At 37.0% G+C, this 1,153,433-nt stretch overlaps 6 protein-coding genes and 1 pseudogene across 11 annotated transcripts; 4 read left to right on the forward strand and 3 right to left on the reverse strand.

The window, feature by feature from the left end:
• The first annotated feature begins 186,915 nt into the window (after positions 1–186,915).
• TENM3 (teneurin transmembrane protein 3) lies at positions 186,916–878,976 on the forward strand. The gene is made up of 33 exons (XM_053975063.1): positions 186,916–186,993; positions 188,289–188,380; positions 254,098–254,255; positions 396,241–396,282; positions 480,147–480,220; positions 538,765–539,067; positions 553,647–553,925; positions 679,798–680,007; positions 715,444–715,681; positions 734,814–735,052; positions 755,880–756,002; positions 759,807–760,021; positions 766,588–766,798; positions 767,335–767,436; positions 767,582–767,776; positions 769,085–769,285; positions 772,137–772,322; positions 811,744–811,890; positions 819,417–819,633; positions 820,676–820,795; positions 821,196–821,457; positions 828,034–828,301; positions 828,862–829,005; positions 832,688–832,937; positions 838,630–838,862; positions 839,487–839,641; positions 840,492–841,366; positions 857,810–857,985; positions 860,357–860,592; positions 866,175–866,471; positions 867,660–869,271; positions 871,050–871,180; positions 875,374–878,976. Exons 6-33 carry the CDS (start codon positions 538,836–538,838, stop codon positions 876,127–876,129), a joined length of 8,310 nt encoding a protein of 2,769 aa, XP_053831038.1. The 5' UTR covers positions 186,916–186,993; positions 188,289–188,380; positions 254,098–254,255; positions 396,241–396,282; positions 480,147–480,220; positions 538,765–538,835; the 3' UTR covers positions 876,130–878,976.
• Positions 878,977–919,386: 40,410 nt separating this feature from the next.
• Positions 919,387–979,856, reverse strand: DCTD (dCMP deaminase). Of its 6 annotated transcripts, none has more exons than XM_053975852.1 (7): positions 978,807–979,153; positions 977,601–977,645; positions 935,154–935,256; positions 933,676–933,811; positions 924,302–924,418; positions 922,645–922,741; positions 919,387–920,728 (listed from the first exon to the last, which is right to left on the reverse strand). In XM_053975852.1, the coding sequence occupies exons 3-7, from the start codon at positions 935,202–935,204 to the stop codon at positions 920,650–920,652; spliced, it is 480 nt and encodes a 159-aa protein (XP_053831827.1). In that variant the 5' UTR covers positions 935,205–935,256; positions 977,601–977,645; positions 978,807–979,153; the 3' UTR covers positions 919,387–920,649. The 6 variants fall into 6 exon arrangements, with proteins under 6 accessions (XP_053831827.1, XP_053831826.1, XP_053831822.1 ...); XM_053975851.1 differs by having other exon boundaries at positions 935,154–935,259; XM_053975847.1 differs by lacking the exons at positions 977,601–977,645; positions 978,807–979,153 and adding an exon at positions 979,177–979,856 and having other exon boundaries at positions 935,154–935,259.
• WWC2 (WW and C2 domain containing 2) lies at positions 978,654–1,073,225 on the forward strand. Its single transcript, XM_053975854.1, has 23 exons — positions 978,654–978,900; positions 1,013,548–1,013,657; positions 1,025,891–1,026,094; positions 1,027,073–1,027,149; positions 1,031,726–1,031,805; positions 1,034,477–1,034,606; positions 1,035,279–1,035,425; positions 1,036,403–1,036,476; positions 1,039,431–1,039,673; positions 1,044,359–1,044,448; positions 1,045,361–1,045,968; positions 1,048,595–1,048,718; positions 1,049,543–1,049,623; positions 1,049,707–1,049,793; positions 1,052,901–1,053,093; positions 1,054,679–1,054,849; positions 1,055,642–1,055,754; positions 1,056,753–1,056,951; positions 1,058,930–1,059,094; positions 1,061,610–1,061,702; positions 1,062,787–1,063,029; positions 1,068,471–1,068,598; positions 1,070,517–1,073,225. The coding sequence occupies exons 1-23, from the start codon at positions 978,770–978,772 to the stop codon at positions 1,070,581–1,070,583; spliced, it is 3,558 nt and encodes a 1,185-aa protein (XP_053831829.1). The 5' UTR covers positions 978,654–978,769; the 3' UTR covers positions 1,070,584–1,073,225.
• A 689-nt stretch (positions 1,073,226–1,073,914) lies between these two features.
• On the reverse strand, positions 1,073,915–1,074,685 carry LOC128806837 (claudin-22-like; annotated as a pseudogene).
• A 1,241-nt stretch (positions 1,074,686–1,075,926) lies between these two features.
• On the reverse strand, positions 1,075,927–1,076,580 carry LOC128806583 (claudin-22-like). The gene has a single exon (XM_053976258.1). The coding sequence runs from the start codon at positions 1,076,578–1,076,580 to the stop codon at positions 1,075,927–1,075,929; it is 654 nt and encodes a 217-aa protein (XP_053832233.1).
• A 48,051-nt stretch (positions 1,076,581–1,124,631) lies between these two features.
• CDKN2AIP (CDKN2A interacting protein) lies at positions 1,124,632–1,129,787 on the forward strand. Its single transcript, XM_053976259.1, has 3 exons — positions 1,124,632–1,125,120; positions 1,125,216–1,125,346; positions 1,126,075–1,129,787. The coding sequence occupies exons 1-3, from the start codon at positions 1,124,891–1,124,893 to the stop codon at positions 1,127,598–1,127,600; spliced, it is 1,887 nt and encodes a 628-aa protein (XP_053832234.1). The 5' UTR covers positions 1,124,632–1,124,890; the 3' UTR covers positions 1,127,601–1,129,787.
• A 7,878-nt stretch (positions 1,129,788–1,137,665) lies between these two features.
• On the forward strand, positions 1,137,666–1,142,805 carry ING2 (inhibitor of growth family member 2). Its single transcript, XM_053975500.1, is given in 3 exon segments — positions 1,137,666–1,137,908; positions 1,137,910–1,138,237; positions 1,141,540–1,142,805. Coding segments are annotated over 3 exon segments (1,242 nt in total). The 3' UTR covers positions 1,142,211–1,142,805.
• The last annotated feature ends 10,628 nt before the right edge of the window (positions 1,142,806–1,153,433 follow it).

Consider the following 1,153,433-nt stretch of genomic DNA (forward strand, 5'->3'; position numbering starts at 1 on the left):
CTCCAAATCAGCCTAGTCTGCTCCACCTCCACGACTTCTGCCCTTACCCAGCTCAGCTACTCAGCCTAGCATCAGTCCTCATGTCTGCCTCAAGTATGTCTAAATTCCCCCTCCCTTCTGTCACTGCCAGATTTTTTTGTGGCCAGAGTGCTGTACCAGCCTGTCAGCTGAGTCGTCACCCTTCCTTTTCCATTTGTTGTCTCTTCATGTGCAAAATGCCTGGGAGGAAGTTGAGATGCTGGTCCAGTAAAAAAGATAAAGAGAATGGCCTATACTAAACTAGCAGGTTTCACAGCTGTAAAATGGAATACAAAAAGTCTGACCAAGGACAAAGCCACACCTGCTTTCTGCACTGGCTAAGATGGCAGCTGAATAGCTGGACAGGAAACTTATTCTCAGGCAGGTCTAAAACACATAAGATTACCTTAGCTTCCTTTCTGACACACTAAAATATTGTAATTTTTTTAAAAAAAAATTAGGGTGTCTTCATGGAAGATTTTTTTTATACTGACATGAATTATATATTTTTATACTGACTAGAATAGGTCAGCTGTGAAGAGCAGAGATTTCGCCAAGAAATACTCTAAATTTTCCAGCTTCCATTTTAATTGAAATATTTACTACCTAAAGCCACTTTTAATTAATCTGCATGTTCAAAACATCCTAAATTACTTCTTCCTGCTTCCCAGTGTGTAGCTTCTGATTTAAATCTATCAAAATATGTTCTTTATGTTTTCAGTACACTTAAATTCTTAAAATGCATGATCAACAATATCAGAAATGCACTGTGTTGTGGTAAAAAGGCTCAGTATGTAATAAAAATCACAATGCTTTCACAGGAGCTGCAGGAAAAAGAGAGGGCTGTCTGCAGCTTTACTTTATAATTTCCAAGCAGGATATAAACTTAAGTCCTGCAGAGTTGTTAAATCTCACTTACCTTGGTTATTATAGGGTATTAGAATAGTAGATGGCTCTACCTTCAGACATCCCCTGCAGGAAAATTCTTCTATTTCCTCTAAAAACTAAATACTTTGAAATTACAGGAAAATAATTCATAGTAAGATAGAACTTTTTTTTTATTGTACCCTAATGTAATATATGGTTTAGGTTGCTAGAGCATTTTAGGTTGCTAAAGCATTTTCAGTCATTTGCAGACACTGCTGGTTTGTGGTTGTTGTCATAGGTGGACTGGTTTTTTGCTGCCCTTGCATAAAAACAGTGAACAGAGAAGTCAGTAGGGAATACAGACAAATTCTGACTTGGTAACCGATCCTTGCATTTTTACCTCTTGGAGTAAAGCATTGCATAATAAAGTTTGTTTTAGACTTTTGCCTTTTAGTGTAGTATAAGTGACAATAGTAAAAAAACAGGAGGAATCCTTAAAGAAATGTAAAACAAAATCTAAAAATGAACTAGCAGCACTAATTAAAAAGAAGTCAACAAATCAAACACAACACACATCTAACTGTATAACTGTGATAACCAAAACATAGTTATCTCAGACTCTGGTGTGTCTGTCGGGACTGCTTCAATACATCTGTTTTATTGTTGTTAAAATATTGTGTACAGAAATATCTGAGCCTGCAGAGTTTCCTTGTTTCTCAGAAGAAAGACACTGCAGGAGAGAGTTTCCATCCTGTGGAGCTTACAGACTCTGCAGGATCTTTTGCTCAATGACCCTAGTTTATCAACAATTCATTTGTGTGACTGAATCTTATGTCTCCCAGAAAAACGAGTTTCAGATCATTAAGGCTGTACTGTCCTTGTTAGCAAGAATATATGATTGGTCAGAGGAATGCCAAAATGTCCTTTTCCAAAACACAGGAAAATAATGTCAATAGAATTTGTTTTCAGTTTGATTTACAACTAATTTATGAGAAGTTTCTTGTCCAATCTCAAGAATAAATTATTAATGAGGTTTCCCAATCCTGAATAGATTTATATATTTTTTAAATTCTCTTTGATAAAGAATTTGGTTTTATGCAATACAGGTTGAGTTTGGATGTCAACTAAACCTTAATAATAATAATAAAAAAGGATAGAAATAGTATCTATATAGGTGTGCAATCATAATGATTTAGAAATCAAAAGAACCAACATATAAAAAAAGAGATGTCTTCCATCTAATGTACTGCGTGTTTAATGTATAAAAGGTAGAGTCTAGAAAAAAATTAGGAAACTAAAAGGAAAGCTTTCTGGCAGAGGAAAAATCCTACCTTTTTCTTGTTTTTTTCCTTCACTTTTTCATCCTATGGAATCTTTGGCAAATATCATAAAGACATTTAAAATTGCTAAGATTTAAAATTTGTCTTTGCCCATCTGAAATTAAAAAATACTAAATTCTAGAAGAAATAGGCTGAATAGAAATCTGTTGAGTCAAGTATATATTTGTCATATATCTCAGAATAAATAAGTAATAAATATAATATAGAATATCAAACTGCAACAATATTTGAAAATACTTCATTTTCATGGAATGAATGATCTCATGAGTGTACCAGTGTAATACTCAACATGTATAGTCATAATAGTTCTGCAGTCAATTTTATGTATTCATTAATATGCAAGTGAATTTATTTCACATTAAGTAACTTTGTGCAGAAATCATGAAACAGGCTTTGATTACTAATGTATGAATGTAAATTCTGCTATTGTCATTTTGTCATATTAGAGCTAAAGCTAAAAGTGATACTGATTCTAGTTTAAAACTTGTTTAATTATTAGTACAATGAACACAAAGAAAATGACCTGGATAAATAATCAGGTTTTTTAATTCATTTATTCCTATAAAATATTTCAAGTAGAACAATCATATCACTATAGAAGCAACACAGGTACTCTCCAAAAAGATCTCACTGATACTGATGCACTTTCACTTGATTATGCATATTCTCTGTTTTCTCTGCTTTAGAAGATTGGCTTCAGTTTATGTATTCCAAGTTTAGGTATTTTAAGAAATATTCATATTTAAAATTAAATGCATGAGAATTAAATTACTATAAATAAATAAATAAATTCCCCTTGGCTTCTATTTGTAATCATCATGTGCATATTTAGCGCAACTAACTTAAACTAAAATGCAAGCCTTAAAAAAATATGGCATTCTGAGATTAAGAAGAGCAAAGGAGTATAGAAGATAAGTCTGTAGTGTAAAATTTCTGTATCATCTTGTATTTGGAATGATATAGACAAGCAAGTTTTCAGAGATGCAATTTATTGCCCTTAACTGAATGATCATTGCATTTTTCATTCACTGTTATGTTTTTCTTGACTTGCCCTACTTCATGTCATTTACTCTTAATTTGAACAATGTAATAGAAATTGGAATATATGTGCTACTATATTTTCTGACCTTCTTTTAACAAATTCTCATTTCTGGCTTTTGGTCCCTTTTTCCTTCTCCATTTCTTGGCATGCACTATTGCAAATACAGTTTAAATGTCAATCAGCCTTTGCCCTTACATTCTTCTCTTCCTGTTTTTCCTAAAAAAAACCCTGGACACAGACTTTAGACTTACTAGGAATAGCCCCTCAGTGTTTCTGTGACAAAAACAAGAGTTAGGGGAGGGTAATAACAGAATTATATTTTCTAATGGAAAAATAATAGTCAGAAAGTAGATTGTCTCCTGGCTTTCTGAGCTCAGGTTTTTTTTTTTCCTATTTTTTAAAAAAATTTGTTCCCAATTAGTTCTAAGTTTTTTTATGTGCTTCATATGCATATTGCTGCCCAGCAGGTGCACCTCTGTTTCCATATGACATTTTACACTTCAAGGAAGTCAGCTTTCAGTGAAGTGTTACCCTTTGGTATGCGTGCGTTCGTTCATCAGAAATGAAGCACTTGGAGGAGGCATGTCAGTTCCTATACATTTCTGCTGAGAGGTAGGAAGCTTCAAGTGGCAACCTGTCTTCTCTCCTGGCAGCTTACATGGCAGCTCTCCCTGGCCAGCCAGAGGGCCCAGCCACCTGACTGCTCACAGCATCCTGACAGGGACTGCCCTGTAGTCTAAGGCCTGTGGCTTTCTCTTGGTTTTTTAAGTTAAACAATTGACTTGTGGTCCACTAAGCCTCCAGATGAAACTCATCAAGCCTGGAGTTTAACTGCAAGGCTGTTAGGTACACTGCAGATTTAAGATGTCAGCTCTCCCACCTTGGCCAATACCTTCAGCACTCAGTGGCCTCTGGAGTCCCCTGGGGTTACCAGCCAGGGAGTCCATACCAGGGTCTGCCTCACTGAGGTTCCGCTGGCTGTGGGCATCTGGCTGTGACTGGTCTGGCCTCTCTGCCTGCCCTTCTAGAAAGTTCTCTGTGCCCTGACCACAGTGGCAGCCATTTGTAGGTGAGTGATAGCAGGGTCATAATAAGAGGAAAGCATAGAGTCTTGACCCTATGCCACACTACCACCCCATCTATCCTGTATCCCATACACAATCCTGTAACTGTTCATACAGATTGACTTATCTTCATGTTCCAAAACTTACTGTATGCTCAGTATAAACTCTGCACTTCCTTCCAGTGGCCAAAACATTAGGAATGAATCATAAAATCATAGAATTATCAGGGTTGGAAGAAACCTCTAAGATCATCAGGCCCAACCATTAACCCTGCCCTGCCATCTTCACCATCTTCACATGCTAAAACATGCTAAACACGTTTCTAAGCGTGTTCACATACTAAACCATGTTTCTAAGCACCACATCTAGATGCTTTCTGAACACCTCCAGGGACAGTGACTCCACATGGGCATCCTGTTCCAATGCTTGACCACCCTTTTAGTGAACAAACTTTTCCTGGTGCAACTTGAAGCCATTTCCTTGTGTTCTGATGATTGTTACCTGGGAGAAGACACTGACTCCCTATGGGGGGTCATAGGCTGCTATGATTTTCTTTCAGGTAGTAGTAGAGAGCAGTAAGAGCACCTCTCAGCCTCCTTTTTTCCAGGCTAAACAGCCTCAGCTGTTCTCCACTGAGAACTAAATAATCAGGTTTAACATTATACAAATTTTCTAAGAATTAAAGTAATTAAATAATTAAAACAGAATTCTTACTTACATCAATTTCTATTTTATGGCATGGTGATTCAGGTACCTGAAGTTCTTTCTGCATATTGTGTTTCATCAGCTATGCTGGCAGTGTCAGTCTTGATAATGATTATAGTAGTAAATAAACAACTTAAGGAGTGATTTTTAGCATAGATTTCATCAAATTCCTAAAAGGTGAAGCACTAGGGCTTAGTCTGAAATTGATTTGATTTATTTCTGAAAATCAAATACGTAGTAGAAGCCTTGTGTCATCCTTTGTGTGGCAACTCCTCTTCTGTCCTGTACAGTCAGTTTTCATGAATCTGCACAGATGTGTGTTCTTTAAAAATTGCAAGAGAAAGGACTGCTTAGTTAATGTTGACAAGAAGGTGCTACTATATATGTTAAAAAACTTGATAGTGAATTAATTATTATTAAATAGGTATTTAAGTGCATAAATCAGTAAATGGATTATGAGGTTTTATTTTACTTCTAAGGTACCTGTAATTTAGTAGTGAAATGTTCTGTCATGATTTATAGGCACTTTAAAGACAAGGGAAATGAACATTTACTCACAGCTAATGAGTTGATGTGTTGTGTCTCTTGTAACACTAATAGAATCCACTTCATAGAATAATCTTATTTCTTTCTCTTTATAGTTAGAGATTATAATTTTTTTTTAAATATGTTGTGAAGTTTGGGGTAGTCTCTTGACTTGCTTGTGTCTTATACCTTAATATTTCTAGAAACTTAACAGAACAAGATATATTTTGGATCTCATATGTGTATATGTTTGGGTGAATGCAGATATACAGATATGTACTGCATATTCTTTCTGGAAGTCATGTATACCTTCCTACAGAGGCACATGTTTATGCTACACAATTTCAAAGAAGGAGGATTTCTATTTCAGTATCCACAGGGGACACTCTCTCTTCTCTGTTTTCTAAGGGTTTGGTGTCCAAAATAGAACATCGCCACCACTTCAGCTCCTATCTCAGTTTGCCTACCCTGCTGAGACAGAATCCTTCTAATTCTGTTGCTACCTTTTCTTCCTCTATGGTATTTGGTGACTTCTATAAAGGTCTTTTTGACCTTGTGCTCTCTGGGACAAATCATCCTATTTCAACCTATTTTGTGAATCTTTGTGCTGCCTCAGCAACTCATGGCCAATATCCTGCCTATGGTTCAAGCCTTGGGCAAGGGGATCAGCTCTAGAACTTATTTGTTTAGCAGCCTCAGAGGTCTCATCTGACATCAGAACCAGACAGCTGCTCTAGCACAGCCAAATTGCATTGATCTCTCAGGCCTTGATGCCTCAAAGGGCTATCAGAACTGTGGGAAAAGGATCAGTTTTGAGTAGATAACTGCTTTCTTTTTCCCCTGTCTACATCATGCTATAAGAATGGAGCTTTCCAGGGCCATGCAGTCACTGTGAGGAATGAGGCAATCCTCTTGATACAATTTCATCTGACTAAGCTGATGATAATAAGATGCAAAATTATCCTGCTCTCCACTGGCACTGAATTATCATGCAAAGATTGATTTGACAGTGGCCTTTACCAGTAGTTGCACCTCTTCTGTTTTTCATCATACAATAGCATTTATTATTCTATTATACAATTATAAGTGCTATTATAAAATAGCATTTATTATCCGGGCCTGTGCTCCAAGGTACTGTTTCATCAATCGTTCATGCTGTGTATGGGGAATGGGAGGATTTCTATGTCAAGCTAAATGTCTTTTCTTCTGTCTTATATACCATGACACTGCCTTCTGGAGATGACCTGCTCTGCAGATCATGTGCATGTGCATTTGATTCTTGGATCAGATGACAGAGAAAAGTATTCTCTGTTTGACCCATATCCTTCTAGGACCAGGAAGGAACATGAACCTAGTTGCACAGATGACGAAAAAAGCTTCTAAGACCCTACCAGAAGTGTAAGGACATAGAATCATAGAAATGTTGGAAGGGGACTTTGAAGATCATCTAATTCCAATCTCCCTGCTGAGGGCAGGGATGCCTTCAACTAAAGCAGGTTACTCAGAACCCTCTCCTACCTAGCCTTGAACAACTCCAGGGATGGTATATCCACAGTCTCCCTGGGAAACCTATTCCAGTGCCTCACCACCCTCACAGTAAAGATTTTTTTCCTAGAGAGGAAATAAAGAAATTTTTCTGGAGTAGGGGTTGACACATTAATTCCCAGGGTTGTCATTTCTTCCTTTCTTATAAATGGACACTGTGTTTCCCTTTTTTTCTGTGACATTTTGTAAGTGCATCCCCTTCAGAGAAATGCCTGAAATTTGTCACAGTTTTACAGGTATCTGTCATTGTTTTATTTCTTCCAAAGTTTCTCTCTCTGTTAGGGAAGTCTTGCTGGAGTGCATGTATGAAGTGTTGAAGTTGTATTCATCACCTTACCCAGTAGCAAAGATAGTGGATGGCAGGAAGATGAAATACTCACATGGGCTTCACTGTTCTTTTTTGTATGTGCACCTTCCATCCCTGTTCTTCACAGCTGACAGCCAGAAATATGTTGCTTTCCCTCAGTAAAAGCATGAGAAGAATTGGAGCTTGGGGAGGGCTTTAACTCTGTTCTGTTTTTGTCTTGTCTGTGGGTTTTTTCCTAACTGGAATTTGGTGTGTTTTTCCTCAAAATTCATATAATCTTCTTGTCAAATGACCCCTTTCAAGTCTCAGGTCTTTTCTTGTTCCTTCCCAGCTAGTTTTATAACTAAACCAGAAGTAATCTGCATAGACCATAATAATAACAGGTGTAAGCAAACTGTCATTGCCGTATTCCTTATGTCATTAACGCAGAAGTCCAAATGTAAGGAGTGGTAGTTGAAATTTCACTGCAAAATGAATGACCCATTTGACCTTTTTTTTGTCTTCTAAAAACATTGTATTCATTATTTTTTTAAATCCACCAGTGAAATAGGCGCTGTTGATACAACTGTTCTTGTATAAGCTGTTTTCTAAACTAATTAAGCCTGTTTCTAAACTATTCAAGCCTCTTCAGAAACACAGGTATGTGTGCAATCTCTCTTTACATATACTCATATATAGTTTAGTACATCTTCACAGTCTTACCATGTAGTATTTTTTTGAAGTAAGGATCTGTAAATTGAAATTAAACTGTCAAATTCTGAAATATTTACTTCAGTTTAAAGACTATGTCAAGATGGGATATAACAGTGTCTGTTAAAATCTACAGAGGTTGAAACTTTAAAAAATATTTTAAAGAAAATATTTTGAGTGAATAGAATTGGAATTGCCGTAAACTCCTCAATTTGATTTCCTATTATAGTTGGAAAGAAGAAATTTGGGTATCATAGTGGCACATGGAATAATGAGAAGCCATATTCAGTCCTTGTTGCCTGTCATAAGGAATAGTAATTCTTCCCTCTTTTACCACTTTTTTTCTAAACCTACAACCTATGGGAAACAGAGCAAAGCCTCTGCTTTGTTAGAATTCTCTCTTTAGAGGAATCCAAAACCCAGCAGTTTTCTTTCTTAGTCCTTTGCATCTGATGTGGTCTTTGCACCTCAGGCAGAAGCATTCCTGTTCCTATTTCTCCTTCATAAATTCTAATTCAGTGTTTTAAGTTTCTTTGCTTTTAAACATTTGGGGGCTCTTTTAAAGCTGAAAAATATTTTAAGACTTTGAAAAAAGTTAGTACTTTTTCTGGTTAGTTTAGTTACTATTACTTATCTGTGAGGTAAGCCTAGAATTCTTTTCCATAATTGCACTGGGAATAATTTACTCTTGTACTGTGGGAATATTAGGTGAAATGACTCTAACAAATATATTGATTACATCAGTGAATATAGATCTTCTTTTCCTTATTTTTATACTAAATTAAATTCCTCTTTAAAGTATGTTACAAATTTGTCTGACCACCTATCATAGTTTCACAATAGGTTCAAAAGTAGAATATATAATTCTAAACCAGAATTACATATACAAATAATTTCAACCTCCATGTTATTGATGTTATAAGCAATAAATAGTCACTAAAGTTGTGTTTCATGAGGTGAAATGAAGGTAGCAGGTCTAATGGAGGAAAATTTTCAGTAATCACAGTAATTAGATATATTTTGTAGTTGCTTTTGCTTCCTTGTTTTTGTTTTTGTTTTTTCCCAGCTGAAATGATATTGAAATTGAAGTAAAATAACTTTTTGGAAGTTAAATAGTATAAAGTTGCCATTTGGAAGGAGGTTCAGCTATAAAACAGTATTTCTTAGTATTTCTTTTCAATTTCTGGCATACACTTGGTTGTGCTTGTCACAATTAAGCATTAGATTTGCTATTTCCAGGTCATCTTTTAATTGTAAGGGCTACATCAGGTATATATTGAAGAATTATCTTAAGAGGTAATTCATGGGGAAAAACTGCTAATTTCCCACACAGCTAAATCTGTGACAGGGATGCAAAAATGTGATGCAAAACATACTTATGACCATTCTTAAGGAAAGAATTATATTTTATCAGTAACTAATTGGAAGAGTACTTTAATTACATATTGAGATAGGCTTGATGGATTGACTTATTACTTAAAGATTTTGGAGTATAAATGAAGTGTTATATATTTAAAACGATAGACATCTTGATTAAAGTTATTAATTTAACTTCCTCCCTTGAAAAGAACTGTGTTACATGTATGTTAATTGTATTAGTAACATAAAATTGAAATTATTTTTTTAGTAGTCAGGTTAATGTCTTATTGTTTTTTCCTGTATATCTAAAGTGCCTATTTAAAGTAATATGACTTTCAAGAAAAAACCCTACCTGCATTCATCTTTTTTGCCCTAGTACCTATGAGAAAGCTCATGGTAGTTCTGCAAAACATACCAAAAGTAATTTCTGGGTTATGATCTTGTACAACATAGACATGTTAATCTAATTGCAATTTCAAGCAATCCTTTCTATTATCCTATCTCTATTGAAATATTTAACTTTTCATCTTCCAAAATTATGTCATTGCTTTTAAGACAGGTAAATAAGCAGTTAAATATAAGTGGTATCAGAAAACTGATGGATCCTGCATTTCTGACAGTTTTGAACCTGAATTTTAATCAGAAGTGTTATATCCCTCTTGATATTTTGCATGGCTTCTTCCAGTATCCCGTGTCCTGCCCTCTGGTGTAACCCTCATTGCAGCAGAATGCAAATAATGGTCTTCCTCAAAAAACCACAGACAGCACACAAAACAACATAGAACAGTGTTCACCTGGGTTGTAGGTTTTTTTCCTCTGAAACAGTAATAATATCTAGTGAGACCTGAACTTAGAGAGAAAGGAAATTAGGAACCAGAAAGCTAAAATGCTCACAATGGAGAAAAATAAGCTGAATTGACTCAAATTTTCTCTCTTGTATCAATTTGTAATTAATTTCTTCAGTTTTCTTTCACTTTGTCTTTTTACTAGAGCATTGGTAATGCAAAAGAAAAAAAAGTAGTATCATCTTTCCAATTATGATAGAAGTATTTTTCAGTTTTTTCTGAATTTTGACAGTTTTTATGGCGAGAAGGAGGCAGTTAGAACATGCTTGTTTATGCACTCTTTTACATCATTCGTGTACAAACACACACATACACACCCATCTGTGTATGCTGTGAAAAAGCTTGTAGAAAGCAATACAACAGCTTTGTAAAGCAAAGGACATATATGAAATAAGTCAGATGAAAGTCCCAGGGGAACTCATAAAATTATTTTAGTATTTCCCCACTATTTGTTAGAACTGGAATTTATTATTTGTAAAACCATGGTAATTATGTCTTCAATTTCAACTTTAATTTAGCAATTTTCTTCTCTTGCCATGAAAGATGACTACTTAAATATGAAATATTTTAGGCTTTAAAATGAGCAAATAATCACAAAGTAATGTTTGAGTTAGAAATTGGACTGGGAGGATTTATGATGCAGATGCAAAATTGTTCTATTTAAAATCTCAGAATTCAGGATTGATTTGATTGGCTTCTTTGTGCCCAAATCAAATCTTCTTATTTCTATGACTTTCCCAAATAAAAGTAAATTCTATGTTCAATTCTGTGCTAGTGGTAAAATTGTTGTTGGGAGTTATCATAAAAGATAGATCTATGAATAAAAAATTCAATGTCAGAGTAAAATTTCCTCCAATTTAACTGTACAGAATCAATAAATCATTCAAAGACAAATTCATCTAGAAGTCTAATAAAACTATCTTAAAAATACTTGGTAGAACGTTATTTTTGATGGTTTTTAGAGGCAAAAACTGATTGCTGAAATATCAGACAAAACGTAATTTTGTAACAAAAAAAAACCACAAAAAACAAAGGCTGTTTATGTAGAACAAATAGTATTTTACATGACCTGAAGAAAGCAATTAATTATATATAGCTCTTAATACCTATCTGTCATTTTTACTCAGTTAAAAGAGTTTGTTTTCCTTATTTTGTTCAAAGACTCTTTGTGTGATCTAGTTTGAAAGAAAAACCAGAGGAGGAGAATTACAGCAAGTATACTGCAGAGATGACAAATGCTGTTGGATCAGTTATGGCCTTTGGTAAAGCTGTGCTGTAGGGAACCTGCAGAGGTATCACAGCTTTTTTCTAATCAGAGGGTAGAGAACATTTTGTCATAGAGTGAAAGAAGGAAGAAAGGAGGGGAAAGGACGTGTCTTAATTTCTGTACAAAATCTGCTAGGGAAAAAAAAAAAAGTTTTGGATAGACCTCAAAGCTTTTGCAGGGCATTCCTTTCATTGTATGCTTTCAGATTGATGTACACAATGCAACTTCTGCTATTCTACATTTTGTGGTGTTTTAATCAGATTTTTTGAGGGTTTTTTTAGAGTGTCTTACTGTTACTCCACAGCTGTATTGATAATTTCAGAAAGCATTGTCTTTCTAAAAGTGTTGAAAGAAATCCTTATTTTTTATTAAAAATTGCACAGCAAATTACTATGGCTGGATGAAGGTTGGTAAAATACCCTTACTTAAGGGTTTTAAGTTCCTTTGTTATAGGAACAAGTTGTATATAAGGTTCCTTTGTTAAAGGAACAGCAAATACTTTACCTTCTGATTTAAATTACTGATACACACACCAAACTTTTTTTAACATATGTTTCTATTTCATGTATCAAATCCTGATACTATAGAACCAAAAATTCCCCAAAAGACAACTACACATAAATGTAAATAAAACATGTGAAAAAATCCCAAAGAACAAGCTGACGAGAAGACTAGCATTTTTTATTTTTCTAGTAATTTCATTTTAATGGCATAACATGATTAAGCAGTTGTTTTATTATTAATTATATTTAAGGTAACAGATACAGCAAGAGCTTTTAAGGACATATGCTAAAATGCCATCATGAGAAGTAAATGAAAGTTTACAAGGAGTGGTTTCAATGTCAAGCAGCTTAAGAGGCAATGTATAATCAGAATCAGAAACTCAGAATTAGGAAAAGGTAGAGCATAGTTAGTCCATAAATGTAAAAATATTTTTCTAAACAATCAAAAAGAAATTTGAAAGTGTTATAGAAATCTCCAAGTTGTCAAAATGATCGCACAAATTTTCTCAAAAGAGAGCTCAGAGAACATCAGTTATTTTGGATTGAGGGCTGAAGTTTTGAGTGCACTAGGCTTAATTTTCTATTCGGCAGTTATAAGCAGATTTCATCTGCCAGCACATCTCTTAACTTAGAGACTATCAAGTTCTTTACTTATGTAGAATTACATATTCAATGAAGAAAAATGAAAAATATGATAAACAGAGTTACTACTTATGTCAGTAATCCCAAGTAAATACAAAACAAAGTGAAAAATGGTAAAGAAAGCTTAATGAGATATTAATGATTGTGTCATAAGAGAGCCTGAGAGTCTGTTACCTCACAGTTTCAGCAAATCAGTTTTCTGAAATAAAATGGGCATTGCTTTAGTAGTGTCTATAAGATAATGAAATACTTAAAATCCTCAGCATTAGCAGAGTTTGAGCAGAGTGATTGCATTATTCCATCTCCAAAATAGGTGTGTAATTCTCAAGTCAAAAGAGATAACCCAAAATTAGTCACTGAGTTGGTTGCACTGGTCAGTGCACCTTATAGTTCTGTTGTAGTTTCATTATTTGTGTGATTGAAAATTATGTTCAATGAATATAGCAATATGAAAATGGATTTACTCAAAAGTGCTGAAAAGTAATGAATGTGAACTCTGAGGGCAACTAAGAAAAATTATTATAGAATGGGCACTGGAAGTGCCCCTCACTTTTTTCATAATTATGTATGGAAAATACTAGATTTCTACTAACTATTGGCGTTAATAGTTTCTTACACACAGTATTGCTGCTGTCAGTGAGGAAGATGCAGGTTATTTTTCTACCCTTTGGAAGATATTTGGGTCCCAGCACTTCTGAAGTCTTTGTTTCTTTATTTGTATGCAGACAAAGGTGTTGCTGTGTACTCACTGATGCTCCTATGCCAAAGGCAGCGCAGAACAGAATATAAAAAATCCTGAAGGGCAAAACTTTTTTATTTTTAAATCAGCTTATGATACTGGTGATGTCTTATGATGGTTGTTCACAACTGTAGTATCTAACAGGATATGTCTAAATGGAATTTCCCAAAAAATTAGCTGGTACAAAAATTAATCTTCATGATTCATCAAATTTCATTGTCCTATCTGGCTCAATATTAAACTAGTTCTATTCCCATGACTTTGGGTCACAGTGTTGTAGAAGATAGATCTGAGATAAGATATTAAGTTGAAGACTTTATATTGATTATTTGATTTTCAACCTTGAGGTAAAGGCATGTAGGGAACAAATGTAATCTTTACAGAAAATTTCACTGTTCCTGTTCTGCCTAGAGTCATCTGATGTCTGGCCACATTTCCCAGAAATTTTAAATTACTAAAAAAATAAAAATGAAACAGAAACATTACTTCAAACATGAAACAGAAATAGTTGCATTTTGCCATTAATAATATCAATTTAAAGAAATTAAGAATTTAGCTATAAGTCAATAATTCAAGCTTAAATTTCTTTCTATATTCTTTTAATTAATCCAAATTGAAACATCAAAATGAGTGAATGTCTTCAGGAAAAGACATTCTGTCTTATATTTGTCATATATTTGTTCAAACACGGGAATGTACTGTTTCACATTTTTAGAAGTTATAAGCTTCATAGAAAAACCCTACAGGGAACAGCATTTTTTTCTGTTTGGTTTAACTTATTTTAAGCAGTTGTAAATATTTTTTTTTAAAGAGCATATCTTAAAAAGGAATAAACAATGAAATTTTGTCAAGTAGGTACAGCATGTACCAAAATATTTTGCAGATATTTAGACACTGAATATTTCCACAAGTTATATCATTAGCCTTCTCAGGTTTCTTGCACTAAATCTTTTAAAAATCTAAATCCACTGAGGTAAAATCTATTTTGTTTATTCTTCTAATCCAGCCCCTAGAGACACTGTTTTATGGACAGCTTACCCACTAGCTTAAGACGACCATTCTTGCTTTTTCACGTGTACGGTATTTAAGCCATCAACAGCAAACATGGAAATTGTATTTTGTAGCCCTCCAGGGAAGTAGAGACTTGATAAGTATCCACCAAGTGCACTTACTTCAAGTGATAAATTAAAACAGAAGTAGGAAAACACAGGAGCCACAAAATTATATTGTCAGTCAGAAAATCTACACCAAGTTGAAAATACTAGTCAACAAAAAACTTGATTAACAGACTGATCTTGGGCCTCTTGGGCTCAATTTGGAAATGGAAAAGACCAGAAGAGATGATAAATTATATTAAAACAATATCTACTTGCAGTACTACATACAGTGTTGGCATTTCCATTAAAAATCAGTATCTTCAGGGAGGTCTTAGTTTGACCCAGAATGGTGGGATGTTTTTATATTTATTTTAAGGTTTTTTTTGGTTTATATAAGCTTTTTTTTTTCTTTATACATTTGCAAGAGAGGAAAAATATTGTTTGTATTTTTAAGTTGTAAAGAAACTTTTAGCATATAAAATTCTTCAGTTAATGTATTTCCCTGGTTCACCACTAAAATGAAGGACTGGTTTTGCAAACATTTGCTCTTTTGTGTAAATGATCTGGCTTACGTATCTATTGCTAAAGAAAATTGGCATAATTCTGTTTTCATATCTTCAGCATTTGATTTCTTTGTTTCATTGAATAATGTAGTGTTATGATTTGTAAAATGTAATTTTTTTGCACCACAGCCACTTGAGAACTATAACAGATATCTGTACAGCAGATAGTTGTCCAAATGTTTATGCTGACCCTCTGATTCCATATTCAGACAAATGACCTATGTTTTTATTACTATTTTCAATTAGGTATAAGAAGTGGCTGCTGATCTTTTGTGCTTTCAATTTCTACGTCTCATCTTAAAAAGACACATATGTCTATGTTTACAGACTCATTGTTTGATTTTGAAAATAAAATTTAGATAAGATTACAAAAAATGGAGAGAAAAAAAGCAAAACCTGAAGTGCATCAAAAGAATCAATTAGCTTCATTTTTTATCATATGAAAATATAATTTCCTATCCTGATATAGTAGTTGTTATTTAGCAAAATAAAAATTAAACTTGTCAGTGCATGAGAACAATATACAACTTTCTTTGTTTTTCCATAAATGTGTGTGTACGTATAAATATCTACATAAATGAGGGAAGATCCTGAGAATTCAAAATCTGAAAAGAGAATAAAATGGTTTTTGAGCACCATCCCAATATAAAGGAGTCTCCAAAACTCACAGCATAACTGCCTGTGGAGTCTGTCATAGAACCACATGCTGCTACTTGAAAAATACCTTCTGCCTTGCTGAAGAGTGGTGAGATGAAGTAGCAATTAAGAATAGCAGGATAGTTTTGTTCACCTTCATGGCTGGCATATTCTTTTTTTTTTTTTTTTTTTTCCTATGTGAATGCACAGAAACTGTTCATAGCATGGTTCTTACAGTGTTGATTCTGATTAGTTCTGCTTGGTCTTTAATAACATTAAGTGAATTTCAAATCCTATTTTCCAGGAATGTTTTTAGTGTCTGTGTCTTATATTTTTTGGATTTTATACCAGTTTTGAAAGATTGGAATGAATTATATGTAAACTTTTTTAAAGAAAACCTGGTGTTTGACAAATGCTCATCAAAGCAAAGCAAAGAATTACCAAGAGCACTTTGCAACAAATGCAGGCAGCTCATCAGCAGAATGCAAATTCTGCTGTCTTTTTGTGGTGCTTTTAATGCTGCAGAATACAATTACGAATCGTAGACTATTTCTCTGAGTATGAAATCTAAAGATATTATATCTGGCTCAGAGGAAATTCTTAATATGTAGGTTGCCATTTCCCATGGAGGGTAGGGCTATGAAGTTTTGCTTTTTGTGGTGTGTTTTTATGCTACTCTACTCCAGGCACATCACCGGCCACTGCCAGAGGCAACACAGTGACTATATAAACCTTTATGAAATATAAATCCACCTTTATATTTCATAGCATTTTGAAATTTAAATTCAGCTTATTGCCAGATTTCAGATCTAAATAATTTGGACAGCTCCTTAGCCATGTGAAACTTGTCCTCTGGGTTTCTCTGTACCCTGGAATACCATTCAATGTTCACTTTTACATGCTATATCTTGGTGTTTAAAATGAAACAAACTTGTTGAGAACTCTTTTGTTCTAGATATTGTTCTGAAATTCAGCTTTCCAAAGTACTTGGTTGAATCGGAATGTTCTTTTTAAAAAAGGTATTGTTAAGGAATTAACACTGCTGGCTGATAAATGCCTAGCTGATTACATGGCTTTTTTTACTACCATACATAGTTGGATAAGTGTTTCCCCTCATTTGTCACAGATCCTATTGATTCCACATATCAGAGCTCTCTTAATGGCTCTTTCAATGGCCAGTCTCTCTTTCATATGTCGACAGAGCATATGCCTTTTTTTTTGCATATGACTATATTTTTACTTAAGTCTTTGCATAAAATACACCCAATTTACATAGCACTATTCCATACCATGTGATAATTACTGGATGCTGTGTTATCTAAATTTGACCTGGCATTAAAATATAGTTCCTGAGTTATGGTAGAAAGCATATTGTATTGGAATTTTTTTAAGTCACAGTAAGAAAAAAGTTTTATAGAAATTAATGATTTCTTTTTATACATGTGCATCTTCCATTGGCAATATTCTGTGGTTATACATGTGCATTAAAGAATAGTTATGCATTAACAAAAATACAGAAAGGACAAAATATATTTCAGCAAATAATTTTCAAAGTCTTATTTTCTACCCTGACACCATGTGAACATTTCTCTTTTTTTAATCTTTCATATTTTTATCACTGGTACAACGGATCACAGAGATGGGGTAGCTGAGCTTCTCGCTAATACATCCCTTGGGGTGAATTAGAGTAAAACAACACTGACTATGACTAGAAGGTTGTAACAAGAATAGGTTACTAAGCTGTTCAAAAGTTTTCATATTTTTAACATCAGCATATTATTGGCCTGTTTAGAGTCACAGAATGGGGCAGACTGGAAGGGACCACAGTGAATCATCTGGTCCAATCTCCCTGCTCAAGCAGGTTCATCCCAGAGCACATGGCACAGGATTCTGTCCAGACAGTTCTTGAAAATCTCCAGTGATGGTGACTCCCCAGCCTCTCTGGGCAATCTGTTCCAGTGCTTGATCACCTGCACAGTGAAGCAGCTCTTCCTCCTGTTCGAGTGGAACTTCCCATATGTCAGTTTCTGCCCGTTGCCTCTTGTTCTGTTGCCCACCAACACCGAACAGAGCCTGGTCCATCCTCTTGACACCTTCCCTTCAGATTCTTGTATATATTTATGAGGTCTATAATTTTTTTCTTTATATTCAGTGGTTTCATACTCTATCCTTACAGTATTCTTTTGTGTATTAAATAGAGAAGGTGGCTTTAGCTTTTTTTCATCCTTTTTGAGCTATTAGATCTTGTAAGACTTTATCCTAGAACTATTTTCTTCCCAAAAGTCTGGAACAAACACACTATATTACATATTTATGAAAACATTTGTTTGAAAAATGATATTTTAGTATTTATTTGTTTACACACACTACTGTGTGTATAAAATATAGTACCAAAACACTTATCAATGAAAAGCAAATTCAGTAATTCCTGTTAATATTCAGGCTTGATTTTAGAATTAGTTTTCTTGTGCATATGGAAGAAACCTAATCCATTAATGTGCATAATAACCTGCTTGATAATCTTCTTTCATCCTTCAGAAAACCAAAGTTTTGGAAAGTTGTTTTTTTAACTTGTCTTTTTCGTTGTTTATCTGCAAAGTACAGGTGCAATATTTCCTCTTTATTATTCTTAGACAGTGGAATAGGTATTCTGCATTGCTAGCAAAATAAGAGAGTTGAGTAAGTGCAGAGCTTCTTCAACTCAACAAAATTAAAACAGTCTTGAAGATACAAAATAGCATATTTCCTGTATCCTAACAACCTGCTCATCCTTGTCTATTGATAAGTTGCCAAAAAAAAAAAAAAAAATTGTATTCTGGGTGTCTGTGTGCACATGTGTTTATGTTATGGTGTGAAATATAGACAATACACTGTAATTCACATGACCTAGAAAAAAAGATATTCATTGTAGAACTGGAAAAGGTTTTTGGTTATTACTTGATTTCTCTGTTTACTTCGAGTAAGTGAACTCCAAAACAACAGCAGAAAATGAAGTAGCGGCTTGCATTTGACTTCAAAAAAAGTGTCATAGGATTTATAGATTGTAAAAACTTATAAGGTCATTTTGCCAATCCTTCTGTCTGTAGGAGATTTTTCCCTGTGGTATATTAAGAGTTTTATAACTTTCCGCAAGATTTTATGAGTTCCCCAGGAGAGGATTTTGGTCTGTTGAGAGAACTAGATGAGAAGCTCTTTTACTGTATTTTACAGCTAGCAAACCTATCTTTTATTGACAGCTTGCATTGACGCTGGGCTGAGGAACGCAGTGAGGCTGTATCTATGTCTCCATAGATATGAGAGTTTGGCAGAAGCATTAAATGGGGTGACAGAACTTTGATTGTAAAAGCAGGGAAGCTGAAGTTAGAGATTTTTCTCTGCAGCTCCAGTTAGCTATATTAAGAGATGATCTTATTGATGCACAGGGATACTTTTTACAACATTCAGGTTTAGCAAGAGGCACTTCAATTGGTCCCCACTGCCATGAAGCACAAAAATGGAAAGGATTAAATATTTCTGTAGTCATAGAAAAGTCATAGTCATTTCTGTATTGACAAATATTTACAGTACACAAACTATTGCTCATTTGAAACAGTTTATTTCTACCATTGTGAAAATGCACAACCAAGACATATATGCATGTACCTTTTGAGAAGACTTAGTGTCACTGAATGTAAGAGATTGCTTACTTGAATCAATGATCAGGTCAAGATATTTTCTTGATCTTCAGGATGAGTGCCAAATGTATAATTTTATTCCAATTCTTTGAACAATTTTGTATTATAAACTTACATGTTTCACTCACTTTCTAAAAAGGACAGTTACATAGTGAAGAATTTTCTCATTTCTAAAATACTTTTGTTCTGTAAATATTTTATTAAGACAATATATTTAAAGAAAGTGGAGGAATCTAAAAGTTGTAATGTATATATATAGTATATATCTATACATATATATAATGTATATATATACATTACCTAAAGCCTTACAGTTGTTTGCACAAGGCATCTTTCTTTTGTGTTCTTTGGACAGTTCCTTAATAGCACAGTTCAAACGTAACAATGCAGTCAGAAACTTCCCTACCCTGAAGCTGTCCTAAGAACTAGAATTGGAAGTTTTGCTGGATAACTAACAGTGAAAGATATTGCTAAATGGAGCTGATGAGTGCATCTGCTGATTGCTTGCCTTAATCAGTTTTCACTTTTCTAAAAGGGTGCATAGATCTCCCAGGAATACTTTACTCCCACTTTGCATCTGGAAGTAGAGTTGATGCTACAGAGGTCTCTCTTCATGTATGGAGTTACGGAAGTTGATCAGGGCCAATAAATTCCATGGAGAACATGTACTGAGTGCTTACAAACATCAGCTTGGGCTTTTTGGCCTGGGGTATGAAATTTTAACCTTACATATAACAGGAGTACTCTGCTTTAAATACACTGATAACAAATTTTTAATTTTGCAGTTTCCTCTCAATGGCTAAATATCTCTTATCTTCCTTTCAGCAGAGGAAAAAAAAAATGAATAGAAGATTTTACATCTCACAGCAAGGTGAAACAACAGCAGGAATTTCTTGAGTATTCTCTCCTTTGATTGTGGTGCATTTGGCTCTTACCTCTCAGGTAGTTAACAGAACTAATCCAATCTTAGTATAGTGTTGGTCAAGAATAGAGTTTTGTTATTGATTTTTGTGAGGTGAATCCTTACTAAATGTCTTGCTCTAAGGTCTCAAAATTCAAATCACATTGAATATTCCTGCAATTATTTTTTTTTCACCTATGCTATAAAAAACAGATGTCAGAACTGAGAAGACATGAAGACATCCGTTGTATTCTGCTTGCAAAAACTATGCTCTTTATTTCTGCCTACCTTCCTAGGCCTATCCTGTACACAATAATTTCTTCTTTTAGGAGCTTTCAAAGTTTACCCATTTTATCTTTAAGAGAAATGACTGTGCCTATACTTTCATTCTTAATTAGTAGAATGAAATGTAAGTTCTCTTTTTGCCTCATGAAACACTCCTATCAACATAACTATGCCAAACATCCACAGTAAACTAATATCTTTGTTCATGAAATACTGGTAGATTCATCTGTGTCAGTGTTTTTCATCACAGACTTCCCTACCATTAAGTGTTCCATGAATATTCCACATTAAGATTCTTTTAGCTTTTTATATGTTAAAAGTGAAATTGAAAATCACATTTTCAGAGAAATCATTATCTGTGTATGTGTGTGGTTACACAGGATTTTTTTATTAGGAGTTGTATTTTTAGTGATATCTGGCCTATTATGTTTTTCTTGATAGAAAAAAAATCTAGATTAGCTGTGTCAATGGAATGGTGAACCATCTAATAAAATTAGCAATATTAAACTTTCAGACTTCCAACCAGAACACAGATTTTTTTCTCTTTTACACATGAATGAGTCCATAAGTAGTTCTGTAATGGACTGATTAGGAAATAAACTGACTGAAAGTAATTGTCAGTACATCAGAGCTATTGATGTGGTCTGAATTTGCCATTGTAAGGTACACTGTCGATAGAGTCTGCATATTTGGGGGGAGGATTCTGCATTTCTTTTGAGAGAAAATAATGTAATTGAATAAAATGTTTAAACAGGATCATCTAATTTCTAGATGGAATAGGTTTGGAGATGTTAGATTCATTTCACTGAATGTGCATGTCATGTGAAAAAGTGAATTCATTCCTCTTGCAAATTATTGGTTTCTCTTTAGCATAAAGGATATTTTTTTCTGTTATTTCACTTTTCTAGCTTCTTATGTTGGTGTTGGGCTTTTTAACATATGGGATCAGTTTATAACACAGTATGAGAGAAAGATTAATTTTACAACATTTTGCTAATGCTAAAATGGTATAAAGTCCTACATTACTACAGTTCTGTAAGGGCCTTATGGGTTACTCTGTCTATTGGAATAGTCTCAGAAGTTGAATTATTCTGGATGATCTGGTTCCAGAGACAGGGGGTGGAAGTTTTTAGCATGGTGTGGGTGTGACCACTGTGCTTATTCTGCAATACTCACATCATCACTGAGGGCATGGTTTCAGCAGGAAATGCCAGGTGGCGGTAAAACACCTCTTTTGTGTACTTTTACTGTTTAACACTGATGTTGTTACTGTTCTTTTAGTAAATTGTTATTGCAGTTCACAGTCCCTCATTTAATGTCCTTTCCTTACCTGAAGGGATGGAGGAAGGGGAGTAGCTTATTTGTAGCTCAATTTCCTTGCTGGGGTTAAAACCAGCATGCTGGAATAAATTCAGAGGCCTGGGTATAGCATGAAGCTTATTGAGTTTGCCCCCAGATATGACATGCTTGTTTGGACCATTAGAATTTATACACTCTTTCAAAGCTAGATTATGTAGCATCTAGATTGGTTTGCTTTGTACAACTGTACATTTCTGCATAACATGTCTGAGTGATTGATATTTGAATTTTATCAGTTGGAAAGAGATTTGATTGAAGATTGAAAGTGTCTGCAGGTCGGAAAGAATTACCTGAGGCAATTTTTTAAAATAAACTTAAGAAATATGTAGAGATGATGTTGAAACAACCACAGTGGTATGCTACCTTCTTTAATGTTTGCCACTAAATGCTCTGTACAGTCACATTGGCATTGTGCATAACCTGTTACTCTGTACTTCACACAAAGAAAAGATTTCCAGAAAGAATGCATACTCTTCCAGCCCAATGAAAATCAGATTTTCTGTATTTAAATGAAAAGTATCAGAGTCACAAATGACTTGATGGTATTAAATTCATGCTCTCCTCTCTGTAACACCAATCCACAAACCATTCCTTTATATTAGAAGTCAAGAATGTTCATTGACACCTTCAGACTGTGCTCACTTTTTGGATGTACCCAGAGAGCATTCACTTTGAAAAGATATTTAATTTCCCAACAATAATATAATTAAAATTTATAGGATATGCACGTGTGCAATACATGTAATACCTATCTTGCTTGTAAATCTCAGAGATGCTGTTTATTGGCAAAATCATCCAAGTACCGGGGTAAAGACTTACAGGCTTCTCAAATTCTTTGAATGAATCTTCCTTTGAAAGATTGTAATTACTTGGTAAAATTTGAGAAAGATACTTGAGAAAAAGAAAATTCATTGGAACTACTAAGATGGTGTCTCTAATTAGATACCATTTGCAAAATAACAGCTCTGAAGCTTTTTGCTTTTTTACTTACAAGCAAGAACTTACTTTGTATGGTTACTTTCAGTTTTATCACTGTACTACTTTGGCACATATTACTATAAATACAGTTTTAAGTGAGCAGGATTTGGTTGCTAGGTTCATGGGTTTTTTGAGTTTTTTGGGGTTTTTTCAGCGGTCAACCTTATTTGTACAGGCTTAATTTCTTTACTTTGTTTCTATTTTAAGGCTGATTAGTGATCTTTTTTTTTTTTTTTTCAAGTTTTAATCTGAGGGTTGCCTTTTGCCTATTATAGTTGTTAGGGTTTTGGGGGTTTTTCCTAAAAATAATGTAAAACCAGTTAAGTTCACAAATACTTCTCTCTAAATTGGAATTTACATTGAAGAAATTAAAGATTTGAAAGTGCAAACCACTCTTCTAGGAAATACTTAAGTGCATGCAAAATGTTTGGATATGAGCAATCCTATGCATTCCAGTATATGCCTTGGGTATATGTTGAATGTTATTGAAGGGTTTGCAGGATTATGAGCCTTAAGATATTGCTTTCATTTTAAAGCAGATAAATCTATTGACAGTATGCTACCTAATACAAATCACTGACTATCATAAAATAAAATTTGAATTTTTAGAAATTATATAATAACTTCTAAAGTGAACAGTAGATTAAAACTGCAAGAGTTCAGTTTTTTGAGATCTTTAAATTCCTCTGACTGCAGTGATGTTTGTTACGCACTAGTCATCAAAACCTGAATTTTAAGAAAATTGGAAAAGCAATGAATTTTGATTTGAGCAATTTTCTCACACTCTGAAATATCTCAGATGGTCGTAGCTGAAGGCTGATTTATAAAAGCAAACAATGTTAAAATGCACACTAAGTAAGCAAATTTTTTTTTTTTAACAATTTACAATTTCTTAAAGATTTTTATACTTTCCTTTGAGTTCATGTTTTTTCCTTATAGGGTATATTTGCTTGATTTTTTTTTTTACTCCTTTTTTTTAACCAAACTTTCTGTGGAATGAAAGAATTGATTCAAATCTTTTCACATCAAAACCCACTAAGAAATCAATTGTTAATCTTTTCCTAAGTTAAAAGAGGCATTCAGTTTCTTACAGTAATACCTGAGTAAGTCTCTCTGTGAGAAAGACTTTTATAGCATTCATGTATTTCTAGACTTAATTGTTGGGAGAATACTTTTTATTGGTACAATGTAAGTAAGTTCCTGTAGAAACTAGAATTTTAAGAACATGAATTTGAAGCAAGAGTACATAGATATGTTAACTGTAGAAGTGACAAGAGTCCAGCATACAGTATAAAATTTGCCTTTAAGCATCATGATTGATTCAACAAATCACATGGATATGTGTTCCATGTTTAATTTTTTAAACATAATTCCTGTAAGTAACTCAGTGGAACTTAGCAGGCCCCCTCACATATAAAAACTCAAGCATGTAGCAGTGTGTTGCTATATAGCAGACACAAGTCACTATCAATACTGTGTGTATAAAATACTTAGTGTGCTGAATATTTGCAAGTGGTTAAAAGTAGTTGCACATCCAAATTATGCATATTTAACCATGTTTGCACATATACACTTCTTATCAGCCAGCCCTGGCTGGTAGCACAGGGGTCTTAAGGTACTGTCAGCATGACAGATCTCTGCACATTCACTGTGGTGCTCCTCTGTGTGTTTGCTGGGTGTTTTACACATGCAAAGCACATTGTACTTAGAATGTAAGTATTCACCACCACTGCAGCATGTATGCGAGCCTGACACATACTGTGCTGGGAGATACCAGCACTTCCCAGTATGCTGCCAAATTTATTTTTCTAGTATTATAATATTGATACAAATGAAAATTACAGGGTTGTCTGCACTTTGTCGTACCTAATGATACAAAAATACTTATTTTACAAGATCTTTTTCTTTATAATTATGTAATTGTATTTTTGTAGCACAGCATTTCTTACACATAATGACTGTCATTGTACTAAGGTAGAATTAGGCATTATAAAACTGAGCAAACCAATTCTGTTTTACATTAGTATTATAAAACATAGAGTTCTTGGGGTTTTTTTTCATGTTACTTGGTACCTCTGAACTTTCATTGTTAAATATTCTTGCCATCCTGAGACCAATTATGCTATTCTCACCTACCTTTATTTTATCATTATTTAAAGGTTTTCGTGTTTTGTTTTTCAAATGTTACAATTCCAAACACTTGATTCCTATTTCTGTCTACCTTATCTTTCTATGGCATCACTCTCATTCTCTCCATATGTCAACACTTGCTTTTCTTTATTATAATACTAGATGGATTTTTAGGGGCCTTTTAATATGATTTCTGTCATGCCACATGATCAGCAGTAATTATTTAAGCCTTTATATTATAAATAGCTTTAATATTGCAAAACAATGTGGAGAAAATGCTGTAGAGGTATGACTTTCAGAATTGGGCATCTTTGTTTAGAGATGAAGACATATACTTAAAATATTTTTGACTACTTGAAAACCTGGATCTTTCTCCTTTGTTGTTTTTTTGCTTCCAAAAAGCAAGCTGAAGATCCTCTTACTGAGAATAAATTTATAGCTGCATTTTACTTCATTAGAAGATTTGTGTTAGCAAGGCTTCCAAAACATAAAATGAATTAGATTTCCAAATAAAGATATGGGTATGAGAGGGCTGAAATTTAAAAAGTTGCAGGAACAAGCTGGGACTATTTTGCAGTTTTAATGTTTGACAGTGTGGTTTTATTAACCCTCTGTTAACTTGGTAAGAAAGTAGACATTGCATTGCAGTCCCATCTTGAAGCTTAATAAAAGGATTCTTTGTTACTATTGGAGGACTCTTTTGTCCTAATTTCTTGTGTGGATATTCAGAATTCAAGTTATTACCTACCCTTGGTAGGTAACCTAATGAAATCTTCATTGCTGGTTTTTGAAGAAGAATTTACATAATTTCTTAGGATGTTAACTGCTTCAATTTGGGTTTCTTGCCCATTAAATGCAGCTGCACTACTGGTGGTAGTGCAACAAACTAACTTACCAAACAGGTATTTGGAATAGTTTCATAAAAGTAGTTCTTGCAAAGCAAGCTATATAGCCAATATTGCTGAAATAGTGTCATGAAATTCTTCTGGCATGACTATATTTGGCTAGGAATCATGAGGAGTGTGTGATGCATACCAACTTTTCTTCTGGGACAGTGGGAGAATGGACTATTCTGAACTGCTTGCGCCAGTGGGAGCAAGGAAGGACTCCATGGATGGGTCATGCCTGAAATATGTCATTCATTAATGCAGTCTATTGTTTTCCCATATCTGACAATGATAAATCAGTTGGGTTACGCAGGACAACTGCACAGAGTTCTTAAAGTGATGTGAAAGTGGCCAGTATGAGAAAATTGCTAATTGCAGGAGGAGAGTTGGGGGGTTTTAAAGGCTGCTTTGTTTTTCAGTCTGTTCTCTGAGCTTCCAGCCTTCTATGTGCCCCCTTCCCAAAATTAAAATTATTAACTATTTACATGCTTTATGAGCAACTATGAAGAAAAAAAGAAAAGTCCTCTTTCTCAGATATTGCTAACATGTACAGCTAAACTGAAAAGAGGTCACTGGTTTATTTGTAAAATACTTCCTAACTGGGAGATTAGTCAGTAGATATTTCAAAAGAAAGAAATTGATGTTTTCCCTGGCAGCTAAGCTAGTTTATACTCAGATTTTTAAAGTCACTTAAAAATGGCAAGGAAGAACAAAATTGTCTATATTTTTGTCTCCTCTTCCCATCCATTAAGACATCAGATATCCTAGTAACAGACCTGAAAACAGCAAACTGATCTGAAAGTCAGTTTAGATGTCCTGCGTTTTTTCACTATGATGTGTTCTTAGATTTGAGAAAGTGCTTTAAAAATTAAGAATGGGAGTTGAAAGATACCAAATAAATAAAACTGTAATGCAATGAATGTTGGTTTCCAATTGAGAGATGACAACTGCATTTGATTGGTTTTATCAATCAGTATAGATTTCAGAATGTACATATATTGCACTTCTTTTTCAAGTGAACCATTTCACAGCTTGAAACTGCACATTAAAACCTAGAAAATTTGTTAGGAATTAACACTGTCCTTGCAAATGTTTCTTTCTGGGGAAAGGGAGAAGGGGGTTAGGGGAGTTAGCAGTGAAGTGACACCTTCTAAAATATATTTCCATCCATCTAATACTTCATAAACCAAAGGGCTAAATATGGCTCAGGAAGAAAAAGTTAAACTTTTAAGGTATTTTTAATGATATTAATTCTGTCTTGAAAAGCTTTGTTTGCCTAGTTGATTTTTGAAGTGCAATCTATCATCAGTCACATTAAGGCAATACTTACTGTGCATTTACTCCTAGTGGTACAATACCAATAGCCTCTTGTTACGATTTCACTGGTACCCCCTACTCCTGACCCCTGGATGAGATTTCTGTTGACATCACAGGAAATGGAACAATGAACCTCATAGTTAAATACTGCTGTTTACTGAAGCAACAATTAATAGGAAATTAGGGTATATAGTTTTATCCTAGTAATTTTTAAGGTAAATTGATGGGGTTTATAATACATACAAAATTAAGACTTTTTTTTTTTAATCTTAATCTTCTCAAAATGTTTTTTTTACACAAGAGAAAAGAATGGCTGTTTTCAATTTGTTCAAAGCACCTCCTAGTCTGATACACTGTCTCTTATAGTGGCCAGTCAAAAATACCTAGGAAAAATAAGAACAGATCAAGCATAAAATGAAACTTTCTGGCATGTGGCAGTCCACAGCTCAGGGATTTCCCAAGCTGAAGGCTGTATTTTGAAGGCTTTATTCCATGAATTTCTGATAGGTTTTCAAACCTACCAGTATCAGATATTTTGAGGATGCTGTATTTTTTCTACTTTTTTTCCCTTAAGAGATATTTGTTAATCTTAAGAGAGAAGTAGTTTTAAATTGCACAGCTACTTTCTATCTAGTCTTCATTAGAAGAGTCATTTTCAACTGATTTTAGAATCTGTAATCCTGGTGTAAAATATCTTAGTGGAACAAATAAAGTGCTTTTAAAAGGACACAATAATTTGACACACTGATAAAGTGGTATTTCCAAAAGCCTTGGAACAATGTATTCATACACAGCATGTTATAGTGATTATTTTTGGTACATTTGGTAGGATGGGCAGAGATTTTGGCAAAAGATCCTGGAAGTAGTGGAATTTAGTTTTAACTTTCAAAAACAGAAAGATTTTGTAGATAAAAAAATTTAAACAATTAAATTTTCACACTATGCAGATAAAAAGGAAATAACACAGGGCAGGGTGTTAGGAAAAATTTCTAATTATCCTACAATTTTTGGAGTTGAAAGTATTTCAACAAATTAATTTGTAAAATTTTTCCCCAAGGAACAGAATCACTTGCTGCATATTACTCAACATATGTGAATTTAGTATAACATATAAATTCAGTATAAATTTAGTATATTTTATATATATATATATATATATATATATATATATATATATAGTATATATTTATATATATATATAAATTCATATAAATTTAAGTCAAAATTCTTTGACAAAACCCAAGAAATATGTTGTACATTTTAATATTGAAAATAATCATTGTAAATGTTGATTTGAATGTATAGAAGTAATCTGCTTTATTTTTTTTTTTCTTTTTGAGGTTAGAAGAGACAAGCTAGAACCTTTATGTTAAAATTCTGAAATGAATTAAAAGTTTTATGTATTCCCTAACAAAATGAAAAGCTGCTGTTAAGGTAACAGCTCCAATAGAATTATAGAATCAGGGAATTTTTTAGACTGGAAAAGAAGTGCATTTCTCTTGCTTTGAAGAGAAATGACAGGAAACATGTTCTTCATAAGAACACCTCCATCTACCCCTTCTAAAAACCCCTCTGTGCTCATTAGAAGGCAGAAAATCTATAGCATCCCCCTAAAAATGTCTTCCTACTGGATCCAATGAAAGAATCCTGTTTAAACAAACATCTTAATCATGGTCCCATCCTGAATCATGATGCCCATCCTGATATCATTAGCATGTGCATGTGTGTAAATAAATAAAAAAATCATTGAGTCCAACCATCAACCCAGCAAATCCACCTGTAAATTATATCCTCATGCACCACCTCTAAATGTACCCATGATCATTACCAATTACATTAATATTTCTGGAATGTCTGAATGCATGTGAAGTGATAAAAGAAAAAACAAAAGCCTAACAAATATTGTCTGTTTCTGCAGATCTTATTTTGCAAAACAGATATAATTAAAATATTTTAAATATTTTAAAAGACTGTTACCTGCCTTTCTCATCTACCTTAGATTCAGCACACTTAGCACCTGTAAAAACACATGGAATACAAATTCTAAATAATATCCCTTGGGTGAGGTTTGAAATTACCCCTAGGAGAGAATTAAAGATGAGGTGTGATGAATGGAAAAAGTATGAGTGTAATCATTGACAAATATATCCCAAACACACAATTTCTAGTAAACACAGAAAAACCACAGAACTGTTAGTGGATCTGAGCAGCCTGCTCTCTTTTATACTCTTGGTTGAAAACAGTGTTCCTGAAATCACTATTCCTGATAAAAATAAGCAAATAAAAGAATATATTTTTTCTCTAATTGAAACTTAAAAATAAGTGTCATAAAGTTATGCATAGCTGTTGTGTTTTCCATTTTTCTAATGCTAGATTTTCATTTTTGTAATGCTAGGTAAAAATTGAATTTTTTTTCTGTCACTTCAATTTAAAAAAATCCCTATTTTTTCAAAAGGTTATACCTACAGTCCCCACATCATAACAAAGGCTATCATGATCCTAAGGTTAACAATATCAAATACGTTTTCTCTGTTTTTTGATTGTTTACAGTAAAATATTTTAAAAGTCGAATGCAAAAGAATGCAGTAGAATGCTAATTTATTCTAAAATAGAATTTCACTTGCTAAAATGTGAAAATTGGTATATATGTAACCTGCATGTGGTGTTTTTGTGTATCAGATTCAATTAACTTAAAAAATATTAATATTAGAACAGCAACGGAATGTAGACTGATTAATTAAGCTTGAGATTACCTAAACTGAAACAAATGTGTTTCATTTTTGATACACATCTACATAAGCATTCTTCCTTTAGCTTGAATATTTGGGAGAGAAGAAATGTTAGAAAAAAATCTGTGCTCTAACAAAAAAAAAACAACCAGAAAATCTGGTGGTACTGGTAAGGCTTCCTACCACCTCAAACCAGAAGTACTATGGTATTATATAAGATGCATTTGTTCTGAAATTTTAACTAAAGATTTGTGAGAAAGGAGTCCCTTGGTTCATAACTTTCGTTTCCTGTTTTTGTGGGTTTTTCGAGATTCATTCATTTTAATTGGAGGAACTGTTACTGAATTGAGAGGGAGAGAACTTTGTCAAATCTGGTGAGGTGAGAGAGAAGGGGACGATACGAGACAGCATAAAGGGAATTAGAAGATCAAGAGGAAGAAAAGCTAAGTCATTGACAATTTATGAAGTGATGAAATATGTCTGACTTTAATATTCTGAGTGAGAGGTAACATAAAGAAATCGCAGCTGTTCTTCCTGGGCTGCTCTTTTTCAGAAGAAAGGAAAAGGAAAGGCTAAGGAAGCATTCCATATAAAGAAAGTTATGATACAGCAAGATGCTGATTTTGCCTCTGATTTGCACCTATTTTTGCTTCTTGGAAGGATCTCCAAGGGGACAGTTTTAAAGTAGGGTTTCCTAGAAATCCCATGCACATTTAACGCTGCATTTCATGCAAAATTTTAAAATACCAATGCTGTCACTTTTAGGCTCAGGGCATCATATTTATCTCAAAAGAAGTGAAAAAGGTGGTCTCAGATGTTTCATGGATTCCATAAGGCAGGTGAGGAGCTTAGGGGAGATGATTTGGGAAGTGAGGTTTAGGCAGTCAGCTTTTTTAAGTTTGGTGAAAAGAATGCTAGTGGAGCTAGATAATTCCCCATAGTAGCAGACTATGAGGAGCAGTGATCACTGCGTGCTCCTTGTGAGAATCAGAAGAGATCACTACGAAACACTTCTCCCTTAGAAAGGTGCTGGCCAATTTCTCTATTTTTTATGCATCGAGTACTGAAATGAAAGCAAAAGATAGAAAATTGAATGAGAAATTGCTTTGTGGGACTTGAGGCATATTAAAGTCTGCCTCCTCAGAGGAGATTCTGTAGACTACTACAGACAATTGTTAATAGACAGGATTTGTTATCTGTGCTCATTTTAATTAAGTTTCTCCAAAAGTGCAGGGATGCTCTTTTCTGGAGAAGTTCCTATCCAAATTTCTTTGACTACTCACTTTAATTTTAAGCTTCTTTTTCAGTCCAGAGAGCGATTTTATACCAGTTTGTTGTGGTTAGCAAGTCAGCATTTAGAGTTTTCATTTTCTTTGCATAGTGTTTCACACAAGTAAATGTTTTCATACCTGTGTGCACCATACAGTGTTGCTTATTCTATGACTTTTTCAGGAGCCAGTGTAGTCATTATTTCTTTGTATGTTAAAGAAGAGTTACAAAGATTATAATATTTGAAGATTATATCTTTGAAGAAATGAAGCTTGGTTCTTTAGCCACGTTCGCTTTCAGAGCCAGCATAGCAGTGGGAATAAGCTTGTATTGGTCATTGGGGTATGGTGTTAGTGCCCCCCTGTTCAGGAGCACACACACTCAGTCCTATTCAGAGAAAGCCTCAGAGTGGTGGCAGTGCTGTTCAGCTCCAGCACAGATACGGCTGATTTACTTCCTCATCTGTGTTCTTTCTGATTTCTAGTATAGTTGTTAGACCACTTCTAATGATTTCTCATTCTGTTAATTTTTTTTTTGTTTTAAATTTCCATTCCATAGGTCATCCATTACAGTAACCATGCAAGGGTAAGGGTAGAAGAGGAAAAGGACATGCATGAGGTTAGTGTAAATTGTGCCATGCACAACATGAGTGGACCTTCTTAGTAAACAAGTCCACACTCTGCAATTCTTTGTATACATATTTTCAAAGGGGGCTGGCAGGTAACGAAACAAATGAAATTTTAAGACAAAGAAATAACAACTCTGGTTAAAATGTTATGACATAATTTGATTGCCGCACATTGCCAGATAATGTCATGGAGGCTAGAACCGCTTTAGAAAGGGATTAGTCTAATTTCTATATTGGGAGGGTATGAGACAGGGATTGGCAGAAGCTTGAAAGGCATTACCAGGGAAGAAAGACTGTACAGATACTTCTACATGCATCAATTAATATCCACTGTCCAATGTAGAAATCTGGCTATACTGAGCCTCAATTCAGACTTCTCTGTGTTCATGTGAGAATTATGTGTTAAAAATAGAATAAAAACTTGAGTTCTACTGTACAAAGAAAATTTTCAGATGCCACTGTGACAGTTGACCTACCACTCAGGTAGTAAAGAAGAAAGATTTCATTTCTTAAATATTCATTATAGTAATGCTGATTCTATAATGTAATAAGTGTTAAAAGCCATTGTTAGTCATGGCACAGCCTGCATTTCAAAATCAGATTCTGTCATATCCAAAGAACAAAATTGAAAAACTGTCCAGTAGCTACAGATGTTATACAGATATTTTCCCAATATTAAACAATAGCAAAAACATGCAAATTTTCATGATACATAAATCAGTACTAAAATGCTGGATATATGTGCCATTTGGAATAGAAGAATTAGACAAATTAAATGCATTTTGTGCAGATAATAGAGATGAAGAAAGAAAAGCATAAAGGTTAAGACCGAGAAGTAATCAGATTAAAACTTAGAAAACCTTTTGTGTTCACTGGGGGCATTGCATCTCCCATGAAATATCCTGACTGTAGATAAAAACTACTTAATGAAAAACATATTTGACTTTTAGCTTCTTTACTGAGTCATAGAAAAGACATTAGTATTCTTCCCACAAAGGTAGGATTTGACTGTTTTCTGTATCCTAAAAAAAGGATGAGAACCTTAGCTATAGATTTTCAGGCACACAGTGTTTTTTTCTTTTAATTTAATGAGCTAACAATAATCTCATTGACAGCAATAGGAATCTTTTTTAGATTTTTGAAATTTTAAGGTGTTTAGAAGGGTTATTGGAGTTTTTGCATGCTTCAACTTTGTCTGTAAAGCATGTTAATAGGAATAATTTCAAATGTTCAGAATAGCTGCTGTTTGAAAACTGTCAGAAATAAAAGTTACAGTATGACTTTTTTTCTCTTTAACTTTCTGACACTCTTTAACCTTCCTGTCTGTAAAACTAAGAAATATAGTGGTCTATTAGGTAATTAGCAAATGGAACTGTAAATGTAATAGGACTATGATCAATATTTCAAAGACACATGCAAAACTTTCAGTCTGTGAGGAATGTTAATGGGCTGGAATCATGAATGTGTTTTTTAAAACAAATTTCTTTATTTTCAGAGCAAAATGTCAGATCAAAATAGTATGAAATATTCTCCTGACAGCTACATAGAATCACAAAATTGTTTAGGTTGAAAAAAATCTTTAATATAATCAAGTCCAAAATTAACTCAGCACTGCCATCTTCACCATTAAACCGGGTTTCCAAGTCTACAATATTTTGAAGACTTGCAGGAATGGTGATTCTATCACTTGCCTGAACATCCTGTTCCAATGCTTAATCACCCTTCCAGTGAAAAATTTTTTCCTTGTATCTGTTCTAATCCTCCCCTGATGCAAATTGAGACCATTTTCTCTCATTCTGTCTTCTTGTTACCTGGTAGAAAAGACTGACATCCACATCACTACAACCTCCTTTCAGGTAATTGTAGAGAGCATAAGGTCTCCTGCAAGCCTTCTTTTCTCCAAGCTAAAAAAAAACCCACCTCCCTCACCCACTCCTGATAAACATTGTGCTCCAGACCATTAAACAGCTTTGTTGCCCTTCTCTGGAGCTGCTCATCACCTCAATGTTCTTCCTGAATTAGGGACCCAGAACTGGACACAGCAGTTGAGGTGTGGCCTCACCAGTGCTGAGTACAGGAGAAGGATCACTTCCCTGGTCCTGCTGGCCATGCTTTTTCTGATACAAGCCAGGATGTCATTGGCCCTCTTGGCCACTTGGACACACTGCTGGCTCATGCTCACTTGCTGTCAAGCAGCAGCACCAGGTCTTTCTCCACTGGATTGCTTTCCAGCCACTCTCCCTGCTCCTGTAGGGCTGCATGGCATTGGTCTGACCCAAGTGCAGGACTTGGCATAGTACTAGCAACATAGGAAGAAACTCACCTCTATGAAGATTGAGGTTATCTTGTCAAAGACAGAGAGAAATATTCCGTTCTCAGTGTTATACTTAGAAAAGAATCAATGAGCTTTGTCATTAATAACATCTTCCTTCCTTCACCAAACAAAATATGGTTTTGATTTCTGTGTCATGAAAAGTTTCTGCAAGCCACGTCTATGGACTTGTCCGGCATTAAGGAATATTGAGCTTATAGCTGGAGCAGTAAACCTGAATATTTATTTGCAAACAGTGTCCTGTAAAATCTAGTTCAAATTTGTACTTACAGAAAATGCTTGGGAAAACTTCATTGTTGCAGCCTGATACAAAATCCAAAATTTATAACTCTGGTATCTCCTATTTTTTCCCATTTCTTTGCTTTTCAGCCTGTATTTTTCAATGGATCCTCAATTTTATGTATTTCTCTGTCCCTCTGGAATTCATTAGTTCTAGAGTATAAAGGGGGTAGTTTAATGTAAGAATGTTTGTCTTATTTCCATTTTCAACTGAGATGTCCAACACCTGCAGACTGTGCATGCATTAGTTTACTCTGCATGCTGCCCAGGAAGAGTAGTCTAATGATGGTTTTGATTGAGTAAACATTTTCAAGTAAGGTTTTATTGTATATATTCCCAGAGCTAAATGAACAAAACAAGTTAATCACCATGGCATCTCTTTTCTTGTGAAACTAACTTATTCTGAATTTTATTAATTTCTTTTTCACTCTTTAGATCTCTGCTATTCAGACTGTTCATAACCACATATACATTTATAGGTAAAGCAGATTATTTTTTGTTATTTTAGCTATAAAGAATTTTTATCTAAAAAGTAAGTTTCACCTAAACATATTGTGATGGCATTGTCCTTATAAATGTGAGCATTGATATTTATGAATCTTGTACATAGCAAAGAATATAAGAGTTCTCACCAGGAATGTGTTATAGACTTTTTTTATAAAATGTTACAAAAAAGTACCCATTCTGTTAGATGAAACCATTTCAAACTTCTTTCATTACTTGAAGACATAACATTGTCTTTACAGATCTTTTGAAGGCAGGATTTTTTTAGATAGTTGAAAAAATTCTTCCAATATTTGAAAAGATCAACTAAAAGAGATGGCTGGTAATAGAACTTCAGGGCAAACCCCAAGAGGGTTTTGATCCACAATCCCTTAAGGTGCTGTACATTTGTGTTTTCATTCATACCGGTGCCTTCAAATACTTGGCAAGTTTGAAAAATATGTTTTTTTTTTTTTTTTATTTCACACTAAAGGTCTCATTCAGAGAGGCACTGTACAACAGTATATCCTCTTTATGTCACTCTTCTTGGGAGTCAAGAAATGGTGTGGCCTAATGAGGTGCTACATAGGTTATTAGCAGGATTGTATGATGCACATCAATAGCTTTACATCAGAGCCCAACTTAAAAGACTTAAAAGAAAAAAAATTAGGTGAAGAGTTAGTGCCGTATGATAACATTTTCCAGGAAGAGAAAGTTCAATAATAATACCAAATAAAAAATAACAAGTAACAAAAGTTTTCTTAAATTCTTAATGAGGTATTGTGTTCTTTCTGATTCATTTATGATTACTAAAGAAATTATTTCATCAATTTAATATTTAGGTATTTCTGTAATCTTCAGAGCTAACAAGTGTTTTTAAGAAATTTAAAATAATTCATTTGAAGTAGTGTATGTGACTATTTTCAAAAGACCTAAGGAAAACAGTAACATTTATGAAAAGCAATAAACAGTTTTAATGTTTTAATTTTTTTGAAATGTGACCATGATCAAGACAGAAATGATCACATGTGATATATGTTGTTTATTGTCACTCTGCATATTCTTCAAAATTATTTCCTTATTTCTGTAGGACACACATGTCACTATTTTTGTTTATTTGTTATGGACACTTGAGAATTAATTGCAGTTGGTCTAACAACATTGGAATATAATTTTCTGCTGCTTTTAATTAGTCTTTAGTACTGTATATCTGTAGGTGACATATCAATTCAAAATTGAGCTTAGTCTGGTAGTTAGAAATCAAATGACCTTTTATTTTATAATTAATATATTTTTAGGTAGAGGAAAAAGTAACAAGGATTAATAAATCTTAAGGTTCCTCTTAATATTAAACAAATTTAATCACTCAGCTTTTAGACCTAATACTTGATGAAGTCTTACATGGTAAAATATATACTGAGGCAGATTGGTTTACAATTAACTGCCTGAGATGATATAATGAGATATGACATGTTAATATATAATTTTCACCATATCTGTTTCCTCTCTTGCAATTGGAAACTTTTCACTGAATTATTTGATTTTTGAAGTCATGGAAAAATTGAATTCTGAGTATGCAGTTTTGGACAAATCTGATGTTTCAAATGCTACATCTGAAAATACAGCCATGATGAAAATACAGAGTGATTTGGTAAAAGATGTACTTGCATTCTGTCAGGATAGTAGTAGCACTATGTCTCCCCGATATATCTTTGCAGTTTAGCTATAGGAAAAACTGAGGTGTACAGCATAAACACATGAAAAACTTACAATACTGAGACCAGATCAAAGCTCTGTCTTGCACAATATTGTGTTTGATCAATTATGTATACCTATAGAATAGTATGGAAACAGGCAAGTATGTGTTGATAGCTCCATGCCTCCTTCCACTAGGTGTCTGAATCCATTTCCAAATTCACTGCTAACTGTTTTTCTATCAATGGGTCCAATTCATTCGCAGTCTAATTTTTTGTGAGATAAAGCTTTTGGTTGTTTTGTGTGTGTGACCTTCTAACTTTATTTAAAATTCCTGAATATTTGTGTTAGAAAATCCAATTGATTGAGTTTTGCTAGATGACTTTCTCCATGACAAATCACACATGAATTTCTAGGTTGCCATCAAGCAGACTCCAAACCTCGAATTTCCAGGCTTACGAGTCCTGGCAGACATAGTCTATCTGATGCATTTCTGTTAAAGGGAGTATATGGCACCTGGATTGGAAATAGCCTATGGTAGTGCCTGAAGCCATGAAAACTAACTTGAAAATCCTTATAAAATCATAGAGTCATAGAAGTAGTTTGGGTTGGAAGGGACTTTAAAACAAGCAGGGACATTTCAGCTAGATTTGGTTGCTCAAACCCATCAACCTGGCCTTAAGCACTTTTAGGGATGGGCATCTAGCACCTCTCTGGGTAACTTGTTCCAGTGCCTCACCACCTTCACAGGAAAGAGTTTATTTCTAATATTGGATATTAATCTGACCTTTTACAGTTTAAAGCCATTTCCTCCTTGTCCCTCTCATTACAAGCCCTTGTAAAAAGGACTCTCTCTCCAGCTCTCCTATAAGCCCGCTTTGCATATTGGAAGGTTGCCATGAGATCTCCTGGGAGGTTTCTCTTATCCAGGCTGAACAACCCCAATTACCTCAGCCTGTCCTCTTAAGTGAAGTGCTCCTTTCCTTGGATCATTTTTGTGGTCTTCCTCTGGAACTACTTTTGTGTGCTGAGGAGCTCAGAGCAGGATGCAGTATTCCATGTGGTGTCACATGAGGGCAGAGCAGAGGGGCACAATTGCTTCCCTAAACCAGCTGGTCACGCTCCTTTTGATGTGGCCCAGTCATGATTGGCTTTCTGAAAGTGCAGGTGCACATTGCTGGCTCATGCACAGCTTCTTATCCACCAGCACCCTCAAGCCCTTCTCAGAAGGGCTGCTACTTTTCCAGGAGATGTTGAGGTGGCTGAAGTCTCCCAGCAGGAAGAGAGCCTTCAAGCATGATGCCTCCTGTAGCTGGAGGAGGAAGGCTCCATCAATAATCATCCTTATATGGCAGCCTGTAATAGGCATGAACCACAAAGTACCCTTTGTTGCCGTCTCAATTCTTGCCCAATCAAACAAACACTGTTGTGGTTCAGGTACTTTGCGAAGTATTTCACCTTGGTTGTGTTCACATCTAATCAGGATTAAAATAAATCATTCTAAATAATGACTTCTGTGGAAGATTTTGTTTTGTAAACCATACTCTGGTTAAAAAAAAGTCTTCAAAGGGAAACTTTTGGAGAACCAGAATACATTTGGAAGTTTCCAAGTGGATTTAGATCTAAAGAAAAAAAGACACATCTCTGTCCCTCAGCTGTACATCAGGACTACCATACAGATGCACAGGCCCTATAGTATTTATCACAAAGACAAACTATGAAAGGAACACTCAAACTCTGTGCAGAATATTGAATATGCAGTTATATTCAAAAAAATTATCTGCATACATATGCATGCATTTTTTTTTTTGTATTTGTATCCATATATAAACATGTAAATTGGATGTTAAATCTTTTTTGTGATTCCTCTTGGAAATTCAAATTTAACTTACAAAGGACCATTTCTCACCTACTTATAAGAAAGCTATCTTTTTAATTTTTTTAATAGTGCTGTCTTGGAAACTTAATATCATCTCAGAAGAACACATCTAATACCATGCTTTATCAGTTGTTGAAGTTAACTTCATCCTTGGGTCTTGGAAAGCTTTTTAGAATAATGTTTCAAATTTCCTCTACATGATAATGGTTTTAAATCTAGTCATTTATTTAGTGATTAATATAATTTGCTGTTAGAAACATACTTGAATTTCCAATTTGGAATATTAATAGATTAGACTTGATGATCTCGATGGTCTTTCCCAACCTAGCTCATTCTGTAATTCTGTAATATTTAGGAATGCATATAAAAAATTGCAGTCAGAGCAAATGAGAGCAACACTAATCATATATATATATATATATATATAAAATTGAGGTAAATGTTATTAAAGCTGTTTCATTTCTGTCTGTATTTATCTTAATAAGCAAGGTAGTTTGAGTACATGTGTTTTGGTTCCATTTCAGTGCAGCTGTACAATTCAGAGGAAACTGCTTCTGAGTTGCTGTTCATGGCTTATGATGCTAATCTCACAGCTGTCTCTCTAGCTGTGAGTACTCATAAACTTCACAGGCTGTAGTAAGTGTAAGTTGGACAAGTTAGAAATCCAGAGAAAACTGGCAGATGTGATATATTATATGGAATTACAGCAGTCTGAAGATTTTGTATGAAGGAGAATATCATGCGTTTGAAATATATGTTGGTGTGTGCTGCTCTTGGTGCTCTTGAAATATATGTTGGTGTGTGTGTACCACATTCTAGATACACAGAATATTTTTTAATAATAGTCTGATAATTTTGATAACCATTTTATAGAAAATTATTAAGTGCAAGTTTGCCTAGATGTTAAATAAATTCCTATTTATAGGGAAATAAATGGATTTTTTTCAATCTGAGTTCATCAACAGGAGAGAGACTTATACCCTGTGTGGTAACACATGGTTACAAATGGTTTTGTACTTGACTAGAAGAACTCACAGCTGATCTCCTCGAATAAACTGTGCGTTCTATTCTTTGAACACTCTATGAAGCCATAAAAGGTGTTTCAGTGTAAATCTATGGTGCATTAAAAGTCTGTGATCCACTACCACATTTACAAATTAAACTCCAAGAAATAGCTTTAAAGTTCTCATCATTTGAATACACTAGAAAATACAGCTTGGGGTTCTTTTCCACAAGAAATAGTGATCAAGCTGTATATGTAGATGGCTGAAGAATTTAGTGATCTTTCTTAATTTCATCATCAATATTTACACCATGTTGTAAAGGATCTGAATTATTGTGAGTACACTAATTATTCAACAGAATTATTTAAAGTGTTTGTGCAAATAATTCTTAGTCTGTATCCCATTTATATTGTCTTCAAAATACTGAGACTTCATTTTGTGTTGGATTGCAATTGTCCTGATTCAACATATGTAAGCACCTTTCATTGAATTAAGAAGGACATAATATTACCAAGCTTAATTCACTGAATTAAGAAGGACATAATATTACCAAGCTTCTATGCATGTATTATTTTATTAAAATGAGGAATCAATTTTCATGGCTATTATATAAAATATAAAAAGAAAAAGTTTTTCAAGAAGCTGTATAAAATTAAGAATGTTAATATAAATCTTGCAGTATTTTTCTGAGTATAGAGATGTACATATGAATTAGTCACAGAGAAATTCCACTGCATTTATGGTATGGAATTGAATGTAATGATCTCCGTGTTATAAATCATAGGGACAAACCTTTTTGTATTTTCAGCATTTTGTTCTGTAATTTGTTCTTAACACTACCTTGCTCATGTATAACCTAGCCATTAAGTTGAAATAGTACACTGTGCCAATTTCTTCTTTGGTTGAGGGCTGTGATGTATAGTCAAGCTGTGAGGAAAAGCAAAAATTAAAACAAAATATAAATGAGACAGATTGAAACATTGCAATGTTTTAGGCCATTACTGTCTAAGTACAGATACAGTATACGATTCTGTAAAATAGTCTTAAAAATTCTAGTTTTCATTAAGGTTGGATTCAGCTCTGAATTTTCTGACCTGAAGTATTTTAATGATATGCACACACATCATAGAGTTAATTTTTTTTTTCTTGAAAGTACTTATCTTATTCTAAAACTTTAGCAAAAGGAAACACTGATAACATAGATGTATGTCTCAGTTTGTAGATGGAACTTTTCTATTTTCAAAATCAGAACTGTGGTGATTAGATATATTTTGCTGATGTATGTGACTATCTGGCAGTCTCTTTCTGTTATATTGTTTTCCAATCTTCTTTCTTTCTCCATAAAAACCAAATAGTTTTTACTGCTTTTTGGAGAATTTTCTTGCTGCAGCACTGTGCAGAAAGACATTTCAACATAAGCTGTGAAAAAGGAGACAGGAATATCAGATATTTAGTAGTTAGAATGCAAGAAACAAAAAAACAAAAAACAAAACAAAACAAAACCACTATTAGAATGTTAGAGTTCTAGCATAAAATGGTCTATGTACTTTTTTATTTCCTGTATTGTGACATTCAAGGGAGGTAATACTTGAACTAGGTTCTCTGATACTTCTATTGGTTAAATAAATAAATGCATAATATCTTGATAGAGCTCATGCAAAATTACCACGGTTCTCAGACTTCTGTGTGTAAGCAGCACCCAGGGTGCTTCAAAAATCCAACATTCTGTGTTGAAAACAAATTCTTTTAATGATCCCCTGTGTTCCATATTGATGCCATCTTTTGGGTGTCTCTAATTCATGAAAGACAATTTCAACCATCACAGACTACTTTAAAATACTCTTTATACTTAGTTGAATAATGAGATACTAATTTTCAAATTTGTACCAGTCAAAAGAAAAGCAGATGTTGAAAATTAGTAACTTGGGGTTTTGTTCAAAACTTGTAGTTTTACAGTAGTTTGTAACACATGAACGGACCTCTTCCATTGATATTGCTGTGCTGAACAAGAATCTTTAACTAAGAGGATCTGAACTAAGAACTAAGGATCTGGACAGGCTGGATCAATGAGCCAAAGTCAGTTGTATGCAATTCAGCAAGGCCAGGTGCTCTAAACTGTGTTTAACCTGGAGAAAAGGAGGCTCAGATGAGACCTTATCACTCCCTACAACTAGCGGGAATGAGGTTGTAGTGGGGTTGGGGTCCATGTCTTCTCCCAGGTGACAAGTGACAGGATGAGAACAAATGTCCTTGACTTGCACCAGGGAAGATGGATTGTGTATTAGGATAATTTTTTTCCCAGGAAGTGTTGCAAAGCATTGGGACAGACTGCCCAGGGAAGTGGTGGAGTCATCATACCTGGAAGGGCTCAAAAAACTGTGGATACGGCACATGAGTACATGGTTTGATGGTGAAGGTGGTGGTAGTGTTTCTACCTGATGGTTGGACTTGATGACCATAAACGTCTTTTCCAGCCTTAAAGATTCTATGCTTCTAATGCTGTGAATGCAGGTGATGAGGTGACTTTGGTAGTTAGACACATGATTGCCTTCTGTTTTCATAAGATTTTCAGGCACATCTGGTCATGTTTTTATATTCCTTATTTTTTTATTAGTTTGGTAAAATATAGTTGAGCACATTTTCCTTTTGACAAGCAGCAACGTAATACTGTAAAGTGAAACACAGGGCAATAGACACTAAATCACAGATACATTGCTGTATCCTGGAATACACAAAGGCCAAGTCCTGAGTCTAAAATAATTTTGTGAAGTGGGATAATGATCTGTGGGAAAGTGCAACTTTTCCAACTACTGCACTCAACTAGAATGTAGACTGAAGAGAGAATTCATTCCTGCTGAAAAAGACTCAGCAATCTACTGAGATTGTAAATTTTGTTTTAAATTAATGCTCCTAAGAAAACTTGGAATTTCAATTCCAGATCCTATAATAAGAACTGGACTGGGGAAACAGGGCAGAACAGTACAGATCTATAATCATAAACTCTGATTACAGTAGTCCAGAATAAGGAAGAATTTTTCTAACTTCAGGTGGATTTAAAGGCGTAGTATAATGAGATGAAGAGGGAAAATGAGCAAACAATAATTTGATAGTTTATTACTGTAATTTTGGAATAAGTAAAATATTCCAGATTTTTCTAGTTCATAGAGATTCATTTACTATCAAAGTTTGTTTACCTTTATATTGTACAAAATCTTAGGTTGCCATATATTTGCTTGGGTAAACTAAAATCAGAAAACATGGACAATCTAAAGCAGGTTTCTTAGGGTGCTAGTGTCTCCTCTTTGATGCCATTTTATCCTAATAGCCTTGACATGATTTATTGTAGCAGCCTGAACTGCTACAAGTCCAGGGTAAAGAAGCAGAAAAGGCCTTTGCATGGTATTCACAGATGTTTAATTCAGCCGCGCAGTGAGATGTTCAGAGCTCCCCCAGCACTCACATGTCTCAGCTCTACCTCCCCGTCCGCAGGGGTGGGGGGTGACCCTGGTCTCTGGGCAGTACAAGGATAAGGGCCAATCAGAGAATACGGAGGGAGTGGCTCAGGGACATAGGAACAGACAAAGGAACAGGTGAAGGAGCAAATGGGGACTAACAGCTTTTTGAGGGAAGCTTCTTGTGTCTCCCTAAACCAGGGAAATACCCCCCAGGATCTCCATAACTTATGAACCTGAAAAAAGGAGAATGTAACCTGCTAGTGCAAAGTATTTGCTCCCTAAACAAAGAAAACGTAAAATTACATTGTCTTTTTTTCTGTTCTTGGCAAACAATATGCCACACCACCTCTTACACAATCAACTTTATGAAAATAAAAAAAAAAAATCAGAATCTAGATAAACTTAAGGAAGTTGTAAGGAAAATAAGGGAACCGAGTGAAGAAATCAAATGTTAAAAGCAACATGCTGTTAGCAATGAAGACCACAGTGTAATACTCAGAAAAAAAATAGTTGATATCTCAATCTAAATCAACCTCTTGAAGGGATTAAAACATGATGTAGAAGCATCTATGATGCCTAATACTGTAAATAGAAATGATGCCTAAAAGTATATGTCTGGTGCCTTTGAAAATTAGTCTTTTTAGAACGTCTTTAACATATTTTTTTCTGATATCGTCTTCTTTCCTAAGAAATCTTCTTCTATCTCAGGAAATTACATTCTGTAAATGGATCTCATTGGTCAAGACTGGTTTCCAATATTGAAGAATGCATTAGTGTTCCAGAACAACTCAGTTTGGGTGGTTTGAGCATTTCCTCTGAGTCTTCACCTGTGCTATTTATTGTCAGTTATATAAGGATTATTCTCACATCTTGAACTTAGTTTCTTCCACAGCTTTTGTTTGCCACTGTGGATAGTGATTATATTCCTTCTCAGATTACATTTGGGAAGGCTAAACAGAATAAATATTTTCAGCCCTTTAATTCATAAACACAGTACTTAATGCACATATTCTGGTTGTTTAGTTCATATGTGCACGACTCAGAATTTTGCATTTTTGCATTTAATTTAATTTAGTTACGTTCTGTTAATGTAGTTGACTAACTCATAAAGCGCTTCCTGGAAGAACTTTCATGGTTTATATCTGTTGAAAATAAAGAAATTGTATAAGTGACTGATTAACTCCATTTTACCTGACTCATTAAGGTTTTACAGAGGGCCCACCTTATTTAAAGAGCTCCACTAGAAATCTTCCTTCAGACTAGCCAGATTCTTCTCTATATCATAATTCTTCTCTGCACTTCAATCTTCAACTCAACTTTCTCTGAAGCCAATATCAATCTATCACATTTCTGGTTTAAAAATACAACTATTTAGCTCACTTAGAATCTGTCAGATTGCCATCACAGAAAATGGAAAATGGGAAATAGGAAAATTTACTTTTGGTATTTTTTTCCTTCTACTACGTCTTTAAGTCTTTTTTACTTCAATATTTGCTGAAGTCTTGATTCTTTCATAGTTTCATCTCAAAACCATAAATAAAATTATAGTAGGTTTCTTTAATATATTACAGTTATGGAGGTACATGCTACTGAATTACTCTTTAAACAAGGAGCTTATCAACGGTTCTGTTTCATGATCCCTACTACATCTGTTGACATTAGAAAAACAAAAATAAACAAAAATACCTGTTCTAGATAGTACATAGATTTAATATGCTTTATCTAGAAAATTATTTCAGGTTTTGTACAATTTCTAGAATGAAAGATTTGAAAAATAACTGGATGCTACATGACGTATGACAAATAGGTGAGCTGAGGCTCAAGGTTAATCCCACATGCAATGCACACTGAGTCCTATAGAACATCCACTCTACATGTGTCAGTTCATCATGGATCACAGAACTCTTTCCAACCCTTACAAAGTTTTGATTAAAACCTCACTCTGTATGTTATTTGTTTCCAATTATCACATACAACATAACATGAAGTTATGACAAGCACATTACAGTTGTAATGTGTCAATAAATTGTATTCTGCCATATAATTGAGCATATGCATACCTAAAACAAAGTTGCAAACTGAAATGAAAACAAAATAAATGCCAAAATAATGCCAGTGAGCATCTCTACCATATGTAAACCTGAGCAAGTTATTTTGTGGAAATACTCTAAAAAGAAAATGTATTTACCATGATCTGTGATTGATTTCAACTTGTGTTTCTAACTAATCCACTCATACTGCAGTCAGTCTTATATACTTAGTGACTAAGCAGTGACTAATTAGTTTGTTTACATTAAAATCTGTTCTGTCACCTAAGCCCCTAAAAAACATGAAGAGCTTGCAGCATTTTTAAGAGGAGATACATAGTTGTGTTTTATGCTTATTCCCTGGATACAATTTAAAATTGATTTAAAACCCCAGAAAATCTCTTTCACACAAATATTAACATGTTTCATTTAGAATAAAAGAAATATCCTATGCGATACAAGAAATAACTGTTAAGAAGCCTAAATTTACAGAAGATAGGCATCCAGTCCTTAAAGCAAAGCATATGTATAAATGCATTATACAGCAAATTTAAGATTAGAACCTATGAATTTTATTCTTTGTTGGTTCTCAGGGATTTACATGTTTTTATTAAGAAATTTCTAAACATCTGTCATTTGCTAAATTAATGATGGTTGGATTTCAAGGAATTAGAATATAGTGTAGCAGCTCCAGGTAATATGTTGAAAATGCTGGGTTTTAGGAACTGAGGTCTAACTTCTGCAAAATTAGAATTTAGAACAAACTGCTTTTAAAAAAAAATCACTGAAAGGGCTACATTGGCTATCCATTTTATTTATTAATTGTGACTGAAGAAATCCACATATTTCTTAATTCAAATGAAAAATATTATGTGCTTTAACTTAGCACATATGGTAATTCTTTATGCTAACATATTTTCAATAAAAATATTAGCATTGCAATAGAAAATGTGATAATTTTAAAAGGTGTTCCATTTTCTCCATAATTTTCTTCAGTCATAATTCTGTCTGCAAAGGTATTTCAGAATTCACGATTTTATTGCAGTCCTATTTACATGAGTATGTAAGAAGAACTATGCAATAATCAACATAATCTAAGAGTATGCAATAATCAACATAAAGTTCTTGCTGATATAAAGTGTTTGCCTGTCATAACTGCGTCAGTTTCCTGTTCTGTTCTTAAGCACTGAGTTTGACAGATATACACTCTGTGCCATGAGTGGCTTGCTCTAAACTGTATAAAGGTGAAGCTGCCACAGTAATTTGTTTCAAAGAACTTCCAAATTTGACTGCAACAATAGAATATATCCAGAGGAAAAGATACTGCAATTGTGAATATACTTTAAGAACAACACTGCTATTTAATATATTTTAAGGAGAAAAAATACAAAAATTTATTTTTTCTATTTGTATATTCCTTCTGTAAGTTATTTTCCCATTTTGCGTTATTGTAAATATGAGAATGAACAGCAGGGTAGATGTTCAATGTTCAGGAATCTCTTACAATTGATTTTTAAGATTTAAAATATATATATATAAATGGGATCTATTTCAGCTACTATGACTCAGACTTATAACTGTGTTAATCTGGCCTTTTTCAAAGACTTGAAAGTTCTGCAAGTAAAATGAAATTAGTCCATTCTTACCCCATTCTCAGGCTCTTAGGTAGACTACAGCAGCAGAAATTAAGGGTCACAGAGTTCCTATACAACTGATAAAGGAAGGATTATTCATTAGAGAATGTCAAAGAAATCATTAAATACATCAAAATATGATAGGAATGAGTTACATTGACACACACTTAGGATTTTCTGCAAAATGTTATCAGTTTTGTCTTTGCTCTTGTGGCAACAAGACCACCAGACTTTGTGTACTCTATAATTTGCACCTCCTTCTGAAGAAATGCTTGCTTAATAGGTCCTCTATAAAGTCATCAGAAAGATTTCACTCAGAGTTTTCCTTCATATCATTAATAGTTACTTTCAATACTGCAATTTTATATACAAAACAGAACTGTCAGAAAATTAGTAAATTTTTCCCTTTCCTACTCTAAAGGGTATTATTTGTAATACCTTGAACCTAGTAGCTGGACTACGTGCACAGTAATTAGGGTCTATTTTATTGATTATATGTTCTCCTCATTAGCATCTACTAATACATCATTCAAATAAATACTAATTTCAATTTTCAAGTACTTCAGATAATTTCTAATGTTTAATATTTTTGTGGAGGCCATCATATTACCCAAGAGGGATAGAAAAAGCAAAGTAAAATACTCCTTGATTTTTTTTTCCTGTGATTTCTGCCTCATATAGAACACTAAAATTAGTATTGATGTGGGAGATTGAACCTGTTTTTAAGGTTATGCTTGTATTTTTAACATTTTTATTTAAATCTATACAGCTTGTCATTTGATAGCAAATTTCACTGAGGAATCCCTCGCTGTGCTGTTTTAATCCCTGTTTATGTCTATCATATACAGTTGTTTTGTTGTAATTACAGAATACATGATTGAAGAGTGCAGTCAAGAAGCCACATATCTGTATTAATCTAAAGAATCAATACACAGGAATAAAACAGAGGAGCATTCCAGTCTCCAAAAACTTTAAATTCTGATGCATGATAACTTTTTACAGATTTTGGGAAATTGTCTTAGGATATGGAAATCAGGCTATTTTGAAGAAGAGAGCTGAAATATTCTGCCTTGCTCTTCTTGTTGAAGTCATAATTGGGTTTACATTCAGTTACTCCCTCTTCTGCAGTAGCACTACTTCATACCAAATTATCAGGGCAACATCTGCCAACAGTTTTGTCTACACAACACTGAGCTACTGGACCAAAACTGTATCTTGGAGAGCTTTACTATAGGTATCCTAATTTTCTGCCCAAGTTAGATATTAATTTTATAACATATATGAGGTAGGTGTTCATAAGCAACAAGTGTCATTTGATGAAATAAATTTTTTGCTTTAACCTCTTATTTGGCAATGATGTAAAAAGCAATTATTTTTTTCTCCACTGAAAAAGGTGTCTGAAATCTTCAAGACATGTAAGAACGTACGATATGTCTGTGTAACATCACTGTCATAGTAGCAGTATACACGTGGGAACCAAATTTGAATAATTTGTAATTTATCACAGTTTTTACAATAATTTTAGCTTGGAGGAGAAAAAGGAATTAATGTGAATTTATTTAGTATTTTTCATTTGCTGTATTTTAAATATTGTAAACATTTGTGTTCCCAAGTGTTATAAAAAAGATTTCAGCTTCTGTTTAGGAAAAAGAAATCAATAAAGGAAGTCAGACATAGCAAATGACAATTTCAGGCCCAGTGACAGTAGATAGACCCGAGTGCCTTATATTCACACACCTTTCAGTCAAGTAATATGTGTACTGCACTGGAATAAACTGAAGACACTCTAGCAGCCAAGAGGACTTTGATCACTTTTGTTCATAAATGTGACTCATATTTCAGTAGCCACTTTTTTCTAAGCTACTGATCTCCCCTAAACTTCACAGTGAGTGCTCAATGAACTTAAAGGAGCCTTTACTCATTCTGCAAACAAACATTAAATACTCATACTGGATCACACTGGTTTTTTTCCTAAATATCAGATACTGTCTCTTTGTTGCAGTTTTTGTTTCTTTTGTTGTTTTGTCCAATGTCCTTTGCATTCTACCTAAAAATTGTGATGGAAGATGAGTTTCGTTTTGTAATCACAGTGCTTTCATTAATTAAGTTTTACAGCAGAAATGAAGTTTTAAAATTCTAATTTGCCTATATTTTTTTTTTATTTGATGTTTTATGTTCATTCATCTTTCCTGATGATTACTCCTGTGCTTTCTGTTGATTGCATGGCAATTAAGATACTCTGTAAAATTAAACATGATAAATACACTGTCATAAATCTCTCTAGTTTTCTGAATGGAAAGCTAAGAGTTCAGTTTTTCGTAATAAGGATGCAAAGCATAGTAGGGACTGCCTTATTCTTTTGATTGTTTCTAATGATAAGACTGCAGCCATGTAAACAATGCACTGGTAGAAATAAATGAGTGCCTTTGGTCATTCTGCTCTTGTGCCAGTATGGTCTTACTGGATCTAAGATATGACCATTATTTGTTATGAATTTTGTCCACATTGGAGCATAATGGGTGGGCTCTGTGCCATCTGTGAAAGTTGTATGTCACATGTTCTGGGTGTGAAATGAAGGCATGTGGGAATGTGAGTGTTTCAAACCTGCTGATGTAATGTGAGACAACTGCAGAAAATAAAGAGGGTCAACCTTGGTCCACTGTTCTCTGTATTGCCCGTTCAGCATAACCTCTGGAATGGGCTGTGCCCTTTGCTGCACCCAGGTTTTACATAAAACAAAACCAAAACCCTAGGAAAGAAATAATATCTAACTTGAGGAGGTATTACTTGGAGGTGTAGTCAAACCCCTAGTTTGCTCCTGCTAGATCTGCTTTGTCATTGCCTTTTCCAGTTGAGCTGACTAGGTCCTTTTTGTACCTCTCTACGAGTCAGAACAGTTGTTGACCCATGCAGAACACATACTGTGCTTCCCCCTCCAAGGATGAAAAAGCAGCTTTGTTAGCTATGTTGTCTCAGGTCTCCCAGAGGCATCATAACTATCAGAGGCAGAGTACTACCCAGAAGTTGTGGGAGTAGTGCTTCCTTGTTACACCTTTTTTGGCTTTTTTTTTAATGCTACAAGAACTGTAAATAATGTTCCTTAAAACATCTCCATCTCTAGTTTCTCTAGGGAAAACTCTAAAAAAATACATTTCATGTGGTCATTTATAGCCAGAAGTACCAGTTTTAAAAACACAGCATGGAGGAAACAGGTGAAAACAGAATCTTTTTGCTTTCAACAGAGAGGGGCACTGAAAATCACTCTAAAAGAGATATTAATAAAATAAAATTGGTTTAGATTTTAAGCTCTCTAGGAAGTCACCTGAGAGATGACTTTCTGAAACACTGTCTTGTCTCCTGCCTTCTTTAAGTTAATTTTGATATGATAATCCCTGGGGTTCAAATACAGGGAGATGGTTTTTTGTTCCTTTTATATTCATTTGAGATCTTTAATTATATCAGCACTTGCTTTTTATTGGTAGCATCAAACATATGTATTGTAACCAGTCATTACAATGTTTTACAGCAGTAGTCATCACAGAGAATTACCATTCTATGCATTATCAGATTTCTAAAAATCTGCAAGGTTGTGAATATTTAGTAAATAAAAGAGGGTTGCCAAGAAAATACAAATACTTCAATAAGTATATTATTTAATTTTTAGGGGCTATATAAATAATGATTTTGAGAAACCAAGCATACTTTCTGCCTTATTCATATTTTTGTAGTATACTTCTCTTTGTTCTTTCAGTAATTAAGTCTTATGACATTCCAGAAAGCATAATGAGATGCTGAGATGTTTAGGTTTGGTGCAAACTATTGATGTACAAACAAAATTAAAAAAAAAAAAAGAAGAAAAAAATACACCCAGAATCATAACAAGCTGTTTTGCTTTTACCTTTGAAAGAAAATTGAATGGTAAAGTAGTATGGCCTACTGAAACTGTTCTAGCCTCGTTGTTAACTAGAACCCCCTTTTGAAATTCATTGCCTTCAATTACATTTTTAAAAGAATTTTAATTATGTGCCTGAAAAGAATAAAGATGCTTCAGGCTCCATTTGTTTATCGTGGAAGGCCTGAAAAAAATGAGGACAGAGCTTCCCAGCTCATGCAGGGGTTACAGAGAGAGAGAGATGACTTTTAATTCGACAAGTTCAGAGAGATTTCTTAGTTTGACGCGCACAGCAGGGGGTCTTTGAGTGCCTGGCAATACTTCAGCATTCTGAGCTTTGAAAGTCTTTCCCTGCAGCAGAAATTGTATCAAAAGCCAGTGATAATATTCCCTGCAAGGTAAAGGACCCTATTGAAGATTTCTAGAGCTGTTTATTTATTCATCACAGTTTTTTCTTTTAGGACGTATAAGACATATAGGTAAAAATTCACACAAATGCAAGGAAAATGAAATAAATAAAAGAAATAAATTGAGACCTCTCATTAATCCTTCAATTTTCCCTTAAGTTTTCCGTAGGCCACATTCACCTATAAAATTTCCTGTCATTCCCTGCTATGTATTCTGCATGCAATCTTCACTCCAAATCTCAGCTTTTCCTCATTTTTATCAGAATTATAATTTTTGTCTGCCTTCTACCACCAGCTGAGCACATAAGATGTTTATGGCCATTTCTTTCCACTAAACCCTTAAAGTGATTGATTAATTTTATGGAAGAACATTTTATTCCATAGGGGTCTTTTTAAATCTTATTTTTAAAGTAGATTTGAGATAGCTATTTCAAAGCCAAGGTTAAAGTGTCATTTATATTCCAGAGATCAGACTTTTAATGTTTTGACATTACACTTATTTGAAAAGTATACACTGGTTTTGTTTTGTTTTGTTTCTGCAGCAGAGCTGGGACTGTGAGACTACGCCAACCTTTCCCTTGTGTAATGTCAATGTCGGCTATCACTTTGGCAGAATCACCCAGCTCAGTGAAGACAGAAAACCCCTCCTTTCCTCCTGTTTTTCATCTGCTGGTGGCATTCCAAGTGACCTTCCCTCATAAATATTGGTGAGTGACCACAGGGGGAAAGCAGCTCCTTCGTGCAAAAAAACTTGTTTCAAAAAGCTGTGTTGACCTGAGGGGTTTCCATTTTCTCAAAGTTTCAAAAAAACCCACATATGCAGGTGTTGCTGGGGAGGGGGGGGGGGGGATTTTTCCCTTCTTTAAATAATAACTTAAGTTATTAAGCATCACTGATTTTTGTACACTTATAAGCATTTATAGAACACTACCATGTGCTAACTATTCAAACTATAAGAACCAGCCTTTCAAAATACTGCTTTACAGAGAGAAGTATTTCCTGAAAGCACAAAAGATTTCCTCTCTTACTGTTACTTTCTCATGGCTAAGAGGTGTGGAATGCTGTAAATATATCATAACACCCCAAATATGTCAAGATGAAAGTTTCTCAAGTGTAGGAATTAAGGAAGATAATTAGAGGCCTTTTAATTCTAGGATCTTTCTGGTTTGGGAAGTATGCCTTGAGTGAGATCACAGTACTGCAGAAATTCTGATACCTTCAGGGCAGTCCAGGGATGGTGGCATAACTTTACTAGTTCCATAAGTCTAAGTTACATAGTACTGAAAAAACTTTTCAGGTCATTTGAGACTATCACAGTCGATTTACCCTGCTTGAGATTAAGAGATTTTCAGTCTTAAAACCAGGTGTGTAGATAGTGAAATAGTCACCCATGGCTCAGGAATATTTACATTATCATATAACAATATAAAGTACAGGAATAGATACAAAAATATTTAACCTTGCTTGGAGCAGTTTGGAAGCTGTAAATAAGTGCAGGATCTAAGACTGCAAATTATTTAAATGTTGGTTACATGTATTAAAACTAAGACATGGACAAGGAAAGTCCAATGACTTAGCTGTCATTCAGTATTAACTATGTGTTGCAATCATTTCGTATTCAGACAACAGTGATGTATCATTTATGACTATATGATATGTAATAATGTTTTTTTTTTTTCTTTTTTTTTGTTTCTTAACCATATGGGTCCTCGAAATATGTCACTTTAAAGGACCAGAGCATCTTCAAAAGAAATATTCATAGGAGAATTATGGCATCAGCCTAATAAAATAATGCCTTTTGATTAATGGAACATTTTCAGGAAAAAGAAAGTCTGATGTACCTACCATATCTATCTCTCTGCTTAAAGAGTGAGCAGTGGTGCTATTTAAAAGTTCCTGAAGTATGTGTTAGAATTGTCACTAATTTCTGTGACTACTTGTAATCAGGGGAGCAAATGAAGAGAAAGAATAGGGGAAGAAATTAGTAGAATTCCATAAATGTGTATGCTCTATCAGTGTTCTTTCTTTGTTTCTGTATTAACTTATGTGATGGAGCTGTGGTTACTTAGTAATTTGGGGGTTTGCATTTGGTTACAGGTACATCAGAATCAGGAGTGGTTTTGAGGATTTGGGTGAACCTCATAGAACTGAAGTAGGTCTTCAGTCTTGGATGGGATCATTGTAATAACAGCTTAAAAAATGTATGAATACACTTGCTACAGCTTTTCATCTGGTAACATTGTGGTACTCAAACCCACATACTGTAACATTCAGTTCAGTCACATATGATGGTAAGGCTGCGTACCATTTAAAATATGAAGCAATAAGAGAGCATTCATGTTTTGAGAAAGACCTCCTTTAACTGTGTTTCCATTTTAAACTTCTCTGTCAACTTATTTCTTTATATCTTTAGATATCTTATAGATTTACAGTAGCTTTATGGAATAACTTGCTGTTTGATCAGACTATGATATTTTGCATATGTAGCTGCTTTCTTTTAAAATGGGCAGGACAGAGCTATGCACAGTCCAACAATTAAGGGCCCCGATTTTCTTCTTCTTTCCATGCCAGATTCTAAGTGTAGGCATAAAGTTCACAACTCATTATTTTAAGTTATGATGACATTTTTTTTGAAATCTTGCATGAGCAGCTGTATACTAATAGCAGGTAATTGAGTGATTATAAGTTCTGTTGGTACCACAGCAACTGCTTTATCCTCACAAGGAGAGTGAAGCAGCTTTGTAGAAGTTAGGATGTTACCTGAAAGAATCAAATATAATCATTACCATTTGTCAGTACATAACATATCTGTTAGATCAAAAAAAAAAGTGACTTTTTTACTTTTGACTATATCCACGTTAGAAAGACGTGACCAAGGATGCCAAAAATTTGTATTATATTTTCATGTTTTAATTTCTTTTTTATACAACCATGTGGTTCAGTGTGATCTACCAGATGGTTCTAGATTCAGTAGTTTGCTGCCTTTATTGCATTTTGCACAGATTTGATATTTTCCTCAAATTTGACATTTTACAAAGGGTAAAGGGGCTTAATTAAAAAAAGAGAGGCATGCATTGATAAATATATTAATTTTTTAAAAATTAATTAAAATTAAATTAATTAATTAAAAATAAATATATTGTATAAATGTAAATATTCCCTCTATGTGAACAAAGTGGAATTAAACACATTTTGGTTTTAACTTATTTTTTCAGAGTGGGCATAATCCACCTCTGATTATTTTATTGTTTTTTCTTAAAACCTCAACTATTTATCAGGAGTTCTGTAAAAAAATCCAGTGTAAATTCTAATACGGAACTTTTAAAGGCATTTTTACCCCTGGGAAGCTTGTAGCTCGGAATGTTTATGAAGACATTTTCGTGCAACTAGGTTCAAATATCTATTGAATGTGCACAGTGCATTAACTTCCAGAAATATAAACTGTCATTAGTCTTAGAGAGTGTTGTTGTCCCGTAAGTAATTGACTTTGCTCTAAAAGAATGCAGATTTTTCTTTCAATCTTTATGGGTTTTCTTAGTTTTGGTTTGTTTGGGTTTTTTTGTATCTAAACTCTTAGGAATCTGATGAAACTGGCATCATAGAGAAGTTGCATAGTCTGCCAACTAGCAGAAACATGATGCTTGAGGAGGTAGAACTAATAAAGCCAGCCCTGTTTTCTTTGTGCTCTAAGGTCACCAATTTTAACTGCAACCCTGATCTCCCTATTCCCCTTATTACCTACTCTCTTTGCCTGAGAAACAATAAAGCTGTGCTTAGTCTGCAGCTCCCTGAATGCTGAGTAGCCCAGCCATCTCCCATCCACCTTCTTGTCCCTGGGGATATTTAGATCTTCATCCTTGAAACTTGTGAGAGTCTTAATAATATTTAAGACTTGCTTTTTTTCTCCAATTTGCTTAATGCTTGACAATCATTCAACTAAAGAATTGCTAGGTGAAGGGAGATAGGACATACATATGGACTGCAGGTTTAGACTTAGGTAAGGCTAAAATATGCAGGCATTAAAAAAGATAGAAGAAATACCTGGGATCCCCATGCTGAGATTGGGATTAAGAGACAGCTCAATTAAAAAAAGTTTCCACAAATTTTTGGGTTTTTTTTAATTAAACAGCAAGTTTTTGTCAATGATACTATAATTCTTAATTCCTTTTTAGATATTTTGCTTATTCAAATAGCAGATAAAACAGAATGATTTTTCCTGTCCGAGGTTTTTAAATTGAAAAGTATGTTAAAGTGAATTACTGGGGTTTACTTGAGATTTTACAGGGATTATTTAGCTAGGTTGTCCCAAATGCTTATGTGCAAGTGTAATTAACCAATGAGAATTGAGAAGACTTGTTAGTGATTGTTTACATGAAATGTTCAGAGATGAAAGAAATTAATAAATAATTCTGAGTCATAAAATATAAATATAAAATCACAAAAATGCTGGTAAATACTTGAATAACATCTGCAATTCCTAAGACCTGTCATAAAAATTAATTTTAGCACATTGCTAACAAAATAGAAGAAATTATATGCACATATGAAAATCATGAATATAAGTTATTCCTTTTCTAAGGTAAAAATAATTTTGACTATATGATTTGTTTGCGTACAAGGAAAATTTTAAAATCTGCATGTGTTGTTATTTTCTCTATGAAAATATGAAGCATTCTAAGTTTACTCCTGTGTAAAGGAAGTAAATGAGAGGGCTCTGAAGAGATGCCAAAAGCCTTTTGAGTGACAGCATTTAGGAAGCACAAGCTCTTCATATGGTAATACTTTCAGGTAACTCGGTAGCTGTCTGATCTGCTATTCAAACATCCAGGTCAAAGTTATTATGCATATATTCTTGTTACTTGGTTACAATTATACAGCAAAGTTAAAATAAAGTCATCGTTATTCAGATGTCTTTTTGCAAGAGGAGGGAAGAAAATATTTCATAAATTTGTTTTCTATTGGTTGTTTCTCTTTTTGCTTTCTATTTTATGTCAAAAGAAATTTATTATTATTTTAATTTTAGTTCAGACTAGATGCTCTATTAACTAAAATTTGTACTTATGAAACTGTGAATTTTATGATTTTACAGTGACTTTAATAAGAGACTTGTGTATAAGTACCACAGAGAATGATGACATCACCTAGGTTTCAAGCATCTGCTACTTGGACTGTCACCCAACTCTGTATTACGTGCTGTGAACTAAGTGACAAGTTTCAGCATAAAATTCTAAAAGGAGTTGTGCCCTAAGTATTGGGATAAGAGATGTGCCACAAATCTCATCATTTTGAGCTACCAAGAGGCATCTTTGTCAGAGCAGGAGTTGCAGCTGACTAGAAATAAATATGAGAGCATTCACAAGGTTTGGGGTGCTAACTAAATAACTAAAGCTTTAGCTCAGTTGCCATTCATAGCCTTAGAATTTTGTCCGTACTATGTTAGTCTGTGTGTCTCTGGTGGCAGGTGCTGGCTGTCTCACCATGGGATCGTAAGGGAATCAAGCTTCTGAACAAGTTCCATTTAGACACACAGTCTAGACACCATTCTTAAAGAAGTCTCCTCTGTTCATCACTAATGTTGAGAAACTTTAGGAAATGAAAGGGAATAGAAGGATCAGAGGAAACACAACTGCAGCCTTGTGGTTAGTACAGTCTCTATAGAGAAGAAGGGAGAGGTCCCAGTCTCAGTTTTAAGGACTGCTAATGCATTTTTTACTGAATAGTCATTGGAAAAAGACCTTTCAGTTAAAGAGATTGACTTTTTGTAACAAAGAGAATGTTGACTTAATGAAGGTTACCTAAAACTCACATAAAATAGAATTAAGATTTTATTTGGTTTTGGATGTTATAGATACAAGCCTTTGGAAGCAAATACACCTTTTCAACTTTTTTTTTTCTTTTTATAAATTTACTGATAAGGAAAAAAGATATCTTCTATATCCTACAGTGCACTTTGCTTCACATGAATCCAGGGATTCATGTCAGGGACATGAATCATTCAATTAGGGCTTTTTTTCCTTCAGTACTCAATCTCTTTCTGTCAGGTATACAGCTTTTCTATTCATACTTTTCTGTTTGCTTCACAAAATTATGATTAAAAGACATTCTGGACCCTTGACTGTGTAAGATTTAGTTAAAGAAACTTTACATCTACATTATCAAAGTGGTCTGGCAATAGTCAGATTTCCTGTGAAGTAATTCCTGTGACTTTGGTATAAATGACATTCTGGTTTTGAATATGTTCTAGTTACCCATACCAAAACAGTAAAAAATATGTAAACAAATAAAATGCAATTAATAGGAAAAAATGAGGAATTTAGGGCTAAGGAGTTGTGGTTTTTTTCAGTACCAGTTGTTGCTTTTAGTCCTGGTAACTTCTGATTGACATAGCCGTTTTATTACTGTTAAAGCTAAATGAATGGAGCATCAGTTTGCACTTAGACTTTTGAATCATCAGTGAGCTGTGACCAGCTGACAGAAACCAGCAACCAAACTGAAGGTTTGCCAGCCAGCTGCATCTACATTAATGAGTTTCTTACACAGCTAAATATTCAAGCAGTCTTCAGCAGACATCAGAGATTAAGATACTTTAAAAGAATTATATTGTTTTACTGTCCCACTTCAGCCACTTGCAAGGTTTTCATGATTTACAGTTTTATCCATCTCTGTCTCTGTTAGACTATACACAATTGTGTTACCACGTTTTACAGTTCTAGCTCAGGAACTGAATATAAGATGTGCTAAGGTAGCATTAGCACTTGCAGACATATAGGACATATCATAAAATCATAAAGTTCTTCCTCTCTTATGTGTCCACAGCAATATATGCTAACAAATTTTCACCCCAGTAATTTAAAACATGAATTTAATCATATCTGGAAATTGGATTAGCCCTCAATCAAATTCTCTATTCTGCTAGTGCTAAACTTCTCTTATTTCCAATGCAATCCAGTTTGTGTGTGCTTGCACAGACTCTGTGGGCTAGTATAAAAGGGAAATTCAGACAGACACATCAAGAGCCAGATTCTGTCTTCATGGCCAAGTGATAGGACAAGGGCTAATGGCTTTAAACTTAAAAAGGATAGGTTTAGATTTAGATATTTAGATATTTAGATATTAGGAAGAAATTCTTTACTGTGAGGGTGATGAGATGCTGGAACAGGCTGCCCAGAGAGGTTATGGACTCCTCATTCCTGGAGGTGTTCAAAGCCAGGCTGGACTGGGCTCTGAGTAACCTGGTCTAGTGGGAAGTGTCACTGCTCATGGCAGGAGGGTTTGAACAAGATAATCTTTAAGATCCCTTCCAATCCAAACCTATTTCTCTACCTTAGAAAAAGAAAGAAAAAGGCTGTTTCCCTCTCAGTTAATTTTTACATATACTGACATACCAGGTAAATAAAAATTCAAAATTAATTCATACTAAAGATCTTTATGATACTAGCAAAGAAAACTTGTGCTTTGGCTGATGGGGTCTATTCAGAACCATATAAGGTTATAGATATTCTTTACTATTTTCTGATGCCAATATTAATAGTGATTTTTAAATACATAATTGATTTGCATGTTGGCATGAAATTCTGAAATTAAGTGTACATATCAATCAATTAAAAAGACAATAATAGAGAAATTAAATAGATAATTTTATGTCTTCAGGGCTAAAAGTGCTATCACTCTCATAGCTCATAAAAATGGTTTAAAATTTTAAAAAGTGTAGATAGCAAATTTGAACATGATTTTGAACACTGAGGAACCTATGTTTTTTTTCAGATTTGAAAATTCACTTAGCTCCATGAAAACTCTCAAAACCGTTGTTAAGCTTTTGCCTCAGATGATACATTAGTGAATGTTACATTCAGAGCAAACTAAGGTCCCAGTCTTGAAGCTATCTTAAGTCCTTAAAAACTTCCATGCAGGCAAAATAATTTTCAGCTTGTGGGTGGTTATAAAGGCAAGGCCTTTGCTCTATTGAGAAGTGCCCTTACTGTGTTAGGGCAGAGCTGTACGAGGGGAATACTGAGGTCAAACTAGCTTCAGGCATTGGTAAATGCTAAGTTACCAGCAGCTGAACACTTGGAGGATGTATTTTCCCACCCAAGCGTTTCTTTACTTTTTAAAAAAAGAGGAAGTGGATTCAAATAAATGCAATTAAAAAAAAAAAAAAAAAAAAAAAAAAAAAAAAAAAAAAAGAAGAAATTAAAGAATAGAAAGGCCCACAAAAAATTCTTTCTCTGAAAAACTTCATAGATGTTTTATTTATTTATTTAACTGACCAGTTCTTACTGTTTCCTTTAAAAATAAATTAGCTGATAATATCCTGGGAAATATTTGTGTTAAAGGTCATATTAAACAAAAGTCAAATCTAGACTATCTGAGAAGTCTGGAGAAGATGTTTAATGCAAATTTTTGTGAAAAAAAAAGATGTGTGTCACTGCAGGTCATCTCTGAATATTCTTGTTGGGGTTTCTCTGTTGGATATGCAATCTCAGCTAAATGTTTTGAAGAGGAGGAATCAAATAAATTGCCCTATTTTTGGTCTTTCTCATCTGTATACAGTTGTGCAGCTCTAGTAGACCTGAAAATTGCCCAGAGACAAACTTAAAAAATAGAGTGCTTTTGAGGCAGAAAATTGCTTTTCTGCAGCATGGTCTAAGGGACAGAATGTGACAGGAGGACAAGGAGTTGTCACTATGTAGTGATATTGTAAGGCATATCTTACATAACAAAAAGGATCATTTGTCTCTTTTTTCTTTCATTTTAAACTACAAGAGATTTAATTGAAACAGTTGGAGGTATCACCCTTAAACCAAGAACAAGCCATTATAATTTACAATTAAAACTGAAAGTTCCCCCCTTAACCCACTTGTAATAGCTACTCATTGCAGAGTGCATATGGGATAGATGCTTGTCCACTATTTTAGAAGCATTATTCTCAAAAGGAAGAGGAAAAAAAAACCTCATTGTACATGCATGTCAAATATTAGCGTGATTCTTGTAGTATAATAAGAAAAGAAAGTGGTTTGTGCTTTTGATTAGCCTCTTGATGTTTCAGAGTGGTTTTGTATGGCTTAATTTTCCTTTTTATGGCAGTTTGTACATATAAAACAAAATGAGGAAAGGAGGGGAGGGGGAAAGAAATGTGCCATTTATATACCTAGGATATGAGGCCTCCTTTGGGCCCATTATACATTAATGGGTCAGCTGAGATTTATTAGGATATGTATATTAATCTTTATACACATTCACATACTATAATTGTTCCTTTGGTGCTATAATGTGATTAGCTGTGAATTTGTGCAATATTAACAATAATATGGATTTCCATATTAGAGAACAGTAATAACAAATGGTTATTAAAAATGCATGTAAAGTATGGGATGTGAAAGCACTTCTAAATTCTCAGTAATCCGATTATGTTCTGTTGTTTTTAAATACCAAAATGGTTAAGTCTTACTGTAAAGTAAAACCTAGTATGAAAAAAATCAAAAATTTTATGTTACACAGATGTGAACGAATGAGTCTAAAGCTGTTTTAAAGAAAGATTAGTGTCTGTTTCTCATAGACAGCTGAGATGTGGATTTTTGCATTACTATTATTTGAATATGTAGCAAAAACAGAATATAGAAAAGGTAACAGAAAATTCAGCATTGTTACCTCTCTACATCAAAACTGAAGGGATCTTCCCTCCTCACATCTGTAATCATAAGATATTTCCACACCTAAGGTAATCATTTTGTGCTTTAAAGATATAGTATGGTAGGTATATAGAAAGGAGGAACTATTAATTTTAATTTTGTGAAGCTAATTTTTTATTATTATTTCTCTTAAGCTATTTTTTTTTTTCATTTCTTAAATGGTAAAAAATAGAGCAGCCACTTTTTCTTCAGATAGTTCGAGAAAATAATACCCCTGTGGGGCACAGGGTTGTACACACTCACCTCTTTCTCTCCTTTGTTTTGTGATTGGATATGACAGCTGCTTATAGCATGATACCACCATGGGAATGGGCTCAACCCCTGTATGAGCCATTCGCTTAAGAGTTGGACTCCATGACTCTTGTGGGTCCCTTACAACTCAGAATGTTTTGTGATCTGTGGTCTAGAATTTCCTGGACTTAGCTTTGAGAGAGACAGAGAATTAACATTGAGAGCTTTTTATATTCTCTTCATAAAATACATACTTCTTCTTCAAGAAGTTGCAAGCTTTACTCTCAAGTTATTTTCATAGTGATACTCTTTGAGTAAAGGACTCTTTACCCTCCTTCATGACCCCATAGTGGGAAGGTATCTTCTTTGACCCCTCTATCCTGAATCATAAATTCTTATCTGTACCTTGGCTATATCTGTGGGAATACAAGAAATGTCTTGTAAGAAATATAGCTTCTACCATTTGCCATGTAGACTTAATATTCAGTCTTTGATGATTTCCAAAATCTTGGTATAATCACAGTTCCCACTTTTCTTTCATCTGATTTACATTTTAAGATGTATTAATAGATTGCATTTTGTAAAATATTACAACAATGGCTCATTCTTATATTTATCTTTTAGAAATGCTCCTTTCCTAACTTCAATATTTCTGGTCCTACAGACCCCCAGTTTCCTGATAGGATGTGCCCTTGATAAACACAAGGTAAAACAGGGATTTTTTGTTATATACTTCAAAGGTATTCTTTAGTCTTTACTTTTGTCATTTTATTTTATTTGGAAATACAATTTCCCCATATTTCCATTGTATCCTTCAATATTCAAAAATCCTACCAAATAAACCATGTTAAGCAAGTTAGGTGTAGGATTTCTAGCTGGTTTATTTTTATACAAACTGTATAAAAAAGGCACCTACCTTATTTCTGCTCATGATATTATGCAATTTAAGTAGAGGGAGTTTTGTCATGCATTTTACATGAAGATGATGAGTATTCCATTGTATTCAAATGCTGGTGGAATTGCTGTAAAATGACATACAGCAGGTGGGCCAGTGTCATTTGTGAAAGTCTCTCTGAGCTGCAACTTGAGCTGCTGCTATTTCTCACTGACATACCATACATCTTCAAGGCAACTACTCTTCTGCTTAGCTATTGCATTTTATTTTGCTGTAAATCAATCCCTTGCATTCAGTTCTTGTCTGTTCTCCTATTTGCTTCTGCTTACTAATTTGTGACTGCAAGAGGAAACGAAAAAAAGGTGACCATAAGAAGTATAGCTCTCTCAGTGTATTTTCAACAATGAGGACAAAGGTAGTCCATGGCTTCTGTTCAAAGTGCCTTCTCTCATGTTTGATTGAACTTGAAGGATTTTCTTCTATCTTTGTGGTAACCTAATTAAATGTTTTTGTATTTTAGCTATGTTACAGCTAAAGCTGTTGTAGCTTAGCTATAGCTGTCTCAAAGTTCCCCTCAATATTTTACAGTGCTTTCTCATAATTTTAATGGCAGCTTTGGGAATGCGTATAGCCAGGTACTGAATCAGTATTGTCACTTACTTACCATTATGGATTAAAAACTAATATTAGAAAGTAATTTAAACTATAAGAATAATTATGTATATTCATTAAAAAATATATTGGAGAAATAGCTTAAGAGCATTTCAAGCTGTTTACGTTACTGACATAATTAGTGTTGGAAAAAACCCCAAACATTTTATGTAATGAAATTACAATTACACAACCTGCTCTTTTGAATTTGAATTTCATTGTCCATTTTATTTAAATTTTCAGTTATATAATCTGGAGAAGACCATTTTATAATTACAAACAAAGTGTTTTAAATAAAATTAAGTAGAAGATTAGAACGCCTTATGATGGAACATTGATTACCCAATTATATTGTTATCATGCTCTTCTCTTCAACAGTGAAATTTGAAACTAAGATATTCTTTCAGAAACTTTGGGACTTATATTTCCAGAAGTTAGAAAAGGATATTTTCAACTATCTCGGGTAGTTTTGTTGCTTCAACTGAATGAACACCATTAGTTTTGATTCCCTTGTTTGCTATCTATAAATATCTCATAATCTTTACAAAATTATAAAACAAGTCATAATACCTCTGAAATTAAAGCGCTTTCTTTTCCCTGGATGAGAACACACTGAAGCCTTTGCAAGCAGTGCAGGATGCATTGGCTTAATTCTCCAGTGAAAATCCACTGCTTCATATTTACCCTTATACAGCAATTTCAGTAGGAATGTTTTTACATGACTGATCTTTGATTTTGAACAGTTTATTAATCTTAACTTCTATTACATTTCATAGGCATTTTTATAATCATAGTAATTATAATATTATAATTATACTATTAGCACTATCATATTTTGAAAGTACCTCCTTGTCTCCTGACAAATTTTCCCAGTGTTGCAGCAGACTTTTTGTCTGTTGAGTTGCCATTTCCCAGGAAAGGGAAGTGGCATTTTTGAATTATCTGAAGAAATTTGCTTGGAAATGTTCATTCTCTCTTAGAGACCATACTCAGCTAGGTCCACTTAAAGTATACTTCACTGTCTTACAGTATGGTTAGTAAGTCACAACTTTCTTGAACATTAATGATTTTCAAGGTAGTGGCACATCCTTCTTCACCATGTGCTACAGATCTCTGCTGATTATCCAACATGAGTTTGAGTATTGCCTAATGTGTCGCATGCTGCTGCAGCTGCTCAGAATATGTCAGTCCTGAAGAGTGGAGCTTAAGGCCATTAGGAAGCATCGTGTACTGGTAGCTGGACTTAAAGATATTCCATTTCCTCTGATCTCAGAACATTCTAGCATGTCACTTACACTTGGCAAACAGAACGATGTTTTAGTGGTAGTCACTGGGTGTGAGGACTTAGATGTTTTACACACACCCTTTGGAATAGTAGAGCCATTTTCAATCACTACGGAAATTCACAGCAGTCCCTTACCGATGCTTGTGACCCATAATTTATACAACAATCACCTTTTAAAATGTGTGAGCTTTCCTTGATGACAAAATTAGTTTCTTAGTATTCTTAACAATACTGTAAAAGAGGCAAAGTTATCTAAAACACAGCTGGAAAATTCCTATGCAATATTTGTATAGTAATTTAATTTGAAAATGTGACTTCTCTGTTTCCTGAAATAATGATAATTTTTAAGTTTTCAGAACTTGGTGCAGATGTTGAAATGTCTGAGTTCAAAACAAGTTAAAACTAAGCCATACATTGAAAATTAATAATGTTTATCTCTGATTTTTAGATGTGCACTTGTGACTTATGCTGCAAATTAATCAAATTGCAACAGTTCTGCTGCAGAACTTAGGTCTGATATTGTACAGCTTAGGCAGAGAGGAGAGGAAAAAGGATAAAAATTCTGAGTATATAAATACTGAATATATAAAATTCTGAGTGCATAAATATTTTCATATAAGCAAATCTAATGCATTGCATCTTATAATTCAGAAGGTACCTTGTCATGCTGTGTAGAAGAATGCTTTTTGTTTTCTCTAACTTCCCTACTTCTTCTTTCTTCACTTCTCTTTTTCCTTTGTCTTAAATTACTTTGTTTTAAAACCACTGACAGTTGCTGACTACTACAATAATAGGAAGAAGTCATTTCTATGCTTCTAATGGACCAGATTTTCTGAAGCAGTGATCTGTCCCAGTTTGCAATACAGATTTAGGAAATTACCTTTTAGGAGACATGCACATTCAAAGTAACAATAAAATAATCAGTGCCTTTCATATGACCACATGCATTAATTTATTTTCAACATAAATAAATTGAGATCTCTATCAAGATAGTCTAATAATGGTATTTTTTTTATATGTTTGGTCATTTGTCCTACTTTTACCAAGATACTAGGCAATACTAGGTAAAGTCTCCTACGTTCCACTAAAACAACTTGCTCCATGACTGAAAACAAAATTATACATCTTTCCATATTTACATCCATAAATTACTTCCTTGGCAAGAGGAATGTAAGCACAGATACATTTAACTCTGCAAGTTATTGTCAAAATTTTCAAATACTGTAATTTATTCTTTTTCTTCTATCCCCTTTTAGTCTTCTAGCCTAATTTAATTTTTTTAAAGCATTCATATTATTTGTAGCAAAGAACAGAGTGCAATGTATTTAGCAGAGAACTGTAGGCTCTCAGGGAGAACAAAAGAAAGATAAAATGTCTCTTGGTTTTTCAACTCTTTTCTGTCAGAATAAAATTTGACTCAGTGTGGAGACAACCTACATGCAGCCTTTCTCCACCCGCCTACCAGCCCAATGGAGTTTTCTTTTGACTCAGCTGGATATTGCTGCTGCTTTCAGATACAGAATGATTTTCTTTGATTTTGTACTGTATTACTGGATAAAGAGCAGGGAGGGAGAGATGAGGCACACAGTAACTACATTATTGTCACGTTCACGGTTTGACCATAATCTTGTGGACATAATTACATTTTTGTTTATAATTAAGAAGAAAAGCCACTTAATACATCTTAATAATATTGAGTGATGTTAAAGATTCTAGATTATGAAACCTAAAGAATCTATATATAAAGTATGATTTCAAACTGATCAAAATCCAAATTGTCCTTCAATTCAGAAAGGAAAGAACAGAATGAATGAAGTAGTTCCAGCTTTCTCTGTCACTTTGCAAATGATATAATCTTTGCATGACTCAGTTTCCTTTATGATGTGTTTAAGATTCCTTGAGTTTTTTTAGGAGTACTATGCAATAAAGCTCTAGTACCTAAGTACTTCAATTATTTTATACCACTGTTTATTGTTTTTGTTGCCTGGATAGCAGAAATGTGAAAAGCTCCATGAGGCCTCTCCAATGTTTGGGCATCAGATTATCCATGGACAAATACAGTGTCTTCATGTAGTGGAACAAAAATAATTATTTTGTCTAGTTTCTCTAGGGATGCATTGACTCTTTCAATGCATACATCCTAAAAAAGTATGGTCTACAAGAAGGTACTTCATTTTCTTGATGTAACAGAGGTATCAAAGATAGATTGTGTCAAATGAGTCTGTTCTCACATATCACTATTGTGTCTAATTTGTGAGCATTTCCAATATTTTTTTTTTTAATTATGGGCATGTAATACCTTCAAATACCAGCAGAAGTACTGATAATATGTGTGTTATGGACAGGAGTTCTTTTAGCCCTTGAAAAAGCACTCAGTGAAAATGAAATTCACCCACTGTGCCTTGTGCTAAAGACAGTACAACCACCTAATTAGAAATAAATGGGTTGCTGTTTTAGTAGTGCCATCCTGATGAGTATTTGAATTTTAAAGGAAATAACAAATAAAACAAAAAATCTACCAGAGGAGAAATTGGTTGTTTCAGTTATTGTCCACCATTGCATGTTTTTGAATTATTTCATTTCTTTCATTTACCCAATCCACCTGCAAAAGTGAACAGAAAATGAAAATGTTTCTTTTTTTTTCCCCTCTATGTGGAAGAACCAAGCTTCATGTAATTTCAGTGATTAAAATGAGAGGAAAGAATGTAATTTTTCACCTAACTGTTTCTGTAGTGTTATAGAGAGGAAATAATCTTTCCGATATGAGTCTTTGCTGCAAGAAAAAAAAAAAAACAAACTACATTAACATTGAGAGTTTCATTTAAAACTGTTTCTGTAGTTTATATGTTGCCTTTTACCAATGGCTATAAGTGGCAGTTCAGTTTCTCTTTCTTGGCAAAAAAAAAAAAAGGAAAAAAAAGGAAAAGAAAACAAAATGTTTCTCTGGATGCAACAAAAAATATTAACTATCATTTAGTAAAAGGTTACAACTACTCCTTTAATGAAGCTGCTACAGAATTAGAACAAACATTATATTGAGAACCAAACAAACAGGGTTTTCTTTGGCAATTTCAAGTGCTGTAAAAATTCATATATATGCACCAAAATGAATTCTGTTAAATGAAGGCTGGTGAGTACACACACCTGATTGCTGTACTTTTACCCTGCAGTGCAAGAGGTGTTAACTAGCAAGAGCATGAGAAATTGAATGATTTTCCCAGCACTGCAATTCAGATAGTCGATAAAAAACAGAACCTGAAATGTTTCACAATAAAGAAAATTGAACCTTCTTGCTAAAAACATTTCATATCTTAATAATAATGTCTGAACAAGTGTTAAATCCAAATATCGTAAGACATCTTCATGGCATTTTAACATTCATCAGACCAAAAATACTTGTTTTTCACACAGCTGTAGGCAAAATTTGTATATAACATGTGCTTTCCTGTGTTTCATGCCTAACACAGGCATTCCATACCTTGTAGTACCAGTTGTAATGTATTTCTCTTTTGTTTTCCAATTTTCCTTGATACTATCTGCATGACTCTTCTCTGAACAAACAGCAGCTCTGAATTTATATCTTTAAAATTACTTAAATCTCTTTAAACATGTGACTTTCATACAATTTCAAATAAAAGCTACCTACCTATATTAATCCCTTTTATATGAATTAATAATTTACTGGTAATAATTCAAAATTCCTTGACGCTAAAAATGGGCTCTGCAGACAGTCATTCTGTCTTAGTTGTGTTTTTCCTGCTAAGAAGTTGCTTGGAATCGTAAAGAAATCTCTTTTTTTCACTGTCCTTTTATTATGTAATAACAAGGATCATTTTTATTATTACATTACATATCATTAATGAAAAAATATTTTTTAAATTACATGTATTCCCTTTTCTTACTATCATATGCATGGGTTGATGTTCCATGTTGCTATCAGTGCTTTCAGAATTTAGCCTGAGGCAAAAGAAAGGATGTCATGAATTCCTTGTCACACCGTTGTCACTGGTCTTGGGTTTTATGTCAACTCAATCGTACTTTTCACAAGTCAGCTCATCAGCTTGCTCTCTAAAATTCCAGATGTGCATTACAGCACAGATCTGGTTCAGCCCAGTCACCTGTGTGTTTTCCATTTTAAATGAGTTCTCATTGATTTCTCTCAATGAACTGTATTAGTATTTCTGAAGGTAGTATAGACTTTGCTTTTATAGAACTTAAAAAAATATTTTTTAAAAAGTGTAATTAAGGGCATGCAAACAATTGCAAACACTTGCCTTCTTACAATGTTTGTACAAACACGATAACCTGATTATGGCATTTTGACATCTGTAGTTTAAATTCCGCATATAGTCTTTACTTTCTGTGTTTTTTCTTGGTTTTGTTGTTTTGTTTTTTTCATAGGCTGCTCAATGAGAGCATTGGTTTTGCTTCCTTTGAAGAGGTTAGCTAATTTCTCAGAAGGATTTATTTGTTTTGGAATGTGATCTTAAAGCCTGATGCTTTCAGAATCACACAGATGAGCAAGAAAATATTTTTGTTTTTTATAATTTAACTTACAATTGTGTTTTGCTTAGTGTTATTATGACAAATTGTTGATGTGATACATATAGGAAAGAAAGGAAGGGGACTCTTGAACAAAATCAGACATTTGGAAGGATGTTTTTATACACATTATTACTTAAAAGAAAACATGGGAATACCTCTTTTTCAGGAAACAACTGTGATGTCAAATTGCCCTAATTTTACATTACTTATGTTTGCTGATACTGAACTCAGGGTAGCACTGTCCCAGTCATTTCATGGAGCTTTTGTGTAAGCTGTATCTGTTAGGGAACATTTCCAAGCCATGTGCTTTTGCACACTGTCCACATACTGAACAGAACTTGCATTTTAACTTAATTCCTCTCAGTGCGTGGCCAGATCTGAGCTTTTTTTCTTGTGATTCTTGAAGTCTGCTCTAGTCCACTGCTTCTTTGTAGCATGTTGATGATTCTACATTAGCTACCTGCTTTTCCATCCGTCTTGGTCATTTCTTTTCCTACCTTGGATTTTAAACCAAACTAAATTTCTAGCTTCATGCATGTGTCTTTAATACTGTCTTTGAAGCTCTCCTCCCCAAAAACCTGCTCGTTTCTTTGAAGAAATCAGGGAACATAGTAGTGTCTCTTGACCTGTTTCCTTAATTCAATCATGCCATCTTTAGAACAGGACATGAAGAGATATTGGCATCTGAGCCACTTCAAAGCCACATGAAGCACCTCAGTTAAGTTATGGGCATGTGGAAAGAAACATAGCATCATGTGTTAAACTCAGCTTCCTTTAGTAGCAGTAAACCCTTGTATTTCCTCTGAGACCACAAAAGTCCTCCAAAGGAAATCTAAATGCATAAAAGTTATATTGCTCCTGCATGCATGCACACATTTGATATTTTTTATCAGTGTGCATGGCCTAAAAATTTAGCAGTGCTGATGAAGATTCTATTTGTTCATCAGCTGCTAAATCATCTGTCCACAACTGATGTAGAAAGGCAGTTGAGGACTCATTCCTTAAGCTTTTCCTCCTCCTCTATTTCTACATCTTGAAGAGCAGACTGTCAGTGCTGAGAACCCTGGGAACTCAGGTCTTAAACACAAGATAAGCACAAGCTTACAAGAACAGAGGAGTTCATTCTTCCTTAAGCTTTCCTTGGAATCATGTCAATTGACAATGGATACTTCTTACCACTTCTTTTTTCCTTTATAAATAAAACCATTAGTCTGAAAACAGAAATATCAATTCTCTCCTGGATCCTGCTTTGACCATTTTGTAAAGCCCAGCTTCTCATGGTGCTATATCTAAACAAAAAGATAGACTGAGCCAGGAGAACATGCTGAGATTTTTTTTTCTTTGTTCTCTACAGTAAGCTTCCACTATAGGAAGAAGTAAGTTAACCTATTTTTTCCAGGGGATATAAAAAAGTTGATGTTTTTCTAATGTAATTTTGCTTTTCTGTTCTTTTTGATTAGTTTCAATTCCATGTTAGCAATGGATCTGCTAATTACAAAACTAAAAGTTACGGTTTGAAATAGGTTCTTTTAAGATCTTGTCCTACCAGTTTTTAGGAGACACCTTGATTTTGTACTACTTAGAAGGAAATTTGTCTCTACAACACCAGCCAATGCCTCTGACACCACTGTGTGATCTATAGTGGCAGCACTTGCCCTGAGAAGACGCTTCCTCAGAACATGTTACTCTGTGTAAAGTCTTCATGTAATACCCAACAGATCTACATTCAGCTACACTCTCTACCACAAGAACTTCTGTTATGTTCCCACCAAGAACAATAATTTCTCTTTAGATTACATCTATAGGAGCTATAGCTCATCTGATATAAATTCTGCCCAGACAAAGCAATCAGAATCCCAATGTTCAATAACTGAGGTTAGTATCAGTGTATGCTGGCCTGCTATCAGCACTACAAAGTCTGTCTTCAATTTAAAAAATGTATAAATGTATAAATACACTAGAGAACTCTATGTTCTCCTCTCTTACAGAAACTAGTATTATGTTTTCTTTTTAAAGTGTTCTTCAGGTTTTCAGTTTGCCAGTCAAAACTGCAGTGCCTGTGGAAGTCTAGTACATCTGTCAAACAGGCTTTGTATAGTGTACCCCAGAGCTACACAGTCCAACCTCTGGGCATGCCATCTTCTCAGAGACTGTTTTCACAATACGCACTTCAGACCAAATATAATCTCACTTGTATTTAGAGACTGTAGAACCAAGTCCCTTAAGAGATAATAGGAGTCTTATGACAACGGCCTTATATATATGTGAAAAAAAAAAAAAAAAAGAAAAAAAAGAAAAAAAAAAAAAATTCAATCTAAATGCTTAAACTGAAGTTCAGGAACCCCCTTGCTTCCACAAGGGAGATTGCTTTGCAACTTGCGCTCTGCAGGATGTTCCATCACTCAGTTTTCACATCAGAAATCCCTGAAAATCATGCTAGGCTACTAATAGTTGGCCTATTGTCAAAGACGAACAATTCATGTCCTTTATCTTCTGATGTGACAGCCTTTTGAACCTTTTGAATGCTGTCTTCTGCATTTATCTCTGAAAACAGTCTTTATGATCTCTCCTCTGCAACAAGGACAGCTGAGATTCAAACTCTTATAGTTAATTCCTTTGCACTGTTTTCCATAAGGACATGTGGTAGGATCCATCTGAAGCTTTTACCTAAAGAGAATTCTGACTTTCATGTACTGAAGGAAGTTAACTTACCTCTATTCTTTCTTAAACTTCACACTTTGTCTCTGGAAACAAATCTCCAAAAATTAACATTGTAATGAGGACATGACCTTACAAGAACACTCTTTTTTCATCAGAAGCTGAAAGATTCAAGGAGCTGCCAGTCCCCTCTCAAAGATGTCTACTGTGTAAGGGAACATCATTACTAACTCTCTTTTTCTTATGAAAGGTCCACTTGGCTGCAATTCAAGAAGAAACAGAGGCTTTCCACTGGATTTTCACATTTGCCTTACAGCCACCTGGAGCTCCTTTCACACTTTTGCTAGATATTATGCACTTCCTGAAGTGTCAATAAATTTTACAGTCTTTGAGAAGTTCATGCCTGAGTCCTAACTGAGTCTGTAAAGAACTCTTCTAGTTCATTGCAAGGGGTTGTACCTGGAATTGTTGTTGTGTAAATTTAAAAATAATAATTTCTCTTCTGAACTGTTATTCTTTAAGATGTTTGTATATATACTCAAACTCTCACATCACTGTCCATTTCAAAACCTTTTATAACTTCTTAGAAGCATCCTTTTAGAGAAACTGAGACTTGGGAAATGGTGTGCCTCTTTTATTACTATGTGGATAGAAGAGGGCATGGGCAAGTGTCTTAATGGAAACTGCAAAAGTTTAAAACAGTTGGAGTATCAATGCTAGTAACTGCCTTGGTAGCCAACTGGTAATTGCAGTGTGAACTAATGTATATTAAGTGAAAATTGCAGCATTATCTTTCTTCATATCCTATTGATAATACCTGTGTGCTATACCATTGTTGATATGACTATGTGGCTTCTTTAACAAAAGAAGATCATGTATTCTTAATCCACTTCTAATAAAGGTATTGATAAAGTCTTGTCACCTCTTTTGTAGCCAGACCAAGCATAGGTACTTCCCTTACAGTAGCAGAATTTGCTTAGACCTGCATCTTTCCATAACATAAATCAGTTTGCAGTCTCCAAAGTTCCAGAGAAAAGATTTTTCCCCTAGCAACAGTTCTCAAAGCAGGTAAATATATTTTACATATTGTTTTCTAATGTTTATACTGACCTACAGATCAGATTTAAACATCAAGCAAAGTACCGAGTTAGCTCCATGGCTCATAATCCAAGTGTCTACTTCTCACTCTCTTTCCAGAATCAGATAATTCAAAGTATTTTGTAATATACATTCAAAGTAATGTGTAAGTCTACCAAGTTTGCCAGTTAAACTCAGATACAATTTTCTGTCAAATTCCAATTCGTAGAAGTTGGTAGCAGTCCTAGTTCTGTGGGGGTTTTTTTTGTTGTTGTTGTTTCTTTGATTTTGTTTTGTTGTCTTCTTTGTAAAGCATAGCAAAGATTTTTTGCTTTTCCAAAGAAGCAGATACTTGAACTTAGAGTCAGTGGACAGAGGGACCAGTCACAATGGGAGAGAACTGTCACTGCCTGATCCAGCACAGACTCCATTGCACTTCACTGATTAATGTAGAAGTGATCAGTTGTTTAGTGATGTAGAAGTCGGGTCTAAATCCTCCATTAACATCAAGTCAGTGAGAATGCGTCTAAATGAATTAAATTTTTCCTTTTCTCTGTCCCAGACCTCTATTTTGTGCTGGCTAGCTAGAATAGGATGAACAGATTGGTACAATATGAGACTGTAATATACCATAAAAGTTATTCTTAGCTCTTATATTCTTTTTTTGCAGCTCTTCTAAAGTGTTCTGTGGCCATGAATATCACAGGTTAATAATAATACATGTTGGAAAGCCTGGTGGTTGTAAATATTACAATTAAGTAGTTAGTAATCTGTGTATAATCAAGGTTTGTTATATCCCAAGTCTAACAGTTTAAAGAGCTGAGGAGCACACATAAGAAAGCAGATTTACCATACTACTTCAAAACATTATTCTATCTTAACCAATGTTATGCTTCTAGTTTTAAAGGCCAATATATCATTATTGTTTGTACATCACAAATATGGCTTTTTCCTGTGCTTATTTTAATTCCATCAGCAGAATTAGGATTTCTACGGTATTCAGGAGGATACCCTTAACCTGGGTGGTATACTTAGTATTTCCTTGTCATATGGCTAATTAATATTTTTAAGCCTTAGAGAAATGGTGTTTTTCAGTTCCCAAGACTTTTATGTTAAGATAGAAATTCATTAGATTTCAATTTAATTTTATCTCTTACAAACACAAAGTAAAGTACATAGCATTACTTGGTGCCATGTTTTATTTCTACAAAGGACGTAAAAATAGGATATGGAAACCTAGAAAAGTGCCGATTTTTAAGTTAGTGGTTACTATTTCATTCTTCATGAAAATGTGTCAAATGGTGAATTCATTGAAATTGGAGGAGAAAATGTAAATAATAGAAATTACTATTAATTGTTTCCAGGCATTATAAAGATAGCTAAATCAGTACTTCAAAACAGTTTTTACAGATGTCTTCCAAACCTGAAATAATAACCCATGGCTACATATTACGGACACACAAGAGTTTGATTTTAGAGGTGCAAATTAGTATGGGGTCAAATTTTAGTTTATAACTTTAAGCTTTAAGCAAGCCTCTATGCTTGTTTGTATAGGCTTCATAGATGTGGATTCCCAAATACTAAATGGAAATCTTGAAACTTGTATTTAATTGTAATTGTGTTCTTTTTGTTTGTGGTCTTTTCTGTGTGTCTGTGTGTTATTTTGTTCGTTTACAGGCATACATATTTGTATGTAATTTCTCCACACTATGTGTGTTAGAAGTTGCATGATAAATCTGGAAAACGGTATTACATTATTGTTTATTATGCTGTTCTCTCATATACTAAAACTGAATGACAAACTTCCCTCTGAACTGCCAAAATTATGACCTTGCTTTTATATGTTCATTGCTAAATACCCCTACAAATTCTTGTTTCCTTCTGACTCAAATCTGGTCAAGAATAACACCTCTGCTGCTGTCAGAAGTCATGCCCTTATCAGAATTATCAAAAATATGAGGAAGTGCTGAAATTATTTTTCCTTACCATGTTACTGTTTTCATTGAAAGATTGTGAAACGTTTTTTTCCTCATGGTTTACATGCAAATAACAAAAATTCCTTTAATATTTAAGCTTTTTGACATTACTGTGCTTTCACTGGGAAAATATATAAAGCCTTTTACATGTATCTGTTTGTTTTCTTGATGATCGTAAATAGCTTTTGTATGAGTTGACAGCTTGAATGTTCCCTCCTGAATTAAGTTCAGACCATTTGTTGGGTAGCAAGGGGAAACTCATATGACAGATACCCACACTGCCAAGCCTAGAAAATTTCTAATAGCACAGTAGTTGCTCTTCAGGAATTATTTCTCTGTTAACAAAAGTCCATTTCTCCCAGATAATTTAAAGAGTATTTACTAGTCTAGGCCTGAAGTTATTTTTAGATAAGGTGTAATACAAAAGCTGTCAAAACACACTTGCATTTTAAAATATTTCTGTATAAGTATTTTGAACTTTCTATGGATTTATGTATTTTTAAAGTAATACTGTCCTTTTATGACATCCATTCAAAAATGCAATTTAGGAAAGCATAAGCCTGCACTACATGACTTACAAACACAAAACTGTGGACACTTCTATTATTTGCCATAGCTTCAGAAATTTATTTTTCCAGAAAAAATGTTAAAGCCCTCATCTAAAATAATCTATAAGAATACTCTTTTTCTGACGCGTCTCCAAAAATGCATATGTATGCTACACAACATTAAAAAGCTTTCAGTAGAAAGTAAAGGTCTTCTTGACTTCTAAGGTGGCCTTCACAAGTTTGACAGTGTTGTCCATATCAAATATTGCTTCCCAATTAAAATGAAAATGTAAACATTAAAAAATGTGTAGGGAAAACACTCCAAATTCTTACATGTTTTTTTTCACAGAAATGGAAAATCATTTACATAATGCTTTCCCTTCCTATTCTCACACAACTGAATGGCAAAGCTAATAAATGCCCTTTCCCTGTATGGACTCATAATTACTCCTGAATCGGCTGAAATTGTGTTCCTGTATTTAAAGCTGTGGCACTCCCTGACTCCATTATTGACATACTGGAGTCTAGATTGCATTTTTGTACTAGAAGCTGCCTGGTAAAAGAACAGGCTGTGAAAGTGGCTACCCTGCTAAGGAAAACTAAAGCTTTAAAATGAGAGGAGGGTAGCCAAGGTCAGATGAGTACTTTGTGAAATACCAGAGAGCAAAATGTTCACGAAGGGAAGGAACAAAGCCATAAGCAAATGAAGTTTGCTCATATAAATGCACACCTACTTCTAAGTAAAACTTTTAAGTCCAAGACACCAATGTGTGTTTTAAGCAGACTATATTTCTAGTTTATATATCTATATCTATTGCTCTTTATTTTTTTATTTATTTTACACACACACTATATGTATGTGTATGTGGCTTTGCATTCTTCTCCCCTGTCCGGGGCAGCTCGGGAGCCCGGCTAAAGGCTCTGCTTCTCAGTCAGACTGGGGTAGCCACTGGTCCGGGCGCTCTGGCTTTAGCACACCAGCGTGGGCTAGCCACGCTCTGTAACTGGCGCTGGGATGAGGTAAAGAGGCGAAGGAGGCGCACCCTGTCTTTGCAGTTGGCTGGAGAGGGTTTATTGCCGCGTGGTGCTGTGATGGAGAGCAGTGACCGCTCCCAGCGCTGCATGGACAAGATGACCCCAAACAAAGGAACACATGGGGATCTTATAGGGGGTGGGCAGACACGGGCGGAAGCCCCCCCTTGGCCCAATGGGGACAGGCAACGGGGGAGTGACGTAGACTGCAGCAACCAATGGGGACACAACAGGGGTGTGTACAGGGTTCCGGGACGAATGGGAATGCAGGGATGGGGTAACAGACACAGAACTCTCAGGAGTGGACAGGGAGGTGGCCACAAGACTGACATGGGGATGCTCCAATGGTAAGTGACCCAGAGCAAACCACCACGGGGGGAACATTGGGGTGCACAGAACCGACTAACTAACATTTATGAGAACCCCTAATCTGAACCCAAACCCAGGATGCAGCATGTGTATATATACAGATCTATATAAAATGTATTTTGAGCTAGAGGAACTGCTACTGGTACATTATATATATTGTAGCCTGCTCACTACAGTGGTGCCAGAAGCTCATCTGTTCTGTGCTCATGCGCTCAGTTTCCGACAGTGTTCATCTAGCACAAATGAAAAAGCTGCTGTATATTTTTTTCCCCTATGAATTGATGACATCTTCCTCAGCAGCAGGAAATCTCTATCCCTAAGTTTTCAGTGAACACATAGATTGCGTGTGCAGTTTTCCTTTCCACAGGACCAGCCTGTCTCCTCATGTTTCACTCTGAATCTTGTTTAGGGCACAAAGAAAACAGAACAGAGTTCATCTTTTCCATACCACATACCTGCTGCTCAGGAAAATATAAAGAGATAATTCTTTCATCTTAAATTTTTCTCTATTCTACAATGATTTATTATTCATTCCAAATATTCTATTTGGTTCTATCATTGTTTGGTGTTGGGAGGGGAGGCGGGATTGGAATAAGATCTTTCTTCGGTAGCTTCTGATAACTTACCAAGGCCCCAGCATTTTGTTCTATTTCCTGTCTCCTTCACTATCCCTCTTCTGTGACAATTTTTTTTTTCATTTTGTTTACCTTGCACAAGAAGGGAAGGGAAGAGTCATAGAAGCAGAAATAGGTGGAATTTTTTATCAGCATGCTTTAAGAACAATTTTGACAAACTTCAGACCTGAGGAGGTTGAAGCTTGCTGTCCTGATATACAGCGCATTTATATCCATACAGCAGAAACCTGTTCCAAAGACTGAGTTGTACAGAAAGTGTCTAAAAGAGTAAAGAATTAAAATTTAGTCATATGTGTTCTTTTCTTATTATTTTACCTAAAGCTGTTTCCTTCAACTAACATAGAGTTTCTGCTGTTGCTGCTTTCAGACATAAACATTCAGATAAAAGGCAACATGGGATCATTTTGAAGCAGTCAAGTTGAAATCAGAGAGAATTTTTAACAAGTTGGCAATCCTTATGTCTGACTAAAGCCAAAAGCCCTGGTCTGAGGCATTTTGGATAAAGGAGAGTTTAAGGCTTTTCTTGAAAAGAATGTGAAACTAGAGATTTGCTTGTCATTTGAATGAGAAGGTTTCTGTAGCTCAGTAAATCATTTGGTAATACTTCCATTTCACCCCAATTCCTCGCCTCCCCAGTCACATAGGTGAAAACTGAATTTAAGAATTTTGGAATTTCAGTGATTCTGCAGGTGGTATCGGACACAGTTTATAAAAAGAGAGAAAAACAGTGATTTTCAACATGGATCTCTACCATAGTAGCAAGAGTTGTAGCCAAATAATCATATTTCATTTAACACAGTTTGGCAGAATTGTCCCTTCCTGTTGTGGAGGGACCTAGATCTGAGTTGGTGAAAGGTCTGAACTCGTTCTCCAAATTATGTAGAAGCTTCACCTTCAGATGATTATTAGTGATATAATTTGCACTGCATTATGAGGAAGCTCCTTTGTAGCTCTTTATATAAGACCTAACTTGCCAATTAATGGAATATCGATTTTCCAGCCTTTACATATTTTAGGTAATTTAAAAAATATGAACAATTGTTATTCATCAGCATTTGGCATTTAATAGCAGAAGTTGTGTGTATGTGTGCCTGATTTTTTGCCTGCTATCTCAGCATTTCCATAAGTTTTCTGCATTGTCTTCATGTGGGAACAAATGCAGGTCTTCAATAGGTAGAATATTTTTCCACTTAGATATGTCCTAAAATCTATTAAACATTCCTTCATAATTTAAAGGTATTTTCTTTTTGGCTGTGGTAATTCAATGTCAATTATTTTAGAGACAAGACTGAGTGACATTTGACATTTGTATGTGGATTTTTTTTTTAATTTTCTCCGAATTTCAGTCCTTATTTAAAATGGAAATATGACTACATATTATTATGTTATTTAATTTCTGAATATCAATGAGCCAGATATCTAGTAAAAAAACACTTTTAATTTTATTTATCACATCCTAATGTAGTTGTACACTAATTATTGAGAAGAACCCATGAAAGAATCTGATTTCTTATTTGGACTGCGAGTCAACACTTCAAATATTCAACATCCACAATTAATGCAGCAGAACAATGACTCAAATTTATGACAATTTTTTTAATATTAAAAGAAATTTTCCAGTTTACTGATTAAAGAAAAAAAAATAAAAAGGCAGAAAAAAACAGTATGTTCAAATTTTTTTCCCCCCAATTTTGTATATTTTCCATCTTCTGAATTATTTTGCGAAGGAACACTCACATCAGAGATGCAGGCCAGTTGCAATTCAGTTGATTGTTGAAGCACATAAAAATCCTCACTTTTTTTCAGCTGATTGCTTACACTAGGCTGAGGCTTTTTCTTCATTATGAGTCAATGGACATAGCTTTACATGTGTTTTTCATTTGTTCTAATAGAAGTTGTTTTGGGTTTTTTTTTTTTTTCTGGCCTGTTTCATGCATATACTTTTAAAAAAATCAAAGTAGTTTGCTCTGATATTGAGCTTGAAAGTTGGAAAAACCAAAACCATCTAACTACAAACTAAAAGAAAATCCAGGCTAGATCAAATAGAGTAAAATGTCTGTTGGACTTTATTTTTATTTCAGTATTCATTCCAAAGAAAAACATTAAAGAGATGCCTCACTGAGGACACTTGCACAACTCCTAGACTTTTCAGGTACTAGGAGTTTATTTTAGAAAATTAAATTATCAAATCCCTGATTTTAGAAGTGAAAGCTGAAAAGAACGAATTTCTTCTCAACATTTAGTGTTCTTCCTATATGTGGAAGCCAGCTGACTTTGCTTTCTCATTTACAAGTTTCCCCTTCAGTGTTACATGGTGCAGCAACTTCCTACAGTAGTATGGATCTTCATACTGCTGTGCGTGTGTGTACATTTTGTGCATCTCCACACCCTGTTACACACAGATCTTCACAGTGAGGGAAATGTGCTTTGCATAAGCAAATTCTGGGAAACCACAGTTTCTATCTTCAGACTAAGGAAGTGTTCCCTTGGTGTTTGCACAGGGCAGCAGTTGTGATGTGGAGGTTCTTCAGAAAGGGTAATTTTCTGAAGCTGTAGAGTTGTTAGAGTTGTCCTTCAAAGCACTATTACAATGAAATAATAGGATGTCAAATGCAGTGAAGTCTTGATAGAAAGGAAACACCTCATATGGAAGCTCAGAGCTAATGTGAATCCCTGGCCCTTTACAAAATATCATACCAATGAGCCTTCTGTATCTCAGAGACTTCAGGGAAAAAGATTAATCGAGCACTCATGGTGTATTTTGAACTACCAAAAAGTAAACAGAAATACTTCTTTCACTGTTTCCATGAGTCATTCACTAGTTCTGTTCTGGTTTAGTTTTGATAGCTTAGCTTCTCATGGGCAGTCATGCTTCTTCCCTGGAGTTTAATTTTGCTTGACAAGTTGGGATCTTAATATTTGTTAATTAATAGTTCATTCTCTCATCAAAACTGCTGAGCTCACAGATGAGTGGCTAGTATGTCCCTCAAGTTGTGCCATACATAATTGTTGCACCTGTTACAGTGCCTTGGGGCCTGCAAGTCCGTGGAATTTAGTTCATTCTGAAGCTCCATATATTAGTACTTTATTCTTTTCTCTGCTTCATGAACCCCTGCATCAGGGTTCCATAAGTCATTCGTCTGCATCTCAGTTGTCATAGGCCAGTATCAATTTTCTGATAGAACTGAATTTTAGTAAGGGCAAAGTCTATTTTCAATTAATTAATTAGAGTAGTATTGTTATTCAACTTGTTATCTTGTTATTCAACTCTTTGATGAATTTTAAAATGTCGTTCATTTATTAATGCCGTGTTCCTCAATCTAATAGATATTTTTCCATAGATACTGAAAAAATATTTATTCTTTTTACATGATTACGTGTGCAAGATTTCTGATTATTTTCAGTGCAAAAATGTAGATACAGAAATGTAGTTATAACATTTTAAGTTATGCAGTAACATTTTTTCTTCACCATACAAAGTAAACATTAGAAATGAATGAAGCCCTAGTTGAATTGGCAAAAGAGACATTAATTAGGATATGTAGAAGGAATAAATGAATACTCTCAAATAAGTTATAATGTAATTAATGTAATTAACTATCAAGCAGTACAGTATACAATTCATCTATTTTACTTGCCAGGTTTTAAACTAACTCCATTTAGGAGCACAGAGATAGCAAAAAAAAAAAAAAAAAAAAAAAAAGCAAATTCTTGTGAGAAAGGAGTTAACTTTATTTAAGGCATGCTGATTTATGCTACAGATGTAGGGTTTGTCTATATTCCACTGTTTTGCTTGCAGAATGATGCCTCCATCTTTGATCTGACACACTTTGTAGATGGGTATACCTATAGGAGCTCCCCTTGCTTATTATTCTGGAAGAAACATATTCAACAATTCAGTTGCCTGATATGGCTAAGGAAAGGGTGGGAACAAATTTGTACTCATTAGCAGAAAGACCAAATAGTCTCAAAAAATGAAGCAAAAGATTATTTATAAGGTTAGATGCTACTTTTAATGCTTATGGCTGCAATCCCTATTCACTGCTATCACTGCAATCACTGTTATCAGAGTGAGATGCATATAATTAAATTTGAGAAGTGTGTGATTCAGAATTTGTAAGTCACTAAGTGTTTCTAACAAATAAACAACAGTAAAAGTAAGAAGACCTGGTACCAGAATCTCTGAGAGTCACAAATGGTACATGATGTACTGAGCCAGCTGTCCTTTAAAAAATAAAAAAAATCTTGAGGCTTTTAAAATAGATTTTTCTTTGAAAACTGAGTTGCTGAAACTACAGGCAATAGGATGCCTTAGGCAGCCAAGCATATCAAAATATGGTGCATGGAGTGATTTTTACTACTCCCGCTATTTAAAGTCCTATTTTCATGAGCTTATTAGCTACTAGTGATCCCTAAGGAAAAATACAATTAAAACTTAATCATACCAAAAGCTGAGGTTCTTCTGATTCAGCGAACTTGTAATCTTGTATATTTAGTAGTTTACTTGTAAATGTCTTAGTACTGAGAATGTAAGATGTATCAATTAGCTTCAGTTTGCAATAGTGCTGCTCCTCCAAATTCAGATGAGAGATTTTGTGTGTGTCAGATGCTAAGGAATTCTGACTGGCAGTATTATTTATTTATATTTTTTACAGTTGAGCAGAACCTTTATTCCCTTTAACAATCCTATTGTATAACCTCCCCATACCCACTCCTGTTCTCCACAGAAGATTCAGACAGTTAAGAAAAGCTAAGTGTGAAGAATACAAACAGATTTAGAAACAGTCTGTGCGTACTGTTGTGAAAATAACTTTTGTTGCTATTTTTTTTTCCAACTGAAAACTAAGTGGAAATAATTTGAAACAAGACCTTTCCAAAGTTTTGATATCTGGGTGAAATCCAATGGAGTAAAGAATGTTTATTTTTAGGAAAATAGGGCTTTCATTTAAAAATATGAAAGTCAAATATTTCTAATGACAAAAGATCATAGTTCAGTCAGTTCAATGCGAGTACTTTGGTTAATGTTTTTATACTGTTTTTACTCAGAAGGTTTTTGCAGAAAGGTGTTTCACATGTCTTTTCTGTGATATGACTGAACTGGAGAATGGATGCAAACATACAAACATAGCTTTGTAATGTTATTGCATTGTGATACAAATCCCCTTTTTATACCTCGCCTTGTTTTCAACTAAACTCTAAAGACAATCTGTTGCAAAGCCTACTTCTGCTATTGTTTTGATAACACTGTAGATTAAAATAAAAAAAAACACAGAGAGTGTGTAACATACAGTACATAACCCTGTGTTTCAGTTCCCAGATGAAATCCAGAAAAGTAATGGAACCAGTTACACTATTCTAATCTGAATCTTTGAACTTCTGAGTAGTTGTGTTAGATTATCTACTTTCTATTTAGGACTGTTTAAATTAAGACAATAATAAATTTACAAATTAAGTAAGGTATTTCACTTTCTGTGAAAAATTCTTGCTTCAAACAGACACTTTTTTTTACGTAATTGACAACTTTTTGACTAACTGGAATAGGAATATATTTGAGGTCTCAATTCACTTTCTTTATGACTTTTCCTTAAATTCTGGTCTGTTGATTTCACTACTTGGGTTTCTGTGTTCAGGCTCAAGCACAAACAATCATATTCAGAATTAAATTAGCTGTTTTACAAATATGTTTTTCAAGGAGTAATTCTGACAGGCTCTGTTTTCAAGCTACAAAAGATCCGTGCCTGTTGACAAGACCAAAATTCCAGGAGTAGAGTTTGATTTTGTTCAAGGGAGCTGTTAGCTTTTCAAAAACTAAAATTTTCAAAATAGTTAGAGAAAATAGTAGTTCAAAGAAAAAGAACACTTTTTTCATAGTGGGAGTTTAGAATAGCATCCTTACCAGCCACTCTCTAGGAAGAAATACAATTAAAAGACTCAAAGAGAGTCTTTTACCTTTGGTAATTTTAATCAGTGATACATTTCCATAAACACATTTTTTCTGTAAACAATTTGCAAGGGAATGTATTTCATGCTGTTTTAACATGCTGAGACCAACTTTATTCTGATACATGCAGGTCTTTTAAAACAACTGAAATAGGACCCATTCTGTGCTTGCTGGAGGGCACCATGTCACAAAGATTATAAAACTATAAACTGCATTCTCCCTATGATTGGCCTTGAGACATCTAAAATTACTTATTATTAGACAGTTTGCAAATAACCCTTTCAAATCTTTCATCTCATTAAATCCATACATTGTTGGTTACCAACAAGATGTACCAGACAGTTTATCCATTCTTAAGTAACTTCCTGAATTTTTTCACTGGTACGACAACACAGTTCTTGTAACCTGTTTGAAATTTAAATTTAAAACAGTTTTGCTGCCAGGCTGTGTGTGGTCTAGTTTTAAACTTCATGCATATGATCACAGAGGTCAGAGTTGTTCTGATATGCATGAAAATTTGGGTTTCCCAACCTAATCATTAGGCATATTCTTCCCACAAAAGAGAATGGTAGGAATGTTCTTATCTACAGAAAAATCCTTCTGTCAAGGTTTATCTGGTCTTCATCAGAGATATTCATAGCTGTTCATCAAGGTGGTTAGTAACACTTTTTTCTTGCAAAGCCTTTTGATAGATAGGAAAACAGGAAGAATTTTAAAAATGCAGGGGATATGTGTCATTCAAGAAAGTGTGTCTCTATGGAGCATTTCAGCTCTAATGATGGCAGAAAGTTCTTTTGTACAGGAATGAAATTGCCAGTTCCCTTCAGCGTTTAGACCTTTAACTCTGTGTCCAAAATAATGGTTCTGCAATTTCTGTTAAGTGATACACTTCCTAAAATAGTATCTACAAAAGAGATGTGCTTTTTATACACTGTTAAATTTATATTGTTGTTCCAGCAACTGAGCCTGCTTTCCTATAATATTTTATTAAATCCTAAAACACTGCTTTATCATAACAAGTCTTATGTAAGTAGTGCACGGGCACCTAGAAACAATCTGTGCCTCCCTGACTTACAGAGAAAGAGAGCAAGAAGTGAGAATAAGTTCCTAAATCAGTCAGGTGATTAAAGATTTCCAAGACTTCTTTCAGATGCAAAGAACAGTCCAGTTTCATAATGGTATGAGCATTTTTCTGTTCTCTGCCTATCAAACAGGCATCAGAAAAGTGAGAAATACAGACCCCACTACTAATAACAGATAAAAAAATTGCTAGTCCAAGTGCACAGAGCAGCAGTGTACCATTCCATAAAGAAAACCCCCAGCCTTCCCTATGAGGAGTATCATTTCCTGGTCCACACTCACTTGCAGTATGATTGACATGTGCTAATGATTGTCACTGACTGCTCATCTACCAAGTTTCAACTGCTCTTCTTACTTAAAGACAGTTTACCAGCATTGTCTTCCTTTCCTGTCTCCTATTTGTATTGGATTGAAGTATCCCATGACTTCTAATTACAAGAATTTACATACCTTAATGTTCTTGCACTTTCTTTTTGGCATGAATTTTTTTTTTTTTTTAGATTGTGGTGATTTTCCGTTGGTGATAATGTCTTGCTGTTGTTCTGGCTTCCACTAAATGGAACTAAACTACCAACGCAATATTTAATCTGTCTCATTCTGTGTCTTAAAGAACCATAGACTAGTCAGCATAATTCCTGCTTTTTCCATCAAATCCACCACTTTGAACAGCTGCATCTCCCTCATTGTTCCACAGGCTATGACAAATCACATACCCATATACATGCACATACATTAGGTAGATGTATAAAATATATTCAAGGGAATTCCTGGTTTTGTACCAAGTGGAATTGAGGAATGTTGACAAATAAGAAATAGAGACAAAAATAAAGGAACTCTAAAAAAATTGTTAATTTTCTTTGACTTTTCTGTAGCAATCTATACAATCTACACAGAATATAAAAAAGTTAAATTCCTTCTGTTGTTATTCTTAATGTTCTGTGAGTCATATTTATAGAAATTCTTTATTTCACAGACTTGTCTTGTGCCAAAATGTTACTCTACATAATTTGTGCTAGGAGGAGGGCGTTTATATTCATTTTACTACTTTGTTCTTACAAGACTGCAGTTATATTTTGTATCAAATTTGACTTTTTGCCTTGCATTTTGTCTTTCTATGACTACGTGGAAAATGTATGTGTATCAATACAATAGTATTACATATTTTTAATGCTATGCAGGAATAAATGAGGGAAGAATATTTAAGATAAATAAAAATCAAGAAATATAATGTAATACATCCTTCCAGTTCCATGTTAATGTATACAAATGTTTAATATATATGAGGACAGCAGTGAGTGGTATTCACATTTATTTTGGTCCATTGCCATGTTTGTTCAACAGCAGAGAATAATCACTGAGTAGCAGCAGTGAGGATGAAAAAGCAATTTGGAAATAAAATTTTTCATGACTTTATATTGAATTGGTGACTTAACCACTGTTGTGAAACTTACCAGGCTCCACTAGGGCACAAGCTATTTTACTTCAAAACAACCTGATTTGGAATGTTGAATTTTTTTGTTTGTTTTTTGTTTTTTTGGTTTTTTTACACCACTTGATGTGACCTTGTGTCCTAATGGATCGTTACGTTCTGTGTGACTGTTTTCCTTCTCTCCCTTTGTGCATGTGTGCATAGTTAGTGATTCTGTCTATTAGACCAACCAAGTAAACATTGTTTGCCTTTTGGGAACAGAAGTGTGACACTAGCAGTGGTCTGCAGTTGCTCCCTGTCACTTTTTGGGGTCATTTTTTTCCTGTTTTGCTTCCTAATGTTTCTTTTGTTTGATGAAGGAAAACATTTTCTGCCTGAAATAAGGCGTAATAAAGCAACAGTTTTACAGCTTGTTTTAATAATCTATTTTAATTAGGACCATAGTTACAAAAATTAGGGTTTCTTTCTAGTAATGTTTTTAGCTTATTAGTTAATTTGTTGCATTTTCATGTTCAAGTGAAGATGCTGAAAACTTTTAATATCTTTTTCTTTATATTAATACTACATTGTCTTGTTAACTATAGTTATGCCATGAATTTTCTGTGAACTTAGGAATTTAGGTATGTACCTCCTAATACACAAATTTCCCACCTGCCAAGGGTTCCTAGGTTCCTGTAAAACCCTTATTCTGGTTCACATCCTTGTGATCTTAACTCTACAGCAGCACATGAGGCTGTTCTAGTTACTTCTGAATTTCACAGAGGTGTATCTTAGATTCAGACATTTGCTAAGTGTGTTACTGTTCTGCAGTCTGGTGGTTGACAGACACAAAAAGATTACAATTACTCGTGGCAATGTGCCATTGTTCTTTAACCTTAATTAACCTCAGATATCTTATTAACTTAAGCTTGGATGCTTTGCCCAAGATATTTCTTCCTCCTACTTCTCCACCTCTATTTGTTTACCACCCCACTCCTCCAATGGAAAGATAAGGTTAAAAATTACTAAAGAGCTTTTTTGGCTGCTTTAATGCACCAATTTTGTTTATTCCTCTAAGGAAAAAGTGTTTTCCCATTGTCCATTTTTTTCATATCTGGCACCAGTTCTGTGGAGGTGAATGAAATTATTTTACTCTCTTCTACCATTCTCCTTAATATCTGGTAATCAATATTTCATTTGAATTTCCTCTCTGTTCTCCTTATTATCAGGCTGCTTGTCCTCTGGAGGCTGCTGGATCTAGTCTTTTTACGAGATTCATAACAAATTTGATTATAAAGCATAATTTAAAGATAAAATAATATTTACAAATGGGGAAGGTAGAAACACTATGTCTAATGAGAGCTTTCTTTCCCCTGCACTCTTGATTTTCTTGTTCTCTATTCAGATACTATACCCCAACACTGTCATAAATCTTCTCCCTGAATTCTAAATCACTCACTCTACCTTTATTTTCTGTCATTTGATTTAAGGTGATTTCTTGTGGTCATTATCTGTCCAACTTGTCTTCTGTCATCCAATATTCCTTTTAAAAAGCTTGTCTTTTCCTCAGTAGCTCTCGTGTGTATTTGCTAATGTATTACATTTCTGTAAATCAGTTCAATTCATTAATAATTACATCATTGTTCATGAAGTGAAAGCTTCTTTATTGCTATCCTACTGTTTGTATATTTCAGAAGGCTGCCAATGATTAAAACATAATTACTCTACATTGCAATGCAATCCTATTTAAAATGGCAGCTTTCAAAAAACACAGAGTAGTCATAAAAGCATAGATCTTTATTTTAAAAGGTAAATATTATACTTCTTATTTTACATATGAATACCAAATAACGTTAAAGAAAAAAATAAACAAGGAAAAGAAGGAAAAATTTTCAATAGCACTGTCTGTTCTTGTAGAGAGAATTCCTGTCAAGCAATAGTTAATTGGTTATTTAAAAAAGGCTATAACTTTTCAATAAAAACTTTCAGAAATAGAGATACTACCATTGAAAAACATATCACTTAAAAAAAAAAAAAACAAGGAAAAGAAAAAATGGTTGCCTTGTATTCGCTTGTATTGCTTTTAATTAAAATTCTGAATTGCCTTTTCTAGTCACTTTGTGGCTTTTTTCCCCAAAATTATATACTGAGAAAAAAATGCATTGCTTTTGACCAATACCAGAATCATTAATAAGAATGCAAAATTAATGACCTTATCATTAGAATTTGAATATATTCAATAATTTTTCTAACTGACCTGTAGTACTGAAAAGAAGAAAACATTGATAAATATCTGTGGAAATTTTTATTGCTAAGCATGTAGTAATAGGCTTCTGCCCCCATCCATGAGTTAAAAGCAGAAGTAGTTCAGCAAGAATTAAATATAAATATTTAGATTTATGTAAGATTGTTTTTAAGAAAGTTATGGGAGATATATTGATCATTTTACTTCAGGACATGAAATAATTGCCCCTGGAGACTGTTCCATTATCATGGTACAGCAATATAGGTACATGTTAGGCTTTTCTCTTAGGAGATACCAGTTAAAGGTCACTGCCTGAAGCAAGGTGACAACCGGAATTGATGGGCCATCATAATTTTCAGTAATGTTCTCTGATTTAGCACAAAAGTGTTATCTGAAGCGAAGAAAGATCACAGTGATCTATTAATCAGTTATTTTTTATTTATATCATTTGAGTTCTTTAACCTTACCAAAATAATTTTGGTCCTGAAGTCGGTTTATGGACTGAAAGAAAAGAAATGGAGCAATGCAAAATAAAACTGCTAAATGCAAATGTCTCAAATCTCCTACAGATATATGAGCACTTTTATTTGGCATTTCAATAGTGGTAAAGTCAAGGGATTGGCTTAAAAGAAAACACATTATCCACCTCTTTGCATATATTCCCACTGTCCCCTTAAGAGAAGAACTGGTTTTTGTCTGCTGAGACAGATGTAAGGCAGCTCTACATGTGATCCCTAGCTTGAGAGGAAATAATCTGTCTTTTCCCTCTGTCCATGGAGTAGACTTCAATTTTGTTTCTCAAAAATGGTCTTGCACTGTATCTGCACTGAAATTCCCAACACCCAGGCAGAGTGGTTTCTGTCTTCTGCATAAGTTCCATATTAATTCCTAGTTCTCATAATAATGGCAGAAAGATGACCCAGTACAAAAAGTAATGGTGAAAGATGATGCAGTACAAATCACAGCAATTGCAGCTTATGATATTTTTTATTTTCATTACCGAGAGTTGTATGATTCATTTTGTTAAGGTGAAACCTGTAAGAAATGTAACAAATGGCCTTGAAGGAAGTATTTACTGCCTCGTGCAATACCTAGTTGGTACTTATTAAACAACAATGCTATTATCACTATTTTACCTTTCTTCCCCTGTATCTTAACCCCCAGGACTCATGTTCACAGGGTTACATGAGGATGAAGAGTGGAATTGTTAGGTTGATTAGGTTTGATAGAAAGAAAGAGAATGAAATTGGACTTTTTAATAACCTGCATTTGGTGTGGTTGTAGCAGTAGCGATACTCCACTGAGTTTATTTCATCATCCCTTCAAATTTTGCATGCATAAATATATATTAATGGCATTAAACTAAATAACTAAATATAGGAACTAAATAACTAATAACTAATAACTAAATATAGGAACTAACTCCTAAAAATTCAGCATACTTACTATCTTACTATACTTAGATATACATATATCTGTAAATAAACCTTAGTTCTTGAAATTTTTATTACAAGATCATTAATTCTCCATCAAACAGTTATCAGTAGGCCTATTGATTCTGTAAAGAGAATGTCAATGTCATTTGCTCAAAAAAACCTGTGCGGATTTAGTGACAGTAGATGTATTTTAGAATCTGTACTTCTATTGATTTGTTTTTTGAGAAGGAGCAGCTTATTTATAGACCATTTATAGAACCACCAGAAAACATATACTTTCTTCCCTTTTGGTATTACATGTTAAAAAATTTTAGCACTACTACTGCATTATTATTTCTTCAAGCTAATTAGTAGTTTAAACAGCTGAGAAGGGCTGCAGTGCACTTCCGAAGAAAATAATTCATTTTCTGTTGCTAAAAGCAGTGGGTTTTTTCTTAGTTTTGATTTATTTTAGTTTGGTTTTATGTCCCTGCTCTCTACAGTTTTCTGGAATGTGCATGGTTCTGTTTCTTTTCATGTGCATGGTTTTTAAAGTGTTGTCCTATATTCTTGGGCCTGCTGGTATATGACTTTAATTTCCATCCACTCAAAACATAAATACACTTACTGGTTATTTTAAATTTACTTTTTAGCAGAAAACATTTTGATTGTCTAAATTATTTTTACAGAAGAATTGTTGAATCCATTTTCTACATTATTCTTTTTCACTCAGGAATCATGAAATGCTATGGGCTGGATTTTTCTAAGCATACTAAATGACATTATGATTTTGTACTTCTAGCAAATTGTGAAGAAGTTAGTTAATTGTCAAGTTAATGTTTTTAAAAATATGAGGATTGAGGGAGTCACATTATTTTGTAATTTATTTTAATTTATAATAATCACATTTATTCATATACGCATGAATTCTTTTAGAAGAATTTGCTTAAACCTTTTAAAATTACCAGTGAAAATAATTTTAAGTAGTATTAGAGGAACAAATAAGGTCAGACTCTAAAAACTATGTGGAAATTTCTATTTTTTTTTTTTTAGTCAGAGACAGATTTTAAGAGAATGCAAATGAATGAAAGAATGCAAGTATTGACCATAAGTGTATCAAAAATCAGACATGCAACAACATGAGTAATAGCTTTCTCAAGAAACATAGGTTTTTTTGGGGTTTTTGGGTTTTTTTTTTTTGTGTTTTTTTTTTTTTTTTAGATTCATAGGTTTTTAAGTTTGAACAGAGGTTACTGTTTTGCTGGATTTTCTCTCGAAGTCTGAAAAGTTAGCAGAAAAAAACCAGCTACACTGCAAATCTGGAGTGAGTTTATGACTTCCAACAAATGCTGCAGGTTTGTCTCAGGCATTTTTGAATACTTATTCCCTTTTCATTAATTAAGTAAATTTTCATTTCCTCACCTTTTCAAATAATGCTCCCCAGGGAGCATTCTCAAGACGTTTCATTTACTACATATTGTCTGTTATCAACCCCATTCAGACTGACTAAAAGGCACAAAAAGTTTTGATTTCATTAAGTAATATAACCTCAATTGTCATTCAATGGAAGCTGTTCTTTTAACAATCTCTGCTAAAACACTATTTCAATACTATTTATGAACCGCATTCTTATGCATCCCTCTTCTCAAATCACAGTTTATTATGAGTTTATTTGAATGATGTCTACGGTCTCTGTGTGCACAGGACTGTCATGCCTTGTCTTGAGCCAGGGACTAGGTCAAGATGACCTTCAGATGTCCCTTCCAACCGCAACCATTCTGTGATCTTGATAGCATAAGGCAGCAAGGCAGAAGTTGGCACCTTCTATTGGAGTTCCCACATTTATAGACATTTACTGCATTTATATGAATGAATAATCTTTGCTCAGTACTCTTTATTTAGTATTGTTGAGTTAGATTGTGGGTACATCCTTCATTGGACATATATTGCAAACAGCTCTATGCTGCTTCCATGTCATCTGACAAGTTTGGGATGAATAATTGAGATCCAGGCCTTGCAAAAGAGTACCGTAACTTTGGGGTTTAAGTTTATGATAACCTTGGATAAGTGCCATTACCTTCAAATCAAAATTCAAAGTGTATGGTACATTAATTTACAGTGATCCAAATGAATGGTGCAATTAAAATATTTTTGCAAAATAGATAGATAAAATAGATAAAACTGCAATAAATCTAGTTGTCTGAATAGTAATTTGGAGAGTCTTCTGTCCTCATGTCTGTGGAGACGCTTGCTGGATATGGCCTCCTGATTCAGTTGGCAGGAATTTAGTCTTTGTGCACACTTTTTATCTCAGGTTACAGATTAAGAGTAAGGGCTCTCTAGTTTGGAATATAGCCACTTAAGGAATCCTTCAGCTTGAATCCATTTTGCTCATTTCCCTCTTTTACTAAAGTGCATGTTCACCTCTAATTCATTGAGAAAATAGCCTTGTAGTCTGCTTTTGAAGATACAAAAATTAGTTTGCCAAACTTCTTTCACCTTCTGTACTTAATGTATCAATTTAACTTAACAACAGATTAAACTTTACGCTAAACTGGATGCTTGTAGCTTTTAAATGTCCCCATCTATTGACCCATGTATTTCTTACCTGTCTGTACTTCACCAAGTATGCCTGACAAAGTATCTAATTTTGATTAATACTTGCATTCATTATGACTGAAACAGGGTGTGATGGCCTCCAGGGGGAAATGGTTAGCATATTATGAGGTATTATACTCCAAAAACTCATCATTTAAAGGAATTAGCTTCACCATTTAGCAAGGCAGAGATTGTTTGACCAGATGGCCATTTGCAACAGCAGATATACATTGGTGTTTAAAAGCCTTTGTGACCTCTGGAAGAAAAAACATGAGGCAGCCTAAAAAAATATTAATTCCAGGTAATAGATTTAGAAAAACCATAAACAATTGCATTTAGAATCAAGAAAGGGAGTGAAAACAAAACCAAACAAACAAACAAAAAAAGCCCCAGAAACAGTTGGATGATTTACAAAAATGTTTATTTTGCCATACTCTGAGGCTAGGTAATTCCTAGGCATGGCAGATGCAATATCTGAATCATTTGAAATGCAGCATGCTTTATTTGAAAAGACAAAAATCATCAAGCAAACTAATGGCACGCTGAAAATTCGCTGAAATAGAAGTACCAGTTTATGAACACTAGCAAATAAGTATCTGCATTCACATGCACACTGAAGAACAAGACTCACCAAGAAATCAGGAAATCGACTGGACTGCAGAAGTCCACAAACTGTGAGCATTCTTAGTGTGCTCCTGGGTAAGAGATATTCCTGTCTGATTACACCTAAATTCATTGTTTTACCCAACGGCTTTGATGCACTAATTTTTGAAAGTCACCTAGCAATTTGGTTCCTTTGGCCTTCATCTTTACACCTTATCATGCTCATACAATAATGCAGTATCTGACAAACATAGACATACAGATCTGCCAACTGCAGTAAGGTATTATTTTAAAATGTTTAAACTTAATTGCATTTTTAAAAGTCTTGAAATCCAGCAATGATCCTGAAGTAGGCTGGAATCATCAGGAAATATCAGTTCTGGTAGACTGACAGATGCTTCAGACTACAACAGAACCAATTTTGTAAAGTTTTACTGCCATGTATGACATGTGCGTATGTAATGACATTTTTCTTTTCAGTAGTCCCCTCTGTTGCAATCTCTGTACCACTGGCCTCTCAGGCTTTTTCATAAGTCTATTTGAACATACTCACACTCAAAGAAAAAAAAAATGGGCGCCTGAATGTTTTTTTCTATTCTTAAAGCAGTATTATTTTCAAGTATTTTGCAAAAACAGCAACAATTGAGACCACCCACCCTCTCCTTCATGCTCATTCAGGTTTTGAACAAAGGCAAGGATAGTCTATTCTATGCAAACAAACCTGTTGTTCTTATTGCGCTCAGCCACAGATATTTAGAAAAGGAGGAAAAGAGCAGAACGACTTTCCTCAGCTTCCAGAAATCTACAGCTTAGAGAAAATTTAGAGCTAGAAGTTGTATATTTGAATTTACTAGTCCTTCATCAATTTTTCTTCTATTTACATTACCCATGTAGGATTATGTGTCCCTAGTATTTTCCGTGCTGTGTCATGCGCATTTGGAGGGTAGCAGTAGAGGTTGCTTCCAATCTGATTGTTTTTATTGGCCTACTTTTGATATTTATGTTCTAGTTACAATTTCAGTTCCTGGTTTAGTGCACATTTATAAGATACTGTACTTTCTATTTTGAGGCAAAAGAGGAGCAAGAAAAACTAAGCATCCGGCAACCACACCTTGATGCCCCCAGAGTCTTGGTATGGTGAATTAATTTTTCAGTTTGTAATTTGCCAGATGCATTTAATGGAACCAATTTTCATTACATCTGTTCTATGGTTCAAAAAGCTCTTTTAGTTGCCAAAGGGATCCAGCTTCACACAGATTCGGAGAGGGTGCTAATGCACTGTATCTTGAAGTATTAGATAACTAGGGATGGTTTTATAGCAAACAGATTATTTTTTAGAGAGGCAAATTCTATATTCATGACTTGCCACTATTAAAATTCAAATTTAAACTGCTTGTCTCTTCCTCAAGAAACCATATATTGATTTTAATGTAATTTTGTTCATAATACTCTCAGATTACTTATCTTTTAAAACAGTGATATGTTTCTGTTTATTGGTAAAAGAAGACATAGTTATACATAAGTAAATACTGATTTTAAAATAAGAATAGCTTAGTAAAGCTTTCTCATGAAATACTAAGAGATGTGTGGAGTAACATTTTGTAATTTTCAGCTCTAAGACAAGACAGTTTATTATACCAAAACAAACTCACATTACCAAGATAACTGTACACGTTGGGCATCATTTTAATCTTCGTAAAATGTGTAACGGTTGTATGGTATTAAATTCAAGATTTCACTTGACAGCAGCTTTCAATGAAAAGGTTTTTCCTCATGGGCTGAAGAAAATTTGAAATGTTCTACTACACTTTGAAGTTCTAAAGCATTAACCATATGAGAATTATAAAGCATTAATCCTGAAGAGTTTTCACCTGACAGTCATGAAATAGCATACCTGTGTGAAAAGTGACTCAGTTTTACTTCCTCAGGCAATACTTTCCTTTTTTTCTGCTGCTTCAGAAATATCACGCATCATGTCATAGTGAGAAAATGGCCTTGGAATGACTAGATCTTTTTGAAATTACTGAAGTCTACACTATCACTGTATTTATCTAAGGCATTTCAATGACATTTTAAAATGTTGTTTATACTAGGAGTTTTATTTTAGTTTGATAAGCCATTGTGTAAAAGTTGTTCCAAAAGAGTAATCAAAAGCTTATTTTCACTGTGTTGTTCTAGACAAATGTTTTTGTAAAAAGAAAATTGTAATAGAAGGAGCAAATCTATTAGCAAGAGTTCATATGCAATTTAAGAACATTGAACATCTCCCAGCTCAGTTAGAGACTGAGATCAATCAGAGGCTTGCCACGTGACTTACATTTTTATACTGGTTTTATACTGGTCATGTTGTGAAGTCCACTTTTTTGGGCTTTGGGCACCAAACAGACAATTTCTTTCTCTGCTTAAGAGGGAAAAGATACCCACAACAGTCCTCCAAGAATTTTAATCTTCTGTCTTCTCTCATTGGAACATGGAGCATAGGAAAAGGAATCTTAGCTTTATTATGTGCTCTGGCAAACAGCAGGACGGTGATGTTTCCCCCTTCTGATGCCTGCCCCAGTTTGTATTATATACCAAGATAATGACCACATTTACATTTCCTTGAAATAAAAACAAGTCCCTATAGTGGTGGTAGTTTTTGTCACTGAGACTGACTGAAAGGGGAGTTGAATTTGAATCAGCCATTATGAGGTAAAAATGCCTGGAAGAAGGAAAAGACTGAGGAGGGGGGTGAAGGAAGATATTTACTCCAGCTCTGTATTTCAAGTTCAAGATGTGGGATCACAGAATTTACACAACCAAGAAGACCACAGAGCAAGAACTGCCTCAGAAGGGAAATGATGAGTTCTCAAGTATGTTCATATTGCATTAATTTTTATAGAGGAATATTTAATACTCACTTAAATTAAAATTCACAACAAAAGAAGCAACTTGGAGGTGTTTGTTACCCTGTGCATTGTCAGGGAGACTTAAAATGGGAAAGAATTATAAAACATGATTATGTAAAATGAAGCCACTTGGGCTTTTCTGTAAACAAATGCATTCTAATTTCCTTTTCACATTACTGTACCTCCTTTTTTCATTTCCTAGATTTTTTTTTTTAAATTTAGATGCATTTGAAATTAGGTGTTTTTATGCAATAAGACTCATAGTATTTCCATTGCAAAGACAAAATAGCTGTAGGTATAAATTTATGATCGAAACTGAAATAAATTGCTTTCAAAACAATCCACTTATAGACAGTAAGCTATAGTAATTTGTAATGCTTCTTTTTCTTTTTTTTCTTTTTTTTTTTTTTTTTCATTTCTGCTACTAAACAGAACCTGAGTACTTGGTAACATCAAAATTTTGACAACTCATTTTTGCCTGAGGTCTGGCTTTGCTACCAAAAAGCATACCATATAAACTTTTTGCCAATGTTCCACTGTGGATTTTTAATTTAATTTCCTGACTGAGAACTGCTTTTACTTCAGCCATTGAGAAGATCCCAAGTCAGATTTTCCCTAGAAACTGTAACAGTTCATAACAAAAATGAATTTCTAACCAGAAAGCAAGAGATAGCAACGACAGTGGAACAGCCTATGTCAACCCAACTTTGAAAATGCAACTAGTGAAATGGAAAGTAGATGGACTGGAATTTGCTCATCAGTACATTAAAACTGACAGATTTCAGTCCATAGATCCAGCTTCACCTAATGTCACATCCTGAGAAAATAGTATTTTAAAGAATAAAAATCCCTTGAAGAATATCTCGTTAAATCAAGTTTCAACATAAAACCTTTTTTCCAAAAATTTTTAGTTAATATTCAAAGTGCAAATTGTTAAATTTCAAATTGTCTTTGGCCATTTTCCTGGACTTTATGTTAGCAGGGATGACCTTTGAAACACAACAGGTTATAAAGTTCACCATTACATTTAGTGATATATGAGTATTTTTAGGAGAAAACATGAAAAGAACAAAAAGATATGGATATTTTCTCTAGATAGTACTACTTACTGCTAGGAAAATTTAGGTATTCCAGATGCAGAAATAAACTGAGACTAAGGACTGAAAATACTCCCAAGAGACTACTGTGTAAAGCACATGAAATTTCCTTGCTTTTGTTTTACTGTTTTGTCTTTTGTTCTCTTCTGAGGTTGCCTCATGTGTACGTAGATCTATTCCTGTTTAATTTATGAGTGAGAAAAAGTAACTTCATCCAGAGAGGACTTCTCTAGTCTTGTGGAGAGCACACCTTGCTGACTGTGCATTTGTGATGTTATGCCTCCTTTGTGCCCAAGTTACATTTCCAAAGCACATTACTTCTCAAGGTACATACTTTTCCAAAATACAAAGCTGCTTTCTTTATAATACAGACTTAGCCTTGTGCTGCGCATGGCTTAGTCCACATACTGAGTTTTCATGGCCTATGTTTTGATTATAATTGAACTCTTGTGATTTAAAATATGGAACAGGGCTGTTGTCAAAGTAAGGACAGTGAAAGTTGAAATAAATAAGTAAATATAACTTAAGAGTTTATCTGATGATACTAACAAATCAAATATTTTCAATAGTTTCTTACTGATGGATGTTGTAAATTTAATATCTTTTTATCATTAACTGGACTCAGGACTATAATGAAAGGTACTAGATACAACCAAGTATTTAGGAACCTACAAGGCAGACCTAAATTTTAAGTTATGTTTCCTCTCTTCTGTAGCAATGCAAATTCCTAACGTACATCATCATTTTTTTCCTGTGTCTGCCTTTACTATCTGGCCCCATCCTTTCCATTCTCAAACATGTAGATAGCTTTGATGGCTGTGACGGGACTAGGGAAATGCAGATTTGAGATTTTAAGGCTCTAAATTAAACATCCAGATTATCATATATTGATTATTACACTAGGCTTTTTGTAAATTATGTGAGGAAGGGGGGGGTGGGTAGATGGAAGCACTTTGTGGCACACCACAACATTTTTTATATTTTCTGTTTTGACCAGTTCATTAGTTTCAAGTCTTTAAAGAGTGACCTAAATTCTGCAGTTAGTCAAGATAGGCCACAGGTTAATTACTGACATTTTCAGGACAGGGTATGTTCTAGATTCGTATTTAAAAAAATGCACACCACATATTTGCATTCATAGGAGCATTTTGGCATTTTTGTGTATTTATGGCATCTCTGGATATTTTAACAGGAGTTCTTGAACAGGAGTTCTTGAATGCACATACTTCAACTCTCATCCCACTTGAGGCGCCTAGACTTCTTCAATTTGCCAAAGCTTAATATATTGTTATTGTAGAGATTTTAAAAAATGCTCAAAAGAATATGTTATATAGTAAAAACATAGCACCTATACAGTACATTTAATAAAAAGAGTCGGATCTGATGTAAGTTTTTACTGGAATCCAACCAACTTTTTGACTCCAATTTTTTGGACATGTGTTAGTGATAAAAAATGCACGTGCTGATCCACATATCTTTTGGATATGATTGTAACAGGAGTATGCTTACTTATACTAGGTTCTTTTATTGCTTTTTCAGCCCTTTCCTCAGCATTGGACTTTATTTTCTTTCAGCTTGAAATTGTACCGGAATTTAGCTATCGCAGTGTGTGTGCCTTTGACTTGGAAAGAGCCAAACAATCTGCTAGTAAAGACTAAAGTGAGCACAGAGCTGTTCAACAGGAGCATCATGAACTTCATATTTTTTAGCTAGATAACAAATGTTTAATCCGTAATCTGTGTGTATTTTAGCCTGCTATGTTTTCAGATCATCCTTTATTACATTCATATTTCTGTGACAGATCTGCAACATGACATTGTTATGCCATGTGATTCTGATTCTGGTCTTATATAATACCACGGACCAGATTGTTTTACATGCATCACCAACATCAAATTTAAGACTCTCTAAATTTAGTTTTCTAAAAAATTTCTTGAGAAAGAAATTTACTTTGTTTTGCGTAGTCTGTTTTATATAAATCATTTTAATTGAATATTTTTACTTCTGTATAAGTTAATCTTAAAAATATTTCATTATTCCAGCAATTTCCTAGGCACTGAAAGAAGATCTACTTTTCCTAAAGAGTTTTTGCTTTTTTTCCCCAACATACCTTCATGTACCATTTACTCTTCTGATACTTCATGTAAGTGCTAAGCATTAGGACACTGCTAAAGCTTTTCAGCACAATAGGTTGAATTTATTAGTTTTGCTATTTTTAATATGTTTTAGTGGTACAAAGTCTTTAATGTACTGTCATTTCCAAGGCTTTCTCGTTACTCCTTTTCTACAATTAATGGACTCTATTTTCCATTATGATTTTCAGTTGAGACTGAAACAAAAGCTCTTTTTCAGAAATCCTTCCTCCATTTAGTGAGTTACTTTCCCTATTTCTTCTTCGCTTTCATTGTGCTCCCCTTGCTCTTTGTCTGCCCAAATGGAGCCCAGTCCCCCTGCATTTCTTTTGGAATACACCCTTTTGTACCTTATTTGATACAATAGTTGGCTTTTGTTAAAGGATGTGGTCTATGTAAATACTTCTTGGTTATCTCTGTTTCTTTTCTAACTTTAATTTCTTTGCCATTTCAAGTTAGTCTGCCAGCACAGAGGCCACATTATAAAGTTCTTACAGAGAGATTGTGCCTGACTTATGACTAAAGTTCATCACTGATACTACCATAACTATTTGCTTTTTGTGTTTCCTTTGTGCATATGAAATAAAGTACATTTTTCAGCAACGTCCAAGAGACTTGACAAAATTACTACCATGAATTTCTGTTCTGTTTATTTTTTTCATAAAAAATTTAAATTTTTATGAGCATGTTTAAATGGCAATGAAAGCAGTAATCTCTCTATATTTTTATTTATTAGTAGTATATTTGCCTGTAAACAACTGTAATAATTATGACCAAATATGCAACAAATTTGCTTCTGCGTAGTAATACCCTGAGAATCCCATTGACTTCAGGCAGTTAAAATTGTATGACAACCCAGAATCTGACCAATTAAAAATTAATTCGATTACTGTTAATATAGTTGAATAATGTTTCATATAAGGAATGCTGAAATTAAAAAAAAAAATTGAAACAATGTATTGTTTTAAAAAATTAAATTCCCTCCTTCTTCATGGCACAATATGTAAGAGTTGCTTTGCAATATTTTAGTTCAGTTAAATGTCTCCGTAAGAAAAACAGACATGATGATTTATTATTGCTTTGCAGAGTAAATGTTAATGAGTGAAATTTCACCGATGATTAAAATCCATTTTCTAAAGGATAATTTTTCTTTTGTGAAGGCTGAGTGCCTTTGTAATAGGCATGTTTAGGTTTAAAATTATTATTTCTCTTACATCAGTTACTATTTAGTTACTATTTACTTTTAATATATTAATTATGCTATATATTTGAAGTATTTTTAAAACTGGTGGACTGCTTCCCTACAGCAGGAAGTAGCTTCCCCATATAGTAATTTTAGTTACATAATTCGCATTTATATATATTTATGTCAGCTGAAAATTATCAAGTTATTTGGACTTGACACAATGCTAAAAAAATGTAGAATTTACATTTTTGCTATACTGACTCAAGGCACTTGCATATGCGTTTTGATATTTATTCTTAATGTGAGCTATCACACATTCTTTTCCCCAGGAAAGAAAAAAAATATATATAGTGTGTGTGTGTGTTATATATAAATATATAATACATGTCTATCTATAAATTCAGATATCTCTTTATTTTGATGGAACTACATCCCTTCATTGAAGAAATGCATTCTGCAATTGAGACCAAGGAGGTGTGCAAAGGAAAGCTTTTTACATCATCTATAAAAGAGGAATATTTAAATCTGTAGCCAAAGCCCAATAATTTCCCAGATATTTCTGGTTTCATTTTAAGGGATACTATTTCAGAGTTACAAGGGAGAAAAACATGGTGAGACTCTGTTTCAGTTTTTAATGATAGGTAGACCAGACAGCATTAAGGTTAAGTGTATTCAATTGCTTTAGTTTAATTTCCTTGTAATTTATGGTAATTGTAAATTGTTAACCACAAGTTTTCTAGTGCAACCTATTTAAGTCAAGAGACAGATAATAAATACTTGAGAAAGATATAATGTTTTCTTGCATATTCTATATGTAGAATAGACTGTTCTACACTATTCTCTGAATGATGTAGATATCCAAATTGCAAATGATCCTATCATTTAAAAGGTATTTGGGTTTTATCCTTAGTAGAAATGCATGAATAATTATTTACATATTTATTAGTTATAATTTTTTGTCATTGGCAGTTGCAAGTGCTTTGACATTACTGTGATGAAGTTAGATGAGTCTTGCATTTGGTTTCTATTTTTCTGACATAACATGTATTATACTGGCATCATAAGACACTGTGGGATTGGATAATACAAAATATATAGCAAGATAAAAAGCAGGGTAGAAGTTTCTTTTAGGAAGAAAGACCAAAGCAGGTAATACGAGAACTCCAAAATATCTTGATAATTCTAGTCTATTTTTCACTACCGTATCTACTTATATATCCAGCTACTAATTTTACCTACACAGTGAAGAAACAGATGAAATAGATACAAAGGCTGAGGTACATTAATAGGAGCAAGAGGAAAAAAAGCAGGGTGAACCTTGAGACACACCTCATGGTAAGAGCTATAGGGAGAAGCAGAATAGGACATGCTGTAATACAGCATCACCAAAAAAAAAAGTGTGAAGGCAAGTGGCATGAGAAAGAAAATAAGGGGAAGACATCTCTACAACACCTACATATTCCTTATCTTGCAGCATCTGTTTTCTGAGGCTGATGAGGCAGAAGGATTTGCTCTACTATACTGAAACACAAGTCCCTTTTATACGGCACAGTAACAAAATTCAGGAGCTAATGGGAGGACCTTTCATGAAGGCATCTAAGTAGTCTTGAATATGCCCAAAACCAGTCTCTCTAAATTTTAAACTCTCAATCAGTAAAATTTAGAATTTCCAAAAGTACTTTTTACTACATGTGATTTCTGTCAGCTGAAAGCTGCTTGTGGTTGTTTAATGCTGGTGAAGTCTGTTGCAGTTGAAGGCTCAGGGGTTCTCTTGATTGCCTACTTTAAATCCTGGAGCTTCTATGCCTGCTAGAGGTACACTCTAAGGGGTCTCGAGGGTTTGGTTGCTAAATCTTCTCAGATGACATGGTAGATGATAGGTTACTGCCTGCCAGTATCAGTGCCAGCATCTTACTGATTGAAATCAATCTTTACATGTAGCTCTTTCTCAAAATCATTATCATAATTCTAAACACTGCCATTTCTCATTATTTTTCCTATAGACGGTATTATTTTAATATTTTCTTTGACATTGTGCTGAACACCATTTAAAGGACATTGCCATTCTGAATGATATCTTCCCATTAAAACTTGGAGAAAAATGTAAACAAATCTTTAAAAATGGATCCATTCCAGGCATTTCGGATGAAAGCTAACATTTTCTTTTTTTTGTTTTTGTTTTCATCTTCAGGAATAAGTTTTCCTGTTTCTACAGACTATAGCTAGTATCTACTTAAGAAGAACATGTTTATATTAGCTAGATTGCAAAATCTGGGATAAAACATGGGGATTTTGTAAAAATCATAGGATTCAAAAAGGAGTCTTATTTTGATAGACACATAGTAGCAATACTTGCATGGAATTTCCTAGTCATTAAGAGAATAATGGCTGCTCACATTTCCCAAATGCAGTCATCCAATGTTTAGAGAAATCTTTATGAAGAAAATGACCAGACATAAAAAGTTCTTCTCTTGTAAGTGCAGGCACTTAATTGACTGCTCTGATCATTAAAATAAATTAGACTTCATTCTCCACAACTCCCCATGGAACTTTTATCTCAAGAGAAAATTGTAAAACAATTCACTGTTGCAATGCAAAACATTGCAACATGTTTTCTATACAGTAGCTGTGCCAAAGTATGCACATTTCTTTTTTCCATTGTCTTTGCTCTGTTGTCCCTTAAACCAGATTATTTTGTGTTCCCTTCCTTTTTCTCTCTCTCTCTCTCCCCTTCTTGACAAGACAAGAGTTCAATGTCTGCTTCAATCCTGCTACAATATTTCTGATTTATCAAAGTAATCTAAATTTTTCATGAGGTTTAAGAGCCATAGCTGGAGGTAGCAATTCTAGTAAATTTTGCTTCCAAGATTCTACATCTTTTGTGACTGATTAATTAATTTTGAATTCCACATACTAATGTTGTATTTCTTCTGCTCAAAGTCTTTTCTGGTAATATAGTATAACTCACTTTATCATCACAGAAAACACAATCAAACAACTGTTAAGGTAACTCCTATATCTCTATTGGATTTTTTAACTGTGGGGGGTTTGGGTTGGTTTTTTTGGTTGTTGGGTTTTTTTTTGTTTTTTTGTTTTTTTTTTTTTTTTGTGGTTTTTTTTTGTGGTTTTTTTGTTGTTGTTTTTTGTTTGTTTGTTTGTTTTGTTTTTATTTTGGTGGGGGTTTTGTTTGTTTGTTTTTGTTTTTGTTTTGTTTTTTGGTTTGGTTTTGGATTTTACTTATTCTAAAAGATTCCATGTCTTTAGTTTCCTTTCATTTATTTTTCTACGGTGGTCTTAAAAACTTTCTATTCACTTTCTAGGTGCTATTTAAATTTTAGAAAAGCAGGCCTGGAAGGTATCTCAAGAGGTCATTTAATATTCTGCCAAAGGCAGAATCTGCTTTGCTTAAGTCATTCCTGTCAAACATTTTTTTAACCTGCTTCTAAAGACCTCTAACCTCTTCTGACAAATTTTTATGATGTCTTTCTGTAATCACAGTTTGAAGGTTCTTTGATAGTGCATAATTTGAGTTTTTCTTGTTACAATTTAAATTAAATAAATCTTACCCCGTCCAACAAGAATGTAAAGAATATTTCTTTTCCCCTCATTCACATATCCTTCAGCAGTCTTTTTGTTTTCCTAAATCCATGCTTCCTATAATTTTAGAGTTTTATCTTCCCCAAAGCTCCATTCCTAAAATTGGACCCAGTAAGCACCAGGTATGTTGCCAGTGACATAGAGAATGGAAGACTGATTTCATATGTATTGCAAGCTACCTTTGATTGCAGTTCCCAATCCAATTGCTCTTTTCATAGCAGTAAAATGTATGTTGACTTATGTGAATGTGTGAGCCTCTGTAACCCCATATTCCTTTCTACATAATTATCAACAAAATAGTCCCTGTCCTGCAGTTGATCATTCTTGCCTAAGTGCTGTATCCTCAATCAAAGGATTTGATCAGCTGCTTGATCTCATTGCCTCTGCTCTGAGACATATAAATAACTTTAATCATGAACAGACACATGATCAGCTTAATATTTCATCATAAGACTTCTGCAAAAGTATAATCATACAATTTGAGCCACTGCCATGTTTGTAATTTAGATTTCTGGAAGCTATGGTCTGTAACATTTGTGAATAATTTCTATTGATTGTCAGACATTCAAGGTTTTGTTGACATTTGTAAATAGATATCTTTATATATAGATATCTTTATATATAGATATAGATATCTTTATATATATTATATATATACACACACAGACTATTATTTTTTATTAGATCCTTGTTGTACAGAAGTCACTTTAAAAAGAGGCAGAAAAAATGATAGTGTTGCCATTTGTCAGATTTCTTAAAAGACTGATTATCCAGCAGTATTTTCAACTTCTTTTTCTTTTCAGAATTTAATTCTTTTTCATTTAATTTCATCTCTAGAGGGTTTTGGTGGTTTTTTTTGGTAGGTTTATTAGATTACTCTTAAAAAATGCATCTAACCAATTTTTGTACATTTCATAAAAAGATAATGCTTTATTGTGTCAAATTAATTACAAGAGAAAATAAACATGGAATATGCAAAGACAAAACCCCCACAGATCTATATGATTATGTTGAAATTGTAATCATAGGAATACAGAAGTGTGCCTTTTTGATGGCACAGTGATTTTATTTTATCAGAGTATCTTTTAGACTTGTTATACACTGTGGAGATCAGTGAGTAGCTTTAAGATACTTCTTCACCTTCCCTCTCTTAATCAATTTCATCTCCTGACAAAAATCTCGATTAAAGAGTTTTATCATTTCCATTTGGAAAGAGAAAGAATGACTCATCTTGGATTCCTTAAAGATATAACACTGCATTTTACTGTAAGTTGACCTCCTAAATAATTACGTCATGGTTTTGTTTTTGAGGATCTAAATTTGTAATCCAAGACAATTTGTTACATTTTTGGCTGTGCTCTGTTCTCAGTTTAAAATAATTCTTCTCATTACTGAATCTCCCAAATTCAAACTCTTCTAGGTTAGCATAAACCAATGAAGCTAGGAAAAAAAAGTTATTTTTAAAAAAATAGGCTAGGAGGCTTATGTTCAACATGTATACAAACTGTTAAAGTTGCTCAGGCTGTATTCAGCCACACTAAGGTGTGACTGATTTTGAACAGTTTACTTTGGCCCTATCAACAGGAAGTTCTGGATTTAAAATATGATGTTTCAGGGGTGGGTCTTGCAGGTATCTCTTCAAATTCAGCAGATTTTTCCCTGGAGACCTGCTTAGTAGCCTACCACTTATAAAAATGTGGTTGTTCCAATACTGGATTTATTTGAAAATATAATGTTGTTTAAATATAATTATTTTCATTACATGAGTAAAAAAAATATGTGCTTGACAGAATTTTAGAATGTTGCATGTGATGCAGGTAGTTGTGTTTTGTCCCAGCTACAGGTTCTCTCTCTCAGCAAGAAGAGGGGACATCATTTGCCTCTCTTCTTCCTTCTCTCCCTCACTTACTTTTTTTCCCCAACTTCCATACTGCAATTGTCTGCCCTTTTGTTAGCTACAGTTAATAGTTTCTATGATTCTTCTCTGAGCCATTGAACGCTTTAAAAAGGCAGAAAATTACCCACGTTAAGTTTTGCTGCCATTTTAGTAAGTACAACTTGCCTTCAGAGGGGCTTAATGCTAGCACAGCACTGAAGAGGGTGGAATACAGGAACAATTTTTAATGACCACCAGGAGTTGTTCAGTTGCTTCAGCAGCTTTTTTTGCAGCTATTGTCTCACTAAGCTGAATAAAAATGCTGCTTGTCCCTGCAAGTCTTGTTTTCCTTATCTCCATAAATGATCATGTCTTCAAAATGATGGTTGGCAAAAGGCAGCTTTTGTCTAACCTGTAAATCATTCATCCCTAATATATACTAATCAAGATGTACTTTCTTGTTGTCACAAACAAGGTAACATAATCAAATACTCAAATAGAAGAAGTCATCAGCTACAAATAATAATTTAGAACTAGAAAATGAATGTTACTCCTTTTTATACAACACAGTCTCTTTCTGGAAATTGAAGGAGATGCAGTCCTTGAATTTATTTGCACAAACATGCAAGGCACAATCCCAAAACACACACAGCTCAAATTTGCATTTAATTCAAAGGTATGACTAAAATTAACATTAATTAAGAATTTATTTTTTTTTTCATAGTGGATATTGGCAGTCAGGTTTGGTTTTTTCCATGTCTTTTACCTTTTGGTGGAGATTTTTTCTTTTTTTTTTTTTTTTTTTTTTTGGTTGTTTAGCTTAATTTTCCTCATTTCCTCTGTTCTTCAGGTGTTTGGGATTTCTTATTTCTTTTTGTATTTTTATGTGTGTTTTTAGTTCTTTATGGGGCGGCTGTTCTTGTTTGGCTTTGTGTTTTTTCTGATTACTTTTTTATTACGTTAATCTAAATTTTGGGTTGTTACTGATGTTTTCTAAGGATTTCTGCAGCTAATAGTTTTTTTTACATTAAACAGCTGATATGTGTAAAATTTGACATCCATTTTCAAATCTGAGGCATCTTTTTTTGATTTAGTGACTAATGGCTCGATTTCTGTTCTGTGATCTCACTCTCAAGGAATTGCTAATAAGGAGGAATTGTCACATCATATATCTGACACTTGTCAAGAATAATGGTAAAGAAGATAATTGTTTATCATTGTAATCATTCGACTTCCAGCAGAAAAAAAAAGTATTTAAGTGGTATTTGTTATTAATACTGGTATACAAGCCCATGGAGACAAAACAGTCCTTTGGGCTGCCACTATAACACATATATTTTGTTTGGTGCTCAAAACAACTCCAAATAAAGCACAAAACAAGCCAGTTTGCCAGTTTTCAATGCAAAATGAAATATTATAGACCAGGTGCTTAGTTGCTTTCTGTAGCTGCACCAAACTTTTCTAAGGATTAAGACTTTTTTAGAAGAAATGCAAATATGTGGTATGAATCTGTAGGTATTACTATATAGAACTAATTTGAGAGGTTATTCATGAAAACACACTTTCTTCAAATGACCATCCTCCATACTTCAGTGACAATTATCAGTCTTTGGTGAACATCAAAGAAATAAAACTCAGAGTACAAGCACTCTAGATCAAAGAGGGGAAAACATATCTTTCAAAATAAGCACTTGACAGAAATAATGAATATTTGAACTTGAAGTCTGAATTAGAGTATTGAGCTAATTTAATGGCTACTGACTTGCACTGTTATATAAGATAGAGATTTTTGTAGTTGTTTTGAATTCCTGCACTCTTGGCAGATTCTGCTGGAAGTTACCATAAAAATGTTATTCTCTATCTCTGAAAATTCGCTGATATTACTCACAGATTTTCTTCTCTCATAAGAAGCAACACAAATTCATGAAGATAGGGATGAGAAATTACTTTTGCTTTGGGAAAAATTGCAGTTTAAGAGGTAGTGGAAAAACTCAAGACTTCACTTGCAGCATTCTGAGCATTCTGAGTTTATGGCTAAGAGCAGTGAAAACTTCCCATGATACATTTCATACCTTAGCAATAGATTTATTTTGCTTTTTGGACAGATTTGTCAGGTCTGTCTAAAAAGTGCGCAGAAGGGAACTTCCACATCTGATCATCTGTGTAAGCTGGATGAATCAGAACAGTCCACACTTCTACAGAATTTATCTTGTTTGATGTGACCACAAGGCAAAAAAACTACATTTCTAGACAAGACAGGTATAACTATGATATTTAGATTTATGAAACCTGAAACTTCATAGCTAATGTTTATGCTGGAGTTGAATCTGGTGAAGGATGTCAAATGCCATAAGAAGGGCTTCTACAGGTATGTAAGCAGCAAAAGGAAGACAAGAGAAATCAGGAGTCTGATGATGAGTGGGACAGGGACACAGGTGATAGAGAGTATGGAGAAGGTTGAAGTACAGATTGCCTCCTTTGCCTCAGCCTTTACTTGTAAAAAAGCTTTCAGAAATACCTGCTGGGAACCAGGGGCTGAATCTGGAGCAGGAAAGGTGTACCCCTGAGTGGAGGAAGATCAGCTCAGGGAATACTTATATAATCTGGACATACATAAATCCATGAGCAGTGATGGGATGCATCCATTAAAGCTGATGGAGGCAGCTGATGTCATTGCAAGCCAGCATTAATTCACCAGTGAATTAATTCAGACATTAGCAGCCTGATAAACTTCTGTAAAGGAGTGCCTGGTGTGGAGGATATGAAGAGAGAGAAGTGGATTTTGTCTATTTTGATTTCAGTAAGTCTTTTGACACTGAATCCCATAATATTTTCATAAAGAAGCTGTAGAAGTGGAGGCTAGATGAGCAGACAGTGAGGTGAGCTTGAAAATGATGACTGGTCAAGGCCACAGTGTTGTGACCAGTGGCTGAAGTCTGTTGGAGGCCAGTAATTTTGGAAGCCAGTAAAATTGGAGGCCAGTAACCCCAGATTTATCCCATGGGTCAATACTGAATCAAATCCAGTTCAGCATGGTCTGGATGATTGGTTAACTGCAAATGAACAGTAACATCTTTTAATGAATTACTTTTTTCATCTTTATAATGTTTGGACAAATTCTGGTTTGTGCTTGTTTAGCTTTTTGATACAATGGATGCAATAAATTTAAGAAAAAGATGGTTTATTGTCTTTTGATTCAGATGTCTTCTGTCATTTATATAGGCCAAGACTGGAAAGCAAACATATCTGACTAACAAGAGCAAAGACAACAAAAACTTGACTGCTGCCTAAAATATTGGAGATTATTCTTAGGCTTTAAAGATTTACTTTTATTTTTAGACATATATGGGCTTTCCTTTTCCTTTCCTTTTTCCCTTTTCCTTTCTTTTTTTTTTTTTTTTTTTTTTTTTTTTTTTGCTTTTTTGTGTGGTTGTACAGTGATTTTGCTTGAGCTCATAATGAAGTGCTTTTGATCAGCACTAAAAAAGGTCTACTGGTTGAGTCCTTAAATGCAAAACTTGTGATGAGAATAAACTTCAAGGTCTTAGAATGCACTTATCAGATCTACTGTATGAATAAGTGTCAGGTCCCAGAGCAGATTGCATAAATCTTTCTGGTTGAGCTTGGTGAGTGCAAAGCTTAATACCCACAGGCTTGCAATCTTTTTGAAAGTGATTATAATTCAGCACCAGCTTTGCATCCTGGATGAAGGTTCCCCTTGAACACAAAGTATGTTACATGCTTGTGTGCTAGTGATCAAAATACCCAAAAGGTTGCCGGTCTTGCAATTCTTAAACCTGAAAAATGATGTTAAAATGCTACATTCACTCAACTAAGCTGTAAATTCAGTTATTTTAGATTGAAGGCACAGTTTTACTTCATATGCCAAAAATTAATTTCAGTCATAGTAATTTTTTTTTTACCATACTTTATGGTGCAGTGTAACTCAGAGATTTACTGAAAGTTTATAAGTGGTAAGTTTAAGATTTCATGACATTTTTTTCTTATTTGCACATTCAGGTAAAAATTACTGCCTGAGGAAGCAAATATGTACTTAATTTTCCAAGTAAATATAGGTGGTAGATGTTCATCCATGATTGCATTTGCAGTCATACTATACACAGTTTGAAGATGTAGTTGTTGATAAGGAACAATATATCGTTTTATGATCTGTTTGTTTTGACTCTTCATTTAGGTAATGATCCCAAGTTTTTCAGTTTCACAATTCTACTAAAAAATTTTACTATGTTTTTTTTTTAATTTACCATGAACTATAAGTTTTGTAATAACAACTGTCTCCAACCTCTTACTACCAAAATACTGAAGATAACCGATAAAAGAGCCTGTTATTGTAATAGTCTATCAGAAATACTCTTAAAACTCTATTAACCTCACACAAAATATTTTCCTTATTAAACTGAGGAACACTGTGATCTCAATTGTTAAAGAATATACTGCTGAAAATTTCCTCCTACTTTTAAGAGTGCAGCATAAATCAAAATATAGCTCACAAAAATTTGTAACATTCCTTTAGTAATTCTTTATCTTTGTTTTTGGGTGATTACAAAGTAACCAACTAATCTGCAAAAGTCACTGATTCGCATAAAATCATGCTTCCAACCCTCAATAAAGCATCATTTAAGCCTACTTTTCTTGAATAATTTCATCTTCACTTGGCAGTAAAGTTCTAAGATAATTTTGTCTCAACATCAGTACTTTCCTAGGAAAGGAATATAAGCTTTTTTGCTTGGACAATGATTCCCTTTGTCATTTCTATCCCCTATTGGGAGATATTACAGAGTGCTTCTTCCCTGACTTTGTGGTCAAATCCAAAACATTGTCTATAAAGTCAAATGAAGAGCAAAATTTGTTATAAATATATAGACTTAAACTGCTTTAACAGCTCAGTATGTAGACTTCCTCTTCCACTAAACACAAACAAACAAAAATATTCTTAAAAGGTGTAAGCTATAGAGATACCTTTGGAGAAGTATACTGATATGAGTTAGAATGACTCAAAGTTTAGCTATGTCCTGTTTCAATTTTATGTTGATTTCCATGACTATTTATTGTGTATAGTAATACAGTGTCCCTGTACTGTATCTAATACATCATTGTTCCATGGATATTAGGTTCTGTAAGGTAGATAAATAGCCATAAAAGGGCCTTACCCATCACAGTGGTACCATTATAAGCACTTAAGTTACACTTAAAACATACAAGGTAGTGAACTGATTTTTTGGGTAAACATCCTAATATGAACTGATGTTTACATTCTCACTATTGCCTGCTTATCTCTCTTTTTTTTTTTTTTTTTTTTGACATAGAGATAAACATATATACTCACACAAATATGTGCAATGATATGTACAGTGTATGTGTGTGTGTGTGTGATAGTTTGTGCACAAATGTGCTCATGTTTTATTAAATCTTCCCTGGAAGCTGTATCTTTTCTGTTTATATGTAGAGTTTAACCAGAGGCTAGGAAAAAAATCATCACTGAGTCTCTTGTTCTTCAGTCTATTCATCAAGCTTATGTGCAGAATAAAGTTGTAGCAGTTAGTTGTAGACATAACAGTATTTATATTGAAATCCATTTGGGATGCTGTAAGGAAGTTCCAGCAATGTTTATCATAGTTTTCATTCTTGTGTTTGTACTTAAATCAGTATAAATAATAGTTATACTGGGATAACACCAGTCAAACAAGGGGCTGTAGTAATGCCACTGTGTCTATAAAAAAACATGCCTATTGCTGAATCTGTGAGTACAGTAAATCTGGACACTACTTTGGAGGTCATGTTGTTGTCATGCTAACAAGAAGACTGTATTTCAACCTGACCAGCAGCATTGAATAAGTCAGTAATATTCAAAATCTTTCACTACCTCTGTTTCCATAAAATTCTAAAGTTATCTGAAGTGATATTCAAAGCCAAAAGGACATTTTCCTAGATAGATTCATTTTATTCAACTACAGAAAATTATGATCTGTACAAAGTAAGGTAGTTTAGGGAGATATTATCCCCCCCTTCAAATTAGTTTATACTTTCAGACTTCTACAATAAAGGATTTTTAAGGTTCTTTTGTTTGCTAAAGGTGAAACTCTGTTTCTCCTGAATGTGAGGAAACCATTTTACAGTTACCAGGACTGTCAAGAGGGTAAAATTATTATTTTGGAAACAAGTGAAAACCATTCTTATACTCAAATTTTTATATTGTGCTGCTTTTTTGAAAATAATTTTATTATATGTGCTAGTTATCTCAAGGAGAAACATAAAAATATATCATAGATTTTTAAAAAAAATAAAATTTCCCACAATAAGGAAAAATGGAAAAAACTGTACCAGAGAAATACATTTAGGTAACAGCCATTTATTAAAAAATTGGAATGAAACACTAGTTGCTTGAGTCTAGCCATACCACAGTATTCAGGAATAATAATGAGGAAAACACTGAAATCATCTTTTAGGTACTTTTTTCTTTTCCTTTATTTTATTTTATATGCAGAAAGCATAACCAGTTTGCTGTGAAGGCTCAGTCAACCAAGGCTCCTTTCCATGGAAATAAGATGCTCATTTGACAGTAGTGTCCTTAGAAGTGTGAACTGAGATGCTCCACTCTAGTGAGATAGCAGTTCCTAAGGTCACACAGGGCAGCAGAACTGTAGGTGCTTGCTGTTTCTGAACAGACTGTGGAATGAGACATGATTCTTACACATAGTTCTCTTGGCTCTGAATGCCTAAATTCCACCTGAACAGCACTTCATTTTACCCAATATTTGTCTCAGTTTCTCATCTAGTCATTTGAGATCAGAATCTAATGTATTTCCCTATTTCCCATTTCTGTATAGGGTTGCTACTTCCTCTGTTGTGACTTCGGATCCTATTGTTTATGATAAATCTTATTATCAGTTTTGTCACCAGGTTTTGAAGAGTCTGTCAACATTTTAGGAAAAGAAACATTAGCAATACGATCTGAAACTGCATTCCCTTTTGAAACACTTGGCACTTTACATCAGAAAGTTAGTAGTATTCTCTGTTTATTTTCATAAATATTTTTGAAACATCTTATCCTTTGAGAATGGCCATCAGTATATTTTTTCCCTAGCTGGAGATGGTGTCAGTAAAAGCATAGCACATTTACAGCTAGTGACAAGTTTTTGACTGACTGTATCCAGCAAGGGGTGCTTACAAATGCAACACTCAAACTCTTTTCCTGAGAGACTGTGCTTTTGCTTTACAAGGTCCAGCTTCTACTGACTTAGTGATCAATTTGATATCTTGTTTCAGAATCTTTGTTTTGAGCAGATACATTAGACAACATCAAACTAGCCCCCTCCAAGAAAGCTTGTTGTGTGTATGAATATTTCGACCTTATGTAAGATGTTATGGATCTGGTTCAGGTAGCATTTTTGTCGTGTTGTGAGGGCAAAATTGTAGTTGAACTTGAAATTCCTGCTGGTTCTTGGAGCATAGGTAATGTACAGCTACTGAGAAAAACACAGAGGAGAAGGCAAAAGGGAATAAACTGTTTGTAGCTCCTACATCCTTAAAGCATACAGATTGGTTTGGCTTTGGTTTTTGTGGGATCTTTTGTTTTGGTTCAGTTTGGTTTTTTTAATAAATGGAGTATTTCTCATGTTTTATAAAAACATCTTCTTGTAGCAAAATTCACTCTTCTTTTCCCTGTCTAACTGATGAATTTTTTTTACTAGCATTTGTCCTTAGAACAGCTGAATCTAACAGATGAAAGATCTACAGTAAGTATAGATGAAAACCCGTGCTGATTCACCTGTATGTTACCAAATTAACACCTGCTCACTATAACCTTTCTCCACAATTGCCTCTTATCTAACTACGTATGCCCTCTTGTTGCTGTCTCTGAGAATTTGTCTGCCTTCTTTAAGCCACCTTGAATGATAACAGTGATTTCAGCTGAAGTCTTTATCTCAAAAGACACTTTTCTAATTGTATTCAGCATTTAAAAAAAGCAACTTTTATTGATCCTGATTCCTATACTTAGACCGCATTTGTCAAACAGGAACCAGATTTGTTGTCTGATTTAGCACAAAAATACTGGGAACAGGGTTTCCTTACAGTATTCCTTACAGATGATACATATTTGACTAAATTTACAAGTAAAAGAAAAATGTATACTTATGTCTGAGGTACTGGAATGCACAGATATACATATTTCTGTGGCAGTCCTTCTGTCCTGATTTTGGTAGACTGAAGATACCACTTTAGGTAAATGAGGTCAGTTGGAACAATCGGGACTTGTAATCAAGATTTTAAATATTTAAGTTAATAGAGAGTCTTCAGTGAATATTTGTTCACTCTGTTAGAGCAAAGTATTTTTATGTAGCTATTAGTTAAATTCAAATGTGAATGTTACTAAAAATCACATAACACTTTCTTATGACAATATGGAATAAAATCCCTTTAGTGACATCTGTATGTTTGGTCCATATCAAAACAAAGTAGCTTGTAAAAATAATCACTGTGATTGCAAATATTATTGGTATCTATACTATTTACCAACATACTTTAATAAAATTGGATTGGGTTAAATTGAAACCAACCCCATTATATTTTCCAAGGTTTGACCTTTAAAAATAATGAAAATTATAAAGCTTTAGGCTTTTAAGACACAAAGATGGACACTGTCAATATGCTTAAAACTTGGATCTTAATTTAAAAGACATACAGATGAGGGTAGTCAAAGTGTTAAATATTTTTTGGTTTAGATGGCAGATTAAGATATAATGAATTTTTGAGTAAGAAGTAGTCTCCTGCTTCTACTTGATGGCTTGAAAATTATGAATACTAGTAAGAACGTAGAAAAAAGGGATTGGAACCAGTCAGGCAGCAATTCTAATAAGGATGTGGGTCTAAGGCTTCCTATGAGTAGATTTCTTGTGACAAGTATAAACATAATTTAACATGGCAGACCTTGATGAATATCAAGAACAAAAACTGTGAAGTGTGATTGTTATGAACAGGTTCACATGCTTCTGTAGCAATACTGAAACAGCAGACAGCAAGGAATGTTCAGTATAATAAACATATCAACCTGAAGGATCCTTCATCTGTATCTCTGTTTCTTATTATCCAAAATAGAGGCTACTCACTATATTTTCTGTGATTAAATGATTCATTTCCTACAGATGCACAGTGAGCTCCACTTCTGAATTAATAAGTATATCTATATATGTGTGTTGTCTCTACAAAATCAATTCTGTTGGTCAAAAATTACAGGAGTCCTGAAGTCCTTCTCTAATCTGAAATTAATAGCTAGTGTTGTTTTATTCACCCCAAAAAAACAGATGGGACAAGATAATGACTAATACAATCTGAAGTTCTCAGTACTTAGGCTTTGGTGAAAGTACAAGCAGCATAAAGTTTAGGGGTAAGAATCTATAGCTGAGAATGCTGTATCACTAATCCCAGAATCCAAGTTCTCAGCATTAACCTCTACAAAGTAAACATAATCTCACCACTGCCTGTTCTCCCCTAGTCTGTCCTATTTCTATTTTTGAGGTATGTAAACTTTAATGGCAGTAAAGAACATTTTCCTTTGATTACAGGAGTAGGTGTCTTTCTGTTTCCAGCACACAATGAGTGTTGTTGTGGTTTAGGAATTATATTTTCCAATCCTGTGCCCCCACTGAGACTCTCCAAACCATGTGCTGCTCTGTCACTCCCTGCTTTCGCTTCATCCCTCCCCGTTTGGCAAGCTGGAGAGGAGATTTGGAGGTCCATAAAGTAAAGATCACGGATTGAGATAAGGACAATGTTTTGGGAATAGCAGTGAAACAAGAAAACACACAGTAACAACAACAATAGTAATAGCAGAGGGAACAAGAAAGAACAGGTTCACATGGGAAGGCCAGGATAATACACAACACCAGACAACTCCCTCCACCACATTTACTCAACTGGACAAGAGCCCCTTCTCCTCACAGGAGAGTCCCTTTCCTCCACCCCCAGCAATGGTATGAGGTGCTATACAATAACCTCTGGCTCCTAGCCATGACCCCTCCCAGCAATTGCAAAAATTAACCCTGTCCTTTCCAGAACCAGGAGTGGCATTCAATGGGAAATCTGGGGGGAAAAGAAACAGAGAAAAGCATCCTGTATATGGTTGCAGGAACGGCTACCACTTGTCATGCAGTTGGTGTTTGGTAGGCTAACATGTCTCCTTCAGATTTTCACATCATTGCTTGAGCAGTCTCCAGACCTTTGTCTGTACATTCTGGTCCAAAGCATATTGTGGTATGTGGCTTTGGAATCACAGACCTTAAGTCACTGTCATCTTTGTGAAAATGTGAGTGTTCTTCTGGAAAAATATAGGTGTCTATATAATATAGGAAATATAGTTGTCTATAATTTCCCTTCTAATTATTTCCTGGTTTCTATGTTTGGAGATGAATTGTGAAGGCATCATATTATTATTTCAATTTCTAAACAAATATAATAATTTTATTGAGCTCAATTTTAATTTATAAAAGGATGCACTGGAGGCAAGCAAAGGAAACGCATGCACTGCAAAGCACGGTGGTTTTCAACTTTCACTTTGAAATATGTTTACTCAGGCATACTGCCAAAAATCAACTTTCATTGTAGCCAGTGGTATTTTGACACAAAGAACATCTCTAAGTAGGAAGTAGGACCTCACAAGATCAGTCTCATGAAGATAAAAAGAAATCTGTAAATAAGACTGGACACTACCTAACCAAAGGCTCCTGCAACATTCTTGATAAGACAAATTGGACTATCAAGTGATGGGTTGTGACAAAAGTTTATAAATTTAGCAATTTTTGAACAGCAGTTGATTTTGCAACACAAAGAGAAAGGTCTCCACCTGCACAGGACACTGTCTATATTAAATGTTTCAAAAGACTCATTACAAGTTTATCTCAAGAAAAATACTTTTGTGATTAGATGATATACTAATTATATGTATATCTATGTATTTATATGTAATTCTATGTATATATGTTCCATATGGTTTATATATGTATATATGGTTCATATGCCATGGTTTAACCCCAGCTAGCAACTAAGCACCATTCAGCTGCTTGCTCATCCTCCACGACAACAGGATCAGAGAGAGAATTGAAAAATTAGTAGGAATAGGTAGGATTTTCTTTTAAATAGTATTAAAAAGTTTTCAAAAGACCATTTTTTAAGCATACATTACGAGATTTCCCTCTTTCTTTTCGTATCTCTGCAATACAATATGATTATTAACAGAAGTAAATGTTAGAAAGTGCAGGCCGTAATTTTACATCTTTCAGCTCAGAGAGTATGTATTGATTGTTTTCACATTAGCTGATCTACCTCCAACACCATTAAAGGATTAATATAAATTCAGAAAATTTCATTTTCCATTATAGCCAAGCAACAAGCATAGGCTCTCTATACATAGTACCTAAGAGTGGTACAGCATATTTCAGGAAATAAACTGCAAATTTTATGCCATCATATGATTTTACTCTTCAAAAAACACTTAGACATTCTCAATATAGTTGACTTAGAAGTATGTACATTTCTTAGATTCCTACTATACCATGGTCCCAAGGCAAAGATTTTGTGGGAGTAAGAATTTTCCTTGAAGTGGGCAAATAGCTAAAGAAAAAAGAATCAATTTCTTATCACTTAGCCAGAGTAATAGAAGTTGCGGTAATCTCTCATATCTATTTTTCATTTACGTCTCCAAGTTATTTGCTAAGCATGAAGAGAAGAAGTAAAAAGGGGGAAAAATTAAATCCACTGAGTATCTTATATCAATGAGAAGGTTTCTGCTGGCTAATGAAACAGGATTAGTACCTCTAAACAAGAAAAAATTGCACCAAATCCAACCTGCCTATTAAATCACTGGCCACTGCTATCTAAATAAAGGATAATATATACATTTAACATTTAACATTTACATTTATCTGAACTGCTCACAGAGTGGTCTGATTTCATTTAAGAAGAGAACAGGTGACAATTAAATATTTGGGAAAGATAAATTTACCATCATATGTTACATGTGCCTGTATGTTTTTAGTGGAAAATGCACATCTGTGTATACACAACATTAATGCAAAGCTACAACTAATTAGGAACATTGGAACTCTACAGTGAAGGAGTTTTGGTTCAATTGGCTTACGAAGCTCTCATTTGAAGGAATACTCAGTCTAATTCAGTTTAGGCAATGTCTTAAGCTCTCCTTCTGCTAGTTACAATAATATGGGTGATCTCTTTTCCCTGCAAAGAAATGCATCAAGTAATTTGCCATATTGCAGTCATGTCATCTAAGCTATCTGAAGCTATTTTGTAAACACTGTTTCACAGAACCCTAAAACACAAAATATAAGAAACATAATAAGGCCTTTCCTATTGTGATGTCATCCTGCATTTAGTTCAAAGTAGTTCAATTTGTCTAGGAGATTATTAATTGTGGAAACAAGTCCATATGCCTTAATCTGTTTATAAACTGTCGTAAGCATAGTTATTTTAAGTAATAAGGATAAATAATAAATACCTTTGTCTCCCTGATTTTTAAGAGTTTTCTAAAGCCTTCTGAGTTTACATTCTTATAGAGAACTTTCTCACACAACTTTCTGTAAACAACCTATTGTTTTGCATTCTTTCATAGAGGCGGAGAAATTTGATGTACTGGCAATTTGTCCATTGTCATTGGAGAGGTGACACATTCACCCTCCAATCCACTGGCACCTTTTGAGAACTATAAATGATTGGAGTCAGAGGAAATAAATTAGTCTCTTCATCGTGACCATAGCTGTGGTGCGTCGTTTTTCCTTGTGTCATCTGGTGACATACCTTAGGATACCATTTCAATAATGTAGACTATTCAGAATTGCAAATTATTAAAATAGAAGTCAACATAATAATTTGAAATGCACCAAAGTATGTTCACACTAACATTAGGACATGGCAATGAAATATTTTATTTTGGTAAAAAGTTAATAGAGAAAAGGATTATATACAATAAGTCATAATGCAAGTGAACTGATATATTTAGCAAGCTTTTTGAGGTTTTCTGTTTAAAACAGGAGCTTAAATGGCTTGCCTACCAACCAAGCATTTTATAATAAAGAAGTCTCGCATTCTAAATTTTCAGATGTCTCTTTCTCAGTAGAGATAAATGGTATGTATATTTCATTGTATTAAGCTTTAGATATCTGGATTCAATTTAAACTGAATTATTAATCACACCAAATGTATTACAGAATTTGCTTGTGTCATTTGAAATATAATCAAAAACGTTAGGCGACAAACCTGAGAAATACTCAATAAATAAAACTACATCGTTCTAGTCTACTCAATACATATTTCCATACAGAATTGAGTTTGGAGAAGCATTTCATAATTCATTGCTGGAAAAAACCCTTGCTGGTTTAGTCAAGCAAGAAAATTACCCCCAAAGCCCACAAGATTCATAATGCTTAGAAAACAAAAAGAAAAAAATGGCAACAAAAGATAAGGGCAATTCAAAACCTAATGAGACATTTTAGGCCTCATTTACATCTCTAACCTGATGCAATTCTTCAAAATGTTTTTCTTACAAATTTGCATACTAAAAGCTTATTCTTCCCTAACCAAAATGATTATGAGATTTCCCACATTATACTAAAGTTAGCATTAGTTTAAAAGCTACTTATAGTCACTTCTAGACGATGACTTGTGTATCATTTTTTAAATTCACACCTGTGTTAGAGCTGATAGTGCAACCAAATACTTTTTTCTTGATATATGATGCCTGTAAATTTAAAACAGAGATTTTATGGATCATTACTACAAAGCATGGTAATTTTATCAGTGAACAGCCTTTTTTGCTAGACAAGTCTATTTTATTTAATTAAATGTAAATTTAAAAAAATCCAAATATGTGGATAAAAATCTTGTGATGGGGTAAGCATCACCTTGTGAATAGTGTATATGTGGATTTCTAAAAGGCTTTCAATGAAAACCCCTTGTCAAAGGCTTTTAGGGAAATCAAGCAGCTGTGACATAAGGAAGGTCCTTGCATGGATAGCTAATTGGTAGAAAGAAACAGACCAGACATATGTTCCCTGTAATCAGTAAAGCAAATTGAAAAACTAAGGTTCCCTTCACCAGAGGATAGCCATCCTATGGGCTTGCAAATGTGGGGTTAAAGGACCTGTCTTCTAGTTCTGTTTACATTTTGTTTTCAATCACAATTTGAATTTGAATTAAAATTTGGTATTTTCAGAAGTAGAATAAATACTTGTTAAAATAACAAGAGGAAACAGAATATCTGTTTATTCTTCTTAGATGTATATGATTTTTTTAATCTGGTTCAAAGCTTAAAATATTTCATATTAGACGAAATATTTGGGGCTAAGGTAAGAAATGGAAATATTTAATGCAGAAGAAAAATAATATAAATATGGAACATTTTATGATATGTTTAAGAAGATACAAACTGTAGGCACAAATAAGAATGATGAGTGATATCAAATATAAAATGATGAAGGTTATAAAATGTGAGCATGGTATGAATTTAAAATTCCTTTTAAGGCATAGCCGTTACACAGGAAAGTGCTTTTTAGGATAAATGCTTACCTAAGAATTGTTAAATTTTTAATGCACAGCCCTGAAGCGAGAAATCTGTCACCTGAAATTATCTTTGCTTTGTGTGTTTTCACACTTCTGTTAACAGTGAACTGTTAATTGATACGCACAGGAGATACACAAAAAAAAGTAAGATTGTGGACAACATGCTGCCTCTTTATGGATTAAAAAGCTCACAAGGTTTCCTCAAATAACTGATATTAAGTAACTTTTGCTTTTATATTAGCTTTTTACATCATGCTTTGAATACATCAGAACTGTTGATCAGTTTTAGACAAATAAAGCACAGGAATAGGAATATGAAGTAATTTTCTTGAAAGTCCCCTGAAAATAGATGTTTGAGTAGCAGCGAGAGATCCAAAATTGTATCCTAGTTCTGCAGGAGTAAAATGAATTTAACTACATAATTGTAATTCCTTAGATATTAGACAGAATGAAACTACATAAATCCTTTTATAAAGGAGCTGTTCATGGAAGTATCTGTTTCCTGAACAAATGAGATTACAAGTTCTTAGATTCCTGTAACATTATGATCTCAGAAACTTATGCAATCTTAATCTGAGCCCTTTGACAGGTATGATTACTATCTTAGCTGGATGCAATAGAAACAAGTGAATACATAATGTTGTCTAACACTTCCTGAAACATATTTCTCAAACTATAGCATGTTAAAGTATTAGACCATGGTCCAGAAAAAGGGACCCAAATTATTCCTTAGGAAAACATTAGGCTTCTATGTCCAATTCTATTTCTGAAATTCTTCTCTTAGTTACTGCCTGACTCTGGAGGGGCCTTAACTCCAAATACCCTGGGTTTTTTCACATAAAATAACAACAGCCTGTATTTCTTTGCATGAAAAAATGCCTTGATCTTGGTAACCGAGTAATGTTATGTTTAGCTAATTCCTAGGTAATTTTAGGGATCCTGTGGTTTTATCCAAGGCCAAGAAAGCAATTAGTTCAGCAAAGCTTCTTGGGTTACATCTGCCTTCTTAAAGAATACTGCAGATACTAGATGTTACATGCTATTTCTAGATTGAGACACGTAATTAGAAATTCTTCATCTCCTCCTAAAATTATCTGCTGTGCAGAGTAGAATTCAAGGTTATTTGGGCCAGCAAAATGACAAAAAAAAACCCACCAACCTTAAATTTCTGGCCTCATAAACAGTACAGCTGGAAAAATAAAGTAGGCTTGGCATTTGCCACTCTTTTTTTTATATGAAATAACCACGTTAAAGTACTACGTGTCAGCACCTTTACATTCCCTGTTTACTCCCTCTCCCCAGGGCAATTCCCCTGAATAAACAGACACACTTTGTTCTTAACAGAAACATGCATTAAACAGAAGTGTAACCTCCTGAAATAGTACTGAAAGGAAAAAAAATGTCTGTCCTCTTCCTCAATTTTGGGAAAAAAATGGCTTATAGGCTCAAATTTTTAAAGATGCTCTCAGAGATAAGATGCCAAGTTGAAGGAGGAACCTCATTATATTCCTATGCTCTGAGATTTTAAGCCTCAGACATTTCAAACATCTTGTCTTAGATATTGCCCACTCTCTATCTGTAAATACCTGCACATAGACCCCCAAGTGACCCCCAGCTCCCTCTGTTTGTCTTGTGCTTTAGAATCAAACTTCGACATCCTGCATCAGAAGCGTTTTCTTGAGGAGGTCTGAATTCCACACTGCAGACCAGTTGTCGAAACATTAACTATACATTATTTAACTTTCAGCTTTGTTAGTCTCTTCTGGCTTTTTTTGTTGATCAATGATCATTGTGAGAATGTAAGAAAGATTTTTCATCACTAGAAGTAAGAGCCCTGTCCACTGCAGGAAATTCTCCCAGGCCCTGAGGCAGGCAAAATACCTTCTGTAGGGATTGCAAAATCTTGCTGGCTTCACTTACATGACAATGACCTTTTCTTATTCTCTGCTTTATAAACCTCTCTGTCATAGTTATTTTCAGTAGTTCTCCACCCTTCTGTTTTTCTTGTCACCCAAACTACATTCATGTTGGCGTACAGAACTCAAGTTATTTTCTGCCCATATGGTCTCAGTGAGTTAATCCATTTCTAGATTGTTGTACGTCAGTGCTGAGCACTCCTAAATATTTTCTTGTGAATTTCCATCTGGAAGTCAACATCTCACCTCCTGTCTTTCTAATATCTTTTTGTAGCAATTGCATAGATTCCTCGGAGCACATGGAAAATTGAAATTGCCCCATTTTGAATTCTATTTCTTTTACTTTTCCTTTTTCTGCAGCACTGGCAGCTACTGAATTATTGTCCCAGACTGTATTTTTGTTTGAGTTGCATTGTGTTAATTAATTAGCATTAATCTTTCAAAGTAATAAAAAAACCCCACATCTGCCACTTTATTTTCCTTTAAAAATTGTTTTTATTATTGCTAGGTGTTGGATGATTGAGAGAGGACAGACCTGTATATAGGAATATATCTATATAATATATAGATTTTATATAATATATATAATACATATATTATATATAACATATATATATTTGTTTGTTTCACAAATGTAAACATTTCTCATTTATAAATACTGTGTCTTCACAGTTCAGTCTCCCTTGGTTTTGGTAGTAATATTTTAATAATTTTCTTATTTAAACAAAGTAATTATTTTTAGTATTTCAGTATCTTATCATTATCCTTATTTGTGATGCCAGCCAAAGAACCAAGCATTTCTACTTTCCCCCTTTAAATAAATTTTTCGGAATTCATCATCTCTAAACTGCAGTACTGCTCTTTTCAAGGATTCCAAAACATAATAGAATGTTCATAAAGGCCTTCGTGACAATAAGATGCATAAAGCATGGTCTTTTAAATGTTTTCTTGGTTATTCTCACTTTAATTATTTAATTATCTTTCTTTTTCTTATTTATAAAAGATTAATATTTAAATACAGACAGGCATTTTTGTCTTTTCCAAATCAAGAAATCATAAGAAAATATCCCTGGGAGTTATTCATAATAATAGAGATTTATTTACAATTTTATTTGGATTTTTTTGGCATTTCAAAATTAATTAAATGTGTTTACATAGATATCTATTTTTTATTTCTTTTTCATTGTTTACATTTCCAGCATTCGAACACTTAGCACAAGAGCAGAATTAATGCATCAAGCCTCATCATTTGTCGATTATGGCTATGAAAGCAGAATAGCTAACCCACGAGAGTGGCTGCTTTACTTCTTTTGTCACCAGAGAAGTGTTGTGAGCAGCAGCAGTCTCTGTTGTACTGTGCAGGTGTGCTTTTGTGTGACAGTGTACACTGCTCACACTGCAATGGGAAAGCCTCCTTTCCACAAAGTGCCTCCTTTTCCCTTCCCCAATCCCCACCCCATGCCCCAAATTTATCAGTGACTAATTAAAACTCTGAATATATTTTAAAGACTTTTCTAAAACCCAGCAAAAGCTAAAGTTAAACTAAAGATTTCTTATATCCTTCTGATCTGTGGAGGATATAACAACCTTTTAAATCTGTTAGCAATCAACATAAACTGAATTATCTGCAGTCTGCCATAAATTATACTGTGAGATCCAGAGGAGGATGAGTAATGGAGAAATGCAAAGTTCATAATTGCTCATATCCATGTTCCTTAGATGAAGGCTTTTAGTTTTCAGAACCTTTAGTAAACCCTGTAATTTTAAGGGTTATTTTTAAATTATTCTGATAACACAAACCAGTTATAAATTGTAAGGACGTGATTCCACAAAAGTACACTTTGAGGGGTTTTTCAAGATGTTTCTGCGATTTTTTTTTCTTGCATGTCAGATGTCTATTCTACATAATATTACAAAAGAAAGCTAAACTTAAGCTGAAATACGTCAAGGTATTGGGCATTTCATATCAAGTCACAACATATCTAACTATTGCTTAGTATTACTACAAAGTCCATTTTAGAAATTTATCATTTCCTTATGAAAAGAAACTCTTCTAGGTATATTTATGGCTTTGCATCAAAGTCCTTAACAGAAGATAAGGTGAACTGTCTGATAATTTCTAAATGAGCTGAAGAAATAATCAGCAAACATCAAAAAAGCATTTATATGTCACAGAGTTTAATCAATATGATTTTGAATATAATCTTGACACTTTTATTCTTGATATTTCTAATAAGTACCTTCACTGTGGAAAAGCATAACCTCTGAAGGTAATACAGAAATTTCAGAAAGCAGGTGCAAAGGAAGATAGAGCAAATATTTTTAGAAAAAGTTTGTATCTTCCAGGAGTGTCTATTAAAAAGAAAAATAATATGGCAGCTATGACAAAATCAGTAAATAGGACAACCTAACAGGCAATGATTCAGGATAAAATTAGCACTTAGAATAAAGAGGGACCAGGGTATCTGCTGAATGACTGAAAATTATATGTAGATGGCTCAGCCTGTAGTCTTTCCCAGAATATGCATTACTATATCTTTTGCCCCATTTCTCTTTTTAAAATACCACCTTCCCTTCCTTTCCCTTCCGCCAGCACAGGGATGATCTATTTGTAGTTGCTGTGGAAGACACTTCTGCTACAGCACTATGGAGTTGCTAGGATCTAAATAACTTCAGTTATGAATAGAAATATTACTAGTATTATTGTAAAATCTTACAATTCTGCTAGCAAAACAAAAAGAAAAACAATATGCCACAAAGCCATATTTTAAACTGTATTTTTCTGATACTCATTCTAAACTGATGAATCAGAGATGGTCAATTGATGATCAGTGGAGAACAGAGCCATTACGTATAGTGCTCAAAATTTAATAAATAACTACCACCAAAAAAACTAAAATCAGAAGCATAAACTGTCAAATCTTTTCCAAAGAATGGGAGGAGAAAAGGATTTGGTTTCATAGAAAGAAGTATGAATACTATAATTCTGGTTATCACCTCAGAAAACCACCTGTACACTGTCCTAGGTGCAACTTGGTGTCAAATAGTGCAGGAACACGGACAATAAACATTCCATGTCCCTTTCTACCTATTAGTCTGTGATTTCTCCCACGTCCTGATATAACATCCATATGTTGTTACATGTGCCTCTCCTGTTTAAATGTACACACAATGGACATTATAAATGTTACCTTCTCTAGTGCAAAATAAGAGCTTTATGGACAGTTGCAAGCCATATGTTCTCAGATAAAAATCTTTTCCAGATGAACTAGTCAAGCCAGTTTAACTTTTTTTCAAAATTTGCACATAGCTGCCAAATTTTGCATGGTATTTTTCATTCATTTTTGTCACATCTCTAAGTCTATTTCATATGAATCCTAGCAATATTATCTTTGAATAGTGCAAAAATTAATTCTGACTCCCACTTTCTAAGCATATTTTTGTTATAGTTAAATGACATTTGTAAAAGGATATCTTTACCTTTTATATTTTATTACATTTGGATCAAATGAAGATGTAAATATACTTAATGCACAATAACTTACACATATGGAGATCTATCTTGCTTGAATATGCAGAGTAGCATTTTGGAATCAATAATTTCTCATAATTTAAAGAACTCTGATTTAGGGGACAACCATTTACTGCTATGCCTTTTTTCATTCAATGACCTGGACTATGTCTTCTGCTTGTTAAGTTTTGTTTATTAGGAGGGGGTTTGTGGTATTTTCATCACTTCACAAGAAATTAGGCTGGAAAATCACTGATTTATTTATCATAATCTGGTAAGTAGCTCTCAGGTGATCATATCTTTTGTTAACTATTTTTGACTATGGATTTGCTTATTTTATGTACATGCAGTTACTAGAATACTACAAAGGCATGCAAAGTTCAAGCACCAAAATAACTTTGCAGAGTTAAGGCCTTGACAATGGAAAATTCCATTTCCATTGCTCCAACAGAAACTGTGCTGTGTAGCGACGTTTTATTATGGTGAGCAGAATCACGTGTGCTCTAGTGGAATTGTTGTTACTAAGGAAGAGTATCCAACAGCGTGATTTGCATCATGCTGTGTGAGCCGCCTACACTTTTCAGCAGTTGGTTCTGTGTCTGTAATTTATTGCTCTAGAAACCATTATAATAATACAAGAAATGCTGCAGCAAGTGTGGAGGAAAGAACACATCACAGTCAGACTGTAATGACTATTTAGACTATTTAAACCCATTCAGCTTGTTTTACATCAGAAAAACAAGTCCTTTTCAATTACCTATTTTAAGCATTTTACTGGGCTTTCTGGTCTCAGAGTGATTGAGCTTAAGCACACTATTACACATTTTAAGATATTTTGATGATCAGAACTGTCCAAAAACGCAAGACTAAATATAAAACGGTAAAATCAAAAATTTCCACTTTGAAGAAAAATGATAAAAGGTATGCTATTTCCTGCATAAGAAAATGGTCTCATCCTCACATAAGTACTCCATAGTGTATGAAAAAAGTCTGATGGAATCTCTGTGTACATCAGCTGTACAATTATTTGTCTTTTTGAAAACAAGGACATTTAATATAGGAACGTTATAGACTTCTTCATTAGGTAGAAGGGACATAGTCAGGGTGGGGTTTTATAGCTCAGCTTTTTAATTCATGTAAATATCAAGGAGGGGAGGACCAGTATAAGAAAGAAATGCCTCAGGCTGCTAAGAGTCCTTCAGTGGACCAAACCAGGACTTCCAGCTGGTGGTCCAATTTGACCTTTTCAGTCTTAATTTAAGCACAGGACATGGCCTGTAATTTTTGTCGTCTGGAATTTTTATCCTATGTCTTTCAGCACACAGCTTGCTTTTGTGTTTCTACAGTCGTGGAAAATGAGAGCAATTTTTGTCAAGATTATTGTCCTTTTATATTCTGCAGGATAAAGCCAATTTTTGTAACTGCATACTTCTTCCTCAGGCATCCAAATTCTTGTTTTGACAGGAGCAAATTATTGTAAACATTGATGTAATGTTCTGACTTCATTCCATGTCCTTCATTTCTTCTGACTCAGTTCTTTCCCTCTCTATTTTGCATCTTTTTACTTAATTTTCTAAAATGCATAATCTAGAGTAGAGGCAACAAAAAGGTTTTGATTCTAGAATCCTTTAAACCTCTTTTGTTGTAGATTTCCATACTGCCCTTTCCACAAAATTTTCTCTTCTGCCTGTCAGTCACTGACTCCACTCCAATGAACATTCCTTTTCTCTTTTGGCAGAGCTCATTTACAAATCCTAAATGTTCCTCTCTGTCAGTTTACCTCTTTGTCTCTTTTATTACCGTTGTTCTTCATTCCCAAAGCTCTTTTCTGTCACATCCTTTGCTTCTAGCCTGTTACTACCTTTCCTTAAGCTATTTCTGCATTTCATTCATATTTAATGTTTCCACAGTTCTAACATCAGTATAGTCACTTCCTTAACCTCTCAGCATAAGTAATTTCTTCTGCCTGAAATACTCTCTTTTTGAAACCACCTATTGCTTTGCTACCATATGCCTACCCTTTTCTTGGGTATGTTAAGCATCCAATGTACATTTGCTTCCTTATCCTTTACATTGAATTTATAGAATGTGAATTTATAGAAATCTTCATGGTTTTTTAGCATTCAGTACAAAAACCTGAATAGGTACACAGAAGCATGATGTACCACACAAAATAGTACTGTAGAAAACCCACAGTATGGGGGATAACCACATGTTCCTTAGGATGCTGCTTTGGATAATTTTTTCTTGGTCTGTTTACAATAAAACAATACCAAGCAATGTCAGAGATAGGAAGGAAAATTGCTAGCACCAAACCTAATTTAATTTTCCCTGATACAGCCTGATGGAAACAAAATGCTTAAATGCTAAAGCATTTTCACCAACTCAGTAAGCACCTCTTCAGAAGAATAGATACAGTCATCAAGGGACTGACCAACTAGAAACATCAAGGGCAAAATTGCATTTTCATCCTCTCTTTTGTTTGGTGCTTTGTTTATCTCAGAGTAGTTGTTGGGATTTTTCCCCCCACAGATTTATTTGTTCTGGAAAAAAACCTCATTGAATAGTCTATTTTCCACCCTTGAGTGCATATATGGAATTTGAACATACTTTAGCACAAGTTTGAAATAAATGTAGATTTATTTTCATAGAAGTATATAGGTATACTAATAGCTTTTAGTTTTCTGATAAAATGTGGGGTAATTGAGTTGTTATTATTTAACTTGAGAGAAAATCTGTAAAATTACTTATGGGTGTGTTGTATTCCTTAACAAAGCCTCATTTCATAAGAAGTATTTTTCTTTTGAGCAGAGTACAATTAAGCAGCAGTCATATAATATTTTCCAGAACCACTGGAAAAGTTTGAGAAACTTTAAACAATAGAACAGTAATAAAATTGTTGATATTATCTATAATTAAACAGATTCACAGCCCACATTTTTATATTGGTTTGGTTTGATTTGGATTGTTTTTTTGCCAAAGCATTTGCTATTTATTTAGGAAATTGCAAATAATAGTAATATGATAGTGCTAAGATATTTTAATGATCCTAGAGGTTTGGGGGTCTTTGCTCTGTATGCAAATTTTCAAAATACTCTCATAGTTTCTTTTTGGTTTGTTTTGTTGTTTTTTTTTTTAATGTGTCACTGGAAATGTTTTCTTTGCTTCTTTAAATCACTTACATATGCTCCATAAACAGGTGCAACAGACAAGCCTGTAATTTTTCCAAACTCTTGTTCAGTCAAACGCATTACTTGAGCAGAGATGGGCTATTGTATTTCTCTGAGTTAAATTATTACAATCTTATTTTTATGAACTTGTTAAAATTAGAAGACTTGATTTTCAGCAGTGACACCTTGCTTAGGATTCTTTAGTGTTTTGCTTCTCTCTCCACACCAGGGAAAACACCTTTTACTTCTGCAGTGTGATCAAGTAAGATCCTAGTTATTTCATGTCAGAATTAGCAAGAAGTTCACATTTTGTTAGGGCTGCTTAAAGTGTAAAAACATCTGCACAGATCTAGCCTTCACTAGTCACTTTCTTAAACTGTTCTGAGTCAACCCATGAACTTTTCTTCCACATCAAAGCTTATTTCCAACTGGGCATTAAAATCAGTTTAAGCCATAACTGATCCTGCCTGATGTGGGGCACCATCTGCACCATTTCTAGTACCTTATTGAACTTCTTTTATTTTTTTTATCAGTAATTTATGTGATATGAAATACAAGGATTTTAATTTCTCCCTCCCCCCCGCCGCCCCCACCTTTTACAGGCTACAAATGATAGAGTGTAACTATGCGACAATCTAATTGCCTACTAATGCTATGTCTGTTGCAAGTAAAAATATTTTTTGTCACGTAGTCTACAGCATTTTACAGATCTTCTCAATTTATTCTACTACCCCGGAATGCTTTCTGCTTTTTGCCTTACTTATTTTTTCCTTACTTTCATGACTTAATTGCATGAGCTCAGCTGCTCTTCCCTCTCAGACGTTACTTTGTCTCAGTGTCTGTGCTGCAGCTGCAGACATCCCTTCAGAACACCTTCTGTCCATTGACACAGCCCTTGCTGCTTAACCTTTAGTGCAAAGGCACTGCATAGAGCTTATGAAGATGAGGGACTTATGCCATCAGATATCCCTGTGCCCAAGATCAACAGGTGACTTTAGAGCTGTAGTTTAAATGCAGGAGGCAGAGCCCTACTGTGCCTGCTGTCAGTGATGAGAAGGGGCTCCCTTCTCTTTTGAAGGAAGCTGACTTGCAGCAATCTGTGTTCACAGTCCTGCTCAAGATGCTAAATGCTATGTAGTGCAACACTCTTGTTTAATGGTTTAATCAATGAGTCAGAAACCAAATCAAACCTGCAGTCCCATTCAGAAGTTGCTACGAGGATGAAAACAGTTTACAAAGGAGTAAATGATAAATGTATTTCTAATTTAAAGTGACTCGCCATTTTCACAGGTGGATAAACACCTTAATGACAAAACAATGTCATGATACAAGGCTACAGAGGCTACTATGTCCAACCTAATCAAAATATTTTCATCTCAATCCATAACTTTATTTCTGTATGTTTATCCTTATTTGCTCACTGATGCTTTTTCTAATCCATTTAATGACAATCAATAAAAACTTTTTAAAAATGACTGGCAATCTCAGAGGAGGTCAGCTAGCTTTTGGCAGACCCTGAAATGACTGACAAGTGGCAGGATATGTTACATTTCTAGATCTAGCAGGAGGAGAAAGCAAAATTTTAATTTCCATCATGACATGGGCCCAGATTTTTCATTAATTCTGTTGACAAAAAATGTCAAATACATGATCTTTAAAGAATTTCCTTTAAATTTATTTATGAATCTAATGTAATATGACAGTACCTTTTACAATACACCCCTTTGATGGTGTAAGTTTATCTATGACTAAGAAATACATTAATTTCACTGTGCTTTCACTGTCTTTATTATTTTATTTATTTTTTTCTTTTAGTATGAATTTTTTTAAACTGACTTCTTTATAATGACCAGTATGAAATAATTGGAAAATAATTATCTGTATCTATAGATACCATTTTTGTCTCCAAGGACTAATAACTGCTATGTTATTCTGTAGCCTGTCTGCATCTCTCCTCACCTTGTGAACCATGCTATTATTGTTAGTTTTTGTAATGCAGCCATGTTTAGTGATCACTGTAAGTTTCAGAGTTCTTTTGTGCTGTGAATTCTCCAAAATCAAAGACAGCCTATGTACCAGAAAGCTTAATACACATGCTAACACCACATCTGACAGGCAGAGCAGAGAGAAAACCTAAGAGTCGAGAAAACCACCTTATTTTTACTATTCAAACAGAATGTGACCAGTTATCACCTTGCTCATTATCTCCTGGTAATTTTCCACAAACATTACAATGAGTGGGCTAAGAACAGCCCTTTATGTAGTATAGAGCAATGACTGCATGGGCTTTTTCTCTGAGCTTGTTTCATATATGGAGTTCAGTGGAAGCAAAGATACAAATTATTAAACTAAAATGATCAAACAGATGATTAAATGTGTAAATAAGATACAAACTAAAAGCCAAAACTGAATTTCTAGTGAGCACCAAAAATAAGGAATTATGACTTGGATGGTATGATGAACCAGGTCTTAGTAATGGAGTTTTGATTAACTGAAGTTACTCAGCAAATGGGGGCTTGCAGCTGGAGAAGAACTGAGAATTTAGAATAGACAGATGAGAAACATCATATGAAAAATAAGACAAGAGGGGAAAAGAAGGAAGGAGAAAGGAAGAGAAAAATAAAAATTTCTTTCGTTTGGGAGAAGACATATCCAAAGTATGTAAAGTAAAAGGAAGTACTACTCCTATGAAATGTGGACATGTTAATAGTGCAAAAGAAAGAAGTGACTGCCTGCTTTGGTCTCCACTAGGTTCAGAAGAGGAAAACATGGCGTTTTTTTAGATTATATGATAATTTATGTGGAAATGGATGTTGGAAGTCCTTACTCCAACCTCCAGATCAAAACAGGGCCAGACATGATTTCAGAGGGTTTTTTTAATTATTCACATAAACATTATATATAAAATAGTTTATAACAATCTGACATCAGAAGATGAGACCTAGTACTACTGTTGTCACAGTCTAGAGAATCTATGCCAACATATATATAGCTTTTCTCTGGATGTGTTTACATGTAACAACTAGCAAACATTATACCGACCGTTTTATTATTACATTGTCAAGTATGGATGACACAGGATTGCACAAGCAACTTCTTTGAGCCAGACTGCATGGTTGTGTATCAATGTCTTCAATGCTCCTGAGCTCCAAAAGGAGGCAAGGCATCAGAATCTGACTCTCTCATGCTCAGCAGCTGTAAAGGAACTAGGAAATGGCATGTCATATCCTGTTCTCTGCCTTCCTTCTGTATCTGCTTTATGTCTAAAAGGTGTTAGATTGACTACCAAGCAAGAGATGGAGGGAGAGCACTGGGAATATGGAAAGTTCAAGGGAAAAAATGAAGCATGGTGATCAAGGCAAGTCATAGTCAGACCGCAAAGTTCAAGAAAACAAGATCTCGGTCACTGTGATAGGAATTGGCCTCAGAAAGTTGCAAACTAGCTGTTGCCAAGGTTTTCTGTGTATATTGTAGAATGTGAAAAAAAAAAATACGTTAAACAGGATTTTTAAGAACAAAATGGTATCTTCATAGTACATTAAGCCTCCTACTGAGACCTAAAGGATTTTTTGCAATAAATAACTACATTTAAGAAGTAATCCGATAACTTTAAAATGCTGTAACACTAACAATCTTTGGTTGTATCCCATTTATTACAGTAATCATCCAGCAAAATCACAAAAAGGTTTGGTTATTCAGCCTTAGCTCTGACTTAGAATATCCTATAAACTTGCTTATACTTCTATGTATCTTATCTTCCCCAGGTTCAAAACAGAATGACAGTTCTTTACTGACTGATAAACACTTGTAAGGTTCATTACTGTTTGTCAGGTGGTTTTGATAATAATCATCATAATTAGCAGAATCAAAAATCATGTGAAAATTTAAAATTATGCATTCTCTGGTTGAAGAGGATGCTTGGCAAAATGTTGGTCCTACATGGCACTGGTATCCTGTTACTAACATACCTAATTACATACAAAAATGATAGCATTTTAACAGTTTCTAAATTATTGATTAGCACTTCTGAAAAGAAAGTTAGTTTTTCTTTTAACTAATGACTAAAAATCTCTTAAAGCCAAGAACGATTCACTTCAAATGTCATGGTATAAAAATTCAAACAATAAATTCAGCTGTAAATTATATTTTCAGTTGAAAGTCCGCATGCTTTTTTGTGGCTGATGGAGACAAACTGCTTTTGTTGTGAATAGCAGTCAATAACAATGAACTTTTTTGCTTTATTTGCTCTCTGGCAGAGAAACTAGTTTTCTTTTGTGTGTTTCGCATCTGGGGTTTGTGCTTTGGCTTTGATTTTCTTATTTTTTTAATAGGAGTACAGGCATCTTTATTTTATGGTCTGCATATACTAAAGCCAAACACCAAATTACCAGCACTGACTATATAAAATATACTGTATTCATGTGATAGTGCAATTTGGGATGGGAGACAACAAAAATAAAATAACAGCATAAAATCCAAAGAATTCTAAAATATTAATTTTTCTTGATGCTCAAAGATGGCTATATAATATTTTTCTACCATTGAGGCATATTTGAGATGTGAGAAACATTAACAATGAGGAGGGCTTTAGGTCAGGATCGCTGTGCATCCTAGATGGCATTATCTGCTGATTTAGCTGAGCTGAAAACTGCTGAAAAATAATCCTTTTTGTGCCCTTGTCAGTGGCTTTGGCCTAGAGTAATATAAAATCAGCTTTACCTGAGTCAGATAATCATTACAAAATTAATTTTGTTTTTGACTCACAGAAATAATTGGGAGAAAAATACATTTCACAGATTGATTAATATTATTTTAAGTTAAAGCTTACTGAGATGTATAAAATACTAAGTGTTGCTGGTAATTGAGCAACTCTATGCAACTGTAAATTAGCTGCTTGAATTGAAAACAGATGATGACTAAAAGCACTTTTTCCCCCTAGAAAACTTGCAGTTCTCTTTTTCCTTAGCATTCACAAGGGGCATCCAGTTAATCATACTGAGGTCTCTCCCTTAGTGCTGCAGTAGCTGATTACCCAGCAGGAGGTGCAGTTCCAGCAGGGTAAGTCAGAATGGTGTTGGTTGTTCCCTAGGGAGGGACATCCTGTAAAAACACCAAGGTTGAGAACTGTCATATTCACAGCAGTAGGTGCATTTTCCTCAGAAATTAATGGAGCAAGCTGGGCAAAAATGTTTTTAAACTACATCTTCCCTAGAGTAAGATGCAAATTCAAAGCTCTTTTGAAGCATTGGAATGAAAGTTGAAGATAAGACTTTTTAGTTTTTGACATTGATGATATAGGCAACACTAGCACTAGGAATATTAAATTGAAATGGAAGATAAGTGGGGCAAATGTTATTCAAGCAGCTCCCAAATGCAGTCCTAGCTGTTTCAGAGGTAGTTTAACTAAGGTGCTTGTAATTATGATTGTTATTATTGCAGAATACCTGTCACACATTTCCTTCCTCCAATTTTTTATTAATTGATAAACAGGTTGTTTTTTTTTTCTGAAACAAGAGGATTGGATGTAATCTTGCCCACTTGACTCCCATCCAACAAAAGAGGGTTAGAAGGACTGAAGCTTTGAGATGCAGCTTTTTTTTCCCAGATGCAGTCTGTGCTGTTCAGTGGCATGCAGCAGCTCTAGTCTGCTTTCTCAGTTGAAGGCAATGCAGCAAAGTGACTGGGAACTGTTGTGCAGAAACATTAAGGGCCTTTTTAGCTCTGTCGTCTTGAAAAAAGGCATAAGAAGGGTGTATTTATAGTACACAGTTTCTACTTTCACTATTTCTTATTAACAGAAGAAGATAAATCCTCAACGATTGTCTCTAATAGATTGTAAGGACTGTACAACCTGATCATAAATTCTCTTTCCCACCTGTTTTCAGCCTCTGTGGTTTTTTTCATCTTGTCTTTGCTTCAGCTTATTGCTGCTTTTTTGTGCTTCTCATGTGATTCCTGTGTAAGCTCTTACACTGTATCTATTAATACTTATAAGAACATGAATGGCCAGACCTGAAATCCACCTAGCATGGCACACCAGAGACCTAGATGAGAGTTGAAAAAAAAAAAAAAAAATGGGGGGGGGGGGGGGAATTAGAATAAAAAAGAAAAGGGAAAAATAATTTTCTCCATTAATTTATTTTTAGTCTGCAATAATAACTGGCTTGAGGACTTCCTGATCCTGATCCAGAAGTGATATCTCTGTATGAGAATATTCCATTAAGCTTACAGAGTCAGTCTTTATTTCTTCTTTAACCATCAGGCTCTGCTAACTCTAACTGGAAATCCACTCCCTAAAACAGAATTAAAGATACCACTGAAAATGTGCAGAGACAAAAAGCTTGCTAGGCATTATTTCATTTTCGTTTATGCAGATTTTTATTGCATCTGTCCCATAATTATTGTCAAGTAAATACCAGTTCAAAGAGAAATTTATGACCTTTAAAATCATTCCAGTATAGTCTATAAGTCACTAACTTTCATCAAATACTACCATCAATTTCACTTTGTCACAATATCTGTAGCAATGTTTCCATGTCTTTTTATTTAATGCATACATGTCTAATAAACCATAAATGAAATATTAAATATATTTTAAATAGCTTTTATTTGATATTTCTTTGTGGTATACCTGCAATATTTTCAATAGCTTTAAGTAAAATATAGCCTGATACTTCTAGAGAAAGGGGACAGCATACAAGATGACAAATGTGAAAGGCAACGTCAATTAGGAGTTCTAATTTGTTGTGTCACAAAACAGTCTATAAAAACTGGTGTAATATCTCCAAAAGTCAAGTGACAGGGCCTTCATTGTTCCTTAATAGGACCCAGTTGTTCATGAACATATGGGAAGCTAGCTTATTAATAAAATTTTTCTTCCCTAGTCGTCTTAATTCTGCAAGATTGTAAATTATGCAGCCAGGGTGAATTAGAGTAATTCACTATTACCAGACATCCTGAGAGATTTTTTCCATAAAGAACTTAACATAGGAGGTTTCTAGCTTCTCTCTGGACATTTTTTTAGTTAAATTCATTGCATTCTTCCAACAATGTGCTGAAGGACAAATGTCGTTTCAAACCTAGTGTAAATTAACAGGAGATTGATGTGCTGAAACAAAAAGGATCTTAGTAGGCAGGAGATCTCAAGTATCTATTTAGTCTACTCACACAGGAAGACAGGTTCAAGTCAAAACTCAAGACTGAATATTACCCAGGCTCTGACCTGATACATTTTGCAATGCAGACTTCAGCAAAATTTTGCAGTTTGAGATAATCTTTTTTAACACCTTCCAATTAATTCTAATTTCAGTTGTAAAATATGTGTTTTATAAAGTCTACACTCATGATAACTGTGTACATTCACCTGATTCATAAGGTAAAGGAGTATGCCCTCCCTGACAGCAATGCACTTTAATATATTGTGGTGTTTAAATTTCGATATTTGAGGCTCCCACTAGACAACAAGTTATTAAAACATCTGCCTTTCCATAAGCCATTCTGTTCTCTGCCATTCCACATGTCCTTTTCTACTTCACCAGGCAAAATTGCCCAATCTAAATTTCAGCTCAAGTGTTTGATGGCTTTCACGCTGAGCTCAAACTGTTAGTGCTTCCCTGAGAGAATAGAATTGAAACGGGATTTAATCTGAAATAACAAAATAGAATAAAGGTTTTACATATAAATAAGTAATGCCCTGTATATTTTTATGCACACTTTTCATTTCTGGATTTTGCATGCAGTGAAGTTAAATGTTAAAATGCATACATAACCCAAAGCTGACAGGAAAGAACATCAGTGCATGTTGCCAGTGTGCTCAATTAATGCCTATGATAAAAAATATTTTAATTCAGATCCAAAATAATTGTTACTAAAAAATACATTGAAAAACTAGTATTTGTATTGCTACCTTTGTCCCAGACTCCTGTGTGTTTGTTTACTTTTAAGCAAATGTAATTTCAACTAGCATTCCAAAACCATTCCAAGCATGCTGTCTAGTATTTCCAGCCACAATAGCTGGAGTTTTATATGCTCACTATTCAGGGAAGATTCATACTTGAAGCTAGATTTTTTCAACAGAATGTGAACAATTGACTTTATATCCATAAAACAGAATTATGAACTACCTGTTACCAATAGATATTTCAATATTTAATGATGGGGTACTAAAATCACTCAGGTCTTCTGCAGTAAAAATTATGGGATTAATTCCCACTACTAACTAAAATCGTGTGCTTGATAAGTGAAGCAGAACAGGGTCAAGTTACTGTCACTTACCTTGCCATTTTTTCCTATATCGAGATAAATGGCAATTAATCACAATTGCTCAGATAAAAAATATTTAGGCTTTGGTATTGCCTTGTAGCAGTGAAGGCTTATAACATACTGGGGAGCAACACAACCAGCAGCTTGAGGGGAGTGATTGTTCCTCTGTATTGTGTCCAGTTCTGTCCCCCAGGGGCAAGAGAGAATAACAGAGTGTGATGTAACAAGGGAAGCTGAGGAAAGTAAATGTATTCAGCTTGCAGAAGAGAATGCTTAGAGAAAGATTTATTTCCTGCTTTCAGCTGTACCATGGTGGAGAATATGGAGCAGCATCTCAGAAGTGCAGAGTAGAAGAAGAGTTAATGATGAGCAGCAATGAAAGTTCCAACTGAGGTATTTTTTTTTCACCACACAGGAGGGGCTAAGCTGTGGAAGAGGGTCCTCAGATATTCAAAACTGGATTGGACAAAGCCCTGTGGAACATGTTTTAATTTTGAAGTAGGAGATCAGCCTAGATGACTTCCAAATATCCCATCCAATCTAAATTATTCTGAGATTCTGATCTGTAATTCATCAAACAAATGAATTGCTAAGTATTTGAAACCTTTTCATTTTGAAATTTTCACTCCAGGATTTACACCATTAAGAATGTCTTCAGTTGCTAATTCCCCTTTTTGAACTCCATGCTTCTATTCTGTAATCTACACACTATAAACAATTTTATCTTCACTGTATTTAGGCTGTACAGTTCTAATTATAGGCATTACAGATGTTATACAGTAATACAATGGCAAACTTCAAATATTCCATAAGGCAGTCATCTTTCCAGGTATTAAATATGGGCATAATTGTAGGAGAGTGTTTGCCTATACACTATGTGGCCTGATGACTGTGCATATATAGGTCCAAACCATTGACTGCTAAATTTATTGCAATTATACCTTTCCCATATCACTCAGACAGACATGAACTGAATCTTGTATGTGTAATAGCCAACCTTCCATTTAACAAGATGAATGACAGATCTGGACACTGCGGTTCCAAACAGCTATAACCTTAGGAAGACCAGGAAAAATAAAATTTTCAATTTTATTTCATTGCTCCATAAGGTAGAATAAAATCATAAATTCTTCACCATGCAAAGTGGCAAAGATTTTTGCAAGAGGCTGAGACTTGTTAACAAGCTGATTGTGAACTGTCATTAAACTTTAAGCTGTGCAAAATTAAAATTTAAGTGTTAGTTGTTGTCTGAAAGAAGTGTCCTATTTCACTAGGACACTTTTCAAAACAATTTCCTTTTATGTTAGAACATTGATCAGCTGTGAAGCCTCAAGCCCATAGTATAGCCACTTCATCACATCTTAGCTAGTCCCTACAATTTTTTCATGGAAAAATAATTCTACAGAACATGAAGACAAATTATCTCAAACAAAACCAGCTGTATCCCAGAAATTTATGCAATTTTCTAACTTCATCCAAATTCCAGAACTGGACAGATGAAATCATTTGCAGTTTAGAGAGCAAGATCCAAGTGGTGCCATCTCTTTAGTGCTTCTGTTGATTTAAATAGGCAGACATTTATTTCAGCAGTCACTAATATTTCCTGCTTACCTTTGCTCCAGCCTAGAGACCCTGGAGGAGAGATGATTCTCATAACCTTAAGAGTAAAGCATGGGAGGCAGAACAGCAGAATCACATCAGGAAATATCTTGTTTTATCCACTAAGGTATGACGTGAAGGTGGAAAGCTGATAAACAAAGGACACCTCACAGACATGAAGGACAGCTATAAAACTACTCTTTCATTCTACCATATTTCCTATATTTAGCAATATACTATACATGCTGTAGGTGGTATAAACATACTGTATTTTCTATTCTGGCAAGTGTCACAAATTTTTCTTATCTACTTCAGGGCTTTTTGCAGCTTGGCCCATTCATTCCACTTGTGCAAAACTCCAAACTTAAGTGAAGCATCATTTCCTTTGCAGTCAGTAATTTAACATTCCAGTGGACTGGTAAGATGGGCACTTCATAGAATGGTTTGATTTTCCTAATGTGAAAAGCCTACATAGGTCACATGTAGTAAATTACTTGCTACCTTTGGCTACCATGCTCAGCTGATGAAGCTGAGCTCTGAAGTATTATTACCTTTCTTGATGACATGAAGTCATTAAAACATTCTGTGGTTTGAGATGTAATTTTAACACTCACAGGAAATAAGAGTTTCAGAAAGTGTGGTGCTGTCAGATTGTAAATTATCAGACACACGGCATGTGTCTACAAACTGCATTGGCACTGTGTAACTTTGTGAGGCATGCACAGATCAAAGAACTCGTAAACTGTCCTCTGAAAAAAGAAATAAAACCATTACTGTTCTAAAGAATCAGGTGGCATAATTGTATTCCTGGTAGAAATGAGGATAGTAGATATTGTTCTTGAAGGAGGATTATTATCACCTCTGTTATTTTCTAGTTTTGAGTTTATGTTCAGCATCTCTCAAGCACAAAATCATGAAAATTATCATTAATTTCCTTAATCTGTGCCCTTTCTGAGCCTTCATGACAATATTAATTTAATGTTTTTTAGTTTTGCAGCCAGCTTTTATTATTCTGCTATTTAAGTGCATTAATGAAGTGTTAAGTGTAAAAAAAATTACCCATTGTTTTAATTAACTTTCTAAGGACATCTTAAGGCTATTAATATATTTTTTGTGCATATATTGAAATAACATAAGCAGGGGACTAGAAAGCTCTTAATAATCATATGTATGACCCTCAATATAGGCATTTTTGATTTGTCATTTTCTGTGTAACCTAGCATATTGCCTACTTCCCAAAATTTATTAATATCCTGTGGTTACAGTGCTTGTTTGAAGGTGAATGAAAGTCCAAAAACTCCCAATTATTTTCAATTTTGCACTCGTTTGATTAGAGTGCCATTGTCTGTAATTTTTACACTTGTTTTGAGTCTTCAAAGTGCATGATTCATGCCTTGAAAATGGCTTGTTTTGTGTTTCCCAGCACTGCTTTTTTTTTATCCCTGCCAGTTATAACCTGATAACCTGATTTCATACTGTGCTTTAGCACAACAATACAGTCATCAAACTAAAGCAACACAGTAAGTGGGCACATTAGCCATCATTTTACTTGATCACTTGGGAGAGATTAAATTTATTCATTTTCAGAACAGATAATGAAATATTTAAAACATTTTATAGTAAACGGTGGCAGCATTTTGAAGCTCTGGCATGCTCTTTGCCAAAGCAGTGTACTACAGACTGCACATGTAAGTCTCTTGTGCAGATGTTTGGGAAATTTCTGCAGGTTTTTTGGTGTTTTTGTTTTTTGTTTTTTTTTTCCTTAGGCTCATTTGCATTTAGTTTATCTAAAGTGAAATCCATTCAATTTTATTGAACTGTAATTCTGGTAATTTACAATATTTACATGCTGTGGTTAGATTGAAATCAGTCCTTAATTCAAATTCAATCTAAATTTACAACATAGTAATTAGGGCTTTGTAACTGACACTAGGGGCCTATTGATTTAATGAAAAACTTAACCTTACAGTAAGTGTTTAATTAGTTGCTGCAGTAGATTCTGCGCTGTCCTAAATTGTGGACTTTAGAGAATTAGGTACTAATTTAAATTACATTACTATATAAAGATCAGAACTATATTTTAAAAGAGCATGTAGCCCTACAGATGAATTAATTTCTCAGTCTTTGAAAAAGTTAAAAGAAAAAGGCAGTAATCAAAGCGATTGCCTGCACATCTGGATTCAGGTAATAGCAATGATAGGAATACTGGAAATTGCTACCTGTCTTTGGAAAATACTGATTTGAAAAATTAAAAAAATAAGTGAGATTTTCTTAATGGAAACTTTTTCCAGGAGGCAAAATTTGAAATTTATATATATATATATGTATGTATGTATGTATATATGTATGTTACTGCTAAACCATCCTGGAATAGCAGTGACATTGCAGCTTTCTGCCATGCTGCCCGTATGGATCACCCTGGCCCCAGGAATCATAGAGTATTCTCTAATGGGTACTCCTAACAGGTAAATTTTGGTGAGCCATAAATTTTATATCTCTAGAGCATCATCATAGATCTCAGTAATTTTACTGTATTTCAGAAAAACATTGGTTTTATAGAATTCCAATAAACTCTATGTGTTATAGTAAAACATTAAATTATTTTGATTGATTTCAAATGTACTCGGATTTTTTCCAAAAGTAGCAGGATTTTCTTTTTCGTGTCTTATATGAAAGGGTTTTAACCTGTCTGTTATCCTATCCATGGATTTTCTGGTCATTCCATGTTCCTAAGTCTGGATGTAGTAATATTCCCATGAGGTTTTTGCACAGAAGCCAGGGAACTGAGAAGTCTGTTGATACACTGTGCGGGTATTATGTCTGTTCTATTAAGGAAAAAAAGGGAAAAAAATTCATTTTATCATTGCCTTTTTTTTGTCTGCTGATAAAGAAGGGCATAAATAAAATACAGATAAAAGAGAACAGATTTTGATTTACCTCAGTATTTATTGTAAAAATTTATGATTCTTACTCTTACATCATTATCAGCAGGTAGCTATTAAAATACATAAAAACAATTATCTTTCTTGTAGTCATAGAGGAAAGCAAGAATAGAAAGTAGATGTTCTGCTCCTGGTCTAGGTCCTTGTAGGCTAAGCTATACTGCTTCTCTTGATCTTTTATTATTTTATGAATAAGTCAGCACAGTGTCACACCAGACACTTTCTATATTCAGAAATGATAAATGGCTTCTGCCTGAATTAGCATTACAAAAAAGTGACACACATCACCATCAAAACCAGTTCTCAGAGCTAGAAGTCAATGTGCAGTTTAGGGGGCAGGTCAAAATCTCAACTGTAACAAGCAGATTAGTTTCCAATCTTGCTGTTTCAAGGAAAAGGTCATTTTATTTTTTTCTTTTTTTCAAAGAAAGGCAAAGAAATACAGCACCTGGAGAATTTTAACCCATATCAAGTACAGTATATGTGAAAGAAATAAAGACAGGGAAGGGAAAGGAGATACTGTGTGTGTAACCAAATACACGAAACCACAAAATAAAATAGAAGGGAAGTAGCACAGGAAAAGCACAATTAATGTAGTGAAACTTGAAGAATTATGTAAATGGAGAGTAATATCAGAAAATTCACAAGTTTCATTTTTAAACATACCATATACCTCAGGCCATATTTTCCAACCAATAGTCATCTGTGATATATTTTTTCCTAGAAAAGGCAGGCTTAGGCAGGGAATGCTTGAAGAGTCCTAGAACCACCCTCCACCTACAGTGCGTTTGCCAATGGTTGCAAATTTTGGTGAGTCAGCAGCACGGTTCATCAGCAAAAGCAGCTTGATTAGTTAGTATGATAAGCATGATTTCAGCATAGAAATCTGCCATATTTATTAGTCTGGTTTCATACCCCACAGTATGTTAAAACATAATGAAAGCATTGTGTAAGATTGGGGTAACTCTAGCAGTTTGCAGCAGTAAATTCAGCACATTCAACCTTTGTTTGGCTACCCTGAACTGACAGATTACAGGCCATATCTAATATTCCTAAGAATAAAAAGTTAGCTGAAGGATTTCTGTGTCCTAATGACCCTTATGCCTTTTTAGGAAATGCTGGAAATTGAAGATAATTTTTTAATAGAAATTAAAAGTTCCTCAGAATGTAATGCACAATTTAGGGAGAAAAAAAAAAAAAAGAAAAAAAAAAAAAGAAACCAAAAATCCATCAAAAGACAAAAAACAGCAAGGAAAAGGAAGGCAGTCCAAATTACCCTGGTTTTTCTTCTGTTGTCTGATCATCAAGCTGGTCACTGACATTTTGCAAAACCAAATCAATTTCCTTGAATCCTTTCTTCCAGCTCAGAAGAAATCTAAATAGGTATTTACTCATTGCAGAGGAATACTCTGACTCCAGAATTTGCTGGTGTCAGTTTTACTTGTCCTTCACCTGTTACTTTTGTTCCTGCTGCTAAGTGAATGTAGACTGACTACAGATGAGTGCCCTAGCTACTGCCTTGACTTTGTGTCCCTGAATGTATCCAGCTTTTCTATATAAAATTGAATTTAAGTTAATCATTTAAGTAAATAGGCAAAACCAAAGAACCTTACCTAAAAACAATTATAAAGTTTCAAGCTAGGCATGAGCAGATACTGAAGCCATAGAGAAATCTAGCAAGTAAGTGTGATTTATGCCATTCCTACATTATTGGTGTACCAGATGATGTCCTTGTTATGATCCATTTATTTACAAACCCTAGACCCTATAGAAAAAGAACACCATGAAAAAAATAAAGGAAAATGGCTCTTTTATATACTGCTATGTTAAAAGTTTCAAAGCTATTAGATTATAAAGAACCTGAGATGCTAATACTATTTACTTCAGCTTGGGTTTCAGCTAAATTTTTATACATTTCAATTCAAATTTATTTGAAACTCTTCACTGGCATGGAAGTAAATTTAAAATTGCAGTTTCTTGTTTTCTTCCCCCCAAAAAATTTATTTTTGTGTTCTTCCACTTTGTAGTTTTCTAATGGGACACCCTGCAGTAACCTTCATTTACTAGCTTTCAAATGTAAACCAGCTGATTGCACAAAGTTTGGGGAATTTTATTTGTTGTGGCTTAAAATCTGACTACTATCTGCAGAGTGCCCTTGATATCACAATATTGTTGGTATTCTCAAGAACAGTGTTCTGTTACTGAAAAAAGGATAATTTCCTTTATAGCGGCAATAAGTTTGTTGTCATGAAAGATCATTAGAATAACAAACATTATAATAAAAACTAACATGCCCTTCTGCTGCTGCCAGTCTTTCCTACAAATATACTGATCAGTACTGACAGGAAAATGAAAGCAAATGTGATATAATAATTTCAGAGCACATGGATATGTAATTCCTGGCTTGTGATAGTTTTCATCTACAATTAGGCAATTCTCTTGCTTTTCTATTATAAGAATTTTCCATTTGAATTTGCATGTGGCAAGTCAAAGACAAGGAGAGTGTAACAGTCTCTCTACCTTTGAATATAATAGATGCTTTATCAACCTTACAATAAGCTAAATAGTGTGAAGCTTTCCACGAGATCATGAGGTCTTACTTCAATGGCATCTGAAATAAATGAGATCAAATGATAAGACTGCTTTACCTTCCATTTTTGAGTTTGTGCCACTTCTGCCCAAGGCAGAATCAGCAAGCTTAAAAGTTCAATGCACGTAGAAGCAAGAAAGGTAGAGATATTGCAGAGCAGCTCACTGTACAGTTTATGCTAATAGTCATCTGCTTTTGAACATCTTTTGCATTTTCCATAAATTCCCACCAGATATATACATATATATGTATGTATATTTATGTATACCCATACATTTCCCATTCCTTTGCTCTCATACTGGCATAATGGCTAAAAAGACATTGTAGTGTTTAAAATTTTATGAAGAAGTTTGGTTCACACAGTGAAATTCTATGAACTTATTTTTACAAAAAAGCATTGCTGAAATCATTCCTCCCAAGACAGTACTAAAATACATTCTAGATTTGCTTTCAAAAAACATGGTGTAAAAACAATTAGTAATTTATTATTATCCACTGTCTTTATGTCAAATTTCCAAGCTCCATATAAAAATGTTTTTTCTTGTTCTTACATCTGCTTTTCTTCTGTTGTTTAATGCCTTCTTATTAACATAGTACAGACGGATGGGGTGGAAATAATACGTAATAATTTTTACAAACTCTACAGAGTGTTTACCTGTTTCTTACCTATATCTTGCTTGTTTTGCCTCAAGTGAAGCTGATTAAACTTTTGAAAATAACAACACTATCTCTTCAGTAATCATGGCAGATATTTGAATCACCGGACTTTCTAAAGTCTTCTTCAATCTAAGAGTCAGAATATTTATTTGTTCCCTGTTCAAGGTTGTAGTCCTCCTATTTGCAAATTTTTTAAACCAGCGTGGGATAATAATAAAAAATGAAAATATTCCTCATGCCTCTTAATAAGGTGAAAAAATTAGTATCCAAGTAAAAAAATTTAAGGAATTAATAACAGGTCTAATGCCTTAATGTATGATCTTTTCTGAACTGATTACTTTATAAAAGGGCCATCTCTAGCAACTTCATCTTTAGAAAGGCAACTGCATTTTGCAGAGCTAAACAAATAGGTCATTAAATTACAGCAAATGTGCAGATCCTGAGGTTAGCTGATATATACATCAAACCTATTAGTTTCCATAAAGAAAGCTGTTTAGACTTGAGGTCAGCTCCAGTCTGAAAACCAGCTGAGGATACATGGATGCTCTGCTTCCATGAAGGCCAAAGAGCAGTGAGGGTGTCCTGCCTGCCTGGCTGACCACCCACACCAAGCAGGGCTCCTGGCTGCACCAGCTGAAGAGGGTAGGGGCAGCCACAGGCATTGTGCCCACACATTGCACACATGTTGTCTGGCCAGCCAGGCAGCCAGGGGGCTGCTCACATGGGTAGGTTAGGTGGAGAAACACATTGCCTCCTACACTCTCACCCGTTGCCTTTCCTCTCTTTATAAACATAATAGGAGTACCCATCCACAAGAGAAAAACTTGCCTTTTACTCATGTATAGTATTTGTCCCTATTCCCATTTTCTGCCAAAGCAATCTCTGTGCCTTTTTCTGATATTTGGGAAGGGAAATTGCAAAGTGCTCTGAGGTTTGTGGGGAGGACTAGGGAGAAGGAAAAGAAAAGGTTGCTTGGAAGGAGAAGGATAAAAAGATGTAGAAAGGAGAATAATATTACAATAAGAGAGAGCACAAGGGTATTGCTGCAGTAAGACAGGATCTAGATAACTCAGTGTGAGAAAGCATGAGTATTATAAACTAGTATCAACTATTTTGTATCCCGTTTGACAATACGGAAGGTCTGTCTTCATGGAAACTCATTTTTAAAGAGGAAATAGACTATTTTAATCATTACTTCGAAAAATGCTCGCTGTTCAAATGCTCCCTCCCTTTTCTTACTGTATCTAGTAGTAGTTTGTACAAGATACTGCACTGTTCAAAGCAATATAAATCCTTTCATCTCCAACAAGAAGAAACCTTTACACCTCTGTATGCTGTACTTAATTTAGTTACAGAAAATCTGTGGGGTTTTACTATTCATACTAGTATACTATTTATACTAATAGTATACTATTTATGGTCTGTCACTGTCTCTGAAACTTTATAAATACTGAAGCACTGACACAGACATACAATGTGACTCCAAACAAGTAATTTTTATCTTATAAGGCCTTCATCTGTTAAATGGGAACATTTCTAATTGCTTATTCTTGCCATTTTCCCTACCTTTTTTCTGTAATTAGATTTGGATTTTTAGTTCTAGAACAGGAACAGCAGCTAATTTCAAAAAAGTTCAATATGCATACAGTGGAGCCCTCTGTATTTTTTATATAGCTGGATGGTAATATAGAGCAAATATCTAATAATTCTTAGTCAATTTTTGGTTATATAAACAGTTTCTCCACAGATCAAAATATTTATTCTTTTCTGGGTTTGGTTATACAGAGATGAGAAGCAAATAGTGAACCTAGTATTGAAAACACGTTTGGGTTTTTTTATATCTGTGCTGATTTGAATCTCTGCATGTTATGCTGTCTTTACACCTAAATTATTATTTTATGGTTCGTGTTAAGGCACAGCAAAAATTTCATGAGTTAAATCATACTTGAAAAATGTTGTCTATGTACGGAGGATTCTCCTAACAGCTGAGCTGGGAATATTTCTGCCATCGAAGAATCCAATTTCTTCATCCACCTTTCTCCAAAGATATCAGTCCTAGTATCTTTTTCATGTGGAATACTTTGTGCACTGCTAGAGGTTTTCAATTCTTAAAACCTCAGAGGTTTCTGATAAACATTCAGATAACAATAAGCTTGCTAAATTCATTTTATAATCTCATTAATCTGTGACCATGTTTCTATTTCAGTTTGGAGAATGGCTGAGAGTACCACTGTGTTGCATTGCTTAAATATTATAATGTTTGCTTGATCTGAATAGCTGTCATTATCACTGAGGTTTTACATTTTGTACAAATTTTCAGTTTTTGGAAGTTCATATTTTGATCACTCAACATTCTGATAAGTCAGGATGTTTTTTCATGTATATACTTTCTCTCATTAATTAGGAAAGTAGAAAGTTTTGTAGAAATCCTTTCCATAAACTTTATTTACCCATTTTTTGCACAAAATGAATCAAAAGTCCTACATAAATCACATTGTAGATGTATTATCCTGTCAGTATATAACTTAGATAAGACCTTAAGCAAACTCATTAGCACACTAAATTTACACCTGCACCAACATTTGTCATTAGTTTGCAATGTAGGCAAGTCCAAACCATCTGTACACTGAAACATGGGTGTCCCATCTACCCTGGCAGTGAGATTGCAAAGCCAGTTCCAGGCAGACAAGGAAGGACACTGCACAAAGGAAATGCGGATTAACAGCAGTGGGGAGGACACACCAAACTGGTCTGCACATATCCCGTATTCTGGCATTGTAGAAGTGAGTCAGGAAGCAATGTGAAAACACTTTTCAGGGTTAGGAATTTTAGTCTACAGTCCATCCCCCTTGGCAAAATGTGGTTTATGCAGAGTACTCCTGATTTCTCTATATGCCAGCCAGTTCCCTCTGCTTTTTCTCTCTCTCCAAGAACTAATGAGACAAATATCCTTGTTCATACCTGGTCCTAGAACAACCTATAGTGGTTAAAAAAGCAACCAACCATACAGAAGGTACTGTCTGGCTCTTTTACAGTGTTGGGCTTCAACATTCTTCGTCTATAGAGTTTTCAGAGTATTCAACTTCTAAACTCTTAGCAAACCTCTAGTTAGCATAAGCAAATTGAAATTCCCAGAGACTAGCAACATGTCCAAATGCATGTCCAATTTTGCAGTTTTTCAAAGGGTCAATGACAAAAATTCACTGTCTCTTCCTTTAAGATTTCAGTTTCCTGCTTCTGAGAATGGAAGTTGTCTGACAAACCTAATCGTATATATTGCTGCTCCATGGCAGTGTGAAACAAGGCTGACAATTTTGTGGTTTTGGGGGAAGGATCTTTGGCAATAGGAAAGTGCTGGCTTATTGAAATGTTAAGTTCTTTCCTCAAAAGTCATTAAGAAAATGATGACTTAAAGTTTTGAACTAAAGAGGAGCATAACTCAGTCATTGTTCAAATGAAATAATGCCTAATAGAATAAAACATACTTAGACGTCAAGATATGTTCTTTACTTCCAGGATATTAATGGCAAGTGATGAAGATTCAGCAATCATGCTTTTCCATTTAGAGTATGTTCATCATTCTGAGTATGTTACAGAAGGTGAGGGAAGACAAATATGAACTTTAATCAGTACTACGTGGCCAGACACTCTTGATTTGTGGTTCTGATTGATGTGTCTATATTCATTCTTAAAATAATTTTATTCATTGGGCCTTCCTTGGCAATGAAAAGTCTTGCATGTCAGCAGCAAGAGTCTAGTAGACACTATTCTGACGCTACTTTTGTGAAGTAATTTCAGGATTATTTCCAACTTTTATGATATTCTGAATCCCCTGAGTTACTCTGTATTACAAAAATATGTATACTGTGTTGAATAAGTTTAAATAATTTTCTCTAGCTTTAACATAAAATACAAAAGAAAAATTAGAAACCTTTTATGGGAATCATTAATTAAAAAAAAAACTCAGTGCACTTAAAGTACATTGCCTAGCAGATAGTAGTATTGAAACAAATTAAATCAGTGGGACCTCTTTTCTGTTTACTTATTTTTCAACCCAAGTAGAGATGCTTGAAATGTTTTTTTATGTCACAGTTTTGGTTACCTTTGTTTAAATTATTGAGAATCAAGAAGGTCTGTAATTGGAGAAAACATTAACCTTGTATTTTTTGAAAAACAATGCAAACCCTCTGAGGCAACCAAAAATTAGTGGCACCACAACTTTTTAAGCATTTTTCAGTAAGTGCAGGCTTATTGTATGTGTTTTAATTTAGTTTACCTGTACTTGATGCAATAAAAGTATTTATATAGTGCTATTGATATTATCTTCAACTGTAATTATATCTGAGGCATTCTGAATCCATACTTTTGTTGGTTTGTGTGCTATTTTTAGGAATGGCATACAAATTTCCCACAAATGTGATGTCAAACACCATAATCCCATATTGTGCTAATTTAAAGATCCCTTGATATACTTACATACAGGTTGAAATAAGTGTTTCATTTAGGAAATGGTTTTACATCAGAAATTCCTTTGGCACCCCTGAGATTCCCTTAATTTTCTGGGAACCAAAAACATATGAAGATTGTTACTGCTATCTGAGGAAGTAAGTCAGCAACTTTATAAATTGTAACGGTAATAATATTTTATTAGCATGAAGGATTTTCCAGTTTGAAGTATTTTGTCTAGGACAAGCAACTGAGTTGGAATTTTTGTACCACCCTTGCATTAAATCTTTTCAGATTAACTGCTTGCATGTGAGATTCAGAGGAATTTCTCAGCACCCCACAGTTCTTGGAAGCAGTGTTTACATATAAGGGAGAGAGATTATTTCAATTGGCACATTTACAGACATTATCCATATGCACGGCTGCAGCTGCTGAGTGCAGGGTGAGAGATGCAGCCAGTTCCTGCTATCAAGCTGAACTCCCTAAGATGATAACCATTGGCCACAGCACTTTTCACATAAGCCAAAGATGTTCACAGGCAGTTTGTGGAGAACGATAAACTGAACATATTCACAGGATATGTGGCACTAGGAGGTTGCTAAAGTTCAGTGGTGTTTAGAGTTTATTGCCTTAGAACAAGTTGCTACAGAGGTTCAGTACCATATGATCGCTTGGTCATTTTTGTATGCTACATTGACATCCAGTTAAAGCAATTTTTATAAGAGCATGTGCTTGAACATGCCACGTGTAAATTTTGCTGAGGAAAACACCCTTAAAAAAAAAGTATAAAGTAGGCTAAAATAAGAAGTTACAAAGAGAGAAAAACTATTTCAATTCAGGACATCAATTAATACTGATTTGCACTGGAGTGCGTTTGAAAGTACATGCGATATTCACATGCCAAATGAATTCATTAAAGACCAGTGTGATTACAGTGAATGTCAAATGAATTAATAACAATGGGACCTTTAAGTGTTACCATTAATTTCACAGTGTGTTGCTGTTTTATACTTATGGGCTCTGAAGCTAAATGACACTCTACAGTTGCCCTAGTAGATTAATTGTGCATTAATAATCTATGGGTGGGCCAGCAATCTGGTGGGCACTTACATTTCATTGACACTTGGATACTAAAGATCATAATTTCCAGTTTTCAGTCAGGAAAACCATTTTAGCTTTAAAATAGGCTCACATCATTTTTTCTGTATGAGATTAGAGTTCTTTAAAAGTGTTACGTTTTTGAATTCTAGGTCTACATTAAAATTTAAACGTGATTAAAGAGGTAAACCTTTGATTGTTTTTATCTATACATAGCTTTACACCTGTGAAATATATCAGTAATTTCTGCCTCCTAGTAGGCATCCTGGTCTGTTCAAGGCATTTCTTTTCCTGCCTAATATTTGAGACTATTTGAGTTGACCTTAGTTTTGGATAGGGTTTTTTTGTTGTTGTTTCTGTATATTTGTTTGGGGGTTTGGGAGTGTTTTTTTAGTGGGATTTTGTTATGATATTTAGAGCAGTTAACTTTACACTTAAAAAATCGTGCTTCCATTTGGAGTTTAGAAAGCACATACCAGTTATGTACCCAATATTTTTATATATTATGCCCTAAAAGAAATAGAGCACAGCTTAAATGAGAGGAAAAAAAGACTTTTTTTTTTCACAGATTTATAACTAGTAAGTTGTATGTTTTTATTCCAAAATACTGCATTTTGTTGTCTTATAGGGAAGTGGGAAAATCGAAAAGCAAGATAGCGTGATGTCAATTGTTTTTTAGTCTTTTTTTTGTTCACTTGCTTGCTAGTTTTTTAAGCCTACAGTAAGGTAATTGATCTCAGACTTATTTAGGAGTTGGATATGTGCATGTAAAAACTTACACTATTGGATATGACCCTTGTACAGATGTCTAAAAGCTCTTTTGGATGCTCTCATACAAAGGCAATTTAACCAGTCAATAATTCATCTAGAATGGCACATTCCCCCTTTATTTGTACATTTGTAAAGAAGCCAGTGTGTGCTACACGATAGTAGTCTTTGTGAAAATTTGTCATAACTCACTACTAATACATAACTTATTCATAAAATATGATTATCTTATAAGTCATTAATCTAATTTACTAATCATCTAAGTTTTGCTTTTCTTTCTACCTCAGTTTTTTAGAATGAGATATACACACATAAACAATGAGATGTTCTATTTATGTCTCAATTTGAGTTGATCAATTGTAAATTTTAATTTAATCCATTAAATACTCTTCACGTCAAACTTTGTGTGACACATTCTTAAAAAAGAGATAGGAATGCACTTCAGACTACTTTAAAATGAGAGAGTGTAGCAATCCTGAAGCTCTTTCTAAACCTAAGGATATTCCACCTGTTAAACACAGTAGCTGGACTCAGACACGTTCCTTGTGTGTTAAACATAGGTGAGCAGATAATCCCAGTTTGTGGTGATGTCACACAGAATACACACACACAGATACACAGTGCATAGTTTGGACTTCATGTTCTGAGACCACATATGCAAAAGGTTCAGGAAAGAGAAGCCAGATCATCAATCAAGCTTTATACCTTTAATATCTTCATGATCTATACATTCTTGTGAATTCTGTTGTATAAATCAAATATTTATCACATAACACTGGTTATACGGGAATCGCGGGAAAAAAACATAATCATATTTTGGACTTTCCCGAAATCAACATATGCATTCATAAATTCCCTATACTTTACCTACTGAACTTTTATGCTCCTACATATTTACATTTGTTAACAAGTGAAAATTGTCACTTGTCCAAGGTCATTCAAGAAAAAAACAGTAGTAAAAATAGATTGTAATTCCCATGTTTTATTCTGAGTATATATGTAAATACCGCCACACACACACATATATATATATATATATATTCCTCCTGGTAGAGGAGTCTGAAAGTCCAGTCCTTGGACTATCTGGATTGGAATGGATTTCCCTTGACACAGAGATGAAGGATAATGTTTTGATTGGAAGAGGTTGTGTAAATTAGTTTTTCACCCATTCTATCATTTCATGACACTTTTCTTACATTTGGATACCATCTGCCTCCAGCATCCTATTCATTAGCAATAGCTTTGTGCCCACTCAGTCCCAATACCACTGACAGTGTGACAGGCTCTTTGGAAACTAAATATTGCTCTATATTTGTCGAGAGTATTAGAAGTAGTGGCAACTGTCTCTTCCTCTGCAGCTGATAGCAGTAGGGGAGTTCAGCCTACTGAAGTTTAAGACAAGCAATGCAAGAGTACATTCCCAGTTTTGCCCTAAAACTGAGAACAGTCTTTTCTGTTTGTCTTCTGTTCCTTCTCCTCTGGAAGGTCATCTACCTTGTATCCCTGTCCTCTTTCATGAAATGAGGACCAAGCTAGTAAAGTATCTGAACTACAAGTGTTGAGCCAATCTGGTATCTGGTTGAAAGTTTCCTCTCATTTCCTCTAGCAGTTTGTAGCTCAGCAGTATCATCTAGGTAGTTAGCAAGGATCTCAGTTTGAGTTCATCTGTTCATGGGAGGTTTCATTTTTGAAGATCAGCTGCATCCTCTTCTATTTATTGTTTAAATAGAAACAATATATTTATGTTGCATAAGCTAACTTTTCTGGGGATGAGTGGGAAGCTGGTTTCCTATTTAAAAATACTGGATCAGAACCATGTGTATATTCTAATGAGGGAGATCAGAAGCATTCCAAAGTAGAATTCCATTTTAGAAAGTTTTTTTTTAATACTTTGACAGTGGAAGGGCTTTAGTGTTGTTGGGTCTTTCAGAGTTCTGGCCATGAGTCACTATTCCTTCTGCATGCAATATGCTCATTAATGAGAAAAAAAAAGAAAAATAAAAAAAAAAAAGAAAAAAAAGGGAAAAGCTTGTCTTTGCTTGAAGCTGTGAATATCACCCCCAGAAAACTGTCAAAAAATTTCTTTTTTTTTTTTCCTACTTCATCATTTTCCATTTTCTTTTTCAAAGAGTAAATTCTTCAATAAATATTTACTATTTGGAGTTTTCTCCTCACTGCTCTATAACTTGGAATAGATAGGACTTCCACTGAGGTAAATGGTTAAAAAGACATAAATGGAAGCAAATCTTGGCCCAGGATCCAGGGAAAATATGGTAGTTGTCTAAAACATAGCAAAGTTCAATATTTTTTTTGAGAACATCAAGGAGAATTGGGAAAATCCTGTGTTAAACCTTCTATCTTGAGCTGTAAGAGATTTTTCAGCACATTGAACTACTAGATCATAGCAGAATGGACAAACTCAATGCCATGTGCATATATTTTTATCATAATTTAAAACAAAACCAGTCCTCATTTACTAGGAGGACGGAGCATATTAACATAAAAGTATGATACACAGAAAAAAAATGCAGTATTTTTAAGTGACTGAGTGAACTTGAGAAAAAAGAACCCAAACAGGAAAATCTTTTACAGTCATGAGAACAGACATGTGCAGCTCTGTTAGAATCTGGATACTCACCAGGGATCTTACTGGCTCAATGCATCAAGAAGAAATGTCTGTCAAGCTCCTACAAACTTTGGTTTCCCAAACAACTGCCATATGCCAGAACTAACTGCATAAAGGCACTATGAATCAAGCATCAACATTGTGAGATTTAAGGATGTTTGTAGACCTTCTTTAAACAAGGTTCCATTAAATCTTTTCGTTTCATCAATTTCCCAGGCAGGTCACAACAGCAGCAGTGCTCAGTAATGCACATTTAATCCTTTATTCTTTTGGATCAGTGATATTTTGCTAGTAGGGGAACTTCAGATCTGATTCTGATGAATCACAACATTTTATCCTATACAGGAAGGCATTAACCAAGACTGACAGTGAGCTCTGCACTGCTACAGTACATCCTTTCTGCTACCGTTTCTTCCAATATGAAAAACAGTTCTGTGCCTGCTGCAAAGCAAGTATTATCATTAAAATGATACTTAAACAAGTAAACTCTGCACTAAATGTCTTAATGCCATCAGCCTAACACTTCTTTGGGATTGCTGTAAGCTCTAGGGTGGAAGAGTGCTTTATTTCTGCCTTAGACTGCCAGGCTTCAATTCCCACAGACAACCAGCTGCACCCTCTTTGTGAGCCTGCGCATCAGGCAGCCCATACAGAAGCACCGTGTCAAATGGTTAAATAAATAAATAATGTGCCTTGGGCCTGGAGCCAAAAATTCTCTCCCCTTGCACCAGCGTGAAAGGTAGTAGGAAAAGACCCTTCTGTTCTACTACTGATGGAAAAGGCAAAGGCAGTAGGCTCTGCATGTCTCTTCTCTAATACTACATCAGAGCAGCTCACAATGTAGTGCTAAACATGTCTGAAATCTCCTTATTTTTCCAAGCCTATTTACTGATGCATCCCAACACAGATGGAACCTTTCTTCCTGCACATATTAATTCATCTGTTATTTATGCACTTCTGATCTTTGTGACATTTTGTCCTATGGCCTGCTACCAAGTCATTTTTTATAGATGTTCTGAGAAAAGGTGGCCCTTGCCCTGCAGTGAGCCTCACAAATCCCTGACACACACATATGCATTTTTTATTGTTCTCACATGTTGCTTAACAGTCTGCATTCTTCCTGCTTTACAGCAGAGCAGATGGGTTCCTGCATAGCATGAAAGAGATGAGATGTTCAAATCGATTGTTTTATCAACAATCAGTTGTAGATAAAAATCATTTTAATGAGTGAAATTAATGATGTTTGCAAACATGGTGTTAATTAAAGAACATAGCTTGGTCTCTTTTCCCTCCTTTTTTCCCCCTGCACACAATTTTTGTTACCCATGACATCTTTCATTATTGACTCATGCCCCAAAGAAAAGACGATTAAAATCTGCTTTTGTTTGATGTAGCTCTTATTGAAGAAAGAAATAGATCTTTCTGAAGCTTCCTGGTGAGATGAAAGTCTAATTATCTCCACAAATGAAAGGAAAAGCTTTAATTAGGCCTGTGCTGAATCTGCGCACTGTGAATTTGTGCATTGTGATGGATGGAGCTCACATCTCCTCAGTGACTGCAGCTGAAATAATGAAGAAGGAGAAGAGGTAGCCTGGTCCCATGATTCAGCTGGCAGAGCAGACTTGGAGGTACACCTGTGTTGTGAGAGCGTGCCCAGAGCAGCTGCCACAGGCCATGTTTCTGTGCAGTGCATTCGGCTGTTTTACAGCCTCCTCCTGAGCTTTGATCTCTTTTCAGACAGCAGGGGTCCTAACAAATCAAGCTTTTCATGTTTCCCTCAGTTTCACTCTCTTTTGCTTCACCATTCATACTTGAACTCCAAAGAGAACGGATAAAATATTGTCTTTTTCTGAATCAATTTGATCAGCGGTGGACATGATTGAAGAGGGCATTTTGTCTTTTGTGAGGTGTTTTAGAGCCAACTGTGGGGTAAAAGCTGCTAAAGAATCGGAAATTGCATTTATTTATTTTGCCATTTAATTCACTATTTATGCTCTTAACAACCTTTATGAATAACACTTGATTTGCTACGCCCTTCTTTTTTACAATGCTGTAGTGTCTATCCAGTTAGAAAAGGTGACATTCTGGGATAGTATTAGACTGCTAATGGTCCCCAGAGCGAAATCTGAATTATGACAAATACTGCACTATTCCACATTTTATAACATTTCTGATCTCTTTTTACCATGTTGCATACAGTTTACTCTGTCTTCACGTGGTTCACCTGATATCAGGAAGGTCAAACCACTATTTACTCACTTCACTTGCAACCAGCATATTCTTCTTTTTGAGTCACAAAGCACCTTTGACATCAAGGGCAGTCAAGGAGCTTACTACCACACCTTTGTGGGCAAGATAGCAATAAAAACAGGAAGATACAATTGAAGTCAAAGTCAAATCAACATCAACAATCTAATATTTTACAATTTCAGTCAGTATATTCTGGCTTGGTTAGCATGTATTGGTTTAATTGTGTAGCCTCTGGAACTGAGGAACTTAGCAGGCAACTGGAAGCATGCAGGAATAGAAGGCTATGGGATAAATGGCAATGCATCCCCTGTTGATTTATTTATTTAAGGAAAGGAGGCATCTGAAAAAAACAGAAATGCTGTCTTTCAAAGCAAACATTTTGGAAAGTCTTTTTGTAGGTAGCTATATAGATCTATAAAGCCTGAAATTGTTGAAAGCAAAAGGTGTTGATTCTGAGTAATTCAGCAAAGCAATAGTATGGATTTTAATTTATACTGTGTGAAACAAATCTCTGGCTTTATCTACCAGTATTCTAAAATTTTATACATTAAAGTTACTCACAAGCTGAAATCTTACAATGTAAATTTTCTCATTTGTTTAGAGATCTTTAAGTCAGCTGGCACTTTTCTTAGTCTAAAATACCTTGGTTTGTTCTTTCTGCCGCCAGATCCTTTCCACAGTTTCTTTGTGTAGATTTGTCTCTTTTGTTTACGCCTTTGTAAGGATCTCCCTAGTGTTAGCACTGAGTTCACAGAGCTGAAGTCAGAAACCTGCCTTATACAATATTTTAATCCTAAGGCCATCAGTGCCGACATCCAAGTCTGATGCCCTAGAATTACAGGGACGATGGTGAATGTGTAAAGGTTCCAAAGCTCAATATAGGAGAAAAAAGCTGGAGGGAATACTGTTACACTGAGCACAGGTCTGAAATAGGGGCACAGCCAGGGGGGAAATGAGGAGGCAGTGGAAGTCTTGTTAGACTGCTGTGCCAAGATGAGGAGCAGATAGTAAATTAAGAACGAGCACTGCAAGAACACATCTGAATCAGACCCTCCAATTAACTGTTCTCTCTCCTTCTTTCAAGTTTCATTTCCTTTTAACCTTTTATTTTATTCTTTTGATCTCAGCATCTTTTTCTTTTTGTTCAAATGAAAAGCAGTGGTGCAATAATTTTTGTTGAGACGGTGCTTTCATTGTCAGCTTCTGTTTCCAAGCACAGCAAATTATGAACAAGAGCTGGAAACACTCATGCACACTATCAGAATATGAGTTGGAACAAAATTTGAGACCTGGGACAATGTAAAATGAAAACTGTTCTTCCTCAGTTTCCTCAATGTGCCCCTATTGCTTCTTTGTTGTTGAGAATCTCAGCAGATTTTATGTGGTATTTTGTGTGTGCATGTGTACACCAATACATGTTTAGACCAATGAAAGTTTATGAAAGAAAATATTGTACAAAGTAGAAGCAGTAGTGTTTAGCTGTTATATGCTGGAAAACAGAAAAACTGGTTGTTGCTTTGTAAAGAACCTTGCAACATTCTCCTACACACCCTCTATTTGGGCAAAGTCCAAACTGCTCTGTGAAGATCTTTGATTAAGGACAGCAGAGTCCCCATGGAGGACTGTTATGCAGCCATATGACTGGGTGAGAACTCTGTAATACACTTCCATATTAGTGATGCTATAGTTTCTGCATATTGCCTACTAGAACTTACAATAGTTTAGTCCTTCTTCAAGGTGAGAGTCACTCCAGCCTTGTGAAGCACCTTGAGGAGCTAAATCACTGCCTATCTTGTCACCAGGAAGAGAACTATTGTCTGTTTTGAATCACGCCATATACTTCCAGAGGCTGTAGAAAGAAAATAACATTATAGAGGTATTCTTCTATTAACCTGTCATCAACAAAGTGTTGAAAGAGTTGTAAATTCCTGTGATAAGGCCTGCAGAACACATGAGATCTGGGCTTGTGGTTGGTTGCTGGGTGTTTTTCTGAGCACATTACTGGATGACTGGTACATGCTGAGACACACACATGGTGCTCTCAATTGATTCTGTGTTTATGGTTTTGAAGTTTCCAGAGTCAGATAAACACAGACATGCTCACTTCATTGTGAACTTCTGCTGATTTAAAGTCCTGGAATATCTAAATGGGCATTCATTTTACAGAATCACAGAATGGTTGAGGTTGAAAGGGACCTCTGGAAAATATCTTGACTGAACCTCTGTTCAAGCAGGACCACCTTGAGCAAGTTGCCCAGGACCATGTACAGCTGAATTTTGAATATCTCTGAGCATGGAGAGTCCACAACCTTTCTGGGTACCCTATTCTAGTAGTCAGCAGCTCTCACAGCAAAAAAAAAAGTGTTTCCTTATGTTTAGGCAGAGCATCCTATGTTTGTCTGTGCCCACTGCCCCTCATCCTGTCACTGTACACCACTGGAAAGAGCCTGACTCCAGTTTTGTATCCTCCTGTCTATATGCTTCGATGAGGTCCCTACCTGAGCCTTAGTGTGACTCCCTCAGCTCGTCCTCATATGAGAGTCACTATAGTCCCTTAACGATCTTTCTGGCCTTTCATTCCACTCTGTCCACTGTATCCATGTCTCTCTCACACCAAGGAGCCCAGAACTGGGCATAGTGGTTCATACATGACCTCAACAATGCCACCTCACTGTGGACTCATGCCCACAATTCAACAACCTTTCAAGAGGATCTTATGGGAGAAAGTGTTGAAAGCCTTACTGAAGTCTAGGAAGAAAATGTCCACTGCTGTCCCCTCATCTACCAGTCAAGTTATTTTGTCATAGAAGGTTATCAAGTTGGTCAAGCATAACTTCTCCTTTAGGGAAACCATGCTGAGTAACCCTGAAGATGTTCTTGCTGTTCATGTGCCTGGAAGTGGTTTCCATTGTTACATGCTCTATCACTTCTTCAGGGAATGAGGTGAGGCCGACTGACCTGTAGTTCCTTCTCCTTGGGGTTCTTCTCCTTGCACTTCTGGAAGACAGGAGTGACATTTACTTCTAATCTCTATGATTAGTTGAAGATTATTGAGAGTGGTCTCATAATGATATCTGCCAGCTCCCTCAGCACTTGTTTGTGCATACCATCCAGGCCCCCAGTCCATTTTCCTTAAGTACTGCCTGAAGTGATCCTCTTCCACCAAGGCTATACCTACCATGCTCTGTATTTACCCCCTGGGTTTCCTGGAGGTCAGACTCCCTTGTGAAGACAGAGCCAGAGAAGGCATTCCATACCTCAGCCTCTTCCATGTGTTGTTGAACCTTAAGTGGCAGGCATTCATTTTCCTTTTTTCATCTCTCTACCTATAGAAGCCCTTCCCCCTGTCTTTGACATCTCTGGCCAGATTCAATTCTGTTTGAAACTTCTATATGCTACTGAGGCCATATATGCTAGGAAATCTTATAAAATAACTTATATGGAGTAATTTTATTTACTAAAGAGGGAAAAATTAAACATAAAGTTGTAAAACACATGTTGGTCCTTTTAAAAGAGGAGGGGAAGACGGGGGAAGACATCCTAGGGACTTATCATCAACCTGAAGTGTTTATGATGGTCACAACTTCCTTGAAAACAAGTGGATATTTTAGAAACTATGGAGTTTTGAAGTGTCCCTGGTCTGCTACTTATAAACTTAAAAGACCTGCAAAGGTCTTTTAAGCAGTTTTTCTTTACTTCTCCAGCAAATTATTAGTTTACTTTCCCATTCTCTGAATATTACTATATTACAGACAAGTCAATATTCCAGAGTTTATAAGTATATTAAGACATTCTATAAATCATTTAAAACCTATTCAGTTATAAGACTTTCAGTAAAAGATGGAATGCTACAAAGCTGTTCCTTTCATAAAGAAAGAAAGAAGAATTAAATCTAAACTGCAGTGAAAAAGCCAAATTTTCTGTATATTATTCTATCAGGTTATTCACTGGCATTCTCAAGATTACCATACAGGTAGGCATATAAAATATGCTTCCAGAACCACTAAGATTTAAAGATGTTGTTAAGCTAAATCTAAGCAGCAGGAAACACAACATATTGAAGTTACTAGAGATTTTATATTTCTGATAGTCACACTTCAAATCACTCCTAGTTCAGGGTTTTCTAAAGAAGCAGAAGGTACCCAATCTGGAATGAAAATGACATTTACTGAATTTCAAATAAATTCTGTAGATCTTCACCTCACATTACCCTGGTATTTTGGTTCTATTGTCAACAGTATAACATGCTGTTGTACTTGATCTCCTACTTGGTGTGAAATTAGGAAAACAATTTTTTTTCCCCTCACATTGTCATTATACAAGTAAGTTTGGAGCTCAATAAAAATTGAGATAACTCTGTATTGGAGAGCCATAAAATTTTGTAACTAACTAAACTATGATCTTTATTAAGAAGACAAGGAAGAAAGCAGTTCTTTTTCACTCATGCAATTCAATTATTTTTCACTTATACAATTCACACAATTAAAGAAAGACTTTAATCAAATATTGTTCTCACAAGACAAGCAGGTTCCATAGACCTTGAAACTTGGTATTCCGAAATTCCCTTAAATCCCAAGATATGAACAATTCAAAACCAAATTTTGAATTCAGTGCAAAATTCCATTCTCTTGGGAACCACCTTTGGCTTTCAAATCCAAAAAAACTTGACTCGAGATCTTCCATTTGTTATTAATACTTTTTCATTCAACTACGCATTTTACCACAATTATAACAATATTTTTTAAATTATTTTTTAAATTAGAAGGAATACCAAGCAACATGCTCCTGTCAGTTTCTGCAGTCTTTAGGATGGAACTGATACAGCCCACATGATTCCTTATGGCACTGTGATATTACAGGGAACCGTTTTCTTTCTCACAACCACCAGCTGCTGTATGAGAGCTGAAGGGTTTCTCAGAATCCCTTAGCCTTATGTTTCTTTATATGCAGTTCGTTTTCATGCCTGATTTCCCAGAATTTACTTAACATTTTCAGAAGGACGTCATTCACCCACTAGTTGTAGCTGGATTTGGATTCATAACTCTTTTGAAAAGAGATAGCGATGTGATTCTCCATACCACCAACACATGATATTGTCAGAAGATAAATATTCTTCTCATCAAAATACGATGGAAGAACTGACTTGTCCCATCCACCAGAAAACTCTGAACCAAATTAAGGCGGAACATGCTGGATGCTCTTTTACAAAGATAGGAAAAGGGACTAGCCATCTGGCACCTCTTGAGGTTCTTTAAGCACAGGGAATTTTTGCTGGAGAAAGCATCGCTGTCTTCTGAATTCTTCTAAGGGGTTTTGCTGTTGGAGGCAGGGACTAGGGGTGCATGTTTTAGTCTGGGGATTTTTTACTGGATTTATACTGTATCTCTGTACTTTAGACGAGCAGCCTTATTCAGACTAAATGCCAGCAGAAACTTGCTGGAGTTTTCTGTTGTAGTAGATCCTTGATGACTTGTTAAGGAACCTGATCCTTATTGCAGAAAGGCATTCTGCAAGGTCTGGGTTGCACTCATTGTAGCCTCCCCAGCTGTAGCTGTCCAGACTAGGAGCATGCTGGGATCCCTTAGCATTGGCCCTGTTCTGGAAATGGTTGTTGTCTCTTTATATGAGGTACCAGCTTTTACCTCTTGTATCTATGAAGAAATGATTAGTGGTAATCTCTGGGTTCATGTTCTCTTGTTAGTTAAGAATTCAGTGAGACCCAGTGCTTCATTCAGGGAAATGTCTAATGAAGCTGAAATCCTCTGATGTCTTCAAGAATTGAAACCATGCCCCCACCACTTTTGGTGCATGGTTGCAAAGATAACAGTCATAATTGCAAAATAAGCCCAGCTGACTATCACAATTTTTTTTTTAGTGTAGCTGAAGAACAGACCCTTTTTTATTTCATGTTTCCTTGCAAATAAAAAACTTTATTACTTTTTCTAAAGTTGGTCCTTTGGTGTTTGGACCATACTGTAGTTATGGACAGTACTAAGTAGAACAAACTACTTAGTAATAAATGTAAGCCTATGACTAAGTATATTCTGTATAAATACAAAAATTAAACTTGCCATAGCAGGAGGCTCATGCTAATCAGGAGCTGCTGGAGGTCATATTTGAGATATTATGTAAATTCAAAACTCAAAAATACAGACTATGAAATAATAATTAATTATATTTGCACTTTGATTAAAGATTAAATCTCACTATAATAAAAAAAAATTGTGTCTTTGTATTGCCTGATATAATTAGGCACTCTCCTAAATGACCAAACTTAGAACTGCCTATTATGTCCTAGCAAACCTGTGGGAGAGCCTGACATGTGTTTAGCAATCATGGGTTTTTTTGTGTTCATCAGAAAAAATAATTTTAAAACAATGTGGGAGGGGCAGTCCTTATCTTTAAGGCAACTGTTGGATAATTGACCTCCTTTAGCATTTAATTTCTCAAGCCTCTAGGAAGCTTAATTTTGAACATCAAAGGAGTACCTGTGGAAGAAACTGTTCCAGACTGGTGAGTAAACAAATTAGAGTTAATAGGGTCATTAGCTTCTGTGGTAAAATTTCAAACTGGGTATTCCTCACTAAGGAATGTAAATGTCAATGTTTTTAAGTCTTCTAAAATATAATTAGACATGGAACTTGAATACAAATGCTATTTGTATTCAAGTATTTTGCTACATATCCTATTAACAAACAATGTCTGCCATACTCTGGGCATTTTTTATTAAACATTAGGGAATCTGTTGTTCTGCTCCTATGCACTGCTTGCCAGACAATTAGAATAGAAAGAAAAAATGTACAAAGCTGCTTAGTCAATAGTATGGTGTTAATATCAAGGATACTGTGTGTCCTGTTTGATATAAAACATGCTAGCCAGTTACCTTTAGAGTAACAACTGTAGATCTATTTAACCCTTAGATCTGTATGTAGCAGTATACAAAACAAAACAAAACAAAACAAAACAAAAAAAAAAAAAAAAAAAAAAAAAAAAAAAAAAACAAACCAAAAAAAAACACAAAAACAACTTCTATTTCCTCATTCAGATAATGGATGATCTTCTTATCTGTACTTTCTCTTGGTTCTGTGGATACATAAAAGGGTAATTGCTGATTGAATTTGAAACAGAAAATGCAGCAAATTCAATTCCTACATCCTGTCATCTCACTTCTTGCACATGACTAAAGTTTTTAAAATTATCCTTACATATGGTAATAGAAATACCCTTCCTTCCGCCAAACTGACAAGTTTCTAGTCCAACCACATTTCCTCACCTTTACCCACATACCTACTTTGAGGCTATGGACCCTGGCATATTCAATCCCCTGAAATTCTAGCTGCTGGCTGCTCCCAGCAGCAGCAAGTTCCTGGAAGTTAGGGTTGTCAGAACAAGTTCCCTTTTTCACTTCGCAACACTAGGAAATTTAAAGCTGTGGGGTTTATTCTAAATCTCTAGGAGGTCAGTACTCAACAATGACTTCTTTTTAATCCAGAAAATCACCTGCTGCTTAGAAGTGTCATTTAAACAGGTAGAAAAGAAAATTTCCTCATAAGGAACAATAACATCAAGTCAATCTAAGAGTTTGTGGAATAAGGACTAACTGTCAACCTCACAAATGTGTTCAGCATAGAAGGAAATAAAATATTTGCTAGAAGTGCCAAAGGAGAATTGCACAAAATATTTAGGCTGAAAACTGCAGATGGCCAAGCACATCCAGTGGTAAATCACCTTCTCTCCGTGAAAACTGATTTGTACCAGCAGGGTCTGAGTGAGTGCTACAGTGAATTCTACCCAAAAAAACCCAGAAGATGAGGGAGGAAAGAAAGGCATTTTAAATAATTGATCATAGCTATATGTGTGGTTACAAGCATAGCATTCTTAAGTCATTAGCCCAAAGGAGCAAGGAGTTTAAAAAATACTAACTCTCCTCACTAGATACAATCATGAAGTTTAAGAAAATAAAAAGGAATGGGTGGGGTCCCATTTGTCCATCATAAATCATTTGGTTGTGATAATTTTGTGGTTTGGGCTGACAATCTTTTAATCTTCTATTCTCCCTTAATGGCAACAATTTCTTTTTCTGTAACACAAATAAGAGCAAAAAACCCCCTCAAATGCTTTTTATGTAATGTGAATCATATTTATGTGATGTTTTGAAAAAATCCCTGTCCATTAGAAGCAAGCTTTTTGCACAAGGCAAGATGTTATAACTGAGGTTTTTTGCAAAATGGTTCTAGTTACTGTTTCACTCTCTAGTTACTGATAATTCACTCTCTAACGCTGTGCTTCAAATAGGAATCTTTAGTTTACCTCCATAAGTGCATCTCATAGCATTCATTTTTAAATAACCATTAGTTTTATTTCAACATCCTACAGTGCTTTTGATAGAATGTTACTATTTTCACAAAATAATAATTTATTCCCAGTCTGTAAGCCAGACTTTTAGACAAGTATGGCTCCATTTCTCCAACTTACTGATTCTACTTGTGGAGAGAGAACAATATCAAATCAAGATCACATAGCATCTATGGCTAATTTGGGATCATATGCAGATGTTCTGATCCTACTTTCTATGTGTATTCAAGGGTAAGACTCATTTAACCTAACTTAAGGCAGACAGAAGTGAGGCATTTGGTTTTCCTTCTGTAATCAAGGCCAAGATATGTGCCTCCCAAGGATAAGTCAGCTGATCTCAAAACTTTGACAAGGCTGGCAAGAGAAATCATGGTAAAAGTATATTTGCTCTTCCACTTAAGTGGAAGGTAAATGCTTCTGTACTGTTCCATTAAAATGTTTCATGGTCCAGTATGTCACACGCATGAATGTAGTAAGGGAGTGCTTCTAGTATGATTTTTCATTTTTTTATTGAAATCTTGACTATGAAGTATTCTGAAAAAAAAACCTTTCCACCCTTATTTTAGAACTGTTGATGCTCATCTGGACATAGTGGCAATGCTAGTTACAGAACTTAAAGTAAAAACAAGTAAAAAACAGAATAAACATTGTGATCTGTATATTGAAATAAGACATTTTTTGTACACATTTGGCACTCATTTAATTTTTTTGTAAGGAATTAAATAATAGTCACAAGCAAGTATTAATTTCTTCAAAATAAAGCATAAAACAGCAAACTCAGGATGTACTTCTAAAAAAATACTGAACTATCCAATAGAAATTAAAGGCAGATGGAATTTATTCCAATGGCTATTAAAATGTAACACAAAAGTATGCCCTTGATTTAAGTTGTTACAAGCTGTAGACTTCCATAGCAAGCTGGAGTGCTTGGACCATACATAAATGGGTCAAAGTTATGAGGAATGTAGCTTTCTATTGCAATAACCTATTCCCTAACATGTTTCATTGCTTTTCTTTCCCATAACTGTTCTTGATCCCTATCTAAGCAGTTATGTCAGACCAAGCTAGAAAGGTCTGACACCAGAGGGTACAGAGTTGCTATTCCATGACTTCAGCACATCATCTCTAGGATAGACTGACACATATAATCAGGAGAGGTGTTCTTGCATTAACCTTTTCTACTCCCAGAGGATTAAATGATAATGAAACAACAAAAAACAGATAATGAGGCAATGAGAGCACAATTCTTGTGATTAGGACTGAAAAGGGGGGGGGGGGAGGGGACAGCTGAACAACTTTGTGCAGACTTTCAATGAAGCATTACCATTTCAAATAATAAATGGAGTAGATATATGTATGTAAATGTAAACCCAGATATAGGCTGAATATACCAGGAGTCTGTTAAAGAAGGAGTTGGTTAAGTTTGTTCTTATGACTGGCTACCACTTGGCAGCCAAACAACTTCCCAACAAGAATAATAAAATATATCATTATTTTGTGACTTGATTCAGTTTACATCCTTAGGGAGAATGATTAAATGAAGCACCTGAAAACTCAGACTCTAACAACTGTAAACAATTAGAACATTTGGCTTGTTCAGCATGGAAGAGACTGAGGGTAGACCGCTTTGCAGTCTTCAGCACCCTTGTGAGGGAAGAGGGACAGGTACCAATCTCTTCCCTCTCATGACCAGTAATGGAACCCAAGGGAACAGCATGAAGCTGAGTCAAGGGAAGTTTAGTTTGGATACCAGGAAAAAGTTTTTCTGCCGGAGAGTGGTTGGGCACTGGAACAGTCTCCCCAAGGAAGTGGTCACAGCACCAGCCTGACAGAGTTCAATAAGTGTTTGGACAATGTTCTCAGGCACATGGTGTGACTCTTGGGGTGTCCTTTCCAGGTCTGGGACTTGGATTTTGGTAGTCATGATTGGGTCCCTTCCAACTCAGCATATTCTGTAATTCTACGATTCTATGATTTGCTTAATGCTGTCTCTGCTGAGACGAGATGTGTGTAACCACAGCCTACAAAGACTGGTATTGTGTGGTAGTAGCAAAATGGGGAAAATGCTTGTTCACTTTTATCTGTAACTTTATGATCTAGTTTTTTTGGCATGTTTCTACCAATAAGAAATTACTTCTCCACAACAGTTCCTAGGAGAAGGTCAAATTTTCAGTGGAAAGACAGAGCAGATAACTAAAAAGGTACAGATTAAAAAGCAGCCACAGCTAAATTTGTACATACTGAGTTAAAAGTAGACAAGAATCTGGCTACAGTGGAATTTACCCCTGGAAAGAAGTGATGGTATCAGTTAGCTCAAGAAAGCAAAGATAAGAGTAAAGTAAAATTGCATAGGCTAAAGCTTATTTCTCAAAAGCTGGATATTGTGGAAATGATGTAATGGTAATACGTTTCCTTTGTTTTGTCCCACTGACAATTTGCACACACCAAAGACTCCATTTATACTGAACTTACTGCAGTCCATTTTGAACATGAAAGCCCTGTGCATCTCAGGAAGTTTTAAAGCTTTCCTCTTAAAACATGAATTAAAGTCACACTTTAAATTGTGCTGCATGTGTTACCATGTTTACTCATGTCTCTCTGGAGTTTTTAACAGCTCAAAAAATAGGTTTCTTCAATGGGAAGCATATGCCACTAGGGCCTTTTATCTGAATGCTTCAGAATCAATCAAAAAGCACGATTTGAGCAGCCATGGGCCAAGGAAGGATTGCAGGATTCATCTGTTTGAGTCTCTGACCCTGGTAATATACTGCTTGAGTGACTCTACAACACTCAAACCATGTCCTGTAGGACTTACTGTGAATTACATTTGTGTGTGACTGTTGTAACTCACCAGCTTTTCTTATGCCGAGTGGGGTTTATTTTGTTTTTTTCTTACTCTTTTATATGACAATCATATCCCTTACTACTTTAAACAACAGTATCTCTTACACAGATCATAGCTTTAATATTTACTTGTTACGCATTACACAAACCACTTATCTATTTCTTGATTTTACATAAAAATAGTTTGAAATTATTTTCTTATAAAAGCAGTTTGAAATTGTTTTCATATAATACTTTGAAATTCTGTTTCAAAAGGAAAGAAACCTGACACAATGAAAGAAATTGGAGACTGCATGGGATGTTTTTTTCTTCAGGAAAAAAAAAGCACATAATGGGTACAAAAGTTTTTATATTCATAAACTGTACTGTGCTTTAAATGCAAATGGTGAAAACTGAAGTAAGCACACTACTCTGCTCAACCATAATTATATTTCTTCTTATGGATAGCTGTTATGGAAAGATCTGTTAGTATGCCCACTCATAATTTCACACAGGCTGATTAGCCAATATAAAAGGGTAATGTGGTCGACATTCACACAAACGCATTGTTCAGATTTCATCATGTCACACCTGTGTGTTTTATGGTACTGTAACTGTGCAGACTCTTGTCACCATTTCTGTTTCTGTTTCTCTGGCACAATGGCTGGCATACATGCATTCTGTCTACTGAGATCCTAGATCCTGAAAAACTGGGTTTATTCCTGACATCTGGATGCAATCCATCCTTCTCTAGCACTTTCAAGGTAACTTAATAGGGATAACTTAATAGAGACTTTCCAAAGCTAGCAATCTTTGTGGCTATTCTGGTTTTATATCTCTCTTCTTCAGAGATAGTAGTGGAAAAAGGGAGAGATTTGAGCTTTGGATAAGTTCCAAAAAACTTACCAAAGTGTGTTTCACTTTTGTTCCTATAACTAAGATATATTACAAGAATAATAAACACCTAATACTAAGCATACTCCATTTTGAGAATTTTGCATTTAAAGTTATATTCATTTAAGAAACTCCTTATGTTTCCTTTCTTTCACTTGGCTTCACTAAACATAAGCCCTACCCAGACTTCTAATTTCCAATTTCTTTTGTCAAGTGATTCCCTTATCAGATTAATTAGATAATCAATTATTTTGCTTATTCCACTCACATTTAAAATTCACTGGTAGGTCAACCAAACAGAAAAAGTTTTATTGCTTTGGCCATGATTTATACGGTATTTATTATATCATTGATACAAAAACACCTAAACATTATATTACCAGAGAGGCTAATTTCTATTTCTAAAAAGCCTCCAAAAAAACCCTCTAATGCCATAGATGATAATATTACAACTTTAAATAGGCAAAATCAGTCACAAATGTTACTCAATAAAAGTAAGTTTGAAGTGACCTCAGATTCTCCATGCAACATAGTTCTATGCCAGTTCTCTTCCCAACAGGATGCTTTTCACTCTTTAGTTTATAAAAAAAGTGCAGGGGAGGTGGGGTGTCTGCTTTTTAACATAATCATTGATTTTAATTTTATATCATTGTGTGTTCTGTGAAATCTACAGTAATAAAGAAGAGCACATTGCTAGCCTGAAAACAAAAGTTTACGGTGACACTATATGCATTCAGCCACTTAGATTCAGTTGTCACTGCATGGTCACAGGACCACAAATATCTGTGGTACTGTGCAGGACAGAGTTAATCTTTTGCAGTAGCTGGAAGGGGGCATGGTTGGGAAGGGTGCAGCAGTTAGAACGCAGACATCTTTCCCAGAGGAGGGGCAAAGCAACTTTCTTGATTCCCAGGAGAAGGGGGGGTCCTTCTAGTGGAGCAAGCAATGGTAACTCCGCTCTTGGGCCATAGGGAGCAGTTTGGGCACCGTGGCTGTGGCCAGGTCAAACTCTGCACACTCTGTTTTGTGTGCTTGTTATTAATGTATTTGCTGTTACTGTCCATTTTCTCATCTCATTGCTATGGCTGTAAATTGTTCTTATGGCAACCTGTGATTTTTGCCTTTTGTGCCTCCAGTCCTCTCCAATCCCGTGCTGGAGGGAGGGGAAGGGGAAAAAGGTGGCAGGAAGGGCAGAGTGAGCAGCGTCTGGTTTTGGAGCCATAGTTGGGACACTAAACTGAGGCATACCATTTCTAAACCATGAAAGGTACCCCTCTTAAAAAAATAGATGAGACCTGTGATATGACTCTGTTAATCACAAATTATTTCAAACTGTGAGTGCTAATTCCCTAACATACCTTGACAGATCTAGGCTCTTAGGGACCTTGGCTTCAAAGACCAGCAAGTTTAACAAGTAACACTGCCCCAAAATTTCATCTGTTTATGAGGTTCCAAGAGGTTGAATTCAAGTCCTCTGCTTAGAACCTTTTATATTCTTTAATTTAGGGGGAAAAAAAAAAAGACATTGGTCTTCTTCCCCAAAATATTTTGTGTCATTATCCTAATTGTAAATCCATGGCTTTATTGAAATGCCAATTTTGCTAACACATCTGTTAATATTGGAGAAAAACTAAGACCAAGTGAAACTGTGAAGTTCATCTCAATTAATATACCCCTTTGATTTTGAATTGTTAATAGCTGCAGCTGTGGCTATTCAGCCCTAAGTCTTCCTGACAAGATGAAGAACAAAATACAATTAAAAGGGTTGAGTGGAAAGAAAAAAAAAAGAAAATTTTAAAATACAATTTAGGCATTGATTATTAGAAATATTTAGGAGTATGCTTATTAAATGAAACTCAGAAAATTGTCCTAGTGGCAATAGTAATGACTAAATTATTCTAGTATGAAGCATCACTGTAAATTTATTTTGATGTTTATTTTTATTCTTATACTTAAATTTTTATAGAGATGAATCATCAATCCTTATGATTCGTACTGGATTTCATGCAATAAGCCTATAAGTTATGCATTTTCAAAGCCTCGTGTCAGTTTTGGTAGTAGCAATACAAATTCTTTATGTAGAGAAATTGTAACTCAAAGCTAAACTAGACCAAATTTCAAATATATTTATTGCCATATGAGATTTAGTGGTAAAAGTATTTTCAACTCTTGATGAAAGTAAGCCACAAGTTTTGATCTCAACAGCTTCAAGGTGCCATGCCCCCCTGATTTACAGTAGATGAAATGTATTGGTGATGTCTGTATTCCCAGAACACCCAGTTTTATACTGCCAGTACCTCAAAACCTCTACCAGGGTGCTCGCATGCTAGTAATCAAGGAATGTATCAGGACTTTGACTCACTGAACTATGCAGACAGACATACGTCTTCAGCTTATAAGAGTGATCCCTGCAGGGTGAACACACTGCTTTAATACTGTATAATTTGCACCATTGCTATTCATATTTTGAAAGATTATTCCAATCCCAAAGCTGTCAATTTTGCATTTGCATAAGAACTAAATCAGTTTTTAAAAAGTCAGAAAGTTGCTTTCTCTGTTTCTGTCCTTTTGATTGATTATCTATGGTTCCACAGCATATTACGTGATCACAGCAAAGTTCTTTGGAGATATAATCATCAAAGAGCATTACTCAGCTGGGAAAGTACATGTGAAGGGTGTAAATAATGAAACCAAACAGGGGGCCATTAAATACATTTTTTTGTTTTCTGTGCTTAGAGGCTTGTTTACAGGGTAGGGGGCAAACTGTTAAAAATGAATGTTAAAAAAAAAAGGCAGAACTCCTAAACTGTACCAACCATTCCATCTGTTCAGATAGAGAGCCCTGCAGACCTGGCAAACCTTGAAGGTTTATCAGTGTTCATTTGGGCTTTGAAAGGTGTGTTTACTCCCTGTGGCTCTGAAAGTTCTAGTTTATGTGTTAGGAAGTATTCCCAAAGCAGATATATAATTCTTTAATTTATATGGTCCTTGTACTCCTAGACGTATAGTGCAGAGTATTTTATAAAGCCTATTTCTGTGTAGCACATCAAATACAAATGATTGAAACTGTTAATTAAAAATTGATTTAGAGGAGAAAACAGGGCAGGAAGCAAAGTGTTGAAACGTGCAGCCCCTTGACTTGTAGCAGAGTTGAAAAGTAACCAATTGTGTTTGGATAATTGCCATGACTCAGTTTGGCAGACCCCTATTGTTATCAGAGCTGCAAGGCTGCCTCTTAAACTGTTCAGACATGGATCTCCAACGTTCACATCCAGAAAGGCCAACTGCTCTCTTAAAATTCATTGTTTCTTTGTTTAAAAAAAAGTGTATCTTCTTTACGTGTCATTAATCCTGTGGGTTTTGGTTTGTAAGTTTGTTTTTTTTTTTACAAAAATAGTTCTATAACTCTCTTTCTGATGCAAACTTCTGTAACTGATGTGAAGTGTTTTGTACTGAGTCACCTGATACTGGCCTGATGTTACTTTTATATCTGTCATAAGCATCATTAGGAGTAATCCAAACAGATGTCTATGACCCTTATTTGCACTATAGCTCTCCGTTTCTTTTTGTATAAAGGAACTTTGTGTACAACTTATGTACAAACAAACTTAACTTGTCCTAAGTAAAAGAAGATTTTAAAAGTGAAAATTAGATCCATTAGAATTGAAGAATAAAAATATTGCAAGATCAGAATAAACATTACTGTACAGATAGCTGCTATTAATATTGAAACGTTTAGAAAATCAGAAAGGTGTGAAGCCTTTGAGGATGCCTGAAAGCAAAATATGTAAAATCCAATCCTTTGTCATCATTAATAAAAATAAGGGACTGGAGAAGTCGGATGTGTTTGTCTGAAACTAGCTATGTGGAAGTTTGAGCACATTACTTTTACTATCATACTCCGTATATTCTCCAGTCTTTTCTGGGTGTAATTCAATCAGCTAAAATATTTATCTAAAGGATTTTTACTGGGGACCTACGATCTCAACTTTGACTTTTTTTTTTTTTTTTTTTTTTGGTCAGCCAAACATTGTCACTTGTTTTAGGATTTTATCTGATGTTTGAATCGTAGGTATGTAAAGAGGGCTTCAAATTCTCAGGTTGAATTTAAAATAATTTCACTTTTTTTTTTTTTGCTTTCTTGTCAAAACAATAATGGCTAAATCCTAGATATCAAGAACTCTGACATTAATATAGATGATGTAGTAGTTGTTTTGACACATGGAAAACTTGTACTTTGAACAGAGTAAGTTTAGTTGATCTTTTCAGATGAGTATGGCCACAGAACTTTTACACATGTACCATTTTTCTTACTAAAATGACATTAAATTGAATTTTTATTTTTGAAAACTGTAGATTTCACATACAGTAGAGAGGTGATTCTAAATAATAAATCAAAATATGTATCCTACCAATCAAGAGGTAGGAATGCAAGGCGTGAGAAACCTTCTAATTTAGCATAGAGAAGTCTCTTGTGCATAACTGCTGTCCTCTGATCAAACCATGCTTTTTAACCTCAAACAAGGAGGGAAAAAAGAGTCTTGGTAAAAAGTGCAGCTAGAACATCCTTTAATAGAGATGGAAATGACTTGATATAGAACTAGTAAAAAAAAAAAAAAAACCTAAACCAAAAAGCAGTAGGCATTTTTTGGAGGCGTGGAGTGACAAGCAGAAGCATCCTTGATTCTGTGTAAGCTCTGCTCAGCAGTAACTAAAGCATGCCTGCATTGTCAACACTATTTCCAGCACAAATCCAAAACATAGGCCATACTAGCTATTGTGAAGCTGCTATCTATCCCAGACAAAACTGTCAGACACCTTTATAATGCTTGTTAAAGAAAAATATCTTCTGAGGAGTATGCTTTTTCCACTGCTCTAATCTTAGCAGATGTGGATGTGAAATTTATTCATACTGATATACTGAAAAAAATTCCAGCTTTCTTTTTGGATCAAATGGAAATTATAATTCACACTCCTGATGGTATCAAATTGTATAATGATTTAAGACCAACAGATATACCAACAGTATAGGATATTTTACTCAAAGTTTTTAACCTTATTGCAGACTGGTAGGAAAAATAATCTATATCATTCTTGCTGCAGCTTCAAATCTTTGAGTCCAAACTAATATTTGACTGTTTAGAGGCCCTTTTAACAGGGTTAGAGGTGCAGGCTAAGAACCTGTGGTACTAGGCATGGTAGAGTGACCGTCAAATTCCATTAAAGATGGCATTTTACTACTATTTCCTTTCAATGTAATACTAGTTTAGTATGACAAGAATATGGATGAGAAAAGTGCATTTGTACAACATTGTTTTTCTCCCTGGGGAGAAGATTTTGCCAGGGGCAAAATGACATTGCTCTTATCTTGAATTTAAAGCTACAAAGTTAGTAAATTTTGTCCTGCAATACTTTTGTATATACCTTGACATTCCTAATTTCCTGATGGCAAGCTAATCCAGTGGGAGACCCAAAAGATATAAAAATTTGGCAAATGGCATACAGGGTTGAAAAGCAAACTTTTAAGAGTTTCCAGTACTGAAACAGAAAGAACTGCATTCAGCTAGTCTTCCTAGGACAAGAACCATTGCTCTCTTTAATAGTTCACAAACCTCAGCAAGTTATATAGAACATTATACACAGGTGTTTGACCAGTGGATAAGAAATAAATAGTGATTAGGGTTTTTTTTAATGCTTCATCCTAAATATGAAGTAAAGTGTGTTAAAATATATTTTTTAAGGAAGGGCAGTAAGAAGACTAAATGACAGGTTAGGTAATAAATAAGATGGTTGAATAATTGAATTCTCTTACTATGTGGGCATCAACAGATTCATTTTTATTAGTGAATTTATTTCCAGTAATGGTCTTTGGAAGTAACCTCTCAAAAGTAAGCTGTCACAGTGAAGGGGAAGACTTTAGACTCTTGCTTAAATTTGTGCTAACTGTGCTGTGCTTGTGTGTGTTCTATATAATTATCTCCTCCAGTTGCATAAAAAACCAAACAAGCAATACTTGTGAGCTCTTAAAAGCCCCTTTAAAACGCTGGCAGTTGGACCAATGCATTCTGAGATGGCACCAAAGTTTTTAAGTTCTTTTTATGCTTTTTTAAAAGCATTTCAGTGTAAGCATAGCTTTTCATAATATAAAAGGGAAATTGATCTTTAGTGTCTATTAACATAAACTGGAAAAGTTTATCTTGAAATGCAATATTCTTTGTAAGCATTAAGTTATAAAGCCTTCCTAGAGAACTGGAACTCTGAATGAAAAAGCCAATAAATCACTGGAAAGCATTTTACTCTTAAGCATGGATACAACTCATTATCTGTTTGGGCCCTGGTTCCTTTATCTGGATCTAGTATTCTGATTGTTTCTACATCACCATTTCTATAGATGTTTTTGCTTATCAAAAACCTGTGTCTTAAAATCCATAATCTCTTCCAGATGTGTGGATATGTCTAGGGGAAAGATTTAGCCCACTCAAGTCTGGATTAGCACCGTCCTATCAAGTTTTTTCAATTTTTTTTTTTTTATGCTGCCAAAAATAAAAAAGCATACATTAAATAGCATAAAACCCTAAAAGTACAATTGGAGTATTTGATAATTTGAATAATATAGCTCACAGCATAAAGACTGTAATTGCAGATAGTAACTGTTATGTTTAAAAAGCCCTAGAGAAATAATTGCTGCTAGTCTACATGTTAGAAATTTCAAGGTAAAAGACATAACATGTTTAACTAAAACACAGCTAATTAGAGCAGAAATAGATCCCTTTCAAAGTTTGAGATTATGATATACACAATAGAGCTGTTAACTTCAGAAAACTAAGTGCTGATGTAATGACATAAGGAAGCTGATTTCTTTTTTGTGCCTGTATTTCAAGACAGATTCAGATCAATATGTTGTTTTATTTGATTCTCACATTTTTAGGGTACACAACTCTACAAGAAAAAGACACCCTCAATCTAAATCTAAAAGTTCAACCTTGTCCAATCTTTTCTGGGTGTTAATTTTTAAAATTAGTCTTTTAATTTTCATTCACAAAGTTTTCTATTTTTGAGCAAATTGTTCTGAATTCCCATTTCCATCACTTTACATCAAGAGTTAAAAAGCAATATATTTCCCCTCTTGTGCTGTATTTGCAAATGATTTTAATATTGTTGTTGAAGAGTCACATAAATCCTTTTGAGAGAGCCATAAGTATCCTGTAATGCAAGCATGTTTATTACTGACTACTGAAAACAGTCACAAGATCCCAAGGAAGGAGCAGACATTCCATTAGGACAGAAAAAGTTGGTGCTAAGGGAAAGCATTGTTGGAAATTCAGTTGAGAAACAAATAGTCAATAGTTTCAGTATCCCCTCAGTCTCAAACATGGCCTTTCTCTCATGTAGGAAATAAGCTAGTTTATTGCAAGAGTATATGAAAAACTCAACCTCCCTTGTACCTGCTCATTAGCAGTTTGATAATTTCATTCTCCATTTCTTACAAAGAAGACACAATATGTCATGTTCTGTGAAACTTGTTGAAGGTATTTTTAACCTACTGGACTAGTAATTCCAAAGATATCTTTCTTTATAGATTTTTTTTTCCTTTTACAGTTTGTTGCAAGCTAAAGTCTTTACCAGGAGGACTTAATTTTTCCTCACAACTAAAGTTTTTGATTGCACTCTCAACTTTGTTATGCCCAAGACCAGCAAAATTCTGGGACCATTATCATCAGGTTCTTCCTGGTAAATGCAGACTTCCCCCAGTGTGGCATGGCAAAGGAGAAGGCCATTTGTACATTGTGGATTGTTTTGAGAATCTTAGGCATGTATGCATCCAGGAAAGAGTGCACTGACTAGTAACCACAGATTAATTGGTACTTTTTCCTGTCCAGATCTCTGCATTTGGTGTCTTCTGTATAAGTTTTAAGCTGCACATCTCTATCCTCACCTGCAAGAATTGAATTTCTCTTCTATTTTATTTGCATTACAAATTGACTTAGGGTTTTTTTTTTTTTCTGTAAAGAGACTTGAGGAAGAATAAATAGGTGGTACAAGAGTAATGGCAAAGGATAAAAAATTAAGGAAAAGGGATTTCTCTGTACTGGAGCTATTAAGTAATTATAAAACCAACCATTTTCTGATATAGAAATCTGTGTCTGTTTATGTGAATCAAAAGATATGCTAAATTGATAGATTCCTGACCACAGAAATATTGACTATGCTATCTTCACTGTTGTATCAGAACATTTATGCTTAAAATATGTTTGGAGTATAAAAGGTTAATGTCAAAACTCCCTTTAATAGAAAGAGAAAAGTTATCATTTGTCCTTGGATTTATTCAGGAGCTGTAGTGAATATACTATTCTCTATTGCAAAAGAAAAATTAAAATAATTTATGGAACTCTCTACAGTAATAAATGTACATATTCCAAATTACTGTTTTTAACTGTACTTAATTATTCTTGTATAGTTATCATTAATACACGTAGAGTAACATTAATAGAAATAATCAAAAAAGTGACAGATAAGAGTTAAATAGACTTAGCTGTTCCAGATTTGATTTGAAATACATTTTGAAAGAAAAGGTCTGAAATTATCAACAGCTACTAACAGAAACAAAAAAGGCAACCCTTTATTACTACTATGTGTGAGTCCTTTTTTCAGCCACCCAAGCTCACTTTAAATTATTCTTCCATTAACTCACTGTGCTGCCTACTTCTAGCCCTTGCTGAGCAAACATCAAGAGCTGCACCCAGCATGTGTCCTGTAGTTCAGAACAGGAAGCACTTTGGTACTCTGTATTCATGGGGAGAAATGTGAGGAGGGAAAAAGTCCATGGGGGAACAGGGAAAAAAAGTGAGAGAAAGAAGGGAAGAAATAGACAGGGATAGAGAGAGAGAAGGGAGAGAGAAGGGAGAGGGAAGGGAGAGGGAAGGGAAGGGAGAGGGAAGGGAGAGGGAAGGGAGAGGGAAGGGTTAGGGTTAGGAAGAGGGAAGGGAGAGGGAAGGGAAGGGAAGGGAAGGGAAGGGAAGGGAAGGGAAGGGAAGGGAAGGGAAGGGAAGGGAAGGGAAGGGAAGGGAAGGGAAGGGAAGGGAAGGGAAGGGAAGGGAAGGGAAGGGAAGGGAAGGGAAGGGAAGGGAAGGGAAGGGAAGGGAAGGGAAGGGAAGGGAAGGGAAGGGAAGGGAAGGGAAGGGAAGGGAAGGGAGAGGGAGAGGGAGAGGGAGAGGGAGAGGGAGAGGGAGAGGGAGAGGGAGAGGGAGAGGGAGAGGGAGAGGGAGAGGGAGAGGGGAGAAAGAAAGTAAATTGATGCATAGGTTACTAGTATCTGTTACTGAGCATAGAAATGAAACATTATACTTACTATTAACTGAGGAGGATCTATTTCCTGAAAATTAGTTACTTTTTTTTGTACTCTTGGCACTGTTACAGATGCATTAACTAGGTAATGGTTAATACAATGTCAGATTCCAAATAAAAATGAACTTTTACTTTGTATGTGCTTGGTGAAACCAGTACAATTTTTATCAAATATTTGTTCATTGTAATAGTATGGAACCCTTCCTTGGAGTGCAGGAGCAGCTTTTACTTGACACATTCCACTTTATTTACACTTTATTTCTACTACCTGGTAAATTGTATTTCTATGCTTTCATCAACAAACTCAAATTTCCAGTCTTCCTTGTACTCAACTATGCAATATCTTGAACAGATATTTGGCCATTCTCTATTTCTTCATTGACTATATAGACAATGTGACTTTGTTGAAAGACAGTAATGCTGCATGACTCATACATTCACTTATACATTCAAATATATTTTTCTCTGTATGCATGTTATTAATTTACAAGAAAGCATAAGCTGTATGGAAAAAAAAAAAGATAGTCAGCTGGAGGGAAATAGAACTTACAAATGTTTTTAGTCTTTTTCCTTCCTTAGTAAGAATATGAACATTTAAATGTATGCAGCAGAAGCAGATGAAATTACATCCTCTGACACTTGTTAACTCTGAAACAGATATGTGATTGATTGCAAGGTGGCGTAGCTGCTGGCATTTTTTGTCGGCATATTTTGATGATACAGTTACTTAGGTGAACTTCAAGTACATCAGTGACACATACAATGTTTCAGACACTTTGACTGATTCCAAAGCTAATAATTTATGAAAGCTTTTGGAGCCAGTTATTAGGTTTGTCTCATAAGAGATTGATTTTTGTTTTAATCCTCAGTTCCTCACTATATATCCTGTTTACCTCATCTTATTTAGTTAGAAAACAAATTTATAGAACTTTAATTTAGAAATGTCTTTTTTAACTATGTGTCAACACCTTAACAAGGTGTCCTATATGAAATGTTTGGACTTGAAACTATCTATGCAGCAGATGAGTTTAGAAAAAGGTGAAGAATATATGGAAGAAACTACCACAGAAAAACATAATTTTAAAATAGACTAAAACATAAGGGGAGGAAAAAAATAATGTTTAACAAGAAGTTTAATGCCTTCTTTGTGAAACTGTTAGACTTAGTATGTTAAAACAGTGGGACAGAGCAAATCTCATATCCTCACCTATGTAAAGGAAAACACACCTGACACTGCAATTGACCCCATTTATGTAGCATGACCACAGGTTCTGTCAGGACTTCAGAAGTCCAACTCAAGTCAAATACAGTGACTGGGACACTCCAGAGAAGTATTAGCTAATAAAAAGATGAAGGTCTTTCTCTTCCAACATCCAGTGTATATACAATATTGGATCACTTAATTGGAGAATTCTGAAACATAACTGGAAGAATAGTAATGGAAGGAAGAAAATAAAATTAATTTCTCGCTACTGTAAATTGTGGTTAGATTGCAATGGGATATATTAATTTCAAATTATTTTATAAATATGGATGAACATATTTAACAACTCTAGAATGCAATAAAATATACTTAATACATTAAATTTTTGTTTGTAAGATTTTGCTACTGAAATTATTGCAAAACAGTTATATGTCATTATATTTCTAGACAATTCAGTGGAAATTCAAGTTTTATTCAAAACAGTCAGTTGAATGATTTACTATCATGCTGTAAAGTTTTAATTCTTTTTAAGCAGACATTTCTTTATAACACTAACATGTAGCTCTCCTATTCATTTGCTGAAAAATTCCACTGTGTTCACCATGGAGCAGCCTCTTTTTGATTAGCTAAGTAAAGCAACATTTCTCTGTGAGACCTGGACTTATTTAAGGCAGCCCTTCATGGCTTCCAATGAATGGAAATGTATTCAAAGATTTTACTACAAGCATAGAAAGCATAAATAAAGGATGACTAGCAGGTTATATTGCTATTTCAATCAATAACTTGGGACTTGTAATAACATTGCTTGTATTATTTCTAAAGTTGGAGAGTCAAATTAATTTTTGGCCTAACAGCAGTGATGCTAGTAAACCTGGTGAAGGGATGAATTTGGCCCACTGCATTTTGATTCCAGATGTTCTAGAGAATTTCACACGTAATTGCTACAACTAGAATTCAGTTCTCTAAACAATGTGTAGGAAAATTAATCCCACAAGAAATCAAGCTTGATAATGAGGAAAAATGGATTATCAGACTTGGTATGACTGCTAGAAGAAGGATTACTCTGTGGCAATGAGCCTCAATGGAAAACTAGGTGACAGATGAATTGCCCAGGAGTTGCAATGAAGTATGCCCATTTGTCATCTCCATAGTCCCAAAATACAAATCTCATGGCACTTTTTTTTAATTAAAAAAAAATTAAAAAACAAAAAAAAGAAGAGCTTTCTTATTATTTTGCATATAAAACAACTTGAGTGCTTTCAAAATATTGGTTGAATAATTTCCAAATATTTACTAGAATTGTTGAATTTTTTAGGAAGTTGCACTTTTTTTTTCATTATCAAGAAATAATGTACAGTTATTCTTCCAGTAGATTTTAAATATTCCTTCAAAACAAGTTAAATTGAGCAGTCCTAGAAATCACAAAAAAAATCCTTTGCAGTTGACCCAATGTTTGGGTTGCAGAATATATCTTGCCTTTTTAAACACAGAATCTGGTTCTGTGTTAAAATCATGCATCTGGTTCTGTTAGTGTGTAAATTTAATATGTGAGCCTTACACATTACTGTTGAAAATGTGCAATTAAAAAAAATCAACAAGGCAAAACCAGCAAAAAATACTGAGGACAGCGTTGTGAAAAATAGACTCCACTTTGAAATTTCTGATTTTGTAAAATATAGATGAGAAATATGCATGTGGTGCTTAACATTGGCTAGCACTCAGCTTCTCCTCGTACAATTCTTTTTGATCACACTAATAATACGCTATGAAGCATCACTCTGTGGGATGCAGTTAAAGCCTATTTAAGCCAAAGGAACTGCTCACAGTCTCCCAGGGGAAAATATCAGAACATTTTTATTTTTACCTCAGTCACTCCAGAAAACTTCATAGTCTTAACCAGCGTTACCAGGAAATAACTACCACCAATATGCCTAGAAAAAATGGGAGAGAAATTAAGAGTAAATGTGGTGCTGAAAAATACTGAATAAGATGATTCAGAATTAAATGCTTAAGGCTTCCTTGAGCTTAAGTTGTGGAAGGTTTATGCAAATCTGGCAGTTAATAGATATTCTTGTCAGGGATCTTTGTAGAAAATGCAAATAAAAAAATCCCACTCTACCTCCTCTCCCCATTCTCTTCCTCAGCTCCCAAGAGCTAATTTTCTGCCAAAGAGGCCACAAATTTAGGTCTCACTTTTTCAATATTTCTGTTCTCATAAAAAATTCATTTAATGGCATTTCATGCTTAAAGCTACCTACTTTTATTTTATATTTTATAGTTTTGATTTTTAACCATCTTTTTTTTCATCTTTTTTCTTTTTTTTTTTTTAATTTAAGAGAACACTAAAATAATCAGCTGACATAATAAGGGATGGTAGATTTATTCTTAAGTAATATGTATAGAGTCCTTTGGATTTTCCCAAACTGGGTAAATAAATCAGGTTGAAAAGTCTTCCCTTTTGCAATATCTTTATATCTAGAGGGAGAAAATATGTGTAACTAATACTGTTAGTAAAACAGATTCTTTTTTAGGCACTGAGAGACATATCACAAGAGAACTGAAGCACTAATATAATGAGCCTTGCTATACTGAACTTTTAGTCCTGAGCAGAGCAATTAGATACAACAGAAAAATAGGATAGAAAATACATCTCTTTGTTCACAGGAACCTATATCTATTACTCAATAAAATTGTATAGCTTTCATAAACAGGTCAGACTCCATCTTAATAGGAACTTGCTTCTGAGTACTTTATTTTTCTTCACCCCTACTACTGCTGTTGGGAGGCTGTTCCACGTCATCACTGCTGTCTGATCGTTAAGAATACTTTTGATCTCCAGCCTAATTTTATTCATGGACAATTTATAATATTTTTCTTCTGCCAACAGTGTCCTTTAGTTAAGTAGGCCTTCTCCTTTCATGGCATATAATTATTTTCCAAACATAATTATTTATAGGGAGTGGTTGTATGTCTTCTTAACTACAATAAGTCTTTTAAGCTATTATTTTGCTAACTTAAGGAGGATAAGCACTTTTACTCATCCTTTGTATGATAGGCACTCTATTACTCTGATCCTCTTTTCAGCGCCTGCTCAAGCTTGGTTCCCCTCTGCTGTGCTTGACTAGATTGTATATTCCCCATGCAGATCCATGCAGAGGTAAAAGTTCCCAAAGAATTTGCAGGTACTGAATGGAGAACCAACAGAAGTCATAACGCAAAAATCCACCCTTGACAAATATTAATGTTTTATGGGTCTCATATGAAAACATGTGTCATAATACTTATTATGCTAAATCTGACATTGAGCAGAACTCTAGACATTGTATTTAGGAATAAGAGACTCTTCAGAATTTGCAGCTTTGAAGTTTGTCTTCCCAGGTTAATGTCTGTGACAATTCTTCCTAAAAATAAACAACCATAACTTATCTTAAAAATTGATTAAGTATGTGATATTTTTGAATTAGTTAAGTGACTAAGAATGTAATATTTCTCATTAGATGATGTATGAAGCTTTACCACCATGTTTAGAAGGCTATAAAGAGGAGGAAGCCATCTGTAGGTAGGATAAATTAAACAGTTTGGTAGAAATGTTAATTATGCATCTTCAAGGAAGAAAAGAAGAATAATGTCTTAATTTCCCACAGTAACATGTGGTATTTCAGTGTTCTATTACAAGCAATGAACATAGAAGCAGATGAGGAAGTAAACAAGGTCCCATCATTATTTCTGGCTAGAAAAAGTGGAGGTGGCTTAAAGTGGCTGTTTTGGGGAGTCTGGTTGCTATCTTTAACAGGACAAACACAAAAATATTACTTTAAGAATACTTCAAGGTTTATAGATTTGGAGGACTTTTCAGAGACTAATTATGTGTTCAAAAAATCTAATATCCAGCTGAGATGTATGAGCAGCCAAAGTATATCCTTATTCCTGAGGTTACTGTTTATAATGCATGCTGTTATTTTAAGTCAATAGTTATTTTAAGTCAATAATTATTTGAAGGTAAGCATATTCTCATATTCTTAAATCTTTTATACTGGCGAAATTGAATCTGAGTAATTTGGTTCATGTCAAACACTCTATTCCTTTGGGTCACTATTTAAGGTTTCCAGTCTCCCTTGAAGTATGAGAGGCCTCATCATAGATAGATTTAAAAATGGTCAAAACTTATCAAATTAATTTTCTGAACTGTATTCTGACTTTCCAGTAAGGAAGAGGGAGAGGTGGAATTGAAAATTACATTTCTGCTAATGCCTCACATAACCTTCTGTATGCAAATGCAATTATTAGAAAACTTCTGAGGAGATGATAGACAGACATGAGTCTTCCACTCTCTGAGCACTGGTCTAAGTACCAGCCTCTGAAATATCATAAGACATAAATGCTCCATTGTCTTGCTTCAGATAATCTACTTTGCATGAAACTATTACATACCAATTAGCTCAGAGAGAATGCAGGAGTGTGAAAATAAAAATACATCTTAATGGCTGAAATTTCTGTACAGGGAGGGAAGCTGCTAGCTGCAATTTTTAGCACAAAATTTATTTATGCATTTTACCAATATTTAAGTGCCATATGGAACTTTTTTAATGAGCCCCCATAGTGGAAAGGTTTTGAGGACCTGAGCCATTAAGCTAGAAATGTATTTTCATTCTAAGTTCTCTTTATCACTGTGATTTTTGATTTTTCCATATACAGTAGAATTGCTACAACAGGAAGGATTAAGAGTCCTTGAATAAAAAAAGCATAGTAGATTAATGGTGATAGCTTAGGAGATGTGGGTTTGATAGCTCCTTGGCAGAAGACAAAATAGAATCTTTGTCCTATATCTTCTTGCAGTGTGAGCTATTAAATAAAAAGCAATGTGACGAGATCATCCATTTAGATTTAGAAGAAGTCTATAAACTCAATATATTCACTGAAGTGCTTGATCCTTCAGGCATAGTCAGGATCTATGCTTAGCACAATTTTTTTCCCTTTCAGATGCTAACTATTTAATCATGAAACTGATGACAGTTCTAGAATACGTGTTTTGAACATAAATAAAAAAAGTAAGGTGAGATGCCAAGGAAAACTTTAATGTTAAAAAAAGAGATTCTAATAGTATTGATTTTTCATTTTAATTTTTTTTTTAATTTTACAAATGGAGATTGTGATTACTTTATAAATTGTAATTCTATTTAAAATAAATACAAATAACAATTTTGCAATTTTGGAAAATTTTCACTATCACAAATATTTTCATAAAACTGTTATTGAAAAAATTAGATGTCAATTTCTCATTTTGGTTAAGGATGAAGTTTACTAAACTATGCAAAAATCTAAACTATTCTTATGGAAAAGAAAAGCAATTATAAAAAGTATTATTTGGTTTTAATAAGTCCCATAGAGTTTAATATATCAGTAAAATGATTCTTTCTTGACAAGTTAAAAAAAAAAAAATCACTTCAAACACTGCATTTTCTAATCACTTTGCCTGAAACCCTGAAACCCTACAGTGTGCCAGCAGCACCAGCCCCAGGCTCCTGACAGCAGAGCAGCATTCTAAGGGGCAACAGTACAACCTTCACAGACCCTCAGTGCTGGAAAAGGAGACACAGTTATGTTAAAGGATCACATGAACACAATGAGGGATTGCAAAGTGATTCAGGAGCACACATTCTTTAGATAGAGATTGCCAATGTTAGAAAGCTCCAGACCCTAAGACTTCTCACTGGCCCTGTTTAGTTAAATGGTAGAGGCAGTCTTTGATATTTCAAAGACTTAGTTCTCTACAGCCTTAGAATTTATCCCAAAGTGACAATGGCTTCTAACCATGTCCTGCTATTGAAAACTCTAAGTCTTCGCTGCCTTTTCAAGTTAATTTGGATGTTTTGTACATATTTAGGATGGTTCAGCTTTTGAATTAACATCTGGGGAAAATATATATGAAAGATAGTTCCATGACTCTTTTTTCATCGGAACAACAGACAAATATGGAAATCTTTCTCTTGACACCGAATATGACTGTAGAGCCAAAAATATGTCAAGATATTCTATCTTGAAAACAGAGCAGAAGTAGAATACAGATTTGAGCTTGCAAAGGATGAAATGAGCAGATGTTCTGTCAACAAATTGATCACTGTACAACAAATTTTAAAACAAGTAGAACCAAGACATTTACCACATTTTTACACAAATCAGTTTTTCTTCAAGCTGTAGCTGAGACTGCTCTCATGAGCACCACTTTTTTAAACATAGAAAATTTAAAGAAAAAAGACATTTTAAAAGCCAGATTTATTTTAATTCTAAGGTTCTGTTTAGAAGCAATAAGGTCTTCTGTAGTCAATATCGTCTTCTGTTGCTGAATTAGGTAAATGAGTGATTTTTATACCAAGTAAAAATACTGTCATCATGTAAAGACCTCATATAAATGTTTCAAGTCTATGCATGTTAAAGGGAGTGGAGAATTGTAATTTGGGCAATTTCCACTACCTTCCAAACTGTTAGTTCTGTGACTCTGTAGTAAATCTACCACAGCCTTGGAAGTAATCATTAGTCTCCTTCTATGTCTGTATCTGTTGTCATAGGTTTTCAATAACAATATGCACAGAATTTTCTGCAGGAGTTTAAGGAGGCTTAGCAAACAGGTGAATTGTCTAACCTGTCTCCAAAAGAAAATTAGCCCAAGCTTTTGACCAATATCCGAACAGATCACTTTAGGTGCTGAACTAGGAGAATACGACAATTAAACTTGGCACCAACTAAATGCAGTATCTCATCTACATTTAAGGAATGGAAACTGGTAGACTCTTGTATTGCACAAGTAGATAGCCTATGTGCCAAGCAATATACCTAGAGCTATCTGACAGAAAACACACCAGGACATTCGAGGACTTCTTAGCCTATATTCTTGTGTGTCTTTGAGAAATTTCACACCTTGAAGTTGATTGCCTCTCCTACCAAAAATACAAAATTTACAGGATACTGTATATATCATTGAGGTAGGAGCCAGATAGGGTGCTAAATTTACATTACCAAAAGGCAGTTGAGTTATTTATTGAAAATAGAAGCTGCATACACAGGTAAATGTGCCAGTTCTACTTACAAGTACTGTAAATGACATAAGATTACATTTTTATAATGATGGACAAGAAAAATCAGCAGGACATGTTTTTTTCCTTAGGAAGTACTCCTTTATCTTTGAATCCTGACACAAAATTAAGATCCATTAACCATTAGTAACAATTAGCTTTTTTTTTTGCAGACAGTTATTAGTCGTTCATAGTTCTAATAAAGAAGGTACTATTATACAGATGTCTAGATGTCACATTTAAACAATAATCTGAAAGAAATATACATTTGACTGATTATTTTTATAAACTGGCATTCCAATTATTACTTATTCACTGACAATTATGCACTTTACTCTCAGCATGTATTGTAAATTTACTCTGTAGTCTTGTCTCTTGACCAGGTTTTTTTACACTTGTATGTAGTGATATTTTTAGAGCACATCACAGAACCACAGAATGGGTCAGGTTGGAAGGAACCATAGTGGGTATATGGTTCAACCTACCTAAAGCAGAAAAATCCTAGAGTACCATTGCACAAAATGCAAAATTAGGCAGTTTTTGAATATCCTCAGTGCGGGAGACTCCATAACCTCTCTGGACAATCTGTTCCGGTGCTTAGTCACTCACACAGTAAAGAAATTCTTCCCTATGTTCAAGTGGAACTTTCAGGGTATCATTTTCTGCCCTTTGCCTCTAGTTCTATTGCTTGGCACCACCAAGAAGAGCCTGGTTCTATCCTCTTGACACCCCCCTTTAAATTTATATACATTAATGAGGTCCCCTCTCAGTCATCTTTTTTTGAGGCTGAACCGGCCGAGCTCCCTCAGAACTTTCCCTTTTTAAACTTAGATAGTCAGAAATTATTATAATACCTACATAAAGATTGACTAATTTCATAATATTTTGATTGTAATCTAACAGTTATATTTTCTTCATATACTGGTGTTCTTATTTGCTATTTGTGTAAACCTTGTGTCAGTGTGAACAATCAGTATGCTGACAGCCATAAAAGCTTATAAAAATGAACAGCACTGTACTACAAAATCAGAAATCTTGTTAAAAATATTCTCTTTGAAACAGTCAGAGATCTGGCCTTTTATATAAAACTCCCAGCGCATGAAAGATAGAGCTCTTCCAGTGCTGCTTGCAGTGATTCAGGAGCACAGACTCTTTAGATGGAGATTGCCAATTCTAAAACTTTTGTTTTAGAATTAAGGGGCATTAGAACTGGGAAGGAAGCACAAAGAAAAACATTCTGTGCACTGACTTTATGAATGTAGTTAAAGAGAATGCTTTCCTTGACCTATCCATATCATTTTAAGAGTCAGTTTAGGGAATGTTGCCAAGAGGGCTGTCCTTCAGATTCGAGTTGTCACTCCATTATTTAAAAAAGTTAATCCACTCTCCTGTCCTTTTCATATAAGGTAACAGTACCTTTCCTATAAACCATTAATGCATTCAGCCCTGAGAAAGCCTGGTATCTAATTTTGTGTAGGGAGGATGTCAGCTAGAAAAAGGAGCTGATGATTGTTGAAGATCTAAGTGAAAGCTTCTAAAGAGCAGATTTTCTTGAAGTGTTCTAACTGTATAAATGAGTTTGAGAAAACCTGGAGGAAGTTTGGTTACATGTTAAGTGTCATACATTGATGAATGGATGCTGCAATATTTTCTTGTTATGTTCATAGTTAATTACCTATCACATGCTTGCTATAGCAACACGAGGATGAAAAACACTGGGAAGATGGAAGCTGATGATTTTTATCTGTCATTCATGATGTAATCGCACATGCCTTGCACTACTTGAATCCAAATGCAAAGGAGAAGAAAGACAATGAGTGGTACTCTGCCCTTTAGCAGTCTTAGAAACCATGGTCAAAGACAGACATTCAGCAGTGCCTCCGTAAACAAGAGTTGTTAAGATTTAAAAAGTATTGCAGAACATGCATATGCCAGGTTGAAACCATGAGTCATGACAGCTCTGAAATGGAATAATCCCAATGCCCACCCACTTTTTTTACAGTGGGCGCAAAAAAGGGATTCCTGGAAGCTTCTGTTCTCTCAGGATGTGTTTTATTAAAACATGCAGATTACAGATGAGACCAGAAGCAGGGTCTCTGCAGGACGGGCCCTTCCCTGCCCAGAGGGCACACACGTGGCACTGCTCTGGGGAGGGCCCCAGGGGTACCCAGGCCCTGCCTTCCCACCCTGCCATCCTCAGAACACGCAGGAAACTGCAGGGAGGTAAGGACAGGATTTTCCCTTTGGGCTCCTGGGCTGCACGTGTGGCAAACAGGCATGGATGGATGTCCAGACAGGGAACTGATGCCAGCTGTATTTTGGCAATCCTGGCCTCAGGCAGGGGAACTGTGGGGCAGCTCTGGAGGAGCAGGCCCTGCTCCCGCCACCCTGGTCATGGACGATCTTAATGGCAGTGCAAAAAGTGTTCACTAAGTGACACTAAACGGAGAAAAGTAGAAGTTTATTATGAGTGCATGCAGTAGGGGATTCATGTTAAAGATGGCTGCAGGTTGGGGAAAGAAAGTCTTTCACCTCTGAAGAAGTAGGGAATGGGCACATGTGTCTGAGAAAAAGTCCATAAAATATTGCTAGTTGATTTCTGGTAGAAAGTTTGATAGCCATAGTTAAATGAATTCAGTAAAAAATTACCAAAAATCATAGCATGTTTCAGTCCAACGTCCACTGAGCTTTATATCTCTGGCACCCCCACACATAATGCACAGACTTAGTTCTATTATTCTACCAATTCATCAGTCATTTGTGATCTTGCAAAGTTATTTTTTCTTTTTTTTTTTTTGGTTCAAATGCAGAATGCAAATTAATCACCCTATTAGGTTAGCACTGAATTTGCTGTACAATTACAGGATTAGTAGTTAGTTAGAGTCCATTGTTGTAGAGTTAGAACTCTTTGGAAAAGTTAAAAGTTAGAACTACTGCATGTGCCTTGGAATTAAATGACTGTTTTATTTCATTTATCAACACAGTCTAAAAGTTGTAGTGACCATATTATTCAATAGGAAAGGATGAGCTAATTAAATGCTCACACCCATATTTCCACTTCTTTTTTTCTGTGGAGATAGAAAACTTAAAAAAGGAAAGTGGAGAAAAAGTTGTTTTCAAAATGAGAATCATAATGATGAACCATTGTGTGGTAATCTACAGCTAGGTAATATAGGGGCATAGGGGAAATAGAGTGCTCTGGATCAAGCCAAGAATTCCTGAAAGTTTGAGATTTTGGTTTTGCTGTTTGTTTATTTGTTTGCTGTTTGGTTTGGGATTTTTTTTGTTGTTTTTTTCTTTTTTTTAATGTGGGCTTTTATTATTACTGAATTTTTTAAATATTCATTCATTTTGTTTCAAATGTTTATCCAGCTATATGTTTTTTTACTATTTAACAGTTGGTATCATACTTGAAAAAAGCATCAAAGAAAATAGAATAAATGGGAAATTTGATTAATTTTCCATAGAGGCAAACTCCTGAGGTATCAATAAATTTATTTGTGCTCTTTTACCCCTAGCCTCTTGGTCACCATTGTCATTCATCTGACAAAAAGAACCCCTACCTGCTCGCAGTGGTGCATCCAGCTTCTGCAAGGAGCTAGAAAAGCAGGTAGCTAGCCTTTTATTTTTCTGAAACATGCCATTTTGTTCTTGGATGATGTCTGGCTGTTGCCTCTGAATTCAAATTAGACACTATTGCACTGTAGTTTGAACAACAACTCACAAGGGAAGGTAACATGAACTACTGTATTCCAAGGCTTATTTTCACCCATTTTGACTTCCAAGGCGAGGAAATGCATGTTCAATTTGTTATTTCTCATTCTTAATCTTAGACCAACGGTGGATTACTTTGGAAAAGTTGAAAAAAATAAGGAGAATCAATTCTGAGTGACAATGTTGTGAAAAATTTACATATTTCAGTTTTACAGAAGTGTTGTGACCTTTTTTTACTCTCCTGTATCCCAGAAGTATTTGGTGTTAAAAGTTCAAGCTTGTCATGCACTTAATCCTTGATGAGAACAAGTGCATGTGGCATGTCTGAACAGATTTGATTTAGAAATAGAAAATATCCTTTATTCCTATCCAGAATGGAAGATAATTAAGCAGTTCCAGATGTCAGCATGTGGCATCTTTAGCAGACATGAGCATATTCCTTCATCCTCACCAGTAATTCTATTCTGGTTTGCCCTAAGTTTAAAATGAGAAGGAGGGGGAAAGAAAGTTACCTTTCTTTTGTGTTGTGTCACTTACAAAAAAAATTATTCATATTTTAGACATTTTTATTACTGAAATATCTTCTAATTATAGTATACGCTTTCCAGAATACTTTTATGTTATATTTTTGGGGCAGCAGTAGGACTACAACAAATCAAGGTGTGATGATTTGAGATTATGATTTGAGATGGCATCTCAAATCAAGGTATTTTTTAGTGCTTCCTGAAAGTATAACTTGAGGTATGTATTACTCCCAAAACTATGACTTGATACAGCACTGTGTGTGAAAATGATTAGTCTTTAAACCTGGAGTAGGACTGTGGATCGACTGGAACCAAATCTGTTAAGACAGATTTCAGAAACACTTCTTGTTTCATATGATTCTGATTTAGTATAGCTCTGCATTTAAAATAGAAAAAAAAAAGGAATAAAATGTCAAAAATTGAATTCTAAATTATGTACAATATTGAATCTTAGAGAAGAGGTGATGGAATCATTTATACAGAATTAATTAAGCATTTTCAAATTTTTAGCATGAAGTTTTCTTGTCATGCAGGATTAAACCCTGGGATTAAACTCTTGCAAACTTTTTTCAAATAATTTAGGTTTCTTTGGGGATCACTGATTTGGGACTTGCTGAAGGGCCAGAGAATCTCTAGCAGGCATGCCATTTTTTGATTTCCAGCTGCGGAACTGGTTTTCTTCCTGTCTGTTGTGAGTAGGCAATTTTGGTCCTCAGGATACTGGGCTCCACACCTTTCTCAAAATCCCATAGTGACCCAACATGAAGAAATGGATGAAGTTTCTTCTTGTATCTGTTTACAGATTAAAGAGTAGAGCCAGAGATTCTGTTTGACCTGTTAGTGGGTCCTGAATTAAGTTATTCAAGTTCTTACTTTTGCTAGCATACTTCTAGGCATACCAAATGACACATATTTTTAGTGTATTTATTTTTCTTTTAGATGACAGCTACTTCTCTGGTTCATTCACTTCGCTGTCAGTGATAAAAGTCTATGCCAGTTGTCAACATATATATTCCCATAGAACCATGCTGGTGGGAGAGTAACTGTTCCATCCACACTTCAGTTCTTCATGCCCTTTCCTTCCAAACCTGTTGCCCCACTACAGTGTCATAGGACAGCTATTTTTTTGTTTTCCTCACTACTCTGCTTGGGAGGAAAAAATGTGCAGTTTGCATGACAGACCTACAGTGATCTTCCAACAGATAAGAGATAATCCAAAGCATGAGGAATGCTTGGACCCCTACTGCAAGGGTGTCCTATCAGTATTGTAAGGCAGTAGATTAATCTCATTCTTCACTGTCAATACGGCAGTTCAAAATTTTATTTGCAATGTGTGACAAAAACTACCTTTTAATACATTTTCATTAAGTAAACTGCAGCACAAGTGTGCTGAGTGCAAGGATGTCTTTTCAAGTTAGAGGAAACACAGGGATGATTATGTGTGCCAAAGTAATGATATCATAGAATAGTCTCACCTAATAGTTTCTTCATTAGGACAATTGCAGTATATGTTTGGAATGAATATTGTGTAGTACACTGGCTACTCTGTTGATTTAGTTTGTAATGAAATGTGTTAGAAAAGCAAAAAATGGCCATTGTTTCTTCTGCTGATTATCATTGCTTCTAGTTATTTGTACGGATTACTTTTATATGAATAAAAAAAGAAGTGCTGCAATATCAGTAGGTATTCCTAAATACTCAAGTGTGCTATAAATGTAACCATCCCTTTTATATTTAAATTAGGTATTTGATATAAATCAACAAAGCTCAGTGGTGAAAAATGACAAGTCCATGCATAATGCTGTAAAGAGAATGATTTCTCAAATATTTACTGCATCTGCAATTTTTTTACATGCTGGCAGAAAAAATACCAACTGAGTAGCCCATGCATGTATATTTTATCTATTTTATAATTTGTGTCATTTTAATCCTCATAGTACCTCATTTTTTTCTTCCAGTAGACTAAATAAGAAATCTATGATTACTTACAGAGTCCTTAACAATGGGAGACTCTATTAAGCATGCAGAGAAAACAAATGCAGCACATGAATTTAATTCTAGTTTTCATTATCTTTTATTTGTGTATCACACCCTAAAGCTGTCGATTTTATTCTCATATTCATCTTTCTAGTAAAATGTTTGGAGGCAGAGGGGAATGTGCTGAACAACTGAATTATTGATTCACTTTATGTGAGAAGAAATCCCTGTATTTTAAAAATTCTAACGTCTTAAGTTACTAATGTATTTTTCCAATATTTTAACTCTGGAAGTGTCCTAATTCTTGATGGTACATTATTGTCAAAGTACAGTAAATATTTTATGCAGAGTACAGTATCTTAAATTGAGAAATCTCAATAGCAAATGTACCAGCTTTAGCATGACATCTCAAATTCTGTTAGGAAATGTTTCATGTCAGCATGGTGATGTATGTGGCCTCTGTTCAACCTCTTGCAAACTATTAAGAACACTTTTCCCCCCTTCTTTATGTAGTTTGCTTCTTACACTTTTTTTTTCCCTATTTGCCCGAGAGATAGCTTGGTGTAGTTGCAGAATCTGGCTTCACTGAGGACCTGCTTTTTGTGGTTTAAAGCTGAATTGACTGAAGCAAAGAAAAACTGAATGGCTTGCCTGAGGTTGGCTCGCTGGAGATTAGAACCAAGAATCCTCTTGCTCACAGCCATTTTTCTCTAAGCTGGAAACCTCACTGCTTTCATATTATCCCAGCAAAACGAGGGGCATAGCTCATATTTAATTTTTTTCTAATGGTTTACATTCTCTTTTTCTTTGTTCAGTTTTTCAGAGATTCTTTTTCCCAGTCCATCTTATTTTTGGACATTGAACACAAATCCTACTTTGGGTTCATATTTCATTTATCTTTTCAGGGTATGTGGTACGTAATAACATTTACAAATCAGTCTTCTATTTAGTACATTTTCCTGTTTAGCAATGGATAACTTCTTCAGTGCTCAGTTCTTATAAGGAATTGTCAAAAAACCTACCATAAAAGAACACCCCTAAAATATAATTTTTCATAACCTGTGATAGTAGTAAGTATGACCATCTGCATGTATACACACCCCCCCCCCCCCAAATGCATGTTTTTATACATGCATATCTGCACACCTGTACTCATGCACAGTACTGTATTTTAAAACTCAAGTTTTATGTAATAGTCAATGATCATACCACATTTTAGGAAGATAGGCTTCAAGAAAACTTTTTGTTTCCCCAGTACCAAGCCATAATGCTTCTGGCCAATGACAGAATCCATAGAAGTTCTATGCCTTCTAGCAATGAGTCTATTGGGTTTCCAAGCTAAAGGGTTTCCAATAATTCCCTATAGCAGTCTTCCCTCTTACTAACAAAATCTCCAGTGCTGGGAGCATACTTGTAAAAGAGTATATGCTGAAGTTGTTAGAATTTAGAGCCCAAACTGTGGCAGAACAAATTTTTCCCATAGCTCTTTTATGCCATAATTTTACTGGTGATGTTATTGTCACAGTTGTTTTTTCCAAATTTGAATGCATAATTAAAGTGCAGTTTTCAGATCTGGTGGTAGAAGACACACTGGCCTTGAGGGATTGGTAATTATGAAGAGATTCCTAATCTATTATACATGACAGTAGGAAGAGGCAAAAATAAGGAATAAAAGGTAAAGGACAACAACCTAGAGTCATCTGGGAACAGGCAGGGAAGTACACAAGGTCAGTGTGTGGCATGCAACATTTCCTTGCCATCTTAAACAAAAATATCTTAATGGAATATAGAATAAAGTAAAAAGACTTCTACTTTTCTTCTTTCCTCCCCCTGCATAAATACAGAAGGGCTTATGTGTTGAGATGACTTGTTCTCCTGAGCAGAGAAAGAAAAACATGAATCACATGCCACATTTTAGTCACATTTCTGTACCTATCAAGTGCTACTACCACATGCTATAAAACCTAAACAAAGGAAAAAAAGATCCTGTCTTGATTGAAAGAAAAAAAAAAAAAAAAAGCTATAATTGTACTAATTTTGGGGATGGACCACTCTGTAATTCTGAAAAAATTCTTTAATGGATGTGTCCACATTACTAAGTCTTGAAGTACCATCAACTTCTTTGGGCCTCTCATGTTGCCCAGCCATTTCTCACTTCTATATTGAAGGAGACTAATGAGTTGACCTTTTGCTTCATGAGCTTGTTCTACATAAAAATTACAGGTAGATTCACAGATTAGGTGGAAGCTGAAATGCATTTTTCACAGTTTCCTCCATCACAATTGTAAGAGACATGCTCTTAAGAGTATCACATTGCAGTGAGTCAAGTGATCCCCATGCAGTCTCGGAGACTTCTTTTAAATGTTTAAAAATATTCCCAAGGATTCTTTAGGTCACTAGCAAATTTCTTAACAAATCAAAGAAAGGAAACAGCTTAGGAACATGCCTAATTTGTTAATAATTTAGAAAATTACCATCATTCAGACCAATTCAAGTCTACTCCAGCTTGTGAAGCTTAAGGGAGACCAGATGGTGGTAGTACATTGGAAGGTATCCAAAATTGCTTTTGAGTTAATTGATATAGTGGAGAAAAGATCTCTGAAGAAGTATATATCCCCAGGTAGTTGATTGCTTTGGAATTCCAACAGAGAAGAAATATGTCAAAAACAAGAAAGGAAACATGAGTTATTGAGTGGTTTTATCTTAGATTTAGCCCACTAAATTACTAGCCAAACATACATTAAAAAAAATGAAATCATTTCATAAATAAGGAAAAAGTGGATGTTGCAGAACTAGATGGAATTGAGAAAATAGCCTTTAGTTTTTACCTTTTGTATTTACACTTCCTTTCCATTGCTTTACTGTATAGAAGTAGAAGACCTATTTTTAATTTGAACCAGTAAATTTCAATCAGAATGGCAACATTGGACCTTCAAACAGTCTTTTGTTACATACTGCTAAATGAAAGTGTCCATGTACTAAATTAGAACTGGCACCAAAGGTTGTTTAAATTCTCTATAAAACAGATCAAATGAAACTGGAAAAGTAATTCATAGCTACAGTGAAATGGAAAATTAACATAGAACTTTAAATCACAGAGAAATCATGATCTATATAGTGAATATTCACTCTTCTTTTAAGGTTCCTATTTGAACACCAGCATTGTGTGTACAGAATCTTAGAATTATTTAGCTTGGAAAAGAATTCTAAGATCATTGAGTCCATTGAGTCCAATCTGTAATACGTATCAGACACTGTGTATAATCTTTGGTAGCTTAGCTTAGTTTTTTTTTTCTCCTTTTTTTTCTTTCTGTCTACTTCATTTTCTTTCTTTCATTTTTGTTTTCCTTTTTTCCTCTTCCCTTTCCTCTTTTTCCCATTTTTCCCCCTTCAGATATATGTAATTAAATGCATTTAGTTCTTAACAATGAGATAAATACTTCAAAAATTTTATTGATTTCATTTTGGAAATGTTTCATCAGGAGACTTAGCATTTTCTGGGCTTTTCTTTCACATGATGTCTTTCAATCTTTTTAGTGTGCATTCCATTAGAAGAGCAGTCAATGTGACCTTCTTCTATGGGGTTAATAAAGAATGCATAGTTTCATAAGCTTGATTCAATTTCCTTAATGTGAGCACACTGAATAAGTGACCATTATAGTATTTGTCTGGTTTTCTGTGCTTCAGTGTGCAGTTACCAACCTTTTATATGAATGACCACATCTGGTGTGCATTTGGCCACGTAAGGTGAGACAAAAGCAAAATAGATTTTCCTTAGCATTAAATCAAATTTCCACACATTGTACTCTCTAATGTGAATCTAAAATGTATCAAGTCATATATTATTTAGCTGTATTGTATTTTGTGTTTTTTTTAATTCCATCCCACATTCCCAGTTTTAATAAATGCATGAGTAGATGCAGTATTTGAGCATTATATCTTAGAAATTCAACACTTTCAACAGATTCTTCGAACTTCAAAGAATTTAATATTAGTATCATAAAAGGTCTTTTGAAGAATAATACTGGAACATAAGAAAAATGACTGCCTGAGTGTGCCCTATCATTTTGAAAATGTTTTATTGCTTTAATTTCCTGTCTTACTAAAGTAACAAGCGGCATAATAGAAGATATACTGTAACAGAGTGAGCAATTTATTAGAAGGCCTGAGCTGGTTGAGGACTTTATGTGATGTGAAAAAGAAAACCTCTATTTAGCTGAAAAATGGAGACAAGCTGCAACATTAATGTTGCAGCAGCTTTAAATGGAGTACTATCTTTGACTGATAAGTTGCTTCTAGAAGCCCGGTATGTTTGAATAGGATAAATCTGTAAATATAGGTCTCACTCAGTCCCTGTTGTGAGTGGATAGCCTCCTGGAAATCTAATGCTATTTCATCCGTGAGTTGTATATGAGACGATGTTGCTATTTGGGTTCCATACACCAAAGGCAGAGTTAGAACCATAGCTTGGGTTCAAAGGGATCTGAAGGATCATCTAGTTCCTACCCCCTGCTGTGGGCAGGGACACCCTCCTCTAGACTGGGTTGCTCAAAGCCCCATCAAGCCTGGTCTTGAACACTTCCCAGGATGAGGCATCCACAACTTCACTGGGCATAATATGTATTTTCATTTATTTCTTATACTTCCACATAAGTGACATAACTAAACCTGGGCTTTGGCGATCTGGTATAGTCAAAGTTTAGGCTATGCCAAGTTTTTAAGGTTTTTTACCTATTTGCTCTTTATAACTTGCAGGCTGGAATTCATTTCACAGAAAGCTGAAAAAATCAAATTTTTAAAATTATAGAAATGGAAGATGTGGCAGTAACTAACCTGTAAAATTATGATGCAAGATGAATTCAAAAAGCAGTTATTTCCCTAGAAGGAGCAATGGACTATTGGGCTGCTGTTTGCAGTGTGCACAGCAAGATATGCAGGCGTCTGTATGCTTGTGATGGAGTTGCATGTTTATCACTGCAGAGCAAGAAGTACAAGAATCACAAGAGTTTCTTAATCCCACTACAGTTCTGCCACTGAAGGATTACAAAACAGCTGGTTGTAACAGATTGCCTGGTATTTCCAGAAAACAAAACAAAACAAAAATATGTAATAATGTGTGGGCAATGCCTTTGAAAAAACATAAAATACAGTTTAGATGGAGATTTTATTGATAACACTGTTTTAGTGGATTACACACTGTGTGAATTGCTTAGAGAATTTTTGTTTTATTTCTTATATTTGATGGATTATTGAACAATGCTACTTCTGTTTTGTTTTGGTTTTTTTTTCCAATGAGACACTCCTAGTTATGCTTTAAGAAGGGCAAATAGTGTAAATCATATAATAGAAACCTAACCTTAAAGGTTTATGTATTGAATTAGTACCTTGGACACCTAGGGGCTCAAGAAAAAGCCCAAATATTACTGGTATCTCCTATGTTAGTCTTTGAAAGAATAATGATTTGCAAGGCTTATTGCTTACTGAAGCACAAAAGATTTCCTCTGGGCTTGCCACAGAAAATCCTCAGGCACGTTAGAGGAGTCAACTAGAGTTAGTTCAAAGTGAATTACTCCATTTTAATCATGGTGACTTTACCATCTCAGTCATGGCATGTAATATTGCCAGTATTTTTTCCTTTTAAATGACAAATTTGGTCACTTTTTTAAGGCATATTTTAGTGTGTTTGTGAGATTTATAGATTCAACAGCTCTTCAAAGACTTTCTGCCTTGCTTTACAACCCTGAAATTTTCTATCGTGTCTATTTCATCACCTTGAGGCAGTTCTAAGTTAAAATATGTGGAAATGTTTTACAACTGAATGAGTTCTTAGAATGATATATAACCAATTATATAGCTATAATGAGTCCAAATTTGAAAAAGCAAATAAAAAATGTTGCACTAAGGAATACTAAGGACTAACATTACCCGCTGTTTGTTTATTTGCAAATAGGAAACAGGTATATAACCACAATATTCACAAATATTACTATCAAATTAAAAATCTAAAAATTCAGCACTTTGATTACTCTAATATTTAGCTAATTAACTTTGAAACCTTGGAGGATTTTATGCATTTTCCAAAGTCAGTACCAATTTCATAATTACTTCGATCACTTCCTAAACTGCTAAGTTTATCAGGATACCAAATAGTAATCAATGAACAAAAAATGTGAATCTGGTCCTTTATCAATTTTTTTTTTTCCTCAACACACTTGAGACAGATTTCTGCTGACATACTTTTCTTTTTTATAGTGTAGCAGATTAATTACTGAATCTTCCAGGAAAGATTCAACATTTTTGCAATCCTTTTGAAGAGGGTAAAGAGCCGTCTGGACTTGACTCTGAATTTTGTAAAGAGTAAATCAATAGACTCTATGGTTATACAATCACTCCTGTATTTTTTTGTTAATAAAGATTATAAAACTACTGATGATGATGGTCTTTACCCTTAGACCTTCCTGTATTTATGTCTCTGGTCCAATAACCAGAGGGATCATGGAGGTGTGGTTTATCTTCATTTTAGGCCTCTTGATATCATTTTAGTCCAAAAGGGAAATCAAATGAGATATAGAAGATGCTAAACTTGCAGAGCTCTCAGGTCATTAGAAACTAATTAGAAACAGCTTATGGATTTCAATGATCCTTTAGGTAAGATGTGAGAGAGGGATCAAAAAATATTTAACATCTTCACTTCCTCATTCTTTCCAGACAATGTGGTAGTGTGTGACAATTTCTGACTTATTTGCTATTGTTGCTTCTTTTACAATATAAACCTGTATTTTGCAGAGTAGGTGAAGTGCAAGAAAATACTGAGATACTAATGTAGACAATAGGTCTTTTCACTACAACTTCATTAATTATTATTCAAATGTTACGATTTTCTAAATCGATAAACCCCAAATATCTACCTAAATTACAGCCCTTGTCGTGTCTAATCTATATGAAAAGACAGATGTGCTAAGAAAAACTTGAAGGATATGAACTAGTAATAGACACACTGTTAATATTAGCAGGTTTATGCAAGCTGTTATTTATCCCCAGGTTTAGAATGCTAAAGTCTAGGAAGTTTGTAAATCTTAGAATCATTTCTGCTGTTACATCTCAATGTTTTCATATGAAATAGCTTTCTTCTCCTGGAGCACGGATCGTTTTGTGACAATACAGCTATCACAGATGTCCAGCAGAGTTACAGGGACTAAGCTGGACTTTCTTATAAGGTCTTTCTACCTGTGATTTGCAAGAGGTACTTGCCTTCTCCCAAAAACACGCAACCTCTTTAGCCTGAAAATGTCTGTGAGGAAAACTGCTGACTATAAATGTCACTCACTGACGTGCAAAACAAATAATACTTTGATCTGTCCATCTGAACAAAGTTGACAGTAAAATTGAAAATAAACAGTTGTAGCTTGAACAAAGTTGACTCTTTTTAGCACAACAGAACTTCTAAATGCTTATGTACATGTCTAAGTCTACCTGGAACCCATGAAGTAGAATTAATTCTCTGTGGACAAGGCTGAAATTTCGATATTCCAGCTGGACAGTCCTGCATGTTGGGAGCCACAGAATAGTTTATATTACAAGTATTCTCAATCAGTAGACCTAGGATTCCTTTATTAACTCTTAATAATACTGGAATAGGAAGCATAAAAGACTTAGAAAAAAAAAATCATTTTCTGAGGTATTCTACTGTGTTTATGCAAATTTTAGCTACATTTTCATGCCTTCTTTTCATGTTACTTCTGTTGACTTACAAAAAATTTCTGGAGCATGTCTAGTCTTTCCTTTGTAAACACCTCAGTCATTATTTGTCTTGCACTTCCATGGCCTGACCTTTGACTAAAGAAGATACCTTTTTTAAATGAGGAACTTTTAACTTATTCTTCTCTCTAAAAGCCCTATCCTTGTTTATATAGCAGTCTTCCTCTTACAGCAAATGTTCTCCCTTGAGAACATTTGAGAACAATGACACTCCCTTCTTTCTGATCAATCTTGACACAAATGGCTTCATTCCCAGGATGTTTTTTAGGATGGTTATTCTTTGGTTGTTGGAGTCCAGTTGCTAAGGTTAACAGTTCCCTTATGCCTGTAGACTGAAGAATATGTGTTACAACCTGTCAGCAAATGCTTGATCCACATCAAAAGAGAACTTCGGAATTACATAGACTGATTCCCTAAATCATTCTGGTTTTAAGGCATTTTTCAGTAAGAATTCATGAAGTTTCATCTTGTAGTGCATGTAATCCAGTATTCTCTCTCCGTCAATTAAAAGCCTCAGATGTCTTACAGAATGAAAAACATGCAATAATTTAGCTATTATAAACAATATTTACTGGTTGTTTTCATTGTATTTCACATTCATCAGTGTATTTGGAGGATCTACTCATTCATCTTTATTGAGACTTCTGCAAAGAAAGCATTTGATAGGTCCAACTATATTAAAGTTGTCTGTAAAAGGACACTATAGAAAGATTATTTAAATATTTAGACAAATACTTTCAAAATAACAATAGCTCCCAATACTTTCATGTAGTATTAATGATGCCAGGTTAGAGGTGACAGCAAACACATGTTTATTATGTATCATTTGGGAAATTGAGAAAATCCCTCATGCACAATGCTGAATGAATAAGAACAATATGGGAAAAAAAATAGCAGCCCCACTACAAGGGATTTTAATTAATCTGTTGAACTGTATGACATACAATATAATTTGAGAACAGTAAATATTTTAGTCATGGTTTTCATCATCTGTATTAGTGCTGGGCTGGAATGCCCCAGATAATGAAAGAACATATTTCTGGCCACCTGCTTGGAAGTTTTTGGGCAGTACATCCCGTGCATAGTACCCTTCTTATGAAAGTTTATTATTTTAGGAGTGGCAGTAAGTCTCTTTATATAAGTGTAGAGTGAAATTAATGCAGGGTCAAATGGAGTATTGTGGTGTTCTGGTTTCCTCAATCAATTAGGTGTGGAAAAATAAGAAGGGACTGGCCCCAGAAATCTTTGGAATAAAATGCAGGTGTATGTGAAGGCACTCTGCACATAACTGCACCACCTAGCAGAGTTAATCAGTTTGTTCCTAGTACCATAGCCTAGTACCTAGTACTTTTACCTACACAACAGCTCACTGCACAAAGTATTGCTATATTTTATAAATGTGCTTACTTGTCATTGGTTGCATAAACTGGCTGGTCTGAAACCTTAAAGAGACAAGTAGCAGATAACTAGGAGAGTTGTTTACACCTAAATTTAAAAACACTAAGGAAAAGGAGAAATTTCTTAACCTGGGAACATTTAAAAAATGATAAAGAGTAGTTCAGGTATGCATGAGCATCAACCTGAGAATGGCATAAAATGTAGTGTGGCTTTAATTTAAAGAGACACTTTATGGGTTTGGATTTTTAATAAGGCAAATGTGATAGATATGCTGTAAGGACTTCAAGACAACATTTGATGTATTGCCTCAATGGAAATGATCAGTAAAGATGGGATCAGTAAAAAACTAATAAAATGGTGAAGAGCTGGCAAAAGAAAGCCATCATTTGTGCTGTAAAGCAGAAGTACAGGTTTGAAGGGAGATTATTAATGTATTTTTTAGTATTAATGACACTCATGGATATTATTCTTCAGCCTAATCTGTCCTTCCTGTATAGTTCATAACTAGGTATTACATGGCTCTATTACTAATCTTTGTTGTTCCTTCGTTTTCCCAAAATGCCCCTTCTGTGTAGTTTCCCTTTGTTATGACTGTCCTAGGTCACTTCTATGCTATTATTTTTTTCGGAATAAGTATAATATTTTATCTTCTAACGGAAAGCTTATTTTTATGTATTTTGGTGTGTTTTTTTCCTTTGGTACCTTTTTTTTTTAGTATAATACATCCTATATGTGTTCACTGGGCATCCAGGAGTTGTTTTGGACCCAGGTCAAGAAAAAAAATCTTCTAGTTTCTTCTGGCCCTCTACTTCAACTTAGCAGCAACTAAAATCTTGACATTACAAATAGGTTAGGATAGAGTGGAGGGAGTAATTAAGAACTAGGGAATATAGAGTTGTCAGAGCTTAGTAAATAACGGTAAGTTATAATAGCCACTGCAGGCCTAACTCATGCTGACATGATTGGATTCACCGAAAGCTACAACCACATCAAATGAAAAGAACACTAAAATGTAGGAGTTAAAATGGGTGCTTCCTCTCTCTTCAGCCTGGCAGAATAGTAATTAATTAGTCCTTTCTTCAGATGGGAGGACCACCAGGTTCTGAGTTCTTACACTGGCAGTTTGATAGATTTACTGATATAACTCTATCTGCTGTGTCACACTGCAGAAAATAATAAATTATTGTGTGTCAGAGAGAGGAAGGATGAGTTAGTTCTGTAAGAATGTAATCAGAAGACGAAAGAGGAGTAGTTGTGGGTTTCCACTCCTTGTATATCCTCCAGTGATTGTTTCATGTAAAATGAATAAACAGTCCTGGAAACACAGAGGATGAAACAGGGGATTGCTCAAATCAATGAGTTCAACAATCATACTCATCTTTTTCTTCTTCTTTCATATTGCCACTTCCTATATATAGAGAAAAAATGCCCCAATAATAATTTGGTTACTCTCCTTCAAAGACAAAACATGATTTTTAGTTTGGGCTAAAATATAGTCTCACCATATTTTGGTGGATGCTTTGCTTGTTGGTCATTTTGAGTTAGGGTGAAGGAGAATAGGAGAAGGAGAAAGAGAATACTAATACTATAATTTCCTTCTGTTCTGGGAATATTTTAAATGAAAGAAGTGATCCTTGTTCTCTTGAGAGGAGGTCATTTATGCTTCTAATTTGAGGACATATAGTGGTTTTAACACCAGACAGAAATAAACTCCTAATAAGCCACTCCCCTTTCCTCCCACCCCTTCTGGTAAGAGAGGGACAAAGGCAGAGATTTTGGGTTGAGATAACAATTTACTGAAATCAAAAAGCAATGGACTAAGAAGGGCACAGTGAAAGCAGCCATGTTAGTAAGTACACACACAAAATAAGTGCTTTACACACAAAAGTTGTTCACCTCAACTTAGCTCTCTGTGGCTGTGGGGACAAAGACAAGATAGCAGATGCTGCTCATAGGTTGTGTCCAAGTGGCTCTCAGGACAAAGATGGCAGCTGTTCCCCCAGCCAGCTCTCCTGTCCCTGAGCACAAGAAAACAAAAAACAGTGACGGACAAACCCCTGAAAGCTCAACTGTCCACGTCCTGCCGTGCTGCTGCCTGAGATGCTGCTCTCCATTCCACATGGCTGCTTCTAGCGCCGACTTCTCCACTCAGCTGCCTTTGGCTCAGCTCCTTTCAACTCAGGCTGGACTCAGCTGAACCTGGGCTCACCTCCTCTCTCAGTTCCACACGGTTCTTCTCACACCACTGCTGCTTTCCATAACCATGCCTTGGAACTCTGTCTCAGAGGAACCAGTAGGGGACAGGCAAACCTAGCAGTGGACAGGGTCTGCAGGGCTGATCCTGGCAGCATTCCTGCTGAAGAGAGGGAGGCAAAGCTGCACTTCTGGGGCGTGCTCACATTTTGTTCACCCTGAAACCACATCCCCCAGTAATGATGTGCACGGTATGGAATAGCAGTCTAATCATCCCCACATGGTGCTAAGCTTCACCCCCACTCTGGAATCAGGGGTGCATCCTGAATTGTAAATCTTCTTCTACTGTATGCATGAAGACTTAATGCTCACAGTGAGGTTTTATAGTCATCTGTTGGCCTTCTGAAGTGTTTCTCTTTAAATTTTTTTGAGATCTTACAAACCTCGTTTAGACTTCTGAATTTTACAAACTGGATACTGAAACTTAACAGTGGCACATAGGATCTTTATCTCTTTTTTGTCATTTGGAAGTTTGTATGGTGGCATTCATTTTTTTTATTTCTATTGCCTTGAAATAGCTGTTTCAAATCACTGTTGGTCTTCACACATATGATAAATATTTATATTTATTGAATTAATGTTCTTTTTTTCTGCTGTTTGTCATATCTAATGTAAAATAATTCAACTTGTAGAGACCTATCTTTCTTACAATCAGCTACGCCCTGCCCAAAATCATGACCTCTGATGGTTGTGATGCAAGAATTGAAGACTTGGGGATTTTGCTTTGGATACAAACAAACCTTTTTTTCAAGGAATGACAAAAAGTAGACCTTCACTTGATACCTTCAGGGTCAAGCTAAGTTGATTCACTGTTGAAAGACACTAATGCATTTAAAATAAGTGTAAACAGAAAAACTAAAATATCTATTGACAAGAAAAATGACAGGTTGATCTCCAGGCTGGCAAGGTACTGTCACATCATAATTTCTTGAAATTTAGGTTTCCTGAAATACATAGCTTTTGAAATAGCTTTTGTAAAAGGTAAGATCAATAGATTAGATTGAAGGTAGAAAAGAACTTTTTTAAAAACAGGGAGGTTTAGGTTTTTGTTTATCTTTACTAAAAAGTACAATATGCAATATTTCTCAGAAGCCTTAAGGAGTTATACTTCACAGATTTATAACTGTTACAGTAACTTTGTACATTGACAATGTCCTGAATTTTCTCCTGCTCTCTTTTTGTGTCATAGCATGTTTGTAGCTTTTGGTCTTTCCTACAGGTCTTGCATTTAGCAGAGGATGTAGAGAAAAGTCTGTGGACTCTAAAAAAGTGTCGAAAAAATATGTCTATTGAGAATTATAAATTTTTTTGTTGTTGTTGCCTGCAACTTAGAGAACCAGATTTGTCAGCTAGAGTGATCTGTACTGGCCTTTTATTTCTAGCATGTATTACAAACTGAACTGATATTCTTATACTTCAGAAGATTTGAAGACTGTTATATACAGTATCCACTCTTTCCAAGTATCTAGAATATGTTTTTCCAAGGTAAAAATTAGCTTCTTTACTTATCTAAAATTTTGACAGCCTCCTTGTGATGCACTTATGCTCTAGGTGTCTGAATTCAATTTAAAGCTGAGCAAACTGAGAGCAATTAGCTGTATAACTTAGTGAAATACAGCTTTTGATGCGGCCTCCAGAAATTATTCTTCTTTGAAGTAACTCAACAGATCATAACTTTTATTCTATATGAGCATCATCATTTTTACACGAGTTTCCTGTAAAACTTAAAAATGCAGTGTATAGGAGTTAAACAATATACCCCATGGAAGGAAATAATCCGTAATCAGTCTGAAACATTATATTATACTTTTTATAGTCTTAAATCTGAAGAAATATAGATTATAATCTTCTTTCATAGGAAACCATGTAACAGTCTTCATTCGGTCTTAGGTTAATGTGCAGGGAAGCTGTTCGTCTGTAGTAGAAGACTACAACTTCCATTAATATTGCAGTCATGTTTTAATTTGGGTGCTTACTTACTAAATTTTATTAGTATACTATCCCTTACTTATCATAGAACAATGAAGTTATGGTTGTTCCAGTATTTTACTTAGTATAACTATGTTTTTTGTTTTTTCACATATCCATCAATTTTGCTTAACTGATGAAGCCATTTAAAAAGAAGCATTTATTATTAATTATTGATCGTACTTGGCCTTGTCTCTGTGGGCAGGCAACCAGAACGTTATGAGCAAAACTGAAGGTAAGAGGAATGTAGAACAGTCTTATTTTTCAAAGCGTCACAGAAATGCCTTCAATGTTATAGGCATATAAAACAACTGGTATCTTGTATATCATCTTGTCTATAAGTGGTATATCAAAACATTTTAAGGAGTTAAAAATGCTCAAGAGCAGAGGAAAAGACAGAAATTCACAGGTGCTGGAAGCTATTTTTTCCCCTTGCAGGCTTCTACTGTTAAATTGAAGCTTCATAACTACGTAAGAGTTATCTCTGCAATTTAAGGGGTTTATTTGCCATTGATTCACATAGGCTTTTCCACAGGTCAGCCACAGGAACAGTGCTGGGTCATGATGCATCCACTTAAAGCTCCTGACACATCAAGAGCAAGATAGATGACTCTTGTCAGAGGCATACATGTTGGACAACTGCTCCCTAAGGCTCTAGTGTTCATAGTAATTGCTAAATCATTTACATCATAAATTAGCAGGAGCAATATAGCTACAGTAAATGACTCACATATCTGCTGCTTTGTATTTACTTTAGAGAGATAGTAACTGTCAAGTTTCATAGGAGCTGATAAAAGCAATACACTAATTAATCTTGTATTTCTTCTTAATGATCATATCTAGGAGAAATTCTCAGAAAAATACTGTGAAATACACTTCAAAAATTAACTCTATTTTAATATAATTGTCATGAAAGTACAACCTTTTAAGTGATTTCTCTAACATTTATCCCTCCTTAAATTCTAATTTCATTGGTTTCGATTTATCTTGTAGTCTATTCATTCTTTAGAAACACAATAGGGACATAATTCGTGTTTCATAAAAAGTTCAAGGTTACAATTTCTGCTCAGTGTCTTAAGAGCTTTTGCTAAGAAGAAGTAATAGATTTGTAAGAAAACAGAAATTACCTACCTTTATAATAGTGCCAGCTGTAAATGTATATATTACTTAGCAATTGCCTTTATTAATTTTCATGGATGCAAGATGCCTCTGATGGAAATATGATACTTCAGTACAATCATGAAGTGTTGCTTTGTGGTGCTATTCTGCCTCTCCAGTATTTGCTCTAAATGTTTCAGTTTTGCTTACCTACACTGAACAATGTAAAAGGTATGGAGAAAATCTCCAATTTCCATCCTCACTCCTTTACTGACAATAGGCCCAAAAGATGTAGGAGCAGTGGAGAAGTACAGTAGCCTGTTCCTTATGGAAAAAGTCTCATGTAATGTTAGGCAGGAAAAAAAGATCTGAAGAAGACTAGGCTGATGCTTACTGCCTAGCTGTAAGATATCTGCAATCTGAGGTTTAGGGTTAGAAAGGACAAATAGGCCAAATAGGGGATTCTAATGGATGAAGAAATCATTGTGCAGTTAAATGTACATGTTAATCATGTCAATGTGAAGTGAATGAAATGGCTTTGAAAAAGCTAATTTGGAATGAAAGTTGTTTGCACACTGGAAATTCACAGGAACTAAAGGCTTTTACTGTGATCTTGAAGCCATTAATCCAAATTTTAATCAGAGAAGTGATGTAATGGAAATTATGCATTTCCAATGCCTCCTTGATTTCTGCAATAGATATTTTTTTTAATAACAAAACATATACTTTGTATCCTCTGGTTTCTAAGAGTTCAAATGATCAAACTGCAAAGTTCCATGTATTTCTCCTGTCTATATTCACAGGAGAGGTTATAATTGAATGATAATTTACAGGATAAGTCCTTACTGAGTTTTTTATGTCTAAATAATAATATGCCTTTGTTTCAATGTGTTGAGTTGCAATTGTCTGTTCAGGTGCACACTCCCAGTTCTGCAAGAAACGAGTACAGGCATCTGCTTTCACCGAGTAATTTCCAGGATCACATCCAGGAACTGTTGAATCATGACTTAAGAAGCATTTGTGGCTGCTGCATTTGCAATAAATGCTGTGTTTTCAACACTTTGCAGAACATAGACTGAAGCTCCCTTTTCTGCCATTTCCCTTCACTTAGAGCTGTGTGTTTCTCTTCTGGGAGCTTCTCTTTGTAGCATCTAGATTCTCTTCTTATCCAGAGCTACCATCTCTCCAAATAGATGTCAATAATAAGTGGATAGAAAAAGTGTTACTTATATGCAATTTCCAAGGAGTCTGAAAGGGTTTATATGCCAAATGTATAAATAACTAGAGATAATACTATTCAAAGTCTGCAAAGCGGAACACATAGATGATTCTCATGTTTCTGAATGAACATTTTGATGCCTGCCGAGGATAATTTAAAATTATTATTGACTCTTGCAAGCCTAAAACAAAGCTCCTGCCATCCAGACCTAGAGACTTGAAACAGTAGTGTGACTGATGTCTGAATCTGAATTAAAAATACAAAATAAACTAATGCACAGTATTTTTTCAAGTGAAGAGAAATAATTTTGTTCTTAGGAAGAGGTCACTCTTGGAGGTTTTGATTTCCCAATATAAAAATAAGTCACTTTGTTGATGTTAAATTTAAAAGTATAATTTTCAAAGTAATCTGTTACCAAGGTAAGGAACAATTGCAGGTTTCTTTTGTATCTTTTTCAGTATTTCTGTAATATTCTGCAACATTTAGTAGTCTGGAGAATGGTCACTGGACTACAAAAAGTGGGCTAGATTTCAGGACATTTTAATGAAATGTCCTGTTCACTTTCTGCTGCTATCAGTTAGAAAGAAGTAAAATGTTTAATTACTTATTTCATTTAGCTTTATCACAGAAAAAACATTTTCCAATCAGAATATGCATGCCAGTTCATATTACTGAAAGGCATGCCTGATTGAAAAGGGTCAAACAATTTATAAATTGCTGCTTAAAAGTGAAATGTAAGAAAAAGCTGTCAAAAACAGAAGGTGAAGTTGATTCTTCACCTGCCAAGGCTGGATGCATTGAATTTTAAACAGAATTTTAATATTGTATTATTCTCTCTTCTTGGTTTATTGCAAGTTGCAAGCTGATATACTTTTATTCTTGTTAAAGATTTTAGTCATAAGATATCAGAGTACATGCTGTATAGCACGAGCTAAAGGGACAGATGTATAAACTGGGAAGTTTTCCAGATTAAAGGTACTTAACACTGAATGCATTTGATGTTCAAACGTATTTTGGGATCTTGTAAATCTGTCATAAAAATGCACCAAGGCTGAGCACGAATTATGACTCCATGCATGCTGGTCTGCATCTTGGCCTACTAGTCAACACATTGATTTGTTTCTGATCTATTCAAAGATTTTATTTTTTTACAGACATACTGTATTTAGAATTTGTGTTTCATATGAGTAGTGATATTGGGTTAAAGTTTTATTGCCAAAATGATGCAAATATTTTGTTAAAAAATCCTGTGGTTGAGGGGACTTTGTTTAGGAGTATAACATCCTATTGAATCCAGATAATATTGCCAGAAATTATGCTCTCTCTTCTCTTTCTATCTAATGCTATAGCCTTTTAATGACATTTGGAAAAGAATTTGAGAAAGTGGTTCATGAATGGTGTGATAGTATTCTTCCACTATTTTTCAAAAGAGAGGGGGATTCAAATGCATCTAGGTCTGGATGACGGATTGAAATTATTTTGTCAGTGGTTCAGCAACCAAAATGAGAAAACTAGAAAGAAGGTGAGAAGTACATATGACCACTGATTTTAGAAACAGAATGTATGATTTTTTGAGTATCAGTACTCATCCTCACCAGAGAAACTTTAATATGTTATTTTCCAAATTCTTCATACAATTTAAAGAAATTTTCTAGGTGATTTAAAAATGCTATTTTGCTCTCAGCAGCAGTTCTGTAATGGATATGAACACAAAAACAAGCAATATACAAAGCCCTGCACAGGACAACTCCAAGCCCTGCACAGGACCTTCTCCAAGAGTCACACCATGTGCCATGATTCCATTGTCCAAAGAGGCTTGGTGCTGCAACCACTTCCCTGGGGAGCCTGTTCCAGTGCCCAACCACCCTCTGGGTGATAAACCTTTTCCTAATATCCAGCTCAAACCTCCCCTGACACAGCTTCATGCTTTTCACTTGGATTCTGTCACTGATCACCAGAGAGGAGAGACCAGTGCCTGCCCCTCTCCACTTGCCCTCATGATGAATTTCCTTGTCTGATGACAATAAACATTTGTTTTTAAAGATGCTATGAGGATAGGCTAAGGGAGTTATCTTTAAGCCTGGAGGAAGAAGTGGCTTTGAGGGTAGCTAATAGCAAGCTGTCCATATCTACAGGATGTTAGTGAGAAACTGAGGCAGGCTCCTCACAGTAGATGAGACAACAGTCATAAACTGAAGCAGAGCAGGCTGTGACTAGATAAAGAAATGTTTCCTCTAAAAGAATCAAATATTGGACCTAGTAGGCCTGTGAGACCTCTGGCCCAACTAGACAAAGCTCTGAACAATGTGGTCTGAAATTGATGTAGGCTCTGCTTTGAGCAGGAGACTGAACTGGGTATCTTCTGAGGTACTTTCCCACCTGAATGATTCCAGGATCCTGTGATATAGAAAAGTGTAGGGAGAGGATAAAAGCAAGAAGAAGTCTAATGATCTGGACATTTAGTGATATTTTTATGGGTAGATATTACTGTTTCATAAGCACAAGAATCTGAAAGTTGAAATTCTTTTTAATAAAGCCACAGCTTAGTCTGGGAGAAAGGGAAAAATAGGTGTAAGTACTGAATTTTTAACTTTTGAGCACAAGACAAATATTATCCCATTCTGTTTTGCATTATAAATTCTAGATATTTATTTAAATATGACTTGTCTTTGTTTTTTCATTCAATGTGATAACTGACCTAAGACATGATGAGAAATCTCTCATCATAGATTTGGTGCACATAAACAATCAAAATCCACATTTAACACCTCTGAAATTGACTTAAATTGAAGAAGCAAATTACTTAATGAAATGGTTTCATCCCCCTTTTTTTTTCTCCTTTTTATGGATTAGGGCTTTCTGGAGAAATGGTACCTGCAATTACATTAATAGGATAAAATGGGTTACATTACAGTGACTTTTAATCCTTAAGTTTCAGGATAATGACAGATTTTTCTGGTAAGGTTTTATTGATGGCATATTTATAGATATTTAGGGAAATTACAGGTTTTGTGGATTTTTTTTTAATCTATTTAATAAATGCTAGAGGGAAATCAGAAGCAGAAGTCCCAATAAAAAAAAAATCTCAAAGTCAGTATTTCACACATTTCTTGGTCTCTAGTGTGCTACAAGAAGATCACAAATTACCTCAATTTCCTAATTCTGTAACTGGCTATCCAAGATTGCAATGGGAGTTAGAGATCCATAAAAGTCTAAATTATTATTGCAATTGGAGTTCATAATCTTTCATTTACATGGCTCTGAGCACTTTCAAGACCTTTTTCTACTGTAGGTTGTATTATATCCTTCAGTTGTGTTGTGAAGAGGAAAAGAATGAGAAGACTTTCTATAGCTTCCCAAGTTTTCCCCATCACCACATCTGTGTAAACATCCACCAAAGACCTGTATGTTCTTTCAGCTTCCAATTTCATATGTCATTAATATTATTAATTTTTATTTTTGTATGGAAAAAGGCCTCATTTTTCTTTTATATTTGCAAAGCACCCCACACAAAGAAAAATGCAAGTAGGCAACATGAGAAAATAACATCTGGAGATGTTATATTCCTTCCATTCTGAAGTGTTCTCATAGTGGCATATGTCTCCCCTTAATTTTTCATTTATTGAATAATTATAATTTCAAGTCTAGTTCTGTTAAGGATGAAAGTTTTACCTTCAGACTTAAAATTTGTGATGCAAAAGTGTTTTGTGTTTTATTAAAGTACTACCATAGGGTTTACTACCATAATATTTGTTTGTTCAGAAAAACATGAAAAAGATACACTGGAATCCAGGAAATTATTTGTGATTAAAATTGGTTCTTGGAATTTTTAATGTAGTTCAGTACATTTTTACAGTTGTAATTTCTGTATCCATTCTTGTAATTTAAACTTATCTCTCACTTATTTTGATTAACATAAATATGGTCTCTTATAGCAACAGATTTTGAGACTGGGACATGGTGTGACTCTTGGGAATTATGCTATTTGGGGCCTGAGGTGGACTTGATGATATTTAAGGATCCCTTCCAACTCATCTTATTCTGTCATTCTGTGGTATTTTCCTTCAGAACTCTTCAAGTCTCCTTAAAGCTGCCTCTAACTCTGCTAGTACTGGTCTATTTTGTTTCTTTGTAATAGATTCTGCAAGGCAGAAGACAAAGTTTGTTCTTGGTTTTTCATAATTAAAATCATAATAATTAAACTCAATGAAAATAATTTTTAATTCATTTTCAATCAATAGAATGAAATCCGTCTAGCTTCCTTTAGTGAAGCTAGACGTCATGTCAAATCCAAAGAGCTCCAAATTTTATTTCTGTCATCACTCATATAACCTGTATGCATGACTGAAGTGGGCTATGGGATGCATGGGATACAATTTTGAGATTTAGTTCTTTACATGGCAGTTTGTGCCTTCCTCTGTTTTGCATGGGTTTATGAGTACTTCAGTCCCGAGACTGATTCGGAGAATCCCATTCTCTAATATTCCAGCAAATAGAAGCTACTTTCAAATTATTTTTGAGCATAGTAGACAAATGTGTTCCATCCTTTAAAAATCCTGAAGGTTAAAATGGACTGCTTGATGTCTTTCTTAGTAAAGTTGTAATCAGGGAGGACTGTAATAGAACTCTACTGTCTACTACAATATAGTAAACACTGTATTAAAGTATACTGTAATACAAGTCATGCAATAGGAGACAATCCTGTACAAAATCCTGCTTATTGACACTGTCTAGTTTACACTATATAGGCACATAAAAATTAATTTTAACTTTTCACAGATTTTATATCTATGTAAATCCTGATTTTCCCAATTTTCATTGCATAAGTTGTGTTAGCAATCTGTTCAAGTTCAGCAGTGAAAACAGTAGGTTTCACTAATAATCAGGATTCAAAAACTTTATGTGTGGCTGCATGATTTTTGAAGATGCTTGTCATTAGATCACAGTGCTTATTACAGTCACTGTTGAAAGAAGGCGGCAGAAATTGCATAAGAAATTCATGAGGGCCAAAGAAAAGTTGCAAATTCTATGAGTGACACATTCAGAGAATGTGTCACAGGAGACTGTAAAGCCATGGAAACAGGGAAAACTTGAGGTTTTAGTTCATTTGCAATTAAAGTTTGTGTTCAAAGTGATATTAGCTTTTCTTGAAGAAGTGACTGAATGGCACCTACATAGCCTGAGATTTTAAGGTTTGCCTAAAGTTAAAAATATTGATAATTATAATTTAAGACCAAAAATCACTTTATTTCAGTTGTATTGACCTTTCTCATTTATAAATACTTTATACTGATGTCTTGGAAACAGTCTCAAGCATAGGTAAAAATAAAGATATAATCTTTTTTTAACCTCAAAAAGAAAGTACTTCCTATGAAATGCTCCTTCTTGACAAAAGTATATGTTTATGTTTTCCAATCTGGGTTGTTCAGAGTTCAGGGTTTTTTGATAGTGGAGGTTGACTAAAATAATTATCAATTGGATATAGGGAGGACATTCATACTTCCAAAACATGGAGCTCAAAGACTGACCTTATTTCACAGGTGTTGAATATTCAATAAAGACTTCATCTGGAAGTGGCATCCAAGGTCAGCTCTTTTTATAAGAACACAACATAGCTCATCATTTCTGTTCAGCTGTGGACATAAAGGATGTACAGAGATGAGCTAATGGAATTGTACCACCACTTGCATGGTAAGTTTAATGTCACTGAACTGTGAAACACATGCAAATTTTTCAGGGTAAAGAATGCCTCCTATTTCTCTCTAGACCCAACCATAGTGGAACATCGCAAAGTTTTCTAATTACTACTCAGAGGTAATTGAAGCAACACTCACTACTTTGGATCACATTGTAATTGTCCCATGCCTATCTATACATATATATGTATGTTTTTATATATGTTTTTTCAAGATGATTTTTAAATACTTTAAGTTGGAGGCTGTATGGCACCTGGATTTTTAATGTGGGAGTTTCTAGAGATTGCTTAGTTTTTGAGCCAGTGTGTGCAGACTGGATAATGCAAATGGCTTTTACTCTTGGAGGAGACAGTTCTTGAGAGGACACACTTCTGTGCTGTGCAAGACTGTAATTTTCATGTGTTTAATAGGGTTAGAGATACTTTTAAAGATATATCTGAACAAATAGCTTTTGTAGGCAGAACTTCTTAGTTTTGCTGTGATTAAAGGAATAATACCAAAATGATTCCTAATGATTAGAGGCTGTAGAAAAAACACCTCTTGACATGTGTCTCTCTAAACTTATTTTGTTTAACGTTTTTCAAATAAACAGTAATGCATTACATTGCAAGTTATAAAATCACATGGGAAAAAATGTGAGCTTTTACACCAGTACCAGTGACCAGAGAGGGACATACACTGTATTTTCAGTAGTGTGCTGCCCAGTGACTTGGGTAAGCTTTAAGTGTAACGCCAGCTGGCAATTGCTTTCCAAACAGTAATGACAAATATGCAAGTGAAACAAAGCTATTTTGAGATTATTTTTAAAAATTAAGCTAATGTTCTAGAAACATGCTTCTAACTTCTTGTTCTAATTGGAAACATTCTAATCCAATGCTGCCGAGTGAAGCTGATTGCAGACTTAATTGCTCTTATGTAACAGCTAATATCTGGCAGTAACACACACTGTAGAACACTGGCAGGTTTTGAAATCAGTTTGTTCCCTTTGCCCCTTCCTTCTTTGTTGTTCTGTTTACTGTGCCCAGTTAATGTGCTCTTGTGCCATAATAATCTCTAGCTAAATGGTAATTGCTCTATTGACAGCACTACTGTACATTTTTGACACATCATTATTCATACTTAACCACTTGACCTGGAATAAATGTTAAAGCAATTACTACTGAGAGCTTTTCTATGAGAAAATTGAGGCAAAGTTTAAAGATAATCAAAATGCAAAGCTGATCATGATAGCAACTGGAAAAATGGCAAATCCTATTAAACAGATTTTTATTAGCCAAGTTGATGCCAGTAGATATTATCTGGTAATTTAGTCTTATTAAAAAGAAAATAAAGCAGCTAATTGTTTACTATTCTGGAACTTATTCCAGCTTGCAATTTGCAACTGAAATTAAGCTTTATGTGGCTCATCTATTTTGTCACATTGAAATATGAAAATCATTTGGTACAAAGCACATCTGCTCAGTCCTTTCCATCTTCCTGGCAAATCCTCATTCAGTGTGTTTCATACATATTGAGGCATTCCATTCATGCATACAGCAGCAGTATTTTAGGTATTTCTCTCTTACAAACCTAATATCTTCAGATCTGAAAGCTCACAATTTTAGTACTTTTCTACCATTACACATACTTTTTACAAGTATAATAAATGTGTGAGTGTAAGCTGTTTTAGCTTGGAGACTTCAGAAGGAATTTGGAAACTAAGAGGGACAGAATTATTGTTAATGCAACTGTGTGAAAATTGTCCAAATCTCCCAGACCAGCATTTTATTTTGATAGTTAATTGCATATTTGCTCTAGTTGTGATTGTATTCTTAAAGGAAAGTAAATGTTCTCCAGTTTAGTTGTTTAAAAAGTGGCATTTACACTGATCTCAAATAATTTCAAAAGATTCAATTGCAGCACAATGCCTTCAGTACAGTGCTTACAGTAAAAGCTATAATTATAAGAGAATGCCAAAGGACATCAAGAAAGCCTTAAAGGGATAGCATAAGCTTTTACTGCCCCCATCTGAACTATGAGACTTGCTTGAAAACCGCCATTAGGATGCAGAATACTGATTGTTGGTATGTCACTATTGCTGTCATGGGAGAACTGTTGTAAGGGCCAGAAGCTTACAGTGGTTTCTATATTAATGAAACTTTTCCACAGTTAATGAAAGCAAAGAAAGATTGGGGTTTTTTAATTAATAAAATATTAAAAACTAGGGAGGAAATCTCTTTTCATGTCGATCCACATTCAGAAGAGCAATAAGGTTCGGCAGCTGTGCTTTATCAGGCAGAAAAAATCTTTTGTTTTTAAACATGCTCAACTCCCTATTAACTGCTTCAGTATTCTGTGTGCCTATCAAACTGATAATAGATTGTTCAGAGGGCATTTAATAACTCAATTCTTAAACTTTTCATTCACATTATCACATCTGATTAGTTTTAGAGGAGCTTTTACAGTAAGTATAAAGGACCACAAATTATCTAATAAATTTTCAAAAGCTCTTACACCAACTAAATGTATCTAGGTCTCTCCTGTTGCTTCTGTTATTTTTATTCATAGCTGAGAAAACTCTTAATAATAATAATTATATATAATATATAGATTATATACATGTATTTTATATATATAGTATCTTAATAATAATTATAAAGTATGTATATATTTATTCTTAGAATAAATAGGTTTTGTCCACAGTTAGCTTTCCACTGTTGAGGAATTTAGGAATTTGTTTCAGGTTTGACTTCTCAGTTTTTTATTGAGATACATACCTTAGAATTTAAGCTTTGCAAAGCATTTTCACTAGATAAAACTTTTGTTTGTTTGATTTGCTCTTAAAATTTCCCCATATTTTATTTTTGTTCTGTGTTCTTTCCCATTAATATGCGTAATATAGTAAACCTTGGGGTTTCTATAGCCATGAATGCAGACACCAAAAGCCTTATTTGTGTGCTTTTATTTTCTGATTTCTTGAGGGTTTTTTTGATAGACCATCTTTTTAGCTCAACAAACATGGATTCAGGATTTTAATGCATGTCTTGTGTGGTAATGGATGATTATATCATAACTGCAAACCACATCTTGTTAATTCAGATAATCTTTCGTAAATGCCAGTTTGTGCCGTTAACTGAAAGACCACACAGCTTATAGAACAATCGACAGCTTTATGTCAGTAAAAAAGATTTTACAGAGTAATTCCAATCAGGCCAGGCCATTTCAAATTCTGTTTCTCCAAATAGACTTCTTATTCCTCTTCTTACCAAGCTGAATGAAGCACAGTATTTAGTATGTGTTCCTCACATACAGCAAAAGACAACTAACACAACCAATATACTGTTGTTTCCTGTCAGTCCACATTTTGTAGCAGAGAGGACTGTACACGTAAAGAGAGTAATTACTGTTGATAGGCTTCACTGGTCTGGAGAAGAAATAACAAGATTGCTTATTAACATCCTGAGATTTTTGTACTACAGTACATATTGAGAGTCGTTGAATTTTCCAGCTTTTGAGTCATTATTGTTATATTGTGTCAGGGAAAAAAAAAAAAAAGCTTTTGGAATTTTCATCTACAGTTTTCTGAGGAGAAAGGGTGTAGGAGAAAAGGATCTAAAGGCTAAAACAGTTACATGAATTCTGACTTTTAGGGATTTAAGGAAATTGGTAAGATTCACCAAACTAATCATACATTAGTAACAAATAATGACCTTGAAAATAGCCTGAGTTCTAAACTATTTACTCTTGTTGAAATGCTCTACCCATGCCAAAAAAAAGTTCTTGGATTGTTGATAGCAACGTGTAACCATTACTGAACTTGGTTTGGCAGATTCATATGAGATTTATTCTGTGCACTTCTGGGGAAAATTTATACTGTCTGAGATTTTGCTGCAATATTAGAATGGCAAATAAAGAGAAGAGGTAATTTCTCAGTCTAACAGAAGATTCTACAGAAACACATTCACACTACTGTGTTAACAGGATTCCTGCTGCTTTTAAAAATAACTGTTGGAAGACAGTAATAGAGAGTCATGAAAACAGGGAAATCAGGTTCCTCTCGGAAGAGGATGCAAGGACAATGTGGTGTAGCTAATACTGCTTAATGGTGCTACACTTTATTGAGTCCTTTCTTTCAAAAGGTGTAGCAAATGTCCAGATATCATCTGTAATACTTACCTCAGGTTCAATCAAATTTTTTAATATGTTTACAGGTTTGTAAATCACGTGTGAAGAAGAAAGGAAACGTAGGGATATTATCTTATGTAAGCTATAGATTCAATTGTGGGAAAAATGAAACAAAGTGTTTGTTTCCTTGTTCAGTTTCACTTCATGTGAGGCTAGCAGTATGATGATTCTTGGCTATGTCTTCCTCCAGCTCAAATATTTGGCTAAATTTATACTCAGGTGAATTATATACCTCTGTATGTAAGGGTATTTCTGGATCAAATCTGCTGCAGGTTTCAGGAAATGTTCTAGGCATCAGTGAACATAGCCTTACTGGTTCAATAAAGAAATAAAACTAGAAGAGGGGAAATAGATCACAGATGTGGTTCTCTGCTACTTATACAGCAGAGCTGATATAAGTAGATGCTTGATGCTTTGGTTGTTGTGAGTTAAGCAAAGCACTCAGTTGCCCTCTTTCAAGGCTTTTCAGCATAGCAGACAAACAGAATTTTTCCAGGCTGAAAGAAAAAATCTGTGTTGGTAGCGGGACAGTTTTAAATCAAAAGCTGGATGAGGATGGGAGTGTGGCGGAATGTGGAAGGAAGATAACAGAGCTGTCTGCTTCCTGGCTAAAGGAAACTCTTGCTTAAGGAGGAATGGATATTGAGTTCACAGGACTAAAGACATCAAGAGAGTGAGGCACAAATACAGTCACTGGTGTTACAGAGAGGAGATCATAGGAATGCATGGACATGTTAGATAAGGGGCCTTGCCTTGTTTGTAATGGGGTTAGTGAATAAAAAATTTGGACCTCACTAGGAGGTGGATAGTATGGGCTCCCTCAAAATGGATAGACCAGTGTCCCTTTCAGGCTATCTAAATATGTGTTGTGGTTTAACCTGACAGGTGTCTAAACAGCTGCTCAATTCACTCCCTCTCACACTAGGATAGGAGAAAGAATTTTTAAAAGACAAAGTAAAATTCATAGCTTGAGATAAAAACAGTTTAATAGGGGAAATAATGATGATGATGATGATGATGATGATGATAATATTCAAATAATTAGAATATACAAAACAAGTGGTGCACAATGCCATTACTTACCACCTGCTGCCTGATGCCCAGCCAGTTCCTGAGGAGAGGTTCCAAGGCAGTTTTCCCCTAGTTTATATACTAAGCACGATGCCACATGGTATGGAATTTGGCCAGTTTGGGTCAACTGTCCCAGCTGTGTCCCCTCCCAGCTTCTTGTGCCTCCAGCCTCTTTGCTGGTGTAGTGTGGTGAGAAGCTGAAAATTCCATGGCTTGGTGTAAACACTGCTCAGCAACAGCTAGAACATCATGTGTTACCAACGTTATTCTCATCCTAAACCAAAACACAGCCCTGTACCTGCTACTAGGAAGGAAATTGACTCTGGTATCCCAGCTTAAACCAGGAAAATATGGTTATGAGACAACCTAGAACTCAGAAGACAAATCCAAGCAAAGATCTTCTCTTATATTCAGCACACACTGCTGCCTTGTTTAACTGTATGCTAACACAAGTGCAGAAAGCGTTGGTTTAAAAGTAAGTCTCTGAAAGAGAGTGTAACTAATTGATTTGATTGTGTTATCTGCAATGTGATTTGGTCTTTTTGTTTCACCAGCTTATATGAAAGCTATACTAAAAATGAAAAAAACCCTGAAGCATAACCAGTGTTCTCCAAGATGAAGGGATTAGATTTTTTTTTTTTCCCCCAACAGAAATTTAAAACCCATGTTCTCCTATCATAAAGATTGCTGGGCTGGTGTCATTCAGATGAATGCCATATGGATCTGGACAAATCTTTGAATTGTTTAATCCCATGAAACATTTTCTGTGAAAGCAGATAAAATTCTTCCACATCCCTAATGCTTTTTAAAGTTTAAAATGTGATGGTTTTTTCATACTGTTTACATGAAATTTCAGATGAGAAGCATTACTTACCAGCAACAGTAACTTCAACATTACATACATAATCATTTTACTCTTTATTCTCTCTTACGAAAATAGAGATTATTCCAGGATAAGAAAAATAGATTCTTACTTTATTAATTTTTGAAACTGTTGTACAGCGGGTGTCACATGGGTATTCATATTATTGGATCCATTTGCTTCCTAGATTATCATAGCAGGGTTCAGTTGAAGTGATATTAAAATGTTGAGTTGTGTTCAATAGCCAGAAAGTAAAAGTATAGCAAAAACATCATTTCACTGACATGAATGAGGCAAAATGTTGTATTTTCTACACTTCTCAGAGGACACTGCAAAAGAACTTGATTTTACCAACTTTGAAGAACTAAGTAATGCATTACATTCTTTGAGATTATTTGTTATGGTGTCTTCTAACAGTATAATTATAAATGTGCTTCCCAAAATGTTGTTCTTGATTATTGAAAATTGAGCTGGAAAATACCAAATATGTTATTGTGCAGTTGGAATCCAGAATAAGGCACCTTGAGCCAATAGTACATTTTTAAATTTAGATACCAGGTAAGTGCTTCGGTGAACACTGAAGGTGGCAGATCTGGAAAGCTCCAGATGTGCTCATCAAGTCCTGCATGGCATGATTTCCATCTTTTTTCTCACTTGCAGGGATGTGCCAACAACTTGGAGAGGTGCCTGCAGATTACTATAACAAACCTTGAGCCCTTTAATGTTTAAAGGTATTATAAACAAAAGATGTAGCATATTAATAATAGTAAAAAACCTATGTGGTTTTTTAGCTACAAAATACATAGAAAGCCAAAAGCTTTCTTATAAGTGCTGATATCTGTGTTCTAATTCACAATAAATTGACTGGAATTTTATACTCTTCATGAATGAAGCATTGTACTCTTCTAACTAATGAGCAAGCATCTTTAGTAAGCATGCATAAATACTTGGGGGGCATGTTCCTAAGTTTTATCTTTCAGTTCCTGATGATGGCAGCAGCTGAAGGAAACAACCAATTTGTTGCCATGTTTGCTTTCCTGGTAGTTCAACCTTATTAGTGCCCCAAACTACAGAGTGATACTGATACATTAATCCCTCTGAACAGGAAAGAGATCTATAATGTAATTTAAGGAGCATGTACTCTAGTCCCATTTTGAATTCATTGATCCTGGTTTTCTTATCACAAACAATGACAAGTGTTGAAAGTATAAATAATTTGTGAAATTAAAGATAAATTAATCAGGATACATTTTCTTTCTGTGAAATACCAGGAATATAAGAGAAACTTCCTTGCTCTGTTAAAGTGCCAGTAGAGTTTTCAGCAGAAATACAGGGCAAAAATATTGATTGGAATTCATTTTAGAGCATTAAATACTGAATGTGCTACTTCAGCTTTCAGCACAGATTTAGAACTAGAAACAACAGAGAGGCCGGTACAGAAAAGGTACACTTCATTCATCTGTATCTCGTGTGGTGTAGATTGCAAAACATCCATGAAGTTCCAGTGTTTTAAAAGGTACCAAACATGAGATCAGGACTTGCTCCATTGTATATAATGTAAGAAGAGCAAAGAGCTTAAATGAAATAACCACAGCTGCTCTAGAGTGAATAAAAAGTGGTAATGTGATTATTACATTTATTTTATTAATGTTGTATATGTTTTATTCAATTTCAATAAAATTATCCAAATAGCCCTAGAAAAAGAAAAAGAAGAACCAATACTACACATGTTTAGCATGAACAAGTTATTTTTTTAAGAAGATTCATGGCAGGCTGTATAATTTCTTCTAGTACTTCACCTGTGACACTATAAATAATACATGTTTATTTAAGTAGAGCTATTATAGACTACTATTTATGTTGTACATAATTTATAGACAGTGGTCTCCTAACATGTGTAGATAATGTTCTCTCTAAGAAAAAATGTTCAGAATAAAATAATTTTAAAGAAATGAAGCAGTTACTTAAACGGAATTGAATCAAAACCTGCATTTTGAAACCACAGATTGATAACTTCTTTTTTAAAGAACAGTATTAATTTCCCTTTTCCAGCCTGTAAAATATTTTGTGTTATAATTTTTTTTTATTGGTGTGAAACATTAGATAAAAACAGAAAATATAAGTGCTTGAACAGAGATTACTGCTGAAACTTCAGAGATCCTGCTTGTATTTCAGATGATGTTCAGGTCTCTAGTTAGAAATACATTTGTAGAATTTGTGTACATTTTTATGTAGGTTGAATAGAAACCTGACCCAAATTGCGGTGAAGTTGCAAGATCATCTTTGCATCTGTGACTAAGCTCCAATAGGAAATTGTTTGGGAATTATGTGTTCATGTTTCCTTGGGGAAGAATCCTGTTAAGAATATCTTAGCCACTGTGCAGCCTGTAATAGCTGTATTTATTGACATCTAGAAGGACAGTGATTTCCTCCTGAGACAGCAGAAAAGAATTTATACTGTAAATCTGTTCTAACTTTCTAATTTCCTGTGTGAACGCATTCCTCCATGTCTCATCTTTTCCAGGACAGTTTAGAAAATTACTTACATTAGTAATAAAATTCCCCATTCCCTATGCATGTTTTTTTATAGAAGATTGTCTACTCCGAGGTCTGGGGTTTTTTCTGTTTCTGACTGATGTTTATTTTGCTGTGTTCTGTCTTTAGAAAGACACTAGAGGTTGCACTGGGCAAAGTGTGTTGTGCACAGGGCATCAGATAGAAACAATAACATTTTTAAGTTCTTTCAGTATATATTCTCTCTCCCACAGTTACACTGCACTTTTAAACTCCCGAGTGCTGCATATTTTTATCTATGTTGGCTCTAGTCTGGATAAAGGTATACAGAAGCTTTCTTTTTAAAGCAGCAGCTCTGTTTAGCCAGGTTAAGCAACAGAATAGCATTTTAATCTTTATAGTAAGCATGAACTGTGTGTTATTTATTAAGGGACCAATCCAAAGTATTTTTGAATTAAAGTTCCCCATTGACTTTGTCAGTTTTGGCTCAGGCTCCAATGGCTCTGCTATATACTTTTTTTAGAAGGATTAAAATGTATTCCGTCATTAGTTAAGTGCAAAGTGATTTTCAAATGAGTCAGAATATATTTAAAGTGTAACTGTCAAAACATTGGTATTGATTTAGACACTGTTAAACAGGGCAGTGCTAACACACAATGGTTTATTCTTTGTTACAACTTGCTTATAACCCCCATTGATGATAATGGGAATTACAGGCATGTCCTGAAGGGAATGTGCCCTTTGTAAATTCCCTATAAGCCTTAGATTAAGGAGCCACAGTTCTGTGAGAGTTCTAATAATTTTTGTGTGTAGATGAAACTTTGTGAGCTCTCCTGTGTCCTTTCTTAGTAGTTCTTGGAAGGTAGATTTTTCAGAAAGAAATATATCCCAGAGCTGTTGTCTTGTCTTTCCTTATCTGACAGGGAAGATGCCAAGAAACTGTGCTGGGAAATAGGCACACTTTTTATCCAAAGTGTGCAGCAAGAAAAGTTAATAGTTTGTACAGGGCCCTGACTGGTATTACAAATTTCTAGTGTTACAAGGAAAGGTTTATGCAAAACTCGTAGGAAAATAAAACATGTACATTTTTTTTTTCATACTAATAGTGTATAAGTCAGAAACTAAAAGGATAATCAGATAATATTGTGGTAACTTCTGTAGCTAGTCATATTTTCACTGTAGTTAATGAGGATGCACAGTCTTTCTGAAGTAACCCACTGCCTTTGCCTGGTGTACTGTTATGTGAGCCATTTCATTCCTCAGGTACTATGCTTGCTATCCAGATCAGATGCTTATATATTTAAAGGCATTTTCAGTTCACATAGCACTGTAAAAAGCAGTGTGAGATGGCATGAAGTTTGCCATCTACATGCCCCTTTGCTTTCTTCCGGAGCATTACTACTCTTCCCATTACTGCTCTAATGGGACTTGAAGGGCGCACCAGTCATGGGGAATGTGCGGCATAGGAGCCCGCTGCTCATTCCAGCTTTTTCCTACACTTTGTGCTTCTGAAATTTTTCTCATGATCATTTTAGAATCATTTTCTCTCATTTGCATTCTTCTTTACTTGTAGGTTTGGGGCTTGATTCAGTGTTTGTTTCTGTCTCAGCCCTACTGCTTATCCTAAACTTAGCAAGTTTCTACCTTCATCTTTTGCATATATCTGGTAACACCAGAAATTTTTAGGCACCTCAGTGTCGTGACTAAAGTTCTCTGACTATTAAAAAAACAGGAAAAAAATCCCAACCAAAAAAAAAAAAAAAAACCAACCAAAAAAAAAAAAAAAAAAAAAAAAAACAAAACAAAAAAAAAAAAAAAAAAAAAAAAAAAAACAACAAAAAACAAACCTAAACCAGAAAACACCAAAAACCCTTGTGGGGGGAACATATAGGACTAGAAAATTGCTGATTCCTCCTTTTTGGCACTGATGCCTTAGAGGCACACACATAGCCCTTACTTTGCCAGGAGAAAAGCTATTGATTTTGTTCTTGTTCTGCTAATCTTAGGAGAGGAAAGTGCTGAATTAAGATACACTGTCTCTTGGGTCACTGCTATAATGAGTAAGTTGTATCAAATGGCACTCTAACTTCTTTTTGTACTATTAAAATGAACATTCTGTCAGAGCCCTGTTGGCACTAACCAGCTTCACTGTTCCTACCCTGCTAACACCAACCACTCACAGGCTCAGGATTCATTCTGCTCCTGCCAGGGCCCTTGTTCCCACCCCAGTGCTGCCACAGCCCTTCATCCTGCCCCTCATCCTGTCACCAGGCACTTTCATTTTTCGCACCAGTTATGGATATGGCATGATGCTCTGCCTTGGACAATGCTCTCTGGCCCTGTAGCCAACATCTGAGTGTCTTGGCCCCCTGTCCCAGCTGTGACTGTGCTGTTGGATGCATTGGGTGACCTGCCTTGGGAATGCAGCCCTGCTCCTGCTGCCTCCCCTAACTCTCCCTCCTGTTGCATTCTCTGGCAGATTTCCTGCTGAAAAATTGAACCTTGATCTGTATGATGAACGTGCCCCTCAGGCCCCAGATCAGGTATTGGAGCCTGTCTTGGTTTCCAACACACCCAGGTGGCTCTCAGGTTTCTCCTTACTTCCTCCTTGCTTTTTACAGGAGGGCGGCTGCTGAATTTTCTAGTACATCCTTAGTATTCAGCTTTTTGAATCTGACTTGGAAGATAAGTAACAGAAGCTGTGTACCTGCATCCTCTTGTGAATCTAGATCTTTGTTCCAGGTCTTATTTGAACAGTTTTGTCTTGAAGAAAGCAAAACCAGGTAGATGAGCTAGTCCGATGCAGTCTGTCCTGTAATGGTGTTACTTCTCAGGCTTGGTTTTCCCTGAATCTCTCCAATCTGTCACTCCCTACAAGTAAAGACACTACCAAGAGCTACTCCTGAGAGCTTTCAGACTACTGAAAAAAATTACATATAAATGTATTTACTAAAAACAAAACCTGTTCAAATTCTTATCCCTCATAGGCATGATTCCAATAAAGAGCATCTCACTAGACCAGATACAAACAATAACAGCAACAAAAACAAAACAAACAACAAACAAAACAAACAAAAAAACCCACGTTCGGAAAATCATTTACTGTGTCAAAAATTATACAAAAAAACCTGCTCACTTTTAAACTCTGTGAAAAGGATTAACAGTAGATAATTAAACACATCCAATATTTAAAAAAATACATGCAAACAAAAAAAAGTGAATTAAACAAATGTTGGTGTTTGCAAAATTATGAAAGTTGACCATCCAATATCAGTGTACTGGAAAGAGAAATAATATGTATCTATGAGGTTGTGCTTTTCAGCATTTTGTGACTATACAATCTGCATTAATTTAAACCCGCTATTTTTTCATAAATTCAGACTTTCTCAACAGAATGTTTACTTTTTCTTTTTTTTTTTTCATTTTTTAGGAGGTAAAGCACCATCTAAAACATGTAAACATTTCTCCATCGGTTAGTGGGCCTTTCTCAGATGAGTTTTAACTTAAAATGTAATTTCAAGGGAATTGTTACCATTTGTCTGACTTGTTATGACATTTTAGTGATTAAGAGTTTTTGTTTTGGAGACAAATGAAAATCAATCAAGCAGAATCACTTTGCATATTCTGAGTCACTCTGCCCTTTGCTGTGTGAGGACAAACTAGTTTTACTGTTCTGTGCACTCTCAATACAATAAAGTCTACTGTTAGAACAGTCTTTAGAATTCAGTTGATGCCAAGTGGTGAAATGACTCAAATACCGATAAGCTTATGCAGAAATGTTGGCAGGCCAGCTCCAAATGACCACTATTGTTCTGCAAGAAGTGTTCCCATGAAGCTGGTGAACTTGCCAGTGCCACACTGGATGCATTTTTACTGAAGTAAGTGTGTATACAAGGAATTCTTTTTACCCTCTTTCCCACTTAGATGTAATTGAAGCAGCTATGGACTTCTTATAATGTGGAAGATTCTTTAGCTTTCCTACATAGTGCATCATCTAATTCATCATGGAATTTGTTTGGCAATTCCTCCCACATGACATCTTGCTTGACCTAAAAGGAAAAAGAAGCATGCTGCCAATATAATTATCCTTTATTTCCTGGTGCAATAATTTTAAAAAGAGAGTTGACACATTCTGTAGGCTTTCTGAAGGGAAAATAATTATATCACATACTCAAAATTAAATCCTCTTTTGAGCTTCTTATTAATTAACATCTCTATTTTGTGAGGAAATATACTCTAATAGAGCAAGTGGAACTAGTATTGAATAATATCCTTGCAAAAAATTGATAAATTATATTTTCTGTAAGTTTTGAGTTATTAAAGAGGATTAGGTTTGTCCTTTTTTTCTTTACTGCATGGATTTTCACGAACACGATAAGGATTTACATTCATGTCTTTTGGAAATATGCTCCTATGTTCACCGTTCGGTTACTCATAAAAATGAGGTTTATTTCCCTGAATACTCTTTGATTAGTGGACTTAAAGCCAGAAATTATTTTAGTACCAATGAGAAAATGTGAAATGCTCAGAGAATGATTACTTGCATAGATTTTGATATTTTCAAAGAAAAATGGTGACTTTAGAAAATCAAATAAGATATTGAAAATATTATCAAAATCCATAGAGTATTCTAAAATAAGCCACTCATAATTCTGCTTCTATACCAGCAAAAAATAACCCAAATATATGAGAATTCAAAAATTAACATATAGTAAGTAAAAAGGAAGCTACTAATATAAAAGTAAAATCCATAGGGCTTTTTATTTATTAGTATAACCTATAGGTTAAAAATGATACTTTTTAGTAAATCTATAAGCATCTAACACTTGTTGAAAGTGTTCAGGGTCTGTAGAAAGCCAGTAAGAAAATTAAGTTACTCATTTCCTACAGGACCTCTGAAAAGTGATATGTAGATTTCTCAGTTAGGCTCACAAAACCCTTTTATTCCAAAATTGGTTTGAGGGAGGCTAGTCCTAATGTGAGATGAGTTAAACACAAGTTATGTTCATTATAGGATAAAGATAGAAGAATTTGCCATGTTGATTTTTAGTCATAATAAAGTTAATTAGGTCCACCTGCAAATAACTTATTTGATATGATTATAAATTAATGTTTCTTCAATTCACCACTTTTTTAATAAACACCCAATCAAAACAATACATCAAAAGTGCAAGTAGAGACCTTTTCTCCTGCACTACCAAGATTTTAATCTTTTGGTCCCTTATTTTATTTTTCTAAAATTTACATAGGCAGCTATTTGTCCTGCTTTTTTGATCCCTTGATTTCAAAAAAAACTGTATTAGGTGAGGACCAAGGCTTTCACCGAGAGTGTTGCCAGTAGTCTGTCTGTTATACAAACCTGAAGCGATCAAATAAATTCATCCTGTGGAAAGGACAAAGCAGCAAAACACGGACTTAACAAGCAAGTGGCAGAGAACTCACAAGCTGGATCTCAAAGTGTCCGACTCTTCCATGCAGTTTGTCCCAACAGTGAAAATAAAGCAAGTAAAATTTCAGCACTTTTTTTCCAAATGGATGATAGAAATCCAAAACCTTCTTTTCTCTTTTCATGTTACTGAAATCCCTGAAAGTTATTCTCTCCTCAGAAACCCACTGATATGCGGTATCCAGTAGCAAACTTAAAAAAAAAAAAAAAATAAAAAGGGAAAAATGCTTGTTCAGAACAGTGCTTAGGGGTTTGCTTATAGGTGTCATTGTGTCTCACATCCCTGCTGTGAAAATCAGCTTGCATTTGAATGTGCATCTTGACCCATAAATGTCACCCTGGTCCACTGAGCATCTTGACTTCAACATTTCCTGTTGTAAAATGGACAATGGGATAACACTTCTTTTTCTGAAGGAGGGACCTGTGACAATGTGTGCATGTGTGCAGTCAGGAGAAACTGCAGCACTCGGGATTTAAAAGCATGTCATCAGCCACTGAGCAGGAGATCACAGGAGGACGAAGTTGCTGGACAGTTTTTGAAAAACACAAGGATTATCATTTCTGTTTCCAAGCCACTTCTCCTTTTCACAACCCTGAATCCTTCTTGGCTTCTCTCCATCAATGGCTCAACGATGTGCCCCATACTAGAGCAAGTCCAGCTGTGTGCTACAGCAACTGCCTTCGAACAATGAAGTAAGAAAATGCTGCCATTCCTGCACACACATTATTTATGTTGCTGGCCTTTTCTTAATTACATGCATTTTCTTGTATAAAACAATTTAACATTATGCTCATAAATTGAGAATGAACTGAGAGGTCCGTGTAGAATAAAAGTATTTCCAGCTTTACAATGTCTTGATGATTGCATAACAGTTTACATTTTTTTAAAAGAAAAAAGAGTTTCCATTTTTTTAAAGAAAAAACATGGTTTTGCTCCAGAGGATTTTTACAAGTAATTTATGTTTTTTATGGCATTGCTTCACAACCAGAAAGAAGACCTCGATCAGATTGCAGCCTCAGCCCTTCAGTTTAAAAACCAAATGCATAATTCTATTATTGTAGGAGACAGACTTGTGGCATACCTACTTGAAATTTAGGACTTTAGATATTTTTTTAATGTTAAATCTTTATAGTCATATTTGTACACATTCCTGAAGACATGGGCAGAGTACAGTGGTTCTGAAAATGTCCACGAGTAACTACATTTGTCTCTGATTTTAATTACAGTATACAAAGAATGATACTGTCTTTTCAAAATAATATGGAATTATTTAACAGTCATTTAACTATATATGTTGTTAAATACCAGTTTTCACCCTAAATTAAAGGAATATAGACTACATTTTTTTATTATGGAGAATGATCATGAAGATCAAAGCATAAGTGTTTTTTCCTTCAAGACATAGCATATATGATTTGATTTTAAAAGTACCAAAAGGTGACTCCATTTTTTGCCTATGTCTGCTTATGTATATATAACAATCTGAATATTTTCATACCTTTTCTTGCACTAGAAATTCTTTCTGTATAGAGTGACCTTTTCTCCATGATCAGTATTATAAATGAAAGAGGATTTGAATATGCGCAGAGGGAAAATCTTTATTATTTGAATATGCATCATAAGTACAATATCTAGTGTTTTTCCAAATGTCTTTATTGGGACATCAAGACTAGAACTTGATAGAAAACCTGATATAAATGTCATCTCTTATCAGAATCTAAAATGTGATGATTAACACCAATACCTTATGCACTGAGACATTTTCAAAGATATTCTCCAAAGCATTATTGAAGTGTTTGATAGATCTCATTAGAGCACTTTGATGTCTCCATTCTTCATATTCAGAAGTAAAAAACCCAGGTTAGGATACAGTTGCTTAAATAGAGATGGAAGAAGATATTATGGATATATTGTTTATACCTGGTTAGGAAAACCCACATTTGGTGAGGGAAACAGAAAGATATGATTATTAAATGTATGCAAGGTTTTAAACCACTAATTGTATTTTCGGAACATGTAAGGTTATATTTGGCTATATACATACTCATTTAAAGGATATTGCTCATTCAGATTTAGAGAAATTAATCAGAAAAAGAAAGACAAAATACCTATAAAAAGAAAGGAAATAATTTACTAAGAATCACCAAAAAGTTACTGGATCTTGTGATTCATGTATTATATAAAAACCAGCCTTTTGTGGATTGAGAGTTATAGGAATAGGTGATAAAATATGCGGCATGGCATAGTGGCTTTTTACCGTTGGCTGTTTTGCATCTGAACTTAATCAAGGAATCAACAGAGGACTGCAGACCTTTTAACAGTAACAAAATTTGCAGGTTTTAAATCCTTTCAAAATAAACTATATCACCTGTGTTTTTTTTTAATTCCGCTTATTCCATAAAAGCTATGCACTACTACAAGCATGTTTCTTTCCTTTGATTTCTTTAATTTGCAGTTTTGCCTACTGAATAAGCATCCTAAATGTAATCATTGCAACACAGAATCTGAAAAACAGTTGCCAAATTATTGAAGAAAATACTTGGGTTTGTCACAATTATTTCCAAAAATAAAATTAAAGCTCTTTTTTAATACTGAACATGAATGCAAGTCTCCAGAACTTGCAGAACTTCTAATAAGTTGTAGAGTGCCTACAGTGGTATAAAAAAAAAAAAGCTAAAACTTTTGTGGCAGGAAATTAATGTAAAAACAATGAACTCTAGACTACTGGGTCTTTAAAAAGACAATGTGTTTCCTAAATGCTACTGTTATTATATTTTTTAAATGTTAGTTGCACTTTTATATTTTTCCATTTTGATATGATAGGATGATTGGTTTCCTTAGATATATTATTACAGGAGATAACTTGTAAGCAAAATGTTGTCTATCAGAATAAAAACCTTCTAATCTATTGTAATTCTGGAATAATAAATAAAAATAGTCTACTTCTAAAAATACATCTACATGCACATTTTATATGCAATGTAACATATTTAGTACTCCACGCTCAATTTATTCTCTTGAAAGTTTTACTTCAAAACAACTTCATTGTTTTAAGTGACTAAATTAAAGCTTTTTAGTGTTTCCTGCAATCTCCCAAAACAGAAATAAAATCAGTTTTAATTTATTTTATTTGCATACACTGTGGATATAATTATTGCTGCAGAGTGTTTTTAATTGTTTTCAACTAGGTGCTTGTCTTTAAGTTGAAATAGACTTCTAATTCTACATTGTTGATATTCCCTTGTTAATTTTGACAAAGCATCATAAATCCAGGTATTTAGGCTTATTGAATTTTGAAATTAGGTGATTAGTTGGAACATGGATGAATGAACTGATGCAAAGCAAAATGAATTTTATGATTTACTGTCATTTACAAGTTCCTTTGGAACTGTTATGCACAAATTGTAAAATGTATTAAGAGGTAAGATATCACAGTTATAATCAACAATGTAAAATTTTCTCAAACAAAAGTATTCAGGCAACCACCCAAAAAGAGTAATTGTTGAATAAGTGTTTGTTATACACAGTTAGTTTTTATTGTAGATCGTGCTTTTCCACTCCAACATTTCAGGAAGCAGGAAGGTATCTGAATAGACTTCCAGCACCTGTCAGTAATGTTAAACTTCCAAAGATTTTACCATGATAATATGTTTTAAAATATTAATTTATTAGAAGAGGCATGTTTAGAATTAAAAATCGCATTTATAATTTTTTACTTAAGTTTTATAATGGTTATTAGATAAAAGTAACAGCAAACTACAATAATGTACTCCCTTAGTCTCTGGTCATCCATATTTCTATTATTGTGGGGTTTGGGGGGGGGTTAGTAGGTTTTAAATGAAAAGAATAGCAATTCAATAATTTTGCCAGTGTGGTACAAATGCTAAGACATGCAAATATGAAGTAAACTGAGGATGCATTGTGTTTTTCTTTCCCATCAAATACAGATTTGAGTTAGTAGAAAAGAAAGAAATAATCTAGATATACTTTCAGAATCTAAAGTTCAGAAGGCACAGAACTCTACAGCTTTGTATTAATAATTTTAGACATATTCTGAACATAAAGGACTTAAGATCCGCAAGAACAGTTTGTCTTCATTTGAATTACAATCTGAAGACCAAAACTTTCCACGAAACTTTAATGAATTGCTTCAGGACTCTAGAATGGCAAATTATAACAACCCTGTGAATGGTTCTCCTGTGATGGTGCAGGAAAACTTAAAATCAGGCTCTGCCTATTCTTCTAAGACCTGGGTTCCTCTCTGCTCTAAAGTGGAAAGTGCAAGAGCTTCATGCTTTCTTACTTCTCTAAACCCTGCACCAACATCAAGATTTGGGTAAATAATTCCAAATTTGTAGCCTCCTTTTTTTCCTGCAAGTCAAATAACTCTAGATGAAATTTTATGCAGTAGATCTACTTCTAATCTAGACTCTAAAATATTAAAAACCTCAGAATCTTGATGTGCAACCTTTGCTAATGAATTTCTCCAGACATTTTACAACGATTTGTAATAAGCCTTCTATTTTATATTTTAAGCCTTTTGTTGAATAGAAGTCCCATATAACCATTTTTCATAGGTTAATTTTAAAAGATTTTACAGTAAATTTTATGCTTATGAAAAGATGTAAAGATTTCCATACAAAAGTAAAAGTAAAATCTTGTTATTTAATATCCTAGTTTTGAGGCTTTGTGGAAAAAATATATTCTTTTGCCGTATATAATGTTTCTAATTCTGCATTTGCTCTCCTGCTTTTTTTTTTTTTTTTTTAGCTTGGTGTAATATTGTCTTGATACATCTGTCATAAAACATAAAATTCTGCATGGATGCAGAGCAATCTCTGAATGTAGCATGTTCAAAGTCTTAAATTGTTTTCTGGCATGAAAGATAATTACAAGGTGATCTTCCTACTCACAAATCATCATATCTGCTTTCAGTACTTTTCTCTCTGAAAACAGAGAGAAGCCAAACCTTACAGCAAAAAAAAATTTCTTCTAAATGGTTCCATCTCTTATCTTTGAATAATAAAATCATAGAATCATTAAAGCTGTAAAACATCATCAAGTCCAACCTTTGGCCTTATACCACTATGCCCACTTAACCATATTGTGAAGTGCCACATCCACTGGTTTTCTGAACATTCCTAGGAATAGTGGCTCCACTACTTCCCTCAGCATCCTGTTTCAATGCTTAACCCGTCTTTCAGTGAAAAAATTTTTCCTATTATTCAACCTGAACCACCCCTGGCACCCTTTGGCTATTTCCTCTTGTCCTATCATTAGTTTCCTGGAGAAAAGACCAACCCCTGCCTAGTCACATCCTTCTTTCAGGTAGTTGTAGAGGTTAACAGAAATAAATTCCTTAGCTCTGTCTAGGATGGGACCAGTGATATAGCCTCAGGTCTGTGACTTGCATATGCTCATTAATTAATGGTACTGTAAACATTATTAGCTTGAAATCTGTGCCACCCTTACTCCCATCCTGGCAATTTATGGAGACATTGCAGATAATGGCAGGGTTGTTTCTGTTTGCCAGTTAGAGAGGAATCATGATAGACTAGTACAAATAAAGTATGTGGTATACTGCAGAGAGTTTTACTGGACGTACTGTTAGGACTCGATTTTGTCCTGATTTTTTATGCACCATGTGATGAACCTCACTGAACCTGCAGCCTACTGCATATATTTAGATGGATTCTGGTTGAAGAAACCATACGTTTTAAAGCAAACAGTGTTCTCTTGGAAATGTATTCTTCCATTTCTTGTGTTAGGTCTTCACAGTTTTATATTTAATTAAAATTCATGGCAGGAGACTTACTTTGTCAGTATAAGAAAGGTGATGGTGTCTCTGCCTGATTAACTGATCAAATATATTTCCCACAGAGAACAAAGATGCATTTAGGGGTGTGAAAGCAATTATTCATAATCTTGAAACTTTGTTTTAAATTTTATTTTTCCTCATGTCAGGGTTGATGTGTTTTCAGTCAAATGTTATTTCAAGATCTGATTTCAAGCTTCCATTCTCAATTTCACTTTGTCACATTTACCTACACTAATGGGGAGCTGATATGAGTCAATACAATAACAGAAATGTTTAATCTCACTAGTGGTTTTATTTCATAGCTATTTACCATGAGGCTTATCTCACATTTACACAACTTTACTACAAGTGGTCTGATGCTTGTTCAGTTAGTTCAATTGAAATCTTTAGAGCTTATAACAATACACATTTACAGCAAAGTACAGGATATTGAACCCCTCTGCTGTTTAGGGATGAAAATGAGATGTAACTATTACAGTTACTGAGCAATTATCCAGTGGTCAGTTGGGTACAAAGTTCCTTAAAAGCTGGAGTCTTTGACTTAATCAAATTTACATTCTTAGTAACCTATGTGTGAAGAAAACATGCTCTGAATATGAGTTCCAAGGTTGTTTTTTAAACACCTTGACAGAAAACCGTTTTGAGGGGAAGGGAGGGGAGGGGGTTTGTTCAACCTTTGTTTCAAAGGTGAAAACTGTATCATTTTATTTAACTGGATACCTGCAGTTCATTAGTGGAGGCATCATTAAGTAGTACTGGAACATTTGTAGTGGCTAATCTTTCAAGCATTTAGCATTCACGATGACCTCGTTAAAAGTAACAAAGGTCAGGCTTCAGTTCAGCAGAGTCACCCATTCACCAGGGCGACTGGCATAGCAAAGTAATCTTTGTGTGTCACTTTTCATTAATCATGCTACTTTCCTCTTCATGAAATTCCAGCAGATAATTGTTACTAAATGCGATTTGCAACACCCTGTGCTGTGGTTGAAGGACCAGAAATAGGCAAACAGATAAAAACATTGTTTAGCTTGCAGGCAGCAAGTGTTTGCTATTCAAAGGTATCAATGCATAAACATTGATTTAGCCATGAGCTGACACTTATAAAACATTTGCTGTTTCCAGAAAGCCCTGTGGTCAGGCTAAGTAATATCCAAGGGCAAGTACTTTTACCTGTATAGCAAGGTTAGATTCTATATAATTTGTCTCATCAGTTTTTATAATGTTAAGCAGCTTCAGCACTGCCATAGGTCACAACAAAGTACACTAGATTAAACATTTGCAGATGTGCTAGGAAATGTGTTCCCATGTAAGTTTGCTTATGACTACATTGAATAGATATTTGATTAAGTTAACAGTTTCATACCTTTAGTTAATTCTTATTTAGATTTTTTTAATTTAGACATTTTCCATATCTCAGAAATTATTTCATGTGTCTTCTATATGCTCTGAAATTTTTAGGATAAATTTATCTTCATTTTGATCTGCGCCTTGTAAACTTCATTGAAAACTGAGCAGTTTTAGAAACACACCAATGGAATTCCAGAAAAAGAGATTCTTACATGTTTGTTTCATGGCCCCATTTTGTTCGACACCTGGACAGATTCTGTTCTGTCCAAAAGTTAAGCTGATGGAGTTATTATGGTGTTCCTTAGCATAAAGCAGAGTTTGATTGCTACTAAGTGAATAGGATTGCATTCCTGTACTTGTGCAAAATCTTGATCTTATTGACCTGCAAGTTAAGAGAGCAAGAACAACAATGAAGTAAACCATAGTTTTAGTGTGAATGTTTTAGATCCATCACCTACATCACAGAACAACTGGTAATGGAAGTGTTTTATTTGCCAGTTTTTCAAATAGGTTTAACTTGCACCTTACAGAAAATAAATGAATGGAAAGCCAAATAAAATTCAGGACTCAAACCTACTCACGTCACGTCTCAAATATGTAGCAAATAAGGATTTACAGCAGTACAATTTCTTCAAAATGTGTTTTTTAAAGGTGACTGGAAATGCCTGCATTTCTTTTGAAATACCACAGAAGAATACCATGATTAGTTGCAGGCTTCTTCTGTTTAGATGTAAGTTGCTGTTGAGTTTAGTCAATTCATGATTGTTCAGGGTAATAGTACAGAATAATTCAGTTAAGCAAAACTATTGACAATGCAAAAATGTACAAACTAAATTCGAAGAATTTATAATGTGAGAATGGAAAAAATATTTAACATTGCTGAAGAATCAATGTGATAAATTATTATGAAGAGTCTTCATTTAAATGATAATTGGGTCTGTATGTTTAGAGTGATCACTTGCCTTGAAAATGGTGAATGATGGTATCAGATCATACACAGATCAGGTGCATACCACTTCTGATTTGAAACTAATTTAATCTGAGCAATCAGAATTGGCAATAGAATTAAACATATCTAAAGTAATAGAGCTATGACGCAAAAATACTGGTTGCTAGTAATTCAAACATAAAATAAGTTTCTTGAATTTCATAGAATACCGTTTTCTCAATATGGCATTTCTAAGAATGTTTACAATGCATTCACTTGAGGAGATTTTGTGTTCCCCTAAGTGCCTCATTTTCTGAAAAATCTACCCTTTTTCTAGTATTGGACCATGACAGAATTTGCATCTTTTTAGATGCAGATGTGCCTGTTTTGCATTCAGTAACCCTCACCTACAAGCTAATTTTTTGTTATAAAAGACATTAATTTCTATTCCTGCCTATGAACTTGTATCACATTCCTACTCAGCCATCTCATTTACAGCCTGAGAAGTCCTGGTTTACTAAGTAATTTCTTGCATGGAATCATTCATTCTTGAATAGTGTCCAAATGGGATACTGTTGCAGTATTTAATTCCAATTTAAGTGCCATCTGCTAGTAGGATATTCTCTGCCAACCTTTCCCTCCACCACTTAATAAGAAAGGTAGTACTGTCTAAAAACCAGGAATGAGATACTTTCTAGTATATGTCTCTTGCTTCTCCAGCAACTGCTAAATTCAGTTTTACTCAAAGGGTCTACTCTTCACTTTTATTTGGAGGAGTGGTATGTTGAAGGTTTATATTTTGCAGCATAGAACATCATCTCTGCTGTGCATGAACTGTTTTCAGCATTCAACCTATGGTCAAGCAGCATGAGCAACATTCAATAGAATGTCATGTTTCTAGGAAGAATTAATCAACAAAAATCTTACGTAGTGTAAAAGAGAGAGGCAAGAGTTCAGATTTTTTTTTTTTTTTTGCTTTTTATATCTTGCATTATGAAGCTATCTGGCAATTCTCACCTGCTAATTCTTCACAAGTTGTTGAGGTTAAAAACAAATTCTAGCAGGCACCAAGGCAATAGCTGACTGAATAGTTATGCCATTCATTTATTGCTTTTGGTTTTATGGTATGTGGAAGAATGAAGGTTGGAAGTGAACTAGAAAGGATTTTCTTTCATAATGGCTTCCATCATAAATTTCCTAACGTTAATTTAAGGCATCTTAATCTAAACTGAAGTGTTTGTATAACTGCCTACATCAGCCCTGTCCAGTGTGCTATTTGCAGCTTATAAATATCTGTACACATGCATACAGTTCTGCAGAACTGAACTTTTTCCCAGACAAAAATGCAAATTACAAAAGTATAGTACCTTTAACTAGTATAATACAGTAGATTGAGCCTATATTACACGTAACGTCTTGCCATGGATTGCTTTAGATACTCAAATTCTCTGTGGTTTAAAAAATCTCCTCTAACTTGCAGAAGGCTGAGAGCATCTTATAGGGTAGTGTTCCAATGTTCCCACCCCACAGCTCTTCCACTCTTGGAAGTAGGATTCATGATCAGCCTTTCTTAGAAGACTTTTACTAGAAATGTAATACGGTAAAGAATGATGTGAATTCATTTTTGCAGTGCTGATTTTTCTCCTTCATAGGTGCAGCTGTCACTATCAAAATTGCATTTCATGCTTCCCCTTCTTGAACAAGCAGAGAATGCGACTTGTTAGTAAGTAATCTTGCATATTGAGATCCCTGTTATAGGATGAAATTTGAGGGTATATAATAGGTTAACTTTGGAGACTAACTTTTAAAACTTCTAATGGTACAGATGAAATTTTAGGTCAGAATGCGGAAAAAGGTAGTATGTGAGAACATTGCCAAGCCTGTGGAACTCACCTGATGCTTTTGGGAAAGTTTTATCTGGATTGTTCCCTGACCACAGAAGTAATTTTTACCTGAGGGGAGTTACAAAGAAATATTTTTAAAACAGAAATAGTGCTAGGATTTTGGGAAGGTGTAAGATGGACATGTGAACATATTATATATAAGGAGACCTGGAGGGTGCCAAGCGTCAAATATGTGCTCCGCCAGAAAATGGACGGCATAGTTTTAGTGCTTAATAAAAGGGTTGGGATGCATGAAACAAATTTACATTTTCAGAATCGCAATGATACTGCATCCGGGTGGATATTAAAATTACATTGGGATAATTGAAAATTTTATTTGTTTCTTCAGAATTTATTAAATAGTTTTCTAAAATTGCTCATATTTGCTCATGTGTTTCAGTAGGTTCTACGTTTGTGCAGTATTTTGCTATATTTTTGTTGTCCCTCTAAATCTTTCTCAGAAAACTATAGCAAAATAGAAAGAAAAATTTTAAAAGAGTAAGTTTGGCATTTTCTCAAGCTGAAACAAAGTGGCTGGATGTACTTAGTGCTATACAAGTGTCAGAGATGCCATTCAGAAACTTCTGTAATGCACAACTGAAATCCAAGCTTTGAATTTACTGATTGTACTTGATTGTACTGCTGCAACCATATCTAGACTGATGGCCATAAAAAAGTAATATAGGCATTAAATACACAAACATAATCTTGTTTACTATACTTCTACTTATTATTAAATGCAGAGGGAAATAATAAAATTGATTATTTATAATTATATAAAAATTAAGATTTATAAGTAACTGCATCAATCTAACACTCATTTTTAGACACTTAAGACTCCTTGACACTTTTTTTTTTAAAAAATATTTAAAAATTTGCTGTGAATTGTCAAGGACTTGCAAAATAAATCCTTGAACTACAATCTTTTCTGGTTAAGTTCAAAGAACTGCAGAAGACTATGAAGTTTCCCTCAAGACTTCTGGTTTTGAACACTGAAGAAATCAGTTTGCTTTAATCCAAGTAGGAAATTTTATGGGTATGGTCCACAGAAGGAAATTATGACCACAGTGTTGATAGAAATGGTAGATGGAAAAAGATATTTCAAGGTTAATATGTTCTTATGTTTTTGATTCAGAAATTCAGAAGCAGAAATCCCTTTTTTAATTGTTCAATATCACCTGTTCAAAATAAAAGTGGTTATGCTCATCATCTAGAATTTCTAAAAAACACATAGACATTTTGTCTATTAAATTTTATTAGCTACATTTGTTTTAAAGGGGAACCATATGGGAAATATTCTATTTATATTCTCACTAGATGCTACAATCAAAGATTTTAATAAGTATTTGGAGAAGCATTACATTTTAGTATATTAAATAATTTCTACAAGGAAAGTGAAAAAAGATTCATGATTCTTTTTTTATCTATTTTTCCCTCCCGTCTATGCAACCCGAAGAATAGCAGGCATTTTCGTGTTCAGGAAAATTCAGTTGAATAGTAAAAAAAAATCCTCTTATTTACCAGGTAGAATGTTAAGCTTTTTAGAGTATAATGGCCTACCAGTGCTATATCAATGATTTTGTTGCATCAGATCCCAGGACTAGGGAAATACTGCAGCTCTTTCTTTATTCTAGTGTGATAACTCTTAGAATCATGAACTGTCAATGGCAAGTGCTCTGTAAGTTATTGGCAGACAGTGAAAACCTTCATACCTTGGTTTGTCTCTAAAAATATGAGTCATTTCACTGCAGTCATATTTGGGTTTTTTTTCATGCTAAGGACATGTTGACTCAACTGAAAAACAGTCAGGTTTGTGTGACCTGCAGAGATAAAGTAATTTTAGAAAAAACAAAGCGAAAATTGTAAAAATTATTTTTCTGACACAAGTACATATGAAATTACTTTCTGTTGTTAAAAACACATACAAAGAAGGGCATTGAGGGAGAAGTTATCTAGACTATTTAAAAGTGAAAACCAGATATAAATTGGCATAAAAATGGTATTTTAAAAATCAAGTGGTTTGTATATGCATTTGTAAACATGTACTAATAGTATTTATATGAAAGAAATATCCACTGAACCTGTACCTGGCTCTAATATTTATTTAGACTCTTTATTGATGTCCTTTGCAAGCGAGTTTGTGGTTTTGCTTCTTTTGTGAATTATAAGGTAATCAATAGTTTGTAAAAGTAAATAATGTCTCCAGTAAGTGCCCTAGATAGCTATTATTTATCCCAGATCTCACTTCAGCTATGAAATTATAAAAGGTGTACTACTGTAACAACTACAATAATTACTTTAATTATACTGTAAATAAAACAGAAAGTGCATAACCACTTTTTCTATCAGATTTCTCTGAGAGCTATAATGATATAAGGAGCTTTTACTGTACTGTAGTGGCAAAGACTATTTTATTCATTTAAAGCCTATACAAAAGACAACCATAGAAGTGAAAATCCACTGTATAAACATCATCATTATAGAATAAGCAGATTTCCATCAGCAAATAATATAACATGATGTAAATTTTATTTTCCCTCAAAAACATTTTTTTTTTCAATGTTTCTTTCAGTTTTGGATTATTAACATATATCTTTCCTAACTTTGGTGGATAAACAGCCTTGGCTTGTATAGCCATTTCTGATACTGTGACTTAGAGCTTTAATTTGATTCTGATCCCTCAACACACATCAGGTGTTCAGGGATGCGTAAATCTGAATTTGGAGGTTGCCTGCTGACTTCTAAGTAAATAGGAATTTATGCAGGCACCAGCATTCTTATAATTATTTTGTTGGCTATCTTGCTGGATCACATCTAAGAAGCACAAGAATAATCTGAGAAGTAAGTATATGTGCAAATATATTACTGTAAAAAACTGTATGGCTTTTATCTCTGTGAACTATAGATTATAAAATTGTTTTCATTATTTCAGAGTTTGTGGTAACATCTTTGGCTAGGACATCAAGACCCTATCAAAGTTTTCTTTGTAAAAGTGTCTAAAAGATCAAAAGACTCTGGAACATTCACCCTGTGTGTGGCTTTGCTTTCAGATTCTCCCCTTAGGTAATGATGATTTTATCTCAATAAAAGATCCTATCTCTGAAATCTGCAGGAGTTACAGCTTCTTGGTTTCTGGTTCCTCCATAGTTTTTCACAGTTCTTTTAGTTCACTTTTGTTCATACCTCTGTTTTCTTCCATAGTAGAATCTGTTTTTCAAGAGTTTGTTTCCCATTGAAGCTGTGTGTGGCCCGAAAAAGATAGTGGCATTTGGATCCTCCTTTCCCCTGGCATAATCCCATTCTGCCTGCCAACACTGCTTTCTTTTCTGCATCCCAGACTCTGAGGTTCAAAGAAATATCCTTGTCTCTTCTGTGCATCCTGGCTGTCTCTTAATAGAAACATACATGTTGCATGTTGTACATATGAACTACTTAAACAGAATTAAAAATCTTTACAGCCAACTTCAGGAATCTTTCTGACACATCCTCTAATGTTCACACATTGCTTTTACTGCATATTTCCAAAGATTCCAAGCTCATCTGCTTAAATTCCTTACCTGGAAACATAACCATTTTAGGCAACTATCAAATTGTAATAAAAGTAAATTGCTTTACCATCTTTCCACTTCCAGTTACTTTTTGAACCACTTCTTTTTTTCTTTCCAGCAGAAATTCCCCTTTTTCCATCACAGCTCCTGCACACAGAGAAGCAAAAACAACAGGTGCTATCATGGTTTATTCTATATTATGTGATGTTTCCTCCCCTAAAGGGATTTCTCAGCTTTCTTTTAGGTACCTTTAGTTCACTTACGCATCACAGACTTTGTTCAAAATTGCTTTAGGATATACTTTCTGCCTAAAAATTGAAAATTCATTAGTGAAATTTAATTTTCTTAAACAAGCTGAAGGGTCATAATGACTTTGGTATATAAATAGTCCACAAAACTGATATAAGTAGCTTCTGTCATCTTGTCTATGACAATTAAAGACCTGCCACAGCTAATTATACCACATACCAATGATGTACAGCTTCTTTAGTTTCTTCTTTACCTTGACAGAATTCTTTTAACAAAAACTTAATGTCAGTTATATTCTTTTATTGAACATGCTACTAGAACATGTATTTTCAGATAACAGAAAACTACTATATGTAGAACAAAGTCTTGTTTTATTTTATACAGATTTAGCCCTTTGTGAGGGTGAGAAAGTCTAACCTTAATGTGAATCTGTTCAATGTTCAATGTTATCGCTCTCATCCCTTTCCACCTTAAAATGATTTTTTTTTAATTCTTTTTTTAGAGGGCACTTAAAAAAATAATATGCTTTCTATACCATAAGATGCTAGCAACATCCTCTCATTACTTTAACTATACATATTTTTCCCCTATATAAGGGGAAATTTTAATGCACAACAGTTTTATCACAAGAAACATCAACAAATTTTTCATAGTAGGACATGAACAAATTAGCCCTGTGCATTCCATATGGATATACCCTGTCACAGGGTATAAATATAAAATAGAAATACCATGATGTATACTGAAATCTTATCAGGCTCAAACAAGTATCCTAATTGTGCAAGTAGAAAGAACTTCTGTAACAAGAGGCATTGATGCCTAAAGGCAAGTCTTTGATTCTGTACCTTTCCATCTTGTAACATTCTGCACTGAATATCCTTGTAGTCTTTCTCAGCACAACCTGAAAAAACTCAAATAGTTACAAAAGTCAAGAGGAGTATCACCTTAGCTGCCACTGTACAAGAGATTCTTCTGTGGTGGATATCACTTAGCAATTAGGTGGACAATACTAAAGTATTCATTCTTACAAAAGTAACTGAGCATGCTTGAAGAAAAGAATTTATAATGGCTTCCAAAAAGGTGTTTTGGTAAATAAATCCTATCTTTGATAAATTAAATACATTTATTTGCAGAGTAAATATTTTTTAGAGTCAGAATCTTTAATGAGGTGTCAGTAAGTGACCTCCTGTTTTCATGACAGCCAATACAGCCAGAACATGCAATACGAAAACACCTCTGCAGGGTGAGCTTTGAATATAAGCAGCACTGCCTAATGTGTTTTGAACTCTTCGTAAAAGCAATATTGTACTCATTGTGCCTTGATATCCTCATGGTATGCAGAGCAAGAAGAGAAACCTGACAGAACTCTGATTTCTTATTATTTTTTAGCCAATTTAACAAGTTGATTCTAAAGCCCTGAAGTGTTATGTCAATTTTAAAAATAATATTTCAGAATTTTGATCCTCAAATAACTCTCAAATCTGCATGATATCCAGTTTTATTCAGTGATGCCAACCGGATGCTGAATGACTTAATAAGTGTATCAGCTCAAGTGGGACCTGACATATAATGAGTTTGAACTACACTGACTAGTGATTAAAAACCTGTAGGTGTTTGACTGATAAAGCACCACTGCCAGTTCTCAAAGACATTAAAAATATGTCAAAATCTAAATTTTTTTGTTCTTGTGCAGCTTCTCAGAACATAGGAAGGGTAGGGGATTTCTACTTTCTTCTTTCTTGTTGCATAGGTTTAATGGGAGCTGGAGCATGTAGAACTATGTACAGAATTGTCAGCAGAGTGAAAACAGTTAAAACAACAAAATTTCAAAGTTCCAAAATCAAGTGATCAGGAGTTACAAATAGCAGAATTAAATTTGCCCATGTAAATTTCAACTAGGTGATTTTTAAATATCAAATGCTACAATCTTGAGCTACATGATTCTTCCTTTTTTTACAAATCATCCCTAGTTCAGACCACAGGAGCAGGCTGGGATGACCAAACAGCTTTTTCAATTACCCTGGCACAAAGAGTGGTCCACGGCATTTTGGACTATATAGTTGTTACCCTCTGAGCTTTTGCATGATACTCATCATGATTGTAGGAGTTCCACTCATGGCTAGCAATTTAATTTCAAGCCCCACCTGTGGGGCAGGAGATTATTATGTATAATTGTCACAGGAGCCGGAGCAGATGGATGGGGCTGGGTCAAAGACTCAGAAGAAAAATTAATGATTTACAAGGAATCCTAATATAGATCATTCACATTTATTCCAGAAAGTGCAGTGCTTAAAAGTTCCCAAGTCCACTATGGTTTTATGAATATGGTCTTGTCAACTCTACTGTGATTCTGATGGCATTGCACAGGAAACTGGACTCATAAGAGTTTGACACTTCACTACATCATGCTCTTGTGCTCTTTTGCTGGCAGCACATACACTCCATCTTGATCTACAGGTCAGTCTTGAGTCTGTCTATCCATACACAAGCTAGTGAAAAGTTAATGCTTCCCTTTTAGCTACCTCACAGATAGAAATATTTGAGAATTTTGAGTGCCTAGCTCGAAGTTTAAAGCTTCAGCAAAAGTCAGAAATCCAGGAAGCTATGCTATTTTAAGGCTATACCTAAAATTCTGTGTCAAGTAGTAATAGGGACTAAAGTAAAAGAATCCAATGATCTGAGTATACAATTTAAGATGCTGAGCCCTATCAGAATCATATAGGTCTATGTTCATGACACAGCTTAATATTACAATCATAGAAATGTTTGAAGTTGTGAATCTTCATCATTCTTTAAACAGGCAACAAAATTTCAAGCCAGCTCCACAGACCCAGAAACAGGGAATACACCACTTGGTACCAACTTTGAGAATACATTTTAGAGGATATGCAGTACCCTGTAGGAAGTCTATTATAGGATCTAGAATCCACTTCTACATAGCAAAAGTTTAATAAATGGACAGGTTCTTCTGACAGCATCTGCTTTCTTTATTTCACATTTTGCAATTTCTGCCAGAAATCTGAGTGGGGTATAATGACTAACAGCACCCTTCATGAAGTGATCCCTATTCATGCCCAGAGCACATCCTTGCTCAGTGATGCAGAAGAGTTTTGGGAAAAACAGTATAGGATCATGCAAATATGGAGTATATCAAAATGCAGATACCCAAGAAAGAAAAATCTCATTTCTCAGAGTTTGCTTTTACAACTGCAGTAATACTTCTTGCAATTATTTTTAGTTTGGTTTGAGCTTTTCCTGTTCTTACAAAAGAAAAAAGACACTGAAAGTAGTTAGGTGGTGTTGTGAAAAACACCAGATTTAATTTTTTCCCTACCCTTATCCTTATTCTGGTGGAAAGGGGCAGCATGTAAGGAAAAGCTGGGTTTCACTTCTAAGAGTTTCATTAAAAGATATATGATTACATAACATCATAATCATGTTTTATTTTAGTCTGTCAGAAAACAAGCTCTCTGAACTGTTTTGAGATCTGTGCCCTTTTTCACACACTAGTGGGCTTTGGCTATATTACAAACAGTGACCATTAAATTACCACTGCCATTTTAACCCAACCAAAGACTAGAGAAAATAAGCATTAAACCAATACTAGTTAATAACAATTACATAAAATTGATTTTGGTAATGAATTTCATTTCTGCTGACTTGCTAGATAACCATATGGTTAACTTCAGAATCAATCAAGAATTTCCTTGGACTTTACTTAACAGGGTGACATACAATTTAAGTACATGAAGTGTGATAAATACAAGCTGTCTTGCTGAAGATCTCTCTGTTGACTTATATAATGATTGAATAAGTGAAGTGTAATAACAAATATGCGCATAGATATTTTAAAGTATAAATCAAGACAGCCTGTTAGAATTATCAACAGAAAGTTTAGTATGGTTAACACTTTTCTTAGTTACATACAGTAAGCAGAAGCAGTGTCGTGCACACAGAAAAACATTAGCACTCTTGCTACAGGGCATAGGCAATCAGAGATATAGTTTCATTATTTTACTACTGCTTTACACCCTTAACTGATGCAAATAAAAAGCTGAATGTTGTATAACTCTCGCGGTACACAAGGACGCTGTTTTTGTCAGACTGAAGACCCTATGAGTCTATTTTTATTTAAACTTTCTTACAAGACAGTTTACAAATTTGTCTCTAATGATGAGAAGGAGATACTTTTGCAGATCATTACTTGGCTAAAAGGACAGTTTCACCATCATTGTTCAGATTCCTTTACTTTAAATCTGAAGAGTAAACTAGATGTTTTACTGCATTGTCTAGACACAGAGGTCTATACAGAAACAGTGTACAGGAAAGAAACTCTGACATTCTAGTGAATATCTTCCATCCACATGATTGCTTTACAACAGAAATTGTAGTGATGTGGTCCGTAAATGATTGCTTTGCAACAGGGATTGTAGTGATGTGGTCCTTAATCATGACTCATAAAACTGGGGTTGCCTCTGAACCAGAAGTGTGGTGTTTGACTGTCAACAACTGGGTTACCAGTATAAAAACGACTGCCAGGTTCAACTTGAACACTTCTGCAAAGTTAGGCTGATGACAACTTTTTTCTGCTTTTCCAAATCTTCAGAAAACTCTTTCCCACTGAGCGCTGATGCTACAAAGACATAAAGTTAACATAGTACCGGTTTGACTTTGGGCTGTGATCACATTTATCAACAAGAGGAAGTAAACAAAGCATATTTATGATTAGAAGTCATTCAAAAAAATTTTAAGCACGAAGTCTGCTACTAGTTTGACAATGAAATACTACTCCCAAACTTTGTGGCATTAATGTGCATAAGAAGAGGATAGTAGCAACAACTTTACTCAAATGTTTCAGCTTTCCCGCTAAAGGAATAAGTTGTGTTTTGTTAAAGGATATTCCTGCAGTCAGAGGAGAGCACAGTACTCCTGGAAGGTTGTGTGCCAATGTCTTCAAGTTCCTTCAGTGCTCAGTTCAAGCAGATGAGGGGAGAAAAACACTCAACCTAAACTTAATTCTAGTAAATTATTTCAATTAAGGTATTTTTCAAAAATCAAAGGGGATTTAATCAGCATTGTCTAGACTAATTATAAAGGCAGTCAGTAAAAGTGGCATGTACAACTCTACACACTATGAAAATTAATAATTTTTCCTCAGTTTCAATACTCAGGTGAAAATGGATTTAAAAAAAATAGAGTAAAAGGGTAGAATTTTCACAGATTCCAGAAAGAGGATGCATGAGAGATAGATGTGGCTCAGAAAGGGAGATAGGTATATGCTTCCATAATGCAAAGAAACCTGAAACTCTGAATTGCAGCTTGCAACTTAGGAAAAAATCTAAGTGCCAGTTCATTTTTCATCATGTTAAATCAGCTGGTGAGCATCAGAAAAAGATGCTCACATCTTCCCCAACATCTCAGTGATGCAGAGAGAGATCATTACATTGTAGTAAATGGCCCTATTGCAAAGTTTGGTGGGGTTTTTTTGGGTGTTTTTTTTTTTTTTTTTTCCCTTTTTGCTATCTGTAAAAGCTCTAAGGGTATTTCCCTACCCTGACTTGCTTTTCTTCACCAAGAAAAGCAACTTTAATGAGGCCTTTACTTTCCTCCCTTTAAAGTATCAGTCAGCCAGCCCAAGAGAGAAAGTGCTAATTTGCTACTTTTCTCTAGTTTACTGTTGCTTAGTCAAAGCTCCAACAGCTGGTGTCTTGATTCAGAGGTGCTAAATAATAGCATAGGAAAGCTGCGGTAGCCCTGCTTAATCTTCCTGATTGTAAAGCCAGGGAATCTTTCAGGTTTAATATCTTTGGTAAATTAAGCTATATTAAACTGCATGCTTAAATTTAAGGGGGTGAGATGTGTTTATGTTTGATGACATCATATTTGTTTTGAAGGTTTGCTTATCTTCTGGAAAACAATCTAGGACAAGGTGGTCTTCTTGTCTGTGAGGGTCATTGAAGGTAGGCAGCAGTCATTTTTATTTTGTGTAGAACAGGAGAGGCTAGGCTAAAAATTGCAGTCTTATGCTATGCTATTAAGCCCCATATGTTGCAGCCCAAAAAAAGATGGTGTTGCAGAGAAATGTGCCAAGTTTATTGGGAAAAGAACAGATAGCTATAGAAGGAGAGAAAGAGCTACTCTTTTTTAAGTTTATAGTTGAGGCTGCAGCAACCCTATGATTGTAGACAGAAATGCTGAAACAGGAGATTTTTGCTTTTTTTGTGGAGAACAGATAACAGGCAGTTTTTTCTCAGAGTACCAAATGTGTTGTGGTCCCTCATATACTATATATGTGAAGCTGAGGGGATTTTGAGTCTGTCAGAAGAGGGGTCATAAGGGAGAAAACAAAGGAACTGTAATTAATTTCAGTTTCACCCGCACACACAGTAGAATATCAGCATGGTACATAATATTTCTCAATTTACCTGTCTGCTTCTCAGGAAAGAAATTATACCTATCATTTATTTTCCTATTATGATGTTTGGGGAGCATGCCAAGCATGCTTTAAAAAGATAAAAAAATTAAAGCTAGCAGTAAAGACATAGCAGTAGAAAAGTAAGCATAACGATCATTCAGATTTCTGAAAAAATATGTCCTTTAACATAGCTTTTGTGTTCTATAGCAGAAGAAGAAGGGTAGGTCAAGGCTACAGCTCAATCCAGATCCTTTTCTTTTAGCTGTAATTAATATTGTCCCGTAGGTAATCCCATGATCAGCTGGATTTCCATATATACCCTGAATTGCAAAGCTTGTGTGTATAGCAAGATAATTTTTATCACAATCCAACTTGTTGACATACGATGATGAAACTGGCCTCTGTTTTAAATAACTTTTCTAGAAAGGAATAAATACCCAGGCACTGATGTCTGGATCATTGCTTTCAGTCCTAGACTGCTGCAGTATACAGCATTTTGAACAGTCATCTGTTTTTCTTTTTTAAACTTGTATATCATCACTTATAAATCATTATTACCAAAATGCCCTTAAAATTCTTCCTACAATTTTGCCTGCACATTTACAGTGATACTGCCTTTAATTATAGGACACAGACTATTCCTTACAAATCAGTGCTATTTCAGGCACTCTTTGTAACCTTAAATAAATGTGTAACATCTATTCAGTACAGTATAAAGGACTTCTCCAGATGGTTTGATCATGACAGATAACCTTATTTATTGTTATGACAGTACAGGGCAAGCTGCACCTGTGGTCTCTTCCCTGGTCTGTCTTGCAGGCTTCTATTTCAAGCAACAAACCTTACCAACACTTTGGTAGGATTGAATATGGCAGCTGACCTAACTTCAGACTGAAGCCATGCTCTCAAATTCTTGCTCCAGTTTCACGTCAATCAATTCATCCTTTATACAACCTTTATAAGTGTTTTCTTCAGATAGACTATGCTGCCATTTCTTCTTTTACTTTACTGTTCTTAGTCTTGATACTAGGACACTGCACTCTTTTCTGATAGGGTGAACCTGGTGAGCCCAACTGTAAATTTTCATTTTGTCTCAGTGACACATTTCTGTAAGGTTCTGTGACAAAGATCAGAGTTACAAAGAGTATCTCCCTAAAAAGACATGTGTTATCCATTCCCGTCAGAAACACATCACAAGTATGGGGAAGGTTGATCACAATAGGTTCACTTGCCCAGGTCAGTGGAACATGCAGGTGGCTGAGCTGCAGGAGGTGGTGATAAGGCTATATAACATCAGGGAGGCTGAGAAGGAGTTAAATAGCTGTTTCCAAGTACAGTCTGCAGGGAACCCAAAGCCTGCAGCCAAACAGCTGAAAACTTCCCCCAACAGCACACACACCGTAGGAAGGGGGGCTAGTAATACATAAGAATGGAAGCTTGCAATGGCAAGGACCAGCAGGAGAAAGAGACTTCCTTGAAGCCTGAGGTGCCCTTACAGAACCCGTTCACTGCTCTGCAAACTGAAGAGGAAAGACCCATCACCTCAGGAGAGCTGCTGGGGCTGAGTAATGTAGTCCAACGTGCTCCCTGTGCAATAACCAGTGCAGCTAAGAAGAGGCCACAGGTTGTAAAGAGCAGGTGACTGTTCTGAGAGCTATGGAGGCACCCATTTGGCAACCTAAAGTTCTCTCTAGGGAGATGCGCTGCTCGCCTGCAGCTCATGTCAGGGGTGGCACTGAGAGACTACAAAGCCGTGTACTGACTCCTGGCCGCTATCCGCTGCCGTTGTTTCACATGGGCACCAGTGATGCAGCCAAAGCAGGCTGAGGAGTATCAAGAAGGATTAGAGGCTGGGAAGCAGCAGTAAGGGACACTAGAACACAGGTTTTTCACCAGTCCTGCTAGTCAGAGGAAAGAGGTTTGAAAGGGATGGCTGACTCCAGTGAATTGACAAATGGTGACACAGCTAGGGCTTTATCCATTACACTCTGGGACTCACTTTGAGAAACGTGGTCTGCTGGGGGCTGATGGAGCTCATCTATCAGAGGAGGACAACAGCATCTTCATTCATACATTTGACAAGATGATGAAGACTTGAATTGAAACTTTCCAGGGAAGGGGAATTTTAATCCATTCAACTCCTGCCAGTTTGATGCTAGTGCCAGCAATAGATGCCCAGAAGCCTGTGGAGGTATCACAGGCCAGCAGGAGAGCACATGAAGAGCAGCACGAAGGAATTCCAGCTGCTTCAGCCAGTAAGTCAGCTTCACTGGGGGCACAGTTTAGATGCCTCTATGGAAGACCAAGTAGCATGAGTAATAAATGAGGATTTAGACATGCATGCCTGTAGGGATATGATCTTACTGACATCACAGAAATGTGGTGGGGTGGCTTCTGTGACTAGAATGTTGGAATGGAAGGATATAGGCTCTTTAGGAAGAGCAGATATGGAAGGCCAGGAGGTGGTGGTGTTGCCCTCTCTGTCAATGACCAGCCGGAGTGCATGGGGTTCTGCCTGGGGGTGAATAAGGAGTCAGCCAAAAGCTTCCAGCTCAGGATAAAGTGAGTGCAGGGACAGGTAACATTATAGTGGGGGTCTGCTACAGGCCACCTGACCCCATGTATGAGGCCCTTTACAGACAGATAGTTCTATGTTCAGGAGGCCTGGTTCTCATGGGGCACTTGAACTACCCCAGTATCTATTAAAGGGACAGCATAAAAGAGCATTAGCAATCTAGGAGGTTTCTGGAAATACCTTCCAGACCATAATTTCAATCTGTAAATGGAAGAGGTGCCAACAAGGTGTCCCTGTCCATGGTTGGAGCTAGGCAGTTTTTCACACCCCTTCCCACCTTCTATGAGCATGGCAGCACAACTCAGTACCAGCATGATGTTGCTTAAAACATATTATTCTCTCAAATTTAGGCAAGCTCAGGTACTTAATTTTTAACCTCAATTGTTTCTGCACAACCGTGTTTCATTCTCAGTATCACTCCTGCATCATTTTTCCAGTGCTGCCTTAATCCCTTCATTTCTGTGAGATTTTTGTTGACATGTTAGGACTTTTGTTGATCATAGAATTCCAGCGAATGAAAGAAACCCATTAATCAAGCTGAAATCAGACAGCTGGGAATTTTGCAAATAGTAGTTTTTCTACGCTTGTCTTATTAACTCTTGGAATTTCTATATTATATTTTATCTGTGGTAATTATTTTCTTGAAAGGCTTTATCCAACAAGCTGTAATGATATCAACCAGCCCAGTTAAAAAACACCAAATATTTTTAAAATGTTGCGTCTCGTGTTCCCCAAAATTAATAAATATTTTTGTATTACAATGAAGACCATAATGTTCTGAACTTCTTCAATTTTTAAAAATGTAAGAATATAATTCAAAAAAATCAAAAGTTTCCCAATCAATAACGAAGAAAAGAAACATTTTGATATAATTTTTCTATTTTCTGCTGTGGTCCTGTGAACTAACACAGAAATTGAGATAAGGAAAAGATAAGAAAAAGTTAAAAAATAAAATGTTAATTGTGTACTAAAATGAGACAGCAAAATGCTGAAACCCAAGTTATCAAATACAGGTGTATCTTGTTTTAAAACAAACTCTTCTCTTATTCATTAGTCAGCAGTGGTTTTTGTCTTGACAGTAGAAAACATTGTGGTACTGCTGTCTGATTTATAACTTCCATTTGCAATTTGGGTGTTGCTGACTACAATGGAATAGTTTTCAAAGTGACTCCAATGCTGAATGATAAATGGATGGATTTCAGGAAGAGGCCTGGATCTGTAGACAGTGCTGGCCATGGAGAAATTCCTCTCTGCTTGTTTGCTACTTCTAATAGTTTTTGCTACTTCTTTTCAGTTAAATTTTAATTCATTTTTCTTTATACTTTTATATTTTCCAGTGACTTATTACACACTTCCATATAGTTCTTGTATAAATATTTTTCTGTTGTCACTACAGTTTCAGCAGAAACTACTGAAGATAAGAAATGTTCCATGGGATTAAAACCTATATATTATATTTATTGGGTTATCTTCACCCCTTTTGTGAGCACATTGATATTCAGCTTGAATTTCAGATTCTTATTCTTTTTCAAGACTAATCAGTTAAGCAAAGAATAAACTGTGGTCCTCCAGTTCCAGCCCTGAATCTGTTTCTAGACTGAAAGCTAAGTATGTGTGCTGTGTAGGCTTCTTGGCTCTGATTACACACTGAGGTTTATTTTTTATAGGAGTCTCAGAAATTTTTTTTAAAGTGTTAGTTTAACTGGAGGAAATAACACATCTATGTTGATAAATTAATCAAAATATTTTCATTGTTCTGGTCTCTTTTTGAGGAAAGAAAAATAAAACTGTTAAAGCAGGATAAAATTATTAATTTTTTTTCCCAAATACAAGCATTAACCATATGAGAGACAATAACTATAATTCAGTATAAATAGGAAAATATTAGTACTTTTTAGTGTTAATTTTGTGGTAGGGAGCAGGAAAGGCACTGATCAATAGGAATAAGGACCTCTGCACAGTACTGCCCATCAGAATTTGGCTAGTGTTGTAGAAACTGTGAAATCCCTGCCCACAGCTCCGGTAGCATCTAAATGTGCAAGTAAATGTTCAATGCTGCAATTAAATTTATTTACTAGACACCACTGAAAATCAAATTGTAGAATGCAGATTAAGTTAATACAAGTTCTCACCAACATGTCCAAGTCTGCGCTCAACACTCCCACTACAAGAAGTGTAAAGATGGAAGCTCTTTTAAGTTTGGTTGGGTATCTGGAAGTGCCTTTCCCTTTCTTTGTTAACCGCAGGGGAAATTTCGGACAAGGCATCAAACTTCCAAACCTCAATGAAGGGTTCAAAGTTGGCCAGGAGGGCGCCTGAAGTAATTTTAGAATTGTTCCTCTTTTTGTTTTTCTGTTCAATATAATTTAACTGCTATATAACATTCTCCACTGTGAGAAACATTTTCTAATTGCTACTTTTTGTTATTCTTTTCCTGTGAATTAATCCAGCTTTAAGTTACTTTCATGACAATACATGATACCATGTGGTTCTCAGCAAGTTTTGTGTCAAATATTTAGTACAACTGTGTTGACATTCTGCCAGGCTCTTGGTGAGAGCTGCTTGTAAGAAGTCTTGTAGTTGAATCTGATTCAATTTAAGGCAGGTCACAAATCTCAGTCACAGTTCAGTAGATCACCCAGATTTTATTGTCTGAGTTAGCCTCTTTTATGGCTGGCTTCCAAAACAACGTATTGGAGTATGAGCTCAGAAGAGGCAAACTTGGAAACATGAAGGACTGAGAAGGCACCATGCTGCTAACATGCAGTCTGTACTTTGCTAGTCCTCTGCTTCAGCTCTTGGCATTGTCCCTTATGAATAACAACAAATTAAACCATTATTAAAATTGATATAATTGTACAGAGGAACAAAAGTTCTCTGTCTCTTTTGGAGTTTAGTGCATCTATTATCTCTTCTGTCCTCTTAATCAACAGAAGCAGCTGACAAGAAATGCATTAAATGTCACTAGTAGGAAACCCCAGATAGCAAGACTCAGGACTTTACTTCATAAAATACAAGTGACAAGCTCTGGATAAATTCCTTTTTCTTTTCATTTAAAACAACCTACCCATGGTGCCAGCCAGTATTAAACATGGCCTTTCCTGAAATGTGTTATCATGTGAAAAATAACTTAGACCTACAGAGAAGTAAATACCAGATCTTGTAGCACGCATAAATCCATTGCAGTAGCATATACTCTATTTCACAGAATGAAAGTTGAACTTTTAAGTAGCAAGTTTCAGTATTAACATTCTCAAGAGTGTATTGGTGTGTCCTGCCAGCATATCTGATAACCTAAGCAGCCCAATGAAATCTAACAGTAAATACAGTAATATTCCAAGTGAGTATTCTGGAGAGCGTTTCTGTGCCTATTCTCTAGAAAACAATTCTTGGTTGAAAAAATTTACAAGAAGTAATTGCTTTACAAATATTATTAAATTTCATTTGGTCATTAAATATTAAAAATACTTATTAATGGCATTAACATAAATTTTCTGAATGACATTAGCATAAATTATTGTCCACATTTTTCTGCATGTCTTTAAAGACTGATTGTTCCCTCACTATATTGCTAATTTCATCACTCACTCTTATTTAGGATAAAACAATTTAAATGACCTACCAACAATAGCTACTGCTTTTTTTGCTGTTAAATTCAGTGCTATTTTTCATTCCTTCTCAGGTATATTGATTAGATTGGAAATTTATTGTATGTGTTTCTCAAACAAGTGTTTCAGAAAAATATCTGTCTCTTAAATGTATTTACAGATAGTTTAGTAAAAGACCATGAAACATAATAGCAATGAACAAGGTCATAACACTTCTTCTACTATTCCTGGATGCATAGTAAATCTTATTGTCCTTTTGACATGCCTTCCCATTCTGCTCTTTTTCTCTGCAATAACCTTTATAATTATTATTCTTATTTCTTATATCATTTTAAGTATATGTTAAATTGTGTCCTTCAAGAAACTAAAATATTTGTAACACTGAATTTTTATGGCCATTTTTATGACTGCATTTCCTTCTTGATTTTTTTTTTCTTTTCTCATCCTTCCTAGACCAAGCTGAGTGCTGTTTTGATTTTTTTTTTTTATTAATACATTATATTTCTTATTTTAGCCATAGCCAAACAAGGTTTTTTCTTGTTCTCTGGAATGTAAACTTATTTTTTTCTAAGTTTTACCCATTTTCATGCCTGAATTATTAGCTGACATGTTTCTTTTCCAGACCAGCTTTTAATGTTTTCCTACCTTTAATTTATAAATTATATAATCAATTATTTACACTTTATTTCCCTAGAGAATCCTAGGCAGAATATTTGATTGTCCTCAGATAAGTCATGCCAGGAGGAAAGATCTCTTGGGCAGCTGACACCAGTTAGCCCAGCTTGTTTGTAACCTCTCTTGAGCCCTGACATGTCTCAGGCCAGCCAAAGCTGCGTGTGCTGTATCAGTGGTGAATGACCCTGCTGCACTGTGCACGCCCCCTTGCCCCCTCTGCTGAGTTTGCCTTGGTTTGCCTCTTGCACGTGCAGTCAGAGACGGTCTGGGCTAGGAGAGGTAAATACAATCCAACTTCAGCTGTGTAACAGCCTTCCCTCAACATCAGCCTTGCATCAGTAATTCCACAAGGGTCTAATAATCACATTGGCATTCATACATCCTGGCTGAAATCTGAGTGGTGTGCACACAGCATTACAGAACTTGTCCAGTTTCTCCAGGCAGGCCTACAGACACAAGAATATTTCTGCCTTCTGAAAGGCACACAGTAGATTTATGCCCTTTGCATTGTTACTAGTCAAGTCCCATAGCTGTTCATTTTTAACTAAAGAACTAATTTTATAAGTAGATGGCACACTGTCTTCTAGACTCTAATTAAAACTTATTTTTGGTCCTTAGGTGTAATGACTACTCTTCTGAGATGAGCTCTTAATTAATGCACAGAGATCCTGAAAGTCCCACCTCTCGACAGTCATGATTGACATCCAAGGATACAAAAATTGCACTAATTGAGCTTTCCATTTATACACTTTTCTGCAGCCAGCTCATCAGAAAAGGTAGGAGAAGAGATGAGCATAAGAACAGTTATTTTTTAGCCATCCATATTCTCCTGAGGGTGGAAAGGGGGGAAAATCTTGCAGAACTACGGAGAATTTTTAACTATAGGCGTCAACTCTTCAGATTTCAGATGTAAGATTTGTTTTACTATGAAAATTATAGAGTTTTTGTTAATACATATACAGTTGAATAATGGGATATCTTAAAAGTCAGTGGGCAATGCTTTGCATCAAAAATAATGTTGCATAGCAATAAATACTTTCTGAACAGAGGTTGTATGGTATTAAACTAAGATATTTCAATGGGTGAGTAGCAGCTTATCTGGAAACATTCTCTTAAGTTTGACCCACAATCGGTATCAGAGATTTTATAATATTTCCAAAGCAATTATTTCTTTCTAGATTCAATTTAGTACTTCAATAATAAACTTCTCTTAGTGATTAATTTACTGCATATTTTCTGGGGTCAGTTAAGATGAAGTCATTGAATAAAGTCCAGTATTCTCATTTGAGCTGAAGCCCACAAAAAGGTACTGAGAAGAACAGAGTAGATGACAAATAAAGAGTGCTGGAAGGTATCAGAGATATTTAGCAGAACAATTGCATTGCAAATGGTATATAGGAAGTACAAGAAGCAGCTAAGGGGGGGGGAAATGAAAGGAGGACAAACATATGCCTACAAAAAATTTTATCTATGTTTTAAAAAGTAATCCAGGGTACAATAAGATGATATTCAATCTCAAAAAACTTTTCTGACATTGTTTTTTTTGTTTGTTTTGTTTTGTTTTGGGGGGTTTTTTTTGTGGTTTTGTTTTGCTTTGTTTTGTTTTGTTTTGTTTTTTTGTACTGGATAACTTAGAGCACTTTAGCTTATTTATTCCTTATTTACAGCTTTAATTTCTGGTGACTTATAACAAGTGTAAGTGAAAATGAAGCTCATTAAATAGGTATCAGATTTTCATGAAAGAAATCTGTTCCATTTCAATGTTTATATTTTAGATTTACTTGGTATTTTTGTTTGTTTCTAGAAATGGGAAGCATTCAAGGTGTGGGGGAAAAAAATTGATATATTTCAGAATCTTTTAGGATTCTAAAAAGGAACCAGCATTTTAATCAGGTGGGTTAAGCTTGAGGGCTAGAGGAATTAGACTTTCTTGGGGAATGTCCACACTGAAGAAGATTAAAGTATAAATGCTTACTGACATATGCTTAAAACTGGAATTGAAACAGATTTAGCTGTTTGTATCTAGATTAAGGGATCTATGGGGAAAAAATGTAAGCATGTGTACTGTAGGGTCCAGGCTCCTCTTAACTTTTGAGATGTTTTGCCCCTCAGCTGTACAATAAAGGCTATAGAGAAAGGGATTGAAAAGAAAACCAAAGCAAGGATTAAATAAGGGAGGTCCTGGAGACAGAGCCATCCCATCAAAACAGTACAATAATTTTGTAATATCCCCTTTGTGCCCAAACAGATTCTGAAAATGTGTATTTTCTGTGCAAGATTACAGAAGGAGGCAAACTGGGAGTATGGGTACAGAATGACTTGAGAGTCCAGGCCTTATTATTTCTTCTAATAAAAATATAGGGACAAAGTAAAACTTAAATTTAGAGTTAAGAGTACAGAGATGGAAATGGAGGCTAGGGGGAAAAAAAAGTAGGAATTAAAAAGTAAATCATTAGAAAAGTGTCTATTTTATATGCTCTTCATATCTAGAATAACTTCATACTATTACCAGATCTTCTATGAGAATGTTAATTTCATATTCTTTGTGAAATAGCTCTGTCCAAAGTAACCCACTGCAAATTTTTATATGTACCTATAATTTATAATGTTACTGTGAATTTCCATATTGCATGCATGAGGAAAAATATCTAGGTTTTAAGTAAATTTTTCTTTTAATAGCTGGACATGCAATTTAACTTCATCAAATAGCCAAATTAGAGTCCGTACTATCTCCTCTCTAATTTGGCTGCTTTGATAAAGATGAATTGTTTAAAACATTTTGGTAGAAACAAAAGATGTTTTAACTTGTTAAGGAGAACAAAGATGCTTTCATAAAACATAATACAGCTACTAGCATGTCAAGGTCTAACTTCATTATCACACCTTCAGAATTTGTGTATTGTATACTTAAGAAATGGTAAAAGCTCACTGTAAGTTTCACTAGACTGTATCTATGTAGAAATAGCTATTAAAAGGAAATGTATGCATACATTCAGAGTGCTGGCAGTGGTTTTAAACTGTAGTTAAAATGTATTTTGTGTTAATTCAAAATAATAGTTCTAGATGTAAGAGTAGCTTTAAAGATCATAGCAAATGTCAGATCAACTGAGGCCAATGTATGCCTCTTGCTTTTGGTAATCAATTAGACTTTAATGATAGGTATTTCATTTTGAATAGCTGCAACAATAAATTATTCTCAGGGCAACATGGTGGAGCCTAGTCTCCTTTGGCTTTTGGAACCAGTAAAATAACAGAACATCAGTCAAGTTAATAAAGTGTGCCCTTATTACACATTCTGCATCTGTACATAAACTGCCAGCATATGATCAAAGACTGCAGCTGTTTCAGTTATATCACAGTCACATCATAGACATTTTGTAGTTATAGCAGTGAGCGTTCCAGGGACAACCCAGTCACCTTGAAGACATACAGAGTTCAGTGGAACCTGATTAAATTGCACCTTGATATTATGTGAAACTGGTAGGACATCTCTTAGGTATGGTATATATAATTCCCATGCTAAAATTGTTTTGTATGCATGTTTTATGCATTGCCTATATGTCTTCTCAAGAAATCCAGGGTTTTGTTCATACAAATCTTCAGCGTTCCATGTTTACACACTTTAATTTTTAACTTGTAGTTGCCAAAACCAAAGGATTATTCTTAGCCAAATGGCTGTGTTGTATTGCACATGTGAAGGCATTAATAAAATATGAATTAGTAATTAAAATATTTTGAATGCAAGCTGGAATATTAAAGTGTGTTTTCACAGCTGTTGACACATTTTTCCATTTCATCTCATGGAACAGTGTTTTGCTTAAGTCAATGGGTTTTGTAATTGACTTTTTGCAAAAGAAGAATTTCACCTAGTCAATTTTTAGTTATAATCAGATGTGTTTTATCAGATTAGCTTTTCTATATTATACCAAGTTTCAGTCTGAGAAACACGAAGAGGGAAAGACCTTAGTAAGAAAGTGATTCAAAGAGTTATTTCTGAAAAATATGATTTTCGTATTACATAATGTTCCACACAGAGTAGCTAACTGCTGTATTGCAACAAAATTAAACTGGCAACTTCCTTGTCTGGAACTTGAAAGACACTGTAACATCAGCCGCATTGTTGCTTCAGTACCACATTAGAATTCACCAAAATAAAATAACTTTATCATTTAGATAGCTAAGCTCAACAACAAAATATAGGCAGCCACCTAATCGGAGACTTGAATCTTAATAGTTTTACAAAGTGTTGCGGGATTTAATTCCCAAAGCAAAATGAAAAAGAATAAGAAAGTGCTGAAGTTTACTCAAGCAATAGTTCCAATAAAAAATACAACCTCAAGTTATTAGCTATTCTTCATAAACCTATTCACACTTTACAGGTAAAGACACATCTATGTAATTGTTCTGATAATTCTCAGTGCATGTACAAAGAAAATAAAGAAGAATGGTTTGCAAAACTAAAATAAGTTATGTGGGATAATAATCTATTATGGTAACAGTCAAATTGCTTGTCATGTCATGAAGGGTTATGCTTTAATTAAGCAATAAGGCGTGACAGGGTGTGAATTACAATGTAATAATTCTTGTCTAGTGTATTGTTAGGCAAGAGGCCAAAGGCCTAGTGCCACTGAATGCTGCAGAAATAAATTATTATGCTGTAATTTAAACAATTCAATTTCATATTGCAATAACTGTAAACTATTACATTCTAAATTTAAAAATGTGTATTATAATTTTCCTATTGCTCCTAATTGCTCCTCCAGTAAACTACTTAGTTGCAAAGGCTATTACAGAAAAGAGGCATTTTCTCTTTAATATATTATGCTTAGATTTCTATTGCAAATCAACTTTGAACACAGTTGTTTCTGAGAGATTTGAAAGATGCCATTTTGATACCATTCCTTCCTAAAATAAGCAGAAACCAACCATACAGTTCCGAGGAACAAATGCTTCCTAACTTCTTACTTTGAACTGTAGTCTAGTTCTTTTCCATGAAAAGAAAGGGCTTTGTGAAATTACCCTTAACTGGGAGCTTTGCATTTAGTGTAGGCTTTGTTATCAGCTTTACTTTTTGAAAACACATTTTTCACATTTGTTCTTCTTCCCATTCTTCCTTATTGACACTTTTTCAGAAGACATATCATTTATAGAGCCCTTCAAATTCATCTTTTGGACTAATGCTTTTTAAAAAGTTGTATTTTATTTTTTCCCCCATCTTCAAAAGCAAAGTCAAAAAGAAGATAAAAATGCAGGATTGTGAAAGATCTCCCATTATATTCCTCTGCTACAAAGTACAAAATCAAAGATACTGTAAATAGTTGGAAATGTTCAAAAAAGTGATGAATATTGATACTTTTCTGCTTTTTCATCAGTCATATAAGTAGAAAACCCCATGTAGTTAAAATTTACAATGCTAAATATTTCCCACCAAAATATTATGCTAAGAAAGCATACTTTATGGGCCGTGTTGTAAAGTTATTTCACAGTTTACATGCCTGACTGGAAAAAGTTCAGCAGGTTCCATCCTTTAACTGGAAGAAGTTAGAAGCCTCATCCATTGATACATTTATTTGTTTGTAGATGAATGACATCAGTCATTTTAGTGGTATCAAAAAAATCCCAAAACTATTTCTTCACACTTGTTAGATTCAATAGAACTGAACTAAAATATAGGAGCTTTTCTCATTCTTTTACATTACTTTTGCAGCAGTAATGTAAACCAATACATCTTCCAGATGTCACAGGTCTGGTGTACAGTATTGCTCCACTCTAAATCTCTGTGTGTTCTTCTTTCCTTTTTTTTTTTTTCTTTTTTTTTTTCAGTTGTGCTTTCCTGTTCAATCTCAGGCTGACTGATGCACTACTGAAAGCCAGATAGAGGAGAAATTTGCAAGTTGCAAGATTGACTCCTTGGCTGATTGAAGTTTGTTGTCCTTAAGTAAAATCAGAATTTGCCAGCTGACCTAGTCACATTGCAGCTAATATACTTCCTTTCAGTGTTGCAATGTTTGCTATGATAATACTTGTAAACTGTGTTTAATGCTCCTTTTTTTTTTTTTTTTTTTTTTGCCACTTCTTCACTGTAGAGTAGATGTATCGGTAATAATAGACCTCATGTAAGAACAGGGTGGGTGTTTCTGTTAGTAACGTGAACAAAGACATTTTTTTTTCCATAACACTTGAATTACAAGCAAATTTACCTTCAAAGGATTCTTTGTACCCTGAGAAAATCTGTCACTATGACACAGTTCACAGAAGGAAACAATTGGTTTAATTTTCTCAACAGTTGAGTAGCTTCCTATTCTTCCTAAGTACAATTCATCAAAAAATAAAGTATGTTTCACTTCTGATATGCTTTACCCCAGACAGTCAAGACATTTGCTTTTGTTTTCATAGTTATTAGGCCATTTCTACTTGTTAGCTTTCAGCAAACAGTTTGCTTTAATCTTAGACTGCAATCTCGATAAGGATTCACAGCAATTGTTCATCACTAAAATAATTTTAAAGCTTGTAAGTCCTATCAACTGATGTTTTGACTAACCTTCTCCATTTTTTAGTACACAAATCTGTATAAATGCTGCATAATTTTAGAAGAAAAATCAAGCAGCAACAAAAATGTTCGGGGCAAAGAATAATAAACTGCCATTTCAAGCTTCTATTTTCAAAATAGTAATGCTTCCGAGATGTGATTAGCAATGACATATTATATGACAAAAGAAGAAAAAGGATTTAGAAATGGAAACTAAAAATAGTTGTGTAGAAATTTAATAACCTGGCAGATTTTATTCCATCTGTTAGGAAGAGTTTGAAAGCCATTTCCTGCTGCCATTCACACCACAGAGGCTTCAGAGTTCAGAGATGGAACCAAATACCTGATGTGAAAATCTGCTAATATGATTCATATCCAAAGATTCATATCAATATCTTTGCATAGAATATTTTGGTTTATTTATAAAAAGAAAACTTGGATCTAAAGGTTTAGGATTATTATTTATCTGTCTTATTGTCAATGCCACACCTTGAGGCAGAAAAAGTACCAAAAACATTTATTCTTTTCAAATGATGAAAATTGTTGAAACTAATCTATGTGAGTGGACAATTCAAGAAACCATGTTTCGCAGATAGATGGCCCAGGATTCAAATTTCATGAACTTACTTTCAGGGTGAAAGTACTGTACAGAAAGAAAGTACAGTGTGGTATTGACCTGTCCTTTATTGTCATTCAGAACTGATAAGCAAATTGAGGGAAGAGAACATCAGTGAGATTAGTGGACAGAAGGTATAAAGGAGAGCATGTGTAGTGTAAACCTGTAGCTGGTGAACTGGCATTGCAGTAAGTATGGGCATGCAGTTTTCTGAGATGGTTTAACTGAGCCCACATCTATCTGTATACAGCTGGATAGATGCTATAATTGGTTATTTCTAGGTGCTACTTTGCAGGTGTTTGACAGATATAAGAAAACATAAATTACTTTTTACTTCAATAACAGAAAATCTGTAAGACTCATGGTAGTGTTCGTCTAAGTGACAGTATCCAACTAGAGGAGTGAGAACATAGGCTAGTAGCGTATATGGGTGAGTGGCACAAGCTGCTGTCAGCTCTATAAATTCATCTTACACAGAAAGGGGTCTTTTGCATTTAGTCATTCAGGAAAAGAATCAAGGGAAGACTGAAACATCATTGGCAGCTGGAATTTGGTTTTGGTTTTTTTTTCCCTAAGGTGGCCAGAAGAAACATAGATAAGTGTGTTTATATTTGAAAAAAAGCAATCCACCTTCCTGTTAGAAAGAATTTTCATGAAAAATTAAAACTCTTATGTAATGCACTTTCCACCCATTTACACATTTTCATGCTCTTTGCAAGTTTTAAAATGCTCTGGCCCAAGATTGTTTTATTTCACCTGAAATACTAGTTAGAAATGAAAATTAATTTTAATCCTAATAAAAGGGAGTACTGACAGCTCTGCCTAACAGTGACGGGTTTTGGTTTTTTTTTTTATGTTTGTATTTTAGAAAATTTCATTCCTAATTTGTAGGAACCTCTGCAGGTATATGATGAAAGCAGAATGAATATTTATTCTGATTCTTCAAGATGTGCACTTGCTCATCTATTTTCAGAACTGGGCTAAAGCAGGGATTTAAGGGTATAAATCCCGGTGCTAGATTATTGACCCACAAAGTTATCTGCTCTGTCAGATAACTCATTTCCTGCCCAGTCTCTGCAAAACAAATGTGATCATTACAAGTACATGTTAATTGAAATAACACCTGTGTTAATGGTGATCTCAACCCTAAGAATCTCTCATTGTAAAGACTCACACTAGCATCATTTATCAAGCCTAAGATTAGCCTGATGGAGTAATTAGAAGTCTGTAATGACAGATTACCTTGCTAAACCCAAACTCACAATGGGTTAATATATTTTTTATTGCAATAATTTTCTTTTGTCCCAGTAAATAGACCTTGGATATAATAAGACCAGCTCAAGCAAATAGATTTGTTGATGTGTAAAAATGTGCTTGGTGTATGTTACCTAGGCTTCTTGATAACCAGCTGTAAGCAAAAAGACCAGAAGAGTTACTAGCAACATGCTCCAACCAGCTGAGCTAGTCTCAGTTGCTGATCCATGTGTCATTCAGGCTTTAAGTATAATCTGGACTGCAGTCTCATAAAGGACATTCTTAAAACTAGCTTGAAGATACAGTTTTCATGTAGAACATCAACAAAATGGTTTCCTTAGATAAATCAGGCATATATGAAGTTTTAATTAATTAATGCTAATTTGTATGAGGAAAACTTAAACTTTTCCTTTGTACAAAGCTTATTCTAAGCATTCCTCTCCTTGCCCTATGACTCAGCATTAACATTTGGAGAGGTATACCTTGTTATACAATATTTACTTGTCACTTAATTTTGGCATAAAAAAGTCAATCCCATATGTGACACTCTTGCATATATGTCCACATTCTAGCAATGATTCCTAGAAAGAAATAACATTCAGAATTTGAATAACTGAAATTCATTAAAAAAGTAATTATGGAGTAAAATAAATAATTTACTATTTCTAATGATGTGAAAATAAAAAAAAAATTATCTTGAGCATTGATTGCATTAATATTATTTATTTAAACCTTCTACTTCCTTTGAATGGTGTGTTAGAAGATTGATCGACTCAGACCAGATTTTAGCCTTTCCATTTATAAAGCAAGGATTTTTGAGATCTATAACTGTGTGCTGCACACCCCAAGGTGGCTTGAACAGCCAATAGGAGTAATAGGGGTGATTAAACCTTGTCACAGGGGGTTAGATGCGGTGCTTTCTTCCTACATGACAGGCTGTGACAGTCAAACAGCACTGAAGCAGAACAAACGACAGTGGCAGTTTGCTGTGAGCAGTGCTACTGTCACAACTCCCACTAGAAAGCTAAACGCTAGATATTCAGCTCAGGGAAGTTTCAAATAGACCATGCAAATTCTGGTTTCAAAAATTTCCCTGCAAATCAGTAGTGACATGCATTAACTGCAGACTGATTGTGTTATTGCGTGAGTGATTGTCCACTGTCGGACGCTGGCCGTGATCATCGTTTATGAGTGACACCGCTGATCCATTTACATCTGTGCTTAGCTGTTCCTGTTATGGGAAATCTCCCTTCATTTGAGAGAGCTGCTGTGCTAATGCAATTAGAATGAAGGTTATCATCACTCTTTAATGATTGCATGTGTTTGTCACTCTGAGTAACTCTGTACAGGAAGCGACAAACACCGTGCACCTGACTGAGCCCAGCATAAAATCATGTTTTCAAATATAAAAGCTTTCATTCCTAAGTAAAAGGGGCTGACTTTAAGACAACTACAGAAGAATAACTTTGAATTTTTAAGATTCCTTATATGGCAAAAGTTAACCAAGAAAATGCACCCCAAAGTTCAGTCTTTTCAAGTGTAGCATTCCAGGCTTTGCAACAAAACAGGAGAGGGAAATTTTGTAAGAGAAGGAAGCTAAATGTCTTAGTCGGCTGCATAAGACAGAGGCATACTATGAATATTTTGTTTCTCAGTTTAAACTGAATTAAGATTGCATTCCAAACCCAGAAGAGTAGTACTGTATGCCCACATATATATGTATTTAACTATCTAAAGACAGGTAGAAAGGGGTTGGGAAAAGTTCAAAAGAACCTCTACAAAATCCTTAGCAAGATAATATAGGTAAGAATATTTCCATTATTTCAAGATACATCTTTTCTGCATCTAGAAGTGTTATGCTTAGATTTCTAACTGCTCTCAGAGAAACTTAAGTAATTTTGAACAAATTCTTGTTTAAAAATTTCAAGTTAACTGTTTGTTGCTTTTAGCAATAAGATTAGACGATATTGTCTCACTTTAATTGAAGGTTACAGCTGTATAGTTGATGTTGGACTGAAAATGTCCCTTCTAAAAGGAATAAACCCCTCCTTTTGTCTTTATTTATTTAAAATTCATCTAAAATTTTGCCATTTCTGTTTATAAAATGTTTTAGTCTTTAAATATTATTTTTACTAATCTTTTCTAAAAGGTGGTTATCAATTATTTTTTCAACATTTATTTTTCAGCATACTATTTCGTTTATTTCATGTAGCTGTAGATATTAAACAAGTAAAGCTTTACATGTGTTTTTTCATGTTCTCATAAATTCATGTCCTGACTGCCAAACCTAGCGTCTTTTTCAATTCTAAAATCAGTTAAGAAAAATCCTGTCTTATTATGGCAAGAATTCCAAAGATTATCTTCGATCAGGTCATGTGCACCCATCTTCAGTGAGCTACCCTTGCACTGCCAGACTTGCAACTCCTGAGCTCTACTTCTCTGCTATACCTAAAGCAGTAACAGCTGAGATAACGTTTCCTGGTTGAAATACTGATATGGCACTCCACTCTTTCATTCCAGGCCATCTCTTTCACTCTGTTCTTTCTCTGGCAAACTACATAGGATTTTTCACGGAAGAGATCCATTCTGAAACACAAGTTCAGCTCCTCTGACATACCTGTCCTTTCCTTAGTCCTTTTATGCCCTTGTTCCTGATAGGATTTGAGACGTGCTGGGAGGGAAGGATTTGTAGGCAAAAATGCCTGAGAAACTGTATAGGGAGCATTATTTCCATCTGGTGAACATTGTGTGGTTCGCCAGAGAAAAACTCATATCCATCTGTCTTTTCTGGGTACATAAGAGATTGCTCTCTAATAAATATTATCAGTGTTCTGGACAGCAGCAGGAGTGGTTATGAGATGAAGCAGGACTTTGACCATGCAGTAGTAAATAAGTAGTTTCCTTTTGGAACACCTTTTCAGCTGCTGGTGTCTTTTTTTCCTCACTTCTCTTCCCAGATTTTTGCAGATCCTCAGAGGACTGGCTGGGGGAGTGTCATAATCCAGTTAAAATGTGCCACTGAGCTAGGACTTCAGCCTTGTAAATCAGGACAGAAGCTTACAAGAGAGAAGGATGGTAACGCCTGCCTGAAAATCTGCACTCAAATTAAAAAAACATTAGTGCCAACCTCAACAACATTAATTTGTTTGCTTTATAATTTCAGCCCATGAAATTTTATAACAAATATTTCTTATTAGGATTTGAGAGTCATCCTGAAAAAACAGACATAAACATTCAGTTAAGAAGCCTCTTCTGTTCAAATACGAATCCAGAGTATTTTCATAGAGAAGTATAATTTCTTTAAAAAGATGCAATTTTTAAGCAAAAAAAGCTAGAGGAGGTGATTCCAATATCAATATGAAAAGGTTTTTAATTGGTGAAATTACATTAATAAAATTGACAGCAGCTGAGAGTAATCAGAAACCAACTCAGCGGTTTGTTAAAAATAAGTCATTAAAGTAATGATTTAGTTGCTCTGTCTTGCTTACACACCAGATAAGCAGTTAATACAAAACATTCCATTTTACTGTTATGAAAGAAAAAATGTGGTTTTTTAAAAGAGCTGTAAATTAGGTTGTGCTGGAAGCATCCATTTTCTTGCCTCCATCACTGCCAACTCCCACTGTTTTCTTTGATAAATGATTTGCAGACTACTATTATTATTTATGTGTTTTACAATTACTACGAATGACACCTCCCCTTCCTCAGCCCTAAGCCACAAATCTGAAATGAATAAATGCTGTTTATTGTGACAGTCTGCCTTTTGTCTGTGGAACAATGACAAACTACACCACTGACAGCTAGTTGCCGTTTTTAACTACTGCTCTCGAGCTCAGTCTTTGAGTGTTCTTCAGAACATGACAACAGTCAGTGTGGAATAAAATGAGTGAGATTGCATTGTGTTTGTTTAGCATGCCGTGACACCATTGTCCAATACATTGAGTAAACAGGAAGAATAAATTACATAACCACAATAGCTTTTAGTTCTCTGCATTTCATTGGGATTTGTACAACTGCGATCATATAAAAATTAATATATTGTCACTTTTTAGCATCAATCATTTTGATATTCATATAGAGAATTGCCTTCTCACTGGAATTAAGTGAGGGAGGAGAAATAAAGGAAGCGCTTTTAATTATTTGTGAAATCTAAGAACATTTCTATTTTCTGTCTGAGCTCTTCAACAGATCTAAAGGGAGCGTAGAACGACTTTATCTGTATGAATTTTATAAATGTCTTCTGACCTGAAGCTAGTCAGTTTTTAAGTGTTAGAATGACCTATATAATATCTAATTCTGCCTGGCAGAGCAGAGTTAGTAGGTAAATCAGTTCTTACATTTTGACTAGACTTTCGCTTTTATCTAAATGCAAACTTGCAAATATGTCAGAGTATTTATTTAAAGTAATTTTCTTTCAGAGTTTGAACATTAATCTAGTATTTCTTCTTGAAACCAGATGTTATCCTTTTGTTAATGCTCCTCCTCCCTTTACACACACCTGGTGCATGTGTGTGCATGTATATGCATACACAAGCATACAACAATGCTAGTTTATAATCCTTTCTCTCTGTATTTATGTATGTTTGTGTGCATAAATGAGTACTGCACTGATGTTTTACTTGCCTGTCTAAATATCACAATATCACAAAGGATCTTCTGACATTTGTATTACTTTATTAGAATCTTGTGCTATTAGTAATGGAATAGAGACGTCTAGTGATTAACTTAAATTTTTGTTCAGTGTAAAATGCTGTGTCCAGTATCTGACCAAAAAGGAGTCTCTTCCTGCATTGCATACAGTAGTCTGACCAATATAGGTTTTTTTACAATTCCTCAGTTTACATGTGATGTTCAATTTTTTTTTTCTCCAAGCAAAATAATGGAGAGAATGTGAGCAAATTCCAAGCCTGCATTGGTGCCGCCAGTTTGTAGAAAATGTATTTCTAATTGAAAAGACATAATCTGCAGTCTTGCTTGGAATTTACCATCATTTTATCCATTAAAAACTGCAGTTAATTTCTTATTGCATCTCCAGTAAAAAAAATTGCCTTCTCCTCTTCAACTATCTGTACTCCTTTCTTATTGTCTTTTTAAAAGTCTGTGATTTCCCTTTGAAGTCTCCTTTTAGTTTTTAGACTTCCTAGCTTGCTCCTTGCAGGAGCACCTAGATTTGTTCTCACTGTAGTTTTCTAGCTGATATTTAGTGGGATGTATTATTTTCATTTTTAAATACAATTAAAAGCCACTAAGTAGGGAGCAGGGTAGCTTCACAGTGCACTGATTCTTGTCCTTGCAACAGTCATTCCTCCAGGATTGCAATTGCTGTACTTATACCCAAGAAAACCCTTCAACAAAATCCTTGAAGTAATGTAGGGTATTTTACGTCTTTGTATACTGCTTAGTAGATAATATAAATCCATACTCTTACCATCTATGAGACCAGTAAAGACAAATAATATTTTTGGTTATTTGAAAGAACTGTTTTTTACAGTTAAATATAGTAAAGTACATTAAAAATAGTGTGCCAATATAAGCATCAAAATGCTCATCTAACTGGGTAGGAAGAGAGTGTGTGTTTTCTGTGGACAGGAAGACAGAGGTGCAATTGGCTTTTCTTACCAAAGGCTTAATTCACACTGAACCCAAAAGAAAAATTCTTCTAATTGCAGCCTTTTTAGCTTAACAGGTTTTTATGGTGTTGGACAGCAGGAAATTCATGAGTGAATCACGTAGCATAGCAGTATATAAAATCAAGAACAGACATATATATTGAGGAAAGAAAGCAATTTGGACATTCTCATCTAGGTATTCTAATCCAATAGAGAACACTTCATCCTCTTGCATTGCTTCCTGGCTGCTGAACATATTCCCATTTGAATAAACAATGTTGGCTCATTCATGGCGCTGAAGTATCCTTCCTAAAGACATAAAGTGTGGTTTAACTATTTCAGATAATATCTAGGTTATAGCCATTATCTAGCTATAATAAGCTACTTGCCATCCATCAGTAGAGCTATACAAACATTAATGAGTTCCTTTTGAATCTGGAGAGTACTTAAGCTTTCATGATAGTTATTCACAGCTGTATATTGATTTGGGTTTTTTCACTTTCACTATGTATTTTACTGAGATGATTTAACAAAGTCACCTTATTAGTAATTTCCTGTTTATTATAATTGTAAGTTTTTGATAGTTTAAAATAACATTTTTACACAAGGACAATGGATTTTCTCTCATAACCTTAATACAAAGCATGTAGCACTGCTTCTGATATTTAAGATGAAAATCTAACAAACACATGCTCAAATTAAATTGGTGCTTATTGTCATTTGAATGTATGCACTTAGAGAGATAGATAAGTACTAATAAAAATGTCAGTAAAATATATGCAAAAGGTGCCTTACTAGTTTAACATAGAGAGGAGGTTTCATACTTCTTGGAAACTTCTGTTATCAATTACAAAAACTCCAGAGTAGAAATAATTTGACATGTAATATGACGGCCCGAAGTTAAGCTTTCATCAGGAGTGTAACAGTGAATTTTCATTTTCCCAGTTTAGTTTCTTAATGTGATTTTAAATGTTATAATTTACGTGGATATGAAGACTTACATGAACATAAGAATTTACTTGAGTTATAGTGATCTGATTAACTTTGCTATTTCTCAAACCGGTAGTGAAATTGCCTTTTCACATAAATGGAACAGCTTTAAACTAACTTGAAACAAGCTGCAATAGTGATGCTACTATTGAACAGAAATCTTTCTCATAATTGTGAAACTTTGTTCAGGGTTGATGCAGTCACTAGCATAATAACAATCAATGGGATCTTTTTTCAGAAGCAGAAAGGCTGAGATCCCTTCATTTAGCGTGCTGTGCCTCTTCCCCATTACTCTTGCCCAATCATTGTAGCTGCAAAAGCCAGAGCTGTGTATATTCAGCTTCTCTTTTCCCCTCTCTAGTTGCATTCATTGCAGAATTGGACACCATGGGATCAGTGAATGTCTCCTATTTCAAGTGACAATACATAAATTTAAAAATAGGAATATACAGCCATTTTGACAATCTGGATTTGGTATTTTAATCTAATAGAAAAGCTTTCATGCACTAACATTGCCTCTTGGCAGCCTCAACAAATCTTCATCTCTGAGAATAGTACCATGCCAATCATATGACTGTGCTATTCACACTTCAATTTGGATATATAAAGCAGGTTTGCAGTTATAAAGGTATTTCTCTTCCTTGGGCCATGTGGCCACTAGCAATATAAGCCAGAAGCAGTAACAAGGAACCTGTAAAATGACCAAAAAAGTGGACATTAGTTCAGACCCATGGTGGTAATGGATCAGTAATCATATCATTTTCCTAAACTGCTCCTTTGAAGCACCCAGACAGGTAGACTGTATTTTTTTTTTTTTTTCTGCTGCCATGAGCGTTCTCTGAGTGCTGCTCTATATCTCACATTCATAGATTTTACTGGAACTTTGGCATGCAAATCAACATTGAACATCAGCAGAAAAATGCAGATATAGAATTTGACTTGTGACTACCAGACAGTCTAATTTTCCTGCAAAGTTGTGTTAGGTATCACATCATGAGCTTGCAAAAAATTGTGGAAACACTTTCAGAACTAAATGTGACTTTAAGTAATGCAGTCACCAAAATTACATAAATAGAAATATCTCTGAGGCTGTTGCCAGTGTCACTTTAATTCCTGATCTTAATCTCTAACGAAGTTACTACATCAAGTATGAGCTAAGAGAGCAAAGCAAACCTCAGACAAGCTGCCATGTGACTGAAAAGCAAAATGAAACAAAATCTTGGAAGCTTTATAAAGTTTGCCAGAGATTTCTTTTTACCAGTTAGTTTTCTATAGAGAACATCAGAAACCATTGTGAAAAGCATCCATAGTTCTGGTTAAATTATTGTCTGTATTGATAACATATTGAGCATAAGCAATTTGCATTTACTTCAACTGTAATAGGGTGTTAAAGTCAGTTGGTTTCCAAAAGGATATATTTCAGCTAAATACCTGCATTCTATTGATGTCAGCAGAAATTACTCAATGTTCAAACATTTGCAAATTATTCTTCTGTTGTCAAGTCAATGTTTCCTTCGCTACTAAGGAAAATTTCAGAATCTATGTCTATATGTGGTTATTAGAACACCAGAAAATTCTATTTAAAGAAATGTAATAGAAAAGTGAAAGGTCTTAATAAAGACAGTCTTTCTTTGATTAGTTTTCTATCAGCATGAGAGGTGACAAAATATTTAAAACTTGTTTTTAAATTCCAGTACTGTCTTCAGAATGCTAGGGTGTTCTCCAAGCACTGGAGCAGTGAAGATCTCCCAATGCAAAAAGATTTACTGATAAAAAATAAGAGATAAAAAGATCTGAACTAAAATATATGCCATTTTTTGTAGAATATATAATGAAATCCCTATTTACATGTAGTCTTGATTATGAAGTTTCAGCATGCATCCCTCAGACTTTTCAAAGGATTTTAAAAATCTTTTCGGAGTAATTATATAAATATGCAAGGAAATCTCTTCGTTTCCTCATGTTATCTGGCAGAAGCTTACTGCAAATAACAAAAGAAAGGAATGTCTAGAAGGGTGCTAACAATTGGTTTTCTCCAAAATATGCATTGCACCTGGTGCTGCTAAAAACCTAGAAGTGGAGAGCAGTTTACCAAGGAGGAAGTATTAGCCAGTGGTGAAAGTTTATATGGATTATTGAAGACTAAGGAGAATTATGAACACCATAAGAACCTGACTCATCAAATGAAAATAAATTCAACAATGGCTGATGAAATTCATCCTCCCTAAGAGGGAAACAGCACACAGTGAAGTGAGTGAATTACAGTATCTTTTATGTACTGAGGGACACTGGATTAGACATAGCCTCTCAGGACAAAGATCTAGGCATCACTGTGGACAGCTCAGTGAAGAAATGTGTTTAAAATGTATCAGAGGTCAAAAAACTGAATAATATTTGGGCTGTGTAGGGAATATTACGAAAAATATTACAATGTTACACAAATTGATGCCCATCCTTACCTTGACTGTTAAAGTGCATTTTGGTCAACTCTTCTGTGAAAATTGTATGAAGAGGAAAAAGGAAGGTTACTCAAGGGCACCTGTAGTTTCCTCCTGCTTAGAAAGAAGAAAAGTGAAAAGAAATATGAAATTCTGAATAGTAATCAAAGTCTCAACTAGATGTTTCCCTTTTGCAATCTTAATAAAGAGGCATGTTCTTTTATGAAATGTATTATTGTCTTTAGCACTTAGCACCTTATATTACTTTCAATTTGTGATTTGTGGAAGTGTTTATTTAAATACTATGAATAGTTTTTTTCTCTTTGTTACAAATGTTTTTTTTAAGAACAGGAAGGTAGAGGAGATAACTGTTGAGGCTACTTCCTTAGACTTCTATCTGTCTGTTTTGCAGGAATACTTTTCAGATTGTGATGGCAGAGTGGCAATTCAGAATGCACTAAGAACAATCCAGTAGCCAAATGCTCCTGTAGAGCACTTGCATAAATATATTTTCAAACATATTTAAATATCTTTAGCTGACTACAGTGATCAGACCTGTTTTAGGCAGTGTGCACACTTCTCACTTGTGTATGTTGTAGATGTTAAATGGCTAGGAATATAGGTTAGTTATTGTCATGGTTGTTGGAAAAGAATAAAGTTATCGAATGGTTTAAATATTATTTGATAGAAGGATATTATAGTGGAAGATTCTGTCACAATTATCTGCACGATTAAACATCAGAACAAAAAGGAGTAAAATGAAGAAAAGGCTCAGGAGCCTTCTTTCGACCTTCCTTGCTTTCTTTTATTTTCATTTTTCCTATTTTTTTCTCCCCCAGTGTTTCTCTTACCTATTTTCTTGAGTTAGAAATGTCATTTTTCCAAGGATGAAGACTTCTTGATAAAGTCTGATTTTTGCATTGTCAATTTATTACTTCTACAGTATGTAGAATAATATGTCCTCTTTTTTAAATTTTCCTTGTCCTTTGTTCCTGGAAGAATTAATGGAGTTCCTTCTAGTCTTCATCTTCATCCTGGGAAAAATACTACAACACAGGCACAGAGCAATATTTTAAAAGAATAAAATCTAAGTAATGCCTTATATTTACATTTAAAATTTCTAACAAACATATTCTTTAATCACATGCAAAGGCAAATAAGAAGGATCATCAAGGGTAGATAGACCTGAGGTCCATGTATCTTTAAACTATAAAATGAAAACATTTGTCCACACTACTTCCTTAAAATATCATTATGAGCTGAGTGAGCTAAATTTTTCTGAACTTCAAAAAAGTGTTGAAAGGGGAAGAAATGAAGCTCCATGCTGAAATCTTGGTAGAAAACAGTCATTCATAAGTTTCTGGGCATAAAAAGTATGAGAAAAATGTTGGAGAACTGAAGTGTGCTCTCAGTTGCCTGGCAAGATTTTGTCTGATATATAATGAATTTAGTTAGTGTCATGGGTTGATCATTAGACAGTTTTTGATTGCTACATTTGCAGTAGTTCTTAAATATCATGAAGTACAAGTAGTATAACAAATCCATTGAGAGCCTAAGACTAAATGATTGCAGTCTCATTTCCAATGTCTTTTATGGCTATTGTATAAAAATTGGTCAAGAAATATTAGATTAGTTACATAACTGATGTTTCAATACGTCTCTTTTTCCATTGTATACTGCCATAAGGTAATAAATTAATATAAGGGGGAAAGTAAAAATTTAGATACCATATGCATGGTAATTACTCCCTTTTTTCTCATTCTAAAATATATTATTTAACCAGTGCTTTCTCTGTTAATTATGTGTAAAAATGATAGTATAGAGTAAGCAAGATTCTCTGCTTTATCAAGTAATATATATCACTGAAGTCAAAAATCTCCTATGTTCACAGTAAAATTCTTATCAATCAAATATGTAAATATATGAAAAATGTATTGTTTTGTTGTAATGAAACCTATTCTTTAAAAACCTGTTGCGACTAACATCAACTGCATTACATTCCTTCTTATCTTTTATAATACCTTTAAATCTTCAGTGTTTTACCTGGCATTGTTGACAGTCCCCTGGCCCATACTTACAGACAGATTATTACATACTTCCCAACAGATTATTTCACAGATATGTTACCATTTTGACTGTGGAGTCTTAAAATTTCAGCCCAATTAATTCCCACACATACTGGAAAAAAAAAAATTGCTAACTCATCAGTTAATTCTTTCAAAACTCTTCAACTCAATCTGACATTCTGATTTTAAAATTATGGGTTTAAGTACGGTGTTAAACATTATTTCTAGTTACTGTCAACAAGGAACTGATTTCATTACGGTAATCACATATACAAGAAGCATTCTGCCTAAGTATAGAATGAAACTATTTTTTGATAACTCTGAGAGTTTTATTTGTGCTGGCCATAGTATTTTCCTTTATACATATTCCTCTTAACTTTTTCTGTATTACATGATTCTTCTAATTGTCAGTTTTTCCTAATTATCATGGACAGTTTCAGTTTCATTACAACTGCTTAATGTGTCATACTTGTGACTGGTTTTGATTTCATTAGTGTTTCTTATGTGTTTCTTCTTAAGGAGCCCGGATATGTATATTTCTCTTTCAGACTTCACATTTAGTGTCTGAAAATTAAATAATCTACCAATCTTTAGTCATGCAGTCTGTGTTTTATGATTTACATGGCATGGTGAATGATCATCCACCTACCTATGTGGTCATTTTTTTAAGACTAATTTATATTTAGAGCTGTTATTGTTTTAGAAAGAATTTCAAAGTGCAGGCAAGCAGAGAAATATCTTCAAAGTAATAAGATTTTTCTCAAAGGACTAGAGTAGACTTTAGTGAAGATCAAAAAAATTCAAATCTATTAAAAGTGACTCTATATGTGAGAAATCTACTAGAGAATTACATGAAAGTGGTAGGAGCAACTTCTGAAACATGTAAGATAACGCTGAAAAATAAGCTGAACCTCAAGCTGCCGTTTATTTTCCAGCTCAGTGATGTCACTGTGGCTGTCACAAGCTGTGTTGCCTTGCACATGGGGCTGGAAGCCTCATACAGTAAATCCTTGTTCTCTCTTTGATTCCTCTGTGCCTTATCAGAAGAGAAATGCACACATACAACTATGCATAATACAAGGCAGTATTATTTAACAGAGTGCTCCTGTGACCTATGCAAACCACTCATTTCTTGTTAATATGGCAACAGCAGAAAGTCCCCAGAGGTTTGTCCAGCCTTATAATGAGAGGCCTGTGCTATGTGCAGTTCTGTAGATTCAGAAGTGGCCATGGATTCATCCCCTGCTGTGAAATTTGGCTGCTGCCTGAGGCCCTGTGGAAATCATGTTTCTTGCTATGCTTGACCACGTGCAAGCCTCCCTGCTGAGAAAAGCAAGGAAATTTGCTGAACTGCGTTCATCTATTTCTCTGCCTCACCATCTGAGACAGAGAGAAAAGGATCTGCAAGGCAATATTTCCATCCTGATTTTTATTTCTGAGAGGGAAGTAGGATGGTCACCAATACATTCCTTAGGATGTGTTGACTGATGAAGTCATTAAGGGACTTGATTTTTGGAGGACAGTCAGACAGACTAGGGAGATGGAGCAGAAAATCTCAGCAACTATGACCAGAAAAAGACAGTGGAAGAAGCTTTGAATATTCCTTTCTCCTCAAGAAGGTCTAAGACCTCAGTGTAGGAGAAAAAATGAAAGGTGTAATGTGAATCATCCCGCTTTTGTTACAATGTACCAAATCAATGAAACAATAAGAATCACATGCCTGTTTTTATGGTTTATGTATCTAACCTCATGTAGTTAACATCTGCCCCCTCATTTTTCCTCTGGGAGATGAGTTCCAAGAGCCAGTGAAATGTAAGGGACCAAATGCTGAAGAAAAGTCTGTCAAACTATGTATTTAAAAACAAAAAATAATTACATACAAAAATACTGTGCAGAAAAGGTTATTTTATATGCTGCAGTGCTGAAGTGTTTAGAAAACAACAACAAATCAGAAAACTTACTATATTCCCCCCCAGAATGTACAAGGATTTGATCTCAAATAGGAGGTGCGTTTAGTATTTATTGGGAGCAGTCTGAAGAACACTAAACCTGGAATGAAAGAAACAGGATGTTAGATGAGTATAAATGGAAACTACTTTTGAGGATGCAACTGATGTGATGGGGGGAAGTAAAGAACATTTTATTTGCTTTGTGTTCTTTTTCGGTCTAAAGTTTTCTATTAAAAATCTGCAAAGAGCTTGTCTGGCATAAGTAGTAAGTGTTTTGAAGTTAATAAAGCTGTCGTAGTATATAATGATTTGAACTGGTCAAAAGAGAGATAAAATGATGCTGATAATGCTAATAGAAAAGTTTTAATAAGCAGGCAAAAGACATGGGTTTTTTGGTTGTTTATTCAGTTGTGCTTTGGAATTAGGGAATAGTAGGCACCAAGACAAGACTGGGGAGAGCATTACAGGGGTCTATAGCTGGAGAGAGATCCTTCACAAATGAGAAAATATAACTTGTTATGGTGAGAGAAAAGAAGGCACTGTATAAGTACACGCTGAAGAGGTGTGTGCTGAGAATGATTTCAGATGGACTGAAGAGAGAAGATCACAGGAACCCAGTGCAGAAGTTAATGGTTTCTTTCTCAGTGATTCAGAAAGGTGTGCCTGTTACAAAATAATATATTCAAATAAGAACAAAAGAAAATTGAGATTTAGGTCCTACCAAAAAGTAGAAGATTGAAGAGTAATGCAATAAGGAAAATCAAGTAAAGGAAAGATTTCAGTTTTTAAATATCATTTTTATATCTATATATTCAGCCATATTTTTAATGTAAAGAAATAGCTACTAGTGTTTGTATGTGTGTATATATATGCATGCAGGTGCTGTTTAGTGTTAATCCTTTGCTTCTTTTGAGAAACAATAATGAAGCATAATAAATCTTGTATACCCATAAAATACTGCATTTGCAGGTTTTTCGTAGTATGTATATATACATACATATGCTAATATGGATCTTTTAAGTAGAATACTATGTTTGCAATATATTTTTGAAATATAGCTTATGACCTACTTTCAGACTAAGGAGTGGTAACATTTGTGGAAATCCTGTAGGATTCTGTCTTTATGTCTTTTTTGCAATGCGGAACTACCAGAAATTCTTTTGCCAGACTGTTGACTGCACCAAAAAAACCAAAATCCAAACCAACCCTCCCCCCCAAAAATCCCCACAGTAATTACTTTCATCTATTATCCTCATAATAGTTTGGAGATAGAATATGTAGAATTATGTAGCTATATAATCAAACTGCTTTTGAAAACCATTATTTTTCCTGGTTCACATGACATGCGAAAATATTTGTTTTAATATTTTTCCCTTTTAAATTTTTTTCAAATCAGTTGATTATGTGAAATCATTCCTTAAAGTCAAGAAATTTTTAGTAGAAAGATCAGTTTTTGTTCTGAGGCAAGAAAAGAAATCTAGTGTATTTAAACTAAAAGATTTTATATGGTGATTTGGAATTGGTAGGTCAAACAGCAGGTCAATATAAATAGTGCAACTAAAGTAGAATAGTCACATGCCTTAAAACTGAACTATACGTATAAAGAGGGGGAAAAACCTACTCTTTTTGGTAATTGCATGAAAGTGGGGAAAAATCTTCAAATATTGCTATAATCCAGAAATTCTAGAGTATGATAATACAGCTGATATACAATATTCTTTTTACCTCCCTAGAGTCTACTTCCTTTAGACCACATGAAGAAAAAAACCCAAAACCTTCCTCATTAGGACTTAAAAGAACATTTTTCATCACACCAATTATCATCTTGGTTGCATTATCTGGATTATATTTTACTTTATTTTTTTTAATTGTTGTAGATGACTATTCAAACACTACTTTAGCATTTCCAAATCTAGTAAGTTTTTTTCTTGTTTTTTAATATCTATTAATATACTGCTTGCAATTCTTTATCTAGTTTTAAATTGCTCTTTAAAATAATTTGCTGCAGTCTTTCTCAGAGAATTTTTGCTATCTCAGGTGAATTATCTGTAGGACAGTTCAGTTCAACTACATAAAAGAAGTAAAGGGTGTCATGTCATTGTGAGCCCCACTTGTTTATAGTATTTAAGTTCAAATTTTAGAAAGAACTAAAGTACTTTTTAGGTAACATTATAGTCTGTATTACGGCTTTTATTTGTGACTTTGGGAATAAATTGCAGTGTGGGAAAAGCAGCTGAAAACATGGATAAAAGTCAAATGCAGGATTATTGTAGACCCTGTCAAAATAAATGGTAGAATATTTTTTAGTATGTAATTAAATGTCAAGATTTGTGAGTTAATGGAATTTCTGTAGTCACATCAAGGTCAGACGAGCAATTACTGTTTATGAATTATCTGAAATCTTGTATAGCCTTTTCTAGCTAGTCTTATAGCATCTATTTATATTAGACATCTTTGCCATTTCTGATGTTTCTCCCCCATAGTTTCTGTTAACAGAAATGTGGTGCATTTTGTCAATTCTGTAGTTGTTTGCAAAACCTTCCTTTATTTCACTGAAGTGCTTGCAATTAGCCCACTTCTCCCCATTGAGAAGCATCTTTGTAATAACAGCTTTCCTGGCAGAGCTTTTGTTAGGGAGATTTTAAAATCAAGAGTCTACAAAGGTTGGGAAAAATCCAATCATACAAAAGTTCAGCAAATCCCTTTCAAGGTCATATCAGTTAAGATTACATAGATTTTCCACTTCAGCAAACAGTAGAGTTTTTCATTTTTAAGGATGAATTCAGAATGATAGAATTAATAAAATAAACCAATTCTAAAAGAAATTGTTTGCTGATCTCAAAGAAAAGCCTGGATGCACCCCCCTTCCCCCGCCCCCACCATCTTTAGTGGGGTTACCTTTCTCCCCCATGTAGCCTCCTTTGAAGTCGTTCACAGCGTTTGCTTTGACAGCCACTGGGTGTGGGAAGTATAAGGCTATAGCAAGTATCTCCATAGCATAATCCGCCCAGTCACTGTTGGTCACTGATCCAGCTGCATGCAGCAGCTTAGTAGTCAAAGGGCATGGTAATTCCCTCCTTCTCTCTTTTCTTTCTTCCAAGGCAAAATCTTCACCTGGTGTTTTTGATTCATGCATTCTAATTATGATGGCTGCCATCATCAGCCCTGTGGGTGACACTAGAAATTCTCTGAGCCAACAGCTAATACCACAGCTTGTTAAGCGACCATGTCAGCCTGATTTTAGGGCCCATTTTGCAGTTCACCACAGGCCTATCTAAAAGCATCAGGAGTCTCCGTCTAGCAGGACAGGCTCATTGTCTTTCTAAATGTCTCCTTCTGATAAGCAGATCCAAATATGGTTCATTCACTGTGGATTTGAAGGCACAGTGGGGAACTTGGCTCACATAGTGGATGCAACAAAATGCTTAATATTTTCACTTGGTATAGAGCTAAAGAACCCAATTTTCAATTTCAGGATACAAACATTTGCTCCCTGACTATGATCAAGAGTTTGAAATTTAAATCAGAAGTCTTCGAAAGCTATTCTAATTCTCAAAGGAGCAAGCTTTCCCATACTTAGTACAAAGAAGAAAATCCTTGGTTTGTATCAGAGTTTGAGCACACAGAATTCACACGATGACCAGAAGTATCCTTTGTTGCCTAAAGATATTGTAGGAGTTTTTTTCTCTGAATAATTTTGTGTAAAATATATGATTCTGGTAACTGTGAGGTTACTAACAGCTCTATGAATGCTGCAGTCTGATCTGCCTTGCAAACTGTATTTGTTTTTAAATAATTGCTTCAAATACATATTTGTCTATGCTGCTCCATGTATTTCTTTTTAATGTTTCATCTAACCCAAGCTCTGGCAGTAGAAGGCAATGAATATCTTTCAGTTGCAGCAAATGAGAATTTTTTCAAAAAGTAAACTATTGTGACTCTGTATATTTAACTGAGTCTCTGATCTGCAAACTACCGGTTTTTATAGCTAGAAACAGGGCTAAGTTTTCTCTGACTTCATAGGCATATTTTTAACCAGAAAACAAATAGGTGGTCTTTCCTGCTGCATAAATCCACAATTATAATATTAATGCAACAGTTTTTGTTCTCTAAGAAGAGAAACAGTTAGTTGCCAACAAGGTACGTAAAAGTGCTTATCTTGCAGAACTATCAGTGTGAACCAGTATGCATATGGGAAGAGCTAATTTAAGATCTCCACAGGAAATTAGAGTGGCTCTTTTATTATCAGCATCCATTTCCTAAATACTGTGTTGCTTTTGGCTTATATTCCATTGACCTATAATAATGATGCTGCAGACTTATTTCATCTCTTTGTAAGTTGTCAAACTGGCAGCCATGCTAATCTGTAAGCTTCCTTACAGAGATAACTAAGTCCATTTTTTTACAGAAAATTCTAGAATTTTGTAGCTCATGTTCACTTTTGTGATTGTGGTTTTGTTTGTAACATGCTTTTGGAAAACTTCTTCCCCTTTATTGTTCTCAAAGGATTTATAGGAAGAGGGCATTTCCAATGTACACTGTAATTGTGCTTTGTCTGACTTGTATGTTTTTCTGTGTTTGCAGTGTAGATTCACTGTTGTAACTAAGTATCTGAAGCAAATCTTGTGGCTGCACAAGACAATAAAAAAAGATAAAGACTTGATTGTGATAGATAGGAATAGATCTCAAAAAATGTATGTAGCTCTCTAAATATTAACTAAACAGGCAGAATTTACACTGTCCTTATTTTCTATCCACTTTTCCTGTAATGTGTCTAGAAGGCTTTTTAACATGGTATAAAATTGTGACAGAAACCTGAGTACAAAGTGGAGCAAAAACTGTTCTTGTAGAACTACACCAGCCTATATGGACTTAAAATAATAGAGGTCAGGATAGATGTCTAAAATTAGACAAAAAAATTGGATCATTCAGAAGGAATAAAATGAGTTCCATTATGTGGAACATACAGAAAAACCAGGGGATCAGGGTCAACCAACATGGATTTATGAAAGGCAGATTAGGCTGCTTGACCAGCCTAATCTCCTTCTATGTCAAGGTGATCCACGTAGTAGATGAGAGAAAAGCTGTGGATGTTGTCTACCTGAGTTTCAGTAAAGCCTTTGTCATTAATTACCACAACATTCTCCTGCAGAAACTCGCTATTCATGGCTTGGTTGTTTGTTGGGTTAAGAGCTGGCTGGATGGCTGCACCCAGAGCATGGTGGTGAATTGAGTTAAATCCAGCTGGCTGCTGGTCACAAGTGGTGTTTCCTAGGGTACAGTACTGGGGCCAGTCCTGTTTAATATCTTTACCCATGATCTGGACAAGAGAGTTGAGTGCATTCTCAGTAAATTCTCAGAGCACACCAAGTTAGGTGTGAGTGTTGGTCTGTTGGAGGGTAAGAATGCTCTACAAAGTGATCTGGACAGGCTGGATTGATGTGTTTAGGCCAGTTGTATGAAGTCCAACAAAGCCACGTACCAAGTCCTTGTACGTGGCTCTCAACAAGCCCATGCGGCACTACAGGCTGGGTACAGACTGGCTGGAAAGCTGTATGGTGTAAAATAACCTGGAGGTCAACAGCTGGCAGAACATGAGCCAGCAGTGTGCCCAGGTGGCCAAGAAGGCCAGTGGCATCCTGGTTTGGATCAGAAATAGCATGGCCAGCAGGACCAGGGCTGTGATAGGCACTGGTAAAGTTGCACCTTAAATACTGTGTTCAGTTTTGGGTCCCTCACTTCCTGAAAGACATTGAGGTGCTGGAGCATATCCAGAGAAGGGCAACAAAGCTGAAGAAGTCTTACGAGGAGTGGCTGAAGGAGCTGGGGTTGTTTAGCATAGAAAAAAGGAGGCTCAAGGGAGACCCTATTGGTCTCTACACTACCTGTAAGGACACTGACTGTAGAGAAGTGAGGGGTTGGTCTCTTCTCCCAAGTAAGCCACAGAATCAAATGAAACAGCCTCAAATAAACTTCCTTGTACCCAAGGAAGTTTAGATTTTGGATATTAAGAAAAATTTGTTCACCAAAAGGGTTGTCAAGCATTGAAACAGTCTGACCAGGGAAGATGCTGAGTCACCTCCCTGAAATATTTAAAATATGTGTCGATGTTGTTGAGCAGGACGGGAACAAAGAACTTTAGATCAGAAGGTTAAGAAAATGAACTCTCTCCTTTATTTCAAATGTGCTCTATATACAGAGAACATCGAGAAGACTAATTTCATTGGTCTTAGAGTAAAAACATCCCACACCATTGGTGTGCAGTGAATGACGCACAGAGGCAGAACATATCTATAAACAATGTGAACAACAAGGTAGATTAGAGAATTATTTACATTCTTTCCCAACTGCTTCCCAGGCTCTTGCCTGGTTAGAAAACCTTTCTCTTTCTCTCTGACTGAGCTGAGAATATCCACAGATGTAGCTCTTAGGAATATGGTATTGTGTCAAACTTGGCAGTGCTTGGTTAATGGTTGTTGGACTGAATGATCTAAAAGGTCTTTTCCAACCTAAATGATCTTTTAATATGAGATATTTTGTGGAAGTAAAAAGACAGCAGTAGGCTGAGGATACATTCCCACTGCTGTGGTATAGAGGTACTTACGGAGAATTGCATTACATTGGATCTACTAATGTGGTTTGTTAGCCTTAAGCTTATTTGAATTTATTGAATCTAGTCTACACAAGGTCATAACAGAGCTTAAACTTGAATCCAGCACCATTTTCTCTTCTTCATTATCCTAAAATATAAAACACCTCTTCCACTTATCTTTCGTCACTGTAAATATTTTTAGATTGCGGTAAGGAGTTAACACAGTTAATTACAAAGTGAACTAGCAAAAGAATTCCAGCAATGTTATTAAGGTATGAGCAAATGGATTTCACAAAAAAGTCCTTCAACTCCAGCCAGGATGCCGTTAAGAAGACCAAAATCCCACAATTATTATAAATCACATTTGTTTTTAGTTTGTTCTCATATGCAAACTCTTAAGACTTGTATTAGCAAGTCTTGTATTTTTCCATAAGACTTTGTATGAGAGAAATACTGGTTATGATTTCGGTACTTGTGGACCTGTCTGCATGCTGTCAATCAAAGTATACTATCTGGACTTTGTTATCTCCCTCCATTCTTTGCAGCAGGCTGCAGGCTGCTCTCAGGTCTCAGAAGATATAAGCCTTTCCTTTAAAAATAACCAAGAGCTTAGCAATGAATAGTACTGCTGCCTCAATTCCTTCCATTATAACATCCTGCCTGATGCTTTTCACTTTACTTTTCATTTCCTTTGTAGTGCTGAGATCTGGGAAAATTAAGATCTGTGGTACTCCATATTCAAGCACAGATTTGAGACTTGCAGCTTGCAGGATTCTCACATGGTCTCTGCTATTAGTGAATGTAAAAACTGTTTCTACCCGTCTCCCTCTTCCTATTTCCTGAACTAATAGATCAGTAGGAGAAATTTTCCATGCATAATGTGAAGAAAGAGCAGCTTAGCTCAAAGATTTTTTTTGTTTACCATTGATCGAAGGAGATTAGGAGAATCTAGAAATTCTTTTTTTTCTTAAGACTTTCTGCCTGGACTTAGATCTCTGAAAAAAAAAATATTATCCTGTTTCTGGTGGTAGTGCTGACAAAGAGCTGTTAATTTCTTCTATAAACTTATTTTAATGAGTTAGCAAAATGCCTGGATGATTGCTGAAGAGTAATATAAGTATTTTATAGGAAAACTTGGCAGGGGGAAAAAACAACCATCAAACATTCATTTGGGTACTGGTCAGCCACAGAAAGATCATTATTACATTAGACTGTTACCATTAAGGCTAATGAGCAGGTATCAAAGTTGAGACTAGAGATCTACACAATACATGCACAGTACTAAACGTACTATTCTTTGTAGAACTCCAGGATCAGAGGGCATGACAAATCTTTGTAGTGTATACTGCTTTCTTGCAAAATACATAGTTAGCACTGAAGAATCAATTTTAGTAAAAAGACTTCTTTTTTAATATGTGCATGAGCTCAGTTTTCATCTGATTCTGTGTGGGACTCCTAAATTATCTCATTCCTGCTACTCATGAAATGTTTTTCTTCTTGTTGCAGAGCAATCTCACAGCACATGAACTATCTATCTCCTGATTAAGATAAAATTTTGGAGATATTCTGGCAATATGCACTATCCACTCCAATTCCTAAATATTTAGTGTGTGGGGTTAAGAAAGAAAACACAGACAGTCCATAACAGAGCCTGAAACATGTATAATGTGTGATGGGAACTCAGTATCCACTGCTGAACTGTACAAATCTACTCTAATGGAATCACCCTAGTATGAAGATGTAGCCATAGTTTCTTCTGTTTTGTGTACGTTTATTTACCCATATCAGTAATTTGGTAACTGTCTTATAAATTGCAGGAAATCTGGGAGAAATTGGAAGTGCCCTTGAGAGTGTCTCAGCACCCAACAGTATTGGGAAGAAAAGTCTTAGGAAATAAATCTTAGCTCTTTTCTATCCTTTTGTATTAATAAACATTCTTCCCTGCTGAGAAGAAATAGTTGTAACTCTGATGTCTATGTCAGAGATGCTTTAGGAACTTCCCTGAACAATTTAGCCTTTGAATGTTTTGTCCTTAATTCCTAAACCTGATATTTCATTTTTACACTTACTATGTATTTAACAAATAACATTTCAAAAATATTTAGTATACTGTAAGGTATATTATATGCAGTGAGAAAGGACACAAAAATCTATTCTTTCAAAATATAATGAGGTATGTAAAAAAGCAGCTCATCAAAAATGTAAATGTAACTGAATTAGTAAGGTCTCATTTTCTGAGTAGCAGCAATTAAATAAACTTGAAACTGGTGGCTATAATTCTCAAGGTTGGATTTGATTAATAAAGCAAACAATAGCCTGCTGATTTTAAAGTAAAAAGCTGAATAAATACATGTTGCTATTTTCAGCAATAAAGTAATACACTATTTAGAGTAATTGTAATTGTCATAAAAAAATGTTAGAAAGAATGTTGAATACACTCAAAAAAAAAAGGATGTTAGGATGGATTTCCATCAAATATATGCAGAGGTTTGGGATGACAGATATAGTAACAAATTATTCGTGGCATAAATTCGTGGCATTATGCCCTAACTAGTGCTGCATTAGCAGTATTTATTTAAACAGAACATAATCATTGTTTGACAATTACTTTTAAGAACTTCCCTAAATTCAAATAGATAATATTTGTACAATTGTAATAGCTCAGCTATGCAAGCAATTGGAAGACTTACACAGCTGTCCAAGGGAGTAAGGACCTAAAAGAACTTGGTATATCAAATCATTGCAATACAGTAACTAACAAAATAAAACGCTCCCTGCTAATGGAATTACTTGCATATTAGAGAAAGCAGAGATTGCTATTTCATATCTCAAACCTGAGAATTAGCCTGCAAGAAACAGAGAAGCTGGTAGCCGCGCTTGAGATAATACAGGTTGTTTCCTTTCCAGTATGGCACATTTCTGGAAGTGCTTCAAGTCTTCAGAATATAGCAATGGCCACAGCAGATCAGGCAGTAGTTCTGTCTAACCTCTGAGTCTGTCACTAAGAGTGGCCAGGGATGGATACACAAGGGAGGAGAGCTATGCAAGGCATGTCATTCATTCCCTAATATTCTTCCAATTTCCAGCTCTTTTATGCTTAGAACTGCATGGAGATAGATGCGGTTGTATGTGTGTGTCTTGTTATTTGTGGGTCTTTCTTTTGTCTCTTTTCCAGTCTCCCCTCAAGTCCATGAAGACTTTGCATATATGTGCAGCTCTTCTCAGCAGTGCCTTGTATAAATATGCTCTCCTTTTCTTTCAAGTGTATCTTCTAGTTTCATTACTGGTCCCTAGTTCTTGTAAGAGATGACCAGTCGCTATCCACTATCTCAATAAGATGTCTGATGTAAACTTTTGAAACGCACATAAATATATCTTTTAATAGATAAATGGACCTTAATCTAAGCTGTCCTTCTTCACAAAACCATGCTCCCACTATTTTGATAGCTACTGAACTCCCTTCTGAACCTTTCTGAAATTTCTGAGATGAGGAGACACATGGTGTTCAAGGCATAGGAGAACAATTATTTTGGGTGCAATGAAATTAGTACAGTGATGTTCATTGTGTTTCATCATGATGTGTTCCTAATACTTGAATCACTTTCTGCTACTAATCTTAACTTGCCCTTTGTGTTAGAAGTCATTTGGAGATTAATGTTATCTCAACTGGACCACTCTACCTCAAGTGGACCATATACATGCTCCATGATTCTTCAAAAGAGCTTCAGGGTTTGCCAAAGTTATGCTTTCCAAGTAGAAAACTTCTATTCATGTGACCATTAATCAGAATATTCATTTGCCTGGCACAGACATCAGGATTACACATAGGCATGCACTTCCTCAGATTTCTCCTCCCTTCCCTCATTTTCTTTGTAATCAAGGAAGATTTAAGGAAGAGATTTTATTAGTACATACATTTCACCTCTGGGTTCTCTTAGAAAATCTAAGAAGAATATCATCTGGCCTGAGGTGTTTATTGCCTTCCATTTTTTGTCATTGTGTTCTCTAATAAATGCTACAATCTATGTAATGTCAGATCCTCTGACGATTCTCTGTCAGACAGTGGTTAACAAGTTCCTTCCACAATGAATGCAGGTAATTAACTTAGTTTTTCTGGAATGACCTTAGGTTGTCTGACAATTCTTGTCTACCATCCTCATAAACTGGCGCTACAGAATCCTTGAAATTTGTCTTTCTCCTGCTGCATGTTAAGAAAGGTTTATTATTATTGCATATCTTTTCTACTAGTTGTTCGTCAAACTCCATTTTTAGACTGTTTGGTTTTGCTTTTACATTTAATCTGCCAGAGTTCATTGTTCATTTTATTTTATTCATTCTAATAAGATCTCAAGTGTTTGAAGTATAATTCCTTCTTTGTCATAACCTTTTTAACCTTTTTTTTGATTGGCAATATGCACCAGGGATTTTTTTCAATGTGGTATCTTTAAATAATTTCCATGCTATAATTCCCACAGTGTCTGTAGAGCTTTACTTCTCTTAGTTGCCCTCTGTAGCTTTTTTTCCGTAAGTGTCCTTAAATTTATTCTTGAAAACCTGCAAAACATGGTTCCTGAAATCTTCATGAGGAAGAAGGATACTATTTCACAGTGAGAAGCTTATACCAGACATATTTCAGCATAATTTTCCATAATTTATGCTGACTGGGGTTATAATGACAATGTTATTTTTATTTTTCAATTCTCTAACAGAAGAATTATATCAGCATGTATCAGAAGGATATTATTAAACACTTCCTACAAAAAAAAACACTGCCTGTTTTCTGACCTTCATTAGAAAGTTTTAAAGTTTGATCTGGTACTTCCATAAAAGATCCCTGATAACAGGAAAATATCAGAGTTGTTAGTGCAGCCTGATGTCTAAGAAAGAAAGCAATTCAGTTTTCCAGGTGAGATGTTTTAGTTTTAATAGTGTATACATGCTGTCTTGACACCAGGGCAGTCATTCCTTCCTTTGCTTTTAAATTATGGCACAAACATTTCTCATCGATTGCAATTTTAGAGCCATTTGAAAGCTCAGATTTGGCCCCATGGTTTCACTGTGCCTGTACAATTGAGGAGAATAACCTCTGTGATGGGTACTATTATGGTCATTGTGTTCCTGCGTGGTGGACCTATGTCTATGCTGAAGCTGAGAGAAGTGTCTGCAGTCCTGAGTACTGCTGAGGGATTTCTGTGAACTCTCAAGATGTAAAGTGTGCTGTTTTCTCTGTTCCATGCAGGCTATGAAAATATACCAATTTTTCAAAGATTGCCTATTTGTACCACTACTCTATAGTTAATACTTAATTTCAAGAACTAGGCTGTGTAAAGAGGGGCTTTGCATCAGGCTTCCTGAGTTTATGGAAGTAAATAATCATCCTCTGATGGTTTGAAATCAAGAGCTTAAGTGCCTTTTTCCACAATTACAGTTTTTTAAGTGTGATTGTTCAATTGGGTGCTTTTTGCCTGCAAAATTGAAATTCATGGAGTGTACTTTTATGTATACAGGATACCTATTTTGTGTGATTTTATCATCTTTTATATTTAATATATTTTCCATACTTTGACTGTATATTAATACACAGAATTTTGGGGAACTGAAAGTTTCAGAAATCCCTTTCACAGCAACTTCTTGTACTGCTCCACATAGTATTAACATAGCAATATTAAAATCATATTTATTAATATCTCTTTCAGGATTTTATAAACTACAGACAGCTTTTCTCCTAAGCTTTTAAATTTTATTATTAATTATTATCTGTTTATCCATTTGGAGGTATTTGACTTAGACATTGGTATTAACAGAACTTAAGATGTAACCCAAGAAAAATGAAGAGTGGTTATCATAAATGGCAGCCCTTACTAGTGATTCACCATATTATCATGAAACCATACTTTCCTAGTAAATCTCTTCTTATACCTTTATGATCTGCAGATACCTTTGGCCACAGTAAAATACAAAATCATTGGCTGGAAGAACTTGTGGTGTGGCTTTGCTCATGAAACTTTAAATTTGGTAAAATTTGTAAATACCAAATGACAGTAGCTGAATACTCAAGTCTGTTGACTAAACTGATGACCTATTTTTTTTTTTTTTCCCAAGTACTTTAAGCAGAAATTACTTCTCGGACAGAAAGAATATCTTTTTTAAACAAGCTTGAAATTTTCTGGAAAGAAGCTTTTATTGTGCTGTCTGTATGTTTCACCTTTAATTCCCCAGTCCTATGTAATAGACTAGAAGCATGGGTAGTCGTAAGCACTCTCAATTACTTCTGCCAGAGCAGATTATATATTGTGCCTGTTTTAGCTTTGCTTAATCCTTTTTGGAAAGTGTAGAATTTAATTCTGGTCAAAATGGGAAATAATTAACCTAGAAACATAGAATGGTTTAAAAAACCATTAGAAAAATGACTTAAAAAATCCTCTAGTTACAGACCCACCAAACACCACCATGGGCCGGCAGGGACACCACCCCACTATATTGGGCCTCCATCTGACTTGGTCTTGAATACAGATGGGATGTTCAAATCTTGTCTGGGCAACCTGTTCCAGTGCCTCACTAGCTTCTGAGTAAAGAATTGCTTCCTAACATCTAATCTAAATCTCTTCTCTTTCACTCTAAAATCCCCTTGGCCTATAGCCATCTCCCCTTGTAAAACCTCTAGCAGACATACTCCTGTTGGAGAAAAAGCTAGTTGTTACTATTTGTGTGTATTCAGTGAACTGAACAGAGCCCAAATCCTGCTTGAAATTTCAGTTTTTGAGCTAGTTTGGATCTACAGTTTGCTTTCCTAAATCTAGCAAGGGCTCTTCAACCTTCTTTCTAGGCAATTTAACAAAGCTCTTCTAATTCTCCTTTATTCTTTAAGTAAAACTCATCTCTACCTGTAAAAGCAGAGGGGGAAATTAATATTCTGAACTGTAATATTCTTCATAAATTCCCAGAAGAATTGCTGTTGATAACCTCTTCTATTGGGTAGAAACAGTAAGATGTCTGTGGTGTTCAGTTTTTCATATATATACTTTGTTCGAAGGAGTCTGTTATATTTACTCCTGTTGCCTAACTGGTCTCTGTTGCATGAATTAAAAAATTTCCCTTTTACCCATTCCTTCGAGATTTGAATGTAGTGATCTCATTCTCTATCAAGGAAACATTTAATCTATTCTTTTATTTAGCCTATTCATGCATAATGACTGATTTAATGAAATGGTGTGTTTATTTCCAGGTTACTTTAAGTATTTTTCTCTCAAACATTACTTTGCTAAACATATTACTGCACTAAAAATAATTATGTCAGCCTAAAAGCCAAGGAAATCTAGTAACTCATAAATAACTTCTCAAAGGTGGACATTAAATTGCTCTATTTCCACAGTTAATTCAGATCTTTTTTCCAACTGTTAGGTAATTCACTATTTACACAAACTAACTTACTTGATCTAGAGTACTAGTTCTAGAGGAAAATGCATTAGTCTTAATCTAGAAAAACAAATAGAAAAAATTGTGCATTTTCTCATTTGGGGATGCTGAACAGTTTTCTGTTCAAACTGCATCAATAGAAAATTGTATGTAGCTAGAAAGAACTTGTGCAACTTTTTAAAATGGATCTCAGTTGGTCTTATAATCTGACAGCTTTGCACTGCATTACTACACAGTTTCTCAGAGTTTTCTCACATGCAGTCACCTTGACCTTTAGGCCACATTTACCCAAGGCCTGTCTGCATGCATTCATGCAGATATGCCCTCAGCTCATCTCGTTCCTCTATCTTCTGCTTTCCTTCTTTCCCTCTCTTTGAAGATCAGGCTATACACTCTTTTTTTAAGGAAGCATGAAGCTCTCTCTTAGTCACACAGAAAAGGGTACTGGGAATTTACAAACATAAAAACTGTTGTGAGACTCAGTTTCTCACTTTGCTTTCCTAATTTCTATCAACTCAATGTTATTTGAAAGAGTGGGTATTTCATTCTTTTACACAGACAAATATACTCACATTATCATTCTGTGAAAGCAGTTGTTTGCTGCTCTCTGAAGAGACCTCACTATTTCAAGCTGCTTTCCACACACTGCATTTTCTAGGTCACTCATTAGGTATTTCAGAGCTGTGTTTGCAGATTCTTAATACTTGTAAGCCTGAAGTAAGTATTCTGTCCAAATGCTGAGAAACAATCTTTAAGCTTCATTCAAATGGTATGTAGTTTGCTGTTATTTTTCATTAGACATTATTATAGCTGTAAATCTGGAATTAGAAAGTCTAGCCAGAATGTTTATGGCTTTAATAAAAAAATGAAATCCCCAGATTATGACATTTTAGAAATATTCAAACCAGAACAGTGCAATTCAAAATGGATATACTCTTACATTGCAAATTACAATTAATCTTGATTTTTTTTTTTTAGTAATTTATAATACCTTTTCTAAAGTTAATTTCAGTAAATTGCATTAATGCTGAGGGCACATTTGGAAGTCAGCTTTCAGTCAAAGACATTAGATTACAAATCCAAGTTATAAACACTTTTCAGAATACATAGCAAAGTTCTGCTTCTTTGGTCACTAAAAGTACACTGAATATGCTGTAGTTTATGGGAGAATTTCCTCCATGATTGCACTTGCTGAACATTAAATTTAGACTTTAGATTATCTTCTGAATTTATATAGTCCCTATAGAATTGAAACTACACTGTGTAAAAAATTTTCTGTATTCAGACTTTAATCAAAGATGAAAAGGATGAAGCAAGCAATCAGCATAGCCATTCAACAGAACTGGGTACTGTACACCCAAGAATGGCACCAGGAACCCCCATGGGGAAGTGACAGGATAAGACTAGGAAATGTTTGTGACTAACAGGATACAAAAAGTTCTTTCACTTTCTAATGTAAACAGGTTCAAATTAGCCACAGTATAGCACTTCACCTGGGGGGTCACCTGAATATTTTAACAAGAGAGTTCTAGAAAGAGAAATGAAAATCTAGCATGTCTTCTAGTGCCCAACTACAGGTAAAATAAATTGATTACACTTCCCTTGGTTTCAGAGATTTGTAGATAACAATTTATATTTCTGAATTTCAGCATGACATTGAAAATGTAAGCTGTTGCAACAGCGACTTAGATTTTAGAGACTGTCCAAAATAAAGTTAAGGAAGCTCTTCATAGCATTGACTTCTAGTAGTACAAATAAGAGATTATTTTTACTACCTGCTATCATCAAAGAACAGAACTTAAACATAATGTCATTGTCAATTGCTCTTTATCTATTTTAAAGCATAATTGTTTTTTTCATTATATTAGATCATATTGTTTTGGAAAGCATACTGTGTTAATTCACAGCAGTATTTCAAGTATAATGCAGTATCATCAAATTTAATTTAACTTATCAGACTGCTAACTAACTTAATTCAAAATTTCACATATAATTATATAAACAGAAATATCTATTAAGTTATATCTATAGAAAATACTTCAATTATAAATATGGACAAGGAAATGTCTACGATTCAGAAATTTTTTTATGCAATCTTGCATTTGAAAATATATTGACTGTTAAACACATGTGTTCACCTGGTGTCACTTTGTAGCAATGGACTTTGTGAAAAGGAATTGGTATTACTTAAAAATTCATCTATGTCATTCAAAGGAATGCTGCATATTCTGGAGGTGGTGAAAAGTAGCCATAACTATGAATGCACAGGTCTTTGAGCTTAAGAGAAGCTGGAATCAGATCCAAGCTCTCAGTCTGTGGGTCTTGTATGAATATAAAAAGGCACAGATTCTATACTAAAGAAACAGTGCTCTTGTAAACACAAATGGAAATCTCTATGAATCTCATCTTGGTTACACACAAGGGGGGTGTATTCTCCACTGAAGTCTAATGGGATGTGCATCGAGGGGAGAATAATATGCACCATTGCCTTGTTCACTAACAGGTGAAGGGTAATATAGATGAAATTGGAGAACTAATGGGCAAGACAGTTCCATTAGCATATACACGGCAGTTTCACATTTTGCAGCAAAGTAAAGGCAAAGTAGTGGCATAAACCAAGGAAAGATTAAGTCTAAGACCTGCTGTCGATGTGATGAAAACAACTTGACATTTGAGTGTTTCAAGTGCTGGTTTATCACATGAGTGGCTCAAATGATTACTTTCTCTGTAGAATCTCACAATGAGAGAACCTGAAGGACCTGCACACCATATCAGATATGGTGCAAAAGAAATGTTGAACTGTATGAATTTGGAGATACTGCATGGAGTTGTCATTATTTTGCACTTTTATAGTAAATGACTGAAGGGACCCACCTGCCTAAAGGAGTAATGTGATTTTTTTGCTAAAAAATAAACCAGTCAATCAATTGATTGATCAATATTTCAAAACCTGAATCAATTCAAGGCTCATGTCAACGATGTTTTAGCATTGTAAAATTCTAAGATTCACAGTGCATACAGACACACTTCCTTTTCTTCCAGTTCAGATGTAAAGCATTTTTTTCATTCCTCCATAGATATCTAAGGATTAATTGCCCTTAAATGAGGCAATTCAAATACATACCATATGATGTTTTAAATGTGTTTCTGAAATTTTTTAATATTGTGAATGGATCTTTGATATCTTCCATCTGGAGAAACACATATTTTTTCACTGTTCTCAGTTAAAAAAAAAGGTCTTGCAGAACTGCTATCAAAGATAATTATGCTCCAAAATTTAAACACCTCAAAATAGCAATACTAAGAAAAATATTATATATAGCTCTAAATATGAAACAAACATATATATTGCATATATGTTGTATTACTATTGAATAGCTCCAGAAGATCTTTAATCTCATTTTAATTGGTTAACAATGCATCTGTGAGATATCAGACATCTTTCCTTTGTTTATTGGAAATAGCAGAAAAACACCTGCATAGGAATCTTAGTATTCAGTGATACCAACCAAAAGCTGTGTATTCTTTTCTCCTACAAGAGAATTTACATGCAATCATCTTTTTTATTATTGTCTTCTAATAATCCATTATGTTTTCTAGTAAAGTTTTCTAGAAGTAACAAGAGGAAATGAAAAGTCCCTTGGTTGGACCACAGGTTTATTACATTCAGTATACTGTCATTGTAGCAGTGCTCAATTGTTCTCTTCAACTATGGGCATGAACAACAGCAGAATACAGTACCTAAAATGTCTGTCTACTGTCAGGGCCTACATAGTACATAATCATAATTAACACAATTCCTCCAAGTTGAATAGTCAGCAGAATACAAGGTATCTAGACCTATAAAATGGAATCTTTTGACTATAGGAGATCTGTTCTATAATTATGTCTCTGATTGCATTGAGAGAATGATGATGAAGTAAATTCTTTTACAAAGTGAGTTTTCAAAAAAGATGTACTGATTTCATGTAAGTAGGTCTTACTCGGTTCCCATTAAAATACTTTTCATTTTAATATGAAAGATATTTTAAAAAACAGCAAATCTCAATCCAGATTAACACAAACAATTTTCATTAAGCTTTTTTAGCAACAGTTTGAAAAGCCACTGTTTTTTAAGCTCTAGTAAACAAATTCTTGAAGCAAAAACACATTTAAAATATATTTTTTATATTTTTAATTCCTATTTATGCTCTTATTTCTTTGCTAGAGGAAAATTCAATTTTTTGCACTTTGCACAAAGCTATATGGGGGTGTTTTAATTATTGGGTTATTATATGGGGTTATTTTTGTGCTCTATTAAAATATTTGCCAGTGAAAGATATGTTTTGCTAGATTTATGTTAACAGGAAATATTGTAATCTATATTCTACTTTCTTGTTAGAAGCCAGAATTATTACTGGGATATAATGCTGCAGATGGAAGCTTGAACAATTGCTTTGCTCTATTACACAAAGATGGAAGAGTTGCGAGGTAAAAAAATCAGTTTCCAGGGTAAGATTTTAGAGGCTCTAAAACTCTCAAACTGTATTTTATTTTTTGCTAAGCATTGTGACAGTCCAGTTATTCCTGTGCCTTTGGAGGGCAATATGTTCATAGGTATGAAAACCTTTTCTTTTGCTCTCTGCTCATGTAGTCAAACCATTTTCTTCGCAGAAACGGAAGGTGCAGGCATTACATATCCTGATTATCATTTCATGCTGAGAAGGAGTAGTAGATCTTTTAGACCTATTTGATTTGGACTTTCCGTGCAGCACCTGCCTACCTTTACTAGCAGTATTACAAAGTCTTAGTAAGCCTTTTGTGCCTAAAGGCAAATTGAACTTGCACACAACAGGAACAGATTTTAGTCACCATACATCGTGAGGGCTGAACTGGGGAGGAGCCATTTCAATGCAAGTGAAAGTTTTACAATATTGCCAGGCTGACACAACTACTAAGCTGACTGCAGTATACAAATCTGCTATTTCCATGCTCTTTTACTGATAGAAAAATAGTGGTCCTTGTCATGGGGAGCAGAGTGGGGCTACTGATGGTGGGCACTGAGCAGATGAAGCTGGTTGGAACCATCTAACAGGTCTCTTGATCAGAGGACAGTCAGGGAGGTGGCAAGGAATAACATTCAGGGTAATGTTCATTCCTGGGGCAGTAGTATTTCTTCTCAGTCATGAGACCAGGTGCTCCATCCGCAGCATAAACTGCCTCTAAATGTAGTTTTCTTTCCAAATTATTCTGTTCCAAACTGGAAGCCCTGTTTTTTTTCAAAGAAAAAACAACAGTGGAAGGAAAAATAAAGAAAATGTGCAAGTATTTGTTAAAAGAAATAGTGTTTTGAACTTGCTTTCTTTCTATATGAAGTGTTCCAGGTTGCAATATTGTATCAAAAGTATTTGTGTTTTTTGTGCTTCTCTTCCAGTGGCACTATGAACAATTTAACCAGATGACCCATATTTTCTGTGGTTTTTTTGTTGTTTTTTTTCTTTTGTTTCTTAAAATCACTGTCACTCTTGATGTCTTCAGTATGTGCATGGTAAGAAATATAATCTTTCTGGAGTCAGAGAAGTTGTATGCAGAGATAAAATAGACCACAAGTTTTCACAGTATGTTATTAAAGGAGAACAAATCCTCTTTAACGAAGGTAAACACAGCACAGTCATTGTAGTGAAAATTAATATTAAGATATTTTAATTTAAAATAAATAATTTTAAATGCTCTGAAGATGGCATTAGAATTTTGTGAATTTAGGCCTGAGTTTTAAAGTGACATTGATAAAAAGACAGCTTTTTTTGAGAAAAAAATTCTGAGAGACCAATGCATAACCTTGTACGACAGTAGCCACAATTATCTTTAAATCATAATCATACTGTGTGTGTACAAAATATTTTCACAGGTTTTCTTTGCATATCCTCTCTTGCAGACTAGAGAGAGACAGGCACAGGCCCAACTGAGTGGCTGGATTTTTAGCTTCCTGCCATTAACCACAGTCCCCTGCTATCATGAGCATCCATGTCACATAATCCCTTTCATCAGTACAGAAAGCTAGTCACAGTCCCCTAATTCTGAGGTCAGTTCTGCACCAGCACCATCCTCGATTAGAACAGCTGGGGGTAGAAGTGGTCTAATTTGTACCTTCTTATCCAGGCTCCAGAGAGGTTAGCCAGTGCAGCCCACTGTGGCCACCCCCTGCAGGAGCACTTCTAGCAACTCAACACGCTGTACTGAGCGTATTAAAATGTGTTTCATAAAAAGACAACTTCCTCTTTGCTCTCATTGCTCACCCAGTTTTTCTGAGCCAAACTGTGATTCTAGTGAAGTGAATGGAAGGTACTCTATGACAAGACTTGTGCTGTTTATTACTGGAATATCTCTAAGCTAATATGAAACCTGTAGACCTCCTGATCATTTCAGAAGGTATAACAATCACCTGCATTTCATTTGGAGGAAGACAGTTGATTTTGCTGCAGAATTACCTGTAATAGGGCATCGTATTTGATTTTTTTTCTAATTTTTAAAAATGTATTAGATATGCCTGTTCTTTGAAATTGAACTTAGGAAAATACTTGTCAGAAAGAATCCTAACTGCCAGCATTCTGCCAGTCCCCTCTTCTGAGACCAGGGGCCTTATTCATTCCTGCCCTTGCACTGCTGACAGTCATCCATACGTATAGTGTGAAGAGTGCCCTCTGTTTAAAAATTCAACATATGTGGTTTGGTAAAATACTCCCTATTTCCATTTGCTCTGTGCAAAGTTGAATAGTTAAGGAATGTCAAAGACTTTGGAGACTTGCACTTCATGTTTTCCAGCATGTATTTCTGTTGGCAATTTCAGAGCAAGTAGCGTGGAAATTCACTAAAACAAACCAGAGTGTGAACTTACATAAATCTGTGGTGATACTAAACTGGAAGGGTTTTCTTGATGTCAGCATATAATCCATAAATAAAATTTAGCATATTTGTGTCTGACTTTTTTTTTCAAATAGCTGCTTTAAAAATTCTTGCATTTGCTGTTCCTGAGAAAGGGGGTTTATAAAAAAAATAATTTACATGAGACATAAAGTACTTATTTTGTTCAGATAGTCGCATACAAAATACTATTCTAATTGAAAAATTATAGAATTAGGTAGATTGGAAAAGAGTGAGCATTTCAGCCAGCTCCCTCTGTACCCTTGTGTGGTGCCCTCTGGTCCCCATAGACTTGTGTGTGTCTAAGTGGTGTAGCAGGTCGCTATCATTGCATCTTGAATTATGTGGCCTTCACTCTGCCCATTTTCCCTGTTTTCCAGTTTAGGGGGTGGGGTACCCTTAGATCAGCTGGTCTTACTATTAAATACTGATGCAAAGACGTGGAAGTACCTCTGCCTTTTCCTCTTTCTTTGTTACTGTGTTTCCATCCCCATCCAATAAAGATGGAGATTCTCCTTAGCTCTTCTTTTGTTGCTAATTGATTTATAGTAATTTTTTTGTTGTTTTTTACAGAAGTAGCCAGATTAAGTTCTAATTAGGCTTTGGCCAGTCCCTTCTTTTCCCTGCATAACCTCATGACATCCTTGTAAGTCCTCCTGAATTAGCCACCCCATCTTCCTGAGGTCACAAACTCTTCTTTTTTGTCCAAGTTCCAGCCAAAGCCCTCTGGTCAGTCAGAACAGTCGTCTTCCCCACTGGCTTGTCTTTTGCTACATGGAGACAGCCTGCTCCTGTACCTTCAAATTTCCTTCTTGAAGAATATCCAGCCTTCCACAACCTCCTTGCCCTCCAGGACTGCTTTCCAAGGGACTCTGTCAATCAGTATCCTAAAGAGGCTAAAATCTGCCCCCCAAAAGTCCAAAGTAGCAGTTCAGCTGAGCCCCCTCCTTCTCCAAGGATCAAAAGCTGTATCATTCCATGGTCTCTGTGCCCAAGATGTCCTCCAAACACCACATCACCCACAAGTCCTTCTCTGGTCACAAAAAAGCCTTCCCTAGTTGGCTTCCTCACCAGCTGTGTCAGGCAGTTTTCTTCCACACACTCCAGGAACCTCCTAGACCACTTTCTCTCTGCCATGTTGTATTCCCAGCAGACATCTAGTAAATTGGAAGTGTTCCACAAGAACAAGGGCTAGTGATTGTGAGACTTCTCCCAGCTGCTTATAGAATATTTCATCTGCACCTTCACCCTGCCTGCACCTTCACCACCAGGCCTTATTGGCCTTCCCCGATTGCCCTTGACCATAAATACTTGACCTCTAGAGCATAATCAAGCTCTAAACAATCAAAACACCCCCGAATGTACATAACTACATGTACATACTATTCATCACCTCTCTTTCCTTTCCTGCCCCTTCTGAAGTGTCATAAAAGGTATATCATATATATCTATGAATATATATAAACACACAAGGATGTGCTGAACAGACATAACAAATGCTTTAATACAGCTTCAGCTGTGAATGCCACTGTGAATTTTTGTGAGACCCAAGAATGGAAAAAAAAGTTCTTTGCTATTCTATTTGAATAGCAAAGCCTGTTCTAATAATGTATATGTTCTTTCAGATACTTCAGTCTTGTCAAATTCTAGATCTTCATTTTTTCTTCATCTTGGCCTTTTCAGTGTAGGAGATGGCATGAGCTTTCACAGTGAAATGAAAAATCCAAAGCTATGAAGAGACATATAATGCAACCAAAGCCAATTCTAGAGGTCTTTTTATAAAGTATTATATACTATTTTGTTGTTACATATAAAATATGTGTATGTTATGCCAGTACTTAATCTTTGATCCTTTTTAAATCTAAGATTCCAGAATTTCTATATTGAGAACTGGAAAATTAGTAAAATCTTATTTTGATTGGTTTTTAAAGCAGTTATTAAGAATGCTTATATGTTAAGGGTATCTAGAGTTAGGTATTTACAACGAATGTTACTTGCTGTTTATTTATTTGCAACACATATAAAGGTCATGTGCTTTTCTTTCAAAAAAAAAAAAAGCAAAGACATTAAAAATGCTTATTCTAAATGAAAAGCAATGAGAACTAAAATAGCTACATAATTTTTTAAATTATTTACATTATAAGATCAGAACTCAAAGTGGGAAATTAGCTTTATCAAATCATACTCATATAATGAAGGAAAAATCAGGTAATGATTCTTCTTAAATTCTAATTTTATTAAATAGTTTAAAATAAATGTTTTTGTACATAGCCAATCTTGAGTGTAATTGCTTTAAAATGTTGACAACCTAGAAAAAGTTGTATCTCTATCATATAGAATTCTTTCCATCAAAGCTTATTTGTAAAATAATAGAAGGGCCCAGATGCCAGCTCTCTCTTGTTTTATTAATCCTTGGACAAGTAAATGTAATAGTTTCATTTTTTTGTGTTACTTATAGATCACAACTAAACTAGAACATAATGGAAAGTGGGAAAGGGAAGGAAAAGACTATGCAAATCCTAAAGACCCTTTAAATTATTACTCAATGTTTTTTCTTCAATCAGCATAAACATTAAATAATGTTGTATGTCACTGAAAAAATACAACAGCAATGACAGAATCAGAGATTAATGTCTTGAATGTGTGAAAATTTTAGGAAAGCTGATAAATTGAAAAAGAGAAAACAGTTATCACAAAAATACAAGACAGAAACTTAAACAAGATTCAAAGGTCAATTTAAAGCATATTTTTAAGGAGCTCTTTATCATTTTCCTCATCTCTCACAAAGAATTCAGTTACAGGTTTTTTTTGTAATACTTTGCACATAATTCTAATTTCTAGTAGAAATGTCATAATCTGGTTATGCTTTTATAAGCAAGAAAGTTGGTCAGAAATGTGTGGGAATAAAAAGAGTTTTTCAAATATATTAATGGCAATGGGCAGTGTAAAAATAACTGTTACAGGATGAGGATGGTCACCTCCCAAACAGGGATGGGGACCAGGCAGAGGTGTTTAATGCATTCTTTGCCTCTGTCTTCAACACAGATGAGGAAACAAGGGGGTTTCAGTGCCCTGAGGTGACAGGAGTGTCTAAAGGAGGCCAACAAAGATGTTGGAGGGCCTTGAGAGGAAGCCATATGAGGAGCAGCTGAGGTCACTTGGTCTGCTCAGCCTGGAGAAGGGGAGACTGACAGGAGACCTCAGTGAACTCTACAGTTTCCTTGTGAGGGCAAGAAGAGGGGGACGCACTGATCCTTCCCTGTGGTGACCAGTGACAGGACACAAGGGAATGGCCTGAAGCTGTGTCAGGGGAGGTTTAGACTGGATAACAGAAAAAGGTTTTTCACCCAGGGAGTGGTTGGTCACTGGAAGAGGCTCCCAGGGAAGTGATCACAGCACCAACCTGACAGAGCTCAAGCAGCATTTGGACAATACTTCTGGGTGTGGTGTGATTCTTGGGGCTATTCGGTTCAGGGTCAGGAGTGACTCAATGATACCTGTGTGCCCCTTCCACCTCAATCATTCTGTGATTCTGTGAAAAGGATAGCAAGGAGGAAAAAAAAAATAAAATAGAAAGACATGGTATAAGCAAGTCAAAGCTCTGATGTCATACTTACCATGGTCCAGGAGGAGGCAGATAATTCAGCTAGAGAAATTATTAACCCTGCTAATATGGAAGTACTTGTATGTGTTTTACTTTCTCACCTCTGTTTCACTCTTTTTTACAATGGAACGCCCATGTAGCACTTGCTGTGTTTTCAGCTAATTGTTCATGGTAATGTTCTAGGATTCTGAGAAGTTACTGCATTCATTAATAATAGCACTGCTTGTTTTGGAATATTTGAAGGCGGTGGATTTGTCTCATACTATTTCTCTTTTTTATAGACATAAATGTCAGAACTTCTGAGACAAATTTTTTACCATCCCTACCCTCACCTCCCAGAACTAAAATTGGAACAACAACTTTCTTCCTTTGTGATGGTAGTTCAGGAATATGGTTGAAACCATACTAATTAGAATGAAATTGGTGCTTAAGTATTTGTTGAGTATAACTATCCTTACTCTCCATAATACCTTTGAGTAATTTTTCTACAATTTTCATTTTGTAAGAACTCTCATCAGCACAAGAGTGCTCAGCAGAAGGAAGAGATCAGCTGCATCTGAGTATCTGTTTACATCCTAGCAGGCCAGAGTCCAACCAGACTTAATCATAAGAAACTTCTTTCTCCCCTCAAACTCATCAAAAAATATTTTTTTCGGTGAATAATCACAGAGAAAAAAATTGTTTTTTTCTTACATGACTATTCATAGATCTTACTACAGCTTATAGATCATGTCCTAGTAAACCATATTAAAGGTAGGTTAAGAGTGGTGCCTGGTGGAAAGGGAAAATGACATTTTTAAGTCTACACAGATGAGCTAACACCACAAATATAGGTCAGTGATCTGACATAGCCACTATGTACTCAAAGTTGAGATGACATGTATTTTAGTCAGCTAAGTAATAAGCCCAACAATATGTAGTCTGTGCAACGCTCATGAATTGTATCCTTATTAATGTCTTTTTCTTGCTCTGAGCTCTGACAAGTGGCTTGTTTAAACATAGTGCTAATCCAAGAGCTTTGTAGAGCAGTGCATTGTGTAGAGCACAATGTTGTGCCCCTCTGTTCTTTTCTAACATCATACTCTTAGCAGTGTGCTGCATAAAATGCATCTGTGCAGAGGAAAATACACCTTGAGGTTCCAATATTCTGTCTGCCTGAAGGATTCTTATAAATAGTGTAGTGGTTTTGAAAGAGCAATTTAAATAGTTTGTCTTAAATTTCCTTAATCTTGAATGTCATTCTTCTCAATGCTTTGTAATTGTCATAATGAGCACAATGGATTTTTCAATTTACATCTTATGTCTTAGAACATGATCACTAAGTGTCCTTTTTTTGGGTTATTTTTTGTTTGTTTGTTTGGTTGGTTGGTTTTTTGTTTTTGTTGGTTTTTTGTTGGTTTTTTTGTTGGGTTTTTTTTGGTTTTTGTGGTTTTTTGGGTTTTTTTTTTTGTTGGTTTTTTTTGGTTTTTTGGGTTTTTTTGTCTTTTTGTTGGTTTTTTTTTTTTTTGTTTTTTTTGTTTTCCAGAGGGTCACTGGCTTTCAGGGTAAAGGAAAGAGTCTTGTTTTAATTTTAGGTATAGGTTCCATCTCAGGCTTCTCAATTCTGTGTCCTTTTAAGGGGAGTTATATGCACATATCAAAGAAAATAGGTACTTAAATATCTGTTTTGATTGGCTAAATCTCTTTAAATAATTCATATACAACTGTAATCACAATGTTTCTTGTCTGATGAGCTTATATGCTTGATTCAATGATGGGGAAAAAAACCAATAGGCTAAGTTGTTGATAGTAACTCCCAGGGAAAATATTCTATACTAAAGGATTGCTACTGTAAGTATTGAAAATCTTGAAATGTTTGAAAAATTGAAATTATAAAACCACCCAAGGAAACTATTGTATGTAATCACCATCGTCTTTTCCTCACAGCTTGACTCTATGACAGTTTGATGGGTTTATTGCAGTTGGCATGGATTGCTTTGGCTGAACTAAATGGCAGCTATCTCACATGCCCTTGATTGTGTTCAGACTAATCAGACACTTTTGAAGTGATGGCTTTTGTGTGGTTTTGAGGAATGATGCATTTTAAAAACTGATATATCAAGACATTCTAAAGTAAAGGTATTCCAACAAGACCTGTATTGCCTCAATAAAACCCTACTGGGATCTACCTACCTCTCTCTTCAGTAACTCAGGGGCAAAGATTTGGTTAGCTCTTTGTTATGGAAGTATGAGTCTTTGCTGTTTTAAAAAATGTATATATTGCTTAAAATTTCCATATTATTATAACCAAATTAATTCTAAGTCAGATCTGGAGATCCTCAGCACAAATTCTGCTATAGTGACTAAAATATAATTGGCTTAAATGACAGTTAAATAGAGACTGGGGATGTATTTAAAAAGTGACAAATTATACAGGGAGGATTCTTTTATTAAGGAGGTTTAATGTTAATGTATTTAATGAAATATTTGTTCTCCACTTTATTTTGATGAAAGCTTTTGCTTATAGACAGAGAAAGATGCACAGAATGTATACAGTATATAACTTTGATAGCTACAACATAAAGCATGTAAGAAAAGAAGGGGTTCCTCTCAGACACTTCTTGTGAGATAAATTTATTGAATGTCCTTTTTCATTGCCTGGAGGGTGACATATGTAGTCTCTCACAAAATAAGGGCAATATGATTAGCCATCACTTAGATTAATTCTTTTCCATCTATCTATCAGCTTGAGCTGCTAATATTTACATGTAATGCACTTAGTGTCTGAAGTTTGTATTATGCATAGTGAGTCATGATGGAAAATTTGGTTTGCATTGTCTTCTTCAGTAGCAAAATGTTATAATATGCCTTAATGCTTAGTCCAGTGTGGCTATTAAATGTCTCAGGTGATGAAGTATCATCTGTTGGAAAAAAATTCCTGCTTCTCAATGTAGTGTGATACCTTCTTCTGTGATTAGCCTCCTTGATAGTAGTGGAGGTAGGATCAGGTGCTACTGTCCAACCAACCAACATAGACTGTCATTGGCATAATTTTTCTTTTCTTTGTCTAGATGCATTCCCTCTAAAGTACCTTCTATTTAAACATGCCTGTTTCTCTTCAGGAAATTAATGTAAGCAGTAATTAGAGAGTGAATTATCATGAGGGGAATCACTTCCCTAAATTCCCTTATTTCTGGAATCCCTGATGTATTATGGCCTATACAACACACAACCCACTTTCATATGTTCCCCTTGTACTAATCCCTTGCTTCTACTTTGTTCACTAGAAGTGGAAAAAGTCAGTCTTGCTTGCTGCTTCTTCAGCCACTCCTCAGTCCCCATAGTCCACATAGTCAAGGCTGTAGTGCTTCCTATTCTTTTTCTTAGATATCCTTATTGTTGAGAATCTTTGATGAAGATAAGTGTCATGGAAGACTGGACTAAGACTTCCCTGGGTAGCTGCCTTACTGTAAATTACAAGTTAAAATTAAAAGATTTATAGAATATGAAATTAGATTTCAATCTCTCTAGTGCTGGAATATTTCTTTCCCTCTTTGTAATCCCTCTAATTTGCAAAAACCTTAACCTACAGTTGACCTAATCTCTCTGCTCATGTCATTAGAATAATTTCAAATCTCTGCAGATAAGTCAAAATGCAGCACCTATTCTAGTACTGGCAAACACTGCCCTTACCAGGTTATCTGTGAATCCATTTTCCCTGCTACTGAGGAGAATTGGTTGCAGTCTCCCTTGCTAGAGGTCAGATCAGAGTGAGTTTTGCTAATTGCTGCTCAGTATCAGAGCTGACAATGGTAAAAATTAAATGGGCAGAGAGAAAAAGAGCAAGACACAGCAAGCAGTGAGCAAGTGTCAATGGCAATTATATCTTGGTTCCAGCATCCATTTTATTAAAGGTAATGAAAAAAATGGGACAAGTGCTTAAGGGTTCAAATATGGCAATTACCTTTTTCCTTCTCACCCTAAAGATATGTCACTTGGTTTACTTTCTTTTTCATTTTCCTTTAATTTTTTTCCAGCTCCCAGAGAATCCTCTCTAAAATATGTTGAGACCGTTTATGGGCCCTGTGTCTTATATTTGAAACAAAAGTAGAAAGAGTCTTCCATACTGTAGGTTGGAGATCATCATCCCAGCCTTCTTTGCCTCAATTTAGATAGCTTTAAAGGTGTGTGGGCTTTAAAGGTGTGTGTTCATACATAGTTAAGGGAACTGGAATTCCTCCAGAAGGAGATTTCAGCATCAACCCTACTTAAGTGCAGGGTTTGAATTCCTAGTGGAATCATGAGGCTGAGCAAGATGCAGGTGTACATACATTACATAGTGAAGTACCAGCAGACACCTACTTTTTTAAAGGAAAAAAATAAAATAAAAATTCTACTCTCTAAGAAAAATGAGATATTTACTTCTGTAAATTATATTTAGGGTAACACCAGGAGATATATAATCATGGAAGTAAGAGTTATAGTAAGGGTTGTATCTAGCCCTCCAGCATGACTTCCATTTATGTCAGTTATATTTCTTGGGTTTTTTTGCCAATTATGACAATTAAGACTGATTTTTTAAAATAGATTTCTGTGTCATCAAATTATACTAGGGCAGAAGATCCTAGGCACAAGCTTTTAGTATCTCTGTTTAAAACTATTTAAATTTCTCTAGTATTCAGACTAGTCCTCATTGTGAGGAATCAAAAAACCAGAATACAAAAGAAAATTACAACCACAAGTACAAGTTTTCCATGGATGAAGAAGCAATACATACAGGCTTATATGATACCTCTTCTATAGAATAGAAAGAACATGTCTTAATTTAAGTTTGCATTCTGTTAGAAGTGAAGAAGGAATATAAATTAAACATTTTATTATTATTCACCATTGAATTCTGGATGATACAGGTGCTTTTAAAGAATTTCATTGTAAACTCTTATAATATTTTTGTCATCTGATTTGAAATCTTCCCATCTAAGAGATCTTTACCCTTAGAAGACTGATCTACATTGTGATGTATTTCAGTGTATGACATACACTTTCAGTTAAGCTAGTTGAATTGAGCATTACCATTGAATGGTGGCCTGCAGGAGTGTTTCTTTTACCCTTATGTTATTTGCTTAAAAGTAAATTATTGCAAAAAGAAGTTTCAACCAGAACTGCAGCATTTGTACACTTCTGATATTTTTATTCTGACACATATTTTTATTATGAGAATATTAATCCAGATCTCATTGTTCATAAGATTGGGAACATAATCTGACTGGTACTTAAGCATTTAAAATTTCCATCAAATAAGCTCTTCCCATCTGCCTAAAATGTTTTTTCTGACAGTAGTTTCTCTTCCTTTTCACTTTCTATTACCTTTCTCCTTTGCATGCTTCACTAGCTCCTTATTTGTTCATATCTACGTCTAGATATCTTATCTTTGACACTGATGTTCAGTCAACTCCCAGTTATTTCTTTGAGTGCCAGATTGACCATAAGAGAGATACAGAGTAGTCTCCTTGCACAGCTGGTTCAGGATCAGCAGAGGTTATTGAGTGCTGAGCCTGCATCGTGGGGATGTAAATGCATTGCTCCCAAGACCATCATAGGTGGGTTTGGTTCTGCATGCAAGGTACAGAAACTTCCAACTACTGCAGGGACAAACTGGGCTCTTGCCACATTCATAAAACCCAATACAATGCTGTTCATGCTAGCCTTGGCTGATTTCTATAACCTTTGTTTGCCTTGTCTCTGTCATTCCCATTATTTTCTATATTTTCTGTTGTTTGGGATGTTTCAGCTCTCATTACGGAAAACTTTTTTTTCTTTATCCTCTAATTCCATGTTCTTTTTTTTATATGTATTTTCTTTATATCTGAGCTTTATATACTGCATTTGTATTCTGTCAGGGCTTCTCCTTGTATCTTCCTCTTTTTCCATACTTTGTCAGTATGGTCTCACCAACATCTTAAGTCATACTTAAGCTTCTCAGTATGATGTCTTTGACTAATAGGACTGTAAGTGCCATGGTAAGGAGGACCTAGTCATTTCTACTTGTACAGAACATTCTTGTGTTTTATGTTTAATAGAGCATATTCTGCCTCTATCGCCCTGCCTCTCCCAAAGAAGGAAAGATGGCAATGGTGAAACAAAAACAGATTAGGATTCTCTGTAGAGTTTTATCTACTCCTGAAATCTACATAGTGCTTAGAATGCCATTTCTTCTTTCTTGTATGGTATTTTATTCTTCTTTGTACTTTTTGGCTTGATTTAGAACCAGAAGCAAAATGGCATCCAGTACAGATCAACTGTTACAGACTGAAAGTCTGCCTCACTACCTCCAGAGTTTACTTTTTTTCTAATTTGGAAGTGCTGACATTTTAATGAAATATCCTGTTCTGATTGTGTGTGAGGATCCAAGTGGATTAAATTAACATATAAACATATGTGCGCTTGTCACACTGGAGTGACTTACCAAATTGCCTGTAATATCACCTTTCCTTAAAAGAGTGAATAAGCTCAGTAGTTTGATTGTAAGTAAAATGCGGTGTAGTTTTTTTCCTACATTATAACTTCAGCTTAGAAAACATTTGGTATTGCACTTTATTATGATCATCCATTCTTTATGAAACCACCAGAGAAGCCAGTGTACAGATGCAATGCAACCATGTGTCGTCTGAATGCAACATCCTTCTTGTACATAGTGTAATGACCTTTCATTGACTTTATTGCTGGACAGATTTACCGTTGTTAAAGGCTTAATTTCGCACATTTGGGTTTCAGCAAAATCATTATTGTCATGATGATTACAGTAGTTATAGTAATAATGTAGCTCCAGCATACCATTGAAAAACTACTCTAAGGATGGTCAAAGTCAGCTACTTCTAACAACCAAAAAAATCAGTTTCAGGTGGTTCATTACAAGTTTAAAAATGCTTTCTTCTGTATATTTTTATATCCAGCTAAAATTGGCAAGTTTAATGCAAATTAATTAACCTTCAAGGTTATTTAATGAAGAAAAGTGGTATCTTGATGGTTGCCCTTGTTGTGTATTGTGTTTGTTCATTACCTGCAACCATGAGTGTCACACCAGTGAAATGGTAAAGTAATAACAAGATCTGAATCTATCATATTTTAATGCTGCAGTAAGTACAAATGCATCATCAGATGAACATGTTTGAGATATCTATATGGCACACAGCTCTAGATCAGAGGCTCTGATTTGCCAGTTTGAAAATAGCTCAGCTTAGCAGGGACTGAGGCTTGTTACATGATGATTATTGTGTGAATTACTTAATTCACTTCCTAATTGACAGGTTGTTATATCCACAAAAGCTAATGCCACAAATGGCACTCTAGTTTGCACTATTGGTAGAAACAGTGAGCACTGAATGGGGCATATAGACCACACTGCTGTCTTACTGTCACAAATAGTAGTTCAATGGCAGCAATTATGTATGCCAGTGGGAAATTGGGGTAGCTTTTTTTTAATGAGAACAATGCAAGGCTCAGGATTTGAGGGACGTCTATTTTGTGCCTTTCACAGAAACAAAACGCATTTCAAAAAGAAAGAAAAAAGTATTAGAAGTATGATTCATCATAATGAATCACCATATGTTTGGGTGTACCAAGTAAATATTCTTAGAGTTCTCTAAAGGATATTTTTTAAAATATATTTTAATGATCTTCAGAGCTTTCCCAGTGGTCAAGAGAACTTCTGAGAATAAAATAATGTAGTATACATTTATTGTATTTACCTATGCTAATATATAAAATTATAATTTTATTATTTGTAGTACTCTCTCTATATATACTGCAGCTCAAGCAGAATATTTTGTATACTAAATTGTGACACAAATTTGGGGATCTGTCTTTTATTATGCAGGGAACTATATCAGTAAACCTATACAGCACTAGTATAGAGTGAATAAAAAAAGCAGTTACACAGGAGTGGGAGTTTTCATATGCTAGCAGTTCTTGTTGGTGGTTGCTGACAATTTTGACCAAAAACAGAGGGGAAGGGAACAGAGAGAGACTGAGACTCAGATGAAGGGAAGGGATGGGAGAGAGGGAAGAAGAAAGGAAACATGTAAGGAAGGGAGGGGGGGAGACTCTTCTGCATTTAATATAGCTTCAGGGTCCTATTCTTCCTAAACAACAAATAAAGGTTTAGCCTCAGATTTTTTTTTTCCATGGGTTCTCTTTTACTGCTTTACTTGACAGACTTATTGCATTATCTGGTATTCATATCTATCCCAAAGCAGTAAGCTATTGATGGCTCATGTCTTTACAATGAAAACTATTAGGAGAATAAAGCAAAATAGCTATTGGAGATTATGAAAAAGCAATATTTGATATTTAATTACTGTTATTGGATGAATTCAGAGAGCCGTGAAATTATCCTAAAACACACAGAAAATCTGAAGTAATATATATGTGACATTACTGCACTTTTTTGTGTTTACTTCTTCTCCTAAGCCTAGCAATAACAGGAGATACAGATCTTCCAGTATTCTATTCTTCTGCTATTGCAAATATTCTAGGTTATGGTACAGGTCCTAATAAGCATGCATCTCCCATGAAGTTATTCCTCTCTCTCTCTCTCACACACAACTGAGCTGCTGAGAATTCAGCCTTTTCTAGACTAAGAAACTTGTTGGATCAAAATTTTAGTTTTGCTCAGCTCTCGGAAGTAAGTGATGATTTTTAAATGCTGCTGATGAACTGGAAAAATTCCCATGCTCTTCTTTTGAAGACAAGCCATGATCCTTGTTAAAGTATATTTTCATTTGTGACTTAAGGAAAACTATTTGCAATATTTTGTGTCTTAAAATTTGTCTAATACTTATTCTGATGACCATTTTTAAGGTTGTGGGAGGAAGTGGCAGTGAGCTGGAAGATCTAGATCAACTCTACTTTAGCCTGCCTCATTTATATTTTAAGACAGAATTGGATGAGAATATTCCAAAAGTAGATATACATAGCATTTCTAAAGACTGGGACTTGCAATGCTGGCCCAGTCTAAGCACAGATTCCCAATACTCTCTGAAGAACAAAGACGCACGCACAGATGCGCACAGACCCCACCTCACCATGACCCCTGCCATGTCACCACTCCTGCTACGGCGGTGACTTCAGCAGTACTTCTGAAGGCTCTGTGCTCTTTCTGAATAAAGCAATTAAGGCACATTTTGAGCCCTGTTGGTTGTTAGTTTGCTGTTCCTTCCCATGGGTTTTGAGAGAGGAAATGAACAACAGTGGCCATGTTGAGTTGCTGATAACTCACTTGTCTTCTCTCACTACTCCCCTCTACTTTGTGGGGACAAGTAGGATTGCCTAAGGTAAAGTAATTTATATGTTATGTGTCAGGTATGCTGATTTCTTCCTCCCTGGTATCATCCCATGGCTCATCATGGATCCTCCATATCACTTCAGCTCCTCAATTTCCAATTTCACTGTATCAGTCTTCTCAAGCCAGCACCAGCCCACTTACTTTCACTCTCCAAATGCTATATTCCAGTCTTAGTATCACCTCACTCATTTTTATGATTTTATTTATTTGATGAGAGAAATAGGGAATATTTTATTTTTCTTAGATCTACAGGGAGTTTCTTTTCATTCAGGTATTATTAACTAAGAGGCCAATTTCTAACGTAGCCTCTTTTGAAAATGTTAGCATCCTTGTATCACATGTTGCACAGTGTGATAAGAAGTTTATCCCAGAGGAAAAAAAACCCTGAATACTAGCATCAGAGTGGAACACTGTGGAAATGGAATACTTTTCATCAATTCATGGTTACTTGATGTAAAAGCTAGGAGACAAGGAAGTTGTGAACTTGCGCTTTGCTGACACCCAAGAAGAAAATGGACCTTAAAAAAAGCAAACAAACAAAAAAAGAAGACAGTTTAGGTTGTGAAAATACTTGAATAATCTAAAAATAAGAATAAGCAATGTAAAAAATATCCTAGCCATGTTATTGCTAAGTAGATTAATAGCTATCTGACCATAAGAGCATGCTTACAGTTAGACTATAAAATAATTATTTCATTTTGGCTAGTAGTGAGATCAGAGCTGGACAAGTAAAGCCTAAACTTCAATATCATCAAAAAGTTCTTCAACACTTTTTGATGCATAAGTTGTTTAAGTATTTTATCTGTATTTTATGCTCAGAACTGCAAGTTGCAAGTTGTATATCTCATTTTGGTGAAACAAAAGTATGGAGGAATACCTTAACCTCAATTATTGTGATGAGAAATTTGTTTTAAATTGGAACCTATGTCTTTAACAGGGATAGGGCTATTAAATTGTAGGTCTTCATTTGCTTCCCTGAAGCCACAAGCTACTTGCAGAGCTGTATTATGAAATTTTAATGAACTGTATCTTTCATAAGATACGTCTAGGATGTTCAGAAGAAACAGAAGAAACACTTTATCCGTGTAATTTTGGGACTGTTTCCTCCAGGAAGTACTTAGGCTATGGCATTTGGAGTTTTAAGAGCAAACAAACAATATAACATGGCAATGAGCCCACATTCCCTCAGTCATCCCACCTTTATATCAGGGAGAGCCTTGGGATGATGGAGTTTCTTGCACGGTTTTGTATTTGCTACGTTTGCAAACAATTCCTTGGATCTCAACATGTGTAACTACAATATTGTTTGCACAGTGAGTATATGAACTGTTGCTCCTAGGCAACCTACTTGGTGTTCAATTAATTGTGGCTTTAGGTTTGTGAACTATATGACTTGGCTTAAGTAGTAACAATCTGTCCACAAAACTTTATTAATACAAAAATCCTCCACCATTCAATACTTTACATTTTAATCAAAAAATGACCCATCTGTGCCAGCTCTCCAGTTTTCTTGTACATAATTTTTCTGCAGGTTTTTTCAGCATTTCTATAAGACCTATATGCTAATGAGGCCAGAGATTGGGCCTACACAACACCCAAATGCAAAATAACAGCATTAAAAGGGCCTAAATTCATACACTGAGTTGAAAGGAATTGGAAGAAAAGAGCCATGCTCATCAAAGATTATATGGGCTGCTTATAACTCAAAATTAACAGTTACTGTGCTACAATTCCAATATTTCTTAGCAGACAAAAATATTTTCTGCATACGATCTCAAGAGTTTCACATTTGCCTTTTCAGTTCTTAATTTAAATGTATTAAAAATACATCAGATCTTACGGCACACTAAATTTTATAAAACCTTTTTGACTTATTTTGCTAGACAACATAAAATTTAATATTTCATTGGGAAAATGCTGCAAAAGTAAAAATTGAATATGATGTAAATTTCCCCCAAATGTCCACAAATGTGAGAACTTTTCCTATCAGCACATAGTAAAGACTTGCATTTTGTCAAGCAGTCTTGCTCCTTGAAAAAGTGCATTTGATACCAACTACATTAAACATAAGTTGATTTTTCATGTAGATGGCTTTGAGAAAATAGAATATCATCTAGCATATTATGATTTTGAAACATATTCATCTTTTGTGTTCATAGCTTTTAATATTTGTAACTCCCAAGAATTTTAAGAAGTGAAGCTCATTACACATTACCTACCTTTCAGTGGAACCTGCAGGACTGTCATAACCATTGAATTCAATAGCAGTCTCAGGTATTAGTTCCATATGTCTAATATTTTTATCTCTCCTGGTTTAAGTTCATAAACCATAATCTCATATGTAATTTAAATCTGTGTTTTCTGGAAGTTCATGAATATGTATTTGATGCAAGGGATACACCAGAACTCAATCCCAAGATGCTGTTCGGGCTAAGTGGAATCTCCTTAGGAACTGCTTCAAAGATCAATTCCTCTTGTCCATAAAAAATAAGTTTAAATTGTCTTCTATGAACCTGCTGTTAGCAATTGTACTGTTACATTATGTATGATTCTTTGACTGCTCATTGCTTCAACAAACTGCTCAGTGCTCCATTAGTGATTTTCAATTTCATGCTAAGCTTTGCAATTTATTAGTGTTGTTTAGGCTAATGTACTATTATTTTGCATATTTTATATCATATTTCATTTGCTATTCATATGACCTAACAGTTAAGTATTGGGGATCAATAAGGCCTCTAAATGTTGTCATGTTCATATTACAAAAAAAAGGAAAATCAGGCAGGCGGCCCATTAAAAAGTCATTTAGGATGAAGTTGGGGTTTTTTTAGCAATTTACCGGTTTCCTTCCAGTTTGCTTACAGATTTGACTGCAGGTTTCTAAACAATGGCATAATGGCCAGATGCACTTACTCATGAAAATAATTTGGTTTAGTAATGATCCCCTAATTGTAAGTACCTAGACCATGTTCACGTGGATTCTTTGCCAGTGTGCTGTCTCTCTGTATGTAAATACCAAGATTAAATGCAGCTTAAATACCACCTACTTCCAAGAAGCAGGTGCAGTTCCACATTTATTTTGATCTTGATTTTGTCTTTCCCAGTGCTGTGCACTGATTCAGAAAGGGGAATATTTAGTATTAGTCTAAGGAACGCACACTCCTCCCTCCACAGCTTTTTAAAACTTAAAAATTTTGTGTTCTCAATTGACATATGTAGTAGAAAAGCAGGAAAAATCAACAAGCATCAATTCAAATTTTCAAATTAGTTTACTTGAAAACTTTTGGCATTCCTTTTCTTAAAATACAGAAAAAATGCAGAAAGCAGTACAGCTACAAAAATAGACTTTTGGAAGTATTAATAATGTGATTTGACATGGAAACATATGTATGTAAACATATGTCAGGTTTGCTAAAATATTAATGCCAGCAAGGAACAAAATATCAAGTATCTCACTGGTACACTGTAAATAGGGAGTAGAACTTAAATTTGTAATGCTCCTGAGGATGTGGATCAAGGCACTGCCCAGTAAATATTATAGTAGAATCAGCATATAAGAAAGTTATAAAGTATTCATACTCCTGTTTTCCCTTTGAACATTTGCCTTTTGTATAAAATTTAGCATATGTAGTTTTCCAAAACTGATCCAAAGCTACAAGATTTTTTTTTAAAAGGCAAGATAGGTATTAGTTGATAAGCAATAGTTAATCTTACAAGGTTCTATTACTTTCAGTGGTTTAGATATTACAACTCAAATGCTAAAAATTCTGGAATTTTTGTTCATATTCAGTAAAGAAAAAAATTAAGGCCTAGTTTCATATAGAAACTTTGCATCTCCTCCACAATTTCAGCAACAGCATAACCCGTAAGTAATTTTTGGATAAAAATTTTTAAATAATGAAAACTGACTTTAGTATTTTCATTTTTGAAATCTCTGCATTTATAATGGAAATCCAACACGCTTATCTTCAACCTAAGCAAATGTTTTCCCAAAATCAGTCTGTTTATTGATTTCCAAAACCCATATTACAAAGGAAACTTAAAATTGGTCTGAAAGTCTAGGATTAGCAGGAGGCAGATTTAATTGCTTTTTGGAACCACCGAGTGCCAGATTCTCTGCCTCGATGCTTTGGGGTCCTTTGTGTCCCCAGCTGTGGGCAACCAACACAGCCAGACAGCCCCAAAGGCAAGATCTGCAAAATCCCACTTACCAAACCAGTCTCCGTGGGACTGATAAGAAATAAGGCCTTTTCCTCAAAACTCCATGTATCCACAAAGTATTTCTGGTTGGGCACTTCATCACAGTCAAATTAAATTGAGTCTAACTGTATCAGGTCAGGCTTGTGTACACACACACAGGCACAGAATTATAGATATATAAACCCAGTATCTTCAAAGCTGTAATTGGAAAGTCCATTAGTTGTTAATTTATAGGCATTTTACTACTAGGCTTTCCAGACCTATACCTTTCCCATACTGGCACATTGAAATGCAACAGGTACACAATGACATCAGTAGTAAAATCTCAAACTATTTTCCCTTATATCCCTGACTTCCCCATTTAGACAGCCAGTCAAGAGCTTCTTGGCATGTCAATGGCTTCTTTCTCTGTCAACATATGGAGAAGCTAGAGCTTCTTTCTGCATTCCCCTCTGACACACACAGCCCTCGTTGTACCCATCTGGATCTGCTGCTACTCCTCATAGACACCTAGCACATTTCTTTCCCAGGGCCAATGTAGGGAAAGTAGTGATGTATCACTGTGTGCCAAAACTCCTTCATGACAGCTAACGAGAGCAAAAGTTTCCTTCATAGGGACAGTTTTTTTTCATGTTATGGTCTAGACCAAAGACAGTTGGAAAATGTCAGGACAGCATAAAGAGAATTACATCATATTTATGAAACAAAATACTTTCTCAAAATCTGTGAATAGCAGCAAGAGCTGCAGCTTTGTCAGACTACAGAAAGGCTTACAAGTGATATGGCAATCACAATAATTGCATTTGCAATAAATTCCTGGTCTAAACAAGGCATAGTTAAACTTCCATAAATATTTAGAAATTTATCCAGATCTGCAGTGATTAAAGATCAGCTTTAAATGATTATTTTGGTTGTTTGCTTTCCTTTTTGCTGAAAAATGTACACGTATATATAACAGTGGTCAAACAGATATAGACCATTAATGAAAAAGTAAAGCAGGCATCTGTGCTGAGAGATAAATGGTTGTGGTTCACAGCACTAACAATCTCTGCTGATGCAGCTGGTAGAGATCATAAACCCCATGATGAAAATATCTCCATATCCATATTATGATGTTCTGAAGCACTGCAGGCACAGATGGCAGAACTTGTAAGTTCTCTCAGAAACATAGTTATGGTTCACAACATTTTCAGATTCTTCTGAAAGAGCAAATATAGCTTGTAAGCCCTGAGGAGAAGTTGATGGCACTTATACACTATGCCAGTTCAGGTGGCAGACCTCGTAGACATTGGGAGAAAAAATAACTGTGATTCACAATGCCTGTCAGAGAAGTGCTAGCATTTGCAAGCTCTGATGACGCAGACAGCAAAGCAGAGTTTTGGCATGTTTATTTCAGGATGACATCTGAAGAAACGTAGGGGAAAAAGCCCCCATCACACAGCAAAATGCCTTGTATTTCTGGTTAGACATCTCAGGTAGATAAAAGACTAAACCAGTCTTCTTAGAACTTCACCTGTCAGTCCTAGGCTGTCTCATTAGTTCTTCTTGTACATTTAACAACACATTCAATATAAAACTACACAGAAAAGCTTTATTATGTTATGAAAAATGGCAAGTTACATGAGATGTAAATGAAAGAACCGTGTCCTGTAATTAGATGTTTTCATCTAAATAATTTGTTTAGAGATAAATACATGGTTCTTTGTGTACGTTTGGGGGGGGGGGGGGGGAGAGTGGCCACATCAAATGCCAAATAAAGAAATAAATGGATTTATTTCTTAGAGAATGATTCAGAAGACTTCTATTGACTTTATTGACTTCATTGTGAATTGAATAGCATCTCTAATGAGATGGCCTGTAAGTTTAAAAAAGTAACTTGCAGCAGTCCTACAATCCTTTCTTTACTAGTTATTGAGGTAGTATTTTGATATGAATAGATACTTGAAGCAATAGTGATTAAGAAATGTATTTGAGTCACCAGTACTTGCTGGCTTGCAGAGCAAGTCCAGAAGACTATTAAAGGCAGAAATGAGTAAAACCACTTCACAAACAGGGAAAGCCTCTGAGATGTGCAGTATTTCTCTGCCAGCAGCCTTTACTTCTTGAGTGTAACCCAAGAGCAGATGCCTACCAGTTGGAAGCACTGAAGCAGGAAGTGTATGTGGTGAGAAGAGTACTTTTGATAATTTGGTGTTCTTGAGTACCTAGAGAGATATGAAAATTAAGTACCTGTGACTTAACAAGAGCTCCTTGCCATGCTAAAAGAAATACTTAAATTATTCACAATAGATGCATAATACTTTTCGTGTGTTTCTATGTTTATTTAAAATATATATAAATGCCTCTATGGACCAGTGGTATTGAGCACTGATCTTACACTAATAGGGGTACATAAGTGGATATTATGATTTTTTACTGATTTTCTGTTGTGTTTGGAGAACAGTATCTGAATGATTCAAATCACTTCTTGTGATTAAAAATAGATTGAAAATAAAAGTAATTTAAACCATTAAAAAAAAAATTGAAGTAACTGAATGCTTAGTCACAATAATAATTTCATACTGAAATATAAAAATAGGCAAAGATAAAAAAACCAAAACACACCCTCCAAAAAACCAACCTCACATACCAAAACAATAAATAAATTAAATGGAAAAACAAAATATGTTCTCTGGAGGTGGAAAGATTAAAGTATAAAAAAACAGGTCACAAGTAGTACTGGCTAGTATTGCCACAATACCAAAAGAAATCATTTTAGAGTTCAAAATGTGTTCCTAAACTTTAAATCAAATCCTGTTCTCAGACAAATTGAAAATTTTGAAGGATGAATGTGAAAATCTTTGTAGAAAAATCTATGTTGAAAATAATTTCTTTTCAATTTTCTAAAAGACATTATTTTCTATCTTAGATGGAAGTATCATTTTTAAATTTTTTCAGCACTGACTCAAGCTTCATTATTATTATACGGTTTATATGTTGTTAGAAAAATATTGTGAAAGTTAAGATGCATTTTATCCTTTCATCATCAGTTTTCTGGCTTATTTACAAATGTTTAAGTGATAATGTGACAAAATGCTTGGCAGATACAACCTCCCATATTTACATTCTGGTGATAAAATTCTGGCCATGTTCACAGGCATAGTTGTATAGAGCACATACTGGTCTTCATCTGTGTATTTCATAAAGTATTAAGTAGGATAACCTCTTTTCCACTTCTTCCAGTAGAAATCTAGTTTTAGATTCAATACAAATCTAAAAGCACTATTTTTTTGGGCTTGAAGGAAAGGTGTTCACAGCCATTGGTATTGGGGTTTTGTGTAACACATCCAAAACCAAGTTTGAAGTATATTTCTTAATCCTTTTCTGTGTGACTAGAAAACTCAAATGAAGAACAGAACAAACTGAAGCAGGAAGGAGTTGTGACAGAGTTTAATCTCTATTGCTATTTTAACTCATAATGTGTGATATGAATGAACTGATAGCAAAGTAAAGGCATTGGTTGTATCTACATACACTGCTTGTCCTATGCACAGGTTCTGCTGCCAGATAATTATGGCTTTGCATTCATTCTCTGAAAGATATTCTTATGCTTTAATTTCTGCTCTCAAATAACATTTCTTCATATATTATTCTCATATTGTAATATTATTAAGGGCTAGAGACAAATAAAAAGATGCTTTAATTCCCTTCTCTAGTAAAATATGTTCACATATTGTTTTCTTATGAATGTGACATCTTATTAAGAGCCATTAAAAAAAAACATTGACATTATTTCCCAAGGCAGCGTTCAGGATTCATGAAAGTTTCAGTTGAGATAGTATATAATACTTCTCAAGTATAGCTCAAGTACTAATTAATATACTTTTGCAAAAACCATGTGAGCATATTAAGTAAATATTATTTTCTTTTTCTCATATATGTGGAAACTGAGGTACAGCAAGGTTAAATGGCATATGTAATGCATAATCAAAACATTTAAGTCAAATTGTTGCAACATATTTCCAAACATTCCTTTGATGCTCCAAGAGGAAATGTTTGTGAATGGAAATGCCTCTCATTACTGAGTCCTCTTTCTATGATAGTCACTACCCTCAGCTCTAAGAGATCTCCAGGGGAAAAGATTAATTAGGTTTCAATTATGCTACAGAAAAATATGCTTTACATACTTATCATCTGAAAAGCATTGTGGTTTTTCTCTAATGTGTTTAAAAATTCAGAAATATTTTTAAAAGCCACTTAAAAAGTCAAGCCAAACTCAGACTAATGGAACATGGTGTCATCCTTGAAAGTGATGTATTCTCTATTCTTCCAGACCTTCCTGTATGATATTGTCTGAATTTTCTGTGGATCATTATTGAAATTTTTCTAGGAGATTAATCAAACCAGTTGATGGATGTAGAGAATAATTCCTGCAGCTTTGCATGGCATTTTAAAAGAAACAAGCTTCCAAACCTGAAACATTAGGAAAGAGCCCACAATTTTTTCTTGGTTCTATATATAAAAGTTGCAGTTTGTCTCAACATTTTATTATCATTTGCATTTTCTCACAAATGTCTGATATTCTAGTCTTTTTGCAGGAGAAAGTTTGACTTCTAGACATTTCAACTATAATTCATGTCATTAAAGCAAAGTTACAGACAGGATGCTTTTGAATTATTTTTTGTTGGAACTTCAGTTTATCAGTGTTATGGTTTTTAATAAAATAAAACTTTGGAGATTAGTTTGAAATATCCTTTCTTAAGTCCTCTCTTCAGTAGAACCACATGTGAAACAGGAGCAAACAGAAAAATTTTTAGGATTACCTTAAAAAAAGGGTAGTTGAGTAAAACAGCATTGTAATGCTTTTGTATGGGCATTTATTCTATTTATCACTGAAGAATGCACCCAGAGTTTACTAGACTGACTAAGTATCTATAGTTTGGTCTTTTTCAAAATTCTGCACTAGGCCTGGCTGATGTTTTGTTCCCCAAACAAACACATTTATTTATCTGTTCTCCTTGTGGCTTGAAGCTCTTCTCCTTCAACAATTTCATGTCTATATTATTCACCTCACCCAAGGGCTCACATCAAGCTTTTCATGTTCATCTGATATGCTTGACATTACTGGAATCTTAAATTATTGTTCAAGTGACAGTGCTGAAGTTCAAAACCCTTCAGTCTCTTAGAGGGGTCAACACACTGGTATGTAAAACCAATGCATATACGTTGAGTGGTTTTGATTTGTTTTAAGTAGATCTCTAATCTCTGCAGATGAGTGTGCATTTGTCACAGAAATTCAGTTCTAGCCCAGATCACAAGATATTAGAGAAGAATTTTTTTTCTGTCATAAAGAGAAAGACATTTGTTATGTCTTTATTAAATCATAGAGTTTTTTACTTTAATAGTCAGCATTAAATGTCTTTTTCATTTCCAAGCAGTATAAAATCATTGGCATAGGAACTTTAATAGAAACAATACATGCTTTTTTTAAAAAAAAGGTTGTGTTAAATTTCGTTATCAATAACCTCATCCAAAAAGGGGTGAGTAATCTAAAGGCCAGATGAAATAAATAAGTAAAAGATCCCCAGGAAGAGTTGTGTGAAATAAATTGTCCCTGAAAGAGAGGCAAGTTGTTGTGAACATTTGGGACATTTGGTTACATAGGTCTTTATCTGGAGCTCTAGTATAGAGGTCAACCAATTTAAATAGAGCTTTATCAAGGCTGTCTAGGAGCTTAAAAAGATGAAGTACACTAAAACTCCTGGAATACTACAGAATGTTCAATGAAGAAAACTTCACCAGTGGCAGCACTGAATTTATTTGCAAAACATTGCAGCTCCTTCAATTTTACAAAAATATTGAGAGAATGGAATAGAATAGATCATATCACTTGAGCAGGATCTACAATGATCATCTCACTCAACTGCCTGCCCATTTCAGGCATATATGAAGTACATTCATTTATATTTTTTTCATTAAAAAGTCTCCAAGCTCACCAGTGAAAACATCCCGCTGAGATTGGTGCTGTTCTTAACAGTACTGGACAGCTCTGTTTCCTTTACACAGAGCCCTATCTATTCTTATTACAGCATTTTTGAAATTTTCTATTAATTGCTAACAGAGCTGATCTTTGTATTCTTGTTAAACTGTATAACACTTCCTCCTCAAGGAAATGTAGTTGACCCCTTCTGCACCCGTCACCCTGCGTGTACAACCCTTCCCTGCCAAAATGCTTTCCAAACTGTAAATTCCTCAAATTGCATGGTGGCCAGTTCACTCTTTAAATTGCTGGGAAAATTGCTGAATTTTCTGTAGAATTTTAGCATGTGTGAATCCTGAACAAAATTCAAATCTTAAAAAGCTTTCTTTTATGCAGTTAAATTCTACTACTAGAACGCAGCCTGCCTGTCTGCACCAGTGGGGTTAGCTGCCTACTTCTACCCATGACCCAAAAACCAGTTCTTCCTTTTATTGTCTGGAGACAGGCAGAACAAAGTAATACAACTTTTATCTACTCTTGTACTAACTTATTTATCTCTTACAAATTTTTAGTCTTTGTGTTTACAACAGGACTTGTTATGTCCTGTCCCTTCCAAATTGCCATTTCCCTTTTCTTATCACCTCTTAAGGTCACCTCTTATATGAGTGAGCCAAAAAATGTAATTGAAGTTTTATACAGTATGAAAAAGACATGACAACAAGATAGGATATATTGTGAGTCTGCATATAGAGTTATTTTAAATGTGTTATCTGCAACTGTAAGGAGTATTAAAAATATATCTATACTTATAAATGTAAATATTTGTTTAAAACCTTGCAACTCGTAGTAAAATCATAAAGAATTTTTTCCTCATTTTAGCCAGAAAACATTTGAGAAAATTGTTTTGTTGTATCTGTCTATTTTCCCATTACTTTAAGCCCAGAAAAAGCATTCATTTTTCTTTAATTTAGATTTTATATTGAAGTTTTTCGAATAGTGCAGTGAGATTGAGCCCACAGAATGTTATGTATTTTGTGTAAATGGGACAGCTCAGAAACTACAGATCAAAGCAAGATACTCTTTTTTATATTAAATATGAACCTGCCATTTGGATACTATAAATGAAAAAGAGAGAAAGACAATTCTGGGGATGAGCTTAGCTACATCAGGTCACTGTTACAATATTTTTAGTACTTTGTTCAGGTCAGCAAAATCCTCTGCTGTTGCAAAAGACCTTCTGCAAAGCCAAATGTAATAAAAATTCTGTGGAAAACAAAGACAGGTGTTCAGTCCATCTGCTTTAGGTATCTAATTTAAGGTGCATGTATGTAAGTTAGCCTCACTAAGCTCTCCATAGTCAGTGGAGAGAGGGAGGCTGCTCTAGGAGCTCATTCCAGTGCTCATACTCTACACTGTGTGGTGGCACAGCCTGTCTCTTTCTATGCTGCCGGCAGAACTTGGCTCCCAATTTAGAGACCTGAAGTTAAATGCATAAATTAAACATTGTGAATACCAAAAAGAGTACTTTCTGGCTTAGTTCATATCCATGTCGTATATGTATGTATTTTAGCCCTTTACAGACATAAAGGTAACTGTGGCAATTTTTTCATTAGTGTTTTTGTGTGGAAAAGGGTGTGTCATTAGAGAACATTTTTCAAATACAGGTGCTTTTATGTATGGCATCTTTCTCTTGTGCTAACAAAATAAAAAGCAAACCAAAAATCACTGAGCTATGGTAGATATTTAATAACACAGAAAGAGGAAATAGACATATTTTTGAATCATCTAGTGGAGTTAATATGAGTTTCCTTGACAGATTGCTTTACACAGCAAGTTATCTTGTTTCAGACCACAATGGCAAATTATGATAAACCATCTGATGAGAAAATTTTCATTTAAATGTTCCAATGAAAATATCAAATTTTTCTAGGGAAAATTTTTTGTCAAAAGTTTATTGTAGTCCTGGCTGATCTTTAAATGCTCAGAGCATGGTATAGGTTATTTTACTTATGAATCCTTATGCAGATTATGCATAAGGGATATCTTTAGAAATGCATTTTAAAATCACAGCATGTACTTCTGTCCCTCAGTTATCCAAGCTGTGTAACATCAGGAATAGTACCTTGATAAATTACTGATGGCATAATGGTTATGGAAATGGTCACTGACTGATCATCAGTCACAGCTTATTTCATAACAGAGTCTCCAATTTGCAGCAAGAATCAAAGCTCTTTAGCACAGCTCTTCCTAAAAAACTTCTTCTGAAGAGCATTGCAACCTTGTTGAGCATCATCTGCTGTGATGGAAACATTACAGGGCAACGTGGCCTCAGGTAGCCCAGAGCAGTCCGAAGGTCACTGGGCTATCACATACTTATAGGAAAACTATTGGCAAAACACATTAATTTAGAAACCTACAAATGTGCCAAATGCAAAGTCTCTCTTTGGACACAGAGAATATATATATTTTTTCTTCCATCCATTTGTCAATAAATGATAGTTTGTGAATCTAATTTCCTTTTAAATTACAAGTAAATTGTGAATTTACTTGCTGAATCATGACATAATGGTCTTTTACATCTCTCAAACAATTTCTGCAAGAGGAAATATGATTTGTACATTTTTGTAGAGGCAATGTAGTGTTTCATTATTTCTTTCCAACATATTTAATAATTGTAGTAATTTCAGGTAAGTGAACCCCAAGTAAATGACTCCCAGTGGTATTATTGCTTACTATTTTTCTAATTTCTAGTTCTTTGCCATTTGCAAAGGATTATCTACATATGAAACAATGAATAAATACCCCATGGAAAGATTTTCTTTAAAATGGAGGTTAGGGGGGCTTAAGGCCTCATTTTCTTCTTATGTGCTACTTGAAATCAGCTGCTGTGGACCCTCTCCAGCTGATCCTCAGAATTAGTTTTGGAGAAAAACCTTTTTTTATTTTTTTTATTTTAAGGAAAATGAAGCTATTTCACTCTAACAGATACCAAAATTCCTTTCACTCTAGAAGGTTTTACTAGGAAAAAGGTACTAAAGTCCAGAAAATGTATAGGAGAGAAAGTTACTAATCTATTAGGAGCTTATCAATCCTCTTTCACAACAAAATAGTAATATTTTGTCTTTATTAATGAATTTTGTTCTCATACACAGCTTCAGTATAGTTAATATTTTTACACAGATGATAGGGAAATTTTATCTTCTTTACCTCATGATTTTTTTTTCAAATATCCAAAATATAAATGAAGTAAAAATTTTAATCAAAATATCTCCTTTGCTAATCTTTTTAGGGTGCAGCTCTTTTCTAAAAAGCTCAGTAAAATCTTCCTGTGTAGTTAGCTGCACACTCTATTTTTCCTGTATGCTCTCACCTTTTTGTGAACTCTCCTTTGGCTCCACAGCTAACCTGCTATCTGACACAGGGGATGAAAGGCAGTGAAACAGTTCATTATAGTGGTCAGCAATACAAACAGTCATGAGATATGTATCTCATTCTATCAGGTACAGAAAATCTATAATCATCAAAAGTTATATATATTCAGTTCCAAGTTTTGCCTTTTTGGAGGTTTCTGAGAACATGTGAGAACAAATCTGAGGACAGAGTATGGAGGAAAAGCTTCTATTGCTTTGGTTTTTTGGTTTTGATTGGTTGGTTTGGGTTTGTTTTTTGGGGGGGAGGAAGTCGTTCTGAAACCCAGTTCATTGTGAAGAAGGCCAGAATACCAGTACACTCAGCTGTTGTATGAAGATCACTATCACAAGTTTAAATCAAGAAAAAATTATGCTAATCAGAAAGGAAAAGCTTTTAAAGTTAGGCCAGAATCTTATTCATTTCAAGGTTTAATTGGACTGTTACTACACTTTAATAATGAGGTTCATAAGCATCTCAAAATTATTTTTTCCCTTCCAACTCTCTAGAAAATGTCTTTTCTGTTGCTGGGTGAAGAATTTGCCATTCTGAGCCATGCATCTATTATCCTTGAATTGGAATAAAGAATCTCACTGTATCAGAGGCTTAGTCTATAGACATAGACAGATACAGAAGATTTTTGAGCACTTCCACTATTGCACCTTTGCATATAAAGGCTGTGCTTGCATTCAGTAAGCTTCCATACCACTCTGGGGCTTTGACATTCAAAATAATCTTCAATGCAATTAATGGATTTATTCTTAGCTAAATTATGAAAAATAATTTTGATGTACATAACCCCATTCTTCTTGTTCTCCACTAAAGTAAAACAGATTGTTACATCTAAAGTAAAAATAAAAGATCCAAAATCAAGGGCATCTGTCCATAGGAAGAGCAAAAATCTAGGTAACAGCAGATATGTCTAGAGCTTTATGACCATCTTTGAAAAGACATTTCCATCATAAACACAATGTGATATCGTGACAGCTCTTTTCACCTAATAAATACCTGCCAAAAAGAAAAGAAATGAAAATAAGGAGTCTTTAAGAGACTGGAGGAAATTCTGGAGGCTCTTTGCAATCCACTGGGGACTTGGTTGTCACTATTCATTTCATGTAGGAGGAACTCAAATATTTCAGTAAGAGTAGCTGTCTTTAAAAGCAGTGACTTACTGATTTTATCACTAATATGGTATCAGTCACAATAAATATTAACTGAGACTTAAATTATAACCCATTATTCCTCTATGTAAGGAGAGAATGTTAGTTAGATATTATTAAGAGCATGCCCTTTACAAAGTAAGCCATAATAGGTTTTACCCAAAGCAAAAAGTGTGTATAATCATACCATTGGATGCATCCCTGTCAAGTTGCATATGCCTTTCCTGTGGCCAGTGGTATGTTATTTATTGGTATTAAAAAAAAGAAAGGCAAAAGAAGAAAAGAAAGGAAGTCTTTCATTATGGAAGAGACAAAAGTTTGGCCACTAGCAGAGTATTTCTGGCTTCATGAGCACAGCAAGCAAAGGAATCAAAGAACTTTACAATTTTCATGTAAGACTATGGTGACTCAAAAATTGAATTTTTTGAGATAAGAAATAGGTGGCTAACTGCAAGAGTTTCACCTTGCTATTCTGTGCTATTGACCTCCTAGTACAGACCAACTCTGCTTAGTCAAAATCCTGTCCTCTGACATTGTGTGCTCTGGAGCACATATCTTATTTACCAGTTATGTGGTAAATCTCAGTTTTGTCACACAACAAGAAATTAAATGTAAGATGGTTGTGAAAAACACATGAAGCCTCTCATTGCCTCTGGTTAGAAGACCTCAGGAAGAGAGAATAAGCTGTGGATCTCACTATTCTGGTATGTCAGATGGAATATGCAGAAAATATGAAGCAGGCACTCATCTCCTACAGAGCTTGGTCTAGTGTTTGAGTGAGAGAAAGAGGTGAAATGAGTGAAAAATGAACATTTTTGGTAAATAAATATCCCTATTTAGGTCTTTCTGGGAGCCTTTTTTTGAGTTGAATGAAATGTGAACAATGGCTTGAAAAATTGAATTCCCCTGGAAGTAACCAGTGGTTTCCCGCATTCTGGCCAGACTCCATCAAGCTACTCAGAAATCAAGCAGCTGCACTTTAATAGTATGTTCAATGTTTTATTCTAACTAGAGCCAGGAAAAACTTTTCATTCATGCAGTCCAGAGGTAATCATGGATAGATTATTCAAGCAAAAACCAAATCGAGATTTTTTTAGGCATAATATCATAAAGAAGAAAGGTTTATTAATCTTGTAAACAAAGTGAGCGAAAACAGTGAAAATTAAGGGAGATCATTATAGAGGCCCTATGTAGAGGGTATCTATATTAATGCTTTTGTTGAGATCTAGATGTGTGTTTCTGAATTAAGTCTCCTGATCAGTCCCACTCACTGTTCAAATTTCATTCATATTCAGTATCTATTCAGTATTCCTGAAATGAATTAAAACTAAGCTAGAATACACAGCAAAATGCATCTGAGGCACTCCAACTGAATTGGACAATCAGTCCATGGAACTAATCTACCTCCAGAACTGCCTCTTCATGGAATGCTTAATGTGGGCAATTAGGACATGAGCACCAATAGTTTGATTATGCATCTTTCCTTCTGCTGGGCTGTTTCGAGTTCTGGTAGTGCTCAGAGCCCTTGACAACAGCTGAAGCAATGCCCCCTGAATATACATACAGTAGTGGATTTCTTGGCTGCTATGAAGTTCTTGCTACATCAGTGAGCACAATGTCTACTTCCCTCTATCAAGCTTTTGCCATGTGGTTTTCATCCAACATACAGTCCAAAACTAACATCAGGAAAGATTTCTAGAGGAGTGTGTGAGTCAAGCAATGCACAGAATGTTCAACACAAGTAGGAAGCATAATGTTCCCTACCCAAGATTAGAGTAATTTTGTAAAATTGCTATAGCCTAAAGCATGGCACCATGAAGTAGAATTTCTTTTTCTTTTTTGTTAATCCAGATGTTTCACCAGCATTGTGGTTCTGCTGCCACCTGTGAATCCTGAAGTTATCACAAAAATGAGTCATCTGTGCAATATAGCAATCAATGTCTGATGTTATGACAAGGGGAATGAAAAATCTTCTATTGACTTTGGAGTCTTTGCAATGTCACCCACACTGCTCCTCTGCCAAAGTAAATAGCAAAACTGAAGCAATTTAAGAAATTAAATTTGCAAAAATAATGGATAAAGTGCTGAACGTGCACCCAGAAATCCAAAGAGTAGTGTGTTAAAGTTTATCATAGCAATTACCAGAATCAATAGATTAGACATTGTGTTATGTGATTACCATTTATTAGTAGTACATATGATTAGATTTTCATCATATATATAGATGTAGCGTGACTTTCTTATGCAAGTTCTGTAACATCACAAAACAGTCACCAATTAAATAAATGATAGGTAGCAAGAGATACACATAGATTTAAGAGTATTATAGAGGTTTGCAAACCTTAATATTTGTCAGAGAATGCCATTTGGTTAAACACTAAATAAATTATGCAATTGAATAAATGTTACAGTATATGTACCTTAAACTCCATTGGATAATTCTTGAATGAGACATTATAGCATGTGCCTATGTGTGAAAAAGGAGCCAGACACCAGAAGTCAGGTTGCATCATTCTGTCCACAAAGGACGGTACCTAGGTATTTTCATGTATTTATAGTTGATACACCTACCTGAATTTCACCTGCTTTTTTATGAGCAATCATTCACAACCAGCATTTGGACCAGCCCTCCCACCTATTTAGCTACATGATTAGCAGCAGCAACAACAGCCAGTCTCAAATTTCAGGAGTAGTAAACAGGAACTCAAACACCCACACAGAAAATTGGAGAAATTAAAATAGTCTTTCTGTTGCTCAGTCAGCTAATTTTCTTTCCTTGCAAATATGAATCAGATGGCTTAGCCAAGAGTACTTTATTGAAAGCAGAAACAAAAAGAACAGCAGGGAAACATACAATATCTAATTACTCCATCCCCACCACGGAACCATAACTGTTTACTCTTCGGTTTGGTTTCTTGGTGAAGCAAGTGCTAGGCCAGCTGGTCGCTTCCTACCTCCTGCAGTAAAACCTCTCTTGCAGTTTGTGATTCTCAAGTTTCATGGCTTGATCTCTTATATAGATGCACTGTTTTAGCTTGGTGACAGATTCTGTTAATTCATTTTTGCTCTTAAAACAAACAAAAAAAACCCAAAAACCAAAAACAAATAAACAAACAAAAACCAAAACACAACCAAAAAAAAAAAAAAAAGAAGAAAAAAAATAAAAGTCAGGATCAAGACATGTTCCTGTTCCCTACCACTCATCATTCACAGAGAACTTCCTGAACAGACGCCCTTGTCCATCCTTTTCACTATGTCTTTTGCCTTTCCCTTTCAAGGCTGCAGGCACACTAGGTTTAGTAGTTCAAGACATTCACACACTGTTGCAAGGGTCTTGCAAGATGAAAAGAGTTGCTTTTATTATTCTGCATAAAAATATAGTGGTGGTTGAAATATGCCATTTATTTTACATTAGAATAGTAAAGCAACTTAAGATACATATAGATACAGATCTATAGTTCTATAGATATATATATATAGATATATGAAATTTTTTATATGCTCCTCATCAAAATACCAGTAGATTTCCAGTAAATACAGTAAATCTGTATTTACTCTTCAAATATGAATATTAAACCATGTACAAATCTTAGTAATGTAAAACATGTGCCTGGTGTTCTGAAAGAAGGAAAGTATGTGGCAAATTCCAGTCACCAATGTTGACCGTTTCATAAAATGTTCACAGCAAATCTAGCAGCCTATTCAAAGAACAAGAAGGAGCAATATTTGCTGTCACTTCATGTTGTAGCATAGGCTTTCCTCATTGCATGCCATTTTTAAATTGCAGACTCATGCAGCCCTCCACGTTTTTTCAAGAGGTATAATGCATATATATATATATGCATTATATATATATATATGCATAATTAGCAGTATACTCCACTCAACATGCAAGATTTGAACAACTACCAAAGTACATTAAAAGGCCTTTTAAGCAAAGTAACTTTTCAAAACAAAAATTCTTGTATTAAAATACAGTTTGCGAGTTTCAGCTCACTATTTAAAAGGTGATGTCTGTGATTGATTTGGGCATGATGCCACTGAGTAATTTACTTTGGCTTGATTTTTTTTACCCTTCTCTTGGCTGCTCTGGCAAAGGAAAGTATTTAACACAGCACCTATCCATTTGTGAGAAAAAGATAAACTGTGTTTTCAGGAATGCATTTTTAGACCATTTTAAAAAGTGTGGCATGACTATACTGCATTTCTTTATCCACTAATAATGAGAAACAAGCAATTCAATGGCAAATGCAACTGAGGGACTTGCAGTAGCAGGAGGTTTATGAAACACATATGATTGTAAATGGGCACTGAGATAATGTGGTTTACAGGTTGATAACTGTATTCATTCAGCTTGTTAATATTTTAGTATTTTATCAAGGTTCTAAATTTTTCTAAGGTTTTTAGTATTTTATAATGTTTGCAGATACAACAGTCCTACAATTTTTCATGTAAAATTCATAATACAATTTCTATGCTCCAGCAATGCTTTCTAGGTCTTTTTATCAAAAATTTTAGTTAGAATTTTACAAAGGAGCCTTTTTGTTTTCACATAATTTTCAGGTTGTCATGCTAGGCATTATGTATGTATGAGTATCTTTGCTTTTCAGCTGACTTCAGAGATTTAAATAACATTTGGGGATTCATTTGCCTATGCTCTGTAAAATATATACTCTTGGATACAAACAAAACATATTTTGAGCAGCGTCATTAGTATTCACTTGCCCTTAGTTGCATACTTAAAGTTTTTAAAAATTAATAAACATCCCATTCAAAGTATTGTGAGATAAAATACCTACTAAACATATGACAATTATCATTGTTGCTATTTGTGATTGTCAGATTTGAATTTAGCAGTGCAAAATGCACATGATAATGTACAACATTTTGTCATGGTAGGTTGTAAACAAAGCCTTGCTAATACTGTTGTGATCATATATGTCAAATGAAACCCTTTCCACCCTCCAAGAATAATAGTTTAATAGTCTTTAGAGCCATATAATTTTGTCCAGAGCTATTAGTGGCACTTTATGTCATATAGTCATCAAATGCATTTCTATGAAAGAGAAAAGAATAAATATTTCATGGCTACAGCTTTTGAAGAACACTGTGTCTTTCAGTGTTGGGCTAGTCTTTCAACATATGTGCCAATCAGAAATCTTTAGCAGTTGCAAAATGCATCTTGTCTTCTTGTCAGAAGAATGTAAAGATCGCAGGATGTATCTGAAATATTCATCACATAGGCAAAAATCTGAGTATTGTAAGGAACTGCTGAGCCCTGTAATCACTACCTGGCTGTTTGCTCTTACGCCCTCATCATTGGCTCTAAACAGTGAAGAGTGTGGCTACTCATGATATTTTGGTTACATGATATATCTTGACAATCAGTGATAGTATTTGGCATTATGATCTTACGTGTTTTATCTTATTGCTTCCTTCATTTTGGACATGCTATTGAGTGAAATCCTGTGTACATAATATGTTTTTAAGGTTATTTCCACTCATAATTAATTTTTGGTAAATAACATCTGCTTCCTGTGCTTCTCTGCAAGAGAAATATTGCTGACATAAATTGCATCCCAGTCTTCATTCATGGGCTAAAGTAGAATTGCTGAAAACTGCTAGAGTAGATCCTACATGGTCTCTTCCTGTCACTCTACCTTTCAGCCAAATCCAGGGCTGATATAATCAACCGTAACTACTTGATGTAGTTGCTTCAAGTCATATGAAATCTGCTTTTGGCCCGTTACCATGTGAGAGGGGTTATGTGAACCATGCCCTTTGAATGAACCTGTGACCTGCTGCTGCAATCTGGGCTAGCCACTCCATCACTGGGCACTGCTGGAAGCTATTAAATCTTGTGTTGCTTTATCTCAGTTAAATGTGGTTAAGTGAAAGGACGTTATTTTAACTGTCTGCTGTGTCAATGGAATTGCGTAAAGCACTAGCTTACAGCATTTCAGCTCTAACACCACTCTGAAACGTTGGGAAAGTTGAAGCACTAAAAAGAATTAAACCTTTGATTAAATGCATTAGTTTTTCAAAATGAAAAGAAAGGTTGGATTCTGTTCTATACTCCAAGTTATACACTTTAAATGGTATTTTAATGTCTTTTTAAGGCCTATTCACATTCTTTAAAATATGAAATTTCTTCATAGAGGCAAAACCAATGTATTTTTAACATAAACATGATTCATTCTGTTATATTAGTGATTTATCCTTACTAATACATTGATATAGAAACATGAAAAATCGGAAATCGCAAGTAGAAAGAATGCTGAAAATTTTAATTTATTTAGTGAAAATTACCACAAAAAATGAACTGCTGAAATCATGTATATGGGAAGTTATATACATGTGGAAAATGTGACACATTCAAATTTCTAAACCTACATTTTTCCTAAATGCAGATTTATCAACTAAAGTCAGTAAAGTTTCTTACATTTTTCTAGCACCTGAAAGCAAGAAATCACAGAGGAACAAAGCTATTACACGAGCATGACAAAGACAAGTCTTAAGCTTGTTTCACAGCATACCTGTTTGTCTGCAGGTAACATGAGAATCTCAATATACTCTGCCTAATCATTTCTTAACTTTCAGAGAGCATTCTTAAAACTAGTGATTATTTCATTTAATTGAGAATTGGAAGATCTGAAATAATTGATTCAAAATGATTACATGATGCAGATGGGAAAAAGAAAAGGCATTTTCTTCATGGAAGATAAGAACTTTGCCAGCTGGGAAAGAAAGAACTTGAAAAACAGTACAGAGCAGTAACTGCCTGGAAAGGTATGATACAGAAAGAATGAGATGCAGAGGCTGATTATGAGTCTTGGCATGACCAGAAAGGTACCAAAAGCTCTATTAAATATCTAGACTGTATGTATCAAGCAGACAAAATCCAGGTGTAAAGAAATCTAGGATCTAAAGAAGATGTTTATTTGAAGTGGATTTTGCTGATTAAAGAATATATTAATTTAAATTGGAGTTTAAAGAAGCTGACTCTAAAAGGAGGCATGTGTGGCAGGAACAATTTTCTGCAAGGACTTTGACAGAAAAAGATTTTCCTTTGGGGCAAGTGTGAATTTCCATTGTGGCAGGAGAAAGCGAAGGGGCAGAATACTGAGTAAGCAGGTGGTAAAAGTCACCCTGAGACAAGGAGTTGAAGCGTATCTGTAATTCATTACATACCCTGCATCAGTATCCTCAGTTGGTCCCCTCTCCTTGCACAAGCCTTCCCCCTTGCTGCATTCAAAAGCCTCTCTTAAATCCCTCAGCTGCCAGCACATATCACAAGCAGTAGATTTCTGTGCCACTCAGTCTTGTTGGGCATAATGCCCAATCTGCTGAAGCAACACTCTGTGCTAACTTCTATGGTTTTACTGCTTTCCTGCTATGACAATTTTCCTTCATGATATTTTAAAACCCAGAACAGCCATTTGTGACTGTAACCCTAATATGCTATCAAACAAACAAACAAAAAAAAAAAAAAAAAAAAAAACAAACAAAAAAAAAAAAACACACAAAAACAAGAAAAAAAAAAAAAAAAAAAAAAAAAAAACCAAAACCAGAAAAAAACCAAACCAAACCTGTCCTTGGCTAACTGAATCTACATGGTGTAACTCATTTATTGGAAAAGTATTAATGTTGAATGCTGAAAAGCAATCTATGTTGAATTTAAATGAGATTAATAGACTTGCTAATATTTGTTCCATCAATACCTAAAACTTTTTTAAACACTGCTTCTGTTGAACCCAGTGAGTAGGAGATTGGAGTTTGTTTGTTTGTTAGGAAGCAATAGGAGTACTTTTGAGGCTTTTACTTTATGAAAAATAGAAAAGACACTTAAAATATAACTGAGCTTTGCTAACTATGTATGTGTTATGTTTTGTGCTGATGAAAAAGTTTCAGATAATCCCTTTAGTGTTCTATCTCTAGTCCTTGAATGCCTGAATGCACAATTCTCTTAGTCAAGTGAACAATGGTAAAGTGATTCAGTATTTTCCTTATTGATCTAACCAGGAGTGACACTGATCAGTAGCTCATTAAATCTTTTAACACCAGGAAAAAAAAACTATTTTCTTTCTATCTTAAGAGAAATGGTTCCTGATTCCTGCATATTGCCCTTAATCTTTGGCAACTCCAGGATCTAGTCACTGTATTTTCCTTTCAGTTGTTTTTAGCTTGGCTGTCTAATGAAATTAGATTCATGTGCATGCATTCTGTTCGTCCACCCATCTGTCAGTCTGGGCTCAAAGCAGAAGCCCGTCCCATGCACTTAGCAGTGTTCACACAGGGGAGTACTTTAGTGAGCCTAATGCACTGTAAACTTGCACTTTTCCTGATTAAAGGTAAGTTCCCTGTGTGGACAGTCCTGGTATCTGTGCTACCTCTGGGAGCCTCCAGAACACTAAAAGCTTTCTCAAAGGTAGAACTGACTGATTTCTACAGAAGAAAGCTCATACACATCCTCTAAGTCTTATACAGACTTTTGATTTCAGGATATTAAGAACTAATATCCTGAAACTAATATAAATAAATTTTATTTATTTGGAAATGAAATGTTCTGAGAAAAGGAAAAGAATGTAAAAAGTAGTGCAGGGAGCCTAAAATACTGTTTTAGGCATTTCTCTAAATGTGAAAGTTTACTTGTTTATAAAAGTTGACATTTCTTTAGGCCAGACAACACAAAGCCCTACTATTAGGTCAGTACAAACTGAATTTTTCTTCTTCCAAATTCATACTCATGTCAATTTATCTGTCCACACTGAATTAGACCCTATGATACTGTCTGAGTAAAATTACATGAAGAAGCATGTAAAATAGAAGTACTGGAACATCTTATATGTGTAATATTACGGGGAAATAGATTGTGAATGTTTTCTTTGTATGTTCATTGGAACAACAAAACTAATTAGATTCGGTTGGACTATATAAATGGAAAAAAATTAAAATAACAGTGTTTTAACAATTTTCTAATTCTTAAATTCTTCTTCACAGAGTTTCCCTGTAAATTACTCAAACCATACTCATATTTTTTAATTAATCACAGAAAGGTAGTTTAAAGGGACCTTAGTAAGTCCCAGTTGTCCAAAACAGAATCAGCCATATCCTTGTCATTCTTGATTGAGGACCTCATAGTTGACTTCCAATACTTCAAACTTCAGAATCTTGTCTGCTCCTAATCCTTTCCAATAGAATTTCTTTTTCCTTGATGCCAGAAAGAAATCTTTCCTACTGCAGTTTAACTGAATTATCTCTGCTTGTATTGATCACATGAAATGAAGAACAGTTTATTTTCTCCTGTTTGCAACAGCTTTTTCTGTTTATAAAACCCTTCTTCAGTCCCTCTCCTTCTCTCTTTTTCTTTTTTTGGTTAAACAATCACAGTCTTCTCAGTCTTTTCTCATAGATCATGTTTTCTGGATCAGTCTCTGTGTTCTGAAATATTTCCAAACATACCCCTTTGCTTTCGTATACGTATGGCACTCAAATCTGAACACACAGTCTTGCTTGAACCACCACTGATTCTGAAAGGAACATAAGGAAAATGCTTGCTATCTTGTCACTTGTACTGTTGTTCATATATCCCAGTTCTCTCATTTGCCTTTTCCACAGTGTAAGGTTGCTGTCATATTCACTCCTGACTCATCATTTTCCACTTTAGCCCTGAGATCTTTCTCCAAATAATTACTGCCTAATTAATTGATCCCCTTCCTTGTGCAGTTGGGTATATCTGCCTGGCTGTAATATATTTCCCCTGTCCCTTTTGCAAAGTCATTTTTCTTCCCCAGACCACCCTTCAATCTATATGCAACATAACTAACTTTTAATCCCACTCCTCAAGATATTTACAGTCTCAACTAGTGTGTGACATCTGCCAATGTAATAAATGCACCTCCCTTTTATTTTTGAACAGTGTTGGATTTAGCGTAGAGAGAGTGAAAGTAAACCAAACTCTAAGTTTTCTCTTTTTTAAATACAGCAATCCATTTGCTCTTTTTCAGTCCTCCAGCATTTCATCTATCCTCCATAATTTTTCAAAGACCACTAAGCCCTCTGAGTCTATTTTAATCAGTTAAGTCCCCTAAGATGAATTAGGTTTATCAGCATGGATGATCTGAGAATATCTATGTTATTTAAGCACTATGTAACCTTTCCTATTCTTTTTACATAGTGAGATCTTATCCCTTTTTGCTGGTGTTAATTGTGTCTGCTTGCAGTTGATCTTTTCATGAAGGCTAATGCAAAAGAGGTATTGAATTGTTTTCGCTATATCACAAATCTATAGATTGTCCTCTTCACTGAGCAGTAAACAAAATTTTTCCTTGGATTTGCTTTACATCAATGTAAATTCCTAATAAAAGAATTTTACTGGCCCTTAAGGAGGGGCAGTAAAACTATATAAAAAACACAGAACAGGAAGAGATCTGTTCCAGGCCACCGCAGGCAGTGCTATCTTACAGTTGTTTCGTGTAGCCATCCCAGTGGTATATGAATGTCATTAGATCGCTTGTTCCCATTCTTCTTGTTGAAAGATTGTTTCAAAGCCTGATGGTGCAGATACTCAAAACCTTCTTCTAAGTTTCAGCCAAAAATTTGCTCCAAAATTACATCACAATGGTGGCTCAAAAGTGTCCTATGCTTGATCCATTCATCCAAAACTTCCTCTTCTGAGACTAACAGATTATGACAGCAATTTTTGTTCCTTATCCCAGGAATTTTCTTTTAAAGGCACTCTTAGCTGAAGGACTAAAAGTGAATATTCACTAGCCATTGAGTGTAAATTTTAACTTTTAACAATAAGTGAATTATTAATGAATGCAATATCATAACTTTTTGAACTAATGAGATTATTTTTGATGTGAATTTCAGAAACACAGATCTCCTTTATAAAGCCTTTTGTGTGTCAAACTCTTAGCTGGTTTTCATTAGTGATAAGCTTCTTAAAATTGCAGTAAATTTTAATCTAACCTTAAGAGCATGTTGGTCAAAATGTACAATTACTTCAAATGTAGAATGTTCAACCCAGTTTTTGACTGAGGAGTTCATACTCTGAAGTGATATAGAAGATCAAGCTGACCACCAAAAAGGAGCCTATACTACTAACAGCCTATACTAGACTAACAGGAGCTTTGCAATTGTATCAAGTGCTTCATATTTCACTAATTACTAGACTTGAGCATCTCAGTAAAGAACAGAACACTTCTACAAAAAACATTTCAAAAACTATACTTCAGTCATGAAAATTAGGTTCAAGCTGACATACAGGGTTTCATAACATAGAAATGGCTAAATCATACTATTATTTGCAGTAAAATTAAATTGACCTGTGTTACCAGTTTGTTCACGGCTGGGTGAAATAGCATCATTTGCTCTAACATTTTCTTTTAACAGCTAAGAAGTCATTTGCAAAATAGTATTCTTTCCCAGGACATGAGCTGCTAGAAATTGGAGTGCAGGAATACATGTGCAAGGAAAAAAATAACAAGGCTCTCAAAGGATCTTTTTCCGAGATTTTGTGAGAACTGTGCAATTAACCACATACTAAATGTTCATTTACTTCCACATTCTCAGCTCTTTCTGCCCTGTGACTCTGCTCTGGGTTAGGAAGGCATCTCTGCAGCATCCTTCCCCTGCTCTGTTCAGGCACACTAGACCACAGTGGAGGAACACAATATTGCCTTGAACTGGAGACAGATGCCTGCCATGGGGATAGCAAAGAGTTTCCAGGCTTTGCAGGAGGCCCTGGGGAGCTCTGCGAGATGCTTTCAGTGAGATTTTTTCCTGTTCCAGAGCTGGCAAATTATGTTACCTTCTGAGGAGGGAGGACCAAAGACACGCTTTTGTTTTTTCTGTTTAGGCAGCAGAAAAGCAAAATAAATGAAATTGTAGCTGACTCTTAAGATTACAGGGAAACCTTCTTTACTAGTAATTTCAGATCATTATATCTGCAAGTGGAATCATAAATCTAGCTGAACTAATTCCAGATAAAAGCAAAATTAATAGATTCATTTGAAAATCTAGAGACAATCCCTACTTTTCATTCTTTAAGTCAGATCATCTGAAGTTCCATTCAGTTTCAGCTAAGTGCATGTGTACAGTGCCAATAAAACTTGAAGTGATAATTTGTAAAAAACACTTTCTGTTAAAAAAAATACTGTGCATGAAAGAATGATGTTTATAAAACTCTAGTAACTCAGCCAAATGGAAACAGATTAACAATACAGAAGGTAAGAAATTTTTCTAAATATGCACCAAATATGGACTTGTTTATTTTTATTTTTTTGCTATTGCAGGGTGGAAATTTAGAACTATGCAAATATGTTCCCCAAGTTTCTAGGTATAATTAAAAAATCATTTCTCCCTCAGCCATGTTTTCTTGAAAATATTCCAGCTGAATAAGACAATACTGCGTTTTTGACTGAAAAAAAAACAAACAAACTTGTGTGCTTTGTCATATTTTGAATTTCCAAAATAACTTTTCTTTGACAAAACAAATTAACAAAATGTACAAAATTAGTTGTTCAAAACCACGTCAAACATAAATATTTTAAGTCCTTACAATTCACTTTTATAAGGCAGTACATAATTGGAATTTTTAAAATCTAGCAATCTTTTGGGCATTTTTTCCTGAGATTTTGAGGGAGTCCTTGTGTCATGTAAACAAGGTTACAGAGAAAGAAAAAGGTTAGGAGCGTGACTGCAATATAGTTCTCACCTTAGACTGTACTGACAAAAACACAAATGTGACAACTAACTAATGATAATATTGATAACAGATGGGCTACCTCTGGTTCTATCTATCCAGTAGCACTAGTTGCAAAGACTGTTTAAAACTTCTCTTAGTGTGAGAGTTTTGTTCTCAAAACTGCTATTTGAACAAGGTGCCATCTAATTTTTAATTTGTTTTTTTAATTAGCTCAATAGGTTCCAAAATACTTCTCAGTTGAGAATACTAGTCTAACCAGTAAACTTAATAGAAACAGAAAGGGTATTTTTTCAATTAGTAGATCATTAATATTTATTAGTTATGCATTTTTATTTGTTCTTTATCATAATGACCAAAATATTTTGCAAGAAACTTTAAATCCTTTAGAAATTACTATACATTTATGTTTGCAGAAATACAGATCTAAGGAAGTACTTTGAGGGAATGTTTACTTAAGTTGCAAGTTCTGAGTTTAGTTATAAGAAAATGTGGGCCTTTCCTCCTTTGTTTCTCAGTTACAAGCATTTGATCATTAAATATGTCATTTGAAAATACAAGGTGGGGGAAGTGGGTTGGTAAAACATTTAAGACTGACCTGTATAGGTTACCTGAAGAAGGTGATTATTGTATTTCTGGTCAGGTATTTCTGATACAATCTTTTCCTTGGAAGCAATGCAATCAGAATATAATGAATAATATAAAATTTTTTCTGTATTTTTCTAAAAATTCGCCTGTACTTCTACCAGCTGCAGGCATCAAATGGTTAAAGGACCCCTTGAGGGACTTTTCCCCCGTGTCTATGAATGAGGATTCTTCCAGTTGTTTGAGGAAGACCTCATCTACTTTTGTTTTCTGACTGTGGGTCTACAGCAGATGCCAGCCACAAGAGCAGACTCTATTGGTCTGCCCACCCCCCTTGTCTCTCTTGTGACTCCTGACCCATCCCAAAGCAGAACTCCATGCATTCCAGCCGTTCTCCATCACAAGGAGGGCAACTCTCCCTCATTGCCTTCCTGTATCACCCTTCCTAGAGAGCCTTCCTAAGAGCTGTAGCACTCCAGTCATGTGAGCCATCCCAGCATATCTTCACAATCCCAGCAATGTCATAAGCCCTGGAGCTGCACACTGACTTCTGATTCTGGTTTGTTCCCCATGCTGCACACATGTGTACAAGCATTGCAGAGGAGCATTATCCACACCCAAGGGTTCCAATTCCCCAGAAAAAGTTTGAGAGGTTTCCCAGTAAGACTGTTGTGCAGGCATTTTGTTCTCTACTCATTGTTCATTGCTGGTTCAGACATGTATAAAAACTTCACTGCAGACAGACAATTATCCTTCATTTCTAATACTACTGACAACTGTATCTATCCTCACCTTTCTTTCTTCCAAGATGCATATTTGAGAGTGAGCATCCAAATTCATCCTGAGAACCTCCATCTGAAGGCTGTTTTATTCTATTTAGGCCAAAATTACACCCAGGCACAAGTCTTCCTCACCACAGCTGAAGTCTGCTAACTCATGCTATATTAAAATTCAGAAAATAAGTGAAAGTAAAACTCCCTCTAAGTGGGTAAGTGTATGTCCAAACTGAAAATTCACAGTACAGCACTAACAATTCTCCAAATGGGGATATAGTGTCATTAGTGTATGTATGTAAAGAGCTGGAACTACACCTGGAGGAGGGTCAGTTCCACAGCTGTTGCCCAGCACATGCTGCTCAAATGTACAAACTCCGAAAAGCTGCAGAAGAGCATTCTCCTGACAGCAGCACACCACCCTGAACATCTTTTTTTCTGCTGTCATGGAATTTGTGTCTCCCACTGTTATTATCCTTTACAGTCCAACACTGACTATGCTCTGGTTCAAATATCTGAAACTCTGTTCCACACAAACTGCTCTGGACATGGGTTCTAAGTTAGATAGCAAAAAGTAATGGTTTTAACTACGAAGGCTATATTTGATTTTTGTTTTCTTTGATTTTAATTAGAAAAGGATCTAAGCTATATTAATTTCTCTTGTGTGATGGCAAGGCATTGCTGAGGGGAACACATCTCTTTTCGTATTTGGTATGGAAGAGAAATGTGGTCAGTTTGAGATTAGTCAGCGAAAGACCAAGGCCCAAGCATGGCAGAACATGAGCTGTGGGGGTAGATGTGTCTTTAGAACACAAAGGACCAAAGTATTTGCTTTTGATAATACCTCTTCATCTTTCAGGTAGTAATTGCTAAACCTATTTTTCCAGCTTTGCTTGTAAATAAATAAAAATAATAGAAGTCTTAAATACCTCTGTTATTCTGCTCTGGTAATTCAGGTAAAGTGATAAGTGTTTAATGAAAATTTTACCCTTTTATATTTGCATTTTTGATTTTTTTTATTTTAATATTGTAAGTAAAAACTGAAAGCATCAGTAGAAAGGACCTGCTTCCTGTAACCCCAAAAGACAGCTATTACCTGGAGCAGTGTCCTTGGATAATTTCTGAATTAAAAAAAAAAATCCAACAACAACAACAAAAAAAAAAAAACCCACAAAACCACCGAAAATCCATCAGCATGAAAACTTTAGTTGAAACAACATCTGTGTTCAAGGACTTCCTCAGTCATGCTGTTTCCCTTGCAAGGTAAGCTGGTGTATTCTGACTCCCCAGGTTGTGGTACTGCAACATTAGGAAAACCCTTTGTGGCAGGCATCTGTTCAGCTGTAGTTCATATACAGGAAATATATTCTCAGCTCCAGATATGAACTCATCAAGGAATTACTCCTTTAAAATTTGACAGGGAATAAATTATTTTAATATAGTTGTCACTAACGTTTTTTAGTTTGTAAGTTGTTCGCAGAGATTCTTGCCACAAGACAAGAAAAATAAATAAATAAATAAATAATATTTATATTGATAAATAAGAAGTATTTACTCTTTGGAAAATAGTTAAGAAGATAGTTTTATTCAGACTTAGTAGAAGGAGTTAAAGGTAGTATGTCTTTTGAACTGTAATGATTACCATAATTTGTTCAGCAAGTGTAAAGTATTTACTAAGTAAAAGTATTGAATCTAAGCACAAAATATTATTATTAATGATTAAGTACAAAATTTAAGAATTCTAGGTAAATTGTGGTGGTTTTAAAATGCTGAGGGTGTAAACATAATAGGATGGGGGGAAAATTTTGCTACAAAATATAGAATTAAAATGCAGTCTCATTGCCTGCTACAGTATGCTGCAGGAGTTCCCTATAGCATTTCCTTCCTGTGGTTATTGCTTTAGGCTCACCATTCCAATCAAGAACTGAAAGCAGTAAGCTTTCAAATTTAAAAAAAAAATCAATTCCCTGCTTTTACTGGTAAACTTATGTCAACACAACATGAAAATAATTAATAAATAGTCCAAAATGCTCTATGATACATACATTATCCGTTTACATATTTTTCATAGCTGGTGTCTTTTGTTAATTTAGGAATATACACAGCAGATTATTTAACCCCACCAAGGTTCATACGTTGTACATGCCAGTTTCACAAACTGAGTTTCACAGGTTTAAAATTAACGTATGTTCTATCTACACAGTGTGTTGTAATGGAGACATTCTACTGTCACAATCCTTTTGCAAACTTTACATTAAAAAATACAAGGTAAACCATATTAGCAGTCATATTGTAGTAATTTAATTATTTTCAATTCTTGTTTAATTTACTAAGATACTCTTGCTCTGCTGTATTGCAGGAGCTTTTTTGCTTTGTTTTTTGGTTTCATGTTTGACATTCCTCTCAGGAACTGACTTAATGCTGAATGTGTTTTTCAGTGATAGAGATATTGCTCCCTTGAGCCAGCACAAATGAAACCTGAAAACTAGAAATATATGGAACTATCCAAAAGTACTTTTGACTAGTCAGCATGCTGAGTACTCTTCTAATACCTTACTGCACATTCTCTTACAGTCTGCTGCAATAAACTGGGCTTGAATGGTTTATGTTCAGTCAGAAGTTTTGCTGCTGCCTATCAATAGCAGTGCATGAAGTTCTATATTATGTCATGTTGTAGGCATAATGTAACGTGACACATCCTCATGTTAAAGGCATGCAGTAATAACAAGCTCCTGCAATAGAGACCAGGATATAACCTGACAGGTGCAAGCTCACTTTGCCCAGCCTTAAACTGATGGGACATGAGCCAGCTATAGTCAGGAAACCACATCAATGTGTTGGTACAGAGATTTAAGCAGCAGTTCTGCAAATCAGAACCAGATTTTGTCTATCACAACTGAAGTGAGGTAAATCAAACTTAGTTCTGTAAATATGTTGCTGTCATTACTGTGTCTACATGTAGTTATTTTCATTATTTGGATAAAGCCCACATTTTTTGTTTGTGTGTGTCTGCTTCCCTTTTCCTTGGTTTAAATCAGATTCCTGATGAAAACAATACCCACAACTTCATATTGATTTCACTGTAAGTTTGTATTTTAAAGTCTTTGAAGCCTTGTAAATTACTTTCTGTAAAATGAATGCAAAACAGTGAACTTCTTTTCAACATCATCATGTCAGCTTCCTTTTTGCATTGTCTCTTGCACAGTAAGGAATCAAAAAAATTGACTAAGGTGAAGAGAAATACTTCATAAATACCTTCCAAAATTTTCACAGCAAGAAATACAATTTGCAAAGTTACAGTATGAACAAAATTGAACAAAATCAACTGCTTTTCCGTGCATGTTTTCTTCCTTCTATTTTGTAAATGTCAGTCTACAGTAGGAACATAAATAAGATGATTTGGAAATATTTATATAGAATTCCTTGCAAAAAGCTGTGCAGGCTAACATGTTACATTGTCATAGAAAATATTAGTGAATGTGACTTTTTAAAATTCCATTTTGTTCATCTGTAGGATTCAGTAGTGGAATTTTCCTTACAGTAAAACCATGTTACCAAGTCTTGCTGGCTGTTTGTTACTTTTAATTCTTCTCACTTCCTCCTCTGCCAACTATTTCAAACAGGAGATCAAACCAACATATTCCTGTGACCCTAATACTTTCTGCTGTATCTCTCCTTCATTCTGTCACCTATACAAAAATCTCTCTTTTATTCTTGAAGACACCACTTGTCCCAGTAATTTCATGTACTGTTGCCATCTAACATTACTCAGACCCAGATGAAGCTTTTTCTCTCTCTTCAGTTTCTTTGTCTTTCTTTTCCACACATTATAATAATAGTTTCAGCAAAATCAGAGTGAAAACTCAGCAACTTTTGTCAGGGTCTTCTGTCTCACACAATGTCCTTTTGACTTTTCCTTTTACACTCCTACCTTTTCTCAGTGCCTCCCTCAGTGGTCTATTCTTCACCCATCTTTCACAGGAGCCAAAGTCGGTACATTTCCCCCTTCTCATTATTTGCCCCTATCTGCTTTAGTGTCAGAGATTCACAAACCTTACTCTTCCATTCATTTAATTTTGGCAAGGTCTACATTTTTCTGTCCTGTTTTTCTATCACCCTGAAATTTCAAAAAGCCCAACTTGTCTTTTTTGTTCCAGTCATTCATTCTTTGCCTCCAAAAATGTAAACATGACTCTAATATACTTCCCACTCACCCAGGTTTATAATCTGGCTCTCAGACATAATTCTGCCCTCACTTTGAGATGAGAGTCCTGAACAGAATCCAATCTTTCAGGGACAAAGTCTTGTTTTATCAGAGAGGTGATAAATGAGCAAGAGTTACACATTACCAACTGGCAGGTGATAAACCTATCAAAAACATATCAAACAAGATTTGCTAAGGCAGCTCTTTCCAGTTCCCAGATGTTGCTGAGTTCCTCACTCAGTGGTAGTTCATCACCCTTGCTGGTTGCAGGGACATTGTCTCCAAGAGTGAAAGGTTCCTGCAGAAAACTCAGTCAATCCCTTTTTCCTCATTTTAACCACAGGCTGCAAGCTGACTAAAATGGTCCCTATATTTTTGTCTTCCTTCTTATGCAAGAAATTCCAGTTTCTGGTACTCTTCCACTCACTTCACAGTAAATCTAGAAGCCAATTTTTGGTACCAAGTTAGCTGGCATAAAAATAAATTAATTGGGTTAAAGTAAATTGAATTTAGGTGCAGCAAAGAACAGGCCTAGATAAGAGGATTATGCTCACAGAGGCTCTCTTTGCAGAACTGGAGATTATGCAACCAAACTCTTTGCAGAAAACTGTAGAATTTTGGTTGCAGATAGAGGCCAGTTCGATTCAGCAGAGTCTTTGAAAGAGTATATAGCATACTTGAATGTAGAAATTCTTTTATCCTGAATACACATTTTGAACCTGCTCAGCTGTTTTAGAATAACTTTGTAAGTAAAGGTTTGCTTTCTATTCCTAGTGTGCTGTTGCATATGTATAGGTTTATATTCTGAGATTATCATAGGTAACCAAATCAGTTGGAATAAAATGCTAATTATGTTGGGACACAGCTGTACTATATGTATATCCACAAATAATTGAATTTATATTTCATCTACAGGAAATTCTCAGTGCTACAAAATATCTTACACTAAGCACATTTATTAGAAATCAGAAGAAAAATAAAAATCAATTCCATTCATTCCAACTGTAGCTTAGAGAGACAATTTTGCAAAATTCTAAGAACTCCTTTTAACACCAGAGCATTCCTTATTGTGTTGCATAGATTCTCCATAATCATGCTCTCATTTACAGGCCTGACATGACTGATTTTGCTAGAAAAGTCATTCGTTATTGAATGGCAGGAGATAAACCCATCAATAGGTGTAACAGACAAATAAGAACTATTCAAAGAGTAATGTTATCCTATTTCTGTCAGGAAGTGTGAGAAAATGACCAAGAGTTTATAATATTTACAAAGACAATGACTGTTTAGAAGTAGATTTTTTTTTAATTCTACTTTTAAGGTCATCACTTTACTCTGTACCTGCAGCAGTAAATTTTACTTTTCATAAATGGTAGGTTTTATCTAGAATGTGGTAAAACATTTTACCAAGTTCGGCAATCTCCCTCACATCAGTGACATGAAGTTAGAAAGCGGAATTCTTTTCCCCTCTCATTTCCAATAACACATGTTAGTATTTACAGTCATGACTAGATGGTGCCTTTACTCTTCTTGCCCCTTCCCTGAAAGACAACGGATATATATACATATGTATATAACCATATATATAGCATGCATGTACTTAAGACAAGCAATTTACTTTGTCTTCTTTTTTCAATGTGTTTTATTTTATGTTCCAAATATTTTTGCCTATATACTATGGGAGGTGATCAGCTTAAATGTACAGGATAATATTACAAAAAAGTAAAAAGCAAAGTTTCAGATGTAACAGCTAAATAAAGATGTGGATAATTTTTAAGAGATTTTTTTCTTACATTCATTTTAAATACTCTGATAGCTTCTTATGCAGACAGTTTCAAAAAAATATTTAATTGCCTATTCAACATTTCCCCAGAGATTTCTCTGTAAGTGAAATGGGCTCAACACCCTCCACCCCACCTCCATCACCAAACCCCCCTTTCCCCAGGGACCAAAGCAAGTCTTCTTTACCACCAATTATATTGGGTTTTTCACAGGACAATTTTCTCACTCTATACTTGGGATTCATATATCTTGCCTTTTCCTAATGACAAGCCTATCAATGTTTTGTTGTGAAGTCATTATGGTCCTGATACCCATTTTTGACCACATCCTCATGTTCCTCATATATTCGCTTTAAATGACAATTATTCACCACTCTAACTGTAGCATACCTGTTGTTCTCTTCAAAGGGCAGATCCCGGGTTGTCATGGTATTCTCCGATACCTGGGCCATCTTTGTTGGCAAGGTATACAACTGATTTGCCTTCAGCTTAAGAACATGGCTTTACAAATTTTATCTTGTTCTGCTATACATCCTTTTCAGAATTTTCATCATTTTTATGTTAATCATTAAGTCTGTCTCCTTCTGTTTGTATAGACTTTAGTGTCCCGTGGAGGGAGGGAGTATACACATGAACTGATATTTATGTAAAATTATATCTATGTTCTCTTCCAAGATCTGCCCACAGAGACAGGAGTAACCAACACAAGTATCTATGTAAAATTGGGTAAGAACATGACTTCTAGAATGTCTGCAATCAAACTTACATTCATAGAATCTCACGTTTCCTACAAAAACAATACAGGAATCTCTACTGCAGAGGAATGAGTGTGTTATGTTTGAGGAATTGGTAGTAAGAGGTACAAATGTTGGCCAGCCTCTGCTAGTGGCTTGGGTGGTGGTTTCAGTGAAAGCTATGTTTGATTTGTATTGGGAGCTGCTGGTTGGTATTTTAGATATTGCTCCTATAATCTGTCTTTTTCTCAGTCTCTTTCTCTTCCCTTCCCTCTTTTTCCTATTTCCTACTATCTCCCTCTCTACCTGACATTTACTGCTAAATAAAATCCATTCTATCGATTTCAGCATATGATCTCATTTGCACCTTAATTCAAGAAGAGGCATCTTCTCTAATAATCATAATAATCAGATCTTAACATTTTCTTGATGCATTGTGTAAGAATTTGAATGTAATAAAATTGTAATTACCAAAGCCTTCCCATGTTCACAAGAAACATATTTTAGAAGTGTAAGGCAGGGTGGCTTAAGAGTGCAATTTATTGTAAAGGTCCTGTATTTGATGCCTCCACTCTACTTCTTTAGAAGTAGCACCTCTGTTCTGAAATGCCATGAAGCTAAAGACTTGTACTATTTGATATATACCTGTAATGCAGTTATCTTACAAAACCAAAATAACAAGTTACAAAGCAGTAAATACTAGAAGAGATTGGATTAGTAAATCGTCTCATTCCAAAAAAAGTATTTCTTACTGGCTTCCAGAAGACACTAGATTATGCTTTCATATACTACTTACATACTATACATATATGTTTATATAGTACCTTTAAAGTTATATACAGTGTTATATATACAAATAGACAGAGAAAGTATGTTTTATTTTTATATGCAATACTACAGAGAAAAAAAAAGTATGGCTGTGAGGACAAGTGTGATTAAATTCTGAAACTATATGTGATACAGAAAGATGTTTATGCATAAATTAAACATTATCAAAGCTGTGATTTTGGAGTTCTTCATGGTAACTGCAAAACGGATGAAAAAATATAGAGAAGTTACAAAAAAAGGAAAGAAACTATTTCCTGCAAAACAGGAAACTTTCTTTCAAGTTACTTGTGTAGGAGTGGTTTGGACAGCAACATAAATTGTTTAATGACATGTGCTTGAACATCAAAAGCTTAAAAGAGTAATTGGACTCCTTATGCAAATTTTATAAGACCCTTTTGCTTCTCTGTCTCCAATCTTTCTATAGCCCTTATATCTCTCAGTGATCATGGCTTTACTCCCCACTCCATTACACTGTGTGCTACAAGGACTTCAGATGATTCCTTATGTGCTTGAAGTTTCAAACAGTATCTAATTTTATGGACAGATAGAAAAGTGGGGGGAAATATAAACAAACACACATACATATCATTGTTATGTTTGTTCAATTTAATTTGTTCTCGTTATCTATTTAACAAGAAGAATACATATCAAAGTAGATTTGAATAAATTAAATAATGTCTTCTAAAGTATTTTAGGAAAAAAGCCTGATTTTTTCAGCCCAGGCATAACTATTGACTGATTTCACTATCTCTATATGCAGTTCTTTCATGGAAGGCAAGAGGTTTTCAAGATGGATACGACTTCTTTTCTTTTTCCTACTTACAATTAAAAGGCACAGATGCACACATATACATTAAACACCTTTTTGCAAAAGAAAAAAAAGGTCAAATTTTAAAAGGGACATAGTTAGTCTTAAATTCTGTTACTGTCTGGATAATGTCTGACAGGAAGATACAGTGACTATCTATTCCATATTAAAAGTGAAGAGTGAAAATAACTCTGCACCCAAATCCTGTCAGTTACCTGAAGATGAATAAGCTGAGAAACTGAGAATCCCTTCCTGCAGTGCCATTCAATTTAGAGCAGTGGAAGGTTTCATTGAAATTGTAACAGGTTTTAGAAAGTCTACAGAAGTGTGACTTTGTTGACATCCTTTTATATTCAGTGAGGAATATTCATGTCTGAAGTTATGCGTCACTGATTACTGTGTGAATGGGGTTATGTCTCACAGATACTCACAGAAGCCAGGCACTAATCCCAAGAAAATGCCATTGTTTTTATTTAATTAACAATTTTTATTATGTCTTGTAACTGTCTTGTAACCAGTATTGTCCCCATAAGGACTTTCTGCCTTCTCAAAGAAAAATAATTTTGCATTATTTATATATGTGAGTGAAGCCCCTGCCCCTGGAGTACTTTGTATGTGAATAGATTTCTGCACCCAAATGCCCAGATTTATCCCAGAGCTTCTGGATTTTGGTCAGAAATGTTCTCCATTCATGGAGGTTGCAAAGATATTTTTAATAGTATGTGCCACAGATTTGGCATAATTTCAATTTTAGAATTCTACAATTTCCAATATAAAGCTTGCGATACATCTACACATGTATTCAGTGACACAAAGGCACTGCACACTGTATCCTGATCTTGTGAACATCCCAGACTAAATTAAATAATTTAATATTTGAATTTTAGACTGGGCAATATTTTCTTTGGTTAGGACAGCAGTTTTCTGATTAATGTTTTTAATTTTAAGCAAGGTCTAATACATACAATAATAAAAGTGACAGTTCAGCTTATAATGAGATAAGGATGTTTCTGAGAATACACAAGAGGTTTTTAAGAGACTTCCAATGTTTATTTTTACAGAACAGAAGCCCACAAATTAATGGAAATACATTTTTTTCATATTTTACTATGTTTGTGTATCTCTAGCTTTAATAATCTCAACACTGCATTATGAATAGTGCTTGCACTTTCAAGGCTGTGTTAAAATAGTAAAATAACATTAAAAGAGTAAAATAATATTTGCAACCAGCCACAGTGATAACTAGGAGGAAAGTAACACATGCAGGATTGGTAATGATATAATGATACCATTTCATGAAAGTTAATAACAAAAATACAAAAGAATGAAAGAATGTAAGTGTCCTGTATATACACACCACTGTTTTTTATAACCTGCACAACTTTGATGGATGTCAGTGGTGCTGCTCTTCATACACAGAATCCAAAGGTCCCACTTGGACATGGTTTACACTTTTCTCTATTGACACACTTTTTCTGACACTGGAGGAGGAGGAGCAGCCAGGATCCTTCTCACTCTTTTGTGTTGGCCTTAACTAATGTGGAGGATCTCTGTTCTGTGAGGTGGAGCAAGGCATTGTCCTTAAGCTTTCATCCCAGCATCTGTGTCTGTGCAATGCCAAGTGGACGAAATTAATCTCCTGCAGTACAAATAGGTTTCTTAAAAACAGTAGTCCAATAAAATTGTTCTGTTTAGTACTGTTAGGTTTACAAAAACAGCTTTTCAGATGTTAGATCTTTTCATCAGAGTTCACAGATGTCAGGAAAAAATAGACTGTGTCAGTGGAGATTGTACCTTGTGACAATAAATGTATTTAATGTGGGGTGGATGGAAGCCTTGATCCTCATGAAGAGGTAAACATAAATAGATACCCACTGTGTTTTTTCTATTTTCCCCGGCTGATCTCCGCTGATGTAGCTGAGCTTTCCTCTTGTGATATTTTCCAGGTTATTTAAAAAGAGATCTTTTTTTTTTGTTTGGGCCTTCTGGCTGAAATGATGAAACATAAAGCCTGTTCTCAATCTGTAGAAGCCTGATGGATGTGGAACAGCTGGCGGGCTGCAAGTGGGCTCCAAAAGGAAGCCTGAGAGATGCAATTGGTGCTATGGTTAAAAGTGAAAGATGAATCAATTTTTCTGCTTTAGACAGATGTATAGAAATCTGCACAATGTAAATTTGCTGATTCAAATACTTTTGCTAAGATATACAGAGATGATTTAGTGGAGTGGAACATCAGAATTAGGTATTTTCTGGTAAATAGAACTGGCATCTAACATAGAAAGGGAGTGATATGTTAAAAGAACTATAATATTTTTGCTTTTTAAATAACTGTTATCTGAGCTAGCCTATGCTGTAAATAAGTGAAGTATGCAGATCTTGCCAGAAAAAAAAAATATACAAAGCAAGTTACCAGGAAAGAAATGCAGAGTGGAAAGTGAAAAACTTGATATGAAAAGGACAGAAAGTAGAAGTCTGTGATGCAGCAAAGGGGTGGTGAAAGAAAATGAGAAAAAGCCACAAAATAAAGGAAGTGCTGCCATCAAAAAGCACAATAAAAAACCCAAGAAAAAGCAGTATTTAAATGGCCTAGATACAAAGAACACATTACTGTCTGTTGGTTTCTCTAACAAGACAAAAACAGTTTTCCTATGAGGCTGGAAAGGAAAGTAAGAGTATGTTTTGAGGGAATGCCCTAAAAATTAAAAGCTCATATAGCTTTAACAGCAACAAAAATTACTTATGAACCTAGTGGGGAAAAGGTAAGACTTCTTTTTCTAAGGGGGCAAAGTTGGAAAACAGAAACATAGAGAGAAAAATATTACTTAGGGAATAATGGATCATGAGAGAAATAAGGATAAAATTACATAATTTATCACAATTTTCTCTATTATTACATAATAGTCTCAAAATAAATCAGAGGCTACTTCAGAATATTCAAATTCAAAAGGCAGGTTAGAAATACAGAATTCTTGGCTTAAGAAATTCTCTTGAAAAATTTAACCCAGTAGGTAAACTCAAAATGCAGATGTAACTGCATCTTTCATTCAGTGAAGTACTTCCATGACTTGCACAGGAGTTTCCTACAGAAAAATTGAATTTTGATTGCTTTATATTAAGGTTATATTAGTCCATAATGTCCCATTTTCTCTGGACATACAGAAATACATTCTAGGAACAACCTTATAAGTGGGACTGAATCTTAAAGCATGACAATGGATTAAGAATTCCCCAAAAATATTTCTCCTCTCTGGATTCTATGCATGACACAATCACGATATATCTTGAGAGGGCAAGGATTGTGTCTCTTCTGTCTTGGTGTCTTGTTCATGAGACATTTTGTAGTGTCTTATTTTGAAAACTCTAGCTTCTCATCAAACTGGTTAAGAGTAGCCAAGAATTTCAAAAGTTCCTTTGTGGACACTACAAGACAAATATAAAGGCAGTACAATCAAAAAACCCAATTTCTTGTAATTTGTTTAGTCATTTTTGTAGTTAAAAAAAAAATCATCTCATCATAAAGAAAATAGAAGACTAAAAAAAAAAATAAAGGGAGGACATTTGCACATTTATATATTTCTTGTTTACCTAATGGAAAAAATCAGACTGGAGCTTGAACCATGTCTGTCTTGTGCATATTGTGTTAACAGCAAATATTTAACTTAGAAGTCTTACACTTAGTTTTAAAAAGAGATTCTAATATATTGCATTCCTAGCTTTCTAATTTCATAGGTGATATGAAGCTGAAATAATATAGTAACTTTTAGATACGCATTTTAGACGTTATCTAAAGAATGGTCTATATAATCTTTATGCAGTGCAGGAAACTAAAATCAAAGTCAGGCAAAATCAATGAATATGTAGAAAATTATGTTTCCTGTACATGTCCTTAAAATGACTTTACTAGTAAACTTTTTGGAGTGAATGCTTATATTCATATTGCATAGTTCTCTTTTAATTTTTTTTTCTATAATGCTGATATATAATACTGGGCAGTTATAGTACTGCCTGGAACTGGTTTTAATATCATTAAAACTTGCTTTGAACGATCGGGACGCAAACGGTGCTCAAAGGCGGCTGCAGCACAACTAACGCCTCGCTGGAGCAGGGAACGCTGCGCTTCCCTCCGAGGCCGAGCCGCGGCCGCGCCCCCTCGGGGCTTTGGCGCCGGCGGTGCCGCGGGCGGGGCAGCGGCGGGGCCGGAGCGCAATCGCGGCTGGCCCCGGAGCTGCGCTGCCCTGAGGCGGCCCCTCCGCTCCCTGTGCGCCCCGGCCCCGCCTGGCACCGCTGCCCCGCAGCTGCACCTCGGGAAACAAAATGCCACTCGCCTCTGGCCTGGCTCCGGACATCCCTATATGGCTGTTGAAAGTCCAGGGTTTTTTCCCAGCAAGCAAGGGGAGAACGGCGGGACCCACGCCTGGGATCTCTTTGGCGCACCAGCACCTGGATCCCTCCGATGGCCCCCGCAGCCACATGTCGCTCCTCACCCGGCCTGAGCCCTTGGTCCCAAGCCCTTTGTACTTGTTATTGTCTCCTGAAGTGTGTGTGCCTCCTTGCATTGTTCTGAAATCATAGCTGCTTGCTCGTACTTTTAAATTCCAGGTCACTTTTCCCTAGCCAAAATTCACATAACTGCTGGGCTTTTATAGACAGGATTGCTCCAGTTCCTGCAAGAACTTTGTACTCTGGGGACTACATAAATCAGTCCCACATTTTTCCTCACGGTTACTGACAGTGTAGAGAGACAACTGCAGTAAATATTTCTTCAATTTTTGCAGCAGAGAGCTTGACATGTTAAGTTAATAAGTAATGAGAGGAGACTTGCTCTGCTACGGGAGGGTACCAGCTGGAGAGTCTGAAGGCTCCTTTCAGCTGTAGATTCCTCTCAGCAGTCCATCATGCTACACAAGACATTGCAGAGACATGAGGCAGTCACGTGAGGGATTTTATGTCCTGAAATGTCTTAAAAGACTGAACTGAGGACAATCCTCAAAGCCCTTTGAGCATTTCTAGAGGGGAATGTTTATAGGTATGCAAAAATATATAATACTAAGTAGTGCTGAAAAGAAATGTATTTTATCAGAAAAGTCATAATAATGACTTGGGTGTATATGAATTGCCAGTTTAAACAGATTGAACTTTTATTGTTGTGAATACAGAACATATTCTCATTTATATTCTTTGATTGAAAATCATTATTATTTTGCGTATAATTGCCATAATTTATTACATTGTTAAAATTTTCCAGTAATGTGGTACTATTTGTCTACAGTTCCACTCTAATTGCACATAATTAATTATTCACTTTGCTCTATTGCTAATTGCCTTTTAACATACACTTAAATATAAACATGAAAATACCACTTCAAAGAGAATAGAAACACAGTTTGTTAAAGTTTTTATATCTGTTATAATTGTGGCTTCATAGAGTGAGGGATTGGTAAAATTGTTAAAACAGTAGGTCATGTCTTTGTAAATTATGAGGCCCTTGTCAGACACAGAGGTGAACACTGTCCGCAAGGGTGATGAAAAAGGTGGAGGTAGTTTGTGCCTTCTTTGCCTGAGTCTTTAACAGAGAGACCAGGGCAGTCAATTCCCTGAGCTGGTCAGAGAACAAGGACAGGGAGCAGAATAGACCCCCTGCAATGCAGGAGGCAGTAGTTACACACCTTCTGTAATTTAGACGCTCCCAAATCTGTGGGGCCAGATGGGATTCACCTGAGGGTACTTATAGAGCTGGTGGAAGAGCTTGCCAAAACACTCTCCATCGTTTATCATTAGTCCTGGTTAACTGGTGAGATCCCGAATGACCAGAGGTCAGCTCGTGTGATGCCCATCTACAAGAAGGGTTGTAAGGAGGATCCAGGGAATTGCAAGCCTGTCAGCCTGACTCCAGTGCCAGGGAAGGCTACGGAACAGGTAAGAATGCAATTGCATGGCATGTACAGGGCATCCAGGGGATCAGGCATGGCTAGCCAGCATGAGTTTAGGAAAGGCAGATCCTACTTGACCAGCCTGATCTCCTTTTACGACCAAGAAGCCCATTTATTGGATGAAAGAAATACTGTGGAGGTAGCGAGGTGGAGTTCAGTCTCTTCACCCAGGCAGCCAGTGACAGGACAAAAGGAAAAGACCTCAAGCTGTGCCAGAGGATTCTTCCTGAACTTCAGGAAGAATTGCTTCCCTGAAATGGTGATTAAACAGTGAAATGGGCTGCCAAGGGAGGTGATGGAGTCAACATCCCTGGAGGTGTCCAAGAAATGACTGGGTGTTGCAGCGGTTACCTGCTACGACCTCAAGCAGTCGAGCGCCGACTAGCACTGCCTTTGTGAGGCCAGGTCCGCCACATGTGGCGCCGAACGTGGAGCGCCACTTGCGGTGGTTACCTGCTACGATCTCAAGCAGTCGAAAAGCCCCAAGTAGCGCTGCCTTTGTGAGGCCGGGTCCACCACATTGTGCAGGCACTTCAGGGGATGGCGTCTGCCTCCCTGATAGTGCTGAGCGCTGCGGTGTGGGTAACGCAGCTTTGGTAGCTTCACACTGAGAGGAAGCAAAGGGACGAGAGAAGGACACTTTGCTTGCAAGCCTGTGAACTTTTATTCCCCCATGTGTGGTCGGAGCTAATTGCTCTCAACACAATGCAAAGCAAATGCCAGAGAACAAAGAACTTGCAACAGATTAAGTAGGAGGTGGGCAAACAGGGGTGGAAACCTGGCTCGCCCTATGGGGACAAACGACAGGGGAGTGACATCAACTATAACAACCAATGGTATCATAACAGAGGTGGGTACAGCAATCTGGGACAAATAGAAAGGCTAAGGTGGGGTGATTGATGCAGAACTTTCATGAAGAAGCAGGAAGTGGTTACAAGATTGACACTCATCAGGGAGTGAGCAAACCTTGACTGACAGAACCAAATAAGGAGAAAACTGGGAGAAGTGAGAAGATTGACAGGTCTGAGTGGCAGGAACTCTCCTGGTAAACAACTTGGAGCAAACCACTGTGTGGGGAAAAATAGGGGAGTACAAGGAACAAACCTAGCTAACATTAATGAAATCCCTGACTAAATCAACTCAACCTACAACAGGGTGTGGCACTAAATTCTAGGGTTTACTGGTGTTTGGTCAAAAGATCTTAAAGGCCTTTTAGAACCTTAAAGTATCTTTGATTCTATAAATTCCCGTGCTTGGTTTCTATACACTTGCGTGTAGTTTAGAGCTACATAACAAGGTAAAGTATGAAGTGGCAGCTTATCAGAGGAATAAACAAAAAATCGGTTTTAAAATGTCAGTAATCTTATTCTAACCTCTCTGCAAATACAATCTTTATTGTCCTGAGGCTGAAGAAGGAAGGCCCCAACTTTGGCACACCACCACTTGATAATAAAGGACTGGTTTGCGGCACTGTCAGAGCCATGGTTTTGCCCTTTCTTGTGAAGGGATCTTGTATGACTGTAGAGAAAGCAAAACACTTAATACTTCCTCAGTACATCAATAAGCAGAAATAAGAGTGTATGATATAGCTCAAAATTACACTTTTAAATGCAACTCATAAAACCACACTTTGAAAAAAAACAGTAATAGCCTAAGCAGAAGAAAATCTTAACACCAAAGTAGAAATAATTTTCCTGAATTCAGCTGTGTTTAAAACTTAGAAGTATCTCATAATAAAGTACTTATTAAAATCTAACACATATCTGTTAGTCCTAGTGCATACTTATGTGCCTGTGTATATGCATGTATGTGTACATTTCTAGACCAGCAATTGGGAATAAATTGAGAGTCTACTTGATCTAGAATTAGCATGCTGCACATCAGTAATTAGTTTGCATTACTAGTGTGTGTCAGATATTAATAAGGGCTGTTGCAAGAGAGTTAGTTGAGAAATTTGGGCAGGTTAATTAGCTTAAAAATACAATACCCATGTATGTGTATTTTATCATTATTATTTTGAGAACAATACTAACTGAAGAACAGAGTTTAATGGACTCATAAATGGACATGAACAAACTGTATGTCAAAGATGGTTGCAGCTCACTTAGGATTCAGAATTCCATCCCATTTTCATTCTCGGTATGAATTGAGTTTGTATTGTACAGTATATAAATGATTTTCCTTGACTTTTTAAAAGGCAATATGTATTAATATTTTAAACTGAAGTAATTGCTTCTTGTTCAGCAATGGGTTTCATTTATGAGTGTTTATCCCTAGCAAATGGAAAGTATGGTTAATCTAAGTTAAAAATGGATTCTTTAAATAGCTCTAATTGCGTTCTGTTTATATTTGTATGTTTTAGACTCTTAAGATTTAATCAGTAGCAGTTCTAACAAACCATAATGTTTATTAGCTGGTTTTAAATTATTCTTATGGATGATAGTTCAATGAGAAAATAAATTATGATTTGCCTACTATAATGCATGGTAAATAAAAGATGGACCTGCACAGAAAAGAGAAATTACATATTATATCACTTGATTTCTATATTAGAAATACAGACAGAATGGAAGAAAACTTGAAACAGGAAAGGGAGCAGCTTCTATGTCTAATTTTACTTATGCAGATTCTGTGTAATTTTTGCATGTTTGTTTGGTTGAATCAAAACTTTAGAGAGTTATTGTTGTTTAAACTTTATTTTGCATCAATAATAATAATTTGTTACTACATACTGGTACTTTTGTAGATGCTAACTTTACCCTCCCAAATCATACCTTGTATGAGGACTCGGTACAAAATTATTTCTGAAGTCTCTATGTTATCTTGCCTAAACACCCTGCAAGTAAGGAGATGAATTAATAGATAACCAGAAAGTTTTTTCACAATGAAGTGTTCATATCAATATGAAGACATAGTGCAGAGTATATAATAGAATAAAGTGTTCATCTGAAATCCTTTAATTACACCTGTCTAGATAATACAGAAGGACAAACTGAAAGCTAATTACCTTATGTCTAACATTATATTATATATAATGAGATCACTTTTTAAAAATAAACCATCAAAATATTTTACATCAAATACTTTGAAGTGCAGTACAAAAATGTATTAAATGTTGAAAGGTAGAAGAAAGTATCAGTTCTTTTAACTAAAAAGTAATGAATCCAAAATAAAAATGTGTCTGGATTATATTGGTGTTATATATCGCTAGGCATTCAGGGTAGTTCTGCTGTTCAGGATAACCAAAACCTGGTTGCTTAAAGACATGGAGCCAAATTCCCTGGTTGGATCTGCAATGTTCTTGTGATTTCTGGAAACAGGTTAGAAAGAGGCTATTTCAGAACACGTTTGCCTGGAAGTGCTCCAAAAGGTTGGTCTGTTCAGGATTATCAAAATACCCCGCCAAGAAATGTGTGACGTACTGTGTGTGATCCCAGGAAGATGGGGGTGAGTGGGCAGGGTGTGCCAGCTCCAGATTATCTGAATTCTTCCATAGGGGAGTTGTCAGCTGTCAGCAGAGTTGTATTTGCCTCAATAAAATATGATTTTATTGATGTAGCTGAATTCTATCAATCCAAAACTGGGCAGTGATACTATATATTTGTTTAATGTTTTCAACTGATCTTCTGTGGACATAAAGTCTTACAGTCACATTATGCACTTGTGGATTTCTCTCCACTTCTCTCCCACCTCCTCAATAACTGTAAAATATGAATGATGCAACTAAATTTGACAGGGGCTAGAGGTCTCAGAAATACCTATGTTCTTACAAGCTCCAGGAAAAAAGAACACACATAATCTCTGAGTGCCCTGTTAGACAGAAAATAGGCAACAGGAGATTAATCCCATTTAGACACTGGAGAGTCCATTTGGGGGAAAAGAGCAGTGCAAACCTCCTAACTGCAAGAAAATCTTCAGAGTTTTCACCGTCTTTAAACAGCTTAATCAACAAGTCATAATCACATGAAAACCTGATTTTTCTTCTGGTAGACTAGAGTTAGTGTGTTATGAACATTTAGAGGAAAAGAGTACCTCTGAATTGGTTAAAAAAATTAATGTTTAATTCTAACCTTTTCACTGGTGATATTGAATGCATCCTTTGAAATACAGATTTTTTACAACCTGTGGCGTATTCTGTTTCTGTTGTATTTACAGTGATATTAAATGGAATAGCACTTTTCTCCTTGTTAAGCTTAGTTGATTGAAGAAAACCCAAGGTTTAATAAAATCTAACTTTGAATTAGTTGATTAAAGCCAAGTCTCTTAAAATATGTGATTTTCCTCTGTGGTTCAGGTAATCTTTTCTTATCTTATCTAGTGTTGTTCAAAGCCCTGTGGAGATTTTCAAGTTACCAGTAGAATATAAAATTAATTTACACAAATCTATTTTACTTTAATTTCTCCAAATAAAATTGTAATGTTCTGATTGTAAAGTAAGGGTTTGTCTTTGTGTATATGAATATTCTTGGGTTTCTTACTGGAAGTTAACCATGGCAGTGAATTCTCTGCTCTGAAAAGAAGTGCTGGCAGAAGGTTAAATAATGTAGTTTTAGATATTTAGGTCTTACTTATTCTCAACCCCAGAAAATATTAATAAAAGACAGTATTACAGAAACAATTATATTTTGTCCTTTTCTACTGTGGGGAGAGATTTTTACTTAAAATGAAGAGGAAAATTCAGACAGGATTCCCTCACTAAGATGACAGTGGTTGTTGAGTTGGAAGAGCTCAGCTTTGCTCCTGTAAATAAATATTCATGGAAGACTAGGACATTATATATGCTTCTTAAATTTAGCTTTAATTTAGCTGCCAGCTATGTTGACGCCAACACCTCCCAAATGTGAAAGCCTCAACCTTGTTCAAAGATGATTTTAGAAATTTATTCATCCTTTATATGTCTGATTTTTTTTGTTTGGTTGGTTGGTTTTTTTGTTTGTTTGTTTGTTTTTTTGTTTGTTTTTTACATTATAGTAAAAGTAAAAACTTTCCAACTTTAAAGACATACATGGAATGCCAAAGGTTTGGTCCACAGCAAACAGCACCTCCTGCTCAGGGAGCCTCTGGCCAATAAATTGCTGGAGACTAACCCAGTCATCTGGAAAAAGTAATTCTGTACAACTGCCCCTATTAATGCCCAATACTGAAAGCAGAACTTTGTGCTAGGTCAAGTGTTGGTCTAAAACATAGTACCTAATTTTATATTGTGTTTCATGGTCAATATCTCAAAGTCTGTTGCTTTTCATTTTGCTTTCCAAATAATTCTGGTGACATATATTCCCAATCTCATTGCAGAAGATGAAATCAGGAACGTTAACCTACTGGAAATGCCTTTAAATAACAGCTCTCCATTATTTGAGGGATGGTCTTTCTCACTCTCTTCATGTTAGAACTGTTATACATTGTATAAATAGTTTGTATCCTGATAAATAGGGAAGAATGATTACCTCAGCGTGTGTTGTACTCAGTTGAGGTGTTTGGTTATACTTAAGGAGAGACAGAAGACTTTTAGTCCTTGCCATATGGTCCCCTCAATCACTATCCTCTTTTATGCTTTTGACAGTCAGTTTCATTCTCTAGAAATTTTCTTTTTGGCATCAGGTCAGATTTCCTGGTATAGGTGATGGTTGTTTCCCAACACAGGCAAGGTGCAGTTTTCAAAGACTTAGAGGAAACTGAAAATCACTTTGGATCTATTCTCATTTATACAGAAAAAAATATTACAAAGGATTGATTAAGATTAGAAGTGTTAACTCTGGGGAAGCATGTATGGGGAGAAGGAAACTTCTTGAATCTTCTGAAAATGTTGTGGGGTGTCACTGCACTTTTGTTGTGGGAGGCATGATAGTGCCCTTGTGAAAAAAGGAGAGGTGACAAAGAATTTGCAGCAGTCATTAATGCCATTTAGCTTAATTTCTATAAAGATCATAAATATGTAAAGCAAACGGTACAATATTATTCTGTCTCTAGGTACTTATATTTAATACATATGGAATCTTATCTAGACAGAGCCTTTTTTTTCCAAGTAAATTCTGTGTACCCATGGTCATATTTTTAAGTGTGTCCTCCATGCCATTGCCCCAATGACCGATGCTCATGGATTCTGTATTGATTCACATGATGACACTTTACCACACTGCTGTGTTTCTTTGATCTACCTTGGAAATTACATTTGCTCACTACAGATTTTGCACAGAAGTTCAAATAGATTTAAATTTATTCATATGCCCTATGATTCTGGGGATGTTTTCCTCTTTTGTTTTGCAAACATGACATTTGCTTTCCAGTCCCCCAGCTTGAATAGATTTTGCTGTTCAAGAAAAGCAGTGAGGAAAACATGATGCTATTCCTTACCAGTTCTTTCTGATGGTTCTTTCTTCTGTTGTTAATTTTGTTTGTCCTATGTTATAGAATCAAGCCTTTCATCACCAAGATTAGAAATAACTAAAACCTTCTCATTTTGACTGGACAGACATTGCTATGCCAGAGTTATTTGTCTTTTTAAATAGTTAACTGCATACAGTTAGTATTCCTTGCCATATTTGCCTGCATTCATATAATTGTGAGTGAAGAATGTTACAAGACAAAGACTTATTTTCAGCATTTTAGAAAGCTGTTCGAATAGTGCATTGATAACATCTCAGTATGTGGAGGTCCCATGTGATTCCACCATTCAAGAGAACTTCTTTCATATGTGATTAATTCCAAGATCCATTTAATCCACCACATTATGGTGGTCAATTTGGGGCATCTGTGCTGATGAAAATGACTTTTGATTGTACCTAAATGGCTTTTACATGCAGTACTCCATGCCAGTTTTCTCTCCAGCTCAAAGTGAGATAAAATAGAAGCCATTTTCTGGATAGAGCTTTTTTTTACTTTTTTTTCCCCCTGGTTAGCTAATCAGAATTTATATCTTAAATTAGCTGGTTTGCAATGTGTGATTTAGAAATATTCCTAGATACTTTAGGGTATTTTTCCTTTAAAATTTAGACCAGTGGCATTTTGATTTTATTTATCACTTTTTCTATGGTACACATCAACATTAATCTTTGCATTACTAAACAAATGATCCATCATTTACATGTTGGCTCAAATAAGAATATATGTGTGCAGAAAAACAGATGCACTGGCCAGAGAATTTAGTAGGTTCTCTTTTAGAAATGGGCTGCATGAAGAGACTTTTCTTTAAAGCCAGTGTGTGTTAGAGATTTGGCCTTATTCCTCACTTCCTAAACTGTAAAATTCACCCTTCAGCTGATTTTCAGTGTGCCGGACATCTGGGTGTGAAATGAATTGCTGTCTCGGCCAAGAGACAGATTGTAAAATGACTCTGTAAGGATTAAGCCCTGGGTGACTACCTGATAGAATGATGCACTCAATCTTAACTGAGAGATTAATCTGATATCACTCAAAAAAAAAAATGGGGGAGGGGGTGAGGGACGGCGAGGTAGATTTAAACTTAGCTTCCAGCTTTAGTTATCTAGTAGTAATTCACAGAGTTTTCCCCCAGGAAATTCTTAGAGTCTCTCAGGCTTCTAAACAAATCATAATTCTGGTTGCCACTCTGTCTAAGGATTGGAAAAAGAGAGAAGAAAGAAAGGAGACTTTTCTGATATCTTTTTTAAATTAGTCAATAAATTGATAGTGTTATGTTATTCTTTATTTTATATTTTAGACATAAAAATCGCCAAGTGTTGCAAATTAATAAAAAGGTACTGCTATGTTTAATTGTTGAGAAAGTCTAAGGTAAATTTAAAGACTAACATTTTATTTTATATGGTAATGACATCTGGAAAGTGTGGGAAAAACCATGGAAATGTGAACGTTAAGTCTATTTTTTTACCTGCTATTAGTGGATTGACAGTTTATGATGAGAAGTTAGAATTCCATCTTAAGAATAGTTAATAATAGTACATTGAGAACCTTCTTCTTCTGCACTTTCATTGTCCCATAGTATTTTGAAACATATAAGGAGTCATCAGTATCGTGATTGCAGGTGTTGATGGTTAATTAATATCTCTAAATTTTATGATTTCCATTCATACAAAAATAGATAATCTGGAATGTCTTTGTACTTCTATTTTTGTTTTTCAGACTCTGAAATAATCTCCTAAGGTTACCAAGACAGAAACTAAACCAGTTCGTACTAAGTCCTATGATCATAGCCTATGAAGTATCATTTATGTTTACCATATTCACTGATAGAAATTAATACTGGGAGGAAATAGGATACAGCTCTCAATTACTATTCAGATTTCTACTGCTTTGAAAAATAATATTGCTTAAAAAAAGTCCATGCAAAAACTCTTGCTGTGGAGATCACCAATTACTGATTACAAAAGGGAGTGAGTTAGTAAGTTTTAAACCATGTTACATATGTGTAGTACCTTCCCAGTGAAATCCAGTAGCCTGCTTAAAAACTGACCATGAAATAAGAACCATGAAATATTCTATGTTTTAAGCCCTCTTTTGGCCTCTATGATGGCACCTGGGAGTCAAGAAAATTCAAGGGAAGTAGAATGCCCCAGTAACTGATTTTTAAAAGATATATTTTTACTTTAAACATATAGTGTGATGCACAAATAATGATCAAGGTGATCCAGTCTGGATATGAAAGAGTAATGTGTTAGTATACATTTTGGGATTAAGGGCATAATAATAAAAGCAAAAAACAGAAGGTGAAATAGGTGTTTGTGTTTAAAACTGAATATTTACTGCCAAGATTGCTGACAGGAAATGAAGGCATAAGGGAATGTCTTGTTTAACTAAATTCAGAAAGTTTCAAAGAAGGACATCGGTAGACCAAAAGTTTTCCCATGAAAAAGGGTTAAGTGCCAGGTGAACACAATGTCAATTCTGAAACCTTATCACTAATATAAAATTTTCCAAGCCACTGTTAAATTATCTCAAGGTAATAAATAAATCCAAAAGACAATATAAAGTTGTCCAAGTCAGAAATCAAATTCCTCTTTTGGCTAGCTTGCAATAGCTGCCTTTTTGCTTTTTTTATTTTAATATATAAGCTCTTTTCTGATAGTCTTTTCATCTCTAATGTTCCATGGTCATCTTATTTCCTCTACTGTAGTTAGGGTAAGCTGCATAATTCAGGCCAGCTGTTGGCCCTTGTATTGCTAAGGTAATAACATGTGTTATTTTATTCCATCTCTTAATATAGTCCTATATTGATTCCTGTGTTATCTGAAGGTAAGCAATGGATGCAGGCTTCCTGAAAGGCTAAAGATTGAGAGGTTCCCAGACCTGTATCTTTCTGTTCCTATTCTCTAATGATATATTCTTAACAAAGACTGATAATTTGACACCTTGGTGAGTGTGAGCACCCTCTGGCTATCTCCTCCCTGCAATCTCTCATCTCAAATTACCATTTTACTTTCTTAACTCCTGCACTTGAAGACTTCAGGATATTAGCCATATCTTTGTCTCAGAGTATCCACTAAAACTCCACTGTTCCAGCTCCTGGACGCCAACTTGGGACATTTGGCCATATAGTATGATCTCCCATAGACATTTGGTCACATGGCCTGATCTATCTTATTCACCTAAAACACATTAAGTGTTCAGACACTGAATGTATCTCACAGACAGGCCAGGTTTAAATAGTAGACTAAATAATGTTATTTCTACACAGTGACATTTACTTCAGCTTTACTAAAGACATTATAGATGACTCAATGCAGGTTAACAGGTAGGCTGATCCACTTCACTGAGGATTTTTTTTTTTAATAGAATATATAATGTATTATAAACTTAATTACAAGTATTTACTCAAATATTAAAATTGAGTCATCCATTTCACAAATATCAGCATGGCAGATAGGGAAACACAATGTTCTTTAGTCTCTAACCATAAATTTGAATAAAACAGAAGTATTTTTATTCTTACAGATCTCCATCATCTAATCAACTGTGGCTGTTTCCCTGAATCATTTAATTTCATACAGATAGATGAATATTCTACCAATTTAATTTTGTATGATCTTAAAACAGTGGAAAGTTAAAGAAATGTATGATTCTCAATCTTCTTTTGCATGCTCAGAATTAATTTTATTTTCTTATCATGGGCATTTATCACAGGTACAATCTTGAGTCAGGGAAATTCACTTGATTTATTGCCAATTAGCATAAGCTTTTAATCACTGATTCCAGTTGTGAGAAAGAGAGAAGACAAACAAAATGTTAGGGCAAACTCTTCACCTTCATCCACATACCTCTCCTTCCCCCTTCCTCATCTCCAGTGTTTGATGTCACATGTTGTATTTGGTCCCTTCAGTGATGGGGCAGGTGGTCCTGGAGACTGGTCTGCAGCAGCTCTTTCCTTTTGCTGCTCTTTGTTTTTACTCCTCTCACCTGCTGTGCCATTAATTGTCACATGACCTGCAGACCTTCAAGGCCCATCTGCCTGCTCCAGTATGGTTTCATCCATGGGATATAGCTCTCCTTAGAGGTGCACCTTTATTCAGTTATGGTCACAGTTTTTGGAAGAGCACAACAAAACATGTGGTAAGAATGTAATTAGAAATGTGGTGTTTAGGTTTTTGTTAATACACATCTCACTTTTAAGACTTAAATAATTGTACTTTCAAATCCAAATCAAATAAGACTTTTTGATTACATTAATCTTCACCACGTTGACTAGAATGGTATGTCAAGAATATTAAACATTTGTGGTAGGTTATGGACTCCTGCGTTAGATGGGTTAACAAAAGTGGGCAATTCTCTACTTGTTTTACTACTGCAGTGCACAGAAAGCAAATTTTGTGGCAGTGATGTTTTCATACATCATTCGTTGTTTAAATGACTGGCACAAACTTGGTGCTTAAAAATCACATACCACTCTCCCCTGGTCCAAGACACAACCTGTGAACCCATGCTATCAGCCTCCTGTTTTATGTGTGAGATGAAGTGGAAATCCTATCCAGCTGCTGGTTTTGGAAGGGGCAGAGCTGGGGGAAACACCGAAGGTTTTTTTGTTACTATTTTGTTTCACAGAAAACACATCCTTGTGGATGATTTCCTGTTGGGGAGGCTATTCATAAAACGTTTTTAACCTCAGTTGCCATCAAGCCAGCTGCAACTCTATAATTTCTACGTCCTCAAACTAATATATTCTCCTGCTGATCCTTGCAGGCTCTGCTAGAGAAATATAATAAATCTGTAGGATGGACAGTGAGACAGGAGAGGCAAACTGTATCCATTTTTAAATATGCAATTCAAAATTTTCCCTGTGACATCACCAATGCAAACACCAGTTACATCATGAAAGCCCAGGTGATTGCCTAGATTAATGTGATTATGTTCTTCTTCATCCAGCCTTATGGAGGCTGTATAGGAGCATCAATTTTCTGAGGGAAAAAGCTCTAGTCTGGCGCTTCTGGCAGTGGCCTGAGTTCTCTGAAAGAGGTCAGTGGGACAGGCAGTGTATACAAACACGGGCTACTGCTTCATCTCTGCCTGTAAACAAGGTTGTTGCAAGGCAACAAGATAAGTTTCTCAAGATTTCTCCAAGTTGTGGAATCATGTAGAAAGCAAATATGTACATTACATTTATTTATATTAGTGTAACTTTAAAATATAGCTGATATGCCTTGCTAAAGTCATGAGAAAACACTCTTTTACAGAATTTACTCACAGATTTCATAGTACATCTTCATTCTTTCTTCTGTTTACACTGTAAAAGCACATACATCCTATATGGATAACACATACAGTGCTGTCTGCAAAGTCAGGCACATACTCATTTGAAAATGTTTATATTGTAAAAAAGATGATGCTCTTTTTAGGTGTTCTTTCTTTGTGTTCTTCATAATATTGCACAAAATCTGGATATTGTTGTGTATAAAAGATTTTTAATACAAAGGGTCTGGGCTACCAGCAGTATCACACCCAAGTTAATACTGCTGTTATTTTTGCCCTTAGCATGCATTCTTTTGTTTGAAAAAGCTGCTTCAGCAAGATGCTAGATCAAAAATTGCAGAATTAATTATGATCAGACCCTAGTGATGTCTGTGTCTTTCACTTTGTAATACGTGCGATATATAAGAACAAAACAAACAAAGAAAAATGTAATTTTTCTGTGTCTCTGTGAGTATCAAATGCTTAATAAAACTCTTCTTTTTTCTCTTTTGTTCAGAAAGGCAGAAAGATGTCAATGCAATGAGTTAAATTTACTAATATTTCATCAGGCTTTGGTGAAATACGTTGTAACATTTATTATTAGTGTGAAATACTGTAATTTAAGATGTTGATCAACTACTTCTAGCATTCAAATAATTCAAGCACGCGTACTTGTTAGTACTGTGTTGCCATAAAATATTACCCTGAAAAAACTGGACTCCCTAAAGCCACTAAATCCATTGGTCCTTTTGATGGATTTTGATGAGAAGTGATAGATAAAACTTGTTACAACTTCATATGTTAATCTTTCCTCTTTATTCTGTCCTTCATGGATTCAGTTCCCAAATGAAATTCTAGCTGGCGATAAGATTGTGTTGACTTGTTTGGGGATTATTTGTTATTTCTTATTAAGTGTCATGGTTTGGAAAATTGTTATATTAAATTTGTATTTAATTATGAGGGGTGTTTTCACTTATTCTTAATATTTTCAAGGAAAATAAAAATTAACATTGTTCTTTGGAAAATATTGGAAAAAAGTCATTTCAGTTTGATCTACTGCATTTTTCTGCATGATGTACAACTGTAAATTGCACATATCATTTAAAAGGAAGCCAGTTTTCATTACTGTGGAGAAAACGCAAAATGGAAAACAGGTCATTCTTCAATAAAATTCTGTCATACATCATATCATGACTTCTTGGTCTTATGACTGTTCCAGATCTACCTAACTAACGTGAGCAGCAATATTGGGTTTTGGTCACTCCAAGGGAAATTATTATAAGTGAAAATTAATACATTCAAAGGTAAATAACTAGAGATGGCTTATTGTTAATATCTCAGCTTCTTGCCATGTATTTTAATTTTAAAAATTGATGATGAACGTTTGATTAAAGTGGATTTTGAAATTTTGAATTTACATTTTTACATTTTCAATGAGTTTTTTACATTTGTCTCCCAGTGTGGGAATCTTTGAGTCAAGTACAAGTATTTCACAATGAGTTTGATTAGAAGGTTGGTATGAAGAGCAATTTCATTCATATTCTCTGTGACAAAATTGAATTTCGCAGTCATATATATATATATATACAAGTATTTATTTATCTTGTTATACTGCTTTGGTTTTCTGGCTTAAAATAATTGTAAAAGCTATTTAAAAATGAAAAATACAGAGCTAGGTCTTTGCCCAATACACCTCAGTGTTCACTGTGTAAGGTAAGAATCATGGTCTCAAGGGGGAAATAACGTAGGAGAACGCTTGGGGATAAAATTGGTGTCACAGTCCAAGAGAAAGGAGAGCTATGTCAACCACCAAACAATTCAGAATACAGGCCAAGTATTTGAGCTGAGGGTGACACAGCATCCCCAGGTAATTCTGGAGTCAGATGCTACAGTTTCCTTTCAATTCTAGAGATACTGTGATGGCAGGCTGAAGTATTATTCCAGCACTGCTTGTCTTAAGCATCTGTTTTGCTGGAAGAAAGTTTGTTCTGTCTGTCTCTCACCAGATGCAGAAATTCTTGCTTTTCACTTTCTCTCTTCCACAAGGAGGATATAGTCTTCCCCTTTTAGAAGGAGATTTAATGAAGAAATCTATGAATGACAGTAGAGGATGGTTTGTGTCTTTTATGTTTCTAGTGCATCCTCATATATATGCTGCACTTTGGTGGTCCTCCTCAGCCCTGCTGGATATCCTGAGGGGTACAGGCCCATTTCCAGGAAACCTGAAGTCTTTGAAGATGGAAAACTTAAAGGTGAAAAGAAACTAAGTCAGGCAACACAGTCAGTCTAACTAGAAATGCTTGAGAGGCTGAAGTAAAATAATGAGGAAAAATGTCAGTTACTAAAGAAAGAAACTTTTTTTCTGCCACCCTCCACAGATGAGGTAGTGAACCCTTTTATGCTACCAGCAAAGATTAATTCTAAATATTTTGGATATGAGGAAATGAATAGCTATGTCATTGACAGGATAAACAAAAGAAACAGAAAATTTGTAATTATTTCATGTGTTTCTGCAATGCTTACATTGTTAATGTCAACAAAAGCCTGCAAAAAATGTAAATCAGTAACCCTAGAGGAGAGCAAGGTAATGCACTTTATTATTGAATACCCAATTATTAGGCATGAGACAAGAAGCCTTTTCATTGACAGGATAAACAAGAGCCACTGAGGCACAAGAGAGAAGAAACACGTTGATTGGAGCCATTATTTTTTGCCTCTCTTCATTTCTTCCCTAGAAGACTGAGGGCAGGTGTCTTTATTGTGATGATCAGATAAGATATTGTGGTGAAAACACTGGGGCCTTGCAGTCATTAAGATGCTGATTGCCCAGTGTCACAAGCCTGCTGAGAAATTGAACCTCTAAGGCAGGTCCTGGTGGGTGAGTTAGAATCACGTTTTCCTGATGTGATTATGTTCTGCAGTAATTTTTAGAACAGCAAATTGAATTAACTCTTTCTGTGAGAAAACACTGTAAGCTTATTCTTCATTCTCCAGTGTCATGACTATGATTGTCATTACTATTATTAAGTTACCTCTGACTGACCAGTCCTGTCTGTACCTTCTTTTAGAGCTACAGCTATTATATATACTATATAGCTAGCTATTATACTATACCATTATATAGTGTATATTTATTATATATATAGTATCTAGTGTATATATACTATACTTTTATATTATACTATATAGCTAGCTGTTATATACTGTATTTAGAGCTATTGGTTATACTCCAGTTCTGGACTTAGTGCTTCTCCAGTGTGTTGGAGAACATTCACACCTCAATCAGTATTGGATTCCCCAGGAATCTCCAGGTCACTTATCCAGTAAGGAACAGGCAGCAGGGTGATAGCATGTGATTCCAGCTGAAGAAAGCCAAACATGTCACTTACTCTGAACATATCATTCCACTCTACAAAAAGGTGGTAACATTTTTGCTCCTAGGAAGTCTGTGGGTTTATTGCAGAACTACATGTCTTAGTATGGTCATTTAGAGACCAGTCTTGACTGCTTAAACTTCCAAGAAAGTCACTGAGGAATGTAGAGTGACACCACTGAAAATAGCTTAGTGTCTCATCCTCTGCTAGACTGGAGTTAATCACCCTCTGAGGAAACTGGTTAGTGAAAGCTCTGAGAGTAAGTGGATCATTTGAGATTTTTTTTTATTTCATTCTTGTTCTGCTCACATCTTTATCTCGGCAACTGCTCTTATTTAAGAATAATTACACCAAAACTGTGTCAGGGGTGGACACTGGAGAACAGAAATAACTTGAACTTCTTTCTAAATTCCTATTTTGTTCCTTTCCAAAGAACCATCTCAGGAGATTCAATTAGAATAAAAATTATGCCTCCTTGTACAACTTCTGGAAAAAAATAAAACATTTTTTAATCTGATAGATTTAGACAATCAAACTGAACAAAGATGTAGAATATCCTATGAGAGCTGTTTTCTCTGTCATTGACAGTTTTGGTAATTTTAGACTATTTCTTAGCTATGACTCTTCTAATGCTGTATAGATAGAAAGCTGTATAGATAGAAATATCTACACATCTGGAAGGTGTACTTTCAGTGTCTACATCTTTGGGCTCTTAGAAGAGCATCAGTTGCTTTAGCATTTTTGCTAAAGGTTGATTCTTTGCTCTGTATTGGAGAAATACCACACTTGTAAATATGCACAGGAAAGCCTGTAGCTATCGTTTGCTGTATACTTGATAGTGTCTTATGAATGGAAATACATGCTCTTCATTCCTCTTCTTTTTGTATATTTAATACTAATATTTGGGGAAAATGTTTTGCAATAAGTAGAACAAATTGATTAAAATTACACATCCACTTCTGAGCAGTCTTTTGTGCCTTTACATTAATTTAATGATTTGTCTAACAATAGAACAGGTTTCCAAAATCAACCAGATTCTCACAATGTGTGATCAGCAGGTCAAGAGTAAGAGAGAACAGAGCAGGTTCCAAAGCAATTTAATACATTTTATGACTGCCAACTTTTTTCTGTCTATATACTTTCAATCCAAGTCAAGTTGTAAGTGAACTGATTCTTGTGATCTCTACTTAGTGTTATTAAACAGTATGTATATTGCTGCAGATTTTGGCACAGTTAGGGGAAATTGTTATGTCTAAGTGAGGAAAGCTGATGTTTGCTCGAGCAGTGAGGAAGCTTCTCAACATCTGTAATTTTTTTACTTTAACAGAAGACACCAGCTTCCATTCTTCTATGTGAATATTGTTCAGGAGCAGTTTTTATAAGAACCTGAGAATATCTGTTGATAACTTTTGGTTTATTAGACTTTTTTTTCCTACTGGTGCATTATACTCCAATTTCTTTTTCTACTGAAGGTGGTTCTGCAGAATACCACCTGTTGTTTCCAGTTTTGTGAAGACTTTGTGAAAAGTCTTCAAGCTTCTTGTTAGTTATAACACCTTTCCTGTGAGTATCATTCCAACAGAGTAATTCAGCCAAAGGGGGATACAAAGGTCTCACTAGGAGGAAGTCATGACAGAGCACCAAGCTGTAGCTGTGTATATATAAGCAATTATCTGTAGCTCCTCACTATTTCAAAGTAATTGGATCAACAGTGTGTTTTCTTTAAGAATAGAATAACTCTTATTGCTAGTTTTTTGAACTCACATTTTTTTCTAGTTGTAAGCAAGGCACAGGTCTTGTATCTAATGGAAGTTCATTTAATGTTCGAATTGGAGGTATTTGTGTATCTAGTATGATGATTGTTCTTATTATAGATTACTTCAAACATATCCTATTATATTTTTGATATGCTGGATCTTAAAAAATATAACAGAATATAAACTTTCTTCTTCAGCAATTAAATAGGATTATACTGTTTGGCATTACTGATTTCTGGGAAAAAACCTGTGTGCTTCCATTTTGGTGTATAAAGGTTCTGAACTCTCCCTCCAAATTTAAAGATAACTTGCAAGTAGAATAAAATTAAAAATGTAATACCTTTGAGAAATTTCTGATTATATGTTGCATGCTTTCAATTATGGAGATAGAAAGAACACTGAGTTACATTTAATATATATTTTTTTAAATATTTGGATTATCCAGCATATTGTGTTTTAGAGACATATATACCTGTTATATACCTGTTCAAACAGAGAATAATTTGTTCTCTTTCAATAAGAAGAACTAAATGTATATTTATTAGGATCATTGTCAGCTGTGTTTATGATGTCGTTAATAATCATTACAAATAATAAACATTCATGTATGTAGAGAATAGTTTAGTATAGTAACAACTATATGCTATAATGTTCCCTTTGCCATTCCCTTATTTTATCATCAAGAGAAGAGAAAGAGGATCTTGGATGTAAAAACACTGAATTATTTTTTTCCATTTTCTTTGTATGATACTATTAATTTTAGAAATACTTACATACTTACTTGATTTCCTTTTTCCTTTGTCTTCATGTTTATATGTTATAGCAGGACATAATCCCACCTGTTCCATGTACATATAGTGAGAACTACAGAGATTATGTCAAAAAAACCTTTTCTTCCAAGTTTCTCTATTTTTGGGATGATTTTCTACCTCTGTCTAGTGAAAAGTTAGAATAATGTTTTTTTAACAATATCTGAAGTTACATAATTCATATTTCTATCACTGTTTTTGTTTTTAAATCAAGAATCAAAGCTAATGCTTTTGATCAGAATTTCAGTAGTTGGCTTTATTCCTGCAATGTACATTACCTATTTTGGTAACTGTAAGTAGTGTTATTACTGGTTGGTCTCCATGAGAGTTTGCCAGGAGCTGGCACAATCCCAGACTTTTTCTCAAATTTCAGAGGGATTAAGAGTAAGAACTTGTTTTTTGCAACATTGCCATGAAGTTTATGCCGAAGTGAGTCTAGCTGTAATGTCTGGTTGTACATTACTTTGTATTGCCTTCTCTTTTATCTTAAGAGAAGAATTATCTATTCCAAAATAAATTCAAAGCACAGAACTGAGCCCACACAAAGTACCACTGTTGTGAACTGTGCAGTGTTGACTTTTTGCCAAGCATATCTTATCTGTCATTCAGATGTCAGTTCTCTAATTCCAGGCACCTTCCTATTGCACAGGCCAGAGGAAGAATACCATGTGTGAAGCAATAAAATGCTGAAAATCCAAATTCTTCAGGGGTGACCCATATAAAATTATCTGGATATCCTTTTTATGTTTTTGTGATTATTGTTTTTTATGAAGAGCTAACTTACAATCAGCCAACTTTCTGCTTATTTTTCCAGACCTCCTTCTGATGGACTCTGCAGCCAACAGAAACTGTTTATCACAGAATTCTTATGATGTGTTAATCCTATTTTTAATTACATAATTTTTGAAACTAATTTTTCTAGTTGCAGAATTGTTTTGCCATAATATGGTAAAATCACAATAGATTATTTCAATTTTTTTTTGCCTTTAAGAGTATCTCTCTGTGACTGAAGTTATTCTTTTTTTTTTTAATACTGTTTTAAGTATTGCATATAAATGATAACTTCTAGTAAATGTTTTTTAAAAATCAAATTGAAAGCACTAATATTATCCATAATGCATATGCATTAATTTAAAAATTAGTCTCTTCAGTATCAATATGAGTGAAAGTTTAGCTTTCTCTCAATGGCATGTCCAATATTTTTGCTTGATTAGATAATAGCTTCTTTGTGGTTTTGTTCATTTGTGAGCATAGTGGAAGTGAAGGTGAATAGGCAAATAGACACTGTACCAAGATTCTTGTGGAAAACCTTTTCCAAGGAGTAGAGTCAACAGAACCAGTTCCTAGCTATCTTATGTTCTGCCATTTGAATCAGAACAGAGATGCATAAAATGCTGAAAACAGTACAAGTGACTATTAGAGTTGCTAGGCTTTTGTGTTCATTTACTCAGATGTAATTAAACAATGTGCAGCACGAAAAAGAATTAAGTCCAGTAACCTTAACTTCAAAATTAGTTTATGCTGCAGTAACTATTTTTAAATAATAAAGGAACAACAGAAACTATATGAGGAAATATGATGAAGCAAAGTTCCCATTTGTCTTGAATAGTCTTTAGGAAATAGTTAAGGATTCAGCAGGAAAAAAAATTAGAAGTTAATAGAATTTAAATTTGATAAATCATGCTGTTAGGAAGCAAAGGCATTACAAGAACAGCATTTGTAAGGAAAATGTAAAACTATACCAGTCATCATAAAGTTTCATAGTAGTAAGGCTTGTACTGAGCAGGACACAGGATTTCAGGTAACAAGTTGCTGTTTTAGTTACCCATGACAGGAACTTTGAGAGGATCCAGTGAAGTTTGAAGGCTGATTCTGCTATCCCTATTTCTTCAGCTAGTCAGCCATGGTTTACATTTAGTTCTGAGTCTCATCCCTTCATCTGCTTGTTTTGGACCTGATGACTCTATCTAAAATTCTGTGACACCTATTTCAGTCTGAGGAAATTGCTTGTTGGTGCTTTCTCTTTTGTCACTAATGTGTCTATGAAGAACAATTTCATTCCTTCTCTTTTCTCCAAGTTTTTTTTTTACCACTGAAATCTAGGCAGAGAATCTGAGATGGAACTATGAATGCAGATGGATATTTCCCCCCTTATCTCCATGAAGTTGTTCGATACTGTATGCACTGTTGAATGCTGTCAACATATGACAAGTACCAGCAGAGGCTTAGCTGGCTTTCAGCTAGAAAACAAGCATTAGCTATAGGTCACAGAATAAACATAGATACAGGAAGAACATTCAGCAGGAAAACATTAAGATATACAAGCACAACAAAATTTTATAAAGTACACATTTACTCTCTCACTTCCATCTTCCAGTGTATACTCCTGAGCGACACAAGGGCCAGGAGCGATTTCAAGTCCTAAGTAATCTTGGAATCTTAATTTCTATGCAGCAGTGCTTCGTTGTGTTCAGGTTCTGCACACCTGGGGGTCATCCTAAATCTAGTAGTACACTTAGAGAAGTTACAGCAAGAAAAGGGAATATGAAGCCCTGCTGGAAGTTAGGAACCCTTGCAGAATACATATGCATGACACATCTTTTCTTCAGCACATACTTCCCTGGGAACAATGTTAAGCTAACAAGGCTATAAGAATGGCACGATTATGTTCCACAGACCTGCTCATGTGTCACTTATAATTGATGTCCTGAGATGCCTAGGTGTTAATATTTAGGAGTAGTCACAAGGAAATCTTATCAAAAGCTGGAACTGAATCCAGACCAGCTTGTGCCTAAGTTGAATTCCTGGATACTTTCTTTCACTTGTGATTATTCCTGCTCTTACATGAGTACTGTCTCATTTGAATGTGGCAAATAGAAGAATAGGTAAAAAGTAAGGAAAATAATTTAGCTCAGCCCATTTTTGCAGGTTTTCTGGAAGCATGACTCAAGAGCAGGGGAGCAGCAGAGACCTATTTAGTAAAAAACCCCAGTGTTAATTTAAAAGAACCATTGCAGAAATTTAATTTTGTTTTTGTTTCTAAAATGTTCACCATTTGCATAAGAATATACACTGTTTGTTCCTCATTGGAAGGGGAGATAAAATGTCCTTTTTTCCAGAACTTATTTTGCTAAGGGTTCATAAAACAAGTGGCTATAATTGTACAGTCTTTAAGCAATACCTGTCCTTTTAACAGATTTATTTTTCTGTTATTAGAAAGACTGTCTATTAGAAGAGTTTCTTAGACATCTGAACTTCAAAAGATTAGTTATATGAGCAGATACAAGGTATTCCATGAGTCATGGAGAAAGCTGTGAGGGGAAGGGGGGAGTCCCATGTCCCAAGGATAGTGTTAAAAACTGCTTGATGTTAAACAGATATATCAGATTCAAGGTTAAGCCTTAGGGAGCTTAGGTTTTAAGGTGGTATCCAGGAGTTTTGTTTTCTTTTTACCATGACTGTTGAGTGTGTATATAATATTTTTCTGCAGAGAAAAAGCTGACATTGCAGGTGGATAAAATGAAATTTGATGTGTTAAAGTTATATCTTGATCCAGATTTGCAGGGAGAAAAGAGAGGAACTGTGGTGCTAAAATATAAACATACAATAGTTCATTGCAGTTCTTATCTTTGTATTGCTTGTTACACTCAATATATACTGATACATCAACACACAGAACCCAAAGATGTACAGTTGGCTGTATTGCAGGACCCATGTGTATTGTTTCTCTCAGAAACAGGTTTTTTCCTCTAATTGACCACAGATGTTTAGATCTTTCTTTTAGAACAGTAAAAGCCAGAAAGAGATATAAGAGACAGCAAGCCTTTCCCTTTTCCTTTCGCCACAGCTTGCCTAGTTTCTCTGAAAAGTGTCTCTGGAGTTTTAGAGCTTTCTGATGCACAGTAGCACTATCTAGAATTAACAAGCATTGCTGTATGGCAGTTCTTTTATGCACCAGCGTGGCAAACTGAGAATCAGCTGCAGTGTGACTCCAAGCTGTCATTTATTTAGACTTTTTTTAGCCTTAGAAAAAGTTATGACAAAGAGTAATCAGCTTCATCTCTTTTTTAAATCTTCAATTAATAGATCAGTCCAGTATTCCTAATAAGTTCCCTTCATTATCAAAGAAATATGATGTTTGTGAAGCAGCATAAAAGTGCTGAAATTCAAAAAAATAGTACTATGTATTGTCTGCATATCTCTCGGGAATATTATAAAGAGAAATTTCAGCAATACTGAAAAGAGTAAACATAAATTTTAAAAAATAAGAAAGAAATCCAATGACCCTTAAGGAACCAAATCTAGAAATACAGTAATAAAGACACTAGAGACTTGACTGAAAAGATCAGTTATACTCCTACCTCTTCTAATGTTTTCCTGTGTAGTTGTAGGCAAATCTCTTTGTATTTCCATTAACCTTCAAAAAAAACCGCAATACTGCCTCCTTCTTTGTTTTTGTTGTTTACTTCTTTTGTTGTTTAGAGGCGTTGGAGAAAAAAAAGCACCATTTTTCCATCATTTCCTGGCTTATTATTCCTACACTAACTTTTCTTTGCTTTCCAAGTCTAAAAATCAAATATAGATCCTGCAGATCTACCAACTGCAGGAAAAGAAGTTGGGCTCCCTCTTTCCAGGAGGCCAGTTTGACAACAATTTTAATCACTTTATAACCCACAGTGTGCCATTAGTTGGGGAATGGAACATAGATCTGAATTAAATACAATGCCACTCATAGTCAGGAGTCCTTTGGAGCTGTTACCATTACAATAAGTTATTTTTATTACTGCGCAAATGTATTGATTTATGAGAACATAATAAATTTTAAAAATAGGCAAATTTATAACACAGAAAAAAGAAATATGAGGAAAAGGAGAAATGTAAATTCCTACACCTTGTGTTTTTCAGAGTAGCCAATTTTTTAAATGAATAAAAGAAAATACATATCATAAAACTGAAATGATAGGTCATAGTAACTAGGAGTAGGATAATAGCATCATATAAAAAAACCTCCTGGAAAACAATAGCATTTAAGTTCTTAACTGCCAGATCTCATTTAAAAACAGGCTAAATATCCTTTGTCTTTCATGCAGTTTATCGGAATTGCCTGAATGGTTCAGCATAATTGCACTCTTACACCTTGGTGCAATGTCAAAACAGAATTTTGTCTGCCCCAGACAGCAGGCTGCCATATGACTGACATTTATCAGTATTAACCCTATTCTTCTAACAGTATTCTGAATAGAATTTTGGTTTCATGGACCATGGGAGTTTTGAAGAACCATATATCTGTTACTGACCAGGCGCCCACCAATACTCAATTTGCAGATGTCTCTTATCTGTCCATAGCAAACCCTTTATTGAGGGTGCATTGGCACTGCTGCTCCCATTTAGCAAGTCAGAAAACTGAAACACAGATCTTGTAAGATGTTAAAAAAATTGCTGGCAGGACACAGCTGTTCTGTATGGTTACCTGTTAGCAGAGCATGCTACTTGACTTCCACCAGATTTTCTGGTAATAATTATAGCATAAAAGGCTGACCTAACAGCCTTCATACAGTATATAAATTATTACTTCAAGATGGGGATATAAATTTTTTCTATCCCACTGTTTTCCAACAGTTCTCTCTTCATACATATACACAGCTAAGGTCTTATGGATTGTTCCATTTTTGGATGGAAAAAAGGTGAACTTCCAAATACTCTATTGTTGTCTGCTAACAATTCAGAAATTAACGAGTACACTTGACACTGTATTGTATATTTATGACACCAAAATGAAAACTTTGAAAGGTCTTTTGTTATCAATAAAAGTAAAAGCAATTGTTTACCCTGAAATATGTAAATTTGATTAAATAAAACCATCTTAAAATATTTCCTAGCTGACATTCGCTAGTTTTAGAAGAAATAGTTTGGTTCCAGTGCTGCACTCTTATCCTGTCTCAGCCAAATGCTACAAGGTCTTAAGTGTTGTGCAAGCCTTTGAAGGTTTCAGTGGGTCTTTAGTAATGCCATAGTCCTTATGCTGGCGCCCAGCCCAGGATGAATTTTACTTTTGATGGCAACAGCTGTGTATCTATCAGGTTTCTGAATATGAGCAGGGTGGGGCAGTCCCCAGGCAGCTGCCAAACGTGGGAGAAACAGAACTGCCATGCTGGGATCACGGCTTCCGAGTAACAGGCACCAGCTGGGGGTTTTGTCCTTTGGCATGTGACGCTTCTCATTCTGCTCTAAACCTTTCTGGCAGTTTAGGCACTTTGGAAGGCACATTTCTACCCTATGGACAGCTTCAGTTATAGGTGTCAGTCCTAGAAGCACAAACACTGCCTCTTTTTCTCTTCTTAGTAATCCCTCTGTTAGCAGCAATTTGCCATGTAAATATGGCAGCTAGTAGTTGTATCTATGAGTCTTGAAAATAAAAAGATTATGGGAGAAAAACTTTGCAAATAAAAATTATAACAATTGGAATGCTTTGAATATTGCAAAATCAAGAAATGGCATCTCTAAAGCAATAAACAAACATTTAAGTAATGTACTAAACTTTTATGCTTCACAGAAGATACATGACAGCATGCTCTCGTTACCATTATTATGAATGTTTATCTTAATATTTTTTGAAGATTCAGCTCTATTCTTTGACAGGCTTTTCAAAAATGGACAAAGAACAAAGCTGAGATTTTTCTGCTTCCTAGAGATTTTAAACAGAAGAAAGAGGAAACACAATGGGTTTTAGCGTTTCTTCTAATTCTTATTTTTACTGCCCAATATTGAATAATGTCTTCTTTGATTACTTTGTCATGTGGAGACTGAGTGACCTAGTGACTGTTTAGTTAAAAATAAAGTTAAAAAATAAGTAAAATCAGCTCTTTTCAGGATTATCTAGATTTGAGCTTACTTAATGAAAGACTGCTGATCAGCACACCTTAGAATTTTTCTCAGTGACTCATATTCCCTTCACACTGGCAATATAATCTAACACCACCCCAGAGCTGTCAAGAAGGGGGAGCCAGCAGCACTGCTCCCTATCCATCCCTCTCACTGCACCACAAGCAGAATCTGCAGCATGTCCTAGGTGTTGTTCTTAACACCTTGTGTTCATGTGCAGGTAAACCTGGGAGTCCCACAGGTCTGGGACCTGGGAGGTCTGTGGGAGGTAGCTGGAGGGCGCAGGGAAGGAACTGGCACCTCGTTTTGCACCATGCAGCTGTGACTGGTCTGTCTGCAAAAGAGCACGAGTACTTTAATGTAGCAATCTCAGTTCAAATAAAAGTCAAACCTTTCTTGCCAATTGATTAAACAAAAAAAGGGGGGGAGAGTAGGGTATAAAAGGAGCAATTATACTTTAAGTTAGACATTTGAGTGGTTTTAGGTGGTTTGTTTCCAACATAGCGCTCTCATTGTCTATTGATCAACATCCCCTGGGATCAAGATACCTTCCTGAAAATCTGCTCTATTTCCTTCTCCATCTGAAAAATAAAGACATAGCTGTATTGCAGTAAATATCTCTATATAAGGAACTTTTCTCTGCATTCCACTGTCTCACCCTGTATATCCTAGAAATCAAAAACTCAGTGAAGTGTGTTAAGAATGGAATAATTCCCCACTGCTGTAAGGCACCTCAGATATAGACTTAGTCATTCCTGAGCTCCTCTTACTTTCCTGTTTCCTGTGTTTCAGACCAGCCTTTAAGATCAACAGACCCACATATTTTTATTAATTTCTTTTCTGTCATGTTTTATGGTTTTACCACTGGTACAGTATTACTGCCATTAAAATAGTACTTGTGGCCAGTCTACCTCTCCTCACTCTCATTCCCTTCATGTTTCTGTCATCCTTACAAAGTGTCTTGGGCTCCATATAATTCTTTCTTACTTTTCTGAACTCTGTTGTGCTCTTCCACCAGTTCCCTTGTGCTATTCCCATTATGTCAAGTCGCTTAGAGAAAGTTTTTCCCTCATGATCTCCTTAGTCCTTGTCCTGTCGTCTCTTGTATGTAAAGGTTACTTGATTGTCTACCTGAATTTTTTTTTCCAATAGAGACTATCAAATACACAAAACCCCATGACTAGGAAGATCATTCCACTTTGATGATTTCCAGCAGTAATATTTGTGACCTTGACATTAATTTATTGGCTTTTACTGTGGAAGTTACAAATACAGCATTTGATTCTCCTTCCAATTACATCTATTTTACTATAATTGCACTTGATTCAGTCAAGTTATTCTTAAATTAGCAATATAATTGAGAGGTTAATTGAACTAGGAGGTCAAAATTTGGATTTATCTCCCTCCAATCCTTTGTAATAAAAGATGGAATATTCCCAGAGAGAAGTTAAATAGAATAAATGTTACAGCTTGGCAATAGTTTATTTTAAATACCTATTTCTAAAGCTGGATTGCAAGACTATTGTCTGTATATTTTTCTTTCTCCTCTTAGTTTTGTCCTTTCTGTTAACATAAATCCTATTATGAGACCTTTTTAAATGCTGGAGATAGCATATATTAGTTTTGGTGAGAACATTTTCTGTGGATAGATATGAGAAGAGAAAGTGAACCATATAGTTGATAAAAACCAAATTAATTTATTTAGACTGCAAAAGGAAATTCATCTGTCATCTTCACAGGCATCTTGTTTCATTCTCATAATTCTGCCCACATTTGTTCCACGTAGAAACTCAAAGATAAAAATTTAAATCTCAAATAGCTTAAAATGGAGAAGTGGTTTCCAGAGTGTGTGCAATAGGAGCAACTTTGTATTTTAAGTCCTTGGATTTGTATTTTCCAATGCAAAAATTTGATGCTGATTAACACAGATCTTTTTACGTCTCATTTTCTGCCTGTAATAATTCACTAAATAAATTTTTAGAATTTTTTTTCATTCTATCATCTGGGGCAATCACATGATGTAAGCGCAAACAGCAAAAGTTGTATACAACTTTTTGGAATCAATAGAGACTTAAATTCTGATAAATTACAGGAAAATACTGTAGTTTCCACAATTTATAATATAAAAGTAATTACTCAGATAAGCATTTACTTACAATAAGCATTACCTAATAGGTTCTTATTTGGAAGACTGCTTGATAGAAAAGGGAATAGTTCACAAAAACACTTGATAAAAAGTAAATAAATGTGCAGCTATTAAATTGAATATATGCTAATAGGTACACTGCTGAGAGAGAGTTTAAGGGGAGAAAAGAAAGGAAAATATAGTAGAGGCTGAAAAATATATAGAGAAGAGACAATATTATGGAAATGTTCCTGGGGGAAGGGAAGAAGAGGGGAGGCTTAATAATAGAGTCAGCTCCATTTCTAGCATATGGTTTTTTGAGAAACAAGACTTTGTTCAAAAAACTTCTGCTCAAATAACATTGTGGGAGGATGGATTGTGAGAGAATAGAGATAGTGCTGAAGACAAGAGGAGTTGCAGCTGTACTAATTACTAAAAAGTAGGAACAGCCTTGCCTTTAATAGGTCACAGCTGTGTCCAATAAGGATGGGTTTGTCCAATAACAAATGGTTTAGCTGGTCAAGATTTGGAGTCGGTTGTGCTGTTGTGAGGGGCAAGGGTCAGGTGGTCATGATAGGGATAGGAAGAAGCCAGCCAGCCAGCCAACCATGTGGAAAAAATAAAAGGAGTCAGGGTTGTGAGAAGCTGCCTGTGAGAACTCATAGAGGGAAGGTATGAAAGTTTTACTGTAAGATAATAAACTAACAGTGATAGTCAGTTCCCATCCACCATCGATTGGTGCCAAGCACCAACACCAACAATTGGTGGCCTGTACAGAGATGGATCCCAATATAACATAAGAACATTTGAAGCAAATTAAAATATTAAATGTCTGTTCCTTATGTGTTGCAAAAACAGTCTTATCCTACATTAATGTTCATTTTACTAATATGAAGACAGCTGCCATAACTAATACTAATGAAGCAGTTCAGGAATCAGAAATCTGTGGTGACCTGTGGGTATCTCTGTCCTCAGGTAAAAATGTATTTGGACATGGATTAAAAAGTAAAACTAACTGGTGTCCTAGATGAATTTGGAATTAAACACTTTGAGTGCAAATGCAACATACAAGTCATTAAATAGCTCTGAAATAAAACTTCTTGCTGAAAAACAAAAATAACCCTATTTTGTTGAGTCACCTTAAAATTGAGTATTCCTAGAACTAGATTTTTTACATTATCAAACATTCTTGTTTCAGGCAAATCTTAGAGCCCACTCTGCTGTAAATTTTATTACAGCTCTCAGGTATACGTACTTTGCAGTAAGATTCATCTATAAAGCAATGACGCATGGATCAGGAAAAATGTAGAACATTTGTTATATCTACAAAGTATTGCCTTCAAGTTACCTGTTATCTGTTGTAATGAGCTTTAAAATATTTTTAATTTAAAAAAAATATAAACTTCATCTGGTTTTCAGATAAAAACATCTCAACCTTTAGATATTTTTGGCTTTCCAATGTTCTAACATTTTCTGGTTTATTGTGTCTTGGTGGTGCTTTTTTTAACCAAGGCAACAGATGTCCGTTCCTTAGATGTTTAAAAATTAACTGTAAGCATTTCAGATAATTTTGCAATAAAGACCAAATTAAAAGACAGTTACCTCATTGCAAAAACCTAATTGTAAGACTTCTTGACCTAATTCAGTGATAGCCAGGTGAATGTGATGGTAAATAGCCAGTAGCTTTATTTGTCTATGCTATCTCTTTGGAAATAGCACAAAAAAATCTCAGTCTACAGTTACTTAAAACTCTCTGCTACAAGTTTCATTAGTGAGCATCACATTAATTGTAATGTCCTCTGATAGCTGAGGAAAAAAAAAACAATAGAGGTATATTTTATCTAATTTTCCCTTTTCTTTGCTGTTTTGTAGTCTGGTCTCTTAAGTAAGCCTTGGACATCGCTGACAAGAGGCTAGGATTTCCAAATAGTCTGGAAATTCTTTGAGATACATTCCTACCCAATTCAATAATTTATTTTGTATATAATGATGCTCAAATTTAAATAGGCATGTTAACAGACAGAAGAGCTACAATAGATATATTGTCTCATTAGTGCTGCTGAGCCAATTACTAATTCACAAATATTGAAACTAGCACTGATAGAGATAAATTAATTTCTCATAATTTAATAATGCTAATCACAGGAGCAGTGAAGATCTACAACTGTTGGCAGTAGAGCAATGTGAATTTTACCACAGGAATGTAAAGTCAATAAATATTTTTTTTCTCGGCATTGCACAATATTATGTTGTTAAGTACTTCTTTGGTTAATCTTCATTATTTAGCATTTTATCTGCTCACAAATCTTTGGGTCAAGTTCTTCCAACAGACAACCCTACTCAGCTAAAGTCATGGGTGATTTTTTAGTTGAATACCAAAGAGATTTCAAGGTTTTCTTTTACCCATTCTGTATTCCCAAATGGCAAAATATTAATGTGAATTGGTGTCATTTAGTCATTCATCAGCTTCTCTTAATTCAATTTCCTTTTTAAACAGACAGTTTGCTTCATATGGGAAAACTGTGCCATAACAGCTTCTTATAATAATATTTAGAAAATCCTGATATGTTTGAAACATGAGACAGAAATTGGTTTTCTGGTCATCCATATAAGGCTAATGAAAATGAACTAATTTTGAGAAGGCAAAAAATGAGTGTGCTAATAACCTGCACTTCCCTAGCTGATAAAATGCCTTATTTTGAACATAGTGGAAATGACCCTCGAAGTCCAAACTTCTACTAAGAAGTTTCATTAAACTACATAAATTACAACAACTGTCAGAGATGGCATTAAGTATTCAATAAAAGTAGACTTAACACAATTAATAGCAATTAAAATTATACTTTTATTATGTCAGCCACCAGTACTGTAAAGACATAATTGCCTGTAAGGACTTTGCTAACCATATTTATCCTCTAAAACTGTCCAATTTATATGAAAAATGCCAAAAACAGATCCCAAATGGGTATCATTATCTTCTTGGATTTTTAAAAGTGATCTGTCTTTATCCAGCCTCTGCACATTAAGCTAATTTACTTTAATTAGTTTTTTTCTCATTGTCTTAATAGGCATGTTGATAAGGTTTTATTGGGGGGGGGGGGGGGGGAGAATATTGGTTGGCTCTTTTTATTTCCTCCTCCTGACTATAGATGTTAAACTTTATTCATTGAATTTCTTTAAGATTACCTGGAATCCTGACCTTAGATTTTCCTTGTTCTTATTTTCTCTCTTCATTTATCAGATACAAACATACTGAATGATAAAATGTTTAGTATTTTTTTAGAAATGTAAGGCACTTGTATTTTGGCTGATTATCTGATAATTGAAAAAGACAGAATGACATCTTAAGCTATGCTGCAAAAAGGAAGTTTGATCTGGACATAACAAATTAATTACTTCCTAGAACAGTTACTTGTGTCTCTCACATCAATAGAATATCCATGAAATAATGCTAGAGTCTTGGAGCGATATTAAGAATAAAATACAAGGGTATCATCCACAGGTAGTTGTCTGACTTTAAGATCTAGGCTCAGCCTTCTAATTTAAATAAAAAGTTAACTGCTTCCACCTCCTGATGTAATTGGGAGAACCTGTGTAATTGATAGCAGGAGGGAAGCTCCTCATCTAGGTCTTTGGAATTACCCCTGGAGATATATAAATCACTCTATTGGCTGTTCAATTGAGATTCTGGTCTGTTATTGCTGAGCTACCTGCATGTGTGAAGTTTAACAGAGATTCTTTCTCACTTTGCTGCATTCGGAAATATTCTTTATTGATCTGATAAAGTTTGCAAATGTATGTCCAGTGTTTGACAGCATTCCTGAGGAGCTATTATTTTATTCTGTAAATTTTCTTACACAGAATGTGATAAACCAAACCATTAGTGTGGTTTTAGCAGATTAGACTGTGATTTGCTCCTTGGTTTTTCCAAATACGTTTAAGATTCGATGTGAATATTTTGCAATATACAAAAGACAAATTGATGTCTAATTTATGTTACTGGATGGATATTTCAATTTTAAACCAGCATCATCACACAGTCTAAGAATCAATAAACTATAAAGACTGCACAGAATAGGATTACATACTAATTTATGACAGTGGAAATATCCCTGCATTACATTGAAGTTGTACAAATATGGAGAGTTTTAAAGGTCTGGGCTTCTTCATAAATTAAAACTTGGCTTTTGATAGCAATTCCTCAAAAAAGCATGGAATTTAGTGATGAAAAAATAGTAAACACTGAAGAATAAATCCCTGATTCAGAAGATTCAATTGAAAGTAAGAAACTTCAACTTCACTTTGGATGCTATTAAAATAACTTGATCTTACTTCTCATTCTTAAGCATTTACTTGAAGAATGCCATAGAATGCTACCTATTTTTAAAGTAGTTTATCAGTTATGCATCACGATACCAGGTCATATATTAGGTCAAAAATCATTTTATAGTCATGGAATGAAATTGTATTCAAAGTGATTGTAAAGAATTCTGGGTACCTAAAGTATTTTTATGATGCAAATCTAAAAGAGTACAGGATTTTTTTTTTTTTTGTCCCTATTATAGTAGTGTATTGGTAGCTTTGTATTATATCATGTTAACATAATTATTCATAATTCAACCAGAGTATTTTCTTTCATTGAGTCTATACTTTCTGCTACAGGAAAGAAGTTAATTAGGTTTCAGACTACTGAATTACAAACCTATCCCATGTGTCATTTTTCAGAAGGTATTTTTTACTTTGCTCTCCTGAGTTGAACTTTACTATGAAAATTTGTCTCTTTCTTGGAGGTAAAAAAATTTAATTATTTTGAGAATACTCAATAATGTGTTGACCAACATAACAAAACATAAATGTTGAATCAGAAACTCATTTCATACTCTTAATAACAAAAATCAACAGAATGTCAGCTGGTAATTTTCTTGGCTGAAGTCCTTTCTTTCAAATGAAATTGAAGTTGAAACACTGTTGAACTGAAGGTGAAAAAACTTTTAAGTTAGGGTAAGTCAGGCTAAAACCATCCTATATACTGTGCATGAGTCTCTGCGTATGTGTGTGTAAATATGTTTTCATTACACTATAAAAATCTGATATTAAGCTCTGTAATACATGCACTTTTGAAATTCTGCTTAGAAGATGTTTCTCAATATATCTATTTTTTTACAATGGATAAGAAGAAAAATAAATTAATCAAATAACCCAAAACCCATAAGGCTGACAGTTCAGACAGTTCAGTTTTGCTATGCTGAATTTGGTGTCTAATTTTGCAGAAATATCTTTTCAAAGCCACTCTCTGTAGAAGTTACCACTATCTGTAGTAGTATGAATTCAAGAACAGAGCAATTATGTACAGCCAATTCCATGAAATAAATCAGATTTCTTGAGAGTAGCACCTGAGTCCTCCCTAGTTCTCACAAAATGTTTTGGGGGGATTTTCAAAATTTGTAAATGACATGCAAATTACATACCAATTTTATGTCACCTGCCTCTCAGTGGTGTGATTTGTAATTAATTTAGATTTCTGCATCTAATATTTATTGAATAAAATCACTTGTCATAATGAAAATAACAATTGAAAGTGATGACATTGAAAAATAAATTAGCGTTAGAAAATAAGTCTTGGGATTTCCTCATGAAAGCAAAAGCATTCCAAGGCAAATGGCATAAGGAGCCATAAGTATTCCAGATGGTAAATTATTTCCTATATGACATCCAGATTTATCTCTAAAAGATCAGCATTTTTTTTATACATTCATAAGATCTGCCTTGTCTTTAGCTTTTCACTATTGAAAAATACTTTTTTCAGGGCTGAAAGTCTGTTACAACTGAAGAAATATCTCTCAGATTTATATGCTGATTATATGAGCAAAGAGTTACTGGGTTGTTGATGACATTGGAGGTGGTTATTTTGCAATTTAAAATTAGAATATCTGAATACATCAAACTATGGAAGTTTCAGAATAAAACAGAGAACTGAAAGCAAATCAAAAACATTGAGAATTTATTAGCCTTTACTGTTTTATTAGCTTTTACTGTGTTACATCAAGGTGTATGGTTGTCTTGAAATCAACTGTTATAATTGATTCTTCTCAGTTGTTTCCAGATGTTAAGCTTCTAGTTCCTAACAGAAATATAGTTTATATATAATCCTTATTGGTAAACCTCATCCCATTTCTATTACACCAGTCTTCAAGGTCATCCACTCTTTCCTGTACAATCTGACAGTCATCTTCTGTATTGGAGCACCTCTGCTTGCATTATGTCATCCATAAATGTCATCAGCATGCTCCTACTATTTTTCCTAGCAAGACCACTAATGAAAATATTAAATGATATAACTGAAAAATCAGGCTCTGAGAAACTCATCCATGTCTGGCTTTCACCACTTTGTCAGCTATCTTGCCTTCAGACAATTCCTTACCTATCCAATCTCTATTACAGTGAGCTCAGTTAATGTGGCATCCTGTCAGTTTACTAATGGTGATGAATGAGGGCTACTGTATTTCCTATTTTGAGAAAGAAAACAGGTATTTTATTAAACAGAGGGGCAGGTTAGTCTAGCTTTTGATGCATAAGATGCAAACACATTGGGTAGAACAAGTAAGAGACTTCTAATGAAAGAGTACAAGAAGCATATCCAGGCAATTCTTCCATGTGTATTCCTGTGTTCCCTCCCAGGCTTGGAACCTTGTTATGTCAGAGGTCAGACTCAAGTTGTGCTCAAAATGTATTAATGAGTCCACTAGATCTTTTGAATTATTATTCAGGCTTTCGCAGTGTGTAGTCTTGTGATAGTGACTTGCACAATTTAATTATATTTTTTCATTGGAAACCATTGTGTTTGTTTGTGAGACCCTCTCTTTTAGTATTAGAACTGAAAGATTCCAATTACATAGTAATAAAGACTCCCTTTATGTTGTTATATAGGCCTTTATCAAATGCTTCTTCAATTATTGCTTTTTCATGCCAGGGCTCACCCCCAGATTGGGGTGACCCTAAAAGATGGAAAAGTCTCTCCTCTAACTCGTGCCTTCAAAGAAAGACTCAGTAGTCTTCAGTCGTCCGGTCTCAAGGGGGTTTATTGTATGTTCTTTAAAAGATTTTTTTTTTAACTGTTGTGGTTTATTTAGTAGGTTAGACAAAGGCACACACACACACTCTCTTTGACACACTTTGTTTTTCTCTTTTTAGGGGGTTGGTGTTATCTTTTATATCATACATTATGTGTTAAATGTTTATGGTTTTTCTTTAATGTTTATTACTTATATTGAATGGTGATTTTTTACTTTGAACTAATTTGTGAGTGCTAATATTACTATGAACATGGAAGGAGAAAGAAGGAGGACAGGGTACGCTTAAATCTTTTCATCTTAGAACTTTTGACTCTTATGTATAAAACTTAGACTCCTCTGTACAAGGCCTAAAACTCTTTTGTACAGCACTCAAAGATTCTTCTTTTCACTTTATGGCTACTTTTACTATAATATTTAAACTTTTGTGATTTCTTGTTCTTCTTGCGAGGTTGGTAAATTGTTTTATGGATTAGATTTAAAGCCACAGGGGTTTCTGGCTGCATGACAGGGTCTCAAATGCTTCTGACCTGGGCCCGGAACATCCAAGAGTGTCCGAGGGACATTCTGGGTTCCAACATTTTCAAGCTGATAAACACTGATCCATTCTACCATCTTTTTATATGGAATGACTTCAAAATCTCTGTCTATTCTTCCTTTTTTTTTTTTTTTTGTTGCCCCTTTGCTAGAGCTTATGGGGTTTTTTGATTGTTTGTTTTGGGTTTTTTTGAGATAGAGCAATCAGAAATTTGGTGTTGAACATGAAGATAAAGTGTGTAGATTTATTGCATTAAAAAAAAGTTTCCTGCTCTGTTTTTTGGTTGAGTTGGGGTTTTTGCCCCTAGTAATTTACAATGTTCTAATTCTGCTTTTTTGACTGGGGTTGCAAGCTGATATTTTCAGAGAACGAGCTACAATTAGTCTCGTATTTTTTTTTTTTTTGGAAGCAGAATTTAGAATCCACTGTTTTGGATGTATAGAAAGGGTATTTATTCCCACATAGACTGTGTTCTATTTATTGACACCCTTTCACTCATTCTTCTGTGTACCATTCACATCAGTTTCAAACGAATAGCTGTCCCTGATGAAACAGCTTATCAGAGAGGACTCTTGAATTACGTGTTCCAAGAGAAATCCCTGATATCCCGTTTATTAAGGGGGTCGCAGTACAGTAATGATGGACCTTTTAAAGTATCCTTAATTAATAATGTTGAGGTGGGAAATGGTAAATTACAGTGATGTAGAATTGCTACCCTGATAGTGCCACACTATGCAATTGAAATAAATAATCTTTAATTTCTTGTTCTTTATGAAAGGAGAAGAGAATATCTTTAAAAATCATCATGATAAGGAAGGATGTGTTCAAGGCCAGGTTGGATGGTGTCCTGAGCAACCTGATCTAGTGAGTGGCATCCCTGCCCATGGCAGGAGGTTGGAATTAGATTCTTTGAGATCCTTTCCAACCCAACAGTTCTATAATTATATGGAATATACTTGGGACCTGGACAGTTAGATAAATTTTTTCCATATTACTGTATAGCTAAACAAAAACTTGCCTACAAAATAAACACCGAGTGCTCAAACTGAATTGTCTTCATTTTGAGCCTTCCGTTTTTATACACTCTACTTTCTAGTGTCACCTGTTTCCTGAACACGAATTTTCAGATTGCAAGTGATGTGAGGCAGTGTTGGTTTTCTGGGGGTTTTGTGCTGGTTTTAAATTTGGTGGAGTTGTAACATTTTCAGGACATCTCTTTTAGTCCTACATATTATTATATAGTTATGTCTAAGTAGTTTGTTCAGATTAGCAGAAAAAAATTCATTAATATCAATGGAGAATCAAGCTGATAATGAAAGATATGTTATCTTTCAACATGAAGTAATTAAATAAGATACCATGCCAGTTATGGCATACCATAATAATTCTATTGTCTTTTGAAGATTCCCCAAATCCAAGTGCACATGAAAGAATCATCCAGAAGTCAAGCTCTATTTCTTCAAATACCCTTTTTACCCTTGTTTTTGTTCAGGCTAAAATACAAAGATCAGAAAATATACTAAATTATCTACCTTCAGTTATAGAAATCTCTATCTGTAGGAAGATAAAGTATATATAAAATCTATTATAATATATATTATAAATATATGGTATATAAGATCTTCTGACGACACTTGACTGTATCCACCACCATTAGTTCAGTGATGATGAAAGAGTTTAATTTAATTTAGTAAAGATTGCCTCACTGTCTGTAATTTCTTTGTTGCCAATGTATCTTCTGTATACCTCAGTGCACAGACACCTGTATTAGGTTTCTAATGCTGAATGTACACATAACAAGAAATCTCATCTGAAAATCCTTTGAAACATAGTTGTTTTCCCACATTCTAGCTGAACATGTTCATTCTTGCCTGTATTAATTAAATCTGTATTGAAAAAGATTAATCACACTTTGTTTTACAGGAAACATGAATTTTTTAAACCATTTCAGACCAATAAAAAGACATAAATTTGATATAGTTTGTGAGAAGTTTTTCAGAATAGATGAAATTTTGCGCTGAAACTAACACTATATTTTTGCCTTCTTTTCTATTGGTATTTTACTCATGATAATGTGATTTGCCCTAGAGATGTACACAAGGTATATATGCCATTAGGAGAATAGAAATTCTGGCAGTAAAAATCATAATTCATAAGCAGAAGCATTAGTACTTTTGTGTAAGCAATGAGTTGGTCTTCGGTGTTCCTGTCACTTCAGACTGCAGGGGGAAAGTGACTATTCCAGCCTGCCTAATGTGGCAGTGAGTGTTGATTTTTTTAGCATGTAATGTTGTTTTCTGATGAATCACACGCATGCATAACTTGCTGTCAGTTTGCTCTAATTATTGTAGATCATCTTCATGATCTGCCACTTTCCACCTAATATATTATGATAGTTGAAGTAATAAGTTCTGGTTATAATTGGTTGCCCACTATTGATATGGGTAATAGATCTCTCCTGTGAAATACAAACAGTAACTAGATGCACAGCATGCAGGTGAGTTAAGTACCTACACTACCTAGGAAGCAGCAGGTATTCTTCATGACTTAGTCTCCAGACATATTTTTTCTGGAAGCTCAGCATATCTCTAATTGCAATTATATATTGTGTCCATCTTGTCTCAGATCTTAGAAAAGGGGTTTCTGTGTATAAATATTTAAGTATGAAAGTAAAAGGCAATATCAAGCACTTTTCTGCAGACTTATAGAAATATAACTGGCATAGATCTCTTCACAGAATTCCAATTTATATTAGTAGAGTTGGTCTCAAGGATAAATAAAAGAAAAATAAAGAGGAAAATCAAAACTTCAACCTCGAAACCGTGAGCTACATTTTGACATAGCAGGTCTTCATATTACATACTTAGTTCAGTGTAATCAATAGCATTAATAAATCAGTGCATTGGCTGAATTCTGAAAGGATTGTATCTCTCACACAATTAATTGATTTTTGTGTTCTCCATGTGAACACAGAAACACCATAGTTAAGTGCACAGTTGGTGTAATATTGACTTCTTTTTTTATATTTAGTCACTAAGTGTCCAAGGTTGGCAAAAGCAGTTATATTCCACCGTTTTCTATCAGTAATAATATTTTCCTTGAGCATTAGTTTCCCCCAAAGCACTTATTGGATTTAAAGGCCTACCCTCTTTTACATATTTTATTCAAAACTTCCAGAATAATCTGGAGACAATATTTACATCCTTGCAAAATACTATTAGAAAGTTTGATTTTCAAAATGTATACTTGAGGCATATGTTTGTGGTTCAGCATAAGCTTTTTAAATATCTCACTTGGTTTCTTTCAGTAAATCCAGTTATAGGTGTTGAAGAGCAGACCGTCAAAACCTTTAAAGGCTTAGCCCTCTTTTCTCATCCTCACTGATTTACACCTTCCTAAAAAGACTTTAAAAATAAAAAGAAGTGCAAAGGACATTGCATCCAAAACCACACACAGGTTTAGCCTAGGGTGGTTATCTTTAAGTTTAGTGAAAAAGGTCTTCTTTGACTTTGTATATTTCAAAATTAACTTAGACTTGGATATTACTCTTGTGGCATCCATTGTAAGAAATCTTTGAAAAGAATAAATTACATTCTACTGTATTCTATTCATCTTTATTTATTTGAGCCTTTTAAGTTACTTCTAAAATATGACAGCAGTTCTTACTGAATTTTCTGCTCTAATTACAACTTACCTAATACTAACCTCATCACCTACCAGACAGTGATTATATTTCTGCATAGCTTGCAAAGTTGGTAGAAATATATGGCACAATCCCAATTAAATTATTTGAAAGAAATTTGTCATTCATTACAATTTATAAGTCTAATAGAAATAGTTAAGTAGCTATCACACAATTAATACATAGATAAATTATAATGGGAAAATGATGCAACTTGTGAATCTGAAATTGAATGGTTTGAAATAAAATAGCACTTAAGAGTCTGAATTAATTATTGTGTGTTAATATGTCTGGTTTAAACACAGGAACTGATGAAATCAATGTACCACTTTCAGTGATGCCAGGAGCTGGATTGAGGGGACAAAAACCACTTAATGTTGCATCCTTGGGCTGGGATCAGCATTGGGGTCTAATAGCAGGGGTCCTGGTACTGCAAAACATGATTTTCAGCTTCTTGTCTCTTCTTAATAGCACTCTTTTGCTGGGCCAGGATTTAATCTCAAAATTTATTGAAAAAGTAATTATTTCATTAATCAGTGATGAAATAGATTTCCTTTAAAAGCCAGCCCCACTGAATTGACAATAATTTGTGGTTTTAGACATTTTAGAGTACTAAAATTCTCTGACAGCTGGCTTTCAAGTATATTCTCTCAAAACTGCCAAAATTTATTCTGCCAAGCATTCAGTGGTAATCTGTGGTCATATACGCTCATCATATCATTCCATGCACATTGGCTGTTCTCAGCTTCATGTGAAAATTCATCATGATCTATAGAAACACAATTAAGGAAAGGGCAGAAAAAATATTTTTGCATTTAATAATTATCATGATAAAAATTTAAGTATAGTAAATGTAAAGATGCAGTCTTTATATTCCTCAACATTTCCTTCTCATATGCAGTCCTCTTTTCACTTTTCAAGAATATATATTGACATGTACAACCTTGCCAGATATTGGCATCAGCAGCAAAAGTATTTGTATCCTGTGTAGACAGAAAAAACATTTTTGTGTTTAAGAAAAAAATCCATGTAGAAAAGCTGAGGGACATTTTTGGTTTATACTTATATAGAGCTTCGTTGAAAAGCTAATAAAAGTGTATAAATTATTGTAGTCTGGTTCACAGTAATTTAAGCAATTAAATATCCTTTGTGCTCTTAAATTCTTTTGCATTTATCCTCTTTTTTTCCTGCTTTACTCTTTATTTTCTATAAAAAAAAAGTAGATATTTCATAGCAAAAGTATAGTCTGTCTTCCTGTTTAATTTGGATAATGGACTTTGTGTGGGATAATGTGAAAAAATTTGCATGGTATGGGTGAACATATAATTGAAGAAAGAGGTCTTTTGTTCAAAAGAGCCAGTATTGTAGCATGAACTTCATACTTAGAAATAGTTTCAGCTGTGCCAGGTTTGATATGAAGATGGATGTACAGTGCTCTAATTATTACACATATTTTCAACATATGTTTTGCATTATATCACAGAGAGACCTGTTCTTTAATGATGCTTCTTCTTGTGTTACTTTTCCTGTGATACCAATTATTGTAAGCATGTATGACAGGTAGCTGGCATCTTCATAGCATCTCAGCAGGTTTTACCAGTAGCACTGTGAACATGAAAATAATATGTTAAGAATCTGTTCTGTGGAAAAGGATATCATAGACATAGAAAAAGCACTAAAGAACCTTTAAGAAAAAACCCCAGCAGTCATTCATGAGTGAAGTACATAATTTCTAAGTAATTACATGTTAAGGTTAAAATGTTGCATATTCCAGGGCTGTCTTTCAAAACTGTTCAAATTTAGTGTCATGAGCTCTACTGAATGCACATCACTGTTAATAACTAAATTAATTAACAGCATGTTGAAGTTCCGTAGAGACCATATAGATATACTTCTGTTGCAATTAAATAAAAAATGTGGTTTTGTGTAGAAGGTGGTAAATCATAATTACTAATATACTCTTCTGTTATTGGGTTTTACTGTGACAAGGTTATAAAAAAATATGTGGCTACAGAGTGTTTGGTTTTTTCACACAAGCATCAACGTAAGAATTTTGTACAGAACAATCCTGTATATTGTAATATATAACTGAAGATGTATAAAACTAAATTCATACAAATATAGATATAAATAGCTAGCTATACAGAACTATGTTATTTTATACATATTTTTCCATTTGTTTGTTCTATAAACTATATGTATGATTATAGTCCTGGCACCACTGGGATTATGGCAGCAGATTACTGCTTACCATGACAGGCTATAAGGGCCATCCATTTATACTGCATGAGGATGGTTCTGAGAACCTGGTGTTATTTATTCTCCACAGAACTGCAATTTTTGGCTGTTTATAATTTGTTTGTTACTAAGAACTTTGGATCAATTTGCCAATGATTCAGCTCAATAAACTAGTAAATAAAAATGCTCTAAGTTATCTTTGGCTCAGGACTTTTCCCGGGTGCATCTAGGAAAGTGGCTTAAATACAACTTAGAAAAGAGGACTAGTCACAGAAGTAGCCAGGATGCTTCTTTGGTTTGGTGCTCATTGTCTAGCCCTGTCTATTCTGTTATGTATAACTTGTTCTATGTGGAGGGCCCCCTTTTGTGAGAAGGTGCCTACTTAGTTTCTGTGCCATAGATTGTTCTTAGTTAGATAACAACATCAACTCTACATAATGCTGACTCTTCAATTTACAAAAAACTTGAGTCATTGTTGCTTTGGGTTTTTAAGAGTCCTTATCAACAAAGGCAGAGAAAGAATGTTTATTTGGGAAAACTCACTACCTGTTTTTACCATCTCAACACATAACTGAGCAAAACAGAATGAAGTTGCAGTTCAGTGTCCTGAAACTGAAAACTATTTTTCTGATGTGGTAGGTATTCTTCCGTAGTTCAAAACAATATATGCTTTCTCTTAGATGTTAGCATAGCAATATAATCACTCAAGATCCAAGCTGGTAGATCTTTAAAGTTGATAGACAGATAGGATGTGCTGGATCATTTCAGTGTTTTATCTGACAGGCAGCAGTAAAGTTTTATAAGCTTTTTGAGTCTTTTTTTTTTTTTACATGAAATAGAATTGATGTTTTCCATCTCTTCTATTTTCCATTTTCTTCCCGGGATGAAAGGTTCCATCTGAGAATGTGTAAGAAATATTCCACTGATGAGTGGTAAGCAAGAATCACTGTCTGGTTGTCTGCTAGAAACCAATGCCATTGCGTAACTCTACGTGTTCCATATGTATTGAGACCTGCTGCCTTATGGAAAGGCATCTGAGGTGAGGCAACCGTATTGCTGCCCTGTTGCCTGAACCAGAGTCATCATATATTCTTTTCTGTTGTCTTCTTCCAGAACCTAATTAGGAACAACTGGATGCAATTTTAATTTTCTTGTTGAAGATTGGCCATTTACAGGTTTTGATAAAAACAAGTTCATTTTCTTATACACCAGTACCCTCCACAATGCTCGGAGCCTTTTCCCAGGTCTGTTGTGAGAGGTTGTGCATGAGCTGAGCTACTGTAGATTAACTGCCAAAGAGTACATTTCCTTTTAAAACCAGCACACTGCTTAGTTGGATCGAATCAGGTGAAACTGATGAATTCCACATCTGAGCACCTTAGAAAGAGCTGATCAGGGATGAGCCTGTGTTGCTATTTGTTGCATTTTGGCTGCTATTTTCAGTTTTCCTTCCCGTGTTTCTGAGGGCAGCACTCTTTGATCATGCTCCAGTAAATGAAGATCAGAGCATCAAAGGGAGTTAAATATGTTGGCAGTGAGTGTCACCAAGCTCGACTTTCAAGTGTGCAATGCTAAGAATATATTCAGAAATGCTCATTAAGTGAATCAGGACAGTTAAGCACCTAAGAAATGGAATCATGAAGGGAAAAATTTTGAACACGAGATCATCTAAATCTAGAAAAAGGAAGTATTCAAGAGAGCAGAGATAGAAAGTTTTCTGCATTTTCTTAAATTAAAATACTTTTATTGACAGTTGTAAAGCCATAGCTTAGAACTTATTCCTGCAAGTGATAACATAAATAGAAAACACAAGGATGAATATTTCAGGTTTGCCTTCAAGCTCTTTTCTGTCTGGGGTTCAAGTGCAGGCTTTGCTAAGGTATATGGTGCGGGTACTCTGATGACACGGATAAGAATGCTTAGACACTCTGTTGGGAAGTTAGAGACATGTCTGTTTGTTTTGTAGTTGTGTTTATACCAAAGACAAAGTTTCTCACATAGTGTGACTCAGTGATGTGGTAACTATTCACCATGCATGACAACATTTTTAGTATTGAGCCTTTAGATTTTCAGTACCTTGCCCTTACATTGCTACAATTATATTTTTAGTATTTATCTTCTTTTACATTTATGTTGTCTGTACAGTCTGTGTATTCATTTGTATGTATGTCTGCACATATATTTAAAAAAAATATATTTACAATCCAGGATTTAAACTTAGGGAGGCATATGTTGCACTTCAGTAACATGTGGGAGAGTTTTCACTGACTTTTATTACCCAGTTTTGTATTTACAGAGAGCATAGAAAATGCTTTTAATGGTTCAGATAGAACCTGGATGCACACATCCAATATCCACCCACTTTTCAGGCTGTAGAGAAAATCAGTCTTATGATCTGATGTAGCATTTACCCTTTTTTCTAGAAGTTAAAAATAGGATGCTTATCCTCTTAATCTCTGCCTGTCAGAAGTTTGGAGACAGTATTTAGAATTGCTTTCCTGCTTGTTCTGGATTAACCCAGGTAGGCAGCCAAGTTCCATGCAGCCACTCACTGTGCCCAGGCAAGACAGGAAGGAGAATCAGAAGGGTAAAAGTGAGACATCTCATGAGACAGAGACAGTTTAATAGGTAAAGCAGGAACTGTGAGCACAAGAAAAGCCAAGTAAGAGATTCATTCATTACTTCTCATCAGCAGATAGATGTTTAGCCATTTGCAAGAAACCCAGGCTTCATCATGCATAACAGTTATCTGGGAAGAGAGTACCATAACTCTGATCACCCTTTTCTCCTTCTCCTTCCTCAGCTTTTTTGGCTAAGCACAATCTCATACGGTGTGGAATATCCCTTTGGTCAGCTGTCATCTTCCAAATCCTTGTGTACTGGCAGCTGGCTCACTGCTAGCTACTATAAAGAAAATTATTTCCAGAAAACTCTTCTAGACAAAACAAGTACAGTACCATTATTTGGATCGTATTGATACTCCTCCTTCTAATTCCTGGGTCAGTCAGTTGAACACATACCTTTAAACATTTAAAAATATTCAGCTTTTACACTTGACCTATTTTGCTTGAAACAAAAAACTTATAGGTGAAATGCACCTTCATACTACATTTTTAAAATGCTGACAGCAAAATGAAATGAAAACATTTTGTCATGGAGGAAAGGTATTTACACAAATATAGGAATTGTGTTTTTTTCACATTCCAACCATCATCATAAGTTGTTCTTATCACTTGCATAATCACAGATTCATTAAAGGCTCAGAGAAAAAATTGTGTAGTCTGTTTGGATTCTTGTTTGAAGAGGAATTCTAGAAACAAAAAATTATGGCTGTTCATTTCAAGATACACTGTAGCTTTTTCTCCTTCCTCTTTTGGCAGATGTTAAAATGTGAACTTTATTGGAACGTGAGAAAGATAAGAATGGAACAAGATTTTCAGATACTTTTGTTAGTGGCAAGAGCTTTATTCCATGTATCCATTTAATTTACAAAAGCTCTATCTCTATATGTGAAATACTCCCAAATTCCTGATTATTAAAATCGAAAATCATTTTATAGTTTACTCCAGAACACTGTAAGCTTGCAGTGCCTATGAAATATACTGTCTGAAAATAGCTCTTTGTGTATATTCTAAGTGCCATTATGTTTGTTTTTCTTTAAAAAATAATCATTATCTTTTCCATATGTTTTATGTTTATTACTGTTAAATACGTTGGCTTTGCAAAGCTATAGCAGTGGGATTTATAGTACATTTGCTGTTTCATACATCAACAAAATTGCAATTGAAAATTCATGTCAGCTGTGCTGAAGTTAGGTAGACCTTTCTCTTAAAGTCTCAGAACACATGATCTGTTTTCCACAGTGACAGAAAGGAAAGAACATTTTCATGTGTGACCTGAAGGAATCATATGTGCAAGTAAATGAGGTACAATGAACATGGATCTCCAAAATGCAATTTTTACGTTTAGTATTCAACATGCAATCAACACTTCCATATGGTTCAGAGAAATAAAATTCCATTTTACAAGTGTAGTAACATGTCGGTCCAGCAGTAGCTCTAATAAATATTTTATTGCAGATAATCTGCATCTCATTTAGAGTTTAGGAAAGATACACAGTGTATGACTATATCATATACCATGCAAAGAGGAAAATAATAATGAAGAAAAAAAATTATCATCTGCCATATCCTGTCTTGATTTTTTAATCTACTGAGATATTCTGTAATGATCATTAAGCAATAACAAAATAAAAATATTTGACCAAAATCTTCATAATGTGTTCTCATTGCAGATTCCTGGCTCATTAGAGATCCACTCACATGGAAAGCTGAAGGTAAGATCAAACATCCTACAGCCTCAAGCTCTGATGGGACCTATGTATTGCATTGGTGTTTTAAAATGGCACACCACTGCCTAACTGATGGAAGGATATAGAGGTTTCTACTGACTTGTCCCTTATCAGTCAGTAGTGCTGCTGTATCTAGTTTATTGTTGCTGCAATAACAGCGTACACCAAAACTAGTAGTAGGGAGAAAGTCACAGAGCACAAACTTTAAGAGATATAAATGCCTTGTTCAAGAAGGAATAATTCTCTGCCTTGTTACCAGACTCATCAAGGATAGAATATAATTGACTAAAAGTCTCAAAATTACTTATTAAATCTCTTGTGAACATTCAGTTTTCCACAATAAACTACTGTTGCCTATGTCTGCCATATTGTGATGCTTTTTGATGATACCCCTCTTTAGGTTAGTAATTTGAAAATGTAATTTTTAGCCATGATCTCAACTCAGCTGAAAGCACATAAGGTCCCAGAACTCTGAAATGGTGTCCACTCAATGTTTGAATTTGGCAGCAATCTGGCTGTGAGCAAACCTTAATCTGTCTGATCAGTATATACCTAGCAACTGCACTGTATTGAGCAAGTATATGGAGTCTGGATTTTCTTCCTTTGGTTTTAGCTCAGTGATTTTTCTCAATGGTAACCAAAGTAATTTATAGCTTGTAAAACTCACAAAAAGAGTTCATTTACAACCATATTCTGCATCTTGTGACACCAAATGGAGTGTGTGTTCTTCTATATGCCTACAAAAGATTTTAGAACAGTGATCAGAATCGTGTTCTGCTCATTAATGTTTTTACAGTAGCTCCCTTAAAAGAGCTACAGTTTCCTAGAGCAAGTCATTCAGAATTCAACTACGCTCTTCAAGTTTAATAGGTTCAGCTCTTTGAGTTCCCCTACCTCCTCCTGATTGATGGTTTGTTTCTTCTTTTAATACAAAATTCAGTAAAATTTCCCACAGTGAAAAGGGTCTTTTAATTATAAAACATCAGCGTGTGGGAATGATTCAATTTACACATCAGAAAAGCTCAGTTACTTGACCATAATTTATTTTTTGTGCTGATCATTTACAGACCACAGATTCTTCTTCCTCTGGCCCCCTCCCCTTCTCACTTTCTCTCATTCTATGTAAAAGAATAAAAATCTCAATACCCTGTAAAAGGCTTTAGATATTGTTTTACTTAGTCATCAGAACTAGAGGCTTCATTATCATACTTTTTTTTACCAGCTTTTTTCCCTTTCTCATTTCCTAGTTATGTTGTCATATTTAATTTAAGTGTGTTCTGTAATTGCTGAGCAATAGAGTTTTTTCTTGTATCTGACAAAAGGATGGCATAAGTAAGGAGGGGTATGGTATCTCGCTCATGAAACTGTGAGATAAGAGATGTTGCCAAGAAAAGATATTTGCAGTTCTAATGTTGCATATTAAACAACTGACTGGCTCTTTTTTTTTTTTTTTTAAAGTATTAACTAATTAATATTGATATCAAGGTCTGGAAGGGATGGAAAATTTTTATGTTTCCCTGTACTTCCTCTATGCAGTATTAGTCATCCTTATTGTTTTATTGTCAAAATGTAGCTTAGGACTTGCATTGGTAGGTAAAACAGCTTTTACTAACAAAGCTTTGTAGATCCTAAATGTGATTTTCCTAGCAAAATCAGTAAAGTAAATCTTACTTTGTGCTTATTATGGCCATTAGAGAAATAAGCAGTAAAAATGTCCAGAATACCATTTATACAAATATTTTTAAATATACTTACAGATATGTGCTTAAATTTGTTTTGGTTTTAATCAAATGTGGTTTCTGACCACATATTATTAGATTAAATTATGCTCATTTAAGAATGAAAAGTACATGTAGTGAAATGCAGGTATGCACCATTTGTTCTAGATTGTATATATAATTCTGGTTTAGTTGAATACTTAAAAGTATTTATTGGTAGGCTATTTGTTACTGTAGACATATGACCACAATATCTACACTACTGAAATACATTGCTTTAATTGTTTGCTTTTTTTAGCATTTAATAAGTTTGTGTGGATGTGACAGCCTGGTCAGAGAGCAAGAAAACCAGATAAGTTTTCTCAGGATCACCTTGTGAGTCTTTAGGGAGTTGCAGAGAAACAATGATAGTTTGTTATTATAAACAACCTGCAGGTGGTGTTTTCCTACTCTGTTTTCCTGTTGTTCTCAAAGATTGTTTGATATGAAAAGTGTTTTTGTTAATTAGCCAGTCAGGTGAAATGTATTGACTAATTGACCAATCTGGTCTGTCTGTATCAGAACAGTCTATAAAAGAGAGAATTTCATAGTAAAGAGAGATGCTGTGCAAACCAGCCTTCTGATGAGTCTGTGTCATTTCTTACTCAACAGCGACAAGCCTGTTTTCCGCTTTGGAAGGAATGTATGAATGGCACTCTATTAAAATACGTGAAACTTGGGAGCAGCAGTCTAATTCTTCTTCTAATTATTTTCAGATATTTGAAGGGGCTTCTCCTTTACCCTGGAATAAGTCCTTAAACTAAAATAGCCAACACAAATGTAATGTTTGTAATGTTCCTATGAGAGAGAAACTAAAAGACTGATTTTGTAATATCTTTGTCCCTGCTGCTGTTTGGAATTGCGTTTATGTAAAAGCATAAATGTATCCCTGGATTAGACCTGAAAGCCAAAACAAACCATGTTTTTGTAAAAAGAATCAATGTAAGATGTGCTCTTCCATTGTCCACAGATTAAAGGAATTCAGTTTGATTTTAAAAATTTAAATTTCCACTACTGCAGCATTCTCTAATTCACCTGTAATTTACTGTATCCTGCTCAGTAAAGGGAATAATCTTGACGACATGAGAACAGCAATATAGGCATGCATCTTAACACTAAATAAATTCAGTTTTTATTTCCAGAAGATAATTAAAAAAAATATATATATGATCCCCAAGGAGATACCAGGTCATTGTATTTTCCATCTGACTGGCATACCCTGATGAGTGAATGCTCACATACAAGACCTCACAAATACTTATACAGAAGATGGATTGTACTTCTCTTACACAAAGCTAGCATCAGACATATACAGCTATGCTGTGGCTTAGTTCACTCTTTTTTTGTTGCTGTTTGTTTGAATACAATTGAACATATTTCTTTTTCTACATCAGTACACCTGAAGCCATGAATAGATAATGGCTTCAAATTATTTCCAAGGCTGGTACACTATTAAAACGTTGTGTGTCCTGAATGATGTGACCAACCCCTCAGTACTGCTGCTGCTGGTGCAGCAGCTGTCCTGTGATGATGCACCTGGTTCTTCTTGGGGTTCTTTTGGTATTCCCCATAAATGGCTTCCAGGTTTGTTTCATTGACCAAGTAAGCCCTGTAGCATTATTCCCTGTAAATCTGCATTTCTGCAGTTGTCAGCAGTTCCCAATAGTACAACTCCTCAGCAGAAACCTCAACTACAGGGAATAAAAAAAAGTCCTGCAATTTATAATATGTTTAAATCCCTGTTCTTCCAGACCACTATCTTATGAGCATTTACTATGGTAAATAGTAAGCTAAAATCAATAACTCCATACAAAACATTACTTCCAATGAAAGTCTTTGTTCACAGTTTTTATCATTACTTTTTTTGTGATAATTTATTTTCAACTTCTCTTTGGCTTAAATACTAGCATTTTGTATCACTTGAATTCAGGACAATCAAATGGTGTTGTATGCTGTGTTAAAGGCTGCATATTTAGTAGAGATTTCAATATTTAATAATGATAAAGTTTTATGGCAGAAGTTATTATTGTCACAACCTTTTTTTATTTTCCTTTCATAAAATGTACATGAGTGTTGAGTGTCTGTTAAGATTGCAATGTTCTCACCCCAATACAAAGAGCTTATGGTTTCCAGTGTCTTGTATACATTTTTGGACACCTATGGAATTTTTCCTGTAGTAGGCAAGGGTTACAGTGACTTACTCTCTCCTGTTGTAACTTAACGCCGTCTGTGCACTAAATATTACAGCATCCCAGATCTGTGCCTAGGGTAGTGCTGCATCAGCCCAATCCAGCATTTTCAGTACTGTTTTTTAGGAACTTCTACTGTTTGGCAAAACTTGATTTTAGTTCTATGGCTTCCTGGAATTAATAGAGATGTTATTCAGTCTAGGATCAGAGAGTAAATATCCCAGGTGCTAAAATCTAGAAAAAGAAAATACTGTCATTGCCCTTCTGTAAAACATTTATGCTAACTGGATAGTAGAATAGTAATAGTAATGATTTACTTTCTATGTATAAAATTCTGCATGTTTTTCAGGAAAAATTTACAGTTTACAGTTGAATAGAACTTGGGGTTTGTCAAATATTATGAATGCAGTTGAACTAATTAGGGCATGTGTGTTTTGAGTAGTGCACAAAAAACAATTCTTTTCAAGCCAATGAACTATTATTTCAAAAAGCATTTTGTTATTTTCCTTCAAGAGATTAAAATCTTTCTTGTGGTCTGTTATGGCTCTTTGAACAACTTTATAAGGCTAATTTGTGATAGATTTTTGTACTGTGATTTTTTTGTATTTAGTCTATTGAAACCATCTAACTTGAATAGCCCAAGGGAGCTAAGTCAGGAAGCATAGAAACCAAGAAAACCTGAAGTTGGTACTTCAAGATGAACCAGAAGCTAGTAGAATTCAATTTTTGTTGAAAGAACAAAGTTAGTATTTTTCTTGAAAGAACAAAGGACTTTATTTTTTCCCCCAGCATTCTGCTTCTATCTTAATAAATTGTGATTTCTGTATGTTTTGTGTAAAATACAAAACAACATTTGAATTCTTGATTTTTTGATTGTAGTTTAATAATCTCTATAGGAAGGGGTAGAGCTTTCTGAAAGGGAAATTTGACCTGCAGATGAACTCTGAAGAAGTTTGAGCCATATTCTTCATTTAACAGGGAAGGACGTTTTCATGCATGCTACACTTCTGAGTTGATGGCAAACTGGTCTCAAATTCAGATATCAAGAAGAGGCTTTGTGCTGGCTCAGTGTGCTTGAGGCTACTGCACAAATTATGTTGTTCACAAAATTCATTTTAACGTTATAGGAGAAAGGTGAACAGAAGCTTTATGGATGTCAGTAAGGTGGTGATTGATCTGATTTTCCCTTTAATAGAGAAAAACAAATAAGGAGAGATCATTTGAATGATACAAGTCAATGAACCAGGTGAAACTCGCTAGAAATTAGGGAAATGGTTGATTGTATTGAGACTCCCCAAGAATTTTTCAACAGTATATAAATTAAGTACCAAAATCCAGATGTGCTAAACTCCATGTTAAAATTGTAATACACTTGATATTATCTGTATCAGACACTACAAAACAGCATACAATATATGCTAATTTATTAATTTGTTAGGAACCAGTCACATGAGTTATGCTTTTTAATATAAAATTAGGGATCTTCAACAGGGTCCTACTGAGTTTTGGGAAAGTGTCCAAAAATTGCAACTCCAGCACATGTGAAGCACAATATGACTGCACAGTTCTGGTACAATTTGTTTTTTAAGTGGAACTCCATACATAGTGTTTCACACCCCAATTGTCTACAACAATGCTGGTTTTAAAAGAAAAAAAAAAAGTGAAGGATTGTATTCCCCTGGTCTGCTCACTGTGCAGTTGATGAAAATAGTTATGAATTTAGTGACTGAGGCTGAACCTGCTGTAAGAGACAATTCAAGATACAGTCCACAAATATCTAAAAATAGGATAACCATGCGTGAGTACGGAAGCTCCAGGTGTGATTTTGGAGACTTCGCAAGTATTTCTGTTACTGAATACATATCTGTCATGTGGAAAAAATGGTCTAATCTCAGCTGTAAATTCTGAGAATTACATGTCACTTCCCTCCAAGCAATAAATGCTCTTTTGTCTATCTAGATTTTGTTATATGTTTTGCACAATAATTCCTAACAGTGCGCTATGTCATTAAAATATCAAAATCCAGTAAGTCAGCTGGCAATAAATGGAAAAATAGAGATCCATAGCAAAGATTAGTGATATCTAAAAGTGGTTTATGGGTCCTAGTGGGATTCCTCCTTTTTTAACAACAAAGTGCAGAGTGAAAGAATATGCACAGCTTACTTTGTCTTCCTATTTCTTTTGATCTGAAAGAACAATCAGATAAGGCTGATTTCTGAAGACAGTTCAGAATGAACAGATCTCAGTTGCCCCCAGTGATAACCATCATTGTCAACAGGAGGCATTCCAGGTACTGACACTAGAGCCTTAAATGTTCAGATACTGAACATTTTATCTTTTATTTTAAAAACTACTGCTGGGAACTCTCTTTATAGAATGCAATGGATGATGAGTATTTAGAAGAAGAATGAACCCTGAAGGAGAATAAAGCTCAAGCCTCAGAGACCGTCACTGAACACCAGAAGGACAGAATAATTTAAGGTTACGGTGGGGAATTTCATGCACTCAGAAAACGTGAAGCTGTGAAAAATAGAATTATAGAACTCAGGAGTTACAGTCTACAAAATGAAAATTAAAATTATTTAAAGATCCTGGCCCTAATGGGCTTTTGTCCAGGTTAGTGAACATTCTGTCAGAGTTCAGCAACACCAAGTGCTTTTTCATAGGGAAGGCTCAGAGCTGCAATATTTTGCAATTCTGATAATCCAAGTTGAGGAGTCTGGATTACACCAGTATGCAGAAATAGTAATAGGTGCCTTCTGTAAGACATATCACTTACAAGTGCTATCAGTCCCTCTACATGCAATCTTCAGCTTTCAATCTTTGAAGAAAATATTGATTTTTGACAGGGTGTGACAGCTTGGTTTTACATAACTCGGGTACGTTGTACAAAGCTCACTTAGCAAGGCACAATGCCAGGCAGTTGCTATGAAAACTGATTGTTTACAAATGTAAAGATTATAATATTTTTCTGGTTTAAGGGTAATAACACCTCACTTGCTGTGCAATGCTGCTGATTTTTTTAAATTAGTAGTTAACTGTCTTTGTGATCATCTAAGTCAGTATTGATAGCTTAACAAAACAAAACTTCAGAAATATAAGAAAAAATACTATTATCATTAATCAATGATAACTAACTTTGAATGAGCATTTGCTAATGAATTAAAGGTCAGAGGGTTTTTTTTATGTGCTTATCACTGCTACTGCAAAATACTTGTGAAGTATTTTGCATCTATTCATCTTTTAAATAATTTGCTCTGCCTACTAAACCTGGATACTGAATCTAAACACATTGGTTCCTGTCCCCCCACTGGTGCCATTGTTGCTTTCATGGGTTTTGGATGAAGGCCTTTGTTTTTACTCTCATGACTTGAGAAGAGTTTCATTTCAGAGAGTTTCCAAATAGGATCTCTATTAACATATGCGTCCCCATGGCAGAGATGAGAAATAAGGAGTTATATAGATCGACTCAAACCATACTGTTATTTTTGAGCATGTGAGCAACATTTCTTTTGTTTAAATCTAAAGTCTTAAAATTGTATAATTCTTACTAGTATCTGGCCAGCCTTGAGTAGAAGGTAGTGAATCTTGCAGTCCAGTAGAACTTATCAGTGTTGATAGACCAGAATCAGGTACTGATGAGTTGATGATCAGGTTTGTTATTATGAATGCCTGTGAGTAATAAAGAAGATAAATCAAAACATATATTTGAAAATCACAGTCATTGACAAGTAGAATTAAAGGTCTCTTCCTCCCTCCAATACCTGGATTTGTTCCTTCATCCTTACATCAGTTTCTACTCATGTAGGAAGTGCATGGCTTTTATGACACATTCAGTGTGTCTCCTTGCGTTAGCTCTACCTATATATAGCCACTCTTGATGCCACACTGCCCAGTTTCCTAAGCACGCATGAATACCTGTTTTTTCCCCAGGTCTCCTTTGTTGGTAAGTTACTGCCAGTTCTGACCTGCAAGGAAAAAACAGTTCTGTAACTTTCACATATATCCCTCAAAGTTCATGGGAGTCTTTCTGCAGGCAGATCAGAGCAAGTCAAGTTAGGAAGCAACAGATTACTTTTGAGAATTCCACGTGTGTCTCTCTGGCATTCATTTTTTCTATCACCCAGCAATGATATCTGTCAGGTAATGTTCCAGGAACACAGGTGTAAACAGAGAGTTGTACACAATGGGAGCATAATTACTTGGCACACTGCACAAAAAAGGTTGCAATGATAGCAGGTGTGGAGTATGATTTCTCATTTATGTATCTTGAAACAATTTTTTCAAATGTAATGTACCAGGTGCAAAAGTAAAATGAAGAATCACTTTGGCTTGTTGAGTTTTACAGAACAGTTTCTAAATAGATGTGTGTGAAGGCAATTGAAAACACTGTGTAGAAAACATGTTGAGAATACCTGTACACTTTAAGATAGGTTCTAGGTTACAATTCAATTTGTGATGGTGAAACACATTTTAAAGAGAAGCACCTGAACTGTAAACCGGAAGAGACTGTTCTCTTTAAATAAGCATAATTCAAATTTAAGCCAGCTGGGACTTTTAGAATTTTGACAAGATTTGTGTTTATTGAGCAGATAAGCTTGACCATTTTGCTGGTGTTCTCTACTGCTAGCAGACATGCACCATTAGGTAACTGGAGACTGAAACTGCACTGTGGGTTTATATAAAACTAGAGAGCATCTTGCACTTAAAATACGTAGAGCAAAAACCTGCTACAAAAACACCTCCATATTTTCCCCCACCCCAAATGCCAAAGCTCTCTTCATGTAGTGAGTTTTTATCAATGACACTGATCTGAAAGCCCACCTTGCTGATCTTTTTTCATAACTGCAAAGCTTGTGTATTGTTTTAATTTTTATGTTAAGTTACACAGTGTTAACATATTCTGTAGCCCTTCTATGACAGGGCAATATGAAAACCTTTCTTTCCATGCCTACCAAAGAAATCATTGGGGTTAAGTGACAGGGGTGTACCAGTGATTTGCCTGTCACAGAGAACTGTAAATTGCAGCCTGTCTCCAGGATAGTGTTTAGACACATTCTGAGATTAATGGTTTTGCATAGACACTTTGGACTTCAAATGATTTTGAGATAAGCTCCATCAAGAAGATTCTTCCAGTTAGAACTCAACTGAAAGTGCTTTGCATTTCGGGTATGTTTGTATGTAACTTTCTTGATACAGGACAGAATCTGATGTAAAACTGAAATGGTGTCTCATATGTTCCAGACTACATAAAAATTTTCAACTCCGGCTTAACTCTTTGTGACAGATTTCTTTTCTTATGGTAGTTCTTAACACTTTCAGATAACAGCACTGAGGCATCTTATTTACTTGACTGAGCAAATCATATATTTTCTCTTAAAGGAGCTCAGCTAGGAAGGAAGGTCTGTATCCTAAATTTAGGGAAAAGGAAACTAAGGTGTATTAATCTCCTGGGAAATCCATTTAAGAATGTGATAATTCATTCACTTTTCAGAATCTGAATTAGTAATTGATATGTGTTCTGCAGCAAATGAGATATTATAATTCAGGAACTCTAACTTTAGATAAGGTAATAACAAAGTTTCTTTTTTGTTTAATGGGGAAATGAGAAAATGTTTGTTAGAAAAATGTAATGAAAGTAGGCATTCCTTTTTCATGTATTCTATAGTTTCCTGATTTAGAAAAAGAAAAAAAAAAAAAAAAAAAGAAAAAACCCACCCTTTATTATTTTTAATTGGTTTTCAGTTCTTTTAATAGGTACAAAAGGTGGTTTTCAGTAGAACAGTCAGATGCCACAGCAGTGGTGGAGCCATGGCAGAATGAGTATTATGGACTAAATATTTCTGTCTTAAGTAACCTAAAGTTCCTCTATGCTACCTCTCCCCCTGTACTAAGACAATCCCTTATTATTTAGGCAGGCTTTTTAAAAGATACATTGTATTACTGACCAGATATACACCACCAAACTCTGACAGTGTGCAAACTCCTTGTGTGACCTCAAGTAAGAATTTTCCTGTTGGATGGCACCCTATGTCTGCCCTGTTCACCTTAGGATCAGTGCAGTTACATAACACCAGGTTTCTGAGTCATATCATGGTATTAGAGGAGAATTAGAAGGTCTTTTCAGGAAAAAAAATTAAAATGCTCTTCTTTGCAAAATGGTATGCAGATTTGTTCAAACATTTATACAAATGTCTTCATGATTTTTTCATTTCAGTGTTTAAGTTTTTACATATAATATCTGTGATTCTTATTTAAAATATGTGTGATTGACACATTGATTAAGATATACAGAATACTGAGATGAAAACAGATGGATTTGAATAGCAGGTTGGAAGTTTATTAATTTAATATACCAAATATTAGATTGGGTCTGTGCAGGAAGTTACAGGACTCCTTCCATAACATCTCACAGCTGATGCATAGTGTCTTCAGACAGCCTGCCAGTGATTTGGATGCTCTTTCTCCCCTGTGTCAAGTAAATAACGTAGAACCTGGTCATTACAGGTAACAAAGACCTCATATTGCTGAAGGACCAGTATCCACTAGGAGAATGCATGAAAATTCCCATGTATGGGAGCAAACCAACTGGAAGTTTTTTTTGTAGTGGGCACAGGCCCCAGCCTCCTAGTGACTGATTAGCAGCCATACTCTTGAGAAGCCATTAAAAAAAAAAAAAAAAATTTCTTCCATCCCTGTGTAAGATCCAACCCACGCCAAACTGAAATGAATTTGGATGTGACAAATGGATAGAGCTACAAGGCTCAGAGGCAGAGCTCCTGTAGCAGCATTATAGTTTAGAGTTTATGTAACAACTAGAAGTGAGGGGCTTCTGAAGCCCTAGGGTGAAGTTTAGATGATGAATGCAGGAAATTAATGTGTAAGCCTCTATTTCCCTTTGTCAGAGAGGTGAAGCCATCTTTCAGGAGAAGTCAGTTTTGTGTTACTCAGTAACATGCATGATTTTCTCCTTTAGAGATTGAGTTGCTCACATAATGAGGTAACCTGTGATTGCCTTCACTTGCTGAAAACTGGATAGGCAAGCAAGTATTTCAGTTAAAAAAAAAACCCCAGAACTCCAACATAACATATTAGTGTCAAAATAATTCAACTGTAATAGCTTAACTTGTTTGTTTTAATGCAGCTATGGAATGTATTTACACCTTTATCTTTTTTAACAACCGGAGCTGAAGTTCACAAAAATTATAAAGCACTAATAAGTGTATGTAAAAAATCCTATTCTGAATGTGATTAGTGCACGCTCCTTGCTAATGTCAGCAGTTATTTTTAGTGGAGAGCATTTGTAAGATCTGGCAGAGAACTCTTGAAATGCCAGGAGGGTAAGAGGACGCACAGCAGAAGCAAATTACATAGATAAATATGTTAGAGGATTTTAATAGTAAGTCCATCATTTTTTAAAAGACAAGATGCAGCTGTCTTGAAACTGACATGGTAGATCATAGTTCCCCTCCCATGTCATAGGTATTGTGCAGACATGACATAATTACTTCAATTTTAGAAAGAAGCTTGATTTCCTTATAAAAGAGCTTGTTCTCCCTTTCCCGTCTTGTTTACAAACAGGTGATTGTTAAGCAGCCTATTTCACTCTACTTCTAAGAAGTGTGTGTTACACTTATGTAATTCTTTCTGACAGAAAGATTCTCAAGATTTGCCTCAAAATACTTAAGATTTATATTCTGTCTTACATACCAAAAAATGTACCCATTCAAACCCTCTTGGAAGCTGTAAAGAGAAGGGCAATTCTTTTATAGCATTGTTCCAGAGCTCAGGAACATTTTATCATTTTATTTGATACAGTAATACCTGCATACTTGCCATGTATACTTTATTAACAATATTTTCCCACTGAAATATGGGTCAGATTTGTATGCAGCAGTATTTCAAGCATATTTTTCATCTCAATAGGATTCTTATTTTCTGTGCTGTTTCTAATAACTGATTATATATTTCTATTTGCATAAAGCCAGGAAAGCTGCTGAGTCGTTATTGGTGCAAAACCTGATGCCTCTTAAGATTAAATAATTTAGCTTTTCAGTAGTGCAGGAATAGCATTTTCCTCTTTGATAAACATTGCACTCACAGATTTCATGTCATCCAAGCTCATTTTCACTTACACATTATGCAGAGTTTTTTGTTTGCTGGATAGGTGTTTTCTAAAAGTCTCCTACCTAGTTCCCATTGTAAAGTGAGTCCTGTGTCCTCTACACTTAATCAGTTCTGGTGTCTTTGCATCAGAATTCTGTCCTCAGAAATTACTCTGAATCCCTACAAGCATTAAGCTCTCTTTAGACAGACTCCAAGCATCAGGGTCACCAGGAACAGAAAGCCTCCAAATACCTTCCTAGTATCCTTTTCTCACTGGCCATTGACAAACTGCAGGAACTCCACCATTTTACAGATGTCACATGCTTCATTGGTTTACAGAAAAGGTAATTTTCATCCTTTGAAAGTAGATCAGGTTATAGAAAATTACACTCAGAGTTGATGATAGAATGGACCATCCAGGTAAACAAATGACATATTACTGGCCAAAAAGACCAACTCTAAGTCCTCTTCAATTGCAGTGCATGTTCTGAGAATTAAAATCTAGGATTTATTGATAGTCCGATTTATTTCTGCTTAAAATAGAAATGACAGCACCGTAGTGGAAAATGGAAAAGAATAGCTTAAGTTTGTGAATGCAGCCAGCAATTTTAAATGTGGTGCATTTTTATTGTTTTAAAGCAATTTTTAGAGTAATTTTTTAAGTTCCCTTAAAAATATACAGCAATTAAAAATTCTGCTTGCTGCCAAAACGTAGAGGATATGAATAAAAATAAATAGATAAGTAAGGCCAGTAAAAAAGCTTAAAGGACACTATTAAATTTTAGCAGATCCAAAATTTGACCTAATATATTTTAAAATATCTATTTTTATATATTCTCTGAGCCTGATAATCCTGCCAAAATTAAAATTCCAATGCAAATAAAAATTATCAGCACAGCAGCCAGATCACATTAATGCAATTTCTTTTTTGTGTTTGCTGGTAAATTGCCTTTTTCTGTTACTTCCTCCTTGTGCCAAATACTTCAATACATAAATACAATATTCTGAAGACTTTCTAAAGTCTGACTCTCTTTTGCTCTGCTACAGTAATACAGCAGGCAGGCATTTAGAAGACTTGTATGTTCCTAAACTCTACTATTATGAAAATTTATGTGGAAATTCCATTCCATGTTGTGAATTTATTTTAGAGATTTATTTCAAAATAGTGTTTCTTTTGTTTATATAATTACTCAGTGAAATTACAGCTACTTAATATCTAAATGTTTGGATAAATACTTTGGGTTTAAAGCTGTATGAGCTAAAAAGCGGGGGGGAGACAAAACACAAGACTATTTCTTTTTGCTGCATTTTATTCATACAGAATATTGCGAATTTTATTGTTGATGAAGCTAAGAATGAGAGAAGATAGATGTCAGAAGGCAGATCCTTTTGTATTGGTGTGAAAGAAAAATGTCTCACATAAAAATAAATAAGCTTGCAACTATAAAAATATTGAATATAAAAACATTTTTTGTGAGAGAATAGGAATTTATATTTTTTAATGGGGAATGGATAATGGTAAAAGAGTGACTGAGAAATCGCTGATGTCAAAGTACTTTTTCAAGAGAAATTACCACGAGGCAAAACTAGGGCAGGGTTCTGGAAAATTAAAAAAAAGAAGGCAGCCTGAGTTTAGGCTCTAAGTCCAGATGGAAATCTCTTTTATAGTGGTGCTGATATTTGAAAAGTGCTTAGCACTTAAGTTTTCCCACTGATGTCAATGTTTTAGAATAACAGGGTCCTAGAAACCAAGTATGAATATAGGCACTGGGGGCTCCTATTTTTATGATGCTTGATTAATATCTTGATAAGTAGCACAGTACAAAAGAAGCTAAGACAATCTGTAGAGGAAGGATTTGTTGCAGGGGAGAGCTGTGTTCTTCATCTGAATCCATGGAGAACCCAGAACAAGAGACTTTAGAAGATTTCAAGTTGGCATTAGCAAGAATCTAGTTACCAGGAAGGAAAGACAAAAGACTGTCACTTTTTAAAATTAGTTGTCTTGGAAAATAAATCAGAGGTTAATTAAGAGGATCACAAGTGTTGAAATGAGGCAGAAAAACAGATCAAGATGTGCTGGAGTCTGGGGAAAGAAGACTAGAAAGAGGGAGCCAAAATAGAAAGAAAAAGTTATTGTGGGAAAAAAACCCACCGGTATGCAGAGTTCGTATGAAGGCAGAATTTGTTCTCAAAAAATGCTGGTTTAGCACACTACTATTTGCCTGCACATTTTGAGTGCTCCGTGGGCCATGATTGCAAAATACAGATAATTTGGAAATACATGTGATAGGAATACAGTATTATAAGGAAGCAAAAGACTTAGGGCTATGTATCTCCTCTTTTTCTGTTCCATATGGCATTCCTGATCTTTACTTGACCAAGTAAGTAATGAATATATCTTACAATAACTTGAATAAATTAAAAAATAAAAAGCCTTTGGAAATTTTTATACATAAATTTGCGGAATTTGTAGTGTGCCATTTTGCAGTTTAGCAGATTGGCTTTCAAGGCACTTGGCCCACACTAATCTTTGAACCCAACAGAAAAAGAACACTGCTGTTGCAGTTGTATTGCAGCGCAGTGAATTCTTGCTAACAAGTTGGATATTTTGGTTGTTCTGAGGGAGTTCAGAAACTGCTAATAGCTTGGTAACAAAACAATCAAATACTATCATAATGTTGTATAGCTTGTCAAACAAAAGGCATGCCGTATCGTTTTAATTTCCCAAAAGAATCAAAATTATGAGACTCTGAGAATCTACTTGCTCTCATCATCTACCTGCTCTTCTACTCATTGCAATCTTTAGTATAACTATACTTCTGTTGGTTTTGTGGAACTAGAAAAATATGCTTCAAGAAAATGTAATAGGCAGTAGTCAGGTTTCTTCTGAGATGTCAAATAACTACTTTATTATAGCAAGAAAGTGACAGTCAATTTAAACCAGAATTTATTGAGAACATTAAGAGCTGGAAGGGCTTTGGCTAATCACTGTAATGTCCTCAACAAATGGTAAATGAAAGCATGAGGAAATTGAGTTAACACAAGTTAAAAGTTCACATACTTACTGAATTATATTAAAAACCCTATAACCTAATTAAATTATCTAAAACTACTCATTTCAGTCTGTCCTGTTATTCTAGTGAATGCATATGATGATATTTTCTTAGATGTGTAACAGTTGACAGCTTCAGCATGAGTCAGATAAAAAGCCAATGAACAAGATCAAAGGTTTAATTATTTACGAATCTGCAATATTCTGAAAAGTTATACTTAATGATGAAAAGAATTTTCCCTTGGTGCTTCTTTATATACTTCATATTTTTAACTTAAAAGATCAGTATTGTCCAAACTTTAATATGTAGATAAAATGTATCCATTTATCCTCCTCTATGGAATTTTCTGGGGGAAATGCAAGAGAGGGTAAAAGTAGTATGCAGGATGTATTTGTCTATAGTTGTGTATTTCAGGTATGCTGACTGCAAAAGCTATATTTTAGCTGGTTTATGTACTATCATAATGCTTAACAAAGATCCTATAAATGCCTAGATTTTACAGTAAGATACAACATTAAAGATCATGTTTTCTGAGTTTTTATGTTAACTTACTGGAGAAAAACCTTTCAATTCTTTGCTTTGGTTTTAAAATAAAGGAAGAAAATTCCTTCACTAGTACTTTCTGCACAAATTTTCTGCAATTCCTCTCACATATTCAAGTTTTATTGAAAATAATGGGCAAATAAACTTTTTTTTTTTGTGCTTTCAACTTATGGCTTAGGAATTTGTACTTAAAAATGATAGCCAGATCTTTGTCTATGAGAAATTTGACTCAGTAGTCAGATAACAGCATGTACATGAAGTATCATTCTCAATTCTAGCAGCACAGAGGACTGTTTCAAGAGAAAAAAATTTGAATAGTGAATAGCAGAATTTTTTTTCAATTCACTGTACACTTTTTCACTGTACGTATTTGCTGGTTCTGCTTCCCTGAAATGAAGAAAACCATGCAGGATACAGCTCATCCTTTGGCTACACAGAGAACAGAACCACCATTTGAATACCTTTTCCTTGTAAAACTCAGGCACACCAGAGGAGTCACCTCTGTCACCTAACACACAAGTGTGTAAGGACAGTCACTGAGGATAGCACAAGAAAGAGACAGTTCTCACCTCTAGGGGAAAAACTAAGAGCTAGTGTGCCTGTAACAAAATATCAAGGTGGCATTCCAACAACATTCAAATTGGATGTATTGCGTAGGAAGTTCCACATTTTATTTTACCTTGAGATATGTTCTTCTCAGTGAAGAATGTTTGCTAAAAGAGAAAAGGAAATGTACAAATGAGATTGTTTTCCCATCATTAGATAAATTATTATTTTATTAAGTGAGAGGAGCTGTCCACTCCTATTCTAAGTGCTTGTCTACCAGAAGAATGGATATAATTGATTGTTTATTGCTGACACCAAGATGAAAGAAATTTTGTCTGTTTGGCTCCCTGATGATTAGTTTAGCATTAAGGCTTACTGAAAAAGAAATGAAAAGCATTATCTTTTTTTTCCCCTTAAGTTTTTCATACTTTTTCTCCATTAAAAGCAAAGAAACTTAAAGTGTATTAAATGTAATACATAATATGTATTTGAAATAAATAATTTTTTTTTTTTTCTGGGTAGCAGAGAACTGCTAGTTTTAAAACTGTTTTTCACACACAAATAGACCACCACCAAATAGACAAATACATGAAAAGAAAAAATCCTACACTATAAATAGGATACTTCAGCATTTCTGGGTAACCTGAAAGCAGCTTTAGGGGAACCTATGAAAATAAGGATAAGTTTACTACTAGTAAATGCAGAAAGAGCTTCATTTAAAATTGAGATATTTATATATATTTGAAACAGAAAAAAAATCCCATCAATTTTTCAGTCAGAAGTGAATGAAAAGGAAAAGTCTCTTGGAGACCAGCTCAGAAAGCTTGCTACAGTCTGAGATGATGACCAAGCCCAGAGCAACTTTCAAATCTGTAGGGTAATCTAAAAGCATGAAGAATTATTCCAGTGAATGATCACTTTGGAGTGCTTTTTTTTTTTTTTTTCTTTCAATATGAAATGCAAAGAGTTGTTTTTAACAAATGAGAAGAAGAAAAGGATAATATGTTATAGGTCTGAAGTGCTTTCTGAAATTCCAGCATCTGTAATAGGTAATCCAATTGCCTTCACTTTGGTGGTGAGCTGCCCACCCTTGGTGATGAATGCCGTGTATCTTTCGGTCCTGAGCCGTCTCTGCGCTAAGGTTCAAGATCCCAGTGAAATCAATGCGCTTGTACTGATGTAAAGCTGGGCTAACGGCTAATGCAACGAAGGAAAATTCAAAAACTCAAAATTCCTTATGTGGCTCTCAAGTAAAAATAGAAACTGCTTTTAAAACTGTTTCACAAAAGACATTTGTAGATACTTTTAGTGGGATTTCCCAAGGTCTTTTATCGTAGTACTTTTTCTTTAGATTGTCCAAGTGTAGGTCAAAAATTCTTTCACTTCACCAACAGTGGCATATGTGCTGTACCCCTTTGTGCTTTCACAATGTTATGCAATTGCTTTTGCTGCTGCTAATATCATGTAACACAGAGAAAAACATATTTTCTAATACTTAGCTTATATTAAAGCAATAGGACATAGTATGTCAGATTTCTTCGAAGTAAATTCTAATAATGGCTTACATAAAAATGAGAGTATTTGTTTCTCTTGGCTCTGAATTTAAGTGTTGCAAGATCTATGAGTATCTCTGATTGCTGCATACGCATTCATCATGCTGAAATGATTTGCCATGCCCAAACAAGCTTAAAGAATATGAAATTTTAAAGATACTTCTGTAAGCTCATTCTTTAATTTTAGTAAAATAATGAAAAGCATATATTACTTTAGTTTGCAAAGCACTGAAATGCAATTCATATGAAATGTTTATTTTCTACATATGTGTGGTAAGGTTGTACATGGAATTAAAAGCTGTTCCTTTCTTTCATATTTATTTTTTCCATTTTTATGTATTTTGCAATAAGATGCATGAAGCTGTTAAGATTTTACCAAACTTTCTAGACTTCATCAACATTTTAGGCCGTCTAATATACAATTATTGTACATACCCAACATGAGTTAAATAAGAATATTTGTTGGCAACAGGCAACAGTGAAACAAGTAAAAATTAGAATATACATCTATGTGTGTTCAGATAACAGACGAAATTAAAATAAGAAAATTACACAACAAACTGGAGAGAGGCTCAAAATATTAGTAGGTAAATAGAAACTTTTAGCATAATAAGAACAGAGTAAACATAAATTAATTTTAAATGGCTATCCTCTAACAAAGGAAAACTATTCCACCATTATTTATTAAAATCAAGTTACACTGAACTGAATTTTATTTATTAATTTTCTAACTGCCTTTTAGGCACATTTTTACTATCCAAAATTAAACATTCAATCTTGTCTTAATTTTTCTCAGAAATGAAACATTTTCTGTTAGTAAAGGACTGTCCAGAACCACTTCTATAATACTGAGTACTGCAATGAGTTTGATGTGACAATTATTTTTTAATATATATTATATTACATTTCTCTGTTAATAGAACCTATTTTGCAGGCACTGTCAGGTTGCTCTTGGCGGGTTTCCATTCAGATAACATGTGGTTTCCAAAATCACCATCTCATCAAATGTTTTTTTCTTTATTTTTTTTAAATTAGTATAGTTTTATATTTTTCTCCTTTTTTTTTCTCCAGCACTTCTGTCATCCCTAGAGTGCTCTTCTCCTCCCACTCGTCTATATGCAGTTACTAGGATTGAGAGTTTGTTCTCTGTTGATGTAGAGTTATTCAGGTATATGAGATCCCTGATTTTTATTTTTTTTTTTAATTAATAGATATTCAGGGGAAAGTGTTTTGAAACTCTGAGGACTTTTTGGCTTTTTTTTTTTTTCCTGAAAGTACATCTAACATTGAAACACATAATTTATATGGATTTACACTGGGAATTGAATGATGAACTACCACTTCTGCTTTGGGAATTTCTGCAAGAACATTCTAGGGGTTTGGCTAGTAAATTCAATTACCTAGCTGTACTGACAGGAATGCAGAGCACTGCATATGCAAAGATTCCTCTAATTTATAAAAATAAGTATTCAGTCTGAGATGTTTATCTGCACAGATTTACCGACAGATCTATATATTTCTGCTGCTTTTAATGGGCCTTCTTGTGGGACTCAGGATTCTGCAGCACTTAGGTAACTAAACTCATAGTAAACAAACTGGAAGCTTTTTAAGCATAGGGACTGCATTACTGGTGTCTAAACATATTTTCTTTTTGTTCTAAATATACCACTGTTTTTGAAAATAAACCTATTTTTCATGTAGTAAACATCTGTCTTTATGTTGTCACTTTGAGACGATGGAGTCTGAAGAGATGTTACTGAAATAAATTCTTTGTTAACATATAATGCCACAGCTGATATATGTGAGCAGTAACACATTGCAGAGTGTGTTTGATTCTCAAAACAAATGCCTGTTAAGCACTGGAGCCCTTTGTCCTGTAAATTCTGGGTGTGTACTGTACCAGTATGCTGTAGCTGAAGATGATATGAATGAAGAATGGAAGCTGAGAAATAGTGACTCTCATTCTTTGCCCAGCCCCCTACAAGCTAAATCCATTAGTATGGATAGATCAGCATTAATAAAAAAGGAGGACAAAATAGCTCTCAGTGCAGGGACAGTTTTGTGTGACCTTGGCTACGATGAACTTGTACTTGGTCATTGTGATGCTCCGAGCTGACCTTTTCAGCACTGTTAAATCTGGTGGAACCGTAGAGGAATATCACCAGTGCTCCACGCACAACTCCAGGGTTTCAAGGGCTGAGCTGTAGGGGAAAAAAATGTTGAGTTTCTCTGTTTGTATATTGTTATGCTGACTGCAAAAGGGTTTTATCCAGGGATCTCATGTGTAAATCTGTAGAAAATTACTTGTCAGGGTCATTAGGGAAAAGGTGCCGTTTATTGCTTTGTAATAAAAATAAGTATTTTTGTGCTGTGATATACATAAAGACAATACGGAATCAGGATCAAATTTTTTTCTGGATATCCACCAGAAGAATTATTTTTAATTGTTAAGGCTCAACATAGTCCCAACAGATTTCAGCATCTAAAGAATTATTCATCTCCCGATCAAATTTATACTTCAAGACACTGAGAAATTGCTAGGAGATTGAACACTATACTCCTCATGCATTATAGGTCTGCTGAGAACAGTGTTTTCATGAGTTTTGAGAGCTGCAAAATGTCGCCCCGATTTTTAAGATTTTTCTAAAGCCTTCTGAGTTTATATTCTTGTAGAAAAGTTTCTCACACAACTTTCTGTAAACAACCTATTGTTTTGCATTCTTTCATAGAGGCGGAGAAATTTGATGTACAGGTAGTTTGTCCAGTGTCGTTGGAGAGGTGACACGTTTACCCTCCAATCCACTGGCACTTTTTGAGAACTATAAATGATTGGAGTCATAGGAAATAAATTAGTCTCTTCATTGCAACCATAGCTGTGGTGCGTCGTTTTTCCTTGTGTCATCTGGTGACAGCAAAACTTTGAGAACTCTTTTTCTTTCCCCAGTCTGTGGTTGGGGAGAAAAAAAAGGGCATAGAAAGCATTATTAGCTTGATTCATTCCTAAGATTGCACAAATGAAGCTTTAAATGTAGCTTCCACATCTAGCATTTTATCAAGTTTCTGTGTGATACTCCACAGCCGGACAGAGGGATTATGGATGCCCAGAAAATGACAGAAGCATTCTTGCATTTTGGTGTGTGTATAGCAGTAGAAGTGACCATAGTTACAGTATCTTAATGATTCAAATCACCAATGGTTCTTGGAACTCATGAGGTAATTAATGCTGTAGAAGAAGTCTGTAAAGGAGGCAAGTACTAATTTTTAAGTGATGTTTAATCTCTGTGCAAAGGTGCAGGCAGTGTGTAGTGAACCTACAAGCAGGGCTGTGTGTGATCCTCTAAGCCTGAATTTCGAGTGCTAGCCTCACTTCTTCCCCAAAACTACTATAAAGCTACTCTAGCAATTTTTAAACCCTACATTTCTAGATATGCTCCTCCGAGTACGTGCTTTTTGAGTACAGCCTAAGAGAGCTTGTTTGTGGTTAAAGAGTCTTTGACAGCCCTGCACTTAAGAGATTACAAATTTTTCCAGGAACTGCATTTCCAGTTTCACCCAAGTCCTAGCCTGTAGTCCTGTAGCTTTTTTTTTTTTTTTTTTCCCCACAACAGCTGAATTTGCCTTTGGTTTTGCCACAACCCCTCCATGTTTCTAGAGTTGCTATTGTTGGCTGATGTGGGGAAATATGGACATAGTCCTATTTCAGATTGCAGTGAAAACTTAAGCTATGACCTTTTTGGAGCAGGGGGAAAATCCTGCAGTATTTTTAACAATGAGTCTGTCACTAGGCAATATATCTGGGCTCTGAAGAAATTTCCCTGTGTGTATTTTCCCTCTTATGCATTATTAATACTGCTTTTTAGATCCAATCTAGTTTCCCCTCTTTTCTTTTTTTTTTTTTTTTTTTCCCAATACTTCTGTTTACTTTCCTATCTGGACTCTAGCAATCTGCTTTGGCTGGCTGATGAAGACTGCTGTTCAGAAACTCATCATCTCAGCAGGATAATTCACTGTTCCTGAAGCACCATCTCTGCTGCAGGAGGAAGGGCAGTGTCCTTCCCTGGGTTGAGTCAGCAACAGCTGTGATAAATACTTTTCAAATGAAAATATTTTTATATATATCTTGAAGTGCTTAAATGAATCTAAATTACAAAAGACAAATTCAGATCTAAAGAAAATAAGTGAAATATCATTAACATTGATGAGTGAGACTCAGATAAATTTGGGTATTCTGTATCATTTTCATTCCATTCCAATCTGCTGAAAAGTCTTAGTCATGCTGTGGGGGTAAATATATAACTCAAACCACAAATAAATCAAACAACTTAAAAAACACAATAAATAAAACAAAATACCTCACTTCGTTAATTTTAAGCCATTTTAAATTAAAACCATGTTAACTGAATGAATACTACCTCAAAAGAATTTCTCAGTATTTCTCTCTGCACTGTTTCTACTAAATGCTGGCTTTTCAACCAAAAAATTATCAGGAAATCATTTGATTCCATCTAGGCAGGAATGTGACTAAAAAGATTCATTCTGGATGCCTTGAGAAAGATCCTCATTCACAAAATGACTTGTAATGTATGCTCTTAACCCACTGTTGTCGTGTTCTGAGTGATCTTAGATGTTACCTTAGTAAGTCTGAGACCTGAAATATTTTAAGTAACTACTGACCAAAAAAAAAAAAAAAAAAAGAGAGAAGCTGGAAACCATCAAGGAAGAAACATACGTGAATTCTATCTCATCTCATTTTTCTGATTGTTATTTCCTTGAGTATACAAACCTAGAACTTCTACTTAACTATATATTTATGGTTAACAAAGTTCTTGTGTTAATGGAATGCAACAGATAAAATTTAAAAACACTATTATAAGCAAGAGAGTCGAGATTGGGATCATGCATGTTAATCAGCTGGAGTACAGCCCTTGGCTCTCTTATTTGGATCTGGTCTCCCACTGCCTATGTCCAGCCTCCCAGCTCTTCAGGAATAAATCTTCTGCCTAACAGATGATAAACTGCTGATCTCCCTTTCTTTGGATAATCCCTATGGCTAAGGCCTTTGTGCTTCCCTGAAAACACTCTCCCTCTTGAAGCTGGTTCCTTGGCACTAAGAACTTCATAAGTATTATTTTACAATTAGGAATGTAATTATATAGAAGTACAATATTAGCTTATTTATTATATGAGGAAAGCATGAAAAAATGTTATTATATTTCATAATTTTTAAAATCACTATCCTAATTCCTTATTGTGCAAAATACACATCCTTTTCTGCTCATTGTGTTGTTTCTGTTAGCAATTACATCAACTTGGTGTCTGTCAGGTGGAGAAAGCTGGCTGTCTTTGGAGCAACAGCACACCATAGGTTGTTTGAATTAGGATATTTCAGTAACGGTACAGCTGTGCCACCAAGCTGAAGTACATCACCTTGGTAACATGCTTAGTTTTCATCAGCCTTAGATCCTTGATTCACTCCTGAGCCCAGTTTTAGCTGATTTTTGAATACAGTCCACTATGGCACAAGACCGGCTGTTTCTCCACTCATTTAAGTGAAATCCAGATTTCTCCTCATGCTTCGAATAACCTGTTTTCATGTCATACCTAAATTAGTTATGCAGGACATCACAGTGTCCACATTAGAAAAGGATATTATTCTAGAATTATTCTCTTTTTTTTAAGCCCATAGGTTCAGTGGCATTTTCTGAAGGATCTTTAAAGACTAATAGAGGTCTTCTTCATTCAGAAGGAACTTCCAGTATTTTTTTTTCATGGTTCACACTTGTATGAAAAATTGCTTCAGTCTTTCCAATACTACAATGAAAAGAGATTGCAGAGGGATCAGAAAATATGTGTATCTTTAGCTATCACTTTTGTAGCTTTTCTTTTTAAAAAATGTACAAATATTATACAGGATATTTTAAATATCACAGTTTTGTTCAGAGGGAAATAAATAAGAAATATAAAAATCATCACTGCATCAGTAAAAAGATCAAAACTTTTTTTAAAAGTAAATTTGCAATTTTAAATTAATCTCTCTATTCTTTAAAATTATACTTTTTCAATCAGTCTTTTTACTCAAGAACTTTGAATATAATCAGTAAAATTGGATAAAGCATTTGTATTTCCACATGGTTAATATTAATACAAGGATATAGGAGGGATATATTATGTAAAAGTAGGATTGCTTTATGTAAAATGTCTGCATTAATGAACATGTATCTAGAGTACAGGAATATGGTATTTCTTCATTTGGAAATTACTATGTAGGACTCTGGCATTAAATGAGACTTGATTAAAAGAAAGAATATAATGCGATTTTTGGTTTTGTTGTGATACAGAGCAAATAATTTCAACTAGATGTTAACCTTTTACAAAACTAAGGAACATGTGGGAGCTACCAAGTCCAAGTTCTTTTGTTTTACCATGGGGATCAGATGTTGCTGTATATAAATCACCAGAGAGTTTTGACTCTCCATTTTCAGTATTCTGAAGGAAAGAGTAGGAACTACAGAAGTTAATTTTTAAGAAAAACTGTATTGATGATTTTATGTGATAGGGAAACTACAGTGCTAGTTTCTAACCTCAATCAGGGTGATATTAGTACTTGACAAGTATCAACTTTTTATAAGTAGAGATCTAAAACTTCATATGCAAAAAGTTCTGTTCAGATCAGCATCATTGTGTGAGAAAAGGGGTTGTATTTCACACTCTGTGAAAGTTGTTTTCTGATCCTGAGAGATAACACGGGCACTGAAATTTGAATCTCTTGCATCTAACTTACAGATACAATAATGGCACCATTTTACAAAAAGAAAAAATTCTAAATATATGATTGCATGGTTATAATAAAAAAGTAGTAATATCAGAAAGGCAAATACATCTGGCAGACTCAAATATTAGCAGGAGACAAAGATCAAAACAATAAGATGCTTTTGGTGCCTATGCCGCTGCATGCTTTGATTTATGTAATGATTTGCATTTGATACATAGAATAATGACTGATATTTTTAGCCTTCTTTTTTATTTAAAAAATACTTTTATTCGCAATGTGCTAAAAGGATGTTGACAACTATAATACAATTAATATGCGATGTGCATTGCATTACTTTTCTTATCTGCAATCTTAAAAAACAAAAAGTGTATGAATAATGATCTTATTTTAAAAGTTTGTTTATCTTTACATAATTATATCTTAAACTTTAATGGTTAATAAAAATTTCAAACGGCATGAATTGTGAGGTATTCCTATAAACAAAAAGTAAATGAGCTTTTACATTGGTAAAACTTATAGCAATCCCATTTATCCATGACATTCAGGGGAAAAACTCCTAATTTTTCCAAGGATCTGTAACTCAATCAAAATCTTCAAATCCTGAACTTATACTACACCTCCATTCCCTTAAAAACTAAGTAAATAAAGGGGAGAAGTGGGAAAGGAGAGAGAGAGAGAGAAACTAACCTAAATCACCTAGGATTAGTTTAAGATAATTACTACTCAGTCATTTAGGAACTGGTAAACAAATTTAAAGGTACAAATCCCCTGAAAAAAAAAAGTTTGTCCTTTGTAATTTTTTTATAAATTCACACTCAGGTTTCAGTTTTGCCTGCTTTCAAATGTAATAGAAAGAATTGTTTTCCCTATTTTGAAGTGGGCAATCCAATAAAAAAGGGAATTGAAAATAATTAGAACAGTCTATGTTCTTATTTTAAAATGGCAAAATTCCCCAGGCCATGTTTTTAAAACCTCTGTATTTTTATTTTATTTTGCTTCCTCCCCAAAAAGAAAAAAAGTCCTTTGTTTTCTTTTCATGCTTTTTTTTTCACTGCAGAGTGACCAATGTGAAACTGAGACCATACTTTAAGTGACTGAACTGCTTTAAGAACTACCAAACCCAGGTAGTTCTTAAAAAGCAAGCACCTTTCACTTCCTCTCTTAGGAGCTGCTGGTTCTCCTGGGTGAATGACTTAAACCCAAATGTTTCCAGATTTTAAAAATATTGTTAATCTAAGCTGAATCATTAGACTGATATTCAACTATAATGCACAAGTTATGTGCATTTCTTAGATGAGCCTTTAAAAGTAACCACTCTGGGAGGACATTGGGTTTGTGTGACAGAGCAGCACTGGACATGCTTTCACTGCAGTCCATGCTTCCAGGTGCTGCCTGGCTGAGCTAGACACCCTTTGTCCTCCAGTTTGAGTGAGTCTTTTACCTACTCTGTACCTTGATTGGCTCCTCAGTGAAATAAAGATAGTAATATTCTAGCTGTTAAGCCTTTTTTCTCAAACAATTCTAAAATGGGCTTTACATTCACACTTGATAATAGTACTGGTAATAATCATAAGGAAGAGAATGTTATTATATGAAGATGCTTATTTTGATTTTGTTTTTCTGGTCTGATAAAGGATATTCACAATATATAGTGAATATATATCAGTGACTGGTTTTTCTGAGTCTGTATTTATTGTGATCTTTGAAAAGTAAGTAATGGGAAGAAGTCTTCATATGTATTTGAATCTATGTATTAAAAAAGAGGCGCAACTCATTGTTAAGTTCAGGTGAAGACTGCATTGTAAATGGTAATCACCATCACAGCCTTGGGTGTGAATCTTAAAACTTGAAAGAAATTTTCTGGGACATCATTTCTTTTTCACATGTGCTAAGCACAGCTGCAAAACCTTCAGTCTTTTCTCTTGGAGAAACACAGTTAATTTTGTGGTGTTGGCTCAAAATTTTATTTCCTGTCACTACAATGGTAGATAAGAAATGATAATAAAAAGCTCCTGAAATTCCTAGCAACTGATCAAATTTGATTACAGTGAAATGTATTCTACCTTTTTATATGTTTGTACAGGTCTGAACCTAATTTTTATGGAATGATTTTAAAGCCAGAAAAATTAAAATTTACACTGGAAATACTGTCAGACCTTTAATCATAATAGCATAAATGCAAGATGGTAAAAGATAAACCAAAGGAGTTTGCAAATTCCTGTGAGAGCTATGCTATATACTATGTACAGGACAGAGGGATAAATGGAGAGACAGACAGGTAGCTAGGTGCATATCAGACATTATAAAGTATCATTGCCATAGAGCAAAGGAATGTGTGATATGAAATTAGATGCATGTGTTAATGAAGTAGGGAAATGGTATACATTTAAGAGTTGTTCATCTTTCATTCACATGGATGTGTAAACACACAGAATAATAGTACCTGACAAAGAGCTAAGGGGAGGGTTAACATCCAGTGTGAGGTGGAGTGTTTAATGGATGTACTTAAAAGCAGATAACAATATAGCATCCCATGTATACTTTCATAATTGTGCGTTCCCCCAGAGATAATGGATATCATTATCAGCGGCGCCTGTCCTAAGAAACTTGGCAAGGTTATGATTGTTTGTTACAGCTTTGGTTATATTAACATACACATTAATATTTATAAATATTTGATGTCATGTTAATTTTTCATATAAGATGATTTATGTAATGCTGCTGTGCCCTGTTAGAGGGCATTTGCAGTGTGCTTTATAAGGGAAGAGAATTGATGCATTTTCTTTAAGAGGACTTGCCTGTGTATTACAGTGCTCACAGTGCATTATTCTGGAGAACAGTGATTTAAGGATAAATTATCTGAATTGCAGATACAATCCATTAACATTTTAAATAAAACATAAAGAAAAGACCACTATAGGAAATAAAACGATAATATCATCATGGGGTTTGGGGGGAGGGGGGAATGTGGTCTCCTAAATAGTGAAGCTCTTTGGTTTGACCTATATTCCAAGACCTTTTTTTGTATATTAGGAAAAATTAATAATTATATTCATTACATAGTTGTAGACATTTGGGCAGAAATTCTGCATCAACTTTGCAAATAATTGTTGAAGAAATATTAATTATACATTATGTAGATATAGATATCTCCATCCTTTGATGACAGAGATAGGTTACTATAAATCCAACTGCTAGAAAACATAAAATTTAGCTACGTCTAAAGCAGTAAGTATTATGTCAGAAGTGACAGAGATGTAAGTAATTACGCTGTTCAACTGGACTATTGCTCACTAATAACTGGAAGCACAATCACAAATTATTGAGTCTGTGACTTAGTGGATGGACAAACAAGTGCAATGAAAGGACAGTGTATGGCGAAATGTAGGGGTTTTTTCCCTGAGAAATGTAGCTTCATTTGGTAAATGGAATTCAGTTTGGCTTGTTCATAATACTTCACACTTATAGAAAAAGTCTGACAGGGTATTTATATAAACGATTAAATGTGCATAACAGGAAACCTCACTGCAGCACATTACCTGCTAAGCCTTTGGGAAATGGGCAAAATCCCTTTTTGTGCATTCCCATGGACTTGCAAGCTTAGTGCAGTAGTATCACATAAATGTATTTGTTCATATTTCTTCTGCAGAGAGCCATATTATTGATCAATTTATTTTACTTTTTTATACTTGGATTATGAAACAAAAAGAATAATCAAAGGGTTAAGAAGAAATAAAGCTCACAAGAGTTGTTTATATTATTTTTTGTTAATTTGTTAACCATGTATTTAAAGTCACTTGCAACTTCCAGAATTGCTTTATACTGATGTGATATTTTTTAAGGTTGTAGATTATAAAAAAAAACACTAAGACTAACTCCCAAAATATACATGGAGTATATTAGTGAGCTCTAATTGCAGAAGTTTAGGTGATAAGGAACTTATGACCATTTTTTATTTGATAATACCATCACAATGGCAGTCATTATTTGTCTTTAGGTATTTTGATTTTGTCTTTGGAGTGGTAGTATGTGCAGTTACCATGTGGTTGGTAGGGAGCAGTAACTCCAGATTTTGGCTCTGCCTCTCAGATTTTCTGTGTTATGTCAGGCCAGTTATTTAGGGTGGTTTTCTCTAACTTCATGTCCTATTTTACATGCATCTACTCATAATTCATCTGCTTTAATCTAATTGTGTGAACAACTTCTGTATCTTTTACAGAGGCAGCAATCACAGAAAGCAGCTCATCCCTTCTGACATAGCTAACAGTGCTGGGACATAGCGCCCATTTCTTCCTAGTCCTTGAGTAGAAGTAAAGTACAAAAAATTCCAGTTTCACTATGAAGTTATTTTGTGATAATAAAAATGAACTTTTGGAAGTTAGGATGTGCAGAGAATCCCTTAGCTCTGACATCATTGGATACCAATCCATTCTTTTCAGGTACAATGATCCCACAAAAGTAACATCTTTTTTCCTGCTGCTTCTGATGGGTTTCCTGACTGAGGAGGTTGTTTCTCAATATCTGTCACCAGGAAACTTTCAAATCAAGCTACAAACAATTGGGAAAATATAAATAAAGTGTTATTTCAGAACTCAGAAATTACAAAATTGGATCTTTCAAAAAGTGGACATGATCAATGAATAATTTGTTTCTCAGATATGACCTACAGTTTTTCTTACTAGATAATTTTTTTACATTATAATTTCTATTATAATCTTTATTATTACATCTATAAAGTAGGTTTTTAACACAGATAGTGCTGTTTTAGTTGCATGTCAGCATTTAACAGTTGGTAGTCTGTTCCAGGTTAGTTAATCTGGAACTAACAATAATGTTTTGTATCTTGTAGTCAGCACCTGATCAAAGTAACAGCAGTATACAGGACCATTTGCCCAGGGGGAAATAAAAAAACACTAATGTTTTTATCTCAGTATGGATGTTTCAAAAACCATGTCTTTATAGCTTCATATTGAATTGTTAGAGTATGTTATCTGAGGAACTCCTCTGGAAGGTATTTTACAAGTAGTGTCAAAAGAAAGGCTTGTTATCAGTCTTAACAACAGAAAGCCAATGCATTTTTTTCACACCAATCTGACTGCACGTCCTGTGTCCGTGCTTTGGTGTAAATCTCTGGAATCTCTATAACCTGCACCACAATTACCCAAACATCCACCTTGGTAACTGCCAAGTCTTTTGCCTTTTGAAGTCAGATGATAGGATTTCACTTTAAATCACAGATTTGAATGAACAGTGTCTCTTGATTTTGGGGGCGTCTGTTTTTAAAGTATTGCCTCTGCTTGTCCTATGAAATATGAGAACATCTTCAAAACCACATCTATACTATTACATAGACTTTTGCCTTTGAGAATAGTATTGGATGAATTTGTGGCTGGATTTGGTCAACAAAATCTATAATCTTTTAAAATAAAGTAAAATAAAAACCTGGCAGCACTTTGACCCAGAACTGGATTAGACAATGTAGTGATGAGTGTTGTGTGAGATCCTATACTGAGAGTATTTGATTTAAGCTACAATTTCTTAAGTCCTCTTTTCAGTAATAAATGAGAATTTCATCAGACTTAACAACCATGGAAGGGGAGGGTGAGAAGAAATTATAGAGAATCTCTGGGCTGGAACATGATTAAGTAGTTGTACAATACAATAACTGAAATGACAGTGGGCATTAATTGGTCTTCTCTGTGGGAAATGCCAGTGTGGGCAGAGGATGCTGACAGTGTGAAGAAACTGTACATTTGTACAAAATATAAGCACATATTGTCTAATGAAAGTCTTAGAATAAATTTGATCATTTTTAACATTAAGATTGATTTATGCAGGGTTTAAAAAATAAATTTATATTAGGACAAATGTTGATAGTATTATTAGAAGAGGATTTCACAAAAAGGCAAGTGTTAGGAAAAATTAACAAAAATATTGTCATTGGGTTTTTTGGACCACTAAATACTCTTGTTCTTAATCACGTGTTTTATTGATGAAATCCTAATGTTTGCTACAAAGAATGTGCAAGGGCAACTTTTTATTAATTTTCATTACCCAAGTCGTGAGAAATTCAAACAATAAAAAAATCATATATAATGACAAGTATATTGAACAATCAGAGGGGCAAAATTGTAAGTAGATGTTGAGTTTTGTTAATACCAAAGCATGGCATTTGAAATATATGTTTGCGTGGCTTCTAGCCTTTTAAGTTTCTAAGTGCTGAAAGCCTGCCTGATGGGTGATGGTAGCTGTGTTGGCAGTAAGAGGAGCCAAGGAGGCGCACTCCATATTTTAGCTCTGAGCATGGAAGCAAGCATCCTATGTTCTGTGTAGTGTGAAGTACAATAGTATAATTTCAGTTAGCAGCTAATTTCAGATTTTAAAATTCACACATGTCAAGAGAAGTGATTCAATAAGACTTTCTTGTATGTATATTTTTTCTTTTTTTTTTTTTCAGTTGTAATGATGGGTAGTAGGTTGAATTTAAGATATCCAGGTAAGTAGCAGAGTGCACTGGAGAAAAGAATGCAATAATACTATTGATGAGAAGTAATTATCAAAGTGGTTATTTGGTAAGGGAGAAGTTCACCAACTGATGATACAGTTAGAATGGAGGTGATTTCCAGCAAAGAGAGGTCTGGAACCTGTCCTTAATTTACAAAATAAAAGGTAGGTTAAAGTCCTACACTATCCATGATATTACACTATAACAGACTAAATGTTGGTCACAGTAATGAAAGGAAGACAATAAGTATACAAAATAGCAATACTGTTTTTAAGCAATGGGTGATTTTAAAAATTCATTTAAATAAAATATTCTTGTGAACAGAAACACTTCAAGTGCTCAGTACTCAGTACAAATCACAGTAAAATACAAATACCAGTAAAATATTTAACATTTCATTATAAAATGGTAATATATACTGTAAAAATACACAAGCATGAGTTATTAATGCATTGATGGAAAGGCATGCAGCTGTAACTGACATTTCTATATAATGGCAACAAAGAAAGGTGACTAATTCCTTCCCATAAACTTAGGAAAAATGTTTTGAAGTAGGAAAAATAGTTAATGGACCCATGGCAAGGTAAAATTAAAAACTGGTTCTTTCCACAGCATAACCTTTGGATAGGTTTTTATTAAGTATTTTTTAATGCTGCTGCTAGTACAAGTGAAGTAACTAGCAACTGGTACAAAGTGAAATTAGTAAAACCATGCTATTTTATTCTAACCTAAGTGTTTGAAATTCTCAAGTAACTTATATTAGTTTTCTCTTAAGCTGAATTGGTTCATTCATTTATTTATTCTAGATTTTTTTTCCTGTTTAGGAAGGGTTTGTTTTGGTTGGGGTTTTTTGTTTGGTTTTTTTTTTTGTTGTTTTGTTTTGTTTTTGTTGTTGTTGTTATTGTTTTTAGGGGTTTTTTTTACAAATATTAAATATTAAGATTCATGCTCGTTACTCTGATATCTAATTGTTTTACTATATGCTATAGCACAAATAATGTGAAAATTCAGACATAAGTGGGAGGAGGCCAAATTTAAGCAGCATTCAATAGAGTGTGAAAATCAGCCAGCGTGTTGGTTATGACAAGGAATGTTTCCTTTAGTTTCATCAGTGATTGTGCTCAGACTCACAAGTCAGCACAGATAATCAAAGAAAGCCCCATAATAAAACTTCCATTTCTCTTCCTTGACAAGCACAGGGTGAAGCAACAATCTGGCCAAACAAAACTAGGAAGGAGGATCAGGAGAATAAAAAGCAGAGAGAAGGATGTAGCATTTTGAACACTAGCATTTTGAACATGTGGTTAGATACATTGTTTTCAGGATTGTAAGCACTACTGATGCTTTTCCTCTTGTTCATTCAGGTCTGCCTCTAGACATTTTCATAATGATATAGAAATACATTATTCTATTTTTTATTTTCTATCACTTATAGAAACATAGCTAGGAGTAGTGTATCTCATATAATATACAGTATATTCTACTGAAAGTTTGTGTCAGAATGGTGAGAGATTATACATAAAATATTCAAAAGAATAACTTATTTTATCCTTTGGTGATCTAAGTTACAAAGCATCTTTTAGAAAATGTGTAAGATGCACCAGAGGAAGCAGTCTCAAATCTATCAGCTCAGTACTAAATGTTTGGCACAGCTGAATGAGAAAGTAGCCTAAAAAGGTTTAAAACCAAATGGTTTTGAATACAACATTTAAAAAAATTTACTGTTTCCCTAAAATGTTTCTTTTCCTTTTCTTGAGAATTACATTTAAAAACTAAACCTACATTCTGCTAGCCACCTCCTCCCATTGTGCAACATTCAGAGTTAGTGCAGAAGAGAAATATTTTAAGTCACTTCTGTGTAGTGAAATGAAGGCTAAAATGGTCCAAGAAAATCTTCCACTCATTTTCTGATTATTTTGTATTAAATGGGTTAGAATGATGCCACAAGGGCTACTCAAAGAGCCAAGGTTAAATTTAATCACTTCACTGATACTGGTACACTATGGAAACTTCTTTTAATGCAGACCTTACCAGCTGACTACCAGCAGCAGTGAAGAGGTACAGTGGAGCTAAGGACTGGATAATGTCCCCTGCTGGGAAGGAAATGTCTTCTTTGGAAAGTGAGGTTTCTGAAGATACTGTCTGAACTAAGTATTTCTTATTTAAAAATGGAAAAAAATTCATCTCAGACATTCTGTCTAGTTTCTAAAGGACACTTGATGATGAGCAGTGGAATTTAAAATAAAAAGAGATTTCTTTTGCAACTGTAGTCTGTCTGCTGGTGCCAGCACAGTCATATTTTAGTGAGCCAATGCCCACACATCTCCTGTGGTCAATTAAAGTGTGAGACTGAAGAGAAAGTATTGCAAGTATGAGAGAGCATTAAGAAGAATTTGAGGTGGACAAAGCTGTGGAAAAAAGTCCAGAGCTTAAGTGAGGTGGATTTGTGTCTGATATGTGTGAACTGGAGGGGATGTACTTGGGGAGACGCAGTGAACGTCCTCAGGGAAGCTGACTGAGTGATCACTGATTTAGTCTGATGTCCAAACAGAAAAAATAAAGAGAGAAGAGTACTGTTTCAAGTAGAACTGACACAGAATAATGGAGAGGTTTCAAGTTACCAGGGAAAGAGGGTGTGAATCAGTTTGCTAATGCAAACTTTTTTTTCCCCAAGTCAAAAATGAAAAGTCATCCTTCAATTTGATTGTTTAACTTTGGGTTAGTATTTTATTTTCAGATTTGTTTTCTTTTTTTTTTTTTCTAAGAATGGTACTTCAAACTGAAATTTGGTATTTATTTTATTGTAACATATTCCCAAGCTAAGCATTTAAAAGAAACTGACAGCTGAGACTGACTAGAAAGAGAATAGAGAGATGGCTCTTTTCATTAGTCTACCATCATATAAATTTCTTTGTTGATAAAGATTTGTTGACCAAAGGCTAACATTTCTTAGTACTTGCTGTGAGAGCTAATGTTTATCCATCAAATAAGTTTTTCATTTTTATGGTTTTTTGCTCATAAGTTATAAGCATAAAATAAATTAATTTTAAAATTTGCAAAACTATATTCTACAAGTAAGAAACAGTAAACTGTGGGTGCCTGTGAAATATTATTGAAATATTATTTCTGTGGTGGTGTTACATGATTTAATTAACAATTATCTCATGCACAGAGTGTCTCTGCTACAGAAATGAAGCATCATGTGCCAAATGAGTTTTCCTTAGAATCTTTTCTCCTTAAGTTGAAAAGTATTACTGTATGTTTGTTATGGATTGCAAGGCAAAAGGTGATTTTCTGGTTAGGGAACATAACATGTCACCTGAAGAACACAGTAATCAGTTTGCATCTGCTAAAGGTTTTCATGTGGTTAGGGGTTAGTAGCTCAAGTCCACTGTTCCCAGGTGGTTCTACTGGGCTAGGTATTTTCTAGAAGCATTGCCAATGCTGTGCAGCACACTGCTTTCTGTCTCAGGTCTACTTGTGCATCTCAAATTAGGCACAGCAAATTTCTATGCTATTCAAACAATTCTTGAGTTTGAATTCTGGACCCTGTAGGTTTCTTTTCCATGTAAAATACTAAAATATCATGTCCACAGTAGCACAGAACTGCCTGTGATAGATCTGACAATGTTTCCATAGATTTATAGAATGCCCTGAGTTGGAAGGGACCTCTCGGGGATCTGGAGATCGAAGTGACCCCGAGAATGCAAAGTCCTTGCTCCCCAGCCAGCACAGCCAAAGAAGAAGTTGGAATGCGTAGGGTCGGCTTCTCAAGATTGCTTATTTTCTCTTATCTATAACATGCTTTCTCAAGGAGCTGTGGTCTGTCTAGCAAGTCAGTCTGCAACAGACTCCCACCCCCTTGGGGAGGTGTTACCATTTTATACTAAAAACTATATGTACTGTGTTTACAATAACGTGCCAATATCTATCATTTATATTGGACAGTGTGTCTCTACCTTAAACCAATAGAAAAGTGTCACCATCACAGCAAGACATGGAGGGTGAGAAGAAGGTCAGGACATGCCCAAATCTCTCCATCTTGTCCCCTTGAACCCCTTCTTTTAAAACCCTAAAATTCTACTTTTTCACCCTGTGTTAATTCAACTACCACACTACTCAAACCCTTGTGGCTTGTAATTCCTCATACAAAGTTGTCAGTTTTTTCCACGGGCTAAAATTGAAGCCACAGGTGTTTTTGACTTCGTGCCAAGGTCTCCAAGCCCCCTGCCAGGGTCTCGAGACAGCCAGGGCAGCCAGAGGGATATCCTGGGTTCCCACAGGGACCCTCAAGGATCATCAAAGTCCAACTCCTTTTTATTCAGTGCATAATTCTGGTGGCATGTAGTAAGGAAGATCTGGCAAAATCTATTGATTGCAGGGGATAAAACTAAATAGTGATTAACTACCTTTCCTCTAGATAAAGACTGGCCTCTATAAAAGCCAAGTATTTGATCATTAGAGTATCCTTATATCTAAAAGCAGGATACAGAGTTGCAGTTACATAGGCAACCTTGATTATTAATGTCATTGGTTGATTATTGATGGCTATAGAAATCTCATTGCTCTTTGCATATCATATTTTAGGGTGTATTAAGTATATGTGTCAAAATAGCTTGGAATTTATATGAGGATTATCACATCCCAGATGCACTTCCTGAAGCCAAAGTAGTCCTTACACATATAGAAAGCAGAAAAAATGAGGAATATTATCAGCAGAGACATGGAACCTATTATCAAATTACCAAAGGAAGTGGTGTGTGAATTTGATTATTGGCAGTGTTGTTACTTATTTGTATTGCCATGGCTTCGATGAGCACTCAGACTGTGAGAGCTCTCAGACACGCTGCATTAGATGTAGCATAAATGGAAAAAGACTTTTCCTGCTTCCAGGGAACTTTACTATCTAAGCATTAAACAAAAGCAACAAGGCAGTGCAGCTAATGGCAGCACAGCAGCACAAGGAGTACTGGTCAGCACAATCGCAAATACTGTCCAAGCTTTTTGAACTGGGGAAGAAAATCTCTAAGAACAATTTCTCCCAAGTATGAGAGGAATCGTGGAAAAAAAAAAAAAAAAAAAAAAAAAAAAAGGCAGAGAGATGCATTTCAAATTTTAGGAGTTGGCAACAGCTACTGGTATCATATGCCAGGTTGACATGGGTGTTGAGCTCTTGACAGGAAGAAAGCAGTGACTGGCAGGATGGAAAAGGGCAGTTGGAGGATTCTTAAAATGAAGATGAGTAGCTTAAGTTTGGTACTAGAGAAGAGGCTGCCAGAGGAAGAAAATGCTATTGCCACAGTACCCAAGATGGCCAAAGTGGCAGGCTGTACAAATACAACCTTTGCAGCTATACTTGAGAAAGTCATAAGCCACATAAAAACTGAATCAATGTGTGTTTTTATCTATTTTTTTAATTTCCATGATATAATTATTTCTGACAGATACTACATGTTTATTGTTCTGAGATTATTTTGAGAACTATTTCTTTTATAATGGAAAAATATAAATGCAGAGCTCTAGTGTTGCCAGCACATGAGCTATAGATTTCTTCTGCTGCTTCTTTATCATTTTCCATTTTTTTATGACTGGTGTAAAAACAGAAAAGCTGGATTTTTATAATGTGCATATGCAAAGGGTTTCACTAGTTTTCTACAAGTACTGAATATTTAAGAAAGAGGAACTATAGCTGTGTGCTTTAGAAAGCTTCCAAGATGTATGCTGTGAAATGAACCTACTTAGAACTATTTCCTTTTCCACTTTGCCTTGTTGCAAGTCCTGTTCACAGAATGGTGGTAGAGCTTTTCACTGAGATGGTAAATGTTAGAATTGGCATTAGTGCTGAACTCGGATTTAGGTTTGCTAAGATTCAACTCTTTTGTCTGAATTCAGGGACTTGCTGTGAAATCATCAACACATCATAGGTGTTCGGTGGTCTAATGACAATTTTGGCTTTTAAAAGATCCTGCCATTTCATCTTCTACTGAAAGCTTTGATGAACGCACTATTGTGGATGTGATTCTTGATCCAATATAATTCAGGAGAAGTAATGTAGAATCAGACATGCTCTGTGCAATTTCACTGCCATGAAATCAGCAGCACAAATATTGCACTGCTATGATAGGAGCTGAGAGCTGAAAATATGAAGCTAGAGAAAACTTCATATGTGTTTTCTGTTGTCATCCTCCATTCTACTTAATTCCTCTATATTTAAATTCTGGAAAAAGGGGAACTCATACATACACACATCATACATTTCTTTCAAAATAAAGAACTTATACATCCAGAAGTTGTGGGTGTTTCAACATCACCTCAACTAATATAGGTTGTGTTTAACAGACAACTGAAAGAAAACACAAACAGAAGGTTAAAAGCATATGATGGGAGGGACTACAGAAGTCAAAATTTGTATCAGTCTCAAAACTGTATCAACTGTTGGTGGTTCTCTAATGCTGAAGTGAAATATGTAAAAGACTACAGAAACCCACTCAGACTGTGATATTTGTGCACATGGAAGTCATGTTCTGAATCTGAGATGAATATAATGGAACCCAGATTTACATCACTTTAAGTGGCTGAAGTCAATTCTGTTCTGAACTGCTGCTTGAGATCAGAACTATATTGTAGACGATTTTTGTTTAATTTTAAAATTCTTGTTTATTTTTTGTATTACTGAAGACATTTAGAGTTTCCATATTTAGTTTCTAGTGTTTTAAGAACTCTATATATTCAATTCCATTTATTTCAGTTTTTAAAACAAACAAGCAAAACAAGACTGCATTTTTAATATGTTGTGAACTTCTCTAAAGCCATAAGAATAAACACAGCTGAACAAAAAAGATTTGGAAATACAGAATGAGGATAATCTGTGCATCCTGATATACAGTACATTTTTAAAAATTGAGTTCTGGTCTAGCAAAGTTGGTACAAGGGAAGCAATATTAGCATCTGTGCCAAAGTTTTTGATTGTAGTCTGTATTTATCAGTGCTTTTTTTGTGTCACTTCCTTGGTTTTCCTAAATGGAAATCTCTCTTGAAAGGACTGGCTTTCTGCATTGTATTTCTTGTAGCTTTTTAAAAGGTAAGGCTGGTAGACTGTGGTGCAGTTAATGTGCCATATAAACAGAACCCTTGGTTATAGCCATAATATCACTGGTCTGGCAAGAGAGGTAAGGATTGAAACAAGATCTCTGCCTAGTAAATTATGAGTTACCATACTCTACCATCTTCACACATGGTACCTGGATGGAGGTGTGGTTCTAGAGCTGACCTACCCTTTATCTGTGCCCGTGCTCCACAAAGTTGTAGGTAAGAAGGAGCCATAAAGCCTGGGGGAAGGGCAGCTTACATCTTGCTTTCTGACTAGCACTCCTCCTTTTCCTAAATTCCTCCATCATCAGATTGCCCTGCTTTTCACAAATGGAAGACCCCATAGCTGCTAACAGCCTGTGGGGCACTACAGGTGATTATACCAACATATGTAGCATAATACCATATCAACACTGGAAGTCAGCTTTTTCAGCCCATTCTCTTTTTCTTTCCCACAAGAATCCTGTTTCGAATGCCTAGGGGTAAAAGCCATTTCAACCACACAAATAATTTTTTAAAAAATATTTCAATAAGAAGTTACATTCCATTGCCATGGAAACATATAATAAAACCTACAATGTTCAGATAGGAAATAATGCTGATGAACACACATCCAAACCCAAGTGTACTTGCATACATTAATCCTTAATAATAATAGTAATAATAATACACCCTTTATATATAAAAAAAGAAAACCACAAGTATTTTCTCAGATTAACTCATACAGTTGGAAAAAGGACACAAGCTTTCAGATACATAGTTCCTGCATCAGAATCCTCCATAAGTTATGATAGGAAAGTGTTTCCATTAAAAAGTAAGATAACACTTGACAGGGAAAGTGAATATATATGTTTATATTTTTTAATTTAATAAAGAAGCACTGAAACATCCAAAGGTTTTGTGAAATCAAGGGGGGAAAAGGGTTCTGTCATGAAGCTGAAAAGACCCAGAAAGTTGTGAACTTAACTGGTATTTTTTTATAATATAAAGTTCCATAGGGTCTGTGTGTACATAGAGAGGTTGTAGCCCCATGGTAAATGTGTGATGTGCCTGTGTAAGGCTCAATAATCCAGCTCTTCTGAGGCAACTCCTGTGATTCCAAACCTCTGAGCCACTTCAAAGAACTCCTGTTTTAAAAAGTATCAAAGACATGCTGGGGGGAAAAAAAATGATCCTCTCAGAAGAGGATAGTACCTGTCCAGTGGTCCCAAAGAAAAGTAGCTGGCATTGTATGGAATAGGCAATATTTAGGCCACAACAAGTACCCAGTTTAGTATTTGCAGTCCCGTGACATTCCAGGCCTTTGTACTATTAGAAAAAGAAAGGGAGAATTCCCTCTGCCAGATACAAATCAGTGTTTATTTCTGGCGCTGAACATAAACACTGCTATTCAAGAAACAAGAAAACCTCTCCCAACAAACTATAAAACACAAGACTCCAACACAAAAGTATCTTTGCTCTTTCAAACAAGTATTAGAAAACAAAAACAAAATTTAAAAGAACATTTAGTTTTAGGTTTGAGGGTTTCTTTTTATTGTGGAAGAAATATGCCTGAGCCCTTTACAAGCAGACGAATACCAAGATTAGTTTCACAAGCAGAGTACATGTAATAGTCCAAATACAATAGATGTTGTAACAGCACTCACTTGGAGTGATCTGCCCCACCTCCGTCATGACTTTAATGTTTTGTGTACATCAATAAAACCAATGAGCCATAGTATTGTGTGCTTTCCTTTCTGGAAGACAAGGCACCAGCATGAGTTTTTAATATATGTACATGTTTTTTATAAACAACACATACATTAGTGATGATATTTCAGGATCTTGTGGTGCAGCCTTTCTGAGCTAGGAAAAAATTATTAGACTTGGAATTTCCATTTGTAGGAAAGTCCTGTAAACACCTTCAGCTACTATTTATTTGTAGGCTGCTACAATTATTCCATATATGATTTGATTATTAAGGTTAGCAGGACCATGGCTAATGGAATCAGTATCATGGCTACAGCAAGCTTTGTGAATTCTGCCTGCCAGTTTTCTGCATAACTACACTTGTGTCACTCACATGGCATAGGAGTACTCTAACAATTAATTGTAAACCAGAGGGAAACTTTTAATGGACCTCTTCTTGAGATCCCATGTTAAAAAAAGAAAAGTTCCCATGAGTGAAGTATAAGTTAGCTTTTCCAAGGGGAAAAAAAGGAATGAATTACATTTCTCTTCTTGTCCTTTAAATGAATAGCATAGTTTGGGTGAAATTATCAGGCAATTGCATGCCTTTTATGCAGATAATGCTATTTGATGAAAGCGGTGTTTTGATCTGCTGAGGATAATACAGATCCAGGGTTGGATTCATTGGTAAGAGTAAAGCTGTCTTCTGTGATAACTTCATCTCAGCATGAGGTCAGACGGGGAAAACTGGGATGGGGGATTAAAAAATGACACAGTCGGAGCAGTATTCAGTTCCCTGCTGTGCTCCTGGCTGCACACTATAGCTTATGTTTCTGATCTGTTATGGTATTGTCTGCTTTTCTCTCCCAGAGCAGAAAGAGATTGCTTAAAACTTTTCTTTTTTCAGCTAGAGGGATTAGTTCAGTGCAGCTTTTTTAATTAAAGAAACTGTATCTTTTTCAATGTAATTTAAGGCTGTACAAGAAGGCCATCAGCATTCATAACTTAGTACTGTTACCTGCAACAAAGCCTAGCCATTCATTTTACATTCAGAAGAAATCACTGTTAAGATTTTTGAGGGTTAAAATATGATGATTGGCCCTGTGATTGAAAGAATCACAGTTACCCATTGTCTCCTAAGAGTTTTCTGTGAAAGAACTTCAGTTTTCCTCTTATTTATCTAGGCTTTCCTAATTAAATATCTGTGACATCAGAATGGTGGTTAAAAATATTCTGATGTGTGGAAATAGATCTGAGCATATTTTTTTCAAAAAAAAATTAATGCAAAAATATTCCCAAATATTAAAAGGCATTTACAGAAAATGACTCTGAAACATCAGCCACTGTATCAGAACTGTATCAGAACAATATTGTTCTGTATCAGAACAATATTTCCACTCAACAGATTTTCTAAATATGTAACTAGTGCCTTTATTAATAATAATATGCAAATAACTGACACATGTTCATGATACTTAAAATGATCAGTTTGTATGTATGGCTGTAGATGTGTGTTTATGCACATATGTGTGTATGTATGTCTGTATTTATATAGACACACATAGATTTATATATTGATAGATATACACACAGTTACATATATTTTTCATCTCAGAGAGTTGAATTTACAGCACAATTTAAACAAGGTTAATAGCTAAAACCTTCAAATGTTTCAAATAAGGCCCATATGGTGATCACTTTACAAAGCATACAGGGACTGTGCTTAGGTTGCAACATACACATTTCCAACTAAATTCCATGCCAGATCAATTAGAAACAGTTCTCCTGAGCAGACAGGAACAAACACAGATTGTTACCACTCCACTGCCTGAACTCTTGTCTTCCAGGAATGAAAGCAGTCATCTTGAATACAACATATTTTACTACTAACAACTTAAGATTTTTTTTTTTTAACTAGTAGTATTTTAATAAAATCTCCATTTCAGCACATTAGAGCAATTAACATCCAAATTATCACAATAAAATAGCAGATTGCTATTAGAGCTTTTGGTTAGAGAGGTATTTTTCCCAGACTGCATTTGTTAGTGATGTCTTCTGCTAGAAGGAGTACATGGCACAGTAGAAGAAGAAAAATAAATAACCAGACAACAGAAAAGCACTTTTGGTTTATTTTTCCCTCGTGCAATGTGCTTTTCTTAAAATCATCTTTTCTGTACATTTCCTAAATCTGAACAATTTTTCTGGTGGAATTTCTTTTTATTTTTTTAAATACATCTTTTAGCTAGAAAGCTAGAAGAGAAAACAAAAATGTTTATTATGACTATGAAGCTTAGGTAAAACAAGGCCTCTTTCTTCTTGTAAACATCATAAATTCTGAATGTGACTTAATTATATAAACTTCTGTATGTACATATAAGGTCTGTATGTTGACTTCTGAATTACTATAAATATTCTACATTCCTCTTGTTAAAGGAAAATATGGATAGTTACCCTCAGCTATAGTTACTGGGAAAGTGTTATACCAGCAAACACAAATCTTACATTTTTCATGGCCTTGTGTACTAACTCACACAATGATGGCAATAATGGTGCTTTGTGATGGCTCCTACTTATGAATACAAGGTGATTAAAATGATTATGTGCTTCGGTTTAGGGCCATAAGTTTAGCTCAGGCAGTAGTTCCTAATGCAGTGTTAACACTATATGAAAGGCATTTTTGTATTCCAAATCGTATGCAAACTCCTTCAGGTTCTTTTCTGAGGACCCAATGAAGAGGGTCAGCAGTTTTGTGCAGCTGAAGTGCATCATTTTCACCAGAGGTCAGCTTCCCATATAGCTTTGTTTTATGCAGTGGAACACAAACTAATGTAGTGGAAAAGCATGACCCCCATTTAAAGGTTGATTTGTATGATAATCAGTACATTTAGTGGCTTCAAAATGAACGTGTGTAAGGCCCTATCTTGCTTTAATTAAGGTAATTAAGACATATTTCCCTCTGCAGACAGCTATTTAATTTTATGGCTTTGTCAGTGATCAGATTCGAATATTTGTTTTACAATTTTACCGCAACTTGATACTCGGGGAAAAAGTGCTCGATCTGCTGCTGGCGGTGAGACGGGCGAGGCAGCGCAGCCTTTCCCGCGGAGCGAGCGAGCCCACGCAGCTCCGCGTGTCCGCAGCCGCTCCAGTCCGTCACTCTGCGCCCCCGCGCACTGGGGCTTCCTCCTGACGCCGGGGCTGCACGGGCGGCCCCTTCTTCCCAAAGTTTCCTCGTTCCCACAGGGGAGGGGTGCGGTTCTCTCCGGGGCTTAGGGCAGAGCGTGGTCACGGCGGATTCGTCACCTTCTGACCCTGCCCGCTAAGGTCCGCGCTTGGCGCGGCGCGGGGGCTGCCCGGGCTCAGCCGTCCTGCCCGGGCAGCAGGGGAGGGAAGCGAGGAGGCTCCGCCGACAGCTCGAAAGCGGCCGCTCGAGCGGCTCCGAACTCGGTCAGTTCGCGGGGCTTGCACAGAAGCAGGAGCTGCGGAGCTGGGACAGTTGTTTCCGTGTGATGACCGACCAGCAAGACTGAGTCGAAATGAGGACTTTTTTTTTCCTTTTTTTCTTTTTTTTTTTTTTTTTTTCTAATTAGAGTTGTGATTATGAAGTATCCTGACACAGGGCAATGCTGCTAGCTGTTTCCGTTACGTTACGTAGAGGAATCCCTACCTAGCTGCATTAAAGCACATCTTGACTTTTACCCCGAAGAAAAATGGATGGTTAGAAACAATTTCTTCCTCCATGAGCTGTAGATCCAGGACCGTTGACAAGGCACAGATCTTGAGATCTGTTTTTTTTTAGACGTGCGGATATCCTAAAGAGCGTGGAGTCCTGGAACCAGAAAATGCCGAAAAACCTGGCAAAGTCCGAGTTACCGTTCAAGTACGGAGGGACACGTTAGGAACAGTTTAGGGAGTTTGCAAAGAACGTGACAATGTCTTGAATGTGTGTCGTCTTTTGGAGTTACTTGTAGGAGCCGGCATGTCTCGCATCAGGGGACATCCTGCTCTTTCCTCTCAGTAGCACCTACCGTCCAAAAAGATTTGCTGATAGTCCCATCTGAAAAAAAAAAAAATCCCTAAGTCGATGAGGAACGCATACCCTTTTGTTCTTTCTGTACTGAAGTAGTGACCTTACTAGAAATCCAAAAAATCCAAATGAGTAAGGAATGGCTGCCGTGTGATTTTAGAGAGTTTAGTCAGATTTAACAGTTGACATTTGAAAGATAGTTTCCTACAAAGCTCTAACTCAGATGTTCCTGCACACTTTTCAAATTAAGTTAAACTCTGAAGGCTGAAATTTAATTAAATTTTGGTAAGCCTGGTAATGCTGCTTCAGTGATGTCCAAGTTAAGAGTGCCAAGATAACTTGCTCCAAACTTCAAATGTGTATCGATAAGTAGTTAACTTTTGTTGTCTATCCAGTAGGCTTTGCACAAGGAAGGCATGATATTATCTTTCTATTTATAATAAAGCTGTATCTTAACTCAGTGTATTTGAGGGCAATAAGAAGTTCAAAATAGTACTAGATGAAAAAATTTAGCAAAGGTATTGCAAATGTAGTAGTAGTGCAAAATACAATGCTTTAAATTTGCATTTGCAAAACATAACTTTAAATATTGTGTTAGCACTGTAAGCCAAAAGAAAAAAAAATGTAAGTAAAACCCTGAGTCTACAAGATTAGCTTGTAGTTTAGCAGAAATGCTATTTTGTATAATATGCAACAACAATTACAGCATTTGGCGTAAGTTCAGGTTTGATTGTTCCTGTGTACATAGCTATAGGCATTTTGTAACAATTAATTTTGTGCAATTCACATTTTCACACTTCGAGTGCTTTCTTGTAAGGACTAAACTCTTAGTAGGATAATTTATTTGAAAGACAAGGTCATGATGATTCCAGTTCTACCTGTATTGTCCATGCACTTACCTGCACAGAACTCTCTCTCTCAAGGTCTCTGTGGCTCCTACTTTTTGAAATTAAATGCCGCCACTGCAGAGCCACTCATAAATTCAGTAGAGAGTATTCATTTAAATCCATTGGTTTAGTTGTTGTATCTTTAAAATACTTTTGCAAACCTCTATTTAAAAGTAGTTATTTTTATTACAACTTTTTGGGGATGAAGACATGTCATTGCCATTAAAAATACTTTTTTTCTCTTCCTTTCAGTATGCTCAATATTATTTTAAGTCAACACATTGACGTCAACACGTTGACTTAAAAAGGCTTGAAACATTTGTGGTTTCCTATTGCACTTGCTGTATAACGGTGCTGTGTGATGCTGGCTCTGTGTGTGTGGTACCTGCTGTAATTCCCACATGCTGACCTCAGCACTGTCGAATCAGTTTATATACCCAGGCACCTTGTCTCTCGGGTCGAGCCCAGCAAAGTACAAATGCAAAGAAAAACACAGGAGTAAAACATGGGCATGTGAGAGAAAACTGCTGGACTGATCATAGCTCCCTCGCGATGCCCGTTGGTTACATCTGCAGTAACGTTTCCATGATTAGGAGGTATTTCCAGTTATTTCAGGACAGAGGTATTATAGGGATTTTCCCTAGGAGCGTTTAAGATAACAAAGTCGTGCATCTTTCATTATAGAGTCAGAGATGTGGTGGATAAAGTTAGGAAAATCAAAATACTGCAGCGGGTAGCCAGCTAAACGTTCAAAGCTGCTCATCTGTCTAACTTCTCCGGGTGTTTCGCATCTCGTGTGTGAAACGCCTTTGAGTTTACAAGGGAAGGATAAAGGCGTGAAAAGAGAGCGGTCCTAGGTAGGTAGGTAGGTAACATCTCAGTGTGCGAAAAGTTACAGCTACTACTTTGAGCCGAGAGGTTGCTGAGGAGTCAGGGAAAAAAATAAGCAGAAGCGCCTTTGTACACCACGGAGAAATGGCTTTAAAAGCAGATGTTTAAGCTGTAATCAGGTCACCCGGCACCCGGCTCCCGCCCAACTCCGAAAATTGCCGGGGTGCGGCGGAAAGGCCGGACGGGGGGGCCGCGGGTACCCGTGCGAGGGGCGGGCTGCCGGGCCGGGGAGCGCCGCCGGCACCCTCCGGCCTTGCCGGGCGGCCCCGCCGCGCCGCGCCGCGCCCGGGCTGCCGGCAGCGCCAAAGAGCCTCGGCGGGCGGGCCGCCCGCGGCGCCGGCTCTGCTTGGCCGGCCGCGGTGCGGTGCTGCGAGGGAGCTGCGGATTATTTCCCCAAATTCTTTCCCGCCCCATATAAAAATAAATAGGTTCCCGCGGAAAACAAAATGCAGCAGAGGGATGCCTCATGCCCCGCCGGGTGGAGGGAACGCGCAGCGGAGCCGTGTAAGTTCATTAGTGTTTGCAATCAGGAGCACGCAGACACCCTCATCAGGGCAGACAGCGGCCAAGAGCCATTCATCAGCCTGAAGTGCCGCTCGCGGATGACCCCTAAATCACCGCCGGCGTCGTGGATGCGCTGATTAGACTCAGCGTGGGAGCCGCGCCACGGCACTCCATGCGAGCGGCGGGGACGGGGAGGGGGGGCAGCAGGCTGAGGGTCCCCAGCCCGGTGGGTCGTGTCCCGGCCCGGGGTGGTGCAGGGAAGTACCAGGGCCCTCGCCCGGGTCCCCCGCGTTACGGCGAAAGTAGGTGCTGGCGGCGGCGGCTCCTCCCCGCGCTCCTCCCCCCCGGCACGTCGCTGTGCGCGCACCTTCGCCCTCCCCTCCCGCAAGAAGAGGGGCCAAACTCCCTGACCGCCCGGCGGGGGAGGAGGCGGGGAAAGTGAGCTCCGCGGGACGCGTAAGCTCCCGCGGCGCGGGGCGCGGGCAGCAACTCGTGGCCCTCCCCCCGCCCGGCCCCCGGCCCTCCCCTCGCTCCCGCCCGCCCTCCGCTCCCGCCCGCCCGGCCTGACAAAGTGCCGGCGTGCGCCGCTCTCCCCCGCGCTGCTGCCGGGGCGCGGAGGCGGCGAGGCTCGCGGCGAGCCCGCGGTAAGTGGCGCGCTGCGCTCCGCGGCTGTCCGGCCGGCAGTGGGGAGCCGGGGCCGCTGCCCTCCGCCTGGACGAGAGCGGGCTGGGGGCCGGTGGAGGTTTTTGCGGCCCTCCGTCCCTCCCTTCCCCACCTCCCCCACGGTGGCACCGTTGGCGGCGGGACTTTCGCCGGGCGGTGGGCGGGAGTCGCGGGTCGCCCCGGGACGCGCGGCTGCGGCCGGAGCGCGGCCCCAGGTAGGGCTACGCGGGCGCGGGGGAGCAGGAGGATGGGGCCGGGGACGCAACTTAATGTGGAAACTCCGCGATGCCGGGCGGAAAACTGAGCGGGAGGGATGGGAGGGGTCTGGGTCTGGCAGCAGCGCTGCGCGGCCTCGGCGGCCTCGGAGCGGGGTCTGGGGCTGCTGGTGTGCGCGCTCCCGGGGGGCTGAGCGCGCTCCCGGCGGCGCGGGGCGGCGGTGGGACTGGGCACCGCAGCAGTTTCGGCGCTTTCTCAAGTCGGCATCCTCACTTCTGGAAAATAAACGGAAGTGTCCGCACTCCTGTCCGGTGAGCATAGGGGCGCGGGCGGAGGCGCGAAAGCTCCTCCGAGCAAGTTGATGGTGGGTTTGGAACTTGGCGTTTGTTACCTGGGGTGTGCGGGCGCGGGGCGCTCCCGCCGGGTCTGGCGTCCTCGGGCCGCGCGTTTGTCAAGCGGCGGCGGGCGGTGACAGGCTGCCGGGTGGTCTGTGCTCCAGAGCTGCTACCGGGGCTCTACCTGCTCTCCTGCTAAAGGACGGGGTTTCTGAGGCTCGTATCTGTAATGGTCTAGTCAGTAAACTGCAGTGAAAATCGTGTTACTGTGCAGCGAAAACACATGGCGACCAAAGAAATTGTGTGTCACTGTGGTTTGGGAGAGAAAGGGGTGGTCTCCCCTGCGAAATTCCAAACATTGCTGGTGTCTGGTGGGATTTTTCTTCACGTGTATGTAGGAAGCAGATCCACTATTCTGTGGACTTCGCAGTTTTATGTTATAAAGTTGCTTTTAGGCAAAGTAATGTAAAAAGAGAACATAGCCAAACTCCCATCTTGATGTGCTCACAGACTGTTAAAAGTTTTTTAATAGGAGCAGTTTCCATAAGGTATCATGTAGATGTAGCCTCCTCTAAATATTTAGATTTAAAATATTTTTATAAGAAAACTTTGGCAGTTTTACTTTTCTACTTTCTAAATATCATGTGTCTCTTAAACTAAGTCTTAGTTCAATGCTTGTTTGGTTTTATTTGACTATTACCCCTGCATTTTATGTATACTTCCTCAGGCAAAGTATTTTGCTTCATACCACTGAGGAGTTGTAGTGATATTCTGTGGCCATGTGGATCCTAAAATTCTGTCTAGTAAAGAATAAATTGAAGTATAAATGTTGTTCGTCTATGGTCTTACAAAAAAGTTAATTGTAAAACACTTGAAGACACTCTCTGAAAAATACCACTGCTCTTCCCTTCTAAAATAATCCATGTGCTATTCAGAATTATTATTGCATTCACGTCTAGGAGATTAGTTTAATATTGTATGCGGGGAAATTTTTTCATAAAATGTACTTTTATATAATATAAGGATAGTTTTCATGCATATTCACTATGTAAGTGAATATGCATGAAAATTGTATCACTTAAATTTTGGAAAAATGTAACAGGTTGAGAAAAATATTACCTTACAATTCTGAAGCTTTGCTACTGTGAACTTGCTGGGTTATTTTCAATGGTCTAGTAAATTAGGGGAGAGAAAAAAGCCAACAGTACAGAAATATGAGATGCGTACATCTGATTAAAAATGGAAAGGGGTTCAGTGAACACTGAGATAAAAGATGCTGTTTGGTATAAGAAATACTTGACCCCGCTGAGATTCTTTTGTTTAATATGTTTTGAGGAAAAACAATCCAAAATAACATTCATAATCCAGTTAGCAGGTTAAGACTGTAGATTTAAAGTTACAAATGAGCACACACACAATGGCTGCTGTAATAAACATCTGTTTTATAGAAGCCCCATAAAATATTAGAAAATGAAATAATAACTTGAAAGTATTTTTTGTCATCTCCTAGCCCAAACAATTAACAGATTATAGTCTTGGCTTAGTAAGATACTTAAAACCTATACCTTCAGTTAAAATCAGTGAGCATTGTGCAGACTGATGCCCCTGTAGATTGATGGAAAAACTCTCACTAACTTGCATCAGTTTTGGATTAGGCCAAATAAAAGCTGAGAGTGCCCAGCAACTCGGAGGATCAGGTGTTGTTTGTGAAGGGCATTGTGCTTTATAGACATAAAAGACCAGAGATGCTAAGGCTTCAGGTCAGAACTGCTCTTATATTTATAGTGATACTGTACTTAAAGCTCTGTTTCTATTATTGAAAACTCATCTCTCTGTCAGTATGCAAAAGAAACTATAAAATTCTTATGGAGCAAAATCATTATAGAGAAATCTTAAAATATTTTTTTTTCAAAATGTTGCACTTGTGTAAGATTTAGAGGCTGATTTGAACTATACTGGTACTACATATTAGAGATTGTTAATAAGATTAATATATCTATGCAATATTATTTTCTTTTAAGAACAACTTTACTGTAGAAAATTCATTCTATTAAATGAATACATTGTTAGGTTTACTGTTTTAGTGATATGTAGTGATAATTTGACTATCACCTGCAAGTCTGTGCAGTATCAAGTGCAAAAAATATTACCAGAAATAATTTTAGAGTGTTTATTAGAAAATCCTTGGTTTGATTAAATATTTTTTTTACCCCAGGCTAACTAGTTAAAGAAGTAAGTCCTTTCAGGATACCTGCATGTGATTCTTCTTAGACTGAAGAGTGCCTTAAAATAAATGCTTTATCTTTCTAACAGAGTAGTATTATTTGCCGAGTTTTAGCATGTAGAAAACATTTCAGGAACTCAGAGTTAGGGCTGGGGTTCACACTGTCAGATGAACAATTAAAAGAAAGCCCTAAACATTTAATTTTTTTGGAGGTAACAGAGGCTTTAAAGAAGTTACCATTGTAAAAATGTGCCGCTTTAACAGCCTTTCCTTAGCTCTAAAACTGATTAATTGCTGTGTCTTATAAAACCTGATTTATTTCATACTTTTTTCATACCAAGCATTACCATTATGAAGCTCTCCTTATAAGTGAGATTAATGTTTCTGAGCAAAGAAGTGGTTTGGAGGGCTGCATTCATTTTGAGTGCTATTCTAATCAATTTTAGATACAGCATTTCACAATGTATCAGTCTGCATCCGAACCTGCCTTATTATGTGGAATTAACTTGTTAGTGATTGATAGGAAGCCTGCTCCATCTCCAGAGGTGATTTGTTAGAAAACAAGTGTTACAGGTTCCAGGAGTTTGAGTACAGGGTCAGGCGACTCCAGTGCCCATTCTGTGGCCTGACTGAAGCTCAAGAGAGAAGTTAGAACTAAATGTTGTGCTGTTTTTTGTTTTTTTGTTTAAAGCTAAAAAACCCAACAAACTCCAGAAAACCTAAAACCAAAACTTATGTTAAATAATGTTCCTTACTGTGGTATTGGGCTTCACAGACAGTCTGAAGTGACAGGTATGAAGCACAGACAGGTTTTTTGTGCATCGCTACGTGCTTTTGCAATGCATGTCTCCTGGATTATTTGGAGGAATAGCTTTAGCATTTGAAATCAAAACTCAGAAGGCTACTTTCAGATGACAAGGTGCACACCTGCTGGATATTGCTTGCATAGTTATTGAAATACATGCCAATGCTATTTTTTCTCTTTTAAAAGTAGCAAGGATTGTACTTGTTTCAATAGCTAGTGAAATATTTGCACATTCTCTCTGTGCACCTTTTGGTCTCAGCTTCACCACTGTTTAATTCTTAACCACTAGGCTATGGTCACACGCTACTGATGAGTGTGATGCATAGACATTTAAAGTCCAGGAAAAAGAAATGCTTCCTCAGTATTGAGAGAAAAAAAAGTTTAAAAAGGCCAAATTTAAAAAAACATATATGAGAAACCTCTGAAAATTGTAAACAATTCTAAGAAGATATAGGTGTATGCATCTGTTATGAGGATAGTAATTTAAATCTAAATTATAGTTATTTATGTTTCTTGCAAGATGTACTATTTACATTCAGTAAATTTTTTAAGTTTGCATATTGGACTAATTACATTTACACAGAACTGTGAGTTAGTTCATGTAAACAGTAACAGAATGTTGCAACTGAAGCATTGCATAAAAGTATTTCTGGTCTTATGCAGATCAGAAGTTATAAAATTACAAAATGTTTATGAATACTAGGCTCTAAGTGCTCCTCACCTTTTAGTCAGTCTGGCTTTATGGAATAAACATTATTTGTACAGATTCATTTTAATATTACAACTGAAATAGCTGCTACTGAACAAATATGAAGGGAATAGTATCTTAAGCATAATAAAATGGAGAGTGCAACACGAACTGCATCTCTGATTGCCTTCTTAGATGCAAGTCTGTCTGCATGTTCCATACTTTCAACTTATGGGCAATTTACTCTTGTTTTAAAATACATTTTATGCAAAGCTGATACTTGGATGACACAAGGTTGAAAAGTAGTTTCAGTCTGGAGCTGTTTTGTGCTGATATATGAAGTGGATGTGCTTTTATAATTTAGACTGAAATTCAATATATAAGTTCAAACCTAGGTGACCTAATTATTTTGAATTTTGCAGCTTAAGTCTGTAACAGATTGAGGTTGTTGATACTTGGTGTGTATGTTTGTGTCTACAAAAAAAGTTAATTGCAAACATTAGTGCCTAGATGTATTGAAAGCAAAACAGTAAACTTGAAACTGCAAAATGCTGTACTGAATTCAGCACTGATTAACATACTCTGCAAATCCACTGAAATCAGCAAATTACCTGGATTGTCATGTACTCTTGAGCTGGGAGGCTGTAGTAGAACTTTGTGTTAAAATATCTTAATAACTGAAATGTGTGTTAAAAGTTATAGTAACTTTGGTTCACTTTTACATTAGGATTTCATGAATGCAAATTCAATCTTCATGTATAAAGGAAAACTTTTCAACTTAAGAAAAGATGTTTTAAATTATTTTTGGTTACTTTCCTGACTTTTATATTTTTATCACACTGCTAGTAAATCTTTAACATGAACTAGATATGGATTATAATTATGTGATAATAGAGTCTCTATGCCTCTTTTTCTATTCTCCCCCAACATACGTCCATTCCATCCCCGGCAAAATGCTGGAATGATTGCAGAAATTTTTACTGCAAAGCAGGTTTGCCAACTTGGTTTACTCTTTCAAGTAATTTATTTTGAAAGAAAAGACCATCTTTTATAATGATGGTCTAAAATCTGTATTCTATAAACCTTTAAATTTCATGAGTTAAGATCTACATGTGTCTTTTGCATCTGAATTACAGAAGTATAAAATTGCAACTTGCAAAAATCTTAAGATATTATGACTTCAATTTTTCCTGTAACAGAAAAACATTCAGAAAAGCAGCAGTTATTATTGTAAAAGCTGTCTTGGTGTGGAACTTAGAATGTGTTGTGTTGAAATCAGTTGTGCTGGTGGTGTTATTTTTCAACATTGTATTGAATTTCTAATAGTATTCTTGACAGCGGTTAAGCCAATGTACAAAGGAACTAATGTGTCTTATTTCCTTATTTGAGTCTTGATGATTTTTAGTGTCTTAAGAAAACTGTCAAGGGTAAAATTGGTAAAATACAGATTTAAAACATTTTTCTTGGCAGGAGTTGAATAGAAAGTTGCGTGCGAGAATTTTTAGAGGAGGGGGGAAGAAATTAATCACCTCCATGATTTATTATAATACAGCAATAGATTCCTAAATCATAGAAGTCCTTGATACACTTTGACTGGTTCATGGAGGGGGGTGACTATGTAGTGGTTGAAGAAATCATCATTGCTAATAAGTGTTACTTTAGATTAGCAAATGAAAGACTGCATAGTCCTTCAAAGGCCTCATCCATTCTCATTATAATCCTTTGAACATTTGTCTGACCTTTCTAAAGAAATTCTACAGAAACTTTATACTTAGGGTTCCACATAAATAAACTGACCAGCACTTGTCTCAAGAAGTTTGTAATCTACTGACAGGAGCATAATACATCTTTTAAACAAAAATATATCAAATGTTCCTTGCCACAGCAAATTGTTAATTTTTTTTAAAAATATCACGTTGTAATACTTGAGACTAATGAGTGTAAAGCAGCTTTTAAAAAGCAAATAATATCGCAGTTGTCTAACAAAAGTCTAAGACCAAATTGTATTGCTAATATTTTTCCTCTCAGCTTTGTTATGGTTTATACCTATAGAAAGCTGGGGTAGGTGGAGTAGTTTTGTTTTTGAGGCTGAGTGTGTGAAGGTTTGTGAAGCTAGGACATGCCCAGCTAATGCAAACCAGCGTAGCTCTACTCAACTCAGGACATTGCCATTTACCTTCTGGGTCACAGCATCTAGGGCTATGCTCATGAAACACTTGCAATTTATATTTCACTTTAACTCTTACCTTTTTTTTTTTCTTCTTCTTTATAATCAGTTTACTTCTTTCCTTTTGTAAAATACATGGCTTATTTGAATAGGCTTTGGTGCCTCTCAAAAGCATCATGCCACAGATGGGTTTTTTCCATTAAAAGAAAGAACCTCTTATTCTGTTGGTAAACTTGGCAAAGCAGAAAATAATTCATTTTATTAAATCAGTTTTTTTAAGAATGACATTCTTTATTCATGCTACTGAATATATTCAAGTATTTGTCTCCCTACTCCTTTTCAGAGAGATTGTTGATTTCAGTGTCAAAAGGTTGAGTGCCAGCATCCAAACCTATGCAGCTGGAACTGAGGAAAGATACTATATTCCATCAAATCAGCTGCTTGAAATCTTGGTTACAAGTTGGGAGTGTTTATGTATTTAGCAACAGAGGCAGAGTCACTGGAAGTCTTAACATTGAGGCAGCAGTTAACTAAATTACCATTTGTTCACCATTGTTCCCATGCTGGAAGGCAGAAGTGTTGTATTTTTAAAGCAATGAAGGAACTGGAGAAATGCTGGACCTCTGCAAATGATTGAGCTTAGTCCAGACAAATAAACAGGTAATTGAGAGTGCTGAGGAGTTCTAGGTTGCATTTGGTATATCAGACTGATAAATGTGAAATCCTCAAATTTCATTTCCCTTCATCATGACTAGTTAGAAAATTAAAAATTTAGGCAGAAAAGAGCCCTTTCATATTTTATGGTAGAAAGTATTCTTTTCCATATCTTGCTTTGCTGGTAATATGCATACATGCACACATGTTTTGGATTGTCTAATCTTCATTATCATTACTTTGCATTTAGTGTAAATTGATGGCAGATGAATGAAAAACTTTCCTGGCAGATTTTTTAAAACATAGATGTGTATCTGCACATGCATGTACTTTGACTATTCAATACTGACTTAGTGAACGTACAGTACAAATTTACAGGAGGATTTGTCCTTTTTCCCGCATTTGTCTGTCAACTGCTGAAGTTTGTGATTTCAACACAGGCCAGTGTGTTGGGAGGTGTCAAAAAAGCTTATGGTCTGAAGTCCACAGTGACATCCCAGTGAGTGCTGGGAGCAGAAATGCTCATCACCTATCAGGAAGTTTTTCAGTCCTCTGTATATTGATAGAGTATGAAAAAAGACCCATCTAGTAATCCAATCTATCTAAAGGTATGGTAACTCAGAAATACAACTATGAATGACTGTGCTCTACAGGAAACCTGCAAGTAATAAGTGATTAGAAAAGCTGGGGTTTTATTTTCTTTCTTGAGTGAAGAGTATCTTAGCATGACAATGAAATATCAGCCCTTACTTGGCATGAAATAGTTACAATTACATATAAAAATGTTTTAAGTACCTTAAAAATGCATAGCAGCTTTTATTATTCTTTTGATAATTTCATGTTAATTGTGGAGTGATAAAGGGTTAATGATATAAAATGTTAGCACTTCTAATGATATGTTTAAGAACAGTGCAGACATTAAATTCAGTAAACTGAATATGTGGGCTCCATAAATAAGTGCTGAATTATAATACAAAGCACACCACGACCAAATTAATTAGTATGTTTAATCTAGTGAATTCCAGCTAGGCTGCATATAATATAGACGTGTATTTAATTTCTAAATTTAATATTAGCTGCATAAGTCAACTCTTACTTAATCAGTGCAGATCAGTAATAGAAATGTAATATATCTGGGGTTTTACATAAGCTTTTCTCTTTAAATAAGATGTTTTAACATTGTTTGAGATTTTAAATATTGTAATTTTAAAAAAGTATGTGGGTAGGAATGTTTCAGTATTCTCTCCATAATTTGTCGTCATCAGGAGGTAGAATTCCTGAGGTCCAAAATAAAATATTCATTCAGTCAAAATGGCGATGCTCATTAAAATTCATTCAAGGATCTAGGGCAGAATATTTTGTATTTGCTTATTTGATACAAAATTTACTGTTGGTTGCTTTGCTGCAATTTTTATTGTGATATCAGATTTTATTTATTTGGGTATAGTTAAAATGCCAGTAGAATAATCTTGATTTTTCATCTGAAAGCCTTACTTTTCAAAGAAAGTGCAGAATAAAAAACTATTTAATTTTTTAATAACCTGTGAGTACTTTAGATTTTTCTTCTTGTAAATTACAAGTATTAGATTTTTATCACGTGAGCCATAGGGCATACAGATTTTCTTGGACTCATCTTCTGAATTCTTAAATGTGAGTTTAGGATAGAAATAGGAAGTTGGGTGGAATTGAGTCCAGTTTTGAAAACCTCTAAATAATCTGTTCAGTTGGTAGTTTCAGGGACTTCAGTGAGATTGTGTAGTGAATAGGCATTGTCCCTGTGATCAGTGCTCTATAGGCTTAGGCTCATTGCTTTCAGAGGAAAGTCTGAGAATAATCAGCATGTATTTTCTTCTTTTTTTTTTTCTTGATATGGGATTACACACTCTGCCTGTAACCTTTGATATAAATCTACCTTTACTTTGTGTTCTTTTTTTTGTAAATACTTGACTAGAAATGAGTTGATGAACTGCTCAGTTTTTATGGAGAGCCCATAAAGCACAGAATGAGCTGACTGCACTCTGGTCCTCAGTCAAACCTAAACGCATTGTTAAATGTATTTAGGATGATTTCCACCCCCGTTCCCAGCATTTGGAACAAGCAAATCCAATAACTGTTTATTTGCTGAACCTCACAAAGGAGTGCACTTGTCCAAAGGGGGGCCCAGTGAGGTTACGCCTGTGCTGCCATGTTAAACACAGTGCTGTCACTTTCCCACGTGCTGGGACACCATGATCCATGTGGCTTCATTCTTAAAGAGCTCCCTTATGGCATTGTCGTCTGTACTGATTCATGGGAGTCCCAAACAATTCTTGGGCATGGTTTAGCAGTTAAGTCCAGAGATGTATTTATTCTGGGGACCATTCCCATTAAGCACTTTGCTTCCAGCTTCCTAATTTAGAGGTTAAGACTTGTTACTAGCACAGACCTGATTTAATTATACCAGCTTTAAGCACGGTTTTGGACAAGATGACATCCAGAACTCTTTTCCAACCTAAATTATTGTGCGATTCCAAGCCTTTTGGTTGCACTCCTTGCAGTCCTTCTTGGGGGTGTTGAACTTACTATTTGGGTGTCACACCTGAATTCAGTGTTAATTCAATGGTAATTCTATTGACTACACTTCCAAAAATAATTATTTACTAGGCTCAGAAGTGAAATCATCGTATTTGTGTTTTAATCAGTTTAAATGAACAAACGTTAGTGTTTTATAACCTGATGTAGGAGTAAGATTTTTTTTCCACCCTGCTTGCATAAGATTGTTCCTATTAACTTAACAAGAGGATTTTTGGGAGTGGACAAGCATAAAGAGGACTCTCGGTGTTAGAATCATTGTTAGGTGCAGTATGTTTTCCTGCACTAGACACTTGATATAACTAATTTAGATATTAAGTAAAAACTAGCTTCATTTTAGTCTATACACCTGCTAATTATTGCATACTGCTAACCTGACAGAATTTAAGTTTACTGGTTTATAATAAGAGCAAAATAGCTAGCTGTTTATGGGCAGCATCGTGCAAGAAAACCGGATTAACAGCTTTTTTTGTTAAGGTTTTTATTGTGAAACTCGGTTAAAGATGATATTAACTGATTTAGTATGAGAATCAAATCTGTAGGGGTTTTTAAAAGTTTTTATTTTTCTGTGTTTGGTTAAAGAATATACAAGAGTAACAAGTTACAATGCTAGTTTTTAAAATATTAATGAAAAAAAAAAAAAAAGTCCACTAACCCATCACTCCCATCATTTCTTGTCTGTGAAGCGGCTTTACTTACATCTAGCCTAAATGAAAGCTACATCACCAGATATCACATTGAACTGTCATCAACCCACTTACAGTCCTGTATGGGATGTAGTTCAGTGAGCCCAAGAGGTTGAATGAAACCTGAAGGAGGTTTCTTTGCAGGTCCTTCTTTGCAGTGCTTCAGTGTCATACCCACTCCATGGAGGAAAAGGAATGAGGCAGCCTCTAAGGGATCTTGTCTGCCTGGGATTAGGTACCCAAATGGGCTATCTTTGTGAAGGTCTTTAAGGCATGTCATGACCTTCTCCCCACTGCTTGAAAGCCAGACACTTTCTGCAGTAGCTCTGCTTTGAGATGCCTGAAGCGTAGTCTCACTTTAGTGATTTAAGCTAAACAGACGGCATTTCATACGTGCTGCCTCAACCAAAACAGCATCAACAGCTATGAAAGCTTGTAAAAATAGTGTGGAAGCTAAGAGTTTCTTTGACTGGAACAAAAGTAATTATTTTCAGGTTTTCTTTTTTAATAATAATTTTAATTAATATTTTTAATATTTTAACTGAAATCACTTTATAGGTGTTTTTAAACTGTTGTTTTGTCAATGGTTTGTAGGTTGAATATTGTCCCCAGGTTAAAATAGGACCTTGACTTCTACATTAACATAAAGGAACTGCATATTAGAAGCAAATGTTGCTTCAAATATATAGAAGATTTCATGGTTTTAATATGGATTGCATTGATACGCTTTCAGGGGAAAAAGCTTTATACATTATTTGGTTATAAACAGATAAGCACTGTATCTACTGGTATTTTGAATATTTTTGTTAAATGCAATTCAAACAATTTTAAACTAGAAAATGTACAAAAATTGGGTTAACTGCATATAACTGTTAAAACTGTTCTAGTGCACTGATATTTTCAAAAATGTAAATAGACAGTAGATGTGGACTTTTCCCCCCCCCCCATAATGTTACCAATATATTTAGTTTAATTTCATATCCTACAAATCAAAAGTACCAGGTTTCTAAAAGCTTGGACTTAATATTTCTTCTTCCTTCTCTCCTGTGCCATTCACATAACTGCTTCACTCAGCCCTGTTATGTTTCTCCCTGATGGCTGAAAATGACTGTTAGATATCAATTTCGGCTTGCAGAAGATGGGTTATACGATTTTTGGGCGACAAGTGCAGGAGCTGTTTGTTCTTTCATCTCCTCTGTGGTGCTTCATAACTGTCTTAAAAAACAGTAAGGTGGTGGTTTGATTAACATTTTAAGCTTTTATAAGCTGTCAGTGCATCCTTTAGAAATAAAAAATTGCCATCTTGCATCCTGTCCTCTCTGTTGCCCTCTCCATTGTTGTAAACTCAGCCGTTTGCTTATCTGTATTGTGAATTCAGAGCAGCAGTATAGTTAAAAGCTATTTTGAATGTTAATTTTCAAATTTTATAATTTCATTTAGTTTTTGCTAGGTTGGTAGTAGCACTGACTCAGTTCAACAGACAGCCACAGCATAGTGGTAGGTGTAGGGCTGGAATATAAGGATAGGACTGCATTTTTAGTTTGTTTTAAAAAAGGGAGTAGCACACCACCTACATTTTCCTTACTGATTAAATTAGAAATACCTACAGGGGGAAAGTAGGTCCTAGAAATGAGTTTGCAACGTCTGTTTTTCACTCTCTGCAAATTTCTCTGTTTCATGCTCAGCATCACAGCAGAAAACCTTTGGGACTAACTAAACAAGAGAAACCATAAATAAAAGAGAGGAAATTGAAATACAAGACTGCCTTCTTTCTTCCCCCCCATCCAATAACTGTATGTGAATTTATATGGTAGGACCACATGGTTGCTTGGTGGGGTTGGTTTTCCCCATATACACCATTTTATAAAAGGAAAAGCAGTGGTACTGAGAGTCTGGAGGAGGGCCACCAAGATGATCAGAGAGATGGGCCACCTTTCCTATGAGGAAAGGCTGAGAGAATTGGGATTGTTCAGCCAGGGAAAGAGAAGGCTTTGGGGTGACTTCATTGTCACCTTCCAGTGCCTGAAGGGATCTTGCCGGACAGTTGGAGAGGGACATTTTACAAGAGCATGTAGTGACAGAACAAGGAGGAATGGCTTCAAACTGAAAGAGAGTAGGTTTAGCCTGGATGATAGGAAGAAATTCTTTACTGTGAGGGTAGAAACACACCTGAACAGATTGCCCAGGGAAGTTGTGTATGCTCCATCCCTGCAAGTCTTTAGGGCCACTCTGGATGATGGAGCTCTGAACAACCAGGTCTAGTGGAAAGTGTCCCTGTCAACCACAAATGGGTTGGAACTGGAAGTTCTTTAAGTTTCCTTCCCACCCAAGCCATTCTGTGATAAGTGATTCTATGCTTCCCTTGCTCTGTATTCAAATTGCATTAATTTTCCAGCAGCAGGAGGGATGTCACAGCAATCACCACTTGTTTACAGAGGATGTAACAGGGCTGATTTCTTTAGCCTATGCACTTTGATATTTGAGTTTTTTGAAATAGCAGATGTTGTCAGTAGTGTTAGTACTATCAATGCCCGTGTTGGTGGTTTGTGCTTTTTGAAGTTTTCAAGGAAAGACTAACTTGGAATTGATTGCTTTGTCTGAGAAACAAACCTGAAAGAGAGGAGATGCAGCTATTTATATAGCTTTTCCCTCTGCCCACCTATTTCTCTTTCCAGACATGGATATATAAAGGGATCATAGGGGTTTTCACACTTTAACCCTTCCCTTTAGAACCAGCTGATGTGACAGCAGGTAATTCTGCATTCTGTGATGGACTTATGGTTATGCCTTGTGCAGCCTTGCTGTTTGGAGGCAGCACAATTCAGTTTCCTGGAGAAGGTCATCATCACTTAGCTATAGGTTATGATGCTGATGCTTTTATTTTTCCTGTTGGGACCGTTCTGTTACCCATGAACAACAGATTCATTGGATCAGAAGAGGGCAAAGAAGGGGGATGTGTCATTGCAGCCTGATGCTTAGGGCATGCATCTGAGAATAGGAAAACTTACAGCTTCTTTTAATCTTCCAGAAGTGTCCTTTTCCTTCATTCCGGGTGCTGACATGAGAGTTGGTATGCCTTTGGGCTGAGCCAGAATTTATCTGTCTTAAAGAGACACATAGATACATACATACATATATATATATATACACACACACACATACACATATATATATTTTCCCCTGAAGTTAATTGTCCTTTTCCCTTTTTTTAAGTTAGTCTTTGCTAGCTTCATTTGCAAAGTGTCTCTTGGTGCCACAGTACAGTTGCTAGAGCTGGCATGCAAGAGGAAGGAATCAGTAGCTGAAGCTGGGAATAAGAAATTGCTAAGAGGGCTGGAAATGCACTTTTAAAAGGGATTATATGGTATTAAAACATGTATCTACAACACAAATGCATAGATACTGAAAAACTAGGATGGAAAAACATGACCACTTTCTGCTTATAAGGGTTGTGACCACTTTCCTAGTCCAAATCTGAAGCCAAAGGCGTGTGTGCCTTTTTGGATTAGACTTTTGGATTAGACTAATTTTGCACATGCAAAGGGGAGAAATATAAAATGAAAATCACGTGGCAAAATAAACAGTTCCAAAATTAACTATCATAGGTTAAGAAAATTCTTTATTTTTCATGCTGTAAGTGGCACAGTGTTTCTGATGTAATTCAGCAGATTATTCCTGTGTGCATGGGTACCTGAATCTGCCCTTTAATCACTTGCGCTTGTCCCCGCTCAGTGAGAACAGAACTGCTGTCAGTACAGGTTGAAACACAACTGAAACTCTGAACATTTTTCAGTTGATCATGAATAGAAGTTATAAGTGGAGTTTATTATGTGTCACAAAACCTGTGGAGTTTACCCTTTTTTTTACAGACCTGAGCATTGAGGCAATGAAAGACAATTTGCTTGTAGGACCACAAGAACTTAAGAGGAGAGCCCTCATATAACTTGACTCCTCCTTAGGTGGCATGGAGGATGGCTCATCTTCTTTACAGGCTTATTTTTGTCTTGCCCTTAATTTTGACTCAGTGCATTCATTTGTCTTACAGTTTTCTGGAAGCCTATACTTCTGTGTAAAGTGAAGTGTGTCAAGCTGTGATTTTTGAGTTGCCTGTCCTCAAATATGGCCATGTTTCAAAGGGAAGGACATTTTCACTCCATTCCATCCATTTGAAAATCATCACTACTGTTGCTTCCTAGTTCCAGTGTGATTAAATTTCTTTGCAAAACTTTGCTGGGTATACACGAAGAAACAAGGTGCTGACTAACCATATTTTTAATAATTTTAGGTGACAGGCTCAGCAGCTCACACATTTTAATACTATCAATTCCTTGCTGCTGCCATCAGTGAAAAAGGTGATTGTTCTAAAGTGTACATGGTAGCACAGGCATGGTCTTAAATTAAGTAGCCTAAAAAATATTCCCATGATGGTGTACAGTATGCCTTGTGAATGTAGATTTGCTGCTTTCTTTTCTTAGCTGCACCTTACCCTGTAAAGCTATGAATCAAAGATAAAGAAGTCATTGAGGAGAAATGTTTTATATCTAGACACTGATGCTCATGTCCTTTAACTTGGGTAGTAAAAGTCTGTTGTTTTGGTGTTACAGAACTGTAATTAGGTAGTTGACTTCACAGATTTGTATAGATCACAGTTAAAATGAGTAGAAAATTGTCTTATTCCATTTTCTCAAGAGTATAAAAATATGCATTAACAGCAATACAGATATACTTTACCAAATCCTATAGTCTGGTAAAGACCTTATATGACTTGGCTTACCTTTTTGGATCAGAAGCTTACTTCTCTATGTACAGTTGCTACTTAGGAGAATTTTGATGTTTTCTCAGAGGTGAGGTAGTTATCAAGAAAAAGAAGTATTTGAAAGATAATGATATTGACAGTATTTGGAGCTTGACCATGCTTCTCTAGAAGGGAGTTTTGAAAGAAAAGATAATGACATAGAATAGTGTGTTTCACCCACGTACCAGTCCGAATAACCTTTACAAAAGAAGATTAGACAATGATAATTCTGGCATTTTTCTGTTTCATCTTGTGAATCCAACCTAAGAGGTGTTCCAGTCATGTGTTTTACCCAGAGCAGTTTACACACTGGAGTAGTTATTGTTAAACTGCTGTCAAACAGTGTGAGCTGAGCTGTGCTGAGTTGAAAGAGGCTGGATGGAGGTGACTGAGCTCCTGGTTGAACTGTCCTGGAGCAGGAAGAAGATGCTGTGCAGTGTTTGGCCTCTTCAGGTCTGTACTCTGCATCTGTCAAAAAGTCATGGGGTGGAGGATGCAGCTCACCAGACAGGATTATTATTCTGAAAGGGGAGAACATCTCTAGAGAATTCCCAATCAGGTGATGTTTTCATTGTATGTTTAGAAAGTTCTCAGATGATGACTGAGATGAAAAAGGCATACTCAATTAGTGTGTAAAACATTTAGGCTCCAAAGTCTCTTGTCCTTTGTGAGATTGAGGACCGTTTACTTGAAAAGAGAGAATGTTTCATCCATCACCTTTCCTCTGATCCAATGTCCTTGGATCAACTTGGAAAAGTAAGGTTAGGGAAGTAAGATTTTTTTTTTTAAGCTGTCTTTAGAAAGAGAATCATTTACCCATAGTGAACTGTGAATCATGAACTGCATCTTTGCCTACTGCTTGGTCTGTGGGTCATTGTTAAGAAGGTCCTGGAATGATGAATGCATTATCCTTCAGCAAAGAAAACACTGAATTTTGGTTCTAAGAGATGTCCTTTCTTTTTTCTTTTCTTTTTTTTTTTTTTTTTTTTTTTTTTTTTTTCTTTTTTTTTTTTTTTTTTTTTGCTGTCAGCTCATCATTAACAATTTGTGGACTGAGATGGATGGCTTTGATTTGTCCATAAGGATGGCTAGAATATTTTGTGGCTCTTCCAGTTTAATTTTTGTAGGCACTGACTCAGTGCCAGTTTCATTTAAATCCTTATTACTTTCTCCACTTTTTAGTGTCATTTTCAGCAGCCTTCCGATTTCCGTGTGCCTTTCTTATTTTGAAGTGGCGTACAAAACATCTGTCTGACTAGAGAGTTTTTTAGTGTTTAGCTTTACTGAAATATTTAATATTTTTTCTTTGAAAACACATGATATCTAATGATCCTGTTTATCTGTTGTCATTATTTATTGTTTTAGACTTTCCTGGAGGGGCTTTGCGCTCTGCACAATGAACTCCCAAGAGCTGGAGTTCCTTACTGCTATTGCACAAGGACTATGTGTGTTCAGGATGGAGATTAAAGCTTGCTCAGTCGGTGTGGGGTTAACAAATGCAGTGGGCAGGAGGAGAAGTCCTACTGTTCTGGTACTGATGCCAAGCAATTATACTGGATGGCTTTGCAGACTTACTTCACCAGATTTGAGGACCAGATAATTGAACCTGCTGACATCCATGTGAATCATAATGATGCAGCTCAGTCCCCATGGTTTTAGTGAAACCAAAAGACTTCCTCCTGAGCTGAGGAATCGAAATGTTTGGCTAGATGATCTGGTAGAGCAAAAGTCTGACCGTGAGACTCTATGCCTACTGAAATTGATATTGCACAGGTATGTAGGTATTGGGGTGTCAGTGTAGGATGCTGTGTCCTTCCTAAGCAATACAGACATTTCAGTTAATCTGTCTGGTGTGAAGGTAGGCTTGTGCCTGTGAGGGCTGTGTCACGGCAGCAAGTGTGCTTGGAGTAATATGTCTTCAACAGCTGACCTAGTCTGAACAGTGATGGGAGAGTGACCTTGCAATTGTGCATCTGCTCTAACTTTGATACAGGGGTCATGTTATATGTTGTTTTCTTTGTAAATCAGGTTGCCTGTGCCTTCTGCAGAGTCTACATTTTTCTGTTTCAAAACACTTCGTGCACACATCATTTTTTACCTTAGATTGCAGAAATACATGAGATATAGGGATATATTGGATTTGAAAAGAAACAAAACTAGTCTTTGTAATTCACCAGCCTTTCTTTTTAGAGTATTATGTCACTAAGAAAATGTTTTGCTTATTTATATAGCGTGCAAGTATGTAAACATTTAGAAGAAAAAATAATCATTTTACAGATACCTCTTCCACCATTTTGTTCTTCTGTTTCCTTCCTCCAAATTGTTGTTGTGCATTACAGTTGGGGTGGGATATGTCAGATGTGCAAAAACCCCTAAAATTTAAAGTAAGATGGGGTTTTTTTATCATACTGTATATAGCATTTTGCCACAGGACAACTTTCTCCCAATGGCAGGGCACTGAACAGCTTGCATCTGTGGGAAAGTGGTAGCAAAATTGATGGAACAGTCTGTTCCTGCCGATGTTCATTTCGATGCCCTAGAATACGGCTTGCAGCATGTCTGCTGCCAAGGCATACCCTAAATTGATGGGACAAAAGGAACAACCTGGATCTTCCATGTGTTAAAGTGGGGAAATGAAATCTTAAATCTCATTTAGGTTTGGAATTAGGTGGATTGGCAATGCGTGTGGAGTTCAAATGGGGAAAAAGATGAGTCTCTTACTCCTCCCTATCATGCAGCTCTCTGAAAGGTGTTGGAAGTATTTAGTGGAAGGTAAAAGCAGACAAGCAGGAGAACTTTTCTTGCAATAGCTAAAACTGATTTGAAAATGAAGGGAAAAGGGGAAGACATGAAAGTCTAATGAAAAAACATGTTGAATTTAAAATGGACCTTAGGAAATATTTAAGAGAAAAAAATTCTGTGTCGTCTGCAATGGGAAAATATCTCTGGTATTACTTCAAGCTCTCCGTATGATCTGCTGAAGCGCTGAACTCTCTGGGGCAGCCCTAATTTATCATCTCATTCCTTTGCAAGGGTTCACAAAATTTCCAATAAGGCACCAGAAATCATGTTGCCCATGTGCAGTTTTTTTTCTCCTGCTTTCCATTTCTTCCCACAGCAATGGCACCTACCTCTGCTTCTATTCAGGCTGGGGAGAAGCCTCCCAGTGGTGTGGACAATTGAGGATCTGGCATTTTGTATAAAAGAGGTTCTTTTAAACAAGTGTAGGCAAGGAAACTGCAACATTACTTACAAACATCCTTTCCTACTCACCTTAATGTGAAAAGGCCATGAAATAGTAGGCTCAGGAATGCGTATAAAACAGGGCTTTGAGACTTATATGTGCTCAGTGAGGATAAAGTGTGTGGAGTGTGTGTACTTTCCTTCCTGGCTTTATCACAATGCTTGGGGTTTTTCCTGCTGGTCATAAGCTGTTGCTCTATTCTTCAGCCCCGTAACAAGAAAACTCAAGTACACAACTTTGCAGTTGATTGCTGGCCTTTGCCCTGTCTGACTTAGGTGAAGACATCGGCACAGTTTTGATTTCAGTCGTACGTGGGGCATTCAGTCATATCAAGAGCCCTTCCCAAGGAAGACCATTTACAAATATACACTTGGATTTACTATGGTGATACGTCATTTGTATAAACTGTTTTTACATAAACCCACACAAAATTGGAACATAAAGGTTTCTTTTCTTTTTTCTGATTGTAGAATCATATGACATTATTAAAAATATTTTAAGAAATTGATAAAAATTGAGCTATCTAAAAATCTTTTTGTAGCTAGAGAGTAAGTTAAATGTCCCACAAACCATTTGATATTTAAAAATACCACTATATGTGAAATTCCAGCCTTCTCCCCAGCATTTCTCCAGAGAAAGACCAAATACATTATCTTTGACTTCTTTTGTTTATCAGTGAACTAATAAGACATTTCTATTGTAGCAGTGGTCTCGGATGTACCTTGCACTGTTTCTTGTTAATACAGCAGGTTTGTTCCATCGGGGGTTAAGAATATTTAATCCTTTAACGCTGACATATACAACACGAAGCCATGTCAGCTACAGCTGTTTCCAAACATCAGTAACAAAATTATAGATGGTTTTGAAGCTTCTGTGTTGGAAATGAATACATTTGAGGATTCAACTTGCTGACAGTGTTTATGTAATTTAATCTTGCCATCTGGAAGAAAGTAAACATTTTTTAGGAAACTGAAGTTAAGGTAGCAAGCCCCTTGTGGTTTCTGGCTGTTGCAAATAAGTTAAGTTGTACAAAGCTGATGAAAATCTTCAACAGGGAGGGAATCATGGTTATATTTTAAAGATTGTTATGCAAGTGCATTGATGCATAAAATTGTTTCAGAATATCTGCATTATTAACTTCCCTGCTTATTCAATAGTTAGATGCCTTTCTTCTGCTCAGATAAAACCAGCATGTTTTTTCAGTGAAATGTGATAAAACATGAGAAGCATATGCATGCAGAATGAATAGGTGTAACTGAAGCACTTAAGTGATTGCTTTTCGTCTCATATTTTTCTGTTTTTTCCCTATTCTTCCTTTTGTTTGTTTTTTTTTTTCATTCTGTATCACATTTTGCTTTTCAAATAGCTATTCTTTTTTTCTTTATTTGTGTGCTTTATTATTTGCTTTTAATTATTTGAATAATTTTTCAAGGTTTTTTCTTAGTTTTCTAAAGAAACAGTTTACACAGTCATGCCATGTGTGTATCAGTCCCCCCCGTGACAATTTTGAACCTGTTAGTCACTTTCAAATAAACAGAGAGTCAAAAGATTCCAAAGGCATTGGATTTGCAATAATGTGCAAGTCCAGGTGGCTTGGTGGAGAGGAGAAACAGTGCCCTACAGCATGAGCTGTGTGGAGAGAGAAGGAAAGACTAGAAATATCTTTTGCAAACCTGGGCTAATTACGTTGTTTGTAAAATTGCTTGAATGCTAGCCCATTCCCTTCTGTCTTCTGTTTGAGCAATCTGATGAGACATTTTACATGATGGGGCAAGTCAAGATGCTTTTATATTTGTTGTGGCCTAGAACATTTATATAAATAAAATATATTTATGGTGGGAAGCAGATTTTAGATATGCATGATTTGAAGGGGTGGACAGTTTCAGCCATTTTACACATGGAACACATGACAGTTTAGTTTGCTTTTAGATTTTGAGCCTTTAAGATCATCTTTATCTTTTTGAAGGATATTTGCTGCTTTGTTATTATTATTTAATGAAATCTTTATGTTAAGATCTCTGAATTATGCAACATTTGTTGCAAATTATAGGATTTTGTGAAAATACCAATGAGCACCTGAGCCAATAGTATGGTGGTTGTGCCCTTGGCTCCTAAGGGGAGAAGGGCAGGAAAAAATTAGCAGAGGTATGGACTCAGCAGAAATAGCTTGGTAATAGTAAAAAGAGTTTTCAGCATTCTGGAAAGGGTCAGTAAAACCAGAAGAAAGGTACAGTCTTGTTCCTGCTTAACTTTGGTGTCTGGTGGTTTCAGCTGGTTCTTTCAAACTCTGCTTTCTCTGCTCTTTGAGATTCTATTCACCCTTCCTTCTTGATGTCTACATCCTCTTGCTTTGCTCTATTCTGCTAAAGCATTGATTATTTACTTAGGCTTGTACCAGCATGCTAATGTTCTGCTAAAGTTAAAAATACTGTTGCCATATAGTAGCTGGTCAAATAATGGGATTTTAAACTGAAATATTTAACTTCATATTCAGTGGAAGCTGCCTGTCAGCATTTTTATGGGTCTGAATAGGCTTTTTAAAAGGATCTAGCTCTAAGCCTTGATAATTGAACTTAAGCTCGTAAGTTACTTATCTACTCATGAAATTTAAACCTGATCCATGTTGTAAAACTGCAATGAAGAACTACATGAAAATGAAATAGGATGTTAATGGAGAATTTCTCATTTAGAATTGCTTCTTAGCAATATAAGCAACAATTTTAGGAATGTTGATCTGATTTTTATTGTCTTGTATATGAATTACTTTATTAAGTGAGCTATTTGGTGTCCAAAACGTGGCACATTCCAACTTTGTCAATGTGATCTAGGCACTGTACTGGAAATAAATATACAGACTGGTGAGTTTGTAAACATTTATGGCTGTGCCCTGTGTTAAATAAGGAATATGCTTTATTTTCATCCAATAAAATTTAATTAGTTGTAAGTCAGGTTTTGCTTTAGTTGTAATTAGTTTAGCATATAATTATTCTGTCTAATAGCAATCTGAAATCTGCAAGCATTTTGATCTTATTCCAAGTTAAAAAAAAAAAACCCTCTTAGAAGTATTCACTCAGTAGCTATAATAGAATCTTATTAGTCAACCATATCATAGACTGTGTAAATCTTTAAGTGACTGAAGCAATGTTTTCACTGATGCTTGTCATGTATTGCATTTAGAAGGTATATAAAAATGTTTTATATTGAACTTGCAACTTCTATATGATTTGGAAAAAATCAGTGATCTCTTTTTTTGGTGAGCTTAGTATTTGCTGTTTTGACTTTTAGCTTTTTTAAATTTTTATTTTAAAATTAATTTTAAAGGTCTCGCTTTTGTAAGATATAACTGGAAACTGTTTGAAAATAGTAATACATCAGTTTTAACAAACATACATATGTTAAATCTCATAATTTACACACAAATATTACTGCCTATTAAAGAGTATTATAATGATTAATGAGTAGGTTTTGAACAATATCTTCTGTCTTTTATCTTTTGGATGTGGCTGGCTGCCATTTCTAAAGAAGTTGCCCTGCCAAGGAATCTTCTGACAGCTCTTCCTATGGATTTCCTTATGGGAACAGCATTAAAGCAAGAGATAATGCAGAGTCTGGCATGTTATTAGCTGCAGTGGAGTGATGGGGAGCAGATCTTCTGTTCTCACTTCCACCCTAACCAGCTGTTTTTTGCTAGCAGTGGTTTACAGTCTTGCATGCTCATAATGTTGTTCTAAATTAAATTTCACCTGTATTATTAATTTTAAGGTTCTTATATGTTTCCTCCATTAAAGTGCTCTCTCTGAACTGCTCATAATTTAATCAGCCTATAGGTCAGGAAATTATGACTAGTCAGAGCACAGGGAATGGCATTTTTTAAGGAATTGAACAGTCAACAGCTTTGACTTGATGATATTTGTCTTTTTGAAATTCTGTGGTCTGATTGGGAGGGATAAATGACTTCACAACTACAAGAAAGATACTCAAACATTTGCATTTAAAAAGGAATATGTACTTTAGCCTGGGAAGAAATTGCCTCATCTTTAAGGAATAGGATTTTCAGTTAGTTCTCTGCTTTTCCAATTACCTGCTTATAAAACTCAAAAAAGTAGATATTTCTGTTAACTCATATGATATGCCTGCTAGCTTTAACTTGTCACTTTCTTTTCTAGGGTTGCTATTTTACAACAATGATTAGGGTACAGTTCTCAATTCTGTTTCAGTTTTGTTTTCTTGTTTTTTTTTTTTTCCAGAGCAATCATACTAAAATTCTCACATATTTTTAAAGTATCTTATAAGAACAAGTATGTATTTGTTGTAGTATTAATACATGCATAATTGTGTGTGTATAAATGCTTATGTATGCAGATATCATGTAATTATAGAGCTCAATACTGTATGTGTAAGTGTGAATATGGGCATAATTCAGAATTGAAAGCTTAAAACAGAACACAGTTGTGTAGCATCTTGAAATGATTTTATTTGCACATGCCAACTCGTTATATAGCATTATACTGGGGCCTCAGTGAAAGGCTATTGTAATCTCTAATAACAATAAGTTAATCTCTAGGCTAACAGTATGGAAAATACAACTTTTCTTGGTGGTTTGCCTTTTTTTTTCCCTTCCCAAATGAAATTAGTCTAAAAATATTTGAATTATCAAAACAAAAGGGAAAAATAATCTTCCTGATAACAAAGTGGTATGTATGTATTTATTTTTTGCTTCTAGTCTACTTTAAACCTTGTTTTAAAATAGCACTCTTTAGGCATCAATGGGTTGAAGTTCATTTGCAACTCAAATGTAATAATAAAACCAAGTCAAATATATTCCCATTATCACTCAAGATGCTGTAGTTAGAAGATGGATATAGAAGTGGCACAAAATATCCAGCTGCTCTACATCAAAAACTAGTCCAAGTGCAAATAAATACTTGGAAATGTTTTGTCTTTAAATTGAAAGGAGTCCTGAAATAAAAAGTGATTCAATTCAATGTGACAAATGAAGTATGAATTCCATTTTGCACTAAGTAATAGGAAGGGTTTTATTTTTGTTCCTTTAACTATGTTTCACCCAGACATATGAATATTGTATTTAGTACTAAACAGTTTCAGAAGATGAAAGTTGCCAATTGTTGGAGCCTGTGCGCATTTCCTAGGATGCAGCCACTGAACTGATGAGGAAAGCAGAGATGTGAAAATCTAGAATAATAGAAAGCATTCACATCTCATAAAGCTGAATTTCAGCTGGGTGCTTTAAATAAGGAAAGGGCAAATATGAGGGGAAATATCTCTTCTGCAACTCAGAGACAGTCTCAGAGGGTCTTCCAGCCAGTTAGGGCACTCCCTTTAAGGGGTTTATTCACTGCAAATACACACACACCCCACAAAAAAAAAAAGCCCCAACAACTAAAAACCCCCACCAATTCTACAAACTCTACTTTAGACTCATATGATCCTTATATTTTATGTAGTTTAAGCATCCTGTACAGACAAGAAAGTATTACATATCTACCTCAAAGAATCAGAATATAACTGCCTCTGCTTTCATTTGTGTTGGGGTAGCTTTGAGCAGCACCATGGGAAATAAAATGACTGTTTAGCTGGGTGTGGTGTAACAGAGATCAAGAGCAAAGTAGTGGGGAAAATCCTTAATTTTATAAACAGGTTTTCTAGAGTGGAGATCTAGTGATTTTATTTCCTCTTGTTTTATTACTTTCTTTGAGGATTCTGGCCTGCTGTATAGTTAAATATTGAGCAAGAGGTATCAGGTTGATTTATATGGGTCCCCTGTTAGAGAAGGGAAGTGGACACTTCCAACTTGATGACTTGTTGAGGTGTATGGGTTGGGTTTGGGACATTACTTGCATTTTTGTTGTTCCTTTCAGTGTCCAATAAGTTGGAAAATGTTTCAAGGTCTGTTAAAATTTACACGAGATTAAGAGATTATGGGAATATGTTAAGTTTTGAGGACTCATAGTAGAAAAGTAGGTGACCTTCTAGAGAGCAATGGCCAGAAAAGCCAGAAGAGAAGGTTGTGACTCGCTAGAGGAGGGTGGAGTGAGCACCAGGTGGCACCCTTTTCCCATAGCAAGCTAGGAGTTGACGGATGGCAGTGCACCAGATCGTTCTGATAGGCTTCCAAAAGCTTCCTTTTATTGCCATCACCAGCCTCTCCTCACAGCAGCTTCTCACTTATCCTGTCTTTGGTTTTGGAGTTGTTGGCTTTGAGTCAGCAATTTGGAAGGCAGCAGATGCTGTGGTGGATGTGGAGCTGCCAGGGTGCTGGATGGCTCGTTGGTCACGAGCTGACAGGGATGGCCACTGGCCACTTCCCCAGAGCTGCCAGAGGGCAGAACCAAGCAGGTAAGCAAATGTCTGCATCAGATGGAGAATGTGTAGGAAGCTAAGTGAGAGGATAACAGCAAAAGGATAGGGAGAAAGGAAGAGTCAGGATTTTATCAAAAAGGGGTAAATAACTGAAAATCAATTCTGTGGAAGGGAGGTAACATGGAGAAATGTATAGATAAGGATACGATATAATAAATTTGAGGCAAAGAAAATCATGTAAAGAAGAAAAGATGAGTATTCTGTCTGCTCCTATTTACTGGAGTTCCAAGAAAATCACCTAAAAATTTACAAAGAAAGCAAATAGTCAAAAAGAGAAGAAAGAATAAGATTGAACTGATTTTCTCTTGAATTTTTTTTTATGGGCAGTTTCTGGAGAACCCACTTTAGGCTGTAGTGTGGGAAGAGAGAACAAGCAGTTGAATGAAACAGAGTATTGGATAGCTGATTATATTGATGTTTTTCATTTTCCCAGCCTAGCTTAAAACCCTGGTTGGTCATGATTATAGAGCAGTAGCTTTTCCATCTGATAGCCAAGTTTGTGCTCTTTACATTTGCATCTCCCCAATTTGAATGGCACAGTTGCTTTTGACACTTTTCCAGAGAGACTGTAAACATTGAAGCTGCCAAGGCAAAATGTGTTCTGAGCCTATAGTTAAAAACATCTTGTTTCCAGGTAGTGCTTCTTGCTGAATCCTGAAGCATGTAATATGAATTGCTTTGGAAAGCATTTTGTATCCTTAAGATAGAAAAGCATATTTCAGCATCTGATAACTATAAAGAAACTTTCAAGGCTGCTGACCCAGATGCTTTAAAATAGGCTTGAATTTAGTTAAATTTTATTTCAGGCTGCTTTTGCTGACCTTCGCTCCCCTTCTCCCCTTGCATATTCCCTTGGTGGTCTTTCAAAAGCCAGGTGTCTGGGATTGTCTCCAGCCTACTCTGAAAACACCCCAGGCCTTGGATTAATACATGAGGGCTGCCTTTTATTTAAGTCCATCCATTTACATAAGGCCTGCTCAGTCAAACCCACTTGCAATGTACAGCCAAGTTGAACCCAAACCTCAGCAGGTCACTAGTGCATGGTCCTGGATTTTACTGAATTGAACTTCAAGTGTTGCACCTTCTTGCAATGAAAACTGAAGAATACTGCAGAGATGGTTTGGATTTCTGACTCACAGAGGAATGTTGGAGAAGTCTTTGATGTTTGTGTGAAAGAAATAAAGAAAGAACAGTTTTTATTTGTAAGAATGTGTTCCTGCTTAAAAGGTGTGAGTATAGATCTAGTACCAGGATGAAAATTTCATTGTGTATAAAATTAAAATTAAAAATACTTCCTTCAGCATAGAGAACAGACTTACCTGGACTGCATCAATGAAATTCTGTTATACCAGGTTCTCACTCTGAAAGCATTACCACTAAATGAAAACACTTTGGGTCTCATTTTCTAAATGTAGTTCAGAACTACTGAACTACAAAATCTAAACAAATTTATTGTTATCTTTTTCAAGCATATCAAACTATAGATTTTTTGCATGTGTGGTTGGTTGGTTGGTTTTGCTTTTTCTGATGATTCCAATAGTCAGCTTTTACAACTTGGCATTGTTTTTTACTAGTGTCCTTCTCAGTCTTGTTGAAAGTGGGTCACAGGACCTGGCTAGCTTAGGAGTGAAAGAAACTGCTGCAAAAATAGTGAGCCCTGCTTAGACTGTCTGTTCAAAAAATTCACACTGCAGTTTGCAAACAGGAAGTATTATTAGTGATTTTTTCTGCTAGAGGTGATATCCAAGTTCTCCTTCCTGATTAGTACTTGAATAGTGAGTAAACAAAGTTCAGACCTTTATGAAAATAAAAATGATCAGGTAAAAGAGACATGTTTTAGAATACCTTTTTTATCACAAGTTTCCTTGAATAATGTGATTTATTATTAATGTATTAGAAAAACATTATTTTTCCAGTATTGTTCTCTGCTACTTTTTGGTTTTTTTTTACATGGAAACACATCATTTGAGTGATCAGAATAGTTTGACCCCAGAACTTAGATGTGTAAGTACCAAGATATTCTTGGTACTTACAGAATATATCACTGCTTGATTCCCGTGATGAGCAAACAGTTGTTCTCTCTACTTTATGTAAGTAATTCACATCTTTATATATTTCTTTAGACTGGAATACTGTATTAATAAACTCTTGATACGAGATTATTCTTGGTCTTAGTATACCATGCTATTGTGTACAGTCCTTCAGTGACTTAAATTATAGTGATTACTTTTATTACCATTTCTAGATTTTCCTGTTGACACAGGTTATTTGACTTGCAGTTTTTAATTTTATAGATATTTCAGTCATGTACACGCAAATCACAATTTTCTGTTGCTGTCTTTTGACCCTGAATTATCTTTTTCATTTTGTAATTTATAGGATTTTTCCATGAAATTCAGAAACATTTGCTGTGTTTTCTTTAGAATTCCAAGGTTTTTTTGTGCCTGGCATAAACTCAGTGAGACTCATTTGGAATACCTTAAGAACACTCTATTTGTTCTACCAATTTTTTACATATATTTTATTGTATAATCTGAAATATGTAAACAGTGGAGTTATACTGAAAGTTTTCAAAAAGTTGGGAGCATATAAATTATTAGATTTAACAGCTGATCAGGTCTAATATGGGGAAGATAATTGCATGAAATTGGTGACAGATTGAGTCTTGTTTCTCTCTTACAGTAAATGGTTAGGCTAAGAAGAAAAAACTTTAAATCTCAAGATAGATTATGAAAAGAGATGAATGTTGCTAAATACAGATGTGTGAAGGCTGTAAATACGAAAAGCAATACTTAAAAGGTTGTATAATAGTGACAAGGAAATAGCAGAAATAAAAGTAACTTGTGGATTGGAATAAAAGCTCAGTGTATATTGTGAAATAGAAATATTTATTAGGGGAATTGTTATACCAGGACATCATGCTGCTCACTGATTTATGGTTCAGCATGGTGTAGAGTGGAAAGCATAGATTATACTGGAGTCCTTGATGGTATTCTGTAGATTCGTGGGGTTTTTTTGTTTGTTTGTTTGTTTGTTTGTTTTGTGTGGTTTTTTTTTGTTTGGTTTTTTGTTTTTTGTTTGGTTTTTTGTTTGGTTTTTTGTTTTTTTTTTTTTTTGTTTTTTTTTTTTTTTTGTTTGTTTGTTTGTTTTTTTGTTTGTTTGTTTTTTTTGTTTAGCCATGCCTAAGTTATCTCAAAGTATTATCTCAAAGGGCAATACTAAAGAAATTTCTGTGCTCTTTGCTAGATTTTAAAGTTACTGAAAGGGAAAGCCCTTCAGGAAGGAGCTACCTCCTCTCTAAAATGTTCTGTCAATACTAAAAATGTCTGCATGACAAAATAAACATCTTAATATTTTCATTATAGTTAGCAAGCAAGCAGGAATCTTTTTAAGAGCAAGAGCTGAAATAATCATGTAGGTGAAGATTTGATGGTGATGCACCTCTTGTGTCCAAGGCAGGAGGGATGCTTTGCCTTTCAAAGCACACCGCTTGGCCCACAGTTCCGTGCTGGTTGTATCAGTACTTTGGGTAGTCAGGAGCCTAGTGTGTCCAAATAATTCCCCTTTGCCAGTGGCTTCTGAAAAGAGTTGTCTGGGGCTATTGGCATGGACTGGGGTGGAAGTTTTCCAGTGCATGATGGTGATGGCTTTACACCAGCTTTGGCCAGCATCTTCAGCACAAATGGTCTGTGAAGTTTCCCATTACCTTCTGTAAATGCTGAGGCCCTATTTCCCTGCCACCTGCCAATCACAATGTCACCATCTGTTATGAGAACTAGTTATGACCTACAGTGTTTTATATAATACGGTGACACTTTACTCTTCCTATCATTGCTGCTACTTTTTCCTTCCCTGAATAGGCTGGTTGAAGCTTATCTGATGCATCTTGGTTTGCGAGCCTTCTCTGAAGAAAAAAGCCAATTACAAGTAGCTGATAGTGTGTTAGCAGAAGGTGGGTACTGAGAACATGGTCAGTGCCATTTCAGAAAACATAGAGAATAACTGACAAAAAAAATGGAGTTGTTTTAATACACTTGGAAATTTAGTTGTACAACCATATTTTGCTGCTGCTGAAACACATCACAATCCTGGTTTCAAAATGAACTTTAAAGAGATGAGCCTTTTCATTGTATTTCACTAATGTATATTGTAGTTAAAAGTAAACATTTCTGAGTTCAGTTAGGTGAAAATAAATGCTATAGAGTGTTCAAGGAGAGATTGAACTTGTGAAGATTAGCCTGAGGGAAAGGACTTGGACAAAAGTTTGGTCATTTAAAATGTATTGATCAGAGAGAAAATGATAAACCATTTTGACTAAAGGTGAAAAGGAGGGAAAGCTAATAATAAATGGATCGTTGATATTTGAGGAGAAGGGGAGGTTTTTGTTGCTCATCTGGCAGATTCCTAGCTACCTTTAGCCCAGTTTCATGAAGTGGAGAAGTCTTCAGTCAGAGCCTCAAGAGAAGGGCACTTGTGACTCAAAAAATAAATGTGTTTGACCAAGTATTTTGTGATTTGAGTTTAGCTGAAAGAATCTCATCTAACAGAAATCAGACCTTCTCTCTAAATATTTGGGATTTGACTGAAGTATCTTAAAGCTTAGAAACTAATATTATTGCTTGATTATCTGGCATGTAAAGTTTAAGAGATGATGGGGTTTTTGTTTTGGTTTTTATAAGTAATGCAATATAAATAATAAGGGAAAGGGCTATTAAAGTATTCTATTTTCTGGGGATTTTTTGTTCTGTGTGTGGGGTTTTTCAGGGTTTGGTTTTTTTGTTGTTTGTTTTTTTTAACACGTTAGCACTAATATTGGGAATCATGAAAGAGTTTTAAGTGCGAGTACTGTAAAGCAGGATCCCCAATTTAAGCATTTGAAAGGACATATATGCAATGTAAGCAGGAAGCTTATATATAGAACTGACAACAGCCAGTTAGGACTGCAGTACAAAAATTATCTATTTCAAAGGGCTGAAATGTGCACAAATGAAGTATACAACTTTAAACATTTTAAGTGGTTGTGTTTCAATCTGTAAAACCAATTTTGTTTCCAAAGTATGAATTCTTGATAAAAGGTAGGTTTTGTGATGTATTGGATTTAAATTAGTAACATTCAGAATGTTCTACATTAACTTCTTATCAGTAAAAAAAAATTGTCTTCAAATAAAATTTATTGTAGCATGTTGCGGTTTTGGTGATATAAAAATTGCTTAGCAGACTGTGTAACAATATTTAATTCTTCCTTTGTGCTGCACAAAACTCAGTAATTACAAGAGGGTTTTTTTAATATGTATTAATAAGGCATGAAAACTTCCTCCCCCTACCCTTTTTTTTAAATCTTTGAGTCATACTGTCAGTTTTGACATTTTCTTAAGACTGCTTATGGAGGAGATTTTTGTTGTGTTTTGGGTAAGACAGGAAGGTCCTAGGGATCCATGGGAACTGAAAAAGTGCCAGTCTGTATCAAGAGCAGACTCAACAATATGATAGTGGAAGAAAATTGAGATTATATTATCTTGAGAATAAGTATTTTGGGATGAAGAAAACGTATGGAACTTCCTGACAGAGAAATCCTACAAGAAGCCGAGCTTGAGGAGGTTGGGTTGTTACTGTTTTTCTTGGCTGGTGTTGGCACGGTGTAGCAAATACCGAGGGATGGGTGAAACCGAAAGTCATGGTACCCGAGTAGAAACTTGAGGTCAATCTGGTTTTTGAAGGATGAAATATAAGAAACAGATATTTCAGTGTCAGCCTCACACATTCTGCCTTGAAAAAAAATCATCACACTGGCAATAGACTGCATATTTTAAATATCAATGAAACAGTGATACAGTATTGCAAGAGAGTGGAACACTGCCTTCAAGTAGTAGACTTTTGAAATTCAAAATTGGTTAGCTATGTTAAATGTTCTTTTGAAACAACTGAGTTACTATCTGTCTCTTGTTTTGCATGGGCTAAGTTTATGGATAGTTCTGATCTCAGATTAAAAACTGAATCTAATGGATGATTCACTTAGCAAAAAAATAGCTGGATTTTTCTCTCTGCTGCGCAAGTCTGGGCTTTATTTTACTTTAAGTTAAAATAATTTTTCAGTTGTAGCAAAAGTACATGTTGGATATCAAGCCCTTACAGTTGAAAAGATTTGAAGAGCTAGTGGGAGGAAAGTACTTGATATCCCCTCTTTCAGCCTTTGGTCTTTTAGAATCACAGCCATGCATGACCACAGAGCTCAGCTCTTAAACAAGGTTTGTGCAGGAGCGGGTGAGAGGATGCAAGAAGGGACCAGAAAAAGTATCAAGTGAGTGAAGAAATATGAGGTCGTTGGTTTGGAATAGAGAGTGTTGAGTGATATGAGAATAGTGCTTAGCTTTGCCTTTTTACTGTTTACCTTTGCTAGGCAAGATTTTTAAAGGGCTTTTTGAAGAGACTAAAATTCTTTGTAACACGTTGTTTAGTGTCTGGGTGTGTTGCTTTGTTTTTTGTTTATTTTGTAGAGGGACTGGGGGTGAAATTGTTTCTGTGCATGCTGGTATCTTTTTCTGGGGGTCAAAGAGGTGCCTTTGTTATATTTTTTTGAAGTTGTTTTAGAACAAACTGACTTATTTTATTATCTATAGAATGCCTAACTTTATACAAATAATACCATTATTCATAGTATTTTTAATGCTATTTTAAAAACCCTCTTATACCATCTCAGGATTTTCTGTCAGAGCTTAATTTTGGTGTATTTAACAGTACTATACATTAAGACATTTCTGTTCTGTTTTCTATATACAGAATTTCACAATGCTAATAATCACATGTGGTTATAGGTAACTAAGGCAGGTTTGCAGCTTAGACTGTGGAATATCTGGCTATAAGAGCTTTTTATCAGTTTCCAGTTCTTAAGCTCTTCTGTTCACTACTCTTTTTATTTTAGTTTTTGTTCTTATTGTAAAGCTGTGTATCTGAATTGATTAACATCTCAACGGTGCTTTTGTACCGAAAATTAGCCAATTGTGTGGAATAAAGCAGACTGCTGTGTGCACTTATTTTTTGTTATCCTTTATGTATTCTGTAAAAACCTACTTTCATTTCTTTAATAAAAGTGAATACTAAAAAGTTTAAAAATGAAACCAAAGCACATACCACAATGATTTGTTTAATTCAGTGACATCGTTTAAATGGTTACTTGAGCCAAGTAGTTGCTTGAGCCACACAGTACATTCATATTAATGTATGTGCATATGTATATATGTATGCAGTCATTTTCAGCTGTTAATTGAAGGTAATAAGGTTTAAATTGATGATACAGCAGAATAAACAGCACAGTCCACAAGCACTTGAGTTTTTGACCAGAAAGTGTTTTCCATCCTTGCAGTGATCCACTGTGGAGGCCGTATCGTGAATCTGACCAAAGCTACTGAGTCACACAGGTGCTTCTGACTTTCTGATCATAAGGTCGGAGTTTGAGTGAAGTCGCAGATAGCAAAAATACTTTCGTATTTTTCGTTTTTACTGGGACAACAATGACCTCTTAGCCATTGCTGTAGTTAATGTTTTCTGAGTGGTCTCCCAAAGACAAAGTACTTCTTGGTTACAAATCCATTATTGCTCTTCCCCATGGTCTGACAGCTCTGTGCCCTTCAAAAGGAGGAGAGCAATGAAATACGTCGCATGCTGTAAGTGTCCAGTTGTCTTCTCTGACCAAGTAAGTGAAAAAATTATGTGGAAGGTCTTAAAGCAAAATCCTTCCCTTTCAGAAAATTTTCTGCTTCCGTTTACCAAATTGATCTGTGAGTGAAACATGCGCTGTGCGTACAATTTACGGTGCAAGATCAAATTGTCCAGAAAAAAATACTATTTGCCTGTGGCAAATGCACAAAAATATTCAGTATGGCTTATCTTTTAAAAACAGCAATGTTTTCAGTATGTACTGCTGCAAGAAAACAGGAGACTTCATCAGGAGTTAAGAATCTGTCTGAGCTGTAAACCCAAAGATAATTAGAATAATTGGTGTCTAGCCTAACATGTTGCTTCTACGTAGTTAGTTAATGTGAGGTAGTCATGTTTCTTTGGTAAGTAGATGACTTAGAAATAAAATGTGTCAATTAATTTGGGATACTCTAGAAAAATTCTCGAGTATGAAATTCCAAGAGAACCAACTGAATGAACCAGCTGTTCAAAAACATTCTAAGATGCTTTAAAAGAAAAAAATTACAAATAAGAAAAAAAAATCAAGAATAGAATATTTATGGTGTAAATAAACATTATTTCCAATTCTAATTTGTTTTCATTGTGATAGAAATATACTCCAAGATGTACTGGGCAGCTTCTTTATTTAGTACTTTCACTGAACTAGTAACAGATGTTAGGCCTTTCAGGTAGAGATGGGTGATGTTAGATTTATATAAAACTAATTCTGTTTAAGTCTTCCATATTTTGAAAAGAAGACTACGCAATTTCAAGATATTGTATTTCTTACATCTAGCACATTCTTGGTTTTGAGGTCCATAGAAAGGAATGTTAAATATCAACTCATTCAGTGTTTACTAGTTATTTGGGTAAAATTAAGCATGTTTCACCTGAAATCTTTATTAATATTAAAAATTAAACAATTAATTAGCATTTAAAGATATTACATTTTCTCTGTAGAACACAGTAAAAGTATTGTAATTATGGACTTTGATTATTTTCACGCCTGCTGCTGTGTTTATGAAAATAACCTTTCATCCTGGTTTTTCCATTTATGAAAAAGGAATGGTCGCAATCCTGGTCAAGTGCTCTGATGCTTGTGGAAGATAAATCTTCTGTGTGTGTGTGTTCAGTGTTATCCCTACGATATCGAGAATTCCTTTAGGAGAATATATTTGCAATGGCAATTTTAAAAAAAAATTTGTTAAATGGTCTTTATTTTGCTCCTTTGAGTACAAATTTAAGGCTAACATGGAGCTCATGTCCGCATAATATCTGATCAGCAGAATGCCCTCTGTTGAATAATAGTGTGATATATATAGCACAATTCCATAAATTGAGTAGGAATTAGTTGTTTGCTGTTTTGAATGTAGTTTTTATGTAGCTTTATATTTAACACCTCAGTCCTCACAATCAGAAATTTGTCATTCATTTGCTTCTTATTGATGCTTTATTTTAGTAAGTGGAAATACAAATAACTTCCGTTTTTGATCGCAGTCAGCATTAACCTTCTAAAACAACACACTAAGCTTAAACCAGCTTCCAATAAGTATGTGTATGTTAGATAACTACTTTTAGATTTCTCCTCTTTGATGCATTGTTAGAACAGGTATATTAGGGGAAAAGAAATATTCACTGACATGCCTCAGAGATGAAAAATAGGTATTTATAGGAAAAATTTGATTACGAATTACAAATAATAGATTAAAAAGAAAGATTAATAGATTAAAAAAGAGATTAAAAGGTGTTGATATAGGATGGAAAAACTATAGCCATGATTAAACAATTATTTTTTATCTGTAAAGGAAAAGGTTTTAATTAGAAACAAAACACTTAAAAAAACAAACTGAAAAAATCCCATACCTATCTCTCCCCCAATGAAAAACCCAGCAAAAAACCACAACACCCAAGCAAATGAAAAAACTCCAAACCCAAGCTTCCCATGCTCTCACATGGCCTCCCAGAAATCTGTTACTGAAAACAGAGATCAGGAGAACTAAGAAATATCCTTGTTTCTATTGCTGAGCTGGAACATAGAGTAAACAGTATCCAAGTTGAGGAGTGGGTTTTGGAATTCTTAGGTAGAAAAATCTAGTCGTTGATATCACGGTAATTGGTTTGGGCTACTGCTCTTGTATACATCTAGTCTTTAAGCTGTATAAAGCTGTGTGATAAGGAACTGTAGCTCTGAGCTGGAGATGTGAGTAGATCAACTATGTGGTTTTATCTTTCTGGCAGTAAATTATACAGTAGGACTAATAGATAAGACCCAAGGTTTGGGTGTTTTCTGGTGGAGGAAAAATAAACAGTGATAAGTTGCAAATCAGAAAATATGATAACCACTAAAAAAAGTCATTTTCAGGCTCCTGACAGAACTCCTTTATCTGAAGGGGTCTTGGGATGTGAGGATCACTCTGGGTTGTGAGCAAATGTTTTTGCTCATTAAGTAACTGTCTTTAGATTTTAGAAAACAGTAAAATAAGAACGGTCTGTTTGATTCCTTAAAATGCTGATAAGCTGTAAAATGGGAGCAGAAATGGGGAAAGTTAATATCTTTGTTAGCTAAAATGTTTTATAATGTAATTGAATTTTGCTAAATGTCCTAGCATGTTATATTTTGTGTCAAGAGTTGAAATTGACTCCTTAGGACAGCTACCAACATAGGATCTCTTGGCTGATTTAACTGTATAGTTAGGAGAAAAATAATTAAAGAAAATCTGGCATGTATATATGTGGTTTCTACAGCACAGAAACTACGTGAACATTCTAAGATTGCTTTTTTCCCCTGCTACTTTGTCTTAATTTGCTTCCTTCTTTTTAATATATGTAATTGACAAAAATAGAATGTGCCATTTGGGTCAAGAAAATGCTCTAAAATTTTAGTTAGGCCTGTATGAAATATGGTATTTGTCTTATATAAATGATGTCAATTCAGATGACGATTGCATTAGTTAATGCTATGTGAGCTGCATGGCATTTAACAAACAGAATACTCAGAATACTTTGGTAATGCATCATTAGCAAAAAAAAAAAAAATTTTTTTTTCATCCTTCATAACTAAATGTGCATAAGCAAGCCATGTTTGTTTTTCTGGACCATAGGTTTGCCTTTTCAGTCTTGCTAAGTTACAAAGACTATTGATTAGCTGCACCAGTACCATATGTAGTATGATAAATGGCTTGGGCACCAGCATTCAAAATTCTCTCAAATGGGCTAAACTGTATTAATGTCTTAACAGCAGTATGTTCTTATGGATTTCTGTGTACAGAGTATCCCACACTGGTACTTGCAGCACTTATTTAATGTAAAGCAGTGTCAGGTGTGCTTCTGAAGGGGTTTGCAGCTGAATGTGCCCTACTACTTGTCTATCCAAACAGCATAAACATGGAAAAATCAACTGCAAGTGCAGAATGGGCGAAAGTAATGTCTTGCCTGCTGTGATGCTCATGAATCAAGAGATATTTTATGTTAATGATTCCTGTACTGGAGATGAGTATAGTAAGCCTAGACATTTTTTTTGAAAAGTTGCTGGAATAGAAGTTGCTGGAATACTGAGTTGTTTCCTTCTTCATGAACAGATGTGGACTGACAGGTTTAATTTTGTGGAAAGAAAAATTTGTCATGTTAGTGCTAAATTTAAGGTATTGTCTCCTAGATGTATGTTTCTTTTGCTCTGCATTTGTAGTCTAGATTAACAGTGGAAATATATTGAGGGAAAATCTACTTGTGAATAAAGATTTGCAGCAGGATTACATGCTACATAGAGATTCATACAGGAGGGAAGAAAAAAGAAATTTTTCACAGGGGTACCTAAAATATGGGAGCATTCTCTGGAGTGCTATTTAATGACACCCTAACATTTATAATTAGACAAAGCAAGTTATTTCTTTTCTAATAATTAAAAATTAAATGAGAAATAATTGTTACATCACAAAAAAAAAAAAAAAAAAAATCTCAGGTGTCCTGGAGCCTGTTACCTCTCTGGGTGTTAGTGTGAAAAAAATTTAAAAATTCCAAAATTTCTTACTTCTGCTATGTGCCAGTCACTTACTAATCTTCCATGGATCATGAAGGCTGCCATATTCTTCAGGCTACTTGCTCTGGCAGGAGTCCAGTGTGCCTCAATGCAGAGGTTGTACGACTAGAAAAATAATTAGTTAAAAATTATTCTCTGCTTGTATACGAATAATCATTTAGGTTTGGAGGGACCTCCAGAGGTTTCCTCATTCATCTCCTAGATCAGCTCCAAGCAGGCTTGTTTAGGTTGGGTTTCTCCATGCTGTGTCCGGGCTGAGTCTTGAATCCTGGCAGGAAGGAGACCCCATGACCTCTCTGAGCATCCTGTGCACGTGTTTGCCCATCCCTGTGGTAAATACTTACTGGTTTTGGGTGAACTAGCAAGTAGGAACAGACTGCTTCATCTTTCTGTTGTTGTCCACTGAATCATTCTCCTCTCTTCCTGAACCTGAGCATAAACCAAAGAAGCTGCTTTCATACTGCAGCTCTTGCTGGACTGCTTTCTTCTCCTCGTAGAGAGCACTTCTAGCACTGAAATACTTAAAATAAATATGTAGTCTGATTGTAATTTTGTGTTAGTAAGAAAGAGCACACTTCTGGTTGATTCTGCTTCAATAATTGGCTTTCCATTTTCCATAGGAGTCTATTGCAAGGTGAAAGAAAGTCTGTGAGACATTGGCAACAATCAGGCAACTATTTCTTTAACTTTAGAGGTAAGCGGTCATTAAGTGTGTTGTTTGGTATTGTATCGGAAGGGAAGTGAAAGGAAACTGGATAAATAAGAATAGTGTTTAAGAAACCTGACATTACCATGTATAAAACAGTTTGCCTGTTTCTATGGATGTCTATAACCAGAAATATTTGTGCTTATCTTTTACCAGTATTATATACCTTTTACCCTTCATCCATTGGAGTGCAGAACTTCCTACTTCCCCCACCTCTAGTTGGCAAATATTTTAAATAGGTGTTTCTTCCCTCTCTCATTGGCAACAGAAAAGGTACTTTAACTATTTGTTCAGTTGTATAACCACAATGATAGTGGATTTTATAGGAGTGTATATCTGGGAATCTAGTTTTTGGTTGAGGCGAGGTCAATCACATTTTTTGCAAGGACAGTATTTCCCTGAAGTTTCTCACTGTGAAAAACCTTTATTGACGGAAGATGTGTTTTGCCTCTTTTCAAAATACTGGAATGCCAGCCCCTGTACCTCAGTTTTAAAAACTGGACACTCATCAGTTATAGAAGGGTGGTAGTAACTCTCCCCTTACTGGGGAGGGTAGGGGCTTACCAAGAGAATGAAGTATTGATTTTATTTTTTAACATCTTAATTACTTAATTTTGTGTTATTGTAGAAATTAAGGCCTATACTGATATATAAATTTTAGTGAGATTTTCAGAGAAGGAACTGCATAATATGTTACTGCACGGTGGAATGCTATCATTTACTAGGCTAAGGATATACCAAAAGGTTAATCGTGTGTTCTCTTTTTCTGAGGCAGCTTTTTCTAGGAATAGCTGGTTTTAAGCTTTTCATTCCAATTCCTGTCAACTAGATTTGTACAATGAACAGCCCAAAGGAGCATAAACAGGAGTGTCTGTTGTGGAGTGCACTTCCTTTTTATTTTAAAGTGTCGATTAACCCTTTTTAAAACTTTCTTTTGATGTGACTGGACAAAGAGACACTCATATATCCCTTTGGGATTTGCCTGCAGTGAACCTTCTTCAAAACTCATGACCTTGGCTGTCCAAGTGACAAGGCTCCCAAGTTGTTAAAGTAGATTTAAATGAGAAGAAAGCAGGATGCCAAACATGTGTTGCTGTAGATGTAGTGAAGCAGTACTTTGTACTAGCTGAAGCACAAGGGAGCGCATCAAGCACACAGGTTATTGCTGACAGGATGGAAACCAAATCCACCAGCATGCAGCAATGTTCTCATATCTGAACATGCAAGTATTTAATACATAAAAATGAATACACATTATGCTTTTCTTTGTCTGGGGTTAGGAATATCAACAAAGTCTTTCTTCGTAACAAGGACATTCTTTGTAATGTAGATATATGTATACCTTTGCCTTTACAGTCATAACAACTTCTTGTCAAATGAACCAAAAAGTCCCAGGTGAGACTTTCCCATCATGATAGAACAAGAACTCAATAACTTGTTATTCAAAACCCTGTGATAGAATACATTTTTGTCTTCAGAAATTGGGTTCTTTGCTCATTTCCCTAGGAAAAAATGCACTCCAGTGATTGTTTCAATGTATGCACTGGGTTATAAAGGGAGTTTCAGAGATACTGTACTTATCAGCTGCACATGAACAGTTTGTGGTTTGAAGAGGGAACCTGGGATGGAGAAATCCAACCTTCTGTATCCAATTTTACCCAGTGGAATATGGCATTAAACAGTCCTATTGTGTTTAAAATTTCATTTTGTCTGTTGGAACACTAGACCATATGGTTTATTTGGAGAAACTTATGGATGGTTTGTTCATCTTTGTTTCCTGATTTTCTACTTTATATATCAGATAATGTGAGAAAATGTATTGTGAATCTCAAAGGTAACCCTTGAAGTTCAGCCTGGTGTTAAACTATACCTTATGTCTTATTTATTTTATTGGAATACAAAACTTGTGTATTTTTTATTTAGGTTGCACATTTGAACTAAAGTCATATCAAGCTGATGTATAAAAATCCGGTAATTGTGCAATATTTCATTAGAAAAGGGTATGGATCTTGTATTTCACAAGAACTAGTTGAAGAATTGAACAACTGCAGGAAAGATGTTTTGTGAACCAGACTTGAGCTATATTTTCTGACATCAGCCAGTCTTTTTGAAATTTTTGGAAAATTGTGGTGGTGATTTTTTGGGTTGGGTTTGGTTTTTTAATTTTTTTTTCTTTTCACTGTAGCCAACAGTTATTTACTTGTCTTGTTTTATGCATTTGTTTTATACAATTGTTTACAAATGGCAAATTTTCTTAAGATATGCATTTAGGATATAGTATAGCTAACCTGTAGAAATGCTTAAGTTATACAAATATATATGCTGTGTAAGACACACTAGAAGGCTGTGTATCTCTAGTTACTGATATAGCTTTTAGCATTCCTGTGTATTGCAATTTATTTTGATCCATGTTTTGAGCATGTTGCATTGTTTCTTGCTTCTGAGAGTTAGTGGAACAACCTTACAAAGAAATGCCCTTTGATGATAAGATTGCAAAATAGAGTGAATGAGCAGAAGAGGAGTATGCCAGACTATAATAATGTTTGTAACATTAATTAAAGTGTTTGTTAAGTAATATATTCAGACAGACGAGTCTTTCCCAACTTCTACATAGCCCATTATGTGTTCTAGTAAATTAAAACTAGGAAACCTTTGTTGGAGTTATAGTGCTCAAACTGACATCTAATTCCCCCAGACAATAGGTACAAGCCTGCAAGCCTCTCTAATTCTTTCCAGTCTTTACATTTATTGATTCTTTTGTAAACGTGTTTCATCCAATCTATTACAAACAGCACTGGTTAGAAGTGTGAATTTTGCCACGTCTGACCTAAGGCACACTAAAACCAGCAGCTATCTGCCATACAGCCATACAGTTGGGCATCCCAGATTTACTTCCAATCACTAGAAAATTTGAACCTTTAATGGCTGGTTTGGTTCTTGCTTTGTGTAGAAGGACTGACATGTTAATTCTTTGATCTGTCTGCTTTGGAACTGAATTTAGTTCAGCTTTCATTTGTATTCTAGGTTCTAAATGTTTTATTACTTGAGTTGGCTTATATAAGTAGTTTATTTTGATTCAGGACTTCATTTTCCCTAGTCCTGAAAATGTTTTGCATATACAGATGTACATTTCTTACTGCAAAGTATGGATTTAATCCCTTTTTTTCTTAACTTGTCAGGTTTTTTTCCATGTCTTATTATTACAAAGTTACCAAATAATTAATGCATCATCTCTGAATGGATACAGTAAATTTTAGTAAAATGGAACAGTAAATTTTAGTGAAATGAGTGCAATACATTTTTATTATTTTCTTCATGTTATACTGTAAAACATATGTAATTAATAATTGATAGTAAACAAACACATCTTATTTTTTCCTACCATATTCATCACCAGTTTCAAAGCTTTGAAGTTCAGTAAATAATTTATGATAGTTGTTAGTGTAAGGAAATCTAACTGTACCCCTGATTCTGCTTGCTTTTTGTCCTTGTTGTTCTCAAGCATAACTTTGATTGGTAGCCAAACTGAATGATAAAGAATGTATGAATAACTGATGGGATTCATTAAACAGATGAAAATTAAATCAGCTATTTTTAATTTTAAAAAAATTTAGAAATACATAATGATAATTTTATGTATCTAAATTTTTTTTAAATCTAGTATGCATCGCATAAGACAATGAAGAAGTGAATATTTTTAATACAAAGTAGAACATGTTTTCAGCCTGCTTTTGTTCTCAACACTTCAATCAGGTTGTCTTTTAGCCTTGTTAAATATCTTGCTGAGATCTGCTGTATTTGCTGAGAATGTAACAAAAGGTGTGAGAGTACAAAAATGAAGAAATATGTGGTTTTGGCCTTTAATGAAATGCTCCATAAAATGTTTTAATTCCTTTGTTTTCCTTTGCTTGCATTGAAAACCCAAAGATTTTGGAAAGATTTTTAAGCATTGAAGATATTTTTTTCCGAGGTCATTCAAGCTCAAAAGGTTAGCTTTTATTTGTGTCCTTGTAAAAGTTCTTACATAATCCAGTAATATATTGTGTCTTCAAATATATTCTGACTTATCTAAAACTTGAAATAAAGCAGAAAAAAAAATACATGATTTCAGGCAGAGAGGTAAAAATTCTGTGTAATTCTGTAAGTTCCAGGTACCGGTTTATGGCATCTCCAGTTTAACCCTCAAAAGAGAGTGAGATCAGGACATAGCAAAGTGGTTTGCATCCGTCCTCATTTGGCTGCAAAAAGCAATGCAGTGTAAAACCTCTCATGGAGTTTTGCCAGACTGAGTGGGGAACAGTGGTAGAAGTTTGATGTACCTAAGAACTATTTTTTTCCTTTTTTTTTTTTTTTTAAACATTGTGTGCATATAAATGGAGCTGCATGACAGTACTTGTGCTCTAGGCGACGGGACTGCGTAGGAATCTCTGGCCATTCTCTCTCTGGGCAGGCTGCAGCCTGCAGTGCCTGTCTTGCTGTGTAGTTGTGCATATGTGGAGCCCCAGGCCTTTGCTTCTGACACGGGTGGTCTGGGGAGCACGGGGTGTTAATGGGCTCTGTTTTGTACAGCTGTAATTACGATGAGGCACCACAGCAAAGCTTTAAAGAATATTTTCAATGCAGGGCTGAATATATAAGACACTAACAGGAGGAGGCTGTTATTCCATGGTCTAGGGTCTTTGGGTCTGAGGTTTAGGCTGGTTTGTGAGGCTTTCCACTTAAAGGTGATTTATAGGTATCATGAGCCAGATGTTGTGAAAATTACCAAGAATAGCAAGAACCTGTTATAGGCTTTCAGAAATTTATTGTGTCTCAAGGTTTTCTGTACACCACTGTTATTTCCCTTGAAATCAGTGTGGGACTTGTCTTTTGTTGGCAAGACCACATTAAGCTATTATTGTCATTAGTTCACTAATTTTTCTGGTGTGGAAGATGACAGAAGAGGAATGTTTTGGGAAGTTTCTGACTTTGAGCAATATGGTGATAATTTCACTTGGCAAAGGCACATTACTACTTTCTCCCTATTGAGTAATAAGAACCTTCTTCAGAAAATGAATCTGTTAGATTATTTCAGGGACCAAAAAAAAAAGGCCACAATCTTTTATAATTAAAAGAGTTAGCCTAAATATAGATGTTATCATCGACTGCTTAGTGTTGTTTGACAGTGGCAAATTGTTTCTTTTAGAGGTCTGTAAATAGTGTGATGAGCAAGTATTCAATCTTCACTTGGTAGTTTTAGCTGCTTCTTGAAAAATACTTTGGTTTAGTTTTGTTCTAAAAGCTCTTCTTTTTCTTTCCTCCCATGGTTTCTTTCATGCTTATTTTGTCTATTTTTAACTGCTGCACTGCAAAACCAGTGATAATGATAAGGTTAATGATGAACACCCATATTCTTTAAAATTTAAGCTTTAAAATTGTTAAAGGATTATCAGCAAATAACATTACAGGAAACGTGTGACTACAGTGTGATCTCATGCATGTTAATCTTCCACTACAAAAAGAACCTGTATCTCTGGCTTCATAGATCACCTTGAAGGATTGGGGCTTGCTTTTTGTAAGGAACATGGTTTGCAACAATACATCACCTTCGTTTCTTTGCTCCTAGAGAGAATCTGCTGACAGCAGGGCTATGATAGAACAGGCCACATCCACCATTGACTTTTTTCCTTTCAGTGTCACCTTGGGACATCATGTCTGGTTTCCAAGTGATGATAATTTTGTAATGGTGTTTTTGTACTTAGCTTTTTTTGTTGTCTTGTGCAGCCTACTGGCTGGCTCTTCAGGGGCTAAGCTCATGTGTTGCACAAAGTGGGTGCAAAAATGCTGTAGAAGAGGAAAAATCTGTCATTTTCAGGCTGCCTTTTTTTTTTTTTTTTTTTTTTTTGAGTCAGGCTTTGTGAACACTTAAAAACTGTGCAAATTTTTATTAAATTGTAATCTGGTTTTGTAAACATCTGGATTTCTTGGCAAGGATGATGAAGCAGAAAAGGTGGAGAAAAGACTGACTTCAAGGATAAAAGGAACCTTAACTAGAGGAAGCAGGTTAAGAATTATGTGTGCACTGGCAATGTTCAAGATAGAATACTGCTCACACACAGAGCTCAGTTATCTGCAGAACAAAGGAACAGCTTACGTAACTCTCAGTACAGGAGGGACCCAGTAGTAATTTTCATGACCCCTTGTAATCTTGTAAAATTGTGAGCTATTCACAAATTCAATGCTTGGTTCTGCGTATTGAACATCTTTGGAGTTAAATTAATAAAACAAACTTGTGTAGCTATCAGTGAATGCCTTTGTGAACTAAACGTTCCTTTTCAGGTCACTAGAATTGCCAGTTCAAAATTGCCAGTCACTAGAATTGCCAGTAAACTGTCAAAAGCACTGTGCTTTAACTAAAATAATTATTTTTTGTGCAAATCTACTTGAAGAAATAAGTAATTAATGGTAAAATATATGAAAATTGGAATCTAACAAATGTGTATTTGTATATAACCTTCCCATAAGTACTGAACTGTCTTTAATGTGTGTTAGTTGCTAAATCAAGTCAGATGTCTGAGGTGAGAACTGGAGAGCTGATAACAAATATTCATAGTGGAAGCTGATAACAGCCTTAATTAAGCTGCTGCTATCTTTCCATGATAAATTTAGAACTTCTCCATAAGTCATCTGACTTTAATGCTCCATTTGCATCCAGGAGTGTTTGATTTAGATCAGTGTCTCTGTTAAGAAATCTGCAGATGTCTCTTTGATAGCCCTAGCTGTCTCTCAAGAAGAGCCTGGGAGCTTTGTTTTCCTGTGTTGTAATGTAGAGAATGACCTAAAGCTGACCTTCCAGCATTTAGCTTTTTCAAGGTTGGCATACCCTGAGAAATACTTATTTCTTTAATGACTAATACTTTCTCATACCATTTCTTGAACCCAGAATTCCATAATCTTTTTGTTACTGTACTTGCTTAATTCGAAGAAGCTTTACCATGAAAACTGGGTAAAAGGATAATTTTAGAATAATTCTAGAAGCTTTAGTGGGCACAGTCCAAGACAGCTCTATTCATGTAGTGCTAATTGCAATTAAATGGAAAGTTTCTAAGATAACAAATGATGTTGTGAGTTTTTAGAGTAACAATTCAGTGTTATGTCACCAGATTGTTTGGATGGATTTGTTGTCTGTGCCGATTTTGCTTTCAGCAGTTGTACACATTGTAAATGCCTTAGTTAACAATGACTGAGCTGTCCAAGACACTTCTTTTTATTTTAGTTATTTTCAGGGCAGGGAAGAATAACTTGATTTGAAAGTTAATACTTGTATTAGAATTTTTTGATCAAAAAATAAAATGTGAACTTTTTTTCCCATCTAGAAATTCTGCCATTATTTCTGAGCCAGACATTGTAACAGGATTCTTCTTTATAGTTAGAAAAAAATCATGGGAGAGTCCAGGGCTACTTCTTACAGAGAGAGAGTACACACTATTCAGAAATGGTAATTCTTACAGTTGTCTAGACATGAGATAAAGTAGATCATTAGTGTTGATGTAAATTATAAAAGTCATCTGCATGTTTGTCTAGAAGTCCAGTATTCACTATTTTGTGTGAAAACAAACACAAAATGAGAGTTATTTCACCAGAACGTGAGAAAAGTGGTGTGAGAAAAAGGAGCTCTGCATTAGAGATGTAGAGGTTCTGATGCATATGAGCACTTAGAACAGGCAAACGGAATCAAGTGTGTCCTGCTGTATTCCTGCTGCCTGTACTTGTATGTGCTAGCATTTTTTCCTAGCTCTTTTCTGCTTCTCACTTTCTCCTTTTTTTTTGAAACATGGTATACGTCTGGATTAATTTTTAGAATTTTTTTAAGAGGACCTTGAAATTTAATTTGAATTTAGTTATTTTCCTGCATGTGCACACTTATGCATCTCTGTTACTCTGTGATGCTGCTAGTTCATCAGTGTTTCATAACTTCTGAGGTGTTAGGATTTCTTGGTGTCATACCTTGGGGGCAGGAAGCAGAAACCGTCAAGGGATATGAGCCAATGTGCATAACTGTGATGTGCTTAAAGTTACCAAAGTTGCTCCTTGGGCAATTGCCATTTGTGAGAAACCAATGGGAGAATATAATATTGGTAGTTTTCTTATCTATCAGTCACTAAGGCAGTGGCCAGTTGAGTGGAATTTGTACCTGGGATAATAAATTTTTGAAATTACATCTGTAGTAATTTAGAGTTAGACAGTAATTTAGTTAGATAGTTAATTTAGTTAGATAGATAGTTACAAATGTTTACATATTTTTTACAATTTTATAGATACATATAGCTATATTGATTGATAGCACTTATAGTAAATTAGCTAATAATCTGTCACAAAAGTAGCTGAAAAATACTTTTCCAAAAAAACTAAGATAGTGTTTACACTTCTGTAGTCTATAATTACTCTCTTGTATTTGTCTGCTTGTCATCAGATTAGTTGGATTTTAAGGAAACTGAAACCAAAATTGTAGATGCTTTTCTGTGGAGGGATGTGTTACTCTGAGGTACTAGGAATGTTTCTGAACAAAATAAATATTCTGCGTGGGTAGTTCTGCGTATCAGCAGGTGTAGGAGCATCGAGCTGGCAGTTGCAGATCCAGAACACACATGGGACTTACATTATCTGAAGAGATGCTCTGCTTTGTGATTAGAAAGGTGACATATGTAAGAAACTCCTACAGATGAGTGGGTATCAGTTTTGCTTTGTTCCCTCACTCTCCTCAGTTTACATACTGCCCTCTTTGCTGCAGTATTTGCAAAACACTTCACTGTAGTAGCTGTGTTTCCAAAGTGCTGCTGAGTACAGAAGCAGATGGCAGCTGAGTCATTTATCCATCTTGCACTATTTATTTCTATTATTTCTCTGGAAACAAATTAATTGATGTTAAGCTGTTGCTTCCTATCTCCTGCTTCTCCTGTTTGCTCACTTTTTTATTTGTTAAGAAGAGAAGATAGAAAGCATGTCTGGTTTCTGTTGATGGTTTTCTTTTGTCCTTCTAGTCATGAATATGTCAGTGCTGTAATGAGAGGTCTTCGAAAAGTTGTGGAAGGTGACGTACCAAAAGACTAAAAATTAACTAAGACAAGTTAGTTTCTTCTGTTTCTAGAAGCAAACATGTCAAGATAATGATAAGAGTATGTCTAAAATACAAATTAGGGTTGAAGTTTGGTGTGGGTTTTCTGGGAGCACGGGGAGATGCCACCAGTCTAACTTCCTTCCATTTTGTGTCCTTTTGGACAGTGTGGGTTTTTAAAGACTTCTGATGCCTCCTCATATGGAATAAACAGCTACTTTTCTCTCCAGCAGAAATGGTGCCAGGTGGATTTGGCACTGCTTGGAGAACTCTGCTTACAAAGGTAACTATCAGCAATTCATTGCCGACATGGAAGGTTGTATCAAGTTAGGTCTTGTATGATGACCTCAAATTCCATTGAATCTTTTTTTATTAGTTTGTTTTTATGAGATCATGGAAAAGACTGTAAGGTTTTTTTTGTAATTAGTTGTCAGTCCTTTAGAATATGGTCAGAATGAAATAATTTTAACAAAATCAATTGACAGTCTGTTAAAAGAGAAGACTTTGCTCTTCAGAAGACACTTATTTGAAGTACTAGACCATCATTCTGTGTGGACACATTTAATTTCAATTACTGCTGATGGGCTGGAGGAATAAACTGAATAAAACCAGGGTGGTGAGCATGCACTCACCATGACTGTCATTTCACTAAAGAAAAATATGTAAGGTTAGAGTAGATGCCATTGCCTTAAAGCTGAGGGAGAGGGTTAAAAAAATGTAAGCAACCCCAGGGCTGAGCTGAAGTTTATTTTGCAGGATCTATAAGCTAATCAGTACTGCAAAGACTTGAGCTAGAGTTGTGTGTCCTGTTGGAGGACTCTGCTTTCTTTAAGGAATAATATGATCACACAAGAGCTATATGGGTAGACTTAATTTATATGGATTTTGAAGTGTGGAGAATATGGTGGGGAAGAGAGGCCATTAAAATGGGTACCTGCCCTCACCTATCAGTTTGTATGATGGTCATACATTCCCCTCAAACAAGTTTGTGGAAAAGGTACAGTGAGTGGGAGAGCCAGGAAAGAGTGTTGATCCATTGGTTTAAATAGTCTCTGCAATCTTCTGGGTATCTCTGATTTCAGCTGGCACACTGCCTTACATTGATGCTTCCTTCTGTTAGGAATGCTTAGCTGGTGGTGCTACAGAGGAAGGCAAAGCTGACAATTAGTTGAGCTGTTACTCAGATGTCTGCATGGTGCTCCGGTTCCCAGACAGATGCAATAATCTGGGGTAAGGAAAACACATTTTCTGAAAGGTGGCTTCATATTTTGTTTGGGTGTTGCAAACAGTGTGAATTTCACCATGGGTTTATGTGAATGGGACTACATTTTATTACTTTTTTTCCTCTGTCTTTCTTCAAACCCAAATCCTGGTCTGGAAAAGGAAAGGGCACAGTCCTGGGCTGGTTGCCCATAGCACAGTAAATGGTGAGGAACAGGGTGGTACTGTGCGACTTGTGTATGCCTCAGGGAAATTGAGATTCTTTCTTGGATCTGATATGCAAAGAACTGTGAATCCCAGAATAATATTACTCATAAATTGCTCTACATTAATTTCAATTCTGTGTAGCACATGTAAGTGAAAATCTTGGAAATACGTTTGCTAAATCATGTGGTAAATGGTCTTGTTGATGACTGCAGAGTTGCTCTGGGGTTGGAGCTATTAAGCCCTTATTACGGGAATCCAACAGGGCAAATTAAGAGAAACCTGTGTGTGTGCTTGTTATTTTAGGCCTTTTATGCTTTCTTCTGAGAGACCTCATGTAGGACCCCATGACCTAAAAAGACTTGATATCTTTTAGTCAGAGGTTAAGTTTTGAAATCTCAGTTACTGATCTATCAACAATGAAAACAATCACCTTCAAGGGAGGGTTTAGTGTTGTTATTCTTTAATGCTAAAAAGCTGAATAATGCTATTAGTAATACTTGTAAAATAGCTTTTTAACATTCTGCCTAGTTGTATGTGGTGTTTTCAGTTATAACTGCGTTTTTTCGTAAATTGCAGGGGACAATTTATGTTTCATTGTAAGTAACTGCCCTGTTAATGTATCACACTGAGGTTTCTTATTTGGGGTTTCTTATTTGTTTGTAACACCATTGTAAGCATTCTTTAATTTGGGAATGTTCAGATGCTATACATGAGTGTTCCTTGGAAATACTAGTCCAAGTACATAAAACCATTGTGCATGGTAGAATTTGCCATTACAATAAATTCTATCATAAAAGAACTAATGCATGGTATTTTTTACAGGTTTTAACTTTTACATTTCAAGGCTTAAATGTGCAATCCATTTAAAACAAGTATTGCTCCTGTTTATAATGCTTGCTAATGGAGAATTCTAGAGATTTAAACATTTTTAATGCCAGTATATGAATGTATCCTTTTACATAAATTTCAAATTTCACTTTGGATCAGGTGAATCATCTCTCACTCTTTTTCTAACTTCACTCAGCTTTCTCTGGAATATTACCTATCTGAAAAACTGTCATAGTCTTCTAATGCCATTTTTGCCAGGATCATAAGTGTTTTCAGTTACATTCATGAGCAGCATTACTGACAGAGCTTGAGTTCCAGCTGCATCAGTTTAGTCTTTTGATTGCATAATTATTTTGCCAGCCGTCACTCTTGTAGCAGTGGAACTCCCCTTTGAGGAAAAATGAGGTCATTCATCTTTTGTAAGATTCATACATGAGCTTTATCACTATAGTAATAAAATTCATTGCTTGGTTGGTAACCACAAAGGACTCGTAAGACTGGAGATTGTAACCATACTTACATACATTGCCATGTGCACAATTAGGTTGCTGTTAGAATAAGCACATCATAATGCACCTGTAGATAAAGAGAGAATGTGTGTTTTGGATTAATTCATGGAATATTGGACAGTTTCAACAAAATTGTAAAAATACCTGAAACAATGCTCTGTCCTTCCTGAATTATCTCAGATTCCTTTGGTAAGGTTGATGAACTTTTTTTTTTTTTTTACTTATTATACGCATTTTCAGCTAATGTTCTAGGACCCTGTGTTGTCTTTAAATAGAATTTTCCCACCATCCTTGCCAGTTTGTTTATAAGGCTCTGTTTTCTGCAATTTGCACAGGCAGTGCATACATGTCTTTTCTGTAAACTGTATTCTATATATATTCACTAGTGTTCACTTTTGTTTTACATTTTCATCTTTGTGTTTAATTTGAAATATTATTAAAATTATCCAAAATTATTCTTACCTATGGTTACAGAATTATTTAATAATTACAGCATGTAGTATAGGGTGACTGCATTGCCATTAAGGAATTATTTTCATTCAGTGAAATTTTGGGAAGTTTCTAACACTGTGTATCAATGTGTTGGGCTGAGAACTGTGGTAGCTTTGCTTTGGTGCATCTGCTTGCGTTGCTACTGTGAATGATTGTCGTAGAGCACAGGGCAGAGGCGTGGAGCTCGGGCAGTGGTACTGCTTTACCTGCAGCTGCCAGCCTGCCCAGACCTGTCTGCTACACAAACCACAACATCCTCATGACTGCAAATCACACTGCCTGTAAAGCCTGACAGTGCAGGCAGATAAAAAGAATAACTGAAGTCTAAAAAAGGTGTGTTTAGGTTTTTTTCCAGTTTTTTTTTTTTTTTTCCCTGTGGTGCCAAGCACTTTCAGTTTGTATTTAAGGAAAAGGGTTCGTAATATTTTGGAGGTGGCATGCAACAGCATGCAGGGATGCCTGGTAACAGCAGTATAAAACTTTCCACTTCAGAGGACGCCTGAAAGGAATTTCAAAGGCAGCAATAGAAAGGATGAGCGAATGGGCTAGAGCAGAAAAAAATTCCCTTTGTTGTGTGAGTCCATAAAAAGTACTTTTAAAATGAAGATTGTTAATGAATCCGTTCTTGTTAATGTATCACACTGAGGTTCTGCTAGGCTCATCTTTTTTTAAAAAAATCAAGGCAGTTGAACACATGCATCCAATGTGCATTGAATGCTAAAACAAAGTCAAGTCATTGACTACTCTTCTTAATGAAGAAAGTGCTGGTGGTGGGAGGCATAAAAGACAATGCTTTTAATGAAATTAAGTTTGCACATAGCCTCAAGCATGCTAATATTCTAGGTATACCCATCTCTTTAATGCCAAGATTTCTATTATTTTAAGAGCTATAGGTGTCTAAAGTGAAAAAGTAAAATTAATTTTGTACACTTTCATTTTTAACTGTTTGTTTTCCATCTCTTTCCCTCTTGGATAGAAACTGATTTTTCAGGAGCCTGTTATCCTTCTAAGTGGATCTTCTACTACTTAAGGTTTTTAAAGCATCCCTGAGATCCTAATAAGTAATGCAGAAAGGAGAAAGCTTATATTTCTGCAGACTACAGCTGCAGTATATTTCAGAATATTGTGTAACAAACTACTGCAAGCTATTCTGTGCAAATGATGAAACTGGATAAAATACCATATGGTGCTGCACAGTACTTCAAAGAATTATTTCAATATTATGAATGGGCTAAAATATCACATGCAGATTTATTCAGTCTAATTGGGACTTCACAGTTGTACTGTTGTAAAGGAGAATATCTGTGCAAGCTAAGTTGTGGGCAGGGGAGGTGGAATCAGACTATAGTACAATATAAACTAGATGAGAATTAACTTTTCCTAAAATGCATAGCATACATGATCATCTAGCATGCTGTTAGCAGCAGCACAGTAGGTTTTATGCTGCTTTTGTAATTTGGATACTCTGATTTGGAATCTAATTGGATTCCCGGGCAACACTGAATGGCAACATTCTTAAGTTGTGTAAAGACTATTTGAAATAATGGGATTGACATTAACCTTTTAAAGTTTCTTTTTTAAAAATCTGTTTGAAAAGATTAAAAAATAAGCTGCAGAAGAAGCTTAGAGATTTCAGGAAAAACTACTCTTGTGTCATAGACTACAGGCATTGATTCTGATTGGCTCTGTAATGCATAAAATAAATTTGTTTGGGGTTTTTTTCCCTGATGTCCAACTACAAGTGTAAACCAAGGGGTTAAAAAGCATAAAATTCAACTTGGAAAAAAACAACTGACTTGAAGTTCAGCCAAAAAAAATGTAATTTAGGAATTCAGTAAATACTTACAGAAAAGTAAAAATCAGGGAGGCACAGTATATTCAATGATTTTGTGTATCAGGGAAGAGCTGCTGATATAAATGCACTGAGTACTTCTATTTTTGAAAAAAAAAAAAAAAAGGTGTATTTATCTTTTTTTTTTTTTTTAACTATAACTCACGTTTGTGAGGTTGGTGTTCTGTTGTTGTTTAAGCAAAAGTAAGGCAGGAGTGCACTCTTTTCTTGTGTCCTTGCCAGTGCTTATATAAAAAAAATCAAGGCTGGTTCAGGATGCTGTGCAGAGCAAATATTAACCTTAAGCTGCTCTTATTTCCTTCAATATTGTTACTTCTTTCTGAAACTGTGCACCTTGCAATCATTAAAATGCCAGTGCAAAGGAGGAATTCTGTGGACATGGCAAAGGGGATGGACAGAAGTAGTAGCGACTTTGATTTTAATTGTTACAAAATTCATTAACTTCATTAGACTCTGTGATACTTGTAAGTCTCATCAGTGTGTGGCTGAAAGGATGCTGTCATGTGTCAGGTAATCTCATGTCTTCTGCTTATTGATTCTGTTTGCTGCAAGGCTGTGGAAAATTTACAAATGTTGGGCTGAAAACATGACAGGAAATAAAACTCACAAGTGATGGGATGCAAAACTTTTACCTGGCATAGGCCTAATAATGATGTCAATGTTTGTCTTTTAAAAAATTATTATTAAAAGGAGCATCTTTTACAAAGGAATAGCTGCTGGCTAGACTGGTTTTTCACATTTGAACTCAGAAACAGTTAATCATCTTTTAAGAGGTTTAGAAGACATTTGTGAGTCTGATCTACAGGCTGTCATACAAAGTGAACTAAGTATTCTAATGGGAGCAGTATTTCCCAAAGCACTGGGAAATACCTGGAGAAAGGAGAAATATGTTCAACATGGTCTCTGGGGAGCTGAGAAATTCCCTTAGGACAAGAAAAAGCTATGTTAAGAGAAGCTTGGATATGCAAAATACCTTTGGCTTGAGCAGTTTGTTCTTGCTATTGAGGAAACTGAGGCAGGGTTTTGTTTGCATGTGCGTATATTTGTTTTAACATTATCTGAAGTAAAAAAACCCTAACCTGGAATCACTGTGCCATCATTTTCACTCATTTTCCTCATGGTATGACTGATTAATCTAGAATGCCTTCATGTTTTGGAGCCCTGTGAAGCACTGCACACAGTGAACAGGATTTTATGAAGACAGGCTCTTACTAGGAGGCTTAATCATCTCTGCTGCAATGCCTAATTTAGGGGAAGAATGGGGATGTTTGGCAGTGTGGACAAGGAGAGGGACTGTGCCAAAGTCTCTTCAGAGCCTTGAGCTCATGGGACCTGCAGTTCTTTCTTGTTAACCCTGTCAAAATAGTGCATCTCTATTAGGTCACTGAAAGATATTCCATCTGACTTTTGACCAGTAATCACCTTTTCAGGGTAGTATATAATTTTTTTTTTTCTTGTTTGGGAAACTCATAATTCAGATAATGAATGTATATTTTGTAGTTCTATCAGCTCTTGTTAGTGTCTCATTAAAGGGTTTTCCAGTGTGTGGTATAGTAAATTGGGGAATAATTGCAGTTGTAGGGGTATTCTTCAGGTCATCTAGGTCAGCCCCTTGCTCAAAGCAGGGCTTCCTTCAAAGTGGAGTCAGGTGGCTGAGGGTGTTGTTAAGTCAAACTCAAAAAATCCCCAAGGATGAAAATTTCACAGCCTCTCTTGGCAGGCAGTTCCAGCCCTTAACCATTCTCGTTATGAAGCGGTGAGGATGCTGGCTTGGGCATCTCATTTTTTACTTCTGGGTAAGATGCAGATTAATTGAACATTAATTCAACATACCTGTTGAACATACCAATTGAACAAAGCCTGTTTGTTTTTGATCTAGAGCTTTTAACTGATGCCTTCTAAGAATACTGAATTGCTTTTAAGTCAGTGTTAGGATTTTACTTGTTGGTATCTGTTTTGATAGATTGGAGCTGCAAGGGAGTGTTTTGTAACTCATGAGATGTTGAGCTCTGTTACCTTATAACACAGTTTACATACATTTACGTTTTGTTTCTCCAGTGTGTAATGGGAGGCCGCATTCTTGGCTGAGATGAGGAGCTTGCATCTCTCTGGTTTTTGCACCTATCTCTATAAAGGGCTATTATTTTCAGCTGTCTTCAGGAAAAAAAAAATGACTGTTGTACTGTGTGCATCAAGCTGCATAGCTTGAGAATTGTGTTATTCATAAGAGAAAATATACTCTATAGAATGTCGGGTCTGAAAGTAGTTGATAATCTAGTTAAAACACAAAATTGCTGTTATATGTGTTCTTGAAGGGAAAATAAAAGGGGGAAGGTGTAGGGTTTTTCTCATGTAACCTTCTAGCTAATCAGAAGCTTCTAAAATTACATAGGTCATGGAAGATAAAGTTATCCAAAAGGTTATATCACTTTTCATGTCTCTGGAAATTATTTTTCTTTCTGTATGAACACTGCTATCTTTTGAAGAAAGGGACTTGACTGCAGTGCTAATGAAGTGTAAAGAACTAAAGCTGTCACTGCTGCAAATGGTATTTTCAGGAACAAGAAGTTAGTTTACTTGATACCTCATAGCAAATGTCTTCGAAAGTCTAAGGTGCTGTCTGTGTGAATTACGATGAAAGCGTTGAGAGAGGAGGTGTTTATGTAGTCTGTCTGGTATGTCTTTTCCAAAATATATCTTGGGGTATGTACTTTGGGAACATATTTTTAAAGCAAAACCAGTGTGTTAAGTACTCTGGTGAGGGGTTAAGTCAGGGGACTTAGGGGAACTTGCAACTGGTGAATTACACCAGTCATTCCAAACCCGTCTCAGAAAAACCCATCCATGTACTGTGCTCTGCTAGTTTTGACCAATTGACTGAGCAACTGTTTTAAAAATATTGTAAGAAATATTCTGACATAACTGTTACTAATTTCATATATTTTTAGAGAAAATTTTGTGGTGTATTTTTTGAAGACTTTTTTTTTTTTAATATCCTTTAATACCTGTTCATACTAGAAGTAGAAGTTAAGTCTTCTCTGTAATATAAACCTAGAAGTTGGAATGGATTGTGGTGTAGTGAAATATTACAGCACTTCTGTTCACCTAAGGTTAACTTGGTAGATCACTGGATCACCATTGTATGGGACAAAGCAAACAACAGCTATGTACCTGGTGCACTTAGATTTTTTTTTTTGTTGGTCTCTGATCCTGTTAAAGCCACTTGAACTCAAAGTGCTTGAACTGAATTGCCAAGCATGGACCTTGCCTTAGAGAATGGGAGCACAGCCCCTGTTCTGAGTTTCAGTGATCTCTTGTCAAGGGATAAGGGTTAAGACCCTATTAGGTAGGAATCAGGCATTTGGACTTTTGAGAATCCCTGGATGCACTCTTCTGATAACTGCAGGACCTTGTGTGTTTGTAACAGTCCTGCTGCTAATCATCTCATAGATTCTTATTTTTTTGTCAAGTACGTGAGTATCTGTCTGTTCATACAAAGTGTTAAAGGGAAATCTAGCACATGAAGGACTCCAACCAGCTACGTGAGTCCAGGCTGAGGAAGGTAGAGTATGGACTGTTAACAAAACCAGTTGATGATTTTAAGATTTAGCTTATGAAAAAAATTTCCTTTAGATAGTCTTAGAAAGTACACTATTACCTAAATTTTTACTAAATACTTAATTGAATCTGGAAAGCTGAACACAAATACTTTTTCCTGATAATATAGTAATATTTGAACCTTAAAGGATATGCAAGTAAATCCTCAATTTATGGATAGTTTTGGTTTTATAATGATGTTTCTTGAAAATATGAGTAGGTGTGCCGATCCTGCATCCAAGACACTTCAATATTCATCTCCTTATTTAGTCATCTAAAGCTAGGGAAGATACTTTACAGTTGTGTTCATAGTCATTTGTTATCAGTTGGTAAAATGCTGCATAGTCATTTGTTATAGGGTTAAAATCTTGTTTGGCCATTTGTTCTAGAGAGTTAAAATATTGACTGCTATGTAAGAATTTGAGCTCTACTTGGATTATTAATATCCCCCCGACTGATGTCTCAAGTGAAAGGATTGTCACTTAAAAGTAGTGGGCTGCTTTAGCAATATCTACTTGTCGTGAACTCATATCCACAATAGAATTGCATATAATGGTTAACATCAGAAATTTGGGTGGAGAATTAATAGCTATAATTTACTTTCTGGTTATGCTGCCTTTTCTTTCTGAGAAAATACATGTCCTTTGGTATTCATTGCGGATACACATTCTCAAGCGGCAATTAAGTTATGTCTTCTTTTCTATGTAAAAAGTAATAAATTTCGTGGAGATTCACTTGGCAGTGTGGGAGGGAGAAAGCAGAGTTCTAGTTCTGCATTTACTTCACCTTACCCCATGTCCTTGCCACCTGCTTTTCAGCCATTGCATTGAGAGCTTGCCCTCCGGTTTGCTGCTGTGACTTCTCCATAGCTCCAGCCCTGTGTGGTGGCTGAGCTCTGCACATCACATCCCACTTTCCATCTCCTCAGTCAAATACCTCTGTTTCCTTGTCTTCAAAATATCTTATGGCTTAACAGTACAATAAATCAATCACTGGAGTATCCAGTACCCCAGTACAAGTTCATAATACAATTCTGAGTCGATAGCAATTCACTCCTCTGGGTTTATTTTTTTTTTTTTTTTTTTACTTCCCAGAAGCAGTTTTATGTTGACATGCATGTCTCTTATCCATACCATTCTGACATGGTGCAGGACAGAGCTGTCTTTCTTGCGTGCTCCTAAGCTCACTCTGGCCAGTTTGGCAGATGTAGCAGTTGTTTTTGTTGAAGTCAAGTTTGTACCATTAGATGATAAAGCAGTACTCCTCTCTGCTGCCACATTTCAGAGAATCACTGCCTTGGTAGCCTAGTAAACATTGTTAGTTTGAGTGCTGGCAGCCTATGGTGTCAACCATTGACAGAGGTAAATTTCCCTCTGTATTAATGCAGCAGGAAAATGGCCAAGCAGGAATTTTCTGCATTCTTTTTTACAGCCACCAGCAACAGCTACAAACAGCCTTTTGGGTGTGATTCTGTGGAGTTGGTCTTAGAATTTCTGAAGTGATCAGAAGTTATGAATTCTAAAAACAAATACCTTGATAGACTGAATAAGAGGTATTGTAACTAATTAAAAACTATTTTTTCTGAAAAAGTATAGAATTGATGACAGCAAACGGTTTTATGACTTTACTGTACACCGTATGGTTAAGGTAAGTCAGATTCTCTGGCTGAACATACCCATTTTATGTTCTTCTCTTGGAACATTCCCTTTTCCTTATGTATTATAGGGCATGTGGCTTTACTGTTTAGGGAAAGAGCCTGTTTTAAAATTTTGCAGAGAGAATTTGAATTGGCATAGTCCAGAAGGTTTTGTTTGTTATTGGGGTGTTGGGATTTTTGGTTTGTTTGTGGTTTTTTGTTTCATTTTTGTTTTTTTCATTTTCCCCCTTGTCCTTCCCCCCACACTTATTTATCTCTTTGTGCCTGTGTCTAATTGAAAAATATTGTGCAATCATTTACTGAAGTAATTTATTTCTGTTTCTGTTAATCACTAAATTCCCTTATTTGTGTCATATACGATATGCCATAATTACAGAATTGATTCAGGAAAAAAAAGGAAATGCCTTTGCTTTTGGAGACTTCCTTTAAATTTTCAGTCACTGATGTAAAGATTGGCATTAGTGGTCAAGTTGAATAGACTTAGAGGAGACCTCCTAAGAAATGCAACCTCTCATAGACTGAAAACCACCTTAAAATTACTATCTCGTTTCTGTTATTTATGCATATGTTTTTATGACAGCATTAATTTTTAAATTTCATAAATCCTATATATATTACATGTAGATATCAAAATCAAATACAATAGACACACAAAGTTTAGGGAGTGAGAAAATGAGAGAGTGATGCTTGCAGATGGAATCTTGCTACTGTTTTCCTATGGTATCAGTCATGGACTCTGTAGCAAAAAATAAAGATTTCATCAAAATGCATGAAACTCAAAGAACATTTCTCAGTTTATGTATTAATATTTAGCTTTAAATGGGAAATGTCACTTACCATCATACACATTTAATTCCATAACTTTTTAATGGTCACCTTGCAGCTTGGATAATCTAGTTTTTGAATGTGGGTTTTGGACTCTTAATTCCTGTCCATTGCAGAAGAGTCTGCCATACAAACTGCAGAAATATTTAACAAACGCCTGTAAAAGGATGACAAGTTTAGATTCAGGAGACAGATATGTTTGAGAGATCTAGTTGAGTCTGCTCCTTGTTTCAGTAGTTTGGATGACCTCTGTTACTTGAAGGGCTCCAAAACTGGATTGGCAGCACCATATGCCAAACTGAGTGGCTATTGCCTCAAAGAAAACCCTGATTGCTGCAGGTGTTAAACCCTAGATGCAAAGAAGGTTGCTCTTTCCAGTGGTGCAGACTTCATACTTGTGTTTTTAAAAGCATAATCTCTCTCCTGTCTCTGCAGCTGTGTTATTACACTGTTAATTGATTTAGGATCCTGGACTGTATCTTTAAGGTGTACTGATCGTGTTTGCGGAATATGACAGAGATATACTGACCAAGACATGAAAAAAAGTCAAGGTTTCTGACAGGTTATATGGAAATTAACTCTGAAACAGCTGATCTGAAGAAAGAAAAGATATTTCTGTAGCTTGAGAGACTTACCCATTCAGAGTTTCAAAGTCAATCTTAGCCCAGTGGATCTATCTTTAAAAAATTGTGCTTTTAATTTACTGTGACACCTGGTAAGCCACCAACACCCCAGGTATTCCCCTGGTATGCTGCTCCACTTTGTTCTGTCACTGCAGGAGCAGATTCTAGCCCTCAAGTTGGCAGAGGATCACCTTCAGGAACAAATGGGAGTCGTGTACAGCTGAAATAATGGCTTCTGTGTCACTTACGCTATTACCTTTGGTTTTGACATTTACCTGGTGGGAAAAAGAATATGCTTAAGTAGTCTTCCCTGCTATAAAATATTTGGTTTTCTGCCATAAATTAAAAGTCATTGATAAGGAATAAGTGTCTTAGCTCTAAGCCATCTGAACGTCTTGTTGCTATTGGTCTGATGCTGTAATAACTCTGGCAAGTTCTGTGAGCTGGTAAAAATAGTGAATGTCTCTTTATGTGAAGACTTTTCAGTTTATTGAGAAAGTTCTAGGAACAACGTCATGTTCCATTGCTTAAACATATTTTAGTAGTACACATCACTGAAAAAAATTTCAGTATGATTTTTTAGTCTCGCTGCAGAGTTTCTTACTAATGTGTTTGCTTTCTAATAGATAGTTTTGTTTGGAAAGCTGTGGAGAAAAAAGCAATATTACTCTGACTTAATTAGACATTACTCTGACATTTTAGAACAGCTATTTCTACCTTTAAAAGAGGTAATTTGAGAAAACTAACTTTTCTAGTGCTCTTTCTCATGGGAATATGTTTAAGGATAAGTATCAAGGGTAACTAGAATATGGTGCAGAAAAAAATAATCTGAGAACTGAGAATTCTGTTCTTTCTTGGCAGCATCTAAGCCAGTCTGACAAAGAGCAAGACTACTCTGACCATCTAAGCCAGTCTGACCAAGAGCAAGACTACTCCCATAGCCATTGCTGTTAAACTGTTCAGGTCCTTGGCAGCTGGAACATTTACTGACCCTTCTCTTCATGGGATTTCTTCTGGGATCAAACACAGCACTGCCATGCTGAGCATTTCCCAAACACAGGAGGACTGAACAAGAGACAGACTTATCTTAGATTGACGACTAGATTGATGGTAAGCAGCACAGAAGGTTCAAGCCTCATGCTAGCATAAAATCATTGGACAGATAGAAATATTTGTTTATAAATTGAAAGAGTAGGTAATAATAGTGTTTTTTTATGATTACATTACATGATATTTTGTGATTACGTAGACTAATAGCTAGCAGATGGCAGAGTATACATTTTACTTGTTTACCAAGTTGATGGATGGCAATGATTGAAAAACATTTCTTTCCTTTTTGCATTACTCTAAAAGCTTGTAGTGGACAGGCAATTTACAATATGAGTCAACAATAATTTGTATCTGCTCTAGATTTTGGGGGGCATCAGTTATTCTCTTTATTTTATTTGACTTCTCTCAATGATATTTTTTTCTTAGAGGAATGGGGAAAAAATGAAATCAACCTTGAAAGCCAGGTCATTAAAGGGATGCATGTGTGCTTATGGTCTACATATACAAATAGTATCTATTTGTATGAAGAATAAATAGTGGGAGGTTTTCTCCACTGTTCTGTTTCAATGTTTATCATATTACTTGGACATTTTGATGTAGAGAGACATGCTCTGTCTTTTGTTTAGGCACCTCAGCACAAATCTACATTGCTATATTGCATGCTATCAAGAGAGTTAAAACTATCCAGTTACAATAATAATTGCAGTGGTTTTCATCCCTTCTTTTTAATTGGTATTGACTTACTCATATTATCTATGTGTATGTTTTAGATGTATCTCCTCTTCAAGTGTTGTTTGTTTGGTTTGCTTTCTTAGGTGCAATGACTTGGGAATACTCCATAACTGTGCAGTTGTTTCATGAGTAGTAGACCTAAAACCAGAACTTCTTTCTAGGTTCATTCCCTATGTATTTTAGCCCCCACTGTCAGGTGCCCTAGCTCCCTGCCATATTCCTCAAACATGCCATTCATTTTAGTCTTTCTCAATGGTTTTTGGGTGTGTTAGGAATGTCATGCTTGTGGTTTCAACAAATAGAACACGAATTTTGATTAGTAGTAGATTGCCTTTTCTTCGAGGGAAAAGGGGCAAAGCTGTGGTTGCTCTTCCTTCAAGAGTCACTGTTAGGTCCTATTTTTTCTGTAAGGTTTCTTACTTCTGTGAAATGCATATCTGAGACATCTAGTATCTTGCAAAATTTGACAACATGGTTTAAATTTTATGATTTTGTGTTTAGTCATCTCATAATAACAATTTTTTTTTCTGGAAAAATCAAGCTAAAACACTCAGATGGAGCCAGAATGTAATTTCTGCTTAAAGAATCCAATAAGACCATGGATTTTTTCCCCTTGGTAAAAGAGGAAAGGAAATAATTGAGAGAATTACTGTGACTGGACAGGATAAAACATAACTTGAGATACAATTTTCAAATAACAAAACTTGCCTTTCAGCCAGAAGACACTTCATAATGTATATGCCTATTTGTAACAGAAATATTGAATCTGTTTAAAACTGTCCCTTGAATTCCTTCTATGAATTTACACACATGATAAGATCTGAAAATACATTATTAGTACTATGTTCAGTTTTATATAAATCATGGATCGATCCACTAAGCCTCTGTAATTCTGCCTTACAACTACTGTCTCTCAAAGGGTTTTCATTCCTCCAAACTGCTAGTGGCCTTTCAGCAGGAAAAAGCCTACGATATTGTCTTGTGTAATATGGGGGGAAAATATATTCAGATAGTTGCTGGTTTAGTGAGCTTGTTTGTCATAGGCCCTATTCCCAAGGTACACTTTTTTCCTGGGCAGTAAGTGACCCATTTTTTATTTCCTTCATCTTCTGCTTTTCACCACTACATTCGTATTTTTGTGGCAAATATGTATGTATATATGTGTCAACAATTACTGTCTTGTTCAGCTTCCCTACCCTTGACTGAATTTTTAGTTTGCATTCTCCACAAAATCCAAGTTTCAGACCAGTATGATAATGTGACATTTTCCAGCTTGTATCGGTAAAGATTAAATACCTTTGGTAGTGATGCCTAACTCTGGTTGCAAGGAGGAGAATGAGAAATAAACAGTAGAAATCTAGCTACCAAGGCTCCAAATTGATTTTTGTATGGACACCTGACTTATATACTGAATGTTGCTGGTAAATGCTTCAGGTCACCAGTACAGGAGAAGAGCAGGAGTACTCAAGAAAGAGCAATGCTTGTCTGTCCTCCGTATATTTTTATGGTGCTCTTGCTGGGAGAAGATGAGTGCTTCAGCAAAAAGTGACTGAAGAAATTGCATCAGAAACAGTTTCCAGGTCTGGATTCACTGTGTAATGCTTGCTGGATTCAGATGATGAAGCCAAGTTATGGGGTGAGGATCACGGTTTCCCTGCCTGTGCCTACACCTGCCTGCCTGAGTGTTAGAGGGGATGAATGCAGATGCAGGCAGGGGAACAGACCCACCTTAAAATTTAATTTACAAAAGTAAATATTTAACTTAGGTGAGCCTTGGTAACAGGGACAGCCCAAACTTTGGGATGGGACAAGGAGCTGGGCACAGACCTGGCTAGAAGCAGCAGAACATAGGGTTGCTACCCTTGCGTAAAGCTTCATGAAAACTAATCTTAATCCTATTGTGGAAATACATATACATCTTTCTGGTTTAGAAGATGACAGTAATTGACATGCAAGTCCTGTTAATGTGCAAATCCCAGAGTTTTGACAGGATTATAGATAATAAAGTAAGGGATGGGTCCTAATTAAAGAATATATAGAATGCGCAATTCAGTTGTCTTTGCTCAGATTGCTTCCAACATTGATTCTTACTTATGCATGTAGTCTGTAGACTCTTCTAACAATGTAATACTTCCATTAACCATCATCAGTATTTGCAAACAGGAGATTCATTCACATTGGGTAACAAATAATTAATTTGTTCCTCAGAACTATCTCAAAGAATGTTGTAGATTTTTTACCAATTAATCTGATTAGTAAGATATTGTACGTATTGATCAAATTTCAAAATTGAACCTCTGTGTTTGGGGAATGTAGTGAAAGTTAACTGCAGACTGTCATAACTGATGTGCTGCGTATTTCATTACTGAAGTGTGAAGGCTTCTAAGAAGGCTATGAACTTTTACCTGGTGTTTTTCCAGAACCATCAGGAGATGGTTCCAGGTAAATCTTTCTTCAAAAGGCCTTAAGGGCCAAGGGAAGTTGTTAGAGAGAAGGGAAGTGCTGCTGGCCATCCAAAGCATAAGCTACTGTGCATGCTTACTCCCAGATTTGCAGGCATTGGTTCAAATGCCTGCATCTGCTGATTTGTGTGCTGCTACTATGGTTCAAATGTATCTCAAAATTAGAACAAAAAGATTCAGGTTTTCTGACAACCTGTCTACCATTCATGATTTAGCAATAGATGTTGCCTTCGTATGGGAAACAAAATGGGTTTCATAGTAGTGATTTTCGCTTCTTAACTGTTTTGCTAAGTGATACAAGTAAAATCTGTTACTTTTTTCTTAATTTCTGTTTTTACTTTGGTTTTTAGAGAAGACAACCTGTTTTATAACTGCCTCTGTGCTAAGAAGCATGCTTTATCTTCTAACCAAAACCAAAACTGAAGGTATTTTAAATGGTGTACTGCTTCATCATTGTTTTCATATGTCACTGTATCAGTCTCTTCTAGTTGGTTTAGGATGATTGCTCTTCAGATTTGTAAATCACTACTTCATAAGGATAGCCGCAACAGTTTTGGGGAGGTTGTGGAATTGGTGGGGTTTATTTTGATTTGATTAAAAAAGAAGCAAAAACCTGTTGTATCTCTTTAGCAATTAAAAAAAATGTACTGCCTGGCATATGACAGTGTTTAAGTGCTGGATTCAATTTAAAAGAAATAATTTACAAATAGCTTAATGTTATGAAGTTTGGAATAGAAATTACTCATATTCTGTTTCTTACTCAAAAAGCCCTAGGTTCAATACCAATGCTAACACAAGGCTTTGAGATGGTATTGATGAAGGGTTGAGGGAAAACAAAAAACAATATGAGAGGAAAAGTAGTTCATATCTCCAGGAGACATATTTTTAGTAACAAAAAATTTTTGTTCTTTTGAACATTGTGGGTTTTTAGTCACTTTTCAAGATTAGGCACTGCTATTTGTGGTAGATTTTAGTGGAATTGGCATATTGCATGCAGAAAATAGAGTATATATGAAGCAGTGTAGGTATATTAATTTATTACAGCAAATCACTTTTAAAGTATGAAAATTGTACAAATAACACTCAGCCCTGTGCTTAAAAAAAAAAAAAAGTGATTAGAAGATTCTACTGCTGTACATCCCCAAGAATGACTAGAAAGAATGGAGGAAAAAAAATTTTTTTCCCCCTCTGTTTGTGTCATCTGTGGTCTCCAGTCCCTTCTCCCCTTGCCAAATGACACTGATTTATTTATATGTTTTGATTAGGAACCCAGGCTTGATATGGTTCATGTTCTAGATGATATTGTTTGTTAGATAGAAGCAGACATCTTGCTTAAGGACACAAGAAGCAAATTCTGTTTCACCATGCTGAATATAAAATTTTTTCTCTCCCTCTTTACCCTGTAAAAAGCTTGTTTGGAAAATTGAGTGGTATCCATTTGTACTCTCAGTCTTCTGTGACAAAAAATTCATATAGTGAAAAGTAGGATATTGATCTGGCTAACATCCCTATACATAAAACATTCACTGACATATCTTCTGTATTTCCAGTCTATCCCTTACAGGGAAGATCACACTTCTTCCCTTTATTTAAGAATAAATAATAATTTTAAAAGGCACTCTCTCCCTGCATACGCACTCTCACAAATGATTGACTGTATTTGTTTAGATCACTTGCACTGTCTCGGGGAAGCTAGAGGGAAAATTGGAAATGCATCTACTGTATCTCTTGTGTAAATTAGTTTTTTGATCGTTTTGATAGAAGATAATTGCTTAAACATGACAGTTAATTTGTGTTGTGTTCCAGTGTAGAAGCTTCAGAGAAAGTGTGTTACAGCATGTACAGCTGACTTTACTTTCAATTTTCTTGACTTGTTACCAAAGGCATTTATATCTCGGCTAGAAGTACAGTACATATTTTTTGCAGTATGCTAACACAGCAGTCTGTGCAAGGAATAGAATCTTGGTTTTAATCTTACTTTAGAAGTTACTGGCAGTGACCATGTCTTTGCTATAAAATATTACAAAATTGGGAAAATGTAGTATTTAATGCCTGACCCTCAGGGTCTTGAAATCTAGCTGAAATCAGTTTTTCCAAACAATGAAAAATACACTTAAATCTATTTTTTATCAATAGTTTATATGAAGGTTAAGTTAAAAGCACCTTATTTTTAGCACCTCTATATTGAATATATTTATTTGTTATAGTACACGGATAATTTAAAAAATATATAATTTTTGCTTCATAATAAAGTCCCTAGTATTCTAACCTGGGATTATAAACAGGCATTGGCTTTCGATGAAATAGTAAGTGAATGAATAATCATATTGACATTTCTGGCTATAAAAGAAGAAATCCAGGTGTTCACTATTAGTCTGTCCAAATCAGTTCTCAAATTCTGGTGTCTGACGTAAATTGAAGTGAAGCAATTGAATTGCAGCATAATGCTGTGTCATTACACCTCAGTCTTAAATTGTGCTTGTACTCAAAGTCATTTGAATAGACTTGGAAATCTCTGTGGAATTGATGCTATTATTAATGAGAAAGTAACAAATCACTGTATGTTTGATCGCACTGCGGTGTTGCAGAAAAAACGGAACAGGAAAGAAAGTGTCTGAAGGAAACAAAACAAGCAAGGAGCTTCTGTGATATTAGTTTGTTGTAGAGGCTCTGCATCCCTGCCTTGGTGTGTCTTGCTAGACAAGGAATGCTAGTGGCATTTCATAGCAGCAGAAATCTGAGAGGATGATAACATGCTGATGACCAGACACTGACTTAAAAGGAACACTTTCACTGCTGCTTTGTTATGAGAAACATAGCCAGCCTTAATTGTTCTTAAGGCCTGAAGCAATTGCATGAAGAACAAGTGTAAGGAGAAGTGTTAGGCTTGAGAAAGCACTGATAACTTATGTCCCGTGTTTAACGTTTGTCAGTTTGGATTTCTGATTTATACCATGCAGCCAGTGACTGATGGGGCAGGCTGTGCTGCTTAACCCAGCTTGGGTTCCTGGCAGTTCAGGGCTCCTGGTACCTCATCGTCCTGGGGTAAGCCTGGTGCCTCTTCCTTCTCTCCCCTGCCCACAGTGAGCATACATTCAGCAGGACACATTGAGGAAGGGCAGAGCACATCAGCATTTGGAGAATAAGCATTACTTACCCTTGCTGTGCATATCTTCAAATTGCTGCACTTGTGAACCAAAGCCTCAGTAGTGGATATAATGGTATTTTGTAATATCACAAAAAGAGTGTTTAATCTTGATTTGTTTGCTGCTGTGGCAGAGTTAGTGAAGCACACCTCTGCTTCTTTTCTGGAAGAAATTTATTCTCAGGTAGGTTTTGGTTCCTGGCTGGATACTGAGTTTTGGTTCTGGAATACTGAGTGCAAATATCAGAGTAGTGCTGTATATTAAAATACATCATTATTCCTCTTGGTACCATAGCATGATAAATATGAAGTAAAAGATTTTTAAAGGTACACATACATCTTCCCAAGAGACAGATTTTTGCAAATCTGTCTCCATTTACTCTCATTAGTATTAAATCAGTACAATTGATAACAAATGTCAGACTGTAATGTTTCTGGTGAAGCAGACCATCTGCCTGGTTTGTAATAGGAACATTTATGCTTGCAATCACTATACTTCAACAACTGGGCTGGAAATGCCAGGTAGTAACGTCTGTTACTTGAGGTCTCTGAATGCATTATGTACATTGGAACCATAATTAGTTCCATGCGTTCTAGCAAATGTAGTTATTAAAGCAGATTTCTTTCTGTGGACTGCTTGCCTCCCTTGAAAGTAGCATCCTCCTCCTAGCCTCTGTTTTGTTTCTCTGTGATTGATTTTTTCTTGCTAATGTATTTACTTTTCAAGCTGGTTTTCTCTCTTTGAATAACTGGAATTTTTGAAGGCTGACTACCACCTAAAATAGTGTTGTGATATTCAAACAGAATTATCTTGCCATCAACTTACCACTTTGTTTTGATGGAAAGTTTTTGATTAAAAACAAACAGTAAACAAACTAAAAATAAAAATATCTGAAATTCCTCGATTAAAGCTTTCAGGACTGAAGAATAACTTGCTTTTCTTCTGCAGGGAGGAATGGAAAGTGAAAGATGACTTATATTTCAGATGACTGTTCAGTTGTCGTTCCCATGTGGATGGAGGTGCTTTTATTGGGAGGGGTGGGTGATAATGGGCTTCAGTCTCTTTGGTTTTCCATAAATCTGATTTCTTTGTCAGCAGCTGAAATCCATGTTTGTAGTCAGACATTAGCAGTTCTTGGTTCACATTGCCAATCTGCATGCTGTGTATTGTGAGAGTGAAGCCACCATGTTAAGGAGAGCCGGGCTGAGAATGTTCCTGTGCACTTTGGGTCCTGCAGGCAGGGATGGCACAGTGCAACCACAGAAGCTGCTGTGGAGGAAGCAGGAAGGGCTTTAGCACCAGGCCATTATGGTGCTAAGCTGCCCAGAAAACAGGGAATGGCCATTTGGACAGTCCATTTAATTAGTAGCACAGCTTCATGAAAATCACTGGCAGAGATGAAGAGAAGATGGGAGAGGGATATCTCTGCTGTTCCAATTTTTTTTCTCAAGCCTTTTTCATTGAAGAAGAGAGTCTTTGATGTCTTTGACTGTGGAACCTATTGAGATTCTGGTACAAAATAGGGAGATTGGGAGCTTTTTTGAGATAAGCATTACTTTTTCTGAAAGGAAACTAGAGAATTGTGGTATATTTATAGCAAAGCTCTATATGTTATGTAGATATTTTTTCAACAAGAAACACTGGAAATAAAATCGGTGAAAAGATGTTAAGATGCATTCTTTATTCTGTTTTACAGTAACCTTTTCAATTTGAATATGGAACAGTTGTTAACGTTATGCACTTATAACAGATAGAGAAGATTTGCTGATTTATTGTTAGTGATACATAAACTGATCCCTGTACTTACTAAATTTCTTTCTCCATTGTGATTTAAGAATGAAAGAAAATTGAGTTATTCTTTTGTTTTTCAAGATCAGCTGACTTGAAATAATATTTGATAAAAAGAAATGGGTTTTATTTGTCATTGTGCTGCTGGTTTTCAAACACTGGCAAAGCTACTTTCCTACTTGTGGCATATGATGTTTTTAACAAACTTTCCCTGTTTTGTTGGTTTATTCAGTGTTTTCAGAGCATTATGTTACATTCCCAGCTTTCATGTTTGGCTTGGAAACCTGCACTGTTTAAAACTTGAAAATAAGCAGTATTCATTCATTCATCTTGGTTTTTTAATCTCGTACTGCAAGATTATTCTTAGAGTATTATGTCTGAGCAGCTGCATGCATAACTTGTAGGTACCTATATAGTGTATATTCTTGAACATTTATTTTTATGTTAGGTTTTTGCATAAGTACTTAGCACGTGTTTGTCTTTACCAGTTGAGGCAGGGTTAAAAATCTGTCCTGTAAAATAAAAATATCTGTATTCTGTCACATACTTGTATTTCTGATTTATCCACTGAGTCTTGGTCTGACAATACAGCAGAGATGTCTTGTGTACTGAACATTAACAATTTTTAGATTGTTGTAAAAGCATCAAGATTTTTAGGCAGAGGAGTTCAGACAGTGAGAAAAATCAATTGAACAAAAACTTTGCTTGAGATTACTGCAGTATTTGATGCCCTGATTCTAAGCAGGAGGTCTGGTAATGCGTCTATAGTTACAATCCTACAATAAAATCAAAGCCTGCATGTTCTGCCAACGCTCTTACTAAGTAATATTCTGCAGAATCTGTCACTTCATGTTGAGGAATGGAAGAGGCAGCAGCCATGCAAAATTGCAGCAGGTTGTAAAGCTGCAGAACTTCTTCAACGGAATTAAAATGTTTTAAGTCACAATGTTTCATACACGTATGCTTATAGAACACTTAAATGTAGTAATATTAGGATGTTATGTATTTATGTGCTCTGTAATAATGTGCATATGATGCATCATTGTGATTTAAAACCTTTAAATCTTCATTTATTTTTTTATCTCGGTTTTGTTTTTTTTTTTTAATTATTATTTCAGTTCTCCTGATCTCAGTAATAAAAGGCAGCTTCTAGTATTCCGTTTTGATGTGGGTTTTTTAGAAGGCAAAGTTTTGGCAAAAGGATGCAGGAGTTTCCAGGTTTACAGGCATGCTTGTTTAGATGGCCTCTGCTTAATTCATGTAAGAACTGCAAGACTGGAGAGACCTATCCCATTTTCACCTCTAACCTGTGTGTAGGACATACCAAACAAACATAAGCCATAAATGGATGTCACATGCATCTGTTTTCCAGGCAGTAAAACATCCCCTAATATTCAACCAATATCTACATAGTAAAAAAAAAAAAAACCCAAAACCCAAAACAAAACCCCCAAAATTGTTTTTACCAATATGTGTTGTTAGTTAAGACTTCTTTCTTAACAAAACAGGTACTATTTTCTTACTGTTTTTAGTAGGTTTGAGCAAGTTCCAAGTAGTTTAAGCAAGTAGTCATTCCATTTTCTCATAAACTGTTTTTTACTATTATGTAATGATATTGTATATAATAATTAACCGTTACGTGTTTCCTGTGATGACAGCTTAGTTGCTTCAGATATTATGCATATTCTATCAAATCTTTAGTTTCAGAGAAGCTGAAGATTATCTTGAAACTGTTGAGGCTCTGAGCAGAACCCTAAGCATAGGCTGAGTTGCTAGTTAGTCAGATGCTTAGAGAGTCTTCTAGTTTGTTCCTGAAATGTGCAGCACCATTTGTAGCTGATATGTGCTGACAAGTGATATTCTTGCCTTACAATTTTTATCTGGTTAGGTAATTCAAATAAACGGGTAAATGTGCCTGGTACCTGGAGTGAGCTATTCTGCCTGCTGCTCTGCTTTCTAAGAGTTGGCTTAGATTACTCAGTTAATAAAAGTTTTAGATGTCATGTCTCTAGAAGGCCCAATATAAAATTCCTCCAGCTAAGAAACATTTATATCATGAATTGTTTCATAGTAAAAAGAGAAGATAGTCAGTGTTAGACTTTACTCATAGTCTTTTCCATAATAGTTGTTAAGAAATTACATTTGAGATTGACCTAACTCAGGATAATGATGACTGCTCTGAAAAACTATGTGCAGTCTCTGTGCAGGTATTATTTCTTTCAGTTTCTTCTCCTTATATAACCACTGTATTTCTTCAAATCTCTCATCCAACTGCCTGCCCTATTCTTTTATTGCTGACGTTTTTCTACACATCTCTTAAAAAACAAAAGGTGTGTATTTGTTCATTTCTTACGTGCCAAGACCCTTGCTCTCTCGAGTCCTTCTCACAAGGGTCACTTCTTGGCCATTTACTCTTACTTATACAGAGGATCTAAATTACGCTGCTGGCCGACAATTCTGTGCTTGTGATATTCAGCTGTACATATTCCTTGACACCTTTAATGACTCTTCTCTGTTCTCTTTGCCTGCTGGTTCTGACTTTCCCTCTAAATACTTCGCATGAATGTGTTTCTCCTGGGGACAAATCAACTGTTCATCTTGTATGGTTGCTATTTAGACTTTCTATGAATAACCTTGGTAGTGTGTTTGATCCTGAACTTCTCAACTGATACTTTTCCTCTACCTGGAAATGTCATTTACTATATATAACATTGGCATTTTTTTTTAGTACCCTGTGGTCTGAACTTCCTGTCTTTACAGTTTCATTTCTCTCCATCCCTTCTTTGCCTCTGTATTTACAGTGTATAAAAGAAGCATTCATTCTTTTTCTGACTGTTCTATAACATGCTGGCTTCTGATTAATTTCAGGGATCAATATGAAACCATTCTCTCTTACTCATAATGTGAATATGCTGTCTCGTATATTTTACTTTCAGTGTTTTCATTTTAGCACATCATGAGTCAGTGAATGAGTTACATGAGTCAAGTGAATTTTAACAGGAGCTCTTGTGTCATACATATTGCTTAAAAATATTTTAGGCTATTTTCTTGCAGCTACTGTATCATCTTATTTGGGTGAATGCTTTTCTTAAAACTTCATTTTAAGTTGTTTATGGTTGTTCTCATTTGTTAGATTTTAAAGCGTAAGTACATTTACTGTGATTCATACATGATGTTTCATACAGTCCTTCAGCATTTGGATCTTATGGTAGGGTGGGAGCTGCCAGTTTGCACCACGAGCAAGGTGCAAGAGAAAAGGGAGCAGCTCCTGAGCTGTGGTGCTGTGGTACCCCTAGAGCTGAGCAGCAGCAACAGCTCTAGCTCTGAACCTGAGTCTTACCTATATTGACACTGTATCAGCTGTCACATCTGCAGAGCTGATATAATGTTCCTACCATCAAATTCCAGCCAAAGAAACTGTGGGGCTTTTTTTGAAGTGTTGAGGGTTGAGGCATTTCGGGGATTGTTGAATACAGGCAAATGGTTCATTAGCATGTTGTAGCTAGCTACAGCTGCAGAACTTGGGAAGAGGTGATCAGTTATGCAAAGGTCAGAGCCTATTTGGAGGCTTGTGTTTGTTTCAGTCAAAATGTTTTAGCTTCAAATGTGAACTAAGGAAAGCCAGTTCCTTCCAAAATGGTGTTTACGTGTCATGACAAATTCACTTAGACGTCACTGACTGACCAGAGAGTAGCTCTGAAAGCTATTATGTTTTGAAGTTAATTCTGTCTAAACCTTTACAAAGTGTTAGCAAATTTTCAAGTACAAGTGACAAATTTTATCCAGAAGCCTTTGAGAGACATTAAAGTCTCTTACTTTGTTTGAAAGTTGAAAATTTTGTTTTTTTGTTGGAACATTTTTCCACTTTAATGTTTTGTCTATTGTATACAGTATTTCAATATTTTATGAGTATGCAGAGATCTGGATGGGTTTTTTCAGATGTAATTTAGTATCTCCTTAGCAGCCACAGTGCAGGCAGGTAATTATTAAGAGAAGTTATTGTTGGGATTAGTTTTCTAATTTGCAGAATGAATGTTCTCCTTTTAAACAGACAAGTAGTTTAAGCATCCTCAACAGAGACCCTGCAAAGCTCTGACAGTAATTTCTTTATTATTTAGCCATATAGGCAAGAGTGATAAATTATCCTTAAGAGCTGTCTTGGAATAGTTGGGGGTCAAAAATTTCTGTCATAATAAGAGTATGAAATTGTGATAGCTCTGTCAGCATAGGTACACAGTTATTATTTTTATTAAGCTTATAGCCTTAAGCTAAGCCTGAATAGTGGCTTAGTTTGAAATAAAATTTTAGGTTTAATATATGACTAAGATAGTTTGTATTATAATCTGAAATATTGGTTTATGTTGACTTTACATTTTGAGGGAAAGGGGAAAAAGCAATTAATTTTATTCTGTTCTCACTATTGGGCTAGAATGGCATATTCTACATGTGAATACTGGCCTAGAGGAAGCAGACAGTGGGTAGCTCAAACTCCCTTATTCTTTTCTGGAAATTGGTATCACTTGCTCAGTGACAGCCCTTTTTTGTTTCTGAGTTAGGGTTTTTTCCCTCCCCTTTGCTGAATTTCTGGCTTGTTCCTGTTTTTTTCTCACCTTATTCTTCCTTCTTGCTGTTTCCCTATGACAGTTGTTCTGACAGCCAAGGTAGCCCATCATACACATCAAGGTAGCCCCCTCTCTCTGTGAAGTGAGAAGTGGTGGATGCTCAGCTTCCCTGACTACTTGCATTGCTCCTACCCAGTGTCTGCTCTGTCCTTGGGAACACATTGTCCCTTCTCCTGGTTTGGAAGTGGCATTTTGTAGGTGGCAGGGTTGCAGACACCAAGCTTTGCTCCTTGCCATCACTTTGTCATCAATAGTGGAAGCATCTTCTCAGCTGTAGAGAAGCTGCTGTTGTCCTTCACTCTCTTCTCCACGTACAAGAGCTGCTCCTACAGCCAGCAGCTGTGTGCATTGCCTGTGTTTCCATCTGCTGGAAGATGCTGTCACAGACAGGATCACTGGAGAATCTTCAGCAGCTGCACTCAGAGCAGTGCTCTGCCTTTGGCAGGTGTTACTTGGAGCACTCCTGGCTAAAGACATCTCAGTATTTTTCACATCCACAAAGTTAAAGGTGCCAAATGACTGTGACATACTGGTGGTGGCTGATGTGGCTGGCATCCACACCTGGGCATCTGGGATCTGAAAGTAAGCAAGAGGAATAAACTGCCTCCAGTCTGGACAAAAGTATGTTGGTAATCTTAAGTGTTCTTACTCCTTCTTGTGATCAATGACTACCAAACACTTTGTGTTGACATGGATTACAACCAGATTTACCAAAAAAACATATATATTCCTGAAGGTGTAAAACTTTTATTAAAGAGAAAGGATTTTGGGTGATATTTGTTTTCACAGTTATGCTATTAGACATCCATAAGCAGTTTTTTTAGAGACTCACACAGACTCCTTAGCAAGCATCATACAGAATATAAATATAGAAATATTTCTAGTATGTAATTTTTCTACTGTATTTATTAACAAAGAACAGAAAAATACTTTTATTAAAGCAATCATTAAGCTTGGGGAAATTAAAAAAATAAATATGCAGTGTTTCTCACCTAGTCTATCTAGGCATCCTTTGCCTAAAGGCTGTGGTAATTCAAGTATTTTCCTAGATTGTTTGTACAAAATAGGCATCTCTGAGTAAGTGTCTCTTCAGATGTGTGTTCTTCTGAATATTCATTAAATGAAGAAACTAGAACTGATGCTTTTCATGCTGTTAAAATCTACTTGGTCCCCCAAATCTAAGAATTACTAATTTCAAAGGAACAGAACACATATTTCTCTTAAACCATAGTCTTTTTTTTTAATTCATTTCAATGGCATTTCTCCTTGAAACATATTTAGGCAGTTCAAATGAGATAGAGCAGTCCTCTGTCCTTTGTTTATCTTGTACTGAATTTTTCCTTTAAGCTTAAAGATTTGTTTTTTAAACTCGGAGTTCAAGATGCACTTTGCAAAATATTGTTAAATAGATTAAATCCAAATGCAAATAGATTTTTGGAATTGCTTAATTTTTTATTTAATTTTCTGTTAATGTGTGCAGTTTTTCTATTAGTAGTAAAAATAGTACAATACTGGAAAAAATACTGGAGCTAGGGTAGATGTGGAGATAGAATATATCTGAGTAGAAAGATAACCTTGCTGCAAACAGTTCACAACACAGTTTTCTATCTTAGGAGTAGGAATTAATACAGTGAATTCATCAAAATATCTTAATTAGAGCTACAGGTATGATTTGCTCTTTCAAACAAGGTATTGATAAGAATCCAGCACTTAGAAATTGAGGGGTTTTTTTAATCTTACACCATTCTCAAAATTAAGATTGATTTGATCTGCCAGCATGTGACCTTTACAAATCACAACACTACTTTATCACTTGATCCTATTTCTGAGGAAAATCTATGTAGATAACACAGCTTCCATTTATTATTATCTCAAAATCAATACATTCCTTGTAAAATTCTCTACTTTACAGAAGTTGCTGTAAATAAAAATGTTTAATATGGAAGTGATTTCTTTAGAACAATATTTGTGAACATAAAATTTTATAAATATACAATATTTGAAGCAAAACACTCGATTTAAAGAGTCACCTATTATGAAGAAGTAACAAGCAGTAGGTTTTACTCCAGAAGTGTGGAGATGGAAATATTTTTTCAGTGGATACCTATTTTTATTCTGTATGTCTCAAATAATGAGCAGTATACAACTGTAAACCAGCAACTTTGTGTGTTAGGTAAATATGCTTTTCAAGCTAAACAAAATACTTTCTGCATAATCTTCTGCATAATACTTTCTGAATAATCTTCATTTACCAATAGGTTTTTAAATTTTTTTTAGTTTCATTCTAGTCTTCATTAATTTCCCTGACTTCATAAAGTTAGTGGTTTGTGACTATTATAAATAATTTTAATAGAGTCTTTAACCATGTTCTTTCTTTTATATATGCTGGTATGTAAGGAACCAAACTATATAACTTGTCCACCACCAAATGAGACCTTTCCCTGAGCTGGGCCATCTCCCTCACTCCTCACATCAACTCTGGTATTCAGCATGGGAAAATTCTTCAGCTCAGTGACCCCCTGTGAACCTGTGTGAGTTGAGGAGCTTGCAAAAATATATTTTTATAATCTCCTTACAAGAAGGTCAAAGTTATGAAATTTTGCATTTTTCAACTGTTTTTTCCCCAACCACCTGCTTGCTACTTGCATATCTTGGAGTTTTTTACAGGACAGAACCTTTTTCTAAGTGAAAGTGTGAAACTAAGAGTTTTCCCCTGTCATATACTGCTTCTGCGGACTCACAAAAGACAAACCCAGCAAAATCAGTTGGCTGGTTTTCCCTCTCGTCCTCATGTACAGCTGCTACATAAAGCACTGCATATGTGTGGCTTGGGTAGAAGAGAAAAGGGTACCACATTTGGCAGTGGCCTCTTTGCAGTTTGAATGAAGAAATGCTGTAGATTGTGCTGCTGTAAAAGCATAAGAACAAAGGTACTGGTTAAGCCAAGCATTCAGCTAATTTACTGTTCTGCTTCCTTCTGTACTCAATGTGAAGAGGTATGAAGAAATTTCTATTTCTTTAGTTGTAAGAGACAGTGAATAGTTACATCTTCAGTCTCAGGCTGGTATTTTTCAGCACAACTCTTTGGGACCTTTCTCCATAGAGAAAACATTTATTTGTACCCTATTTGGCTATCATCTATCTGTTGCTTTCTCTCTGAGAATATTTCTCCCATTACACCACAGCAACTTAGATTTTTGGAGCCTATCTTTGAAGAAACTTTATCGAATGTCTCCTTTGTCATGTTCATTTTGCTTCTGTAAAAAATGTTCTAGAAATTTGAAAGATCTAGAAGAGAGAGAACTGTAAAAATGTCTAAAACCAGAAGTTTGAATATTCTCCACTGCATTAACAGAGTATTATACATATTTCTTGTGTGTGTGTATGTGCTGTATGGATAAACAAAGGGTACTTTTACCATTTCTTGGCAACTACTGCTACTTTTTAAAAATCTGAATTTGATCATGGTAATTCAAGGAGCTACAGAGCTACTTTGGAGTCTAAGATCTGAACATCTTGTTTCTAAGGCAGCTCTCTGACAGAGGTCTCCAGAACATTATTCTCAAATGTTATCAAATTTTTGTGACAATGGGAAAAAAAATCCTTCCATGGGCTGAATTCTGATTTTCCCATTAGATGGTCTCTATGCTTGTGCTTTATTGTATTTGCAGTCTTATGACTTCCTAATATTATCTAATAGTTTTTAGTTTGGAAGGGTTAGAAGATAATTAGGCATGAAAAAATTTCTGTGCCTCCTTTCAATTATGTTATTGTTCCTGTTTGTGATTTTTTTTTTTAAGGAATCTTGCTGTGTGTAAGGAAGAAGTAGATTTTCCTAAGGTAATAAAATCTTAGAAGATCTTCTAATATAAACATTATAAAATATTTATTGTTTTGCTGATCAAAACATTCTGAATGAAGGAATAAAGTTTTGGTGGTTTTTTTTTTTCTCAATTACCCAGAATATTCAGGGCCAGGTGATTGGTCTGGTCTTCAGCTTTATTTTCAAGAAGCTGATAGCAAACCTTAAAAGTCACCTTTTCTCCCCCCAAGATGAGACACAGTAGCTATACCCATGGTGTTAATCTTCTCAGAATATGATCAAAATGGGATCATTCAGATCATTTGCCTGGAAGGGAAAGTTTGGAGATCACTAATGAGACGGCATACATTTTTATAAATTGAGAAACTGAGCAAGCTTTATATAGCAAGCAGTGAGGGATGTTGAAGTCAGCAACCCTTAAACAAAAAACACCTTCTTAACAAATCCATTGGGTTCTGTGTCTGTAATGTATGCCTGAAATCTTTGTGCTCTTTACCTGAGTTAAATTCAGTAGTTAGTAGTGAAACCTGAAGAGTGCATGGAGTGGGAAGAGCTGTAGGAAGAGAGTGCTGGCAGCCTCTTTTCTGTGAGCCTGGCTTTGGGGCTTCTGGCTGGTAGCAAACCTTGACCTGTGCTTTCCTTGACCTTGCTATGGAGGAAGGGAGGCAAACTCTGCTTCCTCCCACTGCTGGCTCCTGCTGGGAGAAAAATCAGTGAAGATGGTATATAAATTGGTAAAGATTCCAAGACTGGAAGAGAAAGGCTTCTTTTGGCACCTAAAGGTAAATTTTGATATATTTAAATAGTTCACATTTCCAAAGAGAGTGCTTCAAGTCATACTTTACACATTGCTTCTTTTAGTGAAGGTTGTGATTTGTGATTGTTCTCTGTTTGAAACATGGGTTTCAAAGCATCATGCACCAGTGGAGCTTCACTGACAAGTATTTTTTACACTAAATAAGCTAGCTATTATGTGTTCTTTATGCAGTTTGTAATAGAACTTCTAAAAATAAAAAAATTGCCATAAATCCTAATCTGCGTTGTCTACTAGATTTGCCTTGTTGTCATGAAGAAGTATGTTTGGAAAACTCCTGAGAAGCACCTTATGAACCTGTGCAGCTAGATATAAAAATATTAGGGGGGTTGAACATTTTCCTGCAATCCTTTTCAAGATATTTTTTTTTGTAAAGAACACATAGTTGGATGTGCATTGTAAATTATTGCAGGAGACAATTATGAAAGAAACAGCTTTGGTAATTATAGATAGTTTCCATACAGTATGTTACAAACAATGGGGTTTTTTTAATACTCATCACAAATTCTGAGATTCTGAGTAATCACTCTAAGGTGATGTCAAAGCTTACTTAAAATTGGAATACTGGAGCGTAAATCATTCAACAAGAAAAACAAATTTTTCATAGTGATAGGCTGACTCACACATGTGTCTGACCTTGAAAAATGTATGTGTAATTTTGTTCCAGACATTAGACCCTTCAAAGTGGTAAGATTAAGTATATATGTAAGTGTTAGCAGGTTTAGTGGCATATGGCTATGTACACACTCCAAAAAATGCATTTGATTTCATTTTTTATTTAATGCTTTTTTTCCTCTGAGTCTGGACCCTAGTACCCTCTTCCTCCCTCCTCCACCCTCCAGTAAAAATTAATGAACAGTGTTTTTTACTGCTACCAGTAATGTTTAATGATCTTAGTAGAAAGAGGCAAGCAATTAATTTTTGGAAATTCTTCCAGTTTTTAGCACACAATTCACAGTATGAACATATTAGGAGGAGACAATGGGAATCTCATAAATAAGAAATACAAATATATTTTTAAGACTTTATATTGATAACATTCACAGAGCTTACAAACTTTAGAGCAAGTAACAATGCAAATCTTTCATGTAGGTATTTTCCATCATTCATCAGTGTTTTCATGTTACTTCTATACTTAGGAATGAACCTGAAACTGAATTAATTGGTTTGATTTGTTACAGACAGTTGTGTATATGTTTCCTAGAGGTTTCTTGCAATCAGACAATAATTTAAATACAAAAAACTAAAAAATGTATTGAAATTGATAGTGTCTTACATGAATGTTTCTGTTGTATGCTCTGGCTGTGTTTTAACAACAATTTAGAAATATTTAATTGTTTGTGTTTTTTTTTCTTAATTTAATTTGCATTGGCACTTGTTGTGTGGCATATGACACAATAAATGTATTGTACATGGCAGTCATTATACCAGGTGGTATTTCTTGTTTACAGCTGAAGATAAATTCTTAGCTCTCCATTTTTGTTTGCCTTCCTTTTCAATATGGTATGCCTTGAGGATTACTGCTGGTAAGCAATTCCAGCAAAAAAAATCCATGTTCCTAAGCACTGGCTGTCTGTGTTCATCACAGCAGCCCAGAGGACAGGGTTTTGAATTGGGCAGGTAAACCTAATGGTATAAATTAATTTGAATTAATTGCCTTGAATGAATTATCTTTTTTGCTTTACTGCTTAGGTTTCTTTAACTCTTCACCAGCAGAAGTGTAAGAAACCCAAACTTTTGACTTCCTTTCCAACATGGAAAATCATCAGCCATATTACAGAGCACAGTGACGTAATTGGTTGTTATTGCCTTGAGACAAAATACTGGAATAAGGGAGTTATTTCAATTTCTTAGTTAAAAGTTTTGGTCTAAATAACTAAATAAGAGTTGCTGTGCCTAATGATGAGTTGAATATAGTCTATATTGAGCTTTATATCATATTTTTTTTGTCTTTTGTTTCGTTCTATCATGTTTTTTGTTGTTTATAAAAGCTAAATAGCTGCAGTAATTTGTTGAACTTATGGTATGAATTTCCAGATATGTCTTCTGTATGCTGGTCATCTTACTCTGTCATGGCCTTTGGGGAAGTATTTTGTCCTGAAGAGTCAGGCTGGCTTCTAGGGCTGAAGTATTTGTTGAAGATGAGAATCAACAGTTTCAAGTTTCAAGTTTTAAGCTGTGCTGGGAGTAGAGAGTGTTTAGATTGGGTATTAGGACAAATACTTTACCAAAAGGGTTGTCAAGAACTGGAAGAAGCTGCTCAGGGAAGTGGTTGAGTCACCATCCCTGGAGGTATTTTAAAAAATGCAGATGTGGCACTTGGGGACACATTTTTATTGTGGACTTGACTTTGGACTCAATGATCATAGAGGTTTTCTCCAACCTTAATGATTGTATGATTGTGTAGATTGTGGCTAAGGAGAGCCTGCAGCTGCTTTTGTGCTCAGCAGCTCATCTGATTCCCATTTGCAGGTGCAGTACTGCTCTGTTGATTGGTAGGACAGCAGCCTAACTGTCCCCAGTATTCTCTCTCTATGTGGGACGTTCAGGCAGGATGCCTGTCTGAAGGGAAATAAAGTTCCTTTTCTTAAAATTGCTATAACATTTAGAATAAATGGATATGTAGATTCTACTAAAAGAGTAGAATAGGTATTTGAATTGCTCTCTTTAGCAGACAAAAAAAAATATCTTGTTTTCCTAGAGTTGTGCAAAGGAGCTTGCGTGTTTATTAGAATCTTTTAGTACCTCACATAATCCAAAACTTCATGTGGTAGTGATGTAATTTTCTTTTGAGAGATGCTGAGATGACTATATAAAATGATCAAGAACTGCTTTATGACTGTCTGCATTACTCAGTTTTGCACAGGATGTTTGCAATGGGAGATAGCAGACATGCAGCATTTGAAAGGTGGGAAGTTTATAACCACTTTTGACTCTTTGGCATGCTTGTGATAGTCTGTGTACTCTTGAGATATATAGGGAGATTTTAAATTAGAAACAGAAGCTTTGTCCTGCTGTCAGAATGACAAATATCTATTTCTGGTATTTTCTCTCAAGAAAGTATTAAAACAAAATTTATAAGTGCAAACACAGGAGGGTTGGTTTGTTTGTTAGTTTTTTTGTTGGTGGGTTTTTTTTTTTGTTTTTTTTTTTTTTTTTAATTTTTGTGAAATTGATGATTTTTAGCCATGTTTAGGGAAGGTGGTTCAGAGAGAAGGACACTTAGGACAAAGATTACCATGTTCAGGATGGAGTGCTACTCTTCTTTCTGCTGAAGCCTGAGAGAGGAGTTCATTGATCTCAGTAATGAAGACATTGAAAAGTCCTTCAGCAAAACCGGGAGACCAAATTTGGCATTGTGATGTATCTAAAGTTATTTGCTGAGGAAGAAGGAAATGGGGGAAAGATGTCAGGTAATAAACCATGACCTGCTAGACCTTATTTGAACACTAAGGATTTGGGGAGTGGGTTAGTTTGTTCCCTGCCGAGAGTGTTTGGGGTTCTGATGGGTTTCACTTTTTATTTAAGAAGGACAGCATCGTAATCTTTCCTTTGCCTTTAGGTGGTCATCTCCCTTGACAATTGAGTTGATTTCAGTCAGAGGAAGAAAAGAATGAAAGAGATGGGCAAAAATGCTTAGGGTCAAAGGATACTCTAGCTTTTCTCATGGTTAAACACAAACTTGTGGGTCAGTGCATGTGGATGCATTCAATACAATGTCAGATTTTTAGCTCATCTTTTTTGAAAGATGAAATATTAATATAATATCCTTTGTGTATGTATTTAAAATAAGCTTTCTTGGCAAAATAAAAAGGTTATTTAAGTGAAGGGAGGAGAAGTTTCAAGTAAACAGTAATTAATCCATTAAATACTATGTTGCATGAGTGTTTCTTGCTCTGACAGATATAATTTTCAAAAAAACTGCATATTGTATGTGTATAAATTGACAGCCTTCCATGTCCTTGTTAATCACAAGACGAAAGAGGAAGTAGAACTGAATTTAAAGCCTTTTCAAAAAAGGCTTGGAGCAGTGTGTTTTCAAGTGTTAGGCTTTGGGAAAGAGGTGATTATACTGCTCATACTTTTGTTTAAGAAATGTTTATCAAGTACCACTGCTTCTGTGCATCAGTACCAGATTGCCCAGTTACAATACATATGCTGGCATCTGTCTATTTTGTAATTAAGCATTCGGCCCTCTGTACATCAAGTATCTGAAATAGCTACTGCAAACGTGAGTGCTGGTACTCCGTGTGTAAGTGCTGAAACTTGTCAGTCCTTTGTGCTCCTATTATTTCTGGAGTCTAAGCTAAACAGACTAACTGCTGCTAAGAAGCTGTCAGGGGATGCATGTCAAACACTAGGTGTATCATGCGATCAGACCGGGACTGGGATACATAAGTCAGTGGTTGGAAGATGGAAAAGAAGTGACCTTTTTCTCTCAACATTGTCTTTACACTGAATGGAACAGATGAGTTTCTGAATTATTCACAGTACTGGAAGCTTATAATCGTTGGCAATGGTGGCAGCAGCAGACTATGGAGACAGGGTTGATTGTTTTGTTAAAATGCCTTTTTCTGAAGCTCATCAAAGGATTCATTTCACAAAACAGTCTCTGGGAATTTGGGTATTTAAGACCTGTGGGAGAAACAACATTTTCTTCCAAAGAATCAAGAAAGAGAATATTTTCTTCTGAATTTTGTAGGGATCATTGTTAAGATAAAGGTTAATGTTAATTGCAGGTTTTACACAGTAATGGAACAAAGAACGTCTGTGAAAAGGGTTTGCTATTTCAGTGAGTAATCCCAATAAGTTGATTAGTGTTAGTAATAAAGCAGACCTTTTAACCCATAATGTAATTACTAGATATATAAATTACCTATTTATCTAAACAAATAATTTAATATCCATAGCAGCAAAATGATCTTGAAACAAAGATAGTAAGATTGTCTTGGGTATAACTGATATGTGGTGGAAGGTAAGGCTTTTCTTGATCTCATTAATAGTTTTGCCTGCCTAAAATACAGACTCTTCATAGTTTCCTCAAAATTGTTAGCTTCTAATGATACAGTCTTTAAAGTTGTTTTGCTTCAGCAGGTCCAATTTAGTACCGTATTCTCTAAAGTTTCTTCTTTTTAAATTCTGTAATCTATTGATGCTTATTATTATAAAACTGGAAAATAGGCACTTGGATGCGGTGTGTAATAATTATGCCATGGATTAGCATTTCGTTAGTGTCCTGTAACACGCCACTCATCAGTCAGATGCTATTGCCCAAATGAGAGCTTGTGTGGCTGCATCCATTATCGCTGCTACTATCTACTGTGAGCTACTAAAGACAAAGGTTTTGCATAGGGAAAAAGTAGGGGAAAAGCAGTGAAAAGGGACTGGAAAGTTAATGGCTGGACCTCTCAGGAAACCAAGTTTTTAAAAATCTTCCAAAGCTTTTACAGTTCTCTCTTTGCTTTTAAAAACTGTTCCTCGTGGATGGGAAAGTGCACTTTGTAGATACATTCTGAATCTTCTTAACTTAAAAGGCACATGCCATAGATAATGAACTGAATGAACTTTCCTAGTGGTCCAGTTAATATTTCAACATTGTTACACTCCATAGAATCTATAAAAATATTAAAGTATCTGTAATAATACACTTAAGAGTGTTGAACAGAACCTTCAAGTGCCTGCCATTTTTGGTGTTAATTGTTCCTCTGGGTTGTGAGGATGGAAATAAAATGGCAGGTGGGGAGGTGTTTCCATGAAGTCACCAGCATTCTGTGCCTTCCACTGCAGAGAGCACGGTGTTCACAGTGGGTCTGGCATCTTACTTGATGTTGGTCCACATAGGACTAGTTTTACATGCTTTATTGTAGCCTGCTTTATTTGCATCAGGCCCCAGCCTGGATTTTAAAGTTTGCTTCAAAACCTTCTCCAGTCTCTGGTGGCACAAAGAGTTCCTCCCGTTACTCCCAGTGACTGCTATGGGGTGTGAGACGTTCCCTCTGTATTTTGAGGCTCAGGCCAGGCAATAATTGCTCAACCACCTGGCAACTGTTAAAACCAGACAGGTGAAGACAAGCCCAGACAGCTCTTGAGACCCTGTGCTGTCCAGTCAGTGCAAAGCCTCTGGCCTTTCACCAGCATTGCCAAGAATCCTATTTATTATGCTACTTCATATATAGAAATAAAATTAGATTAAAGCTTTCTGAAATCATGAGCATCTGTCTTGTATTTTCTGTCTGAGAGAACTGTGTCAGTCAACACTACCAAATGCACTCAAAACAGACTGACTGAAGTCATAGCTGCAGGTCAGAAACTTAATAAAATCTGGCTAAGAAGGTTTTTTTTTTCATGCTAAAGCAAAGAAGATACAAGCAATAAGCTAATGATGTGCTGCCTGTTTTCTCCAAACCCTATCAGACCCTTCCTTGTTGCTGCTCCAGCCTCAGAACCATCCTGTGTGCTGCACCAGGCCCAGGTTCAGCAGGAGAGGGGTGGGATGATCCCAGGGGTGCTCAGGCCCATTAGGCTGCAGAGCACCAGGATCCAGGGTTGGTCATCTCGGATGAGTGTTTGAATGAGAGCATCTGCAAGGAGGAGAGAAGGGAAGAGATGTCTATTATAGTTGCTATTGTTCCTCATTGTGCTTTTTAAAAAGAACAGCTTTTCTTATTTCTTTTATTTCTTTTATTTTAAATAAATTTTAAACTGAATGTCTTGTAAGCATCTGCCAAATTCAGTTTGTCTCGTCTTTAGTCCATAGGGAGAACACAGACTCCCTCAAAAGACTTCCAAGCCTTTTTTTCCCCTCTGGTTGCATGAAGACCCAGATTCTAGAATTTTACCACCAGGATTCTGGCAAATGGTACTTTGTGACTCTGAACTATTTCTACTTCTCGTTTCACGAACCCAAACTGCTTCATGATTTATGGATAAGGCATTCAGAAATTCAGTTGAATTCAGAAATTGAGACAGACTGCTTTCTAAGAAACCTGCATTGTGTCCTGTCTCAAGCATGGCAGGGACTGAGCTGGTCTGTGCAAGTGTTCAGGACTGATATCCTGGTGAGGTAAGGTGCTACCTTGTTAGTTTCTTATATTGTACCTGTTACTGAGTCACTGTGGTACGATCTCTAATTTAACAATTCTGCAGGACAGCGAGTGCTCTTAAATCAGAGTCATATACCAGCACATAGTGGTTTTGCTGATCGTGCCATGTTTTTGTGAAAGGTAAATAAATGCTTTAAACAGGAGATGGAAGGAAGGTGCAGAGTCACAGCAATGTTTTTGACTTGCTAATAGACAGTATTTCTCAGGCAGCAGCCCCTGATAAATCTGGCACCTTTGCCGAAAGCTTCTAAGCCTTAGGTACAGAGGAACCTAGCCCTGAGGGAATAACAGGTAAGGAAAAACAGAGTAATACATAATTATTAACATCTCACTATTTTTAGTGATGCTGGTTTTGTTCCCATAATAAATTTTATTTTAGTTGACTAAATAGATAAGAGGAATTTGGAGGCAATTAATTTTATGTTTTTCTAGCTTCAAAGTCCCAAACCAGCATAAATATTTTCTCCTTGGTGGTATTTTGCACATATTACTAATGACTTTGTAACCTATATTTAAAAACTTCTTTGCATTATTTTTTTTTTTTGATGGGGAGGATCTCCTGTTATTCTTCAGGGGAGACAGAAGAATAACTACTGAAAAACTTAACTTACATAGGTATAAGAACATTCCTGCCTTGTCCCTCCAATGCTCCCTGGTGGTCTTGATTTGGTCAGTTTTACCATAAATTCATGAAGAGACAATTTATCAGCATCTTGGTGGTTTGGAATGTACAGTTGCTGAAAGCAAAGGGGAGTTAGATTAGGTATCTACACTTCCCAAGCTGTCTTGAATTAGGTTAGCTACATAGTGAGCTTTGTTACTTTAGATTTAGAAGAGTACTACTAATAATATTTTCCCCATGGCATGTCTTTCATTGGTGGTTTTTATTCATATATATTAAACATCTATCTTTATATGTGCATATATGTGCACATGCACATTTCACTAGCTTTGTAATGTTCAATTAAGCTTTTTAGGCATTAAGGGCTGCAAATGGGATAAGATTTGATGGGTATCTGTCTAATCATTCCAAAGAGCTATAAAATATCTCTTAACTTTCCAATCTCTCTTTTACCTTCTTTGCTCTGGTCTCCATCAGTATATTTCAAACTCTCTGTAGAAGTCTGTCTTTCTCAGTTACAGTTGTGGTCTTTTTTCTGGGTTTTGTTTGCACTGCTTGCTGACTGTATGTAAGAATTCTTTGATTATATATACTTCTATTCAGTAATTTGGAGGCCCCAACTGACAAAAAGGAATATTAAGATTTCCTTTGTCTCTCCTGTTCCCCCATATGAAAGATAAACTCTCTCAGTACCAGCAAAGAACCTCTGTTAAATCTTTTTCTTTCTGAAACCTGCTTCTTGGAAGCCTCAATTAACTTCAACACAAAAATTATATTACTAATCCTACCTGGCAGCTCTGTGCAGCACTACCAGGCAGTCTGGTATGAATCGAAGGTGTGGAGTAGCACATTCATTGTTCCCAGCTGAATGAGCCCTCCCCAGAAGATGAGTATGTCCAGAAATGATAGCTGAGCAGTCTGAACCCCTTCATTCACCCTGCTGGGTGTGCTCATCCTTTCACCTGGGTGCGTTAAGAGCCTATGATATTAATCAGAATGGCTCCAGTCTCAGAGCTTATCTACATCAGTGGTTTTAAAAGTGCACTCTTCTGTCAGCATCGCTGCATCTGCACAATAGATTTTGCTAGCTTAAGCTATGACTTCTAGTAAATTCAACTGTGCTGCCAGAATTTTTCAGTACAGACCAGATCTCTCAGTACTGCCTTTTTAAGCGTGTTCTTGAGCTGTGCAAATACAGAGACAAGATTTTGATGCCACCAAGTTCAGGTGCAGGTGTAAGGGGTTTCTTTCTTTTCTAATGCCGGCATTTCTTCAGTCCTGGACCACCCCTCAGGATCAATTTTTTTCTTAAAGTTTTCTAAATTCTTCTGAACATAGCTAATGTATTTAAAGAACTTCACCTTGGATTTCCTACTATTCTGGAGTTCTTCACTTTAGGAGGGACATGAGCCCCTCTGCTGCATTGTGTTGATCAAGAAAGTTTCTAGACCCTATCTTGTCATGGAGCTCATGCTCTCTTTCTGTTTCCACAAAACTATCTCAAGTATTCAGCAAAAAGTTAGTACTTGGAAGTGCCTATACTGGAATTGATGTTTTTGCCCTTAAATATAGAATAAGAAAATTACAAGTAGTTTCATATTTAGTATAAGGCCATGCAAAAAATGGATGTTTCACTTTGTGTTTCATATTACAAAGGAATTAGAAATATTTGAAACAGGATAGAAATTGAACTTCCTGCTCATCCACCCATATGGAATTGTCTGAGACATCCTGACTGTCACTGTAGGAAAGATTCTCTTCCTTCTTCTGCTTATGCCTTTTGTGTCCTGTAAATGAGTGGAAGCCTGCAGTATTCCTGGCTTTTTCTTGCACCTCTGCTTGCTAAACTTACTTGATAAGAAATACAATTACATATTATTGAGTTCTGGTGTGACTGAGCTGTGGAACTGCTCTACAAACTCCTTTTTGGATCTAAAAGGACTTAGTTGATAATTCGGAAATATTTTCATTATTCAGTTACAGTTAATTGTGCATGTGTTTGGAGACCAAATTTTCATTTATGTTGTTAATGATAGAAATAGCCCATTCTTTAAAGGTCACCTTCAGATCTGTTGCTGAAGTAGATTGTTACTTTAATTAGAAGGATTTTTAATCAATGCATGTACTGAGATATACTGAATATTATATGAAGTGGTAATTTAAAGAATTTAAAGAAATCATTTCCTCCAAAGTGTAATATGAAGGTGTTCAATACTTCCTGTATAAGGTTGTGCTCGTTTTGCAAAACTGGAATCATTTGGCAGTGAAGCATATTTTAAAGTTGAGACTTGGTTCTCTGACATGTGAGTGCAGGTGCTGTCACTGGGCTCTCCAGCAGTAGCTCAGCTTCATCTCCATGGTTGAAATTTGGCAGCATGTGGAAGCACAGCCAGGTGCCTTACCTATAGGTAACACACGCCAGGGAAGGAGGAGGGCAGCAGGAGGTAGTTCTTTGTCCTACTTCCCCAGCTTCCTGAAGGAGGCTTTGCGTTATTAAGGGTTAATTGTTCTTTGAGTAGTTACGAGAGAGGGTCTTGGTTGGTAGTCAGGTAGGGTCATGCCAGAGTAGGCTGTGTGGACACTTCCAGAGAGCAATGTGCTCCTTTGAACACAATTGCTAATTACTGTGGGAAATTTTGTGTCTCACATAGTTAGCCGAAGAACTAATTTTAAAACTGCATTATCCTTTTGTTTGCCCTAATCAAAGTCTTAGTTCTGTTGAAACTGGAGACAAAACCTGGGAGGTAAGAGTGGAATGGGGTGATTACAGGACAAAAAGTTTTTGTATGACCTTTAAGGTAAGGCTAAAAATCTGATGCAATGAAAGGGATGCTTTGAAAGAGTTAGAACAGGGATTACAGAAAGGAAGTGATCCAGCAGGGCAAACAACCTCCAGCCTTTACTGTCTGCTGATGTTGGGTTGTGCTAAAGAAGAGACAATTAGAGGTTGTGACAAGAGGACACAGCTTGTGCAGAGAGGGAAGAAGGAACCTGGGGAGTACAGAGGAACACATGACAGCTGATACCATCTGAATAGATAGGATAGTTAAATACAGTAGTAGGGATTGCTAATGTGAACATAATCAAGTTGAGCAGTACTTTACTACATCTTATGGTGGCATTTGTAAATAATATTTTGCATTACTGTATTAGGAATAGTAAGTGAATGGTTGTGACAGTAGGAATATAGTGTACTTGTTTGATTTTTTCATTATGTTTGGGAATTTTCTTCTTTGTATCTCTGTTTTGATTTGTTGCTATTTGAGAAAGTCAGTCATGGGGGCAAGGGGATAGCTTTGAACAAAACAGAGTTCTTGAGCACTAAACCAAGTGTCAGTATGCCTTAAAAATCTTACTAGTCATTCTTTATAGAGATGAGTCACTAAATAATTCTCCAGGTTACCAGGCTGCAGCAGTATCCTCATTATAATGAGAGTGGGACTGAAAAATCTGATTACCTGTCAGATCATAAGGGAAAGGAAAATCTTGTGAATGATTCCTGTTTATGTGAAATTTCAATTTTCACTGTGAGAAGCTGTACTTGGAAACCAAGGCTGATGCTGCCTGTGTATCCTGTGTCATGCAACCAAAGCAATAGCTTCAGCACCTACACTTAGCTATTTTTTTTCTTCCCTCTCCCATGTGTCTGCAATGACATCCTTGTTACAGTTTCCTCAGGTTCTCCTTTCATTTCCAGACACCTTCACAGTAATATTTTCAGCTCAGTCTTGTGACTGTATGCCCAGCTCTTGCATGTCACATGTAATATACTTCATTTCCCTTATAGTGACTTGAGAGATATATTGTTTTTGAAACCTCACTACTGTCAAATTATTTGAAATTAACTCTGAGTTGTTGAAGGGGGACTTGAATGATTGACAGCCTCTTCAGATGGTGAAGCTGACATACTGATAGCTTTGCTCTCCAAACAGAAATACAGAAATGACTGTGCTGTGCTCCCTGCTTGAGGGCATAGGGACTGTAGCACCTTTGCTGATGTTCATGGTTTGTTATATGTTGTTCTTGTGTCAGAGTCTTCATCCCACTTGTTTTAGTTTTAAAAAAATCTCTTGATTTCTGTATATTTGTTCCACAACAAAAGAGGACTGTGTGGAAGAGCTCTGAGCAGGTGCAAAAGTAGATTTGGGAGACATGATTCAAGAAGGAATTATGCTTGCCTATATTAGGATACCATCAAGATAGGTTGAGTAAGAGTACAGTGATGGAAAAAGAGTGTGTAAAAGATGAGAAGGGAAGGACATGATGGCATAAAGGATGATTTTCAAGTTTAAAGGAGTAGAGGGAAGTACTTTGGCCTTATTAGTTGCTGCTGAGTAATGAATTGCCCAGTGCTGATTCTATGAGTTTAATACTCTGTGCTCACATAAATAAGTCACAAAGTTCTTCCCTTCTGAAGTTTTCTTTGTTCTCTTCCTCCACTTGTTTTTTCTCTTAAACACTTTTCTCTTGCCAGGTTTGCTGTGTTGCTTGTCTTCCCCAGTGGTGCCATAATGAGTGCTACTGAGTGCTTCTCTTTCCTCTTTGTGTCTTGAGCTTGTTTTGTTATTCATTTTTTCTTCACACTGTGGCATTTCTGCTCACTTAACTTCCTTTCCCTCTGTCTTTTCATCACATAGTCTCACCCTCTTTTTTACTAAAGGAGCAGACTATATTATTACACTCTTTTGGTCTTCATGTTCCCTTTCTCACATAGCTCTTTCAGCTCTTGAGATAACACACTTTTTATACAAATTCCCCAAATTAGAGGTAGATGCTTCTCCTCAACTTCAAGGTTCATGATACTCCATGAACTCCTTCCAAAGGAGGAACTGAAACTGTCAGGGTAACCCTGGACTGAGTTCCTCTGAAGAGTCTGTTCCAGTTGGTCCAGTGTCTCAGCCCTCCCTCCTTGCAATCTACAGGTTTTCTGCAGGGCCTGCTTGGTGACTTAATAACCAGCACAGCCCCAGGTTGCATCTGTGTGGCCAGCTTGGGGTTATTTTCGGTTTTGTCTTATGGTTTATAGCCTTGCTCTGGAGAGGCTCCTGGCATGCAGAAATGACTGTAGCTCCATCTCAAATGTCCTCATACCCTCCCAGGAAAATGCAATCCTGAGAAGTGCTCCCTTAACTCCCATCATTACATTATGTCTTTCTGCCCATATGAGGGAAAGTATGAGGTGTTCTTTCCCTCTTTCCCTCAACTCCCAAAGATGTAAATTTTAAGTAATGGCTCCAATATTGTTATACAAGCATCAGTGTCTGTGACTAACCAGGATGCTGCAAAACTCTTTATCTTGTTGGTTTTCCTGACTCTTATTGCAAGAAACTTCTGTAATGAACATAGATTACATTTATTTGTTGTTTATTCTGTCTCTAATGTAGTTAAGATTTTTAGATAGACTGTGTAAAGTAACTTTTATATTAACATTACATCCTGTTGTGATGGTAGATATGAGTGTTCTGTTCCCCTGGCTGATGTAGAAAAATACAAAATAATTTTTACTTGCCTTATTTATTACTCTTTTTTTTGCATGTGTGTTTTTGTTAGGTTTTTTTTGTTGTTGTTGTGTGTTTTTTTTTTTTTTTCTGGGATTTTTGGTTTGTTTGTTTTTAATTTGATTCTAAAATGTAGGGTTAGTTAGTAACTTAAGGAGGCTTCTTTTAAATTTTAGTTTGTGAACTGTCTGACAGGCCATCTGTTTCTCACTCCCTCTTAGGAAGGCTGGCTTGGGATACATTCTCTCTAATTTCTACGCTGGAAGACAGACTTTTTATATTAAGAAGTGAGTTTCTAGATATGATGACCTGAAATGTCCATGTATTAAGAGTCATCAGTTTGACTAATGGCACATCATGGCTACAGATCATCCTAAGCACCTCTTCAAAGTGTCATTTTTCCAGCTCAGTTGATTTCTGACATATCTCACTTTATCAGCCATTGAAGTGGAAATTTCATCACTCTTTTATGCTTTTTGAGTTTTTCTTAGTATTTGTTTGTAATAGGTTTTATGGGTGATTAGTTGTGCGAATTGTGAAGTTTTTTTTGTGGACAGAAGATTTTCTTAATTTTTGCATATTGTACCTAAGCTTTTTAATCTACTTGTTAACATATATCAGTTGAATTTTTCTTTGTTCTTCTGCTATTAAGAGGCTGTGAAATACTATACCTAGTGCAATTTGTAACTAATGCAATACTTAAATTAATTTAACCTGGTCAACAATTACAGGTACAAAGGAAATTATTATTAAATGAAAAAAAATGGCACTTGCAGGCATGTATCTGTTGAACAGCACTACTTAGATGCTATTTTCAGCAACTGTTGTCAATGCTGAGAACAGGCACTGTCTTAGCTTGCTGCCTGTCAAATCCTCTGCTCTTATTCCAGACAGAAGCTCAAGACTGCTTCTTCTCCCCGAAATCTTAGGGTTCTTGTACTGCTTGTGTTTATGTAGAATCATGAAAGCAGATTTGGTCGCCATCTAAGCAAGTGTTCAGACTGTGCTTTCACCTAGGGGTCAATGTGGAAGGATCAATGACTCTTCGTTTGTAATAATGGTAATTAATAACGAAAATAACAATAATTCAATAATAATGTAGGTCTCTGCAGCTGGGAATACTATGATTCTTTGGAATGTCTAAGTTTTCAGATTGAGATATTGGGAGGGAAGTTTGTGATATGTAATATAGAAGTTCCTTCCCTCTCTCAATTTTGCTGGCCTCAGGGAGGGAAGAAGGGCTGTGCTCCAAAAACATGCTGCTTTCCTTGCTGCTGCTTCTCCTTGAGACTGAGGAAGAGAGTTTGTATTTCTTGTATTTCAAACTCTCTTACTGTTCTCCTGTAACAAAATGTACAAATTTTATCTTTCCATATTTTAATATTTTCTATTCCAGCTCCGTGTATATTAATGACTCTCATTATTCTTAGAACAAATTCCAGTTTTGCTTTGTATGTTTAGAGATGTCTAAAATGGATATAGATGTTGAAAGGGACTATAGTAGATCCATAAATCAATCCAAGCAGTGACATCACCTTTTCTATACAATTATCTTGTCATTTTGGCAACAAACATATTTTATTTCTTACCTGTTTCCTCCTTCATGCTTCTGTAGATTTTTAGATATGAAAGGACATAAAATACTGAGGTATATTTGGACTTCTTAGTCAGGTGCATTGATGTTCATTGACTCATGTTTAATGCTGGGAGAAGTTTCTCCAAGTGAGAGATGGGGAGGGGGCACTGTGTACCTTGGGCACGATTGCCATCCTGCTGCCAAAAAACCCTTTGAGGAACTCAGAGTTCAAGGTGTTGAATGAAATGCAGTAATTTTCTGTAACATTTAAATGCCTGCAGGCATGCTAAAGTTGTACCTGGGAGTTCTGGATAACTCTGTAGCATGACCTTAATGCCTTTTTTACATCTTACCAATTTAAATATGTCTGTAGTACTTTTCTGTGTCAGTGTACTTAAGTATCAAGTGTTTTTTCTTGAAAAGAGTTAAGTAACTGTGATTTGGTTTTTGGTTGTTTTATTGTTTGTTTTTCACTACCTTGACTTTATTTCACATTGCAATAGAAGACTAAGAGAAACTGATGAAAAGCTGTCCTGGTAAATTTTAAATGCAGTGTAAAACTTCTAACAGACATCAGCCAACTTTGTCTGTGTCTGAGACATCAGTCATTGAAGCTCCTGTGGTAGCTTTGACACTCGTGTGTGAACATGCCTTGTGCTCAGTTTTAGTGTTTGCACTTGGTGTCTCTACAGCACTTAAGTAAAAGAAGAAATTTTGATTGTTTATTTGTTTTAATTATTAATTGTACATAACTTACCAGACTTGGTAATTAAATATTTTTTGTGCTAAAGGTGTTGATGTTGGCAGAGGTCAACAATGTAGCCTGATACATAAGGACTCTTTGATCCCAATGACCTGATCACAACAAGAATTATTTCTCTGCTTCTTCTCTCCTTCTAAATTAAGTAGAAAGAAATATTTAAATATTATTTTTTTAATGGCCATTTCCTCTTTATGGTTTCAAGCTGTTTTTAAAATTTGGAGTGAGACTGGGAAAGTAGATTCTGAGTGTGCAATCAGCTAAGCCATGTAGAGAAATGGGCTGAGCGTGACTGTATGAGAGCTGACACGTCAGCCTGGTGATCAGTGAACACCCTCCTGTGGAATTCAGCCAGGAGCCCCTAATACTGCAGAGATCACTGAAGAGGTCATGGGAGATCCCAATGCTCAGTGACACAGATGAGCATCCTCAGTTTTTATACTTTCAAAAGTATTGCGCAGAAACTTGAAGTAGTGGCGTGCACCAGTGAAATATCTTTTTTTATTTTCTGCAGTCCTTTCAGGCTGTTTCACGTTAGCATTGCAATATAACACATGCAGCAATATATAGCAGAGCTGAACTGACATCCTTTTGTGAGTGTGTTAGTAGTTCAATAGCTTTGTAAATATTGCTGTGTGTAAATGACATAATTTAGTTGGGGTGAAGCAACCTGATAGATGATAAATACTGACATATGAGCAAAAATTCTTTGCAGATGAAAGCAAGTGTTTTATAATACATCTCAAAATAAATTTAATTCTCCTTGGTTTAAGATTTTAATCTGATTTTTTAAATTAGTTGCTGTGCATTTGTCTATCCCCGCCAAGACCCTGAGATGCAGCTTTAATATTATATGAAACAGAAGAGAAGAAAAAAAGGAAATATGATCAAATCTGTGCAGCAGTGGTTCATTTAAATCTGTGAAGATGTGAATGGGAAATCTTGTTAGTATTTTAATCGTGATCTTTCAAAGAAAGGGGCTGAGTAAATGTAGTAAATGTCAGTTGGGTTTTTTATTGAAATAATTTTCTCAATAATTGAAAATATTTCTCTCATTTGGGTATGAGAAGTGTTTTCTAGGGAAGAAGAAGGGGTGATTCATAATGTATCAATGATTCAAGTAAAGATGTAGTAAAGCCGTCTGCAAGTCTCCTTTTGTTTGACTTGTCACTGCTGACTTACCCTACTTAAACATTAATTCTGATATTTGTTTCTGTGTTCTGCAAATATGTTTGTGTTCTCCCTTTCTGCTTGTTGTCTAATCACAGTAAAGAACATTTATTTGTAGACAGTTCTTTAAGATAGCTTTTATTCTGTCTTCTGTTAGATATGTGTATTAATTCACTGATGAAATAAATTCAGACACAAGCCTGAGGATGTTGTTTCCTAAGACTTGCTGAAAGATATTACTAATTTTTAAAGTTAAAGGCTACTGAAAATAAACAGGTGATTTGTATAATGCCAGATTAAAAAAGATGTACTTAAAACCTAAAAGGTTTGTTTTGTTGTTTGTTTTGGTTTTTTTTCCAAAAATGCCTACAAATACTCCAGTAGTCCTCATTATTCTGGCAGGATAATCACTGCTGAAGTGTCTCCATAAAGTGGTGCTGTTAAACAGCTTGTATTTTTTTTAACCTTTTCATTCTTTGCCTGGAGAGGCAATAGATAATCCAGAGAACTGCTTTTTGAAATTTTATTGAATTCATTGTCTTCTGTGGGAGGCAGATCAGTACTTCTTCATGCTGCAGCTTAGATTAAATCTTTGAGGATTTTAGCTTGGTATAGTAACAATGTGTTGTGCAAATAAGAGTTTGGTTGTTGGTTTGGCTTTTGTTGTGCTTTTTTGTTGTTTTTGGTGGTTTCTTGTTGGGTCTTTTTTTAACGTTATAAAGGATTTTGGAAACTTGGATAAAAATAAAAATTATTTCTTCTTTGAAGGTGAATAGTCATGATGATGAATAGTGTGTGTCAGTTTTCCCATGGTACAGTTTAGAGACACTAGGAATTAGTGGCCCTTTAAAGTCTTGACATTCTTAGATGAAAGGGGAGAATAGGCTTTGCACTGCAAAGGAATTCCTGTGTGTATTTGTTAATAATTATTTTTAAACATAACAATTCAGTTTAGCATTAATAAAACACAGAGTTTATAATATGTCTAGTAAACTGATTTTTCCTGGAAAGTACTTACATTTATTAGTAAATGAAATGTTTTAAAATCTGAGTGTTTCATATAAGCTAAAAAGATGTGCTATGTGGGCATGCAAACATCTAAACAGTCATCAATTCAATAAACTGTTGTGTTGTAAAACTTTTTTTTTTTTTGATCATGTAAAAATTTCAGTTAACCACTTAAAATTTGAAAATTTTCCTTAAATTGAAGTCTTTGGAGTTTTATTCTCAAGTCTCATCTGGGCTTTACATAGGCCAAGAAATGCAAAAGCCTTTTTGGAAAATTGCAAAACAAAAAGATAAAGGACTGGTTCTTGTTCACAAACTTAATTATGGCTCTGTAGTAAGTTAAATACTCTCTAAAAATATTTTAAGGAGTGACAACTAATTAGTTTGATATTAAGTGTTTAAATAAGTGAAGAGTTGTAAAGCAACCTTATTTTTGCTGAAAAGAGTGCAAATGGAGTTTGCTGTTGCTATGTGATATGTGTTGCTGTGTGATATGTGTTACTGTGTGATATGCATATGCTTTCTCAGCTATTTAAAGATAAAAATTATATTCTTAACTTTATTTTAGCACTTCTCTTTAAAAAACAAAACCAAAATTTTCCAGGCTTTCTTTCTGTCAGAAATGTAGATATTTTGGTTGAGGGTGCAGGACCCAAGAAATTAAACTGAGATTTCTTGTTTTGAAAACTGAGAAGTCTTGTTTTGAAAACACATGAATGAAATATTAAAGCAAAAGAAATAGTAATAGAAATAAGATTCTTACTGTAATAGTACTTAAAAACTTGAGGGGGAAAAAAAACCCTATTTCTGACTGTCATTTGCAAATCAAATATTTTCTTGCCTTCTAGCACAGCTTGCATAGAATATACTGGCTTGGATAAACCTTCCTGTACGTCACCTGTGTTGCTTTTGTAGCTTGCTGTGAAATTATGTGTACATGCTCTCTGATGAGAATAATTTTCTTAGAATAGCAATTGCAATAAAAATTATAGAAGTTTTAAAGTCTGCAAAAAAAGTATAAAACCCCAAACATTTAAACCACAAGTTTCCAACAAGCAGAAGAAAACCAGATTTGCCATTTAAGCATGCAGGCTTTTCAGAAAAAGAAAAAAACAGCTTAACTACAGATAGACCTTAGGCAACTACACATTTCTAAAGCTGAAAGACTACTATTTTTCCAGTCTGTTCTCTGCTCCAATCATTCTCTGCTTTTGATCTTTTAATCTGTTGTAAAAAAAATGAGTAGTATTGTGTTGATGTTATTCACAATAATTTTTTTGCTAATGTTTTAGATCAGGGTAGCTCATGCATTGAGCTCTGGCAAGTCTTACGGAAGTGCTTCTCACCCATTGCTGAGCAGATCTTTCTTTCTGTTCCAGACAGTTAGGGATCAATTACAGCCATTAGAGATCATTGTAACGCATCAGTGGTTGTCTTTCTAATTTTATTATAGGTGAATGTAAGCTGAATGTAGAGAAGACTTCCCAATAAGCTGGACTGATGTGCACAGAGAAGGAATGAAGTATGGATGTGAAGGAACGTAGGCCTTATTGCTCCCTGACAAAGAGCAGACGGGACAAGGAGCGTCGCTATACAAATTCTTCTGCAGAAAATGAGGAGTGCAGAGTGCCTACTCAGAAGTCTTACAGCTCCAGTGAAACCTTGAAAGCTTTTGATCATGATTCCTCTAGGTTGCTGTATGGAAACCGGGTAAAAGATTTGGTCCACAGAGAAGCAGATGAGTATACCAGACAAGGTAGGCAAGATGTTTGAATTCAGAGTGTATAATTCATTAGTTCCAAGGCATTCTTGCTGCAGGAAGGGTATGTTATTTTACCTGTTTCATCAGTTTTGGTAATACTCCACACAAGTAGTACACTTCCCTTGTATCTCTGTAAATGTTTTACAAAGATGGGGAAGCAATGTGTACCATCTTTGGAGTAAATAATATATGATGCACAGGAAGCAAATGACCTGTGTTGGGCAGTGGGTCAGTGACAATATTGCAGAGTCAAGTGTGAAGCATTCAGGCCTTACAATTTAAAAATAGACCCCCAGTTATTTGGCTCATTAATAGGTTGCCCAAAAGTTTACCATTCTAGTATATCTAAAAATGTAAATAGTTTTAAAATTAATAAAAAAGAAATAAATACAAGTGTTCCAAGAAGACCAAGCTCTATTAATAGATTTATGGAAATATAGTATGTCTGGATGAACATAAAAATAATTCATTAGCTCAGTGCTTTTATATTTTAGCTTAGAAGGGCAGTAAAAGAGCACTGCTCAGTGAGTAAGGTAAATTAGTTCATAATTTGTGTGTTTCGGTATGTTAAATGATTTTTTAGTGGTTATCCCTGATATATAACCAGATGATAATAGTTTGCTAAAGCTCACTGTTGAGTTTTTCAGTTCAGGACTGGAGTGACATGAGAAGTCTAAATATCCATCAAGATTCTCAAAACATGATTTTATATTTTTTAAGGTTCTCTTGCACCTTACTGTAGCTGACTGTGCTTGAGCACAGGATTTGGACAAGATGATCTCAAGAGGTCCCTTTAGATCTCAGGGATTCTGAGTGATTGAACTTGGCTCTAATTAGGGTTCAGTACTTATGCATCACTTTTGGATTCCAAACTGTAGTGTCTGGAATACTTCTACATTTCTACAACTAAGCTACTTAATATAAAGAGGAAAAAAATGTTATGAAATGTGTAGAGTACTTCAGCCTAGCTATCTAAAAGGATAAAGCTAGGCCAAGAGCTGTGTGAACCCATGACTCAGTTTTCTGTTTAAAGCTATCTCTTATTTTATGTGGAAACAAAAGTAGATTTAGAAATCTCACTCCTGGTGAGACAGTCCTTAGTTTTAATTTTAGAATATCTAAATCATTTTTCCATTGATGTTTTTTCTCTGTTCCATTTAGAATAACTTTACATTAAAATTAGAGCTGGGCAGATGGTGTTGACTTCTTTGCCTACTAGTGTTTGCAAGGGAAATAAAAATATTTCTCTTATGCACATGTAACTGAGGCTTTCTGCTACTCTACACTACTTTCTGCTGTTTATTTTTGGTTTCTGTGATGTGTTGAAACTTCAGGTTATCACTGTTTTCTAGTTTTTAAGTCATTGGTCACCTTGACATCATTCATGAGATAAAAATCAAGAGGAAGTTTTCTAAGATCTGTACTGTAGACACTGTCTTAGTACAAGGGATGAAATTATGTCGGAACAGGCACCATTTATTTAATGAATTCATAAACCATTGCCTGACCAGAATATTATTCTTTTTTAAATAGCAATAACAAACTGGAAGAAGTTATGTGGTCTGGCATGTCACATATGATGGTGCACTGGGGCTTCAATTTTATGCCTTTTCACTTTCTTCAGAAAAGCACACAGTATGTAGCTAACACATATTACCCAATATGCAATAAGTTGCATGTCTATAGGCCTCAAATGGCAGTCTAGGATGGATAATACCCTCTTCACCTTTCAGTGGTCTCAGCACTGTCTTCTGTGCCCATTTAATTTCCCTCATTGTCCTTTCAATTCTTTTTGTATGGCTTATTGGCTTCCTGTACTGTGGACCAGTTTGGCCCCTTTGGGGACTACCTGCAGGTTTGGTAGGGTCAGGTAATAAAGGGCTTGGTTCAAGTATTCCTTTGTATTCCTTTGATTCATCTTTGACTGAGAATTTACAGCTTCTGGCATTGGAAGTATTTTGTGGAAAAGGTCCTCAAGGTCATTTCAAAGATTTTTAAATAATATATAAAAGATGCTTTCCTGTTATTTTTTTCCCCTTTGCCCAGAAATAGAATGAGATATATGGTTTTGTTGACAGTGTAATTGACAGCCTCCTAATTCAACAGGAAATTATTCTGTAAATAAAAAGGGCAACCTTTAATAAATACCTTTAATTGGGAATGAATTAAAAAAAATTAATCATGATCAATGTTTCACTTTCTGCCCTGTGTAAAGCAATATGAAATTTCCAGTATCAGCTGGAAAGTTACTGAAGCAGTTATGCAAGATTCTTAAGTCTCTCAAATGTGGAGGAATTGAAATCGTAAAATCATAGGCTCTTCTGAGTTGGAAGTGACCCATCAGGATCACTGAGTTCAACTCCTGGCCTTGTGGAGGACACCCCAGGAGTCACATTGTGTGCTTGAGAGCCTTGTCCAAACACTTCTTGAGCTCTGTCAGGTTGGTGCTGTGACCACTTCCCTGGGGAGCCTGTTCCCATGCCCAAGCACCCTCTGGGTGAAAAATCTTTTCCTAATACCCAACCTCAACCTCCCCTGACACCACTTCAGGCCATTCCTTTGTGTCCTGTCACTGGTCACCACAGAGAAGGGCTCAGTTCCTGCCCGTCCTCTTCCCCTCACAAGGAAATTGTAGAGTGCCCTGAGGTCTCCCCTCAGCCTCCCCTTGTCCAGGCTGAACAGACCAAGCGACCTCAGCTGCCCCTCGCATGGCTTCCCCTCAAGGCCCTCCAACGTCCTCGTTGACTCCTCTGGATGCTCTCCAGCATCTTTCCTACATTGTGGCACCCAGAGCTGCCCCCAGCACTGGAGGTGAGGCTGTCCCAGAGCAGAGCAGAGCGGGGCAATGACAGTCCCCTCCCTTGCCCAGCTGGCCATGCTGTGCCTGATGAAGGACAGGCTTGGCCCTCCTGGCTGACAGGGCACTGCTGACCCACATTTAAAATGTCAGGATGTTTTTTATGCCTGATATTTTAGGATAAATCTCTGAAAAGCTTTCTGCCAGTGAATCAGAACTTTCCTGTCTCTTCTTCCTGAGTAGTTTCAGTACATGTTTTGTGCTTCCTCTTTACCAAAATCCAGTGGCAGGAATTCAGAAAGGGATACTGCTGTTGGAGACAGGTGTGCTTTATTTAGTGGTAGCTTTATTCCATGAGATCTTTTCTTGTGGAGAGGAGATTCTCCAGTTGTCTGTTCCAGTCTAATGATATTTTTCCTCATGAGTTGAATTTCTGTTGCTTTTGATTAATTGCATAAATAGAAATATGAGCCCAAAAATATATGTTTGTCATTATGGTTGTCAAACCACCATTTAAAACATATTGTAATGTATTTGAACATTAAATTATTATATAACTGGGGATTTTCTTGTTACTTTTGAAACCCAACTGACTAGAAGAGCAAGTAAGCTGTTAGGAAATTGGAACTACATCTAGGCAACCTGCTTTCAGTTAACATCCATGGGAGATAAGACCTAGTGCAATTTCCTATGTTTCTTCAGCCCCTTCACCTGTTGCAAAACTGGTTTTGTTTTAAAAATTTTAGATGAGGATTATTTAGCCTACTATTTTTAGAACTTGTAAATTATTTTCTCTTTGTTTATAAACCTCACAGGACAGCCATGTAAGTGAAGGCCATGAGCCTTTTTTTCTTAAAAATAGTTTCAAGAAAGACACTCAATTTTGTATTACTTTGAGAAGATACCTAATCTCATGCTTGACAATGGCTGAAGCTCTATGAAAGACTTTATTTTAAAGGTGTGATGATATGATAGTCTCCTGTTTATGTGTTAGGGAAGATGACACCTGTTTTCATATACTTTGAAGTATCCAGCTATATAGAGCAGTCTGATTTAAATGTGCTTCTCTACTTGATTTAAATGTACTTCTCTAATTGAATTCAGCAACCTAAATGCTTGGAGTTAGAGCAGGGCCATTGGTGAAGGGTTGAAACTAGATCATTTTTAAGGTTCCTTCCAAGCCAAACTATTCTGTGACTGATTCTATGATTGTGTATTGCATTATGCCCAAGTTCTTGCTCAATTCAAAATTAAAGCTGGCAGTAGGAAGTTGAATTTCCCTGTTGTACAGAGAAAAGTTCCTGTGTTTAGAAATTTTATACCACTTCGTGTATGAAGTGATATTAAGTACATAGGAGACTGCTATGCAAAAATATCTGAAAGTGTGGCATGACTACAGTGTGGGTGGGAAGGACGGTAGAAATACAGAAAGTAAGCAGTATTTTTTAAATTGCTTTTGGAAAAAAAATTGAAGTAATATTTTAATAATATTAATATAATTGAAAAAAGATCATGAATCAAACCTGGACTCCACAATAACTGAAAAACTTCATATTAATTTAGTAAGAAAAATGCAGGCATGCAAAAACTGTGTTTTAGTTACCATCGGATACATGTTAAAGGGAAGAGGGGGCTATTAAATACCTCTCAATTAGTCATTGTTCCATTTCAAAGACTTTTGTAATTGCAGAACGGTGTAGTGGTCCTACAGAGAGATCCATGTATCATGTCAGTGAGGTTTTGCACCGGAACAGAAGCTGACCAACAAGCACTGGTGGCAGAATTCAGTGCAGGCTTGTGCATGTTCATATTTTCTTACAAAATTGTCACAGAACTGTTTGCAAGCTGTGTAAACTGGAAAACTGAGTTGCAGGACACCTTTTTCTATTAGAAGACCCGAGGAGGTAGTGCAGGTTTTGTTAAATTTTTACTTTTTGGAAGTTTGAGTCAAATATGATTTAGATTGCGGGTAAAGTTATTTGGTCTTCTTGGATGGCAGTTAGAATGAATTCATTGTGTTTATCAATCAGAACAGTTCACTGTCAGCCAAGTCTCAAGGTCAATTTAATTGCATTCCATCCCTTTTAGTTTTGCTGGAGAAATCATTCCTATGCATAGTTTTATACCTTTACTATTCTGGAATACTTAAGTGCCTGAATTAGATTAAATGCCCTAAATACCTTCTTGGAGCTGCTAGAAGAGAGGGCAAATGTACCAAATAAATAAAGAAAAATAATTCCTTTCCTTCACAGTATACTGGACAGCTCATTCCTGGGTGCTAAAAAGTAGAACCATGTGCAGTATGTTACAGTGTGTGGATATATCACAGCTATTGTTCAACTGCTAATCCCATGAAAATTAGATTTAGGTGCTAGAAAAATATCACCATTCAGCGAAAGAGGGACCTGAAACAGTGATATATATGGTTTGACAATTTTATTTTATTGCATAAGATATTAAACACTGTCAAGGATACATTTTTAAGACCTTAGAAACCAGTGCCTTAATTACAACTACTATTCTAATGTAATATGATTTAAAGTCTATTGTTTTAAATACTAGCTGCCCAAACTGAATTATTTGGATAGCACAATGTTTAATCTTTTTAGTCACTATAAATGTCAACTGTAGGATGAAAGGCTTTAAATGGTCATGTTTTTAAACCTAAGGGTTGAGTAATTTTAGCTGTCTGAAGCAGTGGAAGGATAGATACCTAAGAACATTTTGACTTTCCACTAGCTGGATTGATGAGCTCTTTTTGCCTATTGGCTAGGCAAGTGCTTCTCAATAGAACTGAAACAGCTTGCTTTGCAAGGTATTTATATGAAGGTATGAAATAATATATTAGTGACTTTGTGATCTCCCAATGAGCAAATTAATTACCATTCAGTGACACGGCAAGCGCTGTCTCTCAAAATCCAAGGCAGATATTAGAATTAGTGTTTTATGCTTCCTGGCTGCAGTGCAAGATGTGTCCTGATTGTCATCATGACAGATCCTTTTTTGTTATGCTGAAACATGGCCACCTGCAGTGTCTGCCTGATTTCTGTGGGTAACTTCTGTAAGCAGCATACGGTGCCAGTATGTTCTGGATAATTTTGTGGCCTTGAGCTAAGCACATAACCTTCTGCCAGAGGCGTTTCTTCTTTTTTTACCTTGTGTAATACAGGAATAATAACACCTACCTACCTCACAGGCATTTTGGGAAGATTAATTAGTTTATGTTTGCAAAATGCTTTGAAGATGAAAAGCACTGTAAGTGCTAAGTAGTATTATAATCTCTCATTGTTATACTAGTAACTTCTTGAAGCAACAATAAGAAGTTAATTGGTTTTTGGGTTCCAGGTGATAAGGATATGTTGACTTTTAAAGTTATTCTATTAGCTGCAAAGTGGTATGAAGAAAAACATTTCACTTTCATTTGATTAGGAGTATATTTAGTTCACGCTCAGTGATATGCACACATGCTCTAAGGTATTCATCTAGATGAAATTGGCCCCTTGTGGGTCATGGCCTGTAGATGAGCTACAGATCTACAGACAAAGGGTAATTGTGATTCTCCAGGGAGAAATCAGCCTTGGTTATTGGCAGCACACTGCTTGTTCAGGCAGTTCTACGCAGACACTACAAGTCCATAGAGTAGAAACCTTTTCTTCAACTAGTCCAGTTGCAAAATAGGAGAATTAAGTTCTTGATCAAAATGATTAAGGATTTATAAGGTGACCAAGAGGCCTTCACAAGGATTTTCAGCCTCATGGAAAGAAAGATAATGTAGAGCGTCTGTAACTGCTTTTATATCTTTCCATAGCTCATATACTGAGATGTATGTGCTGCTTCTGTTCATAATAAAAACTAAACAGTGGACTGGGGAGATGAATGGATCCCCCATGCATGGCTATAAAAGATGACTTCAGTATGTTAACATCTACAGAGAGGATAAAGCTGGACCGGTGTGCAGTTAGAGATGGGATGAGGGGAGGAATGAACAAAGCTGAAGAGTCCTGTCTCTCCTGTCTGTTGATTTAGTGCTTAGGGCTGAGAGTCAGGGCTGGAGGCCAAGCTGTGAGTGATTGCTTATTCCATCATTGGCAAATAAATGCATAAAGTGAAGCAGAGATTGTAAAATGGGGGTAATTTCTCAGAACGTTCCTTGGTGCTTTCTGAAATTAGTTTGTACAGCATCAACTTACAGGCTTGAGAGCCAGTACTTGGTGTTACTGAGCTTATTAAAGCCAAAAGAGGAAATGGCTGAGCCAAGGGAGCACATTTGCTTCAAGCTTTGTTTTTCTGCCTTTTTTTTTTTTTTAGTGCCATATATATTTCTTAGTGGTAAATCTTTTCATGTCTTCAACATAATGGACATATTTCTCGAACAACTAAATTAAAACATTGGTACGCTACATTTATTATGGGGGTTCACAGAATGGAAGGCCTTTTGGGGGATTGTGATGGGAAAGTGTGAGTGATAGAGGGAATAAGATGTTTTCATTTCTGCAGAAATTTTTGGGTCAGTATTCTGTGTTGTTGCTTCCATTTAGCTACAGCGGTGGTCTGAGCACTTCACTCTGTCCATGCATTGAAGAGTCAAGTCCCATACCTGTGGAATACTTCTGTATGAAATTCCACAAACTGAAATGTATGGGTGGCTTCAAATAGGCACACTGGGTTTTTACTTTTTACTTTGTATCAGTTCATAGCCTGTAGAACTAATTGAGTTTTCTTCCATGCTGAGAGACATATCCCTCTGGGTCTGGTCCATCTGGTCACTTGTGGCAGAAAATCTGCTTTTCCCTCATGGAAAGGCATAAATAATAGTGGAGTTTTCTCACCCCCCTGTATGCAGGAATAGCAGTAAACCTGAGCTCCAGTTTGTGTGCATGTCTTCATGCTGCCTCCCTCTTCCTCACCTTCCTTTCTCATTTCAAGCTGTATGTCATGTCATTAGCACCGTACTGGCCCTAATGTGGCAGTTCATACCTGTCAGATCTGTCTTTGTAGGCTCCTTGCAGACTGGGTATCCATCATCTCTACATTACTTACCCTTGGGTCATATTTTCTTCACATCTATCAAATTTAGGCTTTTTGTAATTTTTATTTTGTAATAAATGGATGCTCAAATGTTGATGTTTTGGTCCCAGGATCCAAAGATTAAGATAGAGGCCTAAACTGTCTATACTACTTGTCATTCTGCTTGTGATCAAGATGTTGTGTTCTTTGCTGCTCTTGGAGTTGTATTTCTTTTCTAAATCCACAAATCCTTTTTTATTCACCTCTTGCAGTCCATGATTGGAACAGCTGTGCTGGATTCTCTTTTAATTTAGTTTGTATATTGTATAATCATAGTCATAAAATCAGATTTTAATATAAAATCCCCAAATTTGGAACCATAATGTTTAAATTATTAATTCATTTAGTGGAACATGTTTGCTTCACAGCTTTGAATTGTGCAGTTATGAAATTATCTTCAGCTGGCTTTAATCTTCCTCTATGGTGACTTCAGATGGGCTTGATGAACAGCCCTTTATCCTTATACTGGTTTAAGAAGTGCTTCTTATATTCTAGTCTGAGGATTAGGACTGTAGATCCTCAAGCCTAACAGGGAATAAAATTATGAGTTGCCCATACTGCACAGGAGAGTCTGTGTTTGAACCATCATTTGGTAGACCAGTGACAAGAAGATAATTGTGTTTCACAGACATAAATTCTTCCCTGCATCTGAAAATAAAAACTTTCCCAGGCTATCTTTTCAATTAATGTTTCCTTGTGATTCTGTCGTAATAAAAACATGTATCAAGTTTGAAACACTGTATTTCCCACAAATATGCAAATATATGTGTGATTTTTTTTTTCAATAACTGACTTGGGGTTTGAGTCTTGCATAAAGCTCTTCTATCAAGAGTAACACAATAAGTAGAGCTCAGAGAATTCACAGTATCTGGCACTAACCTTTTCAGAAGTCACCAAGACCATGACTTATGTCCCCAAATGCTTTTAGAAGTCCATAAGGAATGTGAGAACTGTGATTAATATTTATTGAGAATAATGAGCATTTGAAAATTATATGCACACTTGATGAGATTTAATTTATTTCAGTGCTCTTTGTTATTATGTAGTTTACTGGATATATTAGAGAAGCAACTGTCTGTCATATGAATCCTACAGTTCCACTCTAAATCTGACAATGACAAGAGGAGGTTAAGATGGAGAAGTGAATAGAGCAGAAAGGTCAAGAAAAAGAGATTAAAAGGTGACAGGGAAGATGGTTGTGATGAGTGAAAAGAAAAACATGGGAATTAAGAACAGGAGGAAAATGTGATACAGTGGATTAGGATGGTTTAAATTTCACAGATAATTTGCACAGAAGCAAAAATCAGGCTGAAGTAATAACAACAAAATGCTACACCAAATCAAAGAGAAAATGTTAGCATAGGCAAAGCTCATTACTTGTCGGTCTTCACTGCAGTTTCTCACATCCTAGTGAACAGAATTCTGCATGTACAGCTTTGAAAACTCCCTTTTACTAAATATATTGTGAAGTTGGTGTGACAGAATGGATGTATCACATCTGTTAGTCATTCTCTCTTTTGTGCAATTGCATTCTACCCACCTAACATTCTGACTTCTGGAGACAGTGTTTTACGCTCCTTGTCAGAGTTTTCTAGAGCATCTAATGTGTCTGTTTTGCTATTAAAAAAAAAAAAATGTTTATCCTTTTGTTTTCAGCAAATTTGCTATCCTACTGTACATTTATTTCCACATTCTTCCTCTCAAGACATTTCCTTACAAGTGACCTTATTCTAAGTGTGAGCTCTGCATAAAGAGCTTCAATAGGAGAAATATATCCCCTACATAGTGTCTAAATATGAAATAAAAAGGAAGTAAGTACTTTTCCCATATCAGAGTAGCAGAAAGCAGTATGGTCCTTGCAGGAACTCTTTGATACCAGTGCTGCTTATACAATAAGCATATGTAATAAATGTTCTATTACTGAGGATGTATTTGTATGCAGTAATCTGCAGACAGAAAAAAAAAAGAACTAGAGAACTATCTTTTCCCTCTTTTGCTTTCTAAAGAAATGAAACCTACTTTTAATTAAAAAGAAAAATTAGGATTAAGTAGCAAGTCAAGGAAATGTAAGGGAGAAGTTTGCTTCTCCTCAGGTCCATGATCATTGTTTTGCATCTGTACATCTTTAGATATTTCACAGTTTTACCAAGTTTGGTATAAGTATTTTTGTCATGCATTATCACATAGTGATTACAGGGAAAATGTTTTTGAATGCCTCAAATGTGTTCAAGGCAGGTAGAAGAAGGTAAAATACTAAGGAAGAATAGATTAGAAAGGGGACTGACAAGTAATGAATTATGCAGATAGGCAGATATGGTGAGAAACATTATCAAGAGCCAAACTGAATTTAAAGTATGAACTTGGATATGTCTGGGACCTCTGCCTTTTTGGTACTGTGTCCGTCCTGTTAGGACAAAACCAAAGTCAGCAAAGACACTCACATCTAATTCCTCTGTTTAAAAGCTAGGGAAGTTGAGTCTATTTTTATGCTAACTAGGCAGGTGCTTTGGAGGCTTTTCAGATTTTTTTTCCTATGGTCTATTGTTGCTAAAACCTGACTTGTCAATTTATCAGTGGTTAATGAATTAGTAAGGACGGTGCTGATGGCTGGAGATGCTGACAAATTTTCTTTTGGCAACTTTTGTTCATTCCGTCTGTTTGATTCTTTCACCTTTTCATGGTTTTTAAGATAATATCTCTGTGTTTATATTTAGTATAGATCCAACTTAAAGCAGACACTGACAACTGAAGAACCATGGGACCTTTTCTTTTGTTTAGTAGTCCTCTTCAAAAACCCATTTCCACAGATAACATTTCCAAATTGAAACCTGAGTTATTATGGAGGTCTTTGAAGGACTCCCCCAAAATAGGACAGGGAAACAAATGTAGCACAAGTGCAGCAAGTTTCCATTTAATTCCAACTTTTAACTTACAGCTTTATAAAGAACTACACCATTTCTGCATATGTCAAACTTTGTTATAGAAGTATTGATTAAACTCAAAAGAAAAAAAAAACATTTCTAGATGATGTAACCAGTGTGATTTTGGCAAAGAAATATATATATGCACATTATATTTTAAGAATGATGAATAGACTTATATGTATTGAAAGTATGTTGGAATCATTTTTTGCATAAGTGATGTAGTTAAGAAGGTGCACCAATCCTACATGGATCATTGCTTACAAAGAAAGTTGCAACATAATAGGTAGGCATGTATGCTGCACAAGCTTTAGGAAGTAATTTTAGAGTTATTAATTAATTAGTTTTGCTCATCTGCACAAATGGAGGGTGACAGCAATCCTTATAATACCCATAAATTGATATTCCTAGCTAGGAGAAATGCAGCATCTAATAGTTGAGTGGTAGTAAACAGCATTATTGTCAGTTTTTAAAACTTAACTTAATGACATATCATCCCAAATAGTCCAAAACCCCCCAAAGGCGTCTCCAGAACAAGTCTCCTTGAAATGTTGTGTGTAATTTTGTTTCTAATTTTCACTTCATACATTTTTTAAAGGAAAGGAAAAAATCCCACAAAGCATTATGGTATCTGTTTATTCTGTCTCCATTTTTTTCTCAGGAATTGGTTCATTACAATGGCCAAGCTGTTTTTAAGTCTTTGTGAACTCTTGAGCACTTCCTGTCAGTGGGAGAAATTGCAAATGTTAAAGTGTAAGAAACCTTTGAGTAAATCCCTCACATGGAAGTCATTCTGGAAAGATGAATTAGAAACTCTGAACACAAGAAGAACATCCTCACTTCATGCTCTTTTTTTCCCACTGAGCTCCTACAACCTCTTTTTCAGGTTTTAATTTGATTTCATAGTGTTGTCCATTATCAAGTAAAAGCTCCCAACTAGCCTGCTACTCTCTAGGTCTGCATCCCAGCTGTATTCAGCTTCCCCTGGATGCTGCAAAATTTTTGCAAAATGGTTTTATTGTTCAGAAACCTTAAGACGATATAAAATTTTTCAATCACATATATATGATTTCCTTTGGGATTTGAGTTTTTGAATTTCTACAGAAATAAACTTTTTTTTTTCCACGTCAACTTCTCAATTTGTGTTTTGTGGGTTGTTTCGGGTCTGTTTTATTTTGTTTTTTCATTTGTGTAGGCAACTTACATGGACTACAATCCTCTTAGTGAAGCTCTTAGGAAGGCTTTAGGTCAGAAGATTATGTAGCCTGATGATTCTAAAGCTGTTACAACATTTCTGGGCTATGTTGTAAAACTTCAGAGTGTAGTGAAAAGCTCTAATATATTGAATGGGATGAGAGGGCAGTAGTCAAACCTGCCCCCCTTTTCTGTTTTGGCTTACAAAGAAGCCAAATATCATTTTGTGAGGTTTTTTTTACCATTCACAAGAGAGGGAAAAAGAAGATATTTTACGTGGAGATAGGACGTTGTAAACTTCAAGTTAAAAATCTATGACTAGATGGTAGGTGGTATGTTATACCTGAGACCAAGTCTCCTATGAAGCTCCTGAAGATGTTCTGGAATCCCTCAGGTGGTTTCACTTAGGTGCTTATGGTGAAAAAAGAAGTGTGTATGTAATAGTCTTTTCAAATTGCTGTACCTGGGTGCAGGGGCGTTTTTGCAGTGCGGGGAGCAGGGGCTGTGTGCAGCAGGCTGCTGGGGAGCTGCAGGGTGTGATGCTCTCCTGCTGCTGCAGCTGCTCTGGCTGTGGCTCAGGGGGCAGTGGCTGTGTCTGTCTGCATCCTTCCTTGCCTTCATCTCAGCACCAGGAGCCGCTGGGCACCACAGCCGTAACACCTTGTTGCATTGCAGTCAGCAGTGGTTTTGTTACTGACTCAAGTAACCTTGTCTTTGGTCAAAATACCTCTTTCCTTTCCATTTTGCCTCTCAAAATGCTCTTTTAGAATAAATAAGGTACTGTTTGTGCAATCATGTTTACACCTTATCTACTCCATATGTGTGTAGAGACACCTGTATACATATACATGTGCAGAGAGGCTTCTTCTGTATTTGTATCTGATTTTAGGCATCTGTTTGAAAATGTAGATTCACATACTAATGTACCAAATGCATAAACCAGTATTCTAAACTGTCACCCTTAGCATATATCTACACAAATGCAAAATAACAAGCATTTTAGACACTTTACTATTTTCATCTCTGACACTATTACCACTGGGTGGTTTGTTTGGCCTGTTTCCTTCGCTGATTAGTTTCAGCTCTCATAAAACCTAGAAATTCACATGGCATGACAGCTTTAAAAAATTACAAGATACTATCAGTGTGCATGATAATCCCCTTTCTTATACCCTTGACACTGCTCAGACATTGTCATAAATATGCTTACTCCTTTATATTTACCTCCCCAGCTATATTTTCATTCAAATGTCTATTCACGGCTGCATAATAAGTAGTTTGATTTGTACCTAATTGTAGTAATTGATTTTCATTATTTATGAAAGTCATTGTCAGAATTCATTTATGGTTCTGACTGCGAAGAAATTTGTAGCAACAGCTTCAGGTGACTGCAGGAATAAAATAATTAACCAGATCACTTTAGAAAAGTCAATGACCAGTGCATTAACTCTTAATATTTCAGGAATTATTTGCACTTCTGTATTCATACTTTTGCAATTCTTTTTCTTTCTAATGTATAGAATTCTGTTCTTGACGTATTATAAGCTTTAATTGTCTTGCTTGTGTGTCTTTATGTTAAATGACTAATTATGGAGAAATTAGGATGCCTGTCAGATTCAAAAATTGAATGTGTGTCCTGATTTGTTCTCAGAGCTATGAAATAATTGTGGGCTAGGGTGGAAAAGTATTATAGATATAGGTATGCAAAGGAGCTTGCCAAGTGTCTATATATCATAAAATGTCTTAAATCTACAGACATAAAAGTGGGATGAAGACGCAGCCATTAAAAAGGCAGTAATTTTGAGTGTCGCATAATTTAGACACTCTAAGTTATTGAAGTGTCACAAGTTTATTGCACCTAATTTATTAATACAATCATTGGAATTCACTTATGTCTCCTGCTCTGCCCCAAAAAAGGCTAAAAATCTATTAAAATGCACAGCCTCTGCTTCAGCAGTAAAAGTCCAAAATGCTTCTCAAAGTACAGTGATGTGAAAAATAACAATTTTACTGTAATACTTGCAGGTAACAGGTGACCGTGTTTCTGTTTATTTGTATTTGTGTATAGTAGGGTAGAGAAATAAAAGAAAAAAAAAAAAGGTGAATTTTGTTCCTGTTTAGCTTTTCCATTACCACATTAGGTGACATTTGTATGGGGAAAATAGCCTCTTGCTTTGGCCTCTAACAAGAACAAACAAAAGACCTTCCCCAAAACCAATCAAGTAAAAATTCTGACAAATACCTTAAGTGTTTTTATACTTGGAAAAATATTTTTTCTTTGAAAAAAGGAAAAGTTTATATTTTTCTTTAAATCCTTTCATGTACTGTATTGGCTTTTCTTAGTTAGGAGGTTCTGTTTTGTTTATTTGCTAGCAAAGATCACTTTTGATGCGTTTAAGCAGTTGGCAAAACACTGCTGAGGAGAGCTGGAGACAAAAGAATCCACTTGATTGTAATACAGGTGGAGTTTTGACAAAACACCTTGTGTGATGTCTGAGACAATTATACACATGAAGAGTTTTTACTTTAAAATTCTTTAAAATAAAATAATTAAAAATTTCTCATCTTTTGTTATCTTTTTTTCCCCTAATCAGGACAGAATTTTACCCTAAGGCAGTTAGGAGTTTGTGAACCAGCAGCTCGTCGAGGACTGGCATTTTGTGCGGAAATGGGGCTCCCCCACAGAGGTTACTCTATCAGTGCAGGGTCAGATGCTGATACTGAAAATGAAGGAGTGATGTCTCCAGAGCATGCCATGAGACTTTGGGGCAGGGGGGTCAAATCAGGGCGCAGCTCCTGTCTGTCGAGCCGTTCCAACTCAGCCCTCACTCTGACTGATACCGAACATGAAAACAAGTCCGACAGTGAAAATGGTAAGTTTTTGTGCATATGCCCATATATAAATGAATGTTTATTTACTGTTTTGGCTGACACTAAGTCATTTTAAATCATTAAAGGAATGGCCTTGAATTATTTATCTTCTCTTTTTTTTTCCTCTCCTCTTCTCATAAAAGTCAATATTCAGTACCAGTTCTAACTAATGCAACCTTTGAGTGTGATGCTTTAGCTGTAATTTTGAAAGAGTTTAATCACAAAAAAAGATTAGTTCTGTATTATCTCGGGCCATGTCACCTGTTACCCTCTGGGGAACAGCTAAGTGGTGATAAAGTAGTTCCCCAGGCTAGCTCGCATTCAAAAGTTTCATTGTAAACTGTTCTTCAAGACATCTTGGAGAAGTTGCAGAATCTTAGAATGGATGAATGAACTTAAAGAATAGCTTATTAACAGGGCTCATGTGATTGAAAAAGAAATTTGATTGTGCTTTAAACTTCTTAGCTGATGAGAGCAATTGGAATTGTGGTGAAGAGGGACATGTGGCCTTTGATGTGCCTGGGGGACTGGATTACTGTGCAATTAAAATCTGCAACAAAAATCTTTGCAGCTTTGTAGGATGTGGGGTATGACTATTGTATATTAAGTCTTAGAGTTTAAATGAAAATAGGTTAATACAATTGACTGATTCATTTTTAAAGCTTTTCAAAGTTTTTTTTACCTCCTCTTGAAGTTATGAACAGAATCTAATGTGGTGTTAAATGCTAATTGTACCAATCTTAACTTTTATTTGCAGAAGATTTTCAGCTTTGCTAGAATTAAAACAATTCTTCTATTAACTTCATGACTTTCTATGAAAAATTCAAAAGAGGAATAAGGAAAAATGAGTAACAATGAAAATTAGTGATGGCTATTGCCTGCATGTCTACATGTAATTTTATTAATTTATTAAACCTGTCTGCTTGGCTGTACAAAAATTAGAGCAATTTTATTGCTGTCCTCCGGCAGTGACTGTAACACATGGTGGGAAACAACTATGTAGGTATGTATGTATGGAAATGCTTAAAAAATTAATGCACTTTTCTTTTAAACTACAAGCAATAAAGTTTAGTCCTTCCTGTTTATTATTTTAACTTTGGTTTGAGAAAGCAAAATCAAAGCTGTAATTTGCTTTTATTCACACTTATTTTTCCGCTGGTGGCTGTTTCTACATGAAGATACCTATGTAAAACCAGTATCTCAAATGGGACCCTCCTTTTGTGTTGGATATCATGCTACATGGTACCTGAGCAGCTCTCAGTGTTCACAGCTGTCTTGAGGCATACTTGGAAAATTTGTTTTGAGTCTGAGGCAAGTTCTGAACGAGGAAGACAGAAATACTTGCCTACCACCTTTTGGAAGTGGAGTTTCTGTGTGATAAGGCTTGGTATTTCAGCTGCAGAGCAATCTAGAATAAGTTGTTGAGCAGTTCTGTGATTTTGAAAGGTCAAATTCTCTTGACCCTTTTGTTAAACCCTTGGTAAATGATCTTGAAAACACATTTTTATGTGTACATGCATGCACACACTATTTCCATGGGAAGTCATATTTTTACGTTACTGAAGAGGTGACTGCTTCAGAGGTACCATAGGTTTGATATACTTTTAAATAAATTTTATACTTACAATTTTTTAAAAGGAAAATTATCTGATTACAATGTACCAAAACGTCCTCCATTCAGCTGAAAGTTAGAGTGTTTTGTTTTCATGTGTGAGAAAACTGTGAATGTGTTAAAAAATACATTATTCTGCAGTGATTAAAATTATGGAAGGAATGTCTGATATTCGATACAACTTCAACGAAAAGTTTACCCACTAAAAAGGATTATAGTTGATTTATTTATTAATAGGGAGGCCAGCAGTCTAATTTAAGAATGTACTGGGACTGCTGTGAATCTAATGAAATTTTGATGGCTTGAGAATTCCCTAGGGTTATGAAACATCTATAAACTGGACCATGTCATGGGTCGCCGTTTCAGTGGAGATGTTAAAATGGTAAAAAGCTTAATCTTCTTTGGTATTTTTTCTCTGAATTTTTGTTTCCACTGAACATGGAAGACTTGGCTGAGAAATTACTTTATACATGTCACTGGAACTCAGTGATTTCATGTTCACAATAGAATAGAAAGTACAATTTAAAGCCAGGGAAACGGTATCGCCCTGGCAGGTGCAGGTGCTCTAATCAAAGGACTAAACTGCAGGTGCATGTTTTGTTAATTTATGGCCTAAAGTTAACAGCTGTGCCAGTATACTGTTGAAATCTGACAAATCTGATAAGGTTTTGAAACCAAAGTGAGAGTTACATGTCCTCTGTTCTGCATCCCCCTCTGCTGTGTGGGAAAGATTTCTGACTGCATTTTGATGGAATTGTTTTACAAGTAAATGCATTTTTGTGCTGCATGTTTGCCTCGAAGGTAAAAAAGGAGCGACTGGTGATGATGAGCAAAGCACAACAGCACGAGATTTTACTTCCCTCACCAGTAAAACTACTCACTGTTTAAATAGTCCATTGCCATAATCAGGCCTTATTGGAGTTAATGGAACTTGTCAAGATGATGAGAACTTTGACTCATCATACAGGATTATGATCTCGGGATTAACAATTTGTTGAAAGCACTTGGAGTTTTCTTTCTTGCCAATTAGGCAGGAAGAGAAGCTCAGCATCAAAATGGCATTTTCTTCTCTTCCATGCAACTTGCTCTTCTGAAATAGTTGTGGATTGCATATCCCTCAGGAAGGCAGAACTTCAATTCTGCTGCATAATTACAATAAGCAAGAAGAAATCGTTTGTTGAAAATACTAACCTTCTATTTGTCAAAGTCTTAATAGTATGTTTCTGAAATCCTACAAAAGTGACTTAAAGTTTTAAATCATCTTGGAAGGTTTAGAGGTTTCTTTAAACAAATAACACTGCACATGATCAAGTTGGAAAATTTGAAATATACTAAGAACATTCTGTGACTGCCAGCAGGTTTTTTTTTTTTTAAACAGAACACATATCAAACATAGGGTTAATAGATGTAATCTCACATCAAAGGTTGTTTCAGGATATTGCTCAGTAAATAATTCTGAAAAGAAATATTTTTCTTTGACTTCATTCAAGTTCCATGTATGACTCTTGGCATCATATTCTGAGAGATTTGTCATGTCAGCCTGCCTGAAGGAGGGCCTGCATCTGTTAATCTGGGCAACCAACCAGTGTCACGTACAGTGGGATGTATCAGTTGGAGCACACTGAGCATGCACATGCTTTTTCAGGCTTTCTTCTCCATTCCCATTTTAAGTTATTTCATAAATGCTGCATCAAGAAATTTATGTTGGTAATTGTTCTAGGATCTGTTGCTTTGAAATACAAGCCAGCTGTCTCTTACAAGCTTGCCAGTAATTTTATGTTGTTAAGCTGTTCTAAGATTGCTAAAGCTTGTCTTTTAAACTGGATAGATATTCCAGGAGAATATGAGCGAGAAGTCGTAGTTAGGCTTCAAATGGCCCATTTGCTTATAAGGGTCAATATATTTTTAAGGTATCTTAGAATCCACTTCTATATTTAAATTATTTTTAAACCCATTAAACTGCAATCCCTGACTTAATGAGACATCAGAAGGTTAATAAGCAAAATATGAAAGTTAATTGAGCAAGTTATTCCAGAAGTGCAGCACCTTTTATTTTTTTTAATTTATTTATTTATTCCTCCCTATAAAATTATATAACTGGTTTTGTTTGTGCTTTTTGTGTGCTGCTGGCCTGAAAGTCAGGCTGTAGCAATGATTCTGACTGGAAAGTCACTCATATAAAACCAAAGTCTTTGGTCAAGTCCATGTCACCTTCTACTCCTTTGGAAGCAGTAGTGATGGTGCTTCTGAAAAAGGATGAGGCAGTCCAGATACATGCATGCCACATAGCTGTCTGCCACAAAAACTACCTGGGCACACAGAAAGTAGTTCTGATGGCATTAGAATGTGGGGATTTTTTTTTTGTTGTTGTTTAGTGAAAGTTTTGTTTAGTGAAAGTTTCTGATGGGTGTTTGTTAGAAAGCCAGAGGAGATCAGGATATAGCAAAATAAAAAGAATAAAGGGAAAGAGGGAGTCAAGTTCATGGCCTCAGGCAGTCATTCTGAATTGGTTAGATAAATGGTTTGAAACTTAGGCCAATTTTTCATGGATACAGAAAAGTAGATATTACTGGTAGATTGTTTATTGCTGAGGGCTCATATAAGGAGAAAATATTACTTTATTAACTGCATGGGCACCTACTTGCTTCCTCTGCAACTTCAGACAGTTTCTGAAGATAGCATTCTTGTGAACCTAATACTGTCTTGTCCTTCCAGAATGATGAATTTACTGGCATTCAGATCTCTGAAACCCAAGAAATACATTGGTAAGATACTTGTCAAGATATTTTAATCTGTTGTCTCTAACCCAGTTCATCTATAACATATAAATGAACTCTGCATTATTAAATAATGCACATAATTCAGGAAGTAGTGTCACATGCTTTCACCCATTTAACATCTTTCTTTATGCTAAGGCACAAAACTTGATTTAAACGAACCCTATTGAATAGTAGCTGCACCTGCTAGCCAAATGCTGAGCCTACTGATCAAAACCAGCCATATAGCTGGTGAATTAATCCTCATCTTACTGCTTTACCATCAATTACAATTTCTTCACTCTTTCCCACAGATTTCCATCTAGCAATTGTCTGCTCCTCATTAAGCATGCCAATATGCCTTAAATCTTGCTTTGCTGCCAAAAGATTTCATGACCAGGAAATCAATCTGTTTTAATTTTGACAGAAATCAGCTCTGAAATAATATTTAATATTTAACAGGCACAAAGTTTTCTTTGGTTACAGAGACAGGTAACAGAAATCCATAAACAAAAGTAATTATCTGGTTTTCTGAAATAAGTTTTCTATAGTTATGACAGCTTTCAGATTCTATTATGATAGTAATAGAACTGTGGATATATTTCAGTTAATAATCTAATTGTTAATGCATGTGAAATTTGGGTTCATAATTCCTTTGGCTAGTGGTAGTCAATGAGGCAACAGCTGGGCTGACCTTTTTACATTAATTTTGTGTGGTCTCCTGGGTTTCATAGATCTGAGTGTCACTGAACTTGCTGTTAAGGAAAGGCATGAGATTCTAAAGGATTATCCTAATTATGGTGGAGTCTGGTGTAGACTATCAGGCCAGGGAATGAGGTTCTTTGGCAACACTTGGATAAATTTTCTGACGTGCAGGAAGTGTAGGTTTAGCAACAGCTGACACCAATGAAATTAGAATTGGGATCTGCAAGGAAAAACAAAGCAGAAAATTTCAGAGAATTTGCTCTTGGCTCTTAAGCTTATAAATCTTTTTAATGTTAAGGAGTGCTGAAAGAGCTGTTTAAAGACCAACTGTCTTATCTCAGGATTTCTCCAAAAATCTGAATTTTAAGGGACAAAACACCATGCAGAAAAAAGAAGAAAGGTCAAATTTCAGAGAACGAGCTTAAAAAGATGTTTCAGGAGGACCTTGGGGAGGTCTGGACATACAAATAAAATTGAGACACAATCAGTAAAAAAGTAGAGTTGTACAGAAACGTGAATACTAAGAAAAAGAGGGAGTTGATTTATTACATAGCAATGAAAGAAGACTATTTTGCTGATATGTTTTCTTCTGGTTGTTTTAGTTTTTCAGCATTTGCTACCTGAGTAACTGATCACAGAGTTAATATTTATACTCTTAAAGAAAGGATTAGAGGTTGCTTAGATAAATAAATTTTGTCCTTCATTCATGGTGTGTCTACAGGTTCTGGGCTTCTTATGATTCATGCGTGAGAAATCGTTGATGATGGATATGGTTCTGGAAGGTAAAAACAAACAAAACAACTTCAGAAGTGGCAAACAGAAAGGAGGAGAAACCTTTTTAATCAGTTAGATGGCAAGCACCCTAGGAAAAAAACTGTTAAAAGTTTATGCTTTTTAACAAGCAAGAAGAGACATTCTACATCATCTCAGGGCAACTGTTCCGGTGCATAACCATTTTCGTTGTGAATTTTTTCCCCATTATATCGAATTGGAGTTTCCCTTGCTGCACTTGGGACCTTTGCATTGGGTAATGGAAGACTAAAATTAGATTTCTACCTTTTGCCTTTCAGGCTCACTGAGCTTCTCCTCAATTTGTATGCTTCAGCACTCTAGTCACCATGGGCAGTCTTCACTGAATTCATTCCAATTTATCAGTATTGTACTGGCAAGCCCCAAACAGAATATTGTCATCTAGATGTGGCCTTCAAATGCTGACTAAAAGGGACTAATCACTTCCCAGGGTATGCTGGCTCCATTCTCCTGAATGTAGCCCAGTATGTGGTTAGGCTTACTGTTGAAAGGGCACACTGCTGAACTTGTCCACATTGACTGCCCAGCTCCTTCACTACAAAGCTGCTTTCCAGTGGGCTCCCACCTAGTACTGTTACTGTGGATACTCTGCCTTTGGAATTCATGAGGTTTTTTTCTGCTGCTTCTTAGAGCCTGTTGAGATCCCTTCAAAAGGCAATCCTGCCCTGCAGTGTGCTGATCAATCTTTCCAGCTTGGTGTCGTCCACAAACTTGCTAAGGGCACATTCCATCTTACTCATTCTCAAGATGTTAAATGTAGTATTTAAAAACATCATCCCATTATTAGCTCCTGATGAATGCCATTAATGTTGACCAAGAGTTGCTCTTTGCACTACAAAACACTATTCTTTCAGCCTCTTCATACAACCAGTTTTCCACAAGATGTTCTTTGCAGCTCACCCATTCAGTCCATCTCCCTGCAGCTTGGCTACCAGATACTATGGGAGATCACTCTGAAAACCTTGCTAAAGTCAAGGAAAACAGTACCTGCTACTTTATCTGCTAAGACAATTAGCTGTTTGTAGAAAGCACTCAGGTTGTTTGGGTATGATTTGCCTTTGGCAAATACATGTTAGTTGTTATCATTCACTCTCTTTTCCTGGAGGCCTATCTCAGCATTTGAAGAATAACTCCTGCAGTATTTGTTCTATAATCTTCCCTAGGAGACCAGGGTGAGGCTGACTGCCTCTGCTTTCTCATATATTCCTTTCCCATCTTGAAGATAACATGACCTTTACCTTCTACAGAGTCATCAGGAGCTTTCCCCCATTGCCATTACATTTCAAGGAATCAGAGAGTGGTCTTCCAATGACATTGGTCATCTCAGCCAGCACCAGTGGATGCTGCAAGTCTGGGCCCCTGGACTTATGTATGCCCAGCTTGCAGAAGTGGTGCTTTACATTTCCCACTTCCTCTGCATTTCAAGGGCTTCTCAACCCTCATTAAGCCTTGGCTTCCCCATCCCCATCCTGCATGTCCATGAAACATTTCTGTTTCCTCCTGGGTAGACATCACCTCAGGGTCTCAGTGGTCATTGGGCAGTGGTGTTTGCTGTGGTGTGGGAGGGTTTCTTCCACAAATTTATAATGTGTCTTTGTACACATATATAGTGCTACTGAAATAATCTGGCTGCTGCACTCTGCAGTGCTAAGACACAAGTGGTGTCTCCATGGCTGGTCTGGGGCTACGTTCTTAGGCAAATGCCAGCCAGGTGGAGGGCTAGGGCTATGCTAACAAGCATAACCAGAGGTTTGAAATACAAGACACTAGAAGAGACTGGGAGAGAGCTCAGCCTGTTGAACCCAGTGTGTCCTGTCTAGATGCTGGAGCTGTTACAAAGGCCACAAATGGCAAAAAGGACCAGAAGCAAGCAGTGCAAAAAGCAGAAGTTAGCTCAGACTATGGCATTCCTAAAGTAACTCAGAGAAAATGATGCTGAGGATCATGTGGATATTTAATCATCTAACGTATTTTCCAAAACAATTTTTAAATGCTGCTGAAGTTGCTGTCAGTCGCTGACAAAGTGAGTGCAGCACAATAGAAATCCTTTACTTCCTTTCTGGTTTTGTTTCTTGTGAGTCAAGTGTCTTATTCAACCCAAAAATTAGTCAGCAGGAAGCATGTTGATAAAATTAAGGGTATAAAAATGTTGCTCTGCAATTTAATATAATACTAATATTTATATATTGTTTTTCTCTTCTAACTGGAAATGGTTAACTTTTCATGGACTTTTTTCTCCTCATTTTAATTTTGATATAAAAATATTGCTCTTCATTTCCTCTACACCATATGTGTTCTTCTGGATGTGCAAGGCTTTATATGTGAGGTTGCCATAAGAGTAATGTATGCTTTGCACATCTGTAAACTGATGATCTGCTGTTTTGATTTGGAATGTGGTTTTGATGTCCTTGAAAAATCACAGTGGTAGCAGTAAATTGTTTTAATGAATGAATTAGAGAGCAAAAAAAATTGCTGAATCAGGCTTATCAACGTAATTATTCCTGAAATAAAAAGGAGAAAAAAAATCTGTCAAAGCTGTGAGGTTATTTGGTTATCATTAGAAAGCAAGTTTCTCAGCTACTTCTTCCCTAATTTCCTATAGGTATGTTGATACCAGGGTGGGGGTATGTATACACACAGAGATATTTATATATTCATCAGCTAAAACCAAATGAACGGCAGAGATAAAGTCCAAATAGTAGTGATCCTATATAAAAAGTAGGATTATTCATATTCAGTTGTTTTAAAGGTGTTTTTTAGGCTTAATCTAATTTTGATCTGAAATAAGATTTTAATTGCATTTCCTTGTATAATTATGTCATATTGAGAAATAATCTAATAATGATTTCAACTTTAAAGTAAATATAAGCTGTGTGATTGTAAGAGTATCAATAATAATTATAGGTAACAGCATTTGTATGCTGGTCAAATAACAGCTGGAGAAAATTTGTCAAGTTTTTTTTTTTTTTTTTACGAAAAGCTGCAAAGGCTTTTGTAATAGACAGTTCTTTAACTCCTATTAAAACCATGTAAAGAATTACTTTGATGTTTTTTGGCTAAAGGTTTTTTCTTTGATACAGATAAGAATTCAGTATAAAATTAAGTTTCAAGCCAGAACTGTTCTGTGTCTCAATAATATGCTGCCAGATCTGTTGGTGAAATTTAAGCTTTTTTTTTTTTTTTTTTCCTTGATTTAAGGTAAGAAGAGAATGAAGTCTCAAATCTCAGGAAAGAAATGCTTGTTAAGAAGCTGTGGGCTTAATTTTTTTTCCACACTCTCCCCCTCCTTCAGTATACCCTTTTCTTCCTAAGTTATGTCAGGTTGTTTAGCTATTGTTTTCACCTCTATGTTACAGAGAAGAAATGTGGTTTTAGCTCACTGAAACCAGGAATAATAATTGTTGGGGTTTTTTTGCACTCCATCTTAGAAATCTTTCAGTAGAAATGCCTTTGATACCACTGTGGTTTAGTCCAGGGTTCTGTATTATACGTGGAAATTTGCAAAGTTCTTACCATTATCTTACTTCAGTTTTTTGTTCTTTGTTTTTTTTTTTTTGGTTGTTTTTTTTTTTTTTTTTTTTTTAGATTTTACAATTATGAACACACAGCATGCAGTTAAGAAGGGTGAACAATGTAAATTAATTATGGATTAAATTACAAATATGCAAATGTTTAGTAGGTGTGTATATCTCATAACTGCTGTAATAACATCCATAATAGATACTAGTTTTCTCAGAGTTTGATGATGCTGTGCAGCTGCTGTGCCAGATCCATACTGCTGCTGGCCAATCCCTCCCTGGGGTACTGTGGCTGCTGACTAGGTACATCTGAGACAAAATGTGAGCAATTCCATCTCTAGTGCAGTATTCACAATAGAAAAAGAAGCTACTGATCTGGGAAACTCAGGTTCTGGATTGTCAGGCCATAACAGAGTGCACACAGACCACAGGCTGTTTTTCTAGTTGACTGTTTAATGGTTGCTTTTTGTCCTTGTGGTGAAGCAGATTCCTAAATGTGTGTATATAGCCATATATATGCATACACAGTCATTCTTACAGCACCTTTTCTTACACAGATTTTTGTCACACACATGGTCTTCCTAGAGTAAACATACAGGGCTGAGGACCAGTTGTTTCTTCTTCAAATGACCTAGAAACTTTGAAGCATTTTCAGACTGAATACACATGCAGTCATGAGCATGGGCAAGGGAAAGTTATTCTGGTATTTCACATCTGCCACTGAATTACTGTATGCTGGAGAGATTGATTTTCCTCCCTCCTCCCTACCCCCAGTCACAGGGGTTTTATTAATGTAATATTTCTATAAATGACTTTAAAGTTACAAATAAATTGCTTTGGATAAGTGCTGATGACTAATGCAATGGAGTCTCAGTCTGCACCTGTGGCAGACTGTCTAAAGAATTTAGGTTGTTTTTTTTCTCTACAAAACTTGACTTTCTTTTTGCAGTGAGTTTCACTGAACTGTATTAGTCACTTGTGCAGTTTGAAGAAAAATAGCAAAAGTGAGAAGTCTAAGATACTTTGAGGCAAAATTTAGTTCTTTGAGAAGGTTTCAAAATTCTTTTCTTCCTGCTGTTGAAGATGAATATTGAATTTATCAAGATATTTTATAATCTTTGAATTTCTTTTGAATATTCAAGGATTACAAGATACCTTGTCAAAATGACTTTCAAAGAATGACTAGAATTATTTATAAGTAAAAGAAGAATAAAAAGAAAAAAAAAGAATAAATTGATTAAATAGATAGTATCCAGTCTCCTTCCATGTAGATGTAACTAGAATTGTTCAGGCTGCTAAGTTCTTCATTGCGTGATCGCTGTATGCTCTATAAGGAGATTTATTTAAAATTGCTTAAAAGCTGCTCTCAGTGGGGAATTCTGCTGCTCATTCCCTTAACTGCTTTAGCTGCACAGAACATATGACGTCTTATTCATTAACTGTCTTTGCTGCTTGTTTGCTTTCAGTAGAGTTCTAGGAGATTGTTATATTGTTTTGTAAACTCAATATTGCTGGATCCTGGCTGCTTATGGCAATTGAGATGAGATTAGATGCTTTTGTTAACAGGCCCCAGACTTTAAATTTATAGGGACTAGGCACCATCTGTTCTCAATTAAAGGTCCTGAGCTCTGAAATTAATTCCTTCCATTGGTCCATTAGACTCAATCTTTTGACCTGAAGTCATGATAAGGTTATATTAGCCTCTTGAGTCTTGCAAAAGTGAGGAGTTCATGCAGGGGCAGTGCTGAATATTCCTTTTAGTCCTTGTATCAGTGTAGTTAGAGGGCAGAAAGCAATTATTGTTTTTCCATTGTACAGGTAGAGTGAGATTTTTTTAGTCACCCTGGAGATTGAGAGCTCACATCCTCGCAAGTTGTAATAGGACTTGTGCTTCTAAATCACTGAAGTGCTATTGAAAATCTTTCCCAGAAAAAATCAAATTAATATAGAGAATGTTGACTAAATTCACAGGAAGATACAGAAGTGGGCTGAGTGTAAAAGTCCATTGTTCCCGGCTTACATTTGCTCCTTAGATTAGCTGTGTTGTGCTTCAGCTGTCTTTCATTGATTCCTTCTGCAGCTGCAAAAGGTTGGGGATCTTACCAGAAGTCCCTGCCCTAAAATTGTTCAGCCAGGGCATTTGCTGAATTTGTATCTGTCCTGTGGTGTGTAGAAGTTGCAAAGACAAAATGGATGGATAGACAAATGGGTTCACATTTTTGTGGTTCTAACTCTCCCCTCTTTCTCATTTGCTTCCTACATTTTACTGAAAATTGAGGTTTTCTCTGTGAAAATACAGCAGGACAATACTGTGGAGTGGAAGGAACTTGTAACCATGGGATTTTTAGTTTCAACGGAAAAGTTCCAAGTTGTCAAATAGCTATGCTGGTTACTGGCAGTTCCTATACACATCAAAATGTTTAAAAGGTTTCAGGGTCTGGTAGTTCATCAGCAGACTTTAATTTTATTTATACAGTGCTAGTAATCCTCTGGAATACAGTTTGTAAGAGTTTCTGAGACTGAAAGCTCTTCAGTGTCCTGTGAGTGTTCCTGTCTTACCCCAAAATTAAATTTATTAGAATGTTTTGGGATCTGCTGGCCATTAGGCTATGAGTAGAAATCAGCACAAAGAGAGTTCATATGCCTGTTTTTATTCCTATGCAACAATCTCCATGACAAAAAAAATACAGCTAGGTAAAAATAATTCCTTTGTCTGCTGCCTGCAATTAAGAGTTCATAAAGATTAGTAACTTGGAAGTTAGCTGTTTTTCAACATTACTTAAACTGGAATAATTTTGGAGTCCCCATGATACAAGGCAGTATTTGTCAAGTGTGGCTTAGATGGCTCTGTGACGTGTATATAAATTTCAAAATTCATTTTCAGTTGTTACAAATGCTCAGATCCATTTTTGAGAATATTAAGTTAGAGTTCTTACCGTTTTCCCAAATGTAACATATCATGTAAAACTATTAATGGAACTTACCCAGAAAATGCTGGTGTCCACTTTGTAAACATTAACAGCATTTTCCTTATCCAGAGAGTCATCTTTGCACTTCTGGGATTTAAGGAACACATTTAAACTACCCTAACAATATTGAAAATATGGTTACAGAGTCTGTATACTTTTAGTTAGTAATTTGCTTTTTAAAAAAGTTCATTTCTAGTTTCCTTACTTTGTTCTTTGCAGTATCAAATGCATTGATTTTTATAAAACAAGTTAATCAGCTTACCTTCATTCAGAATGGATTTTTGTTCCTCTGATCAGCTCTACACAATTGAAGTTTTCATCCTCTTTTCTGAGGTATTTCAATGTTATAAAAAAGCATTAAAGAGAATTCTGATAAATTATTCCTTTAAAAAAGATTCTACTGCAATGTACTTTTGTTGAAGCCAGAGAGTTAATTGAACTGAGGGATTTCTCTTTTGTTTTCAATGATAAAGGTATCTGTGCTTGGTAAATACAAGAGACAATATCTCATGGGGAACTGGTTCCCTACTGATTCTGGTTACCCCGGAATTTATAATGTGAATTTGAAGTAAGCATTTAGTTTTGATTATTTGAAAATCCAGTTTTCTTTTTGATTTTAAAGTAGAGTTAGTACACTACAAGGTATGGGAAGAAATATTTCCTGGTCATATAAAAAAACAAAAAAAGGTTTTCTGAATGTTTTTCTATCACACTGTCTGTTTCTGATTTTATGGAGCAATGGTGGTTCTTCCCAGAACCTGTAAGAAAGCCAGACAGTGTAATATGTTTTTATCAAAATATGTGATTATGCTGCTTTGCCTTAAGAAACAAACAAAAAAATAAAAAAAAACAAACCAAAACAACAAAATAAGCCCAATCCTTCCCCTCCCAAAAACCCACAGTCTTTTTTTCCAGTGTGGTTCTACTATATTTTTCCTTGTTAAATCAAGCTGACCTAATCTTTTATGAGTTGTTTTTGTGTCTGTATTACCTCAGGCTGTGCTCTCATCAGACTTTACAAGCTAAGTGGACTTGAGTTTTGGATAGTCTGTGGAAATAATCAAAGAAAATGTACCATGCTCCTGGATGTGATGATAATGGCTCATTATGTCCATTAAATTTTGTCTTGAATCGGTGCTGGGTATTCTGCTGTGAGTTCCAGTTAGACCTGTTAGACTCTGTGCTGATCACTTGTAATTACTAAAGCACAACTGTTAGCTCAGCTAAACTCCAGTTCCAGTGTCTTTCATTCTGCTTATCAATTTCTTCAGAACTTTACATGTGGGAAGCCTTCAAAGCATTTGCTTTGAAGTAAGAGGCACTTTAATGAAATCTTGATTTGGTCACTAATTTGCTGTATCTGCATTTGCACACGGTTTAAGTTTTCTGGTTTTGTTTTCCTACTTATAAATGAGCATCATACTGCTTATTTTCTATCAAATTTACTAAATCTGCCTTTTTAACTTCTTGAACTTGAAACAGGTGGGAATATTTTTTGTATATATGGGGGGGGGTGTGCATAAATATATATATACACAATCAAAATATATTTGCAGTAACTTTACAGAGGGCCTAACTTGTATAAATTTAGAAGTGCTTCTGCAAATTTTATACGATTAAAAATACCAAAGTGGATGCAAGAACCTAGACAATTTCTGGTAATTTCAGATGAGATGCACAAATTATAAGCATTTAAGATGCTTGTGTGTGCACATTCTGAATAAATGCAAATATTTTTGTATGTTCTTAAAGTGTATTGCTATTGCTAATTGCTATTACTGGAAATGTGTTCTTTATCTACTTGTACTGGAGTAAAAAAGCAGAGGTTGCTGTCCCTTCTTCGGTTACATGGCATCTCCCATTACAGCAGAGTACAGCTGAGGTGGCATCCTTGTACAAGCTTTGGCTATTTGCTACGTATTTCCTTGATTAATTCTTTTGATTTTTGATTATCACTCTTAGATCAAGTTCTGACATTTTTCACACTCCTCTACAATACCATTTTTACATTTTCTCTTATCTCTTGTTCAGGGCTCTTCAACCTGAGGCTTCAAATTTTATCGATTCAGTCACAGATTAATTTTCTTCTTTTTGGAAAATGGGCACAAGTGTCTCCACCTCCTGTTTTGGAGAGCTGCACATATTGCCTTGCTCAGTGTGCTTGATATTTTCCCATAGGATGCACAAAGCTTGAGGGAGAGGAGATGAAATCAATTCCATGGAACTATCTGAACCGGTCTCATCACATCTAAATGAAGCACTGGCCTTTCCTCCACTCTTCTCCCATTCCACCAAAAGCATGGCAACAGTTTGTCATCGGGTAGACAAGCCAGATTCCATTCTTGCACAAAATGAACCTGCCACATTATAGTCAGCCACTGATTCTTGGAAATGGAGGCAGATGCTTGCACTTTTGGAGTCATAGGTGGGTATCAGGAAGAAGCACACTCAACCTTGCAGGGACATTGGAGATTTACTCCTTTCCTGCAGTGGATTAATGAAGAGGAAAAGCCTCCAAATTCCACTGGTGACAGAAGGTCTAACTTGGCTTGCATTCTATCAGCCATGTAGCATTGGGGCAGCTGAAGCAGCTACTGGCACTAGAACACCTGCCATTACGTGTGTTGGACACGTGTGTATCACTGCAGCCCATTCATGTTTGTTCTCTCTCCCAGTTGAGTTGGTCTGTTGTAGAGTAAGGAAATGTCTGCCCTAAATTTGGTGGTTGAAACTGTGGAGAGCAAAGCCAGGGTTAACCAGGTGCAGGTAGCAGCCCTGTCTGGTCAGAGCATTGCCTTTCTCTGCTCTCTGCTCTGACACCATACTGAACGCGTTTGTCGTGTATTTTCTCTGCAATATCTTGCCAGGAGCTCCTCAGAGCTGGCTGTAACCAGAAGTGGCCTCATTTGCTTTGCAGCTGAGGAGGATGACACAGCAGAATTCAAGAGAAAGTGCTTGTGTTCATAGTATTTCCTCATTCTGAAATGTGGGATGACTTTAGCCTGTCAGGTGTCTACATTTGAAAAGAGTCAATAAATCCATACATTTCTTATTAGCCCTTCTCATTTTGGTGCTTCCATTCTTCAGACTCCTCTGGTGCACAGCTTTTTAACTTGCAAGGCTCACTTCTGCAAGAAGTATTCCATTTGCAATTTAACTGCATGGCATGTAACACTGGACACAGGAATAAAAGGATTTTCCAGACAGCTAAGCATTACAAAATATCATTTGTGGAAATGTGCTTGAGGAGGGACCAAATCCTTATGCAGATTGACTGACATTGCTGGAATTCATGTAAAGCATGCTGCATCAACTAGGATCTCATGAAAGCTGTAACATATCAACTCATACTATTCTAGATTATAGAACTTGGTTGGAGCCATCACCAATCAGCAGACTGGGAGAGGAAAACAAACTGTGCAGGCCTGTGAATATGGATAGCTGGAGATGTATGCCCATTGTATGCAGATGCATGCACATGTATTGCAGCTTTCAGGACTTCACTCCTAACATCTACAGATTTGGCTTGAGTTTGTGTACTGCCCTTCCAGGTAGCACCTGAACAGACTGATATTATGGATCAGAATGATTTAATGGAGCAAGATGCAGCTTGGTGGCTGGATGCCATGAGCGTGTGGAGATTTTGGGTTTTTTCCCCTGGTTGTGACTTCACATCAAATGCACTAGGCAGGCTGAGAAACTTGCAAATACAAGGGGAATGATGTTGGGAAGAACACAAGTTACCTAGTCTTTCTTCCAGTTTTTGTACTTAGTTAGACTATCCCACAAAGTGCACTGCATCTCATATTTATGCCTTACTTCAGCGAAGTCTTGAAAAACAACACACTTTTAAGCTAAAAGGATGTGACATTGATTCAGCTCATCTTTGCTAGGAAGGAGTCTGCCTCAAAGGAGATCTTATCATATAAACTCTATTTCCATGGGTTCTGCATTTTCACAGTAGTTAAATGATGACTTAGGTGTGGCTGTTGAAGGGGTTTGTGTGGGCAGTGTGAGAGATTCACTGGCCACAGAAGAGAACACCAAATTCATAATTTCTTCTTTCTGTCTTGTTTTTTCCTAATTGTCATAGGAGCGTCCAAGCTTAGCTGGACAAGGCTGCAGGGTTCTGGTTCCAGAAAATTTAAAATACCAGAGGCATCATCTGTTACTTCTTGTGCAAATCTGTGTTGTATTTGGGGCATATTCTTCAGAACCAAGGTCTTGGCTGATCCAATCATTTGGCCTTACCTTGAATGTCAGTGGCTTGAGCAGCACTGTGAGTTACTGTGCCTTGCGGATTCAGGGAATCTCTTTTCAGCAGTCATGAGACTTCATCCCTAAATGGGATGGATTTTACAAGTGAGATTTGGTATGTTTGGATCCAAATAGAGTTTCTGTAACACAGAACCTAGCCAGGCAGAAGCTAGTTTCACATCTGCAGTAGCTGATGGTGAAACTCTGACACCAGGTTTGCATAGGAATCTCTATCCAACAAAATTGGAGACAACTAACCTGTGGAATATTGTACTTAGTCCTTTTTTTCCTAGAGTTTGCATTTTCTAAGTAACATATATGGCTAAATTAAATGTGAAGACAATGGACTTTTTTATTCCACTTTAGGTCTTACTGCTTTCCCTGGAAAAATACAATTAAAATCAGTAAACATTTAGATAGATTTGAAATACATCAGTTTAAAGCCGTTGTGCTGAAGAACTTGCAGCTAGAAGTCTTTAAAGTAGGCAATAGACTATTAAAAGCCTAAACAAAGTGCTGACTAAATTCATTCAGAAACTAAATTATTCAGCAGTATCCAATACATATTGTCATAGCATGAATTTATAACTACCTACTCTTCTTGGGAGCATTTTGTGTAATTGCTATAGTAAGAACTAGATTATTCAATCACTTCAAACTGATCTGCAGAAGTTAGATATGCTTGCCTTCAAGTTGCTGGCTTTTTTCAGATGGATAGAAAGTATTCACATATGTAAATGTGAATATATGCAGAAACTATTCAGTTCTGTAGCCTATATGAATTTCATTATGTTTGCATGATATGTAGACTTGTAGAAACACAAATATGAACTCTAAGATCTGGACAATTCCTGAAGGGTATTTAAAAATTACTATCTACACCTTGTTTTATTCAAAGACCTGTAATAGAATTATCTAATCTTTTTAGAACATTATTCACATACCATACTACTGTATTTAAGGAATTTTAATTGAATATAGAAAGCATTTTGATATGTCTAGATATATTAAAAACTCAATATTGAAGAATGCATCTAGGAGTAAAAAAGTTAGCAAAGCACTCCCCTGTGCTGTGATTAATTTGTATATTATCAAGGTCTTTATTATGAATGCAGTTCCTAATGTAGACCTGTAATAAACAGAGTGTAATTGAATTTTCAATATTTTGCCATCAGGGAGTGATTTTCTTACAAGACCTCTGCTCCATCTTCTGGCTAATTATCAGCAGTTACTCAGTATTACTGCATTAATGTCACCAAACAGTGAAAACAGAAGTTACCTGCTTCCATTACATGAAAGGATGTTCCAACTCTTGCCTATTTACTGATTTTGATTAGTGTGCCATTATTACTTGCACCTTTATTAACATCATGAACTTTTTTGAAATTCCAGCCTTGGAGGCAAACTAAACTTCTCATAAATTTGTCTTCATATAAAGTTTCAATCAATGTAAGTATTCCACTTAGTAAAAGCAGAAGCAGCCATAGCATTGGGATTGGATTCTTATGATCTGAAAGGTCTTTCACAACCTAAATGATTGAATGGTGAGGATTTTCAGATGCACTAGGGAGAACTGCCTTTTATGTAACAGGAGTGAGTATTTTGTTTTGTGTCTTAGCAAATGGAGTGATAAATTTGGGAATTTTAGAATATACATTGCCTTTCAGTTCCATTGCATGTTGTGTTATACCGCAAACAAAAACAAACAACAAAATTTTGTTAGGAACAACAAAATTACAGACTGCTCTATATGCAGAGGAAGGGTGAACAGCCTACCAGCTAAACAACCAGGCACTGAAATTTTATGGAGATGTGGGTTCCACTCCCATGGAGTGGAATATTTTCAATATTTTCATGGAGATCTTTAAATGTTTAGAGTAGTTTTATTAACTATTGCTAGCAGTGCCAGGCTAGGAGGAGTCACAAACACTTGGCTGGAAGGGATTAGCATTACAGTCTTCATATACTGGGCTTGTGAGCATGAAACTGCAGTTAAACTGCAATTCAGTTTTAAAGTAGCAATAATTAAATCATATCTTCAGGATGGGAGAACCACTTTTCTCTAGAAAAGAGACTAAGTACTGCAAGGGATTGTTCATAGATGTGAATCCACACAGTAATAATTTTTTGAAGAGAAAGAAGAAAAGAAATCTGTTGGGATGCAAGCCTGAGTGTCATATGAAATAATCATAAAGCAATTCCCTCTGCATCTCTCAGCACTTGTAAGGCTTCACCTATAGTGCCACTGGGATTCACAAACCAATAAAAGTTTTGGACCCGAGATGTTGGAAAAGTATCAGAATAAAGTAAAATCAAAAGTGCAGAGTGTTTCCTCTGAAGAAACAATGGCTAAACTGCTGGAGTTTTTCTAAAGAAAGGAAATTGGTGGAAAGATCTTGTCCTTTTCCGGAAACCTATGAGGCTAATGGTAAAGGAGCAGGGAACAACAGTGTGGGTCATTCTGTCAGCAGGTCAAGAAATAATGTGTTAATTGTTGCAAGAGAGATGTATGGGCATTGGGGTAGCTAAGCACTGTTTGAGATGTCTTGGGAAGACTGTGAAATCTGTCTCCCAGAGGTTTTCAGACCAGGTTAGTGTTTTATTAAGAATGGATAATCCTTCTCACTGTCTTGTTCATTCCTGTGAATCTTATCCCTACAGATTTCTATAAATAATGTGTAAAAAAAAAAAGTCATATTTTGAAAGCTGACAGAAGTAAAATGTCTAGCATATTTCACCTGTCTTGGTTAGCTGCTCTTAAAATAGTGTTTAATAACAATGCATATATCTGTTACTTTTAACACTTTTGCAAGCTGGACTGTTGAGAATTGTTTTGATAATTTATTTATTTTCTCAAACACCTGCTGGTTTGAGAATTTGCCAGGTTGCTTGGCATTCAAGTGCTGTATTTTAGATTCCAGCCCAAACTTTTATGTTAACCTGAGAAAAAAATAATCCCAGACCAGCAAATCTTTTTTTTTACAGGATTCTACTGGCAAATATGCAAATGCTGCTCAGTGCATTTACAGCTTAACAAATGAGCATCAGTAACTTTCCTCCCACTTCCTTCCTGGCAGGGGGAAACACAAAGAAATGTGAAGACAGAGGAAGTGCTAGAGCAGGAATTGCTACCTATACTATGATACCCCAATACAATACCCCAATATAATCTCTTTCCAGTGCTTTTTCAAGCAACTACCATTCAGAAGTTCTATACTGGGGCAGGAGCAGTGAGATTACTGCTGAGAAAACAGGGCATAAACAAAGGGAGAGACAGAATTAATTGGAAATGCTGCCCAGGTGGTTTGAACCATTGACAAAATGGGGGCTGATACTTGTGCTTGAAGATGTGAATGGATTCAAAACTCAGGCAGGAGAAGTTTTAAGTATGCACAGTCCTTGAGAAAAGGAAGAAACTCAGGCATGTTTGTAAGTTGAGAAAGCTGACAGTTCTCTTTCTAATGAAGAATTGGAATAATAACTTCACATGCAATTGATCAGCAATATTATATGATGGTATAGTTGTTAGTCATGTATAAAAGATTAACTTACACATGACACAGACTAAGTAGCTGGGTCATAGCTGTCATGTCCTTAAAAATGTGTCCAAGGTAATTTTGAAGGTCAGAATTAGGTACAGCGGCCACAATCTATCTCCTTGTCATCCATTAAGAATTACTTACACTTTGTTATTCAATATAATCAATATAACTGTAAAACATGCACCTGAAATTCTATGTACCATATTGTAATTGTACCCGAGCTGCTCTTCCAGCATAAAGAACCTGTATGCTTTGATTCTTTCAGATTATTATGAAAAGAATATTTGCCCTGAAAAGATATTATAATAACTCTATAGCATTCACATGCCTCCTGGAAAGCTTACAAAAAGTTCAAAGTGAGGAAATGCCTTCATTTCCCCCTGGTCCCTTTTGGCATGAGCACTAGGACTCTGCTTTTATCAGATCTGTCAGGACTCATGATTTCAGTGGGAGACTGATTACCTCAGAAAGGTTTCTCTGCCATTGCTTTTGTATCCCCTGTACAGGAAAACAGTGCTGGAACATCTTATGGTGCTGTAATGCCTTGGCTGATGCCTACCTTTGATGGATAGGATCCTATAACAGTCTTACAGCAAGTGAAAAGCCCTTGAAATTGTGTGATCCTCTACTTTGGCCTTTCATTACTGTAATCTGCCTTGTATAAGAGCTGGCATGTTTCATGAGTTTCATCTTTTAGATTGCTTATAAATCCTCTTCCCAAATTTCCATATTGACAAACATACCTTTTCTGTTTCATACTTTTTATCTGTGAGTTTTGAAGTGTTTCTAAACTTTTTTTTCAAGTGTCACAATTCATCAGCATTTATACAACGCAGGTTATGATATGGCCCTTCTTCAGATGTGCAGCAGAAATGTAAATACTGGTTTAGTAATTTGGCCAGGTACTTGTTATAGGGAAAGCAAGTATATTTGAAGTTAAAAGTATTGTCTTGTTCAGCTAAGGTGTTTGAATTGCTTGTTAAGTAGTACACAGACAGATGGAAGGCACATGTGAAGATAAATGTGAAAATTTTAGTATCTAGTTCTTAGATGAAATGTGCTCACTGCAAAATGGAGAGTGATCTATTTCATTTGAGATCTATCCACTAGTGATCACTTATTAGTGATTACTAATAAGAAAAAAAAATCAGTAAAAGCACTGCAAGGTTTTGAGGTACATTGCGACAGCTCCTCAGCAGCAGGATGGTTTTGGTAGCTAGTAGGTAGACAATAATTGGAGTGAAAATTGGACAGTGAGGTCATTTACGATGACAACACATAGAGTGAGAATTACTGCTTTGGTTTTAAGTGTATAGTATAGTTTTTGAGGCAAATGTAAATTGGACGAAAAATTTGCAAGTGGTCAGAGGTTTAAAGTGACTCTTGTTTTCCCAGCCTGTTTCAGTTCCATGAATGGGGATATGTCAAATCTGCTGGGATTTTCTGGAAATTCTCAAACTATAATTATATCCTTGAAATGAATTTGCATAGCTGCTGTTGAAATAACAAGGACATGCAAATATCAGTTTGAGATTTAGATGTGTGCTGGGTTTTTTGCTTTTCAGGTGGATAATGAGTCTCTTTTGGCCCATAGGGTGAGAATACCATGATATATAACAGAGCAGACAAGATCAAACTAGGAGTGAGGTGCAGGTCAGGGGAATAGCTGAGCTCCTCAGGGCCAATGCTTTACAATTTAGGTCTACTGTGTGTAAAGGGACATAACAAAACCCCAGTTAAGAACTCAAAATGTAAAGTTTGGCAGTTAAGTGAATACATTTTTTTTTTCCAACATCACTTAAAGCTGCTACAGATGTAGCGCACAATATGTACTTGGTATTCAGCTTCTGGAGCAGAGAGTACATCTCAAAAATGTGGAATATATCTCAGTAAAATGTGGAAAAAACAATTCTATAACAAATAATCTTGCCTATTGAAAGCATAAACTGCTCTTTACTTGTCATTTTTGAGGCTGGAAAAGGTATATTGAGAAAATAGAGTATATTGAGAAATTACATCTATCTGTTTAAATATATTGTTATGAATAAATAGACAAATCTTGTGCATTTCTTGATTGCCTTAAGAAATAGTGTTATTAAAGCAGTAGTGAAACTGGCTTAAAAATAAAAGCAGCTCTGTCTGCTTTCTCCATCTCCTTTATTCTTTCTCTTGAGGAACATGCTGGTGTAAGGGTAGTCTGTGTTTTCTTTGATTTTAGGGTTTAAGGTGTCAGTAAAGATGATGTATGTTTGAAACCACTTGCAGTTTTTTGCATTGCTTTTTCCCACTCTTTTTAAATACCATCTCATTCTCTCACAGCATCCCTGAGTTTTCTGTTTTCTAGGTCCCTGAGATCTTGTCTATATTAGCACAGTACCTCTGATAGATGTTTTTGTTTCATATGCTTAACTAATGCTTTCCAAATGTATTGAAGCAGATGGATGTATTCTGTTTGATTTAAAGGATCAGTGTAGGTGGGATTCATGTCCCTGCATGAGTTCTCTGTCAATTCTGTCTTCTTCAGAAGAGGATCCCACATCCCACACACACCTTTTTTTTTTTTTTTTTTAAGTAATTTTTGTCTTTTCTGTGAGTATGCAATGAACTGTGATCTTCATATGCTCTATCCTTTCCACAAAAAATAGACTAATGATTTTTTGGTCATTAGATTTATGTCAGCTGGTTTGGGGTTTCCTTCCTTATTGCTATTGCTATATTGTTTTGTGTTCCTTCAAAAAAGAAAAATCAGTGATTTCTTTGGTTTAACATCCAGAAGTAATTCACAAGTATAAGTTCTCCACGTGTTAATGTCAATCTTATTTGGCAAAATTAGCTCAGAAAGGATTTGTCTGAATGGAATCTATGCATTCATGATCAATGGAGAGGAACTCTAGAATGTGGATCAAGTATTTTGGGGCAGATGCCAAGGTTGATTTTAGGTTAAATGTTTCTAAATCTGTGTGTGTCTTTGACTGTAGAGAAAACATTAAAAACAAAAAAAGATTACACCTGAGTTTAGTTGTGTGTCTGTACTACCAGGATCTTAAGTCAGTTCAGAGGAAAAAAAATTCAGAGGAATTTTTTTTGCTTTAATTTTTTTCAGAGGAATTTTTTTTGCTTTATTTTCCTAGTGTAAACTGTCCTCTTTTTCTTATGTGGACAAAAAGTTCCTCTACAGGTTGGTTGGAAAAATGTGACATTCAGAAGTTGCAGTAGACAAGCTGAATAAATCTGATTTTAACAAAGTGCAGCAAAACCAAAGAAATCAACCACAACCCTTCTCCCTTAGAGCACCACTGACAAAATAAAATTGAGAAAGATGTGGAGCAAAGAAAGGGTTAAAGGTAGTACTGATACTGAAGGGAACATGTAAATTTTGCAGCAAAAATATTATTGAAGTGTAATTGTTCCAAAGACTGAAAATAGCAAAAAATGAACAAAAATTCACATGTACTGTAATTCCAGCAAGGATTACTTCAAAGAAAGCCATTAGTTTGACATCTTAAAACTTGTAGTGGTTTGAAGGTGTGGTCTACTGTCTTTCATATGCTATTTGTAATGTTGACAGCCCTCCAAATAGAATTAAATGTAGTTTTATGAGTGACAGAATAGAATTGTTGTAGTGTTCAGTAAGAAATGGGAGACCAATGGGGAGGTTTTATATCTGTGTACAGTTATTAGAGCAGTATTTCTGATCAATTTGGTTTCTACCACCTGGGAAATGTAAGATACTAAACATTGTTGGAAATGGTTTTGTAGCCATTTCCTTACAAGAGGATGATTTGGGGCTGGACATGGATCTTCACCTGCTCGAGTACATGTGTTGCTGGTACCCTCAGCATGTGACACCTTTCTTTCTGCTCTGGTTGTAATTGCTAAGGAATTGAAATTTGGAACCCTGTGCATCATGTCCAAGCTAAGAAAGAACAGTTTGGGTGGGGAGGGGGGTTGTGGCTGTGATATGGCCAATGACTTTTCAGATTTTTAGCTCTGAGAGAGAGTCTTTCTGAAATGCCAGTATTATAATCAATTTTTTTTCTCTATCACACAATATTAGGCAATAGGCAAGAGTCAGGTCTCCTGCAAATATAATATTATTTGATTTTCACTTGTTCTGCTTTAAAGTATGTTTCTAGCTTGTTTGCCTTTTTCGTTGTTTTTTTTTTTTTTTTTTTTGCCATTTATTCCTATGTCATTTCACAAACATATCCTCCAGTCTGTGTCATACACATAGTTTTTACTTTGGTAATAAAAATTTCTGTGTTAAGATCCTAAAAAGAATCATGGTTGTTTATCGTGTTCCTCATGAAAGTATCCATCAAACCCAGACTATTGTTCTTTTAATAAAATAAGAGAATGGATTTTTTTGTTTTACTAACAAAAGAGTTAAGAAAATGCTTCCACGGGCAATGCAAGTTTGATTTTTAAAACAAGCCGACAACCCAAATAAGTTTCTAGGCTTTCAGTTGTCACTGAATAATCACTGACTGCTATAATTTTAAATTAGTCACCTTAGCAACTAATACCTGATGTGCTGAAGTGTGAAAATATGAAATGCAAAGAAAGCGCAAACAAACACATACATACATACTATGATAGTTCAGCAGAAAGAGTGCCAGCACAGTGCATGTGTGTCATTAGGAACAAATCACACACATCAAGGTATTTCTGCAGATGCAGGGAACTGTAGTTAATTTTCTATCAGAAGGTGACTGTTTAAAGGTCATTTCCCAAAGCATAAGTCAGATTCTTTGGGGATGCATCCTTTAGCTTCATCTAATGTTTCATTGACTGTATAAGCATTAAACTCGGTGAGAATGACAGGCTGTAGTAAGTGGATCCCAGGTGGGCTTTGGGATCTGCAGAGGCAGCTGTTCCCCAGCCCCGATAACTCTTTCAGGTTTGCAGATCCTTTTGCATCTGACATGGCATGCCAGGACTTTGCACTGCCCAGTGCTGATGTTTTAAAGGAGAATGGCTTAATAATTTAATAACTGCTACATTTCCTTTGGGCTTTATCTTTGTGATGCTGTTGAGTCACTGAGATGTGTAAATAACAGAAGTTAACAGGAACACATTTTTAAAGAAAGGCAAAGCTTTTAAACTTCTTTTTTTTTTTTTTTTTTCCCTTTTTCCCCCCACCTTTTTTATTCTCTAAGGAATCCTCTGAGAATATATTGTTGGTTTTTCTGTTGCAACCAGGTAAAAAGTTCTGCATTTTAGATCTGGGCTGAAACATATTTTGAGCTTGTTAACATTATGCCCTCCTCAAAATAATGATAATTAATAGTATAATGACATGATATTCTCCCATTTATACACATTTTAAGCTAGTGATGTTTTTTCAACCTACTACCGTATCAGTCTTTTTAATGTCTATCTCAGCTTGTAGTGTGTACATTTATCAGTTTTTTCCCTTCACATTTATGAAGCATATTCTTGTCCATTACCTGTGCCTACTAATTTGTTAGTATAGATTTTTGCCAAGTTTTTAAATCTCCCAAAGGCCAACTGCTCCACAAATCTAGAAAAACATGACGAAGAAACCATAACACTTCTTCAGCATTTCTTGGCTAAGAGAAACAAAACTCTGTCTTCTGGTTCCCTGAATAAATACAGTAAAAAATGCCTAGAAATATTGCATTTTGATATTTGCTTCTTTAATCCCTCCTATCCACTTCTGGAAAATCAAAGCATAATGCAGTCTTATACATGCATACAGATCAATATCCATTTAAATATCACTCCATATCCTTCTGTTCCATATTTAAGACTTATGACACAAAATTACAGAGTATTTGATATTGCTATTTTCAATAGTACTACTCTCATAAGCTTAAGTAGTGCAATAGTGAATTTGAATCTTTGCAATATTTATTGGTCAGATACAAAACCAGTATAGTTATTTATTAAAAAAATAATATATTTGTTTAGATATGTAACATAAAACCCCCCTAAAACTAGAGATATGAGAGCCTATCTTTAAATAGAGTTTTATGTCATTCTTTTTCCATATGTTTAAAAGAAATAATTCCCAGCTAGAAACGTTTATAATGTTCAGTGCCTCCTCTCTTCTCATCTATCAGGACTCCACTTAAACTTCATGGAGGCACCAATAGGTACTGGGAAGCAAGGTAAAAATTCTCCTACAGAAGAAGCAAAATAAATGGGCTTTTTAGGTTTGTAAAAATCAGTCAGAGACTATCCGTATACCTGAAAATATGTGGTAGAATAAAATGCTAGAAGTTATATGCTAGAAGTAAATAGAATAAAGTTATATGATATAATAGAATGAAGTTATATGCTAGAAGTAAATACTAGAATAAAATGCTAGAAGTTATCCTGATATGACTGAGTTTTCCAACTCCAGATGGTGCAGTTACTGTCTTGCTCTGTGTCCCTAAGTTTGGGGACAATGCTGTGCCGATTTTCACATGCTATGATACTGCTTCTATTTCTGTGAAATCACCAATGCTTCATTACTAAAAAAAGCTGAGATAATGATTGTGGGGCACTTGCAGACTTTATGCTGACTTCAGAATCAGGATCTGATAGCATGAATTGTTTTTCATCTGTTCAGCAGCATTCAGGCTCCATGGAGGCTGAGAGCATTGTGAAAGCTTTTCATAGCTGAAAAATAGTAGACCAGACCTGGTAAGTATCAACATTGAACAGAACAGGTTCCTCACATAAAGAATGAGACATCCTTTTCTTTAGATCAAGCAAGTGAACAAGTCCTGCCATTCAAGATTCCTCTGAACAGGCTTAGGTGCCCTGCTGGGGGTTTGGTGTGGAGCTCCAATAGGAAAGGGGCTCTGTGGAAATGACTGTTTCTGACTCAGCTGCTGGGAGCTTTATGTATGCTCACAGTTCAGATTAGTAATGGCAGTGCTGATTTATAAAGCTTTTGGTCTTGCAAAGTTAACATAGCTTTGGATTACTGAATTGTGTATTGGTCTGTCCTGGTCTTGCTTATAAATTAACAAGATTAGGTAGCTTTAAGTAAATATTTAACTCCTCTCTCCATTGCTTTCCCAAAGGTGTTCTCAATGGTGTTGCGCTGGTGCAGCTGAGACAGAATTCACCAGAAAGAACAGATCCAATTTAGATCCATGATGAAATTATAGCATTGGCAGCTATAAGATATTTATTCTTTGTAAAGGCAACAAATCCAGCATTGAAATTAATGAAGAACAATTATTAAAGAATTTAAATATGTATCTTCAAACCAAAATAATCTCTTTTTTTAAAAAACTCACATTAGATTACTTTGGGTTTCCAGAATTACCAAAATTATAATTGGTTTTACAAACACCCAAACAAAAATAAAAAAACTGTCAAAGAGATCATTACTCATTAATTTATTTGTTATTTGTGTTCAAAACTTAACAACCTTTTCTTCTTTGGGAATGAAGTTTACAAAACAGCATTTTTAAAATAGATTTCCAACACTGTTAGAACAAACATAATTTACAGGAGATTCCTCCTACAAGCATGTGTCTCATACTACCTATCCCCAAATCCAAATATAAACTTGGTAACACAGTTAAAGAGCTCAATCATTTGTGAACTTGAAGCAATTTTTAACTTGAGGCAAGTATTTGGTTTGACTCATAAAGAAAGCAGCAGTTACTATTTTTTTCATATTTTAAGTAAATAAATAATTTTAATACATGGAAAACTGTGCATGTACAGTAGGGAGTAAACTATAAGAGAAACTGCTGGCTGATCACAGATTAGCTTCCCAGGTAATTCTTGGACAGACAAAAAAAAAGAATGGAAATAGTGAATGTTTTCTCCTGAATGTAGACATGTTCCAGTGGGGGAAAAAAGCCACCATAACAAAGGATAGTACTTTACTTCTACTGAAGTTACTCTTTGCTTCAGTAGTTTTGCTATTTTAAAAGTACTGTATTACTAAACAAAGTATATATGTTTATTTTGTAAGTATAAATCAATCTCACCTTATTCAGTAGAAGACTTTAATTTACTAGACTTTAGATCATGTTCCTATCTTGATGTTTCTTAACTGAGCCCCTTAGAGAGGTGATAATTATGTAAAAAAACTTTATAGAAATAGAATATACATTTCTTTAAGAAACTAATTTTTCTCCCGTTTGTTGTATCACCTACAGATTATTAGTATGAATAATTAAGTACACGTGCACTCATTAAAAATTAGAATTAACTAACTAGTATGTTATGCCTGGATATGTCTGCATGTACCAGTCTCATTGTCTCTTGCGGAAGTGATCAATATACACTGAATAACATAATTTGGTCCCTTCTTCTTTTTGTTGCAGTAACACAATTCTGTAAACCAGAGAAGTTGTTTTGTCATTTTTAATAACATTCTGTTTTGATTTAGGCATGCTTAATTCTATTCATTTCTGATCCATTGATTTGTAACTGGGCAGAAATGAAATACACTTATGAAAAAGAAATAAAGTTTTCATCTTAATCACTCAAGCACAGCCACCTCTGGATCACTCGGCTTTCCTACTCTACTACCACATCATTTTTAGTCAGATAAAAAATTTAATTAGTTCAATGCATAGGAATTACTATAAGAGGAAAAACAGAATTGTAAAAGCACAAATTTGGAAACCATGATTAAGATTTTTTTGGTGGCTTTTTAGAAATTATTTCAGTTAATCTACAAAGACAGAGTGGATGGAATACCTGCAGTAAAGTCCAAACACCAGGCTTTTTGTGACTAGTTTAATGTTAACAGATCTTAGAATGTTTCCTTGATAAGACTGGTTGGAATTTGTGTCTTACACATGCTAATAAATACTACTGACACCTTACAAATAAAGAGCAATAGTCTCAGTCAAGAAAAGCATTGTCCCTAAGCACGGATGCTAATTTACATTAGAAACCATGAAATAAGTGGACAGAAAATTGTCCTTGAAGTCAAGCATGACTGTAATTTCTCTCATGATTTGGGGATTTACTCTTACAGGTAAATCAGTGATATTCATTGTTAATTGTTTTCTGTGTGTCTCCCACCATGCTGTCATGGGCTATTTGCTAGTTTATGAGTTTAGCTAGCACTACCACATCAACCTTAGCACACTCCTTCAAAAATTCTTTGGTTATGACAGAAGGCACGAGCAAAAGATTTGGGTGATCTCTGAGGTCTTATTGGCCTTCAGCTCCATCAATCTTGATATCACTATGTGCTTATTATATTGATTTTTTTTTCTTTTGTGAGGAAACAAATACATTTATTTTGAAAAATAAATTGTAAAATAATCTCTTAACAAGTCTTAAAGGTGCATCACCCTGACGGGGTTTTTGGGCTGACCAGATTTTCAGAGTGTTTTATTTTCGTGTTGTTGATTAGCAAAAGCTTTATTTCTAGTCACCTTGCCACTGTTGTTTAGAAATGTGTTTTTGAAAATGGAATTGATTTTTTATTAAGAAGCCTTTACTTTCAGCTATGGATAAGCCAAATTGACAGAGAATATTCCTAAAGCATATGCAGCGAATTGTCTGAATTGCTAAGCTGTCTTCTCAGGTACTTTGCTAATGTGGCATTGATCAATCTACAGATTCCCAAACTGTAGAGAAGTGGTAGGAGTATTGGCCACAGATGCACCACGGGCCACAAAGATAAATTGTTTGGGTTGTCTTTTTGCAACTTTAAGGTCACAATTCATTCATCTTGTTACTTTTCTGTATCCCTTTAGTGGCTTCAATTGCAGGATTAAATATTGAATGGTGGCAGATCACTCAATATATGGCTCTTCCACTTTGGCATTAGAACGCTTTTCATGCTTAAAATGGAACATTGTGCACACAGAATGCCAAAGGTAGTCGTGCTGATGATCTATTCTGTAAGATTAATCCCACAACAACATTATCAGGCAATTCTTAACACATCGATTTATTCCTGATATGACACTTCTGAAACAAATGGATAAATGCTTGGCATATACTCAGCATCCTAAGAGGGAGAATGTGGAATGTGGAATTGAACCCTCTACAGATCCATATTTAAAATTAACCCCTTAAAAGCTTAGTCAGGAAAATTTTAGACTGAAATTCATGGCCACTCTTGCAAAGATGGTCTGTAAGAATCAAGAACAAGGTAAGAGAGAGGATTCTTCCCCAAAGACCAGATCATGGCCTGCAGATCTGCCACACACCTTGTGTACAGTAATAGTTGTGCCACTATACATTTCAAGTAGAGAAATGCTTCATGTTTCATGTTTTAGTGCCTCTGGCTTCCCTCAGAAAGGCTCCTCTCTGTCCCCCTGCTGGGCTCTGCTTTGAATCCCCCAGGAAGGTGCAAAATCCTGTGCAGACCTTTGCCACACAGCCCTCCTCTTACAGCTAATGAGCAAGGGCAGGCTTTGCAAGGCTTTTCTTTAGTCTTCTGCGCTGGCGAAAGGAGGAAGAGGATTCTGCCTCCAATGATTGTTACCTGTACAAACTGCATAAACACCTCCTGTGCCTTCAAAGACTATTACATATGGAATGTGAAAAGCAGCACAGCTGTTGAAGGTGGGTGCATTTGCAGGTTTTCCAACTAGTATTACAATTGTAGTACAAACCACATAAAGGGAGTTCTATTGATTCTAGCTTAAAGCTGTCTTCTCTAAGGTTTCAAAATTGGCATTGTATTTTGCATTTTACGGGGTTTTTTTGTTAAATCTGTCTGCAAGTTGAGCAAGAGGCTGGATTTCAAAAGCACATGATAACTTCAGCAAGTAAGAAGTATCTTCGGAAGTGTAAATTTAGTTTTGCCTTTTCAAATTATATCTAATGATTAAATATGTGTTACATATGAGTTTGGACAAAAGTGAGATCCAGTTTCAGTCCTGCATCTGACTTGTGGATCCTCTGTCATTGAGTGGAATCCAAAAGCCTCAGGTTAGGTGCCTGCACTTCCTAACAGTGTATCAATATACTGCCTGTACAGATGTCTTATGCTGATATTCCCAAAAGGCTGAGCCATCAGCATCACTCATGTAGCCAAGAGATGCTGCAGAAGTAATATCCAGGAAGGAACTTGTACCCAGGGCTGTAAGGTGACACCAGAACATTTACATTTATAATAAAGTCTGGCGGCGCGTCACTACAATAAAGGACTTTTTCCTTTGGATCTAGTGTTCCAAGCATATCTACACTTCCTTGCAAAATTAGAAAGAAGTGCCCTTTCTGATTTTGTCTTTTATCATCCCTCAAAAATGACCACAGGTTATTGACACATAGATACATATATCTAATACATGTATATATTAAACCCCTCTCTTTCCAAAATCATTTGAACCCAGGTATCTCATTTAACAAGGAACTTCTGAGACTCCTGGAGTGTCAGTACTTCTGGCAGTGATCCAGATTTGATATGGATATGGAAGAGTTTGCCACATGTGATTAAAGTTTTTTAGGCAAGAAAGAACAGTTTTAATACAGAAGGCTGACAGAGATCTGTCCAAAGATGTCCAGTATGGTAGTCAGCCCATTTCTTGGAAGTACATTTCTTGCAAGTCAGAGATATATTTTGTAAACACTTTCATAATCAAATCCTCACCAAGAACCATTCTTGTGTCATGTAAGTGGTATAAGAAGGATCCTCTCATGCACTTGTTTATGATTCAGTTTGTATGTGTCCAAAAGTGAAGCACACCCCTGGTGCACTTCTCAAAATATAAGTTTGCCTTGTTAAATGGATGAGTTTAGTGACACTAGATGACTAGAGATGTTAAGACAAAATTGTTTGTGAGTTTTATTCAATCATCAATTTGGGTTGTGGTCTTAAGTATGAAAACCATACACTAGGCCAGTTTGGGTTCTTAGATGAGTGTTTTTTACTGTGTTGAATTTATAGAAATATTAAGATGCATGAATTCTGCTTGTCTGTCTGCCAAAACTTCATCTGGATATGGTTAATAGATTCTATGTTCATGTGCTAATGTCTGCAAATATTCAGGCTAGCTAACAAGACTATTGCTTTCTTTGCAGTTTCTTCATGTAAGTGATTCTTTAAACAGCCCATCTTAATACATTTGGATTCTAAAGATCTGTTGAAATGAATTACTTGAATAGAGAGTTGAAGCTTTTTGATATTCAACATTTTTTCTTAATGCCTGTATAATGTTTCTGTTCTATGCAGCTCTTTTTACAGTTTGTTTTAATCTGGTAATTCGTTTATTTCTAGTGCCAGTAAAATAAAAAGCTTAATTAACAATGTTTTTTTACTGGAAAATAGTGTGTAGGAAATGCTCTAAAGCTGACCATTTGGAAATGTAACCTATGTGTGAATAGTTGTCTTACTTATGAAATCTGGCATCCTGATTCCTCTGAATTTGGTGACAAGTGATTATATTCTATGATTTTTTACAAGAATCACAAATGGTCTTGAACATAAAATGAAAAGATATATATATTATTTGGATTTTTTTTCTTTAGCTAAAATCCCTGTTTGTACCAAAGGGATATTTTAATTAGTTTGGCTGCTGTTCACATCGTAATACCATCAAAATCAAAATTAAATATGACCAAAAGGTCCTTTTGGGATATTAGGAGTCTGTTCCAGTATTTGTGCTGTAGATCATTTTTTGTGCGATCCCCCTATCATCATGCAAGATTCTTTTTGATCTCACAGAGAATTAGACATAAGAATTACCTGCAGTCATGTAGTAATTCAAAAGCAAAATTTCTCCTTGGTGTTTGAAATACATTTTTTGGAATATCTTCTGTTACAATTGCATTCCAGAGGAGGACATTCTTAGATAGCTACATGTGCTCCCTAAGTGCATGCTTACCTATAGATTGCAGACAAATTGCTGCATAGGTGTCATGATGTATACACCACAAATTTTAATGAAATTCTCTTTTTTTTTTAATTGGTGAAAATGTTTCTCCTGGGCTTGAAGATGAAATAGCAAAGATGAGAAAAACAGCATGTTAACAACATTCTTAAATCTACAGGATGATAAAATCACCAATTACTTGAAAAGTTGGCTGAAATGGTTTTCTTTATTTAAGAAAAATAAAAGTTGATTTTTCTGCTTACAAAGAAATTTGATATTTGATTTGAGATTTGATTGCTCATTTCCTCTTTCTAGATTTTTTTTGGCACTTTAAAATTAAGAACTTCATTATCACATACTCACTGGCCTTACATGTTGTTTCATTTTTGCCTGTTAGACTGACATAAAATTCAAGATGCAGTTTTGGAGGTGAAAAGCATCACTGGCTTGGAGATTTTGACTTCTAAAATATTTGAATATGTGAACCAACATCCCTCTGTTGATAAGCAATATATGTGACCCATGACGGGCAGCTTGCTATTCTGGTGGAGCAAAATATTACAGCTGGACCATGCAGGCTTCTGCTCCACTGGACTTGGAATAGATTAGTAAAATATTCTCCCAGCTTGAAGAGATTTTCTTTGGGTTTTTTTCCCCCATGATGGATAATAGATGAACTCATATGCAAGTTTATTGCAAGATTCCTTTAAGGCCCCTAGCTTTTTATGAATGGAAAGGTCATTTATAAATGTTCAACATCATTGTATTTTATTACTTTTCCCATAGGACAAGATCAGTGTGTTTTCTGTTAGAGACTGCAATCAGATTTTACAACCACACAGATTTAATGTTGTACATATTACTTGTGTTCAATAACTGAACACTCTGTAATGAAAAATACTTTTGATTTCAGCCCATGGAGGTCTATTTTATTCAGACATTACAATCTTCAAACCGGAACAGGTCAGGAGCCTCCAATTCAAAGTTACTGATGCAGGGTCAGTCTTTGCCTAGAATATGGTTTTGTGTAATGCTAAAAACTTCTATGCAGTTTTCCCTGAAATGTCTGATATTTCTTTGTCAAAGTGGCCTTGAGGTCCACTATTGGTAGATCTGTATTTGAACCACAGGTTGGTCATATTGATGCTTGGTTTGGTCACTTAATTATACTTCATGTTTTTATTTGCTGAGTCTTACTCCTTTGGGCATAGCACATCTTTTAGTCACTATAACATCTAGTTTGTTATCATCTATTTTGAAAGCATTTATGTTAAGTAGAAAAATCTTTACCCAGGGAAAGTCCGGGACTTGAACATGTGTGGCCACAAACTGAAATCATTATTGCAACATAAAGTGTCAATTAGTAAATTTGAGGGTTAAAGCCATAAAAACAGCTCTGTGATCTGATAAGAGAGATTCAGCATCAGGCACTGAAATCCTTCAAGCATTTTTTCTCTGGTTTAAAGCTTTAAAGGCAACTTGGATTTATTTTAGTAGGGCATGATAGCAAACTCTGTCCCTGTATTTGCATTATCACTGTTTCCAGCAGCCCCACTCTCAGTCTCGCACCAGAAGAGACACCATTTCCAACTGCAGAGCTCTCCATCAGCATTTAAAGGAGAATCACTAAAGTTTAAATGCCGTTTCCCAAAATCTTGGGAAATGCACGAGAGTAGGATAAGTTCCTCATCACGGAGTATTTTGCATATGGGAGAGGAAGAAATCTTTCCATATTCCAAATCAGACAATTGATGAGAACCCCAACTTGACTTGAGAATGCTTCTAAAAGACTTGTGTGGAACATGTTCTCTAGCATGCAGGTGTATCAATGAGAAATTCCATGTTTTGCATTTTTTACATAAAAGAGTGGTTGGAATGCTTTCAAAGTCCAAGGTGCAGGACTGTATTTCTACCTCAAGGGAATATTAAATTCAGAGTAGGAAGGAGTGTCTCACACACATCAGTGTGGGAATAATGTGCGGTTCAAACTCATAGTATTTCCTTTTAAAAGGCTTAGGAAAGGTAGTTTCTCTTAAACTAATAGGTGTTTTTGTCAGTTGTGTACAGCTGTGTGAAGTACCAACTTCTCTGTAAAGCATTGAGTGGCCCATCTAAGAGGCGTAGATTTGTAGATCCAGCTCAGTGTGTAGTGTTGGACACAGATATTGGGTAGCTCTATCATATTAGTATTTAATTGGTACATAGGTAGGACTCATAATATACTTTACCGGAAGCATCGAATTGGTGTTTTGACACCATACCAGTGTGCTCAGCCTGCTCAAGACCATATTTTTGGAAACTGTTTAACACAATCTGGTCAATTTGGTCAAAAAGAGCTGAGTCTGCTGTTTTCACAGTGGGGTCTGTTATGTCACAAGGTAGTACAGTGGTTCCTTGTTCATTTGTTAGTGTTCTAGGACAAGTTGATTAATTAACCTGAAGGGAGAGCATTATGGGTCTGTAGTATATTTAATAGGTTCAGAAACATCACCTTATCATGTAAAAAATCTAGTAGCTCTTTTCTCTGAGAGGTGTCTCCAATTTTTGTGTCAAAGTTTTGTAAATATTGGGGGTAGATGAGATTCTTGTAAGCACTCACAAAAGATTATTTTGATGAGACATTCTGAAGCTAAATGATTTTGAGGTACAGTTTTAGAGTAGTATTGGCAATGAGAGCATAATGAGATCAAGGCAACTGTCAGTTGGCCAAAAAAATCGTGTTATTCAAGAAACTGTCACAAGTGCAAATATTTGATAGGGATAAAATGAGCTGTTTTCCTCCCTCCTATGCATTTTCCATAGTTTGTTGTCATCTAGCAATAGACTAGTTTATGTTTCAAATGCCTGAACTCCACCTTGCGCACAGAGACATGCCCGTACTGTTTTTTCCTAGTAAGTATCTTGAGTAGACAGGATATGTAACAGCCTTTCTGGAGAGTCCAGAGAATTACTGTCCATATTCCCCTGAAAATAACATAGTACACTTTCTGAATAATAGCTGGCATTCATGAGAATGTGCAGGATAAAATATATGTACACATGCATGTATTGTGTGTCTGTTTGAAGAAATCCATGATTCCTCTAGTTTGCAGTTCATGTCTCCTGTCTTTTTAGAACACTCAACTGTCAATATGGGCAGATATACAGTGGGTTATTGCATTGCAAGTGTGTAAGTTTTTTGTTTTCTCTGGTACTTGTTCATGTTGTTGCACAGAGATGAATATGGGAACAAAAGAGAAATGACATTTTGTGTCACAGCTTAGTTTGCATGTTAGTTACCATCAGATTTCTTCCTCTCTTTTACTCTCCCTTCCTACATATGAGTGAAATTTAGATTTGTTGTCTGGGGAGTTTGCTGGGGAAGTGAGGTTTACTGTGGAGCAACTTTACATATGAACTAGACTGAAAGTTCAGGCATGTAGTGACCGTGTAAACTCTGTCCAAAGGTGGTTCAACACCTCCTGTGTGTTGTTCATCAGTGTGCTGTAATAAGACAATGTTAGGCAGGGTTCTTCCTTAACACTCCCTCACCCTAGGTAAGGTCTGTTTTAGCTCTGGTTTTACAATTCTCTTTTCTGAAAGTCAAGTTGTAATAAAACCAGCCAAGGCTTTCTCACGTAGTTCAGCTGCTTCTACAATGTACCCCTCAGGACTGCTGATTCCACTCGGCAGTCTGCGGTTTTCAATTACTGGCCACAGATGACTTTTAAGAGAGCTGGCAAAGCTAACCAAGAAAATTGAGCCTGGCAAGATTAAATTTGCTGTATAGGAATCTTCATCTTCACAGAAAAATTCTTAAAGGCTCTGTGAAGAAAAAAAAAGAAAAAAAAATAATTTAAAAGGCTGAAAAGTACACATGCCTCCTCTAAAAGTGACTTTTATATCACGACAGTTAAAAAAAATCATCTGGTCTCTAGCCACCAGCATATACCAAACTTTGGAAGGTAGAAGTAAAGATTCTTTAGTATGTTACTAAAGTTACATTTATCTCAGTTACATAGGTTTCTTCATTCCATATGAATTCATGTCAGCTGAATTGATATTCACTAGATGTTAGCTTGTCCTAAAGCTGAGTAGCACATTGATGCATCTGATGTCTTAAGGTGAGATTTTGTGTATCTGAAACATGCTTTGTCTCCCTTGCCCTTTCCCACTTGCAGGTTTCTCATTCTTAAAATGATGAATATAAGAACTGCTGTTTTATCTCAAAGCATTTGTACAGGTATTGTGCAGGTGGTATCAGGTTTTATGGAATGTATCCTTCGGATGCTTCTAAAGTAATGACATGGACAGATTTTACATTTTTCCATTAGTTGTTTCCGTGACTTGTCTCTGAGCTGCTATTACAAAATACAAGAATATATTTTGACAGCAAGGCTGCAGGAAGTGCAGCTTGCAGCTTATAGCAGGGTTGTAGTATTTTGCCCTAACAGTCTAGAAAATTACATTCCCAGAAATCAGCAAGTGTAGTCAGAATGCAATTTGCCTACCTACAGAAAGCTCTGCAGTTGTTTTTTTCAACAGCTGGCAGCCTGAATCATTATGTCCTCTTCCCTTCCTTTGTCCTTTGGGCCTGACTGCCTTGCTTGGAAAGCCTCACTCAGTAACACCCAGTGTTTGTACCTGTTTATTCACTGGTTCCACCAGTATTAGTCACCACAGACTCTGGTCTACCATGCTGGTGATTATCCTATTTATATTTATGGCTGAATGTAACTGAGGGAACTACAAATTGAACTTAAGATACTCTCAAACACACCTGCCTATAACTCCTGAAATATCTGAAATGGTCATTGCAAGACTGTGTAAAGTACCAAGAGAGACATCTGTGAAGTCCTGAACCATGATCCAAATAGCAGACACCTTCACAGCAGTTTAAATACCAGTTGTTGTAAATATAAAATCAGCATGTATAGAATTACATTTAAAACGTAGTTTTCCTAATCTGTGTGAATACAATCTTTATTAAGTGAAATATGGTTTGATATAAAAACTCATAAGTTTTCTTTTAAATCATATGTTCAACTATCAGGATCAGTAGATGCTTGTATATTATATAAAATAATATCTTTATTCCCCTTCCAGTTAGTGTCCTAACTAATTGGCTTTTTGTACATTCATATTATTGTACTTAAAGTTTAATATTTAAGCTGTTAAACATGCAAATCGATTTATAGAGAACCAGACTCTGCTACAAGTTTTTATAATGTAATTTCATAGACATATCTGCACCTAGTTAATCTTCTTCTTTTGTGAATCCTATCAAATTGTTTACATTTTAAATACTGGTAGTTCCTTAAAGGCACAGATTTCCAGTGGAGATCTATTCTATATTGGTTAGATCTCTTACTGGTTGATAATTCTGGCCTTGTTTTTTTTTTAATATGGTAAAGTCCTAGTCCATCAGGGCAGAAGATGTATAAACTAGGGCATAATTTAATTAGCCAGACTTACTTTTGAAACTGAAAAGGATTGCTGTTTCACAACTTGGTACCATTATTCCTTTCCAAATATTGTAAGGCTCGAATTCCAGGCCTAAACTTAGCAAACTGTTGTTCTATAAAAGAGCTCATCATACTTCTTAGGCAGCAAGTCAATGTGAAAGCATTTATGTGACTTCCTCCTCAATAAGCCCATTATATCTGTCTTTGGCTGTGGATTTTCTCTGTTAATATGTCACAGACAAAGCAAGCAGGTTAGTAATCAAAAGGTTAAAGGTGACTTTGTGAAATGGAACTACCTAAGCCAGACTTAATGCAAAAAGACAAAGAAAAGCAGGGAAGAGGCAAAGGAAGAAGAACAGTAACAGCTTTTTTCTATGATCTGTGGAGTGTGGATGAGGATAAGCCTGCATGTTCCCAGCCTTTTTTTGCCCTATTTCAGCATACCTGAAATGAAACATACCTATTCCAGCAAGGGTTCTTTTGCTAGGTTTCTATCTAAAATGAAACATTTCCTTAAGTCTGATTTCTGTCTTCTTCCCTATATAATTTGTAAAAGTAAACCAAGCAAAGGTAGCAGTGTTTCAGAGAAAACTGTGCCAAGACAGAGCACATTTTCCAAGGCCCAGCAGCTTGTGCAGAGCCCAGCTGATGGATCTGTGTGTTCCACAGTAACATTGCAGTCGTGCCACTTTGGGTGCAGAAGTCTGCCTGCATTAGCCAGGAGCTTCGCCCAGACTAATAGACCTTGTCAAGGGGTACAGCACCGTGCTAACAGGCTTTGATGTTTTGCAGCTCAGAGGTACTTGCATACTTGCCAGGTCAGGTATTTCAGCATCTGTATGAAGACATCCATCCTTAGATGTGTATAGTTTGAAAGATGTTTATATAATAAATGGAAGGAAGGCATGTCCTCATTTTACAAAACAGTACCACATTCTTGACAGTAAAACTAAGTTGTTTGTTAAGCACGTTGGTTGTTAAACGTGCTCTGCTTTTAAAAACAAAGAGTAATCAAGAAATTCAAGAATCTAGATATGAGTTTCAGATTCTTATTATATTTCCGACACCACAGTTACTTGCACGTTGGTTATATAGTAATTATTGTTAATTTCCCACTGCTTTTACCAAGAAATGAGATTTGTTTTCCTTATAGGAATTTAATAAAACCCAGCCTCTTAATACTCAGAATGAAAAACACCCTTACCCTTTTTAACATGTGATATAACATTATTAAATTAGCACTCATGTAACTAGTGTCTATAATATTTTTTCAGTCATTAAAGTCATTATGAGGGAATAATGCATTGTGAAAAGCATTATAAAACAATCTGGAGCCTTTCAACTAATTTCTTTCATGTCATTTCATTCAATTTAAACCAGTTTGACATTGTCCAATTTAACAAGTTACTCTTTTCTGTTCAGCACCTGCTGGTGGCAACCCGTAAATCAGCATCTCGTCCAGAAGCATGAAAGACCTCATTAAATCTAATTTTGTGTGATCTCCAAATTAACCCTTCTTTAAAAATAAAATGTAATAAGATAGTAAAGGTCAGCCTTTTTGTACAACAAAGTTTGCTGACCACAGAGATTTTCAAGCCTGATGGCACATTTGACTGCATAGTTGTCTCATCATTTTGGCAGTGATCTGTTTGATGCCAGTGAGGAATGCCAAGGCTCTATCTGTCTGAAATATATTAACATATACATTTTATATTTTTTTAAAGCAGGAAATAAGAGGTAAAAGAAAAAAACGTCTGGTTTTTTTTTTCTCAACAGTAGTAAATCATTGATGTCAAATGACTATTGCTAACAATTTGTGGGGAATATTGCTCATCACTCACTTATCAGCTCTTTGAAATGCAGTACAATCTTGCATTCTACATTTGATTTATTGTGTTATAATTCTAACCTATTTATTTCACTAATAGATAAATACAAATAAATATATTTAGACAGAATAGTTGTAGAAGGGCTACATAAGAAAGCCATGCCTTACTTGAGCATGAACTTTTAACAGTTTCAGGAAGTAAAAATTAAGCCCATATATGCTGATAGACCTAATAACATTCAGGTATGTCTGAATATGAAGGAAAAATTTATTTTAAGGCTATTACTTTTTGAGTATAGTGTATAGAGACTAATGTACTTACAACATAAATCACAAATACAATTCACCTACATTTCCAAAATTGCAACTAGGAATAAATAAAAACACTTCAGTAACATTAAATAAAGGTAGAAGAAAAAAAGGCAATAAACTATTAAGAAGAAAAATGAATATGCTAAGAATACAAATAGCATTTTAGTAGGAACATTATTACAACAATGTCTATACGTCATACTTTATGTGTGTCTCATAGGGAGTTACAATCTGATTATAAAATATGTCAAGTAACACACAGTGCAGAGTGCCAATATTTTTAGTAAGGTGCATGACAATTTATTTATGATATTGGTTAAAATTACTGTTTCACTGAACAAACTTCATTTTTTTCTTGTCATTTTTATTTCAGTTTACACAGTTTAAATAACATATAAAATGTTTCCATTGAAAGAGTGCATTGTGTGGCCAAGCTGAGTTTTTCCACCTTTTTGTCACTACCTAATAGAACATGTTAGTATTAATCGAAGTATTTGGGGTTGGTTCTGAAATTGTGCTCAGTGTTGAACTTGATCAAATATCTATGACATAAAACACCAAGGGACAATATGACTCTCTAGGAACCTGCCTGTAATATCCAATAGGAAGAAAAAATACATATTATCATGGAGACTAAATGTTCTGTATGGCTTATGCTGACAGTACTAAAATTATTCAGACATTTAAAAAAATCATAGATATCTAAAATATTGATGCAGTAAATTCTTTATTAAATGTATATTGATGGCTAAAAAAAGAAGAAAAACAATCACAGTTAGTGTTGCCTTAGATGAGTGAACAGATTAATTTATGACTCCTACATAGACGAAAATGAAAACCAGGAAATACTCTCTGTATGAAAAACTGTAATGTAAAATGTAAAATCTCTCTTGGTAAATTAAAAACACTTTACAAGCTCAAAATAATATCAAATCCAAAACTGAAATGATTCTTTCAAATTTGTGTTGAAAACTGCCTTAGACAGGAAACAAAAAGCCCTGTTAAATAAATCAGTTTGAGAGGATGTGTATTGAAAAACAGCTGAAGGAAAGCATAATTTGATGATAATTAGTATGTACCAGCTAAGATATTCAGAGCACTGAGAAAGCAGAAGGAAAAATTAGGAAGAAAGCCATGACCACAAAGTTTAGTGCCTTTTTTTTTTCCTCTTTCCTTTAATGGGGCAGATGTTTGGCTTCTTGTTGTAGCTGTTAAAATGAAATTGAATGAATCCCAATAATGTTAACCAAATCTTGAGAAAACCAGAAGAATTCCCCAGAGTAAGGCAGAAAATGCTGAGGTTTTCAACAAATATTTATCTTACATAGTTAGATGGAGGAAAAGGTGGCAAAGAGGCTCATATGATAAAATATTTACTTTTCCCATGGAAATATTAAATTGCAGCTATTAGTACTGGATGTTTTCAAGTGCTCTAGACAGATAACTTCATTCAGGAGTGCAAAATATGTAGTGAAACAATAGGTAGACATAAAGCAGATGAGTTAAGACTGCAAACATTGATGCCAATTTATAGTAAAGTTCCATTAAGGATATTAAAAGTGCTGTCTCAAAGGCTCTTGCAGTTGCTAATGTTGACTTCTATGCAGTTGTCTAACATGGGCAAACTTTTAAAGAAATGAAGTAAGACAGTGCTGTTCCCGATGCTCTATAAACACTGATTCTTTATAATTTTACAAGGCAGAGTTTTTTTCTTGCAAGATAAGTCATTAAATGATGTAGAAATCATTCATGTAAATTTTAACGTGAACATTTTACATTCAGTGGCTTTTTAGCATCAAGACTAATTAACCACTGAAACCATCTCTGTGGTTTTATGAAAGATTTCCAACTACCAGAAATTTTAATCATTATCTTTTCTCCTAAAATGAAATTAAACCAGAAATTTAACTAGTGGCAGCTCTGTGGCCAATGTTCTCCATGCTTGCAGTGGGATCTTTGAGTCTGGCTTCCATTTGTCGCATGCAAGACTATGAACCTGAGAAGGTTTATGCCATGTTACAATTGAATTCTTTATTTAAAAATTTTCATGAAGAAAGATACTAGGAAACTTTTTCTATAATGTCTTTTATTTCCAGCAGCTGTCTGTAGGCTGTTCTTTTACAGCCATAGTTAGAATAATTGATATAGAACCTTTTGAGGTGGTAAGAAATGTGATACTTCAGACCATCTGCAAAATGGTGGCCTTACAGTAAAAATGAAATGAATAAAAGAAGCACCAGGTACTCACTATATTAATCTTTTTTTTGTCTCTCTATGATCTTCTTTCTTTTACCTGTAATAGAGCTCTAACCTTTAAATGTTCTCTGAGTTGAACAATTTTTCATGATCCAGCTGTCTCGGGATTGTTTTAGTTCAGTTTAATATATCTTTTGATACACTGCTGGGTTTTGGTTTTTTGGAGTTATTTATGGAATTTAACTCCTTTGCCAGATAAGGGTTAATAAATCATAATTTAAATAATTACCAAATTATTCCAGTTGAATAAATGAATAAGACCTCATTAGAAAAATCTCTTAAGGCCACTTTTTTTTTTCCAGCTATAAGCTGTTTAATGTTACTTTTCCATACCCCTTCTCTCAATAAAACATACAAAATCTCTGATTCAAGAGATTTAAAAAAAAAAGCTGAATTGCATATTGATGTTTTCTTGAATCTATTGATGTAACAATTTTCCCCCCACAATATCCAATCCAATATCCATATGCATTGAAAGGGGATGATCCCATCCCACTTGACTCCAAACAAAGGCAGAGGCCATTTCTTTTGCAGACTTAGCACTTAATTGCACAGACACAGAGGTTGTCAGTTCACTGGATGATCCAGGAGTGATGGTCGATGGCAGTGTAGGCTGTGCTGGGGCTGCCTTGATCCTGAGTCTTGCTATGCAGTGGCTGTTACTTCTTTGTACTGGGACAGGCTTTCATCCAAATTCTTAATCATCTAGCTGAGGCCATTGAGCTAGCAGAGTATTATTCCCTGATCCTCTCCCCACCCCCTTTACCCCCAGATTCTTTGGATAGTTTCCCAAAGATTTAGTGGCTTGAACTTGCTCCCTGCCGAGTCAGACAAACAGCACGGTTGACAAAACACAGGAGGCAGGTTTTGGAGATGGACGTAACTGTAGCAGCACTAAATATTTTAATGTCAACTTTAATGGAACTGTATCCTAACCCTGAAAGAAATTACTTTACATCACCAGCCAGCTGAACCAACTCATCCTGCAGCTGTACAGGCTGATCTAACAAAAGTGATGGAAGGGAGGCAGGCACCTCCCCTTTTGGCAGCTTTAGACTGGCATAACTGCAAAAATGCTTAAGGTTTACTGAAGACTTGGAGTGTGTAATTTAGTTTTACATAATCTAATTTGTGCTTACAGGTACTTTCTCATTGCATTTTGTATTTACATGACAAAATTAGTTTTGAAGCAGAGAAAGGAGGAAATTAATTCAAAACCAAAATTTAAAAGTGCAAATAGGACTTTCCATAAATAATTAACCAGTCAAAATATACATGTAAATTTATTCTGGATCCTGATAGTGTCCCCAAGACCCCTGTGCTCTGTCTTCTAGTACACCAAGCTTATTGTACATTGGTACCTTCTTATTTGACCTCCCTTTCCTAGGGAAATGCACAAGGCATAACAGGGATTCACTGTCTGTTCAGTTATTTGTTCCACCTTTATTTTCCCAGCCTTCGAAAACTGGGTCTCAAGTTAGAACAATTTTAGTCTGGTGCTTGGATCAAGAAAGAAAGAGTCATTAAACAGGAGGGAGCAGGGCTATTAGGTCTGATGCTAGTTTTTCCTGCTTGAGAGTGTCTTTCTGCCTCTTTCTTTTACTAATTCTCTTTTGTGTCTGTTTAACCATGGTTCAGCCATTTCAGGAAGACACCTTTCTTCCCACAAGCTTTCTTAGCACTGCTGATATCCAGGTAGGCTCCCAGCTGAATGGGCTTGCTGTCAAACAATCCAGATGTCCCCACATGTGTAAGCAATGCATGGGACTTCACAAGCTTTGTTCATTCATTTCATCAGCCAGAGTTGATCTGCTTTGGGTAAATCTGACGGTGTCAGGAGAGATCCGAGGAAAAGCAGCTCATTCTGTTACTTTGTTTTTCCTGGATGCACTAAAAATTTTCTAGCCATGGAAAGAGTGGCTGACTTCAGCCTAGTCTAGCTCACAAGCTTTGTCTGGAATAAAGTATCTTTCTGACCAGATTATACAGAAAGGAACCTTTTATTAGCGAAGGTGAAGAAAATAAAATCGCTGGAAATTATGTCTTAACTTCCTATCCAGAAAGCCTTTAATACTTAGCTTTTAATACCTAAGTTTGTAGCTTTCCAGGGTACTTCTTCCCTGTCCTGGCAGATACTGGAACACCCCTTTGAGAGGTGAGATAGCTGTATGTTAGTCATCCCATATACATTGATGAATTATGAGTCAATGCTGCATCATCTAAAAGCAGACATAGAATTTGTGAGATTATTAAAAGTTGCTTTGTTTCCTTCATTGTTCATCACAAGTTTGAGTAAGGAGGGAGCACATGGTGGTAATTGTACTTTCAGGTACCTGAAATTTCAGCCTCAGGTTTAGAAATTATTGGCCAATATTATGCTAAAATAAGGTCACTTTAAAACTGAGAACAAATAGTGTATCAAATTAAAAATAAACATTCTACTGTAAGCTCTGTTCAAACAATTTTACTTATGGTTTTGTGAGGCTTGCTGGGATGTGCACCAAGTCCTGTACCTAAAAGATAATAGTCACTTACTCTCTGGAGAAATAATGAACTACTGAAGAAATAATGTTAAAATTATTTCTTCTCCGCTAGTTTTGTCAAGCCACAATAATTACCTATATTTCACCAGACAGCATTCTTGCCTTTTCCCTAAGTTTTGACACCATGACAGGTTTTATAGTTAGAAAATTCAATGCTCTAGCTTTGTGGTTTTCAGAATTAAATGTTTTCATTTATCTTAAGTCTGTAATTCAAAATTAATAGAAACAAAATCAGTAACTTCAAAATTAGTAATACAAAATATGATTCAGCGAATGATAAATTTCTGTCTCCAGTCTATAACAAAGTAACAAATTCATTAGAACACTGCTGCAAATATAACCTCTCCTCTAATGTTTTTTAATTTAAACATTATTGCTTTATAAATTTCATTTTCTGCAAAATTGTTATAGTGATGTACAGTCATTATTTATGCAACTGTTAAAATCACTGCTGTAAGGGTTTCACACTGGTAAGATCCTGCCGGTTGGTTCAGGGACCAGGCTTTGGGTGAACTTGGATTCTCCTTTTCTTCTCATTTTAGGAAGGAATAGTGAAATCTGAGCTCATCCACTGGGTTAGGCAGTGAACTCCTGTAGCATATCCAACATAACTGAACTGAACATAATCTTGCTATTTTCTCTGGATCCCATATTCACCTACCTCTGCCTGTGGCCTGGGCCACTATACCCACAGAAGTGTTTCTGCCCTTGCCGTGAGCTTATATGGCCTTATCATGCACATTTTTTTCATGTGAAGGGACTTTTCTGCTAGTACTGAACTGCAGCAAGAGATTTCCCATGACAGAAAGGGATGATGTAATTCACTGAGGAAAGGAATGGCAACAGTCTCAAAGCAAGCAGAGTTCCATTTTTACTTGGTTATGTAAGGGTACTCCAGGGCTCTGGAAATAAATACATATTTTTCTCTGTGTATATATACATTTAGGTGTCTATTTGTAGCTAAATGAAATGTCAAAAGGGCCGTAGTGTTTGCAGCTAAAAATCTGGCTGTGAACTTTCTCAGTACTGTCAAGTAAGATTTCTTTTCAAATGCTGTGCACCTGTATGTGCTTGTAAACTAGCAGAACTAAGATAATTTATACTGCCTGTCACTTAGCTGTTTTTATCAGTCAACCATGCTTTGTCATTAGTTCTCTACATACATCACTCTATATGTTTTGTTTTTTTCCCCCTGTTTCACAGGAAATGTAGGTTTAACCCATTAAAGAAGAGTACTGTTACTCTTTTACATAGAAAAAATAAAATTAACATTCACATTATTACAGTCCATATGCTCCATTAAAATTAAACTTTTCACTGGCAATTTAGCACAACACAAGGAAAGAGGTGTAGGTGAATCTAGGACAAGCTATAAGTTTATCTGCATGTAGGCTACTGGTTCACAACAAGATTTATTTTGCCTTATTTTGCAGTTCTAGCCACAAATACAGCAGCTTTGTTAATGCACCATATCTTTTAAAAAAAACCAAACTCTTCCAAATCAGTTTTTGTTTCTCAGATCACTTTAGCACCGCATAAATGTTTAAAAGTATGTAGGTAAACTAGTGAAGAATACTGATAGCAGTATGACTAAACTCTGTATGTTGGTTTTCTTTCTTTTGCACGTATGGTATTTTGTTTGGCAAGATAATTAAAAAAGAAATGGTAATTTGTGGATGAGAAACAATGATTCAGGATGCAGAGCCGTGTCTCAAGCAGAGATTATTTGAAATAATTTTCATCAAGAAAGATCCCAATCCCAACTCTTAGTTTGTTTGTTTGTTTGTTTGTTTTAAACATCCAGACAGAATATCCCCTAAAGCAGCTTGGACTCACTGACTCTTGTGTTACACTATGACACAAAATAACTCACACAAACAGGCTAGATGTAAAAGGAAAGAAAAAGAACTAAAAAAAGCAAACTTTATTTTCTGACTCTACTGTATATAGAATAGCAAAAGTGACAGTAGATTGGAGGGTGAAATTACCACCTCTCCAACTACACTAGTCAAACCAACAGTCCATCAATTCTCTCCACCCACAAAGAAGAATACAAAACAATCATTGTTTATATGGACAGTGAGAGAAAATTCAGTACAAATATGTAAACATCAAAAAGCATAGAAAACTTTTAAAAGAATTTTAAAATTCTAAAAAGAACAAGACAACACTCTTGTTCTCTTGTTCTTTCACCATGCACCCACCCTTTTGAAGAGAGTACCTCCATCCTCCCACTAAACTCTCTTTAGGTACTACGAGACCTTTATTAGGTCCCTGTATAAGAGTCTTCTCTTCCCTGTATTGCCCAAATCCTTTCTTCAAACTTCTCTTCATGTGGCAAGTTCTCCAATATTTAAATCATCCAATATTTAAATTATTTCTCCAATATTTAAATATTTAAGTCTCTTCACCAGACTTATTCCAGCTTGATCTGGAGGGACCAAATTGTTGATATTTGTCTACAATCATAACCGTGAAAATATTTGAAGAGAGCAAGGTATATGAATTTGAATATGAAGCTGTCATTTTAATGCTGCACTCTGTGTGTTACAATATACCTGGTTTAAACTTTTGTTTTATGTAGTCTTTATATAAGAGATTGCATTAATTTTGTCTAAAGACATCTATGTTTTGTTGCAATGTTTAGTAGCATTAAAGCATCTCAATTATACATGTCCATACTTTTTCTTTTGTACTTTTTCTTTTCTACTTTATAAGGTATGAGTGTTAGGGTCTGGAGAAGTGGAAGACATAGACGTTCCTTTTTTTTTTTTTTTTTTTTTTTAGCAAAATTAAAGGGAAAAATATTAATTTACTCTTTTATGTTTCCCACAATGCAAAACTGGTATTGTACCAACAAGTGCTGAACAGTGAGTGGTGGCTTTAAATAATCAACTGCATAATTGAACATATTTTGAGGCATGAACACAGCATCTGTAGGGTTGTGTATTGGAGTTGAACTGTGAACTGAATCCCAGAAGTAATAGAAAAGATGTTTTTCAAGAAAATCCAACAATCAAAACTGTGCTATTGTCTTAAAACAATGACTGACAGCATTTGTATTTTTTTATATATCCTAAACACTAATGTTCTCTGACTCACATTAATCTCTTTCACAAGGATCACAAATCTTTAGAGGATCTCCTATATCTATGTAATTTACTCTCTGTCAAACATACAGAAGAAATCTCAGTAATACTTTCTGTTAGGGGAGGAAAGGAAATCTCTGTCATGGCTGGCCCTGGCAGTTTAACTGTCCTTATGAGACAGATGTGAAAATCCATGTTTCAACACATAACCATAGTTAGACTGACTCTTAGTTAAATGCATTAGCTCATAGAGTCTATTTGTTGTAGGGTAAGTTTCAGCTTTTTTTTTTTGTTTGTTTGGGTTTTTATGAGAGAGTGGAATTATCCTGTCGCAAGATTGTTAATAGTTACTATTTTAGATTACATTAAATAATCCAATGTAAGATTAGACAATAATTACTTAATCAGAGTAAGATTAATTGTTTAGTTTTAGCTCCCTTTTAAAAATAAAATCAGCAAAATTCCTGGGCAGTAAAATATTGTTGCTCTTAGTTCTTTCTTCTTGTTGTGCTAGGCTTCACTTTGTAGCATATCCTACTTCAGTTATAGTTGTAGCTCTTCCTGATATCTTGTCCGTATTTCTTGGTCTGTAATGCAGATCTTTGCTTCTGAGTACTTAATTTTTAACTTTTGTGTTCTTACATGATGTTAGGAATATTTCTGTATGATGATCAATGGTACAGGTAGACATATTTTGTCTATCTTCTTGCCTATGAGCTTATTTTCATCCTTTTTGCTATACAAGAACATATCTATCTTTGCCTTAAAATGTAATTATTTTAACAATATGTTCATCCATCGTTTTGAATCTCACTCTGTTGGTATTACAGAGTAGAATTTGACAGCTGGGTAAGTCCTATTTAAGAGCATATTTTGCTAAGAACTACTTTCTGCAAAGAGAAACAGAAAATATATAAGTCCCATTTAAACTGAAAAACTGAAAAAGAACAACACAAGCTTTATTAAACTTCCTTTCCAACACACAATAAAAACCTAGGAAAAGTCATTTGGGATTACACCCCTAGCTTCATTTCAGACTGCTGCAATTTTCTTTGCATTTTGGCTCCATTAGGAGGAAACCTGTGTTTAGATTATGACTAGTTTTGGGAACGGAGCAAGAATTAGAGTCTCTCCCTACTATGAGGAGCCCAGTTCACTGCCACCGTCAGCGAGTCTGACCTGTGTAGAATCCAGCCTTTAATCTCAGCCCTACTTACAGCACTTGGTTACAGTATCACCAGACCAATTATAGCAACATCCAGGCTTATCAGAAGTCTTGGCAGAGCAACATCTAGAGCTGTTCACTTACCCTTGATGTTTCAGTAGCTTAAATTTGAGAGTTCTGAAAACAATCCCGCTGCTGCTGTTACTGTAGTTGGGTGGTGGACAAATGTAATTTTAGTGTCTGATGCTGTCACTCTGGCATCTTTCATGAGCAGGAATTGTATTATCTAGAAATTTAATCTGTCTGCCGTATTTTAACAGGGTGGTAGTGTTGAACACAATGCTTCTTAAAAAAGAAAAATAAAAATTGTTGTTAGAAGAGACTTAGGGCAAAGACTCCTAAAAAGCTGTTAACTGTGAGAAGACAGACCATTGAAAGCCAGTGCACAGTGCTGAACACTTGTATTGAAAAGTTTTGGCTGAAATACTGGGATATATAGATAATACAGTCTCAGAAATTTTGCCAAGGAGACTGCAGTCAGAAATGTAGGAAATTGTCCAAGATTAGGCCTCAGACATGCTGCATTCATTACCAGCAGCTGTGCATATATGAAGTGTTTCTTTATACCACAGAATCCAAACCACTGTGGCCTGTCACTGTCATTTTTATAGCAATTTGCTGACTTTTTAAGAAACAGGAAAACATTTAGCTAAAACAGAAGTTGAAATGACTGACAGAAGATAATTTAAGGGAATTCTAATGGCTACTGAGTGTGTACCTTAGAAATATGCTGAAAGACACATTTATTTAAGACTTTATGTAATAAAACTCACTAAGGAAACAAAATTATTCTAATAGTAGTTTAATGTTTATTGTAAGTCACAGATACATACCTTAAGAGATCCCTTAAAAAGCCAGAAAGGTGAATGTGATGTAACAGTGATATTATTTCTAGCAATAGGATTTACAGTTATTGACATTTTCTTTTAAGATAAATTCAAATATGCATCCATTAGGGGGAGTTACACATTCATCACTAAGTTTTAGATTTTCAGACACTGTTTTATATGATAGATTTTCTTGGATGGTTTTGTTAAGTTTTAAAATATTCTCTTCCTAACACTACCCCTTCTTCTTCTGTAGTGGGACATGTTTTTAACTTGTTTAATCAGCATGAAAAAATTTTCAGCAAAGCAGAAGTTCCAACTTTATCAAATTCTGAATGCTTCAGGGAAAAAAAAAGCTATTACAATAGTGAAACTATCTCTATTAATTGGAGAATTTTCCAGATTGAAATATAGATGATAGGATTTAGAAAACCTGAAGCCAAATTCTGTCTCTCAAACAGTTTTTCCTTTGCCCATCTTTTTTTTTTTCTTCCATCTGTGAAATGGTTTCTGCCTCAGGGTAGTTCAGGAAATCTATCAGTGTCAGGTGTGTTTACTTTCGTACAGGAGGGTTTTAAACAGCAATGTGACCCTTGTGCTGGATGTTAGTATGAGTGTTCACAAAAAAAAAGGGCAAAGAATACTGATGGACTTCAGTTGATAAATTCTTGTGCCAGGCTTTAGAGTATAATAGTTTTAGATGAGGTATTGAAATCATGTAGTTAAATGCCTAAGCACTCTCCATCTAGCTGTCCTGTGTAACGTGGATAGCAACAAATCCTTTTCCAAGTATACTTGGTATACTGGGTTCAGTCCTGAGGACTGAAAACCACAACCAGTTGAATTCTTTCTGGAATAAGTCCACTTTCCATTTCCCCTACAATCACAGCAAGTGCCACTGTGCCTCAGCATAGCCCTTGGAGTATTTTTTCCAGTGCCTGTGGTCCAGCTGCAGGAAGTACTGACTCCTGGGAAATTTCATAAGAATTTCTGGGAGGCCACATAAGTAGAAAAAAGCATTTCCAACACCAAGATTCCGGTAAACCACATTTGAGGGCCTGTCTCAAAATAAGTTCTAGTATCAGTGCTCTGCTCTTCAGCACAGAGCTCTACTGGAGACTTTCTGTATCACCCCCACAAAGTTATCGCCAAGGTAGGTGGACAAGATAGGGAAGGGCAGTTCAGGGGAGGGATGAACTGACGGCAGCAATTCCTGAAGTTCATTTTTCAACAATCACTGCCTTTGCCTAGGTAAATGACTGAACTGTGTATGTATACATCACCCCTGTTGTAGAAAAAAAATATTTGGGTCTCTGAGTGGAGGACATAGAGATGTGAGAACAACATATCTACAAAAAGTGAATTGAGACCTTAAATGTGGACTAGAGATCTTTCTTGTAATGAAATTATTTGCTAGATTTTCCATCCAATTTTAAGAACAGGCTGTTCTCCATATTTTTCTACTCTTTTGACCCTACCAGCCAAATACTAGGCAAATGCAGTGAGATCAGAATTTCAACTCTCAGGAAGCACAAGCATCCCCATGCTTTGCTTTTAAGTCAGCATATGGTGGGTGGGGAAGGGAGGGGGATGGGGGGGGGGGGGGTCTTTCCTGTGACTTGCACAGATTAATCAGGACTCCAAAACCCTGTGTCATACCATTAGCTTTTTTTTTTTTTTTTTAATACTTCTGTATATACATACTATAATTTATTAATTTTCTTTGAGAAATACTTTTTAGGCTGAATATTCTACCACTTGTTTTAAGGGCTTTTGTATGAGAGAATTCAGCTGGACTTTGAGTTCCTTCTCTTGGCAGACAACACCAAAGCTTGCAAATCTGGCAGTGCTTGTGGGAAGGTCTTTAGTGAAATGCAGTTAACAAAATCATTTAGATGATGGAATTAGGAAATGATAGTGATAAAGTTGGCTGCTGTGAAAATAGTAACTGACTGACAGAGCCAAACTGTGATTTCTGAAGCTGTTGAACACACATGGATTCATGGCAGCCTGACATCTATACAGAGGCATGCCAAGCAAATAAATAGATTATGAGAAAGAAAGTGAGAAGGAAGCCTTTTGGGAGTATTGCATGTGATAATTTCTATGTAATAGACTATGTTCTGGAAACCTGTGCAATGGCTAGCCTTGCTTGAAGAAAGTCAAGCCCAAGTGATTCTTCTAAGACCTGTGGCACAGCCTCATCCTCTGTGTATGAGCACAAACTATTACGTAAAAATATTTTCTTCTCCCTTCTTCCCTTTTAAGTAAATGATAACTTTAAATTCTTAGAAGCGTCTACACCCTGTTTCTGAATATGCAACACCTGCTGATATAGGGAAAAATCATTTCACTAGCAGTTTGGCATGTTGGCAAATAATAGATGTGTTGGGTAAAATGTAGAAAATGATCACCTTCTCTCTAGGACAATCAATATCCAACAATCACTTCAAGGTGTGCCATAAATGCAATTCTAGATGTCCTGCAGCACTTAGTCATGTGCCTAACAACCCACCTATCACCAGGCATTCATCCTCTGCTGGAATGTTTACCATGGGAAGGTTTATTTATGTACATTGTTCTGAGTGGACTCAAAGTGCATATAAACCATATTCTTATGCCTTATGAAAACCTCATTTTTTTTTTTCCTCCAAGGAAATGTAACAAGGTGTCTACTAAACAGCAGCACAAAGTGGTTTTCTTATATATATAAAACAAATTTAATATTTTGGAAAGTATTAATTTTATTTTTCATTTATGATTTGTATAACCATTTTGTATATAGACTACTTGCAGGGGTATGGTTCACACCAGATGTCAGAGGAGTGTGAAATAATTTTTATGCCACCTTTCCAAGGCAATAAATGTCATATAAGCATACCGAAGTGCAGATAGAATACTTTCAGATGAACATTCTCAAACTGTATGTAAGAAATCTGTTTGACAGACTTACCGAAAGGATGACACTTTTTTCTAATCTTGCCAAAGCAGCAAGTGTAAAAAGAAAATTTGCTCTGGTGGTTGGGCTTTTTCCCCAGAGAGTTATGATGTAAAGGGAGCGAGGAGAAACTGTAATTAGGAGAAAAGAAATGGTTACTTTCTACTGAGCAAAAAGAAATTTCTAAATGGCATAATTTTAGAAATTGCTAAATGACATAGCAAGTTTTCAGTCATCTGTCCCATAATACAAAGACAAAATAGAAGATGGACAGCAGCAGCTGAACCTGCAGTCCCAGCCACATAGTTTGTGTCACGATCAGTATAATGCTTATTCCAAGAAATATGTGAAATATTTTTTTGTAAGAATCACACGGATATTGATTTTTTTGTGTGCGTGTGCCACTGTTTTTAAAATATCTTTTTAAAGATATAATTTCAAAGAAGTACCTTGAATGTTTTTTTTCCTTTTTTCTTTTTTTTCTTTTTCTTACTATGATCAGGATACAAGTTAACATTTTCTAGAGGTATAAAATTCTAGATTTAGCATTAAGAGTAGAGTGGTTTTTCTTAAAACTTATTCTCTTATACTGATAGGATTGCCCTGCTGGTGGTCTTTACCAGTTCTAAGAGATTCACAATAGGGTAGTTTATTCACAAAAGCCAATTCTTTTTGACAGACCTCTATACAAAACTATTTTACTCTAAATGGATTGTTTCAAACAGCCTATACGTACCTTTTTTGTTAAGAGATGTCCTGTATCTCATGAGTTTACATACCAAATTGATCTCTTTTTTCTTCCAGTTACATTTTTATGTCATTTTCATTTGCAGTAAATATTTTTTCTTTTTGAAAAAAAATGTAAATTTTTAATTTAAAAAATAATCCAGTAACCCAGAGGGATTTAGAGCTGCAGACCCAAGTATAAAATGTAAACCAAAACCTAGTCAGTTGGAAGCTGCTCATTATGAAGATTAGACACTCAGTCTCCAGTTCAAAGCATTAGCTGTGGAAGCAACGGCTTCTTTGCCTTCTTTTACAGATGAGAGCAGTGAGTAGCAGCTGCTGATAGAGGTTACTGAGAAAAATGGGAAAACAGTAGGATAAACTGAGGGAGGAAGGGATGCAACTGTGTGGTTTAGGATCTCTCAAGGTCCTGATGATGTGTTGAAGCGAGTCTCGCAAATACAAACAGGTTTCAGATTTGTAGAGAGTTCAGTTTAGAGAGAGAGATATAAGGTTCAGATTACAATTGGATTTTTCTTTCTTTAGTGAAAGGTTTAGCCTTTTCCCTAAACTACTACTGCCTTTTGTTCAAGAATTAGGTAAAATGACATGAAAACATTAGAGCATTATTTTTTTATCACTTCATCTCATTACTGTTATTCATATAGCAGTTCTTCTGAAACAAACAGAACTTTTTTTTTTTTTTTTTTTTTTGAGGGTGGGGGAATTTCTTTCAAAGGGCTCATTGATACATCATCTAACCCCCAGAACTTCCATGAAAATATTCTTCTCCTCCTCCTCACTTAGCTGTACTATAAGGAAAGTATGTGTGCTTTGTGTTTCCAAGAACTGTGTTAATCATTCAAAGCATATGTGGCTCTTTTTCTCTCCTGGCTGGCTGGTACTGTAGGTATTTGAACACTTAGGTAAAAAAATACCAAAGAACTATATAAGTACTATGAAAAGCATCATGATTAATATTTATGGCTTTCATATTTCAGATTTTGGAGATTGAGGTATTCCATCTGTAAATTTGTATTTTGCCATACCTTTATATATGACCCATAAGTGTAGAGTGGAATGATTCTTCTAATCAGGGTAGTCTAGTGTTAGGGAGCAAATATCTAGGTGCTGATAAATAGAAATATTGTGCATTTTATACATGGCCTCACACTACATTGAGCTTGCCTGGAAATTTGACAAGGAACAGAGGAACATTATTTACTTCAATATATGAATCTACAGCACTCAAAAATCACAGTACAAATATACATTGGGTAGTTTGGGGTTGCTTCTTAGGAAGAAAACCCCACATGTTACCCACTTATATTCAAGAAATGTGTCATAATTCAATCCCTTTCTTGAAAGGACTGTATTTTTGCTATAACTCTTGCCCTACCCCAGGTACATCTACTTGCTTACAATTTCCACTCGTATTTTTAGGGAAATAATGATCTGAAACTGCAAAATTCTTAATGCAGTCTTGGAAAGGGTTATAAAACATAGAGTTACGATTTATCTATGTAAATGAAAAGGGAAAAAAATTATTGTTTACAGATTTGAACATAAAAAGGAAAAAAAGTTTATTGTTTTCAGATTTGAACACTGAATCTGTGAGCTCATTATGGTCTTAGTCTGTTCTAATTTAAATCAGTATCATTATTGCATGAAAAATGGCCCATCTTAATCCTCACTTGTGAGAAAAAACTAGTCAATGTAGCATACTATTTAAATGCTTAAGAACTACAAGATGTTCTCCATTAAATACATTTGGGCACATGTGCTTTCTCATGGGAACACATTATACTGCTAATCCTGTTGATATCAGATAGTATTCCTAAGACTAATTTCTAGACATTAATTTGCCCCTCTTTTTTTTTTAAAATACATTTCCAGCCAGAACTGGAAAGCTATATTATAACTATTCTGCTTGATCAAGTCTGTTTTGTAAAACAGACATGAGAATATATGTTGCTGTTATAAATTATACCTTATCTGACAAAAATCTTTCTCTTAGGCATTGTTTAAATTTCATAACTTAATACCCTGTCTTTCTGTAGGGTTGTAATACAAACAGGTTTCCAAAGTGATTCACTGATGATGTGCAATTTCAGCTTCTAGGTGGATACTCCATTTTTACTTCTTTCTAATGCAGGCAACCCTATCTCTCTAAAATACACCTAACATCTCAGTAGAAGTGGTTGTAACATTAATTAAGTATTTATGATAGGATGTCTTAACAGGGCACTTAGGCTGCTACTATTCAAAGAGGTGAATGAGTATTTGGCTAAAAAGGTGTTTGTTCCCTTTTATTAAAAGTCACTGACCATCATGAATGTTGATAAATAGCTGAAATGATTATTTTGATGAGAAGAAGAAAGGCTCAGTGATTAGGGTAGGCTCCAGAAGACTATGAGGCATCATGTTTTCCCTCCCTCATGGTACTACTTTTGTGGCCTTGACAAGTCACCTTTGTGCCTTCATTTGCCATGTGAAAAACAGGCACAATAAAGCTTTCTCCTTTGAGAAAGCTTTGACATGATGGCACTCAGAGAAGGTAACAGTAAGGACTGAAGTGTTATGTGCTGCAAGGAGCACATCTACTTGTACCTGGGCCACTCTGGTCTAATGACTACCCAGAGTCACCTCCAGTGGAGCCTCTTAAGTCCTTTCCAGGTGTCAGCTATGAGTGATGGAATGTGTCAGTTCTCTGTGATAATACCTACCTTTATCCGAGAGTGTATATGTTTCTTACTGCCTTTAAATTCTTGAATATCTGACCAAATTCAAATGCAAATATCAAAATTAATCATTGTGACTAAGCTGCAATAGGCCTCCCTCCTCAGACAAATGCAGACCAGCCAGTTTAAAAGCTGAAGCACAGCCCTGCCTCCATAAACTAACCACATCCACAATTCTCTTGTTTTCAGGCACTCTGGAAAAATATGAACTATGCAACATGCTATGAAGGCCATAAAATTTGAGGTCTTCTGGATCAGGCAAGAGGAATCAGTTCCAAAAGCTTTGAGTTCCCACAAAGAATATCCTGTTGGCAGTTCCTCACCCTTTTATACCAGCAAGGCCCCTAGCTCACTTGTTTTCACTGATCTAAATTGTGGCAATATGACAGAGAGAGTGTAAGAGTGAAATAGAAATTCTTTCACATATGTCAAGGCCAGCTGTGAGGTAGCTTTCAGTTCTTTGAAACAAAGGTAAGATTTAGGTGACCCTGCTGGTGACCTGAAAAGGCCACCATGACTTGAGTTCAGCAGGGGATGAGTGTTTGTTGCCCATGAAATGCAGCTTCCAGAAAGGAGAGTAAAAGTGGCTACCATAGTGATAAATGTACCTGCAGATAGCTGCATGGATTAACATGGTTCTAATTTATTCCACATTAAGAAAAAGAACTATAATGAGTTATTAATAAAGAAAGACTAAAGATGGGTTCAAATTCAATGGTTAATGCTCTGCATAATTTACTGCAATAATCCTTCCGATCAAATTTTTTTTTAAAGTGCTTCTCCCTTTTTGTATGAATGAAACACATGTGCTGTTCTTCCCCCCAGCCCTTCCAGCAACCCCCAAGGTTTTGTCTGATCCTTCTCTCCACTGTTTGGCCATGAGCTATGTTGGCATAAAGTGCAATATCTGCGTTGGAGTTTGCTTCAACCCCCATTTGTCTACTCCAAAGAAATATTTTCCTAAGCAAACATTTATGTTTGAGATGTCTTTAGTGTTGCACCTAATAGATTTCATAAATCATTTGTGCTGGCATTAATGGGACAGTGGAATCTCAGCACAGGGGGCATCATAGCAAAGGAAAATTCCATTGCAGCTGGCTGAAAATGGAGAAAGTGGATGCACTGCAGTGACACCCAGGTCCTATTTTTTGATTGAGTGCAGTCTTCATTTGCTGAATATAGAGTGATACATATCTGTAGAAAAATAGTACAGAACGTATAGTGTGGATAATTTGCCTTTGAAAATAGGGATTATTTAAATTTGTAATTTCTTCCATAGTATCTGGTTCTTGAAGGACCCAATATCCTGTTTCCTTCACGGGTCCACGGCAGTCTTCTGTAAAGGGAGTGCAATTACTGGTGCTCTCTGAGGGCAGAAATTCAAATGTGCTCTAAAGCTCTGCACAAGCTGACTCTCAGCATCCAGTTCCTCCTCCTTTTAAGATCTGAAAGGATATATTCCTGAAGTAATGAATTACTCAGTAGGTTTTTCAATGGCAGAAAGTGCTTATCCATAGGTACTCCATTCAAGCAGTTTGGAAAAGCATATTTGTGTGATCTAATACCCCATTTATTGCAACTAGACCCCTTGGAAGAGATGCTGAGAATATGAATGTTGCTGTGGAATTGCTAGAAACTTACTTCATAAAACTGACTGTATTAGTTCATGATTTCATCTCCTAGCTTTTTCTTGGCTGGTCTTGTACCTATCACAGATAGGAGTCTGTCCAGAATTTGAACTGCAAAAAACCTCCAGTTTTTATCATACTGCCCCCAAACCTGAGCAGCATTTGTCAGTGGTGACTGTATTAAAGTTCCTCCCTTGTGCTCAGTCAAAGCACACATAATCTGTTGCATATGTGACTTGAAGAGCTTCAGGTCAAGATGTAGTATTAGTGCATTTTTTCAGGATTTTTCCCCACTCCCAGCCACAACTGCCCTCATCAGGACCTGGCTACTTAGACCATTATTGTCCCCCATTTCACAGAATTCTACTATTTCAATCTGTATAGTCTTTGTTTCTATAGGAATTGTGTGAGCTTTTTTGGATAGAATTAAATTTCTTATGAATAATACATCTGAAATATGTGGTTTTATTGCAGCCTGCTACAGAACTGCGTTGAAAAGATATTCTGGAATGGTATTATTTTCCCTGGAAGTTTTGTATAATCATTAACAATGTCTTGATCTGATTTTTGGCAAAATGTGGCTTCTGGGCAGCTGCTGTGATATCTTGGCCTGAGTCAGCAATGGATCTTGTAATAGGGTGAGAGAGAATTAAGTTAGTTGTTATTAGCAAAGGTCCAAGGTGAAAAGAAAACCATATTAGAAGTTTTGTAGAAATTCCTATGTACCCCTGCATTTTCTAAGCCAGCTCGGAAGGGTCTTTTTGTAGTGATGTTAAGAATGAAGTTGGAGATATCATTCCCATGGACATTTTAAAAGAGTTCCATGTTCCAAAAGGAGGTAGTTAAAAAAGAGAAGAAATAATATTAAAACTCTGGTTCTTTTACTAAAGACAGAGGCATGAACTTCAGTTAGGTTACCAGCTGAAAATAGGCTTTTCTATTTTGAATGAATACATTGGTAACTGCATATTCTGTAGGCATCTAGTTCTTCTTGCTCTCTACAGCATTTCAGAAATTAATGGACAGTCCTACGAATACCGTATTTTGTATCTATTATTTGATAGCTTTATCTGACAGCTATGATGCATCCAGATAAAGCTGGAACTCCAAAGGCTTCATTAGCAGAGAACTAGATCATAGATTGCCGAGTGTTTTGAAGTAAGCAGAGTGTATTATATTCATGCCTCTATAGACACGAAGAAAAACTGTCTCCTACGGTGGTAAATGGAGGGGGAGGTGTTTCTGTTTCAATTAAAGCCCAGGTGGTGCGTGATGAGGGGGCCGGTGTCACATCTGCGCGCTCACAGCTGCGCTCTGGTCCCGGCCCGCTCCGTCTGCTCAGCCGCGCTGCTCCTCAGGCACCGGCCGCGGCCAGACGCGAGCCCGCCTTCCGCCAGCACCGACCGGAGCTGCTCTCCCCCGGTGCCTCCGGCTGCGGCGGCGGCTTGCACGGGAGGGAGCAGGCAGGTACTTTACGCTAATATCCAACTACCTTGCGCGGCAAGGAGTTTATTTTGTGTCTCGGGAAACCCCCGCTTTGCGGTGGATGCCCGCGGCCCCGCGCTGCCCGCGAGCCGTACGAACAGCGCCGCGGCAGCGGCTCCGCGCTCTCCGGGAAGGCTCCTTCTGCCCTTCCCCGGAGCTCCGGGCCGTACGCGCTCGCGGCCGCTCCGCGAAGCCGCCGCCGCGGCCCCGAAAGGGCTATGCGGAGCCGGGCCCGGCCGCCGCCGCCGGCCGGGAGAGCGCGGGGCCGCCGCCGCGGGCTGTGTGGGGCCGCGCCGGCGGCGAGCGGCGCTGGGCGCAGACGGGGCCGGCGGCGGAGCGGCGCGCGCGGGCCGCCCGAGGTGGGCGCGGGGCGGGGCGCGGGCGGGGCCGGGCCGGGGGCGGCGCCGCCGCCTCATTCCGCGGCTCGGGCAGCGCTGCGAGGAGCCGCGGGCGGCCCGCACTGCCCGCCCTGCCAGCCGAGGGTAGCTAAGCCGGGAGGGAGCCGCTCACGTCCTGTGTCTGGCCGTGCTGCTGAAAGAGCCCGACCCGGTGTCTGCCTGGGATGCGGTAGGAGAGATTCGCGGAATCGGAGATGTAAGAAATGAGAAGTTTTTGCATAATTTGCATTTGAGGTATCGCATCTCGCTGCGGAGTGAAGCCTTCGAGCTCCCTCGCCCGACTCTGTTATGCTTGCATAATGGGAAAAGTATAAAGTGCCTCTGATTATCGTGCTTCCTAGGGGATGCGATACCTGCTGCACTGGGGGGGCATGTGGAAGACGTTGTGCTCGCTCAAAAGTCTAGAAAGAAAAATGTAACTTTACAACAGTGCAAATTATGCAAATAAGAGTATGGGGGAAGAATCAGCACAGATTAATTTCTAAAGGATTGTAAAATCATTCATTTAAAGCTTAGTGTAATCTTTGACATTTATGTGGGGACCTGAAAAAAAAACAGCCCTAAAGCAGAGCTTTGGTATGGAAGTGCGGTGCTGCTGTGAGCAGACACATTTCTGTCTGCTTCTCATTTAAAGTGCCAGCTCCTTCTTTTTTGTATACCTAATTCACGATACGCTTGGAATATACAGCTGTGTCACAAAGTCATTCTGTATTCTTAAAGCTTAATATAATCAAATTCATTGCCTAAAGATGGTGTAGTTGAAGATTTGATCCTTTTTCACTGAAGTGGAAATACTTTCAGTAATTGAAAGCAGATTCATGTCTGGAGTTGTACAAGCCAAGGTTTTCATTTTTAAAATAAACCTTTTGTTCTTCAGCTTTAAATATTTCAGTGAGCCATCCGGAGACCTATGTTGATTGCTAGGGTAGACTTTAAGGAAGGATTGAGGAAAAAAAAAAACTGAGAAAGGTATGTCAGCAATTAAATTTACTTTAAGTAATAATGTCTGTATTCCAGTGCATGAACATACCATTGCAGTTTTTGTGCACACTCTGTTTTAGTTTTCCTGTTCATCCACAGAATCTGAATTGGAACTACCCATCTGTCTGTGGAGTGCTTTATTTTAAACTATCTTCACTTATGTTCACCTTACTTAGCCCATTTGCCATTTTTTAACAGTTTATTAAACAAAACAGTCTGAACTTTGGAGATTTGGGGAAATACTGATCTGCTCCAGTAAACAAACCTGACACTTTGTGGTGATAGCTGCCCTTTGTTAACTTTGTGTCTGTTTTCTGGCTGATCCTGTGGAAAGCTTTCAAAAACCTTGCTTTTCTAATATTTTAGCAGTGGGGAAAGAAACTTAGGATGTGAACTACCGAACTGCCAGACAAAGACTGAGCTGCTCTGGAGCTGTTTGTTAGAAGCTTTGAAGGTAGAGAACAATGGAGGCAGGGGAAGGGAAGTAACTTCTCTCCCGTAAGATCTCTAATCCACAGAGTAAATTCACTGAAAATGTGTAGAAAAGTTACTGAAGATGGCAAGAGTCCCCTATGCATTGGAAAGTGTGTTAATTTCTTAATAGACACAAAGATCTAATTGCCTAATGTTAAGTATAGCCTACCATTAAGATAAGAATTTGTAATTTGTATAAGGCCCTAAATAGGCTGGGTTTATTCCCATGAACTTCTAGATGGTGTGCATGCAGCTGGTGGAGTGCACTTTTCCTTCATTCAAAAGGTAAATCTTTCATATATCCTTGTGAAGTTCTGGTGGAAATATTTGTGTAAAACCCGGGAAGGGGAAAGTGCTCAAACAAGAACAGAAAAAAACTAGCTTACTTTTTTTTCATCTCTCAGATTGGCGTTCAAAACTGTCAAGCAGCTCAGTAACTAAAAATGAGATGTTACAAATTTTTTTGATTAATCGTTCTGCATTCCTATGTGGAGAGTGGCCTCATATTTCACTGTATAAGGGTATTTTTCCTTTCAAGGATTTATAAAATGGTGTGTTACAATTTAGCAAGAAACCTACAGCAATAGGACCTTTACAAAAACCTTTTATGTATGATGGCTTTGTCTTGTCATTTTTACATTCTAACCTTTCTGACACAAGAAGTTGCATGTTCCATGCAGCATAGGGTATATATTTTTTTCAATTGAAGAAAAGCAGCCAAAGTTGTAGCATCCTAGGAAAATTTGATAATTGATGCAATAAAAAAAAATATAGAATGTCATGTCAGGTGTGTGTTCATTCTACAGGTCCACAAGAAGAATGCTGCCATACACCCATCAGCTTTTAAATCTGATTTTTTAAATTACAGATAGCAAGTTAGAGACTAAGCATTGAAATTAACTTTTATGATAATGGCAAATTTTAGTACTGAAGAGTTTATCCTTTGGCTTGAGAGATATAGAAACATCTGTAAATATCAGTATATGATGCAAATGGACCCCACTTTTAGGGAATTGATGTTGAGCTGTATTCCTTCAGTTCGGGCATGCATCTGTGAAGATTTAACATGATTTTTCAAAATACCAGAATGGTCTGATAAGCAATTGTGAGATCAGACTTTATAACTTCTCTTCCTGTAACTTGTATTGCTTCCCAATTCACTTGTTGAACTAAACAAGGAAAAATAAAAGGTCTTAATATGTAGTGAGTAATGATATGAGAAAATAGGACTTCACTGTATTGTTGTCCAAAATAAGAAAAAAACATTAGCTTTCCTATCCTTTCTGCATGTGTGCAAAGATCTTCTTGGTGTTTATATGCATTCTAAATACATCTATAGACTATGCTCTGTGTGGGTTTGAAGGACTTCTTCCAGAGGTAGTTACTGATTTATGCATTTCAGAATAGCAAGAGGGCTTTTGTATGTTCAGCAATGTATGGACTATGATGCTGTGAGCTGGTGACCTCACTAATGGTTTGAAGAGGTATATATCTTTTAGGTTTGAAGATTTTTATACAAAGCAAGAGATCAGGATGAAATAAAGCAACTGTACTAAAAAAATGTTTATGTAGTTTTCCAGTTAAGTTAACCTTTTTAAGTGTTAGGGACAAGTGGAAAAAATGGCTCTTGTGTTCCTTTAAAAAGCGTCACCACATTAAAAACTCTGAATAAAATGAGTAGGTGGCTGAAATACTCTGAATGAGTAGAAAATAGTCATTCATCATCTTTGTGTAAGATTAAGGAATTCAAAGTGCAATTGTACGTGAAAACTTGAGGACTCACTCAAGGTAACAGCGAGGTGTGTAGTCTTCTTTTGAAACTGACTAGGGCCACCATTCATCCAAACTTGAAACGAAACAATTGTTTTGTGTAAACTGCCGTAAAGTAGATTGTTTTTGAAGCAAGTCTTTTAGATGTAAGAAAAAGGTATACTTCTCATATCTGGAAACAGTAAATCATTCTAGCTCAGAGTGAAAGGCTTATTTATGGCTGTTATTTACAGCAGAAAAGACTTTGCATAGTTTTGGTATATGAGTAATTGCAAGCTTCATGGTTTTGATACTGTAATCACTGATTTTTGTATTTACTACATGAAAGTACCTTTACAGGAGGTTTAACTTCTGGTGTATTCAGAATCCAGGAGTTGAGTCTGCATTAAGAAGTGCATTAAGCAAAAGATTAAGCCAAATATGTGAACGTGTTGATATTTGCACAAACTGCATCTACAACTCAAAGTAATGGTGGCCTGACAAAATGGCAGGGGTGGATTTGCTGTAATTTCTGAAGAACTGCATTATGATCAAACTGATTAAAGACATGTTACAGGGTTTCTGCATACTTAATTTTCTGTGGCAAAGGAGCAGCAATTTTGGCAGTAGCAGTAAGCTAACATATCTAGTATGACATCAACAGTGAGTTATGTGTTTTTATCTTTCTGATACAACTTGCTGTTTTGCTACTTGCTTGCTTTTGAAGGGGATTCAGACCCGTACAGCAATATTTCTAAGATGATTAAAAGAAAAACAGATTTAGAAGAAAAAAAATTAATCTAAAATAAGATCTCCAGCATCTCTGCATAACTAACATCCAACTGCTTTACCAGTTTTTTTATTCTTTTTATTCTGTTTCAGTTGTTTTTAGTTAAAGAGCTATTGACATGGGCTTTTTTTTCTTGGTATCAAGAAGAATTAGTGTCCTGGAGAGCTATTTGGAATATAAGAGTATGTATTATTCAATTTTTTTTTTTTTAAAAAGCAACTACTATTATAGAATTATATTATTTGGTTGGTTTTCCTAACTGTAAAAATCATTAAAAATCACTACCTTAAGCTTTCAAATTGTCGTAACTGCCAAACTAGCTGTCTCCTCACCAGTTTTATATGCCAAGCTAATTTTTAAACTGCTTTAATTTTCACCTCTAGTATAGTTGCTGACCACACACAAAGGGGAGAAAAAAAGGAATGGAAGTGGTTTTTTAGAGCAGCTTTTGGTTTAATCATATGGACCTGCTTTTTCATAAAACATTATTGTACCCTTGTATGAAATATAGCCAGTTTCAAATCTGCAGGAATTTCAGAGTTGTTAATTTTTGAAGAACATTTTTCCTCTTAAGTCAGAAACTGCATTAAAGAAAAGACTGTTGTCCAGGGAGTTGTAAAAAGTAGCCTGGAAAACCTCTTATGTTCTTTCTTTTAAATAGAACAGAATTGCCTTACATAGCAAAGTTAACTTTGTTAACCTTTTATAATTATTTAACCATTATTTCATTTTGCCCCCTGTTTAAACATTGTACATTAATGCAATAGACACCTGGCTGTGCTCTTAAAAGTTTATTTGTCTTTCAATTCCTGTGATAGTAGGGGGCAGTATATCTCCTTAATTATCTTTGTTCAGGGAAATGTTGAAAGGCCAGGGTAGTTAAACAAGGCCATTTGGATTTGCAGTAAGGTCGAAGTCAGATGCAAGGAAAGTGGTTAAATGCATTATCGTCTTATTGAGCACATCATCAGTAAAGTGACCTTGATGGAGGTGGAAAAAGCCATTTGGCTATTTTATGACAGCCACCTCTCTGCTGGCTTTATCCCTGCCAGAGTGTACTTCAAATAGCTTTAACACAGTCTTCTCTTGTTGCTTTGAAATCTGATTTTTCTTAATTACAGGTAACGAATTAGAGGCTGAACAATGAAATGAACTTTCTAATAATGGCCAGTTTTACTACTGAAGAGTTTATCTTTTGGCTTGGGAGATCTAGAAATATCTCTAAGTTGACTATTAAGGTGACCTTTATGTTAATTATTATAAACCTGCCTTTAAGGATTACATTAGTAATCACTGGTTTTTATTCATTAGTCTCCTGCTTTTTAGACTGTTTTTTTAGTTACTATGAGGACAAACAAGCCAACTTCCAGCCTTAGCAGCAGGGACATTATTTGTTTGAATGTGTGTGTATTTATGTTTTTGTAAAGATACTCAAACAGTGGGAGGCCTGTGGCTAAGCTGGAAACAAATAATTTAGAAAATATATAATTAATGGTTAAATATCTGTCTCACTTGTGGTTTGTAATGGTAGTCAGTATTGATGTCTTAAAAGCTTATAAAAGTATAATTCTAGCTATTGCATGTTAATATAGGTATTTAATAAAAATAATCTCCACTGTCCATCTTCCCCTCTTTCTTTTTTACCTGTCTTTTCTCATTCAAGAAAGACTTCTTTCATTTGTGTAAAAGTATGTTGATTTCAAATAAACAGGGTAATTTTCAATTTTTGGCCTTTAAAAGAACTTGGTGATATTTCTTTTTATAATACTTCCTGTCTAGGGATTGGCATAATTGTTAAGGGAATTTAAAACAAATGCACAAAATACAAGGAAAGACAATTACAGGAAAACTGGATCCAAATTTGACCACCTGAAGGTACAGGTTAATTGACTGAGACTCACAGCAGAGCATTAAAAATTATTGGAGACTAGAGGGAATGATTTACAAGCAAAGATGAGAAGAAAGAAAAAAACCAGTGCAGCATAGTCACATGGAAGAACCACCTGAAAGATTTTTAAAGACCCTGTGGACTTGGATGATGTATCTAGATGCAGTAAGATGAATTAAGGACCAAAAAAGTGAGCTGCAGATCAAGGCACATTTTGTAATGGTAACATCCTGGAGGCTATGGAAAATATCTCAGCACAGTTCATAGAAGTTCCATTTTTTGAAATACAAGTATTGTTTTGTGGTAGTATGTTGGGTGGCTGTTACACCTTTTGTTCCTAAGCTTTGATTATATGTTGCCATTTTGAAGGTAGATGATTTTAACTTTCACTTTGCAATCTATGAGCTCATTTTCTTCAACACGTAAGTGATCTCCTAAGAAGAGTGCAGGGTTCTTCTTCCCATTATCACTTTTGTCTTTGGAGCTGGAAGGTATCTCATAGCTGTCTCCTCACCAGTTTTAAATGTGTAGTTTTATACATTACCCTTGGGTTTGCAGTATTTCTCTGAGACACATTACTTGGGGCAGTTAAGATTTTAAAGTTGCCAGCAATGTTTTTAGCACAGGATTGTAGAGTCAGAGTGTGTTCTCAGCATGAGGCAGCATCATCCAGATGGAGAGAGAATCTCCACTTTCACTCATGCCAAGTTCCCCTAGTTCCTCACAGACTTGTCTATTGATCTGGTTGGCTGTATGATAAAGTGCCCTTTGCCTCTGTAGTCTAGAGGATTTTCTTACATTTTTCTTTCTGTTTAATTATTCTTGCTTCCTCCTCAGCTCTCTCCTTGTACTTGTCAATTATGTTCTGCAATAAAGCAGAATGTATATGTGTGTTTCCATATGCCCAGCCAGAAGACAAGCCTTTTGAAGGCATACACATAGAGTCAGAGTTTGAAAATGTAATTCTGTCAAACTGTCTTTTTCATCAGATGACTTCAAGAAGGTTGCCACACAGCTAGGCCTATCCCTTGTATTGTAATGATACTGAATCTTAGGATCTTTCCTACCAAGCAAGAGACAAGCAGAAAGATGATGCGTCTTGGGCTGAAGAAGGTCTCACTGTCCCTTGGCAAGTATGCTGAAAAGTACTGACAATACTGAAGCCTTTTCTGTAGATTGGAAATACCTCAAAGGACTTTTCCTCTCCTGTCTTCCTTTTATTTTGCCCCTCCTTGACAATTTTGGTTTACGAAGCTGAGCGCATACTTTGTTGCCGGGAGAGTTTCTTTTCAACAGCTGTCCTTTCTCCAAAGAATACAGTAAGGTTCGTAACACTGAATGGGTATCTTCAGAGCATTTCAGCCTTATTCTGCAAACCCTGCTACTCCTCATTTGTATGAGAACCCAGTGTTTACCACCCTATTTTTCCCCTGAGGTCAAGAAATCTTAAACAGACTTTTCAGTCAGTGGGTTCCTCTCTGGATGTAAACCCTTCTCCCCTGATGATTTTCCTGTCAGTGGCATTTGGATAGTATTTCGAGTTATTCCTCAGCACTTCTGCCAGCTTTTCGCACAAGAGACCTGTGTATTATTTATCAATTCTCTTTTCTCATTTCTGCCCTCCAGCTTGTACATTACCCCCTCATCCTAGTCCTTTCCGCCTAATCCTGATTTACTGCTGATCAGAGCCATGGCAGCAGAACCAGTTACTTGAGGTGAAAAAAGAAGAATAAAAATAAAGCCTACATCAGACAAAGTTATGTTTTTGCCTTGGAGGCAATTGGTTTTGCTTGCAGTGATTTTGGTGACACCAGGCAGAGCTGAACATTCTTCATTCTGCTTGTATGTTGTCTGCTTTTGTTTCCTGTAGTGCAACTGTACCTCATAAAATAATGGGTAACAAATTGTTCATTTTGAGCGTTGGGTTTCACTTTCCAATGTACAGCAGAGTTTCTGCTAGAATCAGTTATCTAATTATTTTCTCCCATCTTTTTTTTTTATGTGTGTGAAGTTTCCATGTGTGTTCTTGAACCAGGTGTGGTCAGTATGTAATAGTCATGAGATTCTTTACTAAGAAATACAAAAATGTACTGAATCTTTTGGCAAACTGTATTACCATTGCTTCATGGAAGTAGGTTTATTTGGTATAGTCAGAAGAAATTATAGCCTTTATTAGCATCATTTGCAGACTGAGCTGCATTAGTCTGGAACAGCACATGCATGCATGTGTATAGTTTGAATTTTAGCCAAGGGAAGGAGGAGTCCCCTACATTCAGCTGCTGATGTTCCACTTGTGTTCGTGGCTATAACACAGGACCTCTTTAACATTCTACCTGAGCACTGAAATGGAACAGGCTATGGATGCTGGTAAATCCAGGAGCCTGGCAAAGCAGTAATATTTGAGAAGTATTGGAAAATATCGTTCTGCTTGCCTGCTGAGAGCTGCCTGCAGCTCAGAATGGTGTGCTGCAGGCTAGCACCTATTGACATGAGATGTTCCCTCCTTTCTTGGGTTTCCCAAATTTTGCAACATGGTGGAAGAGGGCAGTGAAGGGGAAAGAAGAAATCAGCCTGGTCCCCTTTTTTTCACTGTGGAGAGAAAAACTGGATTGTAGCGGAGAGATACTTGTGTACAGCAGCAAAGGGAACAAGCCAAGGTCCATTTTCTGTTTCAGTTCAAGTATCACTGACGTGCACAAGTGCTTCACCAACAGCCTGGGGACCTCATTCATTCAACTTCCTGTGAGCAGTCTGTGGTTCATACCCTTCCTTGAACTGTGTGGGTGTTATCTGGGAGAGCACTGATTGTTAGCCAAAAACTAAGGCAGGAACAATACTATCAGTTTCAAATTATTGATTATTTTTTTGCCAGTGTTTACCCTTAAGCTTGCACTAAACTGCTCCTGTTGAATTAGTGCAGTTATAAGCATTGAACCTGAGGCTCATGGTAGGGAAGAGAAGGAAAGGGTAAAACAAAGGACACACCCGTGTCTCTCAACAAATTTGTATTTGATAAAAGCCACTTCCAGCATAACATCGCAAACTTAACAGCAAATTCACCCAGTATATTTGTCTCAGAATATTTTTGACTTTACCATTCTAGTTAGGTCTGGATTTCTTTGTTCTTTTTCTCTAGTGATTTCTGTAAGGACCTGTCAGGCCAGGGCAGGTAAGAGCCCTCTAAAAAGTGATCCTGACAAACCTGGAGACTCTCTTCTTAAACAATAGTAGATATCTCCATTTTACTAATTCTTGATTCCACAGATTGACTTCCTGTGCTAAGAACATTTAAATGATGCTTTTGCTTCCAGAGGTTTTTTTTGGTGTGTTTTTTTTTGTTTATTTTTTTGTTTTGTTTTGGGGGTTTTTTTTGTGTTTTTTGGTTTTGTCTTTGTTTTGGTTTTGTCATATAGCTCTGAATTAAGGATAATGAGGGGTTTTTTTTAATTGTTTAAAAAAAATAAGAGAAAACCACACAAGAATATGAAATGTCAGTTCCCATTCAGCACTCAGCTTAGTTGGGAGGCTGCATGCATAACTACCTTGCATGTACCTGTTCTTGCCAGATTTGTTGCTCCTTTATCAGTGAAACCAGCTTGAAAAATGTTCAGCTTTGTCTCATTTTCATGTGCATTTTCACATTTTTTGGGACAAGTAAAAATACTGTAATTCATGTTAGTGGTCATACTCCATTAAAGTGAGATAACTAAGAAACAAGACATGTTTTGATGTGTTTTCTGCTGGATATGAATGTATGCAATATGGTTTTTTAGTTCACAGAAGTAAGTTCTTCCTGTATGCACTCAACATTCTAAAAATAATAAACCTTTGTATCATGATATTCCTATTCCTACAATTGAATTTTAAGTTGGTTGAAAAGCATATAAGTAGTCCCCTTTGCCTACCCCTATGAAGAACCTGAAGAAATGCACTCATTCCTGCTATAAGTCAATTATAACTCACACTAAATGTCTTTCTGTGGCAGAGGAATGACCTAGCTAGCTTATGCTTTGGATGGAAGTACATCTCCTTTTGAAAAGCCACTGTTGTTTGTTTAAAGAAAATGATTAGCACTGATGCATACAAGACAGATTTTTGTAAAGTAGTGGACTCTGCCATCTGATCTGTTAATCCTTAGTCTGTGGCTCTCCCTTTCTCTCAAATGCTGAATTGAATTCTACAGACAGACTTTCTGCCTTTGCATATCATAATTCTGGAGAGCTCTTCTCCACCTCAGTAGGATTAAAATGAAGCAGAAAGAAAGTATTTGTTTACTTTTCACAGACAAACAGGTAATAGGCAATTCACTGTCACTGTGACAGTGTCATGCTTTGAGGTGACCCAAGGTCTTTCAGTGAGGCAGATGTGTGTGCACTTGCACAATTAACATGCCTTCTGTCCAGACAGGCTGGTGTTTTCAAAAGAAACTTCTATGGTAAGTTTCATGAACTTAGTGCAAAAAGGGTTATTTTGCTGGTCTGGTCATTTGGAAAAATGTAACAGTAGCATATTATGTATAGATATACAAATTAGCAATAATATTGTATACTTTTTCTCTGAAATACCCGAGTTTTGCAAGTATCTGTGGCATAGTGAGTAAAGCAGATTTTATTAGATTGCTGGGCTCTTCCATATGGTTAAACTTGCTTTTTTTCTTTTAAACACAGCATAAGTTCATGTGCCATTGCAGGGAAACAGTATAGCCTTGTTGAAGAAGAAAATAAGCTTAATCTGTAATAAAATGTATAGAAAATTTTAGCATGTTTAGTGTTGATAGTATATGAAGTTTTCATGGAATCGGTGTAATAACACATCTGTCATATGAGCAAACCAGGATCAAATCAATTCATATATATGAATTGACAGTGTATGTATGACAATTGCATATATTTATTTTCTTGATATTTTATTATTGTACTTTCCTGAGTCATGCCAAAAAGAAGACGATGAAACATCATGTTACTATTAGCTACTTGTAACTTCAGATACCCACACTTAAGTATTTCCTATTGAGTGTCTAGTAACAGCAAACCTGAATGTAATCTAAATAAAACCATGCCAAGACATGGCTCATAAAATAAGAGTTCTTGGGTTATTCAGACTACACCTAGAGTTCCAGTGAGCTTAGTGAACTCACTGTTGGATATAAAAAGTGATTGACATTATTAGAACATATTGTATGTGTTCATACTTTGGGGGTATGTTACAAGTTATTTGATATATGTAATGAGACTTGTCATAATAGTCGTGGATTAAGTGGCAGCTAAAGTTCCCTGTGCAACCTGAATTAAATTAAGAAACCTGTTGGAGGTCACAGATGGGATTTGAAGTCTGAATCTCTGGAGTTTCTAGATCCTGTTGCAAAATAGGGATTATTGCCTCCCATAATTATTTCAAGATCATTTTGAGATCTGCTCTCTCCTTGAGAGCCATCCCTATTGCATTTACATGTCTGCACAGATACCCCTGCACAGAGCTACCAAAGAAGGCACGGGGCCAGCATGGTCCTAGTACAGTTTGGACTGGAAACCACTAATCCAGGCTGTTAAACCAAGGCATGGCCTATTGAAATAAAATATTATTAATAAATTGAAATATTATCGATATTTATAAAATATCTTGGACTCACAAGGAAGAAATCCAAAGCTTTTCATTTCCCCCACCTCTTCAGAGGAAATTTGTATGCAAGCTGACTAATGCACCAAATTTCAGACAGCTATGAATTAAAGCCACTAAGTTATGAGTGCCTGAGAAACAGTGCATAGTAGAAATGACAGATGCAGCATAGGAATACTATAATAACTTAATATAATAAATGTAATAAAATCGGAAATCAGCACCTTTATGTTTCAGAAGGTGATTACAACTAGACACATTTGCTTTTGTAGACAAATTCCCTGCTATGTGGCAGCTGTAGCACTAGCAGGTCTTTACATGCCCACAAGAGCAAATCAGTCTTTAAAGAGGTAGTGCATTTGAAACTAGCAATCAGGGTTTTTTTATTTTTTATATCTTTATTACAAGCATATGTAAAGTTTGAAGTGCTGTCTACTTGAGTAGAGTTCCCTGGAACCGATATCTAGTGTGTGTCAAATGTTTAATACCTTTCTTGGTCCTTCTCAGGTTGGCAACTCTTAAAACCATAAGTTAACAAAATGTTTTTTTATTTATTTCAGGTGTTATGGTGGTGTTAAATGCAGGTACCTTTCAGATGGCCAGCATTTGAGAACTGTTATCCTTTTCATTCTATGAAAGCCTTGAGAAAGAGGAAAAAGCCATTTACTGAGAGACTTGTTAGTGTTCTTCAGAGGCATCCTCTTGTCTTCCACACTTTGTAACTGGTTACAAGCACACAAATGTAGGGTTGTGGTTTTTTGCTGTCATGAAACACTCTTGAAGAAAGGATTTGGAAAGCAGGTTTGCAGGAAACCAGGTAATGGGAGTATTTTAAACTCCTAAACTCCTTCATTCACATAAGGGAAAAGGGTGCTTCAAGTTGTTACTTGCATTCTAATGTGTGAATAATAACATACTATCAAAACTATTAGGCAAGTGACTACAAGCTAATTTTATTTGATAGCAATAGATTACAAGGGTGGTTGCATTTCAAATCACAAATAGGTACAATATTTATGACAATAAATACATTGAGAACAGTAGTTTTGCTATCCCTTAGATGCTATTGAACACTTTAATCCCAAGAGACTTAGAAATACAAGGATAATGGGATATGCTTCATAGGGAACATACCTCCTGTATTTCCTACAAAGATTTAAATGTCATTTGAATAGTATCTTTCCTCCTTGTCTGTGACTAATGTTAAAACTTATATCTTACATGTTAAGGTGTTAAAACTCACATCTGTAGCCAATAAATTAAATCATCTCTGATAATAAGAATGGAAAATGGGTAATAAATTTATGTTCATTAGTAATGAACAGAATTTAAATGTGTAGGTCTTCAAGGACCAGAAAAATGTTTTTCTTTCATAATTTCTAAAAAGGCTTTGTGTAATTTTGTGCCAAAATTCCTGCATGAATAGGTATAAAAAATCAGCTAATCAGAAAGTCACACTAGTCAAATTAATATTTTGAGTAGACCATATTTTTCTTCTTGGATTCTTGAATAGATCATAAAACAATCTTAAAGTTGTTGAAGAATCTGTGGTTTAGTAGCCTGTGTAAATTTGCATCAATACTGCAAAATTATGTATTTGCTACTATGTGGAATAAAAAAATTTTGATTACAAACTTATAAATGCGAAGAACATGTTAAAAGTCTGGCACCTTTTCAACCTGTAAAACCTCCTCACTGGCTACTGCAGATAGATTTTCATAATGAAACAGTGGATCATTTCTTGTAAGAAGTTACAAGGTTAGAACTGTTGCATAAAACATGTTAAGAATACAATGAAAAAAAACCCATAAGCTGCTTGCTCTCACTTGTGGTAGACCAAGGCTGTGAGAGTGGCACAAGTTACAGGCTTACTTTTTCCAAAATATTTGCAGGAGTGGTTGTAGGTGTATTGGCAAGCCCTGCACCCTGTTCACAGTGGTAGAAGCATCTGTTATTTCAGGGAAATAATTTTGGCTTCTGATGTTTTAACTGAATTCTGCTGCTGATACAGTTATATCTGTGGTAGAACATTTACTGGCATAAATGTGTGTTTAGAAATGTTATTACAGTTTTTTCCTCCATTTCTATTATGAAAACTGGTCTACCATCATATGCATGTTTATCAATTTCTTAAAGTTTTTATAACAAATAATAATATCTTAGGTGTAAATATGTTGTCAGCTGTTTCACATTATTATTTTCCCTGGGAACTCCATGGTGACATTTCTAACCAAGAAAAAACCTAATTGGCTGCACTAAGAAAATATTGACAGTAGCCACATGCAGAAACATTGTCAAACCAAAGAGGTATTACCCTATCCTCCTTACATGTATTGAGTTTGCTGTAGGGGTGCTAAACAGGAGCTTGCAGAGAACAACTGAGCATGTTACATTTTCTTCTGCATGCACTATGCCAGTTACACACAGTCCTGAAAGTCTTACCTCCACTATATTGGCAGCTCAAACGAAGTCTTGTCCCTAAGGCTTTTAGTCTGAAAAACCTTCCTCTGAGCTAAATCCTGGTTTAACTCTGATTCAGCTGGCTTCCTGGGGTAAGGTGGAGAGTTGTAGCACATGGAGGATGAGGAAGAGGAAAGCTGAAGTTTGTATTGCTGGGCTGTAATAAGGGTGCAGTGTCTGGGTTTAAAAATTTATCTAATGGTGATCCATGGACACTTGTGTTACTGCTTTGTGTTGGGCATGCTGTTTCTTGGGGTGGCTGGCTGAGAGAGGCATTGCTGACAGACTCTGTTTCAGATATGTTTGGTGTAGGCATTATGAAAACATTTTCTTGGCGGGATTTGTCTGTGCTTGATTTTTTAAAATCATTGTTTCAAAAAAAAAGCCCTAAACAAATCAAAACTAAGACAAATCCAAATAGCTGGAACAAGGTGCTGTTTTAGAGATTGTACAATTATTTGTAGTGCAGTGGACTGGTCTCTATTTGTGTGAAAACATGTTTTGTTGTTACAACATGTTTAAAATGAGAAGAAAATAGCAATATATCTGGAAGTTAAAACCTCTTCCCTGCATGTGGCTTACATTGAATGTGATAATGTGCTACGCATTCATTAATGTAATACAAAAACACCATCTGTATAACAAAGATCAAAATAACTTCTGTATTTTCTTCATATTGAACCAAGTAGTTTCCAGATACCACACAGCAGGAAGAGCAAACACCTTACACCACTTTTTCCCCCCTCTGGCGTACCTTTTGTATTCTCTCTTTACTGGTGTCTTACTGGGCAGGGTGACTTTTCACTAAGGGGCAGCTGATTGTGTGTTTCTGAGCTGTGCTTTACTCCCTGATTGCATTTTGTTAACTATGCTGTCCATTCTTACCAGTGTGGAGGGATAACCCCTCAAGAGGAGAGGTGCAGCCCAGCATACTTCATGCTGGAAACTCACTTGTAATAGCCTCATGGCAGGGTGCTTTTTCCCACATACCTTGTTCTGAAATCTTCCTAATTTTCCTATCCCTTCGTGTTCATATCTGCTGTGATTTGTTAATTCCTTATTTCTTTTCCCATGGACTTTTTTGTTTGCTTGGTGAGCTGTGTTCTTTTGTTCCCTGCTGCAGACTTGGGCTCCTTTTTGGTGCTTCTTTACCATCTCACTGGAGCCAGCAGTGCTTTTGGCTTTGGCTTATCTGTGACTGCACTGAACCACTTAGTTCTGGTTTAGACTAGAAATATACGCTAAAAAAAAAAAAACCTCTAGAAACATATTTTTGAACTAAACATATTTTTGAAGCAATCTACGCTGGTTTAAAGGGAGAAAGATGTGGAGCACCTTGGGTTTTAGGGAGATGTGAGCATCAATGTCTCTTCTCCTCTAGCCTGCCTCTCCATTTCTTTCTTTTTTAGTTGATAATCACTTTTTTGTTAATTTGGTTCATTCTCAGTGAAAACTTCAGGATCAGGCTCAGTTCATTTTCAGAAAACTCCCTCAAGCTGCATTTCAGTTCAATGCTCTGCTAGAAAACAGACTAATTTATGGGACTACAGAAATTCACATAGACCCTGGCTTGGGTGCAGTGCATGTCAGCAGACACAGAGAACAAGCCATGCTTAGGCTGTCGTGTGAGAGTTGTACATACTGGCTTCAGCAAGAGCAGGACTGGTTGCAGGATTAACTTTAAAGAAATTTCTCACTTCTTAATCTGCAGTAGCTACTGATGAGATGTTTGGTGCATCTCCTTTTACCATTACTGGTCTTTTGCTCAGACCTGGCCTTTCCTAATCCAGAGTCAATATTGGTGTGGACAACAAGGTTAAAAAACATTGATTTAGGAAATGAAAGGCAGCTTACTTGCTATCTTAGGGAACCAGGACCTTGGCACTTCACACTGGAACTTGCATTTTTATTCTTTGCACTTTCAAGTTGATGTGAGAGGAAGGATCAAATCCTTTTCAAATTTCACATAATTACTAAGTAACTTATTCTAAGATTAAATTTTCATTCTTACAGGAAAGCTATGAACCTTGCAATATTTCAATTAGTAATACTTTTTGACTTCAAAATGCTTTTCAATTGCCCATGACAATATCTGAAGAGATTCTGTGGACGTTGTGACTAATTATGAGAACTGCATGTTAGCATTGTAACCAGCTAGCTTTGCCTTCCTCAAACAAAAGAAAGGATTTCTTGCAGAAAGTCTGTATCTGAAAAGAGCAATAATCATAAATGATTGGCACGTACCTGAGCAGTTACAATTTTGGTATCTCAATTCTAGAACTACTCTGTTATTACTTCCTTTTTTGCTTCAAAACCTGACTTAGAGCAATAGATAGACTTGCATAAAATGAAATAATGGGGCTTGTTTCCAACCTTCCAAATGAAGGTTGATGATGTGCTGTAACATGAAGATAACCAGCTGAACTTCGCTTGTTTCAAATAACTGCAGTGTTGCATAGATCTGAACAAACACCTCATACTTCAGTATCTTTGAGGATATTGTTTTAAGGTGGCTTTCTTTTAGTTTCTAGATGGCTATTTACTCGCTTGTAACTGCTTTTCTAGCTTGTCATCCTCTCCTTGTAGTTGCTCTGCAGACATGCAGGCTGCCCAAGGCTTTAGACTAACCAGGCACAACCAGACAGTTGTTACCCTGTCCTGCTAGTTGGTAACATTAATTAGGAATTAAGGTTTCTGCTTATGTCAAATTTTAGCAAAGACCCCACTTACACTGGCAGTGTAAGGAAAGCAAACCACAGGGTCTGGTACTAGAACAGACAAGTTCATCGCTAACCCGAATTTGCAGGGGCACAATTTTTTCAAGTGGAACAAGGTCTTGTCAAGGATTCAAAGCCTTTCCATTACACAGAGGTTCCCAATGAGTGTAATAGACAGGATTTTCAATTATTGTATTCAGGGACAGGAGAGGATAAAAGGAAAGTTGTTCCTGCCACTGTGACCCTAAATCTTGGGGTAGAGTCATTCTCTAAGACTGTAGCCAATCTTGAGCCAGTGTTCCAAGAAAACTTAATACAGAAGGAAACAGAAAGAGGGGCAGGGAGGGTGATAGTGGGGAAACAGCATAGTTTTGTGTTGGGTTAGCAGGTCAAATCAGTTCTCCATGCAGATAGATGGGTGATAAAGGGTGGAGAGGGGGAGGTGGGAATGGCTTGCTAGAGCAGGTGGAAGGTAGGGTGGGGTGACCCTTTTTTGGTGGCAGGCAATGTGTATAGCTCAGCCTCAAACTATTACTTCAGCCTTTGTAGCACTGATGTAGAATACCTGTGATCTTTTAAAAACCTGCATCCTGTTTTGCATCTTTTTTAGCATTAAACTGAAGTATTGGTGGTGGCAGACTGGCATGAGTTTCTACAGATATGTATCTCGTTCTGTGCTCTACCTAAGTCTCCTGTTCTTTAAGGTGTCTTCCTTGCACTTGGGATGTATGTAGGGCACAGATATATTAGTTAAACATGCTAATTAGTGATTGCAGTATCAGTAAAAGTGAAGATTTCAGTGCTGACTTGCAGTGTATTTGCCACTTACTTACTTTTTAGGATACCCAGTGGGATATGAGAGTGAACTTGTCCTGCTCTTATGCAAGCCTCAATATGCTTACTGTGCACATTTGTGCAATTGCTCTGAAGAAAAAATCCCTACAATAGTCTGTAAACCTAAGCAGCTGTGGTGGCTTTCTCCACAGAAAAATGAAAGGATTCTATCCCAGACACCCTGTGAGTTTGCTCTGAGTGTCTTGCTGCAACTGTGCCCTGGTAGCACAGGAGCATAGTCCTGCCTGACAAACATGTTGCAGTACAATCTGGACTGCAGTTGATCTTCTTGCCAAAGCTCTGCTGCTCAGTCTCATTGCCCTCATTCTCTGAGACAATTCACTCCTTAAAAACACCTCTTAAACAGCTGCACAAGGTGCATGCAGGCAAGCACTTTTAAATAATACAGCTCCTTTAATAGCTAGTCTGCAGAGCAGAGTTGAGCTGAACATTTTGATTTTCACAGAGCTGAATGTTTGTCAGTTCTCTGTAGCACACACTCCTATGGACAGCCTGCAATCACTTTGGCAGTGCTAGATGCCATGTGGGTATCATGCAGTATCCACTGGTGGTTACTCACCAGTTAGAGATGATGAGGAAGTATTATGAAAGAATAAGAATTTAAAGGCCTGAACTTTAGCTTAAAAAAAAAAAAAAAAACAAAAAAAAAAACAAAAAAAAAACCAACAACCAAACACAAAATGCTGTGCTCTCAGTGTATGAGTCTCGTTGCTGTGGCTCTTTGGGCTCTCAGCTTCAGTGCTATGGTGATTTTATAATCTCTTGAACAAAACAGGGGAAAGATGGGCAAAACTGGACAGTGAAGCAATAAAGAAGTAATTGCTGATTTTTTAAAAGTTTTTTTTTAATAAGCAAAAAAGTTTATGTTGAGTCATCCCAGCTTTCTCCTTGTGCTTCATTTTGCATGAGTTTGCAAAGAACATGGAGAGATGCCAAAATTCAGGGAGGAGATGCCATGTAATCCTGTAGTGTGCCAGAGAGGAAAGGCTGGGCAAAAGGATTACATGTGCTCCTGATGTGTTCATTTATGGTAATGCAGCTTTGCTATTTGCCAACCTTAAATACTTAGAAGATTATTAGTGGAGAACGTCAGCTCAAACCTACCATGGTTGTTTGAAATAAGGTTTATCTCATAAACAGTATTTCTGTAAGGTCATTCTGTATTTTAGTTGTTTAACCGCAGGCTCTTGCTAGCTGATTGGAAACTTCTCTTATGAGATCAGATTTGTTCTGTGGTTTTGTTAAGAGTGAGAGTATTAGATGTGGCGTGAGGCTGTACAGCCTTTTCAGCAGCAAATCCCTGCAAAAAGGCCTCACTCACATTATCAGTCACAGGGATACTGATAATGCTTTTGATGTGCACGTGTAGCCCTGGGAGTAGGGCAGCACACAGCCTGTGGGCACTGAGCCTATGCTGGTGCTGGGCCTCAAACTTGCTTGAGTTTTAAACGAGTGCAAGAATGTCCCCATCCTCAAGTCCAGTTTATTTCAAAATAGACAATGCCCAAAGAAGCAAAATTCTTAAGGTATAATTTATCTTCAACTATTTAATTAGCTTTATTGACAGTAAAGGAGAAGTGAGTGTGATATGTCAGTATACATGGTAATTTTTGTTTTGAGAATGTATTATTAATAATATTAAGAAAGGCATTGAAATACCTGATGTTGATCCCTCTTCTGCAAGCAGAAAGAGTATCTTTGGTTCAATATTTGCATTTCATAAGCTTTGCTGAGATTCATATCAAGTGCAAAGAATATGATAAGCTGTTTTGCAGAATTTAATAGGAGATAAACACCAGTTTTAGTGCATGGAGAGATGGCTGTTCATGATAAAGCTAAGATTACTATCAGCAGATAAAATTTTGTATTTTCCACAATACCCTTTGTTTCCCAATTTTAATATAAAATGCTGTCAAAAAATGAACTTAAAATGTAACTTGATTCATTTGGGGAGAGGAATTAGGAAAACAAGAAAAAAGTGTATTTTTTTAATACTTTATTTTTTTTGTTTAACTTGTTTTTACTTGACTGTTGGTTTGTAGTGAATCATCCATTCTGTTTCTCAGTAGAACATAGATATTAACTCTTGCTTTTAGTGGGATGCAAAAGGCAACTTTATGTGTAAAAGTTAATTCTTAATAAAGATATTTGTAAAGAGAGTAGATAATCCAGATAAACTGCAGGTTCACAGTAGCCAGCCTTTTACTTAATCTTTGCTGAGAGTAGATTAGGAAACCAGATTAAATCAAAGAAGTGTGCTTTCATTTCTGAGGCTTCATTCCAGGCTAACACTAAGCATGAAAAATGCTGGTTGCCATTTCATGGAGTGAAGGTTGCCAGATCCACAAACTCTTCCCAGACCCTTTTGCTGGCATATGGAGATATATTGGCAAAGCAGTATTCCCACATCCACTACATGAAGCATTTAGCAAGTGCCAATACCCCTTTAGATTTCTACATGATAATTTTTGGTGCCATTTTTTTGTAACCAAACCTAACGTTATCTGAGGAAGACTCTCACAAATTCCCTGTCATAATATTTTACTGTGCTGTAGATGGTTTCACTGCCGGTTCCTAGCAGCTTTGCAGAAGCAGACATTGCCCTCCATTTTAAGAGGAGTGCACCATCTCCTTGAAATGGCAGCTCTGGAATGGATCACTCGGTGTGTTGTCAAGCCACATTTAAAAGGAAAATTAAAAAAAAAAAAAGGTGGGGGGGTTCAGAAGCTTTCATAGGCTCAGGATGGCCATATTGTACAGAAGGTGGAAAACCTGTCCAGACAAACATTTCTTTAAGGCCTTTCCCCATCAGGAAAATCTTAACATTTTCCTGCCAGCACTTGGGATCGCCCAGGCAGTGTCCGTAACCCTCAAGTCTGAGTGCCCTCAAAAGGCTTTGAATATTCCCTGTTGTCAGTAGGAAATGTCTTTGTACATCACTAGTGCCTCCATGGGCACTCCATGTTTTTTGTTGCACACCAAGTGCTGCTGCTGCGGCCCCAAATGGTGGTGAAGAGTGTAAATCTTGGGCCCCACAGGTGCTCAGCAGTGTGCAGGCTTGTGAGGTTCGTTTTGACACATAACCTTCATTATTGCATATTCTGAAATTATTTTGTGTTCTAACAGTTTTAAGTGTTCATCTTACTGGGTTCTATAAAGTTAAATCTCCTAAAGCACACTGTTGTGACATAAACCCGCAGAAGGAAAATGCGTGTCAGCGGGTGTCATCCTGTAGTGTTTGTTTTTTGTGGGACTAAACTGTTTTAGTACCCAGGTAAAGTAAGCTGAGTAAAATGGGGACCTCTAGTCTTGTTGCTATTTACTGCCCTAATTGTAGCATGTTTAATGGTCGACAAATTTAGTACTCCTTTATGAACGGCTTTTAGGTGCAGTGACAGAAGGGTATGACTGAAAGATGGAGTCATTTTGGGAAACTTAATTATAACGGCATCATTATACTTTTCTATTATTGTTGCCCAATTTTGTCGTGCTCCTAGTGTTGCTATTAATGTCTTCCTAAATGTCAAATTCAGACTGCTGATGGTGATCATCTCATGTCATATTGCTAAATATATACAGGCTGTCGAGAATGTCTGATTTAAATGTTAAGCCAGACCTTCTACATATGCATATTAGAAGACTTCTTATGCTAGATATCTGCTATCAAATACCTGCTTAACTATTTTCCTCAGTGGTATACAAAACAAATTGAGATTTTTTTTTAGGAGCCATCATGGTATTGTATTATTTTAAATGATCTGTGTAGGAAAGATCTCACTTGTGAATGGTTGTGACACTAAATGATGTTAAGTAAGAAATTCCAGATACATCTTCACTTTCAACTGAAAGCTAATGTCATTTCCTTATAAATGTTTCTCTGAGAGATCTGAATGCATCAGACTACCACCTAGCAGTCAAATGAAGGAAATCAAAAAATGCCTGAGGGACATTCTTAGTAAAACATCCTAATATATTAAAAAAAAAATGTTCCTTCTAGTCTGGTAAATTCAATACAGCTTCAATTATTAATGTTAAATAACTCTTTATTTCTTTTTTCTGAGTCATTTTGGAAATGAAATGTCACTTTAAGACATAGGTTCTTAGGGCCTTTGAATTAGTTGGCTGCATGTGAATGAATACTTACTGTGTGCAGTGTAAGTTGTGTGTCTTGGAAGCACCTTGTGCAAAATTTTCCTCTGATATATATTGAATTTTGTGTGTTCAAGCTATTTAAAGTGTGCAATACTTGTAATTTGGATTGAAATGTAAATTAAATGCTGTTGGAGCTGCTCTTTAAATGCTTTTCTTTGTAAGATATCACCTGTAGATTCACTGTGTAAATAAGATTGCAAACATAACTGAAAAATTAGTATCTTGTTGCTACTGAAAATGGTTGTAAATTACTGTGGAGATTACATACCAAGGGAATAAGATTTCACCTTTATCATGGTTTTGTGATGTTTCCAGTGGCTTTTAGTATCTGCCATTATGCTATTTTCATGGTTCAAAAGCAAGGACTTGAAATTTTAGAATTATAAATGTATTTATTATATTCCCCACATCTGCCAAAAAAAATTGTCTGAATTCTAGCACATGAATACATAATTATGGGATTTCAAAGTGCCTGTATCCTGTTAGAACAGCAAACCTTTGGATATCAATTTTGAAGAAATGAGGGATGCCATTTGTTTTTATTAAACTGGGATTTGAATGTTTGGAGGAAGCATTGGGGGAGGCATTTCTTTTGGAAATGGGAATAATATTCCTCATTTGTGATGTTAAAAATGTTATTTTTACCATAGTCACAATCTTTAGTAATAAACCTAGGAATATGTGCCTAAAACAAATATGCTTATTTTCCATTTCTACTTATAACTTTGGCTTTTTATTATTTTAATTTTCAGGGTATTTTCTGTGTAACACCAAAACCAGAATTGAATATTCTGCTCTGTAAAGGAAAGGGCAGTGTATTGATTACAGAATATTGAGACATTGAAAAACTCTTCATTCTATTATCAAGTCATAAGGGAAATCAGTGAGTGATGTTTTTCAGTCAAGCAACTTTGGAATAAAGTTAAAACTAACTATTTTAGTTGACCACAAACAAAGAAAAAGACAAAAATAAAGGAACAAGCTTGTAATTCAACCATTTCCTCCCTTTTTCTTGATTCCACGAACATTTTCCCATCTTTTGCCTTCTACTCTTGTCTGTTTGCTTAGTCATGTATTCCAAATATCAAATTTGGGTTTAGACCTGTCTTAACTTCCTTCACCACAGGAAATTTTAATTCTTTTTTGTATTTTTCAGTGTCTGACTTTGAGGCATTTTGTACTGTTTCTCTAATTATGCTTATGAAGTGACATTTGGGGAACACTTAAGGACTATTGGGAAACATTTTTATAAAGGTTACTGTTCAGTATAGGATGTGGGAATAATTAGTTCTTTCATAGTGGGTTGTGTTTCTTTACAAGGAAATTGTATCCTACATTTAGTAAGGTAAAGCCAGTGCACTCTTCTTCATGCAGTAATTGTTGTCTTCCGGTATAAAATGAAGTCAAGAATTCAGTACAATTTATTTTAACTCAGGCTTATAATTCTAGTGCATTTTGTGAATATGATTATTCTTAAATGTGTTTAAGGATGGCTTTATGAATTCATCATTGTAATTGTTGATCTTCATTTTAATGTCTTGTGTCTCAGCATAAGCATGAGAATGATTTTGTTATGAGGGATTCTTGCAAGAAGTCCATATGCTGAAGAAGATGTAGGTAGTGTGGTGAAACTGGCAAATACAGAGGGATGCAATTAGCAGAAAAGGAAAAAAAATTCTGAGCTGATATATATCCAGTAATAATAGAAATAAGGGAGAAAATTACAGTATATATTGAAAAAATGTGTAGGTGGGAGAACAAAGTAGAAATAGCATTTCTCTGGAGAAAGTTGTATAAGTCCTAAATTTTTTAAATAGTAGACTGGACACAGCACTGAGAAATCACACATATAAAAGGAAGGAGAGGAAGGGGGTAATTCAGTCTCCTTCTGCCTCTAGCTTAGAGCTGTAGTCTCTCTGTGAGATTCAGTTGAACATGGAAGCTGTGCCATAGATTTAAGTGCAGTATGCGCTTTACCATATCCTGAACTGTGCAGGAGCAGCTGAGCACATGATGACCCTCTCTCACTTTGGGTAGATCAAATTAGGACATTTAGTAACTTCCTTAGAGTAATTCAATATAAAAATTTTGCTTACAAGTGGGGAGGACTGAACCTAATGGTAAGAAAGAAAGTGTATACCTGAAACTTATAAGAACCCTTTCACTAGAGCATATGGTGCAGTTGAGTATAGGCACTATTTTCCTGTTTAATTTTTCTGAGTTGTATAGTGCCAGTGCAGACCTTGTCAAGCCTACATTTTGTAGTGTGAAATACAGTCAGTGGCAGCTGCCATGTACAGCAGGTAGCATGCCAAGAGGACCCTCCTCCATGCAGGTTGGATGGATCTACAGGCATGAGTGTCTGAAAATCCAGTCTTTCATCTTTCTGAGCATTCCTTCCTTTGCCAAGATTACACCTATGACAGCCCCACAGAGATATTTGTTGCTGCTCTTGATATTGTTAATATTAAATATTAAAATTAAGTATAAAATATTAATATTTTAGTAGTAGTCACACAAGTCTCCACACATCTCTAGAAACTCCTTGTACTAAGCCCATGTAGAGGCATAGCCCTATCTTGAAGAGCTTGTAATATAAAAAAAAGATCTCTGAAAAGGGGGAAGGGTGACTCAATCACATATCTCTATAATATATTTTGATTTTATTTTATGAATAAAATTTCAAATGTTCCTATTTTCTCTTCAGCCAAGTTGTTGGTTGGCTGATTTGGAAAGAGAGACTGTAAGTAGCTATGGATTTGGGTTTGATTGCCCTTCCCATATACTTAAATATATTTCTGTAGCTTATAGAAGCTTATTGCTTCACTTCTAAATTAAAATAATTTCAGTTGCAATATCAAAAAATATTAAAGAGAAGGAAATTTATAGGTCATGTTCCTGGCTGCCCCTCTCTTGTATTTTACCATCTAAAGAGTATCCCAGTACTACAAATACGCCTTCTGTAGCTAAAGTTTACTGACTTTAGTCAAATTGGCAACAGTACAAATTGATTCCAGACTGAGGATCCAAATTTATTGTAACTGTTTGAAAACAGATGCTGATTCAAATTACTGCATTTAACAGCTAGAATTAAAATGCAACTCTCTGGTGGTAAAGCATTGCTTTGGATGACTTGGGGTGTGGAGTGAACTGTTCCAAGGGGAGCCTCTGCTGTGCCATTTGTGGCTGTGCTGCACAGGAGAGGCAGCGGGGCAAAGGCACACGGAGGAGGCCATTGCAATTGGATGGCCCTGCCAACTGGCTTGTTTTGAACAGTGGGGCCTTGGGAAGCCCCATCCAGGAGGAGGCTCTGTCTGTCAGGGTAGACAGGCAGAAGTTGGGCTGTGTTTGCTTGCAGTTGCACTGACCAGGAATAAAATTTGTGTAGATAAGGTTAACTGAGGCTAGCCAGTTTTCTGTAGTATTGTCTGAGCAGAAGCAGTTCTGGGAAGAGAAGTTCTTTATTTGTAATGACTTTAGAAGATTATTGTGGTCTCTGATACACAAATGCTCACAATGCATTCTGATGATCATGGATCTCTGTCATGTAAGAACTACTGAAATCAGTCATTTTCCACATATTAGTCTTTCAGATGTTGTATGGTTTTGAATGGTTTTAAGTTTTTCTTAATTTTTTTAATTAAAACAGACATCTCCTATATATAGCAACTGCACAGTGGCATCACCTTTTTCATGAAATATATGTCAACATTTTGTATTCTGTGCTCAAGGATAGTATCTTACTTCATGAAAACATTATGTAATGTTTAAGTGCTTTGTTAGTTGGGGCTTCTAAGCATTATGTGTTTTATAATCTAGTTGTTTATGATAACATGAGACTGTATCATTTTTATGATGTTCTACATTGACTCCCATACATACTTCATTGCAAAATATAGTTTTGTGATCTCTGTTTTTACTTCTCCAGTCCTTCAGATAAATCACTAAGGAAATAAGGTTTAATATTTTAAAACTGCTGTGTTTTCAAACTGATGTCTTCTCAAAGCAAAAGAGGGTCATGGCCACTCCGTCCAGTGAAGCAGTATGCCACACTAGTTCATCATGGTGTCACTCTTCCTCACTTCTTTGCTTTAGTTTCCATGACTGGTTGTCATCATTTTATTGATTCTTAAGAATGTGCATGGTACAATCTATCTGGCTCTTTTCATCACTCCTGTTACTATAGCATTACACAATTCTGTGGTGTCCTTCATGTGTTTCCATGTATTCTTATCATCTACCAGTGTTACTGAACTCTACAGACTATAGCAGAGCTCACTGGAAACCCATCACACCATTGTAGCTGTTGAGGGACAATGTGTTGATTTGCCCCAAAATTATTTGTGTCTCGGGTTGTTGCCCCTTTCATTTTTTTTCCCTGGTGGAGTCTTCCTCCAGCCCCTTCCACACTGCTGTCAGTAGGAGAACAATTGTGTTCGTGTATTCATTATTAGCTTGAATGAAGAGCTATAAAACAGTTCAAGTGAACTTTTTGCTCTTAACAGTCGCTCACTCACTAGTGCCCTAAGGGTTATCTTCTTGGAGCTTTTGTTTCCCTTTTCAGAGTTTATCAGAAACATAAAGGCTATTTTGTCCTGAGACCTGCAAGCACTGAAAAGCAGCAAAGGAGCAGCACAAATCACTAAACTTCTCATGGCATACAAGACATGGTCATCTCATTAAATACTTATCTATACTCTCTTTTTTTTCCTGCACCTTTCTCAGAAGAGACAGGGTACCTTATCACCACATCCACTTGTTCTTATGCCTCTTTGTGAAATAGCAATGGGAAGCTCAACCTTTTTTAGTGAGTCAGACATAGAAAAATTCCTATTAGTTTAAGCATTTTTCACTTTTGCAGGAAAATCTTACGGGTGAGAGCTCTTTTAAGTTCTGTTTGCCTAAGTATGTCAAAACTTTGTGGTACCTGAATCCTGTGAGTTTTGTTTCTGGTGTTTCTCTTTGGATTTTTTTTTTGTTTAACTCTTTTGTTTGGTTTGGGGGTTTTGTTGGGGGGGACATTGTTGTTAGCCTTCTAGTCTGCATCATTAATATGGTTTAAACATGTACATAATGAGATATTTCCCTTTTGCAGTCTTATTTCTTTTCTGAATAAAGGATTTCAATTTCTGGAAATAATTTATACCTGATTTTGTACTGGTCTGTGCATCTACTGCATGCAGGTTCCTGTACTCTTCACATTCTGTTCTTGGTTTTGAGCATCATTGCAGCCTTGACTGTTGCCAGTGAGTGCTGGCTCTTCCGCCATCTGGGTCACTGTATGTTTTAAAAGTAATAAAATTCAGTATGTCCCAAAGAGTACTTTCTGACCCAAAAGGAGAAATGAAAGTACAGGTCTTGGAACTTGACTGCAAAAAGGAGCTAAATTTGTCTACCAGCAAGATCTATATCTATTGAAGATTTTTTTTTTTTAACTTGTCCCCATAGGGTGAAATATTCAGATTATGTTTTCTGTACTATTTAGCTTTTGAGGGTCAAAGCTCTGCTCTGTTTTTCTATGTTACTGTGCATTGGAATGTCTGGCTTTTCATAAGCTATTCTTATATGTATTCATGGACTTTTCTAGTTTTGTTTTAGAAAGCTTATAAAAAAATTTAGAGAACATGTATGCAGAGCTCAGTATACAACCACAGCATCTTTTGATGCAGACTCCAAATTAATAAAGCTTTCTCATGCTTCTGTTTCTTTAAGTTTGTTAAGATGATTGCTGGCTGCTCACTTCTGTATGTTGATGTGAACATTTGTATTTCAATAATATTCTGTCCAAGGTCTGGTATTCATTCCCTGCTACAAGTGTTTCCCAGCATTCCTTTTATCCTGTACGATTGAAATACTGTGTTTCACTTTGTGATGTTATACTCAATATGGCTCTTGAACCTCTCTGCTAAGTTACAAGTACAGAATTTTGATTGTATTTCTATCTAACATCTCTGTACTTCAACCTGCCATCTTGATGCATGGCAACTATTAAGTAACACAACTATTAAGCAACTGCATTTAACATTGCTATTGACATTAACTTTTTATTCTGGTTTCTCAAGTTTAGCCAAAATTTTACTATTTATGTGTTCAAAAGAAGACATTTTCTTATGTTTGATCGTTTGACATATATTTTTAAATTATTTTCTATTCAAATTAATTTATTCTCATGACTGATACTCTGCTTTCTAGAAGTTCAGTGAGTACCTTATCTCAGAAATTCACAGTACAATGCAAGTAGATGAGATGATTTCTCTGAGTAAGCTGAAATAAGTTGAATAGAGGAATATCCTTGTCAAAGAAACCTGAGAGAAAATTTTATATCTGAAATTGTGAAAGACAGTTTCAGATGTCAGCTGTTTTGAAGAAAATAAAAGGTTGAGGCCAGAAAATAAAAGGTTGAGGCCAGAAAATAAAGAAAACAAGTATCAGCAGTTGTTATCATAAAACCTTGTGTGTGATTTTGCTTTTTTTCTTCCCTCTCATGTGTTGTGAATGTTGACACTGAACATAATACAAAAATTTTACAGGAGTCTTACCAGAACCTTTACCAATGCTGAAAATTTTTTTCCAGAGTTGTTGTCTAGATCCTCTTTAGGGCTCAAGTCATTAAATTTTCTAATTTGGTGGCAGGTGGGTGAAATTAAATTAACAGGACTTCAAAAAATGCTTAAACTTAAGGCTAGGGGTGAACTAGGTCCTCTGTTCTGGGCACAGCAGACTTGAATGGCTCCTTTGAAGGAATCCTACCCTAGAGGGCTCAGCAACTTCATGCTCATTAAAACTAAGAATCATAACTTGACCTTTGGCAATAGATTCTGTATGAGTTAGACTGTGTTTAGATGAGGCAAATAAATGCAATGCTTTGGATGCTGGTGCAATTCATATGGGGTAATGAAAGAAAAACTTGTTTCCTTCTATGTAAAGACATTTTCACTCCCTCTTGCTACTACACATTCGGGGGCACTGACGTAGAAAAGAGTGGCATTAGCAGAGTCAGGAAGACCTTAGGGACCACTGTTATTCTAACTAGCAGGACAGAACACGCTCTGAACAAGGTGAGAGAGCAGCAGTCTGGAAACTTCTCCTAGCTGCCCCTTTCTCAGCCGCACAGTCGCTAGCGGGAAGTGTCGGCGACAGGAGTCGGTGGCAGCCTTTACAGTGCGGGATGGCTGCAGGCAGCTCTAATTATTTGTTGAAGTCTGCTGATGGCACAGCAGGTAGTGTCCCTAACAGTGCCGCTCAACTTCACAATTTGCTTCCTGCTCAGAGGTGAGAAGGGCAATTGAACAAAAGCTGTAGGATTATTTGAGGTGTTGAGAGAAGCTGCAGCCTAGAGGGATGACTGTTTTGTAAAGGTGTTTTCTTTTGAAAGCACATTTTAGCAACCATTTCCGTATTTACTTCAGAAAATATTTGAAACTGTATCTGTTTTTCAGGTAGAAAATGTCTATAAAGTAATTTCAAGATATTTACCAAACCTTTGTGGGTTTTCCCTATTCTTTCTTTGTCCTCTTTTCATCTTCCAAATTGCATTTTCTGGGAATTAAATAATAATGGGTCTGTTTTGTCAAAACTCCTTAGCCACTGCAGTTTACAGCCCAAAGAGAATGTGGGAGCCTTCTAACAGTACACTGAATTTTTCGCCTGATAATTCAGGAATAAAAGTATTATTTCAGTTGCTAAAATCCCAGCTGCCATATTTTCATGGCATATAAAAAAATATCTTGCCGTATGAGAAATGGTGACTAAATGTACCCTTATTTTCAAGTACAAGTAAGTTTAGAGAATTCCTCATATAATACGGGTATCTGCTGCTCTTATATAATCTTTAGGTTTATATAAAAATCTTTCTGATGTTATCTCATCTCCCTATTTAATTTGTGAGAAAATTTGGAAGCTTTTGTCCTGTTGGAATGCATAATTGAGTTTTCACAGCTATATCTTAATTTTATTGTCTTTTTTCTTGCTTTCCTATTCTGTCGTATGTATACAGTCATTACAGAAACAGAATTTATGGTATTTTGTAGTGTCTTTACACCATAGTGTGCATAACACCACGAACAAAGTAACAAAAAGTCAGATGGTGTTTTTAGATGGTGTCATACTAAAAATTACTGCAGACATTAAATAGTAACATTGTTATGTGCCTCTGATCTTGACAGATACTTGGTCATAATTGTAGCCTGTCTGCAAAGGTCTTGTATCTCGTATTTAAGAAATAAAACGTGGAAAAAGCATCAGTGCATGTGGAATTCTTTTGTTTGTTTTAATACTGTTAATATTTGTTAACATAAACTTTGCTGCTTACCAGTTTCTAAATATTTTTTTTTAATTCTGGTGAAGATTAGCCGTAATTTTTACATTCTTGCAAAAATGAAAAAATAAAAGAAGATATTATTTCTGATTTTGGCTTGGCATGGGGCAATATTCAGATCTAGGTTACTTTGCTGACTCATTTGCAGGTGACTTCTGACTTTGGCTGTACTGTTTGGTTTTCCATTCTCTCAAGGCTTAGGCAAGCAGCCCCAACCCTCACTTTCTCTCCTGTCACTGACATTGCTCTCTGTAGCATGGCAGGGACGTGTTCTGTCTTACTGTCATTTTAAGGTCCTACAGATTTCACATTTAGTGCTGTCTTAAGTGTCACAGCTTTCATTAGGTGGAAAAGGATTTCTTTGAATAATTAAAAAGGGTCGTGTTTCCTCTCCTGGTGCTGATTTGAATGAACAGGGAATTGTGCTGAACTGTGTCATTGGCAGTGAAGGCTGCAGTCAGACAAGTACAGCTGGCAGCGGCAGAGCCACATAAGAGGTTTCTGCTGCCAGCTGCTTGTCCAAGCCTTCCTCTGTGCGTGCCAGCTAAGTGACCAGGTAGCTGCTCCCTAACCTGCACTGCCCAAACGGTCCCGCATGCATTTCCAATCACAAAGCCGTTTTAGCCTCTGATTTTGACATTGGGGGTTAGGAAATGAGTGTGGTGTTGTGATGTGTAGTGGTGTTACTCCCCGGCCCCCTCCGCCGACTCCCTGGGCATTGAGCAGCTGGAAGCAATGACCTCTTCACCCCACTCAGATGCATCCAGGGCAATACATATGCCGATGGCCTCAGGCAGTCGGAGCTTTCTTACGACTTGAGAGCCTCAAGGGATTTTGGTCAGTCTCATTTGTGGGTAGCAAATGGCCTGGAGATGCAATATATTCAGTAAGAGTAAGATAAAGCTAATGCTAAGATATTCAGTAGCAGAACTCAGGAAGCTCTTGCAGTTTTGCTGGTGAAAACTTGGACCTCTGTGAGTTCTCATGCACATAGGGTAGGGGTTTTTTGCACTGAAGTGCAGAAATTCCCATTGTAAGCACATGCAACTTTTTATGGCTCTCGCCTGAATCGCAGTCCTACCAGGTGTATAAGCAGGTGACTTAACTGTGATGTAACTGTGTGCCTGAGGGTATATGCTTCTAAGCAGACTATACTGCAATTAATTTTCCCCTTCTTCATTACAATTTGAAGTGTGTTACATGATTATCAGACAACAGAAATAATCTGAATAACTATTCTGACTAGCAGTAAAGAAAAAATAGCTTTATTGTTTCAGGAGGAATGCTTCCATTCCAAATATATAATTTTGAAAATCTTTGTTTAAATGATATAAAATAACTTGTAATGCTGATTGTATTACACTTGAAATCAGTATATTTAAAATAGGCAAATAGGAACCTTTCTGAGATATTTCAGACTGAGGAATGCTTTGGCGTGCACAGCTTTGTAGCACCTCCAGAAAGCTTTGTAAGTGAAGTGACTCCTCCAAAGATAAGGAGCTCTTGAGGATAGCATTTAGGACTTCTAAATCCCTTCTGGAAAGAGGGTTTTGTTGCAAAAACCAAGACAGGAGTATTGCAATGCCATTCTTTTAATATAGGGGCACTTCAAAGTACACAGTCTAAAGCTGCAGATTTACAAAATACTGTTTCAGAATATGTGATGTTGGGTTGATTGCCACAGAAATGGGTCCATAATGAAAAAGAAAAAGGTGTATTTAATATTATAACAGATTTAATATAACAGATTTAATATTGTTGTATAACTGAAACTTGATAATTGTTTTTTTGCCCTTCACTTTGCTCCTCCATTTTTTAAATTCTGATTTATAAGTGTTCTAAGTACAGTAATATAAAATTATACTAAATGTAGCTAAGGTAAAATGTCTGTTCTTAAAGCAGGCAACATAGATTTAGCGTCACTTCTCTCCTCTTTGTTTTGGACTGTACCAAAGCAAAACCAGTCCCTTCTTTCCTGGCTGTTGCAGATTACCTTGACAAGATCATTTTACATGAGAGGTACACACTTGCTTGTTACCTTCAGAAACAACAACTGAATGCTGAGGTGAAAAGGAGGATTCTTATCCATTTCATACATTTGTCAGTTAGAGTCTCCTTTTGTAATACTTAGATGAGTGCTTAGAGTGGTCACAGTACACTGAGTTTCAAAGGTTAAAACCAAATTTATGTCAGCATGTGTTTGCATCCATATAGGGAATCATTTTGATACTTTGGGGGAGAATTGCAAGTAGGAGGATAACAGTGTATGATTTCTTCTTGTATACCAAAATGTACGTGTTTAAAAACAAAAGCTTTTTCTATACATTTCAATATAATACATCAGATTGTTTATCTAAATTCTGTTTTACTGAAAGAAGAAGAGGAACAGGGAAAAGAGGAAAAGGCATTTCTGCTAAAGTTGCTCTCTGAAGGGAGGCTATTGCTGCAATTTCATATTCAAGCTTTTAGCAGTGCCATCAATGTTTGTTTAGGTCTACTGAACCTACAGTAGCAGTCATCTTCTTTTATCCAGTATTGGCATTGTCTGACAGGCTTATGGTAGGCAGCAGGCTAGTGGCTTCTTGTGGCTTCAGGAGAAATCTTAGAGTAGCAACACCCACCACAATTGCTGTGCACCTGAGCTGCAGGAGCCAGTGTCAGACTGAGCCATGGCTGAAATTTTTTTTTTTTCCCCACTTGCAGAATATTGGTCAATATTACAAATAATGATTTACAGGTAAGAAAATGTAAAGTATGCTATTTTTTTCTAAAATTATAGGCTTCATGCTTTGTTTTAATACCCAGCTTTTTTGTCAACTTAGTAACAGAGGAATTTGTTCTTCAGTTTAACAAGATATATCTTTGTCTTTTCCATATAAGGCTGTAGGCAGAGCTGATCAAGATAATCTGAACCTTTGTTTGCAGTTTTAAAAACTTGGCCACACACATCTTGGTAGGAGTTGGTGTGGTAACTACATGGCACTAAAAAGGCAAAAAGGAAGCAGGTCCATCTAGACCTGCTTCTCTAGTTCAACAGAGCCCCTGTCTATACACATTATTGCTTCTGGGATTTTAATGACAATAAAATAGTTCTCATGCATATAATTTCTGTGAATTAAAATTATTCTTCAGTCTTTAGGCTGTATTTACTCACCAGAGAAAGTAAAGCAAGCAGTCAACTTCACAGCAAAGCAAATCCTGTCAGAATGAAGGGTTACAGACCAAAGGAACAGTTTTAAATCCTGAATAATTACCACTGCTTTCAGAATAAAAAATTCACTATACCTACTCACAAGAGCAGTGTTTAGAAATTTTCCCTAGTGCTGCAAATGGTTTGCTAGTCCTTGCAAATCCAGATCTTTGGCAAATGGCTTGAGGAAGTAAGTGGAGAATTCGAAGTGCTGAGCTTTAAAACAGACAGGGGTGGTGGGTTTGGGGAAGGGAAGGACAGGAGAGTTTTTATTTTCTGTTGAAATTTTTATTTTGTTTTTTCAAAATGCATTGACAAAGAGAAAGAAAAGAAATACAGTCAGTACATCTCAAAGGGCTATAGCCGTGTGTAACCCACTGAGCTAACTGGAGTTCCCTACAGGCACCAAGATCAGGCCACATGGAAGAAGATTTGGGATTGACTCATAGTTAGATTTAGAATATTTTTTTTCTCTTTTTATGTTTTTGTTCACTGTATTTTTTTCATTTTCTTTGTGTTCACACCCACATCTCCCAGGATTCCTTTTTCCTCTTTCTAAGTTAGAATGTACTGTTACTCAGTCTTGTGAACAAAGCTACAATTACCTTGTTAGAAGGAGATAATCGGTGTGAGCATACGTGATCAGATCTTTGAGCATGTAAGCAAAGGTGAAGCAGGGAAGGCTCACATATGAAAACAGGCATTATACTAATGATTTCTGAGAGCAGTATAGTTTTCTTCTGATTATCCAGTGGTTTTTATTCTGATTATTGTGTTAAGAAATTTTATTTGAAGTTGAAGAGCTGAGTGGAATATGGCATGTGTTTATGTATAAAACAGGATCTCAGATCTGTCTGAAGAATAGAGGAAGAATTGTTCTGCTTATGATTGAGGCAGTACTGCTTTTGAGGCTATTTCCATTCTTTTTCCTAGATTTATGCCTGACTTTTATAGTTTGGAAAGCTATTTTTTCTTTTCAGCTGCACTTTTTTAAAGTATAATTTGTTAAAGCCTTGAAGAACTTGTGTTTTAGACATTTACAGTCCATTCAACAGAAGCGAACATAAAATATTTTCTGACTATACTCTACCTAAGATGGTAAATCCAAACTAATGAGACCTTGAAAGTAAACTGCTCTGTTCTGGCTTGCTGGACTAAAGGAGACGAATGAGCAGAACCAGGCAGGCTTTTTAGCCTGCTGAAGAAAAAGAAAGTAATCTATGTTTTTCAAGCTTTGTCATCTTGTCTGGCCACATGGTATACCAGGCTTGCTGAAAGGCTCGTGCTTCCTTTGCTTTCTCAAGTGGATATGTATCTGGCAAAGAAATGTGCGACTTAAAAAAAACCAAAACCAGTGCTCCGTTGATGATATTAATGAAGCCAAAGAAAAAATTGATGGCTAATCTTATCAAATATACCAACTTCCAGAAGTATAATTAAAATTTAGAAATAGCAAGCATAGTGCTTAAGTACTATACTATTTAATTTTGTTTTCTTTTGGTGTTTTAATGGATATCTGTATCTCCTTCAACATTTTGCCAATTTGACAGTACGATCAAGTAGTATAGGAATGTGCAGGTCCAGACACAGATCTTTTTTTTTCTGAGCACAGTCCCAGTATAATAGTTTGTAGTCTATAAATGTCTTTTCTGCCCAACACATCACAGACATGTTTCTTTTCAAACAAGAGGTCTGTGTTTCAAATTTGTATTTTAATTTAAATGCAGTAAGATGGAACATCTTGGGGAGAGCAGAAACATTTTATCCTTCTCTGATTGTGAAGGAGAGAAAAGAAAGCTTATTATTTAATCAGACATATTTTTAGCAGGCTTCCATAATTGGCATGAGACCCTCAATCTAAGTACTTGTTTTATAATGGAGATGAGCTGATCCTTTCATGTTCACTGGTTAGCTGGAACACAATTTCAGTTCACACAAAGCTTTGATACTCTCTCCTTTAGGAGCTAGTGCCTAAACAAGGTCCAAGTCTCTGATATTATCAATTCTTATAAGAAATTACATGCTTATTTATTGTGATAATTGCGCTGCACTACATAATTCTGCTATTCTGGTTTGAATTTTTAAATTAGTTTTATTTCTCTGTCTTACTGTAGAATAATTAATTTTGTTTAATTTAATTAATTTAATTTAGTTTAATTTATAAACCTTGATACATGTCTACCTTGGTGCTGCTTCTCCACACATTGCTATTCTGAGTAGATCCAATTAATCCTCTAATAATTTGGTGTAGAGATACCCGAGCTACTGCCCCAGTCCAAAGTAATGCATCCATATGAGCTCACTCCAGTGCCTGGGGTAATCAGAAGCAAGGCCTGTGCTCAGTACTGCAGTGAGGTACTTAAATTGATCCCAAGATGCAAAGTACTGCTTGCACATTTGGCATTGTGACGAATTGTAGGAATACACTGGCTCCTTCCAGCAGCATTTTTTTATTGTTTATGCTGCAGCCCTGTGTAATGTAGAAATGATCAAAGATAGTTCAGACAATTGTTGCCTATTGAGAACATTCACCTCCATTTTAATATTTAATTCAAGAGCATGTACATATGAAAAGCTTCACAGTTGTGGTCCAAAATAACTGTTTTTTGATTGAGAATCTGAGAATCTGAGCTGTATTCTGCCAAAGAAAACATAAGGTGTATTTCTATTCTAAAATATTAATCTTGTAAACCAGAAGTTCCACAGGAAAGTGTTGTTGATGACTGGCTGAAATAAGTGCAGCCCATGGCTGTGTGTTCATCATGCATTTCTAATAAGAAGCTCCATATTCACTGTCAGACTAAATTAACATGGTTTGAGAAGTATCTTACAGGTTAGTTTTGAATTATTTGTCAGCCACTACTGTTGTCTCATTGTTCATTTGTCAGCCACTACTGTTGTCTCCTGCTTGCTTCTCGACCTTTTAATCAAAACCAGCTCAAGCAGAGTAATCAAATACTACTGTGGGTGATAGTGACTCAGGAAACCCCCCCCCAGCTTTAAGCCTTCTCAGCTGCTTCAGCAAGGAGAAAGTGAAAAATCTTCACCTCTCTTGGCTCTTTGAGACTTTGGAGAAAGAGGCTATTGGACTTGAATACAGCAATGGATAAAACAGAAGTGCTGCAAGTTGCTAGTGCATAGGGCTTTCTGGTTTTGTGGGGGCTTTTTTCTTGTTTGGGGAAGGTTTTTTTGAAATAAAATGTCACCAAATTTCACTCCAGTTCTCTGTGTGGAGTGGTACTTTGTTTCTCACTGAACTGCCCCTTTTACTTTGATTTACTGCTTTTACCTAGATATATGGTTGGTAACTGGACAATTGTGTGTCCAACTTCAGCAAATATTGTCAGTAGCATTGTTCCAGGCTCAGTGTTTCTTAATGCCCTCCACAAGGGTTTTTGTCTCAGCTTCCCAACTCTGGCCAGTGGGAGACTGACCAAAATAACTATTTTGAACTAGAAGGTGTTTGCTGCCTTCTCTGATAGCTAAGAATTCTTAAGTGGCAAATCACGCTCTTTGCTTTGAAATTTGATATGTAGTCATCCCATTTCGGGGTGTTTTTTATTTAAGTTTTCAATTAGGGGAAAAAAGTTATAGTACAGATCATAGGGCAAAAATACTTTCAGCCAGATTTGTGTGCTTTTATCTAAGGTAATGCACCAGAAGTAATAAAAGATTAAATGGGCATAAACTTTAATGTCAGATTTAGTAGTCATTAAGAACTTTCAGGTATTCTGTAATCATTAATTCAGTTCTTGGTTCATTATAAAATGTATTTTTTTTAATTTGGAATGGAACTTAAGAATTATTTTGTTAGTTGCAAAACTTTTATGTATGTCTGTGTGTCAGAGGTGCCATTAAGGAACCTTATTTACCTTCAAATGCAACCTTATTTACAAACCACAATCAGTCTTGTATTTAAAAGTTCTTTTTTCACAAATAAAACATGCCACTAAAACACCTGCATCAGGAGCATTGTACAAGCTATGGATTTCTGTCTGCCTGAGAGCAGACTCACACTTTCCCTCACTCCCACAAACCCTGGAAAGATGCAGTGAAATGTCAATTTTTTTTTTTTCTGAAGATTTTGCAAATGACCTTTTTGTGAAAATATCAAATTAAACTTACTGAGGACTAATGTATCTGTTCACATTACTCTAGTTTTGAATAATATCTTGACCAGGAGTTCCTCTGGGTTTCTCTTGTGTTGTATTGTCTAGCTGTTGAAGGGTAAATAAGTTAACTGAATATTCAATGTAATCAGCTGGGTGTTCTATTCAGGTAATCATTTGATCAGTAAAGTCACATAGGTATTTTGGAAGATGTTGTGTTTATTATGAATGTACAGTAAAGACAATATTTTTTTGAGCTGATGCACAAAAGGAGTTTTTAGACATTTCCTAGTACATTGTTGTTTAGAAATCCAGAGTACCTCTTGGGTGCTCTGAGCTGAAATATGAGACCTGAATTCAGAGCAAAAATACCTGGGCTTTCAAGCCTTATATAACTAATGCAGATTCAGTGTAGTGATTTAATAGATTTTTATAACATATTGATCTGAACATTAAGTTGTACCCACACACACAAACACAAATCCCTTTCTTCCATGTTTAAAGTAAATTTTAATGAGGAAGACCTCGTGAAGGTACAGCAGAGTTGCATAGATTCTAATACTTGGTGTTTAAAAGCAACTTCTCAGACAGGTAATCCACAGTAGGTAGAAGATGCCTATACGTTTGGTATTGAGAAAAACCAGTGTGTTTTGATGCAGCCACAGTGTCTTGGAGATGGAAATAGTCACACAACTGCCAAAAAACCCCAACTTTGAGTGAAACAACACTTGTGTTTGATTTCGGTATGTCTCTTGGAATTTCTGTAAGCTTTAGGAATCTTATTTTTAGAGTTCCATTATTTCAAATTTCTGAACTGTTTGGGTTTGTTCTTCAAAGAAACACATGATATGATCTGTGTATATACCTATATGAGTTATTCTTATTGATTTATGTGGTTACAAATATAAAATATTCATACCTTAATAGAAACTAAAAACAGTCTTTATTGAGTTAAGTTGTGAATGTGGACACCAGGCTGCAGAAATGATTGATGGTTTTCTTACCACATGTAATAGCCTAACAGGATTTCACAAAACCTTTGTTCAGACACTTAAAAATTACCAGAGCATTTCTTTAAAATAAAGAGTGGATAGTATAACCTTAAACTGCTGCTTCAGAGACATTGTCCTAAATGTTGCTTAAAAAAACTGGTGTGAAATTTAAGGACTCTTTAAAATTTTATTTTTATAAATAAGCACTGTAGATTGCAGTTGTATATGGATTGATACGTGTTGTGTTCGTTTTTGTTGGGACTTTTTAATAAGCTTCCCAATATAGACATTGGAAGTAAGTTTAATTATAAATTGCAGTTCTATTATATTTTTTGTTTCTGTCTGAAAATTACCTGCAGGTATATTGAGAAGCAGTCACAGTCAGATTTCACCATATATTTTATAATCTCCTAAACCTTCACATCTGCTTTTTCCTGTTAAGGTCCCTGCCAGTTGTTACTATTGCTTCCTTGCCCTCTAGTTTACTAGAGTGAACTCTGAGCTCGCCCATGATGTTGTGCATCCCCTCTGATGTGCCTGCTTTAGCTGTGTTCTAGTTGTTCAGGAGTGAAACCCTTAAAACACAAATCCCAAGGCCACTGGGTTCTTGGCAGTGGCTGCTCCACCCAGCAGACCTGCTGCTTCTGGCAAGCTTTGCTTTTATGATGTGTCGTGTAGCCATGGCCTCTGAGCCCTGTGTCCCTGCTTTAGGGGGACCTGCAACAAGGTGCTTCTCTGCTCCTCCACACAACTGAGATCCTGGAAAGAAGTGCTTGAGAGGAGACTGTTTAAACTGGGTACCAGTAAGTGATGTCATTTGTTGAAGAGGTATATTCATGTTGTATGCTGTGATCACTGTAATTGAGGAATATACTATTATTCTGTTGTGGGTAGCACCCTCCTGATATTTCTTCCCCACCACTCCTTTTTCTTAAGCTTGCTAATCCTCAGGAGTAGAATTATTCATGGTCAATGTACTTACTCCTGTATCACCCCAGTAATTTACTACAACTTCTCTGTTCCTTGTTCCCCTTTGATTGGCCTCTCCATGTGGTCATATAGCACATAACACAAAGATGGATTGTATGGCATTCTCTGCTGGGGAAAATCAACACATAGAGCAGGCTCACTGCCAAGATGCTCATAATTAAACTGTTGCTATGGACAGGATTACATCAATGTCTCTATCAATCATTTGCTGCAGTTTTGTGGCTATTTGTATTTGGATTTTTTTTAGGTTGTAAGTTTTATCATCCTTTTACTTAGTTTTCAGTTGAAGTGTCACAGCATATAGAGGGAGATAAAAATAATTATTGGAAGATGTAGGGGAAAAAAATATAAGCCAATTCTATCATTCAGAGATTGTGTTTGAAGCCATTATCTTTGTGAGGTGTTCATGGTATTTCAGCTATTAGAAATGGCCAGATGCAGTCATTACCATTCAGTGGTCATCATACTGTTGTGACCTAAAAGAGTCTCATGCAAAACTGCCATGATGTCATAACAGTCTGTACAGCCAGAGTGTTAGAAGTTCACTTTAAAATGCTGCAAATTCAATAAAACAATAGGTGTATTAGAAAAACAGCAGCAAAGCAGTTAAACCTTGCATTTTTCTTCCGTCCCCCATCCCCTCTGATTCACGTGCAGTAAGTTGTGAGATGGGCTAATGACAGAATAGCATGAAGTATGCTGATGGATTGGAACAGCTTGCTTGCTCGTGCTTCACCTACTGCTGTATCATTGCTACTCTTATCCCCTGTGACAATGATCTTGCGGCAATTAATTCCCTTTGGTAGCACTCAAAAGTGTTTGGTGTTGGAGCTAGCTAGTGTGCAGTGCATTAAATGTAGAGAGGTGCAGGATTAGAGCCAAAATAAGGTAGTCTGAGTGGTAACAAATGATATCAAGTGCAGCTGAGATCACTGTAACGAGATAAACAGTGTGGTGTCACAAAATTGTCTCCCAGTTGACAAAAAGATCCATATTTTATAGATTACCTTAAAAATTGAAGGATGGAGTCAATTATAGCCAATTATGATGCTACATTTACTGGAGTAGTTTTTATATCCTTTGGGGAGAAATAAGGAAACGTTCAAGGCAGTCAGAAAAAGCTTTTGTATTTGCTTCCCTGTTTTGTCTGAACAGTTTCTTCCCATTTCTTCAGGTGAAAACTGTGTATGAAAGCTGGGACTGTATTATCTTTAGGAAAAGGTTTGGGGTTTTTTTTAGTTATTTTCACTTCTTCACGTTGCACAAAAAAATATGATAGGTAATATGGCAAATAGAAGAAGAAAATCGAACATCAGCTCCCCCTAGTTATGTTTGGGTTCGCTATAAAGGAATTGTAAAGGCAGCTTTGTCATGGCAAAGTCTGCTTAGTGCATGGTGACATGTTGAATTTGACTTGTTTCTTTCCGAAAAAGGAGCTTTCATGTCACTGAAGAAACCCCAAGTAAATACTGCATATTTTTGTCTTCAGTCTGTTAAAGTCAAAATAAAGGTGTGAGACCATTAAATGGTTTGCTCAGTTTTGCTCAGTTGCAAACCACAGTTGCTTTTAAATGAATAGATGTAAAATGGGATAAAAAAGCAGTGTATTGAAGATGGACAGACAGACATGCATGTTTGTAAGAGATCTGAGAGGTTGCCTAAATGTCTGAGAGGCAAGCATTTATTTAGTGGCATTTACTTTGTCATTTAGATTATCTCCCACCTCTGTTTGCATTCCCAAGAAGCATACTGGGGAGCTGTGCATCCTGTCTCTTGTGCTGTAGTACTGACCATGTGGAGTAGTTTCCCTTCCCTAGCAAAGCATGCTCTTGGTAATTAGTGGAAGATTCAGATATATAGGCAAAGGTGTATTGAGAGATGAAAGCTGACAATAAACAGGTTGTTTGAGTAATGGTTCAAAGTGTTACCCTCCTCCTGTGTTCAGGATTTCCTTCACCAGCTAACTTCAGAGGGTGACCTAGTACATGTGCCAATGACAAAAGCTACTTGTAACAATTCAGATCATGCTTTCTGCTTTATGAAATGGGATTGTAAAAATCCTCTCAAAAATGACATCTGAAATAGCATTAAAACACAATTTCCCTTTGATAAGGTTTTAAAGCATTCATATGAAAAGTGACACTGCTTTGAGTAGCTCTGTGTCAGCATTATGCAATGCGTTGCACATAAGTGACATTAATCCATTAGGGGTGTGAGGGTCACTTATTTTTCTCATGAAATCATTAAATACCTTTATTGATTTCTGTTCAATCAGTTGCAGTCTGCTCAAATACAGCAATCTCAAGACATGCTAATAGAGCTGTTTCTAATAATGTTTATAAGCCACAGTTTTAATGACAGATATTGCACTCAAAATAAATTATCATGCCTAAGTAAAACACAAAGGAGCTTAGGGAAGCAATAATGTTGTGCTGTTTGCAAATTACCTGAGCCCACTTTATTGCAAAAAAGATGATTTTGTGACACAGATATTCTAAAATCATTAATTAACCATCGTCAGTATATTCTTACTGTATTACTAGATTATTTTGTCATAAGAAGCAATGTGAGTGTATGGAAAGCTAGTAGACCAAATACAAGTAAGAGTACCTTTCTTCATTTTTTTCCATGATGGAACCAATCTCTTAGGAGGAAGTACATGAGACTAAATTAAATATAACAGGTGCTGTATGAATGGATGCATACTAGACAAAGGAAAAAAAAATTAAAACTAAGTAATTTTCTGTCCTTCCTGCTTGGATGCCATCCTAATGACTTTATCTTGACTGTTGGCCTGAGCTTGTTTTCCTTCCTTACAGGTAACTTCAGCTGTATTTTCTAGGTGATGGAAGACTTGTGATAGTCTTGTTAATTTTTTCAGTTATCTGATACAGTAGTTGTTGCTTTATACCACACCTCTTCTTGCTTTTTTCCCTTTGGATGCAAACATTTCCTCAGAGTAAATTGCCAGCTTTACCCTGAGCATAGCAAAAGCAGACTGGTACATTTATCTCTGCAGCTGAAACGTGAAGTTTTTGCTTCCAAGCAGTGAATTGCATCCTGCTGAGGAATTACTGTTTGGGGTTTTGAGTTTCTTCACTGGGAGCCTTAAGGGACTCTGGCAGGTCTTGTCGAATAGCGTTGGTCATCCTTGTCTCAGACACCAAATGGTGCCAAGTACTGGCAAGTTTATTGCATTGTGTCTGGAGAAGCTGTTGTTCACTCAGCATTTTCTTCATAGGATGCCTGCCTGATTTCATTGAAGGAAACCTGAGCAAGGCTGTGTTATTAATGAATTATGACAAGCCTTTCGCCTGTCAGGCAGAGACTACCTCCTTTTAAGACAAAAACATAATGGAAGATGCTCAGCTGGGCAAGCTCTCCGATGATACTCCTTAAGTGCTCATCCCGGGCTGATGCGAAGACGCAGAGAGCCGTGAAGCTGCAAGTGGCAGCGTTTAATACCATCTCCCTCGTAATGCCTGAATAATTTTCCGGAGAGCGATCGCCGCAGCTGCCGTGAACGTGGTTATTTGTTTATTTTTCACCTTGTCCTGGCGGGCTGCTGACCGAGCTAATCTGCTGCACGCGCGGGGCTGCCGCCGGGGGGACACGGCGACGTTTCCTCGCTCGCAGCTCCAGCGCTCTCCTGAGCGTGGCAGGATCGGCAGCCGGAGCCCGAGACAGGCTCCCGGAGCCCAGCACACTTCCATGGGCTGGCTCCCGGGGCCACTCTGCGAGGGGAGCTGAGCAATGCTGGCGAAGGATGGGAAGGAGGCAGTGAGGGAGCCGGCTTATGTTTTTCTTAATGGATGTTTGTGAGCAGGAAGGAGATGGCGTGGGCTGTCGGGGTGAGTTACGGAGCGCGTTCTGCGATCTCCCTCCGGTCGGGCGGCTCATTATGTTAAACAGTGCAGCTTTTAAAGTGCCGTAGCTCTCCTTTATGTGCCTTGGCCTTCATTTGCTGAAATGCTTCAAGTTCACAGTGCTCAAGTAATTTTGGAAACGGGATGTAATTACAAGGGTTTCTTATGCTTACCAGCAGCTTTTCTGAACCAGTGTAATTATCATTACTTGTGGATACTGTAAATTGAATATCCCCTCCCTAATTACATTCAACTCAAGGGTTGGCTGCTTAAGTAGCCAAATAAGAAAAGTTCACCTGTTACTATAAATAGCAAATTGTTCTTTTAGTTCTACTGACCTTTAAAGCAAAGTGCTTTTCACGATGTTGTCAGGTGTACATTATAAAGATAGCTTGTAATTAGAGCTGTAATGAGGAATTCTGTTAGAATGGCTTTCTGAAAACTTCATCTATTCGGTGTTTTCTAACTGCATGACAGAATTAAAGTTTCAGGGTGCTTTAGGACTTCTAAAGGGCTGGCTGCTGTTTTGCACCTCACCTGTTCTGCCGGTGGTCTGTAGCTGCCCAGTGCTACTGCCAGTGCTCAAAGGCAGCAGCTGTAGCTGCAGCAACTTAGCCTTGCCCTTTGAAAACAACATGGGCTCGACAGAATGATTTATCTAGTGATCCAAGGGATTCTGTAATTAATTCATATTTCTTCTGTCACTTCAGGAGACAGATAGTCACTTAATTTGTTGTGGGCAGCAGGAGAGAAAGAGAGAGAGAGAGACAGTGGTGGTTGCCTGGTTGGTGGTGGTTGATTTGGGTTTTCTTTGGTTTACTAAAGTAAGCGCAGTCTTGCCGAAATGTTGTCTCATCTGATAGATGGACATGGAGCTTGAGTTAGTGAGGTGATGTGCCTGCCTTGAGTTCAGTCTCCATCCTGTCACGGCTTCACCAGTTTTATGCCTTGTCTTAAGAATGCTGAAGGCATTTCTGTGAGAGGTTGGATTGACTCTCATTTATTTGTGGTGACTGAAATTTTTAGTGCATTGCTACCAGCTAATATTTACTTCATGTTCTTCATTCTACTTTAATTAAAATCATACTGTTTATTCCTGTATAAGCTTTTTTATTAGTTGAGATAACTTATATTTCCAGAGCTCATCCTGCTGAGTGTCCTTCATGATGTGTCTTTAAAACATGCTTGGACAGCACAAATTGAAAAGTGCCTTTGAAAAAGAAAGAAACTTCAATTACTTCAACAGGAGAAAATTACAGCTGTAGGAAAAGAATTAAAAAAAATCTTTATTTCATAGTGTAACACTGTAACATTTGAATAGAAATAATCACTAAGGGATTTTTAATGAAATGTAGGGCTAAAACAAAGGCAAAACATAATTTTCATCTTGGTCTATTTTAAATGTGTTATTAGTCCATCTGCAGCAACTCTTAGCTAACAGTTTAAGCTAATTAAATACCTTGCAAAGCTTTATTTCTTGTTGAATAATACTCATGTTCATATTTGATACATTTGTGAGTTTAAAATTAGGTAATAACTAATTATCACAATGCTGCTTTTTCTTTCAATGTATTCTCTCTTTTCCTGTATTTATTCTATTACATAATAGGCAAAGCTACTGTAAAGGTTGGTTATAGATTGTGGTGAGAGTATATTTCTCCTATACACAAGAGTGGGACTGTGTGAAGTAAATAGACAGTATTTTATGCAAGTAAGTAGAGGGTACACTATAGGTAGCCATTACTGATAGACAGAATTTGTCTGATGTGTAACAATCCAAATAAAAACCAGAACATTCTCGTGGCTCGTGAAATCAAAGATACAAATAATACCAGTCCATGAGCACACAGACAAGCCCTTTCTCATAAAAGCAAGGAGTAGGTGTTGTAGTAGAGATGTGTAGAGATTAGCTAGAAATCTGAAGTCCTAGACTTAATTTAGTTGTTCCCTGTTACAGAACATCAGTAGGTAAAAGTGATTTTGTGTTGTCAAGCACTAAAAGACTGGTTCCAGTGGCATCTTGAGCAGGCTATCTGATAGGGAAGAAAATGAGGAAAAGAGAGCAGGGAGTGACACAAGACTTTGAAGATTTTTAGTTTGAATTGTTTTTACTTACCCTTTTGTGGGCACTTGTACCAACCCTTAAGGCTTAAAACCTTGTCGCTTCAAAATGACATGGCAAAATGAATTTTAGTTGGCTGTATGCTGCTGGAGTGAAGGCAAATCTTCAAACTTGTCCTTTCCCAGGGATTTCAAGTACTGGGTAAAGCTTGTGCACTTAGGAGTAGCTAAGCTTTTGATGTATAGCAATGCCTTATAATAGAGCTCATTGGTTGTATATGTGAAATTCGTCAACCTCTTTTTTTGAATGGTTTATCTGCAAGTACATGGAAGACCCTCTCTCCTTGACTTTTAGGTACAGTCTCAGAGAACTCTTGTGAAACTGAGATGCAGACAGTGTTGAAATTGCTGTCTTTATCCCCCTAATTACAGGTCACTCTTTTGTTTTAAGATGCTTTCTGTTTTGCTCTAATCTTTTTAAAAGTAAACACAAAATACTCAGTGGCAAAGCATGTCCCCGAAACATATCAGTGGAAGAAGAGACAGTGTATGAACTGAGTGACATTACAAAGTGGCATAATTGTGTTCTCTGCTTTACTTCCTCAGCTCCTAACAATACCTAATATTTGGGCTGCTTTCTTTTGGCAGCTGAGCACTGAGCTGACATTTTGATGGCACTATTTATTGTAACCTCAAGGTCTCACTCCTGAGCGATAATGTTCAGCTCAGAGCCCATCACTGTACATGTGAAGTTAAGGTTATATTTTCCCATGTGCATCACTCTACACTTATCCACACTGAATTTAATTTACTATTCCATTGTCTAGTCACTCAATTTCATAAGGTCCTGTGATTCTTCACCACTTGCCCCTCATCCTTACAGCCATGAATAAATTGGTATCATCTGCAAACTTGTTTGCTTCAGTGCTCAGTTACCTTTCCAGGTCAATTACAGGTATGGGAAGGGGATCAGATCCCAGTGCAGATCCCTGTGGTATTCCACTGGTAGGCTTCCTTCACTATGCAGTTTGACCATTTACCCCTAATTTCTGGTTATGTCTCTTAACCAGTCATGTTGTTGTGCAGAGACCTCTGTTTTGCCATGGGTGCTTAGTTCCTTTAAAAGCCTTTGGTAAAGTACTTGTTAAAAGCCTTTTTGAAACTGATTGACTGGATCACTGGTTTCACATGTTTGTTTGAGCTATTCAAAGAATTGGGTTAATTTTGTAAGGCTTCACTTAATGAAAACTGAAATTTGATTCTTCTTAGACCCCACTTAGGGCCCACTTAGTCTTTTTGCTATTACAGTTTCTATTAACTTCACTAGCGTATAGATGTCAGGTTTGCAGGTTGCCATTCCCCTGGAGCTTCTTTGGAACCTGTATTACGATTTGGCAGCACATTAGCCACATTGGAGATGTCGAGTAGCAAGGCACTGTGGAGAGGGATGTTCATTAGTAATTCAGTTATTCTCCCTTTTCAGTTTGCACTCTCAGGTGAATGCTGTCTAGTGCCAGCCATTTCTTACTTCATTCACAGAAAAATTTGGGGTTTTTTTCTGAAATTTTCCCACTTCTGTAACACCATAACAGAGTTCCTTGTTCTCACTAAAATAATAAGAATAATTTTAATCATAAATTAAAACCAGATCAGTTGTTAAAAGCTGGATTTCAAAAATGCAAGTCTTCTGCTCTTATTTGCAAGTAATATACTATTACATTTTGCTTTGTTTGATTTTGTATATTTTCATTTCCCTTTCTTGTGTTTGAGAGAATGATGCAAACAGTTGAAGAAAGGGCAAGATTTCATTTACAGAGAAATTTTTTTTTTAAATCCTGAAAATTTATAGAGTTATTATTTCAGTTATATAAGTCTGAGATGTTACTTCAAACCATGGTCCTCTAGAAAGGAAGCAGTATTTTTAATTCAGAAATTTCTTCTTATTGAAAACACATATGTCCTCTATCAGTAATTATCAATCTTAAATTACATTAGACAAATTTTAGCTCGTGGGTAATAAATGTGTGACAGCACCATGTGTGGTTTCTGAGTGAAGCTTTTGTTACATTTCATTTTGGGGGAATATTCATTTGACATTCCTCATTACACAGGTCCCATTCAAAGCTGTATAAAAAACGTGACTGAAGGATACTTTTGGGGTCACAATCTAATATTTCTTTGGACAAAGCTGTTTCAGTGTTTGTATTATATATTCAGATTTTAAGGATTTGGAAATGGATTTTAGTCACGCTAGTCTTAAATTTTGAATCTATCAAGTTCCTGAGCTCTTAATGCCCTTAAGTGGAGTTCTCACTCCGCAAGGCAGAAGAATATTGCAGGTGAAATCCTTGAGAGCAGGTCCTTTTGCTTCTTGAAAGCAAAGAGCAGTAAAGCTTCTCAGGTATCTGCGGAAGCGTGGCTGTGATTTCACTGCAGTGCTCTGCTGAGGAGAGCTCTGTCCCGCTCAGTCCATGGAGGTAGAGCAAGAGATTGTTCTTGTGTTTTTATCTTACAGAAATGGGCTTTGTGGTCCTTTATAGAGTCCCCTGTGATGGAAAAACTGGCAGCTCTGATACTCCAACTTCACTCTCTGTGTTTCACATCCTGTCAGTCCGCAGTGGGAGAAATGACTGATTCCCTTTTTCTTCTGCCATGGGCGTTCAGGGGCATGAGATCTGATTCATCACAGACACACCACTCAAGCTCATACTGCCATTATGCTCATATTGGAGGAATGAGAAAAGAGTACTGTTGTAACTGGGATTACAGCATTTTTCCAGTTATGCATAAAGACTTTGCCAATTATAGGAAGAAACAGTTTTTGTATTGGCATGTTTTCAGTTTGTCAAGGTGAAAGTCAGTGAAGTGAAGAGAGAGAAAAACAGGGCAAAAATCACAAGGTAATGAGGTAAAATGAATTACAAGTAATACATGGAACTAACATGATGTGCATTTAATTTAAACAGTTTGGCAGGCAAAGGTTAAATGAAAATTTACCTGTAGAACTGAGAACTGTTTATGTGAGACTCACATAGAACTGCTTGATGATGATTTTGTTCCTGTTCTTTTACTTTTGAAAATTACTGTGGACAGACCAGAAAACTGAAGTACCGTCATAATTCTTCACTAGCCCAGGGAAATAGCATGTAAAAGAACTGTCAAGTTCTAGTCCAACCCTACTTTTTTTAATGATAAGTAAATGCACTTTACAGAATTACAGGTTTCAGGAAGACTCCCCCACATCTCTCCCCACTGTATTCATAATGTCTAGGGAAATCTTTTTGGTTTTGCCTTCTGAAAGATCTCTTTGGCAAAGTATTTTGGCAGTGTCAGAAACAGGGCCAAGGACCAAGTTGGATATCAGCACTCCAGTTTGCTTGGACATTGGCAAGACCCTGCTGTCAGATTTTGTATTGCGGACAAAAATCCCTCACAAGCCTGAATGACAAAAAGCTTTGAGGCCTTTCATCTTAGGTTGTGCTTTTAGGCAGCATCACCTGCCAGGATTATACAGACATATTACAGCCATGTTAAATCTTGTTCATTACAGGAGTCTTGAGCATTGGTCTCCTAAGGACTAACATCTATATAAAATAATTTGAAAAAGTGTAGGAGAGAAACTGTTTAATAAGAGGATTTTTAAAGTTTGCTTCAAACAAAATAGATGTAGAAGAAGATACAAAGTACTTTAAAAAAAATAGAAAAGTGGAAGTATGGATAATAAGAGACATTATGTAGAAGATGGTCTGGTCTTTGGGAGATTTCTGAGGATGTGCCAGGGACAGGCATGAGCTGTTGATTTGTGCATACTAGCAACTCATGACAGCTGATTTAGTACTAACATTGCCTTCTTTATACATAGCATATCCAACATAAGACTGTGCAATCCATACATACTTTTTCACACCTGCACGGAGTTTCACGAAGACAACAACATTGATCTTTAGATCTGATGTCAGGCTTGATATGTTCTGGCCACAAATTGTCCATTTTTACTTCTAAGTATATAATCCCAATGACTATAGCAATAATACTGAAACATTGTGGATGAAAGTGCTCTTGGAGTTTCTGTAGTAAGAGACCTCAAGATAAGCTTGGTCTATTTTCAGACCTCCTATGGAGAGAGCAGCTACAGAATGCACAGATAAACTGGGAGTGACCATAAAATTATTTCAGTAGGTGACTTAAAATCCAGATAATTTATGTAGGGAATTTTTTCTGAGTGTTCTCTCAGGGAGTTTAGGGAGGCACAGCTCATAGTGTATGTGACAGGAAGATTTGCAGCCCCGTGTTTAATTCAGTCAGTTGTCTGCTGCCCTTTAAGGCCTGGCTGAAGTCTTTTGATGATTGGCCTCCTTTCCTCAAGCTCCCACTTGTTCAATGCGCAGCAGCAAGCCAGCCTAGCTCACAGCCAGCACGCTTTCTGCTCCAGAAAGACTTTTGGTGAGGAGGGTAACCAAGGCCAAGTAGTGTGAATTATTCTTCAGTCAGTCTACTCCCAGCTGTCCTCTTTCCTGGCAGTAAGGGAGCAGGCAGGGACTGTGTTGGGCACAAACCCAGAGGTAATGCTCATGCAGACTAGCCATTGTGTGTGTGTTTAGTAAATCCAGCTTTTCTGGATCCACCTTATTTGGCTGGATCTTTACAGCCTACAGAGAGTGCTGCTCCTGCTGTGGCGTGGAGCTGAACCCCACTGTGGTAGCTGACATGGCTTGATGCATGTGTTGCCAAATGTACCATCATTTCACTGGTGACACTAAGAATGATTTCTGAACTTCACTGGTGTAGGCACTGTGTACTTAAAATGTAGATTGGAGGAACAACTAGCAGATTCCTCCTTTTTGCCTGTTTATTTTAGGTCTTAATAGACTTAAGTATTTCAGGACTTTGTAGTAAAATAAATGCCTGAGGGAGTCTGAAATGTTCACACATAACTAGGGCTGGCAGGAGAACAAGAATTCAGTGTCATGAAAAATTTAGCAGGCTTGGCATTTATCTTGATGAGGAACTAAACACAGTTCTTCAGAGATTTTAATGAAAAAAAAGAGGGATAACAAGTTGCTCTGCTATTAGCTGCAGGCTCATTAGCTGAGGCACTCACCTGGAAGGTAGGAGACCCAGACTTAATCCTCTGGCCTGAATCAAGCAAAACATTCAAATGTCTTTTCTCTGGTTAGCTGCTGTCTCTCCTGGTTTGTCACCCTTACATGGCCCCAAAGTTGGGGATACCATCTGAGATGCCTCTTTAGCAGCAGGTGGGAACAAAGTTAGTTCTGGGTATGTTCTGGTGTTGAAGAGTCTGCAGTTTGTATTGGTGAGTGGATGTGGGACAGTCCATAAGAACTGCTCAACTGTCTCTACTTAGCCCATTGTTTTTTAAACATGTCTTGAGTTTGCTTTCATGAAAAGTAAGCAATGACATTACCAGTACAACCTGTGTCCTTATGTTATCCCATGTACACGTCCCAAAGTGCTGTAAATAATTTCTATATTTATTTTAGTAGGCTAGTGTTTTACATTAAATTGCATAATTCATTAACTAGTGCTACAATCAACATGCCAACATGTTCTTGTTTTGATATTTTTTAGTGGAATTCTAGTGGAATAAATTAATGAATTTGTAACAGAAAAGGTGTCTGAAACTTTTTAATTGTGATGTGAGGGAAAATAAAGAGTGTCCATTAAGTAAATAAAAGACTAAGGAAAGGTAAGAGGGAAGAAGGTAGAGATTTCTTCAGTTGTAAAAGGGAAGGCCAAGATATTGGGAAGCCTTGTCTCTAGGAGGTCACAGGTGCAGGTGGCACTGCCTTGACTTCACTTATGTTGTGCGGTTCTTAGAGGTTTGTTTCCTGCCCAGTTTGCAGCATTCAGTTCGTAACCTTTGCAGGGGATTGGAGGCATGCAAGATGAAAATACAGTATTTTGCAAAGCAAACAGGAGAACATGCATTTCTGCCCTCAAACTGGGATCCTGGTAGGAGATGCCTGAAGTAAGAAGATAATTTGATGCACTCTGTCCAGTAACTTTACATTCAACTCACATGACAGCTCCTCCTTCAAAGGCTGTTTTTTTGTTTGGTTTTTATGGATAACATCAATGAAGACTATTTTGAGCTGGGGATTGGAGGGAAAGAGCTGAATGCATTTAATCCAATAGATTCCATGAAAAGAGACTGTGGCCATAAAACCATCAAAAAACCAGTTGGGTACTATTGTTTATGATGAATTGTTTTCTGCTAATCAGGCATTTTCTTAAATGTATTTTCCTTCCAAATGGATATGTTGTTATTCCCATGGAGCAGCTGCAGTAACATATCGTACTGCATGTTAGGATTTTTTCTTTCAAATGGAATGATGTATGAGTCACTTATGCCTGAAACATAGTAAAACTTATTATGCTATCGTTCATACCTCATCTTCTGATGTAAATAGATCCAAAAAGATACTTGCAGTGAAAGTTGGATTCCTGAGAGTTTGTATAGGCTGATAAATGTTATGGGCTGATGCATCATTCTTATTCAGAAGAAATTTGTGTATGGTTCTTAATATCACTGCCTGCTCACCTCAGCACGCATATCTTAACATCAGTGAGGCAGAGGGCTTTGTATTAAACTGCATTGATTAACAGCCTCCTCTAGTCACAGGATCTGACTTTGAAGTATCCTGTGATTTGTTTTCTGCTTGTGCATGTAAAGATTCTGACCAAGAGTTCACTTTGCAGGTTGTAACTGCTTCAGAAATATATAATGAATGATAACTGTGTCAGAAAACGTGTAAAGAATTAATATTTGGACCACTGCCATATCTCAAAGATAAATAACAAATACAAACAATTCACAAAAAAAGGCATCTCAGATAACTGAGCAAGAGAGCTGAGACTATTCCTTTATCTCTTCCTGTAGAAATCATGACATTTCAAGTGTAGGAGGCTAATTTAAGTTATATGTAATAACAGCAACTGCACCAGAAAACTGCATGTGTGTTAGACATTAACATGCCAAAGAACAAAATTAATGAAATGTGGGTAAACCTGATTTCAGTTCTGTGTTTCTTCTTTTCTCCATGCTTATGAATTGCATTTTATAAGGTCTGATCCTTTCAGAATGAGCATCTTTTAAGTGTTCCTACGTAATCTCTTCATTGCATGGTGCTACATTATCAAGTATTGTATCAAATTAGTTATTTTGTGTTGATATGAATGCAGACCAAGTCAAGCCATTAGCTGGGGTTTTCAGGAGCTGCTCTCCTAATTGGTTGCATTACATCTTTTCATAAAAGAGGTATTGTGTGAATACAAATGTAATCTTGGCCAAGAACCTGTTAAAAAGTGTCTTTTTCAGAGGGGAAAAAAAACCTAGTCAAGTAAGAAATTTGTTCATGCTTTTTCTTATCTGTAAGTACTTTGGTAGATGTTTTGGCAGTAGAGATTCGAGATTGGTTGGTGGGAAGGTGCAGATAGTTTTGGTAAGCACATGCTATAATGTATATGGGGAATTTTAGTTTTACAGGACAGGGCTTCCGGATCAGTTGTTCTAAATGCTTTCTGGGTAGCAACTGGTTTCTATCTGGCAGCTTTTACTGTTAACGAGGAGGGTGTCTTGAAAGTAGAATATGTCAACATTAGTAATTTTTTCTGGAACTCAGAGACTTGTACCTCTTCTACGGGCAATCCTACTGTTTAGCTGAAGAGCAGTTGTTTCAGAGTTTGCAAAGCACTCAGACAGCAATTTCCTTTCATCCCTTTTCAAAGAGATGGATAACCTCTGCCTGCTGGCAGATATGGATGGCCCAGCTGGCGTGTCCCTTGTCCCTGGACCAAGGCCCAAGGATTCTGGAAGCAGCTTGGTAAAGAGGGTTTGTTACCCTTGGCTCCACTCAGGCATAAATAAGTATTTTCTCCATTTTGGAATTTTCCCCCAATCTTCTGGTCCTTTTCTATTTTCTTTGAGATAAAACCTCTTCAGAGTAACTGGTGTAGTTTACTTTACTTTGGTTTTTACTATTCTGAAGTGGTCGAGTTGGCAAAGAAATAAAGATTATGACATTTCATAGCTAATATTTCATGAAACTTTATTAGGATGCCCTTTTGTTCATTAGCTCATAACTTTATGAAAAGCACTCTTGGACTGAAATTTTCTGTGTTTAGTCTGAGGCCAAAGGTATTTTTTTCAACTCCATTCAGCATTTTCTGACCTACCTAAGCTAATGTGAGGGATTTGTATATTTGTTTTAAGAATTGCTAAGTCTATATTCTTTTGAACTTGAATGGATAACTGACCCTATTTAAAATGTATGGTTTTAAATTGTACATATTGCTAGTGCACTTATCCAGTCCTGCTGAGTGTAAATGCAGATAAAATGTTAAAAAATTAAAAGCTATCAAATAAAAGGTTTATATACTAGTCAAAATATATTCTGTTTTAGATAGCAATAATTTCTTACAGTGGAAGAGTGACTAAAAATATGCAAGTTTGTAGTGCTTCACAAAATTTTCTTATCAGCTGATACATTATTGCTTATATCTTCAGGCAAAAATAAGGGACTTGGTGGGGTTTTTGTTTAATGCTGAATTACCAGAGACACCTAAATACAGAGTCCAGCTTTCTCTCAGTTCTCAGTACCTTATAGATTTTATTGTTCTCAGTTTTCTAAATAATTCCTCAATGAGGCTTTGTCAAAAATCTGGCCCCAAAATGCCACCTCTGGCCCATTGCAACCCTGCTGCCTTAGCAGCTTTGGTAGTGAGCTGACTTCAGTGATCATGCAGTGGGTTTTCCAACTTCTTGCCTGTGGTGGTCTATTTGTTTCTAAAGTAGAAACATTTTCTCCACATGGGCAAAACTGATAAGTTCTCTTCCAGCAGAGAAATAAATTACAGACTAGATGTAATGAGACATCAATGTCCAGTAAATGTCCCGTTGCTTGTAAGAGTGGTACTGTGTGAGACAACAGTCAATAATTTTCTGGTAATTCTCTAATTCCTCCCCTCCCCAAAATTCCTTTGTTAGTGAGTTACATTTAATGTAGCAGAAAAAAGCCCTAACAAGAAAGAGAACTTGAAAGTGCTGCAGGAAGGGAAGGGCTTTTGATAATGAAGCAACAAGGAAGTAACAAAAATACCTATTTCAGTGGTGTTACCTTCAGACCCTTCCAGAGTTCACTGCTGGTTAGGTGAGTTTGATGTTTCATTGGCAGGACTGCTTTCTCCTTTCTCATTGCTAAATGCGTGCTTTTGTAGGCATGGCGCGATTCTTTAGTGTTACGGGAAATTGTATTGGTTTGCCTCGGTTTATTGGGAGAAGGCAGGGAGCACTAAGCATGATGGCTTAGTGCGCATGGAAGGCTCTGGCAGTAGTGCTGCTCATTCTGATGGCTGCTCGACATTGTGCTGGTCCCTGCAGAGCCCTGCTGGGAGGCACACAGAGCTCATGGGGGAGCGTGTGCCACTGTCTGGGGCAGCTTGCAATCAGAAGCTGGTAAAGGTGGCAACAGTCATTGTATCCTTCCTTCTCCTCCTCTTCTTTTGCAATGCCATGGCTCTGGTCTTTTGAAATAGCTACAGTCCAAAAAATGCAGCTCACAGGGATAAAAATAACTACACTAAAAGAACTAATTGGTTAGAACATGGAGATCATAAGACCAAGGTCATGGGTTTGATCCCAGTTTACTTGAGATGGGCTTGATGATCCTTGTGGGTTCTTTCCAAATCAGAATATTCTCTGATTCTTGTGAATACTAAAAAGTGGGATTATTTTTGTAAGTAAGGTTGATAGAACTCTTTTTCAGCAGTTCGTTGCTCTTTGTTCACATCTATCAAAATCTCTTTAAATTGCTATGTTTCCTTCTGAGAAAACGAATCATTTTCTGTGGTCTGCAAGCATAAGCAATTTGATGTCATTAAGAGGTTCTCTAGATGCTTTTTTTCGAGGATATTGTTCCCTTTATGGCAGACTGCAAGGCAGTGGCCACACTGGTAGCAAAAGTAGGCAAAACTGGTATCCCTGTCATTGCTTAGACTGCTTTTCTCATAAAGGACACAGTAGAATTAAGAAAACCAAATTTAGTTAATTAGTATTTGATTTCACTCCTCTTTAAACTGCTTCTTACAGGGGTGGGAGGAATGAGGATGGGAAATTAACTGATTCTATAAACCGAATGCTTTGTGAATCATTCTCAGAAGGTTTATTTCCTCGTTAAGAATCCTCTCTCCCACTCCCTTCCAAAAAAACCTTCATGTTGTCTGGTGTTCTTCAAGATGCATTTCCTGTCCTGTTCAAAAAAGACATTTTCTGCTCCTGCTAATTTAGCCCAAGGCAACTGTGAAAATACAAAGTGCATCGACTACCACTGAGTTATGTTGGAAGAATGATAAACCAGATGTGACATGGCTCAATCCATTTCACCTCTAATAATAAAAAGTCATGGATAGGAAGAACAAAGAAGCATTTCTTCAAAGGTTACTTTTATAGGTGATTTGTCTTTATGAATTGCCATCTGAAAGAGTATCAGCATCCAGAAAAATTACAGTCTTTTTACAAAGGTCAGGATTGAGAGTGGGAACTTGGTAAACACTTCAGTATCATTGCTGAGTGAATATAAGACAGACTCAGAGAGGCTATCCTTCCTACATTGATTATAGTATCTGCCAGCTGCTCCATTTTTGATGCTTGATTCCATTTCTGGAAATGCCGGGAAAAGAAAAAGCCCTGGTGGGTTTTTTTCCTGGTTTTAGCTTGTGTCTGTGGTGTGTTTATAGTATGGGTTTTTTGAACATGAAAATCCTGGCAGGCTTTTGAGAAGGGCTGGTTTCTTTCTCACAGCGCTGTGTAATGCTTAGTTTGGTTTGCGTGTGAATCGATGAGTAGTGGGTACAGAGGGTACTGGCTGCACATTCCCCCTACCCAGGAGATCTCTCCTGCCCTTTCCCTGCCTGCTGTGTAGTGGTCAATGAAGCAGTAGGCCCAGGCAGATGTGCACAGCCATGTAGGGCTCTGACTGAGGCAGAAGTGATTGGCCATGCACGGGTGCCTTTTGCATTGCTCAGGTGCAGAGCTGTGCATGTGTGCCTTGCTCCTCTGCCTCTTGGTGCTTGAGCAGGCACGAACTGCTGTGGTAGGAAAGGGCCAGGTCTGTGGCCAAGTTACACAGGAGCCAGATGGGGACCCCAGGAGCTTCCCTGCGTGCACAGTCCAAGTGCTACAGGCCCTTGGAGACCTTCTGGCTCTGGTGCTCCAGCTACTGTGTGCTGGCTGCCAGGGCTTGCAAGTGGCACTTGGCTGGGCCAAAACTGCGAGTGTGCCACTCATATGTGGCTGACCTGGTGTCTCCTTGTCCTGGCTGTACTGTATGAGACTCCCATCACAAGGCAGAGGGGTCTGAATCCCTGCGGAGGATCTGAATGGAGAAGTGCTATTTTCATGTGAGAACTTCTACATCTCAAGTGAAGATAGGAGTTAATCAGAATATTTTGCAATCTGGTGTTGATTTCAGCTTGCTTCTGTCCAAAACTGCGCCCCCAACCCCCCAAAAAAGATGAATGTTTTTCTAAAAATACGAAGACCTATCACTTTAAATGATTTTCTGAGTAGAATGAAGATTTTTGCTCTTCTGGGAATAACTCTCTGTTTCCTTCCAGTATTTTTCACATCAACTTTTAATTAATATTGGGGGAAATAAACTGGAAGATTCAGTTGAACTGAGCAGAGTAGCTCCTAAAAAAATAAACCCTGGATACGACAGATGCTTGAGGTTTTGGTTCAGCTTATGGACTTTGTGCCTAGGTGAGTGAACCTTTGCTCTACACCTGGCTCTGAATATATAAGGTGATTCCTTTTGAAAATAATAATAGTAAAAAATATTTTTTTTCTGTAGTAAGAAGAAAGAGCTATGCATTTTGGTTAGGATACTCTGTCAGTTAAGGCTCAGATTCTGCAATTTCTTTACAGACAAAACTCCCATTTAAAGCAAAAATGAGCACTGCCTGAACTCAGGACTGAAGACAGAGCTGTTGCGGTCATGCAGTCTGACCCCTATAAGAACAGGGCACTCCTTTTCATTTAACAATCTGCTGAGCAGCAGCTGTTAACTTTTTGAAATAACCAAAATGCTTCAAAACATAAAGTGTTTGCTTCAGAAATGTGTGTCAGTTCTAAGGCATAACCATTTTTCTTAAGAAATCTTTCTCTTTTTTAGAAGATAATTGTCAATTTTATATTACTGAGTCTGGTTATTATACTGTACTTCCAAGAAGAAAAAAAAAAACAAATTACATTTTTTCAGGCCATTATTTGTCTTGCTTTCTAATGGATTAATTTTATTTTTCAAATCAATGTCCTTTGATTATGGTCTTGTACAGTTTTAGCTTTCACAGTCTATAGAAGTAGTTGCAACTTTGTGACTTAGAATATATGTCAATACATCTGTTTTGTTTAGAAGTGCTAACTTTTTGAGGAAATATAGGAAAAATAGATATCATTTGTGTTTAAAGTTTGCATCTGACATGAAGCCACAGTTCATCAGCACTCAGAAGGATTTGAAACTTCAAAAGTACACCTCCTAGTTCATGGGTAAAAGGGTCATTATCCATTATGATTACAAATAAAGCAAAACCCAAATGGAAAATCCACAATAGATCACAAGCATAATTTCTATGCACTTGAAAGCATTTGTTTTTAAAAGAGTTCTTGGCATGTAATTTCTTCTCACTGCAGTGTTTTTCACTGTAGATGGATTCATACCGTCTTATTTATATGTGTGTGTATATTTGGAAGACTGTCTATGCATGTATTTCCTTGGGGAGGTCTTCACAGTAGCTACTACAGTGGTCAACTCTGGTATAAATAGATAAAGAGAACTGTGTTGGTTATAAGTAATTGTTCTTTGTGTGCTATACAACAGCACTTTTTGATACTTCCATTTGCATGTAGAGTATTAATTAAGAGATAACTGTCACTGCAGGTTGGCTGCAGAAGGCTGCAGGATCCAGCAGAGAGATAAATGCCAATGCCAAGTCATACAGGTTGGAGAGCATACAGGAAGTCCATAATGAAAAATTAGTTTAAAATTAAAACTCACTTGTTACTAACTTACTGTTTTTTATGCAGAGATGAAAAGGTCCAAAATGCAGTTGTTAAGGGTTGTACAAACCAGGTGCAGGGGCTTGGAGGTTTTTAGGGGCTTTTTTGGGTCAATCTACATGTGATACACTAGAAATTGAAATTTTGGGATGCAATCAGTAAACTTGTTAGGAGGGTATAGGTGCCCTTTTTAACAAGAGTCTGTACAGCTTTCAGCACACTGGGAAGTCTTAGAACAGATTGCAAAGAGTCATCTCAGCTTGATTCAGAAGGCTTGTAAGTGTCCTTCATGTTTGAAAGTGTTTTGGTTTCTAATTAATTTAGCCAGAAGACTTGTTATTTCTGACCTTCAAAAGCCACTGCCTGTCTCATCCAAGTTTTATAAGATCCTTAAACTATTTTATTGGAAAAAAAAAACCCCAAGAAAACCAAAACAAAAACAACCAAAAAACAAACAACCAAAAAAAAAACCAAAAACAAAACCAAAAACCCACAACAGCAACCTGCTTTGTCCTGTTGTGAGCAGCAAAGTACAGAATAGAGATATATAGCTATTCTTAGTGATCCATTATATGTATAACATGTTTTTCCACAGTATGGGGTCTGGGTTTGGGTTTATATGACATAGTAGTGCCATTTAATATAGCATGAAATCTTCATTTCCATTAATTCACCAGCCAAAATCTCATTAATTTCAGTAGCGAGATATCTACTTTGCAAATTGTAATTTAATACCATTTTCTTACTGACATTGAAGTCAGTAAGAATCTCTTTACCACTTCAAAATAAGACTCTCCTTCTGTGTGCTTGAGATGTAGATAGAGGATTTTTTTTTTCTTCAGTCTCAGTGACAAGGGCTGCCAACACTGTGAATGGAAAAATGCATTGTTCTGCCATAGCTAAACAGCCTAAACAGAGCTGTCTACTGTTGTATTGCTTTAAGCAGCCATCAGAAGTTGTACATAAGTTTGGTATAGGATTTATGCAGCCTGATTGAGATTAAAATAATGGCCCTTCAAATTTTTATAGTGAAATTACTTTTTCAAAGTATGTAACTTGCAATGCATCTTATGGAAGTAAGTTGATAATGCCAGGTTTTTAGGGACAATCTAGATATATGTTCAGCATTAAAGAAATTCATGAAGCAATGAAAACTACACATTTTTAAGATCATATTTCAGCTCAGGAAAGTTTTTGTTGCTTCATGAATTATAGTCAGAAAAATCTGATTTATAATAAGAATAGAAAATAAACAATTTTTTTTTTTCCTTTCTTCTTAGTGTCATTGCCAGCAAAATCTCTCTGGTTTTAAGAGTTTGAATCTAGTGAGAAGATTTCATAAGTGCACATGGTCATCTATTTCAGCCCACCGACCCTGCCACAGCAGGTCATTACTACTGCTTCTCTCCCATCTTACTTTTCTCCTAAATGCCATTTTCTAAAAGTGTCTAGCACTACTTTCTCTAAAATACATCTAGTGGAGATGCAGTTCATCCAGGCACTCATTGGTGTTGTTGAAGCAGAGTGTTTCTGTAGCAACTGGTGACCTATAGAGGATGAGAGCTGAGCAGTGAATAAGCTTAAATGCTGCAAATAGCTTCTTTCTTTCTTTTTTTTTTTTTTTTTTTTAAGGGAAGGCAGCTTGTACTAACTCGGGTTGTGGCCAGGTGGAAGTGCCTGAGGTTCTGGGGTTGAAGGTACAGCTCTGCCCTGCTCTGTCCCCAGTCCTTCCCAAACTGCAGCAGCCCCACTCTCTTTCCCTGTTATGATACCTGTGGTGTTGGGCAGCACCAATTGACAGAGGCTCAGCGTTAGACTTAGTTAAGCCTTAATATACTTAATACAGAAATTCCTGTACATTACTACCAGTCAATTGTTGCAGTCTTTCCCATTGTTTATTTGCTATCTTTTTATGGGTTGCACTTACCATACTTGTCCCTTTGAATATGTGATATTAGTTCTCTTTCCAATTTTTAATTTGTGCCATGTTTTAGGTCAGTGCTTGTGGGAATCCAGAGCATCCCTGTGGCTGCCCTGGAAGGTCTGGGACCCTGGCAGGGGGTCAGGAACCCCCCTGTACATAGCCCCGAGAGACACTGTCTCTGATCTCTGTTCATGGAAAAGAGTTTTCAATCTTATGGGATGAATTACAAGCTCTGAGTGTTTGATAGAAGTAGTAATTAGTGTGGCACAGGTGCAAAAGTAGAATTTTAGTATTCTAAATGAGGGGTTCAAAGGGGGTAAGATGGAGGAAAATTGGGCATGCCTTGTCCTTTTTCTTCTTCTTCATGCCTTCCATGTTTCAAAGTGGTGTTGGCATTTTTCTATTGGTTTAGGCTGGGGACACACTGTTCAACATGGGTGATAGATATTGGCATGTTATTGTAAATACAGCACACGTAGTTTCTAGTATATAATGTTTGTAACATCCCACTGAGGGGCAGAGCCCTGCACACTGTCCTGCGAGATAGACCTGCTGCAGGTCAGAGAGAAGATATTTTAGATAAGAAGAAATAAACAACCTTGAAAACCAGCATAGATGAATTACGACTCCTTCTTTGGCAGCGGGGCTGAAAGACAGAGACTTTCTACAATCTCGGGAGCATTTAAATATCACAGATCCCGACAAGTGCTGATCGTGGCAGAGAACACTGCCCTTTTTTTTTAACATAATTACCTTGTATATATGTATTTAATGTATCCATTATTAGCTCAGGTGTATTTCTTTTTTAATGTTCTTCTTACAACCTATTTTCTTTGTGTTTTACTTTCTTTGGGGACTCATATCCTTAGCAAATCTATTCATCTCTTCACATATTGCTATATTGAATCTGTTCTTGCTGGAGTTTGGCTGTATTTTGCATTTTCATGTAAGATAATTTTTTTGAAGTACATAAAGATCATTTAAAGTCATATGTTTTCAATTATGAAAATGCCAACAAAATAAAGTGTGTTCTTCCTCATAACTGACCTAAAACATGAGATTTAAATACTCTTAAGTCCAGCATATTTGCCTGTGAAAAATATCTTACTGTTGAATCAAGTTCACATATTAAAAACAAGAACTTTTGCTTTTTTAAAATACAGGCAAGAAAGTCAAAGTAGAACAACCAAATGCTTTGCTAGGTGGATACCAAAAGAAGCAGAATGGGGAGAAAATCAGAAGTTCTATTTATGTGGGTTTTCTTAGAATGAAATATTCTTAGTGTTGTATACTTCTAAGCTGTATGGGAAAAGTGTTATAATCAATCTAATTGGCTTTTTTCATACTTAATGTTTTTTATGATTTATAAATGAGTTTGTTACAACTTCAAGAGGGGATATTGCCAAATACTTTTGAATGCCTTTCATTCCATGTAAAAAAAAGAATTGGAAAGGAATATGCACATCATTTACGATTCCTCTAGAAAGTGTGTTAAGTATTTTTTTTCTTAATGTGTAGCTTATTCTATAAATGGCAGTATAGATAGCTATCTCTCTTTTCACTTGGAATCACAGACGAGCTCACTGCAAAAATCTGCCAGTTCTGGATGAAATTGTACAGAAATACGTGTCCCAGCTGGTTGGCCTAGGGTTCTTGTGAAAAATTGGCTCATATTACAGCTGGCTCCCTTTTTTTCTGCAGACCACGTAACTTTGGGACAAGAAAGCAACAAAAGAAGGGCTAAGGAGAATAGCCGTCCTTTATAGGGTGAAGGGGGAAAATACAGTGATGAAGAATGAGGAAGAGTCTGAGGTAACTTAATGCCTTCTTTGCCTCAGTCTTTAATAGTAAGAAGAGTCGGCCTCAAGGTCCCCCACCCCTTGAGCTAGGAGACAGGAATGGGGAGCAAAACAATGCCCCTGTAATCCAAGAAGAAATAGTCAGTGACCTGCTATGCAACTTAGACACCCACAAGTCATGGGGGCTCAAGCCAGGGGTACTGAGGGAGCTGGCAGAAGAGCTCAGCAAGCCACCTCCAGTCATTTACCAGCAGCTCTGGTCAAGTGTGGCTGTCCCAGGCAACTGAAGTTGAATGATGTGACACCTATCTACAGGAAGGGCCAGATGGAGGTTCCAGGGAACTCCAGACCTGTCAGCCTGACCTCAGTGCCAGCAAGGTGATCTCTGCCAAGCAGGTCATCTTGAGTAAAATCACGCAAGATGTACAGGACAAACAGGGGATCAGGCCCAGCCAGCAGGGGTTTACAAAAGGCAGGTTCTGCCTGACCAACCTGGTCCCCTTCTGTGACAAACTGACCCACTTAGTGGATGAGGAAGAGGCTGTGGATGTTGTCTGCCAAGACTTAAGTAAAGTTCTTGACACTTTCTTCCACAACATTCTCCTGGAGAACCTGGCTTCCCATGGTATGGCTGGGTGTCCTCTTTGCTGGGTGAAAAACTGACTGGATGAGCAGGCCCAGAGAGGTGGTGGTGAATGGAATTGCACCCAGCTAGTGGCTAGTCAGTAGAGTTCCTCAGGGCTCTGTACTGGGGCTAGTCCTGGTTACATTTTTTATCAATGATCTGAAGGAGATCAAGTGTGCCGTCATTCAGCTCACAGATGACACCAAGTTGGGCAGGAATATAGGTGTGCTAGAGGGTAGAAGGTTCCACAGAGGGATCTGGACAGCCTGGATCAATGGGCTGAGGCCAGTTGTAGGAAGTTCAACAAGGCCAAGTTCTGGGTCCTGCACTTGGGTCACAACTCCATGTAATGCTACAGGCTCAGACAAGAGTGGCTAGAAAGCTGTCTGGCAGAAAAGAACCTGGAGATGCTGGTCAACTGCCAGCTGAACATGAGCTAGCAGTGCTTCAGGAAAGTTTATCTTGAATATTAGGAAAAACTTCTTCACTTAAACAGTGATCACAACTTGGAGCAGGCTGCCCAGAAAAGTGGTTGAGTCTCTTATTCCTGGAGGTGTTTTACAGACATGTAGAGGTGGCATTTAGGGACATGGTTTAGTGGTGGACTTGGCAATGCTGAGTTAAAGGTTGGACTCAGTGATCTTAAAATTCTTTTCCAACCTAAATGATTCTATGATTGTAAGACCTGTCTGCTAGAATTAGGTTTATTTTTAAGAATTGGATAACTTCCTGGTGGTCTTACAGCCCTAATCAACTGATCTTTGCGGTAGCAGAGATCTGTCCCTGCTGAGCGTAGTGGTGGGAGCTTTGCTAATACCCTTGCACTTCTACCCCACACCTGACAAATGGTGTTTTCTGAGCTAAGAAATTCAGTAAACCAGGGCACCCAAGTGGTGCATGTTCCGGATGGCTACTCATCAGTGCAGTGCAGTGTCAGCTAGCCATGTAGCACGGAGACAATTAATAGTTCTGAATAAATGAGGGAGTTTACAAAACAATTAAGGAACCTTGGACGTGACACATTTCAGGCAACATGTTTTGTATGATTATGATTTGTGCAATCAAGGCTCTGTTATGCCTGAAAGGTAATGAGTGTAAATTGAGAAGGAGAAAGGAAGCATATTGAGAGGTGTTATATATAAAGTCCAAAGATACTACTGAAATGTTGACTTGCTTCAGACAGTACATATACATCTGGAACATATTACTGCAGCTCTCCTCTAAGAGAGGTCCAAAGCAAGTAAAGGAGGCTTATTCCAAAATTAAAAAAAAATATTATAAAACCCACTACTTTTTTTTGTTGGAACTATTCAAAAAATGAAATATAATGGCTACCTAAGTCAGTTTAAGTATACCATAAATAATGCATTAAATATTGCATCAAGAAATAACCACAAAGTCAGGTTACTGAAGCAAGCAATGTGAAAAATCAAGGTGTAGCAAGAAAACCTGTTGGCATTTTATCTCGAGCTACAAAATGTGCCCATTCCCTACTTCTAAATTCACAAGTTGAGCCCTGTAAAATGTCGTTCCCCCGTACTTTTTATTTCCCTGATTGTAAACCTTGGGTTTTACACAGGAGCTACTTGACTAGTAGTAAGTGCTCACTTTCCTTCCAGGACCAAGCCCCCATCTTAAATGGTCATAATATATGTTGTGCTGTTCACTACAAAAAGGGATAAATGATATGTGGAAGTATTAAGTGAATAGTTTGTGGTGAGGCTTTCATAGGTTTCTTCCCAAAGAGGCCAATTGGTAAGGACTTAGCAACATGTTTTAGAGATATTTAAGATACTATATGATGGTATAAACTGAATATGAAAGAAAAAGAAAATAATAATTAGCATGATTCTAGCAGGGTACAAGGGAGGTGGAGAGAAGGTAATTCAAGCTACTGGTGTCAGTATGATTTATTAACATTGAGAAGCACAGCACCTCTGCAGCATAACTATACTACTAAGTACCATAAAACCAAATCATTATATGATGAAAAAAAGGCCCTTTTCCTCTAATTTAAATTTAGATTTATAGTTATGAATTATAACCATGCGGATTAATCTAATTTTGGTTTTAACATAAATTATGTAATAAAGCTTCTTCATATTCTGGCACATTCCCCACCTACAGGCAACAACACTTTATTCAAAAGTAGTTCAGCAGTCTTACTCTGAATAAGATCTGTGATCACTAAAGACTATAAAGAACCTATATATTCACAGGGTAGATTAGATAATTCTCTGTTGCATTCTGGCCTAATTATTGTTTAATTGAAGGACTAAATGCATTGTTATGATATGCTAAGGCTTTATTTAAACCTGTCTTCCTCCATGATGACTTTAAGATACTTTCAAGATGCAGGAATGGGATGTAGTCATTGCGTATGCATGTTTTAAAACGACTTGTGCAGATGGACATAAGTTTGACAGGTGAAACATTTTGATAGGTTTTAAATGGCATGTGTCTGAGAAACATTGCTGAAAATGAAAAGTTGTGTCAGAGTAACCTGTGGCAAAAATTTACAGCGGTGAGTTTCCCTGTATGTTTGAACTTGGAAAACTGGTCCTGTTTCTCTGTTTCTGTGCCTGCTTATTTGTATTACTTTATTGCACTAATAGATTTTAGACAGGAGTGTCTCACTGAAAGAAACAATCCTGTATAATAAACACTGTTCACTGAAATATCAAGTCATGGCATTATGTTATGGTTTCTAAAACACTTAAACCAGTTTATTTCAGGCAATTGTCATATTTTCTTTGTCCATCTTTTTTCCTTGTTTGAAGTAGAATATTCATCTTTTGGTGATACAAGAAATAAATTGTTTTTCATGTGATATCTTGACCCATATTTTAAATGCTTTTTATTTTTTTATAGGTCCTCCCATGCCATCCTCCTCATCTAGTCCATCAGTTACTGAACATTTACACTCCCCTCCTCCATCACCCAATCTCCATGACAACCAGAGGTGGTTATTAAGTAATAATGCCAGCCAGCCAGTTCAGGACTCTGATACAGATGAGGACTATACTGCCGGCTCATATCTAGTACAGACCAGTGATAATCCAGTATCTGTCCCAGGTCATGGTAAGAAGAGGACAATTTGTCCATAGTTTAAATACCCTTTTGTTTTCCATCTTCTTAAGAAATTGTCTAACAAAAATATATCAAAATGACTCTGTATTTTAAACTGATTTTTCCATAAATGCCACAAATTGTTTCTATTTTACTGTAAGAGAAGCAAGAGTAGAAAATAACTGCTAATATTGAAAAGATCATTAAAGTCATTTAACAGGTAATGCTTATGTGAAGCAGTAGCTATTAATGATTTATTATGTAATCTAGTTTTTAGCAAGTGACTAACCTTTAGTTATACTTTTTAAAGGGTACTTAAAGGTACTGAAGTTGGTTAAACTGTCGTGATATTTAGCTTCAGAATAATGTAAAAGTTGTCTTTTACTACCTCATCAAGTTTAGCAGGTTCCAGCCGTTACTTTGATTTCCTAAGGGAAGGAGAGGAGGATTTTTTTTAATGGATAGGGCACTCAAAACTGTGGAAAAAAACTCTAAAGAGAGCTGTGAAATGACAGGAGGCAGTGGTGGCTTCTGAGATATATGTTTGCACATTTCCCTTCCTTCCACCCAGTATCAGTAAGCAAAAGGAGTGACATACTTTAAACACCAGTGCCTGCTTACACATTGTGCCCAAAGAAACCACTTTTTTTTCTTTTTTTTCTTTTGATATGAGAAAATATATTAGCCACAGGTTTCCATTTTTGCTGCATGACTGAACAGATTTTCTTGGTGTAGGCATAGGCAGTCTGGAAGATTTTTTTTTTAATTCACAGCCCTTCTCAGGTAGATCAGCAAAGATTGGAGCAAGCCACTTCAAATTCTAAGAACCATTTCTGTCTTTTGATTGTTAAAATCTCACCTGCAGATGAACCACTAGAGGGGGTATGGAGAAATCTTTTTCTGCAGATTGCACATCAGCTGATTGGACAGAATTATTTTGCCAAGCATAACACTAAATTTGAGCTTCTCTTCTTAGCTTTGAGTGGAGTTTCGGTGTTGTGTCTAAAAGGCCAGTCTGCTAAGAGCACTCACGTATGTGAATTTGACACATTGGATTAAGGTCTTTAAAATTAATGATAACTTTATTTTTGCATGTTGAACTTGCTCAGTATTTAATCTGTGAAGAACTCAAAAAATGGTCATGCATTGTCAAAATCAGGGTATGCTATCTTTCTTTTATCTCTAGGAATATGAAATCTGTTAGAAAATATATTCATTATCCAAAAGATAGCCTGATTTAGTTCAATAAGTCAATATATTTAGATTACTATATCCTCCAACCGTTCTTTTATAAATGAAAAATGCAAAAGCAAGACAAAACTGGTAAAAATTTTGAATAGTTGGGAGGATCTGTGTGCATCTCTTAGGAAGCTAGTAAATGTTAATCATTCCTCTAGATTTTAGTCTTTTTGTTGCTTCTGAAATTTTGAACAGTTGCTTGCCAGTGAGTTTACCAACCTTCAGGAATGTTCCTTAACTTGTTTCATCCCAGACAAGCTAAATTAATTTCATCTGATCCTGTGTCAAGTCAAGTCTCAGCCTTTTAGCAGAACATCAGAGGGGTTTTGATTACAAGTAGGACAGGAATTAGCACTGTGGTATGTGTTGAGACAGTTGTTCTTTGTAAGACTTTTGGTAAGAAGGAGGAAGACCCAGCATATTCTGCAAGTATGTTCTTCTTCCTTTTCCCTCTCTCTTCCCACTCATCTCCCCTGTATCCTCTACCTGCAGATGTCTGATATTCACCCCTTCAGCATGTATGTGTGGTAGAAGTGTTTCCAGTTCCTGCTGTCAGATGATCTTTCTCTCCACAAGATTAGACTTCTTTTTAGAAGTGCCTTAGCTTGCTAACCACATATACTGTATGTATAGTGATTGCCATAATTTGAGTCAGGCTTGTTGCTTTTCTGCTGGTTAAGGAGAAGATAATAGCTCTTCAGGTAGCAGACTTCCATTTCCACAGTCAGCTGCAAAATGAGGGTTTGTGTTACTGGAAGAAAGATTCCTTTCACTCAGCACATAAATGAATATTGCTTGGATTATCTATCTGATTTGCTAATGCTTGATTTCTCCTATAGGCTGATGGCCTGTTGGTGGGGAAAAAGTATGTTCTTTGTAAAACAGGGAAAAGCAGAATTTAATAAGTTAGCTACAACTTTCTTCTACCTGATGATATGCATGGTTGTGTAACATTGCATTGTAGTATGTGGATCTCTCAAATTCTATCCTATCAAGTCAATATCATTTAATTGTAGTCTTTAGTATGCTACTATTTGATTATTGCATTTTCTTTAGCTAAAATGGTAAGTAATGCAGGATGTGTTAGCACTTCCATAGAAAGAAGGGGTTTTTTTTCACCAGTTGTCTTTTCTTTGGCATCTTCATGTAAGCTTTCAATGCTATCTAATCTTAATGGGTTCAAAGTAGATTCAGTGCCATATTCCAGATGACTTTGTCCAGTGTTTTTGTTGGCAGAGGGTGAGAGATCACTGCTGAAGCATTTAGGGATAAAAAAAGTGCTGACTGAAAACAATTATATTATTGAACTGCTTTCAGTTATATTGACATTATTTGAATAGCAAGTTGAATTAACATCTTCTTAGTCTATTCAAACATCTGATTGTTTTCCTTTAGAATGAGTCCATTTGACCAATGTATTTTATTTGATTGGCTCACTCAAAATTTAAAGGATCTGAATATGTGTGTAGAATTATATTAATCTGTGAAGCTGGATTTGATTAGCTTGTTTTATTAACCCGTGGGAATTAGCTTCCTTTTCTGGAATTGGCTTAAAAAGCAAAGAGAATTAGTAAAATGAGTTATCAGATGCTTACCACAAGAAGCTACGGTCTACATGGAGATATTATTAGTAGCTTTAAAAATTCAGATCAAGTGAGGACTGTTGTGGACAATTTAATAGGAATAATTTAGTTTCTCTAAGAGCAGTGTGTTAGTAAGTCATGAAATTCAGGAGGAGATAAATTTTAGGACCATCAGTTACAACTCTTCTTTTACATAGCATCTCTGATTGATTCTACTTGTTCCTCTTCTTCAGGGTGCAGCTCAGTATAGAGCTGAGAACTGTTCCAGCAGTCAGTCTGTTTGCTTACTGCTATCAGAACAATTTACTTATTACATTTATTGTTTTTAGAAAGAACAGCAAAATGGTTTATAATAAACAGGGACATCTGAATACATATGCAGGGAAATGAAACAGTTGTTAAAGTGAGAGGGAGAGTAGAGTGAACTGGAAGCTGGGAGGAAAGAATTCTTGAATGTGATTGAGTTGGAGGGTTTCCTTATGTCACTAAGTCTGCTTATAAAAAACAGAAGTCATGTAGTATCTGTATTTAGGCATTTTGATAAGTTTCTTAATCTTTTTCCATGAAAAGTTATAGATTAGACAGAATTTGGAGGGAAATTTATTGAAATTAGTAGCAGCTTATCTTTTAACACAGAATTTAATATAATGAGAAATAAAGTGCTCAATTCTTAGTTTAAGCAGAGAGTATGAAGACAAGGTATAGTTAATATTTAATGCTTACTACTGACAATGAAATTGAAGAGTCTGAATTAGAAACTCAGATTTGAGAATTTTTACCCCTAAATTTGAGATATGGGAGAACCAGAAAATGCAAAATAGAGAAGGATGTATTTCACAGAAGCATTTGTATAGTGCATTTGAACGTCAAGGTTCTCGTGTTTCTTAATAACAATTTGTGATGATAGTTATTGTAATGGAAAGATCTGAAACAAATTCAATATAATATAAACTGGTTTTCAGTTGTCCTTGATCAAGGATCTGCCAGGTAATGCACAATAAACAAGATTTTGCTCCAGCCACATGGGAATTGCAGATTGATGGGCTTTTCAGTTCAAAATGGCTAAGCCTTCCTACAAATCTGGAAATCTAGAGCACAATTCTGAATTTAAACTTCTGAAAGAGAAAAAATAAAGTAATAAAGCTGGTTGAATGTAAAGGTATTTGAACTCTCTGCATTCAGAGGTCTCATTGTAGGACGTCTCACTCTACAGACACCAAATGTGCTGTGGCATAATTCTCCTATAAATTAAGGACTTTAGTTCATGATGATTCATTCATTAGAACTTGATGGAAGAGCTTATACAGAAGTATCTGCCATACTGAAATTATTGTTTTTATTATCCCACAATGTCAAGAAGCCAAGGTCAGAGCCTTTTGCTTTTGTACAGGTACCTGAGGGAATAGGTGCACAATGCTCAAGGCTGGCACTAGTAAACACCAGATAGAACACAAGTACAGAGCATAGATGTGAATTTTATTAGGAGTTTGTTAAGGGTTTTTTACTCTTCAGATTTTCCCTACATCTCTTACGTTTTCTGCACAGATACCACAATTCATATATAACCAGCATAATTTAACAATCTGCCTCACTTCTGCCTTTTTCTTGTCACCAAGAGCAAAATGAAATGGAAGTGTGTTTGGAAGTGTACACAGGGATTTGTGCTATAAGTTAGTGGAAGATGCTAGTGACTTTTAAGGCATCTTTTCTTCCCTCGCAGCTCCTATCAGGGTGGGAAGAGGAAAATGGGATTTTTCGCCTTCATACCCAACTGGATTGTGAGAAGGTTGGAAATAACCTGTGAATATTGAAAAAACCCATGGCAAATTAAATCTTAGCCAGTGTGGAAGTACCTTGTGTGGCTTTCTGGTAGTCCTGCTTTAGTGCCTACTAAACACTTCCCAGTCCTTACTCCATCTCTGCTTTGCCATAGTTACTCCACAAAGGAAGTTGCATGTGCTGGTGAACTAGAACTTGGCAGCCAGGCTGTCACCTGCCATGTAATTTCACAGAAGGAATTCTTTTGATATCCTAGAATATTCTTAGTAGGAAGAGACCCACAAGAATCGTCGAGCACAACTTTTAAGTGGATGGCCCACACAGGGATTGAGCCCACAACGTTGGTGTTATTAGCACCATGCTCCAATGAACTGCATTTTAGTAGTTTAGGTTATTGGGGAATAAAAGGAGAGGGAAGGGGGTGTGGGGGTGTTCAAGGAAACAAGCTTGAGGTCATGAGATTAAATGCTTTAAAACTCTTCAGGTTTTTTTCAGTGAAATATATATATTTACTTCTTTTTCTTTTCATCATTCTCAGAACTGTCAGTCATCTGGAATCTCTGAGGGTATCCACATGCCTTATTTTCATTGTTGTCTTACACATTGCTTAATGAGAGTTTTATCTTTTATCTCATAATTCATCATAAATTAAATTTTGTCACTGTTGTATCAGTACATACAATTTGTCCTCAGGTCTGACACTGGCCCTAGAACATATTACTTTAAAAATTAAGTCAGACCTGTTTGGATTGAAATATTCTTTGATAATAAATTAGGATTAATAGTTCAAACAAGGAGGAGTTGTATTGAAGTACATCATGGGGATATCCTATAGTCTTGGTTTTATTTAACATCCTCATTAGTTATATGGATGATGGAGTAAAAATGGCACTAAAAATTTCCCAATGATACTAAATAGCAAGTGTTCTAAGTGCTAACTAGAGACAAAATGTTAATAGAAGAGGGCAAGGAAAGTTCATTAATTGTATAGCCAGAAACTACCAAAATGAAATTAGAACTGAAAAATATAAGCTGGTCTAAAGTGCAGTGTATTCAGGAAAAATCTAAGGAGAAATGGTCATAGGCATTAATCTGCAGCACGGTCTGACTCACGAGTACAGTTGGAGCTGCATTTACAAATATATCAGCAAAGAGGGATTCCTAGGCACAGTATCAATGGAATATCAGTTTGGAATTCAGACATCTTGCTTCTTCAAAGTTCCTGTCAAATTCTCTTATTGCTCTTTATTTTACTGTTCAGATATACATGTATGAAAACAATTATGAGGTTGGAGGTATTATTATATGGGAGTAGGTTAAGAGATTAAACTTTGGTTCAATACGTGGCCTAAGCAATAATTAATTACTGGCAAAGAGAAGCTACTAACCAAAGATAGAACGGAACATGTTGCATGCAGTGTGGGGATACAATTAAAAGTAATAGGATGAAAAAAAGGAAAGGAAAGATTAGGCACATGGTTAGGAAAAACGGTTTAACAGTAAACTACATTAAGATATCAAAGTCTGTCCCAAGGAAGTGACAGAAGCTCTGTCACTTTCTAATATGATATTAAAACAAATAAAAATGTAACTCGTACTGCTGAGAACAAACCTACGTTCAATTAGGAGAAGGTGGACTGAGGTAACCTCCTGGAGCTTTTCTAGTAGTAGTTGTGTGCATTTCAAATCAGGTATATGTGAGTTTGGAGTTTATGACAGATTTTCTTACTAAGCTATGGCTACGCTTGTTATGTTGGCAGCCTGCATGTTGAAATGCATTGCCTGTTTAAATGTAACAGAAAATGATTTTTCCTGTAGCCCAGACCTCGCTCCTAAATTGTCCAAACCTTCCACAAGAAATCATTTACAAAACAGCCGCTTTCCCTTCCCATGTGCTGGACCGTTTTATATCCTGCAAAATTACAAAATAAGATTCCCAGTTCTCAGTGAAAACAGCCAATGTCTTCTGGGCATGTACATACTCATGTAAATATTTTGTAAGCAAAAATGCTTGATACCCATAAATTCACAATGCCCGTGATGCTGAATAGAGGTACTTGACAAGCTTTCTGTAAATACAGAATAAGTTCATGTTATAAAAATACATGCTGACTTTTTTTCTCAGGCCACAGATAGTTTTGTTTCAGCCAGTGTGTAGCAGAGCTTGCAGCCTTCCTTGGTAGCTACAGAAGCACGTAAATCTCTTATGGTCCAAAGTCAGATATTGCAGGAAGGCAAATACCTTCCCGGAACTACAGATCAACAGATTTAGCTGTTCCACTTGCTTGGGGCAAATGTAGTTGCCTTAAAAACTTGAAAATTGTGTCTTGAATGTTAGCCAGTTTATTTTTTATCTTTTTTTGATATTTGATTTCAATTTCATGAATCCATCTTTTTATCCTCTTTCATTGGTTTTTAAGCCAAAATTCTGTCAACATTGTTCCCTTAATGTACAAAAATGTACATTTGTTCAGTTTAATTAAGCATTCAGTCTGTTTGCCAAGAGCAAATTACAGTTCCCCAATCTCACCCTCGCCCTTCCAAAATCAAATTTTGCAAAGTGGTGGGCAATTACTTCTCATATCTGATTGTTGTAAGTCATGTTTTGCTCCTAAGAGATTTTTGTAGTTTTCAATCTCTTACTATGTTAATTAATAGAAGAGCCAAGACCCAATTATTTCTTCTCAGATTGTGGCCTTTGTAGCCTTCAAAGAACAGTCTCCCCCACACCTCCTGTATCATTAGCCACAAAATATCTTTCCAGAGATGATTTTGGCCTTTTCACGAATCAAAGGATTCAGAGTGACAAATTATCCATCTTATACTCGAATGCATGCCAGATGGGACAACCTGCCAACTGTGTATCGTAGTGCGGATATGATCTGATGTGGAGACATTTTCTCCACTCCTTCTTCCCCATCAAAAATCATATTACAGAAAATCAGGCAGTTTAAGAAAATCTGTGAAGATAAATTCATTCTGAAATACAGTGAAACATAAAGGCAGAATATCGTTTTACTGAAGGAAGAATGCTGCACCCAAATGTCAGCTCACTTGAAGTGAACTAACGTGTACCTGGCGCAATAGATGAACATAAGAGTCAAAAATGCATCCTTCCCTCTTGCCAGTGCTTGCACACACTTCGTTTCCTTTGACTGCTTGATTACAGAACAGACATTCCTAATTGCAAGATAAGGAGCTTGAATTTAAATTCTGTCACAGTTTAATGGAAGAATCCTGAAGTCGCAATCAGGAACGAGGATGTACTGCTCTTGTGCAGAGAGTAGGCTGTAAGAAATTTATGGTAGAAATTAATCTGTAATACGGAAGGTAAGAGGACAAGGAAACAGTCACATAGGGGGTTTATTTTCATTATAAATTACAAATCTGAGGACTTCACCCAGGTACTGCTTATACTGACTTCTAGAGGAACAAATGTTACGCGAGTGCACAGCAAGTTACTTGTATGACATCAGGAGCAGGTGCAAGTGTGTCACATCATCACATGAAACTCTTTTATTTTTATTTTTTATTATTTTATTTTGGAGAAAGGTCTAGTATTTTTAACTCTGTACTGCAATGCAAATTCTTTTTAAAAAGCTATTTTTAGAAAGGGAGGACTCAAGATCTTACACATGTTCCCATGTGTTCATCACTTGGTGGCAACAGTCTGAATTTACAGTTTTACAAGCCTTTCTTATGAGCTCTAATGCTCACCAATCCTTGATGGATTTGTGAATGCAAAAGTTCTTCTAGAAGCAAAGAATGAGTAGAAGATTGTGAGTTTTTAATAAAATCTTTTTTTTTTTTTAATACCTAGTTTATTCTATAGTTCCAGTGATTGCTATGGCCTGATTCTGTGCTTCTGAGGAATTGCTGTTGGATTAAATGGAAGCTGCTAGTGGAAGTTAATACAGAAATCTGGTCATTGTGATGCAGCTGCAGTATATGTTTTATTCTATAGTGTTGAAAAGTTCCTGTAGCAAAAGAAACCCAGATCATTTGACAAAAGTTTTTTAAAATTCTGATTTGTCTTCTCATTGCCTTTTGATTTTCATTTGAACTCAGTTCTCAGTAGCTATAAGTTGGAGGATCGTGCTTTAAACATGCTGCATGCTGAAAGTAAACAGGGGTCTCAGAAATTCGGCTGGCAGATGCTTGTTGCAGTCTTTCATAGGAGGAATGCTAAGGATTTTGTGTTTGAGTCACTAAGCAAAAAAAAATAATGTGCATTGGATGATTGTGAAAACAGCTTATCTCAAAGTTGCTTTGAAAAGTGAAAAGCTAAATATTTGTCACCTTTAACATCCTTTATCTTTTTAAATATCATCAATAGTTTTAATAGCCTAAGGACTGTGCTTAAAGCATGAGTTTTCTACTCTTTTCTCTCATATACAAACGATTTTCCATTTAGTATCTTTCTGTGTCTGACGTAGCACTGACATGAATTTATTTGTCACTAACCCATTAGGAGTACACAGGAGTAGTAACCCTGCTTTATAAGGATGCAGAGATCTGACTAGAAGGCACATCAGCCTTCCTTTCTCATGCAAGGCCAAGGATTCCTATTGTCAGATGCAGTGGGCATGAAAGCAGCAATTTTACAGCACAAAAACTCCAATAACATTTACTGCGGTTGGCTGAGATTGCAGTGCACACAGGCACTGCTCAGTCTTGGTTGCTTAAGCACCAGCTTCCCTTGGCTTTTTGCCAGCCTGCACGCTCCAAAGAGACAAGTCCTTTAAGGCGAAAGAGTTTTCCTTGTAACTTGCTTTGGGGTAAACAGACCATTCAGGCATAGTTTATTGCATTACATACTTGACTATGCATACTGGAATGCAGCAAAGTAATTGGTAGAATTATTTTAATCGTTAGAATTCATAGGTACGAGATATATTCTCTGAGCCAGGAGGGAGGGGAAAGGGAAAAGTAAGGATGTTTCTATCTGCTAAGTTGCTGATCATTTATTACAAAAGTCTAAAAATACTCTCTCTGTGGGAATTCTGTATGTTTACACTACTATCCCTGCTACAGTTACAGAAAACAGAATTAATTTGCCTCTTTATTGCTATTCTTCTCTTGAAGATAAATCCCATAACAGTTAGCAGCAAGATGCAGTGTCAAAGAACAGTTCTGTTTATGTAACAGGATACTTTGTTGTCATTAAAATAACCAAACAAAACAAAGTCCTCAATTTGGAAATACTGTAATCACAGAATACTCACAAATTAAAAAGAAGTCAGTTACTGTAAGTTTTGCCATCAATCCAACTCATCTTTGTGTTGAAAGGTACTCTATTTTGCAGTAATCAGCAGTAAACTTACCCCGTTATTGCCATAACCTAGAGACTCCAGATGAAATGGTCTCTTAAATATTACTTTGTATGCATTTCTTGAAGCATCAATTTAACATTGCAGTAGCTATTCAAACAACATACAATGGAATTTATTTGTAATAAGCATGTTATATCTGAATATACAGGAGGCTAACTTATCACTGCGTACAAAATATCAGCTGCTGTTGGTTGAGTCTTTTAGTTCATTCAGAAAGGTTCAAGGAAGAGTAAAGCTTTCCCTTGATGTTGTTGCTAGCAGTTGGTGTGAGGGGCCTTGTTTTTCTGTTCATTCTTAAATGTAAAGACACCACAAGGGTTTTTTTGTTGCATGCTTCCTTCTTTCTCCTCAGTGGCATCCTACATTGTACTCAGGAAAGCTTTAAAATACTGTCTGTTGTATTCCTTGAGTCTCTGGGTTACTTTCTGGTAGCTTGTCCTCCGTGCAGTGGTGAAAATGCGAGGATAGGGGTGACCTTGCGCCCCCTTCTCTGTGTACACCAGCTTCGAAATTGCTTCAGAAAACAAGTGAAGCACTTCTAATGAATTGTGCTTTTGATTCTTTGAATCTGCACAGCGTCTCCATCAGGTTTTTACAGCTGGACTCTGCCTGTAATTGCTACTGGGGTGAGATGCACAACATGGGGTTTTGGGAGCTAAGTACTTACATTGTTTTACTGGCCAAAAATATATAACATAGAGGGAGCGACAGACCTCATGGAATTCACACTTATATGTCTTCATGTTCTTCACCCCTTTCTGACATGCTGCTGATTTGCCAGCAGGCACTCTAGATACAGCTTCTTAAAGCAGCAGTGTATTAGTAAAGAAGTTCTTTGTTATGTCTGATACATGTCCAAAGATCTGTTTATTTTTATTGGTACTGAAAAATTAGAAAGAAGCACTTCACCATTTTAATCTTGTTGACATCAGAATATATAGTAATGCTCAGGGGAAAAAAAAAGTATCCACCAATAGAAACAATAATTGATACCTTATAATTTTCAATTTCCAAATACTTTAGATCTTAATGTGCCTTCAGGTATGCAGCATTTGTGGCATATTTACCTGGATAATTCAAAAATAATAGATCTTTTTTGTGCATTTTTCAAGCAATACAGTATAAAGTTGTTACTTACACCTTGTAATGTATGGTTCTCAAAATTTCAAAATTCACTGCAGTATTTTTCTTCAGATGTCCTTCTTGATCTATTTCCTCAAGGCCTTTAATCAGTGGTGTGTAATATGGAATATTTTTCTGTTTGTTTATAGTTTTGTATGAATAACTCAAAATAATTGGCGTCAGAATGTACCACAGCATCATGTATGGATCTCTTCCTTGCTCAAGTTGAATTATTTCTTATTTTAATCTAGTCTTCCATTTAAAAATCTTTGATGTCTCTCCTAGTTGTAGTGAATTCTGGCTACTGTTGTGTACCTAAGCCAGGAAGGTAGAGATGGATGATGGGTTAGATATTTTTAAAACTCCTTTCTAGCTTCTAGAAAGCCCTCCAGAATAAACTGCTTTGCAGGCCTTCTGGACTGGAGGCCCTGAGGGACATTCCTAGGCAGGGTGGAGGAATCAGCCAGTATACTTGCATTGTTTTGAGCCTGAAAGGGAAATACTTCCTTGCCCTATTACAGAGATTTATACTGTTAGCTAGACATTTTAAATTGCTGGTTTTTTTGGAGAAAAACCAGCAGAATAACAATCAAGTAAAACAGTACAGCCTGCCCAGATTCATCTAGTTGCTTTATCATTAGTAATACTCAAATCAACATTTCTGTTAAATAAATTTATCTGGAAGTTCTTTTGAAAAAGTCTTGAGCTCTGGGTGCAGCTTTGCTTCATTGTCATATAATAACTTTCTATGATCATGGCCACAACAGACCAGATTTTTTTCCCCCTCTGTATATATAAAATTCCTTGAGAGAGAGTTAAAATTCAAACTAGTAAAGAATGAAATGCTTATACTTAGGCATTTAAACCACCTATATCTAAAAGTAAGTACCCTGTAGTACCAGTTCTGTGTTAGGGAAGTTGAGGAAGCTTCCATATCCTTCATGCATGCTTTAGCAATGTTGATGTTCTTGTATGGTGTGCTGCCCCAGATTTAATCTGTTCTGTCATATCTTAGGAACAGAGAGTGGCTATAAACTCAGCACCTGGAATCTTAAACTACTACGTATTTATGTATTTTTGAGTGATGGATTGAATATTGCTTCTACAAAAAGTTCAAGAAATTTGAAGGCAGAAAGAAAATCCAGAGAATGATTAAAAGATTGTTCAAGAGGGGGTTGTGTATGGTTAGTAGTATATAATTTTTCTAACACTAATCCTGAAATAATCAAATGTGAATACTAAATAGTCTATAAACAATGCACTAACTTTTCATCTTAGTGATGATAATTAGTGATTCTCAACTTGCACAAGTGCAAATAATGTCTTATATCCTGGCAGAATTAAGTTGTAGTTAATATATGCATATGTTTCCATTTCCTGTTACTGCACTCCCATGATTACAACAGAGCTGAAAATGTATTTAAAGAAATGTGAAAAGCATATTCCTGTGGTTACAAAGACTTGAACAATTCAGTGGCATTTGCAGACAGCCTTTGGGAAAACCTCTTGAGAGGCATGAAGTACAGGAACCTCTAGATGTAGTGCTCTTTCATGGCTGCTCTAGTGCTGTTTGGTTCTTTTGGAGATGTTGAGTAGTAAAGGAAAAAATTGTTGCAGATGTTGTAGATGTTTATACCACTCAAAAACTTGCTCTCTGCTGACGTAAGTACCAGACAGCTCTTTTGCCATGATTTCTGCCTCCAAGTGCAAAGCTCTGTTGCTCTGAGGGTTAACAGTCCTAAAATGGTGTGCTGTTTCCATTGCACTCTCTGAAACTCGGAAGGGAAGGGCACTGCCCCTTGCCATAGCTGTCTCTTAATAATGACCGTGAGATATGAGTGAAGCCAAGTGGTGATGCAGCAAAGCCTCTGATTTGAATCCACAGAATACACTAGAAAACTAGATCCCATTTTCTTGGTGTATTTGTTGTTTGCCACAGTAGGAATAAAAATTTCCATTGCTGCTGTGGAATATCAGTGGAAAACTAAATGTGCAAATAATGGAGACTGCTCATCTGCACCTCGTATCAATTTCTGAGATTGTTCAGATGGCTTACTGAGGAGCAGACGTGACTCCCCCGTTCCACTAGAAGCATATGCAACTGATTAGGGGACATTTCTTTTCTAATACCATGCATCATCTTGGAAAAAAAAGAAAAGGAAACATTCTTTTTAGGCTCTTTCAGGCCCAGACTTCTGGTAGCCACCTTGAGGCAAAGCAGGAAAGAAATGAGTGTAGATGAGAAAGCAGAGATTGTCCTGGACTCCTCTGCCCTTAACTTCATCCTTCATGACTCATCTGTTTAATGCCCCTTAAGTAGTCAGAAGTGCTGAGGAATGCCATATAGTCAAATCTACAATTAAACAGATGCAAACAGGCACGAGCCTTTAACTCCCTGAAGTGATCTGTATGCATCAATGTGATTTTTTTTTTCTTTTTCATTATTTGAAGAGGTTGGGTATTGGGTTTTTTCCTCTTGTTCTATCTTAGTTTTAATCCTTCCTATCCTTTAAGTGTGCTATTTTAATTTCCTCCTTTTCCTTTTTTTGCCCTTCTTCTTTGAAAGCATCTTTTTCTTATTAAGTCACTTAACCTTTATTAGACCATACCATGCCACTCCATCCTAGTTACTACTTTCTCTTTTATCCCTTTTTCTCTTTTTTTAATGGACTCTTTTCATATCATTCTCTCCTTGTTCAGGCTTCCTATGTCCCCTTCCTCATTCCCTTTGTTGTTCTCTCCATGGGACAGGTATAGCTCATGAAAAGGTGCTTTGTTCAGAATGTATCTGCCTTGGGGCAGCTATTTAATGAAAAAATCAGCTTCCACCCCATGCTCCTATCCCTCTGAAGCCCGACGCAATAAATGCCAATTACAGTTCTACATAATTAAAGTAACCATGTCGTATTTCTTTTTTAATATTAGTGTCTTCACATTAAAGGAATGCAATGTGTATGTTTTTTGAAACAAAAAAGTAAAAATTTTGCTTCTAATCCATATTACAACAATTGTGATCTAGAATTTTCTTTAACCCTTCCCTTCTGTTCTGAGAATAGTCCAGACATCTGTAGAAGGATCAGCAAAAACACAAACATGAATACTTAAAAGTGTAGTTCCTTTATAATTGGGGATGAAAACTAACATCTGATCCTTCTTACCCTCTTGTGGCAGGAAAGCTATTAGAAGATATGAAAATTGATTAAAAAAAAACCATGCAGTCTTTTCTCTTGATGGCTGCTTTGGCTGTTGGGAGAATTTTCAGCTGCAGAGAGGCCAGAAGATACAGAAAAGTATCAATCTCATGTGGTTTTAGCAAAGCAGGATAATCTTAACCTTTTGGGTGCTATCACTCATCTGCCCCAGGGAACTGAGATATTCCTGGATACCTTAATAGCTTTACAAGAGGATTAAAAGCAGAAATTATTGAGATATTGGTACTGGTAATGGCACTGATTTCCACAAGTGTGACCATTTTTGCTATAGAGAGTTGTTGGTTTCAGACGTCTTTGTGAGATGTTCCCACTTGACCTGAAATATTGGAGTCTTTAATGTGTGTGTTTGAAATGAAGTGGCTCTTTACACTCACTCTGGAAGTTAACATCTGGATTTGTGCTTTTCTCCAACCATTTTCTCCATCTTTTTTACTTCCACTTTATGCAGTTTTGTATGCCTGCTGTTAATGCACAATATTGTGCAAATGGCTAGATTTTAATAGCTGAAGCTAACAATTGGTGCAGAAAAAAATCTGTTCAAGAAAGAAGGATCTTATTCCCCCCAAATGTTAATATTATTAGGTTATATTTTAAAATGTATATATTTAACAGACTAACGTCAAGTTTAGAATTACAATTTTTTCTGAAGAAATTAATGATAAAAATGAACTGCTGAAAGCAATATTAGAAACGGTGTTCTCTGTAGTGTTTCATGTTCACTTCATCCCATTAGAGAAAGTATTTTTGTTCAAGAGGTGAAAGGCAGTCAGCAAGCAGGACTTCAGAAGTGCTGTGTATAAGAATGCTTTTTGCATAAATGGAAGGACATAATATTAGAGTGGCATCAGGATATGATTGCAGTGACAGTGACACGGTTGTGTCTGCATGTGAGGTGAATGATTAACTGCTGGATAAAGGATAAAAGAGTATAAAAATGCTGGAAAAAACACACAGCATTTTACCTAGAGTATGGAAGTTTTTACATAAAAAAACTAACCTGTCTGGACACACACCACTGCCTTAGTGACTCTCACATCACACACAGGTGAGATCACACCTAAGGGTGTTTTCCACCCCTGGAGGAATGCATGTCCTGAGAGAGAGCTCAGTTGCATTTTATCCAGCAATTAATTCAAAAGTTACCTTCCAGCACCCCAGCTGGTTGTCCAGCAACAAGTGAGGGCTCTGTGCTGCCTTCCCACCTGCTCTGGGTGCTTCCTCTCCAGTGCCTTTGTCCTTCCCTTGTTAGTCTTTTTACTCCATTTTGTTTTAAACCTCTTTCACCATTCTTTCTTCAGTATTTTATCATTCTCTTGTATGCTAGTAGAAACATCTTCAGCATATCTAAGTGCTTGTGTCTGCCTATTTGTCATTGTGCTTTTGTTTTTTTCCTTTCTCAGATATTTGCATTTTTAAGGGACGTCATTGCATAGGGGCTATTTTTTTTTTAAGGAAGGAGGGCAATATTTAAATTGCTTTTAAGACATAAGGAAACGAACTTATAATTTTTTTTCATCTCCTGTCATATTTTAGAAACTTATGAGTATTTTACTTGTGATTCTATTACTGGTTTATCAGTCCAGTAAATTCTCTATCATATTTCTCAACCATATCTTCATGCAGCATGTCATTATTACATGTATGGTGCAGTAAAATTCTGTGCAACAGAACCATGTGAATTATCCGGGGGTATAATGAATGACTTAAAGAACTGTGGGGGGAAAAAAAGAAGTAGTTTTCTCATTATTATAATCCTTCAAATCTGTATGGGCCTTTAACTTTTTTTAATTATAGATATTTTCTTCTGTAGTTTCCTTACTCAGTATATAGAAAGCAGACACAATGACACTATAGAAATAACTACCTTGTAAAGGAAAGACCTTACAAGAGTGTAATTTCTGTTCATTAATACAACATTTTGAACTGATTAATGAGACCAATGTAATTTTGTACCTCTGAACTAATAGCTTGAGTTATTTTTTTTCAAAATTGTTCATATTTTATTGGCTGTTTATTTTTTATTACACTGCTTTTCAGATTTATGGAAAGTACTTGTAATTATCATATCCTTCATTTGATGCAATGAATATATTTTACTGGACAGCTTTATGCATTCAGTGTTACATGTTTTGTTTTGCAGCTGAAGACCAATGTCTTAATTGCTCTTGTGCATGTTTTGAGGTCTTTTTCTAAGCTGCTGTGATTTTTTGCATTTGCGTGTTAGATGTGGGACTAAGTCTGTGATTTTACAAGTTAAAGGTCTCAAGCAGACTTTCATTAGCTCCTCTTGCAGTTTGAAGATTGCAACTTGCCATTGCACCCTATTCTTGCAATTGAATTTTAAATAACAATTTCTAGGTCAAAACCCAATAGCTGTTAGTACAGAAGCAAAATGTTTGTAGAAACTTTTCCAAACTGTTAATTGAAATTTCCATAGTACCTCTGCACTGCTAAGAGCAAGGAAGGAACACTTTTCTGCCTGGGGCTTTTGTGATTATATACCATATAATATACCATACAAATTTAACTTTGTCTTTTATAGACAGCATTTTGTGTTTAGTCTGAACCCAATGATTTTAAAACATCATTGTAGGAGTAATTTTTCTCTTGCAAGTAATAAACATGCCACATCCTTAAAAGACAAAGTGTGAGACATAGCTGTAATTGCTTGGTTTTGGTGCCAAGAATAAGTGGTTTAAAGAAAGCTTAGCACCCTTTTCCCTAGGGAGATGTAAATTCTTACAGGCAACACCAGACACAGTAACTTCTCACTTGTGTGCTGCTAAACAGTAGGGACATGTCAGAAGTATAAAAGATATTCATAAAGTAATAAAATGTATTTCTGACATGTATTTCTATTTTTATTAACAGTAAGTTTGTATGTATATGGACATATACCTAGGGTATGGTGTAAAATATTCATATTCCAAGAGCTGTAACTGTGCTACAAGTATCAAACACAATAGGATTTGTTCTTCATTCTGTAAGAGCAGATGTCTTTCCTAGAGCTGTGCTCCTCACTGTATTCCTGTGTGGATGCAAAAAGAATTGGGAGTGAAGAGGGACCTTATTACTTTAGTAGTAGTGAGACTGAACCTAATAAATACCTTTCTTGAATGTTCTTTCTTGATGTTTATTTTTCAAGTAAGATTTTATTTGCTCAGTAATGATTCTTGTGTGTGAGTTTCCCTGTTTCCACCAAAAAAAGGTAAGTAAATGCAGTAGAGTAATGGTGGATATGGCTAAGCTCAGGCCTTAATGAAATGGCCTAATTGATAGACAGTGAGGATACTTTAAATGGGAACAAACCCATCTGCATAGAAACTAGTCTGCTATTCTCTCTTGTTCTGTGTGCACAAACTGGAAAACTCAAAGTGCATCTTTGTTTAGTGAAAGTTGTTGCTGATGTAGAAAACACACAAACCAACTAGGGTTGACTTTTATAGCTTAAGGACCAATAACCACTATTACTGTGCTTTTATCAGTAAGAAGAAACTGTTATAAAGCTGTTTAAGACTATTGGTATTAGCAAAAGCCTCCACCATTAAACAAACTACTGAGCACTAACTGTAGAGGGAGTAAATCTGGCATCTTTGCCTATGTTCAGCAAAGATCTGTACCAAGTACAATGCAATTTGGAGTATCTGTAAAGTTTATCATGTCAGAGGAGTTCACACATCCTGTTGTACCTGATGAATTGACCAGCTGGGACTATGAAAACTGACATGAGATTAGCTGTACATGTAACTGTTATAGAAAACAACACTGACATGAGCAGCAGCACATCAGCCATCAAATTTCTTTCTTGGGATTTCCTAAAGAAAAGGTAGCATAATCTCTCACTTCAGTATATGAGTCATTTATTTTGATGGCCCAAACGATTTTCATCTGTATTCTCACAGTGTGACAAAGATTCAATTGTGCCCCCATCGCCTACATTTGGGTGAGGATTGAATATAAATAGTCATAAAGCAAGAGTCATGCCTCTGGCAGATGTGATGTTTTCTGTAGTTTAATGTTTTGGAGACATGATAAATAATAATCAAATGGCATTTACTTAAAGAAGCTACAAAGCTCCTACTGGAAACAATGAACAAGATTTATGTCAGGTCTCTGAGCTTGAATGAGGCATGGGCCCAGGGGCTTTGCAAGTACCTTCATTTTATATACTTTCCTACTAGTCTGACTCACCCCCTAGGTTATTGTCAGAGCTAGTCAAAACCAGGACATGTACATCCATGTGGTTGTCTGCTGGCCAAGGGTAGACTTTTTGCATGCCAGCAACCTCAGCCAGCTGGGTTCTAGAAAAAGTATATCCATTGTGATTCATGGGATAAGGGTGTAAGCTGCTTGTATCTAGACTTCCAGCATATTGAGGTCTGGCTGGTTGCTGCATGTCATGGTTTAACCCCAGTCAGCAACTAAACATCACACAGCCACGTGTTTACTCCCCTATCCCAGCAGGATGGAGGAAAGAGAATTTGTAATAGGCAAATGGAGAAAGCTTGTGGGTTGAGGCAAGCAGTTTAATAGTTGACATAAAATATAATAAGAAAAAATAAATTGTAATAGAAAGGAAAGTAACAAAGATAAAGATAAGTAAAGCCCGTGAAAGACAAGTGATGCAAATGAAAAGAATTTTGCTCATCACCGACCAACTGCTGCCTGTCCCTGAACAGTGGCTTCCCAGCCAACCTTGCCTCTAGTTGATATGCTGAGCATGACACCCTATTTTATAGAATATCCTTTTGACCAGTTTGGATCAGCTGTCCTAGCTGTGTCCCCTCCCAGATTCTTGTGCCCCCCCCCAGCCTCCTCACTGGCAAGGTTTAGAGAGGAGCAGAAAAGGCCTTGCCTCTGTAAGCACTGCTCAGTAATAATTAAAATATTGCTGATTTATCAGCACTGTTTCCAGCACAAATCCAAAGCATTGTCTCATACCAGCTACTGTGAAGAAAACTATCTCTACCCTGGCCAAAACCAACAGACTTGCAGCTTCTTTTTCCATTTAAGTCATGTTCAGATCTCAAAAATTTCAATATATCCTCATTAACCATGATCTCCATTAATCCTCATATAATCATAAAACCATAGAATGTTAAGGGGTTGTAATAGACCTTAAAGATCATCTAGTCCCAGTTCCCCTGCCATGGGCAGGGACACTTCCTACTAGACCAGGTTGCTCAAGGTCTTATCCAACTTGGCATTGAGCACTACCAGGGCTGGGGCATCCACAGCCTCCCACAGCAAACTGTTTTGGTGTCTCACCCTCAAAATAAAAAAAATTTCTTCCTATTATCTAACCTAAATTTCCCCTCTTTTAATTTGTACCCATTACTCCTAGTCCTGCCACTACAGTTCCTGATGAAGAGGAACTTCTTCTCTGGCTTCCCTTTAGGCCTCATTCAGATACTGGAAGGCTGTTACGAGGTCTCCACACAACCTTCTCATCTCTAGGCTGAACTGCCCCAGCTTTCTCATCCTGTCTTCAGTGTTCCAGTCCTCTAACCAACCTCACGGCCCTCCTCTGGGCTCGCTCCAACAGTTCCACATCCTTCTTATGTTGGGGACACCATAACTGTACACAGCACTCCAACTGGGATCTCATCAGAACAGAGTAGAGGGAAAGAATCTCCTTTTTTGACCTGCTGGTCACACTACTTTTGAGTCAGCCCAGGGTTTGCTTGGCTTTCTGGACTGCAAGCGCACATTGCCAGGTCTTGTTGAGTTTTCATCAATTATCACCCCCAAGTCTTTCTCAACAGGGCTTCTCTGAACCCAGCCTGTAGGTGTGCCTGAGACAGCCCAGGTGTAGAACCTATGGTACAATATAGAGATACCATTGCTTTGGTCTATGGATCACCTCTGTGAAGCGTCTGTGAAAATTCCATAAATATCCACAAATGTCCAGTGAGTTCCTTTAGTCCATGACTTGGCACTCCATCTGTTCTAGTGGTCACTCAGGACAGGAGAGGGGATGTGCTGCATGGAGGTATTGGGCACCAAAGGCAACTCGGGTCCAGTCACTGCTGCATTGCAGCTGCTTCTTTTAAGGCTTCTCCTTCATTGGTTTTGTTAGTTAATATTATAGTAATTCCTATAAAACACAACTCAGATCATGGGTTACAACAGTTTAAAGGTATATACATTTCACTCTTTACCCCTGAGCCTTTTGGGCCAGTTTATAGGGTTTAACATTGCAGGAACTCCTCCACTTGCTCCTAGCTTGGCTAGAAAAAACAGATTCCAGACAAAGCAACTCCCATAACTTGCCAAATAAAGCATCATTCAGTTTTCCCAGAGTCTGGTGCATGACAGGGGATGTGATGTTCTCCCTCAATGCCACGTGTCTATGAGATTGTTTTGGAAATAAGTCCTGTTTTCTGATTCAATTCTTCCAGGGTGCTGTGTGTGACCATAAAAATTGCTTTGCGAGGCCCAGGATAGTATTCCAAACAGTGGCATGGGTCACAGAGGATGTGTTCAACCATCCAGCGTTGCTTCCACCATTGTAAGCACATGGTTAAAAAGGTTCATGGTAGTGTGATATAATCAGTCAGGCTTTCCCATATTATTTCAGCCTTCACCCTCTATACCAAAAAAGCTTTAGCTGCTTTACTAGTTTGATTATGGGGTATATTTGACATTCTTGGATAACTTGTGCAATGACATCAATGCTTAAGTTCAACCCCTCGGCCACAAGCCCATCTATCTGTTGCATGCCTTCCTAAATGTCCTGATGTGTCATTAGCCCATCAAGCTATAAAAGTAGCCCACCCTTATGTTCCCAGTCCATCTCCATCTGAGCCTCTTCAATTCTAGAAGAATTCATCTTGGTCACCTGTTCATTCTTTCAGTGTTCTTCAGTGCCCCAACTCTTGTGAGCATCTTGTGAGGTACTTTAACAATCACATTCTCTACCTGAGCAATAACGTCTTGCCATAATTCAGCAGCCCAGAGGGGTGTATCACACCACTGTCAGTTGGCCTGCTTCCATTGCTGTAGCCACTGCCACAGAGAGCTTGCCATCATCCATGAGTCAGTACAGAGATAAAAGACTGGCCACTTTCCTTGTTCAGCAATATCTAAAGCCAGCTTCACTTCAAGTCATTTCTGCAAACTGACTTGATTCACCTTGTCCTTCAGCACTTCTTGTGTCTTGTCGTGTAGGACTCCACACAGTCAAAACCAGTATACAGTAGGTATTTTGAAGATAAATTACTCTTTGTCTTTTTCAGAAGTTCTGTACAGCTAGAAAAGGTTCTGAATATAAACCACTGAACATGAAAACTTGAAATTTTCCATTTGTCTCTTAAGAAGAGTGTATAATACATGTAATGTGCCATGAAGAAGTCTATACTTAGCAAAATTTAATAGATCTTCACCCAAATTTTACTGAGAGCTATAAAATATTTTGAAATCTATGCTTGAAGCTTGTGATTTTATGGAATAATATTGCCTTGCAAGCATCTTATTTTGTAATTGTTCTAGCAACTCAAAATAGCTCTTAGTTTTGATTCAGTATTTCGATGGTATTCAGAGATGTGAAAAATCTTGAGGAGGCTGTCTACAAATTCAGGTTTTTACTCCTAAACATTTGAAAAATATTTTAAAAGAGCAATTTGATTCAATTATTATTAAATGATAACAACTAAAAGAGGAAATCTTGGAACTGAAACACACCTATTTAAAAATAAATATTCGCACATACAGGGCTCTACTCTGTTTTCATTGCCAGTTTAGGCTACACAATTAATCAGTGCTTCTGTTATCTTGATAATCTGTCTGCTTGCTGTTGTAAATAACTTACACTTGCTGGTGAAGTTGCTGACAGCTATTTAGGCTTTCAGCTTTCAAAAACACTTCTAATTGTACATGTTTGCAGCTTCTTAGAAGCATTTGCTTCTGAGATAATTTTTGCAACTAATATACCTCGGAGTCTTCCTGTTTGTTTGTATTTATTTTCTTTAGAGTTGTATTTCCAAAGTGTGAATCTCTCTAATAGATTCAATTCACCTGAGATTATAAAGTGACCCAGTAGGTTTTCATGAAAAAATGTTACCTTGTTTGTGAGATTCGTGGGTTATCTTTGTGGAAGACAGGACATTTTCCTGTAATGCCACATGTAACCTGTGAAACCTTGCACCTTGGATAAGGCTGTGCAGATGAAATTTTCACACTAATACCTGCATGGAGCCAGGAAATTGGGCTGCAGGGAATTCTGTACGGATGGGTTACATGTGCTTCCCTAACCACAGGTGGTGGAAATTTGACCTATATTAGAAAAAAATCTAATGTTCTGAGTATCCCCTCCCATTCCCCAATCTGGCAGCAGTGTGGAGTCACCCCTCAGCAGAACACAAAGCCTACCCTTCCTCCACCTCTCTGCTAACACATTTGTCTGTGCACTTCTCATCGTAAGTGTGTTCTGAGAACAGAGGACATTTACACATAGAACATCTACCATTTCAGGAGCAGCAAAGAGCTGGTGGGTACATAATTGATTTCAGCAACAAGACCGCTGGACGTACAAAGGCTCTCGCTTGCTTGTGATCACACCACTGGCTATGCCAGGAATAAAAAAAGAGATTTCCTGACATGCTCCACTGCGATCTTACCATGAATCAATTCTTCCTCCTGAACTGTTTGGTTTTAGCCCCCGGTGGTAGTTATAAAAGCATGTTAAATACCAGATTTCTCAGCTTGAGACCATCTGTTTCCCTTGCAATCATGTACCACCCCCACACACGGGTTCCCTGTCACCAGTGTTACAGTTTCAGCAGAAGACAGAAAGAAAGGTATTTTCCTATATGATAGTTTAGGCAGAAAATGGACCTGGGAAACATGTTTAGGTGGAGAGGGTGTGATTATGCTAGTAATAGAGGGGGTTTTCCCCACAAGTGGAAGGCAGCAGGCTTTCAGGAAGTCCAGTCATTCAGATCTCTGCTGGCTCTGTGCCTGTGTAAAATCTTGTCCCACTTGACTGGGGCATAGCTTGCTTCATAAATCAGCAGTGTTACATGGTGAGCAAGCTGTCTTCGCAAGTGCTCTCCCAACATACCTAGAAATGCTTTTTGCCAAATTTGTTATGGGTGAAATGACAGCTGTTAGGTTTAAAGGGAGTTTACACACTTCCTCTACATTAAGTAATTTGAAACACAAATTCTGCATATGTAGAAATCAGGTTACTATTAGGGGGTTTCAGATAAATCTTTTTTTTTTTAGGAACTAAATAGTATGTGGAATCTATAATGCTACCAGAAGAACATAAAACTGTAATGAATCATTTTTTTAGCCTTTGCTTATCCTAGAAGAGGCAGCAACATCTCTTTTGCTGCTGAAGTTACTCAGAAGTCAGGAGCATAATGGGATTAATTCAACTTGCATTTGCTAATGATATATGGGAAATTTCATCACATTTCACTGCATCATGGTGGTGATATTCTTTGTGCTTATTTGTGTATATTTGCCATTGTTTTGAAAACTTTCTTTTCAAAAAAATTACTTTAGCTGTGCTCTTCTGGGATCTTTTTGTGTATACTATCTAGTTGGCTATTGAAATCAAAGGGGGTAGTAGTGAGCTTGATTTCTCTACCTTTTATTGGTTCTGTCAGTGTCTGTCGAGAACTACAGCAATGTTATTAAAAGGAAGAGCTTCCTATGACATGAATCAGCCATGTTATTTTAAGGAGCTTGGTTCAGGCAAGAAGCTGGAAAGTTTAGCTGGAAACTGATGTGAAAGATCATCTGCTGGAATCTTTGTAGCAGCAACACAACAAGGACATAATGAAAATACATACAGGAAAGACAAAGCCTACAGTCATTTGTGAAAATATATATAGAATTTAAGTGTAAAAAAAAATTATTTTCTCATTTTTCTGTGTTTTATAAATTCTTTTAAAAATTATGAACTTTCACCCCTTTTTGTTTAATATTGAACAAAATTGTTTATTATCATTAATTGCAATTCAGTCTGCTTAAACTGTTCAGTATACTGCTGTCCTTCACAGCACTTGCAAAATAAATAGTGAACAGACAAAGGTCTAATTAAATCACTCTCCATGTCCACTTATACCTCTGAATTTATAGATTTGCTTAAAATGCTGTGCTAGGTAGGGGAGAGTTTTGTTGATAAGTTATATGAACTGAGGCAGTCATGTTGACAGGTAGTTTTTGTTTCAACTCTTAGCAATTCAAAGTTGAGGTTTTATTTGAGGGTTAATGACTCAATCTTGCTACTGAAAAGGGAAGCAGCTGTGCTGGAAACCCAGAATACCTTTTAAGAAATCTTTTGCAATGGATTTGTTCTTTTGATTGATACCTAACTAGGTTTGATTGTCATTAGAATAGAATAATATCTTACTAAAATCAAGAGTGGTTTTGTTGGGTTTTTTTTTCATAAAGAGGAAGAGCAAAATTCTAATTCACATGTAAGCCTAAAAAGCTTATTTAAAGTCATTAGAGAACAATAGTTCTTTAGTTTGCTCTTGTGGAGGCCTCCCCCTATTATGCGTTTCTCTTCCTTGACACAGTTAAGAGAAAAAGTATTTAAAAGCTATTTTGGAAGCTTGGTTCCCTGTTCTTTTCCTGTCTTTCATAATCTTCTTATTTCTTATACTTGATAGCCAATCAATTAATTGATTTGGAGACAGGAATTCATCTGGTGATCTACTGCTTTATTTCCCTCTTGCTCTAAGACCCAAGCTGCATCCTGTAAGAATTTTTGCTTTGACTCTAGAGGCCAGGATTAAATTCCTTTTTTAAAGTCAAGCCAGAGTAAGCATCTCACTTCTATGTTTTCCATAAAATTTTGATTATTATTATTTTTCTAATGAAACTGTATATGCTCTGTCATTTTTCTCAGAACTTTTCTCTCATCTCCTCACTTTTGTGAGGTTTCCTCTGTGTATTATTTGTTCAACCCCTTTTCTGTGCAATTCTGACATTTTCCCCCCATGGATTTCTTTTCATGTCACTGCCCCTATTCCGTTTTCATTTCCTCCAAAGCAAAACATGAATCCCTCTTATCTGAGTTCTTTCAAATCTGATGAAACAAACTCACCTGTTTTGCTTAGAAGTTTTATATTTTGTGTTCCCATTCCTGGCTTATCTTTCACAGATTTTATTAGTGTGGCCTTGTGTGTACAGACAAGGGTTGAGCATGCAGAAATTGGTAAAGAATTTAACTGCTTATAATGAACTCATTTTAGCAGCCTTTCAAACTGCTTTTGGATTTGTAAATTTGCAAAATGTACAAGGGATGGCATTAACTATTGCAAATCCATGACAAAAACTTCAATTGACCTATTTAATGCAGAATTTTTCCTCTGGCTCTTGAATTTGAGGAAGAATAGGGGTTTGTTCCTTCTTCATGAATGTCAGCTATATGTCAGTAAAAGTCAGGTTTAGTAGTAAAAGAACCTTTAAATGCTATTTTCTTTATTGGGCAGAAAGGCAGGCTTTTGCAGCACTGGTTGTGTCATCTGTAAGCATTACCTAATCATGACTTGTGAATGTATTTTTTCAGGTTAAAAGTTTTAAGAGTTTAGGTTTTCTTAACCTGTACAGTAGTAACTATGCTTCTAAAATAAATAGTTTTGGCAAATTGTTTTTCTTGGAAGTGGTAAGAAATAAAGTCAGAAGACAAAGGAAAACATACATATAGCTCACTCTGGATTAATGAGTTTGGATAGGAACCAAAATTATCTAACACTTGAAAATGCTAAGAAATTTATTAAGAAACTATACATTAGACTTTGCAATGGGAACTGCATTTAACTCCAGCTAATCATGCAGTATGAGACGAGTACATATATTAACACACTGTGACTGAATCCTTGTACTACTTACCCAGCTTACAGATGAAGCATGGTTCTTCTTTTTGATATTTATTTATAGATCACAATTTTTGCAGTCAAAATTAAATGTCTGTATTTGGTATAAGCATGAGGTGGAGGGTGAGCAAAGTGGGAAATGGCATACTCTGAATCATTTCACCTGTGTTTTATAGGCAGGTTTTGGCTATGTACTATAAGGTTTTTCAAATTAATTCCAGTCCCCTGTCACCATTTTGGAAAGCTGAATTTTTCTCCCTGGACAAAGTCTTTCAGCTGGACTTCTCCATTTTTGTTTCATGTTTTGTTTTCTTTCCATGGAAACCTCAATTCTCTAACGAGTTAGCCTTCAATAATTGCATAACTTTCTTACTTTTGACTCTAAATAAGAATGAAAGACGGTTTAATTTATGAAGATGAAGCTAGATCTGCTCTGATTAGAAAAAACTATGACTAAATGAAGCCTGTGGTCTTGGTGATCCCCCTTGTCACAGACTAATTCCCTAGGAGACTGCTATACCCCAGTGGAGGGAAAAAACCCTTTAGTCATGCAAAGCATCTGAACCCCACTGTGGAAAAGTCAGGCCAGGAGCATACCACTGAAGGCTGCATTATTATATTTTGAATCTCTGGATAATATAAGCTGAGTGTCATTTTTGTGTCTCAAGTGAGCAAGCTTTTCTCATTTCTCACAGTGTGATGCCAACTTTTCCCAGTTTGATATCCAGGTAGATTGTTGGAAATAAGTCAATGACATTTTTCCAGTGGAGGATTTTGTTTGGTTTTACAGACCTTGGGTCCTAAAAAGAGAATATAAATAAATGTCTATTAGTATCCCTGCTAACTACTGTGTGGGTTAGGCTGGGGTGGAAGGAGATGGCATTTGTGTAGTGCAACAGCAGGATTGGAAGTACACTATTGCTTCTCATTCATCCTCTGTGCATAGCTGCCATCCTGGGTTTTATATCCTCTGTTTTATTTCATTTTCTTGTAAAGCAAAATCCTAAGTATGTTACCCCAGCAGGTTAAATTTCAATTTACTTTAGCAGTGTTTCTGTATTTTTTCTTTTTTCATCTGTCTTCTTAAATCCCTCTGGGGATAAAGAGGCCACTATTAGGAAGATTGTTTCCTGAACTAGATTCACTAGTGCTTTTTTCACTGAAGCTGAAATATATACCTCAGGTTCAGTTTTCATAAGGTGATTAAGCTTCCACAGTTCAGTTGAAAACCAGCAAAGTCCAGTTTAGTTTGTTACTTCAAATGACTGTCTTAAGCATGGAAACAACATCACTGTTTTTCCTTGATTGAGGTGGTATTTGTTCTCCAAATCTGAGGTCTTTCACCCCACATGCTTTTGTAACTACTTTTTGTTAGCTGGGCCCTTATATAGGTACCAGATGAGAAGTCATTATCTCTTTATGGTAGTTAAATTAAACAGATTTTACCTGCCATAATATTGACTGTGTGTTACATGTGTATTGAAGGGGTAAATGGAGTGGTTGCAGGCTGGAGGTGTTTATGTTGGAATGCTTTGAGAATCGATTCCAGCTAATGGGAAAAAATGCTTTAAAAGTGAGCTGGCTCCATTCCCACAGTGAACAACAGAGAGTGGAAACAACATTTAATAAACCTTTCAGAAGTAAATCCTGTGATCTTTCCTTTCACCACCACCTGTGGAAGAAATGCCCACTTTCTTCTCAATGGGCTGGATTTCTTCCTGCAGTGTATTTGCCTTACTCTGTTAGGTAACAAGAGAAAGTCTTTGGACAAAAACATACTAGAAAAATATGTTTTGCTCGTGTGTCATCTAATGCCAAAGTTTTATTGACTTTGCAGATTTTTGCTTAAATGGCAGGTTTACCAAAAATAGCCAGCCTTACGATTCCTTCTCAGCTGCCCCTAACTATCTAGTTTCCAGTAAATTGAAGAAATTTGACTATATGCATCTTGTTTTACAAATATGGATGCTGCAAATTAAGATCCTTGTTGTACTTGGATTACAGGGGAATGTTGTATCTTCTGTTCTACCTATGTTTCATCTTTATTTTAAATATTAGGGCATTTAGAAGATTTGGCAAACATAACCCTTTACTTATGAAACTAAAACATTATTACATTTTTTGTTGTTCGGAGGGTTTTTTTACTCTAGAGTTCTCATGCAAAGAGGAGGGGCTTACAGTAATATTTTTGCTTTGCTAATTAAGATGATTATATATAGATATAAATTAAGTAAGAGTTTTGTTCTATTGCTAAACCCTGCTGAAAAATCTAAGGTTTATTTTCCATTGAGAATTGGCATGATTTTAAATGCAAGGCATATTTGTTGTGAACCATGAACAGTCTTTATGAGACCTGAAAAAGATTTGTGAAAACAGCCTGTAATAAAAATCACACATGCTTCATAAAACACTACTTGATAGATATCACTTGCACCATTAAGAACTAAACGACAAAGGATGTAATTTCAGTTCTGGCATACAATATTAATCGAAAGACTTTAAAGCATCTTGCTGATGGGAACTGTGACAACATGACATTGAAGAATAACAAACTGGAGACATCTATCTTAATCAGATTTTCAAAGTAAATGTCATAAAATAGAAAGTTATGTTATCTATCTTCATAGGGTCACATATCATATAGGGTACAGCTTTTCAGCTTGTTTATTCTAAAAATATCAGGGTCAAAAAAATGTGCCTTTCAAATAAGTTTAAAGCTCAGTTCATATTCTTTACAAAGTTTTTTGGGAATAGATTAGTATTTTAAAAGTTTTTGGGAATAGATTGGTGCTTTCTATTTCTGCAGCAAGGTTATAAAACATTTGGGAGACCTGAATTATAAAACAGCTGAGAATGCACAGGTATTATCAGTATGAAGATGTAGAGGGAAAATATTATGCTCAGTGGATGTGAAATAGAAAGACAAAGTTACAAGTGTACCTTTAACTGGAAGTGTAACGCTCCTGTAGATAACACAGCCAAAAGATATTGGTAAAAGTATTTTTTCTTCAGTTCCTAAAGCTTGCAGTTATTTTGTACAACTTGTTTCTTTGTCTTCCTGTGTATATTTAACTAGTGAAGAACAGTATCCTTATAGCGTGTGGGAAATTATCAACATGTACTTTGTGGTTTAAACATCAATGTTGCATGTTAGGGACGCCTACTGCCCTCCAGGGAGTTCCAGCTACTTCTCTCCACTAGTCATCTGGTCTTAGAAAGACACCACATGAGAACCATGGGATCATTTTGAGTTTCTCCACAGTCAAATAAGTCTTTCTTCCCTTTCAGGACAGAAGTTCTTATTTCTCTTTAAAAAGTAAAGTCATGTTGCAATCTAAAGGAAAATGACAAGGTTTTCTTTATTATTTCTCCCAAACTTAGAATCATGAGCAAGGCAATGCAGTCTTTCAGAGCTTATCCTGCATTAAATTCACTGGTAGTTTCTCACTCCCAGATAGCTTGACAGGTTTTCAGACCCTACAGGCATTGTACTGATGAGGAGACAAACACTGGCCCACTTTGATCAAGCTACTTGTTTGACTTTTGCCCCTTTTATATTATAATAGTATACACACACACACACACACACACACACACACACAAGGTGCATATCTAGATCAAAGTGTCCTTGTCACTTCTCCTTATGCTTGTCACCATGTATCTAGCACAGGAGCACAGAGGAAGTCAGCAGCAGTGGCTACAGTTAATTCTGTTTCAGTCTCTACGTCCATTAAGTATAAACCAAGCAGAAAAGGATGGGCAAGGTGACAACAAATCAGAGTGAAAGGACTCTGATAGGCAGTCTGTCACCTCAGTCCCTAGGTTGAATGTGTGGCTTGGATCCTTAAAGCATTTGGCAGAGCAGAGCCAATTTGGATATGAATAAGACTAAGCAAATACTTGGGATTAACCACAAAATAAGCACATACAGCAACTTGTCTTAAATTACCCCTATGGCTTGTAGTAAATGATCAGAAAGGAAGCTTTGAGCCTCACACACCCTGGCAGGAAAAACTGAACTGAAGCAGTGGTTCATTCAAAAAACGGATCTGCCTAATTACAAGTGAACACTTAAATACTCTTTTTTTTTTTTTTTCTGAACACATAACCTTCTTTATGTTTTCATTAATTAAATGTGGCTTCTCATGAAAGGTGCTCCCAGACCAGAAACTTCTGGAGTGATTGGTTTTACTTGCCCACAGGATCCCTGAAGCCATGGCCATAGCAGTGCAGGTAGCCTGTCTTATCCCTCCATAAGCAGGAACTTAAAAAAAGAACTCCTTTGGGAGGTCTAGGAATAATTAAGCCATAATACTCACTCTTTTCAATTTGCAAAGACTTCTGAGGTAAATCCCACTACTGCTTACAGTACTTTTGGAGATATGACCAAATGTCAATTCGGTAAAATTTCAAGTCCATTGAAGGGTTTTATTGTGGAAGTCAAACCCATTCTTATAAAAATTACTTTTTACTGCTAGGCAATCAAGGGCTAGCAGACCAGGGACCAATGACCTGCAAACAAAAAGTTGCATTTTTTTAAAGTTTTCTAAACATTTCATGCATTTTCTAAAACATTCAGTCTATTCCACATTCTTAATTCTAGTATGTATTATGGATATTTCCTTTACCATGGCAAAGACTTTTCTAAAGATAGAATAGAAAAGGAGCAGCCTGGCTAGAAAGAGTTAAGACTCTCATAGACATAGATATTGAATAATGTTGTGTTCACATTTGAAATGTTTATATCATAATGGAAGACTTTGCTTTTTTGTTTGTCATGGGAACTCTAAGTTCACATTAGTCATATACTGTTTAAAAGCTTAATCCTTATCAAATGGAAATCACTTCTCTTTTTCTTAGATGAGTAGCTAGCTGACAAGTCTCAATGATCTATCTGTTACAGAAAGACTATCACACAAAATATCAAACAAATTACTTTTTTTCATGGATACTTGGTCTGTTTTTCTGCCTCTGAATTAGCCCCTTTCCCCACATAGCTGTAGGTGTCATAAATGTCTCTCCTTCCTATGCTGTTCAAATTCTGTAACAATTAAATGATAAAATTAATTAAATGTAGATTACTATTTGAAAAATAAAAGACGAAAAGGTTTTGTAAAAGGCTACAGAGCTGCATATAATTTACCTCTGCAATTGAAATGGCTGCTTTGCTTCACTGTGATTCCCTAGGGTAAATAACAATTTAAATACATTTTGAATAAGTCATGTAACTGTAGTACGACAGCTTTCTACCCAATTTCTTGTGACTTTTTTGAGTTCTGTGCATATGTTCACGCACATAATTATCTGATGTTGACTTATTCAACAAATGCCTTAAAAGTGTGGTGTTGGTTTGTTGCACCTGAAGAACTTTGACACACTGGTTGCTGGGCCAGTTTGCGTTTGCTTCTTGCTGCAGAAATCTTCTCTTTAAGATGAACGGGATTGCTCTACAGTCATTAAGATCTAAACCAAAAAGGAAAGTTATAATTAAAACTTTACATCTTTAGACCTAAGCCTACCTGTACCTACCCGTATCTGGTTAATTTTAGTGTAAATTAGACATTCCCATTTAGATTAAATCAATTAAGATAGCATTTAAAAGCCAATTTAAAGCAAAGCAGCTGTACCCCTCAGGAATAGTTTTTAAGCATTTCAACCCAATTGTACTTTATCAGATTTGAATGCTTTTTCTTCTAATAAGTAGTTTGTTGTGAGGGAACTGGCCAAGTCCCAGGGCTGCTGTCTTTTCAATAAGCAAGGGAAGATGTATTTCCCTCTAGAACTGCAATGGTTGATAGGGAGGAAAGTGGAGTTACAGAGTCCTGACAGTTGATATTGCGGCACATGGAGGGCTGTTATTACAGGGAGTAGTGTCCAGTGCTGCAGAGTTTATGAAGTACATATTGCGTCATCCCACTCCCCTTATAAACTTGTTAAGTAGGAAAAGCAAGAAAACTGGAACTATTCTGGCCATAATGCTGATTTTTCAGGAGAGCACTGTGAATCACTTAACATACATGCCATACAGTTTCCCTGCATGTACAGTGAGAATATTTTCAGTGTCACAGGGATGTTGAGAGGTTCTTACTCTGTAAGACTGATAGCTTTGTGTGAAAGCCTCAGTAATACTGAAAACTCTTCTTTAACTCCTTAAAAGAGTAAAAAAGGAAATCTGGCTCCAGCTTAAGAATGGCATTCAAAACATTACTATTGTGATGATGCTCTCTTCCTCACAAATCAGTGGTGCAACATTAGGGTTTTGTTAGAAATTGTGCAGCAATCAGAAGAACTGTGTATTGGGGAAATCTGGCAGGTTGGAGAAAAGATCCAAAAAGCAGTCCTCAGTGATCTCTCATTCAGAATGACAGTGTAGGACTGAGTAAATTTAGAGCAGTATAGATTTTAGCTCTGTTGATTTATGGAAAATCTAACCTTGTTAAATGCAACTCTACCTGTAGCTTTTGCACAATTAGAAAAGAAATAAATCATTACAGATTTTTCATGCATTTTTGAGTTTGAGGAAGCTGTAGATTCCCTGCCAATTGAAGGCACCCTCAGACACAAGAAAGTGTCCCTTGTCAACATTCTGTGGAGAGAGAAAATGGGACTGGAAGATAAGTGATCTTTGTGAAATCACACTTGCTGTGGCCTTCTAGCTCCCTTCTAGCCTCTCTTAATTTCTTTTATATGTTGCTCTGTATCTTCAGTGTCAGTGTCAGTAATGTTTATATGTTATATAGCAGAAGGACCTTTTGGTTCACAGTAAATTTTATAGGGAAATAATCTAAATCCCAAATAGTGGCCTGCATAGCTGGTCTGTGGTCTGAATAATCCAGTTTCATTCTTCCAGCATATTTTCAGAGTAATTATTAATCTGTGCGTTTATTTGTGGAGTATATAAATACCCTTTACAGAACCTTCACTATCCATCTTCTTCACGGGGTACAGTGTGTGGGAAAGTCTGACATCTACCTGAGACAAGCCTGGCACTCACACCCTCCTTTGTGCAAGAGAGCAACAATGATCAATCCTCTACTTTGTCTTTAGCAGAGAATGCTGCAAGACCTTTAGTACTAAAAGTGATAGACTGAAAGATTGATTTTCAGCAGAAATTGTAAATGAGAAGAGAAATTAATGAACAAGAGGGATGTCAGGATAACATTTCAGCTGATAGGAGATGCAGTGGAAGAGGGTTTTGCACTGATCATGGCAAAACTATCAAAAAAGGCTAGGCTGGTAGGATAGTCAAAAAGGAGAATAAAAAAGAAAAGTCTGATCCTAAGAACAATTTTAATTAATTTATCTCTCCAATTAAAATGAATTAATGTGAATTACTTCATTCCACCTGCTATTTTTCTGTAATTTTTGTAATTAATTTAATTAATAATTTATATTGATATATTTGCATATACATGTGTATAAATACTTAAACAGACACGTGCACATTTATAATTTTTTATATACACATTCACCTATGTATTACAAAATATAAGGCCACAGTTAATTTTTCACCAGCTGATAAATAGCTTGTTGTCTAAATCAGATAAAATTTTAAGTAGATATGAGGAAAATTCTTTGCTCTACTGTTGGTCTGTTAACTTTCTTTAGCTGGCTTTGTTGAAATGGGGCTTAAAGCCCTTGATAGTGATTGTAATCACATGCAGTGACAGCCTTTGTGTCAGTGTTGGTGAAGATAAAGCTTATCAGTTGTATCCTACCTGGACTGGAATTTTGCATTAATGCATAAGGAATTTGGTGTTAAAAATCTCACTAAGCGGTATAAATGCTGGGGGTTTTTTTGTTGTTGGTTTTTTTTTTTTTTTTTTTTTTTTTTTTAATATATCTTTTAATGAGAGATTCAGCATTGCTGTTGTTTGCAACAAAAGTCATGTTGACCACACAAAAATCACTGGAAAGAAGAATGTGGTTCTCAGAAAGAGAATTATTTCAAAGGCTTGTTTTTTCTGTTTAAGTCTATTTGTTAACATTTTCATACTGTCTTATGTTCACAACCTCGGAAATTGCTCACAGTTAAGTTAATTTTGTAGCAGTCACCTGTAAGTTATTGGAAACATCTGTTTCAACAGAAATGCTTTTCCTGTGTTCTGTGTACCAGAGTTTTACTTTTGAGTTTGTAACAATTTTCAATTATAACCAGTTCCAAAAGGGAATTGCTTGTGGAAATCAAACAACTAATTAAAAACTACCTGAAAGCTTTTGCACTGTGAGAAAAGTGCATGTCCTGTATCTTCTGCTCTACTTAACACTTGCATTTATATTATTAAGTATGTTCTGCTCCATTAGTGTAAGAAATAGATTGCAATTTTAATTACATAATTTTTAAGTGTTACATATTTAGGTGTCATCAGTCATTGCTAAATTGTGCTAAATTAAGTGTAAAGGTTTCTTTAGTTTTGTGTGCATTGTGTTGCAAAAGGTTTGTCTTTTATTTATGACTTATTTGCCAGTGATTTTATGGAACAGATTGTTAAAACCTAATATTGATGGAGGTATTTGACTGTAGATTTTGCTGTTCTGAGGTTTTGAGTTTAAGCTTTATGGGTGTTGTGTGCTTTGGTTAAGTCAGAAAATATTTCCTTTTGTTTCAATGGCCTGACTCTCTTGTCACCTGTGACTTCCTCCAAGCTGTATTTATATTGCATGGTGTGAAATTGGAAAATCTGTTCTGTGTGTGTTCTAATGGATGTGACGGTCATTAAGTATATGAGTCTTCTGACGTTGTAATCAGATGTGAATCAGTCTGTTAAATATCCATGAAGCAACATCTGCTTCACAGAGTGACCTTCTGCTAAAGAATACTTAGCATCTATTAGCAGATCATAGTGCAGATCTGCCTTATTTGAAATGCACTAAACTAGAGTAGTCTACTGCTGTTTAGCAACTAGCTTGTAATAATTTATTGCAGTTAAATAAAGCTTAAAAACTCCATTAAATAATTATAGGGATTATATGCATTTTGAAAACCTTTGTGTTCTACGGAAATTACCCATTTAATTTCAGGGTTGGTTTGTTAAAAAAATCTGAAGTCTAAAGGCGCATTAGGGGATCTGTCAGATGCTATTTTCTGTAGGTGTTAATAAAACCAGATTAAAAAAAAAAACTGAAACAAATTAAAACCAAAAGCAATTTTACCATCTGTTGTGTATTAATTAGAACTTGGTGTATCAAGGGTAAACTTGCTCTTACAGAATGTCACTGGATGTCTGCTAATAGAATAATATGCAAATATATTAGATGATAAGATTATATTGAATTTTTCATTCTGCTTTGGTTGTAGCAAATGCCAAGATGTTGTATAACGAACTTCAATTTTCTTTCTTCTTAGAACAACCTCCAAATAACCAAGGCCAGTCGACCCTGCAGCCTTTGCCACCTTCTCACAAGCAACATTCAGCACAGCATCACCCATCCATCACCTCACTTAACAGAAACTCACTGACAAATAGGAGGAATCAGAGTCCGGCCCCGCCGGCTGCTTTGCCCGCCGAGCTGCAAACCACACCTGAGTCAGTCCAGCTGCAGGACAGCTGGGTGCTTGGCAGTAATGCACCTCTGGAAAGCAGGTAATTACTTAGGTACTACTACAGACTGTGGCAATGCTAAAGAAAACATTTAACTTAATGACAGTAGATCCGCAGCGAATACTTCCCCCCATTCAGCAAGCAAAACTGGAAAGTTTTCAGTCCTGAAAAATATGTCCTCTCTCTAAAATCCTCAATGGCACTCTTCTCCCTTACAGTCCTATTCCAGAGTAATTAGAGTATATTAATTTTTCCAGACAAGTGTTTTCCTTCCTGTTCCTAATCTGTGACTTTTGCCTTACTTTTGTTTGAAACAATTTCTTGCCTTGCTTGCCAGAAATGTGTCAAATATGTACTGTCATACAGATCAAATGTCAAATAACATTCAGTAATAGTTTTTAACTCTTGTACTGGTACCTTTAAAGAAATACTTATGTGAAGCTAGATATTTTTAAAGGTGCTAGATTTGGTGAGACAAAAGAGAACTCAGTTCCGGTGTAATGATAAATTTGTCATAGATAACTGGCTCTAGGAAAGAAGCAGCTAATATCAAGAGTGACACTAGCTTTTTTAGATGCAGAATAACCTATAAAAAATTGATAGGACTTACTGGCACAAAGCTGAATTTTCCTACAATGACTAATTAGTATTCATGTAACACTCAATCAGCACTAATTTTTAATTAAGGAAAGCCATAATATTCCAATTTAGTTATTAAACTGAGCATTTATTACTATATTGAAGTTGACAGTAATTCTTGAAAGTGTTTATGAAATCCCTTCAGTTTATTCTTTGAATCCCTTTAAATTATGATTAATAGCAAAATAAAGATGATTTTGACCAATTTAAAACATACATGACCTTAAGATTCTCTTTTAAGTAGTTTTTGATGCCATAGATGTTTCAGGCAACTCCCCTGTTAAACAGTTTGGAATGGTTATTCCTTTTCTTAGTTTTCTTGGACTCTCCTGTGCTGTTTGAGACATAAGCACTGTGAAACAGCATTCCACTGAAGAGATTTCATCATCACATTCAAACAATTTAGTACTTTAAGAAAGAATTTTCTTATAGAACAAATGAGTTTGTAGTGGGGAAAAAGATGTTTGATGTTTTCCTGAGAGTAGTTAATCTTAAGTAGATGGGTAAAGTCTTTGATGTTTGCTTCTCTTGCCATATATGTTTTTATTGTCTTTATAAAGGTGTAGGACTACTTGAATGAGAATGCCACTTCCAACCTTAAGTAACTTTGGCAGAGTAAAATATTTTCGTCTTTTAAACATTTCTGATTAAAACCTAAGGGTATTTTGCGTGTTCAAGTTTTGAACACTTGTGAATGAGGTAAAATGTAAAAATTTCATGTAAAAACTGACAGAGCCCTATGACTGTGGTTTTTCTCATAGTCTTACTTGGTTGGAACTCTGGAGGTGTAGAACCCCTCATATTTGTCATTGATTTTTTCCCTTTTGGTTAAGGTTCCCTACTGAGTGTGATTATCAGGCTCAGTATCAACTATATTAACAGCTTTGTGGTAGGTCTCTTCCTTCACGCTTTCCTTGGACTAAAAAAAGTTTATCTCCTCTTTGGCAATATTTTAGTTTATGCTTATTGTTGGGGATTTTTTTTTTTCTTCTCTCTTTTTTTTATTATTTTGACTTAGATGGCAGCCATTTAGAGGTAGAGAATGTGAATGTCAGCCTATATACACAACTGTCTTTCTTGCTCTATAGACTCACACTGATGATGGCTGGCATAAAAATTACATACAGTTTGCTGTCTTGTATAGCTGGGCAGTGAATTGGCTGGGTTTGTGTATGTGCATGTTGGAGAGAAGGATGTATTTCCAAAGCTTGGGGGAGGTTTTAGTCTCTATCGCTCTGCAGTAGTAGTGAAAGTGATTTCAAAAGATATATAGTCATAGTATTGGATTCAGTTGTGTTTGTAATAGAATATACTGCAATTTGGCTCTGTGCAAAGTACTATTAACAAGAGCTAATGGATTTGTATGAAGAATTACTGTTATTGGCTAAAAAGATGAACTGTGAGGTTACAGGTCAATGATGTCCAACAGAAACTCCAATTCACATTTTTTTTAAATAAAAAATACTCTTTGCTTATATGTTTATGAGGACCTTAAACTGTAACTTGAATAAATTGAATTATGTGAATGCTTCTTTAATCTCGATGCCATCTTTAAATGACAATGAGATTACCAAGCAGAGAAATTGTCTTCACTCTATTTGGGCTCAGTGACATCTACATTAACCAAAAAAAAAAAAAAAAAAAAAAAAAAAAAAAAAAAAAAAAAAAAAAAAGTAAAAAAGTAGTAAAAGATTTCCTGTAGGTTTCCTGCCATCTGCAAGACCTTTCCTTGAGCATTTAATGATCTTTACTATTTGACTGTTCCCTAGCCAGATGTAAGTTAGGTTCATTTGTAGAGCAAATAGATCTGCTGGAGGAGCCATCACTAGAGAATAATATGAACTTCTGAAGAAATCAAAATCTTTCCATTTTGTTCTTTGAATAACTGGTTGGACAGCCAAAGTCATGTAAATATATGACTACATGTCAGATGTTTGAATATGATAAAAGATCATTATCATTTAGTAATTAAATATTAGTGGGTTTTTTTATTATCATTGAGCTTTAAGTTTTTATTCAGCTACTAGTTTTAGTAATGATTTCTTGATTACCAGTATCAGTAGTAACATTCTCATGACTTTGAGTTCTAGTAGGATCTAAATTACTGATATTTAAAAATACATAGTAAATCATTTCTTCAAATGCTCTCTCTGTTAAATATTTGAATGTGCAGAATTTTTCTAATGCACAATTATGAATGTTAGAGATGCACACTGGAAAAGTACATTATGAGTTCTATATTAGAACTCATACATTTGTAGATAAAAATAAGCTGGTAGCATCTCTTAGTGCATTTCCTTGGAAATGTCTCATTCATTTCAGTCATTGAATGTTAAAGATCAATTTGTTGGTAAGGGGAAATTGACGTATTCCAATCAAGGTATAAATCTCTGAGAATATTATGTAACTTTATTCAGAATATGTGCTAACATGCCAGTGAATCAAAGAAGACCTTTGCTTTTTCTTACTAGATTTGCTGAAAAAAATACCTCATTTGAAAGATGGCTGCATTTTGTATGATGGACTGTGAATTTTTTATACAAACTAGCCAAGAAACTAACATGTTTTTCATAGTTTATACAGATACTGCTTGGTCTTCTCTTACCACTTAGTATTAAACATAGAGTCGTAGGAACATTACTGTATTCAGCTACTTAGCTACTTATTTTACCAAGAAAAAAATAAGGTATTGGCTGAAGAAATACTTGATGACTAGAACATATTTTAGCATTTTGAGGGACTTACTTAAAGTTTGGAATACCTCAGAAATAGTATAGACAAAATATTTCCTGGAATGTGTTTCTTCAAAACTGTTCTATAAACTTGATTCAAAGTTCATTTTAGAATGTGGAGACTTTAGAAACTCCTAAAGTGTGATGAACATACACATGTCACTATTGGGGTGGACTGCCAAAGATCCAATTGCTTTCAATATTGATTAAGGTGTGGAAAGGGTGTTGTTAGTTTCCAGGGAAGTTTTAAATCAATTTGTGTAGAGGCTGATTGATTGTCTGCAAAAGCACAGTGTTGCTGGAGGTTAAAGTCTGCTCAAACCACTTATTTTACACATTCCACCCACTAAAACAGTGCCTGGTTTAATCAAATTCAAATTGTTCTGATCTGTAAGTCTTCCAGGTTTTCCCACAGTGACTTGATTAGAGATGTTACTTCTGTTGAGAAGGTGCATGGTACAAAATAAAGGCAGAAACTGGGGATGGAGTTCAAGTCCTGCTCTTCTGAAGACCCTGTTAAGCATTATGCTCACATTGCTGATCTGCAAAATGAAGAAACAGGACTCTGCTTTGATTGCTGACAGCATGAATGCATTTGAAAAATTGACATGCCATAATTATGGGATCATTATATACAGACATTAGAAATTAAGCATTGTTTTCAAATACTAAAGTCAAAAAAGTTCTGTTGCCATCTGACATTCTCTTACTGTCAGGTTCTCACTGAGCATCTGTTTGAATCCTAAAACACCAAGCCCATATGCTTATAAGCTTTCTTTGATGTCAATAGTGTCTTGCTTTAGATTTTTGCTTGATCCCTCTGGCATCTTTCCTGCTCAAATATCCCTTGCTGTCACCATAAGTACTTGGAATTTGATCATGCTGTGTATTTTGTCCCCTGGCTCTTAGACAAGCACCAGTAGTCCAGAATTCAGTAGTATTTGCACATGTTCCTTGAGTTTATCATTCCCATTTTCAGAGGTACACAGTCATTGAAGTAAGAATGGACACAAGTATTTTTTCCCCATGTTAGTCATTCCCTGTTTTAGATAGGACAAAAGAAATATGCAGTTCTAAACAAAAGAATAGTGGCTTACTTCATTTCTCTCCCTCATTTCCTCACTATTCCCTGAGAGAACCAGAGACTCTGATGCTTCCTTTGCCTCTCCTGCTGCTGTGCATTGTCATTTGCCAAACGTGAGATCCCCATTCACTCTGGTAGCCAGCCCTCTGCATATTTTTCTTGCTGATTGGCTGTGCCAGATAGCCAGCAAGAGACTGTCTTTTAATAGTCTTAGTTCAGTTTTATCATTATTATTTTATTATTATTATTTTATTCTATTTTTATTAATCTCTGGTCCAGCTTCATCAAGTAAACAACATCCCCCACTATACACTGCTCAGGCCTTAAGCCTGCCTTGCCACAGGCAGCAGTCAGGAATTTCATTCAAGGACTTGCACATAAATAAGGGATCACCAAAGGGTAATGGCCACCTAAAGGCAGCCTTATAATGCAGTGTCTTCAGAATACAATCCAGCATGTAGTTCAGGGGACAGCATGAGAGGCAGATAAATCCCACATACAGTTTTGCACAAAGTTACACAACAGAGTTAGTATATTCTTTTTTTGTGGGATCACCCCGTTCTTTAATTTGAAATTGCACCTCTAATTTCATTTTTTTGTATCTTTATGTATAGAGAATTAGAAAGTCAAGCAGTCCTTGCAAATGGTCATGACAACCTTATAGAGATGGATGTGTTTTCTCCAACATATCACGATAGCAGTTATGGGTATGTGACTCTTCAGTGTTTGCATGATGCTAACTATTGACACAGAAGACAAAGTGTGATTTAAAAAAAATATTGCAATAGGAAAACATCTGGAACAAATGTACTCATCCTTATGTCTGATTTTTAAAAAAGTAGTCTAATTTGTTACACTGACTCATAGAAGATACAAAATGGTAAACTCTGACTGCCAAATCTTGCTTGCTTTGACTTAAGACAGTAAGAATGCAATTGACATTGTTTTAATTCTCTATGGCCCAATTCTGCAGGCTGTTGTAAACTATTTGCATGATTACACATTTGCCAGATCTGATCCTTCATTTGTAATGTATTTACTACTTGGCAAATATGTGCAAGAAATATTATGACATATATTATAGCATAAAGAATGACCAAAGTTAACAGGAGTTACGTACCTAATCTGTAATATTTTTGCCAGCTAGTTTGAGATCGCAACTGCTGATAAATATGTAACTGTAAATAGAGAATTCCATATAAACAATTATTTCAATTTGTTTGAGTGAAATTTCTATTTTAGAATTGTTCCAGATCTACTTAACTTTTTCAGTAATCTGTGTCTAATTTTTGAACTATGTCTTGGCACTCTTATGCCAAATCAGTGTAATTCTTTTATGATCCACACACAGGAAAAAAAAAAACCTGACAAAGCAGTACCATTTCTGAATTGTTAATCATAAATTTAGCTTTTTTCTGTTAGTTTGTTTATACTCCACTAAAAATTATCGTTTTATGTCCAAATTCTGTTTTGTTAATGGTAGCGCCTAACTTCATAAAAGGGACAATGTGCTACTTGATTAAATGAGGAGATATGCAGTTGCCTACTAATTAATCTGTAATATATATTGACAAAGTACATTGATTTGCTTCTCCCAAAAACTCTTAAGCTTTCACTTAGCCACAAATTAACATCAACAGCAGGAAGGGAATGGTATGTTAAATTCAATTAGTCAATCATTATCAGCAAACTCAAAGATAGTGCAGATATTTGCCAGAAGATCCCAATATATTGTCTTCAAAGTAAAAATGTAACCATACTGTATTAAAACAGAACAAAGCCAAATATTATTGTTCCCTGTAGAATAATTACCATACAATACTGGTTCAGATGCATAAATGCTGTAGTATAGTTAATGGAACTGTGCCTGGTTTATGCTTTCTATGCTTGTAATAGGATCAACAAATGTAAGTATTTTAGCAAATGGTGTATGTTATATGAAATTTCTGTTAGTTGAGACTAGTTCAGGTGACAATACAATGAAATTTATCTTGTTTGTAATCCCTTCATTTTTAAAATTATGCTAGCAGGGATCATTTCCTGGTGTGAAAGTTGTCCAGAGATAATAATATATCAGTTCCAAAGCATAATAGATTTGAGACTACAACATGCTATCAGCATGAAGATTCAATTTATCAATGTCACTAACATACTGTGTCACAGCTAGAATCATTATATATTTGTTTCTTTGTTTTCATGTCATGCATTATGATATACTCTTTCTTAATTTGTATGGTTTACAGAGAGAATATTAATCTAATCAATTTGACAACTTTAGTGTTTAGAATGACATGTTACATAGAAATTCTAATGTTTCATAGGCCTAGACCTAAAGAATAGTTGTTTATAGCTTCAAGAGATTTATTCACTGTGCATTAATTATCATAAGACAGCTGGAAATTTCAATGTATTTTAGTGGTATGTATTGTTGGCTTTATTCTTTTCTCTGATGTACAAACATATGTTACTGTGTCCCTATTGACAAATCAGCTTAGTTTGAAGTAAGAGGTCTGTTTTCCTTTTACCTAACCTGATAGTCCTCTTCCCTAAGTTACCTAGGTGTCAAAATCTGAAAATATGTAAGATTCACTACCGGCAAATGACTGTCTTTATATTACTTATAGATAAAGCTTGCTAGTATTTTCTATTTCTGTATTTTTCTATATTCTGTATTCTATATTGTCTGTTGTCCCCACATATTCTGAAAATTTCATACATTTGCAATGTTAGAAAATTTCTGTTGTATTTAAGTAGGAATTCTTTGCCAGGAGGTTGATTTGGGATTTTTGTCATCTGGGAGAAAGTTCAGGCGAGCTGAGTTTAGGGCATGCTGTATTAAACTTAAGAGTGGTAGAGGAGAAAACTGAAAGAGTACAAAAGGGGTAGGAGTGGGTGTCCAAATGGGTAGATGGAGTAGTCCATAAGAAGGAACTGAGACTGGTTGGTTAAGCAAAGTGGGAGATAGAAGAAATGCTAGAGGACTAGAGGCTGAGTATCTACAATGAAAACAGAGATAATTTCTTGTCCTTTACTGCTTGTGATTATTTGTGAAATCCTTTTGAATTGGATGCACCTCATCACCTATGGCACTGACTCAGGATGGGGAGAAACCTTGGCTACTGGCATATTCTCTACTAGTGACAGAGGCCAGAAATAATCAAACTATAGATTTTCTATCTGTGATGGCCTATGGAGATGAGAAAGCTTTCAATATGATTTCTAAAGTTTCTTCAAACTTTCTTAAATAAAATCACGTTAGTAAAAAAAAAAAAAAAAAACATAAAGCTAGCACAAAAAACTTGCAAAATTAAAAGCTAACTTCTTTCTGCAGTTGCTTGACTGCAGCTGAGCTTGCCATCCCAGTAAGTGCAGATCAAGTTGAACCAGAAGGGGGTTTTAACAGATTCTGGAGATTCTTTCTGTCACATTCAAATAGGTGAGGAAACAATACCAAAACAAAGACCTGGATGACTGTATAGTGCCTGCATTCAGTATCTCTGATAATGCTGATTGCATGAAGAGAAGACCATCTGCAAAAAGGCATGTGTGAAAATGAGTACCATAAAATATAAAGCGTCACCCTCCTCTGGGCACAAGATGTAATCCTCTGCCTTTGTGAATCTGTGAATGGTGGTCTCTCAGTTCTATGAAATGTGGCATGTTGCATATGAGAGACTGTGTTCAGTCAGTCCAGACAAAATTTCAACCTTTGTTCCAGCTTCTGAATTAATCTTTTGGTACATAATGCAGCTCTGGGTCCCTCTTAAACTATATTTCTTTTTGAAATACTCTCTGTGTGCCTTATGAGACATTTAGAGTAATTGTTCTCTTTCAACTTTATGAAGACAGCAAAGGTAATAAAAAGATTGGAGGAGTAGCTGTACTCTGCATTCCTTTGATTTTCTGCTTGGAAAGTGTAACTTATTCAATGTTTAAGATAGGAACTGGCTACGGTTTAAGTGCCTCATCTCAGAGACAACTTTTCTGACTGTCTTGGTAGGGGATATGATTAGAGAAAAGCAGAGAAGATAAGGAAGTGTAATACAAATCCTTACTGCTCACATAAGCATTTCAGGTCCTCACTGCAAAATTCAGATGCTTTCCTCTGCTCGCTGTTCCTTTGGAGAGAGGAGAACTGTAATAACAGGAATATTGTATCAGAAATACTGAATTCAATATACAGAAGTGCAGTAAAGGGCTGCCAAGTTTGCTCCCATCTGCTGCCTTCTTCAGAAGTGAACATCACCAACAGTATCAAGAGCCAAGTCACTTACTGTAACATAGGTGGAAGTCTGTGTGATTACTAGTCCTCTGAGAGACCCAGAGGAAGCCTGTAAGGCAACAGAACTACTTGATATTTTTTTCAGCAATACATATATCTAGTTTCACTCTCATCTGGAAAGTAAGTAGTGGGACAGTCCTGCAATGAACAGTATGAGTGGCTACAGCTGAGCCAAGTTTCTTTCCTTGTTCACCCAGCACAAGGTATTCATTGCATTGGACTGTCTTGCTCATCTCTGCAAAGTGTGGCTTTAGCATTGTTTGTTCCCCTTATTCATCTTCACAGAGTGCAGCATAGCAGAGGAGCACAAAGGAGCAGGCTTGGCTGAGCCATCTGATTATTCTGGTTCTTCCGATCCTAGATATGCAGAAACTAACTACTCCTTCTCTGGGCTCCAGAACTAGCAGCCCAAATCTGAATTTGGAGAAACAAGTAAGAGGATAACAGGTGCCCTTTCCATCCTGTAGCACTATATTCTTTCTTGTACCACCAAGAAGGTAAGGGTGATGAAAAGGAAGATTTTTTTCTAACACACCGAGGGAGAGGAAGTTTGGGGCTTTTGTCAGCATTCAGTCCTTCAATTCATCATGTCGTGGTGACTTTCACAGCAGATTGGAACACTGTCTTGTCTGAATTGCTCTTTGAAGCTTCAGGTGCAAGTTGCTATGCCTGACTTCTCCATTCTTTTTCCAGCAGCCAGCAGTGGAGCTGTAGCCTGCAGGAGACAGATGTGGAAGAACACACAAGCTGTAAGGAAGACACTTTAGCCCTAGTAGGACTTTCGTTCTTTCTTGGATATCAGTGTTCAGTTTGCAAAGATTGCAGGTGCTTGGTGTAAACTCAGCCAAATTCAAGCAAGTGTTGCCATATGTAAAGTGCTTTTCTTAAACATTTGAATAATCTGGTAGAAGGGGTTTATCTCCATTTCCCACAGATGTTTCCTCTGTTTTTACATATGGGTAATATCTGGGATAATAGCCGTCTTCTCTTTCTTTCTTTCCCCCAAACTTTGATCATCATTTCATCTGCTGTGATCTTGAAGCTTTTTCAGGATTGTGATAGTATTAATAATGACTCCAAGGAGGTGGAAATTCACTTTTATTTCTTCCTAAGATTTTTTTTTTTATTGCAATCCTCCCAGAAAATAAACGAAGACAAATTCACAGCATAACTCAGTTTCTGTGCTGGCTTGGAGTTATGTTAAATGCAGCCATATGGTTCTGTGGAAGTCAGTCATAAGCCGGTGCTAAGGGCAAACACCACCAGCTACAAGGTTTCATCTCAGAAGAATGTTACAAGAAGATAAAGACAGGCATAAAGTGTTCACAGAGAAACAAAAATCCAGTTCCTGCTAGGGCCTGCTGGGAAAGTTTTTCTCATGCAACAATGAACCAGAGTTCGCATGAAACCTAGCCAGTAATTTCTGTTATCTTTTACATCTTTCCTATAATGTTAGTCGGCAGAGATTAATCTTTTCTTTCTATCTGTTTCCTCAACTCAGTGCAAGGACTTGTATTTATTGATGTGATCTATCCATTAGTGAATCAGGCAGAGGTCTCTAATGGCAGGTGGCAGGTGAGGGTCATGGTCTCTCTCAGAAGACCCAGTTCAATCCAGCATGAATAAGGTCTGTCAGCAGAGAGGGGGCACACCAGTCAGTAGGTGCAGTACTGTGATTGATCACAATCTTGGACCACCATCTTTTCCACATTTAATGGTTTTCTCCTTGTTCTGACGGGTAATGTATGTCATAGGGTTTTTTTAACAAACAAAAAAGCATGATAACCCACTCCCAGGAGGGAAAAATTCAGCTGGTTTGCATTCAAGAAAGTCAGGGAGAGACAAAAACAAAATCTTAAATGAGAGAAGTTGGAGCAAACTAAAATAGCTGCAACTGGATTTATCCCTCCTTTCTTTAACTTTCTTAAGATTAATTGATTTCTTTGTATGGAAATGACAAACTTCTAAGTCTTTACACACAGATAGATGTGCACTATCTCTGCATGTGTTAGTGATGATGTACTTGAGGCAGAGCTCCCAAACCTTAGAAGTGTATTCTGTCTGAAAGTCTATTCTTCCCATTTAAAACATCAGGAAAATAAAAAGATAAAATTTCAGCTACCCTTATGTCTTATTTGCTTATATTGGCCTCATGGTGCTGCCAAACTTTTGTAGAAAGTTCCACTATGTTATTGAAAAGCAGAATTACTGATTACTTCTATCTCCAGATAGGTGCATTATGAATTGGGACCATGTGGGGGGAAAATCTGGTGGTTATTTTTTGTTCAGGTGAACAATCATCACAGTTCTGTTCAATACAATACAGAATAGTTAAGTTTTTATTCCTAGGAATTCAACAATACCTTTATATTAAACATGAAACCCGGGTCATTAGGAGTACTGTTGAATTCTGAGCAGAGGAGTTGGGTCCTGATACACTAAAATTTAAATTTCGCTCAACTTGCATTCACTCAAAGTGGATTTGATAGAAGTTTTTTCCACCTCTGGAGCCTTAGGACAACGCAGTTGATGTGTTTCTAATCCCAAGTGTCTAAGGTCTATTACCTCTTGTGCCTTGGAGTGAATCTAGGCTAACAGATTGAGGACCTTAACAGAATGCATAAGACATTTTGCCTGGGCCTGCTTAAAAATGTGGTAATTTGTGTAATAATGTCCACAGATTCAACACACCTTAGAGGCAAATAGATAATTTTTAATAGAGATAGATACTGGCAGATTTGAGTTGGTTTGAGGGGAAGATTAACCTGTGCTCCACAATGTGAAAATTGGTGTGCTCATTTCACAAAATATTTAATTTGTGATTACAGAAAAAAAGAATGCTATTGCCTTAGCTGGAAGAGTCCAGTAAAGTACAGTGATCTTTGGAGTCAACAGTGGTCTTCTCTGCGGGTGATTGCTATTGTGTCCAGAGTTTTTCTCAAATTTCAAGGGCAACAGATGAGTCAAATAAAACAGATTAGTGGACTTTTTGCTTGCATAAAAGAAAGTTTTAGAGCATCCCAGATATATCTAAATATATGTGGATATTTTGATACCTAGAGGTAAAAGAAAAAAATGCAAAACATGTTAAGGATAGTTTTTCTTTTCTCTTTCACCTCTCTTCAAGTCACTTTCTATTCTGTCAACTTCCAAATGTCAGTTTTGATTTATTCTGCACTGAAACAACAGGTATCTGAAAATAGCTTTCCTCATCTCCACAGCTGCCTTTGCCTGACCCATAAAAAGCCTAAATTTTGCTTTTTTGCTTTAGGCAATTAGTTCTTAATGCTTTTGTGTGTTTTACCCTAAAAATAAAGTGAACCAAATAGTAGTATTATAAAAACTAGTCTTTGTGTACTGCAGGGCAAACAGTACATACTCATTATACAAGAACAAGGAAATAATCAGTTGAATTTAAATTGAAATTGATAGAAGAAAATACATTTTGATATAGTGCATGTTTAGCCTGCAGAACAAAATGCCACGAGACATCAGTGAGAGCATGAGTTTTGGGCTGTTTAGAGAAAGAGCAAGCTGTCAGTGAATAAACAGACTGGAAGGCATTAATTCCCTCCCTTTGTACTGGCCACTTTCAGACAGGGTGTTCCTGATGGTCTACCCTACTACAGTAATTCCTGTTTCTGCTTATTTGGTTACAGTTTTACACAACTTCTGTAATTGCTCACTGTCAGGTAAGTTATCTCTTTCTCCACCATTTTTGGTTGTTCTGCATTGTTCTGCATATTCTTTCAGGAATCCTACCCCTTACACTGCTTTTTAGACAGACACCTCCATCAGAAGTAGAAAGATAATTTCTAACCTTGGGTGCCTTTTGTAGTGCAGTCTTCTGAGTGTTGAAGCTGTTCTTCATCAGTTGTCTTCCTTCTAGCGGTGGGCTGTAATGATCTGTAGAACCATTTATCACTAACTGGACCATCATGGAACTGACCAAACATTGCATTTAGGACAGTGTAGGAGACAGGGCTGCTAGAAAACCTGTAGCACTAGGGCATTTTTTACTGATCACAATGGAATCTCTCTATTCAGAAACACAACCAAATTAATAGATTTATTCTCCTCCATATTTTTCAGATGCTGTTAGTGTACAATGATATACAAGATCCAAATATTTAGGATTAAATGATTTAGGGTTTTTAAACACATGTATTCTAAATACAGTTTTATTCTGAATCAGTGGTATTATAGCTCTTAAGATGAGGAGTGTTTAGTTCTTATATGCATAAGGCCTAGCAATGTTGGCCTTTATTCTGTGATAGCAGACTAAATAATAATGTTGCACAAAGTAACAGTAGCTGCCATTCAATTTCACTGGCAGGGTGATAAAATATGATGCATATTCTGATAAAATATGCATCATATTTCATATACAATTTTGCTGTGCCTTATTCACAATTCCATATTTAGTGTGAGTTTTTGTTGAAGTCCTGTGTGACTTTTAATAGGGTGTGACATACTTGCCATGTGATTGAGCACTCTGTTGGCTGGGTTGCACATTACGAAATAATTTAAAACAGAACCAAAATGCTGCCAAAAAAGTTTTGTTTTTTTTTTTAAATGATAAGGCATTTTTACGTCTTCCAAGTATTGCAAAGCTTTCTATATATATGATGCCCAAAATTAGGGAAATTGTTCTTTAGCAAGGTGGAGCAATTTCAGCATAAGATAAAAAAGTCATATATCTAATGTAAAAATCACATTAGAAATGTTAAAATTATGCAATAACTCTATTCCAGTTGATACCAGTCTATTTATAAAGTAATGTGTAATATTCCTTTTTTGCATGGTGATAGTTTATTTATATAAAATCTCAGCTTCTGCCAATCTGGAGTCTAGGGTTTTCCAGATATGTTTATATAATACTGCATTCATTGATGCATAGTATCCATTTTCTTCTAAACTGCGGTCAAAAGTTCTTGTCATAGATCCTTTCATGAAGAAAGTTATTCTAACTCACATTTCTGTTGCTGGACACCTGGCTCTCTTATATCAAAAGTACTCAGGCTTCTGGGCTGAGTCTTACTGTCCTTGAATATTTTGATAGTCTATCTCCATTTCTATAAAGACACAGTTTTCAGTTAACTTCATCTTTCTGCCAAACTCATGGATGGTTTTTATCACTTTTTTTCCCTTTCTGTTTTTCTATTTACTGAATTTAGTAGAGAATGCTTCAGTTTTATTTTCCACAGAGGAAGTGGCAGCACAAAAAAAATCTGATTTGCTGTGAGCCCTCTCTCCCCACCAGTGTGAGAAGGAAGAAACCATCTGCCTGTCAGCCAATGCACATCAGCACTTGATGCTCAAAGAGTACTGAGTAAAATTAAAAACATGATTATTTTACTTTTATTTACATGCTTCTCTTTTCTGAGCTGACACCTTTGAGTTTTTATGCTGTATTTCTGTCTTTAATGGTAAGGGCAAAAGCTTAAGTAAAATGTCTACCATTTGTGAAATATAAATATATATTGAATAAATGTAAAAGTAGAATATTATTTGCTTTAGAAGTTGAATTATTTAATAATACAGAACTGGCTTGTCTTGTAAAATATTAGCATGATTCACTGGAGTTTTGTACTCCATAGCTTTATAAAATATTTAAAGTGCTGCTTACGTGAAGATGTAGCAAGTGCATGTTATGAGATCAATTTTGAAGCAAAGATACACTACTGCAGATGCTATAAGCTCCCTATGAGATGAAATAGGTGTAATTTCCTGTAAGTCAGTACCTGGTCAAGTTGTGCAAACATTTTAGGCTTTAGAAATTAGCTATTTGAGTTCCATAGTTTGAAAAGACAAGGTAGAAAGATATATAGATAATTTAAATCATCTGTGGATGGATTATATTTCAAGAGCATAAGAATTTCAGCATTATCTGGAAGCAGCCTGGATTTGTTGTCAGATGCCATATCCTTCCAAGAGTCTCACAGGAACAGTTTGGCATGGCTCAGTGAGGCAGACAAGATGTGCAAGTCTGATAGCATTACACTTTAAATACTTATCACTTGGAGTTAATGTAGCAGGAGAGTCTCTGACAACTTTGTTAGTAACTCCACTCATTAGAAATAGAGATATCCAAACAAATTTTCTTAACCCACATGAAGATGCCAGACTGACTTTTCTGTCATTATTTTTCCCTCAGTGTTCAGCCAGATGGTGCAACCACTCTGGCATTGTATTCACGGGATTCAAAGTAAAGGAGAATAGCTTAAAGTGAGGAGCTGTGCTGTGTGCTGCCTAAGACAACACATTCCTGAATTCCTACTGCTGAATTCCCACAGCATGCTCCTGGAGTAACTGGTTGATCACGCCGTGGACAGGTGTACTCTTCACTGGGTAGAAAAGTGGCTGAATGGCCAAGTCCAGAGGGTGGTGAGTGGAGTTACATCCAGCTGGGGGCCAGTCACAAGTGGTGTTCCCAATGGCTCAGTATTGGGACCCAGTCCTGTTTAATTTCCCAGTATCACAGAAGAAGCTGAATTGGAAGGGCCCCACCAAGATCATCGAGTTCAACTCCCAGCCCTGCATAGGACCTTCCCCAAGAGTCACACCATGTGCCCAAAAGTGTTGTCCAAACACTTGCTGGACTCTGTCAGGTTTGGTGCTGTGACCTCTACCCTGGTAGAATTCCAGTGGTTCCAGTGCCCAACCACCCTGTGGGTGAAGAGCCTTTTTCTAATATCCAACCTCAACCTCCTCTGACACAGCTTCAGGCCATTCCCTTGTGTCCTGTCACTGATCACCACAGAGATCAGTGCCTGCCCCTCCACTTCACAAGGAAATTGTAGACTGCTATGAGATCTCCCCTCAGTCTCCCCTTTTCCAGACTGAACAGACCAAGTGACCTCAGCTTCTCCTCATATGGCTTCCTCTCAAAGCCCTTCACCATCCTCATGGCCCTTATTTGGGCGCTCTCTAATAGCTTTATAACCTTCTTATATTGTGGCGCCCAGAACTACAGACAATATTCAAGGTGAGGGCCCAGCAGTGCAGAGCAGAGCAGGATAATCGCCTCACTTGCCCAGCTGATGATGCTTTGTCTGTTATCAACAATCTTTATCAATGATTTATTAATGGAGAGATTAAGTGCACCCTCAGCAAGTTCACAGACACACCAAGCTGGGTGGGACTGTTAATCTGCTGGAGGATAGAATGTTTCACAGAGGGATCTGGACAGGCTGGATCAATAGGCCAAGGCCTGCTGTATATGGTTAAATAAGGCCAAGTGCTGGGTCCTGCACTTGGGTCACCAAAACCTCCTGCAGTGCTACCAGTTGGGGCAAGAATGGCTAGAAAGCTTCTTGCAGAAAAGCCCTGGAAGTGCTGGCTGACTGCTAGCTGAACATGATCCAGCAGTATGCCCAGGTGGTCAAGAAGGCCAGGTGGCTTCCTAGCCTGCCTCAAAAATAGTATGGCAGCAGGATCAGGAAAGGATCTTCCCTCTGTACTTGGCACTGATGAGGCCACAGCTCGAGTGCTGCGTCCAGTTCTGGGCCCCTGGTTCAGGAAGGACGTGGAGGTCCTGGAGCAGGTCCAGAGAAGGGCAGTGAAGCTGGTGAAGGGTCTGGAGCACAAGCCTTATAAGGAGCAGCTGAGGGAGCAGGGGTTGTTTAGCCTGGAGAAAAGGAGGCTTGGGGGGGGGGGGGGTCTTACCACTCTCTATAACCACCTGAAAGGAGGTTGTAGCCAGGTGGGGGTTATTCTCCTCTCACAAGTAACAAGCCATAGGACAAGAAGAAATGGCTTCAAGTTGCACTAGGGGAGGTTTAGATGGGATATTAGGAAAAACTTCTTTTTTGAAAGGGTTGTCAAGCATCAGAAAAATCTGCCCAAGGAAGTGGTTGAGTCATAATCCCTCCAGGTATTTAAAAAATGTGTTGATGTGGCATTTGGGGACATGGTTTAGAGATGGACTTGGCAGTGTTGAGTTAACGGTTGGACTCAGTGATCTTAAGGGTCATTTCCAACCTACATTTTTCTAAGATTCACATATAACAGTTACAATTTTCTTTTCATTACCTTTATGCCTGAGGTGGATTGTCAGAGTTATGACAGTTCACACCATTGCCGTCATCTCTGGAGTTTATCTATAGGATTAACTCCTCAAAGGCTTTGAGAATATGGATTAGTCTCTAGTAGTCTGTGGTCTACCAAAGCCAACATCAATTCTCACTTTCTCAGAGAAAATAAAAAAAGGAAAATATCAGTGGCAGACTGTTTTATTGCGCTATTTTCTTAAAACTTAAAGTATATTGGAGTTCTAGTCAAGTGCTCATATAATGCCAATTCCCATTTTTAGTCTGTTGAATCTAACAGCAGAAGAAGGAGGGTGTGAAAATTGCAGGCTGGTCAGGCAGCTTCTTATTTTTAACAGCAAGCTCATGTATAGGAGTATTATTGTATCTATTGTATGGCTTTCCTTCTGTCCCCCAAAACAATACACATTGCACATGGAAAGGGAAACAGCTACCTTTGTGTTTAGTGGGGTTTTTTGGGATCTGTTTGTGAAATACACCTGGATATAGCATTTACCATATGTAGCCAGGAAGGAAAGCGCAATAAAGGTCAAGTGGATAAGACACTTATCAGGACTTAATGAATTTACGTGATTCTCTGAAGCTGTACAATCCAAGTAATGCTGTTGTAAATATTTTTACATAGGGCTAGTTATTATTTTGGTCTTTGCTACATTGAAAATGTCATAACTTTGAATGAAGTGTCTTCTTAGACAGGATTTACGCTACCAGAGCTTTGCCTTTTGAGATTGTTGACTGTACTTGAGCTCCGAAGCTAAAAAAATTTGGGATGTGCTGCTGCACACCAGTAGATCTAGTGCATAAGCTTCTGTTGTTGCTGCCATCAAGTTTAATATTGTTCAGAATGAAGCAACCTATGTAAAATATTTCATGAAATCATGTTTGTAATGCAAATATTTTCAAGTAGAGGGCCTATGCCAAGATGTTGTAATTCATCTGTTAACTTCCCATAGCAAAATCACCTGTAAACAACGAATCTTGTTTATCAACTGCTGGTATTTTTCTCAGGCTGCAGTGGGGCAAACTAATTTCTAGTGTCTCTACAGTGTAAATTGGTCCATTACTATGCAAGAATCTGAGCATGTGTTCCAGAGAATCGAAGTCCCATCAGCTAAGAAGCAGTTCACAGTGCCACGTGGTGTACCTAGAAAGGCTTTTCCCCTGCACAGCTGGCTCAGTTAGTGCTGGATCCTCTGAGCTGTGCTGTATAAATGACAGGCAGGAGGCAAATACGGTGTAGGCATGCACTTACCTTCAGGAGGACCTGGGTATCAGCAATTCATGTGTGTCTTAGCTATGACAAAACCCAAACACCTTTCTGGTTCTGTTTAGCTGTGTGTTGGTAAGTTCAAAGTTTCCACAGTATGCTTTCTTACCAGTTTTAGATATAATGTATTCATTGTGTTGGCATAATTAGATCAGGGCAAGCCATATGCTACAGAGTTGCCAGCATAACAACTTGGTGGGAAACCTCTGGTGTACAGACCTTTCTTTGAATGAGGTTTTGTTGTTCGTAGAGTTGTGCATGTGCATCTGGAGAAAAACTCCAGGTAGAATATGCCATGTTTAGAGACTCTTTCAAAGTAATTATGATTGCATGAACTGAAAATAAAGGATTCTACTATATAGAAGCTCAGGGAGTAATATTTCCTTTGGAGATTTTAATTGAAAAAATGAACTGGTAACTCACAGTGTGCTTAACTTTGACTTTTCTTTCATATCTGTTGCTGGTTTTTTGCCTTCTTGAACACTTAGTAAATATATTTATTTAGACTACTACTCCTAGGCTGTAGCTAGCTCCTTGCATTCATAATGAGATCTTTTTGTGTAAGGAATATGTGCAAGTAGATGTGAATTAGTGAACTGAGTACTTAGGACAGACCCAAAAGAAATTTTTAACTGACTATTTTTGAAGAAGTTGCCAAAAGTCTGTAACTGAAAGATTGCTGTTTTCTTTGTACTTAACCTGGGAAAGCTGTGATAAGTAGTGTGGACTGCAGTCACATTGCTCATTATTGACCTTTTAATGGAGTTCCCTGTAGTCTGTTGCAGAAGCCAACACAAATAAACAGCAGCAGAAAGCCTGTCCCTACTTGTTGGATAAACTATGAGAGACTTCCTCCCTGCTACAGTGTATTTTGGGTAGTTCTGTTTCCTGTCTGGATACCAGTGTATTATTAATGTTATGGGGGCTTTGGTCTTTACTTAAAGGGAAAGTGTCTTTTTATATGTGAGTGTCATGACAAGTTATTGCTTCTATGACCCTTTGTAGATTGGATGTTGTTAGCTATTTGAAAAATAGGCAACATCAAACAAAAGAATTATGATTGCCTGTGCTCCAGCTTGATTTACTTTTATACTTTACCATATGCTCTTTCTTTCACAGGCATTTCCTATTCAAAACAGGAACAGGGACCACACCGCTGTTCAGTACTGCAACGCCAGGGTACACAATGGCATCCGGGTCTGTTTATTCCCCTCCTACTCGGCCACTACCTAGGAACACTCTATCCAGAAGTGCTTTTAAATTCAAGAAGTCTTCGAAGTACTGTAGCTGGAAATGTACTGCACTCTGTGCTGTAGGGGTCTCAGTGCTGCTGGCAATACTGCTGTCCTACTTTATAGGTGAGTCCCATTTTTTATAAGTGCCACTGTGAACAGTGGTGTCTGATGGATTGTACTTGGACTGTGATATACTAACCTTTAACTAGCCAAGTCTTTGGTAACAGTAAAAGCCACACTGATTTAATGAAAAGTCACAATTGTTTAGAGAAATTAGAAAATTTTAATATTTTGCAAGCATTCTGTGACTTGATGGTCAGTGAATTAAATTCAAAGAAGTATTTGAACTACAATTAAATTATGTGGGGTCAAGTTCTTACACAACTATGAGTAAAATATAGGCTGTAAAAATTCCTTGATGTGAATATAACTTTCAGCATATCTTTGGAACTCTTTTCCTCTCATTTTGCTGAAATATTGCTAATACAATCTTCAGGAAAGCTAAGTATCACCTACTTCATCATTACATCCATGTATGTTTGTGTATAGAGCTGGAGCAAAAGTCTAATACAGATGTTTGATTGCAAAATAGGGAAAATAATTGTCCAAGAGACAACATGCAGTGAAGATGTAGACTTCTTCCTCTCTTGTGGGTTGTTTATTTTTAATTATTGTCACTTTTCTCTTATTTGTTTGTCAAATTCCATTTTCCAAATTTTATTTTAGAAAATTTACTTCATTAATTATTTTCATAAATATTCACTATAAATATTATGTGATTTGAGTTTTAGACAGTTAATAGGAGCAGTGGTTGGCTATGAGAAAATGCCCTTGACTTTAATAAGGGAACATAAAAGGATCATTCTCCACTCCTAACTTCCTTTGTATCTTTGTCCAGATTACAGATTTTTTCATCTCTTGAGACCATAAATGGTCTTCAAAGACTTTCTTTTAACTGACTTGTTAATTAGAAGTTTAGGTCACCATGGTTATGGAAATATAAGTATAATGGTCTGTTTTTTGTTACTGGTTGGACACAAGTTTAGGGTCTTGAGGAGTGGAGGAAAGAAAACAGAAAGAAGAGAGTCAAACTCTCTTTCCTTCCCTGTTTTTAAAATCAGTGTTAATTTATAATAGAGCCTAGAAGGTCTTAAGATCCTTAAATCTTCATCGTAGTTGTTCAAACAGCCTTGTTGCATTTCAATACAAGACACAGCGCATAAGCTCTATAGAGCCTTTGAAGTAGTTCTTACTGAGTTGAATCTCCTGTGAACAATGCAAGAAACTGGGTTGCTGAGTAGCTGGAGAAATTCCCCTATGACCCAGCAAAGCTGAGCCCCCTGAGCCCCCTTTCCACCTCAGCTTCCAACCCCAAAGAGCAAAAGACACATACACAAATCTAGAGCTTGCCACTGCTCTTCAGCTTCCTTCAATCATTTGATTTGTGATTATTTTGTGTGAATGTGGCAGGGAGTTTAAAGGTGTGGTTTAGAGTTAAGTTTTGACACGAAATCTTTTTTTAAGTAGGATTGAAATAATCCCACTTATAAAACACATTAAATGTGCTCAGTCTCTGTAATATTGCCTCATAAATCATCAGAAGTAAACATCTGCTACTAAATAAATGCATAAATATGCAAGAAAGAATTCAGCATGAAGTATCACTGTCAGACGCCAGGAAAAACAGCCATACATATAGTAAAACACAGGAGACCTGATTGTGAGCTGAGCTCTACACTTTGCTAGCCCCAAAGAGCCAGATTACTTATGAATCTGAGGGGCATGGGAAGAGAGCTGTACCGGATTATTTCTCCCGCAGGCACATTAAGAAATATAAGCATGTCTAATGCGCCTCTATTCCTGTATTCGGGAGAAAGAACTGAGCTTTCTAGTGAGCGAGAGCTGAAAGCTCCACATATCATTTATTCACGTACCCTGTAAAGAAAAGATAGCTGTACAACATTTCATTTCGTGGGTGCATGCCAGCTCACATCCTAGCTGAAATAATGCACAACAGCCTTCCTCTGCCCACAGTCAACAGGGAGCTCAATGCCTACTGGTGATATTACACATATTTCAGCTAACTCAGCAATCTAAATGTAAAATTCAGCACTCAGAGATGCTCCCTAGAGAACTTTGTGTCCATAAAATCACGAATGGATTGCACTCATTCATATATGTGGTTTTCCCATCTCTGCAGATGTAATATCAGAAATATTTCCCATTTAATAGGCCATCCAAGTATAAATCGGTAGAAATCATTAATGTAAGATGGAAGCACTCCTTCATCTTAGTTGACCATTTCATAGAATGGTTTGGGTTGGAACAGATATTTAAGATCATTTAGTTCCAAACCCCCTGCCATGGACAGGGACACTTTGTGCTAGATCAGGTTGCTCAAAGCGCCAACCAACCTGACCTTGAATACATCCAGGGATGGGGCATCCACAGCTTCTCTGGGCAACCTGTTGCATTGTCTGACCACCTCAAAGCAAATAATTTATTCCTAATATCTAATCTAAACCTGTCATTTCAGTTAAAGCCATTCCCCTTTCTCCCATCTTCATGAGAAGTCCCTCTCCAGGTCTCTTTCAGGTCCCCTTTAGATAATAGAAGGCTGCTGTAAGGTCTCCCCAGAGCCTTCTCTGAACAATCCTACTTCCTTTTAGTCTGTCTTCAGAGGAGACATGTTTCATAACATAGGTGTGAAAGGGAAATGACTGAGTAGGAAATTGGTTGTAATGTAAAAACAAGGGAAGGATTGCAGTATTGTGTGACCCCTAGCACGCTGTGATATGCTTCCACTGCAGTGGTCTGGCAGCTCTACTGAAGTTTACAGCAGCTGAAATGGCATGTCACATTTGTATAGCCAGTTTGAGACATGTTCTGAACTTCACAGAAATACATTGCCACAAGTGTGAAAATGCTACCTCCTTGTAGCATTTGCATGAAAGAATGAATTCAATATGAAGTATCACTGTTAAGAGCTGGGAAATCACCCATTTTGCAGCATGATTGCAGCAAAATATGCCAGTACACGTTGATAAGGTGTGGCTGATGTCCATTGTGTGACTGTGGCAGCTGCAGACTGAAGGACTAAGAGACCGTTTTTCCAGTGAGTGGTGGTGTGACCCAGCCCTTCTCAGAATTGCAGAGATGAACATGCCATGCTCAGGCTTATTTTAGTTACAGTGAGTATGGGGTAGAGAAAGTGACTTGAGATCTTGCTGCCTCTGATCAGGCGACATAAGGCAGAAGAGACAGTTTGCTAGACTTCATGTCTGCCTTTGCAGAACTGCTCAGTCAATTACTGCTCTGTCAATTAGCCCAGCCAGAGGAAGGAGCTGCATCAAGAGTCTGGTATGTCTTGCACTTCTTCCATTACTCTGACAGGAAAGACTCCTACGTTTACAAAGTCTGCAAAGATGAGGTGAGAGCAGAAAGTGTCAGCATGGGTAAAGACCAGAGCAAACACTACACTCTAAAGCCACTTAATGCAGTCTTGGGGATCACAAGGAATTGAAAATGTTATTTCAGTCTAAAGGAAAGTCTTCCCATGCATTCTTGCATTTCTAGCCCTCGTGGTCTCTCTCAACCATTTTGCAATGTACAAAATATTTAAACTTATTATTCCTATCAATTAGACCTGCTAAGAGAAAATAGAAGGGAGTTGTTGAAAATGTTGGTCCTTTGCTTAGAGGCTTTATCTACTGTTAAATGGTTGAGAAAGAAATAAAGCAGCAGAAACACGCAAGTGCTGAACCAAAAGATTGTGTAGCAACATATAGAAGACAGGAATTAAAAATAGCTTTTGTTTAAAGTCAAGGATTTAAGGAAAAGCTCCCTGAAATAATGGATTACAAAATGGAGAGTAAAGAATTTAAACTGCCTTATTTTGGGATCAAGTTTACACTGGAATTTCTTTAAGCTGCTCATTTGCTTAACTTATGTCTGTAATCAGATTTGCAGCCAAGAAAAAAAAGCAACCTTTTTTTTCCAACATGAAGATTTTCAAATCTTTTTCCCTGTTTGGAAGACTAGGGAGAGCAGTATTAAATATAAACCATTAAAGAGTAAGAAGAATTAAGTTGCCTTTGTTTGACCTCTTTCTATATAGACATTAACAGTTTTAACCAACATGGTACACAGTCCATGTGAAGCCAGAAATAGAGTTCAGCTTTACAGTGTGGAGACAACACAGAACTTAGTCCTTTGTTTCCCCATGGCTTACTGCCTCCTTCAGCATCCATCACTTGCAGTGAATGAATGAATAAAAGGAAAGTTCTGAAGAGCACCTCCTAGCTCAAAAATGAGCACCAAGTCAAAATTTCATTAATAACCATCATCCTTCAATTCCACGTTTCGGGATTTTCCATGAACACTTGGGTTTTACTAAGTGAAGGAGCTTAGTTGTTCTTGAATGTGATTTTTTCCTAACAGAAAAATCCACTGTGTAATTATAGAGAACTAACCAGTCAGAAGGAGTTGTTTCCAATATGTTGTTGCATATCACAGACTCTGACCAGCTGTATTAACAAACTGATTTGTGCTGTACTAATTATTTCTCTTGTAATGTGGATTCAGCAATTAATGGATGAAAGTAATGAGAATTTGGGGACCTCAGAACCCCTCTTTCTTCCCCAGGAGTTGCTCTAGCAATTGATTCTCCACTGCCAATGGCACTCTGTTGACATTGTCTAAATCAATACAAGAAATCACTGCCATTTTCACTGTACATGGAACTGAAGAGGGTAGCAGTTCACTTCCTCAGTCAGTGCTGGAACTGCACAATACTGGATTCAGTTAACTAAGCATGAAGAGCTGTACACCGAAAAATTGCAGGCATCTGTCATGAATTTTGTCTTATGTCTGCTAAATATGTTTCCATGAACATAAAACATCATTTGAATGCACAGTAGGGCCTGAGCTATTTAGTCAGGCTTTTCCTGTCCCGACTGTTTCACAGCAACCTGTCATACTTTCAAGTCATTGAGCACTTCACTCTTTGTGTAACTTGGGATTGATCATTTTGTTAGCCTTATCTCAGCAGTCAGTGGTCAGAACAAGAATATACACCAGTCAGCTATTCATTGTGATAAAGCAAGTATTCATATGTTGGTGATAACAGAAGGGCATCTCTTCTGTAGGAAGAAAAGAAAACAAAACAAAAAAAAACCCAAACAAACAAACAAAAAAGTAATTTTATTTCATTTAAAAGGCCGCATGATTATTTTTGTCACTATTGCCTTCATCACTTCACCTCTTTCTTTATCTATCAGTACTTTTTTCCTACTTAAGCAAATACAATTTGGACAAAAAAAAAAAGCTAATATTTAGACTTAACAGATAAAATATCTTATGGGAAAGCATATATTTTAGTTGGTACTTCATTCTATGGGAAACAGTAGAAAAACCTGGGTTCTGCTATGACGCAGATAACCATACAATCATGATGAAAGTTTCAAATGAAATGTGAATGGAAAAGATGCCAGACTAGAAAGCCATGTTTGGTAATGACAGATAATTAATATTTTCTACACTGTATAAAAATAGCTGCATTGTGCTTATTTTGCCATTATAATAATAAGCACTCATGCTTTTTGTCTGTCTAAAAATATTACTGTTTTATCATCATCCCAAAATATTAAAAATAAGCTGAACATTTTGTGCCAGTATATTTCAAATAATGGACAACAGTCTTCCGAGTTATCTCAAAAATTTCCTGAGAATAAGAACAGAGCAACTTAAGAGGTTTTTAGGTAGAAAGAGAAGAAGGAAATGTCCAGGAAAAATAGCAAACAAGTTTCATTATTAGAGGAGACTGACGCATCAGAAGGATGTGAATTGTGAAAGGTAGTGTGTGACTGTCTGAGGTGAGTTTTAAGTAATTGTTAAAAATTATTTAATTATCTGTTTCTGTAGACTGAGACTAACTTCCTATGTCTTCAGTGCTATTTCTGAGTTTATTGTCGGTGGTTCTCTTATATTAGTCAGGATTTAGTGTGACAGGTGCTGGCATTCACAGATCTTCCCAGATTGTGGAGAACCAGCTGCCCTTCCTGTTGGGTTCAGTGGCAGAAGTCATAGTAGGGCAGAACCACTCTCCATAACTAATTGATTTACAGCCATGGCAATTACAGAACTAAATTTTGTGACTAAAGCAATGACTAAATATACCTAAGAATCTATTTTACTTTATCAATAAAGAACAATGTAATATTTCTTTTTTGATTGCAATGCCAAGTTAACATTATTCTGCTGTTTGTAAAGCTCAGTTACTGCCAGCAATGAGGAAAACAACTTAATTAATAATGCCATCTAAATGGAATTTTTATTGCAATACCCAGCATAGGTATTGTAATGAACAGGCATGAGGGAGAATATGGTTTAATTGCCATTAATCACCTTACCTTTCATTATGCGTTTATAGAAACTGTTTTTCTTTTTGACATACATCTAATTTTGAGTATTGTAATGTTATTGTCACTGAGAGTTTCATCAAGAACTTTTGGCTTTCTTCCTTCTCTTCCCATTTCTGTCTGCTTCACTCAGTTTTGCTGGGACCTTAGCTATGTCTGGAGCTTCACTGAGGTGTGTGGGTTGAAAATATGTTCCCTGTCTACAGATATGTGGCAGATTTTTACAGTTAGCTAGGTTTTTGCTCTCAGCCAATTTGTTTTTCCAACAAAATAAAGCCATGAGGTAAACTAATATATTTATATATCTGATTCTTAAAAAAAAAAAAAAAAATCGGTTTTCCTTTTGATCTATTTTCATCATTTGAAGGAAGTACTCTGAGATTTTACAGTCTACCAAATTTACCTATCACAATCTATTCAAACTCCCATGCAAAAACCTACAGCAGGGAAACTTCTCTTATGTAAACCTTTCTGAGAAAGCATGCCAGCTATCTAAGCACAGCTCTTTAGCATTGTCTGATTGCACCACTTAGTAGAACCACATTGATGTTCTCATGTTCTTGCTCACTGTGTGCTTGTATCTGGATTTGTGAAGACAGCCAGTGTCTCCAGCACTGTAGAAAGTACATCACTTGTTGCAAAGTGCAGACTGACTACTCATTTTAGCAATGCATAGGGCTTTTAGGGAAGGTTTCATGTGTCTCTGGTGCATTTGGAGGCAGCAGCAATGTTCCTTGTCATCTTCTGTTCAAAATTAGAGCTTGATGGGATTTGGAAGTGGCAGCCTGTCAAATTAAGAATCTTTGGATTAGGTACATAGTGATGTTTCTCTTCTGTCCAGAGTGGATGTTTCCAGATCTGTCTTAGCTGCGAGTGTCAGGAGCAGCCAGAAGCTGGCTGCCTCTGATGGCGGGCCATGTGTAGGGCTCTGCCTTCCCAGCACGTGTGGCTCTGCTCTGTGCCTGACAAAATGTGTGTGCCTGTTGTTTTAGACATCAGTGCCACATGTTGCTCTCTCCTGTTTCAACTGAACCTTCAGTGTGAGGTCAGATACCCAGCACAATGATTTAGCAGCTAGAAAACCACCTCCTGAAATTTCTTAAGGATTTTAACTCCTGAATGGACCTTAGAATAGTCCTTGAAGTGTGAAGTACTTACCTCCAGCTTCCATTTCAGGACTTAAAAATCTTTAAAAGTAGAATCACAAAAGCCAGATAATTGATAAACGTAGCCCTTGCCTTACTAACAACTAATACTGGTTCAGGCAACTCTTTTCACTCACTCCTGACATGTGCTTGGTAAAGGGCAGTATTCAGATACAAATGTGAATTTCCACACTGGTTTTTTGTATTAAAATGAGGCTTAATATTACAGCTAGTACTTCCATGATTTTGTGCATTACAGAGGTTTTCAGCTCTGTCTAACATGTGATCAAATTATTTTTCTAAGGTATCCCAAAGCTATGAATTTTAGATAACTGCATGAGTTTCATACAATGTTTACAGCATTGGCGATGAGCTCATTGGCCTTTCTTAGAGTGGAAATATTTTGTAAATAATAATGTAATTTCTTCTGTTCACCACATTCTTTCTTTCAAGACTGGGAGACAGACATAGAATGACTAGTCCAAAATTGAAGTTGTTGTACTTTACCACCTTATTGAGCTGAAAGTGTTTTTAACATCTTTTTTGAAATAGTACAAAATCTAAACATGTCGAACATCTGTCTTGAAGGATCAGCATGAAATATACTTTCTTGCCTCTTGCAAGAATACTGTTGTGGATAATGTTTTTGGCTGATGTTTTTAAAGTAAAGATCTCATTGCTGTGTTCCAGATTAAGTGCAAAGCATAATATTACTGTTTCAGGTGTGCAGGGAATTCGTACTTGGTTGGTGTTGTGGATGTCACTTGCTATTATTGTTCGTGGCACTGAGAATAAAACGTTCATTGAGAAAGATAATCCTCACACGAAAGGATGTAGGAACATGTAATTGACAATCAGGAGGTTAAAAGAGACTTGACAAGATTTCAAGAGATTAAAAAAGTTAATCTGTCATGGTACACCTCTGCTCCAAAGGCTTCTATTCTAATTAAGATTCATCACAAGCTTTTTAGCAATAGTCCTGTCACCCTTGCACTTTTACCCAGTGGAGAAAATTGAAACTCAGTAATTCTGGTAATATAAGAGATGTAGTAATAATCTGAAGGATGACATGATGATGACATGATGATGACATGTAAGTCCCACACATCATGTTGTGAAGCAGTATGATATTTTCTCAAAATATGGATGCTGCTTTCAGGAAAACAGAAGTCTCTTGCAAGCAAGTTTTGTAGAGATGTGTGTCCTGCACTCCTGCTATAGTCTTCTGACTGACTCTCAAATATTAGCAATTTTTCAGACTAATGAGATATTCTGTTAAAATGCACTGGTTTTTGGTTGAGAGCAATCTTAGAGTAGTTTAAGAGGTATTCTTTGTATTTTATCAGTCCAGGTAAACATGTAGTTTATTTTAGTAGTAGGCAAATATGTGTAATTCTTCAAGTTAATGCTTATGTTTAAGAAATTTTGCAAAGCAGATATTTGCTTGGGTGATTACTTGACTTGTTGTGGACATAGGATCTTCTCTTCTTTGCTGGTAGTTTCAATTAATTTCTATCTCATGCCTGTGAAGAAAGAAGCCCACTCTTAGATATATGCTGTCTGCTGTGATATTTGAATTACAATACATGTATTAAAGCTGGTCGTTTTGTGTATAAATTACATCTTTACTGTAAACTGCAATATTTTCTTTGTTTATTTCTTTGAAGAGAACTGCTTGTTCTCTTTTTGAATGCTTTAAAAAAAGTCATGTTGTTAAAACTGTCTGACTTAGATGAGATTTTGGTAAACCTCTCCATACGCCAGCACTGTAGAATGAAAAGGTCGAGTACATGTGTCCAACCTTGCTTCAAGCAATACCATTTGATATTACATTTATGGCTGAGATCACAAGAACACATGTGTTTTATTTGGGTGTAATTACCCCACTGCAGGGATAAATTATGGATGAAAGTTAGATGTTCTCTGAAGTAGACAGGAAATTGATGCCATTTCAGACAACTCCATTCACAAAAAAAATGCTCCAAGCCCACTGTCTCTTAGGAATTGTCACCTTTAGCAGCATTTGTAGTTTTATAATCCAAGAAAAAGAAATGTGCTACAACTGTGTCAATGACATGGACATTTGCATTTCAGAAGCTTATTTTTCCTCAATAATAAAACAAATAAAACAAAACCAGAGTGGTTTTGACAATATATGATAAAATAGGATCATACAAATGTGTGTCTTTTACTAGTTCAGAGAAGCAGTACTAGGGAGGGGGCGGGGGTTAGGTATATAAATGAATATCAGTTATTTGGAAAACTACTTAGTTCCAGAAACCTGTAAGTATAGAAATAGGAATTTTTCCTATACGTTTTTTTTATTTAAAAATACTTCTAAGTTACCCTTGTTATGGTACAGGAAGAGTAGTATTTTTGTTTCAATAATACTCGTTGAAAACTAAAATATCCAGCTGCATAGAGTTAACCTACCGCTAACCACTGATTTCCTGAGGTGTAACACAGTAACTGGGTACAATAAATTTATCTTTAAATTTATCTTTTTGGTGAAATCTCCAAGCTTATCTGTTGTTTTACCTTCTCTTTCATCTTTGAAATGCCAAGTCTCACAGCCCTTTTTATTAAGGCAATTTTGCCAGACAGTGGGTCCTTATTTGACTCACTCAAAATCTTTTCACACTGCTAAGTAAAAATTACTTATGTTTTGAAATTATTTCCCAGGTTTTTAATTATTTCTCCAGCAACTTCTTTCCTGCCTCCTCTTAGTACTCTAAAGTAGAGGTAATGAAACTGAGGTATCCACATTTGAAAAGGAAAGATGCAATCCTTACTGTTATTTCAATTCACCTTTAGCCAAAATTAGAGAACAATTTTAAAACACATCCTTTTTACTGATCTAATGTCTTTTCACACATTAAAAGGAGTAATTGGTTTTCTCTCTCAATTTTATAAGTGACTATTACTTTAGAGCTAAGATTGGCTGTTCTTAATATCACCTGTAAGATTTTATTGTGCAGTGTTGTGGCTGATTTAACTTTAAAGGGAAAAAAAATCAATGTGAAACTGTAATCCTAACTTGTTTTTTCCAAGGCTTAGATAATTGATACAAAATACAAAGTGGTTTGCAAACTGACTTGCAAGCAATTCACTAGCCTTACAAACAATTAACAGTAAGTTTGTCTTTATGTCACAGTTTCCTTCCATAAATCATGTATGGTAAATTGTTTTTTCTGTTGATACTATTTTTCCTGTACCTACAGTATAACTTTGCTTACAGGAATAGTTTCATAAAAAACAGATTTCAGCTTAGTGGAAGAACATGGTGTGTTATTCCAATGTACATAAAACATATTAATGACGATATAATAAAGGATGCTCTATCTAATAGCCAATCCCTAGAGTGGTGGGGATGTTTCAATAAGAGGATGACTGCAATCACTGAGCTGTTGTAAACCCTGGGGTTTTGAACCAAAGGTTTGCGTGAGAGTATTTGCTTATGCAGATAGCTAACGGCTTACAAGTTTACACTGGAGGTGTTGAGGTAAGGTAGAGTTGGCCCCCTTGAAGGTGAACTCAGCACATCCATTCTGTTTTTTAATATGGATTGAAGAGGAAATTCTTTGGGCTTGCAAGTTTATCTGCATGTAGTGGTTGGCTTATGCATCTACATAATTGTGCTGTTCAAGTAGATGAGTGGTAATTACAATGGAGAGGTCTGAATCACCATGAAGAAGTTTTGTAAAGAGGTTATAGGTTATTTTCTTTTGGCCTCAATCATATACCTTTGATCTACAAGTGGACTGCTGTAATTGTGATATCATGAAGCCTGAAAAACAGCAAAGGATTAGAAAACCTATATATTGACTTGCACGTTCAATCAACTTGCATATGATCTCAGCAGGAAATTCAAAACAAAAGCTAATTTATGGAAAAATATGGAGTTCTAATCACAGTTTAGCTCCGTGGGGTTCCAAATAACATACTACAATCTCTACATGCAGATGCTTTCATCTTACATTTCAGATTTGGTGACATTCCAAAAGTTCTTATCAAGCCTTATTATCATCTTTTATTAAAGCTTATTACATTTATCCTTATTGCATGTTTGCTGTAATATTCTGTCATTCTTAATATGGAATAAAAAAGCTTTGATCTTTTTTAGCCAGTCATGAGATGGAAATATGCAACACAAGTGTTTCACTATATAGTATAAACTCCCAGCTCGGTGTGTCCTTTGAACATTGCTTTAATTGGCCCCTGGTTTTTTTTCCTTTGATTCATAAATCTTTTCATCAGACTGCATTTCTCTGTGCCATCAACATGCAAATAGGCTATACATGATCATATAGTGCCACTTAATTATATCTCTCAAGAGGTTTGTGGTGGTTTTGTTGGGTTTGGGTTTGGGGAGGTTGGTTTCTCTGTAATAAATAAGGCTTTTGAACCATAAGAATGGTTGGACCACTTCATCAACCTAAGAAAGGGGTTTCCAGTTAATTTTGAGACATTACATTGTCATTGGTCTTCTTAACACTATGGGGGTGTGATCTAAAGCAAGACTTCTGTCGGAGTTGTGAAAAAAACCTAAAAAAAACTAAAAAAAACTAAAATAGGTAAAAAAACCCATGAGCTTCAGCTTTTTGCTAGAAAGCAAATTTAAGGAAGAAAAGGAAAAAGTTATAGAATGAGAAACAATAAAATAAAAAATCTCTCAAGGAACACAGAAAAGTTATTAGCCTGTAGTCTTAACCTGGTCTTGACACATGTAAATCAGGGAAATTTTCTTCTCCCCCATAATATTTAAAATCATTGATTATGACTATTAGACAGAAACCCAAAATTTACAGAATGTTTTTCCTGTTTTTGTATGAACAAAACAACCCTTGCTTCAAATGAGTGCACAGTCCAGTATGTACTTCCCATAATTTCTGTACTTGTAATGATTTTTCACCATCTTTCTAGACTGAACAGTATTAGTTGGGGGGAAAAAAAAAGTTTTGTTGAGGAGAAAGCCCAGGATAATACTAATGACTATTTAGATATAGTGGAGATTATTACAAAATTGAGTAAGTTTGCTGTTCGTCACAATAAATGGACAAATCTGAAACAAGACATAATAGATATATCTTATTTAAATAAGAAGCTACTGAAAAATTATCTTTGTTTCTGTTGTAAGAAATCTGGATTCTCCCTTAAGCTTTGAATGTGCCTTGTATAATGGAGTTGACAGAATCAGACCATTGTTACGTAAAGGTCCCTGGCTTGACAACTGAAATGAGACATCTAGCCATACAAGTTTTCATAGGAATAAAGGTTCCATCTTGGGGTGAATATAGTAAAAATATTTACATCAAGACTACCACACATCTTTCTTAGCAGTTCAAATGCAACAATACTTTAAAGTGCCATGTGATCATCTTTGATTAGCAGTCAAAGACAGTAAGTTTATGCACAGTAGATAGCTGATATACCTTTGTTGCTATATTTTTTTAGGCAAAATTTTTTCATGTTTTGCAAATTCATTGTTAAAAGGTTCCAAGAGAAAATAAAGAGTAGACAAGACAGGTTGGATTTTTTTTGCAGATGAAACAGTAAAATCAATGGACCCATTCAACTGTTCAGGATAAAAGGGAAAATATCAGTTTTTCAGTTACTATATTGATCTAGGTATTACTAGGTTTTTCATATAGCACTCTACTAAAATGTTTTACATTCAGTGTATATGTTCAGCAACTTTCATATGATGCTGCTGGTGACTAATCGTTTGAAGGTGCTCAAAAGCATGTACTTTAAAAAAGGTACTCAAAAGCATGTGTTTTAAATTTAGAAGTAACAGGGGTTTTATGGATTTGAGAAAAACCAGTAATAAATAAAGAACTTGTCTTTGTAATTTTTAATTCACGTTATTTAAGATTTTAATTAACTATTTTTAATTCACTATTTGATCTGCAACAACATCCAAGGTATCCTATTATCTTAGAAAAAAGCAAAAGAATGCAAATCACTGACAGTTCATTTGCACATCTTCTGGTCCACTTCAAGTCCTTCAGAATAAAATAGGTTTAGATTCTAATTATGTCTGCAAGAAAAGTATACGGGAGATAATTTTAAAAACCACTTCAATGTTCAAATATTTCATTTTAAAATGTATTGCCAACAGGGAGATGAACTAGAAGATAATCCTTCAACAAGATTGAGCAATAATTGCAATTTACTTAGTTTAAATTATAATCTTCTTTGCATTGCTTTAAATATAAATTATGTTCGCTTTTCCTTGTGTTCAAGTGTGCATAAAGATTTTTCAATTAATTCTAAGGAAGCAATTTTTAAAATCATGGTTTCAAAATATCAGCACCCAGAAATATGTAGCAGTGGCAGTCCTGGAACATGAGTTCAATAACTTAGCAAGGAGCTCATCTTCAAACACAGCTTCATGAATAATAAGACTTGATTTCCATACCTTGTAAAACACATGGGAGAAGGGAAGGAGGGTCACCAATATCATTCAGTTCCTCTTGCCAACTTCCCCTATGGTGTTGAGTTCTTTATGTTCATAGAACATATGCCATAGGCCTTATCTCCAGAGGTTTTGGGAAGATGCTTGCTCTTTAGAGACAGCCAGTGTTTTTTCTTTCTGCTGTCTAGTGTTACTTTTTAATTCGTCGCTATTCTAAGAAAAGCTGGAGGAGCATTGCAAGTCCATTTCCCAATTTAGGCAATTCTGTTTCTTTTTCTTTCTACTTAAAAGAATCCTCTTACCTGTGAGTTCTTGTTCTTCTGGAATGCCCTGTGTCACCTTAACAATTCTTTCCTGCAAAAAACAAATTGCCGTATTCAGAATGGAAGGTTGCGTGTTGCTGGCACTTCTGACTGGTACTTCAGAGGTTTACCTCTTCCATTACTGCAGGACTGCTTCTGTGAATAAAGCCTCTGCTTGTGTGTGTATGGTTTTGTTTGTACATCATTATGATCTGCATTTGTGATTCTTTCACCTGCACAGCTCACAGGGTGTTTGCCCCTTGTGTTTCATGTGAGCATATTTGTCGCTTACAGTACTTTAGAAAAAGGTGCAGTTGATCCTGGTGAGTTATGATAGAGACAACCTTGAATTTTGATGAGAACAGTATATAAGTTTCTCTGGCTTTTAGTGTATATTGCTACCCATTTCTACCAAGAAAAAAAATTCTGATAGTCATACACCCCAGAATTGTGTGTATATTCACATCCAATCTAAACTTTGTTTCTGTTTAAAGCTACACTGGATACTGGATAATGCTAATACATGTCTATTTCCTTTATGAACTAGCTGTCCTATCCTCATAGCATTCAAGTGTATGAGAAGAGGGGAAAAAATTCAGAAAAGTCCAATTCTTCCTAAATGGTAGAACAGGTACATTAATTGGTGTTCTGTTACAATTCTTTTTTGTGCCTCTCATAATTTTGGCAGAAGAGAACTTTGAGACATTGAGCAAGGCAGCAAATGCAGCAGGTATGCAGTCGAATGCAGCGGGTAGTTGTCAGCCCTCACAGTTCTAGTTCTGTCATTTAGTTAAAAAAATTATCCATCTTACACTACCTACTAATAAAGGACGGATTTCTTTTTGGATGCAAGAAAGTCCTGGAGAGTGTTTTGAAGTGATAATACAGTGTATTTCTCAAGAACGAGTTTCTTGTAAAGGTAATGCTTAAAGCACCAAATTACTAGCTTGAGAAAGGAGCATGCATAACAAATGGGCAACTTCTTCCTGAAGATTATTGCAAAATGTTTTACACAGTGTAAACTAGTAATGGGTTTTTTTCAAGTGTTTGCTGTGAAATGTTTTCTTAGTTGCTATTTTAATTATTGAAGGAAGGCTTTGTAAACTGATTACAAACTAAAATAACTAGACTTCAGTGATCTCAAGATCAACCAAGCTTAAAAAAGCAGTTTTAAGACGGTTCAGAAACTCTTCAGTGAACTGTGTGGTGACAGATGGCAAGTTTACCCAATTGCCTACAACAAATGATAGCATTTTTATGTTAGCATTAAGGCTGCTGTTGGTACAAATGTACTCTTTTAATTTGAGCTCTGAATATTTGAATATCCCACTCCATTGGCAGGGCGAGGGGGAAAGAGGAGGGTAAGAGCCATTGTTAATTTGGTTACTGCTTTTATGTTTGGGATTTGTTCTGGTGAATTTAGTCATATTCACCAGCACCACACACACACACAGGCACTGGTAGTATGTTCATGCCAGATCCAAGAGAGTTTTCTCATCTCTGATGCCTCTTCTTTCCACTCTGTTAGAGGGAATGCACTCCTCACCACACTCTAAAGGGTGGCCATGCAGATAATTTGTCCAGTAGCAGTACAAATGTCATCTTAAACAACTCAGTCCAAAGGTAAATGCTAGCAGAGCTTCAGCAAATGAAGAACTCTTGGTAGCTAGAGATTACTTTGCAGAACAGATGTAGGGACTGAAACAGCAGAATAGGTAGAAGATCCTGGAATCCCTGATTAAAGATGGTATGTTTTTTCATAAATTTAAGTTAAAATTAATAAAATTAATTAAAATTAAGGGGGTTTTTTTGAGTTTACAAAAATGTAACTATTTAATCATAGGTTGAATAGTTAAAAATGGAAAAGACCTTTAAAATCATCAAGTCAAATCGTCAACCATGTTCACCATTAAACCATGTGCTGAAGAGCCATATCCACAGTTTTTTTGGGATGGTGATCCTTCCAGGGATGATGACTTCACTACTTCCCTGGGCAGTCTGTTCCAATGTTTTACAATCCTTGACATGAAAACATTTTCTCTTACTACCTAATCTAAACCTCCTGGCTTAATTTAAGGCCATTTCCTCTTGGCCTGTTACTTGTTACATGGGAGAAGAAATGGACACTCACCTTACTAAAACCTACTTTCAGGTTGTAGGAATCGTGAGGGTCTCCCTGAACCTCATTTTCTCTGGGCTAAGCAACCCCAACTTCATCAGTTGCACCTCATAAAACTTGTGCTCCAGACCCTTTACCAGCTTCATTGCCTTTCCCTGGATGTGCTTCGGTACCTCAATGTATATGTTGCATGATGGCACTCAAGATGATCTGCTCCGTGACCTTGCCCGGCACTGAGGTCAGGCTGACAGGTCTGGAGTTCCCTGGAACCTCCATCTGGCCCTTCCTGTAGATAGGTGTCACATCATTCAACTTCAGTCACCTGGGACAGCCACACTTGACCAGAGCTGCTGGTAAATGACTGGAGGTGGCTTGCTGAGCTCTTCTGCCAGCTCCCTCACTACTCAGGTGAATCCCATCTGTCCCCATGAACACGTATGCACCTAAGATGCATAGCAGGTCACTGACAATTCCCTTCCAGATTATGTGGGCTTCATTCTGCTCTCTGACTCTTGTCTCCCAGGTCCAGGGGCTGGATACCTTGATGACAACTGGTCCTGTTAATTAACAACTGAGGCAACAAATGCCTCAGGCTTTTCCTCTTTTGTCACTGTTTTCCCAAGAAAGGATGGAGGGTTTTGGCCCTCCTTTTCTTGCTGATATGTTTGTGTAATCATTGGTTGTCTTTTATAGCAATGGATGGATTAAGGTGGGCTTTGGTCCTCCTAATTTTCTCCCCACATGGCCTCACAACACCTTGTAGTTCTGAGCTGCCAATGCCTTTTTTGAGGGATGATAAACTCCCTTTTTCCCTGAGTTCCATTCAAAGCTCTCTGTTCATTCAGGATTGTGTTCTTCTCCACCAGCCCACCTTTCAGCACTAATCCTGTGCTTCTAAGATTTCCTTCTTTATAGCATGTCCAGCTTTCCTGGACTTCTTTACCTGAGATATCATCATCTGTTTTTCTGCTTAATAACTATCCTGTTCCACATTGGAAGCAATCATCCCAGTCTTGATACAAGTAAGAGGAGGCTTTTGTTAGCATTTGTGGGCACATTTGGAATTGTGACAACCCATCTTTTCTCCCATCCTCTGAGAATTCAGCTATGCTTGCAGCTGCAAATTATTTGGATTGAGTTGTTGTGATCCATGACCACAACCATCGCAGTCTGCCTGCCTTGTGGTTGGATGCATCTGGCATTCTCACACAAGTCCTTGCTGCCATCAGAATTATGCCAGTATTGAAAAGAAAGGCATTCCCATGTTGGTATCCCCATAGATTTGGTGGAGTCAGAACTAATGACTCTAGGAAGCGTCTCTTGGCTTCATTGTTATTGTTCATAACACCAAATAAATTCCAAATTGATTGGGAATAAACCAGACATGACAAGTAATATCTAATCCAAAAATCAAGAAACTTTTTTACATTAGATTTGGGACAAAAATAGCAGCAGGAAATAATTAAATGCATTTTGTTCAAATGTGCTTTAAGTTTTGCTTTATATATCAAATTCTTTACAAAAAGAAGTAAGCCTACTATTTCTCTGAACACAGCAGAAACAGAGAAGGAGATTGATCTCTTACATCCCCATCCCAAAGCTAGAAGAAGGCCTGCATCCTTTTCTAGACCAAAGGAAATCAGACAAACATGTACACCTGTGCAGTCTGATTGCATCATTCTCCCTTTGGAAATTCAGAACTAGTCCATACCACTGGACTTGAGGGTCCCAGACATCCCACCAAGGTACCAGTCCCAGGTGCTGCTAAACACATAATAGCATCAAAAATTTTTATCAGATGCCTCAATTTCCTTATAAAACTGATAAGGATGTAAAGTTTGCTTTTATATTGATGCCTAGCTGAGAGAAGATAAATTTTGGTTTGCACAATAGTGCCTGAGTTTGTCTTCCTCAGTCAATTTAACCATGTTCCTAAAGTTCTTTTCATTCATCATTTCAAAAGAAATTCTGCCTTGTAATTTGATACTTTAGCAATAAGCCTGGTTCTTTCATGTTGTTTTCATGTTTGTTGTGAAAGGAGAGTTCTCTAAATTCCATAGCACTAGCTCAAGAGTGATTGTGTGGTTGAATTATTTAGTGTATTAGTACACACACTAAGTTTTTTCACTGGAATTGTCTAGCAAAAGTTTTTGTCTCCTTAAAAAATATTCCTACATTCCCAATCTGTGAAACAGCTGTGTTTATCCATCTGTTCATTTTCATTAAACATTGTGTATTGAACTTGTTTCTAGTTCATTGTTAAAGCTGAGAGAGGAATTGTATATTTGAGAGATATATTGTATATTTGGGAGATAAACTGTATATTTGGGAGCTAACACTCCCAGTCTTTGACAGTAAACTACTCACATCAGTACAAAGACAAAGAAAAGGTAGTTGTCACTTACACTGTAGTAATTGTGGTTATATTGATGTCGTCAATATTGATCCCACAATCTTTGTCTTTGAAGACTTCAAATTCCAGCTGTTTTGAATTACAAGGGAATGGCTAGAAGGTCATGTTGGAGCTTCCCTTCTGATCTCCCAGTGCATGAAGAGGCGTGGGGCTGTGCATAGCACCAGCAGATGTTAATGATGTTCTAAGCTCCTGTGTTTCTAGAGTTACAAAATGAATGTCACTTTCTTTTCTCCAGAAGAACTAATAAAAAGGATAAAAAGACAGCAAAGTTAAAGGAGGTGATTTAGATCTCTGGACTTGAAAACAAGCAATGTACTGGGTTTAAATCATGAAATATTTAGCTATTTGCAGTCTTTCATTGCTGCCAGTGAAATGAACAAGTATAACAAATTGTAGAGTTTGACCCTAGGGATTTTATTGAAATATATTAAAACAGATACACTCATCAGGTGGTTAATACATAAATAAGGATTTCAGCTGATGTAGGGTCAAAATAATGATGGCTAATTTTAGTGAGGTGCCAGAGATGATGGTGGTCAGATTTATGGTTTAACAAGAGTTGAGAGGGGATAAAAGAAAGATGTTTTTAGGGTCAAGGAACATTCTACATTATCAGACTTTGACAGGCAATTTAAAGTCTGGGAAAGAAGTGTAATGGTAGAGTCAGAGACTTGGAACAAAGAGAATATGTCATCTGTAGTGAGGATTTCAGTCTTTGAAGTATTCAGTAACAGGTCTGGTTTTTTGTTTTGTCAGGTTAAGGGGGAGGCTTTAAGGCAAAGACCTGGCAGACAACCTCTTAATTTGCAGTTTTTGTTGCCTGGCTAACTAAACTTCCATTTATGCCTGTTCCTCTTAAGTAAGGGTTGCCATGATCAATACAGAGAGATTTAAAGATCAGAGATGAAACCAAATGGGATGAAGAATTTTTGTCATTTGCATAGAAGGAATGAATAAATTAGTAACGTTGACTATAGCAGTAATCTTTCTTCAAGAGAGGGAAATAACAGAAGCAACAAAGTACAGTGAAATATTTTCCTTGTATTTTGCACTAATAGTTAAAATAGTTGAGTACAAATTTCTTTTTTTCCCAGTGTATTTTTATTCCCTAGTAGCACTGAAAGACTATTTTAACTGCTTTGCAGATAACTGTTCTCATGGAATGAGCAAACCTATGTTACCCCAAGCACAAAGTAGAGTAATTACAATAAAATTAATTTTGGTGGCATTATAGAGACATTGGAAGAGAAGAAAATAATCCAGAGACAGCTTGAAATTGCATGAGAGTATCACAGTATAGCACTAAGACAGGGGTTTTTTTTTCCATATTTTTGCTCTAAAATTTTAGATTATGGGTTCATTCCTTAATCCCTGGTGATCAAGGTTCCTTAAGTTCCCCCCAACCATGGAAGGTTGACTCTGTTTCATAATTAACAAAGCTAAACTCTTTAACATGGTATCAACTTTCAAATGAACGTGGTTGTGGGGAATTAAGTAATTCAGAAACCTAACTTATGCATTACCATTATCAGAGCAAAGTGCCCCAGTGTCCCTGGCTCTGCTCATGGCCTTGGCCTCATTTTGTAGTGTGAGGAATGGGCACATAATGGGAGGTTGTGCAGGGTGTTGTTGACAGCATGAAATGCTTGTGCCTTAGGTTAGCCCTGCAACACCCACACCACCCTCCTTCCTCTTCTCCTGTATTTTTTTTTCCCTTTCTGGCTAACCAGGACGGATCCATCTGCTGAGAAAATCATTTCTTTTAGTAGGTCATTTAGAAGTTCACTTAAATGATTTGTCTCTTCAGAAGGATCAAAAATGAAAAAAAGAGAAAAGAGCATAATTACTGCCTATCCTTTTGAACATTTATTTGGGACCGGTAAAAGACTCAGAATGAGACTGGTGAGCTTTCTGTCAACTGTGTTCACTGAAAGCACTGTATCATTAAAGGACAGTGGTAGTAATTGCTTTGTGCCATTGCTGAACTATTAGTCTGCAAATGCTTGTTCATGTAATTTAATTTTTTTTTATGTATGAGTTACTATTCCACTGCTATGCATGGAAAGTCGTTACTTGTGCAATTCGTCATTGTGGTTAAAAGCATCAAATAACCTGTATCCTCTCCCACCAGCAATGCATCTGTTTGGCCTCAACTGGCAGTTGCAGCAGACTGAAAATGATACATTTGAGAATGGAAAAGTGAATTCTGATACTGTGCCAACACATCCTGTAACAGTTCCTGCTGGAGACAGTGGTAAGTGAAATGGGCACCACTTTTTTTTTCCTTCTTTTGGAACATTTCCTTCTTTTGTGTTTTACTTACATCATCAAACTTTAACAGTTTTCCTCCAAGACCCTATATGTAATGCAAGTACAGAGCATTTGTAAGTAATAATAATTTTAAACAGATAAACAGGAACACACAGTTTCTCCTACCTAGCATGAGAAGGGGCCTATGGATCCTGAGCAATAATGCTGATCTTACTAGGAAAGCTAACTGTCAACCAAAATTCCCCACAGGAATTTTCATATGATATTTGATGAGGATAGGACAGCTCTCATATCCAGAGAAGCAGAACCTCTGTTTACTCTAAAATATGTGATAATATTTTTATTGTTGCTGTGGGGTCCCCAGAGATAGCAGGACGGTGCTGAGGCTGGCTCAGAGCATCCTGCTTTAGGGATCTCGTGTTGAACACATGGCCACAACAAAGCCAGGGGCCCAAGGTGTAGGGACATACTGTTTCATAAGGGGCACCTGATACCAAGAGTCTTTGGCACTTTCAGCAAGCTTTCAATAATTTTGGACAAAAGATTACATGTGTGTGTTCCATCATAATCACTTTTTCTGAAGTTTTTGCTCTAGAAGAGGCACTTCAGTAATAATTTGCATATTTTTGAAGCTTCTCTCTTAGCTATGCTTAGATGGCAACTCATGATCAAGGAGCTTTGTGTGGCATGATGGCCTCACTATGGAATATCTTGGGTTTTTCTCTACAGAGGTTGATGTTTTCTTCTCTTTTTTTTTTTTTAATTTCTCTCTGAAATTTAATAGGTCAGGTATAATATATACATTTGTTTGCTTAAAGTTTCTAGCATATAATGTTGAGTCTGAATCATCCAACCAATATATAAAGCAGGAAAAAAAACTATCTTAATCTTGTTGTAAGGGCTTTTAAAATACAAACCACATAAAGAGATTATTTTTTATCGACCTTTTTCCATGTTGCCCTTTAAGATTCTCGAAACATTTAAGAGCTTGTGCACTTTTGGCTAACAGAGGCTTCAAAATCAATAGGTTTTGAATAGAAAACTTGATTTAAATGGTTGATGAATGCAGTGTTTGCTTCATTACACAAAAATCCATTTTCCCATTCACAAGGCACATCTGACCTCCTTACCACTGAAAACGAGGAAGCCTCTGCCAGAAATAGACATCTTGAAAATTTTTCAAATTATCACAGCTCCAAGTCATAGAAAAGTTATAGCTCAGAGCTCAGTTCCCTCCTTTTGTCATTTCTCAGTTCCCTCCTTTGTCCTTTTGCCTGTGAAACTTCTCCAGTAGGACATTTTCTTCTCATTTCCTTTACCTTCCTGCCTTTTTTTTTTGTACTTAGATAGTCATTATCACTTCCTGTTTTCTTATTACTTGTTTTGAATGAAGAGCAAAAAATGCTACTCTGTAGTTATGAATATTGATGCTGCAGTGACAACTTTTCATCCCATTGTCTTCTGCATTCAATAGCCGATATACTTTATTTTATAAAATATATTGATGTTTTTGTAAATATTTTATACTTACTGGGTTTTTTCCCTTGAAAATTTTTAATTTTTTAAACAAACTAAAACCTGTTATACACTGCCTCAAAAAGAGAAGGAAATAACAAGGATATCAAATACATTTTTCCTTCCTTATGTCCCTAAATACTGCTCAAGAGAGCAGGGTTAATTCCACCCACTTAAAATGCTGTCCTCTGCAGAATATGGTATGTGGTCATTTATCTGCATGCATCAATAGTGAACAACAGAAAGACTAGTGAGTACACATTTTAAACCACAAAAGAGGGACCAGTTAGGCAGAAGGGAAAGTGTGATGACTGGATGTGAAATGTGAGAAGTGAGGCCCCTGTGCTATCACACTGGTTACTGAAAACTGTAAGGAAGAATCAATGAAGCCTTGATTCAGATATTTTGACAGCTGAACAACTTTCAGTACTGCTCTGCTCTAGTTCCCTGGTAATGTCCTGATACTCTGATGTGGATTTGAGAAATTTCAACCACCTTAATAGTAAATGTGTATGAACATGACATTTCATGTTTTGGTTTAAAGCTGTGTGTAACAACTGTTACTGTTTAGAAAATGGAAAGGAAATTATAATACTATGAAGATCTTTATTATGCTCATTGAGATATAACAGGGAACAAAGAATAATTAGAATAATTAACACCCTAAGCTTAGGGTGACAAACAGCTGCTGACAGTTTTGAGAGAGGTGTTGGGGTGCTAAAGGGGCATGTGGCTACAAAGTAAAACCATCTTTTTTCAGTGAAGAACATAGAAGTCCTTAAGTGTATTATCTGCTGAGTGTTGAACCTCAGAAACAGGCATTCCTGTAAAGCTGGTTAATGTATTTGATAAACAGCACTTACTCAAGCTGTCTAGCTCATCTTTTCAGTAGTACAAGGCAGTTATTTTTCATTTGAAATGTAGAAATATGGGAACTTGCAGATCAATATGGCAAACAAGTGTTTATTGTTTAGTGATTACCCGTCATCAGTGTGAGAATTTGTTAAACACAATATGCTTAAATTTGAAGAAAGAAGTAAAAAGCAAATACTTAAATAAACTGAAATAGTGAATACAGATCCATCTTCTAGAATAGTACATGAGTATTATGAAATGTTAACTCCAAATTTAGAAAAGCATTAGACTCATCCTGAAAAGTGTTTAAAAACTGGTGGCTTCAAGATCAGATATTTCACTGTCTCTTCTCAACAGCACTCTGATCAATGTGATAATCCTGTGAGACAATTTTCAGTGACTGCAATGCCATTGCGACACAGCTCTGATGATGATACAAGTTCCCACTCAAGGCCTCTCAGCAGTGCTTCTGTACCTGTTTAATTCAACAGCAGTCTCAGTTCATCTTGGATGCGCAATAAGTGGCGAGGATCAATCTGTGACCTCACCTGGCATTTCAGATTTTAATCTAGTTTTTTTTACAGTCTAAATGTTTGCAAAAAGGTTGTGTCAGTTTGTTCCATCAAATGATGAATAATGTAGAATTTGAACGTAAAAGACAAGGCCGAATTGTCAGTTCTCCAGAATGCTTGTATGCAAACAAGCGAGCATCACATGGACATGCTTACCACATGCAGATGGATTTTGTTCAATCTTTATAATAGACTAGCTGATGAAAAAAATATGAATTGGTAAAAACACAGCAAACTCCGAGACTATAATGACAGTTCCATTTTTCTTTGTATTGTTTCACTCAAGCCTCACTTTCATATGCCAGCTGCTTCAATACAGTATTGCTTGCTCTTCGGCCTATACCAAAACCAAAAATAGGTAACCAGAGCTGTAGCATTTGTTAGTATTGAATAAATGCTGTGATATTTAATGTAGAAATGATTATATTAGTTCTCTTGACTACTTTTATGTATGTATTATTCTTTAAAACTGTATGCTGCATTTTACTTTTTTGTTGGGTTTTGGGTTTTTTGGTTTTTTTTTTCTTTTTTCTTTTTAATGTGAGACTTTATTCTGAGAAACCCCTGTTAAAATGCTAGGGGAAAAAAGTACAGTTTAATGTAGATTCTAAACCATTTCCTTAATGGTCCTTCTTAGGGATGCTACAGCATTTTTAGTATGTAGGTATTTGTGGTATCTTTGCCTTTTTATTTCCAAATCATTGAATTCCTGGGATCTTCTATTCAAAAAGGTTGTCAGATAACATTTTTCTGAGGTAATTCTAAATATTTGAAGATATATATGAAGGATGATTGAAAGCCAGAAAGGAACACTAATTTTTTATCTCATTATTCTAAACCATCAGGAAAATTAGGAGGATTTGCACAAGAAAACAACACTATAGATTCTGGAGAACTTGATATAGGCCGAAGAGCGATACAAGAAGTGCCCCCTGGGATTTTTTGGAGATCACAGCTCTTCATTGATCAGCCACAGTTTCTAAAATTCAATATATCCCTTCAGAAAGATGCATTGATTGGAGTATATGGTCGAAAAGGCTTACCACCTTCACACACTCAGGTGAGAACTGCTTGTGTTAAAAGTAGCACATTATTGAAAACCATGATTTTGTATCTTTTGTATCTTTTTTCTCTCTCAGGATTACATTCTTTTCCATTTTGCTGATTTTTATTTTTACTGTTTATACTTTATTGATCTCATGTGATGACCAGAACATTGGTAATACTCTGTGTTGGGATCTAGAATGGGGATACATGGTATTCTTATTTATGAGCTGTTCTGTTGCCTAATCAGTAATTCTTCAGATATGGAGTTGCTTCATGCAGAATTTATAGGTACTTTTTTTTATTCTTTGGTATATTCACATATCTTTAAAAACCTAAGCAAACTAATATAGAATCTTATGGCCACACATAAGGTGTGGTTGAGAGTTCCTGCAAACAGCACATTAACCAAATTTCCAAACAAGAAGACAAGCAAATACTACAGTATTTACAGCTTGGTGTCTCACTAAATAAAAACATAGAAGAAAAAATACATAATATGTATCTACAAAGATACAGTGAACTGGGGTTATAAAAGTGGCAGTCTTCACTAGGCATCTAGTGTCTTGAAACTTTGTTCTTAAGTGTCCCAGAGGATTTATTCTGTTCCACCCCTCAGAAGATTTCTAATAAAACCTTTTATTGCATATGGTAACACTTCCCAGTAACAAAAAAAACACTTTTTATCAATAGTAATAGAACAGTTAAAGTATAAAAAAATGAACAGTCTTCTGGATTGGCAGGAGAAACAGAGAATCAGTGCCTCAGATGGTATTTTAGCATTAATTGTATTCATATTATTTTAAAGATTTAAGACCCTCCAAGATTAGATGAGTTTCAACACAGTATTTGTCCCAAGTGATGGCTCAGATCCATTTTTCCATCTGAATAGGTATTTTAGCTCATTTTCTTCTACCCCATTTGGAGAAACATCTTAGTGACTTTTATTTTGAGTGTATGGTTTTGCTGTAGACACAAATCTAAGTATAGCAACCAAATGGTATAATTGTATCAAAGCTTGACTGGTTATGTCTGATACAGAGTTGTAGCAGCAAATCCATAGGTGCAAAATTAATATATTTTAATTCAGTCCTATTTTTTTAATTTTGATTTTCATGCTACTGCACTATTTAATTTTTTGGGTTTTTTTTTTTTTTAATTCAGGTATAACTTTTAAAATATGCACAATATAGAAATATGTTGCTAATATATTAATAATTATTACACCTACTTAACAGACAAAAACCACTGAGGAAGGGTCAGCAAAGCAGGTAAAGTCATGGAATGTTACATTAACTTTATTTTGTAGTTTAATTTCCATTTAAGTACAAACACTTTACTGAATGCAGAAAGTGCACTCTGTTTACTTAAAATTTTGATCTTCATAATAATGATTAAATGGATTTTCTTCAGACCTTCACATTGGAACACCCACCCTCAGGCTGACAACAACCACATGAAATTCTAGTGTAAAGAAAATTGATTCCGAAAGTTGTCAGCCATTTGAAATAGGGGTTTGGAATACAAATGCCATCTCAATGATAACAATAACAGGAGTTAGGGGAATACATGTGTGGCAAGAATGAATGAAACTGAAGAAGCTGATATAGACTATCCATTTATATGAGAAGTTATGCAAGTAAGTACATCTATTAAAAAATGATCTTTACTTGATTCCTTATCCTGTCAAAAGTTTGAAATAGTTTGGCCCTTTATCCAAAACCACAGAGACTGCTAAATCTGTTTCCTGTCCTCTGTATTACACAGACTCCAAGTTCTTACTAGTGTTTAGGTATGATACAACAGAAAGAATCATATGTGAGTCCTGCTTGACATTTTGGATATACTGTCCCCAGGATATAGGTCAAGCTCTCATGTCCTATTTTTGCCTGGTATATAATTAGAGTATTTTTAACAAACCATTGACTGACACATGATACATTGAAAAATTAGGCATTCTTACTTATCAGTGCCCTAGTGAACTTAAAAGGCTGCTAAAGCTTCCCAAGGGTACAGGTTTATCAGAATGTTTGTATGGCCTTGAACCCAATGATGTCTGGTTTAAGTGTCTGAGATAAAACATGCATGTAATCTCCTGAAAATGCAGTTTCAGTAAGCAGTTGGGTTTTATTTGCAACCATGCTCCTTCATGTGGGGGAAAAAAAATGGAGTAAAATATATCCTGACAGTTTAGGCCTTTCTCCAAAGTCCTAACACAAGACTTTGATGAGGACACAACTCATCCTGGTAAAATACATATTTAACTGAAGTAGCTTATGTAAACAAAATAAGGTATTTTGGCAAAAAGACATCTGATGAAATAGAACACTGAGGGGATTATGCATAAGTCCATTTATTGCTTTCTTATTTCCCCTAACTCTTATGGCTTGTACTGACAAAAGTTCCTAATGCAAGCTGGGCATAGGTCGCAGGGAGAGACTAACAGCTGATGTTTGGCTTCACTGCATCCTTTCATTCCACTTCCATCCTGTCCATTAGACAAGGCAGCTCACTCATGTGGCTCCAAGTGTCACAGGAACATATCAGACAAACACATGAATATCCATGCTGAGTTTGGTCAAAGGCCCATCTAGCCCTTCTGTGATGGGGGCCATGAGCAGACAGATTAATAAAGCAACATGATAATACTGCAGTTATTGTAGCACAATATGCTTTTGGCCTCCAGACTTTTAAGGCTGAAGGACTTTGCTGAGTCAGAGATGCTGTCTTTGATTTGTCTACAAATCTTTGATAGATTCTTTTTTTCTGTGAATTTGCATAGTCACCTTTGAATCTTTGGAAGCTTTTAGCATCTGTGACATTTGCAGCAGGGCTTAACTACACATCTCACACTGTACTCCTCTGTGTGTTTTGAGACAGTAGCTTTTGTTTGACACACAGTTGGTAATGTTTTGGAAGAGGCAGGGCAGAATGTCTTATTAATTTCTTCTCCATGCCACCCTTGATTAATGGATCCCTAGTATTATCAGGGAGCTGTATTTTTTCCAGTCTGTTTTGTCACTCTTTTCATGAAAGCTTTTCCAGTCCTTTGGTTATCCTTTTCTGAATGTTCTCCAGTTTTAATGCAGCCTTTTCAAGGTGTGGAGACCAGAACAGCACAGAACATAAGAGGTATTTAATTATGATGGGTTCATCCAATGATCCAATGCCTTAATGATGTCTGCGCTTTTTTTTTTGCTTCTTTTTTTTTTTTTTTTTTTTTTTTTTTTTTTTTTTTTTTTTTTTTTAATTGAGCTCTTATTTCCATAATCTGTCTACCACAGCTCAAAGATCTCATCTTATAATGACAAAAGTTGGCTCAGAGCCCATCTCTGGATGTGTAAAGCTAGAGTTGTTTCATGAGGACTTTGAAAAATAGGATCTCACTCACATATATCACTTCATGTCTGTGTCTCTTGAATGCTATCTGCCCTTATCTTCTAGTCACAGAATGACAAGTGCTAATAACAAAATTTATGGAAATGAGCAACTGCTGCTTGTTTCTCAAACGTCAGTATTTGAATTTTCAGATCTTATGTTAAATAATAGAGAACTTATTACATCCTGCACTCTGCCAGCATTTGTAAAGTTGCCTTGTTACCTGTCCTCCTCCAAAATCTTTGCTCATATGCCTGGGATACCCTACATGTGTAACCACACAGCACAATTTTCTTTAGCTTCCCCTTTACACCTCTGGTGTTTCTACCAATGTCTGTCTTCTCTTTGTCACCTTTGACTGTAATGCAAAACTTGCCTTGTACATTTGCCACCTTGTTCTCCACTTCTCTCCTGTACCCTTTGCCTGTTTATCCACCTCTTTTTTGTACCCAGTTAAAACCTGACAGCGAGTAAGAGGACACTAGTCAATATCTGTCCCTAATTGTACAACCTCTGGTACCAATTGTCCTTCTATAATATTTCTATATATTATATATATATATATATATATATATTCTATAATATTATATATATTCTATATATATAACAAAAGTATGGTAGAAATAAGCTTGGGAGAGATTTCAAGAAGTTTTAGTTTACACCCTTGTCTTGTAATAGTATGAATTGTATATAAATTATTCCTGTCAATCGTTAAAAAGTCTATTAATTAAACAGTAACACAATGCAGAAAGTTTAACTCTTGTTCTGTCCCGTAATCCAAAATAATAGGGATATAGCATGTAGGAAATGGTTTGATGTATTGTATTCAGGACAGAATTTTTGGTTGCTTTGCTAAATTCTCTTTAGGTGTCAAAATTAGTCTCAAGCACAGCTACTATTAGTGTGTCACAGACTGATCTGAGATTCATAGTTCTCTTTCTGTGAAATCATAAATAAATCAACCAGAAATAATTGACGGTGGCTGTCCATTCAAAACCCAATCAATGCAAGCCTGAAAGTCTTTGTGACACTTTCTAAAAATGTCAGTTCCATTGCAGCCAGAGAATCAATATGTTTATTTAAAGAGACTTTTAAGAATAAAATAGACTTTGGTTTAAAGCAAAACTATATGGAATGGTAGGACAAAACATCACATTTAGACTCAATGTAAAGGAAATTAATTTATCCTCATAGGAGGAAAATAAAATTGGTATGGTTTTGCTTATGAAGATAATTGTTTTTCCAGTCTGTTTTTGTTGCCGTGTCCCAAATATAAAAAAGCAGCTTTTAAAAGGGTTTGTTAAGATCAATTTTTTTTTTTCTGGGGGCAGAATGAACAGTTAATTCCTTTCTGTATGGCTTTTTAAGTGTAGTCTAAAATGGTGTTCTGATAACAGCATATGTCCTTATTACATTACAAATAGAAAATCTTGAATTGTACTGTGTTTGTCAGCCATTAGTGGCCAATCAAGTGGTGTAACCACTTGTTCCTGTATCAAAAATACAGTTTTAATCTGAAATTGTCCTTCTTCAAAAGTGGTCTCTTGCCATATACAAATCACTAATGTCTATGAATGACCTGTTAAAACTCAGAGCTCCCTGAGCCTTCCCTTTTTAAAAATCTTAAAACCACCAGAGAGGCAGGAGTGAAAAAAAGCCAAAATTGTTGTTCTCTCTCTCACAAAACAAGATAAATATTTAATACTCTGACAAATGAGAGTGTTGAATGGTTTTGAATAATTGCTCTCCCAAAATGATCGCATTCGTTTCTGTGCGGTGCAGCACATACAGAGCTGCCGAGGCACCGGCTTCTGCGCATCCTAATCACATTATGTTCTCTCCTGCTCATTCAGGGAATGAGCTGGGAAAGCGTCTTGGGTGTTGATAGAGTCGTATTCTCTATGCATTTCCTTCACATCCTGGCTGGTGGGAACATGATTTGGAATACTGGGGAGGAACAATCTTACAATACCAATGAATTTTGACCTACAATTTCAAGAAGAGAACATAAGTACTTAAACCCTTGTTCCAGGACAAAGGCTATCATATTTTCTTTTGTCTCAGGAGCAGTTTCTGAAGGTCACAAGTCAAGGTGGAAAATCACTGATCCTCTTGGTCCTGGGAACTTATTTTATCCCAGATCTGGTGAATCAGTGGTTCTACATGCTGGCCTTTACTTTAAAGGCCCTGGATGTAATTTCATTTGAGAGAGATCTTGAACATGTGGAAAGATTGAAGGTTTATGTGCTAAAGTTCACCTCATACGATAAACATGTGTCACAGTAGAAGTGAAACTTTGAACAGTCTTAGCAGTAAAAGCAGAGACCCTCTGCCACAAGCAAGAATGCTCTTCAGTTTTCCTACCTTTTTCATTTTGCTCTATACATATTGATCTTTACATGTTCAACATGCAGAAGACAAGTTTCAAGCCATGAGAACAGACACCAGATAGTGTAAAATCAGTGTAGGGCCTGGAGCAGTTTTAGCTCTCCAGGTGCTATTAGCCTAGTTAAGGTGCATAAACGTGCATAACATGCATAAGAACTTGTGTTGTGAGTTTGCTTGTTTTATCAGCTAAGATGCTGCTACATTTTTCCAAGCCCCATGTTAGTTCTTAAAATACAGTATGTGCTGTCCATTGACCTGAGATACCACGGGGCTTGGTCAATTTGTAATTTCTGATAGTTGAAATGTTTTCTGCTTTCCTTCTCCTGTTTTGAGCTTCTGTGATGAGAAGTAAAGCTCTTGCTCTCCTTCCTCAAAAATTCCAGACTGTACAAAAGGAGGATTGAGCAGTTAATCCTTCATCTGAAATTAAATGAGGAAAAGTAGATTATTGGTATTGGATATTATTATTATTATTAGCTCATATATATGTAACACAGTTTGAAAGTTAGCTCTTATCTGTAATTAAGGTGCCTGTCATGACTGCAGACTCATTTCAACTGCTATTTTCTTCCCCCAATGTATGTAATGGGTTCATTGGCCACTTTCTACTGAAAAAAATCTTTCTAATAAGCATGAGAACTAGTTGGTAATTTTATTTGAATGCTTAGCAGGGAGCAAAGAAAGAAGAAAGAGTTGGTTTCAGCTCCTGCTTCCCTGTTCCAAAAGGAAACTCTTGGTCTAAATACAAGCATATTGTCAGGGTGGTGCCATGGTCAGCCCATGACTTGTCAAGCTCCCATGTGTGCTTCATTGCAGTATGACTTTGTGGAGCTCCTGGATGGCAGCCGGCTGATTGCAAGGGAGCAACGCAACCTGCTGGAGTCAGAGCGAGCAGGACGGCAGGCGAGGTCTGTCAGTCTCCATGAGGCAGGTTTTATCCAGTATTTGGATTCTGGCATCTGGCACCTGGCCTTTTATAATGATGGGAAAAATGCAGAGCAGGTGTCTTTTAATACCATAATTATAGGTAAGCATAATCTTTAAAGCTCTTACCAAATGGTAGCTTGGGGTCAGGTTTTTTAGGAATTCATAGATAGGTTTTCATAGTTAAATGATCTGACTATTTTTTTTTTGCATGTTTTCCATTTATGTGTTTCTTTTGCTACTCAGAATAAAATGCAGAGTATATATTTTAATTTCATGATCTAAGGCATAAGGGTTTTAATTTCTTAGTCTAAGGCATAAGTACTTCTAGTGAAATGGTGCTTGAAAGGAGGATGCTGTTTTGAAATATTTATTAAATGGCACAGGACTAGATTTTGAGTATGAAGCTCATATAGTTTTACACTTGTAATTTTTGCCTTTTCGTTGGAATATAATGTCCTGCGATACTGGGGGCATCAGCAGTAGAAAATAACAGTTATTCGTGCTCTTCAAACAAAACAAATGTAAACACTTCTCGGAACAAGAACAAGCTGTCAATTAATAGTGGCTCCAATGATACAATGATAGCTACTTCATGCAGTGGGCACCTGTGAATTATCCTTCTCTTTTTCCTTTTAGAGTCTGTGGTGGAATGCCCCCGAAATTGCCATGGTAACGGTGAATGTGTTTCTGGATCTTGCCATTGTTTTCCTGGGTTTCTGGGCCCCGATTGTTCGAGAGGTAAATCAACCCAATGCTTTTCTTAAGCCAGTTTAAGTGAGCATGAAGACAAATACATCAGAAAAGCAATATCTCAGATGTTCTTCTTTATAAAGCTTTGGTGAAGATCTTTATTTTGATTGTTCTGCTGTGTTCTGTTTCACAGCAGCCTGCCCGGTGCTGTGCAGTGGCAATGGGCAGTACTCCAAAGGACGCTGCCTGTGTTACAGTGGCTGGAAGGGCACCGAGTGTGACGTGCCTACGAGTCAGTGCATCGATCCCCAGTGTGGGGGAAGGGGCATCTGCATCATGGGTTCTTGTGCCTGCAACTCTGGGTACAAAGGAGAAAACTGTGAAGAAGGTAAATGAGTAAATATTTTTGCCAACACCAGCTGTTGTTGGTCAGGTTAACAGCTGGCACATCTGGCTCTATAAATTTTTCTAGATTTAGATCTTATGCACTAACCCTGTTCCTTCAAAAATCATTTTACAATACTACAAATCAAGTTTCGGAATCACTAGTAAAACTGAATTCTACAGGATTATTGTACTCTATTTATTCTCAAGTAAGTAGTGGGAAAATTCAAAGTAACGTGCATGTAATGTTTTTGCTTGGGTTTCATCTGGCTGAAATCAGCTAAGAAGAAAGCACATGAAACACATATGTAGGAATTCTTACTGAATTTTCCAAGTATAGAGTGATCATTAATTTATTGCATTTGTTAGTAGTCTTTTCCACTGACCAGATTGTGCAAAGTGCTGATTCGAATGCATTGGGGGAAAAATGATGCATTATTCTTGTATTCCAGAGATATGCATAATAATATTCATTCTGGTCTGGTTCAAAATGTGGTTCATTTTCCATTCTGTTTTTTTAGGGAGCAAAAACTTCTATTTTCTTCCCCAATCAAATTGAATTTATTGATCTCCACATACAAAGTAATGCAATTAAGTCTCTGGAATTAAATTTTCAGACCATTGACCCTACAAGTGTAACATTTTCTTGAGTCAAATTGCTAAATTAAATCTCATCATCTAAAGCACAAGTGAATTAAGACAGAAAGACGGTATGCAACTCATTCATTTTTTAAACAATTTGGGGGTCCTATATAGCTGTCACAACTGTATGGAAGTGGATTGGGTCAGTTGTACCAGGGAATAGTACTGCAGAGAATCCAACAATTTGTACATTATGATTAGGCAGATTACTTGCCCAAGACCCAAAGCCAATCTTGCTGTAATTCAGTAAAATGAGCAAACCTTGAAAGATTCTCCATTGATTCAGTGGTAACCTGTAATTGTCTTGATGCCAGTTATGTGCATGAACAAAATTTACAGGATCAGAAAGTGGTGTAAAAGGGAGGTGTTCTTGCAAGGAAAATTGCAGCTATGTAAGAAGTGACGACAAAGAGTGATTTACCTTGTAGCCAGAGAAGGGAGGCTGGCACAAAGAGATCTTCGTCCACTCTGTCTTTTCCTCATTCATTGCAATGAATGAAAGGTGAACTTCACAGCTTCAGCCTACATTTGCTTTCAAGATGAGTGCAATGCTGCCTATTTCATAAGGTCTTGAAATGTGAATGAAGCCCAAAAGTGCCATTAGCACCTCTGGGTTGATTACTGTTGTTAGGATTGACAGGTATAAGTTGATCTTTTCATCTCCCTGCAGCGGATTGCTTGGACCCAGGCTGCTCCAGCCACGGTGTGTGCATCCACGGCGAGTGCCACTGCAACCCGGGCTGGGGGGGCAACAACTGTGAAATCCTGAAAACGATGTGCTCTGACCAGTGCTCTGGTCATGGCACCTACCTTCAAGAGAGTGGTAGCTGCACCTGCGACCCCAACTGGACAGGTCCAGATTGCTCCAATGGTAAGAGTTAAAAGCACTGGCATTTTATAAAATGTTGATGTCTTGAATAGCAGCATTTTAATGACATTACTTTGTTAGGACCTGACCTGCTGAGCTGATTGATCTCTTGGAGTTGACTTCAGCATGAACTGTAAATTGATTCAAAGGTTCAAAATAATTGATGAGTTTGAAGAATTTGAAAATCAATGTAAACTTCAGGTATTTCACAAGAAAGCTCAAAATGTTCTTTGCATGATATGGGTATTTGCTAATACATCTAGTTAGAAACTTAAGACTACGCTAGTGAAACCAGGGGCATTCACATTTTAAGAATCTCTCCAGCTACTTTGAGGTAATTTTTCTGAAAAACAGATAGCATTCAAGTTTGAAGGCAAAGGGAATGCAAGAATGAGTCTTAAAGAGTTTTCGAGGCAAGGCGCAGGCTGCCAGGGTGGAAGGAGTTGGTAGGAGTGAAGAAGCAGAGGAATTTCTTGAAACATGGATCTGAGCTTATTAAAACCATAGTCTGAGCTTAGAAACAAAAGGAGAAAACTAGAGGTACTAGCACAGAGAGCAGAATCTAAATATTTTTAAAGTATGACAGCAGCTTTTTGACAAATATGACTTTTTAGAATCTTGTTTGGTAGCCACATATCAAAAAAGAAATCATGTCTAACTGTGAGACATGTATTTGTCTAAACCAGTTCATCTAAGAACTCAGACGTTTTGTTAATGAAAACTGAACACATGGGCTAGCTGGGTTTATGCCAGCTTATGAATAAATATAACTTTTTCATGAGGAACCATCTTTTTGAAACAAATGTACTTCCTGACCAGGATCTGTGATACTTCATAATGGTTTATGCATACGGGAGTGATAGAGTTCCAAACATGCAAGAAAAAGTGACAAAGAGAAGAAAATGTTGTCTTCTGTGAATTTTGTTTAGAAGAAAAAATCCTTTTCTGTTTCTAGCACTAAAAATGGCTATTCGTGTTAGACCCTGTCTAGTTCTCAGACAAAACATGGATCCCCTGCTTACTGACACATCCTCTACACTTCTTTTGATGACCAGTTATGCTCCATTTTTTACTTCTGTTTCATGGAATGATTTGTCATTAAAATAACATAAAATATTTCTGATCTCAAATATCTCAAGTGTGTCAGACTCACAAAAGAATGTTTGTAAGAACATGCAGAGATTATTTGCTGAAGCTGTGCAAAATGACCTTCAGAGCAGTACACTAAAAAAAGTAAATCTTACCCATAAACATGTTGTTAAGCTGTTAGATGAAGAAAAGAATGAGTTATTTCCATCAGAGGGTTTTATAGGTTTGAAATCAGCAGAGCTTTCCTCTATCTTCATCAGCAGTTTGTCCGTTAATTAGCCCTTCAATTCCACTTCAATTAAATTAACTCTAATTAATAAATTCATTACAAAGATTGACGCACCTTGCTCAAAGCTGGTGTGCTAAAAGCTGATAAACACCTTCACCCTAATGAAAAATTGATTAGATTGAAGAGAAGTAAACGTTTCTTTCTGGGAGCTGCTGTGACGTTTTGTGACTCTGAAGTTAATCAAACCATCTTGCATCTTTTAATCAAAAATGTAATTCAAAGTAGATATAAAATGCTATATAGTTGGTGGGGGGGGAAGGAGGGGGAAATTACAGCTGTCTTTCTCCATAAAGGTTTTGGGCTGTTTCTTACAGGAAATGTCACAGCTCCTTGATACTGTGTTTAATGCTCCACAGCACTTTGAGGCAGCAGAGAGAAAAACACTGTTGATCAGGAGACTGGAAACATTTATTGCACTGAATGCAAGTTTCTTTTACTGTTAAAAATAATTTTGATCTTTTATTACTGAACTACTTGCTGTCTTTTACAAGAAAAATATATATATAGTATTTCTATGAACCATAAATGGCTACAGACAGCTGTACACCAAGGAACTAAAAAGTCCCTCAGGCTGTCCCTCTTTGTTTTTCTGTTTTCTGCTTACCAGAAGTAAAGTTTGCTGGAGTCTGACTAAATGAACCAAAATGGTAAATGCAAAATCTGGTGGTGTAAATTATCATCTTGTATTAGCTGAGACTTAATATGTGTTGTTTGGCCTCTGACTACCTTTGGCTGTTAACATATTTTTCAATTATTCTATCAGATAGAAGATCCTGTTACTATATGTAAATGACAAGTTCAATTGCTGTATGTTGATTTATTTTTTTAACAAGTATTATTGAAACCAGACTGTTCATAGCTGTCAGTGATACAAATTTACTAAAAGTAAAAGATTAAAATGATCTTTTATACTTTACAGATGTGTCAGTGTGTCAGCATAGTGCTAATTTGTCTCACTAAGGCTGATTCTTTATAATGAAAAATGTGTCAGTAATGGCACATTTCAACTTTGAAAGAAAGCAGGGAGAAGAGTGTGGAGGGGAAACCTTGCTAATTTGGACTTTGTCATACTAGATTTTCACTCACCACAGGCAATGATCTAGATATACCTTACATTTTGTCACTGTGAGTGCCCTGTAACTTCTGGTAAGTATGAGTGCCATATAATCTAAGATACAAAAGGTTACTCTTAAGGCATATGTGACCACAAAGAAACATGCTTGAAAATTACTGCCAGCTAGCAAAAGAGCTGTGAACACTTAAACATCACTTAAGTCTGCCAATAAAAGAGATAGAACTCTGTGCTCTCTATTCTGTTGAATCTTACGTGAAAATGTCTTTCACAGTAAATTCCTTTGATTTAACTTTCAAAGATTTTGCCTCTCTTATTCTTCACATGTTGAATTAAAATGTAGCACTTCTAACCCCTGTATTCCCTGTCTCCCCCCTGTGCTCGCCGCCTCCCTTTCTCTGCAGAGATCTGTTCCGCGGACTGTGGCACGCACGGCGTGTGCATGGGCGGCACGTGTCGCTGCGAGGAGGGCTGGACGGGCGCAGCCTGCAACCAGCGGGCCTGCCACCCCCGCTGCGCCGAGCACGGCACCTGTAAGGACGGCAAGTGTGAATGTAGCCAGGGATGGAACGGAGAGCACTGTACCATTGGTAGGCTGCCTATGCTTTACCCTGTCCTCGCTGCAAAACACAAACAGCCAGCGCTGCTGGCCGCGTCTCAATAAGAAGTGTATTGCTTTGAAGAATGTTTCTTCAAAGCAAATATTTGCATGTGTCAATCCATGAAAAAGAGTTGATATTTTAAGAAAGGAAACGGTTATATAATGGCTGATCAGTTCTTCATACCTAGTTTGCCATGAAGAGAAGGTGGAAGAATTTCCTCTTCAGTCTTTTCCTTTAATTGCCTCACCAGGAGGAGCTTACTTTTATTTTGAATGGTAAATACGCTATTTGATTTGTGCTTTTCTATTTTTATCTGATAGCTTTATGTCTTTTGGAAATGAAGCTTCCTCTTGTTTTTCTTTCTTTTTTTTCTCTTTTAAGGAGAAGAAGCACTAAAAAGTGACTTGGCTACATAAAAATGTCACTTCCACCATGTAAAAAATGTGATCTAACTGACCAAGATTATCTTCTTGTCAACATAATGTTCTACGTTAGAATACTATCAAATTTCTTACGTGTCAATAACATAACAGCAGTTTAATACAGCTGATTGGGAAGAAGACATCCTTATTACAGCTTATGTGTTTCTGTAACCGAGTTAGTTCTAGTGCCTGGAAACCTTTGGAAGTTACTATACCATTATCAGTGGAGCTTTTCTTACCAATCATTCACAGTCCATATGTCCCATATAGAGCAGGATATCCTTCTCCACTACACAGGCTTTGACAATGAGCTAGCATGAGGAATCATGTATGTAAATAGGAGGACTGAGAAAATGTGGAGCTGTAGTGCTAAGAAATTCCCTTCCACACTAATTCCCCTTTGTGCAAGATGCTGCAGGTCTGTAACAGTGGAGTAGAGTCCTATCCAAACAATTTTTATCTTGGCAGAACCACACATTAAAACTTCTGCAAGACAACAGGTAGGAAGCACAGGCATTCCTTCCTTCCTTCCTTCCTTCCTTCCTCCCTCCCTCCCTCCCTCCCTCCCTCCCTCCCTCCCTCCCTCCCTTCCTTCCTTCCTTCCTTCCTTCCTTCCTTCCTTCCTTCCTTCCTTCCTTCCTTCCTTCCTTCCTTCCTTCCTTCCTTCCTTCCTTCCTTCCTTCCTTCCTTCCTTCCTTCCTTCCTTCCTTCCTTCCTTCCTTCCTTCCTTCCTTCCTTCCTTCCTTCCTTCCTTCCTTCTCTTTCTTTTTCGTTCTTTCTTTCTCTTTTTTTCTTTCTTTCTTTTTCGTTCGTTCTTTCTTTCGTTCTTTCTTTCCTTCGTTCTTTCTTTTTCGTTCCTTCGTTCTTTCTTTCCGTCGTTCTCTCTTACTCGTTCTTTCGTTCTTTCTTTCTTTCCTTCGTTCTTTCTTACTCGTTCTTTCGTTCTTTCTTTCTTTCCGTCGTTCTTTCTTTTTCGTTCCTTCGTTCTTTCTTTTCGTCGTTCTTTCTTACTCGTTCTTTCGTTCTTTCTTTCTTTCCTTCGTTCTTTCTTACTCGTTCTTTCGTTCTTTCTTTCTTTCCTTCGTTCTTTCTTACTCGTTCTTTCCTTCTTTCTTTTCGTCGTTCTTTCTTTTTCGTTCCTTCGTTCTTTCTCTTTCCGTCGTTCTTTCTTTTTCGTTCCTTCGTTCTTTCTTTCTTTCCGTCGTTCTTTCTTACTCGTTCTTTCGTTCTTTCTTTCTTTTCGTCGTTCTTTCTTTTTCGTTCTTTCGTCCTTTCTTTCTTTCCTTCGTTCTTTCTTACTCATTCCTTTGTTCTTTCTTTCCATCGTTCTTTCTTTTTCATTCTTTCGTTCTTTCTTTCCTTCGACCTGTCTTTTTCATTCCTTCGTTCTTTCTTTCTGTTGTTCTTTCTTACTTGTTCTTTCGTTCTTTCTTTCTTTCCTTCGTTCTTTCTTACTCGTTCTTTCGTTCTTTCTTTCCTTCGTTCCTTCTTTTTCGTTCCTTCGTTCGCTCTTTCTTTCCTTCGTTCCTTCTTTTTCGTTCCTTCGTTCTTTCTTTTCGTCGTTCTTTCTTACTCGTTCTTTCATTCTTTCTTTCCATCGCTCTTTCTTTTTCGTTCTTTCTTTCTTTCTTTCTTTCTTCTCTTTCTCCTTCCTTCCTTCCTTCCTTCCTTCCTTCCTTCCTTCCTTCCTTCCTTCCTTCCTTCCTTCCTTCCTTCCTTCCTTCCTTCCTTCCTTCCTTCCTTCCTTCCTTCCTTCCTTCCTTCCTTCCTTCCTCCCTTCCTCCCTTCCTCCCTTCCTCCCTTCCTCCCTTCCTCCCTTCCTCCCTCCCTCCCTTCCTACCTTCCTTCCTTCTCTTTCTTTTTCATTCTTTCTTTCTCTTTTTTTCTTTCTTTCTTTTTCGTTCGTTCTTTCTTTCCTTTGTTCTTTTTCGTTCCTTCGTTCTTTCTTTCTTTCCGTCGTTCTTTCTTACTCGTTCTTTCGTTCTTTCTTTTCGTCGTTCTTTCTTACTCGTTCTTTCGTTCTTTCTTTCTTTTCGTCGTTCTTTCTTTTTCGTTCCTTCGTTCTTTCTCTCCGTCGTTCTTTCTTACTCGTTCTTTCGTTCTTTCTTTCTCTCCGTCGTTCTGTTTTTTTCGTTCCCTCGTTCTTTCTTTCTCTCCATCGTTCTGTTTTTTTCGTTCCCTCGTTCTTTCTTTCTCTCCGTCGTTCTTTTTTTTTCGTTCCCTCGTTCTTTCTTTCTCTCCGTCGTTCTGTTTTTTTCGTTCCCTCGTTCTTTCTTTCTCTCCGTCGTTCTGTTTTTTTCGTTCCCTCGTTCTTTCTTTCTCTCCGTCTTTCTGTTTTTTTCGTTCCCTCGTTCTTTCTTTCTCTCCGTCGTTCTTTCTTACTCGTTCCCTTGTTCTTTCTTTCTCTCCGTCGTTCTGTTTTTTTCGTTCCCTCGTTCTTTCTTTCTCTCCGTCGTTCTGGTTTTTTCGTTCCCTCGTTCTTTCTTTCTCTCCGTCATTCTGGTTTTTTCGTTCCCTCGTTCTTTCTTTCTCTCCGTCGTTCTTTCTTACTCGTTCCTTCGTTCTTTCTTTCTCTCCGTCGTTCTGTTTTTTTCGTTCCCTCGTTCTTTCTTTCTCTCCGTCGTTCTTTCTTACTCGTTCCTTCGTTCTTTCTTTCTCTCCGTCGTTCTGTTTTTTTCGTTCCCTCGTTCTTTCTTTCTCTCCGTCGTTCTTTCTTACTCGTTCCTTCTTTCTTTCTTTCTCTCCGTCGTTCTGTTTTTTTCGTTCCCTCGTTCTTTCTTTCTCTCCGTCGTTCTGGTTTTTTCGTTCCCTCGTTCTTTCTCTCCGTCGTTCTTTCTTACTCGTTCCCTCGTTCTTTCTTTCTCTCCGTCGTTCTGTTTTTTTCGTTCCCTCGTTCTTTCTTTCTCTCCGTCGTTCTGTTTTTTTCGTTCCCTCGTTCTTTCTTTCTCTTCGTCGTTCTGTTTTTTTCGTTCCCTCGTTTTTTCTTTCTCTCCGTCGTTCTTTCTTACTCGTTCCTTCGTTCTTTCTTTCTCTCCGTCTTTCTTTCTTACTCGTTCCTTCGTTCTTTCTTTCTCTCCGTCGTTCTGTTTTTTTCGTTCCCTCGTTCTTTCTTTCTCTCCGTCGTTCTTTCTTACTCGTTCCTTCGTTCTTTCTTTCTCTCCGTCGTTCTGTTTTTTTCGTTCCCTCGTTCTTTCTTTCTCTCCGTCGTTCTTTCTTACTCGTTCCTTCGTTCTTTCTTTCTCTCCGTCGTTCTGTTTTTTTCGTTCCCTCGTTCTTTCTTTCTCTCCGTCGTTCTTTTTTTTTCGTTCCCTCGTTCTTTCTTTCTCTCCGTCGTTCTGGTTTTTTCGTTCCCTCGTTCTTTCTTTCTCTCCGTCTTTGTTTTTTTCGTTCCCTCGTTCTTTCTTTCTCTCCGTCGTTCTTTCTTACTCGTTCCTTCGTTCTTTCTTTCTCTCCGTCGTTCTGTTTTTTTCGTTCCCTCGTTCTTTCTTTCTCTCCGTCGTTCTTTCTTACTCGTTCCTTCGTTCTTTCTTTCTCTCCGTCGTTCTGTTTTTTTCGTTCCCTCGTTCTTTCTTTCTCTCCGTCGTTCTTTCTTACTCGTTCCTTCGTTCTTTCTTTCTCTCCGTCGTTCTTTCTTACTCGTTCCCTCGTTCTTTCTTTCTCTCCGTCGTTCTGTTTTTTTCGTTCCCTCGTTCTTTCTTTCTCTCCGTCGTTCTTTTTTTTTCGTTCCCTCGTTCTTTCTTTCTCTCCGTCGTTCTTTCTTACTCGTTCCCTCGTTCTTTCTTTCTCTCCGTCGTTCTTTCTTACTCGTTCCCTCGTTCTTTCTTTCTCTCCGTCGTTCTGTTTTTTTGGTTCCCTCGTTCTTTCTTTCTCTCCGTCGTTCTGTTTTTTTCGTTCCCTCGTTCTTTCTTTCTCTCCGTCGTTCTTTCTTACTCGTTCCCTCGTTCTTTCTTTCTCTCCGTCGTTCTTTCTTACTCGTTCCCTCGTTCTTTCTTTCTCTCCGTCGTTCTGTTTTTTTGGTTCCCTCGTTCTTTCTTTCTCTCCGTCGTTCTGTTTTCTTCGTTCCCCTCGTTCTTTCTTTCTCTCCGTCGTTCTTTCTTACTCGTTCCCTCGTTCTTTCTTTCTCTCCGTCGTTCTTTCTTACTCGTTCCCTCGTTCTTTCTTTCTCTCCGTCGTTCTGTTTTGTTCGTTCCCTCGTTCTTTCTTTCTCTCCGTCGTTCTGTTTTTTTCGTTCCCTCGTTCTTTCTTTCTCTCCGTCGTTCTTTCTTACTCGTTCCCTCGTTCTTTCTTTCTCTCCGTCGTTCTTTCTTACTCGTTCCCTCGTTCTTTCTTTCTCTCCGTCGTTCTGTTTTGTTCGTTCCCTCGTTCTTTCTTTCTCTCCGTCGTTCTGTTTTTTTCGTTCCCTCGTTCTTTCTTTCTCTCCGTCGTTCTTTCTTACTCGTTCCTTCGTTCTTTCTTTCTCTCCGTCGTTCTGTTTTTTTCGTTCCCTCGTTCTTTCTTTCTCTCCGTCGTTCTTTCTTACTCGTTCCCTCGTTCTTTCTTTCTCTCCGTCGTTCTTTCTTACTCGTTCCCTCGTTCTTTCTTTCTCTCCGTCGTTCTGTTTTTTTCGTTCCCTCGTTCTTTCTTTCTCTCCGTCGTTCTGTTTTTTTCGTTCCCTCGTTCTTTCTTTCTCTCCGTCGTTCTTTCTTACTCGTTCCTTCGTTCTTTCTTTCTCTCCGTCGTTCTTTCTTACTCGTTCCCTCGTTCTTTCTTTCTCTCCGTCGTTCTTTCTTACTCGTTCCCTCGTTCTTTCTTTCTCTCCGTCGTTCTGTTTTTTTCGTTCCCTCGTTCTTTCTTTCTCTCCGTCGTTCTTTCTTACTCGTTCCCTCGTTCTTTCTTTCTCTCCGTCGTTCTGTTTTTTTCGTTCCCTCGTTCTTTCTTTCTCTCCGTCGTTCTGTTTTTTTCGTTCCCTCGTTCTTTCTTTCTCTCCGTCGTTCTTTCTTACTCGTTCCTTCGTTCTTTCTTTCTCTCCGTCGTTCTGTTTTTTTCGTTCCCTCGTTCTTTCTTTCTCTCCGTCGTTCTTTCTTACTCGTTCCCTCGTTCTTTCTTTCTCTCCGTCGTTCTTTCTTACTCGTTCCCTCGTTCTTTCTTTCTCTCCGTCGTTCTGTTTTTTTCGTTCCCTCGTTCTTTCTTTCTCTCCGTCGTTCTTTCTTACTCGTTCCCTCGTTCTTTCTTTCTCTCCGTCGTTCTTTCTTACTCGTTCCCTCGTTCTTTCTTTCTCTCCGTCGTTCTGTTTTTTTCGTTCCCTCGTTCTTTCTTTCTCTCCGTCGTTCTGTTTTTTTCGTTCCCTCGTTCTTTCTTTCTCTCCGTCGTTCTTTCTTACTCGTTCCTTCGTTCTTTCTTTCTCTCCGTCGTTCTGTTTTTTTCGTTCCCTCGTTCTTTCTTTCTCTCCGTCGTTCTTTCTTACTCGTTCCCTCGTTCTTTCTTTCTCTCCGTCGTTCTGGTTTTTTCGTTCCCTCGTTCTTTCTTTCTCTCCGTCGTTCTGTTTTTTTCGTTCCCTCGTTCTTTCTTTCTCTCCGTCGTTCTTTCTTACTCGTTCCTTCGTTCTTTCTTTCTCTCCGTCGTTCTTTCTTACTCGTTCCTTCGTTCTTTCTTTCTCTCCGTCGTTCTTTCTTACTCGTTCCCTCGTTCTTTCTTTCTCTCCGTCGTTCTGTTTTTTTCGTTCCCTCGTTCTTTCTTTCTCTCCGTCGTTCTGTTTTTTTCGTTCCCTCGTTCTTTCTTTCTCTCCGTCGTTCTTTCTTACTCGTTCCCTCGTTCTTTCTTTCTCTCCGTCGTTCTTTCTTACTCGTTCCCTCGTTCTTTCTTTCTCTCCGTCGTTCTGTTTTTTTCGTTCCCTCGTTCTTTCTTTCTCTCCGTCGTTCTTTCTTACTCGTTCCCTCGTTCTTTCTTTCTCTCCGTCGTTCTGTTTTTTTCGTTCCCTCGTTCTTTCTTTCTCTCCGTCGTTCTTTCTTACTCGTTCCCTCGTTCTTTCTTTCTCTCCGTCGTTCTTTCTTACTCGTTCCCTCGTTCTTTCTTTCTCTCCGTCGTTCTGTTTTTTTCGTTCCCTCGTTCTTTCTTTCTCTCCGTCGTTCTGTTTTTTTCGTTCCCTCGTTCTTTCTTTCTCTCCGTCGTTCTTTCTTACTCGTTCCTTCGTTCTTTCTTTCTCTCCGTCGTTCTGTTTTTTTCGTTCCCTCGTTCTTTCTTTCTCTCCGTCGTTCTTTCTTACTCGTTCCCTCGTTCTTTCTTTCTCTCCGTCGTTCTGTTTTTTTCGTTCCCTCGTTCTTTCTTTCTCTCCGTCGTTCTGTTTTTTTCGTTCCCTCGTTCTTTCTTTCTCTCCGTCGTTCTTTCTTACTCGTTCCCTCGTTCTTTCTTTCTCTCCGTCGTTCTTTCTTACTCGTTCCCTCGTTCTTTCTTTCTCTCCGTCGTTCTGTTTTTTTCGTTCCCTCGTTCTTTCTTTCTCTCCGTCGTTCTGTTTTTTTCGTTCCCTCGTTCTTTCTTTCTCTCCGTCGTTCTTTCTTACTCGTTCCCTCGTTCTTTCTTTCTCTCCGTCGTTCTGTTTTTTTCGTTCCCTCGTTCTTTCTTTCTCTCCGTCGTTCTTTCTTACTCGTTCCTTCGTTCTTTCTTTCTCTCTGTCGTTCTGTTTTTTTCGTTCCCTCGTTCTTTCTTTCTCTCCGTCGTTCTTTCTTACTCGTTCCCTCGTTCTTTCTTTCTCTCCGTCGTTCTTTCTTACTCGTTCCCTCGTTCTTTCTTTCTCTCCGTCGTTCTGTTTTTTTCGTTCCCTCGTTCTTTCTTTCTCTCCGTCGTTCTGTTTTTTTCGTTCCCTCGTTCTTTCTTTCTCTCCGTCGTTCTTTCTTACTCGTTCCTTCGTTCTTTCTTTCTCTCCGTCGTTCTGTTTTTTTCGTTCCCTCGTTCTTTCTTTCTCTCCGTCGTTCTTTCTTACTCGTTCCTTCGTTCTTTCTTTCTCTCCGTCGTTCTTTCTTACTCATTCCCTCGTTCTTTCTTTCTCTCCGTCGTTCTGTTTTTTTCGTTCCCTCGTTCTTTCTTTCTCTCCGTCGTTCTTTCTTACTCGTTCCCTCGTTCTTTCTTTCTCTCCGTCGTTCTTTCTTACTCGTTCCCCCGTTCTTTCTTTCTCTCCGTCGTTCTGTTTTTTTCGTTCCCTCGTTCTTTCTTTCTCTCCGTCGTTCTTTCTTACTCGTTCCTTCGTTCTTTCTTTCTCTCCGTCGTTCTTTCTTACTCGTTCCCTCGTTCTTTCTTTCTCTCCGTCGTTCTTTCTTACTCGTTCCTTCGTTCTTTCTTTCTCTCCGTCGTTCTTTCTTACTCGTTCCCTCGTTCTTTCTTTCTCTCTGTCGTTCTTTCTTACTCGTTTCTTCGTTCTTTCTTTCTCTCCGTCGTTCTTTCTTACTCGTTCCCTCGTTCTTTCTTTCTCTCCGTCGTTCTGTTTTTTTCGTTCCCTCGTTCTTTCTTTCTCTCCGTCTTTCTGTTTTTTTCGTTCCCTCGTTCTTTCTTTCTCTCCGTCGTTCTTTCTTACTCGTTCCTTCGTTCTTTCTTTCTCTCCGTCGTTCTGTTTTTTTCGTTCCCTCGTTCTTTCTTTCTCTCCGTCGTTCTTTCTTACTCGTTCCCTCGTTCTTTCTTTCTCTCCGTCGTTCTTTTTTTTTCGTTCCCTCGTTCTTTCTTTCTCTCCGTCGTTCTTTCTTACTCGTTCCCTCGTTCTTTCTTTCTCTCCGTCGTTCTTTCTTACTCGTTCCCTCGTTCTTTCTTTCTCTCCGTCGTTCTGTTTTTTTCGTTCCCTCGTTCTTTCTTTCTCTCCGTCGTTCTTTCTTACTCGTTCCTTCGTTCTTTCTTTCTCTCCGTCGTTCTGTTTTTTTCGTTCCCTCGTTCTTTCTTTCTCTCCGTCGTTCTTTCTTACTCGTTCCTTCGTTCTTTCTCTCCGTCGTTCTTTCTTACTCGTTCCCTCGTTCTTTCTTTCTCTCCGTCGTTCTGTTTTTTTCGTTCCCTCGTTCTTTCTTTCTCTCCGTCGTTCTTTCTTACTCGTTCCCTCGTTCTTTCTTTCTCTCCGTCGTTCTGTTTTTTTCGTTCCCTCGTTCTTTCTTTCTCTCCGTCGTTCTGTTTTTTTCGCTCCCTCGTTCTTTCTTTCTCTCCGTCGTTCTGTTTTTTTCGTTCCCTCGTTCTTTCTTTCTCTCCGTCGTTCTGTTTTTTTCGCTCCCTCGTTCTTTCTTTCTCTCCGTCGTTCTTTCTTACTCGTTCCCTCGTTCTTTCTTTCTCTCCGTCGTTCTTTCTTACTCGTTCCCTCGTTCTTTCTTTCTCTCCGTCGTTCTGTTTTTTTTGTTCCCTCGTTCTTTCTTTCTCTCCGTCGTTCTTTCTTACTCGTTCCCTCGTTCTTTCTTTCTCTCCGTCGTTCTTTCTTACTCGTTCCCTCGTTCTTTCTTTCTCTCCGTCGTTCTGTTTTTTTCGTTCCCTCGTTCTTTCTTTCTCTCCGTCGTTCTTTCTTACTCGTTCCTTCGTTCTTTCTTTCTCTCCGTCGTTCTGGTTTTTTCGTTCCCTCGTTCTTTCTTTCTCTCCTCGTTCTTTTTTTTTTGTTCCCTCGTTCTTTCTTTCTCTCCGTCGTTCTTTCTTACTCGTTCCCTCGTTCTTTCTTTCTCTCCGTCGTTCTGTTTTTTTCGTTCCCTCGTTCTTTCTTTCTCTCCGTCGTTCTTTCTTACTCGTTCCCTCGTTCTTTCTTTCTCTCCGTCGTTCTGTTTTTTTCGTTCCCTCGTTCTTTCTTTCTCTCCGTCGTTCTTTCTTACTCGTTCCTTCGTTCTTTCTTTCTCTCCGTCATTCTTTTTTTTTCGTTCCCTCGTTCTTTCTTTCTCTCCGTCGTTCTGTTTTTTTCGCTCCCTCGTTCTTTCTTTCTCTCCGTCGTTCTTTCTTACTCGTTCCCTCGTTCTTTCTTTCTCTCCGTCGTTCTGTTTTTTTCGTTCCCTCGTTCTTTCTTTCTCTCCGTCGTTCTGTTTTTTTCGTTCCCTCGTTCTTTCTTTCTCTCCGTCGTTCTTTCTTACTCGTTCCTTCGTTCTTTCTTTCTCTCCGTCGTTCTGTTTTTTTCGTTCCCTCGTTCTTTCTTTCTCTCCGTCGTTCTTTCTTACTCGTTCCCTCGTTCTTTCTTTCTCTCCGTCGTTCTTTCTTACTCGTTCCCTCGTTCTTTCTTTCTCTCCGTCGTTCTGTTTTTTTCGTTCCCTCGTTCTTTCTTTCTCTCCGTCGTTCTTTCTTACTCGTTCCTTCGTTCTTTCTTTCTCTCCGTCGTTCTGGTTTTTTCGTTCCCTCGTTCTTTCTTTCTCTCCGTCGTTCTTTCTTACTCGTTCCCTCGTTCTTTCTTTCTCTCCGTCGTTCTGGTTTTTTCGTTCCCTCGTTCTTTCTTTCTCTCCGTCGTTCTGTTTTTTTCGTTCCCTCGTTCTTTCTTTCTCTCCGTCGTTCTTTCTTACTCGTTCCTTCGTTCTTTCTTTCTCTCCGTCGTTCTGTTTTTTTCGTTCCCTCGTTCTTTCTTTCTCTCCGTCGTTCTTTCTTACTCGTTCCTTCGTTCTTTCTTTCTCTCCGTCGTTCTGGTTTTTTCGTTCCCTCGTTCTTTCTTTCTCTCCGTCGTTCTTTCTTACTCGTTCCTTCGTTCTTTCTTTCTCTCCGTCGTTCTGTTTTTTTCGTTCCCTCGTTCTTTCTTTCTCTCCGTCGTTCTGTTTTTTTCGTTCCCTCGTTCTTTCTTTCTCTCCGTCGTTCTGGTTTTTTCGTTCCCTCGTTCTTTCTTTCTCTCCGTCGTTCTTTCTTACTCGTTCCCTCGTTCTTTCTTTCTCTCCGTCGTTCTTTCTTACTCGTTCCCTCGTTCTTTCTTTCTCTCCGTCGTTCTGTTTTTTTCGTTCCCTCGTTCTTTCTTTCTCTCCGTCGTTCTGTTTTTTTCGTTCCCTCGTTCTTTCTTTCTCTCCGTCGTTCTTTCTTACTCGTTCCCTCGTTCTTTCTTTCTCTCCGTCGTTCTGTTTTTTTCGTTCCCTCGTTCTTTCTTTCTCTCCGTCGTTCTTTCTTACTCGTTCCCTCGTTCTTTCTTTCTCTCCGTCGTTCTGTTTTTTTCGTTCCCTCGTTCTTTCTTTCTCTCCGTCGTTCTTTCTTACTCGTTCCTTCGTTCTTTCTTTCTCTCCGTCGTTCTTTCTTACTCGTTCCCTCGTTCTTTCTTTCTCTCCGTCGTTCTTTCTTACTCGTTCCTTCGTTCTTTCTTTCTCTCCGTCGTTCTGTTTTTTTCGTTCCCTCGTTCTTTCTTTCTCTCCGTCGTTCTTTCTTACTCGTTCCTTCGTTCTTTCTTTCTCTCCGTCGTTCTTTCTTACTCGTTCCCTCGTTCTTTCTTTCTCTCCGTCGTTCTTTCTTACTCGTTCCTTCGTTCTTTCTTTCTCTCCGTCGTTCTGTTTTTTTCGTTCCCTCGTTCTTTCTTTCTCTCCGTCGTTCTTTCTTACTCGTTCCCTCGTTCTTTCTTTCTCTCCGTCGTTCTTTCTTACTCGTTCCCTCGTTCTTTCTTTCTCTCCGTCGTTCTGTTTTTTTCGTTCCCTCGTTCTTTCTTTCTCTCCGTCGTTCTTTCTTACTCGTTCCCTCGTTCTTTCTTTCTCTCCGTCGTTCTGTTTTTTTCGTTCCCTCGTTCTTTCTTTCTCTCCGTCGTTCTTTCTTACTCGTTCCTTCGTTCTTTCTTTCTCTCCGTCGTTCTGTTTTTTTCGTTCCCTCGTTCTTTCTTTCTCTCCGTCGTTCTTTCTTACTCGTTCCCTCGTTCTTTCTTTCTCTCCGTCGTTCTGTTTTTTTCGTTCCCTCGTTCTTTCTTTCTCTCCGTCGTTCTTTCTTACTCGTTCCTTCGTTCTTTCTTTCTCTCCGTCGTTCTGTTTTTTTCGTTCCCTCGTTCTTTCTTTCTCTCCGTCGTTCTTTCTTACTCGTTCCCTCGTTCTTTCTTTCTCTCCGTCGTTCTTTCTTACTCGTTCCCTCGTTCTTTCTTTCTCTCCGTCGTTCTGTTTTTTTCGTTCCCTCGTTCTTTCTTTCTCTCCGTCGTTCTTTCTTACTCGTTCCCTCGTTCTTTCTTTCTCTCCGTCGTTCTGTTTTTTTCGTTCCCTCGTTCTTTCTTTCTCTCCGTCGTTCTTTCTTACTCGTTCCTTCGTTCTTTCTTTCTCTCCGTCGTTCTGTTTTTTTCGTTCCCTCGTTCTTTCTTTCTCTCCGTCGTTCTTTCTTACTCGTTCCCTCGTTCTTTCTTTCTCTCCGTCGTTCTGTTTTTTTCGTTCCCTCGTTCTTTCTTTCTCTCCGTCGTTCTTTCTTACTCGTTCCTTCGTTCTTTCTTTCTCTCCGTCGTTCTGTTTTTTTCGTTCCCTCGTTCTTTCTTTCTCTCCGTCGTTCTTTCTTACTCGTTCCCTCGTTCTTTCTTTCTCTCCGTCGTTCTTTCTTACTCGTTCCCTCGTTCTTTCTTTCTCTCCGTCGTTCTGTTTTTTTCGTTCCCTCGTTCTTTCTTTCTCTCCGTCGTTCTTTCTTACTCGTTCCCTCGTTCTTTCTTTCTCTCCGTCGTTCTTTCTTACTCGTTCCTTCGTTCTTTCTTTCTCTCCGTCGTTCTGTTTTTTTCGTTCCCTCGTTCTTTCTTTCTCTCCGTCGTTCTTTCTTACTCGTTCCCTCGTTCTTTCTTTCTCTCCGTCGTTCTTTCTTACTCGTTCCCTCGTTCTTTCTTTCTCTCCGTCGTTCTGTTTTTTTCGTTCCCTCGTTCTTTCTTTCTCTCCGTCGTTCTTTGTTACTCATTCCCTCGTTCTTTCTTTCTCTCCGTCGTTCTGTTTTTTTCGTTCCCTCGTTCTTTCTTTCTCTCCGTCGTTCTTTCTTACTCGTTCCCTCGTTCTTTCTTTCTCTCCGTCGTTCTTTCTTACTCGTTCCCCCGTTCTTTCTTTCTCTCCGTCGTTCTGTTTTTTTCGTTCCCTCGTTCTTTCTTTCTCTCCGTCGTTCTGTTTTTTTCGTTCCCTCGTTCTTTCTTTCTCTCCGTCGTTCTTTCTTACTCGTTCCTTCGTTCTTTCTTTCTCTCCGTCGTTCTTTCTTACTCATTCCCTCGTTCTTTCTTTCTCTCCGTCGTTCTGTTTTTTTCGTTCCCTCGTTCTTTCTTTCTCTCCGTCGTTCTTTCTTACTCGTTCCCTCGTTCTTTCTTTCTCTCCGTCGTTCTTTCTTACTCGTTCCCCCCGTTCTTTCTTTCTCTCCGTCGTTCTGTTTTTTTCGTTCCCTCGTTCTTTCTTTCTCTCTGTCGTTCTGTTTTTTTCGTTCCCTCGTTCTTTCTTTCTCTCCGTCGTTCTTTCTTACTCGTTCCTTCGTTCTTTCTTTCTCTCCGTCGTTCTTTCTTACTCGTTCCCTCGTTCTTTCTTTCTCTCTGTCGTTCTTTCTTACTCGTTTCTTCGTTCTTTCTTTCTCTCCGTCGTTCTTTCTTACTCGTTCCCTCGTTCTTTCTTTCTCTCCGTCGTTCTGTTTTTTTCGTTCCCTCGTTCTTTCTTTCTCTCCGTCTTTCTGTTTTTTTCGTTCCCTCATTCTTTCTTTCTCTCCGTCGTTCTTTCTTACTCGTTCCTTCGTTCTTTCTTTCTCTCCGTCGTTCTGTTTTTTTCGTTCCCTCGTTCTTTCTTTCTCTCCGTCGTTCTTTCTTACTCGTTCCCTCGTTCTTTCTTTCTCTCCGTCGTTCTTTTTTTTTCGTTCCCTCGTTCTTTCTTTCTCTCCGTCGTTCTTTCTTACTCGTTCCCTCGTTCTTTCTTTCTCTCCGTCGTTCTTTCTTACTCGTTCCCTCGTTCTTTCTTTCTCTCCGTCGTTCTGTTTTTTTCGTTCCCTCGTTCTTTCTTTCTCTCCGTCGTTCTTTCTTACTCGTTCCTTCGTTCTTTCTTTCTCTCCGTCGTTCTGTTTTTTTCGTTCCCTCGTTCTTTCTTTCTCTCCGTCGTTCTTTCTTACTCGTTCCTTCGTTCTTTCTCTCCGTCGTTCTTTCTTACTCGTTCCCTCGTTCTTTCTTTCTCTCCGTCGTTCTGTTTTTTTCGTTCCCTCGTTCTTTCTTTCTCTCCGTCGTTCTTTCTTACTCGTTCCCTCGTTCTTTCTTTCTCTCCGTCGTTCTGTTTTTTTCGTTCCCTCGTTCTTTCTTTCTCTCCGTCGTTCTGTTTTTTTCGCTCCCTCGTTCTTTCTTTCTCTCCGTCGTTCTTTCTTACTCGTTCCCTCGTTCTTTCTTTCTCTCCGTCGTTCTTTCTTACTCGTTCCCTCGTTCTTTCTTTCTCTCCGTCGTTCTGTTTTTTTTGTTCCCTCGTTCTTTCTTTCTCTCCGTCGTTCTTTCTTACTCGTTCCCTCGTTCTTTCTTTCTCTCCGTCGTTCTTTCTTACTCGTTCCCTCGTTCTTTCTTTCTCTCCGTCGTTCTGTTTTTTTCGTTCCCTCGTTCTTTCTTTCTCTCCGTCGTTCTTTCTTACTCGTTCCTTCGTTCTTTCTCTCCGTCGTTCTGTTTTTTTCGTTCCCTCGTTCTTTCTTTCTCTCCTCGTTCTTTTTTTTTTGTTCCCTCGTTCTTTCTTTCTCTCCGTCGTTCTTTCTTACTCGTTCCCTCGTTCTTTCTTTCTCTCCGTCGTTCTGTTTTTTTCGTTCCCTCGTTCTTTCTTTCTCTCCGTCGTTCTTTCTTACTCGTTCCCTCGTTCTTTCTTTCTCTCCGTCGTTCTGTTTTTTTCGTTCCCTCGTTCTTTCTTTCTCTCCGTCGTTCTTTCTTACTCGTTCCTTCGTTCTTTCTTTCTCTCCGTCATTCTTTTTTTTTCGTTCCCTCGTTCTTTCTTTCTCTCCTCGTTCTTTTTTTTTTGTTCCCTCGTTCTTTCTTTCTCTCCGTCGTTCTTTCTTACTCGTTCCCTCGTTCTTTCTTTCTCTCCGTCGTTCTTTCTTACTCGTTCCCTCGTTCTTTCTTTCTCTCCGTCGTTCTGTTTTTTTCGTTCCCTCGTTCTTTCTTTCTCTCCGTCGTTCTTTCTTACTCGTTCCTTCGTTCTTTCTTTCTCTCCGTCATTCTTTTTTTTTCGTTCCCTCGTTCTTTCTTTCTCTCCTCGTTCTTTTTTTTTTGTTCCCTCGTTCTTTCTTTCACTCCGTCGTTCTGTTTTTTTCGTTCCCTCGTTCTTTCTTTCTCTCCGTCGTTCTTTCTTACTCTTTCCCTCGTTCTTTCTTTCTCTCCGTCGTTCTGTTTTTTTCGTTCCCTTGTTCTTTCTTTCTCTCCATCGTTCTGTTTTTTTCGTTCCCTCGTTCTTTCTTTCTCTCCGTCGTTCTTTCTTACTCGTTCTTTCGTTCTTTCTTTCTCTCCGTCGTTCTGTTTTTTTCGTTCCCTCGTTCTTTCTTTCTCTCCATCGTTCTGTTTTTTTCGTTCCCTCGTTCTTTCTTTCTCTCCGTCGTTCTTTCTTACTCGTTCCCTCGTTCTTTCTTTCTCTCCGTCGTTCTGTTTTTTTCGTTCCCTCGTTCTTTCTTTCTCTCCGTCGTTCTTTTTTTTTCGTTCCCTCGTTCTTTCTTTCTCTCCGTCGTTCTTTCTTACTCGTTCCCTCGTTCTTTCTTTCTCTCCGTCGTTCTTTCTTACTCGTTCTTTCGTTCTTTCTTTCTCTCCGTCGTTCTGTTTTTTTCGTTCCCTTGTTCTTTCTTTCTCTCCATCGTTCTGTTTTTTTCGTTCCCTCGTTCTTTCTTTCTCTCCGTCGTTCTTTCTTACTCGTTCCTTCGTTCTTTCTTTCTCTCCGTCGTTCTGTTTTTTTCGTTCCCTCGTTCTTTCTTTCTCTCCGTCGTTCTTTTTTTTTCGTTCCCTCGTTCTTTCTTTCTCTCCGTCGTTCTTTCTTACTCGTTCCCTCGTTCTTTCTTTCTCTCCGTCGTTGTTTTTTTTTCGTTCCCTCGTTCTTTCTTTCTCTCCATCGTTCTGTTTTTTTCGATCCCTCGTTCTTTCTTTCTCTCCGTCGTTGTTTTTTTTTCGTTCCCTCGTTCTTTCTTTCTCTCCGTCGTTCTTTCTTACTCGTTCTTTCGTTCTTTCTTTCTCTCCGTCGTTCTGTTTTTTTCGTTCCCTTGTTCTTTCTTTCTCTCCATCGTTCTGTTTTTTTCGTTCCCTCGTTCTTTCTTTCTCTCCGTCGTTCTTTCTTACTCGTTCCCTCGTTCTTTCTTTCTCTCCGTCGTTCTTTCTTACTCGTTCCCTCGTTCTTTCTTTCTCTCCGTCGTTCTTTCTTACTCGTTCCCTCGTTCTTTCTTTCTCTCCGTCGTTCTTTCTTACTCATTCCCTCGTTCTTTCTTTCTCTCCGTCGTTCTGTTTTTTTCGTTCCCTCGTTCTTTCTTTCTCTCCGTCGTTCTTTCTTACTCGTTCCCTCGTTCTTTCTTTCTCTCCGTCGTTCTTTCTTACTCGTTCCCTCGTTCTTTCTTTCTCTCCGTCGTTCTTTTTTTTTCGTTCCCTCGTTCTTTCTTTCTCTCCGTCGTTCTTTCTTACTCGTTCCCTCGTTCTTTCTTTCTCTCCGTCGTTCTGTTTTTTTCGTTCCCTCGTTCTTTCTTTCTCTCCGTCGTTCTTTCTTACTCGTTCCCTCGTTCTTTCTCCGTCGTTCTGTTTTTTTCGTTCCCTCGTTCTTTCTTTCTCTCCGTCGTTCTGTTTTTTTCGTTCCCTCGTTCTTTCTTTCTCTCCGTCGTTCTTTCTTACTCGTTCCCTCGTTCTTTCTTTCTCTCCGTCGTTCTTTCTTACTCGTTCCCTCGTTCTTTCTTTCTCTCCGTCGTTCTTTCTTACTCATTCCCTCGTTCTTTCTTTCTCTCCGTCGTTCTGTTTTTTTCGTTCCCTCGTTCTTTCTTTCTCTCCGTCGTTCTTTCTTACTCGTTCCCTCGTTCTTTCTTTCTCTCCGTCGTTCTTTCTTACTCGTTCCCTCGTTCTTTCTTTCTCTCCGTCGTTCTGTTTTTTTCGTTCCCTCGTTCTTTCTTTCTCTCCGTCGTTCTTTCTTACTCATTCCCTCGTTCTTTCTTTCTCTCCGTCGTTCTGTTTTTTTCGTTCCCTCGTTCTTTCTTTCTCTCCGTCGTTCTGTTTTTTTCGTTCCCTCGTTCTTTCTTTCTCTCCGTCGTTCTTTCTTACTCGTTCCCTCGTTCTTTCTTTCTCTCCGTCGTTCTGTTTTTTTCGTTCCCTCGTTCTTTCTTTCTCTCCGTCGTTCTTTCTTACTCGTTCCCTCGTTCTTTCTTTCTCTCCGTCGTTCTTTCTTACTCGTTCCTTCGTTCTTTCTTTCTCTCCGTCGTTCTGTTTTTTTCGTTCCCTCGTTCTTTCTTTCTCTCCGTCGTTCTTTCTTACTCGTTCCCTCGTTCTTTCTTTCTCTCCGTCGTTCTGTTTTTTTCGTTCCCTCGTTCTTTCTTTCTCTCCGTCGTTCTTTCTTACTCGTTCCCTCGTTCTTTCTTTCTCTCCGTCGTTCTTTCTTACTCGTTCCCTCGTTCTTTCTTTCTCTCCGTCGTTCTGTTTTTTTCGTTCCCTCGTTCTTTCTTTCTCTCCGTCGTTCTTTCTTACTCGTTCCCTCGTTCTTTCTTTCTCTCCGTCGTTCTGTTTTTTTCGTTCCCTCGTTCTTTCTTTCTCTCCGTCGTTCTTTCTTACTCGTTCCTTCGTTCTTTCTTTCTCTCCGTCGTTCTGTTTTTTTCGTTCCCTCGTTCTTTCTTTCTCTCCGTCGTTCTTTCTTACTCGTTCCCTCGTTCTTTCTTTCTCTCCGTCGTTCTTTTTTTTTCGTTCCCTCGTTCTTTCTTTCTCTCCGTCGTTCTGTTTTTTTCGTTCCCTCGTTCTTTCTTTCTCTCCGTCGTTCTGTTTTTTTCGTTCCCTCGTTCTTTCTTTCTCTCCGTCGTTCTTTCTTACTCGTTCCCTCGTTCTTTCTTTCTCTCCGTCGTTCTTTCTTACTCGTTCCTTCGTTCTTTCTTTCTCTCCGTCGTTCTGTTTTTTTCGTTCCCTCGTTCTTTCTTTCTCTCCGTCGTTCTTTCTTACTCGTTCCCTCGTTCTTTCTTTCTCTCCGTCGTTCTGTTTTTTTCGTTCCCTCGTTCTTTCTTTCTCTCCGTCGTTCTGTTTTTTTCGTTCCCTCGTTCTTTCTTTCTCTCCGTCGTTCTTTCTTACTCGTTCCCTCGTTCTTTCTTTCTCTCCGTCGTTCTGTTTTTTTCGTTCCCTCGTTCTTTCTTTCTCTCCGTCGTTCTTTCTTACTCGTTCCCTCGTTCTTTCTTTCTCTCCGTCGTTCTTTCTTACTCGTTCCTTCGTTCTTTCTTTCTCTCCGTCGTTCTGTTTTTTTCGTTCCCTCGTTCTTTCTTTCTCTCCGTCGTTCTTTCTTACTCGTTCCCTCGTTCTTTCTTTCTCTCCGTCGTTCTGTTTTTTTCGTTCCCTCGTTCTTTCTTTCTCTCCGTCGTTCTTTCTTACTCGTTCCCTCGTTCTTTCTTTCTCTCCGTCGTTCTTTCTTACTCGTTCCCTCGTTCTTTCTTTCTCTCCGTCGTTCTGTTTTTTTCGTTCCCTCGTTCTTTCTTTCTCTCCGTCGTTCTTTCTTACTCGTTCCCTCGTTCTTTCTTTCTCTCCGTCGTTCTGTTTTTTTCGTTCCCTCGTTCTTTCTTTCTCTCCGTCGTTCTTTCTTACTCGTTCCTTCGTTCTTTCTTTCTCTCCGTCGTTCTGTTTTTTTCGTTCCCTCGTTCTTTCTTTCTCTCCGTCGTTCTTTCTTACTCGTTCCCTCGTTCTTTCTTTCTCTCCGTCGTTCTTTCTTACTCGTTCCCTCGTTCTTTCTTTCTCTCCGTCGTTCTGTTTTTTTCGTTCCCTCGTTCTTTCTTTCTCTCCGTCGTTCTTTCTTACTCGTTCCCTCGTTCTTTCTTTCTCTCCGTCGTTCTGTTTTTTTCGTTCCCTCGTTCTTTCTTTCTCTCCGTCGTTCTTTCTTACTCGTTCCTTCGTTCTTTCTTTCTCTCCGTCGTTCTGTTTTTTTCGTTCCCTCGTTCTTTCTTTCTCTCCGTCGTTCTTTCTTACTCGTTCCCTCGTTCTTTCTTTCTCTCCGTCGTTCTTTTTTTTTCGTTCCCTCGTTCTTTCTTTCTCTCCGTCGTTCTGTTTTTTTCGTTCCCTCGTTCTTTCTTTCTCTCCGTCGTTCTGTTTTTTTCGTTCCCTCGTTCTTTCTTTCTCTCCGTCGTTCTGTTTTTTTCGTTCCCTCGTTCTTTCTTTCTCTCCGTCGTTCTGTTTTTTTCGTTCCCTCGTTCTTTCTTTCTCTCCGTCGTTCTGTTTTTTTCGTTCCCTCGTTCTTTCTTTCTCTCCGTCGTTCTTTCTTACTCGTTCCCTCGTTCTTTCTTTCTCTCCGTCGTTCTGTTTTTTTCGTTCCCTCGTTCTTTCTTTCTCTCCGTCGTTCTTTCTTACTCGTTCCTTCGTTCTTTCTTTCTCTCCGTCGTTCTGTTTTTTTCGTTCCCTCGTTCTTTCTTTCTCTCCGTCGTTCTTTCTTACTCGTTCCCTCGTTCTTTCTTTCTCTCCGTCGTTCTTTTTTTTTCGTTCCCTCGTTCTTTCTTTCTCTCCGTCGTTCTGTTTTTTTCGTTCCCTCGTTCTTTCTTTCTCTCCGTCGTTCTGTTTTTTTCGTTCCCTCGTTCTTTCTTTCTCTCCGTCGTTCTTTCTTACTCGTTCCCTCGTTCTTTCTTTCTCTCCGTCGTTCTTTCTTACTCGTTCCCTCGTTCTTTCTTTCTCTCCGTCGTTCTTTTTTTTTCGTTCCCTCGTTCTTTCTTTCTCTCCGTCGTTCTGTTTTTTTCGTTCCCTCGTTCTTTCTTTCTCTCCGTCGTTCTGTTTTTTTCGTTCCCTCGTTCTTTCTTTCTCTCCGTCGTTCTTTCTTACTCGTTCCCTCGTTCTTTCTTTCTCTCCGTCGTTCTGTTTTTTTCGTTCCCTCGTTCTTTCTTTCTCTCCGTCGTTCTTTCTTACTCGTTCCTTCGTTCTTTCTTTCTCTCCGTCGTTCTGTTTTTTTCGTTCCCTCGTTCTTTCTTTCTCTCCGTCGTTCTTTCTTACTCGTTCCCTCGTTCTTTCTTTCTCTCCGTCGTTCTTTTTTTTTCGTTCCCTCGTTCTTTCTTTCTCTCCGTCGTTCTGTTTTTTTCGTTCCCTCGTTCTTTCTTTCTCTCCGTCGTTCTGTTTTTTTCGTTCCCTCGTTCTTTCTTTCTCTCCGTCGTTCTTTCTTACTCGTTCCCTCGTTCTTTCTTTCTCTCCGTCGTTCTTTCTTACTCGTTCCCTCGTTCTTTCTTTCTCTCCGTCGTTCTTTTTTTTTCGTTCCCTCGTTCTTTCTTTCTCTCCGTCGTTCTGTTTTTTTCGTTCCCTCGTTCTTTCTTTCTCTCCGTCGTTCTTTCTTACTCGTTCCTTCGTTCTTTCTTTCTCTCCGTCGTTCTGTTTTTTTCGTTCCCTCGTTCTTTCTTTCTCTCCGTCGTTCTTTCTTACTCGTTCCCTCGTTCTTTCTTTCTCTCCGTCGTTCTTTCTTACTCGTTCCCTCGTTCTTTCTTTCTCTCCGTCGTTCTGTTTTTTTCGTTCCCTCGTTCTTTCTTTCTCTCCGTCGTTCTTTCTTACTCGTTCCTTCGTTCTTTCTTTCTCTCCGTCGTTCTGTTTTTTTCGTTCCCTCGTTCTTTCTTTCTCTCCGTCGTTCTGTTTTTTTCGTTCCCTCGTTCTTTCTTTCTCTCCGTCGTTCTGTTTTTTTCGTTCCCTCGTTCTTTCTTTCTCTCCGTCGTTCTTTCTTACTCGTTCCCTCGTTCTTTCTTTCTCTCCGTCGTTCTGTTTTTTTCGTTCCCTCGTTCTTTCTTTCTCTCCGTCGTTCTGTTTTTTTCGTTCCCTCGTTCTTTCTTTCTCTCCGTCGTTCTTTCTTACTCGTTCCCTCGTTCTTTCTTTCTCTCCGTCGTTCTTTTTTTTTCGTTCCCTCGTTCTTTCTTTCTCTCCGTCGTTCTGTTTTTTTCGTTCCCTCGTTCTTTCTTTCTCTCCGTCGTTCTTTCTTACTCGTTCCCTCGTTCTTTCTTTCTCTCCGTCGTTCTGTTTTTTTCGTTCCCTCGTTCTTTCTTTCTCTCCGTCGTTCTGTTTTTTTCGTTCCCTCGTTCTTTCTTTCTCTCCGTCGTTCTTTCTTACTCGTTCCCTCGTTCTTTCTTTCTCTCCGTCGTTCTGTTTTTTTCGTTCCCTCGTTCTTTCTTTCTCTCCGTCGTTCTGTTTTTTTCGTTCCCTCGTTCTTTCTTTCTCTCCGTCGTTCTGTTTTTTTCGTTCCCTCGTTCTTTCTTTCTCTCCGTCGTTCTGTTTTTTTCGTTCCCTCGTTCTTTCTTTCTCTCCGTCGTTCTGTTTTTTTCGTTCCCTCGTTCTTTCTTTCTCTCCGTCGTTCTTTCTTACTCGTTCCCTCGTTCTTTCTTTCTCTCCGTCGTTCTGTTTTTTTCGTTCCCTTGTTCTTTCTTTCTCTCCGTCGTTCTGTTTTTTTCGTTCCCTCGTTCTTTCTTTCTCTCCGTCGTTCTTTCTTACTCGTTCCCTCGTTCTTTCTTTCTCTCCGTCGTTCTGTTTTTTTCGTTCCCTCGTTCTTTCTTTCTCTCCGTCGTTCTTTCTTACTCGTTCCCTCGTTCTTTCTTTCTCTCCGTCGTTCTTTCTTACTCGTTCCCTCGTTCTTTCTTTCTCTCCGTCGTTCTTTCTTACTCGTTCCCTCGTTCTTTCTTTCTCTCCGTCGTTCTGTTTTTTTCGTTCCCTCGTTCTTTCTTTCTCTCCGTCGTTCTTTCTTACTCGTTCCTTCGTTCTTTCTTTCTCTCCGTCGTTCTGTTTTTTTCGTTCCCTCGTTCTTTCTTTCTCTCCTCGTTCTTTTTTTTTTGTTCCCTCGTTCTTTCTTTCTCTCCGTCGTTCTTTCTTACTCGTTCCCTCGTTCTTTCTTTCTCTCCGTCGTTCTTTCTTACTCGTTCCTTCGTTCTTTCTTTCTCTCCGTCGTTCTGTTTTTTTCGTTCCCTCGTTCTTTCTTTCTCTCCGTCGTTCTTTCTTACTCGTTCCCTCGTTCTTTCTTTCTCTCCGTCGTTCTTTTTTTTTCGTTCCCTCGTTCTTTCTTTCTCTCCGTCGTTCTTTTTTTTTCGTTCCCTCGTTCTTTCTTTCTCTCCTCGTTCTTTTTTTTTTGTTCCCTCGTTCTTTCTTTCTCTCCGTCGTTCTTTCTTACTCGTTCCCTCGTTCTTTCTTTCTCTCCGTCGTTCTTTCTTACTCGTTCTTTCGTTCTTTCTTTCTCTCCGTCGTTCTGTTTTTTTCGTTCCCTCGTTCTTTCTTTCTCTCCGTCGTTCTTTCTTACTCGTTCCTTCGTTCTTTCTTTCTCTCCGTCATTCTTTTTTTTTCGTTCCCTCGTTCTTTCTTTCTCTCCTCGTTCTTTTTTTTTCGTTCCCTCGTTCTTTCTTTCTCTCCTCGTTCTTTTTTTTTTGTTCCCTCGTTCTTTCTTTCACTCCGTCGTTCTTTTTTTTTCGTTCCCTCGTTCTTTCTTTCTCTCCGTCGTTCTTTCTTACTCGTTCCCTCGTTCTTTCTTTCTCTCCGTCGTTCTGTTTTTTTCGTTCCCTCGTTCTTTCTTTCTCTCCGTCGTTCTTTCTTACTCGTTCCCTCGTTCTTTCTTTCTCTCCGTCGTTCTTTTTTTTTCGTTCCCTCGTTCTTTCTTTCTTTCCGTCGTTCCTTCTTACTCGTTCCTTCGTTCTTTCTTTCTTTCCGTCGTTCTTTCTTACTCGTTCCTTCGTTCTTTCTTTCTCTCCATCGTTCTTTTTTTTCGTTCCTTCGTTCTTTCTTTCTTTCCGTCGTTCTTTCTTACTCGTTCCTTCGTTCTTTCTTTCTCTCCGTCGTTCTTTTTTTTTCGTTCCCTCGTTCTTTCTTTCTCTCCTTCGTTCTTTCTTACTCGTTCCCTCGTTCTTTCTTTCTCTCCGTCGTTCTTTCTTACTCGTTCCTTCATTCTTTCTTTCTCTCCGTCGTTCTTTTTTTTTCGTTCCCTCGTTCTTTCTTTCTTTCCGTCGTTCTTTCTTACTCGTTCCTTCGTTCTTTCTTTCTCTCCGTCGTTCTTTTTTTTTCGTTCCCTCGTTCTTTCTTTCTCTCCGTCGTTCTTTCTTACTCGTTCCCTCGTTCTTTCTTTCTCTCCGTCGTTCTTTCTTACTCGTTCTTTCTTTCTCTCCGTCGTTCTTTCTTACTCGTTCCCTCGTTCTTTCTTTCTCTCCGTCGTTCTTTCTTACTCGTTCTTTCGTTCTTTCTTTCTCTCCGTCGTTCTTTTTTTTCGTTCCCTCGTTCTTTCTTTCTCTCCGTCTTTCTGTTTTTTTCGTTCCCTCGTTCTTTCTTTCTCTCCGTCGTTCTTTTTTTTTCGTTCCCTCGTTCTTTCTTTCTTTCCGTCGTTCCTTCTTACTCATTCCTTCGTTCTTTCTTTCTCTCCGTCGTTCTTTCTTACTCGTTCCCTCGTTCTTTCTTTCTCTCCGTCGTTCTTTTTTTTTCGTTCCCTCGTTCTTTCTTTCTTTCCGTCGTTCTTTCTTACTCATTCCTTCGTTCTTTCTTTCTCTCCGTCGTTCTTTCTTACTCGTTCCCTCGTTCTTTCTTTCTCTCCGTCGTTCTTTTTTTTTCGTTCCCTCGTTCTTTCTTTCTTTCCGTCGTTCCTTCTTACTCATTCCTTCGTTCTTTCTTTCTCTCCGTCGTTCTTTCTTACTCGTTCCCTCGTTCTTTCTTTCTCTCCGTCGTTCTTTTTTTTTCGTTCCCTCGTTCTTTCTTTCTTTCCGTCGTTCTTTCTTACTCATTCCTTCGTTCTTTCTTTCTCTCCGTCGTTCTTTCTTACTCGTTCCCTCGTTCTTTCTTTCTCTCCGTCGTTCTTTTTTTTTCGTTCTCTCGTTCTTTCTTTCCCTTTGTCGTTCTTTCTTACTCGTTCCCTCGTTCTTTCTTTCTCTCCGTCGTTCTTTTTTTTCGTTCCCTCGTTCTTTCTTTCTCTCCGTCGTTCTTTCTTACTCGTTCTTTCGTTCTTTCTTTTCGTCGTTCTTTCTTTTTCATTCCTTCGTTCTTTCTTTCTCTCCGTCGTTCTTTCTTACTCGTTCCTTCGTTCTTTCTTTCTCTCCGTCGTTCTTTTTTTTTCGTTCCCTCGTTCTTTCTTTCTTTCCGTCGTTCTTTCTTACTCGTTCTTTCGTTCTTTCTTTTCGTCGTTCTTTCTTTTTCATTCCTTCGTTCTTTCTTTCTCTCCGTCGTTCTTTCTTACTCGTTCCTTCGTTCTTTCTTTCTCTCCGTCGTTCTTTTTTTTTCGTTCCCTCGTTCTTTCTTTCTTTCCGTCGTTCTTTCTTACTCGTTCTTTCGTTCTTTCTTTTCGTCGTTCTTTCTTTTTCATTCCTTCGTTCTTTCTTTCTCTCCGTCGTTCTTTCTTACTCGTTCCTTCGTTCTTTCTTTCTCTCCGTCGTCCTTTCTTACTCGTTCTTTCGTTCTTTCTCTCCGTCGTTCTTTTTTTTCGTTCCCTCGTTCTTTCTTTCTCTCCGTCGTTCTTTCTTACTCGTTCTTTCGTTCTTTCTTTCTTTTCGTCGTTCTTTCTTTTTCGTTCCTTCGTTCTTTCTTTTTCTCCGTCGTTCTTTTTTTTTTGTTCCCTCGTTCTTTCGTTCTTTCTTTCTTTTCGTCGTTCTTTCTTTTTCGTTCCTTCGTTCTTTCTTTCTCTCCGTCGTTCTTTCTTACTCGTTCCTTCGTTCTTTCTTTCTTTCCGTCGTTCTTTCTTACTCGTTCCTTCGTTCTTTCTTTCTCTCCGTCGTTCTTTTTTTTTCGTTCCCTCGTTCTTTCTTTCTCTCCGTCGTTCTTTCTTACTCGTTCTTTCGTTCTTTCTTTTCGTCGTTCTTTCTTTTTCGTTCCTTCGTTCTTTCTTTCTCTCCGTCGTTCTTTCTTACTCGTTCCCTCGTTCTTTCTTTCTCTCTGTCGTTCTTTTTTTTTCGTTCCTTCGTTCTTTCTTTCTCTCCGTCGTTCTTTCTTACTCGTTCCTTCGTTCTTTCTTTCTTTCCGTCGTTCTTTCTTACTCTTTCTTTCGTTCTTTCTTTCTTTTCGTCGATCTTTCTTTTTCGTTCCTTCGTTCTTTCTTTCCGTCGTTCTTTCTTACTCGTTCCTTTGTTCTTTCTTTCTTTCCGTCGTTCTTTCTTTTTCATTCTTTCGTTCTTTCTTTCTTTCCTTCTTTCTTTTTCATTCCTTCGTTCTTTCTTTCTTTCTTTCTTCCTTCCTTTCTTGCAGAGCAGAGCTGGCAATGCTCTGCATATAAGAGATAACTAGTTTGTACTTTGGTGAGTGGAGAGCATTGAATGAAGCTCATTAGAGGCTGTGCCAGGACTAACCACGTGACTGAAGTATTTATGGGGCACATCTCCCAAGTATGAGAAGCATCATGGCTATGGACTTTGGGGTGGATTGAATTGGCAACAAAAGAAGTAGCCACAGGTCAGACAAAGGCAAGCATAAAATTGAGTGATGAGGAAATCATGGATAATCTGAATAATCAAAGAAAGTCCAATAAGTAAAAAAACCCTACATGCTTCTATGTTTGGACAGATGGAGGAGAGATGGTTAAAAGAGGTGATGTAGCTGAAACAACAAGATAGGACAGTAAGTCTTAACTGCAGTGGAGCTGATGTATGTGAATGTAGTATGATTTGCTTTTGCCACAAGCTAAAAAGAGCCTGAAGAATTTTAACTTTCATTGAAGTTTTGGAAGGGCACGAACTCTGAATGTGTTAGCACAGCTAAGCCATAACAGGGACATGAATATCTAGAAAATAGCAAAACCCAAGCTGTGCTCCCAGGTATTTTACAGCCCTGGCTGGAGGGGCAGGTGGTGGTGCTGTAAGAGAAGCAGTGGTTAAGAGCTTTGAGGGCAGGGAAAATGAGGGCCCATTACAGCTGTATTAATTAATACCCACATCGTTATGCCCAGAAGATGAGGCAAGGTTTTCTTTTTTAGAAGGGAGTCAGGTGTGAAAGTAATAAGATTGACTTCAGAATTATTTTTTACAGCAATCACAATTGATTTTTAAAGGCTGGTTGGTTGGTTTGGGGTTTTTGTTAGTTACTAATGAAATGCTCAAACATGTGAGGGAGAGGTAATCAAGATGCTTCTGCAGAATCACAGGGAGAATCAATAGGGTTAACATTTTTGAGGAGCTTCCAGAAAACATGCTGACAAAGAGAGTAGAGAGGTGGGGAGAGAACTGCTTTCTGAACAATAAAAGAAAGTAAATATTTAGAAGTCGGATAAAGCCTTTCCCTTGACTGCTTTAACTTGCCAACGAGCAATTACTCAGCAGATCACTCTGCTGTTGGTCTCACTGACCTTGGCAGCATTTCAAGGGTTGTAGTTATACACGGATGAACTGCTCTTGAACAATTTTTCCAACATATTAAGCACAAACAAGTTTCTCCTCAGCACTGGGCAAGCAGGTCTCTCTTCCCACCTGTTTATTCTTTAAACGGGTGTTTACTTTCTGGCTGCTTCTGTAAAGATAGTTTGATTTGTTTATATTGCCCTTACAGCCTCCAAGGCAAGTAATGAGGTACAGGCTTTAGCCTGCTGTTACATTTATTTTTTTTAGACCTGTTTCTTTCCATGTTACAGGGAATCCAGGTCATTTTATTGCTCATTTCCAGCAGTATTTCGACTTAGTGGGGGGAAAATTGCTGCCTCCTTAACTTGGCAGATGAAGAGTCAATTTGCTTTTCTCTCATCTACCCTACAGTAGGTAGTAGCTCTTTCTGAGCAATAAATTTCAAAACACAAGGGACTTCAGAATGTTTCTCTATGCAAACCAATTTTTTATTGGCACCCTCCATATGTAATCCAGGCATTTTATGCTACCTACAACTCTCTACTTAGTAACAGAATATTTGCATAATTTGTGTTATGTGTATGAAAGAAGCCTACTCACTCCCCATTTGTATGTCTAAAAATAAACAATTGCACCCTTCTTATTTCTAAAAGTCATTAACTGTTTAGCTGAGGTACTGTGAAGTATTTTAGAAATGCAAATATGTTTCTTTGTTGCAGCTATTAGCTGGAAGCCCTATGAAGTGCAACAGCCAAAATTAACAGCTTCTTTGAGAAAGGAATATTGCAAAGAAACTGTAAATCTTAAGGGCAGTTCTCTTCACTCACTTTTTGGGAAAGGAGTAGCCCTCCAGATCTCTGGCTGGATGTACAAAATGGGGCAGATGTGAATGCATTACTCACGGAGGCACTAACTGAAATATATACTGAATCATCCGAATCCATAACTCATTTGACCAAAGAATTTATGGTATTTTTGTAAAGCATGAATGCCGTTCAAAATGGTAAAAAAAAATGTTTTGTACCTCAGCTGACATTTTTTATGTCTTCTTAAATGATAACTGTCTGTCCAGTCCCATTTTCAGTTAGCCCACTGTTTGCATTGTAAGTTGACATGTGTTAAAACATAGAATGAAAGAAAAAAACAAACCTGTCTCCTTATTAAAGCAAGGTAGTCCTTAGTTGTATTTCTCTCTAATATAATTTAAATCTTAGATTGCTTCTTTAATTATGCCAATTTTTACATCTACTTCAAAATATTTAAATGGAATTTAGTCAGAGGAAACTCTAATTACTCTAAACTGCCAGATACCTATTTCATTGATATTTATTTTTATTTCTGTACTTCAGGATGTTGGGAAGAAAAAATGTAGGTGATTACAAAGGTTTGCTTTTTGTGTTCAGAAAAAAAATTTAGACATCTGCTTATCTGGGTTCAACATCAGGGTTTCCCTGAGGCTGAAGATGACAGGACTGGATTGAAGAAATAATATACATATGTAATTTATATACTTTGATTTGTGATAGGGAACAGAGTAGACTAAATAAAGCAGGGAGGAGGGGAGGTCTGTTTGTTTGAAGCAATGTGTATAGTAAGGTGGACAAGATTGATTGGACTAATGCAGTAAACCTGCTGTCTATTGCTGATATCCACTGTTCCATTATGGGCCTTTGGCACAGGGTAGTGCAACTTCCATACCTCACCTGGTGTCTGCCACACTTGTGAGCCACTGCCTTTGCTCTGAATGCATACTTCCACATATTTATGTCAAAGATGTTCAGAGATAAGTACATACTCACCATTTTGATGAATTAATCTAATAGGAATTAGCAAAACTCAAAACTTGGTGCTATTGTTTAGCATCTTAGAGGTTTGAACTAAATATAGGCAATGTATGTTTCAAGTACTAAACAATACAAGGCACCTAAGTTGCTTATAATCTCTAACCTCTAGAGAACTGTAGTTGTAAAATCATAGGATCATGGAATAGTTTGGATTGGAAAGGACCTTTAGAGGTCAACCCCCACTGCAATAAGCAGCATCATCTTCAACTAGATTTGCTCACAACCTCATTTGCTGAGACCCTCATCCAGCCTGGTCTTGAATGTTTCTGGGGCATTCACCACCTCTCTGGGCAGTTTGTTCCAGTGTTTCACCATCCAATTGAACAAAATTTCCTTAAGCCTAGTTTGAATCTACCCGCATTTACTTTAAAACCATTATGCCAGTGCCTCACAACAGGCACTGCTAAAATATTTTAATGTAATGTTTTACAATTTCTTGTATCCCCATGAGAACGGGTTAAAACAACAGCAGAGCTATGGAAAATCATCTGTCAATTGTTTATTTGGTCTGCAAGTGACATTCATGGGTCTAAGGTGAGCATCCATATATTATTTTTTGAAGCTCAACCAGCATCTCAATGGGATACAAGACAGCAGATGCACAGCTGATGCCCAGGTGATAGCCTGGATGAAAATCTGCTCTGTAATTAAGTTTTCATAACCAAGTTGTGCTAAAGTATGTTTTTGTTTCCTTTCTGTCCTGGCTTGCAATGAGTTCAGTGACCCTCTCCTGTCTGAGTAGTTGTTTTGTGAGATTGGAACAGATATTATTTCAGAAAGTCTATTATTTTTTGTGATATAACTGTCATGTACCATGAGTATATAAGGTAACTGTCATAGGAAGCCCATAAATATGAATACTTTTCCAGCTGCTTTTCCATTAAACTCTGTTAGCTGAATGAAATTAGTAAATAATTATGTTGGTGGGGTACCTGCTATATCAATGTGCTGTGTAACAACTCACTTTTACAGTGCAGCCTAATTTTTTTCTATAGACTAAATTAGTTTTATCATAATCTAAATTGCAAATATACCAATTTGCATTAAAACTATGCCTTCTTGTTCAGAATTGTCAACACCTCTTTTTTAAAAGTCTTTAAGCATGGGTGGGTAAGACCATCTGTTTATAAAGCTTGCCTGCAGCTCCATTACTTAACACAGGTTACAGCTGTTTAATTGTTATCATGTTGAACGATTATCTTTCAGTCCAAAATTAATATTTGTATATGTATGCATGGAAAGCATATTGCTAAACATAAATGAGCTAAATGTGGATTAATGTCATTAAGCATTCATATTAATCCCTCAGGAGGGGTAAAGTTAGCATCATGGTATTTCCATGATACTTTTGAGTGCCACATGAGGCTGCTTTACCTGGAATGCAGAAATGAAAATCAAAGCCAGTGGTGGTTCACTGAGAAGTGTGCAGCTTATGTTTATATTCCAGTGAGAACTGGGATCTAATTGGTTTATTTTCTAAGAATTTCCCGAAAATTTAGTTGAGAAAAAAAAAAAAACCAAGGAACAGCAAATTAATTAACCTTTTTCTTTGCATGAAAAACAGTAGCATGACATTCAAATCAATCAAACCAAAAAAATAAATTTTCCTCAGCAAGGAGTTTCTAGTTTCATCTATTTTAGCCAGAAAATCAGGAATATCATCTGGTTTAGATATTCAGAATTATGAAAAAAGTAAGTCTAGAGCACTTTCCCATAAGTGTGTTTCCCTTAGCACAGACTGTTCTGGTGACTGATTAAAATGGTTTTCTGACTGGGCACAAACACGAAGGCATCAGTGTGCTGGTTGTCCATGTGACCACAATCAGATCAGCGTAAGCACCAAAGTACAGCAAGTGTTGAGGAATGCTGAGACAGAATTTTTCCTGCAATAAGTTATATGGCCTGCACCTGTTCCCTTCAGCACGTGTTTAGCTTGGGGCTCCTTATACTACAGATTTCAAATATGACTGCAGGGAAATGACACTTTATCTCTGTATAAAGATCAGAGAGCAAGTAAAGACAAATGTGCTCCTTCAGTTAATTAAATGAAATGCTTATAGAAAACTTGATATGGCTGTATATCATTACATGATACATTTTTGACACATGGGCTTGACAGAGTAAGTAATGAACCAGTTTGAGGGCTTGATCTATCTTCTCTACATTTGCATGTTAGCAGCACAGATAACCAGTATTATGATGCCCACTGTCATTTCAGTGCTGATGCTAATTGCCAAGCATGGCTCACTTTTCTCAGAAGTTTAAATCCCTGACAATATTCACATTTCAGAGTGGTTTAATGTGTTACATATTTATTGTACCTTATTGCATGCATAGGAATTTTTCATCAATTTTACAATTATTTTGAATTTTTTTGTCCCTCAAATTATAATAATTACTTCTGTATGAATGTATTCTGTAATTATCAAAATTCCTAAATTTATGCTTTTCTTTAGTAATGGTTTCATGGAATCATACCTGAATACAAGTTTCATCTTAAAAATAACACTGTATCTGTATGACCTTTGACATTCAAAGATAAAATCAATCAAATATTCAAAACTAATTATATCCAGTATCAATTAGTTCACCACAGTATTGTGAGTGAAACTCGAGTTTCAAAACACCTGACTGCTTTGCAGTTGGGATTTTACAACAATATTTATACCTATACCCTCAATAGAAAAAGCCTATGAGGAAGAGATGATGACTTTCTTGGCATCCAGAGGACTGATAATCACAGTTTAACAAGATTTCATTAAATTTAGAACAAATTTGGGGTTTATATTTCCTGTGCCTAAAGGGCATGTTATAAAATTGCCAGGCCAAGCTTTGAATATGCCAAATATTTGTACATTTGGTAACCATAAAAATACTCAATTACCAGGTGAATTTAAGATGGAGCACACCTTTTTGGAACTGTGAAAGAAAGTGAATTATTGGTCAGGCCTTAACACATTTCAAGACCAAGTATCTCAAATACAAATTAACTGTTAGCATGCTTTAAATTGCTAATTGGTTAATTTGCATTTAAATGAGGACCACATGTGAAGTTCAAGTTAGGCACATTTTCAGAAAGCAGCAGAATCCTCTGAGATGTGAAGAATTTTAAAGCCTGTTGTGAAGCTTATTTGAGCTGAAGTGGCTAGAGAATAAGTGCTTTTGTACATTGTATTGTTGCATGCTGGTCAGACCACATTCCATAAATACTTTCAGTCAAGGAGAAAGATGGAAGCAATAATGCTTCCCATCCTGATCCATGCCCTAATGTGTTTTCAAGCTAAATTTATCTTTCATCCAGTTCTTAATGTGTCAGGTTTTTACCTGTATCTGAGGCAAGTCTTCACAAGTCTGTTGATTCAAATGAACTTTTTCAGCCTGTACATGTGGGATAGTTGTAACCCCTTAATGGCATGTACCCTTTCTTCTAAATCGTCTTCCAACTAAACTAATATTAAGTAGGAAACAACACTGCTCATGATCCTGCCAGAAGTCCTAAATTTCCTATGTATACTACATCCTTAAAAGTAACTGAACTTTTTATTCTAATACATATGTAGCTTTCCAGTAATAGTGATTAGAAATCTTACTTTACAGTAAAATTGGGATGGTCTCCAGAACAAGAAATCTAAAGGATAATGCGCTTGTGTGCCTCTGTATACAAATCTCATAAATGATTGCTGCGAACAGTTGCAGTTTTGGCAAGGGATAAATTGCAGTGAAGTCAGGCCTTTCTGCAAATATTTAAAATGCATAAACGATTAAAAAGATATGAGTTCAGGGTGACAACAGTGTTTTGGCCGTTGTAAGGAGGAAAAAAAAATAAAATTGTGTGAAACTATAATTCCATCCATGTGCTCTCCTTTACAAGAAGGGCAAAGGGAAATTTAGGAGTAAAAAGGATCAAAAGGGAAGAATGGTTGTAATCCTCCTCTATTGGCAGCAATGCTCTGAACATATGGTCTGTCTAAGACAAGGTTCTTACAGACTCTGAGAATGGGTGATGACTATGAGCTGCTTACAGTGGAAGAACATGTGCTTTCAGTACTGTTCAGTGATGAATAGAAAGAATTGCATTTGCAAATGATACCAAAGCCTGCTGCCCCCAAGCACTTTGGAAGACAGGACAAGAATTTAAAATTACTTCAATAAATAGCACAGACTATGCAGAAAAATAAGGTGCAATTCAACAAATGCTGGCTTCTATGCTTAAGAATAATCAGCTGCACAAATCCAAGTTAGGAAGCAGTTTGCCAGGCAGAAAACACTGTAGGAGATGCTGAATTTGACTATTGCAAACCTTTCTAAAGACAGGCTACAACAGTGGCTTTAAAATTTTGTGAATTCTGGACTTCTGTAAGTTTTTTGGTAGAGGCATGGAGCTCCTCTGAATTTGCATGTGGATGCATGCTTTTTTTAGTCATTCTTTCAGAGGGAAAGCAGTTGCCTAAAGGAATCAGTATGCTATTCCCTAGGTCTGCTGTGAGTAGGATAAGAAATGCTGGGTTTAAATATTACAAGGGTTATTTGGGGTTTTAGGTTCAAAAGGTGGTTTTATTGTCAAAATAGTTAAACTGTGGGTGGAAATGAGAGGAAATGAGGGTGATCTGATAGCCGCATCAGGAGAAGTAAACCGCCATGGACTGAGTCTTCAGTAGATTAGTCAGACCAGAACTGTCAGCCCTGAGTTTTGTACCAGTTCCCCCAAAACAAGCACCAACATTTGTTTACAAACTGCATTCTCCCTAAAGCCTGCAGTAAATTTTCTCTTCTGCTGGCAAGTGCCTGTGAATCCACTGATAAAGTGTGTACCTCATCCCCTGCCACTGCTTGGCTGCACAGGGAATAAAAAATAATGTTCATAAGAGGCTGGTGCACAGGATGAACTGGTTAAGGATGATTTTGAAGACCTGAATTCCACCCTTGATTCTAACATGTATTTTCTGTTAGTTGCTCACAAATACAGACTTTAAAGTTCTCTCAGATTGTTCTTCACTTTCTGGGAACAACATTTGCACATGTGTGATTTGCTTAAAATGTTGGTTTGTGTATGAAATACTATATAATTCTAAGTATTCCAGAAAATCACATCATAGGTGGTTGTAGTCAAGTGAATGGAGATTTCTCACTCTGATGTTTCTATGCTTTAGTTACTGGTAAAATGTACAATGAGGTAAGAACACCAGTTCTCATCACACCAGTGGTATGAAGATAGTGTGCTAAATAATTGAGACTTAGAGAGGAAGGTGATTGGAAAGTCTGAAAGAGAACTATTACTTCTTCGTTTAGGTTAGCACAGTGTGCCTGCTACTAGGGCATCAGCTGTTTGTTGTTTGTGAGAGAATGAGTGCTGAATGAGGATTGGTGATCTCTGCACATTCACAAGGGAAGAGGTGTATAAAACTTGCACAGGTAGCCATAAACCCATCACTGCCTAAATTTTGGATGCTTGACATGGCCACTGTCATGGTATTCTTCTAATGTGTTCAGGGTTTTTTGGCATATGGATTGTAAACAAAGTTTTATACAAATACTAAAAATTAATGAAAATAAGTGAAGATATTAAAACTTTCTACCTCTAAACAAACAGATAAATGTGTTGAAAGCTTAAAGGAAACAATATGGTGAAAACAGCATAGTTTGCTTCTGGTCAGTTTTTATACCAAGCAAAACCTGCTGTCTCTCTGTATAACACTTGGTGCAAGGTTATGTAGAGGTGTAAACATGACTGATGCGAGGTATGTCCTTCACATGTTCCTGTAGAGGATGGGTGTCTGAGAGCATGAAGTTTGTGTGAGCAGTGGAGATACTTAGGCAGTCATTCACCAGGGAATGGGAGCTGCAATAAGGAGTTGTGGGAGATGAGAAGAGAAAGCAAAGCAGAGCTTGCTCTGAGAGGAGCAGAACAGTGTTCTTCATTGTTGCCAATACTGAAATTATTTCTTCATCATTTCTCCTTTCTTTTCTTCCCCACTTTGGTTCTTTTCTTCCCCTCCCCTTTGGTTCTCTTTTCTCTTTCTATTTTCTCCTTCTGTTTTCTTTGAGAGGAAGAGGCTGTAATGCAGTAAGGAAGGGAGAAAGCTGATTGTTTTAGTGGAGAGGAGGTAAGGGTTTGACTCACATTTTCAAGGTGTTGAAAGGGAAAAAAAAACACTTTAAAAAAACATGGTTTTTTATTTAGGCTGACCTAGGTCAATATGGCTTTGGTCATGTTCATTTGTGATTTTGCTTCATGTCTGGTGGTGCTATGAGGTTAAATCTGCTCTTTCAGGAAAGTAATTCATGACTCTTGAGCTACTGAGTTGACACTGTAACAGGCCTATACATACGTTACAAAAACATGGGGCACGTTACAGTCTAGTGTACAGATTACAAAGATTATGATGGGTGAAGATATCTGCAAAGATTATGATGGGTGAAGATATCTGATGAAGAATAATGATTTAAACTAATAGAGATATAAAATTCACTGTACAGCATTTAGAAGCATGTCACCATTGTAATCCCAAATGACAGAATAATCAGAATAAAGCAGTGCTATAAGGACCAATTAAGGAACATCAAATCAATGGCTATGTGACTCGTGCTGATTAAACGGGAGCTGATTGGAATAAATGGATTTAATATGTACTTTTATTCTTAGGCTATTCTGTCATACCTGGAGGAAGCAGTATATGAATAAGGAAGACACTGACTTACATCTGTGATAGGAAACTAATGGGAGACATTAAATAATTTTTTTTTTTAAATCAGGGTTCTGACTGGTTAAGAAATATGCTGTCTTAAGTGTGAATTTGCATGACTGTTACCATTTCTTTGTATAATCATTTATCTGCCACATATTTATATAAATACCCACACAGATTGGTGGCACCATTTCTATTTTATTTTCTATGAATTTTGAATGCCACTTAGATCTTCTCAGGCTTTGGTTAGCCTAGAAAATGTACAAATCTTTTATCTTCATTTTTGTTTTTCTTTTTTCCACTTGGAGTTATACAAAGTCCTTCTACTTCTGGAGATATTAGCAAGATTTAAATGACACAGTCTTAAACTGCAAGAAAACTCCTTTAGTTATATTGTCTGGTCTGTAATTAGACATTTTAAGGATGTAAGATAACCTTTATGTGCCAGATGTGTAATTATCTTGCCAAGGAGCACCTGCTGAGATGCTCCATCCTACTGAAGTGCTCCAAATCCCACCTGGAATTCTCTATACAGAGGGGGGAAAAGGCTTGTATTTTGTATTTCCACACAGGTTCATTCCTTGTTCAGTTGCAGTGCCATGAAGATAAGGAAGACAGCATGGCTAGTTAAACTTCCCTGCAAAGTTACACAATTTTTGGTCATTCATTTTCTGCTTTGTGGTTTTTCTACAATGCTGCATATTAACCAAAATAGTTTCTAACATTGTCCTTAATGTCAACTGACCGTGGTGTAAAAGGATGTTGGAAGGTAGAACTTGTTTTCTGAGAATTAGTTTTGTGGTTTGGAGCTGACTTCTTATATTACTGCTGGATAAAAAAAAAAAATCTTAAAAGAATATTTTCTTAATCTGTCTTGTGTTTCGGCGTTTTTTGGGGGGTTTTGGTTTGGTTTTGGGTCTGTGTTGCTTGTTTGGGGTTTTTTAATGAAGACTGGATTCTGAAAATAAATAGTGTGGGGGGCTTGGGATTGCAGGGACTGTTTTCAATTGCCTAGGAGTTTTTTTTTTAATGTTCTATTACCTATCCTTACACTTGTAGAGGCATTTAATGTTTTACTGGTGGATAGATGAATTCCCCAGACAGACCTAATTGCTTTCATTTTATGAAATAGAGCTTGATTTTTCCTCCACTCATACTACACCATGTTTTAAGCTGTGTAGGAGCAAAAGGAATTATACTGGATGAGTAAGAGAAGAATTTGATCTACCCTGAAATGTAGCTGTATCATGTTTCTTTTTGTTTGTGGTTAATGTGAAAAGCTACCTAGTTTGTTGCTGCTGCTCTAAATGTTCTGTAATTGATGTTTTCATCTTACTTTGTCTTGCATTGACCTTACCATTACAGGGAAAAAAAATAAAAAAAGCTGTGTAGTGGACACCTGACACTTTCTTCAAGAAAAAGGAACTAGAAAATTTCCTCCTCTTAGTTGTAGCAGTGATTGTGCCCCCTGGTATATATCACCTCCCTCCTTGGAGTCCAGAGCAGCTTTTTTCTGTTCATCCAAACTGGAGGAAAGGCTATAACTGGGAAAGCCTTTGTTACCCATCCAAAGGGATACTAGCAATGATAGAGAACTTGCCAGACAGGGGCCATCATCTATCAGGGATTTAGGAAAGTCAAATTTTAAAGGAAGGAGGGCTGTGAGGGCTGTGTTGAGAGACCTTGCCCCCAGCAAAACCAGGGGATGGAGTCCAACGTTCCTGGCTCAGCTTGGCCTGTCCCCACTGCAGTAGTCTGTAGTCTCCCATCTCCTTGGGTGTAGGTGGCTGGCTTTGGTAGCCTGCAATGGACCTGGTGGCTTTGCTGTATGACATTAACCCCTTTCACACAACTGCAGTTGATGTCTGTTTCCTGGAAGGAAGGAGGGAATATGTTACCCATCTGTGCTGTGTCTCATGTATTAAAAGTAGGCCCTGCTGCTTGAAATCCATCTTATGCTCTGTATGTCATTCATCCATCTGCCTCCTCAAATCTTTTGTGAAATCTTAAGTGTCATAACTTACAAAAAGAAGTCTTGCTATTCTTGTATATACCATCTTATTTATACATCTAAAGGCTATGTTTAATTTTCACCTGCTTTTCAAAATTAAATGGATCATCACGTTACTAACCCCGCTACACCCTCTTCCACCCCATATTTACAATTCAGCTTATCTTACATACTTGGTTTGTGTGCTTAGAAGAATAACTGTGACTGAATTGAAGCAGAAGAAAAAATACTCCTAAAAATCCTGTTAATCCATTGAGAATTAAGATAGTGTGCTGGTTATGCTGTCAGAGTCATGAATGTCCTGCAAATCAAAGATCTTCCCATGTGGTTAGTGTTTTAAAGCTCATATGCTAAGGAATTGCTGTTACGTTGTGTTGAAATTGAATTTTTAAGCTAGCTTTGATTATATTTTTGTTATATAAAAAAATCAAAGCATGCGAAGAGAAGTCAGAAGAAAATTAGTCTCAGAAATGCAGCTTCCCTTTTGCTTCTGCAAGCCTACTTTCCAGTACAGTTTCATTGATTCATGACGATGTTTGCCGAAAAGAGAATTTCTTGCATTTTTAAAAGCCTTGAAATACATTTTCATTTTGTAATGTAAGACCTCTCATGTCAGGTGCACCTGCTTGATTTGCATGTGAATTCTGAACAATTCTTGTTTCATGTGACACTTCTGAAATGTCTGTCTGTTTTTTTTTTTTTTTTTCTTTTTAATTCTCAAGCTCACTATTTGGATAAGATAGTGAAAGGTACTGTATATTTGCTCTTTGACATGCCTTTATCTACGTGTTTGGGTTTTGTTTTTTTTAATATTAATATATAGTTTAAAACATACTAGTCTGGGCAAAAGAATCTTCTCTTACATACATTCCATGGATTATATATATAACTTATATGGCTTTCAACTCATCTCAAAATTTTGCTTCTGTTGTATGGTAACACTTTATCATAATTATACATTTATGAACAAACTATATACATGTATTAGATTTAATCTGGACCAATAACTGAAGATAGTATTCATTTGCTGTTTGGAACTTTTTTTTTGTTGTTAGTTTTGTCATTGGACCTCTACCTACAAAACCTATAAAGGAAACAAAGCAAAACAAGTGTCACAGAACAAGTGTTATTAGTTCTAAAGAACAGATTAATTATAGAGATGTGTGTGTTTATATACTGACATATCAATAGAATTCCTTAGATTTTAAGCTTTTGATTATCTGAATTATGATTTAAATTATGATTTGTACCTTGTATGAGTTTAGAAAAATCTTTTATAGTCTATGCAACGTTTTCAATTAAGAGGTTCAAGGATGCAAAAACTTAACAAGAAACAGCAAAGATTCTTGTATCTTCAGTTATGGTGAAAAATTTATTTAGAAAAATGTTTAAAATATTCCTACCCCTCTTTCCCTGAGTATCTTCCTTTATTCCTTGTGTTTTTTCATTAGAATATGGCAATATCCAGGCTTTCACACAATAAGTCTTGAGTGTACCCAGTTGACTCCTAAATTGCTTTGTCAGTATTGCAGTTATATATGTAAGTCTTTCATAAGTCAAAAAGAAGAAATACTAAGAAAAAATAGATCTCAGTACATTAACAAATACTATTAGCAGCTGCAGTCTGAAAGAATAAAAGTAGCAAGACTAATTTCAGCCTGGCATGATGGCACAACATCCCCATCCTTCCTCACAAGAAGTTTTCTCTGTCTTCTAAGAGTGATTTGACAAGAGTTAAGCACCCTTTATAACTTTTTTTCTGTATGTTTGTCATTTGGAGCTACAAGGTTGAAAGGAGTCAGTAAATTCAAAATTCTTTAGAAGAAAAAAGCAACTTGCTTCTGAAAGACCACTCTAAGCTTAAAACAAAATGGATCAGTAGGTTAGTTGACAGAGATGGGTGTTCTAAAAAGTGAAGAATTGTTTGCCCAGTTACTTAGGGTTTTTGGATGAAAGTTTACAGAGAATTGTTTTTTCCAGAAATATCTGATTTGTAGCCATCTTCTCATAAGATAGTTAGTGCCATATCTGTACTTGCTTCTGTCAGTGTCTTATCATAGTCATAGATAAGGAGCACCAAAATCTACATATTTATAGCGTTGTCATTCTCATACAGATCATGTTGGCTGCATGCCAGATTTCATCACTAGGAAGTGACAGATACTGTTTTTTTTAATGCAATGTTAGACTGAAAACAATTATCGATTTTGGATATATTAAATTATGTTAATTGTTTCCCAAATTTTCCCTCCTTGGCCATAAAAGCAGACAAGATAGGATATAAAGGTAACAGCACAAAAGCCTTAGGGAGATTGTCACAAAAAATCACTCTCTGCTATCTGTCTTGAAGCACGTCACTACCGTGTTTTTGTTCAGTCTATCAATGTTTATTGTGGTCCTTATGGTATTTCATTTTGTCCGTCCTAAGTAATCAAATACGCACAGCTATTACATTAAGTTGGAAATCCTGTTGGTCCTGTCCCATCCGTATGCAGCCTGAATCCTAATGTTTGTTAGAATAGATGCTAAGCTGCTTCACTATTCCTGGGCTTTGCTTATTCTGTGAAAAGGAATGTATTTTTGGCATAAAGTATAGTCATTATAACTGGCCTATACTTTGTGCAATTATTTAACACACTGTAATTTCACATGAATACACGGCAACTCTGAGACCAGATAAAGTTAACCTTCTCTTTTATTACTTGCCTAAATCATACCCATATTCCTGCTTAAGAATTTGGAGGGATTTATTCATAGTAACAGGGAGCTTAATCATTTGTGCCAGTAATTAATCAATACTGCATAGAGCAAATAATGATCTATTCTATGAGCACAGAAAAATGTATCATTTTACAGCTGTGTTTGCACTATGCACTCATCTCTTGTTACTTTGAAAAAAAAATTTAAAAAACCAAACTTAATTTTGTCTGGCCTGCAGGTATTTAGAGGATTGGTGCATTTATTTCCTGCCTCTACAGGTAAGTGGTGTCTCAAGTGTCAGGCCAATCAAAGATGCCACTTTGTTAAGAATTACGTTCCCCGGGTAATGTTGCTGTTCCACTCCATGTGCAATTACAGTATTTGTGCTGTTCTTAAGGCCTGTTCCCAGTAAGTGTCCCTTGTTTGTATTTTTTTTCTTTTTATATTGTTACAATATTTAAATCACTTGTGCTTTTTCTTTGTCTGTTTCAACAGAGGGCTGCCCTGGTTTGTGCAACAGCAATGGGAGATGCACACTGGACCAAAATGGCTGGCACTGTGTCTGCCAGCCAGGATGGAGGGGAGCAGGTTGTGACGTAGCCATGGAAACTCTCTGCACTGACAGTAAGGACAATGAAGGAGGTAAGAGACACCAACTGGATTTTTAACTCTGGGAAGAACATGTTGAGGAATGGAGATTTTTCAGTCAGGTGATTAAATACTGCCATGAGAACCATACAGGCATTTGACTCACTCTTACATCTGCAAGGATATGCCATGGTCTTCAGTGCTTCCTTATGGCATATCAGCAAAGCCTAAGAAGCTGTGAGATGTGTACTTAGAAAAAGATAGGTGTTACCTTTGTTTCCCTGCAGTGTTCTTTTTTACTGGAAAAAAACATAGTTTCAACTCAGTGAACTGTTGTAGAGGGGAAAAAAGGAAGGAGTTCAAAATTTCAGTGACCTCACAAGGAAATAGTCCCAAGAGAATAGGCTGAACTGGAAGTTCACATTTTGAACTATGATGCAATTGCTGGAAACAATTTGTTACCCAGCCTACAGAGATCTTATCTCTCTATAGCATTTGAATGTTCACATAACTGACAGGATGCTCCCAGAAGTCTTTCTTTTTTTTTTTTTTTTTTTTGGCTTACTTTTCTGTAGTCTGTCATTCAGGTGACAGGTAACAATCTGTGGTGAGATGCAGGCAGGACTGCTAACCTAAGGAATCAATCTGTGATTATTGTTGTAGTCTAGGGAAGCTAGAGGGGCTGTGACTTAGCATGATTCCAGAATCACATAAAAAAACTCACAAAAACAAGATTCAATGTGAATGCAGTCCAGTATTAGATCAGCATAATGCTTTTATTGTCTGTCTTTCTTCCCCTTCTCTCATCAATTCTTTTTGCTTAACACCTTCAGATTCAGAGAAGAGATAAAAACTCCATTAGGGCCTCTGGATGATGATAAAGTCATCTGAGACTTTGTCTTTCCTTTTAGACTGCATATGCCTCTGCAATTGCTGGTTGACTCTTTGCTCTCATATCCTTTCTGCAGCTTGAGATCTTAGACATCACAAACCATAAATAACAGCAGCATTTACTTCCTGAGGAAAATAAGTAATATGGTTAAAACTGTGCTCCTGTTTATTACTCTACACATCATTTGGCTTGTCATCCTTCTCCATTACGTATTACATTTTTTGAGGCAGTTTTCCATACTTAGGGGCCTAAACAGTCTGGCCCAAATTCCAGCAGAAATGTGCTTGTTTGGGGAATTAAGTTCAAGTGGGCCAAGGAATTACAATATAATGAAAAAAGAGAAACCTGCAAACATGAAGAGAGACAAATCAAGGAGAAGGAGAAACTAGGTGGAAGCATAAAAAAAAACTGGAGAAAAAAATAGATTATGTAGGGGGAGAAAAAGGGAAAATACATTAAAAGTCCTATGGTAGACTAAAACAGAATCAGTAAGTGTTAAAGATCATATAAGGATGTGACAAATGACAGCAGGAGTCAGGAGCAGGTAATGGAGCAGTAGGAGGAAGAAGAGCAAGGTGAACAGGAATGCATGTAAATGGAACAAGAGAAAAGAAGTTGCTCCTTCAGACTGAAAACAATAATAGCTTTTGGGGGGGCAAGATGAACAAGGAATTGAAGCAAAACAATCTAACAGGATGACTTAAAGAAGGAAGAATGATTTTGAGGAAAAATAGCTAATGCTGATATTTTGTTGCTTTTTTCTCTCTCTTTTTTCCTTTTTCCATATTGTCTTTATGGACATCATTATGCAGCTATGCATGAGAAATGGGGTGTCCAAGTACTTGTTTTGCTGTGATCAGCCTGTATAATGCTATTTGTCAATGGCATTTCTCTTACTTTAATTTATATACTTCAATACAGTGCATATTCACTTCAGTCTTTGACTGTGGCTGAGGAGAAGGGTTAAAATTTTACAAATCAAATTAAAAATGGAAGTATCCCTAACAAAACTAGGGAAAGAAAGTCTCCTTTGTAAGCTACCTGGAAAGAGAAGAACTATTACTTTCTTTTCCTGCAATCAACCTACTAATCTCCAAGCAAGCCATTAAAATTTCAGACAGCTGCAGGGAATGGCACAAGTATTCTTCTGCTGTATTTGTTTATCATGGGAGATTAGGTTATCTGAGCACTTGTGCTGAATTTATAGTATGACTGTGGGTAGTGTGATCTACATCTCACTAGGCTCAGTGGTTATATAATTAAAGTTATCTCAGTTCTTGTCTGTTTGATATGCTGTGGTTGGTGTTTATGCTTTATCCTACTCTGGGTAGAATATATTTCATATATTAATATGAGCACAGTTCATTAATAAAAGTGTCTGCTGTTCCTTTGATTCTTAGCTCTTTCTGGGACTGATTATTCAAATTCTGTGAACATGAGCATCCTCAGGATCCCAATGGAAATACTCTCCATAGGAAATCCTAATGGCATCAAGGCATACCTGAGTATTTTCCCTTCTAGATATTATTGACTTATGATGGGATGATTATTGCTTATCTTCCTTTTAATACAGATTTTTCAGAGTCTTGGAAATAATTTCTGTTCTCTTTAAGGCTCACTGTTTATTTTCCCCTGTGTTTGACTGGATTTTTCTTTACATTTTAGCAGCCCACAAGGAAAGTGTGTGCATCAAGCAGATCTTAGCCTGAATTAAACTCCTAATGACTTTGTGAGGAGAGGGAAGTCAGAGTTGTCTGTGGGTGGAATAAGCCTAACTTCTTGGGGAAAAAAGGTGTCACTATTATACTTCAACAAAGTGGGCCATGCTTTGTTATCACTGTAGGAAGATTAAGAAACAGGAAGAGTTGCTGTTTACTCTTTAGTTTAGGTGGATCCTTATTGAAGTGGATTCCTTAGTTAAGTTTGCTTTTTATTAGCTCCTATCCAATCATTTAGAGTAGTTACAGGTTTCCACGAACAAGATTTAAGGGAACATTAATGTTCTTTCTTTGCTGAAATGAAAATAAATACTGTTATAAAGCAAAGCATACTTAACACTACTGTATTTTTTTGATTACTTGCATCACCTAGGACAGCCTCTTTCTGGCAGATGTCACAGGATAGTACAAATTCAGCTTAAAGATTGCCTAAACCAGGGCCTCTTCTCTGATAGTGGCTAATAGCTGTTGCTTAGCAAAACATTATAATAGGGTAGAGGTGAACTTACATTTTCTTTTGTATGCTAACAGGCTGCGAATTAAATGCAGAATGTTTAGAATAGCAGAAGAGTTGCTAAGTGCAAAGATAACCCAAGCTAAGGAAATCTCAGGAAGTATCTACTTGAACTAGGAGTGATACAGTGGCATGCTCAGGTTCTCTGGCTTGTGCTCTGACACTTCCCATTATTCTTCAGCTTTTTGATTGCATCTATGGTGGCTGGTGAATGCCAAGTTCATATATCATGGGACTTATCTACAGTGCCACCAAGATTTCTTTCTGGAGTGAGAACTCATTTGGAGCCCCACATGTCATATTTTAGGCTTCATTCAACAGCAAAGCTGAATTTCAGTCCTTGCACACTGTTCAGGAATAAACCAAGGGCTGTTTCTGCTTTTCTGGCTTTTCTGACCAGCTGTTCCTACAAGCAGTCATTTTGATGTCTATGATTGAGTCCATTCATTATAGCCTGTTGCAAAACCGAGGTACGTAAGGGTAACTGAGATTTGGTTATACAGTTTTCTTTCCTTTCCTGTCTCTTGCCTTAGGTTGCCAGTCACCAAAACTGTCCTGGTAGAATGGCCAGCATCATAGTTCCAAAACTATATTCTTCCTATGTAGGCACTGAATTTCACTCTATGGAGATTTTTGTTGCCTAAATATATAATCAACTATAATCAACAACAACTAAGAATAGGATTTATGTAGGTCCTTGACTACCATGTCCCCTTGACACCGGCAGATCTTTTTGTCCAGGAGTTACTTTGTCCCTCTACTTTTCTTCCTTCCAGCAGTTTTATTCTATTCAAAAGCAAGCAGTCCCACTGATACACCTTATTTTTTAGACATGCATTGTGGGGATCCTCTGTCTTGACTCCTCTCATTTAATCACGTAACGAGAGCGTGGAGAAGAGAAAGGTTGGGTTGAAAGTGACCTTAAAGATCATCTAGTTCCAATCCCCCTGCCATGAACAGGAACACCTTGCAGTACACCACATTGCTAAAAACACCATCCATCCTGGTGTTAAATACTCCCAGGGAGGGTGAATCCACAACTTCTCTGGGCAACCTGTTCCAGTGTCTCACCTCCCTCACAGTAAACAATTTCTTCCTTATATCTAATCTAAACATGCCCTCTTTCAGTTTAAAGCCATTCCTCCTTGCCCATCACCATCTGCCCTTGGCAAAAGTCCCTCTCCAGGTCTTGCAGGCCCTCTTCTGGTCCTTGGAGGATGCTACAAGGTCTCCTTGGAGCTTTCTCTTCTTCAGGCTGAACAACCCCAAGTTTGCTCAGCCTGTCATCATAGGAAAGGTGCTGCATCCCCCAGTCATCTTCCTGGCCTCCTCTGGACTCACTTTAACAGGTCCATGTCCTTCTTATACTGAGGGCCCCACAGCTGGACACAGAACTCTGGGTGGGGTCTCACGAGAGCAGAGTTGTGATGGTTTTATGAATCTCTTCAAATAAGCAATTTTATCAACAGTCCATGCTCCACTGCAATTCAATGCATTTTGCAAAAACGGGAAAATAACATTAGTCAAGATTTTTACAGCTTTTGAGGAAGAAAACAATAAAGTAGTCATTACATCTCTAGTATACAGAACCACTTACATCTAGAACAAGAAATTATAAATAGCCTTCTGAGACTGATAATGACTGTCCAGCTGCCTGTAGGAGTTTCTATTTTCTTTATAATTTCACTGTCATATTTGAGTGATATAACTGACAAGGCATGGTTGAGCTAAGTCTCATATTTTTCAGGCTAAACAAAATTCATCAATAATTTTGCAGAGCCATTTCAGAAAGGAAATTTTACTGTGCTTCACAAAGTGCAGTAGAGTACTTGACTTAGTGGTACTAGATAGCTCTAGCCACGTAAGTACAGAGAAAGAATGAAAAATGTTTTCTCAAGTTATAAGGAGCCAGATTCATAACCATCCGTCACTCGCCTGGGCAAGTTACTGATAAACTCCACAGGAAAATAACAAACAGCATATCCCTGTATCTTGGCTGGTGAAAATGAGATTCTTTCTCTGATTGATGTTAGTGGAGAGGCTTGTAAAAATGCATTTCCAGCTGATTAGTTCAGAAGGTGTCAATCTCATGCAGTTTTATGACCTGCAGACTATACTCCAGATGTACATTTGCTTTTTATAAACTAACAAAGATGAATGGAGAAATTTGAGCATTTCTTTGGCAGCTGCACCAGATATTGCATGGGGGACCATTCAGATAAATAAAACCCCAAAAATATTCTTTTAACCATCAATACCCCCAGCTTTGACACTGATCCAGGCTTCTGGAGTTAAAACCAACAAGGGAGGTCAGTACTTCAGCTAGGAAAGGGTTTCATATTTTACAAAAATGAGACTAGAAAATCACAAGAGTCACAGCCTATTTGAGGTTGAAAAGGCCTCTGGAAACTATCCAGTCCCCTCCCCTGCTCAAAGCCAGATTAGCTAGAGCAGGTTGCTCAGATATGTACCCAGTTGGGTTTTGAATGTCTCCAAGGATGAAGGCTTCACAACTTCCCTGAGCAACTTGTTGCAGTATCCAGCCACTTTCACAATAAAAAACATTTTTCTGCTGTTTAGACCAAATTGCCTGTGTTGCAGTCTGTGTCCATTGCCTTTTTCCTCTTGCTGGACACCACAGGAAGGTGCCTTTTTTACACCCTCCCTTCAGGTATGTGCAGGTGTTGATGAGATCCCTCCCAAGTTTTCTCTTCTCCAGGCTCTGCAGTCTCAACTCTCTCAGGCTTTCCATGTAGGAGAGATGTGTCAAACCCTTAACAGTCTTCATGGCCCTTCACTGAGCTTTCTCTAGTATGTTCATGTCTCTTGTACCAGAAAGCCCAGCCTGCACAGAGCTGTGTGCTCCTAACACCCAGGATGGTGTTGGCACCTTCTTTGCTGCAAGGGCATGTTGCTCATGTTAATTTTGTGTCCATCAAGACTCCCAAGGTCTTCTCCACAAAGCTGTGTTATGGTGCAGGAGGTTGTTCCTCCTCAGGTGCAGGACTTTGCACTTCTCATGTGGAAACTTCACGTGGTTCCTGTCAGCCCATTTTTCCAGCCTGTCAGTGTCTAGCTGAACGGCAATGTGACCCTCTGGCATATATTCATCCCAGAAAAAATCAGTGCTCTTTCTTGTCTTTGAAAAATGTTTAAAGTTTTATATACTTAATGACGCTTTTTTCAGCCCTTTTATTTTCCCTGAACTGATTTCAAAGTCAGGCAAGTTAAATAAGAATTTTAGATGTGCAAAGGAACAGAAATCCCACTCCTTTACTATTTTGCCAGTCCTCTAACTTATCCACATAGCACAGCAATACTTAGAAGAATACCTTTAGAAGATCTCTGTTTACTTGCAGTCTTTCAACATATGATTGAACAAAAATGCATGATATTTTTCCCTTCAGAAAGAAGATTTACTCTAAAGGCAGATTCTTTTGTGAGACAAGCAGTCATGGGTTTCCTCTGAGTGCTGCACTGGTATATTTTTCAGTTCAGTGCAGCAAGCAAGCTCCCTCTCTAATCTAAATGGAATAATAAAATGTTTGAGCTATTTCAGTCTTGCTGTTCTTTTGGGGAAACAATTATCAGCTCTGTGATACCAGATTACATTCATGTAGAAATTTTCTGTAGCTGACATTTCCAGGCTCATTTTCCTTATGACTTTACTTACAGCAAATTAGTAGTTATCAATTTGATCTTGATTTTAGTCTTTGATCAAATTAGATTTCCAGGGATGTGACAGATCTAATGTTCCACATATGGGAATATTTCAGCACATAAGCATAAAAGCACTCATGTGTTTAAATCTTGTTTATACTGGCCAGCATTTCCCATCCGTTTATTCGGAATAAAATCTATATGTTAAATACAGATTTTGTTCTCTCATACGTTTTCATGTAAAAAACTTGTGGAAATTGCCTTGCCACTAGCAACAAAATCTTCCTGCCAAGGTATAAAGGAATCCACCTTGATACATGTTGTGAAATATTTAAAGCTACTTGCAGCATAGATATTACTAACAGAACTTGAGGAAAACAGCAGAGTGGGAGTTACTTGTTTCTTTTCTATAGCAAGTCAAATAACCTCACATAAAAGCTAATTAGATCCACCTAAAATGTTTAATATTTATAAGTTAACAGTGTATGCAGAGCCTGAGTGCCTTCATTTTCTGGTTTGTTCAACATGTTTTTAGGAAAGTATTGAATAAATAGGTTCATTTTTACATGATATTGAGTATACTGAATATATTCAGCTTGCATGGATTTCTGTGGGAGTTTAAGAACTCAGTGGAAACAAACTCTCTTTCTTTAATTGAAAGTGAATTCATTAAAATCTTAATTATGAATATTCTTTCATACTACATAATTTTTTTCATCTCCCTGCTGGCTGGCTCATTCCAATGCACAGGGGCAGGAGGAAGAGTTTGTTCATTTGTGTGACTTTCTGCCAACAGATGGGCTAGTTGACTGTATGGATCCTGACTGCTGTTTGCAGAGTTCTTGCCAAAACCAGCCTTATTGTCGTGGACTGCCTGATCCCCAAGATATCATCAGCCAAAGCCAACAGTCGCCATCTCAGCAAGCTGCCAAAGCGTTTTATGACCGGATCAGTTTCCTCATCGGAGCAGACAGCACCCATGTCATACCTGGGGAAAGCCCTTTCAACAAGAGGTGAGCGTGACTCGTCTTGTACTCATGAATACAGAAGAAACTGGGGAGTGTGAGTTTCATGTGAGGAGAAGATCTGCTATGACTGCAAATTTCTGGTGTGGATTTTGAGCAAAGACCTTTTCACTTAATATATCACATTGCTTGTTTTGTCTCATTTCCCACAAAATTCAATTTACCAGTGCCACTAGGTTACAGAAGGTACTTGCCATGCTTAGTATCTGTATTCTAACAGGGCACTTCATTAATGATTAAATAAATCTTTATTTAACCAGTTGATTTGGGCTAGCACAGTTGGAAATATATCAAAGCAATGAAAACACTTCAGAAGGAAAAGCAAAGCTGCACTTTTTAAACTGAGCTCACTAAATAATATAAATTATGAATTAATGTAATAGAACTGTTAAGTGCACGACAGTATAATTGCATAAACTATTTGACTGGTGCTCTATGAAGCAGTAATGACCTGAAAATAAGCCAGGAAGCAGGTGTCTGGGATCTCACTGAGTGAAAGAAGATGATTTACACTAGAACTACTGCGTTTGCAGTAATTTAACAGCATTAATGTGTTTGGGCACAGCAGTTGATTAAAAGTTGTTGCACCAATGTTCCTTATTGCTCTTTTAAATTTTGTATTTCATAGTCCCTGCAGTTTTACAGACTGCTTTGATACTAATTGAAAAGTACATTTTTCTTTAAGAGTCTGCCAGAAATATGACTTATAGTGAGAACATATAGAGTTTATAAGTTCTTAAAATTCTTCAGTTAATTTCTGGTCTTAGTAACACAGTACAGACAAAATAATCCAAAGTAAAATCAACAATACTGAAACAAAATTATTATCTGCGGATTCTAAGGCATTTGTTTATACAGTGTAAATTATGTGAACTTGTAAAAGGGTTAGAATCTGAGGAATGTTTTCTAAATGATAGTTGATAGCATATGGAGAGGGGTGGATGTGTGTGTGTTCACTCACTACCTTTTATTCATGCAAAAAGAACAAAAACCCCCAAACTTGTAATTTGATCCTGCGTCTTTTTCATAGTCTTGCATCTGTCATAAGAGGCCAAGTATTAACTGCTGATGGAACACCACTCATTGGAGTCAATGTTTCCTTCCTGCACTATCCAGACTATGGATATACAATCACTCGCCAGGACGGAATGTAAGTTCCTTTTGAAGCACTTATAAGTCATAAAGACAGCAAAGGTGTTACTGAAGAGCTGCTTGTAAAACTGAGATAATAAAATAACAGGAAAAAAAGACATTAGGAAACTGATTGACAGAAGTTGTACTTTTTGCATTCTTAAAATGTAAAACACGCTGATTATTATATACTTTACAAGTAGAAGGACTTGCTTAATTTAAACTCAGCATCCCAAATTCTCTGTTCTCTCCATGCAGTATAATGTAATGTAATTTAATTGATTTCTCCATTGTTCCCAGTAGAGCCATTCTGCACTCAGAGCAGTACAGTGGAATGAAGAATCAATCAGTAAAATAGAGGCTGTGGATGGCTTTGGGAATTTGCTGACTAGCTAGCCCTCTTGGGGGTTTTTCCCTAGGTTTGACTTGGTAGCGAATGGTGGTGCCTCTCTGACACTGGTGTTTGAGCGATCACCGTTCCTGACACAGTATCACACAGTATGGATTCCCTGGAATGTCTTTTATGTCATGGATACCCTTGTCATGAAGAAGGAAGAGAATGACATTCCCAGTTGTGATCTAAGCGGATTTGTAAGGCCAAACCCTGTTATCGTGTCATCGCCTTTATCCACTTTCTTCAGAATTTCTCCTGAAGATAGTCCCATCATCCCAGAGACACAGGTAAGGTGTGCTTCGAATAAACACAATTTTATCCCAGGCTAGTGTTCAGCAACCAGAATGAAAACCATGCACTGCTGTTCAAAAATAAGTAATTTTGAGTAAGTGCTAGGAATTTGCATCGTGTGATTAATTTCAGACCAATGTATTTATTCTGTGGGATGATTTTCAAAATTTAATCTGAAAATGGAAAGTAAGAAAGCTGTGTGTACAACAGGACATTCGTTTGCATAACTTAATTTACAGAATGTGTTTAGTGTTCAAGCACTGGCCCATAAAAAGGGTACACTATAGTACATTGGCCTTTTAGGATTGCCCTCTTGTTAGAAGTCACCCCAGAGACTGAAAACAAAAGGTGTTCTTCCACTGTGTCCTAAAGACACACACAGTTTGAATTATCTGTTTAGTCCTAAAAATAGCATGACACACAGATTTTTATAAAGTAAAAGAACTCTCTTCAACACTGAGGACAAGCCAGTGAGCTCGTGGTCTAATCACCTTCTTCAAAACTTGTAATAATGAAAGTAAGACTTGACATCCAAACCTTGATTTAAATGGAAAAAACTACAGATGAAATGGGAGGTTTTTTAAGTTTTTCCATGATAGGTGTATTAGATTCCTCCATCTCAAATAATAATCACTCATACAATGAATAGTCTCTTGACTCTTAAAGCATTTCAGTTGCATTTTAAGAAGTAGTATATGTCTTAGTGTTGATTTTCAAACTTTTCCTAGTGAAACAGTCCTCCTTCTGCCTCTTTGTCTCTCTCTCTTTTTCTTGCCCCTACTTCCACAATGTCATAATTACATAGAGCACTCTTTTTCACGTTCACTAAGAAATGTCCTTGCCTCTTCAAGAGAAACACAGAAAATGTATTCAAATGTTTTCATGCAGAGCTCTTAAGAAAAGAGCTAAATCATTAAGCAATTCATGGTAGGAGCAGGTTTAAAGGAAAGATGTAAGAAAATTACAACTAAACACTCATACAAATCGAGACTGTGCTAGGAAATTGTTGCTTTTATCCTCAGTATCATTTCTGTGCCTTTGATAGCTGCAAGTCAATTAAAAGAAAGTATTTGCAAAACAGAGTCCACTGAAAAAACAGCTCTGATTTACTTGTTTTGGCAACAGATGATAGCTTCAGTTCCTGAAATTATGGAAAATGGCTTAGCTAGATATAAATCAAGAGAAAAGTTATGATAGAAGAATGTCAGAAAATACCAATTAAAAAAAAAAAAAAACCTTGTAGTGTCTAGGTAAACAAGTTATTTCATGAGCAGTGGGACTAATGAGGTCTGGGTTCCTACTAATTCCCACCCACTGCTGTAATTCCATCTGTCTGTCACATCCAGTCCTTCCCCACAGGCTGCATTCAGCCTTTTCTTCTTTCTCATGGGAGTCCCAGATTGACTACTTCTTCCCTACCGGAGCCCTGTTTTTTTACAAACATAAAGGAACTGAATTATCTTTAGAGATTTCTATTGTTACTTAAATTGTGATTGAAATTGTCTACCAGGCTCAAAATTTGTGAGGTGGGAGGCCTGATAGGCAGGACCGTTGGGTCAAGTTCTTTCCCTAGGAAACCAGCTGGAAGGAAGATACTCTCAGTGGATTGTAGGCAGTTGGTGCTGCTGGGTGATTTCTGATGAGGGAAAATGGTACTCTTGTTATGTATGCAAAAATCCAGTTTAATACTATGTAAGAAAACATTAAGCAGTGTTTTCTTCTATATTCTTTGCTTATCTCACACATAAATTTCCCACACATAATTTTCTGCTTCAGCAAGTGGGAGCTGCACAACTGTGACTGGCATGTACCCCTTCAGGTCAGGTTCCCCTCAGAAATGCATAATGCTCATCAATCTGTCACCCAAAAAAATCACTCCTCTCATAAAAGATGGGCAGAACCAGGTGCTATTCAAAACTGTATGTTCAGCTCCAGAGGAACTGCTGCTGATCTTTTCTTATAAAAAGGGGCAATGCCAGTTTAAAGTCTGTGAGCCTGGAGGAAAGCACAGAGAAATAAGTCATTCCCCATGTTCTTGCAGTCAGTATTAGGCACCCTGTTCATGTGCTCTGACAGCACTCACTATCACGTACTGCAGGAGAAAATGATGAGCTGCTGTAATCATCATCCCTTGAAGTGCTTCATCATCCCTTGGAGATAATGTTTCCAAGAGTGTACTTAGTGGCTTATGAATCCCAAATTGATCAGAGGGGGAATTAAAGTCTGTGCCAAAGGAGCAGCATGAAAGAAAACTGGGAAAAAAAAAAAAAAAAAAAAGGGCAAGCAAGGGGAAAGAACAAACACAGTGGGTAAAGAGGTGATCACAGACCCAACAAATCATTACCCAAGAGGGTTGATAATAACATGTTAACTAAATTTGGACTGCTCAGACGTGATTTTATCTACTATTAATTGTAAGTTACCATGCTTTGCCTAGACTTAAGTAGCTGAGATTAATCGGTGTGGAACAAGGCAATAAACTGCATGCAAATGAGGGAGTTCAGGTTAAGCTGGAGCTGCTTTTATGTATTAGGTAATATTGTTACTCTCTTTTTCCTAATAATTTCCTAAAATGTCTGTTTTCCATATATTGCTATGGCAGAAGTCAATATGAATCACAGTGAGCAATTCTGAAACTGAGTATTTGGGGGTTTCCCTCTCCTAAACTTCTATTATCCACTGTTCCATGTGCTTCCAAGATGCCTTCTGCAGGTCCTGAGCTTCTTGTTTCCATCACTTCAAGTGTATGAGAGAATGAAAATTGGATGTTTTCCTTCAAATTATATATTCAAGGTTCTTCTCCTCAGAATCTCTCCCACTACTGGCAGTAATGTGGCAGAAGTTGGCAAAATTTATTTACCCAGAGGAATTTGGGATAAAATATGAGCCTCATTGACTTAATAAAAGTAATTATTGGTAGTTTCAGGGTGACTAGATTTTCAGCAAAGAAATTAACCTATTTTAACATTTAAACTAACAACATAATAGGATATCTAAAAATCTTAGTATGCTATGGATGCTGCACCCTAGTTTCATCTACCTAAAATCTTCAAAATTTCAGGTTCATACGGAGAAAAAAATGGAGATTATTTGTAGAACCGAATATCTCCATTTATATATCTCCTTCTTTTCCAGCACATTTTATGCTTTTCTTCTCTTTTGCTTTCTGTTTGACACTTTATACATACCTTTTTTCTTTATTCTGTTATAGATACATTTTTATATTTCTACATGTATGTGGCTTTTTCCTACCCCTTTTCTCTGTAGTACCCAAACCATGTTTTAAGTCTAGAAAAACCAAGTATTTTTACCCTTTTTATTTCTCCTTTATTTAAATGCTAATTTAAGAGCCTCAATTGTAGGGGAATGCTTTTTTTAAAAGGAAAACATTTTTTCTGTCTTGAAATGAGCAGTTTCAGCTTCTACTTAAAGTATAATTTTGGTACTTCTTAATTTCAGTCTTTATGTAATAGCAGCAGTTGCTAGTATCTAAAAATGCCATCTTTACCCCTCTCAAACCTAGATCATGTTACATTTTAATGCAGCAGCTCAGCTGTTATTTCTCAGCAAACAACCTTTTTCTGACACTAGGACTAAAGTTTGCACTCATTGGTGAAATTTGTCCTCAAATCCTCTATTGAATTTATTCAATTTGCCAAAAAAGAAAAAAATCACAGCAAAGCAGCAGGCGTTTCTCCCCCTAACTGAATTACTTATTCAGTGTTCTGAATACCATCAGAGCATGTCAGTTGAATGATATCATATTTTGGAGCAGGAAAGCATTCTAGAGCCTGGACAGCTTTAGTCCTGCTGGCCTTGAGAGACAAGGAGCCTTGCACAATTTCTGTGATTCAGACACCAGCCCAAACTTTGAGGACAACAAACCCTGTGAAAGTTGAGGTGACCCTTATCTCAGTCCCCTAAGTTAAATATTTCACAGCTGTCCTTAGGAGAAGCTTGATCATCAGTAAGTAAAATGTCAGCCATTAAAATTTGGTGCTTGGGCAATAACTCAGTCCCCTTAGGGTATCAGCCTTTCTGAAGGTAGTTTGATACTCAGTCTGGAAAAGGTGAGTTACAGACAGCTTGGTTGTGTTGGTGATTCCTGATGTGACTTTTATTCCCGGTGACTTTCCCGATTGCTTTACAATTGATGTGTTGTCATGGCTCCCGTAGGAGCTCTCTGCTGTGCCTGATGACTTACCTTCTTGGATGAACATGAAACTGTTTAATTCTCTTTGTAATGCTTGATTCTGGGAGAGAGATTGAGTTGCATAACCTTACCTATACATTTCTAAAGTTCTCTAGAAAATAAGTTACTACAGGGGATATTTTATGGAAAAAAAAGGAAGTTTTAAGTCAGATTTCCAGCAGGCATTTGAGGCTTCTGCAGAAACTAATAATAGGGGTTTAGGTTTTCTTTTAAACCTCGCTGAGAACTGCATGAGTGTCCTAGTTTCTAATTTGATAGTAATCCAAATACACAGTGGAATTTCTTGAAAATTGAAACTTCAAGGTGTCCTCTTTATTGCCTGTTATCTCAGCCAAGAGGACTGGAAGACCACCTAGGTGTTTAACACTGCTCTTCCACAGTTTCAGTTGTAAAAGAAGCAATGGTCATAACAGGAGACCACTGAAGTCCATTAAATTGTGTCCTATTACAAGCATATTATTTCTTTTTCTCCTCTTGCTTACAGAGACCTCCATCTGTTAGACTAGCTTTTATATGCAGTATATGAGAGTCCTGCTGGTGTCTTGAGGAGGAATTTGTCTTTTGTTCCTGGGTGGTTTGTGCTTTTCCTTCAAAGTCTCAGAAAAGGAATGTGCTCACAATCACTTAACTCTCTAGAGAGAGGAGGTTTTGTTCATGTAGAAAAGATTTGCCTGTTCTCTGGATTAGACAGTCTGTATATTGAGCTGAGGGAAAACAGACTAGATTTGCAGAGAATTGAGGCCACACTCACCTCCTTCAAGGTGACTACCTGTCATTTCTTTTCAGCCTGGTTCTTGGTGGGGAACAAAGAAATATTCAAAGAATAAGAACTAATAATTCAAAAATAATATTTTTATTTGTATTGTATCTTCCAATTCATACTTTATTTCCTACAGCTCTATTATAGTCTTACTGGCGAACAACAGTTCTATGTCTACATGTGTGAGATATAAATAATTATAATGCCAGACAATGAGTCAAAATAGTACTTCTGAAATGTTGTTCCTGTTATTGGGAAGGAAGTAGATATAATTAATTCTGTATAAACCTTTCTGTAGATCCAACAAAAATGCTAATATAGAGGATGGTGTAGCATGTGTTGTCCTTCTTGAGCATCAACCACATTACTTCACTCTATTCAACACAGTCAATTTTTTAGAAGCAGTGTCCAAGGATTTCTCTGGCATAGAGAGCTAGCAGCACTTGTTTAGTAGCCAGGTTTTGATCCCACTGAAGTCTTAAGCCTGGTATTTGTGACAGTGTTCTTCCTGAAGTCTGCTTTCCACTAATACTAAATACTGTTTGGTCTTCAGGACCAGGAGACAGAAAAGTAAAATAAACCTTTCTTAATTTACTTCCCAAGAGTGTTCCTGTAACACCGCTAAGGTTCTGGTCTCGTGCTTCAGCATCCTTTGAACTCTTCACTAAAGAAACATTACCTGTACAAGTGTGTCTAGATGCATTTTTCTTCTTCTTTTGTTTGTTTCAATAAGCTAAGATACCTGGTAGCTATTCACTCCAAGTGCTGGCTGCAGTGTATATTCTGACTGAGGCATAGAACAATATAGGCTGCTTTTATCCACATTACACAGAAACATTTCACATCCATCCATCACCCACAAAAGCTTCTCAGCTCGGAGGAAATGACAAGGTAGAGGAGGGGAGGAACCTTTTAAAAATAAAATTGACTCATTCCACCTCTCAGAAATGTGAAAGTGATAAGCTGATATCTGAGTACTGAATATTGATCAGAAAATATGGAAAAACTTCCCCTGAGGCATCCTACTTATCTGTCTTCAAAATAAATGGAAGAATGATCTAGTTTAAAGTATTTACAATCCACTGATAATGCAAATAATAAAATACCTGGGAGTTCTTCCTGCTTCTACAGGAGAAATTAGACATCCCAACTGAAATATCAGGCTCTGTTCTCTTTAGAGTCTCTACCGCCTTTATTAGACATGCCTTTATTAGTTGGGACATGGGTGACAGCACAATAAGGGGCAATTTTCACTTAGTTGAAATATGCTTTTTTGCCTCTTCAGGAGAAATCAGTTGGGAATGTTTTCTCATGCCTCCTTTGCCCCCATAAAAATAAAGGTGATCATTTTGAAATGCTTGAGCAGAAAGTAACAACTAAGCAGCTTCAGTATAATGAAGAATTTAGACTTGACTTTTTCGAAGAAGTGTGAAACATTGTTATTTATTTATGGGTTTTTTAACCATGAAGGCCAAATGCAGATGACATTTCCTAATGGATTGTCATGTAATATGTTAGGCAGCCTTTTATGATAGCTGCATTGTTTTGTTTAATTTCCAAATAATTTAAATACTGTATTTTTCTTTTAACGATGCACAGGTACTTCATGAAGAAACAACAATACCAGGGACTGATTTGAAGTTATCATACTTGAGCTCCAGGGCTGCAGGATATAAATCTGTACTGAAGATTACTATGACCCAATCTGTTATACCATTTAATTTAATGAAGGTTCATCTTATGGTGGCAGTGGTGGGAAGACTTTTCCAAAAATGGTTCCCTGCATCCCCAAATCTAGCATACACCTTCATTTGGGATAAAACTGATGCATACAATCAGAGGGTCTACGGATTATCTGAAGCTGTTGGTATGTGTTACAGAGGATTTTGCACTTCTAGTGTTGTTTTGAACATAGGGAAGCACACCTCAAATGCTTGTATCCACTAAGTAGGAAGTGTTTTGCAGAAAAAAATTACATCAGTGGATATTAAAAAGTATTGAAAAATAACCCTAATCTAAGCTTTGAATTATGAGAAAAAAATTTCCTTCAGGAGGAAAAAAAAAAAATTTTAATTTGCATGAAAAGTGACGTTTTTAACTTCTATTCCTTCCCATTAAGTAGCTCTCAGCCTAATAATAATGGTGTTTAGTCTGCACACTGTGTGTACTTTAAGTAAAGCACAATAGCAGTATGACTTACATCACAAAATGGATTTCCTCTATAACTGTCTTAATTCTCTTAATAACTAAAATATTTTAATAACCTAAGATTCTGGTTAGTATTTTCAACATGTCTAAGAAGCCATAGGAATTCTCATGTGTCCTAGGAGAGCAAAACAATGTGTGTAGTTTAAGGAAATCCCATTCTTTAAACTCTTCTTCAGAATGAGATCCTGTAATTAATGAGGACATGTGCTGTTATTTCAGTGTCTGTAGGTTACGAGTATGAGTCTTGCTTGGATCTGACTCTCTGGGAAAAGCGGACTGCCATTTTGCAGGGTTATGAACTAGATGCCTCCAACATGGGTGGTTGGACATTGGATAAGCATCATGTATTGGATGTTCAGAATGGTAAGGAGTTAATTTTCTTCTTGCTAGTTTTACTGCTCCACTGTCCTGCACTTCATGTCTCTCGTTCAAACTTTTTGCTATTTGCTCTATTACTTTTAAAAAAGGAAATTACAGAACATTTTACAAATGGTAGATGCTTTGTACTTCCTGGCTCCCCAGGGAAGTGGTCACATCACAAAGCCAGTCAGAGTTGACAGAAATTGTTAGGGCAATGTTCTCAGGGACACAACGAGATTCTTGGGGTTTGGGCCAGGAGTTGGACTCAGTAATCCTGTGGGTCCCTTCCACCTCAGGATATTCTTTGTTTCTATGATTTACATTGAATGTCACGCTTCTGCATCCTAAAAATACATATGCATGAATAAATTCATCAGTCTGTGTTGGATATGCTGTGGTGGGTTAACTCTGGCTGGACACCAAAACCACCCAGTCACTCCCCAGTTGCACAGGGGAGAGAAAACAGAATGAAAAGCTCATGTGTTGAGATAAGGACAGAGACAGATCTCTCAGCAGTCACTGTCATGGGCAAAACAGAACTGACTTGGGAAAATGAATATAATTCATTACCAGTCAAATCACAGTAGTGATAGTGACAAAGAAAACCAATCTTAAAAACAACTTGCCCAATCCTCCTAGGCTTAATTTTACTCCTGAATTCTCCACCTCCTCCCTGCCAGTGGTGCAGGGACACAGGGAATGGGGGCTGTGATCAGCTCATCATACCCTGTCTCTCTCGCTCCTTCCTCCTCAGGGGAAGGACTCCTCACACTCTTCCCTGCTCCAGCATGGGCTCCCTCCCACAGTAGACAGTCTCCAGGAACTTCTCCAGTGTGAGTCCTTCTCACAGGCTGCAGTTCTTCACAACTGCTCCAGTGTGGGTCTGCTCTGTAGGGTGCAGTATTTCAGGAACAGATGGCTCCAGTCCTGGAAGCAAAGCTGCTCCAGCACAGGCTCCTCTCTCCATGTGTCCAGAGGCCCTGCCAAGAGCCTGCTCCAGCATGAGCTTCCCACAGGATCACAGCCTCCTTTGGGCATCCCCTTGCTCTGCTGTGGACCCTCCAGGTGGATATGTGCTCCACCATGGGCGCCCATGCTCTGCAGGGGCACAGTTGCCTCACCATGGTCTTCTCCCATGGACTACAGGGGAATCTCAGCTCTGGTACCTGCAGCAGCTCCTCCCTCTCCTTCTGCAGACCTTGCTGTCTGCAGAGCTGTTGCTTGCTCATATTCTCACTCCTCTCTCAAGCTGCAATTTGCTGTTGCACAGTAACTTTGGCATCAAAATGTATTTGTTGAGCATGCTGCTCAGCAACTGTTTGCAGGGTGCCATGCTAAGGAAACCTCAGCTCAACACTTAACAGGAAGAAATTTGGAAAAACTTGGCTCGAAGCATGTAGGAAAGGTGAAGTAAACAGTCACATAGCTTAAAGTAGTAGTTGGTAGCACTTGGTTTTCATGCAAGAGAGGAGTCCAGAGTAATTATCAGGAGGATCGTCACTTCTGCAGTACCTGATGTCCTGTGAAGGACTCCCCATAGTAGACAAGCTTATTATGTGGAACACAGTAGTCAGAACCTAAAGCATTCCTTCTGCCTAGTAAGGAAACAAGGTAACCAAATCAAGGGAAAAGGTGTCATTGTACCTAATTTAAAATTTTTAAAAAACAAACAAAAAAAAAAAAAAAAAAAAAAAAAAAAAAAAAAAAACCACAAAAAAAAAACCAAAACAAACCAACAAAGCAACTGTGCAAATTATTGTGAAGTAATCCATCTAAAAATGTAAAGAGCTATAATTATATATATATATGTAAGATTGATTCTGTTCACTGGGTAAATGGATGATAGCATTAAATTATGTTGAAGAGTACATTTGACAAGTAATGACTTTTCAAAGTGTCATGTGTCTAATTGAATAAACCAAGTGGAGAGTTGTAATGACAAGGTGGATGAGAGGCATAAATCTATTCAGCAGAGAGTGCAGACAGTGTTTGCATGGAAATCCAAACTACTGCAGTAAATAGTCTAATGTACATCTTTTACTCTGTGATAATAGAGGAGAAATGTGAAGGACCAATTTTTCAAGGTAATGACAGAATAAATCAGGTGCAATAGTGCACTGTGCTGACTTACAGAATTCCTCTGATGAAAATTGTAGAACTCAGCTATTTCAGACAAAATTATAGTGCCATGATTGTCATAAATGATGTAATCATAGGAGAGGGGATTTCTTATACAGTTAATGCATTCTGGCTTTAACTATTCATGAAAAATACATTCTTCCTCTTTTGATTTAGATTACTTATCATTAGGTTCCCATAAACCATTTTCATTTTTTCCAATTTTATCATGTTTCCAATCTTATCATATTGGTTTTACATTTATAATCTCTTGCATTTTATAACATTGAAAGCAGTGAAGACACCTAAAACATTTAAAGAGGAAAGCAAAGTATTTTTTCTCATAGTTTTCAGTACAAATCATGCACTTTGGGAGTGAGGAGGGAAAGAGAAATTCATCTTAAATTTCTTCTAAACTTCTCAAAAGATTACTTTATCCCTCAGCTTCAAATTGCATGAAACTCTGGGCGTGCAATCAATAAAACCCAGATCTCTGTACAGTACAAAGTGACGTGTGGTTTACATGGATTATACCATGGAAAGACATATGGTGACTTACGAGTAGAACCGTAATAGCTGGCCATTTGTAGAGGACACCTTAATGGATTCATCATGAGATTGAACAATGAGGGTCCTGGCAACACTTTAACATACATTTTTTTTCCCCCACAAGACGGAATATTTAACATAAAGCATCCATTTTTCCTCTCAGATTTCCTACGTAGGCTATAAGGAAGAAAAATACTGCTGGCATATTGCTTTATCTTCACAAAATTATTGTTTCTTTCATGCCTCAAAGCAGAATTAAGTTTCAGAGGCAGGTTGGCCTGGCACCACATTTTTTTTGTTGTTTTGACATTTTTAATAACTGCCTATAACTGCAGATATGGTAAGAGGCAGACTTTGTTGCCAGAGGATCACTTTTGTTGTAAGCTGAGTAAAGAATCTTTTACAATGTAAAATTGAGGCAATCTACAACTTTTTGAAGTGGCTTTTTAATTAATATTTATAATTTGCAACAGTAATCCACTTCAGATTACATTCCACATGATACTCATAATTATGTTATACTAGGACTTTAGGAATACAATTTGCAAATATATTCGTTTTCATTTTTTATAAAGTACTTTAGAATTTCAGTCCTTTCTGGACTATTTCAAAACTGTAAAAATGTAGGAACTCTTATCTTCCTTCCATTAATATGCTTAACATTTCCTTCAGCATGACAATTTTTATAATTACAGAAATCATTAACATTTGAAAATAACAACTGAAAACATTTTGGGGTTTTAAGAGCTACATTATTTAGTGTTTCTACTAAATTTTGTGGACAAGATAATCTAATGTTTGCATGTTTATAACCTAAATATAACTACAGATATTTTAATAAAGTTGTTATCTGTAGTGAGGAAAATATGGTGGTGAAACAATAAAAATTCATTGAACTTACACTAACTAGCTAAAAGAATATTTACAATACTTTTGCATCATTTTATGTGTATACATTCACAGCTTTTATAAATGTTATTGGGTTTTGGTTTGGTTTTTTTCCTATATTATCTGACAGGAATCCTCTACAAAGGGAATGGTGAAAATCAATTTATATCTCAGCAACCTCCAGTTGTTAGTAGCATTATGGGCAACGGGAGACGACGCAGCATATCCTGTCCAAGCTGTAATGGTCAAGCTGATGGTAATAAATTACTGGCTCCGGTTGCCTTAGCCTGTGGGATAGATGGCAGTCTGTACGTGGGGGATTTCAACTACGTTCGGCGGATATTCCCATCTGGAAATGTAACTAGTGTTCTGGAGCTAAGGTATGTCATTTTCTCATCCTGAACTTTTGGAGTTATGGGTTACTGTGGCAAATTAAAGTGCTGAATAAATTTCTGACATTGTGTAAGTTTGAGTTTGCAAATGCTTTTGGGAGCAAAACAGAAGTTGAGTCAAAAGATTTTAAAAGTGTTTAAAACTGAAATGAAAACATTTTACCCTCATAAAGGTATTTTAACTATGCTTATCTAAATGTGAGAATTTAATCTACCCAAAGTAATAATTCAGCAGATTTTAAGAGTCAGTATATGTGATCAACGTAAGTGGACAATGGACAATCATTCAACACTTCACTGATGATAGATGTAAATGTTGCCTTCTTCTCTCTCGTCTTTTAACATCCTTTCTGAATGTTTGTCTAATAATGTTTTTCTGTTCTTTTTTACTTGCTCCCACCAAGAAATAAAGATTTTAGACATAGGTAAGCATTCCTTAAAGAAGATTTATATTTTTCTAACTGTTCTTCTTTCTTTTTTAACAAATGAATGCTTATAATGGGCAAGTCATTTCTGAGATGTATTACTAGAAAAGAGGAGTATTTTTCAAAAATAATGAGTTCATATGTTTTAGTTATGTCAACTGTCAGGCTGTATCGTTCTTTCTGATGAGTTCCTCTTTTCTCATCACTCTCTGTCCACAGTCAGGCTTCTTGTTATGCTTGTGTGTGCCCTCCTTTGCTGTTCCCTCATCTCTGCTCACTCCTTGCTGGCAGCTCTTTGCTGATCCTATCAAAACTCACTCATTAATCAGATACACCAAATATGATGAGAATGGCATATAAAAGTATCAAGGGAATTCATTTCATTAGCCTTTTGATGTTGAATCTTTTCAGGCTCTCATTTAACAGATTTGTTTCTTTAAAGGTGAGCTTCTTTTAATAATGGAAGTTGAAATAACAATAACACAACTCCAGGAGTTAAGTTTTTAAAATACACCGAGACTGACAAAATTGGTCATAGAAACAACAGTAATCAGAGGATTGTAGTACAGCATTCATCCATCCTGGCATCGCTACAATAATGGCAAGAACAGAAGAGTAGGTGGATGCTTAGAATTGCTTTGCCACAGCAGCTGGCGCTGATAAGGAAGAAAAAAACAAGAGTCGTGCTAAAATCTTGTTGCAGACATAAAACCCTGCAAACATTTGTGGCAGAACTCCTAAGTATACGTCTTAGCAGGCCCACTGGTACCTTTCTCTCCTTTTTGCTGCCAGTCATTTTCATTCCTTGTTTTTAAATAAATCCCAGAGTCATATCTCTGCTGTCCTTGTTTTTTAAATTCACTTTTCTTTGGACATACTTCTGTGTGAGGAAGGGTTTTATGTTTTCAAAAATATGTTTCAGATGTGTTAGGCAAAAGATTCCATGACTAAATAAGGTGTCTGCATCAGTGCTAATGATCAGAATTGGTTTTGTGGTTTTTTTCCCAGGGATGACTTGAAGGCAGTCTCTTCTGTTTGGTGGGTTTAGGGTTTCACTATTGCAATTGGTTTGTATGTGTTCCACCACTCTTAAAAGAATTATATCCCTTGTGGTATCACAAAGTTGTGATTACAGCTAGATAAGACATTGTCTTGGCAAATATATAGAATGTGGAATAATACTTAAAATGGGCATGTGGAATGTAGAAGAAGGGATTAAAGAGTGGATGCCTATTGAGGTTTATTTTGCTGTGATTTGGTAGTGCCACCCTCTCCTGCCTCTGGCAGAACTGTGGTCACAGACTCAACTGCAGTGTTTCAGAAACTGGATCCCTGCATGTAAGAAAAGTTGGTGAGGGAGAATACTGAAGCTTTTCTGTTTTATTCATACCTAAACATGCAGAAGCTCCAGGTAGCAAAATTGCAGTCATACCAAACAAATTAGTGTAACAGCATGGGCCCATATAGCAGCTGTGAAGTGGGGGTTCCTCCTGGGCAGAAGAAGACATAGAAGACTGTGGAGAACTGGCCCTGCAGGAGCAGTTGTGGATCCAGCAGGCAGGAGGTATGGAGCCCACTGTGCAGCCCAACACAATTTTATGAGTCTGAGTTTTCTCTCACATCATACAACATTTTCCCAGTGTCCACTCTCAGCCTTAGAGATTTGTTGATGAGAGACTTCCTAAGCCAAGAGTAGGATCTTTATCCTTAATATCCCCTGGCAGCTTTTTATTCTATTAATTTCTATTAATAAATAAAAGGCAGCTGCCTTTTATTTAAGATGTGTAAACTTTTAGGATCCACCATATCCTTTTGCCATGGACTCTCCAGCTAAGGACACACTGTGAGACCAAATACCTTCTTTTGGCTGCATGAATTCATACAGAGTCTTGTGAAATGCTGCAGAGGGAAGCACATCTGTCTGGCCTGTAACAGAAGAAGGGAGCAAATGTCCAGTTTCACTGGCAAGCCTTTCAGACTGCTAAGGAGATTTCTACTTAAACTGCAGTTTGGAAAAAAGCCCTCAACAGACCACTTTGCAAAAGATAATTGCTAGGTATTAGAAGAAAATGCACTAAAAAATGCATTCCCCAAGTAAAACTACTGAATGAGGCTAAATGCTAGTTCAGACCTCTTGTCTATTCAAGCATTCACCTTTCCTGGCCTATAAACACAGTACTTCAGCACAGTGTGATGTGTCTCCTACCTCAAGAAGCCTGTACTCTATTTTATAGAGAGAGAATGCAGATCAAATTTCTCTTCTCATGTACCAATGACCTCACATTTTTTCAATCTCAAAGCTGAAATGATGTCTTTATACACACTGCTGCCTGTGGGTGATTAATGCTGATAGACATTCATGGAAGAAGTCATTTCTAGAAGGACTTTGAAGACAGGGAGGTCTTTTTTTTTTTTGTAGGCTATGGCACTATCCCAAAACTATACAGAGCCAGAAAAAAAAGTCTAACAAAACATAAAAACAGCTTTGAGGGGATATATGGTTTAGAGGGCACATAGTGAAGGCAAGAGAGACAGGGACTGAAACAGGAGGAGTATTTTCAAAAAATTTGTATGTGGAGAATAGTCCAGGTGATCTGACAGCTGAAGAATTAAAAGATCTGCCTAAGCAAGATAAAAGCAAAGGGAAATAGATCATTACAGCTCTGTGCATGTGTGTGCACCCTTTCAGTTCAAAGCACTTACGATTATTCAGCATAGACAGAACAAGTTGATTTTTAGACATTCGCTGTCTTTACAGGAGCCAGTGTGGGTATATAACTCCATGTTTTGCAGGCTACTGAAAGTGATTAGGCAGTACTGAATGAGTCAGTAAGTCATGGGCTGAGGATTTCACTTCTTTGCATTTGTTGTTATTGGTAGAAGGCAGAAGCTTAATTTCATTTCAGGGTACAATGAAATTGCATAAACTCTGCAGCTTATCAGCTGCTGGCTGCTTATTCCTGTACTATTTTTGAGATCTGCATAGTGCTCATGGATGTTTTTTGGCTAGAAAACAAATGTAGTTTTCACTTGACAGTTATTCAGTTCCTCAAATTGTGCCTTTCTCCCATAAATTAATGGGGGTTTCTTTTGGCTAAAGCCTTCTTGGCTGTTCAACCTTCACCTGAAGAGAAATGTTGAGGTTAAGCCTGTTGTATCAGCTCAGAAAGGAGCTGTCAGAGATCTACATATGGCAAGTTGGAGAGTTTCTATTGATTCAGTTGTAATATCCTATGCACTTCAACACTTTAATAAAATAAGAAAATACATTTAAATTATCAGATGTATTTTTTTGGTTTGATGAGGATACGGTACTTACCGTGAGAACTCATCCCCTGATTTCTTTTTTGCTGAAATTAATTAGAATGTACATCTTCATATTTATGAAGGAAAGAGCTTTAAAATTTCTTTTTGGAAATAAATAATTGTGTTAGGCATAAATTACTTAGTTTTTGATTTGATGGCTTCTTATTCCAATGGCTGAAAAATATGATTGAGGCAGTGTTAGATGGGTTGAAGATAGGTACTTTAATTTAGATTTCAGTAGTGTAAGAAAGAACTTTATTTTAAATTACATTGAAATAAAATTTAATTGCACATTTCACATCTTGCAATGTGTTTATATTCGAAGTGTTTGCAAAGTTTCTTAAAGACCAAAGTAATCATGTAAATGGGTATAATTTAATTTGCAGTCTATGGAGGTATAAATAATTCGTACACTACATAGTGATCATATTAAATGATCACTGCATAAATTAAGGTTTTGAAAATACCTTCCAACTATTTAGCACATTGGCAATAATAGATTTGTAACAGACAGAAATTTAAAGTAAGCCTACATTTGATTGTTTTCAGACATGCTGTACAACACTCAGTGCAATAGCAGAGCTTTTAAAGAGGTGCTAATCACTGTGTATTTGATTTCATTAGTCTGTTTCGCTTGGTTCACTTCGTTCTGAACCAACATGTTAAAAGTCTTAAAACCAAATAAAATCCTATTTATGCAACAAATTTTTTTTCTGTGTTTTTGTAATTGGATGGCTATAAAAATCTGTCCCTGCTAAAAGACATCATTTGTTCACAAGTTGTTCCTGTTGGTCTCTGTTGCATTTTCCAAGTGGCAGTACATAAAAATGTGTTACATTAGCACAGTTACGTATTTACAAAACGTGAAGTGTAGCATTCTGTGAACAGATGTTTGGCTACCACCAGGCTGGTAGATCTGTTTAAGCAGCGCTTTTGCAAACATCAGAAGTGACTGTTCTGACACTCTGCTTCAATCCATGAGGGGAGCATCTGAAATTACCTCATGTATTTACATGACCTTATTTCAGCTCTTCATGTCATAAATTAGGTCAGGAATCCCAACTGCAGTGGGTTAAGTTTCTACATCATAATCTCTCCACACAAAAGGTAATCTCCAGGGTTGTTTTTCACCAGCAGGGAAGAAAAGACAGTAATTCTCAATTATGTGGCACCAGTGGAGAGGCAAAATGTACGGTTCTGGGAAAATGGTTAGCAATATATATTTTCACTGTAATGAAGACTGTGCTGGCATAGTTAGTGGTTTTCTGCCAATGTGTACAGTTATTTGAAATATGACTCTGACTTAAGAAAAATGGAAAAGCTCTGCTTGGTCTCTGGTGGAAGAGATGACATTTCCTAATGTGTCAAATCATGCATATCATGCATTTGAAAGCAGTAGATTAAAAAATACTTATGAATGATGTCTTATCTCTTGCCTGTGAACTCATCATTCAAACTCTGTCTTATCTGTTTATGAATTACATAAACCATGAACCCCAGCAGCCTTGTGTAAATTATAATAAAACAGATAGGATAATACCAACAAAGTGTAAGTGAGGCCTGGGATCCTGCTGCAAAATTTGGGACTAGATCAAGGTTCCCAAAACTCTCAGAAGGTTTTAAACTCCAATATTTTGATTTGGCCTATTAGAGTGACATTTGCAGTCACTAATGAGAGAGCCTGAACTGGCCTGAGAGCATCGAAGACAATGGGGACCTTCTTTCCCCAGAGGATTAATCTAGATGGGGCTGCCTGTGACACAGATGAGAAATGTAGACCAAAACAATTTTGGGGCCATGACCTGTGCTGCCTCTGCATGGAGCATCACCGTTGACTTTAACTCTGTCTGCGTTACTGCACACTGCATAGGAACTAAACCATTTTCTCCTTGATCCAATGTTAGGTGCAGTTAACTACAGCATATGCAATGTGTTATTCCATTTTGCAGCAACAACCCAGCTCACAGATACTACCTCGCAACTGACCCTGTGACGGGAGATTTGTACGTTTCTGACACGAACACGCGCAGGATTTATCGGCCCAAATCGCTCACTGGTGCAAAAGACCTGACCAAAAATGTTGAGGTTATAGGAGGAACAGGGGAGCAGTGCCTGCCATTCGATGAGGCAAGGTGTGGTGATGGAGGCAAAGCAGTGGAGGCAACTCTCATGAGCCCTAAAGGTAAAAAGAGTTCTCCCTCTGTAACATTCAAAATAATACAGAAGTTCAGAGCTGGGGGCATGATCATGTTTAATTACTGAATTCAATAGTTGGCTCAAAAATTGGGGATTTGAGTGATTTTTTACAAGTAGAAAGTCTATAGAGGAAGAGAGCTACAGGGGACTGATTTTTTTAAAATCAATTAGGGTTGATTTTTTAGGAAGTATTTGGCTTGAGTGATTATTGAGCATTTTTAAACACTCAATAAGAGCATTTAGATTATGTGTTTGGCAGGCAGCAGTGAATATCTAAAATGAGCATTGCTTTTGGTTCCATTTATCCCATGTTTAAAGTTAACTTAAAAGCTAGTCCCTTCCCAACACACAAAAGCAAATGAACAGCAAATGCAATCAACTGTAGTAGATTTCATGCTGAATATTGGTTTGTCATGCAAAACGCATTAACGAGCTGTATTACTACCTACTGCCTGAGACCAGATTTTCTGCCTACAATTTCCACTAGATAGATGCTACCTATACCCTTAGTTTTGGATAATATATTCACTGGTAGTACAAAAAATAAAAAAAACAAAACAAACAAACAAACAAAAAAAAAACCAACTAATTTTTATTTGCTTCACTGAAGGAATAGCAATAGACAAGAATGGGTTAATCTACTTTGTTGATGGGACCATGATCAGAAAAGTGGATCAGAATGGAATAATATCGACTTTGCTTGGCTCCAATGACCTTACCTCAGCACGACCTCTAACCTGTGATACCAGCATGCACATCAGCCAGGTACTTTTCAGTTGCTGCTTATTTAGAAAGCTGAGCTGGGGATAGAAACTGAAATCCAGCTTTCACACCCCTTAAAATAAAACTGGGTGGAGTATGATGGATATTTAACGGCAGGTTTGGGGGATAAAGCAACCTGTTCCACAGGCATGAATTGCACTGTATTCTCTTAGCTATAAACACTGCTGTATTCAATTTTTCTGCCCATAAAGTTCAGTTTGGTTTAGAACAGCAGAACTATCAGCAGGAAACCTTAAGCCTGGTAGTAAATATTGGGAGAATGGCATATCTGTTAGAACTATCTTGGCATGTTGGTTTTCTGAATTGCTGACATCCTTAGCCTACTAGAGTGAATGAAAGGATTTACACAAAATCCCTGTATTTTCCTATTTGTCTTAAAAACTTGTGTAGGTAAGAAGGGACATGTCAGTAGCGGTATGTTCCAAAAATGGAGTACAGTGTTTCACAGTCTGGAAGGTAGTATGTTTTTTTTGGTACTACAAGAATAAAAGATGAATACTGTTGACAAGTATTTAGACATTGATATCTGCCTCTCTAGTTATTTATGCATTTGTGATACAGAAAAGTATTGCATTTATTGTAGGGGAAACTCAGCCTGTATTATAGTTTCAATGCAACTGGCTTTCTTTTCAATAAAATGGATGCCCGAATATTGTGCCCCTTGCCTCCCTGAAAAGCTTTAGTTCGCTGCATGTATTCATGCAAGTTCTTCAGTCATGATTGCTTACAGCAGATAGAAAATATCTTTACATCAGTGTCTAAAAGTGAAGGTTAATTAATTCATTTAATTTGCACTGGTTGACTGTTTAACAAAACACTTCTATTTGTTTAGGTTCGTCTGGAATGGCCTACAGATTTAGCTATCAACCCAATGGATAACTCCATTTATGTTTTGGATAACAACGTGGTTCTGCAGATCACTGAAAACCGTCAGGTTCGCATTGCTGCGGGGAGGCCGATGCACTGCCAGGTGCCTGGGGTGGAGTACACGGTGGGCAAACACGCTGTCCAGACCACGCTGGAGTCTGCCACTGCCATCGCCGTGTCCTACAGCGGGGTGCTTTACATTACAGAAACAGATGAAAAAAAGATAAATAGGATAAGACAGGTCACAACTGATGGAGAGATCTCTTTAGTTGCTGGAATACCCTCAGAGTGTGATTGCAAAAATGATGTTAACTGTGACTGTTACCAGAATGGAGATGGCTATGCTAAAGATGCCAAACTTAATGCCCCTTCCTCCTTAGCTGTCTCTCCAGATGGCACCCTGTATATTGCTGACCTGGGAAACATTAGGATACGGGCTGTGTCAAAGAACAAACCCTTAATGAATTCAATGAACTTCTATGAAGTTGCTTCTCCAACTGACCAAGAGCTGTATATCTTTGATGTCAATGGTACTCATCAGTACACTGTGAGTTTAGTCACCGGAGACTACCTGTACAATTTCAGCTACAGTAATGACAATGATATTACCGCGGTGACGGACAGCAATGGGAATACTCTTCGGATCAGGCGGGATCCCAACCGAATGCCAGTAAGAGTGGTCTCTCCTGATAACCAAGTCATCTGGCTGACCATAGGCACCAATGGATGTTTGAAAAGCATGACTGCACAAGGGCAGGAGCTGGTCTTATTTACCTACCATGGCAACAGTGGACTTCTGGCAACTAAAAGCGATGAGACTGGATGGACCACTTTTTTTGAGTAAGTACATAAAATAAAGATAGATGGCTTATAGTTTTATTGAGTTCTATAGGACCATTTGAAATATTTCTGGGTAAAGTAACTGTAAAGTTGACCCTTGATAACAAAAAGCACAGAAGGATACTTTTGATTTCCCATGCTGTCTTCCTCTGTCTTACTTGTCTGACTTCTTCTGAACATTGAGTCTGAATAATTTTGAATTCATTATTTTGAACTTCAGTTTTATATATTGAAATAATAGTGAGACAACATTTCACTCTTGTCAAGAAATTTGTAACTCAGACAACCATGGGTTTGTAGATTTGCATCAAAAACTAGATTTTCATCCCACTTGCTCATTAGATTGACATTCTTCTGCTGCAAATACTGACAAGAAATTTGTCTTCGCTGCTCTATTTTTTTTTTTAAGCAAACGCATTTCTGCGTGGTCTTTCGCCCAAAAATAACATCTGGGTGGGTAGTAAAAAGTTGTGTTTCACTGAGTGGCAAGTACACAGGAAGGATCTCCTGGACAGCACAGCAGGCTTTCACACAGGTGGACCCAGTTGGAGGAAGCTGAGAAAAGAAGTATGGGCCATGGGGGAACTGTCATTCCTGTAGGAATAAACTGAAAACACAGAAACCACCAGCACCATGTCATGTACAGGTGCAAGCACAACAGCAAGAGGTATTACTGGAACAGTAGGACTTGTAATTTTACCAACCTCAGAAAAAAATCTTTTAAGTGAATTGCTTTAGCCTGTGTTACACTCATTAAGTCATCAATGCCTGTTCATAACAGACAGATTAGCAAAGCGTTTTACAGAATCCTCAATTATATTGACTAAGAAAGATCATGACAATTTATAGATAAACTAGTAGAACCAGAGAATTCACATACAGGCTTTATTGGCAACTTCATCTCCAAATGATCTGAACTGCCAACTGGTATGCTAAAACAAAACATAACAAAAATGCAGCTTAAACCAAAAACCATTATTTCAAAAAAGGTCAATGAAGAATTAACAGAGATTTTTTTCAGTTATCTCTGCCAGCTGGAAAAATATGTGTATTTTTAACTCACATGAAAGACATGATGAGGTTGGGTAAGAAGGTATGTATGAAGGAGTGGAAGATATAGTGTTAGTGTGATAAGTAAAACGGTTAAGAGGCCTCTAGTTGAACTATTCAGGATTACAAAGGGCATCATGAAAATTCAGTAAGTCCCTCTTCTTTTTATTTCCCCCTCTTCTTTTCTTGTATCTTTATGATGAAATGCAGTAGCAACTGCTGCCAAGGTCACGGCTTAAAAAAAACCTTTCAATTCAACACACATGATAAAGAAAATAAAGTGCCAGTGTCAGGCAGTGGCAGCAAAGCCAAACGTCTGTGTTCTGAGATAACTTCATATTTCTGTCAGTGTACATTTGGCTGAGGCAGTGTGCAGGAGGACTCTGAGCACCTGTATCTACTTTCCAGCTTTTACAGATGCCCATCAGAGACACAAGAGCAGCAGGTGCTGCTTCACTGCATATTGTGTCCTGAAGTGGAGACAGGGCTAGAAATGCTGATCCCTGACAAAGACAGCAGGTGGAATGCTACTGCTGCCAGTTTTAAGGTATTCTTGCAATAATCTGTAAATTGGCAGGGCTTTGGTAGTGGGCACCTTCCCAAAGCATTAGCACACATCTGTAATATTTAATTGTGCTTTGGTGCATCCGCTGTGTATCTTTTTAGGTCCTGCCAAGAGGACACAGAAGCACAGCAAGGGTACGCAGAGGAATGAGAAAGTGTTTGATTGGGAGGGCAAGTGTTCTCCTTCTCTTTAGTTAGCCCTGTCCTGTATGCTGACAGACCAAAGCACAGCTTTAGGTGTGCTGGGAATAGCCATCCATTTCCACAGAGAGTAAAGTCAGTGTTGAGCTGTGACAGACACAGCCACTTGTTTCCAATAGGCAAGTTAGGCAAGACAGTCAGTTTGGAGGCCATTTAAGTCCCGTACAGAAATTAAGGCATCTGCTGGGTACAGCAGGCACTTTAAATCATGCTGGTATTCATACTGGCTAATTGAGGACCTAGAGTTTTAATCAGGGCAGTAATTTCTCATCATGTTGGCTGTAGTTTCTGTGTAGCCTACTGTGGTGTCCTGCAGTAGCTGGTGACTTCTGAATGTATCTTAATGGCATCTGCGTGATGGCAAAAAAATTGGATATTATATTCACTATTCAGTGGGTGATAGGCCTGTAGTCATCATAGGAAGAATCTGGGGTACTGTGTGTCATGAAGTACAGGGCTATTTCCAGAGTCTGCAAATAGCTGTCTTTCACACCTGATCTGCTTTCATGCAGACTTTCTGGTCTGAGTTAGGTTATGTCCAGCTGACTTACAGAGAGCCCAAAGGGCAGGCTATTCCCCTCAGTAACTATTAGTATTATTTCCAAGCTGCTGTTTATGCACTTCCTAAACAATTACCTCCAACCAATGTCTCGTTAGAATTCCCAAGCTGAAGTAATTATAGAAAAAGCTAGGCAATTTCACTCTTCCCAAATTTGCAAGTGTATGAGGCTTTTGCAGAAGCAAAGATATTTATCTCCTCCCTGTAGCCATGGTGAAGTAATAATCTGTTTAATTGCAACAAGGAAGATTCAGATCAGACATTTGGAGGAACTTCACGGTGAAGATTTTGGAGCCCTGGAGCAGACAACAATGATAGTGACCCCTTGCCCTTCATAGACCGTCTTTAAAAACAGATCAGACATCTTTCAGGACCAATGCAGGAAGAACAGATCCTGCCCTGGGGTAGAGGTTGGACTGCATGACCTCTCAAGGTCCCTTCCAGTAATGTTTTCTGTGATGCTCTGTAAAAGTTAAAACCAAAAATAAAAAATTGTACTGATTATGTAAAGCCACAGGGAATAAGGGGCAGGAGGAAAGCACTGTGTTATTTTTCTTGCCAAAACAGCATTCTTAAAAACATCCATCAGTCATCATAGCTGCTTGCTTCTTTTGAACATAAAATCCCCGTGCACCAAATCTATGTATATTTCCCTTTTGAAGGAAAAAATAATTGTGAACACAACTCGTTTGCCATTGTTTTATTACAAGATAAAGTATTATTGTGACTTTTTGGTGCTCATGATTTGTAACATTAAATCTGACAACGCTGGACTTCGAGAGGTTTTTGCTACTATTGCCAAAAGAGGTGGAGACCGTGAATTATCACAGAAGAGTTTGTGTGAGGGTGCATGATGTCCAAGGGTGTATCTCTCTCAGCTTCTGCATATTCATGTTTGTGGGTAGTATGGGCTAAAACATTACCAGGTGAAATGTTTTCTGTTGAAAAAAATGAAGCCATGCTAAAATAGAAAGGTGTCCCTCAAATATCAATTGGGGAATAAGAAATTCTGAGAAGAAGTCACTCTGGCTTCATAGCATAATATTTCAACCTTATTGCTGAATGCATTTTCTTTTAATATCACAGTTTGTTTATGTATTTCATTTACTGTATTACTCAAAATCTCAAAATATTTTGAGAAAAGGATAGAATTTATATTCTGTGATGAATCCAGACTTTCTTCCCACTCACAGTTAAAAATGTTCAACTGTTTGAATGTCCAATGGACCAGAAATGCCTTTTGTCAACTAGTTTTGAGTATAGCTGGGATTTTTCACCTTTTGATTGTCACACATCTGTTGAAGTTGCTGAAGGAAAAATACTGTGCCTTTAGTAATAAAAAGTTCAACCTTAGGAGCAACTCAGGATTAGCTTTGTTAACTATTCTCCCGTGCAAGTCTGGTTGTATAAGTGGAGCATGGATCCAAATAACTTATTTCAGCTGAGTTCTCAGTGGTTTGAAAGCAGGTTTATGAAAATGATTCAGTCTTTCTTTTTTCCTTTTCAGAACTTTTCAGTACAAAGGGGAAATATTTGCAAAAACATTGCATCCCAAAAATTGGCAATCACTGCTCTGGCACATACTAAAGCATTTGGTCTTGTTTCTTTTCATGGCTTTCTTCCACAGTTTAAATCACACTAATATCAGATCCAGAAGAAATTTACTTTTTTATTCATTTTAGCCTGGACACTAATTGATCTGTATTTTATTTTATTTAGTCTCTTCTTTCCCTGAAGAAGGGAAGGACTGACACACAAGAAATATTTTTTTACATTCTTTTTTGTTTTTACAGTGAAATTGTAAGTACTAGCTTGAATTACTTAGGATATAATATCATATGTTTTCTTTGTTTACAGACTTGGGGGATTTTTAATATCTTTATGGCAAAATGGACTTGTACATTTCTATTTTACTAAAGGTTATAGTGTACTGATCAAAATTGACACTTTTTATTTCAGGAATTAGTACTTTTTTTAAAGCACTGTTGCTCAAATTCATAGCAACTGTTACCTGTTTTCAGAGGTCCAAAAACTCACTGAATAAAAATTATGTTAAGAGAGCATTTACAGAAATGATTGAAAATGCATGCATACTAGAAACCAATGGAGCCATATGAAGCTAAAAGTTGCTCAGATTAGGTTTTATAATGAAATTATAGTGTTAAACAAGGTATAAAAGTAATCAGCCTAATCAAATTCTCTTACAAAATTCTGAGATATCTGAGCTGGAAACTATTAACTATAACTGTATATTATGTCTGCATAATATGAACATTTAAACAGATAAATCTTAAAAGTTGAACTAATTATCTGCATATAATAATTTTGGAAGTGACACTTCCTAGCTAGCCTATATGGCATTATTTCTATGCAGCAGTTTCCATTCTGACTTAACAGATAGCTAAGCCAGATGCACAAAAAGAGCATCTTCTCTTGACCTAGGTTTTGAAATACTAGAAGCAAATGCCTAAAAAGCCTTGCAGGCGCCCCTGAAAGCCCAGTCCCCAGCCTGCAAGGTCTCCATCAAAGCCCTGGCATTCCAGCAGTTGCCAGGCAGGCAGCCGTGCCAGCCTGTGGCTGCTTTGTGCTCCTTGTGTTGCTTGAGGACCTGGCAGAGGCTGCTCTGCCGGGGAGAATCCCCGCAGGACAAGCAGCCAGCAGCCTGGGCTGCCCGGGCAGACCCGCTGGGGCAGGGCTGCAGTCCTGCGCGCGTGGGAGCGCTCGGCACCGTGCCCGTCTCTCACAGACACCGAGCCCTTCCCTTCAGCTGCTCTGGAACAAATCCTCCTCAGCCCAGTCTTGGGCATCTGGCGTCTGTCCCTCTGCAGGCACAGCCCGGGGGCTTCTGCAGGCTCCTCTGTAAAAATACACGTGTTCCTTCCCCCCTCGAGCTCTTCTGGAAAGTTCAGGCCGCTTGTGCTCTCCTTAGACATGCAGTAAGCCCAGCAGCCACTGTTCCTTATCTCTTTTCAGCTTTCTCTCATTTTTTTTCTTCTTGTTTTAGAAGCAGTATCAGCAGGCAGAGATCTGTTCCAGACTAAGATGGCTCCTCCTCTCTGCAAATGCACTGCCTTTCTTCCATTACTCCATTGTGCTCTCCAGACCTCCTACTACGTTTCCTTACTTTCTTACTTTGTGTCTTGCTCCTTTCCACATCTCCCATTATTTCCTTAAGGTGTGTTTGACTTTCCTGCTTTTTCCTTTCCCAGCAGTGAATTTCTTTGCAGTCTCCTCTTGTATCTCTTGACAGTCCATCCAATGTTTCCCCTGACACTTCATGCCCTGAGCTCATTTGTCTTCTCCTTCCCCTCCTCTCCCTTCCACTCAATCCATGTCTTCAAGGCAGTGCAATAGGAAGCAAAGAGAATGACATTAGCAAGCAAACTTCTTATAAGTTTACTTTGCTCCCACAGTTAACTTAATGAGCTTTCCAGCTATTCTGGAAAGGTGGTGAAATCATGCAGAATGTGAAATCCTTACAGTAATTTCTGGACTCTAGAGAATCGCAAGCAAAAATCTGTTTTCATTGTGTGCTGCAGAGTTTGCATATTATGCTTGTATTAGCAATGCATTCAGTGCTGTGGTTTCCCTAAAACTCTGTGATACAGAGTCAGATATTGCCTCTGGCTTGGACTTGTTTAGTACCAGTACCAGGCACATCATCTGTAACTGTCAACAGTTGGCAGCAGACAACAGAGTGTGTTCTGCAATTTTTCTTTTGCTTCATCTTAATACATTGCTTGTGGAGTCTAACTTGGAAATACTGAAATTTGGCTATGGAAAGGTCTATGGAACTTACGCTGAAATGCAAGTATTTAATTTGATCAGATTAAAATTATACCCTACTAGTAGTGTCAGTTCACTTGGACTTCTACTGTATATTAAGAGGTTCAAAATCCAGTTTTCATAATTACTATTTCTGTACCATTTCAGGTAACATTTGTGGGGGGTTATTTACCTGTAATATTTCTGTTTCTATTTGTGTTCATTTTTCTATCCCATTTATACATCCCATTTATACTTCAGTACTAGGAGTATCTAAAAATGCCTAGGGTTCAGTTTTGGGGCTTTCATTCTAATTTGATTCTGCTTTCTTAGAAATACCAGAACTTTGTACAAAATTGTAATCTGGATTTTTTTATCACTACTAAACAACACTATCTGAATGTCCTTGATATCATAATGCTTTTTAGGTATTTTTATCCTTTTACTATCAACAACCTTTGGTACCTTCTGCTTTTACTGCTGCTGCTTCATCAATGTAAAATGTAGTGGCTATAAAATAATTAACCATATTCATTCAAACACTTTTGTTTAGCCAATTACCATGTTCTTGCATTGACTTTTGTGGAATCACATAAGCCCTTGATTGCAAACTGTGACATACAAGTGCAATGTCTTTAATCTTCCCATACTATATATACTCAAGCAACAAAAAACATATTCTCTTCATTCTTAATTGTTTCCAAACTGTCTTTTTGGGAATATTTTTGAGATAGCCAGTCCATAAGTGGCAATCCACATTGCCTGGCACAATGCAGCATGCAATACAGATATTTCTCTCTTGCAGCATATTTGCTTCTCCTCCTGTCAGTATGACACAAATTCAAGATCTAGTAGCCATAACCCTCTCTCACATCTTCATGTAGACCCATGGGGGCAAGGCTGGCCAGAAGGCAATTAAAACTCTCACTCTCTATTCAAACAAGCTAAGGATGCCCCCTACCCAAAGAGAATTTGTAGGGAAAAATATCAAGCTAAGATATTTAATTTGGATGGGGTTTTTTTAACTTTACACTGAATACATGAACACTATACAAGTATGTAACTGTTTCATGCAACATGCAATTTCTGAGAGGAACTTAGTGATGGCTGTGCTTGCTGACAGGATTTGTCATGTTTCTTCTTAAGATAAATCATCCAATACATTTTTTAAATTTCTGTCTTCAGCTTTAAAGAATAAAGGTTATGTCGTTTTCTAAATCAGAGCTGTAACTCAGCGTTACAGTAGCTGTCATAATACAACATTATATTATTTAGTCTTATAAGACTTGTGCTAACATTGGAGCACAAACTTGCTGTTTCAGACTCATCCTGCTTAATAAAAAGCAGCCATGCTAAAAATAATCCATTAATATATAGATTATAATATATATACATTAGATACAAATGTGAAATTTTCTTAGAGAACTGCAGTGTGTCCCCAAATTGCCCTGATAGCAGTAGTATGTCTCATCTAATAGACATTTACCCATTTCTTCATTCTTGAATGTTACTGTCTCTTCTTCTTAGAACTAGGCAATGTAATAAAAGCAGACCTGAGAAGCCATTGAATAGATAATAATATCAATATCAGAATGCTGAAGACCATCACAATATTATTACATGTTACATGCATGAAAAAGGAAGAATTGCTTTGATTTCTGTCAAGAAAGTCAGCATATGATGTCTCTGGTTTCAGAAGGCACTTAGAAGTAAGGATAGTTCCACAAAATAAGCAGGTTTTTTTGGTTTTTTTTTTAATGAAATAAATGTCCTGCACTGTCAATCCAGTCAGCTCTGCCCGGGCTCCTGAAAATATCTGAAACTTCTGGTTTATGAAGGACTTCACAATACTATTTGTTTAGTTATTGACATGTTAATAATCTTGTTCCATGTTAGTTTTCTTTGTCAAACAGAAGTGATGGAGGCTAGAGCCAAGGCAGCTCACCCTCCTTCACACTCACTTGGCAGGGAACCTGGTGTGGTGAGGGTGGAAGGACAGCTCAGGACCACATGTGAGAAGGGTAATCTCTGTTTTCAGTCATGCTGTATTCAAACACATTTTCAAGCCCCATGAAGGGATTTGGTCCTCCTTGATGTCCCAGTGAGGCCAGACTGATCATCTCTCTAGGAAGCCTACAAGGGACATGCATTTTAAAGCCTTACCTTTGGAGGCCCCTCCAAGAAGGGAAAGTCTCTCACTTCTGAAGCCGGCATTAATTGGGTGTGACTTGCACTCTGAAGGAATAAGGTTGTTATTCTAAATTAACCACAGAACCTGAATCTAACAATTATTGTTTAACTACAATTGATAGATTGTAGAATTGAAGATAAACAATTATTGTTTATCTTGGTATTCCACTGCCCTAAAAGAAAAGAAAATACACCCATATAATTTGGTTTTCCTGTTACTAAATTTGCTTTTCAAACATAATGTAATTTAATAAGTTGATTTGTCCACTTTTTGTGACCCTGTAAAAACAGCTTTGTGGTATTTTTACATTTCAAAATAAGTATTAAATTAAATTAAATCCCCACCCTACCACCAAATAAGAGTTAAGGGGGAAAAAGCATCATTACAGCTTATTCTGTGAACACAATGTCTGGCCAAACAGACCAGCCTTACATCCTTTCTTCACTAAAGGCCTATACACTCAGCTCTGACAATGTAAGCAGACCTTACAGCAAGGAGCAGTATGTCACACAAAGTATATATACACCAACATTTCTCTTAGTCGAAAGGCCATACTCTGGTATGTATATCCACAAGGCACACAGTTTATTTGTGCAGTAATAGATGAGCTAAAAAGGTGGGGGAGGTGACATACAGACAAGGCAGCAGCCTCGAGGAGCCCTGAGGTTAGGGAAGCTGCCTGCTGGCACACCCTAGCAAATCCAGAAGCCATCCTCTGTGCATCCCACAGAGCTCAGGAGCAGTGAATTCCCATTACAGAGAGGTTGAAGAGTGAGGGATGATTGTTGAGGTCTTGTAGATAACAGCCTAGCTACTGTATTTAGTCTCATCTTCATAAGAACAAGCCCCCTTGAATTGCTCCTGAATTGGCTGCACTCAATTCAAAAGAGTGAACTGCTGAGGCACACCCCCAGCCCTGGGAAGCTGCTTCATCCCGAACAATGCCTCTCATGTAAGCCACACTGCCTACATCCCTAAAAATTCCTCTCATGTAAGCCACACTGCCTACACCCCACTGCTCCCAGTGCACCCCTTCCCCAGGCACATACCCTGAGGTTTTTCTTCCTGCTCTTCGGAAAGCAGTGGCTTCATTAACACTGCTCATTTGTGCAAGTTCATGTGCATGTAGGGTGCATGTCAGGTATGAGTACAACTGAAAGACTTCTTGGTTTTGTGGCTCCTTATGAGAATATACATGGCAGGTGTTTGCTGCAGCAGTCAGCACAGCATGGAGGACTGCAGTACCATACAGCAGTGAGTGAAATTTGGCAGTACTCTGGCAAAAAGTAAAGCATCCCCAGCATGGTAAATTCATATATTGCTTCTTTCTCCACAAAGCACCACTCCCTCAAAATATTTGGCTCCAAATACCTGGAAGTCATTTTGGATTGGGCTGTGAAAGTGGTCAATGTTATGCGGCACAGGCACTGAACTCAAGCTTGTTTGTCTGGTTGTGCAATGAAGTGGGAAAATGAGCATCAAAACCTTCTCCGTATGGAAGTGAATGAGCTATCATGGGAAAAGGTGTTGATTCATTCCTTTGAGCTCCCTTTCCAGCAGACACATTTCCTGCAGTGATTCTTGTTTATAGTGTGCCTGTTGTTTTGCAGATGAGTTATGGCTGTCAAGAAAGGCCTATTTAAGTGAATTGTTCACGTCTGGTGTGTTGAATGTCAGTTTATAAACAAAAGACTGAAAACTGTCCTTTTAACATTACAACAAAATAGACACACCAAATAAAAAGCCTCAAGAGCTACAGTTATAACAGGAGAAGGTGAAAAGAGAAATTGCCAATCACTTTCCAGCTGAGGAAATCTCTTCATTAAACCTGGACTAAAAAATTCGTCCTGACCACGTTGCTAAGATAAAAGACCATTACCTGAATTATTTAACCAGCTGTTCAAACAGTTTTATAAGACTTTCCCAGATGAAAACGGAGTAAAGACCCTTTCCCCATGGAAAAGCCATCAGATAAAGGAACAGGAAAAGCTTGAGTTGTCTGACAGTTGGTTGGACAGGACAGAGAAATGTAGCCGATACTAATACTTTTAATGACTTTCTAACTTCTGTGGTTTTGTGATTTTGCATTTTCTGCCCAAATTCCATTAAAAAACAAGTAGGCATGTAAATTTCTGTCCAGAATTGGGATTCTGGCTGTAGTTTAATTTAGCTCTTTCCTAGAATCACTCCTGGACCTATTTTCTGTAATTTCTGTTTATCCACTTTTTTCTCAGAGCTAGGCACAACAGAAAGGAAAAGGAAAACAAAAAGGGACAGGTGAAAGGAAAAAGGAGAGGGAGAGGGGAAAGGAATAAAGGAGGAAAGAAAGGGAAAATAAACAAATTTCTTTCATATATTTAGAATTCTGTAAGATTGGAAAGAATATTGATTTTTTCATAAAATCATAGAATATTCTCAGTTGGAAGGGACTCACAAGAATCATCAGTGTCCAGCTCCCAGCCCTGGCCCGGCACAGAACAGCCCCAGGGGTCACACCATGTGTCTGAAAGTGTTGTGCAAACAATTCTTTAATTCTGTCAGTCTTGGTGTTGTGACCACTTCCCTGGGGAGCCTGTTGCAGTGCCTGACCATCATCTAGATGAAGAACCTTTTCCAATATAAACCATATCCATTATAAACCTCCCCTGACAAAGTTTGATGACATTCCGTTGGGTCCTGTCGCTGGTTACTACAGAGAAAAGATCGGACCCTGATCCTGCACTTTCTCCCGTGAGGACATTGATGACCACCATGAGGTCTCCCCTCAGTCTCCTCCAGGCTGAACAGTCCAAGAGATCTCAGCTGCTTCTCATATGGCTTCCCTCAAGGGCCTTCACCATCTTCCTTGCCCTCCCTTGGATGCTCTGGAACAGCTTTATATCATTCTTATGTTGTGGTGCCCAGAAGTGCCCCCAGCACTGGAGGTGAGGCCGCCCCAGTGCAGAACAGAACAGGACAATGACAATCCCTTCTCTTGCCCAGCTGGTGATGCTGTGCCTGATGCACCCAGGACAGGGTTGTCCCTCCTGGCTGCATTTTTTCTCATGCTTAACAATATTTCAGATACGAAAAAAGAAAAATGCTATCACTTCTTAGATAATAATAAAATAAAATTTTGAAAATCCACATGTCATAATTTATAGGCTACTAATATATATCAAATTGTCATTTGCTTTCTTCTTGTTAAGCAAAACAAAATGTTAGGAAGACATATCTTCTTTATCTTAAAATAATATTCTTTATTGTTTAGGATTAAAAAAAAATTGTTATATCTCCAAAGGAAGTCACAGTTTAATATTTCAGGTTTCCCAGTATAATTGTAGTGTGAATTCACAAGCAAGATGCGAAACCTTTTAAGATACGAGTACAAATGTACTGTATGGAAATGAAAGACTATGTGCGGGTTATAAATGATCCACTGAAGTGTCTATTTCAATCAGACTAAATAAGAAATGCAAAAAAAAAAAAAAAAGGAGAAATCATTTCTGTCCATGCATCTTCAGATTATTTTCACCTTTTTCATTCTTAGCAGGCTCATTCAGTCTCTCTACATATCAAAAGCAAAATGTATATCAAAATGAGGAAAGCAATGTAAAAATTGAGTAAAGGAAGAAAATGCAAAAATCATTACATTCAAGTTGAAAGTTTTTTTCTTTTTTTCTACAACCCACATAATGATTAAAGCTGGCCAAAACTAGAGCTTCCAGTAACTTGCCATGCCCAATTCTAAACCAGTGGGGAACAGGAGAGCTCCCTACAGGTGAAGAAATGCTAATAATGCTAATAAAAGTCATGGTATATAAACTGTGGGCTTCTTTCATTTTGATGGCAAGATTACAATTTTGATTCTGATAGAGCATGCAGTGAAAGTGCTACTAGAGTGGCTTTTCTTTACCATCATTTTCCAACTTCAAATTCACTTTCGTTTGGGAGGGACTAAACCTGCAGTGTGCTATGGAGGCTGAAAATAAGTGAAAGAATGTATTTGGAAACCAAAATTCTGTCATGTTAAAGACAACGCTCTTCTATGTAAACGTAGCTTAAATGGCCTCGACAAGCCAAGGGAGACATTTCATTGCCAGGTTAGGACAGATTTTTCAGCATGTTGTCAACATGGTATGCACCTAAAAAAACAACACATTGCACTCCTGAATGTCAACCTTGAACCTTCTGTTCTCACCTGCCAAGAAGCAGCACTCTGGTATAAAAGGCTTCCCATTAATAGTTTGAAATAAGTAGGGTAATGTTCCATAAATTTTTTAGCCACTCTTAGTAATCTGAGATGCAGAGAAAATGCCTAATGTGAGTTGAGTGAAAGTATAACAGTACTTTTCTACTGTCAAAATTATACATGTCTATATTATGAAATGTATTCATGCTTCATTTCTCTATTACAGTATTCCAACTAATAGTATAATCTGTAACCAGTCTTAAATACTTAATATGCATTTGGACTGTATGTCTTTTTATCTGAAATGTGCTGGAACTGGTGTGCCTTGCTCTTTAACCTGACATGTTTACAACAGAAAAAAGAAAAAATCACAGAATTTATTTTGGCGAGGGATTGTGCTGCAGAAGTCTGGGGAAAAACAGTATCAGTCATAACTTAGCAACTGGCTTTAGGTGCAGCCTTTACTATACACTTTATTTCTACAGCTCCCTATTGAAATAACTTCTGATATAAAACATTAATAATGCTCTGCAAGTTGGGGTTGAGCTAAATGTGCTACAGACTAAGATAAAATACACTTGAGAAACAAGTCAAAAATAAAGTAGGACATTTCCATCTGTGGCAAGGCTTACCAGGAAGTTATTACTGCAAAGTGAATTGTCCTACATAGCCTAGAACAGAAAATGGTCTGGGAAGGCATGTAATTAAAACTGAAGGAGATGAGCAATGGAAGAGAGACTTCCAGCAGGTGAAGAGCAAAAGGTCGAGAATCTGGGAAGCTGATAATCATTATCTCTGAGAAATTCTCACTGCTGAAGTGGAAAACTATCTGGCACTGGCAGCTCATCCTAAGGAAGAAAAAGGATTTGATCTAAGGGCAACTTCAACTAGCGGTGGTGGCAGCTGCCCCCACTGCTGCCTTCGTAGTTATTGACCAAATATGAAGATTGTTGCGTTAATGCCAACAGAAATGAGCTGAGCGGATTAATGTACACAAGGTCATGTCCAGGGAGCAAGTTTCTGGTTTAGATTCTTGAGAAGTTTATGTGAGACTCACTCTTCAGGAATTGAGGAGGTTGGTGGAATGGCTTTGCTGTGGAGCCAGGCAAAGGAGAAAGATCAGAGGGCTCCATGGTAACACGTGTGGCTGAGCTTGTGTTTGGATGAAAAGATCAAAGAGGCTGTGAAATGCCAAATATAGTCGCTCACCCTCTAGACTTCAGATCTCATTCCTTCTAAGGCAATTTCAATATTAGAACACTAGGCAGATAAAAGAAATCTCTCAGTCTAAAACTGACAATCTTGGATGAATAAATTCACCTTGGCAGCAGAATGCAAGGATATTTGAATGTAATAAGAAAAATGGCCGCAGAATGCCCAAAGGTATGAGTGATGTTGCTATGCTGTGCATTGATAAGGCTTTGATTGTGGGTAAGAAGATAGCAAGTATAAAGTAAGTTTAGTATTCAATGTACAGTGAACAAAATGAAGGACGCACATAGCAATCTGTCATCAAATGGAATATGTAGCGAATTGTAGAAAGGCCTATTTCCCCTTTTTCTTTTTGTTCCTGGCTATAAAAGTATGAGAAATCCTATTCTTACCTTTCACGTGTCAGTCGCATTTTCTTCTTGCACTAGGATGCCTGAGCCAAGCAATCATGGCTTTTAAGATTCTTTCAACTTTAAAGTCATGTTTTTAAGAACATTTATGTATAACATGATTTCTTGCTGGTCTTTGAACTCTCCCCCACTGTAATATTAACTGCTTATCTCAGGCTCATGATGTGCCTTCCCATATGAAAGATGAGACCAGTTCAAGAACCATAGACACAGTCAAAAAATAATAATGTGGAAGCAAGAATGCATAAAAGAAGGGTAGCACAGTTCAATGCTGCGTACTGCACTGAAGCCACACACTGCACTGAATACTACTGATGTGTGGCATTTTCCAGCTCAGGTAGTATACTGAGTAATATGGTAATTAGTTTCTAACAGATACTGTGAGTAAAAGGGCAAAAAGTTCTTACAGGGAAATCTTACCATCTGTGGCTTTAGTAAGCATTGTTTGAAATAAAGAGCAGTACTCAACTACTGCAATCAAAGGATAGAAGTAATTCCTAACAAAGTAATTTGGTACCATTTTCAAACATAAAGCAGAAAATAGAAAAGGACACTAATTGGACAATCTATGCTCCCCAGGGAGTTGGAAAGGGAAGTTGCACATGAAAATAAAATAAGTTCTTGGAATTGAGGCATGAGACTGAAGGTCATGAATAGGCTAGCAGTCACATTCATGCAGAAGGAACTTAAGTATGTTTGTTTTGGTCTCCTGCATAAATGGAATATCTCAGCTTGCCAAGTCCAGTATGTGAAAAAGAACCACAATTAGGGACAGAAACACACCAGAAGAAACCTCATTATCTTGAAATGTACTTAACTTCAAAAAATAAGTTTTCTCACTTGACTTCCCTGGCTTGCAGTATGGTTTCTGATTTTTAAACATTCTTTTCTCTTGCCTGTTGCTAAGTGAAAGTCTTGCATAAACAGAGGAAATCAACTGTGCTAAAAGGATGGAAATGACTGTATGCAAAAAGCTGACAAATCTAGAGTAAGCAAACTGGAAGAAAATATTTCTTAACTTAATCCTTTCAGTTACAGCAATGCTGTGCAGTACTCATGCTGTTCAGAGAAAGTTAGTGTTGTGGGCTACAGCTGTTAGGATTAATTCTCTCATTTTAAGAAAAAAGAGTTTCTGTAGCCTCAGTGATATGCTTGGGGCTTTTGTGGGGGCTTTTTTTGGTTTTGCTTTTCCAGTAGGAGCAATTTTGATGATAAATATCAGCATGAAATGTCTAGCACACTGTGAGGACCTGCAGGGTCATGTTCCAGTTACTTTAAGAGACTAAGGTGTTGTTCAGCTTCCCACTACATGGTCACAGGAGAGAGATGGAAAACTGAGAGCAAACAGGTCGTAAGTGGGCATGAAATCATCCTTCAGATGCTTTTTTCTCTCTGTTGCAGCTATGGGCAGGCTATACTTCAAAACAAGGAGCTTCAGCTGAACACCTAGGCTGACAAATCAAGACTCTAATACTGGAAGAGCTAATCTTAAAGACAAGCTTTATGACCAGAAGCTCACACAGTGCTTTACCTTTGTCTATACTGTGACCAAAATGCATGTCTGAATTTTAATTTGTAAGCATGGTCTCTGGTCATGTACCAAGATCTACTTCTATTACAAAAATTCTATCTACCTATTCATATTAAATGGATATATAGCTGTTGGTTTAAATAAATATCAGTAGACACAGAAAAAAACATCTCATGGTTTGTGTCACAATTCTCAAACTATGATCTGCAGGCAGTTAACAAGTTAGAGATGCTAGCTGTTCTGGTTTCCATCTACAAGCAGCTTAAGTAGATTAAATATTACCCCATACTCTGCTTGTAGTAATACAAGGGACATTAAGCACTCACAGTGTACTGCATACTCATTGAATAGGAAGGGCCCAAGAGACACTCTTGTTAAGATAACCTTTTTTCAAAAATGTTGAGGATTCCTACAGTAACAGCAAAATCTAGTCCAGTAAGTGGGAGTAAGAATGCTACAGAATTTAGCACCAATAAATATGCTTCCTTTGAAATGGTGAATTAGATGTGAATCAGAATCTGGTCACACTTCAAAGAATAATATGCAGAGCTGAAGATCCATCTGTTTGCTCTTGCTATCACTCTTGAGGCTGCTGTATGTTAAGCAGTCTTTTGAGTACTTCAAAGCATGTTTGAAGTCTTTGCAATGCCTATGCCATGCACACAAAAAAAAGCAAAAGTGCCTTAACAATATGAGTAGTTGGTGTTTTTATTCATTTTAGTTGTAAGTGAAAACAATTTGTTCCTGCTATATATAATTTCTGCACTTTTTTTTTTTTTTTTTTTTTAGCTATGATAGCGAGGGCCGTCTAACAAATGTTACATTCCCAACTGGAGTCGTCACTAACCTTCATGGGGAAATGGAAAGGGCCATTACAGTGGACATTGAGTCATCCAGCAGAGAGGAAGATGTCAGCATCACTTCCAACTTATCATCAATCGATTCTTTCTATACCATGGTTCAAGGTACTGTAAACAAAAGATTTCTCAGCAGATACTGGCCTGAAAATTGTTTTCTTGTGGTACAAGATAGCATATTTAGACACAGTTCCTTCCTGTAGCTTATTTCAAACCTCAAGAATTAAACATCTTTAAGTCAACAAAAATAAAATTTTGCATCATATTCAACCCATTGAAAGTGACAGAGACAGATAACCACACGATAAATGTCACTCCAAACCAGCTCTTTTACAAAAATGCATCATCCTGGTGCAATTACACCAAGATGATGACCAAACCATCCCTCCAAAATCCAGCCATTCTACCAAAAAGAATGTTCTTAATTTGTAGGAACAAAATGTAGCCTACTATCCCTACAAAAATCAAAGGCAGTCCATGCAACATTAGAAAACTCTTATTGATAACACCCAATTTGAAAATTTTGAGAGAACAGACACACAAAGAAATAAGATCCATTAAACAATAGAGTCCAAATTGTGATAATAAAGTTTATACCTGGAACAAAGCTCAGAGAATTGCAGTAGCAATTTTCTCACCCCAAGCAACATCAAGGATAGCCTTAACACAGTTAGACCACATAGCGTGTTAGTTAAGCAAACACACTCATACCATTTCCTCTACACTGAGCGACATGTTAACAGATATCAACAGTGCAAGACAAGCAACACTTCAAAACAAGGCAGCAATTGATTATTTACTGCTATCCCATGGGCATGGGTGTGAAGAATTTGAAGAGATGTACTACATAAACGTATCTAATCACTCAAAATCTATCCATAAAAATATAAAACAAATGTAAAACAGCATCAGCAAATTACAAGAAGTTACAAAATCCTAGTAAGATAATTTCATCAACTTTTTTAGTCTCTCACCATTGTAGAGAGAGCTTTTAAAAATATCATTTTATATTCTTACAAGATTTCTAGTTCTTCCGCTTGTTCTATTCTACCATGCATTTTTCTATACATTCAGCGAGTCATAAACAAAGTAACAAAGCAAATGTTTTTAGTACAAATAGGAGGGGAAGATGTCAGAACCCAAAGTGTCCCTCAGACACTCTTGGATGTTCCGGGGCCCAGGTCAGAAGCATTTGAGACCCTGGCAGGCAGCCGGAAATCCCTGTGGCTTTGAATCTGATCCATGGAACAATTTACCAACCTTGCAGGAAGAACAAGAAATCACAAAAGTTTAGATATTATAGTAGAAGTAGTCATAAAGTGAAAGGAAGGATCTTTGAGTGCTGTACAGGGGGGTTTTAGGCCTTGTACAGAGGGGTCTAAGTTTTGTACATGGGGGTCAGAAGTTCTAAGATGGAGGGATTTGAGCGTGCCCTGTCCTCCTTCTTTCTCCTTCCTATCCTCCATGTTCTTAGTAATGTTGGCACTCACAGGTTGGTTTAGAGTAGAAAGACACCATTCAATATAGGTAATAAGCATTGGGAAAAAACTATAAACATTTAATACGTAATGTATATTATAAAACATAGCACCAGCCCCTTGGGCGGGGAGACGGAGAGAGATGCAGAAGGAGAAAGAGTCCGAGAGAGTGTCAGGGAGTGTGTGTGCCTTGAGATAACATGCAATAAACTACCTTGAGACCAAACAACTGAAGACTACTGAGTCTTTCTTTGAAGGCCCAGGTTAGAAGAGAAACTTTGCCACCTCCCAAGGTCACCCTAATCTGGGGGTGAGCATCGTCAATTTCTCAGCAGATACAGGCCTGAAAATTGTTTTCTTGTGGTACAAGCAGCTCCAAATAGAGTGAAATTTTAGAGGCATAGCGTCTGGAGGAAGGGGTGATACATACACAGTTTTACATCTCTACAGAAACAACTGTTCAGGAAAAGCAGTAGTTGCAACAGAAGTAGCATTAAGTAAGTTTTCTAACCAAATCGATTTTGTAAGCAGCTATGGGAAGTAGAATGTTTACTTTATATTAAAAAGGAATCTTGGAAAGAAGAGATGGATTGAAAAGGAAAGAGGTACAGGAATAGTACAAAGTGATATTTTGTACAAAGCTTAAAAATTGCATGTAATATCCCAGCAACCACATACTTGCAAAAGTGAATAGTGATAGTATGCTTAGGATTAGGCCAAAAATGCCTAACGAAACAGCAGAAAATGTGTTTAGTGCCAGTCCAAAGAATATACTATGAGGATGAGACTTTCTTAGGTGTTTAAGTAACTTTGATGATAGGTCCTAAAGGCATTTTTGCTCCTCTGGGATACACTTATTCTTAACAATCTTACCCTGGCTCTTTATTACCATTGGGTCAGTTACGTGAAGTCAAGATGCATGTATTGCATAAAGTCTCCAGTACAAAGTCAGAGTCTTAACCGATGTCTGTGACCTGTAATTCTCTTTTTGGTCTTTTCAGATCAGTTAAGAAATAGCTACCAGATTGGTTATGATGGCTCACTGAGAATCCTGTACGCCAGCGGCCTGGACTCACACTACCAGACAGAACCACACGTCTTGGCTGGCACTGCCAACCCAACCATGGCAAAGAGAAACATGACCCTTCCTGGGGAGAATGGGCAGAACCTGGTGGAGTGGCGATTCCGGAAAGAGCAAGCCCAAGGAAAAGTCAATGTCTTTGGCCGAAAGCTTAGGGTAAGAGCACAAGCATGAGTGGGATCTACTGCATTCTCATTAAGGATGAAGAAATGTAAATACATTCCTGTAGGTATTGCCAGCCAGCAACCACAGAATATTTACTGTAGACAAGCTGACCATAGATCTGGGAGTACTTGTTTTTATCACTTCATTTATTGGCTATTTTATTTATTAATTGCTCTTTTATGTGTGTCATGGTTTAACCCCAGGCAGCAGCCAAGCCCCCACAGCTGCTTTCTCAGTCCCACACCGGCAGGATTAGGGAGAACTGGAACAGTAAAACCCAGAGAACTTGTGCGTTGAGATAAAGGCAATTCAACAGGGAAAGCAAAAGCCACACACACAAACAAAGTGGAACAAGGAATGAATTCACTGCTTCCCATGGGCAGGCAGGTGTTCAGCCATCCCCAGGAGAGCAGGGCCCCATCACACGTAACAGTGACTTAGGAGGACAAAGCCATCACTCCAAACATCCCCCACTTTAGATACTGAGCATGATGCCATATGGTCTGGAACATGCCTTTGGTCAGTTGGGGTCACCTGTCCTGGCTGTGTCTCTTCCCAGTCTCCCACACACCCTGAGTCTACTCTCCAGTGTGGCAGTACCAAAAGCAGAAAAAGCCTTGGCTCTGTGGAAGCCCTGCCCAGCAACAATGAAAACATTTCTAGGTTATCAACCCTTTGTTCAGCACAAATCCAAAATATAGCCCTGTATTAGCCTCTGTGAAGAAATACCCCAGCTAAAATCAGCACTCTGTGGAATTTAAACTGTTTGGTTTAGCTTGGAATGGCTAAAAAGAATAATTTTCTGCTTTCCTTCCCTGTTTTTCTTTCTGGTACTGAATTCATGTAACTGATGCAGAATCCTGTTTTAAATTATTCTACCATAAGTTAGCACAATCCCAGGTTTTTATTTCTTTTTTAATTTTAAATTAAAATTGTAGTAAGACTTATTCTTACAGTAGAAAGGGTTTAACTGTGTGTGCATGAGGATCGCGTATTCCTCTAACATATGTCTTTACCATTTTGTTGGCATTCCTTCTTCCTATATAGTGAGTGAAATACAAGTAGGAAGCAAACTATGATTTATGACAGCCATTTGGTAAAGACAACACAGATTAAGCATTTAAAACTGTGTTGCCAGGAGACCATTTCAAGATCAAAGGTTTGACTTACTATTAGAAATGAACTCAGTTCTTTAAAATAAGGCCTAGGCAGTGTATCAAATGAAAGTAAGTAATTTCAGACCACTTGACTTCTTGCCATTTGAAGTTTTAAAGTGTTTTGTATCTTCCATCAGGACAAGAAAGGAGGGGAGGCTGTTATGCAGGTTATATTCCTCTCTACTACTTTCTCTACAAGAGGAATGTATTTTTTTTCCAAGAAGGAAGAACAATTATGCACAGTAGCAGCTGCTTAAGAACAATGTATTAGTAACTACCTGTGGCAGCTATCTTACACTGATAAGGAAGAGGAAAAGGAAGCCATAATTCTGAAGCTCATCCTTGTGGTTCTGGTTCATAGGCATGTCATTATATATCACAGTGGTATAATACACCTGCCAAGTCATTTGTGAAAGAAGCCCAAGAGAGGTTTGTCAGTGAAACAAATCACCACAAGCGCAGTTCTCATTAGTGACACTAAGTTTTGGCATTCAAGTGCAGACGAGGTAAAAGTTAAAAAGAGGAAGTAAAGTTGTCATGGACAACTTTAACTTAGAAGAATTAACATTAAAAAGAAAAAAAAACGCAAAAAAAAAAACATCAAACAAAAGGGAAATATTTAAAAAGATGGGAGGCAAAATGAATTAGGATAGGATAAAGACAGATTAGGATAAAAAAATACTCATTAAATTGTACCTGGAGATGGGAGAAGTAGGGTACATGGGAGAATGAGCTAAGAGACAAACGCCTCAAAAAAAAGGAAAGAAACTTGTCAGCAATGAAAATGAAAAAAAAAATTAATGTTTTGTGAAATTGATTTACATGGAAAGATATTACCAAAATGTCAGTTGGGGGTGGATAGGGGGATGGAGGAGAGCAGAAAAAGAAAGCGAGCGAAAGAAGAACAGGAATAATTTATGGAGCTCGTAATTTCTGTGTACAGACAGATATGTCATCAACATTTTTCTGCAAAGAAGACAAATGTAGACAAGAAACAGTGACAAAATGTATTGCCAGTAAAGGTACTCATCTCTGTGATACTCACTGTTATTTTTACGTAGAATCTAACATGAAAAAGTACACTGTCAGGTACTCTCTTGGTTTTCTATCTTGTATTAGTTCTACACAGTACTAGTAATCTTTCTAAAAAAAATAATTAGAATTATGTTGCCCTTCCTCAACAGTGTACAGTCAATCTTGCTTTTGTTCTGACTTGGTTTGTAATTGTTCAGTAAGCTAGTTCCTCTCTGGAGCTGTATGTTAAATGCATGTAATGTGTATATATATATATAATGTATAATGTTATATACATGTAATGTAATATAAGGTGGTTGTAGGCCAAGGTCCTGCCAGTCCTCTGCATGAAAGAGCCTTTTTAGGGCCTTTGTACTGAGGGTCTCAGGAGTCTCAGATAAAGGAGCTGTCTCAAGGGATGCACCCAGAATAGACAGGTAACACAGACAAGGGAGCTCACAAGAGGAGTCTCCTCTTGAAACCTGACATACTCCAAGCTATGCAGAGGTCCCCAGTTTTCACATTACCTCTTGAATTTCTCTGTAAGACACAGCAATATATTCCTACTCCTAACAGAGGAATCACAGACAGATTTCATACTTCTCACTGGAAAGAAAAACAGGAATTAAAGTAGAGGAGGATAGATGAAGACGTAAATTACTGAAACATATCAGGACAATAGGTAAGGACTGTCAAAAGACTCAGTTTTGTGTCATTAAGTGTTTCTTCACTGGAAATTTCCTTGAGTACATTTTTTATCATGAAATCCAGAGGTTTCAAAAGTATTTGGAGTGTGGTTATCTTGGACACAATAAAAACATTCAACTTGTCCTCTAAAAGTGTTTTTCTAGCAGAGATGTTATTAAGAAGCACTTTAGAGGAAAGCACTGCTTTAGCTGTGTTATTCCAGCCCTACACTGCCCAATGAAACAAGCTATATTACCAAAACTCACTGTTATTTTAATTGCCATCTCTATTGTAAGAATCGGCAAGCACAACCAAAATTTCACCAAAAGCTCACATGCCTGAATGCAAGAGCTCTGTCAGCGAAGTCTGAAAGCATGAAACTGGCTGTAACAAGAAGTATTTCCTTTCCTTCTCCTCATAATCTGCCCTTACACAGACCAGACAGATGGGAAGTGAAAAAGCAAGGAATGTTATCATCCCAGTTAGCAGCTAGGGCAGTGAGACAGCAGATTAAGTACTTTGTTGCAATTTATACAGGAAGGATATGCTTAGCCAAGAAATTAACCACAATTGCTTGTACATCTGCCTTAACCATAAAACCACCCTTCTTTCTTTGCCAGTTCAGAAATCAGAAGATTCCATTTTAACTTCAGTGTCTAATCTCGAGAGGTGGACAAGAAAATTTATAAAAATCATAATTAAATGTAAAATAAGGAAGGGGAGGTGGAGAGAAAGGGAAAGAAAAAAAATCAGAGAAGCAAAACAGGCAGGGACATGCAGAGATGAGTGCAGGGAGACACTGGGAAAAAAAAAGCCAGATAAAGAAAATTTTTTCATTAATTTAGGTAAATGAGCTAATATTAGATGGTGGAAAATTTAAAGAAAAACTCCCTGAAAACAAGTAAAAAAATGTATTACAAAAAAAGGAGTTGAATGGAAGCACTTCACAGCTAAGTTTAACCTACTTCTGGATTCAGTCTTGTAGCATTAATTTTTCAGATTATATTTAAGTAACTTTTGATGGTTCATTAAATAGGCAAAACAGTTTTTCTGCATCTGCTAGACTTAGTGTTCTTTATTTAGGAGATTTACATGAAAGTGTGATTTTTTTTTTCCTAAATTGATAGTGCAGATTCTCGTCATGCCAATGATTTCATATAAACAAAGAAAAAAGTGTTGTACATAAATAGAGAGACAGAGCAGAAGACAGTATTTGGAGGAACTTTTTTCCTATTTGCCTATAACCTATCACCAGCACTTTAGTACTTTTTATACCAATAATAAAGGATCTAATTTATATTGATCTTTCAGAAGCTTATCAGCCTCAGGGTATAAGTACCAACATCCATGGCATACGGAGTTTTGAACATGCAGCCTGAAAAATGCAAAAATCTTCCATTCATTTCTTTGGTGTATCCCTATCTATTCTCTTGTTATTTTCTGAATGTTATTTAGCCATCTTTTTTCACCCTTCGTAATGTACGTATGAGGTACTTAAAACGGAATTTGAAAAAATTCTTAATACACATAGCTCTCTGTCCATTTCTACCCTACTTCCCACATGTTCGCAAAATACAGTGTTGAAAAAAATCTCAGTTATCAGTTTTTCACTGCACGTGGAACAACTTTAAAAAGACACAGCAGATACAGAAATGGTTTACAGATAACAAAGATATCCTTGAGGCCTGTTGGAGAACACTAAAGCACAATTCAGTGCTGAGAGGAATGGAGAAGTGCAAAGATACTGATACAGCAAAAGAAAACCAGACATTTTCCTTTTATAAATTCAAAAATGAGAGCTAATTCAATGAAACTGAAAGTTGACATATTTTGAACACTAAAGGGAGGTGGGGGTGGATTTCAGTGTAAAAATATTACATAGAAATCACTATCCATCACTGTAGATTACATATATCAATAACAAGCTTTTCAACATAAATGTATCTATGGCTTTATTTAATAAAGCCCTAATAAAGCTAAGGCTTTATTTTCAAATCAAAATACTAATAAATTTCAAAGCATTTTTAACTGTTTTTCAATGGTCCAGTAGTCTTCCAGTCATTTATGGCTTTAAATGGTCAGTTAACTAGGAGAAGGATATAATCCTCTACTAAGGATTTCAGCCTTATAAATACATTGCAGCAGTGGATAGTATACCGAGTTAAATTTCCATTTGATCCTGAAGGGAAATGCCTATGTTCTAAAAACTGTTTAAACCTTAATTTGAAGATCTAACATGCTTTTGAAGATCTTAATCTTGTATTTACTATTTTGAAAAATACTTGCTATGAACAACTGGGATTCCGTTCTTTCTTAGCATGATTGTTATGAATTGGAAAAGCAGTTGCTGGGAGGATATTTTGACAATAATTTGCTAGATATACTTCAGACTGCCTACAAAAGAAGTAGTTTGTATTGAAATGACCCCATTTATTACAAAAGTTTTCAGTACACCACATCTTAAGAGTTGATTAAGCATCAAGAAAGAAAACATTGCAACAAATTCTGAGCCCACTCTTCATATAACCTGACCTTCTAAGGTAGATACTATTATAGTGCCTTACAGTTATATCAAGAAGTAGCTAAAATACTTTACAGATACAGGAAATCAATCATTATAAATGGTATTTAAAGAATAGCTAGCATTGTGGAAATAACAGGTGGCTGGGGTTTGAACAGCATGATTTATTGTGTCATTTTGTTTGCTTTAAAAAGGTTAATGGCAGAAACCTCCTTTCAGTTGACTTTGATCGAACCACGAAGACAGAAAAGATCTACGATGACCACCGTAAATTCCTGCTGAGAATTGCCTACGACACGTCAGGGCACCCCACCCTGTGGCTCCCGAGCAGCAAGCTGATGGCTGTCAATGTTACCTATTCATCCACAGGTCAAATAGGCAGCATACAGCGAGGCACGACTAGTGAGAAAATAGAGTATGATGGACAGGGAAGGATAGTGTCTAGAGTGTTTGCTGATGGGAAAACCTGGAGTTACACATACTTGGAAAAGGTAAAGAACACTCAGGTTTTTTTAAATGCTTGGAACGTGCTGAAATTCTGCAGCACCTCACTGCTGCGTACAAAGCAAAAATAGGTAGTAGAAGCACATTGCAATTTTCTAAGTATCAACATGTGATTCCAAGGGGAATGTTTCATTCCACAGATACATAATCATGCTGTAGGTAATTGCTAGGAATTGATGTGGGTTTAAATTATTTAGGCCACTGACTAACAAGAAGCATCTGCATTTACCTTTTATCTTAACACTTAAAATAAGGTACAGGGACTATCTGCAATTCAATTCAACTGAAAATAATTTGTTTGCTAATGCTCCACTGTTGCAGGCTTTTTTCACTACCAAGCTCTTTTTTCTAAATAGTTACAACTGACAGTTTGTACTTGCTATATGTTGTAGCATCAAAACAAGGGATAGGCAAAAGATTAGGAACCAATACATATGTAACAATTACTGAATGATAGCTCTCCTTTTAGAAATATCTGTCAAAATCACCCTTGTGAGATACGCAGAAAGAGAATCCATTTCTTTTAGGGATTTAAATATATTTCTGTTGAAGATGTTGCTCAGCAAATACTGTTTACTAGTTACCACAGACATAATTTAATCAAGACCTATGATACATAATAGCCATGTATTAGGAAAATGTCAGAATAATTCAAGTAGCTCCTTTTGTTATGAATAATCAAACAATTGTTTTACCTATGTCTCAAAAGCTTACAGAACAAAGAGCACAGTATTCAGAGATCTCAGGCTAGACAAGTTCTTCAAAATCATCTCTAATTGTAGGGAAGAAAGTGTATCTCCCATATGTTGTTCTCCTCGTGAGTTAATGGCTCTAAGACAGTTTTACTTCTTCCCATATTAAACATGACTTATCTGAATCCATTGACAATCTGCTGTTTAGCTGTGAATGCTTGATAAAAGAGTGATACAGTCATAACAAGTAGCAAATTATGAATGTGGAACTACTAATTACAGAACCCCTTACAATTAAGCATACAAGTAAATTAGGCAGGGAGATGTTAACAACATCTAAGGTCAATGATAACTCAATTAAAGAGGAGATAATTTTCTCAAGTGGGAATGTCACATTTTTGTGAAGAAATAGTATCAGTATATGGCGGGAGGGGAGATACTGCACCATTTGTCACATGATAAAAATCTGTTCTTAATTTTCAGTCAATGGTTCTTCTGCTCCATAGCCAACGGCAGTATATCTTCGAATATGATTTGTTGGATCGGCTTTCCGCTGTCACCATGCCCAGTGTTGCTCGTCATACCATGCAGACTATCCGCTCCATCGGCTATTACCGGAATATATACAACCCCCCGGAAAGCAATGCTTCTGTTATAATGGACTACAACGAGGAAGGGCAGCTCCTTCAAACTGCTTTCCTGGGGACAAGCCGGAGAGTATTATTCAAGTACAGACGGCAGACCAAGCTCTCAGAAATTTTATATGATAGTACAAGAGTTAGTTTTACTTATGATGAGACAGCAGGAGTCCTGAAAACAGTAAACCTCCAAAGCGATGGTTTTATCTGCACCATTAGATACAGACAAATTGGCCCATTGATTGACAGACAGATTTTCCGCTTTAGTGAAGACGGAATGGTAAATGCCCGATTTGACTACAGCTATGACAATAGCTTCAGAGTGACTAGCATGCAAGGTGTCATCAATGAAACCCCATTGCCTATTGATCTCTACCAGTTTGACGATATCTCTGGCAAAGTTGAACAGTTTGGAAAATTTGGAGTTATATATTATGATATTAACCAGATCATTTCAACAGCTGTAATGACATACACAAAACACTTCGACGCACATGGGCGCATCAAGGAAATTCAGTATGAAATATTTCGGTCATTAATGTATTGGATTACAATTCAGTATGATAACATGGGACGAGTGACGAAAAGAGAAATTAAGATTGGGCCATTTGCCAACACCACTAAATATGCTTACGAATATGATGTAGATGGTCAGCTCCAGACAGTTTATCTGAATGAGAAAATAATGTGGCGATACAACTATGACCTGAATGGCAACCTGCACTTGCTCAACCCCAGCAGCAGCGCCCGTTTGACACCACTTCGGTATGACCTGAGAGACAGAATAACTCGACTGGGAGATGTACAGTACAGGTTAGATGAAGACGGGTTTCTGCGTCAGAGAGGTACCGAAATCTTTGAATACAGTTCAAAGGGCCTTCTTACTCGAGTTTATAGCAAAGGCAGTGGGTGGACAGTGATTTATCGTTATGATGGACTTGGACGACGAGTTTCCAGTAAAACTAGCCTTGGGCAGCATCTCCAGTTCTTTTACGCAGACCTTACCTACCCAACTAGGATAACTCATGTGTATAACCACTCCAGTTCTGAAATCACATCTCTATACTATGATCTGCAAGGACATCTTTTTGCCATGGAAATTAGCAGTGGAGATGAGTTTTACATTGCATCAGACAATACAGGGACACCACTGGCTGTTTTCAGTAGCAATGGTCTCATGCTTAAACAAATTCAATACACTGCTTATGGAGAGATCTATTTTGACTCTAACCTTGACTTCCAGCTGGTAATTGGATTCCATGGAGGCTTATACGACCCACTGACCAAACTAGTCCACTTTGGAGAAAGAGATTATGATATACTGGCAGGCCGGTGGACAACACCTGATATTGAAATCTGGAAGAGAATTGGGAAGGATCCAGCTCCTTTTAATTTGTACATGTTTAGAAATAACAACCCAGCCAGTAAAATACACGATGTGAAGGATTATATCACAGGTAAGAGAAGGTTACTTGATTGCAGCTTGGGGATGCTGGCTCTACAGGCATCCAATTTAGACTGTAGGCAGGAAGGGTCTTTCTTTGATCAGTTTAAGACACCAGCATCACAGAAAATATTCACTGGAAGTTGGTTGATATTTTCCAGTGTAGACTTGTGCAAGGCTGCTAATGTAAATTGCTCAATAAGCTTCAGGGCTAGCACAAAATAATGTGTACACAGCCAGGTGCAGGAAAGGAGGAGTAGGACAGTACAGAAAAAGGATTGAACTTCTCTTTTGGCAAAAAAAGGTGCTAACATGCTTACTTTTATATCTCAATTCTTAGAGAACCAATAAGCTTTTTGTTGTTCTAGAGTTAGTGATGTGTAGTGTTTTCCATTATTCTACATACCAAAAATCTGACTGCATGACACCAGAATTTTTGGAAAAATGTACGGCTCTGATACATTTGATTTTTTTGTATTTGAATTAAATGTAAATAATCCAAAATACACAGACATTGCCAGTCTACAGGAAGGGCTCAGCCCCACTTACTGTGAGACTACCACTTAGAAGAGCATCCTGGGAATCAAGTGGGTTTGCATTCATTTAACAAACAGCAGCTATTAAGTGGGTTGCTAGCAGGCTGCCTGGGAGTAAGAATAAAAGCAGACCTCTGAATGTGTCCTCTTTTAGCAGCATGTGCTGTAGGGCATGCAGTTGGAATCAGATTCTTTGTGCCATTGAAAATCATGCACTTAGTTCATAAATTGCCCTCAAAATACAGTTTTGGTTCTTTTCTTAACATCTTTGATGTCTGAAATGCACAGGCAGACACTGCTTATATAAGGTTATTATTCCAATTTGTAATTTGGCTGACTGGCAGTTTTAGATGCAACACCTCATGAGGCATAGCATTTATTTGAAAATGTTAGAAATTATTTTTAGATAAACATTTTTTATTCTTTTAATTTTTGGAAAAATCTGCTTCCTTATTCCACATATTGTGAGCTTTCTTAAATAAAAATTATTAGGCTTGGTAAGGAGCACTCTGCCAACCTCTAAGCTTAGTTTTTGTGGAAGATAGAGTAAAAAAACAGGAAACAAGGCAGAGAACTTTTTCTTGCCAAACAATTGTTAACTGATCATTGGCATCCCTAATTTATTTTTAACAGAACATAACATGTATCATAAATAATGTTATCTAATGATAATTTGGTATCCTGTCTGCTTACTGATGCATTTCATTAGTTGTTCATTTCATCGATCCCACATCATCTTGAAGAGGAGCAGATTTCTCTTGAATCAACAAAAAATATCTGCCAAATCATTTAAAAGGTAATTGGCCATATAGGTGCTATTTCAGGAGTAGTTTGAAGGCATTACAATAACATACACCAAAAGGACGGGATGTGCTCTGCAGTACTTTTTTTTTTTTTTGGCTTTGTTTAAAAGTATTGATGATGAAGGTATGACATAAAGCATGTTTAACCTAACCATGAATTCCAGTTACCCCTTAACTGCACTGCCATAATTGTTCTGGAAGTCACCAAGGCCATCAGAATCTTATTGCTGAAGTCTGCAATACCTTTCAACTGAGCCTAGTGCAACTCTTATATAGAATAGACATTTTCTTTTAAGTTTAGAACTCTCAGTTTCCTGTATAGGTTTGCTGTTTCCATACAAAAAGAAATCAACTATGCCAAAAGCTATTATATGTAAAAATTGTGTGGTTGCTACATACAGAACAATTCTAATATTTTTCTCTCTTTTTTTCTTATAATTATTCCCTTTCAGATGTTAACAGCTGGCTGGTGACATTTGGCTTCCATCTGCACAATGCCATCCCTGGCTTCCCTGTTCCGAAATTTGATTTAACAGAACCATCTTATGAACTTGTGAAGAGCCAGCAATGGGAAGACATTCCAGTAAGAAACAAAACTAAACATACAAATTGAACAAGATAGAATGTTCCCTTCTATTCAGATCTTATAAGGCATGGATAATTCTGACAGCCAGGGTTATTTGCTAAGTTCAATCTGAACTTAGTACCTTTATCTAGTTTCAAAAGAAGTTAAGAAATTACATATGGAGGGTTTATTACAGATTTGCTAAGTTGGGTACTATTTTATAAAAGATTTTGTTTGCTTTTAGCAATTATAAAAATTTTAAAAGACAATAATCAATGAAAAGTTTAAGATGCTCTAAAGATGTCTAATTTCCATAGCAGAAACTACAAAGATTATATTTGTACTAGCATTCTGCCTGAAGACAGTAACTGAACACTGTAGTAAAAAGAGATGGTGAAATAAACAGAAGAAGAGGTGATATAACATACCCATACCAGGCACCACTATAATTTTGCTTCCTTTTAATATTAACCATGTGTTATGGATACAATGTGTTATATGTAAAGATAAAATATTGAAACTGAAATTACCTGAGGTAAATCCTACTATATCACATAAAACTCTTATGAAGTTATAATATATAACTTATATAAGTTATTATATATATATATATATATACATCTGCTTATGAAGTTCTTTGAAAGCAAAAAAAATGAACTTTCATCCTGAAAACTTGCTGCGGTTTTAAAGAATGAAGGAAATGCATGTGGAAGTTAAATCTAAGTCTGCCATTTAAGATAATTGTATTTACAAATTAGGCTTACTCAAAGATCAAATACTTGCAAAAATCCTATTGTTTTTGGTTTAGAAGGAAGAATTAAGAGACATTAAAATGGGTGATCCCATTCTAAGCAGTCAAAGAAAAGATCTCTTTTTACAAGAATCATGATAGAGAATGTTACAAAAATTAAAGATGATACAAACTTTACAAATCCCACAACCTAATGTAGACCAAAAGTCCTTAGAATGGTGGCCCAGCAGAAGTAAACATACGGAAGGAAACTAACTTTGCATTCAGGAAGTTAGTTCGTTTAGTTAGTTGGTTGATTGGTTAGTTAGTTAGTTTTAGTTAGTTTTAGTTAATTAGTTAGTTTGTTTGTTCGTTTTTAACAGCAAGGAATTGAGTAATAGGGAGAGACTTTAGAGCCCAGCATGAGACTAATGTCTCCCATGAGCAACAAAAGCAGTGAAGGAGGAGCATGGCAAGCACTCCAGTTGTATTGGGAGATAAGAGACCTGTCATCAGGCATGGCTGTGAAGAACAATCAGACGTTGTTTAGGTCTCAAAGTTAGGTCTCAAAAGCTAAAGAATGAAATCATCTTCTAACACTAGCAAAGTCATACCAGGAATAGAACCAGTCTGGTCAAAGAGATGAGGACAGACAGCTAGTTGTCAAAAATCTTCAGGAGAGAGCTCAATAACATGAGGAATGCCAGGAGCACATGACATGACAGAACAAGACACACATGATAGGAAAACAATGCTTCAAAATTCTCATGTAGGAAGAAGCTGCAACTCTGATATTCACTGATGAACAAGCAAATGCAGAAGAAGGCAGAAGTAAACACATAAACCACTTGGTATTTTGAAACATTCTGGAGTGAGTGAGCTTTACTGAGCTCTGAGGATACATGTTAAAAAAAAACAAACTTTATCATAATAGAAGTTGCTATAGCATCTTACTGCTCTCACTGATGATTGCTGTCTACAATATATTTTGTGCTCAATAGCTTTCATGTAGGATTTACAACAGCTGAAATTACTCATTAGCAAATGCAGACCAAAATCTGCCACATTCAATAAGAATGGAGAGTCCAAATTAATTCATAATTCCCTCAGGAGTTATCCCCTCCAGAAAGCTACCCTTGTGGCAAAACAAAGAAGCCTTTGCAAACTTTTTGCCAAGCTTTGACCAGCAGCAAGGAAGGCTGAGTTAAGGTTGTATGAATCTTAATGACTCCTGCTTGGTCTCCCATCCAGAAATTTAGGAAAACAAAACTGACTTTTGACTCATTTGTCAGCAGTGAATCACGTGGTTTAAGCAGTATTTTACTAAAAGGAGAAGGGAAGATAAACTGGATCATCATCAAAAACTAAGTACTCGTTTTTAAAAGTGCAGCCAAAGCTATTGAAATCTTTGTTTCCTGCAACTGCCAGGGCAGCTGTCTGCTCCCCACCTCTATCAGTACAGCTCATTCACAGCTTGTTCCTGTTAAGGCCCAGGGTTAGATCAATAAGATATGTCTGTTCTGCACAGTTGTGAGGTCTCATCCCAGCCACAGCTGACCCTGTGATTTGAGCTGTCCTGCTTTCTAGGCGCACTAGCTGACCATTCCTGCTAGCTGCTCCTGCTCTTTCAGCTGTCCAGGCTAACCACTGCTGACAGGTCCCATTCCCCAGCCATCCTCTCTGTACCAAGAGTGCATCTGGCACAGGGGGCTACACACAGCTCTTCCATGACATGCTGCTATCCTAGCTTTTCCATTAGACTGGCTTATTGGTTCTTTTCATTCACTGTCCCTTGTCTTTGCTAGCTATGAACAAAACACTGCTGTATTCAGGGTATTCAGGTATTCAGGCACCAATTTAAAGCTCTTAGGGAAAAGCTCTTTTAGCAGGAAGCTGATACTTGAAGTGAAATGGAAGGTCACACAGCCCGATTGGCCACAGTCTTTTCACACGTCCCCTTTTATCAGTTTCTGCAAGTACTTGCAAGAAAGGGTATCAGTCCCCAGTATTCTACCTCACAGGTCCATACCATTAGCTTCCCTCTCTTTTACTGTAAAGACTGTCATTACAGTTTGATTTCCCTCATTTCTTTAGCAGCTTGAGGGATTATGAGAGCCTCCCTGCAGTTTGGTCTCAGGCTGCAGCTACTTGAGAGACTCTTATCTCCTGACTCAGCATAAAGAAAGGCTTGTTCCAGTTCTAAAGCACAGCTTCATGACCTGTAAAAATCTTCTCAGTTTGACTGGACTCATGGTAGACAGGAATCACAATTGAAGCACAGAGGAAGAGATGACACCATAGTAAAATGACACTGTAGTAAGACAGCTCTTACCTGTATTAACATGGCATGGCCTGGCAATGTGCACTGGCAGCCTAGAAAGTCAGTCTTGTCCTGGGCTGCATCAAAATCAGCAGGGCAAGGGAGGGGATTTTTCCCCTCTGCTCTGCTTTTGTGAGACCTCAGCTGAAACACAGCATCCAGCCCTGGGGTGCCCAGCACAGGAAGGACATAAACCTGTTCAAGCAAGTCCAGAGGAGGGCCATGCAGTTGATCAGAGGGATGGAACACCTCTCCTATGACAAAAGGAATTGGGATTGTTCAGCCTGGAAAAGAGAAGGCTTTCAGGTAACTTTAATTGTAGCCTTCCAGTACCTGAGGGAACATACAGAAAAGACTATTTAAGAGAGACTATTTTTAAGTAAGGTTGCTGATGATTGCTGTCTGCAATATATTTTGTGCTCAATAGCTTTCATGTAGGATTTACAACAGCTGAAATCCATACTCATTAGCAAATGCAGACCAAAATCTGCCACATTCAATAAGAATGGAGAGTCCAAATTAATTAATAATTCCCTCAGGAGTTATCCCCTCCAGAAAGCTACCCTTGTGGCAAAACAAAGAAGCCTTTACAAGAGCAGGTGGTGACAGGACTAGGGAGAACAGGTTCAAATTGAAAGAGAGTAGGTTTAGATTACATATTAGGACAAAATTCCTACTGTGAGGGTGGTGAGGCCCTGAAACAAGCTGCCCAGGGAAGTTATGGATGTCCTATCAGTGAAGGTGTTCGAGGCCAGGTTGGATGAGGCTTTGAGCAACCTGGTCTATTTGAAGGTGTCCCACAGTAGGGGGTTGGAACTAGATGATTTTCAAGATCTCCTTCCAAACCAAACCATTCTGATTCTTGCGGTTATGTATTGGCATTGCAAGTCTATCCTGTGCAGCCCAGTAAGTAGCCTTTGAAGTTAAAGCTGATTTTTGTGCAGGTTCTCAGGGAGACAAAGAGTAAAAGCAGTAAACATTAGCAAAATAGTCTTGTAACTCAGCAGAACAAGCAGTATGCAGATCTAATTAACTCCTTGGCACTGTCAGTTGTGGCATATCCTGTTGTTGTCCACGGGCAGCACACCAAGAAATCCTGGCTGTTTGGCATTTAGGGGGCTACAGATGGCTGGTAAAACTTCTGTCTGTTCTTGTTTACAGCCAATTTCTGGAGTGCAACAACAAGTGGCGAGACAAGCAAAGGCTTTCCTTTCCCTGGGAAAGATGGCAGAAGTGCAGGTCAGCAGACGGAAATCCAGTGGAGAAAAGTCGTGGCTGTGGTTTGCCACGGTGAAGTCTCTGATTGGCAAAGGAGTGATGCTCGCTGTCAATCAAGGCAAAGTGCAAACAAATGTGCTCAACATTGCTAATGAGGACTGCATAAAAGTGGCAGCTGTTTTGAACAACGCTTACTACCTAGAAAACTTGCATTTCACTGTGGAGGGAAAGGACACACACTATTTTATCAAGACCACCTCCCCTGAGAGTGACCTTGGGACACTGAGGCTGACAAGTGGGCGTAAGGCCCTGGAGAATGGCATCAATGTCACTGTTTCCCAGTCCACCACTGTGGTGAACGGCAGGACTCGTAGGTTTGCTGATGTTGAAATGCAGTACGGTGCTCTAGCGCTTCACGTCCGCTATGGCATGACACTTGATGAGGAAAAGGCCCGGATACTGGAGCAAGCCAGGCAAAGAGCTCTTTCCAGTGCCTGGGCCAGAGAACAACAGAGAGTAAGAGATGGAGAGGAAGGCGCCAGGTTGTGGACAGAAGGAGAAAAGAGGCAGTTGCTAAGTGCTGGAAAGGTACAAGGATACGATGGGTACTATGTACTCTCTGTGGAGCAATATCCAGAATTAGCAGACAGCGCTAACAATATACAGTTCCTCAGACAAAGTGAGATAGGAAAGAGGTAACACACTGGCTTAGCTCAGGCTGCCAAAGAGACTGTGTACCAGTGTCTTCTAAAAAGGAGACCAAACTGTTTTGCTGCATTACTACTTGAGCCTAAGCTTACATCTTTGCTCAGATTTTTTCTGTAGCACAATCCAGACTCTGTAACTAAAAGAGCGCCTTCTGGAAGAATGATACTGCTAATGACAAAACTTTTTTTTTCTCAATGACCTTAAAGGTGATCTGCTTTAAAGAATATGTTTACATATGCATATCGCTGCACTCAAGTTGGACTGAAAAATATTAAAAAAAAAAAAGAAGAAAAAAAGAAAATAAAAAGGCCTACAGATTTTGCAACAGGCTGTTTCTTTGAGGCACTGTATTTAATTAAGATACAGACCCAAACAGTGTTTCCAAATATTACTGAATTGTTGACCTTTGCTTACAAGTAGTCTCTTTCTTTCTCTCTCTCTTTTTCTCTCTCTTTCTCACTGCATAGGATGTGGTATATATCTGTTAATTTTAAAACATGGGGCAAAAATTACTGTTTATAGACAACCCAACTGCATTAAACTGTGCTGCTTTCTAAAAGGACATTGGCACAAGTGACTTATGCTACCATGGGAATTTAATAATGGATTTTACAATGCTAACATGGTTTGCCTTGGGGGGAAAATGGCAAGTAGAATCCTTGTTGCATATAAGCAAAGGAAACCCTGATTTTTTTGTAAATTATGTGAGACAAGTTGTTTATGGATTTTTATATGAATTACAATTTACTGTACATCAAATATTAGTCTCAGAGGAGTTAATTTATGTAAAGTGTTTAAAAAAGTTTATACTTAAAAATAAAATGATAAAAACATGTGCTGTGTGTGATTTTTTTTAAAGAAAAAGGAATTGCACCTTTTATGTTATAGCTGTACAGTATAAAGGATTATATTGTAGAGATATAACAGTGATGACTAATGTCCAAAAGTGTTAATATTTTTGTATTAGGTTTAAAGCTGTGCATCTATCACTCTGCTGATAGGATGGGACACTCCACAAAGTGGCTGGCTGAATCAGACCACAGCTCCCTCCCCTCCCTCTCCTGTCACCCAGGCCAGTGCCACTTCATCAGTCATTGTTAGAAGGCACAGTAACCAAATAAGTCTCATTTAGTATGATGGAAGACTTTAATAGGTTGGGGTTTCCTTGTCTTTTTCCAGCCCTAATGTAATAAATGGACATTTATTCATACCAGGTGGGGTTTCTGTTGGTTTTTTAGAAGCTTTGTTTCACAATGGAGGAATAGTGTCTCAGGTGCTTGGCAAATTGTATGTAGAAGAAGAAGAAGAAATGATGTAGTTTCATCCAGTTATGTCAACTTTGTCTTCTGTATAATACAGCTCTTTTAGGTGTTAATAACTCCAGATAGAAGAAGCGTACCTCTGACCTGATGCTACAGAATTGCTCTTTAGGCAGGCAGGCTGTTCAGTAGGTTCATCTCCTGGCCTTCAGCTGGCAGATCAAATCTCATTACTGTGAACACAACCTGGGGATGGAGAGGAAGGTCCAGTTCTAGTGCCTAGACTGCATCTCCACACCACTGCATAGATTTGACATGCTCTGCTCCAAGGCCCAGTATATTTGCTGCAGGAAGAACTGAAGTGTGCAGCTGGTTCCTTATAGGAAGCCTGTGGTGGCATCTATGGCATCTGTTCTACATCTTGGCTGAAACCATTCTTAGAGCTTTAGTCTCATAAGCACTAAATTCAGCCACAAAAATAAATATTTTTAAGATGAGACAAAATTGGGGGTTTTGATGTTCATTGAAATATACACAGTATTTCTATCCATGTATTATAATGACAGAACATAGTAAGTGAACGTGTCTTAACTATGAATGGTTCAAGTGGATGTAATAAAAATAGTTTTCTAACTGCTTTGTATTCTGAGAGTCTATGGTATTACATACTCTAAATTGCACATTAGGATTGTTTGATAAACAGATTTGAATTTCTCCCAGCCAAGTCGCTACCGAATCTACAGTATCAGTGCTATTACTGTATGTGTGTATTTGGTAGAGCATACAGAACTAATTACACATATAATGAATGCTAATCATCTATTAGAATTAAAGCACAGATTAGTTGTTAGTACTTTTACCCTTGAAGCTTGAGGGCCCTAAATTTAGAGAGGATGGTATTTCAGACCCCAGAGGTGTGTCATTGAGCTACGTATTCTTTTTAAAAGATGTAAAATGCTAGGTGTTTGCAGTTCTGTTGGGTGGCTCTTCCACAGCACTGTATTTAGCATGCTGTAAGTGCTCTCTGTTGAAATAGGCTCATATTCTAAATTATGTCCAATGTTTCTGTTCTGTTTGAATATGAAAAGCTTGTATAACATGTCAACATTGAAATATATCTTCTACTTGGCGCATACCAGTCCCTTCTCCTTTGTTCTGGCACCAATAAACAACAAATTATAGTATCTGTTGGTGATCATTTTAGATACAGTCAAATCAAGCCAATTAGTGGCCTTGTTAGTAGGTATAATGAGCCTATTTCTTGCTAAAAAAGACTTGTGATCTGGACATGTTCCTGCAGGAAATAGTGACCTTGGGGAATAAAGAAACAAAAGATCTTTTTAAAGAAAAAATATGCATAATTAAAGAAGCATATTACAAAAATAAGAAAAAAAGAAAGGAGATTCTAAGTATTTTAGACAATGCCAGTCAAAATGCTATCCTGATATTTTGAGATGTATATTTCGTCTGATTTGTATTGTTCTTTTAATTTGCCTTCTTAACTTTATATGTGTCCTGAATTTTCCACAAATTGATAACTATAGATTGCATCTAGGCTTTCCAATAAAAGCCAACCCAACGTGTGTGTCTGTGTGTGTTTATATTTGGGTTTTTTAAACCTGTATGTCAGATATTGCATCTACGCTGCCACTTTTCTCGTATCGAAGAAACAAAGTGATCCCCTTGCACTCGTATTGATTCATTTGCTTCACAGTTGGCAGTATTGTTTTTTTTACTCTATCCAATGGCTTCATCTGCTAACTCAGCAAAGTGAATTACTCCATGGGATCTCTCAGGGGAACAACTTTAGAGAAAACATTAAATATACCTCCACAAAGCCAAATCTTTCATAGATAAGGAAAGACAAAGAACAATAAAAAAATCACTTAGAAATGTTTTCTCTCTTATCCTCTGAGTAAAAATATGACCAAAAGTACTTGATTATAAAGAATTAGATTGGCACTGGTAGTTACATATATACACAGAAGAGATCCTTCAATCTGCATTTAGGCCCCTTTGCAGAAACTGCTGACTTCAGCACTGCTCTTCGTCAAGAGACTGCTTTCATTTTAGTTGGAACAGGCAGACTTCACCACATTCACTTCGTAGTGACAACTTTGAGTTGGTAACATGTTGATCCAGCACTAATCAGGTCACTGCTTCGCTAACTATGGCCTAATTTTGTTATTAAAAAAAAAAATGGCAGTAAGAGATCTTTGTATGTTCACACTTGGGAGGTGAGAGATTTGCACTTGACAAGGGGGAAAAAATGCCAGTTACCACTGCCACTCTTCTGAGGCATTTCTAAAGTGATGGCTGAAAGGCCGTAAAAGAAAAAAACACTTCATAAAATAACAGTTAAGATTGTCTACGAGAGAATAGGCAGAGAATCAGATGACAAAATGCTTGAATTCTGTTTTCAGAAAAAAAAGAAGGGAAAAGCTTCTGTAAGTGTTGATACCTTGGTATACTGCTATGGCCAGAAGGGCAATCTATGGCTTTACATATGGGCAGCTTGAGAACCTTTAAGAAAAAGAGGGAAGAAACTCATGCATAATTCTTTGGGGATGGCAAAGCAGAGGCACTTACTAGAAACAGCTTCTAAGCAGCTTATTAGAAGCTGCTTATTTGACACTTATTAGAAGCTGCCAAGGTTAAAAATAAACCAAAGCACAGAGCATCATCCCACAGCATGAACTGAACAGCACAGACACAGTGATATCATACCCCTAGCTGCAAAGCCACATCCAAACCCCCCAAACTAATCAGCTTCTCATCTACAATCAATCAGTTCTAAGGACTAAATAATAAGATACAAGCCTTATAAAACTAAATTGATCTTCACAAACACAAATTGCTGGGATTCAGTGATACAAAACAAAAAAAAAAAAAAAAAGCCAAACTAAAACTGATAAAAAAACAAAATGTAAACCAGTTAATTGATGAGTATGTGCCAATTCTTCCCCCTAGGAAAAAAGGAGCACATGGTCTATAGCTGTCATGCTGACAGAGCTTCAGACTTCATTTTTTACCTCTGAAGTTTTTAGCTTTGTGACTGACCACATAAGGCAAATTTAACTGTGAGTATCTAGGCTAGACCTATTCAAAAAGTCAAAATACTAATAATAGGTAAATCCCTGCTCATCCCCCCCCCACCCCATCCCATTTTTCAGCAGAAGTAACAAAAATAAGGATTCCAGGTCTAAATTAGGTGCACTACAAAAAGCTGAAAAAAAGCAGCTTTTCTGTTCAACCATCCCAGAAACATGAGTATTTGTTATGGACCACTAAAGGTGTCTTAGGCCTTTCAGGGTGAAGAGATGGTGGAAAGGTTTGTTTGTTATGCCATCTCCTAATCACAAGATAGAATACTGGCGACTGCAGGCGGCACTGTGAGGGACAAGAACATGCTGTCTGGTGCTGTGGCATGATCTGCCCTGCTTTAATAACCAGGTGTGCTGGGGAGAGCAAAAGGGAGGTGAGCTGCCCTTAAGTGGTCTGAAACACAACAGTGAGAATGAAGTCACACAGTACCACACAAATAGTGGCATGAGGATTATCAATTGCAATGTTCTTTGTATGCATTCTTTTTTTAAAAATTCTCTGCCTGATTTATAGCATCGCAAATGTATGCAATTCTGAGCAGTGCAAGCATGACACAAAATGCAACAATAAGTAAAGATAAATATGCTAAATATGGGTCCCTACTTCTAAACAAAGCAAGCTAATCAGTAACACCATCCCTTTCTTTAAGTACATGAGAGACTTATATGCAATTTAAAAGGTGAAGAATAAGCATAATTTGATGGCAGCTCATTAAAGTGACATGTTGTCACAGAACCTGCTTTATTGCTGGTAGACTCTCTTGCTGTTAATTACTATAACTTTGTAGGTAAATTGAGTAAACCTTTTAATTTCCTAAGTTAAAATTCCATCATTGAGGAATATAAATTTCTAGACATGCATGCCTTTTTTTCCCTACTATTAAATAAGTCAGTGCTATAGTAACATAATTATGCAGCTTAGAGTTAATGGTTCCCACAAAGCTGTCTTAATAAAGCCTTTTGGGATTGAGGAGGAAAAGGAGGAAATTCAGAAACTAAGAACAAGGCTAGAAGGCAACAACATGTTTCAACTGGCTCTAGTTACTCAATCACACTTAAGCTGTCTGAGACAACAGGGTGAGTGCCATGCATTACAGAGGCACAAGGGGAAATTGTTTTCCCAATGCAATAAAATATTTCCAAATTTCAAGCCCAGGAATCATTTTAAAACTGAAATTACAAGAATGGCTATCTAATGAACCAATTAAAGTTACAGCAATAATAAATAAAATTAAAACAGCATAAAGAAAGGTAATAGAGGGATCAGTTAGTAATGCAAATCTGAAAGTAACTCTGTATAGGCATGTTAGAAATGCTGTAAAAAAAGTATGAAAAAGTTCATCCATTGTTTGCAGATAAAAACCACTATGGAAAAATGAGCTGGGGAGGGTGTGGGTGTACAAGCCCATAATACCACATAATACCAGAACCAGGTATTAGTCACCAACTTACACAATGATGGGGAAGCACATATTAAAAAAAAAAAAAAAAATCAGTCACACCAATATCTGCAGATGACAAAAATTAATGGAGTGGTAAATAATGGCTAGGACAGAGCAGTCATACAGAACAATATGGATCACTCGCTGAAGTGAGCCCATTCAAACAAAATGCACTTTAATACAGGCAACTCCAAAAGTAAAATATGTCAGAATAAGAAATGCAAATCTTGCTATGAAAGGTACATAGCCACCTTCAAGAAAGCACTGACTGGAAAGAATGAGGAGTGCATAATGGATAAATAACTCATTGTGAGATTCCAGTACAATAGTGGTGGCAGTGAAGAGCTTTTAGGGGTGGAGAAGCTTAATGAGATTACTGGCCTTGTTAAACAAGGGAAATAGGAAGGCAATGTTATCTCTACATATGGTGAGAGCAATACCACTCTTGCATACAGTCCTGATAAAACCCTGGAGAGAGCACAAGGAGACATCACACATAAATCTGAGTCTTGGAAAGATAAAAAAAAAAAAAAAAAAAAAAAAAAAAAAAAAAGCACAAAAGGGTACCATGACAATAGTGTCTAAATGCTCTCACACACAAAAAAAAAAAAAAAAAAACACGTTGTAGCCAAGTGCTTCCAAACAGGGAAGGAGGGAAGAGAAAGTGGGTGGGAATGCAGTTCTGGTAACTGACTATAGAAGTATCCAAAAGCTTTTGGCAAAATAGGAACTATTGGAAGTACATGGAATGGATGCAGGTGATGTGAGTTTAAACTAGATTATAGGACCATTCATTTAGCTGCACAGGAGACGTCAAAGTAAAACCTTTATAACTCTGGTAAATTCCAGGCCAAAGGGTTTGGGTTTGTCTTCTCCTTATCACCTCCCCTTTAACAACCCTGAAATATCCAAATTAAGTTGACACAGACCGACGCCAACAAACATTACCCTAAAAGTTTCAGTTCTTTAACCAGCGAGTGCAAGGCTGAGGTATTTTAAAAACATCCTTTAGTTTGCTCAGCAGAGATATATTGTTCTATTACCTTCTATAACAGCTGATTATTAAAACTAACTAAAACAAACTTCCTCACTCTCTAATAACATAGCCGGAGCCAATATGCCGCATGTTTGTGTTTTCAGGGCATCCAGAGGCAAGTGTTTAGGTTAAATAAAAAATCAAACAAACAAACAAAAATTTTAAAATAGCAAAACCTTGTCTGCGCCAGCTCTCAGCGCACTCTGCCCTGAGCGCACCTCGCCCTCAATGACCGACACTCCCCTCCCCGGTGTTTCACGCTCCGCCAGCCCCGGTGCGCTGGGAAGCAGCCGGTCCTTAACCGGGAGCTGCAGCCGGGCTGCCGCCCTGCCTCACCGGGAACAGCAAACTGCTCCCTCCGCTCCTGACCCGCCTCACGGCGCAGCTCGGACCGAAGGGAAGGGACTAAACTGCGCTCTCAGCCGCAAGCCAGCCGCTCCCCGCCCCGGCGCGGCAGCCGGCACGGTGTCCGCCCGGGACCTACACCAACCACTCGACCCCTTCGTCATCAGCGCACCGCCCCTCAGCCCCTAAAGCGGCAGCGCGGGCCGGGGTAGGCGGCGGGGACGGCTCCTCTCGCCCCTTCGGCCAGGCTGTCCCTTCCACCGGGACGCGGCACCGCCGGCCGGCCGTGGCTCGCGCGCCCCCTGGCGGGCAGGGGAGGCGCGGCAGCGGCCGGTGCGGGGGGGTCTTCGCCGCCATTTTATCGGCTCGGTGGGGCCCGCGGGGCGCCGGGGTTCCGGCCATGTAAATAAAGAAATAAATCGATATGTACGTACACACATAAGTACATACATACTGCCTTAAGATGCCGTGTCCCCTAGCAGCACCCCGTGCCAACCCGCAGCATGGAGCCCGGCTGACCCGAGCGCGGCAGGCAGGCTGGCACGTCCTGTTGAGCCAGTGCCGGCTCCTGCCCCCTCTCCGCTCTCCCTGAATGTGCCGTTCCCGCGGGCTCTGGCCGCTGGCAGGGCTCCACAAGAGCAGCACCACCGTGGCTGCTGCCCGCGGTGCTGCCTGGCGCTTGCCCAGCCCCTGCTCCTTCTCACACCCGGATGGCGAGGCCCGAGCTGCCGGCCCAAAGCAGAGCCGTCCCCTGGGCAGCTCACCCCATGACGAGCGGTAGGCTCAGATCACCTTGTTCCTTCTCAAAGGTAATCAAAGAGTGCCAGCTTGACTACTCATACATGCATTTGCTAAAATACATGAGGGTTTTTTTGTTCCCCCCTTTGTTTTTAACTGCACAAAAGGTGTTTTCAGATGGATTTCATCTGCAGCCAGTGAAATGTACCAGTGTAGGGAAAAATTGCTTCAAACAAAGCCCAGCCTGTTTCTCAGCCCACGGTCACTGGTGACCAGCAGTGGCCGTGGGCACTGCCACAGCTTCACACCAATGCTGTGCTGGTAGCTTGGCTGTGGCTGTGGGGCAAGAGCCACCCAGCCAGGAGGACAGAGGGGAAGGGATCGGTCTGGCATTGTGCAGCAAATCATGTGTGTGCACATGCCTGGAAAGTTAATTTGTAATTTTTGCTCCTCAATAAATCAAGACAGATGCCCCTATAAATCCTGCTTCTCAGGATGGAAGCAGAAGGGCAGGAACTGCATGGAGTAGAGAACAGGGCTATTTTTCTTTTCACTGCCAAGAGCACATCGCTGACACAGTGCTGTGCTGGGTCAAGCCTTCACCCTCTGCTAAGTTAATACCAACGACTCCGTCGTCTAAAGGGCAGATAGTAGCAGTGAGGCCCCCTTGCACTTTTCTGCCTTTCTTTCCTCTCACTGCAATAGCAGTAGCCTCTGAAGGAGCTGCACTAATTAGTTGCTATTACACTTCTTGGGTGGCTGGAAGAACATACTGCCTCTGACCTCATGCTTTGCAATGTACCTTAACAGCTTATTACTGCTATTGCATGGCAGCAATGGTTCATTTTATAGTTACTTTGAAAGAGCCATTCCTCCAGTGCTGAAAAATAATCTGAGACTAATGCACAGTCTCTCCAGAAGACTGCTGTTAAACTGTCTATAACCAAGTGTCCAAACGCTGTACAAAGCTGTTTCATTTGCTTAACATCGACTCACTAGCAATTAATATGCCTGACATAACAGCACACTACAAGGCCCATAAAATCTGTAGCAGTAGGGGAGTGAAATGATTATAACTTTTTTTTCTTTTTTTCAATAATACCAGACTGCAGTTTGGGCACTGTAATCTTTTCAAAGCAAGAAGCTGAGCTGCATTTGAACAGCTGTTGTTTACTGAAGCAATAATTAGCAAGGAACAACTCAAAATACCTGCTACCTTCCGCAGCAGCTCAGCAGACATTTGTACCCTGTACCTGGAAGCAAAGAGGCTATCAGCTTCATATGTAAATTGTACTTATTAAAAATCTCACCTAACTACTTTAAAAAAGGAAATATTTATAATGGCAGCGTCTGCCAGCCTTATGCATACAAGTAATCCCACTGAATTCATCGTGAGCTGGGAAGCACAGACCACAGCTCATACCAGATGTCCCTAACACAGTGGTTTGCAGCTGGTGAGGGACAGCACATGCTGCACGTGAGGGGTAGGACATTCTGCAAATAAGGTGTTGGGCACAGTCCTTCTCAATGTGCTCTACTGGCTCCAGGCAAGGTCAAGCTGCACACCTGCTCCTGGGACTGAAACCTTTGGGAAAGTATGTCTGCAAAGCTGTTTGTCATGTTTGCAAGTCCCCTGGTCTTACAAGACTTTTTTAGCTTAGCTTGACAGAGCAATGGACCAGCAGTAAGAGAGAGCAAAAGGGCTGCAGAACACAAAGGAGCAAAGCAGTAGGCACACTGAAAATGGACCTCCTAATTCCACATCTGGATGAAAGCTAGTGATCTCTGTGTTTGCAAGCCATCCAGAAGCAGCACTTTGTTTCTTGATGAGGGCTTGCTGCTGGTACATAAAAGTTTGCAACCAGGAATGGAGCCTGAGTGTTACATGTTTCCAGCTCACATGCTTACCACTTAGTTACTGGCAGCAGTGGTATATGTATACATTCCCCAAGGCTGAATGAACACATCGGTGTAACTCCCAGGTAAGGCTCTGAAGAGGCTTTAGCTAAGCTATCGTAATTGCCTGCTCCTATCCCAAAGGATAGTCATATCCCTTTCACCCACCTCTTCCCAGCCAAAGTCTTCCATTGCTTGTGCCAGCTCTTACATACATCTGAACCTGTTAGGAGCTACTCTGAGATCCTAAAACCTACTTCCTAGAGATTCATTCTCCACGGGTCTTATCTCTCTGGTATACCTTCAAGCATGACTCTGGGCCTAAGAAGAGGATAGGAATGTGAAGTCAGGCTTGGTGTGAAAGAGACAGAAGCAGGATCTCACTGACCAGAACCAGTTTAAGCAGCTGTTCCATAACATTTTCAGTCACCTGCTCCCTCTGTGGCCCAATAAACATTTAATTATTTAGTTAAACACAAAATAGAACTAACTCAAATTTGAGTTAGCCATACCTCATACTAGCAGTAGCATTCTGGAGTTCTCCCCATTGGAGCATTAGAGAGAGAAGTTTAAGTCTCCAGGCTGTCAGAGCACTGGAAGCAATCTCCAAGGAGCCAGGGAGGACTGCCAGCTGAACTAGAGGAAGCGGGAAGCTCTGCAGATAGACGTCTGCCCTGCTCCAGAGATTCATTCTCCTGCGTGAGAAGACTCACCTGCCAAAACTGATAGGTACATTTCCACTAACAGTTGTCAAATCAGTGACTCCTGACTAGAGAAAATAAAAACATTTTGACAGAAAATGCCTGACCAGCACTACACAATAAACCAGAAGCTGACTTATCTCATTACACCTGTAGTGCCTTAGAACTCCATTTTCTGGCTAGTCAAGGTGTCCTTTTGAGATGGAGTGCTGATGTTGGAGACACAGGGAACTGGGACAGTCAGCCATGAGCTTGAGGAGTTTCAGTTAAATGAAAGAAAATACACTTCAAAGTTAAATATTTTGTCAGAGTTACTTTTTTTTCATATTATTAATAAATGATAGCTATCACTTCTGTCATTGGAAATCCAAATAGAGTCACTGAGCTAGGAAAAAAAAAAAAAAAAAAGGCAGGAAGCTAGTAGAGACCAGATAAAAAACCAGTACAGTTTCACTGAATGAGCTCAGCAAAGTAAGAAATGGCAAACAGTGGCCATGATTTTAAATAAGGTCTTCCAGATTTAGATGATAGGAACCTAAGTGTCCTTTCAGTGAACTTTACCACCCTGGAGGTGCAACTGCAGAAGTTTAGTCATTTTAAAATAAACATGGTATAAACATAAATGTAAATAAAATCAAGTCACAGCATGCCATACCTTTCAGGCCTATTAAGACATACCTCATGTGGTGCTGCAAGGCACAAGGCCAAATGAGTTCAGCAATCCAAGAAATAAAATAGTGCCCTCAAAGTGGCTGACGTGCAAATCTGGAAGCAAGAGGAATTTGTATTTCCTCATTCCTGTTGGCATGTACATAAATCACTGCAATTGCAAAGAAGCACCACTATTTTTTCCAGAGCCCTATTTCATTTCTCAGTCAAAGCAGACAAGAAATGTTGAGCCAAAACGCTATGGATGTGATGTTAGGTGACAAAGAAAGGGAGATGTGGAGCTGGCAATCCATAGTTAAGAAAGGCTGCTGAGCCTGGGTCTTGCAGCCCACACATTGCATCAGATCACATCATGCCTCAGCCCACCAGAACATGCAGCCAGAGGAGCTCAATTAATAGCGTATCTATACCGAGGAGGTACAAGCTGTAATGGTGCTGTAAGAATTCAGGTGGTACAAGCCCCATCAAAGGGTTCATACAGGTTCAGCTGCTGTGACTAATGGGATTTATACAACCTTTGATCAAAACAGTTCCATTGCCAAAACATTTATACTGTACAAAATTTGTAAGACCAATTAGGATATGACAAGCTATCCACTGAAATTCATGGATAGAGTTGCAAGGTTAGGAGTTAAAAAAAAAAAAAAAAGTCAACTGCATATTACAGTCAAAACCTTCCATTATTTATCAGTTAACATGAACAGTACAGTGGTTAATGTTCAGATATATCCCAACTCAATATCCCCACCATGAAACTGCTTGTGTAGTGGATCTTTTTAGGCAGTAGGAGAGACTGAGGCTGTAGAGGGGTTGGCTTGAGCAGTACAACCTTGGCTTTGCACTGTCTTCCAGACCAGAAGACTCTTACACATAAGGGGAAAAGCCACCCAGCTTGACTCCCTGGCTAGAGTGACTCATAACACTGGTGCTGGGGGGAGCAGTTTCTCTGCACCACATTGCAGGCTTGGGACTTCAGAAGACCTTGCTCTGTAAATTTGCTTCAGGGCTTGTCTGGAAAAAGCTATAATCATTACTCAACATCACGCTGTGGCATATGTACCAAGCCACAGGTCAGGTGGAAAAGCAGAGGATGTCCTAGAACTGGTAACACACACAGCCTAAATAGGAGAGGGAAAGCAAAGTGGGAGAAAAACCCAAAAGGAAGTACTAACTGAAGGAGATGCCATTGATTAAACAGAACACCGGTGACAAGTAAAGGAGCAGGAAGAAATCCTCTGTACTTCAGTGTAGAACACAAGAGGCAATGTCACAAGGGTTGGAGCAGAGAAGGATGGAGGCCCTGATCTTGCAAGCAGTCATGTACCAAACAGGACCTCCATCTGCCCCCAGGCACTGCCTTCTCTCCCTAATATATCTCCAGAAGTTAAAAGAATAGGCACAGGTTGAAGACCAGGGGTCACTGATCTCCATAACTCTGGCTATAACCAGAGTTACAAACTTCTGTTTGTCATTTCCAAGCAACCTCAAACCTCCATGGAAATAACAGAGGGACAGGGTCCTTTTTTCCAGTCTTCAGACCACCAAAGCTTTTCCCTTAAGTGCTTTGCAAATGCCTGAGACCTACATGCACTACATGCTCACAGGAGCAGCAAATAAATTTTGTTAATGGTATCTTGATAATCTGCATGCCCAGAAAGAGCACTTATTACTTCCTCAGGCTAAGAAGCACCATCTAACAGCTTTCTTCTCATTTATTTTAGGACATACTCTCTAGCTACTCTTCTGGGGAAAACTAAGGTGAAACTGGTTCCCCCTCACAAACTTCTAATTCAGGCTGTAATAACTCTGGAGCAGTATCTGTCTGCACTATTACCCTAGGCCTAGGTGGAAAGTTTCCTGGGGTGAAATTATACAATTACCAGCTGTCGTGGGGACAGGACATTTTCATGCTCATTATCCCAATCGTGGTTTCTGTTCCCTGTCCTCAGTTTGTTTTGTCTTCCTTCCCCCCCCCCGGCTGGCTGCTGGCTTGCTGCTTAGCTTGCTTGCTGCTTTGGCTTGCTGCTGGCTGCATGCTTTGCTGGCTCTGCTTTCCTCTCTTTTTTCTCTGCTTTTCGCTGGCTTGCTTTTTTGCCATTTTTTTTTTCCCTTTTTCCCGGTTTCCGTTTTTCCCTTTCCCCCCCCCCCCCCGAAGACATCGGACCTACTCCGGGCAGGAGCTCCCCCGGGGTCTGCAAAAGAAGCTGCGTACCCTCTGCGGCGAAGAGAGATACAGCTCAACCCTCTTAGACTGGTGAAAACATCTGTGGTCATCTTGGGCTATTTCTCTTGTGCTGGGGAGTGTTTTTTTTTGTTGTGCCTTAATAAACAAGTTTTTTCCACTTTCCCCTCTGAAGGAATTACTCCCGAACCCGGTGGTGGGGGGAGGTTGCGGAGGGTTTGGTTTCCTATAGGGGGCTCCTTTGGAGGTGTTTTCCCCTAATTTGTCCAAAACCAGGACAAATAATTTGGTGGCCCGTACGGGGACGCCCAGACAAAGTGGAAAAAACTTTATTCTAATAATATTTTTGGCTTTAACCGTTCTGCGGGAATATTGGTATGTCTCTTTTTAAAGTTATGATGTCATTTGGAGTGAAAGCCTGCCTCTATATGTGGTCATTAGGGTTCTTCGAAGTTTTGATCGCTTTATGGTCCCTGGAGTTATTTTCTTATCCAGAAGTAGCTCCGGTATTGTCCCTAATACGTAGCTTTTGTAGCAGAGGGGCACTAACGAGAATATTTATCGGGCTGGGCTTGGCTGTAATACTCTGCAAGGGGCTTATAAAAATGTTGTTATCAGCTCCAGGAATGTATAACTCGTGGTTGTGGCTGTGTACTAAATTTGTTATGGGGGAGGAGGTTTTTCAGCCTTTGCTTTCCTTTTCCTCCTCCGAATTGTTTACATCTCTGTTAGGAAATGTCCTGTCCTCCCTGACTGCCAAGGATACCATCTTTCTGTTATTTAATTTAATAACCTTTCTCTATACTGTCCGCAGTTTATATAAGATGAAGGCTGAGATTTCTAGAGGGGCTGGTGAGACCTCTGATTTAGGAGAACAACTAAGGGTGAAAAATCCTGAGTGGTGCGGGAAATGGGAGGATATGGGCAAAATTTTAAAGGAGTTTTCTGATCCTGTAGTTTGGGACTTTCCATCCGAACACATCCAGAACCCAGCTGAGGTGGCAAAGTATCTGAAAGGGAAATGCCAGGATAACTCCAAGGAGAAAAGGATCATTGCAGTGAGCTGGGCCCTGGCATATGCTTATCGTACTCTGCTCGATACTGTAGGGCAGCAGACAGAGGAAGGGGGGCAGGGAGATAAACCAGCAGCAATCCCAGTCACTCAGGCTGCAGCCAACAGCCCAGGTTCGAACCCAGTAGTTAAACCAGACTGTAAGCCTCAACCAATGGCCGTGGCTACTAGCACACGAAGTGGAAAGTGCACAGAGAAGACTGATCGACCCGTGGATGACAATGATGAGTACGATGCAGGAGAAGGACCCTCAACACCTCCTGACATAAAATCAGGAGTCAAAGCAAGTGGCACCAGATCAGAGGCTAATATTGATTCCTTCTCCCTGAAGGACCTCCGAGGCCTAAGGAAGGATTATCGGCGACAGCCCGACGAATCTATAATTAGTTGGCTGGTCCGCCTTTGGGATGCGGCAGGGGAGGCTACCATTCTGGATGGCACTGAAGCAAGGCATTTGGGGTCCCTGTCACATGATCCTGTCATCGACCAAGGCATGATGAGGGGCGCTAGCCCTCAAAGCCTCTGGGAACGGGTCCTGGACAGCGTAGCACAAAGATATCTGTGTGCCGATGACCTCTATGTCCAGCAGACACGATGGAAGACCATAGAACAGGGGATCCAGCGCCTGAGGGAGATGGCAGTGGTGGAGATCATTTTTTCAGAAGACGTAACAATTAGGAATCCGGACCTTGTACCATGCACACCTGTAATGTGGAGAAAACTGGTGCGACTTGGGCCACCTGAATACGCTTCTGCTCTAGCAATAATGAAGCGGGAGGAGGTATATGAGACTGTACTCGATATGGCAAAGAAGCTTCGGGCATATGCGGATGCTGTACATGGCCCGACCCATGCCAGAATTGCAGCTGTGGAGACACGACTGCAGGAATTAGAAGGAAAAATAGAGGAAAGCCGCAAGAAACTCAGGGAAGAGATTAAGGAGGACCTCCTCCAAATCTCAGCTGTGCAAATTAGAGGCCCTGGCACCCAACGCAGACGTTCCTTTGTTGGGGAGAGAAGGTACACCCCACGAGCTGAGTTGTGGTTCTTCTTGCGTGAGTCTGGAGAAAACATGAGGAAATGGGATAGGAAGCCTACTGCTGTTCTGGCACAACGGGTGCGTGAATTGAAGGAAGGTCAGAAAAGGAAAGCAGCCCCAGTTGCCCGTAGCCGAACAGCCAGGTATGATGATGACACGTCTGATCCCCTTGAGGGAACCTCCAAAGCATATGCCCAAGGAAAGAAGGATAATCAGGCATAGAGGGGCCCTGCCTCTAGCCAGGTAGAGGCATGGGAAAATCGTGTTTTCTGGACGGTGTGGATCCGATGGCCTGGCGCATCAGAGCCACAAGAATATAACGCTTTAGTGGATACTGGTGCACAGTGTACGTTAATACCATCGGGATATGTGGGGGCAGAGCCTGTTTTCATTGCCGGTGTGACAGGGGGATCACAACAACTGACCCTGGTGGAAGCTGAGGTGAGCCTGACTGGGAAGGAATGGAAGAAACATCCCATTGTGACCGGCCCAGGGGCTCCATGTATTCTGGGCATAGACTTCCTCCGGAGTGGCTATTACAAAGACCCGAAGGGATTCAGGTGGGCCTTCGGAATTGCCGCTGTAGAAGCAGAGAGCATTAAGCAATTAAACACCTTGCCTGGACTGACAGAAAACCCATCTGCAGTAGGGCTCCTAAGGGTGGAAGAGCAACGCGTGCCAATTGCGACCTCGACAGTGCATCGCCGGCAGTATAGAACGAATCGAGATGCCGTGATCCCCATCCACAAACTGATTCGTGAGCTGGAGAGCCAAGGGGTGGTTAGCAAAACCCACTCACCCTTCAACAGCCCCATCTGGCCTGTGCGTAAATCTGAAGGAGAATGGAGATTGACTGTGGACTACCGAGCATTGAATGAAGTGACTCCACCACTGAGCGCTGCTGTGCCGGACATGCTGGAGCTCCAGTACGAGCTGGAGTCCAAGGCAGCACAGTGGTATGCCACTATTGACATTGCTCATGCGTTTTTCTCCATTCCTCTGGCAGCAGAATGCAGGCCTCAGTTTGCCTTTACGTGGAAGGGAGTGCAATACACCTGGAATCGACTGCCCCAGGGGTGGAAGCACAGTCCTACCATCTGCCATGGACTGATCCAGGTTGCACTAGAAAAGGGTGAGGCTCCAGAACATTTACAGTATATCGACGATATTATTGTGTGGGGGAAAACAGCAGCAGAAGTGTTTGAGAAAGGAGAGAAAATAATCCAGATTCTCCTGAAAGCCGGTTTTGCCATCAAGAGGAGCAAAGTCAAGGGACCTGCTCGAGAGATCCAGTTCCTGGGAGTGAAGTGGCAAGATGGACGGCGTCAGATTCCTACGGATGTCATCAACAAGATCACAGCTATGTCCCCACCAACCAACAAGAAGGAGACGCAAGCTTTCTTAGGCGCCATAGGTTTTTGGAGAATGCACATTCCTGAGTACAGTCAGATCGTGAGCCCTCTTTACCTGGTCACCCGCAAGAAGAACAATTTTCATTGGGGCCCTGAGCAGCAACAAGCTTTTGCCCAGATTAAGCAGGAAATTGCTCATGCAGTAGCCCTTGGCCCAGTCAGGACGGGACCAGAGGTCAAGAATGTGCTCTACTCTGCAGCCGGGAACCATGGTCTGTCCTGGAGCCTTTGGCAGAAAGTGCCTGATGAGACTCGAGGCCGACCACTAGGATTTTGGAGTCGGAGCTACAGAGGGTCTGAAGCCAACTACACCCCAACAGAGAAGGAAATTTTGGCTGCCTACGAAGGAGTCCAAGCTGCCTCAGAGGTAATTGGTACAGAAGCACAACTCCTCCTGGCACCCCGACTACCGGTGCTGGGGTGGATGTTCAGAGGAAAGGTTCCTACTACCCACCATGCCACCAGTGCTACATGGAGCAAGTGGATTGCCCTCATCACGCAGCGCGCCCGTATTGGTAAACTGAATCGCCCTGGGATTTTGGAAGTGATTACAAATTGGCCTGAAGGTGAAAACTTTGGTGTCACAGATGAAGAACAAGAACCAGTGACACGGGCTGAAGAGGCTCCACCCTACAACCAATTGCCAGCAGAGGAAACACGCTATGCTCTTTTCACTGACGGTTCCTGTCGCGTCGTAGGAATGAATCGGAAGTGGAAAGCAGCTGTATGGAGCCCCACACGACAGGTCGCAGAGGCCACTGAAGGAGAAGGGGGATCAAGTCAACTTGCTGAACTCAAAGCCGTTCAACTGGCCCTAGACATTGCAGAAAGGGAGAAGTGGCCGAAGCTCTACCTCTATACTGATTCATGGATGGTAGCCAATGCTCTGTGGGGATGGCTGGAGAGATGGAAAGGGGCTAACTGGCAGCGTCGAGGAAAACCAATCTGGGCTGCTGAAGAATGGAAAGACATTGCTACCCGGGTAGAGAAACTGCCTGTGAAGGTTCGCCATGTAGATGCTCATGTCCCCAAGAGTAGAGCTAATGAAGAACAGCAAAACAATCAGCAGGTAGATCAGGCTGCAAAGATAGGGGTGTCAAAGATAGATTTAGATTGGCAACACAAGGGGGAGTTGTTCCTAGCGCGATGGGCCCATGATGCCTCAGGCCATCAGGGTAGAGATGCCACCTATAAGTGGGCACGAGACCGAGGGGTGGATTTAACCATGGATAGTATCTCTCAGGTTATCCATGATTGTGAGACGTGTGCTGCCATCAAACAGGCCAAGCGGGTGAAGCCCCTATGGTATGGGGGACGGTGGTCCAAGTACAAGTATGGGGAGGCCTGGCAGATTGACTACATCACACTGCCTCAAACCCGCCAAGGCAAGCGCTACGTGCTCACAATGGTGGAAGCCACCACAGGATGGTTGGAAACCTACCCTGTGTCTCATGCTACTGCCCGTAACACCATCCTGGGCCTTGAAAAGCAGGTCCTTTGGAGGCATGGTACCCCTGAGAGGATTGAGTCAGACAATGGGACTCATTTTAAGAACAGCCTTATCAACTCCTGGGCTAGGGAACATGGCATTGAGTGGGTGTACCATATTCCCTACCATGCACCAGCTGCAGGCAAGGTAGAGAGGTACAATGGACTGTTAAAAACCACCTTGAAAGCATTGGGTGGGGGATCTTTCAAAAACTGGGAGCAGCATTTGGCACAGGCCACCTGGTTAGTTAACACCCGAGGTTCCACCAATCGAGCAGGTCCTGCCCAGTCTGAGTCCCTGAATATAGTAGACGGAGATAAAGTCCCAGTGGCACATATCAGAGGTTTGTTAGGGAGGACAGTGTGGATCAATTCTGCCTCGAGCACAGACAAACCCATTCGTGGGGTTGTCTTTGCTCAGGGACCAGGTTGCACATGGTGGATAATGCAGAAAGATGGAAGAACACGATGTGTACCTCAGGGAGACCTGATTGTGGGGTGAGACTCACATGCAAACATCTCAATTTGCTGGATGCCATTGTTTTTACATTAAACCACACAGACATGGGACAGAAGGAAATGTGTAAATGTCGAAAGTCAGAGCAAGTGAGAATGGAAGGGAATGTGTAAGTGTGGAAGGTTTGAGCAGGTGGGAAGGAAGCTCAGTAACATGTTCACGATATGGGATAAGGGGTGGAATGTCGTGGGGACAGGACATTTTCATGCTCATTATCCCAATCGTGGTTTCTGTTCCCTGTCCTCAGTTTGTTTTGTCTTCCTTCCCCCCCCCCGGCTGGCTGCTGGCTTGCTGCTTAGCTTGCTTGCTGCTTTGGCTTGCTGCTGGCTGCATGCTTTGCTGGCTCTGCTTTCCTCTCTTTTTTCTCTGCTTTTCGCTGGCTTGCTTTTTTGCCATTTTTTTTTTCCCTTTTTCCCGGTTTCCGTTTTTCCCTTTCCCCCCCCCCCCCGAAGACATCGGACCTACTCCGGGCAGGAGCTCCCCCGGGGTCTGCAAAAGAAGCTGCGTACCCTCTGCGGCGAAGAGAGATACAGCTCAACCCTCTTAGACTGGTGAAAACATCTGTGGTCATCTTGGGCTATTTCTCTTGTGCTGGGGAGTGTTTTTTTTTGTTGTGCCTTAATAAACAAGTTTTTTCCACTTTCCCCTCTGAAGGAATTACTCCCGAACCCGGTGGTGGGGGGAGGTTGCGGAGGGTTTGGTTTCCTATAGGGGGCTCCTTTGGAGGTGTTTTCCCCTAATTTGTCCAAAACCAGGACACCAGCCCACTGCTCCATGCTCCCACTAGGCGAGCTGGCCCCAGAAACAGCAGTGAGAGGCTCCTGGGACTGCCTAGGCACCTTCCAAGGCCACAGCTCTTGTAGTACTTCATACCACAGGGGCAAGGAGGAGGTGAGAACAGCAGAAGTTCCTAATAAAACTTTGTTCTTTTGAAACATTGCACTTTGAAGTGCTCATAACATTGTACAAAAGAAGCCAAGCTTTATCCCTCTTTTACAGAGAGATGATAAGAGTTACAGGCACAGCAGGCCAAGAGCAGAGTCAAGAAACAGATCTCAGGTCTCCCAGTTTCTACAGGCCTAGTTGTGGGAACAGGCTGTAGTCATGGGAATCATCTCAAAAAGACAGTATCTCCACAAAGGCTCTGATGTTTTAGCACTAATTCCAAAAACATTTCCACCAACAGCAATGGGACACTTGAATGCTGATGTAATTCTCATGGAACTTAGGTTTGAAACAGGATCCACAGGTCCTTGCAAGAGTCTCAAATGTTAGCTTATATTACAGCTGCCTTTCAATGAGCATTCAAGCCAGTTTCCAAACATCAGTTTAGAAGCTTTCTTAGTGAGACATGTCTTCAGCCAGTCAGCAGATGCTCTTAGGAAGTTTTCCACTTATGTGAGATCCTCTGGACAAAGAGGAGATCTTCAAAGGGATAGCAGTGTCTACTTCTGATTAAAAGCCCAGCTTAATATGATTTAACACCACTGGGTGCATCCGTATAACACATACTGCTCAGCAGTGCATTGAACATTCAGAAAAAATAGTTTTTTTGTCCTGTTAGGTTTTATGAAATTTAGTATTTTCAGTGGTTCTTTACTAAAATACAAGCATTTTGCAGTCAGCAGGCAGCCCTGGACTTACTGTTCAGAAACAGCCATTCCTGCTCTACGCCCCTGTCCCAAACGTACAAGGAGTCAGTCATGGCAAAGATCCTCTAGTTTTCCATTGTGGTAAGAGTGGTTGGCAGTGGTTAGCTGTCAGCAGCTTCCAGAAATTACAGCAAGTATTTGGGGAAGCCCAAGTGAAATTTCATTGTCAGTGTTGAATGCACTGCTGCATTTACACCTCTCCCATTCAGTGCTGCACCAAAAGCTGTGCCACTGTAGCAAGAGACCAGGTTCCTCACATTTCTGAATAAAGATTTGAAAGTTGACTCAAACCACATCATAAAAGAAGTGACCTATGCTTCTGTATTTTAAGCATCAGATGTGATTTCCTTGTGAACTGCCACCAAAGTCTTCCTGGTCTCTTAAGTAACCTGCCTACCTTGCTCTTCCATAGCAGAAACTTCAGTGCAATACCCCATGCAAAGGGGTGCCTTGTTTCATGTCTCTGTCTGCCCCAAGGTTATCAAGAGTCCAGCCAGATCCCCACATTCCACAGCAGTGCTGACTTCCTGAGTGATTTGGGGGCCTGTTAGCAGCCTGCCTGCATGTTCATGTAATGGACTGTTAGGAGAGCAAATTTCAGATGAAGCAAATCTCAGATGTTTGTTTTATTAGCACAGATTTTTGTAACTCTTCACTGGGGAGGAAAGAGGGAACTATCTTCCCTGCAAATGTGTCTACTATACAGACTAAGTTGTAAGAGCACATAAAAGCTGCTGCCACTGCTTAGGCAAAAATAGCAATGGTCTAGACATGAGAAGCCAGGAGAGACATTTGGTACACAGTGAGACTTGGGTAAGCTACAGAGCCTGACACCTAATGGAGAAAGGGCCAATGAAGGCAAAAAAAATTACCCTGGGAATCACCGTGTTGCTTTTAAACTAGAAATGTTGCCTGTTGCCAGTGGTCTTTGGTGTAGTGTTCACTGTGTTCATATGGTAGCTATTCATTGTTGGGTAATTATCTTGTTTTATTTTTCTACTTATTTATTGAATAAATCAAACTAATACAATTCCAACCCACGATTGCCATGGGAACACTCCAACAAGGACAGATGCAGTCTATAGCTGCAAGGAAAGAAAGCAAAGTTCAACATTATTAAATTATACATAAGACAATCAATACAATTTAACACAAACAGCCCTTGCAGGCTCTGAACTAACTATCCAGAAGGCTCAGCCAGTTACTTTAGAACCTCTTGCAACACCAAACCTTAACAACCACCATCTCAAGTTTCTATAGGGGCAAGTGCTCCAGAATGCAGTCTTTCTTGCCTTTCCCTTATGTCCTGCTAAAGGGAATCTAGTAGTCTAGTTTTCCACCCCATAGAAATGACAGGTATTTTTCCCTCCTTAAATCCAGTAGATGTGTTGAATCCTTGTTCTAGCATTTCCAGAACTTTCATTGAAAATTTAGTCCTAGAGAAAATAATACACTTAGAAAATTTCAAACAGTTTCTGAAAGCAGAAATCAAATCAATTGCAAACAAATCTAAAAGGCTGTTTAGCTTAACTTGGTCACTGTCTCTGCAAAGATGGATGACAAGGGACAGGAAAATAGAAGGCAAAGAGAGGAGAGGAGATTAAAGCGATAAAGTGCCTACAAAGCTCATAGCTATTTTTTTCCTTAATTTCCTTGTATTCAAGGTAATGCCACTGAGAGGAAGCCAACAAAAAGAATTACATGCACTGCCCAGACTGTGTTTGTAAAAGTCAGTCTCATCAGTCCTGAATCTTTCTGTCACCGGCAGTGAGGGTTGTCTTTCTGAACACTGCAGAGAGAGAAGGTGCCAGGCATTTGATTAAACCAGATCACAGTCTCCTTAAGTCCCCCAGCTGGGAGCCATCTGGCAGAAACTCACTCTGTGCAGGTCATCCTTTCTATTGCAATGCCTTCCCACCTGCCAGAGTGCTGTGATTATCCTCCCTGCTTACATCCCCTTAAATTTGTCCCAGCAGTGCTGACAAGACCCCCTCACCTCTCATTGCAAAGTTAGGAACCAGACTCATCTCCTTTCTGCACTGGGAATCCTAAGCTCTCTTTCTTTATTTCTAGTCTTCTTTGCATGACAATTTTTCAGGAATCAGCTGTATTATTGAACAATTCTTATAAAAACTTCACAGAGTGAAAGATAACATTCATTTCCTTTGCTCCCTCCACCCAGACTCTGCCTGGTTCTGGGATTCACTATTTCATTTCCAGTATCTGCAAATATCATCTCCAGTCCCTAGTGACTACACTGTTTCTGCATGGCAGAACTGCAGCACCAAGTGTGCAACTTCAGAACAGGCAGACACTGATCTCCCATTAACCTTCCCTTATTTTATTAACCTTCCCATTCCTTTCCTCTGCCCATGTTCTGTAGCAGCAACTTGATGATTGTGTGGCAAGATACACATTTTTATACCAATTTAGCTAAAACCAGTGACTGGCTCAAAGAAGGCAGCCTGCCCTGGGAACCCTAGGAAGGTGCTTACTTTCTTCATTGCAATGAAGGTATTTAGTTCAAACGAGGTTTGTCAAGTACATCAGAATGCTTGCAAAGAGCAGAACAGAGCCAATAATAGAAAGTACTGTTAAAGGGCTGTCAAATCTGAGGAAGCATTGATCTGGAACATAACTTTACAAGGACTCCTAGCCTCAGCCTGGAACCAAAACCCAAGCCCTGGAAAGCCTTGAACTCTGCAAGTTCACATCTGCGTCCAATCAGACCACTCAAGCCCTTTTCCATGCAGAGGCAAACTGAAAGGCATGTGGTGTGCTGGGGAGACAAACCACAGATGTTTATTGTACTCTTGTGCCCTTAGCAATTGTTTTAATGGGTTGGAGCTCCTGGGAGGCCATTTGACTTCTGTTCCTGTCTATAGTGTTCTCTTGTAATGCTGACTGTGCAGAAGCCTGAAGCTGTCAACGATCTGCTTCCAGCTTTACTTCAAGAAAAGGAAAGTGAAGTGACATCTGATCTGCTGAGAGAGGATGGGGAGGAGGGGTATTTTTAAAATATAAAGTAACAAAAAATCTGCATGGAATCAATATTAGAGTCAATGACTTCTATCTCTGGAAAGCACAGCTTAGTATGAAACACAGGTTTCCATTTTCTCTGTTGCAACAACTATATATTAAAAAGACTCATACTTACTTTGCCAAGACCACATTGTCAGTAAGTGTTTTGAAGCTCTGCAATAATGATTTTTGTGCAATATTGCATTTTAATAATTCAAATAAACCATGGAACATTATGATCTCTACAGCTAAATAAATACTTTGTTACAGCTCCAGCCTTGGAAAGCATCATCCATTTCAGTGGAATGGTCTCTTTGCAGAAAGGAGCATTTTGGAATCATTCTTTGCCTTCACAATGAGCAGCCCTGGCTGCTGCTGATCTCCTCCAGTCTATGCAGACGGGAGAATTTATGTGTGTGAAGACCATCATCATGTGAGCACTTAAGTTTTCTTTTGCTGTCTATTGTCCTGCAACACCTGTGCAAGCAAGAGGATCCATCCATACCTGTCAGGCATTTAGCTCTTTTATTCTTCAATCACCATAATACAGTTTGGAACTAGAACCTAGACAAAACCTACAAGAAGTACCTGGCTGTTCAGGCAGGAATGACACCATGGCATTTCATTTTTTAAATGATGCTACAGGACCTTGGTTTAACACAGAGAATGTGAACTGTAGAAGTTACTGGGGTGAGGTATTAGTTCTAGCCATGAGTTTCCACAGATGATCTTACATCAAACTAGGCAGAGAAGGAAAGGGCCTTCCTTCCTCTTTAAGACAAAGCACAAATAGTGAGAGATGCTTTTTAAAGGGCACTAGTGAAGGATGAGTGGATCAGGAAGAGAAGAAAGACTCAAGGACAGTGGAGGTGACTAAATACTACAATTTCACAGGAAGAAGTAGAGCCCTCCAGGAAAGAAAATAACTAGACAAAATTAAAAAAGAAAATAGAGGTCAGGACTGTAAAAAGAAGTGTGATTCCTCAAAGGAATTGGTTTCAGGGGGAGAAGAGTTATAGAATGTATATGCTTAGGCTAGAAGGTACACTAGGGAAGGCTGTCAAACATGAATGTTAGCTATGTAAAAATATACTGTTGGTATTGTTCATCTGGACTAACATATGGCACACAAATTCCTGAATCTCCCAAGTCACTGTGAATTTGACAGACTGCTTGAAAAGCATGAGGATTTCATTTAGTGTTCACCTTAAACGCAACCCTTTGTGGCCACTGAGATTTAGATAGTAATAAAAGTGCAAATTCTCACAAAGTGAAGGAAAAGGTTTTCTCTTACTGAGGATGGAAAGCTTTTTTTTTCAGTTCTTACACAAATGTGACAACACAGAGACACATTTCTCTATTTGTACTCTAAAAAGTATGTCCCATAATTATACTACTAAAATTTGACAAGGCTGTCTGATCTATTTAGAGTGGAACACTAAAGACAAAGGACATTTTCTAATCTGCTAAATCATGTAACCCAAGGATCTCTCTACTGTTCTGCATGTAGTTTTTTACCATCAACTCTCAAAAGATAAGGTTAGATTAGATGGAATATTATCAAAATCAGAATCACTAATGTATCACTAGAAAATGAAAGAAGTTGCTGTCTATGAAAGTGTTACTAAACTACTAAACTGGAAATGGGTGGCTGGCTACAATAAATCAAAGATTAATAAGACTTTCAATCTATATAGTTTTTTATTTATAGCAGAGGACTGAACAGGCTAATATTTCTCATTCAAATTTACATAAAAAGGTTCTTTACTGTCTGCTAGGACAAGCAGAGCCCTGGTAGGTGCAGACTCAATTCCCCTGGCTTCTTAGAAGTCAAAATAGCCATGCTTTTGAGGAATGTGTTGCTATGACAAACAGCAGAGTCAAAACTACTCTGACAGGTAGAAAATTTGCATTTCCATTAACGGGGCCTTTGTCAAATGAAATTCCTAAGGGCAGTGAAGAATGTGTGTGGAAGGAAAATGCAGTGTATTAATTTATCACCCCACCCCCCCACACACACCCTGGATAGTTCCATGAACCATAAGCTAAGATAAAAGGTAAGAGGAAAATATTTACATTCCTGATGGTCATGCAATAAAGGGGTAGCGATTTATGCATGATTTTGCCACCAGATAGCCCAGAAAAGAAATTATGTAGAATAGCTTGGCTGAGCCACTTTTCTCTTCTAAAAAAACTGGCCTACATGCCCAAAAACTTGGAAAAATGAGCCAAATTTTTACCTTTTTTAAAAGTTTATCAAAATATGGAAACACTTCAAAGGATAACACCTAATCTTTTTGGCTGATGTCTTTTAGAAATTAATGAAAATATTATTGATTTTAATGAGATTCCTATTCCTTTATGCTCTGTGAGCTCTGGTTTTCATGGATGAAATGCTTACTAGAAATTAACACATCATCAACAGAATTACAAATAAAACAAAAAACTATTTAATATGAATTAAAGTGTCATAAATTTGTTCTAAGTTTAATTTGGCCAGCCTTTAAAACACATCAATGTTTTCACAACTAACCCTCATCCTTTTAGGATGCCTATATCATCCTGCATTAGTTCTTCATTTATATCCAGATATTTATCATCAAAAGTCACTTTATTTTGAGACCGAGGGAATTAAATTAATGGATTTGGCATGAGAAATGCCAAAAGAAAAAATATTTTATTAGTTGATATTGTTTTTCCCAGATATGTTTGAGCACTTCAGAATAATATATGCATTATTTAAACTAACTTGAGAGCATACAGAATGCATGTTTTCAAATCTTACTGGTTTATCAGCATGTCCTAGCTCACACAGCCCATCCTATGAAGAATTGGCCCCTTCCTCAGCACTACTTTCCCTTCTGACATCCCTTCCTTTATTTTGGTGCACATGGCTGTACAGCATGCTAGCTGAGCTTATTGCAGTCCTTGCCAAAATTTACTTTTGTTTATCTACATTATTGTTATCATGCAATGCCAGCAGTTTGCCTGGACTTCTGCATTCAGATGTGGAAACAGGATCCCAGCTCTGAGTCATTCAGGGAGAATACTTTTGCATCTATGAGCACTGTCACTAGCTTTAGGAGAACCTGCAATCTCTTTACCATTTCAGCTAATGAAAATACATTTCTTTCACCGAGAAGTCTTTTCAGAAACAGCTCAGATATTTACATACTCCTTTTCATGCAAAACTCCCATAGTGACTCTATTGATCACAGCTCAGAGAAAACAAATGCCAAGTAAAATTATAGTAATTCTTGATCAGGCATACTTCTAGTTTATTCCTCCTCCTGTATACAGTCCTGTTGTGCTGGCACATGTCCCTATGTGGTGCTTGTAAATCATTCATTCAAAAGAAAATCCCAAAACTTCATCCCAGCCAATATGGTCATATTGGAAAAAAGGTTATGAGTTAATGGGCCTCAGAAGCATAAGTCGTAATAATATCTTCTTCTGCAATTGGATTTCTGCTGTGAAGTCATCTAGGAGCTTTCAAAAAAGTTTTTCCTGGAATAAATGAATATGTTGTGTGACCATCACATCCTTCTCAAAAAATCACAACCCTACCAGAGTGACAGTGCATTTTACAAGCTGCAATTGGTATGTTTGTGATGAAGCTGTACTTTCTTCATGCTGTATCTGCCTAGATGAATTAAAGAACTGAGAGACCATGCACACTGGGTAGGGTAGCATCCTATTATCTATTTGTTCAGAAACAGGTGCAAATTGCTTTCATTATGTTTTTATAAAACACTGGGGTTTCTACAGGCTCTACTAAGTATTACTTTCTGCTTTGGGCTCATTCTGCCTCTGTACTAATTTACTCCTGCCTCACTAACTTTATTGATAGCAAGGTTTTTCAGTGTTTCTTTCTTATTTTACTCCCCTTTTCATACAGCAATAAATATTATTCAATTCAACAAATGCATACAAATGATTTCCATTAGAATTTTAATCTACTTTCAAAATGAAAGAAAAGCTTTGTATAAATATTTTCAAATTACCGGAACATAAATTCAGACAGGGACATCTCCACCTAGGCTGAGCTGGGGAGTTCACAGCCTGCTGTCCTCATTCATAAATTAATTGAGGTCTCTAGCTGCTGTAAATGAACAGTGCATCCTGCAAAAGATCATATCTGTCAAGATTGCAGATTGGTTTCTATCAGAGTTTGCAAAAGTCAGAGCTCACAATGCTTTCATTATGTCTGTGAGTATGGCTTCCCAACTGGAAAGAAATGTGTTTTGTTCTGTTGGGCCAAGATTTACAGAAAGCAATTTTCCTCCATGCTCCAGTTATGACAAAACTACTGAAAAATGTCATTTTATGATTTCTTTTATTCAGTCACTTTTTTACTGACAAATATGTATTTTTTCTGCTCCACGTGTATGCACCAACTGTGACATTTAATGGCCAAGGAAGGTTAATCACAGGTGGGTACATATCCCCCTTGGATATTGCAAGCTATACTGCATTCACTGCCACTTATCCATTATAAAGTAAGCATGGCTTTAGCTGACTCACACAACTACCTGTTTTGTATTACAAATTCATACATTTTTAAAAGGCTCTGTAGGATTCAGAGCGCCAAACAACACATCCATGGATACCTTTTAGACATCCTAAATTACATTAAGGTTGTGACAGAGTGTGAAGAGAGTCAAAGGCAAGGTGGATAATACTGAGTCCTTAGTTTCTTTCCCTTTGACTTTGCACTGTTAATCTGCAAGCATGTGAGGGGTGGAGTAAAGAAAAGAGAACATCTGTTCACAGAGTTTGGGAAGCAGAGATTGATTTACTTCTGGATCTTTTTTAATCAGTGCCATATTTGAGAACGATGTCAGGGACCCTTTACACATAAATACCAGCTTGTAAGAGATTGAAAATTAAAAGGAGGGTAAGACTGGCCAAAACAGCTCTTAACACAGGTGAGTAGAATTGGTCTATTTCAATTTACAGGTAAGGTACTAAACCCCAAACACATCACATGCACATATGTCCTTCCTTGCTTCTCTCTGCTGTGCTGGACCTTCTCTCTTCACAGCTGAAGCTGTAGAGGAGGAACCCACAAATCACCTGAATGTCAACTTTCACTTCTACCTCCCTAAGAGAAGAAAAATTTCCTTGTTGGGGTATGCTGAGTATTGCCCAAAAACGGAGCATGACTATTCTCTGGAAGCAATAGAAAGCCATCATACCAGCTCTTAAAAATGATGGAGAGATTTGCTACAACTACAAACACTGGTCACAGAGAGGTCCTGGTGATCTTGGTACACAAAAGAGTAGTGAGGAAGGCCTAGAAGGGGATGCTATGGTTTGGTTTTTTTTTTTTCATACACACACAACCTTTTAAAGAATGCAGATTATTTACATGTTAAATGTTCACCTGCTTGTTAATCTCTGTTTAAAGGCTTCTGCCTTAGCCTAATAGTGCCAACCAGTTAGAAAAGTGGCTGCCAGCCACAAGAGCTAAATACATACCAGAAATTAATTACTTACTTGGCAGGGTCACCAATCACTACATAATTAAAGCAATTGGAGCAAATCAGCTGTTTTATTAAATACTCAGTATTTCTGACCTGTCACACGAGTGACATTTGGCATCCCAATGTCATGATGATGCCCCTTCCTACCATGAGACCACCACTCTGTCAAACCCTTCTCCAGGGAAAATACTTTCAGGAGGAAACATCAGCAGTTATCCTGGTAATCTAGTTTATAAGGTATTTAAAATAAGTGTTTTAAATGTACAACTGCTCTGCATTGGGACCAAAGAGCAGGAGGGAAATTCCAGGCTAGAAGTTTTATTGCAACAAATTGCAGATGCTTGAAGATGTGGATTGCAGTGGAAACTGTGGTAGCATGTTCCATAGCAGAGACAAGTCAATATGGTGTGAAAAAAAATCTCTCCTAAGCAAACACTCATGCCAATATTTTCTGTATTATCAGCTCATGTCTTATATATACTAGCATATAGGTATGTACAACACTCCACTGAACAGCAGCAGGAAAAGGAATAAAGAAAGAAAACACCCTCAAACCTTCAAGTATCTGTTGGTTTGGAATACAAAATAAAGCTAGTTTTTGTGCAACAATGGTTTGGTCCCCAAAGCTGCGTTGCTGTTACAGGTTTGCAGTGACACTCTCAGAATAAAATTCCTCCACATAATTAATTTCCCTCCTTTTTTTATTTTACCATACTTAGTCCCATAAAAGTCCCTTGTTACAGGCTTCTGAGCCAAGTAGTCCCCTTCTATAACTTCAAATATTTGTGAACACCTAGTGCCATTCAGGCAACATTTAAAGGGGTTACCCATTTTGAGTTCTCCCCTCAGCCCTGGGTTCCTAATTATCTTTGCACTCTCGGTGTATTACCTAAAGCAGAAACTGCCCTAGACAGGACCTTAGCACCTACCAGTGTGCAGGATACCTTGCAGAACAGTCCTGTGAACTTCTTTCTTCTCCATTACATAGTCCAAAAGTCACACTTGTTTTTTTTAGCTACTGAATCCCCTTGCAAACTCTTCTATTGTTCCGTGGGCTAACTCTTACACTAACCTTTTCCTATATTTCTCCCTTACAGAAACTTTTGGTGTTTCAGATGGTTTTCCCAGATGCAGTAATTTTCTTCTCTCTTTTCTTCTCTACCAGGGTAGAAGAATGGTTGTGGAGACTTGCAGTGAGGCAAGGCAGACTTGAGGGCAATTACTTGTGTAATTGCCTGGAGCAAGACCCAATCAGCCCAACTAACTCCTCATTCATGCTGGAAGTTTAACACGGCTGAATGTGATACTTTCTGCAGACACAGCTGATGAAAGAAACCATCGCCCTGTCACACTTTGGACACATTAATTTCATGTACCACTTTGGGTAGAGGTGTTTGACCTTGATTTGTCCACAACCTAAGAAAAAAGGGGGAAAAGTCAGTGAGACTTAATGACCTTCTTTCCCTCCCTGTCCCCTTTTCCTACTAAGGATTGGCTGTGAATATCTTTGGTATTTACCTTCAGGTGACTAAGTTGCATCTTAAATAGACCACATCAAAATAGACCATTTCAAAATGAAATCTTGAGACAATCAATGGTGATGCAGGATAGAAACCAAATAGTAACTGCCTGAGTTTACAGGAACATAATTCCAGTAATATGCTGTTATATGTTTGTTCATCAAACTGAGGGGGGGAGTGTGTGTTAACTGATACAATAATGATCCCCATTAAAGTGTCCACTTAAACATACTATAAATTTATTTGATTAGATTGCTGACAGTTTTGATGGTCCAGACAACTCCCCTAATGAAGGCTATGCCTACCAAATGGATCAGGACCCCATCAGCTCTTGACCCTGGCATCAATCCCTTCCTACCTTTATTTTCAGCAACAGTCTCATGGTGATTCCCATCTTAGTAACTCAGAAGTTCCAATGATCACAATACAGAGGTAAGTACAGAGGTATACATAAAGCAGGAAATTAGCTCTATAATTTTTTTTTAATTCAGAGGTAGTTGATGTATGTGACTACCACGTTTTTTTTTAAGTTCTTGCTTAAAAGGCCTTAGAGAAGAGATGTAAGAGGAGAGCTAGCTCACACAACTGGTGTGTGTGTTTTTGTCCTTGTGAGCATTCTTTGAAAGTGGCAGAGAAAGGGATTTGAGGATCTTGATCACTAAAACAAAACAAAACAAATTAAGGAAGGGTGCTTTATGCATGTGTCTGTATTGGGTTTGTGTGACAAGGCTTTGGTAGTGGGAGGGGAGCTACAGAGGTGGCTTCTGTGAGAAGCTGCCAGCTTCACCTATTGCAGCTGTTACTTGCTACAACCTCAAGCAGCCGAAAAGCCCTGACTAGCGCTGCCTTTGTGAGACCGTAGTCACCACGTGCACGGGTGCTCCAGGGCTATGGCGTTTGCCTCCCTGACAGTGCTGAGCGCTCCGGCGTGGGTAACGCAGCTTTGGTAGCTTCATGCTGGGAGGAAGCGAAGGGACGAGAGAAGGACACTTTGCTTGCGGGCCTGAGAGCTTTTATTCCACGCGTGGTTGCAGCAATGGTCGGAGCGACCGCTCCCACTGCAGTGCAAGGCAAAATGGCGATGGGACAAAAGAAGGCATTAGATTAAATAGGGGGTGGGCAGACAGGGGTGGAAACCTGCCTCGCCCTATAGGGACAGACAACAGGGGAGTGACATGGAACATAACAACCTATGGGAACATAACAGAGGTGGGTACAATGTTCTGGGACAAATAAAAGTGCAAAGGTGGGGTGATTGATGGACAGAACCTTGTAAGGAGAAAACTGTGTGAGGTGAGAAGATTGACATGTCTGAGTGACAAGAGTTCCTGTAGCAAACAACTTGGAGCAAACCATTGTGAGGGAAAATAGGGGTACAAGGAACCAACCTAACTAACATTTATTAAATCCCTGACTAAACCAACCCAACCCACAACAACCTATGTCCAATGGAACCAATGCCAGGCAGCTCCAAGATGGACCTACCACTGGCTAAGGCTGAGCCTATCAACAATGGTGGTAGTGTCTCTGGGATAACAGAACTAAGAAGAGAGGGGGAAAACCCAAAATGACAAATTGAAGCCAGAGAGAAGAGGGAGATATGAGCAAGCAACAGCTCTGCAGACACCAAGGTCAGTGCTGAAGGAGGGGGAGGAGGTGCTATAGGTACCAGTACTAAAATCACCCTGCAGTCTGTGGTAAAGACTCTGGTGAGGCACCTGTGCCCCTCCAGCCCATGGATATCCATGGTGTAGCAGGTATCCACCTGCAGCCTGTAGATGACTCCATGCTGGAGAAGGGGAATAGCCAAAGGAGGCTGTAACCCTATGGAAAGGCCATGCTGGAGCAGGGTCCTGGCAGGACCAGTGCACTCATGGAGAGAGGAGCCCATGCTGGAGCAGGTTTTCTGCCAGGACCCATAACCCCATGGAGGACTCACACTGGAGCCATACTGCACCCTACAGAGCAGACCCACACTGGAGCAGTTGTGAAGAACTGCAGCCTGTGAGAAGGACTCACACTGGAGAAGTTCTTGGAGACTGTCTACGGTGGGAGGGAGCCCATGCTGGAGCAGGGAAGAGTGTGAGGAGTCCTTCCCCTGAGGAGGAAGGAGTGAGAGAGACAGGGTGTGATGAGCTGATCACAGCCCCCATTCCCTGTGTCCCTGCACCACTGGCAGGGAGGAGATGGAGACTTGAGAATAAAGCTTGAAGAGAAGGGAGGGGTGGGGGAAGTTGGTTTTAAGATTTGTTTTTCTTTCTCATTATCCTACTGATTTTCCCAAGTCAAGTCTCTTTTGCTCATGATGGTGACTGCTCCAGGTGAGTAATCTGTCCCTGTCCTTATCTCAAACCATGAGCCTTTCGTTCTGTTTTCTCTCCCCTGTCCAGTTGGGAAGGGGAGTGACAGAATGGCTTTGGTGGGCACCTGTTGTCTAGCCAGGTCAACCCACCATGGTACCCTAGGAGTATTAGAGGGATTCTTTAAAGAAACTGAATTTCTTTATGGGAAGTTTCCTGCTATTGCTGTCTCTGATAACATCACAACATCCTCTTCACTGAAGCTCCCATCCATAGTTTTCAACAGAAATAAGATTTATGAAGCCAAATTTAAGAAATTAATCTACACCCTTGGCTGCAGATACACAGACTGGAACACCATCCCACTTCAGGAGCCTGCATTAAAATGTGCTAGCAGTAGAACAGAAAGCAAATGCTCAGATCAGTGCAGGTAAATTCTACAATTTGGAGTAAAATTACAATAGAATGAGCAGTTTTTTGAATACTATACTGCTCTCATTTAAAAGCAGAGAGAAAGGCAGAATTTTAGTGCTTTATTGAGGAGCATGTAGACCCAGCTTTCCTGTAACACAGACTACACTAATCACCAACATCCAGCTCCTAGCAAGCAATTAATCTCTCACACAATCTAGCTTTTAAATGGAAGGTGCTTGCTCCTTCTGAAGTTATTGGATTGTGTTCTGACAATAAAGTTAAATTACACAAGGAGTATCTAGAATACTTCCACACAAAATCAATGTGCATTATTTTATATTTTGCTTTCTCCCTCATAACTTGAATACTCACACACCGGTCTATGAAAGTTTGTGTTCAGTAAGAACACAATTTCAAAAATCTACTGTTGCCTCAAGGAAAATACTGAAATATATTCTAAGACAGAAAGAATTCTATTTATCAGTCATTTTTCTTCCATACCTCTTTGCTATTTAGAATGTTTGCATAAAAATGGGATATTTATTTCCCAAGAGTTCATCAGTTGCTCCTGATAAGATATAATTTCCATGGATACCAATTGTATGTGATGTTGCAAGCATATGATGAAAGGATATGGAAAAAGAAGGAGAAAAAATTAACTGCTCTACTCTTTGATTATGCTTTTGAGTAACTCCATAAGCAAAACCTAAAACTTTATCTAATCAACTCATCACCCACACAAATAACCTACTCAGTCCCTCTTCCTTCCAAGCCCTCTTGGCAAAAATATCTGCACATATTTAAACATGTTCAGTCTTTCAAATATTATCTGCTACTCAATGAGAACAAGACCCAGGAATTTAGAAGGTGACACAGGAAAAAAAAAATTCATTTTTTTAAGCTAAATTTTAAAACTTGTTAATTCAGAAATTTAAATGTTAGATGTCTCCATTAAGAAGTCTTGGTAAGATATTGCTTTCAGTTAAATGGCTAGTAGCAAAGAATTATTGTTACAATAAAAATCTATCAGAAATAACAAAAGGAAACAGCAAGTTTCAAAATCTATTTGTTTCATCACTAGGTACAGCTATTTAATGCAATGTGCCTGAACAACTACAGAAGACTGAGTTTCTTCACTGTCTGATAGTGATTTTGATACCTGTGTCTTTTAAAAAATCTTTTGAAGACTATGTTATCTTTTGTTTAAAGCCATTTCTTATAACAGGTTTTAGATGAACAAGTTTTCTCATTTTGTAACTATACAAAAAACATTGTTCAGTTAAGCTTGATCAGACTATGACCCTGGGATTTCAATTTAGCTCAGAAAAGAAATGTCTAGAAGCAAATGGCAGAGTACAACTGTAGTCTCCATTTATCCAAGGAGCCCCGATGTGACTCACAGGCAAGACCTTGCAGTATTTTGATGCAGTGGTACTGTGCGTGACCCCTACAGATGCAGGAAGAGTCATAACTATAAAGCCTTCACCATTTTCTATGATCCCTCTTTCCAACATCTCAAAGGAAAGGAGACGTTTCACAGGGAGGGAAACACATAATGAGATAAGAAACTTGACCAGAGCCAAAGGCAGGGTTGGAAGCAGAGAGGGGTCCCACTGGAGAACACTAACCACAGAGGCAAAGTCCTGGCCCAAGGGTGGTTGGAGCATGGCAGACAGGAGCACCAGGAATGTCTCAGTGTGTTTTTCCAAGCCCTAAAAACATCTCACCCAGCATCTCTCAAGTGACTCCTTAGTTACACTTTGCAAACAGAATCAAACTTTTCTGTGAGAAGCTAAATGTCACCGACCCCTCGGAGTCCTCACTCTTTTTGATTTTGTTTATCCCAGGCTCAGGCTGAAGGAAACCACAACAAGCCTCCTTGTAGTTTGCAGGCTCATGCCCAGCAAGGCCATGCAGTAGCTGAGAAGACAATGATGTTGACCCTCAGCACTAGCAGAGCGAGAGCTTTTCCCCCTCTGTCACAGAAGGTTCACTGCAGATATCAGGCTGGGGCAGCACAGGGTGGCTGCTGCTCAGCCCCCGGGGAAGGCATTGTCCTGCAATTTTGTAGTCTCCTCCCAGAAACTGAAAGTCAAAGTATGTGTGCCCTGCAACACATAGGGACAAGGCTCCAAGTATGCAATTTCTGTTCACTCTACTTCCAATGGTCTTAAAATCATCTCTGGGTTAGAGATAAACTTTTTTTTTTTAACTTTGCTCATCTGTCAAATCTCATTGCCTGACGTCAAGGAGATCAATCTGCCTTCCTTAAACACAACTCCTGGCTCTTTTGAGAGGCTTCCCTTTTTAGATGTTGGCCTCCTAAGTTCCTCTCCACAGCCTGTCTCCCCTGCTGCATCCTTCAACAGATTTTTTCAAATCAGAACAGACAACCCAATGTAGGCTGACATGCTTTTTGCAGCACTCGCTGATCACATCTGAATGTTACTGCCCAATCTGCAGGCATTCCAGGGCAGCACAGCAGAGGACAGCAGGGACCAGAGGTGTCTGCTACATGTGTATAGGCATGCATGCTGGAAAGAACTCTTTTCCTGTAGTCAGTAAAAACAACACAGGTAATGAAGTTCCTAAGCATTACTGCCAGAGATTTTTAAGTACCAGGACCAGAAGCTGTCTGTGGGATTAAAAAAAAAAAAAAGAAAACCAAGAAGCAACAGAAAAAATCCTGCAGATGTTATGAGAATCTGCCCTCTGTGTCTTTTGGAGATTTTTCTTTAGAAAGAAAACACATTTGGGTGTGTGAATGCATGACCTGCTCTCCCTTGAATGCCAAATTTTCAGAAGCATCATTCATCTTACTCGATATTCCTTCTCTGCCTGAGGTGAAGTCAGTCAGCTCTGCATGCTTGATACTGGTAGTTTTGCCTTAACCTTAAAAAGTGGTTGAAATAAAACAAAAGTGAGGCTCCAATTCCACACAGGTATTTCGACTTTATAGGGAGTTTCCCATTAGAGAAAACTGTGACCTGAAACAGCTCTCTTTTGCTCTTCCCCAGTCCATTCCCAACCCTTCTGGGGATATGTGAAAGAATACCTTAGTTACTTCAGTCTAAGCTAAAAGTGCATTTAAAATCAATCCAGGTAATGTGTAGCCCCACTTGAGGGCAGAATCTCAAATTGGAATATTTATTACTGAGCTGTAAAGTTCTGTTTTCTCAGACTTTGTCAGAAAGGAGATATTTGAATGCCAATAGGGACATCAGGCTCCATCTCTTTATAGACCTTGGGTCAGGAAGGGATGTAAGTACATCACCAGCTTTAGCTCCACTGACTTAAAGGATAGTTAACCACATATTTTTTCTGTCATGAACAGGAAATATGTAGTTCTATATTCATCTTAGCTGCAAGGGGAATATGCAAACTCACTTCTACAAGCTACCTAGCTCACAGCAAAGGGTAGGTGCCGCTTTTCTTGCACTCTAAGCTATGATCAACAGAAAAGGATCTGGCCAGAAGTGAATAGTGGGATCAGCCTATTGAGATTTTTGTTCAACCCAAATGTATGAAAGTACCATTTATTATGCCACACAGCAAAAACCATCTCTGGCATTTTTCCTGGTGGAAAAGGACCTGGAGATACTGGATGACATCTGGCTGAACATGAGCCAGCAGTGTGCACAGGTGGACAAGAAGGCCAGTGGCATCCTGGCTTGTATCAGGAATGACATGGCCAGCAGGACCATTGTCACAGGACAGGACAGTGATTGTCCCTCTGTCCTTGGCACTGGTGTGGCCACATCTCAAGCTGTGTCTTCAATTTTGGGCCCCTCACTGCTAGAAAGACACTGAGGTGCTGGAGTGTGTCCAGAGGACAGTGAAGCTGGTGAAGGGTCTGGAGCTCAAGTTTTATAAGAAGCAGCTGAGAGATCTGGGGGTGTTTAGTGTGGAGAAAAGGAGGCTCAGGGGGGAACGTCTGGCTCTTCACAACTACCTGAAAGGAGATTGTAGCCAGGTAGTGTTTTGTCTCTTCTCCCAGGTCATAGGTGACAGGACAAGAGGAAACGGCCTCAAGCTGTGCCAGGAAAACTACGTATCAGGGGAAATTACAGACAGGGTTGTAAAGCATTGGAACAGGCTGCCCATGGAAGTGGTGGAGTCACCATTCCTAGAAGTGTTCAAACAATGTGTGGATATGGCACTTGAGGACATGGTTTAATGGTGAACATAGTGGTGGTAGTTCTAGGCTGATGGTTGGACTTCATCATCTTAAAGACCTTTTCCAACCTTAGTGATTCTATGATCAGTGACCTCTAGACTTGTCCCAAAGGCACAGGCTCAGGCTGATGTATCTTGCTGGGGAGTGACCTGGCTCACCCATGCTCATACAGGAGCATTTCCAACAGGAAAATGAGCCAGCATGAAAAATGAGGGGAAGAGCAGTAGGGACATCCTATTTCTAGAGCCATCCTACCTGAAGCATGGTGTTGCCCTAGAAGAGGAGAAGTGTCCCTCAGATGTAAGTGGTCACCATGGTTCCCATTCTTCTAGCACAACATGACCCTGCAGAGGCAGCTGTAGTGCTGCAAGTCCCCATATTTCAGGGAAGGGCAATGAAAGGAGCAGAGACCTACAGCCCTGCCAGGTGAAAAATGACCCATGCTGATGCCACTTCTGCCACAATCCCCTCTTGCTCACATCTCTGTAGAAATCCCTGAAAGGAAAGAGGCTCTGGAAGAGATGACATGGTCTGCAGGAAGAGACAATGAGAGGATGTAAGAGAGAAGGGAGGAAAGAAGGAGGCTGTAGTCTTCCATACACCTGTGAGTCACCAGGGGCTACTGCACTGTGGAATCTACTGGTCAGTTTTATTTCCAGGGCAGAGATGTGGCCCTCAGTGGGATAGAGTCACCCTCCTTTGCAGTTCCCGAAGTCACTGTCCATGGGGCTCCCTGCAACAGCGGCTGTAGTCCAGCTACATCCAGCCTACACAGGAATTTCAGTGTACTCCCAACAAACCAACCACACACATGCTCTGCAGTGATCTCTTGGTGACCAGGCACACTAGAAGCACTTACGAAACCTGTCCAATTCAGAAGAAAATTACTCCAGCTAGCACAAGAGAAATGGGGACTTGTGGCATACATATTCCCTAGCCACTTTGAAAACTCCTTCAGTTTAGAACATGATTGTCTGACATACATACTCAGACTCTCCACGCTCCGTGTTACTCCATTTACTTTTCACCAAATAACAGGGAGATTCTTTTCCCCTACCCTGTTTGCAGACAAGCTTCCTTTGGCCTTGCAGAGCCTGACAGGTAACAGACCTCTTGTGCAACCACACGCTTTTTTTCCCCCCTCTTCCTTTCACCCCCGGACTTCAACATCCCATCACAAATTTATTTTGCTGTCTAGGACTTTCTAGTCTCCCTGTCCTTCCCCTCAGGGCAAGTCTCCAAGAACCGACCAACACTCTTTTACAAAGTGTTTCCACACCTAATTAGCGCTTGGTTTTTCTCCTCTGGAAGCTAGATAAGCAATGTTACAGTAACAAGTAGATTCACATAGACTAAAGCATGCATGATATGGCTGTTTGTTACAGTGTGATGTCTCCAGTTGTCAAAGAAACATTTCTTCTCCATAAGATAAAAACAAAACAAAACAAACCACATCCAATATAATTAAGTACAGTCAGTCACCCTTGAAAAAAGAGAATACATGGAAAACAAATCCTGGCATCTGAATGTGAAGCTCTTAAGCAAAACTTGTCAGTGCTTCAAGAAATAAATATGAAAACTGTACCACAAAAACACTAGATGCATTATTAGTAGTATCTTTAATAACAGGAAAAATATTAAAGTGCCATATTGTTTACAACACAAAATTAAAATTTTAATTTTAATCAGTCCTGTTTACCCAGCAACATTCTGATTAGCAAAGTTGATTGAACAGTGGAGGAAAGAAAACCCTCTCACAAGAAGATATGCCACACAAAAGACTTCTGCACGAGTCAGCAAGCAGCAACAGCAGAATTACACAGCCAGCTAAAGAATGTACCCAGGTCTCTGGCAAACCAAGACACAACTTATGCCTCTGAAGCAGTGATTTGAATATATTTCCTTTCCTTTGGTGCGGGGAGCCTTCCTGAATATTTGCATGGCAGAATTGACGTACGCATTAGCTTCAAAGAATAAAGGAGTGGGGAGGTACAGAACTGAGTAAGAAATCCCAGGAAACCATTAGCAATTTCTTCTTTATTATGTATATTTTGCTGCTGGAGCACATTATGCTCATTCTCTTCAGGGCAGGGTTTTTTAAGAGCACAGTATATAATGTCAACAACTAAAAATCCAGCACATCGAGTTTGATTTTCTGTATTTTGCCTCATATTTAGCAGGGAGAGTGCCCTGGCAGAGGCAAGATTTTCCAGCACAAATCTTGAAGCATACAAGACAGAAGTAGTAGTTTCCCATTCCAACCCCTACACTTTAATTCCTCCCAAAAAGAAAAAAAAAAAAAAAACAACCAAACAGGTAGACGCACAAAACAAACGATGGTAATTCATGTACCCTGTCACACATATCTATCTCCGTTTTAGGTGTTGCCCCTCTGCTGCTCAGTTTAGAGCAGGATGGTGCCCTTCTCGTTCCTTATTCAGAGTGACAGGCAGCAGCCCTCCCACCACAATCATCTGGTGGTGCCTTCCAGGCATGGAGCTGCCCAAGGCACCTTTCTCCTGGGATACTTCCTCAGCAGGGAAGGGGTTCAAAGCTCAGCCGCATCAGTGTCTTTGAAGCATTCAGACGACATAAATCCACTGCTCCTGAAGATGAGCAATGTCAGGAAGCAAGCTGCTGCGATTAAGCTCTTACTCCAGCAGGGAAAAAAAAAAAAAAAAAAATCAAATGCTGCAATCTTCCATAGCTTGATTAACCACATGCTTCATTAAAGCTTTCACTGCTGTTTAACTGAGCTGTAAATGCCAGGAAGGCAGTGGCTTTTTTGAAAGAGACAGAGACAGTTCATGAATTTTTAAATTTTTTCCCCTCTTTCCCACCCTGCCACCCCCCCACTTTCCTTCTAACCAAAGAAAGTAAACAGGTGCATTAAGTGTAAAAGGAAGGGAATATGGATTTAAAAGTTTCATGTAGGGTTTCTTAGACAGCCAGCTCTGTCCATGCTTTTGCACTGTGCCTTACAGTAGCTCCCAAGGCTAAAACCATGTAGCAGATGCAGACTAAGCATTTCAAACAAGTTTTACCCCTCTGTTCTCAAATCAGAGAGAGTTTTACATTAGCTAAACCTGGATTTTAAAGGGAAGGGAAATAAATCTGCTAAAAGAAGCTATAGTGGTACAAACTCTTTAAGCCAACACCACTGGAGGGAGAAAGAGTTGTACCTCAGTTTCAGCCCTCTATTATATAAATCCTTTTCTTACCTGCAACTGAGAAGAAACAGCTGCAAATAAATGGCCTTTCAGCTGTGGTCACTTCTGTACTTCATTCTTAAGTGCTCCCAGTGCAGCAGCAACCTAAACCAACCCTGTTGGATTACTAGAGCACTGCTGCCTGCTCCTTTATGAGTCTCATGCTGCTCCACAGCCGTTTCCTGGCTCCCTAAAGCCCACCTGCTCCCCACAGCCCCAGCTGCAGCTCATAAACTTATCCCAGGCACCAGGTGAGAATGAGCCCCAGCCTCCTGCAATTGCTGCTTCAGGGCATCAGGTGAAGCCTCTGTGCTAGCCCCACCTCATTCATTTGCATGAAGACTCCTATGACCCACCTTCAGAGAAAAAAAACAAGGGTGACAAGCCAGAATTTTAATTCATTTTGCTTGTTGTCAACAGCTTAAAATCCCTGCAAGAGTCATTTTGGTATCAGATGAACTACTGCAGCTTCTGCAGTTATGTACACGGAGCTTTCAGGCTGAGCTACTGCCAGTGTTATCACAGGCCATTTGAGAAATCAGAGCAACTGTACTGGTCACAGCACAGTTTTTGTAATCTTTGTAAAAATATTCCTAATATACAAAGCAATAAACTGCAGTCAGTGATCAAAGCTCCAAAGATGCAGATTGTGCTTGTACTCAGTATGCCAGGCTGTGAAACCACCCTTTCTTAAATGAAATTTATGTAAATAAGACTGCCAGTTCCTTGGGTTTTCTGACAAGGGAATGGTCCAATATTTATAAGGAAAATCTAGAAGCTGGCAGGATTTCGATTTAACAGTTAATGCATTACATTGAACTGGATAGGATCTCAGCATTTTATTGAATGTGACTTCTTCCAGTTAATGGTACCAAGGTAACTACCAAAGTGCTCCCCAGAGTCTCCTTTCAGGTTGCTGCACCAAGTTTTCAAGCAATCTAGGGATTGCTAGGCCTACTGAGGCCTGAGCCTGCAGTCAGCTCCCCTTCCCAGCATCCCAGCAGGCTGGGGGGTGGCTGCTGTGGGAGTGGTGCTGGCAGCCACAGAAGGACCTGTGCACTTTCACGTGGGTGAACCATCAGGCTCAAAGGGCCAACAGTTCCAAGTCCAGCTGGAGTAGTGGCTTGGAGGAATGAGCTGATGGAAACTTGATGAAGTCCTGCAGCAGGAACAGAACAACTCCCAGCTGGCTGAGTGCCCAGTGGATGGAAGGCAGCTTGAAAGGACAGGATCCACCTGGATCCCTGCATCCACTGAGTGGATCCTGTTGCAGTGTCTCTGTCACAGAAGAGCAGAATCAGTGAGCATCAAGAATTGGAATGGCTGACCACAAAGGCCGCGGAATCTCTGTTCTTGTAGACGCCCACCTGGACAAGGCCTGAGCAACTGGATCTAACCTGTAAGTCAATGGTGCTTTCAGCAAGAGGTAAGAATAAATACACTCTAGAAATCCTTCCACTCCAAATGGTTGTATTCGTCTCAAACTTGAGCTTCAGCAGCAGAAGTACATTTTATTTTATTTAGCCGTTTTCTTTGTTTCCTCTACCAAGTGCTCTTTATTTGGAAGTCACAGCACTATTTCCTGAACCATTAAAACAAAACCAAAAAAAACAGAGAAGTGTACAGAGTTCTGGACATGCACAAAGTAAGGATCAAAACTTCTTTAAGATTTTCTCTAAAACATTACCCTCAAACTAAGCACACAGTGTCTCAAGAGTTGTATGTGTGCTTTTTCCCTCTACATAAAGTTGCCCTGGAAATTAGAGTCCACTTACTGGCCTGAGTCAACTGACCATTATTCTGATATCTTGTACATGCACTTCTATTAGATCAAAACCTGATCAGAACTCTAAAATCCTATCCTTTTCTCCAGTACTGCTTTTTTGTTACATAACCAGGGAAGTCCTGGAGGAAAAAAAAAAGTTTATAAAAGAAAAAGTACTTCCCTAAAAACATCTGGACATTGGTTAAAAAAACTTTCAAGTTTTTATGCATGTTATATATTCACAGTATCCAAGGCCTAACATGAAACACTACAGTAACTCGAATCACAATGCATATACATTTTAAATCTGAACTTAGATTAGCAATTATATATTAAGAAAATAGCAATTTTGCAGCAAAACCCAAAAATTCTGCTTCTTCTTTCCCCTCTGTCCTATTGCCAGATATGTATAAGGCAAAATGCTTTTACTTACTAATTCAGACCAAAGAAAAAGATGTGCATAAACTGGCTTAGTGACCTTTTATTAACGTCATTTTTCAGGTTTCATGCTCCCCCCCCCCCCCGCCCCCCACATATGTGTAAAATTCTTCTTCTGGCACTAGGCCACAGACCAATTTTGACGTGGAAAACATCTGTAGGAAAAAGAAACTCAGAAATTATCTTATAAATGGACACATAATACATTACAGTGATCCCTTTAGTAGTCAAATGGTTCATGAACATTATATTTTATGTAATATCACAAATGCACAAAATATGCTTTCCATATGATTGCAAAAACAGCAGTGCTCTGGAGCCAAGTGCATGACTTAATATTATAATAATGAGTCTACTTCAGTGTAGTGGATTTTAATAAGACTTTAATAATACTGGTATGAAGCCAAATTACATAATGTCCCAAAATATGAAACAAAGCTTTTGTAGAGAAAATAAAAGCTCATTGAAGTATAACCACATTAAAAAAAAAAAAAAAAAAAAAAAACGAAATAAAACCAAAACCAACAAAACAAACAACCACCAATGTTATCTAAACAAAGCCATTAGGCATACTTAATTTTTAAAAATCAAATTAGAGAAAATGAACTCAAATCTATTCCCAGATCTCAAGATAAAATTAAAAAGGATATTATTTTAGGCAACATTTATGAAAATGGAGGTACTATGTCAGCACTGGGAAACAAGCTAACACCATAATTACATCTTTTGGCAAAGATATGGATATGGGTTGAATATCTCCAATTTCTCTCAAAGGACAAAAATGATTCACTTACTTTACAGGTGGAGTTTAAGACTGAGCTATGTTGGATTATCTAGGAACAGCTTAGACCAATAAATTTATTTTCTTTTACATATGAAAACAAACTCAGAGTAAAAGTCCCAGAGGTAAAGCACCAAATTATTTACTCCCTCAAGCCCCCTCAATTGTGGAGTCTTGAGGAAAATGAGGATTTGAAATCACCTGTAAAGCTCACTCAGGCATGGACAATTCTCAGAACAGCTTCCTCTCTCAACCCTCCCCAAGTATGGCAATGTCAGATAGCAGTTAAAAGAAAAATCAGCATTTCATTTGTTGGGTAACAAGCAGAATGGCACACATTCCTAAAGCTGTAAAACCTTTAAAATATATTAGTGTTATGCTAGTTGGAAGATTAGAATTTGCACGGATAACATTTTTTGTTCTTTATTGGGGTTAACTGTGAAGACCCACATATCCAACAGAGAGATCAACATCTATTAGCATATTCCACCGTACCACTGGTTACAAGTAGTGCTGTTAAACTGAGGCTAAATCTATGCTGACAGCCCATCAGAGCATGTGGTGATGAATACAGGAAGAATCAGAACAGTTTTCTTTACTTACATTGTTTCATCTATGTGTCTCCACTTTTTAAGCAGTTTTGATAAAGGCATAAAAATTTTTCAAGTAGATTTAGATTCCACATGACAAGATGAAGTGAACAGGACATTTTATGCCTTGGATTTCTTATAAGTCTACTTTAGCTACAGAAGCCATTAAAAAGTTGCAAGTAACTTTAAGATGAAAGGCATTAGCAGCTTTTTAGAAAAGGATAATCACACTCTTCTAAAGACTTAATGAGACATAATTCACAGAAGCTTTTGACTTGGTCTGCTGTTAATTGAATCAAAGTCGATGATGATCTTGTTACACTTCGGCTTGAATTCCCTAAAAAAAAGAAAAATACAGATATTAGTGAGTAGTTAAAACAGTTTGCTTGCTTTAGTTCTAGCTAAATTTTTGAAGGAATAAAAAAATCCCAAAAAACACATCCTTGGATTCTTGTAGTTTTCTTCTCTATGGGAGCCAATTATAGTGCACCACACTGAGAGAATCCTGGACAAGAAAGACTAAGACAAAGAGACACATGGGGTGAGTTACCCTCTGCATTCTTCAGCTATTGGAATTTATAAATTACCCAGGAGTCAAAGGACTTTTACCAACTTAGCTGCAGGTGGTGGCATAATGTTATCAGGTCTGTGATTTTTGTTCATATATATTAATATTTCAAATATTTTTAATATATATTTAAAGATCTAGGTACAGATATAGGTATACAGAAAAAATATTTAAATCTTCTGTATATGTATGCATATAAAAAAGATATTTGGAATATATTTTGATAATATTGATATTTTGATCAAGTTTTTCCTGCCGAGTTTTAGAAAAACACTTTCAAGCTTTGTGTCAGCATAATAGAATATTTTTTGTGGAAGGCGAATAGATCACATTATGCCATACTGGGTAAAACCCAAACTAGTTAAGAGGGAATAATTTAAAAATTGTAACTTTAGAACTCTAAAATTAATACTGCCGCAAAATGTTTCCTTTTATTATCATTACAGCATCTGCTACAGCAATTAGCAAGGAAGGTATACAGGGACTGAGCATATATTTTCCAGTCTACCAGTAAACAAAAGATTATGCAAATAGTGTGGATTTAGTGCCTAATTAAGCTCTGCAGTTCAGTTCAAGAGATTCATTAAGTACCACCTACATCCTCAGCAATCGATAGGAGGATAAGTAACAGTCAACGCAGGAAAGCACATGCTGCTGACCACAGAAACTCTGAATGCTTTGTTCTGAATAGCAACCTGAAATGCAAGAAACATTTCTCACTTTGGAGAAGTTACAAGATTTGACTTGCAAGAGAATGATTTATGCTTCTTAGTCAAATAGTCTTAGTAGACAGGAAATACACTGAAGGACTAAAATTGAATTTCAAGTACTGCTGTGTTTTTCCATGGATGTTTCTTAGCCCAGTAGGTATCTTTCATCCTAAAATTTTATCTGTCAGAATTGTTATGTTTGCAAATTTTTCAAAGTCTTTATATTAATACTGTAAAACTTTTTAGAATTGCAAAGCCTCCCTGACTACATAATTAGCCTCACCCACAGCATGCTACTCCCATCAAACTCGCTGTTGAACAGATTGGCTTTAGGTATCTCTGTCAGTGTCTTTAAAAACCCCACTCTTGAAACATTTTTCACGTTATCATTACTCTAAGGCAAAGATTCCAAGTTTCACCCTTTTCTCACCTAAAAGCTGACCAAAGAAGATGAACAGCTGTAAGTTCCAAGAATTAATTATGGGCGGCTTGTTTGACACTTTTCCAAATTGACAGGAACAAAAAGATACTGAAGTTTCAACTAGGATGGAGTAATCCACAAAAACAACAACAAAAAATCAGTTGGTTGTTTCAGTCCAATGCATATGATCACAGGATAATTCAGGTTACACGTGACTTCAGATTATTTAGCCCTACCTCCTGCCCAAAGCAGGGTCAAAGAAGATTCTCCTGAGGACAATGTAATAAATAATCACCCCCTTGGCGATTTCACTTGCATTCCAGGAACAAAACGAGTCATGGACCATTTTCTCATACAAACGTTTCAAAATTGAACTCTAACCATTCACAAGACAAAAGAATGGTGCAACAGTCCTTCTAAAGAGCAAGCCAACTACAAACACTGCAGAGAAACAAAATGCTACATGACTGAAAGAAGAAAAACATTTGCCCTAAAGTTGGCATCTTTCACATCCCCCTTTTTTCCATTCTAGAGTAAAAAGTTAATTCTCTCACCTATATATAATACCTGCCAAATCAAACATCCGCCGTGCAGCTGTCATTTCTGTAGTGTCATGATACTTGTCGGACATGAAAATAACTTCCTTTATGCCTAAAGAAGTCACATAGAAAAAATGTTAGAATTACACTGAAAAAAATAGTAATGTCTGGTGCACAAAATTAGAAGAGGCAGCATTCATCCACATGCTCTACAACTCCGTGGTACACCTCTACTCACAAATGTATGCTGTGTAAAATTGCTGAAAGATCTTTGCCTAAATCACTTAGGAAGGGGAGAAATATAAAGGCTTCAAAAGAGAATTCACAAGCGTTTCATAGCTGATCAACATCTTCCTGTGTTTGCCAGACAGCATGAATATCAATACATTGCAATTTAGTGCTGATCTAAGTGCATAAGGAAAAGGATGAGTGACTACATTGAGAACAAGCAGCCAATCTACCTTGAAGACCATTTGATTTTGAGTCTGTAAGTAGGAGAACTGTATGAAGCACAAATGCAGAATACCATCATGTTTCCCTCTTCACCTGTGGCAGCATCTCTCTGGCCACAGAGAGCAACAGGCACAGCTTTCCCAGGCATTGTCCTGGGCAAGGCTGTGAGAAGATCAGAGAAAAGAATGATAAACAATTCATATCTTCACTTGCTGCACCTGTTGTTGTGAACATAAGGAATGTGTTACGGAGATTTGTTTACCAAAGAGTGATTTCTTAATTGGCCAGTGGTGATGGTGTTTAATTGAAAGACCAGTTAGGTAGAACTACTGGACTGTCTGTAAGAGCGATGGGTTTCTTAATGAGTATAGTATAATAAAGCCATGGACCAGCCTTCTGGAATCATGGAGTCAATGCTAATTATTACCTGGCTGGGGACGCGTGCTACGACACTCACCTCTCTTGATTTCAAACCATACTGAACCAAAATATAGAAGCGTTCTGTTTGCTGCTTTCTTCCTATATTCCTGTGGCCATTAGTGCTGAGAGACACTCTCCAGAACAGCAAGCCATGCTGGGACTGCATGACTTTACTCAGTGAGCAAAATACATGCTACTTTAAGCAGAGATTTTTACAGAACTGAAGCCTGCTGCAGATACTGCCTAATCTCAAAAAAGGAGACACATTTAGGCCAGCACACTTGCTGCAGTGGCACAGATTTATAATAATTGTAATGAAAGACATAATTAAAGTAGGATCATAGAAATCTTATGACATTTATGAGCAAAGATATTTTAAAATCTTCAAATATCTACTATGCATCACATTCAAATTAAAATTTTGTGTATATACTCCCAACAGACCTTTTCTCATGCAGAAGTTTATTTCTTCTGCCCTACTCTATTCAATGTGCCAGAGCACAGTAAAATTGACAGTAATTATATGCAAAGCCCGTGTTGTTCTTTGGCAGATCCTGGTCTAAGAAGTTACAAACCTAAATTAGAAGCACGTTTAGAATCACAGTAGATGCAATTAGCACTGGAAAAATTTGGCACCATTCAGATGCAAAAAACCCCTACAAGTAGCATCCTATGAGGTTGACAGTGTAATTAATTTAGATCTAACATCAGCAATTTAACATCAAATACATCTATTAGAAGATGCCAATGAGCAGGCAGCACTGCAACCCTGAAAAAGTAAGCTGGCACTACTGCTTACCTGCCTGGATGATGAGCTTTGCACATTCATTACATGGAAATAAGGCAACATACATGCTGCAGCCTTTCACATCAGCTGAGTTTTTGTTCATGATGGCATTCAATTCGGCATGGCACACTGATTAAACAAGGGAAGAAACAATTCATAATACTGATCATTAAAATAAATTAGTCAAACTAAAATTAAAGTGTTACACTATAACTGCTTGCATTATTTTCAAAGGCAAATAGCTTGCACAGCTTATCATAAAGGGAAGAGAAAGAAAGAAAAGCAGAAATACCAAGATCAATGAAGGTCAATTGTTCTGACCAGGCTGCTGATTAGTAATGATATCATTAAGTGCATTAGCACTGCCATTTGCTAACACCTATTGGAGGCAACAAAGCCGTAGGCTGTGGGCCAAGCCATTGCAACCACCCTTAGTGAAGCAATATCTCACAGCTTCACAACTCTCTGGAGTCTCTAACTGCCAGTATAAAACAGCTCATTTATGTGTTTACATGCACAGATAGGAACAGTCTTATGGTTGTAGGAGCGCGCTGTGCACTCTTAAAGGCGGCAGAATCGCCAAGTAAAACCGAGCAGCTCTGTCCTCTGAGCCTCAGAATGGCTCAGCACTGCTGCAGGATTCTCCCATCCCCAGAATACACAAGACACACTTGGCCATAAAAACATCCAACTTCAATATTGGAGTGACTTTACTGCTCATTAAAAGGTGCCAGACTTCGTAAGCATGAAAACAAAGTCCTGTATTTCTGCATGGATTTGGGATAGGCCAGGTAGCAAGGGACCATCCTGCCTTACTCCACCATAACACAATAGCTCTTTCAGGACAGACAGCACCAGTGTTTATAATGTACACATGAGCAGATTATCTAATGTGTTACCAACACAGCTGAGAAGAACACAGTTTCTGTGTTGTCCACAATCAAGCTCTGAAAGAAACATCAGGATCTCTGTGAGAACTTCCTGTTTACTCCTAGGAATACCAGCAAGTTGCATAATTTATATACCTACCTACTGAGAAACTGCCTGCTGCCCTGACTTCTTAAACAGATGCTCAAGTGTGGTGTGAGTTTGAGATCATTTAGAGACCTGCATGTGCAGACAACTTTAAGAGGTTTTCCACTGCTTGTTCTGAAGAAAGGATTTTTTAAAAAGTAGTTTTCTTCTCCCTTATGCCCATGTGAAAATTAAAACAGACCAAGTTTCACAACTTCATAGCAAACTTGGTGCTATACGCTGACCTCTGTGTGAATGATCTCACCACACAAATAACTGACTGCAGTACCTTCGGCACGCAGGAATCATTGCTGAATGGAAATGTTTTCCATATGCGCTAAATGTCTACATGGAATTTTCTATACAACAGCTAATGCACTACAAATTTACAGCCTAACTTACAGCACACAAACTTTCCCATGCAAGCAAGTCACAAAGGACCAAACACTTGCAAAAGAAAGCTCAGTATTGGCTTCTACCATACCCATGTTATGCTGTCCACATACCTTCTCATAATGAATAAAGCCAGAAACCAACACAAAAAATAGGAAATTGAAAAAGAAAAAAAACAACCAAGAGCCATCACATTAAGGCTTCTTTCATTATTTTTACTGTTTCCACTGCAACTGTTATTGGGTCACAGTGTATTTCTAATATATGCCGTTAAGTGTATGAGAGATGCAGTTATATGAACCTATACATTTAGAAAATCCAGAAAATATGTTGAACTCCAAGTACATTACTAAGTTGCACCAATCTTATAAAGCCTTTACAATAAACAGTCAGAGAATTATTTTTCTGGGTCTATGGAGGATTGAGTAAAAGAGTGACATAATTTCAACAACTGAAACTAGGGGTTATGTCAACAGGACAGAAACTTTTAAGTTTCTTTGAACATTATATTTGTGTTCTAGGCAGCAGTTTAAAATATGGAAGGCATCCAGAAAGAAGGATATTTTCAAAGGCTCCTAAAACTAAAAAAGAAACAAAATTAATGCCTTTAGTAAATATTTTTCCTTCACTAAAACTCAGAAATCTTCAGCTGTAAAACAAGACAAGTTTCATTATTAGTATTGCAACAAGTTTCCTTCCTGCTCTAATGAGAGAAAAAGGTTCTTTTGGCATACAAACTTTCAACAACAAACCTCTTCCCAAGCAAAAACAAGATCAGGCCAAGAATAACTTACAGAAGATAATCAGCTGGAGCAAGGGAAAACCACAAATTTTGCCTCCTGACCATCTTCACACAATCTGAAGTTAAGAAAAATTACAACTATCCCATGCGGACAGAAGACGTAGAGACGGCAATAAGAAACAGACAAATTATTCCAAGACAAGATGTACTTAAGTCTACAACAAACCCAGCAAGTTTTCATTTCAAATAGAAAATGAGGTACATTTTTCATGTGCCTAACCAAGTATTTCTTACTGAACTTATTGCAGAAACTAGTACAGGACCAGAACCTTGCACTGATTCCAGAAGTCATAATTTTCCAGCCAGTATTACTTTTTTAGTCTACCGGGCCATTAAATACCAAACCATTTTGCCTCAGTTGCTGTGATTTGAAAGTATATTCTGGGGAACTATCATTACACATCTTTGTTTTATACATCTCCCTAGGTATGTGCTACTTATAAAGGGTTATTATGCTAGATGGCTCTTAAGAAGGTGCTGGCATCAGAAAAGTATTTTTAGGCTTTGTCCCATCACTCTTAATTCCCTCTTACTCATATTCACCTCTCTCTGACAAATACACATTGACCAGGTAAGATAGGTCTATTACCCCCAGATTTTTCTTATAGACCACCCCAGCTTTTTTTAGAGACAGAAAACAAATCCAGATGTCCAAAATCCCTCTTGTTAATGACTAACTAGTTTAGATTTGGGGTGTTATGAAGTTTTCTAAGCTGTTAAGAGCTCCTGCTAATAGTTACAAATTGTTCTCTCTGAGATAGTAAGAAGCTAACTTAAAATAACCTTTCGCAGGTGCACAGTATTCAGAACTCTGAAAACTGTATCTTTAAGCAATTCTTAGTAAAACTAAGAATTTTTACAATACCCTATGAGGGGCTCAAGAGCTTTGGTTTTTAAGAAAAGAATATTCACATGTAGCCAACATAATATCAAGTCCACAACACTGGTTTCCATTCTGGATAAGTAGCTTGAAAAGTATTCTCAAAAGGCTTCATTAGCTGAAGAAATAACCATGCAACGAGAAGTTAAGTGTGTGCTGTGACATTCCCACCACCTGCTACTAGGTTCATGAGAGGGGGGGAAAAAAAGGAAAAAAGCCAATAAATGACTGCTGTTGTGGTTTGGTTTTATTTAGTCAGTTCTTTTATTAATATTAGTTAGGTTTGTTCCTTGTACTACCCCATCTTTCCCCTCACAGTGGTTTGCTCCAAGTTGTTTACCCACCACTCAGAGCTACAGTCACCTGTCAATCTTCTCACCTCTCCCTGTTTTCTCCTTATTTGGTCCCTCAGTCAGGGTTTGTTCACTCCCTGTCGGTTGCCAATCCTGTAACCACCCCCAGCTTCTTCAAGAAAGTTCTGTATCAATCACCCCACCTTAGCCTTTCTATTTGTCCCCGGACTTTGTGCCCACCTCTGTTATGTTGCCATTGGTTGTTATAGTCGATGTCATCCCTCTCTCATTTGTCCCCATTGGGCAAAAGAGGTTTCCACCCCTGTCCGCCCACCCCCTATTTAATCTGCTGCCATCTTTTGTTTCACTGGCATTTGTCACTGCACCCACCCCGAGAGCACCTTTATTCCTGCCCCGCCTGGGGGAATAAAGACTCTTTGGGCTCGCAAACAAAGTGTCCTTCTCTCGTCTCTTCATCTCCTCTCAGTGTGTGAAGCTACCGAAGCTGCGTTACCCACGCCGCAGCACTCAGCACTACCAGCGTGGCAGACGCCATCCCCTGGAGTGCCCGCACACACGTGGTGGCCACCCGGCCTCACACTGGTAATGGTAATTTTTCAGGATTGAACACTTAACATGAGCATGTTCCCAGTGGGTTGCAGAGTCAGAAGTACTCTTCCCACATTCTAAATGTGTTCTGACTAGCAAATTCATGAGAACCACAAGACTAGTCCAGGTGTTTAATACAGTTTAAAGGCTTACATACTTGATGAAGAGCAGGTTAGGGACCATAACTTTAAAGACCTTTCAAAGAAGCAGAGGAAGGGCTATGGAGAATGACTTTTTAGTGCTATTAATTACTAATTGAGCCAGACTAAGAAATTTGTTATCCTTTACTTGCTGGAACTCTGACACTGAACACAGCAAGAATCCCAGAAGGTATTAAAACATTAAGGAATGCAGTCTGGAGTGACAACCATTGGGGGCAGTGGTTGATGGGTCTGGAATTTGTAGAATGACATCTATTTTTTTCAACCTTTTTGAAAGCATAGGGAGGGTTGCTGTTCACTTCATTAAGGGCAGGCAGGACACTGATGCTGGGCTGGCACTGCCCTAAGCCCTTCCTGCTGTTCTGTCTCTCTCTCTCTCTGTGTGCTGGAGAAGAAGCTGCTGTGGTCAGGGCACAGAGACAAGGATAGCCGCAGCAGATTTGTTGGGAGGCCTAGCCTCTTCAGACTGCAGTAAGAAAAATGGAACCCCAGCCTCACTGATTTCTTCCACAAGAACTGGAAAGTGAAGATGGGAACCACTCAGCCCATTTATGAGCAAGACAAAACTTGCTGAGTCAGACCAGAGATGCGCCTCTCAAAATGTGAGCAGCATTAGCTAACTCACCCTATTTCACAGTTTTTCCCATCCTGCTCCAAGTTGATTCTACTCCTAGCAGAACACAGAAGTGTTTCTTAGCAGGGAAGTAGAACAAGAGGAACTGTTGTTTCTAAATCGCCAAACTTTCTACAGATTTGATGTATGATACCAGAATTGGACAAAAATCCATGCAGGATGAGAGTGGCTGTAAGTAGAGACCATCTCCTATAGATCCCCTTCCCAGCTGAAACCTCATCTTTGCACTGCCAGTTGGAGAGAGAGCATCACACTTCTTCAGAGTGCCTTATCAAACTTTGTGCTGTCAAAATAACAGCTTCTACAAAGCTAACATTTGCCTGAATATTGTTGAGTGTTCGTTTCTATGAAAAATTGACAAAAAGCTCATAATCCTAACACAAGGAAATGTTGATAACAGTTTGTTTCATTTTACACAGCAGGTACTGTTCAATTAGAGTATACTTTTTGCCACAGCACATATTTTATCATATTTGAACCTGTATAAATATTTGTAAGCATACTTACTGAATATTTTCTGTATTGCTCAGAGGTTTCTAAATTTGCCAGTCATTTTAATTTAAAGCCCTTAATTAGAGACTGGTTGTCAAATGGATGTTCTTAGATTACAGTAGAGACAGAGGGCATAACAGGAGCACAGCAACTAGACTTAGTGGGAAGATTTGCGTTAATAGGACAAAAATGTAGTATTTTAAATGATTGGTGAGAGGAAACCGAACATCAACAAATCCTCAGATTCATCTAACAGAAACAGAGGGCACATTTTTGACTCTGAAAGACAGAATTTTGCCTAATTACTAAGAAGCTTCTGCACATAGTACTGAACACAATGCTTCGGGAAGAGCTTTTAATAACATCTTAGTAAAACTGGCCTTCCATTTCTCTCATGTGCACAGACACATCCCTGCTGCTGTTACTGACTGGCAGCCTGGAGCCAGTCCCAACATAACAACGACATCTTGATTTTGTGCTGCAAAAAATGGCACTCTGCAAAACACTCTGTGCTTTCTGATATAACAAGGCTATACTGTTCAAACATACACCACAAGTAGAAGGAAGAGCCTCTATCCACTTCAAGAGTCTCATAAGGAATGCACAGTACCAAAACACGTGATCCATGTCACTGTTCCTGTGATATCCAAATGTCTTGCAAATGTTTGCATCTTCTAAGCAAAGGTGAACACTAGCTACCACATTTTGATGCCTTCTCGCAGTAGCAGCGCAGGTTACATCTGGATTTCTTAATCAAGCACAACACTGCCCCTAACAGTGAACTGAGCAGAATCCACGCTTGAGGGTGTGAGATAAATACATACAGTATATTGCAGTAGACATAGGTAACCAAGACAGTGGTGAATTTCAAACCAACAAGTTTCAAGATTCACCAAAATTCAAGAGTGACAGGACTTGTTTAACCTCACAATAGAAATTCAGAAGGCAACTGTTCAGTAAGTGCACAGGGAAGGAGGAAGGGTTAACCACAGTGAATAAGAAAAACTAGAGGAGCATTGCTAGTACATGCAAGAACCTAAAAACCAACCACAGACAAATTTAGAGTGGAAATAGGAAGGATTTTTAGCCATGAAACAGTAAATCTGATCAGAGCTGTAGGATCAATGCATCCATCAGTTCTTCTGGAGCTCAATAAATTTGTTATAGGATCACCTATAACAAATTATAGGTGACATACACCCTTCTGCAAAGATCGCCTCTGGGTCCAATCCCCTACTATGTCTGTGCTGCTAAACACAGACAGGGCCAGGGACTGACCCCTGGCCCTGAGGCCAACTAGCACAGACTGGCTTGTGCTCATCTTAGGGCTCTCTCATCAACACACTGCCCTCAGGCCTCAGTTTCCTCAAGCTCCAGAGTCCCGTGACACCACACAGTTATTTTGTATGTCTCAGTTCAAAGTGCATAAAGAAGTGAGAAGACTTTTATGCAGCCCACCAGAGAGGGATTTTCAGAGCATGAAACAGAGTATGTGTTGCATATCTGCCAGTACGCCTGAGGGAAGGAGGAGGGTTAAGCACACCATCTCAGCAGGCTTTGCATTGTAAGCCTATACCTGATGACTTTGCAGTCTTTTTTCCACTGGAAGAGCAATACTGAAGCTTTGTTCTGGAGAAAGCTAGTAAGAGTGGTGCAAAACACAGGAATTGAGCTAAGTGTTTATGGCCAACCCACAAGAGTACCCAGGACCAGGTGGTCAGCACTCAGATCCAACCCCAGACCTTTTCTGTAGCACTGCAGATGCATGAAGTAGCTCCAGAAGACATCTTCCAACTTAGCGTGGTGGTACATGCACAATTACCATCAGCCTCATCTAATAAGCTACATTGCAGTGATGAAAGTGCCATCATTCCCGTGGTTAGCGAATGGAGCACATAGTAAGATTGTACTGTCTCTGAACAAGTCAGTCAGGAAAATGCAAGTGTAAGAAGTTCAATTTACACAAATGCTGAGATGATTAGTAAAAGGAGAAAGGAAAAATGACAGTTTAATGAGATTTTAGCAGCAATTCTATGTGTGTCTGCATCTACCAGAATTTTTTAAGCAGAAGATTTTTTTTTGTATATACTTGTCTAGTCTGTCAACTGTGCTATCAAGATTAATAAGAAATTGCTAGAGTTTAAATGATCTTTGAATTACAAAATAGGTTGTTTATTCATCACAGCAGACACTCTGTGTTACAAAGTTGTGATTTTTTTAATGAGGTGAAGACTAAGATAATGGGGGAAGGGCAGTAGTTAGACCAACTCCTGGAAATAAATTCGGCACTCCGAGCTGTTACTAGTTCACTCATTTTTTAACATAACATGCTCCACATCTTCTGCAGTCAGAGTTAACAAAAAGAAAAAAAATCCCACATCATCTTGTACAAAGAATCCTGGCAGTACTTTTAGTTTAAACTGGTCAGCTTAGATTTGAGTGCGTGGAACATGCTCCAATGCCAGAGACCACCCACACTGATTTTAGCTCAGAACTGAGACCTTACAGCAGCATAAAAATTCAATCAAAATCAATATTGTGTTTTCAGTGCTTTATATTTAATCAATGGGCTAACACTTGTTTCCTCACCATATAAATAAAGAGCAGTCATGTTAAGTTGTACCATTATGGTCACAGCACTATATATAAAACCAGTGGTTCAGAGCAGATTTCAAATGTGGCAGGAGCAGACTTCAAATTTGGCCCTATATTGGGAATACACCTGTTACAAAAAATAATATGAAATGGTCTCGAGCTTAAGAGTTACCATTAGAGATTTTATAATAAATTGGTGAAGTGAACAAGGACAAAGTACTGGGGTTTTAAGAAGTCAAAAATATCAAACTGATGAATTATGTGCTGAGCCACTGCATGTCATCTTTCACTTCAATGCTATAGAAAACCAGAAAATGGTTTTTAGAAAGAGTGAGCTCAGGCTATGTCAAAACTAATGCAAGTTTAATTTCTCTATCACACCAATTGTTAAACTTACTAGTAAGAAACAGAAATAGTAGGCAGAGATAAATACTGGAAAAGAGTTAGTATTCCTCTGCAAAAGGTGAACTCTTGTGCTGACTTTCCCTGACCCACACAGGGAGAAGGAAAATTTCCCAAGGCTCTGGTTCTCTCTTTTGTGTTTCTCCGCCCTGCCATTCCTGAGCTCAAGACAGGCTGAGATGCAGCATAGGATGAAGAAGCTCCTGGTTTTTCTGTGCCTGTGGCTTCTGCTGCATTGGTGTCACACACAGAGGTGCAGCAGGAGCTGGAGTGGGTACAGAAACACGAAGGGGGACTTAAGGAAACATGGGGACTGTTAGGTCTCTTACCAGTTCTAACCAAGGTCTCTTACCCACATTGCAGGTCACAAGGCAGCCCAGTCTCCTTGGCTCCTGCAAACCACACCTGATCCAGAAGAGTCAGCCCTGCTGATAGGACCACCAAATTTCATGGAGGGCCCTTTAAATAGCACTTACAGAAGGCCAAATTATGCCTACTGCAAAGACAAAGGCAAGATCCAAAGCAGCATTCAACCACATTTACCATGAAACCATCCTTGCTCTTCATTCCTTTTGTCCATTTAGTAAGTGGGAATCAAATCAGAGGCTGAAATAAACAATGAAAGTCACCTCACCCATAGAAGGGTAGACCCACGGCACATGGACTTAAAGTCAAATATTCAGCTTCTTCATAGTATATACAACCTATGCCATCAACACCTGAAATGGAAATTTCCCACAACTACTGGAGTTCATAATTTTAATACCTGTATTTTAGACCCCATTACTTGTTTTGCATATACACACACTGTAATTTCTGTGGAGACAAACACACAGAAGCAGCAATTATCTGCATGCACTGCAACTGTGTGCTAATGAGCTGCTTCCTATTTACAGGCTTTCACTACCCAATCCAAAAAGGCTAATATTTATGAACCTATTTCACCAGGAAGTCAGTCCTTCAAATAGACTGTGATTTTTATCCTGGTGTACCACATATGGGCACATTAATGACATCAAGTGAGTGGAAGAAAAACTGATCGATACTTTACCAGCTGAACTTTCACAGATAGACATCACAAGTCTAACCTGTCAACCATAAGAAGTCTTACCATAAGGATATTTTGTGTCTAGTCTATCTGCTCCTGTTCTTGTCCAGGGTAGTACATCATCGCTGCAACCATTAGGCATCCCATTGTAGCCAATTCCAACAATCTTGTTTTCTGAATTTACAATGCAGGCACCAACCTAAATAAAATCAGATTTATATAGTACCAACAGCATGCAAAACAATGTTTCAACAGTGAATATGAGACATGAATAGTCAGTCCTATGATTTTCATTTAAGAGATACAAGTTTCATTTAATATATTAAGTCACACCATCTAGTGAGCAGGGCTACAATTGTACCTAACTGGTGGGGCTTTGAAATAAGTCCAGGCAGATGTAACTCTGCTAACCCTTTGGTCATGCTGCTCCCATTCCAGCCTGCCAGCACTGTTCCTTGTCTGCTTATGAAACAACCTAGTTCAGGGAGCAGAAACAGCACTGAATGAACCCCAGTAAACATGTAAGTTCAGTACCCAAACTAGCTTTCCCAGCAGCAGTATGAGCAACATGAGCAAAAGAAAAGTTATGAAAGATGTAAGAGAAATACAAGTGTTGGCTTATGCAGACCTCACAAGACTTTGTGGCTTGTTGCAAACGTGCACTAAAATTCCAAACCTTTTAACTCTCACCCTTTATTGCTTCAACCTAAGTCTACAAAGGGACTCTTCTTAAAGAATGATGATGCATCCCATTTTTATGTTTTCTGCCCATATTACCTGTTGAAATTGCAATAGTACTAATTTTAATTTACGCAATGTATTTATCAACCAGCCTTTGGGCAACAAAACTTTAGCCCCAGGTGAATAACCTTCAAAGAGCTAACTGCTCTAATGTACAGAAGGAAGTGAACATATTGTTTTTCTGGGATTTTCTTCCTGATTTTTTTCACACAAAGGAAGTCTAACAGGATGACTGGATCCTGCAGAATAGCGTGTTTCAGGAGCTGTATCAATCACCTGAAATCAATACTGAACAATATTGAACAGAGGCACATGAAACACATGAAAAATGGAAACAGACAGTGAAGCATAGGGAACAGGGGATCCTGAGGGACGAACAAACTAGAAGAAAACTCCAGTCAACCCAATAACAAATTCTCTTACAGGTGAGGAAAAGAAACTTGTAAAATGTTGTGTCGTAAAAAATTACACCCTAAATCTTCCAGAGGAGTTTTATTTTTATCCTCCTCTAAAAGTGACTATATTTACTGGAAAAGGAGATAAAATGCATGCGTTGTTTTAACTTCCAGATGAAAAGTTGATTTATAAAACTCCAAGCTACAAATGTACACTGAATTATACATATGAGGTCAGGCCCAAAAAGAGAATTTCTGTAACAGAAGGTGCTGACTACGTCAAAAATTTAATAGCTATACACTGAAATAACTTTTATTACGAAATTCCTGAAATTGCTATGTGTACATCTGATGTGATAGGCAATATAGATTAGGTTATCTTATTATTACATGTTGCCTTCTTACCTGAGAGCTTGGATCCTTGCTTCTTTGTGCTGACAGAAAAGCTACTGCCATAAAATATTCAGGCCATTCCAAATAATCCTCTCTTTTTTTGCAGGATGCTTCACTGCTGAAACAATAGTTTATAGAAAAAAACAACCATCAGCAAACACCACAGACCTAGAGTTACTACAAATTGTATTATTTCAATGTGCACAAGTTTAAAGTAACTAGGATCAGAATGTGGCTAAGACCACACATTCACTAATATTTTGATAGTAAATCCATCAGTTTTAAGTGCTTTCCAGGAACTTACACATGCAACATTTCCTTTCAAGGAAAAGGCATCCAAGCAAGGTTGCAAATTGTATTTTTAGATAAGAAGACTGAGATATTCAGAGCACGGAGCAATTCCAAGACAGAGCAATTTATCCTTTATAGATAACATCTTGTGTATTTCTAAGGTTTGGGTATATCATGTACTGCCATTCTTCTCACCCAAACAACATAATCTTTTTTATGATGACTGTGATAAATGCCAACCTCTAATCTAAGTTATTTTGTACTTCTGCCTACAACAAGTGCTCAGTAGCTTCCTATTTGGTAACTTCCTCTGCAGGCATTAATTTCTGACCATATGGTTATCACTATAAATTTACCTCTTGTTACATTTACCACCAAAGATCTGAGGCCATTCCAACAGTTCCCTGCTAATTTTCTCTTGAGATTATGTCTTATGAAAACTGACAGGAGATGAGTTCAAGAACTTCTCCTTTAGATATAACATGTAGAAGTGCCACAAAAGGTTGCTTCTTTCCCTGCCCTGAAGGGCAGATTTGGGGGAAAGAAGAAGGAAAAAAGGGTGATACATCATTTTCTCTTGCCTGCTTATGGGTGAAAGCCTGCTTAGCCCTGTTGTAAGACACAACAGGGGGATTTCTGTGCTTTTCAGCTCAAAGAAAAGCAAAGCAGACATCTCTCTCTCCACACATACATTTAAGCTTTGAAAATTTCAAACAAAAGATCAAATTGAAAGAAATTTCCCCCCAAACTCTCTCACCTATCATTGCTACAACCTGAAAACCAAACCAATGAAACATCTCAAATACAATTATCAGCCTATAAAAATACAACGGGCACAGCATTTTTCTTCTTGGGCTCCTCTTACCAAAGACTACAGTTTAAGACCAAGATACCCTTCTTGTGATGTACAGCCATGCAGAAAAATACATCACAGGTAACTGCAAGCAGCAAGACATCTCCTAACAACACTAGTACTGACACTTTCAGAAGACAAATATTAGAAGGCAAGTGTTTAGTTAATCATTATTTTTATAACTAAACCCACCTATCAGAGGCTTGCAGTTAGCTTGTCATAAAGAGGTTTCACTCTTTGAGTGAAAACAATGATAAAACTGTACTTTAGAAACCTACAATGTGCTATTTACCAAAGATAAATTGCTGGTTTTGAATAGTCTGTATGTGGCACATTGCAAGTTAGCAATTTTGGCTTGTTCTTGGAATGAATGAGGATCACCTTTAAGGCCACCATCTCAAAGTAAGGAGGGAAGAACACACACTCTTGATGTAACCCACACACCTCTCTCACACTTTGACAACTTCACAAATAGTGCCCAGAACTGTCAATTGTCAAAGCAAACACACAAATCAAGCATGTGATTCTAAAAATGCCCAAACTGACTTGAATCACTGTAACTAAAGGGTTGGGGCTATATCCTACCAAGAAGGAAAACTGCTCAGAGAAAGAAGAGATTAAGGACATATCTTCACACCACTCTGTGTCAAACTGAACTTTGACAGGTTAACTAAAACATCAAGAAAATGTTTCAGCTATATGATTATTTAAAATATCTCCAAAAAAGGGATTTACAAAATCTAAACTACAACTGGACTTTCAATGATCGCTCCTGGCTAAGTGTCATTCACAGTGATGTCTTTGGAGAGGGATAAAACACAATGTAGAACTACACTGAATAAAACATTCTGGGAAAAGGGCCCCAGACAGATAGCAGTACTCTGAAGTAAGAGGTCGTGAGATCTCCTTTTGTTAAATTATTCCCTAGCAGCTTTACTTATTCAAAACATAACAAAAGCTAGTATTTACTTTTCTAATAAATACAGAACTGTATGTAAGTGGAGGTCCCTCAGAGCACCAACTTCACAGGGAGAAGAGCATATCTAAAAAATAAGCAGAAGGCTTACATCAAAGAGAACATAAAAACCCCCCAAAGCCCTTACTCAATTACTTCTACTTAACATCACGGTATTTGGCAAGACAATTCCCTCAACTCAGTGCACAAGAACTCAAGAGTGTGAAATGGGTATAAACCACTTATTTTTTTGATTGAGCAGAAGCCAAGGCCTTGGCTACCAGTCAAGCACACACACAAAAATTAGTTTATGGATCTGGGGCAGCTGATAATCTTCTTTATGCTCATTTGCAAGTTCCAGAATTGCATGAATGAAAGCTACTCTAGAAAATACTACAGCTAGCTGTAAAACAGACAATCAAAGCTTACCCTTAGCATAACCCATAAGAACTTCTGAACAAAAATAACAGAAACTGAAAGCTATGAAGAATACTGCTAAGAACAATGGGGGAAAAGAAAAACCTGAATTTAAGAATAATTAGTAGTCTATAGAAAATTTTGTAAAGGTTATTTCAAGGGAAAATAGAGAAAAAGATTCTATAACTAGAGAACACTGCCTCTCTTTTCACTTCTTTTTCATCCATCTAGGCTTCAAGTAAGCTGTGACACCATCTGAAAAAGGAACAAATGTCATTCAGCTACTTAAAAAATGGTCTACCATAACAAAAATTTCTTTTGATAATCCTAAACCAGAATTTATAATCTCATTTTTTTGCATACGACAACTATGACAGTCAGCTATACAACAATATTGTACAGCTGGAGAACTGGGGGTATCAGATCAGCTTCCCACTTTTTTAAAGTTTTTCCTCTGCTTCCTTATCTTTGATGTCATGTGCATTATATTACAACTCTATTCGAGCACCATTATTCCCCAGTATCATGTATACTACTGAAGACCAACTATCAATACCTTGGCATTGAAATCACAGGTAAAAAAATGAAGCATTAAAAATAAGAAATAAGTATCTTCAGCTAAGCTCTTGTTCCTAAAAGCCAAACAGGATATGGGCTCTTGATGACCTTTAATACAAGCTTCCTCTTTAAATCTCATTTTTTATGATCATTACAAGATTAAATGAATGTGGGATTTCCTTTGCTTGAGGCTTCTCATTTTTCCCCTCATATAGGTACTGAGATAGGGTCATTACATATTCCGTACTGGGAGGGAAGGTTTTCAAAGAGAAAACTACATATTTCTTACAGAAAAACAATACTCAGTGCATTGCAAATTAATTATAGTCACAATTATCTTGGGAGATAACCTATCAAACCTGTAAAGATAAACACTGTGTATGAATACTGAGCCTCAATTAAATAGTAAAAGAACACTTTCCTTCACTGAACGTACTTCACTTTTACAGAGACACTTCTGACTTGAATTAATTGCCTATTACTCACGCCGGAAATAATCAACACAAGACACCCTGCCTGCTCCTTTTCCTATCCCAGCGATTAGGAAGCCCAAGTAAAACAGGCCATGCCCCCACCACAGAGCCTCTAGGGGCTTCAGGAAACGCTTGCCCACCGGGATGGGTTTCCCCGGCACGGCGACGGCCGGCGCTGCCCGGGGAGCCCCCGGCTGCGCGGACCTTCCTCTCCTTGCCTCTCCGTCCTGCGCCGGAGGATTCCAGCTTCCCTCCCTCCTTCCCTCCCTCCCGTCCCGGAGGATTCCAGCTCCCCTCCCTCCGGCCCTCAGAGGCTGGGGTGGCCGCACGGCGCGGCCGCGCCACCCGCGGCCGTCGGGCCCCGCTACCAGGGCTTCCCCCGCGGGCGGCAGCGGCCCGGCCGGAAAAAGTTTAGTCAGCCGGCGTGCGAGGGGAGCACGGTGGCGGTGGGAGAAGGAGCCGCGGGATGGCGGGCGGGAAGAGCTTGTGAGGCCCTGCACTCGCGTACCCGTTCTGCTGGTGGCCGGGCTGGGGGCCGCTCATCCTGCCGCGGCCACGCTGCTTTCGCCGCTCAGCGCCTCAGCGCGGGCGGGCGGGGCCGGGGGCGGGCCGGGGGTGCCGAGCCGCGCCCCGAGCCGGCCGGCGGGAGCCCGGCTTCGGATGCGCCCGCAGCGCCCGGGAGCTGATCCCGCTGCCACCCCGGGCTGCTGCGAGCCCCCGCGACACTATAAACCAGTCACTTGAATGTCTGTTCAATTTTCTGACAGGTGTTGCTTCTGATGTTATGCTTTGACACAAGCATGCGGGTTTTCGCCCTGCTCACGCTCGTGAGATAAATGCTATTTATTAAAGCTTGCCATTAATATATTAAAACGTCGAAAAATCTGAGGTCTTATTTGTTCTCTGGATATAAAATAGACGTGGAAATTGAGTTATGGTTTATTTATTATGGCTTATATACCTCCAGCTGCTGCTAGGTCGTAGAAGTCTCCCAGGATGCACAGGTAGCTGAACATACATATATATATATAAATCCCATTACAGTGCAAAATAAGAAGTATGATAATAAATGTTAAATGTTCGTATGGTGTGTTTGTGTTCCTTGTGTGAGAAGTTGCCTATCTTGGCTGGCTGGCTGCCACTAGGGCATGCCTTTGCGGAAGCACTCAAATGGGAGCAAGGTACACATGTTCGCTCCACGGGGCTGCGAGGCATCAAGACTGCCCAAACCCAGCCGAACGTGACCAGTTCGGTTCCCACTGGAGGCAGTGACAGGGGCAGCGAACTCCGTGATGGACAAAAGGAAAATACTTGCCTTTGAGAGCATCCCCAAGAGGGGTTTGTGTGCGCAAGCCATGGGTTTGCACTGCATGTGAGCTGCACCACTGATGTGAATGTGGTCAACTGACATGGCTGAGAGAATAGTTTCCTGCAGCCTGGTCAAAAATCTTCCTCTTCATCCAGGAGGATGCTTAGGTTGGAAAACAGGACATTTTTGGGAAACTGGGTACATAGCAGTCCCTTCTCAGGAGCTGTCTTTATAGTTCCCCCTTACTGACTATATGCACACCAAATTGCACAAGTGGGTACCTTACTACACCAACACGAGTGCAAGAAGATGGCTAAGCCAAGGAATCTGCCATGCTCATAGTTATTTTTGAAGCTATGCCAAATCAGAGAGATCCTGCAGTGATCAACACAGAAGAGCATATTGCTAATATGTTTTCATATTAAGATTGCTATATCAGTCAGCTTTTTTTTTAGACAACTGACAAACTATCAAATATGAAAATGTTATTTAATTTCACAGATATTCCTATTCAGTTGTAACCAGAAAACTTGGCAAAAGCAACTTGTTATACTTCAACTGACAAGTTTTCCAGCCCTCAGAGTGGGAAAACATAGCTATTTCAGTTTGCAAGACTTCTATTGGCATAATTTCATATGGACAACAAATGTTCATGTATGGTTTGTTAATGAATGAAAAGGAACTATTTAAATACAAGAAAAGAAAACAAATTTAATGAAAGTAGCATCACTCAGGAAAGCATGAGCCTGAAGATGAAATGAAAGGCCTGACGATGGTTGATCATGAAGACAGTTAAAGAGCACTCAATTAATCTGGAGAAAAGAAAATAACATAATTCCATTCAAAAAGTTCTCTACTATCTGTGTATCTGTTTCTGCACTCTTGAAGTATGAATTAAGATAGTAGCACTATAATTATCCATTCCAAATTTGTTATTTTTCATAATTAGGGTTCTGAGGATAAACCCATAACATCTACTAACTACTACTACTACTTACAATACAGCAGTGATATATGGCCTGAGGAGGAAAAGTTCTAGTGGAATTTTAGTTAGTAGACTCCTATAATGTTGCTGTGACACATCTTCTGGAAATCTTGCTACATTTTTATTTCTCCTAGGTTTTTTCACAGAGTTATACTGAAATCTTCTCTTGTGGCCAAGCCATGACTGTTCTTCTGACAATGCACTATTGTACCTGACATAACAGCCTCTTTCTTTAAGCACACATGGGAAGAAGGGTACCTTCTTCACCTGGACTAGGTAAGATTTAGGCCAGGATCCTGTGTTCTAAACACAGAGCTGTGTTGAGGGTAGGTAGCTTGACTTAGTACAGATGTGGGGCAAAATCATGCTGCCTGGCAGGTTCCATAAGACTTCTCTGGCTGTTGCCTGCTTTACAAAAGCAGAAACCACCCTGGATGAGCTGTCTGAATTCTCCTCTCCATTAACTCTGAGATCCAGAAGCTTATTTGCACCTTTCCTCTGCCTCAGAACCATTCAGATCTCTGTGACAGAACTAGAGGTCTCTAACTCAAAGCCCCTGTTAAGACAGACAAGCATTCAAAGAGGCCAAATTTCTTTTAAATTTATGTCTGAATTCTAGTCCTGTGCTTGCACGTTCCTCTCTTGTTCCATAGAAGGAGGATGCATGTTAAGATCTTCAAGTATCTCAGGTAATCTTTCATAAGTTATTATTATTTGTGTCTCATTTCCTAGCAAGGTCCCTAGTGTGGACTATCATGACTTTGCTGGATAGATGTCAATAAACAATCTGAGCTGATTACAAATACTTTAGATGCTCTTATTAACGAAAAGCGATACAAGTTTCAAAGACATGCTTAATATATAACCATCTGTCAAGTTGCTTATATTTTTAGCTTACTTATGAAACATTCACATCTACCTGTTGTCAATTTTGATAAAACCAAACTTAGTCGAGTTTGGGGAACCCCCAGTTTACAGACACCCTCACCCCCCCTTTCTTGCTGCTTGCCAACAGACTCTTTTAACTCTGCTGGCAAGCAAGATCTCTCCCCAAATGTACCATATTTATAAGTTGTTGCTCAGAGAGTAATGTTTTCTATTTGGCAGAATATGGAGCATGAAATTTGGTAGTCCACACTGAAGTCAATCTCAAAACTTAAGGGAAAAGTAAAAAGAAATTGCTAATGAGCTGTTGTCTTTTTTTCTAATAGAATGAATTTTTCAGGAACTAATTACTAAGTTTGAAGAAAAAGACAAATAAATATGACAGTATGTCTTTGTATCTTCTCTATCTTACAGAGAAGTGATTGCTCTTGGAGAGAATAATTTTCATAGCTAGAGAACATTACTTTCTAGGCAAGACTCATCTTCTAAATATTTTTCCAAATAGGAATTTCTACCTGAGTTAAATTTTTCCATCCATACTTCCTTACAGTCTGAGGAGCACATTAAATACAAATGCAGCTGCTGGTATATGCTGCAGTTCTGAATTTCTATAGATAATCTAATAATATGAAGTTATGGCTTCCTCACTGCTCAAATAACATTTGTTGCAATGTCAGGCTTTGTAGTGTGAACAAAGTCCTATTTTGGAACCCCCTTGCTGGAAGACCTAAACAGGATTAGCTGCAGAAGCTTGTTAGCAAACCAGCCCATTAATAGACTGCAATCAACTGTTATATTTTTATATTTTTAAACTGTTATATTTTTATATTATATTATTATATTAGCATTTTCTGTAGGGAGCATAAGTATGTCAGAATTACTATAGGATTTTTACATTTAACATGTAATTCTTTATACTATGCAATTTTGGAACGACTTATTCATAAAGATGGTAAGAAATGCAACTTATTACCAGCCTTTGATTAAAACCAAATAGGATGATATCATAGTGATTACGGTGCCGATAGAAGCCTGTTGTAGATTCAGCATTTTCAAACTCAGCTGCCAAAATTCAGGATATTGAAATCTGTGTTTAGATGCCTATGTTTTTTACAGATTTATAAACATTGAATGCCAGAGATTCTTGTGCATGGTGAGTACCTGTCAGAATTAGTCAAGCCAATATGAACGTATTTTTATGCTTTTCATGTCCTAATAGGAAATCATTACTCTTCTCTATTCTTAGATTTTGATGGCTTGGTTATTAGGTTACCTGTCTATAGCATCTGTTCCTTGGAAAACTAGAGTCTAGTGTTAGATTTAAGTTTTCTTCCTGTCCAAGTGAGATACTATTTTGAATATCACATTCTGAGTCTTCCAGAGAAAATTCTGCAAAATTTCCGAAATTCAGAATTTTTGCACTTTATTCTGTCTGGGATCAGAAATGAGTGTATAAATTATTCTCTTTAATCAGCCTTCTGATTTTTTTATGTCACATAAAAAATTTATGGACATATGGTGATTTCCTAATTTTGACTGTTTTCTTGTTTTATTCATACTTACGGTTGTAGTTATAGGTAAATATTGTCTTTGCAGTACCTTGATCACCTCGTTTTTTCTTTGGTATCAATATATTCTCCACCTAGATTTGCCCTTTCTGTATGCTGTGTGTTATTTGCTGATGTTTTCTCTGTTTGTTTTTTCCTTATGTTTGTATCTGTCTCTGACCAGTCCTCTAATTTTGAAACTCCTTTTCCATTCATACTCACCCTTGCATCTGAATTCCCATTTTTATGCAATCTCATACAATTTCATACCAAATCCAAAACACAGCACTGTACCAGCTACAAAGAAAAAATGTAACTTCGTCCCAGCTAAAACCAGGACAACAGGACACAGAAAGGTGCTAGAAAAATGGAAGATATTGCACATGATCTTTTTTCCTATCTCCATCCACAACTGGAAATCACAGATAATCTTGCTAAGTTGTCCTTTGGAAAGTAAACTGAGACACAAAGTCTCAAACTGCAAGTCTTCTGGCAATCCTAGTGATTCCTTCCAAAACATGAATTACCTTCTTTGCCCCCCACACTAGTCACAATCACAGATACTCCCTAGTTAGAAATGAGAAATTAATTTTCTGCTTTTAGTATAAAATTTCACTTTCTAGGCATGCTGCTTCTGGACTCAGCAGCTGCCTACATACTTCACAGCTTTCTATTTCTTCTGTTACCTTCCCCTTATTTTCAAGGCTATTTTTAATATCTAAGAAGAATATCTTCTATTTCTGTCCCTTCTGATTTGGCAAGATTTTCCTGTGATGATGTAGTAGCTTTTCTCACTACATCATGAATTTTTCCCAAGTCCCCAAATCTCTTGCAGTGTATCAACTTGCAAAAACTCCAACTGGAAAATAACATTATCTGTTATCATTACATCAGATACATTCTGAAGATAGAAATTTTTACTCTTCCACACAAATGATATTGAATACATGTATCCCTTCATATTTGGGCAAACTAGTTTGCTGTTAGTTTTCTTTTCTTCTCCTGATACAAATTCCACTTAGACTCGTCTTTTTTAATTCAGTGGAACTTCTGTCCAACCTTCTTTTTGTTTATGATAAGCTTTAGATTTCAGCTATAGAGAATTTTCCTATTTTTAGGTATAATTTCCTGTCATTTATCTTAACTGTATCTTTAGATTTCATTACTACAGCATGTTAATCTTCATATAAGAGCTGCTATACAGAATCATTTTCTTACATCTTTATATGGGATTTAGCATGGAAGGTTTAAAGTAAATGTGCTAAATCTATTCTGTGATAAGAGATGAATTACCCCTTCAGCTAACCTGTGGACTGGGGCCGGGGGTGGAAGACAATATCTCAGTATTCTCAGATACACTGACTAATTAAACTAAGTTAAAAAAAATAAAATGAGCTGTTGCACTCACTCTGGGTTTCTCCTGTGTCTCACCTCAGCATAATGAAATCCATTCAACCTAGTTGCCTTTCAAATTGCCAGTACACCCAATTCCCCAAATTAGCATCAAATGCATTTTCCTTCCTCAGTGGGAGGATAACTGCTCTGTCCCTAGGACAAAACACCAGTGAGACACAAGGCACCTTCATTTTGTAACATCCTGAGTGTTAGCTTGGCATAAGGGCAGAGGGAACTCAGGTGCCACTATCATATTATATATGACTACTTTTCATCTCTTCTGCATTCTGGCTGTTTCCTAACCTCATTGAACTAATTACACAAGAGCAGCTAACAGCCACACTGCTCTAACTTATCAATAATGAAAAGTGAGCTGGAGCTGTCAGGAAATACATTTGACATCCTAACTTGGAAGAACAGGAACTCTGTGCTCCCTCTGTAGATATGAGGGGAAATATAACCATTAGTAAACCTAATTTATTTCATAAGCAGAGTTGACAGCATGATTCCTTTTCAATATTTCCTGGCACTTTCCTATTATGAGATTCTGCTTTTAGTTGTCTACATCAGACAAACATGATTTGTTCAGACTGAAATATCCCAAGCTGAGCACTTGCTACTACTTAGATTATTTTTTTATCTTTCAGTTTGTATCCATACTTTTTATGCTATTGTAACTTTAAAACCATTATAAATAAAAACATATTCACATTAGAAAGACATTGACTCAGGCAAAGACAGTATACAGTAAATGAGGAGTTTTAGCATGGAGCCACAGCAGCTCTGAGCTATACAAAAGAGACAATTAGGTAAAGAAGCCAAAGAGCAGGATGTGATTTTTGAAGTAGGGATCATTAAGGAATTCAAAAGTGGATGGGCTATAGACTGTGAAAAGGGAAGACAGACATTAGTCAAGATTTATCCAATTCTTATTTCTCAGAATACAACAGAATGTTTTTAGGGTTCAAAGTACTGAAGAAAAACCGTCTTTTGAAGCCATCCTTCACAGCAGCCTAGGGAGATTAAAAAAAAAAAAAATAACAGATGTGCTTTATTTTTTTCAAAACTGAGGAAGCAAAAGGGAACTGATATGAGATATTCCTCCTTTACAGGAAAATAAACTAAAAAACTCCCTATTATTTCTACAAAAACTTTAATAGGTTCTATAGGGACAGTAAGAAGGAGAACTCCAAATCACTCTGCTGGTATATATGTTCTCTGAGGTGAGCATTTTTATGCTCCTAAACAGGCAAAAATAAGAAACAGGCCAAAAATCCTAAGAATTTTATAAACTTTGTGAAAACTGGCTACTCTTGTTAGGACAACTTTTTAGAATAAAAATATTTTTTATGCAGTGTCTGTTAAACTGACTTTAGAGGTCTTTTAAAGGATTAGAGAACAGAGGATTCTTGTTGGAAGATATTCCATGGGTCAATTTCTTTGTGCGTTTTGTGTTAGAAAATTCTTCAGTGTTTTGAACAGCACTTCAGCTGATCTGCAATACAAGAACCTGAAATTAGCACACTAAGATCAATATTGAGCAATATTTTGTCTCTGAAAGAAATTCACTCTGACAGAGAAGAGTAAGAGCAGTGTAAGGAAACGGAGACTCTGGCTAAAAAGCCGAATACAGAAATCTCCTACAAAGCAGTACAAATTAGTTGATGTCAGCAGAGCAAGAAAACCATAGTGACAGAACAAAATGTTATCCAGGTTCCAGAATACTTTATTATCTCCACCCTAGGTCACTAACCTTCACAAGCTATATCCATCAAATTTGATAGCAGTATATATACTCACAGCTGAAGCTAGAAGGTGCAGTGCTTTAATGTACTAACGATGTACATTAAGACACCTGGGTTCAAAGTCAGTTTATGACAGGAACAAAATGAGTTTGTTGGTCTCAGCCTGCACTCTAGTGGACAATTGCACATAAACCCAATGCTGAGAAGAATCCCAAGAATTACATTTGTTGGCTAAAACATATGGTGAAATTAATATTCTCTGTACATTATTAAAAATAAAATATCTTTGCTCTTTGTGCTATTCTGAAACACTGCAAGATGAGACATTTTCATCAGCATGTCTTTAATACTGTGTTCAGTATTCTTGTTACCAGGATTTGAAAGAATACAACAGAAGGTGAAACACTACAATGAAGGGAAACAAAGGCAATAAGATGCTTCTATGTTAGGGGGAGAATGGAGATACGTTGACATTCTGCCATAGCAGACATATATAATGTTTTGTAAACATTTCTCTTTATTTACCTTTTTTATAATAAAAGACACTGAGAAACAAAAAAAAATTGACACATGTAATAATGATAAAAATATTTTCTTGATACATAATTAGCCTGTAAACTCAGGTCTAAGACATCTTAGAGGCAAGACCTAAACAAAACTTAAAAAAAAATATGCTGTTACATGGATAATATGAATAGCAAGGTAAGATAGTATTAAAGGGACTCAATACTAATATGAGGGACTCAAAATCTCGTGATTCAAGATATACAACACATTGCCTTAAGCATGGGCAGAAATTATGCCCACAGATGGTTTTTTTCATTCATGTACTCCATACAATGTTTACACATATTTCAGTGGGCAGGCAGTAGAATGCTGGAGTTTCAGGTTTGTGTAGTCTGTGGTATTTCCTATTTGAAGAAATTAGCTGCAAAATGTTGTCTGGAACTCTAACCCCACTTCAAGTTATTGCCCTTTATATTACTTAACTTCTTATCAGTCAAGCAAACACTATCAATACCCAAGCATTTACAATTACAGTCATATGTCAACTACAGAGGCAAAATAAAAAAAATTATTGAGTTATCCTGTCTTTTCAAAATTTTATTTAAATATAAAAAATAAGTTTGTTATCTCTAGCTTAAAATTGACCATTACATATTATATATATTATATTAACATAAATATATATTACGTTAACACAGTTTTTTAGAGTCTTGTGATCTGTACTAGTCCAAGCTGACCTTTCCCTTATTTTTGATCATGTCATCTACCTCATTCATTTTCCAGAGTGTTTGAACACTTCTACAGTTTACAAGCCTACATTTCAAGATCAAGATATATTGAAAATTCTTTTTTTATACAAATAAAGGTCACCTTATGGTGTGGCTACAGTTTAGCATGTTTAGAATTCTATATTTCTAGATTTTTCATAATTAAAAAGCAGTCTTTGTCAGTTTTTTAATGACAGAGCAGTCTCTCTGACTGTATTCTGACTCCAAATTTAGAAAGTCATCAATTTTTGTAAAAAATAATATTGCCCTCAATTTAGTGAAGAAATGTACCTCTGGATAAACTTTAAAATGCAATTTATCAAACATGAATTTCCTATGTCCTCTCAGTTACTATTATACTATTTGTTTATCAAAACTCTTACTTCCACAGTGCTTTCATAATTATTACTTCTGATTATTTTATTCCCAATCTTCTGATAGCTCATGGTTTTCCAAAAAGTTGAGCCAATAAATGTTAGTGTGAAAATATGCATTATCATTTACAAAGCCCTCACGTTTTTTCTAGATTTTGTAGATAAAAAGTGAATTTTAACTACTTTTTTAAAAGTGAATGAAGTGAATCTGAAAGACTGTAAAATCACAAAGCAAACAAAGCCCAATTTTAATCTCTTGTGGAAAGGAGCTGAACTCATAAATTCTGCTTATGCAAAGACAACAATATGCTTCCATGAGTAAAATCTTGCTCCAAAACTAAGTTTTAATGGAATAGCTTGACAAGAATAATTTCTTTGAAGATAAAAAAAATAATTAGAAATGTTAAATAGGACCCAAATTTGTCAAGCATAACACAGAGGAATTAAACAGCTAATGCTCATATAACTTCAAAAGAATTTGAATTATGCACTTAAATTCAAATTTGTGGCATGAACTAAGATAATTACCACGAAAACAGAAGCTTTTGCAGTCAATAACAGTCATTGGATTGAGTTTGTCAATTTTTCTGAGCTGACAAATGAAAGGTGATAGCTGCTGAAATGAGCTGTGGATTATATGAAAAGTACTACGGTCTGTAAGAGCTAATGCTTTTATTCTCAAAGCCTGAAGTGGAAAAAGATATTAATAAAACCATTCATATCTGGCTACTTTTAGTGCATCAAGTACCCAGGAAAGAAAGGTTTCTTGATAGAGGTAGTCTTTGTTTACACTTGGCATTAAACATAGCTTTCTAAAAATGTTTTTCTGCTCTATTCTCCTGATAATTCAACAGCAGTAGGACCAAGAAAACCTTGTCAGAAGTACCAGCTGCTTGCACAGAATTTCTGTTGTACTCATGACCACCCGCTGGCAAATACTAATGCACAGAACAAAAATAAGTAAGATAGCTATAGCTCAAAATGGATAGTGCAGGAAGTGGGATATAGCAAGTGTACAGACAGAAGAGAAATCCCACCCATATACTAGTGGTGCCTCACTGCTGCAGAATAAATAAATAAAACCCCGTATTTATGCTATGCAAGATCCTAATCTTTATTTGTGATCTTTCAAAAGAGCTTAAAATCCTTTCCTTTCTGCAGAGCAGAGATCTGTGCATTCTAAAGGAGGAACATACTGTAACCATGACTATATATTCCAGGGATATAAACCACTGAATGACAGCTCAGAATCAGTCAAAGCTGATCAAAGCCTCAGGAATTTTATCTCCCCAAATTCTGTGGGAGCCCACTGTGACAAGCTTATCTCTTTGATCCCAAATTTAGAATATGTCAAAAAAGGTTAATCCTACATGTTTATTTTCACACTTGACAATATTTTTTAAATTAAAATGGTAGGCAGGACCCAAGCTTTCAATTTTCAATTTTCTCACTGGTTTCTCACTTTCACTTGGAAAGTGCCATGGCACAGAGAAAAGTTCTAACTTTTGAATTCACCTTTTGGCTGAAGTATTTTCACCTTTTCCTAAGGTCTTCAAAAGGTTTCTGAATTGGTTTTCAGAGAAATATGAATGCTTAAAAATCTTAGAACAAAAGACTTAAAGAGTGCCATGGAAAGGAAGTGAGAAGAACCCCCGCCTGTTTCTATTTTTACACCTCATTATTTTGAAAAGTTGTTGATTTTTTAATGCTGTAATTGAATTTTCTTAGCCATGGTACAGATATGGTACAGATTTTCCAGACCATGGTACAGATTTCCCAGACCACCTTGGGTCCAAAGGTATGGTGCATTCAGACAAGCAGGTCATCACCCTGAGCAATGGATCTTCCTACAAGCCTGACTGGCAGCTGAGTTACCCAAAGCTGATACTCCCTCATATGAGGCTGATGAGAGAGGAACCCTACACTTTCTTTCTATTCAGTCTCGTAATCATTCACTGCAATCTCACGGTTATTTCTGCACAGAGAACCCAATACTGGGCCATTCCCTTTGGCTCTGTTGGCCCTGGGTGTGCCAGACTTGTGACACACCTGGATCACTGAACACCTACCATGAGGAGTTGTCCCTGGTGCTTTAGCAGGGAAGTTCAAGGCGAATCTACAACCTGACTGTGCACAGCATCACTTTCACTACAACTGTCAGTCCAGACACGACACCAGTAAGAGTGCCACAAAAATACGAATGGGGACAACTGTTCACTAAAACCGATAGTGCTACGAGGGAGGGAAGCACAGGGCGGCTGCATGAATTAAACAGCCATAGGACTAGGGGAAAAAAGCAAGGGCAAGTAAGCACACAGAAAGTCCTAGAAGAGCACATATTCCCCCATATCTCCCCACATTTTATTTCTTTGTTCTTTACAGACCCAGCTCTGAGGAAAGGAACCCTGCCAGGAATCTCCTTGAAAAACCACTAGATTAGATCACGGTCAAGGAACAGCTAGGGCACTTCTTCCCTACAGTTCTGCTGTAATTCAAAAAAGAGTAACAAAGTAAGAATGAGGAAGTTTGCCAAATGAAGAGAAGGGCAGCTCAGAGTCTCAAGGGCAAAGGAAGCTGGTGTAACTAACCAGCAGGGTAAGTAAGGCTGTTAGAAGCAAAAATCTATCTTTGAAAAGGCTGAAGTCATGTTCAAATGACACAAGAAGAGTTACAAACTCTGCAAGGTTAAATGTGAAAACATAATAAGGCAGACCAAAAAGCATCTGAAGAATACCTAACAAAGGAATCAAAACTAATATCCTTTTCACTACAAAACACATCAGGAGCAGGAGGTCTGCCAGAATCTGTAAGGCTAGTTTGTTTTCATGGCATAAAAGAGTACTCGGAGAAGTCAAGGTCATTGCAGAGAAGCTAAATGAACCCTTTGCATTGGTGGTCGCTGTGGAAGGAACTGGGAAGATTCCAAAATCAGAACCCTTCTTGGCAGGGAACTCATCTGAAGAGCAGTCTGAAATTGAAGAGATTATGGAATAAATAGATAAAGTGAAAATCACCAGGAATATATAGTATACACTCCAAATTTCTAAAGGAACTCAAGGACAAAAGAGCTGAATTACTCACTGCAGGGTTTAACCTATTGCTTAAAATTGCTTTGCTTCTGGAAGACAGAAGATGTGAAATCAAATTTTTAAAAGGGTTCCAGGGAAAGTCTGGAAATAGTAGGAATCTAAGTCTGATGAGTACAGGACAAATTACTAGAAACTTTGATAAGAAACAGAATCAGGAGACACCTGGATAGATCTGATTTATTTGGGAAGAGTTAGCATTCTGTTGAGGAAGACACTGCTTTACATTTCTGACAGTTTTTCAAAAGAGCCAAAAAGTATGTGGATTATATAGGCATGATGATATTGATACAGCATATTTTGATTTTCAAAAGACATGAGTTCAGGTTAGAATTAGGGTTTTCTAAACCCAAGTGCCTACAAGGATGGTAAGACTGAAGGTAGAAAAAAAAGACCACCAAGACAGGACTTTGGGATGCTGGTTTATAGGGAGCACATTATGTGAGGGCATCCTAAGCAAGTTCAGCATGGTCTGACACAGGCCTTGGGGCAAGACTAAGGAAAAATTATTCCAAAAAGCGTGACTCTTGTTCTCAAATAAAGGAAAAGGCACAGAAAAGCAAAGGAAATGAGAAACTGTGCTGTTATTTTCAGTGTTTTCAGGTGTAGCTCAGTAAATAGGATTTTGTCAATACAAGTAAAAGGCCAGACACTGATACCGACCTGATAGTGCTGGGTTTCAGGAGCTGTCTGGGCTTGTCTTGACATAGGCTGATTTTAATTTGGGGTTTTCTTTTGTGTGTGTGTGTGTATGACAATCATCTAGTGGTCAAGATGGCATTGCCTACCTGGCTTGACCACAGTCTGTGTATACTTTATATGGTAAAAGCACAACTATTCCTTTGTAACAGTGGCTTTTTACATTGAAAGGAGCTGTGGGGAAAATTTCAGACTTGAGAATCATCCAATCATCCAATGAGAAGGATGCAGACTGCTATTAAGAAAACCCAAGCAGATTCCAAATCAGAGGAGAAAGAAACTCCTACTGTGAACACTGAAGTCTTTCCATCAAAGGACCCAGGAGGCCAATGACATGTCCATTTCTAAAGCAATCTTTTTAAGGAAGATGGAAGTTGTTAACCTTAGGACCCATTGGGACATGCAGAAAGTGAGTACAGCCTCACAGAAAGTAGGAAAAACAAAGTTTATAGGAACAATTTCAGCTGTATTGCTAGTGTATTTTTTCTGCATTAATGGGGTAAATTGTACCATTAGATTATTAAAACATTAACAGGATTAACATTACATTTGTACCTCCCCTTTTAAGGCATGATCTCTTGGGCTAAAGAGCCCATAGGATTTGAAAGTAACATGAGTACAGCCTCAAGTTATGGCAAGTCATAAGGTTAGAAAAACTAGAAAGCTTACAGAGGGTGATGAGGCTGAGGGTAGAAAAGGGACTCCAAAGAAATGCAGGACATGTGTCCAGAAGATTCCTAGGTAGAACGTTATTCAAGGGACCTTAAGCATGCTAGGAGGCTTCAGCCTAAGCTCAGTGTTAGCCTTTGAAAAGGTGGTTGAAAAGAGTGTGCTTCTTGATTCAATGTGGAAGAAAATGCCTGGGAAAAAAAGACCTATCACAAGTTATGAAATGTATGTATTTATCTCAGAAGCAATATCTGCTGCATTGCTCTTTATAAAGTCATAGAATCATAGAATAATTTAGGTAAGAAAAGACCTTTAAGATCATCAAGCCCAGCCATAAACAACTTCCAGCTCCATTTTTGAACCTGAGCTGTGGCTAGGCTATGATTAAGGTTTGTTTCAATGCAATCCTGACAGGGATGTGGGGACAAAGTAAGAACTAGAAGCCCCTGGGAGCAGAGGGCAGGCTAAAGGACCCTGCATCTTTCCAAACAATAATAGCTTAAAAAGGGAGGCTTCCTGCATGGATAAGTAGTTGGTTAAAAGTGAGAGCATCAGAGTAAATGTTCAGTATTCATAGTAAAAGAGGTCAAAAGTGGAGTTTCACAGTGGTCTGTCTGAGATATGTTTTCCAGGTATTTATAAATTATTTTGAAATGAGAGCCAATAATGAGATGACAGTGTGTGCTGGTGATACCATAAAATTGATACTTAATGGAACAAAAGCTTGTTGGGAAGAACGGCTGCAGTGCCAGAGACCAGTGAAGCCCCTAAACATACAAAACAAACTGTGTCTCCTCTTTGAAGGGAGTGAAAGAGAATATGCCAGGAGGGACATCTGCTGGTCCAAGATTATGCAGAGGCAGATGCCAGCTCTGTCACTTCACTATTTGGCCCCCAGTTACAACTCCATCTGGTAACGGGTCAAGGGGCTTTGGGCTTGCATAGTCCAAGAGATCAATTGTCATGATGGAAGTGCCCAGGGGCCAGAAAGCCTCCAGAGCAATGTTAGGATGTATCAGTCAGTGTGGTAAAAGCACTAAGTCACATGAATGGCTGGAGAACGAGCCCTTTAAGGCTCTACCAACTTGTGCCACTGGCTGTAGTGGTCACATTTATGAAACCATACTTTGCATATAGAACACATCTATCTCTGCATGGAGAGTCTCAAACTCAGGCTTTATTTCTTGGATTTCAGGAAGCCAACAATGAAGATGCTTACATTCTCCTCTTTATTTTTGTCATTATTTAAAATCTGTATCCACTAATAAATCACAAAGAACAGAAATACAAAGTATGCAAGGAAAAAATTTTGTTGCTAACCAAGTTCTATATTACCTTTAACATGTCCCCAAAATTTTCAGTGAAATGAAACACAGAATATGGCAAAAGTCTCAAATCAGACTTCTTTTCACCATGAATCACTGTGGAATTCACTGGGGCTTCAGTCTCAAGACTTCTTAAAGGAATTCCAGTTTTAAATATATAACAGACTAATAGGTTGGAACAGTAATTCTTCTTCCATCAAATTTAATGGGTACTTTTTAGATTTCATGTGTTTGTGACATTTTTGCAGACTCATATTTCTTTTGTTATTTTCACATTGCAACAGAGTTGCACCCCAGGGTACTCTTTGAAACTGTAACCGATGTAAAAACTTGACTGGCAGATTTTCATGCACAAAATATATGTTTCAGGACATTTTAAAGTATTTCTTGATAGAATCTACTTTGTTCTCTATTAGGCTGTAGCTCATTTCTGTTATGTGAAAACATATCTTTGTATTGGGTACAGTACCAAACACATTGCTTTATGTACTGTCTGCAAAATGTTAAATATTGCTTATGGCACTATGACAGGTATCTAAAAATACAAGAGGAACATTTCTATTTTGGTAAACTGCCCAGATCTTCCACACAAATAGAATATTTAATAGCTTGGTGTGAAGATTACCAAAATGGAAATTATGCACAACAAACTAGATTTGTTTCTTTGGGAAAATGACAACAAAATCAGACAAAAGTAAAAAAGCATATATTATTCACTTGGATTCCAAGGAAGCTTTTAATCCAGTACCAAATACATTATTAATGAACAGAGTAAGAAGTAAGGAAGTAATTCTCAACTGGACAACAAACTGGCTTGCTTTTAGAGTCAAGGAATGGCCATAAATGTGAAATGAAGATGACCAGTGCAGAGAGCTTAGCATTAGATCCAAATCTTCATCACACTAAAGAACTGGACAACTGACAGAGCTTCAAGGTGCGCAGTTTCATGTGTGAGGAATGCAGGTAACAGCTGATCATGAACAGAAACAAGGACAACATAGTTCGAATTCAGTGGGGGAAAAAAGGTGGATTTGTATATGCTAGAAAAGTGAAAATTTATAATATATAAAAGTTAGTATGTTAAAAAAATAACAGAGACTATGCCCTAAATTATGGGTTGTACTGAGCATGTCAAAGACCTTGTGGTATTCAATAAAAAGCTTACAATATCAGGTAATTAGAAAAATTATTATATTAAATTCTGTTCAAACTATTTGGTAAAAATGTACAATACCGTTAGTCATTCAATATCTGGCAGCAGCTAGAAAGGACAAAAACTATGTACAGAAGATGCAGAATGCTAAATCCAGACTCACAGTACAAAGGAGCATGGCAAGAATTGAAAACTACAATATTAGTTTGAATCTGTTTCAGGAAGGCAAAAATTAACATTTCTTTCCATCAGTTTACTTGTTTGTTTGTCTATGCAGTGTTCTGGTAATTATGCCAGCAGGCACATCAGTGACTGATGGAATTGCAAAATGAATTTTACTCTGAAATTTTCCAGTTACTGCCAAAAAATCAGAAAGAGTAACAGAGGTAGAGGACAGCCCTTGTTGGAAGACTGCTGTGATATTTCCTGGAATAAAGAGAGATTTAGTGCACTGTATTTCAAAAGTGTATGTATTAAGCACTAAGTGATGTTCTTTGTTGCTATACTCTCTAACCAGTCCAGTATATGCTAAACTCATCACTGGTGTATATATCCCTGCACTTTGAGTGCTGCAGTGTGAATTCCCTCACCCTCAAAGTGTGTACTCAAGAACAGTGAGTGGAAGCAGAGTTATCGCTACCAAATCCTCAATTTCCTTAAGTCACATGGGAATTTTGTCTCCCACCTGCCTTTTCAGTTTCCACATGCAGAAGAAGAATGAGTTAGACAAGACGGTCATAAATCAAGACACATGAAGTTCCACCTCAACATGGGGAAGAACTTCATTACATTGAGGGTAGCAGAGCACTGCCCAGGGAGGTTGTTGAGTCTCCTTCTCTGGAGAGGTTCAACCCACCTGGATAAGTTCCTGTATAACCTGCTCTAGGTGACCCTGCCTTGGCAGTGGGCTCAGACCAGATGATCTCCAGAAGTTCCTTCCAACCCAAACAATTCTGTGATTCTGTGAAGATAAGGCAACAGCAAGTGTAAAGTACACTTCACATATAACCATACCCATTAGAATCAAGATTGCTTATTCTTTTGACAACAGCTCCTAAATAAATATTTGACTGAAGCTGAAGCAAAGAAGTAAATGATGCTACTTGAGGAGCTCACAGAGGCACTAAGCCTACTCTGAAAATAAAAAGCAGTAAGTGGCCAACTCAGTCCATAATTACGGATGGTTTGTGGATCCTTGCATCTTTGCATCTGGTACTAATGCTTGCTCTCAGGTAGATCTCTTTGTTGAACTGCACTAGATAATGAGCTTTGTTATTCTAACTTCTGTTAACTAGATTACAGCAAGGCAGAGTGAAATCTGCACCTTTCCAGATGCTCTAGCCTGTTTCTCATCTTCTGAAACCCAGAGTCAATTCTGGTCACATAAAACTCATTCTGCACTCTTCACACTGTTTTTTCATTGATTTGTAATCTGAGGATCTTAGATCCCTGTATTCTGCAGCCTCAGGCCAAGCTAACTGAAATCTAGAGGATGAAGAATGTGAGCTTCATTGCCAGCCTCTATCAATATAATATCTACTTGTATGACAGAGGAAATTCTGGAGGGAGAGAGGGAGAGATGTAGGAGAAAGAAACAAAAATAGAATCAATTATTGCAGAAAAAAAAAAGACAATCACACCTGGTCACTACCTTCAGCTTCATTTGCAAGATCAGCTACAGCATAAAACAGACCCTTCCTCAATGACACAAATATGCATACATATTTCCCCAGTATTTTTAGGGCACAGATTAAATGATACCATACCTCATTATTGAAATAATTCAAATACCAAGATATTAAATGTAGGATAAGAAAATAAATAGAATAGAATAGGTCTTTTTTTCACAGTGAGTTCTAACCTTCACTACACAGACCAATGTCTTGCTACTGATGTCAGATACCTATGGAGAAAATTGGATTGAAAGCAGTGATTGTGAGGGATCCTTCCTGACAGGTTTTTTTGCTGGAGATCAAGGTACTGAGAAGAAAATAAACATTGTCCCATCTGAATCCTTCTCACAGCAAGGGCATGAACTAATCTCTGCCATGCTGACCCGTTCTGTGTTGGCCTTTTTTAGCTCCTCTGTGTTGTTAAACCTATCTAAGTGGATATGGACAAAGCTCGTGGTTTTCTTTTATGATTCCTTTGAATTAGCCTGTGGCTTTTCTTGCTTAACTCTTAACACATCTTAGCTATTTTCATCATCTTACTGGGTGATGTTAATATAAAGGTGCTGTCAAATGTTCTGATGAATCTTAGATCTATATTTAATATCTAATATTTTCATAAGGAATTTTTGCTCAAAGACTTTCAGATATCCACCTTTGGTAGGTTCCCAGATTTTGTATCAATACATTAAGATGCAAACCAGCCCTACTATCCCTCCCTTAAAGCAATCTCCTAACGCTTCTTTTCATAATATTGTCAGTGTCTAATTTTTGAATGCTCATTTTGTAATACTAATAACCTTTTTTTGGTAGAATATGTAAAATAGAGCAATCTGCAGTTAGCACAACTGACATCAGTGGCATTATTCCTACTCTTGGTGAGTACAATGATGAATACAAATAGGCCCAATGCATTTGAGAATAGTTTCTTGGGATCCTGTCCTGGACAATTTTACATTTAATTGTTTACTTTATGAAGCTTTCAAGACATCCAGAATTTTTTTATAAGTCTTTCTAATAAGTTCAAAGAAATATAATAATATATTTAATAGGCATGTACTGAATGAAGCTATGAAAATGAAATGAAGGTAGAAGCCGAAATGGAAGCAATCTCACCACTGTACAATAAAAAAAAAGACTTACTGTGTTTTATGTTATTATATTGAAAAGAATTAATATATTATGTGTAGTTACTGGTAGTTCATTTATAAGTAAATGGTCATCAGCTATGGTCTATATGGTGGTCTTACATTATTTATTAGCTCCACATCATCCAAATGTAAGCCTTAATCAATAAATCATCAATACCCCACTTCTTTATTCTATGGATCTAAATTATGTAGCTTTATATACATATATATATATGTAAAATGCCCAGCTGTTCCAAACCTATCAGAAGTAAACTTATTTCTAATCAGTAAAGATGCACATATCATCACTGGGAGCTATGACTAGTTCTATATACAGAGTAAGGAATTTTAATAGCATAAGATAAAATGGCAGAAGTTGTTTATGCATTCAAACTTTTCAGCCTTAGAGCTTCAAAGATGAATGGAACTGGGTCCCATATTTAGACAATTGTTTTATTTTATTGGGAATTGTGCTCATGTGTCATGAGAATAGAGAATGCTCAAGATCTCAAATTTTAGAAGAGAAGAGAAATGCTGTAAGTTAAGTCCCTTTGAATTCCTGCAGTAATTTTAAAAGGATAGAATTATGGAATGTGTTACTACCACAAAGTATCTTCTTGAATTTGTAAGATTTGAAGTGATTGAAAGGAATGGTAAAACTTAATAAAAACAGTTTTTGTTTTCCAATAAATTGCTTCCTTCAGGAAAGTGAGATGGTTAATGACAACACTAAATGCTGAAGGTACAGCTTGACATACTTTCTGTAGTGGAAGTCGTGTCGGGCTTGTAGTAGGCCTTAGGCTGAATGTTTAAGCACAGCCATACTTCACCCACAGGCTTGAATGGAAGTTCAGTTCACTTAGGAATTTAACTTTATTTCAAACCACAGGGAAAAAACCCCAACTTTCAAGACTTCTTACTATTACTCCTAAACTTATTTTAAAGGTGTCTTTTGAGAAGAAAAACTAATCCATTAATCTGAATGACAATTATTACTGTTCTCAAAATGAAAGCACTTAAAGAATCTGGGTGTTCTTATGGAATAGTTTAAAACAATTATACTTCAAATTAAATTTGAATGTATTACATATTGAGTTGCCTTTTTATTTTCTCCCAACGATTTTAATTACTAGTACATTTGCATGAAAATAGGATCTTTATTTCTTGAAAGCTCATCAGCTCCTGCTGCTTATTCTTCATTGTAGATATCACATGCAAAGGGTTAGATCTTCAGGTGAGGTAGAAGCGAGAGCAGATGTGCTTAGAAGAAAGGAAGTTTTTTATGCAAATACTATTTTTAATAAAACAGAAGATGGTAAAAAGTGAAAATATATGCTTTGAAAGCAAAATTCCAATATCTCTTCCAGGATATACAGATGTCCCTCCATACAAAAGTAATTTTAAATTTTAAAACTGAATATAACACATGAAAATATGAAAACCTAAAGAATTTTACACCATTGCTTGCTCAAATTTCTCTTCTTGATACTCATGCCTTTACTGTACAAAAAGGAAACAGGAGACCCAGGCAGTCAAGTTCATTTAAACTCTCAAAATAAGATTTTTCCTATAAAAAGTTTCTAATTTTTGATGGTCCTTTCTGAATGGCTGATTTCTACCTTCATATTGTAAAAACCAACAGCCAAAGCTTATGTGAAGAAACCATGAGCAGCCAATACTGAAGTATGAAGTAGTTATTGCTTTCTCCATGTGCAGATCCAGTTGTAATGCAGTGGTGCAACTCTTTGAGTGAGTTTGCACCACCACATATCTATGCTTTCAAAGAAAACTGAAGGTATTTAACAGCATATTTAATATAAGACCCCTGCTTCTGCATCTTGATAATGTATCTTGATTCCAGCTACCAACAAAACTGAGTAAGTGAAAGAGTAATGAGAGTCTGAGCAGTAGCTGAGCACTACAGGAAAAGCCATCAAAGGCTCACACACTGCTCTGCTTTAAAAGTGCTATTGTGCTCTACTAAATTTTATTGAATATTAACTGGTCTTCAGATAGCTCTGGCTATTGAGATAATAAATGTGGCAATTATGTTTGACAATCATTGCAACTGCCTGCAGCCTATCTGGGAAGCACCCTGAAGTTCATCACACTCCAGGCATCAGACTGGTGATGACAGTAAATGAGCTGTTATTCATCAGGTATTCCAAAGCTGTGCACAAGAATTTGGCTCTGTAAATGTTTTGGAATGACAAAAGGGCACTAATGATTGTTATGGCCAGATCCCCAGCCTGTGTAGGGTAAACTATGGGCACTACTGCCTCTCTGATAAAAGAGGGCACCACTTGGAAGGGGAAGGGAAAAGGGAAGTGGAAGGGGAAGGGGAAGGAAACGGGGTTGGGTTTATAATACGAGTTGCGCTAAGAAAAATACATCTCTGTCAAAGCTCTGGAAGTGGTATTTAGCCTCATTTCTTCTGGTACAGAAAATGGCACAGAGGCAGAGGTAAGGCCCGGAGAGTATTTTACCTGCAGCCAGGAAATATTGGCAGTGCACTCAGATATTCAGACTCAAATCTGCAAAACAAATGAATTGCTACTAATAAAAACAAAGCACAGAGTCCCTTTTACATTGTTTTATCCTGTTTAAAAGACAAACATTTGCACACTGCAAGCCTCAAATGGATAAATGCTACCATGAGAACTTACAAGCCATCTGCTAGCTTCCTAATGAAGCCAGTAACTATTATTGTTTACAGTTGAACACCGGGGGTCATGTGTATTTGCTGTAATGAAAGAATCAATGCATCACTGCAGATGCTAAAAGAGAACTTTTTTTTTCCAGACGGCTAATTATAAATACAATAAAGTAGCAAATTAAAAAAAAATCTGTTCATTTCCATAGAGAAATAGTGCTTGGCACACCAATTGCAAAACACAGCACTGCTCTGTTTTCTAGTAGTCTCCACTTGACAGGCTCAGCGTACAGAAACAGAATCACAAAAAGTTACTCTTCAATACTTAACAAATAGCTGATCACCAAGGGGTTCTTAGCCCCTAATGCTCTAATCTTTACAAACCTCCTACATTATTTAATTGTATTGTTTATCTGAATGTAATGATGAAGTGTGCATTAGCAGATATTGCTCTGTTGCTGTTTCACTGTTTTTCTTGCTCAAAAAAGACACATGATATATGAGAACTTGGTTGAGATATTAAAAACATCCTGAAGTTTCTTGGCTTTTTCAAATGTTTCAAATGTTTGTTGAAAAGAAATTGATGCACAGCAGTAATATAATTAATTTCTAGCTTATGATTTCATCACACAAAAAATAATACACTTATAAAATCTGACAAACTAATATTAATTCCAAACGTTTAGCAAAACCAAAAAATGACTAACAACAGAATTCTATAGTTCATCGAAAACAAGCCATTAATTTAAAAAATTTATTAATTGTCTTTATTTTCTGTAAAAATATTATCTTAATTTCAATACATTTCCTGAAGCCTGTGAACCAAGAGACCTTACTTGCCTTGCTGAGTCAAAAACCTGCAAGTGACTTCTTATTACCCTCTCATACCATCAAGGCCATGACACAGCCTTCTTGCAGTTTGTACTCTCCTCATACCACTTGCAACATCCAGAGATCTACATATCTGTCATATGGGTAACATACAGTATAACATAGTGGCTAGATGCGATGCAATAAACAGGGAACCTGCATTATTGTAGGCCACAAATCAATAAACTCATAGGAAAGAAAGGGAACAAACAATATTCCACCTTTACAATAATAAATACTTGTAGCAGGTTGTACTCAAGGCAGAAATAAGGCAAGCTGTCAGCAGGAGAAGTCTGCTTCTTTTTAAATTTTGTCTTCATATTGTGGCGATAGCCTAGGAGAGCTAACAGCAGTAGAGGAGAGTGGGAAGAGTTCATTAGCTAGGTCAGAGAGCCCAGAGGAGCACCACTGTATAGGAAGATCTATTAAGTCTGACACTTGGGTACACTGCTGCATCCTGCATATCACCTGCTCCCAGCCTCACATGCCTGCTTGGTTGAATGTCACTGACTGTGGGAAGTGCAGGGGCTGGGAACCCCGAGGAGAGAGCCCACTGTAACCCCTTGCTGAGGTGCTCTCCTTGTCCAATGGTCACACCCTGGGCCCAGCAAATGTGGGCAAACCTGTTGTATGAACTGTTACGTGTTTTCCTGAGGCATACACGTACATCAGCAAGCGGCCTGAGATGCTGGGTTAAAAGAAGATGGAGGGGCCTCCTGAGTACCCAAAGCTTTGCATCGCCTTATTTTGCCTTGCCTGACTTTGCCTTGCTTTGCCGAGCTTTGCTTTGCTTTGGAAGACCTCACTGACAAAAATCAGTAAAATGATCTGTGACTGGAGTGGAGAAGAGGATGAAGAGAATAACTGTCCTAGTTTCAGCTGGGATACAGTCAGTTTTCTTCCTAGTAGCTGGTACAGTGCTGTGTTTTGGTTTAGGATGAGAATATTGTTGGTAACACACTGATATTTAAGTTGCTGCTGAGCAGTGTTTATACTAAGCCATGGATTTTTCAGCTTCTCACCGCACCCCTCCAGTGAGCAAACTGGGAACAAGAAGCCAGGAGGGGACACAGCTGGTACAGCTGACCCAAACTGGCCAAAGAATATGGCATCATGCTCAGTCTATAAAGTAGGGGAAAACTGGACAGGGGCAACTGCTCAAGAGCTGGCTGCACATTTATCAGGATGAGGTGAGCAATTGCACTGTTCATCACTTGTTTTGTATGCTATTATTATTATTTTCATAGTAATTATTATTATTTCCCCTCCTTTTTCTGTCCTTTTGGACTGTCCTCATCTCAACACATGAATTTTATTTTTTTTTCTCCCTCAGTTCTCTCTCCCTTCTCTGTGGCATGAGGTTGGTGAGCAAGTGTCTCTGTAGTGTCTGGTCGCCTGCTTTGCTTGGTGAAACCACAATGCCCCACCCAACATGGGGCACAAAGGGTAGATGTAACAGGAGATCAGACTAAAATGTGTTAAAACCAATTTCCTATAAGCATTTATGAAATTGTTTAATAGTTGCTGGTCACAATGTTGACTTAATTCCTATCAGAGCTGTTGCACTTGTTCTCAGAGTTGGGTTATGTAACACTTTATTTGCTGTGTATGTTCCCTGTTGTGCTGTTTATCACCTCTGGGGCCTGGATTAAGGGTATAATTTTGTTGTACTTTGTAACACTGGTTTATGATAGGATAAAATTACTGGCCATGAAACTAATCTAGCATTTTTACTCAGCATTACCATCATCTCAGTACGTTGGGAGCCATATCAAAACTATTAATTATTAATAATTACACTCTTTACCTCTTCATCTCAGAGTGCTAATCTGTGGGAAACACAAGGGAGGACACTTTTCTCTGCTCCTCCACCTTCCCTTTCTCCTTCACCTTCCCCTTTTCCTCCAGGCTAGTTAAAACAGCTCTCGAAAATTTTTTATATCCTCAGGATGTTCAAACCAGCATCTTCCTGTTGATATGTCTCTACTCCTGAATATGTTTCAGGTCACATTTAAACAACTATTTAAGACTACCACCCAGAGATCTCCCCCAGGGCTGGGTAGTTATGAGTGGCAGGGTATGGGGGATAGTAAGAGCAAGTGCCTTGGACAGTGCAAACATCCAATGTTTCAGAACTTCACTTCTGAACAAGTGGAGAATAAGGAATAATTAATAAATTATTTGGAAAAATTATGCCATCACCCTGACCATTCCAGAGAGACACAAATCACTGCAATATGCTGGGGACTGGCCCAGGCCAACCAAGCCCTACTCAACATTACTCAGCACCTGCAAGAGGAAAAGAAAGTGTTTGGATCTGATGAGAAAACAACAGGTATTGCAGCTGCTCCAACACCTGCAACATGCACTACAGCTACTCCAACACCTGCAACGTGCACTACAGCTACTCCAACACCTGCAATGTGCACTACAGCTACTCCAACACCTGCAATGTGCACTACAGCTACTCCAAGCCCCCTGACAGGCTTGAGTAAACACAGGCACATGGCTACTCCAACCCCAGTGACTGGCACAGCTACTCCAACCTCCATGACAAGCACTGCAGCTGAATTAGAGAGCCAACCCTTGCCAGTATCAGCTGCCCAATACACAAGAAGAAATGTTGGAAGCAAAAGTCAACTCACATAGCAAAGGAAGAAATTCTTCCCTTGCTAAGGGAAAAAGTGACAAGACAGACTACTCCAGAGCAGGACCATCAAGAGAACTTGAGAAAGAAGATGCAGGACTCATAAAGGAGAGGGTAACCTATCCCCAAGTGAGATGCGAGATATGTGAAAAGATTTCAGCCCTCATCCAGGTGAGTACATTGTCACCTCACAGCTTTTTTGCTGGGATAACCCTGAAATTAGAGGGTAGGAAAGCCAGACAGCTGGGATCCTTTTCTAGGGAAGAGGGCATTGACAATGCAGTAGGAAAAGGGACACAAGTACTCAGCTTCTGGAGCTGACACCTGTCAGACCCTAGGGAAAGGTATCCCTTTAAGAAAGCTGTTGTATATCACCCAAACAAATGGAGAAAGTTATGTGTGGAACTTTATACCAAGCTCAACACCATCGTATGCCAACTCATTGTCAGCAATGACCTAGAGAGACGGAGAGGGACAAACAGTGGGTGAATTTGCTGTCCAGCTCTGCCAATACAAAAAATCTCTGCCTCATTATGGACCTATGCCTCAGTGGTGGAGAAACTGTCCAAAAAAACATCCTGTGAATTCCAGCAATTCATATATTCTACTCCCCACCACTATGGACCAGTATCTCAGCTATGAGGACTCTGCTCAAGAGAGAGGACAGAGTGGCTACACACCATGGGTCACCCTGTGGCTTTATCTGCATGAATTCAGAGAGGACACGAGGAAAACCAACCTCAACCCTAGAGGGACAGGTATGTGAATTGCAAGAGTGCTCAGTATACAAACTAGGGGGAAATCTGGCCAGGGGCCATTGTTTGGGAACTGGCTGGACATCTGTCAGTGAGTGGTGAGCAATTGCATCCTGCACCACTTTTGTATATTCCAATTCTCCTTTTATTATTATTATTATCATCATCACCATCATCATCATCACCATCATCATTATTCCTTTCTTTTCTGTTCTATTAAATTGTCCTTATCTCAACCCATTAATTTTCCCTTTTTTCCCCCCAGATCTCTTCCCCATTCCAGTGGCAGGGGGATAGTGAGCAAACAGCTGTGTGGTGTTCAGCTGCCTGCCAGATTAAACCACAACAATAATTTAATTTCAGTTCCTACTCTGACAACATTTCCATCTTTGTGAACTTAGGTGAATAACTTAATTTATATGTCTTAAGTCTCTATTTCATAACATGTCTGAGATAATACTTTCTTCCCCTTACCACAGGCAAACGTCTATGAACATACTTGCTTCCCCAAATTACAGGAGAGCCAGTTGCAAGAATTAATTAGTTAATGTTTGCAAAGTGCTCTGAAGGCAGAAAGCACTCTATAAATGCTAATTATTAAATCAAAGGCTTATCTGACTTTATTACCAAAATACTAATAAAATAAGTTACATAGCTGTTGCAGGTTGGAAAAAGCACTTTTACTGTCTAAAAGATATAAAGGTTTTAATTAGCAAATATTTTGAACGCACTTTACTGAGGAAAAAAAAATGCTAACTGTTAATACAGGTTTTCCCTAATGTAAATGGCTACAAAATATGAACTCCTGGATGCTACTGTAACTTCTGCATATATTATCTAAAGTTTTGTCCCATGGCAACAATATTTTTATTTAAGACACAATTTTTGTAATATTTATGAAAAAAATCATGCTTCTGTTTGTGAAATAAATGTTTGGATGCAGCAGGAGATTAAACGTATCATTCTTAGCAGAGAATAGCAAAACCTAATGTATTGTCAAATTATACATATATACACTTACCATATTTTTTTTGCTATTTAACTTATAATCATTTTTTGCTAAGTTTCCAACCTTCTGCTGATTCACAAGGCTCAGCTCTTCCAAACACTGTACTGTACCTGCACATATGTGTCCTGTTACCTACATGTGATTACAGCACAAAAAAAAATGAATCATTTTAGCTTAAAATCTAAGCATGTAAACAGATTTGAAAACTTTTCTGTGTAGGCAGTTAGAAAGACTGAATTCTGAAAGTGCCTCAAACCTGAAACACTATAGATCTCTAGCTCTGCACAGTTTGATCCTGCCAGGAGAAACCTTTTGCTCAGCTGCTTGTGACACTTATTTCCCCTCTGGATGTAATAATATAAACTTGGGTATAATAATAACATGTTGATTTATTTAGTGTAATAATTAATGTACTAATGTAACTGATTCTGATGCATCCCTTTCCTACACACATTTTTAGCATACACTTTTTTGTAGAGCCTTCCAAACAATGATATTATTATTATTAGTAGTAGTAGTAGTAGTAGTAGTAGTAGTAGTTCAAAATTATCAGATAGTGATTGGTATTTCTCAAGTACCTGGACTAGTGGTTTGAAAAGAAATTTGAAAGATCATGATAATCTTATTCCCCACTGTAATGTCTGCCTGTGACTGTAGAAAATCAGAAACCTTAAGCCATAAGAAAAGTCTTATTAGCCTGCCTTGCTGAAAGAGAAGAAGTGTGACAAAATCCTCCCTACTTAAAGCTCGGCTGATTGTGGGAGGATAAGGATGCAGCCAGCCAGACCCAGTCAGTGAAGCAGTGCAGCCTGGCTGCTGGGGCCCCTTTCTACAGTCCAGGAGACAAAAAAAACCTCCTGCTGTTCCCAGTGCTCTCAGCAGGAAGGAGAAGTCCAGGTGTTGCTCCTACTGAAATCAAGGGTCTGCAGCTTTCCAATACCATGGCCTAGTGGCTCCAAAACACTCAAACACCCCTGGGGAAGGCAGGAGTATGTGTTCATTAATTTGAGCTAAGAATCACAACTTCATAAGGCAGAAAAATGTCCAGAAAATGATATGCTGCAGTAAAGGGTTATGTCCATTTCTGTGCTCTTACTATAGCTCTTCCAGGCAGATGGGGAGTCAGAGCAGGAATGTCAAACCTTTATCTTGCATCAATTTGTCAAGCTGTCCCTGAAGGAAAGGTGACTGAAATTTTCTGGAAAGGAGGCAGGGTTCAGGGCTGGGGACAGGAAGGGCCATCTAGGAATAGATGGGAAATGAAAAGTGTCCAGGAGATTTGTCAAAATGTTAAAGGGGCCATCAGCAAAAGAAACTTAGGATTACAGAATTTCTCTAAGCCCAGGGGGTTTTGATTGTGTTTTCTTGGGTTGCAAATTTACTTTATAAACCAAAAATTATGATATCTTTACAAAACAATTCTAGACTACCTAATAAAAAATTCAAATTATTTTGTGGTTAGTCAAAAATTACACATTGTGAAATAAATTGTCAATGACACAAAGCAAGACCAGTAGGGCTCAAGTAAGGTCTTAATGATATTTTTGTTTTTATCGCTATAACTATTAGCCCTTATTTAAAAATAAATCACAGAAAATTGCAGGACCATTCTGGAGAAAGTTTATGGATTTTAAGGTTAATGGATGGTATTAAGAATATACTAAAATTTGTGAAAAAAAGAATAAGAATCCCTTTAAAAAATGCTAATACTACATTAATTAAATCAAAATGGATTCAAGTAAAATAAAGGTATATACAAATCCTTGCTTGGAAAACCTTAAAATGTACATCAGCTTCCTCGGAATAATTCTGATGGCATCAGAGCTCAAAAATACAGGTCTACTTTGAGTCCTATGTTTTGACTTTGTGTAGTTTCGTTTTTCACATTCTGGTATCACAAGAAGTGTTGTTCCATTCATGGATAGCAACAACAGAATCAGACATAACGTTGAGGAAAAAAGGCAGAAATACCAGTGGTCAAGAAATACTTCTGTCTTGTAGCTGGGCAAAAGGCACATTAAGTATTAATAAATGATGCTAATAAAATACTTTCTGACAATAAATTATGAAAGAGTTGGAGATGGCACTGGAATGGGCTGAACTTTGGAATATGATGCCAAAAGTAAACAATAGGAATTCAATAGAAAAAAAAAAAAAAGTGTTATTTAGGGAAGAAATATGCAGGTTATCAGTAGAGGAGGGTGGCCTTTGTCCTGGGAATCTGTCTCAGAAGATGAGCTTCAGTCACAGAAGCAATTTTTGGACACAAGTTTGTCCCAATCAGGTGGTGTAACAGAAGGAATTAATCCAGTCTACAGCAAAATAAAATGTAAACTGTTGCAGAGGGGGATAGATGCTTCCTATCTCTGTATCTGGTATTAGTGTGACTACTCATGGGCAGTAAATTCTACTTCTGACATTCCAAAGAAAAAAGAGCTCCTTTAACTGAAGTGGAGAAAGAAATGAAATGAAAGAAAATGAAAGAAAGAAATGAAAATTATTAAGTGCCTGGAAAGTGGGCTTTACAGGGAAAACTTAACAAAGAAGAGATTAACAAATTATTTGATCATATTATGTACACTTGCAAAATAGAAATATTCATTTCCACTTTTTCAGGATGAGATTTAAACACATTTGATAAAATACAAGAGTGAAGAATTCTGTGATGGAAATGGTATAGCTTTGCTTAATTCTGGTATATAAATATTAAAATCTATGGAGGTTTTAGGATGCAAAAATCCCCTGCTGGACTTGTTTCAATTAAAAATTCAACAGTTACTAACATTCAGCTCTTTGGGTTTCTTGGAATCATTTAAAGGCAACCTTCCTATTTGGTTTGGTATTCCATTACCCTTACTTAGTTTAGCAATGTACTTTTCTTCCTACTGGTTACATGTTTGCTTTCAAGAAAGCCTGCTCTTGTGACTTGTCCCAGAACAATTTGCTTATACAGGTACACATTAAAAATATGAATAGCCTAACTACACATTGAGATAATCTCAGATTTCAGAAATCATGTGTAACAATCCAAGTAGATTATACCGCAGTGTTGGTCAGGAAAAGCAAGGCTTTCCAGAGGTGAAGAAGCCCTGTTGCACTCTGGAATTGACACTGTTTGCACTGCACCCAGGCTGGATGCCATTTGGAATATGGGATCAGGTTAAGAATTGAAATCACTGGACTATCAGGACTTTGCTTGGAACTGCAAAAGTATCAACTGTCAGGTACTGTAGCAGAGAAAATAAAGTTTTGATGTGCTCATTATCCTTCATCCTTTATCCATCATAGCTTGGCTTTGATTTTATTCATTTTTGCTATTTTTTAGTTTTCTGCAGGTCCTTCAGTTCAGTATTTGACATGGTTTCAAAAAATATGACATGACAAAATATCATAATTATTCTGTCATGATGGTTTTGTATATTTAAACATATGAATCCTCTGTAAATAAGTAAAAGGTTATGAAAAAGGATTTTAGCTCTGCAGTCTGTTTTTTTTATTTTACTTTAATTTGGAAATGTCATGGTTCACTGCAACCTCACCAGAGTGAGGTTAATGGATTAGAATATATTATTGAAATGAGACTGCTAGAGAAGTATATTGCACAGATGTGGAATACTGTGAATGTGTTACTGTAAACTCTGCTGCATTAAAAGGCAGCATACCATTATCTTTTCTTTCTTGCCTTACAAGATTATGGGCAGGAACAGCACTGCAAGTTCACTACAGCAGAAAAGTATTATCTATTTTCAGTTTTTCTTCATTTATGTTGATACATCAAAAAAGAGCTCTTAAAGATAAATACATAAAAGCATTACTCTTCCATGTGGTATTATGGACACAAAATGTGCATATATGTGCTTTTGAGATTTTAATGCTTTTTTTTTTTTTTTGTTTTGTTTTCTGAAACATTATTTAAGGATTTACTTCATTCAAGAAAATGTCTTTTCATAAACAACTCATTATCTTCTCCTTCATTGCCTCAGGCTATTTCCTTGCCTTTTCTTCCCAAAATAAAACAAAAGCTTTTGTTAGATTGCCCATGATCTATGAAAACCATCTAAAATTTTAAAAATCTGGTTTTAATTGGACAGATCTTGGTTTTCTCTTACCAGCATCTTGGCACCTGTGATTAGCAATGTTACACATAGCTTGAGAACAGCTTGTTCCCTGAAAACAGTGTAGAAGGCACACCAATGGGAAGGGTGTCTCCAGCCCTCAATCCCCAGTTGCTGCTTCTTAGAGTCATAGAATAAGCTGACTTGGAAGGGATTCACAAGGATCATTGACTCCAGCTGCTGGCCCTGCACAGGACAACCTCAAGAATCACATTACACATCTGGGAGTGCTGTCCAAACACTTCTTTAATTCTATGGAACCACCAAGTCTTCTTCCAGCTCTCACTGCTAGTGTGGCTATTGGTGATATTTTGAGGCCACTGCAGGATGTGTAGCATATTTCCACTTCGCTTAGAGCCCTTCCCGAGCAGAACCCAAGCTAAGAACTCCTGTTTTGACTTTGACTCTGTTTTTCTGGCTGAGTGGGAATGGTTTAAATGACAACCCCAGCCACTGACTCGAACAGCAGATGTCACTGTTGGCAGTATGGTCCTTTGCTGCCTGCACACAGCAACGGGTAGAGAGGGACTACAGCCACTTACAAGACTCTTCCAAGAAGTGGGGGTGTGGGGATACTCCAGAGAAGGAGGAAGCAAGATTGGTATAGGTATGACAGTACACACTGGGGGCACAGTGACCATCAGTGACAGATCAAAAATCACCATCGATCCTGGTTTAATTATAGGGGGTGAAACTAGATGGAAATTGTAACTTCTGTATTTTGAAGATATACTCCACTTTATTTCCTTGGGGTGGAAGACCTAATTCTGCAATCTAAAAGAAATACCCAAACTTACTGTTTCTGTGTTCCTGGAGTGGGAAGCATGCTGTTGCATAAGAGTATTGCACTTCTTTCACATTTATGTTTGGGGAAAAAAGGTGTCCATGTTAAGTGATCAGAGAATTTCTGAACCAGTATTTGAAAACACCATTTTTCTTCTTTATATTAACCCTCCCACACTTCAATTTGTTTCAATTACTGAACATGGCATATTGTATTGTACAGTCATGTACTAATGCTTCTGTAGAAGAACCAAGGTCTTTTATGAGTGATGATGTCCACAACACCACTGACAGCTGCAGAGACCACAATCTTGAGATAGTTTATCACTTGTTCTGATTGTCTAGAGAGACTAAAAGCAAAGCATCACTGATTCCAAACATCCAGTCGCTTGCTTGCCAGGGCACCTCTGACCTACAGTTCAAGAAGCCAGTTTGCAGTTCAGCAGTTTCTTTGGTTTGGTATGTTTGATTTAAAAAGGAATCTTTTGTACTCTTTAAAAATGTGGAGAAATGAGCAAACAGAAATCTCATGAAGTTCAGCAAAAAAAAAAAAAAAAAGCCAGGTCCTGTACCTGAGGAGGAATAACCTCATGCATCAGTACACAATCCAGGCCAAGGTAATACAAGGTGACTGAGGAAGGTGATCCTTGTCCTCTACTCAGCACTGGTCACATCTGGCATGCTGGGTAAAATAATGGGTTTCCCTGTGCAAGAGTCCAGCAAAACACTACACAAGGATGATTAAGGGACTGGAGTACCTCACACGAGTAAAGACTGAGCAAGTAGGATTCTTGAGCCTGGTGAAGAAAAGGCTTCGTTATATCTCATGAATGAACAGAAATGCCTGAAGGGAGGATGCAAAGGAGATGGAGCCAGGCTCTTTTCTGTGGTGCTCAGTGACAGGATCAGAGGTGATGATCACAAACTGAGACAAGGAGTTTCCCTCTGAACATCATGAAACACCTTTTTTCTTTGAGGGTGATCAAGCAGTGGAGCATGCTGACCTGAGAAGCTGGGGAATCTCCATTCTTGGAGATACTAAAAAGAATGCCTGGACATGATCCTCGGCAATTGTCTCTAGGGGGCCCTGTGTAATCAGATTGAACAGGATGACCTCCAGGTGACACCCTTCCAACCTCCATCATCCCATAATCCTGTGATTCCTTTGGTATAAGCATCAACTATATATCCTTTTGCTTTCACCTTTACAAAACAGCTGATAATCAGCAACAGCTCTGACATTTCATAGCTCAAGGATTATGCATTTTTTAATACTTAAATTTTGCAGATTTTGCCTAGACTCAAAATATTTTTTTTTTTATTCTTGCTCAGTGTAATCTTTTTATGGTGTTAGAAGCTGTTTCTTTATTAGTGTGTTTCATTTATGAACACACAAGTACAGCCAACTACAATTTATGCTTTTGTTATGTTTTTCCACAAAGAAATTCAAAGGAGAGAACTTGAAACATTGTCATGTGTCTTCTATGTGGACACAAACATTTCATTACACATACTTGACCATATGAAATTTATAACTTTTATACATATTTTAACTGGGAATAAGATACCAAACATGGTATCAAAAAAAAAGGAATTTTTGTATGAATTATGTTTTCCTTGTGATAATAAAGTTTATCCCAAGCATTTCTGAGACCACATATTGAAATAATAAAATTGACATAATTCAGTTCAATAGATCCAGTTCAGGAGCTGAAAGCACCCAACAATCTAATTCCTACTCTATTTCATAGAGGTATTTTTTACTCCATCATGTCACTTAACAGAATTCTTTCTTTGATGCTCACTGAAAAGTGGACATAATAATATCATGCTGTGTTCTTCAAATTGTTTCAATCCTCCAAAAAGTGCAAACATTGGGATTCTGGTTTTTGGATAACCAGACTAGAATGAAAATTGCCATGGAATGATTAATACAATTCAGTAACATCTCTAGCAGTCTAGAAGTGCTAAATCATGGTATTGATGGATCAGTTCCATTTTTGCTATAAATTTGCACAGATCGATTTTATTTTTGCAGCATGGTTTTTAGCCTCAGCGATAAGATAGGATTGAGGTTCCTTTGTTATTGGCTAGGTCAGACATCAAAATACTTTGTATTCATGCAAAGAAACTGTATTTTTGAGGGGAAAAAAGAGATGAAAAGTGGGTAAAGGGGAAAAGAAGCACTTTTTTATATTAGGGTTTGGCAAGTCCATACTTCTTTGCATTTAAAATACAAATTTTCATTTGTTAGAAGAAAGGTTCCCTAAGCCTCTCCATCAGTCAGAGAATCATTTTTTCTTCTGTAATGCAGATGTTAAATACTCTATTAGTCCAATCTACTTCATTCACTGCACAGTGTTCACGAAAGTATACGGACAATACAGAGAAGAAATGTACTTAAGGTTGCTATTGCTAAAACACAACATTTAATGTTTCATCTGTTTCTCCCCCTTAGATACAACACAGCAAACGTACACTAGGTGCTTTCTTCTAAGATGGGAACACTTAACTCCTTGCAACAGTAGAGAGGGACTGCTAAAACCATTAGCTCTGTAAACCTGTGAACTTGAATACTAGTTCACAAAAAATCTTTAATACTTCAAGAAATTAACTGTTGTTCACTGTCAAAGGAGCTGTTATTGAGAAGTTCCTCCATTCTTCCCTTCATGCCAATGAGCAGTAATCCTCTATTGCTGGCCAGCTTCTTTCTTACATGTGGCCAAAGAGAAGACCGGGCTCCTGGGACCCTTTTTGGCTAACCAGACATGCTTTGTGGTTTTCCAAAGCAATTAGGCAGCAGTGAATATACAGAGTAATTCCACAGATATGACGAAATGTAGGAAACCTAAATCTGTGTACAAGTATCAGAAACACACAAAAGATACAGTGAGACTGTTACTATGGGATATTTAATACCAAGACTGCATCAAGAATCTTTTGGGAATATGCATCAGACACTAATTTGAACCTCATCAGTCCTAGGGATTTTGGAACAACCAAAATTCTCCATTTTCTTTTCTCTTTGTCCACAGAAATTTCAGCAGTATGAATCAGACTTAACAGAATTGAATGTTAAGTCAGGTTAATGAGTGGCTTGGGGGAGTTTGAGAAGATTTTACCATGAAAACGCTCACATTTCCATAGCTAACTTTGAGGCAAAGCTCATATCACATCATTTCCATTCTGAACTTTTCATTTTCTACTCTAAACTTTTAATCAGACTAACACTAACTTAAAATCATTCTCTGTGCTTACTTTCAGATTCATAGTATATCTTGACTCAAAACATGTAATTGCTCAGTACTTTCCCCTATGCATGCCTGAAAGCAAAAAAAAAAAAGAGGCCAGAATCCTGGGGAAAAAAAAGGGCTAGTATATTAATTTGAAGCAGAACCTGGTATAGTATTTTTCCACTGATACTCTGGGAAATCTTTGTAGAACTGTCTAAGCAGCAAGCTGCTCAAATGGATCTAAGTGGATAGAGCAGGCTTTGGAGTAACAAGAAAACCTGGATGAGCATAAACATTATCTGGCTCCATCGATTCTGCAGAGCTTCATCATAAATTCAACCAGAAACAGTATTATTCTATTATTCAAAGTTCTTTTACTGTCAGATGTATACATGCATCAGAAGCTGACAACACTAAAAGCAGCACTCCTCCTCCTTTCCTCCTCATGCATGTACAGAGATTTTCTTTGCAGGACTTTTTAAACACTTTTTAAAAGTAAAAATCTCACTGCAGATGGGAAGATTTTTTGGTGTGTGCTTTTTTCTTTGAAAACACAGCTGTCAGATAAAATTCACTGTTATTAAATAAAAAAATATTTATAATGCTGAAAATGCTGATTGCTTTTTAGAGTTCCACAGTAGCTGCATGTGACAGAAGTCGGACTCACTGAACATATTTGATGGTTTAAGTGTTCAAAAAAAACCCAACATAACTAATATATACTTTCGAATATTTTTGTCAGATGCTTCTAGAAATTAATTCTGTTGCCATACTCCATAATTCATTCTAAACTCAAAATCTGTGTGCAAGTAGTGAAAGCTGAAGTATGGAAATTTTCAGGGAAGCTGCTGCAGCTCCTGCTTCAGAGCCATTTGTGGATAGTACAAGTTAGAGCTGTAACAGCTGTACATTTCACCAGGGATGACACTCCAGTGGATCAAATTAAGGGAGTCTCCTATTAGGGAAGGACAAGGTACAAACACAGGTTTATTTAATCACAGTCAGTCCCAGGAACAGCCTTATTATGAAAAAGCAAGCGAGAGTACCAGGAGATTAACTACATTAGCAAAGACTGGAGTGGGTATGTTTCTTGTTATGTGACAGGATACAAGGATAGGCCTTTGAAGACCTCCTTTGGATACAGCCACTTCCATACTTGTGTTCTGAATTTTCACGTAGACATTTTTTCTTCTAGTCAACACAAAACAGTTATGATTCTAATTCCCTTTACCTCAATTCTTTAACTATACACTACTTACCATGGGAATTTCTTCAGGACACTTAAACATGCATATGCAAAGCACAAGATAGGAATGATTAGCTCTTTCACATTGATTACTTCTTGTTATTTATCATACTTTCTGACAGATACTTAAATCATGCCATAGCTAGATTGTTCTGTGCTTTTGGACACCTCCTTCATATGAACCCTTCTGTGTTTTGAATAAAGCATGCTTATATCTTCTGAACTATGCTGTCTTATGTAATTAAGCCAAACAATCTGTGGTATGCTGTCAGCTGACAATGTCAGCACAACATGCTAGGCAGGTTATCAGTTGAAATGCAGGAGGTATACTTGAAAAAATACCTTCAAAAAGCCATATGTTCTCACTGGCAATATTAAAGGTCTGTTTACACAAATAATACCTACTTTTTGTCCATCTGATGTCAAGCACTGTCATGCCTAAGTAGTCCTAAACTGGCATTCTGGACTGTAGACTCTAACAGTGGATGGAAACACAATGAAGTACTCAAACAATGGAAAATAGAGGGAGGAAGGGCTGAGCCTAACACCATGCAGCAGTTTATACTTCAGTGAAAGCACATCTGTATATAGACACACAAGCATGTATGTAAAAATTAGACAATTATGCAATGACTTCAGTGTATTCATTTCCAAAATTTAAAAGCTAGAATTTCCATTTATTTATGATAATTAAAATATGGATGTCTTCTTATGAGAAGGATTACATTGGTAAAGATGGTTATAACTCAGATCCACATCCATGTGGATCTCATTTTACCAATAATCAAAGATGCAGGTCTGCCTGCCTTGGTGGTGACAGAGTAGGAACTGAGTATTCCCTCAGGTGCCATAACTGCCTTCAGAGGAAGTATTGACACAAATGATGTTCCAGTTTTGTCTTGGTTTTACAGATCTTCTAATTTTATTCTTTTGTGTGAATTATTTAGGGACTAGGAGTACAGGAATGCTGCTGTATAACAGGCCTGCTTTTTCAAGATGAAAAAGGCTATATTGTTATAAAAGCTCCTGGTTAATGCCAAAGATAAGTAACTGGCAGTTGGTTTCAGAAAGGAATGTATATCCTCTAGAGATTTTTATCAATTTACATAACAAAATGTCTTATTGATAATGCAAACTGAACTTTAAAATGGAAAAGGAAATTCAGTTTACCCTCTCTCACAACTGCCACATGTAATTTCTCACTATAGGGCAACATCTATAAACAAATTATAAAATTGAGTAGACTGTTTAAAAGGACATAAACTAAATGCTTGGTAAACGTGGTGATGTTTTTTTACTGATGGACAAGAAAACTGGCCCTTACAAACCAAAAAGCTCATTGAAACAATATTCTCACTGAAAAAAAATGCATCTGTCTCTTTAATAGGCAATGGTCCTGCTGCATTCCCTAAGCAGCTCAACTCTTATGGATATCCAGAAGTTAGCACAGCTCAGTTTTTCTCCACTGTTAACTACCACGACCTTACTTCATGTATGAAGTACAGTTAATGTACAGTTTCACTGCACATTACCTTAATATAACAGACATCAAAATCTTCAAAAAAGTCTGGAGAAGGGAGCCATATGGGTCATTTGGAGACAAGATTGCAGAATACAATAAGTAGAATGACTAAAATAATGCAGATCTTATCTCTACCAGACTGGCAATTAGCTAAATTAAAATAATAGCTTGCTGGTACACTTTTCTATTTAGGAGCAGACCCAACAGTAGGACTTAGACAGCTGCAAATTCATTACTTCAATGCTTGTCAGATATGTGGCCTCTGAAGTGGAATCCAAAAACTTGTTATGCACAGAACAAGTTCAGTACTTAATAAGTGTAAATTGCCCCAGAAGAATAATTTATAGAGCTGAATACTAGAAAGCTATAATGGAGAAGATAAACAGGCATTAAAAAAACCAAACCAAACCAAACCAACAAAAAAACAAAAACCACAAAAAAAAAAAAAAAACAAAAAAACCACAAAAAAACCCCCACAAAAAACCCACAAAAAAACCCAACCAAACAAACCCCCCCCAAAAAAACCACCAAAAAAAAACCCCAAACCAAGACAAAAAACAAACAAAAAAAAAACACCAAACAAACAAACAAACAAAAATCCACCACAAAACCAGCTCTGGGTTTGAGACTTCCTCTCCCAGCAAAATCCTGTTACTTAAAACCAGTAACTTTAAATGAAAAGAAATAAAACATTCTAGGAAACAGGGACTTGAGTTACCTCGGAATCCTAGCTGCTAAACTAAAGAGTCATATTTCTCCATTGATGCTCTACTTCTGGTGCCAGATCTTGGGAATCAGATACACATGCAAATTAATAGAGCTCATTAAGTTACCATCTATCAGTTGAACCATGGTAACCAGCCTGGGGTACTCTTCTCCTATGGCAAATGAGAGATAAACACTCAGTAACTCACACCTGGTGTCTATACTTAACGCGACTTAGCTGCTTGCTTTTCAGGCCACAACAGTCCAGGGCACTCGGGGCATACACATATTCTTCACTGGTGGTTCTGTTAAAAAAACCCCAAACCAACAAACACGCAAAACCAAAACTAAAGACATTAAGTTTAAGTACTTTCATGGTTAAAGAGGGGTTCCCATTTGTATTTAAATTTTGAACTCAAGTATTCTAAATAACAAGGTCCTTCTTAGGAACCTTGAACCTTGCTGGACTTTAGCGAGAGTTCACAAGGATGTGAAGGGAGATTGGCGAGACCTGAACGGCTGGGAGAGGGAACTCGACACCGCCCCGACTCTGGGCATGGAGGCAGCGGCAAACCTGCCTTTTCCCAGGGCACGTTCCCCGCGCTCCGAGGGCCAAGAGTTGCCCCGCGACAAAGTCTCCTGCGCCACCCGAGGCAGGGCCGCAGCAAGTTCGCAGACAAAGAATGGGACGCGCCGGTGTCCGTCATGCCGGGGCGCTGCTGTCCCCCGCGGGGCGGCGGTGACCGCGGGGCTCCCGGCCCCGCCAGGCTGCGGGGACGCGGCCGGAGCGCCCGTACCCCGCGGGGGGTTGTCTCCCGCCCCCAGGCCGGCCGAGTCCCCGGGCAAAGCTCGATGGAAGTAGACGGGCCCCTCTCGCAGCCTTTTCCCCGCTCCTGCCCGCCGGACGCTTCCGCGCCGGCTCCGCGGCCGGGGCCTGCCCGGCCCAGCCCGGCGGGCAGCGCGGCCAGGGTTAACCCTGAGGAATGCGGCGGGAGGAATGTGCATGCAGATGAGATGGATGCTAATCTCATGCTAATGAGCGGCGGCCGCGGCCGCCCGGGGCTCAGCCGGGCTCCCCGCGCCCAGACGGCAGCTGGGCTCCGCCGGCAGCCCTGACCCGCCGCCGCGGCGCGGGCGAGGCGGCAGCCGGAGCATGGTGGACTGAGACCCGGCAGAGAGCTTCCCTGGGCTCCCGCGAGCCCCCGCTCCCGGCCCCTTCCCCGGCCCGGGTCGGGGCTTTTCCCGCTTCCCGTCTTTCTTTCTGTCCCTATGGAGCATCTACCCCCGCCGCCCGACCATGCCTAGGAAAGCGGGGAATGGGCAGCTTCCCTTACCCGATGGCTGGGAAGAGGCGCGGGATTACGACGGCAAAGTCTTCTACATCGACCACAACACCAAGCAGACCAGCTGGATCGACCCCCGGGACAGGTGGAGCGCGGGCAGGGAGACGGCGAGGCCCGGGCGGGCGGTGGGCTCGGAGCGGCCCCGCAGGGAGGGACGGGAGGGGGGCGCGCCACAGGGTCCCCTCTCGGGACGGGGAGCGGGGGCGCACACCGTGCCCTCCTTCCCACAGACACGGGTACAGGCTTGTTTCTAAGCCTGTGGCTTGAGTTGGTGTTGGGGCGGGGAGGGAGGGAAAAGCCTGTGGAGCTTCTCTGGGAGCGGTCGGGGGTTGCTGGCATTTGGGGAGTTCCCGACAGGTACCAAAGTTTGCGAGTCCCTCCCAAACCGGAGGCGCTGGCTCCTCGTCCTCCGTCTTCCCCGGGCGCTGCGGAGCGGGGCCGCCTCCCCCGTCCTGGGTTGCGGAGCATCCCGGGCGCCGGGCCCTCCCGTGTGCCCCCGCTCCCCTGGCCCGCCCGGAGCCGTGTGCGGGGCTGCCGGGGAAGGAGCCGGGGCAGCCGGAGGCCTCGTGTGCTCGCTAGGCCTCAGCGAGCCCAAATCCGCTCAGCCCCCGCCAGCCGGAGCCCGCCTGCCGGGGCCGAGCTCTGTGGAACTGCTGTGGAAGTGCTTCAGCGAGGGAAGCACCCTGTGAGAAGGCTGCTCGTCCCGGAGTGCCCGGGGCAGTTCTGCCGGCTGGACGCGGATGCTGGCTCTGTGCGTCGGCTTCAATGACTGTTTTTAATAGCTGGATCACAGGCGCACGAGATACCTAGTGCAAAACGCGTCTTTTGTCCGAAGTGGTGCTGAAAAGCAATTAAACCAAAACTTGGTGCATATTATGACGTACGGTGTTGCAATTGGAAACAGTGCAGTCTTATTATCTAAAAAAAAAAAAAAACACAAACAAACCAACTTCTAAAAGACACTATAAAATTATGAAACAAACAGCACTGAATTATAAATGAAGGCCTTGGTTTCTGTTTCTCAGGTGAACTTAGAAAAGGTGGTTGTGGTGAAGCTTGCTGGCTGCAAGTTGCAGAGGGAAGTTTTGACGAGCATCATGTGCTGTGTAAGGCCTACTGCTCAGTCTTACTTGCTATAACAGCAAATTCCAGTAGTGGCAAACTTCATGCTTAAATTCCTGTGTACTACACAACATGTTAGTCACCATGTAAATATTAGTGAGGTGATAAGGTATACAAGACAGTGTTATTTATTACACCTGTCATTCTTGTTTGTTTTTTTTTTTTTTTAACGCAGGCAATATGAAACTTCTGTCTTTACTGTCTCTAGAAATAGTGGATATGAAGTTTTGTTCAGTTTTAGACCTTAAATTTGTGTTTTCAAAGTGGAATAGAAGATGGTATGATTGAGGTAAAGCAAAATGTGATATGGAATGTTCTAATACTGCCTCAATGAGTATACTACTAATTTAATTTAATACATTCTGTAGTCCTGAAAAGTTCAAGACTATTCATATTTGATAGTAAAATTTGAGTCTTCACTCTCATTAACAGAGTAGACAGTGACATAACACTTGTGTGTTTGCCATCCTATAGAGATAGGATAAACATTGTTTCATTAATACCTTACAGGTGAAAGGGAAACCAAGTCCTGAGACCTTACTCCCTTAGTTCTCATTACAGATTACAAAGACCTTTTTCAGAAGAGTCGTGTTTGAAATAATTGTTAACCTTCGTCAGTCATTCAAAACAAACAAAAAGAGATTTTGCCCTAGGTACTTAAGAGAATCTATGCTTTAGTGTACATGGCTCGGCTGTGAAGCTGAATTGCCTGCACAGAAGAGAGACTGATAAGCCCATTTGATGTGCAACTTGCAGTATTTGTGTTTACAATATCTCTATTTGCAGTCTGTATTTATACTGGTGACCTGTTTTGGAAAAGCTAATAAGAAATTCGTCAAAGTCTTGTGATGATTTTGCTTTAGATTCAGTTTTGTCTTACATGTATTTAGAGAATATACATTTAGGAACCATACAGAACATTATTTGGGCTTGCTGTCAGAAAAGTTGAAAAGTGATTTTCCAAGTTTGTCAATACAATAAAATCTGGATTAATGTTGTTTCTAAAATTTATAATAAATTGTCAAAATGAAGGTAATGAATTATAAAGAATGACTGAAAACATGTTGCCTTGTCTGGTGATACTTTAGGACTTTCTTTTTCCCCAACTATTTTCTCTGATAGAGATCATAAAGTTTTCATGATGTACCTATGGAATATTATAGTACACAGGCTTCTGAAATGTTTCATTGGTAAAGTAAGTGCAGAATAGATAAGTTTTTACAGACAATATTCCTTCTGCTGTTGTTACACTGCATTCCCTGGATGATTACATAGAAAAGTCATGTTTGATGTTCTAAAATAATTTTTATCGTCTTTGATTTAGAAGATACAAATACTGAAGACTAGTGCTGTGAGACATTAGCCATATGTTTATAAATTGCCAGGTGTATTTGAGCACAGTTAGGAACTTTGTTACTGGTTTAAAATATTCACATCTGGAAATAAGAGGGCAGTTGAAAATGCCATATTTGAAAGCTTCTTGGAAAATTGTGCTTGTGGTTGTTATGTTTTGTAATATTTTTTCTCATGTTCTTTTCTAGAACATGCATTTGTTACTGCTTACATGGTGCAGGTCTGTTAATACAATTACAGCCTTGTGTACAACCATGGAAAAAAATTTACATCAGCTTCAAGCTTGGGACTCAGTTTTCAGTTTTGCCCACTTTATGTATCTGAATAATCCCACTGATGTTAGAGAATCTCACACTTTCAATGGCAGTAGTGACTTAGCTTGTGTTTTGGGAGCGTTGTAGAAGCTTAAGGGTTTTTAATGTTTTGCAATGTTCACCAGTGATTTTTATCTCCAAACACTTACTGTTCTGTGCTGATTTGTTTTAAAGGCTAGTGGCCCAAAAGAGAGGGCACTTTAAGATCTATCATTCAGATAGACAGAGAGACATAAAGGCAAGAATGTGAGAGTTGAAGCAACATTTTCAGTCACTAAATATATAGATTTAATTTCTCTGTTCATTACTCCCTCAAGCTACAGCAAGCTGAGAACTTGTGGGTCATGACAGTTTTTCTGGAACTGGCTTATTGTCAGCAGGGAAATAGCCCAAAGTATGAATTTTATCCTCCTACTACTTGCCGAAAATACTGAGAGACAACTATGGACTGAAGAAGATGAAGCAGATGAAAAGGGGAGAAAGGGTTAGAGGAATGCATAATTTTTTTAAGTTCCCTTAAAACTCTTTCAAGTTCTTGGAATACTGAGTAATTGTAAAGTATTGCTTTGAGGGTTTTTTTCTGATAATTAATAGGGGCTTGGGGTGGGACAAGAATTTAGAAAGGAAATTTTTTTTTTCCTGTCATTCAACACATTTTAAGTAGGCCTCATGTTTGTTATATTCCTTAGTGGAACCAACAGAGTAAGCATCAAGGAGGAGTGAAATGGGAGATAAGAATCTCAGTAATCTGAATTTTTCAGCAGTTGGATGATGCTTGGTTGTCTTACCATGAATTCAGGGCTTCTCATATCTTGGTTTCTACATAATAAATAGTTCAACACACACTGCTGATCACCATTGACTCAAAGCAGATTTTTTTTTTAATAGCTTGCCTATAATGAGTTCTGTGTCACAAATTCTGAAGCTTCGAGTGATATTCATTTAAATCTTTATCTGCACTCCTGTCCTACTGCTGTCAGTGGTAAGGAATGAGATGTTATGAAAACAAAATTATCCTTTCTGTTCTCACTTTGCTTTCCACTGAGGACTAAAATCTTTTAAAAATACATTTGTACATTTGAAATAGTTTATAGTATACTTCTGCTAAAATGTTTTGAGAGTACTTGCTAGCTGTATAACTAAGAAAGTGCTTGAGAAGCATTGGATGTGCAGAAAAGCAGAGAACTTTACAAGTCAAGAGATTGTGAAAGAGTTTGCTTTGTGAGTAGGGAATGCAGTTTCCATTGCTGCTTTCATCTTTTGGGGAGGTGAAAACACTACAAATTTTAGCATGGGATTCTGTAGTGTGTGCTAGATTTGATTAGATTCTGAATTAGAAAATTTACTAGGTTTCAGCAATTAAATGTCATTTGCCCTTTTTCCATAGAAAAGAAGGGCAGTTTATTCCTTATCTTTTCACTGGAACTTGCTTTCTCTTGTCTTGTGAACAGCAGAGACTGTGACGACTGAAGATACTGAAATTGAAGTTATTTAAGCAGGGGGCCTTCCATCCTGTCTCTTTCCTGGACATTGCTGTAGCTCAGGGGTGCATGGTAAAAGACTTTCAGTCACAGCAGAAATAGGAGTCATAGAAGACACTGGGCTCATTAAAGGTTGCAAATAAGAGGCAAGCAGAAATGAAATAACATTGTGAGAGGCATCATCAGAGACTCAAAAATACATTTGGATTGATTCTTTCATACATGTAAGAAAGCTGTGCTGTGACAGATGAATAAAATAATAAGTGTTAGTTATTACAGTTTGAAAGGGATTGATCTTCTGTTTTAAGTGCTGACCTCAACACTGATCATTTACCACTGCAGCAACCACCTGATAATGGCCTTTCTTTAGGCTGCTGCTTGCTAAGAACTAATTTAATGGCAAACTGTCACTGCTTTCTCACATCATTTCTCATTCCCTTTCTATCTTCCCTTCCCTTGTTTGCTAGTAACTGAGGAGGGAATGAGGCTTTCGTGTTTTTGATGGTGTGGAGCTGCTAAATGATTGTTTCAACATACTTTATGACATTTGAGCCTTAAAAAGCAATGGTCAACTTGCTCTTTTGAAAAATCAGTAGAGAATCCTTTGATGGTACTCCAAGATGTACAGCTTGAAATAATCCTGTAGTGAGATAGGGCAACAATTTTTTCCCCAAATATCTTTTTCTTCCCTGTTTCATCCTGTAGTATCATTTACTGGTTTTTATCCCAATTCCACCTAATTTATTCCTACCTCTTTGTCTGCTCAGGAATGTGCATGCTCCCTGTGAAACTGTCTAGTATCTCATTTTGATTTCAGTGACAGGTTGAGGACTGCTTTTACTTAATTCATCTATATTTATTCAAAATAAAACCCATGATGCAAGTGCTGAACATGCAATGAGAGACGAGCTGTGTCTGAAGTTCTGACATCTTTATTTGTTTATCCAGTGTAAAGTAGAATTCTAATATTGCAGTCTACTATAGCTGTGATAGCATGAGAGTGTTCAAATACAAAGTGATTGTGTATGTGAGTTTTTTAACCAGTCTGTCATTTGCATGGGGCTATGTGTTGTTGATTTTAGCATTAGTGAAAATGGCTATGGTAACTCCAAGATAACGCTTTTATTCTTTATTCCTCTGGAAGTGATAGAGCTGCACTGTGTCTTTCATCTCAGGCATGTGAAGTTAACAAGTCAGGAAATGCTGTGGACTATTTGCTTATGTGTGCAAAGTATGTACTGCTGGTCACAGCCAAGAACTGTGACCTGGTATGTGAAGTGGGACAAGTGCTATAGGCTGTGGTTTATCCAGACCTGTGTCTGTAGTACTTGCCTATTAGAGCTATTTCAATTAAAACCTATCTTGACTTACAAAACAGTGTTACAATGGTTGTGTTACATGCACAACGTAAGACTTAATGAGAAGTTGTACACGTGAAGGAAAATAGTGAGAGTTAATATATAAATCAGATATGAAAAATTATTTATAACTTTAGAGATCTGTACAGATTGCATTAGGAGTTTTTGATTTTTTTCCAGTTAAATAAGTAGTCTTCAACTGTTTGGTTAAAATTATGGGCGTTGAACGTGATACTAAGGTTATTCTAATAAGATAAGAGGATTTCTCTACTTCCACTTGCTAATCTTTGTAACATCAATAGGTAAGTTGAATTTTGTGAAAAGGGTCTTATTTTGGTTTTTTGCTACATTCTTCTTTTTAGCCTAAAAAAGTGTTACAGATATCTGTGATTTAACAATTTATACATCACACTGATGAATGAAAACTGGACTAGTATTCCTAGAAGTAATGGAAAAGATTGAAAATGGATAAACAAAAATTTACATACAGTAGTATTTCCATGGTGATACACTTTCAGAAAGGCATGAATAGAAATGGTGCTAAGATTCCACAACTGTTATGCCGTGGTGTTTAAGTTCTTATGGATTTAAGCTACCTGGAAGGAGAGAAGAAAAGTATTCCAGGAGGATAATGCAGCCTACTGAGTCCAAACTGGCATGGTTCTGCTTACATGTCCTCCTTCTGCCACCTAAACTGAGCCCAGGAGACGATTTGGCTAAAACGAACCCCATTGTTTTTAGGATTGTTTTCCAGCAGAATCAGCGCGTTGTGTCACTGACTGGGTACTAATGCTGGGGTGAGCCAGGAGGCAAGTCCAGAGCTGGGAGCACAAGGGGAGAATGGTCCTGTAGAAATCAAGATGATCAATCCTAGTTGCCATGGAACTATTGTCTTAGGTGTCCATTTCTGTTGTTGGGTGTCTCCATTGTTTTCTTGTGCATGTTTTTGTGTTCATCTTTGCTGAGGAGAACTGTCACAGATGTCCTGATTCTAAAAACATTTTCTGTAACCAAGAAACCTTTATGATGTTGCAGAATTTTTTACTGACCTTTTAAAAGTTTGTTGCTGTGAAGCTTGTGGTGAAGAGAAGTGTGGTTACAGAATTTGAAGCTGTTTTTTGGGAATGTGCTGCTGTTGACAATATGCTTATGAATAGCTAATTTCTACTGTTTATGAAAGAGATAAGAAGTTCTTTGACTTTGATGCATTTTGTTCCTAATTATTCATAAAATATGTTTAATGCTCTGGTGCAAAATGTCTCACCAGAATGATGGTGTAATTCAAGATTTTTAATGTCTTATTATGTGAAGCAAAGTGAAGCCATTTGTCTTCATGCCTTTGAGGTCATCATCTGTATGGACAGTTTGACTTGTCCTTCATTTGGAAGGAGCAGCTAGTGGCTGAAAAGAGGAGTTATACATTAGTTACGGTTTTCCGTTTGTATTTCTTCAGTAGTTTGAAGGCACTTGCATTGTGGATGTAGGTTTTGGGTCTTTTAAATAGCACATAATGAGTATTGATGAAGACTCTTGCTCTTCCCAGTGACTTTTTCTGTGCAAAACTGTTAGTGATGGTGAAGTTCTTACCTGATGAAATCAATCTCTGACTCTTGTTTTTAAAAGAGCTTCCTGGGGGAGAGATTCCTTCCCCCATTTGTTTAAGCATACTTTTTAAAAGCTAATTTACTTTTGGATTTTTTGTTGTTGGTTAGGGCTTGTGGGCTAGAGGCAGTCTGTCAGTTTATTCTGTGAACTGAAACAATCATTTGCATCTAATAGAACAAGATCAGATGCTGTCCTTTGAACTTGGATACTGTTTGTACTTGAAGAAAGGCAACTTTATCTCATCAACTCTGAATACATATTGTATTCAAAGTAATTGTGTGGGTATGTAAAGACACATTATCTTGGGACAGCAAACTTGCACACTCTTGCTGTGTGCAATACAATATTTCAAGTTGGACCTGCTTTGATGTCTGTGCTGGTTTTCTCAATACATGAAATAAAACTTCAATCTTTATTTGAAAAGCAAAAAAGAGCAACCTACTGGAGTGCCTTCCATAATATGCTGACTGATTTGGTAATCATGCTTTCAATATCTAGAAATATCAGTATTTTTTTAGTACAGGGGAAAAGATCTAGGAGAATCTGTATTTTAACTAAACTCTGTGAGGACACGCTTTTTATATTAGTAACTTTCTCCTTGTTAATAGGAATAGTACTTTACACACCTGTTGTTTCTTTTTAAAGTACTTTTAAATGCTAAACTGTAGTCTTGTCCAGATAAGCTTATTTTAAGGCTTATAGATCTGACCAGTGAAGAATTCTTACTCTGATTCAATGCCTGGGCCTTCGATCATAAGAGCATTCCTCCCTCACAGAGATAGGAATGTCTGCCTGGGAATTGGGCTGGTTTTAATCATATGGCAGATGAACTTTTGATAGTCTGCAAATTACGTACAAGCACACCATGCCATATGGCAGAAAATATGCCCAATGCACGATGAATGTCGCCTGCCTTTTAGCTAAGTGGCAGGCGTATGTCTTAGTAGCATTTTATCAAGATGGGTTTGACCAAAGCACAGGTGTCCCCTGTCGTATAGCTGCATGGCAGTGTTTTTATTGGGATCACACTGTGGAGGAGCAATTCTTGTCTCTTCTGCCTGTCACTTGCTAGGACACTTCTGGGCCGGGTATTTGCTGTGTCGTTCCCTTAGTGCTGTCAAAAGAGTAGATATGACCCACTTTGGCTAAAAACGTGGGCAATTTAGCTTTGCTGTTTGTGATGTACTGCAGAAAATTGTCAGGGAAAGACATTTATTCTTGATAGAGAAACAATGGGATGGGTTTTTCCCTTTGTCTGCTACTGTCAATGGTTTAACTGCATTGTAACCCAGAAATGTCTGTCTCGTGAGAGGCCATGATGATCTGATCTACAATGAGTACTCTTATTCAAAACCCAGTCCCTTCATTCTTAATGCACGTTTTCTGATTATGCAAAAAATGTCTATGTAGAGTTAAATTTTTTGCCTCTTCACCAATGTTAACAAAATGTCTCTGTGAAAACTCTTAATTCCTCTTAGAAAAGCAGTTAAAAACCAGTTTGCATCAGAGATGTGATTCAGATTTATGTGGTAGATTTTTGAAATGCTGTTATTAGTCAAATAACTGTATTTTTAAAATGCTGTTATTGAGCAAGTGATTACAGTGTCATCCTGTGGTTTGATTCATGTTCCTGAACCATTCTGACTAGCCTGAGTCTCACAGAGCCTGACCACGGGGTTGCTGCTTTTGGCTTCTGTCCCACAAAGTATGCTGCAGAGACCAGTTGTCAGTGGATAAAGGTTTATAGTGCAGGAAGGCTGAAACAGCTGGGAGATGAACTACACAGGTAATATTTGGATATTATTCTTAGTTTTGGGAAGGCAATGGGAAAAGTAGGACATCTAGTGATATCTAATAGACTTTGCTTCTATGAAATAGACTGTGGTCACTACTGCTTATGAAGGTTTTTTGACTTAGATTTAGTCTTTGGTGGGTTCATAAGAGATGCTAGTGATACCAAGTTTCCTTATGAGATAAGTGACATTTTTGTTTCATAGATTATCCACCACTCAAGTGTACTTCTGTTGTCATATGTGTGTTGTTACTTGGGATGTGATTTAAATTTTAAGACATTTTGTCTGTCTTGGTTTGCATTATGAATACCCAGCTTGAGGTATCTCTGCATACATTGTTTCTTGGTAGAGCATGAAATAATCTACTTTTATTTCTTTTAATTATTTTTGAAGAGAGATGGCAAAAATACTCTTTCCTGAGAAACTTGGGAGACTTCAGAAGTTTAGGAGCTCAAATTTCATATAGGAAGCATTTTCTCAGTAGAAATGTATTTACACATTACCTGTGTTCTTAATTTATTGTTAAAACTGTGGCAGAAGTCACGATCTGCCTAAGGGCTCTATGAGACTTGATAATGGTTTTGTGTACTCTTGGGAATGTATTCCCATGTGTACCTAAGCCCTCTGTCCATCCAAATCTGATCCCCCTATTCCCAAGACCCAATGTATATTCAGTGTAATCACATGTTACAGAAAAGAAAAATCAGGTCTTTTTCAGTTCATTCTGTTAGTGCTGTCTTAACATATCCTCATATCGTACAGTAATTTGTAATAAATTCTAAATTATGATCTTGAAAATGTTATTTGTGACTGTATTTTTTCTGAGATTTATTTTAGTTACATTCCCAGTAATGGAAAATTCTATTGTGTGCAGGATCTAATTCAAATGGTATTTTGGGTCTTTTGTGGCTTGAGACTTACAGTGTGAAGTGCAAAGACTTGCTCTTAGTCCCCCTTTTTAGTTTGGATGGAATTATACAGTGGAAACGAGTTCTAGTTTGGAATGCTATGGACTTCTCTCAGAAAGATTTACAAAATAAGTTACGGTATGAGTTTAAGGCACAAAACTATTTAGTATTACATTCAAGAATGAACAGTGACAAACTGACAAAACTGGCATTGGACTGTCCAGAAGGTTGGAGTAAGATTAAGAAAATGGGATAGTCCTCAGGTGATGTGATCTCTGAGGGTCTGGCTTGAATTTCACCAATTTTACCCTTCTGAAGTAAATTATAGCATTCCCTTTAATTTATGGATTAATTCATTAATTGGTTTGAAATGTAGACATACGGAGAAACCCCAGAAATCAATGTCTTCTTTTCTGTGTCTTAATGATGCTGGCCAGTAGGAGTTTTGTCAAAGTTTTTCATATTTCCCACATTCTTCTGCGGTTTGCAGCTATGTTTTATGCAGATGTGGCAGGCTGAGGTGGTACTTTAATGGGCTCCAGTGTGAGGAAGGATCATTTGGAATGGAAGTATAAAATATTTAAAATATATTTGGCTTAAGCATTGAGGAGTAAATGGGCATGCATAAGAGAATGCAATTCAAGGCAGCAGTCTGACAGGGAATTGACATGACCTCTTTCTGTCATGTTGCAATGTTTGAAATAAACTGCTAGCACATTTACAGTCATTCTAATGAGTAGTAGAATGCTATGGATGTGAATAATCATCTGAAGCCTCTACAGGACATTCCTGAAATAGTGTTAAAATTTCTAGAGATATTATGGGATGCAAGAAAGTATACAAATGCCATAAGCCTTTTAGTCAGGCTAGCCTGGTCAGTGGTTTACTACTGCGGCAAGTAAGGCTGACTATGCAGGATTATTTAGTACACAGCAAACAGATGTTCTGTTCAAGTTTCTGAACTCTGCATATTGTTTTCTGGTTTTTGGTTGGTTTTTTTGTTTTTTTTTTTTTTTTTGTCTCTGTTACTGATAATCCCTAGGCTCTCATTTTAAATATCTCTCTTGGAGAGAAAGCTAGTGAACTGAAGTTTGAAGTTTGCTAAGGGGTTGTTGATTGAGCAGCTGTTAGCTAAATTAATGATGCTATGGTCTAGAAGATGAATAAGTTGCTGATAGTAAAAGAAATTACTATGGTGGTATGAATTTTGGGGTTTCGTTCTTGCTTTTGTTCTTGTTTGCTTATGTGGTTGTTCTGGCTCACTTGCTAGCATGACTTAAAGTGATGTAAAATGAGCCACAGGCTTCTGTGCTTTAGCAGGTTGCTGATTTGCATTCAGGACCTGGCTGGCCTGTTGGCTCATACATGAAAGACATCAAAACTTTATTTTTCCAGGCAAGATTTTGGCAAAAAAATGACCTTGGAGGATGAATGTAGAACAGTTAGGGATTTTTAATGAAAAACCCTTAGATTTGATATTTCATGTCCTTTCTTTTTTTTTTTTTTTCAGACAAATTTTGGTGAAAAATTGTAATGTATCTTTTTTCTGGCCGAAGTTGTGGTGCCTAGTATTTAAAAAAATGTATGAAGAGTATTTTAAAAAAGAAACAGCAACAACAACAAAAATAAATTCAAAAAATGTCCTGAAGTAATGTTCCCATAAATAACACTTATGATTAATCATTTAATCAATTTAATTATTCTTTATTTTATTCTGAATTTGGCTGGTGTCCTAGTTAGTTAAGCAGCTTCATCCAGCTGCGTGAAATTCTTGAAACACTTTCACTGCAGGTGTCTGATGTTGAGGGATTGACAGTATTTAAAGAACCCTTCTTGTGGCAGAACTTACTGAGGTAGTAGGTCATTGCTTATTAAGGTAATAGGTTTCTAACATATTTTGAGAATAAACTCACGTTTAAATAGCTATTTCGTAATACTGTATTTGAATTTTTTAAAATGGCCAGTATTAGAACTTTGTCCAAATGCCCTCTTTTTACTTAGGTGTGGTAAGTACCCATCTGTTTAAAACTTGCAGAAATGTTTAAAGCTGACGTTGTACTGATGATGAACACAGTAATATTCAGATACCATGAAAGGTCTCATATGGCCTTGATGGTGGTGATGTCCTGATGAAGATTCTGATTACATAATAACTTAGTACTTAACTTTAAACATGAGATCATTGGATACTTGTAAAAAATTTTGATGTGCAAGAAGCTTAAAGAGTCTCAAATTAAGAATGGTTGCATCTAAACAGAAGTATGAGCACATACCCTGGAAATCTAGTCCCATGGTCACCTGAACTGTGGTTCTGACCAGAACAGGTCATAGGTCTCTTTTGAACCAGCTGATCTAGAAGTCAGCTTTGAGAGCTGGGAGCAGTACTTCAGCAAGTTTCACTTCATTATAGGGTCCAGCAGCCCAGGAGGTTGGAAGCACTCTGAAATCACACTTTTACCAGTTGAGATGTACCCAAAGAGCATTACCTCTTTATTTGTCCTTGGAGTATCTCCTTTTGGCTGATTCCTGTGAATCAGCCTGACATCACTGATGATGAAGGGAAAAAGGAATATTGAGATGGTAAAATCTTTCAAAGTGCCCATTCCTGTATTGTGTGATGGTTTGCCTTTTTGAGAATGTTTACACTGAAGTCATAGAATTCTGATCATAGAATTCTAATCAAGGAGCATAAATAAGCTTCCTGCGCAGTGTACAAGCTCATCAAGGTCCAAATGAGGCAATTTAGGGACAAATGTTTTCCTCTAGTATTATGACCTTTGGATCTGCTGTAGAACTATCCTAAGAATATACCTGGTAATAGAAATCAGATATTAAGTTGGAAGGCAGGAGAGTGGGCAGACAGTCTATATGATGAATAGCAGTCTTTATTTTTAATCTTTTTTTTTTTAATAAAAAGAAGCAAGCACAAAATTTTACAAAATCCATGTTTACTGTTCTATTTCAGAGAAACAGAGTGCATTGCTGCATTTGAGTTCTACCTGTTTGCTTGAGATATATTTGATTTTCATGTGAAAACATACATTTCTTTCAGACAATAAAATGGTTCATGGGGCAGTATTTAGCTGACGCTTCTCAGTTTGGGTGGTCTGATGAATTCACGAAAGAGAGAAGTGAGGCTAGTAGACTCTGAAGTTTTGAGTTTGCGAATAAAATTTTGTGCTAGTAAAGGCTGAAGATATTTCCCTTTCTATGTGTTGCTTCTGTTTGATGCCGGTCTTCAGTCATACTACAGATCTGTTTGTGGAAATTGTGCATCAGAGTAGAAGGGTTTAAAAGCAGCAAGAACAAAGATGAAAAAGATGCCATTAAAGATCATAACAAAAGTTTATAGTACTTCTGCATCAGTGAAAAGTTTTTAATAAAAGTTGTTATTATTTTGAAAAGTTTGATCACCTGAACACAATCCCTGCACATTGTGGAGACAAAGGATAAATTAGGTATACAATGTGTACCACATGAGTACTGACTTTGGTCTTCCATACAAATGTTAAAGTAACAGCAGGCAACTGATTAAATTTTTTTCAATAGAAACCACAGTTTTAACATGAAAATAGAATTAATACTATCCCAGAAGAGCTTTAAAATTTTTTGCAAATGGAATTGCAATTATTTACTGCATCAGAAAAAAATTGTCAGTGTAGCCTGGAATTTGTGGGCAAACACCAGAGTAGGTTGCCCTGAATGCTTATGGGCATGACTCAGAGCACCCTGTCTGGTTTCAGAATTGTCCTGCATTGGGCAGTATGTTGGACCAGACATCCTTCAGATGTTGCTTCCCTTCATTTTTTTACAAGGCATATGTGGGTAAATGCAGCTTTATTAGTGTTAGATCATCTAATTAACTAAACATTGTATTTTGGAAAAAGATACTAGTTTTAGCAAGGTGAAGTGTTGATGTAATCTATGTAAATGCAAGCAAAGTACTTCTTACCCTACCCAACATGAAGTCCTTAATCCCAAACACCCATGCCTTTAAAGGACAAATTACATGATCAAGTAGCTGTGGGACAAGGAGACTAAAATGTGCTGTATTGGAATGGGAATTAGGAGGGTGGTTGGAGGTTTTAAGTGCTGCTAGCAGTGTAATAGAAGTAACTCAACCACTTCAGTAGTGTCTAAAAAGATTTAAATCCTCAATTTGCTGTAGCTATCAATTCTACAAGCAAAACTATAGAGATTAAATTTCTTTGTCACTTTAAAAACCAACTCTGCTCTGTTTGATACCAATGTAGATCTCTAACACACTGGAGTTACTGTGCTCTTGTAATAATTTGAATTTTGGAATTTGGTGAGGAAAATATGTATTACATCTAATGATTGGCTTATAAAAGATACCTCTGTGTGGGCTACATCATTTGCAGCATAATATTGAAGTTACTACTAAATGTACTAGAAACATCTTGTTCCTTCAAATGTGACTTTGGAAGAGACAGCCTTTTAAAGTTTGTTCCAGAAGGCACTTTGAGAGATGGATGATTGAAAACAACTCTCCTGAATGGCACCTTGCTGTACTTCATAGATCATAACAGCTTTTATTCACCACTGTGATTGTTTTTTAAATTACTACCTGTGGATGAATACTTGAAAGAATTGGTCTGCTGGCTACATATTTGGTTTGATTGAGGGCTATCTTGAAGTTGCCTTTAAATTACATGGGGTTCTTGATGATCCTAGCATTTTCTAATCTTTGTTGTACTACATGGGTTGTTTTGTTTCTTAAATTCTTGCAATTTTAGGAAAAATAGTAATTATATCTTTAATTTATTTTTTGTTAAAAAAATGTAATTTCAAGATAAGATGTACAGAAAATCTTCTTTAGCAATTCATAGTTGCTGCTTATTTTGCATCATTCTTTCAATGGAAGTCATAAATTATGTAATGAATAATTATTACACTAATAGCTGCTGATGGACTGGAAACTGTTTAATTTATAGGAGATACATTTGTTATAGGGCTAGCTCCAAGTGGTGTACAAAACCAGTGGCACAGAAACAGTGGTGTACAAAAGCAAAACTGCTTTATTAGTTTATTGAGAGTATCAATAAGGCAGCGCCATGCTATATGGATATTTCATTGAACTGTCACTAATAAACCAGGCAGGAGAAAAAGGAAAAAACGAATGTCTGAAGACAAACTGACAGTTGAAGTTGGTTAAAATATTTAAATAAACTTCTGTTTTTTCAGAAGTTGCAGTGTTGATAAGTCTGTATAAAATGTTCCATTCTTCAGTTTTGATGAAAAATTTGTGTCAGAGGCTCTTTTGGGAGTGTAAAAACTGGGAATATTTTATTGCTTGTTAGCCAGTGTAGTGGTCGGGACTGTGAAAAAGTCAGATTCCAATCCCTTTCTTGACTCTGAATGGCTTGGTGCTATTGAAAAGCCACCTTCCCTGAATGAATGAGATGGAAGAGGTACCCCAGCATCCCAGTTCTGTTTCCTGAGCTGCCATAACCCAAGGCAACAAGAAAATCCAGTTTCCAGTTTTGAAAATGGATCAGTTTGAAAAACTTGAGGAGGGAAAAGCAGACAAATAAATAAAAAGAAACAATGCTGTTGAAATTCCTGTAGAATGTAATCATTGTCCCCTAGATAGCATTGAGAGGTGTGCCTCTCACTAGAAGCATTTAGCCAATCAAGGACTGTCTGTGATCTATGTTGCCCTCTGTTCCTAATATTTGATCTTTTCTCTTCACATTCAGAAAAAGCTGGAGTGAATAAGCAGCAGATAGGAGAGTGATGAAAAGAGTGGATCTTAGCCTGTTGGACTATATCACTAGGTCTGTGTGAATAGTATGGAATAAATAAAAGGTAGGTTAGGGTGATGGCAGCTGGAGAATGCAACGTGTTTTAATGCTTTGGAATCCACAGTGCATTTTAGCTTGTTGGCAGCTTAACAACAATACTAAGATTGGTAGTGACTGGCAGGAGCTGCATGGTTTGTGCTGTATGGTTCTTGTTAGGTCTGCTTTTTGGACTGCAACAGCAAAACAGAAGGAAACAAAGACATAAAGGTCAGGGCTGGGGTGTTTAAGTCTTTGTATTGTCTTAGTGGGGAGTTTGCATTCTACAAACATCTCTCCTAACCTCAGGTGAAGGATTTCCCTGACCCCTCTCTACCTCATTCTGCACCTAGTGACTGCAAATCATGCTATGCAAAAAATACTCTGTGCCACTTTGCTCTTCTGGCAGATGGACTCAGCAGCCTTTCTGCCTAGTATGTGTATCATAGGAGCAGCACACCACATGAATCGTCTTGCCTGTGTCCCTCCTGTCCCTGCAGTTATCCATTCTCTGGCACACTCAGCCATTCATAAGTATTTAGGCCATTTATAAAGGAGTTTGGTTGTAGCTTAAGCATAGGAAATGTCAGTACAGTAAAGGCCCTTTGGACATCAATTAAATTTCCTAGTCAGGTTTGTGAAAGGAAGAGATTTTGTCTTCCCAAAGCCCAGTGAAAGAATCAAAAAATGCCAGAGCCAACTTTTTTCAGCTGGCACAGTGGATTGCCATGCTCCATCAGCCAGACTAATTCTTTGGCTGCCACTGAGGGTCACTAAGCACTGCTGCTTCCTTGTGTATCTCCCAGCAGCTGGCTTTAGAGAGAGAACAGGAAGAATAATCCAGGCATGGAAAAACAAGGAGAAAAGGCTAGTTACTTTGCAAAACCTATTTGTCTCTGTTGCACAAGGCCATACATTTCTTCTGCAGATTCTTGTCCAAGAATATTGGTTTCATTATCAAAAGTTACATATGGTGGTGTTTGGGTTTGGGTGGGCTTTTTTTGTGTTTATTAGGATTCCAAATAAAAGATGTCTGCTGGTATGAATGGATTATTGCAAGCAGCAATCACTCCAAGACAGAATGTCTTGTATGTGTAGATGCAGAAATGCTAATAATTACTGAAATACTGTAATGTTAAAAAATAATCAGTTCTGTTTCTCCCCTGGCACCTGGAGACTGCTCTGGTACCATTTGATAGAGGTTGCTAGTTCTTGTTGCTATTTATGTAAAACCAAACATATTTATGTTTGGTTTACATAAACCAAACCATAGACCTTGTTACAATCTGTTTATTGCAAATGCAAATGATAGAAGTACAATGACTTTAATATAGAGAAAGCAGTATGGTGAAGGAGGGGAAATGTGATGGGCAGAATGAAATCCTTTTTGTATCTGTGGCATGAAGCAGGGAAGTCAGCAAAAATGACAGGACTTGGACTCTTTCACTTGGACTTCTAGTAAAGAGCAGAGTTTTCCCACTATTTCTTCAGGATAAAAAACTGATGAAATACAGAAGTTGGGTTGGGAGAGAATGAATTACCATATACTGAAAACATCAGTGAAGAGCTCTGCAGATTGCATTTAAGAAGGAATGCAAATGCTTTATTTTATTACAAATCCTGCCTTGCTTCCTGATTGTTTTTACCTACAAAAATTCGGTTCTTCATAGTATGGCACAGAAAGAAGTGCTTGTTATACTGACAACTCAAAGCATGATTTGATCAACTCATAAGTGGGTTAAAAATATTTTCAACCAAATTTAAAAGAATGGGGTTTTCTTTAAGCAAGCATGTAGTGCTGATGATTAACTTCTACCTTTTCAAGAACTTGGCAGAAGATTAGATCTCTCTTTTTATGGCTGATTTAAATCCATAATTATTCTGTCCAGCAAAATTCCAAGTCCACCTTTGAAAACTCTTTTGAGAATTATACTTCCCTATGCTAGGTAATATATGCCAGATCAGAAAATTCCAACTTCTTAAATTTACTGGGGAATTCCTGGAGTCTAAAACTCAGAAAACAGATTTTTACTGGACTGTGAATAATCATGGTCCTCTCTTTCTTCCCTAACCTTCCCTAACCACATACTTTCTAAATTAGAACTTTAGCCATGCTGAGTGCCTGCACATAAACTAAAAAAGAATTGCATGGACTGTCACGAGCTTGGAAATCTGTCCTCTTGTTAGTCAAACTCCATGCTCATACACATTCTTACTGAATGTTAATTTTCCTTGTATTTGTTTTCTGTACATAGCATATTGAAAAGCATTAAAATGCATGCAGATATCCAATGGTATTTTCAACAGATGAGAAGTTTGACTCCTACTTAATTACAGTGTGCCAACTTTTAAACTTTCCAGTGCTTCTGGAAATTGTTTTAGATGACTGATGTTTATAGGATGAGAGTCAGAAGCCTAGCTTCCAAGAAGATACATTTTATTTTAAAAGCTTGAATGATACATGAAGTAATTTCCTAAAGGAACCTAAGGATATTATGTAGAATTGCAGGAAAAATAGTAGCTCAAACTATTAATATTTATGTTAAAGATTTTTCACAAAAGCAACTGATGTAGATTGATTTATGAGAGCTAGTAAGAGCCTTCTATTGATAAATTGAAAGAGAGTACATAAGTAATTGGGTAGTAGAGATTTGTATCTGGACTATCTCTTAAGAGCAATCTTCTCTATTCAGTTTAAAAGAATAATAAATGGAAAATGGAGATGTAATGGTTATCTTGGCAAGGAGTGACCATATTTCCACTGTATGAGCTAATGCTGAGGCTTTTCATTACTCAAACTGTATAAAAACTTTACATCTAACAAAATACTGAAAGTGATTTTTATGAAGTATTAATTTAAAAATACAGTGCCTAAGAAATTCCAGAAGTCTGTAAAATTGTAGCTTCCTAATTCAGCTGAATTTATTGAAGCATTGCTTATATGGCAGCTTGCCTCTTACAGTACAAAAGATGCATACAGTGTGGGAGATTACCATTAAATCAATTGTTTATGCCTAGGTGTTGTTTTTCTATGAAAGTGCCTCTGCTCAGTATTTGAGACAGCATTGTAGTTTTTTGTGTCATTGGCAATTATTTTTAAACTCTCTCCTTATGAGCACCTCATTAACTTAAAAAAAAAGGTCAAAATGCCTAAGGCAAAGGCTCTCAGAGAAGGGTGAAATATTTTTTTTTGTTTTGTTCTGGCAAGCATGACAAAAGTATTAATCACATACAAAGTTTGCTTCTAGACTTGTCCAAGGCAAGGCTGCCTTTGTCTTCAGTATAGATATTTCCTTGGTTTGTCCTGTGAAGTTTTGTATCCTTTGCAGGATTGGGCAATTAACTGATTTACATTATTCCAATTTCAAATTCAAGTAGCCAGTAGATCAAGGTATTAGAATAAATAGAAATTTTCCTAACTGCCCAAGCATTGCATTTCATAATCCAACAGCAACCAGTTAAGATTCATCGTTAGTCCAAAAAGCCCTCAACACACCAAAATGGGCCTCCTAACTTTCACCACATGAAAACTTTACAAAGCAGGTAAGCATTTATCCAATTTTGTTTGCTTAGAATAAGCAAAATAAGCAAAGTCCTATCTGTCTTATTCTAATAGCTAAATGATAAAGAGGAAGAGAGGAGGTAGAATCATGTATGCTGCAGCACTGCCTTTGATCTCCATCAAGAACAAGGGTTTCAGTGTCTTTCAGGAACTCTGTTGTTTCATGACCAATTCATACCAATCTGAATTCAGACTGCAAATGGTTCCACCCTTTTTCTTGTATTGGCATTTTTACTGGTAGTGAAGTGGTTAGGCAGGTAAACTGGGTTTAAAAAAATAAAAAATCAATTTTTCCTCCCAGTTTGTTTTTTTTTTTTTTTTTTTTTTTTTTTAACTGATGTACTGTGGAGTCATATGAATGCCAGAGAAGAGGTATGAACATGTAGCATGGAGGAAAAGCAAAACTCTGACAGCCAGGTTAGATCAACTTAAATTGTTATGGAACTGCAGTATTTGGTGTGGCATTAGGATGGTGCAAAAATCACTCTTCTCTATTAAGTTACACAATGATGAAGTTTTAAGCTCCAAGAAACAAAGGCAAGTCAGGAGTGAGTACACAACTCTTCATATGTGTGCACATGGTTTGGAAGTGTGGCAATAGCAAAGATTTAAAAATTATTTGCAAAACACATGGTCAGGCATGAGATCAGAGTTACTCTCATACAATTACTCCATTTAGTTTTTCCTACCACATGCCTATCCTCATGGTGAATTTTTTTCATTATATTAAACTTAAACTTGTTTCAACTCATGTCTGTTTTCTTTCATCCTTCCACTATGTTAACCCTTGCAAAGAGCCTGACAGTCATCTCAAAAACATCCTTCTAGGTAGGGGCAGGCTGCTGCTGCATCCCTCTGAAGCTGCCTCTTCTCCAGGCTGAACACCCCCCCAGTCCCTCAGGCTCTTCACTTCAGCCTGGTGCTTCATCTCCCAAGCATCCTGGCGGCTTTCCCTTAGACTTGCACCAGTTGGGTTTGTTGATGTTTTTCTTGCCGTAGCAGATCAGAACTGGATGCAGTAATGGAGATGCAATCTAGTGAGTGCAGAATAGAGGAGGGAATAACTTTCCTTGATCTATTGGCCACACTCTTGCTGATAGGGTAGGATGTTGGCCTTTTCTGCATCCAGGGCACTGGTTCACTGACAACTCACTGCTCACTAGGGCCCAGAGCTGCTCCCCACACAGTCTCAGCCTCTACTGCTGTAAAGGGGCATTTGGTTCCTGGATGCAGGATTTTGCATTTGTTGATGAGTCTCTGAAGGTTCCTGCTGAGCCATTCCTGTAGCCCAGCTCCATCTGAATGATGTTCATGTCTTGACTATGTTGATTGTTCCCACCCTGCATGGTGTCATATGCAAGTCTGATGCCTTTTCCAAATCATTAATACAGATTTTAAACAGGACAGGCCCCTCTAATACCCACTTTTTAGTGGTTTGCAGGTAGAATACAATCTGTTGACCACCAGTCTGAAGAAAGTCAATCATGATGTGCATGCTGCTGTTGCAAAACTAGGACAAATTAAGAGAATTGGGACTGTGTTTTTAATCAAAAGTTGAGACTAGCTATGACTTCTTTCTTACTGAAGATGGAACTCAAACATGTTTGTCTCTTGACTAAGTTAGCTTTCCATTGTTAGTAAAATTCAATTTTGACCATGTAATATTTGCCAGAAATGGGATTAATGTGAGTCTAAGAAATGTCAGCTTGAAGAAATGTGATTATAGCTTTGTATAATTCAACACAAGCAAAAAAAAAAAAAAAAAGTTAGATAAAACTCTAGTGATTCATTATAAATGGGTTCAATAACTAAATGATTATTAAATAAGAATACACTGAAGAGACTCCAAGGATATTTTTGCTTATGAGTTGTGATGCTCACAATGTTCTCTGTAGTAAGACAGTTTTAAGAATACTTTCTAATAAGGTCCAGTTTGAAGTATGTGTCTTGAAGCACAAGACCAAACTCCAATAGGAAAATAGTTGCATCTGGAATATCGTATTTACTGTCACTGTGAATCTGTTCTTTGTAATTTTTGTCAAATCTGTTTTTGAAAGCAGTTTTGATTTTGACCTCAACAAAATGCAGTAGCAGTGAAGTCCAGCTATGATTGTGCATTGTGCAGAACTTTGTTTTGAGCCTACTCTTCTGTACTTTCTGCATGTGTTTCTTGTAGCATGAGAAACAGAGTAAATGCTGCCTGTGCCTTTCATGGGTTTGGTATTTGCACTCTGTAAGCAACTACCAAAATGAATGACATTAACCTGTTCAGTTATGTTACATTCTGTACCCTGATTGCCACTGCCCACTTTCCTCTGTATGTTGATCTGTAGTATTATTTTCAACATGATGTCATGGTGCAGAAGTACAGGGGCTACCAGAGCTGAATGCAGTATTTAAAGGTGATCACACAACAGTTTTATATAAATTGTGTGGTGGTGTTTTCTGGTTTGTTTTATATTTGTTTCCTCATAAATTATAAGTAAGCTGTTCAGTATTTTGACTTCTGCTAAATGTTCAGCTGATTCAAAGAGCCATCCATGAGGAGTTGAATGACTTCCTCAGTGGTGTTGGCAAAAATAATTGATGTCTCTAAGTCTAGTACAGTGGTACAAAATCTCCTCACAGATTTTTGTAAAAAAACTACTCCTTTTTTAATTGTAAGTGTTAGCTTAAGAAATTGAGTTTGAAAATGTGCATAAAAGCCTCATTGTATTATTCTCATCTTCTTTCCCCTTCTCACATATGCTTTTACCTTGAAAGAGTGGACTCGTAAAACATGGCTATTACCTACTCATAGACATTTTTTGGAAATTGTTTTGATGCTTGTATGCTTATGTGAAGAAATGATAATTTACTCTGTGCTATTAGCAACCACAAATAGGGATGAGATTTTAATATGTACTGTATTCTTGGAAGAATAATTTAACCTGGTTTAGAATAATCTTTTCAAATCAGTAATGCAAACTGCTAATAAAGGTAAAGGGAGTGCATTTTCATGTTTGGGAAAGGTAGGCAGCTCTATTCAAGTCAGTAAGTAGAGTATTAACTCATCTGGAAACTCCAGGTTCCCTTTTATAGTGTCTCAGATAATTCCTCAGCAATCTTTGCAAATTACTGCCTTGGAAGTATTTCCCCTGCTCTAAACAACTTTGTGCCAACTACACTTGGTAAAGAAGGATGTATGAGAAGCAGTGATATGCTGAGGGTAGAGGAAAGGCTTGTAAGTGTTCAGGGAAAGGGAACCAAGAAGGATAGCTGGCCTGAAAGGGGTTTGTCTCAGTTTGACGTGAGAAGCAGAAGTTGATATTTTTTTTCTTTCCTTCCAATAGAAGGCCATGCTTCAGTAAACTGTGTTTGTGCTGTGTTTCTGCTAGGATCTGCTAGAAAATTTGCTGCCTACATTACAGGTTTTGGGGTGGCTTTTTTTCAGGCAGTTTCTGGGAGTGGGTGTGTGTGAAGGAAGTCACAGCAAACTTAAGCATTTCCTGTTGGATAATTGTTACATATTTCCCATTCCTCAAACCTTGCTGCCACTGGGAATAAATTTGATCTAAATCTTGAAGTCAATTAATATTGTGAATAAAGAAATGTAAAAACAGTAGAGAAGCTGAAGGAACTCTGCATTGATTTTGTTTAATGTAGCACTATTTTCTGAGTATCTCAGAGTATACGAGGAAAGGCAGAAGCATTACAAACTAGAGTTCTTTGTATTAAAATTTTTAGTGGGAGGGATTAAATGTAGGCCAGAACATATATCTGAAATCATCTTATAATTACAATTTTACATTGCTGTAATCTTACAGTACCCTGACTTCATTATCTTGCACCTTTAAGTTCAAGGTTAGATTTGAAAGATGCAAATGTTTGCTACAGCCCTTACTCGTTAGTTCAGTTTTGTGCAGTTTTACTAATATATGTTAGCCCCTGACTTCCATCACTCTACTCTCAAGAATGATTTTTCTAGAGTGTCTCATCTGTGAAAACAGCTGAGATTGAAGGGTCTTTTTGAACCATTTGCACCAAGGGTTGGCAGACTTTTTATGATCTCTTACAAATATTAAAATAGAAATATATTGTCCTTTTTCTCTTTAGTGTTATGTTGCTTGCAGTTTTATAAAATCAGTGCTGTGTTTGTTCATTTTCCATGTAAAAAATTGTTGACACATTTTTAAAGATTCCTCCTATAGCATCTGAAAACAGTTTACCATTGACCAGAGATCCGCCAAGTGATTGTGTGCCATTTGAGCTCTGATCTAGCTCAGTCTTTTTGCAACAGGAGCTGCACTGTGCTGCAAAACACAGAATGTTTAATGAAGTATGCATTGAAAATTGTTACAAGTGTTTGGATGAGAAGCTGGAATCCAGATATGAAGAATTCAGTATTGAGAATAACAGAGTGGGGTGCAGTTTTTGGGTCTGTAACGGAACTGCAGAGACATTGGACATATTAACTTAAGTTCCCTTTTCCCTGCTTCTGGAATGGTTGGTGTACTTGGCTGAAGGGCTTCACAGTGCTGAAGCTGAATGTCTGTGAGGTTATCTCAGATGTTCAGATGTATAGTACTTTTTGAAAGTATTAGATTTAGGTTTTCTGCTACTGAAATTGGTAACACTCCTGCTGGCTTCAGTTGGAGCAGAGTTAGGTGAGGAGAGTCTTAAATATCCTCTCTATAAATCCAAAGGTCACTTACAGTGCAAGGGTTTGTTTGCAGGAGAAGTGGAGTTTACAGAACAAAATTTTCAAAATAATTTTCTCTAGCTGGTGAGTAGTGGGATGATCTGGACTAGTGTGTGTATGAAATTACAGAAAAGAGGAAGCAGAAAAGTTAGAGATTGGGAAGATCTTTAATGTTGATATTAAATATGATAATTTTCTGGGTTTTGACTGTGTTTTTTTTTTCTTTGAAATACATTTATCTTTCTCATATTTAATTATCACAATAAAAAAATGTCCTAAATTTAGCCCTAATTATATGCCATGAAAACTGCTTTTGGTACTTTGTGCCTGACAGCCAAGATGACAAATCATTAAAATTAACAGAATAAATGTTTTAATCCTCTATCATAAGTCTATCTGTTTTGATTAATTCCTAATAAAGTATTCTAATCTATAGAAATTTTCTACCTGTAGTTTGATGTATCATACTTCTACCAAACAGTAAGCTTTTGGATATGGATTGGTTGCTCCTATTTGCATATGGAAATTTCTGCAGAGTTTGTGCCATTTTTTGAATTTCATGAACCAGTGTTTGACTGGATTTTTTGTGGTTTGTTTGGTTTTGGTTTGGCTTTTTTTTCTTCTTTTCTTACCTTGAGTATTCTTAAGACTACATCTTCCTATTGTAGGAGGAATATTTGCTAGCAAATATGTAAAATGAAGAGCAGAGTGGTACATGACAGTAAAGGAAAACATTTCGAAGTCAAGTTTGCACCCAGAGATTGGAGAATCGGGAACACTTAAAATTGCTCAGAAAACAGCATGGCGTTTATGTAATTTAATTAAAACTAATAGCTAAGTTTCTTAACGGTGCTGTCAGTTGATGATAACGTTTTCCCTCTAACAATAATGTACAGTCATGTATATATAAATAACCTATAGCAATGCTGCACATAATAGCCTTTTCATAATGTGACTGCATTTGAGCTTTCCAGGGGAATGTGCAAAGGTCATATCATTGGTTTATGGCTGTGGAATTATCCGTGTGCTAGGGTGTAGTTATCAGACATTCCTGACGTTCCAGGTGTCTAATATTATACTGCTTACATGCCAGTGCAGGACCAACTGCTGTGTCAAAGAAAAAACATTCATGGTATTACCCATTTCCATTTCTCTATGGTTCCCTTTCCCCCCTAACCTTTCAAAATGTCATCTTTGCATTGAACTTGGCAATGTTAAACAGATAAATGAATTGCAAATAGTGATTTGGTTGGAGGCTTTGCCCTATAGAAACAAATAGCTGGTATGCTGAGCTGGAAAATATTGGTTCTCCTTTTCACTTTTATTGCCTTCAATGATGAAATGATGTGGTAAAATGTATAGCTGAGTTCAGCGTGGGGTTTTTTCTTCATTGATGGCAATTGTGAAGTGGAAAGCCAAAACAGTTTATCATAATCAAAAGGAAAAGGAAACAAAAAACCAAGCCAGCAGGCAGTTTGACCTGGTCCTGCAACCAGTGGGTGTGGGTCCCTTCCTTCCCAAATGCATTCTTCCCTTTCTGGGTCGCAGCTATTCAGTTCATTTGCCTTTCACAGAAGCACCTGTGAGGGGACAGAGTGAGCTGACATTGAGCTAATGCCACCGCTTTGTAACTGGGAGGAGGCAGTTATGCTCGGCTTCCTTGCTGGCAGCACATTTTTATGGCAGTCATTAACATGCACACAGCATCTCATGGTGAGCTGGGAGGCAGAACACTCCCTCTGCACTCGCCTCCCCCTGTCTGCTGCCTGCTGGACTGAAAGCTTAACTTGTGTGTTCTCTGCTTCCTTCCTTTTGAGTGTGTGTGTGTGTGAGGAGGACATCAGTTGCCCATTTTGTGTGGGTTTTTTCCTGCGGAGGAAGCAGGCAAGGTCTTTGGATGACCTGAAGATTTTCATCCTTAGCTTTTCTGTATTGCATAAAGCCTAGTGAGTTTGGGGATGTGTAGAACTTTTGAACATTGAGAACAAGTCTTCTAAAATAAAGAAATAAGGGTATTAATTTTTGTTAATATATTGCAAGCACTTCATTTCTGATGTTTTTACATGACACTTGCAAAACTGCTAAATGAAGTAGGAAGGTGTTTTTTGGAAAATAGACCTTAGGGACCTTAAAGAACATCCAGTTCCAGCTCCCCTGCCATGGACTGGGACATCTTTCACTAAACCAGATTGCTCAGATCTCTGTTCAGCCTGGCCTTGAACACTTCTAGGCATGAGGCATCCACTATTTTCCTGAGCAACCCGTTCCAATGCCTCACTACCCTCACAGTAAAGAATTTTCTCCTAATACCTAACCAAAACCTACTTTCTTTCACTTTGAACATGTCCTTTACTTGTCTAAAGCTATAGCATTCATTCTGTAGGGGTTTTGTTGTTCAGCTATTTTTGCTATCAGGTTTTACTTTTGAATACTTGTGCTGCTGTTAAAATAAGTGGACTCAAAAACATTGCAGTTATATTTTTGTTTCAAAGAACTTGCTCTCTATGTCCAATACAATTTTTGTAGTAAAAATTCGTAGCTGTATTGGCTTAAACTGATTATGTTCGTAATAGATATTGGAAAGTAGGAACTTTTGTCAAGATTCCTGGGTTTTTCTATGGTGTGCAAGTTTAGTAAGTTATGTATAAATATAGTGAATTTAAGACTTTTTGTTGTTGTGTGGTTGCAGTACAGTTTGTTGGTTCGTTTTAATCCTTGCCCTGGCAGTTTAATGTTTAACTGAATCAGGAAGAGCTGGAAAACATTTGAGGAATGAAGTACAGTTTGGTACTGTAGTTAGTGCTTGTCTCCAAACCCCATCATTGGTGAGGTGCAGACTTGTTATTTCTAAGCAGGACTTGTTGAATACATTGAACAGTTTGTGCTGTGCTACAGCATAGGAGACTCTGAGTTGGTCTGCAGGAAGGCAGCAATCAGAACTGATAATGGGCTGATATTGCCACTTTATGTGGTAGTAGTAGTGCAGTTGTCTCTCTGGAAGGCTGACTGGAAACTGAGACACTCTTCAGCACACTGCCCTTTTCAGCAAAGCATTTCAAAAACACCTTGAGTACTCTGCCTAAATTACAGAGAAGAAACCACTTATTCAGTACTCTAAAAAGGTTTTTTAAAATCCCAAACCCTATGAGGATAGTAAAAGATTAGTTTTAGTTTCTACTTGGACCTTGTGTACTTTCTGAATATAATATTGTGTTTACCTGGGTTGCTGGCTAGCTAGACAAGAGTCCTTTAATGGAAAGTGTCTTTTTCAAAGTTTTCGATATGCTCTGATACATCATTGAATGTGGTATATCTATGTGAACCCACAGCTCACTTCTAAATGGAAGTTGTTGTAAATCACTGTCAGTACGAGTTCAGTACTGGAAACCAAGTTTTTGAGCTTGTTGAATAGTTGTGAGAGCCTGTTATCTGAGTAGTACATACTCAAATAATGTCTCTCCATTCTGGGTTGCTGTGAGGTAGAGAAATAATGTATGTCTCTTAGTATAATTCTCCATCTGCATGTTTGTACATTTTTCTTTACCAAGGAAATTCTGTGAAACCAAAAAATATGTTTCTTTAAGGCCTGCTGTCTGTTGTAAGTATTCAAGGACTTAAAAGAATCACAGGATAGAAATTACGAGCTATTAAAAGTAGTACTATACCTGTATATTCTTTTAGAAAACTAGAGTTAGTTCTTATTTCAAGTTTCCATTCTTATACAAATTTGAGTGTTTTACCTCTCTTTGTATTACCAGGAGCAAAACGATCTGAAATCTGGAAAACAAGTGACAATTCATGCAATATATCCAGGAAATACTTGCTGTTGGAGTTAATAAATCTTTGTCTCCAGAAAGTGTGTAACTGCTGTGAGTTCAGTCTCTGCAATTAGTTTTTGAGTATCCAGTGGTGCAAAAAGGTGAAGGTGCAGTACTGTTGACTGTTACATATCCATTCTAGCCAGGAGTGTAGCTGTGAACATTTGACTACAAACCCGTACTGTTGTGTGCACGTGTGTGTAATACAAAGCAAACACATTAGTGGTGCACATGCTAGTGTCTACAGGCATACATTCAGTGCTACTGAGAAGTTTAATGTTATTGAGAATATCTCATCATTAAGGAATGGGTTACATTTAGTTTGAGCTATTAGTGATTCTGTTTTGGCATAGAAAAGGTAACATGCATGTTTGCTGTCTTTTGAGCACATGCATTTGTTGACATTTGGTTGCACACATCTTGTGAACAAGGTAAACATGCATGGCCTTATCATATTTGTTTATTTTACACCATTATTTCAAGCTGGGATTGCGACCATGCTGCTTCTTGTTTGATCTGTTCTACTCTGGTATTGATGTCCACTTAGTTCCTCTTTCAAAATAATACCTGTAATAAAGTGGCAGTATATCTTAATAATACCCTTATTAAAAGAGAATGTACCTAAACAATTCAAAGTTTGTACATAATGTCTTGGCCTGATATCTGAATGGGAAGCACTACTGTGTTAAGAACATGGTGTTTAGCAGCAGAAATCCTGTTGACAGACTCATGAATGAGGTTTTTCAAGAGAGAGATTTTGTGTGGGATTTGCTAGTTCATAACTTAGAGATTTGAATCAACAAAGAATATGGCAAGAGGGTGTTTTGTGGGCCAATTCTGCCCCTTTTGACAGGTAAACAGCCTGGTTACCACTTTTTGAAGTTAAGAAAGAGACTACAATATGATTAATACAAAGTAAATACATTTTGTTACAGCCTTGGCCACTGTGATTTGTAGAAGAGAAAATTGTGTTCCCTATACAATATAATTTTCACGCTGTTAGTGACCTTGGCCATAGGGAGCAGCGATGCCTCTCTTTAACTCTGACCTGCAACGTGGAGCAGCAGCAGGGTTGCTTTTGCCATTCTATGTGCACTCTGCTGCCTGCTACAGAATTCATCCCACTTAAATTTAGTTACCTTTGCACATGCTAAGGATTCTTACATTCAGAATCCTGTACTCGCTAGGGAAAGAGGGAAACCTTCAGGTATGAAATAGATGTGCTGACTCTGCCTCTCTAGGGAACCTAAAGGAGTAATTCAGGTTTGGTAACTGGCTTTTTGAAGTTAATGGGATTAATTGCACCCCTGAGTTTTATATAAAAAATTTGTCTTGAATGTCTGGAATGAGTAAAATCCACATTTATAAGCATATTTAGTATGGAATTAGAATGTGTGTTTATATACCCTTCAAAGTAATAATGCCTATAGCATTTGAAAGTTGGGTAAGAATTGAATTGATTTTGAGATCCAACTTGAGCACTAAATTCTGGAGGTTTGGTGAGGTCATTATTTTCTGGAGGTTTGGTGAAGAATTGAGAACATTGTTCTTCTTCTGTTTGTACATTCCTTTAATTGATTATTTACTTCTCTCAAGCTATGGATCAAAATAAGAATTAAATACTTTCACTCATCCTTCTGCAAAATAAAAAAATAGTTGATGCTGATTTTATGTTACTGTTCTGTAACAGTGCTGTAACAGTGTAATTGTGCTAACTGAAAGTGCTTGAAGGAAACTTTTTGTAAACTGTTGTATTAGTGGGTATTACTGTGGATAAACCATCTGTACACCCTTTTGTAATGGTGTATGGATTCCAGATAAATGTGCATGCAATTCTTCCATCACTGGATTTCTTCTCTTACATTTTAATAGATTGCCCATTCCTGCACATCTGAATAGCAGCTTATGTTTTGTCTTCTCATTTTCTTGAAGTTTGGAGAAGAGGTATATTTTTCAGAAAAATTTCTGTCAAAAAAAATTGCTAACAAGTACTGCATTGTAAAAGAATTAATGTGTAATATACATCATTGTATATGAGAAATGAATGAAATTTAATCCATACAACATTTTGTATAAGTGTCACACAGGATCTTGCTGCACAACAAAGCCCATGAGTTCATTTTGATATTTGGAGAAAGTTCTAAAATACACATTGAAGTTGCTATATAAGTTGAGCATTGACCCTAGTTACAGCTGAACTTCAAACTACAAATCTTGACTGGAGGTTAAGTACCACACAGCAAAGGAGATGTTCTTGGAAGTAATTTTGAAAGGCATTAAAATGAACCTGTTAATAATTCTCAGGTATTCGTGTACCTCTTAGAAACCTGTGTTTTCTTCCTTTCTAACTGAGGAAAAGTAATTTCAGGTTTGAGTAAGGTGGGGTTATTTTTCATGTATGTGTCTCTTTCCCCCTGGCCCCCGCTGCCATTTTCTGAGATCTGCCTACTGTAACCTTCTTATTTTTTCTATTGATAAAGTGGAGTACTAATCATAATATGTGTAACTTATGTTTCATTATTAGTTTATTTAATCCTGAATGGATTTTGGAGAAAAAAAGGAATCAGAGAAGGAATGCAGCAGAATCTAGCATTTCTCTTGCATAGAACAGTTTGTTCAAAGTAGTGTGTGTGTGTGTATATGCATATATGTGCATCCACATTTTTAAGAACATGCCTCCTGATATTCTCAGATCACAGAAATGGAAAATATCATGGCTCTCTGTATCTTGACAGAAATATAGTTGTATTGGTATACGTAATAAATGTCTCATTTTTTGTGGACCCCAGTCTTGGAAAGAAGCCTGTCTTCTATGTATTTCTGTGATCTGGGGACTTCCAAATGTGATTTACGTCATATAAGAAAGTTGTCCAAATGAAGCAGTATTTCTGCACTGGCAATCCATCAGTCTGCAGTTATGGTTCCATTTTCTAGTGTCTTCACCCTCATTTTTTTAGAGCATGGTGCTCATAACACCAAGATTGTGGGTTCCATTCCCATGAGGGCTATTCCCTTAAGAGTTGAATCGATGATCCTTGTTGAGTCCCTTCCAACTCAGAATATGCTGTGGTTCTGTGATTCATTATTAACTTTACTTGCATGTACAAACTTATTCTTATAGACATGGCTGTAGAAGCAAGAACAAGCAAGTCTGTTAATGATAATACATATATCATTGCAGAATCTGCATTTTAAGATTGTAGCTAGCTAACTCTGTATTTTGAAAACTTTAAAGAAAAATGTGGATTTGATATGATAATAGAGGTCTTCAATCTGTAAACTGTATTTGTCTCCTAAGTCTCCCCAAGCATCTGTAAAGTGATTAACAGAATCATGCATTGTTTACATAATGGAATTGCAGAATGTTTTCTGGTTTTCCTTAAAATAGCCACTTCTCCTTACGCACAGCTGCCTCTTGTTCACTGTGGTTAAAAAAAAAAGGCGCCCCAGGTGAGAATACTTAAGCTTAATGACAGGCATTAAAGAAATCCAAGCCTTTTATTAACTAATTGAACTTCATTGGATATTAAATGTGGACTTTGAAGTCATCTTTAGAGTATTGACATTCTTTTAAGAATATCTAAATCTATGGCTACAAACTGAAATTAAGTATTGTGAGCTACCCTTAGAATATCAGTGCCCAAGACATGCAGCATTTAATCCTCTGTTATGGTGTGATAAACCTCATTTTTCTTGGATGACGTTTAATGAATGTAATGGCAGTCCATCATAGGTTACTATATGTCACAGACAATGATCTTCAGTCCTTGCTCCTGGATATTATTTCCTGTCCAATTACATCTTGTAACTCTGCTTACAACTTTTGTCTTGCAAATTTTCCCTTGCTTCATGTTGTGTTAATTTCATCCATTTGTCATATGTATTTTGAAAGTAAATAATGGTTATGTTGAGTTCCGAGGGCTATAAGCAATTAGGTATCAATCACCTTGTGCTCATTGCTGTTCAATTGTAAAATGACACATCGCTCAAAAACTGTGTGCTATTAAAAGACTCTGGAACAAAAAAGGGAGTCATGGGAATGTTGCCCTCTTATGTAATTGTGTTATTATTATGTACAAACCTTCTCATGTTTTAAAAATCTACTCTGGAACAGTTCTGACATAGTTCAGATCTTAAGGATGCAATGTCCAAGCATGATCCAGCAGAGCAGGATTCATAAAACAAATTGTCCTGTACTGCTTGTCTTTTTGGATCTCTGTCTCCCTCTTCTTCTCATTTTGTTTAAGGTCCAGTGTGGGTCACTCAAGGACTTTTCCACAGTGTTTTAGTGTCTCTTTAATTTATGGAGTGTCTGGGATGAGATAGTGGCTGTTATTCATTCCTATCATATCTGGTTTCAGACAGGTGAGAACACCTGGACAGAACATTTGCATGATCAGAATCAAATGCAGTCTAACCTAGAGAATGTGCTGTTTATAGTACAGAGTATTTGATTAAAAATAAAAATGGTGCAGATGAAAAGTCAGGGTTGTACTGGGCTTATATCCCTCCTGTAGAGGTGATCTGAAAATCACATCATGACTGTTGCTAGCTCTGGTGTGTAACTTTGGTGAATGTATTGAATGTTTATTAAAAACCATTTGGCTGTGCTCATGAGTTTGAGTTCATACTATGATTTCTATGTTGCTATATGACATTTTAAATATTTTTTTCTACTTGAACTACATTAATTGAGTTTTGAGTTAATATAATAACATTAAGGCTAAGGATGACACTGAACTTTAATTGTTATTCAGTTTGTTTCACTTATAATCAAATTTGAGGCAGGACTTTTTCACAGGTAGGTGTGCCCTTGAAGCTGGCATATCTTCCTCACATGACTAACCAAGCTCACCAAAGCACTCTTGCTTTTACATGATTGATGCTTCCTCTGAACATTAGTGGCCTGGGAACTCTTTGACACGTGTTCAGCCTGCTGCATACTGCCTGCCTGAAATTGTGCTTGTTTAAATCCTGGATTTGAAAGGCTTCTCCTGCTTCCCTAAGAGCCATGCCTTTCTCTCTAGCAATTACTATTTACAACAGAACAGTAATCTTTGAAGCAGTGCTGATAATTATAAGTAGGCAGCATTTGGACAGGTGTGTTTGGTATGGCAGCACTAGGCAGCTGCAGCCACTGGGCCAGCTGTTGGCCTGCTGAGCTGCACAGCTGGATCCTGCCGACAGCAGCACGGCTTCTGGTGCCCATAGAGGAGGGGCAAGGTGGCAGATCAGAGCTGGGGTTTCTGGTGAGTCCTTGGAGCAGCCCCATTCAGAGCTGTGCCAGTGTCTGTATTTAAAGATGCAGGTCAGCAGTGTGAGAGGAAACAATACATAGGCTTGGCTTGCTGTAGACTTCCTCTGGCCCTGGAAATCAGTGGCAAGTTGACAGCCTACTTGTGCTGCTGCTGATCTGTATTTTTGTATCCTGGTGATCCAAATGTAATTCCACATTGGTAATTTCATCTGTATTTTATAATAGTTTTGGTGTGTTTAGTGGTTTAACATAGCAGTTTATGAGTGGCAATAAATTAGCAAATTTATGTTATACTTGCAAATTTTTTCAGAACCTCAAATGAAGTGTTAGTAACCTTCACAGGATTACAATGAAAACTTTGGAGAAATTTGATGAAGTGGATCAATGCTTGCAATTTAAAAAACAAATTGAAAAGGAATCAATATTCAAAACATTTTGAATCCTAAGAGCCTTATTCTTTGTGATTTCTGCAACCCTAGCTTGGAGGAATACTGTTCAACTTAAAGAACTGATAGATCATATCCATTGATGATGATGATAATAATAAGGACAATAGTGGGGCAATGACAAATTTGTGCTATAATTTGCTTTTTACAGCTGCATAAAGAATTAAATATTTTTGTAATGTACTTTCTATCTGGTGTTTTGTACACAAAATCCAATTCACTTTGTAAAAGGTAAAATGTACTATTCTCTTTCTTTTTTCACAAAAATGTCAATAAACCTCTTTCTTTTGGTCATGAATTAATAAAGAAAAAATCCTGAAACATATGAATTAGCTCTTTATTTGTATAGAATTTTAATGATGAGATGAAAAAACAGTTTTAGGTGATAAAACTTAATCAGCAATGAGCAAAGGAATGCTGCTTGTGTGTCCCACAAACTGCTTTTCATCATGTCACTCTGTGGATTTCTTTTTAAACTCTAGATATCTACTTAATCTTATTGTCACTATGGCAACAATAAAACCTTAAATCTCTCGTTCTTCCTGTTAAATATATCACTATGTTAGAGGTGGCATTTATCTGTGAATTTATCAATAGGAAACTCAACGCTAATTTCTTTTTTTAAAAAAGGACCAAAAGATGATCATGTCAGCTTTGTCAGCCTCAGCTGGAAAAAAGTCCATGTATTGTATTTATCACTCCAGTTCTTATAACAAATAGGTGCTCTATTATTAAAGTGAAAAACCTTAATAGTCTGTCTTCCTGCAAAAGCAACATGTGAACCTCTAAGACCCATTAAATGTTACTTGTAAAATGTCTACTCTGTGCACACTGCTGCTTGTTTTATTCAAGTGCAGGGATTGATAAGTGCTGCTAACTGCATCTTAGGTGCCTGTGTTCTCTTTCTTGACTTTTTGTGGCCATTAGAAACAGTGATCTTGAAATCTTGTGCTCTCTTCACTGACTGGGGACAAATAGGAATATAGATAATTTTTTAAAAAGCTGTTGGTTGTTGTTTAGTTTTAGACTGTCAAATTTGAAGGGTGTTGCAGTGGATTTCTCACTCGAGTTCCTGTACTGAAAAATGTTTACAATAATATGTTCTACTTTAAGAGGAAAACCAACTTTCTCCCTGCTATGTTTCTTTAGCTTCTGTCATAATAGGAATTAATATGAATAACAGATGTATGGAAGAGAGAAAAGCCATGTCAGTGAATTGTTTCCTTGTTGTAGGCTAACAAAGCCCTTGTCGTTTGCGGATTGTGTTGGGGATGAATTGCCATGGGGATGGGAAGCCGCGTATGATCCTCAGATTGGTGTGTACTACATTGACCACATCAACCGTAAGTACTTTTTGGTTTGCCATGTTGGTTATAAAAGACAACTCATCTTGATTAGACTCAGAATTCTTGATTAGAATCAAAATGTTGAGGAAAGATTGCCCTTTGGTATAACATTACTGGCTTTAAAATGCTTACAAGAAAATCTGCTGGTACAAAATGGCTACATCTGTTTCTATATATGTTTCTAATTGCATGGTAATTATGTCTAAATCATGTAAAACTAGCAAAATGTGAAATACAGTGCTATTTAGGCTTACTGAAATGAATATATTCCTGAAAGCATTTATATTTTCTCTTTATATATTTATTAATCCATATCGATATGTTTTTCTATTTTCCCAGAAATAGTTTTTAACAGCACAATAGCAAAGGTTCTATTTGAGATCAACACCTGAATCTAGGTACATGCATCTGTGCTAGAAGTACCTATACTTACATAAAAATGAGAAGGTATCTACAGGCATTTCAGTACTTAAAGTTAGCAGAGGCAACTGCACATAGTCAGTAGATGTGGCATGGACAGTAAGAGACCAGTGGCCTTCTGAATGGCATCTCAAATGTATGGGCAAGTGAATCCACCCTGCCCTGTCTAAGCCACTTTTGCAGTCACTAGATCTCTAGACAGTACAGTTGGTGTAATGTAAAATGTGATGTAGCTGACTGGTTGGCTGTCTGCTTTGCAGATGAGATGATTTAACCTCTTTTGGCTGGGTTGGACTAGAATATTGAACTGTATCCCACCCAATAACCTCATTTGTGCACTTACTTACAAAGCCTTGCTTTGCAATGAGAGTCCTCTGATCTTACAAATAATGTTAGACACTCATGAACTTTTAAACATACAAGCATCCTTGGTTAAATTCAAAAGGTGAAGAAAGTAAAGGGTTTTCTTCTGACTCTAAATGCGATTATCAGCTTAAACTTGTCTCTAACTTCTGCTTTGGCCAAAATTATAGGGCATACACCAGTAAAATTTTGAGAGCCAAGTTGCATTTCTGGGTGTTTTGAGAGTGCTTTCAGATCACTATGCCCTGATAATTGTGCTTTTTCTATTTTATGCATGTTCAAAATTTTTAATCAGTTCTAAAAACCTCTTGTAGCTTTGTTGCCTGTTTTTTTTTTTTTTTAAGAAAGAATTTAAATGCTTTCTTTACTCTTAAATGTTATTCCTATGCATTGAAAGTGAATTCCTTAATATTAGGAGCTATCCATGGTTTGAAATTTTGGTATACTTAAAGGTAGTTTCCATCCCTTGTTTGTTCAGTAGTGCACTTGATTAATCTTATATTAATATATGTATTCCTTTGTAGCAATTTCACTGAAACTTACTTTGTAAAGTGGTGTATTTTAGTTTTGTACACTGTATTTTGCACAGTGTTTTGGTGAAAGTACTCTTCCATTGCTGGGTGGTAAACGGCCTAAGAATCTTACAAGTAGGTTATTTGTTTGATGCATCAGATATGGAGATTATAACTTCTACTTCATCTGACTAGGGTGCATGCAATGTTTTGAGGCTATTGAAATCTCTGGTATGGAGGTCACTTGAAATGAGTGGAGAAAAACCTTTCTAGAAAATAGCTTTTATGTCTGCTTAGTGCTTTTTTAGTTTTGTAACAAGTTGGATGTGCTGAGCATGCTTTTTGGGTTTGAACTGTTACAATTCCCTGTCAGTACAGTGGCTATGTTAGAACAAGGAAGACTCTTTTACTCTTTTGAAAGTGGTTTTGTTAATTCTCTCTGCTACTGGACAAAAAAGCCAAATGAGGGAGAAAAACTGTACCTACTGCTGGGAGGAATAACAATTAGATAGATGCCTGAAAAACAGGTTGGATAAAGTAGAATTTCAGGACTCATAAGTAGCAGCTGGAGGGATGGCACCTTGGGAAGAAATCTGCTCCCATGTGTTAGGTAGGGAGAGGTGACTAACAATGCTTCATGTTCACTGCCATCTGTCTGGATTTATTTCAGCAAAAGGTTTGAGGGAAGGTCCATTGAGTCTTTCCTTTTGCATCCCATAATTAATTATTCTGAACAACTTCTCTCTTATCTGTCCTTTATCTCATTTATTTTTCTAGTGTTGTTCCTACTCTGTGCCTCTGTACAAAGCTACATTTGATCCAACTGTGAAGTTTCAGGTTGTCCACAGGACTTGGACCACTTTTACTATGATGGCTCCAATTTTGTTGCGTTTCTCAAACCAGTCCAGAGGGCTATGGATGAGCAGGTTGTTATTCATGGTTGTTCCCTCCTTTTCTGTAAAAATTTGAGGTTGAAAATGTTAAGGGTGGAGTTTCCATTAATGATCAGATAGGTACTTACTGCAGTGGATATTGACAAAACTCCCCAATAATTTAGAGAAAGCAATACTAGACTGCAGCTTGCAAAGTTCTAAAACTTCTACTGAATTTATCTATAAAGTAATTTTTTTTCAAAAATTATGTAAATCAATGTACATACTATTTTTTTCAAAATATTTTCCTCATCTGTGCAATTATTTGTCTTGATCTTTTTCCTTCCCTTCTCTCACATTAACCTGAGAAAAGCCTACTCTTCTCTTCTGCAGAGGGTTAAGAGTTGTCTGTGAGCAGTCTGCAAATGTAGAACAACCCCTCAGATTCTTTTGGTGTCAATATGTTTAAGGATAATTTAGTTTTATTATAATCTCACATTTTCTGTATTTTCTACATTTAATTTTTTTCACCCCCAAATACAGTTTGGGTTTTTCAACAGCCTTGGAGCTTTCTCATCATCCTTTTGGATGATGTAACCCACTTTGAGAAGCACTGACTGAGGTCATTATTTTATGAATATATTACCCCAATTAGGAGTTTTAATGTGATGCTTTCAGCTTCAAGGGAGACCAGATTACAGGCCATCTGGCAAGGCAGAACATACATATGATCTGGGTAGCTAATACTGTAAGAACTTAAATGCGCCTCAGTAGCACCCTTTGTTAGAGCATGACTGAAACGATATTATTTGGTGGGCAGGGCCTGAGGAGTTTGTTTTGTGCAAGATCCTTATTACTGTGGTTTGGGAGAGGCCAAAGATTTTATGATTTGTGCTGTTGACTCCTGTAATCATTATTGCATACCTGTTCTCATGTGTTCATCTACTTCAGCTAATTTGCTAACATTTACTAATTTTGCTAAACAACATAGTTAGGAACTCAAGGCAATACTAAAAGTAGCATGTAGGTATTACTCCACTTTATTTCATATATCTGCAGGTGAAGTCATCACTTTCAAATTTTTTCCAATTCTTCTGCAGGGTTTCCCACATCAAGCATTAAGTGTCTTGTAAGAGATGTAAACATTTATGTTCTTAGAGCTTGGATTTGCAAACACCTTTAAGCTGATATAATCTTTCAAAGTATTGGTCCTGCTCTATTGCTGCCTCTGTCCTTTTGTTCTGTCTCTGCAATGTTTTTGCTTATACTGCCATGAACATTTGCATGGCCAGACAGTGAATCAGATCAGGGAGCTGATTCACGTTGAAACTAATCTGGTATTGTGGAAAAGAAAAAAAAAAAGATTGCTATTTGTTCTTCTTTCCACACCTCTATTTATGCAAGCAAGAAAAGAAAGGTGACCTGAGGATATGAATGAACAGTCAGGTGGAGATGGAGGATAGCTACTTTTCATAGTAGCAGTGGTTAAAGGCATTTTGAAATTACAGCCTTGAATTTTCATCTGCTCCGTGCCAGAAAACAGTTTTGACTCTGAGGCTGTGATTTCCAGGTGCACTTCTCAGGTGGTGCCAGCTGAAGTAGCAGTCATTGCTTGATCCAGTTCCTGTCTCCACATTGTGTCCACATGAGGATATGCAGTAAACATGGACAACAGGGAAGTGCTCTGCTCCCTGAGGTGTGAGTTGTTTTCCACCTCCTCTCCCTTCCCCCAGCTGCTCAGATTTTCTGATCTGGATCAGTCTATGGTATGTTTAGATGAACGGTTGTGGAGGTAATGGCAGAAAGAAAAGGAAACTTCTGGTTTCACGTGCATGGTCTGAGGGGATCCTGTATTGCGACAAGTTCTGCCTTGCCTTCAGCAGCCAATCTGTTCCTAAATAACCTATCCCATTTACTTTCAATTCATATCTTCTCAGATAAGTCTCAGGAATAACAAGGCAAATGGTTGTTTTCTTCATTGCATTGATATAGTTAACTCAGAAAACAAATACTCTGCTGTTAGTAATGTTTAGTGGCAAAGGTAGCAGAATGGCAATGGCAATGAGCATTTAAAAGATAATGATAGGAAGGAGTAGTTTTTCCTAGCCCTGTACAATTTCCTAGCCCTGTACAATTTCCTAGCCCTGTACAATTTCCTAGCCCATCACATCACTTCCTTTTTGCCAGTCTGTATTCAGTATGATGATTCTTCTCCCTGAACTCCACCCAGCACTTTTCTTCAAAATGGAGTTGGACAGCTATCTTCTCTGCTACTGCAGCTCCTCCCTACTTAATTTTAACTGTCCCTTTTGGAAGCATGAATGTATCTTTTCCAGAAACATCCTTCAATCACTGTTTCATTCACAAAGAAAAGGAAAATTGAGTCAGTCATGCTAAAAAAAAAAAAAAGTGAAAAGACTAGCTATTTACACTGTTTCATACTTGCAGCACAATGTTTTAACTATAAGAGTTCTATTTCTTGTTGTAATCTTAAAGGTTTTCATGCTAGTTTATGCTTGTGCAACTGGTTTATCTGACACAGGGACTTTTGTGGACGGACTGCTCTAGCCTGGGAGTCTAGTACATCTGTATTTATGAAAGTAGGACAGATTGATTTTCGGAAAAGGAAGAATCTGAAAATCCCACCACGAGTCTGTAATTACCAATAGCTTGAGGGAGTCAAATGGCATATCATCACAAATGTGCCCTGTTTGTTCCCATGACCTACCACCATCTTCTAAGCAAGTGGTGGCATGCAATCAATTGTGAAGACTCTTTGCTGTCAGCAAACACACATGGCAGAAGCCCAAGTGTGGTATGTCTTACCCTGAATCTTTTTTGTATATTTGCTCTGCATTCTGGCTGTAGGAAGGAATTAGAGTAATCTCGTGCATGCTGGCTACTGAGGGAGGGCTCAAGTAGTGAAGGCTCTGGATAATAGATGGTTTTACCTGCTTGCATTTATGTAAAGATCATACTTGCATCTTATGTCTTTGTTCTGCTAGCCGTAGCAGCAGAATATTACCTGCTTGCTTGATAGTGTAGAACAAAATCCTCAAGAGTTTCTACTGCATTTCACTCTGAAATATATAAGCATATTCTGCCCCATGTCTAGAGAAATCGAATAGTAAAAATCCTTGAATTAATCTTTTTTGGACATCTGCTCATACTTGGAGAGTATAGCTGGAAAAAGTTCTTATTTTCTCTCATTGCCCAAATTCAGCCACAAAATTATTTAATGGAAAAGTGAAGAAAGTGTCTGGAAGAGAGGGGTCGCTTTTTGTGTGAAAGTTCGATGGCAGGAAACAAACTGTAGAGAAGTCAGTTTTGAACATACTCTAAATAATCTAGTTTTCATCCATATCTCTCTTTAGAATCCATATTCCATTTAATTATGTGATAGAATGTGATTTTCTTTGAGTATCCAGCAATGTGTTAGATCATTTTTAATATGTCATCTTTTTGGCTTGCATGGTCTTACTGAAACTGCTGTCTCTATAATGTGCAATTCTTTATTTTTTATGTACCTATTGAACAAAAATGTCAGTATGAAATGATGCAATATTTACTTGTGAAACCTTCCACAAATTTTTGAGTACAAATTGCTTTTATTGTTGTTTGAGTTTGAATTGCAAGTGTTTTAAAAAGCAAGGGGGGAAAAAAGGAATAAGGAAAAAAAAATCAGAAAGCATTTGCCATGTAAACAATAAAGTAGATTCCTTAAGACAGTCTAGTAACACTAGTTTATTCTCCCTAAAACTAGCAAAAGTACTAGAGGATTGAAAGCCAGTTTGTTTATCAAGAAATGTGGGATATACTTGTAGAATAAACATATCCCTAGTGATTACATAATGTTGTTGATAAAATTGCTTTCATCAACTACCACTTAGCTAACTTGTACTATCCTGTGGTAGCTGGTATCCAACGACATTTTTCCTCTTTTGATATTATATGTCAAAGGGTTGTTCTTGGTTTTGTTGTGCCATCTTGAGACATTTTTGTGTAAGTTACCATTAAAATCTTGATTCTCCTTCGCTGTGCCTGGCCCTAGTTTGGTTTGCCTGCACCCTTAACCAAGAGCTTGCCCTTAGCATGCAGTAGGATGCTTTGAAGGTATCTCCTTCTCAAACCACCTCCATGGAATAGAATGTCATCCTGCCAAAGCAAAATTATTGAGGACTGTTGAAAAACCAGTCTGTATTTAGCTTGCACACTTTCTTCAGCAGCTAGGTTCAGGAGAAGTTCCAGGGATGAGAGATCCTGAATGTAGTCAGCTGTTGTGTTTAGGGGTTTGAGGTCTGCACAACTCCCTTGAAGGTGGGGTTTGTTTGGCTGGAAGGGGTAGTCCTGAAGTTATTATGCAAAATAACCAGAGATGTCAGGTATAGTGGAGTTATGTTTCTATCACTTATTGTTTCAGGCAGAGAAATTGCCACCTTGACACAGAGTATTGAGCTCAACCATGACACCGAGCAGTAGTTCTGCACCAGTCACAGCTGCCCTTTTCAGGGCTCAGCCACCTCAGTTCTGTGGCCTCCTATCTGGTAATCCAGGTTCCCAGGTTTGGGAATATTCCTGGAAGTTACTATGTCAGGGAGAAGGTACACAGTATTGATGAATAGATCCATATTTAAGAATGCAATGGATTACTAGATCTGTAAGTAGGCTTACTGATGCCAGAAAAAAGATCTTTCTCCAGCTGGGTTGTTCTTCCTACTGGGTCATTGGACCTTTGATAACATGTCACAACTCACCTAACCTACAAGCACATGATGTGTCTCCCTTCATGTCATCTTCTAGAGACAAGTAGTGTTTGGATGGGCTTAGGAAGTCAGATAGACTGTGCTGGATTGAGTAAGTACCAGACTGTGTAGAGAGAACATGTGAATGTCTAATGGTGAGGACTGTGGGTTTGAGGTGACATGGTAGAAACCATCACTGACAAAAAAGAGAGCTATTACACAGCTCCAGCTGTGGCATACAACTCTCCTCTGTTCTCCTTCCTACAGATCTTAGGTCTCTGGTCCTCATTTCTTGCCAGGTCAGCTAATTTCCCTTGGGATAGCCTCTCTTCTGAGATGGTGATTCTGCAACAGTTACAGACTGAAATAATATGGGCATATGTTTAAACAGATGAGAGTTCTCTCTTCTGAATGAAAAGTGTGTCATTGTTTTGTCTCCTCTTGGTATATATATGTTCTCCTCAAGTAGCAATCTAGCATACCTGGCTTGTTTTTTTAGAGGTACTTCTTGAGAGTATTTGTTCTCTGTGTTGCCTGAATGCAACTATCTCTGACTGAACACAACTTACATGTGTATTGTTCCAGAGCCAGTCTACACTGTTGTTTGGCAAGGGGAGATGCTGGAAAACTATTGCTTCCACGTATTGTTAATCCTGTAGTAAAATGTCCAATTCTCTTACGTTTAGCAGTGGGGCGTCAGGGAGCCATTCTCTTCCCAGTGGGATTGTCTAGTGGGATTGTAATTCCATTTATTTTAGGGAAATAAGATCTACTGCTGATAAAGTAATAGTTTCCTTCTGTTTAAGTAGACTGTAAAAATTTGGCAGAACTTCTTGATAGCAGACAGGAACGTAAGATGTGAAAATATCCCATTTAAAAAAATTTGGCATGCCTGACTCTCACCTGTATGCAATGTATAATATATATCCTATGAATAATTACAAAGACATGCATAACATTGCTGCCCTTGAAGCATGCTCTTGCCAAAAGAACAAACAAAACTTCCAAGACATAAAGTCAGTCCTGACATTTTGATTTTGAGTTAATTGTTTTGGCCAGATTTTTTTTTTTCCCTAAGTTTAAGTGTATCAAACTTCACTGGCAGTGAGCCAGGAAGAGTGCATTTCATGAACAGCAGTGTGATTAAAGCCAGCACAACTTCCTCTTCTGTTAGAGGGCTGTGATCATTTCAGTGACAGGAATGTCCTTGGGTGGAGCATGCCATCCTGCCATTTGTGTGGTTCCGCTGGGTGAGACCACAGAATTTCCCCCCAGTGTGGGTAGTCACCCAGATCTTTAAAAATAGGAGGAAATAAACTGCTTGCTTATTGGGGTCTTTTAATAAATTTATTAACTATGCAATTGCAGTAATGTGTTTGAAGTTTAATTAATTGGTTTTAAATTAAGCTCTCTTAATAGAATTGAGTAATTTTGCTTTGCAAGAACCTTTGCTTACTTGATGCTAAATCCAGGTCAAATTAGAAATAAGTAACCTGAGTATTATGCACACTGCCATCCTCTTAATTCTATTACTGTGGATCATTATTTTTGCATTGTGATTGGATAGAGGAAGTTGATATACACAATTGTTTTTTTAATCTTAAGTTGTGGTCTTCATAGAGCCTGATGAAGCCTACTTGTTTAAAGATCCATTTGAAGTAGATTCCTTTAGTTCATACCGAAGTTTATGCAGAAAATGTTGGAGAGGCCCTGCCAAGAGGAGGTGGTTTCTTCATTTTCCACTGTTGATTATTGAAGTCCTGTTTGCATTTTCTAGAACAGATGCAGCTCTACAGCTCCGTCTAGAATTCATTACCAATGCTCACTCCTCACCTGAGGAGCAGAAATAACATCTCCTCATCTGGCTAGCTGGCAAGCTGCTGCATTATTCCTATCTGCTGCAGACAGGGTTATAGGGCACCCTGTTGCAGTCACCAGTGGGAACGTTTATCTGCCTTAGAAAAGAAATGAGATCTCCCTACTTTATTTTACATTAGCTGTTGAATAATAAGGGGAGGAAAAAGTTTGGATGTCCTTTGTGGTTTATATCTCACTCTGGTTTAAGCATGAAGGGCTTCACAACTCATTTTCAAATGTTCAGGAAACTTTTCCCTCAATTACTTGCATGTAACTATCCCAATAATATTCTTGTGTGTACAAGTTTGACCTTAACAGCAGGTGCTTGAAACATTCTTGTCCAAGGAAAAAAATCCTTATCTTTTCTGAGGCTTTACTCTGAGAAGTATAAATATTTGTTTTTGAAAGAGCGCTGCTTTAAAAAAAATATTGGCTCTTGGAAGGTATATGTGCTTAAATGAACATACTTTTCAGTGCTACATTTCAAAATGTAGTGCTACAGAACCAGACATATTATCCACAGTTCTGTCTTTGGGGTTTTTTCCCTCTATGGAGTAAACCTACTGATGAAAATAGAGATAACTGAAAGTATAGATAACAAACATACGGTGCTGTTAGACAGGCACATGTTTTTACAAATATGTATACATACATATATGTATACATACATATATTTATACATACATATATGTATGTACAACTTGCCAGACAAGAGAGATGCATTTTTGGGTTTTCTAATTCATACTATCTAAGAAGAGTACAGAGTAAAATTCTTCAGAGTCTTCTCTGTTTGGTAAAAGTTGAGTAACAATTCTAGGACAGTCATTCCATACTGCTTTGCTTTTTCCATGGTAATGTATTTTCACAACTGAGCATTTGTTCCAGCATAAATACATGCAGTTAGAATTGACTGAGAGTAATTTGACCAGCCAATATACTTACACATGCAAATACCCAAATGTTGGTAAGCTGAAGTTAGTGTGCAGTTTTTTTAAATGCAGGGTCACCTTTAACTCATTTATGACTGTCAGTATAAAAGATGCTAGCTCATATAATCATAGTATTGTTTTGTACTCACAGCTTGGAGACGCAAAAAGGAAATGTTTGTATTTGTCAGCAATGGAAAATAATGTGCTGTTGATCAGCTTTGTCCTTCTCTTGCAGTCACAAGGACAGGGCATCTGTAGGCCACGCTTTAGAGCTCTGCGGGCTACATTTGGTCTTTGGGCTGCATGTTGAGCAATCCTCACTTAAAACCTACAAAGCAATTACCTACAACATGCTCGAAGATGAGACCTTCCAATCTTGTAAGATTATTTGGTGTCTGCTGGTTGCACTCTTAAAACACAATCACATCATTACATTCATCTGAAAAACCACCATAACTGCATTTATCGTATTTGATCATTGACCCATGAGAATTCTGCTTCATGCTCTTCAACCTGCTTCACAAAAAAGGACAGCTCTGGAAACCAGCACTTCTTATCTTGTGTAAATAACTGTGAATGTGCAGTGTGTTAAAGCACAACAACAATAAGTGGGCACAGATAGGAACATGTGTTGACCATTTAAGAGAGAAAAGGTATTGATTTGCTTCTTTGTGTGCCCAATATCTTTGTGTAAAAAAGCAGGTGGCTATAAACACGGTATATGTGTATGTGTGTCTGTAGCTATAGTTAGTTTTTTTTGAGAGAGTGTTCCTGTTGGGGTTATTGGAAAACCAACTGTGTATAAAGCATTTCTGCTTTAATCTTTTATGCGCCACACTTGGGTTTATGTGGGTTATACTCTCTGTGGATTCATTGTGCACATCCAAGAAATGCCTTTCCCAAGTAGAAATGTCACATTTGTAAATGGTGGAGGGAGTGTGTTTATGTATTTAATTGTTTTTAAATGCATCAGTAGTTCCATAGAGATTGTCAGTTTAGGATTCTACAGGGTTTGTTTTATGGGATGCTGCTTTTTCATTGTATATCTTTCTGTTACTGTGATATTAACAAGAGAAAATACTTTTGAAAAACTAACTGGTAGTTAGTCACTATTAGAAATTGTTATTAACCAGATCCTGTCCTTATCAGCTTCTGCTGTTACAAAATATGTTTTCTTACATGGAGTTGAAAGAATGCCTTCTCCCAAGAGTGCACTTCAGCTGCAGTTTAGAGCAATCACGTTGGTTCAGCTGCAGTTCTTTTTTCTCTCCACATCTTCAGCCACTTGTTCCTATTTTTCCCCCCTACATTGATTCCCACAGTAAAGCAGTTCAGAGGACTAAAGTGGCAGAAATCTAACCCAGAGAATAAATGTGCCTCCTACTTTTGCAGAAAAATTCTGAAGCAAATACTTTGCACTTAAATATTTTGGTACTGAATGTTACTTTTTATCTCTGTAGATCTATGCATATTTACAGTATGTAACTTAGGAAGAGTGGTGCACATTTGCATTTAGATTTCAGACTTCTCATGACTATGTCTTATGAGAATATTTTTGTACTTAGTACAGCTTTAAAGGAAGAATATTCATCGTACAGCTTCAAAAAGTGCTGAACTAAGTCAGGAAATATTCACAAGTTTGAACATTCAACATTATATAATCCTCTTTTTATGTTTGCATTAGAAATAAAATCTTAAAATCATCAGTTAGAGTGATCTTATGTCACATCTCTGTTATGTCTGATCCTCTTGTCTATGTATCCTATGCAAGTCTGTGTTATGTGTGGCTGCTGGACTTAAAATGTTACCTGAAGCCCTTTGTAAATTAAAGGCCCATTCCAGCCTACTCATTTTTATTACCTGAGTAGTCAGTGAAAAGAAGGAGGCACCTCAAAAAAGCAGTTTGGTCCCACATATCTTGGACGGAAGTGCCCTCGGAGGGCAGCTCTGTCTGTCTATTGGCCATAAAAGACAGTTGTGTGTTGTATCAGATGTCTAGCAGGCATAGCAATAGAGTTAGGTGAGGTGAGCTGGAGAGTTAATGATCTAATAGTTCAGTTACAGGGGGAAAGATAAAATTGTTTTTATAGAGTGAAAGGAGAGAGATAACCACTAAAAACATGAATAACATATGGCTGTAAAAATAATGAAGTGAGGCGGAAGGGAGTTGAAAAAATGTAATAGCTAAGGTTGCTTTTAGTTTTTGTTCAGAAATGCATTGTTTAAGATGGTGTTGAAAGACTTTGTTGATCCTATTATTTCCAAATACTCTGATGCAAAAGGTAATTTTTGAGTTTTAGGATGTTGCTAATTCAAGCTTGACAGCATGGAAATTTTACTCTAATTTTGCAACTGATCCCTTGAATTCTGTTTCTTACACACGCTGAGGTGGCAGGGGAAGTGAAGCATCTGCTTAGTAACCAAAGGCAAACTATGGTTTAGACTGCTCTGTGAATTACAGGCAAAGAAGCAATTTTAGTTGTCAATGGGTTTTAGCAGAGGTCTCTTTAAATAATTTCTTTCTCTCCTATAAAGAAACAACACAAATAGAAGATCCCAGGAAACAATGGCGGCAAGAACAAGAGAGAATGTTAAAAGATTACCTTACAATAGCCCAGGATGCTCTCAGTACCCAGAAGGAACTGTACCAGGTGAAAGAACAGAGACTAGCACTTGCACTGGATGAGTATGTACGGTTGAATGGTGCCTACAAGGAAAAATCAAGCTCTCGTACAAGCTGTAAGTACAGTAGAGAACACAATGTAACTTCTTTGATCTCTGCCTTGCAGGGGATCCTGTTTCTCTTTAGAACTTTTCAAGGTTTGCTAGGACCACCTGGCTTTTTTAGAGTTAGCATCCCTACATTATTTATTTATTTAAGATAAAGCTATTCTGCTGGAGAGAATCCTCTTCTCTCTGATACAATTGAACTCCTTTGAGCCATGATTTAGAACAGTTGGCTCTGAAATGTATTTTGTCATGCAGTTTGTTGAGACAAAATTTTGCCAAATCTACATTCAAGGTGAATAGGATCTCTTACCTTCCTGGCTGCATGCTGAAATGACCCTTCAGTGTTGACAGGTGTCTGCAGTAGACCAAGAAGGGAATGTGTTGCTGATTTATAAGAAAAGCAGACAGTAATTTTGTAGCTTGTGTGCTGTGACCAGGGGTGGAAGATAGATACAGGTTGTTGTCCTGGTCAGGGAATCAGCATCTGGAAAAGCACTGTCAGAGGCCTGTTATTGGCCAAACATCTCTGTTAGCAGTAGTGTATGAAAGGAGCATGTACATCTGTGGAAGAACTGCCAGATCTCTGAGACTTCTGAATAAATCTTCTGCTTTCCTGAGATCTCCTTAGAAATTAAAACTTTCAGGAAGAAAGTGATTGCAAGATGGCTCAGCTAGAAGAATATGAACAGAGAGTAAGGATTAGGAAGTCAGGGAGAATGAGGTTCTACTTAAGGATCCTGGGATAAGTGAAGGAGGAGAGATACCATATAGTGGTAGGGGGGGAAAAGGGGAAATTTTTGATTTTGATTATTCAGTAGTTATTGCCATGCTGCAATGATGACTACTCTATAAAAGGCTAGATTTTAAAGCATTATATGTTTTTCAGAACATTCTAGGGTTTTGATCAGTGTGGATTCATCAAGGAAGGGACTAATTAGTGATCTAAAAGTTCTTAAATATTTGTCCTTTTTATCTTTTTTTAAAAAGTGTTTTCAGGCTCTTCATCAAGCACAAAGTATGACCCTGACATTCTGAAGGCTGAAATCTCCACTACAAGATTAAGGGTGAGAGTCCTTAACTCATGTTCATTTGGATTCTGTCTGCCAAGTTTATTATTATAGAATAAGCATAGCTTGAACTAGCAGATGTATCTTGTACCCTGGTACTGAAACCTCCTAATATTCTAATGAGAAACCATTCAGAGGTTTAAAATTAATTTTTAAAGCTGTCTCTGGTGCTTTCAGATAACACTTTTTTTGGGAAACTTTGACAGACACTCTAATTAGATGTAGGTTTAAAGAAATATTATAATTATTTTCAATTGTATGCTTTTGTTTTCTGAAGGAAGAGTAAAAATAGAAAAGTAGTAGGCTAAGGTGAGCTGCAGCTAGATGACTGTTTTCACACAATCTTTCTTCTTTGAGAAATGCATCATTAGCTGCTTGAACTGCCTCAGAAGTTTCTGTTGGTTTGAAAAATAATTTTCAGTGTTGGTGCGAAACCCAAAATGGAGTTTAGATCAAGGATGAAAGTCTGTGTTTGGATTTTGAAATTGCTAATGAACACAAATCCATGATTTGGTCAGCTGTGTTCAGTATGGTCAGTAACAAACTCCATAGAAAGAACTTTCATTCACAGGTTAGTCCCTAGTGAATTTATCTTGAATAGGGAATAAATGGTGTGGAAGACATTTAAAATATCTATAGGAATTTCATTTATTTCAGCTGTGGCATATAATGCTTTATGGATAGCCTAAACTTTCTGTAGTTAGTAATGAAAATAATTTCATCAAAGCTTGCATGTTAAAAAGATAGCACCTCACAGCACAGTTCTTCCATGTGTGCTGAAATACAGACTCTGGGGAGCAGAAGCAGCACAAGTGACAGCATTTACTCAGCTCTTCCTTTGCCCTCTCCTGGTTTGTGCACAGAGCAGCACTCATAGAAGCCTCAGAGAGTAACATCTTCCTTCACCTGCATAAGAGTTGTGATTAGGAATTGAAACAATTCATGTCTGAAAGGAACTGTGGAATGGCTCATTCTACTTTTAAAACCCAGTATAAATCAGGGATGGAATGCACTCTAAAACTCATGTCTGGATGTTGCCCTCCTGACTACACCTGTTTATCCTCCCCAGTCTCGATTTGTAGTCCCTTATCCATTAAGGCAAAGGGATGGTGATCAGTGAAGGAACTTACTCAAATGCTGGAGGTGGGAAGAAAAATTTTTGTAAGCTTAGTAGGGGGAATCAAAGGCAGTAAGGACCCTCTCAGGAACAAGAAAGAAGAAACAAGGCAATAGCTTTTTTCTAAAATGAGTGGAGCAGTAACAGATGTTTCCTTTGGCAAGGCAATCACCAGTATATTTAGGAAATGGACAATATTGTTGAAGAACAAAACACATGACGAAATTTATAGTCATCTACTTGTCAAGAGGGGAAAATTCAGGCATGGTTCTGTGCTCACTTTTTCCCATTAGCATTGACTGCAGATCTAGAAATTACTCACCAAGGTGAGAGTCAGGCATGTTTATCACAGTAATTCACTTTTTGGAGGTGCTTTCCTCTCTTCATTGTTTCTTGAGTCAAGGAGCCGAGTATCTTGCTGATTCCCAACACCTGATTTATTGGCATTGCATAGTCCTGCATATGTGCCTAAAATAGGTGACCTGAATCTTGTCTGCAGAGTTTAGAAGGGTGCAGTCCAAGAGTATCTGTATCAGCATAAAGTGTGTGGTCATCCAAAGCCACTGGATATGAAAATTGAGATAAGAAAAAGTGGAACCCTGTGATGCTAGGGCTGGAAAGTGGTTGTCATGGAAGATGGCAAGAGAGGTATGGCTGTTACCACAGTTTACCCTTATTTGAATGTTTGAAGATGCTTGCTAATATGCTAGCTTTGGGCATTTTGCAGTATATGCATGCTTGGACTTAATGAGAGACAAAGTCATTAGTAAGCTGCCAGCCAGCTACTTAGATTTTGCACTTTGTTAGATCAGTTGTACTAAACCTATTTCTTTGTCTGACAGTATCTGAGGCTTACTGGTATCATCAGGTTAACAGTGGCTGGAGGGGGAAACAGCATTCAAGGAAGTTCTGAATTGGCCTTTGGCCTTTTCCTTGTTAGCTGTGTGTAATAGCCACATGTGTGAAGCCTTCTGGATACCTGAACTGCCTGTTGTGCAATAGGTCATGGAGACAATATGACAGAAATCAGACACCTGTTAAATGAAATAAGGTGAAGAAATATTTTTCTCACCAGACTAAAACTGAGGGATCACATCCTGCAGTAGACTTTTTGAGTGGGGCCATTTGGGGTCTTAATTAACAATCAGCAAGATAACTCAAACAGCACAAAGCATATGTGATCACAGTATGTTTTAAGCACATGCAGCAAGTGAGTAGGAAATGCACTTTTATAAAATAACAAGGGGTGGAGGGGCTGGGGAAGATGGCCATGTTGTTCCATTAGGATTTGAGTGCTGGGAATAGAAAGGGGTTAGCACAGGAGCCTGCTTGAAGATGTGGTTAGGAGTAGGAAAGAGAGATCTGTCAGGTGACTGAAGATGATGTGCAGAAGGGGGTGAATGTTAGAACAATTGAAGAGTGGTGAAAAAGCAGGAATTACATGAAAGTTTTGAAGGAGAAGACAAGGAGCCTAAGAATAGTTTAATGCAGAGATGATGCAGTAAACACCGAGGCTATATTACGATGTAGGTCACATCCTTCTAGGATAATGCACCCAACTCACATTTCTTGATAATGAAATGATGATGAAGTACAGCAGAGGACACTCAGAAGATGATCTTGAGGAAAATTGTAAGAGTTTATGAGAGAACCAATCCTCTGAGTTGAAATCAAGTATGCCTTCTGTTATTAATATAAATATATATTTCTGATTTTGAAAGGGACAGATATAGCTATTTTGTATTTTTCAGAAAAATTCAGACTTGTTTCATATTTTACACATCACTTTAGCTGGATCACAGAGGTGATATTTGTTCATTTTCCTTAACCTTGATCAGAACGCTTGAGAAATTATTCTTTGAGTTTTCATACTAGTCAAGGAGAATATAGCTGAGGAGCACTGAATGTATACTTGGAGAAATTGTCTATTTGTCATGCTTACTATTCAGTATGGTCAAAATAAAAACAGTTTTCTGTCAACTAAAGTAACTAGTGATGATAGTATGATAGTTTCCAAAAGCCTGAACATAACTACTTATCCAGAGAACAGATTTTGCTTTGAAGAAAATGGAGATTAAAAGCATTTTATTACTGTCACAGAAAATACATTAGCCAGAAACTGCAAGCTGGAATGTCTAAGTATCATTCACAACCCCCCACAAAGACTGAGTAAATCACTAGTTATTTTAGAAATGTAAAGCATTTAAAGTCTTTTGGAGAGCTGCAGCAGCTGCTGATGCTGAGCACTTTTAGTTAGCTGGCATGCTGGGAATCATACTTTTTTTTTTTTTTTTTTTTTTTTTTTATTCTTTTAAATTATTTTTATTTAAAGAATATCAGCAAGTAAGAAGTCTAAGGGGATATGGATACAAAATATCTTGAAGGCATATTTTCAAATTAATTTCAGTAAGTTCATGATATTAGTAGAATAAATTTTTCAAGAGTTGAATATCTGAGGAGATTATAAAAACAAGCAAGAATTTTATGGAGGTAGGTGACAGCAGTGGACTTCTGGCTTTTCCTTTTTTCACCTTAATGATTCGAAAATTAGAAAGCCTAACAATATCTGGCTAGTATATAGAGTGCAAATGAGTCAGCTGTAGATGTATAAATACCAAAATCTTGGACTCCACACTTGAAGGAAGCATTTGTCTCTATGGGTATATTGATGATTAATTTGTGTTTAAGTAGATTCATTTTTAGGTGGTTCCTAAAACTTTGTTTCATACATTTGGGAAATATGACATTGAAAATTAAATGGAGGATTTTTTTAATTTAATCTTGATTCATAAATATTTTGTAGTGTACTCATATCTGCTGACATCTCAAATAGCAATATTAAGGTTAAGAAGCAATTGACAGTGCAGATTTAGGGAGAGTAGGGAATATTTTTCCAAAGACATTTTTATTAAATAGACACATATATTTGTGATTTGCATGTCTTTAGTGATTGTTGTCTTTGGATTAAATAAGTGTGAATTATATATTTAGGGATCCAGTGTCTGTAAAGCTTTAAAAGAATGGATGGTTCCTAGGGAAAAAAAGAGTCCATTTTGTCTTTTACAGTGCAAATGACTGAACAGCTTCCAGGAATTATAAAGTAAAAATATAATAAAACTAAAAGTAAACAGGCATGTCCCTGTAGGACAGTTGGAATGCATGCTTAACAAGTGAGGAGTAAATTACTTGTTAAAGTTCTCTCAGGTTTAATAACACAGTGTGGTATCAATACAAATAAGGAATGTGATTTAATCTGCTTGTGTCCCTTTAATACTAAAGCATGTTGCCCATAGACATCAGGAAGAGATGAGATCCTTTTTTTAAAATGTGTGTCAGTAGAGCAATTTACTCTTCTTCTCTCATCTGATGTAGTGCATACTTTAATTGTTTAAAACCATGTGTTACATCGTTTAACAAGAGGAATTTTCTAACTCTTGCTTTGATTTAACACACAAGGTTAAGAAGCTGAAGAGAGAACTCTCTCAGATGAAGCAAGAACTGCTGTACAAGGAGCAGGGCTTTGAAACACTGCAACAGTGAGTAAATTAAAATAGTAGAAACTGACTTAATTCAGTCACCTGATTTCTTTTCTTTGGCATGGAATTGAATCTGTTTTATCTGAGAGAATTACTGTGGAGAAAAAGGAGAATCTAATAACTCTGTTAGGAAATGGGAAATCTGTGGAAATGGCAACCCTTTTGTGCAAGTGTTAACATAAGAAATTTGTCTCCCCTCTTATTTTTTTTTTTTTCATGAGGTAGCTTGTGTTGCAAAGAGCCAGGAGAAAGGGCAGTGGTCAGGGGTCCCAAGGACAAAATTAGCTGCTTTGTGTGTCCGATTTAAATTTTTCTTTTAATTTTTGAAATGGTACTTAGGTCTTTCTTTTCTCCTTCCCCACCTGTGAACTCAAAAGAAAGAGAAAGGTGCTGCTCTTGGAGGTACAAATGGTACACAACTCTGCAGGGTTGGAAATGAGTCACAATTTGAGGATTAGAGACCCACCTTTCTTTGTTTGAGTTGCTGGGATGCCTGGTGTCCAAAGGGCTGATGCTGAGCTGGGTGAGCTTTCTGGGCATTTAACCACTTAGATTACTAGGGAATTAATTTTTTTCAGTCTGAGAACTCCCTGCTGCTCCTGCCTTACAACATCAGGCCCTAAAATATTAAACATTACTGGAACTGTCACCATAAAGAACTTGCTGCACAGGAAACCTTGCTAACAAGTGTGTTTTCTTGAGTAATGTGCAGAGGAATTCATTAATGCTAGCTGTTTTCCATGTTGTGGTACATATCCATACATTAAGGGTACATTGCCACAGTAAAATGCTGAGCTGCTTGCCCCTAGTACACTAGTTCCAGTAGCAGAAGCAATCCTCAGCACATTAGGAAGATGTCAGTTAAGTCTCTATCCTCCTTCATTTTTACTAAAACAGAAATGTAAGATTTGTCTGTTATTTAAATATATATAGACCAGCAAGGATAGTTGATTAAATGTAACCGTGAATCAGATCTCATTTGTAGTAAAATTTAGAAGAAGAAAGACATATTGATTCTAAAGCTTAAGGTAATAAAAACTCATGCTGCTGTCCCAGGATTAAAGGTTAGCCAATCATGCTGGTTTTATTATATTAATTCAACAATGAAGTATTGTTTTAAAGCAGCTTGCTCACAAGCCATTTTGATAGGAATCCAAAGCATGTTTCAGAAACTGTCAACAGCATTCCACAGAAACACAATGGACTTTTTAAAATTCAGTCAGCCACTTTCAAACAGTACTAATCCCATTAATTTAAAATAGGATGATGGAATATCTTACCTATCAGAGATCCTTCTTGTCTATCTTAATTGTATACAGAATAAAGCAGCAGCAATTTGAATGTGGCATGTTGTATTACTAGACAGCATGTGGTGTATTACCCAACCGTTCATTCATGATCCCAATTGTTGGTGTATCCTGTATCTATTTGACCTTAGTAACGTGGTAAGTTACCAAAAATTGAGAGTTGTCAGACAGTAAGTGCCTGCTAATGAAAGAGTTTGAGGAACTTTCAAGCTAAAATAAATATATCCTTGAATAGGAATGATTGCCAAGTCACAGAGGTAGTTTCCTTACACAAATGCAGTTTAGTTTTCACAAAAACTGGAATGTAGAGAAAGGAGAACAGGCATGCTCACAGCTTTACAGACTGCTTTAGAAGTTTGATATTTTTGTGGCCAAAACTTTAAGAAAAATAGAATACAGTTACAGGTGTTTTGTGCAAGTTGCTGTTCTTGCTGGGGATGCTCATGATCACTTCTGGTTTGTTCACTCCTCACTCACAAGGCTGTTAACTTCCAGCAAAGATGATGGATGATGATAAAAAACAGAAAACCAATTGTATTATACAAGAATGTATTCTCTACTAAATGTTTGGTTTTTATGAAGATGGCTGTTGGTTGGTCTTAATTTTTGCAGCACAGCTGCAATCATTTCCATGATGCTGTGAAATACTCTGTTAAACTAGAGACCAGAGAAATGTGTTTACAAACTGTAGTTCTGGAAGGAAATATGGAAATACTAAAATGAATCATCTTTTTATCTCTAAGTTTAGGGTGGCCTTTTATTATTTTCAGGTTACAGTTTCTAAAGTCATTGGTAGTTCAGGAATTTAATGAATTGTCCAATCTATGACATATGGTATTAATTATCCAGAGATTTTGTGAATAAAGAGAGCCTGGTGACTGGCTGAGCAGAACAGCTGTTCCAGACAGTTAATGCCCAGGATTAGGGTGAACTAGAGGGAAGCTGAGACAAGAATGGTGCTGGTTATGTATCTGCTCAGAGAGGCTGATTAGTGCTAAGAAGCCAGCCTGTCTGCCTGTGTCCCAGTGTGGGTTTGGGTGGAAGGATACTACTTGAAATAAATTCTTCTGTAAGGAGCACAAACAGTTATTAGTAGGAAAGGTTATGCTGCAGAGAGTTATGGTGGGAATAGGAATTTGACAGTATTATCAGCAATAACTCCGTGCTCCTTGACATTTTTGCCAAGGATTAAATTGCATTTGAATGGAGATTTCAATGTCATTTTTCCTTTCCATGTCTGTTGAAAGAAACGGTATCTCACCTCCTTCCCTTCTGTTCTCTAACTCTGCTTCTGCCTGAAGTAGAACAGCAGAGCTATTAGTATGGTTTTCTCTGTCTGCTGTCAATATTCTCTCTTTCCACAGAATTGACCAAAAAATGTCCGGAGGCCAGAGCGGGTATGAGCTGTGTGAGGCCAAAGCCATCCTGAAGGAGCTGAAATCCATCAGAAAGGCGATCAGTTCAGGCGAGAGAGAAAAACAAGATTTAATGAAGGTATTTTGATTGGGTAATGGAAGTTTTGTGTGGATTTGTTTTAACATGACTCACTTTCCTGATGATAAATACTTCACATTTTATACTTTTAAGAGATTCTCAAAATTCTTTGAGCCAAACTAGTATTAAAATTAATTTTCAGATGCAGAAACTGAACCTGTGACATTCCTACTTCAAAAAGCTGCTCTGTGTCAGAGCATATAGATTTTTTGGAACTTGAATGTAAGGTACAATGCATATGTTACCTCTGAAGTACAATTTAGAATAAAAAATGGACAAAATTGATATATTCTGAGGTGCCTGACCATTTTGTAAATCAATCAAAGTTTTCCTAATCTAAATTGTCCTATTTCCATTTTTGAAAACAGATTTCCATTTTGGTTTTTGGGGTTTTTTCAGCAAAATTCATAATTGGTTGACAAATTAAAAAACACAAAGTCCCAAAACAGACACAAACCCAAATGAGTAGCTTTTACATTTTCACAGGTGTTGGTCACCCTTAGTGTTACCTACTGATGGCTTGATTAAAAGGATGGGCTGCTTAATATGAAATAAATCCAGAATTTTTATTGTGGAGTCTTTTATGTAAATATCTTTTGGAGATAAACTGGTATAAACATGGTAAAGTGCAAAGGAACTTTAATGCCACTTCCTTCTCTAATTCCTGGACAGAGTCTTGCAAAGCTGAGGGAAAAATTCAATGTTGACCAAACCACTGAAACATCTGAACCAGACTTGAGTTCCAGCTCTGTAAACTCACAGCTGTGTTTTCCTAGACAAACTCTGGATACAGGGTCTCAGACTGACATTTCTGGTGAGGTGAGCTTTTTTCCATTTTGTCCAGTGTAAAGAGAAATTGAAGAAGAATGCTGCTGTTAATGGAATTGGAATTCGAATGAAATGGTTGTTTGCAGCTGCAAATAGCATATATATGTATACTTGTTTCACAAAATTACTTAGAATCACTCACACTAGAATTGCTTTTCTGATTTTTTGCCCTTGAATTTTAAATCAAGATTCCAATGAACTTCATACATTTATCATGAAGCATTTATGAAAATCTGATTTAGTCAAATGGTTCCAGTACAGTGAAGATCAGGAGACGTGGATAGTATTTTTTTTCATCTGTCTATAGGATACGTTTCACCTTATGAAGATGGATTAAAAAAAAAATCAGGAAAAAATATCTCAGAATTTAAATGCCCAATTTCATTTTACACAGCTGAAAAACTGTTCATGGAACTACTTGTTCAGTGATTTAGGAAAACCTTGTTTCACTGATACTATATTTTACATACACAGAAGGCTGTTCATTTTGATACCTTCTTTGAAGCTAAGTTTGTAAGAAAGAGAGTGTGCAAGGTTTTCCAGACAAAGAGCTTGCCTATGTTTTGTAACAAATTTATTAAAGACTAACTTTGAAATGCACTGACATAGTTCTAAATTCTGAGTTCAACAGAACTCATAGTAGATCAGAATTTTCAGTGTAGCCGCTGCAAGAATTCTTTTAAAATGCTGTGGCTTTACTGTGATGGAGTATCGGCACTTGATAGTACAGTAGCTAAAAATGTATAAAGTGGCTCAGAAGAAAACAGCACTGTTTTGTACAGCTGAGTAGATGAGGACTAGGCATTTAACAGCAAGTGTGGGGCTGGCTGCAGAGGCAGGGCAGTAGTTTCATTTTTCTTTAAGTTGTAATTTTTCAAGCCTCTGTCTGGGTTTTGTTGGTTCATTTAAAAGCTTTGCACGGTAACGAGGCTGCTTTTTTTGTTTGGTTGGTTTTGTTCCCTCAACAGATTGGAGCAAGAAGTAGATCGAATTTAGCAGAGAAGGTCAGACTCAGTCTGCAGTACGAAGAGGCCAAGCGGAGGTAACGGGGTCGGTGGGAGCGTGCGACCGCAGCGCCGGGCCGGGAAGCTCCGGTGCCCGCGGGGTAGGGAAGCTCCTGGTGCTCGGGAAGCTCCCGTGCCCGCGGGGCAGGGAAGCTCCTGGTGCTCGGGAAGCTCCCGTGCCCGTGGGGCAGGGAAGTTCCTGGTGCTCGGGAAGCGCCCGGTGCCCACGGCTCCAAGGCCGTGCTCGCAGCGACATCCAGCGGGCGGCACCGCGGCGCGCCCTGGAGCGCTCGGGAGCGCTGCGGCTGTTCCTTAGTGCTAAACTGGATGTGTTGTGAAACAAAATTAAAACACTGACAAATTACTGGCTGTTCCAGGATTAAGGGAATAGAGTGAGCTGGCTTTCGGAGGAAAGCAGTCACCAGGTTATTTATGTCCATTATATCCTTCTTCAGAATCATAATTTCACTTTACTATACCACTGAAGGCTCATCAGTTTTAGAGTTGCTTCAGACTTCCAGTGCAGATTTAGTAGGCTTAATTATTTCCTTTTTCCCTTGTGACTTTAGATAATTCAAAAACTTGTTATCACTATAGGTTGGCTTTTTTTTCATTAGTTTAACTGGAGGAGAAAAGAAGTCAGGAACTGCTCCGCTGATGAATGTGGAATGCCTTTCAAACAAAGTTCTGTGGTGCTTGCCTGTGAAAATGGTGCCATCTTGATGAATTGCCACAGCACTGAAAAATGGGCATCAGAAAGCAGAACATTCAGGGTTTGAATGACATCTTCTGGTACACCAGAAGTGCTGCATAATACTGGGGCAAGATTTACTACTGGGATAGTACTCTTGTGTGGTATTATTTTCTAATACTTGTCGGCAAATACTTTGTCAGCTGTTCAGAAGCCTTCCTGCTTTTGTTGTGGAGGTTCTTTGTAATTTCAGGGAAATAGAAATCTAAGCACTATTCCACACCCAAAGTTTTGGGGTTTTTTTACTATGAAAAACTAAACAAAGCAACAAAATAAAAAATAGCATTTTTCGCCAGATGAAAACTGTGCCTAGAATGCCATTTAATCTGAGATTTAAATATTATTTCAGTTGGAAAACTGTGGCATGATCTTTTAAAAAACTACAAAAATAAATTTGCAACTTAGAAATACCAAGTAATGGCTTAGTTGTTTTTAGGTTTTAAAGGCAGGAGTCTGCATGACTGTTTTTTTGCCTAATTTCAAATGTATACTTCCTCCTACAGGTACTAGCTACCATTCCTACCAGTAACAACAGTAATCCTTTATATGCTTATCATGAATCATAAAACCTCAATGTATAATCAACGCATTCATCAAAGAACACTAAGGTTATTGTGTTTGTTCAACATGGAACATGTGTGATTTTGGCTCAGAATCATCATGTACATAATGTTAATTGTCAGATGGTCACTTAGATGGAGATAGGTGGCATTGTTTCTCAGGCATAATTGATCCAAAACCTGATCACCCTCGGTTTTGGCTGTGTCTTGATACCAAGAAGTCCCAGCATTGCATTTTATCTTTCTTTTGTAGGAACAAAAAACTTCTTGAAGTAAGTCAGTTTGCCACTTCTATCTGGAGCGTGGGGAAAAGGAGAAACAGTACAGTGCTCAGAGAATGGAGTACTGCAGCACAGGATCTTTCTTTCTCACAAATTACTTAGCCAAGAAGATGGGTTGAAATTTCAGTGTATGTAACTTGGAATAATGAAGATACATACCAGTTTGCACATGAAGTTCAGTACCTAATTATACCCCTCCCCCAAGTATTGTGGGCAGTGTAACCATCAATGTAATTTAATGAGTGTTGACCATCTTCTCTGAAATACTAAATGTGCAAATTCTCAATTACTTTATGGTACAATAGCTAAGATGAAGAGAGGATCTTGTAAAGAAGATCTTGTAAGTGAACATCTCTACTTGAAAATTATCAGATAATTTTGACATTGCTTAGCCATCAGAATGTCTTGAAGAGGTGGAGTGTTCATAACTATGCTGAATTCAGTTGCAATTGTTATTCAAAAGCATCTGACATACCATGCTGACAATCCTATCATGATGTAGTGAAGAGCTGGCTAACATTCCTTTTTGGCCAGTCCCTGACATCCTAGTATAAACAAGTGGTGATGGATTTTGAATAGGGGGTAGGATGAAATTGGAAAGGGAGAGAAAAGAAGAAAGAGAGCAAAGAAAAGCAAGCATCACCAGCCCTGGCCCCAGCATCAATCCATCTGATGTAGTGTCCAAGGTCCTGGGGTGCCTGTGGGGGTACCTGTTTATAGCCAAGCTTTCCCTGCCCTGGAGTTACATTTCTCACTTTCTGTGCAAATTAGCTATCATGAGCAGTCTGTTATTCCAGACAATCCATTTCCTTTCTGGAAATGGATTGAGGGCTTCAGGAGCTTTAGTGGTCTTGATCCCCCCACTACTGCAATGGGAGCAGCAGTTGCATCTCTTTAGGTACTCTTTTCTCTTTAGGTAGCTACTGTTGGCCTTTTTCTTTAATTGCGTAGAAGAGCAATGCTTTTGTCTTAAGATTTGCTGAAGTGAGCACCTTGCTGTGGTGCACATTCTTTCACCATGGCTGTGTCTGTTTCTGAGGAGCCATCAGCCTCCCACAGCGTAGGAGAAATCATCATACTCATGAATGAGTAAAGCATGGTGTCACTGCTATGTTACTAGACATATTGCTTTCAATAAAGCTTTTAATAACATTGTGACTTCTACTTGAACTGGAATAGGAGCAACTAATTTTTAATGCATATGCATGTTGCTGCTGGCCTCGATATGTGGCCTGATTCTCTGGCACAGTCTGCGTTCTTGTGAAACAATACTAAAAGTAGGACCTTGAGTATAAAATTTGTTATACCCTGATACATTTCAAAATATTGTATCACTTCTCTCTTTCCTGGGCTTTGTGTGCTTTGCTGGACTCAAGTAAATCTGCTTTGTTTTATTTTAGCATGGCTAATTTGAAGATTGAACTCTCTAAGCTAGATAGTGAAGCCTGGCCTGGAGCACTGGATGTGGAAAAGGAAAAACTGATGTTAATCAATGAAAAAGAAGAGCTTTTAAAGGAGCTTCAGTTTATTACACCGCGCAAACGTACTCAAGACGAGCTAGAGCAGCTAGAAGCAGAAAGGAAGAGGCTTGAGGAAGAGCTGGTGTCTGTGAAAAGCACACCCAGTCAAGCACTTGCTGAAAGGTAAGTTGTTGCTTTTTGCTAATATTAAATGCTGCTTTCTGCAATCTAACCTTTGTGCTCATTGCAGACCCTGAACTATGCCTTGATGGGCTGTTTTCCTTCAGTGACTGTTCTATGTAGGTCTTAATTAAATTTGTTATTAGCCCAACGGGCAGAAAAACAAAGAAGGCTTCAGTACTGTGAGAGAATGTGAACGCCCTGTATCTGCTCTGCAGTATCAGTTGCTCTGCATTTGTTACCAGCATGAAAATGCCTGTGACAGATGTTAAATAACTGAGGAATGTCAACACACCAGCGGGAAGGCAATACATCATTCACTCGTTTCTGATAATAGCTGTAAACTGTCTGAACTCAGGTTACAAAGATTATCTTGATTGTTGTAACATCTGAAGCCTTTCATTCTGAGTTTTATTACGCAAAAAAATGCAACCAAAAGGGAGAAAACCCCAAAAAGTTCAGATGAGAAGGATAATTGCTGCAAAACTTTCCTAACTTGCTGCTACCTAACTAGTAAGTGAAGCTACTCTGACAATAAGTGGGTTTTAACCACATTCACATTTTGAGAAAATCAAAGCTGACTGTCACAGATGGACTTTTCATCAGCTCTAAGTGGAAATAAATTTAGAGGCACCTCTAGCCCACATAGAATGCAATAAACACAAAATGTCATTGTGTGTATCAGTGTAGTATGCCTTACCTAAAGTAATACAATCAGCATTGTGTGGCTTTCTTACTTCCCTCTACTAGGAAACACCTGCTTTTGCTCCAGCGTGCTGTATGGCCAAATTCCTGTTATAGGGTGAGAAGCTGAGTCCTAAATTGTAGCTGAGCAACAAGGAAGTTTTTTTGTTTACAAAGTACAGATGTGTGTATTATGCAAAATTTTTTTAAACATTTGTACATTTTATAATAGTTTAAACTGCACTATATTAATAATACAAATATGTTTTAGAAGAGGGGAGCTACATTTTCACAGGAGAAGCTACCTGTCTAAGGTAAATTTAATCTAAGGTTTTGATAATATGCTGTTGTATAGCTAAATCTTGACTCAAGCTATAAATAGGTAGCTGGTGTCTGAGTCTTGTGGTTTGGATTTGCTTCAGTGCCAGAGTAAGTTCTGCACCTGACCGTTTTCCCATATGTCAGATGCCAAACATGTAAGATGCTGAACTTGGACTACCAAGGGCAAGTAAAATTGTCCCCCATTGTCAAGAAGAAATGGATTTTCCATGCATAGTGACAGAATGAGTTGTTAGAGCTTCCTTTTTCCCCGTCTCTTTTCCTCAATCTTTTTTCCTTTGATTTTTAATCCTGAAAATATGGAGTGTTGGGGCTTTATTTCCTGAAGTTAATGTAAGGTGTGTTGTGCACTGCTGGTTGAGGTAGCACTTACCTCCACCAGCAGCTGGATTGATTTTTTGCTCTAGCTTCTGGATTGCTTTTTTGTTATTCCAGTGATTCTCCAGTGAATTTCTAGCTTCAACTGTTTATATTAAAACTGTCTCCTTTGATGATTTCGGAGCACATAAATTCTTTTACACGAGGATATTTTGAGGATTATTTCTAGTTTGTCTACTATAAACATAAAGTAAATCCTTTTCAGAAGAATTCAGATGTTGAAACTTTCTTTGAAATGTTAGTTTTAAGAAAATACATTTAATTGTATCAGATCAATTACCAGGATTTTATTTCTTGGAGATGAGGGAGATTCTCCTCTCCATTCTCAGTGGAGGAGTCATGCCATCTTCAAAATATTGTGCTATTGTTACATTACCTTTTTCTTCTATGGGATTTCATGAATGCCTTCAGTTTGCAGTGTTTTCACAGGTACTGATAATGAAGCAGCAGCATAAGAAGCTGTGGATTGTGCCAGAGCTTAATGCAATGAGGGTTTTTTCATTTGGTTTAGTGGTTTGAGTTTTTTTATTTCTAAAGGAAAAGAGACGGGAGACGTGCTCTGACTTAAAACAAAAACATTATAGTGTAGCCCTGGGTTATTTTGGAGCAGGATGCTGAAATTGCCACTAGTAGATGTACGTGGATTCAATTTACAGAAGGAGGGTGTAGATCATAACATATCAACTTCAAAAAGCCAGAGACAGGGCATACTCTGGCTGCTTTAAGAAGCCTTAAAGCAACTGTGTAGAAATAACTGGATTGTGGAACTGTTGAGAACTACTTGCTACTTTCTTGCCTCTGAGTTCCATTATTGCTTTAATCCTTGGCAGTATGTCTCAAGTAAACACAGCCATTTGAACAGGTCCATGATTTAAGTATTTGATTGTGCTGTTGCCTGCAAAACTGGCACCTGCTCTTGTGCCTGTCACAAACATGTCCACCTAAATTTGCATTGGAAGGTTAGCTATGTGCACTTTTACTTTTTTATATATTTTCTTTAAAGATTTTCTGCCCCTCTCAGCGATGTTACAATTTAAGATCAAAAGAGAAAGATGTCTCACTAACACTGAAGTCCCTCCTGCAAGGAGGAGTAGATTAATTTAAATGGAAGCGGTGCAAACAGGAGGGACCGAGAGAGACCTGTGTCAGAACAGATAACACAATGATTGTTTAGGTGTTTACACAGGGGTGTTTGGATTTTATAGTTCCTGCTTGTGCTATTAAGAGGGAAGGTTCATTGTCTGAAAGTTATGGAGGTGGGGTTGGTGGGTTTTTTTTCCATTTGGCTGGATGTAGAATGAAAAAACTTCCCTGAATCTCAATTCATTGTGAGATAATAAAATTACTTTCTGCATTTCCTCAAACTTCCACAAGTGATTCATCACTTGGCTTGTGTTTGTGATTTGTGACTAGCATCTTTCTGACATTAGCCTGCAGGTATTAACAATTGTATTTAATTACTAGTAGATCAAATTACTTCCAGGAAAGAAACATTTTTCAGATTCTAAATTATAAGGAATAAATTATGTTTATCAACCTCCTTAAGAAAGTAAAAGAAGACAAACTGTTATTGTGCTTTTGAGACAAAAACCAATGAAACCTTTTAGTTCAGTAGTACAAATTCAGTTGCTATAGTGTCTCTCTCGAGGTGGCTGTAGGTATGTCTTTTGAGCACTTCAGTCAGAGAAATTTCTAAGCTTTTCTTTTTTTTCTAGTCTTCTATCATTAGTAGTTGAACACAGAGCAATTTCTATGCCTCTTTCTTGAGAAAAAAAAAAATCATAGCTCACTACTGAAAAGCCACAAAAGAGCTAGTGAAAAGCACTCTTGCTTGGGAAAAGCAGGATAGATTAGGCTTTAAAATATGACAGAAAGCATCAATAAATAGTAAAATTATTGGAAAGAGTGTCTGATACTAGAGATGAACAGAATTCCTGGTGTGGAAACCTGTGTGTATGTCTTCCTGAGTGAAGAATGAAATACTGTGTATGCTTTTAACAGCCTTAGCAGGTACTGATAGATGAACACATCAGTGTGAGAGCACATGTGGCGTGGGCAGTGGAGTGGAAGTCGCACCCTGGCTGACCTCGGGGTAACTTATTCACTTTTGCATAACCCAGATTTGCTCGCTGAATAAGCATGGGTGTAAGCAAGTGCTTTTCATGCTTTGCTGAATCAGGGACTTAATGTCTTTTTGCTGCTATCTGATGTTCAAAGGGAGTGAATTCTGAGCACTCTTGAGTATCTAGTTCAGTTAATTCACTTTGTGTAAGAAAGCAATGGTTGATGTTTCTCAGATTAGCAGCTGGAGAACTTGCAACATATCAGTTGACTGAGCAAGGCCTAGAGGAGAATATAGTAATCCACTACTACAGGAAGATTTTAGCTGAATCCACTGAAAGAAAGCAATTTATTTAGTGTAAATGGAGTGATAAAAGGGAATTAAAAGAGGGGGAAAAATCACTCTAAAGGTTAGTGAATCATTTCTCCTGGCCAAGAGGAATAGGAGAGTTCCCCATTTTGTGGCTTTAGAGCTGTTCTAGATAACAAAGCAGGAGGCAATAAATCCTGCTTTCTCATAAAGGTGAATTGATGATGAGCCTTACAATGCTGTGTGGCTCTGAGGTGCTGACAAAGCTTTTGGGAATGTACAAATCTTTACCAAGGACTCCTAAATATGGCCTATAATCTCAGAACCTTTCACTGAATGCCGTTTTGATTTGCTGTGCTTTATCCCTATATAAAGATTCTGAAATTAAAGGGAGTGCTTTGATTTTAAACTTCAGATTATCAAAACTAATACTGGTATTACTGGTATTAGTGTTCTTTTGGTTTTCCTGGTTTTATTGGTTGTTTTGTTGTTTTTTTTTTTCCCTGGAACTATATTAAGTGAGGAGGGAGTCTGCAGTATGGCTTTTAAAAACTGTATGAGTGCAGATCTTATTATCCTGAAGTTGCAGCTATTTTCCCAGTGCTCATTTGTTACTCTTTTATTGGGTGCATGTTCCCCTTGGTACAGTGTGAATGTCCCAACCCTTGCTTGTACAAGTGCTTGCTTGTACACTCAGCAGGTTTGTTACAGTGCTTGGTATTCTGCAGGTAAAGTCACTCTGCTGAAGCAGTTGGGGTTTTATGATCAGATCGAGACCTAACACAGTATTTTGGATTTTAGTCACTGGCAACCTGATAAAAAAATGAAGGATCTTCACTTTTTTCTTTTTTATCTATAAAATGTTCTAGCCTATTCTGTAATGCTTTCCTGAACTAATATGTACATATTTTTGCAGATTAAAATTGGAGGAGAGAAGAAAAGAGTTGGTACAGAAACTTGAAGAAACTACAAAGTTAACTACCTATTTGCATTCACAACTTAGGAGGTGAGACTGTACTGCATGATATAAAACCTGTTTTGTAGTAGACCTGGGTGTCTCAACTTCATTCTTAGGTTTTTCTCTTAGCTGGAAGCTCAGCAAAATATAGTAAAGTAATAGCATGCAAATGTAATAGCTTCAAGTGTTTTGTCACCATGCAAACCTGGTGTACTTTTATAATTTCAGCAAATTTTCTAAGTTGATAGTTCTGCTATTGTTCAGTAAATATATTTTAAGTGTTTAGAAGGACCCGCTTGAATTATTTTTCCTGACATTTTTTCCCAGCAGTCCTCCAGAACCAAGGCAGTGACACTGAGTTTCTCTAGTCCAGCAGGACTCCCTCTCTGCTGTTATTAACAGGACAAGATTGCGTGTTACAGCCTTTGCCATAATTTACATAGTTGGATTTACTGGACACGTGGAATGTGTGTTGTCATGCAGATGGGAAGCAGTTCTGCTATAAGCTGTCTATATGGCATCTTTCCCAGGTGTTTGGGCATAGGGTAGGCTGAATGAATTGCTCTAGAGGTGGTAGCACTCCTCTGCTGTCATAAGCTCCATCTTGGGGATCCCTGTGCTGTCACATTGACCACAGGAGTACCCACGGCAGAGTGGAGCAGGTTTCCAATCAGCTGAGAAGGCTGCTGTTACTGCCAGACCAGTTTGTCAAATCTGCAGCCTTCTCCAGAAGAAAAAGGGTTTAGGCAGGTGGCCAAAGGCTGGGTAAATTGCCCTGGTAGTGTGCAGGTTGGGCACACTGAGCTAAGCTGAGTATAGATGCTTAAAAAACATAATGCCCCAAGCAGCTTTTGGCTGTAATCTGTTCCAAGGCAGCTTTAGTCAAGCTTCCTTCTCTTTGTTCTGTTTTGTGCTGGTTTAGTTCAGTAACATCAGCATGTCTTTGTGCTTTCTTTGCAGCCTCTCAGCTAGTACGTTGTCTGTATCTTCAGGGAGCAGTTTGGGATCCCTGGCATCCAGCCGGGGATCTCTGAACACATCAAGCAGAGGGTCGCTAAACTCGCTCAGCTCCACGGATCTGTACTATAACCAAGGCGATCAAATCACAGATTTGGACTATCAGTACAAACTTGATTTCATATTGCAAGAGAAAATTGGTTACATTCCTTCAGGGCCTATCACTACTATTCATGAAAATGAAGTGGTCAGTTCCCATGGGAGACTCGGTTACAGTGACTCTCCTTCAGCTGCAGACCATCCCAAATTGACTGAACCTCCCAAATCTGTGACATCACTGTCCTCCAGATCCTCACTCTCCTCCTTGTCCCCCCCAGGCTCCCCTTTGGTTTTAGAAGCTGCATTTTCAGTGTCAGCTCAAAACTCCCCTCTGCATCACCTCACTACGGACTTTGAAGACTCTGACCTTTCAGGTGATTTTGCAGGCATTAGCTTCTGCGAGAACCAAATATTATTGGACTCTGAAGCCAGAGCAGGATCTCAGACTCCTACAGATGAAAGACATCTAAACGTTAGGCAGCCTCTGCCTTCTCTACACGAAGGAAGTTCAGGTAATTAAAAGAAAATCGAATGTCAAATGTATATGCAACATGAAAATTAACAATTGGCTCTTGAAATGAGGAGGTACCTTGTGTAACTGAAGAGTATCTTGATCAGCATGCACTTGCATGTTCTGAGGGATGTTACCTAACTTCTAGGTAGCAGAGATCTGCAATCACCCTGATTCTGTCCACATTTTTCAATAGCTATTTTAGAAAGTAAGTTCATGTATTGCAATCTGTCACGAAAACAATAACACAAAAACCTGAAGCTGGATTTTGAAAGCATGGAGGATGTATGGTGTTCCTAGGTTTTATCAAGATGGCATTTCCAACTGTATTTTTGAGCTGGTAGGGAAGCAGCTAACTAAGGAGTTTGGTGTTTTAAAGAATAAACATGGTCTAGCTCTTGAGTATTGTCCAGATTTGTTACCAAGTTTGAACCCTTATGCGTGGAGTTTTCCAATTTTTAATAAAAGTACCATGTCATATTCATACAGTTATATATTTTAATGAGAAATTTGCTTTTATTTTTTTAATTCTCTCAAGGAACTGTTGTAACATCTGTTGTCTAATTAGATTAACTTACTGCAGTACTGTGGTAATTTCAGTGTTGGCCAGAGCAATGTGGCACCAGAAGAGAAAGGTATGGTGTGCTTAGTACAAGCTGGGAGGCCCCACTCTGTTTCACTATGCAGAAAGAAAACAAGAAATTGACTGATGTCCTAAGGGTCTGAACCTATAAAATACAAAGTTGAAAAAGCATGGAAAAGGAATTTGGGGGAGGGGGTCTTTTTGTCCTTTGCCTTTTCAGGATAGTGTAGCACAGTAGTTATTTTACTTTAGAGCCATGTTATAAAAGATTGAAACAATAATTAATTTTCCTGCCTGTATTTCAGCAGCATATCCTTTCCAAATTAACAACAATTTTCAGTCTGTATTTGCAATCTGTCTGCAGCTCACATAGTTGGAGAACTGAATTAAAAATGGCTTGGAATTTGGGAACACTTTGGGCTATGTGAAATCAGTATTTTTTTTTAAAAAAATTATTTCTATAGATCATTATTTTCAAAGGCATTGTGTGGTTCTCTAACATTTTTTCACTTTTTGAGGACCTCTTATTCTGGATATTGTCAGCTTGCCTTTTAAGTCTATGTAAGTAGTTATGGTTTTAAAATGTAAATTTATTCAGTGATTCTTCATACTGATACTTCCTCATGTAGCACCATATGCATAATACAGTTTGTCTTTAAACTTGTATTAAGGCTGCCAAAACAAGTATTTGAATTTTGAATAGCCAGGTATTAACTAATTACACTTCAATACCTCTGGTTTCCACAGTAAAATGGGCCTCATGGTGAGACTTCAGTAATTAACAGTGAGACACAGATCTGGGGTTTGCTCAGTGTTTCTACTCCAATTTCATCCTTGAAACTGCTGTGATGCTGAATGGGAAGGCTTGAACAAACTCAGCCAGAGGCCCTAAACATGCATTGAAAATTTCAGCCCACACGCTTAGGTTTTTACAGGACTACAGATCTGAATACTGCTGAATCTTAACTTGGGCATAGACAAAGACTCAAAGGTAGTACAGCTCCTGTTGTCATGTAATCTGCACTGGCTCTCTAGATGGGGTGTTCATCTGCTTCTCTGGCTGTCTCTGACTTTTCTGTACAGGTGAACCATAGAGATATTTGCTCTTCTGCACATGTCCCTGCTGTAACAAAGTTGGAATATCTTGTAGTTCTTCCACAGTCAGTCTCTGTCATTGTCAAAGTCAATTCAGGCTGCCGTGGTAATTCCTAAGGGTAATCAATAAATCATGTCATCACCTTCACCCCTCACATGGTGAGGGGGAAGGGAAAGAGCACTTCATCATCAAGGAAAAAGCATTCCTACTGCCATAAATAAAAGCACAAATGCAGCAATCAATCATCTAATCTAGAGCCTTAAATTTTAACATCTTAACAGGATGTAAAGTCATGATTCAGATGGGGATGATAATGCATACCAATATCCTCACCCCTTGGCAGATAAAAGGACTGCATAGGCCCTCAGCTTGCTGTGCTGCAGAATCTGGCTTCATGGCATGACACTCGCATATGAATGCAAGTTAAGGATTAAAGCTAAGTAGTCATTGAAAACCTGTAGCATAGAAAGTTTTTGATGATAGTAAACCAGAGAGGATTTTATTTCTAGCAGTTATATCACTGGGGAGAGGATATCTGTCTGACTTTTGAATATTTAATAAACAGTAGGCAAGCACTTGGCATGTAGCTGCAGTGTTACCACAGTGCTGAATGTGAACATGGCAAATACTGGTTTAAAGATCAGGAAAATGAGGGCTGATAATGAAGGATAATAACTAGCTCAATGCATAAGGGTGATCATAGGAGTCTGTGTCTCTGGGAAGAAATAATAGTACATTTTCAGGTTCATCAGTCTGGTTATATCTGTAGCCAGAATATGTAGCAACAGCAGTACAGTCTCAGAATGTTTAATGATATGGAACAAAACTACTCTGTGATACTCAGCTAAGGGTCACCGCTTTCAACATGACAACTTTCTAAGCTCTGCTCATCTGTCTTTCTGACTATTAATCTCTTGGACTAGATTTCATTCTTTTTCCTTTTTGTAGGTGGTGATTTACCAAGAAGAACAGCTGGTCATCTGCTTGAGGAGAAAACAGCTTGTGTATCTGCTGCTGTGTCTGATGAGTCTGTAGCTGGAGATAGTGGTGTATATGAAGCTTCTGTGAAACAGTAGGTTTGAGAAATCATGCAAGTCCTTCCACCAAAAATTTAAATATATCTATGATCAGTTACACAATACCTGCAGAAGTTGTTAATCAGCCCTGCCTTTTTTTAGAAATAATCTGTACTTTCAGATGGCAAGGAAGGCATATTTGCCAAACAATGAAGTTTGATTTGGGTTATTTTTTGTGCTTGTATAACTTGGTTGAATAGCATTAATATACTTTTTTTTATAATCTTGGGGTTTTTTCCTTGCTAGAAACGTTCCCAAGAGAAAAGCTTGATTTAAACTCTGCAGGTTCTGCCATGTGACTTTATTGTCAATACTCAGAGTTACTGTTTTTAATTCTTGTTTTGTTAAGGATTTTTAAGATTGCATAGCAATTTTTTTGAATGTTTTTATTTTTAAAAAGAGGTTATAGAAAACACATGAAAAAACTCTGTTGTAATGTTGGTATTAAAATAATCCAGGTTGAGGCTTACTGTTCACTGCAGTGATCAGGATATAAGAAACATATTTGCCGTTATTTTTTGACCAGACAACTTCTATAGGATTCTTCATACTAGTTTATATGGTATTGCCTGTAATCTTCAGTAATCAGCCTCAGGCCTTTCCAAATCATTGCTGCAGTTGTCAAACTATTCCAGCAGCAACTGTCCCTAAAACAAGCACTGCTCATGCGTTGGCTCTGAAATTCTTCTTTGGAGTGAATGCTGTAATTAAATCATCATGTTTAGGAGAATGGATATATGTTCTGTGCATGCATATCTTAATAATTGCTGAAAGCTAACTATAATTTTCCAAAATTTGAGTATTTGCCTGGTTTTCCTAGACCAAATGAAACTGAGGACACTGTATATAGTGAAGATGATGCAACAACTCTAGAGGCTGCTCAGGTACAAATAGGACTCAGGTGAGTGACCAGCAAAGGGAATATTTCTGTTGATCCATAAATGTGAATAGTAAACTTCCCTTGTGTTGTCCTTTCTTTAACAGATATGACCACAGCAATTCAAGCTTCGTGATAATCATAGTACGCCTTAGAAACCTTCCAGCGTTTCCTGTCCCCCTTGGCTCTAAGGTGTAAGTCAAACAATCACTGAGAAGTAGTGTTGAAATATAAGAGTATAATAATAAATTCTCAAAATTCTCTAAAGGAATCAGTTAATTTATGGCTTAAGAAAACTGAAATATGTACAAAACTTGTTGTAGTATTTAGCATTGTAATATTTATGTAATGTAGTATTTAGTATTTGCATATTCCAGCAATGCTACAAGAACAAGATGTTATCAGGAAATTTGCACATTCCACTAAACTGGAATAAAAAGGATTTTAAAATGGTGTTTTATCTACTGCTTCTAAACATTCCAGCTTTGTGAGTGCAAAACAGCTGTGCTATAGTTACTAACACCATTCTTTTGATACTTTGGCATCCTTTCAGCTCAGATTGTTGTCTTTTTACATTTATGTGTCTTTTAGACGTAAAATGGTATTTAAAGTAGTATTTGTCTTTTAAGTGAGCTTTTAAAAGAAAGGGGTAATTTGATAAATTGCAAGTGGACAAGCACAGTCACATTGACATACACCATCCCTAACAACTAGAGCTTGGGGGTCTGTTAAGAATTAGTTCTTGAGTCAAATTGGACCAACATGCAAAGTCTAAAAGTAAATTACAGTTTAAATCATAGGTAGAAAATGAACAGAAAAGCCTGAATATGTTACCACTGAGTTTCTAATCCAAAATTATCATCTGTATAAATAAGTACAGGTTGCCTTGGGGACACTTGAGCAAGCTTTTTGTGACAGATTCTAAGACTGCCTTAACCTGTTGAAAAGCTTAATAAGATTGGAGTAGGATATAATCGTTCCTTAAAAAATTTGGTTTTCTTGCTGGTTCTTTTTCCTTTGTATCCCATTGCCTTAAATTTGATTGGCAGATAAATAGGAAGCCACTGGATATGGAAAGGATGCATTAAGGATAGAGCCTGGGTGCTTGCTGGATTTTTCTGTTTGTTTTTTGTTAATAAGAAATAGTTGTTCTACTAATATCCTTCCTTCTCTGAACTAGTCTTTCTCTGCTGACCTTCCAAGTCCACTAACATTTAGCACAAGAAAACAGAAAAACTACAGAAGAATAAATTGACACAAGTGAGGGGAAAAGTAAATAATGTAGAACGGCAAAAAGATGGTCAGTAACACAAAGGTAGGTCAGAGCAGGCATCTTTTCAGGAATTAAAGTGTGAAGTTATAATTAATAGTCAAGAAGTCCTGTCCTGCTACTGCTAAAAGAGATTTGATGAAATTAAAGGTACACAAAATAAGGAGGAAGAAGGGGCAGGGTAAAGGCAGGACCTTGAAAATAGCATTTTTTTTCTGCCACTTGGACTTGAGTGCATATATGTATAATCTGTACAGACACATACAATAATAAAAATTGGGTCTGGAAAAAGATGCTGCATTATAGCTGCATTTCCTAGAACATCAGTTCAATAAATTAGTACTTTACTGAACCTTTACACATGGGAGAATAGATTTGACATGAGATGTTGCTGATACTGTAACTCACTTTTAGCCTAGATAGAGCACAGTTGAAGAGTTACTGTGTCAGGGTCACATCTTCATCAGTTGAGAAGTCATAGGTTTGTCACAGTAAAATCTGATTCATCAATTGACTCTTTAAGTTTATTAATTAAAATGGAAGTGACCACTCCTGTACAAAAAAGTGAGAGAACAATTTCTTTCACTTTGTTTATCCTTCATTTGGCTGATGCCAATAAATTGGCAAACATTTATTACAAGAAAGTTCCAATACACCACCTTTTAAACATACTTTTGATACACTTTATCTTCTATTCCTACATTTTTTATAAATGTTTTTAATTGCTTAGTCTGTTAAAATGGCTGTTTTCAGTAGACTGCCAGTTGCTCACCTACAGTTATATGAATACAGCAGCAGCATTACTGGAGTTACAATATGGTACCACTTCACCTCAGGACTGGCATGTCAAAATGTTGGATACCTGCTATCCAAGCTATACATGTGAACCAAACAACCTAGATTTGCTCTTTATTCTAAGAAGTTTGGCATAACTGGGAAATAAAGTCTGTGCCCAAATTCAAGTAAAAAAATCATGTTTCTCACAGACCTAATTTGTTTTAACTAATGTAAAATTCAATTTTTAATAAAATTAACAAAACTATATATGAAGTTAGAAAATATAGTAGTAGTACTATAAATTTTGAGAGAAAAAGTATTTTTCAGAATTATTTACATTGACCCACTCTTTCTTCTTGTTTTAGCCAGCTTCATTGCATTCTATTTTCCAGTGAATGCCATTTATCTTTAAAGGCAGTACCAGAAACAGACTAATAGATAGGCACAGAAAAAAATGGAAAACTATTACTAGGCTCATTTGTGTGTATGAGAAACTGTGCAATAGGTAAATAGCACATACAAATTGCATTAAAAATGTCTTTACTGTGTCAATCTGCTGCTAAAGTGAGACCTGCAAGTTAGCTAGTACAACTTTTATCCACATAATATCCATTCCTACTGGTTGTATGAAATAAACACAGTCTTGTAATGATTTCAAGTTACTCTCTGTGCTTCAGTTTAGGCTTGCAAGATGCATTCTTCCAAGTTTCACTTAATATGTTATGAATTGATCTTAAGCAGCTATGGCTTAAGCAGCTTATGATCTTAAGCAGCTATTTTCTTCCTTGCTTTCTGTAGTTTCCTGCTTTCTTTGGAAATTTTGTTTGATTTGTTTCCTTAAAAGATTAAAAGACATCACTGCTTTTCAGTGCTGCTTGCATTAGTCTAAGAATTTAATTTTTACATCCACTCCAGTTCTTCTCATTTTTTAAAATTAACATTAAGGACATGTTTCTTCCCACCTGTGACATGATCTTCATTGTTTACAGTACTAAACTTGGATAGAGTCAGAAACTGCTACCTCTCTTGCTGCAACTACCTTACCAGGCACACAAATTCCTTCTTGGGAAATGTTTCTGCTAGGGACAAGAAGAGTTCTTCACTCATCTTTGTCACCTCTTTTCCATTCCACTGATAAGTTACCGTCCCATTTTGTTGCTATGCAGTCCTTAAGTTGATGGGGCGAACTTCTCTCATGCATCACCAGCAAGTGCCAGTTTAAACAGAGTAAAGATTTTGTTTTGTTTCTGGCAGGTATATCAGAGTAGCAGTCCTTCCATCCTCCACTGATATCAGCTGTCTGTTCCGCACTAAAGTTCATCCTGCCATGGAAACCATTTTATTCAACGAGATATTCAGAGTAGCCATTTCTCAAGTAGCACTGCTACAGAAGACACTGAGAGTAGATGTTTGTGCTGTCAGTAGAAGTCATCGGGAAGAATGCTTGGTATGCAGTTTTATTTCTGGTGCTTTTTTGGCATGCATTTGTTTACAGTGTCCCCTCTTATTTTGATGGTCAAGGCTGCTAAAATTCCACAGCACTTGGAGACAAAGTCTGAAGCATAACTGAGTTGTTGCTATAGTACCTAGAATACTGCCTCTCTCTGAAACTTCGGGTACAGAATCTAATCCTGTATGGAAGGTGTTTTGATAATTCTAACACTACTTTAACCCTTTAATTACAGATTGATATTCCATCTTTGCCATTTTGTACATAAACCCCCTATGAACTTCAGTGCAACATTATTTAAATGCTAGATTTTGAATTAAAAACTGAAGAAGAGCCACAGTAAAATAAAACAGGAGCAAACCCTCATTATCACCACTTGTCACAAAGAACAAACTAAATTACATTTTGGACGTTATTTTAGATTATATGATGGACACCTTTTTGGTCTTTATGATCTGTTGAATTAAAAAAGCATGACATTTATAGATCAGCCCATTGGAAGCTGTCACTTTAAATGTTGTTAATTGTAGTCATCACTGAATCAGTGATGCTTCATTTACTTTTAAATTGCTTTTGCATGGTCTGGTACAACTCAACTCTAGTTTTTCACCATGAGGGATTTTAGTAGCACAGTGAGATTTTTTTCATTTGCTACACACTGAAGAGTTGCTGGAATCTGCTGGGGTTCATCAGCTCTGACTACAGTGAAACAGCCTCACTTTCAGAATGTAGAAGTTAACTTAATTCCTGAGGAGTGTGTTGGCCTTTTCAGTATGTAAGAGTTTTTCCCTGAGGAAAGCGAAGGGCAACAGAACAAAAATGTAACCTCAGGCAGGATACAAAGGTGAAGAAAGGACTCAGCAATAACAAAAAACCCCAACGAAGACAAGGGTTATTCCAAAGATCAAATGAAAGAGTTGGGAGTACCATCCCCAGCAGAATGCCCTGGACAACAGGACCAGAGTCTTGGCAAGAGCTATGTGTGCAGCCCAGTAGCTGTGGAGATAATATGCTTTGCCAAAGAACAGAGGATTTTAATCTCCAAGGCACAGCCCAAACATGAGTACTTCAGAAGTTTTCCCAAAGTACCAACTCAGTGGATGCCAGCGCTTGTCCAAATGAAAGGGTTTCTTAATCTCTTTTACTGGCTTTTCATCTTCTTCCCTGGTTAGAGCAAGCAAGGTCATCCATTATTTGCCATATGCATGGGACAGCTGAAAAATCATGTGACACTTGCTGTCCCACGAGCTGGTGCTGCACAGGTTTTCATTACTGAATGCTCTAGAGCAGGTGTGTGCAATACTGTGGTATGGTGTGGGGTGTGCGTGTGAGGAGACATTTCTACAGACTGAAATTAGAGATGTCAGAATGGACAATATGAAGGACATTTCCATGTACTTATATTTGTCTATTTTAACTGGAACTGGAGGGAAATAGAAAACTGTACAGTTAAAAAGGGAATTAAGGTACTTGGCAAATCTTGGCTGCCTGTTTTCTTGATGAGAACAGTAGAATGTTTTGTAGGAAACAGAACAAATTTAAATAATTTTTTTTCTCTTTTCCCTTTTCTTATTTTGTACAGGCTGGGATTCAGATCAGCCTGGCAGATTTATCACTTTCTGAGGAGACCTATACTCTGTGGTACAACCTGTTGCCTTGCAAGCAAAGTCCTGGCAAAAAGCCCAAGGAACAAAATGACGAATACATGTTACTGTTAAGCAAGCAATCACAGTCATTGGACTCACTGGACTTGGTGAGTGATGAATTGGCTATTACTATGATAGCAAGAAAAAAGCCAGAGACTAATTGTGCCAGTGCATTGTAGTTATTTGAATGTGTGAACTGCCATCCCTGAAGGTCCAAGGCCCTGTTTTGCAGGCACTTTTGTCTAGAGTGACTTCGTGTGAGTAGGGGCTATACGGGGTCTCAGATGGGAATGGGGATATGGCAGATGCTTTTTACTGGATACAAGATTGCACTTCCAATTTGAAACCCTTCAGCTATGTTTCTTTTTAGAAAAAATGTTATTGAAGAGCTTCCTTAAGTGTGGCATTTATTTTCATATCCATACATTAAAAATTGCTATTTATTAACTATCTGAATCTGCATACTCAAAGCCATTGCATTGAGCATGCTGTTTATGCAAAACATACTAACTCTTCTGGTTAAATAAGCTTTTCTGCTTTAATCCCTTCTTAAGACAACTGCATAGAAAATGTAACTTTGAAAAGTACCCTTTTTTCACCTAAGAACATTACAAGTGTGAGAGGGAAGATGAGAAAATACATTGAAGGATGACAGGAGTATATTTGATTACATTGTAATTTTAAAACCAATTGTTTTTCATTGAGATTTACTCCGTACAAAAGTAATCATTATATGTACTATAAACTGACAATTCAAACCCCTTATCCTTGTGATCTGGGGGTCATTGTGTCTGCTGACATCAGGGAGCAGTAGGGTAATGCAGTTCTTGCAAGAGTTGTTATTTTCCTACCTGTTATGTATCATTCAACTCTGGTTTTATCTTTTTCCTTGTGGGCAGGATGCTGTGTCAGCTCTGCTGGAGAGGACATCTGCTGAGCTGGAAGCAGTAGAACAAGAGCTGGCAGAAGATGAGGAGAAGGAACAGGAGCAAAGGGCCTCTGAGGAAGACTGGTAAAGACACTTTTCCTCCCTCACTGTTCATGCCTGAATGATTCAGCTCATTCTTCCTCTTCTTAGACAAACAAAAGGGCTGTACTTTTGGAGATCATAGTTTCATAGAATGGTATGGGTTGGAAGGGATCTTTAAAGATCATCCAGTCAATACTGCTGCCATGGGCAGGGACACTTTCCACTAGACCAGGCTGGTCAACACCCCATCCAACCTGGCCTTGAAAATTTCCAAGGACAGGACATCTATGGCTTTCTCTGGACAACCTGTTCCAGTGCCTCATCACCACTGGAATTGGAGTAAAGTCTTGTTCTCTTGTATGGTCAATTTATTCACATTCTTTTAGGTTTACAGTCTCTTGGCTGTTCTATGAACTCCTACTACCAATGCTCCTCCATTCCATGTACATTTTCCTGTGCAACCACCTGGGTTGTGAAGCCACTAGAAGTGTAGCAAAGAATCAAATATTATAGTTGCATTAACTCTAACAGGCAAGCAGTTAGATTTGAAAAGAGAGCTGCTGTCTGATAAAGTCAGTGTGGGTGTACTTCCATTGATGGTCTTATTTTTGAAGAAACCGTGAGCTTTCCCAAGAAACAGATTTCTTGCTAAATTACTATTTGAGTTCTGTTATACTGCAATTTCTTAGCTGCAATGTAGAAGAAAATACATGCTTTACTGGGGGAAAAGGGGGAGTGGCTTTTTGTTTTATGAACTTATAATGAAAGTCCTTCAACATTATCAACATTACAGGTATTGAATATAGTGCAGTGCTGTCATAACGACCTTGAGGGTGAACTGTAGTAGTGCTGGGTTTTGCTGGAGGCAGCAATGAAGCAGGCCTACACATGAACTTAATAGAAGCATTTGGGTGATAGTTGTTTTCCCTTTCAGGAAAATGCATGCCTTACACATTAGTGCAGGTCTGGGCTTTCTGGTATCTTTCTCTGGTGAGCTTTTTCAGTTTCATAATAAGCCTGGGCTACTTCTGTTCATACAGGCTAGAGATGCTTGCAGAGGCCTGTGATGAAATTGTGGATGAAGAGGAAGATGGCATTAAGCTGGAAGTAGGAGGTGACTGTAATGATGACATGGGGTTACTCATGGATGCACAAGAAATGAATGAAGACGAAGACAAGAACAGAGAGAACAGTGATGAGGCCCAGGAAAGCCAGCAGGCTGGTGTAGTTCTAACACTGGTGAATATCTTAAAATTCACATTCCTGCAATATCTTACTATGTCAAAAATTCTATTTCTGAGCAATTACTATGGAAGTCTGCTGCACCTATGCATTTACAATTTGCTGTAGCCTTTGTCAGTAGCATTTGTCAGTATGTATGTGTAACAAAATTGGTGTGGTCACTTCTGAACTATGAAGAGGACATTGGACAGACATGCTAAGCAGGACTTCTAAGTCCTGGACAATTAACCAAGACTCCATATCTTCACTTTTTTTGTTGCATATGGAGGATGTTCAAAATACAAGAGTATTTCAGTAGCTTCAGCTTGTGCATATTTAAAATGTTTCTGCACATCTGTTTCATTGTTTCCTTTTCTTTTTTTCTGATTCATCTGCTAAACACGGAAAAACACATGACAAGGGTCAAGATCTTTAAGCCAATGCAGGGATTTCCTTTTTTTTTTTTTTCCCCTAATTTTTGGGCAAGAAATACAAGAACTGTCTTAGCAGAAAAATGGACAAAATATTAATGAACAGAAAATTCCAAAATATGTATTAAAGCTGTGTATACTTCTGAACAATTGAGGGTACTGTTGTACCCACACACTGCATAAAGCAAATTCTAATTCCATGTTCTTGGTCACTGTTGTTTTTTAAATTATATTCCACTTTCCTGAAAGCACTTTTAGCAAATGTTTAGTAAACATATCCCTGATGTGGTAGCACACTCTCAGAAATAAAATTTTTAGAATCTTTCTGCATCTTAATAAAAACACTGTTGCATGTTTTAAACCCACAAGTTCTATAAAACAGCAGAAGTAAAAAGACAAAGAGTGAAATCTCATTCCTTCAACTTCGTGACAATACAAAAGTTTAACATCTCAGTGGACTTGCTGGAAACTGTAATTAACTTCCAATTAATGTGGCAAGATGCCAAATGAGCTAAGGCTGTGGTATTAAAAGGACTGACAGTCTGCTGGGTAGCAAGTAAATATAGATCAAAGCCCTAATTCAGCAAGGGGAGATGCCAAGGACGACATGTGAAGGTTAGACACGCACCCAAGTGCTTTGCTAAGCCTGGGCTGGGTGGACCCAGACAATGAGTGAAAGACAGCAGTCTCCATTGCAGAGCCAGACACAGCATAGATCTCTGTATGCCACATGCTCTCGGGGTTGCTGTTGTGCTATTTAGGTGACAATTTATCACCTGCACTGTTAAAACCATGAACCTCATTAAATTATCTAAGTTGAAGAGAAAGTCCCATTGCTCATCAGTTACAGTGAATGTTCCAGCTGCTGCAGAGCTTGGTCTAGCCCAGCAGCCAGGATGATTGCAGCATGGAAGTAAGCACAGGCTGTGCCACCCACGGGGATGGGGCCACTTGAGGCTCCCTCTGGCACATGTGGGACAACTCTAGTAGGCAGCAGGCTGTGCTGAGGGACAGCAGCCAGCAGTGTCTTTTCCCTGGGTTCACAAGGCTGGTGAAGCTCTGGAGATTGCATAAAACAGCCCCGCTGCTGAGGCTTGGGGATGTATGGCAGTACGTCTGAAAGTAATTTTCCCAGCTGCCCCCTTTCAGTGTGCACAGGCACCACTTCTGGCATGGCAGAACCTTGCTCTTCTGCAACTACCAAACAAAATAAATATAAATGTGCAACAATCATAATGTCTGCAAATGGCAAAGCAAAACATTACTTGCACTGTGTTTGCATCAAGCCGTCTGCCAAGCAGCAAAGGCCTTTCTGCAAAAGCTTTGGCTTTGCTGGCTACAAAGAGTATCTTCAAAGCCTCTCCACACACTCTTAAGCCTCTTGGGAATTTTGCATTTCTTTACTTAGGGTAGCTTCTCTGTAAATGCACAGTGCTTTTTGCCACTGGTCTGTTTCCATTCACCATAAGGTAATGAGAATGCTTGTGAAGTCTGAAGGCACAGAAACTATGTAGGGGCATGTGTCTGGTTATAGTAAGTCTTATCCATTAAATTCCTTTTCATAGGTTGATAAAGAGACTAACACTGAGGAATTGGTTAAAGAGAACACAGCAGTCCGACCCAAGGACAGAGCCAGCTGGAGCTCCAGACAGCATCCCTTTGTCAGGAACAGCATGATAGTGCGCTCCCAAACCTTCTCTCCAGGCGAGCGGAACCAATACATCTGCAGGGTAAGAGGAAAGACACTTGGAATGAAAAGCTATTAACCAAAGAGCCATTTAACTTCTTGGGAATGAAGCATTAATGACACTGAGTCATGTACTGATTTTCCCTGCAAGAGGCAGAGCCTGTGCTTTCTCTAGAGTCCTTCCCTATCTGAGCTGATGTATAGTAGAATTGACTTTCAGCAGAGTTGCATACTCTTGCAAAACACCTCTGCTAGGGCAAAAATACATCCTATTGGAGAGAAATAACAAAATGCCTGTGCTGGCTCTCTGCAAAAAGTGTTTCCCTGCACGTCAGCAACTCCAGGTCTCTCGCAGCAAAACAATTTGTTACAACATGAAATAGAATTCACTGTAAAATGCCATTGCATTACCATATTTTAATAATGCAACCATTTAAGGGTAACAGTGTGGAAAAAGCGCAGTCATCAATTTTGAATCTTTCTTTGTATCTCAACTGGTTTTAAACCTAGGCAGCCCAAATCCTGCTGTAATTGCATCTTTGAAAGATGTGCAAGCACTGCCTCAGGGCTGGGTTTTAAACATGGCTTTGGCAGCTAAGTTCTCCAGTCTCTCTAGATCTACAGTAGCATGGAAAAAGAAAAAAATACTTAAATTGTAAGTCTTGCTGCTGCTAAACTAACTATGAAAATCATATGTTTAAAGATTTAAGCCTGGACTACCAGCTCTATAGATTTTAATTACAGATACCCTAGAATAGGCAGTTTATTTTTTATCTTTAGTTTCTACAGGTTATTCATACAAGTATGTTTTGGTTTTTTTTTAAAGTAAGACTTATGCTTTAATTCCCCAGTTAAGTTAGAGGCATTTGCCTTAATCATTTGGGAACATTAATGTTCATCATTTCTCTGTGATTCTTAATGGCCTAAAAAAAATCTTTAGTCAATACATACATACTTAAATAACTATTCCATATACCCTCCAGAATGAAATATAGTAGATTGTTTTCTAACAATCTTTACATAATATGGATACATTATTGGCTGAATTCAGAAGCTAGCCTTCATCTTAGTTCCTGTGCTGGAATTTAATTCCCAAATGGAAATTGGTAGTATTGGCAAAAAAATATCACCTTAGCCTGCTGCCTATGTAGGTCTTCAACACAAAGTAAAACTAGTTGTTTTAGTAACTTAGCATAAACTTCGGAGATTTTTGCATCTGGAAAAGCATTGGGCTTTTGTAGCTTTGAGCACTGCTACATACCTGCTGCCAAGAGCCAGAATCAAAAAAAAAACTTACCTTGAATAAGCCATTCTGTTTCTCATTGTGTGTGGTATTGCCTGGAAGCAAAGTACCCTGTGAAAAGAACATGTTTGCAGATATATTGTTTACAGTGTCAAACACTTGTTGCCCACTGCTGGGGGCTCCAGAGTGGGCACTGTAGCTGCATCCAAGTTCACAAAGAGGGCTGAAGAGCTGGGGTCTCCCCAGTCCCAGTCCCCAGCTTGTACGACAAGCAAATCCAGCCTTCCTTGAATTATGCTGCTGAATGAGAGGAAAGCACCTGTTGGATACACTCTGGTGAAGTGCCAGCTGCTCTCTAATCAGAAGAGATGGTCTGCCTTTAAGAGAGAGCACCTCTGATGTTGCAGGAAACAGAGAGATCTTTGAGGCCTAATGGACAGAACCAAAGTCTGTTGGTGCTTTAGAAAATGTCCCTCGAAAAGTGCCTAAAGAATATTAGTGACAATGACTGCCTCTCTGTATCAAGCAGTGAGCTCCCAGTAATGGCTCATGGTGAAAAGACAGATTGTCTCCCAAGAGGTGTACTTTGTATTGCAAGTGGTTGTATTTCTGACCCCCAGCTCCCAGTCAGCCCTGTGTAAGCACACTTTAGGGCCCTGCCTTTGCTTACTGAAATGTTAGCAGAATGATTCCTTTGCTTATCCTTTCCTGAAGAGTTGAAATACATATTCTGCAGAGAGATGCTTCTGACCACCTGTTGATGCTGATACACCTAACAATCATTCTGCACTGATGTGTATGAAATAATGCATACGAATAATAAAGTTATGAAGAAGCTACTGCCGAGCTGTGGCACATCATTTAAGAAGCAAGAAGTGCTTCTGAAGGAAGCTGTAGGCACACCTTTGCTTGTTACAATTAACAACAATACAAAAATACCACCTGCTGGACAGGTGCATGTCTACAGTAATTTACCTTCCCTGTAGTAAATTTGTTAAAAGCCTGCCCCAGGTAAGTGAAATCCATAGTTTGTATCTTCAACCAGACAATGATTTGTCAGTACTTAATAACCATAGTTACCTTCCTTGCATTCCTGAAGAGTCTTACTATTCATTCAGTAAGATCAATGGTTGTCTTGCTGTAGGATTATAATTTTAGAGTAGGTGCTTTTTCTAGTTGCAAACTTGTTAACGTCATGCTAAGAATATGACCTACATGTATATGGAGGCTTGAGGTTCCCTGACTGGCCCTACCAGTGCAGGTGTATTTGCATATGAAGGTGCTTTATGTCTGTTTGTTGTGTGCATTTTGGCAGTTGAACCGCAGCGACAGCGACAGCTCCACGCTAGCCAAGAAGTCTCTCTTTGTGCGAAACGCCACAGAACGACGGAGCCTGAGAGTTAAACGGGTATGTGCTGTGTTACCTGCGTGGTTTAAAATGAAGTTGGGGGACACTGGGAATACCAAATGACATAAAGGATATGCTTTATTTCAAGTATTTCAGCAAAAGGAACCACAAGTACCACAATTCTGTCCTGTAGTTTCATGTTGAAATATCAACATTGGTCTAAGTCCAATGTCAGGTCCCCTCCAACAAAGCCTGTGTTGTTTTAGTCGTGGCTTGAAGCCAGCAGCAAGATGCTGATGCTCAGCATCATGGCATTTCTTGCTGAACTTGAGTTACTGTCAAAGGGATCTGTGTTAAAGAACGTGACACAAGGTGGCCTATGCTGCACAAAAGTCAACACCAGCAATGTACATCTTGAGTAAATTTTGGTGAAGATTTCAAGGATTTAGATGCCCTTTTAAAGGGAATTGACGCTCCACCAAAAGTATTCAAGTAGCAAAAGGATTGAAGGACAAGAGAGTAAGATTCTCTGGCATGAAATTCATTCTTACATGAATTTAGAGAGTTATATTTTAATCTTAATTGTAACTAGAAAAATTATCCATTGGAAGCTTTGTTACCAGGAAGCAGTATACATTTTGCATAAGAAAGAAAAGTCTGGGATACTGAATAGTGCAAGGTGGCTTCTCCTGCCTGACTTACTTAGCAAAAAGTCATTGTGAAAGGACAGTAAATAAAGTGAAATATGTCGAAGAAGTGCATGTTTACAGAGTTTGTAACATTATGTGTTTGGTTAGGCCTTGAAAAAGCAAATATTTACAAAAATAAATAATGTAGTTAACATCTCTGGGGAATTCCGTGTAGCGTTGTGTCTCTCAGCAGTGTCACCCCAGGGATCAGAACAGGTTTTTTGTTTTTAACATTAAATGTATCATTGTGCACTTGGTTGGAGCATTTATTTTTAGCTAGTGACTAAAGAAAAATTCCAGGATAGGTGAATTTTTTTACTTCAGAAAAAAAGACTGGTAAACGTGCCCCCCCCCCCCCCCCAGAATATTTGAGCTTTTCTGACTGCAGTATGTCAAACTCTCCAGCAGCCTCTCTAGGTATTAATTTTTACTGTTCTGTTTCCCAAACAACTCAGCCTGTTTGCCAGCCCATCATGCGAAGAGCTGCGCAAGAGTGCCCCGTGCGCACTTCCCTGGACTTGGAGCTGGACCTCCAGGTGTCACGCACAAGGCAGAATCGTCTGAATGACGAGCTCCAGGCCTTGAGGGACCTCAAACAAAAGCTTGAGGAAGTGAAAGGTAGAGGAGAGGCAGACCTTCCTCTGTGTGTGCTAGAGGATGAACGTTTCCAGAAACTCTTGAAACAAGCTGAAAAACAGGTATGAGCAGCATTCACATATGTGTGAGTAAGTATGCCCCTACCTTTGATATAAATTTGTTAAAGAATTTGCTCAATGATGTTAAAAGGTTTTTACAGAAGATCACATTTAACTAATTATATCTCTGAATTACATAGTGTAAATTGTTTCTTTATTGATTAGTAGTGCAACATTAAACATAGAATTTGAGGTAACATCTTCCTAGTGCCCTCTAAATACTTTGATAAGTCACATTAGAACTCTATTATTTGGAGTAATAGTTATGGTTGGTGTAGTAAAATAGCATTTACTTAAAACTTAATTTAGAATTCACATCCCAGCCATGCTTTTACAGACTTGCATGTGCTTTCTGTCCCTCAGCCTCAGTTGCTTTGCAGTCAGAATTTGTAGCCAGAAGATGCTTGTAACAGGAAGAAGGAGGAATTGCTACTACTTAGAGTGATTGGACCATGGAGAAAAGGCAGTGGCTTATTTCTTCATGCAGGACATACTTGTTCTAATTTTGGCAAAGGAAAGCCAAATTTTGTTCTCTATTTGATGGTCTCTCAAACAGTACAAGTATATATGCACTGCCATAAGGCAGTGGGATGCTCCCACATGATTAAAAGACAAGAAACAGGATAGAAGAATGAGATTCAACAGTGAGAAATTGGAACATGGAAAATTCCAACAAGATACATAAATAAGTTAGATGTTGTGGGGTTTTTATTATGTTTTTTTGGGAGGATGTTTGGTTTTTTAAATAGTTATGGAGATCATCAACTGGAATAGGGCCCTGGAGAAGTTGTTAGAGGAGTTAAAAATTCAGCCAAGTAAGTAAAGTAAAACTAACCCACCCAACCTGCACAGTTGGAGGTATTCTAAATCTTAACTGGTCAAGACCCTGACTACTCAGCTCTGGCATCATCTACTGTGAACAGGAGGTTGGAGTAGACACCTTCTGGAGCCCCCTTCCCATCCAAGTCAGTCAGTGTACATCATATCAATGAGGGGAGGTTGTGAGTGACTGCCAGGAGGGATCTGTGCTCCTTAGCTCTTTATGGTTGATAGAGACTATTGTTTTGATAGGTTATTCAGAGTTGTAAAAATTGAATGTTTTAACAAGGTGCAGAGGCCCTCCTCATGTGTAAGCAATAGTTGTTGGTTCTGTTATTTCAGTTTTTTAAAAGCTAAATGTCAGTAAGTAGCGTTGTGTAGATGGGGAAAGGATGATCCTAATATTTACATTTACAAAGCTTAGCTTTTTGTTAGGAATGAGGTACTCCACATATAAGAGACAAAATATAAACAAAAACATCACAGGATCAGCAGATGTCAAAAAGCAAATAAGACAGGAATTTGCTAACAAAAATACTTGGAACAAAACATATCATTACCTTAAGGTCTAAATATTATTATGCCTGTACCATAAACATAGTTCATTTTTGGTTTCCCTTTTCAAAGTGAATGATAAAATTACAGAGAGTCAACAAGGATGGTCAAGAGAGGAAACAACTTCTATGTATGGAACAGCTAAGTAGCTACAACTGAAGTCCATGCAACCATGAGTGAGGTAGAAGAGAGCAATTAATCATGGTCTTGTATTCTCCAAGAAGTAGAAAATTGAACAGATGGCAAGTTAAATGCAAGCAAACGTAGCATGACATTCAGAAACTGTAAAAATATTTTCAATAAAACATTGAGTGCTGCAAGTTTGCATAGGTTCAAAAAAATAATCAATTTATGGATTGGCTAAATTCATAGTAGAAAAATGCATGTAATGGCACCACATATTTCAAGAAGTCCTTGACTGATACCTTAGGAAATTAAATTTCTCCCCAGCATGCTCTCCCAGTTCTACATTTATGTCCTGTTGTGTCTTCTGGTCCCTCTTTTGGCATCTATTGTTGGTTATAGTTAGTGCAGTACTAAAACAGTAGCAGAGTTTAGGGTTAACATTGATGAGTGTTCTGAAAAACACTGGACAAAATGGCAGAAGATAGTGCAGTGTTTAAACTTCGTGTAGCTGTATTGGTTTTTACCATGTGAATTCATTATATTAATTTGATCCAAGCTTTAACCCATAGAAATAGTAACTTATAGAAAAGAAGCACAGCTAAGTTTATGTGGAATTTCATCGTTTTTTTTTTTAATATTGGATGCAGGATAGAAATTATATTTTCTGAGTATTTAATTTAAAACTACTACCATTCTAAAACTGTTCCCTCTAGAATAGAGTGTGCCTCTGCAACATTTCATATTATGAATCCTTTGGATTTGTGCTTTATTTCAGCTAGCTCTTCCAGGGCAGGGGGTAGGTTTGTCACATTTTGTATGGCTGGTGTCAGTGATCAACACTGTTACACACACTGGTGAGAAAAAAGGGTATTAATACACATTCCTAAAATATATGCAGGCAGTAGCACAGCACTTAAGTCCTCCTTCCCCAGGTAAAAGTCAGAACAATGATCACAGTCGCTCCACCTCTTTGAAGAGTGCTTACAAAGTGTCTAGAAATATTTCTACCCTTAAAATCATTGCAGCCTTCCCCTGTGGAGCAAAACAACCCTGAGAGTGCTGTACTGTGTTGTCAGTGTTTCCCCTTGGGTTAGCAAAACACAGCAGCCTAGAGAACATTGTCATAGATTATTTCTTAGATCCTGCAGGCATTATAATGGCACAGACTAATGCAGCAGCTGGAAACGCCAGAGAAATTGAGAGTCTCAAGTGAAAAATGAAACTGCAGATGTGGGGGATGCTAAAAATCAGTGGGTGCTTGCTAGCACACAGTTAGTTACTCTGCTTGAAGCCAGATCCACAGACTCCATACCTTCCCTCTCATTGCTTCCACACCTTCCTAACTGCAACAAGCATGTAATGCCCACTAATACCTGCAGATCAGAAAGCAGAGATAATTCTGTGCACCAGAAGAATTTTCTCTTGTTTAGATTGGATGTTTGTGAGAAATCATACAGTGTTTCAAAGTTTGAGTCTTAAATCCTCATACAAGTAAGTTTTCGGACACCTAGTGTCCTCCGAAGTACTACTGCTGTTTATATCCAAAAAAGATTCCTGTAAATATCTTCTTTATTTCTTTTTAGTACATAATTTATATTGAGGTAATATGTAACTATGTCATTAATTCCAATAAGTTTGTCCTTGTCCCAGTGATTTGGTATTTAGCACAGTTAATTTTTCTTTGGATTCAGTTTTTTCTATACAAAACCCATGGAAGAACAAGACAGGAAATAGCATTTCAGCTCTAATTTTGATAGTGTTTCTTCTTTGTCATCTTAAACTAACTTAAGCTTAAGCTAAGCCCAGATAGAGAGATTCCTATCTGACACTTACATTTGGTAGATATGTATCATGAATGAGTGTTTTCAGGTCACTTAAAGAATCTGAGATCATGCTGTTGCCAGGGTTGGGGGGTACATCACCACAAAATGTGCCAGATTTTGGGACTTATTGAATGCCTGGCCCTTGTATTAGTGTGATTTTCTATATTTTATATAAAGCACTCAAAAAACATAGTGTAAATATAAACCTGGTCATGTACATACCTTCTCATATGCATATTACTAGAGACATTGGGCTGAAATCCAGGTTTCTCTTAGAGCATCCTGAAAAAATTAATGGATTTAAAAATGAAAAAGGAATACATGGTAATAGAGAGTATGAAATACAGGTCATCTATGCCCTTAAACCTGAAATGCAGTAATCACAAGAATCTCATGTATAGTTAGGGAAAGAATAAAATTAGAAAATTTTGAAATATTGTATGTTTAGTGCTTTGATGGTAAATATTAATTAGGGGACTTAGTAAAACATATGGCCAGTGACATACGTAAAATTAATTAAGACATTACGAATTGTAGATTGCAAATTTATGTTCACTAACTCATAAAGGAAACAATATTTATAGATTAATTTAATTTTAAAATCATAGCTATTTTGGAGTTGGAGATTGAAGAAGTTAACAGCAGTACAAGCTGACTGGATTTTGAGTGAGTTTTTGAAAGGGTGGTTCTCTTTCATGTAAAACACTTTCATATAGAAACCAGAGTGCGTTTCAACAGACAGAGGGTACCACTATCCTGCTGTGAGCAGCTTTCTTATAACTACCCAGTATGAAACTGATAGTATGGACTAGCTCTTTTGAATTAGTTGGTTTTGTTGTTTAGGAGTCTTCTGGGTTGAATTCAGAACTGGGATGTGAACTTCTAAGTCACAAATTAGCTTTGAATGCTGTTTCAGGCTTGCAAATGTATTTTAATTTGAGGTAATGAACAGCATTTTCAAGTCTCTGAAGATCAAAAATGAAAGTCTCTACAACTTCATAGCTGTTTAAGAATGTGAACTGCTTCTATTGAAATTTGATGGCTAATAAAATTCAAAATACAATAAATAACATTTGTCTGACAGCCTCTGCAGTCTAGAAAAGCACTGTCCACACCATGCACCCCACATGTGATGTGGACGACAATGCATTTGTTACAGAACTCACCTGTGTATGAACAGGAATAATTTCTAAGAATTTCAGGTGACTGCCCACCTAAAAAGAGTCACTGTTCAAATTACTGGATATTCAGAAACCCTTGATAAAGTTTTTAAAGCCAAAGCACAGCTATTGATCGCAGTTTTTTTGCTAAAATGGTGGATGGCATAGCTGCAGCTGTCCTGTTGATGCTTAGTAAAGACATAAGTAATAGAGCTGGCAGTACTGAGGTACAGAAATTCAGTCACTTACTGTGGCATATGTAGCTGCTCAGCAGTGCTCACGAAAGACCTTCGATCTCTTGTTACCATTGGTGTTCTGTTCACTTGCCTTGGCTTTTTACACCTCTACAATGCAAATGAAAGAAGTGAGTCTCGTGCAAAATGGGTACTATGTCATGAATAAAGGCACAAAAGTTCATGTTCCATGCTAACACGGTCAACAAAACCTGAAAATATATTTTGAGAGCACACCTACCCTATTTTTTCTGTCAGTCACTTTAGAGTAGGTATAGGCAACTTTCCTGAGAGCTTTTGTCAGGAAATAAAAGTATTTTATATGGGAAGAGAATCAGTGGCTCGCAGTTCTAAAAAGATGCTTGGATAGACATGTGTTCATACAATGTTAGGTATTGTTTAACTACAGCTCTAAGAAATACCAGAATTTACAAAACCTAGTAGCCACCTGTGATGGCATGGAATTTGCTCTATTGATTTTTTAGGAAAAGCCCCATTAGCTTATTTCACAGCCATGGCTTAGGCTTGTGATGCCAGTCTTTTATCTTGCTGTCCTGTTACACAGGGATTATCATAGATTCATTTAGGCTGGAAAAGACCTTTAATATCATTGAGCCCAATAGTACTGACACTGCCAAGTGTTTTCCTCGACACAGAAGCATCTCTCACTTCTTTGAAACAGGTAGTTGTTCATTATCAGCAAAATACAGTTGTTTTTCTTGGTACAGGCAGAACAGTCAAAAGAAGAGCAGAAACAAGGTTTAAGTGCTGAGAAATTGATGAGGAAAGCTTCTAAGGATGTGTGCCGGCTACGGGAGCAGAGCCAGAAAGTGCCACTGCAGGTGCAGTCATTCAGGTATGGCCTATTCTGCTTTTCATGCTCTTTTTTATGTAGTGAAGTAACATGAACTGTTCCTAGGTATAAACAGACATGTTCTGTAGTATTAGTAAAAAGTCCACAAGGCTTTGACTTGCCAGAAACATCACAGATTTCTAGCATGGCTCTAAGTTGGAGTTTCAGAGGGCCAGGCCTCGGTGACCTGCTCATGTGACAGTTCAGAGGGTGGTGAAGGAACTGAGTGGAGTGTCACACCCCTGTGTGACATCTGCTGTAGGCAGGCACGTGTGTGACTCTTGCTGTAGCTTACCTCACCCACAGCAGGTTGACAGTGGGCTTTAAGTCATGGAAGCTCTTCCAGTGATGGCAAGGGCCTGAAACAAATCACCACTCAAGGAGAAGCAGGACAGGATACAGCTCATCAGGAAACTCATTAGCCACTACTTGTGCCTTGCTCAAGACTTAGTATTTAAGAAAGATCTTGAATCCCTCCTCTGTTTTGTTTCCCTTGTCTTTTTGGTTGTGAAGCAACCGATTGCTGAAACAATTAATGAAGTGTTCTTGCTTAGCATAAGACAGAATGAACACTATTTATCTTAAACCATAATTCTCACTGGTCTAAATTGCTAAAAGACTGGCCAGTAAGTGACAGGGTTTGCAGCCTGGAGGCTACACTTCTATATAAAAAAGTTATTTTTGGTTTGTTTTGTCAATTACCACACATTTTTAAAGTTTGAATTTTAGATTCCTTTATAGGAAATTTAAGTCAGCTGCTGTGACTTTCTTCTCCTTTTTTTTAGCCTTCTTTTGTGGGCAGGTGGAGAAATCCATAAGAAAGCAGGGGCCTCTGAGGCAGCATGTATTGCAAACCATAGCTGTAGGTGATGCAGAATCAAAGCAAGAGAGAAAGGAAGGGGGTTCCTCAGCTAAGATGTGTTACAACTGAGTTATTTATCTTCAGTTTGAAATTCAGAGCATCCTGAAGATTTCACTTTTTGTGTATGTCTTGAGAAAGGGTTTTGATCAGTGCTGGTCATTTAAGAGTCATCGCAGACAGACTGCTGCCTAAGTCTACAAGAACGTGTAATAGTGCCTAAAACCCCGTTCATGGTATCAAAAGGCTCTATTCTCCTTTATTTTCTAGTCACCACACAATTAGGAAGAGAAAGCCAATTTAGGTTGATTTTGCTCTCTGAGCTACTGAGCTCTGAGCTCATGGGAGCTCAAGCTTCTCCAGTGGAAAACATGGTTTAGTCTTCTGGATAAATACTTACCTCTGGAGGCTGAATTGTGCATGCCCTGCTAGTTGGACTTGTTACAGTGCTGTGGACTCAGACTAATCACAGAGAGACATTTTTAAAGCTCTCAAGAAGAATGACTCTTCTGAGCTTTAATTTTTAAGCCCCCAGTACTTCTCTTCTGCTTTCTAGTCTGCTGCTAGGCAACCCTGTGTAAACTTGTTATGCTTCAGTAATGTCTCGGTTCATAGGTGACAGAAATGGTAACAGCACAGGGGAAGTAACTGGAGAATGGGTTGACAATTCTGCTTCTCTGAGTCTTGCCCAGACACGACTGTTCCCCCCTTGGCCTTTTCCCATGTCAGGATAAAATGATTTATTTTACCTTCTCAACCCCCTACTGAAAATATCATCATTGAAAATTCAGTGACTGGAACAATATTTCAGTCTTATCATTGCAATTATTAATGAAATACTGGTATTTTTTCTCTTTCAAAATTGGAACTGCTTTTTACATAAATCTGCATAAGAAGGTAATTTTGTCAGAGTGCCACATTTGTTGTAAATAAATTTTCTGTGTATTTTCCAAACCTGTGTTTTAAAGAACTGTGCCCTAATATTAGCAACTCTGCAGCAGATGACACTGGAATCATGCCACAAATGGTAAAAAAATCTCTTGTTTTCTTTTCTAATTTCAGGGAGAAGATAGCATACTTCACAAGAGCAAAGATCAGTATACCAGCCCTTCCAGCTGATGATGTATAATTATGCATTTTCATTGAAGTGTTTTTTCCACTTGTTCATCTCTTTTCAGATGAGCTTTGTAGTTCCAGTGATGTGCTTTCAAAGATCTTCTATTTAACATTCACTATTGATATGTTTATTTGTAAAATATAGTGAACTGAATTGTTGCAAGCTTAAAATATGACAAAAAACCCCAACAAACAGAAAACCAAAGTAGATTAATTTTGGTATACTGATGCTGATTTTGTACAGTTTGTGTGTGTTGCATCTGTGTTTTTATTTTGTAAAGATGGAACAAAGGAACAAAGGCAGTACTGAGCATGTATCCTGTTGAACTGCACTGTGTTGAGAAAATTATGTTCAACAGACAATTATCTTTTCACTATTTTCATGTGAGCAGACTGTGAAAATGGCTGTTCTGCCATGCAATACTTTTGTACAAGAGTGTAACTTTTATAGTTTAAAGTTAACCACAAGCATAAGCTCCTTTCCAAAACATCCAGGCTGCCTCATAACAGCTGCTGATTAGATTCATCATCCACGATGTAATTTTGTTTCTGAAAATAAATTTCTTCTGGTTTTGTTTTTTAATACTTTGTAGGAAGACACAGAGTTCAGAATTTAGTTTTGTGAATGTACAGTACTTTAACCTGCACTAAAAGGTTTCTTGCATCTGCGGGAGAGTGAGAAAGGCAAGGCAGACAAGTAACCCTAAAAACTTACTTTGAGACTACCAAAAGGGGCAGCTGCTTTCTGAACAGGATGAATCAAATTCATAATACTACCATTGAAATTGGAATAGTTATACCCACTGTGCTCTTAAAACAGAGAGTTTTTCTCTGTTAATTGTTTGCTAATTAGCAGAGAATTAACAGGGGGCTGTCTGATTGCAAGCTAGGAATACATGAAGGACTGTGCTAGGTTTACAGATCTGAAGATGCATCATGAAAGTATTTATACCAGAAAAAAAAATCTCTGACATGCTAACTTAGATAACAGAAGTCCTGTTGGTAAGGTAAACCCTTTTCTGAAAAAGCTCCTTATTAGAAGTCTGCATGAATTTTGGTACAAAAAAATAATAATTTTTAAAATACACAATTGACCCTGTATGCAGTTGGGAGTGCACATGTTTAATGAATAGATGTGAACAGCTTGTTTCAAATATGGCTTACATGCTTCTTCCTAGCAGGCTGCTTCATCAGAAGGCAATTTGGATGCCTTCTGTTAGAAGTTCAGAACATTGGATGTAGGTGTTCAAGCAGTCCTGTCTTGGTAAAGCAGTTGAGGTCATCTTCTGTGGATACTGTGTAAGTAGGTGAACATTGCAGAGAACAGAAATATTTCATTTTCTACTTAGTATGTTGCACTCAAATGTATTTCATTCACTGGCTACAGTTTTCTTCCCCAAGCAACAAGCCACATTGCATGAACTTCATCTTTCAGAAATGTTATAATTACTTGCTGAGCAAATGGAAACAATATAACCACAATATGGTAGCAGCTGTCTTAGATTCAAAGTGACAATTCTGTAATGACAGGTCTGTGTAACACCCAAGGGTTTTCTTATGCACAGATACATCAGTTCACTGAAATATAAAGCCAAACATGCTATTTTAAGCAAGATGACTGATTGAACATCCTTTATGAATGCCCCATTTGTTTTTTGTGTCTTGGGTTTGAGATAACATTCATGTTTGAAAGGTCAATTTAAAAAAATCTGGAATTATTTAATGCAGAGGTAAAATGAAGGTTGACAGTTTCAACTTCTCAATTTGATTATATAAGGTATATGTTTGTAGAATGATGTTTAGAGGTCTACTTTATGATTTTTCTTTTATTTATTTACAGTCTTATTTATGTTATGTTTAATATAGTTCAGTTCTGGCCATGAAAGTATTTGTCATTAAGGATGCTATTGTGAAAAATACTTAGACGTGTTTAAATTCTTGCCCAGTTAGCTGGTTTTTCTCAAATGTTGAATAATTTTCCAAAAGAAAGTATTACTATCTGATTTGTAAGCATAAGGTGAAGTCAAATCTTAAGTATTGCTGGCTTCAGCTTACAAAACTCCTTTAAAAATTAGAGACAGACATATTCATGCTTTTCATTTTCCAGTCTGGTAAAGTTGAACATATTTACAGGCAGCTTTTAACAATTCTGGGTTTGGAGTTCGGGGGTTTTTTACTAATTCAGTGTGTCACACTTGAAACATTCAATAGAATAAGCTAAAATATTACATACAAATAAACTCCCATCAGTGTAAAGTGATAAATACTACTCTTGAAGTGAAATTTACCCTGCACAGCAGGGTATAACGAATGTAATTAGTTGTATTGCCAGGTACCAATGTCAGTGCAGTTGAATATATCAAAACGTAAATATTTCTGGTACAAGAATATTTAGCCAAATGAGCAAAGTTTAGCAGAAATTGTAAGAGAACACAAATAATTTTAAGATTATTTTTCTTTTTACTATTGCTATGTTTATACTGTATTAAATATCAAATGCTCAGGACTGAACTAAATATTTAATCAGGTTATATTCTGAATGTGTTTCTGTTCTAATTTTGTCTGCAAGGGTATGCAAGTACATTACATAGATTAACTTGTCTCTGCACTTTTCATGTGTTTCAGTGATTGGAAAATACATTTTTTAACAAAGTTCTTTTCTAGACCAGTGTTTTATTTATTTCTTTTATTGCTCTTCTATCTCTCTGTATGGTCTTTGCAGAAACAGATGGCTGCTACTGCTTTGTCAATGTAAAATCATGGCAATTTATAGAAAGTTCACATCAGTCACTGACAGCTGTAAGGATAAGTTATATGGAAAGTAATTCATATACTTGAAGTTAGTTCTTTACATTCATGAAGTAAAAACTGCACCTGCAATGAACATTGTTGAGTCTCCTCCAGACAACAGCTCATTATTGCCCAGAAATACTGGCTTTCCTTAGAGAGAGGGATTGGGCAGGGATAGAGGTGATCGTATTCTCTCATCTCACGATGGAGAATCTTGCATTACATTACATAATGTCTGAGAACATTTAGTTTACTGTAAATTATACAGGCCCAGCAAACTTCATTTAAGGTTGAACTGCATTCAGTTTTTGTAGTGCATGATGAACTGGTGATACAAACTCTTTCAGAGTTCACCTAACATTTTTTTGTAAAAAATACATAAAGCAGCCCCAGTAGGAGTTCTGCCATTTAAAATATGGTCATGTCTCCATGCAGGCCTAGAGATTAAAAATTTTATACTCACTCCCCCAAGTCATACCACAAAAAACAAAATCTGCCATTGATCAGACTTGGGAGAAATACAGTGGTAGCTTAGATTGCCATAGCTCATCAATTCATGTAATTAAAAGTGGAAGTAAGTAGTGATTAAAGGAACTACTCGGTAAGAAAGAATCCCACCCCCGCTCTTGTAAACAGTAACCTGTCTGTTCAGCAGGTCTTTGTCTCTTACTGTAATGCAAGCAAGATGTCAGAAAACCTGATACCTGCCCGTTTTTAAGTCTTCCATTTCCAATTTCCAGATGCTGATGGGCATCTTGTATATCTGCCATTGGATACTGCTCTTGTAAGTGATGGTCAGGTGATAAACAGATTGCAGAGAGGAGTAGAGATTCCCCTAGAATTAGAATAAATCCACCAAATGGAGCACTGAACAGTACATCCCCTAATCTGGGCAGAATCTCTGGGATGCTGTCATTCCAAATCTCCTGGATTACAGTGTAAGCAAGGGACAAGGTCTCCAGACATCACCTGGAGTATTCTTCCAAGTAGTAAAAGCTTTTTTTATCTGCTGCACTGTACCCTCCATCTTTAGACAGTCCAAACTAGGACCGGAGATCACAAGGCTCAGAAGTCCTAGTCCATTTTATGTAGCTACTAAAATCATGGAAATCTTGAATTCTAGGAAAGAACAAAAATCTTTACACTGTGTTCCTACATCATTTGCCAGAGTCCCGTGCTTCAAAGCTCTGGTGCATTTATGTCTAAGTTGAGATTTTTCCAGCCTGGTAAGTAGTTACAGGTATCAGTTAAAATCCTTCCTAGCACAGACAACAGAAATCCAGCTAACAGCTGCTAAGCAGCCTGTGTCTGCTTGGCAAGTTCATTTTTTGCAATCACAGAAGCACCAAACCATTGGCTTTTGCAGGCACTGTTCAGCTCAGTTCTTTGTCATACTCTGTCATATAAAAGCACAGGTTAAAACAATGCTCTATGAAGTATGAAATACTTTCCCCCTCCCTCCTGCTTTGTGTTGCCTGGTTCCATGTGCAGCGTTTAGGGGACTGGGATGTTGTGTGGTAAAGCAATGGCAGAATTGTGTGGCCACACCACAGCTGGGCTCACTTTTCATTAGTTTTTGGTTTGTTTTTTTAAGAAAAGCATATACTTGGTTTTCCGTCAATCAGCTAAAGCATTACAGCCATTTTGCTGATTTTGGCATCTCACAGTTTGTTTTTAAGTTCTAATATCACATTGATGCATTTCCTCTTAGAACAAAATATACTGGCTGCTTTGTGGCCAGTTAAATATCATATCTTTAATATCAAATATACAGCAACATGTTCCAAACATGACTGAATGGAACTTAAGGGATCTTAGATAGGATGCATAACGACTCAAGACCTGTGTCAGAGGAAGATAGGTTTTTAAAGCAGCATTTCTGGTTTTTAAAGCAGCAATTCTCAGCCTATTTTTGGTGCATAAAGTATTCAGGTGCCAGAAACACTTAGAATAACTTGTATGGGCAGTTTAATGTGGTAGACTGGAAAAACACAGCTTGCTGGATCAAAGCACCCACACCATCACACCCCATGCACAAAAAGACAGTTGCAAAGCTTGCTACAATTTCAGAAACCTGCTATTTCCAAATACACAGAAAAACCATTTGATGCAATGCAGGTATTCAGACTGTTTAGGATAGGAAATCTCCTCTAAGTTCATATGTCACTGCATCAGTCAAGTGGAAAATTGCAACAGGGACTCAAACTTTGGGGCTTATTTCACTGGTTACATAAAAAAGAAAGCACATTTTGGTTAAAATCCAAGCTGTAAGACAAAATGCATATTCATTTTCAGGATTTTACAGTGTAGTTAAGAAAGCAAAAGCACCTTTTCTTTGCAGTCTGTGAACACTTCAGCATTTTGCTGTGAAACAGTTTTAAGCAGTTCCACAGATGAGAAAACACACCACCTTCCAGTACCAGTTTATGGCGAAAACAGACATAAATTTAGGAAATCAGCTGGATAACAAAGAGTCCTTTGAATTACTACCGGAACAAGCTTCTGGCTTGCACTAGGGTTTGGAAAAGTTAGGGCAGTATTGCTGTACTGCTTAAAACCTCCCATTTTAAGGCCTTGTTTCAGTTTCCAAGCATTGACACTGATCCTGCTGTTCTGCTACTGCATAATGGACTGAAGATGGATGGACATCGGTAGAACAGACTGTGCAATTAAGTAGGGATCCTCCTAATATAAGACAAAATCCAGCAAGCCAGCCAACAAACAATGCTTCCCCAAAATCCCACCTGGGAACAATATCTGGTATATTCTCATCCCAAAATTCCTGGACTGTGGAATGGGCAACCCAGGAAACTGGGACAATAGCTGTAATCCCTGATATCCAGAAGAGCATTCCTCCAAACAGCAACAACCGTTTCTTTTGTTCCTGTTGTCTTTCACCAATTTTCAAACAGTCCAACCCAAATCCTGAGAGCAAAAGGCCCAAAAGCCCTGATCCATTGGAAAAAACCATCAAAATCCTAGAAATCCTGAGCTCTGGAGGCAAAGCTAGGAAAGAATCAAAGTCCTTGCATTGCATTCCGCCTTCTTCCTGGACAACACAAGCTTGCCAGAGTCCCATGGTCCAGATCTCCAGTTCATTTAGTTCCAAGTTAAGGTTTTTCCACTGGGGTAGGTAGGTGGTGAGACAGGACAGGACCCATCCCAACAGAGACACCAATATGCCACTTAATTGCATCACTGGTTGATAGACCAAGGCCATTGTAAGAGCAGAGTCCTGAAAGCTTGAGGAGCAAGGTCTCCCCAGCAGTTCTGTACCAACTGCTACCTTGAGTGATGGTGGAAGCTGTGATGATTTTAGGTCTCTGCTGTCCCAAATATAAGTCCTTGTTATTAACCCTTTGCAAGCTCTGAAACACTTTTTTGTTCTTCGCAAATATAAAGTTTCACATAAAGGACGAAGGACTTCACTAAACCATGAGTTAGGCTTTCCGATAAGGATTTGATCTGTTACCTTCCAATTTGCTTGGTAAAATTATATCCCAATGCCTGATGATTACAAGCCTGAGGATGAACAAAGAGGGCTCTATGACCCCTCACCCTAAAACACAACAGAAATCTTTGTGCTTCAATACGGATTAATTAGATTTTAAGTGGTGATAAAAAGGCAGCTCTGTGTGCAACAGGACTTCATTGTAATAGCTAAATTTGAGATTTCAGGGATGTAAATCAAGGCCTTGTAAAGAAAGGTAGCCTGTTTGCCTATAATCTTTATTCTTAGGCTTCCTTAACATACATAATGGCTTATCTTCCACTGCCCTGTTTTATGTACCCAGCACTGTAAAAGACACTTTGTAAAAGATCCTTATGTTTCACATTTTCTACATTCATTTCTTTTAAAATGGGCTTTGTTTTGACAGACTCTTAAGGGGAAAAGGAGACGGGTATGGTGAAAGTACCGTAGAAAATGAAATCCTAGACATCCTCTCCACAATAATGAACCCAGGCAGATCGTCAGCCAGCATAAACTTTACCTGCCCCAGGACTTCAGCAACACCACGGTAGCAGCTTACACCAGCTCAGTGTCCCCTTTCCTAAAGCCCATGTCCCAGATGGCACACAGAGTATTCACTTAGAATCTAACAACATTTGGCACTCAATGCTCCCAGGGCCAGGAATGCCTAGGACACCTTGCTGATCAAAGCAAGATACCATTATGCAATTACCCCATTAGGAAACCCTGTATTTTCCTGCTCTCATGTCAGCTAACCTTGTGCTTTTCTACAGGGTCAGAAGGAGAACATCTGTTTGCTGTTTCCCTTCCCACGTGTAACAACAGCACAGCCTGTCTGGGAAGCTGAGCAGCATGAGCACATCCACATGAGTATGACCCAGCAATGCTTTCCAGTCTTTCTTTATTTCATTTCCTAGATGTGATAATTTATTTATCTGTGTATTTTAATTCTCAGTTGCTCAAAATGGGTAATGTGATGGGAAAACCTAACACTGATTTTGAAGGTTTCCAAAATCCTGAATCATTATCATGGATATCATTAAGGGTATCATTAAGAACTGCCACTGTGAAATGATCTCTTCTTCCTCATTTTTATAGAGAGTTTTAAATTCAAACTCTTAGTTTTTTCCTGTCACAAGCTGTAAAGAACCAACAAAAAAACCCCAGAAAGATGATCCATCTCCCTTTTTCTTTTGTACCAACCCATTAGTTCGACAGCTTATACTTGATCCAAAAATTACTATGCACAAGACCAGAAATCACCAAGGATATAACTGACAACACTGGGAACAAAGTGTTGCAAGCTAGCCTGTAACTTTGGCCATCCACAGGGCAAAAGAAAAATAAGACAGATCAATCCTGCATTCATTCATTCATTCATTCATTCATTCATTCATTCATTCATTCATTCATTCATTCATTCTCCAGACTGTATTTTCGTATTTGGCAGTGTTGTTTCTGTCCCCCTTTTCTGTTCAGAGCAGGAATGCTAGTTCTGGAAATCCTTGTGACTTTCAATGAGAACCTCCATAACACCCTTTGAATAATTTTTAAGATAAACAACCATGATTTAGGAGTGATTCTGCTCCTTCAGGGGCTACATGCTTATCTGACTTTAAAAATCACAGTTACTGAAAGACTATTATGGAAGCCTGTTGTGCTTCTCCTGACTCTGAACATCTAGTATTTTCTTCTCTGCTCTTAATTCCAACAGTCAATATAGTCTGAGAGCACAGCATCCAGTCTCTGAAGTCCATCCATTTTGCAAATGTTGACTACAACAGGCACAGTATACCAGCCTTTAAATTATTAGTAAGATCTGCCAATTTAGTTTTGCAACTTACTATTAACAATGCACTAACTTAGAGCAGGAAAAGCTTCCTTACGTTATTCTGGATAAGATTATATGCAATTCTTGTTCTTTTGGAGGAGAGGAGAAGGTAACACTTGCCTTGGCACTAGGATAGTAAAAAGGTCTGAAATGCTTTTACTTGGGATTTACTGATCTTACGAAAAACCACAGCTGAACTATGTACATTCTTAGGTCAGTCACTGTCTTAGTCTTATCACCCTTGTCCGTCTTTCACACTTTTCTTCCCCACTGTTGCTTCTTTTCTTTTCAGATAAAAATGTCTCATTCTCAGAATAATTGCATTTGGTGGAGTTGTTCCTACACAGAAGGTGACGTGTCAGAGTTACTACAAAGCCTAAAGAGCTAGAATTGGGCTCCCATCAGTTTCTGTCCTACTGCTCAGAACAAATGGAAATGTAAGCCCAGGATTTACAGTTACAATGCCATGACATCAAACATCTGCCAGCATCAGCACAGCCTGAAACAACAGATCGTCTCAGGGGGTTTCAGTGGAGATGGCCACTGAAAGATGGCTCCCAGGCCAGCAGGTCAGGAAAGTGCCTGCCAGGAACTTCAGCAGCAGAGTCCAGTGCACCAGAGAGCTGCTCCAGGACAACTCTGTCCCTGCTCCCCTTGTCAGCCTCTGCAGCAAGCACTGTGCTTGTGCAACACAGGCTTGTCAAGAAGAAAACGAAGAGCAGGTACAGCTATCACTGACCAGTGTGCTTTCAGCTAAGGAAGGCGAGGATGGATTTAGAGGGAGTTTTGACCGGGTTTAGAGCATTTATTCCCCATTCCTTTTTCTGTATTCATTTTGAAGTCTGAGGTATGCAACATACAGGGATACCAGCCTGCAGAGGCCTATGCAGGTAAAATAATGCCTGTGAAGAATATAGCACAAGTCATGATTGGGTTCATACAGGTTCAGCAATACTTTTCAACTACCGGAGATCACATCATTCATTCAAACTAGCTTCAAGCATCATTTTGCAAATTGATTTTGACTAGACTAAAGCAGAATCAGAGTGGTCAGCGTGCATATAATTTTCTGTAGTTAAGTGCATTAAATTTTTACTTCCCATGAAACCATTTCAGGCTGAACGCAAGGATTCTGAATCTCACTGCAAGTGATACATATTCACTTTAAAAGCTACATTAATCGTTCTGGGAACCTCCATGGCCAGGGATAGATACACTAATACTTTACCCCCTGCAAAGAGTAGTAGACAATTGTTGTCTTTACACAGCTCTGGAGCCCACACAATTTTCCCAATGTTTAATGGTCAGCATAAGTGAAAAGAAATATGAGGTTTACCACTTTGTAATCTCATTAGGCAATTTAAGCCCCCAAAAGTAGAATTATGAGACTTGCTCTTTCCTACACTTTCAGTTCCTTTGTAAAGCATGTTCATGTTGTGGGCTTGTTTATTCTCCTCTAGTGGTCCAAAAAGTGTGTTCATCTGAAGTACAATTGTCCCTAGCAGCATTGCCCAGACACTGCTGTTTTGTTAATTTGAAGACAGTCCTGGAGTTCCCTAATTTTGTTGTTGTTGCTTATGTAAATATCAAGTATTGTTGCCCTGTTCTTTTAAAAGTTTTAAAGTTCTTCTAAAAGTTTTCTATGCCTTCTGATGTTTAAATATTTCTACTAGAGTTTCTCATGCATGTTCATGTAAATAATGATTGTTTTACATTCTTCTTTGTGGGAAGAGAGAATTGATAAACTGTTAGTTTAACCAGTGTGGTTGGAGAGGTAACAATTTAATCCTCCAATCTACTGTCACTTTTAGAATTCTATATATTGCAGAGTCAGACATAAACTTCCTCTTTTTTCCCCTCTTTTACATCTAGCGTGAATGTGTAAGTTATTTCATGTCATAGTACAACAAAGTATTTTCTTGAATCATTCACAGGTCTCTCAATTTTAGATTCCCATCTTGTAGACATATATGCAAAAGATGGAAATATGAGCTAGTGTATAGATTTTCTATGGCAGAATCTCAGTTACAGCCAGTAAAACAGCTGCTGTCAGAAGCTGGCAATGTAGTGTCTTCAGCATCTTACTACAAGTGACTTAATTCATTCAGCTTGGCAGTCTTTTGCTTTTCACCTTATTACTTGAACTGGAAGTCATGGGAGTTAACATTTCCTTACCCAGTAGGAATCCATTTCTTTGTGAAGCTAGAGCATCCTTTGGGTTTGCACAGTCAATGTGCTCTTCAGTGAAACCACAGAAACACCAAGCAAAGAACACAACCCATACTGCTATCCATATGGACTTACTCTAGTCTGCATTTTAAGTGAGATTTGACAAAAATTATTATTTGTATTGATAGAGCTTAAGGTTTCAGGATGCTTCAGAGAGCATCACAGTACAGAAGTCAGCTTCTCCCTGAGTATGTATCTGTGTGTCTCCAAATCTTGAGAGTCATAAACTTCACAAGAGAGTGACAGCAGGTACCTTTTGACCTCCTAATGATGTGGACTAATCTAAATTTTATTTATTTATTCCTAAAGTTAGTATGGTGGTTCTTCTGTTTGAGTTCCTCTGTTCCTTCATTGGAATTACAGTACCAAGTTAGACACAGCCTCACAAAGAGCTGGAAGGGTAAATGCAATAATGTGAGAAGTTTAGTGAATCAAAGCAACACAATGTCCACTAGTACTCCCCACTCCAATGTATGAGTGGCACTTGTTCTACTTCTTCTTGAACCCTAGTGCAATCTACAACAGCAACCTTTAATTATGGGCACTTAGAAGCCATTATGAAAGCAGGTAAGAGGCAATATAGAGAGGGGTATGTCAGTTATGAAGATAATGACAATTTCCATCTTGAAAAGGGAAAAGAGCGTAACTTTAAACACACACAGTTAGCTCATGGTGTCATTACACTTCCACTAAAAACCAAACGCAATATTTAGAGGTGATGATTTATACGATCACATTCTTTGTTTCTGTATTACATCTGAAAACGCTGCCACTCAGTGAATGCTAGGACACTGCTAGAGCAAAGTCATAAATCCAAACAAATGAATATTTTGTGGAGAAGTTAGAGCAGAATGGGACAGTCCAGCAGGGACAATTATCACAAAGACCACAACACTTCTGATCCACCCCCACCAGTGCAGGCAGCAAGGACACCCCAGCAGTGCAGCCCCTGCAGATGGTTCCACACTGCCAGGGCCAGCACAGGGCCAGCTGGGCAGAGCTGGGCACAGCAGGAGAAGGTGAGGACTCAGCACCTTCAGGAGAGCTAGGAAGGGGCTGCAAAACCCTCTCAAGTGGGAAAAGGGTACAGCCATCACTGTCCTGGTTTCAAAAAGGCATATTCCCTTCTTTTCAGTATTGCAGGGACTTCCCAAGCCTGCATACCTTCCCTCTTCAAACACTGGTTGTAATTCATTAAGCAACTTTAGCAAGAGCCTGTTATGCATCAAAAGAAATGTACTTCTGTGATTGAAAGACCTTGCTAACAGTTCCACTTCTGTAAGATCAATCAAAAGCTTGAAATAGGATGTCATGTAGAACTAATGATAGTTGCACAAAATCTAGAAGGGAAAGGCACTGAAAGAGTCAAGCATAGCAATATGAAACTGCTGATTTCTGCTTTAGGGACTTACTCAAAACATTGAAATGAGAGAGGGTAGATTTGCCATCATTACACTGGAAGAATAAAGAATGCTTTAAGGCTCAGTACTTCAACCTTTGCAAAACTTTTCCATCACCATCCCAATCCAGACTCCAAAGTGAGGGTTGACTGGGTTAGAAAATTAGCCTTATTCTTCAGGGAATTATTTTAGATATACTGTCAATATAGGAAATTACTGTAAGTATGAAAACTCATGTCAGTTGAGCAGTGATTGGAATATGATTTCCTTGAATGGTGGAAGTCTAAGAAACTAATTTCTGAGCTGTGAAATGTATGGGCTTATTTATCACCATGCATCCCTCATTGGGAGATTCTGGTTTAATAGAGTGTTACAGATATATATTTCTATAATGCTTTTCATTTCACATCTGCAGGCAATTATTATAATAAGCCCTCTCTCATTCTTTAAGATATGTTTCTTATTATCAGTAAATTTATGAGAAATTACTTATAGTTCCCACTTGAATTTACATAGGAATTGTTATTGCATGACAACTGGGATTACAAAGGTGATACAGACTTGCTAACCATAAATTAGAAAACTGCACACACCTTTTAACAGCAATCTAGCCAGAATGTAACAAACTGTAAGTCAAGGAAGTATGGGGCACCTACAGCATTTTGCTCATCTGCCATATTGAGATTTGAGGGGAAGGGAGGAAAGAATCTGAACAAATTTATGGTTGCTTGAAATATAACTATTCCTTACATTCTAGTGGATTAAATTGATTTTGTTATTTACCTTTTAAGGTTCAGAGAGCTAGGAAATGCAGAAAGGGAAGATCTTTCCTAGCAAGCAATTGTTCTCTCTCGCATTGCAATATCTTTTCAGTTAAAAAAAAAAACAAAACAAAAAAACACACCAAAAAACAACTCCAAAAAATCAACCAACCCCAAAAAACCCAACAACAAACCAGCTTTTCTTCCCTTTCTTCCCTCACAGGATTTCATTAGAATTTATATATCCCCTCAGTAATGAAATCTATCTAAGTAAACCTATTGTTTAAAGAGTCCATGACATCCTGTCATTAACAAATTAAAGCACTAACATTTTCAGTATTGGTTAAAGCTTAAATATACACTTTACTGTTGTTCTCTGCCACATTCATCCTTACCCCCTTCTCTCTACTCCCTCCCACCTTCCCTACTTTACATCAAGAAAAGCTGAAAGGCCACTATCTCTTCAGGTTCCGTCAGCAGGGCGGTGAGGAGAGAGTCAAGTCGAGGTGCCCATGGCTACTCTGGTGGAAAGAATGGAGACATGGAAGGAGGGAAGGCGGGACAGCAGGTTCCTCCTTTCAGTTCAACAATTGCAGCCACCCAGAAGCACCCTCAAACACTGCCCACAGAGGTGAAAGTGGTGATGCACAGAATCCACCTGCAGGTGTAATGCCCCATGTACTGCAAAACCGGGTATAGCTGAGACAAGCAAGAGTGCAGGAGTTCCAATGAATGCTGCATGGGTAGATTGAGACAATGTCTGCCCACATTTCATATCAGCCCAGAGAGAGAGAAATCTTGGAGACTGCTAATATCATGCCTCTGCAATGGTTATGGGATAGTTGTTTCTACTTTTACTAATTGATGATGATTGTATCTTGGAAAGGTCCTAAGCATCTGCTGCAAAATATCACACATTTTCCAAACATGTTTGCATAGAGGTGAAGGCTACTTCCATCCAGGGACTGAAACATTTAAACAGAGAATGTTTCATCCTAAATGAAAGTCAGTGAAGAAGTTTAGGTTCCGACTCCAGGAAAACAATTATGAAGATGATTAAAATTTGCACTCCCCAATATGAAGATAACCTGTGTTCACTTGAGCAGGCATTGCTTTTGATTCTTTGGCCTGTCACAAGACTCTACTTTAAATTTACATGGTACTTTACTGAGAAAGTGACTATTTTGAAATATACTCAAGTTTTTATATTATTTGTACAAAATTCCATGTAGAAGAAGGAAGTAGCTGCATGAGTTAAAGGACTGTACAAAGACATGTTACTGAGCTTGGTATACACCTGCAAAGCTACATTCACTCATACAAGAACAGCAGTACTACGCTAGGACAAGCCAAAACTTTATCTAGCCCAGCAGGAAAAGATGATAAAAACATGGTAAGGATAGATTGCTGTTGTTTCCATCCTACAGTGTAAAAATCTCCGAGTCTGGAATTTAAATCTAACATTAGGACAGAAGTTTCGTTAAAATCTTCCCTGAAGTTGAAAATATTGTGAACAACACCATCTTGTTGGTATATTGGCATTTTGGTGTCCGGATTCTGGCATCTACATTTTGGCAACAAGACTCTAGCCCTAAAAATAAAATGGAAAAAAGTGAATCATCTCAACAGTGATCTGCTTGAAATCTAGTATCTTTCACTGTAAGATATGATCTAAATATCACTTTTTTTTTTTCTTAATGGAAGGATACACTCCCAAGTGAACGTACAAATGAGTTTCCTATAATATTCTGCCAGATGCACAGATGGCATGAGATGAGGAAAGTGCTCCTTGCATCAAGTGTGTGATGATTTTCATAAAGTACAGGTTCAGTGGTTAGGAGCAATACATCTGTACTCATTTAAAACCCCTTTATACTACAGCATATTAGCATGCTTCTCTTTATCTAATTATCACTTCTCCACAGGACAATGATCACAGAATTTTCTGCTATTGCGGTAAATGGAAAAATGGGGCATTATATCCTTCCAAGAGTGCAAGTGAATTTCACTATCTGACCCATACATCCAGTTATACAGATTGTAACCCACAGGAACACCATTGACAGCAGGTTGCTGCAATGCTTTTAACCAGGGGAGTTTCTCCAAAAAGTAAATTTTTGGAGAAACTCCCCTGATTAAAAAGTAATTTGGAAAAAGCTTCCATACAAATTCAAAGAATCAGTAAAAATAACTTTTGTCCATCTCTGTCTTATAAGACAAAATGTAGCAAATGACAACTAATAGACAGTTACTTAGCTTTCCTTTAAAAAAAAAATCTCTGCTGACAGAATAAATGCAGCCTTCCTAATAAACCTGTTCTAATGAAGCACTGGATTATGGATTGTATTTCTTAAGGCCATGTTCATGTTCTCACATTTGGTCCTCCTTTTGTAAGCAACACTGAGACTTAGAGGGATGTGCACTGTCAGAAGGATGGGCACTGTCTGCTCTCTTATAAACAACTTTCCTCTTGTTGCAATCCCTTAAAGGAAGTAGCATTTTTTGGTTGTTGTCATCATTAAATCATATTCAGTTTATGATTTGCTATAATTTTTAATTCTGGTCTAATATTCACATTTCTTGCAGTACACATGCATCCTCTGATGATGTTGATAAGATAAAGCCCTTTCCCAGCTCCTAGCAGATGTATGGAAGATGGGGATCATTACCCTTCCTCTACTCCCTGCTAGTATCCCTCCATATACCATGACAGAAAAGCCTTTGTCTCTCACCTCTGCATGTGGCCCTGCTTTTAGAAATGTTCGCTGAACTCATTACTGAACTCTTACTTCATCTCCACAAATGCCAGCCTTTTTGAAATTTCTGAATCAGAATTAAACTATGTCCAAATTGTGAAAAACTGGAAATGAGGTTGGTTGAAGAAAGGACCGGAAGAAGATATAGCCTGGGAACATCTGATTAAAGATCTGGAGCCGAGTTCCTAAATACTGTGAGGCATAGTGCATATGAGAAGAAAAGATGTGTCTGTATGTAGCTGTGGCACTTTTCCCCACTTAATAAAAGAGTAGTCACATCTCTTTGATTATTTTCTAGAGCACAGAAAACCTTAATGTGCAAATGATTTCACAGAACATTTACCTTCGATGTGGTCACATTGTGTTCCACAAAATACAGCAAATAAACTTCTCAGGCTTGTACAGGAGGTTTTACCTCCAGCCAATCTGGGGTAGCCCAAGCTGCAAAGCCAGGAATCTTCACGGGGCTGAGGAGAGCAGCTGCAATGAAGAGGAGGGAGCAGTTCTTATCAGAGTACAGCAATCGTGCTGCACCACAGCCCTGAACTCCCAATGCAACAGGATCTTTTGACACACGGCTGACTACAAAGCTACATGTTTGGTGCAAGACCAGAAGTGGGCCATGGAAAAATTTTCATGTTCCCATGGCAAAAAGATAACAAAAACCCTGTCTCCTTTGTCTTTTGTATGATTTGGCTTTCTATCAGAGAACAGCAGGACTGAAAATACACTGATAGGGCCTGCTAAGTGACCTAAACAACCTAAACAGACAAAGATCTTTGAGTGTGATTGAAGATACTCAAGTTTCAGTAGATGGATCTACAGCGTCAGGTACTGCAGCACAGCCTGGGACTGCCACAGTCCCCACTGCCAGTTGGAACAGGAATTAAAGGCAGAAATGAATGACTCTTGCAAATGAAACAGAAGCGATAAATGCATAATTTGGGAGTTCCCAACAGCTTAGGGAAGAAGCAATAACTGATAGCAAGCTAAGAGCTGCTGAGAGCAGCCTAACATTTCATCAGTAAAGGAAGATTTAGAGTCAGCTGGGCAAACTGGGACAAGAAACTGTCTTTGGGAATGTGCCTCACAGAAATGCTGCAAACTAAAGTATAAAAAACATCTTTGAAATGCTATGTATATGAAGCATTAGACAATTAATATAGAAAACTTCAGACTCTGCAATGCCATGAGCATCTGAAACAGATAAAAACCTAATTTATAGAGACATATCTAGGGCCCTGGAGGCAAAAAATAAAATAATTTAGATCATAAAGCAAAGAAACACTGGTGTTAGAATTTGGTATGAGAAGCAGTTAAGGGAGGGGGTTGTCACAGGATTCATAATACAGCTTATATCTACATACATCTTGAACTTCCTTTGACTACCTTGCTTTACTTTGATTTTAAATGGAGGCCAAGGGTGTGGGTTGGAGAATCAAGAGCTCAAGAGTTTCAACTGAAAACATATTGACAGCCCTAAGCATTAAGAAAAGTCTTCTGTTACCCAGACACACACAGGGCCAAATCCAAGAAGGAGCATTAAGAGCACACATTGCAGCCATACACCAAAGCTCTGCTTAGCCAGTATCCTATTTCTGTCAGGGACTGGCAGAACAACAGGGTAAGGAGATAATGCTATATCATACCCTCAATACCTTTTCCAGCTTTCACATAAATGCAGGTCAGGGGCTTCCTAAGTCTAGAGGTTGTGTCTTTGCATTTAATGGCTTGCTCATCAATTGTCCAAGTACTTACTGAAATTACGATTAACTACAAAAAAATTTATCTCAGGCCAACATTACAAAAAACTCTTGCCTGTATAAGTCTTAGTGAATGGTGAAAGATGGTCTCTTCCCCCTCTTTTAAAATCAGCACCTAAATAAGTTTTTCTGCTTGTTTCCCTTTGAGGGACTAAAATATATTAGACAACAAGAGACAATAGGAGGGCTTTCTAGTTCAGATATCCTAGCAAGACTATTCAAGCTTTCACAAAACTAGCCAGAAATATATATTTAAATAATGCCCACAGAAATTAAACATTTAAATATAAACAAGCATATTCCTTCTGGTATTTCATTTATTAAAAAGAAAAAGATGCAAGGTTGTTCCAAATTTCTTTTTTTTTTTTTTGTGAATCTAGGCATCTGCTTTACTTTCAGAAACTGAATGCTGTTTCCACTAGTCTTATCTATCCTTGAAGCATATAACTTCCAAACTCTTTCTTGGTGTTCTGAACAGTGCTTTGTTTTGTAATGTGCTAAGTAAACACTAATACCCCTCCAGACAAAAAAGACAGACTTACTGCTTCTATCGAAGTGACAAGACACTCAAAGGTAGCATAAAGTTATTGTATAATAGAAATCAGAACCATAAAGTCAAGTCAGTCATAATCCATGGGGAAAAAAAATATATATATAGGTAAATAAATAAATAAAAGCATGACCAAGTAGAGTTTACACAACTGGCAATGAGAAGACCTGAGCTTAAGTTTGGACCTCCACACAAACTGGACCACTGAGAAATCATCACAGTTTACTGTTTGGATTCAGTGGCTCTATAGACCAAGGAAAGCAGTATGTAATACACAGAACATGGAAGATGACCAACGGCTGGAAGACAAACTTTTTCCAAACTTTTTCTTAACTCTGTTAATGGACATACTTTCAAGAAGCAATTTAACTACATTTTCTGCAAGTACTTTGTTTTCCTTCACCTATAAAAACTATTGGACATTCAAGGTGGCCAGAAAGAACAAAACAATTACTGTGGAAAATACTTGTACAAGAAGAAACTAATTATGCATATTTACAAGGCAAATAATTTCACTTCCAAAAGAAAAAAGCCTATATTAAATGAACATTTTAGTGCACAGTACATTTAGCAATAAGTCTGGCAGTGTCAGTATTCTGATGAGGAAAGTGGTCCTAAGGGTAGATACATCTAATGACTATAGGAGAACTGATAGTAGAAGAGAATTCTTTGATGTTTTATTTAAAAGTTTTGCTCAATAATTCAATAAAGAGATCCATTATAAATCAGGAAAGAGTAAGAACATGCCACAGGTACAATCCAGTAATGAATAAAAATCAAACCTACACAAGGATAGCAAGTACCAGTAGTTTAGGTAGCATATAATTCACTACTTAACCCTACCAAATTAAGTTATCTGGGGTATAAACCAAGATGGATCTAAACAGTGCCCCTGCTGTAACTGCAAGAGTGAACAGATGAAAAGTACACAGCAGCTCCAATATTTTCCTTAACAGACATACAACAGTCTAGTTTTTTTGATCACCTATTGATGCCAGATTTTTTTTTCAAGATTCCAGGTGAGGCAAAGATAAAAAGGGAAAACAAGGGGTATGTGTTTTGTTTCTTATATCTTTTTCACTCATCTCTGACCAAGCACTGGCAGCTCAGATAGGTATCCAATGCCTATTAATAAATCAAAACCATGTTTTGCATGGATTTTAATAACATGTTTCATCCCAAAAAGGGGATATACCTTTACTTTTTAGAAAAATATGCTGCTTTATTGCTCCTAAATCTCAAAAAGAACATGCTGCATAATAGGATTAGATTTCTAGAATCTCTGGTGGACACACCTTCAAGGACAACTCATTTTCCCCTTATGCTGCCTGTGTTTAGTCTCACATACAGAAGATTAAAAATACTAAATTCTTACATTCCAACGTACCTAGCAGGAACTACAAAATTATTCTGCATAACCTCACGAGGAACCTGCAAGCATCAAAGAAACCAAACCAAATTAGGAAATTAATTTCCACAGAGTCTTCCATCAAAACTGCAAATATGGACATTTCCAACAACTCAGCATGTTGCTACATTGCCATTTGCCCATAAATTCCAATAATACATAGCTCTGGGATCCCACTAGAATCCTAGAGAGTAAATAACGAGTGAGCTACGAATCTCAAGCCCCATAATCACAGTCATTGTTACCTATCCCCTATCTTTGAATCCTAAAGATTTTTTAAAATTGCATTAGCTATTTTTATTTTTGTGCCAAAATAAGCAATTCTGAATGAAATTACACCTTTTGGTGTCAACTTCAGCTCTAACCCTGTTATCAAACATCACTCTCTGTAAACAAGACCTCCAGGTAGGGGGAAAAAAAGGAAAATAAAGAAAAAAATAACAACTTCAGGATCTCCTATTACAGCAGCAACATCTCAACTAGATATAGAGGGTTAAGCACTCTGTGTTTCCTTCCCATGAAGTAATATTGCCAATATTTATTTTATTCCAGATAGTCCTGATTGTCCCTTTAGAATACATCATAATTGGCCTGGATGCTCCTCTGTAGGTATTGATTAATAGTAATAATAGCCATCTTTCTTTCTGACTCAGGTATCACTGAAGCACCCAAGGTCAATATCAACACAAACCAGAACTTAGAAGGACATGACAGTGGTTAACATTTGCAAGGATACAAGATTTTGCTTTAATCAATCTCCTACTACTTTATATTCCTGATCTGAAGACAAATGCCACTAGGTTGATATGTCTTCAGGTAAAGAATAGCTGCCTCCATTTTATTATCCTAACAGGATTGTGAAAAAAAAATCAATTAAGAAAATCCATGTCTCTAAAAGATTACTTAGGAACAAGCTCTGAGAATTGTATAAGCCTTTCTTATGCTACAATGTCAGGCATAACTCAGAAGCCAGCTAAAATGAGAAACATAAGCCTGAAGAAGTAAATGCAAGTGAAGCAAAATTAAACCACCTCCTGCTGAATCTCTATTTCTTCTTACTTCAGTAAAGTTATAGTAGAACCCTGTTCTGCTTACATATATGGCAATGGAAGTTAGCATTTGTTATACTTACCATTATCTAAATTCCTAAAAGTCAGATCTGACAGTCATCTAAATTATGTTAGAAGTTCAAAAATAAAAAGTTTGTGTTGTAAAGGGTTGTGGTAACATTTTTAAGCTTATTATAACTGTAACATTGGGGGTTTATGCTAATGTTATTATTGTATCCAGATACTCATTTTCAGGAAGGCTGGAATAATTTACTGTACCATGAACTAGCTCTGACTTGCCAGATTTACTTCTTCTCAAGTAGACCCTGTTCTTTTAAACAAATAAAGACATCATTCATATATACAATGTCCTCTGTTGCTACATATTTGAACAAGCAAAGTGTAAAGGCATATTTCTGCATAACCATGATCAATCAGTAGTGAAGTGATGAGCAACCATTCCAGGCAGTTTGCCCACAAGTAAGTTTCCTCTCCACTTAAATAAGAGACAGTTAGGAGGTTATTTCCAGCTATAATTTATGTGTATTCATAAACAAAACCAAATTGTTACATACCTCAGAGAAAGTTACAACTGATATTAACACTATACTTACCTCTCCTACATTACAATTTCTCTTATGTCATGACCTGAGCAGAGTGTTTTCAAAGATTTTCAATTAAATGCAGCTTGACTTCTTCAGCATCTGAGAGATCAACATCTGAACACCTTTATGACATAGTTTACAAACATTTTATTGCTAGTGCAATAGTGTGCCATGAGCTGATGGTTATAGCTCTAACATGAGAAGGAGCATATGGCTCCTGTCAGACTATTCAGTTTATTTCATCCTTACAGCGGTTATGGAAGCAAATAGAAATTTTAGGTAGAACTCTCAAAACTTGAATTGGTTTCTGTATGCATAGCTATTTATGCTAAAAGCTTTCATTTAAACAAATACCTTAGTGCAGTTGGCACAACCAAAAGCAATTGAGAGTTTGTTTTCTCTTTTATTATATGACTGCTCAGTGATCCTTCACACAAATGCAGCAGTGCTTTGAGACATGCTATGATAACATACAAAGTGTTAGTGCCTGATCCTCAGGACTTTCAAAAAGAAAATATTAAAATCTTCTGTAACAGTTTCCCTAAGGGCCTGATGAAAAAGCTACATTTAATATTATCACCAAAGTTCACTGGGGCTCCAACCAGTGCACAATAAAACTGGATGCTGTGCTAAGTAACAACACTTGCCTCAACTTTCTCTGGTCTTAAGCTGGGTCCCCACTCCTACAGGAGCACAGCCCACGATCAGATGGGAAGCCTGGGGCTACTTAAAGAAAACATTCATTCTCGTCAGCTTTCTGACAGCTTTTAAACAAGCAGATTAAAACTGCTTCCAACTTTTGAACATTAGAAATGGTCTCAGCAAAAACAGATCTGTAAGGCACAGAAGGCTGCTGGCAGTGAGAAACAAGTTGAATCAATGAAATTTACTGCCTCGCCATCTGATGGAAGAAAACACATCTCTTCAGACTGCAGCAAATAGACGCAAATATGTTTTATTCTAGCAAAATATTTATTTCATCACATCTGGAGAGATTACAGCATTGCTCCTTTCCTTACCAGCAAATAAAAGCAGCAGCTTGGTAGTACAGGCACAGAAGATTCATGCCTGGAGTACCAGCTTATGGAATCCTGCAATTCCATCCAAATCTGTGCTTCCAGTTTTTGATCAAACACAGCAATGCATGCCCAAATGCGCAGAAAGCCTTGTTGAATTGCTTTAACAAACACATACCTCTTCTTCTCTGTGCCTGGGTTGTAACCTCAAGCCCACTGCTAGACCCACAGGACATGCATGCCTTCCAAAAAGGAGCTGTACACATCCCATGGGCTCAACCAACACTGTTGCTCTTCAATCCATGCACTATGGTTTATCTACAGTAAAGCCTGCTTGCTATTGCTCCCATCACCACTCTACAGGGGCATTTGCAAACACAGAAGGGCTTCACAGCTTGGTGCACAATCAAGCTTTTAGGACAGAACGCTCTTATGAATTGAGGGTGCCCAGGAAGATTCTGGGTGCACTTGTCATCAGCACATATCTAGCAACCAGACACATCCTGTGAAAACACATCTGTGCCCAGACAGGAGTATTAATAACCAGGAGGAATAAGTGTGCTTCAGATTTCTGTTAGCAAGGTATTAACTTGCTGTAAATATTAACTTTGCTGTAGTTTAGACAGCTAAATGCAAATTAATGGAAAGCTTATGGGAACATAAAGAGACTATGCTCTTAATGATCTTCTTAATACTATCTTTCAGCATACCAGTGGGAATTACTGAGAGATGCATTGTGAGATATTTCTAGTGCCATTAGAGCCTTAAGACACACAGATAAAAGTATAAGATGACATAAGTATGCATAAGGAGGATTTTAGTAATTCTTAGTAACTTCTTAATTATAAAAGTGTTTCTAATACAATGGTTTTCAGCATGTAATTTAAATTTAATGTTTAAAAGGAATAGAAGTAATGAACCAGTTTTATTAGGATTCCTTATTAGAATATGTCAGTTCTGCAAATTAGTAGAAGCTAATATTTCGGTATCTGCCATGGTAGAAGACAAATGGTTAGAAGACAAACAGCAATGATGCTTTGTTCAGCTATGTTCTGTGAGAGAAACCAAGCACCTTTTCTAATATATGCCACTTAGAAGCATTGAGAGTGAAGAAAGAAGAAAATTCCCATTTATAAATTAGCAGGGAAAAAGCAGCTGAGTAACTTTATATGGTAAAACAAAATATGTATCCTAGCTATAAGGGAGACCATTTTGTTTTCATAAAAGAGATAATTGTTCTAGACAAGAGTGGGCTAGATCTTCTCTAGGTAAATTAAATGCTTCCTTTTAAATTACTTCTAAATTGAACCAGAACAATCTGGCAAAGTTCCACCTGATAACATGCAAGCTCAAAACAGTAGCTGCTGCGATTACCAACGTTGCCTAAATTTAGACCTGTCCCATGCAAGAGTTTTGTGACAAGGTTCAGCCCTTACACCACAAAAGTATGATGAAAGACATGCTCTGTGTCATGGGCAATAAACTCTACACCTACAAAAAGGCCCCAGGTAACCAACAGACTTCCTCACAATGCCTTTATAGAAACAACTCATTAGCTTAGAAGAGAAAACCTTACATAATTTTTGTTTCTTTTTGAGAGTTGAAGATAGCTAGAAGTATGTGGACAAAAAAAACCCAGCTCTCTCACTTGCACTGACTGGTGAGGTACATGGGGAATATACCAATAGACCTTTTAAGTCACAATTCCAGGTTCAGTTAGGCCTATGAAGCAAACAAGACAAAAGTTCCCAGTGGTAATGACCAGTCTGTCAGCTATGCTTCATGTATCTCTTCTGGAAAGCAGAGTTTCAAAAGCCTCCATCTCAGGCATTAGAAAGAAATCCATAAGCACTCATTCCACATACCTGGGTGGGGACAGAGAGGATACTGTTTATGAATGCCAAGAAAAAACCAAAAAAGAACAGTCTCAGAAACATGAATACCAAAACTGTAATACCAAAACTGTAACATCTACTGCCCTGCCATAGGCATGCATGTACCTTGCTACCTCTTTTTTTTTTTTTTTTTTTTTTTTCCAGGAAGGAAAAAAGCCTAATGCTATTTGTGGGGCAAGTGATCAAAGGTATCAACCTCTTTCCAAGAAACCACTCAACTTTTCCCTTTGTTCAATCTAATCTCTATGTGCAAACAACAACTTTCCACACCAGTGCTACCATACAAATCCTGCTGGACTGTGCAAACTGGAGCCTCAGTCAGGATTTAAGTGCAAGCATCACAAAAAAAAGTGAGCCTCCTTCTGGCTGCCCACTAAGGCCTTGCTGCAACACTTCTCACAGGGAAGCACAAACTTCTCAACTCTCACATCCCTTAGCAAACACCACTGCAGATCAAGTAGGTCTGCCCCTCTCATGGCACAGTTCTCTGCAGACCTCCCATTTGAGTCCAGCCTTTCTTTACTCAAAGCACAAACCATAAAATTCCAGCTCTCAGTTTGGTTCCTCCAGCTCCCTGTTTCCTCTCAGTTCACATGGATTGCAGCCAAGCACTATCACAAACTCCACTCACGAGTTTTCTTCTGTCATAGGTCTTTCCCGCCCACCTCCTCAGCTGCCTCCACAGGTTCCTCAAACCCCCAGGCACATCTTAGCACTAATGAGGCTAACTAGGGTCCATTAATCTCCCTTCCTGCTAATTAAGGGTTATACCTCTGCAGTGAGCCAATCCCACAACTTCCCATCCCTATTGTGAAAAGAGGACAGGCTTCAACCCCTAATGTGTACAGAAGACATTAAGGAATTTTTTAGGTTGCATTTTATGTGAAAAAAGGTAGGAAACAGACTGCCTTCTGCCATTGCAAAGATTTGTAGTGGTTTCAGAAAAACAAGGTTTTTTGCTTTGAGATGGACTCTTATGCTTTAAAAACCTACAGGAATAAAATCAGATAGACCTGTTCAGTCCAGAAGAATAAATAGTTTTGGTTGTTCAGCTGAGATCAAAGAGACTCTATTCAAACTGATTTTGACCTCTGTCCCTTAGATTTCAAATGAGCGTCCCAGCTGTTTGTATATGCTTACACACATGACATGGACTTACTTTTGACTAGGAATGTCATTTACACTGGAGAAGTTTCCAGTGAAAAGCTATGTTCTTGTAAAAACTGCTGAGTTACCATACTAGCCCTCCCAACAGCAAACAAAAACACTTCCCTCCCCAAAAAAACATAAGATTTTTGTCTTAAATGATGCAAAACTGAACACAAAGTACTCTTGCCACCACATGTCACTAAGTTCAGGAACAGCGCTGAGGAGCTGCTCCTCAACCTAGTATGGAAGTACACAATTGAACGGCCCAATTCTTAATTTTTGCATGTAAGAAAGTAACCTCTACAGCCTGGTGGTTAGATCTGCTCAAGGTGGGGCACATGGATTTCAGTCCTTCTTTTGGTAACTATCCTATGTCAACTATTTTGAAGAACCAAGCTCTCTCACCTTCCCTTTTCTTTGGGAGTCCTCTCACCATCAAGTGACACATTCACTCTTCCTGATCCAAAGCATGTTTAATCATTTCATGCAAAACTTCAGTCAAAGGAATTCAGTAAGCAGAATACTTGAACATTTTATAGCCTCTCAATTAAGGCATTGCATTTGGAATTCCTGCAAGCAGTAAATTAAATGGACTTTGTGCTCCTACTCCCTGCATTAATGCTCTAATCATTAAGCCCTTGGATAAACAAGGAGATGGTACAGGCCACTCTTCCATTTTTACTACCCTAATAAATAAAATTTTTCTATGTCAACTTCATTTTAAACACAAACAAAAAATATGTGAAGCAAGTCAACCCAGCAAGCAGCAAAATATTTTTTTCTACCCTTTCTCTACCTGACCCTTCAGAGCACTGTGTAGGAATGTGCCTGTGTCACATAGGGTTACCTGGATACCCACACTCTCTGAACATCCATCCCTTCCAGAGACACTCACTTCTCTTTCCAGACAGGTATCAAAATGACACAGTTAAGTATGAGTCAGACACCCACAGATTGGTTTATTAAGTATTGTGGCTGTTCTCCCAGGCCTGTAGAATACCCCTTGCTCTCATATTTCCTCTTGTAAAAAAGTACCACTGTTCCTGAGCTACTGTGTTTTACATGGACCCTGAGCTTGTTAAGTCCAGAATGGTGACAGGATTAATTTCCAGTTATGAAGGAGTTATCTCATTGTTGAACATCATTGGGACCTATATAGATGAGAGAGCTCTCCAGCACCACTAAGTCTGAGACACCCTTGGGCATGGCACATGGTTGGTCCATGGAAACTTTATTATCAGAGAAGCAGCACCTGTGGGTTACTGATCCTTCAGTGCAAAATTTCAGCTGAGTGCAAATTTTAACATCACATACATAAATACCACTTAAATCCATTGGTAGATCTAACCTTTGGGTTTTTAACAAAAACCCCAACACTTAACCTCAGCATGTATATTTCTCTTTTTGCTGTTTTGCTTTCCATCTCACCTGGGAATTAAAAGAGCCAACAAATTTACAACAGGGCTGCAAACCAAAGTTTGGATATTAAAAAGACAATTTGCTTAATATCTACCCCACTGGAACGAACCCCCAATTTCTTTGGCATTTATCCTTAAAGCAAGCTTGACAATGGGGCAACACGAAGCTGAAAAGCTCAAAGGCAAAATTGTTCTGAGATAATGGGTTTATGCTCATTCCCAGAGCGTGCCAGTCATTGTGTGCCCAGCACAGACTCCCTTCCCGTGCTAAAGGACAGCAGGGCTCTGCACGTTTACTGCTCGTGACTGGAAGTCTCACTCTATATCATGATGTAAGCTGGCAAATCTGTAATGAATCCATGCCAGTGCATTACAGTGCAGGACAAAATAAAAAACAATGCAGACTATAAATTCATAGGATAGCTACTTCCCAGATACTGAAAACATCTAAATGCTAGTTTCAAATCTGTGCAGCAGGCTCCTTGACTAACACTTGGCTCTCAATAAAGAGATTACTGTGGGATTAAGCTTTACCTTGGGAGGTAGAAAAGAAACAAATCTCTAATTATCTCTACTCTTGTACTCTGGCCATGATTTCTCTTTCTCTGGGGAAAAATAAGCTTTGTACTCTCTAAAGTTTAATGTGTGTATTCTTTCAGTTTATTTTAATATATTTTAAACTATTAATAAGATAACTTGTAACTTTTATCTTCTAGTTTTTACATGTACTTTCTAATAGGAGTAATTTTTGTGATTGCTCTTGCAGTATATACACATGTTCATGCTAAAAAGCCCTTTTATAAGTATTTTACTCTGTAACCTGAAATTCCCTTTTATGTATGGCCTAAACCACTTGAACCACTGTAGGAGAAGGAATTTTCGATTTGCAATCACACAGTTTACTTTTTGTTACTATTTAACCAAATTATTGACAAATATTTGCAAGGCAAACTGTCTGTTAATGACTAAACACCGTCAAGAACAGAAATAACCTTACTCATATAGAGAGGAATGCCATCCAAGAGGCAAAACTACTATCTTGTTCTTCCTCCTAGGGGCAAAGTTGAAGCTGGAAGAAAACTAACTGAGGAAAAAACCCACAGAAATCTTGATCTAGAAAACTAAAATAATGGCTATGCTGAGTGAAGAGGGAAGGAAACTGAAGGACCTACTTTCTAATAATGTGAGAGAAGACTCAGTATGTGATTCTGAGATAGAAAACGAGAAGTTAACATCAGGCTGGAATTGCAGTTTTAAATAACATTAGAAAAACACAGGAGAGAGTGCTGTTGGTAGATTTCATGAAGAGGAATGAGAAATGCAGAGAAATGAAGTGAAAAAAATAGAGAAATGAGGAAAACTAACAAGGCATCACATGGAGGTATAGGAAGATAGTAAGGAAAAAGCATCACGAAGATGTGAGAGAAAAACATGGATTGTTGCATGAGACAGATAACCAGATGCTGCACATGCAGAACAAATAGAATTTACTAAGCTACACTAAAGAAACAAGCTAGAAAAGGAAAAAAAACAACATGAAAAATAAAGAAAACCCTAAGTTATCTGTCATTTTCTCATTTGTACTAAACCTAATCTAAATTTCACATAATATTGTTTGATTTATAGGAAGTTGGGAAGGTTCTACAAAATGTTTTGCTTTGTATTTCCCTGGAAAACAAAGTGTCCAAATCACAATTTTCCTGAACTATTTCTATTCTGTTAGGAAAAGTAGAATAAAATCTATTACGCTGAGTTAAACTGAACTGATGTTTAGTTTGCCTAACCAATCAATCCCCTTATCTGGGGTTAATCTATAACTAAACTTCTCCTGGGTGAATTGTTGCAGTTTCTAGGGAGTTATTGTTCAACTACCACATTCTATCCAATGGATTAGCTTTCCCAAGGAGAATTGTAGCTTTCCATCTGCCAAAACTGTTACATTATACAGTACTTGCAGGAAAATCCGTATGTCATGAGAGACATCACCTAAACAGACACGCAGTCTAGAGATGAAAATGGCTATAGGCCACAGAACTGTTTCTTTCATAGATTCCCCATTTCCACTTGTAGTCATTATTTGCTTCCAGTCCACAGCCTTGTAATGGCTTTCTCTTTCCTACTCTCACATCCTTTCACACCCAAAGATATTTTTCTAGGCTCCATGCTCTACACCTCTTTCCACATTTCTGCCACCTTCTCTCTGTTCCCTCCTTTATTTACTAGACACTGCCTCCTAGACAGCCTAGTATGTCTGCAATGAAAAGTAATATGCTCTCCTTAGCATTTTGGGCACATCAGCCTGTCCAGGAATCTTCATTCTCAAATAGCTGTCACTCAGACCCTTTTCATGAGCCCACAAAACAGGCCTCCTGGCTGATGCTAGTTAAAGGGTCAATAGAATATGTCAGTAAAACATTAAGTCCTTGGTGCATGCTGGCACAGAGCACACATCTTCATAGGGTTTAAAAAATAAATAAATAACATTTTTCAATGATGTGTTGTGATATATATGCCCAGGAATGTAATATGTATGTATACCTGATAGGTATGTTGATGATGAGAAATGCTTTCAGCTTCCACTGATTTTTCCCTTGTCCCTAGGACTTGCTACAGATGTAAACAGATTTCCAAAAGTCTATTACAAAAAATATAGCATGTACAAAAGAAATTAAGTGTTGGATCATAGATCAATTGTAACTAGATTTCTTCTGTTTTGTTTTCTTTTCTTTAAGCAACTTCATGTATTTTACAAACTAATGAAGCCTACATGTAAAATTAACTTCTATGTATTGCAAATTTATAAGTCATTTTAGCCCTTCCTTCTGGAATCAACAAACCTCACAGGAAAAACCTTTTCAAAGCTTCCCTCCAAAGAACATTTGTGTCTGAATTATGAGAGACCTAAAGGATGAACTAGTCAAATGTCTTCCAAATCCTGAGTAAATCAGTTTTGTGTTGGGGAGGAGTTGTCTTCCACCCCCACAAAGGAATTTCAAAGGTGTGAGTTACTCAATGTACTTGCATTTTTCAACAGAAATAACAGATGTTCTCAAGTTTCTCCAAGCTGTGACTCCAACTGTTGTGCTGAAAAAAGTCATGACCTAGCTCCTACAAACATATTAAACCGGATTTTTTTCACTTTAAATTTTATTAGCCAGTTGCTTTGCCTATTTATACCTTTAAACATGATGATTTCAACGACAAAGGGACTCATCACACACTAATTGAAACCAATGTCAGCACTCCAACTGAGTGCCAGAGTCCTTTACAAACACTGCCAAGCATACTCAATGAACTCATGTTTTTAAAAAGTCCAATCTTTGCATCAATTCTAATGTCTCGTGGTATTCAGAATACCAAAACAACAGGTATAGGAACTACAGAATTTAATCAAGGATTTTTTCCCTTTCTAATTATACCTCAAAACTACAAGATTAGACCTGCCTTCTCCTTATTTTATAAAAAGTATTATTAGATGACATTGTATTCACAAAGCTTACAGGATTCCAACTGGTTTTGATATTTAAAAGCAATTTTCTTCTCAAACTTGACATATAAAACTGGTAACGATGGATGAGAAAAAGACTGTCACTCAACAACTTTTTTTTGCCTCAGTCTTCAATGGCAACCTTTTTTCCTACACCCCTGGAGTGGATGGACAGCCAGACAAGGACTGGGGGAGCAAAGTCCCTCTGATTGTAAAGATCAAGTTCCTTCTGCAGAATCTGAATGTACATAAGCCTGTGGGACCCAATGAGGTACATCCCAGAGTCCTGAGGGAATTGGCTGATGTAGTTGCCATGGCATTCTCCATGACATTTAAAAAGTCATGGCAGTCAGGTAAAGTCCCAGGTGACTAGAAAAGGGGAAACAATAGTGCCCATCTTTAGAAAGAGTAAAAAGAAGGATCCTGGGAATGCCCACCTCTGTATCTGGGAAGGTCATGGAAGAGATTGTCATAGAAGCTGTGCTAAAGGCACATGGAAGACAGGAAGGTGGTTTGAGACACCTAGCATGGCCTGACCAAAGGGCAAGTCTTGCCTGACCAGCCGAATGGCCTTCTCTGATAGGGTGACTACATCAGTGGACAAGGGAAGCTCTACAAATGTCATTTATCTGGAGTTTTGTAAAGCCTTTTACAGTGTCCCTCACAACAGCGTTCCCTTTAAATTGGAGAGAGAGGGATTTGATGGGTAGATTAGGAATTAGTTGGATGGCTGCAGGAGTCCCTCAGGAGTCCATACCGGGACCAATGCTATTTAATATCTTCATTAATTACATAAATGAAGGGATCAAGTGCACACTCAACAAATTTGCAGATGACCCCAAGCTGAGTGGTGCTGTTGACACACCTGAAGGATGGGATGTCATCCAGAGGGACCTGGACAAGCTCCAGGAGCTGGGCCATGGGAATCTCAGAAGGTTTACAAGACCAAGCACAAGGTGCTACACTTGGGCTGGGGCAACCCCTGATATCAAAACAGGCTGGGGGACGAAGGGATCAAGAGCAGCCCTGCCAAGAAGGACTTGGGGATGTTGGTGGATAAGAAGCTGGATATGAGCTGGCAATGTACACTCATAGCCCAGAAAGCCAAACGTATCCTGGGCTGCAGCATGGCTGGCAGAGCATGGGAGGTGATTCTGACCCTCTCCTCTGCTCTGGTGAGATGCCAAAACTCCACCTGGAATGCTGCATCCAGCCCTGGGGTCCCCAGCATAGGAAGGACATAAACCTGTTGGGAGTGAGTCCAGAAGACAGATGCCAAGATGATCAGAGGAATGGAGCACATCTCCTATAAGGAAAGGCTGAGAGAATTAAGATTGTTCATCCTGGAGAAAAGAAGACTCTGCGGACACCTACTTGCAACCTTCCAATACCTGAAGGGGGCTTGCAGAAAAGCCAGAGACCTTTTATATGGATATGCAACGATAGGACAAGGGGGAATGGCTTTAAATTGAGAGTAGATTTAGACTAGATATTAGGAAAAAAATCTTTATAGTGAGGATGGTGAGACACTGGAACGGGTTGCCCTCAGCAATTGCAGATGCCCCATTCCTGGAAGTGTTCAAGGTCAAGTTGGATGAGGTTCGGAGCAACCTGGTCTAGTGGAAGGTGTCACTGCCCATGTCATGGGGGTTGGAACTAAATGATATTGATATTTAAGGTCCCTTGCAACCCAAACCATTCTAGGATTCTATGATTCTATGATAAATTGGTCCATATATTCAGAACTTGTTATGGACAGGTTGATAGACAAGTAGCATGAAACCAGGTAAAGCAGTAATGTTGCACAAAATTGATGCAGCCCATTCTGCCTGACTGACAGACCCTAGAAAGTAATTACCATGGTGAAATCATTAACTAGTACTGTGTTAACTCTGGGGAGCTCTGCAAACAAAGATTCTCTTTTAGTTTGTCAGAGACACAAGAGAATAGTATCTTTCTGTTCAGGATTTATAGGCTGAAATACTAAAAGAGTTTGTTATCCAAGTCAGACAAGCCTATAACAGTAAAGCCTTCACTTGAAAGCTCTGTTGATAACACTAGTCACTTGTTACAGACATATTCACAATCCCAAGAAACTTTCTTTAACACAATTCAGGTTGCACTTTGTTACTTTAGGAGATATCAGATGATTACAAGCCACTAAAAAGTGTATTTAATTTTGTCTCTCTCATAGCAAATAGAACCATTTTTTGTTTAATAAAATTAAATACACAATGCCTGTATTCTTATAGTATTGTCTCAATCAAAATATACTTTTGAAGAAAATGAAATGTTTTGACTGCCAACAAATGAACAGATCTTACAAGAAGTAATTTCTGTACTGATTTGTTTCCTACACCCACCAACCAAATATTCAGGGCTCCAGCTCTCTACACATTCATGACTAAAAAGACAATAATGTGTAGCCTTTGAGACTTTTTCAGACAAAGAGGGAGAGAGCTTTTCTTACCTGTAGTCAGAGATTTTGTCTGTGTGATTTACTCATAGAGTGTGTATGTCATTTGAATGACTTAAGTCAAAGACCTTTTCACCATGTACCTGGTAGAATCAAGACTTAATACCCAGATGAATAATAGGGTTTGCAGCTTGGGAATCAAGTCTTCCTGAATACTAGAGTCAGCTATCTATAGGTGATTACTGGGTGTATACTCTACCTTTTAAAAGCATGAATACTCTGAAACTTCATGGCCCGTCACCTTAATTAGCCAGACTAGTAGACAAGTAAAGACACATTTTATTATCAGTGCTATTTATTCCTGAGTCTAGGGAAAAAATGGTTTTGCCTTTCATTGCCTGCATGGAGAAATTACTAAGACATCTGCTGAGAATTGTGCTGAGAATTGTACTGACATCAGAGATTAAACTTTGTATAACTTAGTATCAGTGAATGGCATCAGGGACTCATCAAGACCACAGAGGAACTGAAGCTCTCTTCTCATCTGGCATATGTGTTCACACTACTGAGCCCTCACTCTTACTGGGGGCTTTGTGAGTAGTTTTCACCCTTTCACTATTCAGTCCACAGATTCTCTTGTGATTAGTCCAACAGCATGAAAATGATAGCTAGATATTTTTAAAGGTATATTTATCCACTGTGCACTGGATGGAATCATGCCCTGCACTGGGCTCAGCAGTTCATGAGCTTTATTGCATGGTTGCATCACTGATTCATTCAATTAGGAACCTGATAATACTTATTTTATAAAATACAGAAGATGTGACTACCTTAGAGTTTTGAGGTGTAACTAGAAAAGGACAGATCCTTGACAAACTGGTTTGGTTCCTGTGCCCATTGTTTGGTATTCTGAATACTTCAAGATGTTAGACATTATGCAAAGACGGGGCATTTTTAAACTACAGGAATTATAAGGCAATAAAGTAAAAACACAGAAAGGAGGCAGGCATATTGCAGGGAGCTGTGACATGGCAAACAACCATATAGAAAAATACTTTTTAAATTTTCTGCTTCCCATACATCTCTTTAATGCAGGCTGCCACACAGAAGAATAAAACAAATGTCCTACATAAACTAGTGTATGATGTCAATAGAGTCATCTTTATCAAATGTACTTGTAATCTTGCGAAAGGACGATATGAAAGCTATTTGACAAGACTCATTTTTCCTGAATAAAACACACACTTTGTGGTCATGAATGAAAATGTGATCTTCTAGCTGCTAAATACTGAAAGCATGTAGATCTCATTTCTCTAGCTCAGTGATCTCTTAAGTCTCTAAGAATTTTAAATTGCATACCCTGACTATTATTCTAATTTCTGCTCCAGTCTTAACCCTTTAAATTGGTTTTTGAAAAGTATAACTTATAATAGAATATTCTTTATTCTATATTCTTTACTTTACCTACACATGAGATGATAAAATAGAATTTCCAAAAGAAACAGAAACAGGGGGAAAATGCCATTTTATATTAGCTCTCCATAAAACAGAATTTTGCAGAACCACTCATAGCTCCATGCTAAAAGAAATGTAGCCAGATGTTTGTCCAGGCAGCACTGTGGGTGACTTTGACTATGATCCTGGTAAGGGACCTGTAAAACACATCACCATGCCCCCATCGCTCCATGCTGAGCATGGCTCTCACTGAGTGAATCAAACAGAGTGACTACAGCCCCTCAGGGTGCATTCTGGTAATTCTACTAAGCCAGTAACAGTCATCTGTCAGAAAAGGCACTGTTCCAGTCCCCCCCTCTTTGTCTCTTAGTCCCTGCGGCAAATTTATGCCTGGAATCCATAGACTTAAGCAACTTTGGTATGGCAAATTAAACAGCCTATGCTGGAACTATTTCCTGGAAGTACCTTACAGACTTAGAAACAAGACAAATAATTTGGTTTACTGTTTTTTGTTGTTAATGCTACTCTTAAAATTACACCTAAACCCATCCTCACTGTAGCTTGCACTGTAAACAGACATAAAAACAAAAAACTGTTCTGCTTTTGAAGTGCCTTATAGAGAGAAGATGAGCAGGAAGAGGTTATAACTGGTTCATATGAAAAAGCATCTCCAGCAAAAGTGTTATGTAGCTATGCTCAGACTCTGACAAAGCTCAAGGCAGAGACTTGATGTTTGAAAAAGCAGAGAAAGAAGGGTTTAGGGGTATTACACAGATTTTGTGCTATGCATAATCAGCAGCATAGGTGAAAGCATGAAAGTGAATGTACAAGACTGCCTTAAAATACTGGTAACATTTGTATAATGGCAACGAGGGATACTTCTTGGTGATGTAGATTAGACATGGCTTGAAAAGTGGAGAGAAGTCATTTGTATTTCATGCAGTGAAGAAAGGGAGCCAATGGCATTGTGCAAAAAAAGAGAAGTGACAGGACTGGAACAATGAGCTGAGAAAATGACCTTTGCAATTGGATGGAAAGACAATGAAAATGTTGTTAAGTGCATATATGTTATGCATATAGCTCCTGACAGCTGGTTTTCTAGAGGGGTAGAGAGACCATGGGAACTGAGAAGGTAAGCCAAGCATACCTGAAAAAGATAGAAAGCATTAACAGGACAGATATCAACTGTTGAAAACGAAGCACAGCCCACAGATTAACAACTTGAACTGTTTTGGATGAGAAAAGAGACAGCACAAGTGCATCTACCATTAAGTGAACTGTAATTAAAGGTTAGAAATACTTGTAAGAAATTTATACAAATCTATGTCTGCAGTCTGGAAGGCAGGAGTAATGAAAACTATCTCAAAAACAGTACCAGTCCTGACATACTTAAGCACAACTGAATTCAAATAACCCAGACAGTTCTTGGTGTTTGCTTTCTTAAAACAGAAGTGAATCTCAATTGAGTTCAAAGGAATTACAATGTATTTTCTGTCTTTCTCCCAGTGTCTCTAAAGTTTTCCCACTGGGACTTAAAAACTGTGAGCAAGCAGAGATGAAGGGCAAGTCTTAAGAAAAGGCTTGTCTTCTGCCAGAACTCTTGAGCACTGATTTGGGATACAAAGAAGATGTGGATTTGGATTAGCAGGCTACCTATTGATTCTCCCAGCATACTGAATCCCCGTGGATTGTAAGGACCCGGATATAGTATAAAGAGCAAAGGAGTTCCTGCTTTGTCCAAGAAAAGGACTTTTATTTTCTCATTCTGTCCAGGAGGTGTTCTGCCACGGAAAAGGGATTTGCTGTAAGCCTTTAAGTGTTGTACACTGACCAAATTTTTCTATTAAAAAGTTCCATGTGGACAAATCAGACTACAGCACACATTTAGGAAGACTCAGGAGACTTACAGGAGTACTTTCATGCAGTGCTAGCAACAAATACTATGACAGCTAGCAAAATTCAGCTGTAAGTTGCTAATTATTGTGAGCTCCAAACATCTTTCACAGACTAAAATCCTCTGCAGTTGGAGCTCTACAGTCTCCGAAAGGCTTATCAGGAGTTTATCCTCTGGAGGCTGTGGGGAGAAAGGGAGTGATCCTTCCCTGACTAATTATGTAGCTTTATCTGCCTTCTCAGATAGAAGATGAAATGTCAGTTTTGAGAGCTTTTATGTTTTGGGTTTTTTTTTTCCTTTTTCATATTTCAAAAAATAGTTACTTGGTTTTGCACTTATTAAAAAAAAAAAAAAAAAAAAAAAAAAAAAAAGCTTTTTGACATATAGGGCTCTAAGAAATGATCCACGATTATTTTCCCAGGAGGAGGAAAAGTTGCCTGTGAGATAATGAAGTGCTTGCATATAGCCTGATGGTGTGAGCCCAAGCTGTATCCAGCCTGGGAAGAAATAATACCACTCCAAGGTTGCCTTATAGTGGGGAGAGGTGCCATCTTTCTAGCACAGCCTGTAAGGAATCAAAGACAGGATTACCCTGTGATACTAGCTCACAGCACTAGTAAGATGAAATAGTGCTGTAAATCTTTAATATTGTACATACTATAACTTGTTAGGGTTTTCCTCCTTTCCTTTTCTAGGACTGGAATCAATTTGTGTTTCACTCTGATCCTCAAGTTGTGAACTTCTAAATACACAGCCAGCAAGTCTTGCAATCAGACAGTTCTTCATGGCACTCTGTCTGGGTCGTCTGGCAGGCTTTCACATGACACTGTCTTCTCAGCATAGTAATGTTCATCTGGTTTTGGTGGAACACAGTTATTTGTAATATCTTTGTTTTCTACCTGCTAAATGCATTTACTGACCAACATTTCTCTAAATAATAGCATAGCTCTACATTTGGCCTTCGCTTCTTGCCAACAGATTCCCTTTCACTGAGTTATGGAATTGTTACATTGTTTTAATTCTCTCTATACTGTTTTCAAATTTATTTTTTTTTTTTAGGAAAGGGGGGTTTGCTTCCACCATCTCGTTTAGGTTAAATCTCATAATTTTTAAGCCACAGTTCTGCATTTAAATATGAGGACAAGAGAAAAAAAAAAAAAGGTACCCTTCTACAGAGTCATCAGGAGTTTTAATCTTAGACATGTTTTATTGTTTTACTGTATTCAGCAAATAGAAAACCACAAGCTTGGGTATCAGCAGTCAGGTCTGTAGCTTATAAATGGAATTAATAACATCATAGCCATAAGTTTAATATTTTGCTTGTGTTGTTGCCAGCTCCCTGATCTCTGTGCACTCACTGTAGAAACAAACCTCTGGTGCTGGCCCAGAATAAGAATGTATTTGGGTTTTGTCCCAGTGTTAGGTTGTGAGTTCCTGTCTGCAGTAATTAATTATAAACCACTGCTCCCAGGCCTTCCTCTCTATTACTGTTTTCTAAAGAGCAGCTCCTGATTTTGTATATAGGATGATTATTATTTCTTCCCAGGTGTATTACCTTACATTTATCTATATTAAATCTCATTTCTCTTTCCTCTGTCCATCTCTCAAAAGTTTTCCCTAACTTTATTCTCCAGTGAGGAGAGATCCTTTCTCAGAGCTGCTTTGTTTATGCGATGTATTACTAGAAGTGCATAATAGGTAAAATAATTGTGTATCACTTCTAGACTTTTCATTTCCTCTTTCCTGCATTCTAGTTCTGCTCCCTCTGATGTAGTCATTGACTTCAATTCAATCAAGAACAAGCATTTAAAGAGCTGGCCCATTGTTTCGATAATGGCAGTAGTCCAGTTATTGAAATTTCTTAATCCTTTGTTTGGATTAAATTTCTTGTTCTCTTCTGAAACAAGCATGGGGGATGAGAGAAGAGATTAAACAATATTACACTGCATCCCAAGCCTACAAAAAGGAGTTCATAAAAGTGATTTGTAAATAATCTCAGTGTCTGCTGATTTTCTGCACCTGAAGGAAGTTGTGTAACTTCATGCCAGCACTTTCATCCTGGCATGTTTGGATTCATTTGTGTCTCTGCCGTATCCAAGTTTGACTTTTAGCTGACAGATACTTGGTTCTGGGCTAGCTTTTGGCACAGCAGCCCAGTACTGTACATCACCATTGATTTGTACCCTGACGTCTCTCAAGTCTTCTATAATTCTCTCTACATATCAGCAAAATTAAGATGAATTAGCTGAGAGCAACCCTTTGGGTTTTAGATAGCCTTTGACAAAATCTAGCCCAGGAAGTAAATTTGCCTGGTCCCAGCCAGCAGTCTAACTGAATCTGAGCAAGGCCTTCATACAGATGAGAAAGTGAATCTTTTCTACCAGTGTCACTTGAAATGTTCTTGAAATGCTCTGTAGATGACACGAGTTGCTGCAGTAGTTTCTCAGGGGTTTGGGAGTTCATGCTCCCTTCCTGGCTTTGGCACTAATGATCATGCAGTCCCGCAGGGAGCCAGCTCAGCAATGGAGCTAATTAATTACTGCAGACAGGAGCTCAAAATCTAACATTGTTGAAAAATCAACTGCCTGTGCTGTTTTGTCTGCAGCTGGTCTCTAATGGCTGCATTTGGGGAAAATCTTTAGCACAACTAAGAGCAAAAGTGCTCTTTTTCTTTCTCTCTCACTCTGCTGTTAAACTAATACACAGCAGTGAAGCATGGAATAGTACCAAATGCAACAAATTAGAAAGTGGCTGACTAATGTCAAATTAAGAAAAATGAGTTCTTAACAGTTTTAACACTAGGGTACTCTTACTAAAGGTACAGCTAAAAATGTAAGACTTGAAGAGACCATCTCAGTCACTGAGTCAGTCCCTGCAAACACAAGCTGTCATTCAATAATCACTGAGCCCAGAACGATCCACATAATATTGACCCTGCATGTTTACATACAAGACAGATCTCTTTCATCATTTTACAATAATTTTAAGACCTACTGTGAACACAAAAAGTCACAACTTCAGGAAACAAACAAATGAAATCATGGACATTGTCCATGTCTGAGGACACAGATTCCCAATCCAGCCTTTCTCCCTTCCCCTTCTCACCACACATACCAGCACAGTAGCATCAGGTCAGGTCACAAGTTTAAAACTCACTGTATAAAAGACTTATTCATTATCAGACACATCAACTCCCTGAAATCAGTGAAGATCAAGCAGGATTTTTTGGGGTTTAGTTCAAGCTTAGTTCTTGGCTGCAAAACTCCCTGGGCCAGCCTCCTACTCAGCTGCAAAAATACCAGGACAGACCATGATAGCTCTGACTTAGATAAGGATAAACTGCTGTGAAACTGTACTTCAGAGATGAAATTTCTCATTGCAGCAAAGCCAACTAAATGGTTAGCTGCCACTATAAAGAGCAGCTCCATACAAGTCTGTCCCAACTGGCACTGCTATTCAATAAACTACTCAGTAATTACTTACTTTTTATGGTGAGGTTTTTTTTCTTCTACTTCAGCTTGCCATGGCCACCAGAAAAATGGAAATGCATGGCCAAGAAGGAAGGGAATGATCTCACTTTTTTTTGTACTGGCAAACTGCAAGCACTGTGGTTCCATTAGAAAGCTGTGCTGCATAAGCAGTTCCCCTTGAATGCTCCTATCTGCTCTGTTACCATTTATGTGCCAGCTTCCACAGTCATAACAGCCTACGTTAGACAGGATCAATGCCTAATTAAACCCAAGAAATCTGGAGAAGTAAAAGGTTTTTTCCTTCCTGACGGCAGTGCTCCCTGATTGAGCTCATGTCAGAGCTGAATAAGATTTGCCTGTCTGATAGTGTAATAAGAAAAAAGATGTGGTAGATAAGGAGTTGGAGGAGCTGTGGACAAAATTTTCAGATTTTCCAAGGAGGTCCATTCCTAAGTGAATGTTGGCAACAGCCTGCATTAAGCACAGAACTGGACTAGATGATTTGCACATATCCTTCCCAAACATTTCCGTGATTTTAAAATTCTCTACCACAGGAATTAAAGTCATACACCTGTACTCAGAGCAGTTTTGTACATGTGCCAAATGACATAAACAAATAAGTGCATTTCAAACTTGCACAAGCTATTAATGACAATGTTTTTCTTACCAGTTTTGTATGTGTCCAGACATAAGCCAGCCAACTCTATTAAATTTCAGCATTTCTTGGGTAAAACTCCTAACTGGGTGCTATTTCCACTCGGCTGCTGCCCAGAAAAAGTCACTCAGAGCTTTCACAGAAGTCTGCCACTGTGCTCTCTCAGTGCTTCTTCACCCTTATTCCTCTCTTATATCTTCTACTCCGTGCACAGCAACAGAATAGTTCTCTTCCTAATGTCGAACCTCTCCTACAGGAAGAAAAAAATGAACTCTTCACAATGTAGCCTTTCCCTCTTTATTTAGCAAAGGGGAATTACAATTTCTATGTATTAATAGGATTTACAGATTGTATGCAGAAGATCTGACAGCATTGCTCCTTTAATCCAGAGCATGCATTAGGTAGTGCAAACACACATGGAGAATGCAAGTGTCAGACCTCCACAGTTCCAGGCACCTTATCTACCAATGTATTGACACATGCAATGTATCAGCAAATGTCAGCTGTAATACATAATAACTGATTTTCCTCTCTATGAAAAAAGGGAGTAACTATTAGGATGTGACCTTGCTCTACACATAACATCAGAAAAAGCAGTGCCCATGATTCAATAAGGATATATAAGCACTAGAAAAAAAAAAAATTCAGGGGGCAGAAAAAACAATCCAGAGGTTGAGAAATAACACCTAAGGTATAAGGTTTAAGACGTCTATTAAATCTGTCAGAGAAGAGTGGTGACTGGATCACTGCACCCAGATATACACACATGGAAAAGGTACTTGATTGTAGGGTAAGCTTTTCAGTCTTGCAGACAGAAACATAAAAAGATATAATGAATGGAAACTGGAGTCAGACAAATTCAGGATGGAAATTATGTGATTTCTTAGCAGTGGGGGTAACTAGAGATTGGAACAACTTACCTGAGGAGGTGGTAAGTCACCATTGCTTGGAGTCTTTCAGGCAAAATGAGGTATTTTCCCAGGAGACATATTCCAGTCCAGCCTCCAGGAAATCTCCTGAAAGAGATTAGGCAAAATGATCACTTGTTTACAGCCTACCAGACAGGAAGCTTTTTCATACAAGTCTATAAGTGTACCCCAACAAAGTGCCTGCTATGCAGTTTGAGCTGGGGAACTGAGGCTGGGCCTACAGTATCAAATTTATAATGTCCCTTCTGGAAGAAATAGTGCCCTTGTATCCCAGGCACAAATTTGATTTAAATATTTATCATCTGGTAGCAGCAGATGGATTTTAAAAATAAATAAATAATTTTTTAAAAGAACAGAAATCAAACATATACTGCTTATAAATATTTACGTAGTTTTCATGGATAATGTTGGCTTTTGTGTTTCTCTCTTTAAAAGCATTTTGCCAAGTGCCATGACTTTAAAAGTCAGAGATATCTAGCTGTGCATGCATATATTTTCCTGGCAGGCACAGTGAAAAAAAACCTAATTGAAGATAACATCAAAAAGAGTAAAAAAAAAAAAAAATTTAAATACCCAACTTTTGATTACTTACTCTCTGTGTGCCTTTTTCTAAGCAATATTATTTTTTAAAATCTATGTTCCTGTTATGAAGTGGTCACTATCACTGCCATACCTTGAATAAGAAAAAATTGGTTGATGACATTATGAAGTTTACGATTGCTCAGGAAAATGGATCCTGCTCTTGTGACATTAAACAATCTACAAAGCACCAGGAGCAACTCTACCAATATCAAAAAGCTATGAATTCTCATAATTTTCATCATATCTTAATCCATTGTGTCCAAGTATATTATGCAACAAAGTTGCTTGCTGACTTGCCATGGGCCAATTAGCATAGATTACAGCACTGTTTGGGTTGGAAGGGACCTTGAAGATCAGCCAGTTCCAGCCCACACGCCATGCACAGAGACATCTTTCACTAGACCAGATTTCTCAGAGCTTCATCCAACCTGATCTTGAGCACTTCCAGAGATGGGGCATCCACAACTGCTCAAAGCAACCTGTTCCAGTGCTTCATCACCCTCACAGTAAGGAACTTCTTCCTAATATCCAGTCTAAACCTAACCCATTTCAGTTCAAAGCCATTCCCTGTTGTCCTATCACTATATGCCCCAAAAGTCTCTCTCCAGCTCTTTTACAGCCACCCTCTATGTGGTAAAGGCCACAATCAGGTCTCTCCTCAGAGTCTTCTCTTCTCCAGGCTGAACAACCCCAGCTCCCTCAGTCTTTCCTCATAGGAGAGGTGCTCCAGCCTCCTGATCATCCTGCCCTCCTCTGGACTCACTCCAATAGGTCCATGTCCTTTTTATGTAGGGGACCCCAGAGCTGGATGCAGCACTCCAAGTGGTGTCTCATGAGAGCAGAGTAGAGGGCAGAATCCCCTTCCTCACTCCTGGCCATGCTGCTTTTGATGCAGCCCAGGACACGTTTGGCTTTCTGGGCTGCAAGCCCATTTTTCGGCTCATGTCAATCTTCTCATCCACCCACACCCCCAAGTCCTTTTCCTCAGAGCTGCTCCCAATCCATTCCCTGCCCAGACTGTATTTGTGCCTGGGATTGCCCACACAAACACACACACAGCCTCACACTTGGCTTTGTTGAACTTCATGAGGTTTGCACAGTCCCACGTCTCTCGCCTGTCCAGGTCCCCCTAGCGCATCCCTTCCCTGCAGTGTGTCAACTGCACCACAGAGTTTGGTGTTGTCAGCTAACTTGCTAAGGGTGCCCTCAACATCCCTCTCTATGTCACCTGCAAAGGTGTTAAACAGTGCCTGTCCCAGTACTGACCTCTGAGGAGCACCACTTGTCACTCTTCCATGTGGGCATTGGGCATTGCCCACAACTCTTTTGAGTGCAACTATCCAGCCATATCCTTATCTGCCAACTGGTCCAGCCATCAAATGTGTATCCCTCCAGTTTACAAACAGGGCTACTGTAGAGGACAGTGTCAAATGCTTTGCAGAAGACCAGGTAGATGATGTCAGTTGCTCTTCCCTTATCCACTAACGCTGTTATCTCACTGTAGAAGGCCAACAAATTTGTCAGATTTGCCCTTAGTTAAGTCATGACAGCTGTCACCAATCACTTCCTTATTCTCCATATGGCACAGAATAGTTTCCAGTTGGATCTGCTCTGTGATTTTGCAAGATACCAAGGTGAGACTGACTGGCCTCTAGTCCCTTACATCTTCCTTTTCCCCATTTTTAAAAATGGGGACTACATTTCCTCTTTTCCATTCAGAGGAAATTTCACCAAACTGTCACAGCTTCTCAAATACAATGGATAGTGGCGTAACCATTTCCTCTGCCACTTCCCTCAGGACCTGTGGATGTATCTCATCTGGTCCCATGAACTAGGGCACCTTCGGGTTCTCAAAACCTGATCTTCTAGAGCAGAACCCAATCTTCTTTCTTCTCCCAGTCCCTGCCTTTGCCCTCTGTAACTTGGGCACTGTGGCTGGAGCACCTGTCAGTGAAGGATGAGGCAAAAAAATTGTTGCATACCTCAGCTTTCTCCATTGTGGCAGCAGCTCTCTGGCCACAGAGAGCAGGCACAGACTTTCCCAGGTATTCTCCCAGGCTGTGAGAAAATCAGAGAGAAGAATGAGAAACAATTCTTATCTGCACTTGTTGCACCTGCTGTTGTGCACCTGTGGATTGTGTCATGGAGATTTGTTTACCAAAGGATGATTTCTTAATTGGACACTGGATGGTGTTTGGATTGATTGACCAATTAGGTCAAAGCTGTATCAGATGGGCTGTAAGGGTTACTGAGTTTCTTAATAAGTACAGTATAATATAGTATAGGATGATTATAATAAAGCAATTGATCAGCAATCATGGAGTCAATGCTAATTATTCCCCATCGGGGGCCTGCGGCGACACTCCATATACTTAATAACCACGTCCCATTTCCTTACAGACAGGGCCCACATTTTCACTAGTTTTTCCTACTGATAGCTCATGACATTCTAATCAAACCTCTATCTCGTCTGTCAAATGGAAATGAAACAACAGAGAGAAGTTGCCAGAATGACTACTTGAGATCCTTTAAAAAATACAAAAAGGAGAAAGATCTTGTAATACCCTTTATCCCACAGGTTATTCTGAACACTGCCTCTTGAACAATGCTTCTTCAGCTTACCTTGTTCTTACAAATAAGCACTAACCTTCCTACAAATATCAACTTAAATATTCAAATTTTGAAAGAATGCTATGTTTATAGATATATTAAACAATTATTTAAAGACAGCAATTCGGCAGTCAGTGCTTTGGGGATATATTTGCCATCCAGTTACATAGACATAGAATTTATGTTATAGTCATGATTGTATCTCCAATCTGAAACATTGCTGTTTCTCACTGAAGGGGGAAGGCAGGTCTTCTGATAAATGTACTGAAGGAGAATGTGCTTTGCTCTTTGTCATACTGCTGTCTGCCTCCATGACCTTGCAGCAGATATTCACAATTTCTATAAACTTCTGGTGACTGAAAAAATTACCATCCCCTTCTTTCCTTCTCCTCTCAGTACTTATGGCCTTACTTAGGAAGTAAAACAGAATGGTTTTAAGAAGCAGATATGTTGGATGCCCATTATTCCACAGCAACAACTCAGAGCCTGAAAAACACACTTAGAAGTGCATCTTCTGTTTTTACCAAGAAGGAGGTAAACCCTGGAACAAAACCACATCTAACACCTGCATGTGGCAAATGCATCTGTTACTGAAGCTAAGCCCTACAGGGGTAATGAACAAGAGGCCGTAAGCAAACAATTTCTCTCTCTGGATGCACGCATATGCCTCATGCAGCAGCTCGTGCAGAATCCTCCAGCCAGGTCTGAGCCAGACTCATAGGCACTGTGTATTTGCATGACCACAATGTTGTATCTGACCTAATTAGCAACATGTCCAACCTAATTAGCACCACGTACCACAGGGTTAAGTACTTCTGGTGCAACAGCACTCATACACAAGTCTACAGCTGCTGTCTCCTATTTCACAAGTAACTCAATGAATATATGCTAAGTTCTGTGCTCTGTTGCATAGTGCAGAGGTGCCCCCTGTCACGTTTGTGTTGCTTGGTTTTTTAAATAGCAAATACAGATTTTTTTTTTTTTAATTGTTTTTATTTTTATTTTTATTTTATTGTTCCAAGGCAATATGCTGCTTTGCTCGCTGCTGTTTTTCTATACCATTTCTATTTAACTGAATGGGAAAAAGAATGCTTAGCACACCAAGATACTAGGATGAAATATGTTTAGGATATGCTTCTACATGTGTCTAAAAAGAACCCAAACAGTAAAAACAGCTAGGTGAAAAGAAATCCCTAAATCTCTATGCTCAGCTGCCCATGTAAGTGCTGACTCTCTGCTACCATATCTCTAGGGCACTAATTTACAATTCTGTAAGATGTTACTGTAAACTGCTTAGTAGCAATGCTATGTCCATTTGCACAAGCATGAATGATGATCCAAGGTGTGAAAGCAACAGAAAATAATCCTCTGATATTTATATATGACCTTAGGGAAGTACATCTCCTCCAGGGCATAGCATTGGGAATTTTTTCTCTTAAAAAAACCCTTCTATTTAATCCCTTTTAGCTTCTCAAATAAACTGATAGACTATGCCTGTTTCAAGTTAGCACATGGACACATTAAGTGTAGTAATGAAATCCAAAATTCCTACAAGCAACTAAACTGGGCATTATCTGCTGGCAGTTTACAGTATGTGTCATGGTAAGAGAAAACCTTGAGAGATTTTGAAAGATACAGCAACTGCTCCAAAGAGTGTATTCAATATGTTGAGGGTGACCAAAAACGACATCATTAACACAGCTATGAGAAAAGCAGATGGAGTAGATATGGAGACAGAGAGAAGAGGACAGGCAATGACAGGAAAAGACAAAGTTGTGAAGTGCTGTGGTGCAATTGAGGCCCAAGTTGAGCTGACAGAGCACCCAGCTGCTGCTGAGTGAGTGGGCTCCATGGGCTCTTGAAACAATAGCCAGGAAAGCCCTCAGAAGGAGTGCTTCTGTGCTGGGTTAGCACCCACAGCTGGCTCACTTGGGTGAGATAAGCACCTGTGTTGGCACAAGGGAAGGGTCAGGAACCAAGCCGTGCTGGGGGGTGAGCAAGGAGGTGCAGCACCACCCTGCCGGCAGCAGGCAGCTCTTAGCTTGGCTTATCATCAGAATCAGGTCACAGCCTAACAGCTGGCAACAGCCCTACATAAACCAGCACAAGCCATGGCTGCTCTGCAACCCTGCATCTCTCACCACTTCTCCCTGCTGCAGACCCAACTGCCTCATAGCCTTGTCTGGAGAAATAAGCTGGTTGTAAAAGGCTCCTCTCTTCCCTCCCCTGTGCTATTTTTCAGCCAAATCATGTTCCTAATCTGGGTTATCACACAGCTGAACAAAACAACTGTGCCAGCAAACCAGCGGGCATATCAAAGAGACAGGCATGGATGGCTGGGAGCAAAAACTGTCTTAGGCCAGCACAGCTGCCAAAAAAATTGTCAAACTGCACTCTCAGAGGGCTACAGGGTTTGCAGAGACAGGGAAATCTATGGAGATACACTAAAGAGGTAAGTACAAAAAGGAACCACAGAAATAGGCCAGGGAGATAAGTGCAAGAATAGTGTTTCAAGGGACCTTTTTGACAGGTCAGGTCAGGCCTGGGGGAAAAAAAAAAAGCTGTCATAAGCAGGATGAGAGATAACAAAAGCCTAAAAAGGCATATCTGTGATGTGAACAAAGATAAGAAGATACTTTAGAGAAGAAAAGGAAATAAAATTCACATACTTCAAGATAAACAGGTCAAAAAAAGAGTGAAGCCAAAGATGACTCCCATGATTCCTACAGGTCTGATAGACAGAGTGCAATTGTGTACCTTCCAGACAGGATTGCAAACTCCTTATCCAGGAAAAAACACTGGTCCTTGTGTAGGGACTACAGATGGAGTTTCAGCTCAGGAGGTTCTCTGAAACACTATACTGCATTTCCTCAACAGGTGGAAGCTTTTAATCCTGAATGCCTTCCTATGTAGTTTTTTTCAAATTAGCTTGAAAACTGAAATACTTGCACTTGCTCATAAGGATAGAAATGGACAGTATCAATAGCATTGCCAAGGAGGACAGGGGTCAACATTTTTCAGACGCTTTGTAAGCCTTTATTTAAGAATCCAGAATGGGCCAAAGCCACTTCTCTCAGCCTTTGCCTTTGTTGGGGAAGAAGGGGTATTCAGATTCAGAAGCCTTGACTCTGTCTCCACTGTAATTTTGCTACTGTCAAAACACAGAACTGCAGCTAGGAGTGTTTAAGAGCTGATTTTGATGACAAATTATTACAGCAGGATGGAAAATGAGTCCACATTTGTCTGTTTCAGTAATGGAATGAAAAAGTAAGCCACTCTCAATTTTTGGAATTATACCCAACTTCAAGAGATATATCCATGCAATCTTGTCTCCTTCAGTGCCATCCAGTGGAATTAATGTGAAATATCACTCTTATGCAGAGGGAGGATATACAAAAATACAACAGCACAGAGCACACAAAACAGCTCTACATTTTCAGGAGGTGCTGTTCATACCAGGTAAATTGCAGGTTGTCAGGGATATTGGTATAACAGTAATGAAAAACATAACCATGATTTCCAATAGCTATAATTCAAATTAGATCTGACATCGTTGCCTGTATTCTTAGGAAAGCTCCTTATATGATTTCTAAAATAGTTATTTGTGTCTGCAAAATATGTAGGACTTACAAAAGTCATACTGGCCTAGCATGGCATAATGATATAACAGCATCTGTTGTGTAATGCTCCTATCCACAACTCAAGCCAGCAAAATATTATTTGTAATTTTGCTTCTCCTCTGAGGTATGAATAACTTAACTGAAGGAGCAGGGATATCTGGATTTACAGGTGCTCACATTATCAATAATACAGTATTTTTAACACATATTCACACACATCTCTATTGTATTACACATGTGTGTGTATGCAGACATGTATACCTGCTATATACATATACAGGCACACACACAAATGAAACGTAGGTATGTTGTAGCTGCACAATAGATTCTCTCTTATATAAAAGCTCCTTGCCCTTTTAGTACTTTCCTGAATCCTCTCGAATTACAATGAGCTCATGCCAATATTTGCATTAACATTCCTAAGGCCATTTTTTTTTGCTTTTTCCAACTCCAGGTTACAGCTGTGTGCCAAAGGCTTTCTACCTAAAAACCTACCTAAAAACTCTTTAAAGGTGGCTTTCAAGATGGGTTTCTGCAACCAAATGGAGTTCTACCTCTTTTGTTCCTTTATAGGAAATAGAAAAGACAAGAAAATATCTTTTACTGAATTAAAAAGTCAGAATATTTTCCTGGTTTTACTTACCCTAGCACATAACTATTGGAAACTGAAGGAAAAAAAAAGTCATTGAAATGCTAATATCTCTGTGCTTGTGAGTTTTGACTTTCTTTTCTCTAAGTCTCTGTTCAAATCCCAGTGGTTCCTCTGTCAATGCTCCCCTTCCCATCACAGCTTGTCCCTTTTCTCACAGTCAAGATTTGATTCTGTTTGATTTTGTCTGCTCTACCAATGTGCTTTAATTCTTCTGGTTTCCTCACTGGCCTCCACGTCTACTCTCTCATATAGATTCCTTGTCTATATGTACTTGTTCCATTGCCTTGAACTCATTCTCCTACATTTCTCCTTGAGAACTTAATTTCCTACCTCACCCAATCCCAGTGTCCTATCCCTATTGCTCTCATGTTAAGGTTTTCCACTTCCAACAGTTTCAGTCTTGCCTCCATACTTACTGTTTCCTTCCCTTCAGTCAGGTCCTTGTTCCCGCACCATTCCAATAAGACACACTCAAAAACCCATGAAAAAGAGAAACGAGCAGCTTTTGGGGAGCACAGGGGATGATTTCCATCATCCCACTCAGTCTACAGACCCACCCCAGCCCACAGTGGCAAACAGAGGTCTCTTTTGGGCCCACAACAGGGGAACACTTGACTGCAATAGTAGCAAGGATGGCAGGGACACATGCTAATTCAGGAATGTGGAAAATTAATTTCTTCAAGGCTCATAGATTATCCTCCATGTAGTCAGAAGACCAGACACCCCAATTCAGTTTTTTCTGACAGATTCCAAGTTTGCTCTAGAGCATAAAGGCATTTAAGAACCTCAAATATAAGATCTCCACAATAATTTACCCTAGAAAAAGCCCTTTTTTCTTAGGTCATATTTGGTAGTAGTAAAGTCGTCCTAAACTTCCATCCTCAATATAGAAAATTTCATGCTAAGCAGTGGACTCTAAGCAAGTGGCATGTTATCTAAGGCACAGTTTAGCAAGAAAAAATTAGCAATTGATATGCTACCTTTAGCTGTAGTTAAAGTTTAACAAACTTACTTAAAGAACAACTGACAACCCTACTGTAGGCAGTTATATATGTAAAGTATAATGGATTACTAAATGCAAAACAGTATTTAAGTCAGTAATAAGAGCATGTATGTGTTAAAGAAAATTATTATGACTTTACCTTCATTTTCACCCTTAGTTTTTATTCTCTGTAATTACTCAATACATTTTCCTCAGGTGAGCAATCTCAGAAGAGTGGATGATTTTGTAATCCAGAGCTGCTTACGGTAGCATAAGAACAGTTGCATGACTGTAGTGAAACAAGAAAACAGATCTACTCTAGTTTCCATTGACAAACCTAGATAGTAATTTATGCTCTGCTAGCAAATAATTTCTTTTATTCCAAGGATTAGTTTACTGAACAGTAATGACTGGGTACTTTGGCACATACAGACACATCTCTGTGGAAGTGTTGTTCCTTGCTTGGGTAGGAGAACTTCAATGATCTGCTCTAGCAGAACACATAACATGATATCAGGAAACAGCAAAACATCTCTTCCCCATCCTTCTTCAAGCTGCATTTCTAATGAGCTTAAGCCAGAGCTCTCCAGTAGTTTACTTATTACTTATAGCAGGGACCAACCAAAGATAGTGTTCAGGGGATTTACTGTGCCAGGCCAGTAAGATTCCATGGTTACTGCCTTTCTGTGGCAATAACTCTGATCTCTCTTTGCACTGTGTGATGTTAAGGGCACAGTTCCCTTATTAAGTTGAGTAGGGAATGTCACTATATATTAAACTTAACTGCACAGAACATAATTGAACTCAATGGGAGATACTGCCCTCTATGTTTCAGTGGGACTTGATTTTGAAGAAATAATAATTCGATTAATAATTTAATAATTATAAAGGCACAAATAAACTTATTATACAAGAAGTGCAGGTGCAATGCTGTGATTTATAGACACTGGTATGATTCACCTTGAGATTTTTTTTGTATCTTGCCAAAAGCAGCTATTATCAAACTCCAAATGACTCTTAACAACACTACTATCAACATGGCATTTAGAAGTTCCTTTCCTAGTGAGAACAAAACCATCTCTTTTCTTCCAATGTTGAAAATTAAATGCACAGCATTAACACCATCAGTGAGGTGTTTAACATCAAAATTGCCTTTCCTGGTGAGAATGAAAATAGTACTTGCTTTGTTTTTCAAAATTAACAGCACTGTTTTTCTCTCTTTTCTAATACACATACTTATCAACCTGAGACACAGTATATCTCTTAGTGCTCATAGAGTACTGCAGGTATACACCTATGCTTGTCTGTGCACAACATCACATACTCCAGGAGTAGGATTTATCCTGTTTCCAGCGTGATTCAAGCACACATTAATAAAGTAGAAAGAATATGACTGGAGAAAACAGGGAAGACAAAAGGCTCATTTTAAAGTCATCTTTGTACTAGCAACAACACATTGATGCAGTAGTAACACCAGAGAAAATTAACCCAAAATTAAAGCATAAGGTTCCAGAAAGGCATCAGACCAGAGAAGTTCCTCACTACAACCAAAACCTGTTGTGAGCCATTCTACATGTGTGCAAAACTGTTCCTGATTTTTTCCCAGATGTCACCAATATTTGTGTTCACATGTATAGTCAGTGGGCAAAGAGGTGAAATGGCTCTCAGTTAATTTGTCCTCTAGAACTGGGCAAGGGTAAATTCTTTTAATCAGTCCTTTAGCCACTCTAGGACCCCATAATGTGCTGAGTCTCCAACACTTCCTAGAATAATTCTTTTGTAGGAGCCCAGGACTCACAGGTGAGTCCATGTAATCTTATGCACAAGGGTGACTGGAAGCAATCACAAAGCCCTGAGGTGTGGAGTCCTACCTCTGTGGTTTGGCTGTCATTAACCCAGCAACACCAGAATATGACTTCTGGAGATCCCTCTGAGTGTATGAAATGTTCCTATCACCATCCTGTGGAATCTAACCCTCTCCAGCTCCCACTCTTAACTGGTATATGAGCAGCTCAACATGGGCTAGTCCTTAGTCCACTTGGCAACTCAGATGCTTGTGGAGGAGGATGGGATATTCTTGTCTGTACTGCTTGCTCTTCTTCTGCAAGAGTACAGACAATTCTACTGCAGCTACAGAGGCTTTGTTGAATTTCTGCTGTCTCTGAGAGGCAGATTTCAAGCCTGGGTCAAGTCCCAACCAGCTTCATTAGAAAGCAAACTGGTTCATTGAAGAGCATAAACAGGCTGGCAGAATGGATGATCTTGGCTGAGGTGCAAACTCAAATCTATGTTTGCCAAGGATTCTATTCACCCTTCCCTTCTAAGGTCTGTATGGACCACGAAGTCAGGAACTGTGGTATCACAGACTCAGAGGTCTAGGAGACAGGCCTACCTCACCTCTAAGCAGAAACCCTAATGTGACACATCCTGCCCTTCCTGTATTTGAGCCTATATTACAAGATAACCACACGTGGGACTGATACAGCTAATGCCTGGAAATAGATGTGGTGATTACAGTTTCTAAACTTTCTGACACTGTTTTGTAACAAACCCATTGCTCCAAGACACCCACGGCAGAGAAGGTACAAACTTTCTGCCCTTCTCTTCCTGTCAGCCCCATCCCATTCATTACTGTTCCCTTGCTCTCTGTCACTGAACTATTCTTGCCAATGCACAAGATAACATTGTGTGGCCTAACCAGGAAAGCAAAGCAAAAGCACTTCCATTCTAACAATGGAAAAAGAGCAAAAGTGCATTGGACTTCTTTTTTCTGACTTCATTTCCTTAATCCCTTCGTTTTTGCTCTGTAGAGGCACTCTTAGTTAAACCACTACATAGCCATTTCCACAAAATAAGACATCTAGGTCATTAAGGAGAAATACTCCTTCCTTAAATGCAATCTATCCTGTAGTTCAGTTCATGATGACATGTAGGTGTTAAAAATTGAAAACTTAAGCAAACTCAGACTTTTAATTCAAGAGGAAAAATCAATGCAGCTCTCCAGGGACAGCCCTTCGGAATTCAGAATTCTTTCCTCTTTTGCACTGATTCAGCAAGCCCTATCTTGGCAGATGGAAGTTTGTGATATTTTCACAGTGTGCTTATTACTTTTTCACAGAAAATTGTTCAAATTATGGAGTAATATTTTGCAAACTAAAGACAGCCTACAGAGCTGCAAGAGCAATTAGCTGAACCTTTTGTAGGCAGCAGTCCTCATATAATGCTTCCTCCAAAATGCTACAACAACCCATGTCCTTGCCACTACGTTTCTGTCACATGCCAATGTTGTAAAACCTGGAATATGTCAAGATTATTTTAAGTCAGGGTAAGTCTTTAGCGCAGGCCATCAGGAAAGGAGACCTAATCAGGGGAACAGGCAGCATCTGTTAGTCAAGGACATCTAGGAACTAACAGGCTTTAAGAATGGAGCAAATCAAGACATTGATGTACATCTATGTACATTGCTAACTTGGCAAGTACTCAAGGTCCATATACCTGAACTCAAGGTCCTATACCTGAACTATCCTCTTATAATATTAAAATTCATGCCTATAGGTCAAGATACCCCTGCCCAGGTGAAGACCCCTCCCCAGAGCATTGGATAGAAGTTAGCTGGGGTTACATAACTTGTATGGAAATTGCTAACCAATCATCACAGAAAGTCTGGAGGGGCGTACCTGATTTGTGGAATACCACTGAGAGCCCAGGCTTGTGCAATTCTGAAATAAATAATCATTGTCTCTCTTAAGTACGCAATTACTGTGCTGTTGCACACCAGACAACAAATCCATTTGTATGGACAACATTGAGGAGGAAAGGGGGAAAGGACCTGAGGGTCGTTTTCCTTTCACCAGTGGAAGATGATCTGGGGGTGCTGGTGGAACATGAGTCAGCAATACATGAGCCAACAGTTTGCCCAGGTGGCCAAGGAGACCAGTGGCATCCTAGCCTGGATCAGAAATACTGTAGCCAGCAGGAATAGGGAAAGGATTGTCCCTTTGTACTCAAGCACTGGCGAAGCCACCTCAACTGCTGCGTCCAGTTACAGCCAGTCAGTTCAGGAAGGACATTGAGGTGGTGGAGCAAGGCCACAGAAGTGAAATGAAGCTGGTGAAGGGTCTGGAGCATAAGCACTATCAGGAGTGGCTGAGGGAGCAGGAGTTGTTTAGAACAGAAGCTCAGGGGAGACCTTATGTCTCTCTAGAACTACCTGAAAGGAGGCTGTAGCCAGGTGGGGATCGGCCTCTTCTCCCAGGCAACCAGCGACAGGATTAAAGGACACAGTCTTAAGCTGCACCAGGGGAGGTTTAGGTTGAACATTAGGAGGAATCTCTTCACAGAAGAGGCTGAGAAGCATTGGAACAGGCTGCTCAGAGAAGTGGTGGAGTCACCATCCCTGGAGGTGTTTAAAGGAAGACTGGACGCAGCACCTAGTGCCATGGTCTAACCAACAAAGTGACGTTCGGTCAGAGGTTGGAGCCCATGATTTCGAGGACTTTTCCAGCCTAAGTGATTCTGTGATTCTGAGGTAAAACACCAACTGATCCCCCATGAGAAAAACGCCAATCACTTGGTTTTTAAATTTTAAAAGTTTAATAATAATAAAATTATTATAAAAATAGTAATACAATTAGAGTAATAAAAATTTAGAGTTAGGACAATTACAAGACAATAAAAAGCAAAGAATTACGGACATATGGATGCTCTCAGGCACTTAAGCCACGACAAGCGTACCTTGTGAACAAAGGAATAACCTTAAAAGCAATAGCCTGTTGCATATTCATACATCCCATACATGATGCATAAATTCCTTGCAAATTAAGAGCTTTTCTGTTTTTTGTCAACTTCTTCTCCTTAATCCTGGTGGTTCCATAAAGACAGAGAGAAGGTGGAAGAATGTTTGTCTTTTCTGATAAGGAGGCAGTAACTCTTTATGTGCCCCGTCACTGTGCGATGAATTTCTTGATTATCTCATCTCTTTCTTGAGCTAGTTAAACAGTATCTTACATAGCATAGTTTCTATTTTAACATTGTGTTATAAGTTAAAAATACATTTAACACACTACTTAAGAGAATTAATACAGCATAACTTTCCAACATTACACATATAGTATTCATTGTAACATTTGCGAAAAGCCAATCATAAAATATGCAGTTTTCACACCCCACAAACTCCGACCTCAGCAAGCCTGGAAGACATCAACCCGTAAAGCAGAACTTTTGTTCACGCTTTCACCAGCCACAATGCAGGGCAGGTAGCCGAGCCCAGAGCACCTCTTTTCCACCGGCACCCCGAGATGTGCGGGTGGGACGGGCCACAGCCGCTTCCGCGACAGCGCCAATGCCCAACGCGGCCTCTGCGCTTCCCGTCCCGTCCCGCCGCGCCCCGCCCGCTCTGGCCCGGCCCATGCGGATGTGAGCTCACGGCGCGCCGGGCGGAAGCAGCGGGGCGGGTGTTTCCGCGGCGGCGGCGGCGATGGCGGGGAAGGCGGCGGCGGCGGCGGGCGAGCCCCTCGGGCGGACGGCGGAAGAGGCGGCCTGGGCGGAGACGCTGCGCGGGGCCTGCGAGCCTGAGCACCACTGGCGGTACCGCCGGGAGTTCCTGCTGCGCAACGTGGGGGAGCTGCCGGCGGCGGGCAGCGCCCAGCTGCAGCGCCTGGTGTCCCTCTCCATGGTGTGGGCCAACCACGTCTTCCTGGGATGCCGGTGAGTTCAGCGGGACGCGCCGGGGGACGGGGGGACGGCAAAGCGCGGCCGTCTGACGAGGCCCCTTCCCTCCTTTCCTCTTGTCGCCCCTCCAGGTACCCGCCGCAGGTCATGGAGAGGGCGCTGGAAATGGCCGAAGGCATCCAAGTGACCAACGCGCCTGTCCGCACCACGAGAGACGAACTGGTTGCCAAGGTGAAGAAAAGAGGCATATCAAGTAGCAATGGTTAGCAGATCATAGCTGTGACAATACATAGGAGTCTAGAAAATGCTTGTTTCTGAATGTTCTCGGTTTGCCTCGGGCTTAGAAAGTAGTGGAAATAATTTACTTTTTAAACTCCCGCTAATAGTTTCCTCTCTCTGTGCTATTCTTTTTCTAATATGTCTCTAAAATGGACATAATGCGTACATAGTAATTTGGTAATGTAGAGCTGTTGTTTTGAATTTCTACAACTGGTGCACTTTAATCTGGTAACTTGTGCGTTGTGATATGTGCTGCTATGCTCCAACTTAAATACCTTCTTGTTACTTTGCCTTTGTTGCCAGTCAGGCATTGTTGCTGTGTAAGAAACTGTGTTTCTTAAAGTAATTCTCAGACGTATGTTTTAAAGATGTTTTGTGATATTAGTAGACAAAATACACTTATTTTTAGGTGAGATAACCCATTTAATGTATGTTGGCCAATTTTGGTTTGGACTTCAAGAATATAAATACATATTTGGGTCCAAACCAACATCTAAAATCTTGCATGAATGTATTCCAGATTTTGTCCAAAAAACCCAAAATTCTGAAATACTAGGTTAATACTTGAAATGACAGTTCAAGGTGTATTGCTAATATATGCCCTTTAAATTCACAGAGAATATTGCTAGAAGGTTTTGGATTATTTTTCTCTACATAGATATTTCATAGTGCAGAAATCAAAGAGGATCACATATTTTACCTGTTTTGCAGAAGGGGTAGAGGAGCCCTGCAAGAGACAAGCTGTTGAGAAAAGCAGAGACTCTAAGGATGTTGGAAAGGATGTGAAAACAACCAAGGCAGAAGGAGCGAAGGAAACAGAGAGCACCTTGCCCAAAAAGCAGGAAAAAGGTACTAGCAAAGATCCAGAAACTTCCCAGTCAACTTCCAGTTCAGATCAAGAAATGGTCACAGTCTCAGACATAGAAACAGAAGGAAAACCTGCTAATGCTGAAAGTACTGCTGAGCAAAAGCCACCTTCATCTGAAAAAGAGCCAGGAAAGAAGCCTTGTTCAAGCCCATCCAAGGATAGCAAGTGTGAAAATGTGTCATCACCTGAAAAGAAAACTACAGTAAGTGTAGCAACACTGGCTGCCGAGAGCACCCCACAGGCAGCAGCGGTGGTGGCAGCACAGCCACCAGCTGCCAAGAGCACCCCACAGGCAGCAGCGGTGGTGGCAGCAGCGGTGCCATCAACCTCCAAGAGCACCCCACAGGCAGCAGCAGCAGCAGTGCCAGTGACTGCCAAGAGCACCCCACAGGCAGCAGCAGCAGCAGCAGCAGTGCCACCAACCACTAAGAGCACCCCACAGGCAGCAGCAGCGGCAGCAGCAGTGCCACCAACCACCAGGAGCACCCCCCAAACAAGTGCTGCATTGCTGTCTTCCAAAACCCAGGTGGGTGCCCCAGCATCAGTGTCCAAGAACGGTGCTCAGGTGAGCAGCTCACTGCTTCTGGCCCCCAAGAGTGGTACTCAGGTGGGCACCTCACTGCTGCTGGCTTCCAAAGGCCCGGCTAAGGTGGGCTCCCCGCTCCTGGCCTCTAAGAGCAGTGCAGAGGTAGCTGCCTCGTTGCTGGCCGCTCGGAGTGGTGCGCAGCCAGGATCCTCACTGCTCGCTTCCAAGAGCAGTGCTCAGGTGGCGGCTTCGCTGCTGGCCGCTCGGAGCGGAGCTCAGCAAGGGCCCTCCCGAGGTGGAGCTCAGGCAGGTGCTTCCCAGCTGGCCTCCAAGAGTGGCTCACAGGCAGGTGAAAGCCCTGCGAAGGCTTTGTGCAAACCGCTGACCAGTGAAGATGCAAAGGAAAGACAACCATTTTTCAACAGACTCTACAAAGCTGTAGCCTGGAAACTGGTTGCTGTTGGAGGCTTCAGTCCTAATGTAAATCATGCAGAACTTCTAAATTCATCTATTCAGTCTGTAAAAGCTACATTAGATGTTGCTTTTGTTCCCCTGAAGGAACTTGCAGACTTGCCTCAAAATAAAAGCTCTCTAGAAAATATAGTTTGTGAACTGAGGTGCAAGTCTGTCTACTTGGGTACTGGCTGTGGTAAAAGTATGGAAAATGCCAAAGCAGTGGCTTCAAGAGAAGCTTTGAAATTATTCCTCAAGAAGAAAGTTATTGTGAAGATATGTAAAAGAAAATACAAAGGTAGTGAAATTGAAGATTTGGTGCTTCTGGATGAAGAGTCAAAACCTTCAAATTTGCCTCCAGCTTTAAGAAATCCTCGTGAGATCTTGTAGGGGAGAATCTCTGTTTGTACTGTGTATAATATTTCAATACAAGGACTGAAGGTTAATTTTGTACTTTGAAAATGTAGGCTTCCAGATATTTTGTATTTCTTTCTCAGTTTTGCAAGACAATGATAGTTCTTTCACTTGGTAGCAATTGTATAAAACTTGTTAGAGATGACAAGTGCGCATTTAAAGGTATTGCCTTAATATACAGCACACTAGTGTGCTGTTGTATTTGCAAAATAGTCTACCTAACTCTTCTATTTTTAATTAAACTATTAAGGTACAATTTGCTGTTTAAAACCTGACGTTTTTGTAATTCTTACAATTTGATGGTAGTGTGCTCAATTGTCTACCATATCTTTTCTAGGCTTGTAGAAGTGTGTACATAGGGACCATAACACTTGAATAATTGAAAGTTGTTTAAAAAATTCAATCAAGAAGTTGAATTATATGTTTCAGGCTTGTTGCTCATAATGTTCACTGTTGCTCATACTAGGAGAGAAAGTAGTTGGTTGACTATTTTTATGGGATGTTTTCATAACACTTGCAATATAAGTGACATCCTGATTCCATTTAACATTATGCTATCAGGTTAGAGCCCATTTAATATCACATTGGCAAATTAGCAATTAGCAGTCAAGTCACAGCTATTTTGGCCACCAAAACTGTAAGCAGATTTAATTTATATGGTGAAGTATCATTTACAGTTTTGTTTGGTACTTTTTTTTCCAAATGAACATGGATTTCTATACTAAGTATATTTTGACTGCTACTAAAACAATAAAACCTCTGTGATAAGCGTCTATACTATTTTGGTTTTGGCTACTAAATATTCCAGCCATTTCAATAGCATTGCAACACTTTCAGTAAAGCTTTACGTTGAGTGGCTTCAAGGTGTAATCCCACAAGAATGAGTTGGTTTCTTTAGATGTGTAGCTGAAATACTGTAAAACTGATAGAGGGGACCTGTAGAATATGAATTTCAACTTTTGTAACACCAAAAAATGAAAATGCTGCTGTCTGCTGGAGACAGCAAGTGTATTGTAAAGCATTCATTCTAATCAAGCCCTTCCTTTGCTACATTTTTACTCCCTGTACAGAATAGTTTGAGGCAAGGAAAGTGGGAGATTACCTTATATTTTCAATGTTGCTGAAATACCTGCACAAACTGCATGTTTTGGTATATTGGATAATGACATGTAATTGTAAAAACATAATGTCTTCAGTGCTATTTTGAATTAATCTTGTCCTGTTACAGTAGTTAGCATCATTTAGTGGTGTCCTTACACTTGACTGACACATCCATTGATCAAGTGCTAAAGGAATGAATAGGAATTTCTGGGATCTCAGTAGTGCATACATCCACTTTCAGTTATTTTGTAAGTTTTAGGACTAAACCACAGTGGTGGTTACAGTGTACCCTGCGTGCTTTTGAACAGCAGTGTCTGTCCAGTCCATAGCACCAGAACCCTGCAAGGCGCTCGCACTTCCTGATGGCTGGTTGAGAACTTCCTCCACCTGACCCCTGTGCTTCTGTGCCCTCGGTCGCCCTTCGCCCTAGTTAGATTTCTCAGGAGTTCCCCGTTGGCATTCCTGGAGCACCACCTGGCGTTCGGAATGCAGTGTGCTAAATTGCGTCTTAGTGCAAGAGTTGGTGTCTGCTTCTAGCACCGGGCAAGCTTTGTGCTGTGCTTAGGAGCTGTGGTATTCATGATGGGAAAGGTGAGACCTGTTTTCAAGTCCTTACCCTGCTCAGGTAGACACATGTAAGGACTGTGCTTGTGAGGCAGGAGTTGCATCCTCTGTAGTACAGCTTTCTCTGCTGTTAGTCTGGTCATCTCCAGATCTCTGGTTCAGAATTGCAGCACATGTTGTAATGTGAAAACCTGTGTTTCTTGTCTGTAAAGCAAAGCTCTCAGTATTCACTGACCTCAAGGGGCTGTTAGGGCAACTGTATTAAAAGGCTGAGGTGCTAGATGCCTTTTTTAAAAGACCTGACTTAGAATTACTTTTCTAAAAATTTTGAATGTTATTCCTCTTTGATGTTTGGTTGTGAATCATTAAAGAACAAGTCTGTAGCTACTCTTAACAGAAACTGAAAGCTGAAGCGTGTTATTTTTATTTCACATCCTGCATGGAAAGCAGCTAAACACACGGATTCACATACAAGTGAATAAAGCACTATTTGAGTATTCGAATGAGAATTTATTAACATTTCATTAGCCCTAGAGGAAGAAGAAATTGAAAGAATTGTCTGTGGCAAGAAGTGTACTGTCCTGGTCTCTAGTGACTGGGATGTGGTCTTTAACTCTCAGACCCCGCTGACGAGGGCCAGGGAGAGCACCTGCACTTACACTGTAGGTGTGCAGAATTTTCTCAGGGGGACTAAGCCAGCCAACCAACAGAAAGGAAAACTGACCCCGTTTTTTCTACGGAAGTACAGGAAATCGCAGCCATCAGAAAGTGACTCCCGTTTCCTCTGGGCACTGCTAGCACAGCCTAAGCACGTAGGGCAGGGTCTTTGCGGACGGCCGCCCGCTGGCTGCTGTTAGCCGCTGCCGGGTGCGGGCCCGTGCGGGGCGTGTCGCCGCCGCCCCCCGTTGCAGCCTGCGGGCGCTGGGGCCGCCTCAGCGGTGGCCACAAGGCGGGGCTGGCGCGCCAGCCCGGCTCGGGGCGGGGCTGAGGCGCTCTATTTGCATAACGTTTTCCCGAGACCGCTCGGTTCCTCCGCGGCCGCCTTCCGCGCCTGCCCGGGGTCGTAGCGCCCCTCGGGCAGCGGCCAGCCCGCCTGCCTACTGTGCATCCCTGCGGAGACCAGCAGGGAGGCAAACGCAATGTAAAAAGGCACTCACCCTACTCTAGAAGTTGCATTGTCTATGCGCTTTATATAATGTCTTACGGTGCCGGTGGATGCCGGGATGTTCTGAAGACCTGCTCGCTAGGCCACGCACGGAGGACTTGCGTTCCTCATGGGCCCCGCGCCCGCCTAGGGGAAAGTCCCCGGACCGCCGGCAGAGAGTGCCGGGCGCTGCCGCGCCCCCGCCCGCCGCCGCCTCGCACCCTCCCGCCAAGACGCCTGCGGGCCGAGCGGATGAGCACGGGGCGGGCTCTCGTCACGGCCACAGATACGCAGGTAGCGCGGCAGGCGCGCCAACAGAACGGGGCTCACTCTCAGGCCATCCTCTTTTGCCGGGCGGGGGCTCCGCAGCAGTGCATCCCACGGGCCACCTCAGGGATGGGTGGTGCCTCCCACAGCCTAGGGCGGGCACAGCTAAGCGTGTGAGGGACCCGCTGCTCCCCCAACAGTGGCGTGCAGGACAAGCGGCCCGCCTGCTGCTCATACCCGCTGGGCTTCAGGTACCTCCTGGCGCGCAGAATTATTTAGGTTGGAAAAGACCTTTGAGATCATCGAGTCCAGCGTTTGACCGAACACCATCTTGTCAACCAGGCCAAGGCACTAAGTGCCATGTCCAGTCTTTCCTTAAACACCTCCAGGGACGGTGACTCCACCACTTCCCTGGCCAGCCTGCTCCAGTGCTTGGCAATCCTTTCTGTGAAGAAATTTCTCCTGTTGTCCAACCTAAGCACATTCAATTGGGGAGGCACTTCGGGCGAAGCACTTAGCTGCCTGCAAAGGCTTTCCCTCCTTCCCTGCTCCAGGAAGTAGCAAGAGGCTCGATGGAAGTACTCTGCTGCAGGCACTTGCACCCCGAAGAAGTTCGTGGTGCACCAGCACAGGAGGGTTCGGTGGGCATCTGAGCGTCGGCACAAACGCTGACACAGCACCGAGTACAAGCCACACTCTTCCAGCACAGCGGCCACTCACCCAGGCTGTGCTGTGCCGGGCGTAGCTACCCCCGGGATCCCCTGCTCCACCCTCTCTGCAGAGGACAGTGCATGCACCAGTGTTATTTGCCCACTTTAATTAGATTCTCATGCTTAAACTCCCAGGGACTAACTCTGCAAAATGCTGCTGCCCTGCTGAAAAACTGAATTAATTTCATTGTCAGTGCCACTTTTGCCTCTTGTATGTCAAGCAAATAGCACATCATCATGCTCCATTGAGCCCTCTGCTGCACTACAGTCATGTCTGGGTATAAAACATGACAGAAGAGCACTGGCAGAGATCCCCAAAATAACATAAAATTCGGGCATCTCAGACCCAAAACAAACGGTTTATTACCTTACCCAAATTATCTTTGTTACTTTACACTAAAAGCTCCCAAGTGGCCCAGAGACAATGCTTATTTCTGGTTCATTCTGTGTTGGTATTTTGGAAGTTCCTGTGGTGAGCCCAGGCCAGCTAAACAGTGTCTTTCTCTTTGGCCGAGCCTCAGACATGTGGCCTATATGCAGGCACAGTACAGTTTGTAAACCCTGTTCGTTTCCAACACCTGCTGTTCCTCTTCTAGCAATATCCTCATGGTGACCTCTTTCCAGCCATGTCAGAGCCCACACTAGATAGAGGAGACCAGTGTGCAGAGTGGGGAACACTTCTGCAGAGTTGGTGGTGTCAGCTCTGACTGCCTCACGAGAGCCCTGAAAGGGTGCCCAAGGGGCTCAGAAACCACCTGGCCTGAGCTGTTGTTTTGGTTGCTGTCATAGCCACTTGAACTACTCGAGTGTCTTTCTTTTCTCCTGTGATCCTGTGTGTGATCACCTATATGTGTGTGGGGAGAGATTTCAAATTAAAATGCCATCAAAGAACCCATCCCCAAAGAAACAACTAAACTGGGGCACAGCTCTATGAAGTCTTGTCTTTTTGGCCGAGAAACTGTAATGAAATCTCAGTGTCCCAGTTTCATCTACTAAAAGGATATATCAAGCTGTATGAAGCACCTGCTATACAGGCTGAAGACCACAGTCAAGCTTGTGGAGATAAGCTGAAGCTTGTGCAGTAACTAAGGTATGCTTGTTCTTCTTTTTTGGCCCTAAAATTGTACCACAGCACCTTAATGACTTGAACTGGTTCTGTGCACGTGTGAAGAAAATGGTCTCACTTGTAGGTTATGGTAAATCTTGGACTTCAAATTTGTTAGTAGGAGAGAATACATCAAACATCAAACTTCTCTTCCATATAGGTTAAACTAAGCTGACACAACATGGCCTAGTGGTCCAGAGACTAAGGGAAAAAAACACACACTGAAAAAATTTTGATGTTGTCTCTCTCTTTCACTGGCCAAATCTGTCCCCGAGATTGTAAGTTGCAAAATACAGAGAAAATAAAAGCAATATCTGTATTTTTAGTTTTTCTTTCAGATAGATTTTCATTTTTGCAATGTTTTTGCATAAGGTATGCCATGCTCTTTGTTCAGGTAGCAACAATTGATTTGTGTTTGTGTATGTGCCTTCTAGATTCCTACTAAATGCTAAGAAGGTATTTCACAATTACAGCCCCCTATGGATCTGTCTTCATCAATAATGCTGCTTTTCTTTTTCCACAGCCTGAAACACTTCCTGGGTTATCAAGAGAAAGCAAGAAAAAGAACAACCAACCCCAAACAAAAACAAACAAACCAAACAAACAACAAAAACCACAAACAAAAAATCAAACAAACAAACAAACAACACAAAAACCCAAACCAAACTTAAAAAAAAAAAAACAAACCAAAAACCCTAACCAATTTGTGTATTATTATGTGAAATAGGCCAGGAATCATCTGCATTTTGAGGACGTAAAATGAGGATCGTGAAAGATGAGAGGCAAAACTTCAATTAGGGAAAATAAGAGTTGCATTAAATCTCTGGAAATATTTTTATCATAGTAAAATCTGTAATATAGTGATATCATCTTTCACAAAAAGAAGGGGAATACTCTGTTTGGAACTTTAAAAACCTATATTGGTAATTTATAAAGAAAGAAAAACTGTTGGGATCTATTATCCTGAAAACTGGGATTAGTTTAGATTTATTGGGATTATTTTAGATTTTACTGGGATTTATTTATTTTATAAATAAAACTGAATAAACTGAATATAGGAGCTCTCTGTATTACTTACCCTTGGTGGACAACTACTGAGATATGTTTGATGCAATATGCACTAATATCACATCCCTGTGTATATCAACCTCAAGCTGACAGTTTCACACTTAGCAAAGAGGATTGGTGGAAATATATGACCATTCTGCCTGCCCATCTCTACAGTTAGCAAGGTTTTGCTCTACCATGCCTGTTCCTATCCCCAGATTATTCTCACATACAGACAGTGAAAGAAGGGACATAGTTGGGTCTCAGAGCTATCTATCAACCTGCAAACTTGAGCCCAGTACATCAGAATTCTCCTGTGCTTTCTCCTAGCCATTTTGAGGCATGAGCAAAGCAGAGAATTCAATCTGGCCTTCTTGCTTTCCTTTCCTCTGAGGCTTCAAACATGCAGCAAGCTAAGGCTTCTTTTTCCCTAGGGAAATCTGGTCCAGTCCCACTGCTGTGTTCTTAAGGTTCCCTAAAATTTAAATTTTTCTTTTAGTGTTTGAAAGCAGCAGACAACACTTAAATTAAGAAGTCATTAGCTATTCTCTGTCATACCTTAGATACTGTTTCCCCTATAGTGACAAACAGCAAGCTTTTAGCACAGAAACTACCTGTTTGTTCATAACAAATGTTATGAATTATTTTCTTGGCTATTTCTTTACTGTCAGTACATGCACAGTCTCTTGTGAGAAAAAAAAAAAAAAAAGTTATGCCAAAATGTTTGGTTTAAATTCATACTTAGCTGTAATTAACATTTAATTTTAAATAACGTGTTAATTTTGAATTAACATTTTTGCTTTATTTTTTCTGCTTTGCAGGGGAATCTTCTATTTCTTAGCTTTATTTCTTCATGACATGGCAGAACATCAGATGGCAGATATTACACCCAGTCAAACTTATTATAAGCAGAAACATAACCCCTCAAAAGAGCCAACAACTTTCTCAAGAATATTGCATCAATTATATGAATCCAGGTCCTTTTCACTGGCATACAGGTAGTGCTTTTTGCCTGTACAGTAAGTATTATCTGTTAATACTATATCAAAAAAATCAGTCTTCAGTTACCTCAGTGTCATGGTTTGACACTGGTGCAATGCCAGTGCACCCATGAAAATACAACTTCCCAAATAAATGCTGTGAGATGTGATCAGGAACTGAGCAGAGCAGGCCCAAGCTTAATAACAAAGGAAAAAAAAACTTTATTAAACTATTACTACTATAAAAAACACACATACTAAATCCAGGATGAAGACCCTCTAAAATACCCCTCCTCCTCCCAGTTTCCAAAACACCCACCATGAAACATCACCCGGGATTCCTGATCAAGGTGCCACCCTTCAGATAATCAAGACTCAGTCCCTCAAGGGAGAGAGAAGTCTCTCTTGCACCACAGACCCCCCAGGAAACACAGTTGCCACCTCCTGTGTTTCCATGTTACACATGGCAACTTCCCGGAGAAAATCTGCCAGTGTGACGCTCTCCTTTCCGTGTCACAGTGCTCTCACCACCGTGCATGGACAGACTGCTCGTAGGGCTCCTTTAAGGATGCTTTGCCAAGGACCAAAAGAAGCAATAGTTCAGCTTCTCATTTTGGGACCACAGTCCCCCCCATTTTCTTCCTCCCCTGGGGCTGAGGGTCCAAGAACAGAGATCATCTTCTTCCTGAAGACAGAGAGTATCACCATTCCCTCCTCAGCTTTTCTCTGTTCTTGCCATTCCTTCGCTGGTGGTTGCTGAAGCAGGTCTCCTTGGGTCACCACTGCATCCCCCTAAAATGCAGTCTCTATTGCAGGAGAATTTGGTTCAGTCTATGGCTAACAAGAAAAGTCCAGCCAAAAGCTACTCCATCATCTCCTCCTATCTAAAAATTTCTTCTTCTAATATCTCAGGTCTCAGACTGTCTCTCTTCCACTATAAATCGAGGAGGAGTAATATTTTACAAAGCCCTCATTTCCTGGAAAGGGTTAAAAGTTCAGACTCCCCTGATGGCTGAAATCTCTGCCCAGAACTCCAACTCCCACACTGGGCATCTTCCCCCCCACCCCCCCTTTCTCCTCTGCCAGCAAATTTCCAGGTGTCGTCAGGCTCTCTGTCTCTTTCCCTCTTGGGGGGGCGGGGGGGAACAAAGGCATCTCCATTTCTCTCCACCCTTCAGTCTGCAGGAGGCCCGTCCGGTTCCAGACCTTCAGCCCCCTCGGCCTACCTGGACCAGGCTGCGTGGCTTCCCCTCCCCCACCCAGCCTGTGGCTGGGCAGTGGGGGTCTGCACTGCACTCTCTGACAATCAGAATCAAAGAGACAGCTCCCCTGGGAGTTCTTGCTTTTAACCCCCTGTGTTCTCAGAGGCATGTCCATACTTTCAGTGGTCACTCCAGGTGCCAATATCCAAACCTGACCACTGATTGGTTTGACCCAACTTCCTGAAAAAAATCACTTCCATGTCAAACCATGACATTCAGTTACTCCGAAGTGACAGCAATGAATGCTGGACAGTAAAGTTTCAGTGAGTTAGTGCTGATGGAAGCCAAGGTAACCAGGTTATTGCCACTTTCTAAATCTGTTTGTGAAAAAATGAGACAAGTAGCAAGGCTTCATTAACCTGAGTTGTAAGAGTGCACCAAAAAAAAAAAAAAAAAAAAAAAAAAAAAAAAAAAAAAAAAAGCAGCTGGTTTTTCACATGTTACACTGTAAATTAAAACTGTTCATTTTGAAATGAAGGTGCCCTCTTAAGAACATGAACACACAGATTTACAGACTTCCTGGTTTTTTGGCCAGAGTGACATCAGTGTAGTGAAGGATGTTTTGAAAGTACTGTCTAGAACTTTGTTTTCATTCATTTTTATGACCTTGCCAACACATTGCTGACTTGGGCAAAGCTGACTGATTGCAGCTACAATTACTCAACAGCTTGGACACAGACATATGCAAATCCCAGCCATGTAGAACTCCCTCCTAGTGGCTGTGTGACTTGGAAGGTAGGAATGTTTAAATAGTTCTGTGAACTGGGGTCTTAGGAAAATAACACTTGCAGACTGCCGTCATGTGAGATACTAATTTTCCTGGATGAGTAGCCACAGAGCTATTTGGCGCAGACCACGCAGAGACAGAATCACAGGAAAAAGGAGTCTGGATGGGGTCCTTGGGAGGCCACCAAAGCAGAGTCAGCTTCACAGCCAATTCAGGTTGTGTCAGGCCTTATCAGGGAGCTCGAAAAATATCCAAGGATGAAGATTATGCAGCCTCTCTGTGCAACCTGTGCTGCTGCTTCACCATTACACCAGATCATGCCATCCTGAAATGTTATCTACAAGATTAGTGTGGGTACTCTTTTAGTGCTGGCTACTCAACTAGAGGTAGGAATGTAAGACAGAAGGGAGTCTGGGGATTTGAATTTACTTCTTCTTTTCAATTTTATTCCTGAATTCAATCATCTCTGATTGTTCTTTGGTTGGTTGGTTTTTTGTTAAATTTACCATATGCATTTTCCCTGGATATCTTTTTGGATGCCTAAAATAGAAATGAAACAATGCAAAATATACAGGTCTCTGCAGGATGTTTCAAGATTCGACAAAATTAATTTCCTTTTCCTGATGCTTACCAATTATTATTCATGTAGTAAAGACCTGAAAAATGTCCCAAAGAGAAGTGGAGATGAAATCTCAACATTTTAGTATATAGTCAAAAAGTATAATTTAACTTTTGTTTCCTACTATAATTGTTGTGGCAAACATTTGATACAAATTCTGCAACGGGCATGAGAAAGACATGGATACTCTGTCAAATTTTTGAGATGTGCTGTTTGGCGAGTGGCTTTTAAAGGCCAAAGTTCATTGATACCTTATTTAAAATAGGTAATGATTGAAATGATTTCTCAGGATAAAAATGTCACTCAGCTTCCCTAAATAATAGCTCATCCCACATCCTCTTTGCCCTTTAAAGACAAATCAGGTGGCTCTTACTGCGGGCAGGCACAGTGTACGCTGCCCCGCGGGGATCCCCGCGCGGGTCGCGGCTCCGCCGGGGCGCGGAAGCGGCGGAGGCGCCTTTATGGGAGGCTCCGCCCCCCCCGCGCGCTCCCGCCCCTCGGCGCGCGCCAGGCCAATGGGAGCGCGCGCCTGGGGAAGGCGGGAGAATGCGAACCCCTGGCAGCGCCGCCGGCCGCGCCTTATAAGGGCAGGGCCTCGCGCATGCGCACTCCGGGCAGGGGCGGGGGCGCCGAGCGGGGGTTTTGCTCCGGCGGCGGCACCGCGGGAAGGGGCGCGCGACCCGCGGGACCCCGCGGAGGGGCGGTCGCACCCGCCCGGCCCGGCCCGGCCCGGCCCGGCTCGGCGAGCGCTCACCGCCTCCCCCGGCGCGGCCGCCCGAGGGCAGCGGGGCGGCGGCAGGAGGAGGAAGAGGAGGAGGAGGAGAAGAAGAAGACGGAGAAGGGAGCGGGGCCGCCGCAAGGACCCCGCGCCCGGTACGGGCGGCGCGGCGGCGGCGGATGTGCTGCTGGCGCGGGGGGATGATGCTGGCGGGGCCACAGCTGGTGGCGGGGCCGGCGGCGCCGGGCGGGGAGCGGGCCCGGCTGCTCTCGCTCTACGTGCAGGACTACCTGGAGTGCGTGGAGTCTCTGCCGCTGGACATCCAGCGCAACGCCTCGCTGCTGCGGGAGATGGACACGCAGTGCCAAGGTGGGCGCCGCCGCGGGGCACCGGGCGGCGGGGAAAGAGGGGAAAGGGGACGGCCTCCACCCGCCGCACATGCGCCCGGCGCCGAGGAGCCGCGGCCGGGATGAAACCCTGCCGGGGCCCCGCGGGGCTGAGCCTGCGGGGGCGCGGGGCTCCCGGCGCCCGGTCGGTCCCGGGGAAGGCCGCCCCACTTCGGGGCCGGCGGGGCCGCGCCGCCCGGCGCTAGGCCCCGGCTCCGCCGTTTGGGGTCGCTTCCGCCCCGCCGGGCAGCCCCGCTGCCCGAAACGGCGGCGGTGCCGCTGGAGGTGGGGTCCGGAAATCGGCCTCCCCGCAGCTCCTCCCGCCGTGCGGAGCCGGGGGGCGGCGTCCCGGCGGAACGCAGCGGCCGTCCCACGGTAGAGCGCACGCACGGTGGGGGCGGGGATACATGAAGCGCCAGCAGCGTTCTCTTGGGTCGTGGAGGGAGGCTGTGGAGCGGGAAGTTGCCCTAAACCTCATCCAAAGGCACGGCTCCTTCGGGAGGCAAGTTCAGTGCCGATTAAAGACCTTGCGCCCCGCGGAGTTTGCGGGGCACAACTGTGCCCGGCAGCTGCCAGCCGGCCCCTGCCACGAGGCTGGAATTTGATCCCGTGGAGTCGGCACTGGAGCCGCATCTCCTTCCTTCGGCGTGGGCAGGAGGGGACCATGGGGACCGTCAAGGCCTCTTAGACGCTGAAGGGCCACCTCAGGAGGCAGCTGTTGTGAAGGGATTCTTTCAATTATCTTTCTAATTACCCGAGAAAACACATAAGAACAGGCTTTTGTAAGTTGCCTGGGATTTTAAAGTTTAAACGGCATAGACTTGCCTGCAGCATTTTGAATTCCTAGTCAAGGCTGGCTCTTTACCTCCTGATCCACGGTGACTAGCCAGCAATCATCAGACTTCAGTAGTTAAATATTTTCTTTAGACTCTTTATTACTGTGTATTTATCCAGCTACCAATACTGGGCCATAAAATAAATTTGTTGCTAATTTTAACCAAAGCCTTCAACTGTTTTAAAAAAACAATAACAAAAAAAATCTTCAAAACCCTAAAAATGGGATAAAAATATTTTAGACTCAAGCCTGAAAATTTAAAAGCAATGCCATATTATTTCAGTTAATTTTAAAGGTCGTGATGGTCTGTGGAGGAGGGAGTCACTCTTGTGCTTAGAAAACAAATCATTTTAGCTTTTATTAGCTCCACCAAACTTAATCAGATTATCTGTAATGAACACTTGGCCCTGGTTTGAGTTGGAGTTTTTTGGTTTTTGTTTGTTTGGGTTTTTGTTTGTTTTTTTTGTTTGGGTTTTTTGTTTGTTTGTTTTTAAACAGGTTTCAAAGCTGTTTATTAGTGTGTATGAATGCTTTGTCAAATCTTTGGGGATTCACAAGAAGTTTGGTAAACTTTGGTAATCTCTGTCAGTCCAAAACTTCTTTGCTCTCTTTAGTGGATGTTGATCCGTGTAAAGTTCAGCGTATCTTCACAGGCTGCATCCAGGCAATAACCGATGTAGGGTGAATGTTGTGCTCTGTCACAGTATGAATGAGCGAACAGCTATTGTTTGTGAACGGTTCTGGGTAGGGCATTCCCAGTAGAGGAAATCTGTCTAATCTATCTGTACCTACACTTCTGCCTCCAATAAAAGAAGTCTGGGTGGGAGATAGTGTGGTTGTACAATATTGTACTCTGGTTATGCCTTTCTTGTTCAACAGCATACAAAGTACCCTACTCCATGCTTCTCAGGAGCTGAGAGTAAGATTTTTAAAAAATTTTATTTCTCTTGTCAGGGCAACAGGCAAGGGATGCAGCTGAAGGTACAGGGAAACAAAGCTTATGGTTTAAATGGTAGCTGGAATGCTGATATTAAAATGCAGAAAATACAGGTTGAGTGACGGGACAGGCCAGAGGAGTGATTTTTATCTTACCTTAGTGTAAGTCTGGAACAGAACAAAATGCAGTTGGCTCTTGTTGTCATACAGGTTTCAGAATTTATAGTAAAAATCAGTTGGTCATGCTTAAGCTACTGTTCCAAGGTATCAGCAGGAAAAAAAATATCACTAGGAATGATGTGGAGATAACAAGCTTGAATTATTGCACAAAAGTGCAGACAAGTTCTTTTAAAATGAAAGCAAACCATTTAAATGCAGATCTTTAGGAAGAGGTAGATTGTACTCCATAACTTCTGTTTTAGAAGTAAATAGTTTAATACCATTTATAAAGTCCCTTACCTGTCCAAATAAAATCCTGAGTTCTGATTGAACCAAGTTCCATTGTCAGCTCTTCTAATTATTTCCTTCCCTGTTTGGAGTTTCTCTGTCCTTTATGTGTAGATCTAGTGTAACATTTGGCTTGGAAAAAGTAATTTTAAAATCCAGCAATGTAGAACAGCAAAGTACAAGACTAAGACTGATTTATAAGACATTTACTGATCTCATATTCGGGTTCATTAAACTTGCTGCTTGGAACTAAATTTAGTGAAAGATTCACAGCAACTCATGCAGTTATTTTGCGTGACTTGGAAGAGGGAAAGCTTGAGAATCAAACTGTGAGCCACTCATTTACTAGTTGCTTAAAAATATCCTATGATGCACTAAAGAGAAGGTCACCTATTCTGAAAAGTTCAACCTTGATTTAAAATGCAGCTTGCTGTAATTTGTTTTGATAATCGGCAAAGTATTTTGAGGGGTGTAAGTTGATTTTCATTCTGATTGTAAATTTGCTATTATGTAACTTCAGTTGTCATATTCCTTTTATAACTATGTATACTTGACAATGTAATGCCAAACCTTGAGATGCTTAAGAGGGGAAAACAGAGGACCTGGATAAACTAATTCTGTTATATATCATGATATATGACAATTCTATAAATTTCAGGATTCTTCGTGTGATAAAATAAGTGATTGCTTTGGGTTGCTGGTCGAGTTTTGGAATTGATGTGGTAAGGACTCTTAAGAGAAACTCCTGTTTCAGATGGAAGGAGGATCTGGATTATCCATGCCTCAATAACTATTGTGTCCCCTCTCTTTTGTTATCCTTTCTTTTTCCAATGGCTAAAATAAGCTTGCTCTTTCTTAGAACATGAGAATTTTTTCTTGCAACAGATTGTGACCTTAAACACTGATTTGATGACCACATACCACTTGAATGATATATTCAGTCTAACCCACTAGGGTATACTATAATTAAGATTTGTACTATTTCTCATCAGTTAGAAATATATTTCTGTTTTCTTGAGCATGTTCATCTTGTGTAATTATTCCTATGATTTATCTTTATTTTATAGAAGCGTTAAAAGAAATAGATGATGTCTATGAAAAATACAAGTCAGAAAACGATCCTGTGCAGAAGAAACGCTTGCAGCAGCATCTTCAGCGTGCATTAATCAACAGTCAAGAACTTGGAGATGAAAAAATTCAAATAGTTACTCAGATGCTAGAACTGGTAGAGAACAGAGCCCGCCAAATGGAAACACACTCTCAGTGTTTTCAAGATCTGTCTGAGAATGAAAAGCCTCTAGAAAAGGCCAAGATAGAGTCCTGCCAGCCAGAGAGATCCTCCCGTAGACCTCGTCGCCAGCGAACCAGCGAAAGCCGCGACCTGTGCCACATAGCAAATGGTATCGATGACTGCGATGACCAGCCACCTAAAGAGAAAAGATCAAAATCTTCCAAGAAGAAAAAACGATCCAAAGCCAAACAGGAGAGAGAGGTTTCACCTGTAGAATTTGCAATTGATCCCAATGAACCAACTTACTGCTTATGCAACCAAGTGTCTTATGGTGAAATGATAGGATGTGACAATGAACAGTGCCCTATTGAGTGGTTCCATTTTTCCTGTGTTGGACTCACGTACAAACCAAAGGGCAAATGGTATTGCCCCAAGTGCAGAGGAGACAATGAGAAAACAATGGACAAATGTACTGACAAATCAAAAAAAGATAGGAGATCGAGGTAGTGAAAACAATTTGTTTTAAAGAGTTGCTCCTTTTATATTAAAATATTTCATTTCCAGAGAACATTGTTTTAGGAAATGCATAAGACTATGCAATAATTTTTAATCTATAATATTAATATTAAAAACTGTTATGCCTTCTGTGATCTTTAACTTTCTGCACTGAATAACCAAATAATTGAAACAGGGTGGCTTCAGACCTTTCACAGAAGACATTACAAGCAGATGGCGCTTGGTTTCAATTTACCCCATTAGTATTTTAAAGAACCTTGTGAATCCTGAAATAATGGTGGTGGGAAATTTACTGAAGAACTTCTCATGTTATGGTAAAGGGGTTGAAAGGCCTCACATCTCTGCTAGCATCTTAACAACTGAGTTTGTTCTTTATCCCTGGTTTTACATTTTCAGTTTTTGTGTTAACATCACGCGTTTGGAGTTAGGGGTTTTGAACTCAGCTGTAACTGTAAAAGTCTTCCGAGCTATAAGCAGACCTCTCCAGTGACTTTCATATGACCAGTATGTTATTGCAAGGAAGAAAATACCACTAACTTTAACTTTTCTTTTTTGCCAACATTAAACTCTTGTCTTTGTGACTATACTTGGGAGTCAGTTTTTGGGTATGATATAACTATGGTGTATACTCAGTTTTTGATAATAGGTTTTGTCAAGCATCCTGATATGGTCTTTATCATTTAACATGGTCTCTCTATAAGCCTTGAAGTGGTAGAAGGATCCCTTGAGAGGAGGGGATATTGATATTAACATTTCAGGGAACAGGAACCGGAAAGGAGATGGAATCTCCATTATAATCCATCTGTAGAGAGGTGAAACATGACTGGTATTCTCTGGGGTGTAAACTTTGCCTATTCTTAAGTAGGATTTGTGTGTGCATGTGGCCAAACCTGGGTTTAGGCACAGCGCCAACATTCTTGGACTACTACCTAAAAAGCCTGAAGGCAAAAGCTTTCAATAAAAAGTTGATAGATAACTAAAAAAACAAACCACACAGAGCCAACAGACAAATCGCAGCAGGTTTCTGACAGGTGATGTAAGAGCGGCATCCTGAAGTATGCTGGTAGTATCTAAACATTACTTGGGTGGTAGTTAAAAGTGAACTTCCTCATCCCCATGCCTTAAAGGAGGTGAAAAAAAGATGAAAACAGCTGTTGCTGCTCTTTTGCAATGGGAGATGCTAATGGAGAAGTGAGTGGGGTACCAGAGCTCAGTCCTAGGGTTCCTGCTCAATAGTGCTCCTGAGACTGGAATTGGGGTGGGCTTGGCAAGGCAGGCAGCAGCTCTGCAGGGCTGGCTTTGGGGTTACCTGAGGGTGGGCTGCAGGTTCTCAGAAGTCCCTGTAGGTCTCTGTCCCTTGCTACTAAGGTTTCTCTTGACAGTACAGAGGGAAAAGTGACACCAGCTCTGGCCAAGCCCGATTAGAAGGCAGTTGTGTGGAGTTGAGAGCAGCCCAGAAGGCAGGCAGATGAGCAAAAGCAAGCTGGGATGGATGAATGCCATCAGAACTCCTTTCTGCATCTCCACTAGAGGGCCGGGCCAGCTGGGGCTTGAGGATGGAATGTGCCGTGCAGGGCACAAAGCTTCAGTGCTGTCAGACCAGATGGCACAAACTGATGCACAGCATGCTCAGTATTATAAGGTAAGTAACATACCAAGCCCGTTTCCTCAGGTATGATCTGAGGAACTTGCATTTGCAAGTTGCTAACATGTACCAGAGGAGTGGAAAGGCAGAGCTTTGAGTTTTTGCTCTAAAATTGCAGGTTTATGAAGTGGAGTAGTGTTCCAGTATGGAGATCCGCACCACATTGAGTAAACAGCTCCTGCAGGAAACTCCTGTAAGGGCTCTGACTATCAGTAGGATAGGATAGAGGGTAAACCTTATCCCTACCTTGCTTTCCAGGCCTACTGGCTGATCTCAGGTTGCAAAAATAGAGTTGAGGGGCTGGATCATGGCTATTGATGGAGAATGATCAGACCAGTGTTGGAGATAAGTGGCTGTAAGTTGTCTTCTGAACGTTTGACTCCTTTTTTTATTTGTTATGGCTTAAGGATTCTCAAATTTCCTTCTTGAAAAGATTGATTGGAAACCTTGGGCTAAGTATTGTATGATCATCTAATGTTTACCTAAAATGGACATGCTCCCTAGTATTAAAAACCAAACATTGCTTAAGTAAGCATTGAAGTTGCAGAACAAAGTACAAGTAAAATTGTAACCATTAATGTTACTGATTTATCTGGAAAAGTATTGCTTGAATTTGTATTGGATAAATCAAGAATACTTCTTTCCAATACAGAGAGGAAATCTGGGAGCCTTATATAATTCATCTGAAATAATTGCTGAAGTAGGAAGTGTATGTTGGGGTGTTACAGAAAGGAAATTTTAGATCTTGAAAGTGGTCCAGATAAATACCTTTAATGCAGGGATGCTTTCTTTTATGCTAATGACTCTTCTAGTAGTGAATAGGAATTCTCAAGGCTTCCAGTGAAAATAGTGCTGGAGAAATGGCACTTGCTTGGCTTAATACATGATATTGCTCAAATGTTGCAATAGTTCAGTTTATATTGCAAATTAGCAGCATGCCTCAAATATACTGGTTGCTTCTGCAATTATTTCTTTTAAATGCTCTAGCTAATTGGTTGTTAAGACATACATGAGAACAGATCTGATGTTATCTGGCACCTAGCCTTTCACCACTTTTTTCATCCAAACCTAAATTTTGTGGGTTTCTGTCTATTCCCATAGAAGATCAATGGTAATTGCTAAAGATGCACATAAGATGCTAGTATGAAATCAGAAAGGTAAGTAGAGAATTCTTACGTTGCGTCTTAATGTTGAGTTACTTTTCTTAAAGGGATGAACCTTGCTAGTGAAGTCAAAATGAAAAGTAAATACTGTTAAACCAGTTCATCTTAAAGATATGTATTGAGTCTCATGAAGTAAGTCTATCTTGCAAAACAAAACAAAAAAAATTAATCGGGACAATGCATACTTTGGAAGTTGATAGTAGTATATGTGACTACACAGTTTACTGCTTTCTCTTTTGAAAATCAATGCTGCATTCTAATTCAGCCTAGTTACATCTTGTTTTCTTGTAGCTTTTGAAAAAATGGTGCACTTCTAAGTTCTTTCTTTTTGCCTTTCAGTTTCAAAGTAATGCAAGTTCATCAGCAGCAAAAGGTCCCCATAAGCTACTTAAAAGAAATTATATTGAAGCAAGAATGTTTCTTGATCACTGTCCTGTGGACTGGTTTGATTAATTTTGATGAAATAAGCTTTAAAGCAAAACACAAATACACATAAGATAAAGCATACTGTTTGAAAGCAAAACTAGAAATTTAATACTTGCCATCTATATTGTAGGGCCATCTTGATATCTGCAGTTGGGCAGTAAACAGTTGTATTTAGTGCAAATTCTGGGAAACTTTTCATTAAGGGAAGCTGTCATTTGCTTTTGAATCCAAGTCTCAAGGTCAAGTGAAGATTTCATCTGAATCCTTTCTAATTTTTTGGTGGCTAAGAGTTCTAAAAGCTCATTTTAACAAATCCTTCATTTTTTTCATCTAGATCTGCATTCTTTTAATTTACCTGGTATAGGGCAAGTTCAGTTTTAAGTGCATGTTTTTTTTAACTGCAAGTACTAAACTGAATTGCATTTTTGTTCTGCTGCAGCTGTGTTCCAGCAGAGCATTACTGGCTTTAGCATGGCCAATTTTGTATTGCTCAGAGATGCACTTCATGCATTGTATGCTTTTGGGGTTTTTTCTTAAATATACATCCAGGAAGCTATATGTAGCACAGACACAGATTCAAACTGGAATTTCTGTTTCAAAGGCCTGTTTTCCAGTGTAGAGATTAGTGCTTAGTGTGTGCATAGAAAAAAATAAAATCCTCCCTAAAGCTTTGCTTTCATATACTTATGGAATGCCTCCACTGAAAATGAAAGAACTTGTGAATGAATTTCACTGCAGTGATGAGCTGTGCACATGAAGATAAGAAGAAAGTTACAGTTTATAGTTGAAGGAATGGAGGGGAAGCAACTTGGGTACTTTTTGGGTTGAATGTAGTGTGGTTTAAGAATCTGGAAAGAAAACTTTCATCTCCTGAGAAAGAGAAGAAAATAGAATGAATTCTAGAACCTTTGATACTAACGTTCAGCAGAAAAATTAGGATTAAATCCTGCCCCAATTTGAATAAAATTCTATTGAGCAGGGTTCTACCCAGCATACTGATTTCCAGCTTCCTTTGACTAAAACCTAAAAAAAGATGAAAGCTCCATGGCAACTACTATCTTAACTCCTGACAGCCATAGTATAAATTACATCTTGTAAAAACCTAATACTGAAAAGTTTTATTTAGATCACCAGTCAGGCAAGGAAATGGAAGGCCTATAGATGCCACCCCAAACTTCATTTTGTCCCTCTATGGTATCAGTGAGGCAGAGATTTTTGTGGGTGGCAAATTGGATGCATACGCAGTATGAATAAGAATCTGACAAATTTTAGATGTGTAAACTTGTTTCATGCTTTTGGGGGAAATACTGCAATTTACTTGTGACTGTAACCTTCCAGTAAGGAATACAGCAAGGTTCAACTGGGAGACAACAGCCCAGATAAGGACAAATAGTTGCATTTGCTGGCAGTGGAGGAACAGTACTGGGTTGGGATTTTTTGTGTTTAGTTTTTTTTTTGGTGTTTTGTTGTTGTTTTTTTTTTTTTTTTTGCTTGGTTGCTCTTGGGTTTTAGTCTTTTTGGGTTTTTTGGGGGGTTTGTTTGTTTTTTGGTTTTTTGGTTGTTTTCAGTTTGGGTTTTTTTTCTTGGTTTGGGGGTTTGTGTGCATTTTTTTTTGTTGGTTTTGGTTGTTTTTTTCTCATTTGTTTTTAAAGGAGAAGGGAGGGAAATGGATGGAGGTTGTGAATTCATTTGCCCACAGGTATTTCAGTTGTGCTACAGAAGCAGAGTCTCAAGACTTGTGTGGAGATGCTTTCTTGTTGTTTGAGCTTGACAATGTATAGGTTATCAGTGGTAGGAATGAATATAAATGGACATTAAAAATCTAGAGTAAACAGAAACGGTGGTAAACAACAACAATGCAAGCCCCCAAATTTCTATTTGCATGAAGATTATCTGGTACTGCTATTTACTTAGTTCCATTTTCTTGTTCTTAAAGTATTTTTGACCCTATTGTCTCTGGACTATGTATTTTTCAAGCCTTGAAGAATGCCTTTGTCTGAGGAATGCTTTATTGGATCCATTAAAATAGCCTGGATAGCCTGGTGGCTGACACAGGGAGGGACTGGTAACCAGGATCACTGATCCTGCCCTGCATGCAGGGACAAAGCAGGGCAGAGGGGGTGGTTTGCGTACTCCCTAGCCAGTCAGCTGCTGCTGGGCAGGCAGAATTATTACAAGGCTCTTTTAGACCTCATCAGATAGCAAAGTTCAAGTCCTCAATATTCTATTTAAAAGGAAAAAAACACCCATAATTTCTCAAATATAACCAAGATAATATCAAAATTAGATATGTACTAGATATGAACCACTTCTATTTAAAAATGTACTAGAGTTGCAGCCCACTGCATTCCTACATTACTGCCTATGTAGAAACTTTGCATTGAAAATGTTTAATGGTAACATGCCACCTATTACTGGAGAAAGAAGCAGTGCCAGTGTAATTAGTTTTACATGCCTGCAAGTAGGACTGCTTTTGCCTTTTCCTCCAGCAGCTGGAGTTTGATGATCACAGTATAATGTACTTCTTCATAAACTGGATAAATTGTATGCTGATGTTCAAATGGATCACAAGCTTTTATCCTGTGACAGATAACAAGAAGATAGTCAAATACAGATAGGTGTAAAGACTATTAAAAAAAACCTAAATATGATTTTTCCCCAAGGGTGTGTGAGATGACAAACAACTGTCAGTTGAACACAGTGAATTGTAAAAGTTAACCAGCAGAGCTGGGACACAAGAGATATGTCACAACTACATGGCTTTTGAGAGGGCTTTGAAGTATGGTGAATGATTTTGTATTTCTGAGTATCAGATCATCAGAATTTCTGCATCAATGAAGACGTATTTGTATTAATTTCATAAAACTTGGAAATGTTGCATAATAGATGAAGTGATATGAAAACAGACAATTGAGATTTTCTAAATGAAAATACATACTTTGGCTATGACTTTCAGTGCAGTAATCTGCATCTACTGATAGTATACACCAGCATGGTAAATTCATCTACAGTATAATTACATTTTATGTAGTAATAGAAGGTAAGAATAATTTTGAGTCTTTCCCCTCTTACACAATTAAAATATTTGTAGTAAACTGTAACGGTTCTTCTGGATGATTTTGTGTAAAAACATGCAATAGATTTAGTGATTATCATACCAGAGTATTCTAGACTCAACTTCAGAAGATGGACTTGCCCTTTCCCAAAGCACTGCCAGACCAGGTAAGTTAACAGAGATGTGTCCACTCTTACACCGTGCAACTTTTGGCCGTGCTCACTGTGCGGAGGGTTTTTAATGCATTATCTGATGAAGCTTTACAGCCACAAGACTTGTTTTCCTGTAAACATGCTCTGCACTTTTGAAACCTGCTTAAGAATAAAAGATGATGTTTTTTTTGAAAAGTGACATTTTAAGTATATAAAGTTTTTATTAGAAAAATCCCAAATGTTTTGTCACACCCTTGTGGTTGTTACCACAGAGACAAAATTGGTTTGGGGGAAGCAGGTCAGACATAAGTCTCATATTTAATAAAGTATTTTTTGCTCACAACCCTCTGTCTTGTATTCAATGACTTTTCACCTGTACTTGCTGGCATGAGGTGCAGTAGCAGAGAAGAAAGCATCCACAGATTTCAAAGGCTTGACTTTGTGAAGTGTACGGGAGTAGCTGAACTGTAGCTTCAGTAACTGCTAACTGTAAAAGGCTGTTAAAACTTATGAGAATTAACTGAAAAGAAATTACAAACTTACAATAATTCAAATCTTGCAGGTTCCTTAGAAGAGGAATGGCGTGACAGTACCCAGAAACATTCCTGCATCAATTCTGTTGCTGGATGAAGGATGTAAAAAAAAAATCTCCTCCTATTTTAGGAATACAGCTTTGAGACAGAAGTTTATTCCAAAAACTCAGTAAGTTGTTATTGAGTTAGGGTCATCTTAATATGCTTGCCACTTGGTAAAGCTCCTCCTTGAGCTTTAGGTCCAAAGTAAATCTGCATATAAAGATATATAAAACGTGCTCCAAATATAGTTCTAGTTTTCCTTTTTACTAAATTAGGCACAGATTTTAAATGGGATTATGTGATGGATATAAAAATTACATTCTTCCATTCAATTTTTTATAGCTGAAACTAAGTTCTTAAGGCTGACTGTGCTTTTCAAACGCCTTTTACTTTCCCACTTACGTTAACTGGTATTGTCTTCTAAGAGCTTGTGCCTCTTCACTCTGCCCCTTTCTCCAAAGGTGGTGTGCAGACATGTTCTTCATCTCCTATTTAATAGCCTGTAACAGATAAGACTGAGGTAAAATTTTAAATTGTGGCCTTGGCAAAATAGGGAATCTGCACCTAGCAGCTTTTGTCTCTGTTCAAGGACTGTCTCTATTAAAAAAAACTTGAAAGACATGAATGCATAAAGATGTTGAAACTGTGGGGTTTTTTTGCCTTGAATAGCAAAAACAAGGAGAGACACTGGCTGCAAGCTCCTGAACTAAAGCTAGGCATGCAAATACTGCAATTTCTGCCATACTTTTGAATGATGTAGGCAGATATTTAATGGAATTTTGTGAGTTTCAGTTGAAGGTGGTGCTGATATAAACAACTCCATTAAAATAGACTATATAACAGTTTTGCCACAGTTTTATTTCAGTGTAACATTTCAAGCAGTTCACTGTTTAAACCATAAAAAAAACCCATCAGAGAGCACCATGTCAGCTGTTAGGCTTGGCAAGATCATGAGATGGTTGACTGGTCTTCCACTAGCTCTAAATAAATGGCATGCATTACTTCTCTCAGCTGCCTCTCATTGCTATTCATGCATTAAAAATACTAAATTTCTTCTAAGTCTTATTGTGATATGAATATAGTCACTGGAATCATGTTACCCTCTACTGGAATCTCACTGGGAGCTGGGGATGGCTGGCTGCATTTATCAGTAAATTTCACTAGAGCCCTTTATTTTGTTGGAATCTTGTACCTTCTTCAGTCCAGAGTCTCCCTGTATTGTTTGTGTCACAATGATTAGATTTTTAGTACAGAGTAGAATGATCATCATCTGCTCAACTGGGAAAAGAGGAGGTCATTTACAAATAGTTGTACCTAAAACCAGAGTCCCATTCACTACTTACTAAAGATGACACAAAACAAAGTCTAATTTCAAATAAATAATGCCACTCCTTATCAGTGAGAGCCCAACATTCCTGCTCATTTCCAGTTTAGAAGATGAGAACATATAAGTAGAAACTAATATATTTGGGTCATTACTTAAAGTAGCAAAAACTTGGCAAAATGACTGACCATGGTTTTATCATAGTGAAAGGATGCAAGTCAGTGGATGAAAATGATATGGGAGTAATTTTGCTTAAAAGGATAAGTTGAGGTAATTTTTACAATCATTATAAATCCTTGACTTAGCAGCAGAAGCACAAAATCTATTACCTTATTCTTTGCATTTCATGAAGTGACCTTATCAGCATTAGCCAGCTTCCTTATTTTTCCTTTTTGACAAAGTCATATTGTAGAAGAATGTGATGGTTCTGGAGTGTACCATTCATGTAAGAAAAAAGAGGAACATATTCAGGAGTTTATCCATTTTCCATCATGACTCCAAACCCAGTTCTCCTGATGATATGTAATTGTCAAGCAGTACAAATCTGGCTCATTCTTCAGTAATTTTTAAACTTAAAAGTTAGGAAAAATAGTAATTTTAAATGTTTGTCAGATAAACATATCTAATATTAATTTGATACTAGTGTTAAGGAACAGCACTTCAATGAGTAATATAGTACAATCATTAATGATAAAAACCCCTAGGATGTGAAGAGATTAAGATCAACATGTTGCTAATTTTGCGCTGTAGCAAAAAAAAAAGCTGCAAAACCCCACCAAATCTTGTGAAATGAATAAATAGGAATTCTGTTTTCAGATGTTGAGTAATTATAGGCTATTTAGTTTCAGAAACCACACTTAAAGGTGGAGGGAGTTCAAACAAACAAGATAGAGAAAATATATAAATGACAATGACTTCTAATGATAGAACAGAGCCTAGAAATGAGAGAACTGAGGTCAGGAATCCTCAGTAATGTGAAATTTTGCTTTCAAGAGGAAAGGAATAATCTGTCTAAGTGAAAAGGACAATAATTAATGGCCCTTGGATGGAGCACTGGAGGTTTAAATAAGACACTAGGGAGAAAACAAAACAAAAAAATGAGCTGTCCAACCATAGTGACAGTGAAGCACTGGAATATATTACTTTGGAAAGTAAAGATCTCCAGTGACAAAGATGGCACAAAGCAAGTTAGACAACTACATTGACATTGGTTTAATTGTAACTGATCCTGCTGGCAAGGGAAATGGATTGGATCAGGAGTTCTTGAGCTGTGGGAAGACAGTGACATATCCTTGGAGGCCCAGGTAAAGCTCCAGAAGAATTTAATTTGGTATTTCTCTTTCTTCCAACCTTTTCCCTTTGAAGTTCTCTCAGAAAGTCATTTGAAAAATGTTGTACTTCCTCTCAGTCAGCAGGACAGGAAGGGAGCAGAGCCATCAGATTCTCCCTACCTAGGGGCACATTTTGAGTGTTGCCAGTGGCTGGCTGGGAGGACACTTGTTCCATGTTCACTGCATTCCCTTGGCAAAAGTGAACTGAACTGTGGTGAAGGTTATGCTACCCCAACAGCAGAAAGCCCATGTGGGCTGACCCTTCCCTTTCTAATGAAATTCAGATCCACGACTGAGGAGCATTTAGAGGCATAGGATGTGAGGAATGGTGTCATTTCCCTGGGGCATCAAAACTTGGGTCAGGGAGAGGAAGTTTCTATTGATACCTGGCAATTCAGGCAGCAGCTGCAGAACACAACTACCCAGGGACAAGATTCTAGCTACTGTACAGAAGTAACACCTACTTGCTGGACTGAAAATAGGGAGATATGTATATATATATATGTATATAGGGCTTGTATATATGAAGGACCTATCCCATTACAGTAGAAAGATAGAATAGTAAATTTCAGTACCATTGAAATAAATTACCTCCTGACAAGGATTTTCAGCTCTACTTTCTACTTGCTGCACCTAATTGATAATAAGAAAATAATTCTGTTCTCCGCAGTCATAAAAAATCTGATGTTCAGGTATCTTAAGCAGCAATCCTGGATACTTTGCTTTGGTTTCAACCTCTTCAAGAAACACTGGAATAACATTTCACAGTATTTTCTTTGGTAAGTGTTAGTTTTTGGTGGAGGGAACTGGCAAAATGAGGTTATGAATTTTTAGCAACTTATTCAGATAAGACAAGTATGTAATCCTTACTGTGCTAATAATTTCTGAGTAGTTTCATGCAAATATTTGCCATCCAAACTATTTTTATAAATATAACAGTCACTTTTCAACATGAAAAGTGTATTTAAACGTAGAAAAAGTAATACTTTGCATTCCAGTTTCTATGTTTCATGGTATGATACAATTGATTTTCTCTTCTTCAGTATAATCAGGAAAGCACCAGATGGGGGCCGTTGTAAGTCAAGACAGTAATGTTAGAAAGAGGATAGATGGGCTGGTTTCAAGAAGGCAGAGTTGGCACAAGGCTTGCACACTGAACTTAGAGACATGCTGCATGTGGTATGAACCCCTAAGGAGAGGCAGATCATGTGGCAAGTCAGTCACAAGCTCAAAAACATTTCTACAGATTTGTCTATACTTTTCCATCTCATTTATATCTAATTAAAAATATGTACCCTTTTCTCAATCTTAGCATATTTACTTACATGATTAGTTAAGTGGCATTGGTGGTGGTCAATGAACCTTAACACCAAATAAACCTCTAGGCATAAGTCCTTTCGCATGGACATATATATTTTTTGTATATGTACACATATGCACTTGTAGTAACTTCTTCAGCTGATCTGTCTGTTGACCAAATGCAGTGATGGTTGAGAAAAATCAAAGTGAATCACGTCAAATGAACACAGGGCTGAGAATACCT

Source organism: Vidua macroura, chromosome 4, assembly GCF_024509145.1.
Source record: "Vidua macroura isolate BioBank_ID:100142 chromosome 4, ASM2450914v1, whole genome shotgun sequence".
Taxonomy (NCBI): domain Eukaryota; kingdom Metazoa; phylum Chordata; class Aves; order Passeriformes; family Viduidae; genus Vidua; species Vidua macroura.

Coding starts and splice junctions, on each gene's coding strand:
- CDKN2AIP (XM_053976259.1), top strand. CDS start 1,124,891: ATGGCGGGGAAGGCGGCGGCGGCGGCGGGCGAGCCCCTCGGGCGGACG. Junction 1,125,121..1,125,215: donor CACGTCTTCCTGGGATGCCG/GTGAGTTCAGCG, acceptor TCGCCCCTCCAG/GTACCCGCCGCAGGTCATGG. Junction 1,125,347..1,126,074: donor AGGCATATCAAGTAGCAATG/GTTAGCAGATCA, acceptor CCTGTTTTGCAG/AAGGGGTAGAGGAGCCCTGC.
- DCTD (XM_053975847.1), bottom strand. CDS start 979,283: ATGCTCCGCAACCCAGGACGGGGGAGGCGGCCCCGCTCCGCAGCGCCC. Junction 933,812..935,153: donor GCAAGGATCCAAGCTCTCAG/GTAAGAAGGCAA, acceptor GATTTTATTTAG/GTTGGTGCCTGCATTGTAAA. Junction 920,729..922,644: donor TTGGCAGGTATTATATATAG/GTGAGAGAATTA, acceptor TCTTTTTTTTAG/GGAATTCAAGCCGAAGTGTA.
- TENM3 (XM_053975063.1), top strand. CDS start 538,836: ATGGATGTGAAGGAACGTAGGCCTTATTGCTCCCTGACAAAGAGCAGA. Junction 866,472..867,659: donor GTTACACATACTTGGAAAAG/GTAAAGAACACT, acceptor CTTAATTTTCAG/TCAATGGTTCTTCTGCTCCA. Junction 871,181..875,373: donor AGCAATGGGAAGACATTCCA/GTAAGAAACAAA, acceptor TCTTGTTTACAG/CCAATTTCTGGAGTGCAACA.
- WWC2 (XM_053975854.1), top strand. CDS start 978,770: ATGCCTAGGAAAGCGGGGAATGGGCAGCTTCCCTTACCCGATGGCTGG. Junction 1,013,658..1,025,890: donor CTACATTGACCACATCAACC/GTAAGTACTTTT, acceptor TCTCCTATAAAG/AAACAACACAAATAGAAGAT. Junction 1,045,969..1,048,594: donor TCTACACGAAGGAAGTTCAG/GTAATTAAAAGA, acceptor TCCTTTTTGTAG/GTGGTGATTTACCAAGAAGA.
- LOC128806583 (XM_053976258.1), bottom strand. CDS start 1,076,580: ATGGCCTTGGTCTATCAACCAGTGATGCAATTAAGTGGCATATTGGTG.